Genomic DNA, 980555 nt, shown 5'->3' on the forward strand with positions numbered 1-980555 from the left:
ACGCGTTCTTTATCCATTCGCTAATCACTCCGGACGAATCATCTCGGATTATTAGCGACGATTAAACGCGTTGGATGTTCTACATGGTTGCAAACATCTATCCTGCTACTCTCTACATAACTCGTGTTTCTCTCGTTAACAGGTTTTAGGTGCAAAGTGAATCTTCTCTTCGTACAAGTGCTGAACACGTCGTTTGGGTTATGAAACGACGAATTGATTGTTCCTCGCGATCGACGCAAGCGATTCTGTTCAAATTTCATGAGAATGTAGTGCACGCGATATCAGGGGGACTTTAAGTCATCATTTTACTGATCTTGAATTTGTTCATGAGATGCGAACACTTAAATACTGACGTTGTTGCCTGGAAATTTTCGTCTCGGGACAATTTTCACGAAATAGCCTATGTGAATGGGAATTTTCAGAGAGATTAATAATTCAGTGATGTAGTATAATGCAAATTAGGGGAGGTTTAAGTCATCATTTCACGCACTCCTTCCTCAAATTTATTTAAAACTTACAGGACCTTTCTTGGTTTTGAAAATTGATTAAAATTGATTTGAAAAGGAACGATGATTTTCTCTATCGTGTCCTAGTTCGAGCTCGAAAGAGCGTTACGGACAAGATCGAAAATCTTTTTAGAATCGGCTCCGAGGCAAGACACGATCCTCGATTAAATATTATTCTTCTCTGGACCGCGAATCATCTCCGTGCCACCGTTCCACCATCGCGATGCATCGGTTTAAGATAAACACGCCGGCGTCCCTGAAGACTCGGCCCCGTATGAATTTTCAATCGCCTCGCGCGCAACACGTCGAAGAGCAACGCGTTATGGCGAGAGAAAAAAGAAGAGGAGCCAGAGCGTATATACTAACGCGCCGCGGAATAACAAACTCCATATTTATGAGCTTACTCTGAAAACGGAACCACCGGTCGTGCGAGACCAGCTCGAGCATGGCCGGCTTGTGTTTCCGTGGTCCATCGCCAACCCATGGCCGCAGCTTCGGCTATTTGGGACACCTTGTATTAACCATAAGTAGATCCACCACGGCGGTGGACATACGCCCGTGCACTACCGGCCAGAAGTATACTGACAAAGGCAGGTCGGATGAATAGCGCGTCGATGCTGTAATAATATATTTTTTAACGGGTCCGATGTTATCTTTTGAATTGTGTGCGTCTTTATGCAAGAATCATTTCGAAACTTCTCTGTTTCCGTTCGCTTCTTTCCGAAGACGTTCTACCAGCGTGTTTATTTGTTGAAAGAATCTGTTTTTCACGTATCGATGAATGTAGCGTCACAACTTTTGAAATTATCATTTAAAAGAAAATTGTCGAGTTTTAGATACAGCTCGGTCATTCAAAAGTCTATTAATTTGAGCGAATAAAGAATAAAATGAATTTTTAAGAAAGGCTTTCAGTAGATAAAGTATTAAAATACACGCGGAAAATTTTGAAACTCTGAGTGGTTGCACAGAAGAAGACAAAATGGTGTTTCAAAGTTGAGGAGTTTGATTCTGGAAGTGAATGTTCATATTTTGGAGTAGCGTGGACAATTTCATGACATCAGTCCCGGTACTTTTGCACGGCCGTGTAAATGACCTATCGAGATTGCTGGGTACATGCATAAGAAGGCGCAGTTAATTAACCGGGCGGTATCGGGCATCTGATTGGCTATTTAATTGAATTAGGCACGACGTATATGCGATTTCTATGAGAGCGAATATACAAGCGTTGCCGGGTCTGTACGTACGTGGTAATTACGTTAGTACCTCGGTACGTATACCTGTTACACACCCCGAGTGGGAGCTGTTTGCCACGCTACAGAATGCCAATTGCGTTCCGTGCTTTTTCTTTCTCCGATTTCTCTCCTGTTCTCTCTCTTTCTCTCTCTCTCTCTCTCTCTCTCTCTCTCTCTTTCGCCGTGTCCTCCTTCTCTCGTAGATCGTAGACACAGACCGTCCCGTGTTCCCTCATTTTCTACAATCATGCAAATTACTATAAATCACCGTCCCGACCTGTGCACCGTCAGCCCGGCGTTGTAGTTTTGTTAAACAACGACCGGCAAAATCGATCCCCGGGTACCGCTATCTGATCGACACTGTTCAACCGCTACCACTTTGCAACTATCCGCCGCCGCGCCGTTGGCTATCTTAATTCAGAAAATCAACTGGTTCTGAAACCAGTACGTACGCTTTTCGGGCGAAAGGAGATAATCTGGACAGCCGTCGGTTTGGTTTTCGCGCTGTTCGAATCGTCGCGTGGAAAAACGAAATTGCAAATGGTTGCGTAACGAAATGCGCTCGGGAAATTGCAGCCCAGTTCGCTGCAAATGAATCGCACCGGTATGAGAAAGCCAATGCGTTCTCGAAACTTGTTTACCCGCTGGAATTGCTTGTTCCGTCGATTCCTTAACCCGGTTTCCCTGCCTCGTTCGGCACTGTTAAAAGAATTATACAAACATTTCGATCATTAGGAGAAAATGGCCTAATTTGGACCAGCGGCTCCTACAACCAACTATCATAAGTCGGGGGTACGAGAAATTCTTTTGGTCTTGCTAATGGTGTTAACTGGCTATAAATTTCGCTCTGATTTATTTCGCTCTGTTTTTATCTCCGAGAAAATAAATTTATGCGGTTTCACTAGTGGCGTCAACTGAATTTTGCTTTAAGCCTGATTTAATGCTACCTGATTAGGATTTTGGTAACTTTGCCTCATATTGAATATTGTATTCATAGTTAATTGATGAGACACAATCTCTCTGTAACAACGATTTTAAATTAACGATAACCCAGCCACGCTCATTCTGAGTAACATTCTAGTCACGCCACTTGTTTCTATACACAGTAATTCGCACCTTTGTTCGCCTACTTTTTAAAGAAACAATCAGTATAAAATTCGACACGTGACAACGTTTGTAACACATTCAAATAAAATTGTATCAGACTACTTTTAAGTGATGAAACTCGATGTTTTCACAGCCATGTGCTTTTTCAGGATTTTTAATAGAAACTGTCACAATTTTCCCAGCTTGAGAAACATTGTCAAAGTTTGAAAATCGTTGAATATTTTCCTAAAAGCACTAGATTATGTACGGGAGTGTCACGTACCAGGCGAACAGAGAAGTGCACACGCCAATCCTTTGTCATTTAAATGATTAAATTATTTGCTAGGAACTTTACCAACCGTATACACGAACCTGATGTCATAAGTGTATAGACATTCGTCGACAAAGATTTAATTATTGACGCGATCGGACGGTTCCACCTTCTTATCTCTACGAAATAAATTTTCGGAAGGAATTTCCACGGTGGAGCAAACAGAAGCGAGCCGAAACGCCACGGAGCAATGGAAAATTCATTCCTGAATATTTTGGTGAGATTCGCGCTCCCCACGGACCGTTCCGGCCGTGTAAATACTCGTTCCTAAATCGGCGGGCATTGTCGGACAGGCAGGAAGGAGTACGAGACCGAATTCCCACGGCGGAACCGGGGCGAGTCTTTTTCTCCTTGGAAGTAAAAAAAAAGAAAAGAAAGAAAGCCGACTGCCAGGGGGTTCCTAACGCGCGAAAGATAATACAGACACTTCCTAGAGCAATTTCATTTTCGGTACAAGCCCGGTGGCAGGACAGTCGGGCTTAATCGGTTTTCGTCCGCAAGGAGGAAGCGGCTCTCCGGGCCGTAACCGGGCGAATAAAAAGGAACCACGGCCGTTCTTTTCCCTGCTCGCTGCTTTCGGCCCCTTTTTCTTTCGCCCCCGATGTACTTACTGCGGATGCAGCACTTTTAACGCCCGACCATTTCGTCACGAGCGGGAAGACGGCGCGGCCACGGCGTGGTATATACGCGAACAATCGCGAAAAGAAGGAAAGTTGAGACGTACATTTGCGCCTCGGAACCCCCGGCTGACCATAAAGGCGCTCCCATTCACCGTTCGGATATTATACGAACGACGCGACCGATTCCCGTCCATTTTGTCACCGGTACGGGCACTTTTTCACCGAACAGACCCCGAAATATATTCGCCCCGGCGAGGAATTCCTCTTCCTGTCGGGTTTTTGCGCCGCGGAACGACTCCTCGTCACTCCCATCGGCCGTTTATTCAGCTTTTTCCGTCGTAGACACGCACTTTGCCCGAACGGCTCCTCCGCCCTTGTGTCCCTAAGAGGCCCCGTGATCAGCCGAGACGAGATTCTGCTCGATTTGCCATGGGAATCGGAGAAGCCGAAGGTAATCTCGAGTTTTTACGTGGGGAACGGCCGAGAATCCCGAATATATACATACATAGGTATATGCATATATGAAATATCTTGTTAATGTCGGTTCGAGTGGAACACGTTGGACCACGTAGGACGAGGACCCTGAAAACCCCATCGAAATGTCCCGGCGTCTGTTTATAGACAGGATCGGTACCGAGAAAGAAGAGCCAGAGTCCATCACGGTGAATGGCGCGTGAAATTCGTTCGAGGCTGTTTGGCTAATGGACAGATAAAGGGCCTCGTTGACAATCTTTGGCATTTTCAATCCTTTAATGCACGTCATAAGACATTGATAACGGGGGAATCCTCGTGGACCGACGTCTACTCCTTCGTCGAGGATCCCTCTCACGCCGTCTACGATCAGACGTCACCTACACAACGACCTCGGCCCGTGTGAGATAGTACAATCTCCGAAGGTCCTACCTGGCCTCGACAATAACTTAGATAACGGCCCAGAGGCTCGCTTTAACACCGCGATTTTTCAAAGCGGCCGCATCGGAAAGCTCGTCTCGGCCCGGGCCAGACCAATCTTCTCGCTTTCTTCGACGAAATGGAAATTCCTTATTTAAATCGGCCTAAACTTCGTGGATTGCTGGTTATTCTTCCCATGTTTTGGTCCCTTTTGCTTTGGCTCGGACCATTTCTTCGTATCGTTGCCTGCAACTCGCTCGGGAATACTTTGTCGGCCGCCAAATCTGTTTTGACTCTCGCACTGTGTTTTGCACAGCAAATTGAAGCTTTATTCGCTATATTTTAATTAATACGGAAATAATACGTTATGATTATTGGTGCTCAGGTACCTTTGTATTTATTTTTGAAGGTTCTCGTTGGCAAATAGCAAATTTTGCTGCAGATTTTCTTGAATCATTACAAATTTACACCTGACGCATAAAAGTAGGAAACTGTGAAGTATAATGTTATTGAACGTCGTAGAAAATGTTAGGTATTGACATGAGGGTTAATCCTAAATTACTCACACGGGGTACGTGATCCCCAATAATTTCAAAATAACTCTTATCGCTTAACAATTTTTTACTTAATCCGCGCATAGCCTGAAATGCGTCACAAAAATTTCCAGAATTTAAAAAATGAGCACTGCAGAGCTGAGAAGAAATTATGTTCAGTACATAATACAGAATACATAGAAATGCTGAGAATGGTCTTTAGAAGTCTTTTAGAAGTTAGTCTTTTAGAACTTTTCAAGCTTGTAGAATTGTCCACTCGTCAAATTGATTTCTGTTCGCAAAGCAGCCGAGACCGAAGCACCTGCTCGAGTCATCCGATGATGGTTCGAGCTTGGAACAGCGACGGTGCAGGAAGTTGAGGACGTACTGCAAGAGGCGAGAAACCCGTATGACACTGGGGCACGAGGAGGAAAGCAGAAAAGGGGGCGCAAGGTAAAAGAAAACCGCGGGCAACAACGCCAGCGCGAAATGAGTGCCGGCCGGTATATTAATTCTGCATTTAAAGCTGCGGTCAGGGCACACCGGACTCGGTGGTCGAGTGGTTAGTACGAGTGTAGGTAGAGAACGCAACAATTCAGAGGGGTTCGCCGGGTGTAATGGCTGGTAATTAGAGTGCCATGATAGCAGGCTGCGCGAAACCAGTTATCTCGCTACGTGCATCGTGCATGCCCATACTGAAACCCTCTCCAGAACCCGGTCTCTCCCTTCTTCCTGCCTCTCATCGTCCTCGCCTGCCGGTGCTCCTGCTTGCTGACCTTTCTTCGTCGCTGGCCAGGTCCTTCTCCGGCCAACGTCTTCGTCTAACTCGTCGCCCCTCTCCTCTGTCCATCTTGTGCAGCGCGTGCTACTCGCCGATCATTAGATTGACACATCAACGGAAATCTATCGTGATCGTTAGCTCCCGGTCAGATCTCGAGATTCCATCTAGATCCTCTAACTTCATACTTCTGGAAAACTTTTCGTAAAAGATGTTCATAATTCGAATTAGATGACGAAGTTGCAGCTGGACCCTCGGTTGGTTAATGTTGAAATAATGTAGTCACATTGTAAGTAAAACTCACATCCGGGAATGTCGGGGCGTAGGCGCGGCGTCGCTTTGGCTGTTACAGTGTAACAACTTGTAAAAAGCCTAATGCAACGTGTGTCATACGTCGAAATGACGATCGGAAGAAAAATGACGATCGACACGAGACGAGAGTGAGGAAGACGTTAGTTGCACGTCCACCCAAGGTCAGTTCGATAAAAGAATCGGTTTGGGCAGGACATACCTGGTACATATAATAAGTTCGACACAAGAGTCGGTTTAGGCAGGACATACCTGTTATACATATTAAGTTCACAGTTCCAAGTTTTTATATTAAACAAAGTTCCTTATTCACTAACGTTGTGCTTTGTGATATGAGAAACACCATTCCTATCATATCCTCAACAGTTAAAGCCAGGTTTTTCTTCCAGGTTTTTTAGGACATGGAGGTACTATGATCACGTGATCAACTTTTACAGTCTATGTACATTTCTGATTTTTAGCGTTCCTTCGGTCTGGATTCTCGGATAATTAACCCTCCAAGGACGACGTCTGTGGAATTTATTATTGAAGGTGACATTTTTGGATATGGTACACTTTCATGCATTACTTCCTGGAAGCAACACGAAGCATTATGATAGCTATGGTAGATGTTAAAAAGTTTACATCGTTTATAATATAACTCGGTCGTACGGAAGGAAGTTTCCTTCAGTTCCTGAAGAATTAATTGCAGATTGTACATAGAGCGTGCATTATTAAATGGACCAGGTTCGACACCTGCAACTTGTGATGATTAAATGTCATAATAATAGGATATTGCAGGGTAAGGGATTAACTATAACCTAACTGGATTTTGTTAGGACTTGCGAGGCAGCACATTTTCTAAATTCAAGGATTGAACTTATGGATGGTTTCGATCAATTTTTATAGCACAGATGCGTAGGTCTCAATGTATTTGCCCAAGCGCAATCCCAGAACGTTGAGTCGTGACGTTTAGCCGGTGTTTCGTTATACAGGTTGCAGTCAAAGTGTTAAATTGAGGCGTGTTTGTTCCCTTTGGCAAGCACAGTCGGAGTCTAGGAAATCGCACGTTAATTTCTTTTTTCCCCCTAGTCCCTCTCTCTCTCTCTCTCCCTCTCTCCCTTCCTCTTTTCCAGTTTTCTCGTGCAGTTCCTTTTTTAACCTCCAGCCGTCCGTTCGCCACAGGGGAAATTGGTTTTTTCCATTGCACAGCGACGAGCTGGCACGAAAACACGCGGATACAGCCAGCCAGCCAAGTCGAAGCATCCTTTTTTTTATTTTCGAACGGGGACCTCGATTATACCCCAGGGGAATGCAAGTGCACCGTTTAATCGCGAAAGAAGCGCAATTTGTCGATCCCCGGCCATTAAATTGTTTCGGTTTCTCGGCGAATTCGTTAACGCGTCACGATCCTGTCCCCGGCAACGTCGAACCACGTCTTATGGTTGTTCCGCGACGAGTCCTTCTTTCGGAGAAGCTTGCCAACACTTTACACCAATACGTAACAAATGCTTGCTTTTGTTCCAGCTCGCGGAATCGCGCGAATGAAATCGACCGAACCCGCGGCGCCGCGCTTAATACCGATTCAATCAAGAGATTCGAGTCCCAACAGAGAAGACGTTCTCGATTCTCTGTATACTCTATCAAAGTCGTGACAATCTGCAGCACCTCGCAGCTCGCAAATGGAATTTCATGAGTAACAGGAACACGATTCTGCCGGCGCACCGTCTAAACATAAATCAACACGCGGCTCTACAATTCCTGGACCATTCGCCGAACAATTTACGAACGATTTCACACGCTGTACAGAGACATCTTAAATTTCGCGGACGTCTCAGTCAGACCCCACCGGGAGGATGCACCGGGGATCTGCAAACCAATAAATCTTCATTATTAGACCCCTACGCGGATCTCCACGCGGTTATGTTACGATGTTACACGCGAAACGTCGGATTTTTAAGCACGCGCCAGAATTACGAGTTTCCAAATCATATTTCGTGTCAACGAGTTTCTCAAATTTATTTCCGAAAAAACGAGGCGCCACGCTCTTCTCGTGTTCGTCCAATTGGAGTGTCAACACCGCATCTATCAATAGCAGCATGATATTAATTTAGGTACCTAACTAAAACGTTGCTTTTAAAGATTCCCATAAAATCGGTGAGTTATGAGCAGTCGGAATAATTCTCCTCGAGGCAACCTAACGATTAGGGGATACTTTAAAATTCTGGGAACAAAGAGTAGGTGCAATTCTGAACAGTACAGAGAATTAAAAAGTATCAATATTTTCAGGTTTTTGAAATTATTACAAAAATAGTACCAGTTCCTTGGAATTCAGGTAGACAATTTTTATTTCGCCTAAAGATCCGCAGTGAACTAATTTTTCTCAGCCGCCAGGCGTCGGAAGTTGCCATAATCGTGCCGATAATTTGAGAAAGGTCTGCGCGGACGCGACGCGGTAATGGAATCGGCTGTAGTCCTACCTGAGATCGTTCCTTGAGAATCGGAGAAACCGAGCGGCGAAAGAGGGAAAGACCGACGCGAGAACTATGCTATAGAGTACGTGGAAGCTAGCTGGAACTAATTATCCGTCCGTAAATGGAATAGAAACGTCAGGCGATCTATGCCGTACGTGTCCTGCGCCGATTGCGGGCCAACGTGTACGCGATTTCTGAACGAGGACGAGACCGGCCGGAGCGAGCGGCACAAAGTTCATGTGAAAGGGGAACCAATGAGCATGAAACATGCGGCGAATATATACGTCCATACGACGACTATACCCATACGTTTAGCGGAGGATACACATGCCGGAGAAGTAATCGGTGTGTAACCGATTTAAGTCTAAGGCCGCGGTCGCACGAGCAACGTGCATGCGTCGGTTTCTACCTTAACATGATCGCGGCCCCGTGTCCTGGACGTCGGTCATGCTGATTTTTAACTAAATATGATCCTCGACGAGTCTCGCGAACACTCGCACTCCGAACTCGATGAAGGAAATCGCGAATGTACAGGGTGGGTCAAATGGAAAATCCAGAGTATCCGAATCATGTTGTATGTGTCAAGAATCTATTTTTGCATGCACGTAACTGATGACGAACGTTGCAGATGTTAGTAGAGACCGTTATCGAATTTTTGTCGTAAATTAAGGTTGTCCAAAAATAATTGGGAAAGGTAAAACAGTTCGTGAACTTGTTTTGTTCATATCTTCTACTCGACGTCAAGCTAAATCGGTAATATGAAACCTGAGCACGTACGTCTGTACGTTTATTTTAATTAACTGTATCGTATATGGCGCGGCATGTCTAAATGAGTTGAAATGTTCGCTGTTCCGTGTACAATACGTGGTTCATGGTAATTTTTAATGAAATATTACCGGAGAAAAAAGTACCGTGTATTTTCTGGAATGTCTGTTAACGCTAAACCTACCTGGCACTAAAAAGGATATGTTGCTTCACGAGAATGGCAAGACTGAATTTATGTAAATTTTTAACAACTCCTGTTGTAGTATCTTAATATCTCCTAATATAAATTTCCAAACAATTCTAAAATGAAAGATCATTTGACTGAAGCTGGTTTAGCGTTAATAGCCCATCAGTTTCACTAGTTTCTCGAGGTTCTCTACGAAATGCAATAAAACCTGTAGCATATTTTATTTTCTTGATTCGCAGATCGGATGAAAGCAATAACTGCGTTCGCTCGAACAAAAGGCAGCGATTAACGCATCGGCAAATCGTTCGAAACGAGCGAGTAAATAAAGAGCGAGGCGTTAGTTACTGGTAGTGGGGGGTGGGGGTGGGGGTGAAAAGTGGAAAACTTAGGGCGGCCTGGAAAAGTGGGAAATGCTCCGGCTTCGCTCATTAGTCTTTGTACCTCCGGCTAGAATAACAAGTTCGAGTTAACCAGGCGTTTCTAAAGTCTTACGCAAATGAACGAAAGAAATGAAAACGAAGCGCGCGGGACAGCTTCTAGAAATGGAAAGTACAGCGGCGGAGTACGGCTTAATCAGTCGTACTGTTCGAGGTTCTCTTATTTCGTCTTTCCTGCGGAATACGGGATGAGATTTAAAAAGAAGGTTCAAGAGAGAGAGAGAGAGAGAGAGAGAGAGAGAGAGAGAGAGAGAGAGAGAGAGAGAGAGAGAGAGAGAGAGAGAGAGAGGAAGAGAGAAAGAGCGATAGAGAGAATCGCGGGAGCGCGCGAGCTTTTAAAGAAGTTTCGCCCAGTCGACAGGGTCGAACATAAATAAAAGACGTAATCGGACGTAGTAATCCCGAGTCGATACCGAGCTCCTCGATTAAGTTTTTCAGAGATCGACTGGTCCGCATGAAAGACGAAAGCGTGCGCTCGATTTCATAAAAGAGACGAAGAAAAAGGGGCGATAGAGGGGGCAGGGGTAGGGGGAGGAGACGTGGGGATTTCGAGGCAAAAGTCGCGTGGAATATAAATTGTTGAATTTCATTTTCTCCCGGCCCGATGGCAGACCGGTGAAATAAAGGAGAAGCTAACGAAAAAGAAAGATCCGGCCTGCGTATCGCGGAACGCATAGAGTGGCTGAGAGCGTCCGAATCTCGGATTCCTGGAAGGGACGGCATGTAAATGGAATTAAAGTTTTTTTTAAATATCGCATCGGGTGCTCCCTCGCGACGTCCTCACTTGTAATTAGCATTATTATCTCGGGGCAACTGTCTGCGAAACAGACCATCGGGGCCCGAGCCCGGCCGCTGCGTGACTGGCACCAGCCGGTGGGAATTGAAAAAGGAGCAACCTTAATCGCACGTTCACCGCGCTCGGAGACGACTCAAACTCACACGTACAGGTACTCCGCTAATTATAAACTGGTCACCTGTGCTTCTAATCACTGATTTTTTACCCGCAGCTGCCATTCGTTATGCGATTGCGTCCGTTTTCTTTGAAATACAGCTTCGTTGATCACCTCGTCTGCAAACATACAGAGAAATAATCGAGCAATAATCTACCTGCATTCAGTTTAGAGGTCTCCGCTTTCGCCTTCGTCAATTAATTTATCTTGAAAAATACTTTCACATTAGGAATTAAGTAGAAATAGACGACTATAGATGGACATAGGCGACTTAGGTGGAACATTGTCGATATTGACTTGTTAGAACTTTTGAAAAAGAATTATACGACCTAATCTACCTAGGCTCATTTTACAGCGCGAAGCAAAACACTTTTGAACAATTAAAGTTAAAGAATCAATCAGTACATCTTATTTGACAAATTGTCAAAATTACACTCTTATAAGTTCAAGAAAAAGAATTGGACACCATTTTACCTACACTCATTTTGTAGTGTGAAGCCGCCCTTTTACTCCCCCAAGTTCGATTTTTAAAAAATTATTTTCCCTCGAAAAGATTACCACTATCAAAGTGGAACAATGCTCGAGCATGAAGCTAGTCCATTCCACCCACCAAATGGATAAATTTTAACACTATGTTTACGGAACACTAAAAGTGACTATTTTGCATTACTTCATAAAAATAACAAGAACATGTTACCCAAATTTATAGCAATATTTTTAAAATAATGTATACCCGAAGAAATAAATTTGCTAAATAATTCCCCATACATGCATCCTTAGAACCTTAATAATTTAAAATTAAAAATATTAATACCCGTCATTTTGACGGGTCCCGTAAGCCTGGTGTTAACAAAGAGAATAAATTGTTGAGCGGTAAACATTACGAGATCATCGATTATTCGACCCGGCATTCGTAATTTATACTGGCGAGTGATCGTCGCGCCGTTCGTGTAATTAACGCGCCGACGCCGAACAAAAAAAGAACGGCATTCTCGCGAATAATATTAATCGCAATTATGACCGGCTGTAGTAGTGTTGTCGACGGCGTGCGGCGAATCACCGTCGATGAAAAACGCGGACCCGTTGTTTCTGTATCATTGCCGCGGCTCCAATTGGAAAACGGCGTGTCAATTTGATGCTGGCTGCGAGCGTCTACTCGCGATATAAACTTTACACGCGCTGACAGCCGCTATAACGACGCCGACAATGCGAACAATGGAAACGTTAATTTACAACGCATTCGGCCGCGGATCAACTCGAAAAATCGTTATGCCTGATGGATCGCGAAATAGCTTCGCGACTGTATCGTCTGTCAAACGCGTTCCGCGCGACTCTCGTCCCCGATAATGACGAATGAAATGACTGCGCGTCGACGTTCGTACAAGAGACGGTGGTGCCACATGTTGCGAGATAATTGTCGCTCCGCGAATTCCGTCGCTCGTCAAATTTTTCTTTCTTTTGATTCTGCGATCGTGAGATCTTCAAATGGAAATTAAGAAATTTTACTTTTGGAAATTGGAAAGTGGAAACGATTCGGTCCCATTACTCTTTTTCGAGGAAAGTATACTGCCTTCTTGGAGTAATCTCTGAACATTCACAACGGCGTTATAGATGTCAGAAATCACTGGAACTGAACGATTTTTAAAACCACTAATGAACGGATGCTGCTAAAAAATTATCCTCGTGAAATACAGGTCTTCTTGGAGTAATCTCTGAACATTCACAATGGCGTTATAGATGTCAGAAATCACTGGAACTGAACGATTTTTTAAACCACTAATGAACGGATGCTGCTAATAAATGATCCTTGTGAAACATAGTGTTTGAGGTGTGTTACAAAACCATTGCGAACAGAACAAAAGAATATAGTAAAAATAAAGTAATCTGAAAAATTAATCAATTGGACGATTATTAAACACTACCGTAAAGAATCATTGGGTTTACGTGCCTAGCACTTGTAAGTAGACACGGTCGGTCATGACCAGACGCGTCAGACGATTTTTATTGAATAGAACGCGTGTTCGATTTTCTCGAAAACGAGACGTGAAACGAAAAAGATTTATTCTATATTTTCGACTTACTTTCTCACGTAGACCCTCCCCCTCCACGGTTGCGGCATCAACAGGCCCAGTGTAAATGGTGGAGCTCTGTTCGTGTTGAGCGTTTGGATGATTAAATAGAGCGAAGCGAGCAAACAAGTCATTAAATACATAATGAAACTGCGCTGTCGGCTGATCGGGGGTCTTCGCGAGGGAAGCCGGAAGTTGGCAAGTGAAAGTTACGGTGAATCGGCGCGTCTTTCTTTTCGCCCTTCATTGAATTTGACCGGTCGATTTGATAGTGGTTGTGTGCAGGTAGGAGCCGGTGCTCGTAGGTAATTCTAAAATTACCAAATTAAGTATCCCCTCCCCGTCGTTTTCATCGCAATTACGTGGATTCAATTCGGATGCCAGCGGTGCAGACGATTGCATCGGACGGATCCTTTGACCGGTTCCGTTCAACAAGTGCACACGTTTCACTGTCGGGTACGAGGAGAGAGAGAGAGATAGAGATAGAGAGAAAGAGAGTAGGGTTGCGCGGGCGCCGTGCCGGTCGACGCATTACACGCGCATTACCTGCCAATCAGTAATCGATTTGACTGCCATGGTAACAGAGTACTCTTTTTTCAGTGGCCAGATAACGAAGAGAGGGATAACCGGGAGCCAGGGATGGCGGGTACACTCGATATTAACTCGATTCGCGCTCGGTGCACCGTCCGACGGCTAAATGAATTAACCGCGGTGAAACGGGAATCGTCGGACGTAAACAGCGCCGGCTAGCCAACCGACGATGAATCTCGATATCTATAAATACACGCTCAACCAATCAAAATCGAAACGTTCGCGCTACCTTACGCCTAATCGCTCGGGACACTCCGTCAGCGCAAACCGGCCACGAATCTGACTTGTTAAAGGAAACTACGTCACTATGGTGCACCATTTTTCTCTTTAAGGGAGTACTAAGGTCTTTCAATTTTTTTGCATTTTCTTCAAGCATACGTTTTATGGAAAACGTGTGCAGAAAGATTTGTTCAAACTCGTGAGATTAATGTAGCTGCAAGCGTTTGAATAATGCAACCCCCACTTCATATTAGGTCGTCCCGTTCGTGCCGTGAATATGTTTATATTGTTCACCATTGAAAAGTATTTTAATGAAGAACCGCAGAAATTTTATAGTGACGGTATGATGTCCAAAAAAAAAAGCCAAAACAGTAAGAAGAGGTTGTGGAATGAAAGGGTGATTACATATCTTATTTTTAGAATTTAAATGGTACAAGAGTAAACGGCACGAACTTATGGGACGACCTAATATAATTCGTAGTTGAATCTTTAAACGTGTTTTTCTTGAAACCGTTGCCACGATATCTCAGTAAGTTCTAGTTGGCCAATCGACTTGAAATGTTGAGAGGATCTTCGTGAAGCAACATTTTCAAAATCCGTTATTTTTTCTTATTTCTTCGACGCCGCAACAAATTAAGGAAATCACTTCTTACGTTGCCTCGTTATTTCTAATTTCTCGTTTCCAGAGCCAGTTTAATTCTCGACAGACTATTCCCAATGAATAGCAATATCTAGTGAGAAGTTAGAGCCGGGACGTTTCTCGTGTAGTTTCGTTATTTCTAATTTCCCGTCTCACGATCGCAGAAGTCAGAAAAGACGCGTGTGACTCTCATTAGAAATACTCTCGATCGTCGAACAATCGCGGTTTCGTTCGACTCGGCAGACCTCTGACCGTATCGATGCCGTAATTGGCCGATTGGCAGACGGCATCTCCGTGGCAGCAGGTTGCGCAATGGCAGCCGGGGGAATCAGCATGTAGCACGCTTCAAGATGAGGCGAATATTTTTCCTAATCGGGCGCGCGAAACATACGGCGAAGGCGATTTCTATCGACCGGAGAGCTAGACGAATACGGCTTACAGAGAGCCTCCTCAGACGCGAACGATGCGAAAATCGTACTTTCTCCCGATCTGCGGGCCCCGCGGAACGGTTCGCCGTGGTACCGCTCTTCCAAGGTGTTAGATTTGCATCGGTGATTACGGATGATCGACCTCTTCCGGGAAAAGTTCCTCCGCCAGTCCCCAATGCGTGTTTCGAGACGTTTAGCCCGCCTCTATCGCCGTCGTTGTGAAAGTAATAACAAATATTTGCGTATCCCGTTACACGGGCCTATTGTTGCCGACCTAATCATTTATAATTTCTATCGTCTCCGATCCGTTGCGTTCCGATCCTTTTCCAGCTGGAAATTAATGGAGGAAAGTGGACGAGGCGAACAAAGCGACAAATGAGAGATTCTCGTGGGTGTTTCGTCACGTACGGTAACTCACACCATTGTTCGCAGATTTTTCAAAGGAACGTTTAACGTAGACTCTGATACGCGACACTAAGATCTCCGTTTGGTCTGCAACGTTCTTTTATGATGCATTTATATTCATTTGTGTATAAAATCTAGAACTTCATATAGAATTTAAACGAATGAATGTAATAGCTTTCTATGAACAACATTGCGAATCACTGTATTTGCATTCGAGTTAAAAGCAGTCTCATGTTTCCAATATTGTGAATAATTCTGGACGTTGAATATATATTGGGAACGCATTAATTGCACCATAAAATAAGTACTCAAATATGTAGCGTTGGCACTAGATACAATATTCTCATAAAAATCAAAAAAGAAATCTAATAGCTTAATAGATAAGACATCTAATAGCTAATACTTGCAATATCGTTAAATCCTGCACAAATTAAACGGCCCTGATACGTCTCATACATTCATTAAGCCGACAAGCATTCGTCAAGATGTGAAGCATCAAATCTTAATTTATTTTAAGTAGAAATCTTTTTTGAGAGTATAACGACCGTCTGTAGCACTTCGATCATTTGTGAAAAATCACGAAACAGAAATTCTTTGTTCGTAGGCAGAAATAGAATCGGAACGTATCGGTCGTGCCCGTAATAACGCGGTTGGCAAAGTGAAAAAGCCAGGGGCAAAGGGGGGAATATGGGAATCGAAGAGCTAAGTACCCCGTGCGATATTTGCAACGGTATTTCGATGTCAGCCATAACCGTTCGCAGTGCTCGTTTGGATCCAGGCTGCGCCCGTGACTTCCTGTCCGGCATAATTTTCTTGGACGAAACGCTACGGCCAGATTCCGGAAATGGTCAATTGTGGCGAGCATTCCCGATGCTCGCTCGTGCCGAGGACATCGAATCAATTGCGCGACCAGCAAGCAAAGCCGACCAATTTGAATTCGGACACGCGGGCTCGTAAACCGCTCGAAAAATTCTTATCTGCACGGGAATTATTTTAGTGCGCGATTCGCAACCTGTATCGGACGGCGAACAACCGGGGCCGTTACGATCCTTTGTCAGTGGTATACAAAACCATTAATAAAACGCCGAAACGCTTCCAATGGTTTCCAGCGAACCCTGAAACAACAACGCTCGAAATGTCGTGGATGGTTTAGAAAATAAACGGAAAATGTATTAGTTCGTTCTAGTTAACACGCGCGATCCTAGAATACAAATATTTACGGTCTATGTACTTTTTCGTACTCGATCAATCGATTCTGGATCTTGAAAATGATGTACAAATACTCTTTGATTAGTTTAATCTTTCTACCGTATCAAATCACAGCTATTTATTTTCATCGCAAATCCATAAAATCGCCAGTCTATTGACAGGTGAATAAATCTAATAATTAGACCCCGGATTTTTGTGCAAAACTAATCTGCATTGGTTGCAAGATGCAGAAGCTAGTTGACTGCCACGTCTCCCACATGTGGGTGACGGAATTATTTCTGCAGGTTTTAAAATGAATTTTTACGTTGATATATTCATTGTGCCAAACTCGATTAGGATCTGTAACGTGCAAGAAAGTTGGAGGACTACTCAGTATCATACATTTAATTTTTTTCAATCTTTATTCCAATAAATAACTTACTTTGATTTTATGGAATTTTGGGGGTTTCCGGTTTGGCGGTCAAAGTGTTAATAAGCTTCTAAACCGCAACACTTTCCTCCAAACAATTATTCTAAAGTAACTTATCATCTACTGATCCTCGTTTGAGATTGCCATTGGTTTGGAGATCCACTGAAACAAATTCTTATGAATCAGAGATTTCGAAAAAATGATTAATCACCGGTATCTGTTAATAACGCCGGAGGGGGGGGGGGCTAGTTCTGATTTCGCGTATCCGGAGGCGTCCAATTAGAACAAACGAAAACGAGGTCTACCTGGCAATTAACATACATTACCCGGGAAACGTAAAGGAGCATCGATCTGATATTTCGAGTGATCGACGTATCCAGGCATCAGGTGGCTGGCTGAAAGAAGCTCGTCTTCCCATGTCCTTAGCTCGGAGTACACGTAAAAGGCGGTTGGTGTACCGAGCGTCCTGGTTATCGGAGTCGGATCTACGACGCATTCGGAAAGAGATCTCGGCCCGATGCGAAATCGTTGATCGCCGGAGGCGAATCTCGGGCCGAAAGTTCTTCAGCTTCGGCTGCTTCCTGAGACTGGCTTGTCTAATTGCAGACACGTTGCATACTGGAAACCTTGCGCGCGAGAGAGAGAGAGAGAGAGAGAGAGCCGAGACTGCGTCTCGCGCGCCGCGGATCTAGCCTTAGGGATCTGCATTTAAAGACGATAAATTAGATCCATAGCAGCGGCGCAAAGCGGCCGTAATTTCGGTTTCCTGCCCGTTCATCTCGAATGCGTCGCCCCCGTCGCTCCCTGCCATGTCTGTGGCCATAGTTCCCATGGAAAACGCGTCCAGACACCACCGTGGAAGAGTTACTGTTGATTTATCGTATCGTCCGTCAGATACGCCCGCGGCGCACGGTGGTTCGAACCGAGAAAAAGGGTTTGGAATTCTTTGAATACCGAATAAACAGGTTTTCTTATCGCCATTCCATTGTAGAACAGTCGGAACACCGACAGTAGTGAAAATTTTCTTTTAGCACCGTTCATTCGTAAGGAAATTGTAACTTGAAGATTGAGGAACAGCCCGCAACATCTTCCAAGTTATCAAGCATGTCGAAATGAACGATTTCTAATTTTCGGGATTTAGAAGTTGTTGCGAAGGTCAGACTTCCCTCTACAAAGCCATTTTCAAACAAAACGCGAAGAAAATGTGTTAGACTTTGTCAAGACGTTTGAAGTTATCAAATTTTCTGTAACCAAAAGACTACTTCGGGTTTTCACTGTGTAGTTTAGTATAAGGAGGTCTCTGAGAAAATTCAAAACGAGACCAGTTACGATTCAAAGAGCAATCATTTTTCAGTAGAAGAGAAACGATCCTTCAACGAAGCTCTGAACGCACATTTCTATAGAATTCTTTCAACTATCGTCCTGAAATTTTTTGGCAATTACTACAGCCTAATCTAACGGATGTTTTTATAATTAATCCAACCTCTGTTGACTAGTTTTGCTATTTTACGAATTGTTCTGTTTTCAGGGGGGAATGATTTTGATCCGAGTATTTCATAGATTCAAGTTGCAATTATCAGCGTGCAATCGAAGCTCAGACGTTCCCTCGTTCGAATGCTCGTCGAGGCTCGAACACGTTGGAATTAATTTTGCAAAGGTAGTCTAGATTGAATTATAAATGCGTTCGGATGCACTTCGGCAAGCGCCGCCGATAAGAAATTTATTTTCTACGTGCCGGCGCGGCATCGCGTTTTAATGGCGAGAGTCGCGGGGTAACATTTTCAGCGTGCATAAGCGGCGACCTAATTGACTCGATCACTTGACATGGCACGCCACCAGTTATCAAATGGAGCTGTCGGCTCGAAGTATAATTTGATTTATATGTAATTACCGAGACCTCCATTATTTCCGCGTGACGCGGATCAAACTCGAATTAGCTTAATCATAATCGAATAGCAGCCGCTTTCAGATCGGCCGTGAGCGATTAGTCGACGCTTCTTTGACGGATGATTCCGGCTCTTTAATTATCTCCGTTTGATTGAGCGCTTTTGCTGCTTCTTGTCGTGGAACTTTTCCATCTTCCTTTCTGCTCTTGTTGCTGATCCATGGCTGACCAAACGCATTCCCAGCTGCTGCTAGTCACCTGATTGATCAATCTCGATGGAATCGCAACTGGACTGCGGAAATCGCTAGACAATACACCCGTTACAATTTAACCATTACAAAGAACCCATGTACAGGGTGTATAAAAAGTAATGGCCATTCGTCCTAGGAGTGAACCTACATCTCCGGATCGGTGGACATTTGTGAAAGAAACTTGCCGCAAAATTCTTTATAACAAAGAAAATTGTTGTTAAAGTTTTTCTTTGAATCTTACACCTTCTATACATCGAGAAAAGAAAAAGTTATTGAAACGAATAAGCTGTTAAAGTTTCTGCAAAATTTGATTGTGTGGAGTGAAAAGCCTACTACTACAGTCAACATAACCGTGTCGACGAGACGGAACATAATCGTGTGCGTGTCTCGAGAGACAAACGAAATTTAAAGGGACATTCGTCGCTAGACTCGCACCTAATCACTGTCACCCTGCCCATTCGGATCATAAATTTGAAGATGCAAAATATGAAAGAAAATCTTGTATCCAATGTTATACATGCGAATACTAAACCTACAATATAAAATACTAATGTAAAGTACACTTACAAATTTTTCAGAATGATCCGTTCCTCCGTCGGATCCACAGCACACTATTCTTGACTCACGCGAATACGCCCGAATAATTGTCCCTGTTTCTCGGAGTCTATTTTCTAAGCACGAAACACCATACTTCTACACACTCACTAAACACTATACAACGCACTTTCTAAAATCGTGACAGCAAACGAGAAGATGTTACTTCGACCACGATCAAAATAATACTGCGACGCTTCGCTCGCACGTGTTAGGGTCAGGTTATACTAGATAGGAAAACAAGGTAAACAAAATCTGGCGGCTGAATTGCCGACCCGGTTTCCCGGAACTCCCTGTTTTCGTATCTATTGTTTACAGACCCTCGGCGACTGACCTGCATAGTATAACCTGACCGTCACACGTCCATGCGAGCGAAGCGGCAAAAATCGCAGTATTATTTTGTTTGTGGTCCGAGTAACATCTTGTTCGCTGTCACGATTTTATAAAGTGCAGAGTTTAGTGATTGTGGTTCAATTATTCAAACGTATTCGCGTGAGTCAATAATAGTGTTCAATGGACACGAGGGTGGAACATAAGATTTAGAAAAATTTGTAAGTGTACTTTACATTAATATTTTATAATGTAGGATTAGTATTCGTATATAGATCATTAGATATAGGGTTTTCTTTCATATTTTGCAAGTTCAAATATATGATTCTAATGGGCAGGGAGACAATGATTTCGTACAGGCCTAGTGTTCCGTCTCACCGACACGGTCAGGTGGATTGTAGTAGTAGGCTTTCGTCTATACGTGTAACTCCACACAATCAAACTTTGCGAAAACTTGAACAGCCAGTTTTGATACTCTCGATGAAAAAGTTCGTGGCAGTGCGAAACGTCATCGCGACGGGTTCCTCGGACCACAGTGCACGGCTTAATTAAAGGTATCCGCGTAAGACGATACTCGAGCCTCGAAACGCGGTTTCTCACGTGGAAGCGTGCTCGCACGAATGGCGCAAGCCCATCGTAAAAGTTATCGTACAATTACTGTACTGTACAACCATCCCGTTGACGTTTATCGTTCGACCTCCCAACATTTTCGTAGTCTATTGCTCTCGGCTCGCGCCTGCTCGTCCTTTATCCGTATTCCTGTACCCCATTATACAAAGGCGTCGCGGAACCACCTCCGCCGTCGATCTTTCACATTTTTCGCGGGCGTTATCGCTCGCCGGGGAAATACATTGTCGAAAAGTATCCTTCTCCCGCTCCCGTAATAATCGAACCACGAGCAATCTTTATGCTAACGATCCGAACACCTGTTTCTTAAATTTCTCCGCTAAAACGCGCTACCTCGATCCTTTGTTCCTCCAAATGCTTCTCTCCATATCAAAACATTAATATACTTATTTAATACAAATTTCAAATCACCGAATATCATTTTTTCCTCCGCTTCAGAATGACACAGAATTACCTATAAGTACACAGCGAAACTATTAACTAAAAAATTCTCTCGTGACCTCGACGAGCGTGCAAATAAAGAAAGGTTTGGAAGTGTAATTTCCTGTAACGATATTGGAAAAAAGAAATGACCGAAGTCCCTGATTAGTGTTTCTTTCCAAGGACCAGTTAATCGGCAGACGGCGATTCTTTTTCTCTCGCTTCCGCAGGCTTATAGTCCGCATTCCGCTCGCCATTTTATAGCCTCGCGAGACGTGGCACGATCTAGAGGACGATTTCCACAGGGAGAGCACCTTCATATGCATAAGCAAAGGATCTACCGGACGTACTTGTCCGTTAATCGCGTCCAGCTATAGAGCAAGAACTGCGTTCTCGAGTTACACCGATAATAAATTAGCGGCGGGGCTAATTTAATGAAGGATAGATCGCCATTATTCAAGTAATTCAATCCGAGGCGATCGCACGACTCCTTTCTTCCCTGTGAACGCGTCGCGTCGCGGGAGTGTGCGCTGCCATGGTATTACAGTTAGGCGGGCCTGTTGTGCACGGTGACGGTTCGCTCGTTACACGCCTGATCGATCACTTTTTTCCTGGCGATATCGGGGATTTTCTGCGAAAATAAAGCACCACACGATGTACTGCACGGGAAATTAGGACGGGTTTGTGTCATCATTTCGCTGGCTACGAATTTGTTTATGAAATACCTTAACGTTGCAATTCCTGCCTCAGCAAGCGGAGGGAGCCATTCAGAAACGCATTGCGGTATTAATTTTGAAAATATCCGACTGAAACGAAGCTCATTTTGTAGGGGACACGGTGGAGAATGTTATCTCATTTCTTTTTTTCATTTTTACACAGGGCTTTTCGAAGTGGAATTTATGATATAAGTGAAATTCAAAGTTGCAAAACTCAGCGAAATGACGGATGAAGTCCTTCCTAATTTTGCGTTTATTATAAGCGTAAGCCTTCGAATTTTCAAAAAGATTATATTTTCATAGTTAAACGTTTCCAAACCTTTCTGAAAATGGGTCCGAGGAACGAGTTCGAGAGCCGAAAAGTGACGACTTAAACCGCCCCCTAATTTCTCGTGGGCTGCGTCGCGCAATATTTTATTTCGCGCGAAATCCCTGACGTCGATTGCCGCGAAACGACTCGTTTATCTTGCTGGAAAACGCGGATGCAATCCGGTGCAGACGCATTCGACGCGATTCGATATTGTCCCCGGACCAATTCGCGAAGTGTCGCCGGGCACTTGCTCGTTTCCAGCGGCCGTTAACGATCTTCGTTAGCCGTCGTTCTGGCGTCGGGCCGGCCGTCCTCCCCGCGCAGAATTAACACAATGCATTAATTAGAAACACAACGAAAAAAGGGGGAGCGGCCGTGCAAATTAGCCTGACCTCCCGACGAATTTAATTCGATTAATTAATGCGCGAACACCTGTCTGTGTTTTTCTGCTGTAGGTATGTGGTCGACGGGAACGTATTGATATAATTTATAATTAGAACCCCAGGAACTGGACCGCGTGATTCTGGTTAAATTATAATTCGCTCGCGGTGCTCACTATTTCCATTTTTTTTTGCCGATCGGTAATTAATTAGGAAACTTCAAAATCCGATGCGCGCCGAAAAACTGAAGTCGCTCTTTTTCGGTTTCTCCTGAAAACGTTGGAAAGTCGATAAAAAATTGATTCTAAGTGTTGTATGTTTTTATCACTTTGAGGACGAATGTCAATATATGACAGGGACGATTATGTAGGTACATCATGAAAGATCAGCGTGTATTGTTTATTTTCCGTATTATTTACGACTTCAATGCAGTATTTAGTTCTTGAGGGAAATATTCTCAGTGTTTAAAAAATCCTCGTCCGTAAATTAACGTATACTCATTACATACCAACATGGAGGCGCCCTTGCTTGTCAAAAACGCTGAAAATCGCACTTCTTTACGTATAACTTTCGAACTAGTGAATTCCTAGATTTAAAACTTGGATTTTCGGCATTTTCTCGCTAAAATCTACAGGATTACATAAAAAATAGTTAAAAATTTCTGGTTTCCTCAGGTAAAGTTAAGCCGAGCTGCGTGTAAAAGAAGCTCAATGCCTGCCTTTTAAATAATACTCCCAGAAGAAGTCACATTACAATAAATATAATTGAAATATGAATGAAACTTCTTTCGTACAAATTATTGAAAAACTCAACTGTTGATTTTTGGTTTTAACAAGAATATTAGAAAATTTCTGGTATGTAAATTAAGGGTGCAAGCACGTATATATATATTTCGTTTTTTGGACGAGATCGTGCGACTGGAGTTGTGTGTTTTTTGTCGGAATCGCCGGTGGTTAATGGAAAAATTTCAAACAAATGTTTGACGACGCGGACAGCCGAGTGGATGATGAAAATGATTCGAGAGGGGTAAATCGAACGTAGTCCTAATGCCGCGGCTCGCCGTCGAAATCTGTTTCCTCTCGCCGGCAATTTCCTGTCGTCACATCCGTGGCGCGGCGCGGCGCGGCGCCGGGCGCGTTCGAATTTGCAAAGCCGATAAATAATGTATCAGCGCGCGAAACTTTATCCCACAATGAATCACCGTGTATACGGGGTGGAAATAGCGCGGCGGAGTAACTTGTTGTGATGTAAATCAGGACGGATGAATCGGGACAGAGAACAGAAACTCCGTGGCGCGTCGCTTCTGTACCAGCGGGCTTGTAAGCGATTCAACGAGATTACAAAGATAGCATTGATACGGAAAAGAGTAAAACGAACGAGAACCGCGGCGGCTTCCAGCCGGGAGTCAACTTAGCGACTGACCCGATTAGTCAGCGACGAGAAATCTCGCTTTCGAACCGTTCCTCTTTTAACCATCGACTTCTAGTATCGAGTCAGCCCCCTGAGACTTCCAACAGATTTTAACAAATACGTCTCTCTTACGCCGAAATGGAATTCGAATGATCCGGCATCGATATTTAATCATTGCAATAAACACAGACGTTCGGCAAATGTGAATCTTCTGTTTTTCTCTTTTAAGAAATCGTTAGGGGAGGGTCAATTAACCGGTTAAGCGCGTTTGACGTGTATATGTTACAGTGAAACACCGAAATCTGGAGAATGTCGACTTTCACCGGTGAATGTCAACATTCACATAGTCGCTTGGTGTATGTCCGAAATATTTGCTAAATACCCTTATTTCTGACTTACACCGGTAAATGTTGACATTCACCATGCACTAATGGTGAATGTTGAACATGTTGGAGATTTATATTTTCTTCTCCGTAATTCAGTCGCTATAAAACGTCACGCCAAGTCGTGATTAATTTCGGGTTATGTGCGTTACGTTACATTTCCTCATAAAAAAGGTTTAGGGTTAGGGTTAGGGTTAGGATTAGGGAATCACTTGGGGGTAGAAGGGGGTGAATCGACTTTCGAGTAGAACTACGGGATTAGGTAAGGGTGTTTAGGGTGACAGGGTCCGAATATACAACAATGTAATAAAATATTCGATCTTTCACCGACGTATTTGGTATCTGTTGACATTCACCGGTGAAAGTCGACATTCTCCAATTTCGGTCATTCACGGTAACATATACACGTCAATCCAAAACTATTGCGTGGCGGTTAACGTTAATAAATTGTTAATTTCTTATCGAATAAAAATGTAATTCTTTATCATTTAGCTTTACAAGGGCTTTGGCTTTTATAATAGCCGCATTTGGCCTGCGTTCGACGTGTATATTCGTCATTGCTTGATTCTAATTCCACGCCGTGAGGGATTTTTAAAATTAAATTCCATAGTTAATTGGTTAAAACTTTAACCCAAAATAGAACATTTTCATTTCTAAATGCGAGATCAATTTCTAATTTTAAAGCATGCCACAGTCCATTAAAGTCATTTTTATTATCACACGATTATTTAAAAAAAGAAACTAAAAAATATTAACTGCAACTTTTGGAGAACTGTGCTCACAAATGTAAGCGTTAAAACAGACATTACACAGTAAAAGAAATTTATTATAATATAATGTAGACATTTGACATACTATGAACAATAATTTTTTGCCTGTACGAAGGCATTTTTTAATAAAGTGAAGCAAAATTGCCGAAATCTCACACTGTCGCTGTGCCAGAATTTCCAGAAGATCTGACGGCATGTCTAATTCTAAATTCAAACAAATGGTTAGTTGTAGATCGAGATGCGACGAACCAAGGATGCAGCCAGCCCCGATGAAGACGTTAAACGGTGATCAACAGTTTACGACTCGCCCAGCTCTTGCGCGCTCATTTAATTGCTGTTGACGCGTCGCATCGAAAACGCAGTCTAACTTGTCTACGTGACTGGGTTGAACCGGCGTCAAGTCGACATCCGCTAATCGGTTAATTAAATCCGAGGAATTAATATTCCACGCAGTGCGCAGCGCGTGCGCGCGTCTCGCATACCGTATACGCAGAAGAATCCCGGGCAATCGAGGAGTCTCCCTAGGTTTGCAAAAATCGGTTTCCTGTTGCACTTCTCTGCGGCTTAATTACTCTAGGAGTTAATGAAAAGCATTGCAGCTGAATTTCAATGTATGGAAACTGGTTGCGTGATCGAGCAGGTAAATAGAAATCAAAGTGCTTGGCACTCATAGTGATGACTGTCCATTACATCAAAGTACCACATGGTGCTGTACTGTTGCAGAGGACTTTCTAGATATGTCATATACTAATGTGTATATTATCCTGGTACCAGCTCTGGAATAGTTTCGAATGTGTTCTTCAAATTTTGAACGTATTTAATAATATACAAAATATATAAATACATAATTAATTTTGTCCAGCACAGTAATTGCGTAACTAAGAGAACCGCATAAATTCACATATCTCGCAATTTAAAGTTTCGGTCCCGCGGTCGTCAGGGCGGCCCGCGGTTTCTGATATCGATATCAGAATTCCGTTCGAATCCCGCGGGGGAATATCGGGGGGAAAAAATGGCGCCATTAAACGCGCGTTTAATCCGCACTGCGGTCCCGAGCATTAATCTCAATTTTCCGCGGCGGCCGAACGTAATTGCTTTTCATAAAAACGTCTCCGATTTCGTTCGACGTGCAGTATCCGATATCGACCGGGAGCAGAACGTTTGTGCGCACAGCCGCGCACATACATACATGGACACGCGATAATGATCGTCGGTGGGTACCCCGTCTTCCTAGATCCAGAAGAATAATAGAAAAACGCCGGACCGACAAAGTTCCCTCGGCCCCCGGCAGAAATAATAATAGCCCCTTTTGGAACGGGCTTCCTGTAAAATTTTCTTTGAGGACTTTTGACGGGCCTTGAATGTTCGAGGTGTTCCGCGTTATGGTTTATGATGAATACATCGTATCGTGTTACCAGGGACCACTGCTTTTCTTTTCCCTTCTTTTCTCCTGTTTCTCGCCCCAGCGGCGCTCGCACGCCCGTTCTTTGTGCCGTGACTCGTTTCGTTTCATATTAGGTGTACAAATTAATTCCTGGCTGCTTCTTCGTAAATTTGGTATTTTTGTTTAAAAACAATGTACACTGTACCGTTGAAAATACTCTTCAATCTCTGTACACTCGCTTAATTTCTTAGCTAGCTAATGAATTCCTTTTGAATAAAGCTTTTTCTTCTCTGTTTCGAGTGTTTCAAAGTGTACACCAACCGAATTGTGTTGAAGACAACTAAGAAAGGTGACAATCTACTTCTCGACTACTTTCTCGTGAATCGTGCCACTTGTTCAGATTTACAAAATTATTTCTGCAACCGAGCCAAAGATAACGGGGGCCGATATTCCAATGCATTTTCCATAACTCGGGATAAAAAAAAATTCACGCTCGGAGAAGAGTATTTCAAATAGGGTCAGAGTTCGTCTGTTTTAAGAATTAGATCTGTTTTAAGATGTAGTGAACCTTCACCTTTCGATTAGCTCATCGGGAGAATGTTAGTGGTGGTATCTTCTTCTTTAGAAGAACCTGATTCATTAGGTGATCGAAAGCCACTCGAATAACGAAAAGCAAGTTGAATTTGTCTTTTCATCAACTTTAACGTTACACTAATTCAAGTACATCATTCGTCTGAAATAAACATTACTTACCAAATTCCTGGTACCATTAAAAACAACGGAAATCTTCCAAGCAAAAATAATCGCGGCTCCGCTCGTTAAGCAACGCGCGACGCGCCCTTACACAAACACTGAAAATTTTAAATCTTGACACACACGTAACTTTTGGACTAGTGACCTCCGAGGATTGAAACAGGGATTTTCGGCAGTTTCTCGCCAAAATCTACAAAATTACATTTTAAAAAGTTGGAATTTTCTGGTTTCCTGAGGCAAAGTTTAACCCGTGTTTACAGAATTAAGAGATGGATGTGTGCATTTCGATTATATAATTATGCAGTACACGCGGCCATGACTACAATAGATCCCGAATTATTTGCAATGGTACTTCCTGTCATATCCCTGTTTCCCTCACGTAGCGGTCCATTTTACCTACATTTACGCTATTCACCACCGTTTCCTGTTTCATCTAACTAATCTAAAAATTGCAGAAATGCACAAAAATCCTGGCGGTAGTAATGACAAAGCGTCGGAACGAAATGACGCTCGAAAGACCGCGTTATCGATGAAAGCCTCTAATAATAGGAATCCGATAGTTGTCTTCTCGTTCCTCATCGACGCAGCCGCAAACAACAAGTAGCTAACACAAGCCGTTATACAGACTAACGACCCAGCTCGTGTGATACACGCGATACATGACGAAATGTGTACAGGCACAAAATATTCCCGGATTAAAAATGGTGCAGACATTGCAGGCGGGGGGTAGAGAGGTGCAACGAACGAGGCAGCCTCCTAGAAAGAAGGGGGACGGATAACGAGAGCCTGATAACGCGCTCATGGCAACGTCACGACGCTTTTGTTCGCGGCTAACGGAAAATATTGCAAGGAGGCTGAATGAAACCTTCGAAGCCTGATTCTAGAGTTATTGACCCAATATTGGCTGTTTAAGGAGGAGCTAATTGAATCCTGGGCCAGCAATTCGTCCCTCGAAGCTGTTGGGTCTTAGTTCCGTTAGTTATCATTTTTATTTAATTATTTCATAATTTGGAACTCACCCTGTGCCCGAAAAATGAGGGGTTGCAGAAAACGAAGGAAGACGTTGCACAGTGGTCCCAATCGACGAATTACGAGGAAAAGGTACTAAAATCATTTTTTCTGTTGAGCACAATACCATTATTTACATATTTTTTCATTCTAAATTGAATGAGACCATAACGAAGACGATGCGATTAATAGTTTTCGAGATATGGTGATGCAATTTATGATTAAAAAATGTATAACTTACTGGGACAGATTATTTTTCAATTTAGCATTCCTCTGATGATAATTCAGTATTCTGCTTGACCGTGGCTGTGCCCGCGGGCATCGGAGGGCGCCCTTGCCCGGAGCCGTGCCCGCGGGCACCCGTTCCACTTGACAAATTTTGACCTCCTGCACTTTCTAGCTCATTCTCTAAATAATTTACGAGCATATGACGATTCTTGGTCATAGTCGATTGCATAAGGCCTAATTCCTTCAGGTGAATAACCATGTTTCGCCGAGTTATAGCACGCACTCTGTCTACAAAAAAATTATTTCTCACAAAATGGCAACTAAAGGCGAAAAGCTATTGAATTTGTATCGAGTACAGGAGTGTTACTCTTGCTTAAACATAGTTTGAATTAGTAACATTTAGTAACTTGGGTTCTGCATTCCACAAAACGCGGAATACCTTACAAAAGAAACGAGGACCATGTGTATCAAGATGTCCCGCAGTAGAGATAAGAATACGAGTCGCTAAATTGAAATAAATTTGTAGTTTTATATTTACCTTCAACTGTGGAATTCATATTATCGTGAATATAAAAGTATTTATAACGCCAGGTAATCAGAACACACGTTTTCACATACACTATTTCGCGACAAGCGATCGAGTAACCTAAAACAATTATGCGTTGCGACGCGATATTTGTGTTCGTCATTCGTTTCATTGTTAATGAGACTAATGCCAGAGGTCACTTTGCCTCTCTGTGGGATGTATAGTACATAAAAAATTCACCGATACGTGTGAAATTTTGAACTTTTTTCCTCCTAATTCATCGACTAGGACCACTGTGCGTTGTAGTGTAAATCCATAGGAAATCGATGGTTCAACAGCGACAGAAATGTGTGCGGTAAAATCAATAAATTTGGTTCAAAAGCGGAAGCCTGGCAAGCACCTAATAGTTGCAGGATTTCGACGGGAAGTGCAAAATCCGATCCGGGAACAGCAATTTAAACGCGTTTTCTTCTATTTTTTTTGTGCTCAAGTACGGCCCCGTGACGCGTTTGACGAGACCCCGCGAGGCGAATTTAATATTTCGGGCGAAACAGGAATTCGTAAGATTGAAATTGCAGCCGCAGCAATTTTCATCACGGGAATACTGTGAAGTGTGTTTGGCCTGGATTAAAAGCGAGGCGTAGTAGTTGCTTCCCATTCCGCATGCACGGGCCGCACACATCGACGCGGGCGCACCGACCCCCCGGTTGCCGCGGATTATATTCCTATTTTCGTGTGCTCATACAAGAGCAGTTACTTTTTCATTACGCTTTAAACGCCCGCTACGGAATTCATTAAACATTTAGTGTTTCTCGCATTTAAACGTACGCGCGCGCACCGTCTTCCCCGTCGTCGTTTCAATTAGACTCTCGCGAACGGTCCTGTTTCCCGAGGATAAATTCCCAAATTGTTCGCTGTCTGCCGAACAGCATTCTGCGAGTTGTTTCAGCGATCTGCCGAATAATCCGGGAACAATCCGTTCGCGGAAGTATCAACAACGGTCGATCTTTGTCCAGCGTAAACGAAACTCGCTCGCCAATACCCCTTTCCCGTAGTTTCCGAAGTACTCGAAAGTGGATCTGCAGCGAGCTCTCGGGAAAATGCGCGTTTTACGCGGCGGCAAGATGTCCCGGCAATTGACTGCCGATCGTCTGCCAATAAAGTATCAGCGGATTATCTCCCGGATCCCCCATTCGCAGTGCATAAACATGTCGAACAGCTCGAATACGGTTATAGCGGAATTGCCGGTGAAGTTCTCGTTGTGGTGGAGAGGGGTGGGGGAAGGCACGCGAAGGGAAATATTATTATTCACGATCCGGCGAAGTTGCCGGGCCGATGCCAAAGTTTCCCCGTCGCGCTATAGATCAAGGCGTTTATATTCTGTAACCATTGCCTCGATTCTTCGTCGAGAACCCTCGTTTTTTCTTTCGGGGCTCGGAGGAGAGAGCTTCGGTTCCCCTCGTCGGCTGGGAACACGACGGATTCGGTCGGCTGTACAACGGTTCGAGAGAAAACCGTAGATCGTCTTGCGGGGGTGGCCGAGAAAGAGGCCCGCGGACGAAACGGGATGGGAAACTCCGGCGGAACTTCACATGTGCGCTTTATTGTCTCTTAGCCTGAATAACACGCGTTATTTGGCGCGAGACAAATGCTTAAATCGAAGGATAGCGATGCCGTGGCGAGACGCGGCCCGGTCGTGTATTCCGCCCTATGGCTCAAGTGTTTCGCCTCATAAAGGACTCGCGTCCCTTCTTTTCTCTCCCCTCCTTCCTTCTTTGGCTCGGTCTCCCTCCCCTCCCCTCTCCTGCCGGGAACACGACAGGTTTCCCTTTGTCATGTATCCCACGGCGCGGCGATACATCTCGAAGAATTGCCGGGGAACTGTTACACAGGTAGTTTACTTTTGATCGCGTTGCTGATAAAAAAGTATCCAATTTCGAGAAAGGTCGACAAGTCGGGGCACCGGCTTCTGGAAATGATATCGTGGAATCTAAGCCAGATTCCGGGGAACGCGGCAACGTCGACCGTCAAACGGAGGAGACATGACAGTTCTTGGATAGTTGATTTAGGCTGTTAGCGACCCCCTTCTTCTTAGACACCTCAGTATACATGTTGGACCAGCGCACATATTGCGTAGGGTGTAAGGAAACTAATGGCCACCGTTCCTAAAATTGAATCCACTGGTTCGTTTGAAAGAACTTTTGTGAAAGAAACTTGTCGCAAAATTGTTCGTGACAATGGAAATTAGTGTTAAATATTTTTTTTTATAGCAACTACTCATTGAGAAGAGAGCAGGTTTGAAAGGAACCATGTAATACAAATGAATACTCATCGAGGTATAAACTCACGAGTGCAGATCTTTATGCAAAATAAAAATTGTCTACATCAATTGCAAGAAACAGGAACAAAGTTTTCTTTCCTTGTTTAGCAACTCGTTATTCTTAAATTCTTTATCTGTGACTATTCTTTGAAATTGCACCTACTCATTTTCGCCACAAACACTTGCAATCCGCAGTCTACTCATTAAAACTAGGTTTACGGAGCACTAAAAATGATTCCTTATAAAAATAACATGAATATATCTATCAAAATCTGTAGGCATTTTTTGAATAATATATACCTACAGAAATCAATTTGTTAAATAATTCCTCATGGATCCATGTTTGTAATCTGAATATTCGTGAATTAAAAATATTAGAATCCGTCATTTTGACGGGTCCCGTAAATCTAGTGTTAAGTTTTCGTAAAATTTGACAGTTTGGGGTTACATGTATAGACAAGAGCCTACTACTACATTCCGACCGTGTTGATGAGGCACAACGTGATCGGCCTTGTGCCACGAGACAAATGAAATCTAAAATGAAAGTCTAAATGGATCTAGAAGTCTGGAGGAAGCGACGGTTGCAATTCCGAGTTGCAAGCACGCCATTTTCCAAGTGTTTGGCATTAAAATCGCCGGAGTAGTCGAAATGACCCACATCAAATTTCAGGCGGCACAATTACCGGCGACCGTCTTCGTTTATGCGTTTCCACGGGTGCGCTAGAAGCCGCCTAACGAATGCCGACCGACGCGACGTGCCGCGCGTCCCGACGCGCGATTGTGATTGCGAAGCATTGTTTTTTCGGAAACAATTCAGCCTCGTCGGACGGAGAGACGTCGCGCCGCGTCGCGACGCATGGATCGTGGAAACAGAGCCTAACGTACCGTGTTCGTTTTTACCGGGCGATATTTTTTCCGTCCCCCCTCCTCTGCCCCGCGCGGCTCACCCTCCGGGCTCTCGCGTATATTCGTTTATTTCCTGTTTGCGTTCTGTAATTCTCATCATCGCCATTCTTGCGTTTCGACTTCGTTCCCAGTGTTCTTCGCCGGTGGTGCGGTGAAACGGCCCCGGGGGATTTCAACGCTTCGTTGATAGTTGTGCTTTAAAAACAGAAACTGGCTGTATGCGCTGTCGCATGACCGAACACAATGCGACGCACTAGACCGACTCACTATATCAATAAAAATACGTGTGGCTGTGGTACACACGTCAAACCATCCCGTAAGTTCGGCCCCTTTTTGTTCGTCTATTTGGACCAACACTCGAGACAAACCTAAACAATATGAAAAATCTAATCCTTACGAAAATTGTTTCCATTAATCCTCAGGCTAACTTTAAATACATTTTGCAAAAATTTCACTGCCAACTTTTGAAAATCATTCCAATCACTCTTCCAAGAGCTACAGAGTCCAAAGGACTATCGTGAAAGGGCAGTCGAAGTTGATTCAGCTCGCAGAAGCATTTCCAAAGGAACGTAAAGGGTGGCGTAAAAAAATGGCATCCCGGTTTAGTGATGGAAACGAGTTGACATTCGCGCGGCAGCGTGGACGCCACCTGTAACCGCGTAATTGAGATTAACCGATGCGCGCGGCGCGGCGCGGCGGTGCATCGCGCGGCTGCAACGGCAAATATTGTCGATACGCTCGCGTCAATTTGCCATAAAACGTCCAACGGTTATGGACGGCGGATTGTAAATATTAATTTCGCCGCGGAATGAGCTACCGACCTTCTGGTTCTCGAAATCCGCCCGACAGGTTCCCGGCTCGGAGACACCCTCGTTTCTCACCCTCTCGTCGCTTCCTTTTTTCCTCGTTTCGAAACGAGGGTCGATATTAGCGACCGCGACGCCCGCGGTGCCGATAGCCCTTTTCCACGAGTCCTCCGTTCATCAGGATTCCTCGTTTAAGTCGGCAAGGTCAATACGCGGGAGGAGAACGAGCTGATACACGCAGAATCGTCACCGGAAAGCGTGATCGGGCAACTGTTCCCTATATTAAAAGATGCCTCTTAATGCCGCGCTCCGGGCGAAAAATTTGCATCGAAAGCGAAAGCGTTGCGGAAAGAATGGGGGGATTCCGGATTTCTCGATTCGAAAGGGGCGGGAAAGTCACAGATATTCGATTCAGTGACTTCCTCGACATTGTTTACGACGGCACTATTTTCCCATGTACAGCGATTTCTCTGTATATGTCGCCAAAGCCTGGACGATAAACGTCGCGGAATTATCCCCGCGAGGAATAATATTGGGGGCCAAGAAGCTCGAGAGGCCTAAACATAACACGGGTATGTCTCCCGGACGATACGTGACGCTGACAAGACACGTGTTGTTGACATACACTACCGGCCAAAAGTAATTGCCCACATATAAAAATCGCATAATTTTCTTAAAATTGAACCAAACGTTTACTAAGTAACGGGTAAACGAAATGTTGAAGAAATTGGTATTGGTCGGAATTGCGAAGAAAAAAGTTAAAGTAAATTTTTTCAACTTTTTTATCCAAGCCTGTAATGAAACTTTAATCAATACGTTTTGTAGATCTACGTTAATTATGTGTATGGTGAAAATTTCATCTAAATCGGTGAACGTTGGTATGAGCAATAAACATTTCAAGATGAGAGCTTAAGAATGAAAGTCGCAGATATTCGGCATTGTCAAGGAATTTCACCCTTATGTGATCACAGTTCAATGTTTATAACTCATAACGATATTAACCGATTTGGATGAAATTTTCACCGTATATATAAATGACGTAGATCTACAAAACGTATTGAATAAAGTTTCATTACAGGCTCAGATAAAAAAGTTGAAAAAATTTACTTTAACTTTTTTCTTCGCAATTCCGACCAATACCAATTTTTTCAACATTTCGTTTACCCGTTACTTAGTAAACTTTGCCATTTAACGTGTCAAGAAATCTCAACTTGTTTGGTTCAATTTTAAGAAAATTATGCGATTTTTATATGTGGGCAATTACTTTTGGTCGGTAGTGTACATCGAGAATTCACTGCGTATGCTTTCGTCGACGTTCCGTTTTCACTAACAACAGTTGTTATCAACATTCCGTTCTCACGGATACATTGGACTAATACTACGTTCAATGCTGCATTTCTTTATATTTAATAAGACACAGAATCAATGAGTCTGTAAGAACACGTGGACAGATTCACGATGAAGTGCAAAAGTCCGGTGTGAATTAATCAATTGCACGGAAGCACGTGCCCCGTAAATACTAGCATAAACTGCGGCCACCGGTGGCACGGCGCAGCAGGGCCGGCGTTAAATAAATAAATGAAACCAGCTCGATGTCGTTGCGCCGAAAGAATGCGCGCGCCCTTTTAAACTCGCCGGGGTTAATTCGGGGGCGCGCCCTTCAAAAATCCCGAGTCGCCGTGGCGAGATTTCTGTTGTACAGGGTCTAACAAGAAGCATTAAGGAAATGAAGTTAGTCTCTGTCGGGTCCTTGGCTACGGAAAAAAGAAAAGAGAAAGAGGGAACAGGGCAGAATTTAATTCAATATCCCTCGTCAGGGGCAAAACGTCGTCGAACGGTGTAACCTGTTATGAATATCGCGGCCATTCAGAGGATAAACCAGGCTGACGTTGCAGCGGTAATCTCAGACGGTAAAGATCGTCCGTTTTCAAGGATAATTAAGGATCCTCGGGACGTCTGCGACCCTCTGATACGAGACAGAAGTCAATTAATAATCCTTTGTGAAGGAGCCCAGTTTAGACCGTCCCCGTATAGCGACTATATAATATCCTTAGCCAGCCGGTGGCGACGGAGGCTGTGCTATTCAGGATCGTCAGCGGGGGACAATGGCTCCTTAATCCCGAAAATTTTTTTCAATTATCCCCGGGGGTAAGAATCGCGCGCGCGCGCTGGCACGCGGTGGAACCCGGCGAACCTAATTAAACTTATTTCAAAATTTCGCCGCAATTTCTTTCGCAAACGTTATTCATTGTCGTGCCCGGCAATCAGGCGAGCCGGTAGGCCCATTCGGCCGCTGCATCCCTACGATAGCCTCTCGTTCTTCCTAGAAAATCCGACGACCTCCTGAATTAATCTGGATCCCGCCGGCTATCGCTGCTTGCGTTCACGTAATCACACCACCCCCGACCCCGTGCCTATTCAAGATTATAAAATGCACCGTCGAACAGAAAATTGGATTTCCCGCGTCCCTTCTCCGCTCGCCGGGCTGCTTTTAGAACACTTTTGTGCACCGCCACCGACAACGACACCTGCCTGCTACGTTGCAACCTGCCTTGTGGCCGCAAACTCAAGCACAGATGCAACGAAGTGCATTGCAAACGCGTTCGAATCTGATTACTCTGCTTCAAACGCCTAACACATTCGCGTATGAGTTTCCGGTTCTTCGCTCGTCCGTCTCTAAATTAATGGAAGAGACAGGCTCACACAAGCCACTTTATTGGCTTTAGTGAGTCCTTAATTACCATTTGAATGCATAAGTATTTGTAAAAGTAATTAATTTTATGATGAGCATTTTTGAACAATTGCATAACGTGTTAGATTAATTTATCTATTTATGTTGTCTACTGTCAAGAAATAATATTTGATTGATAAACGTCTTGTTTCATAGTCTTTCTAATAGAGCAGATGCTCTCATGATGTATTATATCATTTTAAATAGTTGATAGAGATCCCCGTACTTAAATGTGTTGCTGAATTTTGATTTCTGTGATTCGAGTGGGTACTACTGATAAAAGATTCAATTAGTTAGAACATTTTCTCTAAAATTCGATACCATCTGGTATAAAAATACGTATATTGTATACTCATTACAATTCGGTTCTGTTTGAGCAGCAATCGATACTCGTGACATGAAACTTGAGTGTTGAAGCGGATTCGGATTCGCGAGTCCAGCTAATTTCCGAGCAGAAAATAGACGGATGGAAAGCCATTCTAATTCCGCGCGAAATCGAAAGCGCAATTATTCTTTGGATCCTCTTAGAAGTTTCTAAGCTATCTCAGCTTGTAAGCCGGTCTTACCCTAATTCTACGGAAGTTCGAGCCTCTGCGACGGTCATGCTAGTCGCTCGAATAATAAGGATCCGCGTTCAATCACTGTGGAGACACCGTTTCCTTTAAATATTTCTTCGCGGTGCTGCACAGTGATCGCTAATGCCGTAATTAAACACGTACTTACGCCTAAACCTTTCCAGTAAAAACTTTGTTCACGATAAATTTCAAATATTTAGGGAAAGGTAGATACATTTAAAAAATAGTTGCTTCATAGAGTGAAAACGAATATAGAAACCATATTGTATTATCTCATCTATATTTATATGCTGTAACATTTTAAGATGCTGTGTCTGTACTAACTGACCACCATGATTTTCAATTTTAAGCCAATTATCAGCGGACTGCAGATCTTTATGCAAATTCCAATTTTTAAACTCAAATTGATGAGAACTAGAATAAGAAAACTATTTCGTTTATTGACTAAAAGATTTTGCCTGGTAAGGATAAACTAAAAATACCTATTATTTCTGCAATAAAATTTCTACAGTGAATTGATCAGAATTTACACGTTCGCTTGCACTGTGGAAATATGCATACGCCATAAATGCATTTGAAGTGTGAAACAATAGGAAAAATTTTGCTGTTATATTAATTTGAATTATTAAAAGAAGAAACGCAGCTTCTGATTGGCGCAGAAAATTCCCGTTTTACAGAAAGGTGCGTGGTCTATTCGTAAACGTGTTTGTTTCCTTGAAAAGCTTAAACAGCAGGTTGTTCTCGGTTCATTGTCAGGTTTTTCCATACCGAAGTGAATTAAATTTTGACATCAGTTTCCGCTCGTCTCGATCCGATAAAGCAACGTTACAGCAATCGACTGTCAATTCGTTGGATTTCCGACCGGACGTCTCACGGCGATCGCATCGAATCTTGATGCAATTTTCCATTGTTTGCCGACTGTTATCAACCGGACGGGAATATCTTGGCAAATTGCAACACAGTTGCCCGGCGAATCGGCCGCGTCTGGCCAAACAAAAACTTATCATGGCTGGCCGATAAATGTTTCGCGTTTAACCGGGCATCTCTGCGGCCCGCAGGCCAACACCGAGGCCAATTTGACAAATAAATGATTATTATAGACTGCAGGGAGAAAGGGAGAGGAGAGAAGGTGGGGACGGCTCGGCGATTGCAAGCAACGAAATGTAATTGTAATTGAACAGAATTCATTAGTCCTCCAATTAACGCGGTAATAATTTCGACAGCGCAACGGATAAATTGGTTTTCAAATTTTAATTCCCGATCGTTATTATTCCCAGAGTTATTGGCTTACTCAGTTATAATTACACAAACGACCGAGCACGGACCGCAACACGATTTCAAAATATCGTTATCCGGGCTTTGTCGTCGCTTTAACGAGGCCTCGGACTCGTCGATTCGAAAAATTCCACGATCCGTCGGCTCTCGCACGAAACTGACGAGCGCCAGAATGTCCGCAGAAATTCCGCAGCCCCAGCATTTCGCCGTGTCGTTACCATAATTCCTGTTGCTGGATCGTTACGAATAAAACATTTGATTAAGGATGGTAAGCAGCGAAATTAAATTATTCCAACATTAGCGGGCCGATTGTTGTGCGTTTTACAATTTTGAATCGGACATTTCTAACGAGCCACTTTTGCAGTCAGCAACCCTTGCTTCCCTAGATTCCGACTAATTTTTCCTCTTCGCAATCGATTTCCTAAGAAGCCACCGAAAGGAAGCGCACGCCCGCTTTGCGTGCGATGCAGTTTCGAACTCGACTTCGACAATTGCACCGGGGAACGAACGAACGATGCACAAGATAGGATTACCGGGAAAGGGCAAACCAGGCGATCGCTGCTGCACGGGATGAACATGATCGAGGGAGAAAGGCAAGAAGGGAATTGATTATTTAGGTCCTCTTGGATTCCAGTGCCCACCCGTTTCTCAGCGCACTGGCAAACTTTCCGGGCAGCCTTTTAGCGTTCTCTTGTCCTTAAACTTCACAATCCAATAATATCAGATTCCTGATTACTTGATCTGCTAAATTTAAGGGAGCCGACCGGAACTGCTTGGAAACGGCGCAATTTTTCCGAATTTTAGGGAGATCTGCAGTCTGTGCATCTTTTAAACTTTTAAGATATGTTTCATAACTAGACTGCGGATGTTTATGCGATTTTCAATTTTCGTAGGCAAGTGTTAGGAAAGCGGAAACAAACAAAATCTAATTTTCAATGGATCTTTGTTGATCTGAAATAGATAAAAATCGTACTAAATTCTGTAAAACTTCATATTACAGCATTTTTTGAAAATTTTCAGAAGCCATAGCACATCTTGGAAAAATATTCTTCCTACTTGAGAATACTTTCGAGTTATAGCTCTGCTATTAAGAACATTTCCCGAGAAAGAATTTCCATTATTTAGAAGCAGATGAGATTCAAAAGTAGTCTAATTTGACACGTGCAGCTTTTCCAATCACAAGAAAGTGGAACCGAGTTAGATATAAATTCAATTACAATTTCCCTCGACCTGTTCACCACTTCATTATTTGCAACAGTTTTGCCCTCATAACCGCACAGAATCCACAGTCTCTTCATCCTTAACGGGGTTCGCGTATGCATTTTCGAAGAAAACGATCCGATTTGTTCTATAATCGAGAACTCCCCGAGAGCTGGTGCAATCGTTTGATATTCTAAAAGAAGGAGCAGCTCCGACTTCGTTAAAATTTCATGGGACTTTGGACCGCGAAGCGATCAGTTTCTAGTCAGTTTCCTCGAGGACGTTTTCGGTGAAAAAATCAGGCGACGCGTGAAATCCAAAACACCTTGATTCACTTCTCGCGTGTACGACTTTATTAGTGCGATACACAGAAGCTCCGAGCATCGCGTCGGATATATCTATCGCTGAACTATCGCGTGTCAGAGATTTTCGAACCGGTCTCTCCTCCGCGAATCGCTTTGCGATCCCTAAGGCCGCTCGTTATTTCTTTCACGGCGGCTCCAAGGAACTTGTTATCTTTTTAACCGAGCGGATCCGGAGGGATGTTCTTTTCAGAAAGATCATTAGGATTTAGGTCGATCCGGCCGGGCTCGTTACATGTGGAGGCGAGGGAGCCGTCGTTGAACGGTCTCTTCCAATTAAAAGCGTCGCGCCGATGAGATTTCGAGGAGCCCGGAAACGGGAGGACGTTTAATTTTCGATGGTATTCAAGACGCGTTCCCCGTATTTCAGCGCGTTCGACGTTTCCGCATAGGCTGTCAAAGGGTCGGGTGAAAAATCACGCGTTCGGCCCGGTATCGACCCGAGGGGCGAGGGGGGGGGGTCCATAGTTCGTGCCGTTAAATCCGAAAAATTACTCCCCCCACTCGTATTTTCCGAGCAAGTTCCGCGGAAGTTGTAACGAAGTTGTAAATAGCCCGCCGTAGAAAAGTTTGCGACGTACCGACCCGTCGCGTCCCATCGCGCGTCGCGTCGGGTCGGGTCGGTCCGTCCGTCCGCGATGTAACGAATGCAATTTCGTTTTACTTTGCCGAAGTGGCCTGTAAGTCATGAAATTGCCTGCCACTCGAACCCCGGTCGCTCGACGACCCGGTTCCACGACTGCATTTAGGGTGCCGGGACTTGGCCCGATTTCATTCGCGCCCTCCCCCTCCCCTACCCTCCCGGCTTCCCGATGAAAAGTAATCCGAATCAGACGGAAATTCAAACTGGAATCCGAAGTCCCGCTCTCGCGCTCTAATGAAAATCCACAGCCAGTCGATTATACTCGACTCAACAGGTCTTTTTTGCGAGCCCACGACTTTCCTCGTACGGCTTTCCCCGCCATTATTTCATCGTATTTTCGAAAATTCCTACTCATCTTTCCGATACGTTCGTTGCGAAAAATTTCTATTTCTGTGATCTTCGAAAAATCGATTCCTTTTCTGGCTTTGTCAATTGCGTACGACCGGAAGAATATTCCGTAAAAATTTCGCCAGAAAGTTATGAAAATTGATGAAACTACGGGAGAAATTATACAAGTGTGATCATTGAAGAACGTGTGGATTAAAACGCTGTACATGCGGCAGTTTGCGAATTAATATGAGCAATATTTTTAATGTCTTATTAGTTTTTTGAAGTTGGCAACGTGACTATGTCAGTGGCCATTTCGTTGCACGTTTGAGAGGCATTGACGTGTCGTTTGAGGACAGGTCTGCAACAAATTACGTAATTACATAATTTTTAATTTCCACTCGATTTTCAACAACTTTTCACAAAGTTTTATGTACGCACAGCTGATGAGATCACGTTCGACCTGCCGAGCCGCCTTTTCGATTTTTCGACGTCCCACGTTGTTGTTAATAGACAAAGAGCAATGTTCAAATAGTCAACAACGTATCCTACGGCTAATAGAAAATTGAAGTCGGTGGATCGAGTAGCGTTTCCATAGGATAACTTTTTGAGGAAGCCCTTTTTCCGCAACGGTGAAAGTACACACTTAACCTCTCGCATTCGACGTGGGCTGCCTATCTCTTGCAGTACTTCCGGCGGACAATGTGTGCCCAGTAAATGCGTTATTTATACCCCGGTTAATTCATGAAGTTTACAGTGGCGGCGCGCTCGCTGGGAGGAACCGGCGCGGCGGTTTCATTGCCGTCTTTCAGGAAATTAAAAATTTCCTTGCTGGAAGAATGTAACGCACTGTGGCAGCGAGGAGTCAGCGGTTCCTCTGGATCTCGAACATTTACCCGCGAAAGAGGCGGAACGTATTATCAGCCCGGGGAAGAGTAATTTTTCCAGCAGCCGGAACGTTCCGTTTCTGACAAGCAGAAATTTCCATTACTCTTGCACGAGCCCTGGCTCATTCTCCCGTCGACCCTTCCTCTCAGCCACCCCCTGTTCTCGCGGGGGTCGCTCCCGAATAATCGAAAGTCGCGGTTCGCGAGTTCTTTCCTCCCCCTTGGAAAATTCAGCGAACGTTTCGGTACCGATGGTCCCGCGGAGGAGGCGTTTCATAATTATTTTAAAGCCGCTGAACCAGTTAATTCCTGAGTGCTCCGAACCGTCAAATGCGATTATATTGCCGGTGCCGCCCCCCCCCACCCCCCCGCTCCAGAACTGAATATTCTACGACGATAAAAATTGAATGCTCCGCTTCCCGAGCCGCGCCGCGTCGGCCCGGCTGTATTCTAAAGATACGAGCGTAATTGCGAGGACTATTCAATTCTGAATCGCGGAACACGCACGGGACGCACACCACCAGCGCGCCGACGACGGCCCTTCTGCAACCCGATAAAACCCATTGTCTACGCCGCGGCTGTTTCACGGATAAATTAACAAACCCTAGATGCGGCCCGGCTACTGATAAACGAAAGTGAAAAGATCCCTTCAATTCACAGCACATCGATTTCCGCCATTCTTCTCCGCGACGGGAAAGAAACATTGTTTCCCGCTGTGCTGATAGGAATTTCCATTCCGTTCTACAACTATGCTCTCGAATTTTTAGGGACACGGGACTATTAGGGACTTAGGGATTGCTTTGATGAAGGTTCGAAAGAGCGTGAAACTTTTTAATATTCAAAACCATTTAGTAGAAAAAAGTCATGGAGTCTATAAGTATTAGGTTGGGGAAAAAGAAATCCATTATTTTTCCGGTAGATGGCTGTAATGATCGATATCTCGTGAAGTATCGATCAAACAATTTCAGATTTATGCTCGTTGGAAAGGTGACATTTCGCACTAAAAAAATTCTAGTTGCTGTTTTTTGTTTGGTCCATTCAGTTGTGAGTTACAGGGTGTTAAAAATGGAAGTCAACAAAGAGAAAATTCGGTACATTTTACAGTAGGGACCAAGACTTCTATGAGAGAGGCATTATGAAACTACCGTTAAAATGGCAACAAATTATAGAACAAAACGGTGCATATTTGACCCCAATCGGACAATCCGAAACATGTTAAATAAAGTCTTGAAGTTAACGTGAAAGTAATGGATTTCTTTTTCCCCAACCTAATATTATACTGTATTTTACATGATTTTAATCCTCCTACCATTAAATTAATCCTCCAGTTCACAGGTGAATAGATCGCACAATATTTAGATAGAAATTCTCTCACCTGCATTTGCATTAATAACTAATTGGTCTTTCTGGTTGTAATGAGGTCATCTTTATCGCGATACACTACTACAACCTAAGGAAGCGAATTTATTTAAGCTGTTAAGTAAATTCAAGAAGTTAAATAAAGACCAATTCTCGTCATGGATCCCACAGACCCAATCCGTGCACCACAGTTAAATGAATGTGTGCTATATTAGGAACAAGAGATTGATGGTTCTACAAGAACAATTACCAAAAATATATTTTTAAAAATTGACAAATGAGTCTGCGAATGGTCCGAAACATCAACCGTATAGTTATAAAAATAGTCAGCCGTCCAAGTATTAAACGATACAGTGAACTCTCGCTATATGTCAACAACACGGTTCTCGCCAGCGTCTTGTATCGTCCAGGAGACATACCCGTGTTATGCTTACACTCCTCGGCGTCCGAAGCCGCACTCTGAGTAGTGGGGATAATTCCGCGACGTTTATCATCCAGGTCTTAGCGACATATATAGAGGAATCACTGTACTGTGTACAAGTAAATTTGTCTGTTTCGAGTAAGTCTCGGAAGCTATCGCTTTCACGGAATCGAGATCGATTGTCCCGTAATCTGCATTGGTAAGGGCGAGATTATTTTCTGAGAAAGCACGGAAGGTGTTCATCCTCGCGAAGCCACTCCTCGAAAGGAATTTCCGATTCACGGTCGGTCGCAGCACGAAAATTAAAAGCGTGATGGCCGGTCAACGAGACGCGTCGATTTCGGTCGCTGTCCACGGACCCTCCGCGATTTCTTTTTCCTCGTGAGAAAGCAAACACGTGGAGTCGCCTCGGTATCATAACACGTGCACCCGTTCCACCGTAAAAAGAGCGACGAGCGAGCTCCACCCACCCACGACCGTTTCGAGTGGCACGTCAGCCGACGCGTTTATCGTGCTTTCAGGAAAGCCTGTTATTTTTAAGACCGCGCGACGGACCAATATTTGCCCAGCGTGTTTACCGGGTGCCCTTAATCTGTCCTGCTGGCCCTCCGATCGTTTAGCAATGCCGGAACGACCCGGGAAATTGCAGCCGTCACCGGCCCGAAACCCGTCCCCCCTCGCTTATTAATGATAAAACGCATCACCTGCGACACGTGCACCGTGCACAGAACCGATAACTCGTTATCGGATTTCTACGTAAAATACAGGTCTTCCGTGTCCATCGCAAGAAACGGGGTCTAAAATATAAACGATCCGACTCTTGGTGGGACGAGTGTACCAGCAAGTGACTGATCACCGGCGAGCGAACGTTTCCAAATAAATACCAACCGAACGAGACTTTAATTAATAACTTTTAAGAACTGTCGGTATGCGGATCGAGCCTGAAAATTCTTCCTATTACGTAATTATCTGTGATTAAGAATGCTGACGTTATGATTAATATAAAATATGTTTTGCCGCTCGTGCTTCTAGTGCAGGATAATTATTTACTGTGACATTGGTCACTTAAGGAGTATTGTGAATAAAAGCGTTGTTTTGTTATTTTATTCAGTTACTAGCTGTGTAGCAGTTAATAGACTGTGAATTTTTTAGATTTGTTTTATTTATTAAACCCCTCAAAACCCTGCATGGGTCTATTTAGTTTTACGAGTACGTAGAAAGATATTAAAAATATTACATGAGATATTATTAAATGCATAGTTTGCAATCTTCGAGGAAGAAGTGAATATACAAGCTTTAACATTAGGTTTCTCTATGAACACGTCTATGTTCAGAGGTAGTTGAAAGCCTGGAGAGTTAATTGCTTTGTCCCCCCTTAAATTGTAATGTGTACAAACAAAATTAAATTTTATCTCCCACCGGTTGCATGCCTTTCTCAAAGATGATAATTCTTCTCTCGCTTTTCTGTGACCTCTCGCAAGGGTCACGCTGCACAATGCAGAAGGACAGGCTCTGAGAACGGCTCTAGCGCGTTGCGTTGCGCAGTCGGTCGCCGCTGTGAGAATGGTCACTCAAAGGGAGCAAAAAGGAGCTTGTAATTTATGCGCTCGCCGCGATATAATGTTGCAATTGAGGTTGCCGCGCAAACGATAAGGGCATTGTTCGCGAGTGTATCGCAATTACTGCCGCTCCGCGCCGCGAAAAAGGAGCGCGCATCCCGAGCGTGCGCTAATGCGGCTCCATTCGGCTCTCCAGCCTCTCTCTTTCTCTCTCTCTCTCTCTCTCTCTCTCTCTCTCTCTCTCCCGTGTCACGGCGGGCTTCTGTCGTTCCGCTCTCGTCGTGTATCGTCGGAATGAAGACGAATCTAAACTACTCTATTTAAATGCGTGCGCTAATTGCGCGTACGCGCAAGGCGTGAACGGCCATTCAGAGGGGGTTACGCGCTCAACGAGCACTTGAAGCGTTCATTATGCGCACTTGTTCCGCGACGTTGTTAATTAGATACTCCGACATGGGGGAGAAAAGCTGTGTTCTTGCACCGAGCCGCGCCGCGTTGATATTTCAACCGAGTGACGGCCAGTTACACTCAAACGAAATTTATCGCGTCGTCCCGCGACCCGCTCCGTTCAAATCTGCCGTATCAAATCCGGGAAATATCTACCTCGAAAGATATTTGCTTTGGACAAGAAAACGGTACCCGTCGCGGGCCTTATACTCGTTAGAATCGATCGTTTTAGATCATTTTCCGCTGCACTCCAGTATTTTTGTCGTTGCACTCGAGCATCGATCCAATACAGCCGTTAACACCTTACCATACAATTTTCTTTCAAGCTGTAATGCAATAATTAAACCCACTTAACCCGTAATAATGTCACCGAATAAAAAAGAAAATGTATATTTATTCCGCGTTTATATTTACTTCGACGCCTAAATATTGCTCGCAAATGAATTGCATTTTCCAAAGGAAAGTGGTTAACCTGCGTTCCTAGTTGAGATGTCTATGAAAAGCTGATGATAATATTGCGAGTGGGACTGTACCAGGGGACCGGTCGTTTCAGCATTAGTTTTCCGTGTCTGCACGCAGCGTCGAGTTTGTTGAAACGTTTGAGGCGGCGCGAGTCAACAATGGCGTGCACCGGAAAGCAATTTGTTCGCGACTGTTCAGAGGGGAACACCGCCCGGCACCGATAGAGATCATTGTTTTCCCGGCAATAAGCTTTTCATCTCTATTCCCCGATAGAATGGCATCCGCTTCCTACAAATCCGCGATTGCGAGTAAACCACTTTGAACGTTCTTGGAATACCGAGCGCGAAGCCACCCTCCTAGATCCCGTTCAACGATTTAGGGAAGGCCTTTTGGGGAGTCCGGAGAATCTCAATCAATATCTACATCGGGAGACGCCTATAAAATAAAGCTACAGCACGAGCCGGCGACGCATCGTCATCAAAGAATAGTTCCAAGTATTTTTTTTTCTCTTCGTGCTAGGAGAGAGAGAGGGAGAGAGAGGGAGTAGAAGCACAATATGGGAAGAAGGAGAGAGTAAGATGGGGGATAAAGCGATGTCATAAAGGGTAGCAGGAATCGGAGCAGTCGCGGACGGAGGGAGAGGATCCGTTATAGTCTTCTCGGATGTAATCTTTAAGATGAGATCGCGCTGAGTCCATGAATCGTCGGCCGGGAGTGGACTCGCAGCGCAACTTTGCTCTTGTACTTTATTCTCTTGCCTCCCTCCTTCGTGCCGGGGGGATGGGACAGGAAAAGAAGAATATATACCGGCGTAATGGGCGACGTTGATCCTCGTCCAGTAAAAATGGACTACCCCGTTTCGTCGTTTTGACAGAAATTATGTGGAAAATCCCGCCGGCCCGAGAACGGCTGAACGAACATTTCCAGCGTCGCGTCAATTATAGCCGAAGTCGCAGGGACCGCGCTCCGCTCTATGTATAATAAAAATCGCGTCCGCCAATCAGGCCCGATTGAAAACGAAGGACCTCGGAGGTAGGTACTTCCAATTACACGGGACGTCACGGCCCGGCCGAAAGATCGGGGTCACGTCATTCAAAGCCGTCGCTCCACCATTTTTCTCCTACTACGTGTCACTGATCGCCTTATCTAAACTGGCTCTACCCCGACGCCGGGCACGATAACGTCCGATCGAACAGTGTGTAATTCAAGCTGCACCTGAAAGTCGATTTGGCTGCATCCTAGAAACAGATGCTCCTTTCGACGCCGCGAGATGCTGCACCGGGTCACGCATTTCGCCGGGATCGATGGATCTCGGACGATCGCTCGAACACCCTTGCGCAACGAAGACAGCGAATGACACAAAACTATTACAATTCTCTGTTCGATGAAACGTACGGTACGAAATCTTTGAGATCTCTGACATGAGAATCGTGTGATATATCGAGTTTATTATGTTCAAATAAAAATCTGAAGACGGTCTGCCTTTTTAGAATTTTAAGGGGCCAGCATTTTTCTTTTGACTTTCTGGACCGTTTAGACGAGTATACAATTATTTCGTAAAATACCTAAATTTGTTCCTGATTAATGAACTGAAGATTTCACGCACTTCTAACAAAAATGAATAAGAGAAATCAAATACTGTGAAGATATTAAACGAATTTGAGCACGATACGTTACGTTTGACTAATTAAAATGATCAGAAGAAGGGATATATTTTTATCCAACTTGTGTTCCTTACAGTTGACTCGGAAAGTGATTATTTTGCATAAAGATCCACAGTCTACTGATTCCTAAATAGTAAATATTGACATTTTTCGAGATTATGTATGCACGTTAAGTAAACATTTACAGTAAGGAGATTTGATTCAGATTAAAAAACAATTGCTACGGAAGATTGGACACACCGATCTCGGTTAACCGATATAAACTGCATATTTCTCTGTTGCACTCTGAATGATCGACGACACGCTCCTCAAATTGGAGCCGGTGTAAACGTCGGCGGAAAGTTGGAGATCCCCAGACCACGCTCGGGACGAGAAATTAGCAGCGGCTCGTTGAAAAGGAGTCTCGTTAAAGCGTTCGAGCTGCACGAGGACCGATCTTTGAGTCCTCGCCGGTGAAATCTGTCGCGTTGTCTTAGCTCTCAATCATTCAAAAAGAACGACGGGGCACTCGTGGCTGAACGAGCGCGTTAATAGCGAGAAGAGCGCGATGCGTGTCGCACAATACGCATCGGAGGGGGCCAGCGAAACGATGCGTGGAGAGAAAGGGGGGACCATGGATTTCGCAGTCGGCGAAGTTTGTTGCGAGGCGCCTGCCTCGACAGTTTCCTCCCTGGTGCGTCATTTCGATGCCATATGGGACGAGCCTAAGTTTTCGACAATGCCCACTCTCTCTCTCTCTCTCTCTCTCTCGTTCCACTATTACTCCTTTTCAATCGGCCACCCCCATTCTCTCGCCTCTTTTATCTGGAATTTATTGCGCGAGCTTCACCCAACCTCGGGGAATCGATTCTATAAGGTGGTTTTTTTACTTTTTGGATTTTTTCGAGGGCATACAGTCTTAGGGATATAGGGTTATAGGGATATATTATTTGTCCATCTGTCAAAATTAATTTAGTTCACAATGCAGTTGCTTGAAACGAGCGTAACACTAGGTTTACGGAGCACTAGAAGCGAATATTTTACATTACTTTGTAATAATAAGAAGAACGTGTCTATTCAAGTTTTTTTTAGCCATCTTTTAGACAATATATATAATATCTTTGTTTATATAGGAGACTGGGATCGTCAGAATTAATAAACCAAATTAGTTTCTCTGTAAATAAGAGTTTTTATATTATAACCGATATTACTATTTACAATATATACAGAATGTACAAGTTACCTGTAAATAAGAGAAACGACAATTAAGGTCAATTATCCGTCTCTCCTTTAATCACCTATATTGTTTGTAACTACTGACTATCTTTATCCTAGCACGTGTTCTCTCTTGTAATTCCTCTATCTCTCTCTAATCTATTCATTTAATGTTTGACGCGGCATCTAGCCGTTGTCGCGCTAAATTTAAAGAGTGTATATTCTCTTTACATATATACCTAAAGAAATAAATTTGTTGAGTAATTCCACGTAGGTGGATCTTCACAATCTCAATAATCGTAAATTAAAAATAATAGAATCCGTCATTTTGACGGGTCCCGTAAACCTAGTGTTAATTGGGTTTGTGCAACAACTAATCTGTAGGATCAGCATTAACTCTGCAGTTTTCATTATAATGACCACATTACTTTAATTTTGTGTCAATTTCTGGGGGTAATAAATCGTCGCATCCACTTCCTACGCATCCTTTCCGACAGAGCAGCTTCGCCATAAGTGCCCAGGAGATAATTTTCTACTCCATGTTTGATCGCATGAAAGTAACGAAGGAGCACACGTCGGAAAGACTATATCGCGTCCCATATTAGTGTCACTCTTTGTTGAGTGGATGTTGGTCACAGAAAGCAAACGATAGGATCTTCAAAATCTACAGTTTACGAATTAAAGGACAATTTTGAGCCATCTGTTCCCAGAGGCACAAATTCACGCATCCACCTAATCGAATTCACAGCCTCGCCGGATGATCGCGGCGTGTTTCGATGATTCTGGGTCGCCGAGATTGCACGCCTCTGGACACAAAAACACGGATCGATGTCAACGAGTTCGAACGGAGGAGAGCACGACGTCTTCGACAGATGTCCGACCGCGATAACGTAATGTCAGCAATAATACCGAATGCTAGCGGAATCGATCATCCTCGACCTGCCAAGACAAGGGTCGCGCTAAGTACGGAAGGGGAGACGGCTAAGGTTGGGATAGGCCACCGAGATCTAACCGAGCACGGATTTCACGAGGGTTGCAAGCTGCTTGCTGGATGAACCAAGCCGAAAGTCGAAGCGGAGGACTGTGAGCCTAGAAAATTGATAGTTCAGGCATTGATGAACAAGATGGTAATCTGCAGTATACACCATTAAGCGACGCACTCGATGTATAATTTCTAATTCGATTAGTGAGCTGTCTAGATTAACAGGGTTGGATGAATGAATGTCATTCATAGTTAATGGACACTCTTTGAAATGTACTTTACGAAGGAGTTAAAAATTTACTTTAAAGATACCTATAATTCAAGCCATGAAACTGTCAAAATAGTACAGAAAGTAAGTCAAAAATAAAGAATAACATTATTCCGTTCGAGAAAAACGAGTTTTAATATTTGGAGCAAGTAGAATCGGTAGGTCATGGTCAGACGCGTCAGTCAATTTCTATCTAATAGCACGCGTATTCGCTAATTTTTCAAACTGGATTTTCTCGATCGCAAAGCTTCAGACAAAAAGCATATTATTCCTTCGTTTCGACTTCCTTGCGCATGTAGAATCACCATTCGTCCTGTATGAAACATCCTGTATACGCAACCTTTCTTGAGTTTGTCTTTTGGGAAGGTCTCGGATATCCTCGACAGATCAAGGGCACAGTTCAATCTCCGTGAATTTCGACGAGTTCCAGCTGTTTATTAAGAAAGCAAGGTGAAACGGCGTCTCTGTCGATAAGCTGCAGAGACAAGAGGAGAGAGGTTAGCCCCGGTTAGGGGCGCGGATCGCTGCATCCCGCAACGGAAAGGCAGCCCCTGTAAGGGGCGACGTCTGGCGTAGGTGATTTTATTAAAAATTCATGCGTTCGGGAACTGCTGTCGGAATCGTGCTTCCCGGAGCCGGGTTTATGCTGTCAACCCTCTTCCGGTCTGCGAAGCTGGCGGGGGGTTGATTTGTTCGGTCGACGACGCTGGCTGCGCACCGGGGAAAGGGTATAAGGACATCGACGTCGAGAACGGATGGGACAGATATCTCTCGGTATACGGGGTGGACCACCGGATATAATCATCTTCGATTACTCTATTCTTAATGGGAAACCTACCACGGTCAAATGACCGGTTCTTTATTTTATGCAAAAATGCAAAAATGGTGCAAAACAGTTGATCATTGAATATCGAGGAATTCAGTAAAAGTTCTGTAAAACACAATAATATTGTGTACGCTAAAATTATATTACCACTGTTTTATTTAATAACAATTAAACCCTTGCGACGTCGCGTTGAAGCAAACAGACAGATATTGACTTACACCAGATCATTTTTACATGATTTGGTAAACTATTTCTTCTACACACTTTTTAGCCTCACTGCCGTGTCTGACTATGTCGAGATTAATCTACTTTATACATTCTTGTGCTAATTGTAGATTCGTTGGGTAACGAATTGAAAATACAAGACAATTAAAAGAGTACGAATCCAATTCGTGCAGACCCAATCCGTGCACCGGAGGGTTAATAAAGACAGGGTAGAAGTTGATCGTGGCAAACGATGCAGCCGGTATAGCACCCTCGGTAACCAGGGCGATCAAAATTTCAGTTTCCTAGCCGGTGTCTCGTTCCAGGTCGGACGGGCACAAAGACAGGCACGCCTCCGTGCCCGGGCCTCATTTAAATAACAGATAATTGCCGGTTCTGTTAATTGAAGCGCCGCGGGGATCGTCGGGCTAGAAGAGTTAGCCAAGATTTCGCTCGGCGCCGACCTCTCCCGCTTCCGTCTTCCGTTTCCTCGACTCTTTCCTCGCGGGAGTTAATGCGGGACCCGATTCCCCGTGTACAAAGCTGCGACAAATAAATCGCTTTTGTCAGACGCACGACACCCGCCACTTTTCATCCCCCTTTTTTCGCCGCGCTGCGTCGTCCACGTTTCCCATCCCCCACCCCGTAAAAACGTTGCCCCGGATCGCGGGTTTGGTTAATCCGGCTAATGGCGACCCCGGCCAGATATTCGTTACGCAGAAATCGGAAACGTATCATTATCTTAGAACGCCGCATCCTGCCCGCCCCCTTCCCCTCTCTTCCCCCCCGACCCGTCCACCCCTTCGCAGCGTTTATTTCGTCGTGATTCCACTCGGCGCGCCGGCTCAAGGACAAAACGGAGGGAAGACCTCGTTTAAATAACGGATAATTGGAAGTCTGCTTAATTGAAGCCGCGCGGAAGAGTTAGACGCGTTCCTGGCGAGACGTCTGCTCCCCCGAAGACGGATCTTGCTATTAACGTCAACCGCGAATCGTTGGACAAAGTGTCGCCGAGGAATAACCGTGAAAGAAGCTCGCGAAGGGAATTGTAAACGCTGTTTGTCGCGACGGTTTTAAGGAAGGCGACGCTTTTTCGCACCGGGATGCTAATTGGTCTGCTCGAGCTCCGTTGTGTCTGAAGTGCGTGGAGTATAATATAATACTGCTGGCGTTCTGTCAAATAAATCAAGCCTTTGTTATTGCTACGCTGCGAAACATTACGAAAAAAATCGAAATTTTTATCTCTTAAAGTACTTGCAAGAAGCAGGGGTTAAATAGAAAATTATTTTCGATTTGAAGAATTTTCAGAAGACGATAACAGAATGACAGTATTTTTTAATTTGTTTTAAATATTTTACTATTTCACCTTTTTTATTTCGCCAAATGTTTAGAACTATATTCTCTATTCTAAAAATCTCAAACATCGAATATCGCTATATGAATTAGAAAAGGGGAGAAAATTCATTTTCACTGTTTCATTATTCTACATTCATAATGTATAAAATCAACATTTTTAATTTATAGGGAGTTTTCACCTCTAGGAATATTTTTAGAAACATTTTTTTGTTCTTAGAATCGCACGTTTCGAATTTCTTTTAATTTTCCAATTAACATATTTCAAATTAATATTCTCATAGCAATCTATCGTGCAGTAGGCTCGCAAATGAATCGAGGCGCGCGGAAACGAACTATCATACCGATACGCATCAATTATATCACGTTTCGTACGTATTTAATTACAATTAACAACTGACGAGGTACAAATCGAGCCACAATTATTGCGCAACGAATCAAATAATTTGTTTCGGCGTCCATTTTAATATAAACACATGGCTCAGAGTACAAACTGGAGCAATAAACTGAACGATAAAATATCAGACTTTATTAGACGATTGCAAAAGTTCCAGCATGATTTGAAAATGGAACACGAGCGGTCACATTCTAGAAAAACAGTTTTATTAATCGATTATGTATTCACCTGCGTGGTTTTCCTTCAATGAAACTCGTGAGGTCTCTGAAAATCAAGCTTCTACGATCATCTAACAATATAGAACTTTTGAATTCAGAATGTATGGAATATTTCAAGACTGTTCTACTTTGTACGACAATTTCCAATGAAACCCTAGACAAGACTAGTGTCAAAAATACCAGTCATGGCTTTTTGTATTCATCACAAAGAATCTCTAATTTCTAGACTGCGAATTTTATGCATTTATAAGAGAAACAGGTACAAGCTTTTCTCGATATATGTCGCAAATGCCTGGCTGATAAAAGTCGCAGAACTATCCCCACTACCGCGGGATGTACTCCGGGAGATGCCTCGAACGCTGAGGAGTGTAAACAAATAGTATCTCCTGGACAATATATGTCGCTGGCAAGACCCGTGTTGTTGACACATATCGAGAAAACACTGTAGTAGAAAGATTAGAAAAATTACAGGATATCGATACGTAATTTTCACATTTTTAAAGTCATTAAAGTCGGAAGACAACTTCTATTGGACTCCTAGTCTCGTAATTGATGGAGACAATTTTTATTTTGCATAAAAATCCAATCTACTGATCATTGAAGCGTCTTGTTCTCTGAAGCAACCAACACGCGACGAATTCGACTCTGGCGGCGGCGTGCGATGGCTTAGAGTAATTTGAAGGAGATTAGGCCATCGATATTTCAATAAGTTCGACAAATCCACCTGGGAAAAGACGCGCGTACTCCATTTGTCGCGGTTTGTGATCCTACAGCATCCGGCTGGTGTCCTTATCTTCGGCAGTGGAACTGCCGATTGCTACCGGAGCGACGCAATTCGAGTTTCCGCTAATTTCTTCGTTGTTACCGGAGACATCTTGCACAGATCCGTGTTACCTGGTCCTTAGTAAGCCGCCGCTAGGCCCCGTCCTTAATGGGGGGTCATAGATTATGGCAAATGAGGAAAGTTGGCCAGAGAGAGCACAGGGGGCAGAGAAGAGCCATGTGGCGCCAGCTGCGGAACTCCCCGGGCTCCCAACATCATAACCAGCCGTCCCGGATGGGCCGATGCTGGCCATGCACCCTGAAATTTTCAAGCTGCGAACCGCCCGTTTTGCATCCTTTTATTCCCCGCCTTCGTACACGACCGTCTCGAGTTCCCTCGTTAATGCCGATCGATAACGAATGCATAAAACGATAACAAACGGGCCGGGGCTATTAAATGCGATCGCAAAGGGAGAACTCGTTAAGCAGCTCCGACTACAGCCGAGTAACAATCGCAATTCGGCCAAGTTAAAGCTACAAACAATTAGTTCAATACGGTATACCGATACCATAATTTTATCATCTCTGCCTAGGCGAAAGATTACCAAACCAAAGGACTTGCATTATACAATTATCGAAGATATCGAGACTTCTATTTCAGTTCTATAATTATTTGCCGGAAAGCTTGCGGAACACTTGTTAATGGAAAAAATCTCGGTCAATGGCGGCCACATTATAATAATTTGCTCGGAATACGATCGGAAAGGGACTCTCTTTGTGCTTCAGCTAAATGTCCAATACTCTTGAAATAATACGTCTGGAGGAAGTTAATTGTGCGAAATGTTCTAAGAATATGGATTCTTTTATAGGTTCGCCATTTCACCCAGGAAAATTGGAATTTGCGAATTAATGATGTGATAACGGATCATCTCAAAAATGTAGCAGCCTTTCTGGCAGGTTGCCTATTGATAGCAGTTTTAGTGAGCCAAGGATTCGTCGCGATCTCTCTGGTAATTACTGTTGAAACGAATATTTTTATGCGCTCATTTAATACGTTACTTCGTAGTTAAATTGTTCATATATCCATGCGACTTGCTCACCGATTTTTGTACGTTATTGTTTCCCGTTAATGTACAGTCTCCAACAAGGAAACAACAATATTCTAAAATATTCGATATTCTCAATATTCTCAACAATATTCTGAAGAGAACATTTCGATCCTTCATTTCAAGACAAAGATGTGAACAGTCTAAAAATACATACGTCATCTAGCGCATTGAAATCTGTCTGGCAGTGTGCGTATGTGATGCAGACACAAACATAATTTCCGCCAGAAACGAAAGAAGTCGCATATCCAAATTGAGCACGTCAAAACGAGTATAATTACGTACAACAAGTGCAAAAAGCTTGTGCTACCTAACTTTTTCTTCTATCGACCTGTATATTTCGACGTTGGCTAGGACGCTGTCTGTTCGTTGGTTCAGAAACGAAGGAGGGAAAAACGGAAACTGAAGCGAAGACAACGAGCCGCAACTTTAATTATACGTCGATCAGGGGCAGATAACCAGTGTCAGGCTCGAAGTTTTCTAATAAGCACGGCGGGATGGGAGACGCGTGAGTCGAGAAAGGTATTATATACACACACACACACACATATATATATTTATATATATATATTTCGGGATAAAGCGACAGATGCCCGAAGGAATTGTAAAATATGGTTTACGACAGTGGTGCAATGCAGGTCTCCGAGGCGGAGGAACGGGCGCGGATTCACCGTTCTCTTGTTCGTCGGATCGATAGGTCGGATCGACTGGCGGCAGCCGTCTCGATTCTCCGAGGAAACGGATTTCAGAACGGTAGGATGAGAGGGTGGCAAGGTGGCGCGGGATGCAGCGAGGGTGTAGAGGGGGGGGGGTCGTGATGCGGGACGAAATTCGAAATCTCCTCGGGCAGATTGCCTCGGGGCGCGAAGTTCTCTTTAACTCCCGCCGCACAAAGAACCGCGTTTGCCCGACGAAAGTGTCACGATGAAAAGTCGCGAAAACGTCTCGAATCAACATGTCGCGGGGCAATCGACGCCGCAGCAACCCGGCAGCAACGCTTTCAACCCGGCGCTCGATTCCTCGGGGCGTTCCGTGATCACCTGGCTACCGATTGCCTCGAATCATTTTCGGAATCGACGTCGCCGTTTATCGGAACTGACTGCTCCGCCGTGTCGCCTCGACGCTATTACGACCACGAACGTTCCCGGCGTGTACCACCGTCGAAAAACCTGGAAAAATAGTCCGACGTATTATTTACAATGTAATTCAACCGCGGGAAATTTAACCTCGCCGCTGACGTCCGTCGCCTTTAGCTGCTCTGCCAGGAATTTCTTCACTCGAATCAATAGAGCGGGTCGTAGTGTGGGTTTTCTTCGATGCCTTCGTATAAAATAGTAGGACTCGCATTTAGAACATTCGGCCATTTTCGTTTTACAATTTTATTGGGAAAAACCGTGTTTTAATCAGAATTTCTTCCATCAATATAGTAGGACAATGATTAAATTCACAGTACAGTGAATTCTCGATATATGTCAACTACACGGGTCTCGCCAGCGTCATGTATCGTCCATGACACATTCCCTAGCCGTGTTATGTTTACACTCCTCGCCGCTCAAGACCTCTCGAGCTTCGTGACCCCCCGCGGTAGTGGGGATTATTCCGCGACGTTTATCGTCGAGGCCTTGGCGACATATACAGAGAAATCACTGTGTCTACAATATGATAAAAATTGAAACGAATAATACACACTCAAATTTGTCTACTTATGAAAATAAGGCATGGTGCAGGAAGAATAGGAGTCCCATACTGTTTATGATTAAATTCGTCGACATTATCTGTTGGAACATCAACAAAAGTAAGTCGAGTGCTGAAGGATACTGAAAGTGTCCTGGTATATTTTAACGGTCCTCGGGTCTTTATTTATTGACTCTGGTCAGAAGTGGAAGGCCTGCAACCTTACACTTAGAAGAGGCCCTGAGTAATCAATTAAGGGTCCCCCCACATCTGTTTTCCCGAGTGGACCCAACAGGGGTTTCTTTCCTTCCCCCTAAAACTTTCTCTGTAGCTTCACTTCAGTTTCGGCTTGCAAACTATACAGACGTCTTCTGACTAGTTCTTCTTCGTTTTAATAAAGAACAGATACGTTGCATTCTGGTGCGTTATTTTCTTATATTATAAATACCCATTTCCATTATTATCGATTCGCTGAATAGCAAACTCTATTAAAGAATAACAGCAAGCCGAAGCTACGTCAACCGTTAGCTTGCACAATAAACAAGGAGCACAATGAAAACGTGAGAATTGAACTGCTGGTATCGAGACCGACGTAACTTTGGCGAAGCACGACTGTACATTTGCACAAACTGTTGTCAGCATCCGCGTGGGTCTTATCGACCCTGCAGGATCGTAACTGGGGATTTTCCATCATCGAGGGCCAGAAATGCGGAAAAATGGGATTCTCGGGAATGGTTTGCGCCGGCACGAATCCCGTCGATTACGAAGGTGTGGTTCACGGGAGTTATTTCAGTGGGCGATGCGCAAGTGCGGGCAAGATCCTCGCCGCTGTTATAATAAAGACACGCGCGCGCACCAGCGCAACGCCGGCCGGCCGCGCATTTACGCGGATAATGTAATAATGTCTATGCGAGCCTTCACGCTCCTAAGCATCCGTACAAAGGCCACGCACGCTATGTTCCCCCGTCACGATCATCCCGAGGTTCCAGCGCAGCCTGCGAGCGCTCTCATCGCGTTCTCTCCGGCGCAAACCGCCGCTCCTGCCATATGCCGCTCGCCGATATGCCCATTAACCCGCGATTTCTACAAGATCCTATATTGATATACGCCTAATAGATACCGTTCGCTACCGCTTCGGATCGCGTGCGTTGCACTCGAATCGCCCTTCCTCTTTCTTCTCCTCTGGTCCAACCGACCCAGGCTGCAGCGGAAGCGTGAATAAATGAAACGAAAGGTCCAGATGGATTTTTTAACCCCACTAGCAGCTCTCGGTTCTAATCGAAGCACGGTGTAATACTTCGCCTCGTAAAATGGACCGTTTTGCTGTTACAACGACGCCTGTGCAACGCCGGTTTATGATCGCCGACGCGGTCGGAACTGTGACCATTATGATTTAAATGCCTCGCATGGAGGAATTGTTAATGATACAAAATACGTGTGAAACAATGAAATTCAATTCTACCCTTCCGCGGGGGAACACGCGGCGATCCATTCAGCCGACTTTCGACCTTTCGGCTTCGATTACTGCATCTGTGTGGTTTGCTCTGTGGGAAGCATTTAACCCTCCGTTCATTTAATTTCTGTATATTCCTAGCGTAATGTGTTTGATTTATCTATAATTGCGTTGCGATTTCATGCACTCGGATAACCCCTTGCCGCATAATCCTCGTTACGGCTGCACCGATTGGAGCTTCTTTATATTCAATAATTGCACAGAAGGCGAAAGAAAGTTTAATGCTTAGGTCTTGGTCGCGAAAGAATTGAATTTTATCTGATCCGAAAATAAAGGCGCAATGTTCGAGTCCTACGTTCACTTGTTAGTGTCAGATACTCTCACACTCCTACGATCATACCTACCCTAGCCTACGCCGTTTTAACCATAAGGGCCCATAGAAAAATCGCAAGGGCCCAAATCGCAAGAAGACTTTAGCCATCCTTGAAATAGACGAAAACCAGACATCCTCTCCAGCGACCATCCCTTGACTTGTTTCCGACTTTCATTTTTCCTCCCCCATAATTCTCCTACCCTAAAGTCATCCTTCTCCCCATTTTTCCTTGCATCACCAGCTCAGAATCCATTCGCACTTCGAACCGGGCACATCGTAACACAACTTGTATAAAATAAAGAAATCAACCAAGTACGAAAGACTTTCTCCTTCCGGGATCACGACATTAGTCAATTTCTATGAAATTTTACAAAAAGATCACAGAAAGATATGGACCGTTTATTTTGATAGTGGTGCAAGTCCATTATTCTTTAAATGAGTTTAAACGAGGTCAACGAAAAATGGACTCGCACCACTTTGAAAATGAACGGTCGAAAGAACACAATCGATTGGATTGAAGGATGCAGCGCAACCATTTCCACTTTAAAATAAAATTAATGATGACTTGCCGGTTTGCAAAGGTCGATTGTGCTGAAGCAAGAGATTCTCGGTCCTCTGAAAAATGAGAATATTTGAGAAGTATTACGAAATACGAATCGCTCGGTGTTTGCGCCGCGGTAGCCCCGGTCGCATTATACCGAACAAAATTTACGATCACTGCGATAGGAGGGTGGTGGAAGGAGGAATTATTCGCGAGCAACGTCGCGGCGGTTGATGCGCGGCGTTATCGATATTTTAAAAATTCCTTTTTAGAATCGAGACTGCGCTCGGTTCTGGCCGGACCCGTGCTATAAATCCCGGCCGACTTGCCGGGCGAAATTGCACGCTTTACATCTCTCGCGCGGGTAAGTGGAAATTGGTTCTTCCATTCCGGCATCTCTGAAACTACCAACTTTAATCTCGCGCCAAATCGATGTGGCCTTTGCCATCCTCGATAGCGAAAGGGGTTGGTAGAGGGGGGAGAGAGACAGAGAGAAAGAGAGAGAGAGAGAGAGAGAGAGCGAGCGCGGGGAGGAGAGGCAGGGGCTTCGAGGTGGGACGAGGGTACATTGATTTACTTCGCGAGCGACAGGTTTATTACTTCGATGTGTACAAACGCACCTGCATGAATAAAATCCGGATCGTACGACTCGACGGGATTGATTCGAATTCTCGCGGAGAAATCAAGCGTTCCAACGGAAACGGGGAATGTATAACATTCCGAGATCTCGAGATTGGATTCTTCTTCTTCGTACGTTTTCCTTTTATCCGTCCCGGGAACAAATTCACTCAAAAGTCAGCAACCGTTTACGGGGAAACGTTGATTATTGCGAACGCTCGCCGAAATCTCTCTTCCCCCCGCGGTCTGTCGCCGCGAACACGCGATTTCTCTGCCGAAGTGTTGTCGTGCCTGAAAATATTGTTCTTTCCCTGTGACGGCTGATCTTGGATTCTATTTTTTACTATTTCCCCGGTATTGTCTTTATTGCCTCAAAGATTGCACCAAAAGCTCAGGTTTTATTCGTTACTCGCGGGTAGCAACGCTAGATAGCAACGTTTTGGCATCTTTTTCGAAAGAAAGCGCAATACGTCCAGGAAAACAAGTAAAGTATTATATTAGGTCGTCCCATAAAGTTCGTGCCGTTTACTCTTGTACCATTTAAATTCTAAAAATAAAATATGTAATCACCCTTTCATTCCACAACCCCTTCTGACCTTTTTGGCAAAAACATTATACCGTTACTATAAAATTTCAGCGGTTTTTCATTAAAATACTTTTCAATGGTGAATAATATAAACATATCCACGGCACGAACTTATGGGACGATCTAATATATAGAATTGTATTCATAATGACTGTAAGCACGGTGTCATTTGTTTAACAAGGTCCACAGGATGTCAGAGATACCTTATGTACACTATTACTATTAGTAAAATCCTTATACTATTTCAAAAAAATATCAAGACTGAAATAAATAGCAAGGCATGCAATTTATATCATAATATATGTGCAAAGTAATAAAAATCTACCAATGCTACTTTACGATCGCAATAATCGTAAATTATAAAAATAGTGTTACAGAGAACTGGAAAGAATACTGAAATAAAATTGCAACTTATGGAATTTACAAAATTTATGGAATTGTTATAATCGTTCTATCGATTTGAATGAATTTTACGTAAAATATGTATTGTTGAAAAATATTTGTACACTGAAATGAGGTCACTTGTTACACCACAATACCCCCTTAATTTCGAGTCTTACCAAAACCCCGGTGAAATCCAACTCGACAAATCCTGAAAAGTGATCCGCCACAAGCCGAATTCTGTTTAAAAGACCGACACACAGAGCGCGACAGATGGGTGACAAACAGTTCGGGCTGGTATATCGATCATCCGTACACGTCTCACGTCAGTGAGATTGGCCGCGACGACAGCCGCGGACATTGTCGCCGACTGACGAGGCTCTAGGATACCACGATTCACCGTGCGATCTGCAATTTTTGTCTTGTCCGAGATCGAGACACCAATTTCATTCGGCACGCCGCGATTGGCTCTCTGTTCGGACGGCGATCAGAGGACTCCTGGAATTTTCAGGTACACCCCACAACTCCGCTCTCCCCCTGTCCCGCGTGTCACTGTCAGGGCCACCCTGGCGAGGCCCGACACGGTACGGCACTGCCGGCCGTTCACCATGACGGATGAAACGCGAAATTTCTGGTTGACATGCGTCGACGGTTTCGTCACCTTGGTGTCACGGTGATCGGACTCTGATAGTTAAAAATTGAGTTGCCAGCGGCTACTCCCATCAGCCAATAGACGACGACGACGACGACGAAGACGATGAAGACGACGACTACGTTCTATTGGAGATCCGAATGCCTGAAAAATTACAGTCGTGACTCTCCCCGTGAAAAATTGATGTTTCATGTGTCACTGTATGAAAATCCTGTTAATTCTAATAAGTCTATAATCTGTAGTCCTTTCTCTGAGAAAACGGCCTTATCAAACACTTTGAAAGAGATCAATTTCTTAAATGATCGAGACCGGGACACTCGCTTATGCGTTAAAAATTTGTGATGGCTTGTTTCTAACACCAGGTTTGCTCGTCAAAATGACGGACTCTAATATTTTAAATCTACAATTATTGAGACTGTGAAGATCCATCTACGTGGAATTACTTAACAAATTTATTTCTTTAGGTATATATTATTTCAAAAATGGTTAAAAGCTTGGATAGACCACGTTCTTTTTATTTTTGTAAAGTAATGTAAAATACTCACTTTTAGTGCTCCGTAAACCTAGTGTTAAGGACCAAATAAATCGTCTCAGGGACTATGAAAATCAAAAATTGTTTAAAACGACCAAATAAGTAATTTCAGGGTGTACAAGAATCAGAGTGGAATAAAATAAATCAATCTTCTGAGTGACCATAATCTGAAGCTTTGGATTATTTGTAAATCTAAGGAGATTTGGGTCAAATGAGTTTCGACGTCTACAAGGAGTCGATAAATTTTATTATCTATAATATATAATATTAAATCCTTTCAATTGTCTAGACTTTGTCATCCAAAGATTTCTAAAGACCAGATTGATTTTAAAAATCAGAACACGGTAAAAACCAATCAATTTCGTGAGCCATCGAGATTAGAGGTATCCTTGGTCACCGAAACCTTGTCATCCAAAGAAACGTCATTTGTAAAGATTGGACGAGTGGTTTCAATGTAAAAGAGACCGATTTTCGTGTCAAATCAATTTCCAAAGTTCCAGGGTCGATCGCGACGTTGTACCGAGGCGATCGTCAGGGTCGACGGTGGCTCTAACAAGATGTAGCAACGAAGTGTCCCTCGGAACAGCGAACCCCCAATATGCTGCGGCTGATTATCGTAAATTTCGGGACGGCTCTGCCGGGAAATCCCTAAAGTTATTACGCTCGTTGGACCGTTCCTCCGGGAGAGAGCGTCTCGGACATTTCTTAGGAACAGTCAATCAATAATTGTCCAGGCTGGACCCACGTGTCCATATAAAGTGGATACGCGTCCGGTGCACCTGATCCTCGTCCATCTTGGCGCATGTGCGCCGGCCCCGGCGTGATATGTTGCACAGTTAAAAACTTCGTTAATTACGAACTTCGCGTCATAACCGGGATCGTGCCGGTTCGAGTGGTTTTACGGCGAGAAACGTTGCCGCGCTTAATATCCGCGGAATTTGGCAGAGAAAAGAATAGCGGTATAAACAGGGGATGCGTGCGCCGCAGAAATGCTAAACGAATTTCCAACTCGATCCCGTGGACCTGAAAGTTGAACGCTCCTCGTTTTAAGAATTTTATGAATTAGCATTCTGTGGGAGAGGGGGATGGAGTTGAGCCGTGTAAACTTGCACGGCCCCCGAGGGGGGCGAAACCAACAGACGATTCTCTATACTTTCACAGACACTCCGGGGATCCGCAACTTTCCCTGACAATAAACTCGGGGGAAGGGGTGGAAACCTAACTTGACACAACCGAATTTCCTCCGATGATCCAATCGTTTATTTCGTCGTGATTGGTCTGCTCATCTTCGTGCAAAATGCGAATTGTCTGCATTAATTCCAAGGTGCAGAGGCAGCGCGTATTTCGTCTCTTAATAATTTTATAGAGTTGAAATCGATGCAACAGTATTTTTAAATTCTTCAAATGTTCTGTAATAAATGTTGAAGTATTCTTGAAGTGTCAGCTTGCAACGAAACGATTAACCCTTAAATGCATGAGTGGGGTCTCCAAAGGACCCCAGTGTTGGATTCTGTGTTAACATTTTTAGCCGCGCCATTTGTGAACTGAGAGTTCAACTATTTGCTTCTGTCAATATTTAGGTTAATGTTTAATGTGTTTACAGAAATAAATTGTTGCTGTAATCAAAGTTAGCAAGGAATTAGGTAAGTGGGGTCCTCAACGGACCCCATGTAAGCATTCATGTTCCTAATATTTAGTTTACCTATGCACTTAAGGGTTAACTCGCTCGAAAATATAGACAAATGGACGATTTGATCGCAGCATTATAGAGGGTTAGAGCAACACAGAATCGAGTCGAAGCTTATCTGAAGAAGATACTACGGGGGAAAGCACGTACCATTTCCACCCCGAACGATTCACTCCTGCGAATTGACCGGTTCAGCTCATAAGAGTTTATTGACCGATTCGTGGCGGAAAGGAGATAGTCCGGAGACACCGGAGGTCAAAGATCTATGTCTTTATCTCAACCCAACAGGGATTCACCGATTCACCCTCTTTGTCCTTTTTCTGCGGCCCATCCCTTCCTCCTTCTCTGCTGCGCTCTTTCCGAACCAGTGTCCCACGAGCGTCGTTCGAGTGGAATAGCAACTGGTTCCCCGCCAGTAGTCGAGGAGTTCGGCAGCTAAATAATTAGGTTAACCCTTGTTGGTTTGTTGGTCCACCGTGTCGCGTCGCGATAATGCCGGCCCGTGGAAATTTCGGGAGGGAAAGAACCGGCAAAGGGGGGCGTTTATCTCTGCCACCCCCGCCGCCGACGCACTTTGCGCTAACAAACTTCGATAATGAACAAACGCTGACGAGACGGTTCCCAGACACCGCCGAAGAACGTAGATTACGTTGTAGACACTATAACGCCGTCCGTGGAACGTTTTATGTACCCAAGATTTTCTATAATTGCCTAAACGACCGACATCGCAGAATCTACCGAAAATTGTGGTAAAATAATTACCAAAGTGATACGGAGAAATTCGAACCTGAAACGGTATTAAATAATTCGGTACTTCTAAATTGAAAATTTAATGTTCCAAATTCAATTAGTTTTCAATTTAATTTATGGAGCGAAATATAGAATTTTTATAATTTGTCCTTTCTAGTCATCTAAATCGTATCCTGCGAATTAATTCGTTACTTTTACCTACAGTTCGTTGCTTCTATAATTCAACCATTTCTTCGTAACAATTGTTTTGTGCTCTAAGTTGCTTCAAAAAATTGTTCCCGAATTATACGGTAAAGTTTTTACAGTTTATAATCGTTCATCGGTTAGTAATTTCGCGCGAGGCACAATTAGGCGGGACTTGGCTGCATCACGAAAGGTTGCGTTTCGGTTTTTGTAGTTTTTTGCCCGGTCCGAGACACATTACCTCGGTAAATTGTTGCAGGCGGGCGTCCGAGATGGATTGCGGCTTGCAAATATCGTTCGGCGAGACGGGTAATTGAAAATTAGCAGGGCTAATAGCAGTGGCGGGCGAAGAACGACGCTGGAGTGCTGTCATTTGTGCCAGAAAATCGAGTCGCCTCGACCAGAGTGCCTTTTAATGCAATTTTATGATCGAATCTGGGAACGAGGATGGCGCAGCCTACTTCGGCCACGATTTTCCTGCTGGTCTATTGTGGTCAATGGCCAGAGATTGATTCGCGGAGAAGCTAGAATCGATTTCGCGTCCTATTCGCACGTGTTCCCGTGTCGCCGTAGTTCGCGCGATTCGTTTCAATAAAACATCCTTGCACGTACAGACTCCCGAAATCCAGATATACAACACAGACTTATATGCAAATTACTGTTTTTGTCATAAACACCTGAAAGCCTCTAATTTTTTTTTTTTATTAAGCATTTGAAACCCTTCTGGGTTTATTCTGCTTTACTGGAATAATATAAGTGGGTACAATAATATAGAATACAGAGATAGAACAAGAAGAATACAATAATAATACAAGTGAATACGATAACAATGTCCGTTAATACTAAATATGTAGATTGCAATTTTTGAAAAAGGAATGAATACTAAGACAAGCTTCAATATTTGGCTTCGCTATGAGTGTGTCTACATTAAGAGGTAGTTGAAGGCCCATACTAAGTAGGGCCTTTGTTAGCTTGCGTCTTTATACAATTATAATATAATTGCATAAGTGGATTATACAATTCGCATTGCCATATTATATGATCAAGGGTTTCGCAGTCCCGATTGCATTTGGGCTGGCTATCATTGACAATATCTACTCGCGCTAGTGGAGCAGCCAGGTTATAGTGATCGGAACGCATTCTGTTACTGTAACAATAAAACTTCTCCCTAGTTTTAAATGGGCGAACCAGGGAACAGGGCTTTCATTAAAAAATTTTTGAAAGAATTTATTACCCTTAAAGAAACTTTGGTTTTTTATAACTTCGAAAGTACGATCTTTGGCTTGTTTTTTAAACTTCTCAAATAGATCAGTGTAGGTAACACGATACTTCCAGAGGGATGGAAAAGGACGATATATCAGGATCGATCACAGAAACTTAAATAATAGTTTGCTGCGCAACAAAAGTGTAACAAAAGAGCTGTAGAACTTTAGGAATAAACTGATGCTTCAGAAAATTTGCAGACACTGTAAACGCACAGTCCATTGATGAAAATACGAAGCTGGAATTGTTGAATTCAGTGGAATCGTTGATCCAGCAATCCCTAGGAATAAGAAGTCAGTACGATCGGTTGTTTGGCCATCGCGTTGCCCGGTTCGCTTGATCCAGCTAGTTGGTTGTTTCGACTATCGCGTTACCTAAAATTCAGACAATCCCGGGGCAGGATCGTCGAACTGCGGCGGGCGATAAACAGCCAGCAAAACGACGAAGGCGCGCGCGGCAACCGCAGAAACGGTAGCAATGGGTTTAACAGTCTCGGTGTGCGCCGGTGTCTAAGTAAACACAGAACTTTGACCAACAGGAACTAATCCCCGGGTAGCTAAGCGGCGAAAGCCCCGAGCTAGCTCGCGGCATGAATATTCTAAATATTTGCTGTGGGATGATAAAACGATCGTTGTCACTGGCCGATGCAAACGGCAAACTTCGCGCATCCCCTAAAAGATGGATCGTCACGATCCACGGGCGACGAGAGACGAGAAGAACCATTAAATTTCCCTGGATAGGAAGAATATGCTTCTTCGGGCTATTGATTCACGATGTCACGGTGCTGTCTCATAGAACGCGCCGCGATGCCTACCTTCGCTGCTATATAGAGGGCGCAAGAGCGAGCGAGAGGGGGTGAGTCTAAGTTTCCAACTATTACAAAACTTTCGGATTACGCGGCCGAAAGATTACCCGGGAATTAGTGATAATTTCGAGCTACTTCGCCGGCGAATTCCACCGAGCTGGTAACTACACCTAGTTGCACCACCGACGAATCTCTTTCTCCCCTATCCGAAACTCCGGGAATCCATTCTATCGCGGAAAGATCGGCGAACTTTTGCCCCCTCGGTCCCGATACGATCGTCGCGGCGACCCCGCGATTGGCTATTAGCGATCAGGGCCAAGAAAAGAGCGATCTCGATGAGGGGCGGCGGGCTACTCCTCCATTCTATTTGGAAAGATTAGGCTAAGAAGGGTTTACGGGCTTTCGATACTTTTTTTCACGAAGTGGGACTACGAACGGCAAATATTATAACACATACCGGCGGCTATTATTTCATAGATTTTAAACGTGTATGGTGTACAGTTGAGAATTTCTGGAAAATATTGTCCAACCCCTATGTTGGCAAACAAATAAGCAATTCTAAAGCTTCAATATTTAAGATTGATTGTGTAAATCTTCATTTTTGAACTACATAAATTGAAGCAATAGTATCCGAAGATAGGTATTTAGAATGATTTTGTAATACTTTTAGAAAAACATAGAAAATTGGGGGATGAAAAATATTATTGATTACTTCAATAGTGCAGTTAGATAGCTCCAAGATTTCGGACAGATTGGTTCAGCCCTTTAGTTACAATAAATTCCCGAATGTACGTTCACTTTTTACAGTTTACATGAAGTTTCCGCAACCCTCACTACATAGGTAGGATAATTCACGCGTTTGCTGTTTGAAATTTTGTCACATTTGTTGTTCATCTATTTACGCATGTTTAACGTTAAAACTATCGAAGCGATCAAAGTGCCTCGTTTTCTTCTTTCACAATATTCGAAATTACAACTTGTTGCGCGCGAGGTTGAAGAGTGGGCTGTTGCCGCGGCGGTTTTCTCCCTTAAGAGCGCGTTCCTGGCGGGCCGTTCGAGGGCTTGCGAGTACAGTAGAACCTCCTTTATCTGGACCTCAATGATACGAACCAATTAGTGCTAAATCTCGTATAAACGAATTCTTTACCGAGTCTCTATTACACAAAAAATAGCCCAAGGCATTGTTAATTACACGAGCGAGTATTCTGAAGTATAATACATAGAGCATGTGTGACAGACCTTCGTGCACCGATCCTGACAAAGAAAGCGCGGACTGTTGCAGAAAACCACAAACTTCTATTATTCGAATGTGAACCTCTGTCATCGGAGCCAATGAGAGCCGGAGGTGGGAGTAGTTAGTGATCCTCTGTTATCCGAACGTATCGGTTATGCTAACAGTCTCGACTCTACTGCGTGAGTCATCGAAATTAGTAAGTCCTCCGAGTGGTCTCAACTTGAAGTACCCATAGTTACCAGGAAAGTAAGCAGAGCCTAGTATCATCGGCGGGGAACCTGAGAGAAAATAAAACTGTCTGTACTCGGAGAGAGTGACAGAGCGAGTGAAAGAGAGAGAAGGAGAAAGAGGGAAAGAGGTGAGAAGGAGAAAGAGGGAAAGAGGTGAGAAGGGATAGAGACGGTGAGAAAGAGAGAAAGGGAGAGTTCACTCCGGCAATCTATTCCAATTTAACACTCGACTCCATGGCATTAAATAATCGCCCTCGCCTTCGGAGGAACTGGTCTCCATTCAATAATGGACTTTTATCCAACGAGCTTGTACTTAGCGCGAAACGGGCCCGGCTCGGTTGGGATATTACCCCCGGTAAGTCGGTGTTGTGACAGTAAAGAGCTTGAAATAAATCTTAGTTACAATCATTTCTTTTGCGGCCCGCGGCCCACGACGAGCATAAATCAAATATCATCGTTCCGTGCACTCTCTTTCGCGCCCGCTTTCAAGATCCTCCCATCCTCTCTGTCTCCCATCGGCCCCTCCTCTCTCTCTCTCCCTCTCTCTCTCTCTCTCTCTCTTTCTCTCTCTCTCTCTGCGAAGACTCCGTTCAGCTCGTCTCCGGCTCATTGCGCTTGCATTTACATTCAAGAACATCCGAACGGTTCGTTCGTCCTCGTTCACCGGTTCCAGAGGCGTTCGTTTCGATCTCCTTTTCTCGCCGACCTTGATCGATAAAAGCGACGCGAGCGCGCGCGCCCGTACCGGTGGATTGAGAGAGAGAGAGAGAGAGAGAGAGAGAAAGATCCAGCATCTATCGATCTAGAAATTTATTTTCTCCGAACCTCGCCCACCTCGAAACTTACCAGGAATGCGGTCGCTGTTCGGCAAAGGCGTCCGTGATTTATCGGTCGCCGGAAGTTCCGTGTCCTTCGGCTTCAAACCCGGTGGCTCGTTTCACTTTTCCGACGTTTCGTATGCAGAAACAACTATGCACGAAGATGCAGATTTATGTCTCGGCGAGAACGCTGGCGGATGAACTATGGCGCACGTGACGGACCGCTGCTACCGTATCACCTGCTGCAGAATTCTAAAAACTTCGAACAACGTCGACCATACAAGAATCGCTTCGAATTAATCCTTAAATCAACTAACAACATTATTTGTAACAGTCAACGATGTTGCACTGCTCGGTCTCAACGCATATTTTTACACCTCGAACGCAAATTTATCTATTGCCATCCGAGAGCATGAAAAACTACGGTAATCTTGTTATTTGTCAACAAAGATATTCAATCGTTTTTTAAAAAAGGAATTGAAGTGCGTAACTGGGTTATGAACGCTAGATTTACGGGGGCACTGAAAGTGACTATTTTACGTCGCGTTGTAAAAATAACAAAATTGCAGTTTTTTTTATTGTAATATGTGCTCGGAGAAATGAATCTATCGAACAATTTTTCGCTAGTGCGTTCTTGCACTCTTGATAATTGTAAATTTAAAAATTTCGAGTCCGTCATTTTGACGGGTCCCGTAAATCTAGTGTTAATCTAGTGTGTGTAGCTTTAATTTTTATTATATTATATACGTATGATATATGGTCCCGATTATTACTGAGACACAAAGCATTAAACACGTTCGTGAAAATTGCTAAATTCCGCAACGTCCATGGAAGTATGGTGCTTGGAAAAATTCAGGACAAAGATTTCTGTTTCCGGATGATAACGAGGAAGAACTGCGTTCGCAGTTTCTCCGTTCGGAATCGGCGGGTTTCGTCGAAGGATCGTGGCCGAGTCGCTGGGCAAGACAAATTGACGGTGTGTTAACGCTTTGTTCACAAGCGCAACATAGTCCCGAGATGGAAATTCTCTGCTGCGAATCGGCCGGCACTTTACATCGAGCATGCCCCGTAATGAATGTCCCGGTGCATGCAGCGTCGTGACCTCTCCGGACGGGCGCGAGCCGATAAACTGGATCCCTCGATCATCGGCGAGGATTTATTGCATCGTCGGGGAGGTGCGCAAAGGGCCGCGATCCTCGCGTGTGAGAGCGTGTTCCTTTCCTCGACGCGACTCCGGGCCCGCCTTTTATTTGCTGCGGTTGATTTTCGCAGCGACAGAAAACTCGCCTCACCTATGGCTGCACTCGTACCATACTACGCCAGATAGAGATCTACCACGTAAATCTTCCACCGGCGAGCAAATAAAAACTGATTAGAGAAACTGATTGCAACCGGACTCGCGAAAAATTCGAAACGAAATCCAGATAGCGGAACATGAAAAAGTTAATCATACGTTCGCTTGATCGAACGGGTAAGTGATTCACCTACGAGCTCGTCCATTGCATATTTATTTATTTATTTCAGAACGCTCGAGGTCCTTGAGTCGTTCGCTTGAGATTCCCCAAAATTATTTAATTCCAAACAAAAAATTAACTAGCTCTGTAGAGAGTGTATATTTTCTGCACCAATTGCGGAGAACTGGAGCTATACAAAAATATATTTCTTCCAGTATTCATTTTAATAGGACGCAATTAAATTTGAATAATATTTATATTCGTATATCTCCTATCTCGTTTAACTTTTCAGTGGAGGAATTATTAAAGCAGCGAAAATAATTTATCTGAAATATGTATATAATGAACTTGTGTATTAATTATGTATTACCGTTGCTTCGTACATACAGTGGCTTCAGGCCAATACTTCCTCACCAAATCATTTCAGTGATTACTGATTAATTGGCTTTCTATTCGAATCAATGTTTCCAGAAATAATTTCCTGGATTCTAGATGAAAACATTCGTAATGCATCTGCTGTATGAAATTTTAGGCAGGAGAACAGAATTTAAAAATCGTCAATAAATTCACTCAAATGGAAAACAATTATTAACCAGTGAAATAGCCAATTATTTCTCACCGAATTATTTCATCGCTTCCTTATTGGTTTACTTCTTATTCAAATAAATGTGCAAGAATTTCCGATTACTCCGCGAAATAGCTTTATACAGTAAAGTCTTGATCTAAGCCCAATTCTCGGGTCCGTGCTGTGACATAGATCGTGTAGGGCTACTATTTTCTTGTGACCACGTCGACCCGATCGCTATGTCGGTGTTTACATTAATTTCATGAAGTGGTATTCACTTGAAAAGAAAAAATTCATTCGAACATAAAACAATATAGTTCCCGACAGAAGTGGCTTTCGGATCGATCCTTTCGAGAGCAATAAAACAGCAAAAATAGTTGATTAGAAATTTCCTGAACGCAGTTATTGGCGTTCTGCATTGACGGTGGCCTGCCTTAGAAAGGGACCGTTTGTCGCGATGGTAGATACAGGGAGGTCGCAGGCTGTTTATTAAATTTTCAGCCGGCTTCGGCGAATAAATTGCGCTCGATCGAAGGAGACAAGCCCGAGCGGGCAATAAAACTAGCGGTAGAAAGAGAGGAGAGGAGAGAGGAGGGAGGAGAGTGAAAAAAAAAAATTGACGGCGGTCGTGTCGGCCTTTCAAAGTGGGAACTGGACCACGATTCGAGCCGCGAGGGTCGATCAAACGATATTTTGTCGTATGCATATAAGTCTCGGCTGTTTCGGGAGGGAGCGAAACGACGGCAGCCCCGCGACCCGGTGTTGATTTTAATCGGTCATAGGCTACCATCGGCGCCGACCAACCCGACGAAATGCATATTCATTCGCCGATGATTCGCCGGTATCGTACACGAATCGATTCCAGGCGCCGTTAGATCCGCGGCGTCGTGGTTTACCGACCGCCAGGGCTCATCGGCAATCGACGTACTCGTAAATTAGTTAGCGCAATAAAGCGCTGTCGGCTCCTACTTGCGGGGAAATCGAGGTTTAATGCTTTCTGCATTCATTCCCCGGAGCTCGACGAATCGACTGTTATCCCCGTGGATTGTCCTTCCCTTATGGCGAGAGAATTTACCGAGATTCGAAGAGGATAGCGCGACGACAAGGAAACTTGTTACGGGGCACCGTGATGGAAATCGGCAAGGAAATTGTTCCTGGTTCTGCTTAAATCATTACGCGATGTGCCTCGAACCTATCGGTGTACCAGATCGAATTTTGTCATTGATATTTTACGTTCATTCAATCCACAAAATAAATTCGTTTATGCACGCAACTGTTTATTTATAGTCGTTAAAAGCAGATTTTACTATTTTCGACGGGATTCCCATCAAATGCAATTTTTATTAACCCTTTGCACTCCGCTGTCCCCTCTCATGGGGCATCGTAATTCTAGCATATCACTCGGATGTCCCCTCTCATGGGACATTAAAGTTTATTAGTGATTACGGGGAATTAAGTTATTTCATCGCAACTTTTTGAGACATGCATGTTTCCCTGAAGTTTTCTCTTGAAATGGCACAAGAAATTAAATCAAAATATAGTAAAATTACTAAGATATATAAAAAAAAATGTCAGCGGGTTTTGTGTCAGAAGAGAACGTGAGAAGCGTGCTCACGACGGTCCGAGCACTTCTCTTGAAAAGAGCGATAAGGAGAGTTTGTAGAAGAAAGCTCGGTATGCGAGCATATCTCGCACTGTATAGAGGGTTTTATAAATATAAAAAACAAGTCTAAAACTGGAGGAAATGACTGTTGTCACAGTCAATAAGCCTGAAATGGATCGTGCGGATCAATACGCTTCGACGTATTGTTTTCTCCGTAAGTCGCTGAAATGGTGGAGGAAGTTACTTTTCTGGGGGTTGGAAATGTGTGTCATTAACTCCTACATTATTTACCGCATCTCAAAAGAAACAAATAATCACACGCCAATGACGCACCACAAGTTTGTCAAGGCACTCATTGACCAGTTGAGAGGTGATTTTCGTGAATCGAGAACGCGTCCATTCACATCTTCTGCAGACAATAGATTAGATGATAAACTACATATTCCGGATGTGAGACAAAGAAAACGGGATTGCATTGTTTGTTCTGACAGAAAAACATCTGGTGGCAGGCGTCAAACGACTTATTATTGTCAAACGTGCACAAATCAGCCTGCAATGCATATTGGGGAGTGTTTTAAGGTTTATTACACTGTACAAAATTATAAAAAATAAAATATTGATTTTTTTCCAAATATACATTTCTCGATGTCAACCAATTCATACAAGTCCAATATCATTATAATACGTTACTTGGTTCCAAAACTATACTAAATAATACGAGGGTCTGTAAATGCACGTTTCTGCCACAAAGTAGCGCTGAGTAGCTGATAGCCAACGTCCAGAATGGTTCGGAGTGCAAAGGGTTAAATTTTCATTAAGCTGTTTCCTTAAGAAACTCTGTTTCTTTAAGGTAAAATATTTTATAATATTATCCCTTTATAAGGTTAAATAGAAAGGGTTCCAGTAACAGCTTAATTGTCTAGGGTTGAAAGGTGTTTGAACAATTACGCGAAACACGGGAGATAAAATCCAAGTAAATTGAACGGAGGTGTTTCTGAGGAGTTCTGGGCACCTTGGGGGACATTGTTAAGTTAGCGCCAACGTTCGAAAGGCATCGATGGAAATCGATGATCGCGATCCGAGAGGCGCGATTCGCCAGCTGCTCGTTAGGACAATTAACGAACCGGTAAAGGCGCCGCGGAAAGTGTAACGATGTAGCAATTTGCTGGTTACACCGTGAGCGGCAGTGGTTCTTGGCCGTGTGTCTCGTAATCGGGAGTACGTAATATCATAAGCCACAATCGACGTTAGAGGTTATACGGATAATACGTACGTATCCCGGGGATCGCGATTTGCCGTACACGGCCGCCCCGCACGGCATACATATTCGCGGCGCAGCCGGTAAACCCTACGGGTCCCGGCTTTTACGTGTCCGGCATTTCTAAGAGCCGCTCGAACCGGTTACATTTCGAATTTCCAGTCCCCCCGAATGCATGTGTATGCGCCGCGTTATTGCATCATTGTATCGGCCCGTATAAATCGACCTTCGTCCCGGGGAGAACGGACATTTCCAGCTCGCAGGGAGGATTTAACGTCGGCCAACTGGATTTCAGTTTTCTCAGACCACCTGGAAAAATCTGCGTTCCCAGGAATTCCCTTTCCTCGACCAGGTAGAGGAAAACTAACAAACTAACGTACGAGAAGAAGAACATTTGATTTACTATTACTAGACTGCAGAATTGATTTGATGTTGTGTGGAGAATTATCTCGGTACGGACCGAGGATTGAAAATATTTTCATCGGGAAGCTTAATCTTATCAAAGTCTTCGTTTCTGGGAAAGAATGAAGGTACTGATCTTCTGTTACTGCAATAATTAAATCATTTGTTTGTAACTTGAAGAGCGAGGATCCGATGTTATCTGTACTCGTCCTCAACAGGTTAATAAGCGAAATACATAACTGTAAAGATTCAGGTAACTTGGGTGTCTTACAATCGACTTGGACAATTTTTTATCTGACCCGTAAACGTCTTTGGTATACCAAGACTGTGATCACAGTAAAGTCTCGATCTAAGCCGAACGGAGCTACACGATTTTAGTTCGCCTATCCCCTCCACTGGGGGCAAGAAGCTGCCTCGATCATCGAGCAGTGTAAAATATAAAAATTCCTTGCATCGCAATTTTTTCCATATCTTTTGTGCACATCATTTAGACAACCAATTCTCCTAATTGCTAAAAAAAAGTCAGGTCGTTTGATCGAATTTAAAAGAAGTTACACTGTTTTAAAGGGCGTTCGAATACTTTCGTGAGGCTGTGTATAAGTGACGAGCGTTATCCTATCGAAGAAGATTCAGTAAAAGTCAAGAGAACGAATAAAGAATTGAAAATAATTTCTCTCGCGAGTGGGAATAAAAACTTCCGTTATTAATCAAGAAACGGAGGAGGATCGCAAGAAGGGAAAGTCTCGAATTTAGTTTCCGAGCTAATACAATCAAATGAAGTTGCCTGAAAGTAACACTTTCAGCGTTACAGAGAGTTAATGGTCCGAGTTTCGAACGGTTTCGGACAAAACCGGGAAGGTTTTCGACAAGAGAGCACGCGATGAGAGCAGAGTGTCGAGTTCACAAGTAATTCTGTCGTGTTAGGGGCCAATTCTTTAACACTATCGCTGACCGATAAAAGTAATACTCGTCGACCGGGGCCAGTTAGGTCAGTTGGGCCAGATTTCCAGCGTCTTGTCTCGCGGTTGAATATAAATAAAACTAATCTGTAGTAGGGCCGTAAAACATAGGCTTAATGCGATTTACGGTTGAACAGGATCGAAACAGATTAGAAGAATAATGCCTTCTGCCGTGCGACGCCGACGGCCCTTCGTCCTCTCGCTCCCACCACTTTTCTTTCGGGTCGATTTCCACTTGTGCCGGCTACCGGCTCGCGCCGTTTCCACCGCGCGAAAATGATTATTTATAGCGGAGGCGCGATGAATTTATTAACAACTGGCACGTGAACGCATGCCTCGTACGGGCCTCCCGTTAATGGCGAATGGCATGAAACTTCTTAATGAGAAAGTACGTCTTTATAGAGCAATATAACGCGCCACATGCGCCAGAAATATTGTTGCACCTGATGCTTTCGACGCAGTCGAAATGCTGCGAAATGAACGCGATAATCCGACGGGGCCGACTAATTCGCGACACCAAACGGAAGTTTCAGAGCAACTCGTGCGACCAGTTGACGAACTTCCTTCTTTACGTTGTCATATTTAATCACTGTTCCCACGTTAGACGAAACCTTTTGGCGACGGCGTCTACCTTTTCTAAACTCGTCAAAATGAAGGGCTCTAATATTTTTAATTTAAAATTATTAAGATTCTAAGGATGCATACACGAGAAATTATTCAGCAAATTTATTTCTTTGTGTATACATTATTTTTAAAATATTGCTACATATGTGAAGCACATTCTTGTTATTTCTATAAAGTAAGCAAAATACTCACCTTTAGTGCTCCGCAAACCTAGTGTTAAACACGCCATATTGTGTGTGATCTGTTTTCATGAAATTAGGTTCGATCGTTCCATAATTTCACTAGGAATATAAAACTGTACAATTATTTAATTTTAAGCTAGCAGAAAACGCCTCCTCCACGATCTCAAACTTGGTCAAACGTAGTCAAACATTGAGACCGTGTACACGAATTCGATAAGTGCTGCAGATTTCGATAAGCGCCATATTTCATAAGTAAAAAATGGTTACTACTTCCTGAGATATATAGCAACATAGCCTAAAGATTTCAAAGTAGTACGACGGCTCGTTTTTCTAAAAAGAATTGCTGAAAATTATCGTATTTTCAGTATGTTACATACGCAATTTGTCCCTCGTAAGTGGAGTAATTCGATAAGAATCACATTTCTTAAACAAAAAGAATCTCTCCACGTACTAAGATGCATAATAACATACCGTGATAGTTTAAAAGATACGGCGTGCAATTTTTTTTACGAAAATCACTTGAGATTGCCCTAGTTTAGTAAGTTGTAACATGTCACATACATAAGCTCTCTTGAGTGGACTACCCGATAAGAACCGTATTTCTTAAACAAAAGAAATCTTTCGACGTACTTCAGTTGTGTAACGAAACACCCTAATACCTTAAAAAATATAGTCTACGGTTTTTTTTCTGATAAGAATGACTCATAATTGTCCTATTTTCAACGTGTTACACAGGCTGGCCTCCATAATGGCGGACACGGACGGTGTCGAAGGAAGCCACCTTAACGAATTGTCGAACGAATAAACGATGTTTCCACGTTTGTAATATCTCCCGGCGAGATTCGGGGGATGCCATTGGCAACCGTGACGGTTGAAATGGAAACCTATAGCGTTCGGATATTTCAATTTCCAATAATAACGAACACGTAGAACCCATCCGATCGCGATTTGGCTTTCCCGGAGCGCAATCGACACGCTGTTTCGAAATTACGTGGCCGAAAATATATCCGCAGCGAAGGGACAAACGATTTCTGCAGCGCGGAAATAAAAATATATTTTTGTTCGGTTCCCAGAAATGTTTTTTAATATCGTTCGCTTATTGAAAACGGAGAGAGCAATATCCCGTTGAATATCGCGCGGAATTCGGTATGAAAATTCTAACGAACGGTTCGAGTAACAGCAATAACAATCCCAAGAAAGTTAAGGGACGTCGTTATGGTCAATTTCTTGAAAGACGTATTCTCGAGGCATTATAATGAGTTAGCACCGTGTGGTAACGCCGAGAGGTGAGGGCGCGCAAGTATACATCGGAGTGATTGGTGCTAATGGCAATGACTAACCATTGCGTCAAAATACTGCATGATGTCATAGCGTTATAGAGACCACTCTAGATGCAGTATACAGTGTATGTTTCCCTTCGTGGATCTAGAGTGGCTGATGAATCGTAATTACCTGTCACACGCTCTGGATCAAACGCTCTTTTTGTTTTGTAAACGCCAAGAACACATTGTTCAAACGTTAGTCAATAAGTGTAACAAGTTTGGAGTTAAACAATACTCGATACCCTAAGGTCTTCTTATAATCGGAGCGTCAAATTATAAAGACCTAACGTTTCGATTTTATGAAGGATTTACGTCTTTCCGGTGCCGAGCCTGCCCACGTGAAACGCGTCGACTATGATTAACACGCCACGAGCACGCGTTTTCACTCTAACACAACAAATATACACATATATGTCCGCCACATAATGCGACCCGACCAGACCAACGCAAACATGGCCGATGGTGACGCCAGATACACCTAGAAACAATTTCATTAACACGTTGACTGTCGCGTTGGATATATATATATAGGTGACGCTGTCCTTTGTTCAGTCCGGAAAATTAATTTTTATCGTTCATTCGCGCTGCTAAATTGTCTTGTTAAATTTAGTGAATTTCATCGAAACCAGGCTTGGAATGATCTCAAAGGATGATACTGCTTTCTCCGAGATTCTCGTGAGTCTGATAACGTTGTAAAAGTAGCCGTGAAATATAGCTATGTATTGTATAATAAACGGCGGCGTGTCGCGAAACGGTTTTGCATCCATCGGAACGGGCTTTAAATTCCGGAAGCGATTAAAATTCGACAATGCGTTTAATTGAGGTCGCGATCTGGACTAGAGCGCCGAGATTGGTTTGCATAGTGCAAACGAATATTCGATGCAAATTGAGAATTTAATATCCTCTAGGAATAATACGTCATAAACATTTAATTAAGCCTCGAATAGTTCGCGTACCGTAATAAATATAGTGTGATCACGCTTGTCGGGTCATTAAACACGGAACGCTATGGTCACCGTTTAATAGTTTATCGCCGGTACCGGGAGCCGATATTATTCATGTGTACAATACAAATAGAATTCGATTTAATTAATTACACCTACAAACTTGAAACTTCATAAAATAACATTGTTAGCTCGATAAATGTCCGTTGTTGCGGAACCATTCAAGCACTCGTTAAACACCGAAATTGTGCACGAAATAAAATTATGATACGAACGATTCGTCTATTAAAGATTTAACTGTGTTCCCGATTGAATCAATATTTTATCAAAGCTCCGATAAAATCATCCTCTACGGCCATTAGATTCGTCCACAGATTAAAACGCTACTTCATTGCAGCGGATTATGGAGGTGCCACCTTTTCGAAAAAATTCTTCTGACATTTCTCCATAACTTTATTCATCGGTGAATCGTCAATTCGATCGTTTCACTGTTCAGCGAAGCTATACTCGATTGCTGAAGTGTATACGTATGACGAGAAAAATGGTAGAAACTGTAAAAAATGGTAAAAAGTGCTACGTAATTTATTAAAACGTTTCACAAATTTAAAAAGGATTTTTTTACTACTCTTTATATAACATGAAATTAGCAAACTTTCGTCCTCTGACATAAATCAACATTTGTCATATTTATACATTTTATTACGGGAAACATGGTCTGCAAATTCGAAGTTGCAGTGAGACACAATATTTGCACGTAAATTTAATACACTGTACACATGGAGATCCATAAAACAGTTTGTATTTGGAATCGGAGATTAAATTGTAGCTGCTACCTTATACCAAAGCAAGAAATGTAATTAATTTGTAATAACAATTGTAACAGATGTAACGGTGTTAAATGAAACAAGCTGTTTCAAAGTTGTCAAATTCACTGAACGCACACATTAGGATGAGAATATATATAAAATAATACCGGATAACATTTAAACTGTTTCAGTGATTTTTATAACTCGAAATTGGCTGTGTTATTTAAGATCCTTACTTCTACATTTTTTCAATGTTGAAATCCGGCATAATTCCGAAACCTAAACATGAGACCTAAAATCATGACCTTTGATGTTGAAGCAACATTAAATAATTAAATTATATGTATATTATAAACATGAGAAATCTAGCACAAAATTATGCAGATGCAAAAACCAATCACTGTCATCATTAAAATAAAAAAAAAATACCATTGAAAAATATTTGTAGTAAATTCAAGTAGAAGATATTTCAACACGCTGGAAGATTTTAGTGATCGATAGAATTCGATGTGACAATGAAGATTCCACTGCCAAAATTCGCAAGGAGTTGTTACAATTAATGCGACGCGGGGAAAAATGAGGATAACGATTAAAAGGGGGAGGATCGATCGGGAATCGTTTAGACAACGGTTCAATTTCGAAAAAACGTCGAAGAAACAATCCCGATAGAAGTTCCGGGCGTAACTTCCTGTTTGTCTGATCACTTTATCGCGGGCTCGCCATTCCCGCATTTAACTTGGCCGTGCTCGAAATTATCTTCCCGCCTGAAACTCCGTTTCCTGAGCGCATCCACACCGCATCCGCATCCGACCTGTATACATTTTACAAAGAAAGTTCACCCGGTCGGATGGAAGCTTCAATGAAATTCCAGCTTGGCCGCCGCGGCGCCGCGCACAAAGTAAAATTACACGAAGCGTCGAACACACGCGAACACTTAATTTTCTATCCTCGCCCCGGTAACACGATCTTCGCACTCTACCTATCGACCAGTTACATTCCGCCGGCGCGAACTCCGTGTGCTGCTCCACGAAAACCCGGCAACCCGAACCCACCTATTACACCTTGCCAAAGGTTTACCTACCAAATCTCCGAAGATGCATTGATCTCTTTCATACACAACCCACACACGTTCCAAGATGTTCGAACGCAAACCACCCCTCCATCTTGTCCTTCTGCGTCAAATCGCGCAGGATTTCACGTTGCAACACTGCTGGATCAACGGGAAATTAAGAAAGAATTTATTTAAGGCCCTGCTCAGATTAAATACAAAACCAAACCTATCTAACGATGCAGTGGTCGAAATTAAATCAGAACGAGCACAATTCAACGAGTGAATAATCTTTTCAACACTAGGTTTACGGGGCACTAAATATGCCTCTTCTACATTACTTTATAAAAATAACAAGAATGTATCTATCCAAATGTTTAGAATATACCCTTTACAATATATACCCAAAGAAATAAATTCGTTGAATAATTTCTCATTCGGGCATCTTTAGAATTTCGATAATTGTGAATCAAGAATTCTTGAACCCGTCATTTTGAAGGTCCTGTAAACCTAATGTTAACATTGTTTTATACTAAACAATGCAATATTAGCTGCTCAACAGTGGAGTTGAATTAAGGCGAACCCGCGAGGATATTTTAAAAAATGTTTGTAATAATTGCATGTTGCATTGCATGCATGAAAACAGCACTCTCTCAGTTTCAAAATGAGTGTGATCACGAGTTGCATGATACAATTATAAGGAGAATATCGACGGTGAAGATTTTCGAAACCACGACGACCAATTTTAAATATTTTATTCAATGGCCAGGCAACGAAACTGATTTTTCCAGGTCATGCAACGAACGAGTCATGCGTTTATTTGGAGCTTGAAGGAATTTATTTCTGAAGAACAACACGAGAAAGCTTTCCGGAGTTCACTCTGTTTCGAGCACGGTATAAAAGGTCCATTTTGAGCAAGAACGATGGAAAACACTCCGGAAAAGAACTGTAGTTGACTGGTGTTAACGAGTCGATTACCCGGGAGAATTAAGCAGGCTCGTTATTGGAAAACGTACGAAGTATCGTGTATTCGTAACGAGTTTATCGCGGAATTAGCCGAGGTCTCGTGGTGGAGCTGTTCTTTCCGTCTCGCAGCGTGTAATGGATATCCCAACCTTGGCTGATGATCTATTACCGCGAAAATAGGTCAATTAGACCGGCTGGCCTCGGGTCCCGAGGTTCGCCTCGAATTTCAGGCTAATTCTGTTGGCTGCTTTAATTATTCTCGAGGCTGGAACGCGTTGGATCAAAGCGACACAGCCGCTGGAACGGTTCGCGATCGCGAGAAAACCGTGACCCAATCCAAACATCGAAATTTCGACTTATCGACCCGTTACAGTTCCAAGTTATTTTACTTTCTGGCCAGTCGCAAATGCAACATGCCTAACCGTGTCGCGTGTAGGCATTTGCATTCTGTTCAACAGGTTACAACCACTTCGAGGTGCAACTCAAAGTGAACCACGTTGCTTGTGAAACGTCCCTGCTGGGAATTTTCTCCTGGGAAAACCAAGAAACTAACGATAAATCTAATTAGTACCTTGTACACTATCTGTCGTAAGGAACACAAACATATTTTTCTGTTTCGCTTTTCCGTCAAAAATGGCGGTTCTGTAGCGAGTTCCGTTGACGTACTCTTCAGAGTAACGACACACTTTGGACCCGGAAACTCGATGCTTGACAATTTTCCCAGCGAAAACAAAGAAACAAATGGAAAATCGGTTTGGGGCACGAGATAGTAACTACTTTAAGGTGTACGAAAGTATTTTCTCATCTCGTCTTTCCGGCAGTATGGCGGCTCTGCAGCCGTAATTTCGAGCACATAATCTGCGGAGTAACAGCGACATATTTCGGACGTGACAAATGGCTTGATAATTCTTCCTACGAGAACAAAGAAACAAACAGAAAATTCGCATAGTAGCTGCCGTAAGACGTGCAAAGGTATTTGTTTATCCCGTATCTCCGACAAAATGTCGGCGCGGCAGTCGTTGCTGGGTGACCTAGTCGGCGAAGTGACTGAGGCACGGTTTGACGATCTTCTGCGAACTTTTAAGAGGCAATTGCAGGAGTGTGCAGGCGGCTTAAGAGTGGAAGAGGCGAGTCGTCGCGTCGCCCAGGGTGTGCAGCTGGCGTTGACCCTTTTCGCGGGAGATGTCCTTACGGATTAAGCTTGTTTCTCAAAAGCACGACGCGCCGGGACGCGTCGCGCCGCCACGGAAAGGGAATGGCAAAGAAAGGAAAGTAAAGAGAAAAGGAAAGGAAAGAGGACCGGGCGGGGGAGGGTGGAGGGATGGAAGGAATCATAGCTAGCAGGAGAGAGCGTGCACCGTCTCGCGGCGAGGGGAGGGCTGAAAATAACCGCGCCGCGGTGGAAGATGACGAAGAAACCGAGCAGGGACCGTTTGATGATACAATCGAGGAAACCTGATACCCTGAGGTCTTAACTGCAGGGGCAGCTACTTCCACGGAGCTGGAATCTCGCGGCTGGTAGATGTATGCGTAAAGGGGCATACGTATGGCCCTGTTCGAGAGAACGGGGGACCGTGAATCGGTACTAGATCCGCGATCCCCACGATCGTTATCTGCCGTTACGGCGCACCGCGTTTCCTTTCGTCGGCCACCGACTTCTTCGTCCTCTTCCACCGAGGCTCTCTTTGTTCGCGGCTCACCGAGACCGTCTGCGGGCGACAGTTTCGCGGAAACGGCCTCGAACATGTGTCTTCCTTTCGGCTTTCTGCACGCGTCGGGTCTACAGGGTGTCCGCACGCGCAGCCTCTCCGAAACTAATTGAAACCATACAGGGTGCGATCGCCGCGCCGGCGCGACCACCGCAATTATTTTACTCGTTACACCGGTCCGCTAGACTGCGGATCTTTGCGCAAAATAAAAATTTTCCGTGCCAATTACAAGCAATAATGAGCTGCATAGACTTATCTCTTCTCTCAATAATTTTATTCAGGCAACATAATCCTGTCGTTTAAATCGTCTAATATTTTCACTGTCCCGTATATCATCTACTTAATTTTGTCACGAAGGCATAAAATCCGCAGTCCAATGATGACACTCGATTTTCTCCACGTCTTCTTCTTCCTTCATAGATTCAATTTTCTATTAACCACTTGCACTACTATATTATGATTGCAGTGAATAAAACTTCTTCGCGGTTCTTAGTTTGTTCAAAGGAGAAGAAAGATTATACTCATTCTATTCCTGTCTAATAAACGGCTATATATCGAGAATAACGAAGTAGAATTTTATCTCGATTTAAAGGAAATTGGTAACATACATATTCAGAAGATTCTGTTCAAAAGCTTCACCGTTTATCACCAATGTTGCGAGAGCAACAAGAAATCCTACGAACCCCACCGTTCTTCCGTTCCCTCCAGGCGATATACCTGGAAAGGATATTCAAAATGTAAAAGGCGCATGCGGAGCGGCTGCGAACTGACCGTTTATATTTTTTTTATGACTACTGCAATCCGACAATTCCGATTCCCTAAAACGACCGAACCCAGACCTGTCCCAATAAATCATACCACTGACGACCGAAGACATTTCCCACTCCTCAACCTAAGATCCGTAAAACACACCCACGTCCAATTGCAAAAGGGCAACAGTTCCCCCACCTAACCCATCCTCCACCAATCACCAAAAAACCGAGGTGACGACGGACGCACACGACGAGACAGTCAGACAGAAACCAAAAAATCAAAACGAAAAGGGGACAGGCGAACTCCCACATCTAATAACGCGAATAAATATATTTGTCTAAACGCGAACCACGAGAAGTATTTTCCTTCCCCATCTTTAAAGGTGCTCAATATCAATTCAAATATTGAGAAGAAGGCAACGACCAACTATTCGAGGCCTTCGTATACAATCAACATGATCGTCCCCTGATACAGCACTCTTCCGGCCTCTTCTGACCCTAATTGCAGCGCTACGCGTCGGAGATCTTAACGTTTTCGGCAAATCGGATCCGTCAAATGACTCAGTCGTTTCGGGCGTACGACGTCAGTTTTAACACGCGGAATTACAGCCGCGGGAAGAATTCCGCAGCGGCGGCGAGGCCGATTTCGATCCCCATGGAGAAACCGTGGTACCCGCCGCTGTTTGATTCCCCTGTTTGCATACGTTTCGAAGTGCGGAGCCGGCCCGAGCCAGGCAGTATTTGTCGAATCGCCTGATGATTTTGTTTAAACGCGAATGAAGCGGAGCCCCGGCATCCGCGAGAGCATAAAACGGCCGATATTAATTGATTCGCAGCGGTGCGCGCGAGAGCGGAGCCGGTCCCCGCACTCGCATTGTCGTCCCCGCCGTAAATAAATTAATAACGCGGTCGCGTGTTTACACGGGGCGGTAAGCGTCGCTTACAAATTATACGAATAATGGCCGCGTCGGTTATCACGGAACAGCGGGTCAAGCCGCGGCGGCGACGCCTGAAGACGATTTTCACGCGGATGGACAAGATACACACGCGACCTGTTTCTGTTGGCAGACACCGAATCGACGTCATCGCCGACGGTCGTTAACCCTTTGGCGGTCGAAGCTAATTTAGCCCCCTATACCTCCATGCAACTTTAATGTATACTTTTAAGTACTCAAACAATCGGGTTTTCACAATTTAATAAAAGAAACGAAATTATATATTTATTTCTAAGGACTCACATACGAGAGAGGGACATTTTAAGGATATTCAGTATTTGTTTTAGAGAAAATATCCATTTATATATCCATTTATAATATCCATTAGTATCCATTTATTTATTATTTATCCATTTAATCTATATTTTAAAGGTATAGCCGATGTGGCGAGATGCTTGTTAAGAAGGTCTTTTTGCGGTAAGCAAAGCCAAATTATCTTAAATAAAATAACCAAAAATATTTCTTCAGCACATGAGTATTGCTAGAGATCAGTTTTGTGAATTAAACTTCGGATTTTACAATACGAATGCTCGTTCTCCGTTCACAAAATGAAAAGGGTGAATTCAAGAAGCAAATCCGGATTTCAAATAGACGCTGGTATTCATTAAAAAGTATACTTGGTCGAACAACGACTGAAGTCGTTTGCAAAATCTGAGGTGAACGCCAAGACTGGAATAAATTTTCAGACAATAGTGATGAAGTATAATAGCAAATAGAGTGTTTGTCACACACGGGTGACGTTGGCAGCAAACACGTTAACGTGGTTTTAAGTATCGTTTTTAAAAAATAGATTAAGAAATCTATCTGACCGCGCACTCTCGCACACTATTGTATATCGTACGGCTAATTAAGAAATTACATGTTTCATCGAGATTAAAATAACATACCCTTCTAATCTTCGGATGGCATGACTCGAGTTCATTTTGAGCGAGTTACGAACGTTCCATTTAAATTCCAATTTTTTAGAAACCCGTCTGAATTATTAACTATTTTTGTTACGTACTATGAGGAAATCACGATTAGAGGATAGAAAAATATATGACGGAATATCGACGCGTAAGAATGTTAACGAATCTGGCTACCGTGAAGAATATACGTGTTTGTTGAAGTCTCTTATCGAATTGGATATCGCGATAAGCATTTTTTCGCAGCAAGTCCGAGGCGAGTCCGTTTGAAAAAAATTCGCAATTCTCCGAACGATTCTCGTTAAGCAGCGAAGGTAAACGTTTCTGAAGGAATGTCGTTGCCTCTTTTTCCCTTTAATTTGAAAACGTTCCAGAGACAAGGTACATACGGGAAGCCCGGCGCAATATTGCGGAGATATATACTCCTGAGAGAGCCATAATGTTATAACGTTCCAATAAAACGGCACGAAACAAGGAAATTAGTTTTTCATCCCAGTCCATTTACCTACACGCGCGTAACGTGTGCGACTCAACGTCGTGCCGTCCGCGGAGCACCTACTTTCCTCCTCGGTATAATGTTGAGTTATTAAACTCGCGTTATACATATATACACTTCGCCGACCTGCGCACGCGGCCATTGTAATGAATAGAATTTTACGGGAAATCTACCCGGGCGAGACTGGAATCTCGAAGGTACCTACCGCAATTAAGAAGACGGCCAAAGCTCGGCCCGGGTCTAAGAATAATTTGATTAGGCGCGGAGTTAAAACGAGCAGAGCCAAGGAGACGCTGTCGGAAGAACTGTCGAGGCTGCGTTTACTACTTCACGGTGATTCAAAGTTGCTCGACGCGTCACCTTGATTCCGTAAAGAATCTTCATTAAAAGATTCGCTTAACCCTGCATTTCATTTAAACCTCCCACGCTTCTCAAAATAATTGCGCAACTAACTCTCGGTTAACCCTTTGCACTCGAAGCAATTTTACCTCCAAAACGAAACAATTCTTCCGACCTAGAATATTTCCCTCCTACAGATTATGTTTCAGGTTATACATACAAAAATGGTGTAATTTACTCGTACAGTACTGAAGTGTTTAGTAATTTATTAAGTAGAAACAAATTTAATAAAGTTAAATATATTTTGAATAATGATACAGCAATTTTTAGTGGCGCCTTACAGTCGCCATTCGAGTGCTAAGGGTTAATATTCATCCATTCCCGCTTCACGTTTCAATTCCGTCAATTGTGTTTCATTCACAGCCTCACATCTTAAACAAACACCTCAAATTGTAGCACAATAACAAACAAACGACAAGTTCCACGGTGTCGAAAACAGTCAATGAATATTCATTTTTACCCGGGAAAAGCAAGAGCATTGCATGAATGTAACCATTCAAAATAATCGATTTTTCTACATTATTTTATAATTTAGGATCTTGAAAATATGCTTTTGAAACGATTCGACGAAATTCATAAAATTGACAAACCTGTAGAAACATTCTAGTCTTTTAAATTGATTTTCGAAATTGCCATCTATAAACCAAAAGTTGCTTGAAATATTACCAAATAACAACCGTTTTGCTGAGCATAGTACAATGAAAATTTCCCTCCCAACCTTCTTTTATTACCGGCGTGTTCGAATTTTTATAATTAGACTCCGGATTTTATGCATTTACGACGAAACTGGGTAGGTGCAACAGCGAAGAAATTAAAAGATTGTAAGAGTATTAATGTATTATTTTCACTACATTAAAATCGATGCAGAAACTTTTTATTTTGCATAAAGATCCGGAGTCTCTTCGTAATACTCGAAAACGTGTATACATTAGTAACACAGTCAAACATTTGCACACGTTTTCGTTCGCTTGGGCGCGTTTTTTCTTTTTGTTTTCAGTCGTTTCCACACGTTTTCATTCTCCATCGCCGAACAATGATCCAGCTTATGAGACGTTCCACGAAACACGGAAGAATCTGTTGATTCCAGACTCGAAATCCAAATTTGAAATTCGCCAATGGGGTTGGTGGATGCGCCGAGTTGCAAAAGGTCCGTGAACGCGATCCAGGATATTCCTCAAGATGGGGCCGTCTTGCCACGGCGAAACGGACGAGTACAGAATCCATTTAGATAAGTAAACGACTTTGTTAATTAGATTTGTCGAAAGTAAGGAACAGCCGGGGCCGAGAGGGAGAGCAGTCGGAGGAGGTGAAATAATCCCGGGGCGTACTAAACGGAGGAGTTCACGGTGCAACCGACAAAGAAACTGCACCGTGCACTTTGACAAAGATTCGCGCCGGTGCGACAAAGATAGAAACGTACGGGTGGAGGGGGGCGCGGACGAGCAGCCTGAGAGAATGGGGGTGTACGAAAGCGAGCAAAAGTTTCTCGCGATAATTGTCCGACTTTAAATGCGCCTGTGATTCTAAATAACGTGTTCGAACGTACCTGTTTTCGTCGCGAGCTCCTCCGAGCTGCGAGATTTCGTCCACCGTGGACGAAAGAGATAACGTGTTTCGATTTTTCATTTGTACTAATCCAGACAATCGGTGCGTTCAAATTAAATGAAATCCGAGCTGGGATTCAATCAACACCAAAAATCTCGTTTTATAAATATCATAAATAGACTGCGAAATTTATAAGTTTATTATATAAGCGAGTAGACTCAAAACGGTAGGAACATTTAAACAATCTAAAAATACTTATGTAAAAGAAAAAAATTGTCAATGTAACCCTGTGACTTGCAATGTGTAAAGACAATTTCTATTTTGCACAAAGATTCCAGGTGATTTTCGTTATAATATGCACACGAGTGAATCAATTTACTCAGCAACTTTCTACAAAGGCGCGGTTATTGTTTAATCGATGACGAGATGAAAACTTCTTTATAATGTACAACTGCAGTATACGGCTTTCGGATAAAGGATACTAGATAATATTGTGTACGTGTAAAATGAGCCAGTGTCCGCGCGAGGATTAACAAACGCGACGCGTATATAATGCCTATAAATCGAGAAACGTATCCGAGAGTAATCGTTGTAAAATCAACAAACGATATTTTCGAGCTTGTCCACGCCCACTGCAATGTAAACTGAATCCGCTGACAATGAAACGGGAAGTCCGATTCTCCCCGAGGCTGCGTTCCTTCGTTGCGATCGACACGAGGGACAGGTTCTCGTTGGGAAGTGCGTAACAGCAATTAAAGTCTTAATTACTTTACCGAGCGGCGAATCGACAGGAAGAAGCAATCTTCCGTCTGTCAATGGGGCTCGCGTAGCAAGAAGAAGGAGAGGGTCGGAGCCACGGACAAAGATTTGCGACCGGGAAAGTTTTTCGCGATAATTGTTCCGGCTGAAAACACGTTCAGTCGTTAAGTTCTTGCCACTTGTGCCGGGATGGAACGGGTTGACCTCTGTCTAATACGATTCCCCATTTTTCTGCACGAGCGGACATTCCGATGCTGTCTTGGGATCTACGCTTGTGGATCCAGCTTCGGTGTCTTCGTTGAATCACCGTTTCGTTGCTTACAGTTGCTTGCTACGCTCTAGCATTTATAATTGCGGACTCAAATGATTCCTTCAACTCTCGGACTCCTGGGAATTGTAGGCCTAAGCCGGAGTCATTTCTGACCCACGTCGACATTTCACTACAGTTCTCTTTCGATATAAGGCGACGACTCGGGACCGGCTTTCGCCGTATTTCGGACGAAGGAGAAGAAGAGGGGATAGCATACGGAGGGTTAAGGATAATTTTTATCGAACTGATCACTGGTGATCAAATGTGCTTTGTAGTATTAGAAGCATAAGTAGGCCTTTATGCATTTATCACAAAAAAAGATTGAAATGCAAAAGTGCGAAGATATTGAAGAAATTTGAGAACACTATTACACTATTTTCTTCTTCATCTCCTTCCATTTAAATTTCTATGTGTCAATTTCGTGTTACATATTTTTGAGTCTGCCCTCTCGAGATGAATTTTCATATTGTGTTTAACCCTTTGCACTCGGAGCTATTTTAACTCCGAAACAAAACATTTCTTCCGACCTAGAATATTTCTCTTCTATATATTTTTTTTTTTCGTGTTGTACATACGAGAATGGTGCAATTTGCTTGGAGAATACTGAAATGTTCAGTAACTTATTAAATACGAACAAATTTAATAATGTAAAAAATATTTTGAATAATGATACAGCAATTTTTAGCGGTGCCTTACAGTCACCATTCGAGTGATAAGGGTTAATACAAACGGTTCATGATTTAAACTGGGTGCTAGAAAATTGGAATATAGATGAGTCGTGCACAAGGGTGGATCAAAATAGACTGCCATTATCTGAGGGTAAAACGGAGATCGTGCCAATGTAACCGCGTGCTTGGAGATTCCTGAGAATCGGGTGCAAGCTTTCGCATCGATCGCAGGCGAGTCACCGGCGAGAGCATCGCGGCTGATCGTTAGCGGCACGCATTCGTCATGTTCATTAAATATCGATTGCCGTGGACAGGAACGGTGCAGCATGGAATGACGGGGCACGCAGGTTGGCCCGAAGCGGCTCGCGACTGGCTTCGAGTTGATCGTGGTCCGCGGACGTTCGCCCTTATCAGAATCGTACGATAAAACGTACATTCGTACACGTGTATCCCGGCGACCGGTCGCAACGCGGCTCGGCTCGGCTCGGCTCGGCTCGGCGCGCGTTGCCGCGGATGAATTATGCCCGTAACGCGTGCTGATGCCACACCTCCCCTTATACCTGCTGTTCTATCTGCCAAGCATTATGTTACTCTCACCATCGGCGACCAGCGTTGCCTATGCACGCAGCCGACGACACTATAGCACGGAGAACGCACACCGTTGCATATCGGCTCATTTATTCGAATGACCGGCGCGCGAGGCGGCGCGGCGTTAAGCTCGGGGAGCACGAGAGCGGCGGGCCGCCCCTGCGCACCGAGTTCTTTCTATTTTTTCCCGACTGCTTTCTTCTGCCCCCGGTATAATGTACGTGTTAGGCGCACGGGTTGCGTTTTGTTGCCCCGTAGCACGCGTGCGGCCACTCGTTCCGCGAGTCATAAATAATCTGGAAACATGAATATCACAGGGCACCCACGGCTCTCCACCCCCGCCACGTTCTCCCTCTCTCTCTCTTTCTCTCACTCTTTCTCTCTTTGTAATTTCCTCGTTTTATTTTTTCCCCCGCTTCACACACGGCCCGTGGGTGTGCGGACCGCCGCGAGAGCGCCCATGTTCAAACGCGTTCGTGTTTCGGCGGTAATTAGGACCTCGGTTGATTTCCTTGCGCGATTCTCCGACCAACCCCACTCTTCTTCTCGTTTCTTCCATTCGTCCACCTGTTTCGTCCTTCGTCCAGCTTCTTACCGGGCGATGCTCTTTCTCGGGCCTTCGTTTTTTTTTTTCACCTCCGCTCCTTACCTTCCTCGCTCTTTTAATTTCTCGATGGACCTCCCGCGAATCGCTCGCTAATTCGCTCGCGCCCCGGGAAAAATAGTGCAACGACGCGCCAATCAATCAAAACCATTCGACGCGGTGCCCCGGCTTTCCTCTCGAACACGCTCTCGTCGGCGCCTTTGTCGAGCGCGTTCTTTTTCTTCGCAGGTTTATTAACGCTACGCGAATGGAAATGCGAAACTCGGCCGCGGGCGATCTCGCAATCTCCCTGCATATTGTTGCAACGCGTTCCTCTTGTTTGTCTCCTGTGACGCGGGACGCTCCAAACTTACGCTATGGCAATTCATTTTTGTTGCTGAGCTGTGATTGTGCAGATCGTAGTTCAATTAACACTAAGTCTACCAAGCATTAACAGTTTCTGGCAAACATAGCCTTGGAAAAATGGCGATCCTAAATTTATTGAGACTGTCCGTAATTTTCAATGTAATAAATGCTTAGACCCAGAATTTTTATAGTTTCAGTAATTGTAAAATGTAAAATCGGTCATTTTGACCGTGGTAGGTTTAGTGTTAAACTGTGTGGTGAGTACCTTTTTACACGATTTTGTAAAGAATACTTTTAGAAGTACACCATTTTGCTGCACTCTCCATGTTGTGTCAAAATGGCAGACATTCACCTTACCATAACAGGGATGTTATATGCCGTATCTGGATCACGAATTTTATTTTTGTGTCGGACCTGTGAGTGTGAGAATTCTACAAGAAAATTGAATAAATTCTTGAATTGCCTGAAAGGTTTCTTCCAGCAAAAATGAATGCGGCTGCCATAAATGTACAAAAATCGGCAGACTATTAAAACTCTCATAATTATTGAAACTGCAGAAATGTATTCACGAGAAACTTTTCAATATACTTTTTATGTAACTAGGTAAATATTATCAGAAAAGCTGTACGAAATCTGAATAAATTCAGTCCAATAAGATCGAATAATAATAATTATTATAAAGGAATATGCACGAGATGCATTTCTAGTGTTAATTAAATTTCCAGGTCTTCTTCCAAAGAAAAAATCCATTGTACCGATATAGAATCTGTTAAATAATGTTTTCCGTTTCTAATTGCAGTGAGCATTGCATTTCATTGAACTTTCCAGGTTCTCTTGAATTCGGAATCCACAGAGACCCGTAGTCCAGTAATTACGGATGCGCATTTCAGCCGTATTTCTTGTTGCAACGGATCCTTTCTTTCCCGCTCGTAAACACCTTGCTCCCCGACCCGTTCCGAGATGCATCGGTTTCGATGCACCGAGAAAGATCGATGGCTCGTAAAAGTCAAGGTAACCGACCGCATCCATCGGTTGCGTACGATATTCCAGTGATGAATTTTCAATTTCCCCGATACCATAGAAGACGTGCAAACTGAGGGAATATTCGATACACGATTCGAATGTCCATAATTGATTCCGTACTCGTACAAGGTAATAGTACACTCGGTACACTTTTAAAACGTTCCGCCGGAAGTTATACGTTCTGGATGAAATATCTCCTCGCGGTATCTAGAAAAGTGAAGGTACTTTTGTTCGGTATCCGATTTAAATGAAGCTCGACCGATGCACTTTTGATAGAAATACCGGCGAAGTCTCTCGCTAATAATGTCGATGGGTTGTGCCGACTGTCTGCGACTAATTGAAATTACCTTGCGAATGGTAAGTGTTCTCTCTCTCTCCCTCTCTCTCTCTCTCTCTCTCTCTGGCTCTTTTTGTATTTTTTTCCCCGATAGCATAAAGCCGCTTAAGGCCACTGAAATCGTCTTCGTCGTTCGATTGCAGAATCACTCGAGTAGTCGTTCCTCTCTGAATATCGAGATTTTCCCGGGGCCTTTGTAGTAGTTAGCAGTCGGCAAGAGGAACGTGGCGGGAAAGGTAATGAAAGTTTTTTAATAAATCATACCCAAACCCCGCCGAGAGAGAGAGAGAGAGAGAGAGAGAGAGAAAGGGAGAGAGTTAACTCTATTATATATCCCTTCGGTGTATAATACGACCGCCGATCCGATGGATTAGGCTCCCGGCTTCTTGGAAAAACGGAAGAAATGGACACTGCCGAGCATCGAATGGCCAAAATTAGCCGACGCTGGCCCCGGGTGCAAATGTCTCGTGAGTCCGGGCAATGAAGCCACTTTCGGGTTCCACCTCGACCGTGTTACGTCGCTCGGAACGTGGGTGGTAGCTGGAATTGACCGCGAAAATAATTGATGCCTCCGCTGTCTGAGAAACGGAACACGAACGCGGTGAATCAGAGGAAATTTTATTCTGAACGTACGGCGGTTGCGCAAAACAATAGAAACATCTTATGCGTCAAGAAATTTCTTGATCGATACCATTCAAGGTGCATACAAATATTTTCCGTATTATGACAATTGAAGATATCCTAGGTAGCTAGTTTCAGGTGGACCAAATTTCAATTTTTTTATTAGTATTTTTAACAGGAACATATTTGTCCCGCGTGAGTAACCCAGTCCAGTATGATTCGATTGTTTCATCCAACCCCGGGTTATATGTGAACCAGAATATTTTTAGTTGGCCTAATTTTTCAGAAGAACAAATTTACCTACGGTGCATCGTGGAGAGAGGATCAGGATACGTGACTGCGAGTGCAAATTTTGCTGCACACGCTCTTGCTAGACAGACGGATTTCAGAATATCTTATTCCTCACAGCTGGGACTGAGACTTTCCGCGAACTTCCTTTTTCTTCTGATTCGTATCTTCTTTGCTGTAAATAGATAAATTAACAAAAATTAATTAGTGGACTGATTTTGAACATTTTCTTACCTCTTTTATTGATTCGTTCAGGTATCTTTTAATACTTGGAGGTTCTTTGAATTTGATTTTAATCCTGCATTTCAAAGGCAAGAATTTAATCACCTGGCTACTCTGTGGCTTTATGACAGAAATGGTTGGGAGCAATTTCTAACAGTAGAATGGTTAAAAGAATCTCGGAATACTGATACATTATTTAGAGCTTATTAAAACAATGAGAAGAATAAGTTCCTATTTGGTATGTCTTGCAGTTGATGCAAATAATTTTTATTTTGTAGAATGATGCGCAGTCCACTGATTATTATTAAACTAGAAGCTGTTTCATTCGGTGCACTAAGAAGATCAATCAGTGTAGATAAGAGTATCTAGAAGTATATAGAAAATTGAAGTATTTTCGAAAACATTCCACCCATCTAAATGGAGCTATACATTTCATTCCTCTATTGAGTATTTAATACTTAACTATTTAACTATTTAATACTTGAAAAAATTAATACAACAAATTTTTATTTTTCCAAAATAACTTATAAAAATGTGCAATCTATTGTCAACACCCTAAAAAAGTATACCTTCAAAATCCTTACCGAACCGAAGCAACTTTGTCCCACAATTTTTCGGTGATACAAAAGCAAAGCTGACGAAATAGAATATTTTCAACAACGTGGAAAAGACTGCAAATCCTTGACCAAGAAGGTCAAAGGACAAAACTGTCGAGTTTCACTTCACTTCTAATTTTAAATCACAGAAATGCTTTATTCGAATCGTCTGACATCGACAGTAGAATGAGTGGGCCATGGCAAGACTGAAATATAAAATCGAAAAATAAGACGACGTGCAACTTGATTGTAGAAATGATTAGAGCATCCCTTAACGAAGCCAGAAACATCGTGGACCAGAAACACAGCATCCCGGGCTAGGTCTTCAATCCTGAACGGTGATTCTCGCGCTGTACCTGTCGGGCGGGCACACGCGACAGCGATTAGCCGGAGGCCGTCATTCCGAGTGTTGCAAGAACAATTAATAACGATCTTAAGGGACGACCCAGTTTCACCGATGCTTAAGGAAGGACGAAGGGCACGTAGGGAAGGGGGTAGGGACCGGTCCTCCGACGGGCGTCTACCTTCCTCGCTCCCGGGAGAGAGCGGGACAGCGTGTTCACGGCGAAACATGATTCTTGACTATCCCGGTCGGGCCCAAGGATAGATCGTCCGTGGAGATTGTCGGGAGCGCAATTTGTTTCGCTGCCTAATACGAGTCTTCTTCCACGAGTCGCTCGCTACCTGGCTCCCGCTCCGAGGATAAAATCCGGCTTCCATGTATAAGGGGCTACAACCACGTGAATTTGTCCGGCCGCCTGCAATAGCATAATTCCGCGGGGACCTCGTACCCCAGTCGGGAATATTGCTCCCACCCATTCGCATGTGCCCATTCGATTCTCCTAATCGCTCTCCACTTAACTCCCCACCGCGACAAACTTTAGAAAAATCGAACAATTACCCTCGCCCTCCATTTTCAACGTGGTGCTAGATCAGCTGCGAATTGAGGACATTGTCTAAATCTTTATTAAGTGAAAAATTTTAAATATTAATTGGCAAGAGGGAACACTTGGGCCAACTCGCTATAATTCTGTATACTATTACATTATGTTCCTATTGCAGTTTCTTCTTGCAGTTTCATATAATTCTATTTATCACTATTACTTCAATTTATGGCATTCGAGATAAAGATTTAACCAAGAAATGTTAAATATTGTAGCTTTACCATTACTTAGTTACTTGGTCGTTAACATAAGGGTTAAATCGTTAAAATCGAATCAATTATATATAATACACGGTGTTCCAGTATTAATGATACAACTGGAAAGTGATTCTGTAGTAATAATAAAAAATTCGTCAAGTGCGCATGCGTTGGTACGTGGACGAAATAGAAATGGGATGCCATGAATAGACCAATCGTGAGATATCGAATAGTATAGTCCGCGTCTCAGAAGAAGGTGCTCGGAATGGTACGTGCCAATGCAATATCAAAAAGGGGATGAAAATTTGTCTGTTGTAATTGCCGCAGAAAATGTTCATCTTGCGTAGAGTGCATTTCGAAAACGTTCGTCTTGCGTTTGAAACCCACGCGAACCTTTTTTCCCGAGCAAGATGGCGTCGCGCCGGATGGACTGAAGCGCTCGCCGATATTGTTATAAATAATATGCGGCGTGGGATTTTTATCGAGCGGGATCTACGGAGCCGCGGGACATAGGAAGAACGGCAGCGGCCGAACAGCCTCGTTGCGGATGCTCGAAGCGCAACTGACGTCGGCGCAGCGAGGCGGTGCCTCGCAGATGCACCGGAGCACTGCAATTAAATGCGCGTATAGAGAAACGTAGCGCAGATTTATGCGTCACTGCCGGCTACGCATGGCCGACGTCCTCTCGGTCTCGAGTCCTCCGCAACGAGGACAAGAAGGACAAGAGACCAAGGGAAGAGCCACCGATCGCGCGCGCAGCAGGACCAAACCAAACGGAACGCAGCGTATCTCAATCTCGGAGGTGGATACGCGGCCCCGCGCTTTGATTAAGTATTAAGCGTGATTAACCGGGCCCCGTGACAGTGCGGCCCCGATGAAACCTACGACCACGACTCCGGGCTTCAAGGCTGCATTGTCTTTCTTCTGTCTGCTCATGAAGTTACCCTCGCCAAGATCTACCGTGTGGCGTGACTCCTTTCGTCGCCAGATCCGTTTCATTTTGCGCACGGAATAGTGAAATAGTCGGTAAAGCGTTAATATTGTGTTGGGATTTTTATTGATTAAGTCACAGCTTCGTTAATGTATAAGCATTATTAAATTGTAGAAATTTGTCACATATGCGTACACGTACAATACCCAATCGATTGTAATGAACGAGCGACATGCATGCGCTCGGACCCGAAATAATCATCAACGACGCATAGATAGATTGGCAAATGCATTTATATTTTCCATGCACTGTATTAACAGATTTTCGAACGATTTACCGAGTTATTTACAGCAGATTCTTTCTAACTGTTTGCTATACGACCAGGAGAAAGTAGGACGTACTTTGATTTATATTTGTTAAACACTCTTACATTGCATATTATGATAAGAAATGATGGAGCATAGTAAAAGATTCGATTATGTCGTTATAAATTAATCGCTTCACTCGCTTCATTTTGCGGTCTCCATATTTGAGTAATATTGTTCTGACGAGAAGAGCTTTGTTTTAACAGGCAATATTATTTTATCGCACAGTTTAACGAATACGTTGATTCAATAGTGTATCTGCCCATGCAGAATTCATTATGCCTAACAAAAGAGAGATTGCAATATGGAATATATAGAAGAGGGAGTCCTGCTGACAGAATCCTTAAAATTAATGAATGAAGGAGTTTCCGTTCGATTCCTAAATTTTTATTTTATCATATTATTCACAGTTTAGCAAATACGTTGATTCAATCGTGTATCGGTCCATGCAAAATTCATTAAAGGCTCGATTGCAATATGGAATATATAGAAGAGGGTGTCCTGCTGACAGAATCCTTAACATTATTGAATGAAGAAGTTTTTCCGCTCGATTCCTAAATTTTTATTTTATCATATTATTCACAGTTTAACAAATACGTTGATTCAATCGTGTATCGGTCCATTCAAAATTCATTAAAGGCTCGATTGCAATGTGGGATATATAGAAGAGGGTGTCCTGCTGACAGAATCCTTAACATTGTTGAATGAAGAAGTTTTTCCGCTCGATTCCTAAATTTTTATTTTATCATATTATTCACAGTTTAACAAATACGTTGATTCAATCGTGTATCGGTCCATGCAAAATTCATTAAAGGCTCGATTGCAATATGGAATATATAGAAGAGGGTGTCCTGCTGACAGAATCCTTAACATTGTTGAATGAAGAAGTTTTTCCGCTCGATTCCTAAATTTTTATTTTATCATATTATTCACAGTTTAACAAATACGTTGATTCAATCGTGTATCGGTCCATGCAAAATTCATTAAAGGCTCGATTGCAATATGGAATATATAGAAGAGGGTGTCCTGCTGACAGAATCCTTAACATTATTGAATGAAGAAGTTTTTCCGCTCGATTCCTAAATTTTTATTTTATCATATTATTCACAGTTTAACAAATACGTTGATTCAATCGTGTATCGGTCCATGCAAAATTCATTAAAGGCTCGATTGCAATATGGAATATATAGAAGAGGGTGTCCTGCTGACAGAATCCTTAACATTATTGAATGAAGAAGTTTTTCCGCTCGATTCCTAAATTTTTATTTTATCATATTATTCACAGTTTAACAAATACGTTGATTCAATCGTGTATCGGTCCATGCAAAATTCATTAAAGGCTCGATTGCAATATGGAATATATAGAAGAGGGTGTCCTGCTGACAGAATCCTTAACATTATTGAATGAAGAAGTTTTTCCGCTCGATTCCTAAATTTTTATTTTATCATATTATTCACAGTTTAACAAATACGTTGATTCAATCGTGTATCGGTCCATTCAAAATTCATTAAAGGCTCGATTGCAATATGGGATATATAGAAGAGGGAATCCTGCTGACAGAATCCTTAAAATTAATGAATGAAGAAGTTTCCGTTCGATTTCTAAATATTTATTTTATCATATTATTCACAGTTTAGCAAATACGTTGATTCAATCGTGTATCGGTCCATGCAAAATTCATTAAAGGCTCGATTGCAATATGGAATATATAGAAGAGGGAGTCCTGCTGACAGAATCCTTAACATTATTCAATGAAGAAGTTTCCGTTTGATTCCTAAATTTTAATTTCACCATATTATTCACAGTTTAATAAATGCTTTCACTCAAGCCTGCGCCAATCCACGCAAAACACATTACAACCCCACAAACGATTCGATCGCGCCGCGAAATAGACGAGTAGTCTCGACAGAATTGATTTATCCATTCTCAATCAGCCGATTCATCGAGTATAAATGTCCGCATAGTCGGCGGCGCTCGGGACAGAGTGTAACAAGCCGGGCCCGTGCGGAGTGTAAATAAATTTCCGGGAGTTATCCAATTGAAAAATCCGCTTCGTATTACCCTTTTTACACGGGTTTAAATCCGAAAAGCGCTTTGCCGGGTGCACTGCCCCGAAATAAATCGAAGCTGCCGGCGGTCGATCGCGTGAGACAGACGAACCGCAAAGGATTAAATCCGGCAGAAAAGCGTGTTGCAGCCGCGCCGCGCCGTTGTCGAGGCCGCGTGGCCAGAGGATGCCCATACTAAAATCGAAATGGAACGAAACGGAGCCGGGAACAGTGGCGTCGGAATCGGCGTCGACGTCGAAACGCGCCGTCCAAACACGTACACAAGAACCGAACGGAAAGGCCTCCTCGTTTCGCCATTTTGGCGGCGCGGCGGCGAAACGTCGAAATTTGTTCCAGCGAATTTCGGGAACGTCTTCACGGATACGTTGCGATGAAATCCGCTTCACGGACGGCGACGCACACACCGGAATCCGGTAACCATAGATTATCGTGTGTATCGCGGCGTACACGTGGCGTGCGAGGAAGAATATCGAGCGGGAGCATTGTGGCCTGATCGTTCCGATCCGGTTACGACAGAACGGACGATCGGACGCGATAGTTATTTAGCGTACCTGGTAATCAGCGACCATAAAAATGAACATAAACCGACACGTTTCGTACGGTAGGTGCATATGCGTGTGCGAGCTCTATCTTCGTCCCCCTCTCTCTCTCTCTCTCTCTCTCTCTCTCTTCGCTGTTCGCGCGCATACACACAAACCGACACAGACACACACGCTCCCCCCCCCCCCCCCCGTTTCGCTTGATAGCAATGAAAGCCTAAGTTCCGGCAATAAAGCCTAAGTGCCAACTCGCATCGTTTATGGGGGTCCTTTTTCTCTTAAGAGCTCCGGGAGACCCTCGCGGTGCGCTACGGCGAAATCGAGTTTAGAGGGGTCAAGCTCCGCGACGCTGCGCCGCGGCTGCACCGGGGGCTGCAGCCTCTCGCAAAAATGCAAAACGATGACGCCAGTTTCGGATGATGCGCTCTCGCTCGTCCCACCTCCCCTTTTTCTCCGTCCGGGGAATACGTAGAACCGCGTGAGAATATTAATGACACCGGTGTCTAAGTTTTGACCGGTGTCTCGGGCCCCGGAATGAACGCCCGGGATCCGGCTCGTAAAATTTCGTACGCGTCGCCGCTTTTATTTCGCCGTTTCTCGATCTGCACGATCGAGACCGGCTGCCGCAGAAAATTAAATCTGTCTGCGTTATGCTCTTACCGCCCCCTGTGGCGGCGATATTTCACGAAATTTTAACCCTCGGACTTAAGAAGATCCATGTATTATCTCCACCTGATTAAAACGATTAGAAAAAGGAAATTCTTGCAATTGATACAGACAATCTTTATTTTGATTCGCAGTGTATCCATTATTGAGCGACAGTACTCCGTGCCACATTGATTACTTTTCGAAAAACAACCGCCGTGCAAGTGAGAACGGCTTTAAAAAGACTACGCGCCGTAGTTTATTGATTCCACGAACGCAAACTATTTCAGGAATGTATAATACGTGATACGTTTCCGTGATTCGCCGAGAAAATCCGCCGTTTCTTATACACCGGCGCAATAAAAGGAACGGTAGGTGGGTCGTCAACATTTTAGAACATTTTAATGCCGCTGCCCTCCTTCTCCGCTCCGGTATTTATTTATTATTCCACTCTGACGAGTGCAGCGTTCTCCCGGTTTATTCCTGGATCAATTTCTTCGTCCATAATTCCCACGCGGCCTCAAGCTCGCGTTTCGTAGCACCACGTTTTCCTCCGGTTCGTTTTCTTCCGGGGATACCCACTTGAACTCCTACACGCAACGAACCCCTCGAACTGCAACAGAAAGTGGCGTTCTTTCGCCCGGGACACAACGGACGGTCCACTTCATACCATTCCCCGGTAAGAAATCGGTACAGCGGTCGCGAACTTCTCCAATAATACTTTCGACCATTCGGCATTGGTCATCCCGCCCTGCCTCTGCTCACCGCCGCTGTTCTTTTTCTCCGGCACGAAAGCTCTTTTCAAGTTTTCATCGGAAAGCAGTACAGTTATCACAGGTGGACACATTCTTCGCTCGCTGGGAATCAAACTGACTCGTTCGAAACTCCGCCGATCGAGCCGCGGACTCGCTGGGGACCCGACAAATCGAGCCTGCGATGAAGTATGGAATTTCTGGGGTGCACATCGCCCACCATGGAAATGCAATTATTAGGGGGACCTATAAGGAATCAATTATTTTGAAATCCAAAACAAACTTTGTAGTAAATTCAGGTTTTTATTTTTTAATTTATTATATAATCTCCATCATTGTCGAGGACAGCTTGCCATCTTTCCTGCAAATTTTCAATCCCCCTCTTATAGAAATCCAGGGTTCGTGAAGCAGAATATGACTCAAGGTGCCTCCTTACATCTTCTACAGGAGTGAATGTTTTATTTCATAACACTAGATTTCCGGAGCACTAAAAATTACTGTTTTACATTACTTTATAAAAATAATATGAATGTATCGATCAAAGTTTGTAGCCATTTTTTTGATAATATATACCCAAAGAAATCAATTTGTTAAATAATTGCTCATGGATGCATTTTTACAATCTCAATATTCGCAATTTAAAAATATTAGAATCCGTCATTTTGACGGGTCCCGTAAATCTAGTGTTAAATAATGCTCCAGAGATTTGAAAAGATGATAGTCAGAGGGAGCAATTGGAAGAATTCCCATTGGAGTTCTTTGATTTTTTCGTGAGTGAGTTTCGCTGTATAGGGCCAGGCATTGTCAATTTGCAGTATTACACCTTTTCTGTGGACTAAAGATGCCCTCTTTTTCAACAGTTCTGAATACAGCCGTTGCAATTGCTGACAATACAACTCAGCAGTAACTGTTTCTCCAGATTTCAACAACTCAAAGTGAATTACAAATACAAAGTTGTAAAAAAAATTATACTCTTTAGAATATTTTGAACGCAGACTGCTTTACCGAAAACTGTAAAAGAATACGCGTTTTCTCTTCAACGATCGGTGCAGAACTACAGGCAAAACAAATTCTTTGCAAATAATTGATTACTTATGGGTACCCCTAATAATGCGCGTAACGCTGAAAGGTATGTTAATGTTTCCTGTATAAAGATCTGCTTCTGTCTTCCATTAAGGAAACAGGACGTTAAAGGAGTGCTCGATTTCTAATGCTTCGTTATGCACGATCATGTTGCAATTATTATGCACAATATTGTTCTAAAAAGAGTACATTCTTAAGTCCTTTCAATCTCTTTACTGTTTTAAATTTCACTCGAAAATTTTTGTCACAAACGCGTCAAATCTGCGGTCACATTACGCACGGACGATTGTGAAAGACTGAAATCTTTGCAGACACCTAATTCCGCAAATTCCGTGGTCCAGACGGCGATGCACTGGACCGTGCATTCGCAAATGGAGTGCACGAAGGGCCAGGGCAATCTTGTCAGAAAAATTGCAGAAATTCTGCTGGAGCGTCGCGATTTTCTCTGGAACGGTCGGAGGCCGAAGGTCGCACACGTTTCTCTAGGTGGTACATAGGTCGGTGTGGACGCTGCGAGCCGCGAATCCGTTGCGGGTGTCGCACAATACAGTGAAACGCACTTCACTCGGGGGCACTCCACTCGAAGAGCCGCCTAGATTACGGGCTGCAAAGGCAGGTGCGACCCGAGTATAGCCCACTTTCGTGGCTCAAAGAGGAAGGAGTTACGCGGGGAGAGAGAGAGAGAGAGAGAGAGAGAGAGAGAGAGAGCTCACGGGCGGGAGCATTTCGCGCGAACGATTTCAAACGTGTCCTTAACCCGGTCCTTTTCAAAGACGGGCCGCGAGGGTGCTGCCGCGCCGGTGAGATAGAAAAAGGGGACGAAGGAGAGCGGAAGAATAAATTACTGGACTTTCATTAAAAATAAAAATGAGAGACGCCGCCCCGTCGGGAAACACGCTGCTCTTTTCAACTTTCTCCCCACCCTGATCAGTCATCCTCTGAATTACCGTCCGTCCTCTTTTTCGCGCTTATCAGCGTGACCTGGTTTGCCTCGAGCGAGCCTTATCCGAACTAGAACATTTTCAAAATCAAATTCTGGAGTTTATACACCGAAAATCTGACATTTGAAATTGATCCGTGCATGTTCCTTGTCAGAGGAGAAGCCTGAGAAACAATTACAATGGAGAAATTTTTCTTCTAGATTTTCTACCAGCCACCCCTGTTTTCTGAAAGCGTTATTAAAAATTGGGTAACTTTTGCCCGAGATATTCTGTGCAGTAAAGTCCAATTCTTCACCCTCTAAAGACCCTGTTAGAATTTACAAATGTAGTTTGACACTAGTTTAACACTTTGACTGCCAAACTAGAAACCTCAAAAATTCCATAAAATCAAAGTGTTATTTAATGAAATACAAATTGAAAAAAATTAAATCTACAATATCGAGTGGTTCTCCAACTTTCTTGCATTTTACTGATCCTAATCAAATTTGGCACAACGAATATATTAACGTAAAAATTAATTTTAAAACCTGGACAAATATTCCGTCACCCACATATGGGTGACATGGCAGTCAACGTGTCAAGTAAAATCACACTAATTAAAGTAGGTGGACGATTATTTTACAAGATTGTACAAGACAAGTAATTATTGTACCGTACAAGATTGTGTAAATCTGTGCAGCCCGTATAAACATTTCTGTAAGAGAAGATACATAACGGAGACAGGGACACAACGATTTATGCGTAGCTAAAAATCGACATTGCATATGCACCAAGTCGGGTATAGCGCCGCGAACGTATTAATGCAAAGAGGTCCCCAAAGTATGTACACTCGGCTACATTCTTGGCATGGAAAATCGTTGATGTAGCTCCTCCGTTGCATATCTCGGGACAAGATGGCAGGTCGAAGCAACTGGGTTAAGGTGCTCGCCGATATCTCGCGACCCACAATCCCTCATCCGTTCTCGCGAGCTCTTTCATCTTGCACGTCCTTGCGAGGACCTGCTCCGGTACATTCCCGCGGTATTATCCTCGCGGACCGTCTCAATTAGGAAGGCAAACTGGAATCCGGAAGTTCGAGTTTGCCTTTGCCGATTCTAAAACATATTTCTTTGATCAAACAGAAACGCACGGCGCGCTTTTCCCACTCTAATTGCCACCCCGCAACAAGTACAGGGAATGGGGGATGCGGCAGCTCTAATCGGAATTGTCTGGAAATTAGTCACAGTTTAATGAGACGCTCGGATGCCGGACTAATCATCCCCGTAAAATAGAAAATACCTTTTGCAAAACTGATCTAGCTTTTTCTCAGGAATTTATGGACAGAGAGTTTCAATCGCGACAAAAAAAAAAGCGCAGCTCAAATTTGGAGTGCTTATTGTAAAGGGGAGACCTTCCTTTTCAAGATCACGTTGGAAAGATTCTGGACAGAAATTTTTTAAACTCTGGAAAAATTCGAACATAAGCGATTTCAATATCTCATTGTTCTACGTAAATCTTCGAGAGACTTTGAGAAAGCTCAAGGATAATAGAAAGTGGAGACTTCGCTGTGCAAAATGAGCACAGGTAGGTCGCCGCGAGGCTTTCTCTGCACGAAGCAACATTTTCGGTTTTCAACAACTTTCAATTTCCAACGGCGAAGATTTGGGCCATCGATGCGGGGATCAGCGCTGCGTTTTTCATGCTCGGTAACTGTAAACGGGCCGCTTAGGCTTCCAGCGGCGGCCAGGGGGCCTCGATATTATCAGGAATCGCAGAATGAATCGGCGAAGTGTCAGCGGAGCTGACCGGCTCACGTGCAACACGCGAAAAGGACGCGGACTGGCGCGGCGCATACGATTTCGAGTGGGTTCATTTACTTCTGCGCCGGTGCACACCCGTGCGAAACACGTCCCCCATTCTCCCTAGCCTTCTTTCTCCGTTTGCATACTGATTCCGCTGTCTGCCGCTGTTTTTGGCCCGTCCGGGCACGAACGCCCGTTGCCTCTCGACGATAAGCATCGGGGCGGACGGCCCGGAGAGGAATCATGCGTCGCTTTCGCATACTTTCCGACTACTTAATAAATGCGCCGTTTCCTGCTGATCGGGGAACCTCTGCGAAGTTGTCACTCGCGTCTCGAACCTCAAAACCAGTAATAATTACGACCGTGCCTCTTGTTTTTTGCTTCCGATCCGAGAAATGAGAAAGTTGATCGTTCCTTAAGATTCGTTAATTTTATGACACGTTAAAAAGTATCGTTAAAAAATAAAATTCTACACTGTTGTACGTGTTTCAGTAAACTGAATTAGTTAACGTACGGTGCTTTTAAACGATTGATATCGTTACGATTCGCCATTGGTTTTAGAGAAAAATTATGCGGCATTAATATCATCCAGGACTGTCATTAATTTTTGTTAATATATAGGTTTCCTTACGGCTCAGAAGTTCGTGCATGCTGTAACCGCATCAACATCCGCAGTTTGGTTGCAAGCAACACGATCGCAAAGCGATTGAAGCTGGTTTGTTCGCCGGTTAGTGTTCGTCTCAATTATACCTACTCGAGATGCGCCTGCAGGATTCATTAGTACCGACATGAAAGTAGTCGTTCTTTTTTCTTGTATATAGGCATCTCTCCGCTACCTAAGGGGGTTCCTAGCTGCCCGTTCGAAAAAGAGAGTAACGCGACCATGGGATAGATCCTCCCGAAGCCGTACATGAACATCGACAACGAAGCGCGAATAAAATTCGATACAGAGTTCCCACCTCCGTCCGTCGTTTCGTACCTCTCTTCCACCTGCCTCCACAGCAAACCTTTACGTCTTTTCTGATCCGTGACGCTTTCTCGAAAGGGTCCGATGTATGTGGGGGGCCCTCTCGACCGGCTGCCCCCGTGTCATTTTGCGTACGCCCAAACGCACGCGATGCGCCGTCCCTTTCCCTTGCGTCCTCGTCCCTTAGGCTCCGTTTCTGCTCGCCGACTCCTCTCTGCGATCTACAGTCTGCCCGCGTACCCACAAAGTTGCCCGAAGAATATCAAAACGCGAATCGTTTATGAAAATCGCGCGACAATTCGGAAAACTGGAGACCGAGATCCTCAAAGGGGTACACCGCCTCGACTATCTAATTTCTTTAAAGGATAATTAATACGTGAAAAATTCCGATGTTTTGTAGTGATATTAACATAACTCTTGCCTTTACTCTCAATTTTTTTCACAACAAAATATTAAAAAATGGCAGAGTTGTGCACTGTGTTTGGAAAGGTATTGGCACGTCGATGGCTGAAAACTGTTGCTAAGAAAAATTGAAATGGCAAATATTTTTTATTCTGAAACCAGAAACTATTTAAAATTTTTTAATTTTTCGATTTTTAAGAGATCCGGTCATTTGTAGATATGGCGGCATTTTACGTTCACTAATCGATTTTAATCATTTAAAACTCAAGAAATGTTTGAGATATCAAAAAACCTTGCCCTACATTTTAAAGTACTCTCCGTAGGATATTTAAAAATTGAAGCCAAATCGTTCGACGTTTACCTAAACCACGGAATCAGTTTTCTGCTTTACCCCCCATAATTGAACACACCTAATAGTTTCGTTTTGATCGAACAGTGATTTAAGAAACTTTATGTAGAAGATGAATAAAGTTAACTGGTTTCTTGCAATTGACCCAAAAAGATGTTCTTTTGTAGAAAAATCCGCAGTCCGTGTACAGTAACCGACAAGAACGATAATTGTTTGATCCAGACGCCTTTATCTTTCAGTTATTGCAGTTCCGCGGTTCGTGCTCATTGTTACGAGGATTTATCTGTTCGCGGGAGGTACACCCATTGTGAAATGTTTCATTTACCGGTACGTTTCTATTATTTTTCGGATCGTTCTCGGCGCGGTACATTCCGGCTAATCGCCTACTCGCATGCACGATGCAGCTTGCAATAATGCTTTTCTTCCGCAAGCTGTTCGGCCCCTTTCTTCGATCCGCCGTTTCCTTCACGACGTCCAGGGAAGCAGCAGATGTCTCGATCGCAATGTAAAAACGATGAACGGGAACTGAAAGACGATGATTCTCTGTTACGGCGTCGTTAAATCATTCCTTCTTGTTCATCCATTCTATTGTTCTTTCATCAGACCTAGATACACATTCGTGCGGCCTACAGCGGACAGCCTCCGCTCGCCTTGTTAAGCGTCTATACGAGCAGAAACAATCGTACACAATGAATCGAGAGAAATACTTTCGTGCCCACTGTTCTCTCCGCGAGGAGAACGTAGAACAACAAGAATCTTTGAAAAAGAAGAGGTGATCTTTAAGCAAAATAAAAATTTTCTTAAGTCACTTAAGAATTCTTTTAGGAGTAATAATATTCAATTCTTTGAATCTTTCTGTTATTTGAAATGGGAGCTAGTCGTTTCTGTCATAAATGCATAGAATCTGCAGCCTAGAGGAAAGTGCACAGTATCTCATTACTATTTTCACTAGTATACTAGTATACGTTATTTTCAATTTCTCCATCGATTATTACCATTATTATATCATTTTCCTAGCCCAGGCCAAGTCAAATTTTACACAGACTTTAACCAGACCTGCAAGAACTTGAATGCAGCACTTGAACTCGAATGTACACCACAATTTCTGCGAACTGTAAATAATTCCTCTATGGACTGTTACTGTCGCTATGTCATCTTCTTATACCCTATCTTTCTGTTCTTAGGGATTTTCGCTGTGTGCATAACGATACTATCTACAATCGATACTACCCAGATCCCAATCGGTCCTGTGAGAACTTTGAAGAGAAGGTCCTCCATATTTTCTACGAAGTGGAAATAACTTCTTCATCGATTGCCGATATTATTATCTTATCTTCCGTAACCCAGACCTTATTCGAATTGAACGCAATCTAACCCAGACCTGTCAGAATTTTTAAACGAAGATATACCATTTTTTTTTTCTACCTGATGGAATCAATTCCCTTATCGATTGTTACTCTCGCTATGCCATCTTCTTATACCCTATCTCTCTGTACCTGGGTATGTTCAAGTTCTGCATGGATAATGAAACTATAACTGAAACGCCAGCGAAACGGTTCTCCGTAGAGATAGAACTGATTTCAATCCTTTGTCATGAATTATTGAGTTAGAGGAGTGTCGGAGATTTGAGACAAACTTACAGTGCGAATGTTATTCCTTGCTTTTACATAAAATTCTCTTCTTTTGTTATCGATATTTAACCCCTCGCCTTAAAATCAAGTCTCAGAGACGTCACGGGTTTCACACATAATTATTTTTAATTTTCCATCGTAGACTAACATATGTAATAGCAACGTAACCATTGCACATTGATTTTGAAGCAATACAAATTATTCACAATTATTCAGAACGTCAGATAAATTGTGAGGCAAGTAGTTAACCCTCATACATTCCTCAGAGATAGTAGCATGAGCTCTTAGGACAACATTTCAAATCTACAAAATATGTTTCGCTTATAGTGTAAAGAAATATATCCCAAAACAGAGAGAAGAGAAAGAAATTCCTCATTTTACAATTTTGTAAAAATAGTGAATGGGTGAATTTTCGCCCTGAGAAACGTATGTGAGTTAAGCAAGGGGGTGAATGTAAATACACAATAAATATAAATTTTCTTTTCCTTCTGGGAGATTATTAGGGAGAAAGAAGTCTAGAAAGAAAATTATTAGGGAGAAAGAATCATTGTAGTCGTGAAGAAGATCGCGTGACTGGGGGTTGAAGAAAAGTGAAGATTCTCTCTCTATGTAGACAAGATGCTAAAAGACAAGATGCTGGAGATAGGTGAATTTGCCAAGTGATTTTAGTCGGAGCAGAGCGTGGCAGCAAGAAAGGATCCGCGACCATATTGTTCGCCGCGGTCAACAAGGGAGTGTTCCAATAATTGCCCCGGTGAAACGGCCAGGCACCGACATAATCACGCGTCGTGTCAAAGTATCGCAAGCGGGTGGTGTCTCTCCGATGCAATTGTGCCGGGGGAGATCCATCATTTCGATCAATCCTGATATATTTCACGGGATTAATTAAATTGGTTTATCTTGGAGCAGGGCCGGGGAGCGGCGGCGTACGGAGCGCGCCCGCTCCCGCGATTCATCAAAGTCAGTCGAATGCATTTCGATGCTGATTTGCGGTGAAGGTAATCATTCCGTTTATTAAATTCCGCCATGATCGGGCCACCGCAGCCGCGACTTGCCCCTTGATTCCGCCGCGTATCCGAACCAATCAGAGAAACGTCCGAAACGGCGGTTTGCCCTGGAGCACGGCCCGGATCGCTATCATCGGCAATGGACTCGAACGATAATGTCCTTGTTAATTTCATCCGGCCGTTGCCAAAGATCCCCTCGAGCGCTGCTATTCGCTATTCGCGCAATCTGCCGGCCCCGGCCCATGTTTCTTGCTGCTAGCTTCCGGTTTACGCTAGCAAACTGCTCTCGTTCCCCATAAATTCCGGCCAACGTACGTTTCATGCGGCAAACTAGAAATATCGATCCCGAACACCAATTAGCGTTAAGAAATATGTCTACCAGTTAATGCTCGGGAACGAGAAGGTCAATCGTTTCTTTGTTTCCTTGATTTTATTCGCTACGATGTGACTGAACCCTTAATACGATAGCGCTTCAAACGTGCAAGAACGGCTGTTGGATATTTCTGAAGGATTCGAGTCCTCAAATAAAATGTTAAAGAATGTAATATTCGTAATAACAGTGCTCAAGATGACTATTGGAGCAACTACTGAATGCTAATTCGTGACATTGAGGGATAACGATCTAACCGAGCATCCGCGGTTTTTGCAGAGATTATTTATCAAATTTTCCGCGTCGGAGTCATCGTAAGTCCAGAGCCAGCGGCGGTGGTGGAATAGGAATCCAGTTCGGTGTCCGGCCTGTTCGTAGATCACGCGTTGTTCTGGAAATACAGACGACAGAGTTTCGGGTCGTTCCTTGCGTCACGTTCCGACGTGAAAAGCGCGAGAGCGGGTTTACAGGTGACTGGTTTATATCACGGGCACGCGTGGCCATTGTAGTTCATATGCCAGACAGGCGGCCAGGCAGGTACCACCAAAGTAACAGGAGGCTACGGTCCGACCTAGAAACCGACCTATATTTTAACCATGCGGTTTTATCGCCAGGAATACATTAAGCGACACGACCCGTTGTCCCTTCTCCCAGCAGCGCGACCGGAGGCATACGGCAGCACCGCACAAAAACACACAAACACGCCCGATACACTGATCATTCAATGGAAATTCAGGAAGACCTTCGCAATATACATGGTAAGTTGGCGCGCTTTATGGCATACCCGTGCTACCTGTGTACACTCGTCGCTTACGGGGGTACATTTTATCCAACAAAGGCACGGGGGCGGCCGTGCAAGCCATCGGCTACAAGAAAATATTTGCATACAAACGAATCACGACGGTTTTTTCCGCCCGGCGCGGCGTCTAACCTAAGGAGCATGATGCACACCGTCGAAAATGAACGAATCTTTTTTTCCATTATTCCAGAACGCGACACATTCTAATATGCGGGGTGTATAAAAATTGTATGTCTCCATAGCGTGATTCTACACCTTTGGATCGATGGAGATCTGTTTAGAAAATGCACCGCAAAATTGATCTTGACCTTGTAAAGGACACCCTATTTTTATACACCCTGTGTAGTAGTTATTAATGGTGAATTATCAGTTCTTCCAAACTAACACATCGTTTTTTCGTTCTTCATCAAATACCTAAGAATCCAGATCGTGTTATCTTTTTGATTTACATTATTATAGAGTAACTGTGCCATTACTATATTTTTCGTCCACTAGACTTCAAGCCAGAGCTGCTCAACATGCCTGCTCAGGGCAAGGGTGCCCGCCGATGCCCGTGGGCACAGCTACGAGCAAGTGACTAAGCGGAGTGGGGGTAGGCAACGTAGCTGTGACAAATACCTGCAGCATTGCCCGCAGGGGCGTGGCTTCGAGCCCTCAGGGGCGTGGCTTTATGCCCGCAGGGGCGTGGCTTTATGCCCACCGTCTTTTGTGTGCCCAGGGCAAGAAAATCACTGCTCGTACAGGCAGACGCTGAACGCCATTGACCTGTCAGACTTCTACCAGATTTCTGGGACCGTTTTTGGCAATTTCAAATGGTATAAAATTATAGGGGGTTGGCGAAGACGTCGCGGTTTCAGCTCGCGCGAATTATCGCTAATTACCGCTCGCAAATTCAGGCGCGCACGCAAAGAGAAACATCGGGCTTGCGTGTGGGGGGGGGGGGGGCATTTTAAAAAGTTTGGGGATCCGGCCAACGGGATATTTGACTTTATATGAAAGGACGAGGCCGGGCCGATATGCTTTTCGAATTTTCTCGGGCCAGTTAGCGCGCCCATCGGGTTCACCGGGCTGCGATACACATAGCCGAGCGGTCCGGTTCATTGAAATAAAAAGTGGAACGCACACTGGACGAATTTTCGTTGACTTTCGAGCGAGTTATTAAAAGCCCGACTCGTTAGGGTCGCGAACGCCGGTTCGATTTCCGATTAGTTCTCTCTTTTGTATTCTTCGTTCTCGGTTTCCCCGATCCAGCGTCCCCCCTACCCCCTCCCCGACAGCCTGATCCTCTCCTCATCCCCCTCTCTGTGCGTTGCTGTCTCTCCTGGCGCCGCTCGTATTTGGTTCACTGGCTTCCTTTCCGAAGCGGATACCCCGCAGCGATCCGTTTTGTGTTTCGCATATCGGCTTTTCAAGATACACAACAATAAAAATTCTGAAACGCTCCGCGCCAAAGTGATGCATCAAACCGTCACTCTGTTGGAAACGCGCGGAGTCCTCGTGTGACGAGCCGGTACCCGCGCAATTTCTTGCTCCAGTTGGCAGGGACCGCTTTGAATATTTTTAATAGAAACACACACCGCCGCGCCGCGCCGCGCCGCGCCGCGCCGGCCTCGGACACACCGCGGAAACAAACGAAACAAGGCGGACCCGCGAGAAAATGGGTTATAATGGCCGCTGAACCGATTCTGTACGCGTCGTTCGACTGCGTGCGCGTTGCCGCCGATCAAAATAGAAATCGAAGGGCAAGCTTCACGCATCTTTTGTTCCCCAGGATATTCGTCAACTGTTCGCTGAAAATTTAACCCTTCGGGGACCATGCCTGTGCATTTACTCGAACGATGTTTCAAAATCGATGACACGAAGACACAATTAGAATAGCCCTACGATTTATTCATTATTGTGTACTCTCGAGAATTTGGAAATAGCTATGGAAAATATGAGCCTAATTATTCAGTATATTATGGTGCCATCTGTAACACTATCCAGCGTCAGTACCATGGAAAAAAGAAGGGTTGAAGAATGATTTTGCGTGACAATACAGAGTGTCCTACTTAACTTGTGCGTCCTATAGGTATATCTCGCTTATTTTATATGATAGAGAAAATGTTTTATGGTGAAAATATTTTTAATATAATTTATTCAAAATTTCAAGATCATTGTGATCTTTTATATGGGAATGTTTTTAGCATCGCGATTTGATAGCTACAGGCAAGGCGAATGCAATGGTCTATGACACCATGACCTTCAGATGACCTCTAGCTCAAAAATGCATAGTAATGGAATAATGGATAAAAATAATGAAACGTGATTGAAAAGTTACTGAAGTTACTGAAAAAATTAATTAGTTAGGATCAATGTTCAGAATGATATCCGGTAATGTTAATACATTTTTGTAAACGATTTATTAATGATCCTCCTGCCCTCGTTTAACTTGTTCATTTGAATTAGCACTTGCACTTGTTCTGACACGTTCGTTCATGTTTTGAGATATTGTGGAAATGTTCCAGTAAACTATTGATTTAAACGTGTCCCAGTGAAAAATGAAAGCAAATTGATGAATAAAGGATGATTGGCGTTAATGGACATCATTTTCAACATTTATTAGCTAGAGATAAGTAAATTGAATATGGTAATTTTAGGCTCTGGGTGCTATATTAAAGTGAAGTCGCATATCTGACGAGCCCGTCACTTTCCAGGAAAAAGAATTGATGATTCGCGTGTCATAGAACATATCATTTCATTTCGTGCTAATAACTGTCACTATAGAAGAACTCATAATTCCATATTTTCAGTTCACACATCGATTAATGCCACAAGTTTGCAGAAAATGTAAAAGGAGATGAAAAATGTCTAATCTACATTCATTTTACTTATTTGTTTCTTCAAATTTGATGTTAAATTTAGTATAAATGCAGCACAAAAGAATATCAAGACAAAACGAGCGTTTAAGTGTTTGTAATCATTTCTGTATGGAAATTCTATCGAATGTTTATTTAGTATCTATGTGAATCATTCGTTAGTAAAATCGCTTAAAATTGTAAAAAACTAGTTTCGTAGTGTCATCAATTTTTTCTACTTTTCATTTTATGGAGTGCGCAGTTTCTTATTTATAGCAACTTTTCCTTGTAGAATATAAAATTGACATCTTGAGTTACAGGTTTCTACTTTTCATTTTATAGAGAGCCACTTTGTCATTCACCCGTAAATGGTTTAATTATGTCGAACAGGGAACTGTTCGAGGCGTAATCTACCGTCTGACGACCACATACTCAATCTACTGTTCGTGCAACTATAAACATTTTTCCTCAAGCGCGTATTGCGCATTGCTGAAGGGGTCGGTTTAGTATAAAGGTACCGTTGACGCGTGCTAGCGTTAAAAACACGCCGCACGATAATGGACCAAATGTGTCTCCCCTGTACCGCGCATTTCCTCTAATAAAAGTATATTTGTCCCGCGAAGGTTATTTCCGGTTCTGTTCTCCGAAAAAGGTTTTTTGTGTTACCCGAAAAGCTGTTTACGTATTAACGGCGTTATAATTGTGGTGTACCGTGCCGAACGCGATCCGATGGCGATCTGGGGCACGTGGACGCGGCTTAATGGGGTCGGCGAGAGTCATCTCTAATGAGGTAAAGCGGAGATTCGACTATCAAACAGTACGATCAGTACATGTAACACCAAATACGTGCCTAACGTGATACGATATTACAAAATTCTGACATCTATTGTGATTTCAATTAGTGAGCATATTCAGAGGTTTCAAAGAACATTGCAAATATTCCCAAAAGAATATTAAAGGAAAGAAAACTTTGCACAGAAAACTTTAAATTGACACAACAAAATTTTGTCACGATCCCTTTCACATTGATCTTATAGAGCGTCCCCTTTCCAACGAGATTAGACTTAGTATGATTTTTCTATACTAAGTTACAGCAGATCAGAGATTAGAAGACTGCTAACAAACTTTCACAATCTCAACCAACTCTGGAGAATTGATCTAATCTTTTTTCTTTTAATATTAAATGTTTTGTGACATTGTCTAAACAAATATTGTATTTTAAATTTCTGCTGTTCAAGTTCTTAGAGGAGTAAACGTGTGCACAAAATTAGTTACATTAGTATAAAGCAATCCTTCTCGTCGGAGCTTCAATTCCCGTTCAGACGGCGTAATCGGGTGGCCCGGTGGTCTTTCTGAGCCTAATTGATCAGGCCGTCCAACATAATTTATCCGCCGCGAGAGCCACTTAAATCGCTCGACTTTATCGAAAAATATAGTAATCGTTTGAGGTCGCGGCGGGAAAAATCGAGGCAGCGGAAAAAGGAGATCCGAGAAACTGGAGAGAGTAAAAAGGAGGAAATTAGGGCAGACTCCGTTACGTCAAAAAGGAGATTATGTTAAGATTTAATTCCGCTGGAAGGCCGCACTCGAATTAAACGTCCCGGAAGTCATCGCGGGGCGCACTCGAGAACAAGGAGGAGAAGCCCGATAGTCGTAATGTCGGTGCCTAGTAAATAAAACACTCGAGGTTCCCCTCTCTCTCTCTCTCTCTCTCTCTTCCTCTCTCTCTCACTTTATTCCAGCCGGCTGTAAATATGCAAATTGTTAGGACTATCGTCCCTCTTTGTCTAAAGGATCCAGGGGCGGAGGCGGGGGCGGGCGTCAGTGGTGGCGGGCTACGGCCGATGAGATTCAATTTACTTCCATCAAAATGGTGTACGCGGTAATACACTTTGGATGCACCGTGCCCTCCCCTATATTATTGACTTCGTAATAACGTGACAGTAATTTGTATGCAAAATCGTTTCCCTGAGCTATTCGGCCGCGTAAACGTTCGCCTCGAAAAGTTTTCTTTGTTTGGACGCCGAACTATCCTCAAACTTGATAGATCGACGATTCGGTTTAAGATGCTCACTTCCCACCGGCTTATTTGCTTCCCCGAACTTGCTCAGGGCCGAAATCTCAGCCTGCTCGTAATTTTCTTCCTATTGCCTACCCTCGCCATCCGAAGTTAACGATGCCCGGTAGTCATTCGACCCTGAAACCACCTGATAAAAATATCTGTCAACCGTAACCGAGACATGTTGATCCAAAGTAATGACAAGATTGAATTTACTCAGATCTACGATTTTTATTATAACGTGTGCTTGAATCAAGAAGTTCGTCAAAAATTTTCGTGATTTCAATCATTATAAAAGGAACAGTAAAAAGCAATAATTTTAACTCGTTCATTAAACCCTCTGGTAATTTTACTGTTAAAGGTTATGTCAACGTAGGGGTGTAAAATTCAGGAGAAATTGTACACTTTTGAACGGAAGGTTTCACTCTGGTATACGTGTTAAAGGTAATTTTACTGTTAATTTTACTGTTAAAGGTTAAGTCAACGTAGGGGTGTAAAATTCTGGAGAAATTCTACATTTTTTGTTGGAAGTCAATGAACATTTTATAAAAGCATTTTTCTTGAAAACGAACTTATGTCAAGCTGAACTATCTTCCTGACTCCATTTGAACAACAAATACGAACGCCAACCCTGTATACACCATTGTCCTTAAAGCTTTAAAATTTTCCATATTCATGTACGACATTATCGGCATTTACGGCGTCGTCACCCGATAAACAGATGCTCGCCTTTCTGCTCGAGTCCTTATAACAATCTTCCGGAATGCTGGAACGGGACCGGGGAGGGAAGAAATAGAAGAAAGGCGAGGGCGGCAGGTGGGGTTGGTTCGGGGGTGAGAAAGAAACGAGCCGTCTGACTTGTGATCTAGCCGGTGCCCTTGAGGCTTCCACTCGTCCTCCTTCGTCTCTCCTGAATCCTACATCCGTTCGATTCTCCCGTTGATCCCCGGGGGCTGTGTAACACGTGCGCGGCACGGGGAAGATCGTCTGCAGGGGCGGAATCAACGGGGGTTGCGAAGCTAGGGCGCGGGGACGGGTAGGGAGCCGCGCAAGAGTAACTGCTAGTAACAATGTTTTCTCACCCTTTTGCGTTTTAGCGGCGGAAAGCGGAGGAGCAGGGGGTAGGGTGAAGTCGGGGTTGGAGAACCCTCTTTCCACCCCCGGACACCCACGGGTTGCGCTGCCGCCCCCGCACGCCGAGCCGAGGCTCGGTTATACACCCTCCGCAATCAATTTCGTCAATACCGCTTGTTGCGGAGGGGTGGCTGTGCTGTCTCGCCCGCGGCTGCCTTCCGGCCACCCCCTTCAACCCCCGTGTCGTTCTTCAGGAGAAGGGTCCGTCGATAGATTTTTCGGTTCGAACCACGCCGCCGCGCCGCCACCACCGACCATAAAGTCACCCGGCTCTTTTGTTTTCGCCGGTGCTCGATCGTTGATCTCGAAAGTGGCTGTTCTCGATGTCGCCTGTAAAAAACGCTACAACAATACCACCCCCGTTCCACGGAACCTCGATTTTCGATAGTTTCACTTTCTACAGTCGCGGAGCTTGTAAAAGCTGCCACACGCAGCGTGTAGTACACCGGCTCTTCGAGAACTTCGCAGACTAATTTCTTCAACCCCTCAACCCCTCGACGCAGACGCGTTAACTCGTTATTCGTGCTCGCTATTACTTCTCGCTAACTCTTCGTTTACTATTAGGATTCTCTTCGACTGTTGCACAAGTAGTGCCGCAACTCGTGCCGCTGCTTATCCCAGTCTTCACGGCTACAAGTGAGGCTATGTATGTGTTACCGTGTCCACAGAATCTACATTCAAATTCTTCGAGTACAAAAATGTGTTAACACCGATCGCTAAATGTAACTGATCTGTGTTGCCTTGTAAAAATGAAACGATTCTATTTATTTAATATTTGTGCGATGTTGTTGTGATATATGCTTGAACGAGGAAGCGTATTTAATAATTTCCAATGGAATCCTCTTTATAGTCTCGCGAATTGTAAAATGAAAAATTTCAAACATACAATGTCTTAAGTAAGCGACGAAACGAACTCTTCCCGACCGACTTCGCGCGATAAAGACAGCCAGCCGAAGGGTATCCGAACGAAATGTGGTCGATCGAATAATCGAATGAGACAATTTGTCGGTCTGTTAACGAACATCATTTTCACGGAACACGGCAGCAAAGTGTCCGCCCGCGGAGCAATCTTGCAGCAACGATCGAAGATCCGGAGATGCTTCCCAGTGAAATAACAAGCCTCCGGGCATCCGTGACCCTAACGTTCCAAGTATTTTGTTCTTCCTCTCCTCCTCATATATAATTGGAGTCCATGATTCTGTGCAAATATCGCGTAACCAAGCAAACAATGGCTCCGCGATGCCCCCCCGCACACTGTGCAAACAAAATAAGAATGTCTATCGACTCGGGAGCAGAAACGGCCGGTAAATGAACCGTGGTCGAGTAGAAACGTTTACCAACTATCAGACGGCTAGTCGATTCTACGAATATTACTGTTATCGCGTAACGATTGCTTTTCGCCGGCATTGTCGAGGTATTCGATATATAATCGATCTTTCCGTGCATATTTACGCGAGCGGGGTAACAATATATCCGGGGGGCATTAAGTATTTCCGCAAAGGTTTAGGAATCACAATATCTGCGGCTTAAAACCGTCTCCTGAATCCAGAACCGTCGCTGGATCCTTCCTTCCGCCGGCTCCTGCGTCCCGACTTCGATATAAATATCGATTACCCCGGTTATCCGGATAATCCTTACAGATTGAAATTACCATTCGTACCCCCGATCGTCGTAACGGAGCCCATCTCGACGGACATCCGTCGTTTTTCAACCCCGTTTCCCTTTTTCATCCATCTTTCTGACCCGCTTTTCTTGCGCCGTCCGTCACTAACGTCGATCCCGACCCGCTCGTTGCCGAACGTCCGCCGAACGAATCGCGTACTCCGCGACGTATCGTTAAACGCATTCATCAGGATTCTGTTTGTCATAGCCCGGGCAAAACTTCGCGGAAATTGGACAATAATGTTGGCTCGTCAACGAGTCCCCGTCCGAATACGCCGTATTGTCGGATCCGTCGCAGCACTCGCGAGTTTATTGTCGATTTATTTCGAACGAGAAAGAGAATAAATATTTGAGGACGTACAGAAATTGTGTACACTGTTATGTCCAACGTCGTGTTTGCCTTGGCTCACTGCACTTTTATTCGGTAATCCTGCGCCCCCGCGCGCACCGGCGCCGCCGTTGCGTCATCGGCGCCCGCCGGTCTTGATTATTGTTACACGATTCTTGTGCTAATAATCGACAGCCCCGGCACCAATTTTAACATTCTTTTGCACGTTGAACTCCCGCAAACACAGCTCCCGTTATTTATCTTCCTTTGTCCCGTCGCGTTCATAAATATTTTCGTTGTTCCTGTTACCGTTGGTCATGAAATACTTTTCAATAGGAATTTTTCAATGAATGAACAATCTTGCAGCTGTTCTAATTGCTCACAATGTTCAGTTTTAGGCAGTGGCTTGTGCCACAAGTGCGTAACGGACTCCGCGCATTGTTTACAGGATAAACTTTTGTTGACAACAGATAATTGAAACAAACATTCGGAGACGAATCAGCGAGCTGCGAGTTAGAATGTTTATATTCGTTTATATTCGTCTTCAACAGCGGTTTTCAAAAAATTCCACGATACATAGCTTGCATTCGCGACAAGTAGAATTGGTTGGCCATGATCAGACGCGTCAGCTGACTCCTATCCACCAGCACGCGTAACCGCTGAATTTTCCAACACAATTTTTTCTAAATCGGAGCGTCAATTCATATGTTTTCCAACTTGTTTTTGCAAATAGCATTACCATTTGATCCAGTGCGTTGAAGCAAATTCGAGAGAAACGTAGAAACACGATTTTTGTTCTCGAGTGAATTTAATTCGATTTTGCACGATTTCTACCGAATCATTTCTCACGGGAAGGTCTGCATAATTTCAATAATTGTAGATATACGACCGATGTTTGACCGACCGGTGGCAGGTATAGTTAACGAGGCGGAGTTTGCGGAGAGGTCTATCTAACTCAGAAAAGTGTGCGCTCGCCCCGATAATTTTAACAGGGCGTTCACGCTTGTCAATCCGCCGCGGCTCGATTCGCCTTTAATAGAGCCGTTAATTCGCGTTGCTCTTGCAGCTTTGTGCGCGATTTAACGTTTTTATTCGTCCCTTTAGCGGTAGACGCGACGGCCGTCTTTATGTGCAGGCGTGGAATATTGACACGTACAAAGCTCGGAGTTTTTGCACTTCAAACGGCGCTGGTGCTGTCGGCAAGGTAGAAAGGCTTGGGGGGGGGGGGGGTAATGGTGAATGGTCTCATTAAAGGAAAACGCTACCGGGAAAACTCTTTCCGAGGGACGAGCTCAGCCTATTTACCGGTTTATTTTTAGAAGGCCGTGCCGTGCGGCAGGCCGGCCTAGGCAAAAGCCTCTAAACTCGGTTTAATGCTTCATAAGTCAAACGAAAAGCGGCAATTTTCATCGGTACCATTATATGGAAGTGCTTTTCGCCGGTCAATCGAGAAATTGCTTTATTCATTTATACCTGACCGTCTTTTCAACGTCCGCCGCGCCCGGCATTTCTGGCTCATTCAAATAATTACGGGACGCAAGGGGAGAGAGGGAGAGAGGGAGAGGCGATGTGTTTACCGATAACCAGGGATCGATCGATCCCCGGCTCGATCATCGGCTCGTTTCCCGTTCTAATTATTCATCGAAACGTCACAGCTGGCCTAGCGTTCGTTGGCCGGGAGAAGACCGGAAGTGCCAGCGCCACGGTCCGACAAATTGCTGCCTAAATTATAGGTCATCGTTGATTCCAGTCGGCCGTGGTGTGCTTGCCGAACGCAAGCGCAAGCCGACGCGTTTCTATTCTTATCGATGCAACGATACACGGTGCCGAGTAATATGCTCGCATTATGCAGCCGATCGTAGATTTATGGCACCGAAATCGGTGGCCGCATCTCGGTGACAGACACCGCCAGAGATTACCATCCTAAGATTATGCTTCATCCATTCTCGTTGAACACTTTAAGGGCGTGTTCCCGTTCGGAGCTGACGATTTTAAACCATTTGCATGCGTCGTGTTCTTTGTCATCGTTGAACAAGAATTTTTTAAAATTTTGCATCTATGTTTGGTCGTGTTTCGAGACGATACTGTAACACTTTTATGCAATTATTCTTATTACTATATGAATTATTCTATATTTTTCATAATCTGTTATTTTTAATGGCTGACACTATTCAGGCTGTCATCTAAATTTAAAATCAAATTGAAAGTGATCGGAATGTAACTATACCATGGCGTCTTAGGTGTAAGTTTTTGGGATTCAGGGGCGGTTTTTCCCACAAACAGAAGGGCCCAGGTAATCTTCAAAGTGATGGAAAAAGGAGAAGTAAATATTGTCAATTCGAGATAAGCGGAAAGGATTAAAAATAATAGAGGTCCGGTACGAAAAACAGCTAAAAAGCAGGGAGCTCGAGTGATCGATGAATTAAGTCGACAATACGTGAAGCGATTGCAGAGATTTTCCAGATAAACTTTTCATCTGTCAAAGCAGTTCTCCGAAATGAGAGGACTGAATAGAATTTCTCTAGCGGTAATTAAAAGCATTATTTAGAAAGCTATCTCCACGAGATCGGTCATTTGAAATTTTGCGATATTAAAATTTTGATATTAAGATTTTGTAAATAACTCATAGAGTTGACTCTCTGTTCCAGGTATTTTTGAAACACTGTGTCTTCATAATCTAGAACCTAATATGAAACATTGTCCTTGCCCCCACAAAGTATCCGATTCCAAGGCGATCTTTATCCAACCCCTGGCGTTGCTCATCTTGCCAGCCAACAGATTACACCCGGACCGAAACTAATGAGGCTAATTGGCGTCGGTATTACGCGGGAATACGGACGCTGCTCGCCCCGTAATTTTCCGCCCTACAATTTTTATTATCACGACGGGGTGCCCGGATTCCGCTTCCGCGTCTCTCGAAAAGATTCGACGGAGCAGGAGAGAAGGAGAACCCACGAAATTTGTCTTCCTTTTCGCCCCTGTCGAGGAGTTTACGCCGATAATGATCCCTGTAGCCCGATTCCGTCGCGGAGACCGAGATTGCTGCTCGTTGACAAATAACGCCAATCCCTCGCGCCTCCCTTCTGATCGGGGAATATCGGCTGGCAATTTCCAACTATTTTTTCTCCATTTTTCTCCGGTGACGGGCCTTGATCCGCGTCTTCCCTCAAGCTTAAGCAATTCTTCATTATCTCCGCGACACCACAATAAACAATTTCATAAGAGTCGACGTCAACCCTCAAATGGCCAGTCCTGTGATCAATGTTCTCGTTTCAACCAACGACGCTTTGTAAACATTTTATTCGTAGACAATACAGGTACATCATTCGTTCAACATGTTAAAGAATCTTCAGTAATTCGAAAATTCTGGTGTTTAATTTGTGCTGCCGTATACATGAGAAACATTTCGAGTAATTTCGTTTTTGGGCTCTGCTTCTAGTTTTCTGTACAAATTTTGAATTTTCGGCCATGTCGAGAAACGTATGAAGTAAATGGCTCCAAAAGTTCCAGTGGGATATAGTAATGTTTCGATGTACATCTACAATATTATGAATACAATAACAATGTTGGCAGTTGGCAATGTAGCTATAAAGTTGTAAGGGAGAATATAGGGTAGCGTGTATTTCCATTCAAGGAAAACCCCAAAAAATCGGGAAAGATCAACACTAAAATCACCTTTGTCCATTCCCCTTTAAAAACTTGCGGAGTTTCAAACAATTTCCGCTGGAATGAATTTCGCGAAACGGCAGCTCTAAATAGGCTTGTGCGATAGGACTTAATAGTTGTTTTGCCGTAAGTTTTCTACGAGTCGTTGATCTCGGGCCGAGAAAAGCTGGAAAGGATGCGATTCACGGAAAAAGGCAGCACGTTAAGAGAAAACTTTCTTCGACGATCTCGAAGAATTTCTCTTTCACCCCCGCGGACGTAGCGGCGCGGCGCGGCGCTGAGCTGAGCTGAGAGTCCCTCTTTCCCCGTGTTCCACGGGCAGAGTCCATAAATTTTAGCAATTTCTGGAGTGCTGGTGCCTCTCGCGGCAGCGGTAGGAATAATAACGTGACGACAGAGCCCAATTGTCCCCTAATGCCGCGAAGTTTCTATTCAGAGCATCTTTTTGTGCGTTACTACCGGCGGACGTGGGAGTGAAAGTCGTATCTTGCCGCGGCGGCTGGAAGGGCAACCTTGCAATTCAGCCGAGCAACGTGGGAGGGTTGCCAACTCCGCTGTATGATAATGGACCGACGATGCTATGCCTACTCGATCCATACACGGCCCTTCTGTAGATGTATCTGCGGATCCTACAGGCCGATTCGAAATTGGCGGCGCGGAATTCGCACTTCGTACTAACCCTCATACGCTCCAAAAAGAAAAAGATCCTAGCATAATACTTCACTAATTTTTAATGCACACTTTGAATCAACAAGTTATATTTCATCTGACTGCGGATTTTCTTCTAGGACACGACTAACACCCAAAAGCTTTAACAGTGAGAAAAGATAAAATTGTAACAACGTTAAAAGAATTTCAGAGTACTGTTACATTATATTCGACTTATTAAATTTATTAAAAACTGACTCGGTACATTTTTATTTTCGTATTCGCGGTCAATTACACGTTTGCCAGAAGTAATCGGTTGGTCGATGGAATTCACTCCTGCTTCAGATTTTTGTGAAATAATGAATGGAGATTGAAGCCGTGTAAGTGGATGATCGTCGGACGGTTTTATTAAAAATTAATTTAGAACGGTAGCGTGCACGTGCCCGGGATGTTTCAGATATTTAAGGGCGTCCCGCCCCTGACAACTCTGATTTTCCCTGATGCTTCGTCACGCGGAACAGAACGCCATAAGTTCGCCGGGAACAAACGGGAACGCGCGCGGAGAGACGGATGCGATCCGGCGAAGTAAACGCGACAGGTAATTGTCGACGGCGAAGCACACCGCGCATATTGCCGGCGAAATGTTTAGGGGAAAGTGAATTAAGTAGATATCCTTGCCGGGATCCAATTTACGTGCTACAGTATTGTGGCAAGTTTAATAAATTCGAGGGATTGTGGCTCGAGTTAATTGTGGCTCTCCGTGAGCTGAGTGAACAAGGGTGACGGCGAGTTCATGCTATTGAAAACTCTGCTTTTATATGGTTACAGCGTTCGAGGGATGCCGTCCCGTTTTGTTATTCGCTCGCCTGTTGTCAGCTGAAAACGGTAACTGAATCCGGGAACTCGACGACGACCGCCCAAATAAATAAATCAAAAAAATTCCTGCGGGACCTGTCCTTCAGATTTCTATTCGCCGTTTCAGACAGTTTCACGTGTTTTAAGAACAACGTGTGTGTACAAATTTAAATAACACTGTTATATGTGGCTTGATATGACAGATTCATTTGTTTGTACATTGGTTACTGTCGGATAAAATAGTTCTTCATTCTGCATTATTAAACTTCTTCTTGTATGTTGTATAAAGTGCAGTTAGCAAAGCAACCTTTGACCGTATGGAAGACAGCTTAAACTTTACCCGAGGAAACCAGAAATTTTTAACTCTCTTTAATATAATCCTGTTGCTTTTGGCGAGAAAACTCCGAAAATCCCAGTTTCCTAGGAGATCATTAGTGCAAAAGTTGTACGAGTGCAAAGATTTGCGATTTTCACCGCTTTTGACAGGTAAGGGCGTCGCCACATTGGGCACTGCTACGTGTATCACTTACCGAGCGGAGCTTCTGGATTCCGTGCACGAGTTCATGGATTTTACAGTGGAAGATCCATACTAAATTAAGCGAAGAACTGTGAACGCGATCAAACATTTCAAAATGAACGAAGACACCGTTAATAAAAATGCAAGCTTGGAAGGAGCCCGCCATCGCTTTTAGCCGGGCACTTTAAACTTGCCAAGAAACGGGGAATCTCCGTTGTCTCGCCGGTCCCGATATTAAAATGATTAAAGCTAGACCAAACAAGGCAGCGTCCAAACAGTCTCGTACAAAGACGGGCCACAATAATGAATTCCAGCGCGGTGGTGGCGGAATCCGTTGGCGTAATCGCAGCGGCGCAGAGTCTTAATCGGGGAAGCGTCAGCCCGAAATCCCGGCACCGCGTTTCCAGTCGGGCCGATTGTTAAACGGCCAATAAAGTCGCGCAATCTCTTCCAGGCTGACAGCGGCCAACAATGGGACGATCCCGCGGGCCCGTGCCTCTCAAATAATGTATTTGATTTTGGTTTTCAAAGGACCAGCGAGATATACGCGCGTGCAACGGCGCGCGGGAGGGGAGGGAACGAGAGGGGTGTGTGGTACGCACGCATGCGTGCCCTCGAAACGTAAACGGGGCCACGTGTCTACTTTAAACAGAGCCGCGAAGGGTTCCCCATGGCCGAAAACCCATGGCATCACCGTCACCAACACCACCACACCATCGCCGTCGTCGCGTTTCCGATTCAAACCCGCTGATCCCGAGCCGAGAGTGCGCCGAACCGTAAGGCATTGTCGTCCGGGGGTTGTTGGCCACCCTCCGCTGCCTTTCCGAAACCCCAGAACCACCGCTGCTGTACAATCACCACCACCGTAACAGTCATCGAGCGAGTATTACCTTCTGCCCTTCGAGCAACCCTCCTCCCTCCGCAAACAACGCGCCAGATTATTTCACACAGTTTTCGAACAGCCCATTAAAAGCCGACTCGCCGACCAGATAAACGCTGATTCGGTAGCCGACTGACGGGATTCCCATTCCCTAACTTCCTCTTGCTTCCTTTGTTTCGCGATTCCCGTCTCTCCCCCGAAGCTCGTCAAGGTGCGCGTCGATGAGACTCGCGAGACGATGAGGACACTTTCCTCCGGGCGGTTGTTCGTTTGTTGCGGAGAAGAAGGGGTTGATTTCGGTTCTGATTGGGTTAAGTTCAACAAAATTTCAGAGCTGCGGGGTGAATGTTGGTAATACGGAGAATCGTAGAATTTAGATTGGCTTACACTTTACGTCAACGAGCTGTGTTTCATTTGTCAAGCTTCGTTTTCAAGAGGTACATCTCATAACACAAAGAGGAAGAAATTAAACATTTTAAAGAATAGGATGAACAGAAGGGAGTGAATTTATCATCCTGAGAAATGTACGAGCGTCAATAAACTGTCCATTATTGTCACAGCAATACAACTTGTTCTGGACTATTCAATTTTGTCTTGTTTGAATCTTTTTAGCACCGAATTGTACAATTATCTATAGGTTAGTTAGCTTTTGAAATCGTGTCCGGCATTACCAACATTTAGTCTAATCCGTTTTAATTGATCATTGGAAGTAGAGCCTTCGATGTCCCCGAGGTTGTGCTTGAAATAAAAGCAAACGATCTATTGTATTTTAGAAGACACGTGTGTCTGACTTTTTAAGTAGAATGTGGAGTGTCTGGTGGATCGTTTCGGTAGCCATTGACCCACATGGGCTAATGCTCCAATATGGCTGCCTATGGTTATAATAACGGTTAATCGAACCGAATGGTTATTCGTTTTAACGGCACGAGGCCCTTCTACTGCTGTGGTGCTCTTCTCAATTTCTGTGTCATCTCGCTTCATCTTTTCTTTCACCCTTAAGTGGACTATTGCGATCGCAGCGGCTTCATTTCAATTCATGTTGATGACGATTTAAAGCACACTGATACAAGTATTTGTAGGTCTTCGTAAGATTTTAGTATCCGCTATTCTGCTTTAAACCAAATTGAGAGCACGAACGGTATTTCGAGGTTCTATCAATAAAACTCAAAGTTTTATCAATTTTTTGATAAATCTAAATATAATAGAATATAAACTCGATTATTCTGAATTTCTTAAATTTTGCTGTTTAACATTTGAGTGAACTTTTGAACCGCCTCGTTTAAATTTATAATTCTTCAGTGCGTATTAGTGTAACCATTTCAAGATGCAAGTAAACATTTATTGTCTCATTATGCTCCTTCTCCAAAATTAATTTCTGTTCACCAATTCGGTAAAAGTGAATACTAGATGTAACAGCCTAATTTGGACCGATGCCTGTTGAACGATCGTATGTCTTGAAAGAGTAAAATATTAACAGTGTTATTAATGATATTCGGTGATTATAAATTGTGTATTGGTTTAGTTATATTTTGAAGAACATTTACAGTGTTATTAGTGCTACTAAGTGTCTGTGAATCATAAATTAGGACGAACCCACACGCTGGTCCAAATTTGGCTGCTCTCCTCCATATTAATTAAGTTATTATAGTTTTGGAAGCCATCTTGAAAGTCCACTTACGGGTTAATCATGGTTTCCCGAAGTTAGCGACCTGTCTTCGTCTTTAGTGTCGTTCGATCCACTTTGCAAGCGATTGTTGGATCATTCAGTGACGTCGGTGGTCTCGAGGTATGGTACGCAATGAGAGGAAAATAATAGCATTTCGAATGCACGAGATATCATCGTGATTATTCGACCAGTGGTTCCACTTTACTCGGTTGCTGATGCGGAAACGGCGCGTCATCGCACTCGAACGATCGTCGAAACTAGATCATTAATGCGCGATAATTGAAAAATAAGGCGGGGTCTGTCGAGGCCTGCGACCGTGCACCCTCGATTGCCTTTAAATCGCATTTTTCCATTGTTTAATCGTTCGGATCGGTACAATTAGGTCGCAGATACCAGTGACCCATTAAATTTCCGATATACGAGCCGCGGTACCGTTGCAAAAAACGGTTGGTTTAATTCGTTTCGGGGGAAACTGAAAACTGACCTGTTTCATCATAGGAACCCCCCGGCTCGAGTTCTATGTACAAATTCGCATCGCTGTGAATCGAAAACAACCGAGACGCAGCAAATGTTAATATTCATTTTGCGCTCTTTCATCGAATCGATTCCGAATCATTAAATGTTTCAATGCTTGCCCAATTGATTCGGAACATCGAAATACCCCTACAAAGCACGGTACTCGCCATAGCAGTTAACACAACCTCGAAAAATAATGGCGATCGCAGACATCGAGATGTTCTGTTTTCCTGTACATAATCGATATATTTATTTCAGTACATTATTTCAGTAAAATTTTACTCGAAATACGGAACACGACAAGATTAACCCTTAGCACTCGAACGGCGACTGTAAGGCACCACTAAAAATTTCTATATCATTATTCGCAATATTTTTTACATTATTAAATCTGTTTGTATTCAATAAATTTTACGAAACATTTCAGTATTGTACGAGTAAATTCCACCATTTTCGCATGTATAACACGAAAAAATATATATACGAGGGAAATATTCTAGGTAGGAAGAAATGTTTCATTTTGAAGTTAAAATACCTTCGAGTGCAAAGGGTTAAGTTCATCTAAAAATGAAATAATGTAGCGGAACATCGATTTCACGTGCAGATAAATCAACGCTCAGTTGTTTCAGTCAAATGAGACAATATATTGTTCGAAACTGCATTTTCTAAAGATATTGATCGTGCAACGCCCGAGGCTGGTTTAAATTTGGCAGAGATGCCTTCCGGTTAAATGTAATTCAATTCAGCTACATCACCGGGTCTGTTTAATGGATATTTTCCTTATTTCTTATCTCGGACGGGTCTCGGCGGCTCTGTTTATCCAATTACAGGCCTGATCCTTAAACAATGATACCGGTGACGTTTAAATAATGATCGAACGTCGCGCGACCCCCCGGCGAGCCGTGGGATCAGGTGCGCTAAAGAAAACTACCCCTAGAAATGGATTGGACCGAATTCCGGAGAGCCTCGAGGTCGATTAGGGTGAAACCAAACGGGAGATACGAGAGATTTCCCAGGGAGAGGCGACCGTGGAGCATCGACGTCGATTTACGGAACGGCGTTTCTATTGCTCGGCCATTTTGTTCAATCTTTCTGGCTGTTCGCGAAAACAGCAGCGTCTGACGCCGCGCATTAACATTTCCATCGAGCTCTCCGCCGCCATTATACGGAGAAACGATTCCAAAGATTGCAAAGATCGATCATGCGAATTTAACCCTTATGCCAATACCTGGGTACCTGACCACCCACTTTCTTTTTACTCATTAACGTTTTCGTTGGCTAGACTGCGGATCTTTATGCAAAATAAAAAATATTTGCATTGATTGCAAGACACAGGAGCGAAATAAAAATTTCTTTCTTCTCTTAATGATTTTATTAAACTAAAACCAATACGCTGGTGCCCTGAAATCATTTCAATATGTCCAATGCTTTAAATTGTGCTTACCCATTTTTTTTTCATGAATGCATAAAATCCGCAGTCTAGCGATCACAGGTTAATTTTAAACGTCATTTTATATCGTAGAAAATTTTGGTTACTACACAAGTAGACTGCAGATTTTTATGCGAAATAAAAGCGTTCTACCTTAATCGCAACAAACCGGAGCAAAGTATAAATTTATTTCCCTTCTTAATTTATTCGACAGGATGAAAGTAACGCGCCAATATTGTTATATGTTCCTCCTACTCATTTTCGTCATAAGTGCACAAAATCCGCAGTTTATCTTTCAGCCGCAGTTATTTTCGTTTCACTGTTTCATTGTGGATGAATCATCCAGCGAATCAAAAATAAAAACTGACCCAACGTTGTTCACTAATTACTATTGATGAGTATTTTGGATGAAACGCGCAAAGCCGATCGATCAGGCGAATTTCCCGAGACGCCATGATCTCCTGGCACGGTTTGCTCGAGCGGAGACGAAAAAGCGAATTCCGCGGGAGTTTTTAGCACGCTGCCGAACACCCGGGAGATGTATTTAAAACGCGGGAGAAGTCGCATCCGCCGGAACTTTTTCGCGGTGTTTCCTCCAGCCGGAACAACGAACCGGGGCAACTTTAATCGAACGATCCGCGAATCGCGGACAACAAATTGCACGCTGGAACCGCGCGTTTCCGCTCGACCCGCCGCTAAACAATCCCGAAAAGCATATTTTATCGGGCGCTCGTCAGGCAAGCCGGAAGCCGACGTAACAAATTTTTGTTTTTCTGTGTTCCGCGAAATAATGAAACCCGGGAGTGACGGGCATCCGATCGGTCGAATCGATGTCGTTACTCTGTCGGTTGTTCCTGTTTTTTACTGACCGAATTGTAAATAAGACTAGACAGAATAAACGATGGCTGGCAGCGATGAGAAATGTGTTTGCTCTGTGAAACGTTTGAATATGTTCGAAATAATACTGGGAGGAATATTATTAACATACAGCGTCGCACTGTAACGCAGTTACATAAAATATAACACTTTAAAATAACAGGATTCAATTTATTCAGATTTCGCAGAATTTTTATAGTATTAAGTATGTGTTAAAACTTTCTCAAGAAAATATTTTTTGAGAAAGTCAGAGATCCGTCATTTCGACTATCAAAAATTTTACATTGACGGTGATAAGAACGCTTCGCGTTGTATTAGCGTTAAATTATAACACAGTTACATAAAATATAACACTTTTAAGTAACAGGATTCAATTTATTCAGATTTCGCAGAATTTTTATAGTATTATGTGCTAAAACTTTCTCAGGAAAATATTTCTCGAGAAAATCAGAGATCCGTCATTTTGACTATCAAAAATGTTACATTGACGGTGATAAGAGCGCTTCGCGTTGTATTAGCGTTAAATTGTAACACAGTTACATAAAATATAACACTTTTAAGTAACAGGATTCAATTTATTCAGGTTTCGCAGAATTTTTATAGTATTATGTGCTAAAACTTCCTCAAGAAAATATTTCTTGAGAAAATCAGAGATCCGTCATTTTGACTATTGAAGATCTTACATTGGTGGTGATAAGAGCGCTTCGCGTTGTATTAGCGTTAAATTGTAACACAGTTACATAAAATATAACACCTTAAAGTAACAGGATTCAATTTATTCAGATTTCGCAGAATTTTTATAGTATTATGTGCCAAAACTTTCTCAAGAAAATATTTCTCGAGAAAATCAGAGATCCGTCATTTTGACTATCAAAAATGTTACATTGACGGTGATAAGAGCGCTTCGCGTTGTATTAGCGTTAAATTGCAGCTTGGAAAACGATAAATCCACTTGTTAAACACACTAGACGGTTTCGCCGTGCATCAGCTGTACTTTGCCAGCGGAACAGGAGGTTAGAGAGCGCAGCATCCCAGATTTTCGCGTGATCAAATAGAATAATAGAGTCCGGGAGCAGCGGGCGATTCGGGGGAGCCGGCAAGAAATTGAGAATCACGTTTCCTCATCAAAATTACATCGACGTTCGCGTGCAAGATGCACGATATATTCAACAAACGCCGTAGACAAAGCCGGGCCGCGCGGCAGCGTTACCAAACTATACAACATACATTTTGACAAGTTCCAGTTTCGCTTCGCAAGCAGCCGGAAATTGAACGTACATACACACGCTCCTTAGGAATCTCGTTTAATGAAATGTCAATATCCGTGACCGAGGCTTTGGTCTTGCAGACTACCTGTGTTTCCTGTTACCCCGGCGCGCAGAGCCGAGCCGGATTCCCGGCGACGTAGTTTTCCCGTGCTTTGAAGACAAACCGGCAACGCGACAGAACGGATTTGCGCGTAGACAGACGGAACATTGTTTGCGACAATATTTTACAAAGTCCTCGCACCCCCTCCCTCGCGGCTCCCAGGATTAATTATTTCAGCCGATAATCGCACCACTTTAAATCGCTTCGACGCGATCGATATCACTGGGCCGAACAAAACGAGAATATATTGTGCCATTACATTAAATGATATCAAACATGAATACTGTCCGTATTGTCAGAATATTTGTACGCCACTTGGTGTGTATGTGGGGTGTATGTTTATTAATAATATTTATTTTTTCATGTGGTGCCCGCATTGAGGTTCTGGAAAATCGTTTACCGACTTTTGTTGACGCAAAATACCACCATGAAAAACATCTCTGAATAACACGTATCGTAATCGTGATCGAAATTCTCAATTATAGTAGCTCAAATTGTTTGACACTTTCCTCTATATTTACAATTTATTTTCAACCCTGGTGTTAAATCTGTGGGGCCCAGAAATTGAATTTGTATTGTTTTATTATTTCCTGAGATTCTTGTTGTTTAAACCACTACTTTACAGAACTACTTTAAATTTGCATTGTGCGAATTGATCGAAAACGGAACGAAACGAATTTTTGCGAAGAGCTCCGAATTTTGACAAGAAGCGTAAACGAAAAAATCGATACGTTCGACCCGAGTGCTGGCGAGTTAAATCTGCAAAATGCGCAATGATTTTCGCATCAGCTGAATGGGATGGTCCGCGCGAATGGCAGCTCGCCTATTCGGGCCAGCTGGAGCTGTAGACGGTGGCCGGAAGTGGCGCGCTATCGTTTCAAGGGCATGGCGCGTCCAAGGTCCGTTCCTTTTGTAGACGGCCGGTATTTCACGGGCAGCGTCGGAATAAAATGATAACGCTTTACATAATTCTCTTCCAGAAAGTTGCGGAGCATAAAAGCTTGGTCCCGCCTCCCCCGCGGCGCGGCATCCGGCTGGAAATCTTGGTTCGGCCTTAGTCGGCGGGATCCCCGGGCTCGCTGGGACGTAAAAGAATTCGAGCTCGTTCGATAGCACGCATGGACGGGCCCCGGTTTTATTCGTTTTATGAGGTTTGCGTGCGTCGGCGGGGAAAAACCGAGGCCGTGGCTGGGCTCTCTTTCCATCGGCATCGCATCGCGACTCGATTCGGCTCGCCTCGACCAGGCGCCGAATCAAAATGCCAGACACGTCGACGATCGCGCGGCCACCACCGACGGGATTCGTTTGACGCGCGACGATTGATCGCGGTCGAGACAGTTTCGTCTCGCCCGCCCGCGCACCGGTGCCTCCCGTCTCCCCGTCCATTACCTAATTGCTGCGCGTAAGTAATTATCGAACGATGCCGAAGACGAACCGGCTGCGATCGGCCCGTCCGCAATCGCCGAACTCGCCGGGCACCGCTGCGGTCTGGTGCGCGATTTTTTCCGAAAAATTTAATCCTTTGCGGACGAGGACTTTTTCAAATTAGTACCCCTCCGTGGGACAACTCCTTTCACAAAATTTCACTCTTGAATTTCTTTCTTTCCAATATTTATTGTTTCCCATTAACGCTTTAAACGTTTAACGTTCCAACGATCACACAGGGCGGGGCATCTAACACGAGTCACGTGAATAACTCGGTTGCTATTGGTGATAGAAAAAGAAATGCCAGAGACAATAGGCTTGGTTTCTAGGGTGACACAGTCTCGTGTTACAGTATTATTGTAGGTGGACGTGTAGAGGACGTATGAAGGTCAACTCAAAGAAAAATATTTTCCCCTGCAGGTGACCTTCAACGATCTCAAACGACCTCGAGTCGTGGATCACTAAACATAGAACAAAGTGCATATACTGGCAAATGCAAATTCTATGTGAGGAAAGAATTATTATAGAAAGAATTAATTCGGTTTCGAAATTGCAATTAGATTGTCTTGAATTTGAATAGTTTCGCGACCGACTGTATTACGATACCGCCGTTGTGTGTACACACACACCGCCGAAGCAAACTGACTATGAATTCGCGTATACCCGATTGCCATTTGCGAAATTAAATTTCATAGCGGGTGATCGGCTGACCCCGAGGGTCACCTGCAGGTGGCCTGTCACTTTTTTATATTGAGCACCTGCAACGTCATCTTGATTATGTTCGGTTTTAATGTTTTACTATTTCCTGTATAAATGCATCCCAGTTATTCGTATATATGATAGCGTTTGTTAACCACTTGACATACTAATTAAATGAAATTCAATGTGATCAAAGATAACAATGAATTCTCGTACAAAATTCAAATAGATAATAGACAGTGCTCTATATGTGCATATTAATTAAACGTGCACAAGACAGACGGTTAATATCCGGGGAACAATTTCTGTCCATTTAAAATATGAAAACCAACGTGGAAGCGATCGGTCGAATATCTTGTGCATTTCTATTTCGATGAATATACCAATGATTGATCGAAACGGTCACGCAGGAATTTGACAGCGGTTTCTCCGCACGGAGATAAATGAAATTTTATATTTTGCCACGTATATGTATATATCATGTATTTCCTCATTACAGTGGTCATTACAGCGAGAATAATTATTTCATAATAATTACAATATCCAAATTAGTGGTTGAATAATAAAACAGCGTCCAGTTGTGTGTCGCCGTTAATGCAGTTGGACGGTCCGCGAGCTGGACGTTATAATTTATACGATACCGTTTTCAATGGTGATCGATGATGCCGGAATGATTTCGGAAACAAAAACAGGAAGACCGGTCGGTCGTGTTTCGGTTGCCGAAAGAATGCAGCCAAGTATTTCGGGGCAGAATTGTTTGCATGTAACCGCTTAATGCGAAACCCGTCCGCGCTGGTTACCAACGATGGCCATTTATGAAATTAAATTTGATGGTCTGCGGTCGGCCAGCTGCCATTGGTATATTCGAGTCGACGGTGAATTTCCGCGGGATAACAACGATCGTTTCAGGCGGTCACCATGGCCAGGGATCAGGAGTCGCGCGGCAGAGGGATTATTTGTTCATTTGCGAAACGTTCCCGCGATCGAACATTTTCCGCGGCTAATTCTCGATCGAAACCCCGACCAGACATTCCGCTCTGTTTAAAAGCCAGAGGCCAGCTGTTCGGCGTCGCGTTTCCGTCAATTTTCAAAAACATCCGCGAACTCGAATGATCTGCTGCTGCTCGAGTCAGGGTCACAGGTAATGATAATCCAATGATCATCCCTTGCAATTGTTCAAGCAAACGTTTGATTCGAGAGGACTCTCTCTAACAGCTTCCAGTAATAATAATTCCTGTAATTCAGCTGACAGCCGGACAGAAAAATTGGCGAACATAGAGCAAACATCTACGAACGGTTCTGTAAAATTTCGTAAACATTTTTTAATATAATCGCGAAAGGAGCCAAGGAAGAGGATATCGATGTATACAGGACACGTGGGTTAACGATCATTGTCCGCATCGTCGGGAAAGTATTTCAGCGTTTAATTTGAGAGACAAACGTCGACTTTCCCAACGAATCCTACGTGCCCACACCCTGCACGCTCCGCGCGGTAAAAAAAGCACAGTTTGTCGTCGATTGTCTGACGTCCGCGTTAGACGACAGCGCAAGGGCGAATTCCCATGGCGGCGATACTTTTCAGGCAACGGGCCAACGAGAACGGGTACACAGATGCGTACGCGGCGCGTAATTAAATAAAAAGTCCATCAGTTATAGTGGCGCTCCTCGGCCGTTGTCGGGCGCCGACAGGATCAAGGACTCGCGGGAGTTTAGGCGAAGCCATCGCTATCGATCTTCCATTATCTGCGAACGCAATTTCTGCGAATGAAATGGACCGGTGACCAAACGAAATGGGTCCATCTCATCTTTGAATGTTTTTAGAAATTATCAGCATAATTTCAAAAATATTACGGGGACCCATAAGTAATCAATTACTTTGGAATCTGAAACACAGTTTGTAGTAAATTCAAGTTTTAATTTATTAATTTACGAATATTCTTGTTGATCTCAGATAATTGTTTCTCGCGGTACACATATTAATTTCCTATATGCCTTTCCCATTTCGTGTAAGTGCCTTTGTATAGTTGACCATGTGTGGCTTTTCGATAATTCTTGTATACTTAATTTTGGATCAGCTTCCACTAGAGATTTTAGGGTGTCAGAGAGATCATAATCACTAGCAGCAAACCTTCTGAACCAACATTGACACTTGTTCACCTTCAATACATCTCCATATACATCGCAAATTTTCTTTGTTGTTACCGTTGCATTAAATCCTGCATGAAAATGAAAAAGTATGCAATGGCGAATATGATGCTCGGAAGGTACGGACGCCGCCATTTTATTACAGGGTTGTAAAAAGAAATTATACTTTTTAGAATATTTTGAGCACAGATTGCTGTACCGAAAACTGTAAAAGAATACGCGTTTCCTCTTCAACGATCGGTACAGAACTAAAGGTAAAACAAATTCTTTGGAAATAATTGATTACTTATGGGTGCCCCTAAGATATATCACCGGGTGAACTGTATCGTTTGACAAATGCGTTTAATGTGGGAACAGTCGTTTTTATCGAGACGTTCCGCCGGCGACGCGTTCAACAGCTTCAATTTCAGTCCGCACGAAAGCGCCGTAAATCTGGAAATTACGTTATCGACGATTCCGACGGCGGAAACCAGTGAACCTGATGCGTTCTCCTCGCTGCATTTCGACAAGATCGGGGCCGTTATGAGTTCGAGGAACGGGCACCGCATTAAAAGACCGGGGGCCCCGGTGGCTCCTCGCCATATTTATGGTTCGCGATCCATACGTCTGTCTGGCCGAGAGAGCGCAGACTGGCTGGATACCTCCGAGCAAGATGTTCATGCTGAAAAATCTAGTGAATAAGTAGATGCTAAGCAGTTTCTCGAACTAACTTTAAATGGGAAGCGCACGGTGAAATATTTGTGTAGTACAAGGGAAATTTATGTTCGCGGAGGGGCCGGGGATCTTTAAAAAGTTTTATCAAAAGTGTTTTACATTGCTTAAACGTTCGTCGGCCTTTCTGATGTCTGTGTTTCCGACGGCGGGCAGGCGTTCAAGACAAATTTCACTTTGAAACTGCACCGGAACTTTAATTATTTCGCTCTCGAACGAAAACTGGCTATCGTTCCAATTACACCGTGATCTGTTTGTAAATTTACGAAATAACGTGCCCATAGTAACCCTCTAACGTGGCCATGCACAATTTTATGATTGATCATGTTTAGCACTATTCGCTGCTTTATTTATCAATTTTTTAGTCACGTTAGTTTTGCTGTTGTTTCAATGGCTATTCGTTTCATTAGTCACCAGACACCGTGTAGTTAATCGACAATTTTGATACTGTGTACTATTCGTTACATATCGAACAGTAAACTAACCCTTCTAATATATCAAAAATCTCAAGTAGTTCGAATCAATTATAAGACAGTCGTCCTGTCTCGAGGAGAGTGCGCGAAGACTTGTTCGACAGACTGTATGGCCCGAAAAGAAACAAGGAAGCTAATAAGAGGAACATGGAACGACGGTATCTCTGAGGTGAAAGCACGCGATACTTTCTCCTGGCAGACATAAAATTTCCGAGCAAATGTGCGCAAATTATCGGTTCGAGGAGACGGCAACAGATTATTTCCGCGATGGCCGGGCGAGACAATTTTCGCGTCCGATGGGAAATAAGTAGTCCTCCTCGAGTACTTATCGGGATTCATTTAAGTCGGGCGATGCCTGCTGGTAATATGAATACAGAGGACCAGCTATAAGCGGCTTTAGTTGCGCCGGCTGGCATCGGAGAGTGGAAAACTTGTTTCGACACGAGATATATATATATATATATATATATATATATATATATATATATATATATAGAGAGAGAGAGAGAGAGAGAGAGGGAGAGAGAGAGATGGTTGGAGGGTGGCGAATAACAATAATGCGGCGGAAGGGGGTGTTCGAAAGAAAACAGGAACGCGTAAGAGTTCCCGATGGTAAGTTGTGTTGCGAAAAACCCCGGAGGATTCGAAACGGCGCGGCGCCGCCCCCGTTCCACCCCGATATCAGATCTGTACGTGTATTTGTACAGTATTAAAGCTTGAAACTCGGCAGCGCCCGGGAGTTTTAAGCCCCGAAAGTTCCTGTCCTCCTTTCAGTATTTATGCTACGCGTATTTCAAGAGCTTTTGTCCGCAGGCCCCGGCAAAGCTCATTGGGTTAGTCAAACACATTTATCACTCGCCGGACTTCTGTGCACCGCACAACCTACGGTTCGACGTGTATACATTTATTTTACAGGCGTACATGCTCGCGGGGACGGATCCACATTGTCCGCCCACCCACACCCCCGAAACACTGCGAGGACGGACTCTATGAAATTTTCTACACGACCCCTCAGCGACGCCCCCGGAACCCTTTACGATTCCAGGGCTCGCGCAGAACCGAACTATAATTGCTCGCTAACCGTTCTCTGTGATCTAGGCCAGCTTGTTGCGTTCGATCCTGCGTCAGATTCAGCCTGATTCTCGTAATACATTTGGAAAATGAAGCGCAATGGATGCAAGAAATAGCTGAACACTCTGTGGATTTTTAGGAGTCCAAAATGGTCGGTATTCGAACTTACAGTTTCCCTTAAAACTGTTCTTTCGCCGTTTCATTGAGCTTTGTTTGAAAACTGTATTCTCAATTTTAACACTAGGTTTACACAGCACTAAAACTGAGTATTTTACATTACCTTACAAACATAAGAAGCCATTTTGTAAATAATATATACCCACAGAAATAAAGTTGAGTAATTCTACATAGATCTTCACAATTGTCAATAATATTGAAAATATTGGAACTCTAGTGTTAAAATAATACGAGGTAAAAGTGCTGCTTGAAATTTCAGAATTTATTACATTGAATCCACTACAACTCTTTTCGTTCAGAGTTCATCGAAATGACGACGCAAAGTTCTATACAAGTTATGAAAGGTCGTTGTAAAAGCTTCGATCTAAGAAATCTGTGACGAAGAAGAGAATGGATAATTGTTCGGGTAAATTTGTGAATTGCAATTATAAAAAGAGTAAGGGCCAAGAGTTTAAGAGCATACTCCATTTGTTTTGAAATGAGCGAGTGTTACCGCTCGGATTGCATACGCTGTTTAAGTAACGGGGTCGTAAAGTTGCCGTTACGACTTACACCGTGCGTGTACACGTGTAAACGCGTGCGTTTATTGTCCTGCTGGGCGCTGTTGCGGGCTACGCAACAAGACATCGGTTTATGGTAGTCGAGGGATGCTTTCTGCGACTATTCGGCCAGAGTTGTTTTCTCCAGCAAGATGGAAAAGATAGAGACAGATTACGCTCGCGCGTCGATGGTAGTAGAGGACGAGCATTGATTAATTGCTGGAGGTGATCGAGCGGAAACATGAAAATGCTGGCCGTCCCGATCATTATTTTTACAAGCAACGGGGTTCGAGCACGCCACCCTTCTAGGGGCCACTCGAGATTTTTTAATGAACTCGTCCGAGGAACGATTTATACACGATGCTTCAGGTGTCGCGGCCCGGGTTATCCTGATAATGCTCCGAATCCTCTCTAATTGACCGTCGGACGGTTTAATAGCGACGGGGATCTTATTATAACGGGGATGATTTTCGACAAAAGTCCCGATTCCGGTGAACTCCCCCGGACCGATTGCGATCGGAAATCTTTTCTACAGTTTATTTATATCCCGGCAACCTCCACAATCTCAACCCCTCGACGCATTCAAAGAGCACTCGTCCGGGACTCCTCCCCTTGTTAGCGAAAGAGTTCCGACGCTCTTCATGATCGTTGCCGAGATTCACCGTCCCTTCGACGATTCCTTCCTGTTCTCGTTACAGAGACAAATTAATCCTAGGACGGTAGTTAAAATAAGTCGACCGGAAGCAGAGGAAAAGAACGGTCCCCGCGTTTCTATCAATTAACCGGCCCCATTCAGTACGAGGCCGCCGGGATCGAGATCGTCGTACGCTGGATCCAATTCTTTCAGGAAATCAAATTTCTACGAGCCCTGCCAAGCCTGTCTAATGTTCGCGATATTGCACAAAGAACACAGTGTTAATGATCTATCGCATTCAAACCTCAAAGTTGCAAATCGTTTCTCTTGTCTTCATCTATTGTTTCTCAATTGATAGGTTAGACACGAAAGAAAATTGTATTGTAATTGTGAGAAAGTTATTGTATACGTAGATCCATGTGGAGTTCCTCTCAACAAATTACTAACCAACGACTATTTAGCACTAAACCTACCAATCACAAAACATATAAAAGTGAAACGTCTTATACATAGAATGGAGAGGATTGAATTTACTTAAACTTTGTACGATTTTCATTATAATATGTGCTTAAATAAAGAAGTCAATTCAGTAATTTCCTATAAAAACACTTTTATAATTTCAATTATTGTGAAATAGAAAACTGGTCATTTTGACCGTGGTAGGTTTAGTGTTAATGGATTTTAAACGTTTATGATTCACAGTTGAGTATTTCTCTAAGAATTATTCAACAGCAATGGCAATTTTAGATATGCACTAACGACAAACCCTCAGGACCGTAATTATTACCAATTATTACTTTTACGATTATTTTTTCATGAAGATTTTTAAGTTTGCTTTAATATGGAATAAATCTTCGTACGTTCCATTGGTTTTGAGACGCCTAAACAATTTATGGGGTGTTGTATCGTTTCATAGTGAAGTGCAGTCACCTAAGCGAAGAGGAAGCTATCCTGGAATGCAAGAAATGAATTATAGATGCAAGAAGATAATTAAACGGTCCAGAAATTGATTTCCAGAAGCTTGAAGAATCTCCGAAGTGTCCCATAAATGAGATGAAAAATATAGTAATCTAAAGGGAAGGGCAGCTATTTTGGAACGCGAGAGGCGCAAGAAAAGAGTTTAACGCTCCACAAATTGATTTCGAGAATCTTTAATAATTCACGAAGTGTCCTATGAATGGGTTGAAAAGCATAATAATTGAATGGGAAGTGCAGTTATCTTGGACCGCGAGAAGCGCAAGAAAAGAGTTTCATGTTCCACAAATTGATTTCGAGAATCTTTAATAATTCACGAAGTGTCCTATGAATGGGTTGAAAAGCATAATAATTGAATGGGAAGTGCAGCTATCTTGGACCGCGAGAAGCGCAAGAAAAGAGTTTCATGTTCCACAAATTGATTTCGAGAAGCTTGAAGAATCCACGAAGTGACCTATGAATGGATTGAAAAGTATATTAGTCTAATGGGAAGTGCAGCTATTTTGGACCGCGAGAAGCGCAAGAAAAGAGTTTAACGTTCCACAAATTGATTTCGAGAATCTTTAATAATCCACGAAGTGTCCTATGAATGGGTTGAAAAGTATATTAGTCTAATGGGAAGTGCAGCTATTTTGGACCGCGAGAAGCGCAAGAAGAGAATTGAACATTCCCGAAATTGGTTTCGGGAGATATGAAAAATCCATGGGGTGTCCCACGAATTTATGGCGAAACGGTTACCTTGAACCGCAGGGAAATAATTAACCAGCCCCGAAACCATAATCGTTAAAGAAAATAAAGAGTTGCTAGGGTTTCGGCCGGTCGATGGTTGACTCTCGCGTTGATTGGCCAATTAAAGTTGAGCTTGCCGGAACGGGAAACACCGGCGGACGCAACCCCCGCAGTTTTCCTCCCTTTCTCGGTCTTCTGCTCGGCGGAGATTTCATTCAGCGGCTTCCTTTTTGAAGCCAGACACCCCGCGGCGTTCTGTTTCGTGTTTCCCGTATCGGTCGGGGCCCGAGAGGCGGTTGTTGTCGGGATACATAACAATGAAAACGTGAAACGTAGGACGACGCGTCGAATTGTCCGCGTACACCGGAAATGTAGACCAGGCCCTCGAAACCGGCCGAGGGGACGCGGTTATCTCGCCACGTGGCGCGCGGACTCCTCGGCTGCTGCGAACGATAAAAATTACACGTGTCGCTTGTTTTTCTATAAACGTGCCCATTGACGCGTGTCCCGACCGCTGGCAGGTATCCCCTCACCTCTACAAACCCTGTCAACGACTTTGACAGCGAGAGCGACGCGCGACGTGGTATTTCGATACAAGATAAAACGTCCTCCTACCGGCGCAGAATCGTCAAAACAGTTGTCACGGGTAGTTAATTCAATATTCGAAGCACAATGCACTACAATTTTTTGTTTATATCGATTCAGTTTTTAACGCAGCTACGTGGCTTCGAAATGGCCCACACGGGAATTGCAGATACCAGTAATTTCTCTATATATGTCACCAAGGCCTGGATGATAAACGTCGCGGAACTATCCCCACTACCGCGGGATATACCCCGTTAGGGTACGTCTCCTGGACGATACATGACGCTGGCAAGACCCGTGTTGTTGACATATATCGAGAATTCACTGTGTCTAGAATTATTATTTGCATTGCTACAGCACGGTCAGCGAAATGCGTGTAAACGCGTTTAAAAACTAAGTATTTGGGCACAAAAGGGCGTAAATTCTAACTGGATAAATACAATAACTACTGAGGACTACAAGTATTGGTGGTAAGCAATGGCCTTCTGCAAATCAAACCGCAATATCAACCCCTAAACCTAGCTTATCCCTTAGAAAGGTGTTACTGTGCATTTGGTAGGACTGTCATGGTATAATTCACTTTGAAATTATTTCTTGCAAATACAGAAAATCAGTATGGGGAGAATTTGCAGAGGGACGTGCGAGGATTTTAGGAACGTCAGTCAGCGGGAACCGACTTCCTTGTAATTTTTCATTTCTCCCGATTGATTCGAAAGGCATTCGTGGCGGCGGCGCGGCGCGCCCCGGCTCGAAATGCAAAATTTCCGCGCGTCCCGATCGCGATCCAATTCAGGCTGAAGCCCGCCTCTCGTTCAAATTAAAAGCCCCATTCGGGAAAATTGCGATATCGGTTATCAATTCGAAATGTTTGACGGATTTCACCGGGTCCGACCAATTCCGGCGTTCACTTTATCGAATACTTCCATCCGTCTGGCGCGGGGAGGGGTGCGAGTGCGGAGGTGGATGCGCGGGAACCGGAACGCGGGTAATATACCGCTATCATCGGTCTCGGAGCCGAGAAAACAAATGCCGCGGAGGCGCAGCCGAGGAACAGACAACCGGTGTATCCTCGAAGACGTGGGGGTAAGGGTAAAGGGCGTACGGGGTGAGGGCGAAGACTGGGAAAATTTATTTGGACCATCCAATTGTATTTTCCTAAGTGGAGGCTCGTGCACCGTCGATAGCTCATCCAGACGAGGATCCTCTTATCTCGGTTAACCGAGTGATGGATGTCGATCTCCTTCCAATTCCTACGGTATATATCGGCCCTTTACTTTCCTCGTGGTGGGACGGGAGAAACGCGGGCTCGGTGGAATAGCGCGGGCCCGAGCACAGCGCACAAATAAATCTACCGTGGTCGATCCCATGAAGTCCTTCCCCAACAAGATTCCTCTCGGTCCCGGTTCGACATCCGCGGGGAAAAAGCCGGGGCGGAATACATGCAAACGGTGAAAGCGAATGGAAAAGTATCCTTCTGGACTTCTAGCGGGCCACTCGCGATAAAAGGTTTCCTTCTATTGTACTTTTGTGTAATTCCGGCCCGTGTATCCGCGGCTTCTACTTCGACCGGTTTTCTATCCGCCTTGCTATCTCGCTCGAAAGAAGATTTACATCCCGAACGTTCTTATTTAAATAGGGGCCCCCGGGAGAAAAAGGGGCAGCCCGCGGAAAAGAGTTGGCTACCGGCGCGCACCCGGTGCCGGCCATGTTTTGTTTAAAATATTCAACGATATTATGCAACCCGTCGATCGGGTTTGCTCAAGCCGACGCGCGCACCGCCAACATTCGGACGTTAACGAATTGTCGTTAAGTATCCGGTTACCTCGCTCCTGTCTCGCAACTCTCGTCCCTCAACGATTTCAATGCACTTTACAATCTTCCGGTTTCTTTACGTTTCATCGCGAGCCCCGATGCAAATGCGCCTTTATGAATTTTTATTATTTTTTTCAATTAATTCGCCGGCGGTCTTGAACCGAGGGGAACGTAGTTCCTTTGCACCGCGCTAAATGATTCACGGCAATTGCAGCTGATTTCCACGGACGGAAAATGCTGCCTCGAATAGGGAATAGCTCGTTTCTACTTGAATCGTGACTGTAACTTTAGCAATAAAATATTTCGCTCCGTGTAGAAGGTTCTTAAACTATTTCTCGACGCAATTTCGTTTAAGGCTTTTATCGTATGGTAGCACCAACGTTTCTATCTCTTCATTGAAAAACTAGGTAAATATTTGTTATTTAATACTACTAACAAGTCCTCAGTTGCTCGCATTTTGTTTTTAGGAGACTAGTAAGAAATCAATATACTGGAACTCTATTTATCTGAGTTGTTCGGGGGTCACGATGTATCGCATAACTGGATCGTTCGGATAATAGGGGCTCACTAATTCTACCCTTCACTATCGTTTCCCCGTTCGTATAATACGACCCGATGTTCATATATCTGGGGCCTACTCGCCTACTCGAATATATTAGGTTGGCAAGAAAGTAATTTCGGTTTTCACTAATAGATTGCTTTATGTTTTGTTTCGTTGACTTCTGTTAACGTTGCATTTGTTTTCTTTCTGACATTTCATAACTGCATCTTTTAGGTTACTTTTGAAGCAAATTACACGTAATTTTGATTAAAATTGTTGGTTCTGTGTCAATTTGAACATGGAGTGCAAAAACGAACATTATAGGCACATATTGCTTTTTTTATTTCCGTAGAGGTAAAAAAGCTGCCGGGGCTCACAAAGATATATGTGAAGTTTATGGTGTGGATTGCTTAACAGAACGCACGTGCCAGAATTGGTTTAAAAAATTCCGTTCTGGAAATTTCTCACTTAAAGGCGACCAACGTTCTGGTCGACCATCTGAAGTTGATGATGACCAAATGAAAGCCATTATTGAATGGGATCGTCATATAACTGTCCGAGAGATTGCAGACAGGTTAAATGTCTCGCATACAACTATAGAATATCGTTTAAAAAGTCTCGGAATCGTTAAGAAGCTCGATATTTGGGTTCCACCAGAATTGAAAAAAATTCACTTAACGCAACGCATCAACATATGCGATATGCATCTCAAACGAAATGAAATCGACCCTTTTCTGAAGCGAATCGTCACTGGTGATGAGAAATGGGTTGTTTGCAATAACACAACTCGAAAACGATCATGGTCCAAGCGTGACGAATCAGCCCAAACCACGCCGAAAGGTGAATTGCACCAAAAGAAGATCATGTTGTCAGTTTGGTGGGATTACAAAGGTATTGTGTATTTTGAGCTTCTCCCAAAGAACCAACCCATTAATTCAGATGCTTATTGTCGACAACTAACAAAACTGGACATAGCAATCAAAGAAAAACGGCCAGAATTGGCAAATCGCAAAGGAATCGTGTTCCACCATGATAACGCTAGGCCACACACATCTTTGGTAACACGTGAAAAGTTATTGGAGCTTGATTGGGAAGTGATGTCACATCCACCATATAGCCCTGACATTGCACCATCAGATTATCATTTATTCCGAAGTTTACAAAACTCTTCGAATGGTAAAACTTTCACTAATGATGATGGTCTGAAATCGCACTTGGATCAGTTTTTCAACGAAAAGGATCAGAAGTTTTAAGAGCACGGAATTATGAAGCTACCAGAAAGATGGCAAAAGATCATAGAACACGATGGAAAATATTTTATTGATTAAAGTGCATTGCTTTGATAAAAAAATTGGATTTTATTTTACCTAAAAATACCGAAATTACTTTCTTGCCAACCTAATAGTTTGCATGAGCGTTGTATGCCGGGATCAGTCAGTTCGTATTTCAACGATTCCGGTTTAGATAAATAAAGCTATACTGTAATCGCGACTTCCCGGATCAGAAAATATTAGAGCATTGTTTACGATCATCTCAAAATCGTATAATCTCGGAACTCGGCCGCGCGGAAGGAAGTTGTGGAACTTCACGACGCCCGGCTTCATCGTCGCGGTACTTCAGCCGTTGTTTATTGAATCACGACGGTAAACGATCTCGAAACGTCCGACCGTCGGAAGGCAGGAGAGATTTCAATATCCCAACGGTCGAGTTATTATTTCTTATTTTCCCGGCGATCCGTTCGACCACCCCCGTTCATGGAGCAGCAGAGATTGAAGTCTCGATACGCGATTAGCAAACCCTTGCGCAAGGGTTCTCGGTCTCCAGAACAACCGATCAATCGAGTCTCGGGAGACCGCCGCCCCTTATTACGATCCGATTCACTGGCAACGCGTATTCTTCTCGGTTGTATTGCCGGTGACATTGCCGGGGGTTCGAGCAAAGGAGGAGTCAAAATTTTCCCGTCGCGATTCGACGCTTTGCTTTTTTTTTCATTCGCGTTTATCGCTCCCGAGGATTCCAGTGGGGGATGCCAGGGTAACGGGGTTGCGCCCCAACGATGTTCGGGCCTCTAGGATAGAGACTGATCAACCGGATCTCGCGGGAATATTGACTGGGCTCCCAGTCACAAAGGGGATACCGACGCATCTGTTTCCACCAAGGTCCCAGTGTGAAACTTGCTCCGAAACTCGCGTGTGTTTCCTCGTTCCTCCTCTACGTCACGGTTTCTACGCTCTTGGACCTCCACGATTTCTGTTTTCCTTCTGCTCGTCCAGAAAGACGGCGAGATGAATTTCATTCGCCAGCAGTTTTCCTCATATCCGCGTTCTAACAATATTATGGTAAATACTATACGTTTAATTCAGAAATTCCATTTACCGGATGTCCCAGAATTATATGTCTCAACCACTAATAGCGTGATTCTGCACCTCTGGATAGGTGGAGATCTGTTAAAAAAATGGAACCGCAAAGTTGACCTTGAACCTCTTTTCAAGGTCAAACATTTTTTTTATTGCATACTATAGTACCGATCTCTTAAAAAAGATAATTCTCTTATAAAGAGAACACACACACTCTCTTATACTTCCTCTTATAAAGTTTTCTAAACTATTTTATTACGTATGTCTACAGGGTGTCCCAAAATGGTATAGACATGTTAGAAGTTGTTAGAAGTTCTGGGACTCATGGTGGGGATTGTGGTGGCTACATATCCCGAACAGATTAGGGAGTGGTAAAGTGGGAAAACGAATCGCGCGATTGGTTATCTCTTTTGTTGCAAAACTTCGATTTTTGCTCGCACTTTCGGTCCCCGTTTCGTACAACGAGTGTGATGCCAGCACAGTCTTCGGGAAATTAAAGACGACACACATGCGCCATCATTTTTTTTTCCAGGGGCGTCGAGAGCAGAACCGTGCTCGTCGTTTGGGATGACCGTTCCGGAAAGCCACGAGTCCATTTCGCCGCGGAATCATGTTGGCCACCGGAAAGGATTCCCGCCGAAAGAGGCCATCGATGGCCCGATGTCATGCTCTATCGTTTTACGGCCATTCGGCCATTCGACGCTCCCGCGAACCGTTTCTACGCTCTCCAGCTGCTCGTTGGAATTTCAAAACGCTCCACTTCCACCTCGTTTCTTGGTAGTAACTTTTACCGATAGCGAACGAGCTGTTCGGCGCGGGTTGTAGGTGCTTCGAGTGACCAGGAGACTCTGCAAGCCAAAATACGAGGGTCAGCAGAAAAGTTAGTTTCACTCGCTTGGAACTTTTTGCGGATTAAAAATATCTCGATGACGCTTGGCCGAAGCAATGGTAGACACCTTTATTTTAAACTTGTGTCGATCGGTGCGTTGTTGCTGTGGCTTTTCGGTTTCTGGCAGAAATAAATAATTCATACCATTAGCAGAAATTAATACCATTTTTGTCTTGCCTAAAAACCCGCAGTCTGTCGATCACGAAACACGACCTGTGCGCTGGAAGATGCGCCTAAATTAGACACCCGTGCTGTGATTCGTTTTCTATTGGAAAATTATTGCCCGCGAAATCCTCTATGCAGTCCAAACTTTTCACCTTACGATTTTCATGCTTTCCACGATGGTGGATTTGGAAAAACTGCGACATCATTCAAACGAGAAAGTCCCAAGTTGGACAGAATTTTTGCAAGGAAAGAATAGAAATATTAATGCCACAATGCGATAAATGTCTGAACCGTTGGAGTCAAAAGTTTTTCTGGCGTTCGAAAGAACTGCAAGTCGCTGCGACAGTCTTTCACGGAAGTTTCGTAGTAGGCGATCAGGTGTTGATCATTGGCTGTCTATCTCCACGAACGAAGTGCCACTAAGTGCTGTCTAAAGGATTGTCAGTACCCTTGTCCTGCTGCGTGTTTCGACGGCTCGTTCCTGGGGGACGTAACGACGAGAGGCGGAGAGAGAGAGAGAGAGAGAGAGAGAGAGAGGGAGAGGGAGAGAGAAAATAGAAGAAAACCGAGGGAAAATGAAAAGCGTGGGAGTATCAAGGCGAACGGTGAACGACGGAAAAGCATCGTCATCTAGAATAAGCGGAACGCCGCGCCTTGCTGTGAAATTCAGAGAACGAGGAACTTGTGGCTGTCTGGTTTCAATTAATCAACTACTGCCGGGACTTAATATCGATTCCGGGTTAGGCGTCTTTCCAATTATATTTGCGGGCTCTGTATGCGCAGGTTTCTCGATGGGAAGCTCGACAATACCGAAACTAATTGGCGATGCTTTCGTTCGATTCGCTTAACCGATTTACCTTTTTCCCATCGTGAACGGCGCTCGTCGACGCAGGGTTTACAACACATAATTCCTCTTGCAGCGCGATGAATAATAAATTTATTCTGTATTATTTCATCCAAACGCTAATTGTATTATAATCTTATCTCGTGGTTTTATTTGCAACGCGTGCGCAACAAACACGACTCTCGAGGCCTCTTTAACAGCGAAATTCAATTCTGTTTCTGCCTTTCATTCGGGGAAATTGATAAATGGAAAAGAAAACATCAAATTTCCATAATGCAACGAACTCGTTTCCGTAAGCTACGTCCATGATCAACCTACATGATCAACCGTCAGAAGAAAGTCAAAATCGTCGATCAAAATTGTCGCATTGGACAAATCGTAAAAAGAAAACAGGTGCATAATTCTTTACATAAAATTTGATTTATACGAATATCATTAAACATCTTTCAGACATAATGTAGTCAGTAAGATGTCTATATAATACGCTTCCAGTAGGTAAAGCTTTAAGAGAAGTAACATAAACAAATAACACAACATAAAAATCGTGTAGGGTCTACGCTTCAAATTTTTTTATACGTTGATTGACACTTCACTTGTTCCATTCCAAATAAATTTCCCTAATAAATGGGCTTATCGTCTAACTTACTCAATTACAAACATTGAAAGAATTTTTGCAAACGAATGTATACCATTTCATGGCAAATTGTTGCCAATTCCGCGAATAAGATGCGCACAATCAGCACAAGGGACAATCCGCGTCTAAGAGGAAGTAAATCAGAGAACCATAAGCTGATTAATACTTTGTGCGAGTTTCTTTTCCGTGTCGCAGAAAGAGTGTTTAATTAATCGTTCCAGGGTTTGCCGAGGTCACATCCGATCTTCCGGTGCTTCCAAATTTAGACGTCGACGAGAAAGAGGTGAACGAGGGCTCGCCGAGAAAAATGGAAAGAAAATATCGCGATGAAGGGTGCTCGGCCCTCGATCGATTACACCCCGTCGTTTACCTACACCCTTCGTCCCTGTCGCGCGCCTTTCCCCTTCCTCGGCCGCATTAATGAAAGTACCTTCGGTTATTGTACTCATCTCCTCGGCCGACCCCATGAAACACTATAGATACCAACACGTAAACAGAATCGGGACGCGCACAGGTGCGCGCGTATGCTTGTGCAAACGTTCGCGTGCGCACACGCGCCCCGAGTGCGTGTGTTGGGTAGACACCTCCGAGCGAATCGATGAAGTTGCTGCGCGTGCGTGCCCACCACTATATCGTTTTCCACAACGATATCGTTTCCTATCGGCTTTAATGCAGACGCGTTTCTGCGAGGGGGATCAATTCGCGCGTAACCCTGCTCCAATCTCGATCGGACCGCGAGCGATCTACCCTTGCCGCGATCGAACGTTCTGCGATCTAGGCGTCCTGAAATACAAGCATTCCAAAATCTAGGCGTTCCGAGATCTAGGCGTTTCAAAATCTAGACGTTTTAAAATCTAGGCGTTCAGAGATCTAGGCGTTTCAAAATCTAGGCCTTCAGAGATTTAGGCGTTTCTTAATCTAGGCCTTCAGAGATTTAGGCGTTTCTTAATCTAGGCCTTCAGAGATCTAGGCGTTGCGAAGTCGAAGCCCCGGAAATCTACGCTTTCTATGATCTAGGCGTCCCGAAATTTGGGCACTACGCAATCTAGGAGTCCCAAAAATCTAGACGCCCCAAAATCTATACGCCCCGAAATCCATACGCCCCGAAATCTATACGCCCCGAAATCTAGACGTCTGGAAGACTAGATGTCCCGAGATTTAGGCATCCGAAATTCAAGGCGTCCTAAAATCTAGGAATTCCGAGATCTAGGCGCCCCGAAATCTAAATGCCCCCAGATCCACGCGTCAGAATCTAGCGTCCTGAAATCTAGGCGCCCCGAAATCTAGGTGCCCCAAGATCCACGCGTCACAATCTAGCGTCCTGAGATCTAGGCGCGCCCAGACCTAAGTGTCCCAATGTCTAGACGCCCCGAGATCTAAACGGCCCGAGATCTGGACGCCCCGAGATCTAGGCGTTCCCCTATCTCCCCGAATTTATTTTTCTTATGTTTCGATTCTTCCTCGAGTCAGCTGTCACGGACATAGAAGACGGTTCGAAATATTTCCGCTCTCTAGCATGAGGACGTTACGGCACAACATAGGGGGGTGATTCGATAATCATCTGATAATTATCAACATGGTTATGCACAACCACCAGGTATGACTCTCGATCAGCGAATCGGATCGCCGCAGAACAGGTCACATGCTCCTGGAAAGTAGAAACGTGATTACAGACTCACGATCGCGATACTGGTCGATCTAAGCGCGGAGAAGAAATTACGTTTCTATGAGGTCGCGGAACCACCTGGGTCCATGTGACCGCTGGAACATGGGAACAACGTTTGCTATGTAACAAGCTTTCTCCGTGATCCTTTCATTTTAATTGATGGGTTTTTCTTGTCGTTGATACTAGGCGAAGAACGCGCTGATCAACTATGTTAACGAGTGTCAAAAAAAAAAGGGAGTCCGGCTCTCAGGAAGAACAGATAGTGCTCGGGTTCGTTAATGTCAGTTTGAAACCTTCACAAGTTTGAACCGAAGAAGATAATGTCACTCGGAAACTTGACTTCGTTACAAACTAAAGAACGTCAGAAGTTCTGCTACGTCCTCTTTGTTGTCCAGACCTGTCCCCATGCGACTATCATTTATTTTTGTCGACGTTAATCTTTCCTGCGAGTTTACACAAGTGTAAGTGGTTTTTAATATTGGATGATTAAAATAATTTCAGCTAGGTAATCGAGATGTACCGAGAGGTGACTGGTGAAATTATGCGAATACTTATGTACCCGAGTACTTGTTTTTTCAAGCATTTTGAATGTTCTTGCTGAACAAATGGCAAACTTGCTATCCATTTCTATTACTGTAAATGTTTCGTTGAATTTTGAATTTACCTTCATCGTCTTATAAAATTCTATCGTATGTTAATAGAATTACAAAATACATATACGAGAAACGTACTAGCGCGTGTTCCGCATACGACGTAAAGTATACGTGGTCTAGTACATGCAGAGCTCAACGGTAACCGACAAGGAAAGTCCGTCGGAGGAAAGTCCTCCAGAAACGAGTGGTGACTACTTCGTTAAATAAAACGATTAAGATGCGGCAACATTCTCGCGGTATTCGAGCGACCGAGCTCCCAATAAATAAAGAGCCTCGGTGCCCTTACTTCCTATAATTAGCAGAGCGCGCTGCACGGAGATGTCGTAGGAATAAATCCATTCGGTGCATCCGCGTATCGGCCGGTGATGCGTTCTTTGCATGTCGGCGTCCGCGTTAAAGCTCGAGGCCGGCCAAATGACCAGTCATAAAGGTTATAATGAGCCTGGCCCCGTATGGTTGATCGGTCCATCGTGCACGCGGTTGGCACTCGTCGTCGTTCTCCGTTTCCACGTACCTCGCCGCGCCTCGTTTCGTCCTCCTCGAGCTCAAAGCCCGTCCTCTTTCGCTCGCTCTCGCCAGCCGGCGCTCGTCTCCTTCGATACAAACTCCCGGGGCCCAGCTACAGTCGAGATAATCAAAAGGCGCCCCGCATTCGGCAGAACTTCTGGAATTCGCGTCGGTGCATTGTATTCTCGCCATTATCCGCCACGAAAACTTGGCAGAGATGAAACTGCGTGTCTTTCTCTCCACCGGCTCCTCTCACCTTTCTCCGGCGACCACTCCCTCCGTGTAAACGTCGCTCTTTCTCCCCCTCTTTCTCTCTCTTTCTCTCTCTCTCTCTCTTTGTCCTTTCTCTCGTTCTTTTCGCCGGTTACGTTCCTCCGATTTTCTCCTCGCGAGTCTCTTAGTTCTCACGATCCAAGCGGTCCCCGCGTAAATAATGACTTCCGGATCGACCTTTAATTTCCGAGGCGACCGACTCGACTCGACCACGCTCCTCCACTTCCGGATTGTCATCGTAGATTCTACGGGGGCTCGGGAAACCTATAGAAACGCTGCCTGTAAATCCTACATCCTACATCGAAGATCGCCGATTAGATTTTCGGAGCTCCGATGATTTCATCCCCCAAAACAAGTCCAAGCACGTACGAACTTCTTCCAATATATCAGTCATGAATTACTTCCGCTGAACACAGTCAAAAATTATTGAGGGAGTGTGAAAAGACAATAACGAGAATGGTTACATAGAAATTATTAACCCTTAGCACTCGAATGACGACTATAAGGCGCCGCTGAAAATTGCTGTATCATTATTAAGAATATTTTTTATTGTTATTATACTCGTATTGTACGAGTAAATCGCACCATTTTCGTATACATAACACGAAAAAAAAAATACATAGAAGGGAAGTATTCTAGGTCGGAAGAAATGTTTCATTTTGGAGTTAAAATAGCTTCGAGTGCAAAGGGTTAACTCTCTGCACTTCGTTCGCCCTGAGACAGTGTTAATCTCCTGCTAATAAATATTTGTATATGCATTACAACGAAGCAGACCGATAAAAGGAATCGAAATCAAGAGATTCGCAAATATTTATAATTCATTGAACTGCAATATTCAATACTGTCCCAGTTTGTTAATTCGTGTCAGGTGGAAAATGTGTCGTACGTTGATCTAATGTATTGTATGTATTTTAATGATTGCATATCGTGTTCCCGAAGAATTGTCGCAATTTTTGTTTCGACACACCATGATTACAGAGTAAGTCAGTTATGAGAGAGTTCGGTGTAAATACTTCAGTTTCGGTTTCAGTTGAACGACTTGCCTCGGACCTAGCTCCTCTTCTCGGAAATTTCGCTACAGAGCCGGGATTTGGCACAGAGCTGGTCGCAGCCATTAGCACCGACGGATAGCAATATCTCGGAGATCAGAGATCGAAGGTGGACCACCTGGCCAAGGTCACCGAGGCGAAAGCGGGAACGCGGTCGCAGTGGAGTCGCGAGTTGCGGTTCCGCGACAGGCTGCGTTTGCGTCACGCACTGTACAGGATGAAGCCGTGGCGGCGAACGAAGGTGGACGAAGGTAGAAGAGACAGACAGTCGAGACAAACGCGTAGGAACGAGAGAGAAAGCGAAAGAACGAAGGGAAGAGATAAAGACTGGGGGATGGAGAGAGAGTGAGAAAGAGAGAGAGAGAGAGAGAGAGAGAGGGAGAGGGAGGCCGTTCGCCGTCCCATGGCGTGCGATCTACAGAACGCTCGATTTTTTTCTTCGGCTTTCATTCCTGCTCTTTCCTCTCGCCCACCCCTGTCTTCCTTTCTCTTCGTCTTCGTCGGAGCTGTGCGGAGCGGTGCGGAGCGGTGCGGCGCGGCGGCGGCGGCGGCTGCACACGTGTACGTGTGCGCGTGCTCCATCTTCGTTCGCCTTCTCTCTTTCTCGTTTTTCTTTCCGCCGGTTCTTCTGCTTCTCGCTTTTTACCCCCGCGTCCTCCTCCTCCTCCTCCTCCTCTCCTTCAGCACCACCACCATCGGGATCGCAGCCTCCTCCACCACGGTCCGTACCTGTCCATTCTTTTGTCGAATCTCCGCTCGCTTTTTCGGGATACGTACGCGCCGGATCGGGGTAAGATGGCTCGTGTTATTTTTTCTTTCGACGCTGGTAACGCGGAACGATTTTCTTTGGTCAGCAACATCTACGAGTCCGTAATATGGCTTATAATACGCACCCGACGTAACTACCATTTTACCTCCGTTCACCTTTTTATTCTTTCTTTCATTTTCCCCTGCATCATGATTTCTTCTTTCGTTCGCGGATTATTTGAATCCGTTTCGATTCAACACTAGGTTCACGGAGCACTAAAAAGTACTATTTTACAATATTTTATAAAAATAACATGAATGCATCCTTCAAAATTTGTAGCCATATTTTTTTTAGTAATATATACCCAACGAAATCAATTTGTTAGATAATTCCTCATGGTTGCCCCTTTACAATCTCAATATTCGTAAATTAAAAGTATTAGAATCTGTCAAGTGCTAAAGAAACTCAAATCAATGATTAACTGTAAGACACAAATGATTTGTACGATTGGACTGCGAATTTTATGCATTTATAACAACAATAGGTCAAGTACAAAACTGGAAAGATAATAGAAGAATTTTAGGACATTGTTATATTATTTTCGAGTTTCTATGGTGGTTAAAGTTAACCTTCAATTTCTTACAATTCTTGTCTCACACAAAGGCCCGCTGTCTAAATATGACTAATATGACTGATGCAAGTTATTTGGTCTTTGGAGATTGGCGGTGAAATAATTAATTATAGTCGTGCGATGGGTTTATGTGTTAATGTGACCGAAGAGATACGAATTCCAAACCATCCGACATCTCTAAAACTAATGTTGCTGTCAAAGTATTGAGTAAATACATCCACGTGAAAATCAGTGGAAATGGCAATTGACTTGGTTACCCTCGCCACCACCTTCTCTTCTTAATTAGAAACCAAAGGATAACCGTAAAATTATTTTTATTTTCGAAGCATTGCACGGTCGTATCTCTGAAATACCATGTTTTTAGTACGTCTATGCGAAAATCGGCGAAGATAACGATCGTCTCTTTTACCCACGTTACCACCATTTATTCTGTATGTAGCTTTTCATTTGAAGGGATAAGGGTAAAGTAATTTTTGTTTTCAGAGCATTGCAAGATCGTTTTGCTGAAGTACCGTGTTTTTAGTACGTCCATGCGAAAATCAGTGGAGGTGGCGATCGGCTCCGTTCGTGCCTCTCCTCCCGCTCTCTCTCTCTTCTCCCCGGCTCGGAGGGGAACGCCGCGCGGAATTACGGCGAGCGCAAAGTCACGGCTAATGAAGTCGCAATTCAACCATTTTACCATTCGCCGATTCCACGGTGAGGGCTGATCGAGCGACCGCGAGCCAGCGCAAGAAAGAGAGCCAGCCCGGGACTGGTCGTGCAGATTTATTTGCCCCGGGCCGGCCCTTTTGTATCGGCATACTTAACGGCGGCGGCGAACAGCCTCGGGGAGGGGAATCTTAATGCCGCGCGTCCGAGTAATTTAGCGAAAGCGTATCTCGCGATGGGCCGATCCGTGGTACCGGACGACTACCCTTTGTCTCCCGGAACTCGGATTTCCATCGCGCCGAGGCACCCAGAACCGATTCGCCGAGAGCAACTGGGAAATCGATTCGTTTCGAGCTATAAAATCCGGTTGCTTAACCCTATTGCACGTGGTCGAACCCTGATCGAAAATGCCGAGCCAAACTAAACTGAAATCTATCATCGCCCAAAACCGATTTTTACATTACTCAAATATTTACTCTTATTGTATCGAATTGAAACGAAGAAGTTGTTGCAACCGATTTCCGAAGACAAAATGGAAAATCGACTCGACCAAACGATAGAATCCGGTCGCTGATGATTCAACGTGAAAGAGGATGTCTGTAATTGATTCCCCCGAACGGAACTATAGCGATGCAATCCGGTTACGCAATAATACAGCGTGTTCTTAAAACGATTTGGAAAGCGAGCGGGAAATCGGATGATATCGAGCGATCGGATCCAGTTTTTTAACGATTTAACGCACGGACGAGGCATCACTGTAACCGATAGGGAAAATCGAGTCTATTACAGCGATGAAATCCAGTTTGTTAATGACACTGCGAGAGGAAGAAGGATCGCTGCATCCTATTTGCAAGGGATAGGCAGGAAATCGACTCTCGATCGATCACGGGAACCAGTTTTTTTTTAATTACACGACCTTCGGAACGGTTCGAACCGATTCGCGAGAGGGAGACTGGAAAATCGGCCGGATCGAGCGGTGAAATCTAGTTTTTCGGTGAGTAAAGGAACAGAGGAAACGGGGGTGGCATCGATTCACCGATTTCCTGCGGAATGCCGACCTTGCTGTTGCAAAACCGCGCGACACGTGTTATCGCACCGTAAATATTCTATGGACAGCCCGGGATAAATGCCCGGGCAAAAAGCGGAATTCCTGTCGGATGAATTTTATACGATCCACGCCACTTCGACGTTCGATTACTTCCCGTCTTTTTGTTGCTCCTGTTTTGTTATTACGCGGGGCAAAAAGGATGCCGGCTCACCTTGACGGGAGCGAGCATCCGAGCACCGCGGAGAATCCCGCATCCTTCTCGAACGGAAAAAGCTTCTTGATGCCGGTTTTTCGACTGTGGTCTCGTTACGAGGTGACCCACAATTCGTATGCTCTCTGTCAAGGCCGCTGCCCCGGTGCATGGGACGTTGCACTCCGTTGCAATCGATCCTCGCAGGTCCTATGTTCATACATCATTTTATAAATGCATTATAGCATTAACCCTCGGAGGGGGGGGGGGGGCATTCTTATAGCTAGACTGCGGATGTTTACAGTAAATGAAAATGCTGTGCATTAATTTCTAGGACCAGGGACAACAGAGAAACGTTTATTTCTTTTTTAAATAATATTAGCGAATTAAAAGCAATTCTACAGTATCTGCAAATGCTTTAAATGGTTTTAATATTTTGCATTTGATCTACTCATGTTTCTCATGAATGCATAAAATCTGTGGTATACTAATAACTATGGAATCATGTGTCACTTCCGGTAGACACGTTAATCTTTCTGGTGTTGCTAATAGAACAGCAGTTTATTTAATTAATTCGCCAGAGACTAAGTAATCGAATGACGATTTAGATACTCTGGGTCACAATAGACCCGGATTCCGCCGTCGTAGGGTTAAGACGTGTAATAGGACATGTATTTCAAACTCGTTAGAGAGAATTATCTAAATGTTTATGTAATGAGGGACAACTTCTTGGCGCTCAATCAAAAAACCATTTGAACGATCAAACTGCAAATGACCTGTCATCCAGCCTAATGAAAACGACTCGGGATAAAACTACCGATAGCATTGGCGTCAGCAGAACATATAGAAGCTGCATTAAAATTCCTGTATCTAATAAGCATCGTACACAGAAATATAAATAGCCAAGTAGATCGAGCCTGCCATGTACCAGACAGACGACGCGAACGCTTAAAAAGAGAACGAATGATCGAAAAGTTTCGTCCGATGAAACAGATCGAAGAGTGTCGTTAACGCTAGGTTTACGGACCGCTACAAGTCACTGTATTTTACATTACTTTATACAAATAACAAGAATATATCTATTCAAATTTTTAGCCATTTTATAAACGGTATAAACACATGATTTGAATCATTCCTCGCGGATACGTCTTCGCAATCACAATAACCGTAAACTGAAAATATTACGAAACCGTCATGTTGAAGGGTCGGTAAACCCAGTGTTAAAGAGTACCCTGAAGATGTAATCTCAATGAACCCCTATTTGTCAGCGCATCCTCGATCCCCGATCGGAAAGGTGTTCGCGAGGATCGAGTTAAACGGGACTACTCGGTTGGCATCCTGTTTTCGCGATGCAGGAAACGAGCGCCGAGCGTTTCACTTTGCCGATGATTTAACCGCGAGGCGAACGGCATCGGAGGAGATAGTATCTTCGATGCTCGTAAAAGCGAATCACCAGGCTAGCACGCGTCAAACGGAGGAAAATATCATAGGCGGTCTGAATACCGTAGGCGCTGGAGGCGGAAGCCCGCTGCAAATACTTTCGTTTACGCGGCAGGGCCGTAAACATGCCCCCGGGAGTGGGAGGGGGAGGGGTGACAAGACGGGGGCCCCCTCTGCGTGACTGTGAGAACGTAATCGTCGACGATGCTTTCCACGTCGCTCGTAAGGAAGTTGCCAACACCGATAGGAACGCGAAAGCGTTGATAGCTCGTTGATTAGCGCGTCGGAGATCCTCCCCCCTTTCCCCCTCGCGGCCCCCGCCCCGCTGAATAATCGAAGCTCGCCAGCTTTCGTCGAGATTCATAGGATGCTTTAACGTCGCAACTGCAGTGGCATTTCGCGCCGTGCCACGCTCGCTGGAATCTCCTCCGGATAGACCGTCGCAAGATTCTCCTATCAGCTTTTTATGACGGACCCCGGGAACACTCGACGAAACGTCCTTGCTTCCAACTTTACAACTCCTGCCGACTAAAAAAGACTCTGCCGCGATACACCGTACCCTTTTACTCTCGTATCTCTCTCTCTCTCCCTCTCTCTTTCTCTCTCCATTCGAAACAGTTACGCTTTGATCCGTTCGTTATTTCATATTTCAACCGAGGGCATAAAGAGGGCGAATTGTTAGAGCCACTTGCGTGGATTGACGATTCTACGTTGAAATAGCAGATCGTTCGATGAAAACCTTGATACTCTCTTATTACTGTTTTACGAAGTATCATTCGACGTATACAGGGTGTCCCATTTCAAGTTTCACACGCAATAGTTTCCCAAACTATAACTCGTTGTAAACAATATTCAAAATAAAAATTACTCTGTTTCTCTGTTTCTCTGTTTCTCTGTTTCTCTGGGTAGATGTGCGTCCGTCTGAGCTGAATTTGAAACGGCACCGAATGACCTTGAGTGAGCTTGGAAGACGAAAGTGTTATAGGTCAGTGAATTCGTCTCGGATACACGCTTACAGGTATTAAAAACCTTGATGATTTCACCTTGAAATCTCGGAAGCACGTTCACCTAGAGGAGATTTGTGACCACCATAAGATCTCTCCCCCGAAACAGAGTTTGATTTGAAGAATTTTTTACAATGAGCTACAGTTTCGGAAACTACTTGAGAAACTTCAAATGGAACACCCTGTATATGTGCTATATTCGATACTTTCTCAAGTCTTCCGGCCAGCTGAGAATACGTTATAATTTGAACAGTATCGATCTAGAAGTTTCATCGGCAAAGCCCGATATTTTTGCATGCGCGATGAGCGATGGAGACCGATATCTTGAACCCATCAAATCAACGAACCAACCGGATCCTTTGTGATCGAACAACAGGGCTTGTAGGATGATTACAGGCAACCGGCCGACCGGTTGCCTCGATTGCGCTACTGCCTAAACGACAATGACCCTCTTCGGTCAATGAATGACCACCAGCTGCTGCGGAGTAATCGCCTGTCACCTACAAACCACGAAGAACTCTCTATCGGCCGATCGAAACAGAATAGGTCGCGCGATTAACCACGGTTAAGCTTCGACAAAGATCCCTCTCCTGTCTGGCCAATTTTCCTCTGCACGGTCCTTGAAAACTGCGCGGATTCCATTAGAAACCACCAGATCGCGTAAATAAATTCCAGCATCCATGGCAAAACCTGTGACTATTTTTTTTTTCAATTTGCTAATCATCAGACTGTTGATCCATATGCAGACGCAGATTTTTGTGGATTATTTTATGAATATTGGATTCGTAGGAGATCATATGATGAATACATTCAGCCAGATTTTTAGCAGCTCTTACGATAATGTATGTTCTAAGGAATAAATGTGTTAAATAAATTTCCTGTAAATGCATTTTTACAATCACGATAATTCTAAATTAAAGAATGTAGAACCCGTCATTTTCACAGGTCCCTTAAATCTTCTATTAACCCTTAGCACTCGGATGGCGTATCATTATTAAAAATATTTTTTACATTATTAAATGTGTTTGTATTGAATAAATTACTAAACACTTTGGTATTGTACGAGTAAATTGCACTATTTTCGTATGTATAACATGAAAAATGTATATATATATATATAGAAGGGAAATATTCTAGGTCAGAAGAAATGTTTCGTTTTGGAGTTAAAATAGCTTAAGGTTAAAATTTTTCTGATTAAACTGTCAACGGATCTTCGAGCAAACTCCTGTTCCCCTGAAGAAAAGTGTGCCGTGTCCAACAATCTCACCATGTTTAATCAATTTTGGAACATTCGCCAGGATCAGTGCGGTGCGTACACGTCGTCCCTGAGGAATAAAAGTTAGCTGGTCGTCCACACCAGTTCCCGACATATTAAAAGGTAATAAAGGGTCTACGGTCTGGTGGAGTCTATGATTACAGCGGCGAGTTTTATTTTCTCGTATGAACGGAGCAAGGGAGGAACGAGGAGCGACGAAATAGAATCTCCGCGAAATACTCGCAATTCCATGGGACAGCCTTGTCCCGTCGCTATCGCACATCGTGGCGATACGGCCGATGGAGTCTCACGTCCGCAGGTTCTCCGACGGAGCATCAAGATGCTGGACGGACTCCTCGGGACGATGTAATCCCCGCCAGGTCGCCGGCAAAAATAGTTCACGAAGGTAAGAACCGCCGCCGCGCTATCACACTAATGTCCGCCGGTGTGTGGCTCTGTTTTCCGAGGGTTGAAGAAGCGGGTCACTGTTGTTATTCTTCTTCGGGACCTCTCCCCCCTCTCTCTCTCTCTCTGAACCGCTCCCCCGCCTCTCTTCTCTCCGCCGTCGCCTAACCGCGCAGGCATACCGGCGTGCCTTCGAGCTACGGGGTAAAATGATATGTCCTGCTGAACAACGTCCGACCGTAAAGGACCAGATAAGACAAGATGGCGACGCTGGATACAGGGATCTGTATTAGCTTCCTCCTCGCCGGGGAAATAGAAGTGCCGAGGAAACGAACACACCTGGAACACTAATCGACTCGACCTGTCGCTTCGGGTTAACTCGCGGTCCCGCCTTCGAGCTCGTTGTTGGTTGCTACTAAAGGGTTATGGTGTTCCATAATACCTCGTTGGAGCGCGACAAAACATATACAATGTTTTTATCCTTTTACTGACCAGTTTCATTTTTCTGCTACTCAGATTCACTCTTTTCGAGACCATAGTCACCCTTGTGCAAATCAACACTAATCCTACCGAGCCTTAAAATAAACTGATACATGTTGTCCTATAAAAATGACGAGATTGAATTTATTTGGATTTTGTGCGGTTCAATTATATTTTATTTAAAATAAAAATCTGGAACCGGTCATTTTGACCATCGGTGGTAGGTTTAGTGTTAAAGTCATCCCGCCGGTGACTGAACAGTGTAAGCAATGCAATGCTATTTTGTCGCGATCGATCACGGCCGAGTGAGATTGTTTGACTTTTGATACAGCGTCATCTCACGCTCTCTATCGTGATCTTCTCGATGCTGAAATTGGGGCGTGAAAATGTGAATTTGCTCGTTAAAAGCACGACAAAAAATATACAATGTTTTTATCCTTTCACTGACCAGTTTCATTTTTCTGCTACTCAGATTCGCTCTTTTCGAGACCATAGTCACCCTTGTGCAAATCAACACTAATCCTACCGAGCCTTAAAATAAACTGATACACGTTGTTCTATAAAAATGACGAGATTGAATTTATTTGGATTTTGTGCGGTTCAATTATGTTTAATTTAAAATAAAAATCTGGAACCGGTCATTTTGACCGTCGGTGGTTTAGTGTTAAAGTCATCCCGTCGGTGACTGAACAGTGTAAGCAATGCAATGCTATTTTGTCGCGATCGATCACGGCCGAGTGAGATTGTTTGACTTTTGATACAGCGTCATCTTAGGCTCTCTATCGTGATCTTCTCGATGCTGAAATTGGGGCGTGAAAATGTGAATTTGCTCGTTAAAAGCACGACGGGTATCGAACGGGACAGAGGGGGTGGGCCGTAAGGAGAAATCGAACGGAGGCTCTTGTTCCAGTTTCTTTCGGCGAGATAATGCAAAGTTACGGTTTCCAGGGTCGCCGAGGCAATTCGAAAGTCGTATCGGTTAATGAATTTAACGGCGTGGATCGCGATACCGTGCGAGCGGGTAATCCGAGCCGCGTCACACGTAATTGCTCGTAGATAAAAGCAACGACGGAGCAATAACTGGCTAGTTGCAACAGTTGAAACTGCGATACGGGTTGGCGAGCACTTCGTCACGTGGCTCAAGATCGTGTAAAACGATTATCGCCCCGGAACCTCGAGCATTCTCGAACCGAGAGCTGCGGATAAAGAGCTTATGACTGATATATGGATAAGACACGTGTGTGAGATTATATTCGGGGCCGCGGCGACGCGACCGGTGCCCATGGAAATCGCGTGGCCGGTGCACACGCGTGTGCGTTTATGACGACGCGATCCGCTAATATGATTTATCGATTGTACCGAGCGCTCTGACCCTTTCACTTTCGGAACCGTGTAATGGCCGATGCATAATTTTTCTTATTTCAAATTGGACGGGGAGGTTTCGGGGAGGTATATTCACTTGAATCAGCATGCACTATTTATCTTTCTCAGAGGGGAAAGAGATCTAGGGGTGGATCTGGGAATGTACCTCAGGAAAGATCTAGGGAAAGGAGCAAAGGCGAAGGGGAGATTTTAGAAAGAAGAAGAGATAGATCTAGGGAAGGTCCTAGGTAGTGGAAGGGAGGAAGGTGATCTAGGGAAAAACCTAGGGAGGGCAAGGGAAGAGATGGATCTAGCTACGGTGGATCTTGGGACGGATCTAGGGGTACCTTGAGGGGCACTTGAGGGACCTAGGGAGGGAAGGAAAAGGCTAGAGGGATCTATGGAAGAAAGGATATCGAGCTGTGAAGAGCGCACCCTTCAGGGGATCCAGGGGAGGACGGGGGAGGAAAATTATCAGGGGTGAGGAGAATGTAGGGGAGTTTATAACGAAAGGAGAGGGGAAGGATGAAGATAAAGAGAACGATGAGCGCAAGGATGAACAGAAGGGTAGAGATTGTCTTGTGACAATTTAAGACAGACCCACAATGCGTTGAATACATTGTCCAATACATGCAAAACCTGATTTCCCTGTCGCTCGTGGATATAGAACACCAATAAGACCACCGATTTTCAGCAACTTCGGCACTTCAGATCTTGTGACACGAAACTTCATATGGCGATCAGTCCATGGGTACCTATACCCCGTCTGAGATTAAACGACTGATTCGCAGATTTAAGATCCCCGAGGGCGATCGACGACGCGGTAATCGGTCACGCAACCGGAGATCACAATAGCCTCGGGTGGCGAGAATAAATGAACCGTTTCTGATACGGCGAAGGGTGAAAGGAGTCCAGATAGGAAAAGCGACTTCCAGAGATCTCTCCCGCCGTATATATACCCTCCAGTCAAAAGGGTTTATGGCGCGGACAGAAATCCCGCAGACAATGGCTGAATTAATTCCTTAAGGTCTAATCGGCCTGTAATGATCCTGATCTTGGTCGCTCGGTCGGGATGGAATTAGCTCAAGTATTCGAGATTACTGCCGTTCGTCACGTAATTAACGACGTTTCGGCTGATGATTTAAGGGTTCGGATCGCGAACCATCCGACCCCTGGACTTGGTAGCCCTTTGTTCCGAGTGGAATCGTGGGACGATGTTTCCGAGACGACTGCCAAGGATTCGTATGAATTCCAGTGGCAACGAAACTCTGTTGTAATGCCGGCTACCGATACCGAGCACTCTCATCATAGATTGCTCCCATATTACAGTTGCACAGGCTGTTCCAACCCTTTCTCGCCGAAATCCGTTAACCCCCCGGCAACACGTATTGTTGGCGTTTTGTTCAGAATGCAATTGCGTTTTAAATGCAAATAAGACTGAAATCAAACGGCCATAGTTTGCCGGATTAGTCAGTAAAAATATTCCTTGGCGCGAAAGTATCCGAGCGCCCCGGCGGGAAAAAATTAATAAACCGGCTAGCGCATTAATTGACCCCTCTCGATTTCGGCGGAGCTAAAAACCTATCTGTTCGCTTCTCGCCCGGCGGAAAAACGGTCCTATTATCTTCCGATCGCGGAACTCGGTACCCTCGTATCTCTCCCGTATAAAATAGAGAACGCATTAATTAAGTCGGGGCTGTTGATGGGGATGCTGTCAGAGCGGCCGGCGCTAGTGGCGTTGCAGCGTATCGTAGCTCAAAGCGGTTTACAACCCCTGTAAATTCAGCCGGCAAGAACAATGGTCGCCTTAAATTTCTCGCGGGCCGCGCCGACAATTTAAAGCCGTCCGATTCCGAGCTTCTTGGCGTTCAGGCGAACGAACGCTATCTGATGGACACGGGGAGCGATGAAACCGGCTTTATTTTCCTAACGCCGCGCCGCGCCGCGCCGCGCCGCGTCGGTGCGGATAAGACGCCGGTCACCGTACATACTTGCCCGGGAACCATATCATCCGTGTCTGCGCGGAGATCAACGCTTGATCCCGCGCGTTTTTCGATCAGCCTAGTTACGAGAGATTGATGTAAAGGGTAAATTATGAGAGCGTTGTATAATCCTGAGAAGCACTCGCGTAGAAACGTGACGCACAGGAGCGACCCTCGTTAGCTGTCCCGGGGTGTATAAAGCATCGATCCGACATTATACCCCGGGAGTGGAATTACACGCGCATAACGGCCGCTGCTTAGTCGCATTTGTTTGTGATTAGCTTGATTGAAGACGAACTACCGGTATATCGACTTCAGCGACAATGCCAGCCCGAAAGTTCTGTCGGGCAATGTCGGCAAATTGGTGAAAGGGTTGACTTCATACTGAAATTGAGAGGGGTTGGACGTCGCAGTACCCAACATCAGAAGGGCAGAGGCGGGATACGACGCTTCTGGGCTGTCGTGAACCCTGGGTGGAGCCACCGGTGTACTTGGCAGAGAGTGCTTTTCATCTCCGTAAATGGACCGGCGGTAAAGCAATTTTGGTACATTACCTATACCTGCTTTAACCCCCTCCCGCCCTTTTCTGACAGACTCCGACCGGCCCTACCCCTCGTCTTTCATCTTGCATCATCCGACTCTCGATCGCGCGGGGACCGTTTGATTTCGATAGGAAACGTCGTAAAGGCATTTTAGGGGGAACCGTATCACCGCCAGAAACAAAAAAGTCATCTCGACAAGCCCGGATCGAGAGACCGGTGCGCGCCTCTTTGTCGGCGAGCATGATTGTGTCCCTTTTTAAGGAGCTAAAGGGCGTTGCGTCACCCCGACCTTTCGATTTTCCCTTTCGAAAGTTGTCATCTCGACGAGATCGATTTTTCGCCATGATGCTGGAGGTTCTGTTCGAAACAAAATATTCTATGGTGTAACACACGTGAAATTAGGGGCTGTTTAAGTCATCGTTTCGTACTTGTTTATAAAATACACGGATCTTTGCATTCAGCAATTTTTCAAAGCGACTACTTCAATAGTTTCTTTGACATTCGAGTAATATATAATTTTAATTTGGCTTATATGATGTTTTAGTTATCATTCCATTTGTTTATAAAGTATAGAGACTTATTTGCGTTTAGCAATTTTTCTAAGCAGAACTTCAACGTAAACTTAATTTCTTGAGTGTTGATCCGCAATTTCAGCACATTTTCTTGGAAGCACTCAGTCTATAAAAAATTTTTAACTTGGAAACTACTTCTCGATAGTTTAACTTGCACTTCTCACGGTCCACTTTAACGCTCGGCGGTTCTAGTGTCAATAAAAGAATGAGTGGTGAACGTTGAGGCGGGTATAAAATAAATACCGGTGATTAGCCGGTCCCCCGGCAGCTTTGAAACGCGCTTCCGGTTGGTTTCGCGTCAGCGGCGAACTCATCGATTTTCCGGGCATTAATTCGTCAAGTTTCCGCGGGGGTTTTGGTAGCCGGCGAGCAGGTTTTCCACGGTTTCTTTCCCGGCCGCGGAGAATTATCCGTGTCCCGTAAAACTGGTTGGCCGGGATCGGCTCGCTAGAGGGAACGGAAAACGACGGCAAACGAGCGTCGACGTGTGCCGCGCCGCGGTGCCTTTCGTCTGGCTTCGCGAAACGTTTACCCGTCCCGGCCGTAATTGCGGGGAAAAAATTCACGGAAAGGAAAATGTGTTTGCCCGGCCGTTTTGAGAGAGCGCTCGTAAAATCGTCGCACGACCGAATGCAATCACGCTGGATTAAACGTTGATACCTTCCAGCTACGAGCCAATTCTCTCTGCGCTTGCCAGTCTCCGTTCCTTCTTGTTCGCTGGGGTAAATCTAACGCGGCGCCCGCAAACTGGGTCAACGGGATCCCACGATTTCACGGGTCGCTGACATTTAAACAGCGATTCGATTGCGAACAAGATTTTTGAATTGGATGCGGACGGAATTAGAGGCGGGCCCGGTCCGCGTCGAAATATTCGCCGGGCCAGGGTCGCCGGCGATATTTGACGTTCCTATTGAACCTGGCTCCCTCGCCGAGCACGGACTTTCTGAACCCTGACACCGAATAAACGTCTTAATTGGATTTTAAACTATCGCGCTCCCGTACGTTCAATTTAACTATTTCCCCCTTGTCGCTCGATTGATATTAAACCTCCTGCACTTCGTTTGTTACCTTCCACGGTATTTCCTTTATTTTCCCAATTTCCCTACGATAGATTCTTCCTGAATATCATCGACAATTCTGAACTTCCAGCTCCAAGAGTTCATTCGTCACCATTCATGGTTTCTCTTTTCAGATCTGACACCTTATTATTTTCCATATTTCCAACGATACAAGAAACTTTTCGTGTACGTCATCAAGAATTCGTTCGCCCAACGTTCTATTTTACTTTTCCACTCTCACAGTGTCCCGTTCGAGACCGAACACCCAATTACTGTCCTCATTTCCCACAATACCAGAAGATTTCCAGAAACATCGTCGAGAATTCGCAATGCACTCCCAACAGTCGCCCAAGATCGGCTATTTCAAGTTGTTCGAAGTATGCAGCCCTTCTCGGAGCGACTTCAATTACCATAATCGATCAAAGACGCTCCAAGTCAACCTTAGAACTGAACAACTTTTGGCATAAACGTTTCCTCGTGTCTCCAAAACTGTAGGAGCTGACGAAGTAGCGCAACGCTTTACTTGAAACGCTGAATAGCAGAAGCACATTTCAGACTCTTTTACGAGGAAACAAGCCAGCAAAGCAACTAACTATTCCTCATGACTGATGGGGACATACAGAGTAGTGCAAAATAATTTTGCTAATAAATCAATATGAATTAGTCTCTCGGTTGCTGTCTTCTTATACATGGATTAATTAACCCTTTGCACTCGAAGCCATTTTAACTGTAAAACGAAACATTTCTTCCGACCTAGAATATTTCCCTTCTATATACATTTTTTAATGCTATACGTACTTAGATAGTACAATTTACTCGTAGAGTACTGAAATGTTTAGTAATTTATGAAATACAAACAAATTTAACAATGTGAAAAATATTTTGAATAACGATACAGCAATTTTAGTGGCGCCTTACCGTCGCCATTCGAGTGCTAAGGGTTAAACGAAGTTTGTCGTTCAGTTTACAATCATTAAACATTGAATCCGATCTTCCCCATGACCTTGTCACCATCGATCGACTCGATTTTTATCAAAGGTACTAGTGTCAATGTGTTCGAGTGAATATACGAGGAAAAGAAGTGTCGCGCGGAATCGCGCCGAACAAAAACCGGCAAAGGGAGAGTTTATCGTTAAGGGATGGAACATGTGTACCTCGTAAAGTGCTATCGTTCGTTGGAAGCCGCTTAAACGCCTCGTAAAGGCGACGGAGTTCTTCCATAGACCTATCTTCTGCCGGCGAGAGAAGGTTCGGCTCGCGTAGGTATCGGCTCGAGGCGAAATTCAACCCCTCGTTCGCGGGGGTGTCGCGAGAGTTATTGCGAGGCGGCGCTCGGCTTATCATCGCGTCGTACAAAGGCCGTTTATCATATGGCGAAATTGTTACGTCGACGGGTACCGATTCGTCGCCGGGGTTCGAGACCGAGCGTTGGGGAGAGAACGGGGGGTGGCTTTCCTCTGCACACTTTGCGGCCGTGAGGAAGGGCTGCTTTTGTCGCGTTGCACAGACGCGTGGAAAAGAAGAGGCTGGGGATGGCTTTGCGAGCGCATTGTCGTTGGCCACGTTGTCCTTCGACTTCAACGTAGACTGCCACCCCATTCTGCCGTTCCCATAATAAACGTCACGGTTTCAAGGTTTCGCTGTCTCGACTTTCCGCCCGTCGCGTCATTCTTCGCGGGGTAATTACACGGCGAAATGAAGATTTCAATACCAGATTATTTTCTTCGGCTAGACGGTATTTTGAATTAACTATACGCTAGTTCATCCCCAAATTGATTTCGATCTAGCTCGTTTTATCGTGTGGCTGTCGGATTCAATAGTTTTCGCTTAAATACGATTTTAAACGAAGAAAGTTTTTCTCGTATCATTCTTTTATAAGTATAACTACTAAAGCCACAGTTTGTACATATTTCTTGCCCATATGATAGATAATGTTGCCTACAGTGTACTCCATAAAAGAATAATAAGAATTCAATGGTAGGGTAGTTGTGCCTTATTCCAGCCTCTATCAAATAGTCAGCCTTTCTGAAAACAAACTTCTTAATAAATAAATATCAACTATTAAACTCTTATCTATTTCAATGAGCAACAATGACGTACCTATTTCTGACTTTCAATCGTACTGAATCGTCTCGTCATATGAAGCATTTAGAAAATAGCATATTGGAAATAATAAAAATGCTTGAGGTGACTGACTACTGACCACAAACGACTAATTATTAGAACGTTTACCCTAACAAGGTTTTCGTTTAACACTTGACTATATTGTAGTCTAAGATCGTTAATTCATATAAGTGGCTCCAACAAATCGATCAGCCATCGTGTCACCATTCCAGTAAACGAGGATCGAATACATCTTTGCTTCCGATAATAATCTCCACCATTCCACGCGGAATCGTAAGGAGAATTTTCATTCGCCGAAGGTAATTCAATTCCAGCAGAAAGGAAACATTACAGTTGCATTGTTTTTTGGCCCGGTTATCCGGCAGGCCGGGCAGAATTTTCAGTAACGACCGCGCGAAATCCGAGCGGCGGGACCGACGAACGCAATAACTCGGCCTGCGCCGTGATTCGAACAATAGCGTTCTTGATTAGTCGCTCCCTTTAAGGGCGCAAATTCCTCGAAGAGCTGTCCGTCTCCGGTTGAAGGGCCTGCGGTATCGCTATTTCGTAACTCGAAGTGGTCGTTGGAGGACCTCCGCTTACACGGAACGCGGTTCCTAGCACCAGCCTCGGGGGATCGGTACCTTCCTTCGAGATGGCTAGGGTCCTCCGGCCCGGACAACCATGACTTCGCACCCTACACCGCACATCCGGATTGTTAGCAGCGTCCCCGGTTACGCGTTCGCCAAGAGGGTCGAGCCTTTTCTTCGGGCTGGCGGCTGGTCCAGCTCGAATCGAGATTACCTCGCGACGGTCACGTTTTATTGCGGACTCGAATCGACGGCACGCGTGGTCCTCCAACTTTTCTCGAAGCCACTCGAAGTCGAGCTGCTCGACCAAAATTTTCAAGCACATTCAAAGTGTCGTAGAACATTCATTTTTTTTTAAATCAATAAACGAATAGTCTCAGTTCTCGTAGTTAGGTAGAGGTAAGTAGAACGAATTCAGCAGCTACCGGACATATAAGTTCTCCTTAAAATAAATAAAATTATACATGTCTTCTAGCTCTTCTCTTTGCTGTATCTTAAAGCCATAAGCGTATTACTACGCGATATTTGCATGGGAATCGTTGTGTATAGAAAAAATAATTTACAATAACATGATTGCTGCAGTGAAAGTAAGAACTGCATTGTTAAGAACAAGAAAGCATCGAACAGCTTTCTTTATTCAGGAACATGTCAGCTACAAGTCTCAAGAAATTTGAACGAATTAATGAGATAATTGTCACGATTGAATAAATTTCTTCGATCAGGAGCATACTAAATAAAAGTCGTAAAGAATCTGAATAAATTATGGGATAATCGAAACGATCGAATAAATTTCTCTATTCGGGAACTTGTTAGATAAAAATCCCAGAATTCCTTAAGCGCCATCGGCATGGAAGACATTCTCCCGCGAAAATGACAGCGCCTGTAGATCAAATCTCGGGAAACCGTATCGTTTTTCGCGATCGCTATTTCCAGGAGGGCGAGCGGGACTCTCTGGTCGATTAATCATCGCGTAATAAAAAAAAAAGGAGGAACGTCGTTGGTCACGGTTGCTGTAAAATATGTAACGGATGCGCTCGCGAGCGCAGTCGAGTCTCTCGTTCACCGCGTGCACTGTTCCCGGCCGTATAAATAACGGTGGCAAGAAGAGCCGCGCATATATGCAAGAAAACCGTCCCGCAGACGACGCAAAACACACGTGCAGGAAACCGAGACGTGTACCGTGTACCGGTAACGGTGCCCGCGCACAGGAAATCGTAATCTATATTTTATATCGGCCGGAACGAAAATATCGAGTGCGCCGCGCCGCGCGGCGCTGCGGCAGCCTCGTCGAGCTTTTTCGCGCCGCGACCGTCGTATTTTCGACGTTACGGCCGTTTGAAATTCCTCCGAGCGTCAAAAGAGAATGTGCTCGATTTGTCGGTTCCGAAAACGCGGCTCTATGTTCCACTAAATTCTTGGCGACGTCTAATCTGCGGAAATTTATCGGGATTTCGTGGCGGTTCTGCTTTGCGGGCTTGCGAGAGGTGCTACGGCGCACAGTGGGCAATTTGGACAAAATCGGATTCAAAATCAAGGAACTTTCGATAGGAATGAGGTAGAGCGATGAAATCTTTTTTAAATGAAAGCTGCAACCTTGTAGAATATGGGAAAAATAGAGAGATTATTACCATCCAATCATTTCAACGAAAAAATGACTTCATTAGTTTTTGTCACAAAAATCTGTTTTTTGCAAAATCCTGAGGTGGTAGACAAATTTTGAGACCAGATTTGAAATCAGCGTGAAAAAATCTATGGGAAATGACTTATAGCATGTTAAAAAAAAATTTTTTCCGCGCGTCTTATTGGAAAAACTAAAATTTTCTTGAATTTGTGCGCGTTTAACGAATTTTCTCGAGGTTAACAAACGTTCATACCACAATCTGTCTATTTTTCCCATATTCTACAAAGTTGCAGCTTTCACTTTAAAAAAATTTCATCGCTCTATCTCATTCCTATCGAAAGTTCCTTGATTTTGAATCCGATTTTGTCCAAATTGCCCACTGTGCGGCGTTTTCATGGGAAGCAAATCGTATGGTGGCCTTCAAAGTTGTAACAATTTGTCAATTCTGTACATTTTTCTAGCACAAATTCATGAAAAATGCGAGGATATCAAAATTATAAGTGTCATTGACCTTCATGCCTGGTGAAGATGCAAAGCTAGAAAATTCTCACTAATTCGTAACTCCATGTTTCATGCAAATTACTGAATATTTTTAAACGAAAAAATTTGTACGTATTCCTCGAATATCAGACAAACTAACCTGAAAGTTCCAAAAAGGACCGCTGCATCGTTTCTTCGTAAAATATTTCAGAAGTGATTTTTAATATCCTAAAATCGCCTCCTCACCCTATAAGAGCTTTAATTTTTAAAATGAACGGTAACAGCAAGAGAAGTTCGTAGCTATTTTTAAAAAATTTTCCTTGTACGTCATCAGATTAACAAATTCTTCTAATGTCTCAGAAAAAAAGGAGTCGTTCGGATCAAGTTTGAAGAAATTCTTCTGCTTCGAAGAGTGTCCCAACGTTGATTCGATTTTTCCCTTACAAGCGATATTCGCATTCGCTGTTTTTGCAGACACAATTTCAGTTCCGCGGATACGTAGTACACTTCCCGGTGATATTCAGAATATTCGTGTTCCTGACAAGGTTATATTAACGCTCGGCGAATTCGAAGAATATTAAGGGCAGCCCGGTGAAAGGATTCTGCTTAGCGCTCAAAGACCGGTCGCGTTTCTCGCAATTTTGCAGCTATTTCATTCGCAAGGCGAAGGAAAACGGGAAGTAGGGGGGTTGGGGGTGGGGGGTGGGAAGAAGGCGGGATTATTCGGTGTTCTTGCGCTTCATTCGAGAACCTAAATCTCCTCCGGTTTAATAGCTTCCCTTTTCCTTGGTTATCTCGTGATTGATCGCAAAGAGACGAGCCCCTTCTGCGCTCTGTTCCTAACGTAGCTGAAAGTTGAATTCAAAATGCTGCGAGAGCCTGGAATCCTTGAAACGAACCGCGTTAAACCGTTCGTTTATTCTGGCCAGATTACTCGCGCGCTACCCCCCCCCCCCCCCGCACTCTCTGCTCTTCTCGCTCTTGGTCATGTTGCCGGTACGTCTTGAACGTAATTTAACGTTAAACGTAAACTCCGACAAATTCGTATCTCCTTAGAAACCCCGTCGTTTGTTACGCTCGAAGAATTCGGCCCGATAAAAACCGAGCAGTCTCGCCGGATCCTCGAGCAACGGGATCAGTCACATCGACGCGGAAGATACTCTTCAACCCCCAGGCTCCTGCGAGTTCTACGCCTATGACGGAGTCATTTCTGACCCGCACCGATACTTCAGTTTTCTTTCGATATAAACCGATGGCTCCGGACCGGTTTTCGCCCTATTTCGGATGAAGAGGAAGGAGAAGAGGGGATCTTATATCGGAATAAAATTGTACAGATCGAGCTTATCCCCACTGCAACGGCTAGCGAATGACTCCGGCATAGCATACGGAGGGTTAATCGAGGCAGAATAGTTCGTTATCATCGCACACAGCTGGCTGTGAGATCATAATTAAACCAGGACACGGTTTTGCGATCGCTTCCTTCCGCTGTTCTGCTCTGCTTTGTCTTGCTGCTGGTTTCTTGCTCGCGACTATTGATTCCGTGGGATACATAGTTCTCTCATTATTGACTCGCTTTCGATAAGCGATCTGTCTGTTTGATTGGCAGAGAATGTGACCTCGATATTCTCGCAATTTTATTTTTCAACCGTCCGTATTCGTGATGGTTCGTTTTTCAAGTTTATTAAACCGTTTTACATTTTACGAGGGAAATGAACATTTCTCTTCCAAATATTGAATTTTTCCAATTTGTGAAGTTCGTTTTAGATGCTGGTACAATCGCATTGCAAAATACACAATTTTAAGAAAGTCGAAAGCTAGTTCTTCCCTTTTCGTCATGTTATTCGCAGTCACATGTTTATGACAGGCACCACACACCACGTCATCAAAGGCTCAAACGCTGTAAAGATTGACACGATTGTACGCTGTTCTACAAATAATTGAACTAACGCAACTAAAAAAATTTCTTCTTGTTATTCAAGAATGACTCTGTCCAGAAAAAAGTTTATCCTCAAATTATGTATAATTTTCTCTATTCATACCTGCTGCATGACCATTCTTCATTAACCACTGATCAAGTGGACGCAATTGGACGCTGTTCGCTAAATAAACGGTCAACTGCAGCTAAACAAATTTTCTTCTCGTAGTTCAAGCATGCCTCTACTAACACTCCAAAAAAAGTTGACCCTCGGATCGTTAAAAGTTCTCTCGAAGAAAATTCATAAAAATCATTTGCTCCTATATCTGTTACACGGCCATCCCCCGTTAAACATCGAGCAAGTTGTTGCAATTACATACGCTACCTATCAACTAAATGAACAAATGCAATTGAAAAAACATTTCTTCTCGTAGCTCATGAGATTTTTCGAAACGTGTCACTTGATCAGTCCCTGCGCGATAACGCGATTGCGCGTCCGAAGATGTTCCTACGATCAACTGCGTTTAATTTACTGCCTTCGCGTAAAACAGCGCATTATCATAGATTATCGGCCGCGTCCTTCGCGTTAGCAGCGCATAATCGGCGTCACGACCGAATGTCAGCCCTCGCCTACGACTTATAGGAGAGTTTAACCGGGATTTTATCTTTAGGCCGGCTTAGGCCCCGCCCGAGCGACGGCGCGATCCACGATTGTTTGTAGAAATATTCTTCCGGCCGTTATTTACACGGCCATCAAAACGTCCGGCTAGACCGGGCTGCGCGTAAGCTGGTTTCATGGGCAGTTTGTCCCAGCCGCGCGGCCCACCTATCCATCGTCTCGTTCAAGATCGGCGGATTACCGGATAGCCGGGTTATGGCGACGCGGATAACATTGTCCTTCTCGTATCGTCTCACGAAATTACATGTACCTACAGGCTGTTACTTAATATGTTGAAAATACTACGCGGACGAGGCTTAACGCGGCGCGGCAATCAAATCGCTTTGTACGAGTCTGCGTACAAGCTCTCGTTTCGCCTTGCAAAGCCTGTATCGGGCTGTTGATTGAGGAAAACGTTTCTCTTCTAATTAGGCTGCTGTTTACAACACCGATGCCGAACAGGTATCTGGTTCGGGCTTGATCGTGTTCCGCTGAGAATGGTTGTTTATAAGTAAATACTGACCGGTAACATTGTTAGAGGAAACACCAAGGAGGGTAATCTTTTCAGAGGCTCTCGTGCTCGTCATTTGCAGCGCAGGATCAGCGTCCGCGGCGAATCAGCGTCATCGAACGTCCAACGGAGCCCGGTTGTCGGTTGTTCCTCTCGGTGCACCGGTGCGTTTATTCGTTTATGCCTTCTCTTTCTTTCTCTGGCGTGATTCTTTTTTTCTCGCGTATCGTTCCGTGCCGACTGATATAATGGACTCTCCAGAGGCGGCCGTTCTGATAAAGCGTGGGCACGCCACGAGAAAATGACCATAACGGAAGACACGAATTACATGATGTAAACGCGCCACCTACGGCGAGACGGGCCGGATTGAATTTAATACTAATTAAAAGTAATAAATCGGCGAACGAATGATTTCTGCGCGGCGAGCGCCGGTCCTATTCCCCCCTCTTTGCACCCCCTCAGACCCCTCTCTCAGCCCTCCACGGGCCGCTATGCGTTCGAGAAGAGCGTCGTTGGCCCCGGGGCCCTGCGCGCGTTTCTGCCGAATTAAGTCGGACAGTATCTTTTTCTGACCCCGCCAAGAGAGAAATGCAATTAAACCGAGATCAGAGGAACGCGTCTCTCGTCCCGCGGCACGCTCGCTGCGTTCTGACTTATGACTCGCAGGAAAAAAGATTGGAACGCGGCTTTTAATATCGTCCAAGTCGGCCGTTGTTGTATATTCGCGGGCTCTTATTAAGTCACCGCCACCGTCCCCCGCGTTTCACACGATACTCCCATTCCCACTCTCTCTCTCTCACACTCTCTCTCTCACTCTCTCTCCCCGCAGAGCAATCCCTTCGACTCGCTAATGACACTCGCAATTCCATCGGGGAACTGGAACCTCCGATTCGCAGGCGTGTTGTTCCCAGATTATTTATCAAACATCTAAACCAGGAATTAGGAAATCGTACGGGGCTGACCCCCCGTACTCTAAACGCCGCTAAAAGTGCAATACTGTAATTAATACTAATTCTTCAAAATCCTGATGTGACACGAGTAAATACACTCTACTTTGCTTTCTCCTTGTAGAATATTCTGGATCGGATAAAATGCCCAGGCTCAGTGAGAGTTTTAGTTTCTAGAGTCTATGTAGCTTCCAGCACAAAGGGTTAAGGGGGTCCCAGCCATTGAATGATTGAAATCAAAGGTTGTACCATTACTTTATAATACCTTAAATAGGTCTGGCTTAGTTAGGAATACACTACTGTCACGTCACGTGAAAACAAGTCATTACACTAACATTCTTAGATCGTGAGCCAACAGATTTCCGAATACACATACAGTAAGGAGCAAAACTGAGTCCACACTATTTGAAACAACATAATTTTTTTTAAATTAGATCAAATGACTTGAATGTCATTGAGAAGTTAGAAGGATTAGTTTATTAGACGAGGTGTAAAAGATTTTTTTTTTAATTTGAATTGGTTGGAATCGCAAAAGAAATAGTAAGAGTTGGTTTTTTCAGCTTTTTTATCTGAGCCTGTATTGAAAATTTAAAGAATGTATTTGATTCGATCGAATAAATTATATCCATGCTGAAAATTTCACCCATATTGGTTAATTCGTTTTACGAGTTATAAACGATTAAAAGTGCGATTTTAAGTCGAAAATCGTGAAAAATGGCAATTTTCCCACTTTTAAGCGTTTCTAACTCGTAAACGAATTAACCAACATCGGTGAAATTTTCAGCATGGATATAATTTATTCGAGCGAATCAAACACATTCTTTAAATTTTCAATACATGCTCAGATAAAAAAGCTGAAAAACTCACTTTTACTATTTCTTTTGCGATTCCAACCAATCCAAATTTTTTTCAAAAAGTTTTTGCATCTCGTCTAAGAAACTAATCCTTCCAACTTCTCAATAACATTCAAGTCATTTGATCTAATTTTAAAAAAGTTATGTTGCTTCGAATAGTGTGGACTCAGTTTAGCTCCTTACTGTATGTATTATTATTTTGTCTCTATATGCGCGATAGTAGTGTGTTCCTACCTGTAGGGTTACCTGTAGGGTTGTAAGAAACGTGTGCAATCACTTCCTATGAAAGAGTCTTTACGCTTTCAAGAATTCTAAAAATGAAAAATCTGGGACCGGTTAATTCGATCGGCACTCGTGGGTTTAGTGTTCGTAATTAGAAATGTCGCCCGTAACAACCTAATAATAAATTTGGAAAGGTAATTGAATCGCGATTAAAGGATACGTTGGAGCCTGGTTTTGGAAGCCTCGCTTTCAGCTATAGCTCGAGTGAGAATTGAGGGGGGTGGGAGAGGCGAGTGCATCGCGTGCAGCCGAAATGCAGGCGGAACAATGAGCGCGACGTAAATAAATTCGCAACGAGTGCCGGTTCTGTGTTATTCAAATTATACGGTGGATTCGGGGGCGCAGGATGACACTCCAGTTCACGCGGAAGTTCCACGGAAATTCAAACGTTCCGCCGCAGCTCTGGCCCGGGACCCGTGGAACGGTAAAAAGGGATCGTTGCTGGCTACGAAACGAAAACAGAAGAACGACGAGAGAGAGAGAGAGAGAGAGAGAGAGAGAGAGAGAGAGAGACAGAGAGAGGGCACCGGTTCTATAAACTTCTCGGCGATACCGGTTATAATCGCGGGCGACGCGCGGCTCGGCCGCGTTTTCACGCACTGCGAGAACGGCCGCTGCGATTTCCTAATTACCGCCTCTAAAAAGCACGAATTAATTAAACCCCGAAAACTCCGTCGCTGCGAGTTTTCTGGGCGCGGGATACAATTTCGCGCGACCCGCCAGCGCGTGGGTTTAATTAAACTAAACAAAAACGAGCGTGGGAGGAAATAATAAAAAAGAAAAAAAGAACGAGGAACACCGCGAGAGGCGTCGGTTGCAAAGGGGCTCGAGAGAAAATCCGCGGGAATTTGTCGCAGGCTGTGGAGCAACTCAATATTTAACACGTCCGCTGCCAGCCCGGTTACATATCCGTGACACGATTCCTTGATCGGGTCTAAAAATTCAGTTTCGCCGCAGCATCCGATTAAAATGAACGTTATCCCGATTTTTACAGTCCCGGGTTTGTTAAATAAATTACTTCGTCTCTATGCAGGATTTTCCAGAGTTTATGTGCATTTTATTAACCCATTGCATCGCAGAATTAATACTTTGAAGTGAATCGGAACACGTGTTTATCGCAAAAGTTGCTTAAGATTACAACTGAAATCAATTTGATGTGAAAGTTGGATAAGTCTCGAAGATATTCTCATCCCTCAAAAATTTCACGGAGCGGCGCGCGCGTTGGAAATTCTACTACCCAAAAATTCCGATTCCCTTAGCTCCGAGCTTTAAAAACAGTATTCGACGTTCAACTTAGAACCTCGCTTCGGAACCGGCAATGCCCAATGGTTCGTAGAATAAAAAACTGCAGCCGGAGATCGGTAGAACAACCTCTTTTATTTTCCTCCGGCAGCAGACGAGAGATCGTGCTCAAACTTTTACAGAATTCAGCTTGCTACCGTCGAGCACGAAAGTCGAAACACTTTTCGTATGAAAGTTTCGCGTTGCGTTCTGGGCAAGCGAGCGTTTTCGAAAGTGGATTTTTTGGAACCGGATTAGAGTGAGGGCCCTCTTGGAACGACTCTGAAAAAACTGAGGCCGACGCAGCTACAACGGCCGGGCTTAAATCTGATTTAAGTCATATACCGTGTCGCGATGTTTCCGCCGAAAAAAGACAAGGATCCCTCCCGTGAGCTACCTTAAATTTACATCAAACTGTACGCGGTTTAATCCGGGAATGCCGTAGCCCTGCTCCCTCTCTCTCTCTCTCTCTCTCTCTCTCTCTCTCTCTCTCTCTCTCTCTCTCGTCTCTCTCTCGGGGGCCACGGTTGCTGGTACACGAACAAGCACGCACGCGAGGAAGCGAGTAAACGACCGAACCAGTGCACACAGGCAGGACGCATCATTGGACCAAGAGAGCCCAGGCCTTACCCGTATCTCGACTTTTAATCTTATTACCGGACCCGGACGGAAGATATGCCCGAGACGTATCATTTTCGCCTTCGCTAATTTATCATTTTCCATAAACTGCTCGGCCTCTAAGCGCGGATTCCGTAACGCCGATGATAAATAGCCAGCGGATCGACCGAACCGATACCCTGCCACTGACGAAACTCCAGGTGCAGGATGGAGGTGTTGGTTTAATTAAAAAATTGGCAAACCTTCAGATTTTTACCCTGTCGAGGTCGTTGCTAGATAATCGGTCGGGTCCTTGAACCGCGAAGAAATCGGGCTCCTTGGAGACTATTCGATCAGACAGAGTCTTTGTTTCAACATGTACGATTTTGTTGTTGAATAGCCGGCAACGGTGACCAATAGTGAATGGAATTTGGATGTTATGCGTTTCTGACAAAATTGAGTAGATAAAATTCAAAATAGTAGAAAGATTAAAAGAATTTAAGCATTGCAATAATTAATGCCACAGAGAACTTTCTGTTTGATTTCTATCTCTTCCAATTGTCCATGCTTATTCTACCTAAAAATCCGAGGTCTTATATAAAGAATAACGACAGGGAAATATGTGTTGTTGTGCAAATGTTCCTTTTAACAACGTAAAAGTACTATTAAATGTTGGTGGAACGTGCAGTTTCCTGTATTTTATAAATATGGAGATGCTGCAACCGCATTAAAAAACCCTGCAGTCCAGCACTAAAAACAACGTGGAAATTGATTTTGTCGAATGTAAATGTGATTGTTTCCTTTCACAAAGCCACAAATAAAATATTACTCCTTGAATTGTTGGTACACGCATTTTCTTATGTTTCGCAAACATGGAGGTGCTGGAAATGTATAAAATCCCAGAGGGTAATAATAAATTACAAAAAACCAATTACACAGTGGGCCAACGTTTCTCCACCCTATCGTTTAACATAAATTGCTATCTATCAGCACTGCGCGCGATAAAAGAGAGAAAGGAGTTTGATTAAAAAAAAAGAAAGATGAAATTGTAAAAAAGGGAATGATTACGCTCCGGTAAGATTGCAACGCGGATCCCCAAATTATCCGGAGCCAGCTGGAGCGTCAACGGGGACAGATAAAGAAAATGATTAAGGAGTGCGTTATTTCTCGAACGGGCAATTAAAATCGTGAATTTGAATCGTCGCCGGCCACGTATCCGAAGTCAAATCGAGCATCTGATAGGAGGGGCACGGAATGAGCAGAATTACTCGACCCGGACGGAGGAGCCGTGCACGAGAAAGCTTGATTGGTTTCGCGATTAATTCGCTTAAGCAACAGAAGCGTCCGCTGAAAACTCTCGGCGGGTACAGATTCGCGAACACGATGCTCTGTTCGAGCTTATCTTCTCGTGTAACCCGTTGCTCTTTCAGATAAATTAATGCCGTAGCAATGGCTGCGCCGCGCGCCGTCTCCGTCGGCGATGTTTAGATTGAATTCTTAATAAAGAGAATCGTATACCGGGTGATACGGAAAACACCCCTTGTTCCGAGCGTTTATTCCGCTTTTCCTTCCAGCAGCTTTCGTTCAACAAACCATTTTCTCGTCGACTACAAATGCTACGCAGTCACTGCGAAAGGAAATCTTGAAAATTCGTAGAGAATTTAGCTTGAATGAAATGAAATTAATTTTTGACGTTTCAGATTCGTCTACAAACATTAAAATTTGCACATCGTTCCGTGGTCTGTTCGTTACCGTTATCGAAGTATTTTCAGTCGCGTTAATATAGCCCGGCTCCATCAAATTCATTGTTTAGCAGGAGATTAGCCGTACCAATATCAACTTCGCTCGATTAAACAGTTATTCGAACGCGAATGGGCTCGTTCCAACCGAAGTAATGCGTTATTTAACAGAGGTGCCATATTAAAATACCCATTACTTTTCGCTCGAGTTCTCTTGCATTAATAACATTTCAAAGTGCATCCACTGCTATCGCACTGCGGCGTCCGTCCTTCCAAAACGGTCTACAGCCCAAAAACCACCAAAATGAAAGAACCACATTTTATTTTAGAATTTTTTATCGGGATATGAAAGTAATCTTGATATTTTTAAATGGAGTGCCTGATATCTCCTATTAAATTTGAACGAAGCATGAAACTTATCGAGACATTAATGTATACAAGAACGCGACAATGCGCTGGGATTAATTATAATATCCCGCTGCAAAAAAATGAGGAAAAATATGAAGCAGTAAAAACATTAGAAGAATCATGAAAACACATTAGAATCTGTCAACACTTTATCTACCGGAACCTTGCTAAGAGGATTTTCAATAATCGCGTTCTACTGAAAGGAAGTTTAAAAAACGTCTTTTACGTAATATTACCAAACGAAATTATTGGATTACGCTATTGCAATTGATTTGTTGGTTCACGATAGAAATTGCTGTTGCCGTCTGTAGGGATTAAAAAATCCTGAACCATTTTCAAAAATTACGAAATAATCGCCGATAAACAATGTGTTAACCCGTTGCCTCACAATTTAATCGTTCCCGATGGAAACATGCTGTTTCATTTCATTTGACGGTTTAAACGCGTATCGATCGAGAATAAAATAATTTGTATTGCTTCGAAATCAATGTAAAATGGTCAGGTTGCCGTTACGTATGCTTATATGGTAGAAAGTTCAAAATAATCATGTTTGTCGTCTCTGAGAAGTTGTTTACTTTGCTCCAGTTTGTGCCAATTGCGGTGGAAAATTCTCGCGTAAGGATCTGTGGCTTGTTAGTGAAGAATAAATTGATTATCGAGTAATATATTTACATTTCCGGTTTTGCGGCGTTAGGGAGGCGAGAAAAGTCGCGAGAAGAAACGCATGCGGCGGCGTGCATGGGTGTTCAAAGAAAAAAAAATTCAATCACAGCCCGTAAATAATTGACCGTTCCTGGTCGCGGGGGCGTTGGGCTCGCTCAATATCGGTAAAACGGGATTTTCCCAGGCTGATCCTGGGGGTAAAACGCAAGTATATACGCAGGCAACGTGAATTCCGGGGCGGTGGTGTGCGATGCCCGGTCGACACGAGGCCGGAGGCGTCAGGCTTAAGGCCTTAAAGCCTGTGCAAAAAGGTCGTAAAACAAAGGAAGGCCCTATTTAATAAGATTACCGCGTCCCGAGGAGATTGTGTTGCCCGACTCTCGAGTATCGGATAACGTAAGCTACCTAAGGGGCAACGTTATGCGAACTGGAGGGCAGAACAGGTGTGGGGGAGAGGGTGGCAAGACGGAAGAGAGCGAGAGCGCTTAATCGTTCTTATTTTAAACATCGTCGTTCCCTCGCGTTTCACGTCGCATCGGTGCACACGTCAGGTAGCGGACCTCTTCCTTTATTCATCATGGGAATGCCGGACGAATTTTTCAATGGCGTGCCTAGGAGAAAGGACGATTAAAACCACTCGAAATTGCACCATCGCGAAATTAACATCCTCGGTCTCACAGTTCCTGTCGTTTTGCGGAAAATGTTCTTACCATGATCTGCCTTCTCCTGTTGGACAGGTGAAACGTCCATAACTTTGATTTTTTAAATTTCTTTTCTCATTATAAAACGTAAGGTTCAAACAAAAGTTCTTTCCCTACTGCCAAAATATTGTAGTGCGACAGAGTACCGTTCAACGTACCACGAAATCGCTACAAAAAATCGCAGATTAATTTTCGAGGGCTTATTGTAACGAGGAAATATTCCTTTGCAAGAACACATTCAAACGAATGCGGGAACAAATTTGTCACAGACTGCAGAATCGTTTGAACGTACAATGTGGAGCACGAAAGGAAACTAACAACTTCGGCCTCTTATTTACGTTTTATAATAAATACTGGAGGCTCTTTGAAAAATCTGAGATTAAGGGTGTGAAAGCATTTTAGAATGAGCACTGTGCTAAGTCTTTTCTACACGAAGTTATGCGAGTTCAAACAGCGGTAACTTAGCTGTTTTTGATTCTGTGAAGCTGTGCATCATACAGGTAACATACTATCAAACTCGAGTTGATCGACTCAGGACCACAGAGTCGAAAAAGCGAGCACTCGAATTAGCAATTACCAATTTTCGAAGGTCCCGTTTAAAGGGTACATCCCCACGACTCGTGGCCCTCAAAGGAGTCACTCTCGCAACAGATCTCAAGGTTTAAATCGTAACGCAGTTAGGCGAGTTACGCTCACAAAGGTGGGCTTGTAGCGCATTTCAAGGTATTTACGGTATGATAAAGTTCCCGTAACGATATAATGCGTAACGCTGGGAACGATAATAAAACCGAGAGACAAGAGAGAGCACGGTGTTCCGGCGGTGGTTGGTACCGCCGCAAATTGCGGGCTGAAACGTGGCCATGGATCGGCGTATAAGTAAAGAATAAAGAGCAAAGACGAAAGAACGGTGAAGTATTCAATAGAATTGTAGCGCGTACAACGTTACATTATATCCTTGATCGTATATTCTGCTACGTAGCTGAAAAACTCCTCCAAGCTCCCGTATAAGCGGCTTTTCTCTTTGCAGAGCGTTTCGCCTCGACGTTCCCCGTTAGTCCCCCTTCCCCCACCCCCCCCTTTCGTCGCTGGCCCCCTTGTCTTTCCACCTTTTTCCCTCCCTCAGACGACGAATTAACGCGCGACTTCCGTCCGCGAATTGTCTCGCATAAGCGACGTGTAATCTTTGAATAATGCCCCCTTTGTCGGGGCTCCTTGCGACGCGAGTTAAATCAATTTTACGGACGTTTCGACATTTCAACGCTGGAATACCACACGGATTTTATATTCCCACCTACTTTCTACTTCGATCAATAGCAGCATACTTAAAAATTATGGCTCTAATGTTTCTCGCAGAAATTCGAATTAGTTACGCGGATACAGGTTATGAAACAGTAGCATCAAGTAACGACCGGATAGATACTGCTAGGCAATTGTCGTTAACAGACCGAGAATTGTAAAAGTTTATTTTAAAAAGTGATTTACCTCGTCCGTTCTCGTTTCAAAAACTAAAGTTTACACGATTCTTGCAGATTTCCAACTCCGGTGGAGAGGCTATATATAAATATTCACAGCAACTATTTTTTATCGAAAAAATTTGTACATGTACCTTCGATATCAGATAAATTATCACAAAAGTTTCGAAAAGAACGGCTTCACAGATTGTCCATAAAAAAATTACGAAGATCGTCTCTTTTTCAGTGTCCCTTCCCAGGAGTACCCTGAAGATCACAGAAAAGGATAAAACAAGCAGCTGAAAATGATCGCTCTTGAATTGCAGGAAGGAACCCAGGTCACGGAAACAGTGCAACTCGTCGCAATTTTCGGGGCATCATCGAAAAAGCAAGTAAACGAACCCGAAGAGCGGAGCTCACCAGGAATCGGGAAACCAGTTCCGAACAGGCGGCGTTCGACAACGAAAACCGGGGCGGCGGTTTTTGTGAATTCTTTTCGAAACGCGCGTGCGTGGTTTCGGGCATGCCACGGGGCAAGTGGCTGCAACGAAAAATGCCTCGGAACCGGGATCATTTTTAGCGGGAAGCAGTTTGCCGACGAGCGAGCGAACGTTTCCTTACAAATGACGCGCGTCACGCGGCGGCAGCGCTTCGTTGGCGAATTAAAGGACACCGAAGTAGCCTCGTTACCAGCTCTCCGGGGCTGCCGTGCCACGGACACGGATAAGTGAAACTATTTACGACCACCCTGAAAACAAACAATCGCCGGGGACGAGTTAATAGGCGCGTTGATCACGCGGAACAAGATTTTCGATCAACGTTTTATCGCGACGGTGTATCGCGGGCCGTGGGGCACGGGCCTGCGGGGCCCGTCTGCGGTTTTTCAAGTCCGATTGAGCCAATTAAAAAGAATCTTCGACGTAGAGGGCGCACGCGGAATGCAGCAAGGTTGCAGAGGCCGTTTCAGCGCGACGGTTGTCAATTTCTTGTCGCGCTCGTGCAGAAAGGCGACCCGGGTCACCCGTGGCCCGTAACACCTAATGGCAACCGCGTAGCAACATATTTGGCCAATGTTTTATCGCTCGGAGATAATCCCTTCTGGCCTTCACGCTTTAATTCATTCGGGGGTCGGGCCCGAGTCGGGCCTCGGAGCGGGCGCGCGAGCCCGTAAGAGACCGCCGTCCGATCTTAATGGCGGCACCGGCAAAAGCGAAACTGTAACCGGACTAGCAACGGGAGGCGACACACGTTGTTGCACCGAACCACCGGTGCACCTCTCCGATGCATTAAGCTTGTCTTAGCTGGCGCGGCGAACTGTCGCGAACGACCGATTAATCCGGGATAAGAATTCCCCTTCGTATAAATGGATTGAGAACCGATCCGCGCGTCTCTTCCTCTCCGGCTTTGCCTCGTCCTCCTCTTCACCGTATCTGCCGCCGCCGCTCTGTCGTGCTCGCAGCTTAGATTTTGCATTCCGAAGGGTAACCTATGGGATTAAGCCGCTGGAACCTTTAAGTGCATGCCATTCCGCCTTCACGTGAAATCCGCGCCGGCAAATGATTTCGCGAATTTATACAAATTGCGGGGCCCGGGAAACTGGCCGAACACTCTGCTGCTAAACTCGTCGAGCGTCGACGAAGCCTTATCGACTGTTTGACGACCTAACACTCGACGTTCTCGCCGAAAAACTGCGATATAGTCAACTATTAATTCGAGAATACTCTCAATTTAAAATACATTAATTTTATTATTAGACTAAGACCATTTCAATAGTATTGTAGGGATGTGAGTGTGACTGAGTCAGGATTTATGGTTGTGAACGCGACTATGTGTGGTGCGAGACGCTGAGCCGCGTCGATAGCGTTTTGCTTTTCGAAGGAACGTTTTTGTTCTTCGTAACGTTTTTGTCCTTCGTAACGGAGCAGGTTCAGTTGAGCGAGAGTCGCGAGCGAGTTAGTTGTCGAGACAGCGAATATCGAATTGTAGCTTGAGAACAGAGACGTCGAACTAAAATAAAGTATTTAGTGAAACCGGTGTCAATCATTTCACCCGATACGTCACACCCGAGACGTAGGAGTTCAACATATTCCTACAGTATCGAGTTCTGGAGTTCCAATGTCAGGGAAACAGATTCCACAGAAACAATTTCTTTCGTAAATTTCCCCTTTAAAAGCTCTACTTAAAAATATCGAGAAATAGTGTCTGATATTCTCAGAAATCTCACCTTTATAAGATAAGCTTTTACTCGATATAGTGTCTACAGAGTTAACGCTGTAACGAGCTGTGAACGATCGCGAGCACTCCGCTTGCTCGTGAAGATTATCCACAGAATTTCACGACTTACAAGGCAATACGATCTAAACAAACGCTAGGAATGAACACGTACAGGTTGCCTATACCCGTGGCCGCTTATCCTAGGCGAATGGTAGTCCATTTGCGTGTCGATCTCCGTAGTCGTCTTGGTCACCACCCTCGAAAACGGGTGCCTCGCAATGCCGCGTAACTGATAGGATTAAGATCAGCCGACGCTCTCGGTTCGTCGGGCTTAGATCGGGTTTCCACGTGGACTCGGGGCTTGTAATTACGTAGAAAAAGATTCGCCCGGTATCACTTAGCTGCTCCTCTCACGAACGATCGCCCCTCATTAGCATAACCCTCGGAACGAGTCGCGCACCCCTCATGGTTTGGCACGTTTCCCGCGACCATCGCTGCTATAGCAAAACAACTTTTTTGAACGAACTGCATCGACTGGTGCACTACTCAAAAATACCTACTTCCACTGTGAAGATAATTAACTTGGTCTAGAAATGTTCCCCGACCATTTACAAAAAAGGAGAACAGTTAAGCCAAATTACATCCCTTGCGAAATCGTTTAAGCCTTATACGAAACATTTTTCAAGAAAATCAGTGCTTACATAGTAATTGATGTGAGTTGCATGTTCCATATCCCCAAAAAAAATTCTGTTGTAGAGACCTTTGTTCTCTGCAGAGTGGGCGTGGCCTCAAGTGGGCGTGGCTTCGTTGCTGTGCAGTGCTCCACGGGGCAATCTGTGCTCAACACATATATTCTGTAGATTGGTCAGACAGTCTTTTCAAATGTTTTATGATTTATAACTAGGTGCTACTTCAGATTAAATTGAAATTAATAAAACACAACTGTTGTCTATTCTAAACCTACTTACCAATCTATAAGTGTCTTTATTCTATATTAACAATTATTCCTACATACAATACCACGAATAAACTGGAAATAAAAATATAAAGACCAACCAATTCTCTGAAAATTCTGAACACCTTTATTTCGCGAAACTGTCCCGATCGGGCGCGGCTCATAGCTAACTCGGCCGGAGCTATGTACGTCAATGCCCCACGGGGCAATTTTCGCTTGGCCGGGGCACCTAAACGATAAAGAATCGCGGATTAACAGGCGGCCATTGTAACGCAACGCGAAGAAGTTTTTGCGCGGCGGTTGATGAACGGTCGCGGGCCGATAAAACGGAAATCCTGAAATTTATGCGCGGCTCTCGATTTTTCGGGGATTATTACGGTTGATTTATAAGCGGCGCGAAGGAAGTCTCGCCTTTATATCGCGCGCGAGACGGTCGATCCGCGCGAATTCAATCCGCCGATAAGTAATTAAGGGCTGGTTGCGGCCAGCTCATTTTTCAACGTCGCCGTAAATAATCGCCGTTCCGTGGAAATCTTAACAGTACGCACGCTCTCGCCACGCGCCACTCGCCGCCATTGTGTTTCTCCCAGTAGAATAGGGTGATCGACGTTTCTCAGCCGATTATTCCACTGACACAATAGCCAGCCGCCGCTCGCGGAGGATCTTTATTGGACTTCATTGAGTTATTCCGCGCGCTGTAATTCCTTCGGCGAAGACATTCCACTATCAGTCATAGTTCGCGCCCCACTGCCGTGTATTCTTCCTATGTGTTCTCTTTTAAGGGGATCTCTTACTGTAGAACCTCGTAAAAATTTATTTTTCTTTTCATTGGGACCGACTCGGACCCACTGAAATTTATATTAATAATTAGACTGTGGATTTTAAGCATTCATGACGAAAATAGGTGGGTGAAACACAAGATAGAGAAAACATCAGACAAATTTAAATAGTATTGGTACATTATGCACAACCTATTAAAATTATTAATAATTGTTTAACGTCAGAAACGAGTCATTTTAGCTCGTTCGGCAGTTCTAGCATTAAGATCGTTGAAGGCAAAAGGATCGGTGATCCTTATTTTTCAGAAAATCTAGACAGCTGGTAGGTCTATAAAAGAATTGGTCATCATCTATGGGCGATCTAATTTCCTCCGATCGACCAGAATCGGCCGGAGATCACGGCGCGAGGAATCTCATTTGCGTTCACCTTTCTCCCCGCGTTGCACAATTCGAACGAGAACGCACCGCGTTAAATACGACGCATTCACGTTTATCCTGACAGAGTCGCTCGTGTATCACGCTAGATCACGTGAATCACACCAGATGGAAATTTATCAGCCGGTATTTATCATCTTAGAAACGGTGCGCGTCGTTTAAGACTCGGCCCGGTCACCGCTCGGTTTTCCGCCGACGATTTATGTCCGCGGCGCGTCCAAACGGAGCCGTGAAAGGATTACAGACAGAATTAGGGTCAACCGCGTCGTTTCGACAACCGGGCCTGACGTGTCCCGCGATTAAGATCAAGGTTAATATCCGGGGTAGCGTTGGCCGGGCATTTTGAACTGCCGGGGCTCGAAATGTCTCTCAAAAATTCCTACCGTTCGTCTTTGAAGGCCACCGATACGAGCGTTGGATAACAGTGATGCATCATCTGATAATTAGATATTCTTCTGGTAGATAAATCATCGTTCCCTAGTCTTTCATAAAAGTGTTCTCGAACAACGAGAAACAGCGTGTACAACAGATTAGGTGGTCTCTTTTAGTTGCGTGCAACCTGTAATTATCACTTGTTGCTTAGGATTATTTGTGAAGAGATATTAATAAATTTCGAACACCTGAGATGGTCTTGAGAGGGGGACAAAATAAGAAATTAAAAAGTTCACTTTAAAAAGAAAGTGAACATAGTGTGATGGGGAAAATATTTATTGACTCCTACAAAATGATATTGTTTTATTTACGTTGAAATGAAACGAATCGACGAAAATGTATAATTGCTAAATATTTTCAATCTTTTCTTTCTAGAATAAAATTTCTGGTTATAAAGAACTATAAAAATACACTGCCAACGGTACACTTTTATGACTCACCGTACATTTTCCCTGTAAAAATTATCACATAAAATGTGTATACTATGTTCGTTAAATCGGATCGAAGCAATCCAGCTCAAAAGTAGATTAAGCGATTGATTTCAGTCATCAAACAGTCTCGCAAGTATAGTGTTCAAGCGTACCCCCTTAAGAAACATCGGCGGCGTTATCCTTCATTTAACAGCTGATGCCGGCGCCGTTTTTATGGTCGCGAATTAGAGCGTAGGGTGCAGACACAAAGGAGTCGACGTGTGTTTGCGATTCGACTGGTTTCCAGTGTTGCAACGGCTGCCATTCACCTTGTCCCTCTGTTTGATCGTGTATCGTTTGCGCGTTTCCGTTCGCTGTTACCCTTGCACAACGATTCGGAGAGGGAAAGTATGGACACACACGAGAGCAATGTGTCATGCTAATCTGTACCATGATGTCTAACATATCGGGGGGTCTGAGCTTCGATTGCTAAACGCCGTAAAGAGCAGACCGAATGTAAATTTACACTCGGCATCCATCATCCAACTGTTTCTGTGACAGCGACGCTCTACCTTTCAGTTGGCCGAGTTGAAATCGTAGGTGGAAAGAAGAAGAGCAAGAAGAGCAGTTCGTGTTAATGCTTCCAAAAATAGAATCCTCTTTCCTTGCATAATCAAACAGTTTTTTCTTGCATCAATGATATATCCTTACAGCAATGGCATTAAGGATGGAATGAAAAATAATTCTCTATGAAACTGATTCTTCTATACTTCGTGTACCTAACTGGATGAAAAATTCGAATCCTTCTTTATTCTACAAATTAATGCTATGCCTGAAAAATATCTTCACGAAGTTTCACTGCAAAATTTAAAGTCTCAACAGATTTACAATTAATTTTACACTTATAGATTCAAAAGAGGAAATAAGCTTCTTTAACAGAATGCAACCGAGGAGACAAATGCATGTGCATCTGTGGTATGGGGCTCAAAAGTCATGGGCCTCGAAAACCTTTCAGCGCGCAGGTTGGGTCTGCGCAGAAAATTTGTATTCGTTCAACCTTCGCACCTTACTCAAAAAATAAAGTGTCTCCTATTTGTTAACGCGTGTAACGATGTTCCGTAAAAGTGTCGACGGGACAAGGTGTACAGTAATTCTAGAAAAAAAATGCCCGAGTACTGCTTTATTTCCAGCGCGTTACACGAGCTGTCCCGTTTAAGTGGCGGGGTCCGGAACACGCGAGCGCATTAATTAAACCGATGCATTTCGATAGTCTTTGATTAATCACGCGGCATTCCGTCCGTTCCATTGTGAAAGTGCTTGAGCAATCCCGACGGCCGAGTAAGACACACTCGAGGCTGGCTTGGGAACACAATAGGGTAATTGAATCTGGTATCGATGATCGATAGCTTCGGATGATATCCCCGCGAGTGTAAGTCGCCTCGTAAAAAGGAATCGGAGAACGGGGCAGCGCGAACGCCCACGCGACTCGCGCGCATTCATTCCCGTCCGCGTCATTCTCGAGAGCGTGGTTGCCGCGGTTGTCCGGCGCCGAAAATTGATGAGCGAGGACAGCCGCGAATGGGACGTTTTCTATATTAAACCGTCATTGTTGATCGCGGGAGGCTCAAAACGCTGATTGTGTCGTCCGGGACCGGCCGCGTCTTCATTGTCGCGCGCCGTTGGGACTACAAGCGTTTAATTACCCAACGATGAGAATTTTCGAGTGTGCGCCCACGTGTGCAACGATTCAGGGCCCGGTGCGCGCCGATTCGATCTCTCGAACCTCACCGTGCCCATTCAGCTGTGCACGGTCTATGACGTCGAATCGCTTGTTAATCAGGTCACGTTTACAGGATGGCTTAGCGCAGTTAAGCAATAAGCCTTTCATTGCGTTTGCACCGGTGCGTTTCACACCGCGCCGCGATAGATAAACGGCTACCGTGTTTGGACCACCGTGTCGGAGACAAAGAGGACGTCCGAATCTCCTGGATCCGATCATGGGGTCCTGTAATCCGTGTCTGTTAAGGAAAATCGTGAACGATATTCGTTACAACGAATTTCTAGATCTTGAAAACACTCTTTTCAGCTTTCTCTTCGGAATGGTATTACCGTGTTTGAAACCCTCTATCAAGGAGAAAAATTCCTTACAATGAATTTCGAAATTTTGGAAACACTGTTCTCAACTTTCTGTTTGGAACGGTATGATTTTGCTCGGCTACCGTGTTTGGGACCCTCCATCGTGGACGAAGAGGACGTTCGAGTCTTTTGGGCCCGTTTATGGGGTCCCATGACCGATTTCAGATAAGAAAGGTCCTGAGGAAAATTCCTTAGCCTTTCCTTATCTTCAATTCTAGAAATGTTGTTTCATCTTTTTGATGGGATCAGGACAGTCTTGACGTGGGATAAACTGCTACAGTGTTTGGGTCCCCGTATCTATGATAAAATGGACATATAATACCCCTACACTCGTCGATGGAGTTCAATAATTCTTATTGAATGAGAAAAATCGTAAGCAAGCTCTTAAAAAATCCTAATCTAGCTTATTGATTGAAACAGCGACCTTGCTGATGTATTAGATCAACAGTTTGAAGCATGGTTTTACCTTTTGCAGCTCTAACAAGTAACTACAGACTATTAAATTTAGGCAATTGATTTCCACGAATGCACAGAAACAAAAACTAATCCATTATTCCATATTTTTGTTGTTATTTTGTAAAAGCAGTATCCTAATAGTCCTACTAGTCTAAATAGTCTAATAGAAAAGATCCTAATAGTCTGAATAGTCTAATTGAATAGATCCTAATAGTCTAAGTAGTCTAATAGAATAGATCCTAATTGTCTAAATAGTCTAATAGAATAGATCCTAATAGTCTTTTATTCTGTTTACACATAATATGGAATTCATGACACAGTAGTCATGATACATTTTGCTGAATGAAATTTTGGGGAGTGTTCAATTATGAGAATCATTTAGCAATAAGAGAATGGGATTGTAAGCATGCTTCTACTCTCGATTCCAAAATAATGAGAATTGTTGAGCTATCACAAAGTAAAGAATTGCTGAGCTAAATGTACAATTTGAGCTATTTAAGCAAAGAATTATAGTTACTGGGAATAATCGGCGAGGTCTCATTATTACACGAACGATCCCGTTGCGCGAGCTAATTGTCTCAGATAGATACAGTCCTGAATTGAATACCGCCCGATTGAAAGACGTCCAAATCGTCCAGCAGCGAGACAGGTCCTCGCTGTTACGTACAATAGTATAATTCGAACCTACTCGGAAGCAAGCCGGAAGCTCTCAAGATTCCGCGAGTTCTGTCAATCGATCGCTCGAAATCTTGAGCATCTACATCTCCGAAATTCCATCGCGAATAGTCCAACAGTATTCTAAAACTTCAAAGGAAAACAGCAGCCGTGTCTGAACCTGTAGAATCGATTACATTTCAATTCCGGATCTTCCAGTTGTATTATTTAATCGTCGAGCGAGCGATTTGCATCTCTGCCATTGAATTAATCCCGGAACGGAGTTCATTTGCGGGCGTTCGACAACAATATCCAGCAAGCAACGGTTCCGGCAGCCTGTATGTATGCTCGCTCGAATAATCGCGAGCGGTAATTTTTCGACGGTTGAGCCGCGCGCTAGCGATCCAATAAAACAACGACAGAGCAATTAATACGTCGCTATCGTAGATACAAAAGCGAATTAGTCATTGAAACGCGTGCACGGGATTGTAATCGACGCGATCCAATCAGAAATTTCGCGCAAAAATCGCGGCCCAGAGGGGTACCCGGCAAAAAATCCGATCAACGTCGATGATTGTGTTCTACCCTCTCCCCCCGCGCGTACGGCGGCCGGTTCCGCGGCTGATGATCCTGGCGCTCGCCGATGATTTACGTTGGAACGCAGAGTCACGCCGGTAACGCCGGTAGCATGATGGAACGTTAATACACGGCAAGTAGCCGGGGCACCAGTTTGTAACGGAGCCAGCCCCACGGTTCTACACGGACTCGAATCCCATCGCCATGTTCGTTCCCGTCGTGTTGCATTCTATTCGCGTTCTTACAACCATCTTTTAATTCTGCGCACCGTAAACAGTATATCATTATTAGACCGCGGGCCTTTGCGCGAAAGAAAAATGTTTTGCTCGCGAGCAACGGCCGCCAAATAGAAATTTATTTCCTCCCCTAACAATCTTCGCAAGTCGAAGACGGTCTGACCAATATCCTTAGATTCCCCTAGCGCGATTAGTCTGTCGTGTTCATCTCGTAAAAACGACATCTTTATCTCGTTAAAATTTAGGTACCATCGCAGCTGCCTCTTATTTTTTCGTGGCTATCGTTTACATAATTGGGAGATCCAGCTTTGGAGTCATCCTTCAAAATATCTCCTCCGTTTTCAATCATACAAACAATATTTTGTATGTAATTTGTTGGAAATTAATTTAATTTTATCATTAGGCTTCAAAGAAATTATATATCTATAATGGAGAGTTACATTACAAAGAAATTGTTACATTATATTGATTCTAAAAATTTAATTACGAATAAAACTACTTTAAACAATTGTTCCCAAATGTTGAACTTCGATTTTAGAAATACTTGAAAATTGCTGGTAAGAAAAATCGCCGGCTAGTCGTCACTCCTATTTGATAATTGACAATGGAAAAATAACTTTGAAGAATCAGAAGTAACAATAGTTCACACAAAACAGAAAGCTATAATTATTCACCTTAGATGCTGCAATACGTCTTCGAACATTAATGAACAATACAGTGCACTATAGAATCAACGTTTCTTGTATAAATCCGAGTAGTCAGAAGTCGGGATGGAAGTATGGTCGGGGGAACGAAATTCGGGAGCCTCGGCCGCGTCGATTCACCATAAAAGACGAATAAACACATAATTACTGTGAGAGATCGGTTGAATTTTACGGCGTAACGCGAACGAGAAGATACGTCGACCGGCTCTCTCCTGTGTACAAGTTCCAATTGAATTCTTGTTCCCTGTCCCGAGCAGAAATTGCAATCGAAGATCGACCGTGCGTTCAACAGCGAATCGAATTAGCCCGGTTAAATTATTGGTCGGAATCGGGTAGCGTGTTCCTCGATAACCGTGGCACACGATGAAACGAGAGGCGCGCGCGGACTATACTTAAACGACAATTTGGTCCCGGGGCGGCCGGCCGGCCGTTTAACCGATGTATTTTAATTTCCATCGATTCCGCGCGCTAAATCGCCACTTACATTAGCCGAGAGTGCCGATTACCTTTATCGTGTCGGCCCTTTAAAGCTTCTCGTATACGCCGCTCGATTAACGGCGACTTTCGCGGCGTCGCGCGCGATTAGGCCGCTCCAATTTTCACGCGAGCGGGACCGTTCTCCCTCCTCGCCTTGCCTCGGATCGCGCAATTTCTAGATCGGTCTTCGATCCGGCGAAATTAATCCGGGCGACCTCGCGTGTAAAGAACGCGGCCATCCGATCGCATTAACGATCGAACCGGACGAGTAACTCGGCACGGGTGACGGTTTTTCTGCTAGCCGGCGAGAAAAATGTCGTATGAAAAATTCATACGAAAGAAAAGAAAAAACCCCCCATGAATATTTAGCGCTCCTTCGCCTGCTGGCCAAATTATTACGTTCTAGAACAGCCACGCCGAAAGCTCCGACGATCAAACGAGCGTAATCTTTTCCGGTGGATACGTGCTTTCGACGCAGCCTTTAATACTCCATTTCTCAACCACCCCTACGGTCGTCCACCTTAAGAAGATCATCTTCCCAGCTCCGCCATAATGTCTCGGATTTTTCGCCCGTTGTAAGTCCTTCTTATTTCCCGTTGGATCCGCCGGAATCGGTTGACCTGCCTGCCTGTTTTATAAATACCACGAGGACAGCCAGACGGTTCGGTTACAAAGTTGTTAAGCGTAAAATACGCTTGTTAAAGCGCGTTTTAAAACGCTTCCGATTCTTTTCGAGGTGCTGTCCTCGGTTTCAGAACGACCACTCGAAATGCGTTCGCATTGTGCAGGAATTGCGCGGGACCATGTTTGTTTCGTATGTTTTCATATATTTTGAACTAAAAATTGATTTAAAACGTCAAACAATATGTCTGAACCGTCAACGGATCATGCAGCATCGGACAACGTCGATCAAGCAGGAACAAATTTTCGATCGGACGTATCGTTTTCGAGGAGTTAATAAATTTTCAAAAGTCGATGTTTTTGTTAAAAATAAGAAGGAGTTTGTTGCTTGAAAGGCATCTGATAACTAGCTTCGGAACACTTTTTGGAAGCCCGTAGACTCACTGGGCCCGGCCAGCCCACTCGAACTCGACAATTCCACCTACATGCAAAAGCATTTGATTCGTTTTCGGGGCCACTTGCCTGTGTTTCACCGGTTGACAAGCACGGTCGTCCTGGCCCGGCCGTTTTATCTTAATTCCTCCGGTTCTCGAAACGCATTTACACGCTCGTCCGGTTTTTCGATGATACCCGATGGCTCTCCTCCCCCCCCCCCCTGGATTGTGTCCACTTAAAAGCGGCTCCCAGAGAATCATTACTCGCCGACGCGGCTTTGTACCGGCTTCCCTCGCACTAAGTTGATATTTTATGTACGCAAAGTAGAAATTATTGTCCGAAAGTTATTCAAATACGTCGAGATAAGAGGGACAACCGGTTCCTCGGGATCAGACCCGAGGATTAAGCCGGCTCCGCGCGGTTCGGGAGCAAGCGAGAGAGGAAAAACGGAGAATCTGTTCGAGCACCCGGGGGGGAATACCTTCAACAATGTTGCGCGCGTCCGTTCTCATTTGTACGACCCGCACCATCGGCAATTAATTTCTGGCCAGAAACATGTGTTCCCGCGGTTCGGCAAAAAATCGGCGAATTTTCTCGCCGCATGCCTCGAGTCTCGCGGACATTCCGATCGCACGTGCCGGCCAACGGAATCGGGAAGACCGGACACAACCGGCGAAGATTAGAGATATCTTTTATGCAAATGATCAAGGACGAACTTCGATAGCCCTCCGAAACGGTACTCGAACCGAGCCAACACCGCCCTCTGCTACTTTATTGAGACGTACTCGCCTGGGCTACAAGATAGCACGCCTGCGCTATCAGCGGATTCTCCGAGGTAGTTTCAACAGTGTGCATAAACAAGGTGCATAAACATTACCTTTTAGGAACGTCATAGCCGACTGCAACAGGTTACGTGTGTCGTAAATGGGTTCATTAACTACTATTTCTGATTTCTGGTTTTGCGATTACCAAAGCTATGGCAGCGATTTTACACAAATTTATTCAACCCTCCGCGAACCAGGCTAATAAAAGTCACACTAATAAAATACAAAGGAGTCAGCAACTCTTTTTATTAATCTTTCCTGCTTCAACCTTTGTTTCCAATTGCTTCGTTCATTCGTCTCGGTAAAGATTTAAATAATATATGTAAATAAGATACCTGTCACAGGGTACTCCATTCTTCTTTAATGCACTACCTTAAATTACACCTTCTCTCTGTAAACTGCTCAAACTGGTTGGAGATGTCCCAACAGAAATGAAAGATACACTAATCAGAGGAACATGGTGTCCAATAAACAAATGAATGACCTTCAGCTAAGTCATTAAAAAGTAGTACTTTAGCTGCAGCATTGTTCTGCTTGAAGACGAAATCGTCAGTAGCAATATGTAAAGCATACTTCCTAAATTGTTTCTGAAAGTGGCATTAACATGAGGAACCTTAAAATTTCAGTTTTTCTTTCACTTAAGTAATTTAGTGTAATAAATTTGATCTTATACAATTTCCTTGACGTTGTCATACAAATGCTGATAAATTTCAACTTTTGCAATGAAATATATCACCGAGAAACTAATACTAATATTCGTGTGCCATAGTCTTGTCCAGGAGTACAGCAGCTTGGAGCAAGAAAATCGCAAACGTCACAATACTCGCAGAACGGCATAATACTGCCATTTCTCACTGCTGACGCGATAATCGCTCGCGAGGGTTGGCTCCGTCTCGGTAGCATAATCGCGCACGGATAGTTAACAGCATGTGCAGCAAGGACCTACCCCAAGCCGTGACTTTTACGGCTCATCGAGGACCACCGTGTATGGGAACACGTCGCAAGCGAATAGAGACATTTGTTCGCGCGGATCTCTCGAAACCCGCATATTGCACCCTCCCGTGCACCCACCCCTGGGCCCACAGTCCAACCCCGGCGGACCCCCTTGATTTATTATCTGGATTGTCATTACTGGGAAGCCCGGTGTCGGCCGGACGCGTCTGCATTAACATGTTACACGAGCAGCCTGCAAACAAACTTTTGTCAGGATTACGCGCCGATGATTCCGAGGTATCGACGATATACGAGTGTCGCGCGGTACAATGGCCCTGTTGTCGGAATTAATTGCCCCGGGCTCCATTTTTGCGGCTGCAACAGAAGAACGCGAGTTCATGCACCTATGCACCTTTCTGTGCGAACTGCATTCGTTGTGGGAAAGCCGAAACAGATTTGTGGGGCCCTTTATTCGATCGTTTTCGGCCCCTCTGGTACCTGAAAATGCTCAAAATCTGTATAACTTTGATTCCCAAAATATTAATGTGTATACTGTACATAAAATAAATGTTGTATATAAATTACATACGTTATATATGATACGATATCGCATATATTAGGTTGTACAGAAAAATAAACTTCAAAATATTAATTAATAACCGTAGAGCACAATGCATTAACAGCTTGTGTTGCAATGTCGAGTTACGGTTGTGATCCAGCTTAACATTTTTATATATTCATAACATATATAAACATCAACTTTTGGTTAAAAATAAATTTTGAATATTCTTATTACATGCATTTGTTTTATGGTCGTGTAAGGGTGATAACTGAGGCGTACAAAAATCAATAAAATTTCCTCACCTTTTTTATAGGTACATATGAAATGAAAAATCCTATTTTTTGAGGTACAAAGATGTGAATTTGCAACTGTCCAGGACCTCTACCTTAAATTTTATGAAACAGAGTATTTTAGGGGTGACCAAAATACAGGGTCTTGATTATTTTCTGTTATCCTCCATAAACGTCTGCAGTCTAAAAACGAGAGGAAAGATTCCAAATACAACCTGGACGATAATAGACTTTTTTTTTAAATGTCGACGAGTATTCAGTGATCATTCACTTTTGTGGAGTAGCGTATTTCAAGTGTTGCAACAATCGGGATCTTTATGATTTCGTACCGTGTTCCATGAACGTCTAAAAATGAGAACAAAGATTCCAAATACAACCTGGACGATAATAGACTTTTTTTTTTAAATGTCGACGAGTATTCAGTGATCCTTCACTTTTGTGGAGTAGCGTATTTCAAGTGTTGCAACAATCGGGATCTTTATGATTTCGTACCGTGTTCCATGAACGTCTAAAAATGAGAACAAAGATTCCAAATACAACCTGGACGATAATAGACTTTTTTTTTTAAATGTCGACGAGTATTCAGTGATCCTTCACTTTTGTGGAGCAGCGTATTTCAAGTGTTGCAACAATCGAGATTTTTATGATTTCGTACCGTGTCCCATGAAGGTCAGTGATCTAAAAATGAGAACTATTCCAGATGCAACTTGGGCGATCGATCGACCAGAAATTCGAAGGACTCGCGTGAAATACGAGAGGAACCCCCTCGCAAGAGTGCCGTCGCGGTGTGTTTTACTTTAGTGGCGTGGTTATTGATTGAACCGCCGACAATGCGGTAAATTCAATTGGATTTTATAGGGTGCGTAACGCGCACCCGTGAACACAGGTCGGTCGCGGGAGGATACGGAGGATCGTTACCCCGTGACGTTTACGAGAAAGGATACAATGGTCAGAAAGCGTTAATCCTGCGAGCGGGCCCTGTGCACCGTCGCGCCTCCTCCGAAGAAACGAATGGGGCGCCTATGGCGATATTTATTTAACTGCTGCACTAAGTTGGCGCCCCGCGGCGACCCGTTTCGAAGACGCGATTCTGCCATAATTACAGTAAAAAGCGATCTTTAATTTCGCGAACGGCGAAAGTGACTCGTAGGTGGGGACAGAGCGAGGGCAACAGGATTCGCCACGGGCATTCATAACTCCGGCCCCCTGTACTCCCCCGAATCTTCGTTTATATCGTCATATTAAATTTCACCGAATCGCCCCTTAACTTGTCTCTATGGCACTGAAAATAATTAGGACTGTATACACTATGCCACAAAATGATAGCACACCCTCCAATTTTATTAGAATTGATGATGTGCACTTTTATTTTATGTGTATATTCATTTGAAGAAAGCTGTAATAAAATGATACGTGCGATTTCAATTATAATTTCCTTAAATTATTCCATAAATTATGAGAGATGTCTAATGTACGGATCTCTTATTGCGTACGCAATTAAATAAATCAATCTTTTCGTCCTTCGTGTCCACTGTCGCCTTCTGAATTCAAAACATAATTCCCAGACGAAAGATTTCAATTTCAAAATAGAGTTACAATTAATCGTAAGGATGACGAATTATTTCGTACACCCGATAAAATAATGGAAGTACAGAATGCGACTGTGAGACTCGGCAGCTTTCGCTGGAGAGGTCACGATGAAATCAGCATCGGGAAGCAAGCGGAATATGGAAGTCGGAGAAAGGCGGTGGAATTTCTTTTCTATCTTTGTGCTGGTACAGCCCTTGGTCCTGCGGGATTCGAAAAATTCCAAGACGCTTTCGAGATTAATTACACGGAGGAGAGGAAGAGGGAGAGAGAGAGAGAGCCCGCTTGACTGTTCAAGTAGAGCACAAATGAATGAAATTCCTCGCGGACGATTTCGATCGATCACGAATTCCTTCGCATACAATGTCGGATATCTTATTAGCAAACAGTTTCTGAAATAAGATCCCGGCGTCGATGATCGATCGACCGATGATCCGAACCGATACTAACTGCTCGCGGGATCAAACACGGGGGCCTAGAGGGTAGCGGGACGAGGCAATTAAAAAGCGACGAAAAAAAAAAGAGTATAAATGGCCGGTCATGTAAATGATTTCGGGCTGGGCAGTCGTTCGGGCAGCATTAGTTTTACACACCCCGACGATGTTCCGCCGACTAATTATTAGGGCCCATTACGTATTATTTAAAGAAGCAGGCGTCCAGACCCTCTCATTATAATGGACCGCAGGTGCTAGGAGCCTCTATATACACCTTATTCATCGTTTTCCCTTTTAAAGTGCCGCTATTATAATGCGTGGGCAACGAAACGGAGAAAACAACCGTGCAAGAAACCCGCTTCAGAAATCAAGCGACGTCTCTCTGAACAACGTCGCTCGGATTCTCTTCTTCCCGGGGAACGTCGATGCCGGGGCCACTACCGAACAATAGCCGTGATAAACAAAAAACAACGAAATTCTTGTCGGACCTGCTCCTGCAAATCCACCGGAAGAAACTTTCGAGCGAGCCTGCTTCACAATTAATATCTCCACACCTTTTGTATCCATGGCATACGCTTTTTCAGGCTTAAAAAGTCGATTCTTAGTTTTTGTTGCTCAAATACTGAATTGAATCGTGTTATTTCCATTTCAATTTGAACATTAGGCGGACTGTAAATATTTTTTTCAGCAGCGTACGTCTTCGTTTTCTGAGAAAGTTGTCTCTCGTCGAATTTCACTTCGTTTTTATAATATATTCTGTTATAATAAAGGATAGAAGAATTAAATATTTTTTATATTAGAGGGATAAATATCCGTGAACAGCTAAGTTTGACATTCGCATAATTGTTACAAACAGTTATCTTATTCAATTTTTCTATAACGCGATTTTATAATCATGGTTCCCTTAATCATTAACAACTATTTCTTGTTTCTTTTCTGTGAAAAAATATTGTATTTGATATCATTGTTCTACATTAGAATACCCACTTCATATCTGACACTGTTATCTATCATTTATAATTTGTTATTAGAACTTGAGAAATTTATACTTTAGGCAGTCATTTCCAATGAAAAATTGAACAATTATCTGTGAGATATGTGAAGCAGGTTTCAAGAAGAACTAATACACGAACTGTAAACGGTCTGTGTTCCCTTAAATAATTTTCAAAATCGAGCCGAAACGATCGAACCATTCGCAACAACAATGGGAAAAGCGCTGAAAAGAATATTTTACAGGGAAAAAGTTATTCAAACGAATAATTTATATCGCGAAAGCTGGTAGTTGTAAAATTAAAAGAATCGTGCCTGCAGTCGCCATAAATCATGTTAAAAATCGTTTGAACTCGATGTTTCCCTATGTTCGGATCACCTTTGTTTTCAATAAACAATCGAATTGGCTTTCGCCAGCTTCTGCAAGATAGATAGCTCGATTTTATAGTCGACAGAAGGTAGATGCATCGTGTACACGAGATTTTTATATCTCGCTGTGGCCCAAATCAATATTTAGCTGTGTAGAATCAATGGAAGCAACTTTTCAAAAGTTGTGTATGACGTGTGCATTCATCATGGTTGATATAAAAAATTGTAACGAAAATATTGAAATATTTGCGAAAATTAAAACACATCTGTAAAATTCAATGAGAAAACAAAAAGTCAACAGATGCAATTGAAAAACTGTGGGATCGATAAGACGGTTATACTTCACGTGTAAATACCTCGCTTAATCTAAGACAATCCATATGCGACACATACTGTAACGATCAATAAAAACTGAATCTAGCACTGTCACTAACAACAGACCGTTATTTTATTAAATTGTAGATATACTGCAAATAAAAATTGCAAATCAGTGCTCTATGATGGGGCTCCGATTGACAACGATCTGTCAGAAAACGTGAAGAAGGACCAAAGAAGATTCCCTTTTTCTCGAACCACAAATTCGATAGCGTCGCGTACGCGGTCAGCTCGAATCCGCTCGGCTCGGCTCGGCTCAGATTGGCGTTGCACGCAGCGTGCGTATGCGTGTATAGGTGGGCTCCGACTGCGATTTTTTTTCCTCGTGTTACGCCGCTAGTGGCAATACGTATCGTATGCCTGTCTTCCAGATACCTTTTTACTCGTCTTTTGCTGCAAGATCGGAGCAACAACCAGTCCTTGTGTGTCCGACAAAATTTACGACGGAGCCTCATGCACCATGCAGGCTTTATTTTAATACGCCGGGGGAACGGCTCTCGGTTAGGACGCCGCGTCCCGCTGGGCCAAAAATCTTAAATATTCATAATTAAATATGCTAATGAACGGGTGACTTCAACGGCAAAATGATTATCAAATTGTACAATGGCTGGGTAAAGTTATTGTACGGGCCCCGGCCGGGGAGCGTGTACCGCCGCGGAATGGAATGCATAGACCCACCGGGAGGACGGAAAGGGCCCAGGACGTCCGCGAGGACCCCCGATCGATCAAAAATTTTTAAAACCGGGCCGTTGAGTGTTCGATCCAGGGGCCCTGGATCCAGACCACGGTGTCGATAACCGGCTCTAGCCAGAAATCCCCGAACCGAATGCAATCTCGGTCAGTCTATGAAAATCGAGGGATGACAGGTGTCCACAGGTGTCCACTGGTGTCCATCAATCCCCTGCTCGGACTACAGTTCAAGCTTTCGAACGTAAGCTGTGTTCTTTTCGAACTACTTTCCCAATGTGCCACTAGCTATACAGATTCATCAATACTTTGAAAAATACAATGATGGAAACAGTAGAACCACTTGGACAAGTTTCCAATCGTATATTGAAGCAATCAATTTTTAAATGAACATCCAGCTACGTTAAATTCTTATGGACTATTGAATGCTTGTAAATTACAACTGTACATCTAACAGCATTGTAGGCAATATCATTTATCCCGAGATTAATTGCTTCTCTGTCACCCACTTTGGTCACGCAATATTCTAGTATATCACCTCTGAGAAAAGTCTCCGTGTGTGAAGGGTTAATACAATCCATTTCCTACGACCATAATATTTTTTCTAGCAAATCTAATTCTTCGATGGTATCGAATTAATATGTTAATACTCTTTCGACATTCTCCCTTTCAGCATTCTAAACACGTGTCAACCGAACGATTCCGTTCATTACTCGACCGAGCAGTTCGCAATCGCGTCCCGTCATAATTTTGATTTTCCACTTTCTAGTCGGTGACTGATTCGGATATCTCGGGGCATCCTAATCGCAATAATCGCGGGTGAAACAGCGAAGCTCGCCAGCGCAGCGGACACGGGATAAAAATCCTCTTGACACGTTCCCGCGGCGCCGGGAATGTTTTCCTCTCATTATTACGAGCGGCCGTGTCGCCCGGAGTGTCGAATCGGAGATAAAGAGATTGTTTAAATGCATTACTAGTCCGGGACCGATCGAAAGAAAGAAACGAACGAACGAGATCGAAAGGTGGGACCGGCCGAGCGAGAGAGGTCCGAACAAAAGGACCTACAGGACGGACAGTCCTGGAAGGAGAGATGGGCAGAGGGCTCGAGGAAGGTTGGGAGACACGGTTAAAAAAGAAAGAGAAAAAAAAGCGGCAGAAACACAGAGCGAAAGAGAGAAGAAGATGACCATAGAGGGTTTCTCTCGTATCGGTCGCGTGAGATGGCCGCATCATTTCTTGGCAGACAATTAATTACTGACATTATGTTTTAGAATGCTTACTTGCGCCGGCTACCAACCCGATCTATAGATTTGTAGTCGGGCCCGAAACCCACTGTCCCCAACCCTACAGTGTGTCCTCACGAGCGAGCGCGCGCGAGAAAAGTAGGGCCCCTCTACTGGGTGTCCGTTAAGTCGCAACGAACCTTGAACTTCAGGTACCGGTGATAGAATATTGTGGAAATACCGTTAATAGAATGCTTACCGATGCGAACACTCGTGGCACAAACGTGGACGATGATAATTAATGACTGAGCTATGAATCTCTCGACACGGGATCCCCGCCGCGATCACGGAACGAGAAACATTGTAACGCGTCATAAACGAAATCTAGGGGACGTGAAATTCTTTGACGCGTGTTGTCGAGTTAATCTTTGTCAGGACTCAACCCAGAAATTGTTGAGGATCGATAACTTTCGCGGTTTTCCATATACAGATGTTTCTGTCTTCGTGGTTCAAGTTGTTGTTCTTTCTGTGTTGTTCCATCATGTATTGTGACGCACTGCTGTTAATCTTACCAATAAGACATACGAGGTATTAAGTTGTGACTTGTTTGAACGAGTCAACATTCTTCGAACAAGTGTTGAAGATACATAGCTATGATATATTAGGTGTATAAATTAATTCGTGGCCTTCTCTTCCTAGATTTGTTGGTCATTTAGAGACAGAAATAAAGTATAATAAAGAGAATAATAAAATATTCTTTTAAAAGAAACTGTCTTCCTTCTGTTGTTAAGCACAGGAAAGTTCGTCTGTTGTTAAGTACACAATTTCTTTAACACTAGACAAAAAGACGGATTCTAATATTTTTAATTTACGAATATTGAGATTGGAAAGATCCATGAATTATTTAACAAATCGATTTCTTTAGGTATATATTATTTAAAAAGTTGCTACAAATTTTGATAGATACGTTCATGTTATTTTCATAAAATAATGTAAAGTAGTCGTTTCTAGTGCTCTGTAAACCCAGCGTTAAATACATTTGAAATTCGTGATAAATCGATACACACCCCAAGCAAAAACAGAATATATTTCTATTGAAAAAAAAATGAATTAATCGCGAGGGTCAAAAATTAAATCGTAGGTATCCTAACAGTTATTTTGGTATTGTAAATTGATTTTGTTGCTCGCAGGACACCCAGTGCATGCGTTTGCACGGTGGTACACGCATCGTCGTCGCGGCAGGATAGCGCGTTGCCCTCCATCGTGAAAAGCAACGATCAATATACAAAATGATAGATATTAAACGAGGCTAACGTTACCATAACGGCCTGTTCTTTGCACGTTGTGATCGATTACGTTTTTCTCTTTGCCGGAGCGGAGATCGAGTCCGATCATTCTTTCGCCTGGTGGGCGATCGAGCAGCACGTTGGGATCGTTTCGTCGATTGCCGGCGTTGATCTTCTTGTATAGTCCTCGCTGTCTGGAGGATTTTAGAAATTCGCGAAAACATGGAACACGATTTTTCCCGTATGATGATCACATTTCCTCGTGAAATAAAACTGTGCACTGACACTAGACCCGGCAGTGAAGATGCTTCCCTATTACTAGATCGTAGCGTTCCTAATTTTGTCACTAGATGACGCATTTGTTCGACGTTCGGTTGTTTGAACATACATGGCTTCAATGGTTTGAGGTTAAATCAGTAGTTTGGGCTGTTGTCTGCGTTGAAGGTGATAAAAAATAACAATGACTGCAGTGTTATCCGAGTGCATGCGAGTTGTGGAACCAAGTGTACGTTCCGTGTTAGGACAACTCAGCGTAATTCAACGATTTTACGAGGTGGTTGGGGATTAATTCTTCGGTAAGTCCTTTTGTTTGATTTCCGACAATGGAACGCATTCGAGGAAACGTTTGCGGGTCGAAATCCGAGGGTAGAAAGCGGGATCGATGCCTTTCCTCTGTAGATTAATCACGACTGACTTAAAAGCATCGTTGGTACGTGTCTGTAACCAGCTAGCCCGAACCTAAGCACGATTTTCAGGTGTAGCTCGCACACGGACGTTACCTCCACACAGGCTCGTCGTGTCATTAAGTCGAACACAGCCGGTGTTTCACTTTCTCCATCGACGGAGCCACAATACCGGGGCGAGGGAGGGGGGAAGAAACAATGCCCCGTAACAAGCACGGGGGCGCGCGGCCGCTTAATAATCGTCAGCGTCTTTATTGATGTACCGCGGGCGGAAATTTGAAAACCGTGACGTCAGGTAATTTTTCATTCGACCGCCGCGGCCGGATTCCTCGTCTTTCCACCGGCACCTCGCCGAATCAAAATTAACTACGGCCACGGCCCCGTGTGTGCATCCGTTACGTTCATTAAACGGTTTCACAATACGCGATAGATGAAACTTGGCAGGCTCTCCTTCCTAACTATTTATCGTTCTTTCATCGTCGATCCGGTGAATAAATCTCGCCGCCGCCACGGAGGAGCCTACATCCTCGAGAAAAAGAACGCGACGACGTCGTCTAATGAATTTTAGTAAATACACTCGCCCGTCCATCGAGCTCCCCCGATCAAGAAAAATCGATCCGGATCAATCTTTGGTTCGACGATCGTTGCGACGCTGTTCGACAAACAGCTTAACTAGTTTTGGTAGAATAAAATAAGATTTTTCTTTAACGAAGTTTTATAGAGGGAAATTATACCTCCACGACTACCCCAGTACATTGACATATGATTGCTTATATAAAAAATCTCTCACAATTCTTATCACTCAAAATGTTACACTATTTTCAACGTCAGCCTTATATATTCATCAAACGTAAACACTGAGCATCAATATTTGAGCCGTTTAACGCAAACGCGGTGTAAGCCAATGTTCGTCTGTTTGGTATTAATACCACATAGTTTAATCGTCATCAAACGAAATAATTGTAATATTATTTTACCGTGGTCTGCACAGGACCGCAAAGACTGTTTTGCGATTTTTGCATTTAACGGTTCATTTATGAAGATAAAATTCTTCACTGGCTAGTTTTCAATCCTACGACACAATAAAAAGAGTGTGAGCAGCGAGCACTCGAACCAACAATTTTCTCAAACTAACTCCAAGGCAACAATCTAGGATCGTCCTATCACTTGGCCGAACACGCGGTGTCTGACGCAGAGGAATTCAAAATTACAGAAGACGGCGGGGGAATGCTTGAGCCAATCACACACCCAACGCTTTTCCGCAGAAGAACCCGTGTATCTTCCGGTAATTTATGGTCGGTGCATCAAGTATGCCCAGCGGATCCCGGGATTCATTCGTCTTCGAATTATCTCGATTTACCTTCGAATTATCTATTTTCTGTTGCCGTGACGTAGACCATACGCTGCACGCAATTTTTCCCGAGGCACCCAGCTGCAGTGGAAACGGGATTCGTTAGCTAAGAAAGCAATACTGGAGTTTCGTTAGAAAATTGCGTCGAGCCTGGAAAAATTATACGTCTACAGTTCCGGAGTCGGGCCACGTACCTTTTCCACCGAAAGCGGAACGATTTCTTTGAACCGTTTCTTGTTATGGAACCCTCCACTTTACCCTCCATCTTTAAAACGAAGATGTGTTTTTGGTTTAGCGTTCAGCCAACAATTTCTTTACGCCTGTGGCAGAAGTTATTCACTTACTGGCTTAGTTTAATAATTTTACTGGCTTACTTCAAACTTTTCGAGACAATTTTGCAGTTCTAATTTAGAAATTTAGAAAATTATAAAATTCTGCGTATACGCGAAACATATATGGATATATTTTATGCAATTTTATTATGTCAAAATGAAGCCTTCTTGCGTACGGGATGGTACGAATTAAACCGCTGATGAAAGGACTGTTTCTGACAATTTAATGCAGAAATATTTTTAATCAACCCACGTGGGTATTAAATATGGAATTTACAGATTTAAAACTAATTTCGAAGCAGCACAAGAACAAAAGCTTCGAGACAAGCGATTGACAAATCTTTTGTAATGTGTACATTTTTGTTCGATATTTTGCAATTTACGAGTAACATGCTATGCCGAATTTTCATAGGTTAATATTAACCCCTTCCCTCTTCTTTCTCGCTTATTACCCTCTAACCCAGAACAATTTCCGTGACCTCTCGCCGCTCACGAAGAGACGCGAGCCGTTGCCAGTTATGGTTCCAACCCCCAAAAAGAAGAATCACTCGAGACCCGACGATGTGTTTTCATTTCACGCTAGTTTCTTCGCCCCTCTCCCGTAAAGAGCCAAGCTGTAAGCGTGACGAAAGCTCCCCGAGCCACATTTATTATTCGTGGATTAGTGGAACGACACACACGAACGCCGGCCCTCGATACTAATTGCGAGAACGGCAAGAACAGGCCACGAAGCGTCGCGACGCTCGGCACGCCGTAAATTAATTTACCTCTGTGTGTTTTCGCTTTTAACGCCGCTTCCGCCCCCTGAGGGAACCGACTCTCGTCAACAATTACCGTTTCAAGGCAAAAAACAATGCCCCGTGAGCTACTTCGACGATCGATCCGAGGGGATGGACTGGTCAGTTTTTTTCCCCCGGAAAGTTCGTTGTTATGGGACACACGACGCATCGGAACTATAATTGCACGATACGGAATTTATTCGCAATGAGGAAGAGTCGTCCGGCCTGCCTAACCAAGTAAACAACATGCTTTTGAACAAACTTTATTTTTTCCCGCTGTACGAAAAGTCTGTTTCACCACAGTGCTCTAACTTATATTTCTCAGAAGAAAAATATAGTACAGCTTGAATAAAATTGACAACAGTTTTTAAATTATCGTTATAGGATCAGATCAAAAAGTTGAAAAATCATAATTTTTTCATTTGTTGATAATCCCAACCAATTGCAATCTAAAGAAATTTTTGTTCACTCGTTGTCTAGCAAACTAGTCGGTCTAACATCTAAAAAACGTCGTTTGGACCAATTTATAAAGGTTATCCGATTTTTAAGTGTCCACTTAATATTGTCCCTGACTGTATGTAGAAGAAAATTAGTATCTTCTGTTGGTGACAATATTAAAAAACATATTGAAGAGTAGGTACAGTGAGTCCAATGCACAAAAAAAAAGTATAAATTTGTCAGGAGCATTCACCTTAATTTAGAAATTTGAATGAACTAGAAAATACATTTATATACTTCGCATTACATTCGCCGACATCGTTAATGCCAAAAAATGTTCTGAAACACCGAGGATATTTTAATCATTATCCCGCAATTATAAATGAAACTGAACCTATTCCAACGGAAGATAGTATGTATTTTAGCCGGGAAATGTACTCGGACGCTCGCGATTAAATTAGTGGGAAGTAATCGCGCATGAACTCCAAACAGAGAACACAGTAGTATATTATCGACGGTTAGCTAAAGTGCACCGAACGCATACAACAATCGGCTGATCGCACGAATTCCGGAGCGTGTTCCGCTGCAACAAAGCGGTGCCTGTGTTTGGTGAAATTTTTGCTATGGAACGACATATTTTTCTCGGGCCAAAGGACAAGATTTATGGGTCGCAGAACCGAAAGCGGCGGTTATTAATGAAGGAAGCAATCGAAACCCAGGTGGACAGTCGTAAAACCATTAAACGGCTTGTAAATCACGGATGCGACACGGGGTGAAGCATGATTTAACCCTTTCCCCGGCGTATTAATTTGCCGGGCGGGCTTCTTCGATGAAATGTGCATTAACCGCCGGTGCTGAAAAACCGTGGCACCTTGCCGCGACGTATTTCATCGCAGCCACCTTTTATCGTCAACTTATAATCCGGCGTTATCTTTCGTTTTGCTCGGTTTTTCGCCGGATCATTCGTTTAACATCGAACGATTCGCATCAATTCCATTTGAATGCCGCGCTAAGCTTGTAATGAACACGGTTAACGAACGGTAGGATTCTGGAGCGGATTATACGAATTTATTGCCGAACGTCTTAAGCAGAAGAAATTTTATACAACCCGGTCGCGCTGTGCACCACGATATTATCGCGTCGAGTCAATTAAGTTACTCTTGTTTTATTAGCCATTTCGATCTTCCGTTCGTGTAATCGTCTGCGACTAGTTGATGTAATCGTCTGCGCCTCTACAAGGCGTCGATTCGATAGTGCTCTAAATGACTGGTACATCTAACTCTACTGGCTATAATTAAAATCCTCTAAAGCTCAATTACCTACTCTCTGTTCGTGAATGATTAAAACAAAATTTTGTTACCGTTCAATTATGTGCAGCACGCTTACAAATACACTTACAAAGATTTCTGAATCTTCTGTTCCTCCGTCGGATCCACAGCACACCATTGGCTCATGCGCATAGACCACAATCGCTAAACTCTACACAACACACTTTATAAAACCGTGACAGCTAACGAGAAGATGTTACTCCGACCACGATCAACATAATACTGCGATTTTATCCGCTTCGCTCCTACGGGCGTGTTACGGTCAAGTTTTATTAGGCAGGTCAGAAGCCGAGTGTTTACAAATGCTAAATACGAAAATACGGTAAACAAATTCTGTCCGCTGAATTGCCGACCTGGTTTCCTGGAACTCCCTGTTTTTGTATCTAGCGTGTATATAGACCCTCGACGATTGACCTGTTTAGTATAACTTGACCGTAACACGACCATGGGAGCGAAGCGGATAAAATCGCAGTATTATTTTGTTCGTGGTCGGAGTAACATCTTCTCGTTAGCTGTCACGATTTCGTTAAATTTGTTGTGTAGAGTTTAGTGATTCTGGTCCAATTATTTCATACGTATTCGCGTGAGTCAAAATAGTGTTCTGTGGACACAACGGCGGAACAGAAGATTCAGAAAAATTTGTAAGTGTACTTTACATTAGTATTTTATAATGTAGCATTAGTATTCGTATGTAGAACATTGGATATAGGGTTTTCTTTCATATTTTCAAACTTCAAATAAATGATCTTGACAGGCAGGGAGACTTTTTTACTTTTATTTACTTTTTTTAGATTTATTTTTTTTTTTAGAGACTTTAATTACTTTTGAGATTGAAACGACACGGTTAGTCATTGCAGAGCGAATTAACACGCTTCTCATAATTAGACGGCGGATCTTTATGCGAAGTAAAAATTTTCCACCTGAATGACAACAAACTGGAGTGAAATAGAAATTTATTTTCTCCCTTAACACGCTTAATAAGTTGAGAATAATATACCGATATTCTTAAATTCTTCAAATATTTTTGCTATTTTAAATTATACCTTTTCATTTTTGTCGCAAATGCATAAAATCCGTTGTTTACTCATAATTAAAGGGTTAATGTAGTACGAACGTTCACGCACACAGAACACGCACGAGTCGATAAAGTCCCAGGAAGCGCGTCTACGAACAAAAATGTACCGTACATTTTTATTTATTCTCAAAGGAATTTTATAGTCAGCGAAAGACAATTTCCCAGCGCTTTCAGTTATTAATTTTTATAATCACGTCTGGCGTCGGGGGCAATCTCGGCAGAATACTTGAGAATCGATGCAGCGTAAATTGAATTTTTCAAAATTGAATGGAATCTGTTGCTTCCATGAAAGGGAAGATATTTCATAATAGTCGCACCGACATCGTTCTTTCGGAGCGAGCGGCGCTCGGTGTCCGCCGTCAACGGGCGTAATTCAATATAGCGGAAAGACGAACCCCGTCGCGTACATTGTTAATGAAGAAAGCAATCGCAGGAGGAAGCGGACAGTCGTAAAACCACTGAAAGCATTGTAAATTGCAGCCGTCGCGCGGTTAGAAAATGATTTAATCCCCCCGTGGCCGCATACGTTTCCCTGGCCGGGCGTCTTCGACGAAATGTACATTAATTCCCGGGGGCTGAGGAACTCGCTTCTCTGCCCCCTCCTACCATCCCCCCATCATCCCGCGGCGATCATTCCGGGATCCCGAGATATTCGCCTATGAAAAAGATTAAGGATACCTCCCGATCAAACGTGACTTTCATTATTTTAACCGGGGAAAAGCATAAACAATATTGCGGGGAGATCTTTTGGGCTTCGGTCTACTGTGTGCGAGGATGTGTTACAGACTTTGTATCGTGATTCTGCACATATGGAGGGTGGAGGTCTGCGAAAATAGTTGCAAAATTCTGTCAGTCCCGATTTTTGATGATCTGGTGGGGGAGTTTTTAAAATAAGAACATTTCCTCAGAGAACTAGATTATATGTGATAGCTTTAATAATGGGGAAAATTAACAATGTATACTGGCCTTCTATTGCGTACGTAATTAACAGTATATTTACAACTTCAGGACGTAGGTATTCAATTCTGATATCAGTATGTCGACAGCAGTTTTCAAAGGGTTGAGGTCAGGAAAATTTTTTGCTTGCATCGTTTTCTATTCATCATGAGTAGACTCGATTTTATGACATTTATGACAAAAATTGGTAGAATAAAACATTGTATGTAGCATACGTGAATGTGCAGCATTTTTGCAAAAAATTGATGGAATGCTACCAGACACTTCAGCACTTGAGGATTAAAAATGCTTCAAACCCGTAATGCTTAATAAACTCTCGCCGTGAATTTCGTCAGAGTGCAATGTTTTTGGGAAAAGTTCCACGCCTCGTACATTTTTTAATTCCTTTTCGAAGCAGGCCAGCGGTTCATCGTCAGTCCCAAAGTCTGAGGTTTATATACTAAGGCCCAGAGGCTTGGCCCTTCGAAGGGAGGACCCGGGCAGGAGTACCACTGGCGGTTTGTGGTTTCGGCGAGTGTATATAAATTAGCGCGAGTAACGCCGCGGCATTGAATCGGCTGATAAATTTTCGTGGTGCGGCCGACGTCACACCTCCCCTTATGGCGTATACACAGGAATCCTGTACGCGTCGCGTATACGATAAAAATAAGAGGAAAAAAGAAATGAAAGAGAAATACATATATGTACACATACATGTATACATATATCTGCATATACATGCAGGTATATAAGCGCGTGTGTTCTCCCGGCCCAGTCCGAATGGCCCTCCCGAGTGTCCAAAGAGCGGGTAATCGCGATCATGTCTCTCCCCGGTTGTATTAAACGCGCACACACAGCCGGAAGATCGAAGTGGGTCCGCGCTAATTACTTTTCTTTTATTCGCGATCCCGCTACGATTTGATCTCTTAATACCGCCTACCGTTAATTGCAGTTCCGCTTTCCGGGAACTCGAGTATCTGCACGGGCCGTGCCACCATGCTTAAGCAATGTGTGCACTGCTATAAAAATATTGAAATTGCTACATTCACATTCTGAACAACATGCGAGTGATTAAATCGTAAACGGTACCGTCATTTCTACAACATCCACATCGATCTCCTTAATTAAAAAGCACACAAAATTAAATGTCGATGATAACGCTTGTCAAGCAAATTGTAAAGAATGATTCAACCTAAAATAATACCATTCTTTATTTATTATTAGTCTCTGCAATACGTATTAGATAGTTCATATAAATAGTGCTATAAAAATGTTAAAATAGGCATCTCAATTTTTTCGAACATCGACGAAACGTTTAACCCTTAGCACTCGAATGGCGACTGTAAGGCGCCACTAAAAATTGCTGTATCATTATTCAAAATATTTTTTACATTATTAAATTTGTTTGTATTTAATAAATTACTAAACATTTCAATACTCTACGAGTAAATTGCATGAAAAAATATATATAGAAGGGAAATATTCTAGGTCGAAAGAAATTTTTCGTTCTAGAGTTAAAACGGCTTCGAGTGCAAAGGGTTAAATTTAAAGGGGCACCAAATGCATCGGGCAGTAGGAGGAACAATTAAATACTTGATTAAATTAACAGAATGAAAGCAACAAAGTATCAAATTAGTGAGAATACTGTACCGATGCCACCAACATTTAGATTGCGTTTAATGTCCGCAAATTCACAAATGGCCTCAAAGTCTGCGCACTCGCGTCAACGGACACAGTCAATAATTCCGTTTGTCGATCTCCCTCTCTCTCTCCCTCTCTCTCTCCCTCTCTCTCTCTCTCTCTCTCTCTCTCTCTCTCTCTCTCTCTCTCTCCTCTCTCTCTCTCTCTCTCTCTCTCTCTCTCTCTCTCTCTCTCTCTCTGTCTCTCCTCTCTTTCCGTTGATCATTGAACACTTGCTCTCCGCGGCGACCGACACTGGGTTTCTTGTATGCAGGAATTCCAAGACCAAAAATATCCGAGCGATCCGTGTACGCTCGCAGCGGCGAAACCGCGGCTTCGTGGCATCTTTGTGGCACCTTTGTGGCATATTTTCCTCGAGGCTTCGAAACGTTTCGCCTCCGTACGAAACGCCATCTTAACCCGGTTTACAGAATTATCTTTCTTCGGCTAACTGCGCCCGGCCAGGTCGACGGACCCCCTATCCACCGGCGCAAACCACCGCCACAGCTGATTAAATTCCTCCACGATGTCGGTTAGAAAAAGGATATGTAAAACTACCGACCGCAGGCGGACACGCAGCTCTGTGTTTCCTGCGTTTTCCGTCCGGTGGAATTCCTTCCTAGCCGTTTTCTTGCCCGTGGAAGTTCATAGGAAACGTCGGGGGCCCTACACATGTTCGTACAAGTTGCAATCCATGCATCGGTGGCTGAGGATGTAGTTTCCATGCATGTGGATGCAGTTTCGCGCCGGAGGCAATTTCTGTAGATATACAAACCGAAATTCCGTGTTAGGTCCGGTGTGGATGAAACATTTCTTTCTCTTGGATAACCATCTTTCTGTCCACTTACTTTTTGCTTTTCATTACCGCTGTCTTACAAGTAACCCCTGGATTGCGGAACTTTAGAATGTTTGTAGCTTCGCTCGTCAATTTTTTTCAATATATTTTTGAAGGTACCTTGTACACCCTTTACGCTTTCTGTTCTATCTAATGTAAGAATAAATATAATGAAGATTTTAAGAGTGTTATTACACCAGTTCTGTTTTATTGAAATCATTAAAAGAAAAAGCGGGTTTCGTTCAGCTTCAGATCGGCGAATGTGGTTTTGATAAAAATGTACATATTTAGTCATGCAGATATTGTTTCGGAGTGTATAATAGTCAATTCCGGTATTACCGTATCCGCTTGGGGAACGCGATTTTAAGACGTCAGAAGTGAAGAAGACGAGAGAAATGGAAAAACGATTTTCACAGGCTGTCAGCGTGGAGAGGCCCCTCGAAGAAAAATCGCGGGCTCGTCGAAGGGACAGGCTCGAGTGCAGAGGTTCTCGGACAATGGTCCCAGATTAATTCCTTTTCCACTCGGCCGTCGATTCGCTTTCAACGATCCATTAGACGAAACCGCAATCGTCGCGTTCCCCGCAGCTCCCGATTCAGCCTACTCTCCAGGCAAACACGTTCCTCGGTTTGATGGCTTCCTGTCCACGGATTTGTTCCTATCGAGAGCGACACGGGGGCTCGCGTGTCCCCCGGGGACAAGCGCGTGTACCACGACCTTTACGGCTCGTGTAGAAATCAGCGGCGATCAAGCGAGAAAGAGGAAGAGAGAGAGAGAGAGAGAGAGAGAAAGGGAAAGGTAGAAAAGAGAGTGGCAGATGTAAGGGCCCCGGCTGATTGGTTAGGCAAAAGGACCGGGGGATTAATCTGGTTATGGCATGCAACCGAGTGCGTTAAAGCTCGCGCCACTTAGATGGACGGAGTGTTTCGTCCTGGTAGCGAGATTACCCTTGTACACGCGGCGCTGTAAATATAAGTCCATTGTAAATATAAATCTATCCGGCCAGTGGTCCTGTCACGCGCAACCCCAGCTAGACCGTAATACGTTTGCATCGCCGGACTGCGCGGCTATTTCATTCCGTCGTTACTCGTATTTCCTTCCCACCTTTCGTCCGGTTTTCGTCCCTTTTGAGCCTCCACCCTCCTCCCTGCCCCCAGAGCCCGGACCCCCATCGCCGACAAGGGCCCGCGTTGTTTCAACGCACCTCACCGCGAAATAATGGACGAGAAGAACGGCAGGTGAGTTCCGAGGCTCGACCGTTGTCCTCCGGAAACGATCCGAGTGGATCCCAACCGCGTCATTTCGACCGTCTTATTATGCTAATCCCGCGAATACTAGCCCCGATTCAGGCTAATCGCAACCAGCAAATAATAGTTTCTACACGGCCTTGTCTTCGATTCTATTCGACACCTGCGAGGCACCTCTCGCAGAAAAGAATCCTCTCTTCGCACGAGCTCGCCTCTTCATGGGCCATTTTGCCAAAAATTGGAGACGATTCTAATCCTTTATCTTTCAGATGCCACTATATGTAAATTAATTAGACGTTTTAACCCTTAGCACTCGAATGGCGACTGTAAGGCGCCACTAAACATTTCTGTATCATTATTTTTACATTATTAAATTTGTTTCTAGTTAATAAGTTACTAAGTAAATTGCACCATTTTCGTATAGCATGAAAAAATAGAAGGGAAATATTCTAGGCCGGAAGAAATGTTTCGTTTTGGAGTTAAAATGGCTTCGAGCGCAAAGGGTTAACGTCCTCTAAGAAATTTTGGAACCTTCCTTGAATTTAGCAGGGTGCACGGTTCCCGAAAGATTATAACCAGAACTGTTGGTAAAAATTTTTCGACGAACCAAGAAAAATGAAGAGTAGTTAGTTGTGAGCCACCCAGTATAGTGCATCGGTTCCCGAGCTCACCGCGAAATTGTGTATCCCGTAGGTCCTCGTGAACACTTTTCCTTCGGCAACATGGCCGCCGGTGAATACGGACTTAAATTTACGCTGCGCACTCGACACGAAAGATTTTATTATCGCGGCCGACTATTCATCACGTCCCCAGTTTCCGAAACAAGTAACCGAAAGGCTAATTCCACGAAATGAATATAAAATGTCCCAATGGTATCCTCATTAGCGTTTCATGATATTGCACCGTTTTTAAGATTTACGGTGTCCATGCGGGTGGTGGTACACCGTATCGCGTCGTGGGCAATTTTTTAAAACCGTCTCGGCGGTCGGCACACACACACACACACCGCGCACACGAACATAGTGCCCGGGCCCCGATGTAAATATTTAAATATTCCCTCCCCGTCGGATAATTAATGTGCCGCTAATAAAGCGCTCTACCAAGCTCGCGAGCGCGCGCGCGTGTGTGTCGCGCGGGGAATGTGGGTCAATTAAACCGACTCTGGTCGATTAGAAGCGAAGCCGTTTCGACTCTAACTTAATAATCATTTGCATTTGAAATCCGTGTAGGTACTTTCACTTTTCAATTTAATGGCTCGCCACCAAGAAATTCGCTGGACTCTGCTCGACGCTTGTTCGCATTATGCAGTTGTTCTGCTCTCGAGGAAGCACTTATTAGCGCGGAGAAATTACCAACTGAAAGGTTACATCTTAACGATTATTACCAGTATAAGAATACTAATTGTTTGCTTAAAGATTCTGTATTCATTTCGGGCTAGTATGAACATGTTCGGTTGTATTCGGTACCTCTTTATATTGTATATTAATACAGTAGATAATTGTTTAATTTCTGATTGCGAGTGGCTTCCTTTCGACCATAGTTATGTGTATCATACAAATTTGTTTTTTTTTTTTTCTTCAATCATTGCAATCAGTTTGACAATAACATATAGATGAACATAGAGTCTTTTAATCGCTCTACTGTTTTAAACTTTACCCACACATATATACTCATGAATGCATAAAATCCGCATTTTTTATATTTGGAACTGAAAAAATTTAGTACAAAGAGTGCAAAGTCAAGTTGTTAGTACCGTCTACCCTACCGTTTATGTTTATCAATGCACACGTTTATTTGAATTTTTCGCCTTCATGCGTGGAACGAATGCATACAAATCTACACTACATATATTAACACTTGAGCAACAAGAATGTATCACAGAGTAGTTACGAAATTGTGTTGCTCAAGATAATTTTTTACTGCACGAATGAAGTTCCCGTTGGACTGTACCTTTAATCTTTCATAGTGAAGGAAATTACAACACTTTTTACTCGCAATCACTCACTGATAACGCAATAGTAAATCACAGAGTGTATCTCGGTTTTCGGAAAGAAGTAGGATCGACCTGAAAAGTCACGAGTGTTTTTGCATCTACAAAAATCCCGCGGGATTAATAAATTTATGCACCGTCGGATCGAAGCGTTCCACGTTTATGCTAATTACTGCAGCAGCACCAGTTCTTTCTCTCTCTCTCTCTCTCTCTCTCTCTCTCTCTCTCTCTCTCTCTCTCCCTCTCTCCCTCTATCTTTCTCCAAGAGAAAAAAATTGTTTAATTCACGCAAAGCCCTGCGTTAAGGATGAATTATTGTATCCGCGGCAGGAATTGCATTTACAGAGGGACTCGTCGTGCTAGAATCGATGACGGAGGAACTGAAACGACTGTGTTAACCCTTCATTATAACCCACTTTCTTCGAGTCTGAACAGTATGCATATGACGTGAGCAGGGTTTGAAAAATTTTCAGTACGACTGCAGTAGAAGAAACTGCAAAATAGAATTAAAGAGACTGTTTGGTTACAAAGGGGTGGTGGAAAATAAAATGTTACGATCAAATGAAACAGGTTGGAATTTAGTCAATGCATGTTGTTACTATTTATAGAGGTTGCAGAAATTGTTAGCTTACTTAGAACATCGACTATACGAAACATATATGAAGACGTAACGAAAGGCAAGTAAAATTGGCATAGTAGAACGTTGAAAGATATTCTATTTGTTGAATTAAGGGAGAAATGACAAGTTTTTAGTAGCTTATGACGAATTGATCGAACTGACAACTGCAATTGCGAATTTTGTAGAAATAATTCGGTCAAATACAAAACTGTGAAGGCGGTAAAAGAATAGAATAACATCACGTTATTCTCGACTTATTAAAATTACTCAAAGAGGAAATGCACGTTCGTTTAACTTCCGTTTTTTAAATCTTGGAAAATTTTTATTTCGCATAAAGATCCGCAATCTGCATGTGTGGCTGTGAGGTGGTTAAGACGCGATAATTAAGTGGACGGGGAAGGAAGAAAGCGTCCTCGTCTTAGACGGAGGAAGTCGGATGAAGCTGTATCGTAGTCAATGTATCATTTCGAATGTAAGTACTTCAAAGGCGTATTATTATTTCGCTGTGCCGTGACGTGGAAAGGGGAAACGTGACACGCCGCAATATTCTGGCTGACGATACCGTGCGCGGCGTGTGTGCTTCGACATTCTGAAGGCGGATGGACGTGCAAATCACGCGATCGCCGCCGCCGCACCGCTACCTTCGACTCGCAGATGCCGGCGCGCTGGGTGGCGGCGGTAATTGCATGTAATTTTTGCTATAGATTAAGAATCGAGGCGAGCCCGTTTCTCTCTACCCTCCTCTCTCGCTCCCCGGCTCTCCCTCGCTCTTCCTCTCTTGCTCCCCGGCGCCGAGAACAAAAATTAACCGTTCGGTTTACACGAAACGTCCAAAGAAGGCCAGCGGTCTTCTGGGACAGCTTATACGGCGGCCCTCCCGTCTCCTGATCGACACCGTTGATCGATCTCATTGTTCCGTACGATCGCCGGACTCGATTAAACGGCGAACCAACGTGAACATTCCTGGAACGCGACTACTTGCGCAATTTCGACCGAATAAAGGAACCGGTAACGGCGCATGATGAACGTACCTTATTTTCAGTTCGTTTTTCCCTCTCCTGCAATGTGTATTGCGTGCCCGGATTGTGTATTTTAATGAGACAGAGGAACAGCTTCCACTTTTTTCTCTGATCTAGCTGTCTAGCTTTTTCCTGCGTCGTAGTCTTTATTTTTGGTTTGTTAGTTTTAATGCGGGCACTCCTATGGACGGAGAAATGTGCATACAGGTTTACTAGATTTCATTTGTACTTCTACAAGCGACCTTTGATGCCGGGTATTGTGTTAGCTTCGTGATATAGTATCAGATTTTTATGCAGACTTCTATTTTCATGGGTTATTTCACGGTGAATCAAACGAATTTTTATTACGGTGAAAATACAACGAAAGTGTCATTAGTAGACTGTGTGTTTTCATACAAAGTAAAAATTGTCTGCATTAATCGCAAGATGCAGAAGCTATATAAAGATTTATGCATTTGTGGGATAATGTATAGACTGCGGATTTTTAAGCAAAATAGGAATTGTCTGAATTAATTTTAAAGTACAGTATAGACATCAATCTCTATTTTTTAAAAATTTGAATGGGTTGGAAATACAGTCTTTACTCGATATATGTCCCAAATATCTAGCCGATAAAAGCCCCACTGTCGCCACTACCGTCCTTTTTTACGTTCGGTATCAAAGAATAGTATCCTCTAGCCGACATATATCCCTGGGTAGACCCGCGTTGTGGACACATATCGAGTAAACACTGTAATGCAACGCTATATAAATATCTTCTCTGCTTTGTGTTCTACCCATTTTTATCAGAAATTCTAATCAAACTGAATGAGCATTTTATAAACGCATAAAATCCGCAGTAGGGCGACTAGTGTCCGCTAACGTCGATGTTTCCCAGCATTTTACAAATTTGCGCAGGACACAAATCGCAACGTTTGACAAGTGTGATATACGAGCGAGCCACTCCTCTAATTAATGTTCGAGCGAGTTGTAGGTGTGCGACGCCGAAAAAGAACACGGGGACCGATCGACCGGAAGACATCGGCACGAAAGTGTGCCCAGGCGACCGAAAAGTTCGCGGAATCGCAAAATTTCGAAGGCGTGTTTAGAGTCCATCAGCCGCGGCGGCGCTCGCTCATTCGACGCGGAGAGACCGGGCCTGGGCCTCTCATTTGCCGCTGGATTGTACCGGTACGTTAATGTATCGTTTGCACGCCACCGTCGAGGGAGGTTTACCGGTGCCAGCGAGACACTCTCGCACGTTCGAATCTCATACGTTTGAATCTCACGCGTCCCGAAAACCCCGTCACGATTCAATCCGCCGCGAATCGTCTTCGGGGCAGCCGAAATCCAATCGATCCCTTGGAATCGCGTCTGCAGGACGAGCTGCGAAAAATTCAACGATGCGAAACAATTACGCCAGAAACAGTAATGTCCACAAAAATCCTCCGGAAACATTTCTTTGCGGAAATTGACACTGTGATTTTTTGGGAAGAAGAAACACACGAGGGGTACCTAGAAAGTAAATTTTAATACGACCAATTGGTTCTGTATTGTGCATAGCAACTTCAAGAAGTCTTTCTTACTTTTAAAACCCATGCCCTGGCACTCATGAGTGTCCAAGTCGAAAAATTAATTTTTCTTCTGGTGCAATCGTGTAATCCTAGGATCTATAGAATGTACATAGCCTATAGCTGTTTCAAAAAACCCAGTTCGTATAAAGCTCACCACGGGAAAAACAGAATATTTCTTTCGATCTGTTGAAGTGAATTAAATTCCAACCCCCCGCGATCGAAATCATCCGCACAGTGGTCGGTCGGTCGAATTTTCTTCTGTTTCGGTTTCACCGAGCGGGCAACTACAATTCCGCGGGGCCCCATTGTGGTCGTTGATTCCTCGAATTACAAGCTAGCGATACGGCAATCAAAACGTTATTATCTGTGAGCGGGCGCGTAGCGTTCGATGGTAGTCAATGCACGGTGTAACAAGAACGCGGTTCGCATAAACAGCGCGGAGCCATTTTGCGCTCGGGAACAAAAACACGGGACACGTTGTTACGCAGATTAGCGGCATTGGGAAACGCGACACCCGGGGGCGACAGAAAGGCTTTGTCGCAGTTTAATGCGCGGGGTATCGCGGCGCAGACGCTTGTCGCCCGGCCCTTACAAAATTAATTCCATTCGCTGGCAGACACGATGAATCGCGACCGATTCTCCCGTGCAACTTATTATCGAGCCACTCGCGCACCGTAGCCAGACGCGTGTACACGAGAACTCTTTAGAAAATGAGTTCACACGACGCCGGGGCTCTCGGGGTGTTGGGCGTCGAGTGGCGGACAAGGAACGGGGAGAGAAGTCAGAAAGGAAATAGCCAATCACGCAAATGAGGACACAAAGGCGCGACGGGTTCGCCCGTTAATTGGCATACGTTAATTAATACACGGGCCGTCTTTGTTGGGCTACATCGACGCCTGTCTGTGCGTCGGAACGAGGCGACACTTCACCGAGAGTCGGCTCGCGGAAATTGCATTCCGAACCTGATAGATTGTACCCCCCCCTCCCCTCCCTCCTCGCCCACCTCTTCCAACGCTGGATCTTGTTTCCTGAAATCGCTGCACGAACCGCGTCTTTAATTAGAGCGTCATCCATATTCATAAACATAGATTATAGAGCTCTTCGACGCAGTCTCCCGCCTCTTTTTTCCACCATTTCGCGCCATTAACGCGCCCGCGAACCTTGCCAGCGATTCAATTACGTAAACGCGCCGATCTGTAAACAGATTAAAGCGATCCCGCCGCGGGAAGATCGCATAAACGCGAGAATGCCGGTTGAAATCGTCTCTGTTGTTTAGCTTTGGCTACTGTTAACCGTGCTACTTTTGGTCATCGTATGGCAAGATCTGTTTTAACTCTGACGAGTTCTCTTTTATTCGGGATCAGTCACCTAAATCGGTATATTTTGAAACCTACAATTTTCAAATCTGTATTAATGTTCTCGTTGGATCGAACACACGATACAGTTTTATAGATACGCGTACAACAAGAGCACGTATATGGCGGAATGTTGCCCTTCTTCAATGGTCAATCAATACCACTGAGCACGTTTGATGTCGATGGATTTCAAAACACCATTTATTTTTTATATATTTTGCAACGTACCCTATTGAGGACAGTATTGATGTTCTGATTGGATCAAACATATGATGCATTTTTATGGATACGTATTCGAAAAGAGCACGTGTGGTAGGATGATGCCCTTTTCAGTGGTAAATCAATATTGTGGAACATTTTAGTTGTTGATGGAATTGAAAACATCAATCTTGTTTTATAGATTTTGAAACCTCCACTTCTGAGATCGTGTGATACATTTTTGTGGATTTGCACAGTGTGCGCAAATCCGCAGTAGCGTGCATTTTAGTTGTAGATCTATACTGACATCTGTACAGTACAGTTTGTTTAGGGTAGGCCAAATTCATTCTATCGTGTCTTAAATAATATAAAAATTTGGTGGTATATTTCTGAACAAGTTCTATCGCAATACACTCTTGCTACAATGCACTAGAAATGCATAGAGTCAACACGAACAAAATAAATAAAATATACCTTAAGGAACATGCTCTAGCGTTTCCGATTGAAACGTCATTCCAGGAGTAATAAAAGATTGATAATCTGAGGTGAATTCTTTCACTGTAGGATCCATCGCGTTGGAAAGATGCTCTTTGAAAAACAGTGACAGTAAAAATCGCGGGCGCGACTGTGGCACGTCGGGAATCGCGTAGGAAAGCTGATAAACCATCTGGCGGTGATATACATTCGATCATATAAACTTTTTTATTCGTCCGTAAAGTTTAATCTCGGCCCTTTACGAGCCACTGTCATTCCACGACCGACATATTTCATTAAGGGTTGCGTTATAGCGGGCGATTTTCTACCTCGGCCGTGGCTGCTCGCGGCCCATAAGCCGACGCCGGAATATCCGATAAACGTGTACGACTTAATTAATGCTTTGTCACCCCGGTGTCTTACCACGCGTCTGGTACCGCACGATCACCATTCGCCATCCACTGACACTACCACACCGGTGGTAACCGGCCGAAACGGGCCGAAACGGGCCAAAGCGGGCTCCGGACCCATGCACGCACACACGAGGCCCTTCGACTTCTTGTGCGCCGAAGGATCTTCGCGTTAAGCCCTAAATCACCGTATTAACACGTGCACACAGGACGCACGCATGAAAATGTTTGATTCCGTGATCGTGCGCGGGGTCCCATGCACACCGGGGCCCCCTCTCTGTTTCTCCGCGAAGGCCATAACGCGCGTTTACGAGCAGGCCCCGGTGGTAGGGGTGATAAAAATCGAATGATTTAACCGGCGGAGGATGAATATTGTGACGGCATGGAACGGGCTACAAGGTCTTGCGATGTGTTCCTAGGACCGATAAATTTCACAGAACGTCTCTGGCCGGGGCCTCTCGCTCGCCACGCTGGGCCCGAGGACCCCCCTCCACCGTCGCACAACGACGATCCGTTCGATTTTTGCCGGATCGGCCAAGCACGTTTTATGCAACCGGACAATATGGAGCGACCTCGTGGCTCGTGCGTCTTGCGTCCTGTCGGGACCCATAGGGCCCCGTAAGGCCCCGCGTCTCGTACACCCGCGCGCGTGTCACGGGAAACGCCGCGTGCTTTATGACTCACGGATTTTTCCAGCACAGGAAAATTAACCCTTTCGATCCAAGTTCTTCCTATTTGGATCTTCTTCTGTCTTTTTTTCTTCAAATTTGGGCCTTAGTATTAGAAACTGGGACAAACTAAAAGAGTGTAAAATAATATATGCATATGACGCGTACTTTTCCACAGAGGATCAGACAGCTGAAAGGGCTTGTACTGCGTACCCTACAAAACCTACACCTGTCGACTCCTCGCGATTATGATCAATCAATAATAACTTATGTTCCCCCTGAACCTCGCACAATGCACGACCCTTCTGCTCACTATCAAATGCTCGAACCGAACGATAAGGGTGAATCGATTCCTACAAAACTTTCCTATGTTATACCCCCGGTCATTTTCTAATAGCAACATCAAGATGGTATTATACTCCTCTTGTTTTCCCTCACATAATGGACTACGGTGTTCGTAATGCCTCGCTATACCTCTGAAAGCGTGCTTAATGATCTATAAAGTCGTTGTAGACTTGCGATGATCATGCGCCGGAGTGCAAGAAAACGTTTCAGACGGTCGACTTTTCTGAGCCAGCCTGTGTAAACGTGTTTTGCGTCACTGTTTTTGTCTTGGAATTTGTGGAACCATGTTAATGTCGATGTAAAAACTGCGTCAGTCTTTGTAATGAGATTTTTACCTTTTCTTTGCAATTCGGAGGATCTAGAAGCAAGACAATTTTTGTCCAAAACGTTTTCATTCGTTTATAATTGTTTTCCGTGTCCAGGCGCTGGTTTTTCTAATCTGTACTAGTTTTAATTAATCTTGGCACGCTGTTAGTAGACAGCGGATTTGATACATTTATGGGAAAAATGAGTCAGTGTAATTGAAAACAGTAGTAAAATTCATGACTTAAGAAGAACGATGTATCATCTTCAAATTCTTAAAGTTATTGGAGAAAGAATGAAATGTGTGTCTGACACCTGTCTCTTGCAATAGATACAGGCAATTTATGTTTTGCAAGAAGATCCGCAGTCTAGTTATTAGTTAACCAAGAAGTGGATCAAACAATACCTTACTCAAAGAAGCAGTCACATTCAGTCTCGATTATCTCTCCCGAACGACTCAGTACCTTCTTTATAAAAGTTCCTGTTCCTGGTAACAGGGAAGGCAGCAATTTTGTAAACGGTTGTAAATTGAATATTAACCTTTAGCACTCGAATGGTGACTGTGAGGCACCACTAAAGCTTGCTGTATCAATATTCAAAATATTTTTTACATTATTAAATTCGTTTGCATTCAATAAATTACTGAACATTTCAGTATTGTACGAGTAAATGGCATTATTTTCGTATGTATAACATGAAAAAAATATATAGAAGGGAAATATGCTAGGTCGGTAGAAATGTTTCGTTTTCGAATTCTCCGTTAAATAATTTTTCTTTTAAGTACACAGATACCTGCCCACTTTTAATCGATTGTTGGCCATACAGAGACAAAACCTAGAAAGAGGTCCACTTTCTTGGACCCGTTGGAAATTTGCAAAAATTTCCACGAGAGGCTGCAATTCGCAACGAGTCGAGGGGGGGAGGGTAAAGTTATCCGCGTTCCGGTCGGCGACGAACGATAGAAACGCACCTTTTACGAGTGTTATTCGTTTAGAACGAGCGACGAATTTAATTGCAGATTTTCGAGCTCGCGCGGTATCCGGACGGCGCGGCCGCGCGGAGAGATGGAAAGCGATGCTTCTGCATATTATTGCGTGCATTCGTATGATAATTGCGGGCTTTTTAACCGTGCGCTCGCCGGTCGCCGACCCGAATTCACGAGATAAAGTGAGCAACGGCGCGCACATCGGACCGCCGCGCGCCGCCCGCTCGTAAAAGTTTGACAATTCGAGAAATTCAAGAGCGCTGCCGCGGAATACATTTCTGACGCGCTTCTACGTACGGCTAAACGAAATCTCGGGGAATAAAATAGTTTCCCGATGAATGTGGACCGCGGAGCACGGCGAGGGAGCTCTTTACATTTCGCCGGGCGCCGTGTCCGCGAACTAAATGTATTAATTAAAAATATTTTCCCGGTGTGTTCCCTCTCGCGTATTCCCGCCGTGTCACGCTGGCAAACTACCGTTTCCTTTGCGCGAGACCGTCACTGAGTTGCATTTATTATTTAATTATCCGAGAATAAAACATGGGGCCGGCACTGTTATACGACCCATCGATCCCCGGCGTTCGTACGCGACGCTCAATCCCCGAATTTCATGCGGCGACACAGTCAATTAGTTTCTCCAGGCTTCGACTCAATTATTGCTGTATTAGCTCGAACCGAAAATCATTTCCGCGTCCATTCCTCGAATTATATCGGCGCGGAATATTTAATAATAATTCATATTGGCCGACCTAATAATTGCTACTCTATTTAACCATTCCCATCATTATTACCGGTGTATAATTGTTCAATTATTTTTGGTTATTCGTGATTGAACCGAATAATTGAGTGGGTCGGACTTTTGCAGATGAGGGGACCGAAAAAATCTCTCTGCAGCTTCAGCTAATTCTTTCAAGGGAAATTAATTGTAACACTAGGGATAATATTTTGCTAAATCGTTCTTTATACGGTAAATCGTCAAAATATTAAATCATTTTAAAGCTCGTTTGCTGGTTAGTCCATCTAATTGCAATAATCTTTACTCATTTCCAGATTAAGGTAGTTAAATCTGATTGTTAAAAATCTGTTATTGCGTTTTTACGTATCTAATGTAAATTCACAAGTAAAAGAATTTACAGTAAAAAATGAGAAGTTTGGCTGTATCTAGAATCAGAAGATCGTTGAATTTTCAGGTCCAGGAGGCACGCACGAGGGTTAATCATTTCTGACTCGTCGAGCTTTGACGGTCGAGACAAAGCACGATTTCCACGAGGTTCTTATCGATCTGCGGAATTTTCGCTTTAAGTACTTCTGCGAGGTAACTTCGTTGTCTCTCTGCCTACCCGGTCCGGCCCACGACTCTTACGCTGATGAAGGGCTCCGCCTAATGAAAGGGTTGTGTGTTTGATACCCTTAAGAATTGAATTACGGCGGGACGGACGCTGGGACCGGTAGCCATTTCGGAAAGAATAGAATCTGCGCCGGTCTGGGCGGATTTATCCTCGTCCGTATCGCGATCTCTCATCGACCGTGTACGTGCTGCCCGGTGTCGTTTATTTAACGACCGCTTATTTATACGGAAATAAAAGATGAAAGGAAAACGCTGTTCCCCCTGGATCAGCTCGAAAAGGGTCAAGAGAGAGAGAGAGAGTATTAAACGTTCCGGGGAAATTCATAAAAATGACCATTCGGAAACGTCGAGCTAGTATTGCCCTGTACGGTGCTAAAAGATGGCCGATTTTAGGGGCGATCGGAAGCTTTTCCGCACTTATTTCTTACTTACACTTCTACCTTTTATTACTCGTTCTGGACGCTACAATCTTTGCAGAAGAAGAATAACTGCAGCGTTATAGAGAATTGGTTGTACGAGAAACACTTTGAATATTAACAACAAGGTTTATGAAAATAGAATATGTTTGGTATATAGTACTGCTTGAATTCTATTTAAAAAATAATAGGAGTTAATGTAGAATCTTTTAAAAGAATGAGATTTTTAAGGACAACAATATATAGCTTTCTTTTATTCTTGCCAAGACTGTTGGCAGATGTACATACATGTATAAAGGTTCTTCCAATTGTAAAACTGTTTTTAAACGAAAAGACTGTTGATTATAAGTATAACATACTTTACGTTCACAGCTTTAAATTGAACAGGTATTTTACCTTATTAGATGAACAAATTTTTTAAAAGAAAATGATGTCCCCAAAGAACATGCAATATTATTTCGTTCAGGGATCGAAATAGATATAGAATATTCAATAGATTGTAATTCTACAGATTTTAGCAAATACTGAACACAATTCACTCAATAGTACTACAGCATTACTAAATCATTGGCACAATTAAATTAATACTCTGAATATGTATACTTGTTAGATTTGCATGGATAATTCATAATTTAAAGTTTTAACACTTTTTAGAGAATTTAAAGAGTGCTGCATAGCTTTAACAATATTCACCATTCTGACAACTTTTTCCTTTCAAAGTAGGCACTGATGAATTCGTCCACAATTAGTAAAAGGTATTAACCCTTTGCACTCGAAGCTATTTTAACTCCAAAACGAAACATTTCTTCCGACCTAGAATAATTCCCTTCTATATATTTTTCTTTCATGTTCTACGTGTTTAGTAATTTGTTAAATACAAGCAAATTTAATAATGTGAAAAATATTTTGAATAATGGTATAGGAATTTTTAGTGGCGCCCTACAGTCGCGATTTGAGTGTTGAGGGTTAATATATGCATAGAACTGTGTCGAGGCATTTCAATGAAAGGTACCCATTGATTTTTGGTGTCCTATAGTGCAGGGGTACCATAATTCGTTTCGCAAAGAACAAATCGCGCAGAAACGAGTCGTCGGTGGTTGGTAAAACGATAACGTTCACCGGCGTGGCGGCGGCGTCGGCGGCGCGGCGTCGTCTGTAGAATTTTCGGCTTTCCATTGAAGATTCATGGTTTTTCCTCTGACGGGAACACGTCTCTGCGTCGGGATGTGTCTACAGTGCAGCGGGGCGTGCGCATGGATCATTCAACGTCCAACGAGACACGAAACCCGAGTCACGTCAGGAGTTTAAACACGATTCCGCCGCGGGTACGTTCGTATTTGAAATGTAAAGCCCGGCGATAAAATTGAACTGATTTTTGTACGTCAGCGTTTCTGCTTTTCATACAATTTTCAGCCGTAGACGCGGACAAGCAAAGCGTTCGCTCGGCCCGTCTATTCGGCGAAAGAAATCGCGGTTCCAAGGTTTCATGGTTTCATTCTGTAACGCTCCGGCCACAATATTGCACGATGAAGAGGGGGAGGGGGATTGAAAATTTCCCAGATTGCAACCGGTCGATCCGGCACTGATTGCTGTAATAAACAAGTCGAATGCGTTCTGCGGCCGATAGCGTGATCGTCCGAGACAAAAGCAGTTAAATAAGAGGCCACGCACAGTGGCCAATCGACTTCTTCCAACTTCCATCCCCGATACTTTCATCTCCTGATATAATTTCGCCTGTGGTTGCCCGTTGATTGCCGCCCGGGCTGCCCATCGAACTCCGATCGTTCGACCGCGATCACCTCCCGCGAAATTGCGTTTCTATCATCTGACGTGTCAATCGTGCGTAACACCCGCCCACGTTCCTACACGGACCGGCTGTTTAGATTGGGATTTTTGGGAATTCTTCTGGGCAGTTTCGCTTCGAAAATTTCCCTTCGATTAACCGGATTATTTCAGTAATATCTCAGTAATATTTCAGTAATATATCATTAACTGTTAGATGTAGGACATATGAAGGTCAGTACATTTTTGCACAGTAGTCGGTCTTTAAAGAAATCAAGGTGACCTTGAAATCTCCGAAACGCCTACACTTACTAAAAAATATATCATAATGTATTCCTCCAAACCATACAGCTTTTCTATTAAAATAAAAATTTTCCTACAATGCATACTTTAGAAGTCATTCAGGGTGAACAAGTTGGGACACCCTGTATATTTCTCCAATAATTTTTTAAGTGAAAACTTTTCTCCGAATTATTTAAAATATGACTGCTGGTGGCGCATTCTGCTGCACTAAAAATTATACAGCACAAATGGAACAGAGTTTTACACGTTTCTCATCAGTTGTTATAATTCTGGAATTTTTTCAAAATTTCTTGGAACGCATGAAAATATATTCTCAAATTTCTTTCTGCTTTTTGAAAAATGATTAACGATAAAATAGTCCCGCTTGATATAACTGTTAAAGAATCCGTAAAGAATTCACATTTCACCTGGGAGATGAATGTTTCTTCATGAACGGGTCTTTTTAAGAATATTTTTAACATTTTTCGAAAATTTCATATTTATCTTGTTTTGCTATTTCAAGTGCAATAAATAGTTCGCAAGGTTCTCCGGTCAAATGCAATTATCCCGAAAATGGAACAACTCTAACACAGTGCGATGGTGGTGTAATGGTTAGCATAGTTGCCTTCCAAGCAGTTGATCCGGGTTCGATTCCCGGCCATCGCACATTTCTTTTTTTATTTTTTATAACTCCTGTACGTACTTCCTCCACTTCGAGGCGATTCATACAGGGTGTTTCGGAAATCATGGTGCAAGCGTTAATGATTCCACATGCTGAAACAAGTTGGAAAAAGGTATAACATTTTTCGTGTGAAGCACACAAAGAAATTTATCTTAACACTAGGTTTACGGACGGCTAAAAGTGACTATTTTACATTATAAAAATAATAAGAATACGTCAATCCAAATTTTGAGCCATTTTTTAAACAGTATAAACACAAAGATTTGTTGAATAATTCTCCCCACAGACATGTCTTTACAATCACAATAATCGTGAATTAAAAATATTAGAGACCGTCATTTTGACGGGTCCCGTGATCCTAGTGTTAAGAAATGGTCTAGCTGATACTATTCAAGGTAAAATTGAAAATGATAACGTATCTGGTGACATAAGAAATTAAGATCGGAAATCGTCAAAATAGAAAGATAGCCACAAAACGCGGAGAGGTGCTGTGAACCGATTGCAACTATCGCGCAAAACGCAACTGTGTCTCAGTACCGTTTCAAAATCCAAAAATTCTCCTAATCGTCGACGGCACAAATGAGTCACTTAAAGTGAGTTGCTTAAAACCTCAGGGTCAATTTCTCAGAAAACACTCCGGCCTGATCCGTGGCTCTCCTGTACTGTTGCTATCGGTCGCGTAGGGAAAGCCGGTCACGATTTATGCCATAAACGTAACAGCTTTTAATCCGTCCCTAATTCACGGCCGACCATTAGAAGCGTTAACGGGCTAACACAGCTCGGCGTCGTTATGTCATTAAAAAGCTGTTACGTCATGGGGCCGGCCAGTTCCGAAGCCGCGGAGCAATTACGCGCGGCGCGGAACCGCGGCAATACTATGCGATCAGCTTTCGAGTTTTCAATGATCCGGAGATTACAGTGATCTCGGTCGGTTCTACGATCGATTCCTACGCGTTCCTCGCCGCGTATGTACGTACCTGCATGCGCGGCGACTATGTTCCAGGCGTTCACGCTCGGAAGCTTATAAATTCTCATTATCTAGCTCGGCGCGGCTCTAAATGAGGAATCGCCGAAGGGGGAATCACCGTTTTCGTCCCGGGTTCGCGCGTCCCTGCGCTCGCCTGACAGACCTCGCATTATATCGCAATCATCCAGCTACCTAGATTGTTTCGTAAACGGATCACTCGCCGTTTAGAAGAGCAACGATCTACCGGACAGCCGGCTGTCAGTCCCTTTCGTTTCACCTTGCCACACCGTCCGGCCAAAGATGTACAAAAATTCACTTTCATGTCTATAGAATTCGCTTACAAATATTTCTACAAATTACCTGCTACTTATCTGACTTTTTCAGAATTTAACGTTCCAGAATATTTTCTATTCAGAGTACGAAAATCGTCATCCTACCGTGCTGTTATTAGTGATTAAACGTAACCCGTGTTGCCTTACAAAAATAAGAACGAAGTTGAACGATGTAGTACTTTCTCATTGCAAACACTAGAAACTGTGACCATTTACGGCGAAACTAACTAAACGAAACATAAACCTGTAGAAGCATTAGAAGGAGCATTTTGTTTAAAGTTTCTTCTGTACAATTGACTCGGCAGCTTTTTATTCTGCACAAAGAGTCTCAGCCTAGTGGTTAACTAGAAGCGATTTGTAGTCAACGATTTTATAATAGACTGGTTGTACGCCTGTACCTACTTTGTCGATGAACGAGAAAAAAGATACTGAGCATGTTCACATTGCAGCCCAACATTTGCAAATTTTTGCGACAAGAAGCAGGTACGCACGTTTAAAAATCGAACTGTACAGCCAGGAAGTTAATGTTTGTTTCAATTACACCAAGTACGTCGAGGCAAGCCTCGAAGGTCGATAAGAACCTACCAGAAATATTCTTTCCCATTTACCCCGGTATAGATAGCAGCGGGATCGAATGTATCTCGGATTGATCTTTACGATCGCGGAATCTGGTCCCGGGATGCAGTCTTACCGCGAAGAAGCGAGCGTCGACGCGCATCTGCTCCATAAAAAATAGAATACCGGTCCGCAATGCAACTTGGCATCCCACCAGCAGGCTCATACCGCGGGAAAGCTTCGGGGGGCCGCCGGAGGAGGAGGAGCGTGCCTGTAAAAAGTCCAAAACCGCTATCCATCCCCGACGGGCCATTATAGAAAATACCCGTGCGCGTTTATTTCTGGGAAAACGTTCGTCTGAAAACATCCACTCGGTTATTCATACGCGGCCGCGCGCTGTCTCTGTCTGTCCGGGTTTTCGTGTCTGCCCCCCCCCCCCCCTCCCCCTCCCCCATACCTCTGTCCACCTACTTTGTCTTTCTTCTTGCCTTTTCCCTTCTTTTTTATCACGCTGTAAAATTGCGATTCCGGGTCGCCGGGATCGGTAAAACCTGGCGCGAGATACTATTTAGTTTTTATTGTCCTCGTAAAACGGGTGTGCGCGCACAGGTGCGCGGGAACACGAGAGCGAGCCGACCGCCCACGTACCTGTCCGGAAAACCGGCGTGTACAGGTTCGAACGAGTGCGTAAACTCCCGAAATTGGCTGGAGATATCGCGGGAAATGTTCATTCGTCAGGGCGAGCCTTCGATTGGAAACGCGCGACCCGAACCAGCTTGTTTCTCCAGAATGGGATTAAGGACCACGCCGCTCGTGTTACCGGTGTCGGAACCTGAAAAGTTTCCACCTGGAGCGAACAGGTTTCGCCTAGCCTTCGTGGCGGTCTCGCGTTTGTACTCGCTACTACTTCCTACTTGAATCTAGAAGTTCATATTGCGACATTCACCCGCTTTCGCTTCTTATTGCCGAGATAAATCGGTGGGTAATAGCCGACGTTTTTTTTTTTAATTTCAAAGCAGCAGGTTCTTGTACAGGATTTCTCGGTTGAATTTACATCGGTTCGGGAGCCAGCAGTTAGATTCTCGGGAGCAAGACATCTTTTCCGTCTCCTCTCTTTGCGTTAAGTTTATCCTCCACCCTTGTCTACCGAGCTAGCTTCGCCGAGCTCAACGCACCGACAAGTGAATTTTGGCAGAAGGGTGGGGCTGACTCGGGGAAATTTAACGGAGAATCACTGTATCCGGTTGTAACATAAATTCGTTTCGTTGTGAATACAGGCGGGGTAAAAGCCTAGATCATCTTGGGATGGAGCCAGATTTATTAAAATTGAAACCTGTTTGAACAATAGGAAAAATCTTGGACAGAATTCTAGTTCGCAGGATAAAGAGTCTGTATCTTGTATGAGAGTAAAATTAAGTAAAAGTTCTATGGAACACAAGAATATGGAAAAATGTTACCTTTGTCTCATGCAAGTCGCGGTAAAATTATTATTATTTTATTTCATGAAGATTAAACCCTTGAGTCAAACCAGACAACTATTGACTTGCACCATTTTGGCATTAACCCTTTGCACTCGAAGAAATTTTAACTCCAAAATGAAACATTTCTTTCGACCTAGAATATTTCCCTTCTATAGATCTTTTTTGCATGGTATACATACGAAAATTGTGCAATTTACTCGTACAATACTGAAGTGTTTAGCAATTTATTAAATACAAACATATTTAACAGTGTAAAAAATATTTTGAATAATGATACAGAAATTTTTAATGGCGCCTTACAGTCGCCGTTCGAGTGCTAAGGGTTAAATGGCTGTCATCACGTCAAACACGAAAAGTGATATACACACGGTCAAAATGTAAAACATGTACGTGTACATATACCTGACATGTTAAATTTCTTGTCTTTTAAGTGTACAAGTATTGGTTGCCCAATTCAACGTTACTGCTTGTATTTTCATTTTTAATTTCTTAAAAAAATGTAGACTACAAATTTAATATGATTCAATGTATTAGGCCGTCCCATAAGTTCATGCGGTTTACTCTTGTACCATTTAAATTCTGAAAATAAAATATGTAATCACCCTTTCATTCCACAAGCTCTTCCGACCTTATGGAAAAGACATGATACCGTCACTATAAAATTTCTGCGGTTTTTCATTGAAATACTTTTCAATGCAGAATAATCTAAACATGTCCACGGCACGAACTTATGGGACGACCTAATAAGTTAACGCGCGCAATGCTTAATGAAAAGAACAAATATTTTGTCTTGCAGTATCGTGCACTGTTTTTAGAATTGTAATTGAAGAGTGTCTCGGGACTTCCGGCAAGTTGGAAGCAATCGAGAGCAAGCTCGAGGCAACGCGTTATCGCGTCGTGTTTCGAAAGCCTTTTAAACTTGGCTGATCTAGAAGCGCACGGGTGTTCGCGCGACGATCGGCGTGGATTCGTTCGGTCGGATCAGGGGATAGCTTTTAACCGAGGCCGGGATGCTAATTAACAGGAACAGAATGACGCCGTTCCGCCGCGTAATCGTCGGCCGATCGCGTTTCGCGCGCGATCGTATCGCAAACGTCTCAATATCGAGGCGTCACGTGCCATAATAACCGACCGGGCAATTACGATTTCCTGTTTCTTGCGCTCCCGGCCGCTGGTTTCCGTTCCTCCCCGAGTGCTAGAGAAGATCGGGCTCCGCGTGAGAAATCGTTCTCAGCTCGCGTGCTCGTGATCCTGGATAATTATATCAGCGCATCGAGCACCTGCCATATCAGCCGGTTTCCGTCTCCTCGCCCTCTCTTTCTCTTTTAATTTCCATGCCCTAAGCTTTCGCGTTCGACGCGGGAAAATGTCACGCGATCGCCAGAAAAATCGCACCCTGTATTCACGCGAAACACGTTGTCAATCTTTCGACCCTTCGAGGTAGGGTGTCATACTTTTTATCAGAATTTTCTGGAGCGCTTCAATTTTCATGACAAATTGGTAGACGCGATGAGATGTTGCCGGTAACATTATAAATTGCAGATCGTTGCCGATCTGTCACAATGCAAGATGTTTTAGACACCTTCTGCCGCGCGGGATTGCGAATTAATTCTTGAGGCCGCGCTTTCGGTAGATCGTGTTAGATCGAGCAACAAATCGCACTCTATCATTTCATCCGAGCGCCAGGCAGGTGTTGCAGATCGATCCAACGGAAAAATAGAACACGAGCTACTGCTGTCGACATTTCGTCGGAGTCGACGATTAGTTTATTATAGGACAGCGTCGGTGAATGGCGAGCAGCTGAACGCTCGCTTTAAACTACGTCTCAACTCACCCCTTCCTTCTCACATATATGCATACGTGTTTCTCTAATTGTTCCGCTCGTATCAAGCCGAGAGAGGAACTAACGAGAGAACCTGTCATAAAACTGACAGCTGGGAATTGGGGTTTCAAAGAGTTTTCGGGCGAAATCAAATATTCCTCTGCAGGAACGACAGGAAAGGAAGTTTGCTTTATCTGTTAATAGCAGGTTAAATGTTTATAAAATGAAACTTCCCGATGTCCAACACTCTATCGCCTTTCCTTGAATTTTCATCCATGAAATGTCACCTCGTCCGTCCGTTTCATAAAACGTCACCTCGGTTGAGTGTCCTACATCATTTCTGCTCGACTTCGTTAGCCAGAGAACTATTCTCGTGAAAAAAGAAATTTATTCAGGCTGTATAAAGGTTAAGAATTATATGCACAGAGTTTGAAATTGACAGGCCTGCTAGGCTCGTTTCAAGAAATTCCCAAAGGTTACATGTTTTTGTCGGTGTGCAGACTTTCACTTGGCTGCAGATTTAATCACCTATGTAGAAGCAACAGTTCTATAAAAATTTGTCTATGCTTTCTAAATGTCGATGAATATATCGGGAATATTGGAAACGGATAAGCTAGGAATATTCCGAAATGTCGCATACTTCCTTGACTCGAACTGAAGGTTAGAGTTATATGGACAGTTATATAAAAATTTGTCAAAGGTCCCGAAAGATCGATAAATATGTCCATAAAATATGAAACGAATATATCAGCCAGTTTCGCTTGAATTAATACCTAAAGGTCGCACACGTGTTCGACTCGAAACGATCGTACTACGTGAGACCGTATAGAAAGGCTTTCACTTGATCATAGGTTTAATCACCAAGAACAAAACGCCACGGTTCTATGAAGATGTGTCTATACTCACCAAAGACCGATAATCGTATTCACAAAATTTCAAGTAGATAAGCCCACCAGTTTTGTTTAAAAAAATTCCCAAATATCATATAGTTTGACTCGAAGCGATCGCTTTGCGCAGATACTTTCACGTCATCGTAGATTTTTTAATCATCGAGAACAAAGTGCAACGGTTCTAAAAAAAATTCATATATACTCCCCAAAGATTAATAAACACATCTAAAAAATTTCAAGTAGATAAGCCCACCAGTTTTGTTTAAAAAAATGCCCAAAGATCATATAGATTGACGCGAAGCGATCGCTTTGCGCAGATACTTTCACGTCATCGTAGATTTTTTAATCATCGAGAACACAGTGCACCGGTTCTAAAAAAATTCATATATACTCCCCAAAGATCAGTAAACACATCTAAAAAATTTCAAGTAGACAGGTCCACCAGTTTTGTCTCAGAAAATTCCCAAAGATCGCGTGGTTCAACTCGAAGCGATCGCAGCGCGGAAATACTTTCACTCGGCGGTAGATTTAATTACCGGGGTCAGAGTGTAACAGTTCTATCGTCGGATCTCGACCCAGACAGCGGCTATGCAAATGGCGGATAGCGTTCGGGGATAAAGTTAATGCCGTAGATCGCGAGTTCTAATAACCGGCCGGCTGGCAATTACGATTTCCTGTTTCTTGCTCGGTAAATGATCCGGCCGTGGCTTTTGTCCCCCTCGAAGCAGGATCATGCGAGCCGCGGACGGAGATGGGCTACGGTTAAAAGAACCTAACCGAGAGAAAGAGCGAGAGAGAGAGAGAGGGTGATTAACGTTTGGGAATGAGCGAGGCTCGCGTGCAATCGCGAATAGAGATATCGCGGAACATAGCGCGTAACACGGACCCACGATGCTTTGGTTCGCGCACACGGTTTCAGGAAAGAAAGGCGGCGCTAAGAGGAAAGAAAAAGGACGGCGCGGGTGTCGGCGGGGACCAGAGAACGAAAAAGGAGCCGAACATGTTCATTTCGACCGGTTAGGTAATTCCCCAATGCAGAAACACGTGCGCGGCCCTCGCGTTTTAGAAAGGCACGGAAACCGCGTGTATTAACATAACCTGGCAATGCGCGGGGGTTTTGCTCGGACAGAAATAAGAAATTTCAAGCGTAATCACTGATTGTATCTCGTATTGTGATACATCAACCCTTTGCACTCGGCGCTATTTTCATTCTAAAATTAAATTTTTCTCTTCCGTCTTAGAATATTTTCAATTTGTTCATACGAAACTGATCCGATTTCCACATATAATATTTAAATGTTTAGTAATCTGTTAAACACAAATTTTGTAGTGCAACAAATACATTGTAATATTTGTTGTAATTTCTTTGAAACAATGCCACGACAATTTCTAGTGGTGCTTCAGAGTCACCACTCGAGTGCAAAGGGTTAATAACCAAATGCAGTCTGTAATGTGATATTAACACGTTAGTCACATACGACTGACAGTGATTTTTCACTGTGTTTAGAATTTTATTGGAGTCTTTCGAATTCAAAAGGGTTAAGACAACGTCCCCCATAATACATTTTAAATTTCTACTTTTGGTTCCATTAATTAAACTAGTCTGACTTTGTAAGAGTCTCTGGGGTTGATGTTTGACGCTTAACGCGTTAAGTAATTTTCAAGATAATCTGTCACGAAAAGTTGTAACAAAATTCGGTCGGGATCACAGTGCGCCAATGCATGTGCACGCGTTCGCGTCCTCCGGCTTCTTTTCTGGTTGGCTGGACCGTAGCCGTTTCTGTTTCTGCAACCACCGCCGCCACGCAAGTCGGCCGGCCCCCGCGGTTTCCATTTCGTTAATTGACATCGTCGGACGTTTCGTTCCGTTCGTCTTCGCTTTGATGTTGGCAGGCGTGCAACGAGAGGAGGCCGCGGATCCACGAGAGAAGAGAAAGATCGCGTTACTACCTACGCGGTAACCTACAGGTAACCCGGCAACAACGAGAGGCCTCCTCTCTCTCTCTCTCTCTCTCTCTCTCTCTCTCTCTCTCTCTCTCTCTCTCCTCGTCTTCTTCCTCGAACCGGCTCGCGGAACGGGTTTACGCTAGCGAACGCATTGCGGGACCCCGAAGTATCAGCGGCGATACCTACCCCGTTTTTATTTATTCCACGCTTCTATCGTATTATGCCGGGTTTGTGTTCCGGATGAACGGGCGAAATTACAAAGCTCCGGGCTCGTCGGCGGGGCACGTAACGCGCGGAGGGGCACGCGGCCGGGCCCCGTTTGCACGGTTGCAGCGTGTCGTAAAGCAATAAGATTTCACCGGCGCCCGATTCTCACGAGGTGAAACGCTCGAGGATCGACCGAGTCGCTCTTAAACGATCGTTGTCCGCGGAAAACACCTACGAGTGAGCCATCTGTATGGTAACCGGACCAATATCGGCAACCCTTCATCCCACACTGTTCGCCGTTTATCGCCGTTCCAGAGAATAATCGCAATTTCGTATTCGCACTACCCATTTCGTTACTTTTTCTTCCATAATTCACTGTAGTAGTTTGTTGCACATGAAATACCCGATTTCACAATGCAAATGCTACGAAGCGTTCTCATCAAGAATTACGATCACGATCTACAGGTTCGGTATACGTCATTTTAAGGTACAAAGTCTCACCTTCAATTTTACTTTGAACAGAGTTTACTCCAACGTCAATCAGTGTGACGAAACGTATTGACGATAGCATTAGGTTTCGACATTTGGTAAAAATGTATCGATTCATTAACACACTATTCGCCGGTGGGAAAGAAGTCTTCAAAATACAGATGACAATTTTGTAAATGATGAAATACGATCAAGAGACTTCAATTCATTGACAGAGTAAATTCGTTAGAACGGTGCTTACTTTAAACCATATATTTATTTAAAGTTAAAAATCGGACATTTACAACTACCCAATACTTGTCCCGCAAACTCTTTCCGTTTGAAATTTCTTCTTGAAAACATAAAGGCATTTGTAACATACCTATGTGACGTCGATGACCGTCTCGTTTGTTATAATTCATAAGAGTTTGACAGTTTGGCGGAATGATTACTTGGTATCTTTCGATGGAAATATTAATTTGAGTTTGTATTGTTCGACAGGCGCCCAGGAATGTCACAGAATCCTTCAAATCGGGCCAGTGTGCAGCGCCGAAAGGAAGGAAGGAAGGACGCGACGGCGGACCATTGAGGCGATCCCGGGGTCTGCGCAGGATAGACACTTTAATAGACGTAATGAGGGTAATTGAGTTTTCAAATCATTCGTTTTGATTACATCTACGCACGGACCGGTGGGCGAAACATAGGGTAGGTAATTACGGACCGCCCAGTCCCAAAAGAGCAGGTGCCTCTCGGCCACGAGATCGAGGTGTGAGGTTCAAATACTTGGACCGCCCTAATAGCCTCGAGGTTACAGGTCCCTTCGAGAAACCGGAGGGACCAGACTGGCCTCGTACTCCGGTGAAGATGCTGCGGCCCTCGTGTATCGCCGATATACATACACCTGTACCCTATGGTGGTTTGCGCATCGGCTACATAGCCCGGAATAATAGTACCGGGGCCCGAGAAGAATGCATCCTTCGGGCTGACGTGAGAATCGATGCCGGCGAACGAGTCCTCGTTTCGGATTAATAACACTCTTTACCGCGGAGATGTATATTCCCAGGGCCACGGTCCCTTAAGGGTATCCTTTACGGAAGCTTCCCTGGGAAACGGAGACCTTTTTTCTGCGACATCCGCGCCGAAATTTTGTATGCTTTCCGCGCCGGCAGCTGCCACGCGGAATTACTTAAATCGCCGTGCTCGGGGCCTTAACATAAGTGGCATTAGCTTCGGGGGCTACACTGTTGCGCCATGGTGAAGTGTGACCAGTAACGACGGGGAATTAATTTTCGAACGTGGTCGTCGTACAAGCATCGAAAGAGTTATGAGAACTTTTTAATAGAAACGTGGAACATTTTTTTTAATTTTCTCGTATTATCAGTCCCAATTAGAACAAACAGAAAAAAGTTACAAACAGTTTTCACCTACATTTTCTAATGTTTTACAAGGCGGTGGATTCGATTTTAGGAAAAACTGTATGGTTCTTCAAGGAAGGTCTTCAGCATTCTGAAAATTGAGTGTAAATTGACGCCATTGTTCAAATATTCATGGAAGGGACTGCAATAATATTAAATTATTCTTGCAATTTTAGTTACTGAACTTTCTGGTCAAATATTTTTGTTTCCCTATACGGGCACGAAAAAATGGATGCATTTGTATAGTGAAAACATATAATATTGATTGGTCTTCATTTAGTTACTTATTCGTTCCATTCAGTTATAATTTACACGCAAAATATGTGCTCCATATATTGTTTGGCTCAATACTGCAAACATGATTAAACCATTTGTTATATTCCCCTCTATACTTTTATCTTGTTACCAGGCTTTGGAAAATATTGAACGGGCCACTGTGGCTGGTCGTTTTTCTTTTCGGCTTTGCGATGGCACTATATGGAAAGATAAATATTATACTTAAATAAATATACCGAAAAAATAGCAGAACGTGATGAAATAAAGTAACAATTGTGTTTTATAAAATTTAATTTAATTTAGTGGGGATTTCGGTACATTGTAGACGGCAGACGAAACGTTAGCCCTTAATATCAATTTGAACAATGCCAATAAATAAGATAGAAAGAGAACTAATTAACTTTGTAAATTGCTCCGTCGAAAACGAAAAATTAAGACGCGCTGAGACGAGTTTAAACTACCTAAGGCATAAAATATGAGAGTAAAAATATAAATAGACTGTAAAAGTTTAAAAAATTTGGCAATTAGCAAGAGACGGATAAAAATGGAAAACGAGATCCAGCGAGGCGATATAAGTGATATTTAGTCCGCAAAGAAGTGCGAGATTATCGAACGAGGACATTGATTCCGGGGCGCGACTCATTAAATTCGTAATTAAAGCGTTTCAGCAGGCGTAAATTCGTTAACGAGGCTGAATACTGCGGCCCGTTTTGTATCGTATCGTTATCCGGAATCCGTGTAAAGTGCCGCTAGTCCATTACAAGGGATTATTAAATTCTATAACGGACGTTTGGATCAAGGCCAAAATGCGCCGCGGTTGTTCGCACGCTCGACGATCGCGGATACACCCACGCAAACCGAGATAAAAGGCTAAGGAGGGAAAATGGACGACTCGGAAACGATAGGTAAACAAGAGAAGGGATCACGGACCCTTCGGTTGTATTTCGATTCCAAACGGCATTACAAACACAGCACCATTCGATTTTCGTTTGGACCATTTCATCGTTCTTTCACGCTCCGCCATTCTTCAAAATTTAGCAATGCAATTTTCTGATCGTATAGTCCAAATTATGCACTTTTCAGAGACGATACCGACAAATTGAAGGAACTACAGTTTTACACTCGAGGAAAAATTCTGTAGGTAACTCTACGGTACACCTGTTCCTCTATATTTAATATTTCGGATCGCCGCCATTTTTCAAAATTTCCTAATGCAATTTTCCGAACTGATAGTACAAAGTGTGCGCTTTCGAACGACGACAACGACGATTCAACTGCAGTATTAGACGCGAGAAAATATTCTATTGGCAGCTGCATGGTGCGCATGTTCTTTCATATCTAACGTCTCGTATCTCCGCGAATTTAAAAACCTTCCAATGCAATTTTCTGAACTCGCGTTTCAAAAAGTGCACTTTCGAACGATGGCAACAACGATCCTAAGAATGTACAAATTTAGACACGTGGAAGGAATTTCTACGGCAATTCTGCGACGTGTTTGCCTCGGTTCGTGTCGGGTGACGCGCCGCGCGTCATTTCCGAGTCTATAGTCGGTCTAGACTCGTCATTGTCGCAATCGCGTTATATTTATAGCTGATCGCGTGCAGTTCGAGGTCCGCCGGAACTCCGTAATAAGCAAACGCTGTCTAGAAATAAACGGCGGCATCGGTTTCTCTCGTGAATCAGCTTGATCGATGACCTTGGGCGAAAGGTTCGCCGATATCGCGCCGCGAGACCGATTTCCGGCGCCGCGCCGCGCTGGCCCGTTAAACTAATAACAAGCGAGCGGACGATCCGTTTGCGATATAAACCAATCGAGCCCATCAAATATTTTCGCCGGTCCTGGGCTGCAGCTTCGATGGCTGCGTTCATCGCGGCCGATATGGCTTAGCGTTTCCACATTTATCGCGCGTAGAAACTCTATTATACAGTTGGCACACTCGCGCTACAGTTGCCCGTGTAGGCCAACGCGTGCGATTCACGTTCGCTGCTCGCTGTAATTGTCTAATGTGGAGCCGGCGATACGCGTATCGTCCGCCATGGAACCGAGCGATATTCCGCTCGCGGATACCGGCCAATACGCTTCAAATTGATAGGCTTCAATTAATACTGCCCGGGCCCAGTCTGCCATGACACTGACTCGATAATACTGGGTTTATGAGGGTTTTAGCAGAACCGTGTCACATACGTCGGCCAACTAGCTTCGTTTATACGCGCGAACCCGCTCTGGAACGCTTCCTTTCCGAAAATCGCTGAAAAACTAGCCAAAATTAATTATTCAGCCCTTAAGTAAGCTATTAAGGCGTGTGGTGATAAAATATCTCCGGAAACAGGCTAATTTTGTTTTACACTTGTTCTCTGCCACGCCACTTATGCCTGGTTGACGGAATTATTTCTCTAGATTTGTAAATATGTCCATGCATTGCAAATTCAATGACGCTACAATATTTCTATACAATTTTTTTCCCGAATAATATTAAATGGATCTTGCAGGGGGAAATCTCCGCATTACAACGTCACAATTTATTTTTCACGAAGTTACTGCAGTGCAAAGAGATAATAATGTGATTACAATACGATACATTTCTAAGTGCATAATAAATAGTGATAATAATGTGATTAGAATACGATACATTTCTAAGTGCATAATAAATAGTGATAATAATGTGATTACAATACGATACATTTCTAAGTGCATAATAAATAGTGACTTAATAAATATATTAAAATCGTATATCTTCAATTTTGTCCAACTAGATTGACAATCCATTGCACTGTACACGATGAATATAGAAATTTTCAATTAAGTTGTCTCCATAATTAGAAATTAGCAGAATCTTTCTTTCCGAGTCAGAAATCACACTTATAGAGTTTAGGGAACATTTCCAGTCTTCGTGAACAAAAACTACAATTCGTTTAAACTTCAGAGTCAGTATTTGCCGTTGGAAACTGTGAAGAGAAACTATAAAATCGTTGTGATAACAGTAGATCGATCAATTAAGTAGATTGTTTCAATTTTCCCGTGGTGCCTAGCAGAGCAAACTTCGGTGTGCTGTAAATCTATTTATCCACAGCAAATACTGCAAATGTGTTGTGAATAATGCAGAAGAACAAAAAGCGTCGGACCCAGGACCGCAAACTTGTTACTTCGCAAAAATATTGTTCGCCCGGCCAGATAAACATGTAATGCACATGCATATGCACGGCATGCAAGCGCGCTCAGAGATGTGTGTGTCCCTCACGTGCAGCCTGTCCGATGTATGCGCCCGCGTACGTGTGAATTCCTATACAATGAATATGCATAGGGCGGGCACACGTTTGTCTAGGACCTACATATGTAAACATTTTAATCACAGCGCCGATATGTATGTATATCTACGAACCGTCTACCAATCTGGAATAATCTAAGTCGTATTATTATCGCATCGGGTTAATCAGCTTGTAATTCACCCGGCTGTAACGCTGGTTTGGAACGAGTCCAATCGTACTCACCCCTTAACTCTTACCGAGCCTTATTGTTCCTGCTGCAATGACCAAACCGACGATAATCGACCATTATAACAAATTATTATTGCCGCGCTGTGCTGGATCGAAGTGTGCAATTGTACACTCTTGTCTTCCTTCCTACGTGGTATATAATAAATTCATCTGGAAATTAAGACGAGGATAAAATTGATAATCGAAAGTGGGGAACAGTGGCACACTTTCCGTATAAAGTGTAATAAACTTTAATAAAGTGTAATAAAGAGTGAACTTCAATCTTTAAATACCTGATGGTTTGAGTAGCGAATGTCACAGAGGCGTTGGAATTTGAAGAAAACTGACGAGAAGAGTATTCCAAATTTTTGGAATTTGCATTTATGACAAAAACAAGTCAAGGTTACGTGAAAATAGGGGCTTCAATCTTCAAGATGAGCACAGGGACATTGTCGTTCGATTTTTTTTTTCAGCAAGATACGAGAGGGCAAATTTTACCAAATTTTTTACCTGAGATTCGGAGGGTGTCCAATTTTAATCTTTGGTAGTGTTGCCAATTTTCTTTTCTATGCAGCTAACTAATACATTTTACGAAAAAATAATTGAAGCATGCAGAGGTTTCAGTCAGTAAGATGAGCCTAGGTACATCATCGTCCGATTTTTTCTTTCAAAAATAGAAACGTAATTTTTCGTCGGAGATTCGGGGATCGTTTAATTCGGATCGTGAGCGTTCGAATTGATTTCGGAACGCAGCGCGTTTAATCGTGTTCTTAAACGCGCGGAGAGGGCGTTCTCAAGAGGATCGATCGGCGGGAAGGAATTATCGCGGCTCGTCTCGCCCCGAATTTATCGGACATCCTGTGGACGCGTTCTCGCGCGGATACCGGCGAGCTTTGCGAGCAATTGTATCTCGTACACCGTGTATCGTTAAACCCGCTCGGTTAGCGAGCGCAGCCCCGGCCAGTCGTGTAGCGTAATGCCTCGCGCAAGGTTCACGGTGTAACACGTTAAATGGCCCTTGCCCGAATTTCCTTTCGGTAATTAACTTCAGCGCGGAAGCGATATACGCATCTCCCGGCCATTGCTAATTAGAACGTCGAATTATCCGGGGTGCCCGGGAGTTCTTTGGCCCGTATAACGAATGTTTAAACATCGAACGGGAGAGCCACCGGCGACGAGACCCCGCGCGACCAAGCGAAACGAACATTCGAAAAAGTTACCTAGGACCTCTCCCCGTCAGTTTTTTAATTGGATTCGAGGCAGAAGTTCGTCGATTCGTTAAAAATTTAGTTAGGTCGGTCGACTCTTTCATTTCGGCCGGTTGAATTGTTTTCTCGCCGCCCGGCCGAAAAACCGAACCCGAGACGGCATGAATTTTCAAGTGCCGATCGTTTTTCCGACGAACTTCCGCGCTAAAGAGACGCGGAAATATTTGCGAAACGCGGAAGCTTTGAATTAGTCTCTTGATGCGATCAGAAATTCACTCGCGAGGTAACAATTTCTACTGTACTTAACGAAGAAAATGTTTATACGCTCCGAACTGATGCGCTATTTCGTTAATAATTAAACTTTTGAAAATTCGTATGCTACGTTCTAACAATTCTTAGATATTCCAGTACTTTTTAATATTGCAATAATGACTGTTAGCAATCGACGTACTAGGCAATGAGCTTTCGGTACAAATAACTTCCCCATTCCGTGATATTTTGACTTAAATCAAAATTGCAAGTTGCGTCTTTATTTCTCAATAAACTAGAATTTTCCAGTTGATAATTGTCCGTGAGGAAAATTTAGAATCGTCTCCCATTTTTCTAACCCTCAGGGTGGTCTTCCACTTAAAACTAAATACAAGTCACCCCACTGCCTGAAACAGGCCCGACCCTAAGTTTTAAAGTTTCTATAAATATCCCTGGACAATATCTTCGCGGGGTCATGCTACACGTTTCTGCAGAAGAAAAATTAGATCTTGATCCCGCTACAGCAGGTTGCCGCCTGAAAGTTCAACGAAAATATCTGTCGCGAGTTGTCACTGAGAATCGACAGTGCGCCGGACGACGGACGACAGACGAGTATGATTTTAAACGAGGAACAAGGGCACGGGTAACTTTTTCTGGCCATGATACATTGGCGAGTTTCATGAGTGACTTATGACGGAAGGGGAACGACTGGCCGTGAAAAATAACAAATTATTGCAATATCCATCGAGCGGACGTGCCCTCGTATGGGGCAAGTGCCACGAGCACGTGTACCCGCATCTCCGAGCGTTTTCTCTTTCCACCGTGGTTGGTGTCTCGTTCGTTTTTCTCCCTTCTTTTTCTCTCCGGTTCGTTTTCCTTTTTTAATTCTCGTTCGCTTCTCCTTACGCGGCCTATGGTAGACCGCAATAGATGCCTGTACGAAGAGGTAATCAATAATGACTTAATGTCCTCCAATAACGGACACCATGGGTGGTTCGAGTTCTACCTTTAGGGTCTCCCCCACGTTCTCTCTCCCTCTCTCTCTCTCTCCCTCTCTGTCCCTCTCCACGGAGAGAGAGATCACTCTCCGCACAGAGTTTCTCTCGCCTTTTTGCGCCCAGCGTTATTTGCCTGTCTTCTTTCTTTTTTCGTCGTTCCTTCTGCCCCGGCTAATATACACCCACGTCCCCTTTGATCGTTAAAACCGGGCATACTTTCGCAGAGAGAGGGTCGTTCCGTTCCTTCTTAAAGTCTCGGCCCGGTATACCAGCTATTAACCGTCCCGATGTTTCTTTGACTCGTGATCCGGCACGGGAACACCATCGGAATAAATTAAAACGTGGCTAGCCGATGGGACAAAAGAAACCTGAGGGGCACGGGGGGGGAGGGGGGGAGCCGAGCAAAGGAGAATTCGAATTGTGTCGTCGGTCTTTGATTAAGAGCTCGCGATAAGCTTGTCGCTCCGGGTGCGCCCGTGTGTCTGTCGCTGTGTCGAGCCTCTGCATCCCTGCTATTGACTAATCCCGTGTCATAGGTCTCCCGTAACAAATTGGAGGAGCACCCGCGACCACCGAACACAAGATGGATTCGAATGCGGACACAGTTGACCGTTGCAACACCGGAAATCGCGATGCGATCGTCTGGCGACTTTAATATGCAATATTTAGAGGGGATTGGAAGTGTGATCGCACTGAACAAGTTAACCTGCAATGGTAACGAGTTGAAGATATTTTCAAGAAAAGCAAAAGCTTATTTTGTGATCTGGAAATGTACAGTAACTCCGTGAACATTCTCGAAACCACATTTTAATCATCAAGCGAACAATATTGAACAGAAGGTCGTTCGATTTATTGTAAATTTGCTCAAAGATTAAGGAGAAAGTTCAATCCCATATATGGATTGAATATATCTTTCTAAAGAACTAATCTCTCACAGTTCAATAAACGAATAGATAAGTGCAACTAAAGAATTATCTTCTTGTAGTCCAAGGGTGTCCCCTTAGATCCCAAAATAGGTAAATCCGATATCTCCAAGAGAATTCTTGAAAAAAATTCCTAAGAATCAATAGCTCTTATACCCACTGTACCAGAAACCTCAGTCGAGCGTCGAAGAGGTTGACACTATTCTCCGCTGTCCAACAAATGAGCAACATAATGCAACAAAAAAATTTCTTGTTACCCTTCAAAACGTGCCTTCACATATCCCAGGAAAGTTTTTCCCCATATTACCAATAATTTCCTACAAAAAAAATCTTAAAAATCATTTACTTCTATACCTATTACACTGGAATTCCCACTTGAACGTCGAGAAGGTTGACATGATTGTGCATTGTCCAGTAAATGAACAACCAAATGGAACGAACAAAAAATGTTTCATTGTACTATCAGGATGTCTTTACACATTCGAATAAAGTTCGTTTCCATACAACGAATAGTTACGGCGAAAACAATTGCTAAAAATCAGTAGGCGTTAGAACAGTTCAACGGGAATGTCTCAGGAACGCGACGTCCACAGGCTGCGGAAACGTCGACGCGGGTGACGGATCCGCCCGGAGGTGCGACGAGGGATCAAGCTCGGGCTCGTCATCCATTTTCTTTGATCGACGCGTCGACGTCATAGGATCTCGGGTTCTGATGGACGTCGTGCCATCAGGCTGGTTCTTTCCCCGGCGTGGACCGTTCGGGACGTAGTCGCCATGAAGCGTAATGCGTTGTCACTTACGCTGAGTTATGTAAGTCGCCGAGGGAAAAGGGTCTTGACATGGTCGTCGTCGCGCGCGAACCGGGAGACGCTGCTTCCTCTCGCCATGAATTAATCATCCGGGCCGCGGCGTATAAATAATTAGCCGGCCCGGCACAAAATCGTCGATAAATATTTATGGGCGGCTGGTCGATATGCAAGCGTAATGGCGATTGTTACACCCAGGCGCTCGTCGAAATAATCATGGCCGCGGCGCCGATTTACACGGGAAAATAATTCGTTCGGCAATTTTGTCAGTCGGCCTCCGAAGTAGCCGATGGGAACGGGAGAGAAGCGCGATCCCGTGTTATCGTCCGAACGACCGCAGCCGTTCCGTCTCTGTTTTACTCCCTTTTGCACGGTTCTCTTCTCTCCTTTCCTCTCTTTTTTACTTTTTATCCTTCCCACCCCCTCTTTAGCACACAGAGGGGCACGTACACGCGTGCACACGCCGCGCTGTTTCTCTGCGTTTTCTCTCTCGCTCGACGGTTTTTTCATATTTCTGCCGCTCCATTTCGCGGCGACAGGATTTCACGGACAGTTGATTTCATCTCGTCCGTTTGTTCGAATCCCTTTTTAATTCCCGCTGTATCTTCGATCCCGCGGAGCCTCTCGTTCGAAACGCGACGGATTATGGTCGTGAACCGAAGTGGCCGAGGGCACTCTGTCTTGCGCGGTTACGCGCCTTGAGTCTGCTGAATTAGCTGTCTCTTCCTATCGGAGAATCGATATTGTACTTTTCGTTCCAACTTAATTTTTAGTAGAAATTGTACAGCTTGGTATATAAAGTTTCGTATACGTGTCACGCGAGAAATGTAATTACTATTTATTATTTGCGTTCAGATTTTTTCCAGAAGTAAAACGTTAATGTATGCGTCGATTCCAGACGTTTAAAAAATGATCGAAAATTCACTTTAGAAGAACTACGCGCACTACGATCGATGAAATATTTACAAATTTTTGCGAAAGGTTAATTCATACAACTGATTGATTTATACAACGAAGGGGTTGAAACGGTAAAAGGGCGCTACCCTATTTGAATGCTAATTCAATTCTAAAAATCAGCAGATGTGTCGTCAAGATACTATTGAAAATTTATTGAAAGTATTCGCCTTTCCTAATACATGCATATCTGTCTCTTAGGGGTGGCGATGTTCCATAAAGTTGCTTGTTCATTCGACGGCGAACGGAGCGATTAAAACCGATGTTAAACGACAGATGTCGTCATTAAACAACGACGGAACTCCGTAATAAAGTCGCGAATAGGATGTGTTATTCGCGGAGTGACCCGGTTCGGATAAGAATGGCCGGCGTATTCCGCGGAGATCCATCTTAATAAAAGAATTCCTTGTTTCGCGGAACGACAGAATTTATCACGGGCATAAATTGCGATGGGCGTAGCCGGCGGGTGCGTGTAGAAGGGAAATTTATTCCGCAGCGAAAACATATTTGCAGGAGCGTCGCGCGATCGAGGCAAATATAGCCTGGCCGGTAGTACGCCGGGGCAGAAACACAATTCCGCTCTGTTTCTGAGTATCTCCGCAGCAAGAATCTGGCCGGACGTGTAATTTCTTCAGGGTTTCTCTATAATTTGCATCGATCGGGGGGTCTAAACGTTAACGACACGTCGCCGGGGACACCGTGAGAGCAGACAAATGGTGTCGGCGATACGAGCAGGAAAATACTACGTGCCCGCGTTTACGTTGCGCCGTTACCCTCTCTCCCTCTGTTCCTCTCTCTCTATCTCTCTCTCCCTCGCTGTATCTCTCTCTTCTGCGAAAACTAAAAAAAGAATGCGAATACCGGCGTTGGTTCGCGTTGCGAAAGCTCCGGCAACTATACCAGCGTCCCTCGAACACCAGCCACCGCTAAACTTAAATGGATATCCATAAAAGCGCGTACGCCTACGTGGAAGTCGGATAAGTTCGCGGGAAAAGGGGTGGAAAGCGGGCGGGAAAGGGGGTGGGAAAAAGGGGCGACCGGTATTATGTAACGGTAGGGTGGGCATAAAAATAGAAAGGGAAACGATATAAAGCGGAAACCGGCTGGTCGGGGGAATAACGTCGCCGGAAGAAACGAATTCTTCTTTCGACGACCGCCTTTCGAGAAGTTCCCCGGCATACGTAACCGCGGGTGGTAAATTTCTTTTTTTACGCGATCCACGGTGTATCCGCGATCAGAATCGTGTGCAACACACTCGAACACTTCCCTTCGGGCTTCGACTTTCTTCGAAGACGCTTTGCAACTTCCGAGAGGCAGCCGCGTGTCTGGCTAAAGTTATATTCTACTTAAGCCGTCGACCCAGCGCAGCGACTCAGAAATTACGGGCAGCTCGATGATTTTTACTCAACAAACCTCGCGGTTTTTACACTTTTCTACATTCATTAACCCTTAGCACTCGAATGGCGACTATAAGGCGCCACTAAAAACTGCTATATCATTATTCAAAATACTTTTTACATTATTAAATTTATTTGGATTTAATAAATTACTAAAAATATTGTACGAGTAAATTCCACCATTTTAAGTAGGTACAACATGAAAAAATATATATAGAAGGAAAATATTTTAGGTCGCAAGAAATGTTTCGTTTTGGAGTTAAAATAACTTCGAGTGCAAAAGGTTAATATGGATTCAAGAAGTGCGTCAATTTTGTTTGATGTAAAATAATAGTGTTAAGACAATAGTGTCAGCTGTCCTTATTATTCTAATATATATATTTATTGTTTCTGGAACATTTACCTTGCGGAAAATATTTTTAATCCGTTACAATAAAGAGACCCCTTAACGAGAAGAGCGTGCGACTCGTACAAACTTGTGCATTTCAGAATTATTTTCAACGCGCGCGTACATTTTGTAAATATTAAAATACTGGATTCAAATGTGCACACTTTGGACAACATTTAACATTTTTTTCGTTAAAAAATAGTCGAGCATAACCGCGTTATAAAAATCACTGTATAACTCCATTCTCCACTCTGTAATTTTAATTAAGCGTACAACAATTCAATTAGAACAACGTTTGAGTGGCTTTGAAAACAAATTGTTGAAATTTCACTTGAAAGCAGCATTTTCCTCCCGTACCGAAATATTCGCAAAATTTTCGTTACATTATGCGTGATAAAGTGAGCAATTAACAAGTAGCTGGGGCGGGTGTAGCAACGGCAAGCAGTCTCCAGACTTCTCGTCCGAACACCATACGTTTCATCCAAGTTTTTATTTAGCCGGTCGTGGGAAACGTATCGCAGTGGATTCGTCTCCTGACATTTATCGTGTTATTCGACGGCTGCCTCGGAGGGTGTTTTACAACGAGGTGGCATCGAACGTGACACGAGCGGAGCCGTTACATGGCGCGCGTTCGTGCGACCGCCGATGCAAAGTCTACGCTCGTTTGACATAAAAAGAGCTTCTAACAGCCGGAAAACACGCACGTTTACATAGCCGCCGGGTTTTCCCAGAGGCACTTCGAAACTGACGCGAAAACTTGCCGGCGCGTTTCCTCTGTACGCCAATCGCTCCCCGGTATTGGAATCTGTCGGATCGATTACGGGTTGAACGGCTCGTGTAATCGTGCAACAAACACCGCTTGCTTCCGAGATAATCGCCGATGCCTAATGCTACCGCGGAAATTATAAACGCGCCACAAAAACACGCGAAACTCGGTCGCTCGATTCGATGTTGCGAAAACGAATGTTTGCCGATAGTTTTAACCGCGCGGTTGAGCTATCGAGCGATCCGCACGAAACACGACGAATTATAGTACTGTGCAGAAGCCGTTGATCGCCTAATAGTACGGTAGCTTTTATGTATTAATTAAAATCCGATTTCCCATCTCGAGCAAATGAAATTAGAATCACAGTAGAGTCTCGATTTAAGATCAATTCTCGGGTCCGTGCTGTGACATAGATCGCGTAGGGCTACTATTTTCTTGTGATCGTCACATCCTACGTAACTCTATATTTTGAACAGATATATCAGAAAAATACGAAATTTTTGAGAGATCTGAGGAGCACATGTGCTTCGTACCTCGATAAAAATCGAATTAATAAGAAATGGATTGCAGTAAGGGAACCCTTATCAAATAATTTGTTAGGTGTTTAAAGAGATTGCAATCACGAATTACGGCATTAGAATTCAGGCTGATGCCCCGACAAGAGTAACCGCGACGTGGAAAGCGGATCCGGTGAAAAGGCGACGTCCTCTAAAAAATTTACGAAACAACCTGTTAGCTCGTCGAATCCGCTCCGAGCTTCCGACGAAGGTGTCTTGGCGAGCAACGGCGTTGTTGTTGCAGCGTTGATTGGGTCTCGTAGGCGGCCCGGTATCGCAGTTATCCATCGTTACATCGATAATCGAGGCGGGGTCGAGCATTATGGGACGATAAACGTTGGCGAAAAACCGTGTGGACGGCCTCGCGACGGGGTAATCCCCCGTAGCCACGCATCAGGATTATCGGGACGCGCAGACCGGGACACGATCAGAATCTCCACGGGAACGATAATTATCTCGGATCGGTTGATGGGGTTACCTATGTACACCTTACATAGGCTCGCCTGTACCCGGGGTATCGTTCGAGATCGACGCACGGGGGCGCTAGATGCGATTATACATTTTCATCGGTGCGTTGCTCAGGAGGGCAGATTACCGTAATGAACTCCGGCAACCCCTCTGCACGGGCCAACGACTCGAAATATGGATAACCGCCACTCACCTACGCGGTTTCTTCCCTATCGTCTCTCGTTCGCAGTTTTTACCCTTCCGAGTTTCATCGTGGACCGCCACAGTGGTCAGCACGAAAACTAGAACAAAAATAACTAGAAATCAAATTATTTTAGAAATTGAGAATTGTTGTATAATTCGTCAATATATCTAATACGCGTGTCTGATTAGTTTTTTCCGATTCAATTTATTAGGAGGACCCATAAGTAATCAATTATTTTGAAATTTAAAAGAAACTTTGTAGCAAATTCAAGCTTTTATTTCTTAATTTATTATATAATCTCCATTATTATCAAGGACAGTTTGCCATTTTCCCTGCAAATTTCCCTCGTATAGAAATCCAGGGTTCGTGAAGAAAAATATGACTCAAGGTGCCTCCTTACATCTTCTACAGAAGTGAATATTTTATTTCTTAAATAATGCTCCAGAGATCTGAAAAGATGATAGTTAGAGGGAGCAATATCCAGTGAGTACGGGGGGTACGGTAAAACTTCCCATTGCAATTCTTTGATTTTTTCCTGAGTGAGTTTCGCTGTATATGACCGCGCATTGTCAATTTGCAGTATTACACCTTTTCTATGGACTGAAGATGCACTCTTTTTCAATGGTTCTGAATATAGCCGTTGTAATTGCTGACAATACAACTCAGCAGTAACTGTTTCTCCATGTTTCAACGACTCAAAGTGAATTATGCCACGACAGTCCCACCAAATGAACAGTAACACCTTTCTAAGTGATAAGCTAGGTTTTGGGGTTGACATTACGGTTTGATTTGCAGAAAGCCATTGCTTGGAGCACTTTTTCATCTTCGGTAACGATTCTGCTAAGAAATGAATCTCTATGAAATCTGGATAACAATGAAGTACAAATTGATTGACGAATATTCTTGTTGGTCTCAGATAATTGATGCGGTACCGATATTCCTTGCCTATATACCTTTCCCATTTCGTGTAGGTGCCTTTCTATAGTTGACCATGTGGACCCAAGGCTGTGGCGCAAATTTTCTGTGTTGTTACCGTTGCATTAAATCCCGCATGAAAATGAAATAGTATGGAATGACGAACATGATCCTCGGAAGGTACGGACGCCGCCATTTTATTACAGGGTAGTATAAAAAATTATACTTCTTAGGATATTTTGAACACAGGCTGCTTTACCGAAAACTGTAAAAGAATACGTGTTTCCTCGTCAACGATTGGTACAGTTCTAAAGGCAAAACAAATACTTTGGAAACAATGGATTACTTATGGATACCCCTAATCATTTATAACAATCATATTTCTCTTCTATACGTATGTTCCGAATTGTTTAAGAAGCTGAAAAGATGGCTTTAAAGTAGCATAACAGCACAAAAATGATCTAGATAACAGGTGGAATTCGTAATGTATCCTCTAATTTGAATATTTGGATAGAAGTTATTACATGTAATTCAATACAGGAACAATGGATTGAATTTTTTGCATTCGCATTAATTTTGCATCGACGTTAAGCTGCAATTTGAATACCAAATCGATACATTCAGTAAAGGTTACTGGTAATACAAACCACAGTTCGTCGTTAAAACGTGATATGAAATTTTTCAGGTCGTACATTTTAATCGTACATTTTGAATCTTGTAATTTTGTCGATCGAGCGAAATACAGCTCGATTCGTGGCTTTTCGACGATCCCGCGAATGAAATTATTTCGCCGAGGGTGAAATTCGACCTGGTGAAGCTTTCCCCCGCGAAGAATTCAATTTCGTCGCTTTAGATGGCACTAGTCGATCCTAGCCGGTCAATTTTGACCGGGCTGTGCAATGCCGAGCGTCGAAGACGTCGCCGCGGGCCACGCCGACATACGAATGACACAATTTTTGGATAGATTACGCTTTTTGAGGTGATGCACACGACGTTGTCGAAATATCGGGAAAACGGCCTCCGAAAAGACGCGATTCGCGTTGTAACGTGTCTGCTCGCGTTCTGATAAGTGCTGTCGGAAATTGGTTCATGTTATTGAACCTGAAATGTCACATAGTATTCTTCTATTACGAAATTTTGCATTGAGATCCTCCAAAAAGCTGCATAAAAATGTATCTGTTTCAAAGGTACACTTTTCTGTCAAAGTTCAATAAAACAGCGACAAAGAATCGTACCTCAAATTTTAAGAGCTTGTTATAAAGTGGAAGCTTCAATTTTCAAATCCACCGTGATTTCACTTAGCAAAAAAATTTTTTCATTTCTACAGAGACGTTCAAACGTGTAAAATCACCAAACGAAAACTGGCTTCGCTTTCCCATCCAGTAGATGACGTAAAAATATTCGTAGGCAAAGTAAACTTTGGAATTTAAAAATTGGGAGTTGGAGCTTTCAGTCGAATCGTGGTAGATTATCCAAGGTCAACAACTTCTCATCGAGGTGATCTCTTTAGTGGTCTTTCAATTCTGCGCGATGGTGTGTATCATGTTCTACACATGTTCAAAATGGTAATGTCAGCGCTCACAGGTCAGCGTGATCGACAATGCACGAGAACGGGCTGGGAGAATTTAAGTAGAAGCTTCGTCGGCACATAGAATTACTTTCCAGAACGCTGCGATCCGATGCGCCGGAGTCGCCCGTTGCACAATGTTCAGCGAGTGCATTGAAACGAAATTTCCCGGTATCAATATTTAACGGTTCCCGTGTAATCCGGCTTTTTATCGATACAATATCACCGGCTTCTCAATTTATTGTCTCAGGCTTATTCTGTTCGAGTTCTCGGCCGTTCCGCTGAAGTTTGCAAAGGGTGATATCGACGTTCCGGTTTAACGGTTGAAGTCTTCATCAACTCGCGATCGAGAAATTGCGCGGTTAGATCGTGAAACTTGGGGGAAGTAGGTATTGAAAGAAGCTATTAGAGCATTAGAGGAAAGTGGATGAACGTGTATAGCCGAGTCCACAGCTATCAAGTTTGGCCGTCCGTTTCGAAAGGGACATTTGTTCGTTATACGTGGAACCGTTCACGAGTCTCTTCAAGTATTAACGCTTCCCATAAATATCGCCCTACTATTCGAAGAGCAATATTTTTGCAAATCGTGTACAATCGAGTATATGCTATTAATCGTACCTTAACATTCGTACATTTGAGAAAAATACTGCACAATGTAAGGAATTGATTTGTTCAACTCTAAATGGCACCTTAACAGCAGCAATTAATGAAATTGGTATTACAGAGGAAACAGGACATTTATTTTAAACCGCGAAATGTTTCGTGCAGTATATACCAGAAAATGGTTGTATTTTTGTTAGAGGAGTGCACGAGGGTTACGCAAAATTCCAATTTCACGAGTTTAAGCCGGCATTCTTTTCGCACACCTAATATTTCACGGGTGCCGTTGAAAACATGAAGAAGACCGACGGGAAAATAGATAATTTCGCGGCGGAGCGTGGAACGATCCTCTCCAAACAATTCTTAGCTTCCAATCTCGCGAAAGCATATAATTCTTTAACAAATAGCCTCGCCGACGGTTTCCCGGAGAGATTCTTCTAAAACACGGGGTTCGGAGTCCCGTTCTTTCCGGGAGCACTCGAAACGCTGGAAAATGGGAGTCGCGGCCACAATTCTCGCAGCCGGGCGATTTCCCGGTTTTCCGAAGAAGGAGGAGGAGGAGGAGGAGGTGGAGCGGTGGCGCGCCAGCGTTTCCTTATTGCCCGCTCTTATTGTCTGTTTACAAGCCGGCATCGACCCCATTAATAAAGCTCCGGGAAGGTTGGGCGGAACTCTACAAGCTTTTAATTTCACGGGAAAGCGTGCGGAGGCCGGTGGGGAGAAGGCGTGGGTGGAAGGGACCGCGGGAAACTGATCCTGGCTCCGGTAGCCGGGCAGCCAGCAGCGTTCAAGTAGTCACGGGGGTCTTTAATAAAGTGAACTTTAAGGCCGGCGCGGAGATAAACTTCGGCGAGGGCTACCGTCTCTCACGGGCTCGAGGAAATGGCTGCGAGGACGAGTGCAAGTTTCCGAGCGTAAGTTTTGCGGCAGCCGCGCGAAAACCGGCTAAAGGATCCGCGAAACGACGACGACGGTGCTCTCTCGCGACGACGACGACGGAATGGCCCGGTTATCCTGGAGAAAAGAGGACGACGGGATAGTTTTCCGTTAGTTACCGGGCGCTGATCCCGCGACGAAATGTTTGTTATGTGGAGCAGAACGACTCCCGGAAAGTTGCCCGCTCCCGCAGTTTACACTTTACACTTTGCTCTCTCTCACTCTCTCCCTCTCTCTCTCTCTCTCTCTCTCTCTCGTCGGCCAACCGAAACGCAATGTCATCCAAATATTTCGCTCGGCGACCACCAAAACGGTCCCCGCGATAAATCGAAAGAGCCAAAGAGAGACGGTCTCTCGCAAAAGAGAACCCGGCCCTTTGAAAATACACCCCGCTACCGCGGAGGCTCCTTTTTCAGCCTCGATACCGAGGACATACCGCAGCTTCGAGAACTGCTTCAACATTTTTCCAAGCTGTTCGACTCGGACTCGCCCCTCCGCGTACGCTCGCAGGAATCAATTCGACCCAGTTTTTGCGGGAGCGTCGATGCGGTGTCAAACAACCGGGTTTTCTGTCCCGCGACCTGTGCCCTCTGTGTTTAACCCATGCTCGACGTTTTCGTTTAATCAGGCAGACCGAGAGCCACGCTGGACGATGTTAAAGGGTCGCGAAATGTTCGGTGGAATGTTGTCGTTTTACGAATTCGGGGTTGATGAGTTTTAAGTAGACCGTCCTCTATAGGCGACCACATTTTTCCAGTTACACTGCGATTAACCCTAGCACTCCCAAGGGTGTGCTCGTAGAACCCACAGGTCGGGCAACTTTAAATTAGGGCTATTTTTCTTGGGTCAAAAATTATGAAAAAATTACTTATTGTCGTTTGCACATGTAACCCTTAACGGTCGGGAAGTATTTCAAGTTTACTTCCCACCGGGTCCAAGCTATTTTTCATACGAAGAGAAACTGTGGACTCAACATTTTTATATCAAGTAAAGAAAGGAAAATATTTATATTTTACTTTTTTTAATTTTTTGCCGCCATATCCGCGTCATTGGACTCAGTAAGTAAAAGTGTCATGCCGCTTATATGGCGGCATTGGTCCGTTAAGGGTTAAGTTTGATATTCCGAACTCCCGTTGCTATAGGAAAAAAATTACAGTGCATGGAAAGGATGCAAGAAAAAATGAAAAAATTGCAGTGCATAGAAACACACAGTACCATACGAAAAACAAGAACCACGCCTTGAAAGCATGTACATCCAGCGAAGATTCGTGAAGATCGTAAGACATCCCCGTTAAAACTGAATAAGTTTTATTCGAGAATAGGACAGCCTGTGTGTGAAGCGCAATTGCAAAATGGTTGGAGTCTCTCAATAAAGTGAAATTGAGGCATGATCTCTGGAGGCAGCACCTGAGTCGTTTCTCTCGATCGGAGTTACGATTGCGGGACACCTGGATCGTTCAATTATTAATGCGCCGATCCTAGCCACCTGTCCCGGGCCGAGCGCCTTGGGTACGCCGAAAAGTGGCGTTGCTCTCTCCGCATCGACTTACCCCTTTGCCACTAAATATTCCGAGCTCGCAGCGCTGAAGGGGGGTACGAGGAAAAGGGGGAAGACGAGGGTCGGCTGGTGGCCCCTTGTTCCTCCCGGCTCGTCTCCGCGTGTTTGCGTTTACGCGTTGCGCCGTTAACACCGACTGCCGAAACACTAAGTGGGGAGACTCGGTGGAATCGCGATCGTTGAACACGCCGCCCCACGGTTTGATCGAGCCCGGTGGCCCATCCCGGTGGTGGTGTTCTTCCATCCCTTTCCCATTGTCCCTTGTCCCGGTAACGGGCTCCCTCTCGCACCGGGTATCCCTCTCTCGCCAGCCACCCCCGACAGCCATCTAGACTCCGGGAGAGATGTGCCATTTGAATACGAAATTCGAATACGCTGACGAACTGTGCATACATCAGTCTACGTCTGTTTGAACTGGTCCCTGTATGGTAATGCCAGGCAGGCGCGCTGCCGAGTGCGGTTGCGACGTATGAGCCGATTGCTCGGAACGCGTCGCGACGCACCGCGCCGGATACGAGGCGGCTCCCCGATACCGTTCCGGGAGGACGTCGTTGTGTCTTCCGGGGATGTTTACTTTCTTCGTTCGACGGCAGGGACTGCTGTCTGCCGCTGTTTGGTCCTCGAACAATTTGCGGCCACCGCGAATCGATCAGGGTAATATAGCCCGCCGGAACTTTCCCATGCGATGATGGTAATCGAGGCTGAGGGCGATATTTGAAATACTAATCGCTCGGGGACGGGACTCGTTGCGCCGTCAACCTATGCCTGTCGAAAGACTACGGCCGTGGGAAAGGATGGACGCTCCGGCGGTTTGTTAAACTGAGACCCGGTATAGTCATTGTAAACATTTCTTTGCGCAGTATAGCAGATTCCTGTATAACGCAAAACACCGTTTCAGAAAAATGTATACAGGGTGTTTCTCCTGATTTTTACATTTAGGTTACGGCATTATTAACGACACGAAGCAAACATATTTTTAGTGATCATTTGATGACCTTCAAATCCTGCGGAGGTGACCTTCTTGTTTTTGTAATAGAACTCTATAAAAAAGTATTAATCTATGTATGCCAAAAAATCATTATTTGGCTATTTTCAGGCGACAAAAACTATCACGTAATACGTAACGACGTATGCACTTCGTATCCCCGAGGTTTCATAATTATTTGAATTTCCGGGTTCGGGATCATTAGAAGGAGAGTAAGGGAGTTAATATAAAGGGTTTTTCGACAAAATTCAATGCAAGAAGATTTCGTCCGCAAAGTTGCAGCAGATGAAAGATCGATAATTTAGCAACCTCTTAATTTCAAAGTACAAAGTTGTATACCCTTTGGTTTACACCTGGCGTATGTGGCAACAATAGTTACAGAGTTCCCAGCCCCGAACATTAAAAAATCGCAAACAAAGCCCGGAAAATCGCTTAAATCCTGTGGGAAAGTTTCGGGGGCGAAACAATTACGAGGATCGTTTCGAAAGCGTTTTCCGCAGCTTTGCATAGCGCTCCCCGGAGCGTGCATTAATCGGGTAAGGGGTAGGGGTAGGGGGTGAAAAGATTCGCGGAATCGAAGTTCGGGATCGGTATTCGGTTAGACTTGCCGATACGGGGGAAGTAGGAACGGCGTCTGCGAGGCGGTGAAATGTAAGGACGCGGTCCTAACACGCATTCGCCGGCCTCCCCATCGCATTACGCAAGCCTCATGCCACAGGAAGTCGATCTAGCCCGGGAACCGGCTCGAGTAAAAAGCTAACTCGAATGTGAAATTTCAAGCGTAGCTTTCAGGCCGAAGCGAGGCGAAGCGGCGCGGCGAGGATTTAGCGATCGGGCCCGCCTCGGGTCGTGTCTCGTACGCTTGATCCTGAACCGAGTCGGTTCGAGGGTGAACCAACGGGGGTGCTTGCGGGGGTGGACGAAGGGAGAACGGAAGGACGGGGCGAAGTAGAAGAACGGGGAAGAAGGAGCCGCAACGTTCGAGGGTACGGAAAATGAGAGAGGTGACGCGAACGCGGGGCAAACTTTAAATGACTTTCACTGTTTTCAAAAGTTCAGTTACCAAAGGGAGTCTCCGCAGCCCCGGCACCCGCCGCCCATCCACCAAATAGTCCCACTCGTCGTTTCCCTCCGTCGAATCACCTCCGACACCTTCACCCCGCCTCGGCCACCCTACCCCACGCAGTGGATGTGCTGTTTACAAACCTTACCCGACTCGTAATGGAACTTTTTTCAAGTTATTTCCGGGGAAAATCAGCCACTGGCTTCTGTCCCTTCGGGTCGCTTTCTCGCCGACGAAAGCACCGCTCTTTGGTCCTAGCCGATTTCGTACCAAATCGATGTTGTAAACCGAAACAACGCTCGATCGCAGTTCCTCTCGGTACACTAGAGATTCAAGATATTTACAAACTGCACAATTTTTGCTTTCTCAATTAGTTTGATATGCACCAATACTGTCTCTTCCAATTTTTAACTCATGAAGATTCATATTTTCTATCGAACATCGATACATTTATTAAATATACAAAATTTAGAATGAAATACAATTGATGGAGGTGAACAGTAAACAAAACTTTACTACACGTCATGCACCATTCGCCCGAGTCGTTCCACTTATTATTAGCAAACTGTCTTAAGGGTCCTCGACATCCTCATAAACAAGCGCGCGTAATCGCGCGTGTAATCGATAATTTCGCCTGCAACGTGGCCCAACGTGTTCAAGGTACGAGTCATACCCAGGGACGAATTTCTAGGTGACACGAGGGGGAGTCTTGACCGTGACGCTTCCGGTCTGGCCGCGTTAATGCTCGCACTTCGCATGGCTAATAAGTTAATGTCGTCCGAGAGGTCTTAATGAAAGCGTGGCCGTCTACGGGGTCGAAAGGGGATGTCAGGGGGAGGGATATATAGCCGGTGACGTCGCCACGAGACGTCCAGCGGACGGATAATACGCGCGGGAAATACCGGGTCCCTCAAAAGCCCCGGGAAACTTTCCCTCGATCCTCATTAAAAGCCGACGCCGAGACCACGTCGCGTTTCATAAAACATCAGCCGTCCTCCGTGCCGGATGTGCCTGAATATATCAGGTATCACGGGGATAGAAGACGGAAAAAGTAATCTGCGAGTCCTTCGAGGACACCCCTCCCTCCCCCCTCGCTTCGTGGCTTCGTTCCCGCGCACTTTTCACAGTGAAATCGAACACTGCCGTGATAATAGCTGCTCGAGGCTTCTGCAAAAATCTCGTACGACCCACGATGATGTTTCGCATCCCCTCCCCCTTCTTTGTCGACTTTCTCGCGAGTTTATGCTAGTTTGAAATGTGCTGGAACGCTTCCGATTTTTCTGCGATCCCAAGAGTTCCCGCGGGTTACACATTGCTAACCCCTATGAAGTTTTATCTGGCCGAGGAATAAATATTCGGAAAATTTCATCAGAATCAGTCGACGTTCCAATGAGACACAAACGTTCAACGCAGGTAAAAATTGCAGTTTTTCACGATGTTCGGCCTCTAACTTTAATATTATAAATCTAAGGATTCTTACATCTTTCAATGCCCAGAAACGCATTTCTTAAATTTTCAATATTGGCTCACATAAAATAGGTTGTAAGATATAACTTTTAGTGTTTCCAAAATTTTTCTTCCAGGTCATGTAGTACACTAATTGTTCTAGCTTCTCAAAAAAAACCCAAGTCGTATGGTCGAATATTAACCCTTTGCATTCGAAGCTGTTTTAACTCCAAAACGAAACATTTTTTCCAACCTAGAATATTTCCCTTCTATATATATATATATATTTTTGCATGTTGTACATGCGAAAATGGTGCAATTTCCTCGTACAATACTGAAGTGTTTAGTAATTTATTAAAAACAAGCAAATGTAATAATGTGAAAAATATTTTGAATAATGTTACAGCAATTTTTAGTGGTGCCTTACAGCCACCATTCGAGTGCTAAGGGTTTAAGAAGTTATCCCCTTTTTAAGTTATTGTATCTGAATAGCAACAAAATATATGTAAATGCAGACACAACGGAGTAACAAAACTAGTGGTATTTTCAAAATATCCGCGACAATGAAGGTTTTATGGAAATATTTGGGGCAGTGTATTAGTAAAAGGCGGAGACTTGTTCGTTTACCGAATACAAGAAGGAAAACGATGTCTCTGGAAATTTCGAATTTCGAGAAATCAATCGTCGGCCAGGCTAATAAATTTAATTCAGCAGCAGCGGTAGGAACGTGTGACCTTCCGGGAAATCGACACCGGACCGCTATATTCCTGCGCAGGAGCAGCCCGGCGGAGCTAACAAGGAGTTCCCGGCAGAATTTCTCCTTGCGAAATCCTTCGCCGCCGCATCGTCAGATCGTGCACAGTGACAAGGGGAATCTCATTAGCCCAAGGGACAATCCGTGATCTTTGTCCAAACACAGGAGCAGTCCTCTCGCGCGCGAGCGCGTCTCTTAGGAGGCAACCGTCTTGTCCTTCGCTTTCAATCCTGCCGAAGGATGATCCGAGAGGATGAATCCGATTGACGGTTCCGGCCTTCAACCTGATCTCACGACAGTCGAAGATTTTCTTCCCCGACGACGACGACGACGACGACGACGCCGAGCGGAGCGGAGCGGAACGGCGCTTCGTCGTTAAGGGCCGTCAAACCCCGGGAACAGTGACGGCCCTGTTTTAAAGCCACGCCAAAGCTCACTGACAAATAGAAACTTAAACGAGACATATTTTTCTGTCGAATAATGGTCGTGCGCCCCGCCCGGGCTACTTGTTTTGCTTCGCAAGCAAAAGGAACGGATTCCCGGATCCGAACAATAATAATAATAGCGGATTTATCGCATCACAAACCGCGATTGACTTGCAAATCCCATCCGCGTCCGAAGAAATTGCCAACTAAGCGGAAAGATGCAACCAAGGATCTCTGAAACAGTGCCAACAGCTACACGTTTCTGCAAGATTCGACAAAGGAAAATATCCAGGCGAACAAAGAATAATGATCCAACGTGTTGTTTCAACGAGGATTGACATTAACGTGAAGTTAAACCGAATGAAAACGTGCGACGATAAAGAGTTTTAAGAGGGCATGATGCTGAGTTACATTGGTATACAATTTTTATGGACTAATTTACAAAGAAAAATCTGTCCACCCTGTTATACACACACCATTTTTGTTATAAATGCATAAAATCCGCAGTCTAGTTATTAACCCTCCGACTGCGCAGGCCTGGTCTATTTTGACCCAAAGTAATCACCCAAAGCTGCTGTATTGGAAACACTGGACAGATTAACGTGTACACAAGAAGTACTTTGAAAGTTATGTTTCAAAGAATTGATAAATAAAGCAGTGAATGATCTGAAACATCCATTAACTGTATAGTTATAAGAATAATGCGCGTCCGTAGGTTAACACATGTATAAACACGTATCCTAAAATGTTATCTGCGAAGTATTATAAAATTTCTTTTCGCAAAAAATACGCTGTTTACCCTGAAACATTTCTTTAATCCATTTCCATCATTAGCGTATATATGCGCTCAATTTTCAATTTATTTTTTCTTATTTAACCCTTAGCACTCGAATGGCGACTGTAAGGCGCCACTAAAAATTACTGTATCGTTATTCAAAATATTTTTTACATTATTAAGTCTGTTTGTATGTCATAAATTACTAAACACTTCAGTATTGTACGAGTAAATTGCACCATTTTTATATCTTTAACAGAAAAAAGAATATATACAAGGGAAATATTCTAGGTCATAAGAAATGTTTCGTTTTGGAGTGAAAATAGCTTCGAGTGCAAAGGGTTAAGTACAAAAATAACTACGAGTAAAAGAACTTCATATTTCAGCATTATAATAAAAACAATGTTTGGTGATAAAGGCCTTCTTTTCATATTTCCTTGTGATGCAAATGGGTTAAGAGATCCTTGGAATCGCAGATACGGAAAAAAATCTGTTAAACACCCCTGAACAGCACGTTAATAAGAAAAATATTTTCTCTGGAAACAGCGCGCTCGCTCGCATCGTCTATGCTCGATATAGATGTAAAAGTGTTCTCGGCCTGGCCATAAAATATCGCGGACGGCTCGGCGGCTGCCACCTACGCTCGGGACGAGATTGTTAGAATCAATTTCGTTCCGCGATTCCGGCAGCACGCGAGCCATCGGGAAACGTTCTGTGGTACCGTGGTAGCCGATTCGTTGCGTCGATTTATTATTTCATCCGGCGGAGCGTTGTCACGCGGAGAGGCCGGAGCAAAAATCTTCTCCGTCGAAAGGGACAGCGTCGCATGATTTATTGCGCCGGCTGCGTGACGCTCGCATTTATCACCGGGTGGATCAACCGGTCGGCTGTTTTGACATAAGGCGTGCTACTTCGCGCGACGCGACGAGACGCGACGCAACGCGATGCGTCCGGATCCAGAAAATCGAGTCGTCGGTTTTCGAGATCGGGGCCCCGTCGACGTATAATTGGGACCATTCGCTTGCAAACGCGCTCGCGAAACGATCTGTCGCGCCATCCGTTTATCCTCTCTCTCTTTCTCTCTCTCGGTCTCTCTTTTTTTCCATTTCTCTGATCGGACAGCATCGGAACACCGTGTTTTACATTCTTCCGCGCGAGCACACGGCGAACCGTGAAAAGCGAACGACGCAACGCGGCGCGACACGATGCGACGCGACGCGACGCGACGCGACGGCCCCCGAGTATTTTAATTAAATAATCGAACGGTGGCTGGTTTTAAAGGGGTATAGTGTGTGTCAATATTAAAAGCGGCCCGCTTATATTTCGTTGTATTCTATTAATCTCGACGAACTGAATTATCACGTTAAACCAGATAGATAATTAAATTTCCATACGCGTGTGCAACGCCCGTGCCCCGCCGCCCGTGGCCCCCGCGCCACCAACAACACGCCGGGCCGCCAAGTGTTTGCGCGTTTTTCGCGCCACGGTAGAATGTAAACGAGGGATTTTGACAAACAACGATTTCGCTCTGTATGCAAATTTCACCGGCGTCGATACGGCGTCGCCTGTTCGCCGATTACACGCGTCCCAAGCACTTTTCCCATGGCGATTCGCCCGATACTTTCGCTCGGCGAATCAATTTTCTTCGGCGTATCGGGCCACCAGAGAAACGAAAGTTTTAATCGCCTCTCGTTTAAATTAACACGAAGAATCGACGCTTCATTGTGCTCGAGAAAACTTTAAATTGTTTGCCAGTGAACACCGAAAACCGGAAATATTTACCGAAGCAAATACACTTTGACGATATTGTTTCATTTCATGCTTAAATCAGCTGCATTTGAAAATATAAATAATTATCGCGAGGAATTACTATTTACACTCGGATTCGAATCTTGGAAATCGGGCCGTTCAAATTAGGAAACACAAATATTGAAACAAAGCGGGTCAATGAACAATCTATTTCGAAGATGTAATTGCGGAATACCATCCTCTCTTGTCACATCGTCGCCATTGTTGAAAAGGTAATATGTTTGAAAAATGTGTTCTATTAAAACATATGAATAAGTCAATAACACGGGAAAATTATTTCCCATAAAGATTTTCGCGTGTTCATAAATAAAATAACGGGAACATACATAGTCTGTGGAAAGTTGTCGTGGTTATATTGAAATACATACAATATTTTATTCGATAATAATTACAACAACAAAATTTACGGATTTTAATATTCCTTTTCTGGCTTTGCGATAAAATTCATGATTTTAGGTTTGTGCATTGAACTCTCATAAAATGTGCAAAATATATTCTTTCTGTAAACATTTGAACTCCATGTGCACAAACTTTTCTGATTGACTTCAAATATTTCTTTGTAATATTTTATGCAAAATAAAAATGCCCTGTCTACACAGAAAATATGTACACATTTATTTCATTTCTTAATAATTCTGGTCAGGTGAAGATAGTGCACTAGTATTTTAAAACTCTTTAAATGCTGGATCTACTTATTTTTATTTATCATAAATGTATAAAATTCGCAGTCTCCCTGTTTTCCGAGTATGCTAAAAGCAGGTTAAATCGCGTACGAAACGCGTAACGCACCGGGGAAAGTGTTTGTGTGCCAAGGGTTGAAAATCGATCAGGGTACTTAGCACATCCAAGTCAAATAATTAACACGTGCTACACGTGTCTCGGTTAAACGGCGTCAAGTTCCCCCGAAGAATGCGTGGAATCGATGATCGCCTGTTCAACCCCGGCGACTGTTAATTGCCGGAGGTGTTCGTGAGCACCGGTGGAAACGTCCTGTAATTTACACGTGGGTGTCCGAGAAACGGCGGGGGTAAAACGTAAGGGGTGAGTTTTTGCCCGGGTTCGGAATTGCGAAGTCGCCCGGCGCTCATAGATTCTGGCGTCGTCGGAATCGCGTGCTCGCCGTTGCGTGCGCAAAGACAACCCGCAAAAAGCTCCGTTACGCTTGTAAGCGATGTCAGCGTTGCACTTAGGCACCCGGCGTTATACGATACCGTCCCGAGGCGCACACGAGAAGGGGAAAGAATGATGCACGAACATGGATTGTAATTGTTTCAGGAACTCGCGGGGGTCAGTCTGATGGGCGAACGCGTCTCGAAAGTTTGCCGCCTCGTGCCGCGAACTTGGGAACGCGAGAGCACTGGCACGTCTGACACTTATAATTATGCGAGAACTTGTTACGATACTGGGCACGCATCGACGCCCGTTATAAAGCAACAAAAATTAAACCGTGTTCCACAGATTTCTATCGTACCAAGCGTTTTCGCCCTCCTCCGTCGCTCGAACAACGTGTTCACTCCTACACCTCTAATTCGCCTCGCAATTACAAGGTGTTAGATTATCTTATTAGCGGCGTAACTTTGTTCATTAAACGTGCAATTGTCGGTCGTGATAACAGGGGCCCAACTTTGCTACGGTAATTTTTCTACCCCATTTTCAGGGGCGCGAAACAGGAAAGCAATAACAAAACTTCAGGCCAACTTTTGGATCTTTCTTCACAGTCAAGCTTTCACTAAGACCTTCACCTTCATTTTTGCCGATGAGTCAACGAGCTCCTCACATTAGGCTAGCGAGAAATCTTTCGATATTCGATTTTCAAACCAATGCAGAAAGGCTAAGTTTGGAATGTGTTTACAATAGAACGACCGAATTCTCCATCACAGGACTTAGGTGTATATTTCGCTCGCTGTTTCGGCAATCTCCAGAAATTTTTAGACAGCATAGAAATCAGAGCTGTGTTCGCAGCGAGCCGGCGGGCCGAGGTCGAGTTGCAAGCAGTCGGAGTTTCGCAGATGAAACGGCGGGGAACTTGCGCAGCAGTTCGAAGTCACGGAAGATCCGTTGGCCTGGTCCGAGACACGTGGCAAAGGGATTCGGATTTCTGATGCGACTAGGAACTGCGAGACTCGATTAATATAGCAACGTGGCCGATGGTGGTAGCACTCGCGAACTAATCCGCAACGAGTCCGCCAAAGGCGATCGGTGAGCTGCGAGCCTCTGGTCGTGAATCGGCCGAGTTCTGTTGTTTGTGTACGCGCGATTCACCGATGCGACTATTATTACGGATATTATACGTGTTCGACGGGCAATCCGCGCGACGCGACGGCAACGAATGGGATCGGAGGCCGGTGCTCCGCGCCGCTATGAATTATGTACGGCATAATTAATCGAAGTAGTCCGTTGATTAAAGTAGCGATAAAGCTCGGAGGTGTTTGCGCATCGGGCGCCGTAGCTAGAATAATTTCCATTACTAACGAACAGCCGGAATTAATAGAACTTTCAACGCTCGTAGCGGATATACGAGCTTGCACGTCGGGAAGTTCCTTCCCGAGATCGAAGCGATCTGTTTTAATTCAATTGGTCGGGACGGGGCGAACGCTCGGATAAACAGGGGGCCAGAAGGGGGTTCAGACGGTCCCCCGTAATTCGTCGGGTCGCCCTAGTGACAAACGTTCGGCACCTACGCCAATGGTCGCACTTATTTAGGAGGGATTAAGAAGCCCTCGTTCTCGTCGACGGTCTTACGAAGCGCTTTCCTCCTCCGCTCTTCTCCACCTCCGCCCTTCGCCCACCCCTTTTTTTTTCCCTCGGAACGAGCTACGGGAGCCGGCTGCCATTAGCGATCGATTGTTTTTCCGAATTAAGAAAAGACCCTGCCGCCGTTCGTGACCTCGTCGACCTATCCGCCCTCGTCCTCTCTGTTTTCGAGCTGCGAGCGCGAGGCGCGTTTATTTATCCGTTTGCATCGGAAGAGCGTCGCAATGATTCAATTTTATGGTGCATTACGGAATTGACAGTGTCACGCTTAATCGTGGGGGTATAACTTGTGTTTTACTGCGCGATCGTAAATCGAACGGGAAATAACTGGATTGCAAAAACTCCCGATGAATTATTGCATCGTAGGTGCACGCGTCCCTGTTCCTCCTACCCCCCCCCCTCTCGCCTGCATCCGCTGCAATTGTTTGCAGCTCACCCGGTTTCACCGGCACCTTCGACGTCTCCCTGTCTTTGCTCCGCGTTAATTTCTCCGAGAACTCGGCGAACTCGTGCACGGGACATTTATTTATTTTCCGCTTTCTTGTCGCACCGTGTCTCCGCCACGGGATGCGCTTTTTCATTCCCCTACGCGCAGGAGGCAGAGCCGAGGGACGGCGGGGAAGGACGAGGGAAGAAAAGACGTTCGGTAGGCGTGGCCTCGGCAAGTAGTAAATTTTTGCTATTCATGGAATTGCGATTGCTTCCGCCGCCATAAGCGAGCACGCCGACAACCGGCTACTACCCGAAGAATACACTAATTTTACGGGGGCGACAACCCTCGGTCTCTCCGCGATTTTACGCCGCCTTTTTGCTCCTCGTTCCACAGTCAGACCGTGAAAGGGGAGAGGCCCCGCTGAAATCTGTGTGATTCTTCGGCCCCTTCCGATTCCAGGAAAATTGTTTTATTGAAGGTGTTACCTTAAAACGATTTCTGCTCGACTGCTCATTTCAGACGCGCCGCGACGACTGGAAAAATTGTTTCTGTTAACACGGTCTTGGCTGGAACGTTCCCAGTGTAATCCTTTTTAATCTATCCCTATATTGAAATCCTGGTGTGATCTTTTTTAAATTTAAAAGCAGACAACTTGTCGAAAATTTAGCGTGCCAATATTTTTGTGGAGACGTTGAATCCGTTAGAGGCAACTTTCAATAATCCGTTGATTATCGACATTTTTAAAAGTACATTAGCAAAGAATTTCCACAGCTATATGCGTACCAACGGAACAAATTTAACACTAGGTTTACGGAGCATTAAAAGTGAGTATTTTTTTTTTTATTAGGAAATCTCTCATGAGATTTATTATTACATAATGCTTAGTACAGAGTATTACACAGTATATTGTATGGTATAACGAAAACGTTAGTAACGATATAAAAAGAAACCAAGATTCTTAGGTTACATGTATTTGGAAAGGCTATTATATAAACGCACGCATTAATATTAGGATCAGCTATTAAGCAACCCATGTCCAATGGCAATTGGAATCCTGCTTTAGAAAGATCTTGGATAAAAAAAAGTGAGTATTTTATATTGCTTTATAAAAAGAAGAAGAATGTGTCTATCCAAGTTTTCAGGAATTTTTTAAACAATATATACCTAAGGAAATAAGTTTGTTGAGTAATTCCACGTAGATGGATATTCCACAATCTCAATAATCGTAAATTAAAAATATTAGAACCCGTCATTTTGACGGGTCCCGTAAACCTAGTGTTAATAACCATCGCCAGTGAAATAATCAACTGATCTCCGCGGTGTCCGACACCTTGGCAGACGAATCCCGGCGATCAAGTGGCTCGCAACTCGCAAGGTCGTCGAGTGTATCGTTGTAGACGACGGGGAATCGTTGATCAATTCGTTCAAATGCTGACTCGCACGCGCATCGTAACTGGACACCCGCAATTGCGAGAATCGACATCTCGAGGGGTCGCACCCTCGGCAACCTGAGAGGTAATTCCGCGAAGGTTTCGCTATCTTGTTGCGAGGGCTGATACCCGACGAACCTATTCTCCTTGCTCGGCGGAAAAGTTGTCCCGGGGACACCTACACGCGGCAACGGAAAATCGGCGAACTTTCTTCGCCGCGGTGCTTGGCGAGAGAGAGAGAGAGAGAGAGAGAGAGAGAGAGAGAGAGAGAGAGAGAGAGAGAGAGAGAGAGAGAGAGAGAGAGAGAGTAAGAGAGAGAGAGAGGTTCGACGGTGTTTACACCTGCAGCTGATGTCGTCTCCTCGGGGAAACAGGGGGTCGTGTTGGAAATGGTTTTACGCTACGTAATTACCGGGTTGTAGCGTCGATGCGGGAGGATCCGCGCGGAGGCGTCATAGTTTCCAAGTTCCGGGGGTTCTCTCGGAATTCGAGCTCCCCGGACTTTAATCTTCTTTCGGTTCATGGGAGACCGAGGCGACGGCGCGGCGAGACCAGTCACCGCAATTTCCAAGGAACATTGACCCGAAATCAGATTACCTTTCATTCATACGAAAACTTCGAACGCGCCGGCGGTCGTTCCATTTTCCTGACGATGACCGGTCTCTGTTTTTTTTCCCTCACTGAAAACAGGATGAAGCGATACACAGCGATCGATGGATCGGCCCCGGGCGACTCCGGAGACGTGTCTCGCGGACGGTAATAGACAAATAGCTGTTCGGCTAATTGAGAGGCACGGCCAGCGACTTAAGCGAGAGGTTAGCCGTCGCGACGGCTTATAGCCGGTGATCGTAATTAACCACTTGTCCCTGGTGCTCGTTTCCTTTTCGTTCCCTGCCTCCTCGAGAACCCGTTCCATCTCCACTTCCGCCAATCCGGCACCTTAATCGAAAACCATTCTCGCGGCTGATGAAAAGTCGAAGAAAGAACCGAGTCCGTTCTCGTTTCTTTTCGCCTCTCGGCCCCGTCCCGCGCGCAGACCAACTCCGGTTAAGTTCCTCGTTTCTTATAGGAGCGTTCTTCTCCTCCTTCTCCACGGAGAAAATCGTGGAAGCGCGGCCAGCTTTGTCTATTCCGGTGGCCCTCGTTTGCTCTACACCTCCCGCGTCCTCTTTCCTCGCCGCATCTCATACCCAACCATCGTTTCCTCGCTGCTCGGAAAACCTCGAACGTGGACCCCGCTCGAAACGGATAATGGCACCGCCACAAATCGAATCAGCGGTTTATTAACCCAAGCAACACCCCCTCTGCTCACCTATCGCGACTTCGTCAGGTGTTTACGATATCTGCAGCGCAAATTCTATAGACATTTTCGTGTCAAGTCACCGAGAAAGTCCTCTGTCACTTTTTAAACTTCTATCTTTTATTTAACACTGTTACTACTTATTCTTTTATGCAGAACCACCCCCTTTTTGGGTGTACCACCAGTTATCTATCATTCTGTGTACTCAACGAAATAGATTTGAATAATTTCTCTTGAATGCATCTTTGCAGTTTCGAGCAATTTTGATTTAGAATTTTAATAACTGTGAGTAAAGGCACTGTTTTGTAGTTTTTTGTAAGTTTGTTATGTTATTTGCTCACTAGCTTTTCTGCGGTCACTCACTGGCCCAGTTGCTTCGATTACAATTTCAGCGTTTAACTTATTCCCAATTGACGGTAGAAATCAAATGACAACTGTATACGAGAGAATATATCGCAAGAAAATTCTAAGAATTATTTCTTATTTAATTATGCCAAAAGGCGACAAGTTATAAATAATTTTAGCATGATCTTACTCTGAACCGATCGCTTACCGGTACGTTTACCCTACTTGATTGCCAATGTAAGGGTTAAGAAACCCTAGTTTGCGAAGGATTAAGAATGAACAGCAGCCCTTCGACGCGCAAGAAGGAAAATTAAAGAGTCAATTATCGAGCAGTGTTTCGAATAGAATCGAAGACGAAGCGAAAGAAGAAGATGGTTCAAGAAGAGATAAACGTGGCGGCCGAATCGAGTTCGATCGCGGACGCAAGCGCATCGAGGAGGCGATTAACGAGGCGACGACGACGACTAGGGGAGAATCGCAGTACAAAGCAACGAAGTTCCGATGATCTCAAGATAAACAGGACAAGACCGATTGTTTCGATGGAGTCAAAGTTCGAGCCTTTGATCTCGGGCCGGGGCGTCCTCGGAGAGGGCGTGCGGAACGAGGTTGGGCAGAAGCGGAAGTGGTCCCGCGGAAGGCTTAATTACGATGTAACCAACGTCGTTGCTCTTGTTTCTCGTGATATCGGGTCCGAGATCAGCGACGCACGTCCGACAAACTTTAGCATGTCGTTATTAATGTTAGCCGGCCGTTTTCGCGTATCCGATTCCAGCGCACGAGAACGGACCGAGGCAGCTCATTAATCAGCTCGGGCGAAGAAGAACGGCGACGGATGCTCGACGCAGATACTATGTTGATGCGGGAGTCGTCCAGCCCCAAATAAATAACGGCCGAGAGAGACTGAAGCTACCTCTCTCGGTGCATCGCTCTCGGAATATTTTCCCCGCGAGGCCGGGAGCGAGATCGGCTCGCCGATTCTTCGACGAATCCGCTCCGGTGCAATGGAAAATGCAAGCGCCCAGCTTGTCGGCTGCCGACGGGTCTTAGAAATCATTCTGCGCTATCGGTTCCTCATAGCAAAAGTCCCAAATTATCTCTTGATAATTTTATTCCTTGGACGAGCGAGATCCACTCGCCGATTTTTCGAATACGCCGCACAGTGGGCAATTTGGACGAAATCGTATTCAAAATCAAAGAACTTTCGATAGAAATGAGGTAGAGCGATGAAACTTTTTTTAAATTAAAGCTGAAACTTTGTAGAATATGGGAAAAATAGGGAGATTATGGTACGAACGTTTTTTAACCTTGAGAAAATTCGTTAAACTTGCACAGTTTCAAGAAAATTATGGTTTTTCCAATACCACGCGCGGAAAAATTTTTTTTTTACATACTATACATAATTTCCCATAGATTTTTTCACGCTGATTTCAAATCTGGTGTCAAAATTTGTCTACGACCTCAGGATTTTGCAAAAAATAGATTTTTGTGACAAAAACTAATGAAGTCATTTTTTCGTTGAAATGATTGGATGGTAATAATCTCCCTATTTTCCCATATTCTACAAAGTTTCAGCTTTCATTTAAAAAAAATTTCATCGCTCTACCTCATTCCTATCGAAAGTTCCTTGATTTTGAATACGATTTTGTCCAAATTGCCCACTGTGCGCCGCGGTACAGCTTCGAAATGGATTTATCAGCCAAAATTTTGGTACTAGTCTTACAGAAATTAAAAAAAATTATAAAACTTTAGGGATATGTAGTCCATATGTAGGTACGTATCGCACAATTTTCTTACTGCCTAAATTCACTTTAAAGGGGGTAAAATCGACCCTTGAAAATTCCCTGAAAATTCCCTGAAAAAGTTGTTCCTCTTAACACTAGATTTACGGGACCCGTCAAAATGACGGATTCTAATATTTTTAATTTGCGAATATTGAGATGGTAAAGATGCATCCATGAGGAATTATTTAACAAATTGATTTCTTTGGATATATATTATTAAAAATATGGCCACAAATTTTGATAGACACAATCGTGTTATTTTTGTAAAGTAATGTAAAATAGTCATTTTTAGTGCTCCGTAAACCTAGTGTTAATGAGGATTATCGTCTGGTAAAGCATTTATCAATCGTTTGTACAAGTAGAAAAAAATCGAGAAGTAACCGAAATTTTCAAGGGTCGATTTCAGATCCTCAAAGTGAATTTGGGCAGCAAGAAAATCGCGTAATACACACGTACATGTATACTACGTGTTCCCAAAGTTTCATAATTTTGTTCCTTATTTATCATCTGAACTTCCACTATCAATTCTTCGTAGTTAAACTTTTCTTTGATAATTGTATTCCTTGAACGTCAGCTTGGATTTCAATCTCTGTGTCGATCAGTCATACCGCGCAATGCTCCGATTCCTTAAACGCCTTGATGTCAAGAATTCTTTAAAACACTAAGAATAGTTTTCTCGAAGAACTGGATTACGTATCAAGGTCTTAAATCCTGAAAAAAATGAATATACTCGCGATGTCGTCGGTAGATGTCGATATTCGTTCCTAAAGGATTAACCGTTTCGAAGTCGCGTTTCCGGTGAGGTAAAGGAGCGCGCGAGTAGGGGGCGTAGTCAGTGATTAATTAAATTAACCAACAATCGGAGGGCAGGACAGGACGGAGGACTGGAAAGAGGGCAAAAGGAGGGAACTCGGCAGACGGTTCTGCCGTCGCGTCGGATCACCAATTAGCAGGGCCTGCCTCGGTCTGCTCGTTTTTTCACAGTGGATCTAGATAGCCGCCGTCCACGGCGACAATCATAACGAATCGTTCGTCGATGTCCGCCGCGAGCTGTATCGGGAGGAGCTTTCCGGAGGACAGAGTGGGAACCAGTTTGGGACCGGTCCCGGAGAAAGAGGGAACTCCTCTTCTGCCGGGCCTGGAGATGGAACGGCTGACCGTATCCACCGATCGGATTCAAAATTGATATTCCTGCGTTCCCCTCGATCCTTCCGCGCCCTCTTCCTCTCTCTCTCTTTCTCTCTTTTTCTCCGGTCCCTGCTCCGTCTTTCTGCGCCTCTGTTCACGCCCGCGATGCTCTCGGAAAAAATCACGGAAAGGGCCGCGCGAGAAGGACGCATTAATATGAGAGGGCCCGGGCAGTCGCGTGCATTCCGTATCGGGGGGCCCACGACCGCTTCTTCTTTCTTACCGGGCAACGACAGCTGCTACGACCGCTGCTAAGACGCGTCGTTACCACGAGCGATAACACAATGGCCACGGCGCTCTTCCTACGCGGTTATCACCTGACGATCGGCCCGCCGATCCCCGTGCTCGCCACTCTGCACGCGTCCGCAACGTGCACGCGGCCTCCGCGGGAAATTATGGACTGTCACGATCCAACCGATAACCGGCCGAGGACGTCCGAGGACCGGCTATCCGACCGTGTCTCGCTCTCGCGGCGTTTCGACCGATCCTCCTCTCGTTCTCTCGTCTCTATGAACCATCCTCTTTCTCCCTTTTCACCAGCCTTCCACTCTCGATCCTTCTCCATTTGTTTCCACCTTCAATTCGGTACTCGTCCCTATCGTTACTCATTCGTTTCGTTGCCTGTTTAGATACCGTCGATCTGGAAATAAAGCTTTATTCGACAGAACCTCGGTTCGAACGCGTCTGGATTTTTAAGTAAGGAAATCGGGATCGAAAATAACATTGAACGGTTCGTGCGACACGTTGATATCGCACAATTTCTTTTAACAGGCTTGGGAATTAATTTTTACTACAATCTGTGAAGTGAATCCGAAGTTATTAGTAGATCACGGATTTTATAACAAATATGAGTAGGCGCAATTTAAATTAACACGAGTTGGAATGATTTGGGAACATCAATGTATTACGGACAGTTTGGTAAAATTGTGAAAGGAAGAATGAAAATTCTATTTGGCTGCAAATCGATGCAATCAGTCGATGCAAACAATTTTTATTTTGCTTGAGGATCTGCAGTCTATTTATCAGCTTACCTATTACTAGACTGCGGATGTTTATGCAAAATAAAAATTTGCCACCTGAATTGCAACACACTCGAGTGAAATAGACATTTATTTTCTTTCTTAATATGTTTAACAGGTTGGAAATAGTATAATAGTATTTTCAAATTCTTCTAATGTTTTTGCTGTTGTAAATTATACCCACTCATTTTTGTCATAAATGCATAAAATCCGCTGTCTACTTACTACTTATTACTAGACTGCGGATGTTTATGCAATTTCCAATTTGTATAGACAAATTTTAAGAAAGTGGAATAAAATCCTATTTTTAATGGGAACAGCCTTTGTAGATCCAAAACCAAAATAAAAATCGTACTAAATCGTCTCGAATTTTATATTACATCGATGTCTGTGTTTATTAAAGCTTGTACATGGTGATCGTAGGTCAATTTACAATAAATAATTAAATGAAGGTGCAAAATCTCCGCAGTCTAATTATAACTAGTTTCCTTAAATTAAAATGAATTCAAATAGTACATGAACATTAACGAATGATGAAATTACAATTTATTAAAGAATGTAAAAGCAAATAGAAGGATGAAGCGAGAAAATGTGTCGGATGGATACGTGTTGAGTTTCCGTCGATTGTCTGTTGGTTCTACGTTTTCGTTGGTCGGAAATGTATTCGGAGGTTTCCGAAGGAGCGAGGAAGGGAAATTTCCTGGAGCTAAGAACAGCTAGGGTGGGTGTTCCGGAGTTTCAGGCCTGCCGTTTAAACACTGCGGTGTTACATAATCCAGCAGGATTAACCGTAGTCCCGTCGGATTAACTCGCGGAGACGGATTCGTTCTCGGAGCCGGACGGCAACTTCGGTCAACCGAAAATATCAAACCGTGATCGCCGCCGCCTCCGACCGATCTTCCGTGTAATCTCGCGTGTTAGGATCTCGCCCTTTCTCCCCGGGGAGGCTTGTAATCAAACACGTTGTCGCGCTCTTTCGTAATAGAAACCGGAACACGATCTTTACGTCGACCGGTGAAACGTGACCGTCGAAAAGCTCCCACCGAGATCCCTGAAGAACCAGGGTCCCGAAAGGAGCCCTCGAAGCACATTTCTCAATCTCGAGTGGCCCTTCGATTCGACTCTGACATCAGGAACAAATCCACTTTTTAAGTGCCACTTAAAAAATTCTGTACACGTTCAAATGATTATTAAATAACTACCTGGACTAATGGTCGATCTTGCGTCCTGCTATTGGTGTGTGGATTATTCCGCATAATGATGGAAATTGGTTAAGGAAGATAATCGGTGCACAATAAATCTCCGCCGATTTTCTGAAAGCGTCGGTGCCCTCTGAGCGAATTCGGGCGTGATTTTTGGGCGTGTCTTGATGGACGTAGTGCGTCGGGAGGAAATCGGCGTTCGCGTTACGGCACAGTAAAACCGGAATTAGAGTGCGTCGGGCTCGTTTAAACCGAAACGTTCGTGATTAAAGGGAGATTACGCGGTGCAGTGATGGGCGAACTGAGACGAGCGGTACGAGAGAGAGTGAGAGAGAGGGGAGGGGACGAGACGAACGACAAAAAGGAGGATGGTCGGACGGACGTCGAAAGAATGCATCGAGCAGAAAAGATCGTAAAGTCTTGACGGAGAGGACGTCACGCGAGACGACGTCCGAGAAGAGGCCAACAGAAGAAGGGCCTGAGCGACAAAATCGTAATCTCGCCAACACGTCGGATAATTATTCAGATATTCCCGAGAAGAATGTCCGAGGTATCTAGATACCTTTAATGGGGCAAGCTTTCAGCCGTTATCTGGCCAAGGCTCACTCGGGCTTTTACTCGGCTCAGTCGCCCGCGCAGATAAAATACACTCGTAGTCCCCCCAATATAATTAACCGCTATCGGGACGCGCGGCGTTCCGCTTTTTTCTCTCTCTCTCTCTCTCGCTCTCTCTCTTTCTCTCTCTCTCCTTCTCCATCCCTTTCCCATTTCCGTCTCCGTCCGTCTCGCTCTCCCGTTCCCCCCGCCCCTCTGCCGCCGTTCTGTTCTGCTTTTTTCCCCTTACTTTTATTTCATCCGGATCGAAATTCCATTACGAGCCATTTATTTTATGCGTGCGTGATCGTCGTCCGCGTTCCCTGGGTCCCGTCCACGGGAAGAGCACGATAAGAGGAGAAGAAGCCGGCTACGCTACGGGCTAACATCGTTATACGCGAATAAGCGGCCGCAAACGTGAGAGAGAGAGAGTAAGCAGAAACCATAAAATTCCCGTACGAGAAGAAGACACCGGTCAACTGTTTACTCCCTGGTTCTCGATTCGCGGAGAAACGTGTGCCGAGACACAATTACACCGTTATATTACGCGAACGGGGCCCGTTGTTGTTGAAACACGGCGGAAGTTCGCCGAGAACGAGCCGAGCAGTATAGTTCGTCAGTAGAATATGATGTACAAGCAAGACGGTCTAGAGGAATGCGCATTGAAGTTCGAAAATGGTAGAATCTTTCGAGTCGAGGAAGGACGATGCACGTGTAGGTTCTAAACCAGAGTGGCAAGGTTTAGGATTCGTAAAGGCTAGCACAGCGAGGTCAAAGTTTGAGGATGTGGCGAGAACAAGGTTCAAGTATAACACAGCGAGGACAGTGCTCCAGGATGAGACAAAGTTTGTGGATGAGTAGTAGCGAAGGGTGAACGCATTAGTTTGTAGAAATATTAGAATGTTTGAACAACATGTTCTTTTCTTTTTGTAGAGAAAACAGCTTCTGTTAGCTTTTGTCGAATTAGCATGAGTTAGACTTACTGGGCGCGTTCCTGTCAAAATAATTGATCCTTCCCAACAAGATTGATACATTTGGAAGTGGTGTGCATTGCTCGAATTTTAGAATAATTTTTTCGAGCAAGCGACATTGTCAAGTACGTGGAAACATAGGGAATAACAAATTAATAAAAAATGCGATGCCGGAGGAAGCACATTGCGAAAACAACTTTCAGGAGAACCTAATACCGTAATTCTCCTGCGGATGATGCGGAACGAGAATATTCGGAAAAGTTCCAGAAGTTCCAGCTAGTTCCGCGATAATTATTCTATGGTTGCGGGAGTTTGACTAACTCTGGCGTGCCCCAATCTGCTCGCTATTTGGATAGTGAATTTGTAACTTCCTCAAAAGAGCAGCAATCGATGCACTTTAAACTCCACGTGTGAAGAATCCAACAGGGTGAATCCTGTCCAACTGATAACGAAAATAATCAGTCCTGCAACCAAATGTCAAGTAAATGGAATTCCCGAAATATGGTAATTTGTTTCAATATTGATCTGTAATATTTTGTATCGATTGATGTGAATTGGCAAATTTATCGTCTTCTGAATTACGTTAGTAGCAGCTAGTAGCAACCACTTGCTCCTTTCCAATGTAATCAGAAAAAACACCGAACTTTGTCGAACATTGCTGACACAAAAATTGAAAAATGGGAGATATTCCAAGAGGTATAATTCCAAATATATCGGACATACCAGAATAGAATAGAGCACAGTTTAAACACAGTCCCTCGTTTCATAAAAATTAGTTAAATTTTCTGGAATTTCAGAAAGGGTTATACCAAGTAATTCCTCGAATGTGCAACTACCTGCGAAAAATTCTTCGACTATTGGCGTACTTCCATCAGATTTTGGAGCGATCAGCTCGAGCAAGAATCGCCGGTTTATCGGAAGGATTTTGTCGTGGTAGGATTGACGAGCAACCGTCGGCATCGTGCGATCGCTGGTCGATTCCCAGAGCTGGTTTCGATGTACAGCAGCCACGTCTCAATATTTGGGAAGATATAATCGGCTTATAGTCTCCGGATGGTAACTTAGGACGGGGCCCTACCTGGCTGCTCGCGTTCCACGAACGTGACATGTGAACGGATCCGGATATCTCGGTGGAAAGAATAACAGAAGCACCGGGGCCACGATCGAGGGACCGAGAGGTGCAGATAGAAAGAGAGAGAGAGAGAGAGGGAGAGAGAGAGAGGGAGATTGAAAAGAGGGAGAGTGAAGGAGAGAGGGCAAGGATAGCTTGAACGTCGTATCAACTCGGTGAGGAACACGAGATTTCAATTACTCGGCTACCATTTCATCAAACCGGGACTCTTGGCCTACGCTCTCGTGGCCGTTGGACCCTCCGGAGTCGCATGGCCGCCATGTCATTTCTAACGAGCGGCGAAATGAGACAGTGCTGCATACCGAAACACGTTCCTCCTCGTCCGACCGCTCTTTCGCTTTTGTCTTTCCCCGAGGCCCGCCGTTCGGGAATCAATCAATTTTCAAAGGCAGCGTGAACGGAGATTTGTCAACGTCCGTCCCGGCGGCCGCGTGAACGTTCGCGGGGGGGATTAAATATGACCGATGAGCACACCAACATCCCCCTCAAAACATCCCCGGTTTGGTGCCATCTTTTCCTCCGCTACTACCCACGCGGGCCGTGAAAAGACCATTCAACTCGATGGGGAAAGATAACGAATTTACGAATTGATTCCCAATGGCGGGGATCGTCGAAAGGCTACAAACGCGGGAGGGAGGGGAATGCAAAAATTTATTATAGGCTGATCGAATCGATTCAGATGTACAGTGTGTGATCAGCAGTTTTATTTTGCAGAACTAAGACTGTTGAGATTTGTTGTCATTTTACTCTCTGCTTGACGATCGTCGAGCAAATTAGCGAAAAATACAAAACGGATGATCTTGGAGGGAATTGCAAGGACCATTCAACTCGATGGGGAAAGATAACGAAGTTACGAATTGATTCCCAATGGCGGGGATCGTCGAAAGGCTACCAACGCGGGAGGGAGGGGAATGCAAAAATTTATTGTAGGCTGATCGAATCGATTCAGATGTACAGTGTGTGATCAGCAGTTTTCTTTTCTTCAGAACTAAGACTCTTGAGATTTGTTTTCATTTTACTCTCTGCTTGACGATCGCCCAGAAAATTAGCGAAAAATGCAAAACGGATGTTCTTGGAGGGAATTGCAAGGACCATTCAAATCGATGGGGAAAGATAACGAAGTTACGAATTGATTCCCAATGGCGGGGATCGTCGAAAGGCTACCAACGCGGGAGGGAGGGGAATGCAAAAATTTATTGTAGGCTGATCGAATTGATTCAGATGTACAGTGTGTGATCAGCAGTTTTCTTTTCTTCAGAACTAAGACTGTTGAGATTTGTTGTCATTTTACTCTCTGCTTGACGATCGTCGAGCAAATTAGCGAAAAATGCAAAACGGATGTTCTTGGAGGGAATTGCGCAGCTCCGAATGGAATTCGCCGGGGATCGCTCGGCGAAATTAGAGACGCGATCCTGGAGGGTTAGGGAAGCGGCTTCGAATCGGCGGGGCTGCGTTTTATCGCGTTTAATCGGTGCGGATCTACGCGATACGGAATAATCTCGGCATTCATTCGCGGGACGAGGGGGCAAATAAAGGAGAGGAACGTTTCGCGTTCGCCTTTGACTAGCGTTCGCAACCCTTATCTCGTTCGGCGAACTAGTAGAAACTACGAGGTAGGCCGTCGCGCGCCTCTTATCGGCTTCCTGGAGCTCGTTAATGCTCGCCGATACTAATTAACGAGATGCGCAGGCGTTTGTCATCGACACGGCGCTTCCGGTGAAATTTTCAAGCCGTGCCTCCGCGGCCGTTGGCTGTTCAAGGAAAGCCAACAGGTAGATACAAAAGCCGGGACCGGTCCCAATGTTATCTGACCGGGCAGATAAGCCGATCGAGATCGGTAATTGCGCTCATTGCGGCACCGCGCTGCGAACGCCGAGAAAAATCGGAACGAAGGGTTTTTGCTGATCCCTTTGCGATCCTGCCTCGTCTACAGTCTGTTTCGCAAGAGTCTGGATCCGGTATCCATGTAAAAATAAATTCTTTCTGGGAAGAATTTCAAGAAATTATCAGAGTGTCTCGAGAGCGTCCACGTTTTAAGAAACTAATTATTAAAATGTGCCGTCCCCAATAGCGATTAACGTCTTCATACGTCTAGGCTAGTCAATTTTCGACGTCCTCTTTTTAATACTAGGTTTACAGGACCCGGAAAAATGACGAGTTCTAATATTTTTAATTTAAAATTATTAAGAATCTAAGGATGCATACATGAGAAATTATTTAACAAATTTATTTCTTTGTATACATATTATTTTTAAAATATTGCTAAAAATATGGGTAGCACGCTCTTGTAATTTTTATAAAGTAGTGCAAAATAATTACTTTTAGTGCTCCGTAAGCCCAGTGTTAAAGCAACGGACTTGAAATTGCAGTACGCCATTCGTTCAAGTGACATTTCAATGATTTAAACAATATTTATGTCCAGTTGGCCAGAAAATGTCTGTAAGTCTCAGTGGCAAAAGAAGCATGTACTAACAGATTTTAAACAATCGTGTATCAAAAGAAACCGTCTTATTGGGTATCTAGTTTTGCTGATGAAACAGACTGTTACGCGATCGGTACCGATTCCGCGTACACGACTCCTCGTTCGGCTCGGATGGATCCTCGATCGGAAGTCATTAAGCTCGCGCAATAAATATTATAAGCTCGCAAGAAATCCGTTAGCCGGTGCTCACGGTGACCGTTCCGCTTATCTGTGATTAACGATCGGAGGAACGGACTGCCTCGGACCCAACCGCGACGATCGTTTCTTTGTGACGACGATCTCGCTTCTCCCTTTGATTGAAATTCTTGCATATGCATGCTGTCTTAATTAAAGGAAAGCCTAACTCATCGGGCCCGCGCTATCCTTCATGGAAGAATTTAGATTGTAGATGCCGCTCTTCGACGATTCCTTTTGCTAAACGTTCACTTCCCAATCCCTGCCGACGAACCCTCTAACCTCCCACTAAATTATGCAGTTTTTCTTTTAATCAACCCTCGCGCCCTTTCGTTCGCCCTTTTACATCAGCCTTAGATCGTCAATTCATAATATTGGGAAGGAAATTAAACGCTTTACAGTATAGAAATGGTTGTAGTTCTAGAAATAGAAAATGGGTGAATGCTCGAAGAAGTGGTGGGGATGATTCCGTGACGTTTATCATCCAGGCCTTGGCGACATATATAGAGAAATCACTGTATGTAGGATGCCCCGGTTAGGTGGGGCACCTTGTATGTGAACTGTTTGCATTTTTTGGTAGATTTAATGTACCAATTTCCTGTGAAACAAGATTACATGCTGAAGTGTTAAATGTGAGAGAGAAATTAAGAAAAATTTAAAAGGATGGTGTTTGAAATTGCACTGTCATGTTTTCCAGCAACGTACGAAGAAGAAAGTTTTAGGGCAATCTAATGGAAGGTAGCGTCCAGCGTTAGGCGAACTGTATCGAAGGTGTGGATCGAATGTAGTCCGGCAGGATTAAACGGGACACCGTGTAGGGCAGGATCGAGGGCGGCGATATTTTAGCCAGAAAACTTAGCTTCCCGTTGGTGGAAACAAAAAGTCGGTTTATCGAGAGGATCGGGAGGAGTCCGGTATCGCCGGTAACAGGCGCATCGGCGCGATAAAATCGGGATCGGGAACGGGCCAGGAAACGTGTGGACCGATTGTGTGTTTCACGGGGTCCCGGTCTCGGCCGTGGCAGCAGATGTTCCGAGATTCTTAAAGCGTTTTCACGGCGCGGCGCGGCGCGGCGCGGCGCGGCGGCGAGGAGGCGAGGAGACTGTCCGCCTCGGTCCCTGCGGTCGCTCGAGCGGAATCGCTCGGGGACGGTTGTCCGACGGGCGATTCTTTGCTCGGCCCTTTTGCCGCTCCTTACGTGGGACTCCCGCGAGCCCCCGAAACGGTATTTAAACCGCACGATAAATTAAGCCGGACCCTCTTTCCGGCCCGCTCGAGCGAAAGTATTTAAACTCAAAACAAGCTGAGAGTCGCGCGCGAGACAACCGCGACTCGGAACGCTCGACTGGAATTAATCCCGAGGCTCTGTTACCTGCGCGGCTCGCACGCTCCCGTAGCGTGCGAGCTCGAGCGGACCGACCAACGACTGGCTTCTTGTAATCTTCCCCTTTTTCTTGCCCCCTAAGCCTCGTAACACCGAGTCCACCCACGACGACGTTCAAACCTGGCTCTAGCTTGTCTTCGACTGACAATACCTGGCCATCAACCTGCTACACCCTCGCTTCGCCAACCTCATCGAAATTTTTAGCACCTATTGTACGTCGCTCTATTCGTTTCGACGTGCCAAATTCGAATATGATTTTCGTTTCGCGCGGAAATTGCTACGCGTCAGTGTGCGTCCGTGACACAAACGCAAACATCGCTGACAACGGCGGCAGATTGCGGACGTCAGATTATAGAGAAAACTTCGTTAATCAATTGGGAGATTGTCCGCTGACTCCTGCTCATCTTCGACTGACGATACCATCTGGCCACCTCCGTGCGACAGACTCACTTTTCTAATGAACTCCGTGCCCGAAATCGGTAATCGTCTTTGACTGCCCCAAATTGCTACTAGACTGCAGTTTTTAAAACTTTTTCCTCCATAGATTGTTTCATGAACGATTGTGTAGAAAAGTTCGTTTATTAATGCAGAGATTATCTACGATTTTAAATAATTTTTATCAATTCTAAGTAATTTGCGAGAGCGAAGCAAATCAGTAGAACAAGTCAAAGTAAATAAATTCACAAACTCAAGAGCCTCGATACAAAAAGTCGTGAAAAGAACCTAAACTGTCTGACTTGTCAAAATATCCATGTCGTTCGAATATCAATTAGAATCACCGTATCAGAATATCGGTGCATTGATAATAGAGGGAATTTGATAGGGATTAACGTAGAATTTGTAGAAATTAGTTGTGCTAACTAGGGGCTTAGGTACTGCATGCATTTTCCTGAACAATAATTTCGAACTCGAGCTTATTACATTGCCACGCGTGTGTGTCGATTTCGTTTCGATATTCATGTACTAGGGAATATGACACGGATTAACGGTGGCGTTCAGAGGAAATAGCTGTACATACTAATCAGGAAGGCAGGCGTACATGTGCATTTTCCTCAACGATAATTTCGAACGCTAATCAAACTCCATGTACCTGTGTGTTTCGATTTCTTTTCAACATTTACGTAAAACAATTTTAAAGTTGTTACAATTCACAGAACATTTGACAGCTAATTTCCATAGAAAAATCAAGAAATACATCTAACTCAAATTCGAGGTAGTTCAACACTTTGATGTTGAAATACAATTACTCGAGAATTATTATATTTCAAGGAAAAATTTTCCCACGTGTTGAAAGAGTGATTTATTATCCGAATTTATTATTGGGTCACATTAATTTGGCCGTATGTCAAGTAATAACCAAGTTATTAATGAGAACAGAAAAGTGGAGAAAGTGTTACAACCGACCCGGCTTCTGATGTTACGATCGTACTCGATCATACTTCTGAACATAAATTATAATGTTTGACTGACGAAACAGTATTACTTTAGCAAAGGTCACTTGCAACGGGAGTATGTATATTGCAATTTAATGTTACAATCATTCAGAAAAAGTTACTTTTTCCAACGTTGTCAAATCGAAAGAAATTGCCCTCGCACATTGAGTTGATATTTATTACACGTTTTGATATGCCCTGCCTTATTATCTTTTGGGCGTGCGGACTGTCATCCCCCCTGAATCGCGAAACGTAACGAGCGGCGAACGAATTAGGCGAAGTATCCTGATTCGCAGCACCGGTATCGCGAGCGCACGGTCCGCTTTGTTTCCCGCGTATTGAATTATTCGGGGCGGGGACCGGCGCCGCAAAAATGTGACACGGAATGGCACAATTATGTAAAACGAGCGGCAACGATAAAGACGTTTCGACCGGCGCGACGCGGCTTGGCGCGCGGATCTGATTATGCAAACGCGACCGGTTGCGTAAGTCCCGGGCCACAAAGTTACACGGGAGACGGGTGCCTAGTAATTACTGTGTTGCATTTTTGCTGTCGGGAGTCCGCGGTACGTTCATTATCCAAAATATTCACAGAGAGGATCGGTAATCCTTTGTAAATACGAGATCTGACAGCCCCGGTGGTGGTGCGCGCCCGTAGCACGCGCGAAAACGAGTTCCCCCCGATTCATCGTTTAATTATTCGCCGGGATGAATAATTACATTCGAAGAACACCGTTCGCGGCTTCGTTTCAAGTGATTACCAAGACGAAATTAATACCGTTGCGCCGTGACCACCATACTTTTGGCCACCTGTTCCCCATGCCATGCAGTGACTCGCATTAATATTCGCATGCTCGTCAAATTAGAATAACTTTTTACAAACCGGACCAAACGACTTGGATTACTTCGAGGTGTTACGGGAATTAATCGTCTGGATGACGTGACGGAGTCATTTTTAAGAAACTGCTGTTTGTTGAAATACTGATGACCCGGCGATTTTTTATCTAGGCCTGTATCGATTATTTTAACATTACAGTTCGGAACAAAAATTGAATCTTAATTGGTGCAAGGGTTTAAAATACTGTTACCCAGTTGCAGAGAACTTAAAGTAAATAAAATTCGTTGGTAGGAGCAACTGAATTAAATGGTTACAGGCTATATTGTACAATAATTTGTACCGGTGGAATGGATATTAAACTATCAGGTCTGAACGTGATTTTAATCGCGCGGATCTAAAATCAATTACGTCCATCTGAGTCGCTAAAATATCGCGCAGCGCTGGTGCGAAGGAAATAACTTTTCACCGTCCGAGGGAAAAGAAATTGGGTTACGTCAGAACCCACCCCCACCTGTTAAGAGTTCCTGTTAAGGTTTGACAAAAGACTTCGCTCTAAATAGTTTGCAGGAATTCAAAGTGGAAGGCAGTGACTGTAATGCGTTCAGCTTGAACGCGAAGTTCTCCGGTGGATAGAATTATTTAAAAATTGTCGGAACGTTTCGAAACATCCCTTCGTTTCTGTCACCCTTCCAGCACGCTTCCCGAAATAATTAAAGCACGCCCACGCTACGCAATCTCGTTACGATTTTATTGCGGCTTACGCTCCGATTTTATCTCGTTCGAACGATTACAAGAAGGATCCTTCGAGGGATCCCTCTGTTTCGAGGTACGCCCACCATTTTCCTTCTCGAGCCCACCGCACTTTATAGCGTCCTGTTTCCCTTGGAAACGTTCCTTACTAGAACACTGTTCTACATCGTTACAACGTCAACGCGGTGAACACTGCTTTCTAGAAAAGAAACAGCAAACTAAATATACATACAAGCTAGTTAATTAATGTACTAGGAAAGTGTTAAATTCCAATTACTGCAGCTTTAGAAAATTGTGGGACGAAGGGTTAAAGAATATTGAAACAGATCGAAACGATACCATTGTCGATATTTGTAACGATGCATCAGCGCAGCTGTAAAGGCCAACTGCGTGCCACGTGGGAAGAAGAACGAGCTGCAAAAAACATTGTCCATTTCCAGAGTGATTATCGCGGTGAAACATTCCATGGAAATTCTCGACGTCGCTATCGTTCACGCACAACTGTTACTTGCCAAAAATATCGGTTGTTGGAGCGGCCAGCCGTGCAACAAATTGTTATCTGCAAATTTATAAATAACAGGGGCGACGCGACGGCACCTCCATCGCTCGGGACACCTGTTAAACGAACTCGCAATCGCTCGATAACAGTTTAACCGCGTTTGCCGAATAGCTGTCATTATCGGACTCGGTAATTGTGAAAGGAAAGATCCGAAACGCATCTAGTGCTTAATTACTGAAATTGAGGACACAAAAATATTCAATAAAAATCGTGCAGAGTCTCATCCTTCCTGCGTCCCTCAACGTGAAATTTCATTTTCCATTTCTAAATATATATAATATACGTTCTATTCGTGTTATAAATTTTTTAATTGTGGTCTTATAATAGAACCAAAATTTGGTAAGCAGAAATGGATGAACTATTTTTTTAGAACCCTATATGCAACTACACAGGCTGTCCCAACAATGTCGGAAACCTTTTGGGACACCCTGTATATCTGTACGAGGGCCAGTAAACGCATTCCCGTAATATTTGTTCGACGTTCTTGATTAATTATGCGAAGTGTTCGATACTTCCAGCGTTAACGAAGCTTAACTTGCAAACCAGGCGAGAATCGAACAAACATCGACTGTCCATTTACAGATCGTACGAAGTTTAGCAATATAGAGCCACGGTTAATAACGAATATCTCGCTCAAAGCGAATTAATCGAACGACTTTATCTCGCGATCACTACAATACAGCGAGATTCCAGCGCGATTTAATTAATCGATTGACTCGCCGGGCGGAATCGCGTAATTTCGCGCGATCAATTTTCTTAAAGTGTTCGCGACGCGGCGAGACATATTTATCGCGCAAATAACCAGGGTAATTATTCGTACGCGCGATAAAATCGTGTGCGAGCTTGCACCAGGCTTGGACACGTTCCGTTTGGAATAACGACTTCGAATAACGAATTGTCGCAATTAATCTATTACTTTTGTTTACAGAAATAGCACGCGGGAAATCGGCGATATTTGAACTGGTATAATTTTGTGAATATTCTTTCTCATTACTGTATGTATCACAGATTTCCAGATAGAAGTTTTTCTTTACGACTCCCTAAAATCTGATGCAGGATATCCTTTGGTCGTTTTATTGAGCTCTAAGTGAAAACCCTCAACTTTGCAATAATATACGGTACACCATGAGGGATTTATACGACGGAACTTGTTCCTTATCTCTACCCCATAGAACAGCTATAAAAATCATAGTTCTAGGGGGTCGGTGTGAGTGGAAAGCTGTGGTAGATTCAGACAGTAAAAAATGTTCTAATGTCCTTCGGGACGTTTCAAATTGTAGCATTTTCGAGAGAACACATGTCTCCGGTTTCCCACGTGATGTAGAAATTTCTTAGGAGAACATACGCTACGAAGAGTGAAAGTGGAGGGCCTCGAACGTTAAAGTGAGCCCAGATTGATTTGTCTTTACGAAATTACGAGGAGATTAAATATCGAGAATTCTTTAAAAATCGGAAAAGTACTTTGTACTTTTCTGAAAAATTATTTTTCGAGTATATTGTTTGAATAATGCTTCCAGGGTGCTCGGACCTGGTCGCAGGAGCCCTGTTCCGTGAAATGGGGTGACTTCACCCCCTCCCCTCACCCCGCTGCCCGTGGCACCGTTGTATATCAAAATAATAATCTATGGTTAGAGCGGAAGACATTAAAAGACAAAGTAGAGTGCGGAGGATACGAGGCCGACTAGGGTGGCGAATTACGGGATTATTTATGGCCGGCGCGAAGGTACCGCCGAAAAATAGTGACGACATAGTGGGACGGAGGGATTTCGGGAACCCTGTACGTGGACCTTTTTCCTGCCACGTGGCACAGACGTGTTTGTAAATTGCTTCCGATATGGACGAGCGAGTGGCACGCGCGCTGCTCTGCGCCGGATTTACGACAGTTCGTTTCTACTTTGACTTTTTTTTTCGATCTCTCCCTCCCCCTTTCTCTCTTTCTCCCTCTCGCTCTCTCGCTCTCTTTATGACTCTTTTCCGCGACCACCCCATTCTATTTCTACGTGGGCCGAAATTTCCGTCAGCAATTTGCATTCGCCTCGACAATGAAGCGGGGTCCGCGACATTTACATTTTGTTGAATTTGGGAAAGCGATGGTTCTTAAAGCGGAGCCCGGCTCGTTAAAACGATGAAGTGGCAGCTGGGGAGAAGTACTCGGAAAATACAACCACCGAAACTGCTAAATTTGCTGTCCCCAATTCCGTGATCGCGTCAGTTTGCTGCACTTTCGGTTAAAAAATTATGCGACTGATCCGCGTTGGTGAAAAGATCAAGCGAATTTATAGAACACGATAAATTCGTTTTTAAAACGAATCCGGTATTCCCCAACGAAACACCGTTTTCCATACAATATCTCGGATCAGCAAAAACGCGCGCCGAATTTTGGGAGCAATTTCAAATATTTGACAGTGTACCAGTTTTTGGAGTGAATTACGGTGTTCCCGCGAGTAATGAAAAAATATATAAATTAAAGAAAATGACGAACGAGAGGAGGAATATAGTGGACATAACGCTGTGTGATGGTACACGTCCAAGGGGATTGTTTATTGTCTCGTAATGAAGATAACTAGGGCGGAAGCGATTCGAGAAATATTTGTACAACCACCACCCTCGATATTATTATTAAATCGTTCCTCTGCAATGCGTTAAAACGATCCAAACGTTTTTTTTTTCCGTTATATATACGATTGCTGCCGAATATTGTTATGTTACCTTATAAGCAGACGATGAAAGTAAGTAGGTGCAATTTAAAACAGTAAAAATATAACTAGAATTTAAGAACATATTATTCCCAACTAGTAAAAATTGTTGAACGTTTTATTTCGCTCCTGTTCTTCTCAATTGACGCCGAAGATTTTATACTTTGTGCAAAGAACCAGAGTCCATTTATAAGCAATGGCGTCTCTTTAGAAGGTTCAAGCGTCGGCCCCTTAAACGCAGTTTCAATTACACAAAGTTTACAAGCACCGGCAAGAAAGTCGGTTTCATTTTTGCCATGTAGGCGACGCACGGTGCATTGTACAGCGTCGGGACGCCTTCTCCGCAACACCCACGCGTGTCTGGTGTCTTCTCTTCCTGCAACAACGGTTTGTTTTGCCTCGCGGAAATACGCAGCGAGGCTGTTGCGCGGCGATACGAACCGCAGAAACGTCTCATCGCGAGGAAATTTCGGTAAGTGGCTTGATACATGTCTCCTCGCGGAGCTAAACACCGTGACGGGAATCTCTGTTTACCACCGGCGGAATAATACCTGGATTTCCGCCGATACTATAGCCAGCGAGGCGACACAGATTCCTCGGCAGCCATGATCCCGGCGAAGCGTTGCCCCCAGACGAACCTCGTTAGCTCCTGATAATTGGACTCATTTCAGTCTTAACAGGCCCTAAAAATCTCCTACTGTATCCCCTAAAGGCACACAAGTAATCAATTAAAGTTACGATCAACAATTACAAGCCGTAATTGGAACATCGCGTTGAATATTTCGAAAAGAGAGCGATAAGCTCCGTCAGGGTTTCAGGGAATTTTCGGTATAAATATAATTTGAAAATCGTCGAGAAACACAAAAATGATGCTTTTTAATTAAACGTACCGTACACAGTACTGTAGCATTCACGCTAGGTTTACGGGACCCGTCGAAATGACAGGTTCTGATATTTTTAATTTACAATTATTGAGATTCTAAAGGTACGTCCATGAGGAATTATTCATTAAATTTATTTCTTTGGCTGAAAATGGCTAATGATTTGGACAGCACATTCTCGTTACTTTTATAAAGTACTGTAAAATAGTCAGTTTTAGTGCTCCGTAAACCTAGTATTAAGAACAATTCGAAATTTAAACTTCAAAAATGCAACAGCTCCAATCATTCAATTCAGTCAAGAATTTTATGGAGTTGTCGGTGTAAATGCAATTAAGGGCGTCCGAAAATCTTCAGAAAAATACAAAAATTATTTCTTTACAAACATTTGCAGTCTCCTAAGACATACACATTCCACTATCAGAATATAGTGCAAACCATAAGTCATAAATGGAAACCAGTGGTCTATCTAAACCATCCCAATCTGAAAAATTTTAAACCATGCTCGCTCCGCCGTGCTTGAGAAAGGTTTCGATTTAGCTGGACGGTAAAAAATCCTGTTAGACTATTCAGCGTGGCAAACGCGTCGGAAACGAATGGTTAGGTGAAGCATAGGTGACCAGGCTACGGAGAGATATTAAGCTAATTTTACAGGGGCCGGGATGTTCGTGGAAGGGACGATCGAGTGTCGGTCCGAGCGTCGGGGGCGGCCCGGAATAATTTCTATTTGGATCATTAGAAGACAAAATGTGTCCACGCGTGTTCGGCGATAGTATCGGGACAACAAGGCCGGTAAGGGGCCGGAACAGTGTGCTGGTCGTGTAAACGGTAGACGAGCAGAGGAGTTCAGCCTCGGAGCAACGGTAGTGGACCAGTGGGGCAGGTTTCGCTGGACCTCCGGAGACCACGAGAGGGACCGCCGGAGGACGAACAAGGAGGACGATCGAGAAGGATGAACAAGGAAAGGACCGTCCACCGTGAAAAGAACAAAGCGACAGAGTGAGAGTTATTACGGACGAGGATTGCGTGGTCGTCCCTGCGCCCGTAACTGCGGAAACCCACGTGTTATTCCGAATTTCGCCGCTGAGACCAGGAAATTCTGAACGCTGGTCGTACCGATCGATGCCAAAAACGTCCACAAACAAATCCTCATAAGTCCATTGTGGACGCGAACATAAATACATTTGTATTTCAATTTTTCGCGTTCGAAGCTTGCAATTAACTTCGCTTCATGCTAAACGCGCTCTCCTTTGTCCATATCGAATCAACGAATTACCAGGGACCGAAATAAATGATTATTATCGTCGGATGTCGCGGCAGGATGTCTTTCACCCGCGATATCGACCCTGCAAAGTGGATGCTAGATGAATGATGCTGCCCAGAAACGATTCGATCGGCGAGCGCCGATGATATATCGCTAAAAGAGGGAACATTAATATAACACCAGGTTTCACCGTGTAACGCTTACGCAACGAAATTTGTAAAGGGGTCGGGGAACATCGGTTGCCTTTGTAAGACAACGGCTTGAAAGCTATTCAGATTTATTGGCTTACATTGTTTAAGATTCGCGAATGTTGGACCGGGGTCATTTGATTTTTTAATGAGCGACGGGGTCGTTCGCGAAAGGTTTACGATCTTCTTCTTCTGACCCAGAGTATTCTGAAATTGTGAATGCGGTGGTTGAGAGAATTGTTTGGACGTATTTCGACCCTCGTAAATTGTGTGGGTCAATCTAGTCCGAAGTTTGCTTTTTATTATATTTTTCGGTACAGAGGCTCGTAAATTAGTTTGTAGGAACCGCAATCACGTTATAGAAAAATTCTTTGCATTCAATATCAACTTTGATTCGACTTAAGTTATACTTATATTTTCGTTGTACAGGACGTTTCACTATGCGGGTGATTCAATATCAACTTTGATTCGACTTAATATATTTATATTTTCGTTGTACAGGACGTTTCACTATGTGGGTGATTCAATATCAACTTTGATTCGACTTAATATATTTATATTTTCGTTGTACAGGACGTTTCACTACGTGGGTGATTCAATATCAACTTTGATTCGACTTAAGTTATATTTATATTTTCGTTGTACAGGACGTTTCACTATGTGGGTGATTCAATATCAACTTTGATTCGACTTAAGTTATATTTATATTTTCGTTGTACAGGACGTTTCACTATGTGGGTGATTCAATATCAACTTTGATTCGACTTAATATATTTATATTTTCGTTGTACAGGACGTTTCACTATGCGGGTGATTCAATATCAACTTTGATTCGACTTAATATATTTATATTTTCGTTGTACAGGACGTTTCACTACGTGGGTGATTCAATATCAACTTTGATTCGACTTAAGTTATATTTATATTTTCGTTGTACAGGACGTTTCACTATGTGGGTGATTCAATATCAACTTTGATTCGACTTAAGTTATATTTATATTTTCGTTGTACAGGACGTTTCACTATGTGGGTGATTCAATATCAACTTTGATTCGACTTAAGTTATATTTATATTTTCGTTGTACAGGACGTTTCACTGTGTGAGTGACCTACAAATTTACAGCCAGTTTTGGTTTACTTCGCTCACTTTTAATTAGATACAGATTATTGATACACAAAAATTGCTGTAACCTTAAAGTAAGATCAAACAGGTGCCATGGCATTGAAGTTCCTTGCCTCTGAAGGACCCTAAAATGGGCTCCGAGTCTTATGATGCATCCTGTACAGTATTAACGAGCGAATGATACTCGAATGAATACTTTTTGCCGACACGATAAAAGATCAATAAATTATGCAATTTGATCTGAACCACAGTCTAATATTTGTTTTCCGGTTTCCAGTTGGCGAGCCAGCGAGGTCACTAAAGAAACGATTCCGGCCACGAATACCGAAGATAGCGGGAGGCCTGGATCGCAGCTACAAGGTAGGCATCTCTTGTCAGTAAGGCTAGATTCCAGTACGCTGAACATTCGTACATATATTATGATTGCCGTGTCGATACGTGCCGCCGGGTTTGCTTAAGCTGTCAGGGAACTTGATGCACTCTGGCAAATCTGCCGCGAAAATAATCGGGATTCCGCGTCCGCAGCAATCTGTGTCCCTTCACGCTTTCGGATCATTTTTTACCACTGTCCTGGATCATCGGAACGGGTCCTGTGACAGTCTGACCTTTCTTGTGGCACCGATTTATTCTTATTGGCTGGCCTCTCTTCTGAGAACGCGTGTATGGTCCGATGGACGCAACGCGCGCGTACTTTAGAAGACATAACAATATGCATGCATGGTTCTTTTATGAACCGTGCTAAAAACTGGAACACAATACTTTTCAATATTTGTCGATCCACAGTGCTACACTCTTAACCTTCGAGTGCAATGCATTTCTTTTACCTGCAATTATTTTATGCAATAAAGCGACTGGCTCATCATGTACGAGATAATTGCAAATATAAAAGTTTATTAAAAGTATATGCTCGGAACTGTTTTAGAAAATTGTAAGGAAATTTTTAAAGGGACCCGATTGCTTGAAATTTCTAGTGCTTTATATTTTGTTATGTAGAATGCATAAATGGTCGCCAGAAAACAGTGAGCAACAGCTTGAACAAAGCAACTGCACGCGGGAAGGCTCGACCCGTCCACGGAGGAGCTGTTATAGTATTCTCGAGGCGATTAGTATCGCGGCCGCAGCAACGAAACGGTTAGAAGCGTCCAATCTCGTTCAGTCAGCAGCCGCATTACGAACAATTACAAGCAGTCCATTAATTAAATCGCGTTCCCAGGGTGGATTATCAACGATCGCAGTTTCCCGGGCTGCCGCCGCGGCGACCTCCCTTTTTCTGCTTTTAATACGTCCTTTCCTGGCCGTGTCCCTTTCCAGGCCGTCTCTCTCTCCGGTCGAGCGTTCATTCGGATATTGCCGAATATCTCGGGCGGATAAGGCCGGGGTCGGCTTCGTGACGCTTTGTCCAGCGGGCACAATGGCGCACGGCGGGGGCATAATAAGAAACCTCTGGTTTCTCGATCGAAACCGTGGAGACGGGACAGAAGAGAAAAGAGGCGCAATCTGCGGGAACAGAGAGGGAGATAGAGGAGGGGGTGACATCGGGAGACAAAAGATAAACTTGGCCGAGCCGAAGATACGATCCGCCAAATCCACATTTGTATATTCCCGAACGAGCTGCTGGCTGATCTGTCGTCCCCCTTGTTCCCCGCTGAGGGATCCTCTTTTGGGGCCTGTCGCGACGGTCCACGTGATCCTAATGACGAAAAAGAACAGTTTTGTTTCCCCCTATCTCGTTTCATTTACCTTCTTAACAATCCTCGATAGATCCTTTGGTTCAGAGACAGGTCTGCGAGATAAAAGGGAAATTAATCGTGAATTTACAATTTTTAGAAAAGTTGTATGCGTGAATTTATTCCTTGACTACAACGAAGAGAGACAATATGATTCCTCCATGGGGCCTGTTTTATATATAGACACTTTTTGTGGCCTGTCGCGACGGTCCCCATGATCCAGTGATCCAATTACAGTGTTTTCTCTATATATGTCGTCGGGGCCTGGATGATAAACGTCGCGGAATTATCCCCACTACCGCGGGGTATACCCCGTGGGGGCCAGGAAGTTCGAGAGACCTCGAACGCCGAGGAGTGTAAACATAACAATGACACGGGTACCTGTGTTGACGACATATATCGAGAATTCACTGTTAAAGTCCGTTTTACACCACACAGTTTGTGCATAGGAAAAATTGACCATAATTTACTTCAAGATGTTACATGTGTCAAGCACCGGCTGACCAATCGCAGTAATCTTCTTGAATATGTAGGAGAGGCAACCGAAGAAAACGCCTTCGCTGCAAATAACCCAGATTCATATTCATCAGATGCTATTTGGAAGCTTCATTACGGGTCTGACCAGACATTATACAGCAAGAGGTCAAGTAGTTAAAATGCCACCGGAGTTTATTCAATTAAGCGCCATCAAGAAGGTACCGGATGAATACTGCCTCTTATGAATATCCAAAATTATTGTTTAATATCCGAAAACTGTTAACCTCCTTAATTAATCACACTTCGCGGCCCCGATTTTGTACGTAATGAATAATGCACTCTAACGTCTATAAATAATGCCCAAGTTATTTCAAATTATACACATCCAATCTGGAATTAGTAATAATATTAACTTGATATGTCAAGCGAATAACGTATATTTTTATTCTCGAATGATTGGACAGCAAACGTTCCATTAAAAGATTTATTACAATGGATTCCACAAGAGAAACATTAGCGAGGTTTCAGTCGCCAGTTTCCAGCATAAACATTACAAATACGTCACATATTCAGAATATCAGTTTAACTATGCTAAGATCATTATTAATCTTACGTCACTTATTCCATTTCTGACATGATTCTCTGCACCCCTATTCTTAACACTAAACCTACCAACGCCCCGGTCAAAATGACCGGTTCCCGGAAATGAATAAATAAATATATTTAGTGGAGCAAGTAATATAATACGAACCTCACAAAATCTAAATAAATTCAACCTGATCATTTTTATAAGACAATATGTATCAGTTCCTTTTAAGGCTCGGTAGGATTGGTGTTAAAGAGGTCTAGTGCGTTTTGCATACACATTTTCTATTATCTGGACTACATGATATAATTTTGTGAATGCGAAATTCTTAAAATGGTGGCAGTTATAGTTCCTTGAAGGGAAGGGGAGGGGGCATAGGTTCAAGGTTCTAGACCAAAAGACCCCCGTAAAGCACTGTGGCACCTATTGGATTGCTGCAATCAAAAATCAATTCTAAATAAATTCAACCTGATAATTTTTATAAGACAATATGTATCAGTCCCTTTTAAGGCTCGGTAGGTGTTAGTGTTACTAATACAACAAATATCTATACCCAACAGTACCACCTTGTTCGTAATTTTCTTGTCACGTTCGGAGAGGTGTATGCAGAGAATAGAGAGAAGTAGACAAGACAGAGAATACGTTGGACCACAGAGGGCTCCGAAGCATAAAAGTACAGATTAGTCCATCTAGTTCCTGCCTCTCTAAACACACAGTGCACCATGTCCCACGTCCCAATGCATTTCGCGAGCCATCAGAAGAGATGATCGGAGAGGCACACACAGAGAGAGAAAGAAAGAGATAGAGATAGAGGGCAGCGTACCTGCCACTCGAAGAGAAGAGAAGAAATAGGAAGAGGAGGGAGAAGAAGATTCAGCTCTCCCGCGACGAAGTTCCCGGGCCCCGGACGAAATTCAACTGTCATTCTGAATAACTATTTACAACTGGCTGCGGAGCCCGGCTGGATTCTTGCATACGTGAACACACACCGAGGCCCACTGCCTCGGAACCTGCGGGCTGCTCCGGAGGAGTCCCGCGGGCCACAGGGGCCAAAACGCTTCGCCTGCAGGGCGGTCCGGGCCTCATTAGACGCTGCACGGGGGCACGCGGGCCCCCGGGCCCCAGGGCTCCCCGTTTCACCGCGCCCAATCATCCCACCAGATCTCCGTCATTCGACGGAATGACTTTTCGCCTCACGGGACGGCCCCGCGGCGAATAAAACCGTCCGGGCACCGATCGCGACGTGATTTTTTTCGAGGATCCCAGCCCCCGGATAACCCGAGCCCAGACTCGAGAGAGAGAGAGAGAGAGAGAGCTCTCGGTACGCGCGACGTCGTCACGCTACAGTTAACAAACTAATTAATGCCGATCGAGCAAATTAAAAACGTCCCCTCCGGTAAAAACGGATCCCGCGGCCCGCCGACCGCATAATTTCCGCGTTCACCAGCCCGACGTCGCCGCCATCGGCAACGCTCTGATTAAACGCGGCCCCGTGTTTTTCCCGGGACTCCGCTATAGACAATAATGAGTTTTCGTTTGCGTGAATCGTGAAATTGTTTAACGAACAGCGTCGAGCTAGTAGTCGGTCAGACGTCGCGTACAGCACAGCATGTGTGTTCCTGTTCGTTTTCGATTGCTTCACATTTTTTCTTCAAGTACTTCATTCTGTCTTCGTGTCTTCAGACCATGGTAGACATTTTAGATTAACTGCTCAGTCCAGATAGTAATTTTTGTACAATGACAAGATTGATATTAAACGTTGTCGAAACTGATTATTATGGATTTTGTGTCAGACGAAAACGAGTCGATCAAGCTTTTCTTCAACAAATGAGAAATCTCTTTGAAGCAGACTTTGATGGACACTGTCATTTCTGTTTCAATTATGTCTACATGACTAAGAATGCTTGGAAAATAGAAAATTGAACGTTTTAAGAAGTCATTACTAGACACGAAGATTACATATTTGTGACAAGAGTAAATCAATGAAACAATGCTTTGCTGATTCTGCCAAATTTTTAGTTGACCGTGTACTGAATTACCACCGCGTCCTCAGCGAAGCGAATATCTACGAGAAGTTTAGTTTAAAATGTTCACAAAGAACGACGCTCGCATAACCAACAATAAGAAAAAATCGGTTTTCGCAGTTTCAATGGTGCCACACCGTCATGAAGTGACAGAGTCGGTTCACTCGCCCCGGATCCCGACAATAGCCTTCTGCTCGAGGAATTTCGCAGCTCTCGCGGAAGAGGACGTGTCGCGACAATCTATTCCGCGGGGATCGTGCGCCGTCGGAGTATCAATCCGGAACATGAATCACCGGAGGTGAGCCCACGTTTCACTTCATCGGCGCATAAAATTGGCGTTAAACGCGTTCGGGCCCCGCGAGCGAATCGCGTAATTAAGTGAAAACGTTTAAACGCGCGCGGGCCATTGCACCCTCGATCGCGACTTCCGTCCTGGAAATTTATGAAACGTCATTTTCTCCCGTTCCGTTTCCCATTAAGCGGCATAATTAACGGTTGGCGGTGCGGTGCATGTGTTGGGGGGTGCAAAAATTGGCTGGTCAGGATCCCGACGAACGGCCGAAGCGTCGAAGGGTTGAAAGGGGCGAGGGGGTCGTCCGATTCGCTCCAGTAGGCGAAATAAACTCACGATAACCCGCGAAAATGATACTAGCAAAGACCAACCATTGTCTGTTTCGCTGATACTCGCTGTGGGCAGAAAGTAGAGGCATCAGCAGACAATTAAAACATTGAATATTCGAAGAATCGAACACCTCCTGGGTGGTCAGTGACTACCGAACTATTATTGGTTGTTATCTACGCAATAGTCGATTTTACAATGCAAATTTTATGCTACTATAGTATGTATATGTACACTTTTAGACAACCATGAGAAAAAAGGTAATGAGCCCTCGGTATAATTAAATTGTTCTAATATAAACTCGTCCATTTCGTATATTTATAAAGTGTATCAGTGACCTGGCAAACTCCCAAAAGACATACATGATATAAACATAAAATATTCTTTACCGCAGTATTTGTTTATTGACGGCATACAAAATGTTGTACCCTGTTACACCCTGTACAATTTAAACGACTGTAAAATACTTAAAAAAGAATTTCGCGATTGAAATCAGCATGAACTTGAAGATTGAAATATCTCCTTTGCAATATTTTTATACAAGTTTAAACAGTAGGCTTCCTCTAAACAGAATGATTTTTTATTGAGAGCGCTGGAGAACCAGGAAGAGTTGGCTCGACGCTTGCTTTCGTCCCGCAATTTTTATCACAGACAACCGGGGTCATAAACCGTCCGCTATCGGGGTGAAAGTTCAACGAGACATTATTATTAGGTTCCACCGCCGAAACTGGGTGATATTAAAAGAAAACAAAGCCGGGGCGCGCTCGGTCCTGACGATAAACGACAGCTCGCCGCGGAGTTTATTAATTTTCAATCAGCCAGACGCTTTTTTGTTCCTGTTAAACAAACGGAACACATTTGCCGCTGTTAGCTTTGCATCCGCTCCGGTGAACAAATTTTTCATCGTTCGTGACCTTTATGTTACGTAATTGGACCAGATAATTTCGCGCGTGGCGCGCATGTGATTTTAGACGAGCAGAAACTGTTTCGCAGATGTACTTTCAATCATTCACGAGGCACCTTTTCAATTATGTGCCTGAGACAAGAACAGTTAGAATTGCTCTTTTTGTGGCACGTTAAAAGCAATCGTAACGTCACCGAATCGATCCAAACATAGAAAGCATAAAAATATAAAGAGGACACTTTTTCTCGTCGAAATCTGATGGACAAAACGTGTTTGTCGTCAATATCGGAGAAAGGGTCGAGACGGACCCGTGCGTCGTCCTGCAAGAGCCAAACATCGAAATCGCCTCATTCTTCATGTTTGCAAGCTCTCGACGCGCTCGAATGGCACGCGCACGTGCGACCTGCCATCGCGAAAACGATTCAAGGAGCTCGCAAAACGATCTCCCCATGGTTCGTTGATCGACGAATAAAGGATCGTTTTTAGGGGGGAGAGGGAAGGGGCGAACTCGTAACGATGCACTCAAAATATTGCCCCTCGTGCCTCGTGCTCAACGACCACCCTTATTAAAAACGGAACCGCTTGAAACTGCAGAGAAACAAAACACTAGGAGCAATTGAAGTTTCCCAATCTCACATTTCCTATATGTAGAAAATCCTCTACGAAAATCCAAATTTTCAGTGCATTTTGCAGAGACCCTTTCAAATATTTCATTTCTATCCTCCGAGAAATGGAAGAGGGAATTATTCAGCCAGATTTAAAAATTAACTCTTTTGGAATCTGGAAATTGACTTTTCAACTTTTATTGCATTAAGTAAATTACTTTGATTTTCTGGAACTTTTTAAGTTACTGAAACTAAAATTTGGGACGTAAGTACGCTGCAATAGTGAAAATAAAAGCGTTCGACGTTTGACTTTGGCGTCTCCTAAACTGGTAATTAATCTACGTGGCACTAAAAGCGACTATTTCTTATTATCAGTAACATTTTTATCGTAATATATGTCAAAAGAAATAAGTCCACCGAATAGTCCTCACGAATTCAGCTTTGCAACCTCAAGAATCTTAAATTTAAAAATTAGGAGCCCGTCACTTTTACGGGTCTCGTACTTCGAGTGTTGGAGAAGATCTAATATCGTTGTAGAGTTCTAAAATTATAGTAGAGTTGCCTCATGCCACTGTTTAGTTTGTTGCGAGCCACAAAGCGCATAAACTGTTTAAGTATTATGCGATGCTCGTCCATCAGAAAAGCGTGAAACGAGAGAGGAAAAATGACGAGACACGCGAAACGCGACTGTTATCTGAGATTGATCGCCCGATTTCTATTCAGCGTTCCTCCAGGGCCGGCTACATGGTCAGGATTTCCGTTCTCCGGGCTGATTTTCAATTTACAGAGGGAGCCCGATAGCGTCTCGGAGAAAAAGGTGAGCGTCGAGCCCTCCGGACCGGTGCGAGGCATAATTCGAGAAAAACAATCGACGCACTCGAGATAATCGACGAGGGCCCCCGCCAATCAACCGATCCCGAGGTTTTCTGCGTAGACATATTGTTCGGAGTCCGCGAAACGACGGAATTATGATCCGTATTTATGCGAGATCGTTATCGCGCCGCGGAAACGTTTCTCTCTGGAAAGCATCAGATAACGCGCATTGTTCTCGCGAAAGAAGGTTATACCGAGGAATAAAACCGACTCATTTCGAGACGACGTTTACGAGCACCGCCGACTTATATCCTCCTCCTCCTCCTCCTCCTCCTCCTCCCTCCTCCCCTCTCTCTCACTCTGTCTCTCTCGTTCCCGCTTTTACGATATATTCCGCTTTAAATACCCTTCGACCGTGTGCCGGGTTCAAATTTCACTCGGCCATTCCGCAGTTCGATCCTTTCGCGTTCCACGCGCGTTCGCGTTTTAACGATTCCCGGGATCCGCGTGTCTCTAACAAATCATTAACTCCCCGGGCTCATCGGGCCCCGGGATCGATTAATCGAAGAAGGGCGACTTGAATTAACCCTTCTGAGCCGTCCATCAATTTCGCCCGACAGCGGATTTATCTTTCATAATAGCGGGGGTCTGTTAGGAAAATATATTCATTGATTTACTGTCAACAGTTTACTCTTGTTAGAATTTAGTCCCAGGCAAGCTTCTGCTTCAACTTTCAATTCGTTTCGTATTAACCAGTTAAGGGGGCCGGCAGGGTTTGAAATCCATATGCTTATGCATGGGTCAAAACCTTTTCAAACTATCGCTTCAATATTGCAATGAGTAGTTTAAAAGTGGTCACTTGTGTTTCCTAAAAGTCCAATTTATGTCTGTATAGAGCCCAAATTTCGAATTTCTACCTCATCGCGGAGTAATTAACAATATTCGGCAGAAAATTCGAATTCTGAAGCAAGTATGACGTCACAAGATGGCTGCCGCTGAGAGATTCTCTTAATTTCGCGAGATTTAGTGTTCGTATCGAAAAAAGGGCTCTATACAGACATAGCGAAGACATGTACAAACACGGTGGTATGCATTTTTAATTGATTACTTACTTATTTAAGACGTAAAATGTCTAGAAAAAAGGCACAGGATAACATAGCGTGACAGTCAAGGCCAAATGCCTGCCGGCCCCCTTAACTGTGTTTGACGAGTATACTCGTCATGAAGAAATGGCAATATTTTGTGTCACGACGAGTATACTCGCCAAAACAGCTATAATTGAAACAGCGGTTAATTTTTGCGACGCAACTTAGGTACACATTTTTCAAAGAGGTCGCAACAGCTAACTGGTTAATGTAATGATTTTCTGAACGGAGCAAACACGAAACAAACTGCGCCGTGTTTGGTGTCGTTTTAATAAAAAAATTGTCACGAGTATGTTGGCAAAAGATTCATAAAAATATCATTGGAAATAATAAAAGTTTTATGGTTCCTTTTGCACGTTCAACGCCAGCGACAATAGTTAACCATTTGCACTCGGCGCTATTTTCATTCTAAAACTAAATTTTTCTTCTGTCTTAGAATATTTTCATTTTATTCATACGAAACTGATCCGATTTCCACGTATAATATGTAAATGTTTAGTAATCTGTTGAATAGAAATTTTGTAATGTAGCAAATACATTGTAATATTTGTTGTAATTTCTTTGAAATAATGCCACAACAATTTCTAGTGGTGCTTCAGAGTCACCACTCGAGTGCAAAGGGTTAAAAGAAGAGTGTCTGAACCTTTGTGCAGAATAAACATTTTCCGCATCAATTGTAACAGATAGGAGCCAGATATAAATTGACTTCTCTCTTTACTCATTTTGACACATTGAAAACAGCACATCATTCAATTCTTTTAATCTTTCTTTAAATTGTGCAAAACCATTTTTGCGAAAATGCAGAAAATCCGCGGTCTACCGAGACAGCATTTCGATCCGAAAGTTTTCACATGTAACGCGGCATCGCCGAGTCGAAACTGTGTAAAAATCGGACGCGTTTTCTTGCCGCGGCGGGACAAAGTAACGTCGAGGCCGGCCCCGCGGATTGCATATCACTGTTTAAAAGAGATTGCTGTGTTCCTGCGAGCGTGCGCGTTCGCGGCCGGTTTTTGCCCGGCGGCGATTTTAAGCATTCGCGGGAAGTATGCGTGGAAACCGTGGCGGGATCGCGAATTACACGGAACCGCGCGCAAAGTGGCCGGCCGCGGACGTTCATTTCGGATTCCAGCGATAAAATCAAAGAACGCCGGTTCACGCCGCTCGGAACACGTTACGCGGCGCGGGAATGCTCTGATCGCCGAAAAATCCGATGTTCTAGCTGGCGAGTGATAATGCCACGGGAATTATTGCGTCAGCGGGGTTCGAAAAGTCTCGCGAAATGTTTCCCATTCCGCCGCGCTAAAGGAACGGGCCCCCGACGACCGCCGCGATATTTCAGCTCGTAAAACAACAAGCGTCGCGGCGGACACACTCTCTACAAGTGTTTCGGTTTTTATTGTTATTATCGGTAATTAAATGGACTCCGGGGGGCTGAGCCGCGTAATCACGCTAATACGCCGCCGATTTTTCCGCAATATGAACCCGCCTCCTCTTTTTTAATGCGCACGATAAAGCGGACGCCGCGCCGACGCACAGTGGTCTGAGAACGCGATTTTACTGGCCAAAAATCAAAATGTCGTTGGAACTTTTTCTAAAAGTTGGTAATCACGTGTTTTTGAGGTCACTGATAACGAATCTGATACCAAAAATTCAAAATTCAAAATGGCGGATTCAATACTGCGCACATATAGTCTGGAAATTCGCTTTTTGCGGTCAAAATTAAAGAGACACACATATCGACATTTTTTAACATTTTTTTCAATATATTTTAGTTATTCAGTTTAACTAATATGTATAATATAATTATATGATTTATTTTGTAATTATAATTATGTAATCATAAATAAATATGCTATTTACTTTATATATGTATGTATATATATGCATAAATATGTGTTACTATACTTATATAACTAATGCTTTAAGCACATAAAACTCATTGTCAGTAAAATCCTTCTGTATCGATAGTTCGACTCGAATATTCAGTTGAAGACTAACGCGATCGAAAAGAATTATGCTAGAAGAAAACCAATTACTATGGTAACAAACAGGTTGCTCTGTTAAAACATCCGAGTGCGAGCCAACATTCAAGCGCCAAGTGGTCTTCGTGACCCGATAATAGCCAAACATCAAAATACCGCGGGCTTCTATTTCTTAATTATCGTACAAGGTGGCAGGAGGTGGCAGCTAAAATTTATATGCTCTTCTTCGCAATTGTTTAAACTTTCATATAAAACAAGTCTAATGCGTATAACTCTTAATACCTTTTTTAAAACACTTCTCAAAGTTTAAATTGTTAATAATATTGCAGCATTTGCACATGGATTGAATAATGGTTAGAAACTAATTAAATACTGAAAGTACGCCTATTAATATACAGGGTGATCCACGCAATTGTTTTAAGTCATAACTCCGTTACTATTGCATTTACGAAAAAATGATAAAGGAGAAAGATAAATGGTTCGAAGAGCACTACATCCGTAGGCCTTTAAATTTTTTTTAGATGCAGCAGTGCATGTGCAATTAACAATTGCATCATTTCTTTAAATAGAAATGCATATTTTTTTTGCACAGATCGATTCTTCCGTTCATTCTACGTAAAAAATGATTAGGGTACCATGGCAAAAAAATTATTAGATCTCGAGATATTTTCAAAAAATGTCATTATTGAAGAAGATGCTCAAACGCTTCTCCATTACATTCTAAACATTTCTGATAACGTAAGAAACGTTACGACACGTTTTACGTGTTAGTAAAATACATTTTCTTGTATTTAGTGAAATACAGCTACACTTTTTCAAAATCTTAGTTTTCGTACTCGAGTTACGATACGTGAATTGCTACTGAATGATGCAATGCTTACTCGTACAAATCGGTTTCTGTTATGATAACAATGTCGAAAGGGCGTTTACGTTTACAACATAGTCATGAAGTGTTCGAGTATCTCCTTTAATAAAGACATTTTTTGAAAATATCTCGAGATCTAATAATTTTTTTGCCATGGTACCCTAATCATTTTTTACGTAGAATGAACGGAAGAATCGATACGTGCAAAAGAAAATATGCATTTCTATTTAAAGAAATGATGCAATTGTTAATTGCACATGCACTGCTGCATCTAAAAAAAATTTAAAGGCCTACAGATGTAGTGCTCTTCGAACCATTTATCTTTCTCCTTTATCATTTTTTCGTAAATGCAATAATAACGGAGTTATGACTTAAAACAATTGCATGGATCACCCTGTATATAAAACATTCATTCAAACCTGTTATATCATGTTCTATAATGAGTTCTTAGAATAATTAGTTTCACTTTGAATTTCAGAATTTTGTATTCAAAACGTTACCCTCGATTCCACAATTATCTGAAATGAATAATAATTTTGGATTTTTAAGGTTTGAAGTGTTTTGTTACTGTATAACAAAAAAGTTTTTCAAAATCTTGAACTTCGAAAATTGATTTTTGGCCAGTAAAATCGCGTTCTCAGACCACTGTGCGACGCCACGCTACCAACGCGGGCACACCGCTAGAATTCGACTCGGGCAGGACTCGCGAACCCGCTCGTAAACGTCCTCCGCAGAGGATTCTGGGTGTTTAATATCTGCGTTAAAACGTCAAACGCCGATCTAACGTTTCGAGTTCCCTTAAGACCCGCTGCGATATCCGATTTCAAACTCTTACGCGTTTCAGCTACGATTCGGTTACGTCCGCCTGAATTTAGAGCACTCTGTCAACTTGATGGCAGATCGATAAGAGCCGCTGGACGGTTGATTTACCGAGCAGATTATATTAGCTTTGCGCAGAAATCATTACTCTATGATTTCTTTCTACGGTCGTTATAATTTCTTTGTCGGTACTAATTTCTTTCCGGGATCTGGAAACGAGATTACGGAAAGTTAGCTACGCTTTATGTATTTATATCTGTATTTACTCTGACGGGGAAATATCGATGTCGTAAAAATACAATTTTATTTCGATCAACACAGGCGCCCGCATTTAGTAAATCCTGATCGGAGTGTGTTCATGCCTGATTAAAGTTTACAGTGAAAATACCACGGCTATTTTTGCGCCGACCTAATGCAAGGCGAGAGGTGTGATAAACACTTTTCTCAGCGGCGGTAAAACACAGTTCATGTAACTAGTATAAATGGTTATTTTATCGACGACTTTTATCAACTAATGTGTTGCATAAATGCTTCTCTCAACATCTGTGACAGAATAACGGAGCCAGATTAACTAAGGTTTATTTATTCATGCGTCCTGTTTGAATAATAGTCGGAAACATATTTTTTCGACAATTCCACAGCAGAGTATACGCTTTCGCGTGTTCGCTTGTAAAATCACAAGCGAATAACAAGGGAAGCGTCGCGACTCATTAGCATTAGGGTGCGCGCCGATCTGAATACGAAAATGTTGGTTCAAATCTAACATAATAGGACGTTCGAGGAACACGACTTTCGCATTAACATCTAACTGGTGATCACGCGATTCAACGAGGACTCATTCTGCGCGAAAGTTGTTTGCCCGTCTTAACTCTCGGTGAATGAGATTTTCTTTCGTTTTCTCCGAACTTCGCGCGCCCGGAGAGCGAAAGAGTGAGAGAGGGAGAGGCAGAAGGTAGTACGGTTGAAAAATTCAACGTCGGGCGCCGAAAGAGAGCCGGGGCTCGGACAAATTTCAGGGTTCGCGAAATCGTCCGCAGCTGCAAGGAAAAAAAAAAAGAAATGTTCGCTCGCGCCGCTGAAAACCGAGGGCTTTATGAACGCGTGAACGCATACGTGCCGGCGTAACTTTCTCGAGCTGATGCAGCTCCGGAGAAGGGTCCGTTGAACGAAGAAGAGAGGAACCGTGGAAGGGAAAGAGAGACAGAAGGGATCGCGGAGAAGAAGGAGGGAGAAATACGTTGTAGCCGGGAACGACGAAGAAGAAGGAATTCCAGACGGAGACGGAAGACGTAAAATGTCGTGCGCGCACGCCCGCTCGTAATTACAGTTTGCGTTTCTCACGCGAGGATCTTCGACGTGATCTTCGGCTCCGCAGGAAGGTAAGCCGGCAAGAGACTGCGATAATTTCCGATGCGCGATAATATAGTTCGATTTATGTCACGGGAATGAGGCACGGCTGTTCGCCGGAATTTCGGCCGGAATTTGCGACCGGGCGTTTCATTAAAACACTTATCGGATCAATATGGAGCACCGTAAAGTACTGCTCTGAAAGAAATTATTCGATTAAAGTGTCCTTACCCGGGGCCGAGGCTTTTAATATAAGTTTCCCGAGAACGCGTAATCTGCCAATGTGCCCGGCTACACTTTGATACATGAACGCGCCCAGTCTCTTGTGCTTTATGGTCCAGACATTGTTTCCTGCGTGTTACACGACCGACTTGAAAGCCTTTTGTAATATCGAGCGGTATACCGGGCACGGTATCGGCTCCGGCCGATCTTGATAGAGTTATCCTTCGACTTACAGGAAATTTCATCCAAGCCAATTCTGTCTACAACTCGCGGAAATATTTCAAATATATTTTTTCATTTACTGACCTTCATTTTAAGTACACGAAGTTCGAGTTGCAACAATTTTTGATGTTGTACGGAAACATTTTGTCAGTGTAGACAATTTTTTGAAAAAACAATTGGTTCGGAAGTATATTAAAAAGTACCTTATTTTTGCCAGATCTTATCTGTCATAAGATATGCTATATTTATGATTTATTCGAATACCAATTTATATTATGTCCTGATAAAATTAGTTCATACTTCCAAAAGTAGTATTTCACAGAAGGATTTATCAAAAGCCTCCAATTTAAATCAATCACCAGGAATTGATTAACTAGATGATGCCTCTGAGATGCTGCGTTAAGATTCCCTTTTCCTTAACACTAGACCTTCTGGTGTAGTCAAAGATTAATTTCTGGTCAACTAATTAAACATCTTTTAGCCCACAATTCTTAAAAGTACGATACTTGGTGAGAAATTGTTAAACTTTCCAAATGTCACAGAAGATTTGAGTAAAAATGATCCAGTTATTTTTGCAGGACATTCACAATGTGGAATTAGTGTATTTCAAGATTTGGTATAGATGTGCGCGAATATTCGACGGTTGTTGCATCGTCCGCGCGAGACCGTGCTCGATCGTTCCGTTAATCGTATCGGCAACCGTCGATAGGAGATTGGAAGATCTCGGCGGGTCTCGATAACGGGTCGAATCGATTCCCGACAATTGGGTTCGATTTCTGACGGGTTCTCGAGGCAGGGAATTTATTAGAGGCCCCGAGTCTCCTACGTCGCAATTTTTCCACCTCGTCCGGGTAATAAACTTCGTGCAACCTACTAATCGTGTAACGGGCATATTAATCGAACTCGACGGATCGATTGCGAAACCGCAATGCGGGAAGCTGGTGGAATTGCAGGTGTTTTCAATCGACTCGCCGCTTAATAAATCAGCCGTTCATTCTTCGCGGAATTCCAACGGGGCAGAAACGGAGACCGTGGCCGTTTCGTTCTTGCCTTTAGCTGGATAAGCAAGCTAGACGAAACACGCGCGAATTTCGAACATTTCCGAGACACGCCTGCGTACGTGGCTCGAGGGAAGAACGTTTTCGCCTTTCGTTTCGCCGCGTGCCGTTACCCAGACGATTTTCCGGTCGCTCGCGACGCAATCCAATGCCGGAGGTGTCATTGGGCCAGCTTATGCTCCCGTCGAGCGACCTTTAACCCCGATTTCACCCCGACTCGTTCCCACGATTCCCAAAACGAGCTTCTGAACCTGCCGAGAAACGTTATACGACTGCTTCGAATCGATGAATCTCGATAATTGAACCACTGCGTATAAATAATCCACTGATTGGATGTAGATGACTGTAGCAACGATGTGATGTTCATTCCCTTTGCTTTGGTAGTGACATTAATTTATGATCTCGTAGAATTTGTCACTAGTTTTAATTCAACATCCCAAGATGTGAATGTATTTTACTCGTAGTCTCATATTTGTATCAGGTCCATCAATTATAATGTAATCCTAGAGAAATAAGAAACTCTCCAGCATCTGGCATATAAAGTGGATCTTCACCTGAGGAACGTTAAAGGGTTAAAGGAATTATTGAACCGATGTACGCAAAATATGATTGCACGGGTATCCTCGATTAATGATACAGGAAGCGTAGCCCTTTGGCTTTTTCAAGTCCATATGTTCTCGAGGCGAATATAAACAGTTACAGAGTAGAGGAAATACATAATAGCGCGCCATGGCGTCGGGATAATGAACAGAAACGAGAGTTTCATTATGCCTATCTCTAGTTGATGGTCGCTCGAGTCCTGCCGTAGATACTGCAGGGCGTAGGATCGCCGGTTGATCGTAGCCTGTCTTTCGAATGTCCCCCAGTTCTCATCGGTGAATGTCTGTTCTCCTGCCGGGCGTTTTCCGCCGGTGCGACGTTCATGCTCGGGACACCGAATAATAGGCGATCCGGTGCTTCGACCAGAAAACGGAATTAAACATCGACAGTGGGAACACGTACGCATCGGATTCCCCCCTGAGACGTTGGCCACAGTAGCGGAGTTGATCGTTGCCGGAGGAATGACCGTAAAAGCTAGCAGATTTCAGTGCGTTTATTCGAATTCCCAGTGCCAACGAAGCGGAGGTCGCTTGTAAACTTTATCGAACGCCCCCACCACGACGGAACGCTCCTAGGATTCGTACAAATAAACTCTCCGCTCGTAAATTTATGCATAATAAACCTCCCAGGGGCTGTGACTGCACCCCCGGCTCGCGACGCCTACCCTATCCCAATTCCCATTGCCTCAGCTTCGATCGTTTCGCATAACTTTCCATAAAACCGGCACGTAAAAGCGTATCCAGATTAAGCAATAAACTATTTTATCCCTGATCGCCGGCTCGGACGATCAACGATCGAGTCATTGCCAGATCTAAGGATCCAGCAGAGATCTTTCCATTGCTTTTCGCCTAAGCTGCAGCGAAGCACCGTCAATTACCGATCCGGTAACATTGAATCAGCATCTGCGGGAACAGTTCGGTTCTGTGGTCCTTAATCGTCTTGCTGATCCGGATGAGCCGTGTCAACTGCTTGATTTGCTTGATCGAATACTTTAAAAATATTGTGCTGTTAGATTATTCTTTATAAACTAGAATGATTTCGTTTGTCACCTGATTTTATCGATTTTAAGAGTGACAGGATAGAATAAATGTTTCGGCATCGGAACGCAGACAAATCCGCGATCACTTTCCATCGAAGGGGTAGCTTCGATTTAATTAAACGATAAACTAAAGTAGCGAGCGAATGGCTGGCTTGAAACGACGTCGATAATGGCGTAATCCTCGCAAAGGCGCAACTATTTTTCAGAACAGAGATGCAGGATTCAAGTGCACGCGGTGTAATGCGCTCGGACCAGTCGCTAGTACGGTTTCTCTGCGGATCGAGGGATCGCACGCAATGCGAGCGAGCCTTCCTTATGCGCTCGTAGCCCGAGTTCGATCGCTTAGTGTAATCCAGTCGGTAAAGTGTAAGTGGTTCACCTTGATAGGGCCCTCTTTACCTCGGGGTCCTTCCCCTTCCCCGCGTCCGCCCCGATGCACCCCTACCACTTTCGCGAGCCGTCTTCCCCCCTCTCCTGGCCAGACAATCACCTCTGGTCCCCCCTCCGGTCCCCCTCCGGTTCCCCGTGAGCACCTCCGGCCCCCTCCCTCCCGTTTCCGGGGCCCTATCATCCCCTCTCGGCGTCAACGTTCCGACTCCCTCTCTACGGCGTTCCTCTTCCCGTTGATCGCTTGCCTCCCTGTTTCGCCTTCTCTCACCTGTCTTCCCGGGCCCGTCGAGCGTGTCCTGCTCGCACCCGGGCCCAATGTGGCCGGCAGGGCCGTGCGTTTCCTCCTCGTGACCCGAGGGCACCACGGCCCGGCCCGCCCATTTGTAGCGCCCATGTCTGCGACCAGCCGCCCGCGGAGCGATACACGAGGAGCGTGCGTTGCTGCAGTTCCTCGGCCCGGTGGCACCGCCGGATAGGGCCCTCGGATTTTTGCCCTCTTCTTTTGTCCCGGAATCCTTCTTTCGACTGACCCGCCCCTGCCCTCTCTCCCTTGCTCCCAATTTTACCGATTCGAAGTACGAGGCCGAAGCCAAAAAGCAGATTGCATTAGTCTAGAAATTTGTCTGTCTCGACGAAACTTACAACATAACAGAGTGATATTGTTTAAAATACTATACACGTTTATACTAAATGCTTATATTTCGATGAAACAAGCCAGAATTCCTTCCTACGCACGCTAGGTGCAAGACTATCTTCCATTATGCATAATTATTGTTAAATGGCAAAAAAAATCACATCCCAAGTTTACATTAAAATGAACTAACAATAAATAAAAGAAACTGCAAAAAAAAATCAAAATTTTAATATATTGTTTAAACAAAAAACTTTTGTTAAAATTTTCTTGCGCGACTACATTTCCCATTGAAAAACACACAATTTAAAAAAAAATTCAAATTTTTTCGACCTCTGGTTTCCGAGATATCTCAAAAAATATGGTTTTGACCCCCAACTTTGAGGGCTGTTTTCACCCCTTCAAAGTGGATGTCTGCCGATAAAAAAAAACGTGTCAAATATTTTTCAAAGAACTATAAGCTCCCATAAGTTTCATCAAAATCGGATTTTCGCATCTGAGTATGTTCCCTTGTTAGTCGCAGCACGCTTTCAGACTTTGCACTCGAAGCTATTTTGTGGCTCCGGACATTTCTTCTAGTCTAGGATATCTTTGCTAGACGTCTGACCCTTTTCATTTCATAGAGCCAAGCGGGAGTACAGCTAATCAGAAACGACACGGGCAAGAATTCACGAAAATTCCTTCTGTATTTATGGTTATAGACTTCCGTGGCAGAAAGTATACGGTCATCTTCGAACGCAGAATCTGATAGGAGGCTGTCGGTCGTCCGACAATGCGGAAGCCGGTACGTGCACCGTGAAGTCATGGTTTCCTGCGTGGTTTTTACGGTCGCGATTTTCCCGGGACTTTGGTGCTTTTTCAGATCCACCGTTGCACTCGAGATCACCGTTCGGCTAGTCATAAAGTATCCGGAGATTTCCGGTGATCCCAAGCGGCGGTCGTATGGAAGCTAAAGACTCTGTGGTCCGAGCAGGTGATTCGACGCTAAGCCATCGATTTCGAGCCGGGAGAGCCGATGTTCCGGGGCGCGACATCCATTTCCCGTCGGTTCATCCGGGCGTAGCCTCGTCAAACAGCGAAGCTCCGTACATAAATAACTAATTTTATCTCCGCTTGTCTGGCCGCCGTCGGGCCTGGTCGCATTCCGCCGCGCGAAGCAACATTCTAAGTCTCGGGTCGTTAATGGAATTCCAGGACAAGCGCCGAGCCGCGACGCATCCGACCGTCTAATTAGCTCCAATCAATTACAATCGGCCTGGCAAATTATTGATATCATGTTAATATCATCTTCCACGGTATCTGCGGAAACTCCGCGGCGAATCGATGCCGCGAAACCACCTTTCAACAGTCAATTAGTATCTGCGATGCGGAGCGAAACCGCACCGGTGGGATATCGGTCGCAACAGTCGTGCTAATTATACAGCGCGTTCCCAAGTTACGATTGAGTTTCGGCCGTGCAACCTCGGCGCCGATCCCGCGGAACGATCGCTTTCAAAGCGACTTATGCTACTTGCTAGCCGACCGAGGGCTCTATGTGTCTGCTGCTCGATCGAACAACAGGCACGAGGCGCCGCTCATCTTTGTCCAGAAGGCACGGACCACCGATCCACGTGCTTCCGATGCGCCGACCCGATTACAGATGCAAATCTATTGCATCGTTCGTTGCGATCGCTTGTTTTGTCCTTCCCGGCCGAGCAATCGGTCCAGACGATATTTATTTCTGATCTGAATCCATGCCACCGCAACCCGAAACAATTTATCACTGAAACTTTTCTCTCTCGGTAGTGGAACGTCGAAGTCAAAGGACAACGTAGAAATTGGACAATTTTTAACCTAATTGACCGATTATTCACCCTGAAACGTTGGAACTGAAGCTTGGTAATCTTCGTCGTCGTCTTTAGAAAATGAAACCGATACAGTAGACCGGTGAAAGTACTAAAATGTTGCCAGACTCATGGTCACAATATCAGTGTTCAAATGAAATACTCATCAGAATGTTAATAGCATCATTAAAACATACCATTTGATTTCTAAACTGCTTAAAAACGTTTAAGGTTTCGTGGTGACGTGTCATAGTGAATGAATATATCAACCCGAAGATTCAAGACGCACGTATGAGGAAGAGCATAGATTTGCATTTCTAGAAACTCATCTATACATCTATGCCTGACAATTTTCAGCATCAGCGGGGTCCAAAAGGCCTAATTGCCATCGCAGTCCTTCGACGCGATAGATCGAAGCGCAGTCGGTAATGTAAAAGGATCGCCACGATCAGACCAGTCGTTTCAATCGAACGAGATCGAATAAAGCTTGGACGTCCGGTCGGATCGATTAATCAATTAAACAGAGCCGGGACCGGGCACTAATGGGTCAAAGGCGCGACTAGCGAAAGAAAGATGACTAATGTGCCGGAGAGGACCACGCTCTGGCGGGAGTATCGATGACACGCTTCAGATCTTCAGCGGGAGATACGGTTGATACACGACGCAATCTCAATCTGGAGATTCGCGCATCCTCGGACTCGTGTACGGACGCCTTATCAGCCGAAGAAACGCGTACCTTGTACGCCGGATGTAAAACCACGGCGGGGAACATGTTTATCAACGCAGATAAAGCCGAAATTCCGTCGACGCACGGGCCACGCGATTCGTTCCTCGGAAGAATCTCGTCTATCGCGCCTCCGCAAAGTGTCCCCATTTGTTCCCAACCAGCGAACCACCCGGAGCTCGAAAGTGCGTCCTGATCTTGACACACTTTCGCGGAACGGTGGCACAAAGGTCTTTTTTGCCGTCTGTGCAGTGTCAAGTCGTATTCGTGCTACCTAACGCCTTGACGATGCTGGCCGCAGCATGCAGCATGGCCAGCTACGCCAGGCATTTTCGAATCGAGTCTGCGTTAATCTTCATACATTCTTCAGAAACAGTGGCACAAGAGGTCCTACAGTATCACTTTACCTATAATATTTTCGCTTCATTCTTTAAGACAGTAAATTGTGATTCATTTAGGATTACTCGATTTAAAGAAATTCGTCTTGTAACATAAATAGAACGGAATCGCATATTTGATAATGGAGTAGAAATTCAATTATCCCAATAATCTTCAATATCTGAAGTCTCTATTACCGTAATAAGTTTCAGAATAGCTTAATCTAAAGCGAGTGTGTAACATTATTTATTATTCAAATCAATAACGATTAAATTTAACCGTTTAATTTAGGATTGAATGTTTCCCCGTTTAGCTCGGATAATCAAGGTTCTACTAGAATTAGATACAGAAAATGGGTAAATTTACTTTCAGATTGATCATGATTGATCGTTGCAAGTAATAGAAGTTTTGATATTTATCCTCGAAGAAAGTATATATGAAATAAATACAATTTTTCTTCGTCAATTTGAAGACAGAGGGGCCCAATAGCAAATCGGTTCTTTTTTAAAAAATATAAGCAAGCTGAAAGTAATCCTTCGACATTCTGGAATTTCTTGAATATCCCTACAGTTTCAAAAATTTCGCCTACGTGTTTTATAAAAAAAATTCGCAGCCTAATAACAACTAGACTGCGGATTTTATGCATTTATGACAAAAATGAATAAGCACAATTTAAAGCAGTGGGCATATTGAAAAGATTTAAGGGCACCAGCGTCCTAGTTTTAGCTTAATAAAATAATTAAAGGGAGAAAGAAATTTTTATTCCGCTCCTTCATCTTGCAATCAATGCAAATATTTTTTATTTTGCATAAACATCCGTAGTCTAATAATAAAAAATCAATTTACAGTATTCAGATGATCAAAACGCGCGTACAGGTGGTGGTCTCCCTGATTGCTCGGCGTCCACGTTGACGGGAATCGATTAGAATCTGTTTTCGCACAGGTTCCCGGTATCTTCGATCTCGCGAAAGGATCGAAGAAATAGTTTATCGATCCGGCATATCAATAACGATCCCATTACTTTCCAGGGTAGAATCACGGTGTTTCGCGCGCAGCGCGGCGCGCCGGTTCAACAGGATGCACAATAATTTCCTCGCGTTACGTGACGCGATCCCGATTCATTGATTCGCACGATCCGATCTCTCGATCCCGTTTCTGTGTGTGTGTGCGCGTGCGCGCGCGCGCGTCGACACGCACGGAAATATATGTAATGCAAGGGCGAACGGACAGGAGACGCATGCGTAACTTACAATGTCGGCCAGACCGATCGGATCCGATCGCCGGCACGGATAACTTATGATTGATAAATCGATCGAATCGGTAACACCGCGGCAGCCGGCGAGCTGTTACGATATAAGCTATACCTCCTCGACATGTTATTGGGAGCGTCTCGGAGCGCGTCATGCGAGAGCGTCAATTATCCGACTACCGGCCTCGATCCGCTGCGATCCTCTTCCATCGGCACCTGTTAATCCTCCGGAGAATCCGGTCCCCCTCGATACTTTTCTTTTCGACTCCGCCATGGACATTATGGGGGGACCACCATACAATTATTCAAAAGTTCCTTTTACCTTTAAATGATAGTCCGAAGTCTCTAGGACAGAATGAAGAAAGTTAAGGAATGCTTTCGAAATGACAGAACGTGAAACCCGTTCATATCAAAATGGTACTTTTCAGAACGGCATGTGCATATTTCTATTGAAGAGATTGAAAATAGAAAATTTCCAGATATTCCTGTTATCATATTCTCTGATCACTGGTGAAAAATTTGTGAAAATTCGAAATATTATTATTCAGTGCATTTTACATTTTAATTCAAACATAGCTCCGTTGATTCTTAGACACTGAAACTTGTTTTTCTAATTTAGTCGGTTTGAGATCCAGTTATGCAACATTATATTTTGTAAGAGAAGACCATTCTTTTTATGTAGCACAAACAATAAATATCTTATTAACCCCAATATTATTATTAAGCATTCATGAAAGTGGCACCAATTACTGACATGCATATAATCGAATTCTTTTCGATCGAACAGAAACATTTCACCTTGTAAAAGAACAGGATAATCTATTAGTTTATCCCTTAAATATTTGAAAGAAATGTAATCTGCGGTTCAAGTGAATTATTCAGAGGTTTGTCATCCGGAATTATTAACCTTTCAGTAGCTAAAGTGTTAGTAAAGTTGTAGTGGTTTTACATGAATAGTTTTGTTATAATCGAGCAGATGTGTATTTATAGATGAAGGTATAAATAGGATGATTGATTCGTAGGATAAGACGGATGATATTCGAAATTTTGAAGAGTAATATTTGTTCCGCGAACATTCTGTCGTAGTATTTAATGTTGAGTTTTCATTACTGCGAGCCTTTGATCTCGCGGCCACTTGTTGGCAGCAGCCAGACCCGCTATCGAACCGCAGGGGAGGATCGCAGTCGGATTTTAGTGGACTGTGATTGTGTAGGCAACGAAGAAACGAGGCCGGCGAAAGGTGAGCAGACGGGATGCTAAACTATGCTCGAACTAATTACCAAAGTTGCGGAAGAGTCTGCGAAACCATGATACAAGCGATATTTATAAGCGCTTTTCCGAGCTACTCGTCTACTCTTATCCTTTCTCTCTCTCTCTCTCTCTCTCTCTCTCTCTCTCTCTCTTTCTGGTCTCTATATAACTGCGGAGCGAGTTAGCAGACGCCAAAACTTCGCCGATACGTGCTGTCTAAGGCATCAAAAACTTTTCGCTAAACGCCTTTTTCGAGACCCGCCGATTGAAAACTTGCTCGTTTTTAATTACCCTCCGCCTGATCGCTGTTCACGACGACTTCGCCGTTGAAATATTTGGCCGCGGATAATTTGATGAACTTTCTCTCCCACCGAACACATCCAGCCGTTTAATATTCCAATTATCCCGAGCGTGGCGCAACTTTCGAAACACGCCGGAACTCCCGCATTCCGATACCAAGATAATCGCCACCGTGACCACTGCTCAATGTACTGAAACTCGAGGTCGTTCCCCACTCGAGCTCATTGCTGTTCCTTCACATCCGACAGGAATTACGGCGTCCTCATTTTGCTAAAGAAATTGGATAATAGGTATCGACACTTTACATTCCGAATTTTTTTCATTTTTGGTCTCAACAAGTCCCAACATGTCAACATGTCGTGTTTTATTTAAAATGTACTTCTAAAGACAGTTCCTGGATCTGTACAGATTTTAAACAATATTTTTACTAACTATACTGAAATTAGATAAATACGTGTATTAAACCGTAACGTAAATATCCTCGGTTATGTTCAGTATCTCTTTCTATTTATTAATAAAGTGCAGTAGTATATTATATCAATTGTCTAATTCCGCAAGTGTCTAATTAAAATTAGAATATATATAAGATTATTCGATTATTATCTTAGAAATTGGCAAAAGAAGTAAACTCGTGTGCGTTGCTCTGAAAAGGAGATTTAATTTGGTTCAAATAAATATTATTTACATTATTTACATTATATGTACAAACGCTTTACCTGAAAAGGAGAAACGACATTTAAAGTTTATTCTCCAAGTGACAATTCCCTTTTACCAACGATTCTTTATTACTGAGGTTATCGTTTTGACACAACAACTTTTTTCTGTTTTTCCCCCACGACTCTACAGAACTTTTCATCTGTCTTTCCTATCTCTCTCTCTCTCTCTCTCTATCTGCCGTCTGGAACGATTCTCTACTCCACCGTTACTTGAAGAAATACCGTCAAATAATAAATTAAAGAAATAAATTTTCTTTACATATATTTAGGTATATTTTCAACCGAACAAATGTACGATACAGACCAATATATTGTAATGCATACTTAGACTGGCAGTTTAAAAATGTCGATCCACATTCATCCAACACTCGTCAAAACAGAAAATTTGTCTATTTTCGAGAAAAAGAAAGCACGCCATACAGTTTTTCTAGAAAAAAATTCAGGAACATCGAAAACAACTTAACCGTCGAATAACATGGTCCGAGGCAAATTTGTTTTGGCCGTTGGTTTCAATAAAAATGTATTCCGATCATCCACGGACCTACTACAAACAAATACCTGGTGTAACCGCGTCCTGTATTGAAACGTCATCATTTCCTCGCGGAAATTCGCCGCGTGTTCAAAACGCCGGTGCCGAAAAAATCGCGCTGCGTTTCCCGTGTACGACAGCCGGCGGCTCTGCCGGTAAACCTTGTTAGCAACAACAAATAGAAGCCGGGGGTAGACTGCGTTTGCATTAGTTGCGCCACGGCGCGGCGTAACTTGGTGCAAGTTCGGCCTGTTCATCGACTACGTGGCTTCGCCGCGGCACCGCAGGGAGGAGGACGGTTTTTACCGCGGTAGGCGGAACGATTAAAACTTCGCCAGGCTCGATTGATCTCGATCGAGCTCTCGGTTGCGTACGATTTTCCGTGTCCTTGTTAATCCCTTTTTCAGCTGGGGTATTCCTCATTGTCGACACGTCCCGAAGCGGCTCGGACAGGCTCATTAATCCCGGAGCGTTCCTGCGGAGGCCGATTAAAAGGCGAGCCAGTTACGCCTGCTGGGCTTCTTGTCCGTCTTGTCCACCCTATCGCGGAATTTTGTTGATCCCCGGTACGGTTCGATCCTGTCGTACGTGCCTTGCGAAAGGGGTCCGATTCGAGCCGATTCGCGGAACTCGCGGATTCCGCTCGATCCATCGTCCATACCCCTTTTGCCGTCTGCGACGTCGGACACGTGTTCTTCTCAATCCTGAGGAATCGGCCCGGAATATTGGGCGAGTGGAATGCGTTTCGAATTCTTTCGCCGACTTTTAGTGTCTATATATCGTGAGTTAGCGAGGCTTTCTCGGATATTTGCGAAGATTAAACGGCAACCGGCCGCGGCGCCGCACGATTCGAGACCACGGATACGGGTATCGTCCACTCTCGGCGTGTTTATCTGTCTGCGAGAGCGGACCCCGGTACCCTAGTACACGCTCGATCGCTAAGCATTAAGAAACGATCACGGAATAGCATCGAGATTCTAGATCCGCGCGTGATCGACCTGCCGGTAATAGACCTAACCCAGACCGTCGTCTGGCAAATCACGAAACCAGTTTGTTAAGTTCGTAAAGTTAATGTCGAAAATAATACTCCACGCGGCAGAGCAGACGTAAAGTCTAATAAATTGCTTGCATTCAAGCGGGAATCGAATGCTTATACGATTTTACTTTTTTTTCGCTCATCCTCCATCGGGGATTAGTTCAACACGTTCGCTGTTAAACAACCCTACCGTCTAAGTACTCCGTTTAATAGTCATCAAAGTGGAAGATTGAACTCCACCGTACCTCGTAAATCCTAGGGAAATTATTTAATCGAATACGTCGAAGCAAAAATGTAACTTTAACGTTAGCAAAAACAATTGACTCGTGAAGTTTGAGCCCGTTTCAAGGCTGCGAACTTTCCCCGGTGTTTTCATCGAGAGGAAAAGCAGATTTCGGCACAGGGCTGATCGTAGGGGTTCTCCCACGGTAGGCAATCGATGATGAAGAGTTGCCGGGGCATGGTTGACGGGGCTCGCAAATCTGCGGCGTGCATCGGGGGGCCGGCGGACAGCTAACCGCGGCTTCACGCAACCGCGTTTCGACGATCTTATGAAAAGAAGACGAGTCGGAAAGCAGCGAGCGAGCGAGCGGGCCCGGGCAGTCCGCGGGATCGGTGAAATCAAAGGACTATAAGGTATAAGGCAGGTTGCCGACCAACCTGTGCCAGCGGAGAATAACGATTCTTTCGGCCTTGCCAAACAGGAATACGTTCTACTCTGTCCGCCGCTGGCCCCCGGCCCCCTGGCCCCGGTCTCTCGGTCTCGTTCCCTCTCGATCGGTCAGTCTCGTGGATCCTCTGCAGCGTAGATCGCCGGTGCACGGACGGGCCTCGGATAGGTTGTCACCGCAGTAGCCCCAAAGTAAATGCGCTCCTCTTATTATTCGGACAGAAGATTTAAGCGCAGCTCGCTCGCACATGAGTTATGCTCAAAAATTGAGGTTACCCCAGGCCCAGGACTGCCGAGCCACCGCGAGAAGCTACTCTCGATCCCTCTTTCTCCTTTATTCCCTTCTTCGCTCCCCCCCTCTTCCGTCCATCGCTTTCTCTCTCTCTCGTCCGTAGCACGTTGGTCCCGTCTCTGTCGGTCGAACGGGGCCGGGGGTACCCTCCCGAGCCTCTCTCCTTGCTTTTGTTTCGACGATATATTTTCTCTTCGCATCGGGAGAGATCGTTCCCTCGCCTGCTACCTCTTTCTCATCGCTCTTTTATCTATCTCTCTTCCGTCTTCCTTCGGCCCGACCGCGATACGCAGAGGGAGCGAGGGTAACGCTGCTTCGGCCCCCATCGAGTCCCCCCAAACCCCACCCCACCCCCTCTCCCGCCCTTCTCTCTTCCCTTCTGCCCTCCACCGCCCAGCATCCCGTTCAGAATCGTTCTCCTCGGGAATTCGTGGATTATAATAAATGCGTATGCAGTAGCCGGAGGTATAGAACGTCGAGTGGTCCACCTCCCGCTCCGCCACTTATTCTTATTCCGCTTCGTCCTTGTCCGTTGTCTTCCCCCGCGTTTCCCTTCCCTTCGCTCCGCTTTTTTCCTCGTTCGTCCTGGCGGAGGAGCCGGTGTGCGCCCGGGCTTCCGATATACGCCGGTCTCTCGGAAGACTCTTCGCATCGATGGCATGAAATAATTCAATCGAATCCGAGACCGCGGACCGCTCTCCTGCTCCCGAGATGAAACGCCGCTGCTCCCCGCGATAGCCCATCGCAGAGCATTGTTTAGCCTCGTCCGAATTACCCCACGCTGACACTGCTCGGCCGCAGGTTTCGGCAGAGGATTCGCGACTATGCGCCAACATGCAAATCCTCCGTTTTGTTTCTCCTAGCCGGAAAGGACATAATCGATCGACGCTACCGGCTCGACGTCCTTCGCGAACCCGACTCGCTTAGACGTTGGCGGTTTTTCTTTTTGTCGTTCGGTGCAATTGATGTTATTCGGCAAACGGGCTCCGGGGATTTAGGAACAAAGTGTTCGAGCTGTTTTAACAGTCAAGGATTCTGGGTGTCAATTCTTTTCGAATTGTTTGCAATTATTTCACACGACGGTCGCCAGTATCAGCGTGTCTACCGATCCCTGGCGAATCTAGAAAATACTGCCTTCACCGTTCAGAGACACCCGTAAACTGTATTCAAGCAGCGGGAAACACTCGAACGGTCAATCTATCATTTTTCAATCAGTCTTTGCTATCATTTTACTTGTCCGAAACCGAGTTAAACCGACCCTGGAAACTGGACTCGAACAACCGCGTTGATTTCCAGTTTAAAAATGGTTTTCTCCGTTCGTCGTCGAGCCACCGCCAGTGAAATTGACACGCATCAAGTTTAATTGGTTGGTCGGACGCGTGTCATCCCCGTACCGCCGCGGACTTTGAAAACGTTAACTCCCGGCATGATTCATGGGACGCTGGAAGCGTGTCAAGCCGGAACGACAGGTACGACTAGTTGTCTCAAGTTCTCGGCTAGCGGGTACACGCCGGTGCACTATTAAATATTCAACGGCCGTTGGTATCGGTATCCCATGCGGGAGCGTTTCAACAAGTTCGAGCGCGAGGCCATATCTCAGCCGAGCAAGGTAACAAGCTAATCGATGCCTCTGAGTTATAAGGCATCTATCCTATTTACGAACTATTTATCTCGTTAAAGCGGTGGCGACCGCTCGGCCCTCGTACACGCACGATATTTAAAGCGCCATTTCCGCGGCCATAATCCACGACGGCCATGGCGACGTCCATTTCACCGACTCGTTAATAGCCGGCTGTCTCGATATTAATACCGCGGCGGGTCCTGCGAGCGGCTCTCCAGGCCGAAGCCCGAGGACACGTTCGTATATTCGTTAAGGGGGATGCAGAAAATGCCGGTGTTTATTTGTCTACGTCGATGGTACCTATATTGTTTAAAAAATACTCTTCTAGAAGCGTTTAATGAAATCCTGAAGAAAAAGGCATCTTTCGCCATTTTTGCTACCGGGCGTTGCAAGCGTAGGTGTAGACAATGCGATTTAAACGCGTTTCCTGACAAACACGGTTTCTAAATCGCCATGCAATGTTACTAGAAATACTAATCAACTGGTTAATTTGATTTTAATGTTACTGGTTTCTCTTTTGCGAAACTTTTGGCAGGAACGTGAACTTTCCCGCGAAAATGACACTGTTTATCCAATTCTTCGTTTTCTCACTTAAATATTAGCTTATATTTGATTTTTGTACAACAGAATGAATACAGCAGGTGATACATTACACGGTGCGAAACACCTTTGTCAACGATGGGCTGCACATAACTCCTTTATGCTCTTCTTGGCGAAAAAAAAAAAAATATTTTTCGTTACTTTAGTAGTGTAGTAATATATCCCTACAATTTTAAAAAGATTTGTTGGAACCATTAGTTGCAATAAATTCTCAAAAATTTGTTCGTTCCCGACCGTTTCCATCGATGAAGAAATTAGGTTCCCATTTTTATTTCTTTACTTTTTACGATCAGCATACCTTTTAGTATTAATAGTACTTGAGTTAAATAGTAGTCCGACATTTTGGAGAGCGCGTTGAAATATTGGCATCAAGCGACAAACTGAGAAGAATCAATCATGCGGAGGCAAACTAAAACTGATGCGGGTCTCACGGAACCTAGATGGCAATAGCTGCATGATGCTTCAGCGTGTGTAGGTCATAGGCAGTTAACGTGTTCGCTGTCTAGAGAAAAAGCGTCTAGTGGAACATAAACGTGCTCACAAGTTGTCGGTATAAAGGTAAGACTATAACGTATTTCCTTATTATATCAGTCTTATTTTGCATATGTTCTAAACGAGCATTACTCGATGGTGATTCGAACTCTGCGAATCACGTATGACGCACAGGACAGCGAACGTGTTAAGTAGTGCGAGGAGCTGTAAAATTGATTGCAGTCGGTACATCGAATTTCGCATTGAAGGAGCATATCTTGGGGGGTGTAGCGGTGTTGATTTCTGTAAAAAGAAATTTGATTTTTCCAACTGGTTACACGAGTCGCTCCCCTTAAGTAACGAGATAATCAACGGTCCCTGCGGTCTTTATACGACGGACTGGTCCCGGCCGCGCGAGTATTTATCTCGTTACGAGTACTCGCGGGGGTATTTAAAGACGACGCGGTTGGATCGCATCTACAACGAATCTAATTAAGGTCTTGGAGCGCAGGCCGCGTGGTGCGGCCCGCGCCGTAGAAAGCGAGCAGCTACGAGTGCGTGTGCACGTATCGTGCCCGGGCACAGGCAATTATTCACTGGCCATGTTAAATGTTCCCCGTACGCGGTCGCAAAATTGTTGCGTAATGTATCATGGGAGCCACTGCAAATACCAGCCACTCTAACACGTACCGATCGAATCGAAATTAATCGGTGCTCGAAACCAGTTACGAAACCCTCGCTATTACCGGGAGAGGTACGCGCGAACCATCAACAAGTCGGAATTTACGCGCGCTGCACTCGCGCCTCGGCACTTCCCCTTTTCGCCATCGTGAAATCCATCGTTATCCCTTTCCATGGACAAAGGTTGAGACACCGGCCCCGTCCGTCCACGGCAACCAAGTCTTTCTCAATCGATCCGAGTTCGATCTTGAGCGTATCGCAACGTCCATTCGATTTCCACGGAAATTAGAACAAGTTCCCATGGCACGGTTCCTTTTACGCGCATGCTTCTGGCAAACTAAAAAATTTCATGCCCCGCGAATTTCATGCTCTTTTGATTAATACATGTCAAATTTAAGATATAAGAACGAGTTAAGCAATAGTTGATTTTTTTTACGTAGGTCCTCGTTCACATTTAGCTTACTGTGCTAGCAGTATGAGATATACTGTGTTAATTTGTTATGGAATAGCATACTGCATTGAATTTACTGCTCCGTAGAGGAAATATATGGTATAAAGTAAGTTACAAGCTCGAAAGTTACGTTTATTTAGAAATGGAAACGGAATTTTCAAGAAATAAGAAATTCGAATTTACTAAATAAATTACAATTGCTACTAAACTAAGCGAATATATTTTTAAACGATCTTGCACAATTCTCACAATTCTATATCCAGAATAATGCAATATGCCACTAATTATTCTTCTTTGTCGAAAGAAACAAATAGCTTTCTTCTAATTTGTCGAAAGATTTTCCTGTGATTCCTCATTTTAGCATCTGTCATAAATGCACAAAATCCATTAAGATTGACTATTTAACGATCGAGAACTCTTTTAGCGTTGACGAGCAAAATGTCATTAATAAATATTCAGACTAAAAGTATTACTTCCAAAAATATTTCTCGATCTGTCCTCATGGATATTTATAATGTGAGGACGTTTTTCAAGAAAAAGTTCCTCAGTCCATGATTGCATCTACTAAAAATCGATGTTTAGAGTCCCACGAAAATATTCCATATTTTTGGATGCCAGTTGAAAAGAATCTAACTCTCGTCGTGGGAATCGAATTAATTTTTGCGTAGGCTCCGACTTTGGAGACATGAACGCCTGGCAAACGGCGAGGACAGTCGCAGAGCGTGGCTGCGAACGCGAAGGAAATGTTGGTGGAAGCGAATGAACAGTTTGTTGCTTCATCCACCCGGCGAAATCAGGCAGCAAGTAAGCGAGATAAGTTTTTATGGTCTCTGTAATTTTTCGTAATGCGAAGCCGTACAGATTTTAATGCTCGTAGATTAATATTCATGAAGGAGTAGCAGTTAATTGACGCTCTCGACGGTAGCGTATTTGTGTCTTATTACGGATCTCGGGCACCGGTCATTTGCATAATTCGTTCCTTTTTTTTTTCTCTCTGGGATGGCAACGCGGTGACGTCAACAGATTCGAAACGACGTTCTGACATGACAAACACATTTGGTTGACGTCCGAAATGAATGCCTCATGTATTATAAAAACAGGCTCTCTCTGGACACCCCGACACTCTTTTAATGGTGGAAACAGATATTTAAACATCTTTTATTATCCGAAAGTAGTATTTCGCGAAACAATTAACATGCTGTCTGGCGATTAAACGGTCGCAATAATTAAACACAATCAAAGCGATTTAATGGAACGAGAACTGAGAAGTTGTGATATCGGCCTACTCTTTCAATTCTCTTGAATTTTTATGTACAGACGTGGTCTGTGGACGTTATTTATTCTTCATTAATTAATGAATGTAGGAAACTTCGAACTCTGAGAAATCTGATGTTCCGTGTGCACTGATCTAATCAAATTTTGTACGTCGGTGGTCAAAACTTTATTTTTCTAATTGCTTCGCGATTTCTTTACACTCGGAATTAAATTAGATAAAAAATAAGTTCAAATGTAAGTACGCGGTCTAACGTTATACACGTTATAATTCTAAGGATTTAGTTGTAACTCGTTGCAAATGCACACAACTGCAATCAAATAGAAGCAACTTGCAATAAGAAATTGTGTTGTCAACGATTCAACACAAGTTTCCACTTCGCTAATATTGAAAAATATTGAATACTGAATAATTGAATATTGAAAATTTGTTTTAACACATCCCGCTGATCAAAGGCTCCCTTTTAAATCGAACATCAATTCACTGAGCAACTTCTGTGATTCGAAAACGTGTGGTAGGCGCGTAAAAAAATTCATAAAAAATTCAACGCAGCTACAAAAACCCAGCAAAGAGTGACAAGAAGTAGCCGACCGAGGCAGAAGATCGCAAGGAGGAAATGAACGAAAAAAAAGAAGAATAAAATACGCTAATGATTGGCGGGGAAGAAGAGGCTGCCATAACAGGATCCAGCCGACGAATGGGTTCCCCTCGAATTTTTTTTTCAAGAAGTCCGTTCGTTAAAGAGCGTTTTATGTGACGGACACACTGTTTCGCAAACAGTCAGCTGAAAAGACGCCGGACAAAGCGGCTAATTGCGTCCTTTAATCGATTCGCCGTCGTCGTTGCTTTGATATTTGTTTTTCAAAGCGTCCGCGCGATCTGCTGGATGAGTTAGGTTTTAATTACGGGGCCAGTTTATCCTTCGATTATCTGGCGATCCGTCGCGGAAGAAAAACCATCTGTTTGCTCGTTTTCGCCTAATGACTTGCACGACCATCGGGGAAATCGCATACGATCGCCGACCGATTGGCGCATTGTCGTCGTCCGTGTTATCGGCCCTAGGATTTCAAAAAGGCAGAGTCAAAGGCGGACGATGCGAGAGATCGCATCTCTCTGATCGATTCAAAGGCGGGATTTTTGCATCATCGGTCGATGAGTATCGCTAAATAGCTGTTGTTAATAGGCGACGTTCCAAATGGGATGATAAATGCCTTGGTGTTTCATTCTTTTCGATTTGAAATACGTATGAGCAGGGAGTGTCAAAGTAGGCTTTCGGTCAAGCTCACTTTTGACCCTTTTGAGAGCAAGTAGCTCTCGAATTAAAAATTTCTAAGCGATCTACACATTGAATCATTTTATTCAAACTTCTGTGACCTTCAAAGATGCTGAACTTGGTGACGGTAACATTCAGTGTTTCTTCTTTTCAAAGCAAATAATTTTCCGTTCTAAAAGTCTCAAATTGTTCTTGGCCACGTCTACTTGAAATTGTTAGTTTAAGCTGCTCAACTGACGAAGAGAAGTTGTAAACATGAAATTATTTATGAGAGGTGGACGTTTCTTCTTTAAGTAATGGAAGGTTTATTTTTTGGTGTGCAGGTCGATGGCTCTTTAGACAATGACCTCACATAGCAGAGATTGTGCAACGTAACCGGGGAACTTTGTTTTCACCAGGACCACACAGGTCACGGGGAGACTCGCATGATTTCTGTCGGTCCGTGATCGCGATCGGCCCCTTCACTGATGTGTCATTGCGCTGCGGCTCGTTCGAGCCGACAGAGCGCTCTTGTCCCTGAAAGAACACTTTGTGCTCCCTTCCGTGAATGCTATTCGCGACACAGGCCGCTTTTCGTCGCGATCTCCGCCGCCTCTTTGTGCATCTTGTTGATTCACGCTGCCCTGTAATCGGTCATTTAGCCCTTTTTACCCTGAACTTTCGTTACGCACGTACGAAACGGTATGTACCTTGAAAACAGCAAATATAATCCCTCGGATACAAATTAAAAATAAATTCGCAGTTTAGTCCATTGTGATTTGAAGTATTGCCTCTCTTTTATTTTCGAACCTGCTGCAACATAGTACAATTCAATTATATTTCCATGCGCAGCTTTTCTGACATATTTGAAACAGTACTTGTAATAATAATTTGTTATTTTCGTGTACGTTTCTTACAAAATTCCGTAAACTATATGTACCTTGAAAACAGCTAATGTATTCCCTCGGATACAAATTAAAAATAAACTCGCAGTTTAGTCCATCGTGATTTGAAGTATTGCCTCTCTTTTATTTTCGTACCTGCTGCAACATAGTACAATTCAATTATATTTCCATGCACAGCTTTTCTGACATATTTGAAACAGTACTTGTAATAATAATTGGTGATTTTCGTGTCCGTTTCTTACAAAATTCCGTAAACTATATGTAACTTTAAAGCAGCAAATATAATTCCTCGGATACAAATTAAAAATAAATTCGCAGTTTAGTCCATCGTGATTTGAAGTATTGCCTCCCTTTTATTTTTTTAGAACCTGCTGCAACATAGTACAATTCAATTATATTTCCATGCGCAGCTTTTCTGACATACTTAAAGCAGTACTTATAATAATAATTGGTTATTTTCGTGTACGTTTCTTACAAAATTCCGTAAACTATATGTACCTTGAAAACAGCAAATATAATTCCTCGGATACAAATTAAAAATAAATTCGCAGTTTAGTCCATCGTGATTTGAAGTATTGCCTCTCTTTTATTTTTTTAGAATCTGCTGCAACATAGTATGATTCAACCATATTTCCATGCGCAGCTTTTCTGACATACTTAAAGCAGTACTTATAATAATAATTGGTGATTTTCGTGTACGTTTCTTACAAAATTCCGTAAACTATATGTAACCTTAAAGCAGCAAATATAATTCCTCGGATACAAATTAAAAATAAATTCGCAGTTTAGTCCATCGTGATTTGAAGTATTGCCTCTCTTTTATTTTTTTAGAACCTGCTGCAACATAGTATGATTCAACCATATTTCCATGCGCAGCTTTTCTGACATACTCAAAGCAGTACTTATAATAATAATTGGTTATTTTCGTGTACGTTTCTTACAAAATTCCGTATCGAATTGAATCGAATGCCGGCCCAACGCGGCGAATCGATCGTGCTTCATGGCCGGGCCAATGATGAATTGTTTATTATGGTATAACGCGTTAATTTATTTGCTCTGCGCGACCGGTGAGTTATCGACGGCAATGATAATTAGCAGTGGCCGTTCCGTATCGCGTGAAATTTTCCGCGTGTTTTCTTTTCCCCAGAAAATTATCTTCATCGGTTACGAACACGATCGAGATTTTTCATCGAAGCGAGCCGCTCGTTTCGGAAGAAATAAATCACACACCACGAAATACGGTGTAATAGAATCGCAGACGGATATATAGAATATTCTCCACCGTGAAAAGGAACGGCAATTTGTTTCGCGATATCCGTGTTTATTCGTTGTATCGCCGAATTGCTCTCGCATTACGATAAGCTTGTTAATCTTCGCAAATAGAATTATTTATTTCGATGCTCTGCGAAATGGCTGCTTAATGATTCCCTGTCATCAATTATTTAATAATTAGAATCACATTACAATTACTCGTAATTACCAGCGATAGAAACCGTTAAATGTCGCCGGGCGGGATACAGAAGCGTAAAAAGTGTAAAACAGTGACACAAATAATGCGATATTCGCGTATAATTCGTTGTATAATTTCTCGATAAAATATCTCCAATTGCCACACAAAATATTATATTGAATATATCAAAGACCTGGGATAAAAAGTCTAATAAATCCAAATTATTTTTACATCTCTATTGGCTTAACCATTTATGAAATCTTCAGAACTTTCTCCAAACATTTATTATTGTCTATGCGTTCTATTTCTTTAAGCACCTCACTTCTTTAAACACTTGTTGCAATCAAAAATCTGTCAAAAAATTTGTTTGACCAAAATGCTTTAAATGATACAGCTTATTTATACAATATTGTGTTAGGTTATACTTAACATAGTTAGAAAATGCATGAACAGTCAGAAAAATTCTTAAATTGCAACTGCCATCAGTTGGTCTGTTAACAAACTGCATCGGTGCACTTGCGAACTGCAATTCCTCACAACCGTGATGTTGAATCGTTTGAACATGTAGACGCCGGGGGAAAAGTTAAATATCTCGAAAAGTATAGACTTTTTCACGATTGTGCCTCAATAGATTTTTTCTCAGAATGATACGAGGAATTGATTGATGCAAAAAAAAAGAATCACAGATGCCGTGTGAATCACTGTTTCCTTACACGCCGTTACTGAAACGTTCGGTTCGATCGTCGAGGATCGACGGCCGGGTCTGTTTCTTTGACCAGCGACCGGCTAGTGGAGATTGATGCGCCGCGAGTGAAGGGCTGTCTGTCCGTGAATACGTGAGCACCTGTCAGTTGCATCGGGCATTTCAGCTTCCTGCATGTTCCCGGGTTCTATTCTCGATGGACACCAGCCACGGCTCGATAAGTAATGCGGAACGGTGTAGGTGTTGCTGCGGTGGACAGCACGGGTACACGGCACTTACGATGGGCCGAGGAGGCCCTGGGTACCCGAGCTCTGAAGGTCTCCAGTCGATACAGGGTGACACGGTAATAGCGTTACAAGAGAGAACCGTGGATGGCAGAAACGCGAGGGATTGTCGAGCGTGGAGACGACCCGCTCGGCCGCTTCGCTTCGCGTCGCGTCGCGTCGCGTCGCGTCGCATCGCTTCGCGTCCTGTGCGAGATAATGCACCGGTGTAGCCGGGGCTCTGCGAGAGCGTGTATTACAAGTTTCGAGTTGGTATAACGTGTAATTGGGTTAGAAATTTATCGTTTCGCCACGGGAATACGGTAACTTGCCGCTCGATACCTCGGTGATACCGGAGATCACGAGGGTAGTTGGCTCGCTGTAATTGAATCGAAATTTTTCCAAACCCAAGGCTTGCGCAACTGCATCGCCGCTGTCCTCTGTACGCGATACAGACGATGCACTTACACCGATGCTTCTGATCTCGCAGATTAAACTTTATAATTGCGCTTTCGGCGAGAAGCCTCTAATAATACCCTCGCAAGTGTTCCTGCTGGAAAGGAACACGAACCCAGAAATTTTCTAGCATCAGCGAAGCAGAACAGAAAGATTATTTAACATTTCGTAAATCACGAGGTTCGAACATCGTTGGTCTGCAAATTGAATGTTAAATGTTTAGACAGTAATCTTAATAAGAAGCTCTAACCCTTGCCGTATTACTTTCATAATATATTCTACCGTATGCATTAGTACTTACAAGAAGTAGAATCGGTCGGTCATGGTCAGACGCGTCAGTCTATTCAATAGCACGCGTACGCGGTGGGCTTCCAAATTCGATTTTCTCGAAAACGAATCCACAGATAACAGATTTTTTATTCCAGTATAGTTACCATCCTCAGACATTTTTTCAAGTGAGAATATACACTGTAGTCGAAGTTATATCGTTGTAAAAGCAGTGTCTTGAAAAATATTCTTATACACAAACTGCTGCCTTCGTAATCAACAATTTTTGGCTACTACAAAAGTACTGTGGTACACAACATTCTGAAACTTTGTCGGTGTCTTTACCTATGCTCAGATAATATACAATCATTAGACTGCGGATTGTATGCATTTATGACAAAAATGTGTAGGTGTAATTCAAAACAGTAAGAACATTAAAAGTGTTTAAAAATCTCGATATACCATTTTTAACATTATAAAAATTATTAATCAGCAAAATAAATTTTTACTTAGCTCCTATAGATTACAATTGACGTATAAAAATTTTATTTTGCATAAAGATCCGCAGTCTAACAGTCATATTTGTGACTACGAATGTTCATTTGATTTACAGTTACAACATCGCGAGCGCAGAGCGTCCCGAAAAAAGCTTGTCTGGTCCAAAAAATTTTCAGTGATTAAAAAAGGACCACCATAGACATCACTTTGAAACTGTGTAAATCGAATCATTCACCTAAATTTCAAATACGTATATCAATTTTTGTGAAAAAGAATATTCTTTTGATTCAAAGTTTCAACATCGCGAAGAGAGAGATAGAGAGACAGAGAGAGAGAGAAAGAGAGAGAGAGAGAGAGAGAGAGAGAGAGAGAGAGAGAGAGAGAGAGAGAGTGCTTGGGAAAGTTCCGACAGCGGGATCTCCGAGGAGTGACAACCATGTCGACGACGACGCTGACAGTGAAGGAAGTTTGATCGTTCCGCGCGCGGCTCGCGGGATGATCGATGAACTCGATCGATTGTCGGAGATCAAGGAAATCCGCGGGACACGGTGATTTTGCGAGAGGAATCGGAGAACAAAGTTCTGGGACGGAATCGGCTCCGGTGCACGTCCACATCGATTATCGTTTGACCGACTGAAGTGTCTAGAATGTCAGTTTAATGAATAACGACGTACGTAATGACAGAGGTCGTCATATCCCGACGGGGGCCGCACATACGTCAGCTGGAATCAATTCCGTCGGAAAACCTTCGTCGATGTTTGACGAGCTCGGTCGCTCGAACGAGCGTGGACTCGAATAGCTCGGAATCGAGGCTCGAAGAGCTATCAGCAGTTTTTACTCGGCCCGTGGACCGACCGTCAAAGAGAAATGCGGTTAATTGATACCTCTTCCGCGGGTCAAAAATAAACTCAATGTTATACAATCGCGGAAGAGGCCCGTGAAACGCGAACTGCGCTCTACCGTCATTCACGTCGACCGTCAACCAAACTCTTCCGGCTGGAGCGCGTCGTTTTCAAATTTTACCGATCCATCCTAGCATCGCCAACACGCTGGAATTCGCCCTTGATAAGGTATTTTGATTTTTTGACGTGATTAACACTCTGACCGCCAAACCAGAAACCCCAAAAATCCCATAAAATCGAAGTAAGTTATTTAATGGAATAAAAATTGAAAAAAATTAAATGCATGATACTGAGTAGTCCTCCAACTTTCTTGCACGTTACAAATCCTAATCGAGTTTGGTACAATGAATATATCAACGTAAAAATTCATTTTGAAACCTGAAGAAACAGTTCCGTCACCCACATATGGGTGACGTGGCAGTCAACGTGTTAACACAAGTGATATCCGACTCTTTCTTGCAATACAGTGATTTCTGTATATATGTCGCCACGGCCTGGATGATGAACGTCGCGGAGTTATCCCCACTACCGCGGTGTGTACCCTGCACGGGGTAAGTCTCCCGGAGGATACACGACGCCGGCAGGACCCGTGTCGTTGCAGTATGTACCAAAATTCACCGTAGCGGAAGGATTAAGTCGGAAACAGCCTTTTTTATAGGGATACCCGTTATAGCAACCGTTGGGTATGGCCTGCATGAAGATCGCGCACGCATTAAGTAGCTCTTGCTCATGATCGCGGGCAGTAACCACGGAAACAGGCGGCGCAGTGCGTGGGTAACGGTCTTGTCGAAAATTACGAACCGATCGGTTCCCCTCGAGCGGATCGGAGCGGTTCGAGCGGATCGAGAGAGGAACGAGCAAAGGAGCAAGAGAACCGATCCGATCCTCGGCACCGCTTTATCGAGATCGGATCGGGTCGGCAATTAATCGGCGCCGATCACACGCGGCCGGGATTCATCGTTATAAATTGTAATACACGCCTCCTAAGCGATACACTTCCTAGTAGCTTAACGAAGTAACGACCGTTAACGGGATCCCCAGCCCCTTCAAGGTTGCCCCGAAACCAGCCGCGTTAAACTGGGAACGCGGTTAGAAGTCAACGTGCCGTTGCTTTCCTGGTAAACACATCGATTCTCGGCGAGGCTAATTAGCGCGAACAAGTTGTTGCCCGGTCGTATCAACTTCGGCTGTCTCTGGATCGTTTTCATTCAGGCATGCCCTTTCGGATAAGGGGGGATCATCAGCCTGGATGGGATTTATCCTCTAACGACCACGAGCAAACGCATATCCTGCGCCGAGTATTATGTTACTCGATGCAGGAGCGAGGGAGAGAGAGAGGAAAGAGCTATGAAATTCCTCTTCGGAAGATCCGCGTGGGCATACGGGTCCGCGATCGCGGAATCGGAGTCAAAGGGGTGACGATTACGGCTCGCCTATGCGCACGGCTAATTACCATAACTGGCTCGCCTTTAATTGCTACGCGCGATGAGATCGTTTCGCTCGACCCTCGATTCTTCCGGAACGCGTTTAAGGGCAATTCGACTAACGTCGGACACTAGCATTCTATTAACCCCTGCAGTGTCCATCGGAAAAGCTAAATTTTAGTGAATTGCTCTGAATGTATTTGGCTTTTCCACGATAACGAAGAAAATCCTTTTTGGCTCCACGTTCCCACAGGGTTATAAACGTCCCTCTGATCAAATTATTGGAACCACCCGCATAGGTCAACAAGTTTCCATTGAAACAATCAGTTTTTGAAATGAAATTGCTCAGATTGTATTTCGTTATTTCTATGCGTCAGAGTTCTAAATAACAACGGGCACAAGATTAATTTGATTTTCTTTATGTAATACGAAAAATCGCGAGATCGTATAGGTATGCGGTGCTTAATTAATTTTAACACTTTCTAGCTACTTCGGTCTAATGGAACAATTTTTCATCAATTTCGACACCATTTGGCAAACTCGATTCTCAAGGTTCGACCGCAATCATTTCTCGAGCATTATTTTAATAAAACAGCACGTCCTCGCCTCTTCTTCGCCCTTCGATCATTCTACTTGTTTATGCACACATGCTACAAGAGGAATGACGAGGCTCTCGTGTACCCGCGAGATATCAAAACACTCGCGACCCGGTCGAGCCTCGCTTTGGCTAGGCCGGGCATGCATACTCAAAAGAATACCTCGGAGGCATCGCACACAAACGCTGACTATGCATCGGCGCGCAACGTGGCGGTGCATCGGCGGTGCATCGGCGCTGCATCGCCGCTGCATCGGCCGAGGGCGTCGCAAATAACGGTGACTAATGAAAATGTATATGCGGCTCGCGTATCGCGCGCGAGCGGCCCGGCGTTCGCAACTTTGTTTAAAATATTCCGACTCTTATTAAACGCTGGATGCAGTGATAATGCGGATTAGATACGGCGCGGACCAGCGAACGGTAATGAGGAACCGAGCATCGAGAGCCACTTTCTTCTTTATTAACCCTCCGGACTCCTGCGAGTTCTATGCCTGTGTCGGAGTCTCATTTCTCACCCACACCAAGATTATTTCACTAATCGTAATGACGACGCTCGAGTTTACCCCCACCACTACCGCGACGGGTCACAAATGACTCCGGCACAGCATACGGAGGGTTAAGAGGATTTTTTTACTGCCTCCTCGACAACGCTGCGGCGATCTGTTTCAACTGGACATATTTTTTATAGTCTTGTCCATAAACGGACGAAGCTTCACCAGCCTGAGGTAAGCCGTTCGCTTATGGCAACGTCTTATGTCACGGTTTCGAGAATGCAGCTGAAACGAGTGTATACAGTTGAAGATAATTACTTTGAATTATCTTTGAAGGGGGTATACCATCGATTCGGAAGAAAATTGGCACACAGAATTTTGTTGATACTTTTGTATCATTCTTAGGATTTTTATCTCTTTATTTTTGAAAGTGCAATCGACAAGAAGTTAAGAATAAATGTCTGCAATCCAAGTTTTTGTTTCACTCGGTCACACTTTTTAGTTAAACATTCATCGGCGTCGCCCTCGTTAGAATTGCATTATGCACTTAGTTGCCAGGTGCGAAATCGGAATAATTCAGCGCATTATTATGGAACAGGGGAAGATACATTGCTATTATTAGTAGAGTTACAGGGAGAGACGGTTCGAAGCAGGGTCTCGGCGAAGCCCTCGGGGCAACATGCATTTACACGGTGCATCGGCGTTGCATCGCGCTTCGCGGAGCCGCGCGTCACAAATAACGGTGACTAATGAAAACGTGCAGGCTCTCATCTCGCGCGCAGTTTTGCGCTCGTGTACCGCTCACAATAATCAATTGTATCCCGTGCTAATCACCGAGTCGGATAAATGGAACGCCGCGGCAGGTTCCATGCATTCCGAATTCTGCGACGCGAATATTCTGAAATAAGGAGTCGCTCCGTCTGTTTCTCGGCGATGCTCCCACGGAGAATTCTGTTAGTAATCGTTCGAAACTGATTGGGTCTCTGCGCTAACAAAAACTCGATTCGTTCAACCTCTCAATCCTCATCTGTCCGACGTTTTCAGAACTCGATTCGTTCCTTGGCGGAAAGATAAATCGTTGGATTTTTAAATTCCTCTGTTGAAGATAAACGGGATAAAATAGGACGAAATAAGGTCGTTTTTCTATCGAGATGATAAAATACACCGCGGAATACAGCGACTCATCGAACACGAGCAAAATGTGTCTTGAATGTAAAAGAAATTACAGAATAAGTGATTTGAAGAATTTTAAAAAAATATGAAATTACGAGTAAAACGAAATGAATATTTTCTGTGACGTGTAAGCGCAATGGAATCATATGAAAACCTTTTTTTTCGGAATCAGTGTCTCGGATTAGAATCGCGGATTCATCTCGGATTTTACACGCATCGCGTTTCATTTACATAGATCGAGTTCTTGTTCCAGACCGATCTATTTTTCTGTCGGAGTCGGCAGAGGCCCATCGATACCGCGATGAGGCCCGTAACCGATAGATTACCGATAAGAAGATAAAAGGGAAATGCTCGGCAATACCTGTGGCCGGATCCAAGGTTGTCGGCGAAGGCCCGCTCGGGCCGCATCGCGAGTTGCATCGCGGCGCATCTGCAAGGGCGCAGCGAATAACGGTGACTAATGAAAACATGCGTTCGCTCATCTCCTAGACGGGAACGATAAGTTTTTGCATGATTCATTGCGCCATTACAACGCACGGCCGACGGCTCAATACGTGCTCATTGTGATATCGACGATTTATTGCACGGGCGGGGACCTCGGTGGCGTCGGCGGCGGCGTCGGCGTCGGCGTCGCGACGGTTCGTGAACTTCGATCCTGATCGAAACTTCTTTCGCCCCCGCGAATCCGCTGGATCCCTCGAAACTTTGATCCTATCGTCGAAAACAATTCCTGTCGGTAAATCCTTCCAACTTTTCCCAACCGAGTAACATTTATTCTACGGTGAAACAACGATCGCCCCGATTTATGATACAAAATTACTAGCAAAACAACCGATTCCTTAGAAATCTTGTGCCGAACACTACTTCGTGTTCCATAATGAAGCGTTAAAAAATTAATTTTGGCTCTAGTAGATCGAATGTATCCAAGATCTGCTAAATGTGCCGAGTATATCTTTCTGTCCAAGAATAATGCATCAAAATTTAATTCTCACTCTAATAGATCGACAGTATCGTTTAGGATCTGTGAAATAATGCGCAGAATGTAACTTTCAGTCGAAGAATGCAGCATAAAAATCGAATTCGTACTGTAACAGATCGAGCATATCGATTACGATATTGGAAATGCACTGAACATAATTTCCTATCGAAAAAATACACCATTAGAAATTAATTTCTGCTCTGATAGATCGAATATCAAACGTGTTTAGTATCCGCGTAACGAAACATGATTGAAAGAGTAAGTGGTGCCATAAATCTTATTAAGTATATCTCTTTGACTTTATATAACTTCTGTGATTAAATGAAACATAAATTGTAGGTTCCAATTTGCTATCAATCGAGCATAATGTTGGGTCGGGTATAGCTAGAGAGTGAGTATTACTGCTGAAGCGGAAGATAGTGTAAGGAAAATCGAAGCGAAACGTTGCGAGAGAATGCTGTGAATTTAGGTTACGATCTTATGAACTTATGAGCTATTTATTAGCGTAATACCGTGTCCGACATAGTTCGCGCAACGACATTTCCGTGCCAATACCTTTAAGGAAGTAACAGATATCTGTTATAAAGATCGACTCTAGATCGAACAGCTATTTTAAACGCAGCAGGAACTATCAGAACTATCAGCACTTTGCCCAGCGGGGCTATGCATCATTCATGCGATAAATCGATCCTCCGCTGCCTTCTGCCTCGCACACTTTCCTCTATGCGCATTTCAGAAGGATCTATATCCCGTAGCAGTTCTTAAAATAACACTAAACTGTCCCCTCTGCGACGGTGTCCTGCCGTCGTCGTTACAATACCTATTGTAACACTGTATATATAGGTGATTCAGAGCCCATTTGATGGGCATTCTTCAGGTTATCAAACGTGACAACGTTCCTCTAGAGCATCGTATCTTCCAGAGATTAAGAACTATGGAATTGTTCTCCTGGAAATGAGTTTTCCCTAGCAAAATCTTGAATAAGAAAATGAGAAACTGTTTCGAATAAAATACAGTGAAATAACCTGGCATTTTGTCATTCAAATTAATTGAAACATTATCCTCTCTTTTCAGGTCGAGTACTTTTTCTTTTAACAGTTTTAATCAGCCAAAAATAGCGTCTCGGCGCTCTTAAATTCTTCTATTGTACTCCCATTTTTGTAATTTGCGAATTAAATTCAACTTCATTATACTTATTGTGCTAGATTACGGATTTGTATGCAAAATAAAATTTGTCTGCATTATTTTGAAGCTTTAAAAAAGCTACATAGATATTAATTTCTTCTCTGAATAATAGTAAAAGGCTGAAAATAATGCAACACATTTAAATTTTGTAAATTAAATTTTGATTTTATTGCTTTCCATTTGACCAGTTCTTATGATCAATTCTTATTACTTATGATTGTGAAGATTAGAAGAATTAACCAGTGTCGATACGGTACTCTCGACCTACATGAATTATTAAAGCAAGAAAGAAATACCTGAGGGGTTTCTTACAATTTCAAAAAAATTTGTATCTTTTATAAAGATCTGCAGTCTAATAATGGCACTAGAACTATTATTAAAAATGTACTGCTCGAAACAACGATCAGGAGGTGAGAAGAGCGAGGCATTTGTTAGGCAAAAATCAGACCTATTAGAAAAGTTGGAATGCGTTTCGCCGCAGGGAAGTGCGAAAGGAAATAGGATTTTTTGTAGCTGTTAAGTCAGGGTGATCATTCGACCCGGATTGAGTGCGTGGGAGCGTAATGACCCGGTGATTCGAGGGAATGCGTGTGCGTAAGTACGCGATCGCAAGACACCTGGCTCACGGTTACTGGGCACTTTTCATTCAGCCGGGATTCGGCCGGGCAAACACGAGCGGCATTAGACTTATTAAAGGAGAACTATCTAATCTTCTGTACGTGCTCTTGGCTCGGGCCTACCGGTTCTCCGCAATGGGTCACAGATCGGCGAACCAGGGAGGAAAAGTAAATCAATTCGCTCCACGAACGATCAATCTCAATTCTCCGGCAAACCGCAGAATAATTAGACGACACATGAATCACTACAGAGGACAGAGGATTATATTCAATTATTCTAGTAGCATATGTCGTTCTAGAATATTTTCCGATTTTTTGGTAAGCGTCATGCTCACAAAAGAGTATCGAAGTATTGACTGATTTTCGGAGACCTCAAAACTTGTGTTAACAGTAGTAAAATAGTAGACCGTTTCACATTGCTTTATAAAAATAATAAAAATGTATCCATCCACATTTTCAGCCATCTGTTTATTGTATATACCCAAAGAAATAAATTCGTTAAATAATTCCTTATGGAACGTAAATTGCAACTATTGGAATCCGTAATTTTGCCAGGCCCGGTAACCCCAGTCATAGAAACACCGCGCAGTTTACACGAAAAAGGAATCCATCAGTTCGTAAAACGTCGGCCGACAATTGTAGGAAACGATGGTGAAACTGTTTGCTTTCGAACGTAACCGCTTGTGTTTTATTTTCAAATCGGGCACGTACCTTCGCGATCATTTAGTAAAAACGAATTTATCAGGCGCGTTAAATCAGTCAAAGCATTCCCACGGTGGTTTAACTTGTTTCTGGGGTATTTCTGGCCGTCGTTGCTTTCGCATTATTTATTGGTGCATTTACAACAACAGCGCTTATACCGCGAAAGTTGTGCTCGCAACGGGAATCACGCATTCCGCATTCGTTAACCCGCGATCGGATACGTTATTTCATTTACATCTTACACGTTCCGCGGCGTGTCGCGGACCGGGTTTATTAAACAGTCACGCCGCTGTCAAAACTGCGCTTAGTTCGGCTAAATTAATTATCGCTGCGTGCCGCGGAATAAATCATTCGGATAATGGATTATTGATTTGTCAGGAGTGGACGCTCGGGCACGGTGAAACCCGCCTCGAATCTTTCCTCCGCGGGCGCATCGTGCTTCGCTTGCTTTCCCTCTCCCTCTCTCTCTCTCTCTCTTTCTCTCTCTTCTCGCATGAAATTTATAATCCAAATCACTCGGCTGTGATGAACGGCTGGAAATGCTCGCTCGAAAGCGCGACGCAAAAACTCTTTTGATGTACCGCTTCGGGTAGGAATATACACGCGCGTAGGATTCACGGACGGCCCCGTGGACGCGAATCAGCCGGCGTTGATTCCGGGCATCGTTTGAACAACGATCATCCCTTCGGAAACGCGCGCGCTTCGCTGCCACGCTCGATTACGGATAGTACGATTTTTCACGGGAGAGTTAGATCGCGATCCAATTTCCCGTGTGAACGCTCGTTTCGGAAACACGCCGACCCCGAGCACGGTCCGGACGCGACGCGACGCGACGCGACGGCTAAGGCTAAAAATTGTTATCCGACGAGCGATCCCTATCTCCTCGTTATTTCGCGTCCTTCTCCGACAAACAGTCGTTCGACTCTTCGCTCATGTTTCAACAGGCGAACTTTATGCACCTGCGCGGACAGGTGAACTTCTAATGTGGACTCCAAAAATGAGGCATTAACCCCTTGCACTACGGTTTATTCTACGGTTTCAGCGACTATAATCTTTTTGTAACTCGTAATTTCCTTGAGAAATGAGCAAATTTACATCTATTGTATGTCTACATGTTCCTCAATAGCTGTACATTAAACATTATTACACCAGAATGGAATTTTATTTCGGTTTAAAGGAAATTAATAAAATACATATCTATTAGACTCTGCTCAGAATCTTCGTTACGAGTATCACTCGATATTGTAGGGCTTAATACTAGATTTACGGAGAACTAAATAAAACTTTAATTGACTATAGTAGTAATTTTAGCAGTAGTTCTATGAAGAGTCGAAGGGTTGCAACCCTCAGATCATTTTCTTCGGAGACGTTTCCACGTAATTCTTTTCTATATATACGTTCGGTTGCAAGCACAAATATGTGTGTCTCGGAACAAGTGATACAAGCGAGCATGACGCGATTCCATGGACAAAAAGACGAATAGCATTATTTCGATAGACGTTTCATATGCGCGAAAATAAAGTTTGATATTTCGGTGGACGCTGTTGAATAGGAATCGCCTAACGAACAAGCCGTCTTCGACCGGCACGTTCGGTAGTAGGATTATCTGGGATGCTGTTCGAGACGTCCCCCGATTTCGTTTCGTCCCCGTATGCGCGGTCCGGCTGTACAGGGGTGGGTGGACGTTTGAGTAATTTGCGTCGAACAGGCAAAAGGAAGGAAAAAATCAAGCCGGAACGCACGGGCGCAGAGGAAACGAAGCTGTATTAATAATAATAAAAAAAAGCGGGGGTGGGGACACAGGGGAGAGGGGCAGAGAGGCGGCAATAGCAGAACGAAAACTAAAATCAGCCGGCGCGGCGTGCGCGTCGCTATATTCAAAGCCGCCTACCCGCCCCTTATGACGAATGTGTTCGAACAAACGAAACATACGCGGCGCGCCGTTAAAACGCGTCGTTAATCCGGCGGCCACACGCGTTCTCTGTTCCCCTCCCGTGCCTCGAAAAAATTACGTGCGGTATTGTGAAATACTCGTGCGGCTCCGGCCTCGAAACACGAGAAAAAGGAGCGCGGGTTCACCCCGTTCGTCGACGTCGTTCGAGCGCTAATGACGATAGTTATTAGGAAGCGGACCGAATCTCTGTGGCGTGCGTGTACACGAAAGAAAAAGCCTCCCCGCGGAATGGGGAGGGGTGGTGGAAGGCGGGGAGGGACGCAGGCCGCCGGAGAAACGGTCATTATCGACGATGACTGGCAGCAAGGTCATCGTCGTCGGTACGGTTTAACGCTCTTTGTGGGCGATGCTTAACAATGTACGCGACCGGTGTGTACAAACCTGCCGGAATCATTAACACGTGCTGCTCGATTTCACGTGCCATAACACCTGCGAGCCACGACCGCGACGAGAACCGACATGGAAATATAGGGGTCCGAGCCGATTCTTCAGCGACCGCTGCCTACTAACATGTTCTTGTCAATACGTAATTATCCGTCGGATCGAATACGTCGATATTTGCTGCTGACTGTTGTCCAGGCGCTCCCTACGGAGGCTCCACAAAAGACCTGCTCCGCTACGCAAAATAAAATTATAACTAGAATGTTCATCCTCAAACTCTTGTAACTTTGTGTAAAAAAATCTTAGAATGTTCTAACTATGCTCACTTTAAACAGTCAAATCACTTCTTTCAGACTATTCAACTTAGTTCTCCCAAGGGCCTTCCCTTTGAAATTTTACGAACGAAGATTAAATATCCTTAATGCAATAATAATAATTTCGTTTTTGAAATCAATTCTTTAAAGAATACTGATTCTTCTCCATTAAAATAATGTTAAATGTGAAAATAATCGAAACTTGCTTTGGCCTGTTAATTTAATTTTTATAGATTTTTAGCTCAACTTAACTGTTCCTGTAGGACCCAAGTTGCACACGCGGTTTAATCGCACCAATCTGACCTAACCGAAGCGTGGCCTGGAAGATGCGCCCTAAACATCGCCGATTTAATTTATTAGTTGCCGCGCAATAATAACGATAATCAGGCGGTAGATGGCGTTTGCCGTAGCAATTACGGAGTCGTAAATAACCGCGTCGCGTAGACTTTATCGTTTATTCAATGGGGAGGGGGGGGGGGGTCGTGTTCGCCGCGTAATTGTAATTTCCAGTGCGCCCGGGCTCGGCGTTCGTATATAACGCGCGTGTCGCGCGTGCGCGTGCAACATCGTGCCCGGTATAGTAATCGGGCATCGTAATATAATCTGCGTCGACGTGTAGAACCGGCGTTAGCTCACGTACCACTGAATCGCTGTGTAACTTTATTGGAAGACGAGCGGGGACCTTCGTGTGCGGTTATCTCCGGCAGCCCGACAGGGTCTCGGCGAAGCCGAGCCGCTCCGGAGAGACCGAAACCTGAAGGGACGCAGACAGAGCGAAAGGGGTTGCTCCTAATAGCCCTTAAGTTGGATAAAGTTGGCCATTGTGCGCGCCACCCGGCCGTACGTGATCAGTTTTACCCTCGGATAATCACACCGGCGCAGTTCTGACCTATGCCCCCTCCCGCCCGTCCACCCACACCCGCGACCCTTTCCTTTATTTCCCATGTAGAAACGTCAAGATCGCTGCCAACCGAGACGTGAACGCGCAATGGCTGCGATTAAGACCGTCCCCGTAATTGATAGTTGATCTGTGCCACCGACCGGCCAAAGATGCCCCCCATTCTTCAGCCGAGAGGACACCAACTTCTTCAGCGTCCCTCTCAGACGGCCTAAGTGTCGGCCGATCATTCTACGAACCGTTCCGGGTTAACTGTCCACGTCACTCTAACGATCCCCTCCGGTCTCGATGACATTTCCACCCGATGCTTTCTTTTCACCCATTGATCTTCGCGCCTTCTAAACGGCTCTGGTTTGTGCAAACTAAAGATTTTCTGCGGCAATTTCAAGATGAAAGAACCAGATGGACATTTCACATTTTCTTCAACCCCCTGCCCTACAATATCGACTCGGACTCGTGACGAAGATTCTGAACAGAGTCTAATAAATATGTGTGTCATTAATTTCCTTTAACCCTTCCGAGACAGATTTTTTTTACCTGACTGGGATATATGCGTCCCAACGCAAAAGTGTTAAACCAAAATAAAATTCTATTTTGTTGTAGTTGATGTATACCCTTTGGAGAAAACATAGTCATACAATAAATATAAATTATCGTTATATTCTATGAAATTCTGAACGGTGAAGAATTTCTAACCATAACAATCACAAAATAAATAGCAGTGCTAGGGGTTAATTACTAGATTAATGGAAACAGGAGTTGAACCGAAATTGATTTCTCCACTTAAAAATTTTAATAAAATAAATCTGATCCTGATTGCATCCTGCAAAAGAGTAATTTTTCAACTAACTACCCCGTGGAAAGGTGTCATTTTTCACTGTACAGCTATTTCGTTCAATTTAAAAATTTGTTTGCGACCGTACAGTGCAGCTTTTCCGAAAACAAGCGACCGAAAGTTTGCAACCCTTTTGTCCGAAAAAACGCACGTCAATCGAGGGTTGATGCACGTTGATTCAAGAGGTTTCGACGTGTCTCGGAGTCGGGTGGGATCACGGTGATTTTCACGTTTTTTTTTTATCGTAACGCAATAGCGTTATCTTTTAATTGATCGCAACACGTTTCGAATAATTCGCGAAAGGGAGTAACCCCGCCACTATATGTACGTGTTCGCGGTTCGAACCGTCCGTGGTTGTTCTTCAAAGGAATAGGTTATTACGATCGTTGGCGATCGCTGGGAACAGATTATGCGGCGATCGTAATTCCACCGTATCGCGTGGATAACTGGATAATCGGCTTGTGTGCGTTTCATTGTTTAGCGCATTAAGTAGATTAACGATACTTTGCGCGCCCCGTTACCTCGTTTATTCGAATTTGCCGGCGCTTTGGTCGATTGATATCGTCGCCCCGATGAATTCGTGCCGAAATCCACGAAGAAAACCGTTGCACTACTCGCGTTTACAAATTACAATGCAAACAATGTGCATTCCGTCGCTCGAATACGTTGAACTACTTCGATGGAATTCGTATCCGTCCCTCATTTTCCAGTCCGCACGTAATCCACGTTGCTTCGGGCTTCGCGAAGGATCCACAAACCCTCTCTTTCTCCTCCTTGGATCCCTCCTTCTCTCTCTGTCGTCTCAGCGGGAAACGCTGCGAGTTTACACCGGCATAAGCGCCAGTCACGCCTGAAAACTGGGGATATTCTGCCGACATTGTGGAATACAGAATGAGAACGTTCGGAACGACCTTAAAGTCGGTTAGAAAAAATTGCGGGGTGCGAAGCTACCCTCCTGTATTCTCCGGCAGACACTATATTTCATGTCCTCCGGGTTAATCAGCGCGCGACGCCATAGTTAAAAGAAATTATATTTGAACCGGAGATGATCTCGGCTCACACGGGAAATTGCTACTGGTTGTCGTTCATTATCGACGAGGCGATGTAAATGCTCGATCTGTAATCCGATTACTAGAAACCTGTCGCCGCACCTCGGTCGTAAAACAGCGTGGCTTTAAACACTTAATTTTTATTTATGCAAAATAAAAATTATCTGCATCAATAGCAAGAAATGCCTGATAAATAAAAAGCTACGATTAACAAGTATGCTGGAATCAATTCAATCTAAAACGGAATATCCAAGTGTAAATGTGTAGCAATCCCAGAGAAGTTATTACAGAATCTAATAACTGGAGAATCATGGCAAATGGACAAATCTGTGGTAAAATAATAAACCCAACGAATCGTTATAGACTTCTGGAAGCCGTTAAGTGGTAGGTGCCCCAGTCTCGCGCAACTATCCCCCGTAAATAAATTCCGTAGCCGGAAGTTTATTATCAATTCGGATCGAGCCGGGGGATCAGCGTCGATCGAACGAGCTCGGTCCGGCGTTTCTGTTCTTAGCGCTCTTATAATCCGCAACGTTCGGTTCGGGTTCGGGGAAGCTGGTCGAGCTTACGAGCGCATTAGCGTGGCCCGTCCCGTGTCTTGCTGGAAAGTTAGAAATATCCGTTTTGCCGTTGCTCGAGGATACAGAACTTGCCGGTTGAAAGAGACTACGGACGGATAAGACGCGGAAGAGGCGGGAGACGATACGTGGGGGTGAGAGCTGGGCGAGGAGAGGGGTGAAAGGAGGCTGTGGAAGGGTTGCGGAGTGTGGATGGTACGTTTAATTGGACGACTTCCAGGAGCTGGAATTAGGAGAAAGCTCGGGGAGCTGAGCAACGCGTTCCGTTGGAAGAGTCGAAGGGATAAGGACGGCCGATAAGAAAGACGGAGAGGCGGCGTCGCGGGAGCGAGGCTTATCGGCTAATGTCACTTTAACATTGTATCAAATTATCAAACGCCTCGCCAGACCGACGGATTAATTAAGCTAATTATTGTTTACGCTTGGACGGACGCGCGCAGCCGCCCGCCTCTCGCAGTCCCGGGGTGGCAGCAAGTCATTTCCCGCGTATTACAGTTTGCGCCGAACTGTCGCGTTGTTGTTGCGTCGCTTTCCTTCACACCTCGATGCGTAGAACCGGCGACGAGGCTCTTCCCCGGCGTTGCAGTTGTGTTTCCGCCGTTCGTAGACAACGACGACGACGACGACGACGGCGACGAGGAGGAGCACGGTTACACTGGAACAACAACAGGGAGAGAAGTATCGGGCGGACGAGGAGGAGGAGGAGGACGAAGAAGAAGCTCGATGACAACCCAGGTGGCTCGGGCGCGAGGAGTATTTATAACCGGGCGCTCGCTTTATCGTTGTCCCTCTTGTTATCGAGCCGTCGTTACTGTTATTGCGCCGATGCCCGTGAACCGAGCCGAGCCGAGCCGAGTCGAGTCGAGTTCGAAGAGAGACGCAACGCGACGAGCGCAGATATCCTCGCGATACCGATCCGACTCCGGCCCCGAGATTGGACGAGTAAATTCCGCGCTTAAAGTCTTTTCCCCGCCGTTCGCGGACGTCGTTAAAGCGCGGGGAGGGTAACGCAGATTATATCGACGCCTTAGGAATGCATTTTCTTCCGCTCTCCCTCCCCTCTCCCGCGAAATAAGTATACAGGTGGACCCGGCGTGCGAGCCGCGAATAAACTCGAGGGGCCAAGAACGAGATTAATCTCGCCGGCAGAATCTATTTTACAGCACGATAAACGGAACGCGAAATACTCTCCCGGATGGTATAGTTTATTTCATCGAGCGGCTGCTGCTCGCCAGAGGTTCCGCCGCGCTGCGCCGTCGAGCTTCGTGAAAATATGACGGTTTAAAAGGGAACCAAAGCATCCCCGAGCTTTCCTTTTTACAGCGACCCGCTACCAAACCCTTTTCCGCCCGCGCGCCGCAGCGCTGTATAATGGAGTTGCCCGAACGAAACATTCATAAACCTCGCTTCAATTTGTTCGTTCCTCGCCCGCTCCATCCCCCGTCGAAGTGTTTCGAAACTAGTTTCCCGCGCGAACGTGCAACCCCTGCCGAACACAACGATCGGACGATGCACCGCGCTTGCAACGATGCACCCTGAAGAAGAAGACTGAATGGCGATTAAACGATTCGCGGTCTTGGAAAGCGTTTGGCCTTCTCGTGATTAAACTACGTATATCGAAGCTTTGGAAAATATTTTTTTTTAATTTCGTGCTTAGAATATTCCTCACATACAGCAGTGAATGGTCTTAAACGTCATCAATTATATAGTTATAAGAATGGCCCGCCGACTGCTTTATTTGTGCGAACCTTAGGCGGGTCGATACTGAAGAATAATTGTTAGAATTGCAACATTTCGAATTTTGGATTTTCCTAGAGCGAAGTGAAAACGGATCAATTTTCGAGTCGTTAATTTTGGGACGGTTTGGAAAGAGACATCGCAGAGTTGTCGGGGCCCGTGAGAGTCTACTCGCCGCGGATTCTTAATGAAGACGATTTCCGTCGCGCTAACACGGGGCCCATTCATTTGTTCCGCGGCGAGGAACAAGCGGGGAATATCAACGATGACAGGGAGAGAGGGATCCCGCCGATGAACCGGGAGAGGACAGGAGGGTCGCATTCCATCGGATCGAGATTTATTTGCCGAATAAATGTTGAGAAGGTATTTTTAATGGCCGACAATAGTGGCCCGATAGTGATCTCAGAAACGTATTGTCGTTGGACGTCGTATATAATCCAGGAGGCATCGACGCAGCCAACAAAACGGATACACTCTCTCTCGGCCCGCACCGATCTCCCCGCTACCCTTTCTTTTGTTCTCTCTCGACTTCTCTCGCAGGTAAACTGTCTCTCTCCTTGTCTCTCCTCGGTGGCTTATCGGCCACGAGAGTGAAAAAGAGAAAGAGAGAAAGAGAATGAGAGAGACAGAGGGAGAGAGAGACCCTCTCGTGCTCTCCTCGCACGGTGATCTTTACTTCTCTCCGGTCTCTCGACCTTCGCCTATTCGCTCGCACGCTCTCGTCTCTCTTTCTCTCTCCTCAACGCCCCCGCTGACCCCCTCTCTGCCCCCCGCGGAACGTCCTCTCATTTTCTCGTTCCCTTTTGCCTCTCCCTCTACCGTTCACCCCCGCGACCTCCCGCGATCCTTTGGGCCGCGACTATCATCGCTTGCTCACCTGTTCAGGCCTTTGAAGTCGATTCTTTTGTGAATCGACATTATTATTGTAATTGAATACTTGTCTCCTAGAGGGATATCCTTTCGTTCCGTGCGCGAGCCACAATGCCGCGGCTTAAATCGGGATTAATGCCAGGAGAAAGCTCTCCTCCGGACCCCGGAGCGATCCGGACGATCGATCCACGGACGGTTATCTCGCGGCCCGGCCAGGACCCCGGCTTCAAAATATTTTACACGCTATCGAGGACGTGTATCTGTCGTGGAACTCGTCCAAGACGCTCCGGGACCCCGGTCGGACTCCTTACGCAATCGACGGGATTTTTCGGCCGCCGCGGAGCCGCCGCTACCGAAGCCCTGCACGCCCTAGATCTCCTGGCGCCGCGTGCACCACGATTTATCGTTTCATTATCTTCGATCGCGTCCTTATTCGTTGCGTCACCGCTCGCGATTCACTCGCGATCTCCATTCTGGAGAAAATCCAACTGTTCGAGGTTACACTCACCTCTCGGATCGGTTCTGGTTTGCTTCAGCAACGTCATACAATAGGACAAGGCTTTCATTGACAGGTTGTCCGGTTAAGACCGTCACTGACACACCCACAAACCAATAAGGACGTTCGACGATCACTGCTTGACTTTATTAGAAACAATTACACGGTAAAGGGTAACTGAATCCGAAATAGGAATGAATGATTTGAATACAGTAGAGTGATTCCTTATACAGTGCTTTCTCTATATACGTCGCCAAGGCCTAGATGATAAACGTCGCGGAATTATCCCCACTGCCGCGGGGTACACCCCGTGAGGGGCCGCGAAGTTCGAGAGGCCCCGAGGAGTGTAAACATAACACGGCTAGAATATATCTCCTGGACGATACATGACGCTGGCAAGACCCGTGTTGACATATATCGAGAATTCTACGGTGCTCATCAGCGGATTCTTTGTTCGAGTGAGGCGGGGCATTGCGAGAGGGATCCGGGGCAATGAGGGAAGCGGTTCTAATAAACTTAATGATTGGTATCGTCGGCAGTGTTTTGATGACAGCCGATACCAAGGTCGAGGACGTCGTAAACGGTCGTACAGGGCGACTTGGTGTGTTCCTGGGTCTCTTCCTTCCCGCGGCGGGTTGTACGTCGCCCAAGGCTTTTCCATGAAGCCTTTGTTCGCTCCATAATGAATTCAGTAAGTTTTGTCGAGGGTGGTAGTTTCCTGCTGGCACCCTCAAAATTGAGATCGTTGCACCGTCGGCGGGAAGGGTCAGAGATGGCGGGTACACGGGTGGGGGGAGGGAACCAAGGAAGAGGGGGGCAATTTATGAACTGACGCTTCCTTTATGAGGGGGCGGTTTCTCGGGGCCGCGACTGAATTTTAACACGTGACTCACGGCGCAATTGCGGCGCACAGAAAGAACTCCTCCGGCCGGGGTTATATTAGGTACCCCGGGACCCGTAGGCGCCTCTTATCCCAGACCTTATCTAATCTCATTTCGAGAATCGATCCGGTTGTTCCGATTAAAATCGTCTGGAGCGGGGCCTTTCGCGATGCGAGCCGACGCTCGTAACTTTGTCCGTAAGAGCTTATTACCGCGAACGCCTCGAAATTGTTTCAAACAGTGCCGTCCACCGAGATACGCATCTTCCTGGGAGCTACGTTCGCGGAACAGTTTCATTGCCTCGTATTCATCATTCGTCGTAGCCGCGGTTTCTCTGGAATGCGGTCTGATCGTTCGCAGGCAACGATCCGCTCGTCCTAGCAAAGAACGACGGACACGAGCCAATGCGACTCCTAGATCGAGAATTCCGATGGTTTTTACCGTCGACGTACGAAGTCTCCGGGCAAGAGCAACACCGAAAATCATGAACCATGGACACGCTCCGAGGATCCTCGGGGCCTCGTGACTCGGAGATTACCGGAATAGCCGGAAATTTTCTGAAAAACGAACCGATTACCGACTCCTTCGGCGTGCAATTCACTTAAGCGTCGAAAACAAGCTGGCCGCGCCGCCAGTGCCGAAGCGATTCTCCTTCGAACAATTTTCTCGAGGGGTGTCCGTCACTTTCGAAGAAAAATCCGACCGTAGGTGCGTACATGTACGGGTTGCCGGCTGGAGTCTCGCGGCGCGTTCCCTCCAGCGGTATCGAACCAGCAAAAAAGGAGGATCGTCCGCGGGAGCGGCTGCAACACGTATTCGAAATGAACGAATCAGCTAAAACAGGATTCGCGTTGATGACCTACACGCACCGGGAACGCGGCGTGTTCACGGTACACGCACAGGGCTGCCCCCACGGTTCCCGGAGTATGGAAAATCATATCCATTACCGTGATTCGACGGCGGCGGGGAGGAGCGGCCCGAGGAGCATCGTGTAACCACATTTTCTCACGTTAATAACGCCACAAGGTGAAACGTCAATGGATCGCCGGGTCCTGTAGCTTGTAGCAATCATAACTGTATCCCGGCGAAGGAGTATGCGTGCTCGTACGCGGCCACCGCTTCATCAATAATCACCGAGCATCGTGGAACCTGGCACGCAGTCGTGTAATGCTCGCCTAAGTACCTCGGTCCGTGTACACAGGCTCCGTGCACGCCGAGCGGAACGCGTGGGGGAACGGGAATCGGACGATCTCGTAGAAATCGGAAACGCGGTTCCTTCTTCCCTGCAGATTTTTCCATCGCCGCGCTAGAGAACTCGACGGATCAGACAGAAACCGTCCCACGTTTCGATGACGCCGTGGCGCGAGATGATAAACCGTTTTTCAGTAAACGATTTTATTCGACTCCTCGGGATTCGCATGATATTCTGGGTTCTGCTGAATTATGGATGCTTTGACAAGCCGGAAGGTCGGGACGACTGACGTGTTAATCGTTAACTCGGTGAGCACAAAAATTGGGAGGTATGAGGTTAACTACTTTTTCGATCCTCTAATATTTAGCAGACAGTAAATAGAATTTGGGACATTTGATCTCGAAATAAATTCTTGACGTTCATGTTAACTTTTCTCCGCAGCTGTCGACCTCAAATTTTGATAGGATCTAGTACTGTACTAGATGTGTATTCTAGCCAAAGAGAACCTCGAAATATTAGGGGGCCCATAAGTAATCAATTATTTTGAAATCTAAAACAAACTTTGTAGTAAATTCAAGTTCTTATTTCATAATTTATTATATAATCTCCATCATTATCAAGGACAGTTTGCCATCTTTCCTGCAAATTTTCAATCCCCCTCTTATAGAAATCCAGAGTTCGTGAAACAAAATATGACTCAAGGTGTCTCCTTACATCTTCTACGGGAGTGAATGTTTTATTTCTTAAATAATGCTCCAGAGATCTGAAAAGATGATAGTCAGTGGGAGCAATATCGGGTGTGTACGGGGGGTGCGGTAAAATTCCCATTGCAATTCTTTGATTTTTTCCTGAGTGAGTTTCGCTGTATGGGGCCGGGTATTGTCGATTTACAGTGTTACTCCTTTTCTGTGGACTAAAGATGCCCTCTTTTTCAACAGTTCTGAATACAGCCATTGTAAATGCTGACAATACGACTCAGCAGTAACTGTTTCTCCAGGTTTCAACAACTCAAAGTGAATTGTGCCACGACAGTCCCACCAAATGCACAGTAACACCTTTCTAAGTGATAAGCTAGGTTTAGGGGTTGACATTGCGGTTTGATTTGCAGAAAGCTATAGCTTGGGACGCTTTATGTCATCATGAAGAATCCGTTTTTCATCTCCGTTAACGATTCTGTTAAGAAATGGATCTCTACGAAATCTGGATAGCAATGAAGTGCAAATTGATGAACGAATATTCCTGTTGGTCGCAGATAACTGATGCGGTACCCATATTCCTTGCCTATGTGCCTTTCCCATTTCGTGTAGGTGCCTTTGTATAGTTGACCATGTGGACCCAAGGCTTCTCGATAATTCTTGCATACTTAATTTTGGATCAGCTTCCACTAGAGATTTTTGGGTGTCATTATCAAATTCAACTGGTCGTCACTTCGAGGCCTGTCAGAGAGGTCATAATCACCAGCAGCAAACCTTCTGAACAAACGTTGACACTTGTTGACCTTCAGTACATCTCCATAAACATGGCAAATTTTCTTTGTTGTTACCGTTGCATTAAATCCCGCATGAAAATGAAAAAGTATGAAATGACGAATATGATCCTCGGAAGGTACGGACGCCGCCATTTTATTACAGGGTTTTAAAAATAATTATACTTTTTAGAATATTTTGGACACAGGCTGCTTTACCCAAAACTGTAAAAGAATACAGGTTACAGTATACAGTATACGATTGGTACAGGACTAAAGGCAAAACAAATTCTTTGCAAATAATTGAATACTTATTGGTACCCCTAATATATAACCCTGTCAATGTGTAGACTTGTTTGCACCGTTACCTTCGACCTAGACGATGATGCTAGTCTGATGGTGGGCCGAATATCAGAAAAGTCTTGGAGGGTGGTTAAACGGTTTCCGTGTCCCCTAAGATCGAAGGTGGTAGGGCATTCTGCCGAAGAAGTTGAGGTGTAACGTCCCCCCATGCGGGGCCCCAGTTACAAGAGGACTTACACGATATCGAGGCTAAAGCTCCGCCCGGTTCGAGAGGAACCACGGGTCTACCAATGAAGATCTGAACCCACGGCGAGCACGCGACCAGTTGGGCTAAGGACGAACGTAAAACTTACCGATCGGCAAGATAACTGGTGTTTAACACGCGAGCCGAACCGCCATTAAGCCCGGCCCACCGTACGATTTCCACGCGGTCCGGGCTCGGGCTGCTCTCGCGTCGACGATTGATTTACGGACCTGGCCGGCACTTTTTCTCGGGGAAAGAGAGGATCGAGACACAGAGGGGACGACGCGACGCACGCACGAGAGACGCACACGCGTGTGCCCCCTCGCGGCGCGAACGTCCTCGCAGAAAACGACCGGTGATTGCTGAGAATCGGGTTCCTTGCACCGGACTCGGAAACGGCCGGAACAGAGAGATGCCATCGAGGAGGCGGATGCGATCGGGCCTAGATCGGATCTACCTGCGCTCCCCGGCTCGAGTCTGGGCGGGCTGCTCCATGGGAATCGATGTTCCCGATTTCTCGAAAGCGATAGTATTGATTGGAAGGCGCGCGCTCTCGTAGTTTTCATGAATTTTCCTTCCCCTCTCAGCTCCGCGTCGCGAGTATTGTTCGCCGGGATGGATTCAGCGGCACTTTGAGCCGGACATTTTTCCTGGGCTAATGAGAATGCTTCTGTGGTCCTGGGATAATTGCCGAGCGGTGAAACACAGTCACCAGAAGCCACCCTCGTGTTCTCCGCTCCGTGGCCAGATCCTGAAGCGCAAAGTGCCTATTCTTTTGTCAACGTAATATCGGGGTGCCTACCATCTCCAACTTTCACTCGTCATTACGCCATCAAAGTAAACATTTTCTACCCGAATTAAAAATAATAGAACAATATTTTTTAATTCTTCCAACGTTTATACTGTTTTAAATTGTTAAGAATACCTGGATGATCCAGTGCGTTCATGATTCGCCGCTCGACGACGATTCTGTTATAGTCTGAAGCAGTCCTCGTTCGAGACCCTGTCATAAATCCTTCGACGGCCAAGGCTCGCCTCGACGTCAGTCCCCGATTCTACTTAAAACACGTCGGCGCTAGCACGCCGAGCCGTCGCGTATCTCTTCCTCGAGTGAATCGCTGTTAATTGACCCGCGACGCATCACTACTAATTACGAGACCGCCGCGACTACTAATTATAGGAGCGTCCCGGGGATTTATAGGCGTCGGCGTCGGTTCTCGACGACACGCGCGAAGACACCGGTGCCCCGTATGTCATAGACCTGAACCCCGTGGCAGACAGTTATCTTATAATTCCACCGGGGCCTGCCTCTCTGTTTTCCGCTACCGATTCTTCGTCACGATACGAAAGTGCTCTCTCGGCCCCGATGCCTAATTAACGGGGCGCCGCCTAATTAAGGTCCGCTCCTGCCTTTTACGGAGTTTATCTTCGAACGGGGGGAACGAGGGGGCGGGCTTCGATAAGCCCCGGGAATTCGACTCGGAAAGAACTGACGTTACCAGACGGAAGATGAAGCCCCCGGACGACGACGATGGTTCATGAGCGCCGGGGCGAGACCACCGTTCCCTTTGAATTCGTAATAGCCTAATCAGAAAACGGCGGTCGCTCTCGAACGTCATGCATTAGAGAAGGGGCCTCGAACGGAGGGCAACGAGACTTGTAAAGGTAGCCGGAAATTGCTCGGATATCTCGCCTCGGTCTGCAGTTCGATTCTCGCGCATAATTTCGGCTCGAAGATCGGGCACGTCGTACCTTTTGTTTGAAAAGAGGTTGGGCTAAATTCGTAATTATTTTCAGAGGTCTCCTCAATGTTTTAGGCTATCACGCCCAAAGGTAATAATCGATTTCGACGGAAAGTTACAAACATCGATAAATTTATAATGAATCTTTCCATAAAAAATGGAGATTCGCACTCAAAACGGTTCAGCTGTCTCGTAACAAAATAGGAAAAGAAAATACGCGAATATTCCTTAAGACTAGATTTATGAAATCCGTCGAAATAAAGGATTCTAATATTTTTAATTTAGGAACGTTGAGACTGTAAAGATGCATTCATGAGGAATTATTTAGCAAATTCATTTCCTTGGGTATATATTATTGAAAATATGGTTACAAATTTTGATAAATACATTCATGTAATTTTTATAAAGTAAAATAGTAAAATAGTCATTTTCAGTGCTAAGTAAACCTAGAGTTAAGAGACATGTGCAGGAAATGTTCCAAATTTTCTTTTAACTTCTACCGTTTATAAGAAACGTCGGTTCGAAGATATTGATATGAATTTCGACACATTCAAGTTGGCACTTTATAGAACCCGGGACGAATGGGTGTTGCTCGGTCCAGCAGCGGTTCGTTATCGATCATCGCTTAATAAACGACAAATACGCGGCACGTAGCGAAGTTAATACAACGGTTCCTATCTATCTTGGCAACTAGTTTCTGTATCTCCATTAACTACGCGGCCGAATTGCAATACCCGTCCTTAATAACGATTCAAGCTACACCGTGGGGCTTCGCCGTTGGTTCTCGATGGAGGACGATGAAAACATTTTCGCGGTGGGAATAAGTACCGTTGCGGCGCGCAGAATTTCTCGTAGCACTACGAAAGTCCCGCGGGTTCCAGAATTCAATTCCCAGGGATCGATGCGTCCGGCGGATGGTGCAAAAAAAGCGCAATTTTCGATTTAAAGGGGGGCAGCAAAGGGGGCTGAGCGACCCGTGTAATTCTGTATCGCAGCGTTCTATCTCTTCCTCTCTTGGCCTCTCCATTATTTTTATATTTTTACGGACGCGCATCGCATACCTAAACGCCGCGGCAGCACGCCACCGACGCTCGATGTAATCGGTACCGGACGAAAATTCATTTTTATAGAATCCTCTTCCTCTCTCCCGATATTCTCCGTATTTATAACTCGCCTGCAAAAAAAAAACCAGAATTCGGCGGGGCGCGTGTTTGACAAAAAATAAGAGGAATTACGCGACCACGCGAACGATAATGTAGCGCTTTTTATTTAAAACGCAATATCGCCTGGACCCCCGGACGATATTTGCATTTTCGAATACGAAATTGGACGCGCGCGTGTCGGGAACAATATTTTGACGTGCGTCGAGCATCCCGGAGACCGGACGAAACACCGGGAAACCATTATTGAAAGCATCGGCCAGCCGAGCGGTGTAAAGAGACGTAATTGAAATCCTATAAAAATACACGCGGGCTTCCATCTTCGTTTCGGCTTCGAACGGCGTCGGTTCGAATATTTCATTAAAATATCCGCAATGGATTGTTAATTGCTTGCGAGCGCGCGCGCCTTGGCACTGACACCTTCGCCCGAATATAACAACGTGATTACACGAGTCATTGCAATTAATGGTATCGCGGAAACGGTATGTTGAAATAGAAGCAACGTGTACCGTGCGTACTTTTAATGATCCCAGTATACAATACTCGCGGAAATGGAACACTAGGTCCGCGAATTTGCGAAATTTTGACAGGCATCTCCCCGTCGAATTTAACGAAACCCATTCTTTTCTGTGATTTCAGAATGGACGAGATTTTCTATCGAGTCGAGATCCAATCTTTTATCACCTGTTCGTTTATTAATAGATACGGCTCTTTTGCTTGAAACGAGACTGTTCTTCGTTGCATAAAATCGATTCAAGTAAAAGAAGAATTCACTTAGACTATATCTTCTTGCCTTGTACCGTCGAGTGAGGTTCTCCTGGTGATATTAAACTGAATTTAATGAATATTAATTATTATTCAGCTTGAATAAATCACGGGAAAATAGTATTTAGATTGTAAATGCACCGGCATGCAGAATTAAAATGTGAAAAATTGTATATGCATTAATATTTAAATTGTTTTAACTTCCTGAAATTAAATCGTACAAACCAGTTGAGGTGGTTTTTAATCCAGAAGACTGTAATGTCATAATTATTAATTCATTCCTCATACGAAGTTCAGAAATAGCTGAGCACAAGAATTTCGATTCATTATTCATTCATTTATGTTTTACACTTTAATTCTACCGAGTGTATTTTATTCATAATCTCATATTTCAGTACTGTAACTAACGACTTGAACCAATCTTCTCGAAATCTCGGAGCTATGTAACTGCACTATTGAAATGATAGAAAATATTTTTTCTGCGTTACCAAAAAGAAGAATTCAATTTTTTTGACCCCGTAACATGGGCTTTCTCCTTAAGCGGCCATTTTTCGGTACGCAGAAAATGGACCACCTTCAAGTTCCTTTCTCTATGATTGTATCCTAGGTACCAAGTATAAATTTTAGGACCTTCTAGCGCAATAGTAGATGTACATTTTACCCAAAGAGAATATTGAAATAACGATTAGAAAAAATTATGGAATCCTATTACCACCACTAACCTATATGTTGCTGTCAATTCTGGTGGACGCCGAATTTCAAAAATTCTTTTGGGTAAAATTCGTGTCGCTCCTACTGGTAAAAGTATACAAAATCACAACTCGATTGATCGTACAGTTACCGAGAAAAAGGAACATTAATAACTAGTCAGACTGACGAAGATTTCAGAGTCTACTATAGATATCGACACTGTAACTATAAAAAAAAAACGAATACATCCAAAATACCTTTCCAGGTTTAGGGACAGGAGACTGACAAGGTTGATCTCGAAATAAAAACGCGCGAGTGAGGATCCATTTGTAGAAGCAGATATATTTATACGTAGAAGCTGACGTCCGAGTCCCGGCAGAAAATTGACAAACTCGAGCGTCAGTGAAACGCGAGGATCACGCGGATCCTCGTTCAAGCGTATTAATAGCGCGCGTCCGCGCGGATCGTATATTCCTGCCAAGTGTATCGATGCTAGGAATCGTGTCGGCCGATCGGGAGCTGGTTTCCCTTTGGCTTCGCGATCCAGAAACCGCTGTCGGACGTTCGATCGGGACCGGCGACGCCGGCGACGTCGGTATTCGAGTTCCGCCGGCAGAAAACGCACGGGAATATAAATCAGCGTCGTAACGAGTAATCGATCAAGATAATGCATTGGGAATCGGAGAAAAAGTCGCGCGGACAGACCGATAAATAAGGACAAATAGAGCCGGTCGCGAGAACGATACGGTGGATACGAACGTCCGACAGAAAAACGGCACGCGTGGCGCCCCATCGACGTTAATCTGCCCCCGTGTGCACGCGAAACCGGGAAAGAGACGTACGGGAGAATCAAAGAGCGAGAGGGAGAGAGAGAGAGAGAGAGAGAGAGAGAGAGAGAGAGAGAGGAGATGGGATCGAGAACGAGCGAGCGAGAAGGACAGCCTCGCACGGATATACACGACACGTACGGAGAACTCCTTTTTCCGATCGTGTAAAAGAAGTTGACTCGCCAGTGGATTTACAGAGTATCGGGGGGCCGAAGCCGCGACCCTTCGATGCAGCGTGATTAAGACGTCCCTGGATCGGCCGGACTGGATCCAAGAATCAATGGAACCGCGTGCGAAGAATCGCTGATAATGAATGGATCGAGTAGCCTCGTCAACCAAGACGTTTCTGCATGCGTGATAGCGATTCCGCTTCTTCCTAACCTCTTCCGAGCTTCTTGCCGGCGCGAGAGATGCAACGTTCGATTCGTTGCACGTGTTTCATTTTCTCCGACGGCGTGGATGCAACCTGTCTCGAATATAATTTCCGCCGAGAAAAATGAAGACATCCTCTTCTGCGTAATGATGAATATCAATTGGAAATTCTAGCCTCCGGTAGGAAGTAATTGCTACTTCGGCATCCTGCGGCGCGCCAGTTCAGTGGTATTACTTTATGAGTGATTAATAATAGCGTTTAACGCGATCGCTGACAACCTAGCGCTCGCACGGACGAAATACGAAGCTGGAGGAACGTCGGACTAGTTTTACCTTGAAACGACGGGCAGAGGCAAGGTCTATTTGGATCGAGCGATATTTCGATGTCAGTTTGATCTTGGTCGTGTCCCGTCGAAAAAAGCCCCGGCCACGAGAAGGCTGCGGCAAAGCGCTCGTCCGCCAATCGTCAATAAAAGCCGACTTTAAGCCGGGCTGACCGGACCGTGATCCAATCACAAATCAATTTATCTGCTATCCGACAGCGGCACGCGAAAAAATTTCACTACCCGGATGCGCTTCTTCCGTCGACGTTGACGGTGCGACTATTATGCTCGACGTATTAGAGATCGATACAACATTTCCGTCCCGGCGCGATAGGGACACAGATCTGCTCGATTGCGATCGTCAGCGTCGCAATAAATGCTGAAGCAGACGCTATTCAAACGTTTCACATAGAATTACAAATGATTATTTTACCCGGAAGTTGAGAAGTCTCTTACAACCGATCTTTCCATATCGTAGAATAGAAAATGAAGGGGAAATCTAGAGAAAGAATGGAGGGAATCCATATTTCTTGTTCGGAAAATGGTGCGAAAAAGTATTATACAGGTAACCATCCTACAACACGGCATCTTATAACACGGTTTCGCTACCTGTACGTAACCCCCCCTTTTTGTACTGGCTCTGGGTCTCATGCAACACGGCATTTTCTTTATTATTAGTGGAATCGCGGTTTGTGCTTCCCGAAGAGCTAAGAGGCGATTGACGGTGATCGGTGCAGATTTAAAACAGAACAGTACTTCCATAGAGAAGTTCTGTGAATCCTTGGATTTGTTGAAACAAATTCGAGGAAATCGGAAAAACACAGGAGAAATGATTTTCTACTCGGAAATCGCGACAGCAGGGTCCGGCGCATCGTATTTTAAGACGTCTGACGGCCATCGCGACGGATCATGAATATTATCGACAAGCCGGCCATCGACCGTCGCCGGGTACAAATATTTTCTGAATGGCGCAACAACCCGTGACACAAAGCCGGATTAAAATGTTCGGCACTCCGGAGTCGAACTAGAGATCCCACCTGCGCTCGATACGCCAGGCTACGCCTTGGACGGTCGCGTCGGCTGTTAATTATTCAAAAGCATCGGTGGTCGGCCCTGTGTGTTCGCGTTTATTCATCAGTCGAGAATCGAGACGCGCCGAGAAACAATATTAAAAGGCCGGCGAGAGAGCGCGGTTGTTGTTCCCACTCGATTTTTTCCCCCGGTCTTGTTTTTTCTTTCAATGGACGGTTAATGCATCGACGTGTTCCGAGAACTCGATTCCAGCGGCGACGATCTTTAATTAATACCGCCGGTATGAAACATTTCTCCGTGGGAGTTATAGCCCCGGCTCTCGTCTCTCGCGTGCTCGCCTCGCTTCATCCTCCGGGTTTTTTCCTGCTCGTCCGCGCTTCTGCATTATTAACCTCCTTCTTTCTTCCCTTTGCCTGCCCCTTTTGCGTACAACAACATCGGCGGCCGGCAACCGGCAAGTTGCGCGCCGCGCCGTGTGTGCTATCGTCTGCGGACGAGTTGCAAGGAATGCTTTATCGTCGCTGACCGCTTCAACGGCGCGCGGGGGAGTCACGGTATCGCGATAACGAAACGGGCCGCTTGAATCGATACGTGATTACACGGTTCGGTTTATCAGAAACTGTGCAAACACGCGTGCGTGCAGCCCGCCGCGAGCGTGAATCTTTAAGGGGTATAATACCGGCTGCGAACGCTCGGAACGGTCCCATTAGCTGAAACTTTAACCTGTCGAACGAATAATCACCGAAAGAATTTCAAATGGCAAGGTTACCAACCTTGAATCGAAACACAAGCTGCTTACAGATCTAAATGACTGTAACAGAGTTTATCTATCGGATGGTGGAATCCATTTGGACCCCGAATTATTAGGGGTGCCCATAAGTAATCAATTATTTGCAAAGAATTTTGCCTTTAGTTCTGTACCGATCGTTGAAGCGGAAACGCGTATTCTTTTACCGTTTTCGGTAAAGCAGCCTGTGTTCAAAATATTCCAAAAAGTATAATTTTTGTTTACAACCCTGTAATAAAATGGCGGCTTCTGTACCTTCCGAGGATCATATTCGTCATTGCATACTTTTTCATTTTCATGCGGGAACCCTGGATTTCTATAAAAGGGTGCTTGGTAATGACGGTGATTCTATAATAAATTAAGAAAAGTTTGTTTGAGATTTAAAAATAATTGATTACTTATGGGTCCCCGTAATATAATCGTTTCATCTGAATTCTAATTTTCCAATGAGTCCAATGAGAAGATCAATATTCATCTGAAAATAGTAGGTACAAAAATATGTAAAAATAATTGATACGTAAGAATTTGAATTCAGCTATGGCTAAAAGCATCCGCAGAGATGACACTAGCACACTCAGTAAAAAGCATTAAATTTTACCCAATTATTGAGCCCTCAAAGTGAAGCGACTACTTGAAAGAGTATTATTTTGGCAAGCCCTTGATAAGCTTTGAAATGTGTCCCTAAAATATTTTCGCGACACTCATACGATTTTCCATGAACGAACAAAGGCATTTAATAAAGCACCTGAATATTTACATGAAGAGAGTAAGAGAGCCAACTAATTACGAAATTAAACGCTGGAATTTAACGTTTATGCCTCAGAGGAGACGGTATTCGATGAAACGGGTCTTTGAAATAACGCGAACCATTCAGGCCCGCCAGACCATCCCTCTTTTGTGAACGCGACACTGAACTCAATGACGACTGTCTTTGCGGCGAAACGTAACAGTCATGCTGCGCCGCTGACATTTATCACTGCAACGCAAAGAGGCTTCCAATTAGCCCATATTATTTAATGTTTAACAACCACTTTAAAAAATTATTTTCTCAGATAAGAGCATAAACTGTGTGTAATAAACCACATAACTTGTAGACCTCTAACTATTCAATTACAGGCGAGAAAAATTACATAACTATCTCGCTGAAAACTGATGAATTCCGAGGAGAGAGTAAAAGGTTATTTTGGACTTTTGTACATTATGCTCCCACTATTAGGCAACACAGACATATTTTTTTATAAAAACCGAAAATTTATAAAATCGAGTTTTTTTGCTGCCTCGGAGACCACTGTGCGACGCGGCGTAGCGTCGTTAATGAACAGATAAGGCCTTCCCCAAATACGAATAAATTAAGCTTAAGCGGTAATCCTAAATGCGAGATGACTATTATAAAATGCGAATTGATTAAATGGCGTGCCGCGCATACTCGTGGGTTCCGTTTATACCGCGCGATTATCATAATTATTATTTCTCCTATCTTCCCAGATAACCACCAAGCCCCCATAATCTCGCGGACCCGTCTTCAAATTCTTCGCTTCTCAAACCATGGACCGTAGCTAAAATTCTTTAATTTCAAGTTATCAAACGCGTATATTTAATTGATACACGTGAATACTTAAAAGCAATATTCGGTGCAACCAGGGCTTTATTTACACATTCGATTGTTTCAACTCTTTGCCACATAAAATCGAGTCAAGAGGAGGATTTCGTAATGAGGATTTCAAGCATAATCAATGAAATGCAAAGGTTAATAGTTCGTTTCAAATCGAAATAAAATTTCACTCGCTTATTGGTAATATTTAAGCATCAAAGCAAGAATAGACATACCATAAATATACATGTTCTCCTTCTTTTAAGAAAATATTAAGGACAAACTAGTTCTAATCTCTTTAGCTGTGAAGAAATATGTATAATTAGCTCTAATAATTTGATCAGTATTATTACTGATTTAGAGTTAGTATTCAATAAAAAATGTTTTAACACCAAACGTGCACTGGACCAGACATCCTGGTGACTAAACAGTTAAATAAAAAAGAGATACACCAAAAAATGTTGATAACAGAGACAGTTTACGAGAAGGGGCTATTGAATAAAAAGATCCGTGAATACGCGTCGGGAAGAAGGTCAGAAATCCCGCGAAAATGCAGGGTTGCGCCGTCAGTTTGTATGGGACTGACGTCAGCTGCATCGTCGACTATCTCAACAATAAGATTACCAAGATCGAGTGCCACAGGGGCGAAAGACAAACAGAGGAAAAGCGTCGAAATTCTTCGCGCGGCGTGATCGTGGGTTGGGGGTTCGGGGGGTTGGATGGGGGGCAATTAGCAGACGCCAGTCGCAAAGTGGAAACGCTTAGAGGCGCCTTGTCAAGGGAGCAAATTGCAGTTTTACTTCGGCACGTTTATCAGAGAGCTAGCTCTCGCAGCTCGAGATTGCTGGTACACGGTCGGCCGTGTTAAAACAAAGTCACGCCGTCGGATGTCAGCTCCGCCGGCATATGTATGCACCGTGCTCCCGTGCAAACAACGCGGTTTCACGCGGGCGCCAATTAGCTAACGACGAAAGTTTCGAGACGACGCCGAGGAACTAATCAAGATACCGTGGATACCGTAATCACCGTTGATACTGCCGGTAGACACCGTCTTCGCGACGCCACGCGACACACGACGAAACGCGAAAGATGCTAATACCAGGTGTATCGCCTCCAGGAACGGATTTCGTCGATGCTCGTTCACCTGCGCCGCGAAACTTCGTTGCTGCGACGATCCAAAATCCGCCATTGACGTTCGATCGAGTGTTCCTCGACCCTCAACACGTTCCGTGCCCTGTTCGTCGCATACGCCCTGCGCGAAACTCTGTTCAGGTCGTAAGAAATTTTCTATTAATAAAAGGAGTACTGTTAACACGTTAAGTGCCAAATATCAACACCGGAGATTCTTACAAAATCAGAGTAATTTAATTAATGCAACCAAAACCAGAAATTTAAAATGTATTATAGGGGATGCTGTCTTGATCCTTTTGAATTCGAAAGACTCCAATAAAATTCGGTTTATCTGGATATCTTATAATAAAAATGAATTTCTAAACCCAGTCAAAAATCACTGTCAGTCATACGTGACTTACAGAATGAGAGTAATTTAATTAATGAAACCAAAACCAGAAATTTAAAATGTATTAGAGGGGATGCTGTCTTAACCCTTTTGAATTCGAAAGACTCCAATAAAATTCGGTTTATCTGGATATCTTATAATAAAAATGAATTTCTACCTCCAGTCAAAAATCACTGTCAGTCATACGTGACTTACAGAATGAGAGTAATTTAATTAATGAAACCAAAACCAGAAATTTAAAATATATTATAGGGGATGCTGTCTTGACCCTTTTGAATTCGAAAGACTCCAATAAAGTTCGGTTTATCTGGATATCTTATAATAAAAATGAATTTCCAAACCCAGTCAAAAATCACTGTCAGTCATACGGGACTTACAAAATGAGAGTAATTTAATTAATGAAACCAAAACCAGAAATTTAAAATGTATTAGAGGGGATGCTGTCTTAACCCTTTTGAATTCGAAAGACTCCAATAAAATTCGGTTTATCTGGATATCTTATAATGAAAATGAATTTCTACCTCCAGTCAAAAATCACTGTCAGTCATACGTGACTTACAGAATGAGAGTAATTTAATTAATGAAACCAAAACCAGAAATTTAAAATATATTATAGGGGATGCTGTCTTGACCCTTTTGAATTCGAAAGACTCCAATAAAATTCGGTTTATCTGGATATCTTATAATAAAAATGAATTTCTAAACCCAGTCAAAAATCACTGTCAGTCATACGTGACTTACAGAATGAGAGTAATTTAATTAATGAAACCAAAACCAGAAATTTAAAATGTATTAGAGGGGATGCTGTCTTAACCCTTTTGAATTCGAAAGACTCCAATAAAATTCGGTTTATCTGGATATCTTATAATAAAAATGAATTTCTACCTCCAGTCAAAAATCACTGTCAGTCATACGTGACTTACAGAATGAGAGTAATTTAATTAATGAAACCAAAACCAGAAATTTAAAATATATTATAGGGGATGCTGTCTTGACCCTTTTGAATTCGAAAGACTCCAATAAAGTTCGGTTTATCTGGATATCTTATAATAAAAATGAATTTCCAAACCCAGTCAAAAATCACTGTCAGTCATACGGGACTTACAAAATGAGAGTAATTTAATTAATGAAACCAAAACCAGAAATTTAAAATGTATTAGAGGGGATGCTGTCTTAACCCTTTTGAATTCGAAAGACTCCAATAAAATTCGGTTTATCTGGATATCTTATAATGAAAATGAATTTCTACCTCCAGTCAAAAATCACTGTCAGTCATACGTGACTTACAGAATGAGAGTAATTTAATTAATGAAACCAAAACCAGAAATTTAAAATATATTATAGGGGATGCTGTCTTGACCCTTTTGAATTCGAAAGACTCCAATAAAGTTCGGTTTATCTGGATATCTTATAATAAAAATGAATTTCTAAACCCAGTCAAAAATCACTGTCAGTCATACGTGACTTACAGAATGAGAGTAATTTAATTAATGAAACCAAAACCAGAAATTTAAAATGTATTAGAGGGGATGCTGTCTTAACCCTTTTGAATTCGAAAGACTCCAATAAAATTCGGTTTATCTGGATATCTTATAATAAAAATGAATTTCTACCTCCAGTCAAAAATCACTGTCAGTCATACGTGACTTACAGAATGAGAGTAATTTAATTAATGAAACCAAAACCAGAAATTTAAAATATATTATAGGGGATGCTGTCTTGACCCTTTTGAATTCGAAAGACTCCAATAAAGTTCGGTTTATCTGGATATCTTATAATAAAAATGAATTTCCAAACCCAGTCAAAAATCACTGTCAGTCATACGGGACTTACAAAATGAGAGTAATTTAATTAATGAAACCAAAACCAGAAATTTAAAATGTATTAGAGGGGATGCTGTCTTAACCCTTTTGAATTCGAAAGACTCCAATAAAATTCGGTTTATCTGGATATCTTATAATGAAAATGAATTTCTACCTCCAGTCAAAAATCACTGTCAGTCATACGTGACTTACAGAATGAGAGTAATTTAATTAATGAAACCAAAACCAGAAATTTAAAATATATTATAGGGGATGCTGTCTTGACCCTTTTGAATTCGAAAGACTCCAATAAAGTTCGGTTTATCTGGATATCTTATAATAAAAATGAATTTCTAAACCCAGTCAAAAATCACTGTCAGTCATACGTGACTTACAGAATGAGAGTAATTTAATTAATGAAACCAAAACCAGAAATTTAAAATGTATTATAGGGGATGCTGTCTTGACCCTTTTGAATTCGAAAGACTCCAATAAAGTTCGGTTTATCTGGATATCTTATAATAAAAAAGAATTTCTAAACCCAGTCAAAAATCACTGTCAGTCATACGGGACTTACAAAATGAGAGTAATTTAATTAATGAAACCAAAACCAGAAATTTAAAATGTATTAGAGGGGATGCTGTCTTAACCCTTTTGAATTCGAAAGACTCCAATAAAATTCGGTTTATCTGGATATCTTATAATGAAAATGAATTTCTACCTCCAGTCAAAAATCACTGTCAGTCATACGTGACTTACAGAATGAGAGTAATTTAATTAATGAAACCAAAACCAGAAATTTAAAATATATTATAGGGGATGCTGTCTTGACCCTTTTGAATTCGAAAGACTCCAATAAAGTTCGGTTTATCTGGATATCTTATAATAAAAATGAATTTCCAAACCCAGTCAAAAATCACTGTCAGTCATACGGGACTTACAAAATGAGAGTAATTTAATTAATGAAACCAAAACCAGAAATTTAAAATGTATTAGAGGGGATGCTGTCTTAACCCTTTTGAATTCGAAAGACTCCAATAAAATTCGGTTTATCTGGATATCTTATAATGAAAATGAATTTCTACCTCCAGTCAAAAATCACTGTCAGTCATACGTGACTTACAGAATGAGAGTAATTTAATTAATGAAACCAAAACCAGAAATTTAAAATATATTATAGGGGATGCTGTCTTGACCCTTTTGAATTCGAAAGACTCCAATAAAGTTCGGTTTATCTGGATATCTTATAATAAAAATGAATTTCTAAACCCAGTCAAAAATCACTGTCAGTCATACGTGACTTACAGAATGAGAGTAATTTAATTAATGAAACCAAAACCAGAAATTTAAAATGTATTATAGGGGATGCTGTCTTGACCCTTTTGAATTCGAAAGACTCCAATAAAGTTCGGTTTATCTGGATATCTTATAATAAAAAAGAATTTCTAAACCCAGTCAAAAATCACTGTCAGTCACGCGTGACTGACGTGGCAGTTAACGTGTTAAGATATAAATTTTTGCTTTCTTCCGTACTGTATCTGAAACGCTACACTTTATCCTGGATAATTATTTAGTGTTAATCATGCGGTGGATAATATTGTCTAGAGTGTTTAGTGTGCACAGACGTCAATGCTTCACACATGGGTGGTAAAAATTCGGTGTAGCTGGACACCGAAAAAAAAGAAAAAATGGCCGATTTATGGAACTGGTTCTAATTGATCACCTACAGCACAGAGTATAAAAGCAATACGACGCTGTTGTTCCTTGCAAATTTTCAGGATGCGGTGTAACTTTGTCCCACCGGTATAGATGATGGTGGTTTTTGGTGTTTTGGAAGCACCGTGGGTCGAGAAACCGCGAGGTTCGTGCGAGAGGTTCGTGCTCGCAGAAGCGCCAGTGATATTTCGCGAGTGGTAGCCCGTGACAGGCGCACACCCCCGCCCGCGGCCTCCTCGCGGGTACGATTGGCGAATTATTATTAAACGCCGTCAAAACAGCGAATTTATTTCGGCGCGGTATCTTATTGATGTAGCGGTGGACCGCAAGGTCCGTGGACCGCGCCGCGGGAGGCAAACGGGCCCCGCCGGTACTACAAGGACCATAAATTTCTTTGGATCCAATATCATGCCTGTAACTCGTTAAGCTTTTAACCTCGTCCCGTCGTGGCTATCGCCGTGATATTATTTTGATGCCCGCCGCCAGATATCAATCAGGCCATTGTTGCTCTTGGTCTCGGGCTCGATCATCCTCCTCGGGCCCGGTCTCCTGCCCACCGAGCGGATCGGGGACGAGAGCGAAAGGGTACCGCGAGGGGATCGTAAGCAGCGTTACCGGGTCGAGGGAATTTAGGGTAAAATGGTGGGGGAAATGTTATTGTCGGAACCGAGTGACGTCACGAACCTATAGTGTAGTCTATCCCAATTTTAACTAGCAAGATTCGTGTTAGTTACCCCCACTATTGGTACGTCGGAGGGACAATTTTCGGATCGTGACGTCACGTGACCGCATGTAATTCCTCGGAGGGATTTTTTTCGTCTACGCTGATGAAGTTGCCGAGCGCCTGCAAAAATATTGAAGGATTTTAGGAAGAGGGGACACCGGACACTCGAGATTCCTAGCTGATCAGATCCTGGCATCAGCCACGGGATCCTTCAACTTTTCTAATATCCGCACCGTTGTTCTGATCCGAGGAGGCCTGCATTATTTTAAACAGCCTAGTAAATCAGGCTCCCTAGAGCCAGTAGCCTAGTCCCCTCGTTCCCCTGTTCAGTTTATAGATCCTCGGCAACTTACGATCTCTGCACAGTACGAGCGTGTGCGCGGCCCGGATATGTACGCGACTGCTCCGCCGGGATTCGACAGGATCGTCGGGCGTGTCCTTCCTCGTTCCTGAATAATCGAAAACGTTGAGTGCACGTCCGTGTTGCGTCCGGCAGTCTTGCACACCTCCGTGTAAATGCGAGGGCAACGCAAATGCCCGGCCAACAGCCAGGAATAGAAACCCGCCGGGAGAACGGCCACCGTCTTCAAGGCCGTTCGCTCAAGTAAATCCTGGCACGCGTTCGCCACCAACGGATTCCGACGATTTTCCTTCCGCAGGATGAAAGGGCGCACAATCTATCAGCGCTTCGGGTTCTGCGAGGGCCAATTAAACTACCCATTCCCGGTCCTCCAACACTCGATCAAATGAACTTCTTTTGTGGATGCGGGAAAGTTTATGTAACACGGAGCTAGGCGTCAATCTCTAAATATAAATTACAAGGTGTGTTCAAAAAGTTTGGTGGCGCCTTTTATCTCCAGTAATTGACGCAGAAAATTCGTAGGGGAGAAACTAATATTGCAAATAATTCTAAATCTATTACAGCTATTGTCGCAAATTTTAGATATATCATGTAAAACTACTGTTCCAATAATACTATTATACTGACCAAAATGACATTTCGATACGCTGAAGCAACGATTTCTTAGTGGATTAAAATTGTGATTATTAACCCTTTGCACTCGGCGGTATTTTCATTCTAAAACTAAATTTTTCTTCTGTCTTAGAATATTTTCATTTTATTCATACGAAACTGATTCGATTTCCACATATAATATTTAAATGTTTAGTAATCCATTGAATACAAATTTTGTAATGTACCAAATATTTTGTAATATTTTTTGTAATTTCCTTGAAATATTGCCACAACAATTTCTAGTGGTGCTTTAGAGTCACCACTCGAGTGCTAAGGGTTAATTTCGTGTGCTAGTAAGTCTACAGACACGTTACTATCGCGCCACTTGAAAACAAGTAATTTCAAAGTCAAATTGTTACTTTCGTCCTTGGTCTGCCCTATATCGGAAGACCAACTTCTAAAAAAGCTAGCTGACTCTACACGGCGTGATATCGCAGCAGGGTCGATCTAATCTATTCCCGGGCATTGTAGAGGTGCAGAAATAATTCGCGTTGACGTGTCGAGACGTTTCCGGAGCCGCAGAGGTTCTTCGCGTAATGCCCCGGCCAAACTCGATGACCGGACGGGCTTTCATCGTGATTCACCGCATCCACTTTGCGCGGTGGACGTCGCAAGAAGTGCCGAGGGATGAAGACGTAGTCGCCGCGGCGAGATATCCCCGGGCTTCTGCGCGTCTTTGTCGTCGGTCGAGTGTGCCTTTGCTTAGGTATTTCCTGGAGCCGGGCGCCGCATTAGCATTTGCGTTACCGTTACCCTTCTCGTGGGTACCGTCCACGGAAATTTCTGTCGTGGAACACGACACACCGGCGCGAACACGCGCGCGATACTTGTACCGACACGGAACACTTGACTTTCGGTCCCAGGTGCCAGCATCGGGGATTCCCCGTTTCATTAATTTCGTCCTTGTGCCCGCGACACATTCGTTTTTCCCTCAAATTTCTTCCCCCCCCCCCTCTCTCTCTCTCTCCTTCACCCGGATCCACTTAATCGCGCGAATTAATCATTTTATCGTGCGCCACGGTTTTAATGTGTAACCCAGTTTCGCTCGGAACCGAGTCACGAATTCCTTTTCCTACGTTGTTATTAGATTGCGGATCTTTCGGCGAGATAAAATTGATTTAACTCTTACATTCCGACTCGATACTCGTCTACGCCTTCTTATCAAAGATTTCTGCTGTATTTTAGTTCGCGAATTTTCTGCATTTAATTAGATCTTAAATTTGCGTCAGAAATTTTAATGCAGCGACGAATGTAAATGCACTTTTTCTCGTTGGATCGTCAGGTATGTGTAGCAGATTAAGTTGAATTTCATATTGTATGTACATACACACGTCTGTTTGCAAGTCAGATTTGCAAATTTTAAACGGAAAAATGCGATGCAGTGGATCATTACGGTATTCGTATTTTTATGTGTAATATTGTATAGTGGCCTCCTCGTTTTCCAGGCGAAGAGGTTAACAAAAAATCGGTTCGTTCTCTGCGTTTATGAATTCCATAAAATGGATGAAATCAGGACGCTCTGGGCATCCTACAGACGTGTAGTAGTATTATGCTTCGTTTTACCTTGTTCATTGAATAATCCACTCTCTTTCGCGCTTGTTTTACCTTCTTTCACAACCGTCCAATCTGTTGGACAAAAACAAAATTGTCATTACCAGTCTGCCGAGGAAATGTAGAACATCCGATGTCTCTTCTTACCATTTGACATGCATTTCAAATTTTTGTCAGATTATTTTCACCCTTTCCATTCACAATCCACATCGGCACCACATCCGCATCGTTTTGTTTGTTCGATTTCAATCGAACAGTTTGATTACTTCTATGATAAAGCAAATTAATCCAATCCTCAGTCAAATGGAGAACACAGGAAACATGTTACTGTAATTTTAATACTCTTCAAGAACATTAAAAACGTCAGGAAAAACCTTGAATTAAAAGACTTTTGAGCAGCAAAAGCAACAAGTTTGTTTGAAACATTATAGGATTAAATGTATTATATTAAAGCATTCTATTACATATTACCACTTTGATCGCCAAACTAGAAACCCCAAAAATTCCATAAAATCAAAGTAAGTTATTTAATGAAATAAAAATTGAACAAAATTAAATGTACGATACTGAGTAGTCCTTCAACTTTCTTGTATGTTACAGATCCTAATAAAATTTGGTACAATCAATATATCAACGTAAAAATTCATCTCAAAACCTGCACAAACAATTCCGTCACCCACATATGGTTGACGTGGCAGTCAACGTGTTAAATGAGAAAACTTAAACCAACTTTTATTTGTTTTGTGAAAAATATGTGCTCCCTTTTTGACTTTATCTTTGCAATGCAATTTTCGCATGCGTTTCCTCCTGCAAATATATTTTCAATTTGGAATGTGGATTTTCACGAACAATTGACGCGTTTAACGAAAATGTTGGCTGCTCACACTCGGGACAGAAGATCCAGCGGACCTCGATTTCAGCCGATTACCATTGCTATCGAAAAGAAACCGTCGATTGCGTTAGACCTTCGGCAGATCCGAGCCCAAAGCCGGTGTCTGCCGTCCGAGAAAACTTTCACAAGCTCCCCGGTTGTTTGCATTCCCACATTTCCTAGACCGCGAGAGACAAATCGTTCTCGGTCCAACTGCCATCCATCATCGGCGTGTTCGCGGCGAACGTGGCTGTCTGTAACAAGCGCCGGCGATGTGAAAGAATACGCTTCTATGATCGACAAAGTTGCCGGGCACCGAAGACGGCGGCGGCGTCGCGGGGGAGGAACCTCGGGAGAGATAGAAAGAAAGAGAGAGAGAGAGAGAGAGAGAGAGAGAGAGAGAGAGAGAGACAGAGAAAGATAGAGAAAAAACCGGTCGAAGGTTAAGGGAGAGAAGTATTTTCCGATAATTACGTAAAGTCGCTCTTTGTTTCGCGGAACGTTTGCGCGCGGGAAGTTTTAATAGCAGAACCGTGAGCGACGCGAACAGAGGAGACCGAGCTCTCCCGATAAATAATCTTCTTCCGCCCGTTAGTCGAGCCGGGATCGAAATGCGCGAGAGCTACGAATGCTCCGATGTTTGAATATTAAACTGTTCTCGAGTTAATCGGCTCGGCTCGACGGCCGATCGATCGATCGATCGATCCCGCTGGCTGCTGTCGCAAAATCGACGCCACTCGAACGTCTGAAGCAATTGTTACGCTGTCTCAAAAGTCCTCTTTGTTTTATTGCTGGAGGTGCAGAATATCTTTTGTGTCTGGCACAATATTATTGAATTACGTGCTATCTGTTCTGACCTACCAGCCATTTCCATTGCTTTGAGGTCCTGGTAACTCCATTGTCTAAAAAATGCTGTGAGTCCAACGATGTTCTTTGTCATCTCATTCTTAGAATCAAATTTTTCAGTAAGAGAGCAAGAGGAAATCAAAGGTAACAATGTCCGGGAATTGTAGAGTATTAAATCGGTAAAATCACTTGCAATGTTCTCTACGCTTTACTAAAGCAATGTAATATTGCATGTCGTAAATGCTTTAGTTGGATTTCAAGAAGAGCGCTCGCTACAGAAAGGCACTCTACTAATTGTAAGATTAAGACGTACTGCATGAAAGCTGTAATAGACGCTAACCGACGATGATGACATCAATATTAACTGTTACGTAAATACCGAAAGTTGTCTACGACGTTCAATAAAATAGCTAAAACACTTCGTGGTTTTAGCACATATTTTTCTGCCTCGAGCGCGAATAAGTAGATCATTATTCAAGAAGGTAAAATGTATGGCAATCTCGGTACTTCTTAACAGGAGCATGCACAAAGTTTTGGAGCGGAATAGGATAGCCAGGTGCTCGGGTATTGACACGAGGATTCCTCGATCGAGTTAGCCCGAAGCGACGCGAGAAGATGGCAAAAAGACGGTAATTATCAGCGATGAAACGTCGTATCCGCGAGATCGTGAGTTCTCGGTGTTTCGCCGATCGCCATGAGTTGATGCGGGAAAAACCGGCGATCGTGTGCGCCGTGAGTTCCTAATTCCGTGGAACGATCATGGCTAGAGCAGCATGGATCGAGCTAGCCTGGTAGAATTGAAGCACGTATGCACAAAGGCCACCATGGAAGCCCCATCCTCGAGCCACTTAAGCGGCCCGTCTGGCCGACTGTCATTAAGTTCCGCCGTTTGTATTACATGCTCGCTGGCGTAATTATATTGTTAGAGCCACTCGAGAGAGGCCAGCGTCGAGTTTCTTTCGCGGAACGTTCACGTGTACGCGGTGCTAGGATCGTCCGAGACAGAGGCTGAGTAACGAGCAGCTGTGGTCCTCTTTCCGTGTGACTTTTTTCTACCGTGCGATATCAGCGAGCATAATATCCTCGGTCGACCGAAAAAAAAGAAAGAAAAGAAAGAAATCCCAACGTATTTCATTTATTCCTATGCCGGGATGCGCGATGATCAACGCTAATTCGGCCGGAACGATCATCGCGCGGTTAGTATTTATCCCCGGCTCTCGCTATCGATCCTGTTTTCTGCACCGTCAGCCTCTCTTATCCTTGGCTCTGGCCCGGCCAAGAAGGATCACCAGCTTCGCTTAATCGGGGGCCGGTCGCGTAAAATAAAAGCGACTCCATTTGGTTAAACGACGGGGCGACTATAAATTGTATTAACGAGTCAAGTGTACCGGCCGATCCTATTTGCATAATGTATGCTTATCTGGCGCGTTTAATGGATATCTGAATGTCATCGCTAATGGGACCGGTAATGTCCCGGCGCGTTTCACCGGCCAGACAAGCCGCGCGTCGGGCCCGGTCCGGGCCTTTCACGAAAATTTGAGGAATCTAGGCCCCGCTGCGACCAACACGCTTACGAAACAATCGAATATCTTCTCCTCCTCGAGCCTAGACCGTTCCCTGTCCGCCCACCGTCTCGACGACAGTCTTCCGCTCGCTGACCGTATTCAGCTATCGAAAAATTGTCTCCGGAACGCTCACAAATTCTTTATCCTACGCTGTCAGCGCTATCGTTCCCAAGTTTCCCTGCCACACCCCCTTTCTCCCCCGCTGACGCGCCTCCGACAGAGAATTTCGACTGGAACCACGAAGACGATAGAGCACAGCCTCCTCTATGTGTTCACACATTATCTACTCACGAATATTTCATAGCTCTCACAAATTTATGATTTACAGCTAATGGTCTTCTCGGACTATTTCCGAAAGATATAGGAATTTCACTCGTGAATCAATGAGTCTTCTCCATTTGTTTTACAATCGGTGAGAACAGTACGATGCTCTCGTGGAAAATGGCCAAATAAATTTCTTTCTTCAAGCAACACTTGAATAGATTCAATCTTACCGTTTTTATAAGGCAACATATGTCTACTGTACTGTAGCAAAGCAGGCGAAAAACTCTTAACACAATTTTCACTGAGAGTTATACACTTGGTCCAGTAAGTTTCCAATTCCTCCAATCACAAAAATCTAATTTGTACAATTTTGCCACTGCGACAGTTAAATCGTGTGCTATCACGTTGGCTACAGAAAAACTAATAACAAAACACGTCAGGTGAAATTACTTTTTTTCCTACCTTTGGTTCCCGATCAGTTTTTCTCTCAACGGAGCACCGATATAAACGCTTGTTCGAAATGTTTGTAGAACGCGACCGACTAAAAGCGTCTGAAAGCTAGTTCGAGGAGTGACTGTAGCTATCTGTAGCGCCGCCAAATGAATATTGGCAGCGTTTCGCACAGCTTTACCAAACTTGTCGAACGATCCTGGTGCTAGTGGAGTAGGAACTAATCGCGACTCTGATTGCGCGCGTCGTCGTCTAGCCGCCATTAGCGTGGAATTCCGCGGCTGATGCGGCGGAAAGCTTAGGGTACACAGGGTCGTTGTGCGCTCCGCATGAAATTTTATGTCTGTTTTACGCGGGGACACGCGGAACGAGAAGGGGGAACGAGCGGGGAAGAAAGAACGAGTCGGATCGCTACCATGGTAGTAATGTATGCGGAGGATCGGCCGGATGGAACGGCGGCGTCGATTTGCCCCGAGATTTACAGCTGGCACTAAATATCCGTGGCTGTGTGTTATTATCGACTTTATTACGTCCCTCGTCGGCCGTCGAACGCTCGCGTTCGCCGCGGCACGATAGGGTTTAGCGGAAAGAGAACGTACTCTGCCGCCGCTCTCATCTTCGCGTCGTATATCATTCTCTCGGTCTTCATTGATTCTGCGTTGACTAGGCTTGTTTCGCCGCGCGACGACGCCCCGAACGTAGGGGAACACGGAGAGGGGGAGAGAGAGAGAGAGAGAGAGAGAGAGAGAGAGAGAGAAACGTCTACGTTGCCTGCCGTGCAACATTCGGCCCCGGACACAATGCGATCTACCGTAGAATAGGCTTGGAACCGGTGCCTGTCTCTTTTAGCGCCACCCTCCCGTGTCACTGTTCTCCCCGTAAATAATGCTTCCTATCTGAACTGTCGGCAGCCATGGACTTCGAGGGCCCGAACGCGATACCATCGGATGCGTTTCGAGTTTACGTCGTCTGGGGGGAGAGCTTCTTCTAAAGCTGACTTCCGCAATGGCCGACTTCCACCACCCCTTCCACGAGATCCTATCGCCTTTGTCGGAGATTCGCTAACTATCAGAACTGTCGCTCGATTTTCGTTGAACCTCGCCCGCTTGTTAAACGATAGGAAATTGTAAACAGTTATCGAACTGCGGCCAACTGCAGCTCCGACGAGTTAAAATGTTTTGTTGAATGCAACGTTAGTATATCTATATGATGTCGATGGTTAGTCTCGTGTTCTACGTATTCCTTTTATTTTACGTTACGATGAATTTGCCGCACACCGTGGTAGGATATTCGATAGCAACGCTACCCTGTATCGGAAAGATTAAAGAGAGTTCAACGGTAAACGTAAAATGTTAAGAACGTTCCAGCAAGTTCTCCGGAAGTTTGGTTATCGGATAGCTTAATGGTTGAATTATAAGGCGACCAGGAATGGCGGACTCCCGTCGGTGGACGCTAACGGGAGCCGAGTCCGCGGTGCAGAGGGTTTTTAATTTCCCGCAAAATAGAATCCTTCTCGCGCTCTAGCTGCGGTCCACGCCCATCCCTTGTCCCACGCAGTGATAAAGCAAATAAAGCCGCTCGCGCCACGTCACAATAAACCCCCGGTCGAAATCGCGTAATTTAAATAAATTTACATCCGTTTGTACGCGAATAAATTTCACTTCGTTCTTGGTCCTCTTTCCCTCTTCCGACCTCCGGTTCCTCTCCCTGCTCTCCGTTCACTCCCACCACTCTCTTCCTCTCTCTCTTTCTCTGTGTCTTCCAACCCTTTCTGTCCGTGTGGTTGTCTGCCTGCCATCATTCCACCCACCCCTCCCCACCCCTACCACCGGGGCCCTTATTCGCCGACGAAATCATTTTGGCAAGCCGGCCTCTGCGGTTTCTCCTTTTCCACCGTCGATGAATAATCAAAAAGGGGTGTCTTCCAGCGGAATTCCGCGGCGTTGATAACGACGGCGACGATGAATAGCACCACCCCGGAGACCCCGGCGATAAGTATTAGATCCGTCGGTGAAGTTCCCGCTGTCTCCGCCGCCTCTTATTTGACTTTTCTCCGAATCCACTTATTTTCACGTTTGTCTGCGGCCGAGTTCTTCTCCTCGTTCGCCAACACTTTTCACGCGAATTTCACCTTTCGTTCCCCATCGTCTCAAACTTTAGTCTTATCTCTCGGCTAGCAACGCGGCCGCCCTTGCTGTCTAGATTAACCCTTCGAGGACTTGCGTCGCTGTATTGGCGAATCGGACTCGCGTACCCAACCCAGAAAGTCATTACACAAAGAAATTATTTAACCCCTTGCACTACGAGTTATTTTATTGTTACAGTGATTGGAACTTCTTTGTCCTTTATAATTTTCTAGAAGGAGAAACTAGTTTATACTCGTTGTAGATCTATGTACTCTCCAATGACTGTGTGTATATAAAATAGAATTTTATTTCTGTATAGAGGAATTTAATAACATACATATTTAGTAGAACCTGTTGAAAATCTTCATCACGAGCCTGACTCGATGTTACAGTACAAGGGGTTAGGTAACAGGATTTTTTCAATCCCTAGACTGTGAATGTTTTTACAGTACCCTCAAGCTGTAAACTTGGGTCTTTCACGTGTGATGCATTTCTTAGCGAGTAGTAGTTTGTAAAGAAATCTATAAAAATGTTTGTAGCATCTTCAAACAATAACTTACACAAATAATTTGTTGGAGTATATTATGTTGACTTCGGGGACCGGAAGCGAGGCGATTCGGTAGGCCTGCGGACCGGAAAGACGCGTGTCAGAGGTTCGCAGCGGCGTCGTAGATTGAGCGCAATCTTTCCGGCAAACGATATCCTTATTGCGAATGCAGTGCAAACGGGTAGGTCGTCCCGCAATACGTAAAGGCCGGCTGCGATTACGCGGTCGACAATTTCGCAGGGAATTCCAGCAGCCTGGCAGCCACCTGCCGCCGACATTTACTTTGTGGAAATCCATCGATGCGGCCTGGCCGATTCCACGGCGTCAGTACGAACATCAAAGTGGACAACGTCCATAAACGCGCATGGTCCGATTCAAAGGAACCTCGGCGCGACTGTCTGCGTGAAACCGGGCCCGCCACGCTCACGAACAGCCCGGCCTCGTATCGTACTGGGTGTCGAAAGAGGAACTGTCTGCCCGGTGACAGTGGATTTTGCGTGGAGACCGTGATTTGATGGCCGGAGCTAGTTTAAGGTGATGACCGAAGCAATTCCCGGCGAGCTCTACTCGGAAACGATCCAAGTTCCCTCGAGGACTTGCGGTTTGCAAAGTTCGCAAAAATACGATCGTTTTCAACGGGGATGCGAGTGGACATCTGTCCTCGGGTATATTGATTGTAGGTATTTCGCTTCAATAGAAATACTATGCTTGACAGAACGCATCGCGACGGAAAATTCTCAAGGAAATTATTTTCCCCTTTGTGCTGACGGTTAACGGTGGAAATACCGGATGCACTGTGCTCTAAGAAGAAGAAGCTAGCTGGACACAATAGTTTTATGCATTTACTAATAACTCCCGCAATATTGAAATATCTTGTAAAAATTTGTACTGTCGTTTCAAATAAAAGTTTCACACAGTTTTCTAAATTCGATCGGTTGCTTTAAATTCTTAAACACTAGGCACAGAGAAAATGTGTTTAAATACAAATTATTTTACTCCCTGGAAATTCATTAAGTATCCTGTTATTTAACGTGGACTACGAGCATTTATTTTTATGGTTTTTTTTTCGGCCGCAACGTTTGCTAATCTCGAGGAAAATAATTCCTGCGGGAACACCCCGTATAGTGATCAACGAGACACGTTTATTTCGGCCGGGAACCGAAGCAAGAATTTTCGCCGGTGAAACTTTATTGCCGGATCCCCGTATCTTTACCGATTCGAAACACGATCGCGCGAAATATAAATTTCCTTTTTATTTCGCCGCGGTATCGCGGCGTCGGGTTCTCCGCGCGATATAAAACCGCGTCATACCGTTGCCGCTCGTGTGTACGCACCGTGCGGGAATTAGTGTGGGTGCCTTTAAACGCCACGCCGCGTTGGGATTTCGGTTATCTCGAGCCCCGAATAGACTGCGTTAATTAAATGCGACCGGGCTAATGAAATCCAAATACTCGTGCGCGGCTCGCTGCGCAAGAAACCAAACGCCGGTGGATTCTCCGATTATTGCGCAAAATTACCGATCGGCTAGCCTATGGGGAAACGCGTCTCTCGATTCGAAACAGGGAAGGAACTGCAGACACACAGAGAAACCATACACTGCACAGCCTCTGCAGGTACACGTCGCGTCGGGGCGGGGGGAAGGGGAAAGTATGAGGAAGCAAAGAGGTTGAATAAGGGAAAAGGCTCCCACTGCCAGAAAATAAAGTGGTCTCGCGACACGTGGGAAATTCTGGCAGACAAGAGAATGCAGGCCCTCGTCGGTGGATGAAACAGTTCCGTATGAAAGCGGAGAGAGACTCGCATCAACGAGTGTAAATCAGTTTACCGCGGGGGAGAGAAGATTGCAATTCGCGCGTCGCCATCCAACGTTCGTCAGAACTCCGAGTTCTGCGCCGTCTCAAGGACCGTTCCGTCCTCCTCTCGAGCGGAAACTGCTTCGGAGTACTCCTCCGCCGACGAGCACACGATTTTTTCGGTACGAGGCGAAGGAGGGGCGAAAAATCCTGTTGCCTCGATATTTGTCGCTCGGCGGACCCGTCCCAGACACTAACAGGCAAATCATGCGTTTAATCAACAGGCCAGAAGCGTTGGAAAAGGAGAACATTAAGTTGCGATCTCGATTTCTGATGAATTTCGGTGCAGATCGGGAAAAGGGAAAAATCGTGGAAAAATTTGGTTGTCTTGCTATTTGTCACTGGGCGGACCCGTCCCAGACACTAACGGAGAGATCATGCGTTTAATCAACAGGCCAGAAGCGTTGGAAAAGGAGAACATTAAGTTGCGATCTCGATTTTTGATGAATTTCGTTGCAGTTCGAGAAAAGTGAAAAATCGTGGAAAAATTTGGTTGTCTCGCTATTTGTCACTGCGTGGACCCGTCCCAGATACTAACAAGCAAATCATGCGTTTAATCAACAGGCCAGAAGCGTTGGAAAAGGAGAACATTAAGTTGCGATCTCGATTTCTGATGAATTTCGGTGCAGTTCGAGAAAAGGGAAAAATCGTGGAAAAATTTGGTTGTCTCGCTATTTGTCACTGCGCGGACCCGTCCCAGACACTAACAAGCAAATCATGCGTTTAATCAACAGGCCAGAAGCGTTGGAAAAGGAGAACATTAAGTTGCGATCTCGATTTCTGATGAATTTCGGTCCAGATCGTGAAAAGGGAAAAATCGTGGAAAAATTTGGTTGTCTTGCTATTTGTCACTGGGCGGACCCGTCCCAGACACTAACGGAGAGATCATGCGTTTAATCAACAGGCCAGAAGCGTTGGAAGAGAAAAACATTAAATTGCGATGTCAATTTCTGATGAACTTCGGTGCAGATCGAAAAATGGGAAAAATCGTAGAAAAATTTGGTTGTCTCGTTAATTGTCGCTCGGCGGACCTGTCACGGGGACTAAAAGAGAGGCAATGCATTTGATCTATAAGATTATGATTTCGCTTACTGACAAATTTCCAGTGCCTTCCCTAATTAGTAGACAGGGAACGCGATGGAGCATTGATCCAGCCGAAACAAGAAAATATGAAGTTGCGACGCTGATTCTTCACAGAATTCGAGAGGCTGCAATCACAGTCCATTCGCCGCGCAATCCTCCATGGAGGAATTCGTATCTAGACAGATTTTATCGTCGTTTGATTCGCCGTGAGAGACGATCCGTCAACCTTGCTCCGGATGAATGGAGTCCCCGCGAGCCTTTCGTTCCGTGGACAATGGACGAGCCGAGCTTTCAGCGTCGTCGGGATTAGAAAAAAAAAATGTAAGGCCGGAGTGAAAAGCTCGGGAAAGGCGTTCCGAAGACGCGAGAGGAGCTCCATATTCGTCACGAGGCTTCGCCCTTTTCCACGGCCGCCCCTCGGATCACGAAAAACTTTACGACCGGCGGAATTGAACGTTTGAGAGTTCGATTGGAACCTTGATGCTCCACTTGCAGGTGTTTTTTATCTGGCGGGCGTCGCTGCGCCGCGCCGTTACGCTGGATCTATTGTTTTACTAGCGTACGTTTTGCAATACGACAGAAAGATATCCGATCTCTAATGTTTTGCTGAAGGAAAAATCGTAAAATGTGTTAAACCTTTTTGATCGAAGTAAAAAGGAATTCAACTCGATCGGAGAAACGGTCCACGAGATCAAAACTCTTTCGCGCTTCTGTAAAAGTAATGAAAAATTGCAATATTTTAAGCTAAGATTTAATCCGTCACTGTATATATTGTTCATGCAAATACTCATATGTTCATATTATTGATAAAACGAACGTCGAAAAACGAAAAACGAACGAGACGATAAAAGGACGAGCAGTCTCGTCAGGTCGGATACCGGAGAAAGACGTGTTTAAGTCTGTTTAAATTCCTTACAATATTCAAAGAGGTTTGCATTTTATAAATCAGTACGAGAGATCAGCGAAACGATGACTTAAAGTTCCCCTAATTTTATGTGCTCTATATCCCAGGTCATTGTGAAAATCCCTATTTTTATTAGTTATTTCATAAGCATTAGAACGGGGGAACTAGATTGAAACTGAAAGGTTTCTTGAGTATAAAAATAAAAGAAAAATGCTATAAACGCGCGTCGAATCGCAGCTTGCTTCAAACACCAGTTCGCACGGTTTCGTGCAGCGTTTTTTAGCGTTATTGCAAAATTTCCGCGCACCGACGCCTTCGCGATCCCGCGATGCAGTCGAACGGAGTTTCGCCGCGGTATTGTTCGAAAAACATTTTTTCCATCATGCATCGCGTGCGGTCGATCGCCGGCCGGTACATTATTGGCGTTCAATGCCTATCGTTCGTTTAGAAATCCGACTAACGAGTTAATATGCGCGGCAAACAATGCACCGCGAAAATAGATTTACGACGATTACGAGGCCGAACGTCGGCCCGATGGAAACGCATATAATTGTTTCACGGCTGAATGCCGTTGCATAATATTGCACATTGTAACGTGCTGATCGCGGCCGGTCGATGCATGTCGGTTGAATGCGCGTCGCGATTCCGACCCGGCCCGGCCCGGCCCGGACCGCTGGAAAAACTAGCGGGCCGCCGTGTGTTTACGTGTCCCGAATGACAGCTGATAAATGCCGATCGCAATTGGAATTCTGTTTTATCGCGGGGTCCCTGTCACCTGTTACAGGAAATAAGCGAAACACCGTGTTCACGGGCACCTTTTTCGGGCACCGGATCGCTGGGAAACACCGGTCGTAATTTGTACGAAAAAACAACGGATCCATGTTTGTCATTACGCACCAATCCATTTCCGATTGATCACTATCCTAGGCCAGGATCGCGTCTCGTCGACGCGCGATTAAATTAAACTCAATTTTTCACACGATTATTCTGTATTCCGTTCGAATAATTTTTGACAACTCGAAATGTGAATCAATTATTACTCTGCCAGCAATTTGCAGGCATAACTTCCTCTGTGCTCGTATTTATGGTTTTCTCTTTATTTTTTAAAACTCACCAGCTTTCGTGGTTTCTCAGCTACTGTCAACTTTTCCACATCATTTTTACCAGTGTTCGTCCCGCTAGGTCAATCACCCTACACGACACTAAAATAGAAAACAATTCGATGATTAAAATATCTATTTTTACCCATTTTACTGCACGGTAAATGTAATTATTAACGACACGCGTCAAAAGTGACCACAGGAAAAAGTAGGTGCAATTAGTGGAGGGGGGGGGGGCAGATTCTGTGTATCGCTTTGCTGGTTTTTCCATCTAAATGTTTAGATATTGCTGGAAACACGCTCCCGGTGGCATAATCGGCAGAATCATAGCGTGACACGCGATCGATTAATATCCCGGCGACAAGTGGATATTATTTTATCGTTTGCACGGGGATGAATTTTCTAGCGTGCACCCTATATTTGCTCGCAAACAAATGTGCCTACACGTTAGGCTCGCCGTGCTTGCTCGCCTTATGCTCACTTGACTGTTTATGCTCATCGATCTGCTTGCCCGGTGTTTGTTGGCGTGCGTCATTTCCAAGCAGATCAGCAATTTGTGGATACGGCCGAGCGATTGATATGCCGGCGCTACTTCCGCGCTAATCGTGCACGCTGTCCGACTGTCAAATTAATAAACGCGAAAATAGACGTATTAGGCTTTGTCCGACCGTCGATCCCGCACGCGACACGGCGTGGACCGCGCGGATCGGCCCGTCAAATCAAATTTAATCGCTGCTGTCGTGAAAGACCGATTTTTCGTTTGTTTACTTCAACAATTTCAGTGAACCGAAAATCTGGATCAACGTGGCCGAGAATATTGAATTGGACAGGTGCCGAGACGTAATTTTTAGCATCCTCACTTCAACGATTTATAGTAATATTACGATTTTACCAAGCATTCAGTCCTCGGTTTTGATTCGACTGAAATATACTACAGACGTTGTAATTATTAGTTGTCACAGTTTTTAAATATATTGCTGTTGAAGCTTGAAGCACTGTGCTTCAATCATTTTAAATGCATTACCTATCTGGCGAGACTTTCAATAAATTCATCATACATCATGTACGAACAGTCATGTATACTGTTTGCATTACAAGAAAAATCATAATTTCCTGGTTAATCCTTGCTGACGATTAACCCTTTGCACTCGAAGCTGTTTTAACTCCGAAACGAAACATTTCTTCCGACCTAGAATATTTCCCTTCTATATATTTTGTTTCGTGTTATACATACGAAAATGGTGCAATTTGCTCGCACAATACTGGAGTGTTTAGTAATTTATTAAACACAAACAAATTGAATAAGCAATTTTTAGTGGCGCCTTACAGTCGCCAGTCGAGTTCTAAGGGTTAAAATCATTTTAAATGAGTCTAAAACTATGTGAACGTACATGAGATGAAAATCTGACGAGAATCGTTTCCACATAGGTTTAGTATCTTTTAAGAGCCAGTCTCTAGAAGATTAGCTTCCGTAGAATTCTTTAAGATTAATTTGCAATCCTTAAAAGACTATCTTCGCGAGGATTAAAAATCCCGAGCAGCATAAAGTGGTGTAACACGAGCGGAAAGATCTACATGGTGCTCGTCGCGTTCCGATTCGTCGATTCCGTTCGACGCGTGTTGAGTTTTCTCAACATCGCGTAGCATCTGGGCTGTTCGCACGGCCGTTCCGCCACCGCTGTCAAAAAGTGTTCGGCCCGGAAGAGCAGCGATCGGCTATCAGTCGCCGTAAAACACGAGGCCCGTTTTTGGAACGCGGTAGACGGGCGACGGAGTCGGAAACGAACAGAATCGTTACCCGCTTTATCGCCGGAAGTTCGCCGACGTTGGAACAAGTTCCTTAATCGTCGTCGGCGCATCTGCGTATCGACTCGCTGCAGTTTTGGCCCGCGAACCTCCGGCTGCACCGGTTGCAGGCGGCCGCATAAGCTTATGCAGAGATTCAGGATCGATTGGCGGAGTACCGGAGTCTCGGAGCGAGGGGCCGCGCCAACTTCGAGTCAACTGAATTATGTCCTGTCTACGTCGATTTGCACGCCATCGTCGCATTAGCTATTGGCAACGGATCATAACTGCCTCCGGATAGACCGCCGCGCGCTGCAAATCGCTTCCGTTACACTTTCTTCGGAATTTATATCGCAGCCTCTGCGCCTCGGATCCGCGTCCACCCGCGTCGCCTCTCACCTTTCCGCCGAGATAACACCGTTAAATTGGGAGCACGTCCAATTTCTTTCGCGGCCGCGCAAACTTTCACGGCGAGCTGATTTTAGAACCGCGCCGCGGAAATTTACGAGCTTGCGGAAAAATTTCAAAAGTGCCTCGCAAAAGATTAAAAAAAAAAAGCGAAAGATCACCGACCTCCGCGGACATGCTCCCCGAAAATCACGCTCGACGTCGGGATTTTAAGTGTATCTGCCAGGTGGGATGCAATTTTATGATCATGCGTTATCCCCGCATAGTCGTCTACAAATCCGATAAACCCATCAAAGTTGACTTTAGAAAAGAGGCGAAGTTGCTTTCAGATACTCTTCATTTTCTTCTGAATTAATAAACGACTCTTTCACTTCATTGTGCCGCACAGTGGTTCAGATTGGAAAATCGTGTGACATTTTTGTATAACTTTTAAACCGTATGTGATATTAACGTGCAACTTGAACCAGATAATGTTGAATTGTTAACCTACGGATAGGTTAAAGAAGAATTGTATCACAATTGTTGTTGTTGTTGTTGTTGTTACTATTACTATTATTTTCATTACACTTTTTATTTTAAATATTTATTAAATCTAACATTTTTGCTCCTAACAGCCTGACTTTTTTTCTGTATGATTTTGTTCTAATGCTAGATATATATGGATCAGATGTTAAAAGTAATCGATTCAATATGTCTTCGTTTGTGCATAATCTTGAATTTTTTCGCGTGTTTCTACATTGTATGTGTTTGAAATCTTTATGACGCGTTTCTTGGGCCTCCTCTGAAAGTTGCCCTACTGGCAACAACGCATTTTTTATAATTTCCGCCACATGTATTAGTATTTTATGAATTGACGCTGCCATGTAATACCATCCATAATTGTTTACATAATGTAATGTGTAGGGTGATGAAATGACCTATAATAAAAAATGAATATACATATACTATTAAAAATTTCCAAATGTTTTGAAAAAGAAGTACCTGAAGTATAACGTGGAACCTTTTAATTAATTTTATATCAATTCCCGTGATTTCGGCTGATATTTTAGCGTTGGAGAAAAACTTTCGGGCTGTATTTCCATCGTTCGATGACTCTTCTCCTGACAGAGTTTCATCAATTCATGCGATACCGCGTCCAACATTAATAGCTTTAAACAATAATAATTTGAGCAGTGGGACAAGGGGGGAATTAATTCTTTCATGATTATTTAGAGGAAGGTGTGCCGAACATATTCCTATTTGTTAGAGCCTGGGATCTTTTGGGATAAAAAAGATCTCCTCTGACAAACATATAAAATTTTTTAAATCCGTCATGTATCATTCAGCATTATTTTTTAAATATATTATTATTAGTTATTACTAAAAAAATATATAGTTTCTTATTGGACAGGGATGCTCTATATCACGCAAAAAAAATTAAGAGAAAATATGGGACGAGACGATGAGGACATCGCAAAGAACTTAAGCAATTTTTCTTGGTGAAATATGCTACTTTCAAAACGTTCAACTTTAAATGATCATAGAAACGAAAATATGTATTCAATTTCATTAATTTCTTCATTTTCGAGGTCTCTAGACATTTACAAAGCAATACAAATTGATTAGTTTTCAATTTCGAAAAGTCGACTTTTTGGTCGAATGTCCCTACATTCTGCGATCCGGACCACTGTGGCATGCCGTAGTGTTTCGCTTGGGAGTTCGTTCGTGACATTTTTGTTACAAGTTCCAATTGTCCCTAATGCACTACAGCACAGAGCAAAGGGAGAATGCTATTCAGTCACTGTTCCACTAGACAAAATAATAAGTAACCTACGACTTCCACGCGTTTATAACAGAAATGAGCTAAAATAGTGCAAAGAGGAGCATTTAAAACCAGGATATTAGTTCCCACTTATTCAGATCATTTAAGACAGAAAATCTCCCGAGTCCTGTAATCGATAAAGAAACTTATTATTTTGCATAAAAATAGTTCACGGCTCGTCAAAAACGCGCGAGGACTGGAGAATCGAATTTTTGTAAATTTCAGACCGAGACTTTTAAGGGATTGCAATGGCGGTCTTCGGTGAAATTTTCCTTTCAGAGAGCCCCGAGAGGCGGTTTACAAGAATGTTGAGCGTTCCATGAAACGGTCGCGATATTTTCGCAAGCGCAAAGCCGCCGAGCGGACTGTCGAATCGTTTCCTTTCCATTCGGCCGGTCAATTTTTGAGTGCACGTGCCCGTGAGTGGTTCTTTTCTCGTTTCGGTCGGTGAGTGACGTGCCCCGCGAAACATAAAGCGCCTCGCAACGACGAGAACCGTTCGTGGACGGGAGAAGTCGGCCGACGAACTTCGCCTCCAATAAATGGCTGTGGTCGTCGGCCACTGTCAATCTTTATGAGATTTCGTGGTCAATGGGGATAATTTAGAACAGCGTCATTCCGCGTTCCCAGGGCGCACGATTTATTGCCGGGCGTTATTATGAACGGGCCCCGTGCGGCAGACCCTGTTGAGAATGGTTGTTGCAGCCGGGATGCAACCGACCGACAGCCTTGGCTCCGCGGAGAAAGAGCTCGCGTGTAGACACGTACCTAAGTAGTATGCAGATTTTAACTGCTTGTTCTGTCAACGTTATTATTTTATTGAGCGACCGGGGCGCATAGGTGGACGATAACGTGTGCCCCCTCCGGCCCCGATCCCGGCCCCGCGTGTAACTCTAGTTTTTAATCGAATTTATCGATCCACCGGGCTGTATTAATTTCACCGATTCGTGGAAAAGGCAGCCGATGTCAAGGCTCCGTATCGTCACCGGCCGACTAATGAATATTTGATCGTGATTATTTTATTGCACGCGGGAGTCGACCCCGCGATCGCCGATTTTTCGGACGAAATTGCACGGGTGGGGGGGGGGGGGGGGGGGACGAGAGGCGTCAGCCATTTCGGATCCTGCAGAAAATTTCAACTCGCGCCTCTGGACGGTAAAGCTATGAAAAATGCGCGCATTTTTTAAAATATCCTCCTCCGCAATAATACTCATCCAATTAAAATACTGCGACACTCGGACCTGTGAGATTGACCCATATCTTTGAAAGTTATGTAGGGATCTTTGGTGCATAGGGATCAAAGCCGAAAATCAAAGCAACAACATTTAATGATACAGAATATATATGGTTATGAAAAACAAAAATTAAACAACATGAACTCGCTCGATCGCTTTCTCACTCCAAAACTCGCTCTCTCTCTCTAAACTCGCTTCTCGACCTCTCGCACGACTCTTCACGCCTTCATTCATACCAATAACATAGACATGCACTCCGATCTACAATTCGTAGGACCCACGAGTCAAGGATCCCACAGTTATAAATATTTTTTGATTAAAAAATTATAAGGTTTACTCAAAGTTAATTAGAGAAATAAAATTCTATTCTTCTGTAACCTATGGATGCACGAAAGGGCGTCGGATAATGATTCATCCATTTTTGTTTCACACTTGAGAGCAAAATAAATATTTTTCATTTATAGTGTAATTTTTTAAAGAAATATGTCTCACGACAGAAATATAAAAATGGTAAACAGGTGAATTTTCATCCTGAGGAATATATGGGGGTTGCAACACTAAGAATATTTTCCTTATAGAACTAGATTGTATATTGGTCTTAAATAATGAGAATAATGAACAATACATACTGATTTTTTGCTATGTACGTACTTAAATTGTATGTTTGCAAGTTCAGGAATTAGATTTAATAGGGTTCCAGTAAATGTAGGGATACAATAAATATAAATTTTCTTTTCGGTGTAGCTATTGAGGATAAAGAGGTTGAAGCAAAACTTTTTTATCCGTGAGTAAATGGGCGGCAAGAACGATTGTTTATCCAGCGATTTACGTCGCTTGGAGTCTAGTGTCGCAGCCTGAAAATTGCTTCGTCGGGGGCCGGGTTCCGATAGATTGAAATAATGTCTAAGCCAATTTGGTCCGGAGGAGACGCCGCAAATTTGATTTTTATAGTCGCGTTTATAACTCAGTTAGGAGATCCATCTACCCTTCCCGAGTTTCTGTACTCTTCATCCTCGGGGACGCGAGAGCGGAGGAAGACGCCGGAGGAGGTCTCTGACCCTCTGAGCGCGGCGAGGAGGGTGAAAAAAGGGATATATAGAAAAACAGGAAGACGCCCGGTCCTGAATCCGCTGAATCAGGTCGTGCTCATCTTCCATGGGAACCCGTGGGTCCCTTATTAATTTCATTTTTATAGACCGGTGCCCCCACCCGCGCTCGTAAAATCTCGATCCGCCCACGATCCGCGGGCACAGTGGGCTCTTTCGCCAGAAATACGGCGAAACTTTCGGTCTTAATAATTATCGTATAAATAATAAAAGGAAGATTCCGCGGCCGAGACAACGCAACGGTTCTCGCGGGTCTCCGTTTACAGCCGGAACGCGTCGCGGTACCGGCCCACGCGGAAACTTTGATTAATTTTTACATCGCGATAACGAGCTGCGGGGCTGCGAGGAGAAGAGAAAGCATTCTCGAACGCGGAGCGGAGCGGAACACGAGCGAAACCGTAACCTCCGCCGTTAAGTTTCCTCGGATAGCGGAAAAATTTCATTCCCGGCTGGAAGATCCTTTTAGCCTCGTACTCTTCGGGCAAACGAAGTTCACAAACGAACGAAAATTCGATTTAGACTCCCATACATCATACGCTTCTCTTTTCCAGCCCCCGTGCTCTCACTCCCTATCTGTTTCTCGTCGGTTCCGCGTCGCGCCGCCATCTCGCCGAGGAAATTCACGTGGCGGTACCACGAATCTCACGGACAGACAACGGATATCTAATTTTTCTGTTTCAAAAAGTTTCGTCGCTGCCCCCTCCCCACCCCCAAAGCATTCTCTCTCTCTCTCTTTCTTCTCTTTCTCTCTCGTTCGCTCCCTGTCTGTCTCGACGGTGGAGAAGCGATCGCGAGACGACATTCCGCGAATTCTTCGCAGCCGGCTCGCAGACCTTGTGAAAAGTCCTCGCGCACCAGGATCCAGAGAGGGTGGATCCCGATCCTGTCCGCGTTTCCGTCCGCGAATCGTTCGACCGGATTCCGTACCGTGTGCGCCACCGGCTTTCAAAGCGGTAATAATCCGCGAAAAGTCGCCCTCCGCTCTCTCGCTCCACGAAATCGGAAACGAATTTCGGACAGGACTTATCTCAGCAAACTTTCGCGGAATGTCCGCCTCGCGACAAAGCCGCCGGCCGCTTGACAAATTTGCGGACGCTCGTCCCGATCGCCGCACGAAAGTAACACACAACGGCTCGCGAAAGTGCTTCTGCAACCGGATGAAACACGTTCAATTTCATTTTGTTGATCGTTTTTATTGGGCGCTTCGAGAGCCTCGTTCTTTGTGCATATTTTGAGAGAACTTCAGATAAATAGTTCCACGACTATTGGGAAGTTATAGGACTCTTGATAGGCGACTTATAGGCTGTAGGAACCACCGTTTCAAACTCTCAAGCTGTGCGAAGACGCTTTTACAACGAGAAATACCGAACAATAAAATTTACTGGTTTGCATTGTCGCGTTTATAGAGACGTCGTACGCATAATTATAATTCTCGAACAGCTGAACATTTTTATTTCAAATTTTAAGTTGAGACTCGAATTTTTTAAATTTACGATTATTAACAGTAGAACGACCGAGCAATAAATGCGACTGACGTATATTGCTTTGTAACAGTGACCAGACTGTGGCCATTCAGACTTCATACAACTTTTATTGTAATATGTCAATGAAGAGGTTCATTGAAAAATTTCGTATGAAAACATTTTTACAATTTCAGTAATTGTAAAAGAAAAAATTAGGAAGCAGTCATTTTGACTGCTCCGGTCGTTCTAGTGTTAAAAGTGCAAGGACGCACTTGTGAAGAATTATAGATTCGTTTCTCTGAGCACGTGTCACAATAAAAATAGCTGAAAATCTAAATAACTACAATTTTGTTATTTTTGCGTTAACCTAGTGCTAAATGAATGGTAACATTTCCTTCGTGTCAGCGCAAATGTGAAGACTGCTCAAGATGGACAATTGAAAAAAATATTTTTCTACTATAACTTCCTAATTAAGTTATACTTCACCAAGTCCAGTTTTGATCAAGATTTCAAGTTAACAAAAGTGGTGACAATATAGACATGAAAATATAGCGGAATTATATTATTGTATTGAATAAACACTTATACATTACCAAAAATTTGAAACACAATGCAAAAACAACAATTTCGTCCGCACTGTCCCGTGAAAACAAGATCGACACGTACCGTACGACGATCGTAATTCAACTGAGCGGTCCTAAGATAGTATTATTTGAGTGACGGTCTATAATACAGGTAGTCATGGCAACAGTCCCCACTATGGTTATAATACGGTAGATTTCTTACAATGTCCTTAACAAGCGGAGGAGTGGATACTCGTTAGCATCCTCGAAAAAACGAGGGTCCTTTAGAAACATGAAAATTACGGTTCTACGTCACTCTTTTCGTGCATCGTAATGTTCCGGCGTGATATTCTTGCAAGTCCCTGGTCGGCCGGGCATAATGAAATGTTAATATTTGAACGGGCCCTCGGACTGCTCCTGTAAAAACCGTTCTTCGTACGAACAATTAAAGTGTTTGACTGTACAACGGCCGTGGACTGCTCAAAACTGACCGTGGGCCTCGAGCCTGGGCGGTTTCCTTCTCTCTCTCTCTCTCTCTCTCTCTCTCTCTCTTTCTCTCTTCTCTGTCTCCCATCTCCTTTCGCCGCGGCGATTTTCAACGTAACGGAGAACAAAAAGCAATGGTAATAATTTCCTCCGGTGAGTTGTTCCGTTCCGGTTTCGAGGAATCCCACTCCTCCCGATAATCGTCGGGGCAAAACCGGGCACGATAATTCTACGGTTAATTGCTTGTACGTTAATTAAGCTTCGGTTCATATTTGGTGGTGTGGCATTACCGCGAATAACCGCGGCGCGCACGGCATACCGCGCCGTTTCCAGTAGCCGCTAGGATGTGTTCGTACTTTTGTTAATGCCGCGAAAAGCGAGAATCGAGTGATACAAGGCATTCCCAAGATAGCATAATTGCCGGCGCGTACAGAATCTTGTAAGGTATGCCGCGTCGACTCGAATGACAGTGCTCGATCACTGTCAGATCGACGAGTTGCACGCCGGTGGAATACCGGCGGGGCAAGAAGAGCCTCTTTAGAGGACGAGAAAAAGAAGCCCGCAATACCTCCTTCGAGAGAGGAGAGACTAACAGAGCGAAACTCGAAAGTCGACGTTCGAATCGATCATTGCTTACACGTTTTCCCATAGCTAATTACGCGAGTAGTACTACTAATAATAAGCAACGCCGATCCCGGGACCCATTAATCCTTGTCACGAGCTACCTCTCATCGGCTCGCGGAATAGTTCGTTATTTGTATTACGCAACTAGCGTACACTATCCCTTTGTTCCTTTTATTCCCACCGAATCGCTGGACGACCAAGAAAATTACGCTCCCGTACGCTCGACGGCAATAATTACAGTTCGATCAACGAACAAAGGACCTCAATTATTACATTCTCCTCTGTGTCGACTTACGCGGGATTGCAATCTCACAGACTCTTTCACTATCAATGTCACATGTCGACGATTTCATACATTTCTCAAGTTTACAGTTCATACAATTCTCGTTTCTCAATTTTCAATTTTTATCGTTTTAGACGTATAAAGCTATGCCCATATTGAGCAGCCTTTTCTCGCCTACCGTTGCCTTCCTTTTTTACGGAATGAAAGATGAAGAAGACGAAGACAAGTTGCTCGATGTTGCTTCAGTGTGGACATAGTTGAACACGTTCCGTGCCACGTTTTTTCTCGCGGCCTGAATGAAACGTTTAACGTGTAGTATCGATGGTACACGCGGCACGTGTTAATAATAACATCATTCTTTTGTAAAAATCTAATAAAAGAAAGCAACGATTATTTTTCTATTTCACCTTTATGTTATAATCTGTACGTATCCACTTTCGCAAAGGTATATTTCTGTTCAAGAACATCGATTGAATTTATACTGACAATTATCACCGCATCTGGATCAGAGGTGTCTGAAAGCAAATAAAATCATGCATTTCGACCGTCATTCTGTAGAATCTGCAATTGCGCCAAGATAATTCACGGTTCTTATTGGAAAGCGCCGCAAAATGCTGCTCTCCTCTTCGATCGTTAAGCGTCGCAGGGAATCGCAGTCGAAAAATTGATCTGGCTCGCCGGTTAATTATCCTTAATTGGCGAGCGCGCGCGCGCGCGCCTGCACCGATAGAGAAAAATGTGTCGGAATCGTCGGTGGTAACAGGTTGCAAATTGTTTGAAGTCGCGGCCGTTGAGACAGAGGGACGTAAGTGGTCTGAAACGTCCCACGCGGCTGTGAAATGGCAGCGAGTCGGCTGTCGACGAGGGCCGAGGGGGTGTTAGGGGAGACGAGAGAGGGTGCCAGAGAGGATAGAAAGGTAAAGAGGGCCCCGAGGAGGGGGACGGAGGGGGGTCGGCATCGCGTGCTACGAGCCGGTTGTGTAGCCGGCATAAATGATAAAAACGGACAGGAGGAGCGACCGGTTCGCGGCTAAACCTCAATAAGTGTAAAGACCGCATGCAAATGCCAACCAATTATAAAAGGGAGTCCCTGGCCTCTCCGCCCGTGAAATATTATCAATTTTCGTTGCGCGTTATCGCACACCCCCGCGCAACGGCTACGAGCGCAACGCGCTCCGTGCACCGCGATGCATGTCGAATCCTTCGTAAAATACATCGATGCATCGAATCCTACCGCAACAATGCTTTTCCGTGCGCTTCCTCCGGATCTCCGTGTTCCTCGAACCCGAACACGATGGAAACAGGATTCTCGAATTGTCCCACCTACATTCTCACGTACCTTTGCACGATAATTTTTGAGATCTTAGATGAAATGATACTATGAAATTTGGTCCATACAAAAACACGGGTTTGTTGATATTTTATCCTAGCTATTTCTAGCTATTTTTAACCTAGCCAGTTTTTTTTTATTTAAAACAATAGAAAAATATGAAAGTAAAGTCAATGTGTCGCTAAACGTCTCCTAGCAAGAAATTTTTATTTTATTCAGAACAATTGCTGAAGAAAAATTGGTTATTTTACCAATAATTCCAAACTTACATGGTGATGTATCCCCTTTAATCTGGAAATATAAAAATATTAAGTCGCATATAAGCTAGGAGTTCTTATCAATAAAATTCATGTGAAATCACACTCGACATAGAAGTGCAAAGGGACAAGGATTAGATAACTTGGGAAAGTCGTGCGAAAAGATTTCTACGCGTGATATTTCAGTTTTTAATGTTTCCTCTGAGATCATTTCAAATTTTCACCAGGGCAGAAGCTCGCGGCTATCGGCAGTGGATATCCGTCGCCGGGTACGTATGATGTATTAATTATCGCGTAATGTGTCGTAAGTATACAGTAATGAGTGCTCGGCCTCGGTAGGAGGATAGCTTTTAACGACGAGGAAGGATGCAAAGGGCTCGGGACGGGGCAAGGCGGGGTGATAAGAGCCCGGTATACACGTCAAACCGCGATCACTAATAGTACACCTCCGGTTCGAGATAATTATCGGACCGGTCGCGGAGCAGCTCGAGCCGGTGCACGGCCGGCTTCTGTCGCTTGAAGGTGGTCCACGTTCGAGTCAAATCGTCGTAGAGGCGGAGAGAGCAGACCAATTGACGCGCGAGCACAAGGCAGGATCCTTGGAAAAGGTTCGCGACCAAACGTTTTTCGAGTCGACGCGCCTCATTAAATCGAACCCGACCCATTATGCTTCGTGTTGTCGTCAAAGGCGACACCGGGGGAAAACGAACGAGGAAAGATGCATGATACGAGACTACTTGGAGCGTTCCCATCGTCGCATCTCGCCCGCGGAAACGCGAGCAAATTGTCCCTCAAACACCGATCTCGAGCTTATAAAACATCGTCCTCGTTAGGAGCAGCTTTCTATCGCGACCTTTATACGGACGTTATAAAAGGAAGGCTTCAACCTTCGACTTCAAGGCAGTCGAATAATTAGAAGAATTGATTCCTGACACTTCAACATAAATTTGGAAATAATTTTATATTAGGGGTAAGTAATCAATTATTTGCAAAGAGTTTGTTTTGCCTTTAGTTCTGTACCGATCGTTGAAGAGGAAACACGTATTCTTTTACAACTTTCGGTAATTCAGCCTGTGTTCAAATTATTCTAAAAAGTATAATTATTTTTACAACCCTGTAATAAAATGGCGGCGTCCGTACCTTCCGAGAATCATATTCGTCATTGCATACTTTTTCATTTTCATGCGGGATTTAATGCAACGGTAACAACAAAGAAAATTTACGACGTTTATGAAGATGTATTGAAGGTCAACAGGTGTCAATGTTGGTTCAGGAGGTGTGCTGCTGGTGATTATGATCTCTCTGACAGGCCTCGAAGTGGACGACCAGTTGAATTTGATAATGACACCATAAAATCTCTAGAGGAAGCTGATCCAAAATTATTAGGACCTTGAATAAGTTCTCGCTGTTTCTTCAAAAATGGCAGTAGCAGTACCCCGTTCGTGGAATTTCGAATGGTAACACACATGCAAGGCAGTAGTGTATCTAACCTTAAATTTCAGTGTATGGTAGTTCACGTTAGTGTAAACAAAGTAATTTTTTCTTAGTTCTGAAAATGTCTACTTTTGTGCCAAATAAAGTGTATTTGCGGGGAATTTTATTGCACTACTTTATTCAAAAGAAATCTGCAGCTGAAGCACATAGAATTCTTGTTGAGACTTATGGGGACAATGCTTTGTCGGATACGACATGCAGAGACTGGTTTCGACGCTTCAAAAATAATGATTTTGAACTTGAGGATAAAGAACGTTCTGGCGCACCGAAAAAACTTGAAGACGAAAAGTTGGAGGAATTACTCGATCAAGACCGATGTCAGACGCTAGCAGAACTTGGAAAAACATTACAAGTAGATGAGTCAACTGTTTCATAACGTTTAAAAGTTTTAGGAATGATCCAGAAGCAACGACATTGGGTAAAAGCTTTTATTTTGTAAAAGAAACAGCGAGAACTTATTCAAGGTCCTAATAAGTATACAAGAATAATCGAGAAGCCTTGGGTCCACATGGTCAACTATACAAAGGCACCTACACGAAATGGGAAAGGCATATAGGCAAGGAATATGGGTACCGCATCAATTATCTGAGATCATCAAGAAAATTCGTTGATCAATTTGCACTTCATGGCTATCCAGATTTCGTAGAGATCCATTTCTTAGCAGAATGGTTACCGGAGATGAAAAATGGATTCTTTATGATAACATAAAGCGGTCGAAGCAATAGCTTTCTGCAAATCAAACCGCAATATCAACCCCTAAACCTAGCTTATCACTTAGAAAGGTGTTACAGGGCATTTGGTGGGATTGTCGAGGCATAATTCACTTTGAGTTGTTGAAACCTGGAGAAACAGTTACTGCTGAGTTGTATTGTCAGCAATTACAACGTTTGTTTTCGGAACTATTAAAAAAGAGGGCATCTTTAGTCCACAGAAAAGGTGATATACTGCAAATTGACAATGACCGGGCCCCATACAGCGAAACTCACTCAGGAAAAAATGAAAGAATTGCAATGGGAAGTTTTACCGCACCTCCCGTACTCACCGGATAGTGCTCCCTCTGACTATCATCTTTTCAGATCTCTGGAGCATTATTCAAGAAATACAACATTCACTTCTGTAGAAGATGTAAGAAGATACCTTGAGTCATATTTTGCTTCACGAACCCTGAATTTCTATAAGAGGGGGATTGAAAATTTGCAGGAAAGATGGCAAACTGTCCTTGATAATGATGAAGATAATATAATAAATTAAAAAATAAAAACTTGAATTTACTACAATGTTTGCTTCAGATTTCAAAATAATTGATTACTTATGGGCCCTCCTAATATATTTGTTCCATCTTGTAGGTGATTGGAACATCATGCTCGTTTAATCGTACTCGAAAGTGAACTAAAGAAAATTGGCAAGCAATAAATGCATCGAACATTTATTGCAATAAAATAATTGTCCCCTCGTCGATCCCTCGATGGAATTACCAAATTGCTTGCATTGCGTTGTGCTGCCGATTTCCGCAAGAGGGGATGAAAGTTTCGAGCTTATTAGGCGAGAATCCCTCGTTAAATTTGACTTGTCACGTCGCGGTCGATAAAACGCGGCGAGTTTTTCTGGGAGAGCGCATTAAACGCTCCCCGGGTAAACGTTTTCGCCGGGATGCGTGGGCGTTTGCTTCTTATTACCCCGGGAGGGTAATTGCTCGAAGGACTCGCGCTTTTATTACGAAAGTCGCAGGCGGCTATCTTTTTTAAATCAGTTTTTAATTCCCGCGTTTTATCGCGACGCTTAATGTAACTCGCTGCCGCGGATCGTAAACTCACGGACAGTAATTCCCTGGCGGGTACGGTCGCCAGCGCGCGCCCGCGCGCCCGCGCGGACTGAAATCCTCCTCGATAACAATAACGGCAAGAGGAACGAGCCCCGGGCTCTATTCTCGAAATCGAAATACCGAATCTCTCGTCGCTTCTATTTTATTTACGGGCGAACAATCGGGCGACGAAACGTTATTCCTTTCGGCAGTCGGTGTTTATCGCGAGCCCGCGCCACAGTTGGCTCGAGAAGAACCGAGCGATATTCAACCCCTCTTCTCTCCCTCCCCCCTGAAATTCAGGGTGCCTTTCGACTTTCAGCCACGATTTCCCCGGGTTCGTTCATTTTCATATCGGGGAAAACATCTAAATCTCCCGCGAATACCTGCATCCTGCAGTGCCAGCAGCGGCCGTAAAGCCGTCAAGAGCTAGTTACAAACACATAACTCTTTCGCTCCTCTATTTTGCTGCCCCGATCGCGTCTCTCCAGCGCACTGGGCCAAACAGCAATCCCACCTAATAAAAAACCGAAAATCGAATATTCTCAGGATCAGAAACTTCTCGGATTGTCTGTCGTAGTGTGTTCGGTATACATACGAGAGAGTCGAGCTGTCCACGTCGTGAGCAATAATAGACAAAATAAAACTTTCCTGCCTTGATCGCAAGCAATAGAAATCAAAATAATAATTTAGTAATGTCGGTCTGTTCAAGATAATCCATTTTCTTAATTCCATTTAACCTTTCCGGTGTTTCATTACTAGACTGTGGATTTTATGCATTTATAATAAAAATGGGTAGGCCAAAATTAAGACAGTAAAAGCATTTGAAGAATTTAAATATACTATTATATTATTTTCGACCTAATATTAAGGAGGATATTAAATATTAAGTTCACCCCAGATTGTGGCATTTCAGGTAGAAAGTTTTTATTTTGCATAAAGATCCGCAGTCTATTTATTAAGTTCCACCTCCTCATTTTTCTTATAAATACAGAAAATCTAGTAACGAATGAAGACTTTTGGCTAAGGGCTGGTATGTACAAATAATTATTAGCAGAAACATTCATCTGTCTTTCATAAAATGCTTGCCTGGTGCAAGGGTTTGCCCGGTCAGTGCCGAATGAAAGTTTTCTGAAAATTGGGCCGTGCTGAATTAAAATTTTAATTCGATCTTTCGGCTATCAGATCTCCATCCCCCCGCAGGGCGAGAATCGATGACGATGGAATCTCGAAGTGGTCTCTGGTCGAAACGGGAAAGCCGCCGAGATGAAATTAAGAAGTAACTAAGGGAGGGCGAAACAAAGGACACGCGGAGGTGCCACGGGGGTTGAAAAACGGTTCGCTGCTTAGCGCCCCATTCTCGGGCCGTCGGGGTTCAAATGAAAAATTCCCTCCCTGGTACCCGCGTCTTGGAAATCTCCTCCGGACGGAACGAGCCGGAAAGGTCCTTAATGATAAAGTGTCTTTATGGTCGGACCTCTCGCTCCGACTCGGCGGGCTAACTAAATTAAGAGCGGCAGGCTCGCGCGCGAGCGGTAACGCTCTTAAAACGAGGAAACAACCGAGTCTTAACTACGGTGCGCAAACAGCGACAACGGTCGCGATTAAATCTCGGACGACGATAATTCTTCGCCGATGAGTCAGGCGCACGCGCCATACTCTCTGACCCGCTTCGACGTCACCGTGGGACACTATTGTTCCGGTTCGCGACGCGGGGGTGACTTTACGCCGTCATTATCACGGCTGTTACATCGATCGGGGCTACTAGACAGCCAAACCTAGCGGCATTAGACCACGTTCGCAAAAAGCGGCTCGATCTGCACCGGCTTTTATTACATGCTGTCCCAAGGGTTCGACCAGCTTGTCAACAGATGATAAAAAAGCTGTGTATCCTGTGTACGAATACGTTTGTGACCGTTTCGTCGTAAATGAAGAATAATTGAATTTATAAGAGTACATACTCCAAGCATAAATCGGCTTCTTTCTGTAAGTTCAAAGACAGCGCAGCATTGCAGAAGCTTCGACTGAAAATTGGACTTAAAAATTCGTGTTGCAGCCAACGGTCACATCTCGCTGCAAAGAACCGGTTCTCGTCCGATCCCCGAAGTTAAACAGCGTCGAGCGTGGTTAGTACTTGGATAGGTGACTGCCTGGGAATACCACGTGCCGTTGGCCCACACAATTCTTTTGCATTTTAATCGATTACCAACCCCTCGTCTAGCTCGATGAACCAACGACTCTTAACCAGGAATGCAGAATATTCGAAACAGAGAAGAAGACAATTTTCTGTGCCCGCGAAACCCTTGTCACGACCATTTCCTAAGCCGATTTGCAGATATACCATTTCTTGTTACTACATGAAAGTAGATTGGTAATTCCAGCGAGGAAACGAAGACGAGTTCGCGATCCTCTCACGCCCGGTAAAAGTTTCGTTCCGCCTTGGGATTTATTCCGAGGCAATTAACGTGATCGCCGTCGTGTTGAGACAGTACATTGTTTAGTATGGCGCGACACGTGTTCGCAGTTGTTCGTAAATACTACTCGTAGCTGATTCGGTGAGAACACGTACACGTGACACGCGTACCCACCGTTTCCGGCGCTATTTTGCGAAGTAGATTTCCCTGTCGATTCGTCTGGCATCGTCTTTGCAATATTTATTTCATCCCCCTCTCTCTCCCTCTCTCTCATGTTCTCCCACGTTAATCGGGTCACCGAAATGTCTCCGAGTCTGCGATATTGTCGAAAGCAGCGAACACGACGTCGAGCAACGAGCTCACCGCTGTCCTTGATGCTTGATCGATCCTTCCTGGCTTTTAATCGGTCGGTACTTTCCTCCAACCTGCTCCCGCATCCAGCGGCGAAGAATGGTTTCGTCGTTTCGCGTTATTCGCCGATTAAATACGCCATTAAATCATTTCCACTCGATTAGGGAACGCGGGAAATTCATTTCGCGACAAGAATGCGCAATTTATGCGATAACGAACGGTTAACGATCAATGCACTCCATTCGGATTCCTTTCCGACGTTGCCTCGATTATTGACACAACGAATGCGATTCTGTTCCGGTTGGCGTTCACGCTGGTAAAGAACGAGTAAAAGTATCGTCTATCGAGTTTCACACGCGTTGTCCCTAAAATTTTTAGAGATGCCTCAAGGGGGCCGGCATGGTTTGAAATCCATATACGTATGCAAGGGTCAAAACCTTTTCAAACTACCGCCTCAATATTGCAATGAGCAGTTTAGAAGTGGTCAATTGTGTTTCCTAAAAGTCCAATCTACGTCTGTATAGAGCCCAAAATTGCGAATTTCTACCTCATCGCGGAGTAATTTGTAATATTCGGCAGAAAATTCGAATTCTGAAGCAAGTACGACGTCACAAGATGGCTGCCGCTGAGAGATTCTCTTAATTTCGAGAGATTTAGTGTTCGTATCGAAAAAAGAGGCTCTATACAGACGTAGCAAAGACATGTACAAACACGGTGGTATGCATTTTTAATTGATTACTTACTTATTTAAGACGTAAAATGTCTAGAAAAAAAGGCACAGCGTAACATAGCGTGACAGTCAAGGCCAAATGCCGGCCCCCTTAAACGTTGAACACAAATACAACGAGTGCAATGACCGAGAACCTACTGTATTCGCAATTATCATACAGTACAGAAGCGGAGGTTAGTGTACGGAAATTTTGTTAGGGTCACGAGACACCCGACTACAAACCAGTTAAGGGTTAAGTGTCCGGACAGGTGGGCCTATGCAGCAAAAGATGAAAGATGAGTTGGAGAAAGCCACCCCTGTAGAAGGGACGAGGAGCGAAGTAGATTCTCTCGGTCAGTGAGTCGGCAGGATGCACGACCTTGCACCGGACACAAATTCAGCCGAGGGCGGATCTGCATAAGGTTCGATCGGCGCAAAGAATGCACGAATGGCACGCGCGGAGGGGCATGCAGTTCGTGCCGGCACTGGCCGCGCGATTTTGCACTGGCACAGAGAGGAGCGGCGATCGTGTCGCGAGCAGAACACACGTAAGTGTCCGGCGGGTCATGCGAGTCTGAGAAGGACGAACGGGAGAATAGTTTGCATGGAACCAAGAGACAGAAGGGCCGGGGGAGGGAGAGGTGTACGAGAGAGAGAGAGAGAGACGAAGACGAGCAGGGGGAGGAAGAAAGGCGAGGAACGCTCGAGGACGCTCAACAAAGGCGCGCTACCCTCGTCAGCTAGTTTAAATCGTACATGAATAAATTCAATTCTATCACGGCCATGCTAATTTCGTACAACAGGCTCCTAGTACCTGTGGAAAGCTATATAACCATCCGTCCGACGACGACATCTACATAACACGTAGCCGGCGAGGCGCTTTCGACCGATCGCGAGGCGCAAACTTCCCTGCCGCCGCTTTCTCGCTGGCGAGTGTTGGTGACTGCGGGCTTCGAAACTCCCGCCGTAAAATTCCCGCATCGCCCAATCTCTCTCGCAAACCCGGCCCAGCCAGCCCTCGAACGTGTCAACCCTGGAAACTTTCCGAATATTAGTTTCCCCGGAAGTTCCCAGCCGTCGACTGCCACCGAACACAGGGAACCAGCGCCCTGCGCTCCATTTTTCTTAGAAATCTACACACTACTAAAAAAGAATCATTCGGTATTCATGTGCCTCGTAGAACACAGCATACTCAACAAGAAAGTCTTGACAAACTTATGTTAAAAACGAAGCGATCTTTTTTAAATGTCAGGGTATACAGTAAAGTCTCGATCTATGCCCAATCCTCTGTGCTGTGACATAGATCGTGTAGGGCTACTACGTTCTATGTGACCGCGCCGAATGTAGGAAAGGACAGCGCGTGTAAACATGGCAGAATTACATGCCGTCCATTAAACCACTAAATACAGTTCAAATCATATCGTGTTCAGTGTCATTTTAATCAGAAAAATGCCACAAATAATTTGGTAGATGTCCCATACAAAAATAATGAAAAATAAAGAAGTTTTGTAACTGGATTAGTAGTGGTTTACACCGGTATACCCGACCCAGTATCGCATCACGCGGCATGTTTACACTTTACACTGGTAGGCGACCGTATGCCACCCAGTGGAGGGGATATGCGAATGACTATGATTGTGTAGCTCCGTTGTGCTTGGATCAAGGCTTTACTGTAATGCATTTAATGGATTCTACTGTTTAGTTGTGGTTGCGTGGGACAATTTTTCAGCAGAAAAAGTTGGAATTTTAAAGCAACGGGTCGTTTAGCAGAAATTATTGCACGGGGTAATCTCGTAACCCGGTTGCACACGAGCAATTCGAATGGTTGATAAGAGCGGTGGCTACGCGATGGAACAGGGAAATTACACATTGAAGCGATTATTAATTGACCCAGTTTCACTTTGTCGTGCAAAACAGACCGGGAACCGTACTAAATGATTGTTCAATGCGTTGAATTGTGTGATTAACGTATATATTAGATATATAATGGATATCAGTATGTCCACTGATCACAGGGGCGTAACAATAGCATGAATTCGTAATTGTTGTTTTACAAAATCCCGATGCAATTGTCTTTTTAAAAATAATGTTCCTGTCGACGATCGTCAATGGTCGCTTTATGCATAAATGATTATTATTCATACGAACGTGTTGATTTTTAATGGCGGTGCCTGTGACGCGCCGTCGGGTGCTTCACAGCGCTGTTCTATTCAATCGAATTGCAACGGAGCATTGATAAAAAGCTTCATTGAGCATTCGATACGTGTAAATAAATTATACTCGTCTTCCTTTTACGCTTCCATCAGCGGGTTGGAAATTGGTGAACGACAGCGGGTTGAATATTTCATTTCGATGTATGGATTTTAGCTTAATAATGCTTTTGGAAAAAATCACTTGGGCGTCCAACCACCCTGCTGGGGTGCTCTAAATAACAACAATTCAATATGGCGGTTCCAGGAGAGCTCCACGCGCTCGAGCGGAAAACCAGTTTTTTTAAATGTCCGGCCTCATTAAATCGTCAATGAATCAAAGGATACGGCACGGCGTGTAATATTAATTGCATGTAAATGCGGACTTAATGTAACGATGGCTTCTTAATTACCGAGGAGATATTTTCTGTCGGCCTCCGGTGACACAAGTCACAGTCTCCGCTTGTCGCTCTGCCTCGAGCGGCCTCCAATGTCCCATGAATGCACGAAAATATTACGATTGAGTCGATTTAAATACAACCAGCCCGAGCGCTTTCAAAGCAAAGTTAATTAGCCGATTTTGCCCGCTCGAAATCGCCCAGTTAAACGCAGCAAGGACGACGCGATATTTTCATATTATTCTAATAATTAAAAAATATTTACGACATAATTGTTGCCTTAGATTACCTTCAAATAGCAAATATAGAGATTGCCCAATTTGGGACTTGGCTGGTAATGAAAGTTTCTTAAATATTCCATTCAAACATTGTCTGTTATTGTAAATTCAAAGATGATTGGTCTCCGGTAATGGGGCTCGCGTTAAAATTTTATGGTCCCCGGGATATCATCGACGCCGCTTTAATGAATCTACTTATTTTGCGAATCATTACACGAGTCATTAACAAGTTTTACTACAACTACATTTCGATGTTTACGTTTATCTTTTTCCAGTCTCGTCGCCTTCAAGGTAAATAGTTATGCTCGGATGTGTTAATAAGAGAAGAAGAAGTTGTATTGGTGCATTTAAATTGGCGCGCTGCATAAACTAATTAATTGAAGTTCTGCACACATACAGATAAATGCGTTCTACCGTATGTGAGCCTAAATTCGTAACGAAAAATAAATAAATATTTTTCATGAAGTTAAGGGTAATATTTCTTGGTGGAAAAAATGTTTTCTACTTTCTAAGAGGTGTAGCAGCGTACTCTGAAAATTTGAAAGAGAGTGCTAGGTGCAGTTCTTTTAATAAAAAATCCTAGGGTATAGATTAGTGTAGAAAACTCCGAGTTCCATGAAATCATAAATAGCATTTTTATAAAAGGAAAATACTTTCTACTATTCAAACTGTGAGACAACATATCAATTCCTAAATATTTTCTTATTTTCAGCGTGAACTGCACTGAAAGTTTCTACTGCCAGTCAAGTCCAACATTTGCCATGATCCTTTCGTGGATGATTTCCGGTTGCGAGGAGTCCTCCGAGAAGGCAAATTCAGGTCGCAAGGCCGAATGGAAAGTGTAGGCGGAGGGTGAAACCGGCGCACTATTGTTCCACCCTCTTTTCCAGGTTTCAGAAGCGTTCGCGGCAAGTGCATTTTGTTGTGTGCTCAGAAATCTGTTATTCAATTTGAAATGGCTTTATCGCGCGTTTGAAACCAACCCCAGATCTCGCATTGATGCCAAACTACATGGACTATGAAATCTCTTCGCCGACGGGCGCACATGCGTGTGTATACTGCATGCGGCGTGTGCTGGCTTCTCTCACCATTTACGTGAACCGCCAACACCGCCGGTGGAATCGAGTGCTCGGAAGTTCAACGGCGATACTTTCAGCGTGCTCGATACACAACTACGGGCTGAGTACGCCAGTGGAAACGAAAGCGATCGCCAACTGAAATGGACCTGTTATGACACGCACCGGCAACATGATTCAACGACCAATCTTTTTTCAATGGCGACTCCCAGAATGCTGCACCCCCTCTTGTTCGTTTGTTCAACAAACACAGGCCAGGATCTTTCATAGAAAGGCTCCATTGATTCCAACAATTCTTCAGATACAGGAAACCAGATGATTCGTAACACTGAGAATATTATGCCATTCATATACTTACTCTATACAAATTGATTACAATTTATTAGAACGTGAAGATCGAGAAATAATATTATGATATTTTAATGTCCAGGATTTAATCTTCGGTGTCCAACATTCATTTCTAGACTTATAGTTTACGGAGATAATTTATTCCAGCTCGTTTGTGTAAACTGAATAACTTAACCCTTTGCCTTCATTATAACGACACAATGGCTCCACTGTAAGAATGGTCATACCATAATTCAAAACAATTTTTGCGCTACTACACTCGTCTGTATTTAATTACTAAATATTTAACTGTGGTACAAAGAGCCTTCCACTGTATTCTATTTCATTTTTAAAATTAATTTCGCAAAAATATTTCTAGGTTAGATAAAATTTCTGAGTTCTATCTGAATCTGCCACCCCTGAATAAATTACTTTTCGCAGATTTTATCGTTTAAAATTATTGGAATTATTATTGGAAGTTTCCATGAGAATTGATTCGTTAAATGTCTTTTTAAACGAGTTCAATCTTGTCATTTTTATAATACAACACATACCAGTCAGTTTTATTATTAAAACTCGGCCAGTCAAACATTAAAATTTGTTAAAAATGAAAAAATATTCTCAATCTTCGATGATTGATTTTCTTAAAGATTGTGCACATATCCGTACGACAATAATGTCCGTATTAAAAGAGGCATCGTGGAAAATGTTTCATAGCTGGAAGCCTGATCGGAGGAAAGAAATAAATAATTGTCGTGGAATGAGAATTAAGGTCTCAATCGTGTCAGAGACTCGATTTTCCCGCTGCCCGATAGCCGTCCGCGAATGGAAAATTATGGAACAAAAGGGCATTGTTAAATTAATTCACTCGGTTTTATCGATCGAACTGAAGGCAGCCAGTCAGACTATAACAAGGTGCCGGGGCACGGTCGAGGCGACTGCGAAGAATAATAGCAGTTTTGTCTTTAAAACGGACGCTTAAATTCGATACCTTAGATCACCGTCTGCCAATTAGAGCGGGAGCAAGGTCGAGACAGCGCTGTGAATTCCTTGTTCGCTGTCCGAGCGCGTGCTACTGAACTATGGTAATACGATGAGAAGGAAAACGGGTCTCGGTGTACCTGCTGTTCTTCAATTAAATTGAGCCACCTGAGATGTAAACCCTTAATGTGCCCGCCGCGAGCTTTGATCTGTCCACGGTCTGCGTTTCTCGACCTTTGAATCGTTTATACTCGCCTGCTTCTTCACTGGAAAGTTATAGGAGAAAACGGACCGGGGACCCGTTCAAACACAATAGAAGAACTCCTCTCTAATTATTCTGTAAATCGAGCAATTACTCAATCGCGCAAACAAACATTCTGTCCCGTTATTCCCTCTTTTTTAAATATTTTATCGAATTTCTTTGTCACACTGTTCCACTCAGCACACAATACATTTAGAGAATAAAGACGCGAATAATACACCTTTTCATTCGGTTAAACGTTATTTTGAAATGAGCGCTAATCAATTTGCGTACGATAATGATTCTTCTCTAGATTGTTTCATTATTTGCAGGTCTAATAAAATAATTAGTTATTTTATTACTGCTTAGTTTTTATTTGTACAAATTTTCACTTTAACAGTACGTAGTCTAAGCTTAAAATTCTATTTTTGGTTAAGTGTATGTACATATATTTGTACTAATAAAGTCACAGATAGTAGCAACCTTTTACGTCAAATTATTTGTTATCCATTCAAGTAAGAAAATTACTTTCTTCGAGCTATTTCTAAAGTAAAAATAGAAATTAATTGGAGTAATTCAGAGTTTGAAATTATTATTTTCTATGTTATTACTAGACTGCGGAGTTTATGTATTTATGACAAAAATGGGTAGGCGTATTTTAAAACAGTAAAAACATTAGAAAAATTTTAAAATGCTGTTACAGTATTTGCAACCTATCTGTTGCAATTCAGGTAGAAAATTTTTATTTTGCATAAAGATCCGCAGTCTAGTTATTACAAATAAAATGTAAAGAGGTGATACTGTCAGCAAAAATAAGCCACCGATTCATTCGAAAACGATTTCAAAAGTTCTTGAAACACACGAGCTTTTGAATAGGTGCTGCCAACGTGTCTGTGCATGGCCGACCGTTATCACTTCTCGCGTACACGAACGCGCGCGCGTTCGACGCATTTTGAAAATCGATTTCCTCGAAAATAAAGCAGAGCAAATTTGATTCTGTGCTTTCACGTAACACTTTGTACACAGCAGAGAAACTCTGTGACAATATCATTAGTTTATACCATCGAAATATCGCGAACGGTGAACTAATTCGGAAAAAAAAAATAATAGTGATATGAAATTGAATATCAATTAACGTTCTTGCATGAAAACGACGGCTCTGCGTTTGACAAGCCAACAAAACTCGATACAAATATTTGCTGTCGGGTAACAATAAAATGAAATTTTACAGAAGTTCCAATGCATTACGGTCCCGCCAGTATTCCTATAAAAATTTCCCATGGGGCTGCGACAAATCTGGACGCACAGTGAAAGTCCATCAAACAAATCGCATAAAAATACCTTCGAATTCCCCGTAACTAGACCGGACGAAAACATATCGATGCTTGAAAACAGAAAACACAGGAGACAGCTATCGTGAATTTTTGAAATCATCGGAGCAGCTGACATAATTGGCACAAAAAACATTCGCGTTCTCCTATCGAAAAATCTCGGTCTCAGCTATCTAAATATTATTGCACGATCAAATATTTTACTCATTCAAAATACAGGGAATAATTTTCAAATCTGAAAATAAACCACGTCACGTCGGCAATCAATGTGCTAAATTTTTTTCAGCTATGCTTCATTTTATCACTAGAATGTAGGCAAACATTTTATTGTTCTATCACCTGTTTGTAAACAGAAAACTCCTCCGTTGCATATTTTCAGCTTCGATCCAGTGAAATTTGTTGGAATTTACTTCATAAATATAGAACAAAATTAATCAGTTATTCCTTTAGAAGGGAGGATCGTTTGAATCGGCTCTTGACCTGTATATGCATACATTGTGTCTACAGTCAATATACATTGTATGTTGTCCCCGGCATGGGACCCTCGATCCTCAGTTGTTCATATTGTGATTTCGTATTTTATAACAGAGTGTGGTTTTATTATATAACCATATCCCAATAAAATTGAATATTTTTCTAACCCCTTTAACGTTGCACACCTTTTGCTTAGACTTTCAAGAATTTATAGGGGGCGTAATTTAAAGAAATCGTAAAGTCTGCATTGAATCAACAACGAGGAAGTTATAGTTTGTTTTGAATGTATCTCGGAAAAAAACCGCCGTTTTTACCGCATAAAAGAAGAAGAGGGTAACAAAAAGTCGTTGGATGTTTTTCCACTTTGGAAATACGTTTACGTGGCAACAGGACACATATTTACATGCAGACGCGAACACCACGTGCGCTAGAATCGCCAGAAAACAATAACACAACGCACGATCGAACCAATGCGAACGCGTGTTGCGACCGTCACTTTCCGCGCTCACTTTCCAAATTTGTCCTAATCGCCCGGTTCCACGAAAACGAAAGGGGGTGTAGTTCGTGGATGAGGGCCTAGCAGAGGTGCGCACAGTCGAGATTCAGGCGGCAAGGTATAGGTGGGCTCCACTCTGAGGTTCGCAGGTACGTGCACATAGGTATACGCGCACTCGATTGGCGTCGACCGGCGTCCCGGGAGGGGCGCGACGCCAGCCAAGAACGAACGTTGATACTAAACCGTGGGCCGAGCAGCTCCGAACGACAGTTCAACGAGCGTGTGTTCCGAGGCCGGATCACGGTGGTCCAGAGGGCCGATTCGCGTGCAGATTTTCCACGATTGTTTCGACGTGTCCACGTGTCCGCGATCACTCGAGGTCCGCGCGAGCCGTTGACGTTTATCGATCGTCGGTGAGAACGATCCTCGACCGAGAGAGAGAGAGATAGAGAAAGAGAGGGAGAGATGGTGAGAGCGAGCAGATAGATCCGTCCACGTGAACCGTGCGCATCGGTTGTTTACAGTGCTCCATAACACAACAATATCATCGTTCCACACCGTCGATCACGATCCCGAGAGCCCGGTGTGCACGTGAACCGCGACTACGCACCGCTAGAGGATATTCTACGCCAAGTGTCATCTTCCGTTCGTCTTCCGGGATCGATCCGGTGCGTCGATTAGCGGTGCCTCGACAGGCCTTGTCGAGCTATCGAGGATTTGTGGCCTGTAGTATAACAGTCTCCTGCGTGCGCGTGTGTGCGACCGACGTGTATATCCATATCAATATATATATATATATATAATATATATATGTGTGTGTGTTTACATTGAATCAGTGCCCGTTCGAAACATCATGATCCGTCGACGCGAGTGCGATCGAGTACTCTGGAGTGCCGGCAAGGGTGTTTCTAGTGCGAGATCCGGGGTGGCCGTCTGCGTGCGGGTTCCGAGATGCGTCCTGCGGTGCGTCAGCCACGAGTAACTGCAATCGGAGGCCGGTGTGCCCGCGTATGCGCCTGGTTACTTGGCCACGAGTAACCGTACCGTGCCCGACCGACCGCCGGAGTAATTAATCCGACGTATGTGCGGACAGACCGTCCCCGTTCCACCGCGCAGAGTCAATCACCGGCGTCGGATCTCGTGATTCCGATTCCGGATCCCAATTCCGAGGTCTCCGATCCCGAGCGCGCCCGCAACAGGATCAACGGAGAGGAGGAGAATACACCTGGTCGATCGGAGAAAGTATCCACTGATAAACGCGAGAAACCGTGCGTGCAGCGTGATGTTCGCCGGGCATGGATGTTTCGAGTTGTTCGCTCGTGACCAATTGAGCCCGATCTATCGTTCGTTAACGTCCGCGGCACGTCAACGGTCCCCGTCTAGCGGATAACTTGAGCCGGTGGACCGGAGAGCGCCGATTACCCGGGCCAAAGTTAATTAAAAAAGAAAAAAGAGAAACGCGCGGCACACGAGCAGACACGATATTGGCAGGCTCGACGCGCCGATATCGACGTACCCTTCGCCGCTGACTGACGCGTCTCACGTTGATAAACAGTTTTCGAGCCGGGGTGGACGTCTTTCTCCAAACACGCTCGACTAATCCTCGGCTTCGTGGCTCCCCAACACCGGCCCATGTCACCTGCCTCACCGACGACGATCTCGAGAGTCTCCGGAATAAAAACGATTTTTCCGAGCAGCTCTTGGTCTCGACCGGTACAGGACGCGGTCGAAGGCTCGCCGCGAAGTTAATTAGCCCGGCCGGCTGCCATCGGCGATATTTCAAATCCGTTGTGCCGGACGTGTACTCCCGGATAAAGTAAATGAACGACGCCGATTACTCGAACGGATAATTAATCAGGATTCGAAAGAGGGAGAGAGAAGACATTGATTCCGCTTGACCAATCATCGGGCCGGGCCGAGAGCTGATCACCTTACCGTGTAGAAGCAGCACCGGTCCCGATCCGCGATTCGGTGGAACATCTTAATTAATAATCACGCGAACCCATTGAAATTCGTGCGCCGTTTCGCATATTAAGGAGGGCAATTAAAGCGGAGAAAAAGAGAGAGAGAGGGGGGAGAGGGGATACGGCCGGAGAGAAACCGCCAGAAAACGAACCGTGGCCAGGAGAGAACTCGGCCCGTGTGTCCTCGTCGTCTACTTTTTGCTACGATTCGCGGACACCGAGAAAGCGTCCTTACGCAGCACGCGAGAGGAACCTTAAGCACGCAGACACGCACGCAGCCACGCACCCCTTTCGAGAACGAGAGAGGATCGGGAGAAACGCGCCACCGGGGATTCTCGATTTCTTCGTGGTGTCCTCGGATCGTTTTCCTCGGAGTGTGCCCGCTTTTGGATCGTTTCTTTGACTACTAAGCGGCCGTACCAAGGTGAGCGACTACTTTTCAACCGTGTCTCGAATTCGGCCGCGATTCGATATCGGCTCGAACGATAATCTGGAGTACGCGGTTGTTTTACGATCCTCGAAACGCGGCGAAGAAAGCGCGTGGGACGCGCGATAATTGAATCCTGCCGAGGGGAATAAGATAACGTTTCGACGCGGTCTCTAATAGAACTTGAAGGCTGAGTCGGGCATTCCTTCTGCCTTGAAGTTATCCTCCGCGACGTGAACTTAAAGTCCTGATAGCTTGATCTTGTTTTATGAACGTCGTTAAATAACTTGAGAAGGAATAATTTGTTAGTCTCGTCTGTGATGGCAGAACGTTATTTAGCGTCGTTTGCGATTAGACGAGGAAATCAGCACGTTAACTGCCGGTGGCATTTATGTGTTTTTTGAATACCTGAGAACCTATACATTTTTATGTATTCTACTATATTCTAAGTAGTAGAATTTAACCATTTGTTGTCGCGCGCTCGACACACGGTGAACACAATGCCGGTTACTGTAGGAGCATTTATCGTGACGTTGTAGATTTATGTACTTCGGCTGGAGCAAAATTGTAAAATGATTACATATTGCAAAGGGATAATAATATTAATCAAATTATTAAAGTGACAGTATGGTAATCATATTTGATGTTGCATGTGACGAATAACATTGCCTGTAGGATTGTTTGTTGAACGTATATCTGTAAGTTAATACTTTACAAAACAAGAGAAATTCGGTGCAGCTACACTTTCATATACAGGGTGTCCCGGGGGTTTCCGGTAAAACTACGGGGGCATATTCTACAAGTAGAAGTAAAAAAATATGTTATTTGAAGTTCGGTTAGAAACGCTTTGTTAGAAAGTTATGAACAAGTGTAATTGGATTTCCTAACGGCGGATTTTACTTCGCAGAGTATGAAAAGTCGAACGTGTTTATTTTATTCGTCGATAGGTGCCATGTTTACTATCTTGTAGTTATTCAACATCAGTGTCACTTTTACCACAACACCTGTTAGATCAAGAAATCCTGGTGAAAACGCCAAGAGTGTTTACAAACGAGGAATACTATTTAATAATCCGTCATTAAGAAATTCAATTTCATTTGTTTATAACTGTGTAACGAAGCGTTTCTAACCAAACTTCAAGTAACATTTTTTTCTTATTTCTACTTGTACAACATGCTCCCGTAGTTTTCCCGGATAACCCGTGGACACCCTGTATAAAGTAATTGTTTCTATCTAACCTCACCAATTTGTACACGTGGCTCGAATAACTTAATCATCCACTGCAGTTTTCTGACAAAAACATTAACACTGGAACTACCAAGCACTAAATGCAATTCGCACACACTGCCTTATAATAACAACAAAATTGCATTTGTTTAGATTTCGTATCAGTTTTCTTTAAATATTTACTTCGATAGACCTAAAAGGAAAAATTAGGAACAAGTCATTTTGACTCATCCGGTAGTTCTAGTGTTAAAATAACAATTTCATTAACCAATTATAGTCACCATGTTTTAGTCACCATCACTTTCTACAATTACCTCGTTTTCATAAGTGGACCTTCAAAATATATTTAAAAATGCAATGATTCAATTAAAATATATTTAACATTATATTTATATTTTATATGAATCTCTATGGAAATGCTAAATAGAAACGTAGTGAGATATTAACCCTTAACGGTCCGGAAGTATTTCAAGTTTACTTGTCACCGGGTCCAAGCTATTTTTCATACGAAGAGAAACTGTGGTCTCAACATTTTTATATCACGTATAGAAAGGAAAATATTTATATTTTAGTGAAAATTTATTAATATATATATATCCAGAGTAATAGGATGATTTATTAGATTGGACCTAGTAAATAAAAGTGCCATGCCGCTTATATAGCGGCATTGTTCCGTTAAGGGTTAAAATTTCGTCTATCTGCACAAATAGTTATATTGGTAGAAGTTACACATTAAACGATAAAATTAGTATTTCGAATGGGACGCATCGGCCCCAATAGTTCACTCGAGGGTTAAAATCGTGCACAAACTCTTGCACTCGTCCGGTAACATTTTTAAAAAATCGTCGTCGGCAAACAATTAATTGTTTTCTTTTTTCTGTCAGCTTTCGATAACGTAGAGACAAAAGAACGCAAAATGAGCAATACCTTCGTCTCGTGTTCGTAAGAACAGTGTAGTTGACGCAGCGATAAGCGCAGGGGTCAATTTCGTTTCTCGCTGACCAATCTCGATACTTAGCTGTTACCTGGGTCGCGAAATATCGTAGGCATCGAGAGAAAGAGAGAGAGAGGGAGAGAGAGAGATTGTGTGTGTGTGGGTATGTGTGTACCACGTGGGGACACGTCGTCGCCGGAGAAGAGAGCCAGCAATAGCTTTTGTACGTGTGGAAGAACACCGTCTCCGTTGGTGTCGCGCTGCTCCGTGAAAGACGCGAGCTCGTGTCTGTCGCCGGCAAATCCTCGAAATCGAATTTTCCGAGACGAGGGTCCTCTTGGGGACAGCGGGTATAGTGGAAAGGGGGGCACAGAGCAGAGAGTGCCGGACCCGGGTCGAGGGAAATTTCGTACTCCGTGCTCCGAGGAAAACGGGGGAGAGAAAGTAGTACTGTGTGTCGGACGAGCGTGCCGATTTCGTGTGTCGGCGTTTCCGTGCAATTTACTCGCATGCGACTTATGAAATCGCGATTGTACCGCTGCATGGGAACGAGCCGGGACTTTATCCTTGAGATTTCTTTGCCCGAATCTGGAACCTCGGATTGGCTAATAGCAAACCGTTCCCAAGAAAAAGAAGCGAGCAGTCGTGCCACCGCGCCTCGGCAGTCCCGCGCCGCCACTCCGCGCTCTTCAAACTTACTTCTGCAGATTTCTCGAAGTGGTTTCCCCCCTTTCACCTGGCAACCACTCAAGTAAAAAACCGACCGCCATGCCAGGCTTATCGTGCACGTCGCCGGTGACTAATTCTACTAGCTGTAGATTACGCCGACTTTGTATCGCCTATTATTCAGACAATTTTGTCCGACCGTTGCGGCATTTTCTACTTGCCGCATCGACGCGCGTCGTTTCGTACTACCTGTCAGAGGACTCCATAATCGTACATGGTGCGAGTTTTTCTTCATTCTTGCATTTGTCGTTTCTAATTGGACGCACTCCTGTTTTGGATACCGAAGAAGAACCTATAAATTATAGTCACCGTTTCTTAGGAAAGCAGATAAGATTACGGTAATTAATAGTTCCTTTGTACCAAATAAAAATGGTCGTAAAGTATTTGAGACTTTACACTTTCGAGGTAACCTTTCTAAATGTGTAAGTCTTCACTCCGGTTTTTCCAGAGGAAATTTTTCCAAGTCTAAAATGAGCAAAGCGTTCTAGAAAAGTCCACCGATATACTCTGTGTCGTAACGACTGCAATTATTTTGGAAAATACTGTGGAAAATCGAAAGACCACAGAGTGACGTTGCAGAATTAACACATTGTTCGGCACACGTCGCGTCGCGTCCGTTCATATTTGATTGACACAATTGTTCGCGCACATTTAAAATTGAATTTTTCCCGTAACATAAGAAATTAAAGTACCAATTGTTACGTTTCACCCTTTCGGTTTCGATTTTGTTGGCTTTACTTCGATTTTACCGGAGATATTTCGCGGAAAAAAGCTTTTCACGATTGGCATTGTGAAAACGAATATTTCGCGAGGAATAAGCTGATGTTTGAACAAGACTCGAACGGAGGGTTGCGGGGTTTGATTTTCGCAACGAGGGGGCGACGGGCCGTCGTTGAGTATCGCGAAAAATCGTGTCCGCGGCTGGCACGCATTGGCAATCGCCGGTCAAACCCCATTGTCTCTGGCCGAAGCAGCAAAATATAATATATTTCTGCGGGAGGTCCGGGAGCTTTCGCAGTCGACACGTCCATTAGAGGGCGGGGACGTTTAACAGAAATTGTGTGACGTTTCGCATGGACATTGTATACGGCGGACAGGCGGCAGGTATGCCCAAATAAATAGAGCGTGTTACATAAAGAGCCCTTGTTTAAATTATATCCACGGAGGTATTGCGCTTGTAGCCGCGCGGCCGAGGGAGACAAAATTGCGCCATTTTCCGGAACAAATGGTTCCTACATACGGAAGCAATACGCCGACCGTACGAAATTATAACGGATATATCACAACTTTCACCCAGGGGTACCCGGGGCGCAATGTACACGTATTACGTGTACGTGTACATACGTGTACACCTTGGTCTTTCGCCGCGGACCAATGAATCACGCGGACGGCACCGAGCGAAGAAAATTATCGAACCGAGTATATGGATCGCCCGACGCTGCCACTGTGCCACCAAAATATTGCGAATGTCAACTATTCGATTAGAAAATAATCGATATCAGGTGGTCGCATAGATTCCCGATTTTTCGCGTTGGGTTTCCACCGTTCCGAGATTTTCAGGATTGTTTGCATCAATTGCAAGAAACAGGACCCACACAAAAGTTTCTCTTTTCTTTAACGAAACTAGCGCATCGATTCAAATGGCATTTAATCATTTTTGTTGAAAATATAAATACAGCAAATTTCTATTAATCTAATTAATCTTTTCTATTTCTATTAATCTTTCTTCTCTTTCTTTCTATTTCTATTAAATCACAAGTGTATCAGAACAAAAATCAATTACCGTCAGTTGCCAGCACAAGATCGAAAATTAAACAGTGTAGATGTCATTTCGGAGAATGCGTTAATAAACTAGTTCGCGGTAAGATTTTCGACCTTCCAACACGTCCGAATTTCGATAAAAACGCGATTCCGCTGGCAGGTGTTCAAAGATCTCTTGTTGATCTCGTGGAGGTAGCCGTTGGCGTAACGCGCGCGTAATGCTAATGACACCGTCGCGTCGTAGGGAGCGAGAGTCGTCAATTAAGGGACAAACGGAGAAAGAGAGAGAGAGAGAGAGAGAGAGAGAGAGCGTGCGCAGGGGATCCTAAAAGCGGTACGGGCCCAACAATGCAACACTGTGCCTGCCGGTGTTAAACGCGGGCCCACGGGCGGGCCTGTAAGAGGCCCGTGGTTTTACGAACGGCGCGGCGCTCGCCTCTCCTCGAAACGTACAAACTGGTTTTCGAGATTCTCTCTCCTCCCCCGTGGGTCTCCCTCGGGCGATTCTCTTTCTCACACGGGGCCCGGCTCCCATGACGGAGAGCCGATCGTGGCTCTGCCGGGTGCGTTTCGGGGCCTCTCGTCTTATTTCCGAGGTTCTATCTCGGCGAAAAATCTATGTCAACCGACATGTTGACACGTGTTCAAACGTAGGCCGCTCGCGCGAGCAGAGAGCGAAAGAGAGCTCGGCGGAAGACGTGTCTTCGTCGACGGGAGGCTGCGGGATAGAAGGCGGAGGAGAAGGCGAGAGAAGAAAGAGGGTGGGCGCCGGGTTGGAAGTCGAATTACTGGTATGCAGTGTCGGATTTCGCCTTGTCCGTCGGAAGAACGCGCTAGACGGAGCGCGAGAACGGAACGAGCCGCGCGGAGACGAGCCGGAGATACACGGCCGAAGGTGTGCGAGCCTCTAACGCACACACTCGCGAGCGTGTTACACGCATGCTCGGGTTACACCCTTCTCATGAATCAAAACTATTCGAGACGGAGAAAGAGATAGGAGAGGTACGGAGCGGAACGAGGAGCGCGAGAGAAAAAGGAAGAGAGACGGTAGACGCTAAACGGGATCGGGAGAGGAGGAGGAGGAGGAGGAGGAGGAGGAGAGAAGAGACGAACGGGGACATACGTGTTTGCTTACAATGAGCGGGAGGTCATGTCGCAGTAGCTATCGCGTTCCCTTGATCCCAGATATGAATTTAATTTTATTATGACGTGAGCCGTCCGGCACCGCTATCTTCGAATCGGTCTTCTGAGCTCCCCGCAGAGGCGATCGTGCGAGCGAGCGAGACGCGACCAGGCCCTCTCGCCTAACCTCCCCGCAAGCCTATTTCGCGTCGGTGACCTTTCGAAATACGGCAAAGCGGATCGAGGGAGGTGTAATTGTCGAGATGGAGGCGATCGATCCGCTCTACGAATAATATAAATGGATAATGGGACCGGCGCGGCGCGCGGCTCGATTCGACCAGGTTTTCAACGGGCCCCGAAGATGGGCCCGGGGATATTATATTATTTTTCTCGGTGATCTCGCCGGCCGGGCCCCCGTATCCTATGAAATCGACGAAAGGATCGTGATCGGGAATCGTGACAGATAGATATGTATGCCAAGGTTCCCTTTCGAGCAATAAATGTTTCTCGGAGAGCTCGCCGGAGCTCGCGGCCCCCGGGATGCGCCTTCTTCCTTATGCCGGGTCCATTGTTCGTGGCGGCTTTGTCTTCTAATAGTTTCCACCGATAATGCACTTTACGGGTATCCATATTTGTCGAGGGTATACAAATTGCCGATCGTGTTCGAGCAATTAACGTACATCAACGTTTCACTCGGACGCGCCGCGCCGCTCCGCGCGCAGACCCGGAGCCGATAGAGACGGTATCTTCGACTTTCCAAGCGAGTCGACGTTCCCGCCGACGAGGTATTAATATTTCCGAGTAGGCGGCGATTGTGCCGCGATTCAAAAGTAATCTCCACGCTATCCTTTCACTCGAATCATCGGGTGGTCCGATCCTCGACGACTATGTTCGATACGGCGCGCCTCGGTCCTCGAAAATCGAGCCGCGAACGATTCGCGAACCCATCCACGCGAGCCTCTATCTTAATTAAATCGCCCATTACCCGGCCGGCGAAAAAATTGATTCCATCGTGTCGCGCGTCGATCCTTATCGCTCGTGCCTTAACACGTTCGCGGAACGCTGCTACCAAACCACGGGCCGCGTGATTGCATTTTAATGACCGCTTTCTTGCGAATCGCGCGAGCCTAAGGTGGTGCGGACCCCGATTTTCGCGAATTTATCAAACGAACGCCCCCGGCCCCGCATGTTCGATGTTTTTATGTTCTGCGACGTTTGAAACAGTGCTCCAAATCGTTCTGAACATTTTTATTGAAAGTTCACAGAGTTATAGACAGTACTCGTTAACCCTTAAATGCACGAGTCCTTTGCGGACCCCAGTGTTGGATTTTGTGTTAACATTTTTAGCCGCGCCATTTGTGAACTGAGAGTTCAGCTATTTGTTTCTGTCAATATTTAGATTATGTTTAATGTGTTTACAGAAATAAATTGTTGCTGTAATCAAAGTTAGCAAGGAATTAGGTAAGTGGGGTCCTCAATGGACCCCATGTATGAATTCATGTTCTTAATATTTAGTTTACCTATGCACTTAAGGGTTAAATACGTTAACCCATACGGCATATGTCTATTGTACTGATTCTGACGAATATTTCAAAATATATATTAAACAGAGTCAGATTGTTAGGAGTGATGCATTTTTATCAGAATTATCTAGAATTATTATCTAAAATCTGAAGATATGAAAAATATCAAAAAGTTTAAACCATCAACGGATTATCTGTATATTTGTAACATCATTCTCGAAGGATTCATTTAGTTATCGAAGCCTCTAGTATTTAAATTCACTATTATTTAAACGTGCTTCATATGTAAATAGCTCTATCTAAATCGCTGTTTATTGCAGAAATCAGGAAAGATGTAATTTAGCGCTGCAACTATGTAACTGATCTTTTATCCTAACGCTCACGTTCGCCTAATTAGTTCAGAGAACCGAGATTCGGATATATTTCGATTTTATTTCGAGCACCAAGAGTCTGCTAATAAATGAGTATAATACTTCGTTCTGGTGATCAGTGAGTCAGCAGTGACACTGAAAATTTGCATAAAGACCAACAAACTATCGATTGCACCTTCGCAAAAGCTGGCGAAAGGCGTGTAGGTGAAAAATGTTGACTGTACTGGCTCGATGAGATATTTGACGTGGATCGACGGCCGCGGGGGTGGAAGTTGCGGTAACTAGATACTCCAGAAGTCCTCATTAGAATAATTCCGCGAGTGTAACAGTCGCGCCTCGTCGAGAGCCGATATTAAAAAAGGCATTGTCGTCTGGCGTATCGGTGAATCACTTCTACATGTCCGTCGAACAATGCGGTGCCGGCATTATTAGCATTTTGCTCGATTCCAATGCAATTCAGCCGGATTCTATTGATCCATCGAAATACTTTCCCTGGTCGACAACGCTAACGGCCCCGACGCCCGGCGACGACGCCAACACCGACGCCGACGCCGACGCCGACGCCGACGCCGCAATGCCGGCGTGTAATTAATTCTTTCTCAGGAATTTCATTTGACTTTCCACGTGACACGATAAGACCCGCCCGGCGGATTTCGCTCGGCCGTTTTCCGCCTAGACTTTCCCCTTTTGCTTCCTTTTTTCTTGCGCGCAACCCCCCTCGAAAACTGTTCGACTCTTTAACGCGTCCGACCAATTAAACAGATCGAACTAATCGGTAAATAGCATGAACCCCCCTCTATCCTCTGCATCTAGAGGAAAGTTGTCAATATCGTAGAAATTGAGAAATATTGGGTCCTCCGTGGAATTTGGTATGCTTTTTTAAGAAAAAAATGTATATGCTGACATATAAGCTGTACGAGTCATCTGACTGAGTGATATCTTGTTATATAATCTTCCCAGAAAATTGTCTACTGTAACTTATTAATTATCGGTTAATCAAAGTTCCACTTTTATGTTTTGTCATTATCGAACTGTGGATGTTAAGCAATTTTGACGAAACTGAATCAGTAAAATTCAAAACTGTAAAGTCACTAAAAGAATTTAAGAGTAGTATTAGTATAGTTTTGGGCTAATTTAAATGATTAAAACAACTAGATTTTTTGTGTAACTTTAGTTTCTTATACTCGACATGGAAGAGCTTTATTTTGCATAACAATTCGCACTCTAGACATTATTAAAGTGTATACGTTCACACTGTACAAATTACAACTGAGCTTGCGTATGCTTGAAAGAACATAATGGCAAAGAATTTTCCCAAGACTCTGAAAGAAAAGTCGATCATAATAACGGAGAATAATCGAACAGAAAGGGCAACGCGTTGCGAGCGCATTAACGTAATGAAAGCAGCGACGATAATCGAATTAATGCCACCCTTTGTTTCCCCGCGTCCTTCGGGAGGCCGGCAAGAACGGGATATTGGATGATCCATCTTACGATTAAAAGCGATCCGAAACTCGCGGCGCCGGACAAAAAGTGTGCTCGATAACGGGCTCGATGATTACCCGTAGTCTGGATCGCTGAAAAACAGCGGCGAAGGTTTTGCATTGTGCAACGGTGATCGTAAAATCGGAGACTTGGACGTTGTACGTAATGAGACGACGCAAGAAGTCAATGAGAGAAGGGGCAACATAGGGCGAAGTTACCTAATTTGCGACTTTAGCCTTCGTTCCGGAATCTTCAAGGTCGAAGCAATGAAATTTTATTTTGTAATTCACTGCTTATGAATGATTTGGCTCGATTACTGCAGCTGAAGTCGATTAAAGCATTGTGATTATTAGACTGCAGATTTTATGCATTTGTGGCAAAAATTAGTAGGTGCAATTGTAAGAGGTAAAAATATTAGAAAAATTTGAACATCCTACTATATTATTTTTAATCTGCTGAACATATTCAGAAAGAAAGTAAACGTCTATTTCACTTCAGTTCGTTGCAATATCTCCAAAATAGCAAGTGAATATTTTTTGTTTTTCTTCTGTCAAAATAATGTCAGCATAACAGTTCTTAATGCTAGTCTACTATTCGAAATTGTACACAATTAATGTGACCGAATAACCATGAGAATTTTCGTTGCGATTGATTTGTGAGGGTGACATTCGAAATGCAAAATGATATTCCACGTTTGGATATTTTGTTTCACTTTAAAACCGTGTATTGAAGTTTAACCCTTTTGATATTTAATCCGTTCGATATGTTACGATTTTTATGTTATTTATAATCTGGATACGATATAAATACGACTAGTACAATTCGAACGACATTAATAGAATTCGAATTTAATGAAGAGACTGCGAATTTTATGCATTCATGACGAAAATGGTAGCTGTAATTTCAAACAATTGACGGATTAAAAGCATTTAAGAGTATTTATAAATCACTTTCGTCCTGCTAAAACGATTAAAAAAGGGAAAATCATCTTTAAAGGGCGCCTGTTTCTAGCAACAGATACAGAAAATGTTTATTTTGCATATAGATCCGCAGTCTAATAATGAGAATCTGTACGAAAAATAAAAAATAGATAAATACATTGAATTCTCGGTATATGTCAACAACACAGGTCTTGCCAGCGTCTTGTATCGTCCAGGAGACATACCCGAGTTGTGTATAGCTTCGTGGCCCCTCGCGGGGTACACCCCGTGGTAGTGGGGATAATTCCGCGACGTTTATCATCCAGGCCTTGGCGACATATATAGAAAATTACTGTAATATTTTCTCCACTACGCTTTGTTATTTCAGTGAACATCGAAAGAATGAATGAAAGTGTTCTCAATTGAGAATTATGATTTTTCTAAGAATAGTGTCTCCTGTCAGGCAAAATTGCTCAGCCATTAATGAAGGGAAATATTCGATTGGTGAAACAGGCTGCGGCAGACTCTCGCGTATCGCGTCGATGATTCTGCGCGTGGAATTCTCTCGGTTTGTGCTCCGGGGATGACAATTGACGCGCACCCGAATTTCCATGGGTTTCCCGCGACCCGGAAAGACGAGTAAGTGCTATCTCTGGAAACTCATGGAATTTGCATTACTAATACGCAAACTGCGTCAAACGAAACACGCCGAAGTGTTTTACGCTGTATGAATGCGTCTGGCTGTATGTGTGTGTGACGTTACGTAATGTGAATAGAGGCGTTCGAGAAGACTGCTTCTTCGTTTTGTTATAGCGCGTGTGCGTGTGTGTGTGTGTGTGTTGCGTGCACAAGACCACTGCACATTTCGAGTGGTCGAATAGACGACACGCTCGGTAGAAAAACGCGAGGCGAGCGGACCCGGGTTCACCAGCACCAATCATTCAATTAACCTCGGTCTATACGATCCTCTTGATCCTATTTTATTTAATAAAGCTAATGCTAAACGCACGACCTTATAATAGCCGGCAGACGAACGCGTCTGCTTCTGCTTCAGCTTCATTAGTGCGCGCGTAAGTGCGTACGGGTGCTGTATTGGTAAATAAACCTCCTTAACACATTACTTACCGGCGGCTATTTAATGGATTTTAAACGTTTATGATTCACAGCTGAGAATGTTTTAAATAATTGTTTGCTACGTTAACTGCCGCACCAATACCTAAATGCGTCACGCACTGTCGAAACAACTTAGTTAATAATACAAGAATAGAGTTTGTCATAACGATGATTCTTGTAACCTTCTCACACTCTTAAATTCTAATAAAATTTGGTTTATTTCATAAATTGTAGTACAAATTTATCTTCAAGTTTCGGAACAAATTGTGTCAAAATTGTGATGTCAATTTTGATCACAAACCAACAAATCACTCTCTTCAATTTTTTCAGAATTATATTTTAAACGAAGATTTTTAGGTTCTCTCTTAATATAATGGAGTCATTAAGAGTCATATTAATCGGCTTCCGGTAAGCAACGTGTTAAGAAGCGTCGTTTGACCCATTCTCCCGACTACCATTGAAAATATTGCCAATTCGAAACGAACATTCGATAACGTTGTGAAACGAGCATGATCGGACCCAAGATAAATCTAACGAGACTCGCTTTATTGTTTCGTCACTGCGCCTGCACTGTATAATTTTCCAGGGAAGAGAAAATGTATGTTTCTCGAGGGTACACCTTTATTGCGAAAGTTCAATTTTCTTTGATTAATGTGAACTGAGAAGTATTCCGAAGAAGAATGTTAATTTGCCTGGTGAAACTCTCGTTATAAATTCTTCTCATAAATTATTAAATAGTTAAACCTTCTTTCGCTGATGTTGAATGCTTTTTTAACAGTTCTGCAATGATTACGTCAAAGGGGAGGTTAAAAGTATCGTTTTAAATCATACTGGGAGCAAACTATTAGATTAAGCGGTAATAACTTCCGCGTAAATTTTGCTTCGCAGATGCAAGTACATAGGAAAAATCTACACAAGATAAAGATTCGAAAAGGGTTATTTTTCAAAGGGTTAAGATAACATTTTCACCTGCATGCAACGAAAATATTAACCCTTTTCACTCGAAGCTATTTTAACTCCAAAACGAAACATTTCTTCCGACCTAGAATATTTCCCTTCTATATATTTTTTTTCATGTTATACATACGAAAATGGTGCAATTTACTCGTACAATATTGAAGTGTTTAGTACTTTATTGAATACAAATTTCAAAATGTAAAAAATATTTTTAGTAATGATAGAACAATTTTTAGTGGCGCCTTACAGTCGCCATTCGACTGCTAAGGGTTAATCTTTAACACCTTGACGCATTCTCATTTTGATCAGTTTAAAAATATATCGAAAGAAAGTGCTCAGATTTTGACAACAAATGTAATCGTCCTGAAACAGGCGATATTTCTCTAAAAAATGTTCCGCTACTTACAAAGTTACCTTAGTTCACAAATGCAATTATCCACAGGCAGAAGTTCATTTATTTCCGAGGTGAAAAAATTCGGGGATCGCAGTGAAGCGACTGGAAAGGAGTTCATAAATTTGTAGGTCGCGATTGGATTCACTTTGTCTTATTCAACGGACCGATGAACGCGCGAATGAACCGAACACGAGTCAATTTCTGTACGTGTATATGCTCCCATCGCGGTGTAAAGAGAGAGAGAGAGAGAGAGTGAGAGAGAGTGAGGAGCCATATAGATGCGCGGGTGTTGGAGAAGGACAGGGCGATAGGCGCTTTCAGTGACTACGTGCAGCGTCAGTATTAGTTCCGTTTAATTAGGTAGGAGGGGTAGGAACGGGGATTGGATCCGTGTAAAGCGTAATCCAAGAGAGATCCCCGATTGACCAACTCTGCTCGACTAGGCAGCAGCAGCAGCAGCAGCGTCGATGTCGGCGTCGGCGGATGCTTTGGTCATGCTGCTGGTCCCCCGCTCATGATAATAGAATCTGCACGTTCGATCGTGGCTCGCCAATATCGATGGCTGGGCTTGTTGGAAAGAAAGCATCGGCTTTGTTTCCGGCGACGCGCTCGCGTGCTCTCTAGCCCAGGCTAGCGTTCGATTAAACTCGAGTGACGAATTTCATGCCGGCGGATAAACATTGTCGAAAAACAATGACGATGGAAATTTCATTCCGGGCCGGCGGTTCTGCACGCTTTGCCGGAGCAGTTTTATGGGCAGACGTTAGCCTCGGCTCGACGGAACACGGCCGTGCGCCGCCGTTGCTGCACAATCGTCGATATCAATTGGCTCGGCGAGCCAACCCCTGGGTTAATTATCGCGCGCCGCGATAAATAATCCGATGATTCGCGCGGAAAACAGGTAGCAAAAGCGCGATCGGGATAGTCTCTCTCTCTCTCTCTCTCTCTCTGCTTGCTCGTCGCGACCCCGATAAATAAGCAATAATTTTATTGCCGGGAAATAACGAACGACTGAGTTATGCCTGTCGCGCAAGAACCAACGACCAGCACCGGCGAATATATTTCCCGTCGCGCTACAAATTTCCTGGAGTTATGCCGCTGAACGACATTCCGCTTTTAGTCCTGCCTTCTCTATCCAGCCTGGAATAACGTAGGCTCTCCGGGAGCGGTGTTTTATATCTTCTTATGCGCGCGGTTTTACCTCGTAAACTCGTTGTCTCCGCGGAAGCTGTTTTCCTTCTCTTGTCAACCGTAATCTACAGCTTCTTTGTGCCGCCCCCTCGCCTATACCGCTCGCCGAATCAAAAAATTACTATCACGCCTGCATCCACCCCACCAATTCAAACCCCCAACCGTCCTATCCCAAAATTGAAGCATCTGAGACTTTCGGACTTCGATTCGTTCGTTCCTCCAGATATTCGTCAAAATGATCGAGTGCATGAGCAGATTTCGTTATTCTTAACAATTTTTTAAATTAGATTAACAGAACAGTGTCAGACAATGAATTGTATTGCATTCGCAGAAAATCTCGGAAGGACCTTGCTGCAATTTCTAAGGACCACGTGGGAGCTAACTGCATCGCATTCAGAGTTGCGTCATTTTATCCCTAAGGTTCCGATTCTCCTCTACTTTCCCCTAAGTGTATTTCATACTCTGCAGAGAACCAGACTCATAGGAAACGTAGATGAGTTTGCGCCGAACGCAAGCAAGCAAGCAATTCCGAAAGAGAAATCCGCTGCGAACGGGAGTACGATCGTGTGCCCGTTGCTCGTCGGTTCCGGCTCGCCGTTGTCGCTAATTTGATTAGAAGTCGTAGGGCGGTGCGATTTTGCAACGATTTCGCCGTCTGCGTCCCGCGATGGACGATCGAATTAAATCCCGATGGAAGCTCGGGGCACACGACAGGAGCCGCCGCGCCGCGCCGGTAGCTTCGGGTGTTCTCGTTGCTCCTCTTTTTCTTCCGTTCGCTGCCTCTTCGGGGTTCGTTTCTTCGCGGCAGGACGCGGAGAGCTACCAGCCAGATGAATAGATAGCGGCTAATTTTCAGCGTTCATTAGAGCTGGTACTCTCTGCTCCCCCTTTCTCTCTTCTCTGTCTTCTCCTCGCGGGACACGTAGCGAGACCGGCCAACGTACACGAACAGCCCTGCGAGAGAGAGAGAGAGAGAGAGAGAGAGAGGGAGAGAGAGTGAGACAGCGTCCGTACAGAGAGACCAGAAGGCGGTTTTGTACGTGTGGTCGTTGGTAGAGCCGCGGAGATCGCAGCGGGGAACATAGAGACACGCCAAGAGAGCAAGTAAAGAGATCCGGCATCCCGGAGAAATCTAATTCCTAATTGGTGCTTCGCTCTGTACCCAGCTCGTGTCGGTTATCTACCGCTATCGAAGCGCACGACCGGACCCGGACCGGCTACCAGCCCGCGGAGCCAGCAGAAAAGGTTACAGAGCGCACTGCCAGGGCCGTGAAAGGGTGGCGAGAGGACCCGGGGACGGGAACGGGGGAGAATAATGGTTGCGGTTTAACTGTCAGGCACAAAAGGGGGGTCGAAACTGCCGAATCCACGCGCCGCGCCGGGGCTTCCCGAGGAGCAAGCGCCCGAATAGAGCCCTCCCGGGCTCGATTACAAAAATTGAATGTAGCCTCACCTGTCAGTCAACGGAGCGGACGCCGCCGCGTTAGATACAACGTCCGATGATTTTACACCACCGTCGGGAGCCGACGCCCGTCAAATTGGCCCCGCGAATCCGGCTCGTTCGCAATCCCGTTGACAACGGTAATTTCCATTCCTCCTCCTCGACGACAGTCTCTTCGACACTCGCCGAAAAACCGTCAACGCTGGTTGACATGTCTGTTGGATTAAGCTGCGTGTCCGTTGAAATTAGTATTCGAGGTGTTTCATTAGTATCCTCGTGCTGATCTACCGACACTGATCATTTTTACCGTGCCGGCATATCATTTCATTAATACAAGTAACAAGTATTTCATCAAGGTAACGACTAAAACGTTCGTATCTATTATGCTTATTTCTTTAACACTTTGAACGCCCAACTAGAAACCCAAAAATGCCATAAAATCAATGTAAGTTATTTAATGAAATAAAAATTGCAAAAAAGTAAATGTATGATACTGAGTAATCCTCCAACTTTTCTGCATGTTACAGAACCTAATCAAGTTTAGTACAATGAATATATTAACGTAAAAATTCATTTTAAAACATATGGGTGACGCGGCGACGAACGTGTTAAATAGTGGTGTCTTTTATTTCTTTTCACTCTAGCTCTCTTTCAACCCCTTCGCGTGATATGGCGGGTTTGAACGGGTTTCTTTACGAAACTATATTTTGCTTTATGTTTCACTATTACCATTTGGACGTTTAACGCTAAATCTACCGAGCCTTAAAAGTAACTAATACATGTTGTCATGTAAAAATGGCGAGATTCAATTTATTTGGATTTTGTGCGGTTCGTGTAATAATATTAATATTTTATTAATTAATTAATATATTAATAATAACATTCAATCAGTTCCTACGAAAGCATCCTTTTGATTTCAGTAATTGTAAAATAAAAAAGCTGGAACCTTACACTCCGATTTATTTTACAGTTTCAGTGATTAGAACATTTTTGCGACTCGTAATTTCCTAGAAAAAGGAGAAAATTTATATCTACTGTATGCCTATGTGTTCTTCCATAGCTGTACATTATCAACACCAGAATAAAATTTTATTTCGGTGTAAAGGAGATTAATAACTAGACTGCGGATCTTTATGCAACATAAAAATTTTCTTCCTGAATTGCAACAAACTGGAACGAAGTAGGAAATTATTCTCCTTTTTAATATGTTTAATAGGCTGATAATAATTGCCAATTCGAAACGAACGATAACGGCTGATAATAATGTAACAGCATTATTAAAGACATCTAATTTTTTTACTGTTTAAAATTGCGGCCACTCATTTTTGTCATAAATGCATAAAATCCGCTGTCTATTATTAACATACATATTTATTAGACTCTGTTCAGAATCTTCATCACGAGACAAATACCACATTGTCCCAACAGATGATCGCCGATTTCTTCTTTCCCTAAACGTGAATCGCGTAACGCCAGCGTCCGGTTGAGTATCGGCGAAGAGTTGTCGGCGCCGAAGAAGCGAGCAGTTCTAGCGTTTCCAGAATAGATCGTTACGCGAGCACGCGGTCGGCTATTAAATCGTGCGTCGCACAAGCTTTAAGCGTTTAATTTCGAATTACGAAACCGAGCGACGCCGCTTCGCTTTTAATGGAATCCTCTTGTCGGCGTGGCGTTTTCCTCGCGGATGAAGACGCGAGGAGAGAGCTGCAACGTTCGCTCGGCCGCGCGCGAGCGGAGCTCGCCTCTGACAGCGAGACGCTATCCGACAGTTATTATTCAGTCTCTCACCTCCCACGCTCGTGTTTATTCGAATACAAATGCGCCGTCCCGGGCGTCATAACTGCACTCGATCACGGTGTAGTTCACGGGGCCGGCGACGCCGTCTATTTTTCTTCGCGGCCCGTTCCCCGTGTTAGCATCCGGTCGGGACAATGAGCGTACGAACGCAGACCGGAGCCGCGCTTGTCCCGAGAACCCGGTATTCTTATGCTAAAATCGTTGACGTCCGAGCTGACACGGTTTTTCGAGCGGCGATCATTCAACGCCTCGTCCGCGCCGAGCGCCGCGCGCCGCGCGCCACGGCTCCTCCTCGCACGCTAATCAACGAGCCGATGTTAAATTGCGCGTACCGCCGCTCATAAACACCCCACCGCCGTGTAAATACCTGCGCGAGCTGGAAAAATCCCTGGGCCCCGCCTTGCGACCGAATTAACTCGTCGAAACATTTACTATCGCCAGCAGGCATTTATTTTCCGGAGAAGCTGCGTCGCTGATTCTGCCAACGACCCCTTTTCTCTAGGTTCCGTTCATAAAGAATTTTCCAGTAAATAGTAACATTGAATTCTCAGTCGTGTGACATTTATAGTGGATCATCCCGTAAGTGATGTGCATTTCGTATTTTAACTGGAAAATACGTAGGAACAATCAGAATTTTTAATCTTCTACGGAGAGTGTAATAGGGGGATTATATTTGCATGAATAAGTCAAACAAAACGAATAACATTTTCTCAGTTGACGCTTCATTTTCCAGAAAAACGAGCTTCACAATTCGGTGGCTACGCGGGAAGTAGAAGTGGCCGACCATGATCAGACGCGTTTGACTCCTATTCAACAGTACGCGTAAACGCAGAATTATGAAATTCGACTTTCTAGAAAAAGAAGCGTTAACCGAAAAATATTAGTCCTTTCTTTTTTTCACTTACTTGTGCAACTAGAGAGGAAAAATATACCTACAACACCCATGCTTGCGATTATGATTTCGTACCAAAAATATGGAAAAGTCGCCTTGCTTGCGGAATGATCTAATATTCAATCCTCGGTAAGCCAATCGTTCAACGCGTTGGAATTGTCAAGAATATTGTTATCGAATGTCTTATTCACTTTGGAAAACGTTTCGCGAACGGCCTTTGATTTATAATGACTATAATCGATCCGTTAAGTACGCTGTCAACTAGCCAAATTCTGGTAGCTTGACACCACCGGATTTTTTCTTCCGGAATCGTGTTAAATCTCCCGTTTATTCCATCAAACCACATTTGTTGACGATCTCAAAGCAAATACCGTTCGTGTTATTGGTGAGATATGACCTGATTAATCTGGCAGAGTCATCGAAAATTGGGTGTATCGTATTCATTCCTGGAAACGCGGGCGTTGGTGGTAATTCGTATGGTATTGTGCTTCGTGTATAATACCGCGTCGAATTTATTCAACGAAAAAGAACGAGCACCGGAAATAACGTACAAATAACCATTTCAGGATATGAATTCAGCTGTAATAATTTTTTAATATTGTGGCACTCGTTGAATCGTATTCAGAGTGTACAAGCTCTACATTGGAGGGAGATATTAATTTTCGCACAGAAATTCGACGATTTTCGCGACGGGGCGTTTCCCAGGGTGTCGCGCGACTTTTCCAGGCCGGGCCGACGCGACGAGAAAAAATCTGTCCTCATGCATTTCACATGAGGGAACGGTTTTGTCAATACCGTTGTTGTGATCGAAAATGGCTCCTGGAAGATACGATTTGAATAAGAGGACCGTGGGGAACGGGGTCGCCGTGTCGAACTCGAATCAGCCCGACTGTAACGAATAAATTGCTCGCGTTACGAGCGTCGCCAGCGATCCCGTCGAGCCGTGTATACTATATACGCGGCGGCTTCGGAATAGACCAACTTTTGCTCCCGCCGCACTTTGTACGCCGATTTATTTGAGACGGCCCCGTCACTCGGCGAATCCATAATGCATACGATTCCGTAGGCTTCGCGCGAACCGCCCGCTCCCGTCGGGAAAAAATATCGGGGGAGAAAGTATTTTCGAGAAAGGAACCTAACTCACTCTCTCTTCTTCCCCTACCGTGTCTCCCAACCGACGACGACGACGACGACGATGCTCGCGCGCGAGCTTCCGCGATTCTTATCCCGGCCGCGAAGCTCAATGTACCGTTCGATAATAAATTTCCCCGGTTTACGGTGTTGGGTTTCGGAACGCGGAAGCAATTCCATATTCGTCCGGCTTTATTTTTCCACGGTGTGTCCCTACCGGGTAACCGGCCGCGGAATTGATATTGTTCGGTCTTACGAAACACAAGGCTGATCCGGCAGGGTCACCGTGAGCCGATCGTTTCGCCCGGCAATTACCCGGGGACCCGAGCACCGGCAATTCTGAAAATCGTAGCCGGTAGGCCGCGGAAGTGGCCTCCTTCTGTAAAGAGGATGGAAAGAGCGGTGTTTTTACAATCGGCGGGGCCGTCGCTGCCGAGCAATTATCGTATATCCGGTGCTTAGAAGCCGCGGCATTCAAGAGGCGCGACGCAACTCTCGCAACGCGCAATGCAACCCTCTCCCCGAACGGGAGCGAGCGTAACGGAGAAAATAAGAATGCGCTTCACTTTGCACGGCCAATTACAGAACGGCTAAGAGCACCGCAGGTAGCCCGGCCCGTTTATTCTCAGAAAGATACTTCCCCGTGTTTTGCATACCTCTCTCGTAACCCAGCGTCCTCTCTCCCTCTTTCTCTCTCTCTCTCTCTCTCTCTTTCTCTCTGTCTCTCCGTCTCTCCGTCTCTCGCGCTGTTTTACATCTGTCTTACTCTCGGCCGCGGCCTTTTCGAATGCAAATTACTAGAACTCGCATTTTTCGTTTTTTCGAGTCGCGGTCTCGCCGCGAGTATCGGATACGCGCACACATGCGCGCGGAAACAGTGACTCATGCACGCCCCTATCAGATGACACTGCTGCGCCTTAGTTTGATAAACGCGCCACACCGGAGAAAAGCCTTGCTCAACCCGGCAATTGAACCCTGAATATGACAGATAATGGCTGTATCGCTGCCGGAGATACGCGGCCCCTAGTTGCCCCGATAATTGATCAAATTGCATCTTTGCGTCTCTGCTGTACGAGTGACATGTCGTGCGCGTACCTCGTCGCGTCGCTTTCAAAATAGCGGACACGAGAGAAACAAAGTGTTAGGATGTTACACATGAAATGTACGATTCCGTTAAGTCATGTGACAAGTTCGCACGCGAATCTTCATAATAACGTTATGCGAGGCCTGTTGCTTGTTACGACTACGACGGATAAGCATAGCAAATGAAGGAACGTCTATGGATGCCTCTCGTCGACACTGTAGCAGGTTGTTACACGCAAAATGAAGGATATCGTTAAATTATGCGATGGGTTCGTTCGCGAATATTTATACCAGTGTTATCTGAAACTGATGCTAGTTTCGACTGCAATTGATAGGCACAGGAAACGAACACACTGTGGATATTGTTCAGAAGTTTTCAGAACCTCCTTCCATTACCGCTCTAAATGTGAAACTTCCCTGGGATTACTGGTATATTATCTAAAAACTGTTAAAATGATGAAGGATTCAATTTCTTGCAATTAAGGAAGGCAATTTTTATTTCGCACAAAGATCCGCAGTCAATTGATAACTTGCGCGAAAATAGGGTGGCGTTTCGTCGGTCCCTAACAATTTCTAATTAGTTGGTCTCCTCGCGGCTGTGCGTCACCGTCACATTTTCCATCGACTCGCGGCGCAAACGCGATTTTAATGAAACATGGTTCGAGCCTGGGCGGGATCTCACGCTTGTATCGATGAAATTCGATTTCGGGAACGACGTCCTGCCGTAATGAGGAAAAATGCTGTTCGGTGGTGAACGCGGGGCGGGGTGGGGTGGGTAGTTAGCTCGAAGCGACGGAAAATTACAGTGGTTTGGATTAAGAAGTAAAATAGCTTTTATTGCGGCGGGGCCGCATCGCGTTTCCGTGGCCCCCGATAGAAAAAGGCCGGTCGGTAGAGCGGATGGATAATAATGCCCGTAACTTTCGCAGTTCCCTGGGCTAAATGCAGTGAGCTGCCCGCGTTCGGTTAACTACGGGTATTACGGTCTATCGCGCTTTTAATAGCTGGCTTAACGTTCCTCCCGGGCTACCTCCGCCAGGATGTCTGCTAAACGCGTAAGCAGAACGCGTGTAACGCACGCTCCGAAGCACCGGTATTATCCTGCGCCCCGGAATATCCTTCCCGACGCGAGAAAAACGCGCGAACAACCGGGCGACAAGTCGAGGATCGGTGTTCCCGCTTTTACGAGCCGGCCTACACGCGTTCCCTTAACCAGGGACGCGCCGACAGCGACGAATTTCACGGGCGATCCTCGATACCGGGGCTCAAGCAATTTGGTGAACCTTGCTACTAAAAATTAACGTGCTACTTGATACAATCTTCTCGCTGTTCAATTCTTTGCGTTTGTGCTGGACTGCTGGAATGTAAGCGTGGTATGTACGAGAATCGCTTAACCCTTAGCACTCAAATGGTGACTGTAAGGCACCACTGAAAATTGCTGTATCATTATTCTTATTACATTTGTTTGTATTTAATAAGTTACTGAACATTTCAGTATTGTACAAGTAAATTGCACCATTCTTGTATGTATAACATGAAAAGAAATATATTGAAGGGAAATATTCTAGGTCGGAAGAAATGTTTTGTTTTGGAGTTAAAATAGCTTCGAGTGCAAAGGGTTAATCTTAAGTCGTACCACCATCTAACTTCTGTTTTGATAGAGGTATCTCTCTGTTGGTCTCAGAACGGGTAGTACAAGCAGGCAAGGGATAATATTAGGGGTACCCATAAGTAATCAATTATTTGCAAAGAATTTGTTTTACCTTTAGTTCTGTACCGATCGTTGATGAGGAAATACGTATTCTTTTACAGTCTTCGGTAAAGCAGCCTGTGTTCAGAATATTCTAACAAGTATAATTTCTTTTACAACCCTGTAATAAAGTGGCGGCGTCCGTACATTCCGACGATCATATTCGTCGTTGCATACTTTTTCATTTTCATGCGGGATTTCATGCAACGGTAACAACAAAGAAAATTTGCGACGTTTATGGAGATGTATTGATGGTCAACAAGTGTCCACGTTGGTTCAGAAGGTTTGCTGCTGGTGATTATGATCTCTCTGACAGGCCTCGAAGTGGACGACCCAGTTGAATTTGATAATAACACCCTAAAGTCTCTAGTGGAAGCTGATCCAAAATTAAGTATACAAGAATTATCGAGAAGCCTTGGGTCCACATGGTCAACTATGCAAAAGCACCTACACGAATAGGAAGATAAGAGGGGGATTGAAAATTTGCAGGAAAGATGGCAAACTGTCCTTGATTATGATGGAGAGTATATAATAAATTAACCAGTTAACTGTGTTTGACGAGTATACTCGTCATGAAGAAATGGCAATATTTTGTGTCACGACGAGTATACTCGTCAAAACAGCTATAATTAAAACAGCGGTTAATTTTTGCGACGCAACTTAGGTACACATTTTTCAAAGAGGTCGCAACAGCTAACTGGTTAAGAAATAAAATCTTGAATTTACTACAAAGTTCGTTTTAGATTTCAAAATAATTAATTACATATGGGCCCCTCTAATAATTTGCAAAATTGAGCAAGAAGAAACGAATAACATTTTCTCGATTGAAGTGTCTCGGCCACGCGCGTCCCAGTAGTCGCGGGAAGTAGAATCAGTTGTTCACGATCAGACACGTCAGGCGGTTCCTATTCAACCGCATAAAGATCAATTTAATCTATCCGCACAGACACCGATTAGACAAACATTTTTCAATACATTTGAATATAGGTCTTTATACTCTCCGATAAAATCAGGACAGCCACGTATCGGAAACAAAACGGAAGAACTGTTCTTAAAGTATTATTAACACTATGACGTCCGGTGGCTCCACGTTGGTGCCATGCGAAAAATATCGGGTAAATGCCGGTGGCTCCACTTTGGTGCCATTGCGAAATGTAATTCAGTACCACCGGCGCGACACGAAAAAATCGAGATTAGACGTGCGGACGGCATAGTGTTAATATACCGAACGGAACGGTTCCCGAATAGTCTATAAATCGGCCTCAACTCCAAGCGCACCCACAGCGCATGGATTCCTGAAGATAAAATTTCCCGTAGCATCGCGATTCTTCTCCGCTCGTCGACGATAACGGTATGATGTGTTCCATAAAAAATAAAAGGAGCCTCGTCCGATCCTGCACGGAGAGTGCACGCAAAGCGCTCCCGGAAGATTGCACGCCGAGTCGAACGAGATTCGATTTCGCGGAGAAATCGAGATAATAGAGACAGTGCGCAGGAAGCGGATTGTCGGGCGTAGGGTCCTCGAACAGGAGGATCACTGTCGAACGGAGGTGGGAAAAGGTGGACTTGCTCGGTCCGCAATTTCTTTCCTGCAAAAAGCAAACGAACTCGAAAACGTCGATTTCCATCGGGCACGCTCGCGCGCGAGTGAACGAGCGAGCGAAAGTCGATGCTCGGCGTCGAAATACGTGGGCTCTTTGAGCTCGTCGGACGTTGATAATAAAATTCTGCGAGGGCAGCGGGAATCGTCGGTGCGCGCCTTGCCGAGCAACGAGGAACAGATGCAACCTTCAAAGAGGCCTCACCGCCTTGATGCTGGAATCCACCGCATCGCTGCATCTCCTCTCGGACCCCGCCACTCTCTTAACTCACTTTCTCTGTTGCTCGAGGCCGCCGGTAAGAGAGGTAGTCGATCGTTCTAGCGATACACAAGCTGCCGGACCCACGGACTGCGTGTATTGCGCACGATCGCACGGGGCACCGTTCGGTTTCGTTTGTCCGGCCATTTCGTTAATGGAGCCGTTTCTCGGAATAACCGCTGCCCGGCCGGCTCCTCCTTTTTGCGGGGCTCGTCACCCGGCCCGATCGCAACGCACCCACACCTCCACCTTCCACCTCCATCCACCTTTCGATTTCTTCGGCGTTGTTACGCGAATCCAACATCCGTTCTGCGATCATCGCTGTTAATCCGCGGAATCGAGATTTCAGCTCGTTTTCAACCAGAGCGTTCTATCTACATTTTAGTAGATCCAGTTTATCGGATCAAGTCACAGTGGGACTCCATTTAATTAAACCGATAGAGGTCCGATAACTTCCTTCTACATTATCGTTTCTTCGTCTGATAAGAACTGATCACAACGACCACGAAGAAACGAAGTTCAAAAGTCCATAATGGAACAGAAATCTTTGGATTTGTTTTCAAAGGGCCTTTAGATAATGAACCTGCCACAGGACCGTTCTCCAAGGTTCCTCTTCTTTACAGTTTTGTTATAGATGTATTTACACATATATTATTAGACTGCGGATCTTTATGCAAAATAAAAATTGTCTGCATCGATTATAGGAAATAGAGGCTGACCAGAATGTTATTTCTTCACTTGCTAATTTTAATAGACGAGAAACAGTATATTGATATTTGAAATTTTTTAAATTTTCCTACAATTTCAAATTTTATCTACTCAATTTCGTTATAAATCCATAAAGATACGCAGTCTATGTATTATATATATAGATGCATTTAAGATGCTGGTATGAAGATCGCGCACAAATAATTTGAAGTGCGGTGGACAATATCTGTAGCCGTTGGAGGATATTTAGCAAGTCACTGTGCATCGGGAATCATTGTTTTTGGAAATTCCGCTGAGCTAGGACCGTCTTGGCGCGACAGTCTGCCCCGCGCGGTCTAATTCCCGTTCTGTATTCCGTCCACGGTGATCTCGCCGCGGCTTCATTTCCCGAAGTATCGGTGTTTTAACGACTCGCCGGACTCGGCTCCCCTTTGTCCAATTCCAGCCTCCGAAATCCCGGTTGCACGATTGTATCGCGAGATACCGAACACGAAAAGTGAGAGAGAGACAAAGATAGAGAGAGAGAGAGAGAGAGAGAGAGAGAGAGAGAGAGAGAGAGAAGGCTGTCCGTGTATCCCGGGGAACGACGGCTCTATTACACCCCGGTTAATTCAAACATTTGCCATGGGACGGTTGCCCCGTCGTGTCCGCCTCGGCCCGGCGTATCCTAATTTTCTTTCTAGGTGGATCCAAGGGCCCGTGGGCAGTTTGCCTACGTAGCGTAACGGAGAACCGGCGGCGTAGGAAGTAGTATCGCGCAAAGGGGGAAAACCAAAAGGGATCCCGCGCGCACTCGTATATATATATATATTTGTACGACGTAATTGGACGCAAACGAGAATCGTGCGGTGAAATCCTCCGGACTTGGCTGGCCCGCGTAGGCGTTCTTCGGCCGCTATCGTCCTCGAGGACCTATTAGTATCCGATTAGAAGTAAGGGCAAGACGAGTCAATACGCGGAGGCCTGGCCTCGCGAATAGGGGGCCCGCGAGAACGTTTCCCTCGTATCGAGATAAGAAGGAATCGAGGTCCCTAGCCTCGGACTATCGAACCACTTACGGCGAAACGAGTGGACCCTCGAAAACGAGCGTCTACGTCGCCCGGACACGATCCAGGACAAGTAGATAAGTCGAATGTTACGGGTATGTAAAGCGGCCCGTGAATGGAGACTCGCATGCAACCGGAATTTATGCCGCCGTCTGATAAGGAACGAATCTAAGGATACCTCGACCCCGAAGATACCTTCCTACCTTCCTACCTACCTACCTACCCCAGGCACTAAGCGATCGCGCAATCGTTTGTTCAGACCGGTCGCGGTTAACGATAAAATAACCGCGTTCGGGAAACGAATTTTATACGCGCGGGAAATTGTTCGATCTAAAAACGCTAATTCCGCCGGCCTCTGTTCTGCGGCGCCGCACGTACGATCGTAAATAACCATCTTCCTCTCGATGAACTCCAAGGAGAAAAAGTCAGATCCTCTCGTTCTGTTACTTTCGTTCACGAGGTGACCGCACTGTGGGCCAGGTCAGGTGATTTTCATTTCGTCAAAATGTTCACTTGCTCGTTTGCACTTTGTTCTTACGTAATTACTGGTTTTGCTGTCCAATCGTCAAGAATTCTCAATTCTTATGAAAACAATTAATCTTTTCAAATTAAGAGGTATTCTGGTACTGATTGCCATTTCTTTATCAGTCTTTAGGAATTTTTTTCGAAACAAATATTCAACGTTTCGGATTAGAATTTTGCACATCTACTTGTGGACATTTGGACTACGTAATATATATTTTTTAAGTAATGGTAATCAAAATTGCACGAATTATATATATATATATATATTTTCATGAGTATGTTGTGAAAAACAAGTGTTGACTGTTATTATGATTGTGATCCTTCTGCTGATGGAAAATAAAAAATGAGGAAGTATATTAATCAGTACGAATGTGGCTACGGTCTGAACCAAAATAAATTAAAAATCTTGTTGGTTTACGAAGTGGCGGCATACTGAACTAAAATTACTGACCTTTTCAAATATTTTGCGCCTTTACCATCGTTAAACAAATTAAAAGAGAACGATGAATTTTTTAATTTTTAGCTCGTGCGACAACAGGGTATGTGCTGAAGGTCCCCTCAAAATTTCAAGTCAGTTGGTCAACAGTTTCGCAGAAGTATACTAGTTCCGAGAGAAACGTGTTCAACACTAGGTATACGGTGCACTAAATACGCCTATTCTACATTACTTTATAAAAATAACGAAAATTTATCTAACCAAATTTGTAGCCATTTCTTTAACAATATATACCCAAAGAAATAAATTTGTTGAATAATTTCTCACTCGTGCATCTTTACAATTTCGACAATTGTGAGTTAAGAATACTAGAACCCTTCATTCTCACGGGTCCCGTAAACCTAGTTTCAGCTATCAATATCTTGCAACGCGAATTGCATTCTTCCGGTGCCTCCAACTACGTTAGTTTTCCGAATTCAAACTGTTGCACGTATATTCAACATCGCTTGTACTCGAATAAAATGGAGAAAATCGATTTTTTGAGAATGATAAACCAGAGCATCCCCTTTAATCGGAGGAGCGCGTTGCAGGCAGAAAGTGGCGATCTTCGTATGCGAACGCTTCGAGAAACCGCAAGGACCGAAGTATAATCGGTAACGAAGGATGAACGAGGACGCGAGAAGAGAAAAGGGAACGATGTTGCGCGTGAATGGTAGACGAAGGGAACAGGTAGAGAAAGAGTGAGAGCAGAGCAACGAATGGAGGGAGAGGTGGAAGCTGACCGTGGACCGAATCGATTGGAAATAAGCCGATTGCTACCTGCACGGAGGTCCGCGTGCAAATCCGGCTTGTTCGTTCTGACACTTGGGATCCGTAAAAAAAAGCGAGAAACAAGAAAAACCGCCACTTTCTTTCGCTTTCCGAAACACCGCCGCCGTCCTCGGTGTAACGGGGCCCGGCACCGAGCTGCCATTATCCGTCGGTGAATCGACTTCTGAGAAACACGGTCCCGTGTGAAAAGAAACTCGCGCGCCCGTTCGACTGTCTGCGCCGAAAACTATGCCGGCCGAACGATCGCGAGGTATCGGGGAGGATCACGATATCGGGATCAATGTTTTTTTTTTGTTTTCGGAAACACCACGTCCACCGGTCACAACCGAAACGACAGTTTATACGGTTTTCACTATCGAAGACTTTCGGGCGTAAGCCGTGTCCTTTTGAAATTGTTTTCCCAAACGAGCATTGCGGCTAGCTTCATCAGGGGTGTCCGAATAGCACTGATATCGAGTACATCAACAACAACAACAAAAAACTGTATAAAAGACTCTCGAACAATACATTGTTCGATATCCGGTCATCCAAAGCCATTTCAGTTTTTCATCCCGTCTCGCATTCTCCGAACAAAAAGAAACGAAGATGCTCCAGGTTTGGAAGATTTTGAAGCAGCAATATCTTGTCCGCGTAAGGGTCTTCTGCATAGTACCCGAGACCTTGAACACTGATAACTGCCTTTCAACGCTATCCGCGGTCGTTTTCCGGCGATCTCGAACGCATGAAAACAGCCGGAAAGTTGGCACAATGCGCTTAACGACTCGCGAAAAGCCGGCTATGGCGACTACTGAAAATATTCCCGCCATTGTTCGTAGTATACGGTCACTTAGGGTTGCTGGCGCGGCTCTGTCCGCGCTCTCGCCGCGCTCGTTATATCGGTCAGCTTGTGTTTATTCGCGTCGTAGTCGAACGGCGAGCCTGCTCCTGTATCTCTATCGTTCGGGAATTCACGGTTCGGATAAACAGGCAACCGGGAGGTGAAAAAAAGTGGGGACAACGAGCGCAGCGTAACGAGACGGAACTTCTCTCGGACGTATCCATTTAATACTAAATTTGTATCGGCGTCGAAGGAGCCGGCATTGTATGGGCCCTGCTCGGCTCGGCTCGGCTCAGCTCGGTTCGGCTCGTTTTTAGCGAAACGAATGCGTGTGTTTCCATTATGCCCGCGCGAATTGCCAGGCGGAAAGTTCGCGTCGCGACAGCGGGACGTATATACTCGCGCCGGTACGTGACAGAAAAAAGGAAACCGCCGTGGAAGAGCCGAGGATACGTTCCCTGAATTACAACGCCGACGAGAATTGACGTTAACGAGGATTTCCGTGCGACAAGCGCGCACTTATTTCAGCGCGCGGGCACGGCCGATGCAAAAAGACGTTTTCGGTATCCGAGAAGACTTTATACGCGACAAGGCCTCGCTCCCCTATGCTCGTGAATCCGCCCGTCCCATTGTCCGGTCGTAATATTCGCCAACGCGCTCAACCTTCGCTCCGAAGCGCCGCTGAATGGACCTTGATGTATCTCGGAAACGGGAGCAACCGATTCCTCGACGCTCTTTTCTCTTCGCTTTGGCCCCGCCGATGAGATCACTGACGATTAACCGTATCTGGTAACGATCATCCTACTGTGGTAACGGATATGTTTCGCGAAATCATGGCAAAAGTAGAGCGTCTGCCTAGGAAATCACGGCTGAAGGGTGGGCAGTGTGAACATAAAACATAGATTGTTTTGGTACATGTATTGCGTGCATATATTGAATCGGTTCTTCTATCATTGCGCCAGCTGATAGACAATACTTTCCGGTGACAATTGTGTCAACAAATCCAGGGATCTGAGAAAACAAGCTTAATACCATCTTGAGAAACAATAGCTTTAAGAGGAATGTTTTTGAAGATCAATCTACTTTGATGTACAGTAGATTCTCGATATATGTCAACAACTCGGGGTTTGCCAGCGACATATATCGTCCAGTAGACATACCCAAACCGTGTTACTATCCTAAGTCTCTCGAGCTTCGTGGCCCTTCACGGGGTATACCCCGCGATAGTGGGGATAATTCCGCGACGTTTATCATCCAGGCGACATATATAGAGAAACCACTGTGTCTTGAAAACAGGAGCTACCGATTGCTTTTGGCTCGTCCTTCTCGGATTTGGTTTTGCGCGTGAGGTTACGGATGACGGTCTCTGATAACAATTATCTGTTATACACGACAAGGGACATTAAAGCAAATGAAATTTTGTGTGTTTGAATTCGAAACAAAGAAGAAGCAGAAGTGTAGTATTATATATACGATGATTCCTTTTTCTCCTTTGGTGTTAATTGTATCAGAGAGTTTTGGGACCCTCGATTGAGATACAACCTCACTCTTAGTGGTCCACATACAACCGAATCGAACTCCAGACTATTGTTGTAACCCAGACCTAGGTCACCGTTGAAGTCGGCTACAATCTTGAGAAACCATTGCTACAAATCGAGAAACGTTTTCGAAGATATCTTGATGTATCTTGCAGCGGTCGATTCTTCGCCGTTCTTTCCTCTTCGATTTCTGCCAAATGAGATCATGCCTGACAAGCTGACTCTGACGTCGATCAAGCGCGTTCAAGCTGATGGTAGAGAGAATTTCGAATGTTCGGCGAAAGCATGGCAAATATAGCGTTCGTCTGAAAACAGAGGCGACAACTTCGGAGCAGGGAGCAAAGTTGAACTCACAGAAGAATTTAGAAAGCTTTGATGTAAACCATAGAAAAAGAAATAGTGCTCTAGCTTCCCGCAAAATACAATGAATTTTTTTTTATTTTATTGAATTACACATTTTGAGACTATCCAAAGACTTTCAACGTCAGCTGCAAGTTTAACCCTTATACGATTACTTCAATTTTTCTACGTTCAACAAAATTGTAGTCGCTAGACTTCATGGTTCCAAATTATGCCCGAAACGTGAATGGATTTATAGGTTTCCAGGAAAGTAGAAATCTGTGACAATTTTGCTATTTGTCAACAAGAACATACACCAAATTTTGAAGACAGGTTTTGGTACCTAGGTACAGTAGTCTCCAATACAACGCGATTAAAAAACTGTTTTAAAAAATTGCGTATATGAAGATACTGTTCACTTACTGTCACAGAAGATACATACATGCAGTCTACTGTATTGACACGAGGGTTCAGAAACATTAACACAGTCGGCCAGGTCTTCGGTACAAGAAACTTTGTCTTCAGCATTTTTCGAGACATTTTTCAGGGGAGTATCGCCATAAATAGAGCCGTAGCGAGGAGGAAGGAAGACGATCGCCAGCAATTGGCTTTCTCCGTTATCGACGAGGATTCTTTATATATAAAGTGTTCGGTACGAGGCTCAATTTGCAACGGAGATAAAGGCCGATTAGCCGGGGTCCTCGACCGGGGGCCCAGAAGGCGGTGGGACTCGAGTAGACTAATACGATAACTGGGGAAGGCTCATGAAGATAGCGTAAGAAAGGTATGTAAATGGCGTGGAATGTTTTGTCCCCCTTTCGTTCGTACGGTCGGTCGCGGTTTCGTTGTCCGTGCCACGCAAAACGATAGCGGGGGACGAGAATGCGTGCGCGGGGCACCGTGCACCCGGGGGAAGAGAGCCACGGGGGAAGAGATCGGGGGGGGGGGACAAGAAGAAGAAGAAGAAGCCGGAGAGCGGTTTGAATTACGACAGCGACGAGAAGTGACGTTAACGAGTATTTCCGTGCGCTTACGCGCCGCACGCCGATGCTTACGATACATACGTAAGAGGCCTCGCGAGCAGCTCGGCCAGGCCTCGGAATAAAAGTGACGCCGGGGCACATTCGTCGAAAAGGCTCTCGTTACGTTTCGTGTCGCGCCTTGTTGCACCTGCGGAAATGCACCAATCAGACCGGCGACGCCGGACAATGCACGGTCGTTATCCCGTCGCGGCGCCGCCGCCACGCCGCGCCGCCTCGAACGGAATAGAAACGACAGATTTTATCGTTCCCTCTCTGCTACTTGCGATTCACTGAAAGACACTTTCTCTCTTCCCCCTTCTACCGGCTCCTTCATCCATCTCCTTCTCTCTCCCTCCCTCTCTCTCACTCCTCCGTTCCTTCCAGCCGGTTCCCATCATCGGTTGGCCTACTAGCATCGGCCCCCGGACCCTGTGGGAATTTTCATTCGGCCAATCAGGATTTAATATCGCGGTTCTCAGCCGCATTACATCGGTCACAGGACGATTACCGTCTGCGCGCCATTATTACGGAGTCACTCACTTTTGACTTAATTTCGTTAAGAAACGGTGAGTCGAGGAAATGACAGCACAATGACACGCGTGCGTGTGTATGTGGAGGACTCAGACGCCATCAGAGTAGGTCCTCCGACATGAAAACTGAGATCACGAGGTTTATCGAAACTGGATTGTAAAAAGACACCAGTGGATAAGGTTTAGAAGAATATAGAAATTAATCGAACTCGCTTCTCGTTTCTGTTTCGTAAAATTGCCAAAAATGATCGTATATCAAGCTTTAGCATTCCAATCCATAGCAAATTCAGTCACAAAAAGAATTTATTTCCAGAAACGTTTCTGTTTCGGATCACGCGAGCTCCGCGGCGGCACGAGACCCAAGTCTGGGCCAGGGGCAAGAGAGGTGACGGGATTGCCCAAACATAACAAGGCGCTAGACCACCGAGCCTCTCGTCACCTCTCCCCCCACCTTTCGACCACCTTCAGCGCAACCGACTCCCGATAATTCGGTTTATAATTAGTCTGTGAACTGCTCGTTTCTAACACGCATCGCTTCGCTTGAGCCTTGCCGTTTTCTCTTAACAAAAGGAAACTCATTGCGCTTCTTCGGGTTTCCGCGCTTCGTAGTTATAGTTTTCTTACGTATTGTACTAATAGTCTTAAGTTGGTGTCGGGATTAGTTGTTAAATGACTCACGCAAGTTTGAATAAAATAGACGCTAGATAGATTTAGAACACCACAGTGCTCGCATCGAAAAATCTTAACTCCCTCCACGATTCCTACTGCATCCTTTAACAGTTTCAATTTGCAACGTTTCCGGGAAAGAACACTTCCTCTGTATTTCATTCCATGCGAAAGCGTCCTAGTGGAAACGAATTATGTCTATAAAATGACCTCATGGGAATATTGTTGCAGGATAGTTTTTGACAAAATTGCAACAGACAGAAGTCAACAATCTTTCAAAAATATTTTCCGGAGCCGCTTCAAGCGCGTCACCCATACACGCGGCAGTCAATGTGTTGGAAAGGTTTAGAATGATGCGAAAAGATAGCTCATTGAGCGAAGCGTACCGATTGACTGATGCATGTCAGTGCCGCAGGATGCGCATGAAAAGTTGGACTCTGCAAGTCACAACGAGGCGCGCATAGTTACCATCCTCGGGTGCGGAGTTGTGGCGTCGCGGCGTCTGCGAGAAACGCGATTCACGGATCACCGCTCGAGCCAGCCTCGTGATTAACAAATTGAGCTTTCCGACGAGACGGTAGACGCTTCCGCTAACGATTTTTAATAAGAATTAATAGCCTGCCCTCCGCGCAGGCGTCAGGTAATCCGTGATTACGCGGCGCCCGCTGTACAATCGGGTGTTTATTACGGGCGTTGAATTCGAAATCAATCTTCATTAATGAGACTTATAATTAGGGACAAGGTATACCTAACGATGTATGAAGCTGATACGGTCGAAGCGAGACACCGTAGCGAGTCGGGAGATCATTATTCCCGGGTAAATGGTCGGCGCGGCGAAGGTGCGCGCGGCGTTTTTTCCTCGGAATTCCCGAAACCTCGAACGGCGACGTCGCGCGTCGATTATCGTTATCGACCGACCGTGTAAATCGCGCGACAAACGGGTGATCACGCGGTCGTGTAATCGGACGTTTGTTTGCGGGTTCGTTTATGCGAAACGGAATGAAATCGCGGTTATAATTGCGAGGCGATCGTAAATACGGGAACAATAGTATGACCCGCTCGTCGGTGTGCAGTTGCGGAGCAGTCGCGATTTTCTCGGCCGGGACCGGTCTGATTTAGACGTAAGTTAATCGGAAGGAGGACCGAGAGCGAACAAAGCCCGCGGAGGAGAGAAAGAGGCAAGGAAAGGTCGGGGCAACGAGTGCTTCGACGAATTATCAGAGGCGGCCGAGAAAAACGCGTCTCTCCGTTCAGGCGTAGCAATTTTTTTACCCACTTAACTCGCACTCGATACTATCCCGAGAGACCGTTAAGCTGTTTTACGAGAGTCCACGTAATTCCTTCATCGCCTTCTTCTCCTTCTCCTCCGTCGTTGACCGGCTCGGTGTGCCGAGCGGAGCCGAGCCGAGCGGACCGTCCGACCGCTCTAATTGACCGCGACAAATAAATCATAATGAGGCGGCTTCTTTCTCATTACTAGCGAGCGTCACGCTTTTACGCAATCTTCATCACCATTCGCCGATCATCGTTCCCCCCCGACTCGAAAGTAAATTCTCATCGACCTCCCGAAGTAATCTGTTTACGGCGCACCGGTAATTACGCGAGCCTCCTCCGATCTTTTTCTTCGCCCCGTCCTGGTAATGACTATTTCGTTGTAATTCATAATGCCGTTAATTAGACGCGACCTTCCCGGGTCGACGACCGACGCGTTGTAATTACACTGTTTGCTGGATTAGAACTGAAAACGTAATAGCATACAAGAAAAAAGGAGATAAAAGTGTAATAGGAGAGAGAGAAAAAAAGGAACGTACCGTCTGAAGGTTCTTTTTTACATTCAACACGGACAAAAGTCGATGAAAAACTGACTGATTGGGATTGGGTATGACGTAACGGAACTTATGGTGGTCAATCATGGACGATCGAAGTGAATCATACACGAGCGCACTTCCGCCGCAAAGGTATTACTAACTCAATCAAGCACGTTTTTCAAGAGAAGCGAAAAGTTATTAGTGTACGTGATTAGCCAGTATTTTGTTAATCAAGTTTACGAGCAAGAAGAGCAAGGCTTATAAAGCAGACTCAAGTGTATTGCTCCTTCAATTGTATTAGATGTACATACACGTAAGTTTAAGACCTCCTCAACGGCCTGTGCATAATGATCCATATAATCTTCCACCTTGTTTGTTTGGTATAATGTCTCTAAATAACTAACATCATTGTTGACTGGTAGCATACCCCGTATGTAGTGTGTAAGAAAAGAATAAAATCCTAATTATTTTTACAAATAATAACACCAATCTCTAGCGATCTCTACCGATCTCTACCGATCTTTACCGATAACATAGGAAGCTAAATGACTGAAATTTTCATAATTGACCAAGAAGTGTTCGTCTTCATTTGTATACTGACGTTAACCCTGTAAAGCCACCCCAGTCATGGCGCAACTATTAATAACATCGATCTCTATCGATTTCCAGCGATCAGATTATACAGATAAACAAGTGATGTGTCCATAATTGATCGAGGAGTGTCTCCGCAACTTTGATACCGCAATGTTCACATCAAGAACTCGAAAATTGCGTGTTTCGAGTTGTGTCGCTTTCACGGGAAATATGCGACACGACTGATGAGAAACAACGTGAGATAGAAAATCGTAGGAACTTGCGGAGCAACAGAACGGAACCAGCATTTCGATAATTCCCAGTTAACTTCTGGAGTCGGTGTTTCCTCGGAGGAGTTCGCGTCTCGCTTAAAAGATCGAGACGCCCACGACCGGGCGAGCGTAGCCCGAGGCGAGCGCTGCAAAACGGAGTATTTAAGTCTGCGCGTAGTCGATTCCCTTCTCGCTCGGCGTACTCGATATCATTTTGTTTCTGTCGAAGCCCCCTTCCTCCCTCTTTATCTTAATCCCCATTTCCATCTGGGGCCCCCCTCGCCCGCCCCTCAACTCTCTTTCTCTTTCTCTCTCTCCGTTTCGCAGCCGACGAATATTCTCAGCGCCCTTCATCTCGGCGCGCACTTTTGAGCCCGGCGCGGCTCCCTAATAAAGATCCATTTCTCAGTGTTACGACAGGCCGATAAGCAAGGCCACAATTTCAATTACGGCGTTAAGCCCGGCGAGATCGTCGGACCGTAAAAACTGCGAGACTATAACCGAGATACTAAGCAAGTAAAAATCGACGATACGTCCCGCGGGCTTCCCTCCCGCCCCTCCGCGGCCTTGCGAGCTCCTCTCTCTCTCTCTCTCTCTCTCTCTCTCTCTCTCTCTCTCTCTCTCTCGTTCTCTCTACGTTCGTTTTTCCCCGCTCTCTTTTCACCTGAACCGACTCTCGCAGCTTCTCCCTCCCCCTCTCTCTCTCTCTCTCTTCGTCTCGCGCGCGAACGCCGGGGAGAGGGCGCGCAGAACCGAGGTTTGACTCGTTAATATATCAGATTATGCTGGAACAGCGAGTCTAATTTATACCACAGTAAACTGCAGGCTGCACCTCGGGCCTCTCCGCCGCCTGCCATTTTTAATACGTCCTTAAAGCGTCGCATCTCTTAAAAGATTTCTCGAGACCCCCCTTCCCTTTCTTTCTCCTCCTCCCTTCACCGCGCCCCTGCAATCCGTGCCAGCCCACTGTTCTCTCTCTTCTTGTTACACTGTCTCTTTTCCCTCCTCTACGCAACTCCGAAGTCTCAACCTTTCTCTTACGCATCATCCCTTGCACGACACACGATTTTAGGGGCGGGGGTGGAGCATGGTATTTCAATTTCTCTTAAATACGTAAAAATTCTTGTAACTGTCCAACAGAATTCGTTTGAACGTCACGTTGGTTATACATAGGTGACGCTATCCTTTTACCAAATTTCATAAATCAATTTTTATTCAGAGATACTCGAGTAAATTAAATCTGATTGAGACCGAAAGGGTACAGGAGGGTTGAAGGAGTGACCTAATATTTAGATTTGATTTTTCCAATTTTGGTTCCATTAACACTAGATTTACGGGACCCGTCAAAATGACGGATTCTAATATTTTTAAATTGCGAATATTGAGATTGTACAAATGCATCCATGAGCAATTATTTAACAATTTGATTTCTTTGGGTATATATTATTAAAAAAATGGCTACAAACTTTGATCGATACATTCATGTTATTTTTATAAAGTAATATAAAGTAGTCATTTTTAGTGCTCCGTAAACCTAGTGTTAAATAAATTATTGTGATCTTTCCAATTTTATACAATTGACGATGCTTGTGATTCGTTCACAGCTTTGTTTAGCAATTTGTTTGAACATACTTTTGAACGTACTTCTTGTAGACCTAATAATCTTTCTGTAGTAATTTTTCCTAATCTAACAGCTCGAAAGTTTACCAGTTTGTGACAGTGTCAAAAATCACTTGGTACAAGTATTGACAATCTTTGAGTTCCTATAACGTTCAGGCGCAAAATCGTATCATGATCCACACCACACTATTTTGAAGTATTGAAGGTACAGTGTCTGTTCTGAAGTTGAAAATATGACATGATAAGAGATTACGGTTTTTCTCCGATGCTCATTTATGGCTCGCATCTCCGCTAGTTCTCCCGAGCTCGCCGATGCTTTTTCTGATTTTCCGCCGAACCGGGACCAACCTGAAGAAGTTTCGGCGATAATGGCGGACAAGACGATCGTCCAATGGCTCCGCAATAAATTCTCTGGGAATCTCGAAATCAGCCAGGGAAATTTTCCTGTATCCCGGTTCGCGTTTTCTGCCACCGTTCTCACGATGCTTCAGCGGCGGAAGGCGTCCTGACGGCCAGTGGATGTTGCTTCTGTCTGGTGAAAATCCTTGAAAATTTTCTCCGGAAAGGTACGGCTGCCAGGCATCGAATATACTTACACGAATTTTTGAAGTCTGTTCGCTTTGTGCGTCAAAGGGAACGCGGAGGATCAGCGACGTCGATTCGAGTCGCTTTATTTGAAATCTTGCATTTATTTCGAGCAAGGATGTTCAATTGTATACATGTGAATTTTTGAGTTTGTTGCGCTTCAAGTCGACTTTGCTGTTTAAATCTTGAATCAATTTCGGATGAATTTATTTTAGTATTGCACCTGTGACAAGTTTATTAATAAGTTTTTAATTGGTGTGCTAGTCAGAAAGCAGCTTAATAATTTTATTATGGATAAAGAGGAGCTATTATAAATTATGGTTGCTATTAATAATTCTGTTAATGTTAACTAGGATGTTTTAAATTATTTTAAATGTCAAAAGGAAAGCAAAGGAACAAGTAGATTCGAGTTCAACTTTTGATTAACCCTATTGGGACCCACGGTTGAGTTATATTGATACAGTAAATATGTTGCTAATCATTTCCTCAAATTTTTCTAAAATGTACATTTCTATGGAAGCAAGAATTCAGCTGGGTGATAAAATATTGCACAAACAAAACCGAGTTAAAGAAGCGAAGTACGAGTGTTAAACGTATTTTAAATGGGCGAGTTGCATATTTCGTTTGACCGACAACCTTTTCGTCGCGAGGCAGCTGCGTCTACGAGCACGAAGAATAATTAATACCGATCTATAACTGGCGGGTGCAGGTTAATGTCATTAGTCAGCGAGAAATAGAGCTGAATGAGTGCACTTGCACGGTGAACAAAGAGAGATTCGCTCTCCGATGGCAGAGCCGGAATATAAAATTGGGGCCACGGTACCGTCGTGTCGTCGCCGAGAAATCGTACCGGACAGATTATGAATATGACACTCGCGTGTACCGGTGAAACGTGTACACGCGCCCGTCGGCGTGTAGTTACACGTGATTAAAACCGGGAGCAGCTTTCACTGAGACACTAACGATTCAGATGACACGGTGTATAACGTTTAGCATCTCCAATTAACGCGGCAAATGGATTGGATAATTACGAAGATTGGGAAACGAGACGAGCGTGCTCGGAGAAACTGGACCTAACGAATCGCGCGCCGGCTACGAATTAGCTAAATTAGTATTTCGAATGATTTCACAGAGGCAGCGAGGTTAAGTGGGACGAGGTTATCAAATCACAGGCCGAATTCAGAGGTCCCGATAATTACGAAAAACTTCTGCAATTTTTAATCGAGAAATTTTGCGGTCTATCCGTTTTGACCACGTTTGCGTTTATTCACATACATTGAAGGAATTTGCCTAATTTTTGTGAAAATGTAGTTAACCACTTAACAACATATAGCATCGAGTCAGACTCGAGATGAAAATTTCAAACGGGGTCTACTAAATATGTATGCTATTAACTTCTTTCAAAAAGAAATAAAATTCTATTTTGTTGATGTCGATATATGGATTATATCGGACACAGGTTAACATTAGAGGTTGAAAACATTTTTCAGATACGTCTACCAAAAATGTATTTATCCGCGTTATTTGAAACTAAACATTGGAATGGATAAAAAATATTTAAAACAACCGAAGTGCGGTATCTTAAGTCCCAATATTCGAATTTCGCAAATATCCAGAAATATAATCGCAGAAAAATTTCGGGACGAGCAAAATCATTCTGCGATTACGTTTCTGAGATGCATGAACATTGGGATAATGCAAGAAGGAAGGAGTGCGTCATATTAACCCTTTAACGATCAGCAGAGAAAGATTGAATGTCAGATAAACTAACCGAACGAACTTTTTTAATGCTGTTTGACTTGTTTCGTCGTCCATTTTGAAAGGGGACGAGCGCCGAAGAGTTAAACTGTATCGGAGTCCGTGACGGATGTATGTAAGGACTCGAAGTGGTGATTCCTCGAATTTAACGTAACAGAAAATGAGTTCCGCAAAGCGAGGTTAGGCGAGGCGAGACCGCAAATTTTACGACACTGTTTTCCTCATTGCGTTTCAACGGTGATGTACGGTTATTACCGACGAAATAGAAGACAAATTTATGATGACATCGTTAATAGACATTTGAGAATAACCGCGGATGAAATATTGCCCGAGTGTCGAAGGAGCACGGCGGTGGAGAGAAAAATGAGGCGGAAGCGTATTCGAGTCGAATCGGCCGCAGGAGGACCCTAATTCATTTTTGATCGATCCAGGAGATAGCGTCGGTTTTTTAGAATCGGCCGGGGATGGAGAGGGAGAAGGAGGGAGCGAGGGGGGAGAGGAGAATCCGCGGCGACGAGGATTCTAGTAACAGCGAATCGCCGCGAAGAAACGCCGGGTGATTTAATACTGAATCATTTCGCTGGATTACTGTGTTCCGCGTGTAAAAACGGTATAGCCCATTCGGTTGTCACACGGCGCAACAGAAATAAAAGGAAGATTTAAGCCCGATGGTTCAAGAGAGATACGAATCGAGCGGGCACACGGTCTCGCGACGTCTGGAACAAGAGAACGATGAAATATGGAATCGGGTAAAAACGCTGTAAGAAGATTGCGAGACTTGTTTTCACCGGATTGATTCATCAAAACCGTTAGAGAAAAGCAAAGATCGTTCCCCGAGATATATTTGACCAAGAATTTATTTCTTCCCGGACAAGAACTCGATGTTCCTTCTACATCGAAAAAGGTTTGTTGCGCTAACGAGACCACCGAAGAGACGTTTCTTTTCCTTTTCCTATTTTTTCTCTCTCTCTCTCTCACTTCGTTTTGTTCACTCGTTTCATTTTGGAAAATAAAGGGCGAGCTCGAGAATTGTATTCTCCCAAGTTTTTCAAGTATCCGAGTCGAGTAATCCATCGGAACACGAGTGGCTAACTTGTGGTCGATATTTTATCCTCGCGGAGGGAAGCAATTGCCAGGAAGGAAAAGAAAGCGACGAGGAAAGAGGGTCTCCGGGAAATCTCGATCCTTAGTAAGATCGGCTCAGTCGTTAATAGGATTGCACATCTATGACAACGCGGTGACGCTGGAAATTTTATTCCCCGATGAGATACGGACGATTAATATGTCTTCTATTAATTATTTTCTGCGATTTTCCAATCCGGATTGCGTTGCCTTGCTATCCCTCCGAAATGATTATTTTTTAATAGAGAATTATCGTCGCGAGACGTGGACAATTGTTCTGGACTATTGCCAGCTAATATTTTTAGCGGCTTTTCCGCCTCTGGCATAAATATCGACTTTTATCTGTAAAATGGAATCCCAATTTTTATATTTCGTGCACTCGATTCAAAGTTATGATCGTTCGAAGTCGAAAATTATCATATTTCCCGTCCCGCTTACTTCTGCTCAATTTTTATAGTTTTCTCATCGTGTTTGTGGCGAACGACTGTGTTTCAATCATTCTTGAAGACTTTCGGGAACAAAAATTGGAAATACTGAAATTAGGAAACGACTAAAGTAAACTGCGACAAGTAGAAGGTTACCCAGTGTTTTTTTTTCTCGTTTATTCGCATAATCTATGCACACGAGATAAGATGGCGCACTTGTCAGCTTGCCTTATGCAGTGATTCATTCACCAAGCAAACGAGTTTGGTCACAACATTCTTTATTAGTTGTATTGCAACGATACGCAAGCCGGGTAACCTTGTGCAAGCGTTCATTAAGCATCGTGTGACGAGACATGAGTTCATTTTGATCTATGGTCTCATTTTCTACCGTCTAAACGAAGTTCTTAACCACTCAAATTAGATGCAATAAGAGAATTCAAGTTGATCTCGCAGAAATGGGATCAACTTATCTACGAGCAAATTAATGCACAAGGATTTGAATAGATCGAGTGATCGACTGACACGATACCGTCAGAAATAGTTCAAAGAATTAAATTACAATATCCCAGTATGACCATTAAGAAAATTAATATTAATCAAGGAGAAACACGAAGAAGTTCAATGCTGCAGATGATTGACATGAATCGTGTCATCTCGTGTGGAACAAGTGGACAGAATGTGTCACATGCCAGGATTTCGTGAAATGCATTCATTAAATGCCTTATCGTGATGGAAGACAGTGAAGTAAAATTATTTCATTCTGCGTATATACTTTCGTTACCAGAACATGTAAGTCAATTTCGCTGGAATACTATTTGCTTCGTACAAAGAGTGAAAAAGTTACACCTATTTTTACCCCTGTATGGTCAGCCCCGCCTGAGATACCAGTCCGATGAATCAGAGTGCAGCAACAGGACATTTTTCTATTGGTTCGAGGAAGGCTGTCGTCGGGCACCCCAGCGTTCCCTCGAATCGACTACATTTATTTGACCAGGTGCGCGTCCATTAGCGTCAGCGGAGCCGCGTCAGCGAATTCCACGCGAGTGTGGCAATAACGATTCCATCGTATGGAAGATAATTAGCGGAGTAATGCATGCGAGGGACGAGTACGAGCGCCGAAGGCAGTGAACTCGAATGACACCCGAGATAGAGAGAGAAAGAGGGAAAGGGAGACGAAAAAAGATAGGAAAAGCGAGGTAGAGAGAGAGAGAGAGAGAGAGAGAGAGAGAGAGAGAGAGAGAGAGAGAGCCGCGCGCAAGTAAACGCGAAATAAGAACAGGTTTCTCTCGGTGTAAGGTGGAAAAATGTCTAAACCTCCCTTAGCTTTCGCTCACCGCGGGCGGCTCGCCGGCTGGATAATATACCGATGAACCAGTTCAAGAAAAGAAGCCAACGGTCGGAGCGGAGTATCTGCAGTAATTCCTTAACGGTTCAAGAAATTATGTACCTTAATTATGCAAGCTCGTGAAACGTGCCGGCGCGCGAGAACGAACCGAGACCGATATAGAGCTCGCACAGGGATAGAAAGGCGAGGGAGTAGACACGCGGGGAACAGCCTGGGGTGAGCCAACGTGTTTTCGAAACATTGAGAAATGGTTAATTGCTCCACTCTCCCCCGGTATTTGATTAGAATTCTTCCGCGGACGTCGAACACACCGGACGAGATCCCGAATGCCGGCGGGAAAAGCGTGCAGACGCTTCGGCTTCCAACGACCGCGAGTAATTATTGCCAATAATTTTTCATTACCCGGGCACCGCCAAGTAATTATCGCGGCATTTTTCTACGCGTGTACATCTGACTAGTAACGAGCGGTCGCTGGTTATATCCCGCTGCGCGTGCCGAGCTCGCCTGAAATTACAATGTACGCGGACGTTCCGCGATGATTTCGAGCGGACATCCCTGCGAGAGCATCTTCATTTCAGAGATATCATTCTCGGAAAGGCTCGAGGGATTCTGGGACCCTTGATTATATAGTTTCGATAAATTTGGTCAATTTATTACGCTTCTTGATTCAATGGGCTGCAAGTTGTTTTCTAGTAATCGGGGAGAGTTTATGCGTTTATGACAAGAATGGATAGATCAAATGCAAAACAGTGAAACTGTGCGGAGAATTTACATTAAAATGATTAAGAAGAGCAACGAATGTGGCTCCCACATCTTGCAACTAACACGTCGACTGCCATGTCAACCATATCTGGTTGACGGAATTATTTGACCAGGTTTTAAAATGAATTTTTACGTTAATATGTTCATCGTACCAAATTTTATTAGGATCTGCAAAATGCAAGAAAGTTGGAGGACTACTCAATGTCATACATTCAATTTTCTTCAATTTTTATTTCATTAAATAACTTACTTTGATTTTATGGAATTTTTGAGGTTTCTAGTTTGGCAGTCAACGTGTTAATGCAGGTAATTTTTATTTTGCATTAAGGTCCGCAGTCTAGTCATAATGAAATTTAAAAACTCATGTATGGTACAAGCTAATAAAATATTGGTGTAGCAAAGAATTCATTCTAACTCGACTAAAAGATATTTAAGGATTTTCTGAATACACTACCCTAGAAGAAAATGGTATTCCTCGCAAATAACTTGACAACTGTAAATAGTCAGTGGACAGTGAATCATCCATATAACCATAAATTTTTCCATGGAACGTGGAAATATAGAAAGGACATGGAAATTAGAGCGCAAAGTTATTTACCGAGGATTAGCCTGATTAATCCACTCTTCATAAAAATGTAACCAGAATACCGAAGTAAGGCCACGAATGATACACGTCTATTTCAGCTCTCAGGAAATTCATGTTCATTTCTTATACATCGGAATCGTCGCCGGTTCCGTATGTCGATCGAGAGATCGTAATACTTTCGCCCCGGTTCGCTTAGTGAACTTCGAATTTGTTCGAGGAGATAAATTAACGTGGAAAGTGATTAAACGCTGATTGGACCGACGTACATCGGGCAGAATTCCGCATGAAATGTGCCGGGACAGCGTCAAACAAGTTTCATTTCCTTTGCGAATGTTTCGCATATTAAGAACCGTGTGCGGATGGAGGGACTGCGCTAATATCTTACATTTCGACGATTCTGAATCGATAGTGAGCACGGAAAACGCGAATATGTGGCGATTGGAATTTTAATTAATTGGAAAAACCAGGTCTCTCTATGACGAAAACACAAATTCCCTTCGTACAATTTTTTTGGGGGCAAATGGACCTGGACGTTCGGTTACTCTGGATACGATGATTCAGTACATTCATCAGAATTTTTTAAACGGAGACGCGTCGAAGTGACGTCCGATACGATAAATTTTAACTTTCTAGTTTCGACGTCGTATACGCTCGGAATACGGATTTTCTAAAAATTACCTAGGTGTCTCAAAATGACCCGGCTATGAGAAACTTTTTTTATTCTTTTATTAGTGATTTTATCAATTTATCCTTACCACTTTGTGGTAAACACTCCACGGTTTTCGCTATGACTAGCAATTGCAACCAACTGGGGTGAAATAAATATTTAATTTCCTACTTAATACGTTTAATAGGTCGAAAACAATATAACAGTATATTTAAATTAGGCCTAGCCATTTTTATCACAAATGCGTAAAATCCGCAGTCTAGTTATAACGATGAAAATTGAAACGGAGCACACTGGCTGCAGCAGCGAGGAAAAATTGAAAAAATTGAATTGTTTTGATTTTGTGTGAATTCTGGGGGTTGATATTCGGCATTTAACGCGTTAATAATTTCTGTAGAGACATGTTTGTAGCGTCCATAATCGCAAAGTAGAGGACCCGGAACGAGAAGAATTCCGAGCGAAATATTAGAAGCAACGAGATCACCGGTGCCGGGGTTTTTAGGTTTTCCGGGGGAGCGAGTGCGTTGCATCGCGCGCGTTGCAGCACGGGTAGAGCCGGTTGCACTCGTAAATAACAGTTTCGCGAGGGTGTCGCGTAACGTCTTCCCTCGACACGGGCTCGGTTTCAGCGGGGTTTTTGCCGGGTCTCGGTGGTCGCGCGAGTGCCGGACCGCGCTGGCAACGTTCGCGCGCGCGTGTCTCGGCTGGCGGCGCCGGTTTCTCTTTGCTGGTTAATAAACTAACGTGCCGCGAGAGAAACAGGGAGCCGAGGGTCCCCTCGGTCTGAATGGAAAACTTGTATTAAAGTGTTCGTCCTGGTCGGACCTCGGCGAAGTTCCGAGCCCGAGCCTGAACTTGGCTTCTCACTTTATGAAATACAACCCAATGTCCGCAGTGGCTCTTTGCTCGCGGGGAACTCGACTGCTTTCAGAGGGGGGGAGAGGGACGGTAGACGTCCACATTGATGGAGCGCTCCCGATGTAGAAGCGAGAAGGAGAGAGATAGAGAGAGAGAGGGGGGAGAAGGACAGAGAGATGAGGAGAGAGTGGAGGAAAACAGGGGTCGAAATAGATAGAAGGGGCAAGTGCTTGCCGCACCCGTAGCTCCGAAATCATTTCGTGCTCAGACTTCGAGTAAACTATCTATCTTCGAGTAGTAAATCGACAAACCCTCCAGAATTCACCGCTCTTTCGACGTGCATCTTCGGATCCACTCTTTCCCTCTCTCTCTCTCTGTCTCTCTTTCTTCCGTTGCCTTCCTCCTAGCTACCCCCCGAACCGACGCGTCTCCATCCCCCTCCTTTCCTAAGAAACGCTCGGTTACTGCAGCCTCGAATGTCGCGAGAAGGAAACTGTACGGACACACGCTCGGCTTGCCGTTGGAATTTTTCGAGAGAACTTGCCGGTACACACAAGTGGAAAACTCGAGGAGTCGACGAGACGGCACGGCCAAATAAAACTCCGAAGATTTCTCCACGATCGCATGATAATTCCTGCGGGGCCACCCTAACCCATCCCCGGGCTTGCTCGGGCGGCCGCGATACGCTCGAACAATCGTTGTCAAAAGTATCTCTTACGAAGACTAGCTCTTTTGTCTTTTCAGAGATCGTCTGGACAGAATTTATGCCAATGTCCAACAATTTTCATTCACGTTTCTGCAAATAAAGCTTCGAATGGAGAGGCTTGTTTCACACTTTTTGACCAAGTGTAAATTCGTGTTCTCTGCGAAGAAACAGCCACGAATTAATTCGTACTATAAATGAGACACAGTTTGCTGAAACGTAAATCATAAGTTTGTAAAGTGTTGTCGTCATGCTATTTGCGCGACTATTTTCGAGGAACGTGGAAGAGTGAAGGGAAACCCGATCGAAGTCTCCGGAAGCGAAGTTCCATTTCCGTCGGCCATAACCGCCGTGTTTTTCTTCGGCGATCGTGGGGATCGTCTCGTCGATCTCCGAAATCACGGCACCGGTTTTTGCGGCAGCCGGCCGCCGTCACGAAGGTTATTACCTTTTTGGATGTTAGATGGACGGCGATAAGTTATCGCGGCGGTATAGCCGCCTATCGGGCACTGTCACTGGCCCGTACCAGTAGGATATTGTTTTTAGGCTGCGGTTTTGCACGGTGTACCCTCCTGGGAAATTGGACCTGGAAGCGGGCACGCTGGCAGCGCGCTCGCCGCTCATTTATTACCGTTGCTTTACCTCTGGGTGGCCAAATTTACCAAACGCTGCGGTCCGAGCTCCGAATGCCTCCCATAGAAACGCGCCGCACCGGTCTGCGCGCCGCGCCGCGCCGCGCGTCGGTTCAACGACGTCATTCGACGGATACACGGATGAAAACCGAGCGACGAATTGGCACGTCGCCCGTGATCCCGGTCTATTAGTCAAAAAACGTTTAAAAAATTCCGACCCGTCGCGATCCGCGCCGACCCCCCGCTCCTCGCGTGCGCGCGCTTTTCAACGCGCCCGCGCTACTGTAAATTTGATCGAGTGTCGGTGTATTATTGATATCCGGGTCGGTACGCGGCGCGTATCGCCATAATTGGATAGAATGGCGGTCTCGCGGCCAATCGAAACGCGACGCAACTCGCCGCGGCCGAATCCGACGAGGAAAAAAATCAAATAATACACCGTGCGGTAACGTCGGCGTGCGCGGCCGCCCCGCTGGATGCGCACTTAATTTCAATTTATCCGCGTTATATATCCAATCCTGCCAAACCTGATCACACGGTCTATTAGCTCGGAAAAATACCAGCGCCGGGAAGCCTCGTTGTTGCCCGGCGGCGCGGCGGTTTTTCGATAGCCTTGGCCGGGGATTCCGGGCCGCGGTGTCGTTATAATTGGACGAAACTGGGACTGCCCTCGGGCCCCGGGCCCCCGGGCCCCGAGACATTGTAAAGAGATCGCCGGAGATACGAATGACGCGGGCCCGATCGAACGAGACTGGACGGCTGAGAATCAGGTTTGTGTTTCCGGCGGGGACGAGCTGCAGATTCTTTCGCGTTTCAAGGAAGTCCCCTAATCGTCCAGACACGGTGATCATCCGGAAATTGGTTACATCCAGCGAGGTCGTTTCGCGCGCCTAATCGGTGCACCGAAGTCGTGCAGGACCCCGATTAATTTTAGATCGGGACAGTTACGCGTCAGTTTGCCTCCGATCTTTCAATCGTTATTAAAAGACGGTTTAGTCTTCGCAGGAAAGGTCGATGTTGTTGAATATTCTGTACCCTGAACTGTAAATGGAACCTTTGAGCATTACTATTCAGTGGATTTCTATGTAAATATAAATGTCAGGACGTAACACTGGGCAGGTCCTAAGGTCATATATTTTGGCGTATTCGCGGGCCGGGAACTTGCACCTTTTTAGAAATTCAAACTTCAGCAAACATTTAACGAAGTCCACGACTATTTCAGGGTCTTTAGTATTGTAGGTTTTTCGTCACCTCCGACGTTTCCTGCTTTTAGCATCGCCGCTTCTTCCTGATCAATGGCGCAAAGATAGATCAGCTTTCTTTCCACCCATCATGATTTATATGGACGCCTACAGTGTTTCCTGATTTGCTGTACACTCGCCGAAATTTCTATAAAGTCACTGTGTTTTGTAATGAATTCTTATAATTATACCATTACCAATGAAAAATTTGTATTTGGTAGCATTTCGGGATTACATAAAGAAAGCATACACGCCGATTTAAAAACATAAGTATAACATTTATTGATAAAAGAAAACAAAAATATAATTTTACACAGAACAGACTGCGAAATTTCTATAATGTCAGTTTCGTTTTATACGGATAAAGTTGAAATTAACAATTGTTTTTTTATTATATCTATTTTAATATTTAGTGTAACCTCCATTTTTTTGAATTACATTAAAAATGCGATTGGGCATTGACGAAACTAACTTTTGTAGCGTTTCTGTTTTAACAGACGCCCATGCTTCAGTCACCGTATCCCTTAGTTCGCTAATGGAGTTGTATTGTTTGCAGTTTTTATAAACATGTCGCGCAATGATACCCCAAACATTTTCAATAAGATTTATGTCCGGAGAACAAGCAGGCCATAGCAAAACATTGATATTTCTTTCAAGAAGCCACTGCTTTGTGTGCTTCGACGCGTGCACTGCAGCATTATCTTGCTGATAAATAAAATTGTCATCTTCAATATTTTCTGTAAAGGGTATTAGAACCATGTCTAACAAATCCGTATAATTTTCAGAATTCATTTTGTGTTTTATGAAACACACTGGAGTCCTTTTGTCAGCTTTGAACGCAGCCCATATCATTAGGGAACCACCGCCAAAGTTACGACTCATTGTCACACTTTTCTCATTTCTCAGATCATGCCAATAATATTTACAGCCATTAGGCCCATCCAAATGAAATTTTTTCTCATCTGAAAAAATGACAGACTCCCACTCTTTCGTCCAGGACATGTGTGCCCGTGCGAAATCAAGACGGGCCTGTTTATGTGTTTCTTTAAGGCCTGGTTTACGTTGCATTTTTGTCCACACAAATTGTCCAGAATAATTTAAAAGTTGTTGCACACGTCTTCTTGTTACTGGGAGCTCCAATTCAGCTCGCAATTGTGCTGCATTTTTCGTTTCCTTAGCCGCAGACCTCATTAATAATGAATGTTGTCTCTTTGACAATTTTTTATTACCACCTTTAAAATGATTTTTTCCGTCATTTTCGCGTAAATTGATATAATTATTAATCACAGTATATGACCGATTAATTTTCTTAGCAATTGCGCGATTAGAGCAGCCCATATTTTTATAAGCATCGATCGATGCTTTTTCTTCAATTGTTAGTACTTTTCCTCTCGGCATTATACTACACGCGAATCAAATTATAAAAAACAGGATTTCTATGAGTTCTAAAACTAATACTTTTAGAATGTTTGCAATTTCCCGTAGTTCTCTGCTCAGAATCCAGAGAAACACTAAGTGACTTTATAGAAACTTCGCACTTGTGTTCTGCACCACGCAGAAATAATTAAAAAAAACGTAAATAGTAAACAATGCGGTCTTGAGTGCGCGGTCCTTCTATCAGAGTGTCAACAAAGCACAAGGCCAGATACGATAAAGCAACAGAAATTGTAATATTTTAAAAATATCTATGAAAATGACGATGACTTTATAGAAATTTCGGCGAGTGTAGCTAAGAATGACTACAGAATTCTGCTGACAGTCGTCGAACGTCAGAAATCTTTAATCAATAAGCGGTTCATTTATTGTTAGATCACATTTTTCTTCTGTGCACGGTAAAAGAAGCGGTAAGTCACACTGGATGAGATTTATTTACTACGCAAGTTGCAATTACTAACTACACATGTTCAGGAAAATTGGGATTGAATCAATTAATTATTCATCGTAGAATAAAAACTTATTATACTTTTTTGAGTAACGAGTCACTAACAGTTGAAAACGTTAGAGCACGCGATGCGTGTGATGACACAGCTCAAAGACCAGAGAGATTACATGGAAAAATACGACGGGAATGCAGGATGCAATCTTTTTGTGGTCTCGCTTTTTGTTATGGAAAAATTTTGTTCGAATTTCGGCTTGGTACGCGTGCTAGTGAATAGGGCTCGGCTAGCGTGTCTGTCCATTGTTTGCCGTTTCTACTTATTGCAAGCGCGCGGATACGTGTGCAACAGGCAGACTTTCAATATCGATTATTCGAAATCGAAACTCCGCACGGAAAAATGCTGTTCGAGTTTTTATTTCGGTATTATGATTACAACAAAACACTGCATCGTTATTATAACAAAACGGTGCTCTCAGGAAAAACGTTCGTTTCGAAATCATCGTAAACAGATTCACACTCTTTTCCATCACTTTTTCGCTCTTCCATATACAGGGTGAAACATTTTATAATTTTCCAATAAAACAACTAAACTTATATTCGTAGTCAATCAATGCATTATTATGACTGGATAAGGATTAATCATTTCACGTTCAGAAAAAAGAAAATCAAATATAGAAAAGTGTATTCAGCCAATTTTTGCTAATATTTTAATGTTATTTTATTTTTGTATCAGTACTTTTAAAGTAGTCTTGTGGGTGCCCTGAAAATTAAATGGTCCAATAATGTGTAGGTACCCGGTTATTTACGTAAGGATTAATTTTTGCCACGTTGGAGAATAAATTCTCGAAATGTGTGTTTCCTCTTTGTCTTAGAAAAATTAGATTTAAGTAAAAATAGTTTAAAAATTGAATTACTGTCCATAGCATTGAGCAGTCCAGACCTTTCTCAGCCATAAACGTGTGAAGATCCATTCGTCCACAATTATTATTGGTGGTACTATTAGTGGTGCGTATCGTGTTTGCAGATTTCTTTTTGCACAAAAGCCGTTCCATTTTTTTGTCTTATGCAGACGATGTTACCGGCAGCTACCTTCCGAATCGAAGTCGACCGGGTGGAATCTAATTTCGTGGAAATCTCGCGCAATTACACGAAGAAGGAATTCTGGAAAGGCAGTCGGTTCAGCAGGAAATTTGAATCTCGAACACAGAAGAAAATCAGCGCGCGTCGGCTCCGTAAATTTAGGATTCGAATCTGGCTCTCTGTTCGAAAACTTCCTCCATTCTTGGAGCGTTATCTCGACGAAGCCCACGGAGTCGATGTAACATAACCGGATGCGAGGAGCGGCAAACGAATCGTCGACGAGATTGACGGGATCGATAATTCGCCGCGCGATCGCTGCCTTAAAACGATGTTTATCACCATTACAACGTTATTATGATGCGAACCGGTGGTCACTATAAATTCTTCCCGCGACAATACCAGGCCCAATTAATATCTAGAATGGACTAATTACTGCACAAATTACAGAGTCTCTCCCCGGTTCGGTGCACCGGTGCGACGCTATATCGGTCATCGATTATCATCGCCGGTTATTTATCGCCGAATTGAATAATAGCGCGTGCGCGCGAGTCCCGCTCCGCGGACTCCTCTCGTTTTTTCGTCGGGGCCGTTGGCAATTATTTTGGATACGCGAACCGGCAGCGGGAATCGTCGTCGTAATACTTTTTCGAGCGGCGCGAGTCGGCGTTGTCCTGCCGCGATACGCTATTAATATAAATACTGTCCGTGACAACACTCGGTTCAATTAATTCCCAGAATCGTGTAGCTAATTAGAGCGCAAATTACAGAGGCTCGCTGCTCGGCTCGAGTGCCTCGCTATTACCGGGCCGATACACGTGTACGGCGCGAACACGTCGGTGTGGACGCGCGAGCGCGAGCGCGGGTCCCGGCGATTATCGTCGCTGTCGGCCGATTATTTGTCACCGAGTCCCGATCGCCGACAAGATCCAGCCGAGCGGTTTTTTCTCCCCCGATACCCGGAGCGTTTTGTCACGGGCGCGTTTCATCGGATTCGGTATCGGTGGAATGCGGAATTTGCAAAAACAACCGCCGAAAACACACGCGTCCGCGTTCCGCGCGCGAGCAGTGTGCGGCCGCGTGTACACACACGCACACGCCACACGGCCGGACACTCGAAACCGTTCCGAACGGATCCGCAGTCGATTCGCCGATGAAATGGATGGGATTCCGAGAGCGAAAGTGCCGCTAGGACACGGACACCGCCACCTTCTCTATCGCGCTCTTTCTCTCGCGTACTCTTTTTATTTTTTCTTTTTTTTTTTTTCATCCCGCCACCGAACCGAAAACCGTGAGGACAGCGCGACACACAACCATATAACAGCCGTAACGAAATGTGCACTGTGCAAGTGTATTTTTTAAACGAATTGATATTCCCACGGCCCGGCACCGACGATCGATTCGTCCACTTCGACTCGATGGCGCACTCCGCATCGCCTGCACACCGGCCCGATGAATTAGAGCAGCGAACCTCTAATTCAGACTTTAATCCCCGCCACCGCTGCCAAAGCCACTCTCTGACAATGAGTCTCGGCGAGTGGACATAAATCGGCGAGAGCCGCAAAGTAAGTTCCCGTTCGCCGGGGATAAAGAACGAAATTTTATGTCAAATCAAAAAGTATGTCATCGTCAGACTATGAAATAAAAAATTTCGAAGTCGATAGTAAGGAACAGAGACCACATAAAAATGCAGTCTCCCTTTTAACCATCTTAACAAAATGAAAGTATTGCAATAATATCCTTAATGCTTCTAACGTTTTCACAGTATTGTTGCATTTATTTCTTTTTGTCTCACGTAACAACTGCTCGTTGTTCTAGTTACTAATTCCAGTCTTCAACGTCATTATGTTATGAAATAGTATTTTATGCAAGTAGAGTTAAATATCCGTATTCACACGAAAAACAAACTAGGAGGTGTTTTAGATAAAATTAAATTTTTGGGACAACATTTCAAAAATACGATAAATAGAAATTCATAAATATGGGTTGAAACGTACCTGAAAAATATGATGAATAAAAATTGATAAGTGTGGGTTGAAACGCGCCTGAAAAATACGATCGATAAGGATCACCAAATAAGGCTCGAGTCGCGGTTGAAAAATACGATCAATGAAAATCGATAAATAAAGGTTGAGGCGTACCTAAAAAATACGATCGATTAAAGTTGATAAATACAGATTGGAACGTACCTTATCATCGGCGCTCGTCCAGAGCGTCCGATCTTCAAAGTTTGCGAGAAGTAAAAAGAATTTTTATGAAACGTCGAGGGTAAGGATCAAAGAAATCGTTTGGCAAAACCCGAAGAGGATTCGTTACGGCGGCCACCCGCTGACTTCCGTTTCGAAAAGTATCCTCGACGTCGGGAGTGTATTCGAAACATTGTTGGCAAACGAGATTCGTTTCAGAATATCTGTGTGCCAGCGTTTTCTCACGATTTAGAGGTGTTCTTAGAGAGTCGACGGCGGGAGTGCGAGGGAGAAGCTCGGGGGGAGGGGGACCAGGCGGGTGTCTGGTCGCGAAGAATTCGCTTTTACGAGATTCCGGCGGAAAGTCTTGAAATCGCGCGAAATGAACGCGAAGTGCGCGCCGGGCGCAGCCGGAATCTTGTAGATGCATATCAATGCAGCCTGGAATTTTCATTACGGGATCGAGCGATCGCTCGGCGATCGTCATGGCGCCCCGGCCTCGACGGAGGACGAACCGGATTTCCGTGGCCGTTCCCTATCCCGGTATCGGGATTACGCGTAGATAGTGATCGATCGGGAATCACGGCCGGGTCGCGTACACAGGCGTAACGAGCCCCGGCTAATAACCGAGGCCGCGTGATAACCGGAACGAAATTATAATAATTCCGGCGAAATTAGCAGCAAGTGCCGCATTAAACTTCGCAACACGTTTATCTCGGAAGATAGGAAAATTTCGCGTGGTAATGCCTGAAATTATGGGCCGACGCGGCGGATCGCGTTTGCGAATTTCGGTCGGCTGACTGTTTGTCCGGATTACAAATGTACCCGGGAATCATTTACCCGCCTATCAGACGCGCGAAACTCCTCTCTCTCTCTTTCTATCTCGCCCTCTCCCCCTCTTCTATGTTTTCTCCTATTCTCTCGGTCTCTCTTTCGTCTCGTTTGCCCCGCGGAGAAACGGAAATTCGAGCACGAAAAATCCTTGTTAATGCGTTTCGCCGAGAACGAATTACCTCAATTGCAGAGATTAATATTACTTTCCGCCACATCTGTCCCGGGTGCAACCTCCTCCGGCCTTTTCCGGATTCCCTCTGCAACGAGCTGGAATTTTAAAAGCGCGCCGCCCTGTCATACTCGTACGCAAATACTAGTTACGAGTGCGTTGCGCCGCAGAGACTGGACAGGGTCGATACACTTTGCAGAAAAAAAAATTCTGTAGACGAAACTAAACAATATTTCAACGCTGCGGGTATACTGCAAGTCAAAATGACCCATTTCACCGCATTCGTGGAGAATTATTCTCCTGCGAAACTTGAGAAACAGATTTCAGTATCAATCCAATTGTTTTCGAATGAAAGGAATTTTCTACGAATGCATCCGAGTGGATGAATACGCACGAATCCTTAATCAAGGTATGGGTCAGAAGTGACCCGGAATCGCCAGGGCCAAGGTGCCATCTTTTCGTCTATAGGCTACGCTCTAACATTATTAATATAGCCAGCATGTCACCGCATTCATGGTAAATTATTCTCGAGCGAAACTTGAGAAACAGATTTCAGTATCAACCCAATTGTTTTCGAATGAAAGGAATTTTCTACGAATTCATCCGAATGGATGAATACGCACGAATCCTTAATCAAGGTAAGGGTCACAAGTGACCAGGAATCGCCAGGGCCAAGGTGCCATCTTTTCGTCTATAGGCTACGCTCTAACATGTATTAATATAGCCAGCATGTCACCGCATTCATAGAAAATTATTCTCGAGCGAAACTTGAGAAACAGATTTCAGTATCAACCCAATTGTTTTCGAATGAAAGGAATTTTCTACGAATTCATCCGAGTGGATGAATACGCACGAATCTTTAATCAAGGTATGGGTCAGAAGTGACCCGGAATCGCCAGTGCCAAGGTGCCATCTCTTCGTCTGTAGGCTACTCTCTAACATGTATTAATACAGCCAGCATGTATACCTGCATGATTCTACTGGTAACAAGTATTGATGACGTTGGGCCGTCATTTATCACACTGTCAGCGCGATATCGATCGTGCCGTCCGATTATTAAATCCAAAAGGAAAAGCTCCGTCGCCACAGGTGCGTTTAGTCGCGGTGAAACCGCTGCTCTAATTTCAAATCTCATTTCCTCGCGAACGAGGCTACGTGCAAACAAGCATCGCGGCAGATTTTCTTTCGGAAATGTTCGGCCTAACGAGGAATCGCCGGTTAACAGCGTAGCGGTTTTGAAAAATCGATAGCATGTTGTCGAGTCGAGGGGTTCCCTTCGTCAAAACAGAGGTGCTCTAATTGGTATTTGGCTTGCGCTGAGCAAAGAGAACAGAGATAACAGTGATTCTGCTTACCGTGTTTAAAGCGGAGCACAATGAACGCCGGTTCACGATAATTCCTTAAAATGCTTGTTAGTACAGTCGTATTCCACGGCTGCCGTGTATCTCCATCCGGATCTATTCAGTGTCCGAGCAAACAGCGCGTAATGCGCCCCGAAAGTAAGACTGGAAGAAATATCGAAAGACAATATTTGCCTTGCACCCAGTCCGAGCCCGAGGAGTCGAAGCCCGAGTTCGACCGATCGCAGGTTTTCTGCGTAAGCGCAAAACGCCTCTATCCGACGCTCGTTTCTCTCGTATTTGTGTCCAGCCGCCAGTGACGTCAGCGAATCCTCAGGTCCCCGTCCGTCCCCCCGTCCCCCGATCTGCCATTATCGCGTCGCTGATAGTCGAATAAGCAGTCCACAGCCGGAATTTCGAGCAACCCGGAACGGGCATTTCCCTGGCAAAGTGCAAAGATCGAAAACTATTTTCGAGCGACTCCCCGCACCACGCCGAAACTCTGACCAACTTGGCAACCGTTCCGTTTAAACCGTTTCCATTCCGCGCGTTGTCGAACCTTTTGCCAGGCGCTTGGCCCGAATACAATTTAGCAGGACTGCATTTTCCCCGCCGTATATACGCCACGCGCAACGCGAAAGATTGCCCTCGTTGCACTCGATACTCCTTGCCCCGAGATGTTAACCCGTTCAGTCGCGGGCAATGCAGCGAGACGATTTTTACATAACAACTGTCTATAAGACCTCCTCTTATACGAGATCCAACTAATTTCTGTTACAGGACCTTTTTTTTGGTTTCTTTGCAAAATTAGATTCAGTTCTCAAACTAGGTATCCTGTTGTTTAAATAACTGGATCGCTTCTCTGCAGCTTTGGGAGCCAAAAGTGGATTTTGAAGTGGTTCGAATAAATTGTGGATTTTATAAGAAGATAAAAAAATGCTGTGTTGCATTGTCTTCGTCTCTGCACAGTTGTTAAGAAACGAAATTAAGTGTCCATCTAGTTTTCGTATCTCGCAGACAATTTTTAATTCGTATAAATATCCACGTTCTGATTATAGATACTCTCGAATTGGTAAGAGGGCAATGAAATGCGAATAAATGAATAAATGGCGAATAAATGAATATTAAGACTTACTATTTGCCGGCTCATTAGTTAAACATTTTTAAGTACAGCGCGCATTCTGCCCCGTTCAGAATTTTAGAAAGCATTTTCTATCCAGTGAAAAATTAACTATTTTCGGGACTTTATCCTGCCCATTTTAGCGGACGCGACGCGCAGCGTTAAACTTTCGTGGGATCTTTATTTTATGAGTGCATAAATTTCCGCAATCTCGGGATTAAGTTAGCGACCTTTAACCCTCGGACAACGGTCTTCGGGTCCACTTTGATCCAACTCTCTAGAGATTCCATTTAACTTCCTATCTTTCGGTAGCTATCTCAGCTATTTTTATGCGGCCTAATCGACGCGTCTCGAAAATATTTTTGTCCCCGATGTACTTGAAAAAATCTGCCTTAAACATTTGTAGAAAATCAAATAAAAGCATATTCTACACAATTTTGTGAACGGTACACAATCATGTATGTAATTAATTTCCTTTAACACTTCGACTGCCAAACTAGAATCCTCAAATATTCCATAAAATCAAAGTTATTTAATGAAATAAAAATTGAAGAAATCAAATGTACGATGTTGAGTAGTCCACCAACTTTCTCGCATTTTACAGATCCTAATCAAATTTGGTACGATGAACATATTAACGTAAAAATTTATTTTAAAACCTGGACAAATAATTCCGTCACCCAGATATGGTTGACATGGCAGTCGACGTGTTAAACAGAAATAAAATTCTATTTTGGCGTTGTTAATGTACAGCTATTGAAAAACATATGGGCATACAATAGATATAAATTTTCTCCTTTCTTCAGGAAATTACGAATTACAAAAAAGTTCTAATCACTGAAACCGTAAAGTAAATCGTAGTGCGAAAAGTAGCTAAATAAAAGTAATATTACGAACCGTATTTAAACTGACAATTTAAAGATATCGATCCGCATTCGATATAGGAGTTCCTGCGAATAAAAGATCGAAAGCGTCGCAAAAAGTTTCAAAATGTTTTGAAACCGACAAGGTTGCACACCGTCAATAGAGAACTGAATGAAGCGTATTCGGTATTTACGAGTTTCGGAGCTGAATCGCTGGTAGGCGGTTCGCTCCCGGTTTTCGGATTGTTAGTAGACAATCCGTGGACAGAATTTCGCGGAAAATAGGCGAGGTAAAAGTTCAAAGAAGAAGCCAGGGAGGAAACGAGCGGGACAGTGTACAGTGCGATCCCGCAGCTAGTTAAGAACTTCTTCGACGGCAGTCTCGTCGAAACCGAAGCCATTGTCAGGTCATAACGATGTAATAATAAAACCGACGGTCTAACGATCGGATCGTGTTTCCCGGAGACGCCGGTCCTCCTCCCCCACCCCCGAACAATGAAACGTAGATTTTCTTTCCGGCCATAATCAAGCAATCCAATTGTGGTGACTTACCGCGGGGATGGTATTACGTTTCCCCCATAAACTTTCGAGACAGCTTCTCGCGCTCGCCGATCGTTCATTTAATTCGCTCTTTTTTACGGCGAAACTCCGGTTTATTGGTCTCGCCGCGCGATTACTTCACGCGTCGTTCTTCTCGGATGCTGCGGCCTCGTCTGATAAAACTGTTTTTCCCTCGGCGCGAATCGATCCACCAGGGCGAATTTGTTACAGCGGCTTTACAACGTGCCCGTTCTTTATCGCGCGGGACCCGGTTGATTTTCCATGCCCGTGAATAAAGATCACTGAAAAATGGCGGAGCACCGCGTAGAAACGCGTGCGCGCGCGGCCGCGATGGCGAGACATTTGCTTTCACGGACGATTGGCTCGTTGGTGGATGGCGGTCTAACGCGAGGACACTGTGTACACGTATAGAACCGCGGTGAATTATTGGCCAAGTTCCTCGCAGGAATAACGGCGCGACCAGCCTCCTCCTTCGAAGGAAGATCGGCTCGCGGATACGCGAAAAAGTAATTTGCGACCGGATCCCTCGAGGGTCACCATAAAACTCCACTTTTTGGCTTGCTTCCTCCGCGCCGCGCTCCCCGGCCTGCTGCACTGTATCGGGAACAAAACGAGAGGCCAATTATAACTCAGTATAAAAATACATAGCGAAAACTCTGGACGATTGTCCGGCGACATAAAACCGCGCGCTCCCGTTAATTCGACGATCGTTCGATCCGGTCGGAACGCAAAGGGTGCTCGTTGCAGCTGGAAAAAATGAAAGTCCTAGACTGAACCTAATTTATAATTTATATCTGTTCATAATTTACTCATAATCTGGATCTATTTATAATTTACTCGTGATCAATTCTGCTACTAAATATTGCAAATGTTTCGCGTCTTCAAGATACTTAGATTGACCACACCAAAAGCTTAGCTCATTGTCAAATAATAGCACTTGTATCACTAGGTATTTTTGTTTTCTAAGGTACATGATGATTCAGTCTACTGTGGCCAAAAACACTCATCTACGATCATTATTAGGTTATTTTTCGAACACCTTACAGCCTAAATTTTTAGGCTACGGTCACACGTACGTCGTGTTTATTTATTTGTTTTTAATAAAAGATTTAAAAAGAAGGTCGAGTATGGCTGGTGTAGGTGCTGAGTCAAAGTCAAAAGTGAGTCAAAAACAAAGCTGGAGACTTTAATAAGCAATTTTCATTTGAAACTAGTTAGAGCACGTAAATATTCAAACCTTTGAATACAATGGAAATAACAATGGAATGGGTGGTCGTTCTGATCAAATTTTATCATGTAACTCCGCTTAGAAAATATGTGAAATGGTACTGAAAATTAAAAATTCACTTGAGTCCAACTCTTCTAGAGAATTGGTAGGTTTTGAATGACTAAAACTTGCTGCAAATACACAGGAAAGTAAGTCAAAAAGTAAGAACGCAAAAACGGAAAATCGTGTGTAGATCATGCTTTGCTTGTTACAGAGCTATTCTTTGTTACAATATGCATTCTCCGAGTTGATTAAAGTTACTACGTTTTGCTGTACAGAGTCGTCAAAATTACAACCGGACTTCCATACAATATCCGTTGCATGAAGGAAACGTGGTTTCGTCACTTCAGTTCGACGCAATTACGAACAACGACCGCAGACGACTTTACAGTAATTATAACTGTTACACAGGCATTGAACGACGTGGCACTCAAAGTGCTAATGGAACGAGCTGATTTTTATTAGCCGTTTCTGTGATCGAGACCATAAAGCTTGATAACTTACATAAACATCGTACTGCAAATCGCATAGCGTAGAAATGGCAGGTGTACCGCGTGTACCAGTGAACTATGCGGGGTTAAAGACCCCATTAACGGGACGGAATGCGAGAATAGCTCGGTTACAAGTGCGCGAACATTATGAAAATCGGCCGGCCAGGTGGATCAAGTTAAAGCAGATCGTCGTTTCAACCCTTACGGTATTCTGGTCATGCGGTTTCCGTTCGGCAAGAAATAAACGAACTATCAAACCCACGAACACGTGGGAACTCTTCTCTATGTTAATCTCACATCTTCACCTATGGAAGCGATGGAGACATCAACGTGAATATGCCTCTGGAAAATGTATGATTAGAATCAGCTTAAGAACTCGCTCTTTTAAAAGATTGCTAAGGTAATTGAGTTTTGATGACTCGAATTATACAGATGTCCAACAATTATTCTATTAGAGAGTGCCTAGGAGGATTGCGTTTTAACGATTCGAATCCTGAAGATGTCCAACAATTATTTTATTAGAGAGTGTCTAGGAGGATTGAGTTTTGATGATTCGAATCCTGAAGATATCCAACAATTATTCTATTATAGAGTGTGTATGAGGGTTGCGTTTTGAAGATTCGAATCCTGAAGATGTCCAACAATTATTCTATTAGAGAGTGTCTAGGAGGATTGAGTTTTGATGATTCGAATCCTGAAGATATCCAACAATTATTCTATTATAGAGTGTGTAAGAGGGTTGCGTTTTGAAGATTCGAGTCCTGAAGATGTCCAACAATTATTCTATTAGAGATTGTGTAGATGGATTGGGTTTTGAAGATTCGAATCCTGAAGATGCCCAAGATAAACTTGGTGAAACAATTGCAGTGTATTTTACTGCAAGAAGCATACATGCACCATGAATCTGCTTAGTTGCTGAATAAGATTATGAAAAGATAACATTCGTTAATTTTGAGGGGCTGACGTCATGTTTGGTAGTAGTTCTGTTCCGTATAGTAGGAATTCGCGCAACACAAATCATTTTGGACGTAAGTTCGGTGTTGTACGGATAATGGCTGCATACCTACTGTATAATAGTGCAACGTGAAGCGGAAAATACAAGAAGGTAACGCGAACGGGACAGGGGATCCAGCGGGAACGGTGCGTGCAGCGACGTCGTGTATCGCCACGGTCGATCTACCGTTCGTTATTAATATCTTATTTTGCACGAGCATAAATATCGCGTGCCCGATGGGAAAAAAATCGCGTTTGTTAATCGAGCGAGAGAACGAAGTTCACGGAGTTCTCCTTTTACCGGGCCCGCGCGCTGTCGTTCCGACTGGTTCCTTTTCTCACTGAGCGAGCGCGTTCTCGTTTCGAGTCCCCTTCTCCCTCTCTCTCTCTCTCTCTCCCTCTCTCTCTCTCCCCTCGTTCCCGGCTGTTTCTCTCTCGCTCTCCGGGCAACCTTGTTCGCTAGAACGCATGTTAATTTGCATAGCCACTTCGAGGGCCGAGGTACGATCGCCGGAGCCCATCGTATCGTTGTAACTGCGGCAATATCGCGTCGATATGAAACTATCGCGGCGCGAACGGCCGCGAAACGATACCTCGATACATAGTTCTCGTTTTTGCGGAATTGTCGAACGATCGCTTCGAGCGTCCACCGCCACGTTTCAGGCCGACCAATCGTTCGTTTACACCGCGTAATTTCTTCATTAGAACCGGTCCAGCACCATCCCGCGCGACTCGACGATTTAAAAGCTCGCGTTCGCGCCGATCCCCGGTGATTTTATCGCGCGATCATTCTTCTGCGAAATGGCTTTCCGCGATTTTCGATTTCGCACCGTTCCGTGCTTCGATAGCCCTTCGAACGAGCCGCTATGCAATAAGGATCGATTAATTGTTAACAGAAAACGACCGCGGGGTTTTAGTTCAAAGACGAAAAGGTAGCTAAACGTGTTACAGAGTTTTCATTTATAATTGCATATTCGTTCATAGCTGTGCAGTCCTTCGAACAGGATAATACTTCAGATTTTTGTCGCGGAGAAAAGCGAGAAGTATCGGAGAACAAATATTGTTCGAGTAGCTTAGGTCCTCGAGTTCCTCCGCGAAAGACAATGTCAAACTTCAGGCTTCAATGGTCTATTGAAGTCTGCGCAGCTTTGGACCAACAATTGTGCGATGAACTTAGGTTTAAAGCTTTAGCTGATCCTGTATTAGCTCGTAATTGTCGGACAAAAGGTTCTCATTTGAAAATGTTGTAATATAAACGTGCGATAACGTACTTATAATTATCATACAAATTTTTAATTGCTATTTATTTCATCAAATGTATTAAAACAGTCTGAACGTTTCGTTCTAAACACGTGTCAAAATATTAGTATTTATAGGAAGATATTAAAATTCAATTCGAATCGTCCGATCACAAATTTACTCCTACTACTATAATATCGAGTCTAAGACATCGAACAGAATTTTCTAAATATATATATTATTGATTCTCTGTAAATTGAAATGAAATTCTATTTTATCGTAGTCAATATGCAGCCAGTACAGAACACGTGGTTATAGAATAAATATAAATTTTCTATTTTTCCTAGCAGATTATAGGCATCAAAGAAGTTCTAATCGTTGTAATCATAAAATAAATTGTAGTGCACAAAGGGTTAACGTTCATTTAAGGAACAACGTGGTGTTTTGTCGCGTTTGATGCATCAGATCGCAAGGTGGTGAATCCGATCGTGGCCGCGTGAAACAATAGAATCCGTTCAGTGTCGGTGATATAGAGGCCAGCCCGGAATCCCCTAATTTAATATCTTTGATCGAATCGCGGGGTTTTAGTGTGCCGGCGACTAGTCGGTATTACGTTTAAATTTAATTACCGCTACATTAGGTACGATCGGTTCATTACCGCGGGACCGCGGGAGCGTCGAATTCGGAAAATAACCTAGCGACTCATTAAACCTAAAGTTAATCACTCGTGCCAGACCCGTAATCGATTTTCGAAGATGCAAAGTGGTCGAGCCGGTCGCACGGAACCGGCCGTTTAATTCTCACTGTCGGCCAACTACTCTTTCTCGCTTCTCCCCTCGGCCGGGGCCATTAATACGCGAATAATCATAACGCGTCGATGTGTTCATCGAGATTAAATAAGCCCGCTAATCGACAGTTCATGGCGCCGTATAACCCAATCACCGGATACATTTACTCATTTCTCCGTGCAACCAAATCATCGGTTACACGTCGGTGCTTAAGCAATCGGGACTACGACTGCTCGATAAATTATCCACCCTGCTGTTTGACACGATTCCAACAAAGTGATACTCGAATCTAACTTTTTCCGGTGACAGGGTTCGATGGTATTGAACTTGAAACAAGTTCACTCCAGAACTTTAGCCTACTTCGGACAGAAGACTATTTAAGAGTACTAAGTGGGTCTACTAAACAAGAAACTCGCTAAGTGGGCGTGGTTTTGGTGCTCTGCGCTTCAATGGAACCATACCAATTTCCTATGCCCTCGCCGAGCAATTATTATCCATTTTTTCTCTAGAAAAATTTGTTCAATTACTATCCATCTTTTCCCCTACCTCTCAGTGTAGATTGTCACAAGTGGGCGTGGTTAACTTGCTCTCCACAGAACCAAAGCAGTACCCTACAGGATAAATTCTATCTCACCTTGATTCAGAATGAGCAGAACATCTTCAAATCGTGTCACAGTCCCTACAAAAATGCAATTTGTTCTCAATCTTACTGTAGAGTGTGGAGTGTCATAATGGGGCGTGGTTTCATAGGCACACCATGCTCGTACCAGCACTAGAATTGTTTTCTACTTAACCCCTTGTACTATAATGTCGAGTCAGACTCGTGATGAACTCTATTTAGTCAATGTTTAGCTATTACAGACCACGTGGTTATTCACTAAATATAAATTTTCTATTTTTCCTAGTAGATTATAGACATGAAAAAAGTACTAATCATTCTAATGATAAAATAAATTGTAGTGCAAGATGTTAAACGGAATAGATTAATGTACAGAATAATATTTTATTTGACTGCAGGCTTCAGAAACCGATTTCTTCGACAGACAGCACAGTTTTCGCTAACTAATTGTATTATTGAATTCTTGTTACCGAATCCTCGGTTATCGACTACAGAAGCGATGCCAGGGACATCTCGAAAAATCGTCGGACCGGTCTCCAATTTTCCGATTCGATTCCGCGGAAGTTCCTTCCCGGTTCGGATCGGCGAATGGTCCACGGACGAACCCGCGGAATGAATTCAAAATGCTGCGCCAGCGGAATACCAAGGAGCGGTCCCGTGCGCGGACCAGATTCTCTAATCGATCCTTTTTTCATTACAATGTCATTAACTCGCGGCCGTCCCGTTCGTTTTTCTCCGATTGCATTCCGGCGTGCTCGTCCGTCCATGCGTCCGATCGGTTCGGTCCCCACGGCCGATGCATCGCGACGCGAATACGAATCGTCGCGGGCTCCTGACCGCAGCGACGATATTTCATTCAAATCGTCGCACTGAAAAGTATTGATGACTTCGAGGGTTTTATCGCGTCATCTGCGAAAGTACCCTGGGCGATCCGGTACCACCGTGGCGCGGCTACGTGCACCGTGCAACCGAGAGAGGATGCAACGGGTGGGTTGTGCAACAGTGGGGAGGAGGGAGGGGGAGGAAGGAACACGATCCCGGTATAGATGTCCCTTTCGTACGTTAAAGCCGGAGTATGCGACGATACGAGATATCGTTGGCCGGCGGGCACACGCGTTCTCTCGCACACACCGGGACTCCCAGCGACCCCGATGGCAATGCCACATCGAATACGTTGCTCTATCGTCAGCGATATCGTAACCTGTCAAAAGGGGCAGGTGCGCGCCGCTCCACGAAACTGCTTCTGGATCCGGGCTTCGCATCGGATTTCGTCATCGCGAAAACTGCTGGTTCGATCGTAGATCCAATTACCGGTACCACCGATGCACGCAATACGCCAACAAATAATATGACCGCGATCCACCGTTGCACACGGTGTCGCGTTACCCGTGAAATTTTTCCGAAAGATGCCTTTAACGACACCGAGATCACCGACCGATATCCCCCGGCCGACAGAAAATTGAATCTCGCCGCGAGAAAGCCGATTCGTATCGAGCACTCGATCCCTCGATCTCGTTTTTGACGCGTTCTTCGCGGATCGGCTATCGTGTCGATTTTACATGTACACGCGCCTAATCTGAATGTTTTAAACTGTTAACGCGTTCAGCGCCGAATCACCATCTCCAAGAAATCGGAAATGAAGTCGGAATTGAACAGATCAAATTTATTGTATATTTCTACATTTTTCATATTCTCTTTTGAATCCTAAAAAATTTTACTTATTAGACTATTAGTTTCTTACGGAGCGTTACAATCAAGAAATTGACAATATTCAAGTTTAGTATACATCATTTTTAGGTGCAAAGCCGATCTTTAAGGTTCTATCTTCAGTTTTTATTGATATGTAAGATTTTACTTTTAACTAAATCTTCGTTCAACGTCAATCAATGCGGTCGTCGTGCATTCTTTCTATATGAGTCGGAGAATATCACATTGACGGTAGCATTACGTGATGTTTGGTCAAAGTGTGGTGCTTAATCGACACGTTATTCGTCGACGGTAATGAAAACCTACAAAATGGAAATGACAATCTTATAAATGAAAAATATGTACGACCAAGAAATTAAATTTCTATCGTAATAGAGTCAAGAAACTTGTATTTCATTAAAATATGTAGCTTGCGACAGAGCTATTTTGAAAAAGGTTCAACAACCTAATATATCGGAATAAAAATAATTTATATCCCTAGTCGAATAGTAATGCCACTCACGTTATGTATGACAGACCTGGATCATGAACATTTAGGGCGAGCTAACGTACGATGTACTTTTTTATAAATGAGATCTTTCCGACGTGCGCTGTGTCTCAAGAACGATTCGGTCTCGCGAAGACCATACTGAACCGAACGACACGATCGGTATGTGTCGCACACGATCGAGAATTACACTGCAACATAACCGCAGCCACCGGAGGGTGAACGATTCGGCTCGAAAGTTCACGTCGTCGGACTGCACCCGGATCGGTGGCGAGCGCCGCGCCGGCTGCCAATTAAACGTTCGCATTAAGGGTGCCAATTAATCGGCGATCAGCCTTAAAATCTTCCGCGTCAGTGGCGAGGGTAATAATCGGGCAGGATGATGCGTCGATTCGCGCGGCTGCGTCTCGCCCGGTTCAAAGTGCAATCAGGTATCCTGGTTTTTATCGAGCAGCAGGTTTCAATCGGGGACAAGCCGTCGAGCCGACCTGTCGTTTTTCGCGGACGTGACCGTCTTCGGGTCTTGGCAGCTCCATTATCTGGTCCATCAATCGGCGATTTTTCTTTGGCGAGCGCGTGGGAGGCTCGAGGAGCGGAAGAAAACGGGAGGGGAGGAAAATGAGGAAAAACCCGGCGAACGGGTTCGAAAACCGTGGAAGATGGCGGACCCGTTCGCCGCCGGGGCGAGGTTAACGGAACACGGGAGGAGGAAATGGTTTCATTAAAACAATCCCGGTGGCTCGTGGCGCTTGATCGAAACCCCGTGTACAGAATAATGAGCGTGTGTCCCCGGCGCATGTGCTGGTACACTTGCACATAGCTGCGCCGTACACACGCGCCGCCGCACGGCCACCTGTGTGTTCGTGGACCCGGCTAAAGGCTCCTACACACCGAACACGCCGGATTAACTTTCCCGGGGTGAGCACAATCGAAACTTTCTACCCGGGCCCCGGCGTTATCGTAATTCACCGTTTTGCGTGAGTAGCTAATTAGCCGAGCCTTAAACGGCCGGGCAGGGATCGTTCTCCTTTCGTGCCGCAATCGTCGCCGGTGCTCGCGACGAAACGGACTATTAATAAAGCATTATGTAAAACGCGACTCGTGTTCCAGTTACGATACGACATCGTACCGATCGTTCGAGTGGATCTAATCGCGCGGACCTCGCATTTTTTTCACCCTCCCCCCACCCCCCTTCCCGTTTTCAGAGGCTATTCGTCAGAACGTACGGACGTCGAACGATTACGTTGGTTCGTTCCAACGAAACGCGAACCGCTTCATAAATTAATCATCGCCGGTGCCGCGGAAACCTCGTCATCGTCGGTTTTCTGTAAATAGAAATCGGATCCGACGGTAAATAAACCCGACCCGCTGGCCGAAAGTATGGTATCACTTTGCGAGCCGACGCCGAGCAACTACGTGTAATTATGTTAATTCGGGAATGATAAGAGCTGAACGATTGCCCTTTCTAGGGACATTAGCATCGAAAGGGGAAAAGATTTATTGCTGTCCGACTTTTCTGGAAACTAGCGGATCGCTTTAAATGAGTTTGGTTACCAGAGTTGCTTGTTGGAAAACAGTAATTTGAAATTGTTAGAGGAAGACCGTGCTTTTGCTAATGTCTTTCTTAAAAGCATTCTTATACTTTTCATATTGTACTTTTAATATTGTAAACAGTTTGCTACGTTAAATTAGCTGGTAAAACGCATAAATGATAACAGGTGGGGAATACAAATGTACAGAATATTCACATGGGATACGACATTTTTATACGAAACACTTAAGAAACATAGGCACACAATAAATTTAAAAAATAAATTTAAAACAATAACAACATTAATGGAATTTAAAAATACTGGTATATTATTTTCAACCTAGTAAACGGGTTAACACTTTACCTACCGGTAGTCTATCATACTTGTGCTGTACCTAGAGGAAGCTCAAAAATCATATTGCATATAATAATCCTAAGAAAAATTAGTACATTACGTTCGCGGGGGTGATTTTTAGGTTCACGATTGAAATTTCTATTGCTGCCGAAGGACCTATTAAAAAATCCTTAGCTATGAACCATACTTTCAAAACATAGGAAATAAATTTCTATTTCCCTCGAATTTGTTGCAATTCAGGTAGAAAATTTTTATTTCTCAAAAAGATTTGCTGTCTGCCATACACTGTAACCGTAAAATAAATCGTAGTAGAAAATGGGTTGACCCATAATATTCAAATTCGATGTACACCCGCTCCTCGCCGTTTGTCTGGAAGAAAAAAGAAGGTTGAAGATCCAAATAGAAAAGCCCAGAACGATTAATTATTTGAACAACTTGCACAGTTGTTTTTTCGCCGTACATTCGCCAGAGTGCAAGCGTCGCGTCGGTCGTCGAGCGTGATGCAGTTAGGGGTTGGTCTGGCGCAAGCAAACTTCCGTCTCGCGTTCGAATGACACGCCTGGTCGTGCCGGTGCTCCCCAGAGCGAGCGCCGGAACAAAATTCCGGCGCTTAACGATCAATTAATAATTCATCAAATCGGTCGGAATCCGGTATGCAAAGGGCTTAAAATTCGACGGTCGGTGTGGTTCGCGTACGTGCGTGCCGCGACGGGAAAAGCGGAACGCCGGTCGGCGCGGCGATGGCGATGGCGGCGGAGAGAGAAAGAGAGAAAGAGAGAGAGTGTGAGGGAATAGTGTGGGTGTGTACTCGGTGGCGCTCGGTGAAATGCGTGTATCCGAACAATTAGATTCCAGGCCAGGCCAGGCCAGGCCAGGCCAGGCCAGGCCAGGCCAGGCCACGGTTCGCCTGGGGGCCGAGGGTGTGCTGCGGGGGTGGCCGGTAATATGTACGTACTAGAAACTCTCGTGTTTTCTGTTAACGTATCGCGAAAACATGAGAAATAACGTTTCCCATTGCCATACCGTGCCGTGACGCCGAGTTAAAGCGACGTCGCCCTGCTTGCCGTGGAACGCGACGCGCCCCTAATCGTGGAATGATATTTCCAGCTGGCTGTGCGGCCACGCCGCGCCACGCCGCGCCGCGAGCCCAGCCACCCCTTTTACGAGCGTACGTGCGTGCGCGCGCGTAAAAAGCCTCGAGCTCGGAGGAGCGAAAACGAAACAGAGAGACGCGAGTCGGAGCGAGAGAAAGAGGAATGTCGTTCGTGTTTGCGACCGCTATATATCTGCAGCGATAACTTGTTTTGTTGCGGATTGGGCTGGGGGTGGTTTCAAAAGTATCTGGGTCCGGCGATTAATCCGCGGCGATTCGCGATAACCCCACGCTACAATTCCTTAGATAAAGCCGGCTGAAACTGTCGGGTGTTCACGGGCCTGGTCGCAGCGCGCACCGGCTGAATTCGTGGGACAGGGAATTGTCTGAACAGCGTGATGTTTAATTAATTGTCGGGCAAGGAGCAAGAACGCCGTAATTGACGGCGTTACGACGGGAAAGGATGCACGCGATACGCGTACAGTATACGCGAGCATATCGCGCCGCGGCATACTTCATTCATCCGGCAATTAGTGTGTTTGCCTTGTCCCTCAAAGGACCCGGCGCCGATTTAAAGAAGATTACCGGATCGTAATTGCGTGCCGGTCTCGACCCCTCGCGTTAATCAGAGCCGGCGACAGAGACGTTCAAAATTGCCGGCCGATTCCGGAATTGCGTCCTTTAGGAAATAGGGGATGGCGGTTCTTCACTCGTTCCGCGAGGATTCGCAACGGCCCGAGAATCTGTCCCGCGCAGCGGCAGGAGGGGGGGCTTGATTAATGAAGGTTATTTAAATTAATACGGGTCTCGCCGCGCTGTTTTCCGTCCCGTGATTCTTGCGCGACGATCAACGTTAAACGTCCCGTCCCGCAATAATACGGAATATGAATTATTTTTGCCAGCCATTGTACGGCGAAGGGCTCGCCGCCATTGTTTCACCGTGACGGGAGAACGCGCGGCAATATCGAGCCTCGTTACATGCAAATGCGAGGACTTACTTCTGGCGACACGGGATTTTAAACCGCGGACGGCTCTGATTGTTCGTGTCTTACGGGTGACCCACTTCGCCAGACATTGTTTCCCGGCGTAAATAAAAAGAGCTGGGTAACTGGCAACCAGTAAAACTCTTCCAAAATGTTCTAATCACACGGTGTTTCGCCGTTCATTGAACTGATATACTACCAGAGACAATACTTAAACATTTAGTAGTTTATTACGTACAAATTTAATAATGTAAACAATATTTTAGCGGCGCCTCAGAGTCGCCATTCGAGGTACTATTCTGTTGTACTGAAAATCTGAGAAAATTCTAAAATACTTATAGAAGTTTCTAATTTATGTACAAGTGATATTTCAGTCAAGTGTTTAAATCTATGGGCAATAAAAATTAAAATTCGACGGAAAGTTATGAAAATTCGTTAAAACGACTAAGATTGTTCGTGACGGATTAACACTAGAACTACCGAGCCCTAAACGTGACTTAGACTTATCCCTTTGTAATAACAGCAAGACTGAATTTGCTCAGGTTTCATACGATTTTTATGGTAACATGTACTCCAAAGAAGAGGTATATTAAAAAATTTCTCGTGAAAACGTTTTCATAGTTTCACTAATCGCGAAAGAAAAAATCATCCACCGGTCATTTCGACTGGTTCGGTAGTTCTAGTGTTAAAAGGACTATACGCAGAACTCACTCGTCCAGAATCAGTGGAACACCGTTTGAAATTGGCAGGACGGACGTACGAGGTTTAAGCGGGAAAGTCGACGCCCGACAAAGAGAGTGGGCGAGGAAAGTCGGTGAATTTTCGTGGCAATTTAAAAAGCGGAAACGAGCCCGGTCGTCGGCGTTTCGGCAAATATTTATTCGCGCCGCGAGTGCCGGGTAATTTAGACGGATGCGCCTCCGGGCTTGGCGCGTGTATCACGGCGGCTTTGAATGCGCGCGGAACGTTTCACTCTCGCGCGACGGGGCTGCGATCTCCGGGTGAAAACTCCTTGGCGATATTTCCAGGGAACGATATCCCCGTGGTCCGGCGAAGCTGCCTTCCGGGAGGTCCGCATCGCATTCCGTCTCGTCGCGTTAAAAGGAAAAACATGCCCGCGAGGAGACAGTCTCCGAGGAGACTTTTCCTCAAAGAAACGGCACTCGTCACGAAACCGGACTTATCGCCCGTCCCCGATCCTATACACACTCGGCCCGGGGTTTGTTTTGACGACGTGACTTCACCAAAATAAGTTCGGCAAACAGGATCCGGCAGCCGTTCCGCTTCGGCCCCGCAGGTTTACGCGCGCGTTTAAACGGTGCCCCTATGGGCCGTCGTGAAATGAGCCGCGCGCAAATACCAGAGGGAAAAGATAAACCCGCGATGCTGAAGTGTTTCGGATTGATCGACGACGACGCGCCCGATCGTCCAATGCAAATGCATTTTCTCAGATCAACTACCTATTTCGAACTGCTTGGCCTCCGAAAGCGGTAAAAAAAACCCCGTCAAATGTATCGCAAGAATCAAGACATTTTCTAGAGACAGATTCAAACATTTGAAATAATCCGTCCGGAGAATTTCAAAAATCTATAATTATTATTTTTATTTTCTCTGCTTGTTTCCTCTGCGTGTATTTGACACTAGGTTTACGGAGCACTAAAAATGACTATTTTACATTACTTTACAAAAATAACACGATTGTATCTCTCAAAATTTATGGCCATCTTTTTAATAAGACATATCCAAATGACAGATGCATCTTTACAATCTCAATATTCGTAAATTAAAAATATTAGAATCCGTCATTTTGACGGGTCCCGTAAATCTAGTGTTAAATTGTGCCAAATTTCACGGTGTCTAATATTTGTAGAGTAGCTGGTAAAGCGCTTCTTAGCAGTGCTGTCGACCGTGATATACGGGAACAATCGCGACGTTTTGGTCGCGTTCTGCGATCCAAGATAAAGATCGAATCAAACAGTTCGCGGGCTATCGAAAGAATCCCGTCGCAGCTCAATAAAGAAAATCTCTTGTCCGCCGCTGCCGACACGAACGACAGACGCGGTCGTCTCGGAAGCGGGTGGTATTTTACCCAGGAATCCCGAAGGTCCCCGGGGAAACGTGGCGTCGATATTCCAAACAAGACTCCGCCACCGGCAAAACATTTGTTCCCAGAACGTGACTTAATTAAAATATTTAACGACGGAGCCAAGAGTGTTTAGCCACGGTTGTCAAAGGGAGCCAGGCAGCAGGAAACGATTATTTACACCGGTGTTGCGACGACAAAGAGAAAACATGAGGAGCCAAGAACCGCGTTCTATTAACTGGTACCAGGACGACGACGACGACGACGATGACGAAGGGGGTCGGAGGAAGAAGCCCTGAAGATCGTTCGAGCTTCCTATTAGAGTAATTCGCTGGCTCGCATTTCATTATGACTCGATAAAACCGAGAAATCTCTTTCGATTCGGGAAGCGTCTCGTAAAGTAAATTGAAAAGCGCTGCCATAGTGTCTCTTGTCTTGCACTCTGTCATCAGCTTCTCTGTATCTTGTTGGTGGGACAGCAAGAAATCGAGCCATTCGCAGGCTGTTCGTGTAACTGCGAGAGACCGTTGCTTTTTCCAATGTTGAGGGAGCAGCTCGGTTCAAAGAGTCGATTCTTTTTGCTTTAATCAACGAGAGCACACATGTTTCGAACAGAAATTCGATATAGTTATGTTGGCGCAGCTCATAAAACGCTAGCTTGTCATACGTGTAAAGAGAGTTTAAATTGGAATCCATACCGTTACGATTTCCAAGTAATTAAAAGCGAGTGCATCTACACAAAACGCGTGTACAAAAAGATACACAAGCTGCAATTCTACCATACGAGTCCCACCATAAAAATCATTGAGACAGCCACTTCCATTGCTTCCATTGTTTTAAGTGAAAGCTGCTATTTTGAAAAAAATGCAGCCGTAAGAAATTATTTTTGGACGTCGGTGCAGATGATTAAAACAGCTTCATAACGTCTCAAGAGAAAGATTGCAAAAATTATCTTATTTTTAATAACCAGTCTCCCTTTTCAACCCCTTGCCGCACGACATTTTTCCCAGCTGTAATAAATAGAATTTCTTCTCCATAATAATTTCAAAGAAGGCGAAGAATTCGTATTTATTCTGCGTCTGTATTCACCTTAACGGTAAAGCATTCATAACCGAAATGTAGAATTTATATTTCGATTTAAAGGGAATTAACGACATTTATATTTACCGAATTCTGTTTGAGATTTACATTAGCAGTTTACGCGGTTAACGAGGACGTGTCTGCTTAGTCGCAGGGTTTGCAGTCGATAGAAATGTCCGAGAGCGGCCGGTTCTTGCCGGAGAGGCATTGCAAAATCAAAGAAACAAAATGGAGATTCATTGACAATGCGACAAGTTGCCGACCCGGCGTTTGCCTTTAAAAGTTAAGCCAACCGGGGCCAGACGGAAGGACATCCACGAACCGCCGCCACCGACAAAAGACAAGATTACTAAACGAGATACCTCTCACCCTCTTTCAATCAACCCCAGCTCGGCCCGATCCCACGGAAAAGTTCCAAGGAGTCGTGTAAGCCCGAAGCATCGGTGGTGTTCTTGCGAGTTTCGTCACGCTGTTGATGAACTCTCGCAATTTGCATTGAGGCTATCGCTTTAATTCGGTTAAACAGAACGGCTTTGCCCGCTCGACCCGTCAAAAAACACGGCCCAACGAAAACCGCGGAGAGGGGGAGGGTAGCAGCTAATTCGCCTCGGGTTATGAGCGCGAAACAAGAGATTTTTTAGTGATGCGAAACACTCGGCCGATTTAATACCGTTAAAATCTATTTCCGGGAGCGAATGAATGAAAAAAGTTATCCCATACGGGAGTTTCAAAACCATTAAACTCTCGGCTACGGAAAATTAAATTAAAAACCCCCTCCTCCCCCCGTTGCTCCACCCAACAATTTCCAGAGAGATGGGGCTAATTCGATGTTTCTGAGCATCGAGAATATACTTTAACGAAAATTGCCGGCTATCGCGTCACGTGTGGTCGTAATTTTCGCGGGAAGGACCATGCGCCATTTTTCTTACCCGTTGAAAACGCGTTTTCGCCGCAGCTGCTTAGAATTAATAGCGCAATTCAAAATAATTACGCTATAGCCGGGTCAGGTCGGGTCGAGCCGAGCCGGGCCGGGCCGGGTCGGGTCGGGTCGGGTCGGGTCGGGTCGGTTTCCCGTTCCGTGACTCAATTTTCAATTTTCATCCAATTTCCCCCATCGGCGGCGGAGTTTATCGTGCGCGAGGGCACTTTATCCGGGTAGCCGGCGGGTCCGTGATACCTGCGCGTCCATCGCGGGTCGTCCTACCCGAGACAACCACTCTTCACGGCCGATTCCCTTGTCCCGTTTTATTTTCCACGGCGCACAGGTGGTCCGAAACGTATTTCCAACGTGAAGAACAATCCCCCCAAAAAATGCTCCCATTCATCACCTTCAGAGTAGTTTTCCTACAGCAGCTGAAATTCTGCAACATTTTCAATCGTTTCGAAACGATGTCAATACACGGTATATGATTGTATTAAATGTTAATAACCATCTCATTCCTTCGTAAAAGTTTTAAAGGCAAACTGCAATTCCCAAATCTACGGTAGAGTCAGTGATGGAAAATATTTTTCAATGACTTCAGAAAAGTTTCAATTTGTAGCATTCAACACTAACCGTGCCGAGCAGAAAATATGACTGGTATACGTTGTTTTATAAAAACTACGAAACTGGATTGATGTATTTAGATCTTTCGCAATTTTTGTAACAATGTGTGCTTGAATGAAGAAATTCATTAAATAATTCTTAACGTAACGTAACGTAATTTCAATAATTATAAAATCAAAAATGTGACACCGGTCGTGGCACGGTTAGTGTTAGTTCATATGTCAAGAAGTTAATCAGTTTTTAACACTAGATTTACGGAGCACTAGAAATTACTATTTTACATTTCCTTATAAAAATAACACGAATATATCTATCAAAATCTGTAGCCATTTTTTAAATAATATATACCTAGAGAAATCAATTTGTTAAATAATTCCTCATGGATCCATGTTTGCAATCTCAATATTCGTGAATTAAAAATATTAAAATCCGACATTTTGACGGGTCCCGTAAATCTAGTGTTAAGGAAGCGAAGGCTAAAACCACTTAAGAGTTACTGAACACTAGAACTACCGGACCAGTCAAATGGTAAATCGTAAAAATGGTTTCATCGGAAATTTTTTAATGAACCTCTTCATTGAAGCACATATTACAATGAAAGTTGTATGAAGTCTGAATGGGCACAGTCTTGTCACTGTTACAAAGCAATATGTGTCAGTCTCATTTATTGCTCGGTAGTTCTAGTGTTTCCTCGACAACACACGTCAAGGTCAAGGTCAAGGTCAAGATCGCCGCTGCTGCCTGTCCTAAAGTAAACGTTTGCTGAATGTTTTAGCGTAGTTTTCTGTACGTCGTTCGAATGAAGAATCGCAGAGATCAAAAAGTGAAAAATGAATCAACACGGGCCCAGTCTCCCCTGCTTGATCCGAAAAGGAGCAAGGTGAGCCGGTATCTCGCATCGATCTGAGAAACGGATGAGCCGTGGTGGGATTAATAGAGAAACCCGGTGTAAGCCGGGTACCTCGCGCCACCTCGAACCCGCCGGAACAAAGGTCGGCCAGAAGGCAATGCGGAACGCGGACGGGAGGAGAGAGTATTTTCGAGGCGAGCAGATAGCATCCCAAAAGATTTAGAGGGTCAGCGGTGCAATTAGCGATGTTTAGAAGCGAATTATGAGGCCGTATATCTCCCGCTCCCCCGTATCACCGTCTTTCTTTCTCCCTTCGCTCGCCCGTTTCACCGAGCCCTTTCGCCTCGTTCATATTGCACGATCCACGCCCGAGCTGAACGCAAGAGAAACACGACCCTGGCCATCGAGTCTTGGCCTCACCCGCGCGTTCCGTGAACTGTCGGCGTATTTACACTGCCGACAGAAAGTTTGCAGGCGGTAGCTGATTGCGAGAGCTGTTTTCTGCGCTAACGTTGCCCGATCACCGTCCGTTCTCTATCTCGGAAATATTTCTCCCTTTTTAGCGAGCCAGCCTCCCTGCCGAGACACGTTCAAATGCGTCCCTTGTTTTTAATCATAGCAACGATACACGCGTCGCTGAAACCTTGTGCGCGCCTAAGGAACACAATAATATCTCGGTATTTGTGAAGTAAATGTGCACGGCATGATTATAGAACTTTTACTAGAATATTTCTGAACTTTTTCTGGTTCAAATGAGTCGAAACATGACACAATTCCCAACGTATTTGCTTGTACTAGTCAATCTGTAGCTAAATAACTGCTCGATTATCCGAACACTCATGCTTAACTATTTATTTCGAATAGTAGAGGTTCTACTGTATCGTGGATTGAACAAGCAAATATGATCCAAATTGTGTTTGATGTTCTGTCAGTCCGAAAAGTGTCACGAATATGTCGGTGAAAGTTCTATCAACGCTAAACCTACCAAGCACAAAACGTATAAAAGTGAAACGTCTGACAGAAGGGAGAAGATTGAATTTACTTAAACTTTGTAGGGTTTTCATTATAATAAGTGCTTAAATAAAGAAGTCAATTCAGTAATTTCCTATGAAAACGTTTTTATAATTTCAATAATTGTGAAATAGAAAACCGGTCATTTTGACCGTGGTAGGTTTAGTGTTAAAAAATCAATGGAAAAGTTCTGTTGCTGATTTTGGGATCTTGAAGAATTTAATCTAAATAGAATTTCTTCAAATATAAAATCTCGATTTGAACGTCTTTCTGTGACCGAATTGTGTTCCGTAATTTTTATAGAAGGATGCAATCCGCTCTGAAAATTACTGTAAAAATCTTCCAACAAATCTTTCGGTTTACACCAGGTTCACAGTCAAATTCAAGCGTACGGGTTCCGTTCTCTTTTTTCCGGCGTTACACATTGATGTCGATAATTTTGAGATAGGACGGCCATTAATTTTATAGCCGGCGCCCGTGCGAGCCGCGTTTTCAATGTACTGTTTTATCGGGATAAAAACAATCGCCGGGATATAAATTGTGATTCCCGTTGCGTTTTACGCTCCTGCGGCCCGCGATCGTCTGCAACGAGATCCCGACCGTTCCAGCTGGTACAAAAGCGTTCCACATATCTCCGTTAGCGACTCCTTTCTCCGGTTCTTCCCGAAAAATCTGTTCATCCTTTGATGGTCTCGGGCATGCTTCTCGACCGGAATATCAAAATCATCGTACAGAGAAAAAGAAAAACGAAAACTGAACTGAACGTTTCGATCCCACGTAATGGGAAAGTTTATTACACCTGTCGGAAATCAGAGACACGACTCCCAGGACGATATTTTCGCAAAAATATATTCAATTCGTTTCCCACCCGGCCGGAGGACACGAGGAACAGAGGAAGCAGCGTAACGGAAACTTTCTCCTCGACGTTTATTCCAAAGTTCGATCGTCTCGCTGGAGTCTAACTTTCGTAGCCGTTCGACAGGTGCGCCCGCCCCTATATCCGACCACCCCGCGTCGCTTTATTCCCCTGATTCTTTTAAGCTGTTCCAGGGTCGTTCGAGCTCGGCCGTAAAAAAAGGATCGAACGTAACAAACCGGATTCGATGGAATCCGCGCTTTTCGAGGAGGACAAAGCTTGTTCGGCGACGTGCGCCGCATGGAACGACCGATAACCATCTAATCGCGGCGACCTGGTCGTGCATTAAAAATAAACATTTCGCTTAACGCGAGGGTTTCGTGTCGCCCTCGACCCCGACCGGCGGAATCGTCGGAGCAGGGTTGAACTTTTTCTCGAACTTCCTGCATTCACCCCCGGTCGCACAACCACCCCCACCCTATGGTTCTTCCTGTGTCCAGCCGGGGAAACACGAGGGGAGAGAGATCATTTGTCGTGTCGTCGACTGTACAAGTCCACCTAGCTGCTTTTCGGGTTCTTCGACCGGCAGCGTTCTCCTCGTCCACGCCTCCGGGTGTCCTTGGCGTCCTCGTTCCTCCTGTTCTCGAGTCCCTGTGTCCTCCCAGAGATCCGACCAGAGTCCTTCGCGAAAGCTGATTTGCAGAAACCGTGACGGAATCGGTTGTTTGCTCGGCCTTTAATCCGTTCGAAAGGGGAATCGAAGGAACGGCGAGGTATTAAAGGGGTTTTTCACGACGAGTTTAATCGCCCCGCCGAACCAGACTTCGTTCGACGTTCCCCTTCCTCCAGCCTCTTTTTCCTCGATGACGCTGACTAACACTTAAGACCCTGAACGCTTTCTTTTTAATCCCTTGGTTAATAATATCGAGCCAAATAGCTGGCCGGAAGTGCGGATTCCATTTAACCCTTTTAATTTCTCGTTACCGATTCATACGAATTACCATTTTGTGTCGTCCATTTCTATGCAGGATTATTTTGCACTCGATGCTATTCTGAGCGTAGAAACTGTATTGACCACAGAAATTTTAGCTGACCCAGAATATTATATACGTTTGCTTGAATTTTCAATTGAGAGGTTGAACATTGTAACGCTTACATATTACGTTTTACTTCGGTCGTCATATTTATGCACAATTAAATAATTATTGGTAATGACGATTGTTATTTAATCGTAATTATATAAACGTTCATTATACGCTTCTGTACAGAATTGCGGTGTTGTTAATATATTGTTTGGAAACCTTCATACGAGGAGTACAAAAAGGATGTTTACTTTCAGAGTAAACAGGTTCGATTTGTTTCTGTGGGAGACAGTTTTCGAAATATTAAATTTGAAATTATGGTCTTTCGGAACGAGCAAATTCCGGTCTATTGTGCGCCGATGGGACCAATGCGAAAATCGGTCCACCATTGAGCATGCACAACGAAACCGATTACAGGTTACTCGACTAGGATTGCGCGGGCTAAAGGGTCAACAGTTTCCACAGCTTCTAAAAGGACCACTCGTCAGTTTATGCACGCTGTTTCCAGAACGTTTCCGCGACGGTGTCCTAGTTTCCACTCGGCCATTTCCCAAAACACCCTATACAGAGTGAGTCGCCCAACTCTGTCACCGTGCATTACCTGTAAACTGTTTGTTATTCGAAAGAGTACTTCGAATGAAAGTTGTACAGCGTCAAGGGAAGCCTCTGATACAGCGGCCCATTCATTTTGCTTTCACGTCGAAACGCGAAGTTCATCCTGAGTCCAACATTTCCTGCCATTTAAAAAATGTCTCGGCGGTTATTAATCTTTGAGCTGAATGTATTCAGTCGGAAGCATGGAAACGAAACTTTGGAACATTTTGTGGCGTGTGCTTCTTCATTGGGAAACATAAATGAAAAGAGAAACACGCGAAAGAGATGAGCTGCTATGGATTATTAAAATAACAAGCATTATAAATCTTAACGTGTCGCCACGGGTATAGGAAATCTCGTGATTTTTTATTCATTTAATTGCATGTTCAGGTAAGCCACGTCTACAAAATGTGCAAAATCCGACTACATACTCTTATTAACCAGTTAACTGTGCTTGACGAGTATACTCCTCATGAAGAAATGGCAATATTTTGTGTCGTGACGAGTATACTCGTCAAAACAGCTATAATTCAAACAGCGGTTAATTTTTGCGACGCAACTTAGGTACACCTTTTTCAAAGAGGTCGCAACAGCTAACTGGTTAAATAACAGACAAGCTACGAATAACACAAGTACTTAGGAATATTTCCTAGATAGCGGCTAGAACATCGAACCAGCAAAAGCTGAATTAATAAATCATAATGATCAGTTCGCAAGTGGATATCCAGGGTGGGCGTTGGCCGCCGTGATGTCCAAGCAGTTGAGACGTCCGACGGCGAACAAAGGCGGCCCCGGCGCGTTATTTTTCGCGCGGAAAAAAAAAGGATATCTCGCCGCGGGATATGCTTTTTTATTCGGAGCTATCACTTAATTTTCGCGGAGGAATAATAAAAGTGATGGACACCGCGGTGGCCGCGGCGTTGTGCCGCTTCAAAAACAACGTATATATTAAAAAGATATATCGCCGGTTGTTCCGTGAAAAGAGTTGCCGGTAATCTTGACCGTTTTATACCGGCGCGCAAAACTCGCGGGTGAGCGCGCGCGCATTCTTTGCTCGAGGCAGTATACCGTGAAAAATATTCCGCGGCTTCAAACAGCGCGAGATCCCGGCGTGGAACGCGAGCGCGCGCGAGTCGCGCGGAGCGTCGTTATTTCATAACGCGGAACGCCACCGTCCCGGGTAAAAGGGAACGACACTTTCATATCTTTCCGCGCATTAATATCGCGTTACGACAAGAAGAACCGAAATCTAGGACACGGCGGAGGCCAGCCGCGAAGAGTAATGCGCGCAGACACGAAATATTAATGCGGCTGCGGCTGCACCAGACAGGCCGTCGCGCCGAACTTCTTTCGCCGTGTCGCCGATCCGTTTCGGAACCGATCGGTCCGACGGGAATCTATTAAAGGATCGTGCTCGCTCGAGAGGCCAAACATCTGATTTTTTCGATATTTCTTTTCTCTCGAAAAACTGTAAAACTGAATAGTGCAACGTTAATCGTCCGAACCATCGCTATCAGAATGCTTAATTCACTCTTGTCATTGCTCAGCTTCTATTATTGGAGCTTCCGTAAATGTCGCGATATACAGGGTCATCCGTTTTTAAACGGCCAAACGTCAACCAGCTATAGGGGACCCCAAATGAAACAACTTTCACCCCTAACACTTTTTTTGATTCGGTCTTGATTTGTAGATAATTGCAAAAACCCGTCATTTTTTGCGTTCACTTAAGATTAAATATATTAGGACTGCAATTATGTATCTGGATGATTTTTCCTTTGTTTGGTTTAAAATAAATAGGGGCATCTTTTTTATTAAGTCAACTTTTCTGTATGACCTTTGGATCTTGGTTTTTTTGACATGGGGCACGCCGTGGAGACTGAATGAAATAACTTCGAATCAAAAAAAGTGTTAGGGGTGAAAGTTGTTCCATTTGGGGTCCTCTATAGCTGGTTGACGTTTGGCCGTTTAAAAACGGATGACCCTGTATATGAAAGAGACGTTTATCCCTATTGACCGCATAGTATACCTCCTGGAGCGCCCACAAGCTCGACTGCCGAAAAGTGTCATACAATACGGAATTAAGATATCTCGGTGAGATGATAAATACAATGGCACAACTTTCTTGTTTTTGTAGATTTTTTTCTGAAATATAATCACAGTTTAGTAGAACCTCTTTTAATATACTTCTTTGCAATCCATTCTACTGCCAAAGAAAAATATTGAAGATATATTCCTTGGAGAGAGAATAGGTTGATTCGACAGCAAGAACAACCATAGCGAGCAAGTGCACACAAACATTTTCTCCGCGATGTCGCGTTCGGGCCTAGAAAATTAACACTTCCGAATTAGCATGCATTAATCACTCGAGCTGCTATCATAGCTAGCGCGAGACAGCTCGAGGCGAGTCTCACGGTGCCTGAACGCGATCAGCGAGCTGTAACGACGTTGCATGACCGACCGACCAAAAAAGTCCCGACACAAATTCCAGATCGGGATCCTTGGCGATCGAGAGCAAGCGATTTCTGCTCGATTTGCACTCGGTATGACAGGGAACACAGGGATCAAAGTACGGAGCAATTAAACGGGCAATTAATACATTAACGTTGATGAAATATCGATCGGCTGTTAATTCAACAGCGGCGTTCCGCTCGTTTGTAAACGCGCCGGTATCGCAGCCGGCGTTCCCCCGCCTCCGTGTTCTTGTTGCGAATGTAAATCTAGCTCGCTGATAAGAACACCGGTTGAAGTTCGCGGCCCCGCGATCGGCATTCATAAGCGATCTGGAACGTAAACTTTCGCCGATCGCCGGCCACGATCGCCGCTCGTGTTCCGTTTCACCGGCACGCGTCCGTCCTGCTAATTAATAAGAGGCGAACGCGACACCTCGCGACGGGGGGTTATCGCGAACCTGTGCCCGGTGGAGGTGGAACGGCCAGACCCCAGCCCACGCGGAAACTCGGCTCAGAATTCGCAACACGGCCTGGAAAAGGAGGGAACCACAAATTTCCGCCGGCAGCGTAAATAAACACGCGGAAAAAGCGAACCATGCAAATGTATTCCGACGAACGGCCGCGCGATCCCGGAAAGTCTCTCTCGCGACGAAAAAACGTGGCCAGGGCGTGTATATGGAAACCGAATTAAACATACATGCCGTTTTGGCAACGGCTACGCCACTGGAATACGGAGGACCGAATTGTAAGACAGGAAAGAAACGATTTTTAGTCTGGGAATGCTCAGAGTTACCTTCTGGTACAAGTGATATCAGGGGAAGTGGTGGAAGACGGTCTATATTGCTCTTGTCGAACAGAGTGGGCGTGGTTTCTTCGGCGGAGGCGCGGCATCGTTGCTCTTACACTCAACGACGCTGGATTTCTGCTCCACCAGGACACGCTGAGCTTGTGTTTCATCTGGAACATGTTAAATATTTTTCAATCTTGTTGGAATCTCTACAGAAAATTAATTTGATCACACTGTGTGCGTGTATGTTCCAAGTAGGCGTGGCTACTCGCTCTTGATGCTGGCATAGTAATAAATTAGTAATAATATACTATGTAATATTATACTCCCACAGGGTGAACTGTGTTCATGCTTGATCAAAAATAGCTGGAAATTTCTAGATTTTGTTAGAACTTATTAAAAAAATAAACGCGAAAACACTTTCTATATAGAGTGTCCTAACTAGGCGTGGTTTCGTCGCCCTCTACTCCCACAGAATTTCAAGATTCATAAACTACACTTACTATTATATAGGAGGCGGCTGAAGTGTCTGACCATGACCTGCCGATTCTACTTCCGAGAATATTTCTTCAAATATCTCGTGACCTATTGGAGCTAGAGAGATAATTCAAATAGCAAAGTTATTCATTTTGCAATAATAAATATAACTACATAACTCGATTATCAATATCTCAATTTATTTTAAAAATATATTAAAAAATAACGCTTTTGTATTCATCCTTCCATTTAAATTTCAACCTATTTTTTCGAATTTTCATGTGTGAGAAGTGCACACTCAAATACAAAATACCAATGAATCGAAATTTCGATTTTTGTGTTTTGAAAAAAGTTACTATTCAATCTCGCTGCACCTACTCTAGAACGGTAGCTTCAGGTGCGAATCATTAATTAGATAGACTTTCGCGGTAGGTTGAATAATTATGTCAGGCTACAGCTCGATATTTCATTCAGAATGATCAAAAATTTTCACCGCAGGTATAACAATTCCGTTCGCCGTTAACGTCCACTGCAAACAGTATAGGCGATTTATGGCACGGCCGACGCTTAACTCGCTCAGGGTCGTAAGACGTTTATTAAGACTGGTACTGAACTAGAATCGTTCTAAATGGCGCGTGTGTAAGAAAACGCAGACTTTGAAGCGTTTCTACGATAATAACCTGGCATTCGTCGTCGTAGTACCCAGGAAGTGAAAGTGACGTGGACATTTCAGGGTGTTATAAATTAGCTCTCCCAGATACTACATCGTCGAAGACAAAGGAATCGTTACCACTGAGCAACATACGTCACTCTTTGCACCATCGTCGACTTGAACGTGGAAAGCATTGATAAACCAGTTCCATATAAATTAAGAACAACGTATGATATCAGAGTTTCCCCGTTTTCTGACATGTGTGGCGATGCCAGTCGTGGAACTAGTACAGTATTTACTGGATATATGTCCAAAAGAGGAGTCTAGCCTGGGACATATATCTGCCAGGAGATACTATTCGTCGCACGTAGAAAAGGACAGCGATGGTCTAGAGTTCATGGCTACCTACGGTATACCCCACGGCAGTGGGGATAGTTCTGGGATTTTTATCAACTAGACATTTGGGACATATATAGAGTGAACACTGTACAGTGATTTCTCGTACAGTGAAGCTCGAGAAGCTTCGGTCGCCGAGGAGTGTAAACCTAACACGGCTCGGGTATTTCTCCTGGACGATACATGACGCTGTCAAGACCCGTGTTGTTGACATATATCGAGCATGTACTGTACTAGGTGCAAATCTGTGACACGGGATCACGCTTTGAGACATTATCGTCTCGGACATGGAAAGCATTGATAAACCAGTTCCATATAAATTAAGAACAAACTGCTGTATCATTGACAGACTTTGTTCGTCTTCTGACACATGTAACGATACCAGCCGTGGAACTAGGTCCAGGTGAAAATTGCGTGGGCCTAGGTTTGCCGTTCCTCCTGAGAGCCACGCGGCGACGTCGAGGCCGATCGTGGAGCGACGGCTGGCGTGTATTCAGTTAATGAAAACATTGTCGTACCCACACCAGAGTTAACGGGGCGCACGGTCGGCTTGTCGCACACGATCTCCGAGCTCGCGCGTCACACATCGACGCGACGCGACGCGACGCAGCCGGTCGGTCTGCGACGACGCGTCCTCTGCTATCCGGCTGCTATCATCGTGGATCGCGCTCTCCGGCCCTCTCGCACACGAAAACACGTTGCTGGCCGTCAACACGCGAGCCGAAATTCGAACACGGCCCGGACGTACGCGAGCTGGAACGTTGTTCGGGGCGCGGAGCGTTACGGCGCGGCCGTGTTAACGCGCCGACTGATTCCCGGCGAAAATCGAGTGGCGTAATGCGGTCCGGCCGCCAGTAAATCATCCGTACGATAGAGCGAAAAGATTAAAGCCGGTAACGAGGACGCTGGGGATCGTCCCGCGCCATGCCTCCCCCTATAATCCCGAATCCGACGAGATGCGAGCCGTTAATAAATAAATAGACGCCGACGCGACGGGACGCGCCCTAGACCAGCTCCGATTCGTTCCGCGCGATCGTTCACACCTGTCCACGGCGCCTCAGCGCCTCGACGCTAATGCTGCTGACTAAATTTTCGATCCGGTCGACCGCCACGATTGACAGAATTCGAGACCCCCGCGACAACTACTCCCGCTAATGAATAATTACTGGAATTGTTTAGTTGCCCGCGCTCCGCATCTCAGAAACCTCAAAGTACACCAAAAGACTGCGTACACAGCATCGACATTGGAACCGTGCGTCCAATTCCTGATAATGCATGAACAGAATTTATGTACACAACGAGTGATCGGCACTGTCCTCTTTTCTCCGAATTTAAGAATTTGATTCATAATTATAGTTCTCTGAGCAAGATGTTCTGAGTGTTTTAAAAAATGCTATGAATCCTAGAAATGTGTAGAATCTATTTTCACAAGTATCTGCAGACTTTCCTGGTTGACCACATGTTTGAACGTCTCTTCTAGGTAGGATTTGCTTGCCCGATAACGATTGCCGAGTTCGAAGGCGTTTTCTACATATCTTCGTTCAGAGATTTTCACAGATTCTGGAATAGTACTTAGGAGGGAGGAACAGAACTGATACATACATTAGGCACACCCAACTCGCCAAGAAACTCTCCGGAACACCCACCTCCGGAGCACGTGAAACGGCCGGAGGAAAGAAACAAAAGTTATCGCTAAGAACACAGCGGAACGTCACCGGGAACACATTCAGTTGTCAGAGAGCATAGTCGGATACCACCAGGAACGCACTTAGTTATCATCAGGCACACATTGAAGACCACGCGTACAGGGCTCGCGCATTCACGCTTCTATTGTAATGCATCCGCACAATTCTCAAGTCAAACATCGTTACACTATCCCTTATACGAGTAATTTATCGTAAGTGCACCTGGCGGGACAGGCTTGCGCTTGCGCCGAGTGTATTAACTACTTTTACAAAACTCCGCTCTCTCGAAGGGCCCTGTTTCACCTGAGAGACTATCTTCGACCATAACTTGCTTGTTTGACAATGCAGATATTCGCAACCCGTGGCTCCTATTCATTTCGAGCATTAATTAAGAGCATGGCTGCGACACGAACGTAAGATTACCTCTTGTTGGGTACTTTTCTGCTCGATACTACGTTTAACGCTGGGCTTACGGGACCTGTCAAGATGATGGGTTCTAATATTTTTAATTCGCAATTATTAAGACTAAAGATACATCCATGAGGAATTATTCAACAAATTTATTTCTTTGGGTATATTTTATTTTGTAATGTGAAATAGTCACTTTTAGTGCTCCGTAAGCCCAGTGTTAAAGATGTAAAAATGAACCAACGTTAAAATAATACTACTTTTAATTTCGTCTCGTCATCAACATTTTCCTCGTGCTGTTCTTGCAGACAGTAAAGCAATGTCGACATATGTTTGCAGCAAAGCAAGGATAGATGGTATATGTAATTATGTTTTGAGGCAAAATGGTCCAGTTTCGTTGTCAAAATGGCGAAGTAAAAGTGAGGCTGGTGACCCGCAGGGTTTTTCCGTGGGAAAGTGAGCGAAACGATCGCAGAAGATCGACAAGGCGGGATTAGCGGCACGCTCGTCGAGCAATCGGCTACGTCGCGATATATTCCCCGGCGCGAATTATTGCCAGAGCCGCTTTAAAGCCGGAACAAGCCGTATCGTAGCAGGTAACATCGTTGACCCGCGATTAGTAACGCCGGGCAAGAACGTACGACCGATTCTAATCAGTCGTCACGCCTGTGCGTACGTAACGACGTCGTTATCGGCATCTCCGCGCAGTTTCGCGCGGTATCGCGACCGCTCGAACGAGACACACGCTGGCGCGTTCTCCTGTCCGCCCGGTGGCCTCTACATTACGCTTTTGACAGCCATTATGGTCGTTCGTCGATGGAAAGATAGCTTCGTCGTCTGGGTCTCTCTGTTTATTGAGAGACGGCGGACATGCGCGATCTCCTGCGAAATTAGTTACGGGCTCTATTGCAAGTTGACAGCAAACAGTTACAGGACACTCAAAAAGAAATCGAGAGTGTTGGAACGAGTATATTAGGGGATCCATAAGTAATCAATTACTTTGAAATCTAAAACAAACTTTGTAGTACATTCAAGTTTTTATTTCTTAATTTATTATATTATAATCTTCATCGTTATTAAGGACAGTTTGCCATCTTTCCTGCAAATTTTCAATCCCCCTCTTATAGAAATCCAGGGTTCGTGAAGCAAAATATGACACAAGGTGCCTCGTTACATCTTCTACAGACGTCAATGTTTTATTTCTTAAATAAGGCTCCAGAGATCTGAAAAGATGATAGTTAGAGGGAGCAATATCTGATGAGTACGGGAGATGCGGTAAAACTTCCCATTGCAATTCTTTGATTTTTCCTGAGTGAGTTTCGCTGTATGGGGCCGGCCATTGTCAATTTGCAGTATTTCACCTTTTCTGTGGACTAAAGATGCCCTCTTTTTCAATTATTCTGACTACGGCCGTTGTAATTGCTAACAATACAACTCAGCAGTGACTGTTTCTCCAGGTTTCAACAACTCAAAATGAATTATGCCACGACAGTCCTACCAAATGCACAATAACACCTTTCTAAGTAATAAGCTAGGTTTAGGGGTTGATATTGCGGTTTGATTTGCAGAAAGCCATTGCTTCAAACGCTTTATGTTATCATAAAGAATCCATTTTTCATCTCCATTAACGATTCTGCTAAGAAATGGATCTCAACGAAATCTGGATAGCAATGAAGTGCAAATTGATCGACGAATATTCTTGTTGGTCTCAGATAATTGATGCGGTGCCCATATTCCTTGCCTATATGCCTTTCCCATTTCGTGTAGGTGCCTTTGTATAGTTGACCATGTGGACCTAAAGCTTCTCTATAATTCTTGTATACTTAATTTTGGATCAGCTTCCACTAGAGATTGTAGGGTGTCATTATCAAATTCAACTGGTCGTCCACTTCGAGGCCTGTCAGAGAGGTCATAACCACCACCAGCAAACCTTCTGAACCAACGTTGACACTTGTTGACCTTCAATACATCTCCATAAACGTCGCAAATTTTCTCTGTTGTTACCGTTGCATTAAATCCCGCATGAAAATGAAAAAGTATGCAATGACGAATATGATCCTCGGAAGGAACGGACGCCGCCATTTTATTGCAGGGTTGTAAAAAAAGTTATACTCTAGAATATTTTGAACACGGGCTGCTTTTGTACAGAACTAAAGGCAAAACAAATTCTTTGCAAATAATTGATTACTTATGAGCACCCCTAATATTTTTGCAAATACACATTTTTGAAGAAACAACTCTACGCAATGGTCGAGTCATTCGAACTATCGTGTCCGTTATCGATCGTCAACCGTCCCCTGCCGCGGGAAATTACTGGCCGCAGCTGTCGACTTTTCGAAAATTTTAGGGAGATGATTGCTGGCGTCTGAGCTGTCGGAATGAGGTGCGTCCGGGGTGCAGGGTGCATGCTCGGGCAACCAGCGCCGGCACGTGACCCGGCGACATAAAATTCCTCGGTGGATTCGACGTAAATTTCCGGGGTGTCTCGCGTGTTTTCACGGGCACGACAGCCGGCTGCAAACACCTCGCCGATATCGCCTAACTCTACGCTGGCGCATAGTGTCTCGATCGATGGACGAAATCCTCAATTTAAAGCGCAGCAGAAAAACCTACAATAACCAGCGGGTTCCACGAAAGCTCCTAATGCGTGTATTTATATCTTCTACTTAAGAGACTGTCATAGAAACATTCAATCATTGTTTCTTGTACACAAAGATTATGAAAAGTAGAATTTGACCTTCACTTTCAAGGTTCAATGTCATTTGAAGGTCACACTTGGTGTATATCTTAATATATGTCATCAAAGCAACATTTGAAAAAACAACGCCTTTCTAACACTGTATGTATAACATATGTTTTGTGTTTTCACATTTAAAAATGATATTCAGGAGTCACATTCAAATAAGACAGCGTGTATACCATTTCTCGTTCTCATTTTCACATGACTATAATTAACATTACACGTGAAAGAAGCGCATGTTTTATTCGTTTCATTGCATCTTCTTCGTTTCGAGATTCTGTAATATTGTTTCAAAAGTCGCTAAAAAGCACTTTGTCTTTAAAGTTGCTCGCGCAATGCCTTTTGTCGTTCTACAAAAGTGTGGATCAAAAATTTCGAATTCCATTTCACGTCGAAGGGCACGAAACTATAGTTCTGCGGCGCCAGGAACTTAAAAGCACAGAGACGCGAATATGTATGTATGGGACGCCGGCCACTAAGATACGAGCACTATCGCGTTTATTCATGCGACTTATAATATTTAACCCGAAGGTTATCTGCGCCCGCAGATACTTTTTCTAATACATCCGACACAGTTTCGACGGGGCAGCAGCCAGAAGCTGCCGTGGACCTCGTGATTCGCGGTACACAAAAGAAGCGAAAATCTCTGCTAGACGTCAACGTCTAGCGGCGAGCACGTCGGTGATAAACGCGAACTATGATAGAAGCGAGTAACTGGGGCCTCTATGAATTATTGCGCGATTAGACTTTCGAAACGTGAAATGGAGAACTGGGCTTTGATAACTGTATCATTCGATGCTTTCATTTATGATGTAATCGTACCACTTGTATCTCGTAAAAGTCGTTATCAGTGGCGTCTCTGATGGGACTAGGAAACGGGCGCTAGATTCATTGTGTTCGTTCATTGTTGGACGAGACTTGTGTACACGCCATTAACACTGGAACTATCACTTGACCCTAATTTCTTCTTTTGCTATTATTGAAATTATATCTTTTCATGATAATTGTATGAAATCTTAGTTCTTTATAAATTCAATCTTATTATTATTAAGAAATATACACCAATCGTGGTTAGTGCTCGCTGGCGTTGTACAGAAATGAACTAAACGCTGAAGCGGAAGCTAGATGACCAGTAAAACGCGCAGCTTTGGTAATAACGGGTTTCTGGGCGCAGAACACCGTAAAGAATCGACCGACGAACCGACGGACGCTCGGCACACGTTTCGATTCCACGAGCAGATACCTCTTGCTCGGCTTGCTAACTGTCGCATGCGGGATTAGATCGATAAGATCGCGGTGACGATTAGTTAATTAGACGAACAACGAGGCGGGTAGGCCGAGCCTAACCGTTCGGGTCGTGTTTCGAGGTTCTTGTATCAATTATGTTCGCTGCTCGAACGGTTTTTCTAAATCAACCGGCAGCCGATTTTCATTGCCGTTTTGCATAATTTGTACATGCCCTCGGTAACTGTAGTTTAACGCTTTACATGTCCGAGCTCATTCAATGGTTCCTCAATTAGCTCGGAGCGCATTGACAACATTTACGACGACCTTTTTCCAATTTTTGCAATTGCTCTTCACGGTTTATAAGCGTAAGCCACAAACTGAGGCAACAACATAATCGGATATTCCGGTTTTTCTTTATCAACGACGATACAAGCCTGCCGATCGCCCGCTTCAGTATGTATTTTTAGATTTCCTTTCCCAATAAAAATTCACGTGGCCGCCGCGATAGTTTCGATAACGCGTCCGAAGTGTCCCACACCTCCTCAGGTATCTTATCTTTTATAGGAAAAGCCAGTTTCAACAAATATTGAAATTTCGTGTCAATTCTGGGAACAGTTTATCCCTGGTCTCGGTTCTTGGAAAGTGAAGCATGGCCGCGATTTCTTTCCCGCCACGATTCCAATCGGTTCCCGGAAGTGGACCAGCTTCAATTATTCACCGGTTTCCTCGGTTTTCCCTAATTTTTCTCGATCCAGCGCGATCGGTCGCATTGTGCACGCGCCGGCTCCCGTCATTTTCGGCGGGCGCGCGTGTGTGCGCAGCTGTGTACGACTGCGTTCAAACAAAGCCGGATTTTTTTCATTCATCGAACGTCAAATAATCCTCGTAATATTACGTGAACGTGCGTACGTGGTTGTTTGTGAATTTGGCCATCTTTGTCGAATACATTCACCCTTGACCGGAGCGCGCGCGCGAGTTCCGGCGCGGGTAAATACGAGCCGGAGCAATATCACGCGGCCTTAAAATATAATAAAATCTTCGGTCGGCGGCCTCTGAAATGATAGTTTCAGGGGGAGCGGTATGCTCAATCAATCGTATTAATTACTCGGTGCTCGCTCGTATCCTCCCCCTTTTTTCCGCCAATCTAGATCAACGTAGCCTCGCAAACACCGGCCATGTAAACATGCCTCGCCGGGAGGGAGGGAAAAAGAAAGAGGGGAACAGAGGCGAGAGAGAGAGAGAGAGAGAGAGAGAGAGAGATAGATAGAGAGAGTGAGAGAGAGATAGAGAGCGAGAGAGAAAATAGAGGCGTGTTATCAGTTAACGAGCCGTTCCGGCGTTACGTTCATGGATACGCGGCTGCATTTTTAAAAGGGGGCGATATTTTATTTTTGTTATTAACCCTGGGAATTTTCTAAAGGATCCTCACCGGAGTCCTCGTGCACCCTCGTAATAACTTGTACAGGGTCATAACGGCGAGAAAAACACGGCTCGTACGTGTTCTTGCCGCGTATCCCCCGACCTCGATTCGAGCCGCCTCGCGTCCGCGGGAAAGCTCGTGTAATTCACCGATGTAAAACACCCGGCACGTATCATTTTTCCCTTTCAATCTGTTAATGAGCGCGAAGCAGCCGTCATCGTTCGAGTTTTCCCGGGGACACCGCTCTCGTCCTCCGTCTTGCGATCGGGTGTTTCTCACTTACCGGCGAGAAGCATCCAATTAGAAAACGACACGCGCGGCCCACTCGTCGAATAACTTGCGCGTTATTTTTAATTGAATCGCGGTGCGAGCACGCCGCTCGCTCCTGTCGACGCGGTTTCGCCAGCCGGACAAATTAAGGGGTTTAGAATCCTATAAACAAGCTGATCCTCGCGATTTTCGCTTTTTGAAACACTATCGAGCGACTCTTTCTGGAACCTTTGGAATAATTTGCCTCGTGTCCAATGGGTAACCTGATTTAATCAACAAGAGTTAGATTTTGTCAGTTTCCTTCAATAGTGCTGCACTGAAGATGTGTTTTGTTATTTTACAGGAGATTGGTGGGTATTGATCAGACCGCGCAAAGCGCAGCTGTTTCGTGGGCACTGGGGGTATAATCCGTTACTGTTGAGTAAAATAAAACAAAAAGGTGAGCGGTCTGTCTTTCTGTCTGTAAACAGCAGGGCTACAGGGCGCGATTAGGTGCCCGGGCTGTGCCGGCGATCGGGGGCTGGAAATTCAGAAGACACACCGCGAGCAAAAGATTGGGAACGGGGACGGCGCGGTTCCGACCCGGATCCCGGCGTTCCTGTCGCTGGCAAGGAGATAACGTGTTGCCAGGAGAGAACGAAATAATAATGGACGTATAGCGCAGAAAAGGGTCGACCGTCGCGTCGCGACGGTGTAATCTGAGGAAAAAAGGCTGGCTCGGTGCGCTGTGCTCCGCGAGCTCGCGTTTTCCCCTCCGTTGTTATCGCTGGCAAGCTTTTCAGCGGGCTTTGCGCTCGTTTCGTGACACTTTTCAAGGGACACGGAACCGTGTCCCCCGCCTCCCACCCCCCTCTCTGTCGCGTTGCGAACACAGAACACGACCGCAGTTGTCCCGATTCGAGTTTCGAGGCGGGCGCCGATATTAATTGCGACACGTCGGGAATCGCGCGGTCGCCCGCGCCAGTCGCTTAATTTTCTTAACGCGAACCCGATGGCTACTCCCCACCGACAACGAGGGAGCCGAACGCAGCAACGATGTAATCGAATCGCAATTAACCACGGTTTCCCTACGAACCATCGTTCCCCGAGTTTTATAAATTTCATTCCCGACTTGCTGAACTTTCCAAATTCATTTTCCTGAGCGCCCCGGCCGGGTCGGGGCGAAGCTCTCTTCTTCGGTCGAGTTTGGTAGCACGGCAACCGTATTCCCCGAGCAACGTTCACGGGCGGAATTTTCTTTTCAGCACTTTCACGGCTTCCGCCTTTTCTTTTTTCTGCCCCGGCAATTGATACTTTCGAGAGCGGGAAGCTTGTTCCCGGAACGCTGCCCGAGCGAAATCTTATCGGCAGCGAAACACCGCGTACCGCGAAATTGGTCGGATCTCGCGAGCTCCGTCTGCTGTTTGATTCCGGTCCACTGCCTTTATTATAATTACGCCCGGCTCGGGATAACGATGCAACAAACAAATGTATTAGAACCTGTGACATCTTCCGTATACTCCTCTGAAAGTTAAACGAGAAAGACGATATTACGGAAAATCTGTTCAACGCATTGGTTCCAAGCTTTGTGGATTTTTTTCACGTAAATGCAATGCTCTGATTCGAAGCTGCAGAAGTCCAGAAAAGTAAGTGTTGTGTCTGATCATTACCCACGAATCTACTTATCACACTGTTGACCGGCAATTTTACGCAGAGGCTATCTCATATCACCAGCTATCATTTCGTGAATGTGGAAGTAAAACAACCTAAATAAACTTGAATACATTTTATTTATTCATAGTGCATAACGCACAACTTTTTATATTCTTTTTTGGTATGATATTGTCCCAACAACGTTTGAAAACACGAGTTGACTCGTGACCGGTCAACAATGTGTTAAAATAACGTGTCGAACTATTGAACCTGTCAGAATCAAACTCTGTAGGTCCACTTGATGTTTTCAGAATATGCAGTATTTTTCTTTTCTCAAATAGCAACAGTTCCTTGTAAAAATATAAGAGTAGCCTCCATTTCAGGAAAGCCATCAATCGTATCGACTATAAACTTCACGAGGTCTATTAACACTAAACCTACCTTCATTTCATGTATACCTAATCCTACCATGAGCGGTCAAATGACCGCTTCAAAAAAAAAATGTATCTTAACCCTTTGCACTCCGAACCAAATCAATATTTTAGTTTTTATAATTTTGTACAGTGTAATAAACCTTAAAACACTCCCCAATATGCATTGCAGATTGATTTGTGCACATTTGACAATAATAAGTCGTTTGACGTCTGCCACCAGGTGTTTTCCTGTCAGAACAAACAATGCAATCCCATTTTCTTTGTCTCACATCGGGAATATGTAGTTTATTATCTAATCTATTGTCTGCAGAAGATGTGGATGGACGCGTTCTCGATTCACGAAAATCACCTCTCAACTGGTCAATGAGTGCCTTGACAAACTTGTGGTGCGTCATTGGCGTGTGATTATTTGTTTCTTTTGAGATGCGGTAAATAATGTAGGAGTTAATGATACACATTTCCAACCCCCAAAAAAGTAACTTCCTCCACCATTTCAGCGACTTACGGAGAAAACAATACGTCGAAGCGTATTGATCCGCACGATCCATTTCAGGCTTATTGACTGTGACAACAGTCATTTCCTCCAGTTTTAGACTTGTTTATTTATATTTATAAAACCCTCTATACAGTGCGAGGTATGCTCGCATACCGAGCTTTCTTCTACAAACTCTCCTTATCGCTCTTTTCAAGAGAAGTGCTCGGACCGTCGTGAGCACGTTTCTCGTGTTCTCTTCTGACACAAAACCCGCTGACATTTTCTTTATATATCTTAGTAATTTTACTATATTTTAATTTGATTTCTTGTGCCATTTCAGGAGAAAACTTCAGGGAAACATGCATGTCTCAAAAAGTTGCGCTGAAATAACTCAATTCCCCGTAATCACTAATAAACTTGAATGTCCCCTGAGAGGGGACAGCGAAGTGCAAAGGGTTAACATAGAAATTCCTGCTATGAAATTTTTTCGGAAAGTAAACGATAAAGAAAGTTGTGAATATTGAAAAGTGGGTTGTATGTATATTATAGGAAAAGTCAATCACATGGCGAAACAGTAACGTTGTATACAAGAAATTCTAAACGAAATTTCAAAAACGGTCATTTGACCGCGCGTGGTAGGTTTAGTGTTAACGTATGCAGCGACAGTACGTTGCACATTTCCAAATAGAAACGGGACTTGAATCCGAAATTGCAGTGGCTTTACGGAAAAGGTTGGCCTCGAAAGCTGGAAAAACGGGGACGTCGGTCAACTCTCCGCGATCCGTAAATTTTTCATCGCGAGACGCGTCACAAAGGGTTGAGAGAGAGCACACAGGGTGCGCTAAGTCTTTATTGCAGGTTCGCGGTTAATGTTAAACAAATCTGCGAAACAGACGGTGTTTCGGTGTATTAGCTGCTGTCGGTTTTTCCCTTTGTCTTAACGGCGCGGGGCGCGGGGCGCAGTTCCGGTGGCAACCGCATCGTTTACCCCGACCACGGCGGACGCCCGGGCCGCCTTTACCCCCGGAAGTTCAAAGAAAACCCCGTAAATAGTAGATTGCGGGGACCATAACAAACTCGAATGGTACATTTCGCATTTATCAAAGAGCCCTCGTTCCCCGCCTCGCATTACCGAGCTTAGAAGCACCCGAGACGCTTCTTGTAATCCGTCCTCTCCACCCCCAGCCTTGTTCTCTCCCGGTCCCACCCCCCGCGCACCCTCTTGGTTGGTTCTCTTATCTATCTGTACTACAGCCCTGCTAACCGCTCTTCGAGGATAATGCCAGGAGAAGAGGACTTCAAACGGAATACCGTATCTTCTTACCGGTATAAATAACAATCTGCCGGGGTATATTGATTTTGGAAAGACGGCAGCCACCAATAGGAAACGCAACGGCGTGTATCATTTTCTAAAAACGTGGCTACCGGGGGAGGGGCTCGGCGGCGGAATATAAACCCGGGGAAGCTTCTTTTGTGCGTCGCGGATCGGAATCGCGCGCTCCGCCCGTGGCCGACGACAGAATTTCGCCGGGGATTGTGATTGAAATCGCTGAACCGCTTCGCCAGGCCTCGAATTAGACTTCGACTCTTTTTTTAAACTCGGAGCACTAGAAACGAAGGAATATAGACGGATTGGAGAGGAGGAGACTGATAATCTCAGCCTCCTTTCACTGCTCGGAAATCTCCAAGTCCAAAAGATATTGAAACCTGACGGGTTTCCAAGGTCCCCGTTATTTGCATTCCACAAATAAACGACCACACCCTAAGCTTTAACTCGACCTGTTATGCATAGCCAGCAAAATATATTGAGTTACCACACAATCACAGAGAGTGGATTTTTACTTGAAGAGCGTGCAAGGGTTAATTATAAGTGTCACTGAGCTGGGGGTCGTGTGCCTCGCCGAGTCCGTTCATTATCGAGCCCGTATACAGAATCGCAGACCAAAAGGTCTCGGAAAAGGTCATCCGGTGTCGAGGGCTCAGCCGATGTGAACTCCGCCACCTGTTTCGCTGAACGTTTCTTCGGAAGCGTGCGCCCGTCGCCACGATATTGCTTAGTCCGCGCAAAACTCTGAATCATCGCGGGCCGGCCATTTTTCAAAGTTGCCCGGGAAGGCCGACCGCGCTGCATTAATAACCACCGGGTGAGACGGTACTGGCCGGCTTCGTGGCGTGCAGCGAACGACGATAACAATGAGAACAAAGGGGCCGAAGGGTGGATTTCAATCTGTAAGTTGCGGACCGAGCTACCGGGGCCCCGTTGTTCCCCTGTAATATATTCTGGTCATTAGGGAGCACGATATCACCGGGACTTTTCAAATTCACGCTATTTTCTCTCACGTTCGTGGCGGTGATGCTCGATAATCGGAAAATTCCGTGCCGGATCGACAGAAAAATTAGCGGACACAGTGAATTACTGCGGCAATTAGCTTCGTTTTGGTTCAGGCGATTTTTCTAAGCTGTTAGCTAGCTATTTCCTACCATACTTTAGTCGATCTTAGTCGTTTCAGGGCAATCTCTTTAGAGAACCTTCTCGGTTCGATCACGATTGGTCAGTGAACAGTGAACGGCGGTCAGTGACCGTTGATCATTGTGGTCACTGACCACGTTGTTCACTTTTGAAACGTTTGTACCAATTAATATGTAATTTACCCTTGATTTCGAACTGTGACTAGACATGCAACTTATTTATTTGTTAGACAGGTTATCAGAAATTTCAGGAAATCGACAGTTTTGTGACCAGTCTAATTCTTCAGCACAGCACCTAAAATTTTCCTTTAACGCGTTGACTGCTGTGTGTATTTTGTCGCTTTTGTGTTTGGTTGCGCAGGTCAGCTATGACCACTCCGGGGTCATTGAAAAGTTCCGTTCCGGTGTTGTACGGTGGCGTAAATTGTTAACATGTGTAAATTGTCCAAATAAGTACTTGCATTTTTCTAGAATGCTATTTGTACGTACTAAGCTTCCTGTGGCGTTGCTTGTCATACGATCTCAAGGTACGACACATTTCATATTTCCATTTCAGTATTGCGTTCTCTTCATACAGCGCGCAGATTCGGACAATAAGGCATCGTCCTCGAACGAAACGTAGCATGCATTCAGAGTTCCTTTGTCCGCGATGCCTTGGCCGAGTCATTTGCAGCGAAACGGAATACGGAGACGCGTGATTAAAGAAAAATGTGCTCAATTACATTAAAGCATTTCCGGAGAATGTTTACGGAGAAGTAACGTGGCGCGTTTCTTGTTCCGCGGGTCGGTCGCAATGCTTACCGGTCGGCAAAAACAGTTGCACTGTAATTCCCGGGAGGCTCGTCCGTAATGCCGGTGATGAATTAAAATTTTAGGACTGGTGATAATGCGGCGGTCGAGCTTCGCATGTCTCGTGTTTAGAAAAGAGCTGCGCGTTTGCGTCGCGTCGCGTAGCGTCGCGTCGTCGGGAACGGAAGCCCGGGGAAAAAAGCCGCGTTTTTCGCCGGCGGACGAATGCGGCGCGGGTCGAAACGAGGTAACGAGTGCGCTCCTAAAAGTGCTCGTTTATGCTTCCGCCTTTCTTCCCTTGTTTGCGCGGCTGGATCCGCTTTAAACGCACGAGTTACGATAACATACGGCAACTAATTGTCCGCGGTAATTTAACTTTCACAGAATTCTTTGTGCCCGAGGCGTTCCGCCGAGCCGGGGATTAATCCGGTGCCTTCGCCGGGAAGATTTATTGCGACCTATCGCGCTCGCGACTAATCTTTGCAATGATTTAATTGCTTCCTTTCGTTTCTGGAGAATGCGCGCTGCAAGGTATATTTTCCGAGGCACGATCATTTATTTTTCAGTCGAGCAGGCCCATTGTCGGGATCTTTGAAAAGCCTTCAAAGGATTGCTCGCAGTTTTCCGATAACAATTAGTATTACGGTCGAGGGGATCTGTTTGCGGGCACTATCGGCGCGCGCTCGAATCCCGAAATAAACGGGGAAACGTGCCGCGGAATTCTATCGGCGCACTCGGCCGTCTTAATAATTTACATTCCGAAGCTGGCATTCAGTAATAAGCGATGGGCATATTTATAGACGGGACTCTCCACTCTAATAACCGTGTCGTCCCGTTGCCTGTCCCACTCCGAGGCATCGTTTCCGTTCGTCGGGCAACTTGTTTTCTTGTTTCTTCCGGTCTGTTTATCCCTTCTCGACGACGGAGCGGCGCGCGCACTCTCGGGGACGCGACGTTTTAATTCCTTCTAATTAGAAATAACAGCGATTAATTATCTCCGGGGAAAGGTGGCATCTGTTTAATCCACAGCCGGCCGGCACGAAAGAAGAATAATTGAATCATCGTACTTCCGACTCGATGCCTCCTTCCGTCTAGAAGCGAACGCTCGTTTCTCTCTATCCGAGTTGCCGATCGTGTTTTGGTTACTTAAATCGCACCCCCAATTTGCTATAATTTATTATATTTAACGTCTAACAATAAATATAGCATTTACAAGTATATTAAGTACATTTACAGTATTCCTTTTTGTAACACAAACTTGGCAATGTGCTTTCTTGTGATCTCCATATAGAAACCATGCACATCAATGAGGTGGACCCTCGTTTGTATAATTACCATTGTTTAGTATAATAAAATCTCTATAGGATATTGCCATCTTTTCGGTATTTCAATTACCAGACCCGCGGTTAGCGGCACAGCCCTTCTGAAAAATACAGACTCCGCCGGGACCACTTAAGTCGATCCACGATTCACATAGGACACGATGAATCGGTGATTACGACGTACCTGGAGAACTATTATTATTCATTACGCGATACGGACGTGACCCACCGGCGGACACGTGGCCGACTTTTCGACGCGATTTCAGCAGTTTTAATGGCTCGCGATTGCAACACGCATCCGCGCGATTTAATGCTCATACATATTCAACTAATAAGGTTGCCGGAATCTAGTCGACGTTCGTATGTACCGAGCAATAATTCATGCCGATTGCAATCGTCGGCAGTCGATAATAATGATATTTACGTAATACGCGCGCACTTGACACAATTCCGCGGGGGCTGGTCCACGATTTGTTTTTAAATCGAAGACAGAGGACATACTGCGAACGCAGTCGAGCAGAGAGTACTCGGAGACTGCAGCTCCTCGTTATTGTACCTTGAGTATTGCAAATTGGAATTTCATATTCAGTAATGCACATTGTTCTGAGTTCTTATTGAGCTTATCAAAGTTGCACCACTACTGTGCAACGATGTATCATCCAGTGAGCGATGCGAATTTAAATGAGGGCTGATATACGATAACTAAGAGGATGGAGGGAAAGGAGGGGTGAGAATGGATCTAGAAAATGGAAAGGAGGAAGGTGATCTAGTGAAGAAAAGGGTGGAGGGTGGGAATCTAGGTCTAGGGAAAGTAAGGGAAACGTTACAATTGACAAAGGGAAGGGTGAAGGAAAGCAGTGGAGTGAAAGGATGAAGAAGAGAAGAATTGAGGAAAGGGAATGGAAAGTGAAGACGTCCACCAGGATCTACCAGGGTCCACCAGGGTTCATCGACTGCCTACTTAGGTCCCTCTGGAGCTACCAAGCGGATAGACTCCTGGGACTCCTCCGAACTCCCGGTGGTATACTAGTGCATGATATCTGTTGATCAATGGCGCTGCGCTGTCACTTTCGTCTGACAATCTAAGTCAGTACCAGAATGAGTCCGATACAACGAGTAATTAATCTACACCCACGCCTCGTCTACGGTCATCTGTATTGTAGGTCTATGGAGTACAGAACACGAAGGGAAATATCCATAGAACAATGATGGTTGTTGGCATGTTTTAGTATTTTATCTTCCAAAGAACATTAAAAAAAGTAATATGTACGAATGAAAGAATTTGTGCAATATTTTATAAGAGTATATATTCAGACGACTTTTCTCTTGTGCTTTAACAATGTTGGAAATAATAAATACATCAGAAATAATAAACGCAGAGTGCATTAGAAGTAATCGTACGAAAAATCGTTAAAATTGAATTCGGAGTTGTCAGCTATCGAAGAAAAAAGCCTAGTTTTGTGCAGGCAGCTCCTATCTCTGAGAATGCACTGCAGCGGTCGCGCAGGCCGCAACGGGCAGATGCAGATACCGGCTGGGCACTGGCGGGCAACCGGGCGAAGGGAAGAATAAGGTAGGCGTGTCGCAGCGACGTTAGGTGCGTTGTACGTGCGTGTGCACGACAAAGAGAGATACGTAGGTATAAGCCGGCTTATTACGCGACGCCGGAGGCTACAAACACGCCGAATAATGGCCGTGGCCTGGCAATAGAGCGCGAGAACGCCGAAGAACGGGAGGGGTAGTATCGTATTAAATTATAATAATTCCAGCGCGAAATTATTAGAACGGCCGAGGGGGAGAGAAACAGAGAGGGACGGAGAGCGGGAGAGGAGAATGAGAGAGAGAGAGGGAGAGAGAGGAAGGGAAGGGAGGAGAAAGAAACTCCGTGCGGCAACCGTAGACATAAAGGGCTACAACGGAGCCTTTCCCTCGGTGGTTAGGCGTTTTCTCTGGGATGGAGCGCGCGGAGCCGGCACAATCCGCTCGACGCCGGGCCTTATCGGGCTACCCGACACGTCCGGTCCCCGCGCCGCTCGGCAGGGGGCACATCCGCGACATTTGTTAACAAATATTTTACCCCGTAACACGATATACACCGCGGCCCGTAATAATGCTATTCAATGCCTCGAATAATAGGGTGGAATGCGGGAGCGCGCCGCACCGCGCCGCGCGTAGAAAGCGGAACAAGCCGGCCGAGAAGCGGGCTGCTCGCGGGGAATTTGTCGGGGACGTAAGTTTCGATAATAATCGCAGCCGATAAACATCGTGCCCGCGCACGCCCGAGCATCGGCAAATTGAGCCGAACGATCTTATTGTTCATTCGCAGCTACCGCACCGCATCCGTACGCGATCGCGCGACTCATTTTTTGTCTCTCGGTGCTGCCTTACCGTCGTCGAACCCCGAAGATAAAATTCACCATGGGAAACCTTGCGGAACCCGGCCGAAGGAACGCGCAAAAATCGGAACACGCGTCGAGATCAAATGCTAGGAAATTCTCAAAGCCCTCTTCTCCCAGGTTCCTCCTCCGGGAAACACGGGAACGAGCCAGAACAAAGAGTGCGCCTATGTAAAAAGGAAGCGGAGGAAGTTATCGGGCGGGCGTAGACGCGTCGCGTCTCGCCGCGCCGGAGGATTTATTATCGATCCCTCTCGTCCTTATCTCCTTACAACATACTTTCGTTATCGACTGGCGGAGCCCTCCCCAGAGGCCGAGCGCGGTATCCTCGCGCACGGGACGCATAATTATTACAATGTGCCTCCGCCAGGCTGCCGCCATTAATATTCATAATGTCGATCCGTCAAAACACCACCCATCCTCCGTTCTTCTTCGCCGGTTTTCTATTTCTTTTTTTTTTTTTTTTTATTTTTCTTTCCTCGGCCCCCGCGGAAAGGAACGGCCGCGCGAACGGCGACACGAATCGATGGAATTCCGCAACGTGGATGCAAGACGTTGGCCGAACGGTTCGCGCGCGTCCACGTAGACATCGGTGCACGTAAATTCGACGCCCGCGCGCAGGACGCCTAGCTGCGCGCATGGGAATAAATCAGATGCCTATTGATTTTGAGCCATGCAATCTGTTTCCCGACGCCCGCTCAAGCGCTACCGGAATAACGGAGAATATCGTTGCTTCCGCGTCTCGAAAGGACCAGGATTTCTGGATTTCGAGATTCCCCTGCCTGCCCCGCAGCTGTGTAATCCTACATCCAGCCTCCGATGTCTTTTGAACTTTCAAGATTCTTCTGCATCGACGTTCCCGCGAGAACTTTCAGAAAGCGCGTGTACTGTTCGGAGCTGGAATGATAGCAATCGACCGTGATTGGCTCCAATTCAATAGAACAGGGATAACGTATATGTTCGCAGGATGACCCGCTTGAAATTACCATCTTGATTCTTGTCATTGTTTCTAGCTTTTTATAGTTTCGAGAGCTGCACACTGTGATGTTATTTATTTTTCTTTGGTTGGATGTGTCAAGGACCTGTGTCTACTTTGACTTTTATTATGAAATCGGACATTATGCGAATTTCTAACAAGAAAAGGTACCGAGCTACTTATCGAATACATACACGTAAAAAACATGAGGATGCAGTGGTACAGATAGTTCATTGATGCGTTAATTACCAGTGGACTTCGGGGGAACTTTCAGGAGAAAAGGTACATTAGCAACATTACAGACTGTCCTTAGCAAAATGCGAATTTGAGAGTAAGAAAAAATATGATACAAGAGTAAGAGATGAATAACGAATTAATAAAGTCAATTTCACCGCGACGCGACGATTGCACAGCTTCTTTTCAGTCTATCGGCTGCCAATCGCGATCCTGCGTCAAAAGACAATGGTTGCGGGGAAAATCGCTTCTTGTTTGACGGCTTGATCGCCGACAGTCCGCGCAAAGGCGAGTACTATCCTCGACGTTGTTCCTCACTTTGCACTTCGGTTCTCAAAGGCGGAGTTATTCCTCCGAAGCGAACTTGTTCCCCGAACTTGGCGTTTTTCCCCGGAGGGAGCCGCGTACTCGAAAGAATGTGCTGGTACCATTCAACGTCGTTAGACCGTGCGTCAGCTCGTGATGTCATAATTGTCCGTATCCTGATTGCATTTAATCCGGGCACCTAATTACGGTCTGTCCCAGGACAAATAACATTTATTCGAGAGTGTACCGTCGCCCGGATATAATTGCGCGTGTTCCTTTTGTAGCCGGTGTTTTGCGGGATTTCGTTCGCGTACTGCTAGTATGCGAGAGCCGACCCGCTTTTCAATCCCGCGAAATGACAGTGATCATTGTTCCACGCATGTGACGCTTCTCGAGCGACTGACTGTTACCGTGTACGCGTACCCGCTTCGGGTACCTACTCCGCGATACAGCACCACGTGTCTCCGCGCAACGAGGTCGTGAAAGCCGGAAACACGTCGTTTACATGTCTGTCATCATACTCGCTGTCCGAACCCGTAAAACCGGACACAACGATGCACCCGGCAACCCTCGGCTAACCACTTGGCCGATGGCCGACGTTCTACTTACGGCCGGGAGCCCGCCTACCTCGTGGGTAACCCGAGCCTCCTCTTTTCCAACAATAACGATGAAAACATAATTGGTTTCTCGGGATCATTCTTCGGGGTTATTTTCACGCTTCCGGCATCGCGCGACGGGGGGAAAGGCATCCCGTCGAATGGCCGGTACGTGGTTAACCTAGACCTAACCTCGAAGATGTTTTCGGCGACCTTTCCGCCGCCGGAACCAAGGCCAGCGCCTTGAATAGTTGCGTTCAGGATCTTCATTGATCTATGAATTGAAAGTGTACTTCCAGCTTCAAAATAGTATGAGATACATCAGAGCTCTATACGACCAAACTTATTCCTCATTTTTGTATCATAAAATAACGAAAAGAATCGTCTATTAAGATTTAGATAGGAAGAGGAAGCTTCGATCTTCAAATCTGTGGTAGATTTAGTCAGAAAATAAATTTTCTAAATCGAAATAATTACAGAAAAGTTTAACCGAAAAAGGAATTTTATGAAAAGGAACAGAATGGCGTGGATCAAGCGGAAGTAACGACAATTTTGATAGCGCACGTCCGCAATCAGGCAAACAAAGGCGATATTACGCTATCAAGACCGCTATCGAGCCTCCGGGTTTCGTTTAACAATTTCCGCGACATTTCGTTAGGGGGTTTGCCTTCATTCACCACGTGCGCATTGTTAATCGTAGAATATTGCAAAACTGAAGCACGGAACAGAGTAGTCAGAAATATATTTACAGCCGGGTTGAATCAAATTAGGTCTCTCCTCGTATATCATCCTGCTTGGGAATACGTCGACAAAATTAGCAATTCAATTTTTTACGTTTCTGAACGTGATATTAATGCGGAGAATGGGAGGGCCGCGCCCTTAATATTTCAACTGCAAAATCCGTATTAAATTAAAGCGAGCGAAACACGTATGAGCCCGAGTATTCTGCACTCGGCTCTGTGCAAGTATCCCGCGGAATATATCATCGATTCGATAACTTTTACCGTTCCGAAAACTTTCCGTTTTGGAAAACTTTCCGTGTCTTTCGTTTCACAATTTTGTAAAACACGCGAATTTGTCGGGGCGTTTTCCACGCGCGTCTAAAATCATTCCAACAACGTATGCAAGCACAAAGAATCATCTATGGGAATTTTGTTAGTATTAAGTTGGCGAAAAAGAGGTGTCGAAATTTTTAATAACAGACGCAAATATTTCCTAACGCTGGACCTTGATATCAACACTTTAGCAATACAGTGTCTACTCGATATATGTCCAAAACACGGGTCTAGCCAGGGACATGTATCGGCCAGAAGATACTATGCTTTGATCCACGCCGAAGGTAGAAAAGGACTGCGGCAGTGGGGATAGTTCTGGGACTTTTATCGGCTAGGCATTCGGGACACATATAAACACTGTACTTTGTATGACGTAACATGGATCACTTCCAATTACACTGGAGATTTGATCGTTATCAATCGCGAGAGATTTATAAGATCGTTTATCATTGGTAAGACCATAATCCCTGAAATAAATATCTCTAATAAACCATCGTCAGTGTTTCATTCACTGCACCATTACTACGCACATCGGAAACCTTTTGTCTCTTTCTTGCGAAGATAAAACTGTATAATTGCATGAATGTCTCGAAATGAAAATATTAAAAAATTCACTGAAATATAATGAAGCGTTCGTAAATTATATGCTTAAATCTCGACTAGTGGGTTATAAATCATGAATAATCTTTTGTTTTTAAAACTGGCCAGTATAGTAAATGAATTTTTCGAGCAGGACGGCCAAGGTAAGGTCGAATAACGTCCACAGAATACGAGGCAGATAGTACGAGCGACGAACGTTGCGTTTCAGACTCGCAGACGGCGGTTGTGTGCGAGACTAGCAGTCTACGTTTTGAAGCTGACAACAGGACCGATAAAACTTTATCGTCCATTTGTGAGGGACAGCGCTGTCGCGGTAGTGAGCCGATCGGGCGAGTCAGTGGGAGCTCTACTCGAAGAAACGGATAAGAATGCCACGAAGAGATAGGAAAATATATTTTTGTACTTCTCGGAGATATCGAAAACTTTGCTCTCGCTTCATTCGTTTCGCGTGAAATCTGTTTGTTTAACCAGTGCCTCTACCGAGGCGCATCAAAGCCAATAATGACGAATAGATTAGCTCCCACGGGAGCTGAAATTATCGAGTATTCGCAATCTCGATCTCTCACCCATCCTAGACGCCTTATCTTCTTCCGACGGCTTGATTACCGGTTGTTTTTCTATGTGGGCTACTCGAGGCCGGTCGAGGAACTCCGGAAAATCGTGACAAGATTTTCGATATCCAGCCGCGATGACACTCGACTCATACGAAGTGCGGGACGATAAGGTTTTACAGCTGCTAGGAGATTATCTGATATAATCTGGCGCACCCCTCGCTGCAGACCCGTTCAAATAATAGACCGGCCGTTTCCGAAGCTTCGCAAAGTCCCTCGGCCACCACGAGACATCGGCGTTACACGATTACGCCGGAAAACAGGAACGATGGGGTGCCGTTTCATCGTCGGCGCATCATATTTTCCCGGGTGTCCGAGTGCCCGCTGACTATCGACAGCTGTCGTCGCGCGACATTCTATCGCGGCAAATATTAACGTTCAACAGATAAGAAATAGTTAGGGTGTGTGTCGTCGATGATGGAATGCTTGCTTCATAATTCCCGATCGCGATGGAACACGGAACTTCGAGAGCCGACTAACGCGAAGCGAGCACCATTTTGAAATTTTTGACAGGTTGTTCAACCATGTCATACGGATTTGTATGCAAAATAAAAATTCCTTGCATCGATTACAATGAACAGAAGCCTGGCAGAAAATTCATTGTTCCTTTAATAATTTGAATAAGCAGGGACTTATACATTGGAGCAGTTAAACCCTTTTAATCTGCTTCCCGCTTTAAATTGCACTTACTCTTTTTTACCATAAATGCATAGAATCCGCAGTCTAATTGTAAGAGTGCGTAGCAATTTTTGCAAAATAATGTCTATGCAAGTTTTAACAGAAAAGACTTCTGGACTGCAGTGGTTTGTAATATTAAATTTTTAAATACTTGGCAGATTGCAGTTACTATGTACTATGTACACATAGATAAATAATTATTATTGTTAATGTGAACAGACAGGAAACAAATTTTGTTCTGCACTTTCAACTCATTTCTCATTTTTTTTTTCTCACCCATGCTGAGACTCCCTGTAAACATGTGATATTTTACTTGATTAATACTAATTTTTATATACGATATATAATGTTCAGTATATTTTTATGTACTGAGATTTATAACAATGAGTAAGTGAAATTGAAAATAGCAGAGAGATTAAAAGAATTTTCGAGGGTTTATATATTGTTTTAAAGAACTTATTTCTCGTATCACTTTCGCCGCAATTGGATAAAACTCCATTAAAAATAGAATACGATCTAATGTTGGCTTGCAAGAAATTGTGACAGAAAAGCGTCTATATATACATAGTTGTTGAAACGTTCTTTTCTTTACTCCCGGAACTGTCTTAAACTGTCACTTGAAGCTGTCAGAATAATTGGGTGGACAGTAAAGGATGATTTCGGAGATTTTTCTCTGTGCATTGCATAATACAACCGATATCGATCTCGCAGCCAAGCTATTAAAAACAATTCCCGGAGGACTGCGGCAGCGGTAAAATCCGCCCGAGCGGAACTCCGTCGAATTATAATTCAGCGGCAGTTAAGGGTGCGCGCCCCCTCTCCACCGAAGATTATTATTCCCCGGCAAATGGGTGTTTTCGATAGAGCGAAACGGTCCCGATTATCGTTCGAAACGCGTGGCCTGCGGAGGGCGGCGTGCGTTTTTGGTATGGAAAAAATGTTCAGAGGGTGGGAGGGCCGGTTCGGAATCAAGATAGCGCCGGAAGCGAGCGTTGCAGGCGGGACTCCGCGATGGAAATAAATCAAGCTTGGTCCATTCACCGGAGGTGTTTCCGGGCGGACCCGACGTTTTAATGGAACCGGTGCCAATTCTATCGTCTGATAATCTTCGTTAAACACGCCGAAACGAAAAAGGAAATTGTTCGATCCGATTCTAGAGCGTCCAATCCGCGACTGATTCCCAATGCTAACTCTGTGCTCGGCAAACCAAAATCTATCAGCTTCGTACAAGCCCATAAAAATGAAAGCGAGGCAAAAAGCTTCATTCCTAAAAATTAATCGATCCTTAACGCTTCGGACAATTTCTCTTTGCTGTGTGACTTTCTTCGCGGCTACAACAATTAGTACTACTTAGGGGTTACATACCTTTGGACGGTCGAAACGTAAGGCAAATTTAACAATTATTCTGATGTACAAATTTATGTTTTCTATTTTATAATCAATATGTACATCTTATTATATAATATTTAAGCAGTACTTGCTGAAAAATTCAGATAAATATCTTAAGCGTGTCTAGTTATTTAAGTTCTAAATAACTAGAGCGTGGCAGTCATTTGTGCGAAACACGGTTTCATCTAATACAGATTTTGTAATTATTAGACGAAACTGCATCGAGTAAGCTAGTCGTTGTCGAATGCAGGAAAACGAGTGTATCGGTACTTTCTTAAAAATACTCAGTGGAGTATGATAATTTGTTTCGCTGCAAAAACCACCGTAGATTCGGAGATTGAAGTGCGACGAATGCATAAAATTTCCCGTACGATATTTTGATACAGTGTTATTGGGCTTCGATCACGGATCAGCAATAAGGATAAATTTTGATGGGAAGGTGAAATCGCGGTTGGAATCGCGCGCCGTCGATAATTGGCGACTTTGATCGGTCGCGATCGTGATCGCGGGACCCCGAAATTTCACGGTTCCGGTGGCGTCGTCGCCGCGATTCAAAACGGTAGAAAGTTTGGACGGTCGGCGGTCGATAGCGGCGTCGGTCTCTCATGAATACATTCACAAGCGGCGCAGCCGGCCGCAGAGGTACAAGACAAAGATGTTAACTGGTGATTGGGGAAACGCTTTCCTCCTTTAAAGATCGTCTTGTTAGCGCAGGACCGCGGGAGCCCACGGCACTCAGCCGTCGAAATCTCCGGCTCGCTTGCCCCCTCGTGGACTTTAATGTCTTCAGTAACTGGCCGTAAAAGAAATTCGTGTGCAAGCGCAGAGCGGCGGCGCGGTGCGACGGGGCCCGGGTTGCACACGGGTGCACGTTGCCGTTGCCGTTGCATGTGCGCGCGTGCAATCCAAACCGGGAGCCGGGCCGCGCGGCGGTGTCGCCTCGATTTTATGCAAAACGAGAATCTGCTTTACGTACTTACAATGTATACGCGATAAGGAGCGAACGCAGTCGTCGGGCTTTAAACGGGCCCGTCGGTGGCAGCGCTGGGGACCCTTTCGGCGGCATTCTTCTTTCCTGCTAGCCACCACCACCGGGGGGAATAAATTCGTCGGGCGTTTCGCTCGATGGCGTTTCGATCGACAGGATAGCATTAAAGCCACCGTTGATTGCGCCGATCGAGGAAACGAAGCAATTAACGAGCCGGCTGTTCCCAAAGTGACAGCTTATTCCGGCGAACACGAGTCGCGCGGGGTTGCCAGCAAGCATCAAGGACAACCGGGACGGAACCGCGTCCATCGTTAATTTCGATAACAGGATAGCAACGGGGAAGTTCGCGTCCGGGAAACACGTTCCATTCACAATGAACAGCGCGCGACTGCTACTTACTTTGCAGAGAAGTGTCGCGGCTCCTCCGGAATCAGGTCGAAGGAAGCACGGAATCGTTTCGCAGAAGAAATAAGAGTGACTGCGGCACGGCGGGAACGCGTACGGCGAAGTAGATATTGGTGCGCAGCCGAGTACATTAATACCTTCCAGGTCAGAACCCTAAGTTCACCGCTTCCGTGGAGTTCGCGTGTTCCGATGAACCGCTCGAGCCCATCTCTACCATTACAAACTCGCCTATCTTAATAGCAGCGAAGACAAACTTCTGATTTTGACCTGAAGGCACTAAATGCACCCGACTGCACACCGAAATCTACTTCGACGAATGGGTTTTGACGACAGTCGCTCATGCTGCTTCCTCGAAGCGATTCCAATCTCGCTTCGACCTGTCTTTCGCTTCAACCGATCCTCGCCTTATCTAAACGGCTGTCCTGGACTCTCTCCCTCTCGATACGAAAGCCCTTTTGCCCAGGCCCTCGGTGCAACAAACCAACCTACTGCGGTAGCAGTAAATAATGGAGGCTACTATTCTTACGCTATAATGGATATTGTCTACGGAATAGATGACAAAGTCTGCTTGCTTTATCACTGACGTGGCCTCACTCTTTAAAAGCACCCTTTCGGACCCGTCCTAACCATATCACCATAACTACTAATTGAGGCGATTCTTCTCACACAGGATTATACGTCCTTTATCTGCGTAGCTCCGTCTAACTGTCAGCGTTGCTACCGGCATTGTATGCATTATTTCTGAACCCAAGTTCACATCCCAGAACCCAAGTGTACGACAACAAAACACCACAGCAGTCGCACGTAAGGGATACGAATTTTCTTACAATGTAGAATTTCTTACTCTTAGACAATAAGCACTGAATGGACGACATTCTATGACAAAACTGAGCTCGCTAATTTATCTACGTAACTACTACTGTGATCTGTTCCTTTAAATACACCTTTACGAACGTGTTCTAATTAGACTCAACACTGCTATAATTGCAAGTTGAACAACATTGTCTGAACAAGAAACACATTATCACAAAAACAACGCAACAGCTACAGCGCTGAGAACGATTTTTCTTACGTTATCACCAGACTGCGGATGTTTATGCATGTATGACTTCTGAAAATTTTCAAAAAATGCTATAACATAAAATTCCACAGAATTCAGTACGATTTTTATTTATTTCAGATCTACGAAGGCTACTGCCGCTGAAAATTAGATTTTATTTGTTTTCACTTTCCTAAAATTTTCCTACAAAAATTGAAAATTGCACAAACACGTCTAGTTTATCACAGACGATATGCACCGAGTAAATTTCGTTTTACAACAGAACTCGATTCCTTGCTTCATCTAGACAACAAATCTCTCGTTCGAGCAGACTTTTGTGCACAACCTGGAGGTAACGTGACACTACAGCTCCAACAAATCGTTTGAATTATTTCCTCATGGCGCTGCAGGCAATATCAACTCAACAACGCACGAATTACAATCAAATCTTACTTGTCACAATTGTTCATCGCGACCTCCCTTCTTCTATATACTTTTTTTTTTAGATGCACGCGAGCGCACTGCTGTTTTCGACAATTTTAACCGCGCAGCTTCGCGATGTTTATTAAACGACCGTCGACCTCCGACGTTCTAAATAAAAATCCAGCAGTGTCGGACCGGTGACGCACACCGGCTCGATTGATCGTGGCAGAATGAACACGAAGACAACAGTCGGATTTGAACGTTGATACGGGGAAAAGCCAAGGCTGGGCGTTGCACGGTGGCACCGGCAGCGGAGCGGCTTCGCGGCAGCGGATTTTAATTAATATATACTTAATTAAGTTTCTGCGACGGCGGCATTGTAGCAAGGCTACGGGCCTCGTTATCTATGCCACGCAGTGCGCGGGTGATTTACTAATAGAAACTACGCGGAATAGTTCGTCTAGTTAAGCCCCTTCGAATACACATTGGTTTATTGTGCACCGCGTCGATGCACCGCGACGCTGTTGCGAAACATCCTATATCGCGGCTGTACGCCGGCTGGCTCTATTAAACCCTTCCCACCCCTTAGCCCCCCTGCAGACCCCCACAAACCCCTACAGACCCCCATGGTTTCGATGCGCGCCGCGACGAACCACCGCCGAGAGAGAGAGCGTGTTTGCGCACACCGCCACGATTCCGCAGATGTAACGATAATATATACATATCCGTGGCTCGCGATCGAAACGATTCGCCGGCAATTATTCCGCGGACTCTCGCTGAAACAGTCGAGAAATAGGCGTACCCGCGCACCTACCAGCGCCGCGGATCGAGTACGCGCCGATCCGCGCGGATACGCGACCGAAACCGATGACGATTGCTCTCTCGGCAACGGAACAATTGCGTCCGCTGTCCCACGTCTCCTCCACGCTTTTCAAAGCGTCTGGACACCGGTCCCGGATTCATTCCCAGTCCAGTTTTCCGCGCATCAATGACTTAATACCGCGTTTTCATGGTTCCGATTGCCAGGAAAGATCCGCGGTCTTTTGTTCCCGAAGAGAGAACTTTTCTAGCTCGATTGTCTGCTGATCGGATTAGCCGATGTCTGGACATTGTTTCAGGACTTGTTCACCGATCAAACTTAGGTCTTCTGTTCACGTCAGAGACGGGAACGCGACGAAATGTCATTTGCGTTTCTGTGTCGCAACCGTGAAACAATGGACACACATTCTAGGAAGCGTCATTGCTGCGCTATCGCCGCGATTTGCATTGTCGCCTAACGTCGCGTCGCCTTTGTTTAATGGACATTTTCGAATAACGTTTAGAAGGAAAAGAACGCACCGTGGACGAAAGACCGTACAAAGAGGTTTTATTGGTTGTGACAAATGTTGGATAAGAACGTGCTGAAGCAATTGATATGATAACCTATTAAACCTAGGTGACCAAGCCCCATTGTGACTAACGTTCAATCTTTTTCTTGCATTTTATGAGAACACTAAACATCCAAGAAACGATGGCCATCAACTTCGGTACATTCTCAAAGATAGTAAAAGAATTATTCTCTGAACATTCTCAGTATATTATTGTTATACAGATTGTATACAGTTACATAAAAATATTTAATCTCATACATCACCCTCGGGAAATCGTTTCACCGTTCAGGAAATTATTGCGTTTAAGCATCGTTAATTAAAGAAGATGGCATTCGATTGAAAGAGTCTGCTGCAAAGGTATTGCAATAAGCATTACTTGATGGTATTAACTTGATGTATATAGTCTAAAAAGAATAATTAAACTGAAAAGAATAATTAAATATGATTGAGTTCGGATGAAATGAAAGTGTACGCGTTCGAGAAACGTTTCCTCGCGTCACGGAAAATAAGGGACACTTACAATGCTGGAGTTATCCGTGACATCCTGCGCGCGGTAACAAGCACGGACTCGAACAAACGTCGCGAAAATTGAACGACAAAGCTGTTTAGTCAATCAGGTACTTCCGGAAGTTGACTGAACGCTGCGCCGCGAGCAGCGGCAGTCGGGCGAAGGGGTAATTGGAGCATAAAGGCAAAACGATTCGCAGACACTATCCGGTAATCTTGTTAGCATCGACGGTAAGGTCGCCAACAATTTGTCCGCGAGCAGCCGCAGCGTGAAACATAGCTGAACAATCCAGGTTGGCGACGGCAGCAGCGTCGCAGTTGGCCGGCCCGGAATATTGTGTACGCGGAATGATATCGGTCAACATTGTCAAACGATATCGGTCCACGGACAAATACACCGGGTGGAACGATGTTTGCCAAGAATAACGCGACTATCCCGGCGACTATCCCGGGGGCCAACCCGTTGAATGGCAACGGAACGTTCCGCGTCCGGAACGAGTTCCGGAAAGTTGCGAGCGAGACAGCCGACGAGAGGGTTGGGAGAACCCGGTTGAATTAAAATTCGTCGGAGAGCGCGTGCGAGCTCGTCCGCGATTCTTTTTGATCTAATTGGAAATTATTGAAACCCGGCATATGGCCTGGAACAGGTCACCGGGTATCAAAGGCCTCCGCGCTCCGGTAACAAGAAGAGAGCGCGCGCGCGCACGCAAGCGACAGCCAACGAAATGCCTTTGGCGATCTCGAATTTCGCGTCGATTATTCGGCCGGGGCTTAATAAAAATGCACGATACGGCCGACGCACAAAGAGGGCTGATTCGGCCTGGCACTCGGATTCTGACGTCCCAGGAAACAGACGGGACCCTCGTTAACATTTTCCTTCGTCAAACCGCCTTTTGTCAGCGGCCAACCCCTTTCTCTTCCACCGGCGATAATCAGAGACCGACCAGCTAGTTACCGACGACTTTCCCACTTTCCGACCCGGCCCGTTGATGGAGCATCGTCGCGAAATGGCGGATCTTTCGAGTAGACCGGTTCATCTGTACTCGGCAAACAAGAATTAACTCGACTCGAAAATGAGTGGGTGATAAAACCGTCAAAATATCGGAACAGCTTCAACCAATATGTAGATACCCGTGTGTTTCAACCACCCCTCTATCGTTCTCTCTGTCTCCCATTCTCTCTCTCCCTTTCTCGCGTCACAACTAATTATACAAGTAACGCTATTCCATATTATTATCGTTATAACATTAAGGCATTACATTTCTCCGTGTGTTTCAACCACATGTAGATACCCAATTTCATAATAATTTTTTAACGGATGTCCATTCTTTATTCACTGGTATAACGATTTATACATTCAAAATAAAAATTTATGCATATTTGAACGCTTGAAAAATATGTTTTCGGTTGTCCACGCGAGGGTTGAAACGCCGTTATATTATTTTCAACCCCGTAAACCGGTGATAACTGATTTCGAGCATCGTTGCAATAACATATTCGCGAGTTTCCTCGCACAATCCTCGCGAGAAACGCTACCAGGCATCGATCAAAGCGAGAACGCCGGAGAATGAGAGAAGCGGACGTATCTACGGGAGAATGATGTTCCCAAGTAAGTGACATTTCATGTTTCGTCTCGCGGAAGATTTCACCGATGGCGCGGAGGACATGCTAAATAAAAATATGCTCGTTTGAAGGTGCGTCGAGCAAGTTTCGCTCCCCGGGACGACCCGGCCGGGCCCGGCCCGCGTCTTCGCCGTCTGCGGACGCGTATTGATCGCGGCCGTAAGTCAACGGGATCTATAAATTGGAGCGATCCCGTGATAGGACTGTCGATTGTCCGAGTGTTGCGGAGGGCAATTGCCTTTCATTTGAAATTACTTTGGGAAAATATTGGACCCATAACTCATAATTCGTTCGGGGCAAACGGCTCTTTCCATTCTTTTTATCTTACCCGACGCTCCCGATAAGGAATTTCGGAGAAGGCGATCCGAACGTGCTCGAGTTATAGTTCACGTGGACTTCGGGAAAGTAGATTCTTCTAGTCGAGGGACCGACAACTTCGAATTCTCCTGCGGTTGTCGAAGGATCCGAAAAAGTGGATGTTCCAATTCTCACGGCCAGCATATGCCCTTTTAGTAAACCATCATTGATTCAAAAAATAGAGAGATCTTCGTACGTTTTAATTTAGTAGCAGAAAATTTCTTTTATAAACCAGCATTTTCCGTTTCAATGAAACTGTGTGTTGTGCCAATGCATTGGACAAACGCTGTACACAAATCTGTTCAATACGTGAACGTTAGCCGTAAGGAACAATAAGTTGATTTACTCGCGCCATTTGTTTGTAGAAAATCCAGAGACTGGCCTAACTGGACCAATCAGTGCCTTGCTTGCTTAATGTAGTTGTAACTCGCAGACTGATCGGTTTAATGTTAACATAAGAAAGTTGGGTACAAGGGCACGGCTTCGAGAAGAGACTATTACCCTAAGAAGCAACAAGTCGAACGACTTTATTTGGAAAAACTTGTTGAAATAGCCTCGACTGTCCAGGCCGTTTAACGCTCTGCTTATTTCATGTTATTCTACTCGGCAATTAACATAGGTACTTCGACGTCACGACAATCCTGAGAAGCAACAAATCGATTTGCTTCTTCGGGAAAAATCCGAAATTTTCCCGAACCGTGTAACGCGGCCAGCTAATTGCGATCGGTTAGGCGTTAAGATAGAGAAGTTGAATATAAGCCGCGCGTAACACCGCGGCGATAGTAGCCGTCGTTTAAAAGGAAGAGAACGTTCGACGTGATGACGGTAATAAAACGAATTTGTTTTAACAGCGCCTGAAAAGGTGCTGGTAGCTTTACGACGGTAGCGCGTGATTTGTCGAATAAAAGGCGCGATCGCATCGGGGGATAATAATTCTCGCTCGGATCGAGATTCATCTCGTGAGAGACGGCGATCCTTGAATTAATACAGTCCCGGGCGTTTGCCCGGTCCGGAATACGTTCGCGCGGTACGAATGAGACGTCGACTCATTAGCGAGGAAGTTTATACGCCCATGAGGATTAACACATGCCCGCTAATAGGAACAAATCGTCCTTGGACCGGCCCGTGGATACGAAAGCGGGTTCTCTCTCGTGTCGTCGAGTTTCGCGTCGACCCGAGGCCGGTCGATCTCTCGTTCTCGTTGTCGAGCGAGAGGAAGTTCATCCTTCCCGATTCGAGCCCGGGGGGAAGAGAGAAAAAAGGGGGAATTTTGATTAATCAATTTTCCCCGTCGGATACAAACCCGCTCCCTACTCCGCCGCCCCGAAATCCGACATTTTTCACAGAATTCCTGAAACATTTTTCACCGGGGCGTCACGCGCAAAAATCCTGAATGATACTCGCGATCCTGCTGAATAGTCAAACACCGTGCCAGATTCTGTCGCGCTATCTCGCGGAACCTGTCAACTACAAATAAAATTCCAAGACTCGTGTATTATTCACAATAACCGATATAACCTGTGCACACGGCTGACCTATCTCCCTCCGCGAGACTGGTCCCGCACACCCCCGCGTCCCCCGCGCACGTCCACTCGGATGCGAGAACGTGTTGCAACAGTTATATTCCCCGTTATTCCACGTCATCGACGCAATGAAACTTTAATCCAGTTTCCGTATTTAGTCGAATAATTCGCGCCGCGCTCGCTCCGTGTGATCCACCCTGTTGTAAGTCGAACGATGCCCGTCTCGCGGCGTCGCATTCAGAGACTGCGAAAAGATCTTTCTCGCTGGTTCAACGGACCTGAAACTTGCATTCCGTTAACAATTCAACGATTTTCTGTGTGCATTCGAATCGGCAGACACGAAAACTAGTCGATTAAGCAACTGCGAATAATTGAAAGACATGCATTCATGTACCTTTTCGCCATGTTATTCTTCGTTTCACACCAGCCGTACCGTGATCTTTCAAGTGACCGGCTTCATATTTTTTAATTATTGAAATTGGTGTTGTTATAAAAATTGCGCGAAAACGAGATAAATTCAGTCTCGTCAGTTTTATAAAACAATACGGTCACATCTTGTGTTCGGTACGGTTTAAAAAACGTCTTCCTTGGTGTAAAAAGGAATCGTATAAGGAGCATTTAAGTTAGCGTTTAGTATGTTTTAAATAAAGAGATTGCTCCATGAACTTGTACTCTACTATATCGTTATAACATCTGACACAACAAGGAGCCAGATCGAAAATGTATTATGTATTTATTGGAACAGTAAGAAAGGTATACGCATCGTATTCAACGAAAAGGAACATTTATTTATGGAGCGTTTGATATAGCATTCGACATGTTTGGTTTAATAAAAAGGTAGACAAAGTTATAAAGTACAGTTATATTCCAGTGTACCATGCCAGCATCTGGTACAAAAAGAAAAATTGCATTTATTGGAACGGTAGGAAAGCGGTAGGAAAAAATCATGAGCACATAACACATTTGGAATAGTCCTAGATGTTTAGAAAAGGTAGAAATTTAGTTTCCTTAACTTTTCCTGTATTATCTGAACAATCTGGTAAAGAAAAAAGACAGCTCTACTATATAAATTGTATAAATTTAGGTATAAATTTCATACTGAATATAAAAATTCATTAGCACAAAAGTTAATAATTTGAAATGGTATAGATCGCTACAAAAGGTAGAAACTCGGAGTTTCGGTAGCTGCCCCTGCACCATTTGAACATTTCCAACAAAAAGTTAACTATAAACTATAAACTGTATTTATTCGAACGGCAGAAACCGTGTTCTATATCGAACGTAAAAATTCAGCAACACAAACGTTGGAATGTTCGAAACAGTGCTAGGCATTCAGGGAAAAAAGTGGAAGCTCAGAGTTTTGGTAGCTGCTCCGAAAAATATCAGCATCGAGAGAGTATTCGTCGCGCGATGTTGGTGGAATAATAATAAATTTTCTAATAGGGAGAGAACGGGTAAAAACAGCGCGGAGAAAGAAACCGCGATCCATCCTCGTGGACAGATCCGTATCGACGGCGAATAACGAGGGAATACCGAATCAACTCGAAATCTCGAGAAGAAACGGCTGAGTGTAGCAATAGAACCGGATCCCATGGCTCGGCGACGGTATCGTTGTCAGTCGAACCGCAAACAACGGGGACGTATTCATGCTCGAGCGGCACTTGATCGTTTTTAGCGTGGAACGTGACGGCATAATCGATACATCGTCTGCCGGAATGTATCGCGGCGTGCCCCGAATGGATGCTCTCCTGCAGGAAGCACCGCGTGCACCGCCACTTCGGCTAATAAATACTCCCGGCGATATCGAGGCGTAATAATTGTCCGTAATTACACCTCGCTTCAAATTTGACTGATTCATTTTTAGGAATCATTATCGCTGCGACCGTTATTGCGCGCCCCTCGCAATTACACCGAGAAGACACCGATCACTGTCGAATGTACAGAAATCTCCTGCGATTCCAGTTTTTCCCCTGCGCAAAAAAATACTCTAGTTCGTCCAACCAATTAGGTGAAAAATGTTACAGTTGGACGGATCATAGATGATCCAGTTCAGCGACTGCACACCCAAGACCGAGAAATCTTTGTTAGTTCTCATTATTACTCTCGGAAAACGTTGAATCTTCTTGACCAACGCTGCCGCGCGAGGATCGCATAAACATTCGGAGACGGGTTTCTCGGCGCAAGCATCGAAGTATGTATTTGCTCGAGTAGCGTTCGCATTACGAGTCCAAATGTATTCGAGAGGGGGGAAGCCGCGGTCGACACAAAAGAAAGAGACAAATACGCGAGAAATCCGGGGAAACTGCGCAAGAATACATTTGGAAGGTGATAAAGCGTCGAGGATTCCCTACCGGGTTGGCCGGGCGACGTGGTCTGAAGAAAACAACGGTGAAAGTCCGCGCCAAGGGAGCAAGGTAGCCGGTGTGCTGCAGTAGCGTGTCGTGGAACAGAAAAAAAGAAGAAGAAGAAAAAGAAGACGACATTAGGAGACCGGGTAACGCCGTAGCTCTGTGTCCGGGGCTACCATCGAACCCTGTTTATAAATGCGTTACAACGCGTTAGCCGGGCATCCATTTATGAAAAAACGGTCGAGCGACGTCGCGCGCGACCCGCGATAATTACAGCGTGTCTTCGGGATTAAATATCTTGGCCGCGTGTGTAATTTTCGCGCCGTTAATACGCGGCCCGGATTAATTTATGGCCGCGAATTACGGAAAACGCTATGTCCCGGCGAATTAACGTACACGACGCTCCACGGAGCCATTTAAAGGCCTGCCTGGTTCACTAATTTAAAAAATCGATCTTTTTTTTACGTTAATCAATAGATAGACGTTTGGAGATTATGTCGCTACAATTTTGAGCAGGAATTCGAATTGGTTGCGCAGATCTACCAGTTGGACACTGCAAACAAGTTTATATCGAAACGATCAATTAAAATTTTCATCAATTTGTCAATTTTGTACTTTTCTGAACTCTTCCGGGCACATTCACAATATCAAGACACAAAAATTACGAATATTATTCGTTCTTTCCCTTCTGACTAAAATTAAAGACTACGAAATGTCTGTCGATTTGCCAATTCAGTGATGAGAATAGTCTGCAATTTGTGTACATTAATGTTTATATGTATCCATTCCTAGCACATATTTTTGAACACAAAAATTAGAGAATGTTCCTTGAATATGAAATAAATTATTGTAAAAGTTTCAAGAAGGACCGCCTTACAGTTTCTTAATAAAAAAATTGTAAATGTCACGTTACTTTTAGCACCCTCAAAAGGAGCCAGACGTGAACTTCTGCAAACGTATGAATCTTTGCGAATTTATTATAAACAATGGACTGAATCCGTCGGATTGAAATTATAGGGGTATCTTGCTACACTATTGAAGTAACTAAAGTAAATAATTCTTCTCGTGAAAAAGGTCTATATGTAGTTAATACCGTTGCTATAGCGACACGTGTCCAGCTTACTGTCAAGACATTCGAGTGCCATGAAACGTAGCTTGAGCTGTATTCATGGGAGACTGAGAATCCAGAAACATTTCGGCCCAACTTTTTCAGCTGTTTCGACAAGCTATTTCCGCCGGGCCACACTATCGATAGGTCCGAAAAAAGTCGACGTCTTTAACCTGCTGCGGCAGGCTCGAACGTTTCGATCGGTCGTTGCTTCGAGGAACAAGAAAAAGAAGCGTGTCTTTCGGAGCAAACGTCTCCGCGATCGAATGAATCACGACGTCGGTCACGGGGAATCGTTCAAGCACCGGATAACGCGGCGAGACGAATCGATACTGTGTCCGGTGGATCGGATCCAGAGAACCGAACGCGAACCGAAAGAGAGAGAGAGAGAGAGAGAGAGAGAGAGAGAGAGAGAGAGAGAGAGAGACAGTGACGGTGCGGCGGGAGTAGGGAACGCGAAATCGAATCGAAAAAGGTGGCGGATCTTTATCGAACTATCGGTGTTCCCGGCATCGATTCTGGCTCGTGTAATTTCACGGGCAAATCGCGGAAGTTATGGCGAATGGGGGGAGGGGGGAGGGAGAACACAGAGCCGTAAACGGGATCGGCTGGATCGCGCCGGGGTGTTTTCTCCGTGGGCCGATCTCACGAAAAACAAACAGTTGAAGCTAGGTGGTCCCTCATTAAGTTGGCACCACTCCCGGGGCCCCCGACTCTCTCTCCCTCGCTCTCTCTCTCTCTCTCTCCGTTCCCTTTCGATTGGAGTCGATCTGCGATGCCCCGTTGCGAGGGTCTCCGAAAGGGCCGTTGGTCCCGAGGGTCCATTGTACCGGTGCGTACACGATCATGCGTGTCCCTACCCTCTTCCGGACCGTTCGCTAGTGTCGCTACCTCGAGTGAGACGTTACCTAGGCGAAATCAATGCATTCGATACGTGTCACAATCGCTGGGTTCCGTTTGTTAGCCCCGGCGCGGCGTGTGCGTGCGTTTGCGTATGTACTGGCCATAGCCACGTGAACGCTAGACCCGGCACGCGCACGTGTTCGTATCGTGTGCACACGAGCTCGTGTGTCCGCGGGGTCAATGGAGCGGCGAGCCGCTCCGATTCCGCGGAAGTAATCATTGATTTATGGAAAATGTTACCACGGTCGCGAAGGTGCGTCAACTCAACATTCATGCCGATTTAATTGGCCGTGGGTGATTCTGAAAAATTAAGTCCGCCTGTTCGGACGCCGTCGATAGACTGGAAACGCGGGTAATAAATTGATCAACTTCACAGACAAGTCGGAATTGTCGAGACTTGTACTTGGGGTTGAATGGCTTGACCGTGTGGAATGCGTACGAGTACGGTGTAATGACACCTGGACATTCTGCATGCGGCGTGCACAACGGTGTAACCAATGAGTGATTGCCAGACTGCAGGCCTTTGTGCGAAATACAAATTTTCTACAACGATTGCGAGGAATGAGAATTGAATAGAAATTTATTTCTTCTCTTAACCCCTTGCATTACTATTTATTTTGTGATTATAATGTTTAGAAATTCTTCATCGTTCAGAATTTCATAGAAAAAACAGATAGGTTATATTTATTGTATGTCTGTTTTCTCCAAAGGATATGTATCAACTTCAAATAAATAGATTTTTATTTCGGTTTAGAGGAAATTAATAACATCACGAGGCTGACTCGATATTGTACGGCAAGGGGTTAATTATTTTTATGAGCAAGAAATGACGTAACCGTATTTTTGAAGGCTTCTCAAATTTTCACTGTTTCGTGTTTCGTCTACTTATCTTTGTTAAAAGCGTATAAAATAAATCCGCAGTCCAGTGGTCGTTAACTTTCTTTCTGAATATGAGAGTGACCTTAAATGTCACGCTGGGATTGTAGAAAAACATTTACAAGCTTTAGACACATTGCACATTATGAATGGACCAGGCCTCGAAGGCCTGATTTGAATATCGTGGAACACATTTGGGACCATTTGGACAGAGTTCAAAGACAAAGTCAACGAAAACATGCAAATCAGCTGTTGGAGCTGTTGTAGACAATGTGAAAGCTGTTGGTAAGAGGAATCCATATGAATGAAATGAGATTCAACGTCGCCATAAAATACACTTTATAGTTTAACTGAACATTTGTGTGAGTTCAACGAAGTACTTTCCTACAAATTCGAGACTGCGTGATTTACAAAACGATGAATTTGATTTGCAAAAGGGTGAATTTCGTCGTTCGCAAAAGGGTGAATTTGGAGTACGAACCAGTGAAAGAGGGAATGGGTGAATTTTCGAAGAGCGAGAACTCTGATCGGGAAACATGTTTGGCCAGAGTTGAAGACGCGTGACGGGCACATCGAGTCGAAAGCAGTCGCGTTAGCGCAAGGAAAACGCCCGATAATGGGATTACACATAGCGAATGGATTACTGAAATCCCTCGAATGCAAAACCTTACGATAATCTGGTACAACGTTCCCGTATCTTGGAAACGGCTGGCTACGGTGGGCCGAGGGGTGAACAGGACGCCGGGTATCGGCCGGTAGGCCCGGTTCTCAGAGACGAAAACCGCCGTGGAATAAACAGCGTCCGTGCCAAGGGCTCGACGGTTTTCTCCGTTCCACCTGTTGTGAGATGAGGGCCGCTCCTCTAACCGTCCGTGTGTTCCACGGTGGAATTATCCTTCGGCCGTACGCACGTAATGTGAGCAGTTAACGCAAATGGGACGGTATACCACCGTCCGAGGCGGGATTATAATGAAATAAATACTACGATTAAAGGGAACGCGTTTAAATTAACCGTCCCTATTGCTCGTGTACCGAACGAGTTTCGAGATTCGATCTCGCGGACGCGCGAGCCACGTACAGTCTGAAACACAACAGCCGTGGACGCGATATCTTCGACTGTTGATACGTAATGAAGCGAGGACTCTGATCATCTGAACGTACACAGTCACCCGCGATACGCATTCGTCGAGAATCATTAAATTTCATTCGTGTCGTTAAGAAATACAGCGAATTCTCGATATATGTCAACAACATGGGTCTTGCCAGCGTCGTGTATCGTCCAGGAGACATGTCCGAGCCCTCTCGAGCTTCGGGGGCCTTCGTGGAGTACACACCGCGGTAGTGGGGATAACTCCGCGACGTTTATCATCCAGGCCTTGGCGACATATATAGAGAATTCACTGTACTTTTCCAGATGAGCTTCGAAGAAGCAAATCGAAAATCGGCTGTGAGAGTGTAAAAATCGGAGTGATGTCGTTTTCATTATTCAGTCCTCTAATTGTTTAAGGAACTATGAAATATGCACTAAAAGTGCATGTTTCGGGTTGCTTCAGCACCCAGGGTTTGCGGGGCTTTGTGCGTTTTCGCCGGCAACTTAAACGCACAAAGTATGATGAAACTATGTCAAAGGGGGCTATTAACACCGGCGGAACGGTGCTTTAATCAAACTAGTAATAGATGGTTTCTTCGCGAAGACAATGGTCCGTTTGTACCGAACGAAAAGCGAGAAATGACATCACGGTGCTGCCCCCGCCATCCCAGTCCCCCAATGCAAATCCCATCGACAATGTTTGAGCTATTATGAAGTAGAAATTCTATGGAAAACGTAGTTTGAAGATAAACCCATTAGTATATCCAATTAGAAAAATACATAGGCCGGATCCTGTCTTGCACGCTGAAAAAATTGAGACGTTCTGAAGCTAAAAATCAGAACGTTTCTACAAAAATTGCAAAATTTTTTTCGTCACATTTTCAATCAGAAAAATCTCAACAATCCCCTGGTTCTAGGTTCTGGAAAAGGTACAGCAAACATGACGGAATTTGAACTTTTTTCTATTGCATGATCACTGGACTGCGAATTGTATGCATTTAAAAATGAGTCGATGAAATACAGAACAGTAAAAGGATTTGACGAACGTAAAGACAATGTTATATTATTTTCAACTTACTAAAACTATATTTCTTGCAGTCGAGGGAAACAATTTTTAATTTGCATGAAAATTTGTATCCTAATTATTACCTTTTACGTTCACGAGCACTTCTTCGAAGCACGCCCCGTCTCTTCTCCTCTAATAGTTTTATTCTCTTTCCGTTTCTACTGAGATGCGGCTCCGCCGAGCTGGAGGCACTAAGTGGCACGGGAAGATGGGTCGCGGACATTTAAGTGTAACGGATTTAGTCAAATTTAAGCGAGCACTACTGTAATCGGTTTGACCGTCCGCGATCGTTTGTTGGGGCCTTGCGAGGGCCGGACAGCGCTGTTGTGTTGCAGACTGTACACACGAGGGCCCAGCCGCATAAATAGTCTGGTCCATGGGTCCCCGAGCCCGATACAGCGTTAATGACCAGGTCGTTTTCTGTTGCAGACACCCGTCAGCAGCTCGGGACGAGCGCGGCGAGCAGCCTGGAAAAATTCCGTGAGTATGCCCGAGCGCCGTTTCGCCGGCCGTCGATATTTAATCGATATCGTTAGATCGTATCGTCGCTTATCCTCTCGCTTTCCGCCGTGTCATTGCGCGGTCCCGTCTCTCGCTAAGACGACGATGGCCACGCACACGCGTTCGCACGCACGGCACCGCACCGCACAACGCGCGCGACCTCGCTTCTCGATCGCGTCCTGCCTGCACCGAGAGACAAAGAAAATTCTTTCCCACGCGCAGGTGTCGGTTTATGGCGCGCCGCTATGGATATGCCCCGGCATCGCCGCCAGAGCGTTCTGTAAATGAAGTTATTTCGAAGATGGCCGAAGAAACGACTGCCCTCTGGGGCGCGAGCTTCAACCGAAACGACGAAGTTTCTCGGAATGTAACGGACCGAGCGCCACCGACACAAGACATTGGCCGAATGTTATCACTCTCGAGAGGAATATTTCATTTCGAAAGTAGAACCGTCCTGAATTCGTTTTATGTGTTTTTCTTTTTTCTTTCTCTTTTTTGTGAAAACGCAATTGGTAGGAAGCCGGAATTCATTTTTCTACTCAGTTTGATCTCTTTGTCTCGATCCGGGGAATGCTTACAGGCAAACATCGTATCAGTTTTCGTTCGGTTTTTTCTCGATGTAATTGCAAAGAGAAAAATGCCCGGGGAAAATCTGGCACATTGCAGTTTCCAATACTAGGGAATTTTTTTCCGATATTTTGGTTGGAAAGACTGCTTGCAAAAAGTCGGATACGGCGGCGCCGCACCGCACCCGTTCAATGAGAATACGCGAACGCGTCTGCTCGCGGCTTTCCTTTTCTACTGGCCGAGCTAATAGCGTTTTTACTTTATTTCGATCGGGCTCGTCGTTTATTTTGATTTTCACGGAACGACCCGTGGAAAATGGAGATCCGTAGACTGCCAATCAACGACGCCGGTAATTCCCGATCGCCAGCTGGTTCCAAGTGACGCGTAACGCACGAGTCACCGTCGAGAGGAACGCATTAAAAGTTCCATCTCCGCGGGAAAGTTTCCGGTTTTACGTGCCCGTTGTTCTCCCGTATCTAGTTAGAGCGTCAAACAAGCCGAGGCAATTTCTCGCCATGGCCGCATCCACCGTCATAATTCGCGGAATCAGTCGAAGTTTCGCTACTCGTGAAACGATAAGCGTGACTCGCGTGGCGATACGTGCTCGCGGGACCGGCCTCAATAAAATCGCGAATGCTGCGGTTACGCGGACAACGTCGTAAACTTGTTGCGGTTTTTCTATCCAGCCGTTTTAATACTACTCCGCGACGATCGTGCTCTCGAAAGAGTGCCCTGCGCTCCGTAGCAGAGACTTAGGTGTCTTAGAATAGTATCTTCCACTTATACCGCGCTATCCGGTTGCGTTGCAGGTATCCCTTGTTTTCTTGTTCTCGATAAACGGTGATTGAAAACTCAAGGTTACGCCGCAAATAGCTTCTTGCCGTACCTCGCTTCTCGCTTTAGAAGTTTCATTTATTCCCCCCCCCCCCCCCGACACTCTAGCTCGCTTCTCTTTTATCTAATTCAACAGGATGTTCCGCAATTATACCGCGGATGTCTACGCGATTTTGTACGGTGGATTTTGTGAGGATATCTTCTGGGAAAATTGTGTAACTCTAATGATGATATTTTTAAACGAACATTGAAAGTGGAGATTCTTACAACAACCTCTTTGTGAAATAATAGTCGAAATTATACAGAAAATGAAAGTCTCAAAAATGTCGAGTTTATGTTGACATGCGAATTTACAGTACCAACACTATTCCCAACATCTGTAACATTAAAATTCATCAATCTTTAAATCTCGAACAGTGCAATCTCTATGGGAGCAAATTGACAATGCATTATAAATGAGGAAACATAATTAAGCAATATCCAGAACACTATTTTGCTATAATGCTTTCTTGAGACTTTTGTCACGTGGACACATTTTTAGTGTACGGTTTTATAAATATGATATAAACTGAAATTAAGCCACTTACATATTTGTACATTAATATATGTATGACAACTAGTTTGCACCAAAAATTACTCACTGAAATAGTATCACAACTGCACTGTCTTTTGTTGGCGTCCCATTTTGAACTGACATTGTGAAATGGTACTGTGCAATCGTGAACCTCATCAAGACGTGCACTGATTTATTAAGCATATTGAATATTTGATATTTAAGTACGAACAGTATTTACCAACAGTGTGAAAAGGGTTTTAAAAAACACTGTCTATCGTTGTTCCTAAAAAGACCTAATTTCCTGCGTCGGTTCAAACTTGTACACTGAGGCCACTTAAAAATATTGTAAAAATTAATTAGAACACTTTGAGACATACATTTTAAGCGTACAAAATGTTCAAAGAAGTTAACGAAATGTCATAGGCAGGGTTCTTCGTTTCCGAACGAACACTTTTGTTTATACCTGTTGTTGGCGAGACTATTTTCCCCGTGAATTAGGACACTTTGCTCGGACAGGTTGAGCGTCCAGTGTTCACAGGGCCTAGGGAACAATGAGTAATGGTAATACGGCGTAATATTCGAGCGTTGTGCGAGCAACACGTCGTTGGATGAGTCGATCGCTTTATTACCTCTTCCCGGGCCTGTTTAAAGCTACTCGGTTTTTTTCGCCCCCGGACGGACCGTGAAATAGTGAATGGGGGAACGAGTGTTCACGCAGGTTAAGGTGAATGCGAGCTCGCCCCGACAATGGGCCACCTACTCCCCTTCCTCCTTGGGCTTCCCATCCCCCCTCGGATACCGTCGAAATCTCGTTTCGGGCAGCTGCGCTAATGCCGTGGAACCGAGTGTAACGCTGCTCGCGATTGTCGTAGCCCCGTGAACTGTGAAGCGTTAGAAACTTGCCGGGGCCGAATCCGAAATCGCCCCCGGATGCGCGAGTGTTGACGTTCCCGGGTGTAAGCAACGCTATTCAGAGTCGACCGAGCGAGTCCTGTTTCACCTACGACGAGTTTTCGGATTGCAGACTACACCCGCGAGATTCGCTGACCCGACCAATAATGTCCGGCCCCGGATCTCTTATTCAATTGAAATTTTCCTCGCTCATCGAACGGGATTGCGAGAGTGACAACCCGCAAGGTCGTCGTTTCGCGAGCCAAGTCGTCGAGATCAGAGCCGAAGAGATTGGAAATGCATCGTGGCGGTAGACCGACGGCAACAAGCAGCGATTTGTCCTCGGATCAACCGTAAAACGTGCCGAGGAGTCGTGCATTATTGGTATTCCTGGGCGCGTTTTGTAATCATTCGCATGGATCATGTTTTACGTACGCTTTACGTAACGCCGAACATGACGGTATTTACATTACACAATTGTCTGCGAGGCGTCCTGGAAACTGCCGGCTTTCTAACGCCCTCGGTCGCTGTACTGTACCATTATGTGTTCAACGTGTTGTTCGATGTTAATCACTCCCTCGAAGGATCCCGCAGAGTCGAAGACAATTGGCGACTGAAAGTAAAAAGTTGAAATTTTCATGGATATTGATTTTTCACGAGTCGAGCGTTTCTGACGATTCGTGGCGGCCCTAGTTAGATCCATTCAATTTCTTCAAGTATTTTTGAACTTCGATCTTTTTGTATTGTGAGTGCGTAGGATTTAGGCAGATTGCAAACGGATGTTGTGACTCACAATTATTACTGTATATTCTACAAACATGGACGAGTAAACCGACAAAGTTTCAGATTGATGCACGCAATGGTTCTTTCGTAATCGTCGAAAATTAGAATCTATCTGAACCACGATCTAGAAATACCTTTCTGCGAGGCTGTGACTTTGCATTCGGTGAACATTTTGAGTCATACAAATTTCTACAGATGCCTCAAATATCGGTGAACGGACCAACAGAATGATACATAGGAGTAGTATTTTTGTAATCGTTAAAAATTATCGCTTGTCTGGGTCACAGTCCAAGCAAATATTTTCGACGACAATCTCTTTACGGTGCTGCAACGTTCAGTCGAATCGATAAACATGGACTAATAAACCGATAAATTTTCAGAATTTTTTTGGCAATCCGAGTAGCATTCCAGTGGAAAATTTTCCAACTCGCCTTCGTTACGATATTGTAACATTGAACGGAGTGGAAGTTTTTCGGTGGAAAAAATGTCTGAATATTCTTGAAACATGGTTGAATAAACGGACAAGGTTTCGCTATGATGGTAATCGATCCGGTTCCTCGTGTAGCCGTCGTCGTCCAGCAGCTGTCAGCTTCTAGCATCGCGGTTCACACGGGCGAACAGCACTCGAATGAATTCGCCGAGCGACAGTAATTGAAGCGTTATCGGCGGACCGAAACGCTGTCGCAAATTCGGCGACATTCCCGGGGACGCGCATACCGGCGCTGGATTAAAGCGTCATCACCGGCCCGTGTCAGGGTACAACTGTGATCCTGTAAACGACCCTTTCGAGAATAAACTCCCTTCCAGTATTTATGGACTTTTGGGATTAGCGGGAGAGAGAGAGCAAGTCGGAGAGAAGGGACCCGGGAGCGACCTGCACCATCGTCGGCAATGTCTCCTTTGTGAGATCGCTCTCCCGAAACTGTTCGAGAGAACGCGAAACGTGCGGGGGAGGAGACGGAGAGGAAGGGTTGACGGGGTAAGCGATCGTACATCCTCGTGCAAGATCGCGATCTCGGTTGTTTATGCGATACCCCGAGATAGGGGTGCTCTTTTGTCCAGGGGTGGGTTTCGGCGCTCGCAGGAGACACGGATGAAGAAATTTCGGGGACGCGACGTATTTCACGAACTGGCCTCGCGCGCACACTTTGCGACGACCTCTCCATTCTAGACTCTCTACATAACGCATTCAAAAAGCATCTTCCTTTCTATCTTAGCCTCTTTCTCCCTTTACGTGCTCTTAACCTTCGTGCACTCCTCGGAAATTATCCCACAAGAGGTACTCACGATTCCACGGCTTAATCCCCGTACGCAATTTTCATTCATTATAGTTCGACTATGTTTTATTCGTACCCTCGCAGTAGAAGCAACTGCATCAAATTACAGCACAGAGGGAAATAAAAAACAGACAGTATCTAAAATAGAAATTGAGTGAGTTAGGAACGTGAAAGAGGGGGTTAAGGCTAGCCTAATAATCTGTAAAAATAGGGTATTCTTTACAAGATCTCGACGATAAAACATTTTTTTAACGATCTAAATTGTCCAAAACATTGGAGTAGAAATACTCATCCCTTCATCCTGAAATATCCACAAACGAGTTATACAAGTAATAGTTTGACAGAGTCATCCCGGGTCAGCGAAAGGCTGCGAAGAAACCGCGAGATTTCCAGTAGTCTGACGACAATGCGATATAATTAAAAGGACCGCGCATGTGTTATCGGGGTCAACGTGTCATGCTTCCATACTACGTGTAGTTTCCCTCATGCAGCAATTAAGCGATGCTTCGAGCAATTCGAAACGTCGCGAGGAATAGAGTCCGGGCTGGTCGGGGGTAGGACGAAACGCCGCAATTATTCACTTGTTTCGTCTGTCACTTGCATCGCGAAAAACAATGCGCTTGTAAATTAAAATGGAATTGGATTACACGGCTTGCCCTGGTCAGACATCCGTCGGACGGTACCGGCAAAGAAACGGGAAAATCTTTCAGCGTCAGCGGTCTCCGACGACGATTCTGTTCCGCGGCGATCGGGTAGGGGCAAGATAACCTATGGCGTCGCAACGATTCGTGTATCTCGCGCGCGACACACATTTTCGCGTGCGGATGCTTTCGCGCACTATCGAAGAATTATGCAACCGTTCGGGATCGTATCTTCGGAGTCCAATTAAAAAGATAACGCGAGCCCCGAGTCGTTGATCCTGAGAAAGGTGGACGGTTCAATCGGGGGTACGAGGAAAGGAGAGGGCTCCTTTGATTCTGGGCCAATTGAAATTCAAAAGAAACCGGCCGACCCACGCGACACGTCAAACATCATCGTCTCCACCAGTCATTAGAACACCCTCGGATCTTACCACCTAACGGTTCACCTTTCTCGCGCTTGTACGCACGCACACACGTTCGAGCGCGCTCACCTCGACACGTAGAAATGCCGGCGAGCGAGAGGCAGAACCAGAAGATACGAAGAGAGCGCATCTCCTCCGGTCGCCGAGTGCCACCACCTTGAGAGTTCAGAGGCGAGGGCAAGAGGAGAGAGCAAGACCGCGAAAGTGAGAAGGGGTGGGGAGACGCGAGAGGGAAGGGATGCCGAACGGGTAGAGTCGGATACGAGGGAGGGGAGGCAGTGCGTCCTGTCGGGTTCGCGAGCGAGAAGGAACCCGGAGGGGCGAGCGGTGGCTAGAAGCGAGCCGGTTGCCGTGGACGGCAAGGAGAGGCGATGGGGTGGATGACTAGCGCACGAGGGGAATCACGGGTCGACCGAGCGGTGGGGATGTTCTCTGGGCGTCGGTGGTGGGGGGCGACGCTCTCTCTGCCCCTTGGTTCGGTTAGTTTCTCCGTCGACGCCGCTGCAAGCGGATCGAGCGTCTCGTTGTTCCTCCTCGTCGATCTCCGCGCGGTGACCTGGTGCGCCTCCTCTGCATCGCTACCCTCGGTGGCCAGGTGACTCTGCACCGTCGCGGCGGCTCGGGTCCTGGATGATCAGCATGGAGACTCGCGGTTCCGAGCGTGTTTCGCGGTCCTCGACAGTGTGACGATCGAGACCGATCGGACGGGATATACGCGTGCGATAAGCGGTGGATAGATCGCGCTCGGCGCGGACCGAACAACCATCACGGTGAATAGATATTTGCAAAGTGCGTGAGACCTCCCCGCAAGGGGAATAGTTGTAACAAGCGTGTGTACTGGGTGAAGAGTTGGTGTGCGCGCCACCCCCGTTTCGCGGTTTCGGAGTGTTTTGCATCGTGGATCGGCGGCGCAGTGAGACTAGATCGCGGAAAGTGAACGACGATCGTGTGGAGTACTCGAAGCAGCAACGGATCGCTGATCGAACGGATTTTTCGGAGTCAACCGCCACGGCTCGTGCGGTCGCCGAGCCAGCCGTCGGACGCCGGGGAGGATCGAGCGATCGGCTCCGACCCCGCGCGCCAACTGCGAACGATCCTCGGGATCTAGCGTCGTTCCGCCGCCTCAGCTCGCTCCGAACGGATACCAACGGAACCCGGAGTGTGCGTTTCATGTGTCAGTGACGGTTCTGTGTGTTTGCCTGAAATTCCGTGGTGATGTACCTCGACCTAGCCGTCATCGTTTCCCATCTTGTAAGTACACCTGGCGCGATCGAGCCCGATTCGTTAAAGATTTCACGGGGTACGGTATTCGCACGGGGGACACAAACGTGCGACCCTCGGCCCGAGTGTGCTCCGAAAAGGGAACCAGAGAGAGAGATAGAGGTGAACGCGGCGGTGGTGCGAGCAGCGTGCCGTTGCATCGTGCGCTGGCAAAGGTCACGAGAAGCGACGGCTCCGCCGGTGACTTTGACGCGTCTCCCGCGGGAAGAGCTCGCATCAGGTCTCGTTTTACAAGCGAGCGCTCAAAGCCTGCACGCCGGGGCTTAGCCCGCGACCACGGACGCGTTGTGTGTGTACACGTGACCCCGAGAATCTATGCGCCTACAGCTGGGCCCTCGTGCACGTACTTCGGAGCACGCTCGGCCAGGCTTGACCTCGAAAGGATGCGACCGAGCCTCTTTAGTTTCCGTCCGCGAGTGCTTTCGCAAAGATGCCGGGAATCGTTCGGTTCCAACGTGCTCGGCGGAATATCCAGTGAATATCCTCTGTTGGTTGCCGAAAGTTTCTTTGATTCCGCGCCGGCTCTTAAACGCGCCGAGTCTATCTCGCAAAGAAACTCGTGAAATTTCGTGAGCCGCGCGCTCGCCGCGGAGGGAAGGCGGCCCGCTACCAACTCCTCGGGGAGAGTAAGTTACGGCCGTGAGAAAGTTCCGATGGAAGTTGCTTGAAATTTAGGTGACGCCGGTGATCGAAGGCCTCTCGAGAGGAGCGCCGTGTGATTCATTTGTATCAATATTGGAGCACGCGACGATTAGCCAAGGCGTCGCCACTCTGTTTGCCCTTCGGCGCGCCGGATCGCAACGAACGGATATCAATCGTGGTTGTTTAACGAGCATAAACAGTGTGCGCCTCGGAATCGTTGTCTGCGACGAACCGGATCCGCCGTGATCGCCGGAGCACCTGAGTTTGCTGGATCGTCTCGAGCGGCCTTCGATGACATTTGCCCGTCGGAATTCTTCGATAACTCCGCGCTCAGCCGCTTTCGCAATCGGGAACCTTTTACTCGGAATTTAGATAGTCGATTAATCTCTTCTGGGAAAAACGAGAATCACGGCTCTCGAGCCTCCGCGCCTGGTTACGGACCGAAAAGAATTACGTCACGTCGAACGATTTTTGTCCTGGAGATCCTGAGTGTTCTCGACGGTGTTGTTCGAGAATGAAACGTCGAAAATGGCGGCCGCGACGCCGACGCTCGGCGAATTTTCGTGTTTGTACGGTCAATTAAATCGGCCGTGTTCGCGCTCGTTTACACGGTCGGTCGACGGCACGACGAGCTAATTAGACTTACAAGTGGCTGTTTTTGTAGAAAGATTCGCGGCGTCTCGTGCCTCCGCTATCTCCGTGGTCGTGCCGCTGCTCGCTTCCCCGGGGCCCCGCCGTGCCTCGGATTTTCTGTCGGAATTGTGTTTCCGCGCGTGTTTTGTCGGACACTTGTACATTCGCGAACGTGACTGTGCATCTTAACCGAGCCGCTCCGTTTAAAAGGCGCCCGTGGATTGCGCAACTCGCCAAGAAAATTCTTGATCAAGTACCACTGCGGCCGCTCCTCTCGATTTCCCACGTCGCGTCGCCTGGCCGGTTCGATTCGTGTCACCGGCTACAGTGGCTTACCGCTTAATTTATATCCGATTCGTTGTCGATTCGAGTTTTTACACCTCCTCCGCGCAGACGTCCTTATGAAACATGCAGAGGACATCCCGACGAAAAACTTGAGAAACGGGTGCAGGTGGCGAAGATATACGAGGAAACAGGAAATACCTGAATCGTTTCGGCCGATCGTATTTCTCGGGGAACGAGCGGCCGCCTCCGCTGCTGCCACCTCGCTTCACCGTTGGCATATTTACTTTGCCGCGAGTCGAAACGGCCTCTCTCCCTCTCTCTTTCTCGCTTTAATACCGCTCGTCCATCGAGTCGTGACACATCGAGGATCCCCGTTTGCTCCAATTCGCTGAACCCCGCGACCGGAAAGACTCGCGCGGCGAGCTCTTTTCCTCTCGCTGTTTCGCGCGCGATCGTTGCGAGAAAGACGGTCTCCGCTGTGGAAAAACACCGATCCGGAATCGATGAGTTTCCAGCTTTATTAGCCGCTTCCGGGTCAGATAACCCGCGTCGAATCGGAACGAGCGATCGCGCAAAGGTATCGACGAAAGAGAGGGAGAGAGTATCGTTGCCACGAAGAACTTTGTACTTTTATTCGTCCGCCGTTCGCGAAATCACGTTTTATCGTTTGTGCGCTGTGCTTTTTACCCGGTGTTCATTGATTATTCGTCCGATACGGATAATCGACGTTTAATTGCGTCCACTCCATCGTTTCTTCCTCCGTTGACAGCCTTTTGTCGCAGTTATCCGTTGCCGTTGGACGGATTTCATTCTCTCTCGACCGCGAGTTTGTCTAAATTATCAGAAACGGGTCTCGTCGCTGTCATCGTCGCTCGGATCGACAGCGCGACGCGTAACTGCCGGTGACATTCCGCCGCGAACGGTTGCGGGGAAACAATTTTGCAAACCGGCAAAAGTTCCGTCGACGGCCTTCAATTATCCATTGCTTCATCCGCGTACCCGAAACCATGAATCAACTCGGTTGCGCGAAAACACCGCGAGCGCGCACCGGCCGCGCCGTTTCGCGAATAACAGGTTTCCGGGCTCGTTCCGCGAGCGGTAGCGTAGCAACGACGACTATTTGTCACGCGTTCGCTTCTTCGGGGTCTGCGCGCGCGCTCTCGCGATCGCTCTGCGAAATCGGTACGTATCGCGCGCCGGCCCTGCCGATAAACTTGGTAATGGTAGAAAAATTGCGGCGATTAGGGCTGAAAACACAACCGGCAACCGGCATTTTCTCACAACACCTGCGAATTACGCGTAATTGCCGTTCCTTCGGCCCTCCGCGTCCCGTTCCATCTACCGTAGCTATCCGTTCCTGGGAACCCGAGGCAGTTCATTGTCTATAAGCGAGCGAGCGAGCGAGGCAGCGCGAGCACTCTCGAGCCCGTCGTGTCAAGAGACCGGTCGAGATAATCGTCATGTCGAATCGGAAATTAACGTTAAATCGCGGCCGCGACCTCTCTCTCTGTCTCCGTCTATCCACCGTTCGCGAACGGTCCCGACGCGGATCGAGCTGGGATCCTCCTCTCGCAGCCTTGAAGAAAAACGAAACGCCGAGAGAGCCTTGCTCCGCGGATCATCCGTATCGAATGTCGAAACTGTTGAATTCCGCCGGGATTATAGGTGCCCATTGTTCGCGGATATCGGTATCGCCGGGATATTACGATTTTATTCTCGCGGACCGGACGGAAAATCGACTGCAACTGTCTCTGCGCCCGGCGCGCAACAACAGTTAGAACGGTTATTGCGTTCACCGGGTATCGAAAACTGCGATCGAACGTGTTCAGTTCCGGCGAGATCGGATCGAGGGCTGCTCGGATCGCACTGCCGCTGGAACGGCTCTCAACGATTGAATCGAAGAAATCACCGCGAGTACCTTTAACGGATCAGACTACTGTAGAAGTACCGAAAATCGGAATTTTTTTTCTTCCGAATGGTAGTTTGAAGTCTCCGGTGTCAAGTGCAGAAAGTTCGATATGGGAATCGCTTAGTTTCTGAGTTATGATGTTGAATTTAAACTCGTGTCGGTGGAATGACACTTCGACATGCCCTGTGACGATGTTTCGAATGGTTTTCTTTTCATTTTTACGATTGATTTCGGTTGTTTGTAATATGGTGAAATGAAGTAAAAACTGCAACTTGGACGAATTGTTACCTTTTGCGAAGATTGCTTGCTTTTTGGACAGATTGTTCGACAGTTTACGGTAATGCATTCTCTTAAGCCTTGTTGTACACATCACAGAGTATGTCGCTTAACTAGAAGAAAACAACTTTTGTATTCGTTCTTTACAAAAAGCTTTTGTTTCTGATATCAAAAAGCCTTTCCGCATTTTGACATTTTGCCAGCTTTGGTATCGATAATTTCGGTAATTAAAATAGATATCCAGTAAAGCACGATGGTTATATAAGTTAATAGTCGTCTGTTAAATTTTCCGTTAAATAAGCTTTTGTTTACGTATACAAAACCTCGTTTCCAATTTATGCATACAGGGCATGCACCAACAGCTTATTAATAATGAAATGTAGACATACAACGAAATTTCTTGTTTACCTGTTTCACGAATTACTAAAGCTGAAATAATGAATATCTTTAACACTAGGTTTACCTGTCAAAATGACGGGTTCTAATATTTTTGATTTCCGATTATTGAGATTGTGAAGATCCATCTACGTGGAATTACTCGACAAATTTATTTCTTTAGGTATATATCATTTACAAAATGGCTAGAAACTTGGATAGACACATTCTTTTTATTTTCGTAAAGTAAAATATGTACTCCTTTTTAGTGTTCTGTAAACGTAGTGTTAACGAATACCGTTACTATAAAAGGCGCAATAGAAAACAAAAATTTAATCTTGAATCAGAACAATTTACGAGAGTTAAACGTCCAACAGGCGAGAATTTAAACGCAAGTTAGCGTTTCAGGCATAGTGTTAATAAAACGTTCTCGTCGTGTTATTTCTCGAGCGGTTTATTATCGCCTGTTCTCCCACTGTCGCCGATTTTTCTGAAGAAAGTTCGAGCCGGCTCGACAGCGACGAAGAGAATGCACGTAACGGTGTCTCGGCCGTTGGCGGTTTCGCGATATCGATTGTTTTCACGGCACGGCTTGGCTGTGCTTCGAAATAGTTGGCCGAGCACGAGTCCCCGGAAAATGCGTAACATTATCCTTCTCGGGCATGCACGCTTCTAAGTGGTAGGTTCGAGTTGCGATCTTCTTCCCCTCGCGGAGATTCGCGCGTACCCGCTCCGACTCGTCTCGTCCGGGCCGGTGCAACGTGAATTTCCTGAGGGGAAGGCGCAGCGCCCGTCGGAAACATAATCCCGAAACTAACGTTAACGGGATTCACAATTTACGCGATCTACGGCGAAACGATTGGAAACGATCTATCGTCGTTTTAACAGTCCCTGAAACACCGGGTTCGCCAAACGTTTTGTCCAGTGCAAGACAAATTCCACTTCGTTGCGTTACGCTTCGACAGCTTGCCATCTTTCGGCGTGTCTGGCATTGTTCGTGATTAGACTGCAGATTTTTACATTTGTCACGTTTCATTCTATCTGCGCGCATCTGATGTTGTTCGTGATTAGACGACTGCAGATTTTTACATTTGTGACGTTTGATTCTATCAGTGTGCATCTGGTGTTGTGTTCGTGATTAGACGACTGCGGATTTTTACATTTGTGACGTTTGATTCTATCTGCGTGCATCTGATGTTGTTCGTGATTAGTAGATTCCGGATTTTATGCCGTTAAGAGTATTAACGGACTATTTTCACTACGTCAAAATTATTAATGAAAAATATAAATTTATATCTAGCTGCCATGTCTTGCAATTGATGCACAAACTTTTCTATTTTGCATAAATATTCGGAGCCCAGCGATTAGACTGCAGATTTGTCCATATATACCGCAGATGAATGGTTAATCTCAAATTTTCTAAGACTATGGCCCACCTATTAGCATTGCAATAAATGCACAGAAAATGCAGTCGTTTCGTTAGACTGAAATCGTTGATGCTAATCTCAGCTTTTTCGGAGTAGAAAATTAATTTCCTGCGGAGAATTCCAATACGTCCGCTGCAGCGTAGATATTTGATGTTCTCTGAAAACGCTTTGTATTTGTGACTTCCGCCGTGCACTGTTCTAAACTATGACAATTTCAGAGAAAAAAAGTTTGCTTTGTGAAGGTGAAGGGCCGATATCTAGTTCGAGGATCGGGCAAAGTGTCCGCTCCCGGAACGGCCAGGTTAATTATGCTTGCTCGTCGCGCGCCATTTCGCGGGACTCGTTAACGTTTTATTTAAAATTGTCGTGACCCAGATACGCGTGACGGTAGTAGGGCCGCGTTAACAATGTTTCAATTAACCCTGAACCGTGCGACACCGAGTTTTCTCTCGGGCTAATTACGAAAACCGGGCGTTCCGCGTCGAACACTAGTAGCCGACCGAGCGATCGTAACGAACTAGCGTGAACGCTGTCGGTTTCTTGAATTCCCGGCGAATTCCGTTCGATGTAACGGGGAACTTTTAACAAGAACGAGACCGTAGAGTCGCGTTTATGGCGGTCGATTCGAGTCTCGCGCGTTTCCGAGCGCGGCACAATGCTTTTACGCGCGCGCACGCGCGCACGCACGCACGCACGCACCGGTACACGCACACATGTTGTACGTACAAAGAGGGAATACAAGTGGCCTCTTATCGGGTGGAAGAACGCGCGTACCCGCGTATGTAGGAGGCGTGATTGCGAAGTTATGGTGTCCACGGGCTTTTATGGCCGTAACCCGTGTGTTCCGTCGAACGCTGTGCCGCTCGTGCGTGTGTATTGTGCCAGCTACTTTGTGTCGGTGGCGAACCGGCATCGGTGATCGAGCCTATGCTGCAAACAGCTACATGTGTCCAATTAGAAACACGGAACTGTTTCCCGATGCCACCGAGATGCATCCCGACGCCAGAATGCGGTTAAACCCCTGCAGTTCTTCTAATTGAACTCTGCTTTCGGAGTTTGATCTTTCAATGATAGAAATTGCAGAGAATACTCCATAGTTTTATAGTGATTCTCGCGGAGCATCTGGTGATAGATATCTCTCGAACCTTTGTGGACGCGAGTGATCGTTGTTTGATGATTAGGAGACACGATGAGGGTTCTATTAGGTTGGAAGTTTGCTCTCCGTTCCTCGTGATATCGCAAGTAGTTCCTAGGAAACAAGTTGGCAACTTTACAGCAATAGGTAAATGTATATAATATTATTTCGGACTCCTTCTTAAGCAAAAACACAAGGTTGATTCGTCTAAAAATATAGAGTTTTATTATTAATTACACAATAAATAATATTTACATACTTCCCACGTGTCACACTAACCTAAAAATATAGAGAATCAACAATTAAATGTTTGTGCTTCCCTATATTCTCTCCCCGTACAATCTTCTTTATAGAAACCTGATCTTGTGGATTTCTGAACTTTAATATTTCGTTAATTCGTTTCTCACGAATTATCGAGGTAATTAATTATTAAATTAATTGATTCACGTGTCACTCTCTCTATCTAAATCTCTGTTTACTTTATCCTGTCTAGTCCTGACCTCTCTCGAGTATCTATATGTAACTCACCAGCCTATACACAAAGCTTACATGTATGTATCCCAGTTTAACCCTTAGCACTCGAATGGCGACTGTAAAGCGCCACTAAAAATTGCTGTATAATTATTCAAAATATTTTTCACATTATTAAATTTGTTTGTAGTTAATAAATTACTAAACACTTCAATGTTGTGCGAGTATATTGCACCATTTTCGTATGTATAACATGAAAGAATATATATAGAAGGAAAGTATTCTAGGTCGGAAGAAATGTTTCATTTTGGAGTTAAAATAGCTTCGAGTGCAAAGGGTTAATGCATTCTGACTCGGCAACCATTTACAAGAATTCGATCAAATCGGAGCAGTTCGTTCGGTAAAACAGAAATTAAAAGATCACTGTGCGGTGACATTTTACATATCAAAGTACGTAAGTTTAAATAAGAAAACAAAACACAAGCCTACTTGTTCGACCATCGATTGAAATATTTGAGAGAATTTTTAACTGCTTCGTTTTCGTCGAAAATCTTCTTTTGCTAGAGCAAGACCGAGCCCCTCGTAAAATACAGCATCCGCAATTTGCGCACAGTATTTCGTCTCTCTCGAATTTACCTGTGTCAACGACCGTAACAATTTTCTTCGTTCTAATCTGCTTAAACTCTCGGCTCGCTCGGCGAGTAATCTCGCCAGTGACAAGTTGAGCAACGTCTTTTAAATTTAACCGACCCTCACCCAGTGAAGCCGAACGTAATCGATCGAATTGGATCGGTGCAAGCTAAATAAGAAAACCCGAGGCGTCGGATAATCGAGAAGAAAATCGCAGTGACCGATCCGAGCTGGCGTAGCGTTAATATTTTCAAAGGTTCCGGCACCGGGGGTCCATTACTCGAAGTGGACTGGTCCGGGATATCAGCTCCCTGTTGGCGGGGACGTTGATTTCGGATCGGTGGGGGGCTTCATTCCCGTGAAAGCACGCGTCTCCCGGTGGCTGCGGGGATACAGTCTGTTTTCCGCGAGCGGTGGATTGCGCGCAATTATCACGGGCCCGCGATATTTCTGGTCGCGCGGCGTTTCTCAGATTAATAGAGGCCGGAAGTCGGCCGAGGCCTGCGGGCCCCTCGTGTTCGTCTGTTTCGGGGCGATGGCGGCTCCGTGTACCTGCACGCGGGGCCCCACGCACACGCTCGTGCACCTACGTGGGTATATACAAGGGCTCTCGCGCGAGGTATGCTATTATCATAATTGCCGCCAATAACGGCCCGTGATTGGCGCACTTCACGCTTTCCCAGTGCTCTTTTTCGGAAGTTTTGCATCCTTCGGCCGCGTTGCACCCGTCCCCCCGCCCTTCCCGTGGCCGTGCCCCTCGGACCCCTGGTTTCTTGTTGTCTACCTGTGCGCTCGCCGATCTCTCCCTCCCTCGTACCTCTTGCTCCCTCTCGTCCTCGTCCTCCTCCTCCTCCTCCTCCTCATCCTGTCCCGCACGCCAGGATCCGGAATACCTTGAACGATGCCCCGGTGTGTGCCCTCCTTTGCACGCGTCCCCCCGCAGCAATCTGCGATTCCGAATTCCCCTGGGGAGAGAGAAAGGACAGAGCAGAAACCAGAGCGAGGGAAGCGAACCATCGCGAAAATGAATCGTGAGAAATTCAAGAGGACGACCCAGGACGACTCGTCCTGGCCATCGACGCGCGCGTACCCTCTCTGTACCCGCCGCCGTCAACCAGACATCCACCTCGAGCCTCGACGTCGCTCATACCTCTTTTCTCTTGTTCTCTCCTCCTCCTCCTCCTCCCCGCTCCCCCTCCCCTCTCACAGCTCGCTTTGCTTCCTTCCGTTCTCTCCAGCGAACCGGCTCGCGCCCGACGAAAAATATTACTTTCGATAGATGCGCCTCTTCAACCGTGAACCCCGTTTCCACCCGTTACCCGCTGCGAAACGACCCGTCGATTTGACTACCACCACTTCGCACGCCAAAACGACCGGCCCTGTGTCTAGCTACAACCCCGAACCTGTCTCCTTCGTCCCCGCGGCCACGAAATTCCGAAACAAGAAAACTGAGGCTTGAACTTTGCCGACGCTGTGCTACTCTACGTGTCAAATTACACAAACGTACTTTTCGATCCTGAACGCTTGGCGTTGGGCGACTTGGATGTGTACGTGGTTCGAGTAATGGAAATACTGTGTGTACCGACCCTTTACGAAATAAAAATGTTCTGTATCGTTGCAGAACAGTCGAATTCATTTAATATTTTTGCCATGATTGTATAAAATCCATAGTCTACATATTGTACTTGGAGACAAATTTTCGATTATTCTATGATGGAATTTTATGTTTAAACAGTACAGTGGAGTATAACACTTATATATATATATTGAGCGTAGGAATCACATCTGAACACTTCGACGCACAGTGGGGTATTTGGCCCGAAAAACCGGAAAAAATTATTTAAGCGTTATATACAGGCTCAATGCCACAATGTAGGTGGTCGTTGAATTCGTCTTAACATCAGCTATAACATTATGAGATCGAAAATATATCTTAACAGTTAAAAAATTAAATTGATCCTCACTTTTTATAAAAAAAAAAAATTTTTTCCGAAATTTTATGTATTGGAATTTGTAGACATCTGAATACTGTTAATCTTTTGTTCGAACCTTTTTTTTCGTCAGATTATCGGAAACCCTTGAAAAATCGTGGCGCTTGTGGAGTACGTGCACCGAAAAGCTAGAAAAAGTATTTTTACACGTAAATTATGTTAAAATGATGTAAATTATTATTGTAATACAAAATATGTAGATCATGAAATGTTTTAATAAGTAGATATGTATTTTAAGAATATTTTTAAATTATTACCATTAATTTGCGTACGTAAAACACTTCTAAACGCTAATACTAAATTAGCTATAAAACGTCAATCTGGACAAATCTGGAACCAAACTTTATTAGCTTGGAATCGCAAATCTCTACCGAATATAATGAGACCAGAAAGACCATCGGGACTCACTCAGAACCATAATAAAATCGTTAATGAAGTCTTATAATTGTAAAAATAATTTCTGAATTATTGATCATATTCAAATATTAATAACTTTATAAATGAGTATAATAAAAAAGTGAAAACAGTCTGAGAGTGTAGTCCATACTTACCTAAAAGATGTCCATAAAGCAAAAAATTACACAGCTTTTTTAAAGCATGTAAAAATCACTAATAAATGTACGATATGTTATAGCATGATTGGAAAGGCAATACAAGTCATAGAATCTCTCGACTTTCGATTAAGTTTAGACATTCATAAACTTACAAATGAATAAAAACAATTTAGTACAATGTTCTACACACATTCAACAACTTCGAGCAATAAAAAAATTACAGTTTACGTTAAATTTTTGAAATTGACTTTTTTCCGGCTTTTCGGGCCAAATACCCCACTGTGCGACGGTCGAATAGAGAAGAGCGATCTTTCCATACACAGTTCGGCACACGCGTTACAATTAGTCACGTGACAACGCTCGGCTTGTATTATATAATAAGAGATGGCGCGATTAGACGTGCTCCAACATTCTATTTGGTGTATTTAATAAATTATTGAAAATTTGACTGTGCTGTTTGTACAGCGTTTCAAAATGTTCCGAATTGTGTTTTCATTATTTCGTGCAATCTCTGTAGGAACAACACGATGATCTTTTTGTTACTGTTTCACCACGTCATAAACTCCGTTTTATTTCCCTGTACCGTTATTTCACTTGCAATAGCTATTTTAGATTCTGAAAATCGTTCCATAACATTCACCTATTTTTTCGCCTCGAATTTTGAAACTGTACACGTAATTTGGGCGAGTAAACGTGACAGATTATATTGGTGGAAACCGAAATGAGCTTTCGAAACGATTTAATGCAGAAGCAGCGCGAACGAATTTAGCAGTTTTTGCGGCTGATTTTTGCGGTGATGGCGTAAAAGCGTAAACTCGGTGGCCCATTGCCGGGCGACAGGGAAAGAAACACACAGGGATCGGTATTGTTCTTTTTAATCGTTGAACGCGCCGCGCTGGGTCGCATTAGTAAGCTGGCTCGATAAAACGTTTTCTGCGGTGTTTTTCGAAGCCGGCTCAGCCCGGCCTATTTTCTCTGCGCATTATAATCACGGCTAACGCATCACCGCAGAAAACCCGACGTGGGTGATGGTGTCCAATGTGTCAGCGAGGCGTGCGTCAAAGGTTTTAATCTGGTTGTATCAGATCGTTGGGTTTTTGTGCCCGGACCGACGCGCCGGGAGCCGCGCTGCATCGCGGTGCAACGCGCGTGCTGCAACGGCGCGGCGCTACGCGTGCAACTGACATTTTGTAAAATCAAGCTCTCTCTCGTTTGCGAAATCGCGACAGTCCGCGAGAAACGAACAGAGAGAGAGAGAGAGAGAGAGAGAGAGAGAGAGAGAGAGAGAGAGAGAGAGAGAGAGAAACGAGATGCACGACCGGTCCGGCGCGGCGTGGAAAACGGCGACACCGCGTACGCCGCTGCAGCTCGTAGGCGCTTGATATATCCGCGACGCGACGCGCTTCACTGAATACCCACACATACTTTGCACCGGACATAATTTATGTGCCATTAGACTCTCCTTTGAGTGATTTTTTATCGACCGACGCGCCATGAAACGCCGCTAATGCCGGTTACACGTTATCTGTAATTGTGCCTCGGCGCGACCGCCACCGGGACTATCGAAGCTTAGAAGAAAAAATACTGTCCTGCTCCCAATAACCGCCCGGTAATCTCGGGCAAACCAGTTGCAATTACCGGTTTCAGTTCTTTTACTGTTTGTTACCTGCCACTCCATAACAAGTAGAATCCTTCAATTACTCGATCGTTCTAAGTAATTAGCTTTCGCTCCAACATTTCGAGCATAATATCGGGGACGTGTAACACTGACGAAATTAACATTAGAAACACCGGATGAGTCGAAACGAGTTTTTTTCTGACTGGTTATTGTACGATAAAACAATGTAAAAATATAAGTAGTGCGTGGAGTAGCTTATTCAAATTTCAGAGCAATCGACCCTGTAGCTTTTACTAGATTTTATCCACGCCAGGTGAGGAAAGTGCATTCTTACATTCTCATACACTTTACCAAAGTACACTCCGAAGCAATGTTCTCCTGGAATCGTCATAGCCTTGTCATTTCAATGAATTTGAGCATACCATTTTGTGAAAGTATGTTTAAGGTTCTGTGCTTTTAAAAAATCGCATTTTTGACCTGTTTACCAAGACAGCTCTTTGAACTTAAACGGTTACAGGGAAATAATTTTCTCCCGAAATATCGAGATCGGTATCGACACTCTTCCTGTACGAAAACGAGGAGCAGGTAATAACGAGCCAGGGACACACAACAGACACATTAAGGCAGCGTTCCCGATGTTCCGTGTCCTAATAAAATAACGAACCGAGTGTAACGCGTGCGAGGAACCCTTTCATCCGCCGGTTCTCCTATAGAAAGTGAGTTGCGAGCTCGCGAAAGGTTCGTCGTAGCCGGTCCCCGAGCGAAGAAAATTTACCGGTTTCCATTCGCCGGGGAACACCTTAGAAGTGCGAGTCACGCGTTGACAGTTTGGTAATGGAGCCCGGCCTCGCTACCAGGTTGAACGGGAGTGCCTGGCATAGACGTGTATCTGGCCGGTCGATACAACCTTTTGACGACCTGAAAACGAACCGTGCTACAGTGCTCACCGGTTGCGTCAAAAGAGAGTCGGTCCGTGAATACACAGGCAGCCGCCACGGAAAATTCGTGTATGGAAAACGCGCGGCGCGGAGGGTCGCAGTCTACGCCCACGCTCTCGCGCCGAGACCCACTTTGCAACAAGCGCGGCCGACACACGATAAAGTGGAGCCCGCTAAATGCCTTGTCAGCTCTCGGCGTGTGCCGGCGCCAATGGGGGTCCGACAATCGATACGCGCCGTGCGCGACTTTTGTACCCCTGCGCTTTTAATTCTCGAAAAACGACTCGTTTGATCTCGCGAACCGCTCACACGCGCGATACTCGCTCGCCAAATTGCACGGTTACACGATTACGGGAAAAGAAACGACAGAGAGAGAGAAACAGCTTCTTATTCACTTGGAATGTCCCATTCAAGATCTCTGTCCTATCGATTCGTCTCGAGAACATGTCAAACCGAGAATTAAAATCGAGGAGAAGGAGTGTACCAGTTTTGTACCCCGGCGCTTACAGTGATTTCTCTGTATATGTCGCCAAGGTCTGGATGATAAACGCCGCGGAGTATACCCCGTGAGGGACCACCAAGCTCGAGAGTGTAAACACAGCACGGCTCGGGTATATCTCCTGGACGATACTTGACAGTGGCAAGAGTTGTTGACATATACCGAGAATTCACTGTAATTCCCGAAAAACGAGTGGTTTGATGTCGGTAACGGCTCCCACGCGATTCTGCGTCGCCAGATTGCACGGTTACGCGATTCTCAAAAAAGACAGGACAAGGAGAAACAGCTTCTTCTTATTCGTCGCGCTTCGGGAACGGCGGACGCGGACGCATCGACCAAGTATCCAATTTATATTCCACGAAGTGACGCGAAAGTTATTTCTCAGCCCGACGAGAAGAAACGATATTCAAAGCAGTCCCGGCTAATTTTTCGCTCAAACAGGCATTTCGAGCAGGCCGAGTTTAACTTTACCCCGGATTTCGATCTCCTCCCCGTTTCTCCGCTCTGCTCGCGAGCCAATTAATTTCTTCCATATCTCCGATATCGACGGAACTCTTCTTCGTTCCCCGACGATGCCCCGGATTGTCGCAATTAGGCCTTGTTTTTTCGTTGTCCGTGTCGCCCGGGAGACGGCTACCTATCTTCGCAGATGTTGAAAGAGGGTGGTGTTTTTTTCTTTCTTCCGTTTTTTTTTTTTTCTTTTCGTGACTCTTCCTCTTTCCCGACGTTTTCGAGTGCCGGAAGACCGATGGAAATAACTCTTCTCGAGAGGCACTCGAACGCTTCTCCGCCCCGGGAAAAAGTCCCGCGGCATTTAAATCGGCCTTAGACGCTCCGGGCGGCCGTTGATTTATCGCGGGAATTTTTTCCGCGGCGGAATTCCGGCATAACGTGGCTTTACTAAACTTGGAGCGAATGCCCGCGCACCGTGGAAAACGGTGCTCCCCGAAAAAGGGAATTGTTGCCGTTGCTGCGCGGCTCCGTTGCGAAATCGAATTCGCTTGTACCCGATACTGATGACCCAATTGCGGGGAACCGCGGCCGAATTAATTGAACACCACCTGCGAAACGCGCTCGTTATTACCTGCCGTTCCTTTCGCGACCGCGAATCCCTTGCCCGCGAAAGAAGAATTCTCCGAGTCTCTCGACATCACACGGAAAACGCGTTGCAACTAGCAATTCCAGTCGGGTGAAGGCTGCAATCGATGCGCTAGAACCAATCTCCTATTGCAGCTTCTACGATCTTTCTAAACGGAAAATTTCAATTTTTAAATTCATGGTAATTCTAATCACTAACGATGTGAACAATATTTTGTATGGAATTTAAATGATATGTTCCAATTTCTGTACCATTTGGGACCAAATTATTCATATTTTTCTCGCCTGCATATGTATAGTGCCTCCTCACCATTAGTGAATTCAAACTCGTTCGAAACATGAGTAGGAGGGCGTAATATCTTATCAAATTTGTTGTAAAACTTTGCAATGAAAACAGCAAGAAAAAATTGCAATACTGAATCGCAGTGCTTTTGTGTTACCGTAAAGATTAGAATCACTGAGATCTTCCAAATGAAACTACAGTTTCTACCACTTAGAGCTCATAGAACGGATAAAATATTAAACAGTACGAAACCCCTGATAATACGTGGTGAACTATTACAAACCACACACAATAGGAATAGCGAAACGCACAAATAGAGATTGGTAGGAAAATGGATTGGTCGATTTAACCTGAAGCTCGTGGTGCATACGGGAACAGCCATTATTTTATGATGTGCAGCTAGTCACTGTCTACCAGGAAAGTTTTCAGTTCTAAGAACATTGTACATTTTTTATTAGCCAGAATCGCTATTCCGTGCAGCGTTTCGCACGATCGTGGTTTCGCTGGAAAAGCGACGGGCCAAACGAGACGAAAAGCGAGAAACGGACACAGGGGTGAACGAGAGGGATCCCCGATGTTATTTATAGGGGTTGCGCGCGTTTCTGTCGGGCGCGCGTTTAATGTAAAGCCGGTCTTATCTTTTACGCGATTTAAGGGGGTTGTAACTGCGCGTAATCACGCAGCACGCGTACACCCGTTGCCCGGTCCCTTTCACTTTGGGATCCGTTGAAATGCTTGTTTCTTTCTTCGTCTCTCTCTCTCTCTCTCTCTCTCTCTTCCCCTCCCCTCCGCTTCCTAAAATCACTGTACGAGAATCGCGAAGGAAACGCGGTCTTTTTAATCCGCCCTTTTTTTTCTCCCCATACAGTTTTCATAACTCCTCGCCCCGACTATGAATTGTAAATGGAGTGCAACTTGCGATTGCGCCCTGCGCGCGTTGCTCGCCGTGCGCCGCTAATTTCGCCGGTCGCGGAATACCCGCTCTTTTGTTCCCGAATGAAATATTTTCATTAGAACAATGCGTGTTCTGCACGCTGCAGACTTCTTGCCGAGGCGGGCCACGCATCGCGAAGTAATTAAGCGGCCGGATAGCGCGTGAATTGAAACTTCCGGGTCGTGAACACGTGTTTGAGAGGGGATCCCGATGGAAATCGGGGGAAAAGATCGCATGGATCATTAGAGATGCGTCTGAGAAGCATATGCTCTGCGTCCCGGAACAAGGTTGTGCACCATGTCACAAAAATTTTACTCGAATCTATAAGTATGTTTGATTGAAGTGTAATTGATGGAGTAAGTGCTATAAGTTTACTCAGAGAAATTATGTTTTTATCTCGCTTGTGTCTGCAAATTATTAGAACTAGATCATTAGTTTTGCGTTAAAACAATCCATTTTTAAATGTATTCAGCTGTACTGAATTTCCATTATTTTCGTATGAATAATGTAATGTATGCAGATTACAAATGTACATTTAGTACCACTGCACACAACATTATCCATCGCGCGGTTAGATGATATATTCGTCGTAACGTGGCTCTAATAAGTTCATCACCCACTGTAAAAATTTATCACATAACTAGTATATAACTTTATCTCGTAAAACGGCGCAGGAAACCGTAAAAAGTTTTTCTAGTACATCTGAAGAATATTAAGCACAGATTATTCTTCTATTACGACTGAGACCGCAGTAAACGTGAGATGACTAGTGTCGCCGCAAATAGCAAAATAACTTGCGTGCGTAACGAGTTTAGAATTTCAATAGGGTAATTGCTGCAGTGGTCAGCCAATCTCAAAGGTTGTTATTATTAGTATACTATTTTCTAAACGTTCTATACGGGGATATGAAGCTACACGTTGAGAATGCGGTATAGGTTTGAGAAAATTGGGAATGCACTGTGCTCATTCAAATGCATAGGAGAGTGTTAGTAGACATCCCTTATTTTCAGGCTATTTATTTTCAGGAAGGTCCTATGATTTATCTATTCGTCTTTCGCAGCGCCTCCGCCCTATCGAATCGTTTCCAAAAAGGTCTCGGAAGATTAGTAGAATAAAAGTTAAAAGAGCGGGGATCGAGTCGATCAGTGTTAGCGTAACGTTGGCAAGATCGCCGGAAGATTTCCCGTGGAACGGCAGCACGATTCACCGGGCTGTTAACTATAACCGTAACCGGCGAGTGATAATAGTCGTCGAAACTGGCAGGCGTGCAATTGTCTTTTCGCGTATCCTCGCCGAGTCCGGAGTTTCCCACGTGGTATCGGGCAATTTGCGCTAGGCGGGTTTCGAGAGCGAGAGGAAGAGCATGGTCGACGACACGGGCGGACGGTCGTCGTCGTTGTCGTGGAAAAGGGCGGCGGCGAATGCTTCGAGGTAATTTTATTTAGAAACGCCGCGTGCGCGCCACTGTACTCATTACAGGAGGTAATAAAACGGGTCGCCGGGAGCCCGTAGGCATACGGGCCGCGCGCTGTGTTTTCGACTAATTAACGTTGCCCGCCGCGGCGCTTCGTGCCCGCTTTTAATATCGGCGCGTTTGCGTCCCATTCGAATATTCTGTGCATTCGCCCCTTCGCCCTCCCCCCGCCCTACCATCCCGTTAACGGCGTTGTTTCGCGGATAATTTCTTTCTCGCGACCCGCAACACTTCTTCCAACCCCAACCCCGCGTTCGGCGACGACGATAAGGCTACACCCTTTGTGTCCCGGCGATGAACGCTCCAGTTCCATTAGATTCGAGCCCCGTGTTCGGAATTTTTCATTTCGGGGATGTTCTGCGAGCACCGGGCACACAGGCTTCTTTAAAATGTACACAATTTTACTGTACATCTTTTCTTGGCGTCAAATTGCATTACAAATTAATACTGCAATGTCTCGGTATAGGTGATAGATGTGCACGATATTTGTGACAGCTTTTACGTTCTTAACACTAGATTTAAAAGTAACTATTTTAAATTACTTTATTAAAATAACAATACCCAAAGAAATAAATTTGTTGAATAATTCCTCATGGATGTATTTTAGAATCTTAATAATTGTGAATTAAAAATATTAGAACCCGTCATTTTGGCGGGTCTCGTAAACCTAGCGTGAATTATTTTGTTACTACACATTTGCCAACATATTTGTGTCGTTTTCCGGACTAAAATAAACCCCAAGATAACACCATTTGGATCGTATTTACTTGTTTAATTCAGAATACAGTAGAACCTTTAGTATCCGAACTAATCAGTGATACACGAGTGTTCGGATAATAGACATTAATTCTTTAACTCTTATTATCACGTATTCGAATAATATAATATACAAATTCGTGAATGTATATTCGTATGATGGAGTTTTCCAGAAACGTGAATTAAACAAGTACATACAATCCAAAATCGTGTTACGTTTCGAGTCATTTGAATCAGAAAAGTATCGCAAATATGTCAATAAAATTTCCACAAAAATATCAGTCATTGGGGCGCACCACTTACTTTCTTTCACCGATGAATCGTACGTGCCAGGCTCGCTTTCGATCCTCGATCGGTGGGAGAATTTGTGGATCTTGTTAGAAGGAAAATGAGAATGTACACGAAATGTTTCGCGATTTAATGACAAGAAATCCCATAGTTAGCTGAAAATATTGTGTACATTTAACGTGGTATTTCCAAGGTGCATCGGCGAAGAACATGTAACGAAGACGAGTCTTGTTTCCGTTTCCGTGTTTTTAAAATTTAAGGGTATAGCGTATCAGCCTATATCCCCTCTTTTTCTCTCTCCCAACGTTATTATTTATTCACGGTATTCTCACATGTATAACGTGCTGCAAATTTCTTTTTCTTGCCGGCGGACAATGAAAATGATCGTTATTGCTGCGCAGTAAACGTTAAAGGAACGAAGCAGCCGAATCGACAGCCTGATAACTATCGATCGAACCGTAATTGTCAAGCTATACCGTATATTCCGCGTGCGTGTCGATAGACGCGCGCTTCCGGAACCGAGCATTATAGGCATCATGCGACCGTGAACAATGCTCGTTTATTTGTAATTATAATTAATTTATTTTCAGCTCTATTACGAGAAGGGAGCGTTCATTTCGGGCTCGGTAAACACAGTGCTCTGCCGACCGTCGATAGCCCACGTTTATTATAGTTAATCCGTCGATCGAACGACGACCGGCTACGCCAGTCTCGAGAATAGCAATTAACGATTATTTTTCTACTCGCGTTTCCCTCGTTCCACCCTTTTCGACCCTCGAGCGTTCGAGTTCGAGTAATCGAGAATCCGATTCATCGAATTTATTATATTGAAACGGTCGGCAATAAAAAAATATCGTGGTTCTTTCATTAATCCATTAAAATCCTCCTGTTCCAAAGAAAAACACTCGAACGATGTGACTTCTGGAGCCATTTATTAGAAAGAATCTGAAAATCGGACTCTTCTGTTGTTTATGCAAGCGCAGTACTCTGTAACAGAGAATGAATAAACTGATATGCTAATGTACGCCTTTCAGTTAAAATCGTTTTATCAAAGTTTCATAGAAAATATCGTCAATTAAAGTCAATGACTTCGGGAGGGATTCTTGCGTAACGGCTACAAAAGCTAGTTTATGAATTTTTTCCGAGAAAACTATTAACGCTATAAGAACAAAGTTTCTCGGAACTTGAAGATTCAGTCTTAAACTACACAAACACATTTTTCACAGATCACCTGTCATAGTCACACAAATGCAAGGAATGCGTAACTTCTTTAAAGTTAGAAAAGTTACGCTGTATCAAGAAGTGTCTAAAGAAAATAGGATCAATAGAAAGAGTTCTTGGAACAAAAACAAACATATTTCTCATCACATAAATTAATGTATATTATTGAAGAAAAACAAATATTATTGACACTGAACCTACCATCGCCGATCAAAATGACCGGTTCCAGATTTTTTACTATACAATTACTGAAATTATAAAGATGCTTTCGTGGGAAATAGTAAAATAAATATATTTATTACAGCATATATTATAATACGATCTGCACCAAGTCTAAATAAATTCAATATCCTCATTTTTATAAGACAGCACGTATCAGTTACTTTTAAGGCTCGGTAGGTTTAGTGTTAATAATAAATAAGAAACATTGTCGTACCAAAACCAGAAGCATCGCACTAAATGTTCAATCATTTAGTTATCTTTGTAAATTCATCTGCAAAAGCTGATTTTTTGAAGCTCTTCTGCGTCTACAATGGAGGCAACATTGAAATGAAATTCTATTTCACTTTTATTCGCGATTACACATGTCCCCGCCAGCTTTTTCCATCGAATCGTTGTTTCCACGTACCTGTACACGAGTCGCCCTCGCGAACCGCCTGTCTCGATCGTTGTCTGCGAAATTATAACACGGTCCGCAGCCGATCCGAGCGGAGATAACGCCGTCCGGGCGAGAAAAAGCGTCGAGGAACGTTGGCGAGCGTATTCAACGCGTCCGTGTCACCGTGCTAATTGTCCCGTCACGATTCACTCGTGATCGAAAGTCACGGAAAGGCCGTCCACTTCTGGTTATTCTTTTCCCCCCGTTGCGTCTCGTTCGATCGACCACGGGCCGGCCTGCGGATCCCAGGTTCCCCGGGAACAAAGCACGCCGAGGAACTTTGTCCGCCTCTCCTCCTGAGAAATATCGCGCGAGGAACATCTGTGTACTCGTTCCTTCGCCTCCCCGAGGATCCTCCAGGAGCTGTGTAGACAGGCAATAAACCATAAGTCGTTGACGGCTCGGAGGAGACACCGAACGCTTCTTCCCCGCTTCGTTTTTTTTTCCACCAGCATCTGAATTCCCTTCGCCCCAGAGGCTCTCTTCCCTTTTCCTCGTTATCTTCCTCTTTCTCTTTCTCTCTCACTCTCTCTGTCTCTCTCTCTCTCTCTCTCTCCCCGTTCTCTCTTCACCCCGGAAATCCTCCCTGGCCGAACTCCATGGAGAAAACGTTGAGTAGCTACCACGGCTGGGCATTCTCCCCTCGCGAAACACGGCCGACTCGCTTTTAATCGTTATTGTCCTAATGTAAGTGTTATAAAACCACCCCCCGGTTGTCGCGTTATGGTCCGTGGTACGCGGCACAACGGCTTTTCGGGGGATGGGGAACCACCCCTGCTTGATAAGCCCGAATTTCAGGGGAAAGTTGTCAATATCCGTGCCTCTTGAGAGATCTCGAGTCCTCGCGGAAATTTGGTTTGCGGCTCTTTGGCTGGCAGCTCGTTTTAATGGTCCTTATAATCTCAATTATTAATCGCATTGTTTGGAGACGGCAACGCGATGAAAATACGGATAGGTTCTCCTTCAAAGAGCCTATTTACTTCCAAATGATTATTCATTCTATTAAGACGTTGTCTTGCACGTTCAATAAAATTCTCAATAAAAGTCTTCTCTTCGAACATGGATTCTTCATTTACGTCTCTCAGAGAGAAGCAGAAAGCGGATTCCTGCTTATGAATAATCGTGAAACGATCTTCGAACGAGGAGTACGTTCTTTTCTTCTTTGTCTTCCATAGTTCATCAATGGTCAGCCTACTGAAGTATTCAACTGAAAGACGTCTGAAGCGATTATCAGCTATAGTCTCGGAAAAAGCAAGTCTGCACCAATTTGTTCAAACCAGCCTATGTAGTTGATGAAAGACTGATTTTTTACACACAGCTTGGACAGCACTAAATTCAGAAGAGAACAGTACAATGAAAGGGCGGATAGTATTACAGAGACAACAGACTGTACACATTTCGCACGCTATGCAATAAATAACAGCGAATTAATTTCGGGTGCGACTTAGGCGAACAGCATTCGGTAGCTTTCCCCAGCCGTTAATTCGCACGTTTCGCTTTCAGTAACCCTCTCGTTGTGCTTCTTTGTCCCGGTCTCCACCTTGCGCTTCTGCTCCGTGCACCCTTTAATACTTTTCCAACGCGATACGCACAAAAAGGTCGCACCCTCGGACAGGGGGTGCTGTGTTCCGCGAGAATCTGCAGCGCGGGAGGGTGTGTATCCGTTGCGATCTTCTTCGGCCGGTTGGTCGAGGGTCAAAGGTAACGGGGACCGAGAGATCGGGGACAGTTAATCGGGGTTGTTCGCGTCTAATCGCGGGGGTGGCGTTTCCGTGCGGCTTTGTCCCAGGTCGGAAGCGCGCCCCGGGCCAGCCTCAGATTAGGAAACCCGTTCCCCACGGTTTTTCTCAGGTATTTATGCAAATGAGAGCCTCGGATTCTGAAAGCAATCCTGTGTTTAGCGTCCCGGTGGACCGAGAGTCAAGGTTTCCCGGCGAGACACGGATCAGCCGCGAATAGTGTGGAAGGAGGAATCTCTCTCTCTCTCTCCCTCTCTCCACTCTCTCTGGACAAGGTCGTATAATACTTTGTCGAAGGAGGGAATAGCTCCGCGGGCTTTCGGTTCGATCGGCTTATAATTGGATTACCGCGGTCGTAATTCGCGGCGACCGCTAGTCACAGCTATTACCGAACCGTCATGAATAATGCATTGTCGGTTATAGAATGCCTGGGCCCCCGAACAATGATTGTCATTGACTCGATGATGAACCAAAGTATCAGATTCGTATCGGTAATGAATGCCGGCGACGCGACGAGACGCGACGAGACGCAGGGGGACTGGCGACGCTCGTTCCCTTGTTGCAATTACAATCGGATCCCGTGACGGTCGTGCGGTTTGACGATTGTAATGCCGTATTCTAACATTGTACGCGCCTCGGCAGATGTCACGTGGCCATGAAAGAACCCTCGTCCGCATCGGGATATATCCTTATCTTCGATCAGAGACGGCCACATACGATACGAGATCTCGTACACAGATGGATCTCCACGCGACGCGCGGCCCTGCGCATCCCTAAAAACGTGAACCAAAATCTAATTCTCCTCTTGAAAACCTATGCTGTTGTACACAAAGATTCTCCAATGCATGAGCTAAGTTTTTATTAGTTTGTTATCGACTATAAAAATTCTTTTCCGGGAAAGCCCTCCCTCCGGAAACAGGAAGAATTGAGTGTTTCGGATCGATCATGCTTTCTGTTGAAATTGGTGTATTTCGGTGTACTTGCGCAGTGTTAAAGAGTGATGTTTTTGCTGCTCGTGCGTGAAATATTGAGAAGATTGTTTTAACTCTTTAAAAAATACCCTTTTCTAAATCCATATCTCTATCGGGTTTTCTGATACTGCTAAAGCTACGAGACTTAATATTGCATTTATTAATATCGTAACCTACATTCCTTAGTATACACAATCCACTTAAGATGGCTGAACAAGAATGTCCTGCGTCCACTCGCGTTTGTGAAAGTTGTAACGATTTTTATGCAGTCTGTGCTCCAGAATCTGTGAATGCCTTATAAAGCGTGTATAACGATAACTCTCTAATTATCGAGTTGCAAAGATGTATTTCTAAACAGCTGACAAGCTCTCGTTTTCCTAAGACGATACAATGATTGTAAGGATAATTTCTCACTGTAATCAAATAATAATACCAGGATCCAGGTTTTAGAAATCCAAAACATTGAGAAACCTTCTCTTTATAATAAGTAACGCGTGAATAACTGGAGTACGAATTTAATTTTTTTTGTGGGTCCAGAACAATGTTTCTAAGCCACGCCAGCATCTGTAGGAATCAAGTTTGGTAACAGTTGTCCCTACCGCGGATAGTTCCAAGATCACCGGTGCGTTCGCAGTGTAGGCCGTTTGAGGATGACTGATAGACGACGCGGCGTTCGAGGGTTAATGCACCGGTAGACACGCGATCATTATTTTTCAATATGTCCGCTGGAAGGAGGTAGTTTTGAGCGCGGCGCGGCGCCGAGAGCGGAGGAAGGTCGTGCTCGCGCGATCTTCTATTTGTATCTGTCATCGTCATGAGGGAGAAAAAGGCTGCGCTCGCCGGGCTCCCGTTGCGTTTGTACCCTCGGAGAAAGAGAAAACCAGCTAGGGGATACTCGCAATCCCGATTCGTTACAATAACTCTTGTTTCTTGTGCAACAAGCCTCTCCCAATGCGCTCACCGGAGGCATTCGAATTCGATCGACGGGTATTTAACCAGTCTCGTCTTATTAGGCACGCGTACGCACACGCGTGCATACCGTGCGACAACCTCCCGTTCCATTTCTGTGAAACATGCCTGTCCGTTTTTCGAGCAACCGGGCGCAACGCGAGATGAATTTGAATCTACTCGTCCTTTGGACGATCATCGAGCAAGAATTAACTGATACGGGCATTGCCCTTTACATTTATGTTGACTTTTAACGCGTCGACTGTTGGGCCAGTCGCATTTAGGTAGAATCATTTGTTCAGCCATGAACATTCATTTTTCTGCGGCAATTTGGCTTCGTGATCTGCGAGAGGCCAGAGAACGAAAGCAGGAACTTGTAACTTTCAGTTTTATTAATCCCTAAGTGTAACTTCTTATGCTGATAATTATTTACTGTGTATTCAAGTAACTATTTGAAAAACTAGATCAATTTTTGTTATGTTACCGTGTCTATAATCCGAAGCAAAATTGATTGCAACTTACCAATTCAGTAAAAGTACTAAATACACATATTAAGCCCTTCTGTTGTAGTATTAAGTCAGACTACTTGAAAATTGTGAACAGAATCTATGAAATTTAGATATTAAGATTAGTAAATATAGGCATAAAATAAATTATTATCAACGATGCGGAAATTGTAGAGTAAAGAATAGGAATACGAAAGTCTACTCAAGGCCTAATTAAGCAGCTCCGATGTTACCCAATTTCAGTCACCGCCACTTCAGCCATCAACCTGTAGGAATTCCTGGATCTTGGAAAAATCATAAACCTGCGAATAAAGTGACATTACTGTCAGAAGCGGATCTAATGAATAGCTCGTTAACGAAATCTCTAAAAACGCTAAAGACAAGGGGTCGAAGCTCGGGGTCCAATTAACGCAAAAACGGTTTTCGAAACGCGTGCGTATCGTCGTTCCTGCGAGCTTTCCGTGAGCTCGAGCTGGTTGTTATGAAATTTTTTAAAGGCCACCATCGCGCCGAGATATACGCCCCGCCCGTATATACAATCCTGGAAGCTATGCCGGTAACCCTACGGGGGTGAACATAAAACCTGTTTCAAGTAGAAGGCCAAAATTACACGTCCCGTAGCTCAAGTTTAGTTGGTGATCGCGCAGGCTCTTGGGCATAAAACAGTATACTGCCGCCTCTCCGAGGAACTACTAAGATGAGTAGCAGCGATCCTTCGCGGAAAACGGTACTCGCCTCGCTGTTCCGAGGTGTTAGCCGCTTTATGCGCTCGATACGTCTCGAAACGGAGCAGCAGCTCGATAATTAGAGCGCTGTATCGTCGGATACTCCTCCGAATAGCACGGAGAAAGGGATTCGAATTCTCCCGACGCTATCAAAGTTTTCAAAGTGATTCACAACGCGCCTTGTACGTGACAAAATTGAAAAAACCGACTTTACGATACTCGTAAACTTTGCTTCTTTGTGGACTCTTGACTTGAGAGGACCATTCAGGATCAAGTGATTGAGATTCGATGGAGAGACTAAACTGCGGATTTTTGTGCAAAATAAAAATTATATATACCCCTTGCGAGGTATAATATAAATTTTTCAATTTTTCTACCGCTGCTAATCACAGTTACTCATTTTCGTCATAAATACATATTTTCTAAATTTGTAATTTGAGGGTATAATTCATAATGTCGATTTTTAGAGTTACGTTAGTAATATGAAGTGGTTCCCGTATGCTAATTTCGATCGAGCCATTCTAATATATTTCTTGAATGTCCTCCTTAATTACCACTGAAAATTATCGTCGATTTCTCCCGCAAATATGAAGGAAACATTAGCTTCTTATGTTTCAGTAATATATTTATTGGATTTAGTCAGTTTTGCGAAGAAGCTCAAACGACAAAGAGACGAGACGAGCATATATATTATTTTAATATGTTGAAATATGCAATGAGCGAAACATGGAACCACGAGTTCCTTATGTTGTACTAGCACATTCGGTAAGTTCAGTAGACTTCAACGATGAAACTCAAGCAAATAACGAAAACGCGAATCGTGCGTCGGTCGACGTGAATGCGAAGCAAGAGGGAGGAATAAAATATTTATTATCGCGAAGCGAACACGTAGATTGTTTTAATACGTTGAAATATGGAAGGAATGAATTGTGGAAATTGTATTTCTGTTCCGAAATTTGCCGAATCCGCGGCGCGGCGAACACAGAAGGCAGAAAGGGGTGACAAGCGCGATTAAGCAGCCCGTGAAATTCCGAACGGCGGCTTACTAATAACGACGGCAATAACAACAACAATAACAATAGTAATAGTCGTTTTTATAGCCGAGCGTGAACAAAGGTTCCAGGGCAAGCCGGCCACTTTACAGCCCGACCCAAATAGGCACGGAGCAACGGGGGAAGGTCTGCGGAGAAAGGAGCATAATAATAATAGCAGATCCCGGGAGTGAGATACCGGGGCGCGTAATTCAAAAAGTACGATACGTACGTCGGACCGTGGAGAATACCCTGGTAATAGTAGTAAAAATCGCGGGATTGCGTCATTCCATAGCCGCACGCCTTTCGTTTTTGCCTCGGCTCTCTCTCTCTCTCTCTCTCTCCCTCTCTTTCTTTCTCTCCCCCCATTTCCCGGCGTATTTTCCTCGAGCCGAAGGAACTTTACGAGTGCCGATAAATTCGCCTCGCTCCGTAAGATGCCGATAAATTACTAATTTCCACGCCGTCTTCTCAACGCCGATAAACTTCCAGCCACTATTCACGCTTCGGCCAGTTATTAATAATTCCCTTCAGACCGGATGCGTTCCCGAAACACGTCGACCTCGGCAAAACGATTTCTTTCAAACCGATTTCTGTATGCGCTCTCTCTCTCTCTCCCCTCCCCGTTCCCTTTCTCGATCTCTTGTATCTCGATTTTGTTTGTTGCTCGACCGTTTCCGCCGGCAGATTTCTACCCGGGGAAAAGCCGAGGCCATTAATGGCTCTCCGAGACCGTACCCTTACAAAAACCCCAGCCCTCGAACCTTCCGCGAGACGAGTACTAATGATAGACGCCGCGCGCAATGCCGGTATCACGGCTTCCAAGTTTCGACGAACAAGTTCCCTGCACGCATAGGCGAGTACTATAGTCGGGGGACGCGGCGGGCGAGGCGAACGAACTTGCCGCGAACATAGTCGCGACGAAATCAATTGACTAACCAAGGCCACCGGGGAGATGCTCGACGCAGTTTCCATACGCTGCTGGATATTAATTTGCAGAACTCTTGGAAGCTGCGGTAATAGTTCAGTTGCGTAAAAATATATGCGATCGATGAAGCATCGTAGTCGAACTGTTAGTTTTGTCATTGCTAGACTGTGGATTTGTATGCAAAATAAAAGTTGCGTCAATTTCAGAACGCGTGAGCTACATTTATATCTTTTTTTTTTAACTCTTTGTGATTTTACTTAATTGTGCCGTTCCAGATAGGTTGCATTATAGTGTAGCCTTATCTAAATAATTCAAATAAATAAAATAACACATTTACACTTGTATATCTATTACTGTGTTGAAAACTATTTTATCAGTAATCAGATGAAAATAATAGAACCGCATTTCTAAATTCTCTGAATGCCTTCTCTGTTTGGTATTTGATATACTCGTTTTTATCATAAATGCATATGTACAATCGACAGCCTAGTATTTGTGAGCTGATATACGGTCTTGATAGTTGGAGCAGTTTTAGGTTTTATGTTTAGAAAAGTTGGTTGACCACGCGTCGGAATATTGTTTCAACGTTAAAAGCAAGTGTTTTTATGGGAAAGGAATGGGAAAATTGTTAGCCCTTGGGAAAGAGAGTCAAAGATTACTTTTTCTGAATGCTGCTTGGTCTACTTTCTGGATCATTTATCTCTGTTGGTTGATACGGCACGAACTTTCTTGGCTTTCCAACGTATCTGTGCGGTGATTCATAGATTAGTAACAGTTCTAGAATTCCATCGGAATTTATAATTCAGTTGTGGTAAACCTTTATGAATCATAAATGGAAGAGGACCCAATTATTCATGCAGTGAGTCAAGCAAGTGTTTATTACACCCAGATTTTTGAACATAACTTACCGTGCGGGAGTAGCACATTAATGCACACTTTTTAGTACTCCACCATAACACTGAGGATATTTATGTAGTTTTTAATGTTTGTAGACAAATTTGAAGACAGTGGCGTGGCATAGAATTTATGGGACATTTACCTTTGTGCATAGAAAAACAACTGACTATTAAATTCAATTATAATTTCCTTTTCACATTATTTTCGAACAATTCACCAATCCACTTTCTCTGTTCAACGAAGACCTGAAAAGTGTACCATTACTCTACATTCCAGAAAATTGTATCCAAAAAACAAATTGGATGTAATGGCACTGTTTGGATCAACTGTGGCTTCACCATGGAACTACTATCATTCTTTCATCTCTCTTCTGGTCCTCCCCTTCAAAGTAGCGTGAGACTTCGAACAGACCCAAACTCTTCGAGTTCCGTTTCATCTCGGACCGGTGAAGGGTTAATCATCGCAGCAGCTGAATGCGTTTCAATGGCTAGAGCTCGAGACGATCGACGCTCGTGTATCTGGTCGTGGATCAAGAATGCGCGATGCACAATATCGTCGGGCCTAAAGACGCCGAAATCATGCTGTAAGACGGTTCTTTTTTGGAACATCGATCTCCCACCTTCTGACCCGTCTCTTTCTCGCAGCGCTATTATCTCGTTAGTGCGGCGCTGTGTCACGGTTCAACAAAGTTTGAGGCTCGAGACCGAAGATCGACCCTTTAGTGCTGCGTCTGTAAGCGTCCCTCCCTTCCTCCCCTCCTCTCTCGTTCTCTCTGCTGGGCTGGTTCTGTTTAGACTTTCCCTCAGCCATCCGACTTTCTACTCCCCTCTTCGTTCTTTCAATTCTCTCTGCTCTCCGACTCTCTTTCTCTCTCTCTCTCTCTCCGTCTCGTTTTACACAGCTAACGAAAGCGCCGACTATACATCCCAGAGCCACGAGGATGGAATTTTCAGTGTGTTTCCTTTGGTTATTCAGGTCCGCACTCTCGCCCCAGATTTTCCCTGCGAAGGTACACAAGCGCGGCGGGCTCGGGTTGCGCTCGCCTGTTCCAGATATTTCGTCGCGATACACACCAACGACGGGGCGCACACCGAGCCGCGGCTTGCTCCTAATTGCCAGCCCAGTTACCCCGTATGCACGCGGATTCGTCAAATTTTTTATCTACCGCGCGCGCGGTTCTCGCACTTGTTAGCTCGCCGTCTAATAAGCGGGAGGGAGCGTTGAACGTGCGCGCCGCGCGACAGAATAAAAATGTTATTCTTTCCGCGGGAGTCGGAGAGCTCCGTAATTATGTTGTAACGCGTTGCCGGGTCTGCGTTAGGTTTCCTTCGCGATCGCTCCATTGTTAATAACGACCCGCCCCTCTACGTGTATATTTGCGCGCGCGCGTGTGTGTCTGCGCTCGTCGACAAAGGATATCGAGCTGACCCGCGTGCAACCCGTCGAAACAACGGGAAAAGGAGCGAGAGGTATACGTACGTCACACTCGAAACGGGAATTTCACGGTTAATCGAACGCGCGATTGCACATTGCTCCCTCGTGCTTCTCTCTATGGGGATCGGAAAAAAAAAATCGACGCGGAACGCAACGTGTTCCTCGACGAATTCCACCTTCGGCATCGCCCGCGCCAGAGATCGTACCAGCCGATACGGATAACGGACAATTAGCCGGCCGTTTCTCGATATCGGGCGGGGGCGTAAGAGCAGATCTATGGACCGTGGCCGATCGCTGCCTTCGATCTCCAATGAGATCCGCGGCCTTACCGCGAAACATGGGAAAGGAACCGCGGGAAGGCCGGGGGCCTCACAGTGACAGGCATTTTTACCGAGAAACATTAAGAAATCATTGTTTTCTCACCATCTACTAGATGATTGGAATGGCTCGTACCAGTTTCCTAGAGACCTCTTTTTCCAAGAGAAATCACGCAGTTTTTACGAAAAAGGCTTTGTAAAACCAGTTAGCAGGTCGAAAAAAATTGTGGGAAATGGTGGTGACTATGCAGAGTGTACAGCGTACGCGTCACACTAAATTGAATTCTTAATGGGAAATTAATGTGTCTTCGTTGGCAAAGAACGGTCAGAAAATATTAAATACCTCGGTCAAGACGTCACGAAGAAGAAGAGCCGCTTTCGTGGTATCGCTTCGCTCTTTTATTGATTTCGAGATTAATGAACGAATTTGGTAGGAGATGCGAAATTGATTTTCAGCGAGATGTCGCTAAACTCCCGACCCGGAGGACCGTGGGTCGGGTAAATACGGCGAAAGAGAGAGGGAGAGGGCACCGAGAGAAAGCAAGGAATGACGTGTTCGATAATTAGCGTATTATGCATTCGGCCGCGTTTGATTTATCGGGAGCCTCGAAGGGGAACAGGATGTGCCCCCGGGGCGCACCCAGCTCCATCTCACGCAACTCTCTCCCGCCCCCCTTCGATCCCTCTTTCTCTCGGCGTGTCTCGGTGTGTTCCCGACTTGACCCTCTTTTTCTCTCCTCGTGCACACGCTCTCTCGCATCCCTTTCCCTCTCGATTCTCTCTTGGACTCCTCGGTCCGTGCAAAGTCTGTGTGTGTTCAAGTTGCGCGCACACACACACACACACATACACACGCACACACAGGATCTCCGTTCCTCTCTCCGATGCCCTCTCTCGACTCTCTTTCGCTCTCCTCGGCGTCGTCTCGTCCGCCCATCCTTCTCACCAGCTCACCGTGTATATTCCTCCTTTCTCGTTCTCCCGACGCTTCTCCTTTTCTCCGGCGGCCCTCACGGCACTCCTCCTTCGAACGTCTCTCTCTCTCTCTCCCTTTCCCTCCTCTTATTCAGCACGGCCCTTCCCGAGCGAGCCCTTTTTTCCTTCTCTCGTTCTTACCCGTACCTACTCGCCATTATCTCCTTTCATTGGCCTTCGTTGCCTCGCAGCGGCAATAGTTCAGAAAGGTGGACAGAGACGGGGAACACCGGAGCTATTCCCTCGCTCCTCTCGAAAGACTCCCTTCGAGAATAAGCGACCGCCGCTCCCCGTGTGTGCGAGAGACATCCTTCGGTCTCATCGACACGGAATCTCGACGATCGATCCTCGCGTCCATGCGAACGCATTAGGCAACGAGTCCATCCGGATACATAGATTCCTGGCGCTCGTCTAGCTGCTAAATCAATCGTACTTTTTCACACCGAAAGTACCACCACTAGTTAAGAGCCAAAGCTCCGTAGATTCGCGATAAGATAGAGTGACCGAAAATGGTTTTACGTGACTCAACTTTTCGTCCCTATATGAGAATATTTTTCGCTGGGAAAGGACTCGTTCGAAAGAGGAAGGTTCAACCTAGTGCGCGCTGGTCAGGAGCTGCCGAGATTATGCAGATATTTGGTAATATAAGCGTTAGAAGTAGGCCAAAAATTGACGATTTGCACGCCGTGGAATCCAAGCGTTTTTATGCCATTGGATAAGTTTTCTGGATGAAATCGAGAGTAGCGCGCGCTAGAAAATATCTCCGGCTACAAATTGAGCTATATTTTCTCTTGATTCTCTGCGAAATAAAGCCAAAAACTTGAAGCACGTTTCTGGCGTCGGAATTCGTAATATCGATAATACAGAGCAAAAAATGTGACAAGTTTAGTCACAGACTTAGGACCCGTCGGATCTAAACCAAGACGGATCAGTGGCTGAAGGCTGTGAACGGAAATTATTTACCAGTTACCGACCTGATGACTCTGCAAAAGTCACGTGACTACCGTTGGCTCTTAACGTAGGTTCTTAACGAATTAGCAAATGAAAATCAATTTTGCTCTACAATGTTAAAAGGCATTGCCCAGTTGCATCTAATTCAATAATAGAGGATGATAATAAGCAGTCTATTTTTAAATAAGCCACTTTACGTTGGACACGTTACGTTGTCGTACAGCAGTTTCGGTGAAGTTTCCCAGGCTAATTTTGCCCGTCATATTTCGAATCACTCGATCGGCAATGACTCGAGACAACAATGGCAGGACAGGATCCTTTCGGGGCAGAGGGTCTACCTGAAATCGAGACCTGCGCTGGTCAGCTGTGCCGTTAAGCTCCTCCGGAGTCCTCCGATTCCAGGAAGAGCACGCAACCGGCCCGGTTCCGAAAATATTTTCTTTGCCAATGACTTTTCCCCCTGGCCAAGGCGTGTTTCGTCTTATTGGCTGCTCGCCCAGCGACCGTATCGCAGGACTCCGGCTCGAGACGTTAGCTTCGAGCCGAGCGTGGAAACAGAGAAAGGGTGCGCGAAAAGTTTCGAGGGCTGGAAACTCGAACGGAGCAACGAACCGGAGAGCCAATACCGATTGGTTTCGCCGATACGGATTGGCGCACGAGCGATCGCTCGAACTGCTACCGGGGAAACTGTTCGCCGAAGTAAATCGCGAAAAGAAGCCGGCTTCTTCTCGGGAACTTGCTTAACAATGGTTACCTCGTAAACAAAGTCTCGAGGGCCTGCTCCTTACGCTTCTAGGACACACGCGATATCCTTTTCCGGCTCTTCATACATCCTGTTTGTTTGTGGAAAATATTCGATTGAATTCGAGGATGTGGTTGTCGAAAGAATTATTCGTACGCTTGTTACTCGGTTTTCAACATATCCTCTGTCAATGAATTACACGTTTCTTGGGTGAATTGTGGCAGAAATGAAATGTTTTGGTCGTTCACGTTCTTCATTTTACGATATTGTCATCTGTATATTATAGTCTTCTTTACTATCGACGAATTGTGCATGATTAATCAATACATTTTGACCTCCCATAATGCTATCGTTAATATGTTATTTTTCCACTTATTTAAAAAGAAAACTCGACAGTAACTTTAATTGACAATGAAATTAACTGTACCTAAATGTAAAATTATCTACTTAAAAACTGATGCTTGAAAATCAGCTTAGTACCTTAAAATGATGTACAATGAACCTGTAGATTTTAATATTGTAGTATTTCTTGCTCAGAACGCTTCATAACATTTGCATTCTAAAATTGGACATTTCATATGCAACAACCTAATAAAAATACATATTCACTTTTAAATCAATATATAGAATATGAGAATTTTTGTTATTTACGGTTTTCATTAATAAAAATACTTTCCACTTTTAATATTTCTGTATATGAATAATTACTGTGCTCGCTTGAAATGCGATGTTCATGTATCTGTTCTAAATGCAACAGTAAAACTGTAACTATAATATAATTCGCAGGGACACACTGACAATTTGATTCTTCTGATTCTCCCGAGTTTGGCTATTTAAGATAAAATAAAAATTTCCCACTGTTTTAACCCTTTGCACTGGAGTGGTGACTCTGAAGCACCACTAGAAATTGTTGTGGCATTATTTCAAAGAAATTAAAAAAAATATTACAAAATATTTGTTACATTACAATATTTGTATTTAATAGATTACTAAACATTCAAATACTATATGTAGAAATCGTATCAGTTTCGTTTGGATAAATTGAAAATATTGTAAGACGGAAAAAAAATTTAATTTTACATTGAAAATAGTGCCGAGTGTAAAGGGTTAAATTACAGCTACTGTTATGTATATTTTGGACTAATTCACACGAACGCATTCGCATTCGATTTTTTTCCTCTTGTATGATAAAGACAATTGAATGGAAACCACGAACAAGTGCCTACGAGTTGCACGAGTTATACATATAACGTAGACCCGGCATCCATTCGAATATAAAGGTATGTTAAATACATAAACAGGTTCGGAGTAGCTGTGGAAACGGGAGGAAATCCGCGTGCAATCGAAACCGCGTTATTCAAGGAAGCGTCGCGCACTGACAGACGCTTGATTTGTTCGATCGAGCTTTTCTCCAGGGGTGTATCTGTTTCCGCGAGCGGATTTCTCTGCGCGGGGTCCTTTATCGAGCGAATTCGAGAACTTTCGTCGGAAAGTTATCGGCGCGAGTGATCCAGCATTCCTTTTGCCCCGAAGAGACTGTCGCCGGGGTTCCTCCTTTTTGTTCGGAGTTTCCTGGAGCACGCTCTCTCGCCGGGTCCCTCGTCCTTCTGGCGGGACAAAGATCCGAGAAGAGACCCTTACGGCGGGACAGAGGGCTGTCAGGTGTATCGAGCGATGAACGCTGCGATAAAAATAGCGCGCGCGGATCGCGGGGGATCGAGCACAACCCTTCCGGCCCGAGGATCGACTTTTATGTAAACGATCGTCGGCGTCAGCGTTCCGGCGCGGCGTTGCACTTTTTTTTCTCCCCCGAGGAGTGGCCTGGTCGTGGATGATCGTCGAAGACGAAGACGAAGGTGAAGGAGAAGAATGAAGGAGGCAGGAAGCCGCCGCGTGGCGTTTCAAGCGGTGTAACACGCGCCGCGGGGTGCATCGCGACGATACTCGTCGTCGGTTGGCATTATCGATGCTAACGTGGAGGAGCCAGCCGGCTCCCAGACCAGACTACCGTGATAGCGGGATCAACACGCACCGGTCGCCTAAGCGATTCCCGTCGATACCGGGGAGAAATCGATTTCCCGTTCGCCCGCCCGAGTCCTTCGCTTTACGAGCCGATTTTACGAATTCGCGGGACGAGATCCATAAAGTTCACCCTCTTCCCAGACCAGGCTCTCGGAATCTTTTGTTTCAATTTTCCAAAGGGGGTTCGACGCGCGATAGCGTAACGACTCTGATAAAAACCGATTCCCTGGCCGACGCTCCACGTATTCGGCCACGCTCAGATGATTCCTGAGCTCCGCGATAATACACCGACACGGAGGGGACTAAGGTGGATCACCGTCGATGCACCAGGGGTGACACGCACGGCCACGGTGATTATATCAATAATGGCTCCCCGGAGGATCGATCAATGCGATGCGTGCGCTGCTCGACTCCTGATGATCCCTGATGATTCCTGATGAAAGTTGGGCTTCTAATTGTGTCGCAAAGAGAAATCGGCTGCCAATCTCCATTCCCAATTTTATAGGATATTTTATTAAACAAATTAAACAAAGTCAAGTTTCAAGCAGAATCTTCTAGGTGTGCTATTCGCTTCGTTTTTTCTGTTACCGATATTTAGCAATTCGAGGATATGTATGAATGCAATATGCGTGTTCTTGTTTTTCTAAGAAATTATGACCGTCACAGAAAGTCATTAAGACAAGTCATTAGGAGAAAGAAGCTGGTTTGAGTCCTCTGTAGTATCTTCGATGTACGTTTTAATAACAAATCTATGTTTCACAGTTAAATTATGAATAATGTATTGTTATGTTAAACGCAACACGAGCACGAATGTGTGTCACCCTACGTAACAATCTACGAGGTTGAAAATGATATGAGCTGAAAAAACTGCACAATGACGATGAAGAAGTTCTTTAGTTCAGAGAAACTAATGGAACAATAAAACGCTGAATGCTATCGAAAAAACGGAATCAGACCTAACAAAGGGGAATCGTAAATGTGTGCGTTCAAAGTACAGGGGTCGACGGGCGAAGGCAGTAACTTTGTAAAAATTACACAAAATGAAAATACCCTGTCCCGATAATTCAGGAAAATTTGCTACTGTGCGGCGCCCGATTTCGTCCTTCGCAGCCCTGCTCGCGGTATCAGATCGCCGGATGAGTTAATACCGTCCCCTTTTTATCGCGGCGTTAATAAATTTATCGGTATCTCGGCCGCGCGATCTTTTATTATTATGTGTCGCCTTTAGAACCGCGGCGAGATTAGCTCGGTTTTTCTGGGACGTAATTAATTTTGCGATCAGCGTCGAACCGGCCCCCCTGCCACTGCCCCCGCCCCCAAGTCCCGTGGAACACATCAACCCCCTCCGCGGCGTCCGCCCCTGTCAGATTTATCGTTATTGCAGCCGCCTTATGCGACCCTGATGCCGGGTATCAACGTTATATATACGTTTATGATGTCTCGAAACCGAGACAGGATGATGCACCCTATATGTACGGTTCCGAGAGGATGCATGCCGCGGCCCCCGTAGAATATCGTAGTTTCATTTTTACGGCGTAATTTCACGTTCTCCAGATGTCGTTGAAGGCCCTTTTCCGATTTTTGTCCGTCCTTCGACTAATCACGAAGAATGCTAATCCTTGAGTTGCCGCACGCGAGGCGCTTGAGGATTCGAGCTGATGGCATTGGAAAAGTGGCCATAAGTCAATCCGTGCGACCCTCACACCGTGTACCGTCCGCGAGGTACTTGAGGGTTCCGGATTCGGACACAGCGGGCCTTATGGCCCACTACACGCGGCGGCCAAGGGGTCGTAAATCCTCTTCCGCACGACGCGAGGTACGCTCGGGTTTCGCTACAACCCCAATAACCGTGTCTCTGGTTTTCGTCAAACGGACGAAAACCAGAGACAGTAAACGCACGTTTTTCCAGCCCTTGGTCTTCGTCACCGGACCTCGGCCAAGGGGCAATAAATTAGCTGCTAGCCACTTGGCTAGCACGGCTTACGTGGGCCACTTAGGCCTTCGTCGCGCTGCTCCGGGGTCCCATAAATCGCGCAATTTGGGAACTCTTCCTTATTTGACTTGAGGTGGGACTTCCTCCTCCACCGGTGAGGGCCGTTCCAGAAGATCCTCCGCCCTCAAGTCAAATTAACGAATAGGGATGGTTCTTCCCCCGAAAACGGGCCCATGGCCACAAAATAGCGTCACCACCGAGGTGACAAAAAAGAACAGCGGACCTCGGGGCAGCAGATAGTCCTTAGATCTCTCCGAGACTATATCGATATTACGGCTTGACTAGACACTTACAACGTCTTTCAAGAAATTGTTAACGTTCTCGCGAACAGCACGTCTCGTGTCGGAGACAAGGCTATTTCAATTTCAACCGACACTTGTAAACACAACATCGTCCATTCGACTACTGGAATTAGTTGCCCAAAGATAAACTCCGCCGGCAACAGCTTGTATTTAATTGAATAAAGATATATTTATTTCCGCGATTAAATACAAAGATAGAGTTCTTTTCGAGAACCCAACACATGGTCCTTCGAACCGGATCCAGTGGCGTAATTGGAGTGAATAAAGTGTCGGTCAATGAACATATTCGCATACGAACTTTGTGAAGTTCAACATCTTTGGCAATACCGTGACCAGAGACAACTCCGTGGACGACAGCATCAGCAGTCAACCTCCGAAGCTCCAGAGACGTTCCTGCGCTAGCGTGACCAGGGACAACTCCGTGGACGACGACGTCAGCAGTCAATCTCCGAAACTCCAGAGACGTTCCTGCATTATCGTGACCAGGGACAACTCCGTGGACGACGGCACCGGCGAAGGTAGGCTCGTTTAATTTTCGCGCCAATTAAATTTCCCATTTATCCTTTCGTTTCCCTGTCTCGAATTTCGTGGTAAAAATGGCACATATCGAGAAAGCCGACAAAGCCATTGAAAAACAAGTTCGTTCGATTAAACAGAATCGAAGTTATTTTAAAGCTCAAATCACCTCATTAGGTAAATTTGTCGAGTCATTCACAGAATCAAAAAGAGAACTTATTAAATTACAAGAACGCATAAATCGAATCCGATCTCTTTTTCTAAAATTTAACGACAACCAAGACGAACTGGGTATGTTAACCGAGGATTATGATGCCATAGAATCAGAACGTGAGGAAATAACGAATGCGTATGACGAAGTTCTTGCGGCAGCTCTCGAGCTCCAAGATTCGCTGTCAATCAAACCGAATGATGATAAAAATGTTAGTTTATCCGAACATAAAATAACCGCGAATAAAATTTCTGTAAACCTACCAAACATCAATTTGCCAAAATTTGACGGAAGAATAGAGAAATGGGTAACGTTCCGCGATGCATTTTTGTCGATGATCGATTCAGACACAAGTCTGAGAAAGATACAAAAATTAACGTATCTCACTTTGTCGTTAACCGGGGAAGCCAAAGAATCGATAGAAGCGTTCACAATAAGCGAAGAAAATTACGACGTGGTATGGAACCACTTAACAGAAATATACAACAATAAACGCGTATTAGTTCTGCGACATGCGACGTTATTACGGGAAACCCCGTTCATGAAAAATGACTCTTCTGACGCGATTCGAGAATTAGTTCGGCATATGCAACTTCATATTCGATCGTTAGAAAAACTTTAGGCAGAACATGGGAAGACATAGCTAATGATCTCTTAACTAGCATTGTCATTTCTCGGATGGGAGACGAAACGCGAAAGACGTGGGAGCATACGTTAATAGACACAGAAGTTCCGAAAGTAAACGACATATTCAAACACTTACATAATGCTTCCCACCAATCGCAGGATTATGCATCGATTGCATGTATGAATAAACCGCCCGTATATACGTCGTCTCGCCCTACGAGCTACAAACGTGAAAATCAGTACATTCGACAAACGCGATCGCGAAATTCACCTCCTCCGTCACCGAAATTTCAACGCCGGACCGCCTTTGCAACTCAGGCGCGAGTATGGCCCTGTTCTTTTTGCAAAAACGAAGGGCACCGTACGTATCAATGTCCTCATTTTCTAGACATGAATATAGAAAAGCGTATCGAAGCCGTGAAAAATGCGAAATTATGTTTGAACTGTCTGTTGCCCGGTCATTCGGTGGATAAATGCAGGTTGGGGACATGCCAATTTTGCAAATTAAAACACAATTCACGACTGCATAAAACCGCGCACGCACCTTTGGAAAAAATCAAATCTCGTTCGGATCCGCAATTAAACAATCAAGAATGACGCCAGACTAACCACATCGATATTCCGACCAAATTCGAAAATCATCAAACTTTAATAACAGACGGAGCTACTCACGGGTTGTTAACGACTGCAATCGTACGTGCATTTGACAACCAAGAACAACCTATCGAATGTCGCACTTTATTAGATACGTGCTCTAACGCGAACCTAATAACCGAAGAATTTGCAGCAAAATTAAATCTACCTACTAACATGCAAATGGTGAATATCGATGTGTTGAATGAACTTCAAACGGTTACGAGTCGGATTGTAAAGGTCAAGATTATGTCTCGATTAAATAAATTTTCTCGCACTCTCGATTTTTTTATCATACCGCGTATCGCAGGACACTTACCAGACCACCAAATAAATCGCAGTAAATTACGAATTCCTTCGAATATTATTCTTGCGGATCCTCATTTTCACAAGCCTTCCCCTGTAGATATGTTGATTGGAACAGGACCAACATTATCTAGTTTCAGTATCGGTCAACTGCAGATTCAATCGAAGGGAAAACCAGATTTGATTTTGCACAAAACCCAATTCGGATGGGTCATCGGGGGGAGCGCACCTACTGTTTCTATCGGAAAAACGCGAACATTCCTCAATACCGTTAATTTCGATCTTAGACAATTCTGGGAAATCGAAGAGGGACCACAACAATATCACTTGTCGGCAATTGAAAATGAAGTGGAATCCCATTTTATCCGTACCGTTGCACGCGAACAATCCGGGAGATACGTTGTCGCGCTTCCGTTCAACGAGAAGAAGCGAGACATCGGCGAATCCCGAACACAAGCATTAAACCGATTTATGTCTTTAGAACGCAGATTCGCTCGAAATCCCGATCTAAAGACGGAATATACCGCGATTATAAATGAGTACATCACGTTAGGTCATATGACACAGATAGACTCACCCGACAATTCTTTCGGTTTCTACTTACCGCATCACGCCGTCATCAAACCCACCAGCTCGACGACGAAATGTCGAGTTGTGTTCGATGCGTCGGCTAAATCGGATACCGGTATATCGTTAAATGATGCACTCGAAGTTGGTCCTACGATTCAGGACGATCTCTTCTCTTTATTATTGCGATTTCGAAGTCATGCATACGTGCTAACCGGGGATATTGAGAAGATGTATCGGCAATTTCTCGTGCGTCCCGAAGATCGTCCGTATCAACGGATTCTTTGGCGGAACGACAAAAACGAAATTTCTACATACGAGCTCAATACAGTCACTTTCGGTGTAGCTTCAGCCCCATACTTGGCAATACGGTGTTTACACCAATTAGCGAACGACGAATCGGACAATTATCCCGCAGCATCCGAGGTCATTAAAAGGGACATTTACGTTGATGATCTTTTGACCGGTGCTGCAACATTCCGCGAAGCCCGTAAATTACGTAACGATATTATTAATTTGTTGAAGAAAGGGGAACTTAACATTCGACAGTGGGTATCGAATGACCCAAATTTATTATCAGAACTATCGGAAGATCAGATTCATCCGAAGTATTTCGGCGATGAATCCGTCAAGACCCTCGGCGTGATCTGGAATCCACGTGACGATTCAATTAGATATACCGTATCTATTGACAACAGGCAAACGCATACTAAACGCATAATCCTTTCGTCTATTGCCAAAATATTTGACCCATTAGGTCTCCTTGGACCTGTAACAGTAAGCGCGAAAATACTTATGCAACGTTTATGGCAACTGCGACTAGATTGGGACGAATCCTTACCTGCAGATATCCAAACCGAGTGGTCGAATTATCAAGCGCAGTTAAGGTTGTTAAAAGATTTCACTTTTACACGGCATATTTCGCAACACGAAGTTAAACGAATTGAAATGCATGGCTTTTGTGACGCTAGTGAGCGCGCATACGGAGCCAATATCTATCTACGCACTATATCCATGTCTGGAAATATCGCAGTTCATTTGATTTGTGCCAAATCCCGCATAGCTCCGCTAAAAACCATTAGTTTAGCGCGATTAGAGTTATGTGGAGCTAAATTGCTTGCCGAACTGTATACCAATGTTAAACAAATAATCCGAAGGGAAATCCACTCTACCGTATTGTGGACGGATTCTACAATTGTTCTTCATTGGTTACAACGGTCTCCGAATACATTAAAAACCTTTGTCGCGAACCGGGTTGCCAATATTCAAGAAACGACAGATATTAAGACATGGCGACATATTCGATCGATCGATAATCCTGCCGATTTACTCTCACGCGGTTCTAACGTTAAAAATTTCATGGCAAACAGTCTCTGGCGTTATGGGCCACCGTGGCTGAAATTAGACGAAACATTTTGGCCAATTTCGCATTTCGAAATTCCAGAAGTTTTACCGGAAGTACGAAAACTTACGTGTTTAATCTCCACCACCGTACAACCTTTGGAAATTTTAAGTAAATATTCGTGTATCCGCCGATTAACCAGAGTCATCGCTTATTGTCTACGTTTCATATCGAGACCCCGAATCACCGGACATCTTTCTGTCGAAGAACTGCAACGCGCGAAAGAAAAAATTATCTCGCTAACTCAGCAGCAATCATTTGCTCAAGAATTGCAGGATTTAAAAACGAGTTCGCAATTAAATTCAAAAAGCAAGTTGCTACCGTTATCCCCATTTGTCGACGAAAGGGGCATTTTACGTGTTGGAGGTCGTTTACAAAATTCGAATTTACCGTTTAATCAAATGCATCCGATTCTTCTTCCGAAAAATAATCATATTACCGATCTCATTATTCGCGAATCTCATGTACAAGGTTATCATTCGGGTTTGACAGCTACTCTTTACCACGTTCGACAATTGTATTGGCCCATCGATGGGAAAAACATAACGCGAAAAATTATCCGCCAATGTATAAAATGTTTTCGATGTAATCCTCCGATGACTAATTATGTCATGGGGAATCTACCGGCCGCTAGAGTTTCGCGATCCCGACCATTTACGAATGTCGGAGTCGATTGTTGCGGTCCTTTTTATATAAAGGAACGACGATACCGCAACCGTAACCGTATTAAGATTTACGTTACTGTGTTTGTCTGCTTCGCGACAAAGGCCGTACATTTGGAAGTCGTCAGCGACATGAGCTCGGAAGCCTTTTTAGCCGCATTAAAACGTTTTATTGCGCGACGCGGCATTTGTCGGAACATTTATTCCGATAACGGAACAAATTTTGTCGGTGCGAAAAATGAGATGACGGATTTGCTTCGGACCTTAAGCGAAAATGAAGAAATCCGTCAATATATCTTAGAAAAAGAGATTACGTGGCACTTCACACCTCCGCTGTCTCCCCATTTCGGGGGATTGTGGGAGGCAGTGGTAAAGTCATTCAAACACCACCTACGTCGCGTTGTCGGCGACGAACTGTTTACGTATGAACAATTTGCGACTTTTACTACCGAAATCGAGGCAATCCTAAATTCACGTCCTTTGACACCCCTTTCTTCAGACCCTAACGACCTATCCGCCCTGACTCCCGGTCATTTTTTAATTGGTGGCGTAATGACGAGCATACCAGAAGTCGATTTTACCAATACAGCTACCAATCGGCTTTCCACCTGGCAACATATTCAAAGGGTAAAACAGGACTTTTGGAGCCGGTGGTACAAGGAATATATCAACCACCTAAACGTACGAGCAAAATGGACAAAGGGTTCACATGACATCAAGGAAGGGACGATTGTCGTGTTAAAGGACGACAACTTGCCACCACTCCAATGGAACATCGGAAGGGTCATCGAGGTTCATCCAGGCAAGGATGACATAATACGCGCGGTAACTGTACGCACAACTCACGGCACGTACAAACGCAACACTCGACACCTCGCGCCTTTACCGATCGAGCCCGTGAAACCTTAATTTTCGAATTTTTAATATTTCGTTTGTATTTCGTTTATCATTTATGCATTTTAGTTTTAGACACATATTATTAGTATATTATACGCGTTTATGTTTCGTTCGTTTTACGTGTTTCTCGAATATTTCGTATTTTTACGTATCGTTTTGTATATCGGTTTTTCTTTATATTTAGTTTTTGATTTACGTTTATGTTATGTGATGTTCCTTTCGATTTATCGTAATTAACGACATTGCGCGATTTTTTGAACTACTTGTATAGTTCAACGGGGGGAGCATGTACGGTTCCGAGAGGATGCATGCCGCGGCCCCCGTAGAATATCGTAGTTTCATTTTTACGGCGTAATTTCACGTTCTCCAGATGTCGTTGAAGGCCCTTTTCCGATTTTTGTCCGTCCTTCGACTAATCACGAAGAATGCTAATCCTTGAGTTGCCGCACGCGAGGCGCTTGAGGATTCGAGCTGATGGCATTGGAAAAGTGGCCATAAGTCAATCCGTGCGACCCTCACACCGTGTACCGTCCGCGAGGTACTTGAGGGTTCCGGATTCGGACACAGCGGGCCTTATGGCCCACTACACGCGGCGGCCAAGGGGTCGTAAATCCTCTTCCGCACGACGCGAGGTACGCTCGGGTTTCGCTACAACCCCAATAACCGTGTCTCTGGTTTTCGTCAAACGGACGAAAACCAGAGACAGTAAACGCACGTTTTTCCAGCCCTTGGTCTTCGTCACCGGACCTCGGCCAAGGGGCAATAAATTAGCTGCTAGCCACTTGGCTAGCACGGCTTACGTGGGCCACTTAGGCCTTCGTCGCGCTGCTCCGGGGTCCCATAAATCGCGCAATTTGGGAACTCTTCCTTATTTGACTTGAGGTGGGACTTCCTCCTCCACCGGTGAGGGCCGTTCCAGAAGATCCTCCGCCCTCAAGTCAAATTAACGAATAGGGATGGTTCTTCCCCCGAAAACGGGCCCATGGCCACAAAATAGCGTCACCACCGAGGTGACAAAAAAGAACAGCGGACCTCGGGGCAGCAGATAGTCCTTAGATCTCTCCGAGACTATATCGATATTACGGCTTGACTAGACACTTACAACGTCTTTCAAGAAATTGTTAACGTTCTCGCGAACAGCACGTCTCGTGTCGGAGACAAGGCTATTTCAATTTCAACCGACACTTGTAAACACAACATCGTCCATTCGACTACTGGAATTAGTTGCCCAAAGATAAACTCCGCCGGCAACAGCTTGTATTTAATTGAATAAAGATATATTTATTTCCGCGATTAAATACAAAGATAGAGTTCTTTTCGAGAACCCAACACTATATCAAATCGCGGCCTAATAAAGCCTTCGCGGACCCGTGCGCGCCGCGAATAGCGTTCCTCCGTCACGGCATTCAGCGACGGCAATAAAGCGCATTTATGACGACCTCCCGGGTTCTGCAGGCCGCGACGGTTTTCCACTATCCGTTCGCGATTTTCTCGCGACTTTTCCCGCCCGCCCCCGTCAACCCCCGTGGCCCACTTCGATCCAGACTGAAATCCGAGCGACATTTTCGCGGAAAGTCGCGACGCGTCGCTCCGCGATGCCGACGCGACGGCTTGATTGCACGGAGTACGCCGGCATGCAGATTTACCAGCCGATCGATACCCGATGAGCCTCGTTTAATCAGAATATTTAGTTTGCCGGAGAATTACCCGGGGCCCCCCTCTTTTTACCCATCCTCGCACACGCTCCTCGAACATACCTGCATGAAAGATCGTACGATAATACTTGACGTTCTAACTCAACAAATTGTATTTCATTTATAGTTTCCTGCAGCACGAGCAGGAAGAAATAATTGTGCATTATGCATGAATAATGGGTGAACTCTTATCCCGAGCAACGTACATTGTGAGGGTTAAGATTAGTTAAGACTGTGCGTGATGTTTGTACGAGATATTTGTTGTATTTTTTGAAGGGAGTTATATGTATTTATTGGACACCTTGAGTGTTGCAAGAAAACTTTTGATATTGGGAGAATGACGTTCTTTATATGCCTTTATCACTATACTCTACTATTTACACAGAGAAAATTCCTAAATAACATGATTGGGATCTTATGTGCCCTATTCACAGCCTTCTTTTATATCACATGGGTTACCATTATTCCCTAAACTAATATGGAAAGAATTCCCTTCCTTTTATTTTTTGAAGCTTAATCAGGCGATCAATAAATTGTAGGGAGTGAAGAATATTATTCATGCGATGTCGCGATCGTGTTTTCCAGTTTGTTGAGCCAAAGAATTCGAAACACGTGCGTTTCAACGCGTCTGGGTTAAAATTGCAAGGGGTGAGTTCTAAAGAAAATAAAAGCGGAGTACCGAAAGCTTTAATACAAGAAACATTTTAACCATTATATCGTAAATCCGCGGGATGAATGGAAGTGTATTTTCCCCGAGAAAGGTGGAAACAAGCGAACAGGGCGGTGGTTATCAGAATAGAAATTCCATAGAAGTAGTAACGCGAATCGCAAACGTTTGTCCGAAACCCGGCGAATTTCCCGACAAGCGTTGCTTTCGAAGGAAGAAGCTCGGCGTTGTGCTGCGATGACAAATGCCGTGTTTCGAATTTACTCTCTCGCCTCGTCGTAAAGCTCGGATGCTCCTCTAAAGGGCGGTTCGTGCCGGGCGTTTGCCATTTTCTCGAGCGCGCCCTCCGTTTTTACAAGGGACTCCGTTGAATCTGGATACGCGCTCCGGGGCTCGGTTTCGCGGCGCGCTATAAAATTATTCAACCGGTACACGCGTCACGGATTTTGAACGAAACAGGTCGTCGTAAAAGAAACGCCCCAGGAAAATGGCATACCGAGCGAGCGCGCCCGTGCACGCTCCGCTCCGCTCTGCTCTGCTCCGCTCTGCTCTGCTCTGCGAGCGATGTTCCGCTCTCGCTGTTTCCGGCTGCATGTTCCGCTTCGCGTCGACATAGTTTCTCTAGTCATTCCTACGCGTCTCTAAATCCGCTATTATCGATCCTCCCGTGAAAGCCTTCTGGCTAGACCTATATCCTTGCGATATTTTAATCCGCTTGATATTTCAACTTTGAACCTCTCCACGAGCCGCAAAAATTACTTCCATTTAAAACACTGCATTTTATCTCTTTTATTACGGGTGGTTATTTATGCATTATTGTTCGCTTCCTGGAATTTTAAGATGACTAGAGAATATATGAAAAAGTCTAAATCATCAAGAGATTATTGTAACATCTATAACATCATATAATTTGAATTACGCAAAAGTAAAGTGATAATCTATTGGCTGTCCCCAGAAGTATTAAAGTTTCTGTTCACGGTTTTGAATAACAGAGTAAAAATATTACACAGAATGATATTCAAACTGCTAGTAATGCGAGATCTATCTGTAATTACTAGACGGCGGATTTTATGCATTTATGATCCAAATGGACAGGTGTCATTTAAAGCAGTGAAAACGTTAGAAGAATTTAAAAATACTGTTACATTGTATTCGACCTATTAGATATATTAAGAAAGAAAATCAATTTCTATTTCACTCCAGTTTGTTGCAATTGAAATGGAATATTTTCATTTTGCATAATTACACATTTGCAGGATTGGTTTCCTTTAGCAGAAGTCGCACTTAATTTCTCAATTGAGTTCAAAGCTTGTAAGCAATGTTCGATGTGCTGTTACAAAAGGCTGGAAATTGGAACGCGTTTATAACACACACAATACTGAATTATTTTACCCAAAATATCATCTCAAACGGAATCACCAAATGATCTTATAAGTAATGCCACTTTCCTCATATTTTTGAAAAGTAAAATGCGGAAACATGACCACAATTTTCTATGTAAATTTTCCTTCTCTAGTATAATTGATAAAATTATATAAGATTGACCATTTGCACTCGAAGCTATTTTAACTCCAAAACGAAACATTTCTTCTGACCTGGAATATTTCCCTTCTACATATATATATTTTCATATTATACATACGAAAATGGTACAATTTACTCGTACAGTACCGAAGTGTTTAGTAATTTATTAAATACAAACACATTTAATAACGTAACTAATATTTTGAATAATGATACAGCAACGTCTAGTGGCGCCTTACAGTCGCCATTCGAGTGCCAAGGATTAACGATTGTGACTGTTTTTTGGTATTTCTCCTTTCAAAAGCATAAACTCGTATTACCCTACGGGATAATCTAAACACACAAATGACGCAAAAGCGGCGCTTCGAGTGAAGCGTCGAGGACTAGATTCTCTATTATTAGACAGAAGCTGTCGTTCGAAAAAGGTTGAGACACAGATAAATTCTAAACAGCAGCAAGGGAGACGTTGCTGTCCATAGTGGACGCGTTGGAAAGAACGTCGCGATGGCCGCTCGTCGGGCGGATATCTAGCAACGTCAAAGCCGCTTCCGGTCATCGAGTCGCGCCGTAGGAATCCGTAGCATAGAAAAATCCGAGCGATGCAGCGGCGAGACCGACGCGACGCGACGCGACGCTACGGTTCGACGGGATGGACCGTTACCTCGGACCTTTCGCTGTCGGATAAAACGGGTACTAGGGACTCTGGTTGGCTGGCTGGCTTCGGCTTTCAGGAGAGCGTAAAATCCTTGTATCCCGGGGACCGGGTAATCGGTTGTTCCCGTAAACAACGCGTAACTAAAATTCAAGCAGTGTTTTAAAAGCCGTCGTAAAGGAGCGGTGGGTTGGGATTGCGTTCCGGCTGTTTACATCGCGGAGAGAGTACGCGCGCGGCTCTCTCACCCGCGCAAATCCGCTTTCGTCGTTGTGTTTCCCATATAATCCGCGTGCGCCCGTTCTGCTGCAACGGTTGTTGACCGTTCCGACGGGCCACGCGTCTCGTCGCCGGCCCGAATAAATAAAAGGAGCAAAACCGATTCATTCCGGAGGCGTGTTGCGGATCGATCGCCGATGCCGGCGCGCGTTTTTCTGCCGGCGACGTTTTCACGGCGACGCGGCGTTAACGTTCATTTAACAGGCCACCCTCGTCGTTCGCCAGAAAGACACGCCATTCTCGCGTTACCTCTTGCGCCGCGGAAGGGAAGCAAAGGGAAGGCCCGAGAGCTAAACGAAGGGAACCACAGAGTGCGGGAGAGAGAGAGAGAGAGAGAGAGAGAGAGAGAGAAAGAGAAAGTCGGTGGAGGATGAAAAACCGCAGGGTGGGGCCAGCAGCGTCGTGTGTTCCGGTCAGTACCATCTCTCCGTCGTGGCCTCGGCGTGCCCCTTCGTAATTTATGTTTGCTTTATGGCCAGGAGAATAAGGAAGCGTCTTATTAAAGACAGTCGCGTTGCTGCTCACGAGGGGGGACTCATCTTCAACCATGGGAGACACGGAGAAAGAGACAGAGAGACACGGAAACGGAGAAACGGAACAGTGCAAGACGCTCGCGTCTCTCGCGTGGTCTCCGCGAAATTCCCCGAGCGTTTCGCCGACGTAGTTTTACGCGTTCGCTACCCTTCGTGCTTTTTGTTTTCAGAACAAGCAGCGTTTCGTTAGAGGCGCGTCCGTATAAACGCGATCGTAAAGCGCCGTAAATTGAGTTCCTCCGCCTCGTTGCCCGTCTAATATCTCTTTCAGAGGGTGCTCCGGTTTCCACTATTAAATTGCCTGTTTTTAGTTTTATCGACCCACCGACGACGATACTGAACCTAAACCAGGCAAGCTTCCGTTGCCGTTGATCTCTCTGACCGCGATTTAGAATTACACAAACTCTTCGGCAACAACGATTTTCGGTCTCACCCGAGTCCTGACGATTTCCTTTATTCAGAAAGTCTTCTGGTAGTTCTGAAAAATACATTGAATTTATGGCCACCATAATTTAAAGAAGAACAATGCCTTTAAAATAGCTTCTAGGTTCATTTTAATGCTCAAACTTTAACTGTCTCTCGTTACAACGATTATCCTAGTTAGGAATCATCGTTAGACTAATTATACGTGTTCCCGGCATTTAGACGAATACACAAATCAGTCAGAAGCTAACCATTTCATTATAATTTGAAACAGTTATGTATCACTGTGCCGACAACGAAACAAGCTGGCATTCAACCTCAATTTCTATGAATCGGTTTACAAAAGCAGTCTAATCATCGTACACGTCTAACCGTCCCGCATGAATCACGGGATTAGATCTTGAAGTCTCAATCAAGTACACGAAGATTATCCTCCAGTGAAGTGAAAGGAGCGAAGCATGTTTCCTGCAGGTTCGTAGCAATGAAGCGCAAGATGGCGCGCGACGAGGGTCTTCCTCCGTCAAAATGGCGACAACGAGGGGCTCGTGGGTTGAAAAGCGTGAAAGTGCCTCGACCCATCATTACCTCGAAAGTAACATCAGGTATCGCACGGACACCGTTCACTATACTGTACTGTGATTCACTGTGGGACTTTACGTCACCGAGTTCCGGGTTTCCAGACTGTGTTCACGACTCTTACGGTCGTCTCTTTCGAAAAAGATTCGTCGCCGACATCGGGGTTACCTGAAATCTACCTGAGAATACACTGACCGGCGCGGTTGTGTCGGTACGTGCGCATAAGTCCCACGGGAAATCCGTAGCTTTGTTTGCCGGACGTCGCCGCGGGGATAAGCGGATTTATGCTCGGTCGTTTCGGCCGGTGCTGCCTAAGTTCCCACTTTTGTGCGGCTATCACCTGCGCTTAAATAACGTGGAAACGCGTCCGCGTAATCGGCGTGTAACCGGCCGCGCAACGGAAACTTTCAGCGCGCCGGAATATTCCTCGAAACGATTCCAGTTCCTTCCGCGATCGTCCCCGTCGCTCCCGATTATTATTACATCCGGTCGGGTCATGGAAAATCGGGCGAACCAACGGTAGAACGTTCGCGTAAAAATTCATGCTCCCTTCAACCGTGCTTGTAATCGTAAACGTAATTATTACGGTTCCGAGTCCCTGGGCTGAATCGATCGCCGTCGACCGTAGTAACCTGTGTACAAATTAGTTTTCCAGAACGAATCCGGGAGCCGGGCCGCGCAGCGAATTCATTTTTCCATTAATCAGTTCCCGTGTCTCGCGACCTGCTCTCGAGATATCCAGAAATAACGAATTTAATTTCGCGCAAAATCAAATTTGCATGTAGTTTTATTTGTCACGGATCCGAACGAAAAACCGATTCGTTTCGAATAAACGAGATTGCTAATATGACGCGACAGCTGTATAGATATTACGATTTCCGAGCGTGCGTTCTATCGATCCCGATTATCAACTTAACAATTATTAATTCCGATCCGTTCCCCGGGGACACGTTCGTTTATCGCGTCGGCGCGACGCGGCGCGGGCGCGGCGTGCGAGAAAAGATTTCCGCGAATCGCTTTTTCCGTTCGAGTCGTCCTCGAGATGAAAGGAGTCTGTGTGTGCGTGTGTACGTCGTAGACGGACGGACGGGGGATGAAATCTCGCGCGGAGACAAAATATTCGCGGGCGTCTGTTGGCGACGTGCACGGTTTCAACCGGGGGAAACGCGTTAACGTCTGCGACGTTTCGCGGGATGAAGCGAAATGCAACATGGCCCAGATTTCATCGGCAAAGTCGAGAGACGGTGGCAGCTAACAAACCGATCGACAAAGCCAGAAACGAGAAGTCGTTTCCCCGTGAGAAACAGAGAGTGAAAGAGGGAGAGACACGGGCATAAAACGGCATTCTTCTGCCGATCGTATATTACGCTAGTGTCTACATCTCCGGGGCCAGCTTATCCGCTCGCCGGTAATGTAAGGCATTAAAAAAGTCCCGACCATCGAAGAAGAAGCATAAAGATGAGTCGTTGGCGGCAGCGGCCGCGTCGAGGCCAGCGCGCGAGCCGAGCCGATCGCTCGGGCCCGGGCGTATATACGAGCCGTTTAGCCGAGAAATCGTCATTTAGATACTTGCTAAAAGCGATTCGCCATAAAACTGGGACCACGGGGCCCGATAGGAAGTCTAATGCGGCCCCGTTGGCCGGGACGCACCGGGTCCCCGGCGAATAATTTTGTCGCGTTTATGTAAAATCCTCGTGTGCGTCGGTCATAATCCACTCTCGCGACCACTTTCTCCACTCTCGCCGATGCGATGGAATCGACCGCGGGCATCGTCGGGCCCGGGCACCTCTCGAGGCTCTTCGTGGCGCGACCGTATCTTCGGGGAAACGTCTTGTAACAACGACCCGGCCGATGACAACGCGCTTTATAGATTCGCCTCGACTGTCGTGGCCGACAATTCCGAATCCCCGCGACACGGTTACCCTCTTCGCGTAAGCTCGTCCCGGAGATAACGCAATCTGTGTCGCGACTCTGCCTTGCCAAATCTGATCCGTCCTCCGCCAGCCACGGCTCTCATTGTTTCGAGACCGGCGAACAAAAGATTTTCTGCTGAAAAACAGCTCCGCATATTTTACTCGAAATCCGCGTTTTTCGACCTGGATGCGGCTGGCTCATCTGCATACTTCGTTTAGTTCGTCATTGAGTTACTTCTCTTTCTTTTTTGTAACACGTTTTCGTTGCCGAATCTTACTTACTTGTAATACAAACATTTGTTACTTCCAAAATAGAAGCTTCGATATGTCTAAATTCTTCTAATGCTTTTACTGTTTCGTTCTAATTCTACTCATTTTTGTCATAAATGCATAAAATTCTAATAATAATACACTGCCAAAAAGTGAAGCGTGAGCGTGAAAAGATGACGTTTTTGAATTCCGGAGTTGAAATAGCTCTGGCAGCGAAGGGTTAATCGAGACAAAACCTCGAAGCACCTCGGTCAGCCGATGAATAGCGGTGCAACGAGTCGATCAGGTTGCAGCGTGCATAAGAACATGCAGAGAGGTAAATCGATTTCGGCACAGCCACTCGGAACAAATGAACAGAGAGCGGAACTTGCCCGGGCGTAGAAAAAATGATCAGAACGTTCCAGCGGAACCAATAAAACCCGTCAACAATTACCAAAACAATTCGGCAAATTCCACGGTATTCCGAAAACAATTTCCAAACAATCGATAGGCTCGAGCCTGAAATTCCAGTAGCGTCTGGAACAAGGATGCAGCCCGGGGTCGGTTGCACGAGGACACGTATCGCGTCCGTGGGTACCGTCCGACATTCCAGGACCGTGAGGACGAGAGCGTTTACTCGCTCGCTTGCTCGCGCGGGCGAACGCGTGCACGCACGTACGCGCGTAGCAACGCGTAAAATCCTCTCACCGGCCCGTTCCATCCGTGCTTTACGAGTGTACACACGTAGACACCGGTGGTACACGTCGGTACACACGCGGCGTGGCTCGGCGCGGCGCGGAGTGCATCGGAGAGGACGCGGATCGGCGCGGAGCGGTGCGGAGCGGTGCGGAGCAGGCTCGTCGACCGTATACCTGTAATTTCGATGTCGCCATTGTTCGTCCGCTGCGACGATTAACGTCCCTTTAATAGCTTCGCCGACGATACCGGGTCCGAGAGGCCCGATCAGGAACGCGATGATCCCTCCGTCTCCTCCTCTCCGCTCGCTGTAATTCGCCGCGGCGCCGCGAGAAGCGATTCCGAGGACCGCCGTAATGGATTCGCTCGGAAAGAACGGTGCGCCGGGACGTGAGATCATAATTGCGATCGAGGAGATGGATAACTCTTCATTTCTCCGCCGTGCGAGCACCTCGCGCGAAACACGCTCGGAAATTTGGGAACCAGAACAAAAACCGGCTCGATACGCTGCGAATCGTTCGGACAAATTATCCTGCGACAAATCTGTGCTATCCATTGCGACTCCCGCATTTGTTCATAGAAATCTGTCATTAGTATACTGCGAATTTTATGCGTCCCTGAGAAAAACGGGTACGTGTGATCAGGTGGTCCAAAGTAAGATTAAGGGAGTAATATATCTTTTCTTTTCTGGACGGCATTGCGCATTGTACAACGGTATCATTCGGCATGATTGCAATCTATATTGTATCACTTTTTTATTTAAAACGTGTCTGACGACCACAATTTTGTATTTATCTGAAGGAAAATCGAATTAGTTTTGTGCACATTGTCACTTAAAATTGTAACACACAGCAGGATGTTGTAAGAACTCTCATCTTCTGTGATATTATCTTTTTTAATATTTTATGTGGGAATAGATTGCATTCAATAGGAATTTTATAACTGTGAAAGTTGCTGCTTCAAGAAACACGTTGATAGCAAACGTGTTAAGATAAAGACAACAAAAATAAACATGAAGGTGTCGCATAAAAATTCGTGCACTCAATTTTTACCTGCAAGTATGAAAACAAATATGTCAATCACTATGTTTTTGTGCAATCTAGGTCACGTGTTCATTTTAAATACAAATTTGACGTGGAAATACAAAATTAGGGCGGTTTAAGTCATCATTTTATTGGCTTCAAGCTTGTTTGGAACATACGCAACGGGTAATTTATGGCTTGAAAGCTATATGACGCATGAGATGCCACTAATATGAGTATATTTAAAAAAATTTTTATTTTATAATTTAAAAAATACAGCATCGGAGGTTCATCCAGATTTCCTAGCAAATTCCTATTTTCAAAAACTCCTCAACTACAGCCTGCATTCCTGAAAACGTCCGCGTTTAAGAAGGATCAGATTTATGTGAAACGTCAGCAAACTGTGAGCACAATGGACCGGTAAAACAATCATAACTTTTCGTCGGACTGAATGGCACTGAACATTGAGGCACGGACAAGTTAAAAAAAAATATTAATCTTGAGATCCGGTGAAGAAACAATGGGAATTTTCCGAATTCGTTTTCGGCTGTTCATAACGTACTACGGTATTATTTGTTGCGCATTGTCGCGACAATGATCGGGTATTTCGAATCGAGCCGTGCAGAATTGAAATGTTCAGCAGCGGTCGGGAATCGTCCGTGCAAATCTTGCGTCGGCATTTGTCGGCTCGTTATTTAAAGTTCTCCCGCGGCCGAGTGTACGAGCAATTGAATGAAACATATTGAAGCGTACCGCGGCCATTCATTCTTTTCGCGCGCGCATCGGATTCGAGGCGAAACGCGATTAACATGTCGTCCAATTTGCCAATGATTTACGATCGTTTCGTCTGTTGGAACGTCGGCGGGGGGTGCCCCCCGGTTATTACGCAGCTTTTAATAATAGAGACGACGCCCGTGAACGTACGCCTTTCGCGCATAAATCTTGCGGCGCGCGATTTCGCGCCAGCGATTAGCGTCCGAGCGTGCCCTCTCTCCGATGGAAATTACGTTTCCTTTTTTTCAGCCCGGCCGGCCCCCTTTTCGCCATTTTTCTTTCCTGGACCGGCGCGCATCCTTCGTCTTGCCGCCTCCTTTTTCTCCGAGTTTGTCGGGAAAAGCGGCCGCTCGGTAATTAGGTTAGAAAATTAGTATCGCCGCGAGGAATCTCGCTACACGCTCGCCTCAGTTGCGCGCGGATTACCGGCGTTTCCTAAGCATCCCTTACAAGTTCGCTCTCTCACTCTCTCTCTCTCTCTCCCTGTATCATATTGTACCTAAAATTCCGGCGCGGGAAGTGTCTCGGCGGATTATTGTTCCGGAGTTAATTACCGGGTTAATACGGCTGAATAATTAAGCGTATCGAGTAATGGAGGTAGTTCGCGAATTGGGTCGACCCGCGCCGCGCGTTACTTTTCAGCCCGCACCCGCACTCGCGAACTGTCTACTTTGGCCAATTTTCGAGCGAGCGCATTGTCTGTGCCGGCAAACACGTAAATAATTATTCGTCCTCGTCGCTCTTGCCCGTGGAACCCTTTGTCTTACAATGTCGCGTGAGACTCGCAGCACGCTATACGGGTACGAAAAACACGACTACAAGTCGGCGTTCATTTGTCATAGACGTATTTCTATAGGTTAGTCATGGTTATTTTCAGTCTTGGCTTCGGTGGAGTGTGAAAACCCGCTCACGGGATCGTACTATTTTCGGTTCCTTAATTTTTACGTACTTTAGAGACCCTTATACAATATTTAGTCCATCCGCGACTGGAAAGAACCGGCACGTTGACACCAATAAAAGTTTCCTTCTTTTATTCCCGTTCGACTCTCTTGGATGTCTATACTGCTTAAATAAATTAACTTCTTTATTCGCAGTAACTTCAAACATTTCATCGTGCTGAATTTGGAATGTCTCTTTTATGAGATACTGACAAATAGATCGATCGTGTTATGTAAATTAACCAACGGGTGCAAAAGAATGTCCTACTTCCATTGCATCGAGCTAGAGGAAAATCTAAATTGATTTTCTATCTTCAGTCAACTGGATTTAGCTTGTTCATCCTTCAAAGATCAAAGGGGTTAAATTGTCTCCAAGAGTATGATACGTCTGTAAAGACCCGCTTGCGTCAAATCATGTGTCCCTGCATCCATTAAGTCGCACTGTCGCATATTTACCACGACCAACGTGGACACGCGGGTCCACGGGTTACACGGTCGTGTTTGTCCCGTCAACATTTGCTCCTGCTGGTATCGTATTAATGGCATTCGGGTGGTCGCCGGGTCGAGACGCCAGTCGCGGGTTGTTTGGCGGGTCGCGCGACCCTTTGGCCGGTCGGCGGTCTCTCGGCAGAAAACTCGAAGCGTCCCCGAGCCCTTCGGGTTGTTTGCCGAAATGCTTCGGCCGCGAGATCGTAGGGTGGAACGTCGGGGCAGCGCTTCGCGATGTTTTCGGCGTTCCGGTATGAATTAATCCGCGAGGTCGCATCGTACAAAGCGGTTGCGAGCACAGGAAAGGGCTCGGTCCGGCGATACAAAGGGAGGAAATTGAATCAAGGAATGAAAATGAAATTAGGATTAATTAAGTGCCGACAGTGGTCGAACAAGGAATTAATTCGTCGTCGGATTCGACCACGTGAATCATCGGAGGGTGCGCTGCCCCCGTGCTCGTGTTTTCCGCTCGTATCCGCCACCTCGAGAAAACAGAGAGGCCACGGAAGAGAAGCTGAGAGAGAGAGAGAGAGAGAGAGAGAGAGAGAGAGAGAGTGATAGAGAGAGGAAGCGAGAGAAAGGGCAGGAGAGAGAGAGAGAGGGAAGAGGGGGCGGGAGGCGAGAAGGGTGTAGGGAAAAGGACGTTCCTCCCAACGGCGGGTGTAATTCGAATGGCCGGCCGCGCGCGCATACATATATATGTCCGATCTGATTGCATGCCGCAACGATATTAATCATACTAGGCTGACGTACCCTCGCCCCTTCGCTGCGCGTTATTTACCTCCTTTCAGCCCCCCGCCAACCCCTCCGGGGGCTGACTAGAGAGCGCACCTAGAGGTCCCCGCAACCCCTGGGCCAAGGGGTCCTTACTCGTACCTTGCACGCACACCGACGCACACCTTCCTACGAACTTTTCCCCGCACGCACACGCGAAAGCCGCACGAGCGCCGCGCCGCACCGCGCCGCTCCGGCACGATCGCGTCGCGGAATTCTCATGAAAAATACTCGGGGATTAATTAAAAAATGCCACGTCCCGGCGAAAACGAGCTGGGGCAGATCCTGATGCTCGCGCGAACGTCTCCGAGCGTCGCGTCGGGGGTGGATTATATTTAAGTTCTCCTTTCCGCAGGCCGATCCCTAATCGATCGGTCGATCCTTGTCTCTTCTTCGCAGAGCCGAGGGTCCGGCCCAGTCTCTTCTCGTCAGTTTCCGAGATCCAACTACTTGCTATCTATCCGAACCCCTTCCGTCGCGTCGCCATCAGCCCGCGGCCTTCTCGAGCTCGGCTCGGTTCATTTGCGGCTTAGGCTCCCTCGATTAAATCGCCCTCGACGAGGCCCCCCTTCACCGAACATTCCCCTTCCCCCCTTCCCCACACCCCTTTATCTCCTCGCTCTCAGGATGCCTCCGATCGAACGGCTTCATTACGATTTCATGTTTTCGCGGCGGAGATCACGGGAAAGCTAGGTCGCTGGCCGGGAGAACCGAAAGGAGATCGTCATATTCGACAACGGGAGGAATTGATTCGTTACGGGGCGAAATTCCTGGATAAGAAACGCTCGAACGGGGCAGAGAAAGAGGAGGATAATTCGTGCTGCGGGGGATCGGTAAATCACGTATCGGACTGCTTCACGGAGAATGGATCCTTAACAAAGTAGAAACGATATCTTGGATTAGTCTCGCTCGGGTAACCTCCACCGGAGGGAAATGTTCCTGATCGCGGAGGGTCCGAGCTTCCTGCGGAGACGCTTGAAAAATTCCTGCTGGGTACCTTATTCTATAGCATTTCAGTGTCTTTTGTCTGTGTCCCTGCTTACATTATATCATTGTGTCTGATTAGCCTCTTGTAATTGGCTAATGCGTTGAACATGCAAATTGATTCGACTCGAAGAGCATAACCTTGAAGTCTTACATTTATTATTTCGCCCTTTCAGATATTGTTTCACTTCGTTGTTGCGAATTTAATGCAATATTTTTCCGTCAACGTTTCGTAATCGATAGATTTCTGTTTGTCTCTTAAGTCCAATCATGTTTCACATTGTTCTAACTCCTCTTCACTGTACAGGGTGGTCTAGTAAAAATTAGAAGTTGAATATCTCTGTTATTTTTGGAGATACTGAAAAACTTTATTAACAAAAGTTGTTCCGGTCAGGAAGGTCTATAACATGGCGAAAATTTCAAGGTTATCTTCGCTTTTTTAAATAGAATTATATACTTTTTTATACGTTAGTCGATGCACTCGACATTTACTATAAAATACTGTTGATCCACGTATGTCGAAAAATGATTAGCTTGACGTCGTAGAGATCCTGCGTGCAAATGCCATTGAGAATGTCAATAAATGGGTTTGGTGGGGCCGGCAGAACATTTTAATCTCGCAAGTTTCTCGTCCATCTTCACGACACGGGAAAGAAATAACCCTCGGAGGCGTTGGCAGAGGATTTTCCCGAATTTCGGCGAAATGGTCGCGCGGGCACTCGACTCGAATAACTGGCAGAGAACCGGACGCGGACATCGGAGGGGTCGAATGAAGTGGATCGAGTCGATAAATCAGGGATCGCTACGGTCCGTTGGAAACGACCCTTAATGAAGTACGAACGATATCGTGGATTAGACCGGGTTCGGTTCCCTTCGCCCGGGGAGGAGGAAATGTCTTTCGTCGGGCCGAGGGGTCGAACGGTCGTTGACGCTTGTCTCCTTCCTCGGCGATCGTCTATTAAACGTCGTGGAGTCCGATCGTCCATATGTGGGCGAACGATTCTTCATGGAGGGACACGTAGCCGGATCGAAACACCAGCGGCGCCAAAAGACCGGGACACGCGCGCGCGCGCGGTAGGGGGTTGCGCGGGAAAGCGCGCAGGGGTTGGGGGAAAAAAATGGAAACAGTAGCCCGGGAAGGGTAAGAACAAAGGGGCGACCGTGAATGAATGAAAATGTTTTCGAGGCTTTGAGCGTGTACAAGCTCGTATATTAAAAACTTTATTCGAAAGCCCCCGGAGATCGCGCAGACGGAATTATTTCGACGTTTATTTTTGTTCCTTTGAGCTTCACACGTCGAAAAACTTTGCCGGGGCTTTCAAACAAGTTCGAAGATTTACGGACGGGAGCGGAATACGCCGACTGGAGACGGCGATTACGATCGAATGGAGTCGAGGAGGCGAACTCCGATCGGGGGAGGTCCGCGTTTCCCCGTTCTACCAGACGGAAAATCGGGGCGAGTTACAATCTAAAACGTTAAAAGTCAACTTGGAAGTTAACTAGACGTCGAAAGAACTCCCGTTTCTAAGCACCGAGGTTTTTCAGCTCGTAAATCTCGCCTATCCAGGGAGAGAAAGACAAAGAGAGAGTGAGAGAGACCAATTTCTAGGCCGAGCGGGGGAAAAAACACGGTTCACCACTCTTTCGTTTCTATTCCGGCACTCGCGATACTCGATCTCCGAAGGCTCCCTACAAATTCGTTTTTCGAGTCGCGCCGAGAAGCCCTTTCTCGGCTACACGAAAGATTTTAATGGCCTTTAAATAACGGGCCTGCTCGCGCCATCGGCGGCGTGTCTGTCTTTTCGTATTTTGCTTCGCCATGCCGGTCTCTCCCTCGTCATCCGACTCCTTCCTCTCCTCTCGAACGTTTCATCCCGGTCGTCTAACAACCGACCATCCTTCCAGCGAAATGTCAGCCGGCGGATCGTCTCGCAGGAAAAAAGCAAGCCGTCGTTTACGTCAATTCAACGCTCTATGTGGGTGGCGCTGACACGCGCCCGAGCACCGGTGCCCTGCGATCCTTCCGATGATTTAATTTTCCGTGTAATTATTTCGATCATGCCCGCGCGCCTCATCGATGCGGAACTGCCACCGGAGAAACAATAACGTCCGGGTATCGTTATCGTGCCGCTATAATTGATAATTAAACACAATGCGCTGCGCGCTGCCCGGTTTCGGTAGCCCGGCGTCGCGTCCGTCCCCTCTCCCGCCGAATATTATTTCTAGTCCAATTAGTATTATTCTGTCGTTGTAAAATTAATTGGGAGCGCCATCCGACCGCTCCCCCTCCCGAAACTACGCTGAACTACAATGAAGGCTTAGTGTTTCGGGGAAACTCCGAACACAAACTCGCCGGCCGTTATAACGCTGACAAATCACGCAGGATTCCGTTCTCTTGGCTGTTATAAATAACGCGCCGCGGCCAAACTCTATTTCTGCCGGCAACTATTAACATTGACCCTTCGCGGCCTCGCTCGATACCCGATTCCGCCATATTTCGTGGCCGCTGCGACATGCCTGGTCGACAATACCGTTTCCAGCCGCCACCCGAGAGCATGCTAATAATCGTTTGAATTATTATAGAAATCCTATTCGATAGATGAGAGCAGCACGATCACTGGATTATGTCGAGGAACATTATTTACGGAGTTGTATCGAGGAGGAGTTGAAATAGGTTTGCACGGTTATGCACGGTGGAAAATAGTTAAAAATTCTTCCGATATTTAACACGGTTGGCCTCGATTCCTACAAACTCGGGAAATGGTTAAAATCTGGCTCGAGGCATAAAATAATTACTGAACATTTTCTAACAACCCCACTTATGAAATTGTATGTACAGAATTTTCGAGGGAAAGTTGGAAACAGTGAAAAAAATCCCTTTCACAGGGTGTGTAAGGAGCACAGGGTTGTTTTAGACTGGGCACGTAAAAACACTAAAAACCTGCATAAAATAATTACTGAACATTTTTCAACCTTAATCGCGTAATTGCACTGGCATCGAGGAGAAAGTTCGAACCTGTTAAACATCCTTTTCATACTATATTTCAAGAGTAGAACATTCGTGTAAGAATGGCAAATGGGTAGAAACCTGCTCGAATTCCAAAATAATTGGGTACTGAATAGTTCCGAGCCCGTTGAAAGAGTTGTTACAAATATTTAGGAGAAAGTAAAACATAATTTACGATCCTCTTCTTACGACATTTAAAGAGCTGGTTCCGACTGCGACAAGCTCATCAAGCCGACAGGAACCTGCTCGGAGCGCAAAATGATTTCTGAACATTTTTCAACGAGCGCGTAAGAGGAGTTTGGTGGAATCGTCGGGGTCTCTTACCGATGCAAATGTACGCGATTCGAGGACGATACACGATCGGTCCCGCAGCAAAAATGTTTAAACGGAGCGGTGTGCTGCCGGTAATGACGGCTAAATGCACGAGGATCAGGCTCGAAGAAAGAAGAATAAAGGGAGAAAATTACTGGTCGATCAGCGTATCAGGATCGCAGGTAGTCTCGGATCGCGTGAACACCAAAACGAATAGTCGCCGGCCACGAAAGCGGCGCGGCGTTGCCCCGCGATTCCCATGATGAGGAGAAAATGCCGGCGGCGGCGCGGTTTCTTTAAAGGGGAGCGAAACTAATTTGTCGCGAAGGTCGACTGCTCTTGGGTTCATCGTTCCTCTAGATTCGTGACGTCTCGCGACGACGGTGTCGTTCGAAACCACCCCCGCGAGGGTTTCATTTCTCAACGGTCGTCGGAATCGGCCGCGATGACTCGCGCTTTTCCACGACTTTTCCCCCTGATCTCGAAAACAATTCGCGTCGCACGTTCGCTTCGTGGGAAACGCCGCCGCGCCGCGACGATGAGTAATATCTTTCATTTGTTCCGGCCGGTTTCTCCTACCGATCTCAGCCGTTCGAATGGCCGGTTATTGTCGAATCGATCACGATCGTCGGCCGGGCTGGTTACGCCGCTTTCCGCCTCGGCGGTCGCCATATTTCACGGTGTATCGGGCTCCGTCAGCGGTCGTCCTTTCCTGCGGGTAAGAGACGCGCGCTCGCAACTAATTTCCACGAATAATAGACTCTGTTTAGGCGGTAATGCGAATCGTCGACGGTGGACAGAGATCGGTTAGCGTTCGGTCAAGGGCCGGCGCTGCCCTGTAGGCGCAATAACTTAATTACCGGGCCGGCCGGGATCGCCGATCAATCCGGGGCAACTCGATACATTAGCCGCGATCGGTTTCCCTAACGAAGCAATGAACGCCGAGCGGCCCGAGTCACTCCGGGCGATTCGTCACGTCGATTAGTACACTTGTAACGCGGCTCTGCTCTGACCACACTCCGCTCGCCTACAGTTTTTAACCCTTCAGCTTCCAGATCGTGCGTTTCTAAACACTGTAACATATTTCATCTCTTCCCGTATTGTTAGATACGTTGCTTTCAATTTTGAAATAGCGAACGAAATTAAAAGTTGTGGATTTTAAGTCAGTGCACGGTACTGACTTTAATAAATATCTAAACATTTATTACATGAGGTTTCATCCATTACTGTTTACTTGCCTCAAGGGAAAAATAGATACGAACAATATAAAAGAAGTCTAAGTAATTAATATATTAACAGCTGGAATGATCGACAAGTCGGTAGTACAGAAAGAAATCGACAATCGAATGTTGAAGAACAAGTAAAGTTTATCAACTAGAAAATTCAAGTGTCAGTAATGTAGGAATATGTTGAACTCCTACGTTTCGGGTGTGACGTATCGGGTGAAATGATTGACACCGGTTTCACTAAATATTTTATTTTAGTTCGACGTCACTGTTCTCAAGCTACAATTCGATATTCGCTCTGTCTCGACAACTAACTCGCTCGCGACTCTCGCTCAACTGAACCTGCTCCGTTACGAAGGACAAAAACGTTACGAAGAACAAAAACGTTACGAAGAACAAAAACGTTCCTTCGAAAAGGAAAACGCTATCGACGCGGCTCAGCGTCTCGCACCACACACAGTCGCATTCATAACCATACATCCTGACTCAGTCACACTCACATCCCTACAGTAACGTTTGTTACTATGCATTTCTTCTCGTATTTAACGCAGTGCATTGATGAGGGAAGTTCAGAATAAGATGCGGAAAGAAAAAGTGCGTCGAATTGAGACGAGGAACGGATGAGGTTGGCAAAAGGAAATTGCATGCGTATTAACCGAGAATTCTTCGCGCAACCGTTTTCGAGAAACGTGCGATAGTTGAAACCCTTCCGGTTGGAATGAGACAGATTCGGCGGTGGTATGACGACAGATAGCGAAGAAGCTCCCGACGAACAATGACGCGGACGAGGGGGAGAAGCGGGAGGGGTAAGGTGGTGCGAGGTCGACTGGTGTAGTCACCGCGGTTGGACTCTAGATGAAATGATTAAGAGTGATTCACAGCCCGCTCGGGACAGATGGCGGTTGCTCTCCTAATGAGTTGTAATTAATGGTTCGGGTATGCGTATATGCGCGTCGCTCGGAAGCTCGGCGAGGAGCGGCGGAGTCGGTTCGTGAAATCTCGCGTGCCTCCTCGGCGAGGATAAGGAGAACGGCTACCAATGGGCACGGTCAACTATTAATAATTGGAAGGATCGCTTGTCGCGGTCGGATGCGCGTATCGCGACGCCTAACTACCGTGTAGAGCCGCTACCTTCGCGGATTAATGGACGCACACGCGCGCATGCGATCGAGGAAGTCGCGCTCGGTTGGTCCTTTTGCAGCCGCTCGTCGAACGTCGTTAAGGACGCTCGGGTTTTTACACGATACCAGGCGATTTCCTTGCACGGATCCCGTGTTTATGCGACTGTAAAGCCGCGTGGGAGCCGCGGATGCCTTCGGAAGTGGAAAATTATAGGGGACGCGCGTCCGTGATTGCGTCCCTTACCTGGAACCGTTCGTTCTGTCGTTTTGCGAACAGAAACGAACCGGGTTCGCATTTATTCACATCGCGAACCATACGCCTCGACCCTTCGTAGAAGCTCGAAATTTTGGAGCACGTGAACTGGTTTCGACGTTTTCGAGAGTGGTTTCTGTTAAAAGGCGAAAGAATGCGCTCCGGCAACCCAGCGCGTATCTCCTTACCGATCGCTCGTTCGATGGTAGCAGGCAATTACACTTGCGATGGTCTTGATAGATGGAACACCTTATACGAGCCTAAGCACGCCTCGTTATGGTCACTTTGACGGCCAGCTGTTCCACGCGTTTCCGCCTAATCCTGGCGCACATCTACATCATGATATCTAGCCGGGCTATCTGAAAATAAACAGGATTTTAATTGGAAAGTGGTACGATATTATTGTCTGGTTACGTTTTATAACAGCAATTACTATAGGCGACGCCCATTTCAGTGGAAGTTATTACTGTTTTCATTACCATTAACCTGTTCGTCGTGTAATTACATTACAGCGCTTCACACGCACGCGCTTTTTCGCCGGGGATCGCCGCTTCGAGCGGCGTATTGCTTGATTTATTGTTTACTTCGAGTTCGTTTTGTTCCACTCGGGAGCTTCGCCTTAATCAGACTCTGTTTAACCGTTCGAGGAATTCCACCACCTCCGGCTCCGAGCGAAAGAGAGCTTTTATTCGACGAGCCTGCGGTGGTGTATATATACCGGCCGGGATTCCAACGGGCAACGGGAAATCGCGCGAAACGCGCAAAAGCGCAGCGGCAAAGGCGCATTATCTTGCGGAGGGGGATGGGAGCCAGGCGAAAACCGAATGTATAATTAATTCGTAACGCGAGGCGCGGCCGTGCTTAATGAACCCTGAGGTCAATGCGGCGCACTCGCTCGAAAATCAATTTTGACGCATCGTTGCTCCGTCGGGTCTGAGCCCACCACGTGCCGCCGCGCCCGAGCGCCGCGCCGCGCCGGGGTACGAACGAAAATGGGCAGAGCGACGCCCCGACGGTTTTTCATTTTCGCGTGCGAGCCTCAAACGCACAGGCCAGACCACTCCCCGAAATATTTCCATCGCGGGATCTGCCGCCGCGAATGCGCAGCGTGCGAAAACGCGCCGCGCTTTGATCTTCCCATCGCAAATTACTTGGTCCCCCAACGCGCTTGGTCCTCCGCGTCTTCCCTCAAGTCTCTGCAACTTCACTCCGAAACTTGCTTATCCTTTCAACCCCGTTTTTAGCATCATCCTATACCACCGTCGTAACATCCAACCTAGGAAGACGTATTGTCCCATGATCGAAGTTGCAATTTTCGACAGTAATTTCAGGTAATCAGAGCTAGAGATTCATTTCATCTCTTAATCTCTTGACTGTGCTAAAGTGTGTACCTCCGTTGTGTTATACACGGTGCCCCAGAAATCTCTACAACATTTTAAAATACAGTAACCAGTTTATCCATCAAAACTTTACATTTTTTCTTTTATAGAGAAACTCGAATTTTAAATAGCCTAGTGACTTTTGAAAAGTACTGATTTTCTCCAATGAATTTTTTAATCTTTGGTTCGCTTTTTTACTTTGTTCGTGAGTGAAAATATTTAGACTGCTCGTATATGAAAATGTTGTATTCGTGTATCGTCATGCGGTGCCAAATGAGGTCAATAATTTGCGGATGAGATTTTTTGAAATATTTGAAACACCTCGAAAGAACTGGAAACAATTAAACTTATTTTAACGCTAAACCTGCCACGGACAAAATGACCGGTTTTCTATTCCACAATTATTGAAATTATAAAAACGTTTTCATAGGAAATTACTGAATCGACTTCTTTATTTAAGCACATATTATAATGAAAATCGTACAAAGTTTAAGCAACGTCAATCTTCTCCCTTCTATAAGGCGTGTCACTGTTATATGTTTTGTGCCTGCAAGGTTTAGTGTTAAACACGTATTCTACAGATACTTTTACACGTATTCAGATACTTTTCTGACTGACTGTATACGTATACAGTAAGTATCAAAGATTAAACGCTTGCTTCTCCGTCCGTATCGCGTACGAACTAACCAGAAATAGAGTTAAAAAGCCTGGATGAAATCGGATTATTATTTAAACAACCGAAGAAAACTGGCGGCGCGTCGTGGCCGCGAGTGAGCGGGTTTTCACCGGTTGGATCATCCGTGGGTGTCGTCGGCCGGAAAACTCGCGGCCCCCTCGAGCGGTATAATTGACGTATAAAGTGTCTGGGTCGCGGAGTTTCCAAGAACGCGACGATGAGCGGCGGCGTAGCAGCCCGGAGGTTGTATAAAAGCCGGGACGGGTCTCGACGCGAGGATGAGATAGTGAGAGAGAGTGAGAGAGAGAGAGAGAGAGAGAGAGAGAGAGAGAGAGTGAGAGAGTGAGCGGGGCGGCAGCGGCGGCGAAGAAGCGGCTGCGGCTGCGGCGTCGAGAGGAGGAGTAGCCCGTCCTCTAACCATAATCTAGCATTATGTCGAGTGGTCTCTACGGTCGGAAGAAGCGGTTGGAAACGAGTTTGTTCGTTTCGGCGGATTATCCTGGCTGCGCGTCTCTCTCCCGGCCTCCGTACAAAGAGCGCGAGCATATTTTCACGGTTGAAATTCAACGTTCGAATCCGGGGACGACGTTACGCCGGCTTACCGGCGTGTATTCGTTTAATCTATTCAACGACCCGGGCACCGTGAACGACGACGATGCAAATCGATGGAACGACCGGGCGAGCAGGATAGAGAACGAAACGGCAGAAAACGATCTCTCTCTCTCTCTCTCTCTCTCCTCTCCTCACCTTGCGAACGAGAACGTTCGTTTCTCTCCTCTCCTGGTTCTCTCCCGCTTTCTGCGGCTCGTCCTTTCCTACCGAGGACGCTAGGCGAGCGAGAGAGTTAATGAATTCCCGAACGGGCACCGGTTCGTAAGGTTTCCTCGGCGAGTACGTGTACCCACAAGCTGTCAGTCGCAAATAACTGCCGATCCCCTCGGTGTGGCTTCACCGAGCGCGGTCCGTCACGGGCATCTACCCGCCATTTCACGAATATCGAATTCCTTCGGGCAATTTTTGAATGATATTTGATAGTAGGGAATTCGTACGAGTGCACACCGGGTATTCCGACAACCTACCAGCTAGCGCCCCTCCCCCTCCCGCCGGTCCCGGCTTTGTCCAAATAAGTTCTACGAACCGCGGAATATTACGCTGCCACCCCCGCTCGCAATAAACGGCACCCCCCACCCCGACCCCCACCGCGTCGAACACGCTCGAAAAGTCTGATTGAGTTTCATACGGTAGCCGGTGATCGAGATTGTGTTACAGTCGCGCGTTCCTTCCCCGCATCGCATCGCTGCAACGCGCTCTGCATGCGCCGTTACAGGTGCCATTTTGATCCCGGCCAACCAGCCTTCAAACCAACTAATTGATCGAAGCGAATCACATTTCTGCGCCGGATCGACTGAAACGATGAATCGTTCGCGAGCTGAAAACAAAAGTCATTCCCAGGCTTTTGTTCTCCGTGAGTGAAATCTTTGAAAGATACTTAACACTGGAACCACCGAGCTCCAGGCTTAAAACATCGCCTAATGCTGTCGGTAATATGTTTATTTTTCCACTCATAAATTTTATTTGAAAGTAAAGTTAGATATCCAGGTCAAAATTGAAGATAGGACCTTAAACGTCATACTATAATAGTATCTCTCGATCAAAACGCTTCATAACATTTGCATTCTAAAAACATTTCACATGCAATAGCTTAATAACGAGTATTTGAATAAACAAGTCAGCAGGTGACTTTGTCCGTAAAGGGTTAATAAACGAAAATTTAGTGTTCCAATATTTCACGGGAGCCACTGCACGTCTCCCGGAGGAGCAGCATGAAACTGGATTCATAAAATTGAAGCTTTTTCCCAACTTTCGCTCGGTATTTCTGGATTGTTCGTGCGTCGGTTTGTCGATGGGCTGTGCGACAATAACACGCACGCTCGATTTGAAAATCGTGGGTGGAAGAGGCCAGCGAGCGGAAGCGACGAGTGGTCCTTCACCCCTTTTTTTCACACCTGAATTTTAAACTAAGGCCGGGCCGCGTAAACGCGAAAGCCGCCTTTGAGCGAGGATGGCGGGCGAGCGTTTTTCCCCGAGAAATACGAGCGTGGAAAACGTTTCCCCGGCGAGATCCGTGTCCGGCCGTGCAACCGTTGCATAAATATGAGGGAACTGCGCGAGGAGCGGAGCACGCGGCGACATGAAAATGCGATGAAGGTTTCGCCGATGACAGAGAAGCGGTGGCGAGAGAATCTCGGGGGTGGAGAGCACGGGGGTGCGGTGGGGTGCAGCGCGGGCTCGAATTTCTCATCGTGAGACACGGAGCGGGACAGGCGTCGCGAATTTCGGCCACGATGAAAATCGTCTGGTCGGAATTCCGTGTCGCGTTTGAAAAATTCAAACCCCCGCCTGCGAACCTTGTCCCTCTTATCAAGAAATTCCTCCGCGTCCTGGCGAAAATAATTAAAATTCGAATCAGGATCGCCTGGGTAAAAGAAGATAATTCATTTCCGAGAGAGGAACGGAAGCTAAAGAGACGAAAGAGCTGCAGGTGTCTTTTTCCGTAAATACCATACCTGCCTGAATATACTGGATCAAAGTCGCGAATGTGACTGTTGAAAGAATTATCAACATTCGTGAGAAACGATATTGCACGACTATATGTTAGATAAATATTATACAGAAGCTAACAATCCCTTGTCTGTTTATCGAATATAAAATAATACATCACGCACGGTTGTGTGGAAGTTATAAAAAGTTTAAATACGATGAAAGATATTGTCACGAACATTTCCTTAACATCTGGGGTTAATTGAATCCGTCTCCGATTCAGTATTAAATTTCTATACAATCATTTTGATATTAATATTTCCTTAGATATTATGAGCTTTGTCATTTGCAAGGGATGCAGAGTCTAAAATTGTCAACTTGATTTCCTATTAAATCGGGAAGTGGACGCAAGTTATAGGAGTGATTTTTACGAGGATTATGATCGGTCGAGTGGCTACAAAGTATTGGAATTAATCGGTGTTCTTGCAAGGACGCACGGGGGCGAAAATTCCGTCGGTCTCCGGGCGCATCGGCGAATTTCCCACACGACGGTCCGCGAAGCCGTGGAACAATTACGGCGCATAAAATCTAGGATTGTGGTTCACGTCGGGGGCCGTTGCATAAATATGAGGGTGCCGGGCGAGAAACGGAACACCCGAAGACATGAAAATGCAATGAAGACGGTGGCCGGAGTCACGACTTCGTAAAGAAAGAAGGTTCGCCGAGCGAGCCCGAGAGAAGCAGCCTCGAATTCGTCATCCGCGGGAACGGGGACGATGTCACGAATTTCGGGGTGGGAGAGGATGTCCTCCTCGAGACAAAGCAACGCCGAGTCGCGCTAACGACGAAAGAAAGAAACTGATGATCGGAACGATTCAAAGAGCCGAACAAAGGTGGCCAGAGATACCGGGAGCGACCGGTGAAATTATTTGAATTTTACCGTGCCGGCCGTTGAACGGCCATCGCGTAGCGAGCCATTCTTCTCGTAATTGCAGTTTTAATCTGCCCAACGAGCCGGGAAACCCAGTTTTCCTCGTCGCGGAACTTTATTCGGTCTTTTTCGATTCCTCCCCGCACGCCGGGGGTCTTTCTTCTCGAGCAGACATTTTTCCGTAAAGAAACGCGAGAGATCGCGGACGATCTTTTTTTTCGGGTCCGCGTAATCGGCGATCATCGAATAGGAAAATTGTTTCCGGCACGTGGAATCAATTACCAGCGGGTAGTTAGCGGGTTTTCAATCTTGAAAGTCCTCGGGATCGGGGATCCTTCCGTGTTCCACCCTCTTCTGGCCGAAACCGCTGCGTCCATTCCGGTGACTTTCATTCGCCGGAGAAACAGGGAAAGTAGAGAGAGAGAGAGAGAGAGAGAGAGAGAGAGAGAGAGAGAAGAGAGAAAAGAAAATCGTAGGTGAATCGCGAATTCTTTCGCCGTCGTGTTTCCGCAGTGCAAGACCAGCATGGGAGCACCGCCGCGTGAAAGAGATTGTGAAAAGAGGGCCGGCAGAGCCGGCGGCGAGCCGACCAAAGGGTAGAAAAAAATCCTTCCGGACCTGCCGAAAAATGCTTGCCCGGCGTCCTCTCTCCTGGACCGTGGAGATCGCAAAATGGGGAAATATCATTTTCTCGCTCAAATGTTTGAGTAGCCCCGGGAATGGGAGTCCCGTCTTTTCGCTACACCGCTTTTCGACCTTCCCGCTCTTTTTTTCGGGGCGGTGCACGCACGTTGCATCAACGAAGATTGTGCGCGGCCGGAGAGGAAAAGCACCAGGCGGAACACCGACTAACAGAGAAACCGGACCGGGGGAAAGAAAGAGAGAAAGAGAGATTGGGCCTGCACTTTAGCCCGATTAAATAGTACGGTCCTGGCTGGGTAGCTGGTAATTACGCAAAGTGGTCGGTGGTCCCTGGTTACTTCGCGTTTTCCGGCCTCTGCTTCCACTTTCCATCTCCCTAACCTCCCCCTTTCACCCCCTTACCTCCGACCGCCTGATTCCTACGCGAGGAAAAACGAAATTTTCAAGTTCCATCGCTGCCCTTCACCACCATTCGTTGTCGTCGATGCGTATTCCCTGGCAGCCGCTACAAGTTTGTCCACGGCAAACTTCCATCGGCGATACCACGCTGCGAACTCCTCGACGAAAAATTGTTTCTTATTTTTCAGATCGGTAAATCGACGGTTTAACCTTTTCACTGGCAAGCTACGATCGTTTCCTCTCAGTGTATAGGGGCATTAACAATTTCGAAGCATCTTACGAAAATAAAACGGTTCGAAATTTCTGACAATTCCACTTTCAGTTCTCGCTTTTAGTAAAATGTTCCATTTACGTCACCTTCTAACTGTTCTTTATCTATAACTGTTCCTCCTGAGTTCATTCACTATCACCTTTCAGAAGCTTTCCACTTTTTTGTTAAATTCAACCAATAATTCGCTTTATTGTGGCATAGTTTCGACATTGGTGTAATCTATATCGCAATACGTTGTCCGAAAAATTTATTCCGTTATGAACACGTTTAATATTGTTAGTTAACACGAACATTTCCAGAGACACGATCACCTGCTCATTACTGTTTCATTTTTCTCTTATTTACCCAACCCATTCACTTTTATAAAAACACGAATTTGCATCGATTTCACTAATGAAAAATTAAACTTTCGGGATAACTTTTCTAACTTTCTTATCGTGATTGTAACAATTGAAAGATCAGCTGGATAAAAGCTCCTAGAATTAAAGACGTGAAATATCGCGTCAGAGTCTTTTGCGTAATTTCGTAACAGCTTTCGTGGCTTAAAGGTTAAAAATCATGACCGCGAAGGATATCATGATCCCGGGGGTCGGCTCAGCGTCCAAGCAAACTGAATTCCTGAGTCCCGTTCTCGCGGCAGTCGGGTAAATGACCAGGCGGCCATTAGCGGATCATAGGAATGCTTGTTCTACACCGCCTTTTTCCGGCTGGGTTTATGCTTCCCGGCCGGGCATAAATCTCGGTACTTTACGATTTTCTATACATCACCGGCCTGCTTAATTACGAGCGTCCTGTCATCGTATCGATGATTATTTATACCGTGTGCAGCGGAGGTTTATTGCACGGCCGTGTCGTTGGCGGCCCCGAGGGTGCGCCGAGCTAATGGTGTCCGACGGTGCGGGGCAAGAAGGTGTTTTATGATGTACATGTCAATCTCGACGCCATTACGAGACAAGAAGCTGGCGACTCATTCGGGGATGTTCATTGCATATTTATTAAGTCGGGGATCTCGCTCCCGTTCGATTTCTGAAAAATGCATCGAACGCGCCTCGTGCACCCGAATAATGTGTTCGTTTGCTCGTGTAACACGACTTCTCTCGACAATCGTAAAATCCCGATAGAGAACAGAGGTCTCCATTGTCTGGACGTCGTGTTCGAGATGAAAAAGCGTCGCTCCGGGGCCGAGGAGGCTCAAGAAATTGATTTGATTACGCGACTTCCTGTTCGTTTTGGAGGACTCGCGGGGACAGGATGCAACGGGGCCCGATTCACGCCGGGTACGAAGACGAATCACCCGGTCGGCCTCGATTACCAGGCGAAGATGCGTGATTCCATTTGCCTGTTGCGAATCGAAACCGCAGCTGGCCGTGGACCGCAGAGGATTGGCCACGAATCGCCGTCGATCGAATCGCTGGAATACGAATCGCCTCTCGTGGCGTCAATAATCGCTTCGATAGCCCTCCCCTCCCCTCCTCTTCGCCGCTGCTCGCCAGACGGATTTCTTTCGAGGAAGGCGAAGTGTGTCCGCGCGAAACTGCAACAAAAATTCCGTCGTCGAACCACAGCGCGTCTTGTCTGTCGTCGGCTGCATTGTAATCTGGTGTACAGCGATCGTGTCCCATTAGGGGCAGAGATCGGGGCGAAACGTTCTCTTCCTCGACGTGCCGGTGTATCGATATTTAATGAGACGTTCCCACCAGGCGCAAATTATTGGACCGATCGCAGTCGAGATCGATCCAGCCACCGGGTGAATCGGCGCGAGCAAGCCAGAGCATTTTTCCTGCGTTTAAGTGAACAATCTTCGCGAGCCTCTCGCTTCCGCCTCGATCTCTCCGTCTCTCTTTCTCTCGGCCGGCTCGCTCTCTTTTCCTCGTGGCGCGTGTAATCGGCTCGGGCAAAAGCCCATTACACCAGATGGCTTTGTCACGCCACTGACACTGCCCGAGAATTAATAACCCTGCTATGCTCTCGACGCGACGGCCACCATACTCTTTCCTTCTCGTTCCACGCCGCGTCTCCCCCTCGCCCCTACCACTTGTTCAGACCTCGCCCACCCTTCTTCAACCACCGAGCTCTCGCCCGCTTTGTACCCGGCCCCGAAACAACTTCGCCGAATTATTTGTTCGACACGATTCGATACGCGCGTTTCTGTCGTATCTTATCTCCGATCTAACGCGGCTCCCCCGACGAGCTGCGAGGATAAGCAAGGAAACACGACGGGGTAAGACCGTTTCATTAGGGCGAGGCATCGGGCTCTTTGTTGCCGCTGTATCGACTCGGTTTTTGCCACTGGCCCGGCCGATTCTGCGACACGTAACCGTGGCCAACTCTGTTTCGAGCTGTGTCTGGGAAATTAAAAAACGCCACCCCGAACGGTCCCGTCGAATCGAAGATAAAAATAGAATTTTGTTAACGAAACCGAAACTGCGGAGCTAATGTTTATCTGCAGCAAAATAAATGATGGTTGTTTATCAGATTCTGACTTGAACTCAAAGAAATATAATCTAATTATTTCTTTCGTGACTATTATTTAAAAGATTGTGGAATTCGGTTCTTATGAAGCACAGAAATCTATCGATAGGTTTAATATTTTTCATATGAATTCATTTCTCTCAGCTTTAGTGTGAAGCATGCAGTTCAAACACTTATGAATAATGATGCCGATGCTGATTATTTGCTGGCATAACAGTGAACGATGTACAACCGCGCCCGGCAGAACGGTTTTATTAATATTTTCCTAGACGTAATTTCCAGTGTCTTTATACAGCGGTTAGGTAAGTGGCACAATTACGGTAGCTAGGTGTACCACCCCTAGCCGCGACAGTTATACGTAGCTCTATACATGAATCAATACACAAATTGTTTCCACCGATTATACTATGGAAAGCCTCTTTATCGAGACGGTATGAAATCCTCCCTTGTTAATTTTTCCCTCGGTCGGAGTCGTTCAATTTTATTTTATTCATGAGCAATTAGAAACGTCGTTCTCTTGGAGATCGCGTAACGAGGTCACCTATTCGTTAAGGGGTTAATCAAAATCCGATAAGATCCGAAATAAGAAGAGAGGATGAACAGGGAATCCAGAAATTTATTTCTGGTCAGGTTTAATCGAACGAGAATGAACAAGCCGAAGGAAAAGGTGCACGCACACCGGGGAAAATAATTTGGCGATTTTCTAGTTTGAAAAGCGAATGGAATGGAAGAATCGTTCGGCGGATTAGCGGATCGTCGATCGGGCCGGGGAAAAAAGAGGCCCGATAAAATCGTCTGGCGAGTGTTGCGAGAGCTCGCACGTGTGAGCGGAGTTAATGCAACTGCGCGCGTAGCGTCCGCGCCGCGCCGTAGCAGCTCGTAATGCAGTTCTGCTTTTCGGAGCTTTCATACGCCCCCGCAACTCGTGTGTGTTCACGGAACCGTGCCGTGTACACATTACTGGTTTTCCCTGGTTACCGCGTATCGAGTGTATATCGCGTTCTCCTGCACGTAACCGCAATACTGTGGATCATTGTTTTCGAAAATACGGAAGAACAGCGCGGCGGCTGGTTTAGACCCCAGCAGCTAACATTTGCACGAAACAGTTTGCTGTTCCGCGTAAACAACCGTGTCTGGATTGACAGCGGTTTTTCGGGGCCAGACTTCGCTCTTATTGTTAGTTTAATCGGCCGATACCAGCGCGAAATCAAAACGGCCGCTAATTACCGCCGACTGTCCGATCAAATCAATTTTAAAGTGCTGGGTAATCTAGTATGGACCTACTCGACCTAATAAACCTGAAATTTTACACGTGCGTTTATAAATGTTCGAAATAACAGCTCAAATTCTTTTAAGTCACGTTATTAAAAATTGTGAGAATTATTAATAAATGCGCAAGTCTGAAAATGAGTTTCGATTAATCTTTGAAATTAATTCATAAATATTACACTGAAAATACACGTCTAGAATACAATGCATCCTGAAGAGGACTACATTTTCCGATATTGTTTTATACTCCGCGGTTCCAGTTTCTTCACATTGAGAATATTCTCAAGCGAAACTGGCAAACGTATCGATTACAAACTTTCCAGTTACATTGATCAACGCTTGGAGAGAGTATATCAAATTTTACCGCTTGAAAGTAACGGCTTACGACGCAGTTCTCGCCAATTAATACGCAAGAATATTTCATTTCGTGGTAATTACAATGGGCGATCGAATTATTACAACCATGGTAAGAAAACCGTACTTCCTATCCAAGTATCAAATAATAACATCTGCAACCTTACTGAATGTTCGTTCACAATTCCTAAACTTCAGTAGTCCGTAAAAGAACAATAAAAATTCAGAGTACCAAGGTTTCCATTTCAAAATTAGCTTTACCCTAAATTTGCAAGTTTACGCAAGTGTCTCTAAAAATTTGATCGCCCACTGCACGTTCCCAGGACGCCGTGCGATCATTTTGTGAGGGTCCTCGAAATGAGAATACCAGTGTTCATTGAACCGTGTTTCATTTTCTGGTTTAATGGCGAAGCCGGTTGGGTGGAGGATGAGGGCTGTGGAATCATCGCCGGGTAAGATGAGCCGCGTCCCTGTCTCCTTACCGAAAATCCGTTTTTAATAAGGAGCCGGAGGAAAATATTTGAGTAAGAGCGGGGCCGTTTTGCGTGGAGACGTGTACCGAGTCCCGGGATAGTATAATAAATTCCCTTCTCCGCTCGGGATTAATCGTATCGAAGAGTCGGCTTCGGTGGATTAAAAGCTTTCCGTATTCTCGGCGATGTCGGCTGCCTCCTTGAGAGAGCGAGAGACCAGACCGGCGGCGGGGCCACTCGCCTTTTCTGCCGAATTTAAGCCTGGACCGATCCGGCATGGCGGCAACGCGCATTTAAATTGATGGCTTCACGGTCCCTTGCATTTCGCGCTGCGTGTACTCGATATCTCTCCCTATCGTCTCCCCCCGCGTGCCCCTCCCACCTTCTGGGAGAGCCGGTGCTACCCCTCCGCGCCGCTCCGCGGCTCTCGAGCTTTATCCTATTAATCAATGCGCATAAATTGTTTTAAGGGAATCGTTACTGCCATTCAGACACGCCATATAATGTCGCCGGGGTTAATGTCGCGCGCGGAACAAGGGGGAACCGAGCGGAGCCGATCGCGGGCCGGAGAGGGCGCTGCCGGATCGGAATCATTAGATGTAACGCGAAATAGACGCTGTTCCCGAGGATTTATCGTGCGGAAGCCGGGAATTCGGGGCTCTGGCCTCTCTCCCGCCCTCTCTCTCTCTCTCTCTCTCTCTCTCCACCCAGCTTTCTATTCGTATCGGCGCAACGAGAATCGACTTCGTGCCAGAGGGCTTAATCGAACACCCTAACCCGCACCCTGCGCCTCGCGCGAACCCTCCCACACCCCCGCAGCCGCACTGACGCCGAACAGACTGCACCGGCGAGGCTCTGTCCGCGTGAAATTTACGAGTGTCGACGGGGAAAGCCTTAATGCCAATGGCTCCACCGGAACGGCTTTACTGGAAACACCGGTAGTTGGCCAAGGTAACGCCTCCTTCGCACCACCGTCCTGATTTTCTTTGTCCCCACGCTTGTACCCCGTGCAACCACACTTGCGAATCGCTGCACCTATTCCTCCTAGCGACACACCGCCGATCGGACCGCAAGAAGTGGCCGATCGATCTTCAGGAAACTGTTCCAATGACAAATGTATCGCAGCCTTGCGGCGAAAATGAAACGACTTTCCCGGAGAAGAGAAGAATTATTTTCCTAATGCAATTCGTAAGCGGGAAGAATAATGTTAACAAACAGGTTATGCGTTACAATTTAATTCAGGGGGTTTCTCTCAAACAAACTGATCTGCGATCCACGATCAACAACCCCCTAGAATCTCCTGTCACATCGTAGCAGGTGGAAATATTTTTCGAGCACTTCAATTCCCACGCGGACATGCGACTCCTGATTCACCGGGTTCGCTTCAATCGGCAAGCGGAATAAGTTTGTTCTCCGCAGGGGACGTAGATGGCCGCCTAGAGGCTCTATGAAATTAACGCACGTGCGTGGGTGATATTTCAAAAGCAGTCGACGCCCTTCCTGGTTTTCAGCGGGGATGGCGGCGAGGCTAAACGGAAGGAGACCCGCATAATGTCGCACGTAGGAAGCGAATAAGTAACCGAGCACGCGGCAGGAGACGCGAGTACATTTTTCAAGGGCCGCGGAGAGGAACGGGGAACGGAAGGGGGTGTGGGTCGAAGGTGGCTTAACTCGCGTTATTCTCATCGTCGCCGGAGCAAACGACTGGCTTCTCGAAGGTGGTTTCTTTCTCTCAGACCACGCGCACCCTCGCAGCCCCTCTTTTTCCCGGCGGCGGATTCGCAGAGGCCTGCTTCCGGTGGTTGGCGTCCCGACGGAAATCTTACGGGGGGTGGATGGCGCGGCCGACGACGATAGAAACGGGAGAAAACGGAGAATCTTCCGACACGAGTGGCTCAGGGGGTAGAGGCTCGTTTTCTCACTCGTATATCCAGCTTTATCCGGTCGGTCGTCCGGCTCGGCGAGATTTATCGGCGATACCGTTTTGCCGGGCGCAAAGCGTCACGCACGCGGTAATAACGAATAATGCCGAGCAGTTAGAGGGCCTGCCCTTCCCGTTCTTAAGTGAAAAGTGAGCCCTCGTTCCGTGGAGTAGATCCCTAAGCCGGGCTCGGGCACGCCGAACACGCCGGGGAAAAGGAGAGAACGAAGGAGGAGGAACCGGGGGGTGAGTTTTCTAAAAGGGGTCGAATAATACAATCGTTACGCTGCCTCTTGTCCTTTTCGCGGCGTTTCCTCGCCTCTCCGGTAAAATATTTCACGTAACCGTGGCGATGCCGCGCTCCGCCCGTCTCGTTTGTATCAATTTATATGCGTTCGCTCTCTCGGCGTACTCGTGGCTCCCCTTTTTTCCACCCCGAACCCCGTCTCTCTCTCTTTCTCTTTCCCGCGACTCCGTTCCGTTAGCACGTTTCTACTTTTCTTTTCCCTTTTTTCTTTTTTAACAATCGCGCTCGGCCACGTTCTTCTCTCTATCATCGATCTCAACTCCTCCGGAAAACGAGCGAGAGGCGGCCTCCGGTTGAAAGGCTATAATAAGAGAAAAGGAAAACTCGGGACAATGGACGCGCCACGCCGCGCCGAGCGCGGGCGCGCGCGAGCTCGCGCACTCTCTTGCAACCGGCCGGGTTTAATTATTTTATCTCGCGAGACGGAAACGTCGTGTGTTCTTTTAATTGTTTCTCTGTCCCGCCTTCAGACTTTCCGCACGGGCTGGCTCGATTCTATTTATTTTCCTCGACGATGCCCGCCGAGCTGTGCGCCACGCTCGACCACTCTGGAACTCCAGGTATTCGCCATCGACGGCGAGAACGATCTTTCGGTACGCTGCACGTTCCTTTCCCTCTAACCTCTTTCCTTTTTCCCTTCTTCTTTTTCCTCTCTACCCTCTCGCCGCCTCTCCTCCGCCTCCTCGCCTTCTTCAACGGTCTCCGGCCACCCCTTGCGAAATTATCAGCTCCGCACGGTATTCGCTCGTAAGTATTTTATGTCCTCTCGCCCGCGTCATCTCGCGACGCGAACAACCCCCGCTCGTTTGTTTGCAGCTCAAACAACGCGGATAACCGGGCCAGACCTCGCCGACGGTTCTCCGCTTCGCGCGAATTTTCGCCACGCCTAAACAAATTTCCAACGGACCGCTGAGCCCGACAGCCGCGCGTCTCGTTAGCTTCGTTATTGGGAGACACAGTAGTCTAATTGTAACGAGAATGTCTCGCGGAACGTACAAAATCTTTCCTGGTCTTCGAATCTCCACGATTTCACCGCCGCGAGCCTGCCCAAGGAAATTTTCCACCCCAAAGGAAATGATTAACCCTTTGCACTCGAGTGGTGACTCTGAAGCACCACTAGAAATTGTTGTGGCATTATTTCAAAGAAATTACAAGAAATATTACAAAATATTTGTAACATTACAACATTTTTATTCAATAGATTACTAAACACTTAAATATTATATGTGTAAATCGGATCAGTTTCGTATGAATAAAATAAAAATATTCTAAGACGAAAGAAAACTTTAGTTTTAGAATGAAAATAGCGCCGAGTGCAAAGGGTTAAATTACATTTCTGCAAGCGGGTTGCTGATAATCCAGAAATATTTAACCCTTCGTAACACTGCGTATTCTCCGAGTCTTGATCTATTTTTCTATTTCTTCGATCGAATTTTGTAATTTTATATGTATTATATATTTTATGCATATTTTTCTCAAACGTTGGCTGGGGTTTGAAAAACTATTGAACAATCTGCGGGGGAAATGGGATAAAGTTAAACAGGTGCAAACTCGTTTTCGAGCGAACCGAAACGCGGTTTGGTTCCGCGGAAGGGTTGAGAGAGCAATAGGTCGAATAAATCTGAGCTTTTCTGTTTCGCTAAGTAAACTGGTTCGATTCCGTGGAATTTGTATGGTCGGGCAGCGAACGTGCGGCCGATACCAAAAACGTCTGCGCGACGTGAAATATTTTTCTAATTCGGCGGGTCGGGTTCGATACTGACCGCGAGGCAGCATTTCGTTTCGAGAGGTAGGTAGAGCCGGTCGGTGTAATAACACATTTCGGGATTGTTCGATGTCCGGGACGGCGGGGGACGATAAAAAAAGGTTAAAACGCGTTCTGTCCGAGCCAGAAACGCTCCACTACGATAATCGAGTGCAGCACTTTGCAGTTTTCATCTGTGCCGCCTGCAATAACATTCGATTTCTGATATGTACGGTCCTCGGGCTCGGGCCGAGTGCCGGTGGCGGCGGCGGCGGCGGCGGCGCGGCGTGCGTCGTTGTCGTCCAGCGAATTCTTTCCTTCTCTTGGATCCTGCAATCGTATTTTCAGACTGTCGATTTCCTCTCGGGCTTCCCGATGAAAGGACCGTGCACTCGAGCGAATACTTTCGCGAGCCTTTCGGGGCCAAGCAGTCGAGCAAAAGGGGAACAACGTCCAACCGATCGATTAAACCCTTTGCCTTAAATCTTGCTACGTAGTCAAAATTCTATTCGATCAACCAGATAGCAGCTATACCCCTCCCATACCTCAGACAAACGACGAGAGGCTAGTTTAATTCACTACTTGGGATCTTACGTTAAATTATTAGTTGAAGACCTGGATTAACCATACGTATACACGTTCTACGATTTTTAAACCTTTACGAGCGAATAGTGGCAATGAGACAATAGAAATATTATTAAATTGCTGACGTGGATGGACAACTATAAAACACTGCTACTCAGTTAACGACACAAAGGACGGCACCGAGAGGACACGAAATACAGTTTATTTAAGCCCTGTGCCCAAGAAGAAATGTCAAACAAATTCTTATTGAGCACATATTTTTTCCTTCATTTACCTCCTTCGTTGAGTCTTGAGAAAATCGGTTTAACAATGCACTGGACTGCATCCGAGTCGAAGAGAGTGACAGAACGCCGAGTACCGGCGTTAAATTCACAACTGAAGCATCGAGTTCGATATCCACGTATTACTGGCGAATGCATCGTGAAATTTATGAAGAGTGCATAAAACTGAATATAAATCCCATAGCGTTTACCGATTAAAAAGTGAAACGAAGGATGCAGTCGGATTCGAGGGACAGATTTTCGCAACGAGTTTGGGTTGTTGGTCGTTTGCAGCGGCCGCAATTTCGCATCGAGCGTAATCGAGCAAAACGCCCGGGGGCCGAGGCGCGCGTACAAACAGGGAAGCCGCCGTGCGATCAAACTTTATGTTCCACTTAGATTCTCCATAGCTTCCGCTGGTCGCCGTGGCTGCAAACACGTCATCGCAGTTGCCGGGCACGTCTAGGAATGCGTTGCGTTGGTCGCGCGTCGATATTATACACGGGGGCGAGGTTCGATCGTTTCTCCGCGACAGAGAGAGAGTGAGAGAGAGAGAGAGAGGAAGAGACGAGAAGGTGAGAAACTCTGAGAGAGAGCAAACATCAAGAACGCCGCGGGTGAAAATAGAAGGCTGCAACGAAAGCATCAGCTCCAGAGGGGGTGGAGAGGGGTGGTAGAGCCGGTATATACCGATGCACGCGAAAATGTCAAGCGCAATTTCTGAAATTCCATCGTGTCGCTTCCCCCTGCCACTCAAATGCCGCGCTGCACCCCTCCGCGTCCTCCTTTCACCCCTTGTCCGCCAATCTGTAAGAGAATTTCTCCCCTACCCCCGAAGCCCCGTCTTCGTTCGAACTCTGTCTTGCTTCCGCCCCCGTTCTGGCCTGCTTGAAAGCATATCGAGGGTAAATGTTGCCCGTGGCGCGACTTCTAACGTTCGAAATTTCGGAGACCGATCGCAGTCGGGTTCGATAGCCTCCAGAAGTGCCCACCATAGAATTATCCCCTCGATTCCCACGAAATTTATGCGCAATATCAGTTTTCCAGCTGAGAGAGGTAGCCCTACTGTTTTAAAGAAGCAAACTGATTTTCAAGATACTATACGCGGCCGTAAGTTTGAGAGCCATCTCCTCTCTTTGAATACGAACGATAGGGGTGAACGATAGGCTATATTATACGCAAGTTTCATCAAAATTGAAGGGGACCACTCGGGAAACGCCCCTCCGGGATTCTCCTCTTTGAAATGCACAATCAGGCCCATTGTTTCCTATCGAAGTACCGTGTCTTCCGCTCAACCCCTTCGTTCGAGATCTCTTTCATTGTTACCCTCGTCAAAACTACCCTGTTTTTTGATAACTTGCTGCCGAGAGAAAGATTTCTAGTTGCTAGAACGCGTTTGCTCTAGTGATTAAACATTGTTAATATTCCTATTAACCCTCTATAAATGCAATATTGAAGTGACGCATCCGTTATTTGTATTTTTCAAGCCTTGCTTCAGTTTGTCGCTAAAGTTTAGTAACGAAAGAATTCCTTGATTAGAATTTTACAGACTTTCGACTGAAAGTAATTTCATAGTTTCTATTTCAGTGCAACATACTGGTATGAGGAGTTTCTTTTGCAGATGTTGAATATAGTTTAAATTCAGGATTTTTGTGTACGCGTGGTTTCTGTGAAAAGTGCAGCCGTCTAATTGACAGAATAAGTTTCTCTAAAGCGACCGATGTAAATTGGACGCGGACAAATGGCTCCTGGGAGAGTGCGCAGACAACGATCACGTCGGATCGTGATTCGTGTAGGTCGCATAAGTCCACGGCGACAGTGAATGCGGGCCGACAGCGTCCTCCCCGTGCGAAAATAAAATTTAGTCGCAATACATCTCCGCTCGGAGCTTCTCTTTATTCCGTTCCATCTTGTTCCGTGACGTGACCCCGTTCCCGATTGTCCTCTCGCAGCGTTCCGCCGCGGTGCACGTGCGCGTCTGGCAGCTTGCATTCCGTGACGTGCATATATGCGACGGTGCATCGGAAGGAAGCGACCGCGGCCGAGGGTGGCGCGTCGGGCGTCCTCGACGAAGACACGCGTTACATCCGCGGGACTGACAAAATCGCGAATGGCAGAGCGAGGGAGACTGGCACAATAGAAAAAGAGACCGCTCACAATGGGACAGTTGCTCGATCGAAAATGATTTTCGTAATTTCATTGCTTCGACGCGTGACTTCTCTGACAAGTACCGGCTCCCGAAATAATCGGCGATGTTCGTCACCATAAACGACCTTCCAATTGACTCGCCAAGTTTTCCTCCTAACTTCATTTTTGTCGAACAACTTTTTCAAGTGGGAATTCCTCGGTATTGGATTTTGGGGCAATTAGAACTTTTGAGAGCAATTTATATAACCCTTATATTAAATGCAATTCGATACGACCAGATATACTATTTGTTATCAATGAATTTTCGTATAAATTCAAAACGAGTGTCCTCCTGGGATGATAATATGTTGCTGATAATAATGGCTACTGATAGTGAGCAATATTTTACTTCAATGTGTACAACGTTACAAGTAGACTGCAGATTTTACGAAATAGTGAAAATATTTTAATTGCCAAGATAGAATTATTAAAAAAGGAATAAGTGTCTATGTAGCTTCTGTAGCTTGAAATTAATGAAGACAATTTCTGTAGTCTAATTATAAGAAACATACGACATATCGGAGACGTCATCGGAATCGATCTTGTTTTACTCGCAATTTTATGTTTCGAGCAGCCGTCAATGTACAATGCAAGTGGCAAGTTTTGCAATATTTGGAATAGAATGTTGTATGAGTTTTACCTGGAACAACTTCGACAAGCGAACTTTGGTCGCTTTCGTCGAACACTGTGTGTCGCGACGAGTGTAATTGTAATCCGTGGGCTCTCGCATGCACCGGACAAAGCTGCTGCGTTTTCATGCGCATGCACGCGTCCGCACGCACGTTCCTCGCGTTTATCGGGACCCGGAACAATTCATTTGCAGGACTGCTCAAAGAAAATCGGCGATCGCGGTCAGCAATTACGCGTCCTTTGTGCATGCCACGGCGACGGTAATTCTTGAGCTCGTCGGGTTATTATACTACGGTTCTTTTTCTCCGCGGCGAGGCAAAAGAGAGAGAGAGAGAGAGAGAGAGAGAGAGAGAGAGAGAGAGAGAGAGAGAGAGAGAGGGTGAACAACAGGGAAATGAGCGACTGCAAGTTCGAGCGGCTTTAAGCGATTGTCGGTGGACACGGAATTTGTCAGGCGGTCGATGAAACTGTCAACGGGGTTTAACTGTCGAAGATCCGAGCACTTCATACACAGCACGGCACTCTGTGGCGTTTATAACTATTGCGTTCGTCGAATAATACAATGTCCATTTCTTAGGCAATTCAATTTAACGACTGAGAACTTCATTTCAATTTTACGTGATCATTGGGCTACGGATTGTATGTACATGTGACGAGAAGAAGTAGTTGCAGAATTGAAGACGTAGAAGAATCAAAGAGAGCTGATATGTTATTTTCCACCTACCAATATTATTAAATAAAGAAAAACATTCATATTTCTTGCGACAATAATCATATAACAGTAGTAGTATATAACAGTGTAGTGAAAGGGTTCACATGCTCCTCGAGCGAAAGTTTACCTACTATCTGTAGCAAATACTGCAAAATTGATTACTTTTCTATGATTGTAGTTGGATATATCTTTTGAACATACGAAATTACGCATGAGACACAATTGGTTGATTTAAAACGTGAAGTGTGGAGAAAACCACATGATTATCGTTTGTGCAACTATTTTTGGGAATGCATAAGAGTTCAAATTAATCTCTTGTGTGATGCACTGTACATTTCTGAAAAAACATATCCAAGCCGAATAGGAATTGCGAAACGGTTAATTGAAAGAGGTAAAATCAATTTCAGTCTGGCATTGACTGTCCCTGTATTGGCTCGAAAGGGTATACAGTGCTTAAAAATTTTGAAAAAAAAAAAAAAGTACAGGGGAGCTGGAGTATGAAATAGGTGCTCGACAGTATTGGCGCTATCGAGCCAGCCATGGAATAATGAACTCGCGCAGCTGTGGAGCCAGTATTTTCAGCCATTAAATGGGTAGAAAATCGGCGGGCGTTTTCGTCGCTGCAAAACCGCAGTGTCGTACAGGAAATTCCAGGCTAATCCGACCACCGACGAAACAAAACTCGTCATGGGGGTGGGACAGGGGGGCACGCGGTGGGTCGACGCCTAAAACAGTGGCGCACGAGGTCGGCCGGGTAACACGCGAATATGCAATTATTTTTAATTGCACGGGGGAGCGATCGCATCCGGGGTTTCCGCGGCCGCATTAAAATGCGTCTGGGTGTAAAATTGAAACCTGCAAATCCGTCGATCCGCGCGCGTACACGGGCCCCAGACCCCTGTCCGCCGATTCGATAATGTGATTTTCAACAAATAATTTCGTGTAGGTCGACCCCTAGTCGGTTTCGTGTCTGGAACACAAGGCTTCCGCACGCCTGACGAGACTCGCGGACGGTCTGCCCGATCATTAACGCATTTTGTGCCGGGAATCATCGCGAAATCGCGGTGTGCAACCGATCACGTCGAGCAGCGAGGTAATTATTGCTCGATCCTCGCTGGGGGCACGCCGCGTTCAAAGAATTTCACGCGGCCAATCTGGAAGATAAATTAAATTACTCCTTCGATGATTTATGATTCAGAGTCTTTGTATGTTCGTGACATCTTCTTGCACGACACCGGTATTTTTATTTTGACCACTCGACTGCGGAAGGCGTGCCTACATATGTAACGTACGCTCAAGAAATTTTGATCACGTTAAACTGAAGTGACTGAGCTTTAAGTATCTAGGAACGTTTCACGTTTTTCCGATTTTCACGTTTAATTTGAGAATTATTTTAGTTGACAACGATTATCCTGTAGCAAAACGTTCATGGGTGCGATAGAGCGCTGCAGTTGAAAGGTTTTGAGAATCTTTGTAAAATATTTCACGAAAATGGAGATTCGCAAAGGATGGCAGATTGAAATGACTAGCCAGCGAGATGGAACCAATGAAGCTGGTTCGCCCGAACTTTTCGACAGTTGGGTTCATCGGAGATCGCGAATTCCAAGGGCGAAACGTGGAACCGTTGAGCGGGGCGGCGTTTTCCGGAGATCGGTTCGCGAATCGAAACGGAGCAGGACGATGCGGCGAGGAGATAAGCGGGTTCTTAGAATTTCACCGCGTTCGAAGCCGCGTCGGGAATGCGTTCCCCTCGCGAGCGGACTAGAGAGTCTCGATTACCGATCTTCAAAAATCCGCAAGCTAGTCGGGTCCGCGGCGGTGGTTTCCAAGGAATCGTATTCAACGCCGGAAAAATCGGTCGCCGGAGATTACGCCTGGCTCTCTCTCTCTCTCTCTCTCTCTCTCTCTCTCTCTCTCTCTCTCTCTCTCTCTCTCTTCGTGCGACCATCCAATTGTATCGGATGCGAGGAACGCTTAGGCTCCACTTACCTTCAAGAGGCTGTTTCGCCACGCGATGCACTTCCGAGATGGGAATCGCGTTGTCATCGGGTTTATCGCAATTATCGTGGCGCTTGTGCAAATACGCGCGAGCGTACGCGTCCGTGGGAATGTAATTAGCTCTGGACTGCCATGCCGTGGCAAACAATAACCGCTGCGAACAGAGGAAAGTGTGCGGGGTACGGGCGAATCCGAGATTTTTCCAGATATCCTCGATAACGATGCGCCTACCCGGTGCATGTCGTTTCGCTTCCATTAAATGAACGTCAACGAGTTTTATTTCAATTATTCCGGGCGGGAAACGTGCAATCTACCGTCTGGTCTCTTATATTGGCGTTCTTTCGCGCAACTGAACTCGATACTCTTGAAAAAAACCCCTAACGAATGTAGCCACTACTTTGGATCTCCAGCGAAATCATTTCGCCTCTAAAATTTTTGCTGATTTGAGATGACTGCCGATCCAATTTTCCACTGAAATCGGTACCTACTTTAACCCTCGTTTCTACGGACGAACATTCTGTTTCGATACACTGTACAATGATTCCTTTCTGTTTATGTTGCACGATGTACCTAAGATGTTCAATTATAAATGAAACACAATTTGTTGATTGCACCCTTCGACGTCTGTGCACCGTACTGACTCCAATTAATGTTTCAAAAGTCACTGCACCACGCCAGACTATTAAGCAGACGTGACATACGTTGATTTATTATCGTTTACACTGTAGAACTTGAAGGCGCGATTATGGATAGTTGAAAACTTTTACCAGAACTTGAAAATAGCTACGAAACAGACGACAAAGTCTAATCAATCAACCCACTGTGATGCCAAACGACATCGATTGTGAAAAACGGAACGAAGAATCAGCCGTCGTTCCTGAAGAGTTGAACTGCAAAGCGAAGATGAGTGAGGTGTCGAGGGTAAAAAATAGTGTTTACCGATAGTCGATGCAGGGAACCAGGTGTCTCTCGAAGTAGACAGGAAGGCAGGTGAAAGTGACAGAGCAGATAGTTCTCGAAGTCACTCGAGCAATCAGCGGAGCGAAAACCGCAAGTACACTTTTAACGGCTAACGTGGTTTGGTTTGGACAGAGGTGGATTTGTCGGGTGAGGGGCGGGGGCGGGGAGGGGGGGGGACAAGGGGAGGATAACGCCGCTGCGTCGATGAAAGGAGAATCGTGCACGCTCGATTCTATTCACGCGATGAACGCGCGCGGGCACAAGGTTAGAAGAGATAAGCATCGTCGGATTAATTATGCGTAATGCGTCGGACGTGGGTCCGCGTACGTGCGTTTGCGCCGCGCGCGCGCGCGCGTGCACGAAGACCATGCTAGCTCCGCTGCCGGCTAACGCATTCAATTATCATTGTTGCTCCGAGAGAGTTTACAGATGTTTCCGCGATAATCACGCTGCTGGCCGATTGCGCGTTTATCCTGCCGGCCCGTATTAACCGCCATTGAATGGCAACGGTAACGAGAGAGGACCCGGTGCACGCCACTCGGGCTAATGCGATGCCGACTCCGACGCCGACGCCGACGCCGACGCCGATGCCGAGGGCTGCGATCGAAACAACTGGGAGGACACGAGCCGCTGACTCGGACACGCGACTTAATTAGGATAGGTCTGGGGTTGGGTTGAAAAATCTCTACGAATCTGCTGCTACCGGTCTAGGATTCTTCGTTGTCAGTCGCTCTGAAACGAACCTCGACTTCGGTCCATTTTGTGAGACAGCTTTAGACTGCTGTGAGGAATCTTCACGGTCATTGGTGCGCTCGTTTGTGGAACTAGGGGGTTGCAGTGCTAAAAATTGTCAGTCCCTCTGAAAGGGAGGGGTGGATCACCGGGAGCTTACACGAGCCCTAGAGGGTCTGACTTCTAGCTCGAAAGTGCTGGACCCTGACAGACACCTTCTCCTTTGATGAGCACCCTGACCTTCTCCTCTTCCTTCGACTTTCATCTTACCAAATTTCCTATTCCTCAATCCTCTCCTTTCCTAATCCCTTTTCTATGTAGATTCCACTTTTCCCTAGATCTTCTCCTACCACTTCCTTTGAACCATCCCTTTCCAAGACCCTTCGCTTCCTTAGACTCATACCTAAAGCCTCCTCTCCCTTTCCTAAATCGTTTCCCTCTTTCTCCTAGATGCTTGCCATACTTGGAACATTTTCCACATTTTTCTCATCACTTCCCATTTCTATATCCGCTCGCAACCCCCATATTGGCGACCAATTAACCCTTCAATGCCCAGGTTTACTTTGACCCAAAGTAATGGAATCATCATTTAAGTACTCAATTTTGTATTGATTAAATTGAATGATTGTCACATTCAAGACAAAAATTTATAAATATAGCTGTGAATGGTCTTATGAAATATCAATTCTACTGCTGTGAAAGAGGTCAGCAGTCGGTTAAGTAAATAATTTCAGAGGTTCAGCATCGAAAATTCATTACATAAAGTGTCTTGAAGCTATAAATTGAAATAACAATGTCCAAAGAATAGACACGCGACTTGTAGTAGTTTCATTTTCGGAAGAACGCAGAAAATTGTTGAAGGAATTACAGTTAATGAACACTGTGGTACCCGCTTACCGACACAAGGGTTGAAACCACCCTTTTCGTTCTCCAATTTCTCCTCCCGTTCCGAGTTCATTTCGTATATCAGGGGACGGTATTCCGCCTCGTAAATGGGTAATAATGTTTAAAGTATTCGCGCATAGAGTACGACCCAAATTCACGCACCGGTTTGCCTCGTTCCGGGAGCTATCTCTATAAAGGATTGACACTCGTTCCAGTTTCGGAAGTAACGTGAAAGGCGCTCGAAGGCCTTGACGTACAATTTCGACGGCAAGAAACGAATGTATGACTGCGCACCGTGGAACGGAAATAAATAGTTGGGAGTTTCTGCTAGGATTCCGGTTGCAGGGAGGGGGCGGAGGGAAACACGGTATTGGCGTTGCCGCGCTCTATTTCCGTCCCTCTGTTTTTCGGAGCCCTTTTTCTCTTTGCCGGCGCTTCGTTTCGCTTTCTATGCTCCTTCTCCGTCGCTCCAGTCATCGGTCCGAATGTTTCCATTCGACGGCACCCCATTGTGCAGCACCCGGTAAATGCCGAAACGCTGATGCGAAAACTGTTTTCCTTTTTTGCCTTCGTTAACCCACATTCACGGTTCGGTTCGGTTCGGTTCGGTTCGGTTTGGTTTGGTTCGACCCGCGTCTCTGGAACCCGGCCGCGGCGAGTGCAAGCACGCGCGCAACACACAGACACACATGGACCCCCGCGTGTTGTCGCTGCACGCCCTCGCCGAGCCCTTTCGCGCTCGTTTACTTTGTTCGGCCTGCGATCCGAGCCGATTTGTTGTGTTTACCGACAATAGTACACAATTACCCCTTTCGTGCGCGGCGCGGGACTTGCTGCTGCTGCAAAAACGAAAACAGGAAAGACAGGGGGAGGGGCAGGGGCGGGTATACGCCGAATCAAATTTGTCGGGGCCGAGCGTTTTGTCACGGGGCCGCCTCCTCGCAAAAATCCACGTCGAGACGGCCCGTCATCGCTGAGCGTGGATAGCAGGTGCGCCAGTTGGATTAGGCGGGAAATCGCGCGGATAACATGTTTTCCTTCGGTAATACCGCCCGACAAAGGGATTTCACGGGGACGCGACTGACATCGAGTTTAAATCTCCCGGAAAAAAAAAACGCGTGCACGGTGTCGGACGCTGGTAAACATGGCCCGAGCGGGCTGGCAGCGCGATGATCCGCCGGATCGGCTGAATTTAGAAACGGTTTTGCCCTGGCTACCAATTTTTTCAGGGCTGTAGACCGTAAAATTTCAAATGGACATGCTCTGCAAAGGCAAAAATGCATTTTTCCTACGGTCGAGCGTGCACACGGTCTTCAATATGCATGGGTACTTGCATTTGATAAGATATTACCGACACAATATTTAACACGTTGAATGCCACGCCACTTTTACAGGGTTTGCCCGCGGCGCCACGATGAATTTTCCATTATACGATACATATAACGTTGAAATATTACCTGCAACAAATAAATTACAGTGTGTAGCCATGTTTAATACGTTAGTTGCCACGGGTATCGCCGGTGACCCTCGTGGCGCTGGAGTAGTGCGGTTTTTATTGATAAGTATTGACATTCGTCCTTACCGACCCCCGTGGCATTCAACGTGTCAAAAGAACCTGCACAGACTGCAAGGATGACTAGTCGCAATCGCTGAAAGCAGATACACGAGAAATGGAGATAAGACTGGAAATAGCCTTTTACATTCGTAATTCAGCAAGTGCGTTCGTTATGGCAGCGGGGCCGGGATCAAGATATCCCGGCCGGCATTCGTTAACCGGAACGAATCAAGGAAGGCGCATACCGGCGTGCGAAAATATTCGCGCCGGCAATCGGAGAACACGATCAAAAAATTCTTAGACTATTCCTCGCATCGCGTCGCGTCGCGTCGAGTCGAGCCGAGTCGAGTCGAGTCGAGTCGCGTCGCTTCGCGTCGGTCGCGGTAGTAATTACTCTGACCCCCTAACGATGCGGTTTATTTTGTTTTCCAGGCGTAGTCGGAGCTCGGAACTTCACGATGGAGTGCCGCAAGGGTCGACAGAAAGGTCTACTCAGTGGCCTGGTGTTTGCGTGGCTCCTAACCAGCGGTTACGCCGTCGCGTCGCGAAATATAGGTAAGTGCGAAAGTATTTACGATAGCAGTGCGCGCCGATTCCTCCTTTGCAACCTGTCCGCGGGCCCTCTGGCTCTGTCCTTGTGCCAATTAAGCCTCCGTGCAACACCGTGCGCGCGAGAGAACTACGCGCCAATATTTACGTGCTGCACGAGGCGAGCGTGTTCGGGCTCGGTGCAAAAATTATTCCTCGGCCCGAGATAGAGAGAGAGAGGCCCGAACGCGTATTCCCACTACCGAGGTTCTACACCGAAGGTATTTTGGACGGAGTCGAGGGTGCTCGTGTTCGCTGCTCCTACTTTGTATACCTTCTTTTGGCCGGCCGATGGTAATTGGTAACGAGCCTGGCGAGAGATGGAAATTCGCTTCTTGTCGATTTCGGAATGCCAAGTGCTCTTTTAACCGCTCCTGTGTACCAAGAACTAGACTACGGAACTTTCTTCGGGCCTTTGACGGTAAGAACGTCTCAGACGACTTTGACTTTGGCACAGTACAAGACCCCCTTGGCAAATGAGGTTCGGCGCCTATGCTTCGGGATCGCAGACCTCGTCCACGCCAAATGATAGAGATACTTCAATATTTGGATTGTCTAGCACGGAACATTCGCAATTTAAAACGGTCTCTACAACTATCTAGTTTCTTCTAGTGCTGTCATCTGTTTAAAGACGCCAGGGGGGAATATTTAGTGATACAGTGATTTCTCGATATATGTCAATAACAGGGTCTTGCCAGCGTCGTGTATCGCCGTGTTATTCTTACACTCCTCAGTGTCCGAGGCCTCTTCGTGGGGATAATTCCGCGACGTCTATCGTCCAGGCCTTCGCGACATATACAGAGAAATCACTGTGTTTGGTAATATCTTGGGAGTTGAATAAGAGGATCGTTGACGACAATCTGTTAGTTTTAATATGCGTTATGGGAAACTGTAGAGACGGGGGGGGGGGGGGACGAGAAAACGAAGAGGTTATGGTCTTGCGGATAAATGCGCGTGAAAAGTGTGCTAGCTAGGAGAGGCCTTCAGTCAGAAGGTTTCGACACAATGGTATTCGATAATCTCTATTTGATAGTCAACGCGTCGTGTTTCGGTGCAGCGGTTTGGCCGGTAGCAAAGGGCAGTGGACGCGGATCGACGCATTGCATATCCGGTCGGGTCGGAACCGCAGCTCGCGGGTCGATCGTTGAAACATTTATCGAGAAGCAAGCACACGGTGTGTTTAATAAAGAGGGTGGAAGTAGCTGGAACGTGTGTACACTGCCGCTGAATTCTGCTATCGCGGTGAAGATCGTCCTTCGAACCCCTCGAGAGACCCTTCACGACCGAGCGAGGAGGACCGCGCGCGGGTACGAGCTTAGCCGGTCGATTGTGTGCGCAGGGCTAGGCCGAGAATTAACTCATTCTCCACGCTAATTGATTTAGGCGAAGCCGCGTGTGAAGTGATATTGTTGCGGGAAGAATCGACGCCCGGCTGTTCCTCGAGCCGCGGTGTAATTAAAGGCCAAACAGCCATCGCGCGGGTCTTCGGTCAAATATTTGGAAATGTTTTGTGGCAGATGCAGGCCCTCGAGTAGCTTGTGTAGCCGCTATGCCTTGGTCGAGGGTACGAAATGTTTGCTCGACGAGGGTGGTTCCTCGGAGCTGCACCCTCTCCATTGTAAAACTCGACGGAAGTACCTGCTGCGCGTCTGACAACGTGCATAGCAACGTCTAAGCGAAGCAGAGGTACCTGGTGTCCAATAGAGTTCATACTGCTTCTAGGTTTGGTCCTTATTTGTGGTCTAGACGCGCACCTTGTAGCTCTTAAAAGCAAGACTAGTTTATGTAACGGAGGACCTGACCAACAAGTGTGTCATTTAAGGAGAGAACCGTTCATAAAATCGATACACTCTTCATCGAGAACTGATACACTTTTCTGTTACAACACGTGATCTTTTAACCCTTTGCACTCGGATGTCCCCTCTAAGGAGACGTTATGAGACTAGGATCGATGGCTCCGAGCGCAAGGGGTTAAAATGGAGGAATAGAAAAATTCTAAGATCGTTGAGACAAGGTAAACAAAGTGACCACCTTTTTCGATAAGACATCTGGGTCGGGTGTGCAACTTTTATATCACTAGTGATTACAGCAGCACGAAATTCTTTGGCTATCCCTTTGTCTCTCGTGTGTAGGCTCTCCTTTGATTGCCTTAGTTTGATGAATAATTAAATGCAGCCCCTTTCTGTGGAATTGAAAGATGGCAAACAACAACAGCAGAGGGTTAATATTAGGAAATGAGTAGCTCAGGCTCGCAGGATCGGGTTAAAGACGGCGCAGGATCTTCGAAGACCTTCTCCTCGGGGTTGTACCGAAGTGGTACGCTGGAACAATACTCGGGGGGGGGGGGGTATTCCACGCATGAACACACGAAACGGACCAGCAAAAAGGGTGGAGGTTCGGCTGGCTGCGCAACGGAGCCGAAGTTCTGGAACGCGTGTTACATACACGCCGGAGCGGAACCGAGCATTAACGAGCGGCAGTCTCAAGAGCGATTTCGAGTTGTGAAGGGTCGCGGAAGGAGACCGGGGCCAAGGGGAGGGAAGAGTTCCTCTATTCCTTCGCGATTATCGCACACTTCGGTGCGCCTAATCCGCGCAGCCGGGTCCCTCCTCGCGTTTCCATCGTTCCTGAGCCCTTCCCCGAAAGACCGAGAGAAAGAGAGAGAGAGAGAGAGAGATCTTGGTTCGATTCCGACTGGCTGGTATCGCTCCCCTTCTCGCGCGAGTCGAGCGTGTTTGCCAGGAAAACCGCGCGAACTCGTGCCGGATAGATAAATCAAAATCGGTCGGCATTGTGTGGCGTGCGATCGACGGCTCAGACGGCTTTGGCCGCGTCTTTGATTCCGTCTCGGCCCGGAGAAAAATGGAAGAAACTAGATAAAGGGCTGGGAGCGATCGTGACGTGACCGTTCCCGGCAGGCTCTATCCTTTATTTACCATCGATGTTGTTCGAGTGACTCTGAAAAATTCCCAATGAAAATTCCAACGAGAATCTCTTGCTACCTAGAATACCTGTAAAAAAATAGTTCTCATTAGTCTATAATGTACGTCACAGTATTCACGAGAGTAATCGCAACGATGCAAAATTTATAAGAACAATCAGGGCACGTACGTTTAAATAACATCGCCGACAACTCCCGTCTCCGCGGTGAGAAACGATTACAAATAATCGGTCGATGCGTTATTACAGGTCGAGTCGATACGGTACCTCGAATCGCAAGCGAATAATCCGCTCGATCAAGACCTCCGTACGAATTTTAAGCGGCGGTAGACACCGCGTCGGGCAAGACATTTATTCTCGACAGGTCGTGGCGTACGTCTTACTCGAGTAGAAATACTCTTTGCAGCTGTGGACCACCTGGGACACCGATCACGGAGGATCCTTCGTTGCTCCTCCTCTGCCTCTCTCTCTCTCTCTCTCTCTCTCTCTCTCTCTCTCTCTCTCTCTCTCTCTCTCTCTCTCTCTCTCACTCCCCCTTTCTCGCTTCTCTTCGTATCGACGAAGATTTATATACGCGCGGCAGCGAGACGGGGGACGGGGGCGGCGGCGAGCAATTTACAGCCGGCACTTAGGACGCGGCGGCGCGTTCTGCGCAATTAATATTTATGTAGGATAGATCGGTAATCCTATTATACACTCGGCACAATATCGGGATAATAAGCATCGTGGACAGTGCGTGATTATAGGGTGCGCGGCGTCGTCCCCGAGGCGAGCGAGTTGCCGAGCTGCGGCGAGCATGCGAGGCGACGGTGCTCGGTGTCCTTCGAAGGATAAAGATTGCTAAGCGAAAAATTTCTCACGGTTGCCGTGCGGAATGAAAAATCCTCGCGAGTACCATTCTGACTCCCCTTATTTACTCGCGGCCGTAATCCGCCTTTAATTATTTCTCGAAGCGCATCGGGGGGGCTACCTTCTTCCTTCTCGTCGTTAGATCCGCAGATAATAATAAATGAATTACGCAGTCGGCCCCGGGTCGGGCCTCTCCCTTGACCGGTTAAAAATCGTCGATCGCCCGATGAAAAATACACCGACCGGAGATAAGTCGGGTTTGAATTCGCGCGGAACAACCCACCCCCTTCCCGTGAACCCTCTCCACCCCCCCCCCCAACCCTCTTCCCGAGAAAGATTCGTGCGTCGAGCCGATAAGAAGCATAACTCCGAGCGCACGTCGCCGAGCTGAGGAACGTTTCGCAGCTGCTAACGGAACTGTTACCCGCTCAACGTCGTTCGCCAACGACTGGACAAACAACCTACTACCTCGAAACCTATGACCTTCTCCTACACAACGCCGCCCGGCTAACCCAGCGACCGTAACTCGCCGCGGAACTCGGCGTGTCTAAGATTTGTGGTACATCGGCAACACACGGTGGCCCCAATTTACGGAGCATTACGCCGCTTTTCCCGGCTGTTTCTCGGCCAATACCCTCCCTTCGACCTCTCCCAACCCTCCAGTCCCTCGGCCATTTTGCCCTTCATTGCCCTGCAACCACCTCCGCTGCCATTTTACCACGCTCTTACCAGCGTCAGTTTTCTCGTTGAACCTCTCTTGGAACGTCGCGTCGCTCGCCTTCCTTTCGCGTTCGATCTATTGTATTGTCAGTACTATAAGTGTCTGGAGAGCTGAGGAAAGGTGTACTAATCTTTTCAATATTTCTGCTCGAGTTTCTTTTCGATTTGCTTCCGATCGAGCTTTTTATCCGATACGACCTTTGAGTGGAAAATGCACCACTTTCATTTCATTTTTATTCTTAATGCTCTGCTCTGCTTGGAATTACTTGGCTTGACAATATGTAGATGGTAACCTAACCTAAGTGTTTTACATATTCATGCTTTCCATTCTCTTTTCTCTCAATTTCGTCCTAATTACCTAACCTATCTAGCATATCTATTGCACAGTAGACTATTCTCTGGTTGTTCCCTCCATTTTCTCTGTAATAATAATCCTTACTGTCGTTTATTTACCTCACTTTTGAGGAGTGTGAATTTAACGGTTCTCTGTTATTGCTGAACGCTGAGACGACATTACAACGTGCCGGGGTTATTAATTTCCGTCCGCTTTCTTCCCCGTTTAAATATTCCTGGAAGAAATTAAGTGACGAGATATATTGATATATCTTTTGGGTTAAATAGATCGGGAACGCAGTCTGGCCATAATATTATCGTTCACGCCCTGCCTCGAAGGATTCAGGGCAAACACATGTACCCGCCAAGAGCACCGGCTGCTGCAACACCGTTTCATGGTTCATATTTTAACCACGTAACAAAGCGGTTAATGATACCCGAGCACGGGCGTCGACGATCGGCCTCCCGCATTAATCCTTGTTCAAAACCGCTACAACGTGACTAATCTAATTTCCAATCGTGCACGAGCGGTCGCTACGAGCCCAGATCCTGCCCGCACCGGGCCAGCGGCGCGTTTCCGTCGAATCCGCAGAGTTCTTCGTCGTTAACGGTCTGTCTGACGACGAAATTATCGAAAATTACCGATGGCTATCGTTAGTATCGACAATATGCTCCGCGAACACATCTAGCTAATCCGATTGCACTGCTAGAATCATATACCTCGACTACTCTTTAATTTGAGATTTATTTCTCTTAAGTTATCTTTTTGTACACCATGCCTTTCCATAAAGAAGGTGTAACTGACACGAGAGTTGTAGAGGCAGAATTAGAAATGAGACTTTCGAAAAGATGGTATAGCATGCCATTAGACTGGCGATCCTGGCTTACAATTTTTATTTATTTTTCACGACGTCCGATTGCCAGTTTCTTCTTGTTCGACTGGTATTGTATTATGTTAAAATAATAATAATTGTTGGAAATTTAGACTTTTGGGTGTCTCTCAAAGCTATCTAATTTTAAAAATGATACCGTGAAGCTTGAAAGTGTATCACACCTAATAACATGACCTTGTTTAATAAATTTTAACACAGGAACAACCGTATGAGTCAAAATGACTTTTTTAAAAACAGTGAAATTATAAATATGTTTTCATGGGAAAAATTTTTACTAAACTTTTCTATCGAAGTATTTAAACAAAACTGGTACGAAATCTAAACAAATGCAATTTTATTGTTATTGTAAGGCAATGTATGCCAGTTGCATTTACTGCTCGGTAGTTCTAGCGTTAACACTTTGAACGCCAAACTAGAAACCCCAAAAACTCCATAAAATCAAAGTAAGTTATTTAATGAAATAAAAATTGCAAAAAATTAAATGTACGATACTGAGTAATCCTCCAACTTTCTTGCATGTTACAGATCCTAATTAAGTTTAGTACAATGAATATATCAACGTAAAAATTCATTTTAAAACCTGCAAAAATAATTCCGTCAGCCACATATGGCTGACATGGCGTTCAACGTGTTAAAATACTTTTTAGAGTCATTACGGCCCGCAGATGTCAGATGTCATTTCATACCATCTTTGTTACGATCATGAAAAATCGGTGACCAGCCTAATTATTATTATGGTTACGGTTATGGGAAGATCGAGTTTGGACGAGACGTGGTATGCGGGAGAAGAATCTGTTACACGGTTCTCGATGGTTGATCCCGACGGGAGGCGGCAAATTTCTGTAATGGCCGATACTGCGCGCTTCATATCCGCCGAAAACTATCTTCCGGCCTGATGGGAAACGACCGAGGGAAATCCCGCGGAGAGCAAGCAAGCAGGCAGGCAGGCAGGCAGGCAGGCAGGCAGCCGCTCCCTGGTCCCCGATTCCTGGCCTCCTTCCATCGTTTCTTTTCGCCCCGGTTCGCGTGGAACTTCGTTTCCTTGCCGCTCGCGTTTTCCAATTCGCGTCGAATGGATCGGTCGCGCGGAAAATAAGAGATTGCCGCGATCTTCCCGGCGTCCCGTGGTTGCACAACCTCTCTCCATCGTGGGTCGGGAAGCGAACGGGAGACCGTGGCTGCTCGTGGAAGACGAGGAAACTCGGCGACGACGAGTGGCGGGGAGGGTGGTTCGCCGAGGAGGATAGAAGACGAGCGTACGACGGGAACAGAGAAGCTTCTTCTTTCAGCCGGAATTCCTCGGCGCGGCTGTTCGACGCCGAGTAGAAAGAGGACTTTTAATTCTCGTGACGTTTACTTCCGGCGTACGTGACCCAGTTCCAGCGAGCTTCTCAAAAATTGCTTCCAACTCTCTCCCTCTCCCCCCCCCCCTATTTCAACCTGTTTTCTATTCGCGCAGGATCAGCCCCGGGTTTTTGACCGTAATTGAAAATCTTCCACCCTTCGCCTTCGTCTCCTCTGTTCTCTCCCGTCTCGCCCTTTTCTTCTCATCCCCCGTGTTCGCTCGGCACGGCGCCGGCATTTGCATAGAGCAATCGTTGAGGCGCTCGCTGCTCGGATTATCATTCCCTTTTTATCGGGGTCGTGACATAGTTCGCGCCGCGTTAAATCGCTCACCAGTCCGAGGAACGGTTTTCCTGTCGCCGATGCACCCCGATGAAGATGCTCGGGACCGTTTCGTTCCACCTCCGGCGGTTCTTCGGGTGCTCGTCTTTCTCTCGAGTCGTCGGTTTCTGCTCGTTCGAGCGCCGAGTAAAGGATTGATCGTTCAGGGACCTTTACTCCGCGAACACGCGTCGCTTTCCTCGGGGAAAGCCGTTCTTTCCGCGGCGCGGCGGGATCCTTTTAATTCGACGGCAGCGGGCGGAGTGGCTGTCGACGATCGCGTGACACGACGCACAGGCTCGAAGATCGATCTCTCGTTCCGCGAGACCGAAGCCGCCGGTGTCTTTCCAGCGGAGCGGAGCGACCATCAGTTTCTGTGCTCGCGCTCTGCGTCGGTTGCCGCCCCACCCCGGATTTCCGGACGTAATCGATTTCCGATTTCTTAGTGGCGGCAATTTTTCAACGCTCCGTGAAAAATAACTCCGGAATAAGCCGTGCTTTCCGCCGCGAGACACCCGCCCGTCTCTCTCGTTCCACCCTCGCACGGCTGCCTTATGAAAAGCTATCCAGACGCGCGCGCGGCTTTTGTTTCCGTCTTTCGGATGATCTCCTCCCTCCCTTCCCTCCACTCGTCCGACGACTCTCGCCGTTTAACCTAACCGTCCCGGCTGAATGCATTTCGTTTTCCCGTGGAATCGAAGACGGAGAGCAGACGAAAGGGGTTGGCGTTATCTATTTAATAGATTACGTTCGGCTTTACTTTTTGGCCCGTGTTAACTGCTTCCGACGGCGAGCCGGCGCGGCCACGATAAAAAGAGGATAATAGGCGGCTTACGAGGGGGCAGAGGAGGCACGCCGTAGGGTGGTAACCAAGCTGCTTTTCAGCAAAAAGCCATGGCTAAAGAGGAGGAGACGCAGGATGGGAGAAACGGAGCTTTATTAAGACGCACAAAATGCGGGGGTGGAGCCGTTCACGATAATAAAACGATCTCGCCGGTGGAACTCGCGCGATCGCTCCATTGTTCCTCGCTAATGCACACCCCCGGACGTTCGATTCCCTTTCTCCCTTTATCATTGCACCGCGTTTCTCTCTTCTGTCCTTTCTCTTCGTTCCCTCTCTTTCTCTCTGGTTTTCCTTCCGCCCGCACTTGACCCGCTTCCTGGTTCTCGCCGACGATGGAAAACAGTCGACACACTCGAAATCGTTTCCCATTTCGTTCCACCCCCGGGGGCAACCCCCGCCTTTTCACCCTCTCGTTTCACCAGCCCAACCCTCGCGGCCCGCGTCTCTCTCTCTCTCTCTCTCTCTCTCTCTCTCGTTCTCGCTTCTTCTCCGCTGCTACTTCTCCCTCCCTTTTTCTCGATCACGCTCTCGTTAACATTCATACGAGTGAACCCGGGACCTTTTTGCTAAGTCGACTCGCCCCTCAAAGAGAGAAAAGAGGCTCTCCGGTCTCTGGGGTAACCGCCGACGCCGCCAACCACCCCCGGCACCGACGTTTCGCCTCCGCGTACCTACCGAGCACAATCGCACCTCCACACACTGCTGGACTTTTTTTCGGGAGTTAAATTCGCGTGAAAGCCGCTCGAGGGCTCGGCTTCCCTTTGAACGCCCGGTCCTCGCTAATAAGCGTTCGAGTGTTATGGCCGGCGATCGGGAAAATCGGTATGGAAACATTTTTCGAATATACCGCCGCAGCTCTATCAGCAGGGTTTGATGGCTAGGCTACACCGGAAATAACGATGGAACGGTAACGCCTCTATTATACGGGCTCCAATGTACGAGCGGAACGCAAGCTGAACACGACGATTGACCGAACTCTAATTGATTCTGTTACCGTTTTACACGACCACGATGCTCTGAACTGTAACGGTAACATTTCTACCGTGGCATTTTAAGAAAGTCTAATTAACCGTGTCCCAGTTTCTTCGTAGCGGTTTTAGTTCAAAATACATTTGTGCGAAGTAATTGAGCTTGCTAATGGAAAATCCCCTTGCAATGGTTCTCCATTTTCTTCCGAATCGAACGACCAGATTTTTCACTTTACGGTATTTAAACTGTATCATATTTGCGGTACTTGCGACGAAATAATTGTTACATCAATTTTATTAGTCGTGTATTACGTTGCAAGTTTTTAAAATTTAAAAATTATCCGATTAACAAGCCAAGGGATGATTCTACGAATCAGCTATGAAAAAGCTATGTGATCCACCAATAAACTGAAACAGAGAGCTGAACCATAATTGCTAATGACTTTAAAGAACAGCCGTTACACAAAAATCGTAATTCTTTTTCTTCATGGGTTCATACTGTTTATCAAGGACGGATGTGTTGCTAGAAGTTTATTCCTCGGGACGGAAGTCGTTTGTTATCCATTCTAACATTGTAAAGACTTTCGCAAGCTTAAAAACTGTGATCAATCTGGCTAGTCAGTTTTACCAAACTTTAATCGCGTGATTTTTATGCGCCGTCGAGTGCATAAAGTTGCAGTTACGAGACCGCGGCGAATGCAGTTGGCGAGTAGACGGAAACATCGCTGAAAGAAATGTCGCGGTGCGTTATTAAAAGAACCACAGGGCAAGATAATGAAACGGAGTTTCGAGCGGGAGAAGCGGCAATAATGTCCGCGGTTTTTTTCCCCCCGCGAAATTGAACAAAGCGGCACGAGGCCGATGTTAATTTCACGCGGACAAAGAAGCCACGGTTAACCGGCGCGCGGATAACCCGGAGTTTCTTAAGGTGAGCGCGGGCTATTCATCGCGCGGACCGTTCCGCTTCCACGATAAACAGACGGGTTCTTCGAGGCGAAGAAGGGAGGTTCCCACGAAATTCAGGGGGTAATCGGTATCAGCCCCTCCGTTCCTCGATCCGTCGATACAAAGGCCGAGAGCAACCGTGCCGCGCGCGATATTTTGTCGGGGCCCGTTTTACACTTCCACGGGCAAGCAACCGGCCAGACAGGAATTTACAAAGAGGTTTAACGAAGTTACAGCGAAAGAAGAAATTTCGGTTTAATTTGGCGCGCATTAATGCACCTGAGAAACTTCGACGGAAAGTTCGAACCCGTTACTAAGCCACGCTACACACTCACACACACTCTCTCTCTCTCTTCCTTTTACCCCGCCCCCAACTCTCTTCCTCTATCCATCATCTCGCTCACCGTTCGTTCCTTTTGTTCATTCTTCTGCGTTCTTTTTTTTATCTCGCCCGGTAAGAGAGGCGCGGTTATTAAAAAATCAATAGAAGCGCAGAAGAACGGGCCTTACGCCAGCAAACTTCCCTTAATGGTGTTATATTCTCTCAAATTTCAAAGCTGATATCGATATCATCCCCGCTTCCCTCGCTTCAGGCTGCTCGAATTCTTCTGCTACGCGATACGCTTCATCCCTTATTTACGATTTCCCTTGAAAGCCACTGTTCGCGTTCGGTAACGCTACCTTGTTAATCAACTTCTTCCCTTCGAGAGCCTTTCATCTTCCATCGATCGACAGGCCTATGCATCGTCTGTACGACGATCAATTTATCCCCAGCAATATCATCCGATTATTTTCGGTAACGAGCGGCAAAATATTCGGACGTAATTTAGTTGCTACAATTTAAATTTAAGGGATGAAACAGCTACGGAAAATTGACAGTTTTTAGCAGAAATTCGGGACGCAATTAGTTGGACAAATTGTTCGTGTTTCAAAACATAGTTGCGTCGGCATTCACCAATACCAAGCTTCGTGAAAGTTTGCTGTACGATTTTGAGGATTATAAAGTGACATCTTATTGAGAACAGCTCCGAAATTAGTTAGGTATCTTTAACGCGAATATATCTAATGAAAAATCGGAGATATGATTCCAGGAATGGGAACAGAAAAATAAAGTCCAATCTTTATCGTTCCAGTCTATCTTCATACTTCTTCATACTTTTCACGGGTACAGTCTGTCCGTGATATTTCAACTGTCTGACACAGCACCAAAATAACGAAGTTAAAAACGGAGTTGAATACGCAGATGTTCCAGCACGAATGTACCGTACTATGAATTGTAGCCAACCCTATTCCATACAACCTTCCGTGTCTTCCATGATCTAATCAATGTTTCTTTACAATTTCACTGTCCTAATTCAATGTTGCATTGATCCCTAGTTTCACAATTCAGTCTTTGAACGATTGTTTGCTTAAGTCTACGCAATCTTAATGCAATGGACTGTAATATAAGGAATATCTTCAACATTTAAAGTAGCCGAAGTAATCATTACGCCAGAAAGATTTTACTTTTTAAAGAAAAAGCAGCTATGCACCAACCTCAAAGCTCTTGTAGCGTTGTTTCGTTGGTCACCAGATTCATTGCTTCGCAACAAAATGAATTTAAAGGTGGAAACCGGGTTATGTCGACGCACCGAGAAAAACGGTAGTGTCGGGCGTTAAGTGCTGTCCGGCATTAGGCGAAATCCGCTAAATGATCGCGACCGGGATCGTTAGATCGCTTGCCGCAAGCGGAGAGCCGCGTGCCGGGGTTCATTCCTCGCGAACGCTAGCAGAGGCCAGACGATGGAAAAAAGAGGAAGGTGTTCGCTTTGAAAAAGCCGGCCGCGTGCAGGCAGGAAGCGCACACGAGCTCCTTGTAATCCACGCATACCAACCGGGTTGGCCGCGAGAACGAATGTAGGAACAGAGCGCGGTGCGAGAGTCGGCGCGGCTCGGCTCGGCTCGGCGCGCTAAATTAATGTAACGCGCGAGCGCAACGGGCTTATAATCTGATCCCCGGCTCCGCCGGTAGCCGCGTCCCGAGTCTTTTTTACACGTATTCTGAGCTCGACTGATAAGGATTATTTGTTGAATCGCGCCTCCGCTTATAGGGCCGCGTGCGAGCCTCGTATTTCCCTCCGGGCGACGCGTTTCCGCTTAATTACCGCTCGCCGATCCAGGATATGATTCGTTCGCCGAGGATTTTTCGCGACGCCCCCGATCCGGCTGGTGTTAATTAAGGCTTAATGCGAGGAATCCGGGGCCAGATTGCCGGGCAGACGGCCTCCTGTATTAACGAAGGTGAGAAAGATGGAGTCGTTGCGCGCACCGTCTGATTGCCCCTGCCTCGTTAGTTGTCGCGCGACCGTCCCGGCCGCTTCCGAATCGATTTTCCCCTGTGCCGCTACGAACAGAACGTAACCGTTTCAATCAATCTAGGAAACGCGAGGCAACGCGCCTTGAAAAACTCCTAGGAGCGGTGATCAACGGAATATACACTATCCCCGAGGGCAATAAAAGTGCAGCGTTTCGCGTCACGCGCGCACGATAAACCGTGCCGCTATGGAAGAATCGTTCCGGCAACGGACACGCGACGGCCATTTCATATTTCTCACTCAGCGGAAACTCGGCGAACTGTTAACGTCGGAATTCTCGATTCCGTGTCCCGTTCGGTAGCATCAAAGAGCACCGCGGAGTCACGATCCGACCGGCGGGTTTACGAGGGGCTCGTTTCGCGTCTCATTTACACCATCTGCCCGGAATCTCATTGTGCGATCGGTAACGATCGCCGTCTCGCGACGCATCCGAGTTTAACGATTGTTCACGTACGCGAATTCCTACGGCTGGCTGTTTTCGACCACGCCCGCGATTGATTCGCGACGACACGCTCGATCCCGCGGCGGCACCGGCGGCGGCGGCGGACACACGCCCCCGATCGTAAAGCACTCGCGAGCACCCCGGAATCCTCGTAAAGAACCGGCGGGATCGTTATCGGTGACAACAAATTGCTCCTCAATTTCGAGGCGAACTCCGAAATCCGACGCATTGTTGCTTGACACTCGAGCCCCTCGTAAACCGTGTCGGTCGTTACCGGGAAAAAGGTGGAGGCTAGGCAACGTTTTCATAGCTTTTTGTTTCGAGTTATTTTTTTTTTTTTTTATTCAGCTATGAATTTTAACGTCACAGCTAGCTGATGCTTCAAAACATTCCATTTTAAATCTTTCATCCTAGAATTATGGAAATTCTGAAATTTTGCACTTCTGTAATTCAGCAAGTATGCTGCGCTTAACATTTTACAGAATTAACTGAAGAACTAAGAGGACTTTTTTCAAATAGGAAACTGTGCTAAAGATTAAAGCTCGGAATCTCACGAGAGGGAGAGACTAGAAATACAAACAATTTCCAGAGACTTTACAGTTCCCTCTCGGGTTTGTAAATTCTCGTTGCTCAGCGAGACAGAGACAGTTTCTACGAGCGCGAACTGTCGCGAAGGTGTTCGAGAACAGTCCCCTTTATCGCGGGAAAGTCCTCCTAAAAATGTAATGGTACGCGTTTCCGGTTCTCCGGGCAAGCGGCGCGCCGCCCCCGATAAAATCGAAATCGTAAAACTGCGAAACTTCTTCTCGCGGAATGAACGTTCGTAACGCGCCCCGAGCGAAATTATCTTTTAAACTGTGCCCCGCGCGCGCGGAGCAACCCGGCCCGACCCGTGCCCGGCCCGTAATTCCCGGTTAAACTGTTTCGATTGCGCCCCCGCCGCTTTCTCGCGTTCGCAATCGGCTGGCTCACGACCCCGACGCGTCGTTAAACCGGCTCGGCTGATTTTTATTCGACTCGGTTATCGGAATCGCTATCGGAACGCGTTAAAAAGTTTGTCCTGCCCGCCATTGTCGGACTACGTGGCGCGGGTTCGAATCGTTGCGCCAGTTCCGTTAATAACCACGTGACTTCCACCCCCTCTGCAACCAGAATTCAATCGTTCGAAGACCCGCACCGCTGACGCGAAATTATCCGGATTTTCGCCATTTTGTCCCAACCGTTCGCTGTTTTCTTTATTTCGTTGAGAAGCACTAGGTTTTCGTATACACACTGTTTGTTAAATGAAATGTCTTCGAATTAATATATTTTTATCCATAGGAAAGTAAATTCATTTATCACTTTCTTAAAGTATATCGTCGAGATATCTGTTCATGGTGCTCCATCTCTTCAGTTCGAAGCTATACTTTAATTTATTTTCATGCAGGAAAACCGCCCGATTTTTCGCCTATACTGTATACGATCCTATTCGAAAACAACCGATGATCGATTCAGGCTATAAAACTGGACGTTGACTGAAGGGAGTAGTTTCGTCCGCAACAAGTGCCATCTGATTTAATTTTTCATCGGACAAGGAAGCTCGCGACCGTAACGAATGGTACATTCCGTACGCAGGAACCTAGCAATTATAATAAAATTGCGCCGTTTTAATTGGGTAGCATCGATAAGAGGACGGCGCCAGATGCCGTTTCCGCTCGTCCCGGGGCCAATTTCCATAAACTCGGGGCATAAATCGCGGGATTAAAATTCTTTTATGGCCCCATCTCGGAGCGTGTGTCTTCCAGAAAGCTGCCAATCAGCTGGCTGGTAGGAGACACCTGGCGCGAAACGAACGGATCCGAGTGGCTCCGGGGACAGCTAGTAAAATCGAGGGGACAACGTATGCCCGTTTGGTTACACTGGGAACGCGCATGTACATTCTTTACGGCGAACGGGCCGGGGTTTTAGAGGCTTTTACGGCGAGAGCTTCTTGCCGGTCGGAGTCGTTAACCGGCGCGCGATTTCGGCCGTTTTTATTATCGAGCATCGGCGCGGAGAGCCCCTGGGATAGACGGAGAACGCGAGGAGGCGGGAGAGAGAAGGAGCCGGGGGTCCATTCTGAAAAAGATCACAAATTCGAACGAAGCGACGCGATAACTTTTCGCGCGACGTTTATTACGCAGTCGTAACATGCGCCGACTAACGGGCCTACCTGCCCGCACGCCGACTTAATTGCACGGAAACATCGGGATCGCATAATGAAGAGGTCTCCCGAAAAGGTATCGAAGCTCCGAGCGATTTGGTTGCACCCGGTATCACGCGTCGCACCATCGAAATATTCACCGGTGTCCCTTTTGCTGCTCCGTTTTCAGATGAAACTGCTCGAATTTATTTTCGTGTAACCGTCGAACTAAGTACAACATTAATTTCAAGAGGATTGTAAAACGAATAGCCTTCGTAGATCTGTTGACTCCATAAAGTCAAGGTGTATCGCGGGGTGTCGTGGCTCTATAAAAGTTTCATTCTCAACCTGATCGGTCTCGTGTTGTCTCTGACGTGTCATGGGAACTTTAAAACTATAAAGCCCTGGTAACCTTTGAAGCTCATGCGCGAAGAGCTAACCGTTCGCGAAGGGTTAAACCTAGGCGAAGAATTGTGTCGGCCACGTACGACTGACGTGGCAGTCGAAGTGTCAAAGAATTATGAAACGAGGGAGGGTTTCTTTCAACCATAACGCGTGTCGGAGATCAAATTCAATTGCTCTTACATTCTACGCTATTAGCGAAGGGTTGCAAGCGTGGTCCGTGACAATTAATTATTCCGTAAAACTGAAACAGTAATTGAAGGGTTTACTGTTCACCGTTCGAGTTGTCTATTTCCCGGTGGGCGGATGACGCCGAGGAATTTGATGGAACTGCCATCGAACCCACCTGCGCGGATCTTTAAGATGGAACAGCTGATGTCGATCGCTGCGACGAAGAACCGAGCGGAGCAACTTCGAGAAGAAGGGGGTTGGCTCGCTCGCAACACGGTCCATTAAATTTGTTCGCTTTAAGCGAGCATTGTTGCGTGTCGTTCGCCTCAAAGACCTCGTAACCGGTTTTAATTAACATAACAGACATCGCGGTACGTGGTAGGGGCACCGGTCGGATCCGGGGGCGGTGTGGGGGGACGAGTAAGGGGGCGGCCAGAGAGAAGGTATATCGGTAGGACGCGCGGCCCCGAAAAATCCGGACCAATTAAAATCGCGAACGGTCGCGCGCCGTTATTGCTCGCCGGTCGATGTAGCTAATTTGAATCGTTCTAATGAAGAGGTCTTTCGCGACGAGGCGCGCAATTTAATCGGACACGGTGTGTGGTCCTGGCCGAGGGGGAGGCCGAGACGCGTGTCCGCGAAATCCCCGAAACCCGTGGCCGGCTAAATGGCGAACGTTTAATTGCAATTTATTACGCGCCTCCTCTCGGGACGCGAGCACAGACCCCGGGCGATCGAAGGCGCGGCCGATTTCGCTTCGATCCCCTCTTCCATCGCGAGAACACACTTTGATACCTTCATTCCACTCGACAAATATCTTTATCGGAATCCCCGCAAATTTTCCGATAGATTAAACTATAGAGATCATCTATTTCCCCTTCGACGATGATCATGCTAGAAACGGTTTTACAAGCTCGCGGTTATCTAACTCTCTTGCTGTCACGCGTTGCTTTTGTTAACCCTTCGCCGACCTGGCGGGGTTAAATTAACCCGAGCGGTTTTAAAACTACCATTTTGAAATATACTCGTCATATGTTTGTGATATTTATCCTTTGTACTCGGAGCAATAAATCTTTCTTTCATTTTAACCCCACGTGGTTCCGGCGGTGACTTTTCATCGATCTACAATAAATCGAGTAAAAGGTAAATCGAGAAAATTCCACGCGAAGAGAATTCATGAAATGGTATACATTCATTTTTGAAAGCTCTTTCAGTTGTTCTCCTTCAGTGGTATTAGGCTTAATTACCGTACAGAGATCATAAATTGCCGAGCACCCGAATAGCACGGGAACATGGGGACCAGACTGGTAGCTCTAACCAATCCCCTTCAGAAGCCTCATCTACTAGATTGTTTATAACAGTACAGTTTATAATATCACCTTTTAGATTGTTCATAATAGAGATCTTAAGTTTCAAATGCTCTGCAACTTACGATCTCTGCACAGTACTAAGAAATTAATCAAGTGCTTTGTTAGTAAAATATAATATAAAGGCGGTTAATTGATTTGGCCTGTGAATGGCACTATTCACATTTTTACGGACTAGTTTTATTAGGTTCAGTATTCTACATAAACTTCTACTATCTCAAGAATGTTTACTGTTCCGCGAGACATTGCTGGTCCTAGACACAGCAGCTACATGGTCCAACTTTCCAAGACCCAAAAGTTACAACTACCCCACGACGACGGAATAAAAGAAACTTCTGTGTTACGGGGGAAAACATGTCAGGAAACTGTGATCTACGGTACTCTGCGCTGTTTCAACAGAATGAGCACCACTTTGGAGTACCGTGCACCGCAACAATCTAATTACTAGAACGCAGAGAATGGAAACAATAGCACATATGAATAGTTCCATCGCATATTTAGAAGATGAACTTTAGATTAAGAACTTCTCGAGGATCGCCGGCCCGAGTAATCTAATTGTTATAATGCAGGAATGGAAACAATAGCGGTGGTACGTACGAATGGTTTTATCGCATTTTTCGAATATGAACTTTAGATTAAGAACTTCTCGAGGATACGATCAGCCCGAAGTCTAGAGGCCAATGAAAGATTCCGCGCGATAGACACCCTCTCTCTCTCTCTCTCTCTCTCCTCGCGGGAGAAGAAACGCGAGGTCTTCCTGTGTTCGCGCCACGCGGCTCAGCCTTCCCGGGAACAATGTAACCGGCTTTAATTGCGCCAGCCGTCTTTCGCCCGCTCCCGACTCCCAGGAATCCGCGCGAGCCGTGAACTCGCCCGGCCGATGCTCGCCTCTATCTCACGATAGAATTACCGAAGAATGATAACCGCCGACAGTAATTTAATTACCGCGTTCGTTTTAGATCCGAGGATGTCGATAGCGGGGATACTGCTGTCCGTGTTCTTTTTCAGTGATTAGTCGGACCGACGAATGGTGTGCGATAGACCCCTTCCATCTTCTATAGGTTAACACGATCTACAAGAGACGTATCGAATGCAAACTGTGTTAAGGAGATAGACTTCTAAATTTGAACTCCTTCAATCTTTCATAGAGTTTCCGAGACCCCGCGAGAATTTTTAAGACGGCTTGTTCATTTTTGTCGCAAATGAAATCCTATTCATATTAATCGTTTCACTGGGTTTTCACTAATCGAATGCCCGATTTTAGAATGCATATTTTATGAAGCGGCTCGATCCAAAAAAGACCGTCTTCGAGTTTAGTACACGTCGCTGTAAGGTAAAAAGCGGATATTTTATTAGCGTATCTGATTTTAATGTTAAATAGATATTATTTCAACGTCAATCGATGCTGTTGTCGCGCATTCTATTTGTACGAGTGGGCAACCAACAGTTGAAAAATTCATTTACAGAATATGTTGCTTACAAATTCAAATACAGCGACTCCCACTAATATTCGGACGCTCTTAAAAATCGCATTGGTTTGTCAATATTGGTGACTGTACTACTTGAATTTTTTTGACAAGTTAGAACAATTGATTCGTTGCATTGGTTCGAACATTGGATACTTGGATTGGATCTCTTTGGGCACGAATAGTCATGGCAGCTGTTTATACTGCTCCAAGCTTACAATATCCTTATTAGGTACCTATGGTAGGGACGATTATGACGTTCGTCGTGTCTCGCACTTTCTTTCTTGACAAGTACACAACAGTTTCATTTTCACTTCAGCATTCTGTCTGCAATATAAAGTCGCTTGCTGCGCGTTTCAGTGTCACGATCGATATAAAACGATGAACACCCGTCCACGGAGTATCGTCGCAATTTGCATCGCCGTCATTTTCGTTTTCCGTGCACTTTCGAACGGCGACACGAAAGAGAAGATGCCCGCGTCTCGCACTTAACGTGTACGCGTCTTTGGCTTGAGGGATAGCGCACAGCGTGTCCAGGGAACCGACGATTTCCCCGGCACCGAATAATACGATCATCGAGTGACTTCCCGCCGGTCGTGGAAATATTTCTTCCCATCGTCGCGTCGGCTGCAGGCAGAGAACGGTCGTGGTAGGGGTCGCGGGCTGTGTGCGTGCCCACGGAACCGAGACAATCGCTGGAATGAAGGGAAGAGAAAAGACGAGCGACGAGTGCATTCCGAGACCCGCGAGAATGAGGCGCGAGCATCGAGCAGGTGGTAAAGGGGGAGGCAAAGGACGAGCGTAAACCGGTGGACAGAAGCTGGACAAGGAGGGAAGGTCGGCAACCCGGCGTTACCGCTTCACAAAGACAAGAGAAGAGGTCGGAGGAAGACGGATAAAAGAGGGAGGCAGAAGACGGAGGTGGAATGCCGAGGGAGGCGCGCCTCGGCCCTACTTCGTGTGTAGTGTTTTGCGCTTTTGAAGCCGGGCTCGCGTCAACCTGTTTCTTCTCCGCCTCGGCCTGTTCCCTCTCCTTTGCGCGCACGTTCCCTTTCCTCGCCTATCCAGCTTTTAACCTCGAAAAAATCGCCGGTGCCGATGGAAAAACATTTTCTCATTCGGTGCAACAAAGGGGGCCCAGCCTCTCTTCCGCAACCGTTTTGGGCGGAGGCGCGAGAAAGCGGTATCTCTACCAAAAAGCACGGCCGCCGGCTTTTGTTTTTCCTCTTGTTTTCTCGGAAGCTAATTCGTTGCCGTCGTAAAATCGGAATCAGAAACCGTTTCGGCCGCGTTTGCGGTCAGCCCGCGAGAAGGGTAAATGAATGTTCGGAATATTTTCGAGCGGATGGTAGCGGTGGGAGTGCGCTTCTGCACAGTCCCGTTTTTCTTTTGCGCTCGTTTGTGTGCTCGGCACTCCTCGTGTCGGCCCCGCTCTGCTCTCGCTCGGTCGTTTTATCGTCGTTCGACGGAACACGCGAAATCTCGTTTTAATCGAGTTCAAACAACCCCGGCCGCGGAGGAATCTCCGTCGGTGCAACAGAATTTTAACGAGCGGACGCTTCCGATAGGCCCCCTCGCGGTAATTTGAAAGCGTCGGAAGAAGGCACGAACCGCGATCGATTTCCTCGTCGTCGCCGCCGCCGCCGCCGCGGAACATCGGGAAAACTGTGTCAGTTTAGAGCGCCGTTCGCGGAAAAGCACCGCCGAAGAGTTTCGTGACCGTGCCGCGCGGACGTCTGAAATCGACAATTAATTAGCCGGCCGGAGTTTGCGCGAACTTTCGGACCACCCGACGTTATTAACCCGCCTATTATGCTCCGTATCACGTGGGAGCAACCGTTCCTCCACGATTTATAATAGCAACACGACCCCCGCTCAGGGCTCCACGTGGTCCCTAACCCCTAAAATGAAAATTGCTATCATTCCACCGGGCTAATTAGCGAAAGCTTCTGATTACTGCTGGCGACGCGCGGTTTATTAACCTTTTTTGGCTCCTACATTTTTAAACGCACTTCATTTAGCTGTTTTTTCGGTCGACTGCCAGTTTTATCTTTGTTAGTTAACAATATTAATGACACTTGCGAATACTCCTTTTTCTGCAGAATATATAGCTAGATCAGACCCAAAGTAAAATTCATAGCGATCAATAATTTTTCTTTTCAATACACATCGTGGTTCAACCTAGGCACTGATCCAGATTAGTCTACCTCACAATTTATTTAATTACGATATTGTATGCGAGGCACTTATGAATAAGTTTTTCGTGTATTAGGGGTTGAAACGCAAACACGTACATAAAATAGTATCTTATGAACTTGTATGTCTTTCGACATAAAAGCATCAGTGAGAGTACAGTCCAGAAAAGATGAAACGAAAATCTACAGTACAAGATAAAACAGCAACATTCATGTTGAATGTTACCAGACAGTGGTTCTGTGTGCAAAACGAGACTTTTCTACCTCATCTGTGAAAAACAAGAAACAAACAAAAATCTGTTTCATCCTCGAACAGTTAAGGAACAATTGAAAGCAACGAAGTTCTTAAGTCCCTCAGGCGATTGTACTGCGTCAATCTCATTTTTATAACGAGTGGCTGAGATCCGCAGCGTAGTGACAGGGCCGCAGCAATTAACTGTGCGCAATGGGAGGGTTAAATTAATTTTCGGGACTCGATTAATTTAACGACGTCAGCCGAGTAGGAAGGGTTGATAGGAGTTACAGGCGAAAGGATGACAGTGATATTGATAAAAATACGACTAAAAGTCGAGTCTTTTGGAACGTTCTTCACGGGACTCGATGGAAGAGAAGAAGAGGATCGATTGACACGAAGCGAAAGGTTCGGATAAATATTGGTGCGATTGATATCGTGTAATTAACAAACACTTATCCGATGAAAGCAGAGCGCCGGGCACTCATTTACGAACGGAAGTAATTACTTCGTCAGCGGGTAAATGATCATCGCGGTTACTCTCGCACCCTTTCATCCGTGCAGCCCCCGGGGGGTGTGGGGGCGCGTGCGCGTTTCGGGCCCGTAGGAAATATGCGACAAGAAATCACAGTTGGAACAGAGGGGTTGCTGGCCGGCGCGGTGCGGCGCGGCTAGGTATGGCGTGGCTCGGCGTGACTCGGCGCGGCGCTGCGCGGCGTGGCGCGCATGTAATCGGAAAAGGGGGGTGGAGGCGATCGCGGCCGAAAACACGGAAACCGGCTTCAAACGAGCGTCATTTAACAAGCGTCGCTTGGGCGCGCGCAAACCGAAGCCCTGATTTTTCCGGATCTCATTAGCCGCGCGAGTGCACGCACTGCCATTATAATCCCCCGTCGGCGGGCGCAGCCCAACGTTGACTGCACTAATTGCGTTTGAAGTACAAAAAAGAAGGAGGACAAATAAAAACCGGGAGGGTTAAAAAAAAAAAGGAGTACCACCGCGCGCGCTGGTTTCGCTCGCGCCTCGTTTGCCGCGCTCTGCTTACCGACCGAGAGCGCACAAAGCTGATTGGCGAAAATTCGAGCAGCATTATCGTACCCGCCCCCGCACTCCCCACCGAGAACCACCAACGATCCCTACCCTCCTCATCGAAGTCGGCAAATTCGAGAACATGTGTATTTCAACTTTCGCCGCGACTTCGAGGGTCTTCCTACTCTATTTTCCGACGATCAATTGTTCTTCCTTGGAGGGTGCAGATTTCGACGTATCTAACAGACCGAACTTTCTATTCGTTGGTCTCGTAATTATATAGCTCTACTTTTGATTATCCGTAGTTGAAGATTGCAGATTTTGTGAATTTACGACTATCAATGAAGTATAAAAAGTACTACAAGAATTTGTGCAAAACTTTCCTCGAGAATTTTTCGCTATCTTCAATAACAACCGAGTTATTATTCGGCTCAGTTACTGGGTACACCCTGTATATAAAATACTATTATTATATTCTCAGCCAGGGGTAGTATATGCAGCAGCTGTACAAATGAATTAAATTATAACGACCTGGTACGAGTTCTATTTTAAAAATCAATAATCATTATCAGTATATTCGTTATGCAGAGCTGAGAGGTTAATTAAAGCATCGTGTGCGTGTTATTCCTGACAACTTGGCTGCGTTGAGATAGAAATTAAAAAAAAAAGTTCTAATTAGTGATAAATGTGAATTTTCACCGTGAATGTACCGTGAATTTTTATTTAATCCTTCTGACTTCGCTATCAAAAATATACCTTCACTATCGTTATTTTATAAAATACTGTTTTATATAATTACTAAAAAATACTATTTTAATATATTACTTACCGGAAGCTCATTAGTATGATTCTCGATGACTGTTCTACGTCGAAAGGGAACCCTTTGCAGTGCTAAGTGTTTCCCCTCTTTTATTTCAGAAGTTTCTGCAGCATCGAAAAGTCAATTAAATTCCTATAGTATAACCTTATTAACCCACTTAGAACAGTTCTAAAATACAGTTGTTCTTAGATATCATGTAATTGTAGAATTATTGACAAATGTAATATAAATCAACAGAATAACTTTGCAAAGGGTTAAAAATCTTCCTTCGAAAAATAATCTCGGAAGAAACAATTGGACTAACTTTCTGAAGGTTTCTTGTTAGTTCAAAGTTAGTTTAAAATAGCCATCGCTCTTGAACAGTTTTTCAAAAGGTACTCATTTGTGAATAATAAACGTTCAAAATCTGTTGAATACATGCCGGTAGGTAATGCGTTAAAATCCTATTTCATCAAATAGGGAAAGCAAAATCTCCTGATGGAAAGATACCAAAAAAGTGGTTTCCCATTTACGTTTTCTAAAAAAATGGCGAGTACTGGAACGACGCAGAGGTTCTGATGAAAGCGATTCGTTTCTTGGAGTTGCATTCGCGCAGCCCTTTAAAATGCATCATTTAGCGATGGCCGGTCGGTCGCAGCGTAAACGCGCATCTGCATACGGCCCGGGGGTGTTCGCGCAGTTAAATGAGCAGGTCCCACCGCAGGCTGCGGCTTCCGTGTTGGCGTCGCGACGCCGAGCGTCGCGCGAATAGGGCTTTTAGCGTGGGCTGGGAGCGGTGATCCGCGGCCGCGAGAATTGCCGCGTCGAAAAGTTGTTTGCAGAAGTCGGGATCCGGGACAAAGGATGAATCCGCGCGACGAATCGGTCCTCCGCGGGTCCTTTGTTATTCCCGACTTTCTTTTCGCTTCGTCCGCGGCTCGTGAATTCCCGCGTCTCCACCGGCACGCGCGCAACCTATTAATCCTGCTGTTTCCCCGGTTCGAAATCTCGCCGAGGGTCCGTGATCCGTTTAAAAAAGTCCGTGTTCGAACGAGAACAGAGAATAAGAACCGTGCCGCAGGGCTTCCCGGTTGATTAGCATTTCGGGTCGAAATTAATGTTTCGCAGAAATCTACGCGGCCGCGACGAGAAAGAATAAGCTCCTGGGGTCGAACGATCGGGGGCAGAATGTTCGTGTATAATTGAACGGGGAAGGGAGGGCGAAACTTCGGGGAGGTTCAGGAACGAGGTGGCTTTTACTAACGAACGCCATTTGGTCCTCGAGTGTGCACTCGCCGCGCACTCGGTTATTTGTTCGAGGGACGAGAACGAAAAACAATCGGCGAACCTCGACTGAATCGACCGAATTTACTCTAGTATTTCTCTGCAGCAGCACGGTGTACAGAGGGTGTGCGCGAAAGTGTGTACGTGTTTCTGTCCGAAAGAGAGACAGAGAGAGAAATAAATAGTTCATTTGATCACGAGGACAATGAAACTTAAATTCGTAATCTTGGCGAGAAGGCAAAAGGGTCTGGTCAGATAGCTCGACGATGAATAATGGTTTATCGTTTAACAGCTACAAATGAAGACGTGCGCGAACAATGGGTGGTTGCCAAAATATCTACGAAATTCCGAAACTCCGTTCATTTCCACTTTTGTATATTTAATGCGTTCATTGTTAGCGAATTGCAAACGCCGTGGCACAGCGTTGCCCGCGGAAGGGTGTGTAGCAGTCCAAATAGTGGATCGAAAATCGCTGTGTAGTCGATTTTTCCGTAATGTATTCGTGTAATTATGATTATCGAACAATGAATGCTCGAGCATCAGATAGAAATTAGTTCACCCCCTTGAGTACACCAACAACTGCAAAAGAAAAGAGATACCATTGATTGTAATTTTCATAACTTAATTTGTGATAATCGGAATGGGGGACAAGCTTATTTCATTGACTGGAGTTAGTCTTTATTAGCACACTCCTTGTATAAATATTCATTAATGGTAAAAACGTAAGTGGCTTCTTCACAATCGGACAAAATATTTAAAAATTCCACACGACGGTGGAGTGTGTATTCGCGGTTCACTCAGTATATTCATCGCACAGAGGATACTTCTGTGTCGGCAGGAAGGTTGAGAGGGAAGAAAGGGACACGGGAAAGAGGCATTAAGTAAATAGAACAAAGGTGTGTCGTGTCTGTGGGGATGAAAGGAGGAAAGAATTAAGCTCTCGTGGTGGGCCGTAAACGACGCGGCGGGGGCAGTGTTAAATGGAATAAAGGTAAACTGAATAATAAAAATAAATTTGCGAATTCGTTACCGGGGATTTCGAGATGGCACCGTGGCGAGGGGCTCGAATGTGGACACGCGTATGAAAGGGTAGCGTACAAAAAAAAGCCTTTCTCTCGGCTTCCGTGATTTTTAGAGTCGAAGAAAACGAGGGCAGCCGTCACCGCGCCGGGCCGCGCCGCTGCTGTAACACTATTAATAATACCGATGAATTGAATCTTTTTTAATTAGGGCGCCAGTCCGCGCGGACGTGGTCGCATGCGCTCTCGCGCGTTTGTTTGCCGGGCGACTTCCGTTCCTAGCTGGCGAGAGAGCCCTTTAATTAAAAGGCGCGCCGCAACGCTAGCAAATTAATTGTGCGCGCGTATTGTTTACTATTCGTTCCTGGCAAGAGAGGGATTAATAATTCGCGCTGCGTGTCGCGTTGCTCGTTTCTTCCGCGTCCGCGTCTCGCGAACGAATCAATCGCGGGAATTCGAGTGCTCAAGACGCCCAACCTCGAAATTTCAATAAATTTTACGCTGCACCGGCTCATCAATAATTCGCGATTAGAGAACCTCGGCGTGGAAGAGAGAGAGAGAGAGAGAGAGAGAGAGAGAGAGAGAGAGTGAGTAAAAACGCATGGCCTGGCCCCCAGCTACTTTTCGAACAATTGACCTCGTTTAAGGGCGCTCGTCGCGCGACAAAGGGCGCTCGATGCTTAAGAAAGGGCGCGCAAAAGCTCCTCGCGGAGGGCTGTACAGGTCAAATTGAAGTGGCGGCTGTTCCGTGGCAAAAAAAAAGGCGTCGCATAGAGCGCCGTTTTATTTTGCCCCGTCGTTTCTCACCGCCTCCGCCTCCCCCGCGTCTTCGTCTCCGAGAAGCAAGACGACAAACGCTCTTCTCGTCTTCAACCTTGTGTTCCCCGGCGTCTTTCTTCGTTCTCGGCCTTTCCCGGGGTCTCCCGGGCTGCTGCGTCGCATTGTACCGCAAAATGGCGGACCCACGGACGACGGAATAACGCCGCCGAACAGCCGAACGTTGCTCGCCTGCCAGGACGCAATTAATGCGGGACGGGATGGGGGTTTAATCCGTGGGGCTCCTCGAGCGTCACGCACCCCCGACCTCCCGAGGAAAATCGCGGCTTTGAATTCGCACCACCGCGTCGATTCCCGCGAATTTTCCTGAGCCGCGCTGAAAATCGGTGGCCCGAATTACTATTATAAATTACCATTCAACGCTCGCGCTGATTAATTCACCGGCTACGGGGGTCGATCGATTTCCAATTCATCATAGCGACGTCTCCGAGAGGGCGACGCTCCCGAAAGACGCCGATGGACGGACGCAAATTGACTTTAATGGTTAATCAAGCTCCCGTCAGCCTGCCTGATTTTTCCACAATTTGCGTCGAAGGTGTCGGCCATTTGCACTGCGGCTCAAATGTATGTGGACACTTTCTTAATCGTGATCACTTAAAAATAGTTACGATGTCGTTTCCACTAGATCTTTAATAGATAATTAATACTCTTAATAACACTACAAGTATTTTTCTTTCTGAATGTAGTTAACCTAGATGCTGGTCCAAATTAGACTACCCTCTACTAATAGGATTAATAATATACGTATAAGAGAATTGATTAATAAACACTGTCGAATCAAAGAAATTTATGTCAAATTTATTTGTTAACATTTTCTTGAAATGTCGTTGACTCATGTGTATACATAAGGTATATCTTTTTAAATAATCGCATTCAATATTGTAATCGAATGCTTTCTAACAGGATTAAAACAGAAGTGCCGTGAATCATGCTGTAATGTTGAAAATATCTATTTAATACTACATTGTTCATAGTTTTATTTTAATTATTACTACCTCATCAGAAGCAACTTCTTGTTTCCACGCCTATAGCAATTAAGAAAGAGCTCGTCACAGACACAAAGAATGGAAGTGTAAACTTATACTTGCACCACAGGACGCTTTATTTACAGGAGGCTAAGTTAACTACCATTATCAGTATACAATATGAGCCACATACGTTCGCATAAACTATGTACATTTCGATTGGGAAACTAGTCGTTCCATCCGTCCACGAGAAAATTCTAAGTGGCCTAATGTTTTTCGAAGGGCGTCCGCTCGCCGGAGGGTTGAAATATAACCACGCGGCGTATTTTTTATTCCCATCGACGTTTAATTAAAAGTTGACCGTAACGAATGCGCGAAAGCGAGAGGGGTGGGGGTCAGGCAGGGAGACATCGTGCGAGGGAAAAAGAGCCGAGGATTACGCATCGGTCGCACCTCGCCGCAATTTTCATCTCCGCACCCCTGTCGCTTTTTCCGGTGTTTCTTTTTCCTTTGCCGCGGAGGTATGAAAAAATCCTTCGACCGGAATATTTCTGGCACGGTCGCCGGCCCTGGCGAGATTTCGTTTCGCGAGTCCGAGGACGAGACAGGACCCTCCCTTATCGGTCCCTTCCGCCCAATTAAAAACGAGTTCTTCCGGGAGCCGAGCAGACGACTTGGTCGATGGACTGGAAAGCGATCTCGGACGCTCCTGACGAGAATGTTCCGAACGTCGCGTCGCGTCGTTTAATTCGAGTACCGCTTCTCTCTCTCTCTCTCTCTCTCTCTCTCTCTCTCTCTCTCTCTCTCTCTCTCTCTCTCTCTCTCTCTCTCGCGCGGAAACGGTTTCGTTCCCGTAGCTACGACTTTCTCGCTCGGTTCTCGCTAGGGGATTGTTATCTAGGGGATCCCTTTCCCCAGGGGTGCGTGTCGCGTACTGCAAGCGGAAAAGGAGGAAAGTTCCGCGGGGCTAGACGATCCTATGTGCGTGGCAGCGAGGAGTTTTACGTTTCTCGTAGCTCGCGAGGCACTAGCGGCAGCCGGGGTGTGTTATTTCATACCGACGGCAGACCTTTAGGCAATTTTCGTTACAGCATAGGTTTCGTCGGCAATCTTCGACGGCTTCTCCCGGGGTTGGCTTACCTCTCGATTATATCTGCCAGGTAGGTAGAAAAGCGGCGGAACGCGGCACTCGGAACAACGGGAGTCCATCATCGTTTCTATTCTACGGTTTTTCCGATCCCAGACGGGAAAAGGGAGTCTTCCCACAGTGTTTCGTAAAATCAGACCGCGGTTCCCAGGGGGAGGGCGAGGCACGCAGAAAGGAGGACAGAATCCGGTAACCTAATCTGATAGGAGAGCATCCTCGGAACCGATCCGGGGGCGCGCAGGATCCGCTCTTTTGTCCCGACGGCCGTAAATCCATCTTACGGGTTTCATCAGGCTGATCCCCGCGTTCGGAATGATTAACTCCCGCCGCGGGTAAACCGTGACAAAGCGCGCGCTACCGCTGATTATAATTCAGTGCAGACGTCGACGAAATTCATGAAAACAGAGGACAGGGAGGGGAGAGAGAGAGAGAGAGGGTTCGCCGCGGAGTCGAGCAATTTCGGCTCTCCAGGTCGGGAAACGGTCTCGCGAGGCCTCTCGACCTCTCATTCTCCTCCGCTTTCCGCGCTCTTATTCTCGGCGCACTTGATGGAGGGTGACAAAGGAGAAGTCGGCCTTCTCCGGCGAGCTTTTATAGCGACGGTGTCATCGCTGTCGGCCCGATAGGGGTCGCGACGATGGACCCGAAGCCGAGGCCAGTTTATTACGAGGTTACAAGGGGCTCGCCCGTCGGATCTTGCTGACTCCGTGGCTCGAGCAAGATGAATAAGGGAGGAAACCGGAGAAACAGAGAAGAGGGTGGACGCGTCCGGTGTTTTCGATAGACCTTGAAAGCCCGGCCACTTAGCAGGCGCGCTTCGTAGCGCAAGACCGCGCCAACACTTTTTCCCGACCGAGGAACAGAAGAAATCTCTCCGAGTTTCTACTCGCTCTGCGTTCGTCTTCCCCGAAACAGCACGCCTTACCTGTACTCTCGGGTATAGCCACCCTTCGTCGATACAGATGTAGCTGTGCGTATACAGGGTGGCCCGGGAAACGTCGTCCTGCAACAGTATCGTTGATTTTCTTTGTCGTATTCTTAAACTGTAACACAAAACGAATTCGATGCTGCAAACGCGTGCTTTGTTTCAATTATTTGATCTTATAATGCGATTTTTTTTTGGCACTATCCCCACCACATTTTTAACCGCGGATTTTATGCAATTCTTGCAAGAATGGTGGGTGTTGTTTCAAACAAGAAAAAGAGTACAGGGATTTAAGAGTGCCGATACATTTCTTACAACTTAATAGATCTATTAGAAGGAGGAATAAATTCCTGCTTGGCTCCTATGTCTTGCAATCAATGCAAACGATTTTTATTCTGCATAAAGATCCGCAGTCTACTTATAACAAATTCGTCGCTCAACATCGAAATCATTTACTTATTTAAAGAAGCTGTATGACGCCGTTTGAAATGGACGAAGTGATTCCTGTAGCGTGTCAGAAGTGACATTTCTTAAAAATATAATTCTTTGAATTTGCGAATTCTTTATTCAATATCAATGCAGTATCGGTCGAAGCATTTTTTTGACAATCTATTCGGAGGAGATGAAATATGGCGGAGACCGATTCATGGACCACCCTGTATCTATAGGTGTATATACAGGGGTACATATATACGCATCAGCTCTGCTGGCTGTGCCTTATAGAAAAGGGTAATCCCGCCATCCACTTTTCGTCCCTCCAGGGATTTCGAGAACGCTTTTCCGCCCGGTCGACCGCCACCGCCGACGCCACCGGCGCCCCGCACCACCGCGGGTATGAATAAATATTAGAATTTTGCGGATAAGCCCCGTTTTACGAGGCGATACTTGTTTCCTCGACGGCGACGCGGGTAGATCGATTGAACGATCGGTCTTCCACCATCGCCTTCTTTCCGAAGCGGTCCCCCCTTTTCCGAGGCTCGCGCGCGAACGGCACGTTCCTTCTATCGACTGGTTATTATTGCGTTGGGTCGCAACCAATTGCCGGCTGTCACCGTGTCATTAACTTTTTCGGCCATTTCGACGTGACCTGCAATTCATTGTCGCATAAATCAGTCTAAAAAAAAGTAGGCAGCGAGTGAGGATCGAATACTAGTTCAATTTGCTGGCTTCGTTTGTATTCGTGGCGGCTTCAGAATGGCAATTAGCCGATAAGTACCGTTTCACCGCCATATCGGTTGTAGATACAGCGAATTCTCGATATATGTCAACGACACGGGCCTTGCCAGCCGTCGTGTTTCGTCCAGGCTTTGGCGACATATACAGAGAAATCGCTGTATTTACTGTTTCAACCACTTCGAGATTGTATAGAATTATCCAAATTGAACATCGCGTCTCCAGATTGAAATAAAATACAAACTATACGTGATTTGTCTGGTTTCTCTGTTTAATCGTGGAGTGTGCTTCGTGACAGTAATTGTAGAATATAATGTCCCTCAAGAGTCCCCTCAAGTGTTTGACACGATTCTCTATATGTTCATGTACGTGGAACTTCAGTAATGGAGACTGTGGTATCACTTTTCAGATCGTAAATCGTCAAGCGAGATTGATACAGACTTTCCTAGTAAAATCTCCGAAGAAAATGATCTAGTGGCGTAAAATTGCACAATCTTGACGGTCAATTAATGTCTCCCCTTGGGAAAAGGCGTCCACTAAATTTTTCTTTCAGTAGAGCACCTATTTCGCCTCGGGATTGTGGAAAAAATTCCGAGGGACTTTTGATACACACAGAATATTAATATGAATATTAATATATCAATAGTTAATATTAACATACAAACAGCTTCTTCTTGCCAAAATCACTCAACTATTTTTCTCCGGGAATCGCCAAGCCACCAGATAAACATAACGAGGACGTTTTAAATAAAGGTGAATACGTTTGAGATTGAGTTACTCCATAATTTTTCCAAAGAAGCAACAAGTTGGCTGAAAAGTTCGGCAATTGCCTAGCCTAGGTAAAATGATGGTCGACAGTCTGCGAAACATTCTGGGCTCGTTAATCGAACGCAGAAACGTCTAGTCGCGTCTCCGCACGTTTCTTCCGCCGCGGGGATGGTTTCCATTTCCGTAGGGGTGGTTTACTCGGCGCGCGCGGTATTCAGCATGTTCCATTGTATTATCAAGCGGATCGACCATATGCGCGAATATTTTCCACCGGACGAACTGCCAGCCGGCCCTCTCCCGGGAACAGAGAGAAAGAGAGAGAGAGAGAGAGAGAGTAGGAGGGAGGGAGAGAGCGTGCGAGAGAGAAAGAGCGAGCGAAAGAGGGCGGCTCGGCAAGCGTAAAAGAAAGAAAAAAGCCGATAGAACAAGCGGGAACGGCGGCGGGGAAAAAGTCGGTGGATAACCAACGGCCTGGACAGGTGCAGCCGGGGTCAGCGGGAAAAACCGGATAGGGAAAACGGAGAAAAAGACGGTACCGACAGAGCTGCACTTGACGTATGGCGCACGAGATAAGCGTACAGATTGCATAAGACTCGGGGTGAGCTGTGCGGGGTTCTGACCGCGGATCGAAGGCGTCCTCTTCGCCGGCGAATCGAAAGAGGCGGACACCCTCGAGACACACCGTTGGCCCTGGGTGTCACTCGAAATCGTGTAATAACGTCGCCGGTTACACGGGATCCGCTCTAATCTATAATATATCCGTGCCCGGCGGACCGTGGTTAATCGATTCCTCGAGAGGAAGAATTATTACGGGGCCGGCCGGTGGCGGGAAGTTTGAATAAATGGCGCGATTATTCGGGCCCGTCCGACCGTGCCAGAATCGTTGGGATTCGCGCGGACGACAAGAGGAATCGGATTAAATTACACGAGCTAGAAAAACGGGAACAGGGAGTCACTTAATCAGCTGAATCTTCTAGTCATCGGGGGGGTTTCTCCGGCGTGATGGAGGATGGGCAGGAGACGGGTCCTTGGAGAAACGATGAGATAGAGGAAGAGAGAGAAGAAAGACGGTAGGTGTCGGAGAGTGCGGGAAAAAGGTTCCAAGGGCTGGTGGCCGGGGGATTGAGGAGAGCTCGGCATCGCAAAAGGGAACGTCGGAAAGACTAACACGCACCTCTACACACAAACCGGACGCAGAAGCACCGTGTACCCCGGCCAGGGACGCAGCTAGCCCCAGAAGGGTCCCAGATGCGAGCAACGAGAATACATAATTACAATGTCCTCGCGCCTGCTTGGGGAGGTTCTCTCGGGTTAGCTAACTCCACTCGGTAATCTAGATAATGTTACCCCTGGGAACGGCACCACGAGCAAACGTATCCGTGGAAAAGCTGAAAGGAGATTGCAAGGTATATACACAGACCGACGTTCAACTTCTATCGCAGCGGCCAGCCGGATTTTACCGTGCGTCGCGATGCGCCGCAGCCATGCCGCTTCGATTAAGGTGTTCAGGATCGAACGGCACGCCCCATCGCGGCCCATAAACTTTATACGGCTCGTTAAAAACGCGAATAGCTTCGATAATCGTTCCACGGACTTTAGTTTTTTTTCCATTTTTTTTTTTTGCGTTTCGCATGTACGCGGCTCGTAACCGGAAACGTCAATCTGGAAATCTATAGGCGGACAACGGCAGGAGAATATTTTATGCTCTCCAGCGGATCGGGGGAGGATCCTTGTAATATATGGACCTAATCCCTCGTTCATAGGTTACCAGACACTCGATCTTACTACGGAAAATTGAAACCGTAATACGAGTCCAGGTATGTCGGGTCTATACATACATATATCGTCACATTTTTTCAGTTATTTTTGAAGGAGGACTGATCATAATCGGCATGCGATTGTGCAAACTGTGAGGGGTTAGAAAATGCAGTTACTCAAAAGTAATTGTACGTTGAATCTTCTCATTCTTGCTTTACAATTTAACATCTTGTACTATAATTTAATTCGGGGGTTTTTGATCAAAAAATTCAGACCACTCAAAGTAATAGTCTGAACGGTATATAAAATTATATTTAAGTTTATATATTGTTAAAGATTGAAGACCGAAGATTTGATTAAAAACGCAACAAAATTTGTAAATCATATCGTAACTAAAAATTAAATTGTACCAAAATATATAGATATGTCAGTGTATAAATTGGAGGTTATACGGTGTTATAGATACGTGTATTATTTTCGACAATACAGAATCGTCTTGAACAAGTACATGGAATAGCAACAATCTGGAAAGCTTGTACGTCGGGCGAATCCACCGCGAGTCCATTAAGCTCAAATTGCTCGGATGAACGCGAAGAGAGAGCCGCAATTGCGCCGCAGAAAGCTCCTGTCAGACCGAAAGGGTATGGTTTTATCCGGCGAGCTGGCAGCTTCCTCCCTTTGCAGCAGAAACCCGCCACCGAATATCGTTCTTATTCTTTCGTACAGGACGACCGCCAATGGTCGCCCGCAGGAAGAGAGCACTAGCGGTCTCTCAACCTCCCCCAAAGCCGAGTATAAACGACTTACCGAACTCTAACGTACGACTCGTGACCGCCCTCGTGAATAGGCCACCCGCCGCGGACCGGGGCATCGAAAGTACCCCTTGAAAAATTGCAACCTCCTCGGAGCTTCACGAGGAGGTCCGTCGGGGGCAACAAACGACCCTCGCGATTTATTTTATCGCTCTATGTTACAGTGTATCGTTTCCTGATAATCGCCAGAGCTATCACTCCGCTTTCAAATTTCGCTGGAAACGCGCAACGTGTCGACGATACACACCCCGCACAGATTTCGGTTCATACGTTCTAACATCCCGAACAATCAAAACGCATGAAATTCAATCCTCTTATTACGCAGTGCGAGATTTACGACTGGCTAATAACATGGTTTCCATACAGCGTGGCTTAATGAGCTTGGTCACGAGTAGACTGCGGATCTTTAGGCGTAATTAGAATTGTCTGCGCCAGTTAAGAATAGCATGGTCGCAAAATCTATTTCATCCATTAATAATTGTAATCAATCTAACATTGTTTCGTATATCCTCCCCGTTTTTCATTCAGACACGATCTTCGCTTAACTCTTTTAACGCCGGAAGTAATGCGAAATTGCCGAGAAAGAAGTATTTAAATAATTTTGGTTTACATACACTATCGTGATTTTGTGTGAGGATACATCTGTCTCATAATCTTGAAAAGATTAACAGGGTTTCGTTTCCATGGAACAAGGAACGAATTAAAATATGCAAGCAGCAGACGTCAATTTAAGTAACGTCTCTACGTCGTATAATATCTCCGCATCGAATTATTAATATTCTTCTAAACGGCTGTCGATCGATCACCGAACAGAAGCAGAATCTTGCACGTCCAAGCCAGGATGCTCGAGCAGACACAGAAACATGCAATCGCCGGCAGTTCGCACGCACGCGCGCGCGCGCACACAGCCAGCATAGAATTTCCGCAACCGTAACCAGCAGGCGAGCGAACTTCTCGGTCCTGACCGGGGAAATTCGAATTCCCGGCGGGACAATTAACAAGCTCAGTAAGGCTCGTGGTAATCATATATTTGCCGTAAGCCCCCCGCGTAACTGTGCTAACGTGGCTGCCGGTGCAACTACGTTGCCCATTTGCAGCGGTGCAGCGCGGAGGCGTGTACGAGACATTCGAGATCGGGATGGAGCATCGGCAACCTCTACCGTTCGCCGTTTCCCGCGCTTGTAATCGTCTTTGCAGATGGGTCGCTCGCGCGAGCTCAGAAACGCGTTCGCATGATCTGTGCTTCGACGTCGGGTGACCCAGGTGGTCACGAATCGCTCGCGCAACCTTAGGCACAAAATCCTCACGCGTTCGCGCAATACAGTGATTTCTCTATACATGTTGCCAAGGACTAAGGATGATGAACGTCGCGGAATTATCCCCACTACCAGGGAGTATCCTCCGTGAAGGGTCACGGAGCTCGAGAGGCTCTGACTCCTGGACGATAGAAGACGTTGGCAAGAATCGTGTTGTTGACATGAATCGAGAATTCGCTGTATTAGGCATAAGATTCTCACGCGTTTGCGCGAGATTAGGCACGCGTTTCCGACGCGTTGTCTTGAACTGTGCTTCGACGTCAGGTGACTCGGTTGGTCACGTATCCCTCACGCACTCGCCAGCACGCTCCAGCCCGCGAGCGCGTCTCTGACAAGTGCAACGCACGCGCGACCTGTGCCAACATCCTTAAGTCATGTTACGCGTCACTCAAGACCCACCCTCCAGCTGACCACCGACCCTCGTGCGCTTCCTGTTCGCGTACATGCGGTTCCCCAACCACCCACACTACGTGTGTATTCGAGCACGAACAAAAGAGGGATAGAGAGAGAGAGAGAGAGAATGGGCGAAAGAGACACACGCGGGACGAGCGGGTATTAAAGCCCGCCATCTGGCTTTCCCATGACCCGATTCTCGACTTACCGAGTTTTCGTCGTTAAGCCTGGACTAAGCGCGTGACAATCGATACCGCAATGGTCGAGTCCACTCGGAAAAATCAACTGTGGACTTTTGAGGCCGAGCGCGTGCGGCTTGTCCGTATCCGGGCGTGTGCTCGGAACACGTTCTCTCCCTTTGCTGCCCGCATATGGTTGGCACCAGCTGCTAATTAGTCTAGGAAATTTAATTCGTTGAAATACTCGTCGGGATCGAGTTCCAAAAGCGCGGCGGATTGTACCGTGCTCTGGAGAATAGTTTTTGCGAAGATGCAGCCGATTGCGAGATCGAAATTTTGCGGTAAGATTGCGATCCTTGCGGGGTATTCCCGTGATTCGCACGCGAGGGTAACAGTTTCGTCCACTTATCGCGCTCGTGAAAAGAAAGACTCTTTGTGAAATATTCACGCCGGCTGGCTGGGGGAGAAATTACGCGATCCTATCGGACCGGCCGCATGATATGTAAAAAAGATGGAGTTGGACGTGTCGCGTTCAGAGTCGTAAAAACCACGCGTGTATCCAGATGATGTCGACCGATACCGAGGCTGGCTAGATTCGCCTTGTCGCAGACTCGTCGGAGTTTATGAACGGAAGGGTTGACGGCTGTCTCTCGCGATTATCAACGTACCGTGACTCTGCGCGTCAAGGATATCTAGTCGTGTTCGGTGTCCTGTTAAGAACTACTTTGATGAGTCGAATCCTCCTTAATATGTGATACAGTGAATATGTAAAAACAGCGAACACCAAGTTCAGTACCGTGCGTAACGTATTCCCGATCGGCAAACCGCAACGATGACTCGTGCTCTGTCAATCAGGCGCGATGAGTGCGCAACTATTGCGAGGGTGGATCGTTCTTTGGCATAAGTAAGCAGGTTTCAAGGCATTTTCACGTTCACTAATTCGTGAATCATGCTGTAGCAAGTGTACACATTTTGTTTGTTACTTTAGAGGTGTGTTCTAGGGTATTTTAGGCGAATTTTGGAATTTCTTTTCTTGCATTGCGATTTTCTTTTTAGTCTTGGACGTTAGTGGGCACTTTTGTCTGCTTTCACAAATTTTTTGGAATTTTTTGCGAACCTCCGTGCCGAGGTCTCGATAAAAATACTAGTTGAAGCAGACACTACTGTTGTCACTGCTGTTGCGAATCCTTTAATTGTTAACCTTTTAGCTGTTTATATCGTATGTATATTAAATTTTTAACATCTGGGCGTATAAAACTGTTACCATATCACACACAGTCCGCGTGGTACCTTCACGTACCGAGGGTACCGCTATGTGTTCAGTAGCTAAAAGTTTGAAATACAACTTCACACTTTAGCACACAGTAAAAACTTGACACGTATGTGCCTTATAGCGTGGCATATCCTGCAAAATGGTGGAAAAGTAGGACGAATAACGTGCATTTGTTCCCGGGGCAAGGGAGGACGAATAAAAATCTAGCTCTCGTGACAGGACGAGCTGAGTGAGAGCCGCGCGAATTGCTTCGCTAATACCGCGTTGAATTCGCGCACGACGGTATCCTAGGGGCGAGTGGTATGCGGATGGGCATAGCTCGCGGGTAGCCCTTCGGAATCGCTCTGGCGGGCGTGCGATAGGCTCGCGGGGTCGCTAATCGAACGTAGGATTCCGCGGGCCTGCGCGGGCTCGGCCGGCATGACCGGTCCGCGTATGAAACCGCATTAGGAAGATATCCTGGAGGGCAAGGAAGCGTCGCGAATTAAATACGTAACGCGGAGGGCTGCTCGGTCGTTGTCGCACGGGCTTATTTATGGATAGATAACTAGCCACGGGGCCGCGCGCACGTTATTCGGACATGCAAATAAAGCGAACGGCGGTCGCGTGTGCGCGTGCACGTGTGTACACGCGCTCGTACGTGAGAGCACGCGTGTGGAGGGAAAGGTAGGTGAGCTAAGTACAGGGAACGGGTGCACGGTCGACGCGGTACGCTCGTGAAACACGAACTCGCGATCCCGTATCGCGTGTAACGTCGTAATAAGGGATGTTATTACTTCTATTGCGTTTCCCGCTTCCACAGATAAGTTCTTGCGCGGCGATGGCGTCGGTAACGGAGTGGGGAAGCGGCGCGGCGCGGATCTCGTACGTGTGCGGCCGCAGAATGCAAGAGAACGGGGGCGCGCGCGCGCTATTGTATACGCTTGTGTGCGTCACAGTGCCGGTGCATGTGCAACGCGCGCGCGCGCACACCAGAACATTGCGTCGCCGGGCTCGTCAGCCTTGCTCGTTACTCCATAACTCATTTTGCTTGCATACGCTCCGCTCCGGCGAGCTGCGAAGCCGACTTTGCCTGCGAGACCGCGCGACCTTACCCCTTGCCAACCCCCGCATCGCCCCCTCGATGTCTTCCCTTGTCTTCGCGTTCGACTGCCGTTTCTTTCAGCGGCTGCGAATTGCTTTCTGTAATTGCGACATGGCCGCTGTAATTTCGACAATGGAATCTTGCTTTCGAAGATGGCTTCTTTCTGCGTACCTGGATAAGTAAAACTAATCGGCTGCCAGGACTTGGTAGCCGAAGCATCGCTTTTCTAAGGGCGATGTTGAATCCTCATACGTGTCTCAGCTCCCGGACACTGAATGTAGATGATCAGACTATTCAGATGTCTTGCACATTAGTATTAATATTTTAAATGGGTATACCACGTCGTATCGCATGGATCGAGAAGCAAGAGATTTGCTTGAGGTGAAATGTAAGACACGAAAATGGGTAAAAACCATGAGATAATCTTTTATGCGTCTATTTCCAAGGCACGTATGAGAATTAGAATAAATATTGTTTTATCGTGTTATTTTCGCCTTCCAATTTCTGCACCATCAGATTACACCATCAGTGACTAGTTTTTCGTGTAACGTTTGTATAATAAAATCTGAAGAGGATAAAATGAAATCCATCTGGATAAATTGAGATCCTTTCCTAGTCTGTTGGAGCATTTCGTCCACCTCATGCATTCATGTATCTCGCGAGATTCGCAGCGTTAAATCAACAGCTCTAGCGCACAGTTTTTCCCCGACGACTGTCGCGGCAGAAATCTGGGTCAGGCTAGAGTTTTCCACAGCTTTTGAAAGCCTTGGGAAGATAGAGCGATAGAGAACGAGATAGAGTCCTCCTTCTAGCAAGTCAAGAGTCCAGTTATACGCTCCTGATCTAGACACGACTGTGCTAAAAATCCCAAGGAAATCGCCGCAGTAGATTACGAAATGAAACAGTTGGAATGAGGGCACGTAAGGATCCGCGGGAAGTCAATTTTCGCTGGTCTGGATCGAGCATCCCCTGAGGACACTCTCGCTGCGGGTAACGAGTTCTCGTAAATACGAACAGGAATCGCAACAAAAGATGGTCACTCGACCAGCCAAGCACAGAATTACTCCCCGGTGCTCGTTTTCCGCGTGCTCGTAAATAGAACGAGCACGAGGGGATGCGTTTGACGCGGGCTGAAATATTTCGGGGGGTGGAATTAGAGTGAAAGCGGAGGAACAATCGAAACAACGTCCGCGGAGATATTTCTGCAATCCGCATCTCCGCCTTTCGCGGTATGCGCGCGCTGTTCGGAGAGCAACGAACAAAAGCGTTCGCGCAACGCGATCGGACGGGTTGGTTTATTTCTAACCGCGAAACAGATTGGAATAATTTCGTCGGCGACGGTCGCGTCTGCAAGTAAACGTAGACGCCCGGCGAACGAATTCGTTGTGTTCCGGCTCGCGAATTTTGATCCATCCTGCGTTTGGTTCTGAATGCCAGCAAGCAATATATTATAAAGCCGCCAGCAAATATGTATAACTAAACGAGAGAGCGTTTACGTGGGATATTTGTTCTGGTGCGTGCATACCGACCGTGACGTTAGCAATCGCCGCTGAAGAGGGTTGATGAATTTGTCGGGAGCGTGGAGTGGAACCGAGAGAGAGACAGAGAGAGGAAGATGGAGGGGGTAGTTCGGAACGCGTTCTTCCACACCGGGAGGTCGAGATTTCGCTGCCGGGAAAACGAAGGACCCGCTGGTTTGTATATACAGGGCCGTGCACCGGGAGGAAAGGGTGGCTCCGAACCCTTCAAAGGGCTCTCCGACGTTCCTGATAAAATCCACCCCAGCTGGGAGGGTGGCTCCTGGTGGCTTACGCCGCGGAAAATTCTTGCTTGCGCGGGTGCGGCTGAACAACTGTATCGACGCGTGTAATATCACCGGAGGGCACTAATTAGTTGCTTTGGGTCGGGGGTCGGGGGGGGGGGGAGCGAGGAGCCGTGTTCGAGCAACGAGCGTCACTTTTCGGGAGAGATGAATTTTCGTTTGTTTTTACTTCTGCCGCGCGGTTAAGTGGTCTAGACATCTCGTTGCTTCTTCGGGTATTCGGGATAATTTCATCCCCCTCGTTTTTCCCGGGTTCTTCGTTTCGCCTTGAAAAATAGTCCCTTACTCCGGCTCCCGTCGAAAGCGGTTCGCGATATTCAGGGATCCTCACGAGATCTCTGCCGCGATGATAAATCCGAAGGCGGTTCTCGTGGGTCTAACGCCGTGATACCAAAGGGCTGGGAGACCCTGATCGTGACAGTTTTATTTACCACGGGAAAGGGGCGACCTTAACGTCTCCATAACGCGTGAAATCAGGCTGAAAGCTCTGCCCGGCGTTCGATCCTGCTCGGACTCGAGAAAAAACACGTAAGGAGGGGTGCGACCGCGGGGTGCACCCTCGAAATCGAGGAATCAGACATCGGTAGTGGCGGGGGAGGAGGGGATGAGGGTCGAGGACGAAGAAGAAAGACGGAGGAGAGAGGGGGGTAGTGGATAAATCAGTCGGAAAGCGCTTCGTTTAGCCGTGATATCGTGGTATCCTCGAGGATCTTGTTGGCGGAAGGGATTCTATTGCGTTCCAACGGCATCGAGCCGAGTAGCGTCAGCAAAGGCGCGCTTCGAATCTCGATCTACTTATTCTATCGAGGGGTGGAGGACACCCCCGTCTCCTCGCCGTGCTTGCCCGTGTCGCGCTGGAATTTAGAGGCAAATTTCTTTTCCGCCTTCTTCGTCTGCCTCCCGGGTCCCGCCTCTATCTCGTTCCCTCTTCCCTTCGTCCCTTCTGCCTCTCTCGGAACGTCTGCTCGCCGCTCTCGTTCTATCTTAGCCGCGTTTCCCGTCGCATTTTATTGCATCGCCGCCTCCCCCACGATCATCGATATCCGACGCAAACAGCTGTAAACTTCCATGAAGCCACCCCGTCCCCGTTGGTCGATGCATCCGCGTTCCTTCGTCGTCCGTACCCCTCTCCGTTCCCCTCGTCACACACGCGTCTGATCCGCGTCGCTTCTCTTCTCGTCTCTCGTCGATTCCTCGCGACGAATCCGCTCGACGCCATGCGACGCCATGCGACGCGACGAGGCGCCCGGAATTATTTCGAGCACGCTAGATTAGAGTTATTCGCTGGGAACGATTGGGTGTCGACTCGAGCGGTGATCGATGGAAATGGGACGCCTGATTGCTTCCGAATATTCTTCGCGACGAGAGTCAAAGCCGCCACGAAATGAGAAGCCCTCTGCCCCCCACGATACCCCGGCAAAGTAATTTCCAGCCTCGAGTGTTGACAATTTCGGGAATTGGAAACCGTGGATCGCCGAAGAATGTGCTCGGTGTATAAACAAGTTCATATTTGTGATTGGAATTGGATAGTTGTCGAGTTTTTTTCGACTAACTTGCACGTTTTGCTGAACGTCTTGTGAAAATTCTAGCTGGATTCGTGAAATATCGATTGCGGGCTTTTTAAAAATTCGAGCACACTGGACAGACATACCTTCTTTCTTCCATACCTTTGGTATACTTTGACCAAATAACTTTTGCTTATTTTTACATTTTCAAGCTGAATGGAGACAAATATCAAGATCACCGTTAACACGTTAACTGCCGCGCCAGTCGCTTGTGACTGACACTGATTTTTGACTAGGTTTAGAAATTCACTTTTATTGTGACATATCCAGATAAACCGAATTTTATTAGGATCTTTAGAATCCAAAAGGGTTATGACAGCAACCCCTATAGTACATTTTAAATTTGTCGTTTCGGTTTCATTAATTAAATTACTCTGCTTTTATAAGAATCTCTGGGATTGATATTCGGCACTTAATGTGTTAAGCTTTGAATATCTGTCCCTATGTTTCGATCAGATTGTAAACAATTTCGTCAAGAAATGTTTATCGATTACAACATGGTCTCACCGATGCGAAAGAAGTTTGATATTGGACACACTTTAAGAACTGCTTAGTCGTGACTCGAGCGAATAGGAAGATACGATTCTACCGTTTCCTTTCTATCGAATCAAACGTTTTCGAAAAGACCGCGACAACTTATTTGTACAGGTAATATTACACACTCGTTGAGTGCAGGAAGCTCATGCAGGAAGCTGTCATAGCCGCGACGTTAACCGTATAAGGTGGCAGGCAAGCACATAATGAAAGAGTGTCTCAGGAAAACTGTCGTTGAAACTAAGTACCGATAGAACACCGATACTCCGCGAGCTTAGGGCACGTTATCATTACTGGAATAAGTCCAGGCCGTCGGCGGCGCGGTAATGAAAGGCCACGTATCCGAAGGTCGCGGTTTCCAGGAAACACCCGTAAAAACCGAGTAATTTGCCGAGTTTGACGAACGGAAGCAAAATAGAACGTTGTTCCATAAAACGCTCGTATTTTTAGCCGGGATTGCGATTGTCTTACTGCTGTCGTTCCCGGGAAAATATATTATATTAATAACCGTCTGTCGCTCGTAGCCGCAACAGGCTCGGGTAAAGTCCCCCTGGAGATTGTTTTCTGGCAAACGCCTATGGAACATGCGTCTAATTAATTGCGCTAGTTGCGAGCCGGCAACAAAGGGGAAACGTCATCGAGCTGACGCGGACGACGACACCCGCGTTTCATTATTGGAGTCGATGAACTTCTCGACACGCGTAATTCTTGCCGAGGCGGCCGCGAGATGATCACTGGAAGGAGGCGCCGCGTTTTTTACGGCTGTCCGACGTTTCTCGTCTTTCGGCGGAACGGGTCGCCGGGAAAAAGATGTATTTTTAACGAGAAAGTCGCGCGCCAGATGCCACGCTCGAGCGTTTTCCTTTCTCCTGCGCGCGTTTCCAGCCGCTTCAGAAAATTCGCTAAAAGGTGCGAAGAGATGGACGGCGACAGCGTGTGGCAACTTTCTTGAAAAAATAGACAATTTTTGTCCGGGCGTAAGCGGGAGAACGTAAGAACGGTGGAACTTGGAGACGTTCAGAAGAATGTGAACTGGATATAAAATAACATAAATGTTAATTTCCTCGACGCAAAAATGTTTTCTGAATACAATTCATTTAGATCGTAAACGTCGAATGCTGAGGAGACCATAAGCTCCAGCGGTCCTAAATTTGTCTAAAAATCAGTGGGGGTGTCAAACACCACGCCGCTGGAACTGTGAAGCGCACAGTTCCCTACAAAGATTTTTCTATCTTTTTGTTATATTAAATGTTATCGATAATACCAAGTAGAAATAGGGCGCTGCAGTTCCACAATGCCTATACGTCACTGCTGAAAATTCCTGTGAAATGCATGTGAAAGTCTGTAGAAAAATACAAGAACACGACTGCCGACAGTGAAAGTGTTAAAAGACAGTAACGTGAATGCCGTATGATTTATATTCCAATATTTGCGGAACCGTTTGTAGCCATCTTCCGACGGAGTTTCGCCAATTGCACGCATCGTCTCCGATGTTTCAAGCACGGTTGGAAAAGCGCCCGTCCCCGAAGCTCGTTCCCATTGTTAGCTTTGCAACAGGGACGAGAGCTGGGTGGGGTAAACGGGAAACCAAAGAGTTCGTAGGTAAAGAGACCGTGTTAGCGCGGACCAGTTCGAAAATCGTGGCGTGTCGTTCGGGAGAGCACACAAACTGCGGCCGTATATTAGAATTTGCTGTTCTGTAACACGGTTGGCCCGCAAGCTGAATTCTCCGGAGGGTCCGCGCGCGAGCCAACGAATGGCGAGAGATCCCTTAACGACCTTCCTGCGGCCGAGGCGTTTCGTTCGATCGGGAAATCTTTAAATAAAACACTTTTAGCGAGCCTCCGGTTTGGCGTCGATGGCTCTTCGGTGTGCTTTAAGGCCAGTTTCTCGACTCCCGGAGAGAAACGAGCTCTATAAAGAAGTCTCTCGGCGGCGTTAAGGCCGTCCGCTCTCGCTCCTGTGCGCCTTAAATCCTCGTCTCAGCCGACTCGTCGCCGGCCGAGACCGAATCGAATGCGATTGTCTGTTCTTAATTAATTCGAATCAGTCTCGCCCACGTCGTCGGTCTCCGCGCCTTTTCGCAGTCGTCGGAGATTCGCGCGAGGATTAACGCGAAGGTAATCTATTAACCGGACTGGCATAACGCCGCGAGAGTCGGGGCGACAAGTAGAATGCTGCTCCGGTGATGTCCTTTGTCACGCGAACGAACGTGCGCGGGTCACTCCGCGGGTCGACAGGAATTAACGGATCGCGACCAAGATAATATTTTCGTGGCGATAACGGTGATCGCGTTCCCGATGACAGAGGCGTGGACAGAAAGTATTCGAGGTTCGGCTCGGATATAGATTGGAAAGCTCCGGGTCCCCATCTCCCCGAATCAAATTTCGCGATTCAATCTTCCAAACGGCCCTCCCGCGTGTTCAAGCAATCCCGTGTCCCTGGCTCGCCGGGATCGACGTTCATCGAGCCGACATCTAATATATAAGCAGCGATGCGTAACGAAGTTGGGGCGCGATAATAACCGGCGACGTGGCAATTAAATTCCGTGGAATCGTTTAGTGGCCCATAAATCTTTCTTCCGGGATGGAAGGAGCCGACCGAGACGGGGCGAAGGGGTTTCGAGAAGAGTCAGAAGCACCGCCTTAAATCCGTTAATGGGTTTACAAACGTGTGAAGTCCGCGGCACCGACGCCAGACCGTCGAAACATATTTTCTCCGGCGGTGAATGATTTGTGACGGCGAAAATAGGCGGCCACGGAAAACCAGCATCTCCGAACCAGCCTCGACGCGATCTCCTCCGTCAAAACTGTAGCCACTTAACCCCTTTTAACTCGGAATCCTCTAAAACTTCTGTAGCGCCAGAAACGGCGACAATATACCCACCATTAACAGTGATATTGAATTTAATACGAAACTGCTGCAGTAATATTTTTAGACGTTTGTCTGGGCCGAAAGAATGCTTAAGTCCTGAATGATAAAAGGCTACGTCGCTCTCTCTTCCTAGATAACGACAAAAGCTATCGTAGAAATATTTACAGTATTATTATTGGAATTTCCGAATTAGAAGGGAAACGAAATGGCTGATGGATTTGTGGACAGCAGGATGCTTGACCTTCGGCCCGGTTGGAGGGGAGCCGGAGGGTAAGCCGTTCTTAAGGTTTCCGGAGTGCGCATTGTTAGGTAGGACTTTGCGCGGTCGTCTGCGGGGAGTTTATAATTGATAATAACACTCGAGTATAATGAAACTGTGTTCCGGGGAGCGCGCTCCACTTCGTAATAATGTCAAGGATATCCCGGGCCGTGGAACGAAACGCCGCCTAATTCCGAATGTAGAGAATATTGCCATTCAGTCGGCCGAGATTTCTCGGAGTTCAAGTGATCGATAGATCAAACTAGGCTAACAGTTCCCGCATCGGGCTGAAGAGTCCAAGTATATACTTGCGAAGACGAGTCCTCCTCGTCTCGCCTGAAACTTTGATCCGCTCGTTCGCTGAACGACTATACAGCCATAGTTGCTGGAGGATCACCGAATTGGGGGCTGATCGGCGTAAATAAGGATCGTTCGGTTAATCGATTTAGAGGGCGACACTGTTTTATAAACTCTGTTCGCTGTTCTCGTTTGTTCCTCGTCCTCAACGAGGACTACTTCTGACAAATCGTCGAACGATTACCATTAGAGACTGCGTCGCAACGTTTGGCATCGATCGCCGGGAAGCACGATTCTCCCAGCTGTCTCGAAACGGAGGGAAATTACAGAGGGAAACCCTACGCGGCAGAAGCAGAAAACTTTTTCCACATTTTCATCGATCAATTTAACCTACGAGGGGCTAGAAAAAGAAACCGACAATTTCAGAATTCCTCTTTTCTCCCTTCGCAAGGGATCCTATTATCTGTAACGACCGAGTGCGTGGTCAGTCACACGGGGAACGGTTAGGAGAACCTGGATCCTCGAATCCCACGAATTAAATAATAATCCGCCGTCCATGCAATTTGAGATTAGGATCGGTGTTACACATGTTTGATTATCGCCAGGTCGATCGCGAGTTCGTGGTTAGCCGCTATCTGCGTTGGACGCTCGAATCCACCATCTTGATCGCGGGGCTCGCGTGTTCGCGGGCCTTTCTCGGGGATGATCTAAACGAAAAATCCCCGACAGCGGTTCGCGAACAATATCGGCGCGGACAGGACCGAGGGAAAAACGCTGAGTAATCGGCGCACGTGGTAGAATGCATAAACGCGTGCACGATTGGCTAGGATGGAAAACGGGGGGAGCTCGTCACTTATCAACGCTCGATAAACCTGGCGCGGAAGGAATAAGAGAAAAGGGGAGAAAAGAAAAAGGGTTAGACGGAAAACGATAACGACGCGACGCGACGCGACGCACGGTGTGCAATTCCTTGCGAGAAACGGGCGCACAGATTCTACCCGGGCCGGCTCTCTTTCTGCGCGGCGCGGCGCAACGGTGTCCCGCGCATTGTTGATGTTTCAAGATAAATACCAGATACACACTACAATGCGACCCCCTCTGTACTTTGTAGGTAATTAATTACCGGCCATTGTCCGTCACCGGCAGTAACGTATACGTTATATCAGCGGCCCGTCAACGGTCGTCGCCGGCGCTATCGCGCCACGAGATTCCATTGTCCTTAACTATTATTCCCGCCGGTGGCAATACCGTACATGGACCCGATGATAATGCCCGACCGGATCGAAATCACCAGGAGCAACATTCCTGCGTTCCGTCCTCGACTTTCGTCCCGTTTGGATCGCGCGCGACGCCCTCACCCCTTTATCTCTCGCTTTCTCGCTCTCTTTGTCTTTTCTCTCTCTCTCTCTCTCCCTCCCTCTCTGTTTCTCGCTCTCCTCGCCCCCGATAAAATAACTAACGCGGCTCGCGAACCACGCCGATGGATTTCCCATTGTACTAGACAGAAAGAAAAAGAAAAGCAACTGGACGAACGACGGGGGTGTGCCATTGGTATTTCACCCGGCGCGAATTCTTCGGGAAATTTACAACTACCTCGGCCGGCCGGACAATGGCGGTGTCTTTATCTGTAATTGCACGCGTTCGTTGCAGTCGTACGAACCTCGCCTCGATAATTGAGCGCCGCGAAAACTGAACGCCGGTCCACTGTCGAAAACACATCCGGTTACGCTTGTGCTTCCAGCCACCGGTATAGTTTCTCGATCAAACATCTTGACAGCCGAGTCAGGGATCTCTTCATTGAACCCTTCGCACGAATGATCTGATCGTGAAGTGACGCTGCAATTTGTTTGGCTCCCTCGTTCCTCTCCGCTTTTTATTTGCTCGAGGTGCTGCGAGGTGGTTCGAGAAAAATGTTGAAAAAGCATCTCCCGACCGTTAACACGTTCGCTTATTTCGCTGTTTAGCTTCTTTAGTAAAATTTTATATTACACGCAACATACCTCATTCATGAAATATTAAAAGAATTCGGCAGGAGGGACTCATGGATTCTCGGAATATTTCGATAAAATGTAAAACAATTCAGTAGGAGGGATTCATGGATTCTCTGAACACTTCGAAGAGATACGAATCATTTTGTTTTCTATCGATGCGTATTTAAAGTGTGAGATGAAATAAAATAGTATATAATAGTAATACAGTTTTAAATATTTCTCATGAAACGAATAATATCATAACGATTCGTATTGCTGGAAGATAACAAATATTATAAATAGAATTCACCCGGAAGCCTTTCTGAATCCTATGGAATTACATAATGTATTGCTGCCCTTAAATAATCCATTGTCTTCGTCTGCACCAGAAATCAGACTCCAAAATTTAGTTGCATATAACAAAGCGTAGAAATAATTCAGAAATTGAGAGTCTGTCCATATCGGAGATCCGCTTAGCCTCTGTAAAGGTTAAAAATTCTTCTTTCTCGTGGGTGGTCCACAAGTCCTCGCGGACTGCACCTCGCCAAGTGGTTCCAGGGAATCGCCGTAATCTCTCGACGCAATCGTTCGCTTATCTCCGATAAGAATGGGCCGGAAGCATTAGCGGGAACGTATTCGGGAGTGTCCCGGAAGTGTTCGGTAAGAGGAACATCTGTAACCGCGGCTGAAGGTCGGAAATTCCAGGCGCATTACCGGCCAATCGTGTGTGCAACCTGGAAACTCGTCGTCTGCTCGCCTAATGTACGGCGCCGAGCGTAATGCAGTCGTGTTTCGTGCGAGGCAAGTGCGGCTGGCACCCTCTGCGCGCCGCCACCTTTTCCGCCTCCTTCGTCTCCTACGACTTCCTCCCCTTCGGCTTCGTTCTCGCTGCTGCCGCCGCCATCGCAGCCGTTCCACAGCCCCATGTTACCGCAAGCTCGAAACACGAATGGTCAGATTGAAATCAGAGTCCCTACAACCGGCTGAAACGCGGAAGGTGCACGCCGGGAACCAACAGCCCCGACTCCGTTGCACCGAGGATGCATTTATTGGGGATTCTGCAGGCTACAAGCTCATCCCTTGCTCGGAAATGTCGTTACGGCGGCCGCGGACCGATGGTTCCCACGAATCTTCCCAAACCGGAGTAGCTAATTGAGATTGTGGACAGATGACGTTTCTTCCTTAATCATCGAATCTTTATTTCCTGAGCGACGGTAAAAATCCCTATAACCGGCTAAAACATTTTGAACATTCGGAGTAGGTAATAGTTCGGCGAATCAGAGCTTTCCGACGGAAGATGTTGAGGAAGAAAGGTGTTTGCTTCTCACGATCGATCAAGAGGAAAGTAGATTCGCGAGTAGTGTATTCTCGGAACGGCGAGGAGGGCGAGCCGACTAATATTATTCGAAGGCGACGCTCATTAGAGGGAAGGTCCCTATCTCCGGAACTTTTAATACCGGGCTCGAGTCGGAGAATTAACACGCGGAGGTTGTAAAATTAATTCCGAAAGAAGCGCGAAGCCGGGGTACGTGGTTTCGCCGGTTTCCGTTTGCTGGGTTCGTGACTGCTCGACGGTGGCGGTCCGCGGGAACGCCACGAACGCCAGCAAAGGAGCGGAGGAGATGTACGCTACCGGCAGCCCTGTTTTACATGGCCGATTGCATCTCCTTTCCATGCGCCACGGCGACACGCGTTCTCCCGCTCCTTTACGTACCAGGACGATTTTCTAGCGGCCGCGGGCTTGAAGGGTCGCCGATCGCATCCCCGATCTTCGCGCCGCACAATTAGGATGCCCTTAAACGGAGCTCCGCGGAAGAGCTGCGCCGCGTTATACCGGTTTCCGGCAGCGAGCACGGATTACGAATGGAATGCGCTTCGAATGCTACTCCGTCGCCGGTCTGGCCCATTGCTCGGATCGACTGCCCGATTTGGACGATCCCAGACGCGTAATGGTATCTTGACGAGCAATTTCTCCCCGGCCAACCTGCAGAATCTATGCGAATTAATGGTTTCCCTGCGATCCCGCTTATTTATCGCCCTGCGGACGGGCTCTGCGCACTGTCATCTACTGTTACAGGTGTATTTAACACAGAATATTTCACTCGCACGATGCCAGCTTCAGATTAAACCGCCTCTGCACGCGGAACAAATCATTTTCTCAGTCTGAAGAGCAGAGTCGGATGAATTCAAAAAATTTCTCGACCGAGGAAGTAGGGCCCAAAACATGTAAATAAAATTGAAACCTAGCCCTAGCTGTCACGACGAGCTCTGCGGACTGTCATCTACTGTTACAGGTGTATTTAACACAGAATATTTCACTCGCACGATGCCAGCTTCAGATTAAACCGCCTCTGCACGCGGAACAAATCATTTTCTCAGTCTGAAGAGCAGAGTCGGATGAAATCAAAAAATTTCTCGACCGAGGAAGTATGGTTAAACACATGTAAATAAAATTGAAACCTAGCCCTAGCTGTCACGACGGACTCTGCGCACTGTCATCTACTGTTACGGGTGTATTTAACACTGAATATTTCACTCGGACGATGCCAGCAGCAGATTAAACCCCCCCCCCCTGCACGCGGAACAAATCATTTTCTCAGTCTAAAGAGCGGAGTCGGATGAATTCAAAAAATTTCTCGACCGAGGAAGTAGGGCCCAAAACATGTAAATGAAATTGAAACCTAGCCCTAGCTGTCACGACGGACTCTGCGCACTGTCATCTACTGTTACAGGTGTATTTAACACTGAATATTTCACTCGGACGATGCCAGCAGCAGATTAAACCTCCCCTGCACGCGGAACAAATCATTTTCTCAGTCTGAAGAGCAGAGTCGGATGAATTCAAAAAATTTCTCGACCGAGGAAGTAGGGCTAAAAACATGTAAACAAAATTGAAACATAGCCCTAGCTGTCGCGAAATTGCGAAACTTACTTTCTAGAATTTGAAAACAGCTGCAAAACAAATCAAAAGGTCTGATTAATCAGCATATTACGGTAACACGTACGATATTACACAACGATGGTCGCGCAGAAAGAGATCAAGAATCGTCTTCCAAGGACTAACTTGGGGGGTCAGGAACGAATTTGTCCAGCGAACGTACGAAACGATCATTTGGCCAGGTTATCGATCGGTAGAGCGTCTCGCAGAGAAGCGCGGTGGCATGTTCGCAACGGGCAGAAGAGCGTGACGATGCCCAAATTGATTCGTCCCTTTCGAGTATTCCGGCACCGTTCTTCGCCGAAGATCGGGCGCGCTAAAGGGTATCGACCTGGTGGCGCGAACGAGTCCCGACGGAGATTCATTAACGCTTCGTCCGTGTCCCGCTTAAGTACCCCAATCGCGAAGCCACTCAGGAGCGATTCCACGTACGGTGGCGGCGAGTTGAAGGGGGTGGGGGGTAGAGAGGGCGTCAGGGGGTTGACAGAGGAAGACGGGCGAACCACTTGGCGTCCGGAGGATCGAGTAGTCCAAGTCTGGCTGGAAACTCTACCTCTCGGGACGAGACTGTCCCGAACTACCCCGACGACGAGGACGAAAGAAAGAGAGAGAGAGAGAAAGAGAGAGAGAGAGAGTCGATGAAGCGTGTAGTCGAAGAAGCGAATCGTCGGGGCTCGAGAGTCCTGATAATTGTGACACTCGCGCGCGTCCCGATGCGTCTGCGTCTTATTAAGTAGTCTTGTTCGGAGAGCCGGGCATCGATTCCGAGGCAGAAGCTCGGCTCCATACGCCGCTGGGAATCGAGCCGAGACGAGCCGCCTAGCGCCACAAATCATTTGCTCTGGGGCGCGTTCGCCTGGCCACCCACCCCGTTTCGACGTCGACATCGACGAGGATCGTGTACAAAAGGATCCGGCGACGCCTTATTCGCCATTTTTCTCCGTCGCGTCCCCTCCGTCCTTCCCCGTCGGGAGCCGTTGACAACGCGCCGGGAGAAAAAGTAGCTTCCAGTGAAATGTTTTGCCCGTGAATCATAATTCGCGTCCCGGTCTCGTCGACGACCACGAGGTACGGGGGTTGGGGGGTCGGGGGACGGTGACAGCTGGGGTGGGATCAGTTTCCGAGCCGGTCGCCTGGAAGTTTCGTCGGCTCGACTGTCACTCCGTCGAATGACGTTTAACTCGGTTAAAGAGCGGGGGATCAACGAAGAGCACTCGAGAGGGAGACGCCGAGAACCGCCTCACCTTTCGACTCGCTGGCTGTCAAAGCGGCTTCCGCGATCGCTTGTCCAATCGAACGTAACATTCCTCCATTTAAATGGCCCCGGTTCCATCGTAACTCCTCCTCTGTTTTCCTGGCGGCGCGCACCACGTCCAAAGAAGGATCGCCTTGTTCTGGAAATAAGATCCCCCCCTCCCCCCGAACCCAGGTTTCCTTCGTTTATTCACGAGCGGAGGGGCCCCGTGGACGCGCGCGAACGACTTTCATCCCTCGGCCACGAGCCATAAATACATGCACGCGCCTCGTGCACACGTTTGTAGCGTTGCCGGCGTCATGAGAACGGCCCAGTATCCCGTAAATCGACCGTGCGCCGGAGAGAAACAGGAACTATTATAGATCACCGGGGGGAAGAGAGAGCGGAATAGCGGCCGGGTACGTTTCTATATTACATTTGCCTGGTTCCTCGCCCTTCGCCGCTCTTCCGCCGGTCTCCTTCGTTCGTCCCTGCTCACTTTCCCCCTCTCTCTCTCTCTCTCTCTCTCTCTCTCTCCACGTCTCTCATTTTACAATCGGTACCCGCTGCAGGCCGATACTGCATTTTATTCCACGAGGGTGACCCCGGCCCTGGGGGTGAGCAGGCAATTTTATTGGATGTGACACTAGCGCTCTTTCCCTCCGTGCGAGCCCCCGAACCTTCGCTCGGCCACCTCTTTCTGCTCCCGCCGGCCTCCCTCTCCCGCCTCCCTGATTTCCACTCGGCTCCTCTTTCTCGTTTACTCTCATTCGAACGGGAAGGGGCTTCAAATAGCTGCAATATCCGCGTGTATTGACTCCGAGAATTGGGAAGACCTTCCCGTGTTCGGAGCTGTCCAGGCCCTCGGCCCCTGCCCCGGTAACCAAACGCTGCCCTCTTCAGCTCCGCTGCCACCCCCGCTGCTTTTTCCCTTACCAGAATCACTCCCCGGTTGTCCTGGTTCGCTGGACTAACCTTGGACGGCCTACTCGCGTCATTAGTCCGCGTTTTCACGGTGGATCCTCGTGCCCCACCCATTCGGTGGGTGCTCGAGATTTCGCGCGTGGGCCCAGCAACGCCTGTCAACCTGTCGGGAAACCGATCCGCTCTTCCGGGATCGGTCCTCCTGGCGGGTCCGCCCGGAACGCGGAAAGAAATTACGATTCTCCCCTTGTTTGCCTTGGTTCGAGGGGCTTCCGCTCCGAAATAACGTCGTCGTCGTCGTCCCCCCTGTCGACGACGTACCCTCCCGTGCGAGACGGATGTCGGGATCGTCCGGAGTGTCGTCGATCACCGTGCTCCGAGCGGAATTACACGTCCGGGACGAAGCCCGGGGAATTAGTTATCTTTAGCGGCGAATCGGGGCTACTTTTTCCCCGCTAGGAACGCGCGGGGATTGTTGTTCGAGGGCCGACGAGTTTGTTTGAAGAGAGGCCCCGGCGCGGCGCGGCGCGGCGTCCGCGGATCCATTTGGTCCCGGTGTTCTCGCCGGTTTCGCAATGTTTCGGCTCGACAGCTTTACGCCACGGTCGTCTTAGAAAAAAGATTTCCGCGCGGGTATTCGGCGCGCATTTGGACTCGCGCCAACCGGTCGGTATCGTTGGCGAACCGTGTGATAAATCAAATTGCAAATGCGTTGACGTTGGTACAGAAATAATTGGATGGATCTCCTCTCGACACGCCGGCCGCCCGTCGTAAATCACGGATTTTTAGCTCGTTCGACGATTTCCGGCCGAGTGAAAAATTCGCTCTGCTCGCGGACGCTTTAATGTCCTGTTCGCGCACGGTGAAACCGCGCATTAAAGTTTCAGCCGGCGAGTTTTCGTTGGCGCCGCGCGCCGACATCCTGAAAAATGGATCTGTTTGTCCAGCATTGCAGCACTGTTTGTGCCGCCCTTGGATCGTCGTTTATCGTGAAAGCCACGGAAGACGATCCGGCTCTTCGACTTTATTAGGAAAGGGGAGAACGGGAATCAATCGTACACGGCCGATAATCGGTTGATAATCTGTCGTCAAACAACGGCTCCAATTGCGGCAAACAGATCTGTCGTTCCGGCCTGCGCAAACAAAACGGTAAACCTTTCTAATTTTCCGTGGAACCCGTTCCCCCTCGAGCGAAATCAGATACGAGCGGGCACGTCTCGTTCTAGGAAGCGATGATTCGGAGTCGGTCGAAATCTCGAGCGAGCCCCACGGGGGAAGAAAAAAGACCGGAGAGAGCTGGTCGTCGAACGCATAACGCGCTCCGGATTCTATCGATACGGCGCGACATTAAGCCGAAAATCCAGACGGCTGTCACGCAGCGCACGGAAGCGCACGTCGGTGTCCCGCGATCGGTTATCAGCGTGGCGTGATTTACAGGCTCCCTTTGCGAACGAACGACGCGGTTCCCGGTGCCCCGGGACGAAAGTCAAAGGAGCACTTAGCCGTCATTGCCGGACGATAAATCAAAGACGAGAGCGACGTTCGTTGACTCGGACAAGCGCGCGCACGGGCTCGTGCGGGTACCGGACGCTTCGTATCGAAAACCCCATTAACGTTCGATCGCCCGTTTAGGCCGAAAAAATCTAGTCCCTGCGCGTGGAAAACATGGGGTTGGCACAGGATTTGAAAATTTTGTAGTTTCATGGGTGCGGTGTCTATGCCCCTGACGCTGCGATGAATTCTAGATTCGTTTCAAGAAAATGTGTGTAAAGAAGATGTATCTCTTTAATTTGAATTTGGCGGCATGACGCCGGGTCTAGTAAGATCGGTATGGTAGAAAACATACGGACGAACAAAGGTAGAAGATTCAAGAAGGTGACCACGTGTGCACAACGAATAGAAGAAGATTAGAGAAGACAACAGAGACAGATAAAAAGGGATCATTAAAAGAAGTGATAGTAGGAAGGAGACGATTAGAAATAACTTAAATGTCGTTTCTCTTTTGACAGGTGAATAAAATACAATGTAAATAATGTAAATAATGTATATAACTTGTCATAATAAATTTAACCTCTTTTGACAGGGCAACGATCAGTGGTTATTTTTTAAAGAGATCTCCCGTAGGATTTAGAAGAATCTTATATGTGCATAACCAAAGATGACCTGTCCGGATGAAGAACAGTTAAGGGTACAAAGAAGTAGGTCTGCTTTGCAATTGTACTGCAGCGACGTTTCCGGGGAAAACCCCTGTCTTTTATAGGACGGGAATTACCCGGAGGATTTTTACCTAGGCCCGGTGCGAACCAGCTGAGGATCCTGAACCGATACCGTCTTGCCTGCAAATGACCTTGGTTCGTGACGAGTCCATCTCAGGTATACGTACATACCTGATAGCTGGCCCCGCACGACCAAGAAATTTTCCGTTTACGTTTCCGCTGACGACCCTTCGTCTCCCCTCCATGGGACTCGTTGTCCTTTGCAGGGGACGAAATAAATAGCCCTCGGAATGCGTCGGAGGGCCTCATTGACTTTACCGTCGCTCTGTCGTCGTCATCGCCACTTCCGCATCGCGCTACCTCCAGTCCTTCTAGTTCCATACTCGAAGTGTATACACTGCGCGAGATTTAAATACTCTTTGTGTTTGCAAATCCGAAAGTGGTATTTCATTTCACCCGCACCCTATCGACCTCGGTACAAAGAATTGTGGATGAAATTCTTTCTGCTAGGCCGAAGAAATAAGTGATTCGAATTGAATTAGTCGGGGGACACTGTAGCGGATGTCTGGCGAGGCAGCCCGTACTCGCCGCGAGACAGAATGGAATTAAGGTTGCCGGCCAGGCCAGGACGCGCACCGGGCGGAGGACAAAGGTGGTGGGGGCGAATGTCTTCTTGACAGACTGCGCGGTGCTCTTGGCAAAAATACGAACAAGAACGGTGCCTCGGCAGTCATCGTTTAAAGTATTGCCTGCGATTTATCATTGGTCACATTAATGGCCCCGGAATTCCGTGTATTCCATTTGTATCTGTCCCCCACTCCGTGGGGTTCGTCCGCCCTCGTGGATGGGGGAGGAGGTTCTCTAACCTCGTGCCAAAAGAAACGGATCTCTTCGATCACCGTGCTCGTGGCAAAAGCGAGCAAGACGCCGCGCCGGAGACGCTCTCGGGATTATTAATTCGAGGAGGGACGCTCGATGTCGTCCTTCGCGGACCATCGCGCTTTCCACCGTCGAGATATGATTTATACCCGTTGTTGGAAACCCGGCGAGAGAGACCCGCGCACACCCTCCTCGGCGTCTGCGATTCGATACGCGGCACCGTCGCCGCAGAATCTTAATCGAAAACGGATACCGTCAATCGGTCGCGAATTTTAAATGTCTTTCGACCGACTTTTCCTCCATTCGTGCGCCATTCCTGGCAGAAAATACCCGGTCGAAGTCGCGTGTGCCATCGTTCGCGTAATTTCTTGGACCAGGTCGCTCTTGTCCAAAAATACGGCGTTCCATTTAACAAAGAGATCGCTTAAAAAATATCTACATCTTTATTACATCCTCTTCTATGACGTTTTCGATATTGCTGAGTATATAATACCTTAATTTAATTAGCTCCTCGTATGCTCCTTAGAAATAGTTGTACGAAAGATATTATAATTTTCAACAAATTATATTTTATTTATGATTCCACAATTTGAGAAGTAGAGATTTTATAGTCTCCAGAAGTAGACAATGGGTGGATTCTTACACTGACACCAAGCATCAGCCGTATCTGGTACATATTGCCATTATAAAAATGGCACCCCTATTGAGATTGTCCGTAATTTTCAATATAATAAATGCTAGGTCAAGTTTTCCACAAATGAATTTTTATAGTTTCAATAATTGTAAAATATGAAACCGGTCATTGTGACCGTGGTGGGTTTAGCGTTAAATATCTCCAGTTTCTGTGATCGTAAGCTTCCAAGGACACAGCAGCTCTATTTTGAGGCGCGCATTTAGCGATAGAGTAAACATTTTCTCGAGATGATATGTTCTCGGGGCTCTGGCCTCGCGAATGTTTTTTAAATGGGATTTTAGCGTTGCCGCCTTTTAGCGAGATCGAAAAGCAAATAGAAGGCGGTCGGTGGCGAGGATGTGACTCTAAAAAGGCCACCGCGACAGGACGTCTTTTAATTTCATCCGATGGAAGACCGTCGAGCGAAAATATCGCGTCGTCGGGGGTGGTAGCGTCTTTGACGCTTGCTGCGCGCCATCAAACTTGCCCGGACAATGTGATTAATTACACGCGCAGCATGGGTCGAGTTCCTCGGGGCGTATTGCGCAATGGCGCAACTTTTCCCCGGTCTAAATTGCATTTGGCACCCAACAGGAGCTACTGTCAGATCGAAGCGAACGTAAACCGGCCTCGCCCGGATTTTCCATCGGCCGGTCGATCGGTGGCCGAACTCGAACACGGCGGGCCGGGGAAACGAACGTGCGGGAATATACACAACGGGATTCTGATTCTGCTCGAGGTGGAATTGAGCAGCTTCCAGACCATCTGTCCATTTCCTCGGAGAGTGCTCCCGTTCGCCTCGGGGAGCCAGAGCCAGGCCAGACCGGAGCAACCAGCGTGCCGTGCCTGCTGCTGCCGTTCCAAATCGAAGCCAGGTCAAAGCCGCCTATCTCTCTTCCTCTCCATCTCTTTCGCCTCTGTTTTCTTCCTCATTTTTTCACTGGTCGTCCACCTCCTGCACCCGTGGCAACGGGCACAGGAAGAGAGGTCCCGCCGAGAGTCCGAGGGAAACATTACGGGGAGAGAAATTCGGCGATCATTTCGCTCACGGACCACTTCGCCGTTCCGTTTCCGCTGTATCTTCTGCTTTTTCCATCGAACAGGTATTTCGCCACGGGCCTCGTATTTCCGGCGTCTCCCCGGGCTCCTCCCCTCGCCGTTGCATCTTTGCCAGCGTTCGAAACTTCGGACCGCAGTGTTTCCCTCTTCGTTTCTCTCATCCCACCCTATCGGCACCCTCTTTCTCGCAATCTCATCAGGGGATGGCGGTGTTTCGTGCGGTCGCTGCGGAGCGTCCCGGTGAGCGACTCGTACAACGGCGTCGAATTGTAGGGGCGCCGGGGAACGCCCGCGCGAATCGCCGAACGCTTGTCGGGGAACACCGTGAAACGAGAACCGGGCGTAATCGGCGTGTTCCAGGCGAGATTATCGTAAGCCTTCGCCGGTCCGATTCCGATCGTTCCGTGCCGCGTCGACGACTGCTCGTTTCACGCGACGGAGGTGTGCCATTCACCTGGAGGGAATCCGGGCTTGATCGGGCTTCAAAGAGAGACGACACCGCCGCCGCCCGCGCCGGGGATCGAACGAATTTAAGCGGCGGTCAAACCGTCCCGCAGAGACCCCGATAGAAATCGAAATCGAGTCCCGGCGAAAGAAAATTAACGCCCGTTATGCGAGCACGACCGTTCCCAGCACTCGCGTGCACGTGTTCCGCAAGCGTTAAGTAATTAATCGCGGTCGACTGCCGCGGTTACCGCTCCTATTTGTTTTCCGGAAAAAGTGCTCCATTCACCGGATGTTAAGATGCAAAGTGATTACTTTCCCTATCAGCCTGCCGAATCATGTACCATGGTTTCGGTGATTTTGCGTTGATCCTCGTACGCTCTTCTGGTGAAAATGCAACCATTTTTTTAAATTTTTCATACCGTACAGTTGGCTGTTTCGCAATTGTTGTACTGCAATTTCACGTATTTTTTTATAATATGAGATCCTGAGTAAGACACAATTGGCAACGTCAATGTATAAAAGGACAATGGATGTGTAGTTACCAAGAATCTCTCTTTTGGGGGGGGGGGGGGGGGGGTACTGTAAAACATTTGATTTCTTTCGTCGTGCTTCTTCAAAATGTCACATTATAAATGAATTCAACTCTTTGCAGACAAGGACTTTTGAAAAATACGGAAAAGGAAGACAGACAAATACGTACAGACATTGTGTTATTGAAATAGTTTAACCCTTCAACTGGGTGACTTTTCCATCATGAACTTATGAAGACATAATAAAGTATATTTAAGATTGAGATGACAATTTCCTTAGCCAAAATACAGTATAATTCATATCGGTATGGATGCCATGACCCAATAAAATGGAAAAATGATTCGTGGAATTAAGAGGAATACGAACAATTTCAGAAAGATACTTGGACATCAATGTTATCACGCTATCCTTGGTTAGAAGGTTAATGAATGGTACGTAATTCAGAACAATGAGCGCTACGATCAAAATTGTCATGGATACTTTTGCAGAAGCAATAGACCAAGCCTATCGCAGCTCCAGAAAAAGCCCATAGTATTTCCGTGAATTGGAGCATGGCCGCTGAAACGGTGTACGCGTTAACGTAATAATCACCCGCACGCAAAAACCGGCGAAGCAAGAAGCAGCAACGCGCGGCGTCAGTCACAGCCATTAATGTTCCGAGGTGAGCCCCGTTCCGCGATCGGAGTTAACGAGGAGTATTTAATTGAATAGACTCGCTCGGAGCAGTTCGTTTATCCGGCGGTCAGATTCCAGCGTCGAGTCCCTTTGCTAATTGAATCGAGTATTTTGTTACCTCGCGAGGCCAAGGTCGCATGTGTCGGTCCACGATCTCGTGACCGTCGAAAAGGTTCTGCGTCGAGCCGGCCCGCTGTAACGAGGAAGTCGTAACGAAGACTCGGAGGTGATCGAGAACCCTCTCGCGCGCGCATAATTGCAAAACGCAGCAGCGGTTTTTTGATTTTTTAACGGTGAATCCTCGAACGGTCTCTCCTCCAATCGGCGGCTGCGTTCCGGCTGGTTATCCTGGTTGGCCTCCACCGCCCCGCGTCCGCTTATGGCGTGCACTTTATCCCGCGGCGTTGCGGCCGACGCTTCTTTACGGCCGAATAAAATAGAAAGCCGCAAAAAAAAAAAAGAAGAATGGCGTCGATCGGTTCTTTTACGCGCGGTTCTGATTCGATCCTCGCCGCTCCCCGTCCCCGACGACGACGTCAACGTCGCTGGACCAACCAGCTGGTTGACGAGATGTGCGTGTGCACGAGCATGCTCGGTCGTCCTCTTAGGGACAAGCACAGAAGGGGGGCGAGCGTCACCGGTTCGCTCGACTTTGCCGGTGGTTTTTCGGTGCGAGGCTTAATTTATGTCGCTTAAAAATGCAAATACCGGCGATTTGTCTTCAGCAGTCGTGGCCGGCCGACGTGGCTGCTCCCGGCGATCGGGAGAGAGAGGGGCCCCGACACTGGAAAAGATCCGTCTCGCGCTGGGAAAGCGTCGACAATGCCCCGGGAATTTCTTTAATTAATCCCCGGCAGACTGTCGACTTCTTGCCGGCAGGATCTCCCTCGCCGAGTGAGACGCCACGATCGAGACTCTCCGACGTCGATCCTCGGTATTTGCTCTCTCTCTCTCTCTCTCTCTCTACCTCTCTTTCTCTGTCTCTCTCTCCCGTGTGCGTATACGTTTCACCTCGGCCCGCTGCCACCTAGGTGGTCCGGGCGCGTGCAGTCATTTTTTAAAAGAGTTTTCAGTGGAGCGCGGCTGGCTCGCGCGGGCTTTTATTCTTCATTACGCCCGGCCATTCGTCTTCCAACGCGCTGCTCCTTTTCGCGGGTCCTTTCACGGGCCCCGCCGAGGGAACACGGATTTCGAACGCGCACCCTCCGCACAATGGAATTTCGTTCTCACCGGGGAAACGAACGGCGGCGATCGGCGACGTCTTAATCCCGACCGGACGCGATGAACGCGCTCGATAATTAATGGACCGCGGCTCTCCTCTCCGCGGGACAGTCAACAGTCTCGGTTTAATGTATTTTTAACGCGCGCAGCCACGTCCGACCGCGTTCTCCGGAAATAAGAATTAGGGGAACAACGGACCGGTGCAGTCGGATTAAGATTAAACATTAATTCCTAGAGACGGCAGCCGGTCGGTCATCGTCGGCGGCGGCGGCCTTTGCTGATTCCCGGACTTTTCTAATTGCCGACAAATATAAAGCGATTAGGAGAGCGCGACCCCGTGGCGAAAAAAGGAACGCTCTGCCAGCCGGCACGAGATGTAACTCGAAATTAAACCGTGACTTGTGAATTTATGTAACGCGGAAATTATGTGAGGGGGAACGGTATCGGTGCGACAAGGGATAGAGGGTAGATATTGCCAGGAATTCCCAAGCACCTCACCTCGGTAACTGTTTAATTATGTAATCCTGAATTTACATAGTTGGCCGCGTCGCGCGCGTCTCTTTCCCCTTCTGTCTTTTGAAAACTAAAGATCTTTTTATTCGAATCCCTCGTTTCTAGCCACGGTCGTTTCGGTGGAATTTTGCGAGTTTTACTAGCGGTTGTCGCTATAAATGTTCAATTCCCGGGCGAAGGAACGCGTTTGAATAATGCAGATCTAATTGTGCTTCTACGTACGTTGAATCCTCGTCCATTCGTCAGCCCGGAATGCTGCGAAACGATGGTGTAAATTAGCGTGCACGAGACAATCCGCGAGAACCGACGCGTCGGCTGCATTGTGTTATTTTTTGAGACACGGCCGCGGCAAAGTAAACGAAATTACGGACAATTTATAATTGCCGCTGCCCGCGAGAGCAGCGTTGCATGGGACGAGGGTGGAAAACGCGCGAGAGGAAGAGCCCGCGGAAAAAAGAGAACGACCAGCGGGTCGGCAGTTGTTTCCCAACGAGAACGAAATTACAAGTGTTACCCTCGCAATGTGAACTCGACGCCCATCGAAATTATTCCTCGCTCGCGTAGTCGCGCGCGCCCCTCGTCTTGCCCTTTTCATTAATTCTCATTGTTCCCTAATCCCCTCCACCGCTTTCTGCGATGCCACTAATTATTAAAAAAAGAGTGGCAGAAACGAGACGGGGAAAAAACGCCGACGAAATTCCGCGTTGCCGGGCCTATCGATGCGCGACCATTCTCGCAGCTCGCCGCAAAAACTTTTAATTTTATGAAAGAATTTTTCGGTCCAAACAACTTTTTTAGAGCGTCGCTACTTTTTATTCGATCCTTGCGGTGAGTTTGTAGACGTGAGACGCATGCCACTCGTTATTTCTCAGAGCTACGAGGAAGCCAGCGGTCACGATGAAACGTATTACTCGCACAGAGAAGAGCATAATCTCGTACGACCGTGTATTTAGAGTCCGAGCGGATATAGGCATACTCGTCCAACGACTGTTAATGGATCTCGCATAGAGCGTGAAATGAACGCGCGATTCATTCGAAGACACTCGATAACTATCGAACGGAGGATCACGAGGGCCTTGGGAAAGACAGAAACAGCGGGTTCGTGGAGTCCTGACGGGCTCGGATCGAAATTCGAGACGGCATCCGTCAGCCTAATACCGAAGAAAAACATCTCCCGAGAGCTTCGCTTTATATTCCAAGACTGTCTCTCGCGGCGCAAAAACTCGGGCCAAAGATGAGCAGCCACTTGAAAGTACGTGACCAAAGAGATGCCTGTTCATTCATCACGCCGCTCTTGGGCCGGCTCCTCGAACGTACCGATCCATCTTCCGGTGGACGAAATTTCGACGAAAATCGTTTACAGGAAGAAACATCTGGTAACGAGAACCTCTTCGAGGGGGGTTTCAGAATGGATCGACTTCCACGAAGAAAATTGCCCCGAAACGAGGAACTTCCTCGTGGCGGAGAGGCACGATTCGGAAAACAAGAGCTGTCTGCGAGGCTCGCGATTTAAAATACACGCACCGGGTGTACCGGGTCGCCAGGCCGAGGCGGAGGGCAGTTGCGATGGCTGTCGGAAATTGCGGCACTTTATGAGGTGCACGATCTGCCTTTTGCCTGTTTCTTTCGACTCCCCTTTTCGCGTTCGATCGGTCCGGCAGCGTTGAAAGAGGCAAGAGGAGGAGTGTCGTGCCGACTAGCTCGAGGCGTTTGTATTGCTTTTCAAACGAACGGGAGAGGGCCAGAGGTACACACGGCCAGCAGAGAGGACGACTCCGGGCCATCGATAAAGATTCCACCGCCCGATTTCGCCGGCTGCCGGTATACAAGCAGCCCTGCCACGTTATTGGTCGAATATCTGAAGGGGTCCGAGGTTTCTTTAAACTTCACTCGGCTCGCGCCTTTTGAGGGCCATTACGCGAAACTGCCCGTGTCCTCGACTCACAGGCTTCCGGGAATCTGTGATCTATGGACCCCGTGGAAAGCAAATTGTGAGACGACTGGTTTGCTATTCTGTCTGCCCGAGATTCTTCGGGCTCTCTGTCTGCGATATTAATGGTTCTCGGGCTACCTCTCCGCTGCTATAACAGATTCCACATCCGTCGCTCGGCTTCGGAAAAGTACAAACGAGTACGCAGGCTGGCTCCTGATACCTTAAAATTGTCTGTAAATTATTGCCTATTATTTGGCATAAAGGTCCGCAGTCTATTTATAATATTATTATTGCAGTTCATTCGTAATTTTCTTCTTAATTCAACGAATAATTCTTTCACTTTGTTACGTCGTAGTATCCACATCGGTATGAACTACATTGCATTTAAGTTGTTCATGAAAAAATATGTGTAAGACACAAATTTAAATTTCGCCAGTATAGGATTTGGAATTACAGGTTATCCGTAGACACGTATTGATGCAGAAAATATACCTGGTTTTAATCAATAAACATATTTACAGATTAGCTCACGGCTAATAACATATTTCAAAAACAATTAATAATATTATACCTGAATCAATACAATTGTCATTAATAGTAAGTAATAAATACTTTATTACTGAAGCTTGTGACTCTCACTCTCTCTACGTTGCCTCTTACCACGTTGTGCCAATTGTGTGACTCAGGCGACCAAGTTTGGCGCGTAGATACAAACTTACATATGTATTATCTTAATATTACTTCTCTTCCACTACAGCTACGTAATTGTTCACGATTGGAAACTCACCAATGTAATAAGAATCCTGTTAATAGAAAGTAAGTTCCTTGGATTTCAATACAAGCGTATCAGAAACTCATCGAACGACTAGGCACCAGCTTCTGTCCTAAATAGTAAAATAGCCTGCACGTGTGATGCAAATTTTAGAATTTTAGCGACATGGTTTGTTTCAACTTGAATACAGAATTTTTTTAGATTTTCCGGAAGCGTAGAACAGTAAAAAAATTGGCGGTGACCATGAATTACCCAGTGTGCATACGGGGCGGGTCGATAAAAATAAGGTTGCAGACGGAGGGTTAAATTTCATTCGAAATGGAACGCTGCGCTTTCGAAAATTCATGAAACAACGCCGGTTAGCGCTGGCGGGATCGTTCGGTCGATTCGTGGAGGCGGTTTGTGCGTGTTCCGCCATTTTCCTGGCGGCCGATACCGGGCGCAACCCGGCTCCCTTTCACGGGTCGAGGCTGGACTCTCGGTACTGCTCGGAACGAGCCCGGGACTTAATGTCGTAATTAAAATGCACATGGTAAGCTGCCGCCACGCCGTTGTCCCGCGGCAGCGGCTAAACGAGACGTCGGTTCCGCGAGCGGGTGCGCAGGAGGAGGACACGCGAGCAGAGGGAGCAGAGGGAGCACCCGGAGGCGCGTGGACCCTCCGCGACCATCTAATATTCCCCTGACGAGGCGGAGGCAAGGCGGGGGCCGACCCTCGAGAAATATTATAATGCTCGGGATATTTATCCCGGCGTACTCGAATGAAAGGGATCAAACGTGTTCGTCTGGCGCGAACTAACAGAGAAAAAGAGAGAGAGAGACAGAGCGTCTGAAAGCTCTCACCGTCGAAAAGAACCACTCCCGCGAGCCTTTATTCCCTTCTCCTCCTGTTCCTCCCCCGCGAGCCTCGTCACGGAAATCGTGCTCGCGTAACGTGTAATTAAACGATTCCTGCGACGATTAAAGGAGTCGTCGTCCTCCCCGTGACGGCGGAGGGATTATTCGTCGCGTACGACGAGCCTCCGTGACCGTTGTTCCCTCGGTAACGAGGACTTCGCGTGAAATATCGCGACTGCCGAGCCATTTGTTCGTGAAACGCGCGCGAGGCCGTTTCGACGACGACAGAAATTTCTCGAGGACTTCTTCGACTTTCGTTCGTGCCCCTCTCGCAGTCCCTCTCGGATTCGCGGGAAACTATTAATCGCCGCAACATTTTTAATTTCGCGAGAAAAATCGTCTGTACTCCGTACGCCGCGCCGGTTCTTAGAATCGCAAACTTCTTGAAAAGCCGCGCCCCGCCGATAGCTTTCCGGCTGTTTGCTCGCGAGAGCGACGGCTCTGAATTTCCGTGATGGAGAACTTCTAGCCCGGGGTTCGCTCGCGTGACACACTTTTCCACGCTCCTTTGACACTTTGCGCTTCCGCAGATCACCGCGAGCAGATACCGACACTCTTTTTCCCTGCCGATCCGCTTTCGCAAACCATTAGGCGCACGTGAAGCTCCTCGGCGGAGAAAGTCGCGAACCGACGCCGACGCGACGGCGATCGTATTCCCATCGATCATCCGCGGAGCACCGTCCGTGTTCCGGGGCGAAACGGAATTAAATTCTGGAAACAGTTTTAGCCGGCTCCACTTTTGGCAGAGACTCTAACTAACCGCGGCCTAGCCTACTTATTTTTGCGTTAGCTCTTTCTCTCTCTCTCTCTGTTTCTCTTTCTCTCTACCTCTCTCTCGACACAGACGGCTCACCGAGTTGTTTCACCGTTCCCAGGCATTTTCGAGCAACTCTTTCGATTCTCGGATGTTTTCCAAACTTTCCCGGGGCGCGGGTTAAAAACGCGGGCGGCATAAAAACCCGGCTGAAATCGGGGACAAAGGACCGCAGTCGCCGGGCCGGTGCGCATCCAACTATTTCAACGAAATGACTGCCGCTCGCTGGTAACGGAAGAATCGGGGTCAGCGATTCGAATGTAAAAGAAAAAAAAAACCCCTCGAAAAAGAGCGCGAGAGGAAACAATAAATGGGAAACGCGTTCCGCGAACAGCGAAAGTAGATAAGGTGATTGAACGATTGTAGTCGATCCGGTGAAGAGGCGCCGCAGCGCCGCCGCGCCGGTTTGATTACGGTGCCCTATCAAATGGGGGGAAAAAACCGTTGAAAGGCAATCGTTCTCTTAACGATCGGTAGCCAGAAAATCGAGATGGCGTCGCTTCGCTCGAAGTCGCTCCCCCCCCCCCCCCCCCCCTCCCTATGTTCAAGGCTTGTTTCCCGTGCGCTGAAACGCGCCGGCACGAACACGCGCACCGGCTGGCTGGTGAAAATTGATACTCAATTTAAACTCCTTATATAACAGGATGCACGTACTCGTAGCCCGACTACCCGGTAGGTACGAGTCACGTACGGATATGAAGGTGAAAGGAGACCATGATAGACGAACAGGAAGGGGGGCGGACAAAGACCGAAGCTGCCGGACTGGCCGGACGGAGACAGACGCTGGGGGATGTTGACTCGCGGAGAGGATGAAATCGCAATCGATCTCTCATCTATTGCATTACCCGATCACGTTTTATGCGCGCTCATCTCCATCGATCTCTTATCTCCCTTGGCCCCTCGACGTATCCCTCTCCTCATTTCCTCGGCTACGTGGATAACCATACGCGGAGGAGGGGTGCCGGACGATCTACTCCAACGCCGGAAAGAGAGAGAACCTTGGTCTTGGTCAACCGGTACGTGACCGGAAAACGGCCGCCTAATTTACGATTACGCATTAAGGCGACAATAAAGGCTACGGATCCGGTGAACAAGGGTTGATTAGAAGAGTGTCGCGGTCGTTAACATCGGAACCGCGAACGACAGAAACTGCTGGCAGCAAAGTGTCGCCGCGATCTCGTGCCGGCGGATTTCTTCTCATGTTTTTCTGGCCGCGGAAACGAAGAGTAAGCATGTTTCCTGGCGGTTGTTCGGTCGACGGGGTCCAAAGCTGCTGCTGCTGCTCTAAACCTCGTCGATAGCGCGAACCCCGGCGAGAGTAGAGAGAGAGAGAGAGAGAGAGAGAGAGAGAGAGAGAGAGAGAGAGACGAGACGAGACGCGGCCGCTTCGAACGGACTTCCCCGTACGTGACTGGAAATCTTGGCCAGTTTACGATTACCCATTACGCGACGGGACCACGAACTACGAGCGTGAAATGCACGTCCGCGGGTTCGATTCGTGGCCAGAGAAGACGACGGGGACAAGAAAGGAAGACCGTTGTTACGGGACAAGCGAAAGGGCCCCCTTCTCCCTTGAAGACGAGCGCCCTTCCCGATCGTTCTGCCCGGCGATTTCGATGCCGGAAGCGCGCCCGTGGCCTTCCGGCCGCGAACACGGTCGATTCCACGTGACGCGACCTCCCTGAATGCTTGAATTTTCGGACGGAATTGTGGGAACACGCCGTGAGGCGCATTAAGCGACAAGCCGCCCGTATTTATCGTACCCACGACGACAGTTCCACGGAATTTGATAGTTGGACGGTTTTTACACGCTCCCAACGGGCACCCCCCGCAAGCCACTTTGCCCCGACCCGCGCCACGCAAGGATCTTCCGGAGTCGGCGACTCCGTTGCCCGTGAAATTGAATAAACTGCCTGGAAGCGACGCTCCCCCGGATTCCGACGACTTTGATTCCAACCGAGTCGATGGACACCGACGATCGAGCTGCCCCCCTCACCAGCCGGTCGATTTTTATGCGTTTATCGCGTCTGCACGTTTCCAGAACTCGACAGAATGTGCACGCTGACTGAAACTAGTTCCTCCGAACGTCAGAATCTTGTAATTATGTATGAGTTTAAATACATTAAACTATAGCCTATTTATAGAGGAAGCAGAAACTTTAGAGTACCTGATGAGTGGACTTTATTCCGAGAGAAGATAGTAATTTTTTGTGAATTTATTGACTTTGACTTGCTCGGCTGGTTCGCTTATTATTGAGTAACAAATTGTGAATATTGCCAGAGCTGCTAACAGTTCATTTGGAAATGCTTGATTGAAGTCCCGTGTCAGAAAGTCTAATGATTTCTATATCTTGTTTTTACGAAGAAAAAAATTCATCCAGCAGGCTAAAGAAATCTCTATTTCCTGCCAACATTTATAAAACACGAATTCGCCAACTAGAAATGTTAAATGCTCTTCCGGCAGAATTTGAAAATACACCGGGTACGTTCGCATACTTCGAGGACAGAGCGTAATTGAAGGAAAACCCAACGCGAAATCTCCGCTGGAATTTCGTGCGCGCTGTGAAATTTTTGAAATATGCGTTTGCCGTGGGGAGAGTCCATTCATCCTGCTTTGCCACGTACATTTTTCGCGAGTCGCGTAATTTAATCTGTTGATAACCCACTGCCGAGTTCTGGTTGCCGGGACAGTTAATGAAGCGTACGAACGTTTTCCGAGCGTTTCAGACGTCGTTTCCCGGCGCTGTCCGGTCGATCGGCGTTCTTCTTGACCGTCAAAATTCAGCCAACTGTTGCCGGTCGATCGATCCGATCGACGCGAAGAATTATATTTTTCGGATTTGGCGGGGCCGGTAAATTCGCGATGGCGGTATTGGCCGGGCTATCGTCGGAGGGTCACGATTCGTTCGGGTACGCGCGAAACGCAACAAAATCCGATACGCCGTAAAAAGAAGAGTCGGGGAAAAAAGCGTCGCGCGCTTTGACGATGACACCGAGTTACAGCAAGCGTTCGAATATTTCACAATTCTGCGCTCGGTTTCGGTGCGCCTGCCTATAAATTCGCCGGTGCACGCGCGGTCCAATTTGTTTTTATTTCCCTTGCCTCCCGCGCACCTTTCCACCCCCAGCCACCCTCCCGCCGAAAACTCCCTTCGTTTTCTCTAGGGCGAGTTTCGCGTAATTCCGCGATCCGCATAATTCGTCGAAGAATCGCGAAAGAACTTTCACCTCCTCCTCCACTCCCGCAAAAAGACACGCTGTCGCATTGCGTCGCTGTTCGGGATGTTTCATCTTTTTTAATGCGACCGGAGCCGCGCCTCGCCACGGTGTATAAACACCGGAACACGATTCGGAGTTTGTAATCGAAACACGGCGACGCCGAGCTGACTCGCTCGACGCGTCTATACCTCCGGGCCAGTTCAATTTTACTTTTTGCATTTTAGAGCGGGCGTTCTTCGACACGATAACCGAGGAAACTTCGTTTCATTCCATATTCTCGCAATTTATCGACGGACAATCTTTGCAGAACATGTGTGTCAAATTCGCCTCGGCCACTGCATGCAACTAACCTCCAGCCATATAATAACGAATCGATGATGAAATCTTTCCAGTCGAAATGGAGAACAATCTTTTCTTCATCCATATTCAAGCAGTAAAATAAATGCAGACGTACGATGAATATCAATTTTCCCATTCTTCTAAGAAATGATCGAAGACGGTGAGGATATAATCATTTAACGGAAAGTCGTGCAGCCAACTGGCAGTTTAATTAGTGTTCTGCTGAGATCTTCACTAGTAAAACGATGTACAGTACGTACTACAGTGATTTCTCTATATATGTCGCCAAGGCCTGGGTGATAAACGCCTCGGACGCCGAGGAGTGTAAACATGACACGGCTCGAGTATGTCTCCTGGACGATACATGACGCTGGCAAGTCCCTTGTGGTTGACGCGTATCGAGAATTCACGGTGTTTAAATCGCTATCCGCGGAAACTGTGTTGAATTGACGCGAGGGACGACTGAGGGTTAAAAACGAAGCGGAAGCTACGTGAGAAATTTGCCTTTTGATGTTTTATCGAAATTTGCGAGCCACGAGGAGGCCTGACGAGCTTTGAGAATTGACTCGATTTTCTTTGGTCGGATCCCCTCGGGCTTGGATTAACGAATTTCAGAAGCCAAAAGAGGGGTTCCTAACGACGCGAGCGCGACGGAAAATTGAGATGTCCGGCGCCGGCATTGTGCGACGTGCTTACGCAAACACACGGCAGAAATTATTGAAACGACGGGTGGCGCGATGAAAAGGGCAAGGGAAAACAGCGCCGGGGAGGACGGTAACGTGCAGCGAATTCAAAGGGAAGAAGAGCGGAACGCGTAGCTTTGTCGTGAAACGAGCGCATCGGTCCTCGTATTGTCCAAGGCCCATAAATTTCTTCGGCAATGGAAAACGCATTTTTCCCGGTAGCACCGGGCCGACACAGGTAGATTCTTTTCCCCCGGCAACTGTGTGTGCCAGTCTCTCCCCCCCCCCCCTCTCTCTCTCTCTCTCCCTCTCTCCTTTTGTACCGCCCTCCCTAACTTTTCGAGTCATGCCGCTGCACGAGGCTTAAACTCCGTTTCCAGGCATTAGAGCCCGATCCGGATATGTTCGCCGTGACGACAAACCGGTACGGGTCTAATAGATGATCGCGTGTTTTAGACTTCGGAATACAGATCGAGAAAGGGAACACCTGGGGTAATTTGCGCCAGGCCCTAAACGGGCACGGGTTGGCCTATTCGAGGAAAATATTTGGCTCTTTTGTCGCCTGTATCGCTCTATTATGGTCGACGAAAGAGGTAGAGTCGTTTCCGGGGGGAGAAACATCCTACCCTAAACTCGGAGAACAATAATGCTCGGAGCTAACGTTGCGGAACAGTTTGCTGACACTCGCTCCTTTCCCTCGAAAATTTTACGCATCCCCAGATTTTAAATTTATATTTTGAATTGCCGTTTCAAACGACAATCGCCCATACACGCGATGAAGACGTATGCAAAATTTCAGTTCGATTGGTATACTATTTTTTGAGTGGCACTCGATTCCAGGAACGCATTTAACCAGTTAACTGTGGAGTTTAATTTGAAAAATCCCTCACGGCGCGGAATTAAAATCAAGCAACGAGGAATCATATACGTCGAACGCGGGCCAAATGCCGCTACTATATATTTTACGTAAACAGTAAAACAAAATGAGAAAGAATTACGTTTTTATTCGAGAAGAAATTAACAATTCATTACCGTTAATCGCAACGCGATAGAGTTTCGGATTGACGTGTATACACGTCGAACGCGCTTAACTGGTTAAAGTTGAAATTCTGGTCAGCCGGCGACGCATCACGCCAAACAAATTATGATTTGTTTCTCTGGGACAAGGTTGGTGCATCGTGTTGACTGTGAGGAATATTTCAAAATTGATTAAAAAATGTCACATTATTACTTCGCTTTCTAGAGTTCGAACATAGCTAGGAAAAGTATCAAAAAGTCTAAATCGTCGTATAACGTCCGTATAACGTCGATCATACAGAAGCAAACTGGCAATTCATGGTCGTCCCCGAAGAGTTAAAACGCTGTACTTTGGATCCAGCGAAAAAGAATCGCCTAGAATACGGCCTGAAGTTGTTAACGAGTCACCGCGCGATAGAGAGATAGAAAACCATGATGGAACGGCGATCGAATGGGTTGTGATTGGAGAATTAAGGACGGGATAATGGGAATCGAACGGTATTCGAATCGCGCGGACAACGATTCGATATTTAATTTCAGATACGGCGTAAACGAGGGAGTCCTCGTTTCCATTTCGACGATTTCCCCGGCCGCCACCTCCTTCGCAATTTATCGCGTCTTCGCCGTTTCGCGAGCTTTCTGGCAGCGGTCTCCGGGCGTCGTAAAGGATCATCGGGGCGGCGATTAAACCTCGTGTAATCGCGATAGCGTAGCCGTTATTGCCCGGGAATTTCAAATTGCACGGTCGATCCCCGCGTCTCTCAACCGGGGGAGGGTGTGTGCGCGCAGTCGCGTCCGACGGCCTGAAACCAGTTCGGTTTGGTAGCATCGGAACGAACGGATTACCGACGCTCGGTTTCTTAAGCCGCGGCCTCGATTTAAAAGCCTCCCCGGTATATAAGTTCCCCGGCTCGAAAATAAAAGCAAACCCCGACTCGCCCGGCTTCTTTTCTCTCTGAAAAGACCGTCCACCGGCCGGCGGATTTTATTTCTGATCTCGAACGATCGTAAAATCGGCAGGAGTAATACCGAAGTAAATTTTACTGCACTTTAAAGGATCGGGTTCCGTTCGAAGGATCCTGCCGGACCTTCTTCGCCGGTCTTCTCTCGGCGAGAAACGCGTCGACAAAAATTAACGAAGTGCCATGAAAATAGTAATCGTAAAAATTGGTCTTAGCCGACGGAACGACCACGTGTCCCCTCACCGTTTTTAGTTAATTCCGTTTCGCGCAGGACACCGGCGGGATACGCCGTCTTCTTCTGTCGACGAGATGCAATTAGCCGTTTGCTTAATGTTCCGAACGTGAGAGAATTGAATTTCGGAGGAGCGTTGAATATCGTTGATGACGTTGATAAACGTCCGTGCTTCCTCTTCCGCGAGGGAAACGGATCAACACGAGGCGCATCTCGTACACGACTCGATGGAATGAATAGATCCCACCCGTCGAAAGATTTAATCGTCACAGAGAACACCGGTTGATTTTAATTACACGGAACCGAGTGGGACCGTAATTAGGGTCCAACCCGGGATCGGTAATTGAGATTTCGCGGCTCGCTCCTGTTTGTACCGAGCCTATCAATTAGAGATCAAGCGAACGCGATGCTAATACTTTTCGACATCCTCGGGCCCGCTTCCGCGCGACCGAGTCTCCTCTCTCTCTCTCTCTCTCTCTCTCTCTCTCTCTCTCTCTCTCTCTCTCTCTCTCTCTCTCTCTCTCTCTCTCTCCCACTCTCATTTTTCCCGAGCGGCTAATCGCCGATCGCGAGCAACTCCTAATCTCTTCTTAATTGTACACCGAGCACGGTACACCGTCCCTCTGTCGTTGATAACCGGCGGACGATAGGGCCAAGGGAACTTCGTGCGCGGCACTAATTTATCCGCAACGATTACTGTCACCAGGATTACAGGAATTTCTCGGGCGATAAACAGCCACCTTCGTGTCCGGTTCCTCTAGTTTCCTCGGGATCGATGATCGCGATACACCGCGCCCTCTTAGAATACAATTCCCCCGGCGATTTAAATGGTCGGCTTCTAATTGTGGAGCCGGGGCGGGCACGCGGTAATTGGGTCATCGACTCGCCCAACACCGATTTTCTATACCCGTAGCCGGAAACTATTACGAAACAGTTTCGCGATCCGATTAACTGTTCGCTTGTTGATCGTTGCCTTGTGTTCATCAAACAACCTGCTACTGTATATCCTCGGATTTTAAAGCCTCTGGACTAGAACCCACGATATAATCGAAGCCATAATCATCCCGACCCCCGAGTCCTGTCTTTCGACAAGCGTTTAACGGCGTTGTTGGTAACGTAGTTGTTTAACTGTTTGCCTTGTGCTAATCTGGACTATTTACTTTCTGTTGCAGGTATGTAATAGACTACCGTTTCCGATCTGTGGAGCCAGCGTTTTACGATACGGTACGGTGAAACATAATTTTTAACCAGTCAGCTGTTGCGACCTCTTTGAAAAATGTGTACCTAAGTTGCGTGGCAAAAATTAACCGCTGTTTGAATTATAGCTGTTTTGACGAGTATACTCGTCATGACACAAAATATTGCCATTTCTTCATGACGAGTATACTCGTCAAACACAGTTAACTGGTTAATAGTTGCCACTAACTTGTTCGAGCTACACGAAGTTGAGGGTTGAAAGTACACTTTTCGAGAGAGAAGGTGTAGGACAGTAAGTTTTTTTAGGGGAATATAGGGGAAATAGGTTTTCGAATTTAATAGAATTTCTTATGTAAATATTTAAACTTTTTAAATATTTGGTATTATCGTATCAATAATGCTGTCATAGATGACGTTAGCTGTTTTTCAAGGGAGCATTGAAGCGGGTAAAACGAATTACAAAGAGCCGCGACGTCTTTCGAAAAATTTCGAACAGCTTTTCTAAAGGCCCGTGTAGCCTAAATTCGTTAGTGCAGTCCGCTGTGTCGTCACTTCAGAGCTACTGTTGTCGATGCAATGGCCGGAGCGACCAAGTCCTCGGATCCTCTATCCGATTTGGCTGCCAAGTAACAATTAGAGTTTCGCAGTCGCCGGGCACAGTTATTGCGCTTAACAAAGCGTCGGGACAAGGGGTCCGCCGCCCTGGAACGACGTCCTGACCCTTTCTTGCAGAAATACAGAACGGAATGCCGGGAACCGCGGACTGCGGGGGCAGCGGCGGCGGCGGAGGCGGCGGCGGTTCAGGCCGGTCGTAAAGTTCCTTCTCGAAGAGCACCCTTGAGTAAATGGAACAAACACGCGGCGCATTCGTCCGCGGTTGGTTAGGGATTATGATTGGGATCCAGCTGTGTAAATAGTGGTCATTATATTATCCGAGACCGGCCCGCGAGCGTGTGTACACACGCCTCCGCCGCCGAATTAGCACGTATCGACGCGACGGTCGAGAAACAAGATTATACGAAAATGAAATGACGAAACAACGTTCAAGATATCGAGGTACCTCCAATTAACAGAAAATTCTTGAGTGAGAAAGCGAATTCATTTGTATTATTAATTATTTATAGACCTGACCGACAATAATCAATTCTTAATTGTAGAGCTCTCTCTTGGCTGATTGCATAAATGGTAAAGATACGCATGAAACAAATTCACGATTTGCGGCTCGTCCGGCCGCTCCGGACAGGTCAAGCACCCGGCGAGTAAAATCAGAAAAATCGTTAACGAACGTTGAAAACTTAACGCAATTACCGTAACAACCGTGGACGGTCATCGATCGATTTTGTAAGGGGTCTTCATTTGGCAACTCCGCGGAGGCCATGACAATTTGTTCCGGGAAACGGCGATTCGCCGGTCGTCGGGGGCACAAGAAGCGACGCGAGTGACGTTGATGAAAACGGGTCGGCGGAAACTCGCCGAAATTAATCGAGGCTCGCGATTGTTCATTAATTCCCGTCGGGAAATCCTTTTAAAATTGAAGCAACCCCGCACAATCCAATCATGTTCCTCTGAACTATCGACTGGGATTTATAGATCTTTCCACATGAAGAATTTTTTATAAATACGGTATCTATCATAAAGTACGATCTTGTAGCTTTCATCATCAGGACATCATTGCATAATCGTTTGGAAGCAACTCCTTAATATGCCATCACGTTTCTCTGAACTATCGGTCGTATTTGTCGATTTTTGCGACCTGTGTCACAAGAAGCCATCTTGTACCTATCATTTGAGTCGTCAAATGTTCATAAATTCCTCCTAGGAGTCTAACGACGTTCGTAACGCAGCAATCACCGTAATTGCCGCCGGACAAAATCGCCGATCGTCGAGCTTGTTTAGTATTATTGCGTTCGCATCGGAAACCTCGGTGGCGCGGAAGTCGCAGTTGAATTTGAAGCGGACCACCCTCTCGGGCTAACGGGTCTCTAATTTCATTAGAAGGCTTTAATGACGCGAAATTGAGAAACTTTTTATTAGCCTCGGAAAAACCTGATCCGGTGATCCCGTAGATTAAAATCGCTGACTATTCATAGTTACGCGTGCGCCCGTATTCAGACATTATTCCGCGCGCGCGCTCTTCTAAATACAACACAGGCCGGGGCCATTCATAAAACGATAATATAACCGGCGATCAGGCCAGATTAAATTTTACATAAAGTGGCAAATTTATTATAATTTTATGCCCGAGCGCCCCTCCCAAGCGGTTGCCGGCTCTCGCGCCGGCGCTGCCGCGAAACGCACCCGCGGAATTACGAATAACTTATTCATCAAGCGTTATCTCGAGGCCACTTCCTGTGTCGGTTGCAATTCAATCAAGCCTCCCGGGCCGCTCCATTTTAATCCCGTTAGAACTCCGACGATCCTCCCGAGAAGATATCCTCGCGCCGCGCCGGTCCAGACGTCTCGAGCAGCCCTAATTTTCGTTCTTCCAAGCGTATTCCGTTTTTCTGGCCTGTCCTATAGCAACAATATAAATACTTTTCGGCCGGCAACTTTCCTTCTTCCCGTTCGTCCGCGATCTTCTCCCCCCGGTTGTTCGGGATGGATCTTTCTCCTCTCGCAAGTCAATTACCTCGCGGACATCGCCGGATATAGAATATTAAGGTACCGTCGCCGGCAGACGCTACACCGGTGACGGCATCGAGCTCCAAGTTTTAACTACTTCCGAGATCGGCTTCACAATAATCCCGAACTCGGCTCCCCCCTCGCCCCCCCCCCCCTTCCCTCAGCTCCGCCCGCGGCTCGAGACGACGAAACGCCAGAAGAAAAATGCGATGACACCGGCGGAGTAACGAACTACTGTCAACGTCCGGGACGCTGTCGTCGGCCGCGAATTCTTCGACCCCTCTCCAGGAAGCGGGTCCGATACAACCCGCTTACTTACCCGTTAATTGGGTATCGTGAAATTTCACGTGCTGGGTGGTCTCTCTCGAACGGTCCCCCTCCGCCAAGGAGATATCAAGTGTGGGGAGCAAAGTTTAGTCTAGAATTTCTTTCGGGCCGAGAGCCTGTTGGCTTATTTAGCTTCGAGGAGGTCTGTTTAGCTTTACGCGTGCCTGAAAGGGCCTAGCTGGACCGAGGACCGTGGAAGAGGGATTGACGAACTAAGAGGACGTTGTCTAAAATCCGAATTTTTGGAAAAGAGCTTCAACCAATGGGACTCGGTGCAACCTGCTGAGACTTGTTAGTTAATGGAATTGCAAGCTGTGCGTCAGGCACCCTCGGCTTTCAGTGAAAATTAGTATTGTAGGAATATGTTGAACTCCTACGTCTCGGGTGTGACGTATCGGGTGAAGTGATTGACACGGATTTCACTAAAATACTTTATCTTAGTTCGACGTCTCAAGCTACAATTCGATATTCGCTGTCTCCGTTCCGCCGAAAAGCAAAACGCTATCGCCAATCGAACAGAACGCTATCGTCAATCGAGCGACATCGAAGCGGCTCAGCGTCTCGCGTAGAGAAGCGAAGCCGCTCACGCACACGTGCATCTCGCATTACACACAGTCGCATTCATAACCATACATCCTGACTCAGTCACACTCACATCCCTACAGTATTGTCCGAAAAATGGAATGAGGACCCCATTTGACGACGAGGTGTAGCGAAAAGTAGACATTAAATCCCAATTTACGCGTTCTTGTGTTACAAAATGTAACATAAGTCCTTTTACTAGACCGTTCAATGCAGTTCTTAGTGTGCTTAGGGTATCTCCGTGTAATTTAGAAAGCGGATGCTAAATAGGGGGATAGGTACGGAGAGAATGATGTCGAATCGAGCGGAGAGGCGGCGATTCGCGGAACAGCGATGGCATCAGCGAGCAAATCGTAACGGAATTCCACGGAACGGAGAAAGGAACGCAGTGTTACGGCACGGCGAGCCGCCTCCTGACCTTCCCCACGGGTCGTTGCAACGACATACGGCCGCGGCTGCGGAAATGAACTTTTTATCGCGACGCATCTCCGCGGGTTCCGCCGCGCCGCGATGCACCGCGCTGCACCGCGTTCCGACGAGAGACACGAAGAGAAAGAGAGCGGGAGAGAGAGAGAGAGAGAGAGAGAGAGAGAGAAATCGTCGGCCGCGTCACCTTTCGTGTCCGGATCGTTCCGGCCGTGTCCGCGTTAACAAAGTAAACGCGTATCCATATGCAACGACGTGCAACAGCTCGGCGAAACTGGCCCCGTGCAAGGTATTAAGGGACACTGCATTTATAACAGCGAATACTGCATTTATAGCAGTGGGGTGGGCACGTGGAAAATCGATTGACAGCAGGCGGACGGACGGATAACACACCACAGTTTGACCGTCGCGTTTAGGATTCGCCGGGACTCATCGACGCGAATCGCGAGGATCGAAGACGATCTCTCGCGTCCGTCTCTTTATTTCTCTTATCGCGGATCGTTAGACCTCCGACTGTAAATAACCCGAAAGGCGGGGGAACAAAGTTTTCTACTGATTTACGATGGACAATACGTGGACACCGATCCGGCTCTGCGTACGCTCCCCTGGGAACCGGGATATCGTATTATGCATGCGTTAATGCATATTTATACGCATTCCTTTCACAAACGCATGTTACATCAACTTTTGGATAATTTAATGCCCGGAATCTGCATGATTCCGGGCGGATTCCTCTGAAAGCGCAGCGTTCCTAAATTAACGTTGTAATACCGTGGATTTTCTCGAATATCAACTGTGTCCGGAAACAAAATGCTCCGAGTGTAACGCAATTAAGGGAGAATTAGTCGCGTGACTGTGGACGATCGCTGATTGGAACGAACCCTTCGGAATTCCAAAGGAGTACGCGAGGTGAAGAAATTAGTGGCCGTGGCTTCGGGAATGAGACTTCGCTTCTAATTGGAAAATGTGTTTCCAGTGTGGTACACAAGCTTATTTTTGAAAAGGTTGTAAGAAAGCAAAATATGATTATTCCAGTAACCATAGAATAACAGTGTCTGTTGCCTTTTGTAAAACCAGCCCAAACACTTCTATTCGTGCCAGATGGGAGAATATTAGACACATATTCTCTTAAACATATATATTTATTTAGTTCCGAGATGAAGAAACTATTGGCCGTGCCATCGGGAATGAGACTTCGCTTCTAATTGGAAAATGTGTTTCCAGTGTGGTACACAAGCTTATTTTTTAAAAGGTTGTAACAAAACAATACATGATTATTCCAGTAACCCTAGGATAACAGTTTCTGTTGCCTTTTGTAAAACCAGTCCAAACACTTCTATTCGTTCCAGATGGGAGAATACTAAACACATATTCTCTTAAACATATATATTTATTCAATTCCAAAAAATGGGACTTGTTTTACATTATATCGCACACCATTCCGTGTTCCCTACCTCTTAACACGTTAAGTGCCAAATATCAACCCCAGAGATTCTTACAAAATCAGAGTAATTTAATTAATGACACCAAAACTAGAAATTTAAAACGTATTATAGGGGATGCTGTCTTAACCCTTATGAATTCGAAAGACCAATAAAATTCGGTTTATCTGGATATCTTTTATAATAAAACTGAATTTCTAAACCCAACCTAAAATCACTGTCAGTCATATGTAACTGACGTGGCAGTTAACGTGTTAATATTAATAATATGGCAATTATCTATACCAGTACCTAATAATACCAGCTTCTACTACTTATCCTATTCTAATATTAACATTCTAACCACCTTAATCCTGCCACTATTTATTCTTTAGTCTTCTCTTCTCCTTCTGTTTATTGCTTTTGATATTTTGTAAATTTTTCTAAGCCAGTCTATTAGTCTCTCTTTTATTTTGCAATACCATCCCTCAGTCCTCTATCAGATGTTTGAACTTTCCAATATTTCTTTCGGATACCCTACACTCTACTCCTTGTTCTAATATTAACATTCTAAACACCTTAATCCTGCCTCTATTTATTCTTTGGTCTTCGCTTCTCCTTCTGTATATTTCTTTTGATATTTCATAAATTTTTCTAAGCCAGTCTACAGTTTCTCTTTTATTTTGCAATACCATCCCTTAGTCCTCTATCAGATGTTTGAACTTTCCAATATTTCTTTCGGATATCCTACACTCTACACCTTGTTCTAATATTAACATTCTAAACACCTTAATCCTGCCACTATTTATTCTTTAGTCTTCTCTTCTCCTTCTGTTTATTGCTTTTGATATTTTGTAAATTTTTCTAAGCCAGTCTACAGTTTCTCTTTTATTTTGCAATACCATCCCTTAGTCCTCTATCAGATGTTTGAACTTTCCAATATTTCTTTCGGATCTCCTACACTCTACACCTTATTCTAATATTAACATTCCAAACACCTTAATCCTGCCTCTATTTATTCTTTGGTCTTCGCTTCTCCTTCTGTATATTTCTTTTGATATTTCGTAAATTTTTCTAAGCCAGTCTCTCTTTTATTTTGCAATACCATCCCTTAGTCCTCTATCAGATGTTTGAACTTTCCAGTACTTCTTTCGGATCTCCTACATTCTACACCTCCTATCCTAATATTATTAGGTATTTTTCTTTGATCATTTAGCGTATCGTAGAGCCATTGGAGCTGATTTTTGGCGACCAGATAGTAGCATGAACGTCGCCGTGCACCTTTGTGTACTTAGAACGGTGGCGGTGACCGTGCGGTCGAGAACACAGAGCCCTCAGTCTTGAGCGGTCTCTTTCCTTTTTCCCCGGCTGTTTCTGGAAGCCGTGAGCGCCGCGGCCCTTTAGCTCCGCTGGTTCGAATCTTCATGGTGGAACAAGAGAGTCGACGGTCTCGAGAGCGGGAAGAGAAAGGGTCGAGAGATAAAAGAGAGGATCCTTTCGTGGCGGCGCGTTCCTAGCAGCAAAACGCGCGCGCGACCTAACCCCCTGCCGTCTCTTCCCGTCTTTTCGAAGGGGTTGCCGACGAGGCTTTGACGAACAACCAGCTTCGTGCGGGGGCGGGAAGGGGGGTGGTGGCAGGGGTGGCCGTCGGCCGCCCCCTTTGACAATACCCCGCCGCCTGCGTTTAGCCGGACGCCTTTTGTCGGTTTTTAGACGCGATGCTTACATAATTTTCTGCCACACGGCGCGGCCAGAAGAGGGATGGGATCCCCGTGTGTAGGACTGATCAGGGGATAAATGAAGCGTCACGGGGCGCGCGACGTTCGAGAGAGGGTTATAAAAGAGTTTATAAATGGACAGAGCCGGGTCGATGAACTTCCCCCGGGATATATTTATATTCCGCACTTCGGGAATCGGGCTCGAAAAGAGAGAGAGAGAGAGAGAGAGAGAGAGAAAGAGAGGAAACGCTCGCGGAATCTCCTCGTCTCGGTCACCAGTGTTCGAGGGTACGGCAGAGCGGTCCACGGGAAGGATGCGCTGTCGATCAGGACGCAAACGAACCGTTCTAAACGACGGAGCAGAGCTCGTGGAAGGCTCCGTGGAGGAAGGAAGGTCGCCGAACCCCAGAGATTCCTTGTACTTTGCATGGTCAACGTTAATCTCGCCGGAGCAAATTCACCGTGCGTGATGGAATTACAGGCTTGACTGACACTTCGCACCGACACGGTAACACGCTCGACGCCGCGCGCAACTCTGTCTCCCTCGAACGGTGGTATTTTTCAGAAATACGACCGATAAATGTCACTTCGATCGTACCGTGCTCGCTGTGACGTCGACGCTTCGATCGCCTACTGAAAAATTGAGCAGAGCAATAGACGGATATAATCGGACAGTCATTCGATGGCAGATCCTCGGATTCACCCGGTGGTGTCTCCTGAACAATCGGGGACATTGTCACCTGTCGAAAGTAGCACAATCGTCGACGTAGATGACCGATAGCGGGCGCGATCAAACGTTTCGTTGGTTTGTTCGTAGGTAGGAAGTAAAAGTAGCGTAGCCGGGCGTTCAATTAGAGGCGATGACAATGGGTTCGCGACCCGGTGATACCGGTTCTAGGTTGCGTAGAAAAGGGAGCGCGGCGGGAACGGGGGGCAGGGTGGATGCGGGGCAGAATTTCCACGGAAAACGGAAGGAAATCCAATGGTCGACGTTGGCGGTGGTAGCGGAGCGAAATGTATGGGCGTAGCCCTCGGTAATATCGTGCGCGAACCGCACCGAGCGAACTCTCTCTCCCTGGCTATTTGTCATCGGCGTGTATATCATGGACGGCCCTTTCTATCTGCACCGGCTAACTCCCCCAAACCCGCCGCCACCACTACGTTCGACCTCCGAGAAGATTTGCATTACAAATATGCGCCGACCGGAATGCATGTACGTCAATATGACGGCTCTCTCTTTCTCTACCCCTTGCGAACGCGCGAGACTCCTTCTCCTTCCTCCCTCGATCGTTCTTCGTTACCGAATACAGTGCCGATATACCGGAAACCGGCCGCAGACAATCGTCCAGGGGCCGCGCCAGCTCCGCAAAGGGGATGCTCGTCATTTTCTTTTCTCTTTTTGCGATATAAATGGTCGTTCCCGCGTCGATCCCTTTGTTCCGAGCTTCGCGGACCCGTGAAACTGTGTCGAAAGACGTAAAATATCGATGCAAATCTAGTGAACCGTTCGTACTGCCGAACACCACGCTACTTTCTGCATATGCATGCACCGCCTACCATCAACCCTGTGCACCCCGAATAGCTTCAGCGGACAAACTTTGTGCCTTTGTTGAATCTTTTTTACATCCCACATAAATGAAATCCTTAGTAATCTCGTGTTCGCTAATCGAAAGTATTAACGATACCGAGAAATCTCAAAAGGAGGACAATGTTGTTCCTTCGCCCCTACTATTTGTTTTCTCTCGTACTCTGTACAACTTCGAATAGGTTTCATAATGAAAAGTATTGAATGATTGCAAGAGTTAACGATATTTGCAGAAGAACTACGCAATTTTTACCAAAAAGGAATCCCACCAATTTGTAAAACTTTTAGAGACGATTCTAGAAACCGGTATTGGCTGTATAATTGAATAATGAAATTGTTAATATAAAATGTAACGACTCGTGTTCTACTCTCAAATCAGGCACTTTCATGAACTTTTACAAACGTGTAATATTAGGACGAACAAAGCCAAATATCTCAGAAACGGTAAGATTCAGAGTAAATGTACATCAATACTTTATTACGTATTCCTGTAAATCCTATAACTTTCATTGGAAAGATTTTTCCATATTGTTTAAAATAACGAAGATAATTCAGACAGATATAGTTCGTGGGATACGCTGTACATTCCACGAGATTCCAGTTCAACTGGCACCATTTCCAACGTAACAGATGTAGGATAGCCCAGTATCTTTCGTTATTAATTTGAGAAAACAGTTTCAGAGCTCGTGAAAAACGGCCATTACTCCTCGAAGCCGGGGAAGCAGCGAAATCGTTTTTCCGCCGATCCATTCTCTCGAGCCGTGTTATCTAAATCTACAACATATTCGTCGGGATCGTTTCCGTGGTCGGTTTTACTTTTAATCGTTCGGAATCTGTTATCGGTCGCGGGTACGAAGTCTGGGATCTAGGATGGCAATAAATTCCTCTATCTGCCCGTTCATCTTGCTTTTCTTTTCGCCATGGAGATCCGCAGAGGGGCCGCGTCTCGCCCCGTTCCTCGTTCCGCGTCTGCTGGATCCTTATCGAATTTGGAAGCGTGCCACACGATCGGGGCGCGCGCCGTCTCCCAACCCGCGAGGAGTACACACCTTTGCAAATCGCTTTACCGAAAAGTTCGTCGACGTCTAAATATCTATACAGCGGGGGAATACGCTGACTGGCTGCTCCGCGGATTCCACGAGACGTTTCCAAGATTTGTGTCCGACTCGGTCGGGAGTACCGTTCTCGAGAGAACTCTTGGTGTGCTCGTGCAGTCTGCATGCACGATTCGTGTCCGATATCGAGCGTGTTGGTATAGACGACGACGACGGTGACGACGACGACGACGCGACGAGGAGGAGAAGGAGGAGGACGAGGGGGTACATATCAGCGTGGTTCGCCGACAGCGTTCGTTCGAGCGTAATTGAAAAATCCGTCACCGTTAAACGTCGAATTAATTATAGTCGCAATTAACAGCCGCCACGGGCGGAATTATCAATTATTTATTCAGTCCGGTTTATCGATCGAAAGCCTCGCGAGTCGTACTTATAACGGTGGACCGCGCCGCGCGGCCGCTTGGAAACGGGCCCGGGGAAATGTAGAGGTAAAGACTGCTACACGATCTGCTCCATAGATCGGTATCCGCGGACGTACAAACGTTACCGGTAACTCTCTCATCTGCCTCTCGATAAAGTTCGCTCCTTACCGGTAGCCGGCACACGGTGATCGCGCCAGCCAGCCAGCCAGCCAGCAAAGGACAGAATGCATTCCATTACCGTTATCGAAAGACTGTTCGGGGGCCCCGCTTCTCGTGGCATTACCGAACCGCGTGTTCGTGAGCTTTGAACCGACGCGATTCCCGACCGGCATCCCAGCCGCACGAAAATATATTGCCCGGTTGTACGACACACCGTGCGATAAGTTACTTTATTCGTGACCACGCGAATGAGTCGTACAAACTGGTTTCTATTGGTAGCGCCGAACACATCAAAACTGACTCCGATACGCGATACGCCCGGCTGAGCCCGGACGCTACCGCCGCCGATCGCTACCTGCCAGCTAGGAACCTCTTTCGCTACCGGCCGCGATTCCTATCGAGGCGAATCATGCTGATCGCGAGGTCTAATTGATTAGCGATTGCAGAATCGAGTCTCTCGACGCCAGATATGCTTCGGACTCAAAGAGAAACCGGTGTACCAATCGTTCTTGTTTAGCAGGCCACGAAAATTGGGAAACGATCTTGATGGACAAACTAAAGTAAAATAGGGGGTAAGGTACCATGGGTTAGTGGTTAAAACGACACATTTCAAATTCGGCATTCTACACAACCGTAATGATTCTCCCATAGGAAGTTTAATTATTCACACATACTTCCTTTTATCGACCTGACTTCCAACGTAAAGCTCAGTCAAGAACCGGCAGCAGTGATGGAAAGGACATAATATAGAAAAAAAATTATTACTTCCATGCATGAACTAAATGTTAACAGTTTCTACAGAAGATAAAGAACAAGTTAGTTCTATTGCCAGCGCTAACGACACTCGGGAGATTAAGCAAAATCGCAGAACCGCGACGTGATCGTAGGCATCTTATAGTTCTGTCGCGGAGTGTGAATTAGCGGTTGTTCTCTCGGCGAGGGTAAAAGGAGGAAAGAGGATTTAATCCTTGCGCAGAAAATACCACTCGAAGGTACTTAGGCCTATCTCGTCCATCAATGTACCCAAGGGAAACATCATTTTGCTCGAGCTGTTCGCCGGGCTACGAGTTTCAGCTCTCGCCTTTCCTTTTGGCCTTCTATTCTTGAATGGCGACGAACGCTCGCTAGCACGGTGACTCGCTTGCTCGTGCGAATTTCAGCTCCCCTTCGCGCGTCGCGACGGTAGCCCCGCGACGGAGCCAGAGGGTGCGAGGAATAGGTGGTCCTTCGGCTCGATTCCGCGTTTCAAAAGTTTCGCAAACAAAGCCCATTGTGCCGGGGCGGAACGAGATAATACATCGGGACCGTTTGCCCCGTCCTCCTTTTAGCCTCGGTAAATTATACGTTTCGCGGACAGGCGAGCGGCCGCGCCGATGTACGAGAGCTGGTCTCGCACGAGCTTCGACGCGTGTCTCGCGCCGCTGCAATTAGGGGACGCCTCGAGAACGCCGCGCCGCCGATCTCCGAAAGAATGTTTAGCGCCGCTCTATTCAGTCCAAGTTAATTAAAGCCCGGCCAAGCGGCGTGCAATTACTCCGATCATCTCGCACTTGGTCCGCCCGTTCCACAAAAACTGATCGCTCCCGCTAGAACAGCAGAAACTGGACCGGGAAATCGGCCAGACTCTGATCGAAGAAAGTCGAATGCACCTGCGCGGTTTCGTCATTACCCGACGCCACCGGTAATTAGCAACGATTGTCTTTGGAGCTATTATATTTGTGACTGCGGCGAAATTCCGGTACGACGAAAATAGCATTTTCTAATTGCTCTGTGCCTGTAGATGAATTCATTTTGAATTGATGTGTTCGTAATTGTTTTTGTTCTTCTGCTTCATCATTGACGCTATACGTATTGTATAGGTGGCTTACGAATTACTCAATTGAAATGTGGTACTATGGTTCAGAATACTTCAATTCGACTGCTTCGTTTCTTTTACAGTCTTACTAACTTTCTGAAAAGAACATTCAGCTTCTACTGTCTAAAATGAATATTGTAAAATGTTTCAGTTTTCTGTGATTGAATTCTCTTCGGGTTCTTTTAACAGTAGGTTTACGGGACCCGTCAAAATGACGGGTTCTAATATTTTTAATTTACGATTATTGAGATTGTAAAGATCCATCTACGTGGAATTGCTCAACGAACTTATTTCCTTAGGTATATATTATTTAAAAAATGGCTGAAAACTTGGATAGACACATTCTTCTTATTTTTATAAAGTAATGTAAAATACTCACTCTTAATGCTCCGTAAACCTAGTGTTAATATCCAGGGTGGGACGGTGAAAACTACAGTGATTTCTCGATGTACGTCACAAAGGCCTGCACGATAAACGTCGCGGAATTATCCCCACTACCGCAGGGTATACCCCGTGAGGGGCCAAGATGGTCGAGAGGCCGAGGAGTATAAGCATAACACGGCATGTCTCCTGGACGATAAACGACCCTGGCCGAACCCGTGTTGTTGACGTATATCGGGAGCTCACTGTACTGTCTAAAATATCCTGGGAGAATTTTAATTCCTAAAGATCTGCGATTGCAATCTGGTTATAATCATGTACCTAATCCCAAGGAATGCGCAGGGGTAGACAAAGCCCGGTGCTCATTCAGCTCTTTTAAATTCGACGTGTTTCGTCTGGGGAACGCAGTGTCCGCGCAGAAATATCCAGCCCGATTATTGTCCGGGTAATAAAACACGCGTTCTCGCAGCCAGAAAACAGGAACCACGCGACAGAGCGCAGACGCGGAGCACCTGGGAATTCGGATGCCTGGTACGGTCAATTAAAATGCGCGGAATATTTGGCCGCGGCGGGCCCATTACGCGCATTAAAGCGTCAACGAGGGGTCCGGGTGCCGAACGAATGGGGCTCGCGTCCCGTAACTCATCTCGTCCGAAAGAGCACACCGGAGGCGGTGTCTAACGGTCTCTGGTTGACGGTCCTGGCTGGCGCAAAATTCGAGAAAAGTAGTCGCGCAAACCGGGCTGGGAAGACGGGAATTCCACGGGCGTTCGAAAGCGCGAGCCATTGCACTCTCGCCCCGTAACCGGCCGTGTCCTTTAAATAGCGTCTATTCATAGGTGGGTCCGGCTGGCGGAATGAATGAACGCGCTGCTCGCCAGAAACACGCTGTTTGGCACTCGCCGTGAATTCCCTAGACGCTCCCGTCACACGCAAAACCGGCGTATAAATACGCTCGAGCCACCTGTCTCTTTGGTCTTCCTGCTCTTCCTGAATCGACCGCCCCGTTCCGAGCGCACACGCGCCGAGACGGTCCGAGACTAATGGTTGAAAAGTCCAACGGGACCGCAAACCCCTTTGGCTCGACGAGGATAGGGAATTTCGGGGTGAGAGAGTGTGTGAGAGAGAGAGAGAGAGAGAGAGAGAGAGAGAAGCAAAGCCGGACACAGCACGCCACTTCGAGTGACTAACTACCGTGTCGTGTGATTCCCGGCCGAGGAATAATTTTATCCCGGTTCGAAGGTTCCGCGACGATAGATGCGTGCGGGATTCTTGCGGTTTCGCTGGGCCGGGGTGTTAGATTCCTGGCTCGTTTGATCGCGCGGAGACTCGTCGACCGGCGCGGCGGTGAGAGAGAGAGAGAGAGAGAGAGAGAGAGAGAGAGAGAGAGAGAGAGAGAGAGAGAGAGAGAGAGAGAGAGAGAGAGAGAGTCTATGTTAAACAGGCGAGCACAAAGCACGCGAGCACTCGAAAAGAAGCAATTCGCGGGAAGAATTGCGAGGGCTCGATCGTTTCTGCTCGGAAACGCGCGGCACACGCGATCATCCTTTCCACCGCGGAGCGTCGGAACGATTACACAGGAAGACGAGAGACAGTCCGGGGCCACAGGAAGGTATACAAGCTCCTCCCTTTCGACGATGAAAGGTTCCTTTTGTCTCGGGGCTTGTCATGGATAGCGTTGTTGCTGGCACGTCTCCACAGCGTGCAACGATAATAACCCCCGCCGGTAAGAGAAAGCGCGGGATCCTTCCTACGTTCGCCGGATATTGCGAGTCTGGCTTGTTGCGAGGCAGCACAGGGCGACGCGAGACGTCTGTGTCTGGTCTAGCCTGGCTTGGCTTGGCCCGGTGCGGTCTGGTCTGGTCTGGTCTCTGTGTACCTTCGATCTGTCCAATCGTTCCGTCAACGTTCCGTTTCTGTCTTTGATCGATTCCCAGGCTACGGCCTGATAAAGGCTAGGAGGGTAGCTACTTCCCATCCGACCTGATCAAAGGAGCCGCGCGGTTTCCGTTTCAATTCGGTATTAACGTCTCTCGCTAATGTCCCCGTTCCTCGATCAATAGCTCGGTCGGGGATCGCGCGTCCTCGCCCAATCTATCGTCGGCCTGGTTAAAAGTCGAACGACTCTTGTTCGACGCGAAACAATGCTCGCCCGCCGCTTTCGATCCACGCGGGGACCAATGATCGACAGGCTCGCGACGAGCATCGATGCTGGCACAGGTACTCCGGCCGATTATACGCTGCAATTAATACCACGCCGCCAGCGATTGTCGTTCTGATAGCTATCTGGGCTAGTTGCGAGGCCTAGATACGACCCGCCGTTTTAATTCCGTGTCTCAAGAAGTCATCGAAGCTGAGCATCGATTGGCTCTTGGAAACTTATCTCTGCGCATTAGTAAGACCAGTGACCACTCATTTATTCTCTCACCGTTTAGGAAGGGATAATGGACAGTGCGATTTCGTGGTTCACCCAATTCGATGCAAAGCTCGCGTTAGCATACCGTGGTCCGGAGACGTTGGCCGGCGGATGGCAGCGGTTATTCAAGGAGGAAACGGTTATTGGGCGGACCGGGATAACCAGAGCGGCGCGGAGCATAACGTGACGGTTTGCTCGGTGCATTATCGGTGCGACGTATAAAATACGACGGCAGGCCGGGCACGTTTCATTGAGCGGCACGGGAACGGTTCCGTTTCTCCGCGTTCTGACTTTCCGTAGGACTCGGAACGCGTCGGCGGATCCTCGTCTCGCTACATTAACTCTCGTTATCAATGCGTTACGTGCGACCGGGCCGAATCTGCTCGTCGGTGATTCCTCGTCCCCCTATGCTCGCGTGTGGATGGAACGGGAACGCTCGCGCGCGCGTCCGTATGCAACGCGCGGAGCATCCACGCCGGCTCCGTGGGATCGTAGTCGTCGGTGTGCATCGATAAATCGAACGGCCGTAAATCTTTCGGTTTCCGTCGTCGTGGCCCCGACCGCGTACGATCGATCGCGAGGAGTCACTCGGCTGTACCCTCTATCGACAGACCTATCGAGGATTAAAGGCCTGACGACAGCTACAACCGACGCTAGTTACCTTCTATTTAACGTGATTTAAGGCGCTCCCGAGTTACGTGCGCTGGCTACGTGTCTCGTAGATACGCCGTTGGACGCCGGAACCGCGGACACCACTGTTTGCCCGAGCCCTTAGCGCCGAAGGGCTGAAATTGTGTCGTCTCCGTGGCCGCGTCGTCAGGTTATCGGCACTGTATCGATGCCACTCCCCATCGGTCTATCGATTTTCGTATTTGTACTGTCCTGCCATCCTTCGAATATAATACACTGCACGAGAAAGTAGTGGGAGTCATTTTCATGACTTCGAATCCGTTTGTTAAATACAGACCTAGTTGAATCTCCACGTGGTACGTTCTTAGGAAAAATTAATATCAATAATTGTTTCAGTACACGTGCAATATAAAGCTTTAACTTGGTCTGTATGACGTAATAAATGCGAAATTAAGGGTAGTTTAAGTCATCGTTTTGACGGTTAACAATGTGTTAAACGTAGACCTCTCAATTTCGCAATTGTTGCTCCGTCTCGCAGGAACAGTGGGAATTTTGAACTCGGTAACTATTTATCGAATAGAGCTGAACCTCCTTTATTTCGATCAGAAAGGCTTGGCCTATCAATTTTCTATTTCACTCGGAAATTAATTCTGTAACATTGAAAATTACGAACAAACTCACCCTTGTACTACGTCTTCCGGTGCGTCCTTCGATGATTAGCGTCCAAGAGAACTTAACACGAGTATCAATGTTGTTAATTCATCGCGACAATTTTATAAAACAACTTACAGTTTTTGAACACCGTAGGCTGCCACGATCGAGGTAAATCCCGTCGCGATTACCCCTTTAATTACGAGTTAATTAACCGATGACAATTTACAGTTGGCGAAAGGAAATCGGAGACACTGTGCGAAAGAAGTCGGTGTACGCGGTGTTCATAAATACGCGATTGGTTGAATGTGTAATGCGGGGTGGGACGAGGGGTGGATTGTTGAGGTCCGCAATCATCATTTTAAAAGACAAGCCATTGACTCGGTCCGGCATTGTTCGCTGAAATGTACACGCTCGCGTTCGGTGCACGTACACGCGTCCAGCCGTCACTCACACGTCTTAACTGAGCGCCGAGGATCGCTAATTAACGATGACTCTGCCCCGTTGCAGTATTGTCTTGCGGCGGACCCGCGACCCACCTGCCCGCGCAAACAGACGCGTGCTCTGCAGCTGCGTACGCGCACGCACAATGCGCCCCCGCGATTCATCTCCGCGCGCGGTGTTTGTGGATTACGGACACGAGCTCCGATCAAAGTCCTTGGCAAGGACGAAATGGTTTAAATACTCCGGCTGTGATACGGATGCGCGATTGGTTGCACCGCAAATACTGCGGGCCTTCGTGCTGCATCGAATTTTCTCCCTTGTTTCTTTCGCATGCGCTAATCATTTGCCGTGAAAACAATTCTATGGACTCCGGAAATTTTCATTTAGTTTAGTTAACTCGTAGCAGTCGAATGGCGAGTGTAAAGCGTCCCTAAACATTGCTGTATCGTTATTTAAAATATTTTTTACATTATTAAATTTGTTTGTATTCAATAAATTATTGAACATTTCAGTACTGTACGAGTGAATTGTACGATTTTCGTATGTATAACATGAAATAAAAGTACGTGGAAGAAAAATATTCTAGGTCGGAAGAAATGTTTCGTTGTGGAGTGATAAACTCGTGACGAAGATTTTAACACTAGGTTTACGGACCACTAAAAATTAATATTCACAATTAATTTGTAAAAATAACAAGAATTTATCTATCGAAATTTTTAGCTATTCCTTTTTACAGTGTATACCCAAAGAAATTAATTTATTGAATAATGGATGCGTCTTTACAATCCCGGTAATTGCAAATTAAAAATATTAGAACCCGTCGTTTTGACGGGCCCCGAAACCTAGTGTTAAACAGGTATTTCTTTAAATTCGGAATACAATTTTTTTTGTGATTAATATTTCTTCCACTAGAAAATTAGTAAGAACAAAGAAGTTCTAATAACTGTAACTACGAAGAAAATAATCAATTGTTTAATCCATAAAAGTCTACAGTCTTGTTTTCGTATTTAGAATCGCTAATCCATTTTATACTACCGTTTTTATGCTATTTTCGTGCCAATTTTCCAAAATTTAACGGGCCGCTTTATTTCTGGTTTCAGGTACGTATCTCGATGACGATTGGACAGCTTTGGAACACAGACCCGGGTATGAATGCACAAATGTACGCGCAAATGGAAGTATATAAGTCGACAAATATGTGTCGCACGATGCGCAGGTACGCGTGTGTTTGAAAAAATTAAGTTATTGGCACCGAGTTAAGCGTAAAAGCATGCGGGCCTGGTCACCGCGCGATATCGACTTACAGTCGATCCATGGACCGCGGAATTGCAAATGGGCAAATTTTGCGGCCGAGAATCGAGCGGCTGATGCACTTCACGCTGTTCGATACGCTGCAATAGACCGGTACACGCGTAGACAGGCGCACGTACACATCGGCCGGTTTGAAGAGCATCGTTAAATGCCGACTGTTCCGAATGACGCGCGGCGCGGACGAGTTCTGATTAAAATTGGTTCGCCTGACGGGGAGCGGTCTGATCACGAACCCCGTGGCTCTCTCGTGCGCTATGCTGTACGCCCATGGTCGCCGCGTCGGTAAAATATCGCGAAAAGCCTTTCGGATTGGCCGAAGAGTGCTTCCACTCTGAGTTCGTGCAATCATTTGTCCAAACTTCCTATACGGCTGCGCCCCGTAAATTGCCAATTCACGGAGAAGCAGAATACCGTTCGAAGTTTTTTGATATTCCCTTGTATATTCTCCGAAACCGCGCTCTCTTCGTTCCCCTATTAATCACTTCCCCAAAATAACTCGTCACAAATTATAATTGATATCGAGTCTCCCCTCGGTAACTGTCCAAGCGATTAAAAACCGCAGGCTTCCTTGCGCGAAGTTTAAGGAAGTCACGAAGTTGTCCCTTCGCCTTTGTCCCTTCTGACGAAGGTCCCTCTTATCGGGCGTGTCCTTCAATTTTTAATCGACCGTCTAATAAAACCGCACCGATGGTCGCAGCGAGACCCGCGCGGGACGCTGCGCGGGGGCAACAATGGAAACGCTGGAACGGCCGAACATCGGGAAGGAAATGGTCCATAAAAGCCTCAAATACCTTATGCATGGAGGAGGTAGTTGAATCTAGATCTCCCCCCGTTGAATGTTTCATTCCAGCGCGAAGGTGGTCGGTTCTTTCGATGCCCCGGTTATCCCCGAAGATTCTCTCGGTCATTCGGCGGTTCGGTTGCGGTGCGGGCCCGTCTGCGAGCCTGAATCCCCACGGTTTTAATGAGCCGGATAATCGGACGACGATGGGTGGAGTGGAGCCAGTCGGAAATAACAGAGGAATGCCACACGTACGCCGCGATTCCCAGAATAATAAAGCACCTATCCGACGAGCGAGGAGAGTCCGGCACTCCCTCGAAAGCTGCTCGTCTGCGGATTCAGGTATATTCATCGGGCGAACCTTTCACCTGGGCAGGGAGATAGAGACGTGTCGGCGCGATCTTCGGAATTAAAGGTCTCTCCGCGCCGCCGTCGATCATTAAATCCTAGCGCGCGATTAAACTTAAGCTAGGTGTCCATTTGATAGTAAAACTACCGCGGGCTGCCCTCCAGACAGTATCTCATAAACACTGCGTCGAGACGGCCCGCAAGCATCCTTCGATATAATGGAGCATCGCAGAATATGCTCTGAGAACCACCGTTCCAATTTAATCGGTTACAGTAGAACTGTGTTTATCGGACGATAGCAGCTTTGTGATAACTAGACTGCGGATTTTGTGCGTTTATGATAAATATGGATAAGCACAATTTAAAGCAGTGGTGGTATTAACCCTTAGCACTCGAATGGCGACTGTAAGGCGCCACTAAAAATTGCTGTGTCATTAGTGAAAATATTTTGTACATTATTAAAGGCTATAGCCGGTTTTGGGGGCCAAATCGGCCCTGGAAGGGATTTTATTCCAATTTGCGCCATTCGATAGCCTACCAAAAAAGATACCTTTCAGCCAAGTTTTAGCCCTATAGCTCATCTGTAAGGGTAGTTACAGAGGAAAAACGAAAATCCAGTTTTTGGCCCATTTTCCCCATTTAATGACAATTTAAAATTCTGAAAAAAATCTGACACATTTCGGATACCAAACCACATACTTTGAGTCGTTTTCAGATTTTTCCGTTGTAAACTCTGGCTGTAAAAATCGAAAAACACGAAAAAAATCGAAAAAATGCAGATTTCATATGGAAATCTAAGAGTGACCCAATCAGAATTAATTTAGCAGTAAGATATTGTCCTAAGTATTATGCTCAATTTTTTTCAAATTCCTGCGATTGGTGCGTCATAGTAGGAAAAAATAAAAACCACTTTTTTCGGCGTTTTTTCCGTGAAAAACTAAGTTATAATTATCGTAAAAATATATTATGTAATATTAAACATCTCTAAGTTCAGAGAAACATCGTCCAGACTTTAAAACTTGCGTAATACAAAAAACGACAATTATACTACGCAGGATATATCCCAATATTTCGAAGGTATTTTCAACGGCGCCGGTTGGTGCAGTAGCTATGGTCTCCGACTGCGGAACCGCTGAAGACTTTTTGGACAAGGTTCGGATCTCGCCCCGGTCCAATTTTTTTTTTCTTTAATCACATGTTTTTTCGATTTCTAACCGTATGATTGTTGTTACGCTGTTGTAAAAACATTTTTTAACTATGTTTAAACTATTTTTTAATAATTTTCCGGAAAAATATTTTTGGAGTACTTTCGGCCTTTAGTCATCTACGGGCTGTATTACTTATCTACTTAACATTTTTTTTACATGGAATAAGTGCATCGACTTGTCTGTTAAATCTTTTATCTGTAGTCGGTACTTTACTTATTGTTAATAATAAATCTAGTGTTATATTGGGGTCGGGAGGTATTGTTGTATCTGTTTCTGTCAAGTAAAAATATTATTAGGGATATTATGAAAACGATGTTTATGCTTCGGAAAACTATAACCATTGTTGTCTGGAAAAATTCCTGATGAAGGACATTTTCGATTCAGGACTTTGGGCATTTAACTGAAACAATCGAGCCGTGGACATTGCTTTATTGAGGTGTTCCAATAGTCTTTGCTGTTTTTTATTATATCTTTTACAAGCAACGAGCAGCTGTCGCAGAAAAACGCCGTTTAAAAACATATCTTCCACCGATATTTTTGATTTTCCGGAAATAACAGAAGACGATTTGAAGATACTTTTCACGGGATCATACCAATTATCTTAAGCTGTTTCGTATTTGGCCGAGATAATGGATGAACACGATAATAAAATTAATGTCCGTTATTTAATAGAAAATAATAATATTGTAAAATTGGAAGTAAAATCGCGACATATCAACCGCAAGACGTACAAATGCTACATAGATTATATACCAAACACAACTGGTCATTCCGGTATAAAACGGTAGTGTTGTGAATGTGCCAATGGTAATCGCACTATTGGATGTTGCTCACATGTAGCTGCTATCATTTAATATTCATTTTATGCTCGATACGATACAGATATAGTTCGGCCAGCAGAGTTGCTCACCAGAATTTTCAATAACGACCAAATAACACCGACAATTGACGAAGATAGCGACGAAGACTGAAAACGCCATACATGATTCCACTGCATACCAATCCACCTATAATTATTACAGATTATTCCTAATAATACTTCATGTATATATTTTCTGTCACAAAAATAATCAATCCCTTATTCCATATAAAAAAATGTTAAGTAGATAAGTAATACAGCCCGTAGATGACTAAAGGCCGAAAGTACTCCAAAAATATTTTTCCGGAAAATTATTAAAAAATAGTTTAAACATAGTTAAAAAATGTTTTTACAACAGCGTAACAACAATCATACGGTTAGAAATCGAAAAAACATGTGATTAAAGAAAAAAAAAATTGGACCGGGGCGAGATCCGAACCTTGTCCAAAAAGTCTTCAGCGGTTCCGCAGTCGGAGACCATAGCTACTGCACCAACCGGCGCCGTTTAAAATACCTTCGAAATATTGGGATATATCCTGCGTAGTATAATTGTCGTTTTTTGTATTACGCAATTTTTAAAGTCTGGACGATGTTTCTCTGAACTTAGAGATGTTTAATATTACATAATATATTTTTACGATAATTATAACTTAGTTTTTCACGGAAAAAACGCCGAAAAAAGTGGTTTTTATTTTTTCCTACTATGACGCACCAATCGCAGGAATTTGAAAAAAATTGAGCATAATACTTAGGACAATATCTTACTGCTAAATTAATTCTGATTGGGTCACTCTTAGATTTCCATATGAAATCTGCATTTTTTCGATTTTTTTCGTGTTTTTCGATTTTTACAGCCAGAGTTTACAACGGAAAAATCTGAAAACGACTCAAAGTATGTGGTTTGGTGTCCGAAATGTGTCAGATTTTTTTCAGAATTTTAAATTGTCATTAAATGGGGAAAATGGGCCAAAAACTGGATTTTCGTTTTTCCTCTGTAACTACCCTTACAGATGAGCTATAGGGCTAAAACTTGGCTGAAAGGTATCTTTTTTGGTAGGCTATCGAAAGGCGCAAATTGGAATAAAATCCCTTCCAGGGCCGATTTGGCCCCCAAAACCGGCTATAGCCTTTGTTTGTGTTTAATAAGTCATTAAACACTTCAGTATTTTACCTGTAAATTGCACCATTTTTGTATGTATAACATGAAAATAAAATATATAGAAGGGAGATATTCTAGGTCGGATGAAATGTTTCGTTTTGGAGTTAAAATAACTTCGAGTGCAAAGGGTTAAAACGATTTAAGGGCACCAGCGTGTTGGTTTTAGCTTAATAAAATATTCGAAAGAAGAAAGAAATTTTTATTTCGCTTCTGGGTCTTGTAATCAATGCAAATATTTTTTATTTTGCATAAAGGTCCGCAATGATAACAGAGGCTCGTATGCAAACTGCGGAACTTTATGCAAAATAAAAATTTTCTGCATCGATTCTAAGCAACGGGGAGACAAATGGAAATCTCTTTTTCTGTCAACCATTTTAACATATTATTTACCGGTGATTATTACGTAATTTTTGAAAGTCCATAGACTTTTTAATTGTAAATTAACCCTTTGCACTCGACTGGTGACTCCGAAACACCACTAGAAACGTTTGTGTCATTATTTCAAAGAAATTACAAAAAATATTACAAAATATTTGTTACATTACAAAATTTGTATTGAATAGATTACTAAACATTTAAATGTTATATGTGGAAATCGGATCAGTTTCATATGAATAAAATGAAAATATTCTAAGACGGAAGAAAAATTTAGTTTTAGAATGAAAATAGCGCCGAGTGCAAAGGGTTAATGAGTCACCCTTAGTAATGTAAAATAATTGTTTCGTTTGGGATCGTTATCTAAAATGAGATTTTTAAATTTCCTTTCAGTACAGTACAATTATTGAAAAGCCTATTAATAGGCTTGCGGTTGATAAACTGTTACCTAGGTGGAAATAGTATGTCGACATTCTGAAATTCTTGAAATTCTTTTACCGTTTCATGTGTTTCTTCTGCTCACTGTCGTAAACGCATAAAATCCTTAGTCTACTCATAAGCTGTCCATATCATTTTCATTTAACATTAATTCTAGTAATAACCGTCGACTTACAGAAAATTCATCAACCTACACCTACTTTCGTGTAAGTAAAAGTAAGAGCTGGGACGAAGTTCGGATGGTAGACTCAATTACAAGTTCATATAACCGACGCTAAACGAAAACTTTTTCAAACGAGGCGAGAATAAACGAAGTTCTACTGTATTACGAGAAGAATACAATATTATGGGACACAAAGAACGGCGAGCGCCGTAGTCGCAATAAAAAAAAAAAAAAAAATAAAATATTAAACAAAATTGCAACAAAGTAGTTCCTCTCTACGCTTTATTCGCGCGCTTCACCCAGCACCCGTGGCTTCAGCGTTCTCCTTTTTTATAAGATTCTTCGCAATAACAAGAGCACGAAGTTTTTCCGCGTCCACAATCACCATCTTACGCTTAGTTCGGAACAAACTGCAACAGAGATGGTCACGAATGAATCTTAAATGAACACGGTTCCGAGTGCTCCGTTTGATAATAAACTCTCAGCGAACGTTCTGGTGCCCATTTACAGTGCCAATAAAAATAAATCTAGTAACAGGCTAGTCTATTATGAAGACTAAAAAATCTCGAGGATCCTCTCAAATAAATACTCCATCCGAACGCTCGTGTTCCATTGATTAGAAGTGTTAGGCTGCTTTTATTCACTTTGCACGCTGTATTTTTGGAATTCACTTTTATTATTTTTTACACGCGGTTTGCAACCGTCTGCCACGCTGGTTCGTTTGCTTCTCTAAAAACTACACGCACGCGTCTCTACGTTCTATCTTTTCTTTCGCTCCTTCACACGTATTCACTCATGCTTTCTCTCTCTTTCTTCGCGCTCATTTGTTCATCCTCGCTCTCTCTCTTCACGCTCACTTCACGCCGCTACAGAAGTATATACGATCCAACTTATTCGGAGTCATTCTAATCAGACAAATGTCACGAATGTGTCAGTAAAAGTTGTCCTTGGACTTTTCAGTTTAACACAATGTTTTTTGCGCGAGGAATGACATGTTCTTAATGTTCAGTGGGTAATCTTTTTCACGTCCACCGCTTTCTCATCGAACGGCTCGTATATCGAGAGATTAGTGTATTCAGCTTAGGGAGAAATTTTCGAATTGACACCTAGCCTCGGGGTCCTTAGGTTAGCTAGAGGCTGCACGATAGGGTATCTGCTGGCAGTAGTTGCAATCTTTATCTCGGCCGGTTGTCGCCCTCGCACGTGTGCGATGGAACCTGTCCGTCCTGGCAGTGCATCATCCTCGGCGACGTTTGCGAGCACGCGGAAGCGAGAGGGTAAGCTGCGGAAGGTCGAAGCAAGAGGGACGCGATTTTGGAAGCGTTTCACGGCTGGCGTGAAACGCAGGTGTCAGCTGAAATTGGAGCGTCTTGTACGTGTCTTATTTGGAAGCCACCGGCACGTAGCCGGCCGGGTGGGGTTATACAAACGGTACGTAGTATATCGCTGTCGAAAGAGGAGCTGGGGATAGGTAAGAAGCGGTTGCTGCAACAACGATGGACGTAGCTACCGGCCACGTTGCTTCATCCTTCCGCCGGTGTAGCCAATCAACGAATCCGCCGGGCTCCGCTCTCGATGCCTGTCCGCCTGTCCGTCTGGAACGGAAGCCATCCGTTTCTACCCGCTTTATTCTGGCCCCGTGTGCTTCTCCTGATCCCCTCGCGGGATGGTTAATGCCATGATTTCGTCTTCGAAACGTACCGGCTAAAGATTCATGGTTATTCCGCTCCGCTCCGGCGACGGACAACACAACACGGTCTCTCCCTCTCCCTCTCTTTCTCTCTCCCTCTCTCTTTGGCTGGCTTCTCCCTTGGCCACGGAAAATGGAACGATCAGGGGGAGAGCCGGATTGTTTTCTTTCTCGCGAGCCCGGCGAGATTGCGCGACTGCGCCCCGTGAATATTCATGGTGCTTGTTACGAAGGTAATCTTGATTTTCTTGAAATTATTTTCCACGGAGATTGAAGCGCCTTTGGAAACGACACCACGCGCCTCGAAAGAAGAACTCGAGATTTCACGGGGAACACCGGTCTCCCGTGGTTTTTACAGTTTCCGAGGAATGAAATTTCTTGAATCGTTAGCTCGATCACGAACCAAGCTGCGCTCTCGACTCCTTCTCGTTCTTTCTCTCTTCTCTTTCTCTCTCGTTTCATCGATTTTCCTAATGCCGGAGAGAACACACGCCCCAGGGTGGCGCGAGGCGGCGAGGCGCGGCGAGGCGAGGCAAGGCGGTTGCTAGCTGCTTCTTCTCACTCGCCAGCGTCGCTAATTAGATTCTAGCATAGATACGGGGAATGTACTTGGCAGTGTGGCGTCCGATCGACGAAAAATCGTGATTCATTCGTTCGAAAACGCGGTACCCGTTAGACGGGTGAGCGCGCGAGCCATTCATTTCCCTGCGCGCAGGTCGAATTCCACGGGGAACCTACAGCAGGTTCACGAGGGAGACCCTTGCCGCGACAGCAGAAATGCTGAGAGAGGAAGGCGGCAAAAAGCCGCTTCGAAACGCTTCCGCGTTCGTACGATCCCAGCCGGAATATAACCTGGTAAGGTCTCGCCGGCAGCATGGAAACGGCCGATTACACCTGCTCCTTCCCGACTTAATCCCGAAGGATCGCGGCGCGATCGTATTCGAAGAAATCGCCGGAGCGTCTTCCGCGGGAATGCCGACAACCGAATGCATGCCGGTCACGCGCGCCGCGCTCGAATTAGCACGATTCAATTCGTGCGACACCGCCGAGCGCGCGCCCCGAAAGCTTTGCTGAATCCGCGCGTCCTCGCCGAGCCGATTTTTTGCCGTGCCTCCGCCCCCGATTTTTGGCCAGCCTCGACGCTGCTGACTCTGTACACGCGCCCCGAACTTCCGCGGAATTGTTCGAGTAAAAATGCAATTCGAAATTGCATTCTCTGTCTCTTTCTCTCTCTCTCTCTCTCTCCATCTCCGCGCGAGTACCAAACTCCGTTCGCAACTTCCCGTTATCGTCGGGGCGGTCCTCGCGTCTGTATTCCTCCCGGAACTTCGATGTTTCTGTTTTCGAGAAGTTGCAAGCGAAGTCGAAGACCCGTCCTTGTCCTTAACGTCACGCGGACGCAAGCTTTTTCAAAAAGCCACTGTTGTTCCGAACTCCGGACTACTCGAATCCGTTGAATCGTCCTGCTGCTGCGTGCGCGCGAGCTAACATGGTTCTACCTGACCGCTTCTTTTGAAAATTCAGTTCGTGTCGCACCTTCCTGCAATTTTACGAAAATTTAACCTTTGAACGACAGAGGATTTTTAGGAGTTCGTAGTTGGCAATACTAGTTTCATCAGAGACTCGTACTATTTTTGTTTAAACCCACAATTTAAATTAGTTTTTTATATCGTAAGACTGCAATAGTATGCAGACTGCAGGATCATTTTTTATTTATTCATTATTATTATTTGGTGAGGTTCCACTTAATCAACCGCGTGTTTTGTGAAGAATACTAGAATATTACATTATAGAAATAACAACAGTGATAATTTAATCAAATTTTTAGCGATTCTTATTGCAATACATAACCAAAGAAATGTATTGAATAATTCCTCGTGAATGTGCTTCGACAATGCCAACAATCTGAAATTAAAAATTTTTAAGCCCGCATTTTGACGGGTCCTGTGGTTAAGAATCTATTCTGTTTTCGCAGTGTCCGTATTAATGGAATTGAAATGAACTGTTAGGACAATTTGGTGTTGTAATTATTGGTTGGCGAGACTCGTGGAGAATTATTGAGGGGAGAGCCATTCGTAATACGGTGATCTCCGCGAACAGGATCTAGGATCAGGTCGGAACCGCGGCAGCGGAAGCCGCGAAACGGAATTTAAAAGGGGGCCATGTATCGTGGACGTCGGGTAAAACGGTGGACGAAAGAGCCCAGACTCTTAACGGAATTCTCAGGAGCGTGGGACGAGGTGTATGGATGGAAATACGATCGTGAATCGAGCGGTACCGGTGGCGGAAGCCGGCGGGGTACGAGAGTGCGGAGGTCGCAGACATTGTAGGGGTTTCTCCTGGTGTCGCTGGGAAATGTCGTCTTTAATCGAATCCCATTAAGATTTAAGGGCAAGCCATGCAATAAATTACGTTACCTCCCACCGCGAAAGAGGCTATCGCCTCGATAGGCGAAGGACCATTCGAATGGCTTACGAGTCGTGGGGAGCCAGAATTATTCGACCGGCTCGATTACGGGATTGTCGTAGGTCGTTGTTACGTCTCACGAGTCGCCGCCGGAAAATGGAAATACCGGTAATCCTGAAGAAAATCGATGCGGCCGCCGCTGCTAACCGAATCGCATACTTTCAACGCCGGCCTCCGGATCCAAGACCATCCTGCGGCGATAATTTCAAATTAAATGGAACGTCGAAACCGACGATTTCCTGCAAACGCGTCCGAAATCTTCTCACTGAACTTAGAAGATTGTTAACTCTGACGACCTGTTTCTCTTTAATATTAATTGCCCCATCCGTGAATAGCTGTTTCCGAGTCGATTCGTTTTCGCGATTTCGTCGCGAGTATCTGGCTCGGAACGGGGATTCCGTTTCGTTGCATTCGACACGGAAACGACGGTCTCAGGTGGCAGCGAATCGAGATGCATCGATCGGACAAGGCGCTCGATCACCGGATCGCAGCCGTTCGGAGGAGACACGACGATTTTTCGAGGATCCTCTGTCGCCGCGGATCGTCGAACGCCTTATCCATCGCGAGCTCTCCAAGTAAGGGTAGCCAAGGCTCCGGGATTGGTTATCGATGCAAGTCGCGGCGTCTCCCAGCGCCAAAGAGAAAAAGTCGATTGATCGCGGCCGTCGGTGTCGCGTGTGCACCGGAAATCCCGCGCGATCCAGGTGACACGACGCCCGTCATTCGACGGAGGATCAGCCGGCATATAAAGCACACCTCGGTCCGAGTTCGGGCGTAGCCTCTGTTCGGCCTGTCTAGCTTTTGTATCCTCTTACACGCTCCTTTCTGAAAACAGAACGCTCTTTCCTCCCCCTTTCCCCGCGAAGAAATTGCTCGGCTGTGTTGTTTTTTCATTTTATCTTTGTGATTATTTAATAGTATTTTTAAGATATAGTATGTGTGAGATACTGGGAACAACTAGAATTCATTGGCAAAATTAGTTCTAGGTCGTTACTTAGCTTCTGTATCCTCTTAAACTATTTTTTCGAAAGGAAACTACTTCCTTTTCTGTTCTCTTTTGTGTTTCTTGTAAGAAAATGAGTACTGAAAACATTATCCAGCTGACTATGTTTTTCCAGCATTTTCAATTGTCTTTTCTTATCCATCTACCAGAAGTTCTGTACTCAGAAGCCTTAGAACGCTCTCTTAGATGCAAAAGTTTACCCAGAATAAAGTGAACGGTGAATATTGTTTGCAAAATGTATAATAAATGTGAAAAATTGTACCACATATATTTCCGATAAATTTGGACGAAGAACCTATCTAGTCCCGGCTGTAACGATTCAAAAAGCAACAGCAGGAATAGACAACGACATTTAGAGGCACCATGGGAACGAATTAGGTCAGTCCATTACGAAGACAGTCGTCCGAAGAGCTCGATAAAACGGGAAGAGTACTTGCGGGTGACAAATGTTCCCGAGCAGTTTTCACGAACGATCCACCCGCGATAAGCATCCATGCGCAATTTTTCGCGGCGGTGCAGAAACGAATAATACTCGAGTAAAACAGCAGCTCTAATAAAACGTTGCTCTCGGCGGGTATCGCGCAATGCGGCGCGATACGGCGTGGCGGAGTGCAACTGTAGCGGGCCACGTGGGAAGAAGAACGACAAATCGAGTTACGATCGCCATTATCGCGAAACGCGGCGCTGCGAACTATCGGAAACTGAAATTTCGCAGTCGCCTCGCACCTGCCGTGCGCCCGCCGTGAAATTATGCGCGCTGTAAATCGCAGCCTCGCGTGCATCCCGACAACGCGAGGCGACACGATGCTGCGACTCGTCGCAGCAGCTCGATCGATAGTCGATCTCTCGCGGTGTCCCGTGTTGCATACCAACGAGCAAGCCGAAGAAAATCAGCTTATCTCCCTCGGTCTCTCTCTCTCTCGGCCGTTCTCTCCGGTCCCCGTTCTGCGACAAAGTTCTAACGACGCGCCGTTACACCGCGGAAATCACCTACCCGCTTGAACCCGCGCGCGTACCCCGGTTGACCGGCGCGGCGAGTGCGCGAGCGGATCGCCGTAATTGATAGTTGATTGGCGGAATGCATCGGTGAACACGGGAAATGGAAGGAAGCGGACCGGCAGGAATTATTGGAAAAACTCCTCGCGCTCGTAAACTCCGGGCTCTGCCCGGCCCGACGCGCCGCGGCTTCGCCGAGCTCCGCTCCGCGCGGGGCTGCACCGGCCGCGAGGAAATTTGCATTAAAAAGTTTATTACCTTCCAGCAGCTTCGTTCGAGCAGGTAATTGTTTACTCGGAGATCGCGGTTATCGGTCGACCGAGATCAGATCGAGCCAGTGTGATCCAAAGTGTGATCGACGGCTCACAGGGGAGGAAACGATCCGGATGCGACGGACGCCATTTCTAATAGATTATGCGTCCATTTCACCGCACGCGCGTTTTTTTAATCGAATCCCGCGTTACCTTAATATGTTCGGAAATTAATAGACGAGAGAATCGATCGAGAGTTTAAAGTTTATCGAATGTTACGGAGCGTTCAAGTTTCTTCAGTGGTTTCGAATTTCTTTGTAAAATGCTGGTCTTTCAATTTTGCAGTTTTTGGATCAGGAATTTTGCTGTTGAGATGAAACTGTCGGATCTGCATCGTCCGCCGCATCGATCACGCGGCCTTGCGGAGGAATGACGTGGGAAGGGCAAGGGTCGGCCATAACTTTTAACAAATTTAATAATACCGTCGCGGAAACTTCGGCAACGATGGAATAACGTCCCTGCTATCATCGTAAAATACTCATCAGGACACAAATCCTCGTCGTCCTCCTTGGTCGCGCAACTTCTGAAATCAGGATAATACCCGGCAAACTTTGTTAAAATCGACTTCTTCCTCGACGGAGGAATTTTTCTGGTGCATTTGTGTCCGCTTTCATATAGAACGAAGGATTTTATGCAGAATTTGCACAAATTAATGCAATAGATTTCTTTAATCAAATCGGTGGATCGTTGAATTTAGGGACGACAAATTTGGCACATGACCTTTGCGGTTAATACAGAAATTTGTTTTGTTCGCCCATGTCGAAAAGCTGTTCCTTAAAAGAGGAAGGAAAATAAGCTAAATTTATGTTCCTTTTTCGAAGAATCTACTGCAGCTATCGAGTTCAAATTTTTAGAGTTTTTGCCAAAAAGAATCTAGGAATATCGAATAAAAACAATTATATATGTCCTAATATACAATACTCAACACTGTGTGAACTTTTCTGCACTTTTACCATCAAACCTAAATGATGCAGTCAATCCGGCTGTAGGTCGAATTTCAAAAAAGTCTAAAATACGTGTCATTTTTACTAGTAAAAGCGTACAAAATTTCAACTCTACCGATCGAATGATCGTTGAGAAAAAATCGTTTCTCCAAATTCTTTCTTCCATCGATTCATTTGTCAGGCCGGACGTTACGAGCACTTTTCGCCCACTTATAACACTCGAAAATATGCTCTCCAAATATTGTCTATTATCAGGAAATTGAAAAATTCGATTTCTTGATCCCAAAACCTCCGTACTTCCCTGAAGACGACGTGGACGGTATTGTACGCATTTTACTTGACTTGCACTTCGCCCAAGAAACTTTGCACGAGCGAGGCGAGACTCTGCAGTCTCGGGCAGCTTTCCGGTGGTCTGGGGTGTCGGTATCGTAGCGGGGCAGTGGAACTGGAGGCTGATAAGCCGGGACAAATGTCGAGCGGTCGGGACACGAGATTCTCCGGGACGCGATTTGCGGTCGACAGGAATCGTCCCTGCTCGAAGGTGCATTCCGAGCAGGTCGTGCTCAGTGTGGCCGGTGCACCGACCCAGGTAATTGATAGTTGATCGGTGCAACGTGTCGGCGAACGGGGAAGAGGTATAAAAAGAACCGACCCGCGTAGAGGGTGGCGGAAAGAAGGGAAAGGGACTGGTTGGACTCGGCGGGGAAAAAGAAAGGCGAAGGGAAAGAAGCAGTCGGCCGTAGTTAGCGCTAAGGTAGATCGCGTTGGCGATACAGCGAGGGCCGCGTTGGTAGCAGCCAGTATCCCGAGGAGTGTTTTCCCTCTGCCTCGTTCTCTCTCCCTTCGCCCGGGAGAGAGCCCTTTCTCTCGTTTTTCTCTCTCCACGGCTGCCGCGGGATCGCGAGATTGCCGCGCGTGAATGATAGCGAACGAAGAGTGGCGCCTTCGCGTTAAATATGCATCGTTCGGGAGATAAATTGCGCCTTAACCAAGAGCCAGTCGGCCGGGTATTATAATAACCTAATAAAAGTGATTAATACCGGACCCGAGCGATATATTACCCTGCGGCACCGTTAAGCCGGGGGCGGCGTCGAGAGCTCAGACGCTGGGCGTCTTTGACGACGCTCGCCACCGCCTCCACGAGGGGAAAACTGGCTGCCTAGTGTCGCTGAAATTTAGTAGACCGCCTCGGAATGGTCCTCCTGCGACTTCTTCCTCGATTCCGGGCCGTTGGCTCGCTCATCTATCGCCGCCCTTCGTGCCAAGGGTTGGGACACCCTCGGACGCTGCCGGCTCGCGATATCAGCCAGGGATTCGGAGATTTTCACAGAAATTAATCTAATTCTCCGAGACACTAATGACCAACACTTCTGCTTCACCCAGCACAACCACTTTCTGCTGCGAGACCTCGTAAAACATTCTTCATCCCCCTCTGGTTGCGTTGCAAGTTGGCGTAGGGGTTATGAGCAAAAATTATTTATTCGAATCTTCCTGGAAATCTGCATTGTCACCATCTAAAATGCTATTCGTTACCACTTCTACACCTAACTTAATATCATATCAATTATGTAAAACTTTATACCCGAAAAGGCTTTCGCACGATGTTTTTAACTTCGGGGAATAGGAAGTCGCATGAAGCTAAACCCGAGTGATCGAGCCCTATAATATTAAAGCGTGCAAGAATCCTCCGAACGGCGAGGAAAGTGTGGTACTAAAACTGTTACTACTGACGAATATAGTCGTGAAACTGGACCCGACGGTAGATAAGGCCACCGCTCACACTCTTCAATCGAAGAAATGGCCGCAGCCGATACAAGAGAAGAAAATTCATTTCACGAGCATCTTGTCCACGTGTTTCGTCGGAATAAACCGTTGCTGGTATATAATTGGAGCGGAAAAAGGGCGGAGCATCGCCCCGGGGAGCTAATAACGATGATTCGCCCGGCATCAGCGGACGAACGCTTCGTTTTAAGATTAAATAACCGCGGTCGCGAGGATATTGGATACTTTTCCGAAAGAATCGAGAGCGGCTGGTGCTCCGAGGCTCGAATGGAACGCGGCAGCGCCCAAATGGAAGTTTAAATATTCACGGATAGATCCGCGGGACTACTGGCAGCGCAATAATCTCTTTCGCCGCCGCGATAAAATATGTATACCTTCCGGCGGCCGCATTGAAATTCCGTTTAAACTTTGACATTGTTCCGCGACGCATCCTCGCGGCCCGGCCCGGCTCGGCTCGGCTCGCGAGGCTTAATGTTATTCATAGCTCTTCGAACCGTCCGGCAACGCGCGCGACTCGTTGCCGGAAGATGCGGTCTACGTGCGCGTCGGGTCGAGCCTGTTTCCGGGTTTGCCGGGCTTCGAAATACGTTCGGATGGACGCCCAGCGTAATTGACCCGTTGATTACGAAAGTGGCTTAGAATGCAAACGGGGCCGCGCCGTTTTACGGCGGCGTTCGTCAGCGTGTAAACGCCCCCGTCGCCGCATCGGATCCGCAGTCCCGTCATTTTTCGCTGCACGAAAATGAACGACGCACGGGAAAAGTAATTCGCTGAAAAGGCGGATTCTTATTGCGCCGAGATCGATCACTGTAATTTCGGTTAAACGGCCGGTTTTACGGCCTCCTCCACCCTCTACTTTAACCGTCTCGTAAATCCAGTATTTCTCGGAGTCGCGAGAATCCCGGTCTTCGGTCAGCAAGTCGACCCAGTGCAGATTCGAAACGAACTTTTAATCTTTAATCAATCCCGTGACGGCTACTTTGCTTTTCTGTCGCGAATCGCTCCTCTTCTGCCGATTGACTTCTTCCTTGTGAATCCTGCTACCTCGAGGACGCCCCACAGCATTCGAAACTGTGGAGTCTTCTATTATTGAACGGTGAAATACATTTTTATCTTGATGGAGACGTGTCGACCAATTCGTGGCCCTTCCCAGCAATTCTGAACCTTTTCATTCCTGTTCAGTTTCTAGAATTTCAAGATAAATTTACACTTTATACTCGACTGGCCCCGTTCTGAGGCGTCATTAAAAATTACTAGACGATAATTATTTGCGTTTAATAGCCCTTAGCACTCGAATGGCGACTGTAAAGCGCCACTAAAAATTGCTGTACTCGAAATATTTTTTACTTTATTAAATTTGTTCGTATTTAATAAATTACTAAACATTTCAGTACTCTACGAGTAAATTGCACCATTTTCGTCTGTATAGCATGAAAAAATATACAGGGTGGTTGGTAACTGGTGGTACAAGCGGAAAGGGGGTGATTCTACGCGAAAAAAGAAGTCGAAAATATAGAATAAAAATTTTTCGTTTGAGGCTTCGTTTTCGAGAACATTGAGTTTGAAAATGCAGCCAATGAGCGTGTTATTCGATAGGAATTGTCTGCTGCGTCTGACCATGACCTACCAATTCTACTTCCTGCGCATACTAAAGCACGCGAACCTGACGGATCTTTAAATTCGATTTTCTCGAAAACAAAGCCTCAAACGAAAAATTTTTATTCTATATTTTCGACTTCTTTTTTCGCGTAGAATCACCCCCTTTCCGCTTGTACCACCAGTTACCAACCACCCTGTATATAGAAGGGAAATATTCTAGGTCGAAAGAAATGTTTCGTTCTAGAGTTAAAATGGCTTCGAGTGCAAAGGGATAGATTGCTAAACGTTCAAGTGTGAAACGAGTAAATACCCTCGATTTTATACGAACAAACTGAAATTGGTCATATGAAACCTTCTAATTTTGGAGTAATAATAGCTTCCAGTGCAAAGGGTTGAGATGGTCTAGTAACATCCTCAACGTCATGCAACGTCGATGATACGGAAAGAAGCCGGCAATTGGGCGTCGTCCCTGAAGGGGAGCAATAATAATGTATTTCTGAATGTTCGATAGTCGTTCGAACTGAGCCAAGCACTTAGGCAACCTTTACACCGCAGTTGCTTGTTACGTATCTCTGAAAACCGAACGCACTCCGCGGGAGGCTAAGGAAGGCAGGGGGTGGGGGGTGCGGCTGCAATATCTCCGCTCCTCTCCAGCCCCGGCCTTTGTTTCTTGAAGAAAAGTTTGGTGGAACACTTGTACACGTTGTAACGAAGCGGGCCGCCTCGTCTGCGAAAGCAATAACAATACCACCTACTTGGCCCGCACGATGCTCCGGCTGCCGCGTATGTAAACTACGGCGGAACGTGAAGTAAAAGAACGATAAGAGGAACTCGGTATACTCGCAACCCCCGGCATCCAGCCAGGGACACGCGGATAGAATGGGAGAGAGAAAAACGGGAGTGAGAGAATAAGAGATAGAGAAAAACAGTGGGATGGGAGGGGGAGGAGGAGGTGGTGGAAGTTTCAGAGTCGGCACTCGAGAATATTTCTAGGTCGGCGTCGTCTACCTATGCGGATATTCGTATTCCACTTGTCCCACCCCCGCCCTCGTTGCTCTAGCCGCTTTTTATTCGCACCGCGACGCTCGTCGTCGCTGTTTTCCACCCCCAACGCCAACCGGGCCCCCCACCTCCTCGCCCGTTTATCCGTCTCCGCTCTCTATCTTCGACCCCCTGCAACCCCTCGCGAGCACTCAGGACCGCGTAACCTCTGCTGCCTGATTTATAGTTTTTAATTTGAGTCTCATTCCGACCCCCCGCCCGGCCGCCGGCTAGAGGGTGCGGGGGACGGGGCGGAGGTCCGCGGAAAAATTCTAGCCAATCTTTTCGAACTCAAGCGGCGTCTTCTTCCATCCATTCCGACCGGAACGAGGGCCACGATCCTGGAGAATCACTTTGCAACGAACCAGCCACTTCCACGCTCGATTAACCACCCCTCCGCCGCCCAGTTTTAATTCCTACCGATGGACCTTTCTTGAGGATGTCCTGCGATAGGGGAGACGCGGATCGATGAACGTCCTTCGGGGATCCGTGCAACCGGAGGCAGCGGTGATTGATAACGTTGATAGCCTTTGATATTCGATAACAGGCGCACCGGAGTCCGAGACGCAAAAATAATTCCCTCACCTTCCAGCGGATTGTCTGTTCGTTTCGCCATCTGAATTAACACTATTCCTACCGCGACCGGTCAAATGACCGTTTTTAATATTTCGATTAGAATTTCCTATATACAACGTAATTGAATCGCCTTTAAACTTCACGACTTTTCCTAAAATATGCGTATAATACATTTTTCAATATTCACTTCTTTTTTTATTGTTTATTTTCTGAGAGAAATTTGTAGCCTGTCTTACCTACCGCGACCGGTCATTTGACCGGTAGAACGATTTATATCTTTTTGTAATAAGTATTCTTTCAAAGACTCAATTCCAAAACTATAAAGTCGTTACAAACGAAAGATAAGGCAGTTGTGGTATGATTTTAGCCGAAAAGTACCATCCAGGGACTGCTCTACGGCACTTCAAAGGGTTTACAGTTCTCGCTCGCCTATCGCGGTGTTTATTTGCCTGATTGGTATCCGAAGCGGTCCAGAACCTCGGATTTTCTTACACCGTCTTATTGGTAAAAAATGCGATGAAAACGAATAAAATGTACATTATATACTCCTAAATAAAAGAAACTATATTTGTATACTGTCAAATTGGCTATTATCTTCATTCTATATTAAAAGATATAAGTTGTGTTGAAGACCGGTCATTCGACCGGTCGCGGTAGGAATAGGTATACGTGAAGCGTCGGTAGGAATAGTGTTAATTATTCGAAGAGCAAGAAAAATATTCTCATAGCTTCGCGATTTAGAATAATAACAGTTTCGCGGGTGCGCGGAGCGATATCTCGCAGCCGGAAGAGAAACAGAATAAACCGGGATATACACATCGTGCGGTCTAACCAGGGAAAATGTAAAACAAACTCGAAAATGTTCCTTTGCGAGAGGAAAAGCCGCCGGAGATACAGCTTCCCGTGTGTTTTACCCGGCGAGAGATTACGCGCAAAGGAACACGCTCCGGGGGCAGCAAATATTGCCGCATTTCAGCGAGACTTTCGCGGACCCCGTCCTCCCTGTCACGTTTCACGTGACGCCGATTTCCTGGAAGCCGGAGCGAAGAGGATCGAGCGTGTCCGCAATCGTCGTTCCTCGATGATTGCCGCGATCATCCGTCCGAGGTCTGACGCAGGTGTCGCGGGATTCGCACGTTCCAGCCGGATATGGGTTGGCATTATCCCGCTGGAAGAGGAATGAGCTCGGTATCGTCGCCGTTGCCCCCAACCTATCGCTCGCTTTTTCCAGCCATTCCTGCGAGGACGACACTCCGCGAAGACGCTGGGAAATCGCCGCGATAATTCGCGCTCGTTTCCCTCGCAAAAACCTTTTATTAGCGCCGCCCCTGGTGCCCCCAACGGCTGCCACCCAGTTTTCGCGGAACCGAGCGATGCTCGCGCGATTTTCAACCGGAAAAACCTTTTAATTAACCCGCTAAAGGTGTGACTTACGCGAGCGCAACGGTGTTTCCGCGTTCGTTAATCCGCCACGCGGTTTTTGCCGCCACTCCTCCTCCTCCGGGATAGAATAAAATGGGATAGCCGGGAGTCGCGTTAAATCCGCTGTAAGAACTATTTCTTCGGGCAGCTTAAGCAGAACTGAAAATTGTTTAATCGCCCTCCTGAACTCGGATAATTGAATTCGCGACACCCCAGTTTTCTTCTGGCCTTCTAAATACGCGCCCGGAAGCTGCAGCGCGATAATTAATATCGTCTAGGATTAATCTACAGCGACTGGCCCAGTTGAACGCAGAAAGCTGTTACGTTTATCAGTTTACAGTTTCTGTAACTTTGACAATTTTACGTTAGAAGGAGTATAAACGGCGTACACGCGTGAACAAATCTATTCGTAATGTTTTAGTTTATCGGAAATAATACAATTTGAGGAACGCTGGGTCTTCTTCTGGATCAGAAGAACGAACGCGTACAAATTCAACAGAAAATCGGATTCGCCGAGTAAATATAGCGAAAATGTTTTGTCTGTGTCGCGGAGCGTAACGCGCGAGCACAATGTCTCCTCGAGTATGCTCGACAGAAACCGAGCACGAAGACAATTTCGCGCGATATCACGAGCCTTCGAGCGGGACCGCACGGTGAGGCTGTTCGTCATCTCGAAACCTGTGTTGCGGGGACCGCCTTCTCCTTCTCCTTCTTCTTCTTCTTCTTCTTCTTCTCCGGGAAACACGTGCCGAGGTCGCGAGAGTGTGTCGGCGGAGATAGTCGGCGAGAAAGTCGGGCCGAGGCGGGCCGAGACGGGCCGACGCACGTCCCGCACGATAATGCCGAGAAAAATTTCGATTGTCGCGAAAAATGAATACAAGAACGAAGCAATTTGTCGCGTCGCGTGATCGCAACCGGACATTTCTCAACGACCGTCTCGAATTTTCTGTTGACTGGCAGGCTCCCTCAAAATTTATACCGGAGTATCTCCATACGGTGCGCGAACATGCTTCGAGAAGCTCTCCGAAACATTCGTCATCTCTTGTCAATCTTTGTCAACTTTCGAGCGCAATCGAAGCAGGACGACGCACAGTGTCCCCAGGTGTTATAAATTTCTGAAAATGACATTCGAAATAGGTCGCCGCATTCTTTTCGGTATTCCTAAGAAGATAAATGGTTCCGATTTGAATGGGAGAGATTGCACAGTGATAAGTAGACTGCAGATTTTGTGCGTTTACGACAAGAATAAATAGTCGCGATAGGTGCAACCGACATATTATTTTCAACGTGGTAAAAGTATTAACGAGGGAAGTCCAATTTAGCGACTCTGAGGCATCGTTAAAAGTTGTTACATATTATTTAACCAGTTAACTGTTTCGACCTCTTTGAAAAATGTGTACCTAAATTGAGTCGTAAAAATGAACCGTATAGCTGTTTCGACGAGTATACTCGTCAGAACACAAAATATTGCCATTTCTTCATGACGAGTGTACTCGTCAAAAACAGCTAACTGGTTAAAATATTATTTACATTATTAGATTAGTTTTATATATGTAAAAGAAATACGATAGAGGTTATGTAAATTTATCGTATTCCTTTTAAAACTCATTTTGAATTAAATATGTATTGCGCATGTCTGTAGAACAAGATGGCGGATTGACAGTTGATAAGAGTATAGACAAAAGAGAGAAAAGCGACGCGCATTACAAAATCTAATTGATTAGGATTGTCACTTTCTTACATAAATCTTTGTGGAATAATAGCTTTTAATGTCGTTTCTTGTGTGTAAATAGCGAATAAAACTTTAATCTTGTGTTTACAGTGAAACTCAGTTTGGTTATTATTTCCTCAAGATAAATTAAAGAACGAAAGGACAAACTTATTATATATATGAGTAATAAATCCGTTTCGTACACATGAAAGGAAACGATTATGTAGAATGGAAATATTCTAGATCGGAATAGATGTTTTTCAATTAAAATAGCTGCGAGTGGAAAGGTTTAATAAGGAAAACAGAACCACCCCGTTGCAACCTATATCAAATATGTGAATTAAAACGAATACCGATTGAAAGGCTTGATAATTTTCGCGATCTACGTTTGGTATAGCACCGATTCGTTTCGACAATAAAATAATGATTAATCCGGAGATCGTTAAGGGTAGAGCGATCGTTGATAGAAGATTCCGTGGGAGCTTTTGCATCTGCAGGAAGGAGAATGAAGCCGGCACGGGCGTATTTCATTAAATCTGCTGACGCGACGGTGGAGCGAGAGATCGAAGGTACATATTATGACAAATCCACGGCCCTGGCCGGGAGAAGTTTTATCGGTGCAAAGGTCGGGACAAATTGCATTCCCAGAAGAAATACCCATCGTTCGTCCAGCGGGACACGGTAGAGGCGGCTTTAAAACATTGTTCCCGAATAAATTGGCCGATATCACGGGGCGCGGTTCGCCTCCTCGATATTCCGCCGTCTCCCGACAACGTCGCCGACCCCGGAGCATCGGGAAACCGTCCCGGGGATAATACTTTAAACGCTTCTCTCCGGTTCGAACGGTTCGAGACGTCAGAAACTTCCGGCAGAGAATTAATCCTCCGTTTCCGCGGGATATTCCGGGAATGAAGCCGAGCAAAGTTTCGCCGGTAGACTGACGTTCGCCGTATATATCTCTCTCCTCCATCTTCGCCACACCTCCGACCACCTTTCCTTTCTTCCTCGCTTCTTTCGCTGGGCTCGAGCGAACCGGCGGCGGCGGCTGCAGAGAAAGAGAGAGAGAGAGAGAGAGAGAGTTTTTATCGATGGAAAAACCGCACGTCGCGTTCCTCTTTCTCTTTCTCTCTCTCTTTTTCTCCTCCCGTTTTCAGCCGTGGATTCGAATCCGCCGCGCTGTATCGGCGGACCGTGTGCTGGCAACGAGGAAGATTGATGGGGAAAGTGTGGCCGCGGCTCGTTGGAAAAAATATCGTTTCTCCGCCGTGAAACTTCCCCTTCGAGGAAATAGAAGAAACTGCATTGTATCTTCTAAGCGTGGATCCCCGGACTGTACGCACACACGGAGAAATGAATTTCCTTTCGTTAGACTTTTCAGATCCCTTCTTTCATTATTCGCCGGAATATCCGCCGCCGCTGCTTTCCAGCTCAAACGGAACCGTTCCGCGTTTTCTCGTACGCGATGTTAGCTTTACCGTTCCCCCGGGGCACAATCTTCCCCCGTTTGTAATAAGAGAATTAATAATTTTAACTCTTTCAAGCTTTCAAACGCGAAATTCCCTGCCCTCGACTTCCGGATGGAAGCCACGTTCCCGGCGCAAAAATATGCCCTCCCCCCCCCCCCGCCTCGGTTTCTTCGGGTCATCTAAATATTCCCGGTGTACCTGAAAATGTTCATATTTTTCGCCAGCTAGCCTCAATTCGCAATGTTAACGACGGGAAGCGCGTACATCCCAAGAGATACGGACACCGAGCACGGTGGAAGTGCACTTTTGGAATTCTTCAGGATCGAACACCCTTTTGCGTTTCCGATTCGTTTGATATAAAGAAGCGCATTATGTGGTACAAATTATTATTACGTGGACGAACCAGTCAAGGAGATTCGGAAGAGAAAATAATTTTTTTAAATGGCACCCTATACTTTTGTATACAATAGCATTCCGTGCAGTAAAATTATAGATCAGGGAGACTGAAATCTCCAACTAAAAAATTCCTAATATGGTGACTACAGCGTGACGGATTTTTTCGAGAATTTTCGTACGCAATTGTGACGCCGATTAGCGTCTCTCCTGTCCCGAAGGTTATCAATAGATTGCTGATCTTTATGGAAAATCAAAATTGTCTCCTCTTCTAAATACATTCTTCTCATTTGTCTAATAAATGCATAAAATCCGCAGTCATCAACACCAAATGCCAATCGGTGCCTTTCATTTTTCGGGTGCTTTCGACCTGGAAGGACATATGAAATCTCCTGTATCTCAATTGTTACGATTCCAGCAAAATCCGGTAGGCACGATGCACTCCACTGCATCCGGTCGACAATGTGTTTTTACACGGCGTTGCGATGAGGGGTTGAAATTTGACGCAGAATGGTTTTTCTGGCCACAGTATGGCGCATAGCCGGTTTAATTGGGTTCAAGGGCATCTCTGGCCCCCTTATGCGTCCGTGGCCTTTCTCGCGAGTGGGTTATCGCCTAATCGAACCGGAAATCGGCGGGCCAGCGAGCCTGGCGTTGAATACGGCGCAGTGAAACGTCCTCTTGTAATGCCTCGCTCGTGTGCCTGTCGATTCCGTGGAAGTCCGGGCGAATTTGGTCGTGGGGCCGTATTTGTGATTCCGTGGCCGCGCCGGTCTTCCCCGGGAAAAAGGGGAACAGCGCCGGTGTAGAATGGTTCGGGCGCGAATGCGGATGGAGAGCGAATCGATAAAGAGAGTAAACCGAAGTGGAAAGCGGCCCTTACGAATTCCATCGGCGAGTGTCTCTTTTACGGCTACTTAAGACGCCGTGGGAGAGACGACAACGACGACGACGACGACGAGGACGATGGTCCGGCAGAGAGGACCGTCCTCGTGAAAGAGGGAGCAGAGAGGGGAGACGAGGGTCGATCGGAAAAAAGAAACGAGGAAAAGGGTGACGAGGCGAAGCCAGAAGAGAATCGAGGCAATCTTGGGTCGGGGCACGCGCGTAAAATATCGGCGCACGGGGAAATTACTCCCCGACGTGAGATTTCGCCCCCTGGCTGCGGAAATACGTTACGGCGTGATTAGTATATTAAAACTAACGGGGCTGGTACCCGGCGATTTATTATCAGCCGCGTTCGAGCCTCCGCTATTGGTCGACGGCGGGCATAGTTCGATTCCGTACTCTTTAACCCCTTAACACTATTCCTACCGACACTTCATGTATACCTATTCCTACCGCGACCGGTCAAATGACCGGTCTTTAGCACAACTTATATTTTTTAATATAGAATGAAGATAATAGACAATTTGACAGTATACAAATATAGTTTGTTTTATTTAGGAGTATATAATGTATATTTTATTCGTTTTCACCGCATAATATTTCGTTTACTATACCCTGTTGGGCCTGATGTTCCCCTAAAAATATTATGAATAGGTGCTCTTCCAGGATTAGACCCTCCTTTTACTTCTTGCCAAACAGTTCCGTCTACAGCAGTTTCGATTACCTCTTCCTCATTCTCACTATCGGAACTAACTAAAAATCTCCTTCTCTTTCGTCCTCTACGTACGTTCGAAACATTCTCTTCGTCCTCATCGGTGTTCGAGTCGTTCTCAAATAGATCATAATTTACCGTATTGTCATTTTCAATATCAAAAATTTCGAACGTCTTCACATTTTGGGAATGAATATTCAAGGGATAAAATCAAAATTAAAATATAAAAATGTCAATCAAGATGGATAAAAAAATGAACAAAAGATAAAATGTGAAACTTACTACGAAGTATTGTTGGTTTGTTCACTTTTTTGAAAATGACATTTATAACACGTAATACAATATAAAATAAAAGTAGAATAATAATAGAATGAAAATACAAAATAGTAAAAGACTGCCGAATATGCTCCTTGTAACTTTCACGTTTTGATGCTCTCTGTTCAGCTCACAAGACTTTACCGATTTGAATTCGTGAGAAGACGTCTAGGCATCTCCTTCGGCTATGATTTTATTTATTTTACAGTCATAGTAGATAAGACGGTGTAAGAAAATCCGAGGTTCTGGACCGCTTCGGATACCAATCAGGCAAATAAACACCGCGATAGGCGAGTGAGAACTGTAAACACTTTGAAGTGCCGTAGAGCAGTCCCTGGATGGCACTTTTCGGCTAAAATCATACCACAACTGCCTTATCTTTCGTTTGTAACGACTTTATAGTTTTGGAATTGAGTCTTTGAAAGAATACTATTACAAAAAGATATAAATCGTTCTACCGGTCAAATGACCGGTCGCGGTAGGTAAGACAGACTACAAATTTTTCTCAGAAAATAAACAATAAAAAAAGAAGTGAATATTTATATATAAAAAAAGTCGTGAAGTTTAAAGGCGATTCAATTACGTTGTATATAAGAAGTTCTAATCGAAATTTTAAAAACGGTCATTTGACCGGTCCCGGTAGGAATAGTGTTAACTTGTACGCTCGAGTTAATTCGAGCGCGCTAAACAGGCCAAACTGTGCACACTCGAGACAATTCGAGCGGCGTTGTATTTTATGCTGCTATAATTTTTCACACTCGAATATAATCGAGAATTGAAAATAACAATGTGAAAGCAAAGAAGAAAAATCGTTTTATTGATATTTATCATTTACATGGGATTGTAAGCTATAATACTTATTTATTCAAGAATAAAATATAGCCTTTTTCCATGGAACAAAAGCGCAGTATATCAAAATTCTCAACCAAAAATTGATTTTTTTTGACCGGTTTTTCTAAAAAAAAAAACTGTGCGTTAAGGGGTTAAGCATTCTTCGAAAACAAGAAAACTGGCTTTCAAGACTTCCATGCTGGTTTAGATCCATTGCGTTTGACTCGTAGTGACCTTCAGATGTAGGCTGATCGCCATGATAGAGTAGGACTGAAAGTCCAGATTGTAAAATCTCTATTCATAAACTATCGATTGAACATTGCTGTGTTAGACGACGGGGGTGGCGGAGCAGAACCGTTCTTCGCTTTCAGGCGAAAAATTAATTACTTCTATATGGACACCATACTTGGCAAAAAATCTGTACACTTACAAGGAACAAATTGTTTTTGATAATACTTTGCACATTTATATGTGACACGAATTTTTCTCCCGTCGATGGATAAACAAGTTTAGGGGGTGAAATGACCTCTGAATGTGGTAGTGCGAGAACTAGCGGACACAGGACAAAAATGTGCAAACGAAAACTACTTGTGGGTGACATTCGAAGAATATCACAGACAACGTCACGATAGCGAAACGAGAAATTCCCGGTTGTATTTATGAGTTTTCCCTCGACAATTTTACTGACTTGAATCTTCCAGCGACGCGGTTCGGATTCGCGGAGTAAGCAAGAAATACGGTCGAGATTTGTCAACGGCGGAGGGACACGAACATTTTCCAGCAGCCAATATTAATCGCGTAGGGTCGCGCGGAAAGTCGCTGCGTAAAAATTCCGACGAATAATTACCGCGCCGCGATTAAAACACGAGAACCGCGACGGGCACCGTTGCTCGGGCAATAAAATCTCTTGATTCCGAGCGAGCCACGGGCCAGCAGTTCTCACCTTATTACTTACGCGCAATAAGCCGCGTCGCGAGCGTCCGTCGCGGAATAAACGACTCGACAAAGGCGCCTTATAAGCGGCCGAGACCGATGCGCGCACTCTTTTATCCTGCTCAAGCGCGGCTGGTAATCCCCAGCGTTTCACGACCGCCGCTCTCTCCCTCTCTTTCTCTCTCTCTCTCTCTCCCTCTCGGCCTCTCTCGGAAATATTTATATGCATCTTAAGCTGAGAGAGCGGCACGCGCGGGGGTAGGCGACCGTCGAAAAAGATTATTATTAACGCAGCCCGACGGCATGGACGGAGCCGATAAGGGTCTTACGTTGGAGACCCTTCTCCCAGCTACGCAACAGGGGTTGGGTCCCCGTGAAAAGGGCGCCGTGAGACAGAGAGGAACGTATATAATCGAGTTCTCGATAAGCCTCGCGAAGCGTCCCTGACGGCTATGATGACAGCTCGCGGTGCTCGAATAAACGGGATGCTTCGACCCCCACGTGCTCGGGGGTGCGTAGAATCGAGACAGAAAAACGGGGACTCGGTGGAGACACCCCGAAAGCTGGCTAGAGCATCCGAACCGATAGCCTTAGGGCCAGTACGCCCTTACAGGGACGAAACTCCGATTTTCGACCCCGAGTCATCAGGGCAGCACTATTGCTACACCTTTGGCATCTCCACTAAAGATTCACTCAGAATATACTGCTCACTAGCAACGATGGGAATGCTATTTTTATGCATAATAGAATGAAGAAAACGAATAATAGAAATTAACCATTTGCAATCGAAGCTATTTTAACTCCCAAACGAAACATTTCTTCCGACCTAGAATATTTCCCTTCTATATATTCTTTTTCATGTTATACATACGAGAATGGTACAATTTACTCGTACAATACTGAAGTGTTTAGTAATCTATTAAATAGAAACAAATTTAACAAGGTAAAAAATATTTTGTACAATGATACAGCAATTTTCAGCGGCGCCTTACAGTCGCCATTCGAGTGCTAAGGGTTAAGCTTCACCTTAGCTTACCTCAAACTTTTGCCATAATAATATCGAGTGAGACTTGTAGTAAAGACGTCAGGCAAGATCTATTAAGTACAACAGTTATTCCTGGCTTTCTCTGCTTTTACTGCCGATATTTAAGCAATAATATTCATGCAGTTATCACAACAAATATCAGTTGCCTTTTTCTTTTAATAACTATTCCAATAGCCAAAGAAGATCATTGTGACGACGAAGAAAATTCTATGTATACCGTACGGTCTTTCGTTTACACGATTAAGTTGCCAAACAATTAGACGGTTAAATTAAATTGCTAAACGAAAATGAATGGAGACGACAGGATATTTTGTGCGACTATGTCTGCAGAACACACGGTTGCTCGTACCGACTTTCTTCAGTGAATGGTTCTCATGCTACGTTTTTTCCGCCGCTTCGCGATGACACTGGCGCACGAATTGGTTCCCGAAGAACGCAGAAGATGAATTAAGCCGCGTGCGCCATTTGGGTATAGTTGAACGCGACCGAAAGACACATCCGTGCCGCTATCGTGTGCTAACTGTCAGCTCTGCTCAGCGCGTTGGTATTCAAGCCTCGGAGGCTTAGCACTGTTCTGTCCGAGCTTTACTCGCGAGTAAATTGGGCTTCCCAGCTCTGTCTGTGCGTTGTCAGGGAAACCGAGGCGGTGAGCATCGTGACATCTAAGAATCCGAGCTCTCTGTCGTTTGCTACCGCGGTCCTTGTTGATAAGGATGAGCCGTGGGGACGCAGAGACCGAGATTGTTAGCCGTAGCGAATGCTAATCCACAATTCCAGGCGTGTTAACTCAACAAACACTTTCTGTCTGTTTCAGGTATGTGATTTTGACTAGACGACTTCGTTGCCGTGGTGCAGGACTCGGTATGTTAAAAATATTATATTGTAAGCTCGCGAGGTGGCCGACACAGATGAACGACCTTTAACCCCGAAACGGGGAAACGTCTGCTGCGTTTCAGACGAAATTTCGAGGGAATTCTGACTGCCAGGAGCCAAGAGAATTTTTGTCTCCTCGCCCACAAGATATTGCAACCCGGCGCGATAAACGTTCCGATGAAAAATTAGTCTAATGCCGCGCGACGTGTCCGTTGGGCAGGGACGCGACGGACACTCGTTGTGCCGGTCAGCTTTCACGGAGTCCTCCGTTTTAATGTCCGGCGTCGATGTTCCCCCCATCGAGAGCCGCCCGTGAAACACCGGGACCACGGTGTCCGCTCGCGGGACCGTAAACCTGAAATATTTATTTCGAATGCGGCTTGTAAAGTACACGGGTCCACGCCATTACAAGTCATTTTCATGGGGTCCCCATGATCAAACAGCTTGATATTTATGTTCTATGCGGTTATATTCGTGTGCCCCGGCCGCTCGCGAACGGGCCCCGGAGCCCGAGCCACCTTCGACCAAACCTCCGGATCGACAACCGTACACGCGCGCGGTCCCATTTTCCACAGATTTCGGCGTGATAATCGATTACAGACACGTTTCCCGCACACGGAGAGACTGTTAGCATCTTTACGACCGGGAACAGCCAACCGATTTATCTCGCGGAGCTGATCTCTCGGAACATTCCTGATCGAAATCGTGCCCGTGGACCTACAAGCATAACAATTTGTACCTTCCCGGAGAAAGGGAGTTTACGTTCGACACGCTCTTTCCTCGCTGACCTTTCGGCGCCGATTTGACTCGGTACGCGCTGTTTCCTCGACGATTTTAGCGACCAACGTTCGATCTTGCAATAAATAATACTAATAATTTTATTTGAACCTTACGTCGCTCGGAATGGACCTACCATTTTGCTGAACGACCTTCTGCGGTCTTAGTAATTTGGAAACATTTATTCGTTTTTTAACGATTTCCCATTAAAAGAATTCTACAGCGCTCGAAATGAGCGAAAAATGGCCGCAGCAGGATCCAACGTATACAGCACTTGTCTGGGTAAAATACCTCATTCAATTACTATATTTTTCGCGAGGATTAAAAGAAATGTTCTTTAATAAAACTAAAAAAGTGAGTCTCATGTAAACTAGAGTCTTCGAAACTGAAAAATTCTTTCAAAATAGGAACGATTTGAATTTCCCTAACACCGCCCGTCTCGTCAAAAGGAAACGTCGAACTGTTTCGAGGAAAAGGTTCGCGTGTTTCGAAGATCGGCTGGCTAATAAGATCCAGCTCGATATCGGAGGCTCGAAATATCGTCCGCCGTAGGGAACGAACTTCTCGCAGAGCCGAATAATTGAGTTCCGTGTAATCATTAGCATTTAAAGGTGTCGGCTTTCGAGAGTCGCGGGTCCGGCGTTGAAAGCCGCCGCGTAACGATGTCCGCGTTTCGACGAACGCCGAGATAAAGAACAGAGTTAGAGGATCGGCCGTGCGCGGTTGCTAGAGAGAGCCTCTTTGTCAACTGGTTTATCCCGGGACCGTGGCGGCGTGTTACTTATGCGCATGCACCTTATTGTGTGTAAGTAACAAGGTGAGAACGAGCCTAGGCCGCGCGCGTACGGCCGCGATCGGTCGAGAGAAGCATCACGCGAACATTTATTATCGACTAAGTATCGTAACGGCGCGGCCGAACGCCCGTGTAACGCCGGATAAATCTGAACTTTATTCCATTTGTACGTAACTTTCGCATTTGCAAATCCCTCTCCCGGGCCGCAATCTCGCCTCGTCGTTAGCCCCGCGTCGTCATTTACAACGCGGCCCGATCGGGGGACAGCTCGGAACCCGGCGCGAATCGCCGCGTAATCGCGGGAAATTTATGGGTCGCGCCTCTTCCGAGTGGGGTTCGGAAAACTAAAAGGACCATTCGAAATCGGCGGCGAGATCGCGCGTATCACGCCACCAGAGAGCCACGTCGCCAGAGAAACTCTCTGCAAGAAGTTAATCCCGATGCAAATACCGGCCGCGTCGCGTCGCGCCGCGCCGCCTCGTCTCCGAACAATCCCGAGAGGCGGCGGAACGACCGAGCAGAAATTTTAAATTACCACGAGGCCGGCGTTCGTAAAAAAAAAGATAATAGCAATAATAATCGCCGTCCAAACTCCACCCCCGTTACTCCGCTCCTTTTTCACGTCCGTTTTCCTCCGTCTCGCGTTAATTATCCCCCGCGCCGCCGCGCCGCGCCTCCTCGCCACGCCAGCCGCGTTGTTTTCGGTATATATAAATGTACATTTTTACGAGCACATTAAATATGATTATGCCGGTTTTTCTCCTTGCCTGCAAACGCCGCTGTTTCTCTGCGGCCAGTCCCCCTGCGACGTCGTTCTCTCGTTTTTCTGATACGCTGACGAATTAAAAGTAATTCATCTTGGGGAAGATTAATGGCCCAGACCGAGCTCCGTGGAATATTACGAATTCGTGTTAGTGTGATTTTTACACGGTGTATCATACGCTGATATTTCAATCTTTACATTATACTTTAATTGATAGCAACGCCCTGTTCTGTCATGCTTCGCTGGAGGCGTGTAATACATTGAATAAATTTAATGGTCCAGTAATTCCCTGCAAGCTGTTGTACACACATTAATTGTCATAATAGCTGTTCTACCCACTATTACCTGAGGCATGGAACATAGGAGTGGAGTGGACCGATTATTTTGATTATGAACACACCTCAGATGTTATCCGCGAGATAATGATTTCTCTTAAGGGCCCGGGATAGTCACGTGACTGTTTAATTAATAATATCCATTCACATCCCTCAGACACAGACTTCAGATCCGTCTTGGTCTTGATCCGACTGGTCTTAAGTCTGTGACTACACTTGTTACATTTTTTGCTCTGAATTATCGATATTATGAATTCTGACGCCAGAAACGTGCTTCAAGTTTTTGTGGTTTGTGCTTGGTTTCCACGGCATGCACATCGTCAATTTTTGGCCTACTTCCAACGCTTATATTACCAAATATCTGCATAATCTCGGCAGCTCCTGACCAGCGCGCACTAGATTGAACCTTCCTTTTTCGAATGAGCCCTTTACCAGCGACAAAACCATTTTTTTTAATGTAGTCACTCTACCTTATCGCGAATCTACAAAGACCGGGCCCTAACCGAAACTGCGTAGTGCTTATCAATTTATTAATTATTATAATTAATGAATAATTCCTTGAAGAAGCTTTCAAAAAGAAGCTTTTCAAAGCTTGAAAAAGCTTTCAACGAATGCCAACAGACTTAATAAAGCCCTTGGTGGCAAAGTCCCAGCAAGTGTAAAGAATTCAATCACCGAGTAGTCGCTAAAATCCTGAAATGTCAGTCACGTCTCAGAAGGAAACAGGCAGCGTAATTAGAGAAGTATGTAACAAAGTCTGGAAATAGATAATACATGAATACCGGGTATTATTAGTGCGGTGATCTGCTTATCGTCCGGAGATCGTAAACCACGCTGGATCACACGGTAGCGCGGCCACGAGATGATAGATAATGATTGCAATTAAGCTTGTTGGGGAGTGCGTATTGAAATGTAGAGCTGTTGGTCGGCAGGTTCGTCACCCCGTTTTCTCGAGGACGAGTGGAGGTTTAATTTCAATACCGTGGAGCATCGTAAAGAGCGTCTAGTGGTTGATTACTTTATCCACCTGCCTTTTCTTCTTCCGGCGCGGCGCGGTGCGGCGCGAGGCCGTCCGTAACTGCTCGATGGATTTTTACGAGCGGCGAGCGTATTCCCATACGGGCGTCGTCCTCTTCGTCTTATTCCGCTCCGTGTTCCCTCTGGTCCGTCCGGATTCCTAGCAGAGTGCTCCGACAGAGGCGACGAGGACGGCCCATGGTTTACTTAAGGCCCTCCCTATCGAGACGAGTGTTTCTCGGATTAACGTAGACTTTTGTCGTCTTAATTAGCTTACGGGACACGCGGTGGATACTGGTGGCGCTCATACTGGCCGGTGGTATAAAAGAGCACGACGACGGGTCCGCCGTCTCGAGGTCATCTTCTCGGTAATCTGCGTGCACTCCTAATGAGCCCGGCTATAGGAAAACAGCGCTTATGTTAAACTCGGCTCTGGCACGCCGCATACCCTCCCTTTTCTTCTTCTTCTTCTCCTTCTCGTTCCTCTTTTTCTTCTGGTCCCCGGGCCTGCTGGCCGCTTCCCCCTCTCCTCTCCTCTCCTCTCCTCACCTCGCCTCTCCGCCTCCTCGAACCGTTTCGCCTCTTTCTTTTTATTTTCCCGACGACCGTAGAGGTAATCGATTTCAATCGAAGAAACGCGGTTATAGAAAAGGATTCGGCGGGTTAATTCATGCCGGAGCAGCGTTCCACCGTGCGCGATAAATCGGCCGAACGAAACGCGCGACATCCGGACAACCTTGGACCACCGGATCCAACCGCGAAAGTATTATCCGCCGGACCGGCTAAATGGATAGATAACGCGGCCGTTTAATTAATATCGCCGCGTTCTGGAATCCGACGTGGCCGGAAAATGCGGTCTCAACCTTCCTTTGATCTTGTGCTCTACCGCCGAAAGCCTCGCCTAGCTTAGTCCACCGCGAGGTAACCTGCTAATCGATCGCTTACCTTGCCTAGCCGTCTTCATCCGGTTTTTCGTAACCGGTTGCCTATCAATGGTCAGAGCGAAGGAATCGGTCAAAAGTACTCGGAGCAATTCGAAAATAACGAATCATGTACTTACCTCCTTGGTCTTTTAAGTCGTTTCGATCATTCGATCTCTCAAACCCGTTGCCGAACGTGTTGTAATTGTTCTCTGTCGCTTCAAAAGGGAATTAGAGCTTTCAACAATTCATGTTTTTTAGTCTGCAGATTTCGTATGTTCACAGCAACGTCGAGTAAGATAATAATTTTAACCAATGTGTACGATGTCATAAATTTTACCCTAGGTGATTTCTGACATTTTTTACAACCGTGTTAGAATTTCAGAAACTAAACAATATCAGATGAAAGAGCCACGATCCATAGCTTTCAATGCTTCTCCGATTTTCCTTCCTAGATGGCAGCGTAAACTCTATACAGTGATTTCTCTGTATATGTCGCCAAGGCCTGGATGATGATCGCCGCGAAATTATCCCCACTACCACGGGGTGTACCCCATGAGTGGCCACGAAGCTCGAGAAGCCTCGGACGCCGAGGAATGTAAACATAACACGGCTCGAGTATGCCTCCGAGACCCGTGTTAGTGACATATATCGAGAATTCACTGTATTTGACAACTCCACGTCAATCGATAATGTCAGCAATAGTGGAATGGAGGAGAGAACGTAATTAAGAAGATTATCGGATCTGACAATCTAGCCACGCGGAATCAATTTTGAAACATTCGTCGTAGTCAATACGGAGACTAGACGTGGCCGAAGGGTTAAAGCGGTTCAGTGGTTTATGGTCGCCAGTGTGTACGCCGGGTCGGCGCGAGCGGGCTTTTATTTCGTGTTGTCGTTGCTCGCAATAATGGTAGAACATCGGCGCGGCCGGATCTCATTTCGCGCGTCGCCTTCGCACCCCGTCGCGGCTCCGTTAACCGAAGTTAGACCCTGAACAACCGAAACTAAGAGGGTGCAGGGAGAGGGCGGATCGGAGAGGGCGCGCGGCGTGTGCAGCGGACGGAGGCGACGAGGAGAGGCTATATCGTCGGTCATAAATAACGAAAGTAGCAACGGCAGCCCTCTCCCTCTCGTTGCTCTCTACGCCAACTGGTTTCCCACCCCTTCGTCCGGCAGCGCCGCCATCTCCACCGGTGGCGGCACCGTGGAAACGGGTGAAAAACGGCCGTCGGCCGATGGGGTTGGACCTGGAACGTAGGCCGTTCGCCGGAAATACCCGCGAACGAAACATCGTGAGCATGGGATCCCAAGCGCCACCAACAGCGTCGCTTCCGGCTCCGATGGTGCTCGCGTGACCGATTTCCTCGACTTCTTTCGCCTCGGTTCCCCGGAATCATCCACGACCCGGAAAGTTTAGGCCCACCCCCAACAGCGATTCCACGTAATTGATCGCGCGATTCGCTCGCCGATCCGCCAGGAATCCGATGGTATCGCGTACAAGTTGCAAGAATGTTCGTGTTTTGAAGCCAGTGTCCCGACGACGGGTGCACCGACCCTCCCACAACCCGCCCCGGGTCGTCTGCCCGGCTCACCGTTCTTTGCCGCTGCTGTTCCCCGAGCGAACTTTAACGTAATTAATTATGACCAGCCCGAAACCGGGGGCCTGGAAATATAAATTACGCAATTTAAGGCGCGAGCCGGTGAATTTACGCGGCACCGCTTCTTCCGCCCACGCCTTGCCCTCGGTCTTTCGGAATTTCCGAGCCCGGGGTGGATCCGGAACCCCTTGTCTGCGAGTTCTCTCTCTCTCTCTCTCTCGTTTCTTCGCGTAGAATCCGTCCGAGCTCGAGATTCGGAGTTCAAATCATTCAGATTTTTTTATCCCGCCACGGACACCAATCAGACGTCCCATTCATCGGGAATATTTCTTCGGTCCGATAAATCGCGGGATTAATTTTCTCGTTACGGCCGGCCGGACGAAATCGAATTTCACAATTAGCCCCCTTTTACGAATCGAAACGAGGCAATCTTCTCTCCCGCGCGAATAAGGAACGGCAGAATTTCTAGAGCGCGACCAACACGCCCGGTATAAAAGTTAATTAGCGGCGGGCACGGGGGCGGCGGTGCTATCTTCGAACAGTAGGGGACGCATACCAATCGCACCTTCTTACGAGCGAATTTCTCCGTCGGCTCGTTTCCGCGTCGGGTCTCCTCTCGGCTCGACTCTCCCGCTCTCTCTCTCTCTCTCGCTCTCTCCTTTTTCTTTTCTTTTTTTCTTCGGCACGGCTGTTCTCTCCGCGTAAAAAGCACCGGCCGATCGTATAGCAGGTTAATTTCACGTGGACCCTTCTCGCGTGACGTTTCGCGCTAATGGATTTTCACCTCTTCACCCCTGCCACTCGCACCGACCGACTCATCCGGCGTTAATTACACGGAGAATGGCTACGAAACGCTCGGAATGCCCGGATATACGCGATAGAATTTATGACGGCCGTACCCGATACGACTCCGGGGCCGAAAGTCTCCTCCAACGGATCCTTCCCTTGGTCGCGGATCACGGCGCGGTGATTTCTGAAAAATCGACGCAATTAAACGGGAACTGGCCCGACGATCGGACCCGCCGACAATTAGCGACGGTGAACCCGCACCCCCGGCCTCGGACCTCACCCCGCTCGTCTATCTCCGCTGTCCATTGCGTTCGCTTTAATCGGCTGCGGTAAATTCACGCTTGTTACGAGCTTCCTGATCAGTCAGTCTCTTTCTTTAACAACGTTGTCGTCGTTGTTCTAACGGGCATACACTCTTGAAAACGGACGGACCACCACTCGCGGTTAATAGCCATCGCCTCGGGAAACGGGTTCGACCGTGCTCGGGATATTAATAGAACAATTACCGGGCTAATTAAATTCAAATAATGGCGTATGTCTTCGGAACTTCGAACGGTCCTCTTACGATTACTCGGTAACTTTCTGGATTTAATCTCTGCGTATTAACCTATGTCCTAAATTAGGTGCTCCTTATTCCACTTGCTGTCTTCCTCTTGGTGATTTTCGAGAATCTTCGAACGGTGTGCCTATTGATCATAAATAATTCTCTGCGATACTGCAAATTTAATTTAGCCCTTTGCGTATCGTTGTAAAGTTATTCGTATTAGCTGCTCAATAATAACACATTGTTTACCGGAAGTCTATTAGTACAATTCTCAACGATTGTGCTATATCCGAAGCAAATTTTTAAATCGTCTTTTAAAAATGAAAGAAGTGATTCGACTACGTTCCCGGGAACAGCTTTTTCAAGGAATGCTCAACTGCGAATCGTAAATGTTTAAAATCCACCTCGGATGACGGGACTAGATTCCATATGGACCCCAACAATGGAACAAACATTCCATCTAAATACTAATTTTATTGTAGTCAATTCACAACGTTAACTATTTGTATTGGGTCCAATAAGAATCCCAGCAGAGATCCCAAAGAGGTAGCTTTCAAAATATGTACAAAAGAATGGATCCATCGGAATATGAATAAATCTAGCCACAGCTAGTTAAATAGCTGCCGATGAGTAATGTGATAGCCGTGCTATTGTAACATCGCAATAAAAGAAACCAGCACAAATAAATTCACGAACATTTCGAGTTTTCTCTTCCGGGGAAAAAATGTTCGTTCCCCGCGAGTTTTCATTTAAAAGGTGTGCTCATTGACGGTATAAAAATGGTCCGAGTGCCCGAGGCTAATTTTTCTGGTCTATTCGTTTCAGCTCATTCGCGAGAACAATGTCCCCCTGATCATCGTCCTCCCGTTCGTCAGCGTAAGCATTGATTCCTGCGTTAATGACGGGCCATGTGGATTGAATTAACGTTTCGAAAAACGCGGGCAAAATGAAAGTCGAAACGCGACACCGGACGATTATAAACGCGGTCATAGACGGGTCCGCGGGTCCTCCGTGCCGCACAAAGCACACGACGTTGGTTATATTACATGTCGGTATAACGTGCCCGTGATTTATGCCGCATGGCGGCGCGCGGTATTAAATGGATCATCCGACGTCCGACTACGGTATACGCGCGGCCAGCAGTCACCTACGTAGAAATCCGCGATTTATAACGCAACGGTGCGGAGGGCAGCGCGTATATTCGCGTCTCGCCGTTTCTATCCCACTTTCCCTTTCCTCTTTTCGCTTTCTCGCTTCCCGGGGTTCCGCGGGCCTGCACACATAGCTACGTTTTCCGCGTTCTATCCCTTCCGCCATATCCCGTGGAACACACTCGGCTGTTCTCGGTTCAATAAACGATGCTTTGTGGCTTTCCCATGAATTTATTGAAACGATCCTTCTACCCTCGATGCTCCTTCCTCGTCTGTCCTGTCGATTCTACGCATATTTCCCTGTTCCTTGATCAGCGGTGTAAAACACGCAACGATCTCGTTTCATCCCGTCTCATCTCGTTCTTTTATTTTCGAGAGTGCAGTCTGCGAGTTCGATGAACTATCTTTATAAAATATCCTTGCTGCTCTAGGCAGCCGTAAAGGTAATGGAACCGATTCACGAGAAATCGATTGAATTGATTTTCATACATTTCAGCGAGAACAATTGCAATTAAAGGTAAAGCTTTCGGGGTGAAATTGACCCGCACGGTGGAGGGGGCTTTAAAATTCTTGGACGCTCCGTGCGAGTTGTTCGAGGCTCCAGGACAAATTGTTTGCAGACTCGGACACGGGGCACGGTTCGCGACGTCTCGATTGCAGGATTCGCCGGAAACCTAATATCGACGTGAAATCCAAGCCCCGTTCGCAGAAGTCAACCTCGCCGGTGACTAAATAGAATCGTCCGCGGTCTATGAAACTGCTAGCCGCGCCCTGCCCAGCACCGTGACAATGGAGGCATGTCTCCCCCCCCCCTCTCTCTCCCCGTAGAAAACCTGTTCCGCGCGTTTCAAGTTTTCCCCGAGCGGTAACAGTACGCGCATTTAAGGGTTAAGGTCGTCCTCGGTGCAACCGGTCCGCTATCCACGGACGTCGCCGATCTCCGGACTCCGATCCTCGACGCTCTCATCCAGAAATCGCTCGTCAAACGCATCACCGGCACGGTTCCCGATTGCGAATCGTGAATCTAGTCCCCCGGAATCGTGTTACCGATCTGTATGGCATAACATGCCGTGACAGCGGCGGCGTGTATTGTCGGCTGATTCAAAAGGGAAAACAATAGAGCCGATTCCGCGGTCGCAGACCCGATAATCCTGATGCGCAATCGAATCGCGATAACCCCGCGATTGAAATGAACCGATCCACCTATTTCTCCGCCGGTCGAATTTATTGCGTTGACATTTCGGCCAATTCAACGGCGAGCGCTATAGCGCCGCGACATTGTTCGTCTGACGTGCGTAAAATGGCTGTTCCTCCGGCTCCAGAAGTGTCTATGACACAAAGCTATCTCTCGCGAACTGTCCTCCGAAAAGAGATGATTCTAAAGTTTGTCTTTATCAGCAGTTTACGAAGATTAAGTCGTGTGTCTGTTCACTGAAGCACAGGGTCTCGGCTGAGAGTATAAAAATGTTTTTAAATGGTAATTCATTAGTAGACTGTGGGTTATAATTGGACTGCGGATGTTTATGCAATTTTCAATTATCGTGGACAAATTTCAAGAAAGTGGTGACAAATCAAATCCTATTTTCATTGGTAATAGCATTCGGAGATCCAAAATAAATGAAAATCGCACTGAATTCCGTCGAATTCGATACTTCTGCATTTTTTTTAAATTTCCATAAATGCATAAAGATCCGCAGTCTAGTTATAATATTATGAAAACTAAAACGCGGGAAAAATTTCTTTCACCGACTAATACGTTTTTAACCCTTTGCGGTCCAACGCGTTTTCTCTCTTTTGCTAATTTTGTTACAAAATTATATGGTTCGTTTGTATTCCCATCGGTAGCTCTGTCAGCCTATTTAGAACAAATAGGAACCACTACAGTTTTACTTATTAATTCTGACGTTATCGATGAATGTGATGGGAGTCGATAAAATAAGGCATTATTGGGCAATAGTCAATGTCGAGTCTGGCTCGACGTATGACCGCAAAGGGTTAAAGCTGAAGCTCCAGAGGCCAGTAATTGAATGGTGCAAGAACGCGAACTTTTTAGTACAAGTGAACTGTTCTAACAGTAGCATAAAGATTAAAATCTACTTGATCATGCGTTCTGTTATCCGCGCTTGTGCTTTGACAGTCTACCAGCTGTTCGCGATTCGAGTGATGGAGTGCAATCCCGGTCGGCAGCGTAGTGCAAACGAACCTATCCGTTTGTGCGGGATCCTCCAAAGCCAGACTAATTAAACGGACGAAAGTAGTATGTCGGTGGGAAGGTTCAATCGCATTCCATTGGATTTCGCTCGGCGCGGCGTAGCAGTCGACGCGAATTGCGAGCGTGCGGATCGAGGAAAGGATGCTGGGGCGAGCGCATATCATAGAGTTAGTTGACGCGGAGCGATTTAAAGGCAAGTGCAAGGTCCGACCGCTGAAAGACCCGCGGATCTCGGCGAGCAGAGGCCCGGCTGACTCTAAGTGCCATGTCTCGGAGGTAAAGCAAAAGAGGGGCAGCCGGCACGGCAGTCGTAGCAGGCTACGAACAGTCGAGAACCGGTTCCTTGGGTAAGAAGGCTCGGTTTCTCTCTCTTCGGAGCTGTTTCACCGGCTCTCGTCCTTCCAGCATCTCCTTTCCTCCCGTCCCGGTCCGCGCAGTCGATCCGACTCTGCTCGGCCGCAGTCGGTGAGGTTACTACAGGCCATCGCCTAAACCAAAGTAATCCTCTCCTTTCCTCCTTCGATCGTTCTCCCTCTCGCCGATCTCTCTTCCCGCTTTCGAACGCACCCTGTTGTACGTGGCCGATCTCGTCTCGTTTCATTTTCCTCCGGGCTCGATTCTTGTGCTCTTCTGCGCCGAGACTGTCGCCGCTGCCTCGGCAATTACCGCGGCTATTCTACCGGCGCGGCGCGACGCGACGCTACGGCGTTTCTCTATCCACGATGACCTTCCCCTGTCCCATGGATTTCGACACGCGATAACGAGTCAGATGTCCTTTGTCCGCGCGCATCCTGCCAGACACGGTACGCCCGCGTAAGATTACCTATCGATCGATCGATCGATCGATCGTCAAGTTGATCCGCGCCTGACCACCGCAGCGCAGTGACCGGCAGCCGATGCTCGGCAGAGGCGTCGGATGACCGGATGGATTTCAGCGTTCGGTACGCACGGCGAGTGGATCCTGATCGACCGCGCAGAAGCTTCTGCGTTAACGCGCGCGCGCGCGCTCGAGCGAGCGTCAAGCCCGACGATGAACGATGGCCAATGGAATTTCTGGAGTTTAAAATATGCCACGGGTATCGGGGAGCTTCCGCAAAAACCAGGACGTCTGGAATGGTCGAACGGTGACCGGCGAGCGGCACGGGGGTCTCCATGTAGATCCGATGTTTTCGGTCGTTGGCCGGCGACCACAAATTTCGTCCGAAAATCGACGGCCTCTCTGCTGCGTCGTAGTTTTCGCAGAAGAACGAGAGAGAGAGAGAGAGAGAGAGAGAGGGGGGAGAGAGAGAGAAACGATGCAGAGGCTCTAACGTCGGTGAGGATATAGCGAACGAGGCCGCGTTCCAATGCGTCTAAGGAAGCGGTAAATCGTCGTCGGCGGTCCTTGTTCAGGTCGTCGTCGACCCTTTACTCCGTCACCCTTCTCCTCCAGTTTTTCTTCTTCGCCGCTCACGGTCTTTCTTCTCCTCCTAAAAAGGCCGAAGGTACGAAACGAGCCAGCCGTCTCTCTCCCCTGCCTCCTCGTCCGTCCCTTGTCCCACTGTTCGCCGTAGCCCCGACTCGTTCTTCCCTGTGTTTCTCACCCCTTGGCGTTCGCGGAACAAGCCCAGCCAGCCCTCGGAAAGCTCGAAGAAAAACGGATCGGGGCGAAAGTACTCGAGAATCTCGGCGGAATCTTAAGCGGCCCGTAAAATTCATCTCGAATCGCTTAATTCTCTTTCGACGGTCCCACCGTCGAACTTTTCCCTGCCTCCACTTTCGTCGGGTCACAATTAACGCCGTATCGTTCCGTTCTCAGGGGCGACGCTCGTTCCGCCCGCGGAATTTTTCTTCCCCCTTTCTTTTCCCCTTGCTCCCCACTCACTCTCTTCCTCTCTCTCTCTCTCTCTCTCTTTCTCTTGGAATTGCGAAACTCCTGTTAAGAGGTGGCGCATTACAAAAGCTCTCTCTCTCTCTCTCGACGTTTCCCTTCCTCCCGTTTTTTTTTCTTTCTTTCTCCCACTCGCTTCGGATCGAGTCGTATTGTCTCGATACGCATGCTCTCTCGTTCCCTCGTTTTTCCCCCGTTCTCATCTGGCTACACCAGCGTCCGAGTAAGATGCCAGTACGCTCTAAGCGCCCCTTTACGCGAGGATATAAATCGTCGAATCCTTAACCGGTTCGAGAAGGGATCCGGCCGTAAGAAACGACGAAATCCTTCGCTTTCTTCTTTTCGTTCTTGCGGCCGGGATACGCCAGCGTCTAGAGAAGAAGGACCGGAAGAAGGATGGCCGTTTGTTCGATGCTCCTCCAACGTGTCGCGAAATTTTGACTCGGACGTCTCTCCGACTCCTCCGATCGGAGAAACTCCTTTGAGTCTGCTACGACGCGATGCGAAACTCCATTTTATCCATCACACAGAAAAATCGAAAGGTTTCGGCATTCAACGACGACGCATACGTTAAACGCATCGCATCATTGGACACACATTACATCGTTAGACACATTCCATTCTTCTCGATGGTCTCTGCTTATCAGACCTAGAATCCTGGGACTCTGACGTTAGCAGTTTCTAAGACTTGTAGCTCTCCAGCTCGAATAAACTCCCATACTCCTTATGGGAGACCTGGGTACTGAATTCTAGGCTTGTCCTGTACTAATCGTGCTCCTTTATCTCCACAATCTGTGACCCACTACAAATTCTTTTCTCAACAACGACGATCCACTCGACAATAAACATATTACATCATTAGACACATGATTAGACACATTCCGTTCTTCTCATTGGTTATCCGACTTGGAATCTTAGGACCCTTCAATTAGGAGTTTCTACGATCTGTAGCCTTTCGGCTTGAATAAACTCTCATTTTCTTTAGAGGACTACCGGACGCTGCATTCTAGGACTGTCCTGTGCCACTCGTGCTCCTTCATCTTCACAATCTAACCCGCTGCGAACTCCTGTTTCTCAGAGTTCCTTCCAGACTGAGAAAACCATCTCGTAACAGGACAGATCTGGAAAAGTCCTCACCCTCGAAGCAACTCTTCTCAAGATCTTGGTATACCGAAGCTGTCAATCGAACTGGATGTCTGAAACCTATGATGTACCTATCGTCAACGGAAACTTTGAGCCCGCTAATTTTCTAAGAGGATATCGAACGTCGTCTTCGACGTTCACGGTACATCAACAGCCGTGCCGGGTAACAAAGGCTGCGAACTTGTTACATCAACATCTTGATACGATCGTGCACTCGGTATAAGACGCAGCCAGGCACCGCAAGTCTCCACTTCCGACGCGTCTCCGCATAAACTCGGGTCACGGTGATCTCCCGCACGCTGTGTCACCGAGGGAGGCTCCGAGAAGATGCGTGTCCCGCAATCTCCGGCAGTCGGCCCCCTTGTTATCAACGTCTCCCGAAAGGCATCGCGCGCGTCTGGCATCGATATCGCAAGCGACGCACTTCGCCCAAGCCGCCCCCGTCGTTTACTCAGACTCACCCCGCGACTCGCTCGTGTGTGCTCCACTACGTGGTTAAGCGCACGTGCTCGCGATATCCCGGGGAGGCTGCCTCGGCTCCTCTCATTCCGGGGCAACGGCACGCCAGGGCAAACAGTCTAACGCGAAATTGCTTTTTGAAAATATTGAATGGTCGACCGTTCCGCGGCGGATAGGTTGTCAAGGTTGCGCGGCGCGACCGGTTACGAGCCGACGGGATTTCGGCTCGTGCGACAAGGAGCGTAAAAACGTAGAGCTCGATCTTGCGGGCGCACGTGCGACGCCGCGAACGATGGGAATAGCTGCTGCCGCGATAAAGGAAGCTGGGAATTGTCCTCCGGTGATCGATATTGCGTCGCGAAACTGCGCCAGCCCGGCCCTGTGTGCCCTATCGCGGCGCACGCGAGTCCGTGAAGGGATTCGCGCGGCAATTTGCGCGCTCCCAGCTCCGGCGAATTCCCGCGACCCGCGAAAAATCGATCGCGACGAAATTCGAGAGCGAGACACCGCCGCCGTGTACGTTCTCCCCCTCCCTCTCTCTTTCTCTCTCTCTCTCTCTCTCTCTCTCTGTTTCACTCTCTCCCTCTCTGGCATCTCGGTCGCCAGCTAGCTCGTTCGCTCGCTCTTTCCACGACGGGCCGCTATCTCCGCGCCTGCCGGAGATTTATGGGCGTATTGTGTATCTAGTATGGAAATTTTCGACGTGAGAAAGCACCGCGACGGGAGAGCGGACCGTTAGCAGGGAAATGTGCGGTTTAGCGACACCGAGATCGCCGTCGAAGTAGGTGAATCTTCAGTGATTTATCGCTCGTCCCCGTGTACACGATGTTCGGCGGACTGCGGACTCTCCGGCCACCGCGCCCTTCGTAATTAATTACTTCTATGCCTGGTCGAATTAATCCCGTTAATTATTTTTCGGACCAACGGCGACCGACGAGTCGCGTGTCGCGTATACTGTAAATTATGCCCGGCTTCCATCAAATCGGTAACGAGCCTCTACGTTTCCTTACTTCCACAAACACAGGCAGCAATTCTTTTGATTCTATTAATTGTGCTACTTTATCTACGGAATGTCAAATTTAACATTTTTAGGGAACAATGCCGGCCCAAACCTGTGTTCAATTTTATGATTAGAATTGAATGATTAGATATTATAATGATTAGAAATTCTTCATCGCTCGGAATTTCATAGAAAAAAAAGAGTTTATATTTATTGTAGGTTTTCTCCAAAGGATATATACAACAAAATAGAATTTTATTTCGTTTCAAAGGAAATTAACCCTTAGCACTCGAATGGCGACTGTAAGGCGCTACTAAAAATTATTGTATCTTTATTCAAAATATTTTTTACATTATTAAATTTGTTTTTATTTAATAAATTACTAAACATTTCAATGTTGTACTAGTAAATTGCACCATTTTTGTATGTATAACATGAAAAAAATGTATATAGAAGGGAAATATTCTAGGTCGAAAGAAATGTTTCGTTTTGAAGTTAAAACAGCTTCGAGTGCAAAGGGTTAATAACATACGTATTTATTAGACTCTGTTCAGAATCTTCATTACAAGTCTGACACGATATTTTAGGGCATGGGGTTAATATAGAATTGTGATGTGGGGTCAATCTACACTGAACCAAGCCTAAGCTTGAACCACAAATATTCTACCTACAGTTAAACTAGTGCACGAACTCCGTTCTATGCGTTTCAGATTTTGATCAATGGAAAGCATTAATTTTCTTTGTGAAATCACTGTATGCAGATAATTTCTGTTCGACGATTTGATCGACAAGTGGACTTTCCGAACGCGAATTCATGCCAGTGGTTTAACAGCGCTGATGTCAGGCTTTTAGGTTACAATACTTGGACTTAAACTTAATCCAAACATGCGTCCAATTTAGGCTCGATCTACCTAACCCTGGCTCAACGTACAGTTACATCTGATCTACGTCTAATCTAGGTCCAATCTAAACTGAATCCAAACCTACGTCCAATGTGAAGCAAATATACGTCCTGTTTAGATTATGGTACTAGCCCTGTCTCACGCGTCTCATATTTCTTCGACAGCTTCTTAGAAAGCTTCTTCTTCGACAATTTGCCTTTTCGGGCACAAATACCTTCGTTCCAGCGATTTAATGGCGCAAGGTCAATGTAGTCTTAATTCTGACACAACATAAAATTGTATCTAATCTAGATCCAATTTATCCTTCAATTGGATGGAAGCTAATAAACCGACTCCGTTCCTGACGTTTATTAGTCGAAACGCGTACGGTGAGCGGACCTTATATCATCGAATAAAGCTTCTTTCGCGACAGTGTGGTCACCGGTAAATTTTCAGCGGAGTTTATCTGCGCCGAGAATCGAATCAGGCTATAAGAGAGGAACGGTCGGATCTTCGAGGATCGACCGTAAATGCTGAATGGGAAGAGCCGGGGACGGCTACGGTCGCTTTTGTGGAAGAATGATAAGGGAGAGCGGGTATCGCGTTTTCTTATTGCAATTAGGAGAGATAATTTCGAGTGGCGGGACGGGCTTCTTCCCGGGGACCCGGCGTTCGTTCGGCGAGACACTAAAAGCGGTCATTCGGTGGGCGCAGGATGCTCCTCCATTCCAGTGCATAGCGTAGGATGCGCGCGGTAGCGGTGTAGTGCGGCGCAGAGAGAGAGAGAGAGAGGAGAACGCGGGGTTACGATGAGATCCGAGGCGAGGGAAGCTGTTGAATCGAATCGCGTCGTAACTATCGCATTACGGCCTCTTTAATTTATTAATAAAGTGCACGGTGGAAGCTCCGGTGCTGTTCGCGGACCAACCGACGAACCAACGGTAAAAGAAAATTGCCGGGGCGGCTTGGATATCTCTCTTAACGTTGCACTTTGCGAGCTCCAGGATATCCGAGGAGTAATTCCTCCGGCTCTTTACGTACACGCGAGGATTGTGTTCCGCGCGGGATGTGCTTCGGAGGTCAACGCGTGTATTCGGCGCCCGGAGAATTATGCGCCTTCAAAAGATCGTTAGTTTCGCCGGTTGGCCCGATACTGCGCCCCCGCATGCACACCCGAGACGCCGATACTTTCTGTTTGTTTGTTTGTTTGTTTGTTCGAGCATTAAGCGAACTTTACGGTGACAAATGTTCCGTTCTCAGCGGCGCAGTTCCACCTTTCTTTCCGCCGGTACTCGATACACAGGATTACCGGGCGGTAATGCAATTTTGAAATCGATCCCGCTAGACGATCGTTGGACGACGATGGGCAAAACGATTGTTCCGACAGTGCGCACGCACTCCGCGCCGCGCCTTGTTCTTATCAATGTCGCAGGAATTGCCGCGGGAAGACAGGCGCGCGCTTCTTATCGTAATTACCGGCAATAATTTCGTAACTATTCATGGCCCGGCGGTTTAGTTGCACGGCATACTAAAAGCAGCCGTTCGATAAATGCAGGATGCACTACCGGCTCCCCCATATAGCCTACAAAATGCAGCTCGGAAGCGGCTCTAAGTACCGCGGAGAAACCTGCTGCGCGGAATTACGTCGGCGTCGCTATATTATAGCTATTCTAATTGTCCAATAAAACGACGGGGGGGGGGGGGGGAGGGGGACTACTTAGCGGTGTCCCCGAAATAACAGCGCGACGGAGAGGTAGATAGGGAGAGAAAGCCGGAGGTGGAAGAGGGAGGAGGAAGAGGATGGCGGAGGGGTTAGGTTTGAAATTGTTATCGACGTCCGTTGCTCCGGTGTCCCAGGGCAAACAGCATTGAAAACAGGGTCCTTTTCAAATGAATCCTGAAAAGGGGCAATCCCGGTCGAGTAACGGGTCAACATCCCTGACACAGTTTCGATCCGCGCCGCGCGCCAGAACACAAAATCTCCGCGGCTCGGTTTACATCGAGTCTTATTCAGTCGCGGGCATCATTCAATCCGCTCGGTGCCGCTGTTCACTGGTCGGCCGGCCGGCTTGAAAAGAATCCCATTCTCCCGCCACCGCCACCGCCATTGCCGCCCTCCCCCGCCCCTATTTTTTCGCCGTTCATCAACGACCATTAAACTCGTGTCTGACGGGGCGTGGGGGTCGAATCGATCGGTGGCGGCGCCGATTTCACAGAAATTGCATCTCCCGTCGACGACGCGACGGGATCTTCGCGAGGTTCTTCGCGAGCGCGATAGAACCGTCGACAATAATTACATAAGTGTTCGCGTCGGTGGTGGGCTCGCGATACCAGCCATCGTCGCTCGCTAGCTGGAACGTGAGCGCGCGCCCGCGCCTTTTATGCGCGTGTGTGTGTCGCGCTAAAAGCAACCGCTCCGATGAATGCGCAGACACCCGCTGTCTATTGAGCTCGCAGTGGAACCCACACAGCCGCAGCCGGCGCTCACCCACGCCACGGCGCCGCTCGCTCGCTGCATCTCCGGCACGCACAGAGGCGAAACCCGCTGCCGCCGGAGGATTACATCGAAACCCACCCCCGTGGCCTCCGTAATGCATCCGATTGAATATTCGACGGGGGTGTGGGGCCACCCGCAACCGTCCCCAGGCACACCGACGCCGGCGACGGCCCTTACGACGAACAACGAACCCCGTGAACCCCGCGCTCCCAAACCTCTATTTGCACCGGGTCCGCTTTAAATGGTCGAGGGCTGCTGCGGAGAGCGCGAACCATGCTCTTCTACACCCTCCTCCAACCCCCTCTCGCACCGGGAAATAACGAATCCTCCGACGACCTGGATCAACGTTTATTGGCCCGCGAGCTTCCCCTCTTGTCTGCACCGATTACAACGGCCCACCAGGTTTCTGTCACGTGTTTGCATTACGAGAATCATAACTACTTGTTGTGCGGGGGCAACAGCTGCCATATGATAAGGTGGAAACGACTACCAAATCTAGACCTGAACTCTACAGTCCCTAAAAACTATAGGCCTCAAAGTATTTCCTCTCCAATTTTTTATATTTTGTTTTTCCTCCCCAAAGAACTCAATGTCCCATTGCTAACACGACTCGAGCTGAACTACCGCTGCGCAGCAATATGCTGTCGCGGTCTCTGCATAATTGATTTCATCGACTTTTTTTCATAACGACAAGAGCCACGGTTCTTGAAGGGTTCCGAGCGCGGAGGGTTTAGAGGACTAAGAGGTGCACATAAAGGTGATATCCGACAGAATGGTAAACCGGTGGCGTGAGTGGCAATCTTGAGCCATCATCGCCAGAGTCGTTTTCCGGGAAACGCAGCAGCCGCGGCGGCGGCTTGAAGGTATCAGCGGGTCCGACGTTGAACTCGGTCGAAATAAGGGCGACGGTGGCCAGTAAATTTCCGGCAGGAGAGGATCTGTGGCCCGTCATAATTCCCGGTAGTATCCAGCCGCGACAAAACAGAAAGAAGAAACGCGCAAGAGGAGGCGTCGCGAACCGTATCACTTACCGTCTCGACGGCGGACGCAGTTGCGGGGATTAGGAAACGTTTTTCTCTCGGCAGGCAAGCCAGCAAGCACTCAGAGGCTTTCGTCCGTTTTCCACGCCGGTGTTTTACGGTCGGTGGGTTCAAGTATGTGGGAATAGAGTGAAACATCCTGCGCCTCTGTGTACATGTATCTTGACGCGGTGTACATCCGCGGGAATAGAAAGAAAGAAAGAAAGAAAGATAGGAGAAGAAGAAAGTCCTGAGGAGGTGGAAAGAACGGACCTAAGCCGTCGAGATACATGCACTTCGGGGTGCCTCCGGTTCCTGAGGAGGAATCCGAAAGCATTAGCCGCTTCCTAAGTACCCGTTCGCACGCGTGTCTACTGCAGTCTGAAATTCCATTGAATACATGCATATCCCGACCCCGGTACTCCCACATCGAGCCGTTGGGTGCAGCGTCCGAGAACGCGGAGAGCTCGATCACCGCGAGCGTTGAACGTGTTCCGTCGGTCTATTAGCTCCGAGATATTGGCTCTATTCTGGCCCGATTATTTCCACCGGAGAAAATAACACCGGTGTATCGCGGAACTCCTCGAAAAACGCGGCTACGTGACAAGAATGGCCGGAGGGTCGTTTACGCGGCCGTCTATGGGGAAATTTAATATACAACGCCGAGGCAACGTCGATACGCGGCCGCGGACACTGTCAACGCCGTCCGCACACGTCCGCGACGCCTCGGAAAACAGAATTCCTGTAAAATTAGACTTTCAAACGACCAGGGAGACGCCATGATGCACACAGCCCCTTCTTCCCTCGCGCGCACCACCACCGCCATGGTGAACCTAACGACTCTTTACCGTCGCCTTGCAAAACCTTGAAACCGAAGATATTTACAACCTCCGGACGGACCAATCTCGATCACTTTGCATAGACACCTCGGCGATCACCGTAATCAACGGACTGTGGCTTCGATCGCGTAAACTAGATAAACTTTGACTCCGGGAGGAACGATAAAATGCTCGTGAAAGACATATTTTACAGCTCGAAAGCGTCTCGTTGGTCGAGCTTTGTTGTTCAATCAAGGAGAACTGGTGAACGTTCCCAGATCGAAGTGTTTAAAAGATGAGTGAAAAAGGCGACGAGAAAAATAGGATCAGCAACCTTGAGTGATGGTGAATACGATAATTGAATAAACTTGATCCAGAAGACCCGCGAACGTTTCGAGATCGACGCCTCGGAAAAATGAGTAGAGTGTGATTCGTGAAAGGTTGAAATAGAAAAATAACGAAGCCGAAAGGAGGCAAAAAAGAGATATGGAATCGGCATCTGCTCGGCGACGGCGAAAGAAACGCGCATTGTCGGCGCGGGGCATAGCTGCACGCCCCTTGAGGATTTATGTTTTAATAATTATTGTGACATTGGCGCTCGCGTGCGTAAGGCCAATCAATGCAGGTGTGTACGAGGCCTGCGCGGGGACGGATGGACGGATGAGGCCGGCAGATCGACGGACAGGGAGCCGGAGAGTGCGCGAGGCCGAGACAGGGGCCCGAAGAGGAACAGGGAGGGAGAAACGGGGCCCGAAGAGGGACAGAGAGAGGGGGAAACGGGCCCCGTGGACGCGAGAAGGCTCCTCAGGGCCTCTTTAGAAGGGGGATGCCCCCTTAACCAAGATGGCCTCCTCGCATTCCTCCACCACCGAGCTCTCTCGAGCACGGCTGCTGCCGGTCTCGCCTCTCTGCCTCCTCGCCTCGTCCGCTAATACCGATCGAGCGTTCTCGCTCGCAGAACCTTCCACTACGCTTCCGATGTAAGTTCACGGCTAGATATCGCGGTTTAGAGGTTCACGGCGGCTTGTAATGCGGTCGCGGGCAAAAACCAGCCAGATGCTCGCTTTCGCGTGCACGATATCATGTTGCGGCAGAGCACGATCACCTTTTTGGGTCCCATTGCGCGTTCGATCGACCAGAGTGAAGTCGTCGTGGGAAGTGATCGACGAATTTCTGGGGAATTCAATCTACCTACCTTCGAGAAACCATTTACAGTAATTACAGTCGGCTGCCCGCACCGATGTTACAACCCTTCATCAAGGGGAGCAATGAGAGCTTCTTTATTTGCGCTTTTCATTCACCGCGGGCCTTTATCGGCGGCGTTAAATTAACCCGACATTAACCGTTTCTCGAGAAATTTTTAATTGGTGAAACTTTCGCGGAATGATTCTGTGGACTCTCCTGAATAAAGTGATATAATTTTTAATACCATTATAAAGTCTTTACGTGTTTAAATAACGTTTAAATCGACTAGGGCACCGTCCTCCTCAATTTACCAACACAGGAATTGATCGTGCTCCAACCGTAGAAGCTGCACAAACGTTTCTCACGTAGAACGATTCTGTGCACTCTCCCCAATACAACGACGTCTTCTTTAATATCGCTGTGAACGTTTAAACATGTTTAAATCGACTAGGGTACCGTCCTCCTCAATTTACCAACACAGGAATTGATCGTGCTCCAACCGTAGAAGCTGCACAAACGTTTCTCACGTAGAACGATTCTGTGCACTCTCCCCAATACAACGACGTCTTCTTTAATACCGCTGTGAACGTTTAAACGTGTTTAAAGAATGTTTGTAGCGATTAGAGCATCATATTTCTCAATTTGCTTGGAGAAGTAAGCGTCAGCGGTAAAGTCTGGCTGCCGGAGTATGACTAATAGAGCGTCTCAATTTACCTGACGACTGTATCACGATGTAAAGGAAGATAATAAGCCAGGTGCGGAACCACGGATGTCAAGGGGCCGGTAAACTCGCTTCTCACGCCGGCCGTTGTTTTCCCGCGTTTCACGTAAGTCATCGGGAATCGCCCCCCGGCGCGACGCGTTCTCGCTAATTAAGAGGCGTGCCCGGACCGGGGCCCCGCATCGGCCACAATAGAAACGAACAAGTCTCGTTCCTGAGTCCCAGCACGGCCTCCCACTCCTTCTTGGGCCCTGCGGCTAGCCACAGGTAACCGAAGTCGCGACGTTAATGTAGATTTTTATTAGAGGCGGCCGACCCGGTTCGACGCATCGCGCCGCATCGCGCCGGTGTCCGTTTCACTTCCGCGTGGAAAGTTCGATGATCGACGCGGGACGTAATCGACGATGCTGTTCGGATAACCGATAATTTCAGGCTGCACAAGCCGGAGGAAGCCGATCGGCGCGAGGCCGCTTCGTTTCTTGTTCACGCGCCGCGTACTCTCGGACTCTCCGGCATTTTTCGAAACTGGATCTTCCGCGCCGGGATTCAATTATTGTAGCACCGCTCCGGGATGGAGAGATGCACGTGAAAGGTTACCGAGATCTTGTTAGAGCAGTCCGTTCGCTGCAACACGCCTGATCGGCTAGGCCTATTGCTCGGATTATCGGCAGGAGACTCCCGCGATAACGCTAGCAGGAAGTCTGATAATTGTTTCGAGCGATATAGAATTATGTGACGGGCCTTCACTGTCGACGAACGCACGGATATAATTTCTGACAGAGGAATGAGATTTTGATCTGCACAGTGCATTTTCTCTTTCCTTGACACGTTGACCGCCATGTCACCCATATGTGGTTGACGGAATTATTTGTCCAGATTTAAAAATGAATTTTTACGTTAATGTATTCGTTGTACCAACATTGATTAGGATCTGTAAAATGCAAGAAAGTTGGAGGACTACTCGATATTATACATTTAATTTTTATCAATTTTTATTTCATTAAATACCTTGCTTTGATTTTATGGAATTTTTGGGGTTTTTAGTTTGCCAGTCAAAGTGTTAATCTAGAATAGGGGTAATATGCCTTTTTCAGCCAGTAAACAGATTTTTTGAAGATAAATTGCTTAAAAACAAAAGATGTCTGCTAACAGACTTCTGTTTGAACCAGGACTAATAGAGGTTTAATGCGATGTTTATCTTTACCTTTAGAGCTATGACCTAATGACGAATCGTTTCGGCTAGTACTTTAACCCCCTGAAAATCGCAGATTTCTCGACTTTCGGTTTCACCGAGCGTGTCTCCATCTCCCGGGTGGTGAGGAAGACTGGAAGCGAGAGAACGACTGTTCTGGAGCCGTGTTGGAACACAGAATCGCACTCGATCCGCGTCCGATCTAGCCCGAATCAGGTGACACAGAGTTGGTGCAATCAGGATCGTTCCGACCCGTGTATATATTAACGACGGGTCGGAATGTTGTCACGTGGCTCCTGCAAACGTTCGCGGTCCGAATCGCCGGGGCGAGCATTCCCCCCGAGTTATGAATCTATTCGACGAGCAGAGATGAGTCTCGATGATAGTAGATGCAGACGAAAGATATAAAAAGAGCGGGCTCCGGTAGGATCTTACGATTATCTCAGCGGCTCGAGAAGCCCGCCGGTATAAAGAATCCGTATGATCGTCGCTAACGAGAATGTATCGAGCAGATAAGGCGTCTTGATTTATGCCCGATCCTTTCTCACAACGAGAAGGGAATCAATTTCGGTGGTCTTTCGAGACGTTAGATGGCGCGCCGCGCGAGAGCCGGCATCACGAAATTAACGTTGAAATTAATTAGAACGTTCCACCGTCGCGAGCTTCAATTACGGGCCGCTCCGAGAAGAATTTAGGTCACAGCGGGATTTTTCCTCCGGAGCGGAACAACGAAAGACAGAAAGAGAGAGAGAGATGAGAGAGAGAGGAGAGGAGAGGAGAGGAGCGAAACTTTTATCCCGTGTGATTGGCCTTAACCGATAGCCGGCGAAGAGGACGAGGCGCAGCCGGCTACGAGCCAGCTGCATCGCATCCGTGGCTTCTGAAAACTTTGCCGTTCCTCCCGATAAAAAGTTCGCCCCATAAAGTGGCGTCGATGGAACGCAGTAAAATTTTCTATAAAATTTGATTCTGCCGGGGTGTCTCGGCTATTACCGCAAATTTCGCCCGAATGAAAGGAACGCTATCCCTCGTGTACCTATTACTTTTAACGACTCCTTCGCCTCCTCGGAACATCGCCCCGTACACCATACATCCGAGGTCATAAATGGCTAATATTACAGCTTTTATTACTGTCAAAGTAAATTACGTCGGATCGCCGCGCCGGCTTGATCTCCGCCCGCGGAAATTCGGTCCGTAAAGCGAATCCCCGCACTTAAAGGATTCGCCTTTATCTAGCGCTCTATCTTCTAGCGTTGGTACGCGTTAAGCCGCGCTAGTGAAAACACGTTCTGTCTCGTCAGACGTTAATTAACCCACGAACACATCAGCCACGCGATAGGCAATCAAAACGTACCTTATAATATAATACAGCCACTCAATTTCACGCCGAACCACCGCGGGAAATTGAATAGCGAACGTAAACCGCGATAGACTTGTGTTTACCCAATCGACTGTCTGATTAAGTCAATGCTATAATCACTTACGCGTTTTAACTGCGTAACGACACTGCGGGAGCATCGAACGCTACTTCGATGTACGGCTCGTAACAGTATTTTCATTTTACAGTCATATTTTCCTACTACAGTGACTTCTCTATATATGTCGCCTAGGCCTGGATGATAAACGTCGCGGAAATATCCCCACTGGGGACCAAGAAGCACGAGAGGCCTCGGCCGCCGAGGAGTGTAAACATAACATGGCTCGGGTATGTCTCCTGCACGATACACGACGCTGGCAAGGCCCTTGTCGTTGACATATATCGAGAAGTCACTGTTCACCTAAAGAAGATTAACCCCTCGCCGTGTAATAACAAGTCAGATAGAGATTTCAGACAGGATCTACTAAATATGAATGTTACTCCTTTCTTTTAGGTCGAAATTAAATTATACTCTTTTCATACCAACATTTAAACATTAAAGTGAATGTACATATAGAATAGATAAAAATTTCCCTTTTCTTTCGGGGAACGATTTTGTTGTTCGATTAGGGAGCAAAGAAAATCGTACGGCGAGGGGTTAAAAAGGTTAAAATATTTAGATATATTTTAAATGAACCGCGACTACACAACGCAGTTCTAAAACCAACGAATTACCATCTCGTTGGTAAACAGAGGTAGAAATTCTCGTAGAACATTCTGTAAAAATAGGTGGTACCTACGTATAAAGAATGCAAACATTTTTGTGGAACGCATAAGCATAGTGCGCATTTTTCTGCATGCGCGGAGGAAAAGTTTAAAAAAATTTATAAAATGCAGAGTCTAGTGAATACATATCCCACGTTTGACCGCAGAAAAGACAACGGCAGAAATTGGCCAATTTTGGTCCTGGATAGAATTTTTTTCAAATCGTCCTTTGTCTGCATAAAGAACCGCGTGCGTTGTACAGAGGGTCAGGAAGGGGTTGGCGGGGTTAACTTCAGATAAACTGCCGGACGAATGAGGATCAGATAAAAAGGAAGACGCCTAGTTTTCCCAAGAGGTTCCGACGTTCACGAGGGCGTCTCCCGGGTATCGGAGAGGGCCGGGATCCGGTGCGTTTCACGCGTTCTCGCGTGCGACCTTGCACGGGCTGCCGTTTCACGTCTCTCGCGTTCCTCCTTTGTGCATCGTGGGCGGAGGCGTTAATGGCGATCGTCTCGCGTTCTTATCGGTTGGCCGGTTCCTGCCGACTGACGTCCTCTTCCTTCCCGAAGGTGCTGCGTCCCTCCCCGCTTCTGCCCCCTCGCGGCAGAGAATATTCTTTCTCGCTCCCGTTTCCTTGACCGGCGGACCGAAAGCGAGAAGGGTGTTCCTTTCGAAGTACTCTCTGGTCGTTATCTCGAGGAAACTACCTTTTTCTCACCCGAGACCAGAGAAATTCTAGCGTATACCTCGATTGCCGGAGAAAGAGGAAACAGAGAGGGGTCGGAGGGCGCCGGCCGCCGAACAGAGAGAGGGAGGATCGGGGGGCGTGCGGGGGGTGGGAGGCAGAAACGCAGCCGGAGAGTTCCAGCAACGTGGCTGGAAGAGAAATTGCTTCGTTTCCGAATCCGCTGTGTGTGTTCTGGCTTGATTGGCCTCCGCCGCTACCCGTTCCTCCGGCTACATCAGCCACCCCCGTGAACACCCCCTACGTCGACCCGCGCTCTCACCTTTACCACTCCGAACCCCCTCGACCATGCTAGGGGAAAACTAACGCGAGGCCATTTTCTGGAACACGTCGTCTCGTTCCCGATTAGTCGGCCATGCGTGGCTCGGCCGATCGGCCCGCGCTAGTCGACGAAGGAAACGCTCACTCGGTTAGGCCAGCCAGCAAAGGAGCTAACAAGTGCGCGCGCGGCAAACCGGGGTGAGAAAGGTCGCCACGGTTTTAATGCGAGCCGTGACCCCCGAACAGGATGCTCCTTGTACTCACCGTCTCTTGTATCGGATCACACGTATTATTACGATTTCCCCGGGACCCGATTCCCCCAAGTCAGATGGAATTTCCACCCGTGGAAACTCGAACGGTTCCGCTTTCGTTCTCGAACTTCGTTACGCCACGCTGAACCCTTCTCGGAAATCGTTCGCCGTATCCTCGGATTATGAGCCGCCGCTCTTCTTTTTTTTTTTTCTCTTCGGAACGCGCTTCCTTTCATTGTTATCACGGGCCAGGTGTAATTACGCGGGCAATCTCGGACGACGATAAACACGGCCACGTCAATTACGACATTTTATCTACGCAATTACTGGCCCGACTACGAAACGTCTCGCTCGGAACCGCGTGGTCACGCGTTAATTGCGACCGCCAAATTTTTCGCAGCCATACTTTCTGTGGAAATCGCAAGCTCAGGATCGTGACAGTTTGATCTAATTTCAACTCCTATGTGAAAACCACTCCATTTTCATCTTTTTCAACAGGATTATTCACTCTTCAGGGAAGACGATCCACTGCGAGTTTGCTACGTCTTTCTCTTGACGATTTTGACGTTTCGAAAGCGAACAAAAGTGCATGAAAACACATCGCACTTCATAATAACTATAATGAATTTTAAATGTCCCTCAGTGTCAGTAATGTAGGAATATGTTGAACTCCTACGTCTCGGGTGTGACGTATCGGGTGAAATGAGTGACACCGGGGTTTCACTAAATACTTTATTTTAGTTCGACGTCTCTGTTCTCAAGTTACAATTCGATGTTAGCTGTCTCGACAACTAACTCGCTCGCGATTCTCGCTCAACTGAACCTGCTCCGGTACGAAGGACAAAAACGTTACGAAGAACAAAAACGTTACGACGAACAAAAACGTTCCTTCGAAAAGCAAAACGCTATCGACGCGGCTCAGCGTCTCACACCACACATAGTCGCATTTACAACCATACATCCTGACTCAGTCACACTCACATCCCTACAGTAAGATGTAAAGACGTCGCTTCTGATCCTTTTATACGCAATAATGGCCACTCTGATGGCCATAGGGAACATCTAGGTGTTCTAGGGTGGTTGAAATGTATAGTTAGAACACCTTCGATTATAAATGGTTAAATAACAACGTACGAAATAAATTCGCACCAGGATTGTACCAATTGTTTCGAAAGAGGCCCGCGACAGTTACGACTGGTAGGAGGACGGTTTTTCATAATTATATGAGGAACGCACAGCGCGATGTTCCTACCCGTTTCTAGATGCGCCGATATGGCGTTATCTAATAATACGCCGCAAGGTTCCTGCACCCTCCCTGGGTGACCCCGCGCGTCCCGCTAACCCCGTCGTGTCCTTTGACCGGCGATACTGCCGGGATAATTAGAGATAAACTGAATTTATTCCCCGCGACCTAATTACCCGCGGCTCGTTTAATTAATGGCCGGCCGCGAGTCATGACCGCCATTGTTACGCGCCACCTGACAAACTGTGTCCGTAAATGTCCGTTACGGTGTTATTGATACGCGTCTAAATCGCTCGAGCGGACACTTCGACGTGACGAGGGACGGGAGCTGGCGCAGCGCAGCTCTGCACCCGTGAAATCTCGTTTGCAAGCTGCCATTATTCCGATCGCGTTCCTCTGCGTCCTGTTGCGCGGAAAAATTGGCCGGGTTTCGCCCAATTCGCAGTCGACATTAATTAACCGGAAAAACTGGCCTGTGCTTCGATGAACGCCGCGCTCGATCCATTTGCAACCGGCTGATCACCTACGGCAGATCTACTTGCAACAGACTGATCATCTTCGACAGGTCATCTTGGGAACTTTAGCCTCTTTACGGACTTCCGTAAAAATTCCAGTCTCGAAAAACTGACACGTCATCGATACTTTTTCGCATCGGGATCAGCTGCGCGACAAATTTTCCTCCACGTCGCGCCAGCGGGTTTTTCGACGATGCATTATGCATCGGTCGAAGTCGGATCAGCGATCGAAGCCCACGGCGACAAATTGATCGCTTCCGGAACGGGTGCCGCGACAGCTGAAAGCGGCTCCATCTAGTCCTGACGCGATATCAGTAATTGCGGCGGCTAGTGTCAGCCTCACACAGATATGATTTGTTAGACGGCACGTAACAATGCGGTCGCAATTCGTGGAATTGCCCCGGCTGATTTATTTGCCCCGGCCGCACGATAATCACACGGAGGGGGAAGAAAACGCGCGTTCCTCTTCGCGTGCGTGCAACGATTTCTAATAATCCGTGTTACGGCGGCCCGGCAAATTGATCAAGCAGATGGTCGTCCTTGAATGCCGTCGCTGTCCTGCCCGGTGGAAAGTGTGCTTCTTACTTGATATACCTCATTGGATGGGTCTCTCGTCTCGGATATATGTCTAATGCAAGAATGCAGTATGCACCGTTGGCATTTGCTGCGTGGAAAGTCCCGTTGACGGGGATGCAAGAATTGTTGGAAGCTACGGCGCCGTGAGAGAGCCTGGGCCGCCATGATTTAATCAAAACTGCAAAGGAGGAATGATTTCAAACGTCTGCCACGAATTTACACTTTATAACGTTATCGATCGAGCTGTGCTCTAAATCTAAATTCATGTATTTTAGTGGCGAAGTTACGACGTTGGAACAGCACCGTAAATAAGCGAAACGCCAAAGCAAAACGTGTATATTGAAAATCGAGGGAATCGCTGCGCCAGCGGAAGCCGGGTTTTATTTCTATCCGAGGTTCGTCGGTTCTGTGGATTTTTCAGGTTATCCCGGGGACCGAGCAGAATCGAATAAGCAAACAGAAACATTTTTCGGAGGTGTCTGGCCGCGCGGGCTTTAAAAACCGCGCGTCTAGACGGGATCAGTCGTAGATCTCGTCACCTCGAAGGAAAGGAAGATGAGAGGCAAGATTAACCGGGGCGAGGAGAAAAAGCGGCGGACGGGGACGGGGACGGGGACCTGGAGCGTGGGTGCAAATAGAAGAGAAGCACTAGACGGGGAAAGCGTCGTCGTCGACAAAAGGCCGCAGCGACTACGACGACGACGGCGACGGTGCGAAACAGGGAAAACAGGAGTACGATAGCGTTAAAAAGGTGACACGATAAAAGGTCGCGGCACCGGGCGAAGAAGTGGCGGAAGAAGAGAAAAGGCATCGCGTGGACGAGAGAGTTTCGCGTCGTTGAAAGCTCGAGAGCCTCGACAGACGACGGCCGACAATCGTGAATGTTTCAGCAACGCGGAAAAAAAAACAAATTCCCTCCCTCCCTCCCTCTCTCTCTCTCTCTCTCTCTCTCTCTCTCTCTCTCCTCTTCTCGTTTCCCTCGCGGTTGTCCCGGTGCAGCACAGTGTCCAGTTACACCTGCAATACCGCAGGGACCATTACCGTTCACGCATCGAACCTCCATCCGGTGTCCCTTTGGGTCATTAGTCAGGCCGCGTGCCAGTTTTCTGGCCGGTCAAGGGCGTCGGGGACCCTTTGATCGGCTCCCAGGCTCCCAGAGGCGTCGGAGGGAGACGCTAATGCGGCCGCGTTTCATCTAACCCTCCGGATCCCGTGATTTGCTGGGACACGCGCTTCCGGGTAAGAATTACGTTCCCGGAATGTGTATCGCTTCATCGATGGGTCGTTAGACGAAACGGGATTATCGATTTCGCGTGCTTCACCCGGATTTATGCGGTGGGAGGCGGCCATCGCCGATAATCAACGGCCCGACTAAATCTTATTTAATGACTAACCGTACCGGGAACGCTTCTGCTGCGGTTGCATTCGTCGGCGTGCGTTTTAAAAACACCCGAATTCAACTTCTCGAGCTGAAATTCGACAAGAATTCGGTTGAAGACTTGACATTTCGGTAGAAAAATATTTTTACGGAACAGCGAAAGAAAAAGTCGACGGGCAAATACTTTCCGAGATAATACGTAAGGCTGTCTTCGAAGAATTGCGAAATACAAAGACTGTATTTTACGAACCGCTTTCGATATCAGCAAAACGGTGACATAAATTACACCTAACGTCACGTGTGCTGCGGTTGCAGTCCTTGATACTCGTGTTAAAGACACCGTTCCGAATTTCAGCTGTTTAAGCTGACGTTTGCGAAACGAGAATTGGGTTGGCAACTTGACGTTTCGATGGAAACAAAATTCTTGCGAAAGAAAAAGTCAACCTGCGAGACTATCCTGAAATAATCCGTAACCCTGTCTTCAAAGAATTGCAAAAAAAAACAAAGTCTGTAGTTTACGAACCGATTCGAAATCAGCGAAACGGTGACACAAACTACTCCTAATTTCACGTATGCTGCGTGATATACACTCGGTTAAAAGATGTTATTCGTATGCCAAAGGAACTAATGACAATCGATGGACGTTCAGAAAACTCGCTGAATACAGATGCTCGTATTATGCAAATAAATTTGACGTCGACAAAACGATGACTTAAACTGCCCCCACTTTCGCGTGTGCTACGCCGAGGTTGAGAGAAAGAGAGAGAGAGAGAGAGAAAAAAGAATGATCGATTCAGCGTGGAACATCTGAATTTTCTCTTGATCGCTCGGTCGATTTATGAAAAAAATGATTGCGCTTGAAACAAACGAGTAAGTCGGCGAGGAAAAAACCGCATGCGACGGTGCTTAAAATCGAAGCAGGCGGCAGAAAGATTACAGAGGGACTCCGGAGGTGGAATCAGGCGACAAGGGATAAAGAATCGAGAATGAATGTGCAGCAGGAAACGCATGGAAGACACTCGATGCTCTTCAACTACACACGAACCTCTGGTCCAACAACCGGGGGCCTGTTGTAATGCTTCATGGGGGCGAGGCCCCATGTCCGAGCGGGAACATCGATATATCAATCCGATGGCCCGTGGATTGTGAATCTCCGGCCTCGGCGCTCCTCCCTTTCGTTTGGGAAATCGAGCACCGTCATAAACTACCTTTGGACCGGTTGGAGGTCAACGTAGCCTGTGTTTTGGGACCCGCGCGGACACTGCCTCCAGCCAAAAACTATTTGAATTTTTTCGCGCGCGGCCGACGCTCTTTAAAATGCATCAAATCACGCGCATTCCTTTTTATTCGACCATCACATGCAAAGCGGCGAGCTACACTTCGCTCGAGATTCATATTAAATTTCGTGGCAACGTTGTGTTACAAAATTTGATTCGTCGGTGCTGCAAGCATGTTTTCGTTCGAATTTGCTTCACCTTTCAGCCACGGTACGCCACTGTATACTGACTCAGTTGTGTTTAACCTATTACCTATTAATATTCGTATTATACGATCCAAACTTTTTCAATGATAATATATCAAAATGTTAAAACTAATTCCACTGCAATTTTATTCGAACGTAAGTCTGATGGAATGTACAGGTTTTCCCAGGTTGAGTGGTACAATGTGCGTGCATAATATGATCCTATGTGCAACAATTAATTTAATAAACGTATAACGTTTTCTCGGTTGGTGCTTTTTTGTCGAGAAAATTCAGTCTGAAAATTTTGTGGTTACGTTTGCGTTGTTGAGTAGAAATTAGCAATTTTCTCGAGAACGTAGTTTACTTATTTTTGCACGTAGAATCATCTCGGGTCCCGTGACACCCTGTATGGCAAAAAGCGTCGAACACCGATTCCGGAAATGAATTCCAAAGAATTTACGAAAGCCAGAGCGCAGAATTTAATGCGAGGGTTATGGATTTTGTCGAAAAATTGTGTGGGTTCGTATAAATTCGCCGACGTGACGAGAGTACCTTGCAAGGTTCGGTGTCCGCGTCGACGGTGTTTTTCACGCAGCGACACCCTGCTCCGTATCTATTATGTATCGTCGGCGGCTGCGGCGCGTGTAATTTATAGCGACGCGGGTCCACGTGTTAGGCATTTTACACGAGAGCACTCGGCTTCCGCCTACTCTCGATGCGCTCGTCGACCGCACGATCGGTCCGAACCGCCACTGTTTATTTACCGTCGATGCCGCGCGCCAGCCCAGCGAGAGGTTATTAATTATCGTTTGACAAGCGTCAGCCAGAGAAAAAGGGCCCGTGTGCGCCCGCGTGTCTGCAATTAGTCGGCCGCGCGAACCTATCCGCCAGCACAAAAGACCGCGCCCTTACGGCTTCCGAGCGTGGTCGTCGACCAATCTGTCGTCTGTACTGATTCCACCCTGATAAAACCATCCCTCGCCCTCTGAAAAATGAACCAGGTAACGGGACCCCTGCCGTCGAATCACTCCGCCGATGAAAGAAACCAAATGAAAGATAAATATGAGCGCACAACGCACGCAAAGTGGAAATCTTGCAATTTATATTTATACATTTCACTCCTCCCCGCGGATTCAAACGTTTAGGAAACGGCCGAGGTGTCATGTTTTCATAGTTTCCTAGCTCGCGTGAATCTTCAAAAATCACTAAACTGTAATATAGTACAGACTTCTGTCTCAGTTTTATAGTATTTTTCCTGTACCCACAAAATCTTCTTAGGCAATAATATAATTCATTCATTTTTTAATAGTTGCATCCGCGCTAAAAAGTTCTCAGCGAATAAAATTTATTAGTAAAGAACTGTACTAATATTGTGCAATTACTCTTCCTCGTGTGCGAACATTTTTGTGGAGCAGTCAGTTTGCAGATTCCGCGCAACATACATCCACGACCGAAAGTCAAAGGAAGTTGATGAGAGCTTCAAACGAGATTCTACGGTAATCGCATCAGTTCAGATAAAAAGCGCATACGGGCGCATAAATTCATCGATGCATCGATACTAAGTCCGCGGAGCTTTGCTCTATGATCGCCGCTACCGCTTTTCGATCAACGGCCATGAAAAACGAGTTTCTTAACGCGCCAGGTCCAGAAACGTCCTAGCAGTTCCAGAATCAGTACCAAACAACTGCTAAGAGGGAAATATTCATGCATATGAATATCTAAGAGCTTGCGGCGTCCATTAAACGTCGGAGGAATGATTTTCCCGCAGCGTCAGCGAGCGCGAAAATTCACCGGCTCGAAGAAACGGTCAACCGGAAAATTCTAACGGCTATAAAATTTATAAGGTGGATCGAGGATAAGGTGGTTTCCGCGATCAGCCGTGACGAGGAAGAGAGAGGGAGAGAGAAAGAGGCGAGCTAGCCCGTCCGCGGCTTTCAAACCGGATCACAAATTACCAAGTCCATTTTCAAGGTTCTCGCTCGCCGTTCAGCCCGAAAATTTGATTTCCGCGCGAGCCGACATCTTTCTGACCGGCCGTAACTTCGTATTTCTCGGACGATGCCCTACTCTTTCTCTCTTTCCGTTCCCGATTGGTTCCAGACACTTTCACGGCTCGAACATCGGCTTCCGAACCGCTCTCGCTCGATACCCGCTTCCGGTCCTCCGGCGCGAATAGTTAACATCCGATACGACTTTTCTCCTCGCCTCGATGTCGAATTAACGGGTCCACCCGTGCAATTTCGTGCAAATCTTCCGGACCGAATGTTGTTTTACGAGCAGCCTCGTAAATTCAATCCCGCCGGAAAGTGGCTCGGTGTATCGGACAGCTCGAACCGCAGAGTGACCGATTGTTTGCAGTCTTGATAGTATATTTTTGTTCATTCGTATCTACAAGACGCGCTGCGATCCTTCGCATCAGAGAATTTCCCAGAATACAGTGAATTCTCGATATATGTCAACAACACGGGTCTTGCCAGCGTCGTATATCGTCCAGGAGACACGCCCGAGCCGTGTTATGTTTGCACTCCTCGGTATCCGAGGTCTCGCGTGCTTCGTGGACCTTCACGAGATATACCCCGCGGTAGTGGGGATAACTCCGCGACGTTCATCGTCCAAGCCTTGGTGACATATATAGAGAAATTACTGTATCGTGAGAATCGGACGTTACCGTTGCCAAGATCAGGGTAGGAGTCAGTCACTGATAGTGAATCATTGAATTTCTGTACTGCGAAGCTTACATGACGTTGCGTTAATTTTTGTCACAAGGCTGAGGGATAGATAGAAGGCAGACTCGCTGGCCCCGTGCCTCCAATTAAGTGTTACCGGGTGTTGGGACTGGTTTTCGTCACTCGTTGGGCGAGCACTCGAGAAACTCCTCTTCCTGAAGTGCTCGAGTCCTTCTGGCTGAAGAGGGCCGCGTAGTCCTTCCAAGACCACTCCGTCCAGCGTTCGAGGATGACTCGAAGCTCCTTTGTGCTGTTCTTCCGGAGCGGGGGGATCCGCGTTCGATCGGGGAGAGCAGTTAATAGAGAAAAGGGTCCGCGATTTTCCGGCACCTTTTCTGCCGAAAGTGGTCGTGCCCTGCGAAGGGCCGAAGCCGAAAGGGACCCGGCCGAAGGGGAACGGGCTCGCGCAAGGTGAAAGGGAATGGCAAACGAGAAGACGAAGCAAGGGAGAATGGCGAAAGGGCTTAAATCAATAAATTTTAAAAGCCAAAGCCGCCGCCTTACTGTTATAACTCTCGGAGCGGGGTACCTTTGCCGCGCGTATATGCCATCAGAGGAGACAAAGAGACTTGCACTCGAGCAGTCAATACTGCAGGGGCCACGGTGCAAAGACCCGCGGAGGGAGCCACGGGGAACGGAGTCGGGTCCCGGGCTCCACGGAACGCCACAAAAGAGATTGATGTTATTCGATTTTCGGATTCGAGATAAGTTGAGGAAGACCTCGAGGTATCCCCGTGTAGATCGTGAAACCGTTTCGTCTCCGACGCTTCTCACGGACAAGCAACGCTCTCTTCGACGACCCCGCTGGCTCTCAGTTTATTCGTCCGCTCCCCGGCAATCCTCCCTTCAAGGCACTTCGAATTGTCCGAAAAGCGTTCATCGCCTTTACACAGTACACTACAAGCCGTGCCCGCGACAGACATTGGTCAACATTAATCCCTCGGCTTGTAAAGCTCAACTTGGCTCGTTATTAAACCTGTTCTCCTCGATTAAACCGCTCAGTTCATGTAATCCATTCAAATTTCTTCGTCCGGACTGTACAACAGTTTTTATTTTGTCAAAGATGGTCTTAAACTTTAGAAAGAGTAATAAAATCATACATCCTTCTCTAAAAAATAAAGATAAAAGAGAGATTAAGAGTTTTCTGTATAATTATACATTTTTACTTCTGCTAGCTTGTACCACAGAGCTTCCTCTTGCAAAGAGTGTGTGGGAGATGTGCCATTTTTGCTAATCCCTAGTTTGAACGCTTGTTCCAAGTAACGTTTCTCATTCGGGATCGGTTGCTCTGAATGCTCGTCGAGATTTGGCTCCGCGGAAACAGACCGTTATCGAAATGTATGCGATTGAAATATAGTTTGCGGCGAAGTTGCTCGGCGGCTACCCGACATTCCCCACGCGAGTTCGCTGTTCAACATTGCTATTTTTCGTCGGGTAAACGCAGCCGGGTGTGCGCTTGCCGGGTAACGTTCGCCTGCGGTTGCAAAACGTATAGTCTCATCTGCAGAATTCCGACGACCTATTTCCGGGCGTGTCTTTTACTTTGCGGTCGTAGGCCGGGATGTTCGCGGTAATATACTGTAACGAGCAGCGTGTTTATTACAGCCGAGAGATTTCAGTTTTGCGACTTTTTAATGGCGGGTAACACGTGTACCCGCCGTAAAGATCCTAATAGTTCATTAACATAGGATTTATTGTACTTATTCCGCGAATCACGCCGGCGCGCGGATGATGCGGATCCTGCAGCGAATTACTTGGATATATACTCGAAGGTATTCCCGTTCGCGAGTATCGTTCCGCCGCGCCCGCCATTACGAAAAACCTTCCTCGCCGAGATATTATGGAAGGCGGCGAGTCCGCGGGTCCATTAACTGGAAACAACTCTTATTAATTACCAACCGGTCCCGTTTTTCCCGAGCTTCTTGCAATCTTCCCCGACTTTGCGGCAAATTCTGTAAAATTGCTTGCAACACGGACATCGAGGCGGCTCCCGTGGCATTAAGTGAAATTGGATGCATCGGGGATCGCTTTTGTTCGACGGGCAATTCACGAAATCGCTCCTGTACGTTACCGGGCGCGGCAAAAAATATCAAATTGTACAGGCCGAACGGCTGCGTGCTCGAAAACGATACCCGAGCGCGTCCTTCGGGTCGCGAAGAAACAATTACACGGATGATAGTAATTTTCGCACCGGCGTTACTTAATTATCCGCACGATTTTCGTGTCCGCAAGGACACGGGAAACACTCCGCCTTTCTCCCCGGGCTGTATTGCTTCGCCGAATAGTAACGAGAGCAGGAAGGTCCGCACTAGTTCACGACACAAATTCGAAAATATTAGTTCGCCGCGGGGAAAACGAGCGAATGCCAACGCGTTCTTTCCTCCTCACCCGGCCTGCTCCTCTCCCGCTGTCCTGGTCCACGCGTATTTCACTGGCGCCGAGCTATTCGTAATTAGAAGCCCATTCAGAACTACGCGGATCCACTCTACGTTGATGGATACCGACCATATCTCATGACCGACTGTGCTCCGCTGCCTTCCATCTCTTCGAGTGCGCTCCGAGTGCACTAAAAGCCAAGATCTGGTCCCCGCTGATTTCTCATTGTGCCCGGGATGGCCGGAGGAGGTCCGATTAACCTATCATCGGGACGTTTTCTTTCGCCCCTCCCGCGAATCAATGGAGTGCCACTTCTCGATCCGTGAGAAATCCGTCCTCGAGCTGTTCGACGATCGTAAAACGATCGACAAAAATTATCAACGATATTTCAATCGTCGTCGTGGTGCTACAATAATTGCGGTTGTGCGTTCCGGGGGGGCGATCGATCGATCCCCGGTGCTCTCGGGAACGATTCAATCCCGCAGGCAGCTCACGGAAATTCATAATTACGGTTAGACAATAAAAGAGACCGCGCGGCGGCGGGGGCCAGGGAGGGCCAGCGGAATGCGTTTAATAAACGTTGATCGCAGAAAATTGGCGAGGGGCCCAAACTCGAAACGGCCTCACGAGCGCCGCGCCGCCACGCTACGTGAGTCACTTTCACGCCCCCGGGGGAATTACCGCTCCCAATTAATTCGCTATTCGAAGGAATGTCCCATTAAGGCGTTTATTAATCCTGTCTTATTTCTATTAACACCATTGACCTTCGGCACGAGAACGGACCGCGCGCCCCGGTCCCTGAGAAACCCGGCATGCGAATGTCCCGCTGAAAAATTACAAGAGCCCGAGGGGCCGGTTTAATCGCCTCAAATTACTGTAATATCGCGCGCCGCGAAATTACAGATGCGTCGCCGGGAATAATCGACCGTATGGAAAACGCGTTCGCTTCCGTTGTCGCGCGGTTCCTTTTTCGACGACGCGGACGCGCTGCGCCGCGCCGCGCCGCGCCGCGCCGGGTGTATCTTGCCAGCCGTTTCTCCCCTTTAAACATTCACGCACTCACCGCCCAGGAATTCGAGAATAAGAAATAAGTATTCTTGTAACGTCGAATTAACCTCTTTGCCAATACACTCTTGCCCAACAACTTCTTTCATCTTCGAGATATTAGACCCTCGGACGCTCCTCACAAATAGTTGCATAAAACTTCGTAGGGTAGTGCTTCAAATCGTTTAACACTTTCCCCTGGCGCTACCATTTATTTTGCGGTTAAAGTGATTGCTAATCTACTGCGAATCATTACGCAGAGTAGACTGGAGTCAAACTACGTTATCAGCACTTCTATAATAACTTCAACGAGATGGAAATAATGTCCTATCAATCCTTATCTCTTTCGATCCTTTTACTATTTTAAATTTCATCTACACAATTTCGTCATCAACGCATAAATTCCACAGTCTAGTGATTAGACTTCTTTGAGAATTTATATCTAATGTATGCCTGTGTATGCCCCAATGGCTTATCATTGTATCCATCAATACATCGACAACAACGAAATAGAATTTTATTTCCGTTTAGAGGAAGTCAATGAAATACAGAGAATTCTCGATATATGTCATCAACACGGGTTTCGTCAGCGTCGTGTATCAGGAGACATACCCTGAGCCGTGTTATGTTTACACTCCTCGGCATTCGAGGCCTCTCAAGCTTCGTGGCCCCTCATGGAGTGGGGATAATTCCGCGACGTTTATCATCCAAACCTTGGCGACATATATACAGAAATCACTGTACATGTTCCGTAGATTGTATTCGAAATTTCCACCCTGACTCTAACCCGACATTATAGTGCAAGGGGTTGAAACGACAAAAGTTGACTTATTTAGAATTCCGCTATTTAAAGAAACTAGACATGTCACAGTACCTGAAAACAGATAATGGGTGAGTTTTCATTCTGAGAGGTGTACGAACGTTGAGCAGACCTTCTTAGCGATTCCTCCGGACGAGAGCGAGCAAAACGTCGTAAAAATTGCCGTCGTTTTTGCGTGACTTTTATGAGATGCAAATGCAGGATGATCCGCAGTCCAGTGGCCGCTAGAGTCGTCGTTCGGTCGCGCGTTCCTCCGACTGCTATTAATTATCGGCAGTCACCGCCCTCGTGTTTGAAAATCCACCCCGACCGGGCAAAAATCGTGCCGTATTTCACGCGTTTTTTTCCACCGGACAAGACATCCACCCACCTCGGGGAAGAGAGCGAACGAAACAGAAACGCGAAAGCAAGAAACTCCGGCGGGCAAGCGGTGACGGCGTGACTTTCTCGCGGCGCAACCACCCTCCGCCTCCCCCCCTAACTCCGTTATTCATGCTCGTACCCACCCCCCATTCTTCCGTTCGCGGATCATATATTTTTCATCTGGCGTTTCCATCGCTTTCGCAACGCCCTCAGATATCGTCGTTAAATAATCGGCCGAGCGATCTTGCGAAGCGCTCCTCTCTCGCTCGCCTCCGCCTGTCCGCCCGGTTTTCTTTCTTTTACTAGGCCAGCTTTCCTCTTCCCTTAACCCATCCGCCGCTTCTGCTTTCCGATTTATCTTCCTCTTAACCGGCGAGATTCGTCCTTTTCCTCTTCTCCCCCGTTCGCCGTCTCTGTTCCGCTTGCTTTCACGTGCCGAATGCTTCTCTTGCTCGCGTTTCGCTTCGGTAGCGAGCGCTATTTGCCCCGAGGAGCAAATGTAAACTGCCCTCTGGGCCAGTTTCATTGTACAGTGAGTGATCGCTGTGCGGAATATTATCTAAATACTAAAACCGCTTGTACACGTTGACGAGACTACATTGGAACGATCAATTCTTGAATAATTGTATAATGTTATTATATTTTTCATATTGTGACTTTAATCATTTGATCACTCACTGTAACTAACGCCAATGGGACAAATAGAAAATGATCTATAATACCTTTTTTGGGTGGCTCGCTTGGAGTAGGCGTGGCCTCGTTGCTCTCCCTCTTGACGGGACCAGAGTAATGCTCCGAAGGGTCGCCTAACCTCGTTCCTGCTCTAACGACTCCATTCTGCAGTTATTGCAATATAAAACCACACCAATAGCTTCGTAACTAAAATCGTTCCCAAAGATGCATTTATAAAAACATAACCTCTTTCGTTTTCGTTGGCTGTAGCAACTGCTGTTAAAAATTTGAGTAATTACTGAACGACACCCAAGTCGTTCGAATATAGCAACAGTACATCCTAGAGGACTTTATAATTATGGAGCAATTGCTATATTCACATTGTTCCCTCCCTTTAGAGCGTTCTGAGTAGGCGTGGCCTCGTTGCCCTCAACTCCGACGGAGCCAGGACAGTGCTCCATAGGGAAATCTGAGTCCGTATATGATCTAACTATGGATTTGCCTCGTCTTCCCCTTCAGAAATTTTCTTTCGCGACCCTGAAATCTTCTTCCTCCTCGATTATGGTCGCCTTGCTCCAGCTCATGCTTCAACGACGCGCAACGCTCGGCGATCCAACGACCACAGTGAACTCCGCATGATAATTCTTTCTGTCGACGCAGGACGCGTATCGAGCGGAACACGACGCGTGTACGCGCGCGAGAAACGTGTACACGGTGTCGACATGCCCGATCCTGCGGCGCAAATCGGCAGGTGGGTGGATAAGTGGCAGAGCTACGCAGACGAAGGTAGTCTAGCATCGGATCTACAGGGTGGTCCTTGGAAGTTTCATAAAATACAAACTCCGAAGTCTTCGGCGATTTTCTGTGTTTTATATTTACTGGAACGATCGTCCGGCAGAATCATCAAAATGGTCTCGTTAAACGATTTCCCGTTAATGAAGTTGATCTCCTTGGTAAAGGTCCCCGATCGATTCACTTTTATGAAATACTTCTCCGATATTGCATCCTCGCGGGCGTGAAATTCCCTGCTTTGGTACGCCTCGCCGGCGGAATACCGATTTTGATCAAATTCGTATATTCGCACGGGATTCGATACAATTTCGAGGTAGGTACGTAACACACGTGCCCCATGGAAAGCCCAGAGCGACTGAATTTCGTTAATGACAAATACGTCCGTGCGTAACGATGGCTCGCGGAATAATTTCATGCTGCTTTGTGCCCGATAAAAATCGACGTTTCGCTTAATTAATACGAGCCCCCGTAGCCGCGCGTGCCAGAGAGAGAGAGAGAGAGAGAGAGAGAGAGAGAAAGAGAGAGCGCGCGCGAGAGAACATACAAACGTTTTATTGATTGATTCCTACGTCGCGGCGGCGGCGTCGACGGTTTAAAAGAGGAAAATATTTATCGTACAATTAATTAACGCTGTTTTCGAAGCGACGTCCGGTCGCGTGCGTTTCACAAGTTTAACCGGTGCTCGCGCGACAACGCGTACGCCACATAGGATTCCTCGGGTTACATTTACGTTCGTTACACATCATTATCCGACCGGACCAGGCACTTCTGCCTACTGCATTAATCATTATCGGAATAGTCATGAGTACACAGGTATCGATTGCGCTTCTCTTTGACAGCGATAGGAATATTTGGAGCGTGCAAATGTTGGTTATGCACGCAACATTGCTCACAATTTGATCGCGCTCTGTTCGATCAACAGGCACGACATCTTCCGTTTATCTGTGCACGTGACCGTAATACGAAATCGATCAAGATGCGCCTGGCACTGGTTCCATTAATCGGGTCCGCAATAATTTCAAGAACAATGCCTCCCGTGATTGCTATCTCCTACAGGAAAACACAAAACCTCCCTTGCTCAAGCTACGAACCCTCTGACTGCAACCATAATATTACAGAAGCACCGAATTAGAAGAGTTCAAGTTAACGGTAGCATCCTTCAAATCGGATCGGATTTTGAGGTTTGAAAATTCGAAATGATTTTTTTTTTTTTTTGTTCCATTGTCAGGTGAAACGCAGAGCTAATTTTGTGTCACTTTCCATTTCACTTTCTATGTAAATGTAAATGCAAAAATACACGTTTACATTCGCGGAAGACTTGCTTGTCTCATTTCTGTTTCAATCAAATTTTTTAAGACAGTGAGCTTACTTTTTAATATACGTACGAATTGTATAGAATATCTTATTTCGTAAATTCGATACCGTCGGTCCTCGGGGACTGATATGGCGTTTAACATGTTAATCGGAAGCGCAATATTTTCGAGAACAATGACGTCAATTACTCCCTGTAACAAAACGGAAATTCTGTATCGTTCAGAATACCGTCTCTCGTCGGAGCGATATACCGACGGATTTCTCAAATAGAAAAATTCCAGCTGTCATTGTGCGAGAACATTAACATCAATATCCTTCGTATCGGACAGATCGGATTTCCGATAATTCGAAGCTTGGAAACGAGAAAAGACCGTTTTCGTATTATCCAGAGGAAAACACAATTTCCCCGAATATTTCCGTCATTTCGCGACGTTAATTTCTGTCTCGTCCGGCGGACGAATCGATTCGATTCGCTGATATCATTTTTCTCACCGCATAAACGGCCCGATAATCCCTTTGACAGGCGCGCACGGGGCGCGCATATATCCCTTCCACCGTGCGGCTGACAATTCCGTCATTGTTTGTCATCGATCTCCGCTTCAAAGCGTAATTTCCCGATTACATTATCATACGCGCGGCACGATACTCCCGCGACCGTTCTGGCCCCGGTGTTTCGCGAGCCTGCACCCCCGCCCCTCCGCCGGCGAGCTGCGAAACGCTTATCTCCGACGAGAAAGCATATCGCAGTGAAAACAAGACCGATTACGCGGCACGGGGAGCACATTACGCTAAGCGATTCGCTGATTCCGACCGATCGAGGGACAATTTCGACGGTGTTTGCCGGCCACCCTGTACACAGACCGGCCGGCCGATAGTTGCACTGGTATGCACTTAGGCTACAATACGCCCGGGTACATTGTGTCTCTCGCGTAAGCGTTAATACCGGCACAAGAGCGGTAACGGTGGTGGCAGGGGAGCGGGGTGTGGTGAACAACGCCACAAAGAGGAAGATCCAGAGAGACCGAGAGGGACAGAGAGCGAGAGAGCGAGAGAGAGAAGGAGAGACAGAAGGACCAAGGAGCATGCCAGAACCAAAGAGAAGGTAATAGCGGATAGGATAGGAGAGAGACGGAGGAGAGAGAGAGAGAGAGAGAGAGAGAGAGAGAGAGAGAGAGAGACCTAATCCGAGCTCGATACATCTCCGTTGCTTGCGGAGGATCGCAATGCCGCGACATTGTTCCCGTTTGCGGCGGCTGCGTCGAACGTGTCGTGGCTACGAGAACGTTCTGGCTTCCATACGTGCGCCCGAACTGATGCAATTGATCCCGCAACAGATCGCGCCGATACTTTTACGGGACGCTATTCTTTTTCATAACTAGTTAACGAGACCGAGCCGCGTCGGTGCATGTTGACCGCCACCGCGTTATGAAATCGCATCAACGCATTATGCTTGGAAACGCGAGTCCGTGTGATGATCTTCAGGTTCGAGCCACAAAGAAACAGACGAGATGGGGAACTAGATTAACACGGGGATTGCCGCGGTGGTCACAGGTGACCGGCGCTATTAACCGTAACGTCGAGTCAGTCATAAACATTTCGAACACCATCTACTATATGCGTATGTTATTAATTGACTGCGGGTTTTATGTACTTATGAGAAAAATCAGTAGGCAGTAATAATCCTATTAATAGTCCTACTAATAATCCTGCATTTTCAACTCATTGGTATTTTTAAGAAAAGAGCTGAATGTTTACGCGGATCCTGTATCTTGCAGTTAATGGAGACAATTTTTAGTTTGCGTAAGAATCCGCAGTCTAGTTATTAATTTCCTTTAAACCGACGTAAAATTCTATTTTGTTCTTGTCGATGTGTAACCATTGGAGAATACGTAGACATACAATAAATATAAGAAGTATACTTCTTAAACATTCGAATTCTACCGCGCTAGTCGAGTAGGTAAAGTAGAGTACGGATAAAATATGACTCAGCAGATTAGAGAGTAATTAGCACGCTTTGAGCAATATAAAAGTGGAACTAATTTGTAACCTGTGAGGGACAAGATTGTAATTAATAAACATTGAATGTTGTTTCTCATTTTTACAGGTTTGTAAACTATCTTATAAATAAGGGGGGAATACTGTAAATAGCTGTATAATATAATAAAACTCATTTTTACAGAGAAACGTTTCGGTTTGTTGTTATATTAATCTTGCCCTAGATTAATAATAATTAAATCACATATTATATAAATATAAACTGTTAGTTCTTCCAAGAAATTATAAACGACGAACAAGTTCTTTTCAATCCAGTGTTTACCCCCACCATCAAGAAAACAATATTCCAGTGTTGCTGGAATTGCCTAGACGACGCGCGACACACGGCGTATGTGGATACAGTGAATACATAGATACAGTGTTATGTTTACACTCCTCGTGTCCGAGGCCTCTCGAGCTTCTTGGCCCATCACGGGATATACCTCGCGGTAGTGGGGATAATTACGCGACGTTTATCATCCAGGCCTTGGCGACATATATAGAGAAATCACTGTATTTACTGTTTCAACCACCTCGATATTCTATAGAATTGTCCAAATTGAATATCGCGTCTCCAGATTGGAATAAAATACAACTATTCCAGACCTTGGCGACATATATACAGAAATCACTGTACTGATCAATTTTCAGTCAAGCCAGCGGAAACCCCTTTAGGCTTTAAACCCCTAACCTTGTAATATCTACTTAAACCCCTGACGAAGAATTAGAACATGAATTAAACAGGTGTGTTGCTAATTTCCTTTAAGTCGGAATAAAATTCTGTCGTATTTAATCATTAGAAGAAAATAGAAGCGCAATAGATATCAATTTCCAAATCACAGTGCAATGGGGTTAAGTGATTTGTTGGAGGAAATATAACCTGGCTACCAGAGGATTACGATTTCGTTTAGCCCGTTTCACGTCAGACTCCCACGATCGTCCGAAGCCGCGGGTAGGATCGTTTTCGAAAAATCTGTGATTCGTGATTCCAAGGGGCCTGGGGAAGGAGGACGTGGGAACAATGCGGCTGAACGGTACATTGTAGCCGAACCGGCAGGAGTAATCGCGACTACTGTCTCCGTGGGGAGCAGAGCGTGGGCGTAACGAGTCGGAGATGTTCTACGAGGGTAGCATCCTCCGTTTGACTTCGAACCCAGCTCCGGCGATGACTTCAATCCCTTACTGACTGTCTCGAGTATCTCGCGACGATGCTCCGCATAGCGTCGCGGGCCGCCGCGCCGTTGCATTAGCCGCAACGCGTTCAGACGCGGGTTGGCAGCTCTGGACGCTTTTGCGTCAGCTTTCGTCAGCTACTCCTCTGAAGTATCCGAAGCTTGGCACGAGATACAGAAAGTCGAGAATAAAAATCGACGTGTCTGCGCGTGAAGGAGAGAGAGGGGGAGGGGAGGAGGAGGAGGAGGAGGAGGTACCGGTGCGGTGAATACCGTAAAAGAGGATTGAAGGGGACAGCGGGCGATGATAGTGGGGGTAAAGGGGCCAGGGTGTTGCGGGGGTGGCTAGCGGTGCGTTGGATTTGCGGCAGAGAGTTTCGACGAGGCTCTTTCTATCCATTACGATCGGGGCGGAGGAAAGGCCGTGTGCCGCTGCGAAAGTGTTTTAAAGGGAAACGTCGAAGCGTTTGGATCGGCCGCGTTTCACGCACGCTTTTTATATCCATGAGATTTTTATGGTTTTAATGATGCACTCGTGCGCCGCCGGGACTTAAACTGCTTTTAAATTCCGCGCGAACGGCGAATCTCTTCCATCTCCCGCGGGGCCCTCTCGCCGCGTCTTTCTTTCTTTTTGCCCGGGGTAACCGCTCGGCCGGAAACAGATGGAATTGTTTATGTCTTTCAACGATCGAATCGCTACCCCCGGCTCCTGGAAACGCCGATACAAATCCCCGAACCCGCTAAAATGGCCAATGGCCCCCAACAATTTCATGCGGGATTCTCGCTCTCCTCCTACAGAGATCGGGGCCGTGGTTCATCAATCATCCGGCGTTACTGTATTAGTGCAGGCCCGAGCGCGCGCGCGTACGCTCTCGCGGGGCGGTTCTTCGCAGGAATTACAACATCCGAACACAAGTTTGATATAATACCGAGTGATTTCGCGGGATAAGTGGGCCTCCATTGTACGGAAAGGAAACGATAGGCGATTAAGGAGAAGCTCGGAAACGGGAGGGTCGATCGAACACAATGTACTCGCTATCAGTGCGTGGGTCTAAGGCTCCGGTATTCAATTATGCAACGAACATCATCCTCGTTCTGTGGTTGGCCGCGCTCCATTTCACTTTCGAGGGGCTGGAGACGCACCCTCTCTCGCCGGCACCAGGGGTGGAATCACCGACGGAGGCCACCCGCTACTGTTTCTGCGGATCCTTGGGCTCGTGTCGAACCGCGTTCTCGTTCTATTATTCGGGATTACGTGGCTTTCAGGAAAGAAAAAAGGAAAGACGACGGCCAGGGGAGCAGAAGTTATATAACCGGGGAATTATGCAAATCCCGGCTATTATTATTTAAAAACCGAGACTTCGGTGGTCGTTAAGAGATCCTCGAGGCTTCGGTGAAAATCATTTAAAAAACAATCTCGCCGGGCTGGAATACTTAATGCGCCGTGTAACTATCTTCTTTATTTCCACGGGAATATCGCGCGATGATTCCGGGACATTTCGGCGAACGAAATTCGTCGGGGACTTCCGGTAAGCTATTTAGGCGCGTCGCTTTCCTTTCTCGCTCGAGACGGGAGTGGGTGCCTTCTTCCCTAAAAATGTTTACGGACGTCACGGGTATGGCTTCGCTTCTATACATAATGCATTCGGCATATAAGAACGTCTCACGTGTTCCTTTGGAGTGTAACAGGATTTAGAGCGGTAAAGAGATGAGGACACGCGGATAGCGGAAAGGGGGCGAGAACCGATATATCGAACCGCGAATTATTCATGCTGACACACGAATCACCGTGGGCCTAGTTCTTTCGGGGCGGAAAACGGGATCAAAGATGTCCCGACTGCATGTGAATTCGATTAACCCTATTTCGAGACGGCGCGGCGCGGCGCGGCGTGGCGGCGGCAGCATCAGCCCCGATGATCTTATCCGCCTCGCTGTCTAGTCCGCGAGATGCGCTCTCGTGGTTTTCCGAGCCGTTTCCGCGTCCTTTGAGGCGGCTCGAACGCTGGCAAATCGTCCGGAATGTGTCAGGAGGATACCCTTTCGAAGAATTAGCAGTCCTTTGGCTCCCCCCCGCGACATTTGTTTCCGACACAGTAATTTCTCCGACCCTCAACCTTTCGGATCCCCCCCCCCTGATTCACGATTACCCCGTCATTAATCGCGAAAATCGACTCCTCGATATTTTCTCGGGGGCGCGGCTGCTGGCCCTTTCAGGCTTGATTAAACGGTCCCATAGAATTTCAAAATTCCTCCACGAAAGGGGATTTAAGAGTTCCCCGGTAAAATGAACGTCAGGATCGCGGCGTGCCGGTCTTTAACCCAAAAACGTCCGGCGCATTACAGGCCGATAATCGAAAATCAATAAGGACGATAAAAAGCATAAGGAAACCGGAGATACCGTGCGCGAGAGAGAACCTCGTTGCATAATAAATCTCTCCTACGAACCCCGCGGGATCGTGCTGGTAGACTTCGGCCTCGATACTTCGTTCGGAAAGTCTCGCGCGAAAACCAATTGATTCGATCGCGATCGTATCGTCCGCACGAATAATGACGGCGGCACGTCATCCCGCGATAACCGCTGTCCTGATGCAACCTGGCTAGTTAAGAAAGGTAAACATTGTGCCGAACTCGATCTGGGCCGAGTGTGCCACTTCAAGATCTAGCAGCCTACGAAGAGGCCCTCACTATAAAGCACCTATCGATTTTCTTCGTTTTCGCAAACCAATAAGACCTAACAAGAATACATTACACCTCAAAATTTATGTGTACCGATAGGGGTCACACTCTCTAGCCATATTCATGGGTGCTTTATGCTTCAAGCAACTGACAAATCTCCTGACAGATCTACAATAATTTTTGAAGCGAAGAAAGAGCAATGAGATGTACATAGCCTGTTCTGTCACACAGTTCAGATCTTAGAATTCCATCATGGAAAAATGAATTAATAGACACACAAGTTCCGTCGCCTGATTAACCCTTTGCACTCGAGTGGTGACTCTGAAGCACCACTGGAAATTGTTGTGGCATTATTTCAAAGAAATTACAAAAAATATTACAATGTATTTGCTACATTACAAAATTTGTGTTTAACAGATTACTAAACATTTACATATTATATGTGGAAATTGGATCAGTTTCGTATGAATAAAATGAAAATATTCTAAGACGAAAGAAACATTTAGTTTTAGAATGAAAATAGCGCCGAGTGCAAAGGGTTAAATTATCGGTACCTTTTAACACTAGGTTTACGGGACCCGTCAAAATGACGGGTTCTAATATTTTTCATTTACGATCATTGAGATTGTGAAGATCCGTCTACGTGGAATTATTCAACACATTTATTCCTTTAGGTACATATTATTTAAAAAATGGCTACAATCTTGTACAGAAGCATTCTTCTTATTTTTACAAAGTAATGTAAAATACTCACTCTTAGTGCTCCGTAAACCTAGTGTTAAACGCGTTTGGAGCTTTCAATGTGGCGAGAAAAAGGAACGAATTTCGAACGGCTCTGAGATCCTAGCGCCCATAGATCTATTTGCCAATCGGAAGCCGATATTGTCGTGCAGATGCCGAGGCATTCCGAAAAGGCGGATGTAACAGCGAGCGAGATACAGAGCAATCGCGATCTTAGATGGCGCAGGTACCAGGCATACTTAATACGAGCGGCAGCGAATGCATACAGGCATCCGATTTAGCTAATGAACAGGATGGTCGGGGGTTGAAGCACGCAGAACCGCGGCCTAGTTATTCGTTCGGTGATTCGAGGAGCGATTTAATTGCCGATACTCGACCCCATACGGTTGCTTAATCGAACGTCTTCCTCGCAAGCGAGGAATTATTCGAATCGATCACGGAGCAGCTCGACTGTTCTCGTTGGCGAATCATGCGATATGCCTTTGAGGATCATGCCGGGATGGACCTCGAGGAGAGTATCCTCGAAACGCACGTGCGCGCACCGCGCTGGCTACACTCGTATATATAGTGTGCACCGCGTCTCGGCGGGCGTGTGCATATATCGCGGGCGCGTCGGAGGCTTTCAGCATGAATATGTCGCTATCGCGGCGCCAGTGGACAGGTATACAGGCGGGGTACATAAACGTGGCCGAGCAATAATCCGTTTCATCTTGCGGTCAAACGATCGGTCGCCGCGCGCGGTATAATACGAAAGCACGATCCTCCAGCTGCATGTAGATTTTGTTCGCATACCTTCCGCGAATACGCCGCGCCGCGCCGGCCCGGATATCCCTCGATACTATGCGCCGATCGATCCCCCTCCCTCTTCCTCTTCCTATTCCCTCTTTCTCCCTCTCGCTTTTTCCACGTGGCGCAAACACTCCGCCTGCACTCCGTAATCGTGATTCAATGCATTCCGAGGGCACTCGTTCGCGATGTGTAGTTAGTTTTTGCGATTATCGAGCGGTTGCCCACCGGAAGCTAACTCGCCGCAGTTTCTCCGTGGTCGTTGTTAAATGTCAACCGAATCTGAGCAATCTTAATGAACTCTGACGCATCGAGCCAGTCAGAAATACAGAATAAGTTAGTCACCAAGCCTTCGACTCTTCCAGGTCCCTCCACGTGAATCTTTTTCCCCTCCAGCAGTAGCAGTAAAATTCCTCGTGTCGTGTTGCATCCAATTTCTCGGTCCGGAATCGGACGCTCCTGCAAATTGATAAACGGGACCGGGAGATAACGCGAAGATTGTCAGCTGCGCCTCGATGAGCCAGAAGGAACGGTGTAAATGATATAAATAAAATCAACCGGAGATTGCCGTGACTATTTATCATCCGGGCGAAAATGGCCCTCTCCGCCCCCGCTCGGCCCCATTAATAACACGGGGAAAACTCATTTTCGTCCGGTTGAGCGCCGCGTGTTCGCGCCGAGTGTTCAACGGCGAACGGATCTTGCGAGGCGGGAACAGCCATTTAAGAAAGAGATAGGGGAGCCTTAAAATTCCGAGCGATTTTGCTCGTATTGAATTATAGGGGATATTCCGGCCGCTAGTGTGGATGGTCTGCCTGGGAAAGTAGATAATTGATGAGATCGGCTAGCGGTGAAATAGATGGAGTTCGAAGAAAGTTGGAATTACCTCTTCTTCGGCCGCGATCGCATCTCTTTCGAGATTTTCGATGCGACCGCTTAAGAAGTTCGCGTTTAATCGAGTCGATTTCAATTTTCTGTTTGTCTATTTTTATTCCCTTGGGGAAGGGGAGGGAGGTGGAGACGCGATAGGATATGGTGTCGCGGGGACACGGGACACGCGCCACTTAATATTCCGACTAAGGGTCACAAATCTAGTTTTAAAGCGACTCCTGAATAAATCATGGGACGACGATCAATTCATCCTTCCGGCTCCGGTGCACCGCAAACTGCATCAATAATGGACAGTGTATAAACAGACACAGCGGGTGGATAAACCGGGGAAAAGAAACCCGTGGTCCCTTTACGCGGTGAGCAAACACACGCGCACGAAAATTCGGTTCGCCGCGCCGAGCCGCGCCGCGCCCCGGGGACCGAGCGTTTAAAATAAATATTTTCGCTGGGAAACTTCTCGCGACGTTTCGAAAGCTCGGCGATCTTCTTTAAATATTACCGCCGATTAAGCATGACCGACCACCGCCGCGCCGGAGAACAACCGCGCGATCGATCTTCGTCGATCCCGTTGATCGTTGAGAACCGCTGCCGGATCTTGTACGCTTCTGCTATCGAGACGAAGGATCCGAGCGTGATTGAAGACCGATGGGTCTCGGTCATAGGTGCTCGACGGAGGAGAAAGATTGAAACGATGCGAGCGCATAGTTCTGGCCAGCAGACTCCGACTCTCGGCAACTATTCAAATTTTCTTTGCCGTATTTTCATATCAATTGGTACACTTTTGTTCGCGCTTAATTCCTCGCCGTGCCGATTTTCTTTGCAGCTATAATAATTAGGGTTACTTTGCTTTTATCAATTTTCCAGAAGAAAGGGAACATTGACGTTCATTGTGTATCTACTTGTTGTCATTTTAATAGTTAACGATCCGGAAGTATTTCAAGCTTACTTCCCACCAGGTCCAAGTTATTTTTCATACGAAGAGAGACTGTGGACTCAACGTTTTTATATCAAGTATAGACAAGAAAATATTTATGTTTTAGTGAGAATTTATTAATATATATTCAGAGTAATAGGCTAACAAGATATATGCGGCATTGGACCCAGTAAGTAAAAGTGCCATGTCGCTTATATGGCATCATTGGTCCGTTAAGGGTTAAGCATTTGATATAAATATATAAATATATATTCTAAACAAAACATAGTTGGTTAACACTTCGAGTGTTGCGCCTCTCAGAAATAGAAGACAGAATTATTTATTTAGATTTGAAAATGAACGTGTACAGTGTACCTTCGGTTAGGCTCTGCAAAATACAAAAAGCTCGAAAGAGCAGAAAAAAAATACTTTACTTTCTAAAGACACGGAGCAAGAGAAATGTAAAAGTTATTTCACAAAATTCTTCATTTTTACGAAAGTTTAGCTATCTTTTCTTCATGATGGTTCAATCAAATTTTCCGCAGAAATTTCACAGAATGGGTGAACCGACACGGTCAGTTAATCTAATGGGAGAACGTGCGTTCTCGCGAGCGGGGTTATTTAATTATAAATAGTTTATTTATCCGGGCGGGTCTCGAGGAGCGGTGTTGGCAGCCGGGCCCGTCGTAAATCGTCCGCTATCCGAAATTTGCATTCGCGTACCCGGGGCTCTGTCCCCAGGGCCCTAAAAGGTTGTCAGTTCGAAGGGAACACGAGATTTTCTTTCACGCGATTAGACGGCCGGTTTGCGCGTCGCGACGCAGCGTCACGCTCGCCGGCAGGAATACACGCACAAGCGTGCACGCAAATGAAGCGGAGTCGCCCACGTTCCGTGGCGAGGATTCGCTGTATCACGATACGATTTACCGGTCGCATTCTCATTCGTTCTACCCGTCCTGCCACCCTTCCTCCCTCACCTCCGCACACCCTTCGGACCAGGTTTCTCCCTTCCTGCCCCTTCTGCCACGCAGCACCTATGGCCGGGCCATCGGTCTTCAATCACGCTCGGATCTTTCGTCTCGATAGCGCGAGCATAAGCGTACGAGACCCACATGTAACTCCTTCTCCAACCCCCCCCCTTTTTCTTTCTGTTTCTGGCCGCGGCAACGCGCAATCACGATCCACCGGTCAAAGCTAATAATAAACCGAATGTTTTCTCGTGTAACCGTGATACGCGAGGCCCGATCGGCATTATCTGACCGATCGTCCGACGGCCCCGCGCGATTCGTCTCGGAATTAATGAAAATAACATCCACGCACACCGATCGCCGCTTCCAGAGCTCCTTCAAGCCATTTCCCAAGCTGATAACATAACGCGGTGACAAGTTATGCGAGCTCTGCAGCAGTTAAATTAAAAACACGCGCTCTAGCGAAAGTTAATCTTACGTTGGGCACTCTAATCCTAACAAGAACGCCATGTCTTTAAAACTGTGTACAATGCAATAATGAAATATGCTCGTTAATTTATTTTTACTCGAAGGCACAGGTAAGACCATAAATATTTCGAGAAACTTTACTGTTTCTATTTTAAACGCATAACACCTGTGTATGCATGAAACTCGATCGTGCCAATCGGCTCTACGGCAATTGTTATTGCTCCTCACTACAGAAAATCACGAAAATCTATTTAGAGCTAGTTAGAATGCTAACAATACCAATCGACAGGAGATTAAGGACGTCTTATCACTGTTAATCGCGTAGGACGATAGCGCGAGGCGGCCAAGTGGTCTTATATGCGCTTAATATATCCGGATCCCTCAATTATTGATAGTTTCAAGGAGCTAATATCAGCGGAGTTTCAACGAGAGAGTCTTGAGGATCGTTCAGAATATTACACGCGTCTAACCAATAAGATGATCGGGTGGTTACGTCGACCGAGCGAGAATGTTTAAGGCGGATGTGCACGAATAGAGTAACCGAGAGGATAATTGGGATTTAGAACAGGTTCATGAAACCGTGAAGATCGTCGACGATCGACACACGTAGAACCGCGTATTAAATAGAATAACGTAACACGAAAGCGGAAACTTTTGCAAGGCTTACCTTCTTCGATAAAATTGTTCTTCAAAATTAGATGGGATCTTTCCATCAATCATTTGGTACATGCGTGTCCCTATATAAAAATATAAAAGGCTAGCTTCACTCTACCAGACATTAAAATTGCCTAGTTAATATTAATAAGACGATTTCTTTTACGAGAGAATATGTTTGAATAAATAAATTTATCTAGTAAGAGTCCGGTAAATAAATAAGTATAAATATAAATTTATCCGTTAAAAGCATCTTTGCAATCTGAATAATTGTAAAACGAAGATTCCAAAATCCGTCGTTTTGACGGATTTGATAGTGTTAGTGTTTTTTTTAAATTTGGTTTCCTGCTGTACGTGAAAGAGTTTTAGATTATGAAATGTTCAGCTGGAACCACGTGTCCCAAGGGGAGGCGAAACGTCATCTGGCCAAATATTTAGGTGAGCGAGCAAGACGCGTCTGTGCTCAGTAATTTTGAGTTCCCATCCCACAAAATAGTTGGGGGGAGGGAGGGGGCGACGTAGCAGTGTTTGAAAATTTGTTTTCTTTGATATAGACATTTGATAGCAGCGATTGTTTATTTGAACGCTGAGCACCGGCTGGTGGTGCAGTCCCCTGGAAAAGTGGGGCTTGTTTTCCCCTTGTTATTCATGCTCTGTCATCTGTAAGCCTTATGAAAGTTTTGTATTACAAAGTATGAGACCATTTTTCTTTCTCCGATGTACAGGAACCTCCAGATTTACTAATTCGTTCGTTTTCTGTTTTTGATTTCAGGTGAGCAGGCAAATCCATTAATTACGTTGGGCACGAAGATCACTGGTGCATGGGTAAAGTAATGATCGAGGTAGTTCGCGTGAAGGGACAGTCGAATTGAAGTAATAACAAAGGGCCACGGTGCACTTAACGCTGTTTTCGGTTAACAAAATTTGCGCTGGACCGTCGACGTCAAAGGGTTTTCGAAATTCAATCTCCATACTACAACAGCGATAACTTTTTCATCGAGTCTCGTTCGGCTGTTAACAAAAGGGCTCGCGAGCGCGCACGCGCGTATCAAAGGACAACACGTAATTAACTGTCCACGCGATGATTGCTGGTCGATGATTTCTCGCAGCGCCACGGCCTGGATCTTATTTCATTCCGGCTCGCTCGACGTAAAACGCGAAACTACGGTCGCTATAGAAATTTCGCTTGTCCTTCGTTGTTTCATATCGGGCCGGGACGGGTGATTTATACTTTTAGTTTCTGCTTCATGGTCGTCCAAGTTTGTTGCTCGCGAAAAATAAAATTCGTGATATATTGCTTAATATGGCCGCCGACGCTGAAATAATGCTATCGACATCGGAAGTCGAAATGCAGCCCGTCTCCCCCGTTACGTTTAAATGATTCCACGGTGTTCGTACACCGGCGAAACTTAAGAGTTATAGATTTTATTGATTTCTCCGCAGACACGTCTTGATTAACCTCGCAAACAATGGCTCCCCGATAAATTTGTCTGCGCGAGACGATTGCTTCTGGAAACCGATAAATCGTGCTGTATACGTAGCGCGCTATATTTCAAACATTTCTGCTTTAATCCCTTCCGAATTTTAACACGAGTACGCAATAGTTTCGGTCTTTTGCAATCGTGCATGATTTTAAAATGACAATTAGACTGCGGACTTTCGTGAAAATAAAATGTTGAATGTCTATCTTTCTTTGACTATTTTAGCAGATCAAAAGTAGTATGAGGTTACTCTTAACCCTTTGCACTCGAGTGGTGACTCTGAAGCACCACTAGAAACTGTTGTGGCATTATTTCAAAGAAATTACAAAAAATATTACAAAATATTTGTTACATTACAAAATTTGTATTTAATAGATTACTAAACATTTCAATATTACATGTAGAAATCGGATCAGTTTCGTATGAATAAAATGAAAATATTGTACGACGGAAGAAAAATTTAGTTTTAGATTGAAAACAGCGCCGAGTGCAAAGGGTTAAACGTAAGGAAAGAAGACCCTATATCCAATGTTATACATACGAATACTGATCCTAGATCATGAAATACTAATGTAAAGTATACTTACAAATTTTTCAGAATCTTCTGTTCCGCCGTCGTATCCACGGAACACTATATTATTGACTCGCGCGAATACGTCCGAATAATTGCACTAAAATCACTAAACTCTACACAACACACTTTACAAAATCGTGACAGCGAATGAGAAGATGTTACTCGGACCACGAACAAAATAATAATGCGATTTTAGCCGCTTCGGTCGCACGCACGTGTTAGGGTCAAGGTATATTAGGCAGGTAAGACGCCAAGTATATAAACACTAGATACGAAAACAGGAATTTCCAGGAAACTGGGTCAGCCATTCAGCCGACAGAATTTATTTACCTCGTTTTCGTATCTAGTGTTTACAGACCCACGGCGTCTGACCTACCTGGTTGACCCTAACACGTTCGTGGGATCGAAGCGGTTAAAAGCGCAGTATTATTTTGACCGTGGTCGGAGTAATTTCTCCTCGTGCGCTGTCACGATTTCCTATAGTGTGTTTTGTAGTGATTGCGTAGAAGTGTGAAATTTCGTGCTTGGAAAATATTCTCCGCAAGACAGGCACAATTATTCGGACGTATTCGCGTTAGCCGATAATAGTGTGCTGTGTATCCGACGGAGGCAGAGATGACTCTGAAAAATTTGTAAGTGTACTTTAGTATTTTATAACGTAGCTTTAGTATTCGTATGTATAACATTGAATACAAGGTTTTCTGTCATATTTTGCAACTTCAGATTCGGATGACCATTACTTTTCGTACACTCTTTACATACACGGGCAAGCGATGTTCCAACGACAGAACTCGGCAGCAGAGAGAGGCTATTGGTTGTACGTTGCTCCTGTTCCTGGATTTTTGAATCTTAGCCTAAGACTTGTTTTCCAACGGAAACCGCTTCACCCGTTGAAATCCGTGAACGGATTGCACGGCCGTTTTGCACGTGCAGGAGAAGTATAAATGTACGTGACATGGTTGAGCGCGTTATCGACCAGTTATACTAGCTAATGCACGTATCAAGTTCTTCATCCAGCGTGCATCAACCTCGGAGCAGGCGAAGCCACGGTCACGTAGATCGTTTCGCGTTTCTTGTCGCGGCTCGCCTTGTTATGCTTGGTACCGGTTGCTCCATCGGGCTTATCGCCATCGTGAAATTGTTGTGCGGGACGACAAACATTAATACCGTGTTGATAAGCCGAACAAACGATGCCAATTAGTCGACCGGGGCTTTTTTTACGGGGGCTCTCGAGGTCCACGGATTTCGGAGCCGCGCGTCTCGGTTCTCTCGCGTTCGCCAAACGGGAACACCGCGTAGAATACTTCGAATATCGCGCAACACCGCTCCGACATCAGAATTTCATTCGAATAATCGATATCCGCAGGTTCTCATACTGACGTCCTGCTCGAATCGAACATTCCCTGAATATGTATTCCACTCGTTCAAAGGGAAATATTATCTTCACTCGCCGAATATTATGCAATGTTTTAATACTCTCTCATTCGCCATTCGTTACTATCTCCACGCGAATAATGAATTCCTTCTTTGCCTCTAAATATGAGAAATTCTTTTATGAAAAATTCTTCTACTCCTCCATTTTTCGATACGTTCATTATTATGCGCTTCGTACCTCGGAGAGTCCGGCTCCTAAAAAATTCAGAATGTTCAATATAACATTTCTTTGTTGGCGCATTTATAATTTCCGCGATAATGTTCGACGCACGAGAGGAAGCTCCGCGATGACGCTGCAATTATAAATTTTAATAAATTAGTCGGTGACAATGATGCTCTAGCGATACGGGTTCCCATGAAAATTTTATTTTGTCAGCCCGTTGCCGAAGAAACGTGTCACAACTCGCGACAGTGTTGCGTCTCCTCGAATTTCTCTATGGCTCTAGAAACGTGGATGCGTTTCGTTGCGTCCAATTAGGAATGTCTCGAAATCGGAAACGCGATCACGTGACCGGTCGGAAAGTAGTCATCTTAATTACCTGTAGCTCGACGGCGGGTATTTCGTCGACGGTCCGGTTAACAAGAAGAAATTGAAAATTAACCCGCAAACGGTCTCATTAGCCAGGCTACGGAATAAATCGTATCCAAGGGCTGATCGGGCATGATTAGCTCGTAACATCGGTAATTACGAATCGGCTCGTAAACCGGAGGGGGGGGGGCGCTTATTGTCCGGCATTATCGCAACGCCACGGTTTATTACAGATACGTTTCTCCGTATTACAGTCTACCGACAAATTTACCGGAGCGTTTCGTATAAACGCCCGTTGCGGTAGAGGAGGCCGTGGCCGCGCACGGTCATAGTTGCCGCTATAATGCACGACGATAGCGCCGGGAAATAGTAGCGGCGTAATAGTGGACGCGGTGCCAGATTGCCGGGAAAATTAATTACGTAGCGCGCCCGTTCAGCCAAACGCAATGAGAGGAGCATCGTGCCCATAATTGCATATTGCCGGTCGTGTACGCGTGCCTAAGAAGTTATTTAATTCATTAGTTCGACGAGACGCGCCCGCGATAGAAGAGAATCGTAACACAGTTTTACGTACTTTCGGTGAAAACCGGGTCACCCGGAGACCATTCTATTTTCGTGAGACGTCCCGTGACCCGGATAATGGTTTTTCTTCGCCCGTTCCCCTTTCCTAGGTCGATTTGAAAAATGCGAGCAAGTTTTCGGACCGAATTCTTCAGAAGAAATTTAATCGGAACGATAATATATTCGATGAAGCCGGTCCACGAAGGAAATTCATACAGCCGAAGAATTCGCGAAACTTTTTAACGCCCGAGTGACCGTAAAAAATATTCGATTCACCCGGGACGTCCGGGATATTCATCTCGCCGCAATTCTCTAGTTTCATTGGTTATTTTATGAAAATAAGAATTGGGGACCTCTTGCGTCAGCAGAATGTTCGTGGTAGACAGAGCCGGAGTATTATCCGCAACCTTCCCACGGCTCCGATTAGGATTTCTTTGTTGTTAATGTGTACAGGTTTTGGCACTCTGATTTCACCTTGATTTTTACAAAAATCTGAGTAGAGCAACTTACAACGATCTGAGATTTCGTGCGCAACTATTTTCGAGGAGCTTGTGGTGGTTAACACTCGGTTCACGGAGCACTAAAAGCGACTATTTTGCATTACTTCATAAAAATAACAAGAACGTGCTACCGACATTTTTAGCAATATTTTTAAAATAATATATACCCAAAGAAATAAATTTGCTAAATATTTTCTTATGTATGCATCCTTAGAATCTTAATAATATTAAATTAAAAATATTAGAACACGTCATTTTGACGGGTCCCGTAAATCTAGTGTTAAAGAAATGAATAAGGGGGTTGACGGCCGAGTTATAAACCTTCTGTCAGGGATAGTTATATAATTTTTCTGCGGATGCATAAATATCCACTGTCTGCCTTGACACTGCCAGTGAGATGTCTAATACAGTTTTCACCGAGTTCAAAAAAGCGCGGAGGTTGTTCCCTATTGTCTGGTAGCTCGGTGACAAAAGGGCCCACTATTAAATAAGGGAAGGAACGAAACGCGACGCGGACAAAAATCCCAAGTCAGAAAATCTCGGTTAATACGCAAAATGTGACGGACGTATCGGTAGGATGGCAGGGGCCGTTTAGCTTCGTTTTCTCACGGAAGGACCGAAAGCGACCGTTCTCCGAGTGGCCGTGCATCTTCCTGGGCTACGAGTCCCGCGAGGTCTTCCTTTTCCTTTCTGCCGGTTCTGAACCATCATTTTCTCTTCTCCGTCCGCAGCTACATGCTGATCTCTTCCAGCTCGACGTTCCCCGTCCCCGTGTACCTCGCAGTCCGCGGTCCATTCATTCACCGCCCCGCAAAACCCCGAGAGCTCACCCGGCATCCAGGTTTATATTCCCTAATGTTACCTTCGTTTTCTTGCTCCTCCTTTTTCCTCTCCTTCGTTCGTCCCTGTTTCCGCCTTCCTCCGTGCCACGCGAATAATTACGTTGCCCCCAGGTGCTGTCCATTCATCCCCGCATCTTTTCTGCGTTCGTTGCTTCCTTCCTCGCCCCCTGCCTCCACCCTGCGTTTCGCCCATTATTTTTCCGGTTCTTATCGCGGTGGACCTCGCCGCGCGATTGTCGCGATTCGTTGCCGATTCGACTGGGTATAGCGGTCCGTGAAAAGCGAGTTTTCACGGAGAGAACCCCGCTAACGAGGAAGAACCTCGCAAACCCCTTCCGAAAAAGGGGTTGCCCACCCCGGGAAGAGTTTTCGAGGGAGATTGCGCGCACCCCGTGTATACACAACCAGGCTATTCGCCGCTGTCGCTTTTCGTGCTTTATCGGCCACTTAGACCGCGCGGCTTTGCATTACGCAGTCTTCTCGTATGAGAAACGGGGGCGAGAGCTGCGATTGTCGCGCCACCAACACCAACACCGTCGCCCTCGGCGTTAGTTTCCCCCGGGCTGAAAAGCCCGAACTATCGCAAACTCCCTTCGCGCCACGCGCGAGAAAACCGCGAAATAATCGACGATAAATCGACTCGGATCGATTCGATTCCTCATTCTTAACACACTATCGGCGGGTAACACCACGAGCCTGACTCACACGTCACGTCGTTGCTTAACAACCTGAAGGTTGCTTACAAATAGTTGTGCGAAACAAAATATTCATTACATGGAAAAAAAAACAAGCATTGGTAAGTGCTTTACCAACACTTAGCGTACGTTCTGCATAAAAGGTATTGATACCCGACCTGCCGATTGGCACCAGTCTGTGGAAAAGGTATTAATACTCTTCCCGCCGATAGTGTGTTAACACTCAAGTGACACCATGTTTGGTCGGGCTACGATGTATCACACTGGGGCCATTGTGAGCTTATGTAAAAATTGGTTAAGACAACTTTGAAAAATTCGGATGGTCCAAAGAGGTCGAAGAAACTTCATATATGCAATCGTCGTGCAATGCAGTAGCGAAAAGTGTGTAGGAATTTTGTTAGGGTCATGGTAGACTCCAGAATTAAGCTTCCCGGACCTCCTTCTTAGCCCATAAAGTTACTCGGTATTAGTGAAATGCATAAATCAAAGTGTTCTTGCACCCTTAGAACAGATGTGTTATAGCATTCGGTGGGTCAGTATAATATTGAACCAGACCCTCCTCGGGAGGAGGATAAATCACGAACGTTACGAGAACGATTGGACATTTTATAGTATGGATATGCTATTAGATTCATAAGTCGGAGTAAAATGTGGAGACGCGGTAAATATAAATTGTCTTTTCGTCTGGGAAACGACGTTAATCGCCGGGGTCGCGAACGAGATTACAAGGCAAGGGGTTAACACGATCACCGTAGAAATGTAAAACAGTTGTCAGAGAGCGCAGCCGCCCGCTTCGCTTGGGGACAACGAGCTGGAACAGCCTAAGGCGTAACGGGAACGGTCTCTCGCCGGGAATGCACGTACGAAAGGATTGTGCGCCGCTGTTAATGACTTTATTAAACGTTCGCTAGAATTCATGGTATTATCCCGTTAGCGGGGGCCGTGCGTGCGTCGTTTCTCAGGCATTAGTTAGCGTTGTCATTATCGTCCGGATAGCATATCCCTCTGACATTCGGCAGGATTTGTATTGGCTCGTTTCTCACGCGCGCGGTGTAAACGGGCGAAGAACGAACCGCGGGACCGGCCGTTACCGCCGCGAGAACTTAACGGCTGAGCTCTTAAACTTCCCATTTACGGTGACGCCACGCTGTAAATTGCCGATCGATAGGATTATACGAACGTGTAATTAAGGGCCTCTAGCCCCCCGCCATTGCCTGGCCCGGTAGAAGAGCTTGCGTGGCGGCTTTACGCGTCGAATTAGTCCGCAGCGTGCTAGGCAGGACCCGCTCAAAAAACAAATGGAGCACCGATAAGACCGCGAGATACGCGGCCAGTTTTTCACCTAACCGTGGCCACGATTGGTATTTTATGCGCGTGCAATTTCTTTCGAGAATCAGGCGCCGACGGAAAAAAGGCCAATCAGTCAAACGAAAACGTTTGTAAAACTGACCGATGCATTTATTCGGAGATCGGAAGAGATTTCAGTGTCAAACTACATTATTCCGTCTATTTTCAATCTAGAAATACAGTGAATTCTCGATATATGTCAGCAACGCGGGTCTTGATGTCGTTTATCGTCCAGGAGACGCTATTCTTTGATCCACGCCGAACGTAGAAAAGGAGAAGCGATGCTCGCAGCCGAGGTCTCGGTCGCTGAAGAGTGTAAACATAACGTCTCATCGGTGTGAGACCACTACTAATCCAGTAACAAAACTTCTTTATTTTTCATTATTTTTTCGAGGGACTTTCGCCAACATATTCGTGGCATTTTTCTAATGAAAATGATATCAAAGGTGATATAATTCCGCTGATATTCGCTTGTGCAATGAACGATGGTGGGGATAATTCCGCGACATTTATCAGGCATGCCTCGGCGACATATGTAGGAAATTCACTTTATTGACAGCGATGGTGACAAGGAATTACAAGCGAAAAAGATTATCCCAATCCCTCAATTGGCTGCAAACATTCATAAAGCTGACTAATGTATTTACTCGACTGTACTTCTTAGTTTCCCAACGTAGGTACTGAAGAGATCAGAAGAGCGTCAAGGTTCCAATACCTAGCTATGTACTTTCCCCTAGTTTCTATCTAGAAATATTGATAGTAACGATAAAAATGGGCAGTGGGCGAGAAAGATTAGGAAACCATGGCGTAAACTGAAAGAAATTTGTATCCTGACTTCATCAAGGTCGGAAGACGTGGAATTCGGATTCGCTTTCAACTACATTTTTCGTGGACATAGTTTTGAGTTACTTCCGGTGCACGTTGGGGTCAACACGGTAATGTTCTTCATCTCGTGGAGAGTTTCTCCCCCCGCAATTAATATTCCAATAGAGTCCGCGAACGAGAAGGCTCCGGTTGCCGCAGGTGTGATATGAAAATCGTAAATTGCGCCGGTTCCTAGGTCCACAATGGGATCGGGCTGGGTTCGTTAATAACATCTGCCGCTTACGACCGGGAACGACGACACCATCCGGAGGCGGCCGAATTACCGAGGACGGAACGAACGTTGCCATGTCTTTCAGAAATTCCTGTCTCTGCGTCGATCGAGATGGCTCTTTGAAAATGTCGTCGCGATTACGAGACAGATGCAGATTCCGTCGTGGAAGGTAATTAGACGCCTCTGGACCAAAATGTTTCCACAGTGGTGTAATTAATGGTGCAACTAATTGAGTAGACGGAAATCAGATGGAAGAGGATATTTTGCATTGTTCTGAATTTGTGGTACAACGTGGTCGCAGAACTTTTTTCATTGTTAATTTTCTCATCGTTGCATCTCTTTCCGCGGAGAAGAAAAATCGCGTATTTTTGGTCGACCACGGTCTAAAGCGAATCGATTTGTATAAATACGCCGAACCGGGTTTGGGAAACGAGACAATAACTGAATCGAAGAGGAAGGGAGGCAGACACGATGGAATCACGGGCCGCGGATTCAAGAGAGAGGTCGAGGGGCGAATTCGAGGGCCGTGCTTCCTCTTTTCCGCAATTCATATCGACAACGCCGGCGAATCTCCGTGGAGGGAAGTGGAAAACATGGCGATTTCCTCTCTGGCTTTTCTTCTCCGGGCTATCCCGTAGCTACGTGGGCTGTGCCCGTCTCTTTCCCGCCTGTACTGGCTGCCGGTTTTCGTTCTTTTCCAGCGGGGCGCCCATCAGCCGAGAGAGTTAAATAAAATTTATCTCGTCCGACGCAGCAGCCCCCGCGGAATTCCGGCGCATTCCGGCAGGCAGACGCGGGAGCTGCATCCGGGTTCACCGCGACGGAACAGCCGTGGAAAAGAAGGAAGCCGAGAGACGGCACGAGGAGCATTTGGCCCCGGCTCGAAATGTCGCAATGCGTGCAAATTGCAGCCTCGGCGCCCGCCTTTCGCCTCGCAACCTTTTTTCCTTAATTTCCCGGGCGAAGCCGTTCCGCGAAGCAAAGAGAGGTCGAGAGTCGTTTTCTCCGGGCCGCCCTTCTTCCCGCGGCGATGAAAGTCCGAAAACGGGCGGCACGTTGTTTTATTAACGGGCCAGAGTGGCAGGTTCGAGGAGCTCGCGCCGAATCCCCCGGTCCATTTGATTCGTGCGGAGAGAGGGAGAGAGAGAGTACTCGCCTAGGCCAGGCCACGCGCGCGCTCGTGAGCTTGCAAATTTAATAGGCGTTAATGTTTCACCGGTTTTATTTATTTCTAGAGGCGGCTGCATATTCCATTTAGCCGGCGAATATTTTATGCCCCTCCGCCGCCTCTAAATTCTACGCTTTTACGCGCAATTGTACCGCGCGCCGCTCCAAGTTGCTGAGTGCTCTCCTCCGCTACGTATGATTTAAGGACGACGGCGGCGCGACGAATAATTCCGCGGGAGACAATTCGACACAAGTGACAGACGACTCGTCCCCGTCTGTAATGGCTGATCGCCCATCAAACGGCTCGTCCCGCGATGGTTTCACCGGGAGAATTATTCGCAGTCACGGTAAACCGAGTTGTGCGTTGTTTAACGCCCTCCAGTCTAGCGGTAATATTCAGTCTGATAAATGTTTCGTTAACTTCGCGAACCTCCGACTCTCGCCGCAAATTGGGTCGGGTCAGAGTTAAGGGGTAGAAACAGATGACACGAAAGTTGCATTATTTCCGCAAACTACCAGCTGCGGAAGGTCACGACAACGGCCTCGGCCGAGAAAGCCACGATCCCGGCGAATGGTCGGGGGGAGGGGAGGATAAATCGCGAGGCGTTTCGACGCGTGGCGCGCGTGCACGCAAATATTTGAAATTCGTCGCGCGTGCAACGACCAGACGCGTGCTACGACGCGACGCGTTGTTCTCTGCGTGCCGGGCTTACGTCGACGATTTCAATCGATGACGATTCCTGGAAGAATGTCTGAACTGGTTGAAGCATGCACTAAACGCGATACTCGTTCTCGGAATCCTTTCGCTGCAAACAGATGCACACTGTGATGATCGAGGGTCGAGGTCGTTGATTTACCATTATTTTCCAGTGATCTCCGATCGCGCAGTTAGTGTACACAAATCGTGTAAACATTTCTTATCGGAACGGTTTCGCTGGATGGCAAAGATGTTCTCCAAGTGCATCGAATACTGACACTCGAAGGCATTGTGTCAAACATGTACAAATATTTAACCAGTTAACTGTGTTCGACGAGTATACTCGTCATGAAGAAATGGCAATATTTTGTGTCATGACGAGTATACTCGTCAAGACAGCTATAATTCACACAGCGGTTAATTTTTGCGACGCAACTTAGGTACACATTTTTCAAAGAGGTCGCAACAGCTAACTGGTTAAAGAAGAGATTGAAACAGTGGCGCGCCTGTTTCAGCATTGCAATTCAAACTGAGGATAGTCAAGATTTACTGATAACGAAGCAAATGAAGTTAAAAAAATTTTATTTGCAACAAACAAAGCTTATCCTCGCGAATCAGCTCAGTTGATCATCAACTCGCGAGTACTTGGAAGAGCTTCTTACAGGATGCGTGCGACAATTTGCGAAGACCGGTGGACGAATCCAAGGTGGCAGAGTAGAACAAGCGCGTAATCGCCGATTCTGAATGTAATTCGGCCGTAAATAGCCAGGGTTGTCGGAGGCAGCGTGTGCTCGGTGGCCGAAGTGCATGAACAAAGCGTCGATTCGTTTGTTTTCGTGGTGACTGGCACGCACGCCGGGGTGCCGAGGCGATATTTGCAAGCTCGGCCGAGGCAAGCGCGCCAAAACGGGCCCAGGAAAGCGAATGAACGGCCCCCCGTATCCACGCGCTCCTCTATCTCGGCGTGCACGCCTGACCGCTTGAGCGGGTGCAACCATGCCTCCGAAGCGCGATCCCGAGGACGATAATCGGCTCCTGAGATATGCATAAACGTTTTCCGCTCTGTTTCTCGCGCGCTTCTTCGGGGCTCCGCCTTCCTCGCGAGCCTCTTCGCTCGAACAAAACCGCGCTCTCCCGTATCTCTTAATAATCCCCCTCTCTCTGCCACCTCCGTGAAAGACGGAGAACACCGTCTTTTTCATTTCAGAGCGAACGCGGACCAGTAAGCATCGGTTTTTAATATTGTATTCGCAGAAGATGTGCTCGACCCTGCGCAGAAACAAGCGGCTCGCATAAATTCTCTACGTATTTTGCGCACGCGGCGTTTCATATACTCGGTGCAGTAGATTAGGCGATAACAAGAACGTAGATTCTAGTTAACAGCTAAGTCAGTCTTCTGTAGCTCGAATTTTTGGGACTTGAAAGTAGCAAGTATCTAGGTTAACAATGAATTCGCATAAAATCTAACTCAAAAATATCGATATATCCGTATGTGACTTCAAAGTTACACGGAGCTGTGGAGAGTTAACTGCCATTCCATGGATTTATATTCTTTAACCCTTAAGTGCATAGGTAAACTAAACATTAGGAACATGAATGCATACATGGGGTCCATTGAGGACCCCGCTTACCTAATTCCTTGCTAACTTTGATTACAGCAACAATTTATTTCTGTAAACACATTGAACATAACCTAAATATTGACAGAAGCAAATAGCTGAACTCTCAGTTCACAAATGGCGCGGCTAAAAATGTTAACACAAAATCCGACACTGGGGTCCTTTGCGGACCCCACTCATGCATTTAAGGGTTGAAACAACAACGTTCGTTGGCTGACGTTTCTGGCGTGGCGATTATCTCAGGTTGGAATTTTTTTCGGTAGCGGTGCGTGTCGGCCGCGACGTATTATAATTTCATATTTCACAGTCGAGGCGGGCCGAAAGGGGATGGCACTCGACCTCTTTGGCAGCCGCTGATCCAATATTTGAAAATTAAATTAATCGTGGTTATTAAATTATTAGAGACGTATCGATCCCGGCGTGCGCAGCTCGTTAATCATCCGTCCGTCCAATTAGCGGCATCATTCGTCACGGAATCTTCAACGCGCGCGGCCGAAGCGTCGAAGCGCCGAAGCGCGTCCGCCGGAATGAAACCGCAGAGGATCCCGGGGCCTCGTGCGCCTCGAAGACGATGCCCGGTTCACCAGGGGATCCTGTTATCGACGTTCCGCGGCAAACTGTGACCGAACGGAGTTGGGTCTCGCATGAATTGCGAGACCTCTCGCGAAAACGCAGTAATTCGGTCGGGGGAGTCGTGAACCGCGAAAATAGATAGCAGGAATTGGAGTTCCGGAAGCCCGGGAAAGCCAAGGCAGAGGTTAAGAAAAGCTCCAGCCCGTGTAGTACTCGGCGGTACAAGCCTGAAGTCTGCGAGGACTCGCAGAGCCTGGAGGGGCACGGTGTTTCCTCTCGAGGACGAGGTTATTCGCCGTGTTAAATGCTCGGCTAAAATTGAGTGGCTGTTCCTCGTGGACCGCCGGAGAAAGAGAAGCTCCGAGAGAACCCGGTAGAGAAGATACGAGAGGCTAGGTACTAAAACGAAGGTTCATCTTTGTTAGAAGGTCGGCGCCGACAGAGACGGAGACAGGCGGCGAGAGGGCGAAAGGGTGGATCATAAGGGCAAGCTTTAAAACGCGGTCATTTCTTAAACTGCGCTCATCGCGAGGAAACTTTTGGTCGAGGTATTCTCTCCGCTTCGTTCTCTCTCTCTCTCTCTCTCTCTCTTGGCCCTTCTCGTTCTCTGATCCTCGTCTCCCAGGTTTCTCGGCGTTCCTCCTTCGCCTTCTTCTTCTTCTTCTTTCGGCTTTGAGAATCGAGACAGGACGCACCTGAGGGGCGAAGAGTTAACCAGAGACTATAAAACTTGGTAGACGTTGTTAACGTTTCATTTACATAAATGACAGCCTTGAATCGCGACTTAACGCGATTTTCGAGCGTCCGCGCAAACTCACCGCTCGGGGAAAGAAAGTTCCGCGCCGAGTCTCGCGTCAATCCGACGCGGTCTAGCGCCGCGATTTTATCCGAAAGCAAGAGGTCCCGTTTTCGTTTCTTCGTTAAAGGATTCGCGATCGTAATTATTCGGCACACGTATCCCCCCCTCCACTCGCCCCTGCGGACGATTCACGTCGATGAAAGCAACGCCACCAGCCGGGCCCGGTGCTGTTCGACGATCAACGTCGCGTAAATTATCGCGTCGAATTCCTCGGGCTCCATCCACCACCGGGGAAAAAGAACGACGAGAGGACCGACTTTTCTTGTACGGGCTGTTCCCGCTTGTTCGAACCCGGGGCCCCCGACTTAAATTTAATCCGGCGGGCTTAATCTCACGATCTCAATTTATGAATATCCTCGATAAGAACCGGCCGGCGATTCGCACGTGATTTACGATCGAATTCGTGCCGTGATTTGTAAGAAATCGATAATATATGGAAGACACAGAGGAGAAGTCGTCGATTCTTACCGGTGGGAGCCCTGCTCTCACTCTCTATCTCTCTTTCTCTGTCTCTGGGGCGGCAGACTAACGCCCGATTCGCCACGCCAAGAGCCGCGTCCTTACCAGAAGGATCAGAGACCCGAACCTGTCTCGAACACCGGCGGCCACCTGCCACCTGCGCGTCCTTGCTCCTCCGCCCGGTTCAGCCCTCGTCGCTCGGGAAAATACTTCAAAACTTCTCCGTACAATTCCGGAGTTTCTTAATTCGTCTTCGTATCCGCGGACCCTCCCGACGCCATACTTCCGAAATTTGGACAGAGATATCTCCAGATATACTCTTGATTAAATGCAACTACCTCCTATTTGCATTAGCTGTTTTCCATTCTTCGCCCGAGATGTACGGGCAAAATAGTATCTGAAGTACAAATATTGTCAGAGATTATCGAGGGAATAGGGCTACGTTGGTCAAAACACGATGCTGTTAACAATCCAAAATTCGTTTACACATTTTTAAACACACGAAGATGATGCGTTGATCAATAGAAAACGGCGCCATCGTTGTACTCTTTCGAATTGCAGTTCCCTCTCAGTTGCATTACTAGTTTGTTTTTCTATTTTCAACCCACAAGTCTTTGTATTTGTTCGCCGACTTGGTGGAAATGCGAACGATCCTTTATTTAAAGCTGATGAATTTACAGGTCTCATTAACCACCTAGAAACGCGAAGATGACAGCTCTGCATTGATCATTAAACTGTGCACACTCGAGATAATTCGAGCGGCGTTGTATTTTATGCTGCTATAATTTTTCACACTCGAATATAATCGAGAATTGAAAATAACAATGTGAAAGCAAAGAAAAAAAATCGTTTTATTGATATCTATCATTTACACGGGATTGTAAGCTATAACACTTATTTATTCAAGAATAAAATATAGCCTTTTTCCATGGAAAAAAAGCGCAGAACATCAAAAATTGATTTTTTTTTGGCCGGTTTAAAAAAAAAACTGTGCGTTAAGGGGTTAAGAACGAAAACACAGTCGTTTGTATCTCTAGCCCCTTTTCACAGGATACTTTCAAAATTTAGGAGTCTAAAAAAAAATCAATGAACTATTGGAATAAATGAACTATTGATTAGACGCAGCAACCTTCCACAGGTATTACAGGTTCCATTTTGAAACCTGCACCCAAAGTGTCCGACGTTCTATATCGGCAGGTGGAAATAAACTTGGACCAAATTAAAGCTAACTTTCTAACGACAGCGACAGTAAGATGACAAGCTCGAGTATCGATCTGAACCGGTTCGGTTTCTCGAATCAGGCGGCATTGGGTTGCCGGTTCGCAGTTTCATTGATCATCGGGGCCTAGGCTAGCTCGATTCACGGCGCGATCCACGGGCCGATAACTATGAAAAATGTGCGTGGCTTAACGTATTCATCCGGGCGCACGATTAGGCGTGCCTGTGACCGGTGAGTCGGGCATTCTCCGGATACCGGATATTCGCCGGGTACGATTATTCACCGTCACCGCGACTTCCAGTTGTCGCATGCGCCGCGCCGCGCCGCGTCTCGTCGCGCCGCCGCGCCGCCGTGTGCACAGGTATTACGCCGGTGTGTTTGGGTCGTTCGCAGCTTGCGGACGCAGGTTAAGCACCGAGGAGAGGAGAGAGCCCCGGAAAGGCCGGCTCCGGTTGGCTGGCATTTCGGCCCCGAGATAATAACTCGTCCGGCGGGATGACTAGGCGCCACCCGGTATCCAAGAATGCCGGTGCTTGTCTGGGCCGGTCGGTTGGTCCTTGCCTTAATGCCGGCCAGCGAGATAAGCGCGATTATTGCCACGAAAAAGAGGTGAACGATCCCGATTCGAGAGCCAGCCGGCTCGTTACCCTCGTGGACGATTGCCAGGCGACATCGGACAAGATACCATCCGCCAAGACGCGACCCGTGCCGGAACTTCCGGGGAAATATCCGCGGACATTACCGAAGGTGCCCCGGTTCACCGACTCCAAAAAATTAAATTTCTTTCGCCTTAATCGGTGGTACCATTCGTACAGATTACGTCCCTACAGTTTCAGCCAGAGATTCAAAGTAGTTGTGTAGATACAGGTCGTGGAACATTCATGACGCTCTAACATGCAGATAAATCCGCTTTCCTCGAAAATATTCACAGAATCGCGTTTCCACGGCATATTCTTCCGCGGAAAAATTTCTGTATTTTCCTTGAATGCGATATGAAGTTGTCCTAAAAGTTTCAGAAGAATCGCTACACAATAGGAGTGATTTTTTTAAAGAAGAGTAGTCGTAAACTCGCGTAAAACCGCATAGTCATTGGGAACATATATTTAACCATTCAGTGTCGATATGCAGCTGTCTTTTTGTACGTCCACCTTTGTTACAGATGTAACCAAAATTTGTTGCATATTTAGCCATCCCCGATGTTCTTTATAAGTATCTTCGAATTTCAGAAAGTAAACGATAATGCTTCAGACTGTATCTCATCCGACAGTCTTGTGTAATAATTTGTGAGATGCTTTTTCCAGTCAGTACAAAATTCAGACATTATCTCTGAGGGTTAGAAAGGGAAATATATTTGAAACAACCCGGAAACATTACGAATAAAGCTGTAGAGGGTCTATTGTCATATTCGGTGGATTTCTAAACTATTCGGAAAACGACCTTCTCATGTTTTTCGAGCGGGAGGATGGAATGAAGGAAAACAGAGGTTCGCGAAGTGATCAGAGTTCGCCCGACAATTATAAGACGATCGTCCTCAGCAGGGACTTCGAGGCTGGTGGGAGCCGTTCGCTTCTCCCGACTCCTCTCTCTCTCTCTCTCTCTTGCTCTCTCTTGCTCTCTCTTCCTCTATCGTTGTCTTGCTTTGTCCTCTCGAGGCCATGGAGGCAGAGCCGCGAGGTCTATATTGCAGTTAATCTATGTTCCGATTGTATCTGTTCATTGGGTTACGAAGTACCCAGGCACGGGCCCTCGGACATTAACTGCCGTTGTTACTGCCTGCAACGATCGCAGATACCGGCGGTTTCACCGCATTCGCCCCCGTGTCGTGTGTGTTTGCATGGGAGCAGGCTGCGGAGTAGCCTGATCGATAGAATGGAATAGAATACCAGGGAGGAAGATCACGACGGGAGTGTAAGGAGACGAAAGAATAAGGGGTGGCTCTCCTCGATAACGATGAATTTAACGCGACGCCGGGGACCCCGGTCGCTTTATCTAGCCGACTTGTACCCCTTCCTCTTCGACCCCCTTTTCCTCGTCGCGTAGCTTTTTAATCGGTCAGGCAGATTAGTGGCATTTCTCGTTAATTAATACGACGTCGATAGAACGCGTGACGCTATTCAAGCAATTTCTGTTGTTTACTCCTCCCGCGGACGGAATGCACTCCTCGCGGACTGCGAAATCCTTTAGGAATCTTCAGCCTCGGAAGATCCTTGAACCACCATACGTTCGCTTATTTAACGCAACGACCAACTGGTCCTGGCATCAGCCTCTTGCTTATATCCACGGTTAATATTCAATCGAAGAAACTTGTCCGTAACTCAATTTTAATTAAGCGAGCGGTTCACTCCTCGACCAGGTTGTCGGAAAATTCCTCGTCAGAGATGCTAATCCTTGATAATGGAACGTCCCATTTCCGTTTCAAAATTCCGTGACATTTCTAATATATGTATATCTCGAATCAATTGCTCAGATAACGTTCTGTACGAAGTAATTACGTTGAAATCTTGCACAAAAACCGTAAGTGTTCTAGAAAGTATTTGACATCGTTCTCCTTTAGACTGTGAGTTCAATATATATGATAACAAGAATCTTTACGTAAAATAAAAAGTATCCTCGAATTGTCGTCCCAAATAATTTCAGACAAGATAATTCGAGGAAAACGAGTCCAGTATGTTGCGAGTGTAACGGTCGAGTTGCAATCGAAGGGACTCGAAATCTCGGAGTCGGCTCGAGTCGCATAACTCCTCGGACGTCTGGGATTCCCCTTGAATTCGAGCACGTCGGCTCGAAGCAAGACATACGATTAATTACTGTGCGCCACGTTCGAATGCGGTGGCGGCAACTGTAGTAGAAGCGCCGCGGCGCCTGCATCGGCTTCGGCGTCGAGTCACAGGTAGGTACGACTTGCACGCCAACCGTGGAACTTCCAACTAGACTCCCCTGAAACGTTGTTCCACGTAGATCCCGCGACCGAGCGAGTATCGCCGTGCAGGAGATACGTGTGCACCCACTCCTGGGATCAGATACGCGTTATCAGTTTTCCGGAATTAACCGTTCCCCGCTGGTCGAGGCCGTCGAGCTTCTTCGATATTTCGAGAAGTTCTTGAAACGCCGAACACCGTCGAAACTCCCACTTGGTAGATAGGATTCATTTGGGGCTCCGAATACGTTCGCGATAGAGGATGAATGCGATCGATCTAGGCTCTTATCGATAAAAACGTTTGTACTGCCCTGCTTCGCTCGAGCGAGATTTTGCTCGAGTTAGATAAGACGTACTGTAGATTTACCGCTGGCTGCGTGGTTTCTTTCACAAATTTGATGAAATTAAAATTTCTTTGTTATTCATAATTTCGTAGAGGAAACAGAGAAGGATAAGGGTATTGATAACAGAGAAATAGAATTTCTTTTCGCTTGGAGTTCACCTGCAAGGAACTCGTAAACGTAGCACCACTTGCAGTATTTATTTCGTTGCCTCGTGATTATAATAAGGTTTGAAGCGACGTTCTCGAATTCTCTGCCATTTTGTCACAAAATGATAAAATGCACGATAATTGTCCAAGACAGAGTTCCATTCACATTGCCTTCAAAAAATGACAAACAGATCTCTACAGGGGATTGAGCGTTTAAGTGGAGGGTGGAAGAGCCCGACTCTACAGTGTTCAGTTATGGTGTATAAAGAATGAACTCGCATCCATGATTAATTACCGCAGGTAAAAATCCGGCGGAACTTTCGGTCCCGGGAGCCATAAAAGTTTGTTAGCTCGTTCTTCGCCAGGATAATCCTCGAGTCATTTTCAACCCTCGTTTCCTTCAAGGGCGTACTTCAGCCTCGTTCCTCAGCCAGCTGGATCCTTCGATCCTCTAAGCGTCTGAGCGCCCATGTTCTATCATCTTCGGGACGTAAGCATGGACGTCGGCGAGTAGCCTGACCGCAGAAATATTTGTTTGAACACGGTAATCGTACGACAGCGGGCGTCACGGACCTCCAGCGCCGGTCGCAAAGTTGTCGGACGCAGTTTGGTGGAAGGGTGGACGAGAAAGAGGCCGGGAAAACAGGGTACGAAGGAGAGAAAAGGGAGGGAGAGAGAGAGAGAGAGAGAGAGAGAGAGAGAGAGAGAGAGAGAGAGAAAGCTGGAAATTAGCGGTGAACGCGAAGTGGTGCTTTCCGGCCGTCGTACGGGGAGCCTCATACGGTCGGGCAAGGAGCCGAAGGTTAATTAGAAATTCTCGGTGGTAATCGGCGGCTCTCGGGGTGGACCACCGATCGATGGTGGTCAACTGGGCTCATTGTTGGGTCTACCAGACACTCCCCTATTCTCCGCGCCGTTGCAACAGCGCGCGGTGCAACGCTCACGACCGCGTCAACCCTCTTCGCGAGCTATCGTCATCCGTTGCACCGTGGTTTATTCGGAAACCGCCCCTTCGTCGACTGTCAGTGCTCATTGTTTAAACACTTTTAGGGCTGACTTCCAGATTGATTCATCACCGCTCGTTGATGAAATCCGAAGAATTCTATACATGTCCAATGTCCGCGTTTCGTTGGGAACTCGACGAAACACTTAGGCAGGGAATTAACCCTTCAGGGATGATGTCAACGAGCTGTCTCCTCTGTCAGCTTCGAATCAAATGTTTGTATTAATTGCTGGGAGAAGAAGCGAGGAGGTTTAATCCTTCCTTGATCCTCTATGGCATTTATACGTGCAAGAAATGTTGATCGTACTCTTTTGTTAACACTTCACGAACGAAATCTTATTGCGAGTCTGCTTGTGTACGACCTATGCGCATTAGGTTGGTCACCTACTATTTATTTTGTGATTATAATGATTAAAAATTCTTCGTCGTTCAGAATTTCATAGAAAAGAAAAGATAGTTTACATTTATTGTATGCCTATGTTTTCTCCAAAGGACATATATGAATTACAAAAAAATAGAATTTTATTTCGGTGTAAAGGAAATTAATAACATACATATTTATTAGATCCTGTTCAGAATCTTCGTCACGAGTCTGACTTGACATTGTAGGGCTAAGGTAGAAAGGGTTTAAGATAGATCTAGAAAAACCAAACGAACTCTTGGCCTCTTGGCAACCCTAGAGGACGTTACAAACGTTACCATAAGTGAATTAGACTTTCCGATATTACTCGTAGTTGTGTTCAAATTCTGAGAAGGAAACAACGATGCATTGAAGCGTATCGCGACTAATAGTTTGATCTTCTATAATCAAGTTTGGAATATTCTCTAGCAACTGTACAATGTACGATCGTGATCCCTGAAAGGTTAATATCCTTTTCCAATTTCCGTCGATTAGAAGGTTGAATATCTACGCGAACATCCGTCGATCGCAGTGGAAACTGTGCCATCGGAAAAAAGAAACAGTCAGCTCTGGAAGCCCTTTTGTGCAGGATCGATATCCGGTATCAGACACCGGTGGATCGTCCAGCTACTGACACGTTGTCCCCCGGATAAAGTAATAATTTGGTGGATCTCGTGCAGAGCTAGCTCCTCGTCAAAGTCGCCCTTTGAAATTTCAAGTTGTTCGTCGGGATCCTCGCAAAGAGGCGAAGTTTAATAGACACGATCAAGCGCAAAGAGAGAGAGAGAGAGAGAGAGAGAGAGAGAGAGGAGTAGAGGGAGAGGATCACCGATTTACAAAAACAAATTCCCCTTTGTCCGCGATCGGTGCTCGATGTCCTGGGCGCAATGATGTAATTGCGACGTCATTAATTAAATATGCAGGACCGAGGCCGGGATTCGCGGAGGTTTTTATCGGACCTCACGTATGACCAATTCGGGACGAGTCCCTCGCGAACAGAACCCTCTGTTTTCATTCCCGTTCTCTCTTTTTCTGCTCCCCTTTTTCCCCTCGACGAGTGACCGGGACCGACTGACCACCGGCTTATCTCTCCGAAAGATTTCTCGGCTTTAATTGCGCTAGTCAGTGTCCCCCGGCTCCATCGGCGCTGTCGTAGCTGGCCTTTCACCTATCTCCTATCGTGCCACTCGCCCCCTTTTTCATCCGGCCACCGTTTTAATGGCGTATTTAGATGTTCGGCCGGTGTTCCTCAAACGAGGAGAGAGAGAGGGAGAGAGACGGAGAGACCCAGCGGCCATTGAGAAATTAACAGCGAACGGCGCCGCGATCACCGAAAGATAAACGGAGCTTTTACCGTGGCACGATCAATTATGGAGCCGAGCCTTCGAACGCGGGAAAATTCGATAACGTTGACGGTTCGAACGGTCGCGCGCGACAAGCCCAGCCCGAGAGAGCCAGCCCGCGCGTTTATGTTAATTGGAGGGACAGAAAGGGACGAGTGTTTTATGCGACTCGCGTATTATGAGTCGCACGCCATCGCGATCCCTCCCCCTGCCCAAACTCTCTGTTTCTTTTCCCTTCGGCCGCACCGCCATTTTTCTCCTCCGTCGGCTTTTGTGTTCGCTCCTGTTTATACACCGGACACGCTTTTCCACGAAATGGAAGTGCTTATGAATTACGTGCGCACCGGGAATACGAATGGCAACGAAATTTCTGATGGAAGTTGGGAAACACAGCCGCTGCCGCCACGAGAATATCCCGTCTATCCCGAATTTCTATGAATTTTACGAAACGCCGGCCAATGTGAAATCCGACCGAAACGCAACGCGGACTATGTTCTCCCGTTTCGGTCCGCTCGAAAGCTCGATCCGCGAATCGTTGCAAAACACACCGACACGCGTACTCGCACCGGAAGGAATCAGGGTAATCCCGTTTTATTATTTTTTTTTTTTGCTTTTCTATATAATTCATCGCTGGATCAACCCAAGCGAGACCATTCCCGAACAAATCTCTGTCAAAACACGAGCTTTTGTGTCATAAACAGAGAGATGATACGTGATAATTAAAATCAATGTCCGCGGCGAATGCATAAACTGAAGAAGCGGCAAACAATTCTGGATTAAACGTATCAGTCGGACGTTATAATTAAGTTGCAGTTGCGAGACTTTTAATTTATTTTTAATTCGATTCGTATATCCTGCTGTTCGCACAGCTCTAACTTTGAACGAACCTCGTTTTTGTATTTCTTTCATTCGTCTGCTATGCGAGTAAAATATTGATCATGCGTGACTGCGATTGTTTGCAACCCTTCGCAATACGTAAAAAAGAATTTTTAATTAAAATGCTTTTAAAAAATTAAATGTATGATATTGAGTAGTCCTCCAAATTTCTCGCATTTCACAGATGCTAATAAAATTTGGTACGATGAATATAACGTAAAAATTCATTTTAAATCATGGACAAATAATTCCGTCACCCACGTATGGATCACATGGCAGTCAACGTGTTAAAGCAATTCATTTATGCTTAACATTTTACATTCCGAACAAATATCCTTGTCCATTGTCATTTTGCATTGGAAACTTCAATTTTCTTTATAAAAAATTTATTTATAACCAACATGTTACGCAAAATGAAATTCTCTACTTTTATTTTGTGGAGTTAATCGATTTAGCAGGCGAGTAGCTCATTCGTAAAACAGGATTTTTAGTAAGTAGTCTCAGGACCTCTCAGGACCTGAGCAGCCTTTGTATTTCTTTAACACTTGGATGGCTAGACGCGGGTCGATTTTGACCCAGTATTTTAAAGGTTTCCCCTAGCAAATATATTTAAAATAATTGATAAACAGTTCAGAACCTCATTCAAAACCTTCAAAGTGTTAATCTATAGCTTATTTCGTCTTTGATTTTTTTAAATTGTTGATTTACGATTGGTGATTGTTTAGACTTTCGTCCAGCTAGATCGCCCGCAGAGTAAAAGAGTGCTGCGGTTCGAAGGCCGCCGAACGCGGATTTATCAGTTAGCAGTTCATTAGGGTCGGGAATCATTGAATTTCAGAACGAGCCGGAATAGATATTGTCCGCAGGAGCGAAGGCCGTGACAAATCGACGAAAAAGTAGTCGCGCATAATTCAGCCGGTTCGTCCTTCTTCGTGGCGTGGTGAATCGTCCCTCTCGAAGGATTCACGGACACACGGCTCTTTTTTCCATCGCCGATGCGGACACCAAGTAAAAGTGAACGAGAAAGAGTCCACGGAGATGGAGAAAGAGCGAGAGAAAGAGAAAGAGAGGGACACCGGTGCGCGGTGGGAGGAACGAAACGTAGATCAGGGACGTCCGAGCTTAATCCACGCTAATTAAATCGCGGACGTAAAAGAGAGGCGCTTTGCCTTGGCGCGATCGTGACTCGCGAAAATAAAAACAGCGAGCAGAAAAGGGAGAGTCGAGTCGGTCGGTCGGTCGCTCGCTCGCTCGCGCTTTGCGAGGCCGTACGAAAGCGGACGACGCGCATAAATTATTCCCGAAACTGCACGACGATTCAGAACGAAGACCCCTCACTATGAATCGCGTTAATCGTGCTAATGGAAATTGATTTGTTGGCTCGGATGCACCGGGCTTCTGACCAGGTGGCGTTCGAGACGCTGCCAATTTCCTCGACTAGAATCCTCTCTCGCAAAACGAACTTGTATTTCAACTCTGTTCTTTTCCGCTTGAAACTTGCACAAGCTCAAAAAAGAATACAGTGAATTCTCGATATATGTCAACAACACGGGTCTTGCGAGTGTCATGTATCGTCCAGGAGACATACTCGAGCCGTGTTATGTTTACACTCCTCGGCGTCCGAGGTCTCTCGAACCGCACCGCGCGGTAGTGGGGATAACTCCGCGACGTTTATCATCCAGACCTTGGCGACATATATATAGAGAAATCATGAAGCGTTATCACAAGACTGATAACTAATTGCTGCCCGATACAAACGAGAGTCGCGTCGCTGCTTCAAACTCGTTTCGTTCGGCGCGCGTCTCCAAGAAAAAGAATTCTGTTGTTTGCGAGCAGCAGCGTTGAAAATATTAACCGAGCGTTTCTCTCGGCCGGTGCTCCGGAAATGCGCGGCTTAATCTTGTTTCGCGCCGACAGACGCGCATTTTAAAATTCGTCCGAGAACTGTGGAACGCGATTACGGGAACCCGCGCGCCGACAAACAATCGTGTTTCGAAAACACTCTTAATTTGCTGCGGCGCGAATTCTCCATTTTTCCGTACTCTCTTTTGTGTGCTGCATACAATAAACAAACGAGAAGGAGCGAGGGGAATGTGAAACGCGTTCTCAATCTTCGAAAGCTGCGCCAACGGACATCTTCCCGAGTCCGCTTCGCTATATCGTGACCGGTCAATCTAATCGATCGAAAGAGAGAGAGAGAGAGAGAGAGAGAGAGAGAGGCTGGTTGCAAGTCACTTTTTCGCCAGAATCGATTTGCAGCGCCTGCACGACACGCACCACGCCGAACGCGACACGATCCTCGTTCGTGCACGAAGACAGACGGTCCACGCCGTCCCTCCAGTGATTTTCCGAATCATCAGAAGGGTGTGAAGCATACATAATGCATCAGAGACATTATGCGAAGGCGTGTACAACTCTCGCGGGCGGTTCCCTGCCATTACAGATGTACCTACGTATGGAAATGAAAAGGGCGTCCCCGGCCGTCTCGAGTGACCCAAATATGGAATTTTGGTCGTCTCGCGTCGTAACGAGCAGCCAGCCTCCGATTTCCTCTGGTCTTATTATCGATCATCCTCCCGAACGCCCGTAACAAAAACTGCAGCCCTTACCGACGCTCCGAAGGGAGTAGGCTTCGTCATCTAAGCAACTTATCTGCGTACGTAATTATTCCGGTGACTCCACGCCCGAAATAATACACGTCTTCGACGCCTCTTTACGAATTCACGAGCCACGCATCCTGCGACGATTCTACCGGGTGAATCAACGAGCACCGTCGTTGAATATTACTCGAATGTAAAACAGACGAAAATCTGCTGACAGTATTCAGTTAGACTGCGGATTTTTATGGAAAATACTTCCTACATCCGTTACAAGAAACAGGAGCCACTTAGGAACTTTTGTTTCTCTCTAACAATTGTAACCGACAGTAATACATCAATCATTAATCCTTCTTTTGTTTCAAATTTTGCTGTAAATTCATAAAATCGGGAGACTAGTGATCGTGCAACTTTCATAGATTATTGTATAAACATCAAAGTGATAGAAAATTCATTCTAGTTGACTGGAACGTCTCTTCCAGGAGAAAGCACAGAAAGTTAATTTTTGTTGGTTCACACATTTTCCGGTGCATTAAAAATCAATGAGTGCTCAAAAATCCAGTTTATTCGCAAACCTGGGTTTCAGAAAATGAAGTTTGTCGTGTATGTTTAGGGTATGAAGAAAATGGACGACGGATCGATAAAAGTGAATCTGTTAATAATTTTGTTTGTCGATGCACGAACATCTGAAGACGATGCGTTGCGTCCCACAAAGTAGCAGACGCGATGACGCGACCCTCGATAAACTGCAACCCTTAATCGAGTGATAAAACGGTAGCGGTTGATACAAACGAGCGACCGTTTGCAGCTTTCGTTCGGTTCCCGCTCCCGTTGGCCCGCTAATATTTATTTTCATTATTTAACCATCTTGTCGGCAAATAACTGGTCAGGGATTCCCGCAATATTGGCGATAACTGCTCTTACCGGCTCCAAATGCCCAAATAACTGTCGAATACATTGCGGCGCGTCTGGCGCGGGCTATCGTTGAATTTTTAACGGGACAATCGTTTCTATCGATCGGCTACCTCCGGTTCCACGAGGAACGGGTACTACTGGCGTATCGATTTTGCCGGTCGATCGCCGAACGGAAATACGGTTCCGCCCAAATTCCGAAATAATCTATGGCGACGGCAGAGTTCGAGCCTCCTCGGGACCTGATGGAAAATCGGCTAGCCCGAAACTACGCGCAAACAGAAAAGCCGATCGATTGGCTCGAATAGTCTAATAGGAAAAATGAATCGACCGCGTTAACGGTTAGTTTGCCGAGCATTTATTACTATACCGCACGCCTCCAGCTACCAAAACTGATTTGCGAAAAAGGCCGAGAGAAAATCGTAAACCGATTCGACGAAAGTCACCGTTTTAAATCCTGAGTTGTCTGTAGATAGTGCATACGAGTTCAACATTTTTCCCTTGAAAAAATCCAGTTTCACGTGTCAGAATAAGATTAATGAAGATTTTATCAAAGTGCAGTATTCGCTGAAAGAGCCGATTAAAACTAATTCTGTTCGTTATTGCGTTTGCTACTTCGCGTATCTTTTCATATAAATGTGTAAATGTAATACAAAGTAAAGTGGACTGTGGAATGACGGGTTTTAATATTTTTAATTTACAATTATTAAGATTCTAAAGATATGTCCATGAGGAATTATTCAACAAGTTTATTTTTTGGGTATATATTATTTTAAAAAAATGGCTAAAAGATAGACACGTTCTTGTTATTTTTGTAGTCATTTAAGATAGTAATTTTCAGTGCTCCGTAAATCTAGTGTTAATAATCTTAATAAGTCACGAATGATGTAATGGCATTCTCAAAATTTTCGATATTTTTAATATTTTGTGTTTTATTTGTGGTAAAAAATAAGGTTTCTCCTAGCAATATTAACACTAGGTTTACGGGACCCGTCAAAATGACGAGTTCTAATATTTTTCATTTACGATTATTGAGATTGTGAAGATCCATCTACGTGAAATTACTCAACAAACTTATTTCCTTAGGTATATATTATTTAAAAAATGGCTCAAAACTTGGATAGACACATTCTTCTTATTTTGTATAAAGTAATGTAAAATACTCACTTTTAATGCTCCGTAAACCTAGTGTTAACGTATCAATTTGCTTCGACTAGAAAAATCGTCTCTTGACGCGAATTCGGATAAAAATATTTAAATTCATAGTGACAGTTGGTAATACCTGTGCCCCTCAGTAGCCGAACAGCATTCTGCGGTATTCTGCTCGAGACACTCGGCCCGATTTCTCGATCGCGTTGGCGAAATTCGGCTGTAGGAATCCTCGATTCGAATTTCTCTCTCGAGGTATCGCAAGGAGACCGCAGAGGTGTCTCGATTTCGCAAGGATAAGGTCCCGGGCCTTACGTAAGCCAGCCGGAATGCGTGTGTAGGTGCTGGACGCGCACGGTGCAGTCGGCGGAAGGGCGAAGAAACGGGTGCAATCCCGGAGCCCGTTGCATTCGTTGCAACATCGTCGACGAAACGCGACGACGAAGGCGGTGCCGGTTGGTTGCGGTTTATATACCAGAAGAACAAGCGACCAGGCAACCGACACGGAAGGCCTTGTCCGCCGGGACTACCTAACTGCATCGTGCCCACGCGTTCCACAACGCTGCAAAAAAAAAACCCGACCATGGCAAAAGTCGTGGCAAGGTCTTGGGCTGTGGATGCACCGAGCGACTTTCCTCGAATGCGGTGTACGGGACGGGAACCTTGAAATCGTATCCCGGAAGCACGTTTCTCCGAAAATTCATTTCCTCCATGTTTCTTCACGTTCTAATATTCCAGTAATTTCTAGTCATATGATAAAATGCATTTTACAGTGTTGCTAGACATACATTTGCTCTTTTCAGTACAGCTAGATTTCCATTTAAACATAGGATGTGACAGGTTCAACTAGAAGATTATTTCAATTATTAATGGATACAAGTGGCTCTAACAATTCGATCGTTCTCTGTAATTAATGTCCTTGTTGATGTTTCGTGTTTTATATTCTATATTTAAGAAACAGTTTACGTAATGAGAGATATTAGTCGACCCCAGTCATGTCTAAATCCATTAAAACCCTTATATATCATTTTCTCTTACACATTGAACCTACTTCTTCGAGGTCGACCTTGGCAAGCCGGCTGCTAGAAAATTCGAATTTAAATGGAATATTTGTAACCCTGGTTCGAAATGGACCCGAGTCACGCTACCCGAGGGTTAATATTTAAGGGAAATATTCGAAGAAGTGCGCGTGGCTTCGTCGGAGGATCGATGACACGAATCCACCACGGTTCCCTTTGATCGAGAGCCTCCATTCAGAGAAAGAGAGAGGCCCAACGGGTCTGTTGCACGCGTGCGCCGCGCCGACTGCATCCTACCGACGCAGCCTGAAAACGAAATAGCGGTGTCAAGGTCTTGGCGACCGGACTCGCCGGAGTGCATCGCAAACAAACAAGCCGCGTCCTTTTCTACCGTGCTCGTCCTCCGGAATCCTACGTTCGAGGAACGAGCTGTTTTCCCGGGGACGAAAATCGCCGATTTCTATTTTTGCCGAAGGAGGAGCAAGATAAATCCTCGCGTACACAGTTCCTGCTCGCCTTTTCAGAAGTTATCCGTGTCGTTCTCGTTTCCCGTTTGTCCGGTCGTCGATTTGAACGTCGCCGTTCGCGTTTCAGACCCGCTTCCGCTTTAAAACTCGAACCGGAAGCGCCCGCCACGCGCGATCGATGGCCGTTCGAGACGATAATATCGGAAATGCGTCTGGCTAGGAGGATCGGAAAAATGATATTGTACAGATAAAAATTGAGAACGTTCGAAAACGCTGTAGACCTTCGGAGTCGCACGGGGGTTCTCCCGTCCAGCGGCCATTGTCGAGATTATCCGACGCGGATCTCAGAGCCCTCCCTCCGATATGAATATTCCGATTGTTCCAGGAGATTTGTTGCTCGTCCGCCAATCAGCATTCGAACGAAATTACCGGCGGTATCAGCGCCTCGGTTGCCCCAATCGCTCGCTGCAATTACATTAGACCGACATGACAGCTTTTTGCGCGAGTCTGTGCACGCGAGTAGACGCGTTCGAGGGTCGGTCTGCGCGCAGAGAAAGGGAGAGAGAGAGAGAGAGAGAGAGAGAGAGAGAGAGAGAGAGAGAGAGAGAGAGAGAGAGAGAGAGAGAGCGGAGAACGCGCAGCGTAAAAGAAGAAGACAGGCAGTAAAGGTCGTAAAAGAGGCGCACCGTAGAATGGCATAATTGCGGCTTTAGCGTACCTTAAAGCGCACGCTCGCGGCGAATCGGTCGAGGGACCAAGTTTTTTAACCATTCACCTTCTACGCTCACGCTTCTTTTTCCTTTTACGCAGCCGGTATTCTTGATCAGCCGCTTTCCGAGACTTCCATCGATGAACCTGATCTCCGAACGCTGCGGTCACACCCTGACGCTGAGTGTTAGCGTTGTGTCTATCGGATTGTAACACACGCAAAGTACAGAGTTACAATCAATCAGTTATAAAATCGTTGACTATTGATCACAGTTACATGTACAGTGTTTACAAAACACGGGTTTAGCCACGGACATATATCGGCCAGGAGATACTATTCTTCGATCCACGCGACCTCACATCTCTACTTACGTCTCTCAAGCTTCTTGACCCCTCACGGAGCATACCCCGCGGTGGTGGGGATAATTCCGCGACGTTTATCATCCAGGCCTAGGCGACATATATAGAGAAATCACTGTACTTGCAACGAGTGACAACTAGATTGTTGGCATTGGAACATACTGATACTTGCAACTGTATTTATGTTACGGCCTAAATTAGCAAGGATGATTACTGCATCTTAGAAGAATATACCTCGTATGAAATACTGAAGAAGAATAGAGTAGCTCTGATTTTATTGCATGGAAACTGTCGTTGTTTTTTAAGTGAACGTGTGCCTGACAGATGATGCGAAGTTAATGAGTGTAACGGCGAATGCTCCGTTGAATTTGTTTATTGAAGGCACTGAACGAACACTGTGCTCGATGCACTTTGAATGCATATCGAGCGATTTCTCGCGGCACGCCAATGGGAACCGAGTGCATCGCCACGCGTCTTCTGCAGCGGGCCGATCCCGATGACACAGTTGCGCCGAACTATTCGATGACGTTGTTGTCGCGGATGCACGTCCGCGATAATAGAACGACGATTGCCACGGGACGTAATTAACCTTTCCGACTCGCGGAGAAGCGGTTCGGACACGGGGATCGATAAGCTCTCGCGAGTATCTGTGACCACGTCGCTCACGATTATCTTTCGAATGCGAAATTTAATGGCGGAATTTGAATGGCTCGTTAAGTGGAGAGGAGAGGAGAGGGGGGTCGGGTGGGGCAGAATCGCGATTCGGATCGCCTTTGATCGGACGGGGTAGAAAAGAGAGTCGTTCGGCGTGGTTCGGTAGTAACGAGCGTTTTTCCAGGTCCGCTGTTTGCGAACGGTAAACACCATTCGAGTAGCTATTAGCATACTTCCTCCTCCGCGGCGAATTTAGTAAGCGGGGAACAATATAATCGCGACCGTAGGTACGAAGACTCTCCACCGAGTTACTATCTTTGTGAAAAGGGGATTGTATCCGACGGTGAACGAGCCCCGGTAGCAATTCTCCGTTTGAATCGCGCCGGGCAGACAGCTCGTCGAAATTATCGGGTCCCGCGTCAGATGAATTTTTGATTCGATAACGATTCTCATCGTCGATATCATTACGTTTCTCCTTACCCGGACAGAATTTCCAGTCCCGGCAGAGATCGCGTCCCGGTCAAGTCAATCACGGAGGGAAACTATTTTTCCTCTCTGTTTGCCTCCCCTTCCTCCTCCCCCCCACCACCGTACCCCTCTCGCTTCACCCCCGCCGGTTCCGAGCAATTGTTCGAGGCAATTTACCTGGCGAAATCCATCAGCGGGGCTTTTATTAACGCGACAATCGTAGGCCGCGAACGGTATTGCCGGATATTGATTTCGAATTAGTAAGATCGTCGGGGGGTAGAGACCGGTGAATAGAAATCGACGGTGGAAGAATGAGACTATAATAGAATCACTGTCCCATTGTGCGGCGAAACCGGGTCCATGGGACGTCGTTCCGAGGCGGCATCCTCCGACGATCATCGATAAATTTTCACCGCATCATCCGCCACTTTTTACCGGCCTCCGTTGCGCTGCTGCCGTAACATTAACGCAGGTGCTCCTTTGCATGCAACTTCGTTCCCACCACAGAAAAAGGACCAGAGAGACGTTATTACAACGAGCGAAACGCGCGGAGACGCGGACTCCTCCGAAGCGGTTGCTCGCATGAATGACGACACCGGAAAGGTCAATGTATCAATGGGACCGAAAATTTCGCAGATAAACGAAACACCGAGAAAGAGAGAACCAGTGAAAATACAAAAATTCTTTCTCCCCATTCAATTAACTTTTTTCATTTAACTTTCCGCCGGCGCTGTACGGCATGACCTTTATTTACCGACAAATAGAATTTAATCTGCGAAATTCGTTCAAAGCCCACCGTATATGTTTACAATAGATCCGTAAACGTCATGGTATGCAACGAATCGTAGTTCGCTGTACACACGGAGAAAAAATATTTGAAAAATGATTGAAAATGAATAAAGGAATGATTGAATGATACCAAATAATGTACGGCCTCGGTTTGTTTCGCGTTACCTTAACGTTTTACCAACTGGTATACTGTTAATAGGATTTTTAATAATTGTGCTGTACCAAAAGGTAGCTCAGAGTATTATAGAGGACTTTCTATAATACTTGCAAACGAAATTATTAGATTATTTCACTAGCGGTGAGTTACTCTTGGTCACAGACCATAGATTTAAAAAAACATTGCGAAATAAAGGTCAGATAATGTGTTAAGATAATTGTGCATGATTTATCTCGCGTTTACTCCGGTAATCCTTCCAGAATGATCTAAATGAAGTTATTTCTCCGTTGACAATCTTGAGATGAAGAGACCGGCAAACTAATAGGATAATTTTGGAATAATTTCGACATTTATCTCAAAGAAAATTTGGCGCTGGATGGTAGTGCTTCGCGCGTGTGCGATCTAGATACATTAATCCGGTGTATTAAGTGCCGATAAAGTATAAATGAGGCTGCACTTTCTCATGTGGCTTAATGAGCTTGATACCACCACTAACGCATCAATGTCGTCCGGTTAATCGTTTCCATTATCTCTGCATCGTGACGACGTGGCGCGGCGCGGCGTACAGCTCGGGTTGCAAGAAGTTCTGAATCACGCGGGAAGGGAGTAAGGCTCTCCCGGCCAACAAAATTGCACAGGCCGGGTTGAATTAGTGCTTGTAATAAACGATGAAACACCATTACGCTCGTATAATTTCGCTGCGCCGATACACGGAACCGTTTAGCCGATGATAGAGCAGGTGGCCGTGGACTGGCGGCATAACGAGAAGCCGCGGCGGACCGAAGACAGGTTTTTCGGGTTGCATAAAACAGCGCTGAAGGCCCGGGTCCTGCCCGAAAATTGCCCGAGCCCGGATTTCTCGATGATCCCGGGCTTGGCAGCTTTCTAGATAGTGGCAAGAGGGCTCCGGGGCTCAAAAAGCAACGAATCAACATTAATCTTTCCCCTCTCCTCGACCCCTTCCCCCGAGGTGTTCTGGTCGGTTTACACGGAACGGGGGATGGAAGTGCATAAACACGTCTAATTATTGCACGGTTGCAATGAAATTGAGCGGCCCCTGTGATAAATTAGCCGCTGCGCGGCCGCTAATGGAACACTTTCTCCGGCGGGACGCCTCTTGCAGCTTATTGGGTTGCGACGTGGGAGGGCCGCAACAAAATGGCGGTGGACGTATCGTTGTTAAACGCCGCGAGACAGTCTCGAATTAAACGTTTCACAGTTTAGCAATCCGGGCCCATGCTCTCGGGTACCAACCTGTTTGGCACGAGTGAGACCGAACACGTTGTTCCGTCCACCTGAAAAAATCGGCGTCCATCTTACAGCCATCGATCGGCTCGTGCTCTCGAAACGAAATCGATCCTAACGTCTTCCACCGTCGAACGTGCATCATACAATTGCAATTGCCACCTGGGACTTAAGGAAGTCTCGACACAGGAGGATCATTTGCATACCATTAAGGAGAAGCTGTCCAGACTATTTTATGTCGAACAACGAATTAACGATCAATAAATCATTTTTGAGACGTTCATTTTGCCATCAACCCTTCACAGACGACGTCTGTGCATCGTACTGACTCTAACAAGTGTTCCAAATTTATTATTATTTGAAGACAACCATGCAAAATATAAAGAAGATTAACTGGGTCCGTCCGCAAAGGTTTGAAAGAAGCAAGCTGTATGGGCACAGTTGGCCCGGAAGTTGACAATAAAATTATCCGTAAAATCTATTTTGATTTCTACCATTAGTAACAAATTGTATAACCACGTCTGCAGCCGTTAGGGGATGATTTGAAGTTTCACGAAAGGAAAGTTGTTTAAGATCTAAAGTTTAGACCATTTTCCGCATGCTTTTAGTCGCAGGGAGTAATGGACTGCTGATAAAGAAATCGCGTTTGCAGCATAAATTCGTCTTCCCATCGAAAGAGGCTTGCGGAGGTTGTCGCGGGTCAGCAGCGAGGGTGGAATTGCATAAAGGTGTCTAATTATTAGTTCGTGCGAAGGCGCGGCGCCAGATCGAATCAGCGTGCATGCACAACCGCCATAATGTCTTCGATGTGTTCCCGGTCGGCGTCCTACCCCGTTTTTCCAGTCTAATCGCAGCCAGGCTAATTCCCGTCGGCGCAACCAGCGAAAGGATTTCCTCGCCGCTTTGATTACGCTGCTCAAGTTTTTCTTTTTACTGGCGGCGCACTCCTTGGCGCGTTCTTCGGCGAAGTGAGCGCTTTAACGGCAAAATTTTTACGAGTGTTTCTCGCGTGTCGCTGGCTCCGAAAGTATCGGGCAGCAGTGCTCCGCTCGTTTGCCTCTATCGGAAATTCGAGATTGTCGTCAAACACGTCGAGGGCACTCGATCATTTCCGTCTGGAAGTTTTACGAGCCCGTTCAAGGCTACACGCGACCTCGGGCCGAAGCCCGACAATTTCGTTGCCACGGTTTTCTGATTTACGCCGCGCTTTTCGCCGCTCGCGGAGCTGGTCCGGAGCGGCGCGACACTCCTTCCGTAGAGCGGAAGGAGATGATAAATCGGCGGTGTATACTCTTAAGAGGTCACGACCCTCGTTCAGAATCCGTTTGATCGTTGGAACGACGTTAAACGTCCCGACGGTTAAGCTGCTGTTTGGCGGTGGCCGTAACTTGCTTGATTATCGTGGCCCGTTCGTTAATCAGCCAGGACAGCGTTGTTTAATTGCGACCGCAGAGTTTCCCCGCTGCTGTCAGCAAGAAGCCACGTACTCGGTGGAACGTTCGACCGTATACCGGCGAGAGGGACGTTGCCCCAGAAACTCGCCGTTCTCATCGAAAAATCGTCTTTATGGAGAAGAGCAACTTCAACGGGGAGCCGCAATTTCGCTGAATTTACGTTTTTAAAGGCTCCTCTTTTCGGCGCCGCCGTCCAGAAGCGCCCCGGAAAATAGACTTTTCAAAGTCCGTAAAAAATCCACCGACGGTGTATTTATTACCGGGCGCTCGCCGCAAGATTGCATCGGCGACTTTCCCACGGGAGCGAAGCGGCGTTGAAAAAAAATCCTCCGTCGTCCTCGTTACCGCTGGAGAGAGCGCCCTATCGCCGGGTTAAAAACTCGCGATCAAGAAACTCCATCTCGTTAAGTAGCCCCGTCGCGTTCAAATCGCATTACCTCGATCCTCTTTCGCGATCGCGCCTCGGTGGAACGTCGCTGCGGCTGATCCCGCGGCCACTTCCGGTCACGCGGATCGCGAAAAAACCGCCAAGTCGACGAGTTGATAAGAAACGCGGCCGTACGCATCGCAATTATCCCCCTGGATCGAGAAACACCCTGCGAAATCACGATCCTGCTCGCGGAACCCAGGCTACCGTGCCGTTTAGCCATCGAGCTTTTTCATTAACGTACCTCGCGCATCTTCCAATCTCGATTGGTCGATTCCGCGCGCATTAAATTACATTCTACGGCCTTTCTGGTTTTCTCGTATTATCGAAATTTTGTGAGGATCGTCCGGCAGATACGGCACATTAAATGTCTTTTTAATTTAAAAATTCTTTTCTTCGCCATTAGCAAAATTACGGCTGTTGTCGATTAGGAGTCGTCGGACGCGTCTGATCGTGACCAACCAATTCTACTTCTCGTGGATGCTAGGATACGAAAACGAAGCCTCAGCCAAGAAAACGTTATTCGTTTCTTTACTTATCTTTGCAAATAGAATGGTCCCATGCTCACTTGTACCACCCATCCCAATGTTTGCAAATTGCAAATACACATTTCGTAACACTGTAGATTACGTTATCGGCTACATACACATTAAATAACGACAAAAGAGGAGACATAGGATTGCCTATACTTCTCATTCTGCGTGAAGAAGGCGTGGCCTGCTCTGAATGGGCGTGGCCTCGTGGCTCTCGCTGCGCACAGGGCCAGTGTAGTGCTCCGAAGGGCAATCCGAGCCCATCCCTACCCTCTGACTTCTTTATCCCCGAGTTGTAGCAATAGCTTCATAAGAATAACCATTTCGACAGATGTAAAGTGCATTTTTCAGAATCTTGAGCAGAAAATTTTGTCAAAGCCGAGACTTTTGCTGCTGGTGTACTCGCGGTGTCTCGTCCGGCTTATTTATAGGTGCGAACGCGGTAGCTCCGAATGTTCGCTGCCGACATTGGACTTGTTCGAATGGCGATCGTTGCGCCATAAATGGTGGTCGTCGGCTCGAGCGGCCGCCGCGGAACACACGGCGGGCCCCCGGGGGCAGATATTAGAGACGGGGTTCCCGCGATTCGCGAAGTTTCAAGCGCGCGTTCGTGCGCGACACGGGAAACGAGCGGCCATGCTTCACGGCGCATTGTTCGCTCGCGGTGAAGGATCACGCGGGGGCCCCCTTTGTATTCCGACGAGGCACCCGGAGCATAACTTTTCTCGGGGAGGCTTCGCACTTGTAACGTCGGGACCCGCGACGAAACACCGTGTCCCGAGGAACAACTTTCCGCTCTGCCTCGGCCCCGCAAGACTCCCAAAGCGACGTTACGGTACGCGACCGAGACAATGGCACTCGGAAGGGTTTGTATCCCAGACGTAACATCTGTTAGACGGGATTCCGGGCCCGCGGACACTCTCCCCGTGATTAATCGCCGCGGGAAGGATCAATTGAGCGTAACAGATCGAGCCGAGCCGAGCGGAGCCGAGCCGGGGCCGGGGCCGAGCCTAGCCGAGAGCCGAGCTGAGCGTTAATTAGAGTGCATTTATTAAATCAATCGGGACGCTCGTTATTTATTAACGATCCTGTTACGCGCGCGGAATTCACGCCGCCGCGCCCGATTTATCGATAACGCTGTGCCCCGACTGCGAACAGCGTCCGTTTCCTCCGCGCGAAACGAAAACGAGGATCGAGACGCAAATTATGGGAATATAGATAGCATCGGCGCCTTCGCCTGGAACCAGTGTAACTAGCTTCACAGCTACTCCTCGCTCGCTCGCTCGCGCGTTTATGACATTTTTCCGTGGACAGTCCGATAACGAAACACGCGAAACGGTTCCGCTAGAACTCGCGGTGGAAGGAAGAATGAAATTATGAAAGGATGGTATTATTTTCTAACAAGAAAATTAGATAATACCGGCCTGGCAGGTGCGGCAACTACTCGCGTCTCGTTTGATATACGAGTCTCAGGAAATTTTCGCGAAATAACATTTTCTTTCTTCGTCCGGTGTATACCGTGGATGATGGGTACAAAGCGTCTTGATGATCGTGTTGCGGCGGCGATGACTGTACGAAATTTATAACGATAACTCATCAGGAAGGAATTAATTACGAGGAAGTATCGCGCACGAGTGTGCGGGTTAACGGAACGCCCGCTCGACTCGACCCGACTCGACACGGCGCGGCGTAGAGTTTATGGCAATTGGGGATGAGATATCTCGAACCGTAAGAAACGAGAGGGGGGCGAGGAGGAGGGGACGAGAAAGTTCCGGGCGCGTAGCTGCCAGTGACGTCAACGTATCGCGCTTAAAACTCGCGCGACGGAAAACACATCGTCGAAGGAAGAGTTAAGGACACACCGGGAACGAGAAGGACGAGGAGGATAACGGGAAAGGAGACGGAGAAAGCTGTGCGGAGGCGTGTCCGCGTGTAAAGTCCGCCGAGAGAAGACTTCTGGCGTGGGCTAGGCGAACGAGCAGCCTTTGCCGCATAATGGATGACTTCCTAACGACACTTTAAGATAGTTCTCACTCCTCGTCGGTCTGTGTTTTTCTTCCATAGCGAAATACTCCGACGGCCTGACTCCGTACGCCGCGGATTCTGAGCGGGAACGAAGAAAGCGAGGAATAATAGATTTTTTCCCGATCACGCCATTCGCCTCGACTTCTTTCTCGCGCGACGACTTTGACGCTGCTCCCTTTAAAAATGCCGAATCGCGAATTGTTTTTTCAAATCCCGTCACTCAAACAAATTCACGCTTTCCTATTGCCGAAGCTAAGAAAACAACTGCTCTCGTTGTATCGAGTGACAACACAGTCTCTAGTAGCACACGCACTATTTTCCTCGTACAAAATCTGTGGAAAGTTTCAAAAAATCTATCTGAATAATTTGCTTTTGTGCAATTCAAAAGAACTAGGATTCAAAGACGACGAGGTATTAACCCTTTGCACTCGAAGCAATTTTAACTCCAAAATGAAACATTTTTTCCGACCTAGAATATTTCCCTTCTATATATATTTTTTCATGCTATACATACGAAAATGGTGTAATTTGCTCGTACAGTAGTGAAATGTTTAGTAATTTATTAAATACAAACAAATTTAATAGTGTAAAAAATATTTTGAATAATGATACAGGAATTTTTAGCGGCGCCTTACAGTCGCCATTCGAGTGCTAAGGGTTAATTAACGGACGATTATTTCGGTTTGCGATTTGAAACTGTTACTCGCGAACGCCCGGGGGTGTGTTTTTCCGTGGAGAGACAGGCCAGCAAAAAAATTTGGCAAACAATGCCACCAGGAAGTGTCCAACGCTCGAAGAATCCAACAGGATGAGGAATGGCTTCGCCAGCAGTGGATTAACGGCCGAGAGGAGCACTCGGGAGGATAGCGAAATTTATAGAAGCGACGCTGGAACGCAGAAGACAACGCTTTCTTTGAACTTTCACGCGCAGGTATTTTCTACTTCTCCCCTGACGCGACGAGACGGCCAAGGGGAAAGTGAAGGAATCGCGCAAGAGGCCGACAAGCCCGGTTAATACGGCTGCGGGACTCCTCCGGGATATTAGGAACTTTCTTTCCAATTTCACGATTCCTTTTTTACGTCCGATGGGGACCAGCTACATTGTTGATTACCGGGAACCGTGCCGTGGCGCGCTGCGCTCGTACTTTTATTTAACGCTGTAGCGAATTACGATGTTTCCCATGTCAAAATTACCTTTCACTTGTCACTGTTCCTAGCCATTGTTCCGCACGATTATACCCTTTTGCTATCTTTTTACTGTTACGCTGCGCAGAACTTCTCCACGTAGGTAATTCCTTCGCGTTCAGACGAAAATCCCGAGTGTCAGAACACGTGTCGGATCTACTTTTTAATTCTGTTTTATTCCGAGCAGTAAAACTAAAAGTATTAAATGTAACTGCCGTTTGTTGCCTTGCTAGAGTGAAAATATTAAATTCATTTTGGATTTTGTACGGCTTTCATCATAATTTCCCATAAAAGCGTCTTTAAAGTTGCGTGTCGTTCGCAACTAATAAAACGAAGCGTCAAACATATGAGGAAATCGCTTTTGTAATTAATTTTGAAATATTTCTCAGAGTCAGTGCGACCTACAGACGTCGTGACGTCGAGGGGTTAGTCGAACACTTCAGATTCTCGGTGCAACTTAATGCAAAGAAAGGATCTAAGAAGCGTGTATAATTTTACATATTTCAAAAAGACCTTGGACACTTGGAGAACTCGTCTATCGGTCCAGAGTCAGCGAAAAATGTGTGAAATTGACGCGAGGGTTACCGAGGAATTAAAGAGTCCGCCGACAGACGATCCATTTAAACTTCGAGCCCAGAAACGGATACATCGCTCGCTGCGTCCATTAGCGGAGCCGTGTTCGGAGCGCAGTGATTAGCGTGTCGAAACGAACGGTGCCCGGGCGCCCGGCGTGTCTGTTGGCCGTCGTCTTCGGTTTTCCAATCCGAATCGTCATCGGCCTATCTATTTTCTCGCATGACCACGTCCAGGAGGAATCTGCGGCCGCGGCGCGGCGCGGCGGTCGCCGTGAGAACCGCAGCTCGCCGTCAGGAACGCGTCCCGCGTAATCGTCCATCGAATGATTTAAACGCGAGCTTCGGTCCTTGGAAAATACATACGCTGAACGCCGAGAGAGCGTGTCGGGAACGCAGCAGGGAGAACGAGCCGAGGCGAGAGAACGAGAGGACGAGAGGAGAGCCAGCCAGCCAGCAGAAATGAGGAGAAGCAGAAAGAGTAGAAAACGAACGGGAGCTTTTCAAGGCTACCTGTGTTACGCAACCAGCCTTTCCTGCCCTCCCGAAAGAAATATTTGCTCTCGGATGCAGGAGTCGATAACGTCTCGGCGAACGCGTATTTCGGCCGATTCCGCAGCCGGCGTAAAACGCGAAGGAGGCGAGGTCGCGATAAATTTTTCCTCTTCTCGCTGTTTTCCTTTTTCTCTTTCTCTCTCTCTCTCTCTCCCTTGTTTTTTCCCTGTTTTTTCGGGGGGGGGGAGAGTTGTTCGTTATCGTCTCCTCATCGTCGCGTACCTTTATCGCGAGCTTCCTACGCCGCGTCACAAATCACCGCGATTATTTTTCATCGATATCCCCGATATCGCCCCGGCCATGTTCCCTGAATCAGAATCAAATCGCGATAGCCGGCGCGCACGTTACTCCTGCTGCAGGACAATGCCTCTCGCAGGCCATTCGCACCATTCGTGGATTCACGAATGGGAAAGGGTCTCTCTCTCCTGTGTTCGCTCGGGCACAATACAATGTGTACGTGTGTCGTCGCGCGGGGCGTATCTCGTTGACGTAGTGCGCCGCGTCTGCGCTATCGATATCAATGTCCTAGTAGCCCGTGTTCTGGATGGATTACGAGAATTTAAAGCTTCGACCGGTGCACCTTCGCGGAATATGCGTCGCCGACGACCACCCGGCTTTTTTCACCGACACCTATCGATGCCCGACGAGTAACAGCGAATTGATCGCGACCGAACGTTTGCGCCCTGCTCTCTATCCCCCCCTCTCCCCCCCCCCCCCCAACACTGTCAACTTTTCAGCCACATCGAAGCTTTCGCTCGTTTCACGCACTCCGATCCTAGTGCTTTCTCGGCTACAGACGGTCTTAGCGGTTATCCACCTCTCGCTGACCACGTTTACCTAACGGAACCCTTCTGCGGGTTCGAACTGACGTGACGCCTGTTCGCGCGTTAACATCGCGTTCTGCAACTTCTCCGAAATTAGGCAAATTTTCTACTCCGGTAACGAGGCCTTTGATTCCACCAAATTAGGTGAGCCGAGCGATAAATTCAATGTCACCAAAGAACTTAACGAAAAACACAGCAGAGAAAACCTTTTGAAATTCGTAAAATCTACAGACATATGGGATCTAAATGCAGTGATTTCTCTGTATATGTCGCCAAGGCCTGGGTGATAAACGTCGCGGAATTATCCCCACTTCCGCGGGGTATACCCCGAGAGGGGCCACGAAGTGTAAACACGACTCGGATGTATCTCCTGAACGATACACGACGCTGGCAAGATCCGTGTCGTTGACATGTATCGAGAATTCACTGTACTGATCGCTACTAATAGACAAACTTCTAGCGAGCTGTTAACCCTTCGATAGTGACCACTTTTTAAACTGTATATTTTGTTATTTCTAGTGTAATAGATATTTATTGGGTCAAAATAGACCTATACACCGCTGTTATAGGGTTAAAGTGCATCACAGCTTAACTGAAAACACGTTGACAGAGGGAAATTATAGTGAGGTCAGAGTTTGTGAATGAGGAACAATCGAGGACGACATTGTTGTCTTGCGAAAGATTTTGGGATGTCAGTATCTGGTTTTTCAACCGATTCAGAGTGTCTATACAGTGAAATCTCGTTACGAGTCAGTGCCAACCTTACGATTTGGAGTCAGTGGAACTACCCACACCACCGCGGTGAGGGGCCGAAGCTCGGAAGCCGTCTCTCGAGCTACGTGCAACATTGTATCGGAGAAAGACATTTTCTCAGTCTTCATGTCACTATCGGTTAGTAATCATAGGCTTATGACTTATAGACGGATGTGACTCTTAGGTTTCCAGCGTGCTCTGTGTATTTCAAATGCGACGCTCGCCGAGAGCCTCAGATTTCGTCCAAGAGTCAGTCGCCAGAACCGCGCAACCGACTCGTAACGAGAATTCACTGTATTTGACTTTAAATATTGACTGGCTACCGCAGACACGCGCACACGGCGTCCACGAGTTCGTAGTTGTACGCGAAGCTAGTAAAATTAACTGTGTACACGCTGTCATTTAAAATCACGAAACATAGTGTATTCATTGAGTCCTTTCCCTTTCTGAATAGATTCAATACTTCGAGAAGGAGGTGCGACGCATTTAATGAAACAGTTGAACGGTGAAAATCGGCGGCGAACGCGTTAATCTGCAATGCGTTATTTCCGAAACCGTAGGCGTGATCGAAGTCGAAGCGACGTGCTTAGTCTTCGAATAAATTCCACGGTAATTTGATCAATTCGGGATAAGAGGACTGTCTTGGCAGGTCGGAGGACTATCGCATCAGGCTCGAAGTTCGCTCGGTTCGCCGATGCAGCTCGGAGAAATGATTAGAAAGCAATCTAGAAGATTGGCCGGGTAATTTCCCGCGGAATCCATTTCATCGCTGGCAACCTTTAATTAATTAGAATTATCAGCGACTAAATTGATACAATGTGTGGAGGGGCAGAGGAGAGAGAGTGAGAGGGAAGATAAGAACAACGTTGGGACGTTGCTCGATTACAGGAGGGTTCAAGGTACTTCCCACCTATTCTTGTGCCCCTTTCCTCTCTATCCGTTCGATCGTGGCGGGTCGTGGATTACGGCCGGGGTACTATTGGCAAGCTTAGCTCGTGGTCGATTGCCTTTACGAGTTGCCGAGCATTTGCGTATTTCACGGCGGACCGTTATGACTGCGATCGCGGAGGAAGAGTGCGCCCGCTTATCCGACAAAGGATCGACCGATTTAGTTTGATCTCCCGGCATCGGGCTGACAGGATTAACGCATCTTCGCGCCACCGTTATAATTCCCGGGATATCCGTCTCGAGACGGATCGAACAGCCTCGAAACAATTTCGAGGATCCGCGCCGCGCCGGACAAAACGCCGGAAATTCGAAACGGTTTTCGATGTGATGACGATGACGCCTCGTCAACCGCCCGGTGAAATTGATGATTTCCTCTTGCCCCGCTTTCGATCGCGCGAATCGAACCTCGCGATCGCTCCCCCGACCCGTACACAGGAAGCTCGAAGAAATGAAACGAGAAATTACAGTACAATTAGCTTCTCGCGTTCACCTGGCTCGTTAACTCTGAACACACAGGTACACACGGTTTCCGAGTTGTTTCATCTTCGCCATGCGATAATTATAAAATAGATTATAGTCTCGTGTTTTCCGGAGAAATAGGTATCCGCACTCGTATTTTAGATCGATTAAAAACAATGAATGACCGTTGGCTCGGTGGGCCGATGCTTGTGTTAAATTGATCGTGAAACGCTGTGTACGTTGTTGAAGCATTTTCTAAAGTTACAAGTATTATCCCGACACTACGCTGTTGCTGTAAGAGCGCCGTTGTTTTCGAAACTTCGGCTCAAGATAAACAGTTTTAAGCTATAAACGTTGGAATGCTTTCGCGAGTTATCGACGGTTTCGTGGATGCACGAGACCGATTATAAATAACGCATGCTCTGTTGAATCATTTTCTAATTTTACTGGTGTAATATAGAGACTCCCCTCTTGCTGTAGACAGAGCAATTCTTTCGAAATTTCAAATAGCCTGTTCGCGCGTTTCATGTATTAACACATCTTGCGCGGGCAGTTTGCCGCCAAAGTCTTACCGTGTTGCGTTCATTCTTGCAACGCACGTTTTGTATTTTTGCAACGCATGTCTATCCGATTTTATTGTAAAAACATCACAAAACCCCGTCGATAACAATAATCCATCAATAATCCGTGAAAAACGACTTTAGTCGCTTCCCGCGCAAGATGTGTGAAATGTTCTGTAAAAATTGTATAGACTGAATTATTTCTGTTGAAATAATGTAGTCACATTGTAAGTAAAACTCACATCCGGGAATGTCGGGGCGTAGGCGCGGCGTCGCTTTGACTGTTACAATGTGACAACTTGTGAAAAGCCTAATGGAGTGTGCGTCATACGTCGAAATGACGATCGGAAGAAAAATGACGATCGACACGAGACGAGAGTGGGGAAGGCGTTAGTTGCACGTCCACCCAAGGTCAGTTCGATAAAAGGATCGGTTTGGGCAGGACATGCCTGTTATATACAGGGTGGCCCACATAACTCTGAACAGCTCAATATCTCGAAAACTATGCCATCGATTTTAAAGTTCTTAGTCTTAAATTGCATGGAACTGAAGGGCCTTTCTGACTACATAAACGTGAAGTGGCCTCCCTTCCCTTTTAACGGGGGAGGGGAGGTACCTTTATAATTTTAAATGGAACCCCCTATAAAATGTTACATATTTAGATTCTACAGGAAAAAACAAGTCAATTTTGTCGGAAACATTTTTTTGTCAGATACTTCCATGATGAGATATAACAGTTTGAAGTTTCGAGTTGTAGGTACTTGAAGCGCTCGGAAATAGCGTTATGGAATTATACGCGCTTGACTCCTTTGCTTATTCGTGAAGAAATAAAATGTACTTTAAATTAAATGTTCAAAATGTCCACCACGGGCTTGTAAACATTTAGTTACTCGAAACATCAAAGTTGTTCTAACACTTTTTAACATTTCGGGAGTCACTGAAGCGCAAGCGTCATGCATTCTTTGTTTCATATCCTCTTTTGTCGTCGGTGGTTCAAACATAACTTTGTCCTTTACATATCCCCATAAGAAAAAATCTAATGGTGTTAGATCGGGGGATCGAGGAGGCCATTGACGAGGTCCCCCACGACTTACCCATTTGTTCCCAAATTTTTCGTTCAAAAATTGCCTGGTGATGATTGCAAAATGTGGAGGAGCGCCGTCTTGTTGGAACCACATTTCTCTTCTAACGTGCAGTGGCACATCTTCCAAAAGCGCAGGCAAATGATTTTTTAAGAAATCACAATAACTTGCAGATGTTACAGTTTCTTGAAAAAAATAAGGTCCAATCACAAAATCTCCTATTAGGCCACACCAAACGTTTTCCACGGCCCAATAATGCAGATTATGTCTATTTACATGCCCTGAATTCATAAAAGTGGCCTCATCGGAAAAAAGTATTTTGCAAAAAAAGTCATCTTCCACAACACCCTGCAGCCACTCACAAAATCTTACGCGGTGATCGTAATCTGCTATCGAAAGCTCTTGTGATAAAACCATGTGATATGGATGATACTTTTGCCGTTTCAAAATTCGTTGAATTGATGAACGACTAATATGTGATGTTTGTGCAAGTGTACGTTGACTAATATGAGGATTTAATGTAATTGCAGCAAGAATACTGGCACTATTATTTTCATTAGTGACAGCTTTAGGTTTATTGCGAGTTTTTTTACACAATTCACCGTGCTCGCGAAGCCGCTTTTCTAAATTATGAAATGTTGCATGACATTTTTTGATCCCATAACGTTCAAAAAACACCTAACGTTAATAACATATTCACTTCTGTGTCAAAAGTAGCCATAATCACAATGTTACTGCTTCAATAACAGCTCTAAACTGAAAACGTTTTCATAGATAAGTGAGTCAAACTCAAGAATTGTAAATATTATTGTTTGTGTTTCTTCATGAATAAGCAAAGGACTCAAGCGTGTATAATTCCATAACGCTATTTCCGAGCGCTTCAAGTACCTACAACTCGAAACTTCAAACCGTTATATCTCATCATGGAAGTATCTGACAAAAAAATGTTTCAGACAAAATTGACTTGTTTTTTCCGGTAGAATCTAAATATGTAACATTTTATAGGGGGGTCCATTTAAAATTACAAAGGTACCTCCCCTCACCCCATTGAAGGGGAAGGGTGGCCACTTCACGTTTATGTAGTCAGAAAGGCCCTTCAGTTCCATGCAATTTAAGACTACGAACTTTAAAATCGATGGCATAGTTTTCGAGATATTGAGCTGTTCAGAGTTATGTGGGCCACCCTGTATATATCAAGTTCACAGTTCCAAGTTTTTATATTAACCCTTTGCACTCGAAGCCATTTTAGCTTTAAAACGAAACATTTCTTCCGACCTAGAATATTTCCCTCCTTTATATATTTTTTCATACTATACGTACGAAAATGGTGCATTTTACTCGTAGAGTTCGGCAATCTGTAGAAATTTATTAAATACAAACAAATTTAGTAATGTAAAAAATATTTCGAATAATGATACAGCAATTTTTAGTGGCGCCTTACAGTCGCCATTCGAGTGCTAAGGGTTAAAGAAAGTTCCTTATTCGCTAACGCTGTGCTTTATGATAGGAGAAACACCATTCCTATCATATCCCCAACAATTTCCTTCGATTTTTCGCGAGCGCCGCGTCGGAGCCGATTGGCAAATTGCAAAGAACAAAATCTGACGAAGAATTCGCTTTTTCTGTTCCAGGTACGTACTCGAACGCTTCAGTACGGAGTTCGCCAGGTCCCGGAGTCGCCTCGGTGCCGAAAAACCGGGCTACACGTGAGTTTCTCGGATCGATACACGGTTCGGCCAGCGTCTGCTCAAAGATACACCCTTTATCGCTGACAACTATATCCAGAAAGCAACGATTCCAGAAAACACCGAGTCCCAAGGATCTCGTTTTTTCGCGGCGCGTGTTTTGCCTGCTAGTCGTGTCCTTTCGTCCCCTAGTCTGCCAGGTCCAGAAGGACGGGTGGCACGCGGTGCATGACCAGAATCGATTATGTTTTTCTCGATGGACGCGAATTAATGAGAGGAGACTTCTCCCCCTTTCTCTCCACGTGAAATTCCGGGGACGCGAACCTTCCGCAGACGCTTTCGTCCGATCGAAGGGAGCGCGATGGCGAGTCGCGTGTTATCGGGGCGACGCGTCTAAATGTTCCAAGCATACGCCTAATGCCATGCCACGAGGCCTAATCGTCGTATGCAAATCATAGGGCGGCCCTAGGAGGCACATTCGTATAATCAATGGTCTATCTGGCGATCGATGCCGATACGAGCGCCGCTCACGTATTTTCCAAACGTACTCTAATTCGACGCTCCCTAATTTCCCCGGCAATTTTCGTACGTGCTTTTTCGTACCAGACGACGACGGGGGAGGGAGTCGTTCCGAGCCGGTTCAAGGGTGGCTCGATCGAAATGCGCCAACGCTTCTTACCCAATTGATTTCCTTTTTTACGTACTTGTCCATTATACATTGATTTTCGTTTACAACGAAACCAATTCAGTGAGCCCTTGTTACCCCTGGCTACAATGATGATATTTTCCTTGTCATCGAGAATTCCTTCAGAGATTATCTACGTTTACTTTAATGCCTGAATACCGGCCACAAAAGAATAGAAATTTTTTTTTTTAGATCCCAAAAGGTCTGTTTAAAATCTTAACTCCTTGCACTACAATTTATTTTACGGTATCAGTGATTAAAAGTTTTTTGGAATTCGTAATTTCCTAAAAAGGGGAGAGAATTTATATGTATTGTAATATGTTCTTCAATAGCTGTACATTGACAACGCCAAAATAGAATTTTATTTCGGTTCAAAGGAAATTAATGACATACATATTTATTAGACTCTGTTCAGAATCTTCATCACGAGTATGACTCTATAGTGTAGGGCAAAGGGTTAAGAGTTGGTACTGTGGATATTTATGCATTTGTAGTGTACTTGATATCAAATTAAGCAATTAGTGGATGTTCACACAAATTTCCATTTTTGTAGCCGAACTGCAAGTTAAATTTTAAACAAGGGCATTTACTGAGACAGCCTTTTCTAGAACTGTCTTAGATTCTTTTGTATTTTGGACGTTCCTTGGTAATTCTGAGATCCTCGGTCTATTAATAATACTGTAATTTGTACAACACAATAGCTAGACTAAAAACGTACTAACTCGTACGATAAATCTTGCACATGGACCGTCTTCGATTGAATTGTACACTTGTGTACCACCGTTTCAAAAGAATTTAGAAATTCTCTAATGTCTCCAGTCTAGTGATTAGCAATTACAAAACTGTCTAACATTCTGACGAATTATTTTCTGGAATTGCAAAAAGATCAGGCACGAGGGATCCGTGTGGGGAATGAATTTTAACGACGAAGGACTTTCTAATGAATTCAAGGAGCTCATTACAGAGGAATTATTATGAATCACGTTCCCGCTTCGGAGAGATTTCTTCTCGGCTGACATTTAGTCACCCACCGTTCGGCCCAAGGTCTCGTTTACATTGGAATCGGCGTCCGGACGGTTCATCAGATCTCCAGGTCGACGTTTACGCGCGTACACGAGGAATAGTGTCAAAACGACTGGTAGAACAAATCGAGATACGATCGCCGATTAAGAATTTCTACGTGTCGGGCTGCTCGTCAGCGTTTTATCTCTGCCACTTCGCGTTTCTCACTCTCTGCCCGTATCGATCCGGCGTTTTTCTCCTCTTTCTTTTTCCTTCCGCTCACCCCGCAGCTCTGGTTAACGCACCTCGGCCAGACAGTACGACTGTCTGTTATTTCATCCAACGACCGATTAGCATAATCACGCGGTTCTCTGCGCGGATCTCTCCCTCTCTCCCCTCTTTCTCTCCCTCTCTCTCTCAGCTATTCTCTATCATTCTCTCTCCCTCTCCCTCTCTCTCTCTCTCTCTCGCTGCCGTAATCTGCCGCCGTAAACTCTCCGAGCGATGCAACGGCTGGACACGCATGTGGGATATATCCGCGGATTCAGCGGGCGCGCACGCAAATATCGGAACTCCGAACAAAGTACACATGCACCTTTCCCCCCCTTTTTTTATGGAACGAGCTAAATCCTCTGATATAAAATTGCGCACGGAAATATCGCGGAGCTTTTTGTTTTTCACCTGAAAGGACGATGCTAAGTTACGCCGATCGCTGCAACGAGCGAAACACCAGAGCCTCCCCCGATTCTATCGTTTTTTACTTCCGTCTACCGTTTTCACTGTCCTCCGGATCACAATAGCGAACACGACACAGTTTCGCTGGAAGAATCGGTCGCACCACTGTTTAATTTTCGAAAGATTTAGAGCCCCGATTGTTTTCGCTCAGCAGTAGAACAAAATTCATTTGCAAACCGATGCTGTCACCACTTAATGACAATTGATTCATTATTTAACACTAGGTCTACGGGACCTGTCGAAATGACGGGTTCTAATATTTTTAATTCGCAATTATTAAGATTCGAGAGATGCATCCATGGGGAATTGTTCAACAAATTTATTTCTTTGGGTATATGTTATTAAAAAGAAATGGCTAAAAATTTGAGCAGCACATTCTTGTTGTTTTTACAAACTAATGTAAAATAGTCACTTTTAGTGCTGTGTAAATCTAGTGTTAAGGGGGCAGGGGAATTATAAATTGTCTTTTCGAAATTGGCATCATACATTTCCAACGATTTCTCACATTCACAATGGATTAAACAAATATTTCTGCAGCAGTGCCTTCGGTAAAACAATGTAGAAACATTTTGGGATATAAAATCTCGTTTCCATTCTACTTTTCAGTGGTAAATTGTTAATACTTCCAAACCAGGTTACTATTTTCGTCTGCAATAAAAATTTAGATCGAACGAACATTTTCATCCTGCGGTAGGAGTTCTAACGTACATTAAAGGAGACAAGGATCTCGTTGAACCTTTTTAAATATTTCACCGCAGAGATCTTCGAGCCATGACAGTTATTAAAATGGTATAAATTGCGCCGCCTATTAATAAGACGGAAAGTAAAAGATATAAATAATTCGATGGTGCCATTTTCTCGCGAACTGCTTTTAGACCAGCTAGTTTGATGTACCGTCGATAAGATATTGATACCAGTCGAATATCAGACCTCGCGAAACGGTGTAAGCCGAGTCAACGGCGTCTCGGGCAACACTTCAGAAAAATGGTCCTGCAGAAGGACTCGCGGACTCGCAGGGAATTTCCGGTGCCATTTCTGACGAGCCCGGAGGGCCAAGATAAATCGACGAGCGTATCGATCAGTCGTGAAACGAAGGAGCCCTCTCAGGCTAGAAGGAAAGAGAGGCATCCAGATTCGGAGAGACTTTACGGTCCATCGCTCGTCGTACAAAGCGTGGATTCCAGCTTCTTTCAGCGAGCTAACGAGCCGAAAGGCGGAGGGGAAAGAAAGGAGCAATTACGACACGGCTCCCAAGGAAATGGCACGCTTAAGCGCCACGGGACAATGGGACCGTGGCGCGAAGATGATTTTATTTTCGCGTGTACGATAATTGCGCCTCCGGTGGTCGGCCGGGGTCCTTCGTAATTTTGAATTTTCCGCTACGTTTGTTTACCTCTTTTTGCGTGCGGCATCCTCGGCGAAACTGCGCCCCTGTTTCGCTGTGTAACGTATCCGTCACGGAAAGAATGGAAATCCAGGAACGCCGCACAGTGAACAATTTGGACAAAATCGAGGAACTTTCGATAGGAATGAGGTACAGCGATGAAATTTTTTTTTAATGAAAGCTGCAACTTTGTAGAATATGGAAAAAATAGAGAGATTGTGGTACGAATGTTTTTTAACCTCGAGAAAATTCGTTAAACGGGCACAAATTCAAGAAAATTTTAGTTTTTCCAATACCACGCGCGGAAAAAATTTTTTTTTAACATGCTGTACATCATTTCCCATAGATTTTTTCACGCTGATTTCAAATCTGGTCTCAAAATTTGTCTACGATCTCAGGATTGTGCAAAAAATAGATTTTTCTGACAAAAACTAATGAAGTCATTTTTTCGTTGAAATGATTGGATGGTAATAATCTCTCTATTTTTCCCACATTCTACAAAGTTGCAGCTTTCATTTAAAAAAATTTCATCGCTCTACCCCATTCCTATCGAATGTTCCTTGATTTTGAATCCGATTTTGTCCAAATTGCCCACTGTGCGCCGTGGATACCCGGGATTCGTAAACCTTACGAATGTTAAGTATTCCCGCCGGAAGCAACACTAGAAGAACAAACATAGACGGTAAAATAAGCATGGGCGTCGTGAAATACAGTGGAATAAATATCTTGCAAATTCGCAGTGAAATAGAATTTAACAGATGAAATTATCCGGGTCGAGTTTGTCGAGAATAAATCAAAGGACGAACGGTCCATTATAACGCGAATAAATATTTAAACGATCCAGGCCGAGAGGAAGCAAGTTCGAAAAGTGCCGTTTAAAGTGACTCGATTGCTGCCACGGCTAATTATCGTCTCGAAGAGAATGCAAAGCATCGAAAGCTGGTTACAGAGAGCGCAAACGCGATCGGATCTCGGCGCTGATTCCCGGGCTTATTACGGATATAGTTCCGGTGTAAATATAGGAAAGTTGTCGGTGAAATATCAATCTAGCCATCGCCTCTGCAACACCGTACGCCACGCCAACGGTATTAATTTACCGTAGGGTGCAACGGTTAGGTAACCCGGACTAGGAACTCCGACCTCGGGCCGCGGTATTAATTTATCCGAGCGGGGTGTGTGCATCGCGAGATAACGCCGGATGATTAACGATAACGAAAGTTTCATACCAGGAGGTGTGCAATCTAAATCAACAATTTTCGAGGATCCTTCGAGATCCTTTGTACCCTAATTTCCCCCACTTTGCGGCCGCTCGCGACTCGAGCGTCGAACGCGAAATTTCGAACGAGTCGATTCCCGCGCGCACGCCGGATTTCCGACGTATGGGATCAGATAGGAAGCCGCTAATACCGAAAAGTACGGTCCCTTAATTATTACGTTTCCTTTCGGACGCGAAATCTTTGATCTCGCTGGAGAGCTCGTGCGGGACGTCCGAGAACAAAGGACGAAAGGAATATCCTGGAGCCGGAGGCGAGAGTCTCGGCTTCGTGGAATTTCGACTTGGCGATTGCATTGCGCGCGTAAGATCGTTCGATTCGATTAACGCGCGGATCGTGCGTGAGCAACACGCGGAAGACATTTCTGCGAATTCTTTTCCGCGCCTCGTAATTTTTCTTCGGCCAAACGAAACGGCGGATTCCTTTGTCTCGGCGCCGAGATTAAAAATTCGCCGCTCGCTATCGATAAAACCCTCCTCGCCATCTTTAACCCCTCGTTGCCCCTTAGAAATAGTTACGGCGAAACGGCGACATTTTATCTATAGCTTCCCGGTTTAAATCGATTAGCCATGATTCATTTGTAATTTCATACTCGAGTTGTTCTTTTGCCATATCGATCAATTCCACAAGGAAATTGATTAAATAGTGCACATTCGTTTTTAAATGTTCTTTCAACTTTTGTCGTTTGATGGTGTTAAGCTTAATTATTAGACGGCGTATTTTATGCGTTTATGACAAAATCAGGTGTGACTTAAAGCAGTAAAAAATTAGAAGAATTTAGAAATACTGTTATATTATTGTCAATCTATTAACCGTTTGCTCTCGAAGTTACATTAACTCCAAAACGAAACATTTCTTCCGACCTAAAATATTTCCCTTCTGTACATATTGTTTCATGTTGCACATACGAAAATGGTGGAATTTACTCGTACAATACTGAAATGTTTAGTAATTTATTAAATACGAACAAATTTAATAATGTAAAAAGTATTTTGAATAATGATATAGCTATTTTTAGTGACGCATTATAGTCGCCACTCGAGTGCTAAGGGTTAAACATATTTGAAGTGGATGAATTTTCAACAAAAGGAACGTACAAGGATTAATATACCGGCCATTGAGCGCTATCCATTGTATGTCTCTTTTTCCACGCAGTCTGTTACAATTTTCTCGCTATTATTAAACATTTCTGTGTACAGTCCACGATTATTTTGCGTTTCCAGATTCTGTGTTGCTGAAATAGCTGAAACTCGATACCGACGTATTTTATTAAGATTAGAATCGACAACGACCCTGAAATCGTGATCGTCGCGAGCGTATTAGCCCCTGAAAGACTGCGTTCTGGGGGGGGGGGGGATGTAGATTGGCAAGGCGTAAAGTAATGTTTTATTACGAGGACAAGTATTACTGATTCTCCTCACGGCCGGACGATGAATATTCGCGATTTTCTGCGGAACAGAGACGAAAACAGGCGGTCCCGAAGGGTGCGCGTCGAATAGACCCCATTTTCTCCGATAAGAAAAAGAAAAACGGGCTGGTAGGGGGCATCGATGGGGGTAATCTCGAGCGAGGAATTTTAATTAAAACCCACGGTTATCACGCTCGCATTGCCGAACAGACGGAGGAACCCCGAAAGAACATCGAAAAATACCTTGAATGACGAACGAACCGAGGCAGCGGTTCCCCCCTGCTCCCGGCCCCGTTAGTAGATCGTCACGCGTATTATTTATTCACGTCACGGCTCACGGGGGATCGAAGAATGCCCGAACGTCCTCGGGCCCGCTCTGGTAGCTGAAAGGTGCCACGGAAGGGAACGAGAGAGAAAGAGAGAAAGAGAGCAAGAGAGCGAGTGGTTCGATAGGGTGGCAAGGAAAGAGGCGAGAGGGGCGAGGAGGACAACGAGGATGCGAGGAGTAATAAGTCGAGATAACGAGCTTTTCGATGCTCCTCCCCTCCTCCACCATCGAAACGGAAAATTAATTAAGTGACTCCCAAGGTTCGCCGGGTATTCTTAACCTTCGAAGACACAATGAACGAGAAATTGTGCGACGGAGAGACGGAGGCCAATCGAGAGGGGCGAGAACGGGACGGATAGAGGTGGAAGATAGCCGGCTATCAGGGTCATTAGTTACGGATGTCCCGTCCGAACCGGGACCACTCTCGTCTCGATAAACAGGAGGCCCTACGGCCGGGACAGCCGGAGAGAAAAGAAGGCGGCCCAGCGGGGGAAGGTCCCGAAGATACCGTGAAAAAAAAGCGAGTAAAGAGAGCTGCTCTCTGCTCTGCGGAGCAACGCCGAGGAACCCGCGACAGCGAGCGAGAGAGCAGAGAGGGGGTAGAGCCCCGAATAATAATTATAGGGTCGGTAATATAACGGTCAGCGTGCCCGTTATCTGGCACTCTTAAAGTGCACTATGTTGTTTGGTAGATAGGAGCAGGAGGCCCGCGCGCCGTTCCTTTCCGTTTCTCGTCACCGTCGCTCATCTTCTCGCTTTTATCGGCTCGTCTCGCGTCGACCGCGTGTCTTGTCTCTTGCCTTGCATTGCCTTGCCTTACCTTGCCTCGCCTTGCCTCGCTTTACCTTGCCTTGTCGCCGTGTGGCCGAAATTCTCCGAGCCGGGATCTTGTCGGGGAATTACGCGAGGAAGTTCGACGATGCCGGGCAGAAACGGCGAACAGAAATTCGGTATCCGGGGGAAGGTGTTCAACTGCGCGGAGATTATGTTCCTGGATTAGATACCCGCCCCTCGGCGAACTCTTCGGTATAGCGGACCCAGACACACGGGGAAGAGAATCCTCTTCTAATTATATTTTTTGTTGCGCAAACGCAGCGGAGGAATCAAAGCAGCACCCCATTCCGCGATAAGAATCCTTAATCTCGCTGTTCTAACTTCACTGGAGAATCAAACTAGAACGTATTTGGATTTGTCTGAAAGAGAAGCGTTGCACACCAACGTCAACTACGTTCTAGTCTATTGTTAACTGTATCAACGATCTTATTGATCATTCCAGAAACGAATGGCTTCTTTTCTACTCGATTCAACCATCCCAAAATCTTGCACAAATCAATGATTTCACTCTTGACTTGCTCATCCACAAACTCTGCCTCATGCTTGACCCCTGTCCTTGACGCGTTACTCCTGTGGGTGATCACAATAAACGAGTCGTGGATTAGACAAAGAAATGAATAATTGTTTAATAAGTAGATATCGGATTGAATAGTTACAGTAAGACGTTTTATCACGAACTCTCGCGACACGTGTTTCGCACAACGGTCTCTCTCTCTCTCTCTCTCTCCTTATTCTCACTTCGTCTCACTCTTAGTTCTCTCTCTCATATTATATAAATGTTTGTTCTCTCGCGTTTCGTGGTATACTCCCCGCTCTCCCGGTTCTCGCTCACAACGTACTCAAACATAAACATTATAGAAGATAGAATGACATCCGCACAGCATGCTTTCAATATATAACCTAATGTCTTATTCTCATCGCGTCTCGCTCCTAAAACCTAATCCACAACTCCAACTTTAACTATGTAGCTATGTCATCCTTAAACTCTGATTTCACTATACCAGCCCTCACGATTCCTACCCCGTCACTCAAGTACTTGTTAAGAGAATACAACAGAAGACTTGATTCTTCGAATCTGTAGAAATATTCGAGGATGAAAATCATATTTCCCCCTGCAAAGGACAAAAACGTGTTAATAAAAGAACAGCTTTTTCGACACCTCTGGGTCCAATAAAAAAAATTTCAGTAAAAGCGAAGAACAGAGTGATACTGTTGAGGGTCTTTTCTACTCGTATACAGAGTACACTGATTTCTCTCTATATGTCGCCTAGGCCTGGATGATAAACGTCGCAGAATTATCCCTACAACTGCGGGGTGTACCCCACGAGGGGCCACGAAGTTCGAGAGACCTCATTCGCCGAGGTAAGGTGCGTGGATCAAAGAAATAGTATCTTCTGGCCGATATATGTCCGTGGTTAAACCCGTGTTGTTGACATATATCGAGAATTCACTGTATTATAATTTTCTTCTTCTTCTTCTTCTTGTAAGATAAAAATCAGTTCACCGGTTTCTCTCGGAGGAGTGGAAATGCGGAAATCATTCGGGGATGGTGGGGGACGATTTACGGGGAAAGCAGAGGGAATCGATTCAGCGAGCCAGCCTCCGGGCGCTGATCTAACCCCTTAACAATCGGTTCGAACGAGATTATGTCGCGCGCGAGTCCGTGTTCGACGGGAGAATTTCGAGCAGTTCGGCCGCGATTCCTTCGGAGGATCGACGAGGAGGGAGGATCGCTTGAGATTTCCACATCACGTAACTCCCGGCGCGCACATACCTACCTGATCCCGACGCATTCAGCGTGACGAATCACGGTCGTCGGACAGGGCTGGCGGGACACGCGTGAAAAGATCCGCGAAGTCGGTGTGTCCGGCCGCCTTTCAAGCCCCGGCTACCAGGAGATTTTCAACGACTTATGGGAGTTGCCCGTGAAGCGGGAGAGTAAGACGGTCCAGGGTCCAGGTTCCAGTCGCTCTCCGTTGCCTTCCGGAGGCCAGTAAGACCCGGCGAAGTAGATTGCACGGGTGTCACGGTTAATCGGATAACTTAGAATCGAAAGCCGGACTTTGACTCTTTCATGCGCCGAATCGCGCCGCTTCAACGGCGTCCGGTGAACATTGACGGAGTGGAAAACCGCGGGACTGGCACCGCTGAAATTAATTGAAGCGATAATCTCGAGGAAATCCTTCGTGCCCTGCTCCAATGGAGTGTCCTCGCGTGCTCTAATAACGATAAATTACACCTGGCTGGGAGCCGTGAAATTATTATCCGGATATAAAAACCTCCGGTCACCGATAAAAGATGAAAAATGCTGCTCTATTCCCTGCCCTGGAATTCGAATTCCTGAGCCGGACTATTTTGGATGAATTTAACAGAAGTACATTTTTAGCAACGTTACTCGCTTCCTCGAACTCGCTTTCAAACTAGGAAACGAAGACATGTTTCCGTGAACATATTATAAAATGTTATCTATCAGACAAAAGCCAGGATGCGTTCCACCTGATCGGTGAAGGATTGAGTTTAGCTTGTACGTTCGAATTCCAGAAGAAATACAAAAGCTTTCGATATCGCACGAAAATAAAGAGCGCAATTTTCGAGACTATAGCACCCCCTGCAATCTTACAGCCAAGTGTCCGTTATGCTGGACTCTTTCAGCTCGCGATGCAGCCTGGTCACGGTGTCCCGTGCTCGTGTGTGCGTAGCCGCGCGATCCACTTCACCGGATGGCCACTTTGCACGTGTGAGAGCGTGAAAATTGTTGCAGCGAGAAAGGTTCGGCCGGTAATTCGACGCAATGACGGACTTCAGCGTTGAGTAGCTCCGATGAAAATGATCGCGATCGGCTCGAAAATGCAGCCGAACGAAGCGTGGCCCGCTGGGAAACGCATATTTCCATGACCGCATTCCATGCAGGCTCGTGCGGAGCCTGCGCGCGCAAAACCATACCTCTAGACACTACTCGCACCTGCGAAACGGTAAAAATCAACAAAAGAACACGAGCTGCCAATAATTTGTCCTTAATCCTCGTACGCATTTCCAGTTTTGCGTTTCATAATTTTCGTTTTGAAAGTCTGTGGTCCTTGCTTAAGGGGGCCGGCAGGCATTTGGCCTTGACTGTCACGCTATGTTATCCTGTGCCTTTTTTCTAGACATTTTACGTCTTAAATAAGCAAGTAATCAATTAAAAATGCATACCACCGTGTTTGTACATGTCTTCGCTATGTCTGTATAGAGCCCTTTTTTCGATACGAACACTAAATCTCGCGAAATTAAGAGAATCTCTCAGCGGCACCCATCTTGTGACGTCATACTTGCTTCAGAATTCGAATTTTCTGCCGAATATTGTTAATTACTCCGCGATGGGGTAGAAATTCGAAATTTGGGCTCTATACAGACATAAATTGGACTTTTAGGAAACACAAGTGACCACTTTTAAACTGCTCATTGCAATATTGAAGCGATAGTTTGAAAAGGTTTTGACCCATGCATAAGCATATGGATTTCAAACCCTGCCGGCCCCCTTAAGGATTTCTTAATAAAAAATCCTATTCACACTTTGACTGCCAAACTAGAAACCTGAAAAATTCCATAAAATCAAAGTAAATTATTTAATGAAATAACAATTTAGAAAAAGTAAATGTTTGATATCGAGTTATCCTCCAACTTTCTTGCATTTTAGAGACCCTAATCCAATTTATTACAATGAAGATATTAACGTAAAAATTAATTTTTAAATCTGGACAAATAATTCCGTCGCCCACATATGGGTGACATGGTAGTCAATGTGTTAATAAGCTTCTGGCAGATACGAATGAAACACAACTGATCGAATAGAAGTGAGAAAGGAAGACCTACGGAAGGAACTTCCACGCAAATATTCCATAAAAGTATTCCCCGAGTGTATGGGGGTCAAGTGCATTACCGAAGCCACATTATTCCACGTCGATCTTCATCCTTAAAGGGAACCGTAAACCGTTCCCCCGAAGATCGACTAGACAAGCAAGCAGGCAGAGTAAAAGCTAGCCAGCAACAAGTGCATAACTCGCCGACTGTCTCGTTGCGGGAGGGATGAGTCCCGTCCGATCGCGTGGAAAGCAACCGTGACTGCTTCCTATGATTTCTTCTCGAGGGCCTGTCTACTCGTCTTCCCCGTCTACGTTTGACCCCGTTCGTACTCGTCGACAAAAAGCCGCGTGCCCCGCACTCGAAAATTGCATCCGGCCGAAGCACCGTCCCGGAGGAGCAGAAGGTTGCCAAAATGGAATCAGGAAACTGCCCGTCATTCGATTTTGGCGAGTCATCCGGAGAACCGTGGCCAAGACGATCGGCCGCCGCGCTGCCAACCTTCAGAAACTGGCACCCGTCCTGCCATACGTCGCGTCGCGTACCCGCCGACCTAAACGATTACAGGCTCGCTCGCCTTCACCGGCAGCTCCTTAACCCGTTCTGCCTACGGTTTCGACCGGATTCCGCTGGGATCAAGTGTCCAAACAATCTTCGATTGCTTGATAGACGCAGCAGAGATAGAAACGCTGCTAATAGACACCCTTTGCTCTCGGAGATTCAATGACGTTCAAAAATTACAGATTTGAGGTTTTGCACCGTCTGATATGATACAGATTCTACTGTTTAGGGTGCAAGACGTGTAATTTAGAAATTGTTTTCTCGACATTGCATCTAACTGGCCTCATCGGAAGTCAGAAGATTCAAAAATTACAGATTTGAGGCTCCACCCTCTGACATCATCCAGATTCCACTGTTGGGCGTTCAGGGTGCAAGACGAGTAATTTACAAATTGTTTTCTCGAGATTGCAGCCAACTGGCTTCATCGGAAGTCAGAAGATTAAAAAATTACAGATTTGAGGCTCCACCCTCTGACATCATCCAGATTCCACTGTTGGGCGTTCAGGGTGCAAGACGAGTAATTTACAAATTGTTTTCTCGACATTGCATCTAACTGGCCTCATCGGAAGTCAGAAGATTAAAAAATTACAGATTTGAGGCTCCACCCTCTGACATCATCCAGATTCCACTGTTAGGCGTTCAGGGTGCAAGACGAGTAATTTAGAAATTGTTTTCTCGAAATTGCAGCTAACTGGTTTCATCGGAAGTCAGAAGATTAAAAAACTACAGATTTGAGGCTCCACCGTCTGACATCATCCAGATTCCACTGTTGGGCGTTCAGGGTGCAAGACGAGTAATTTACAAATTGTTTTCTCGACATTGCAGCCAACTGGCTTCATCGGAAGTCAGAAGATTAAAAAATTACAGATTTGAGGCTCCACCCTCTGACATCATCCAGATTCCACTGTTGGGCGTTCAGTGTGCAAGACGAGTAATTTACAAATTGTTTTCTCGACATTGCATCTAACTGGTTTCATCGGAAGATTCACTGACACCAAAAGAGAATTATACAAATTCCGCTGGGCTGATCTACGCTCGATCCTGCGTCCCGCTGGAGACCTCTTGAGCATCAGTGTGCGTTCGTGTCAGCCGCTCGGAAATGTCGGGCGTCCAACTCGAAGCTGTTCTGCTGTACTCCGAACGATCCAGGGCTTGTAAGCCAGAGCTTAGATTTTCTGGCGACAGATTCGACTCGCGGCAACGATCCCAAGCGATGAGAGGAATGTTCGAGTCCCGAGAACAGAGTTATCGATACGTGTCCGTTATCGGCGCGGGACGAGCATCGCGCGGAGGTATCGAAACGGTATCCGTCGAAGGATGAGCCCGGAGTAAATCCGTCTAGTAGACAAGAAAAGTGGTGCGATAGGTCGCCGGGGATAATCCCCGGCAGGGTCGTGGATTCCGAAGGGTGGGCCGGGGCTTGTATCGGTGCACTCGGCTCGGTCTCGGGCTGAAGTCGTCTCCTCTCCACCCTGGGCCACTTCTCGGGCGGAGGGCTCGGAATGGGTGTAACACGGGCTGCCACGGACCTGGCGGAGGGGTGGCGGGTAATATTTTAAAACGGCCGCGAGTCTGTTGCGAGCAGAGGCTCTTGTCGAGTGCACACGATACCGAAGGGCTAGCGGACTCGTAGAAAGAGGCACGGGGGGAGACCGTAGGGAGGTGTGCGGGCTGCGTTGAAGAAAGAGGGAAACTACGAGAAAAAGAGGGGCAGAGAGAGAGAGAGAGAGAAAGACGAAGTAAAGGGAGGGCGTGCCTGCTGTTATCTTGCTTGTTCCCTGGATGAAATATCGACTAGCAGTTTCAGGCCTTCTTCCACCGCTTCACCTTCCGCGAGTCTTCTTCCTCTTCGTCTTCCTCCTCGCCTCCGTTCCGTACGCCCGGACTCTAGCCACGGCCTCCTCTCGAACAATCCTCTCTTCTCGAAGACTCTCTCTCGTCCTGAAATATACTTGGATGTCCGTCATCGTCCTGGGACCGTTCCCGGATCGGTCTTCTTCCTGCATTTCTGGAAGGGTAATGCTACATCTCCTCGTCCTGGCGACGTATCATTACCATGCATTGCCGGCGGGCCCATCGATCACCTTCAGCTACCCTGGATGAGTCTGCTCCTCGAACCGATCGATCCCGAGCGAAAAAAGCGGCCGCTCCCGGGAGATAGGTGAAACAGTGTAGAACGGCAGGGGAATAAAAGGGGGAGGGGGGGGGGGTTGGGTGGGATCTGGGGGAACCTGAAAGAGGTGGAGAAGATAACCCGCCGCGATCCTCTTCCGCGGCTTCCCGTTCTTCTTCCGATGAATGGATATTAGCTGGAACCAGAGGCAGTTACTTTTCCATGCCTTCGAACGAATCCTGCGCTGCACCAATTTTCGTGGAACAACCGGCTTCCCGAACAAACTCGATGCAACGAACACCGAGACAAAGGAGCTTGTAATTTTCATATTTACTGCTTTTTCTTCGTCGTCGTCGTCGTCTTCTTCTTCTTCTTCGTCGTCGTCGGCGATTGGATTGTTGCGCACGAAGCGCCCGATTTTGATCAACCAGTGCATTCCACCGGATCGTTTTGTTATTCGCAGAGTTTTTCATTAGGTGGATACGTATAAATACTGTTTTCGTTACTTAACGCAAGCAACAAACACCAGCATTAAAAGGGAGACAGATTAGCGCGGCGCGACGTAATTTTTAATTAGAAAAACCGAGCTCCTCTTCAGCAGCGGTCGCGGCCGCGCTCTGCGAATTAATCGCGACTGCGATTTTAATTAGACCACGTTACCGCGAGCCTCGCTGCCGGTCTACGGTATTTATTTTATAGAGCGACAACAATTAATCAGCCAAATGTCGCGCCACCAGATATTTATTCACTCGTTCTCTCTCTCTCTCTCTCTCTCTCTCTCTCTCTCTGTTTGTGTCAGCAACAACGTAAACTCTGCAAGATCGCATCGCTGGCGGCGCTGTATCGACGCCGATAACAGGACGAGATGAGCATAACGTATAAATTTAGATCGCGCTGAACCGCGATTCGATCTGCCGCGAAATCGCGAATTGCTTGTCGGACCATCTCTGCATCGATCGGATTCGCTGACTCTGGACCGATTGTTAAGATAATTTTCGGTTGCAAACTGGTAATTGCAGTTTTACGCGTTCCAAGTCATGTGGCCATTTAAGGAATTTTTTTTTAAAAGAATCTGTCAAATTTTGATAAAAATCTCTTTTGTACCCAAGAGGTCAGAGTATGAAGTAATTTTAGTAATACTTTCGTAAAAAAATATTAATCGGTTTCAAAGATATAGTCATTCTCTCGGAAGCCTTCTACCGGCGTGTCTGATCACTGCGCACCCTTTCTACTTGACGTGTAGTTCGACTAAAGTATTTTCTGTGTTCACTTAAATTAACGAAGAAGCAGTATACATTTGAATGATGCGAACAACATGAGAGGAAGATTAACGCAAAATATCGCGATATGCATAAATGGGCTCGCGTTGCAAATAAAATTGTACCGATACTTACAGCAGATTTTGCGTATTAACACTAAACCTACCATGATAAAAATGACCGGTTTTCACAATTATTGAGATTATAAAAATGTTGTCATAAGAAATTACTGAATTGACTTCTTTATTTAAGCACATATTACAATGAAAATGGTACAAAGTTTATGTAAAATTCAATATTCTCCTTTCTATAAGACGTTTCACTTTTATATGTTTTGTGCTTGGTAGGTTTATTGTTAACAACAGATTCTACGTGTTAAAACCGGGTTCAATAAAATATTTAAGACAGTTTAACGAGATTTTGATCTCCTGCAGGGTATAATGAAACTTCTGAGCAAATTTTGTCCGATCCCAATTTCGACGAATCAATCTAAGACTAGAACTACTGCAAAATGAAAAATTGCATGCAGATGGAATGCCGAAACAAAATAAATACAATTACTTAGCAAAGATCTGTTGCGGTGGAGGGTAGAGACTACAGGGAACAACAAATGAAGAAACATCCGGGGTGCAGATCCTTCTCGGATCTCTTTCCGATAAATCGTTGCTTGGCCGCGATCGCGGAACAACGGAAAGCCAAATAACTCGCGCGACTGCTTAAAGAGCGAGTAGGGGGGCCACGGGCCCGAGGAAAAGGGGTACAGAGACGGCGAGAAAGATGGGATCCGAAAAGTAATGTGAGAAATACGAGAGGGCCGAGAGCGAGGGGTCAAAAGGTGTGCATCGCTGACCGTGGATCGAGGGTGAGGGGCAAAGGAGGACCCGACAGAGATATTTGGAACGTTCGTGGCGCAGAATTCGAGGCATAGGAAGCCGAGATATCGTGGCGCGGAGGCTGCTCGTTCGGTTTTCTTGCTGGCGAAATAACCGAAGAATCTTATGCTCATTTCACGAGTCAGAGAGAAAGGGTACCCCCGGTACTCGGAGCCGCCGACAATTCCGTATCGGAGCGGAGATCGCATTGTCACCACCTTCCTTTCTTTTCCCTCCTCCTCTTCCTTTCCAGCCAGCTTCTTCTTCGCCAGGCGACCGTTCCTTCTCGTCCTCCTCGTCCTCCTCCTCTTCGTCCTCCGCCCTCCACAGCTTCGCCGCAACCCTCGTATTTCCTCGAACCTCTGTGACACTCGGCGCCGACATTAAATCCAGCCTAGCACAATGGTACGCGTTACGGTATAGGATATTTCGCGGATCGATGCCTTTTATTTCTGCGCGGCTTCCTCCCCGGATAAATAGCTTGCTCAGGATCCCGCGGACAATACGTGTTCCGAAAGTTGACGCGCGCCAATGGAAATTTCTCTTTCTCTTTCCGAAAGAGTGAGAATTCTTTGTCTCCTGCCTGAAAGAAACCGCGTATCGACACTTTTAACTTTTGATGGGGGGGGAGGAGGAGGAGGAGGACGCGTGTCATCCTTTCGTTCCCTATCGCGACTATAAAAGTGGAAATGCCTAGCGTTATCTCTGCGTATTTTCGGTCTTGAAGAAGTCCCAGTCAGATGACGCTATAATTCAGCAATTTAGATAAATAGTATATCCCCACGGCGTCGTACATCAGCATTTTGATTAGAGTTTACACTATCGCCGTGAAAATCGAAGACTGTCAAGGTCGCCGGGGCTACATCTACGAAGTGATTAAAGGAATCCACTTAGTGGGTTCTGGGAAGACACCCCGAAGTTTAGGGCCTAGGCTTCGAAGCGCGTAGGCGGCGCGGCGTTATCGACGATCTTACAATTTAATTCTCGCGCGAGCTTATCTACGGGCGAGGGGAGGCTGGAAAGAGGATTTAAAGTTGCGCGGGCCAATCGTTTGAGAGATACGCCGCCGTCAGCCGCCGAAGTGTCGGCCGGTGTAATTGTTGGGGTAGAGAGCGAGCAACAAACAGGCCGGAAGAAATTTCTTCGGGGACGGTGTAAGGAGCCGGCCGCAACGACCGCGACAGGGGCAGCGGTGGAGATTCAGATCTTGAGAGGTGTGCGAACGCGGTCGGAGGGTGAGCCGAGAAAAGGGACAAGGGCTGCGCGCCGTAGACGAGGGTGGCTGGCTTGAAAGAGGTGCTTTACATTATTTCAAGAAGCCGGCCCCCACGTTTCGCGGGGCGAAGTGCGAAGAAAGCGGATGAATGGCGAGCGGCTCGAGAACGGGGACCACCGTCGGAAGAAATACAGCCGAGGGTGAAACTACTATCCCTGCTCGAAAGTATTTGCACCAATTGAAATGAGCCGACTAACTGCACCGACAATTATGCGTGCGCGAGAACGAGCCTCCTCGCCAACGTGGAGAATAATTCGACATCGAAATTTACCAGCCACGTGTTTACTCCATTTTTAATCTTATTCGTTTTTACTACAGTGTATACAGATGTTCTCGACATTTAAATTGTGATAATTTAATTATTGGAGTATGGGTATAAAAGAAAACCACGCTATTATAAAATATGAAATAAGATTTATATTTGAATAGTAACTCTAGAAGCACGTTGTGAGACACGTCTTTATCCAGCGAAAGAAACGTTACGAATGAAACACAAGAGATCGAAACAGAGGAGCAACAGTCCAATATGAGCAACTGAAGATCGAGGGTCCCATGCCGGGGACAACATACAGTGTATATTAACTGTAGATACAATGTATGCATATACAGGTCAATAGCCGGTTCAATCGATCTTACCTTCTAAAGAAATAATCGATTGATTTTGTTCTACATTATGAGCCGTTCAGTGCACACATCGATTAACTCCATAAAACAAAAAGTTGAGAAATGCGATGAAGTAATGTATATTGTTTTTTAAAATTCCTGTTATAATATAAATTCAAATATATAATGTAGAATGCATAAATACAGATATAGCTTTCATCTAACGGTATATAAAATTAATAAGAAAGAATAGCCAAAAACTAATCGTCAGTAATGTTACAGTTTTTATGTGACTGGTGGAGTTAATCGATTTGGCAACTGAAAAAAGTAATAAAGTTAAATTCAGTCTTTAAATTTTTAAGTTTTTTATTACAGAACAAGTTAGTTATTATATATTTTTATTACAGCTTTTCCATAAAAATGGATGTTGACAGTTCTGTTATAATATATTTTTTGTGATTAATTCATAGCAGCTTTATTTTAGCAGCATTATTCTTTGGGATAATTCAGCAATATTATAAATAATGTCTTCTTCATCAGCTGTACGTGAGGATTCGTCATTTCGATTTGTTGTCAAGTTTTTATAGTAATCATGTTTAACAGGAGGAATGAATTTTAGCAGGACCATCGTGTCTCTCCATTTTTCCCTTGTCATAGTTCTACCTTCAGGATATAATAAAGGCTGATCTATATTTTTCAAACTTTGCGGTCTACCTACTACAGATTTTCTTATATTAATGGCTTTAAATTCTGTATCTTCATTATAGTCACGTTTGAATTGTATGAGATGGGGGGTTTGGACCTTTCTAACTTTATCCAGCGTATTTTAAGCCAATTTACGGGAAGCCCTGTGACGGTTACTTTTCTGTTAATGATTGATTGTTCTAAAGGTTTTGTTGACAAAAAATCTTGGTGGGTCATTTGGATTAGATGAAATGGCGCTTTCTTTTTACATGTTGATGCACGGCCGGAACAGATACAGCGTTACTGAAACGATTTACATTAGAGTATGGAGTTAATCAAAATGGCTTCTGAAATAAATTACTTATTATTCAATGGCCAAAAAATTTTGCCGTTTAATGGTGCTAATCCTTATTATTCAGGAAACTTATTATAAATATAAAAAGTTATGACTATACCAAGTGCTTTGACACTTAAATTTAAGATTTTTCAAAAAGTGTAGTTAATCGATGTGTGCACTGAGCGGCTCGTTTATGAAATAAATTCCAACATTCATAAAAAAAAAAAAATAGTACAACCTGGACTCATTTTAAAGCTTGATGTCTCTACCATCGTAACCTAGCGTTCGCTCTTGTTTGAGATAATTTTGTACGATTTAAGGGGTGGGAATTTAGGGGTGAGATTTACTTAACAAAACAGTGACGGTGGTTCTGCAGGGTAACGCTGCGAAACCGATTGTAGCCAGAAAAGGGAGAGAGCCAGGCGAAGCATGGAGATTTAATTACGCGATTGGTTTAAAGGTTTTTCTGTTTAGCGATTCGCGACATCGTAAGCCGGCGGACAGCCGTTTCCCGCGACTTCTTTGATTCATTATTGAACGTCCGTTAACGAGGTTACCCGCGCGCGGTGTTTTTTCGTCGGCCGCCGCTGGGTAATTTAATAGGGCGGACAGTTCTGCTTCTTGCCGGGACCGGTGTTTGCTCGGCTTTAATTCTTGGTCCATGACAATTCCTGGCGTTTTCGGGGCGTGGCGGCGGTGGCGGCGACGCGATTAAAAATTCAATTTTATATATAATCGGATTAGCCGAGCGACGTTTTTCACTGTCAGCCCCGGCGAGCGGACCGGTGGCCGCCCCCCGCTCCCGTGTATCTTTCCGTATTTTTGTTTTTCGTTCACGCTCGAATTACTTTGTTCCCCGGTTACCGGAAACCGGGTTTAAACGCTTTGACGGCCGCTAGAGGGAGTAAAATATGGGTCGAACGGGTTGCGACTGTCGCGTTTCCTATATAAAACATTGGTCGAAATAATTCGCAACCGCGGGTCGCTTCCAGGAATACTTGAACGGTCGATTTCGTAATACACCACCGAGGAACGTGCACGTCTAATTTTCTCTGAAAATAACCCTTCACCGGGGAGGCCAGCCGTTCCGAGAGACCTAAGAGCGCACGCGGAATAAGATTTCATGAATACTTAAAATCCATTAAGATTGGCTCGGAAGCAAAGGATCCGTTCCGAGCAGAATATTCGAAAAATATGTCTACCGCTGCAAAATTAAGACCGCACAGTGGTCCAAACCCGTCACAACCGGAACTATATAATCATATCATGACGATCCTGCGAGGCGTTTCAGCAAGCTTTCGCAAAATGATTGGAAACGTTTTCATCGTGATGTTCATTTCACGGAAACGAACGAAGAGGAAATAGTGAGCTAAAATATAGATTCGCGAGAATTTCTAGATAATAATTTTTGAAGCTTTATTAGAAGCTCTTACAGGTGAAAATAGTCTTTAATCTTTGAAGCGTCCGAAATATCGTAAATCCGTATGCCGGACTTCGCGGGATCGTAAGTCCCGTTCCGCTTGCTCGCGACGATAATCGGGGCCGTGACGAGGTTACGAGGTAACAACGTCTGATTGAAATGAACTCGACGTTTTTGGAACAGCAACTTCAATATATTTAGAACTTAACAAGCACGGTCAGTCGACAAGATACAATATGTATAACGAGTTTGTTTCGAGAACCTTTCGAGATGTTTTTTGGTGCGAGTGAATTTGTGTTCTGTTCGAGCGATGTTTGCGTTCTCGGTGCAAGCGATTTGTGTGTTCTCGATTCGAGCGATACGTGTTGTCTGCGGTTCGGTGTCGTGTCGTGTACAATGTTAACTCGGACTCTTTTCTAATTGGTTAGTGGGTGGTGCATTTTGGTCGTCGGAGTGGGGATGTGCTTTGGTGGAACTGTGTTTATATTGTCTAATGGATTTGGTGTGCAGGATATGGGAAGCGATAAAGAATAAAACTGTTTGTAGGATACGATTGCCCTTTCAATGGTGGTGTCCGACGACACTCAAAATCTTGGGACCGTCGCGTCGCCTCAAGAGTGTTTATGTCGTGAATCTCACGTTCGGTCTACTTGAGACCGAACAATCTTATGTAGCCCGATTTAAGCTAATCATCGATATTAAAGAGCTACAGCGATGCAAAGTACGCTAGTTTGCGAAAGCAAATGAACTCACCGAAGTGAGCGAGTTCGAAGCTCTCGCAAACAGTTCTGGGGGTCTCGCGGCGAGTGTTACGCGCGTGGCAACTCAGTTCGAGCTTTTAAGAAGCCATGGTTAAAATTTCACGGATATCGTACGCTTTGGAGCGTGGTATCGGTAGAATATTGTCGCGCTAACCCAGGGTTCGTTAGATCGGTCATGCAAAGGGTAGCATTCTCCCGAAAGGAAAAGGAATCCCGTGTACTGGCCGCTCAATTTCCACGATATTCGTCCCGGGGGGATGCCGGTGTATCACGGTGGCGGGAAAAGAAGCGAAGAAATTCTAGGAGGGAGGGCTGCACCGACGGGGGTTGCACTTAATCCGCGGCGCAACGGTAAGATCGAGTCGCTTTCGTCGAGGTCAGTTACAGTCGCCCTGGGAGCTGGCTGCGAAGGATGCAACGAGGCGTACACCGAGGTTCCTTAAACATTCAGTGCGGCAGGATGTCGGGGCGAGTGCAGCCGGGCTGCATGGAAGACGCTAACCGACGGAATTGGAATTACGTATAGCTGCAGCCGGGCCGCCGCGCAGCGCCACCGCCAGCTACGCGGCGCGAGGAGGCCTTTACAAGCGCAGGAATTGGGATACGCGGTCGTATTCACAGAATCGAGCGTTCCACTTGAATCGGGAATTTCTCTGCCGACCGATACGGTCGTTTCTATACGGCCGGCCGTCGAAATAGTTTCGAAATGGCTCGTCGAACTCGATACACAGCCCCGGAGGGCTTTCTGTCGGCCGCGCGTTCCCGGCCGGGATGGTTATCGAACAAATTTTTTCTCCGCCACGAGGAATCTTCGAGCCTGATCTCCTACCTCCGTGAGATCATCGGATATCTAGGGGTATTCGCCACCCCCGCAACCCCCGAGGTGAATCAATCCTATTCGCGTGGATGGAGAAGATCTTTTAACGAGCAACGTCGAGCTAATTCGTCGTTCGACGTTACGTTTCGGAAAGTGTATATTCTTCATTCAATGGATAACTTCTTTACTTCAATATAATATAAGCATCATATTGGGAAAAGCTACACATACTGCATTGGTTGCGTTGGTTACGATAAAATTGTCGTCATCTCAATTCTACTTGTCCTTCAATGACAAAACCTGTTTGTTTTTGACACTAAAAATCTAGATAAAAGTTCTAGATTTTTTATTTGACAATTTTTGGAGTTATAAAGGTGCTTTCATGAGCAATGATTCAAGAAATATCTTTAGTAGAGCACGCATCGCTATAAGAACCGCGCAAGGTCTAAACAAATTACATCTTGTCGTTTTTATAAGGCAACTTGTATCTGTTACATTTATAGCTCGGTACGTTTAGTGTCAATTATTTTTTTATGAAACTTTGACCAGCAAATTTGTGACATTTTTCTGTTCAAAATGAATCCAAACATGACATTGCTCGTAGCATGTTTGCTTCTTCAGTCGACGATTCTGTAGAACCTCGATTATCCGAATTAAACGAGTAATTACATGTATGGATTACATGTAGGGAATATGTTCGTGAAAGTTTCGCGAAGCCTTTTCGTCAATGATCTAGACTGTCGAGATCTGTTTTGACTTCTAACGGATGCGAATGATTCGATCGGCAGAGATACGTTGCATCTGATCGATCGATCGGCGCAACGGGGCCGAAGAAAGGAGGCATTCGCGAGGGAATAAACAATTTAAAGGGTAATATGGATGGCTAATCATCGGATGGGGCTTTTTAGAAGTTGGATCCTGTCGAGGGGGCTGACGCCGGAAAGATTTGCAGGGCTTTTAGGTCGGACAGATATACTACGGCCGATGATGGGCTTCGAGGAAGATGGGGATCGGAATCGCGTATTGTGGCCGAGAAAAGTAGGTCACTGCGTTCGTGAAAAGCTGCGCCGAGCGTATTTTGTTCGGTCCCGATGTAGATGGTTGTAGGCAAAACTGCCAGCGGCAACAATCGCTTCTTTTCATCGATATTTCATCGCTGACCGTTGAATACTCGAACGTTTTATCTGCCGACGTTTACCGAATCTTTAGTTCCAGCATTTCCGAGCTTTAAAGCGTCGCCGCGTCGCGATAAACTCCATTTTCATTAAATATTAACATTGAAAAATTGGATTCCGAACGCGGAAAGTCGCCTTTCAGACCGCCGCGCATTCTCCGGAGGTTTCCTTTCGCCAGCTGACATCGATATTTCATTATTAACCGTCGAACACTCGGACGTTTTATCTTCCTACGTTAAACCTTTAGCGCGGAATTTCCAAGCTTTCAAGAATCGCCACTTGACGCAAAAAAAGAAGTCCATTAGCTTCGAATATCGAAATTGGAAAATCATTTTTTTAGAGGACTGTACGCTCGCTAGAGGCTTCCTTTGGTCGGCTGACCGCGTTAAACGTTTCGCTTATTTTATACGCGACACTGATTGCGATTCTGGGTTCGATTATCGTATTCCCCCGACCGAAACCCTCGGAAAACAATGCGGCGTCACAGTGTTCGGATGAAACATTAGCCCGGTGACCGCGTAATTCGATACAAGCTTACCGTGCTACTTTTCTGGTTGCTCCCTGGAAAATATACCTCGTTAATACGAAATGTAATTGCCACTGATTTTAAATGGTCGCAATTCCCAGAAACAAGCAGAATACCAGGAAACGTCGAAGGATGACTGTTTATAGAAATCCCACTTTTTGTCTGCATCTGGACTTGGGTGCTCGGACGTGTTGTTATGCCGCAGGAAAGGGTAGATGAAGAGAATCCTCGAATAAACTCCAAAGTCTTCTAGCACAACTTAGGTTTATTTGGGAATAGGTCGCCAAGCAAAGATACAAAGCGATTTTGTACACGACGAACAACTTAATGACGAACGAGTCGACTGACGGGTTACGTGTAACTTCTTCTCTGTGTCACTCTCCGCGCCCTTTCGCAGGGCCTTATATAAGGGTACAACTATGGAAGTTTGGTGGGGATGGACGACACTAGCCCTTAGAGATAGGGAATGACGTGGAGGTCGGAGTTTTCGCAGGGTTGGACTTTAATCTGAAATCTCTGTACCGGTGAGTAATTTGCCTTAGTCTAGTAGATGAGAAAGCCCGTGAGTTCTGACTCATCTATTTGTCTGACTTCTCTATAGAGAATAGATAAGTCTGGTAGTCTCGCATAACAGTGTGATACAGACTTTTAATAACTCGCTATAAGAGTGGCGCAAAATGTTCACGTGCCGGTGATAAAGCCATTTCACCATCCTCGAGGGATTCCGATCGCCGCGCGATGGCTACGATTGCTTCAAAGAGATTGGTTCTTGTAATAGTGAATACCGCAAAGTCTAGACTAGACTCGCGGCGGATAGTTTCGAAACGAAAGGAACGTGGCCGCGGCCAATGGATGCGCGCGTCGAGCTCCACACGCTCGGGCACGACCAATGCCAGGCAAATTATTCTGGTCTAGTCGAACCAGGAAATTTTCAGCAATTGCAATCTGCAACTTGTCGAGTACTCCGCCTTTGCAACGACACCGGGTGCGAATCGTGACGTGCACCGTTGCGAAACCCTTGAGATGTTCCTCGGAATTGGTTAAAATTGCTGGGAGCATGGGAAAAGCATTTCTCGAAAACAACGACCCACTTCGAAGAATGCATTTTGCAACGCTAAGCGTGCACTGCAGTCTTCATTTGCGTAGCTGCAACTGGTACTGCCTGTAATCAATTATTTGCAAAGAATTTGTTTTGCCTTTAGTTCTGTACCGATCTTTTACAGTTTTCGGTAAAACAGCCAGTGCTCAAAATATTCTGAAAAGTATAATTTCTTTTTACAACCCTGTAATAAAATGGCGACGTCCGTACCTTCCGAGGATCATATTCGTCATTTCATACTTTTTCATTTTCATGCGGGATTTAATGCAACGCTAACAACAAAGAAAATTTGCGATGTTTATGGAGATGTATTGAAGGTCAACAAGTGTCAACGTTGGTTCAGAAGGTTTGCTGCTGGTGATTATGACCTCTCTGACAGGCCTCGAAGTGGACGACCAGTTGAATTTGATAATGACACCCTAAAATCTCTAGTGGGAGCTGATCCAAAATTAAGTATACAAGAATTATCGAGAAGCATTGAGTTCACATGGTCATCTATACAAAGGCACGCACCCCCCGTACTCACCAGACATTGCTCCCTCTGACTATCATCTTTTCAGATCTCTGGATCATTATTTAAGAAATAAAACATTCGTTTAGAAGGATCTGTAGAAGATGTAAGGAGATACTTTGAGTCATATTTTGCTTCGCGAACTCTGGATTTCTATAAGAGGGGGATTGAAAATTTGCTGGGAAGATGGCAAACTGTCCTTGATAACGACGGAGATTATATAATAAATTAGGAAATAAAAACTTGAATTTACTACAAAGTTTGTTTTAGATTTCAAAATAATTGATTACTTATGGGCCCTCCTAATATAAATCCTGCACGAAGGGCACGTATTTATCAATCGATAAATACTCTTTTAAACCGAGTCTGGTCCGATTAATTTCTTGCATTTGTGATAATGAGACGTGGACAGATGGTTAAATTTTTAATTGCATTTCGATTACCGTTGCACAAGATAGACGACGAGTTAGTCGGTCGATCTTTCATAAATTTCAGAGTGTCGTTGGCGCATCCTCAGCCAAATGTTGCCGCAACCAAGCGAGTCGTTCTTTTTACCGTAGGACTCCGTTCGGCGCAGCTGAATCTGGCTCATCCGATTCGTGGTTTTTCGCGGTGGTTTTTGCCGGATCGCCGCCTGATGGTCCACGACAATCTATTCAGGGGCAAAGTTTCTTGCTCGGTTGGCCTTGAGCGGCGAGAGCGTGTTTGACACGTTTCCCTTAAGGTGATCAGCTACCGTCCCGCTGTGTCTGCAGACAGATTCGGCGTCCCTAGCCTAATTACAGGGCCGGGGAGACCCGTGAGCACCTGAGCCTTCTCTCGTTTCGTTTTCGTGCCTCCGCAACGAACACCACTATCGCGGACCTGGCGTGTACACATCCGCCCGAGAAACGAAAGCCACGTAACGCGATCTCTCGGCCGCTTTCGCGTCCCCGAATCGAGTCGAATTTCTTTCCGACGAACAGGCAAATCGTCGCTTCACTTTTACCTGAAACTACGACACGATGCCCAAATTAGGACACGTAATCGATCAACGCCCGTGACTCGTTCCACGAAGAATTAAAATTCCTAGGACACGGCGAATCGTTGCTTCACCTTTAATCGAATCCGTAATATTTTATTAATCGCAGCTCGTGTGTCGATAGGAGTTGCGATTCGCCAACACCTGTGGCTGAGATTATTCTACGATGAACAATTTTGTCTCGTGCCACGATACACGATGGAGCGAAATTAAAGGTGAAGTGGGCGTTTACAGTTTCGTTTCGAGTAAGACGGCAGCCTTCACAGCTCCGGCAACGTGTCAGGCGTCTATGAGAACCCGGTGAAGCATGTCGACCGAAACGGTGGCAGAATCGTTTAGATCCCGGCGTTCTTTCCGCGAGACTCGGCGAAGGAAACAGCCGCTTTCAAGATAGAAACGTTCGGTGCGGCACGCAACGCTGGAACGAAGACCGGCTTCGTCACGTCACGACTGCATTTCTGCGGTATTTCGGACAGGTTGGAACGCGGACGGATAACAGGACGCCTTCCTCGTGCAACCGCTCAGAGGATACTGCTAAATAGATGTTCCCACGTATAACCAAAAATCTATTTTTATTCGCGAACGAACAGAGAACAGAAAAGAAAAGTGACAAATAACTTCAACGCCGAGGAACGTGACTCGAGACGTATTATGCACTCTATCCGATCGGTTCGAGAGTATTTCCGAAAGGATTTCGAAACGCGTCGGGATACGTCGTATCGAACGTGACAAATCAAACCGACATCCGCGTGTCAAGAAGGTGTTATCGGTTCGCCGGGAAACGGGCCGGCAAAAATTCGCTGTAGTGCCGCGCGAATCGCGTTCACGCCCTGCGCTACGTTGCGCAGGAATGCATCAATCGCGACGTTTCTCTGTAATCCTGCTATCACCGGGGCGATCGTGGTCCTGTCTCGCGGGGATCTTAACAGTGCCGATAACGTCCCAGCCAGCCGATAAAACGGGGACGCACGTGCCAACGAGGAATTTACTTCTCGGACACCGGTGATTTCGCGAAGTCCCCGATCCCGAGCACCGCTAACGATATGATTACCGGCGGCGACACATAAATATCGGTGTCACGGGTCCCACCTCGAAACCGAGAGGCGTCCGGCAAGAGCCTTAACGATCAGCGGACTCCGATGGACGCGACAGATAGCTCGCCGCCATTTTCTCGAGAGCGGTTACGCGTCAGTCTTCGCTTCTGCTAACTGGTTCGGTCACGTATCGCCGATCAAATTTTATCCTGCCCCGGCTTTCTCCGTTCGCCGATTGATTTATCGATCGGCGAATCCCTGAATCGCTCGGAATCGGTGATCTTAATTTGATCCGCGGTCAGGCGACAGGGTCAGATCCAGCGATAACGCGAACTCTTGCGGATCGTTGGATCCTCTCTGACGGAAGCCGAATGAGAATCTGCCGGTGTTCCTTTCCTTGGGATTGTTTATTGTTACGCGCGTGAAAACTGCCTTCTTGTTATTAATCTCGGGATTATTGTATCGCGTCTTTTATGCGCGGGAACAATGCTCCTGTTCGTGTGTGCAGTCGTTTCTTGCTGTTGTGAGTCTTTCTGCATTCGGTCGCAGGATTGCACTGTATCGACGTGCTCTTAGAGTTCGTGTAGGTTTAGAAAGACGACCTAAAAAAAGGTCTTTTCATAGGTTCACAGTTGAAATAAAAGGAAAACTAATTTTTTCAAGCAAATAGTCCTCGAGGTAAAAATATTAAACGAGCAAAAATTGTAAAACTTACGTACCTGTATTTTCTAAACGCGTTCAAACTCAGCAAAATGGCGACTTAAACCACCCTTAATATCATGTATACTATGCTTTACCATGCGGATTCAGTTGCAATTTTATATTACGCGTATGCCAAAGAAGTCATCGATGTTTCCATCTCTAATTTTTAGCAGCAGAGATGTTTGAAAAATTGTAAAATTCGATGGCTTGTATTTTCGAAACGAACTCGAGCTCGCCGAAATGATGACTTAAACTCCCCCTAATTTCGAGTGCACTACGTCATGCTGTGTATTTAACACGGTCACCGGTCATCATCGATCCGGGGGCTGGCCAACTTGTTGTCGGTCAACCGAGGCACGCTTCGTCGTGCGCTCTCTTTCCACGCTGGCCTATGCGATCGTTCCGATAAGCGGCGTCCTTCGGAGCCAAGGGTGCAGATAAAAATCTGATAAACGATTCGTTTCATTAGTGTCGGGTCGGGTTGCGGTGGATCGGAGCAATCAGTTGGTTCGTGGCGGAGCAGAACACGGTTTTAATTATCCGCGTACTGGCTAGTAATCTGGACACAAAATGATACTGTAGATCACGGCGATAGGGCGAAAGAGGTTGTTCCCCGAGTCGGGGATAGTTGAACCGGGCTGACGGTTTACAGTCGTTCCAAAACCAGCGAAATTAGTTCAATGAAAATCCGCGTTAAAGTCCTTTGCCTGGTCGTTCCATCACGTTTGCCGAGTTGCGTTCGCTAATCTTATGATAAATAGCGACCCGGGGGCCGGTTGTTTAAGTTTTCGAGCGTCGCGCGACACGCGTTTCTCATATTCCGGTAACACGAACGAACACGAGCTCGTTTTAAAGATTAAGCTGAATACCTTCGACTCGCTCCCGAAATTCCCGTGAAACCTTGCTCGGCTTTTATCGGGTTAGATGAATTTTTCGGAAATCCCAGGCGTCGCCCGTAGACGAGGCGAAATCGCCGTTTTATTCGAGCCGCGGTTAAGAACCGCGAAATGACCCTCCTCTCGGCCGAGAGCCAACAAGTTCATTAGTCTTCTTTCAGCGATTCTCGACGCTGTTTTCTCGCTGGCTGAAGCCGGGTCGCGCGACTTATTAAGTCACTCTCGAAATGTTATAAAGCACGCCCGTGGGTTCGTCGTCCCTAGCTTCCATCTTTCTTCTGCTTCGCTTCGGATTAAAGAGAAGCTTTGAAGACAATATTGTGCAGTCGGATCGAGAATCGGTGTTTCAATGATAATTTTTCAACTTATAAAATTTTTGCATTCTGAACAGAGTAATCGCGCTTTATCCACGGGTAAACGAAGATACGGTTCACCGGAGAGAATATTCGACTTCGCGGGAGCACCGATGTACAATCGTCCGTCACGTTCCCCGTAAAATCCTATCGGTTAATCCATATTAGCTTGCTCGGTGGAAAGTGAACGGCGGACGACAACGGAGGAGCCGGGGCGCATTGTGTCTTTAATTAACTCGCGTCGCGGGTATCAAAGCACGGCTGCGTTTACAAGTTGCCTCGCCGGGGACACGTGCTACGTTTATTAGCCCCCGTCCGACGGTCTTTGACCCGCGGAGGCGTCGCAGCCAGCATCCCCCACGCGACATCGAACGCGGTTCACGCTAAGAACGCCGGTTCTATCGTCGTTTCTTGCCGGCACGCCGACGTGGAGAACGATATACGTCGATCCTCCTGGAAACTCGATACGAGTAGTATCTCAGGAAGACGTACGACCGATCGGAACCGGCCTCGAAGACCGGTCCCTCGGGTCCGCGGGTCTCTCGCGAGTCCTCTGCGTACAATTACCCGCCATCTCACCCTTCATCTAGCTCTCGCTCCTCTCGCCGGGACCTTCAACCAATCAGCCGCGAATTAAGTCCTCGCAAATTCCTTCTTTATTCGTGGCCGACCGAAGATGCGTCCAATTTACTGCTCGAAATCAATCGACATCCTAATAACTAGGATTCTTGACGCAGGAGTCAAAAACAGTACGAAAATTAACCTCTTCAGGGACGAATTTTGTAAAGTAAAAAGAAGAGATGTTTCTCTTCCTTATAATTTTGTAAAGTAAAAAGAAGAGATGTTTCTAATAGTTTCTTGTTTGCTTAAAATATCTGATTTCTCTTTATATGTGTCGCCAAGGCCTGCATGATAAACGTCGCGGAATTATCCCCACTACCGCGGGGATGCTCGGGAGGCCTCGGACGCCGAGGAGTGTAAACATAATACGGGTCGGGTACGTCGTTCAGAGTGGATTAGAGAATAGTATCTCCTGGACGATATATGTCGCTGGCAAGACCTGTGTTGTTGACATATATCCAGAACTCATTGTATATCAGTGCTTCCATACCGCGAATGTTTTATTTTTATCGTTGAGAGATTCTGTAGTGATTCTGTTTTTCCCCCAACAAATTTTGATTGTGTTTCACACCGAACAATTTTCATTTAAAAAGAAAATAAACGTACGCATACGATGCCGGCATTGCTGAGAAGTTTAGAAGGATTGCAGACTGTTGATATATTACTCCCAACCCTATAAAACTGTATAAGAAAGAAAGAAATTTCTAAGTTCTGTTTCTTGCAATCAATGCAGTCTTTTATTTTGTATAAAAATCCACGGTGTAGTAGTAACACTGCAAACATTGCACTTTGACAAGATACGCATGTAGCTGAACCGAATGTAAAATATAATCATGGTCAGTTTTTCGAAAGAAGATACGTGGAATAGGCTCACCGAGATAATAACTGTCCAACCCGCTACTAATATTTCAGATTTGCGACACAGCAGTGGAGTGGACAGCTGTTGTGACTACGAACGTATTTTAGGTATCTTGTTTCGAAAGATAAGTTATGGTAGCAGCAACAACACTGCAAATATTTGTCTCTGCGTATTGCATCGCTAAATCAAACCTAATGTGTAATTATTAGAGTGTGGATTTTTATGCAAAGTAAAAATTGTCTGCAGTAATTACCAGATACAGGAACTGTATAGACATTCATTTCTTTCCGTACCATTTTAATCGGGTGAAAAGAATGCAACAGTGTTTTTACATTCTTTAAATGATTTTATTCAAAATCCACAGTTTAGTGATCATTGATAGTCAGTTGCTACAAATATTTTTCTGCTTCGAATATCTACGCAAGCACCAATCATTAACCATCCGACGCGACGGTGGACCTTGGGTCTATTTGGACCCAGAACATAAAAATCGCCACTCAATTGCTCGATTTTTGGCGATTAAATTAAATGAACAACTGTTAGGAACAACAAAATAACTAACGTGTCTACAAGAAGTGCCTCGAGAAATATATTTGAAAAAATTGATAAACAAAGTAGCGAACAGTCCTAAACATGATCAATTATTCAGTTCTAAGAATGATCCGCCGTCCGAGAATTAGGAAAAGTTCAAAGAAGAATGAAAAAAGAATGATTTCACATTATTAAGGATTAATAAGAATTCCCGGACAATTTAATTCGTTCAGAATTTCGGAGTGAAAATGCTATGAATGCATAAAATCTGCAGTCCACTCGTGCAATATATAAAGCCGTATGAATTCCCAGGAATTGAAATTTGACTCTGAAATTAAATGTTCATCGCTCACCGATTGTATTGCCGGCTGATGTATTTGTTTGAAATATGAAGTTACGAATAAAACGAAAATTGGTCGAATTAAAGTGAAGCCCAAAATTAATGTCTGCCGTGATTATTCGGCGAACGGGTTTCCGCGGGGTGTTGTAAAATCTGAAACACCGGAGCGACGTTTCAAAAAAGAAAAAAAAAAGAAGAAAGAGACAAAATCTACACTGATTATCCGGGTGGAATCTCCGAATAGCTCCGGGGACGACAGATACAATTTCGCAGCTGGTGGAGGAAAAGTGACGAGGCCGGCCGTGGAAGCGAGGGCTAATTAAACAAAATTCCTCGCCGGCGCGTGAGGGAACAATCCGCGGGTAATGAAATTAGCCAAGAATTTTGTAATTACCAAGTAGAATGATCTCCGAGCAAAGAGTTCTTTGATAGCGAATATTAAAATCCTAATACAGAGAAGAGCCGCCCGTGTGTTAATGTTAATACGCATTCCGTGTCATCTTCCCCCCTACCTGGGGAGGAAAGGGGGCGAAAACGACATTGCGATCGCTCGATACGAATTCACGAATCCTCGACGAGTAGTCTGTTCGGAGGGGAGGGGAGGGGAAGGAGGATGCAGTTTCTTTTCGGCGTGGTAATAACCCGGCTGCACGAAATTTTCCGTCTGTTCCCAAGCCTTCGCCGACGGTGTGCAGCGCGGAAGAATATCCGATAAATCCGTCCTCCGGTGTACTTGCCGACGTCTCGGATGTCAAAGCTTTCGAGTGGAGTGCGCTCGTCGACGCAGAGAGGGTTAAGCCCGGCGTGTGTGCCCCCGCGTGTTCGCGAGACGATGGAACCGTGGAAAAGAGACGGGAAAGGAGAACGGGTGAGCACAGCGGAGAAAAAGTGGAAAATGGGGGCAGGGGCGAGTTCTTTTCAGGTGTGTACGTGTGTGTCGTCTACGCGCGTGTAACCGAGGAGAGAGGATCAACGTAACGAGACCCCCGCGCCACACACGCGTCCCCCCACCGATTCAGACGATCTCATTTAATGAAGTATACCTCGCAATTATGTCGCTCGTGATAGCCGTAAACGTGCTTTAGACCTCTCTGTCTTTCCACCAGCCGTGTCCTACGAGAGAGCTAGCTTTTCTCTTCCTCTCTTCCTCTCTCTCTCTCTCTCTCTCTCTGTCTCTCTTTTTCTTTCTCTCTCTCTGTCTGCGACTTCGTGAAACCACCCCCGCACCACGTCCTGCGTGCCCACCCTCGCGAAGAGACTGCACGCTCGAGTATCTGAATTAATCAAGATATATATACGCGCTCCGGGACGATTTTTTCCTGGCGCGTTCGGCGCACAATCGTCCTTTTGTTCCGGCCTGGTCTCCGGAAAATTTATGGGAGCCGCTTTCTCTCTCTCTCTCTCTCTCTCTCTCTCTCTCTCTCTCTCTGTCTCCCTCTCTCTTTCGTTCTCATCCCCCACACTCTTCCACTGCGCGTCCCTTTTGTCCCAGGAAATTAAATCGTAATGCAGTTAGCCCGCACGTAAACACCTCCTTCGATACGCGCCGTCGAAGAATTTTAATAACCTTTAATTGGCGGACGATTCACGGCGTACGCTTCGCGTTTTCGAAACCGCTTTTAAACTACAAGAGACTTTCGACTGATGGCCTACCCCATGGTTTTCGGGGAACGAGTCGACGCATAAGACTGTCTAGTGTTGCTGTATCCGATTCAGGAGTGGAAGCAATTGTTTTACAACGATAGGTACTTGGTTCTTCAAAAGAAGATGCGATAGACTTCCATGAGGGTGTTTATCTTTTGGGAACTGTTTTCTTTTCGAGTCTACAGAGAATATAAACTGCAGGCTTCGTATGATACGTTCGATTCAGAAATAACTTGAATCGATTGCCACATTGAATTAAAAAATTGCTGGAATCAATAGTCTTATGACTACGATGAACTGCGTTTTGAAGTTTTAAAAAGACGATGTAGACTCCGAAGTATTTTCTTTGCAATTCTACGAGGTGTATGAATTATAAGTAAACCAATTTTCTACCTGAATTGCAACAGACTGGACTGAAATAGAAATTTATTTTCTTTCTTAATATGTTTAATAGGTTGAAAATATTGTAACAGTATTTTAACATTTTTCTAATGTTTTTACTGGTTTAAAATAAGCCTACCCATTTTCGTCATAAATGCATAAAATCCGCAGTCTAATACATATAACCTACATTCGATTCAGAAATGGCTAGAATTAATTGCTGTATTCGATACAGAAATGGCTGGAATCAATTGTTTTACGACGATGAACTGATTTGTTAGATTTTAAACAGAAGATACTATAGACATACTAATCCCTTGCCCTACAATATCGAGTCAGACTCGTGATGAAGATTCTGAACAGAGTCTAATGAACTTGTATGTTATTAATTTCCTGTAAACCAAAATAAAATTCTATTTTGTTGTAGTTGATATAAATAAATATAAACTATCTTTTTTTTTCTTTGAAATTCTGAGCGATGAAGAATTTCTAACCATTATAATCACAAAATAAATAATAGTGCATGGGTTAAAATATTTTTTTGTAAGTTCACAAAGAATATAAATATAAAAAAAGGAGAAATGTGTCACATGGAACTCAATTAACACTAAACCTACCAAGCACACAAAACATATAAAAATGAAACGTCTTATAAAATGGAGAAGATTGCATTTGCTTAAGCTTTGTACGATCTTCATTATAATATGTGTTTAGATAAAGAAGTCAACTCAGTAATTTCCTATGAAACCGTGTTTATAGTGAAATAGAAAACCGGTCATTTTGACCGTGGTAGGTTTAGTGTTAATATAAATGAAGACCGTGATTGAAGGTTGACTACAATAGAGTATTTTTGAAGGCGATACTTCAATTGGCCGGAACAGCGTACGAAAATATAGAAATTGAGAGCAGACTTCAAACAACCCCGATTATAATGCTTAAAAACTGCTTAACAAACGATACGACGTTAAGATTGCAGACCATTAGGAAGATTTAATTGCGTCTAGATCCCGTTAAAGCACAGTATCACGAAATCATGTCCTGCCGTAGTCGAGTGGAGAGTTGAACGTGCACGAGAATTTTCGGTCGTTCCGTTCGCCGCTAATCGTGCCGGCACGGAAGAAATATGGCGTCGTATTTTATATCGCCAGCGAAATTAGAAAAATCCTGTCATCCGCGGGGATCCTGTCCGACGTCACGCGACGCCCGGTTTTCATTGAAAAAAGAATCGAACGGGGAGGTGGTGGAGGGGGGGAAAAAAAAATAGCCGAGAGCAAAATCGTTTCTCGCGAGGCCGGCGCGGCGTTCCATAGACGATGAAACGACGCTTTGCATACAAAGCATATTCCCGCGGTCGGCACCGATGGCCGTCCATTACATGATTTCGGTCAAAGGCGGCCAATTACAGCATCGAAACAGCGGCTAGAGGCGTCAGGGGCGTTTCGCGATCTCGCAGCTCGCTCGCGGTGTTCGCAAAATTGCCGGTCGATCGTTTTCGCTCTCGGTCCCGTCGGATAAAGACAGAGAGTCTCGGCGAGCTGGAAAAAACGAGAGGAGGGGAGGGGGAGGGGGAGTGAGAGATCGACCAAAAGGGGGCCAAAAAGAAACTGGAGAGAAGAGAGGAGGGAGAGAAGCGCGTGCGTGTGTGCGAGCGTGGGGAGTGCGAATAAAAAGGAGAGCGAACATAAGGAACAGAGAAAGGGGAAAGAGGTAGACAGAAAAAGAAAGAGAGGGGGCGAACGATCGGCGACGACAACGGCATTCCGCGAAATGTCATTTCCATCGCGTCGGTCATCGATCAAGCGACGCACGCCGAGTACGGTAACTGATATCGACAGGGTCGGACGACGGCACCGACGTCCCCCATGAGTGACGTCTCGCGACCGGTGTCCATCCTCTATGCGAAATTTTTTTCTCTCCTCTCCTTCGACCGGCAACGACAGTAACGATTTTTCGTTTCTCTCGCTCGCGCCCTCGAGAGCCCGTTTACACGCGACCGGCCGTGTCGCCTGTCATGTAACGCGAATCGAATTTGACGTTGTAAAATGCGGGCCACGATGATTATTAGCGAAATGGGAGCCGTGTAAAGGATGTTCCCCAGAGAGCCGCTCTTTAACCACCATCTCGCCGGCGCGGCGCTCCTCAGCTACCGGCGCTTGTCGCTCTTCGAAACCTTCCCACGAAAGTAAATCTGTTCGACAATTTTTTTGCGAAAATCTGTTCCGCGTGCAATCCAACATTATCAGTTATTTTTACCGAGTTCATCGGAGGAGCGAGGTTCTGATGCTAGTCACAGGCGGAAGGATAATTCTGCTGATTCGATCGAGCAGTGTCATTTATTCAGCGCAAAACGTTGAGCTTTATTTTCATAAGGATGCAAGCTCCTAGGCGGAGAGGATATCTCGTCCCGAACGATTCGTGCTAGGAAAATCGATCAGACGGTCCAATTAGTGTCACTCAGGCCGTAGCATCCGAGGCGAGGGCCTGAATTATGAATTATGATCGACGATCGCGAGAATATCGCCGGCGTTCCACCTAATTCGTTGATAGTCCACAGGTTCGTGCGATCGGATTGGCGTTTCCGTCCTCGAGGGGGAGGCGAAGGGGGGGGGGGCACAATGAAAATATTATGAATGGGAGATGTACGAAACGTGATCGTTAAATGAGCCAGATACCTATGTCTCGTGTTACCGGCCACTATCTTAGATGACGTCATCGTGAACCGTGAAAAGTACGCGATAGGATGTACAGTACGGTTTCTTATTTCCGCCCGTTGCATCTGCCACCACGCTCCTCTCGGTAAACGATCCGAGTAGTGGCCTGGCGAGAACAATGGCGGCGCGGCAAGAAGACGCGATCGTCGATATCCCGCTCGTCCGATCGAGGATTAAACCGTCGAGAGATCGGCTGTGTGTGTTTCGCCGGCTGTAAATTATGCCCACGTGCTTTCCTAGGCGCGAAATTACGAGCGGATTGCATTATCCGCGGGGGTAGAGTAGCGTGTGGCGAATTAACGAATACTTCATAAATATATTATACCGTTCCATTACTCGCGGAATGTAATTACGATTTGCAGTTTAATCGCTTGTCCTCTGCGTGCCGGGGTCGGCAAGAATCGAACTTTTTCGAATATTTCCGCCGAGGGCTAATTAAGCCCGACGCGCGACGCATCGTTATTGGCGAGGAATCTCATTTCGCGACGACAAACACCGCGTCACACTTGCCACTCCAATCAAGCACAGGCTCAAGATAATTGTAATCTACCACGCCCCGCAATCTGTGTAAACACTTTCCCTCCGGAATTGCACCCGTTGCATCGCGCCAACGTCATTTTGCGCCGAGTTGCGCGTCATTTGACACGACTCACTTTAAACTGTTCATATGCTTCGAGAAGTTCAGGCATTTCAAATTTTAATTATTCGATTCGTAATATTACAAGATTCTGAACGTTGACATTTAGAAAATAAACAGACATTTCCTTTTATGCAAACCTAACACTGGGACCTTTATGGCCCCGGTGTGAACACTGACTCCAAAACCTTTTCCAGTCAACACTGTGAGGGGGTAAAGTCCTAATTAGCTCCATGGGTAATAAATTGTCCTGAAAGACGGTGTCTCTCGCAGTGTATAAATTCTTCAATGGCATTAACCCCTTGCACTACGATTTATTTTACGCTTTTAAATTTGTATCTATTGTATGCCTGTATGTTATTCAGTGGCTGTGCATTAACAACGTAGAATTTTAACAAACATTAATTTGTATGTATGTTGTCTTTTACGTAAATAAAAGAAATTAATAACATACATATTTATTAGACTCTGTTCAGAATCTTCATGACGAGTATGACTCGATATTGTAGAGCAAGGGATTAAACGAAATTGTTTTAATGTACATGATTCTTCTGTTGAAGTAATCAAGTACTGCCGTTGTTAAAATTTTCTTAACGGATTGTATACGGGCTATGGATTTGACAGCGTTGGAGGAGGATTAAAAAAAGTTGTTCTATTCGTTGATACAAACTATATTGTGAATAGTTGTTTTTACTAGCCCATCATGAATTTATTTTCACCAGCATTATTTCATAAAATACTGTTTTATGCAGACAGACCGTTACATGTCCGTATCCCAATCGACAATATACGAAGAACGTACTGCATACGACGTACTAAAACGTCCGGCGCTAAACCGTACTAAACCGTAGCGTCGCTCTAGAGTCAACACTAAACCTACCGGCGCCGATCAAAATGACCGGTTCCAGATTTTTTAATAAATAAATATATTTAGCAGAGCATTATGAAACGAACCGCAGAAAATCCAAATAAATTCAATCTCATCATTTTAATAAGAACACATGTATCGATTACTTTTGAAGCTCGGTAGGTTTAGTGTTAACAACGACACCGAGGATAATCGTACGCCTGTGGTCGATGGAACAACGAAAGCCAGGCGATTTCGAGCGTTCGAGCACCGAATGTTTCCAAAGAAAAACAGAAAAGCTTTCGAAATTCGAGGGTGTGAGCGAGCAGGTTGGTTCGCACGGGAAATTCCGTGGGCCCGGCGAGATAATCGATCGGCGGGGCACAGGCGGGCCGAGAAACGGCGGATAATTGCTGACACCGGGTTCCAAAGCCGGTCGACGCTCTTTTCTATCTGCTCCTTATAATTTATTCGACCGCTATAAATCAGTCGAGCGCGACGAGACTGCGACGTGCAACAGGCCGACCATGTAAATGCCGATGCACCGAGCGTATCCACGTATAAGCACACACTCGCACCAGCACACACGCGATCGGTGGAGCGCGTGCAGCATCAGACAGCAGGTCCTTCCACCGTGAATTGATAATGTAATTAGAGCGGCGAAAAAGGATTAGCTTGAATTAGAAATCCCGCCGACACGGTCGACTCCGTTCGACGTGGAGGGAGTGAGGGTGTCTTGCGGCGGAGACACAAGCGGAACGGAGGCGGGGAGGAACCATCGAACGAAGAGAGAGAGAGAGAGAGAGAGAGAGAGAGAGAGAGACGAGAGGAACGAAGAACGTAACCGAGGCAAGTCTCCGCGGAGGACTTTGATTTATGCGTCCCGGGAGCGCTTCACGGAGTGCAGCAACCGTGTGCAGCAAAGCCGAGCCCAAAGACGCATGGCCAACCGGACGAACCAGCGCAGCGCACCGACGCCGAACTCGCGTCTCTATAATGTTGCTCTCTCTCTCGATCGATAGTCGCGAGACCGTGGCGAACCCGTGGCTCTCTCCTCTCTTTTTGCCTTGGCTACACAACCGTGGACGCTCCGTCGCGCGTTGATGCGCGAAAGGGAAACATTTTTCCTCCCCCGATCTCGGAGAATTTCACAACCCTCCTCCGCACACCCGCACACCCGCACACCTGACCGCCGGGAGACGGAAAAATAATTAACGGTGCGTTACGCTGTGCGAATTTCGCTGCACAGAACCCGCCGCCGCGGGGATTCTTTATCCCGAGTTCGTTGCTCGACGCGTTTCTACCCTTTCGCTTGGCCGGGCACACCTCTGCATCGGTAAATGGGAAAATTTATTAACTCGCTGGCTAGAGAAAGACGAATGCCGTTTGTTCCGTCGAATAAACGCGAAAACTCGGACAGCGGGCTAATTTCTACGCGGGCTAATTTCTACGCGGGCCTCCTGTTTGCCGTGTATTGTGCGAACGAAATTGTATATGTTAATTAGCAATAAACGTACCTGCCGCTCGGGCTGCCTGCTCTCCCACCCGTTTAGAGGGTTTATGTATGCTTTTAGAGCGTGCCTCTAGTATGTGCCGAGCTAGCTGCTCTAGCGCAGTAAATCAGCATAAAGGATAATGCACTACAATAATAAACATCATCCGTTTGTTGTCACTTTAATCACGTGAGTTTGGAACTTCCTACTTGCCATAAATACCAAATTGTTTGGCATAGTTCTGTGTAACCTGGGGCATTCTTCTGCAACGTTAACACGTTAACTGCCACTTCAGTCACATATGACTGACAGTGATTTTTGACTGGGTTTAGAAATTCATTTTTACTGTAAGATGTCCAGATAAACGGAATTTTGTTGAAGTCTTTCGAATTCAAAAGGGTTAATACAGCATCCTCTGTAATACATTTTAAATTTCTAGTTGTGGTTTCATTAATTAAATTAAATTAATTAAATTATTCTGACAAATTGTACCTCTGTCAATTAACCCCTCGCACCTTCCCCTCCCCCTCTTTTTACAGTGCTATTTTCCACTCAATCCATACATACCAAAATCTTCCACAACCTACTAATTTAATCCTTGATTTACTTATTCACAAATTCGATTTCCTGTCTAGCCACGTCATCCTTAAACTCTGAGCTTACTGTATTAACCCCTAGGATTCCAAATTCTCATCACTACTCAAGTATAGAACTAATATACAGGGTGTACGTTTCGTTTTCGAGGACATAAAGTTAAAGATCCGTCGAGTTCCCTGCTTTAGTATATGCAGCAAGTAGAATTGATTGGTCATGATCAGACGCGTCAGCCGAATCCTATCTAATACTACGCGTATTCGCTGCTTTTTCAATCTCGGTTTTCTCAAAACCGAAGCGCCGAACGAAAAAATGTTATTCCTTTTTTCCGATTTATTTTTGCATGTAGAGTCACTATCCGAGCGATTATATCACAATTTTCGGTATACCCTGTATACACTGTTTTCCCTCACTACAAAGAAATTTACTATTTTCAAAATTCTGCACGAATTGTTCGACCGTCTCTCATCTACTGTCAATTGCACCGACGAACTGTGCTTTTGCACAATGTGCCGTTGCTATGAAATAGGTGAAATTAATTAAAAACTTTTCATTTCATGGAATAGGTTCACGCTAGTAAATAATACTTGATTGAGACAGACTGAAAAGGACACAGACATACATATATCTGGTCTCGTTTCTTAAATAAATAATAATCAAGCTCAAGTCTCTTTAACACTAGACCTACCACGGTAAAAATGGCCAGTTTTCTATTTCACAATTATTGAAAATATAAAAACGTTTTCGTAGAAAATCACTGAATTGACTTCTTTATTTAAGCACATATTACAATGAAAATCGTACAAAGTTTAAGCAACGTCAGTCTTTTCTCTTCTATAAGACGTTTCACTTTTATATGTATTGTACTTGGTAGGTTTAGTGTTAAGCAATATATCAGTCAGTTTCCTTCACGTCTGGAGTGTTAACCCTTTGCACTCGGAACTATTTGAACTCGAAAACCATACATTTTTATGAACCTAGATCATTTTTTTTCATGTTATGCATACGAAGCTGATGCAAAAATTATTTTGATATACTAATTTTTAGTGACACCTCAGAGTTACCATTTCAGTCCAAAGGGTTAATGTCGAAATCAACTAGATCAAAGATTCAATTCTTTTATTGAAACAACTCACACAAGGGTAGTTTTATAAAGACAGTATCCCCTTCTAGCAAACAATTGATACCAGAATTAAATACTGCAACCCAAAAAATCCCAAAAACCGTTCCGTTGGCATTTGATAATGTATAATTAACAGAGGCATGAATATTGTCCAGCTTTTGCGATTCTGCACTGCCGTGCGTCGTTATCGTGTTTCCGTGTCAGGTTCCGTTGTATCCTATTAATATACAAAGTACATGTTAACGGAATAGAACAAAGCTGCCGTGGCATCGGATCGTTCCCATCGGCTCTGGTTTCTTCCCACGCTCTGTATCGGCTCTCGTCCCGCCCCTCGAATCCGCGAAAATCGTATCTGATGCTGGTGGGGGTGGCTGTCGGGCAACAATGGCCGCACAGTGTTTCAACGAGGCATCACCCACGGCGAGCCGTGTACACCGTGGCGAAGGTTTCGAGGTCTAAGACCGCATCAAGCTGACGACATCCCGCTGTTAGGTCGGCCCTTTCAAGTCGGCCGCCGCGGCAGCGGGAGGCACAGCTTCGCCGGACCTCCGATATATTATTACCCGAAGTCATTAATGGTAAACTGCGATTCTCCTCTTTTCCCTCCACGCGCCGTCCACACGGAGCGGACTGCCGCGCCGCGCCGGCGAGAGAAAGAGGAGGTTACGGCTGCGTCCCGTGTCTCGCAGCCCCGGCCCCGACGAATCTCGAATTAATCGAAAAATATCGAATGGTTTATTGGCGATACGTTCGACCTGGTCGTGTGATGGAGTAGAGCGGATAATTAATTATCCCCCTCGGTGAGGCTAATACGGGGGTACTCGGAATTCCTCCTGCCCCCCTCCGCACCGTCCCTACCAACTACCCATCCCTCTCTTCGAACCGTTCCTGTGGTTTGTTTTGCCCGAGAGAACGATGCGATATTTAATTGCGCGGATTCGTTCCCTCGTTCCGGCGCGGCGCGCGGCGCATCCATCGCCGATTGGCCACGTTTCACCTATTCCTTGGTTCCCGTTGATTATTTATCGCGGACCGCAAATCGCCGCTATTTTTTCCACCCCTCTCCCGAACGCATCGCAGGCATTAAACATGGATCCCGTCGCTGGTGATCGTTCCAAACAGTGTCCGTCGCCGTTCGCGGAATTATTCACGCACTCACGAACTTCGTTTCGCTTGCGCGAGCGTCCGCTCAATAATAAATTGAATTCGAAAACAGCCTACTTACTGTCTTGCTCTATGGTCATTCTACATATTGCTAGGAAGCGTAGGATTCTCCCTTTAGAATATTCATGGTAAACGCAGTACTCTTTAACTGTTCCATATGAACTTTAATCATTCCTTTGCTTTGCGGGGTTTCTGACGTAAATACTTATTCCCTCCGGTTTTAACCCTTAAAGGACGATTGTAGGGATGTTGTGAGATGTTGTAATCTGTACATCATTTAGACTTTTTGATATTTTCCATGTTTTTATATTCTAATGATCTGACCACCATATAATCAATTTCGAAACACGTTGCAAACTCAGTACGTAATATTTAAGGTTAATTCTCATCTCCGGAGAAACAATTACAAAGAAGTGTCTTTGGTGTCCGCTAACCCTTCGCAGCACAATTAAACTATAATTAACATCTGCAGCGGTGCTCGTACCGCAGGAATAATTTATTTAAAATTCTGTCGCGACATTCTCTTTGCTGTTTGCTTTAAGAAACGTGATCCGTGCGGTGGACTGCGATCCGTGCCGGAAGATCTGAAACGATTTCGCCTCGTTCCCGTTTAAAAAAGCTCCGAACAGTCGCCGGGAAGGTGTTTCATTCTATGTGGAGCACGGGTTGTTAAAGATGTCGCGGAAGATCAAAGATATCCCGTTAATTAATTACAATCCACGGCGAGAGCCGAGGGGGCGAGTGAAATTAACGATGGTTTTTACTTTGCGGAAGGCAGAGAGAGCCGCGGGTTCTGTGGGCATTGTGGCCCCATTGTTTACGTGTCAGTCGCGCGGCCGCAAAGCGAGAACCGGGAGAAAGGGAGCGCGATGCGCGAAACGCCGCGAGGGACGATTGCGATTCACGCGAACAGCGAAATTGAAGTGCACTTTCGCGCGCGCGAGCCCTCTGTCGAGCCGTTTTTCCGCGTCCCGTGATTCCCCGTCGCTCCGACGGCCGCGAAAGAATTTCCTCTCCGTCGGAAAAACGCGCGCGAACAGCAAAGATAATGACGATGTACAGGGCGCGCGATAACTTGGGTCGTCGTCCCGGCGACGACGAGCGATACGGAAATCTACCATCTTTTCACCGGAGTTCTCTCTCTCTCTCTCTCGCACGTCTGACCCTCGTATCGCACTTTGACGGAGTGCATTCGAATGAATGCAGCGAAAAGTTTTTAACGAGTGCACTCTCCGACGGCAATGCCCCGCTGCATCTCGTGAAAATGACGCTGGCGTTCGGTGAAAAATATTCAACCGCAATCGCCGGCCTTTCTCTCCTTCTCTCTCTCTCTCTCTCTCTCTCTCTCTCTCTCTCTCTCTCTCTCTCTTTCTTTCTCTCGCTCTCTTGCTTTTTATTTCTCCATTTGTAGATGTCTTCGCGGACTAGGAATTATATGAAAATTTATGACATTCTCGCCGTGCGTCTCCGCTGTCTTGCATAATACAGAAAACCCGGCAATCATGGCATTCGATGACCTTTCGACGCGGTTACGTGACCACGGACAACATTTCCTGGGAAACTTAAGGGAATCCTTAACCCTTTGCACTACACTGTGACCTCGAAGGGCGAAAATACTGAAGATAATTATGCAGCTTCGGTTAAGGTTCAGCTACATTCTACGTTCCTTTTAATTATTAACCCTTTGCACTCGAAGCCATTTTAACTCCAAAAGGAAGCATTTCTTCCGAACTAGAATATTTCCCTTCTATATGTTTCTTTTTCATGTTGTACATACGAAAATGGGGCAATGTACTCGTTCAATACTGAAGTGTTTAGTAATATATTAAATACAAACAAATTTAATAATGTAAAAAATATTTTGAACAATGATACAGCAATTTTTAGTGGCGCCTTGCAGTCGTCATTCGTGTGCTGAGGGTTAAGAAAGTGTAGAATCAATTGTATAACCTCTGACTGTAAGTCGTTTCTTGTTAACCCCTTGCCCTATAATATTCTGACTCTGTCAACTGATGCAGAAAATTTGTATTTCCCATAAAAATCCTTAGTCCAGCCGTAACGGTGCTATCGACCATTTCGGCGAGGTAAATTCTTCAGCAAGTGGATAGCTCGCTTGAGAACACGAACGGTGTAAACGGGGCCGCGTTCAGGCCCAGTTTGCACTCGGACGTGTGAAACCGTAAGCCCGGAGCTACCTCGAACACCGTACTACAAAGGCACGCACCCAAACAAGAAAAAATTCCAAAACGACCGGTGACAAAGGGGGCAGAAGTGCGAGAGCCTGTCGGTTCGCACGAGGAAGCTGCTGCGCGCAGTGTTCCCTTACGTCAGCTTGAACGCGGCCTTTTTTTCGGTCGAAGGCTCCAGGTCCGAGGTGCACCGAGAGAGAATGCACCGTGCACCGGTCGCCCAGGCGCAGCTGCGTGCGACACGCGGCCGCGGTTAGGACGCGCTCGTTTCACGGAACCGAGGCCCGTACCAGGCCCTTGTTGTTTGCAGTAGCGGTTTTTATCGGGCCCAACCGCGTCCTACACGATGCTCGGGGCTCCTGTCCCTCTCTCGTCCTCGGTGTTGATCGAGCGGCGATCACGCCGAATATCGATTACCCCGACGCTTACGACGTCATCGGGACACGCTTAATTAACGGCCGACAAACTGCATCGGGAAACTGACACGGCCGGTTAACCCTCTCGATCACCCCCTAATTACTTCTCGAGCAAAAGAGATGTTTCTGAGGATACGGTTCGGGACTCCCTGACATGGAGTCTGAATTTTTTCGAAATTTTATCCCTCTTCCTTCCAATGTTAACAGTATCGTCTGCACTCGAGGTTAAATCTGGACGCTAAATTTGGCCTTGACGCTGCAAAACCTATGATTTCTTCGATCTCGGTGTTCCCATTCTTCTATCCCCGACGATTTTGTCCTCGTCTGAACCTGAAATGTTCTCGAGTCTGAATTTTTTCGAAATTTTATCCCCATTCCTTCGAAAGTTGTCAGTATCGTCTGACACTCGAGGTTAAATCTGGACCATTTTGTTTAAAAGCTATTGGCCAGGATTAATTTGGCCTTGACGCTGCAAAACCTACGATTTCTTCGATCTCAGTGTTCCCATTCTTCTATCAGCACCGATTTTGTCCTCGTCTGAACCTGAAATGTTCTCGAGTCTGAATTTTTTTGAAATTTTATCCCCATTCCTTCGAAAGTTGTCAGTATCGTCTGACACTCGAGGTTAAATCTGGACCATTTTGTTTAAAAGCTATCAGCCAGGATTAATTTAGCCTTGACGTTACAAAACCTACGATTTCTTCACCTCAGTGTGCCCATTCTTCCGTGACCGACGATTTTGTTCTCGTTTGAGATAAATACTTCGAGATCCTTCACGCCTAAGCGAAAGAAGCATCGGGATACCGTGAAATCGGCATTTAAACATACCGCTCGGCCAACGCCCGGTTTTTTACCGGTATTCTTCTATGTGTTTTTCTCCTTAAATCGAACCTGGTCGACTGCTCGACTGCGTCGACTTTACGCCGTGATTCCCGCTTTTTAATTCGTCACTGTGATCCAGTGTCTGCTAACGATTCGTGCGTTTCATGGACGTTGGTCAAAAATGTGGCAACACCTCGAAGATCTCAGACTTCTTTAACAATGAATGTTTATATAAATTCAAAATAGTTGTGCCGTTGGAATGATAATAGACCTGGTAATATTTGCTATTAACCAGTTAACTGCGGAGTTTAATTTTACAAATCCCTCACGGGCGCGGAATTAAAATCAGGCAATGACGAGTATACGCGTCGAACGCAGGCCAAATGCCGCTATTATTAATTTGACGAAAAAAGTCAAGCAAAATGAGAAAGAATTACATTTTTATTCGATAAGAAATTAACAATTCTTTACCGTCAACTTCACCGCAGTAGAGATTTGGTCCGACGTGCATACACGTCAAATGCACTTAACCGGTTAATATTAACCCTTTGCACTCGGCGCTATTTTAACTCTAAAACTAAATTTTTCTTCCGTCTTAGAGTATTTTCATTTTATTCATACGAAGCTGATCCAATTTCCACATATAATATTTAAATGTTAAGTAAGGTGGAGTGGGGTAAAACCGACTCAGAAATTGTAAATTTTACTTTAAACTGATGTATTTTCTATCTATTCCACCAAAACCTAATAAACTTAGTGTTTTTATTTAGCGCATGGTTTATTCTTTAAGTTGCATTAATTTGGATGATTTTCTTAATAAATTAAAAACAGTGCTGCTAGGGCGGACTTCCCCGGAACTGGGGCAAAACTGCACCTACCTGTTAAAAAATTATTGAATCTTACTTCCTTATATTATGGGGCAAAAGCGGAATTATTATTAGTAATAAAATAACATAAAAATAAAAATTCAAATTTTTATTCAATCACCGTCAAGACATCTCTCACATTCATATTGTACCATTGTGCATTTGTATTGTTTCTACCTCACAGTTGGTACAATGCAACGTATATTCGAATAAATAAGGGCCTAGTAGGGATTGCCCCGTGTACGGATTTACCCCACTGCACCTTAATCTATTAAATACAAATTTTGTAATGTAACAAATATTGTGTAATATTTTACGTAATTTCTTCGAAATAATGCCACAACAATTTTTAGTGGCACTTCAGAGTCACCACTCGAGTGCAAGGGGTTAAACAATATTTTCGAATTGATCAGCTACTTCGACGAAGAAGAAGGAACTGGCGATGCAGAAAAGAATAGCATATCTATTTGCTCCCCTGAATATAGAATATTGTACGCGATGCAGGGATTCTATGAAGCTCTATATAATCAGCAATTTATCTATAAACTTCTGCAGCTGAATTGCTAAAGAATCCTGTCAAAAGGAACCAGGAGCGCTTACGAATTCCTTGTCCTTGAAAATTGACTTTCCCCGCTGGTAAGTTGGGTATCTCGGTAGCGCGAGCGTTGGTTCCCGCGAATCCGATCAGGGTCGGGGGCATAATTACGTTGTCGGTGAGTAAATCGTGGCCGATGATGTATCGCGTTTCAGCAAGAAATCCATCGTCGGCGGGCCGTTCGCGGAAAGTCCTAACAGCGCTCTAAAATGGCATTGCGGCGCGTCGGTATGGAACTAATGAACTCACGACGGGGCTTTCACGGACAGAGTTATTACAGCCCTGTTCCCCGAGCGTGGAGCGTATAGCTCTCCGCTCGTCGTCGTTGCCCCTGTGAGCTAGTCCTCCTCGGTTTCGTTCCCCGAGGTACTTCTCTCTCCTCCGAGACGTATCCCCGCCAGCGCCCTTCGTCACCGACCCGGACACCGTGGCTGACCGGTGTTATGGCAGATCTATCGCTCCTCCGTCTAAGTAAGCCCGGACCTAGTTTTACGAGCCTTTCTTCTGCCCGTTATTCTTCTTAGCAGCTCTTTTTATCTCGTCCGGGCATCTTTCACCGTGTTCTCGCCCCGTGCGCGCGGATGTTTGCAGTTCCGCCGCGGAAGCGTAATTGCCGGTGTGCTGCGCCATTGTGCCCTGCCAACGAACGGCGGAACCGCGGCACCTGAAATTCGAGCTATTTTCTGAAAATACAGCTCTCGACCGCTGTCAATCCGCGATCGCCCTCCCAATTTGTTACACCGCGCTCTCACTTCTGCTCCCATTATTATTTCAAACCGACCACCGCTGCTGCTTCCGCCAACCAGTTTAGCCGGGAAAAAGCTTCTGCGAAACTCTGCATTGCCCCGAGCAAAGATAACTAATAAAGCACCGTAAAGGACAACTCTCTCTCTCTCTCTCTCAATTAAACTAGATTCCTTCGGTTCCTACAAATTTTTAGAATCCCCGAATACGCCTTGTCTGCGGTTCTCCCCGCAATTATTTTTAACGCCAGAGTACCACTCGCGCGTTTCACCAGGACGAAAGAGAATTACCTGGCAGGCCCCGAAAGAATCTGCCACTTGAGCCACGGTGTCTCGGCGAAGAAAAGGAGTCGTCTTCCGGAAGTGGGGGGACTTTTCCTCATAAAAAGAAGTCGCGTGAAGAATTCGCTAATTTACTTTGAAAAGAGATCTCCGAGCGGCGGAATTTCCGCGGGATAAATTCCTCGGGGATCGACAAAGGTGAGGCGCGGTTGCCTATCAAGCCCCTCTTCTCTCTCCCTCTGAACAACGACTCATTGTTCGCGAACCCCCGTGTACGCGCCTATACACCGGTGCCCTTTATCTTAATTCCATTACACTTGGCGACGAGACGCGACACGGCCTACGCGTACCGCGTCCCGGTAATGCATCCCCTAACTCGCTACCTCTCCGACAACCTCGCCACTGTGACTCCGTGCGAGCTACTTTGACGTGTCCTTGACTCTCGCCGCTTGGAAATCCCGACCCTCCGCTACCTTGGACCGTGCACGGTCCTCATTCAGGCTATGCGAGCCCTCTAAATGCCTATCGCTAACCGTCGACTCCTTGCTACGGTGTTTCATACGTTTTCCTCATTGTCTAGCAACATAATTAGCCCTCCGTCTCGCGAACAGACTGAATAATACACGATACGTTCGAGAGACACTCTAGCCTGACCACCTGGACTTTGAGCTGTACCACGAGCTCTACTTAACAGTCGATCGCTGCGTCTTGGACGAACATAAGTTTTGCGGTGCGAGAATCGCAAGTTTTGCAACGTACACCTTTTCTTGATGGACAGTTTTTTCATGATCTGTCTTGAGAAAAAAGACTTCCAGTTAAGCGTCTATATTTACTCGAATATGTTTATTGTTTTATAAGTAGATTGGGTTTATGCAATTTCCAATTTTTGTAGAGAAATTTTGAGGAGATAGATCTATTTTCCAGGGGAACAAAACAAATAAAAATCGAACTAAATTCTATTGAACGTTGTGTGATAGCATTTTTTGAAAATTTTCGAAAGTCGTGAATGCATAAAGATCCGCAGTTATGAATTATAAGGTACGCAATGAGAAAATTTGACGCCGGCTTGAGGACTGATTCAAACATCCTTAAGGGTTGGGAAAACTTTTCTAGCAATGTGTATTATGAGCTTTAGTAATTTTAGACGGTACATTATTTTATATTTGGCAAAGAGATAAGAACACCTGGATGCATTTTATGAGCACGATCATTTTATATTATATTTATACTCTATAAACGTCGTGAGCTCTTCTATGATAGTAACTAACGCAATACCATTTACCGTTTTTAATAATTGCTTGGCAATAGTATTCTCTGTTTTCATCGAATATTTTCCGCGGGGGCGGTTCAGGACCGTGAAGATAGTCGTATATCCGCCGCAGTAACATAAGAGACTTTCCCACCCTATCTTTAGGGTAGCCTGTAAACGTAGCCCCGATAATAATTAATGCTATCGATCGCGGCAAGAGGAGATCGGTGATCCGTGCGATACGGTTCCGTTTCGAGTGGATATCGCGTCTAAACGTCCTCGTCGGCGACACACGAGGGTCTCGCACGAGTCGCAACAACCTAACGAGCTCGTTTCTGTTACAGAGAGGTACGACACAGCGTACGCCTGCGAGGGCAAAACACTGGAGATCGACTGCGGCGAGGGAAAGCTGATCCATCTCATCAGAGCGAACTACGGGAGGTTCTCGATAACGATATGCAACGACAACGGGAATACCGAATGGAGCGTCAACTGCATGTCGCCCAAGTCCTTCCGTGTGCTGAACACCGAGTAAGTTTTTCAATCGGCGTCCTTGCTTCCTATATATATATATATATGTAGGTATATGCACACACACGAATAAATCCTCGAACACACACACACACACATACGATCCATCCCCTTTTCCTGCGAGCATCCTACAAAGAAGAAGAAGCGTCGATACCGAATTCCTGTTATAGCCTGGTTCGAGAAGAACCCGGGTACGTATCCGCCACCCGGAGGGTATGGGGCACGAAGAAAAATTGGGGACGCGCGGCAGACATTTTCTATCGTTAATGAGTCGAGCAGCACCAATTAAAGGAGACGTCCGAGATCCGATCGAGCGTAGATCGCGCTTGTCACTCGGTCCCCGGGTTATCGAGCGAGATCCGACTTTCCACGAGGATCGATATCTAACCGGCGAAGCTTTTACGGCCGCTCCTCCGTTCGAGATATCCAGCCATGACACCTGGAACCCGGGCTCGTTCCCTCGCGGTAACGAGAAACGCTTCCTGCAACCGCCGCACCGCGCCGCGCCGTGTATATCGATCATAGTCTTCCGATGACCTTGGACGCGGAGGCCGATCTATACGATCTATCTGCCTCGGATCGAGATCCGATCTTCTCTCCCTGCGCAGAAGCGATTGGAAACCACGATCGGTGCCGGTGCCGGTGCCGCGAACGATGAAAAATTATTAACCCGTCGAGTATGCGGAAATTCACTTCGGCGGATTTCGCGCCGAAGAAACCGTGCCCTAATCAGTCCAACGTTGCCTTCGTTTCGTACACGCCGATGGTTTTCTTAGATCGAACGATACTGAGAAGATCTCCGTTCCACTTTGCGGACGAGGACGTCGTCTCTATTCAATTCTCCGATTAGTAGAATACGCTCTATAAAGCAAGATTACGTACCGATCAAATAAATATGAAAACTTGTTGAAATTAACTTGTTACACGAAAACTTGTTGGATATCATTTGAGCACTCATCCAAAAAGAATTAAGAAAATAAACGATCGCGGAGGAGTGTTCTTAGACCAGCGGATTAATGGAAGTGAGAACTCTCAAAAGAATGTTCTTGGATCGGATTAAGAACAAAGAAAAACGCTGCAGCATGTTCCCGATGAAAGGAGCGTTGCTCAAAGAATTTTGTTGAAGCAGATCGCTAAGAAGTCAAGGAATTGTCAAAGCGTTTCAAAGAAGTATTATCTCATTTCTGGTACGTTTTTCGAGCGGCGTGCAGACTTCTATCCACTGTACTCTCACTTTTGGAATGCAACGGTTGCAAGAATATCGGTCACTTTTGGACATTGACTTCTCGGAGTCGGGTTAACGTTCTAAGAAAACCATCTCAGTTGGAAACGGTAGAAAATAATAATTGGTTGAAATAATAACGGTGGCGTCGTTTCCAGTTTTTCCTTCGAAACGTGACGTCGTTTAATTGTGCAACGGTTGATCAAATTATCGCCGATGAAATATTCCTCGCGGCGTGCTCGCGAAGCAATAAAAGTCGACGACTGTTTAATTAAACACGCACGCGCGGAAATAATTCTCCGCTCGTTCGAAGAACATCCGTCTGCTGTTCATTATCCCCGCGGTGTTGCCAGCAAAGACGGACGCGACGCTTGAATCGAAGGAGCGGTCGTAATCGTTCGCGTTGAATATAATTTTTCAAAATAAAGGCGACAGCTTTGCAAATGGGAATTCGGACGGCGAGCTTCTTCCTCGACGCGGTATACTCCTCCCTCGCGTCTCTTTTGTCCCAGAGACGGGCGAAGTGTCATCCGATTGCAATGGACTGTGGATTACGGGAATTCTCATCTTCACGAATCACTCCATAAAAATCTCATTCATTGCGAACTTGCTGGTAAAAATAAAAATGGTGTTCATCGAATCACCTTCGCTTCAATATACGCGTTCTCTAACATTTTATACAGTTCGCAGATGCATAAAGATAGACGGGGTCTTTTTCATTTAATCTATATTAAATTAAAAATTTGAACGATGTGTGTACATATCAATTTTAATTACATCTGTGCTTCTCTTCTCTCTTTTGCGAACCAGCAACTGAGATTACAAATTCGCACGAGCATCCGCAGTCCACAGACATTTCAATAGCAAGTTGCATCCTCGCTGTAGCTGATCTACGATGTAGATAAGCCGCGATCAACTATTGTAGAGGATACAATAATCGCGGAGATTCGGATCGTCGGGAATCGGATCGCACTTCGCCGGGCTCTATCCACGAAAATGGAGCAAAGAGCATGGAGCCGAGATCGCAAGGAAATGTACAGGGTTGGGTGGAGTTAAAGAAGTAAGGGGAGAAAGGATGTGTCCAGGGAAGGATGGAAAATGAGGAAGGAGTGGACGGCTTCATATGGTCCGGCGAACTGGCCAATTGCTTGACCATTGAAGGGCGTATTTCGCGGCGGATCAGAGCGATAGGAAGAATCGCAAACTCAGCGATCGCTTCTCTATCCCGGTCCCCGCGAACATCCACTCTATTTCCTTCGATCTCCGTGTTTGTGTGCTTCGAACATACATATACACAAACGTACATACACACACACACACACACACACACACACACACACACACAGACACACTGGGCGATGCCACACATCGAATGGCACGCGTGGTCACGCGTATCTCACACGGTCATCCACATCCTGCGAGATCCCTCGACCCAATCCGATGAAATGTCCTGCGGATTCCTGATTCTATTCTTTTTTTTTTCTCGTGTGTTTGTTTGGTCTTCGTTGTCCAACGAATCGCTACGGTATCGGTGGACCAGTCGATTGGTCCGAGCTCGAGGGAGAAAGAGAAAGAGAGAGACAGAGATGGTTAGAGAAATAGAGAGAGAGAGAGAGAGAGAATATCGCGAGTTAAGGCTAGGTTCGTATCTGCCGCCAGGCATGGGCACTGTCTAAAATATTTGAGAAATTCCGATCAAGTCTGCATTAGAATATTTTTAATTTTGATCTTCGACTTTTAGAACTGTTTTTTAATTTATAATTGGAGACTGTGCCGGCTCGATTTAGTTAAATCATACAAATCGAGAGACGAAAACAATTACGCGTCAGCAAAATTGGAGATTTGTCTGTCCGATGAAATAAAGTTTTATTCTACTTTCGAGCAAAATTAGCTAGCACCTAAAAGTAATCATTTGCCCCAGCCTGGAAGGACACTGGCGGCGTTGCGAATCGATCTGGGCGAGTGCAAGTAGTTGAAACGATCGGAATGACGAATCGGAATCGCGTCCGGAGAGGTTTATCGTCGCGGCTCGACGGATAAGAAACGAGTCTCGGCTCTCGTCGATTATATCACTGAGACTCGCAACGTAACCGCTGCGCAAGAACCGGCAAGGTCGCGTTAAGATCAAATTGCGGCTGCTTACCGGCTCGAGCACCTTTTCAAGAAAAACGCGTTTCAGGCTGGAGCACCGTCTAAGGACCCAGCCGGGGTAATAACTTTCCGATTAACTTTAACAGGCGAAGTCCCGTCGCGACGCGTCGCGTCAACGGATCCTCGCACACGTTCGCAGCCGTTCGCATACTCGCGCGAGCGCGCGTTTCGCAAGACGGAGTCGGAGGAGTTCGACGTCAATTTAACTCCTTCCCGCGGAATCGATCGGGGAGATCGCTGATCGCAATCTATCCCTGACGTACGTTCGTGCTCTCTCTCTATCTCTCTCTCTCTCTCTCTCTCTTTCTCGCGATCTCTCCCTCCGTCTCTCATTAGTCTCTTTTTCTCTTTGTCGTGTCGCAAAAGTACGTTCCGTGGGACCAAGAAGTTTCGCAAAACAGGATTCGCCGATATCCGACGCATTCGAAAGAGAATATCGAAGTGTTTAACCCTGCTACGGTGCTCGGTAGAGCCATACGTTTTAAACAGCGTTGAAGCGAAGAGGAAAACTTCGTTGAAAGATAGAAGTCGAAAAATAACGGCTCGGAGAACGCAGCAGGGTTGAAGAACCAAGGAAGACGGTTCTCAGCGGAAACTCGATCGATTTTCTTCTTTCTTCGCCGGGAGAACGATTTTAATCGAGTTCGCGGACTTGGCTTTATCGGCAAGGAAACGGACAGTGAAATAAATGATTATCGCCGCTGTTATCTGTGACGTGTGCTTCGCTGGAACCGTCCGATCTGGTAGAGACTGACGGCGAAACGAGAATCAACGGTGCCACGGCGCCACGCAATGTTTGACCGCGCGATAGACACAGTTGAGAAAGGATCAATCGATCTCTCCCGGCGCCCGTAAATCACAGAATCCTTCGTTTCCTCTCGGAACGATAAAAATGGGAAGCTCGGCGGATCCGTTGATTTTGTCTCAACTACGCCGATAAAACGATTTCAAATTCCAAGAGGTTTCGTTCTACGAGTCACACACACTTCCGCTATACTTTCGACAGCTTTTTTTCTGTTCTACTCCCACTCTGTTCATCCAACCGTCGTAACCATCTAACCATCTCTTTCCGTCCTCTAACCAAGGGTGTGGTTTTACGCAAAGTGCATCGACCCCGGTGGAAATTCACACGCACGTACGGAACCCGCTTAAAACACTTAACGCAAGGCGTTCTGGGTGCCTCGTTGTGTTTCGCACCTCCGAAAGATCCCTTTGTCGTGCTGCTCTTCCCGGCAAGTACAAAGGTCCCACTATTGCCGGCTGCCGCGCGAGAGAGCGCCGTCACTTATCGAAATACCGAAATTGCTTTACTTCGGACGCGAATTTTGAGTCGATCCGAATGGAAATCCTCGCGCGGCAGCCAGCGTTATCCGCCTCTAACACTCCTCCTTAACACGGTGCCTCTGGGGCTCTACTGGGAAGGTAAGCAAAATGGAGCAAGCGTATCCTAAGTGCCAGGGGACAAGTAGTTCGCAGTGATTCTCCCGGCGCACAGTGTGTCGAGTATATGGGAATTCGGGAAAAAAGTCATAACTCTTAAATTATGAAATTTTCGAGTAAAGTACCTTAATACTTTTTGAAATAAAATGCAAAGGCGAATCGATTGGTATATAAAAAAATTTTTTTTTAATTGCGATAACTCTTATGTTTTAATAAATTCTTATGTTTTTTTACTGCATCAAACGTAGTTTACAATTTTAACGAAAATTTAAAAAAAAAGTACAATACTGTATACATTACTTATTCAAATCTTCACAAGGAGGAATTAAAACTTAGGAATCCTTAAGAGAATTCCTTTATTTTACCTAGAAATAAATAAAATGAATAAATTAATTAGTTAATAAATTAACATAGATAATATGTTATTAAATAATATGTGTACGTACTATACTACTTCAGCTTCACTATCATCAGAACAAGTGTTTGAGTTGGAATCTGATAAGTAGGATGTTTCATTTAATAATAAATAGTCTCTTATATCTGCAAAATCCTTTTTTTCTTTTTTCGTGTGTTTTTTTTTATAATGGGCAATAATTGGATCCGACTCCAGTAGAAGACGATTTAATAGGTCTTTATTTGAATTTTCTCTTGATGTCTTGCGGGTATTATGTTCCCGAAAATATTTTATATTTTTATGTTGAGCCTCTAGAGCTTCTTCGGATAATTTGCCAATAGGAACAATTGTATTTTTAATAATTTCAACTGCATGGAAAAGTAATTTATGCGTAGTTACCGGCATCACATGCCAATTATAATGTTTTAAATATAATTCTCTAGCTTCTTGAATTATTTCTTGGAATTTAATAATATTTATATTTTCTCCGCTTGAGCAAATGTGAGCAGATTTAAACCAATGCGAAATTAAGGTTTAACGTGCCACCAATTACTGTAAAAAAATTCACGGGTGTACTTTGATGTACTTTTTTTAAAACTCTAATCAAAGTTGATAAATGTTAAACATAAAAAATTAGGACAAACTGCGATAATTTAAAAAAACTTTTTGGGAGATTGAAGGTCTAATAATGCTAAACACACCCTGTAAAAATCAAATTAAAAAACCAAATAGCTTGCGAGGGACGCATGTTTTCAAAAATGCGCGGAATTTGACAGTGAAGTTTCAGCCTCAATTTTAATAACAAATTGATTTATTCAGTTAAAATTTAAGGCAGTTTTAGAAACTACGTTTTGTTACGAACATTTTAGGATACATAAATTTGCAGATCTTACACTTTGATTTTCGGACTTTTTTCCATTGGACGACACACTGTGCGGCGACGGTAACCACTCGCTATCCCCCACTCTTTTCCCGCAGACTAGCAGTAGCCAACTCTTGTTAACGCTAAGGGATCTCTCTGCTTCGACGATCTCCAAAAATCGCTCTCTTTTTTCATATTTTTTATAGTAACATTCTACAAGTAATATTAATGCCCTTCCGTATTTTTGAAAGATGAGGTACGAAAACCTAACCACAGCTGTCAGTCTTCTACAGAGCGATCAGACTGTTGTTTGAAATCGCTGTATGCGTGTACCTTCTGTGGCGCAAAGTGTGCCATCTTTTTAAACAATTCTTTGTACATATACTAGACAAAATCACTGCCACGCGAGGTACATGGATACTGTATCTTCGAACAGTTGGTGTGCTTACGCGACTGAAAAGAAGGCAGAACACAGTTTTTATCTGAATCTATCACGCGATACTATAGTCTCCGATCAGTAGTTCCGACTTACTGGACCAACACAGAAAATGCTTCTCGACTATGTATATGATTGTGCCAACGTAAGTTGGCTGCCTTCTTTTCAGCCGCGGTACATACGATCATGTAGATTGTAGAAACTACGAGAAATCAAGAAACTACTAATGGCTGAGCTTACGTATTGGTATATCACCTTCCAATAATACAAAAATTCACGTCTCTTACGGGTCGACCATAAACATCCATGGGCTCGCTACTAATGTCACAATTTCAACAAAAGTTGCTACAATTGCCTACAAAAATTCGAGTAAGTCCTTCGGATGTCGACGAATAACCCCACAAAGTTTGGTATTGTGATACGCGGTAATCGTTTCGTAAAAAATTCGCCAAGCTGCCTTGCGCCAGAGCGTTGAAGTAGGGAGACCCTTCAGGTTCTGCGTAGGGATGCCGGGGGTGCTGTCTCTTTCTCTCCTGGTATAGTTTCCGCGTTGATTTGCTAATCTTCCTCGCTCGGAACGGGGGGTGGGTTTCGGGGGCAGGGGCCAGAAGCTGGGCAGAAATTTCGTTCGGGAATTCGGTTTAATCGGCGCGGAAAGGACCGATCGCGGATTAACGCGCTGTAGAACAAAGCCTGTTTCGTATCCGGCGTCGAAACGGCGGATTGACGCGCGTTTAGAGACCGGTTGGTTAGTAGCAGATTTATCAGCGGGGGCTGGGGCGGCGGGTCGAGCCACGTCCGAGATTACGATTTAAGTGAAACCGGGACGGGGTCGAGAGGACGGCTTTCGCCTGGAACGATTAATGAAATTGAATGGCCGGGGGTCGGCTGCGAAATTCCGTCTACGGAATTAATGACGGGCCCGTTGCGTAACCGTGGAAATGTTCATTACGCCGTTGAGAAATGACGCGCGCGTTAGTGGATTTTCCACTCTTAATCTGCCAACGCCCGGGAACCGGAGCAATTAGATCGGAAAAGAACGGCCAATTCGCGGGGCCAACGGCTTTAAACGCGGAAATTAGTTCCATTACGTGTCGCGTTCGCCCTCGATCGATGGCCCTGTCACTCTGTTTCCCGTCGAACCTACATCAGATCATTTCGTTTTCTATTTACGCCCGGCCCAACTTTCTGCACGAATTTACCCATTCTTGCGGTTCACAGGCGCGGGCGGTGTTCCGAATATTTTCAAACTAATTATATACATAATTTATTGCCCGATGTTACCCTAAAATGTAGCATTTCTCTTCTTTTCATCTCCGTTGTCCTACGAGAAATCTTCAAATATAACTTTAATATCAATTCCTTCTAAAAGTAGTAATAAAGCAGTAAATAATTCTAAACATAATTGTACAGCTGTAAGAATGGTTAATTGTTAGCTCATCGATCGAGGGTTTGCTCAAGTCGTTACACCAGGAAAATTTCGTAACGCGTTTCCGACGATTCATCCGCAGAACGGAAATTCTGTTCAAGGAAATAGAAAACCGCAATTGGATAATTATCGGAGTGGAATTCATTGTTTTACGGAATCATATCGCGTGCTGCCGTGTCGAGAGACCTGCCAACAAGGTTGTTGCCATCTCGGATTCTTTCCCCGACGTTGCGCAATCGGGGTGTAATTACATTGCGCTAATAGCCACTCGATGATTCGACTCTCGTCGTTAACTCTGACCGACCGGGAACCAGTTCGGAAACTTCGGAATCTTCTCGAGAGCGGTCTTCTCTATCGGCTTTTCTTTTTTTGGTTCGCCGTGAAATACCGCGGGGCCGAAAATCATTACCAACGAGACGTGCCTTTCTGGATACTTTCATCGTTGGAATCCAATTTGAACAGCAAAAGAACGCGCGGGACAGTTTTTAGTGGATCGTCGTGTCCGCGTCTTGTCGAACCATAAACCTTAATTCTACTCGACTAATTCCGTTCTCGTCCGACCGATAAAATAAAAGCATAACATAGACAATCGCGGTAAAAATAACAGCTGATCGGTTACAATTAATTATCATACCCTATACGAGTACATACAAAATTGTCAGCAGACTGCGGATTTTACGCATTTATTACCAAAACGAAAAGAATTTTAAAATACCGTTACTCTATTTCCGATTCATCAAAATGTTCAAAAACCGAAACAAGTGTCTATCTAGCTCTTGTAGCTCGGAGTGGGCGCAGACAATTTTCATTTTGCATAAAAATCCGCAGTCTAGTTATCGGAAAGAAAATCGATTGCAGTTTTCGCGTCGCGCAAATGGCGGCGAACCTGTTGAACCGCCGATCCATAAAACATTTTGTAAACGTCCGCGACCGCGAGCTATTATTTCCATTAATGTTTCAAAAATCGCGCCCGGATCCACTATAACAGAGAAAAACGAAAAAAAGCATAGAGATTTCGGGACCGGCACTCTTGGTATTGATATTTCCCGAACGTTTCCGTTCGCAGGCCTACGGACAATCGATCGGCGCGACCGGAAGCGCGTAACGTTGCTCGTTACTTTCGGAAGTGAAATTCAACGTTTCGCCGGCGCTTGTTTGTTCGGCAATTAATAACGATCGATCGGGCGAGAGGTAACGAAATCAAACCGGAAAAGAAAATAAAGGAAACAATGGGGGCGCGCGCTTGTTGGGTCAACGCGGAAGAAATTTCTTCACGGTACACGCGGGGACGCGGTGCGGCGCAATCGATCCGTCGTAGATACATTAAACAATTTCACGATTCGTCATCGTGGCTGTCGAGGATAATTAACCGTGGCGGGGAAACGCGAGAAGAACGTAATTTTGCGCGGCGCGATCGAGCAACCTCGAGGCAGAGTCTCCGACCGGATAGCAAACAATTAGAGGAACGTCTCCCTCGAAATACTATCCTGTCTCGGCGGATATTTATCAAAACACGGCCAACCCCCGTGATCGACGAGGGCCGAAAGGAGGGATGGCGGTCTCCTCGGGGCTCCAACTATGTCTCGCGTCGATAAACAAGTCTCCGCAATCGGTACCGGTTCGGTCAGCTACTAATGAAATGATCACGGGTCGCCTTTGGTCGTTCTCGCGTCCGGGAAAACTCGCAGCCGGCTCTCTCGTGTTTGTCGTTCATTTCCGGCGGGACGGTTTCTTTTCGTAACGGGTGGCTCGCGCGATCTCGAACAAGGGCATCAGGGGGTAACTGACGTAATTTTCCGTGAAAAGTTTCTCGCGAGACCAGGTCGCCCACGGATTAAGCCGACCCCGCTGAACGATCGACGTTTACGGTTTCCGGCGGACCCACTCGAGTAGACACAGAAAGTCGGCCTGATACCCTCGGAATTTTTGAACGGCTACCGTGGAACAATAAGATCGTGACCAGTAATTCCCGATATTATACGCTCCAGGCTTTACGAGCGCAACGCATAGAGCGCGCCGCAAAGATTCGTCGAGGGCTTATAATTTTCATTTGCGTCGTCCGATTCCCTTTAATTCGAACGACTTCTATCTTTTCCGTCCGATTTCAGTTCGTTTGACGTTTAACCGAGGCTAATTGAGGCCGCGCGAATTCCCGGTAATCTCGTTAGGGGAAATTAGCTGTTCCGTTCGATCGGAAGACGCTGACGCGAATCGGGATAGCTGTCGCACGGTTAGGCCAACCTTCGCCATCGTTGTTTCGTTTTCTACTGGTCCGCATTGAACGCGCTCGACCCGCTCGGTTTTTAATTTTTCCCGATCGATTCCGGTGCAACCACGGTTCTGCCGTGGACGATCGTGAGCCGGCTCTTTTCGGATTTTCATTAGTCGAATCGATGGTTAAAATGCTAATAGACTTCGACTGTAATTGGCGATTACGCGCTGATGCGATGATAAACTATTAACACGTTGCGGGTCCGGCGTCGACACCCCGCTTAAGCTGCTTAGCCGAGCCAGCCGATAATGGTCCGCTATATCTTCCTCGATGCCATTTAAAAGAACCGAGGAACTAGCGTTCTTTACTTTTAACAATCGATTCGCTCGCGTTTTATTAACACGCTGACTGCCGCGGTATAATACGATCCTTCGTCCAGTTAAAAGTGATCTAAAGCATTCACAATTCTTGGAGATTTTATCCGTAAACCAACAAACACGACACACGTATCTTGGATAACATATTCTGACGACTTCTTTTGAGTTTAACCTTAACAAGGCCGGGAAGCCACTTTACTTTCTTTAGGCAAAATTTTCTTATCCTTTAAGTGCATACAAAGTATAATTATTTAAATATATAAATATATATCTACACATTTACGCTATGCCATTTGCCGGCCCTCTAAAGGTCAATATTTCAAAGAAAACGATTAGGCACCCTCAAAATATAACGTAATCACCAGACTGCGAATCTTTATGCGAAATAAAAAATATTTGCATTGATTGCAAGACACAGGAGCGAAATAAAACATTTCTTCCGACCTAGAATATTGCCCTTCTATATATATATTTTTTTCATGTTATACATACGAAAATGGTGCAACATACAATACCGAAATGTTTAGTAATTTATTGAATACAAACAAATTTAATAATCTAAAAAATATTTTGAATAATGATACAGCAATTTTTAGTGGCGCCTTACAGTCGCCATTCGAGTTCTAAGGGTTAAAATCACTTCAAATGAGTCTAAAACTATGTGAACGTACATGAGATGAAAATCTGACGACAGCAATATTTAGGGGTGCCTCACAGGCACCATTCGAGTGCTAGGGGTTAATTATTTTATCAAGCTAAAACCAATACGCTGGTGGCCTTAGATCTTCTTAATATGTCCAATGTCCGATTTTTATCGTAAATGCATAAAATCCGCAGTCTAGTAATCACCAAAAAGCCTATGAAAGTGTCAAAAGAAGATTGATTCTGTGTTGCAAAAAAGCCATAGTCGTTCTCGACAAGTGAACAGCAGGTTTCGGAAGGATCGAAAATACCGCATCGATTTTGCAGAATCGTATCGGCAGCGGTCTAGTTAAATAACGCTCGGGCTTTTGGCTGGAAAGGTTCAACTGAAAAATGCACGATCGTCTCGCCGGGTCGGATCGACTGGGAAATGGAACAACCGATGGCAAGTCTAAATTAATGCGACGGACAGAATTGCTCCGGGGGCCTAGAATTAAGTTACAAAATCTTGGTGGTCGCATTCTCGGGGCGACTGGGGCGCTGTTACGGAATGCAAACGCGAGGCAACTATTTCACATTTGCCATATCTCGTCCGGGGAATAAATTCCTAGCAAGTAACCGCGTAATATCTGGTTGTATTCGGGTCGCGAGATTGTACCGGCGCGTGCGTGTGCAGCCGGTACCCTCTCTCAAGTTCCGTCGACGAAACTCGTTTAATCCTCCGGCAGATTAAGAGGAAGAGACTCTTCGCGGAGAAAGAGAGACAGAAAGCCCGCTCCCCAGTTAGGTACTTAAAAGTATTCCAATCACGGGAACGTGGGGAAAGTCCGACGAATATTTCTAGTTACCCCTGGTGTCCGGGTGTCTGGGGTGGTTAGGGGGTGGGGAGGGTGTGCGCGAGAGACGGCACAGATACAGGTGAGGATGAAAAGGGGGTGCGAAATCGGGGAGAAGTTCCGAGGGAAACCCTGCACACGAACTCTCTGCCACGCCAGTGGAACGTCACTGTGTATATACGAAGCACAAATATCGCACTCTCCGTGATATCCTTGCTCCATCTTGACACACAAGCGACCAACTGCATGCCTCGGTTATTGTCTAATGTACTCGCAGTGAGAATTGCTGGATACATGTGCGCTCGATGCGGCCGCGATCGTGTCCAATTCGATCCTCGATCATTGCAACGCTTCGCGCTGGCCAGTTGGCGCATCCGCTGCAATGATCCACCCAAAATTTTCCATTTCACGATCCTGGACACTATATATCGTTTGCTTGACATCACACGATCGCGGTGGTAACCCGAGCATTCGCAGAGGGACATCTTGAACTGTGTCTATCAATGTCTGCAGAAGTGACTAGCGAAGAAATTATGAAACACTTTTCAAGTCTCCCTCTGCGAAGATATCATTCCAGGTGTAATTATTAATCTTTATATATATATATATACACATATATACAAAGCCACGTGTGCTGCCATGGATCTTTCCCTTTTCTCTTGTCACCGTCCGCAATGCCACGAAGAGCTCCTGCGCTGTGTTCTCTCGTTTTACCACTTTGTCATGTGTCTGCGAGGGAAATTACATATCCTGGGGGAAATTCTTGGTGGAAAAGAGGCTTTTTCGTCGGCGTTCGTCACGCTCGCTCGTCTCACCAGTATATATATATATACACTTTGTAACCATCGGACGCATCGGTTCACACATAGAATTCTGCACGAATCATTTCCTATCGATTCTATGCTTGATTAAACGCAACTCTACGAGCAACAGGAGCAAAACGAATATTAACCGGAGAGAGAACGCGCGTTCGATTATTTACGGCGACCACTTGATCCGTTCTTTTTTCTTTTTTTTTTTTTCTTCTTTCGCGATCGCCGAGAATATGCGAGAGCATATCGGGGAACATTGTAGACTATCCGGAGTGCGTAACGCGGCTGTTCTAAGAATTTCTCGGATGCTAACGAGGACTATTACTGTAAAATATCATGCGCAGGGACCTGTCGAACCGTGGATAAACGTATCCACGGATTACTCACGACGTTCCGCTTGTTAAACACGCGGATCGAGAGCGATTGGGGCCATGGGTAACGCGAAGTCAATTTTTGGATCGCGGGTTTTTGCACGGTTTGATTTTTTTAGTGAGATTAGGGAAATTAATAAGCTGCAAAGTAACGGTGCGCAACATTTCTCCTCGCTCCGGTTCAATCACTCGATGATATTCGACGGAATTCAATTTTCAATTCTACCGAGGAACAACGTGCATCGTCCTATTCGTTCCGCCGTGTTCTCATTCGCAATCTGTGATCGAATCTCTTTTAATTCGTTACCGGAAAAGTTTTTCTATCAATTCGACCCGGCTCTGGAAAAGTCTGATAAAAAAGTGCCAAGTTTAAAGTTTTCCTAGGTTGCTACGTATCAAATGTTCGATTTTATGTTTTATGCTACCGCGCGTTCAAATAAAAAAAATACTAGCGTATATTTGAAGATGTGTTGTATGCTGTTTTAAAACCCGGATTCTACGCATTGATGAAAAATTGTTATGCTCTCATTTGAACAACCGATTTTATTTTTAGATAGAAATGATTTAGTATCAACGTGATATTCGTGCACTATTTTTGCTTGAGTGGAAAAGTGAGCATAATGGTACAGTGCCTGAAAGTAACTCATCATCGAAATATAATAAATGAACGCAATATTCGTCGGTCGTACGCGAAATTCAAAAATGGAGATAACAATGTTGTAAGCGTAGAATGATTAAAACATTTCATTTGTATGGTAATGGAAAAGATTCTTCGCTTAATAAACTTTCTTTGGAGAACAAAATTACGTTTCGTAGTAGTTACAACGAAAGATCGGACATTTCACGTGCAGTAACCTAATGATTACCAAACTAATTAATTACAGTAATGTCTAGATATACACTACTACATAAAATTAATAGAACACTGAATCATAACCGAAAAACTCTCGATATGTCTCCTGTCACGTCGCATAAAAAAGTCTTAAAATATTTTATTTATTTATCGTTTCAACGCTTATGTCAATAACCAACATTTTCTACGGCATTCAACGATGTTGCACGCACATTTTTAAGCGTTAAGTGTAAATTAATTTGCGACCACCCAAAAATACAAAATCTACAATAATCTTAAAATTTGTCGATAAAAACAGTAAAGAAGTTTAAAAAAAAATTCAAAGTAGATACTCGGTTACTGACACAAGGGTCAAAGGGACAATTCTCTACTCTCACGCCCCTGAACTCGTTTTTTAAGTATCTTCATCGTTACAAAACGGGGTAAGACATTAATGTTGCTTTCTTCTATTTTTCTTATTTTCGAGTGGGCAAAACCAGAAGCTGTAATATATCGCTATGTTTTTAAAATTATTTAAAAAATATGTTTTGTGTTTGTTTGTAATATACTATTTCTGTTGTGTTTGATTTAACTGCCCGGGGCTACCCGCCTTTTCCCTACAGGAGCTCGAAGGTGGACAATTTTTTTATTATAATTCAGCGTTCTTCAATTTTGTGAAGCTCAGATTACGTCGTTCTGAAAGTTCTGCGGTTTTTGTTCATACAAAGTGCATCTCGACTGTTTCAATCGATTACGGATAGTAACTTTGCCTGTCTGCAACCGGTTTCGAAGCTCATTTGTTCATTTAGCAGGATCTCTCTTCAAGAACAGTAACAGTTCGTCCGTCTCCAAGTCTGAGAGTTTACGACTGTGTTTCTTATCAGATAAGTAAACATTTCTTTTCCTAAACGATTTATACCAAAGTACACACGTATCTGCAGACATAACGTTCCCATCATAAGCTTCCTCAAGCAATTACTTAAATCAACTTCCGCGGTTTTAATCGAGCTGAAGGCCAGCAAAATGCAATGCCGGACCCTTTTCAAAGGGAAATTCGAGGAACACGCAAGAATACCTAATTTGTAAAAAGGCAGAAGACAGCAGCCCCGAAATACGAACGCATGCTGGCCGAAGCTTTCTATGAGCGATCCGCAGAATTTTCTGAACGACCTAATATTTTCCGGCGGAAAAAGCCGGCGTTGACCGGTGAAATGTCTAATTCGGAATAATATTCGAATCGCGCCGATGTTGTTTTCTTTCGGGTCACCTGGTATATGCGTAGCAGGTCGACGGACGAGTCGATCATTCGGGGCGGGTCGGGCGACACGGAACCGCCATTCGCGGGTGGAAATTGGGGCGCGAAATGAGGTCCGCGCGGGTACACGGATTCAGTTTTAGCCGAAAACACGCCGGCCATCGGGAGCGACGGGAGATCGCGACGAAACCATAACAGCGTATATACGTGGATATCGAGTGCTCGCGCGCGGGAGCAAGCGGGCGAGCGAGCGGTACCCGGCGTGAAATTAATCGAGGAGGCTCCCTGCGAGTCGGTGTATCGGCGAAAAATCAATTAACCGGGCTCCCCCCGTACCCAGGTAGATTATGAAAAATCATTCGGCTCGGCTCTCGTATCTGGAATCGCGAGGCTGCAACGCGAGTCGAGTCACGCCTACGGTTCCGACAAGGAAACGGAGCCTGTGTACGTATATGTGCGAAAGATTCGATTGAACGAGAGGAGTCGAGAAAAAGGCTCGAGAGAGCCTAGAGAGAGAGAGAGGGAGAGAATCCGAGGCGTTTCCCGTTTCACCGTGTCGAGATTCCCGTAACTTTTTAATCGCCGATGGAATTTCTTTGTGCAAGCGAACCCGCCGGATTGTTCGCGAGGACTCGCGACGCACACGGACCACCGAAAATCGCCGGGAAAACCCGTTTTCCCTTTGACACACAGCGCCGGGATCCGCTCCGCTTTGCTCCGCGCTCGCGTAGCGTAGCGTCGCGTCGCGTCGCGTCGCGTCGCATCGTCGCGCCGCGCCAGGCCGGACCGACGAATAAAACCAGGGGAAGAAACGCGCGGGCGTACGGGGGAAAATTGAAAATCGGTCGCTTTGAGAAACTCGAACGGTCGTTCATTCAATTCGTCGTCCCGTGTTCATGAAATAGGATTACCGCGTTACGAGCTCCCGCGAATCGATCGAAGCGAGTCCTTCGTGCGACGCATCGCGCGAAGCTTTCAACGCGTCCTCCGCACAGAAGCTGCGATAATATTCCCTATACAGCCAACTCGCGCTACAGGTTACTCTAGAACCGCCACTGTGCGCTTGAATTTTTCAAATTAAAATTTCGCTGCTAGTTTCGTCAAGGACGACACGATAAAAACACCCCGGATCTCGTGCGATCCCTTGTTTAAGCCTCGACTGCCATTTTGTTAAACACATTTTGTTCTGCATCATTTTAGTTCGCGAAATAACGAGATCTATGTGTGTAAAATTTAAAGAAGATTGATTATTTCACTAAAATAAGATATAGCAGTCGTGCAAAGTCATATGTTGCGGAAATCATACCAGAATTTAAGTAGCAACAAAGATAATTGTACAAAAACTACACTGTGTGATTTGAAATTGTCTAATTGTCTAGAACCGCCACTGTGCGCTTGAATTTTTCAAATTAGAATTTCGCTGCTAGTTTCGTCAAGGACGACACGATAAAAATACCGAGGATCTCGTGCGATCCCTTGTTTAAGGCTCTACTGCCATTTTGTTAAACACATTTTGTTCTGCATCATTTTAGTTCGCGAAATAACGAGATCTATGTGTGTAAAATTGAAAGAAGATTGATTAATTCACTAAAATAAGATATAGCAGTCGTGCAAAGTCATATGCTGCGGGAATCCTACCAGAATTTAAGTAGCAATACAGATAATTGTACAAAAACTACACTGTGTGATTTGAAATTGTCTAATTGTCTAGAACCGCGACTGTGGGCTTGAATTTTTCAAATTAAAATTTCGCTGCTACTTTCGTCAAGGACGACACGATAAAAACACCGCGGATCTCGTGCGATCCCGTGTTTAAGCCTCGACTGCCATTTTGTTAAACACATTTTGTTCTGCATCATTTTAGTTCGCGAAATAACGAGATCTATGTGTGTAAAATATAAAGAAGATTGATTAACTCATTAAAATAAGATACAGCAGTCGTGCAAAATCATATCCTGCGGGAATCATATCAGAATTTAAGTAGCAACAAAGATAATTGTACAAAAACTACACTGTGTGTTCTAGAAATTGTCTAAAGTTAACAACCCTAAATGGGAATACAGTGGTAATGGGAATACTCTATGGGAATACATGGGAATACTCTATATATGTCGCCAACGCCTGGATGATAAACGTCGCGGAATTATCCCGACTGTCGCGGGGTATACCCCGTGAGGGACCAAGGACGCTGAGGAGTGTAAACATAACTCGGGTATGTCTCCTGTACGATCCATGACGCTGACAAGACCCGTGTTGTTGACATATATCGAGAACTCACTGTACTCCCTAAGTAGGTATGTAATTTACGACTGAAAACCCCAAAAGTTTCCAAGAAGTTAATGAAACTTCGCACTTCCGGTTGTGCAATACGGTAGCGAAAAGTGTACAGAAATATTTTTGGGGTCACGAGAGAGCCCAGGGTACCATTTCAGGGTTAAGTATAGAGCTAACACGGTGATGTCTTGATATATATTTATGTGAACACTTGAGGACTGAAATTTCATTTCTGGAGACGTTGTACCGCGATCTCTCGCCGCTAGTGTTGAATTACTTTCGTCGACTTATTATCTTCATTGTAACGGTAATAAAATGGCCGTGTTTTCCGTTGGGCAAGTTTGTTGTTCGAGTTGAAACTCGAATAAACTGAGAAAATCGCAGCAAGTTTTGCACTTACCGCGGATAACAAGAGCGTCGGGCGAAATAAGGTGATTAAAGTAACTATTTTCTTTTCTTTTCTTTTTTTTCGAGAACTGTACGCGGCCGATTAAAAGGACTTTTTACCTTACTGTTCGTGAAAAACGAAGGAACAAAGATGGAGGATGCGCGAGGATGGAAACGTCATATTTACTTCTGGCGAAAATTAATTTTCCCTCGGAAGGAACGGGAATTAAAAGGGATTCGTTCCGCGAGCATAAAGTTAGAGATGCGGGAGCCGCGGCTGTATAAAAGAAATAAAATGTAGGAAATGTAAAGCATAAAATTCAACAATTAAGAGAGGCTATAAATAGCAAAACATTCCCGGACGGTTCGTGCGAAAGCCTTTTTACACGAGAGATGTACTTTGCAGCCCTTAGGTGTCGCGTGACACGGAGGCGTCGCGGCCCGTTCCCTTTTGCGTTATTAAACGCTAGGCGCATAAATAAGGATATCGTAAATCATCGTCCAGAGCTTTAGATAGAAGAAAAACGCCGGGTTTCGGGGTATCATTTGAATAAACTTTTCTCGAGGGCTTTAAGGTCTGAGCTTTATTTAAAAGGCATATCGGCGATTTTCAATGCTCTCCTTCGCGAAACAGAATATTCCCCGAACGTTGCCCTCCGTGGCCTCGTTAAAAATTAAGATCCGCAGTTTAATATATACCCGATCCAATAAGAATCGTTACTATTTTCACCGCGAAAGTAGCACGGACTTTTGGTAAAAGCTCCGCGACGAAATGTCTCGCTACTCGGTTACTATGACATATTAAAGTCCCCCCGAAATAGACCGAGCCCGGCGTCGATAACAATAAATTCTGTGTACCCCGGAATGTAAATACCGCCATGTTTGACAGCGTCGAACCGCCAAGATGAACGACGGTCCGCCGTGAATCGTGCCTAAGCATACTCGGGAGCGAACGCGTCGATACACTCTTTCTCTCGAGCGCCGATTATACACACTAAACATCCTCGCGTGCGCAAACTACCGTAAATTCGCCGAACGATTTCTCGAATCGCCTGATTCCCTTTCATTTCCACCGCAACGCCGTAGCTCGTCGTAATCGAATCACCGATGCATCGATCACTCACTCACTCACTCCGGGGTGAAACGCTCCTGCAAATAGCGCTCGGAATCGTCCGCGTTTCGTAGGAACGAATTTCCGTCTCTTCTATCCCCTCCTCTCGAGAATAATTATAATCGATAGATCGGTTGCTAGAATCGAAATTTTAATAGGCCGCCCGGAAAGCCCGGTTGCGAGCCGTTTGCAACAAGCGATGAAAGTCAACGGATCGATAACGCGATCGCTATCCGTGCGCTCGGATGCGATAAAACAAGTTGCAACACTTGTAAAAGAAATAGCTTTTCGCGTTGTTATCTGCGCCGGTTATTTACCGGCTCAGCATGTTTATTGTTCGAGTGTTATTCGACCGAGAATCGCGTGAAGCAGAAAAAAAAAGGGAGGAGAAATTTCTTTCTGGCTCGGCGAAAAATAACAGGGGGTTGCACGGACAAATGACGGGGCGAGCCGTTAACCGGTCGAGACATATTAAATCCGAGGCAGACCACGCGAGACGGAAGGCCTCTGAATCATCGTGAAATCGATGATTAAAGCAGGCAACGAGCGACTCCGCGATACGTGAACGCGCAAACGCAGCCGGGTCAGGACACGAAGCGGGGGAGGTTAAAGGAAACCGAAGCCCTTAATAACGAGCGACCCAACATCCGCGAAATGGCGATTTTTCGTGTTCGCTCATAATTTATCCGTCTGAAATTACGTTTACCCTTGCCGGCTCTATTGGACGGGGCGGGCGAAATGTGCGGGCGGGAGCAATCCGACGGAAAGGGGCGACGTCGAATCGAAAAAAGCACGATCACGAGGAATATTAGTTACAAATGGAACAATAATGTTATTCGACGAGTCTTAAAGTACCAGTTGTCAGTTATCAGCCGCCATTGCTTTTAATCCCCTTTTTCACCTGCTTTTTAAAAGCTCGATCTGTGTAAGAGACAGCTAGGAAATAAATGATTTTTTTTGCGGGTTTCAAAAGTAACTGAAAATTTTTAGAAAAATACGAGAAGTACAGGTAATATGCATCTACTGTTTGTCCTTTAGTTCGTTCAAATATCTTTCGTGGTTATCGAGTTATGCGATGGTATAGTTAAGGGTTGCCGCCTTTAACAAGAGAGAATAAATAGTTATTGTTTCGTACATTTTCAAAAAATTCACAGGCAGGCAAGGTGTCTACCACGTGCTTCCTAGTTTGTTGGATTGCATTGTTCTCGTGAAAAGCGATTATAAAGATAAAAGTTGTGTCCAACCTCTTTCCTTGAAGAAAGTGTAGAACCACGGAACAGCTACTGTGCAAACACATATAATAAATACAGCGCCGAAGTAGATCTCCTTTGCAGCAAAGCCTCAAACTTTATCGGTACTACAAAGTTTCGGCAACCCCTCTGAACGCGTAACAAATATTCTCCGCAACATAATCGCGCGCGAACACTACACGTCAATGTTCGTTTCCAATATTCTGCCAAACAGAATGGCTCGCTCGAGCGAACCAATTTTTGTTCCGTATGACAAACTACCTACGCTGTTAAGGGCGTGTAATATTTAAACAAGGTTATCCATTATTCGCGCGAAACAATGGCGACTGATAGCGTTTCCGATCGATGAAAAATATTCACTTCGCGTTACGCTCTCCGGGATACTAGATATGCTAAGGAAACCGACGCTTGTTAAAACGGGACGGACATCGTCGAATCGGATTCGAATTCCCATGAAATTTCGGATTAAATGATCGTAACCTACACCAGCCGATTAGATTTCTTGTCGATCGAAATCGACGGGTTCCGTCTCTGCTAGTCATAAATCGAGAACGATCGCCGATAACGGAGAGAGCCGTACACGTCGCGTTTCTTCCCCCGTAACATAGTAATCTACGAGCCGGGACCAATTACGCGGAGTAACCGGAACTTCCCATGGGCTGTCGATACACGCCACTCGAATCACGACGAGAACCGACGACCCCCGCAAAGTCAACGAGAATTCCGCCCTTTCGTTCGATTGTTCGCCCTCGCCCTGGATCGATTCCCAGCGCGAATTAATCCTTTCCGCTTCCGAAGGAACGGGGTATCGTTCTCTTTCCCTCTCGTTTTATTTCTCCCCGGAAGTTGTATCTCGACCGGGCACGCGTTCCGTTGTGCGTGCAAAATGGGTGAAAAAAAAAGAAAGAATCATTCCCGAAACCGGAGAACGTAAGCCAGACCGAGATTCGGCCCGCAAAATTTCCACGTGTAAAACCGACGACTAACGAGGCCGCTTAATCCTCCGAAATAGTGGCTGCCACGCGGACCGATAACAGGCCGTGTGTGGGCTTTGCACCTGCCCTTCGCTCCCTACTGGCCAACAATGGCCCGTGCACCCACTTTAAATATCTACCCCACCCCGGTCGAGATTAAGCCGTGCACACCTTGCCGATTCTAAGATCGCCCTGTATATTATTCACCGTGGGATGAACCCTTGCAACCCACTTTCATAGTAAATTCTGCGAAAGTACGCGTCTCCCGCGATTTAAAAAAGAAATATATTTTAGCTACACAGTACTAGAATCTCTCGAAATTCTACGATGGTGACGCTTTCAACGTGAACGGTGTGCTTCTGAGGCGACATTAAAAACGATCATACAACAATTCAAAACAATCTTCACGCTGCTAGACTTGTTTCTATTTAATAAATTGCTAACCCATAAACAGTAAAAGTTTGGTCGTGCAACGAGCTCTTTTAAACACAATTTATTTCGTTTGAAGCATTCTTGTGGTCAATAAGTAAAACGTGACTTTAAATGGCAGTTCCTATTGATTCGTTCTATACAGTCTCCTTTTTGTTATATTATAATTTTCATACCTCAACTGAAAGATTGCGAAAGATCTATTCTTCGAACATTTGCTTTGAAGACGCTACTTTAAAAATTTACCAAAAATGTAGAAGTAAATTGATACATTTAATACTCGTTCCTGAGTCATCACATGGTTCGTACGTAATTATCAACATAATTTTAAATAAAGCTACGAGAGGCCTGCATAAGAGTTGAAGGTGATTGTGGGTCAGAACAAGTAGGAGCGACGCACAGTGGGCGAAAACGCGAAATCGGTGCTCGAAAATGGAAAAATTTGTCTGGTTTTTAAATAAATGAGTGATAGGGACGTTTTGAGAACATTCCAGAGGAAGCAAATCCGAAAAAAATTTTGTATCCCTCTCCACGACCCACAGGAGGCCGTCAATTTCGAAGAAAAAATTAAGAACGTGAAATTGTGTCCGTTCACATGATTTTCCCAACATTCAAGTGCAATTTAATAGAAAACTATTAGCAATAGCTGACTTAGGTTTAGACAATACGAAAGCTTACATCTTCTAGGAATCAAACGATTTTAAAACAAGTAATTGTTATTACCCTTTGAAATTTATAGTTTTTTCAAGTGAGTACAAGTTTCTTTAAATTTGATCTTTAAATATGCACATCTCAGCCGGGACCTGATAGAACCTAGCACCGACTACACTGTGCTAAACTATGATTTGTTGACCAAACAATGGTGAAAAATTCATTTGCGACAACTTGCAACAAATCTACCAGAAATTTCGGATTTACTTCAGAAATATTAGTGCAGGGGAAACATTAATTCCACTTGTGCTATAATTTGTTTACCTATCCTGTGTAATTAATAAACCCCGTGTAAATTCAAATTGATTTCTATTGCAATTTGATGTTATAAGTGTTACCTTTTTACCGACTAAATTTCATTCAATTATCTCTAACGGTTCGGAAGTTATTGTTTTAGAGGTCCAAAATGGCCTTTTCGGTCACTGTGCGACGTTAGCTTTCAAGTTCGGATAATCAGGGACACGTTCGTTATTGACAGTTGTGCAGAAAAGACGGGTAAATCCGGTTTCCGCTCAAGTACTCGAAAACACGGTTCGGCCAAGGCAACAGAAGCTGCAATCGAGCACCGGCGATGCACGTTCCAATTGTATTTCTTCATTAAGTCGCGTGCGGGTCGGGATCGATCGGTTCGTTACCGGCGACTCCGCCGTTTCCGGTGTGACCGCGTCGACGATATTTTCGTAATAGCATTAAAGCAATGAAGCAGCTTCCTTTGTGCGTCCCCGTCGTCGCCTGGGATTTCATTCAATTTATCGATTTACTTTCCGCGGGACGATTTTGTTTCGCGAGAGGAGTTTACGGGGTAGGGGCAGCCTCGGGGGGAGGGGGATGATAAGACGATTAGAGTACATTTTAAATCGAACAATCGGCGCGAACGAGGCGCTGCGCTGCGTCGTCCGATTACCGGTGCAAAATGAAAACGTGTCGCTGGTAACCGGAGATCGGGACATCGCTCGAACAGAAGGGAAGGAACGTTGACTTCTCGTCCCATTGTGCTCCGCGAGAGACTGAGCTTTAAGAGTTAAGAGTTCTCTCCTTCGCGATTCCCAAGAACGAGATGCCTTTTAACGAACAAGGGTCCCGGGTAAAGTACCAACGAAGAATCGGGGGTAGGGTGGGGGGAGAGGACCGTGACGCAGAATTCCTCTCGAAAGTTTACCATTTCGTGCCACCGATACTTTCGCATTCGGCCATTAAGCGCTCTCTTGAGAGAGAAATCGCGACGCGACGCGGCGCCCGTAAGAACGCCCAAGACTTTGCTCGAAAGTTCGATTGTTGTCAACTCGGCCGCAAACCGTTCGAAAGGATTTCCTTTTTCTAAGGCAACGTCGTCCCCCTCTGCATGATTTTCTGTACATAGCCGTGGAGAAACATTAACACCGGACGAAATTCGGCACACGACACACGTACGGGCTCGTCCGGCCCGCCTTCGACCGCCTATTGTTGCTTCTAAAACTCTTGCAAACCCTTGTCTCTACTAACCCATTGTCCTGGAAACGACATCAGACGTCTATTGTCACTAACACTTTCGCTGAAGCTACCGCGACTCATTCTCGCTTTTCCGGTGTGATCACGTACGTCCGACGGGCGTGAGCATTGTTCAAAGAGCTTTAAAAGTGTTCGTTCGCTTCAACGACACCCGAAAATCTTATTTCATTGAGAGCGGCGGGAATCGTTTCTCTATTTTATTTTACACCACGTATTCGATGCGAACACGGATGTTTATAGAAAGAGAGAGAGAGAGAGTTTGGAAATAAATGCACTAAAATAAAAATAATAAACTAGCAGAAACAGTTCAGTTAGAACGAACAATATATTGGAATAAAGTTGCAGATCGATCAATTTTCCAAGTATTTTTGCGCTGCACCTTTACCTTTATAAATGATATGATTCAAACGAAATGAAAGGGTCAGAGTTATTAATTTTTCTTTGAATTTTGTAACGTGCCCAAGCCTGTCTCGTACAACAAATGTTATTGAGTCCATGAGTTTTGTGATATATCAATTCCGAGTGTTCGTTCCATGAACAAATTTCCAAGAGAGGTTCCGGATCGGATGGAGGGTTTCAAGGTCGATTTCGATCCCCCTCAGGCGCCATAGCCTTTGATTCTCGGTTCGTGATTCCGTCGAAGGACGCTGAATCTCCCCGCAATCATTGTCCTCTGGGGTAACGTTCTCTTGCTCACGTGACGATTGCAGGTGTAATTATCGTAATTCCTGTACGGTGGACGTGCGCAGCAACATTTTCGAGGAGGACCCGTGTCCCGGAACCGGGAAGTACATCGAGGCGCAGTACTATTGTCTAGGTTGGTGCACTATTTTTCTTTTCGCTCGTCCAAGCCCTTTCCACCGTCTCGAGATCGAAGCGAGAAAGAAAATCGGCAGCAGCCATTTTAGAACGTCGATACCGGCACAAAGAGGATAAAGAGGATCGTCGAAGGTCGGAATGATCGCGAGGAAAATGCCTCCGATCTTCGATACCTTCTCTCCTTCTTTTTTTTTTTTTTTTGTGAGATCGATCGATCCGTTGGAGAAAGCTTGGATTACGGAGCGAATACGAGTTGTAAATCGCGATCTACGTCGAAAAAGTCTCTCGATCCAACCCCCACGACGGTCAAAGAAAAGGGACAGGGTATCCATGGTACAGTGCACTTGGTAAGGGTGCACTTTCGATTAACCGCGACTCGAAACCCTCGATATCCAGGTGCAACAACCAGCAGAACTGCAGCATCGTTGCGTCCACTCTGCAATTCGGCGATCCTTGTCCCAGCACGCACAAGTACCTCGAAGCACACTATCGATGCGTGTCTGGTAAGTAAAACACTAATTTTTATATCCATCTTTTGCAACGAATCTCTTTCTCTCTCGCCAGTGTCCATTTGCCGCAGAAACGACCTTGTCGTTATTAAATCGTCTTTGTTGAAATTGATTTTATCATACAGGAGATTATCAGCGGTATTCCTAATTTCGTTGGTAACACAGACGGATTTTCTTTTTCACAAATGAATCGATAGAAACGTTTTTAGACTCTACAGTAATTTCTCTACATATGTCGCCAAGGCATGGATGATAAACGTCGCGGAATTATCCCCACTCGGACGCCGAGGACTGTGAACATGACACGGGTATGTCTTCTAGACGACACACGACGCTGGCAAGACCCATGTCGTTGACATATATCGAGAATTCACTGTAGTCGGGTAGAATGATTAATTTATTCATTTATAGTGCTCCATTTTAGATTACGGTGAAAGTAGTTTTTGCTCCTGGAGCATGTAAGATTATTTTGCTGGAGCACTGTCTTTTTTGTGCAAGAAGTAAAAAAGTTAGACATTTTCGCATAAAACGGCCATCTTACGCCGATCTATGATGCAAGATAAAAGCACGATCAGAATTCCCGTTTTTACGGGCGCATTCCGTCGGAATTATGCGCGGTCTCTCTAGCTTCCGATTTTTCTCGGAAAAGACGATGGAAATTGGTTACTTTTTTGTCCACGCGAGGGTAAAGAGGCAAAAAGCTCGACGCAGACCGCGAGAATCGATTAGAGTTTCCCGAAGTCGCTTATGATTCACGTTGCCCACGTTACTCTGCAAGCCCGTGGGTCCCGATAAAGATCTCCCGGCAGCTTGCATCGGCTATGCGCTCTCGAGACAGAAGAAGTATAAAGGGAAAAAACGTGCAAGAGAAGGGAAAGAGAAAGAGAGAGAGGGAGAGAGAGAGAGAGAGAGAGAGAGAGAGAGAGAGAGAGAACAAGAGAAAGAGAAACGGAGAGAAGGAGAAGGTGGAAGAGTTCGCGAGAGACGTGATCTTTGCAATCGAGAAATCGATCGTAGGGGATCGGTAACGCGAGATACACGCGTCGAACGTTTCTGACGTGTTTCGTACCGTAATGAAACTCTTCCGCGAGCCAATAAGAGCATAGAGTCCCGGGAGATTGCTGTAAGCATCGATCGTTACCTTCGATGATACTGCGATTCGACTGTGGCGAAACGACGCATCGGCACGTTATTGTGAATTTGCATCGAGTCGCTCGCCTCCATAAACAGCTCCCCGATTAATTCTCCCGCGATCGATGCATCCGGTTTTATTGTTGTCACTGTTAATCCTTTATTTATCGGATTGTTAAGTGTCCAAAAAAAAAAGTAACAGCCAATCTTGATCTGAATATCCGATCGTCATCGTTCGATATCACGATTAATCTCCATTTTTACAACTGAAGTCCGGGGTGAAGCTCACTCGGGTTTACAAATCGCCGAGCACGCGTTGCAAATTATTGGACGTACAGTCACTTGCAAACTATTCGGACAGTTTAACCGTTTCGTAACGTATCTTGGTTAATTGTGAAAGGATCGGAATGGATGCTTCTATTCATATAAAAGGCCGTTTACTGTCGCACGATAGAGATGAAGACCGTCGAGTCTAAAGATTTTGCCGCGGGACGAGCTTGATCGACAAAATTTGCAAAACTGCAATCCATTTTGAACAAGAAGTAATAAGAAGATTAAGGGACCGTAGTTTACGTCAGTACTTAACATTTTCGAGAAGGTATCTTTAAAAAAAAATTGATATTGCGTCTACGTCACGAGACTTGAGAATACTTGACTGCGGATTTTATGGTAGAGAAAAATCTTTGAAAAAGTTTAATGAGATTTTCATCTCCTCGGGAACATGTTCAAACTCCTGATAGGGTGAAGGAATCTTTTACCGCAGTCCAGTAACGGGATTCGATTAAATGGTATTAAAGACATGTATCTAGTGAACAATGAATATCCTTTCGCAATCAACCAAATCGAAATATTTTTTCGAGTAATTTCAATGATCACGAAGACGGTAGAATAATGGCAACAACAAGCTGAAGAACGATCTATTCGGGCGAAGCCGATCATGCGACGTTCACCCCTACGATCCACTAAAACCGGCGGGCGACACAATCACTTATTGGACCATAAACTGTCAACTCCCTCGTCTCTCTGTTTGCCTTTCACGGCTCCCGACACATCGGTCGTGTCGTGATCGATACTCAAGAGGCTCGATAGATCGGTCTCGGAGCACTGACGTACATCCAGGGGGAGTCGGATCTGGTTGGTAGCCCCGATACCACGAGCGAGAGGAGAGAGTTTCTCTCTTTCTCGCCCTCTCTCCGCGTTACCAGTCGCGCATAGCCATCTCTCTCTCACTCACTCTCTCTCTCTCTCTTTCTCTCGCACGGCCGACTATCGTAACGGATATCGGCGACGTCCGGTATTTTACCTTATCGCCAACCCCTTCGGCCAATAAAGATGACCCCTATAGAGATAGTACCGCGAAATACGCGGACCATCCCACTCGGGGATTAACTGCCGTCGCCATCTTGGGTTAAAGATCGTTTTCTCCTCTTAGGCCAGATATAGTCGCGATATCAGCCGCGAGGCAGGCTAATCTCGTCCTCTGGCTCGCCTTATGGCCGAGGCATTCGTTTTCGGGTATATTTCTGTCACGATCCCCCATCGAAGCATCGGGGGAGAACGTACCGAAATCTATTGCTTATTATTTATCTCATCGAGGATTAAATCGGCGATGCAAGCAGCACCTAATGCCATCATCCCGGGGACTCTTCGAACCGCCTCGTCGAATAAATCGATAGAGAGCGTCGAAAGAGAGGACTCCTTTGATTTCCGATCTCTCGGAGAAACCAATATGTCGAAGTGCTCGAACCCTTTCGACGAGTACCGGTAACAATCGGCGCCGCGCACGGTTTTGCCCGATTAATATCTATCAACGTAACCTCCGATTAATTTCACGTTCGATCCCGGGTAACCGGTAAAAACAAGGTTCAATCGACGAGATTAAAGACGTTCTCGCAGCAACGTTGCAATTCCAGGAGAAACAAACGGACGCTCTCTGGCTAAGAGAGAGAAAGAGAGAGAGAGAAGCAAGGAGAATCTACGGGAGATTGATCCCCGCCCTCCCTTCAAAGAAGGTTTAAAATATCCCCGTCGTTTGAGCCGGCTGAGAAGCTCGTCTACCCCCGGCGAGCCCCTCAAATCACTTTCCTTCTTAATTATACCCGGCGTTCGAATCCGATAAGCTCGTAGACGAGCTCTTAGGATCCTCGGCCACCCTCCGAGAGACCGGCGTCTCTGCTTTGCCGCGTGTTCGCCGACGCCACCTCGGTTACAAAACCCGCCCGAAACCCCCGCCGCTGCTATAGCCCTTCCAACGTTAAAACGAGCTCGACGAAACACTTGCAGCAGCGACAACCACGACAACGTCCCGTCCGAGTCCGCCGTGGTTCGTGACTTCGCAGCCGAGCGTTTGGAGCACGGCTAAGCCGACTGTCAGGCCTCCCTCTAGGATTACGACACCCCCGGCTCAGCAGCCGCCGCAGCCGCCGGCACCGTCCACCCCGGCACTGCCAATAACCACCACATCAAGGTCAGTACACTTTACTTTCACATCCACGCGCACACGGCTCTCCGCGTTCCATTCAAATGGACAGCCGATCGGTCCCAACACTTCATTACTTTCGGTAATTGTTTACCCTAGGGGATCTGGACCTTGACGTATATTATCAAGGACACTCCCCCGAACAACTCTCAAAACGTTTTATTCCCTAAAAAGCGAGTACAGTGATGTCTCGATGTATCACGCGAAACCGAAATGGTACTTAGATCACGTGGATCACGTCCCTTGATCTCTTGCCACTAGCTTCTCGCCGAGACAATGCTAATCCGATGATAAAACTGTTTTGTTTTTTCATTATTTTTTGCCAAACTTTTGTAAACATATTCGCGCCATTTCGCTGATTAAAATGATACCAAACACGATACAATTTGGATCGTGTTTGCTTGTTTAATTCGCGATATAGTAGAACCTCGACTATCCGAACTAATTAGTGAATACGGTAGACCTCCGTATAGCGCAATCAAAAATTTTTAAAAAATTTCTGTATATACACTGACCCACGAAAGTACTCAAACGCCCTTTGATACAGCATAAACTTTTTTAAAATCGAACCAAACGACCTGATTTTTTTTTTAACAATTAGAAGAATTGGTTTGCCGAGTGACATGCAAAAAAGATTTTGAAAAAATTGCAATTGCTAGGATTTATATGAGCAAATAGAAAAGGCACTATCCAAAACATTTTTATTTGAGCCTATAATGAAAATTAAAAATATGCGTTTTGTAGATCTACGTTAGTTATGCACATACTGAAAATTTCATCGCAATCAGTTGACGCAGATAAAAATGGCACTTTAAGCAGAAACTGACCAAAAGTCGTGAAAAACTACGATTTTCTCCACTTTTGACTACTTGTAGCTCTTACGTACATTAATTGATTTCGATGAAAGTTTCAGCATGTGTATAACTAAATGGAAAAGTTTTAAAGGTGCCATTTTTATTTTCTCACGTAATTCTTGCCAATTTCAAAATCTTTTTTGCACATCATTTGGAAAATCAGGTCGTTTGATCCAATTTAAAAAAAGCTATACTGTTTTAACTCTTTGCACTCGAAGTTATTCTAACTCCAAAACGAAGCATCTCTTACGACCTAGAATATTTCCCTTCTATATATTTTTTTGTCATATTATACATACAAAAATGGCACAATTTACTCGTACAATAATGCAATGTTTACTCTTAAAAATGTAAATGTAATGTAATGTGTGTAAATGTAATGTAATATTTTGAATAATGATACAGCCATTTTTAATGGTGCCTTATAGGCACCATTCGAGTGCTAAGGGTTAAAGGGCGTTTGAATACTTTCGTGAGCCTGTGCATGTTTCTTCTGTGGCAGTATGTGTACAATTTTTTGTTGTACATCTACTGTCAATTTACCGGCACATAAAATACACATATACTGTACGTCGAGGCATTACTGTATAAAGTTTGAAGTACTCTCCATAACTCCTTGGTAAACGGGGGAAGAAACAGCAAGATATTTTGTAAATATACACTAGAGTTTCGAAGAAATCCACGAAGTAAGACCTAACGTACAGTTACTATTTGCTTTTTAGTTTGTTTGAGTAACATGTCTGGTTATACCGACATACATGATTCTGAACCTAGTGGTTGCTGCTATCTTGCTAGGCAAGCCAGCACGGACTACAAATGATTATTCAATAAATACAAATACTAAAATGTCTACAATTTTCAAAAATACGCATCCATCCAGCAAAAATAATTACAAAGTTCGTGCAGGGACCAATTTCTTTCTCCTCGGAGCGGAATACTTGAATTCGTCCGATAAGATCTAAAACTCCTCGTTCCCGGGGAGGTATTGCGCGTTTTACGGGGCCATCGTTGCATTAATATTTGTCCGAGTAATTGAAGGTAAGTCGAACGGTGGTCACGTAACTCTTCAAAGGCCGAAAAAGAAATTCTGCCGCGTCCTTTAGCGTAAGCGGACTGGTCGGGCGGTTCCTTGAAATCGAGTTACAAGGTGGTCCTCCTCTAAAGGGGAAATATTTTCGTTACTCGGTAGCCCGGAGAACTCGTACGTTCGAGAGCTAAAAATGACGAACTGCTTCCGTCTTTGTAGTCCCACGTCGACGAAGTCTTCGGTCGATATGGAGGTCCCCGAGGTGGACCAGGACTTAATACCTCCGGCGAATGTTCCGTCTGCGAACGCGCCAGCGATCGTCCCTGAGACCACTCCGGCCACAACGACGTCGACCTCTTCTTGGAGAACGAGTCGAAGGACCACTGGTGAGTTGCTCGACCGTTTAAATACCTTTCCTCGACGGGAAGCGCATTAAGGGTCGAGTCGTTTGCAAGAATGTACACGTTATTTGTATCCGACTTGATCCTCCGCGCCCGTTCAACCCTATTTCGCATTTTCCCCTCGCGAGCGAAATCGACGTCGGCATTCCGAATATTTTCCGCAGCGTCCTTTCTCTTCAACTCTCGCGCAATTAGTAATCCGCGCGGGTCGCGTCGTCCTAACGTAACACAGTGATCAGCGGCAAATGAGCCTCGATGGTTTCAACAAAGCAAGATTTATCGAGTGAATGTCCATAACTGGTTGGAACTATCCACCGTCGATTATGGTCGACGCGTCGGCTCGGCGGAGGGCTTGTCGGCTGTCAATTACAGTCGACGATCGTGCTGAAAGGGTTAATGCTCAAAGGGCAGATGTCGGAGCTTCCGAATTTCAGCTGTCTCTCAATCAAATGGGCGAAGAAGACATGCAAAAATCCACGCAACCTCCGACAGAAATGTCTTCGCCGATCGATCTTGCTTTGAACCGAACATTTTTCTATAACACCTACGAATCGCGTTGTTTCACCGTGTCTCCGCGGATATCGGTGCGCGATTACACGCGAAAACGGTGACACGACAGCGCCCCGCCTAAATCGTACCGTGCCCCGGGACACTTCGTGTAGCTCGCGAACTCGTAACAATCACCGCGAAAGATTAAGACACCCCTGGGCATCGAAAATTCCATTTCGCCGGGACCCGATACGATGTCGCGCGTTAAGCCCGGCCCACGGGGGACCGGACACTAGAATCGCATTAAAGCCGGCGCCATTAACTAAAGCCAAGTAACGGGCCAACTAACGCTCGTAACTAACTCAAATATTCCAGTGCCGAGCACGCTGTACCCGGATGGCTCGAGTGGCCAGTGGTCCGTGATACTATTCGGCCCCTTGTGTCCCCCGAGGAAGGAAAGGAACCTCTCGTGGAACACGACCAGGGCCGGCGACGTCGCCGTGCAGAGCTGCCCGGGCGGTGCCAACGGACTAGCGAGATGGAGGTGTGTCGGCAAAGGTGAATCCGCGAGCTGGTACAGGGACAGTCCGGATTTGAGCGAGTGCCGATCTGTCTGGCTGACCACCCTCGAGAACAGGGTGACCGAGGGCGACGTGATCCTCGGCATCAGCCGGGAGCTGTCGCAGGTGACCAACAACAGCCAAGGACTCTACGGCGGCGACATGATGATCACCACGAAAATCATGAAAAACATGGCCGAGAAAATGGCGCAAGACATCCGAACGTACCAGGACGCGAACCAGAAGGAGGTCAGCGTGACCGAGTTGCTTCAAGGTGTCGTTCGGACCGGCAGCAATCTGCTCGAGGAGACGCAGAGGGAGTCCTGGAAGGACCTCAGTCATCTGGAGCAGATGAGAGTCGCGACCTCTCTATTGACCGGCCTCGAAGAGAACGCGTTCCTCCTCGCCGAGACGCTGATGCACGAGAAAACGATCACTCATGTCGGCAAGAACATACGTAAGTCTTTTCTTCTTCCGTCAAACTAATTAAGCGTCTAGCATTTTAATCGTTCGCGTGTTTGACACGCGAAAAGTATTTCTGTTGACGACCACGCTGAATGCTGTAATAAAATTCATTGCAAGCGTAGAAGATATCTACTCCGCGGATAGTAGTTGTAATTATTATTTCTCGCTTAACCGTCGGCGCGCAGCCAATCGATTCTTACTTTAAAATAACCATAAGCATAATATTAAACATATTACCCTTCGGCGACTATTTTGTAATATTTGGAAGTCTATGGACCATGGCTAAGGATTTTTTAATATCTCGTTCAATAGCAATAGCGATTTCACACGGGAACGAACAATTTGCACCCAGTAATGTAATCTAATAATATGTGCTAATTAAATTCTCTTATAATCTTCACACACTTTTAAACTATGCAACGTTTGACATTTGGTCAAAGACCAACAGCATTTGCAGTATCGTTAATTCTTCGTGATGAATGACTGCACAAATGATTGCTTCAACAACCGCATTCCCGATTTCGATCGAATACTTCCTGCCAGTGGTATTAGCAATCGTATTGTGTACAAGTTCGTTTCGCGTCTCGATTGACGCCGGTGATTAAAGATTTCTGAGGGAGCGGGGCAAACGTTGATTCTCTATTAACCCGGCGCAATTATTCATCGGAACTAATACCGTGCGCTGCTCGTCCCGAGGAGAGGCTATCTGCCCGGTGTCCAGTTTATCATCCGTGTTAGATCACCTGTTAAAAGAGAAGTACGTAGCGGTGTTGCGAGTTTGCGTCGGACTCGCCCCGGCACAATGGACATGCGAGTACCGTAGGTCCGACTTCAGCATTGGGTCGCATAAATCTAGATCTCTTATCTGGGGAATGCGACGCTAGTAATATCCGGCGTAGATAAAACAAAGATCCAAACCCCGCCGTAATTCTCTGGTGCCTTCCTGGATAATGTTGTAACCCGAGCTTTACCTCTCTCCCGTCCAGCATTATCACAACAAAACCCCGGAGGAAAATTACGAGCAATTTGATTTACTTCCCGGAAGTAAGGTGGCGTGGCGTCGCGATCGAGCAGACCTGGAGGGGATTTATACCGCGCGGTCGAATCAAGTGGTAGCAGCATTAGATCCGCGCGTGATAAATAACGTAACAGTAAAGGGCAAAAAGAGAGAAGATGGGTTTGATGAGCGACAGCCGGCCGGATGCCGTGTAACATAATATTCCCTGCGCCATGGCCGTTGTGCACTTTCTTCCGCGCCGCGCCGCGCAGAAAACTCGTTGCCATCATCGCGTGCCTCGAATTTTTCTCGTCACTGGCGCCGTCACGTTTATGACTGATCGAACGGAACACACGACGCCTACAAAGAAAAAAAAAAAAAAGAAAACGCTCTTCACACGTGCGGTTAGTTTTATTGTTCGGGGCGAAACAGGGAGAGAACGGCGAGTCCATCGTGCCCGGAACTTCATAGACGCTGTCATGGCGATCGTCGCGGAAGAATGGCGTCGGGAATCCACGGACGCTGTCGTTCCTTCCGACACGACACGTCCTTACAACTGTATTAACTCTTTGAGGCACATGCTTTTAAAGAAAATGAAAACCTCAGTTGCACAGAATTTTGCGAATTCACTGCGTCGAACTATGCGCCAAACTTAATCACAGCAGCACACACGACCTACTGATGCGTTTTCATTTGCATACATTTCTTTCTCCACTTATTTACGCATTCACCGTTGGTACATAGCATTGCCAACTGAATGAAAAACTTTAAATAAAATATTAAACTGTGTGACTATGAGCAACTTTAACTTTTCGAGGTGGGTTCAAATATATCCCACCATGCATGAAAAGCTGAGCAAAAGGTGGGATAGTTTTTAACCCACCTAGCCCCAAAGAGTGAATGTATACAGGAAATACAAGAAAGTTATAACGCGGCTGTTGAAATCGTCAAATCCGTTACTTTTTGCTGGATTCCATCGCATATGGGTATATAAGGCAATGAAAATGCTGATGGAGCAGTCAAATTAGCAGCCTGCAACACAAAAATGAAACAAATCACCCATTATACCAGACTAAACGATCTTAAAAACCACCTAAATGAAATTTTTAGGAAACAGGTATTCGACAAAATTAAAAGGAATTATATACAAAAATATCATAATGAAGGAGCGGATTTTGAGTGGCATAAATTTCCAAGTCCAGTAGATCGTCAAATTCAAACTTCAATTTCTAGAATCAGAATTGGGCACTCAGAAATAACCCATTCATTTTTGTTAAATAAGAAAGAAAATACGATCTGCGATATATGTAAAGTACCAATTAACATAAACCACCTAATAATAGAATGCAAAAAATATGAGGATGAAAGGAAAAATGCTAAGTTGCCTAGATCCTTACCCATTCTGTTAAGTTCTAAGGAGTATATCGCCGGTCTTGCCAAGTATATCAAGGATACAAATTTGTATAATATATTGTAAGAAAATGTACCGCGTTGCTAACGACCTTTGATGTTGAAGCAACATTAAATAATTAAATTATATATATATAGTTAACATACTTTCTTCGATTCGTAAATCAAAATTACAAGACACGGTTCGCACTCTGCCCTTGAACCGCAAAAAGTACACGTCGAACAGGTATCTCCGACTGTTTCCAGTACCGTTTTCAGTAGATGAAGGAAGCTGCAACCAGGAGGAGGTACCACGTAATAATAATTAGGACTAAAATGAGTACTTATGCCTTGGAAAACATTAGTTTTTGTGGTCATCAGAATCAATTGAAATCCAAAAACTTCATCAAGCATCCCATTAAGACGAAAATGCAGTAAAAACCGCATTAAACTTACCGGAAGCCTGTCGTTCTAATGATTCTAGTATATCTAGCAGAAACCTAATGATTTCCTTTGACGTAATATGTAGTTACAGAAGAAATTGTTAGACTGTATTACCGAAGATAATTGCGTTAGCGCACGAACGAAATTGCTAGTGTTGTTGAGCCTTCTGCGAACAAGTTTTAAACGAAAGCTCGTAGATGAACGTAAAAAGACGACGCGTTCTCGCTCCTCAGGTTTTCATGAAGTGTGCGCAGAATTTCCGGTTAGGAAATGGAATTTCTGTTTGGTATTTTGACGAAGGATTCGAAGGGTTAACATCACAGATTTATGCTATTGTTGAGCAGTTATGGAGGTGCGCGTGCTGGACACCAGGAACATCGGCGACAAATTGGAAGTGTTCCCGACGGGGGCAGCCCAGCAGAGGTGGACAGCGTCGAACGATCGAGTGGAGCTGACCAGGGACGCTGTGCTGGCGTACAGCAAGAACGGCATTGTCCGGTTAGTCTTCATGGCCTTTGACAGACTCGAGGAGATCCTGCAGCCGCAAGCCGAGGTATCGTCGTTGGTGATGGACGAGGACCAGCAACCGCTGCCGAAAAGGAACACGACCACGGTTCTCAACAGCAAAGTTATCTCCGCGGCTTTGGGCAAAGGGCGGCACGGGGAGCTCAACGAGCCTGTTAAGGTCTATTTCAAGCATTTGCTCATTAAGAACCACACCAATGAGGTGACCTGCGTCTTCTGGGACTACATTCTCAGGTAATTCCCGAGTTATCAAGATCCCCCGGGGAACTATTCCCGAGCCATTCGCCGGCTATTGCGAACCCTCTCGAACGGACTTCCGTTTGACGATCGTCTATACTGAATTGCTCATGGTTTTCCAGCGCTTGGTCCAAGGTGGGTTGCCAAATACATAAGACCAACACGACGCACACGGTCTGCGAGTGCAACCACCTGACGAACTTCGCCGTTCTCATGGACGTCCACGCGATAAGTCTCGACATCGAGAATCAGGTCGCCTTACAGATCATCACGTACATCGGCTGCATCATTTCTGCCGTCTGCCTGGTCCTCGCCATCCTGACTTTCCAATTATTTCGCGGACTGAAGGTAACCGTCACCGAGACCCCGTTAAACCATTATCGTGCTAAATTGGTGTTCAAATAACTCCGAGGGCAAACGGTTTTCGATCAAACAAACTATCGTTAAACTTCATCTTTATGTCCTCTTCGCAGTCCGACCGAACGACCATCCACAAGAACCTCTGCGTGTGCCTGCTGATCGCGGAAATTTTATTCGTTTGCGGAATCGGCCAAACGAATCAGAGAATTGTCTGCGGTATCGTCGCCGGACTGCTGCACTTCTTCTTCTTGTGCGCGTTCGCCTGGATGTTCCTCGAAGGTACTATACGATCCACTGGATCTCCGAACCTGCCTAGACTCAGAGGCAAATCATTTTCTCGGCGATCGGGGGAGAGGCGAATGATTGACACGTATCCCACTTTCTCTAGGATTCCAATTATACGTGATGCTGATCGAGGTGTTCGAGGCGGAAAAATCGAGACTCCGATGGTACTATCTGGTTGCCTACGGTGCTCCGTTGCTCGTCGTGGCTATTTCTTGTATAATCGATCCTCTCAGCTACGGGACCGATAAACACTGCTGGCTGCGAGCGGATAACTACTTCATCTTCAGCTTCGTTGGGCCTGTGATAATCGTTATATTGGTAAGTCTCTCCGCGAGCAATTATCCGAGCTGCTTTCACTGCGCAACGTGTCTTTAAATATATTGCTCGAAATAAATCCGACTTCCCTACGAGGATTATAAATAGTCGGGATTGGTTATCGGTGTCATGCTCGATTTAAACGTCGTTCAAACATGTTCAAACATTCGCAATGTTGCCAAAGAATCGTACAACTTTTGCGGTTGAAACGTAGAAGATTCGTTCAAGGCTTCTTCGACATTAGCCTTCAGCAGTAGTGTGATGTAAATTTTGAGTCATACATTTGACGGTTGTTTTACTCAAGTATTGTTTCATTCTGCCGATAGAGGTCGGCTTAACATTTTATTGTTCTACCATCCCTGTTTCGTTCTTGACAAAAAACTATGGTGAGGGAACAACGTCGGTTTCTGACATCTAAAGCTGTGCAACTCGGTTTCAAATTGAACTTTATTGATCAAAGTGAAAACCAATAAGCAAGTAGAACACCTAGAGAAAAATGTAAAGCGGAGCTCACCCTTTAAAATGATTTATGACTCTTATGAATGTCGACTTGTACAAAAACCGACATTATGTCCTGACAAATTTCTTGAAAAATGACGGTGGTAGAAAATCATTGATCGTCGGGCATTTAATGTCGCGAATGACATCGATTAGCGACAGAGACGAGCACGTGGCGCACCCGATTATTCCGAGCAATATGACGTCGCGTTACAGCTGGAAGCAGCCGGCTCGTTAGCGGCTGGAATAGTTGTTAATATTCCGACGTTGTCTTATCAGGCGAACTTGGTATTCCTGTCGATGGCGATTTACATGATGTGCCGGCACGCGAACACGACGGTTGCGATGAAGAGCAAGGAGCACTCCCGACTGGCCAGTGCAAGGTAAGCCGAACGACACCGAGCGGCTCGTCGCAAATCCGTAACAGCGAATCCGTATATGTATATACATATAATATATATTATATATATATATATATATATCTCCATATAAAGTGATCGATCAGAGTCCGTCCGTAAACACGTTCGAGATATGATATCCTCTCGTCGAGTAGATAAACGAAGTGTTTGTTTGGTGCTTTCGGTTCACGTTCGCAAGCTTTACTTGCTTAAAGAGATCTTCCCCGAAAAGTGGATCTTACTGTCACGCATCATTTTGGCGGCCATGCTGAGTTTTTTCGTTTCGTTTTTTGTCTCTGTTGAGTACCTGTGTTGGAATGACCGCAAATTTCGTTCGTTCGACACACCACTTGTATTTTGCTGTTGAATCTCTTAGGTTATTTTACTCGCGATACGTATGCACGCACCCACCCACGTGTGTGTATGTGTGCGCGTGCGTGCGTGCATATATATCGATGATTTTCGACGACACCCGTTGACCCGCGATCAATCGATCAACACGTCGCGACAAAACGAACAAGCAAACGTTGATTCGCACACTCGGGGCGAACAGAGAACTACGTCGAATCGAGGAGATACAGTAATTACGACACGGTATTAACTTGGTCAATCTCCCGTATTGAAAATATCGGTGATGGTAGTTCAATTTTCCTGCACGCTCGACTCGAATTATTAACGAGGCTGCTTCTCGTCCCACACATTATCGACGCGCGTTTGCGATTAAATTCCTGTCGAGACGGCGATGCATCGGATGTATACTTTACGCAGTCGGTAGTAACACGAATCGAGCGTTGCACCATAGAGAACAGATAAGTCTCATTTGTTTCTAAGAGAAAAGAAAAGAGAAAAAGAAAAAAAAAAGTTATAAGAAAAATAATCAATTAATTAATGGTGCCGGAACAATCACCTAACGTTGCTGTCTTGTTTCATTTTTGTATTAAATCTTCTACCCACTTCTGTCTACACTGTTCTACATTCTTCTGCATGGCGTGGTTGGTTGGTAGTGGAAAGGAAGAGAATGCTCTTCCCAACAAATTGCAAGCGCACTTGTAAGATATTTACCATTATTTATTATTACTCACCTCTCATTCATCATTAATCGTCATTAACATTTAACACACCATACACTACTTACACGCGTATGCGCGCGAATTTTCTCATACTTTTTTTTTTCTTTTGTTCGTATGCAAACAAACATCAACCCACCCACACAATGCACACACACACGTACACGTACACCTACACCTACACCTACACACGCGTACACGCACTCGTATTATGCCCATTGTCACTGTGTATCTATTTTTGTTTCTTTGTGTTTCGTCATTCGAGCTAACGATCGTTTTCTCGATTTGTACACTGTGAATGTAGAATGTAGATAGTAGCCAGTCTCGTCGTGACGAACACACGCAGAATCGTTCAACGATTACCGGATCGATCGTGCTACTCACTGGAATCGCAATTATCGTTTCCCACCTGTGCACCGTCCACCCCCGCGGTGTGTGCGTGTGTGTGCGTATGAGAACGTGCCTGAGCCGAGTAACATTGCAATTACCGTTGCTTTGCTGGGTGCGGAGGTGTCTTCGTGGTAACGCTTGACGGAGAGGACACACACCGGCGCCGGGCCGGGTCCGATCGATAGATTATTCGCTCGCTCCTTGGTTACGCGTCACGCCGTTTGCCTTTCCTCTGAGTACACACGACGATTCGATCGCATGCCGTAATTTATCCTTAGTTTCGGGTGTAACACGCCTGATTTCAGAGAGTAGTTTAGAGTACGCGAGTCTAGTAACCGTAAGAACACCCTCGCCGCCTCTACCCCCATTGTCCCGGCCGCCGTGGCTCCTAGATCCGCGATCGTTTACGAAAGATCCAACGGGCTAAAACATAAAGAACGAAAGAGAAAGCGAGGAAAAAAAAATACACGCTCCCGAGAAGAAACCGGGGATAAGAGAAGGGAACGCGTGTGTGCGATGCTTACAGGACTCCGACCGCTTCCAGTGTCATACACCATGCGAGACATTAACGATGCTAATGCCTCGGTTCGAAAAACGTGTACCCGACAACACCGTCGCACGTGTAAAAAACGAGCGACATTAGTACGCGTTAGCGTCTCGCGGCTCGCTCGAAGCGTTGCGTGCACTTCGGTGCATAACACTCGTTCTGATAATCTTCCGTGTTCTCGCCGCTCCATTTCGATAAGGAACGTGACAAATGTAGCATTGGAATTATTAGAATTAAAGTCACACCGTCATCGATCATTCGGCACGTTAGCCCCGGCCGACGCCACGTGACTCGCGAATTCCATTCCTGCGCCCCTCACACCCCCATTTTTCGTTCAACTCGACCGCCCCTCGCGGAAAATGCTCGATCGAAGCCGCGAAAGTCAAAAAGAATACCGTTTCTACTTTTAAATTAAGAAATTAACGTCTATTAAATTCACCCATTATTGATGCTAAAACATTAGAACTCGAATTTCTTGATTTTCCTTTACTCTTGTCTGACGATCTTTTGCTTTCGCGATTGACCTTGATACGAACAATTATGTGGTTGGTGAAATAATTTGATCGGTTAGTTTTCGCCAGGGGCGGCATCTCATCGATCCACGGAGTTTCACGATTCATTCACCACGCTCCTTTAAGCATCGCCGCGAGAACGACACCGCGCGGGAGCATGATTTCAGTGTGACTAATTGATGTTTATTCTCGAACCAGGGCATGGCTGAGAGGCGCGATCGTCCTTGTCTTTCTGCTGGGACTCACCTGGACGTTCGGGCTGCTCTTCTTGAACCAAGCGACCGTCGTGATGGCGTACATCTTCAGCATATTGAATACTCTGCAGGGGCTGTTTATCTTTGTGTTCCATTGCGTTCAGAACGAGAAGGTAAGGGAATACGTCGGGGTCAAAACGTCTGCCTTACTTTAAATCGAGACCGCGGAATCATCATCACTCTCTCATCACGTCCCGCGCGTCTGCATTCGGGTCGAGCAAACCGTGCAATCTCATTCTCTTCAGAGTACTGTGAACAGTTGTTGTTGTTACACGCAAAAACACACACCGAAGATATTAATAATACATACTCTCGCATGTAAATCCCGCGGATAATCCTTGTACTATGTTCTCCGTGAAAAAACAAAAAGAAAAAGTTCGAGTCAGGCTACGGAAGCATGTAGACGATAACGACCCGGTGAACAACAACAGTCGAAAGCTTTTTATATAAAAGATTGTAAAACTGTTTCTATCGTAAGCATTGTGGTACGTTACTAATTCACGCGGCAAGCATCTTGTAACATAAGAATTCGATGCACTGTGTATCAACAAAAAAAAAAAAAGAAAAACAAAAACAAAAGCGGATTCTTCATATTACTTATAAGTAGCAGATAATTCATAGGGCAAGAAGATCACTCGAGCAGGGGATCATATGTTACCATCTCGTATGACCGATGTCTCGCTGACGAAAAACCGAATACCTGATGACAACAGAATGATGTCTCGAATAAAGTGCTGTGGCAATCCAACATATCACCCACAATTTATTCGAACGAAATCATCCGTGATCCTACACACGACTTTCATTTGCAGTTCGTCGGCTCTGTTCCGTTGCCTTTTATCATTTCACAATGACCGTTTTTATCGTTTTTGGTTGCCACCGCCACGTATGCACCGCTCTTTTCCTGATTTCTCTGTAAACTCCGCACAGACGCTTCATACGAACCGGGATGTTCTTTCTTTAACGTTCTCGAAACAGCGTATCTTTTCGTTTATGATTTCTCATCAGACTCGGAGATAAACGAAGAAGAAAAAAAAAGAGAAAAAAAAAAAAAGAAATCAGAGTACAGTTCGTCGCACTTGCCTTGGTTCTTTGCGCACCGTTAAATAGTTTCGTTCGGGGGGTGGGTCTGCTTCGCAATTGCAGGTGAGAAAGGAGTACAGGAAGTTCGTGCGCCGGCATTCGTGGCTGCCGAAGTGCCTGAGGTGCTCGAAGACGGTCACCGGAAGCTCCGGCGGCTCTTCAGGGACCAGCGGCGGCGCGGGAGGGGCGAACGGCGGCAAGGACTTCGTCTCGCACAACACCTCGTCGAACCCTTCAGCACCGACGACCGACAGCTCCGGATTGTCGCCGCACACCGCCTCCAATGTGGGTACAACACCGACCACGTCACCGCCGAACAATCACAACAACCTGACCACCGCCTGTAACAATACGAATCTTTCGATAAACGTGAACCTGAACAATTTGTCGCTGAGGTCGCCGGTCGGGGCACACCAGATGCACATGATGGCACCTAGCAACCACAATAGGCATCCCGCCCAGCAAGGTATCCGATAGCCGCTTCTACACCAAACCGAGAAACGAGTTTCTTCTTTGAACTGTCCGTCGACAGCGCACAGTCTTCTTCTTCCACGCGCGTACATGGGGACGAATTATATACACTGAGACAAAAATTACTGAATTACCGAAATAGGTCTCCCTCGCTCTCTCTCTCTCTCTCTCTCTCTCTCTCTCTCTCTCACACACACACACGCACATACACCTATGGCTGGCCTAGCTCTCCTCCTCTCGCAATAGCTCTCTGCGTATTAATCTTTTCTCCCTCCACCAGAACCTCTCGTTCTCTACTATCGCTTCTTTTCTGCCGGTAACGCAACTATGATTAATGGTACTGGAATTAATAACGCACGCCCTTTCCCGCCGCTCTGTCTCGCTGGTTCCGAGAACCCGGACCTGTCTCTCGAGTTGATAATCTCGCCGGGTTAGGTTCTTGCCACCTTTATCGGACAGAATTCCTGCCGTGTTTTCTTATTCTCGGCGCGATCACCGTCCTCGAGATCCAGAGGATCACGGTCTGGTCACTTCCTCTTTCTCTCCGGCCTGACGTAACAGCATTCGAATTCGACTCCCGTCTATCCGCTGTCTTTCGAACCCGCGGCGATTCGCAACAATCGTCGCCCTTTGAAATAGCTCTGTACACGGGCGAATGAGTTTTCCGAATCCGAAAGGAATCCACCGTGGAAACCGCAGCGGGGGTTCCGTGAACGCCACACCCCCTCCCCCCGCTCGTCTAGTTAACCGTTCTAACCACCCTCTTCTTTTCGCCGGTGTATGCTAATTCGAGTGCGTCGCCCTCCGCGTCGTCTTTCGCGCGGGCCTGCTCTCCTTTCATCTTCCTGTTCTTCGTCTTTCTTGTTAATGTGTTACCCCAAGTCTGTTGCAGGATAAATTGCGAAGTGCGGGTGTCTTCGACCCTTCTAGTCGGGAGGGAGGTTCGTTTCTCGAATCGCCGTGCGTAACGCTCGAAAAAGTGGCGCGTGCCAGAAACACTTTTTTAACGTCACCGGGAATCGCTTCGCCGCCTCGAAGCGCGCTGCCTCTGGAGCGGGACGAGCTAAAAAGGCATTTAACGAACCGTTCCACTCTTTCGACCCTGTACGCGCGTTCGCTGCGAAGAGAATTTAAAAAGACGTAGAGAGCGAGACAGACAGAGAGGGAGAGCCTGGGTAATATAGGGGAGCGAGAGAGAGAGAGAGAGAGAGAGAGGGGGAGAAAGAGAGAAAGAGAGAGAACGGCCGTCTGCTGTACGGAGTTGGACGAGCGGAAACGGGGGAAAAAAGAGAGGAGAAATTATCGAACGTGCTCGTACCGCGGTTTTGTATATATGATAAAACATCGATGCAACTGTTGCAGATGAAACGATAAGTACGCACCGCGTGCGCGCCGCGTTGTGTTTCCCCGTGAAAATTTATTGCCAATTGTTGGCCCGACTCTATCGGATTTAGAGATTACTAGACTCCAGGCCGCGCGTTCACTGGAAATGACGAATCACGGCGAATGACAATTATATAGTTCGGTCATCCCTCCTGCAAATTCAGCGCGTCGCTAAACTCGCAGATTTTGTTCGTCCGATCCGCAAAATCATTCGAAAATTCCGTTCTCTCTCCGTGTCTCTCTGTTCTCTGTTTTTTTTTTTTTGGAGAATCGTTTAAAGAGAACACGTCGTTTTCCGATGACGGTAACGAAACGATTCGTCGTGGTAAGCATTCGGTGCAACGAGCATCGGACGAATTCTAGCAAGCACGTTCTCTCGCTCGACTCTGCACACCTGTACACACGCGAACGTACTATTTGCAAGACCTCCTACTAACAAATGGTGATTTTCGTGCTTCTTATCTGGCTCTGGGTTTGGTGTAACGCGGTTGCTGGCTACTTTGTACCCTCTTCCCCCCTTCCCTACGAAATACTTTGATATTCCGGTGTCCGTGGCGGGCTGCGCGCGCCCCTCCGCGCTCGCCATTTATTTCAGATGTTCCGGATCGTTAACGAACCGCTTCTCTACGCCGTGGCACACGCACGAGAGACGTAACGAATCTGTAACATCGGTGATTTACAATCGGCTACGCAGCTGCGCCTCTGCCCGCGACACTTTCACCCTTTCCGTACGCCGGATGCACTTGCGAGCTACGATCGCAACACGATTTTCCATGAAACCGGCCACTACTCTCCAAATCTGCAGAAAAGTATTCGCCGACGAGGAAGCGCAAGTTCAACTTACATTTTTTCCATATTTTGTTTCATGCGTTCGCCATTCTTGCTCAAACTTGGGAAAATCGGATTGTACATATATCGTCACTCTTTTAGTCCAGAAATCGTTAGAACACACAAAACGATCATTCTCATAGATTATTCTTGCCCAAGACGGAACGAGTAGTCGCTCTAATGAAGGGACTATGTTAATTACGTGTGTTCAGGTGCAAATTATTCCGAGAAAAGGTGAAGACAGTAAATCTTTTAGATTTGGAGAGTAAACATTGATGTGGCTGGTTCGTGCACGCGATCTTTCGCCTGTAATACTAATCGAATAAGCGAGCAAATATTTGAAGAATATTTTGCTGAAAGAACAAGGTTCGAGGAAGATGTAGTGGTACAAATTCTACACGAAAAGCTAACAGTAGAAAACAGAGGATAATACGTACGAAGTAGAAGCGATGTGCAACGATCAGACGGCCTATTCTACTGTCGCGAGTTATTACTCGTTTTCGATTCAGTTTCCCATGTAGAATGCTACACGGTGAACAACCAGTTACACTCTACATAAATTTCGGGAAATTTCATGAATTAGTACGTTTTCTGGATTTGTAAGCCGATCTCTTTCGCGGTTCATAAACATTCGCAACAGATCTGCGGATCCACGAGTCTCGCGAAATTGCCCGCAGTTAACATTCCATATGGATCAGTTTTCGACAGTTCCGCCGTCAAGTTTTTCCTGTGTCCGCGGTATCCGTCGCGCATCGAGCAAGAAAAACGGTTTAATGAAACGGCAGGCTGAGCCCACTGCGAGACCTAAACAGGAGAGTTCCTACATTCCAACCGACAACATCTGCTCCGGCGAGTTGGTCGTGGCTTCCTCGCAAACCTGTTCGTCGCTTATCGAGTCCTTTTTACTCGCGGCACCGATGCGCGGAGCCGACTGGCAACGCAATTACCCGGCGAATAAATTTCAACGAATTTCCATGCGCCGCTGAACAGAGCGCATACGTTCCGAAAGATTCGTAATGTACGGGGCGAGAATGATGTTCCTCCCGACACGGTACGCGGGCAGAATTCGATGGAAGTTCGCATAACGCGAGAATCGTTTCCGTCAAACTCGCGAATAGCAACGCCTTCTAGAGTTCTGCCCGCGTGACGATACTTTTAAGCCGCGCGCACAGCCGAGCAGTCGTTCCGTCGTTGCTCTTTACAGGTGTGCAAGAACCCGAAAATCTCGGGACGGTTCTCGAAAATTTCTGGATTCTCGAACATATTCGGAAATCCCGACATTTTCGAGGACTCCACGACCGACCCGACCATCGGGTTCTCGCACGGCTCTATCGCTTTTCCATCGAACGGTTCGACTCGGCTCGCAACCCGAAAAATGCAGAGCGTCCCCCGGACCACTCACCTGTACAAGACCGGTTACTTAGCCGCGAGAAGGCAGCGGAAAAATGTAGAGGCGAGAAAAATCCGCGCGGACCAATCCGTCACGTCTCTCTCTCACACCTCCTCTGCAGCTGACACATACACGTGCGCGCACGCACGCACGCACGGCTCCACGATCACTTTTGCTCCACACCGTATATACTGTATACTCGCACGCACACCCACACGCGTACACACATGTCTCTCCTTTTTTCTCCGCCCAACCCCCGCCCCCCCCTCGAACTTTTTTCCGAACTCTCTACCCCTCTCGCATCGTACGTTCCGCTAATTAACACCTGGCGCGTTTTCGCGCGGCGGGAGGCGCGAAAGATAGGGTAACACGGATCGCCGAAGCCTCTAACGATCTAGCCGGTCCTCCGAGGACCCGCTACTTTCCATCGATCGTTTGTGCTCGCGCGTTAAAGTCCCCGGGGATTCTACGGGGTGTCCGGCGCAAATGTGCACGGTACATCATTCGAGGGAGAGTTTCTTTTAATTAAACGACCTTTGTAAATACGAGCTCCTTGTACAGTCATCTTCGGGAGACGCTGTCGGGTTTCGATTTTTAATTGGCATTGGGCATTTTTGTTTTCATTCAGTAGCATTAACCTATTAACGCTTTACCTGTCGGTGAGAACTTCGTAGCTTCTGGAAGTTATAATTCGTTGCTAAGGGTTTTTCGTCAATTTTTCAACAGCAATAACGTAATGTAATTGGTTCTTTTCCATTTGGATCTAGTACAGTGAAATGTAGCACATGAGAAATCATATTGACAGGTTTTCTGTAGATACGACGTTAATTTTAGCCAAGAAAGTAACTATTAATGCAACTTCTTTCGTATTGAAGATGTTGGATACTTCAAAATATTCCGGTTCTAATCACGAGAAAAATTTGACTAACATGAAAATTCAAATAGACTTGTGTTATTAAATAGATTTTGAGCTGTTTGCGGTGTAAAGATTAGGGGAAAAAATGAAAGGATCCCACGCGAAACGGTTGTACTCGAATTCCCTCATTTCTTTATGCAACTCTATTGTACATTCGAAACCATTCAAAATCAACTGCATCTTTGATAACGCATGAAACGCAGTAATCAAAAACGAAAGTTGGCTCTCGTACCTTCGCCAGACACCCTGTACAAATAAAGAAAGCGAAGGAAACAAACCGGTAACGACGACGTCGCTCGGGTATTAATTTTATTTAGGTGCCACGCTTCCACGACGATGATCAGCATTATGGTATTTCCCGTGAAAACGGTCAACCCAGTCTCGACAGGGTTCTGTGTCGGCAAACGAGCAGCCGGCTGTCAGGCTTGGGCAAATTTCATTTCAAACCGAAACTGAAAACTGTAACAAATAACACATCCGAGTTATTAAACTTTGCAAATTCACGTACAGATAAAGTTCGTGTCGGAAACTGTTAAAGCCATTAGTTATGCACACAATTTCTCGGCCACAAAGCGCAAGATAGACTAAGGATCTGTTTCGTTTGCAAAATACTTCGGCAGAACTCCGAGCGAAATATGTCGGCAAATTATTGAAATAATTGCTTGGCAAATATTTTATTCGAGTGATGCCCACGTCTGGCCGAGCCTCGTTAAAAGCGAGATCAGAAGAAAACAAAGTTTACTCGTTCCCTCGCGCTCCGTGTCGCAACACACCTTGCCCGACCGTCTCATTACTCGGACAAGCGGCAAGAAAAATGGCTAATCACAGACTGCAGGCCATTTCCGGATCAGCGGGACGTCGCGGAACGTCTCATTTTATAATCAGATCGTATCAATCGTAACGAGAATCCCGAGGGGCCGGGGACGAGTGCTCTCGAGCTCGACGCGCCGCTCTGTGATGACGCTCATTAAACTTTATGTATTTTAATAATCGGCTGCCAGGAAATCCCGCGTTGCGCGTCCGTCTGGATGGGGAAAAAGGACTTCGACTGGTACGAAGAAATCGCGGCCGACGACCGGAAGTCCCGATCGTGGACCTCGCGTGACTCGTCTACGTTCTCGTAGACGAGAGAACGGTCGCTCTCGATCTCTCTCGGTTCGTCGACGGTGTGCGTGTTGACGTCGCGTATCTCAGCTCCGTTCCGTCGTAGATTCGGCGAACTCGTGCGCGAGTTAAATCCGCTACGTTTCCGGCGAGCATCGCGGCTCCGCGAGATACCGTCAGGATTTGCCAGTCCCGTATCTGACGCTTCCGAAAGGGCCTGAAACTTCCTCCGGCCGAGAAACTGTGTCGCACGAAATTCAAATGTTTCCTTCCGCAGGTTCAGTTTCGACGAAAAACGTGTTTAAAGATGGGGCAAGGTGTTTTGCCGGTTTCGAGAGATCCGAGCAACCCTTTGTTTACTGGTCGACAGCCCCGGCAAGTTTCGATGGACCGAATTACCGTGATTTAAGGGCTCAGACAACTCCGGTAAACAGTCGCTTGATCCGCCGTTCTAATTACGTAGTGGAACTGATTTATTTCTGTGACGCAAACTTCGCTAACCCGACACACAAACCCCGCCGCAGCTTCGTCACTCGCTTCAGCGCCTTTAATACTGAAAATCATCGGACACATCCTCGCGAGTGGCGATCCATCGAGATAACAGAGAACTGTCGTATCTGCTATTCGAATACGCAATTAACTGCTTTGATGTAATCAATCCACGTCTGAATTATTCCGTCCGTTTCGCTGTAATTTAACGAAGCCTTTCATTATTGTATCGTTTCCCGTAACCGAAATTACGTTCTTCTCGTTCAGAAAAGTCAGGGTTTAAAGGGTCAATTGTCAGTTTTGTTCGAATTACTGTTCGTTTTAACGAAGTGTTTCCCAACTTATATTCTTAACACTTTACCGACTGTATGTCTATTAGCGAGCTTCCGAAGCAGTGTGTTATATTAACTTTCGGTCGGCTGTACTTGGGTCCATTTTGTCTCGGAGTTACAAAATTCTATCTAAATTCTAATTTTTTAGAAGCCATACGAAATCGTCGATCCCAACAATGTAGGTTAAAAAATTGATGTGTAATGATTTCAATGGAATCAACCACGGCTGCCATGGAATCCTCCAAAGTGTCCGTCTCGCGAGGGTAAAAAAGATGCTTCGAAATCATTTATCACTAGGAGCACCGAGCAATCGAACTGATGAGATTTCATTCTATCGTGTTGCATTTATTTAGACCTCGATAATCTGTCTGCAAATATGACCTAAACTACTGAATGAATTCCTATGGAGGTATTCCTACAACTTTATGCATTTATTACAACAATGAGGTGGTGCAATTTAAAAAAGTGGATGAATTAAAAGAATTTAACAACGTCGATATATTACTTTGAATTTGTTAGGGTCGTTCGAAAGAAAAAGAGGAATTGTAACGTGTCTTCTGTTTGTTGCAATTGATGTGGACAATTTTTATTTTGCATACAGATCCGCAGTTTATCTGTTGACTCTTCTAGTACCTCTAGTGCTGAATAATAACCCCAGAATGAAAGATCTGAGTAGATTCGACTCGATTTAAGTTGCTGTTGAAGGATTTGCTAAAATAAACGACTAGCTGTGAGTTATGCTATGTTCGCACTGAAACAAGCAACTTTTTGTTGCCTGTTTTTGCCTTGTTCTTCCATGGCTCTTCTTCTCAGTAAGAAAAGAAGAAGGCGACAAGAAGCGACAAAAAGTTGCAGGATGTTTCTTCAGTGTGGACATAGCTTTGCAGATTTGTAAAAACTGATCGTCGGTAGGTAAAGTGTTAATTGTGGGATAATTTCTGGTGAAATTGGAATGCAGACGTGGATCTGGAGTTTCTCGGTGCGCTCGCGCGGACGTAGCTCGATCGACACGTACACACCGATTCGCTCTCCCCATTCCTCTTCCACACGACGAGTCAGTAAACGAAGGGTTAAGAGGGAACGGCGAATGGTTCGATTTTTACAGTACTTGGCGTCCGGTCGAAGCTGGGCGATAGTCGATAGGCAACCGGCAGTTACAGTGCCAGGTGAATCCTCTCCAACAGAGGCTCACATCGTGGCCACCCTGCCGTACGCCCGTCACGCCTTCTTACCCTCAGCTCCCAATATCCCCAAATCTGCCACCGCCACTTGGGGCCACCTTAACAAAAACCTCATGTGGAAGGTAACTAACTCACCGCAGCTAACGCTCGCCTCACACACGCTCGCCAGTGTCGTTTTGTCACGATCGAAACTTTCCTTTTGTTTTCTACTCTGCTCTCTTCATTGTAACTCTGTTCTCTGACTACGCTCACCACACGTTTTGTTTTTGTTTTTTTTTTTTTGTTTTTCTCTCTCTCTGTTTTCCGTTCACTGCATGGTGTGCCGTTTTGTTCGTTTACCGTTCTCGTTCACTCGTTCACGTACTTTGTACCCAGCACCTATAGAAACACAATTTGCACACTTAGAGAGAAAACACCTCGACGATTCCGCTAGAGCCCAACCGCTTCGGGAAAGCATGGAGGTGTGGGGAAAACTGTTCCCAAAGAGAAAATACGTTCGTCCAATTCCCCGTCTCTCGTTCGTTCGCCGCGAACGTCTCTTCGAACTTCATCTGTCGAAGAGTATGAAAACTACTCTGACCCGCCAGCGTGTCCGTGTCGATCATTCTCATCGATGAAATTCGAGAAGGACGTTCGACCGGCCGCGATGCTAGACTCTCCAGCCGCGAACACACAACAAGTACAATGAACAAGTGTTTTCTTTGCCATCGACCGCGTAGTTCTGTGTGTGTGTGTGTGTGTTTCGTTTACGTTCAGTAGAGGAAGAATGGATCCGTGTCGGGTGACATGTCGACGATCCGAGTATTTGTACATATCATACAGCACGTACGGAATTTTCTCACTCATCCCTTCCGCCATGCATGCGAGCTCGTAGATCGGCACGGAACGAGCTCCCGGGTGTTATCCTCTCGGGGACTCGCACCACTGTTCGAACACGACCGATGCCGCGGAAACGGGGCCTTGCGTTTCGAAGCTTCCCCCGGGATGCTGGAATCGCAAGGATCAGCGTGTTCACGTCATCACGAGACGCGGTGTCCCCGATCATACACACACACGAGTTATTTTCTGTTCGACCATCGACGTTTTTGTCCCCGTACTCAGACCGCTTAACAGGCCCTTATCTTTCCCACAGAACATTTCTTTTAAATCGTACTCCCGCGACTCTGGACACGGCGGCTCCGAGCAGGAGGACTCACCGAGGACGCACAACACCCTGACGTTGGGTCACTCGGGACGGAACCGAGGCGGGCGAGGCATTAACGAGAACAACGAGATCAGCGGCACGAGGACCACCGGCGGAGGCAGGAGGTCGGCGATGCCGTACAATCACACGTATACGGAGATCATCGACGGGAGAGCAAACGGGCCGGGCCATCATCAGCTGCACGGCCATCACGGCCAGCACGTGCACCTGCCGCGGGGCCTGGCGAACGAGGACGACCCGGTGTACGAGGAAATAGAGCGGGCAGGCGTCGGCGGCGGAGGCGGCGAGATCCAAGTCTCGGACATGTCCGACGAGGACGGCAGGAGGCAGAGCGACATGAGCAGGCAGTCGTCGAGGAGTTACGGCGATCACAGGCCGCTGATACCCTACTCGCCCGCCACGGACAGGAACCTGGTGCACTACGGGCAAACGCTGACGGACCGCGGCGGCGGGGGCAACATGCACTACGACCCGTCCGAGTACAGCCCGGCGATGGAGAGGACCCTGAACGCCTGCTGGGAGAAGCTGCGGAAGCAGCAGACTTTGAGGTACGAGCGAGGAGAGCTGCCTCGTCTTCCCGCCTCCTACGGGATCCCGCCCCAGCAGGACCACACGAGGACAGTGGCCGTCCTCGACGGGCATACGGTTGTCTGTCACCTGCAGCCGCAGACGGACATGTACACCGGCCGCGGGATGCCGCCGCCTTCCTACAGCGAGTGTTAGAATCAGGGACTTATACCGAGACGTATAATACCCGTATTACACCGGCATTCTTCAGCTGCACCTTCATAACCCTCATAGATACCGAAACACCGAGATACCAGTGTCACTTCGTTCGAGATCCATGAAACTTTAAACGAACCACATTCTGTTCTTTCAAACTCTTACAACCCGTACTATTGAGTCGGACTGGTGGTAGAAATTTCCAATAGAATCTATTACTCGGTTAAACAAATCTGTCTACAGGCTACAGCGAGATCGGACATTTAACCCTTTGCACTCGAGTGGTGACTCTGAAGCACCACTAGAAATTGTTGTGGCATTATTTCAAAGAAATTACAACAAATATTACAAAATATTTGTTACATTACACAATTTGTATTTAATAGATTACTAAACGTTTCAATATTATATGTAGAAATCGGATCAGTTTCGTACGAATAAAATGAAAATATTGTAAGACGGAAGAAAAATTTAGTTTTAGATTGAAAACAGCGCCGAGTGCAAAGGGTTAATATGCAATAACCTAATAATTTCCTTTAAATAAAATTCTGTTTGTTGTCGACAAATGGTCGTTGGAGTATGCATAGGAATACGATTAAACTTTTTTCTTCCTCTAAGAAATCATGCGAGATATTGCCTGACACGAACTACATTCTAAGTCTAAGATCGCGAATCGGTTGAGCCATTCTTTATAATGAAAAGATCCGAAAAAATGCCGGTATTTCGGTTTTCGGTGGTACACCGGTTACGGTGCAGCCTCGTTGGCCTAACGCCGGTATGAGAATGATGATGCCGGTTTTAGGTCAGACGGTGTAATACCGGTGGAAAAATTATACGTACACCGGTATAAAGATACGAAGTCCCTGGTTAGAATACCACGGTGGCAGGATTCTGTCGTTCTCATGGTCTTCCTGCGCAAGGACGACAGACAACCAGCTCCCCGCCATCCAGACACCTTGATTTCGGTGGCTGGACGAATACGTCGACGGATCCAGATGCCACGTCCTTCCCACGAACGAGGGTCTGACAGCCCTCCGACGACGACCGGTGGTTCGTTCCTGCAGAAGCCCACGATTCCGGAGCAACCGGTGTGTCTCAGGCCGCGTTCCCTTTACACGGGACAAGAAAACAACGTTTTTAGCTCAAACGCAAACGACGGTTGTCCGCTAGGCGACCACGCCGCCGTTTCTAGCCATAACGATCGCCCAGGACCGTCTGAGATCGGCCTCCTATTACTTTGTTTCCGTTTCTGTTATAACCGCGTGGCTGTCGGCGCGTGTGATCCGTTTGGCAATCGGATTCTAAAGCGATGCAGAAAACTCGCGACGGACCTCTGCCTAGGCTAAGTCGTCGTTGTACCGTCGAAGCGTGCGTTCGGGATTGGTTTCACAGTGGACGAGTGTCGTGGGGAGAACGATAAAACGTGACGAGTCCTCTTTTGGTTCTACCGGGACAGGCTTCGAGGGAACAAAAGCTTTTGCGGCTTCCTTCCTTCGACTCGAGCCTCGAAGCTCGTCCTCGTCGCGGTCGGGGAATCGTTCCCCGACGAGATCGTCGATGCTGGCCCGCTTCGTTAACGAGAAGGCGCGTCGCGGATCTCCGTGGATCGAGCGGGAAGATAAGTCCAGGCATATCGTCGGGATCGGAGGACGTTTCGACGCGTGTAAGTCGTTTCCTCGTTAACGGTACCGGCGTCGATTCGATCGCAATCCCCGGTTTCCCCGGGGGATCGGTGACGACTCGATAAAGGGGCTAGGCTTTTGTCTATGGTACTTTCGAGTGTCTCGCAAACGTTAGTGACATATCGTGGATTGCTGTCCCCGAGACGTAGAGAAAGGAATCGTGTAATTACTTAACCGCAGTATCGCATTATATTAGTGATCGCATCGTAGATAGTTTACTCCTGACGCGTCGATCTATCGCGGCGCGGGCGAGCTCTCGCTCGATCGCCGACGAGGATCGCCCGGGATCAATCCTCGAGTTCCGTGGACGAGATCGGGAAACGGGATCATTCCCGCGAGTCCCGGCCAGCGAAACAAGGAACTCCCTCGCCGGAGGATGAAAATTGAAAAACGCAGGGCTAAGGTACCTTTATCGATCGTCTCAGCCAGCTCCTCATTGTACATTGCTTTGGAACGTTACGTTTTAGTCCCAGAATGTTATTTTTATAAATAAAAAATTATATATATATATAAATGTATATGTATGTATACAGTAACGATATTATATGTATGCGTGTATATTGTACGTTTATCATTCAAAGAGAGAAACGATCGAGCGAGAAACAATGCGCGCGAAACATCCGTAAACGTACGAATCTACACACGTACGTATACTATACATAGTGATACAAAGCGATTTTCCGAGCGACGTGAAAAAAGCGAAAAAACTTAGTCACTGTTTTTTACTATTTTTTAAAAAACAAAAAGGTATATGTCGTAATACCGCGTAATCTAATGTGTAACTAAGGGAACCCGCGCGCTATTTATTTTTTATCATCCGTGAGTGTTATCTAATGTATAATTAGCGATCGTGAATCGTTGGATCGGCGATCGAGGGGTCGCGAGGCATCCTCCCGTCGCGCCGTGAAACCGATCGGATCCCGTGGATCCTCGAGGCTCGATCGTCGGATCCGGGTGGCGACGTTCTATGCTTGCAAGAAGATCTTTCGTCGACGAATGGAAGGAGGTGTACTCGGCGGACGAATATCGAGCGATCGAAAAGGGACCGGCCGCAGCTCGGTATTCCTCCCGGACCGATGCGGCTCGAAAAACACACACACACAACACACACCGTTCAGTTAATTAGCCATGCGCATGGAAAGTGCGTTTCTTAGCCACGTTCAACCGTTTATTCCGCCGGATTAACCGATCCCACAAGCGAACAAACCTGCCAAATTCATTTTAGAACAAGCATTCTTTCGCGAGACGAAGATTCGACGACTCGCGAGTCAGCACAGGGACGCTTCAAAAGCGAACGACAATGAACAGCTTTTCGCGGTCATTCTACGCGAACTGTACGCGACATCGACTACAGTCGTGCTCGTTTAAATTTACATCGGTGCGGAAGCAAAATTCCCACGAGCGTAACATCTTTTTGTCTCCTTTCTTTACATTCTATTCATTCTCTAGCCTTGTCTACCTAGGTAGAGCTCAAGGCATGGACAAGCATGAATTCTGGGAGAAGAGTGGGCATGACTCGTGTAAATTTAACCGTGCACTACTGTAATTCTAAAGCGGGAAGATTTCTAGCAGTAAACAGACCCAGGCAGCAACAAAATTCCAAAAGAAGAAGATTCCGAAAGAAGACTTTGTTGGTATCGTTTTTTATTGAAAAAATTGATGAAGCGTCACTGTGTTCGCGACCGCGACGCGACTTTTTTAATTTATTCCCTTGCTCAGCCGGACCGGCCGTGATCTTTCTCTCCGGCAGATCGTACGTTAAGACGACACTAACTCTGTAGGCGAATTATAAAAAAAACTAGCGATAATCAGCGTTAAGGGTACCAGCTATAGTAAGCGTACGGGCGTTTCCGCCGATCGTTGGGCGCGGAACGCGATTTGCTCATTCTGGCGTAGGCGAGAGAAGATGAAAACCCGTTCGCGGTATCCTGGTTTTCGCAGGCCGTTCGCACAAGCGTTCAGCGGGTAGAACAAAGCGACCGAGAGCCGTGTCCGTTCACGGTGGAGCGAGCGTATGATATCAGTTTCGAGCCACGTAAATTCTTGCCGTCTTGTTTCGCATCCGTGTAGATCGTGCCAGCGTTGAATGTCTCGAATCCAAGATCGTCACGTGCCGTCACCGTGGGTAGCCCGGATCGCAAAACGCTTTCGGACAACTTATTCATACGATTTCCTTCCTTCGACTTGTACATTCCTTCGTTGTCGTTCAAAGTCACACTCGCGGCGTGTACCGTTTTTCAGTCAATTAAATGCAACTCGCGGGCGCGTGAGGCGTCGAATGGTGCTCGAGACAAAACGAATCCACTGAACGCATCTCTACCATCGGGATGCGTTGCGGTGCGTGACGACGACGTTACGTTTTTAACTTTTTAAGGTTCCAATTATTCGACGCGCGCGTCGGCGATAGTTGATCGCCGGGCGCAAGTTCCAGCGACCGTTCGGCAGCGTTTAGGGTCGCGACGACGACACGACGATGTCCGCGAGCCAGCCAGTCGTAAGATTTTTGTACGAGCGAAAGATCTTGCCCGCGAAACGACTACTGCCAGATATATAATCGTAAATGCAGCCACATTCCATCCGTTCGACTTATCGTAATCGATAGAGACAAGGAGATAAAGCGTACGAGAGCCACACACAGACGGGGGCTACATCCGGAGCTCGCCGTTGCCTGACGAACAGAGGCGACCGATTTACGATTTGCATATCCGATTCCTTTCGTTACTTCGCATCCTTTTCCTCTGTACCGATCACGGTGTAACCGGCGGGCCATCGATGATGAAGAGAACACATACATGTACAGGCACGGGGCCGTGCCACTTGTTCGTCTCTCGACGGAGAAAATTATGAATTCGATTTCGAGCTTTTTATGTACGCCTGGCAAAAGATATTCCATCAAATAAATCAAACTTATCTTGTTATAATCATTCGCGGAAACGAAAGTGGGGCTAGATTCTTTGTTAACGATAATGACACACATCCGATGACAGACTCGTTGTATATACAGAAATTATTTAGCGTACAATTGAATATGTCTGGTTTTTTAAGACGCTTGTTTAAGAGACAGTTTAATTATTCTTAAGTGTTGAAAACAGATTTTTAGCAATCTCAATGGTCCTCTGTATCGTTTAGAATACTAAAACACATTTGATGAAGAGACAGAAGCATTTGTCGTTTTATTGATGTTCTCGTTCAATATCCTTAACATTGTATCACATTTATTATAGATGATGCGCTGTTCTTCGTTTTCGATAATGCTTTCAGCAACCATATTTGCGATTTAGATCGAATATTTTCTGCCAGGAGCAGCAGTATTCGATTCCAGCGTCCGTTATTTGATTGAACGAAACTTTCGATGTTTCGTGCCTCGTGTCCTACTGTAATTTTCGCTTCGGGGTCTCAGGAATCATGAGAGTGCAGCCTTCTTCGTCTACGGCTTTTGATTTTTCCGAGGAGAAGTAAGGGAACATGGGAAAAATACATCTAGAACGAGCAAGTAGCACTCCCCCGTGGCATCGCGTCTCTTGAAGATTTGTTGCGTGAGAAAAGGGAAAGAGAGATAGCGTTTATCGTCGGGAAATCTCGAAGCAAGGTGTATATAATGTAAATAGGGCTTTGTACATGTTCAACACTTGTAATGTAAATGGAAAAGTGTGTGGAAAACGAGAAAGAGAGAGAGAGAGAGAGAGAGAGAGAGAGAGAGAGAGAAAGTGAGAAAGAGAGAGTGAAAGTGTGCCGAGAATGCCAGAGTGCGTGCGATGAAACGTGAAATCGACGAAAACGAGCGGATTGATGTGAACACAGAAGAAAATACGCTAGATAAGACAAGTTACTAGTAAGTAGTGAATATTACAGTGACTATTATCGTGATGGCGGATGCGTGAGGCGGTTAACTTAAGTCCCCCAAACTGCGTAATTAGTTAATGTGTAAATAAATTAAGCGAGGAAGTAAAACATTAAATGAAAGCCCAAGTAATCATTGGATATTTATAATGAGTCTCCACCGAAAGTGAGAACGGGAAACGAAAGCGAGAAGGAAGAGAACGAAGGAAACAGGAAGCAGATCCGACCCAGAGAGAGGAGAAGGGAAAGCGAACAGGACACGTGGACTCCGTGCGGTTAGGTTAACTGTTGCGAGAGAGAAATGGCACAGGGGAAACGAAGAATACAGACCGACAAAGGGAAACAAAACAAAAAATACATGCGAGATTGTAGGAGAAAAGACAAACGACCAGAACGGGAACTTTTAAGATTGTGCGACAATTAATCAGATGGACAGATATACAGTGCATGTTTTATCTTTAGCTGTTTTATAAATATTAAATCTATCCTCCCTCCATCCATCACACCCTCCCCTCCATCTCTCTCTCTCTCTCTCTCTCTCTCTCTCTCTCTCACTCTCTCTCCCTTTCTCCAAGATACACACATCTACCTTTTTCTCCTGTCTCCTTTTTCACACGACAAATCGGACGCGAACCCTGACCTAGTACACAGCCGTGTAATTACCGTTCAATTTTTGAGATATGTTCCTTTCAATCGTGCGCATTATCTGTTCGTTACCTTTCGTCGCATGTGCGCAGCCAACGATTAATGACACGAGAATGTACTTTGCGTCTAACAACGTTTCGTTTCGAATAAGATAACGGATTAGCTAAAGGATGACACGCGTGTACACGTCGCCAGCATCCCCCGTTTCTCAGCCCAGTCTTCCCCAATTTCCAAAAATCCAGCCCCATTTTCGGCTCCTCATCGACTCGTTGAAAAATATTCAGGATAGTTTTCTTTGTTCCGAACCGTTTCGCCTGGAACTGACGAGCCATCGATTGCGTAGAATCGCAACATTTCGAGGAAAACGGCACGCATCAAATTCGCGACTATTCTGTGATCTTACCGGTTATGTTTTTCTCGTTGTAAGTGATAGTCGAAGGTAACCGATCACGCGGACAGTTCTTTTTTCTGTGGAACCCATCACCTGCCTGCACACGCTGACAAAAGACAGGGGGGGATCATCGCACCCCGAAGAACAAACCGAAGAAGACGACGAGGACGAACGAAGATTTGAAAACAAAGAGGAACAAGAAGAATGTAAAATCTAGGTATCTCCGATTTACTAAGAGCCTCCGTTTCTTCATTTTTGTATGCTTCTTTAAGACTGTCCGATACAGGAAAAAAGGATAAATAAATGTGTACCAATCTCTGAATAAAACGCCAGTTATTCTACTACCCCTGGTTGAAAATATTCGATCGAAACTGTGAATTATTTACTATTAAAAGTGGAATATAGCACTGCGCATACAGTATCCCGTGTGAAAGCGAAAAAAGCCTAAAAAATCGAAAATCAAACTTCCGGGTGTCGTCATTTTGTTAAATCATATACTATATACCAATTAAAAGGCTACTTCACTTCGTTTGGTATATTCTATTTCACTCCAAGTAGTCGTCAATACGTATTCAAAAAATCAATACAGTCATCTAGTTTTGTTAAAAAACCATGAAATAGTTCCTCAAATAAGTTTAATATTGTTTTATTCTGTACATCATAAAAAGACAAAAATATTCATTTGTATATTAACATTTTCTCTATACCCGACGAGTTTTGTTATTCTCTTTGACTTCATTGTTAAAGAAAATATTTTCTACGTCAAATATATGGTTGATTTGTTTAATCGAATACTTTTCGCCAGGGGCGTACTGTCCCCGGAAATAAAGGGAACATTGGGGAATTTGGAATGAAAGTCTTTACAGAAAGAAATGAATTCTGAAGTCCTGTTTCTGCATCTTCATTTGTATAAAAGAATACAATGCTATAAAACACTTCGATGTAAACAACAAATTCATTAAAAGATCCTATTTTACAGCCCCGAATTCCATTAAACATTTGATTGTGTCTACTTGATTGCTCCTACGCGCTGCGACTAATGGCGTCACGTTGAACAACGCTTCCGCGTGAATATCGATTAAATGTTGTTCTAAGATATATCGAACGGCTATGGTGTTTCCGGTTAACGCGGCCACGTGTAAAATAGTCTGACCAACGTTGTCAGTAGCCCCTGCGTCAGCCCCTAATTCGATGATTCGTTTTATCGCGGCTAAGTGGCCACCCTTTATTGCTTCGTGAAGAGGAGTCGACCCTGAGGAATCCCTCGCATTCAGAAGGTCTTTATTCAGACTCACGAGTCGCTCAATTAACGACTCGTGACCGTGAAAAGCTAGGGATAATCAAACGTAATAGTTACATCAAATCTGTTCTCACGAACAATCGATTTTTTAGCTGCTTATTTGTCAAATCGATTAACTCCGCAATACAAAACGTAGAGAAAATATATTAAAATAATTTATAGTGGCCCACAAGAATGTTGATATCTCTACAAAAATGATAAAAAAATTGTATTTACCAAAAATGTAATATAAATCGAAAGTATATTTAAAATACTAATAGGCTCTTAGACTGGTTTAATAAAAACTGAAAGCGAATGGACTTTGCAAGGGAATGACGACTTCCAATAACGAATTTCATTTTTACATATGTTGGATAATGGGACTCGATAGGGAGAAGTTAATTGTTTTGACTTGTCAATGGCCCATTTGTCGGTAAGTATAGAATGATTACCAGCAATATGTATAGCGCTGCGGCCATTGTTACTTCTATCGTTAACGCACTTAGGCGAGTGTTCAAGCAACAAATCGAAAGCGTTTAGGTCACCAGAGCGACAAACGATATGCAAAGGTGTCCAGCCGTCTTTGTTTCGAAGCAATGGATTCGCCTTTGCGTTCAAAAGCGCGCCAATGGAGTTGCAAGCCTCGCTTCCGGTTTTGGTGCACGCCAACATGAGTGGTGTCCAATCAGCGCGCTTTAACGAATCTACGGCGGCACCTTCAAAATTTCAATATTTTCAGAATCAAACACCACGTAAAATGACAAACAGTTCCAAGAGATTTCGGTTAAACACCTTTTTCGAGCAAATACTTCAAGATCTCACTGTGACTAAATTGAGCTGCCTCGTGCAGAGGCCTTTTCATGTCTTTGTTAACGACGTCAATCCTGTACTCAGGCTTTGTAAAGGATTCGCACAAGTATCGAACTATATTCAAATGACCTTCGCGTGCCGCAACGTGCAACGCCGTATCGCCGGAAGTGGTATGTCGGAAAACTGTCCAATCGTGAATGTTATGTTTTGATACGAGAGTTTCCACTGTAGGTAAGCCTCCGTTTTGGCAAGAATGTAGAAACTCCCGAGATAGGTTAGGACACTCCATAACGTTCAATTTTTAGTCGACAGACAGCACGAAGCACACGAGAGATTAAAGTAAAATGAATGATTCCTTCAGAACTGACAGAAAAATGTGAAATAGAACTTGGCGAGCTGGTTTATTCTTAAACAATTGTACGACAAACGACGTACACGAGTAAATCAATCACCACATAGGCCAGTGATGAGATATTGACCAAGATTTCTCGCTCATGCACGGCGATTTTAGCCTCAGTAAAGTAAAATTCTTGATACTGTTAAAGACTGCCACCACCGACAAGATACTGTTAAAACAGTTAAAGACTATCAGCCTTACGGGACATCGTAACCTCCGAAAAATGTCGCTGATCTCAAACGCCCTCTAGGATATATTGTGACTGGAGTAAGAAACAGAAGGTTAGTGTCTCGTCGGTGCAGGAGGCCACTGCGGAAATTCTCGTCGGTGAGAAGGCGAATCATCACGGAACCACAGACGAGATGTAGGAATCTACATTCCTGTGACAGTATCACTGACGAGATATAAGAATCATATATCTCGCCGATGATGCAATGCCTTATTTGTCTACAACTCTGAATTGCCGACTCTGTAGAAAATGCCCTAGTACGACTACAGACGAGGTCTAGGAGTTTAGTGATATAGGATTCCTATATCTCGTCTGTGACAATGTCTCGTCGGTGGTCATGTGACTCTGTGCTGATCATTATTCGTCTTTCCGCTTGATGGTAATTCTTCGCCGCGATGGTAATTTTGATTAACAGTTTGAACGTTTTCCCACTACGTGGAATGGTACTATTTTCACAATTTCGGGAGCAGATGATTCGTGCAGTTGTATACACGGTCTCTTATGGCCAGAACAGCAAGAATCACCTGTTGACAGAATAAATGTTCAGTTTTTTCTAAATTTTTAATATCAAACAGATTTTTTGTACATTGCATAGATGCAGAAAACTACACTGAACATTTTCATATCTTCATAATATTATTTGACTCTCTAAATTGCAAAAAATCATTAAACATTCCGTACATACACTCCTGGTTTTCGAGACTGTTTTTGCACGAATTTTTAAGAATTTTTTCAGAGAAACTAGTGAAGCTTTTACATTGGGATTTTGCACAGATATTTATTGGTATCTGGAGTACATACGTGATTTTTTTCCAGTAAAAATAATAAAAATACCATGAGTTATATATTTTTTTATAAAGTATGTTTTAGGAAACACGGGACGACGGGTGGCGTGATTCCAGTCATTCTACTGATCGGAATCAAAACAATCATGTTGTTATCGTCCGTACAGTTATCAGCCGAGTGTAGAAATCAATTTCGTATTATAATTATTCAAACCTAGAACAAACTAAACATAGTCGTACGATGATTTTACAGAGTTAAGTAGCTGATGTTTTCTTAAAAACTTATCAAACTCAACCCCGACGTCGGTAACGCAGTCAACTTCGTCAACGAAGGTTCACACAGTATGTTTATCCCTACACCTCGCACGTGATGTGTACTAGATTTGCGTTAGGTTTTCATTGGCAGTGAAAAGAACATCTCGTTAATACTTAAAACAATGAAAGCGAATCACTCTCGATAAACTTTTTATATTAAAACAGCACAGATACTCCAAAAAATTTCTTTTATAAAATTAAGCTGATGTACAGAACTCGTTTGAAAATCAATATTCGCTGCTCTGCAGTCGCTGCAGCAGACTTGCTGATTAGTGGTGCCACCTTTGATACCATGTTACCCAATCATCTGATAAAAAGAAATCCCCAATAGACGAGTGGACTTCTGCGACACGATCGCAGAACGTTATACCGAATGCAGCCCCAACCATGACAGATTGCCCTAGGTCAAGGAGGCGTTCCCTTGAACGCGTCTTCGACAGTTGCAACGACTGGCACGATTTGTTTGAGTACTCTAAGGAAATATACAGACCGGGGCCGCCTGTGGACTCGGGCGACGGAGGAATGAACTCGACAGACTCAACGGAATACACCGTGTCAGTCCCATTAGCCCTCTGCTACCAAATTATCACCGGTTCGTGCCACTTTGTTCCGGTCAAATTTAGCCTTACCACTCTGTGAACAATGCCCACCTCTTGCAGTTAGATTTAACACTCGGACGAGTTACATTGAACAGATAAACATAAACCTCTCCGAATTTTCCATCTGTAACCATTATTAGAGTGCGGATCGTTATGCAAAAGAAAAACTGGTTCAATCCTTCGAATTACACTCACCCATTTTTGTCATAGGTGCATAAAATCCGCAATTTAATAATTATTTAGCGCTCGAATGGCAACCCTGAGACGCCACTAAAAATTACTACACCATTGTCCAAAATATTCTTAAATAAAATTTGTTCGTATTTAATAAATTACTAAACATTTAAGTGTTGCATGAGGCATTATGTAAATTTCGTGTGTATTGAATTGTCCGGTTAAGTTAAAATAGCACCGAGTGCAAAGGGTCAGATACAGAAACATGGTGAAATTATGAGCATTATTGATCTCTGCCCTTCTCACTTTTTCACAGGTATAATAAAACAGAGGATAACATTATGTCTTTTTGGGTGTACATGCACAGTATATTCCAGGAATACCCGTTTCCGATTAAACGCATACAGCCGTGTAAATATTGTACAATCAGATACGAATGCAACATACATGATAAGATAAATACGTATGTTTTCGACTAAACAAATAGGATATGGAACATGCTTCCGAGCGCATCCAATTTCAACTAAAACTCAATCTGCCTTTTAACATTCGGACCCGACTGCATGGTCGGTCGATTCTCATGACAATGGACACACTGTGCAAAAAGCGATCGCGGGAAAGCAGTATGCTAATACGTTTTTGAACGTGGCTCGTATACGAGCACTTTTCGAGGAGCTGCACGCGCTCGCTGCCTTTGTGGCGAAAGTGGGGCAGAATGGTCGGCAAAGTTGTCCTAATTTTGTCTCCGACGCTTTGTCCAGCGTCAACATCCAGGAGATGGACGAAGGAAGAGGAAAGTCACGATAAACTCGATCGAAGTTGTTCGATCATATCGACCGAAGAACAAAAACTTCAAAAGAGGAAAAAGGAAGAAGAGAAACAGCGAATCCCCAAAAATTTGTTCGGGGTTTCGCGTTGAAAAAAAAATCGTATCTCGTTTCGATCGAGCCCGAAGCCGGTTTAATCCCATCGCTATTCCCGAGTCAATAATCGCGGGGCCGGTCTTTTTCGAGGGACAATTTGCATCCGTTCCTGAGCCATTGCGATCGCGGACGCGCGAACAAATATTCTATCATTCCTCCGGCGAGTTTTTGCTCGGTGGGCGGCGCGCGACGGACGCGAGGGAAAAACCCGTGCGGAAGAACGAGACGGTAGAGAGCGCGCGGCACGCGGGGGATTGAAGAGGGTGTGAATCGGAGCGATGATAAAGATTTATGCCGCATTTTACGAGAATTAAGGGGGCTGGGGAAAGCGAACCAGAGAAGAAAAGGAACAGAGCGAGCCTCGGGGAACCGAGAGAGAAGAGCGAAGAAGTGGGAGGGCGGCAAACCTCGAAATAAAGTTCGAACGCGCGAAGCGGATCACCGCGCCGCTGCTGCTCGAGGAAAAGAAAGACGCGGCGAGAGGGAGAAGGGAGAGCGGAGAGAAAGAGGAGGGACGTTTAAAAACGGAGGGAGAGAGAAAGAGAGGATCGCCTCCCGGTGTAGAAGAGAGCCAGGGAATTATGTGTATTCTTGGAATGATTCATAAATAGTTTATTTTCGTAGCCGGCTACCGGGGAATCGTTAGTTACGAGTCGGGGTTACCGTCTCCATGTGGCGCCGCTTGTCTCCGCGCGTCTAGACCGCACCGCAACAACAGGGGACGAAGCAACCCCCCGATACTCGATATTCTGCATCACGCTCTTTCGTCTTCGAACATCCCCGCGATTATGTATAGACACAAAATGAAAGGTGAGACAGGTGGAATATGCCGCTGAACCTTGTGACAGAAGACACATCGCGCTGGTTGTCTGCGGCAGATATGGCCGCATGTTGTGTTGCTTCATTGATAATCAGCAGTGTCGACAGACTGGGGACATTGAGGGGAATACAGTTACTCCCTCTCTCTCTCTCTCTCTCTCTCTCTCTCTCTCTCTCTCTCTCTCTCTCTGTCATTACCGGATTGTCACGTGACATTGTGACATATGCACGACAGAGACGGAACGCGTCACGTGACCGGCCCGTGGCGGAAGCTGGGGATGCTCGCCGCCTTAGGGGCGTCGTAGAAGGGGTAGAGTGGGGGACAAGTCTTAATGTGGCGACACTGGTAACGAGTTCTATGTAGAATGAAAAAGTATCGATGGATGTGCGTTCCATAGGTTTTCCAAAGACCAGAAAACGAAGCTTTGTGTCTTCTCGAATTGTCTCCGGCATGCCCGCCATTTTCTTTCATCATACCGCAGCCGTTTCCTGTCGACAGAAAGGCATTGATTAACCGATCCGACAGCGAATAATGTTTGTTAACGTAGCCAAGGAAAGTGCATCGACCGTATTGTATCGGTCGACGTATGTTCCCTAGATCTCTCATAGCTCACCGAACGAGACCGCTTTGTGTTATCTCGAATTGTCTCCAGCATGCTCACCATTTTCCTTTATCACACCGCGCCCGGTTCCTGTTGACAAAAAGGATTTGTTTCAGAGATCCATCTGACGGTGAATAATTATTATTAACGGTGCCAAGGAAAGTGCATCGGCCATTGTGGTATCGGTCGATGTATGTTCCCATAGATCTTCCACAGATTACAGAACGAAGCTGCCTTGTGTCTTCCCGAATTGTCTCCGCTGTACCTGCCATGTTCCCTTATCGCGGCACAATTTGCCGCCGTTCCCTGCTGACAAAAAGGATTCGATTAACAGATCCGACGGTGAATAATTGTTGCTAACGATGCCAAGGAAAATGCATCGACCGCGTTGCACCGTGCGAGCGCGAGTTAACTATGGGAATTAATTGCCTGCTCGTCAATAGATAATCATGCGTGTTTTATAACGGGCTGCGGTTTGCGCCGGTTAGCCGGTCGAACGAAGTCGAAGAATTTTGCAGCGGTCGGACCGCTTGGCCGCGTGCTCGGCTCGAAAACAATGCTCGATGCCAGAGCGGCAATGATAAATTAATAAGCGTGTAGGTTCGTGGCTTATGCCGGTGCCCGGCGGGGGTGTATGCGAGAATTTATAGTTAAATAAATTCCGCTGCCGGGATACTTGTACAACGAGGCACAAAGAGAGTGGAAAATGAAGCCGAAATCCAGATTAACGTTTCAGAACAGCAGCGGCCCGATAAATTCCGTTCTCCGGCTGCGGAACGAGACGATAGGTACTCTATAATTCCGCCACGTATATTAAGCAAACAGTTACATCGATAATCGTATTAGCAATATTTTATGGTCGCGTTAACGACAGATTCGGGCCCCGAGTCGAATAAAATTAACTCGCGTCGCGCCGTCACGCCGCGAGCCCGATCGGGTTCACTTCCTTCCCGTTTTTACCTCCGTGTGTACCAACCGTCGAAACGTCATCGCATTGTCACCCAGTCCCGCTACAACGTGTCGTTCTATAGAACGAAAATAGAGAAACCAATTTTCCCGCAGGTGTTAATGGAAGTCGCGTGTTTGCGGATAGTTGCTAGAAATCGAAGAAAAGGATTATAAACAAATAGACGGACCTGGACGGGGCGCGAAAGCTCTCGGAAAAATCGAGCACACTATACAGAATTTCTGTCGGCTTTCGCTCCATTTTTGTTGGCGAAAACACCGGACAAATTTAAATTTTATCTAGCATTATTTTATTGCGTTTAATGCGAGGGACTTTCGCTAGAATGCTGAAGCACCATCCATCGGTGCAGCATGCTATTATTATTTTCACATTAGAACTACAGGACTCGTCATTTTCACTGTAGACTGCGGATTTATATGAAAAATAATAATCTTCTTCGTCGGTTAAACGAAAACTCATTTCCTTTTTTAACCCCCGCGCACTACGATTTATTTTACTTATTTTACGTCTTTTAATTAAGTTTGTCAATGGCTATATATCGACAATAACAAGATAGAATTTTATTTCGGCTCAACGGAAATTAACACTAAACACAATTTCCATTACAATACATTACAGTACAATTTTCATTACAATATGAAGTACAATACAATAGTTCATTACAATATGCTTAAATAAAGAAGTCAATTCAATAATTTCCTATAAAAACGTTTTTATAATTTCAATAATTGTGAAATAGAAGACCGGTCATTTTGACCGTGGTAGGTTTAGTGTTAATAACATATTTATTAGACTCTGTTCAGAAGTCTGACTCGATGTTATAGTGCACGGGGTTAATACGTATCTATAAATTTATCTTATATTCATTAAAAAAAAAAGTGACGAACATCATAAAAATTACTTTGCTCGATTATATATTCACTCAGAATCAGAATCGCTGCTATTTCGAGTCTCACTGTGCGTCGTACAAAGGAAGAAGCTTGTCCAGCGAGGGAACATCTGCCGCAGAACAAGCGAATGAATTTTTCCCGGAGTTTCCCGGACTCGAGAAAACGAGATAAGAAAAACCGAAAGTCTGTGAGCGGTCCGAGAGGTAATTTTGGAAAAAATCTGTCGGGGTGCGTCGAGGAATCGGAAAACACTTGTTGCCCGGAATTTAAGGTTCCCCGTTCCTCGTTCGCGAGTGGCATGGCGGAGGGAAAAGTTTCTCGGTACGATTCCTCGCCCCTCTGAAATCGAATAACCGAGGCTCCCTCTTCAGGAAGGCAAGAGGCCGGAGGAGGAGCGCGCGGATCACCGCGCAACGAAAGAAACTGGAACGAGTTTAATTTGCATATTTTCCGAATGCACAAACAACTCGGTCAGGCGACACGTAACAGAATTTTATATTTCGGTCGCGACGACGACAGCGGTGGGGGAAGGGGAGAAGGGGGCATGAAACTGGTAGCAAAGGGATGGAGAGACGGGGGTTGCAAGGGGGTTGGGAGAGGGGTTGGTCCTCGGCTTTGCCGGGCGGAGGACCGTTGCACGCGGAACGTTTGCCGCGCCCCCCGCGCCCCTCCCGTCCCGCTCGCGAAATTCCACCGCGTCGAAATATGCAAGGCAAACGTAAGTTTTCTAATTATACCGGCGGGGGGCGAAGGAAGTTTGCTTTTCCGCGGTAATACGACCGCGCGCGACGGATTTCCGCTTTCAACGGGGCATTTTCGTCCTATTTTGTACCGTCGGCCACGTCGTCGTCTCCGCCGCGCCGTCCCCGCGGTCCGTTTCCTTCGTGACCCGCAATTACGCGCGATTTATTACGGTCAACGGCGAAATAATTTCTGCGAGCGTTTCTCAAGGTCCTGGCGACGACGACGCCGTTTCCACGCCACCTTCGGCATAATAGATCCGAGGCGGCGCGGCGGCTGGATGCCGGAGAGGGTATAAAAATGGAAAAGGAACGCGTGCGGAGACCGACTGGATGAAATAAGAGAAACCACGGGAACGGGGCTGGCTCGCCGGCATTGTTAAATTTCGCTAACTGGCGCGGCCAGTTGTTAACGAACGTAATGAGAGAGGAAGATTGGAGTGCCGGAAGCCGGGCGCCTGCTCCGTGCGTTCTTCGACGAAACAAAAACCAAGTACCCGCTGCCGCCGCCGCCGCGAAGTATCTTCGATTACGCGTCCGCCAATTACTGCGGCCGGCACCACCACCGCACCGTGCGAATGAAAAGAATCGCTTTGCCGTGGAAAACAGCAAAACCAGTCGGAAAAAATGCGACGACGTTGTTTGCTGATAATGAACCTGTAACCGTGCGCTAACCACCCAATTATGCGCCGCGGTTTCATTCAGAAACTCGAATACTGCTCGGTGAGCTTCGGCGATGATCCATTCCGTTATTGTGTAGGAGAATTTGTTGTTCCACGAGCTTAGCTCCTTGTTGTTTTCATTATTATGGAGCGAGCGTTGTTTTGTAGCTACGAAGGTTCGCACTGGAGACCTTTATAGATGCAAAATGTTGTTTCCACTGTATAAGACTCATTATTCCGTCCTTGCGTCGTTGCACTTGCAAATTCTCCGTCCACTACGATCGTTTATTTCCGCAAACTCAGATTTTGCTCGTGTTGCTGTTTTTTATTACTGCAGCGTATAAATTGTGAAAATGTTCCTGGCATCGCTAAAGCGATGGTCAATAATTATTAAAAACCGGAATATCTGGAAAATTTGTGTTGCAAAATCCAATCAGAAAATTTATTCTCCACGATTTTGTATCCGCTGATAATTTATACCTTTCCTCCGCGGCGTATTTAGTGACATAAAATATATATCAGTGCATTACTATGCGGTCATTGTGTTGCGAAAAACCCGCAAACTTTTTGCAAATAAAATATTCTCATCTTCTGATGCCGGACAGTACAATCACTGCGCCATCGATGGTGTCAGTTAATACTTCTGTTAATTAACGCGTGCATTACCAGTCACCGTGTTTACAACGTACTTTCTTTGTGAGATATGAAAAATATTTAACCAAGAAAAATAACAGAATCTCAAGACGTTATTAATGTGATTGGATTGCAATTAAATTTTTAAACTTTCAAAATTCACGAACTCGCGTGGCTAATTTCTTTGCTTCGCTTAACTTTCTTGAAATTGTATAACAGTTGAAATAAATCCCCCGAGTAGCAATAATTGTACGAAACCAAACGACGTCGAAAAAATCGACAAAAGAAGCAGTACAAATTGGACTGATGATATTAACGAAACATTATCTAACATTATTAAGAATATCCACGTACCTAATACACTTGCGCAAGGACTATAAAATTTTCTAAGTGAATCGTGAGTACCATAAGTTAAATGAAAATTTCGTGATTTTAATGATTTCAATGAATTGAAGAGAACGCAACGATGTTCTTAAATTTTTCTAATGCAGTTTGGTATAACCGCATAAAATTTGCATTCTAGTTGTCACGCTGCAGGGGGAGTCGCGTTTGACAAATGAATTATCATCTGCACTGACAATTCTCCGTTATTAGCCAACAGTGAACATAGTCTTGCCAGGCATAGTTCAACCCCGAAGAGTCAACGAAACAGAGGCAGAAGATCATTGTCTCAAACTCGTTGGGTCGCGTTCGTCAGAGCGATTAATCGCGTCGGAGATCGATAGGGGATCGGGTGCAGGTTATCGGTTATCATGGTTGCAAGGGGGTATCGCTTCGCATCTCATCTGATCGAATCGCCTTGTGTCGCATCGTATCGCATCGTATCGCATCGTATCGCATCGTATCATGGCCCTCGACGTCGAGTCACGTAATACTGCAATCGCAGGTGTACCACGGTTCTCGGAGCTTCCGGATGCGGTTACGACTGTTCAAAACTAACGTACGGATTCCCGTGTGCGGGAACGGTTTACTGGTGGTGCTGGTGCTGCTGCTGCCGCTGCCACTGCCAGCTCGCGGTTCCGTAATCGACTTCCGTTCCCCTTTTCTGCCCGGAGACGTACGCCCCGTGATTGCGTCAGAATTATTACCGCCCGCTGCTGTTCGCCGAATTACATTTCGCCTTTTCCGCTTTCAATTTCCACCGATCGGCCCGTGCCCGCCAAAACAAATCTGCCAAACGCTTCCGAGAAAATTCGAATCAGAGAATATGTCCATAGTTGGCCGTCTGACCCGTTCCCATTGCTATACTGCGGATCCGAAATAAAAATTGTTCGCATCAACTGCGACAAAACATTTCTTTTATGCTTCAATAATGTTCGCAAGCTATGTACAATACACCGATGTTCTTACAACTTTCGATTCATGCATCCACGAGGAATTTATTTCCTTGGGAATATATTACAAAAAGAATGGCTAAAGATTTGGATAGATGCAATCTTGTTAAACAAAGTATTGTAACATAGTCGCTTGTAGTGCTCCGTAAACCTAGCGTTAACATATACACACAGGGTGGACCAATAACTACGACCATCTTGTACATTTCCGTTATTTGTAACAATATGAAAAAATGATGTATACAAAGTTTGCATGTTATAGAGGAGGAAATATTGTGATGTGAACATCTTTTATATGGATGAAGGTGTTGATTTCAAGGTCACCTTGATTTCTTCGTGTAGAATGACCTACCTTTTGTACCGTGAATCGATAGAGTATCAAATTCTGCGTAACAATGTGTTAACCTTCACAAGTCCTAAACCTAATAGTTAACGAGATACCGAAATCATTTTCATTGCTATCTAGCTAGTAGATGCTCGAGCTCGTGTGCCTCGACTAGAATATGGTGAGTGCATAATTAGCCTGTTCACATTATGAACATCTCAGCTTTCGAATAATTGATTAAACCTTAAAAATGTGTTATTTCGGGTCAGATTCTGCGGAATTAATTAAATGAACAGTTGTTATATTAGAAACGCTAGAAATGTTTTAAAAAACTGATAAGGAATGCAACGAATGATCCTAATTTTCACATGATACTTCTCGCACACTGCACCCATACATCCTCTCTAACCTCTACCCCGTGGACTTTCTGCGTCCCCCATCAACCGCGACAACGTTGAACATGTTCCTCGACGCGAGTTTGACGAAAATTAGGAAACTATCTTTTGCCAGAGAGTGGCTCACTCTTCAAAGAGCCCCGATACGTTCAATGAACGTTCTGGGACGTTAACGGCGGCCATATTTACGGGGTGAAGGGGGGGAGCTCGAATTCGCTCACTTCCGACTGCAAATTTCATCAAACGATCCCCCGTATGTTGATTCAATGGTTTAGAAGTAGTACGCGGCAGGAATTAATACCTGCGATGAAAACTAATAGTTCTCTAAGCTGCAGTTCGCCACCGCGGACTGTAATCGTCGTTGTAGGATTTCGTAGGGGTTCACGGGTTGTTAATGTGTGCCGTGTTGCGACGTCTCGCTTGTTGAGCTTGTTTACGATGGTTTTCTGCGTCCCTGTGTGCGTTTATTTCCCTTTTGATGATCGTCTTCTTTGTTTTCCTTCTGCTCTTCTTTTTTCACTTCTTGTTCGTGAATTTAGTGGTGCTCCTCTTTAAGGAGCATTTCATACTGCGTTTATTTCTCTTTTGATCATTGCATTCTTTGTTTCTTTTTGGATTATTCCGTGCTTCCTTTTTATCTTCCCCCCTGTTTATGAATTTAGGTGATTCTTTTATTCAACGAGTATTTCATACTGCGATTCTTTCCCTTTTGATCATTCTCGTGCTCTTCTTTTTGATCTGCTCCTTGTTCACGAATTTAGTGGTTTTCTTCTTCATGGAATCATTTGAGCCGTTCACTGCACAAATCGATTAACTCCACTTTTTGAAAAATCTTAAATTTAAGTGTCAAAGCACTTGGTATTAGCGTAACTTTTTATATTTATAATAACTTTCCTGAATAATAAAGATTAACACCATTAAACGACAAAATTTTTTGGCCATTGAATAATAAATAATTTATTTCAGAGGCCATTTTGATTAACTCCGTACTCTAATGTAAATCGTTGCTATAATGCAACTCAAATACACTAGCAAGCGCTGAATAGTTAGAAAGGTCCAAACCCCACCTCATTCAATTCAAATATGACTATAATGAAGATTCAGAATTTAATGCCATTAATATAACGAAATCTATAGCAGGTAGACCACAAAGTTTGAAAAACGTAGATCAGTCTTTATTATATCCTAAAAGTAGAACTGTGACAAGGGAAAAAAGGAGAGACATGATGGACCTGCTAAAATTCATTCCTCCTGTTAAACATGATTACTATAAAAACTTGACAAAAAGTCGAAATGACGAGTCCTCACATACAGCTGATGAAGAAGGCATTATGTATATTGCTGATGAATTAATCACAAATAATATATTATAACAGAACTGTTAATATTCATTTTTATGGAAAATCTGTAATAAAAATATATAATAATTAACTTTTTCTGTAATAAAAAACATAAAAATTTAAACACTGAATTTAACTTTATTATTTTTTTCACTTGCCAAATCAATTAACTCCACCAGTCACATAAAAATTGTAACATTACTGACGATTATTTTTTGGCTATTCTTTCTTATTAAGTTTATATACCATTAGATGAAAGCTACATCTGTATTTATGCATTCTACAATATTTATTTGAATTTATATTATAAAGGGAATTTTAAAAAACAATGTACATTATTTCATCGCATTTCTCAACTTTTTGTTTTATGGAGTTAATCGATTTGTGCAATGAACGGCTCATTTATATTGCGTTCGCAGCTAATCGGAAAAGTCCAGGAGCAATTGTTTCGAAATGTTTTTGGGAACAGAGTCCTCGAAGGTTTCGTTGATACTGATTCGTTTATTAGTAGGCTGCGAATCTATATATGCAAAATATAAATTGCGAGAAACCGAAGGTTAATATATTTTTTCTATCGATCATCTTAAAAAGTCGAAAACAATGTATCAGTATCGTTAAATTTTCTAATGACGCAAACATATAAAATCTGCAGTCTATTTATTAATTGAAGTGAGACCCAAGACGAATGCTTAAGCCTACAATAACAATGAATCACAGGAATAAATAGGTAACATTTTCCAGAAGAAAAGCTCAGAAACGTTCAGTAGCGTGAAGCATAAATAAATCGGCGACTGAAACACGCAAACTGTAGCTACGAAACAATTAGCAAAGGGTGCATTAAAGTGTATACAATCGTTATGACGATTACAGTTATTGTACGAACAGAGTTTATTCGTTTTGACACGTTAATTTGCGGCCGCAGAGTTTCCCAGTGTGCCCAGTTTATTTAATTCTTTACACAAACAACAGCAAGAACCGCCATCGCTTTTTCAGAAACGGCACAACAATTTCAGCAAATGAACGAGACCCGTTAAATATTAAAATGACTCGTTTCCCCGTATCAAAGATTTGAAATTCAGCACTGACGGACGGACGCATCTACATTGTCAATTATCTGGAATGCGAAAATACGCGAGCTCCGTGACCTCTGACACCGAAGCATATTAACGACCGTTCTGCTATCGATATGAAAGCAGCCGCAAATACCTGTTACATGTAAATCAAACGCAAACACAAAAGATGCTGGCGGAAGAATTTCACCGCGAATAAAAATCGCTGCATACACATGAAACCGTAAACCAGAAATAAAAAGTTGGATTCCGCGAGAACGAGCACCGAATTAATTTGCACACCTAATATTTACAAACACAAACGCGTTCCAGCTGCGTGGCGGACGGGCACGTGCTGGCAATGAGAAAAAGAAGGGTGTACAGGGTGGCTCGCGAAGAACGGGATAGTTTTAAATAGTTCTTGTGGCGAGTGGAGAACGATGGTCGACGGGAAATTGAAAACAAGTGACGAAGAACTTGCCAATGGGATTTTTTAAAATCGACAAACAATGAACTTAATCCTTTCAAGATCGATATCGACGTATTGACGACATCAGGGAAATACATACAATTCTTGAAACTGCAAACTTTTAATTATGTGCATAACAAAAGGCATACGTTGTTCATTTTCCTCATTGTTTACAACTTCGACACAGAAGCTGGTCCTCTAAGGAAAATATTCATAATATTTCCAAATTATTTTATTTATTTATTAATAGTAGATACAATACAGTATTTCATTTATTTGAAAATTGTGAAAACAATGGGGAAAATAATTGTAGCCCACTCAACATTTAATAATACATGTACTGGATGCATAAAAAAATGTGGGATTTTATCTGCTTTATTTCGTTTATTCATTATACGCGTATTTAATTTCTTATATTTTGCAATCGGGATTGTAAACTTGTTTTCTCCACGCCTTTTATTTAATACAAGAACTGTTGTATTTGATTCATTCGTTATACATTTATTTCATTTAGCCCGTTTTATTTATCATATTTTCGATATTTTCCAATCGCAATTGTAAAAATTCATATTGAGGAAATCACTGAAAAAATGTAATTGCCCGAACGTATATAGAAGTAAACAAGTTGAACTCGTTAGAACAGTACGATAATACTATTCTAAATTACGCTAGAACAATAGTGTTTGCTGAATTCTACAAACTGTATATTATATCGATATTGCCATTATGCCACGAATTACAGACGTAATACAATTAGGGCGCGTATTGGAACAGAATAATTAGGTCGTAGCAGATCAGAAATACAAACTTATGCGACCAATTAACCAGCAATTAACGCGTAATTTACAGGTAAACGATAATACAAACAATTACTTTTAGTGTTTAAACATAGGGTGCTGTCTTGAATTAACGTTGTACAAGGTAGTCATCAGAGGGACCATTAATTTGAACCCCCATCGAATAAGCAACGCACAAGCAATTCTCAAATAAAAATACAAACATGTTACTTTTAGCGTTCGTTAATCCTCAATTATAACCTCAAGTTAATCTACTGCAGAATAATCGTCGATCGTTCCATTAACCTTGGCCCACTTCGAATAAGAAACGCGCAAGCAATTCGCACGTAACCAGCAAAACAATTAGATTGTAACATAAATATGGTTATTGAATTATAGAATTGCCATATGATTTACCATAAAATTCGAGTAAGATTTGAAACCGGCAAATAGATTACTTTTTGCTGGATTCCATCGCATATGAGTATACAAGCTAATGAAAACGCTGATAGAGCAGCCAAATTAGCAGCCTGCAACACAAAAATGAAACAAATCACCCATTATACCCATTATCCCCTAAACGATCTTAAAAACCACCTAAATGAAATTTTTAGGAAACAGGTATTTGACAAAATTAAAAGGAATTATATACAAAAATATCATAATGAAGGAGCGGATTTTGAGTGGCATAAATTTCCAAGTCCAGTAGATCGTCAAATTCAAACTTCAATTTCGAGAATCCGAATTGGGCACTCAGAAATAACCCATTCATTTTTGTTAAATAAGAAGGAAAATACGATCTGCGATATATGTAAAGTACCAATTAACATAAACCACCTAATAATAGAATGCAAAAAATATGAGGATGAAAGGAAAAATGCTAAATGCATTCTGTTAAGTTCTAAGGAGTATATCGCCGGTCTTGCAAAGTGTATCAACGATACAAATATGTATAATATATTGTAAGAAAATGTACCGTGTTGCTAATGACCTTTGATGTCGAAGCAGCATTAAACAAATAAAATAAATAAAATTTCCTAAGATTGAAGGAGTCATTTGTAGACTTTTCGACAAAGAAATTGCTAACTAATAAGAAGAAAGGCAACTACCATTTGGTGTTGATTAATCTTGAAGAGTTCGATTAATCCAGCCCGCCCAGTACAATCGCGAATTTAGCGTCTGGCCGTAGGGGACCGTGCCAATAAACCGTGGAGCCTAGAACACGGTTTCACGCTTGACACGCGTAGGAAGCAACGAACTCCAATTTTTTTTCGCTAACAAACACGAATGAAACCGAGTCTGGCGTTGCAGGAGTTCCTTGTCCGCTCGCGGGACGGTAGCCGTTAGTAAAGGGAGCAGCTGCTAAACAAAGGTTCCCCAGGGTAGACGTAACGAGGATCGACGATGGAATGGGGATTCGATTGCGAGTCGAATCGAATCGAATCGAATCGAATCGAGTCGAACCGATTCGCCTGCGAACAAGCGGCTCAATCGTCGCTGGTTAATATTCAATGGAACGGTGTCACGGATTGGTCGCGTGCTCCTCCTTCGCCGCGGTCGAATTTTGTTTATCGATCCTAGCCAAGAGGAAGGGTTGGCTACCCGACTCTCCCCCCTCTCTCTCCTCTCTCTCTCTCTCTCTCCTTCTCTCTACCCGTCGTCCATCGGCGACCCGACCCTTTCAGACATTACATATATTCTCGAGAAGAGTAAGAGAGAGAGAGAGAGGAGGGTCGCAAGAGAGGGCGACGAAATATTTATAAACTCCTCCTTTCTTCGCGCGAAAGTACGAAGACCTCTCGCGAGCATGAACGCGCGTTCGCGCCGCTGCGTTAAGGTCGCCGAAAACGTACCCTTTCGACGAACGAACCGCGCCTCCGTCTTCTTCTTCATCTTCTCGAGATCGTTCTCGGCGTGCAACGCGAGAAAAACGATCGACCAGGCTGCGGGAAAAAACTGGCGAGCATGAAACGCCGCCGAGACACGGCTGCTCGACGACTCGCGCGACTTCAAAGCCGCGGATTTCGCGTTCAATAATTTCCCACGATACGATTATGCGATCCAGAACCGGCGGGAGAACCGACTGGAGTGAAAGGCTAACAGGACACCAGATTTTCACGGGGCTTTGCCGGCAACCGGCGCTCGCAAATGTGCACGGTAAACTGCCTAATGTGACCGGCAGCTTGCGAATCTTTTCGCGAAAGGGAAACGTTCGTTCTATTGAGAGACTGCTCGCGGGGAAGTAACTGTGTCATTGGTAGACCGCGAATTGTGACAAGATGGAACACAACACCGTGAGAATATCGGAGTATTATTAGTGGCTTACGGAAATTATGAAAAGAATGGATAAATGTCTATGCAGCTCTTGCAAATGCGCTTCTTGCAATTGAAAATTAGAAAATTTTTATTCTGCGTCAAGATCGGCAATCTATATTCATTAAGTTCTTCTTTATTTACAAATAATCAAGGTACGATGAAGTCTGACATATAAGCCCTATCATTTTTTATATATTCACTCCCTGGTAAATGTAATTGACAACTCGTGTAACAATTTTATAGTTGAAGTAATGTTACAATTTGTTACGAATTAATTTGTACACCTAATGTATATGTTTCTTCTGAGTACGATTATTTTGATTGTTAAATATTTTGTAGTTGAAATAAAGTTACAATTGAGTAATCGCAAGGGCTACGAATTAACCCTTAACACTCGAATGGTGACTGTAAGGCACCACTAAAAATTGCTGTATCGCTATTAAAAATATTTTTTACATTATTATATTTGTTTGTATCTAATAAGTTACTAGACACTTCAGTATTGTACGAGTGAATTGCACCGTTTTCCTAGGTATAACATGAAAAAAATATATACAAGGGAGATATTCTAGGTCGGAAGAAATGTCTCGTTTTTTAGTTAAAATAGCTTCGAGTGCAAAGGGTTAATTTGTGCACCTAATGTATACGTTTCTTCTGATTACGATTATTTCTATTGTTAAGTTGTGACACGGAGAAAGTGATCGCGAACGAAGCACAATTATTATACCAAAAAACTGTGTTCGGTTGCTTCATCCCGATCTCCGACGGGTGTGCCCAATACTTTCTCGATTTGCGTTTTCTCTTTCGCATTTTTAATAAAGTATAGACGAGAACGGACAGTTTTATGTCATCCATCTTGCTCGTGTGGGTGTCTGCCGCTATTGTGAGAAAGTTACAGAGGACGCAACGCTCGCGTGACTACAGTTAATAACGTGCGTCAAAATTGACATTCGTCGTAACGTCCGTCGACGCTCGTGTGACTCCGGCCTAAAGTAGCGCGAATATCCGTATGAACGTGGAAGGGCTGGGCAGAGGGTTGCAAAAAGGGTGCAAAGGGGGGGGGGGGTTCAGCAGTGAATGAAAAAGCTTCCAGTGAGGGGAGGGGGTAGAGACTGGTATCGTCGGAGCGGACTGCCGGGGCGTGTTCCTTCCTCGATACATCGGTTTACATTGGCCTGTGCGTCTTTCACTAGGGTTGCATCCCCCAGGGCGAGTCAATTTCAGAATGAGAGAACGAAAATATCTGTTCCTCCGTACGACAAGAAACTGGACGGGGGATTTCGCCGTTGTGTGCGCGTGCACTCGAGATATACATGTATGCCGGGTGTGTGTGTGTGTGTCTCTGTATATATAAAATAAATCGGCACGATATGTACTTCCGGGTCCCGCCGACATAAGAAGATCTGTTTGCGCGATGAAAGTTTCGCGAGGCCAGTCGATATCGCATCCAACGCTAGCAGGGGGGGGGGGAGGCGAAGAGAGGAGAAGAGAATAGAGGAATCGGCGTGACGACGGAAGAACGGAGATCATCCTTTTGTCGAACCCGGAAAGAACAATGCTAACACTGGATTTACGGTACCCAGCTGCGATTTGCCGGGTCAAAGGAACCGTAAATATTATTTTTAGTTGCACAAGGTGGACCAGTCACTTTGCCTGACTTGTAAATATTCTTTGCGGGGGTGGAAGATATTGACAAGTCTCATCCATTTTCTTAATAGGATGATGTGCTTCTTCTGGGAAACTGTCTACACTCCTTCTCAGTTTCGGTGGCTCGTAAAAGTGTTCGTATACAAGGGTGAAAGTTATTCGACATGGTTTCAACGATTTTTAATGGAGCCTCTTAGTGAAAGTAGACACGTGTTATGAAATAGTGTTCCTAACACGAGAAGTTAAGATTTGTGGTTGTTGATTACATTTTCAATCTTTTGTTTCGTATAAGTAATTGAAATCAGACAGTAACTTTGTGTCAGGAATGCCACCTTAATTCAATGTACATATATTCTGTAATTAAAAGCATACCTTTATATTTCTTTTCACAGGATAGACCGTTTTAATATGACTACCTTGTGCAATTCTCTTTGACGTCTCTCGTCGAATTTCCTTCGCTAAATAAGTTTGTTCATTAGCCACAGAGTGAGTTTCCTTTTCTGGATCCTGTGGACTTTAACACTCTGTCCACCTTACATTTTTCCCGTGAGTAGATTGAACTTGAAATTAAGATCTTCAATGAATAGTTCTATGATACAAGCAGATTAATATTTCTTTAGAATCACAAGCTGGAAGTAACGTAATTAAGGATTTGTCATTCCACTCGGAAAAACGAACTTGTAATAGCAGTAGTACAAGTGGTATACGGTGTAAGAGGTGCTACAATAATCACCGAATGAGATGCATCTGTTCTGAATGAGGCCAGGGGCCACGGATGTGCATCAAAATCACATTTTATTGTTATGACTAAATCAATAGCAAGTGGTTGTCGGTACTCTCCGTTCCTCACAAGAAGTCAGAGTTGCCAGATCAGGTGTATTCACTCGAATTGAGGGGAAAAGATTATCTCTGTCGGTACCGGATTAGTCACGTGACATTGTGACACATGCATGACGTGGAAGGGGAAGATAGAGTGGGGAGACAAGTCTTAATCTGGCAACTCTGCAAAGAAGTCTTGTGGGATGGCACAGGGGCAAAGGGGGTCCTCGCTCGCACCCAATGGTTAGGCTTTGACGTCACACACTTTAATTAGGAGATGCGTGCGGAATGAGCCAATCAGACGGCTTACAGCCGCATTCCTGCCAGGTGACTTCTTGTTTGGCACGCAGAGTACGCCTCCAGTTGTTGCAGTTTTCAGTCGTTGTAAGATGAAGTACAGTGCATTCACGATATATGTCAGCAACACGGGTCTTGCCAGCGTCGTGTATCGTTCAGGAGAAATAGCCGAGCCGTGTTGTGTTTACACTCCACGGCGCACAGTGGGCAATTTGGACAAAATCGGATTCAAAATCAAGGAACTTTCGATAGGAATGAGGTAGAGCGATGAAATTTTTTTTAAATGAAAGCTGCAACTTTGTAGAATATGGGAAAAATAGAGAGATTATTACCATCCAATCATTTCAACGACAAAATGACTTCATTAGTTTTTGTAACAAAAATCTATTTTTTGCAAAATCCTGCGGTCGTAGACAAATTTTGAGACCAGATTTGAAATCAGCGTGAAAAAATCTATGGGAAATGATGTATAGCATGTTAAAAACAAAATTTTTTCCGCGCGTGGTATTGGAAAAACTAAAATTTTCTTGAATTTGTGCGCGTTTAACGAATTTTCTCGAGGTTAAAAAACGTTCGTACCACAATCTCTTTATTTTTCCCATATTCTACAAAGTTGCAGCTTTCATTTAAAAAAGATTTCATCGCTCTACCTCATTCCTATCGAAAGTTCCTTGATTTTGAATCCGACGTTGTCCAAATTGCCCACTGTGCGGCGTCCGAGGCTTCTCAAGCTTCGCGGCCCCTCACGGGATATACCCCGCGGTAGTGGGGATAATTCCGCGACGTTTATCATCCAGGTCTTGGCGACATATATAGAGAAATCACTGTAAATGTGTAGAAGATGGTGGAGATGATTCTAAAGTTAATAGAGAATAGAATCTAGTTATTTACGAACTACAATTCTAGAACTTCAAATACTAGAATTTACACCTAAATACTAACATTTGCCTCTTACGTTATTCACGCACAACATAACACGAACTGCATCAAAAGTCCCGAAATCATCGAAGTCCATGAAATCATCGAACAATATTACAAGGGACCTCAAAAATGGTTTCCCATTTCAGGGACATTCTTCGACCAGAATAACGCCAAGTATCATTTCGACCGCCATTATTCGGCTAACCAAAGATTCTGGAATATTTAGCAGCGTCTTTGGCCGATCGAGTATCGGCGTAGGTTGTGTGTGGGGCGCGAACACGTATACAGCTATCCTGTTTACGTGTTATCGTTTCCCGGTGACCCATATCATATTCGAAATTGACAAATATTTGCGAATCGCTCGGTGCGCGACGTGTTAATTACGGGGCCAACTACGACTGACCGGGAACGCGTTTAATGGCGCTCGTTAATATCGGCCCGAAAAACAGGCCGTCGCTCTTGCGCCGATCCACGCTCGCGCTCGCACGCGACTACACGCGTACTTTCAATCTGCGCGTCGAGAGATGAATATTCGAAATGCCATGCCGGGGACGGGCACACTCGCGGCTTTATTGTCCGAGTGCCCGGCCACCAACCATTTGCGAACGGGCCGCCGGGATTCGCGGCCGATACGCGTCGGAATCCCGTCGATCCGCGACGCGGCCCGTCCATGGATAATAAATGCGACGAGCGCGGGGATGACACTCCGAAACAACCCCGAGTACAACAGAGAAAGAGTGCGTCGTGTCGTCTCAACGCTCGGCGATGACAGCGAGTCGTTGAGCTCGCACTCATTTACGCACGACTGTATGGGGTGCGAATACAAGAGGGTAGAAATATGAGACACGATTTTGACTAATACGCAATATTGATAATTTCAAGAAATTGTTGTACAGGGTGTATAAAATTCTACACCCTCGGTTTGGTGGAAATTGTGTGTAAGAAAGGTGCCGCAACATGAACTTTGATCTTAAATTTCAAGGTCAAAAGGTCAACGATGTTTCCTCGATTGCATCGTATTCTATTCATCCCAAGGATAAACAGTGCAAAGGGAACCATCGGTCAAATCTGAATCGTTCTCTTAAAAAATTGTGGTAAAGTTTGCTTCATTGTCCTTCGGATTATCAATTGTTTACTGCTCGTGATTATCCCGAGGATGTTCGAGCCTTTGTTGTGGATTTACACGCGATGTGTCGACTAAGGGTAGGAGTTTTCCTCTTGTAATAAAGGAGACCAAATGTACAAACTAATACCCATGCCATAACCAGATGTCCCAGGCTGGCCACTACATCAATACATATCCACTAGGAACTTATTGTTCGGGAGCAAAAATGAATCAGAGTTCTCTGAATCGTATCTAAACAAAGATCGAATCGAAGTATCGAATGTGTCGACACTTGGTTTCAAGGCTCAGACTGTGGGTCCTAACCATAACAGTCTGGAGATATGAGGGGACCCAAGTTTTCTTTAGAGGGTTCCAAAGTCAATTTCAGCTAAGAATTCGTTGAGTAAAGAGGTTCAACACGCCCCGTGTAATAAAGAGAACTTTCTACAAAAGTAACAGTGAACATTTTATTTACACACATAAAATGTGATTTTATTTATATTATATATTCATTCCACAGATGGAGTTACATGTATAACTTGCTAGTGGTGAAGCCGTTGGAAATCATTTCTTTTGCGCGTGAAATGTATCGAAAATATGATATAAATAAAACCAGTTTGATAATAAGAAAACCTTTAATGTCGCCGGTTGGTGCAGTAGCTATGGTCTCCGACTGCGGAACCGCTGAAGAATAAGAAAACCTTTACCATAACTTGTAAGAGAACGGTTGAGTTTTGTCCCATGGTTTCTTCTGCAGTTTTTATCCCCGTTATGAGTAGAATAAGACACAATAAACAAGAATTATTCACACTTCGACCTTGAAGTTAATTCAGCTTTCTTACATGAATTTCCACCAAACTGAGGGTGTAGAATCACGCTATGATGAAACTATGTTTCATGCTACGAGTCTCACGCTGTGAGAAACGGCAGTGGCCCAAGAAGCCGAGAATGGACTATACAGTAAATTCTATGCTATACAGTCCGCGCAACGAGCACGTCTCAGAATGACAGAGCAAGAGAGACGAGCACAGCTCGTCGATTCGACCTCGGCCCGCGAAAAAGATCCTAGCCCCGAACAAACAGTTCGACAGCTTCCAGTTGAATCGTATTAACTTGCTCGTATAAACAGCCCGCCTCCCCCGCTTCTTTATGCTGCCAGGCTCGCGGCTTCCATCCCCGCCGATGATAACGCGGAAACGAGTTATTCGCGATGGGGATCTCCTCCTCGGAACGATGAAAAACGCGGCCGACGGAATGGAAAGCAATCAAGCTCCGAAGTAACCGTCGAACATATTGCGAGCCTCGTTCTCTCTTTTTCTCTCTCTCTCTCTCTCTCTCTCTCTCTCTCTCTCTCTCTGTCTTTCTCCTAGGGGAACGCCTCGGCAAACGAGCCCCGGTTTTAAGAGATACGGATATTTAGGTTCACAATGGCGACGTGATTTCTTGGTAGGGATCACGATTTTCAGCACCGAATTTTCGAGGATCTTCGCGATGCTTTTGCCTCGAGATTTCAACGGGGGTTTCTTCCCTCTTGCGATTAACCCTCCGTGGAAAACCTGAGTGAAATGAGTCCAGAAAAAGTGGAAAGGTGCAGAGCGAAATTTATTGAATGTCTTTCTGACTAATATTTATTTTTCCCCATTAATGCTTTAAACATTTCACGTTCCAACGGTTTTACGTTGAAGTAGGGACTTCAATATGTACTACAGAATTTGTTCAGATTCCTTGAACGTCCAGAACGGTAAACGAATTAGTTGTAAACATGAATAAATTTGTTTTAACCCTTATCGCAATAACCCAAATTTTCTATGACAGTCAATTGCACTTTATAGTTTCAATGCATGCTTTTATACCTCGAACGTAAATTGATCTGTCAGCATCCAAGAACACAGGGATTTATAAGAATTTTGATGTGTGTCTAGTTATTATGTAACCAGGAGTATGCTACTTTTGTGAGAAGTTAGATATCCAGGGTTAAGCTGCACGATGCGGTATTAACAGTACAACGATTGCTATTGTTTACGTCCAGGGTTATAGAGAAACGGTGGGGAGTTGTCGTTCAACCCTATGTTTGCAAGAGAGATTTCAGCTCTAGTTTGGAGATTAAAAGGGATTCGAGGTCTTCCCCCGTTTCTATAGCGATGGAATTGTAAACCTGAGCGCGAACAAACCTCTTGAGTTTACATTTTTGAGGCTTTACCGCCGCTTCTCAGTAACATGATTCTACAAATCACTGTGAAAATCAATTTTTTATAGTAGTGAATTAAAGCTTGTTAAAGTCTGCATAAAAATGTTCTGTATCAATTGCGGAAAATAGAATATAAAGGAAAAGTTCTTTTCTTCTTTACTGATCTTAATGGATTGGAGATAATTTGTTAGCATCTTTAAAGTATTTTAAATTTCACTCAATATTGCCATAAATACATAAAATTCACAGTTTACTAGAAAGTGTTAGAATCGTGTAAAAATGATTATTCCGCCTGTGGAACTTCATGCGCCTGTAGCACGTGCCATAAAATCCCCATAAAGCCACCCTCCAGCTGTTGTAATAAATATTTCGCTTAATCCCGCGGTATCTTCCTGGACACTGATTTCATAATTATATATCGAGCACCGATTCGACGATAACAATTACGCTGATAAAGTTCACGAGACACAGAGTTAACTATCGATAAATAATCTCGGCTCCATACATCATCAATCACGCGCCGACATTAATCGTTTAGGGGTAGTTGGTCACTTCGAGGGGTAAATAAAATGGATAAGCGAGCCTCTATCGAGATGAGCCGGAAGCAGACAGCAGAACAGTGGGAGGGAGAGCTTTGTTATCAAGAAGTCGAACGAAATCCACTTGTTAAATAAATAGCCGCCGCCTGCGGTGGAAAAATAGATCTTAAAGGGAGATACCCTAGACTGGAACACGATATTGTTAACTCAGACTTTTAAGTCTTTTTTCATCGTTAGACCGCGGACCATAGCTAACAACTATTATTGGCAAACCTTTGTGCAGCAGTGTTTACAAAGTACGTGAATGAAAAATTAAAATCAAGCGATCGACCACCGCTGTCACTCACACGCGTGTTTGTTCGTCTGACACAAAAGGGAAATTCAATCAAATTACATAAAAATGTAATTCGTGTATGTATGGTTATAGTAAATAACACGTTGGAATAAAATATAGATTGATTGAAAGAACAACGAAATTTTTTAAGTCTTATCTCTTTTTTAATATTCAGTATGTTTTAAAAATATGTGTAATTAATATAGGCACGGTAATTGGTACCCCCACAGTAATTGGGTTCCTCACCCGAAATATGTATGGTATTAATTTCCCATGACTCATTGGGG

At 45.5% G+C, this 980555-nt stretch overlaps 2 protein-coding genes, 1 long non-coding RNA gene and 2 other non-coding genes across 12 annotated transcripts; 3 read left to right on the forward strand and 2 right to left on the reverse strand.

The window, feature by feature from the left end:
• Positions 1 to 28332: 28332 nt before the first annotated feature.
• On the reverse strand, positions 28333 to 29266 carry LOC143362458 (uncharacterized). Its single transcript, XR_013083638.1, has 3 exons — positions 28942 to 29266; positions 28630 to 28911; positions 28333 to 28575 (listed from the first exon to the last, which is right to left on the reverse strand). It is a non-coding gene; the product is annotated as an uncharacterized LOC143362458 (long non-coding RNA).
• Positions 29267 to 227390: 198124 nt separating this feature from the next.
• On the forward strand, positions 227391 to 227462 carry Trnag-ucc (transfer RNA glycine (anticodon UCC)). The gene has a single exon. It is a non-coding gene; the product is annotated as a tRNA-Gly (tRNA).
• A 168614-nt stretch (positions 227463 to 396076) lies between these two features.
• On the forward strand, positions 396077 to 396196 carry LOC143362710 (5S ribosomal RNA). The gene has a single exon (XR_013083686.1). It is a non-coding gene; the product is annotated as a 5S ribosomal RNA (ribosomal RNA).
• An 11182-nt stretch (positions 396197 to 407378) lies between these two features.
• LOC143362660 (latrophilin Cirl) lies at positions 407379 to 954330 on the forward strand. Of its 7 annotated transcripts, XM_076803017.1 has the most exons (18): positions 407379 to 407674; positions 529983 to 530033; positions 626125 to 626247; positions 894895 to 895081; positions 920192 to 920298; positions 923719 to 923902; positions 926015 to 926181; positions 927061 to 927702; positions 930885 to 931299; positions 931425 to 931650; positions 931776 to 931941; positions 932051 to 932265; positions 933040 to 933143; positions 934163 to 934207; positions 935873 to 936041; positions 937075 to 937296; positions 945030 to 945227; positions 946238 to 954330. In XM_076803017.1, the coding sequence occupies exons 3-18, from the start codon at positions 626151 to 626153 to the stop codon at positions 947030 to 947032; spliced, it is 3939 nt and encodes a 1312-aa protein (XP_076659132.1). In that variant the 5' UTR covers positions 407379 to 407674; positions 529983 to 530033; positions 626125 to 626150; the 3' UTR covers positions 947033 to 954330. The 7 variants fall into 7 exon arrangements, with proteins under 7 accessions (XP_076659132.1, XP_076659135.1, XP_076659131.1 ...); XM_076803016.1 differs by lacking the exons at positions 407379 to 407674; positions 529983 to 530033; positions 920192 to 920298 and adding exons at positions 536479 to 537276; positions 919687 to 919793; XM_076803015.1 differs by lacking the exons at positions 407379 to 407674; positions 529983 to 530033 and adding an exon at positions 536479 to 537276.
• Positions 954331 to 954475: 145 nt separating this feature from the next.
• LOC143362670 (ankyrin repeat domain-containing protein 16) lies at positions 954476 to 956271 on the reverse strand. Of its 2 annotated transcripts, none has more exons than XM_076803038.1 (3): positions 955662 to 956271; positions 955322 to 955573; positions 954476 to 954920 (listed from the first exon to the last, which is right to left on the reverse strand). In XM_076803038.1, exons 1-3 carry the CDS (start codon positions 955966 to 955968, stop codon positions 954559 to 954561), a joined length of 921 nt encoding a protein of 306 aa, XP_076659153.1. In that variant the 5' UTR covers positions 955969 to 956271; the 3' UTR covers positions 954476 to 954558. The 2 variants fall into 2 exon arrangements, with proteins under 2 accessions (XP_076659153.1, XP_076659152.1); XM_076803037.1 differs by having other exon boundaries at positions 955322 to 955585.
• Positions 956272 to 980555: the final 24284 nt, after the last annotated feature.

The sequence above is a fragment of the Halictus rubicundus genome, chromosome 17, assembly GCF_050948215.1.
Source record: "Halictus rubicundus isolate RS-2024b chromosome 17, iyHalRubi1_principal, whole genome shotgun sequence".
NCBI lineage: Eukaryota > Metazoa > Arthropoda > Insecta > Hymenoptera > Halictidae > Halictus > Halictus rubicundus.

Excerpts from the sequence above, each read along its gene's own strand:
- LOC143362660 (XM_076803017.1), top strand. The coding sequence starts at position 626,151 with ATGGAGTGCCGCAAGGGTCGACAGAAAGGTCTACTCAGTGGCCTGGTG. Across the intron at positions 926,182-927,060 it reads AACGAGTCGAAGGACCACTG|TGCCGAGCACGCTGTACCCG; the intron begins GTGAGTTGCTCG and ends CAAATATTCCAG. Across the intron at positions 933,144-934,162 it reads TCCCGACTGGCCAGTGCAAG|TGGAAAGGAAGAGAATGCTC; the intron begins GTAAGCCGAACG and ends GTTGGTTGGTAG.
- LOC143362670 (XM_076803037.1), bottom strand. The coding sequence starts at position 955,968 with ATGGAGTGTCCTAACCTATCTCGGGAGTTTCTACATTCTTGCCAAAAC. Across the intron at positions 955,586-955,661 it reads GAAGTATTTGCTCGAAAAAG|GTGCCGCCGTAGATTCGTTA; the intron begins GTGTTTAACCGA and ends GAAATTTTGAAG. Across the intron at positions 954,921-955,321 it reads CAGCGCTATACATATTGCTG|CTTTTCACGGTCACGAGTCG; the intron begins GTAATCATTCTA and ends GATTATCCCTAG.